The sequence below is a fragment of the Dasypus novemcinctus genome, chromosome 21, assembly GCF_030445035.2.
Source record: "Dasypus novemcinctus isolate mDasNov1 chromosome 21, mDasNov1.1.hap2, whole genome shotgun sequence".
Taxonomy (NCBI): domain Eukaryota; kingdom Metazoa; phylum Chordata; class Mammalia; order Cingulata; family Dasypodidae; genus Dasypus; species Dasypus novemcinctus.
Genome location: NC_080693.1, coordinates 67,681,171 through 68,833,630, shown reverse-complemented (window position 1 = coordinate 68,833,630; position 1,152,460 = coordinate 67,681,171). Strand labels below are relative to the sequence as shown.

The following is a 1,152,460-nucleotide window of genomic DNA, read 5'->3' as shown; positions in this document are numbered from 1 at the left end:
GAGAGCAGCGAGAAGGAAAACGGAGCTGATGGGGCTTGGAGCCAAGTGGGGAAGACATGGGGCGCCTCCTGGGTCAGGGAGGGCAGGGTGAGGAGGGCCCCAACTCCCCCGAAGGCAGCACCACACTCCCAGGAAGGAGGTGTTGGGACCCTGTGCCCCCCAGCCTCTCTTCTCTGGAAGCCCCCATCATTTCATTTCCCTGCGGCCTCCCTCAGAGACCTCCAAGGTGCCTATGGGGCTACTGTGCATCCCCTCCCTCCCCTCAGATGCTACCACACACCCCCAGACTCGGCCTCTGACCTCTGACCCCAGGGTCCCCGGGATCTGGGAGGAAACATGTTATTACACACCCCAAGCCCAGTGAGGGTGAAATACAGTTTTACCGACAATTTTATTTTCAATAACTTGACTTCTGGCTTCTGGGGCTGTGTATTCCTCCAAACTTGGTCTCGAGCCTCTTCAGGGATTCCACACCCCCTTTTCTTGGGTCGTGAGGTTGCAGGGCACTGTGGGGGGCACTTGTGGGGCCTTGAGCCATGGGCTGTCCCGAGATGTCCCTCAGTCTGTCCCTGCAGCTCCTTCCACCCTGAGGTTCTCTTGCTCGTTGGCGGGTTCGGGCTGCCCCTGGGACTCTGCGAAGGGCTTGGCCCCCTCCGGTGGCAGGGAGGGGGCGCTCCTGAGTTTAAGTTTCTCGAGACTTCTTCCAGGGCCCTCTCTGGCCTCAAGGATGCAGGATGGGGATGCAGGATGTGCCCCATCCTTCTCCTGACCTCTGAATGGCGGGAGAAGAAAAGCGAAATACGGGGCAAAAAACATCGATAACTTAGGCTGATGTTTCAAAAACCCTTCTCCAAGTTATCAGTGCTACTCACGGCTTTTTCTGAGCATGAACTGTCCTTCCAGGTACTTCACCAAGTGTTCTATATACGGATTTCCTGTCATGCTCACACTGCCCTGTGAAGAACATACCAGGATGATTCTTTTCTGTTTTACACAAAGGAGGAACCTTGATCTTCAAGAGGTTCTGAGTAGGTGTTGCTAACTGGAGTGCCGATGGCATATGGGGCAGGAAAAGGCTTTGTTTTTGACACCCAATTCCTCCTGTGGCAGGGCCTTTAGTGGCCCTGGTCCACGAATGCCAGTGACACCCACTGGTCATTGTGCCCATCTCGATCGTCCTCGTGTATTTCCAAATGCTACAGGATGGGTGTGGGACCACCCTGGCTGAGAGCCACTGAGTAACTTGGGGAGGCTTTCGGGCTGCTACACTGCAGGATTCGAACCCACGTCCTTCTAAGCCAGCAGCTCTCCTTCCGGTAACAGTGAGCCCAGGCAGTAAGGCTGGACCAGGGGAGAGGCTCAGGGGTCCAAGCCCTTCCTTCCCTGAGGTTGTCCCCCTCCCGCCCTTCCCAGGACTGCTGAGGGTCCCTGCCTTCTTGCCGCCCCCAACCCCTGAGCCCTCCTCCGCCCCTCCCCCTCCCCGCTAACTTGTTTTGGTGCTGCCTTCCTGGAAAGGGTGGGGGGTAGGTGCCGCCAGATGTCAGGGTGTGCAGCCCAGGGCAGCTGGGGGCAGAGCAGGGGGCGCTTTCAATGCCTCTGGTTCTGGGGAAGGAACGGGCGTCACGAGCGCAAGAGAGAGCTCAGCGCTGTTGTCACCAGGGAGGGGACGGCGTGGCCCCAACGGTGGTAAATAAGCCTGCGGGGGCCTCTGCGGGGGCCTCTGCGGGGGCCTCTCCTGAAAGTGGATCCCTGCCTGGCATGAATGGGAATGAGGTCCAAAGGCCACATCTGCATCCCTGCCCGCGGGGGATGTTAGGTGTGTGCCTGTGGAGGTGCCAGCTGCCCCCCAACACCCCCTGCAGTCCCTCCCGGGGCCCCAGGCGCAGCTGCCGAGGAGGCCCCACGCTGCACAACCTGGTGACACACACAGACTCGCATGTCCCACGCTTCCCCGGCTGCCCTCCCAGCTTTGGGGGGCCACTAGCCCCAAAGCTAACCAAGATCTCCATCACCAGGGACTTGGGCCAGGTCGGGTTTACTCAAGAAAGAAGCCCCCAGATTTTGCCCCACTCTGGGGGGAGCCTGGCTCCACCCCTCTCTGCCCAACACCCTTCACCCTCTTCAGCCAGCACCCCTCCCCATCCCAGCACCAGGGGGCCCAAGGTCCCCAGGCTGACCTCGGGGCATGTTTATATTCCTGGGCTGTTTGTTCTGTGAACCGAACATCTGACAGCTTTTCACCGAAATGTTTTTTAATTCGGAACATCTGGAAACAAGCAAGAACATCTGGGACTGTCCGGAACGAGCTGTTCCTGGGATGAAACTGTAACCCCCCTGCCCCCCTTTCCTCAACTCAGTTCCTGGCCTGCACCCCTTGCACCCCGCAGGCGTGGCCCTGCCCTGCCAGGTGAGGCCCCGGCCGCTCCTTTCCCTAAACCCCAGCAGGCTGCCCGCAGCCCGGGCGGTCGGGAAAACGGAAGGTGTGAAAACAGTAGGTGTAGACCGAGGACCCCGAGGCTGCAGCCTCTCTGCCCTCCTCCTGAAGGTCAGGGGAAGAGCGGCAGAGAGGGCCAAGAGAGAAAGAAGAGACCCGAGGCGGCGCGGGCTGGGCCGCGGGCCGCGTGCGGGCCGCCGTCTGCGGTCGGTCGTGCACCCGAGGGAGCTGGGCTTGTGCCTGAGGCAGGGCAGCAGCGCGGCGCTGGCGGCCTCCTGACGCTCTGGCTCTGTCCGCCTCCCCGGCTGACGGGTGGGATAAAGCCAGTGAGCCTCCGAGGGCCTGAACCTGACGGGTGTCCCGTTCCCGGCCCCAGAGGCCCTGGAGCTCCACGCCCTCAGAGTCTGGCAGTTAAGAGCTGCACGGGCAGGCCCTGATGGCTGAGCGGTGGGTTTTCTCTAAGACGTCTCCCCCTAAGTTCACCCCCTGTGGCAGCCCCCAGCAAACTCTCCCACAGCCTGAGGAAGGGGAGACCAAATCTTCTCGCAAGTGGCTGCTACATTCGGCCTGTGCTTGCTCAAGAACCTCCGTGGCTCCCTCCTTCCCAGGGGCAGATCTCCCACCATGGCTGCTGCGCTCCAGCCTAGAAGCTCTGCCCTGGACCCCTCTGGCTGCCTGGCCTGGGTCCCTGGCTGTGCCCCAGCCCCACCCCAGTACGGGCCTTCCTCAGTGCCCCCTTCCCGCAGGGAGCAGCTGCTCCGGGGCAGGAGGGACTCTGTATACAGGAACCACGTGTGTTTAGCTAAACACCAGGCCCTGGGCTGTGTGCTGGGAAGAAACTAAAGCCTTCCGGGCCCTGCCAGGAGCTGGCGGACCGCGGGATGGGAGGCCGGCAAGCCCCAGGGGACGTCCACAAGTGGAGTGGGGGGTCCCGGGGAGGGGAGCACAAGCTGCCCCTAGGAGACTCAGGGGCCCAGCCTCCCAGGGCGCCCACCACGGCTCCAGCTGTGGTGCCCACGCTGGCGAGCTTCAGGCCTCGCAGCCCAGCTGACAAGAGCGCCCGCCCTCCCCCAGAGTCCCCCGGAGAGCAGGTGCCTCCCCTGGGTCCCGATTTGCATGGCAGGAAGGGGCCTGGTGGGGAAGGGGTGGGGAAGGGACAGGCTGCAGCCCAGGCAGTTATACGCTTCCCCCCAGGAGCCTCCGACTTCGTCACGGGGCTGGGGTCGGGCACGGAGTGGTGACCATGTCTGAGCTGGCCCTGTCTCCCGTGCCCAGCAACTGGCCGCTGCTGCTGCTGCTGCTGCTGCTTTCAGGTACAGCCCAGGGCAGGGCCTGCCGGTTTCACTCTCTGTCACCGTCTGGCCTCCTCTGGCTCCTTCAGCCTTCTCCTTCCTCTCTTCCTCTCTTTGCCTCCCTCTGACTGCCCCACGGTGGAGCCACGGCTCCTGCCTCTGCCTGGAGGGGGCCTGGGCTGCGCTGGGTGTGAGGGCGAGAAGGGGTTGGAGGCTTTGGCTGTGGAGGGGCTAGGCCCAGGGTGGGGGAGGGGGCAGGCCTGGGGTCCCCCCAGGTCCTCTGGGGCGCTGTGGTTGGTGGGTGGGGCGCAGCAGGGGAGAGGCCACCCCGACCAGCTCGCAGAGGCATGTTCCAGAAACGCTCGCCTCCTCACCTGGAAGGTGGGAGAAGCCCTCCCCGCCGAGACTTCCCTCCTCCCTCATCTAAGCACCTGCTGGGGGCCAGCCCTCAGGTCAAGGAAGAGGACGCTGGGAAGCCGGCCCCGAAGGGCCCCCCACCCCACTCGGGACTCCACGGCAGAGGGACCTGGGCTGGGGTGCCCAGGGGCCTGGGAGCCGCTGCCCGGGAAGGGGGAAGCGGGTGTGGGAAGGTGGAGGGGTGAGGGGTGGGGCAGCCAGCTCGGGTGGGAGGCCCGCGCTGGCCCCGCCCACTTCCTCCCTCCCCCCGGCAGGTGAGCCTGTGCCGGCAGCCAAACCCGAGGAGCTGTACGGCGATCTCTCAGGTCAGTGACCTCGCCTGCCCCCGCAGGGGACGAGTCTGTCCCGGCCCAGAGCTGGTCACGGTCCCAGGGCTGGTTACTGTCCCAGGGCTGGCCCAGGCCTCCCGCCCCAGGCCTCCTTCCCCGAGGGCTGGCTCCCGGCCCCGCCCCCTCGGCATTGAGGGGTGGGCTGGACCCGAGGGTCGGAGCAGGGGGACAGCCAGAGCTGAGTCTGTCTAGCTGGGGACAAACAGGTCATCCCGCTGTAGGCGGAAGCATCAGGCCAGGCCTGCGGCCCCCTGGCGGGTGTGGTCGGGCCTGGTGGGGATGGAAAGGGATGGACCGGTTCAAGAGCCTTAGCAGGGGGAGGCGTGGCGGGAAGGGCAGGGTCCACTGCGTCAGCCCGCGGCCCCTCATGTGGCTCGGTTTTCCCATCCCTCTGTGCCTTGGGCCTGTCCCCACTCCCAAGGCCTGAGAAGAAAGGACTAAGAGGGGGACGGAGACTGGGGGCAGTGCCCGCCCGGGACAGGGGCCCAAGGTGCGGGCTGGCAGGGAGATGCTGAGCTGGATCTTGAGCCTGGCCTTGGCACCCACAGGAAGCCCTTGTTCCCGGATCTGGCAGAACCCACGTTTCGTGGCCAAGAAACGGGGCTCCGTGTTTGAAGTGAAGTGCCACATGGACAGCCCCGATGGCATGGTAAACTGGTTCCGGAAGCAGGACGCAGGCTCGCCATACCAACGGGTGCACCTGGAGCAGGGCCGCGTCCTCCAGAACCTGAGCCACACTGTCTCCACCCTCACCATCCGCGGTATCCAGTTCGAAGACAACGGCATCTACTTCTGCAAGAAGGAGTGCTCCGGGAACACCTACTGGGGCTGCGGCACCGAGCTGCGGGTCATGGGTGGGTGCTGGGGCGCCTGCCAGCCCGGGAGGGGAGCCGCAGCCAGCACCGTGGGGTGCCTGTCCAGCTGTGCACCCCTCCCCCACCAGCCCGCCCCGCCCATCCCTGCCTCCGCCAGTGGGGTGGGCCACATTTTGGAGGTGGCCGTGGCCCTCAGAACACCCAGGAGAGTGGCCCCCACTGCACCCCCAGGGTGGGAGCCCCATGAGGACCCCCCCCCAGCTCACAGCGCCCCTCTCCCCAGGGTTCAGCTCCCTGGAGCAGCAGAAGCGGCGGAACACGCTGAAGGACGGCATCATCATGGTGCAGACCCTGCTCATCTGCCTCTTCATCATCGTCCCCATCTTCCTGCTGCTGGACAAGGTGACCCCTGGGGCCGCTGGGGCCGCCGGAGCCCCGGGGCTGGGGAGGGGGCCGGGCCGTCTGACCTGGGGCAGGGTCTCAGCGCCCCACCCTGCCCGGATGCCCACTTGGCCCAGCCCATTCTGGAGTCTGCCAGTTTCCTCACCTGCTCAATTGCTCCTTCACTCATTCGGTCAGTTGCCTGAGCGCACATTCGTGCTTTAAATTAACGTGGGATAGCACGTAAATCTACCTGCTGACTGCCGTGCCAGGCTGGGTACCCTTGTCTCCGCGTGCCCCTCACCTGTCCCCTGACCTCTGGAACAACCCGCATCCCCACCCCGGCCCTGAGCCCTCCCTGGGCCTGGTCCAGCTGGGGACGGGGCCAGGGGACGCTGACGCCCTGCCCCCACCCCCACTCCCGCCAGGATGACAGCAAGGCTGGGCTGGAGGAAGACCACACCTACGAGGTAAGGAGCAGGGCCCGCCCGTGTGCCCGCCTGGTCGGCGGCCACCCTCTGCTCGTGGGGCCGAGGCCTGAGCGCCCTTCCCTGTCCCCAGGGCCTGGACATTGATCAGACGGCCACCTACGAGGACATAGTGACGCTGCGGACAGGGGAAGTGAAGTGGTCAGTGGGTGAGCACCCAGGCCAGGAGTGAGGCGCTGGGCCCTCCCCACACCTCTGGGACCGCCTCCAGGGTCTCCGTTGACTGCTTTCAGAGCCTGCCTGGTTCCCAGCCCCTTCCCTGCTCCCCAGACCCCCGTCGGCTGCCAAATCTGGCCCATCAGATCCGCCTCCCCACGCCAGCCCTGTGTCGGAAGGGCCCGGAGTGGAAGGGCGGCAGGGCAGTGATTTGGAGCTGGGAGTCCTCTGGGGATAGACTGGCCCAGACTTCTGGGGGTGCTATGCAGGGATCCGTCCCCACGGTTGGGATGCAGAAGGCAGAGATTTGTCCAGAGCCTGCAAATGGACTCGGAGCAGACCAGCTCCCTGCAGGCCCTGGGCAGGGCCACGGGCCCCCACTCGGCCCCGGACGGGCCACCGAGCGCCGCGTCCCTCTCTCTCACCCTCTCCCCCCCCCTGGACTCCTAGACCTGAAGACCCTTCCCCCACGGAATAAACAATGTGTCTTGAGAAACCACACACAGGCTGTGACCTCTTATGGCATTGGGGTGGATGGGAGGGACAGCTTGGGCAGGAGTGTCGTCTGAATGTGGGCACCCGTGGAGGGAGGGTCTCCTGGGCCATGTCCTGCTTCTCTCTGGTCATGTCCTCAGAGGAGTGACTGGACTGGCCCTTCCCTTCAGCAGGGAGGCCCCCCACATCCCCTTTAGCCAATAAACAGCACTTGAGTCTCGCTCTGTAGGGCCGGAGCTCTGCCCTGGAGCATCTTGCCCGACTCCACTGTCTTCCACCTTCCCAGACCTACGGTCCCTCAAGCCCTCCGCCTGCAGGAAGCCCTCCTGGGTGCCCCAGTCGCTGCCCAAGCTCTGTTGAGACCGACTCGTGGAGCTCTGGCTCACGCACTGCCCCAGGCTGCCCTCGCTGGTCCCCACGTGCAGCCCTGGGTTCTCCAGCTAGACTGGATGCTCCCTGAGGGCAGGGGTTTCCCCTGCCTCTACCACAGACCCCTGCCCCTCCCCCACCAAGCCTAGGACTTTTTTTTTTTTCAAATATGACCCGGGGTCACGCGAGAGAGAGGTTCCTAAGAGGGAGGCTGTGCTGTGTGGCGGTGAGGTTTTGCGTCCCCTTAGTCAGGTGACCCCTTCAGATTTTCCCAGCCTCACATCAGAGCCCCACAGAACAGTCCCTAAGGCCCTCCAAATCAGGGCCCCGGCTCGCCAGCTGGGAGCTGGGAGCTCAGGGGCAGTTAGCCTCCGCGTGCCTTGCCTCCCTCACAGGCCCCGCGGCCCTCCACTGCCCGGCGGCCTTGTGGCGCCCCGAAACTCCTCTCTGCCATTCGTGCTCTGGCCTCTGTTAACCAGTTTTAACCAGATTTCCCCTGGAAAGGAGTGTTGGGACAGGTGGACGAGGCTTCTCCTGCGTGGGCTCTGTGCCCCTCCACCACGCCCTGGGGCTCCCCGGGGCCCGGGCGGACCCCCCAGGCCAGGCCGGGCTCCCTCCGCCAGCGGGAACGAGCTTGTTTTGGCATCTGTCTCCACTGAGCTGGAGCCTTTACTTTCCTGCTGCTTTGCATAGTGCCGCTAATTCTGTCCTCCTACCTCCACCAGGGACCCTGGGCTAGGGTGGAGGGCGGGGGAGAGTCTTGACTTCTCCCTCCACCAGGGTCTCTCCCTCCTTGGGACTGCCCCGGACGGGGGGCCTCGGCCTCACTGAAGGACTCACTGTCCAACTCTCTGGAGGCCTGAGCCTCCCGCAGGCTTTCAAGGGTTTGTTGACAGAACGATGTGGGCTCTGACCCCGTCCACGGACACCCCCGACAGGCTCTTGCCTTCCTGCGCTTATCTAGAGCCCCTCCCTGCTCCCTGTTGCTGTTTTAGGGTCTGACACCAAAGCGTCTGCCTTCTAGGCCATTCGCCAGAACAAGGGGCGTAGGCAGTGGAAACAGAGCTGGTGAGGGTGACCGGGACCATGAGCATCTCGGGTCTCAGTTGCCTTGTCTGTGAAATGGGAGACATAACATTGAACCAGATGCTTTTCTTGTTCAATTATCACACAGTAAAATTGGCTTTTTCTTTCGATGTCCAGCTGTATGAATTTTAGCACAGGTATAGATTTGTTTGTCTATCATCGCAATCAAGATACAGAACAGGAGCCAAATGCTTTGGCTGGGTCCAACGGATGTTTATTGGACACCTCCATATTCATTTACGTTATCTTGCTTAGGCCCCAGCATCTCCTGGCAAGGGGGTAGCATTACCCCCCTTTCACACATGAGGAAATCGAGGTGCAGGAAGGCTGTTATAATTGGCCAAAAGTCCCACGCTGACCTTCTGACTCCAAACCCAGTGTTCTTTCCACTACATCACAGCCGCCTCCCTGGAAGGACTTTGCAGCAATGAGTGGGTGGGGGGTGGGGGGTGGAGGTGGGAATCCTGAGACAGCTTGGGTCAGGTTCACAAGGCTCCTGTTTTAAAAGGTTTGCTCTTCCCATTGTTCACACGTTCTTAAGCCGCGGCGGGGGTGGGTGGGTGCCCCTGCCCCTTAAGAGGTCGTGCCCCTGCACCATCCCTCCAGGAGCCCAGGCTGGGGACCCCCTTCGCCCACCCCACAGGCTCTGCAGGGCACAGCGCAAGGCCCCCTTCGTGGGCACACGCCCCGCTGCCCACTAGGGGAATCCAGCCAGGTCCCTCGGGGCAATGGCTTGAGCACAGGCTGGTTCCTCCTCCGTTCTAGCTTGACTTCCGGCCCTCTCACTGCAGGTGCTGCCAGGTCCGGGTGCTCTGGACCCCTGGGTTTGGGTATTTTTCCAGCAGAATCAGAGGTGAGAGAAAAACAAAACAAAATAAAATGTAAAAAGGGAATGGCAATCCCCCAGCAGGTGTCCTGCTTGGCCCAGTCTTCGGGGCGGGGCCTCGAGGCCATCTCAAAGGCCGTGTCTGGGCCCCGGATTCTGGCCACACACCCTCTGCTCTCTCGGGTCCATCTCAGTAGCGGGGTTTGGCCACATCGTGAAATGCCCAGTTGTGTCCCAGAGCACACGCTGCTCCCGGGGAGGGCCGCCTCAGGACCTGCTGTTGACTCAGTTACAAAAAAACTAAACACAAACGAAAAAAACCACCTTCCCCTTGGGATGCTCTACCTGTCCTCTCCACCCTCAAAGCCTTTCCTTGGAAACTTCAGCAACTTCACCAAGAACTAAAATTACTGAGCAGTAAATCTTGAATTCAATCATATCACAACTTGTTAAAACGCATCCAGACTGACCCTAATGCTGTTTCCAAAATTAAGAAAAAAAACATATTTTTTCTCTCAGCCTTAGTGCCACTTTCTCCACGTGACAGGAGGGAGGGCTAGACTCTCCTTGAGATCCCATTTAAGGCTAAGATTTTACAAGTTCCAAGTTCGAATAGAATGTTCATATGGAATTGGAATCAGAATATGCGTACGCCTTGTTCTACATTTTTCACATAATGTTTTCAATATATGTATTGCCATGAATTGCAAGTTCCGGTATGTGTTATTTGAAAATAACTATATTAGCAATAGAACATCAAGTCGCAGCATGGTCTGCCTTGCCATTCCCGGCTGGTTGGATATTTGTTCTTTCCTTGGTGATGTATTTCCGTTCATTCAATCCACTCGGCAGACACTTGTTGAGTTCCAGGGCCCGGGGCTCTGCCCATAGCCCAGCTCCCCCCACACCCCAGGCTATTCTTTTACTTGTATATTTTAGTTGTTTCCTTCATAGCTATTTTCACAACACGAAATTACTACCTATATTCTACCATTATATATTTATTTGTTTGCTATGGCCTCTCTCAGGAGATGATAAGCTCCAGAAGAGAAGGGATCATTTCTTTCATTTTAGATATCTACCTAGATAGGCCCATCTGCCTGGTACAATGTCTGACAAGGGGCATGGGCATCATGTACTTATTGAATAAATTAATGCATGAATAAGAGCGTGCGTGAATGAGTGAATGAATGAGTGAATGAATGAATGAATCCAGCCTCAAAGAGCTCACGGTCCAGTAAGGCGAATACAACGTCCACAAATAACCACAGGACAAGGTAAAAGGAGAGAAAGCTTATTTCCAGCTGAGGGCACCAGGAAAGGGCCCCAGTTTCCCACGACTTCTGGAGATAGCTTGTGCGTCCTTCTTTTCCAATGGGACTGCCTCCCTGAGAAAAATCCCCAAAGTGGAAATTAGCACATCCTGTTGTGTAGATTAGGTACCTCCAGATTGTTCAGAAATCCTCAACCCGTATCAACCACACCTCCAGCAATACACAAGTGTCTGTCCCCCACCCCACCCCTCACCCCTCGCCCTCCAAACCCCTCCCTCCTTGCCTGAACCCTCTGGCCTCATCATGTGGCAAATTCAAAGGTCCAGTGAGATAAAGGAAGTGAAAACACGATGTACATTGAAACGTGCAATACAAATATGAAGGACAGTGTGGCTTGGTTCACTGAATCAGGCTACATCAGGTTGTTTTCTCTGCCTCTTTTTTTAGTGCCATGGACACCTCATTCTGGGGCTACAGTTACTTGCGTTCAGTTCCCCCCACCTTCTTTGAACATCTTCTGTGCTGGGACTTGATCCCTGCCTCACCAGCTTTGCACTGAGGAAAGTTCTGTCCGCACCCGGCAGCGCCACTGGCCTAATGAGATGGGGGTTCTAAGGAGCCCGGCATGGGGGGAAGACCGTCAAAGGAGCTGGGACCACCAACTTTATCTCTTTGAGCCTCAGTGTCCTTGGCTAGGAAATGGGCGCATACTTCCTGTAGTTGGTAGAGGCCTGGCACGTGAGGGACACTTGGAAATGTTGATCTCCTTCCCCCAGCCCCCTGGAAAAGCCCTTGGGAATCCTCAGACAGTATTCTCTCTGCTGAGGGAGCAACTTAGTGCTAAGACTCATGGAAAGGATGTTGGAAGCAAAGAGGAGGTGGAGCAGGTCCAGAGCATATCACCAGCCTCTGACCTCATGGGGGACAGGGGAGAGCCCGAAGTATGGGCTTCGAGTGACCAAGGGTGCAGGAAAGGGCTGCCTCCAGACCTTTAGAGGCCACCCCTAAAACTGGGGTGAGTGTGGCTCTAAAACTGAGATGGTCCCAAACCCCGGGGACTTGACCCTAAGAGGGTCTCTCAAAAAGAGGCCACTTTAAGTCCAAGAGCAGTAGGTACAGAGAGTCCCAGAGATGGGTAAGTCTGGAAATATTGCTGGCTTCCAAGCACACAGTGAGAAATTCATGGATCCCAAATTATTAAAAGGATGTGCATAAGAAAAACCAAGATGGCTGGGGGAGATGTTAATCACGGCCTCTGCCCACTGACAACTCAGGGGCCACTGCTGGGCAGGCGGCACCCCAAGAGAGGGCTACTGGGTCCAGGGAGACTGGGAGGCCAATGGGCAACCATCTTGCCCGCACTGCAGGGAAAATCTCGAGTCTAGTTCAAAGTTCATCTTCTGTTAGCCATGGATTATGTATGTGGCCTCCATCAAGGAAGGCCCTGAAAGGGTCCAGATCAGAGAAAAGGATCACCAGCTTCCAATGTCACCACCTCTACCACCACCACCACGCCCCCCCACCACAAGCACACCCTTCAGTGCTTCCCTCTGTGTTTCCGGTGGTTGCCATGATGACCTTTTTGTAAAGGTGCAAAGTGTATCCTCAGGGGTCCCCAGAGTCCTTTGGGCCAACGGAGTTCTGAGGTCAAGAGAAGTGGGTGTGGTCAGAGGAGACAGCCTCTGCCCTCTCCCCGGTTGGTCCCGCCAGTTCTTGGGCAGTACCTGTCGGTGGGAAGCCACAGCGGCCGCCCACCTCATGGAGCCATCTAGCTGCCCCCAATGCTGGTCCTGCTGCCCTCACTCCTAGGGGAGGCCTGAGGCTTCCCCAGGTCCACACATAAATCCCCGGTCTTGGCTAAAAGCCTTGGTTGGGGGGGGTGGTCCACATCAGTGGCCCCTCCCCAGGGTGCGGGGGAGGTCCAGAGACCCTCTTTGCCTCCCACCTGGCTCCTCCTCTTCGGTGGAGTGGCCCACCTCCTTCAGAGCCTGGGTTTTGGTGACACCCCATGGGTCCCGGGGCCCTCCCTCGCTGAGAACAAATCAGGGCCACTGGTTGGACAAAGATTCGGGAATGACGGAGGGAAAAGGAAGCTCTGTCTTCTGGTTCCAGAAACACCTGGGGGAGGGGGTAGCAAGGCGCAGGCACTCGGGGTCTGGACCCCTGGGCTGTGGCCTCCCCACACGGAGTGCCAGCACTGTGCCAACAGCCTCCAGAACTGTTTGCTTGTTTGCTTGTTTGTTTTCCCACAGGGCTAAGCGCTAAGTGTTCTTCAACGCATGGGGGGAAGGTGTAACGAGGGGAATATGTTCTTTCCTGCTGCTACCCCTGGGGCTTTTGGATGCTGGTGACCTGCAGGTGTTGAGATAGCCCCGCCCTGGCATCGGAGGTCCCGGCCTGCCTCATCCTGGCTTGCCCTGTTGTGGGATCTCCCACATGACACCCCGAGTCTCAGGACCCTTACCACGGGGGAAATGGGAGGAAACAGCCTGCCCTGTTAGGGGAGAGCAAAGAGGCAAAACGCCCCTTCGGATTAGGGACAGGATTCTATATATATATATTTTTTTTTTTTTTTAATGTCTTTTTTTTTTTTATTTCTCTCCCCTTCACCCCTCCCCCACCCCAAGTTGTCTGTTCTCTGTGTCTATTTGCTGCGTGTTCTTTTTTTTGTCCACTTCTGTTATCACTGGCACCAGGAATCTGTATCTCTTTGTTGTCTCGTCATCTTGTTGTGCCAGCTCTCCATGTGGGCAGTGCCATTCCTGAGCAGGCTGCACCTTCCCTCGTGCTGGGCAACTTTCCTTATGGGGTGCTCTCCTTGCGTGTGGGGCTCCCCTACGTGGGGGACACCCCTGCGTGGCACGGCACTCCTTGCGCTCATCAGCACTGTGCATGGGCCAGCTCCACACGGGTCAAGGAGGTCCGGGGTTTGAACCGCGGACCTCCCATGTGGTAGACGGACGCCCTAACCACTGCGCCAAGTCCGCTTCCAGGATTCTATATTGAGAGTGATTTATAAGGTAAAACAGCTGAGTGGCTCCCGCACAGTCTTCTTTGGAGACAGGGTCTTGGATGATGCAACATGACATCAGAAGAGCAAGGCTCTGGAAATCTGCTACCTTGACTGAGCTAGCTCGGTCTCCTCTGAGCCTCGGTCTCTTCCTCTGTCAAACGGGGTATTAATACTCCCTACCCATGATGTTCATGGGGTCAAATGTGTGAATGCATAGCAGAACTCTTTGCAACCTGATAAGCCCTATATGGATATAAAAAGGAGAAGGAAGAGAATTGGAGACCCCAGCCCCATGGAGGAGGCTCAAGCTCTCAAGGGCTCTTCTAAATTTGAGTCTCTGATGGTGATAGGGCTGCAGGAGAAGCACTCGTTGTCCGTCTCTGTTCCTGGGATTTCTGCTTTCCTGCTATACATCCCTGTGGCAGGTCCCAAGGAGCAGGGACAGTTCGTCCAGTTTTGGTCCTTTGCCTCACGGACCTGGGGAGCCAGGGGCGCTCTGGGAAAAGGAAGTGCAATTGTGTGGGGCTGGTGCCCTCTAGTGGGCAGCATTTCACTGCTCCCAGCTGCCCCAGGCCCCGCCGGGGAGCCGGTCGGTGGGGGCGCTGAACAGTGCCCAGAAGCCCCAGAATCTACTGGCGTGCTTGTCCCCCTTTCCGGACACACACGTTCTCTCTGGGGGTGGAGGGGAATAGCTCAGGGAGGAGGCAAGGGATGGAGAGTGGAGAAGGGTGCGCAGAGCTCCTAAGGAGCAGCCATCCAAACAGCCCCCAGGTGGGGGACCAGGCTGGGCCCTCCTCACCCTGGCCGACAAACCCACAGTGGGATCCTGGATCAGTCAGCTGTTACCCCCTTAAAAAGGGAACAGATTGGGTGGGCTCTCGCTAGCTGACCCAGAGAGACCCCGTGTGTACGCAGGTCTCTCGGGCTGATGGCAATGGGGAGGGAAGATGACAAGCCCAGGGGACATGACCCCAGGAGAGGAGCGGGAACAGGGTGAGTGGGAGGAGGTTCTAAATTATCCATCAGCACAGGCCCATCATGTATAGAAAAAAAAGAGGTGGGGGCTGGGAGGAAAGAGAAGGGGCCAGGGTATAAAAAGGGCCTGCAAAGGACCAATTCCAGGATCCCGGGCCCCAGCTCCCCAAACCGCCCAGGGTCCTGAGGACAGCTCACCCAGCTGCGATGGCTGCAGGTAAGCGCCCCGAAAATGCCCGTGGGCGTGTTGTGTACCGTGGCATTAACCCTCTGGGCTTGGGACTTCTGAATGTGAGCCCAGAAATTTGGCCAAGTTTAAAATGTTCCCAGTCCCTGAGGGGGAGGAGGAGGAGAAAGGAGAAGCCCCTGGGGCAGAGCGAGAGCTGGCGCCCGCCCGCAGCCCGCTGCTCTCCGCCCCTCCCGCCCCCCCCACCGGGTCTCCCTGCAGGCTCCCGGACCTCCCTGCTCCTGGCTGGCGCCCTGCTCTGCCTGCCCTGGCCTCAGGAGGCGGGCGCCTTCCCTACCATGTCCTTGTCCAGCCTGTTTGCCAACGCGGTGCTCCGAGCCCAACACCTGCACCAGCTGGTCGCCGACACCTACAAAGAGTTTGTAAGCTCCCGAGGGATGGGCACTGGAGGGGGGCCGGGGGGACAGGGACAGGGAGGTTTTTAAAAAGCCCAAGTGCAGGCGTTGTCAGCTGAGCATGAACAGAGGGGGGTCCAAATCCAGCAGCCAGGAGAACTTGTGCACCAGCTTAGACCTCAGGCAGGCGTTTCTCCTCCCAGGAGCGAATGTACATCCCCGAGGGGCAGAGATACGCCGTCCAGAAAGGCAAGGGTGGCCTCTGCTTCTCCGAGAACATCCCGACCCCCTCGGGCAAGGACGAGGCCCAGAGGAGTTCTGTGAGCAGCTGCCTGGCCAGGGCGCGGGACCCTCCCCATCTCTAAGCAGTTGCCCCCTGCTCCCCTGGTCCCCACCGGCCCCCTGGGTGGCCTTTCCCCTCCCAGGGGGTGGGATGCGGGCCAGTTGGTGGCGCTGCCCCGCCCCACGTGCACCTTCGGCCCACCCCTCTCCCCGCAGGACTTGGACCTGCTCCACTTCTCGCTGCTGCTCATCCAGCCGTGGCTCGGGTCCATGCAATCGCTGGACAGGGTCTTCACCAACAGCCTGGTCTTTGGCATCTCCGACCGCATCCATGACAAGCTGAAGGACCTGCGGGAAGGCATCCTGACCCTGACGCGGGTGAGGAGCCGGTCCCCGCCCCCGGAAGCCCGCCCTCTTCCTGGGCCTTAGCTGAGGCTGGGTGGGCTGACATGGGGCTGGGGGTGGGAAGGCAGGCTGCTCTCCTGTCCACAGGGACCCAGGCACGCTGGTCCCCTCATTTCAACCCTCTGCCCCTTTCTTCTAAGCTCTGGAGGGGAGGGGGAAAGAGGGATGTGAGAAGGAAGAGCGGCCCAGGCTCAGCCTCTCCTGCTCTCCCTTCCCTTCTGCAGGTGCTGGAAGATGACAGGCACCCGGCTCAGCAGATCCTCAGGCAAACCTATGAGAGGTCTGACACAAACTTGAGCAGTGAGGATCCGCTGCTCACGAACTACAAGATGCTCTCCTGCTTCAAGAAGGACTTGCACAAGGCCGAGACATACCTGCGGGTCATGAAGTGTCGTCGCTTTGGGGAAAGCAGCTGTACCTTCTAGCTGCAGGGCAGCTCTCTCACCCCTCCCCAGTATCTCCCCTGACCCTGGAAAGCACCACTCCATGCCCCCCCACCTTTTTTCCTAATAAAATAAAGTTGCATCATATTGTCTGAGGAGGTGCCATTCTGTTCCGAGGGGAAGGGGCAGAATGGGGCAAAATGTGGGTTGGGAAGGCCTGTGGACTCTCAGGAACCAGGCCACTGAAATATAACTGAGCCAGCTCTTGGGCCAGAATGAAGGTGAAGCCTTCACTCCTCTATTACACACTTGATCCCACTGCCCACGTCTGTAGGTCAGTTAGAGGTCAGGGCCACCCCCTGAAGTCCGTGCAGGCATTTCTCTCTCCCCAACCAGCACCACCAAATCTAGGCTCCCCAAGAGTGAGAAGAAATGAGAGTGTTGACGGAAAGGGTTCTTATTCAATCACAGGAAAGAATTCAAGGACCAAACTAGGAACAAGATGGTTTCCTGAACAGTGTTAAAAGAAAGGAAAGCGGGAGCAGGTGGGTGGGAGAAGCATAGGGGTAGCCTCCTAGTGGGGTTGTTAGTTGACATCTTGTAAGTTCTTGGGCAAGGGGTGAGTGGCAAGGGGCCAGTTACTGGGTAAGTAAGTTGAACCGTTATTTGCATTCCTTGGGCTTCTATCTCTTGCAAGCAGGTGTCTTTCTCCAGAAATCTCAATCTTATAACTTGCCACCTGCTGCCCTTTCCACGCTGTAGGGGTCTCTGATTCTCCACCTGCCCCAAGTTTTTCTAAATACTTGATTCTCTACCTTCCCCAGGTTCCCTATTCACCTGCCTCCAAAGCCTAAGTGCAGAAGTAAAATGCCCCAACATGTGCCTGCTGAAATGTGAGAAACAATGGGAGAAAACATAGAATTACCTTGGTGCAAAGATGTTATGATGAATACACATTAGGCCCAATTACCCTTGGGAAATGGGAAGAAGGTGAAAATGGGTTTGGAGTGGACAGAACCAGAGTGTCTGGGGTTGGAACTGGGACAAGAGAAGGGAAGGGAGGTTCCCAATTGGGGGTTGCCAAGTCACTGCCGACAGGTGCAGGCTGGTGATGACATAAGTGCCCAGGGCGGGGTGTGATGGGGCTGGGCACAGCTGACACGCAGGTTCCTTGTAATGGAAACCACGTGGAAGAATAGAAACCAGGGCTACCGTAAGCGCTCAGGCCCCAGGCAGGACTTCTGGGGCAGGGCCGCCAGATTTTCTGATTCTTCGAGGGACAGGACGTCCAATTTTTAAACATTTGCAACTAATGCATATTGAAAACATTCTATGGGCAAACACTGTTTTGCCCAAAAACCTTTGGTCTTCAAGCTGTCAGTGAGCAATTTTGTTCTAAGAGAAGTGGATTGGGGTAACTTGATAGTAAGAGAAAGAATCCAAAAGAATTGGATTTTGATTTGGGCTCATGAGCAAATTACTTAATTACCGTGAGACCCAGTTTCCTTGCCTATAAAATGGAAATAATAATATATTTTCTTACAAGGCTTATGAAACAATAAAATTAAATTATATTTCTGAGGTGATTTAACACATTACAGCACTCAAGAAATTGTACATTGCATTTTGAGATGTTTCATGTCTCCTGATAGAGTGTTTAAATTCTTATTTATAAATTATATTCTGTTTTCCTAATCGTATCTCAGATGCTTCTTTTTTATTTCCAATGAACTTTAAAGGTAGCAGTAAAGCTTTAGAATTTTTAGTTTCCCAAGCCTAAGTTAAACAATACTTAGATGCACAGTTACTTCTATTACCCAAAAATTGAACAATTTTACAAAGTCAATAGTCCTTTTATAATGCAAATAATCAAGTCCCAAATTAATCTTCTTAAAGTTCAGGTTTTTATATGCTATAATGGTGTTCTTTAAAACAACCCACCTGTATTCATTTTTAAATTATATTTGGCAATGTGAAAGTTGGAAGTATCAGAACTCTAGAGTTTAATTTCATAACTCAGAAACCATTCCTCTGTCTTAGGTTTATTTTTCTATTGTCTGGTTTTAGAATCATGAAATTTTGTAGTTAGAAGGGCCTTATAGGTTATCCTAAATCCTTCAATTTAGGAGTCTTTTTTTTTTTTTAAGATTTACTTTTTATTTATTTCTCTCCCCTTCCGCCACAGCCCCCCCAGTTGTCTGCTCTCTATGTCCATTCGCTCTGTGTTCTTCTGTGTCTGCTTGTATTCTTGTCAGCGGCACCTGGAATCCGTGTCTCTTTTTGTTGCATCATCTTGCTGCGTCAGCTCTCCGTGTGTGTGTGGCGCCATTCCTGGGCAGACTGCACTTTTTTTGCTCTGTGCGGCTCTCCTTACAGGGCTCACTCTTTGCACATGGGGCTGCCCTACACAGGGGGACACCCCTGTGTGGCAGGGCACTCATGGCAGCACATCAGCACTGCACATGGGCCAGCTCATCACACGGGTCAGGAGGCCCTGGGTTTGAACCTTGGACCTCCCATGTGGTAAGCAGATGCCCTATCCATTGGGCCAAATCCGCTTCCCTAATTTAGGAGTTTTATTCTATACTTCACTAAACTATACATCTATACATTTCCACTACTACTTGAGTAGCACTAGTACCAAGGAATTGCTACTTCACAAAGCAATTCATTTTATTATTAGATAGCTCTGGGTTTCAGAAAAGTATTTCTTATATTAGATTACAATTCTCCCTGTAGTGTCCCTCATTTGGCCTTAGAATGATTTAGAAATCTCAAGTTTTTAGAGGTTGAAGTAATGAACACAAATATAGTTATCTCTGGCCTGAGGAAGAGTTTGAAGAGGAAATGTGAGTCATCTTACTAAGTATTTGTTGAATGAATGTGGCAGGGGAATTACAAGGTCGGGTTCTGGTACAGAGGAGTGTCATAGCTACTACTATAGGCATTTCTAAAGTGAGCTTTTCAGGACAGCAGTAGACAGCAGGGGGAGCCACACTCCAGAAAGCCTCCACCCAGCTCCACTCAGGTACCAGCAGAACCAAAGCCACCACTGCTGTTGGCGAAGTACAAAGATGCTAGTCGATTTTGCAATATTTTAGAATTTAGAAAGACCTTAAAGTACATTGCAGTTTCAGACTCCTGCAGCAGCTGGCAACGGCTCGATATGACCACAAGTACAATGGACACTGCCTCCAGACTGGCTCTGTTTCATAGTGCTGAAAGGCGCTATGCACCAGGCCAGTGAAATATTGGAGAATTAAGTTTCTAGTCTCTCTCTGGGATCAACGGTGCTGCAGCATTCTGGTTGTGTGAAGGACATACCAAGTGGAGAAACAATTATTACAGTACTGTGAGTAGAATTTAAACAGACACAATTGGCATTATGGCCTTGCTCCCATGGAGAGATAACATATATGGTATTGCAAACATGGAGCTGAGATCTTTAACTGCAGCTCCAAGAGGAACTTGTGCATTGATTAGTATTAAGTACTGTACCTATATGCCTGATGATTATGATGATATCTCTTCTAGATCACATGCAGAGGGAACATGTAAAAAGTCTTGGTAAATTTAACTCATTTTCTAAGTAGTTACTGAACATGCCTATAAGATAAAGGAATGGCTCTCTTAAGTACTGTCTTTATTTTGCTTGCCTTGTACTTGTCTTGTTTTTGCCTATACTGTCTTTATGAGTTTATATCTAGGGCAGTGCCTTTCTTCATACCTCTCCTAGCTGTCCTAACCATTACCACTGCTGTGGGAACTGGGGTTGACAGTTTATACCCAAACCCAGCAGGTCTACCACAATCTCTCCCTAGAGTTAACCAACAGCATAAAAGAACTCAAGGAAGATTATCATTTCCCATCAATTTTGGGAGGATGCAGCCTCTGAAGTCACCTGACCTTTCTCACTCTTGTGGTCTACTATGCCATGGCTGGCCCCCCTTTTGAGCCTGCCTACCACCATCTTCTTTATCCTTTTAATAGGACCATGTATCTTCACAATTCTAATTACTTCTTACAGCATCAATGCCTTATTAGTCGTGCAGGATTTCATCCAGTTCCACCCAGGGTGCCTGACCCATCTTCCCTCAACCACAATAGAATAGTCAGAGAGGTTTACACCCTGTCAAGCAGAGACTACTGCCCTAACCAGCAGGAAGTAACTATAGAAGAATGATCTTTTGCCCCTCAGCACCCCCTTAAGAATAAGGGCATGAGCTCTCTGAGGGGGGAGTTGAAGCCAGTTAGTACAGGAAAATGTGAAGAAGATAAGCCACAACATGGCTGACAGACAACATGACCAACAGACAATATAACCAAAAGACAATATGGCCACGAGACCCTGCCGAGACCGTGACCTTGACCTTGAGGTCCCACTTGGGACTGAGGTGAAGCCCGGGACAATTCAAATAGGTTTCCAAACCATGGGCCCCCACCATAGGTGGGGTAACCAATAACAGCTGCGGCCCCTCCCCTTAGCATTAACAAGGGAAGGAATAGATTAAACGGTGACCACAAGGGAAGCAGTTGTGGCTCAACTGATACAGCATCCACCTACCATATGGAGGGTCCAGGGTTTGATACCCAGGGCCTCATGACCCCTGTGGTAAGCTGGTCCACATGCAGTGCTGCTGCCGTGCACAAGGAGTGCCGTGCCACACAGGGGTGTCCCCCTCGTAGGGGAGCCCCATGTCAAGGATTGGCCCCTGCAAGGAGAGCCGCCCCGCGAGAAAAAAGCACAGCCCACCCAGGAGTAGCACCACACACACAGAGAGCTGACGCAGCAAGATGATGCAACAACAAAAAAGCGACAATTTCCCGGTGCCGCATGACAAGAATGCAAGCGAACACAGAAGAACACACAGCAAATGGAGACAGAGAGAAGACAATGGGGGGGAGGGGAGAGATAAATAAAATAAACCTTAAAAAAAAATGGCAAGTATACAAACCAAATCTCACCCTCTCTGCCTAGAGGAGCCCACCTCAAATCTCAATGTGAATTTCTGTCCTCTCCCATTTCTCAGCAAGATCTGTACTTTCCCCCCATTTCCCAATAAATTCTTTTTAGTGGCCTAACCAAAAAACAAGTCTTTAAAGACCATCTACCCTAAAGTCTTTGGTTTACCAACTATTATTCTGCTTTTCAGTTCTTCGATTAGGCAGGGTATACCAACCTTGACTGCAAATTTGAAACACCTGGGGTGCTTTTTGAACAATTCATGCATTAGCCTCCACTCCCTGAAATTCTAATTTAATTGATGTGGGATGAGGTCCTGGCATGAGTATGTTTAAATGCTCTCCAGGTGATCCTAATGTGCAAACAAGGTTGAGAACCACTGAGTTGGAATCACAAAGATACACCTGTCCACAACTTACTGTACTTAGAAGACAGGGCAAAAGGAGACAAGAGACCTGGGCCAATTGTGGCACTCTCTGCTTCTAATTCTAACTGGCCATTAGAAAATATTAATATGAAAACTTTTCCTGAGGGTAAGATTAATGAGATTCTCACAAGGAAGAACTCAATTGGCAAAGCTCAAGTAATCCTTGACCCCTGGAAAAATGTTTTCTGACTCCATGCAATATTTTGAATTTATGCTAACCTAAAACGACCACTTTTTTTTTCCCACTCTACCCATATTCTATTCCTCCATTCTGTGGACCCTGGGATGGTGATGTCCACTCCACTTCTAGATCAAGAGGGGGCTTGGATTCCACATGGATGATGGATGCAATTCCTCTGCTTGCGGTTGTTGGCACCCTTGATTCCCTCGTGTGGTGTTTGACCATCTTCACCTCCCTGTTAGCTGACGTGGATAAGTCCAATGAACCAGAGAGTAGGAGTCACAACTCTGCTGAAGCTCAGGGCCCAGCTGGCACATGGGCAGTCCAGAGACTCAAGTCCCCTGAGTATGCACCATCCCTAGCACCAACTACAGGTTCAGTAACAGTGACAAGAGGCGTGTGTAGGAAGGTCACACCTGAGTCCAGCTCCATCACACTCAGGAGCACAAATTCCAAAGTAGGATCCTCTGACATGGCACAGAACTCTAAATCCATCTGCCATGACCATATACTCTGTGGAATCTCCATAGCCTTCAGGAGAACCAGCACCTAGGGTTGTATCTACTTTGGCTCTCTCTGGGGTCCTGCTGAGGTGTGTGTAAGCGTGACCTCTCTGATGCCCTCCCGACTCTTTTTGGAAGACCCTTAGCCATATAAACTCATTTAAATAACCACTTTTAAATTTCTTCCATCAGAATTGCTGAAACACATAGTGAGATTGGTCCCTTTGTACATATTTGGGAGCAGACATGATGACACCTTCCCCTCTCTTCACAAGTCCTCAGAATTACAGGGTCTGGACTTTTGGGCCAAGCAAACGTTATACTTTGTCTTGCAGTTTCTTTAATTTAGAAGGTTTCAACATGGCTGAGAAATACTTTGAATGATAATATTATATTAGGGTTACCAACTCATCCAGGTTTGCCCAAGACTCGCTCAGTTTCAGCACTGAAAGTCCTGCATCGCAGGAACCCCTCAGTTCAATTCAAACTGGAACTATTGGTCATTCTATCAGTAGTCCCAAATTTTAGGGAACAAAAGAAGTGGAAAAGTAGAGGAAAGAAGAGAGGGGAAAAGGAATAGAAAAGGAGGAAGAGAGAATATATTGTAAAAGAGAAACGCAGTGTGTATGGTGTATATACTTTTGGTGGCCCTCAAACATTCCCACAGATTCCTGACTCTTGCTTTGAGTTTATTATAATTTATAGGTATGTTTGCCACGACTGTTATTAGGGTAATAATTAAAGCTAACACTTGTGAATACATGTATACAGTCCCATACTAGTGTTTTACAAGTACTATGTCACTCCTAATTATAATCCAATATGATAAATACTGTTGTTCTAATAGTAAGAAGCCCACTGATGATTTAACTTGCATTTCTCAGCTCAAGAGGGGTATATATGTTAATGTTTCAAGATGTTAATATCAGTGCTATTTGGGAAAAAATACACCAAAGCAAACTAAGGACAGTAGTGTATAGTAATATATTAATAACCTTCCATCAATGTAAAAAAAAAAGGAAGTATGCTAAGTGAAACTAGATAAAAAAGTACTACATACTGTTTGATTCCATTTATACAAAATGTAATATAAATCATAGAGAGACAAATAGATTAACAGTTATGGAGAAGGATAGAAAGAGTGAGAGGTGACTGCTAAGGGATAGGTTTCTTTTGTGCTTTTGGTTTTTTGTTGTTTTTATATCTATAAAATTTTGACATATATCATTCATACATGAAATACATAAATAAGTGTACAGTAAAAATAGTGAATTTACAAAACAAACATGCATGTCATATAGGGCTCCCATATATCAACCACCAACATCTTGCATTGCTGTGAAACATGTTATAAACTATGTAATAGCATTATCAAAATATTACTACTAAGCATAGCCCATATCTTACATTTGGTGTATTTCCCCCCAACCCACTTGATTATTAACAGCCTGTATTAATATTATACATTTGCTATAGTTCATGAGAGAATTTCTCATATTTGTTCTGTTAACCACAGTCCATCTTCTACCACTGGATTCCCTGTGTTTTACTGTCCCAGCTTTGCACAATCCATTCAATGTGTACACTTAGTGACTCTCATTTTCATCACAGAGTTGTGCCATCATCAACTCAATTTTAGAACTTTTTCACTATTCCACAAGGAAAAGTCCCATATACCCTTATATCCCCCTACTATTGTTCCTTAGAATTGATATATCTTCTTTGCCATCGCTGCAAAAATAGTACATTATTACTGTGAACTATCATCCATAAGTTAAATTAGTTGTAATTTTCCCATGTATTATCATATTAACACTTTGTAAAAGAACATTCCAGTATTTATACTATTAATGTGTGTGAGTTTTTCTTGTTCTTGCTGTTAAGTTACCAGGGGCCAGGGATAGAACATGGTACCTTATATATGGGAAGCTGGCACTCAACTACTGAGCCACGTAGGCTTCCCTAAGTTGGCTTTTTCATTAGTTTTGTTAGTTGTTTTTTCAAGAGGCACTGGAATTGAACCTGGGACCTCCCATGTGGGAGGTAGGTGCACATGCACTTGAGTCACAACTGCTCCCTTAACGTGGTTTCAATAAAACTGATATAGAGAGATGCCAGAAAATTTCCTCGTCATCCCTAAGGGAATAAACGTTGAGTATTAAAGGTAGCTCTCTGTCCCTGGAGATAAATCATGGTTGCTGCAGTTAAGTGTAAGCTAGTTGTTTTTTAGCCTAGAAAGAGTATGATCAAAACTTTTCAAGAGGGAAGCAGTTGTGGCTCAACTGATAGAGCATCTGCCTACCATATGGAGAGTCCAGGGTTCAATCCCCATGGCCTCATGACCTGTGTGGTGAGCTGGCCCATGCACAGTGCTGCCGTGCACAAGGAGTGCTGTGCCACACAGGGGTATCTCCCGCCTAGGGGTGCCCATATGCAAGGAGTGCACCCAGCAAGGAGAGCCGCCCCGCACAAAAAAAGCGCAGCCCACCCAGGAGTGGCACTGCACACACAGAGAGCTGACACAGCAAGATGACACAACAAAAAAAGCGACACAGTTTCCTGGTGCCGCATGACAAGAATGCAAGCAGACACAGAAGAACACACAACAAATGGAAAGAGAGAGCAGACAATGGGGGGGGAGGGGAGAGAAATAAAATAAATCTTTAAAAAAAAGAAAAATTTGCAAGAGGATGGGAAGCACATGTGGCTCCAGTGATTGGGTTTCCACCTCATGCCTCCTAAAGAAGACAGTAAGCTGGCATGACGGGCAGGCATGGCAAGCTGACACAATAAAATGATACAACAAGAGACACAAGAAGAAAAATATGAGACACACAACAAAGCAGGGAGCAGAGTTTCCCGGTGCCTCCTAAATAGGTCAGGCAGGATGACCAACTGGCGCAACTAGATGACACAAAAAGAAACACAAGAGGAAAAACACAAAGCAGGGAAGAGAGGTGGATTAAGCAATTAGGCGCCTCCCTCCCACATCGGAGGTCTCAGGTTCAGTTCCTGGTGCCTCCTTAAGAAACAAAGAAGAGAGGCACAGCAAGTGCAAACAACAAGGGGGTGGGGAGAGATAAATAAATCTTTAAAAAAAAAAAAACTTTGCAAGAGAGTGGATGTGGTTCAAGTGGTTGAGTGCCTGCTTCCCACAAGGGAGGTCCCAGGTTTGGCCCTAGTGCCTCCTAAAAACAAACAACAAACTAAAAAAACATTGTAGGGGAGCTGATGTGACTCAGTGGTTGAATGCCAGCTTCCCATATATGAAGTCCTCGGTTCAATCCCTGGCCTTGGTACCTGAAAAAAAACAAACACCTTTGCAGGGTGTGGTACCCTCTGGAGACAATGAAAACAGGTACCTTTAAAAGGGTGGGCAGTTATGAGCTCTATTATACCAGAAAGATTTAAGAATTGACAAGAAAAAACAAAAGAACTGACAAGGAATTGCTGCCTGATTCCTGTGAAGGAAAAGGAAACAACACTCCCCAAGAAGAGCCTCATCCAATTCTTAAGAGTCTTGTGGGATGAGATCTAAGAGCTGTAACCCTGGAAACTCAAGCAAGTGGTCACTCTAGCTAGACCTAGCCCCAAGATTTAATCATCCTCCCTCAAAGATCCGCAGCAGCCTCTCTGGGAAACAGGGTTTGCAGAACCACGTGGTTTGATGGACCCTGTAGGAAAATCTGCCAACAGTGACACCATGTGGCAGTGAGAAGCAAAGACAGTACAAACCTTCCTCCTCCCTTTTTTGGATTCATGAGGTGCAATGGGGCCATGAAGTGGGGTTTGCAGATATGATATGCGACTGATCCTGACACTGAAATGGCTGATATTCCTGGATTGGACTGCTCTATACTCTTCTCTCTTGAACCTGCTTCTTAACATTTCCCAAAGTGCTCAATTTATATTCCAATCACGAGAGAGCAGTGGCTATGTAGTGGAAAAACTGAGATTGTGAAGGTTGTTTGGAGGATGATGTTTTGTAAAATCAAAGAAGGTATTTCCAATCTCACCTTAGATACTGCTTCTTCCAGGCAGACTTCCTTGGTCCTTAGATTAGCTGTTCTTGTAACAATTTTTGCTTTCCCAATCATAGGAATTAAGGCACAATTGTAATTTCCTCTTCACTTGCTCTAGACTCTAAGCTTACAGAAGGCAGGGATGATGCTTTGTCTACCATTCTACCCACCCTCTGCCTTATATGTGTGGAACTGTTGAAACCAATGTGTTCTTTTTATACCTAATCTATAGCCCCAGACTCAGGGGAGGTGCTGGCAAGAATGGAAGTTTTTCCCTTTGGTGTCTCTTCTAGTAGTATCTGAAATTTGGAAGGTTGTGGATACCATTCTATCCAGATGTCTGAATTGTAGCTCTGAGGACAGGGTGAGCATGGGTCAACAAATCCTCAATAGGCTGCTTCCCAGAACTAAATGTACCACCTGTCCGGTGTTAATTGTTTATACTACCAACTTGGTATTTTCCTTAGAAATTGCACTCCAAGTTCTAAAATTCAGCCATTTGGCTTAATAAATGCTCTCAGCAATGACAAAGAAGAGAAATACATTTAGAGATCATAAAATACCTTTTAATTTTACCATATCCAATCTATCAGTGACCCAAACATGACTGATTGGGGAGAAAAGATCTGGTTTTATTATTCCTCATGCCTTCTCTAGGGGTGAAGACACTCTTTCCAAAGAACAGAGAAGGAAGTGAATCAAAATCCTATGGTGAACATTGACACAAAAGCTCTTGAAGCTTAATGAGTTTACAGACAAACATTTGTACTTCTTTATGGAAATGGAAAGTAAACATTGGAACTCCACCCTAAGAGTCCATATAGATAAAAATATAAGATGATGTGAACTCAGAGATGATTGCTGTCTAATGGATTACAAAGAGGGAGACTTTTGGAGCCCTTAAGCCTGTGAGGCCTATTCCATGGAAGAACTCTACTTTCCATTTCAGGGACAGAATTCTAGGCTAACTAAATAAGCTGCTTATCTGACCAGTATGGAATTTATCATTTTTATACTCCCCCACGACAGATGGTTACTGAGCTGAAGCCTAACAAGCCACTGACCCTTTTGCCAAAGCTACATCCAAGACTCCTTAATGATGTCATCAAGCTCAGTTATGGAAGCTGGTGTTCCAGTACCCCAGGTGAGAGGGCCAAGGAACGTGTAGATGAAAACAGGGCTCTGATTCCTATCCCCTTATTGGGTTCTCATTCCCTCCTAAGCCCTGTCCCTGTACCAAGAAATTAGCTCCCAGTGAGTAATGGCTTACAATTGACATTTCTGATGATCACTGTAGTCTGATGGCTGGGAGCATCTGTTGTGTTTGGGAGCAAAGGCCAATAGGAGTAGAGATCATGAGGTAAGGGTAGGATCTTTTTTGAATCCACGAGTGGACTTATTGAGCACATAGCAAGGAGCAAGAGGCCCTCTCACTAGTTAAACATTGAAGCTTGCAGGTGGACTGTGTACAAGGGACATGGGGGCCACAAATACTGTTTTACGGGTCTGCAGAACACAAAGGGTAATGGAGCCTTTCTTCCCTCCTTGGAAAACCCCAGTAGAAGTCTCACTCAACCAAATAGCTGTTTCTATTTAACAATTATGTGAGTTGCACTCTTCTGCTCGTTGAACAGCAAGCTGGCTTTCTTCGTCTTTGTTCTTCTCTTTCTGCCTATAGTGCAATTTCCTCCTCTCTATTTTGCAGGGCCGATAGTTCAAATACAGAGCTATGATGATTATACCCAATCCGAGGGTGACAATAATAATGACAAGGATCGTAGGGCTGATTCCTTCATCCAGTCCTGCGCAAGCACAGAAAAAGAATTGGAAGGGTTTGAGGAAAAGAGAATCACCCACCCCAACTCACCATGCCAACTTCTTAGTCTCACCCTCCCCAGCCCGCTAAAATCTTTCTTCTCTCCGTCCTTTGATAAGTATCCCCAAACTCCAGAAGATTTCCATCCTGAGACTGGCAGCAGGGAAGCAACAATCACCTTGAACAATGACAGCAATGTCTTTGCTAACTGAGCCCAGCTGGTTAGTGGCTGTGCAGAGGTAGGTTCCAGTGTGGTTCTGGGTTGCCTTCTGTGGCACTGCTAAGTCGAAGATCACCCCATTCCAGGTACACACCAAAACTGGAGTTGGGTTTCCCTTTGGCACACAGGCAAGAATCTGCTCCATCCCTTCCACCCATGTCTGTTTGCCAGGACAACCAGATTCCTCCAAGCGTGGCTTGTCTGGAAGAGAGAGTTTCTCAAGGAGCTGAACTCAGTGTACCACCTTCCCTCCTTACTTTCATGTTCAACTCCCTCTCCTTCCCCTAACCCAAAGGCTATATCCCCTCCATCCAGCAGCTTTTTTTCCTGAGGGGAAGATTATCAGTTTCTGCTTTGAACCAACTCTTCTTTCCTCCCTTCCTTATGGACAAGCACAGAGTGTTTCATGGATTCAGACTAAATAATAACATTGCTCTGCCCATGGTGACCCTTGGGCCCCTGCTTCCCTTCTTTGCTACTCAATGAGTGAGGTGACGGGTGAAGAGTGAATTCAGGGAAGCGGATGTGGCTCAAATAGTGGGGCCCCTGCCTACCACATGGGAGGTCTCAAGTTTGGTTACTGGTACCTCCTAAAGAAGACAAGCAAGACAGCAAACTGACAGGATGGGCTGATGTGGTGAGCTGATGCAACAAGGAGACACAACAAGAGACACAACGAGCAAGGAAAACATGTGGCTTAAGCAATTGGGCACTTCCTCCCACATGGGAGGTCCCGGGTTCAGTTAGAAGAAGACAAGAAAAAAAAAAAGAAGACGACAAGGAGACACAGAGAGCACACAACAAACAGAGAGCAGACAGTGAGTGCAAACAATGAGGGGAGGGGGAGAAATAAAATAAATATATATATATTTTAAGTGAATTCAGATGAGAATTATTCTCCTTTTCAAAACAGCAATTTTTATATGGAATTTTTGGAAATTTCCCTCCTCAGCATAAGTTCCAACTATCACTTATGTTCTCCTCAGCCATTCACCCCAACTAATGCTGCCTGATGGCTTTAACTACTTTCCTCTCTGTTCCCAATTTCCCTTATCTTTCTCACCACTAAGTTTCCTGAGAGTAAGGTAAGCTGGGAAAGCTTTAATTTTATTTATTCCTTTGTGGTTTTTTTGTTTTGTTTAGAAAAACGTGGCAACTCTAATAACGAAGCAGTGGTCTGGAATTGGGAAGGTTTGAGGGAAAGAGAATCAAATAATAATTCTTGTTTCGATAAGAAGGATCAGGTCTCTACTCACAAAAGACATGGAGCTGGACAGCAGTAGTTTTGGTCAACCGCTGACCCTGAACCTCCAAGGAGGCCTCACAGAAGAAATTTCGGCCATCATCTTCCTCCCTGGCAGTAAGTAAAAGCCAGGCAGGCTTCCCAGGGGCAGGGAGGTCTGGAGCTCCCAGAAGTCGAAGTGTAGGGCTGGGTGATGTTAATATATGCCCTGAACAGGTCACATTTATGCCTGTCCCTGCCAATGGATATAATTCTTCTATCTCTAGGATTGGTGGAGGGAAGCCTAAAAGGAAAAGAAAAAGAAAACCAAACATACTTCTCAAAACTGGCAGCCCTTTATATTCTCTTGTTGCTAGTGGTATCCCTTGGGTAGGCAGACAACAGGGAAAGACTTTGTATACCACTACTGGTACTATAAAAGCAGAATGAAAGGAGCAATGAGGTTGTTTGGGGACTTGAGAACTTCTCCTACAACACCTACAGCTAACACATATTGGGCTATAGCTCTGCTACAAAGATGGGAATTGTCTTTTCATTGTACAGATTTCCCCCTCACCTCAAATAACTGTCCCTTGGAACAGGTCTGAGTATCCACAATCTCTCTGTAAGTAGGGTTGCCTAAGGAAACTGAGGGTGAAGACTGGATAGAACTACTCTCTCAATGTCTGCCCCCAAACTGCTAGCTCTTATCAAACAAAGATGAAGACTAATGTTCACTTGAGATTGTGCTTAGCAAAAGTTAGCAGGGACATCTGTGTTTGAATCACTAAGCCATTACTGTTTAAGTTTTCAGCAGCAGAAAACTCACATGGTAAGGGAAAAGGCAGATCACTTACTATATACATGTACTTGTTCCCTTGTTTCCTCTTCCATCGGACCCAGAGATACAAGGCAGGACAGCTCCTGATCACCAGTCTCCATGGCCCGAATGGTGGCATTGGCCCAAGCTATATCTCCCTTCCAGGAGACAAAAGGGCTCAGCTCCTGGTCTCCCAGGAAGATGTGGAACATTACCTCTTTGGCTGGGAACACCCTAGCCACCTCACAACTCACAGTCTCTGCCATCCCAACCTCCAGAAGTGGAGAGACCCAGATCTGGGGACTCTGAGAGAATTCTGCCAAGAAATGAGAAAAAGAAAAGAAAGGACAAAAGCTGTGATAAATTATGTGTCATGCAGAACCCCAGAGTGCAAGAAAGAGAGAGGGACTAAAAGGTCTCTCCCCACCTGGGTGAATTTAAATAAAGCCTAAGAACACATGGAGCTCAAGTACCCTCTTCAAACCCTCCCCCAAACCCTGCAGAAGCTTAGTCCCAAAGGCCAAGATAAGATGAGAAAATGATCTCAGGATTCCTTCCACAACTGGGATCCAACTCACCAAAGATCCGGACTACTTTGATGCCTGAGCTTCCATGAAACAGACCACCACCTTGTGAACTCAAGTCCAGGTTTGCATGGCAAGAGAAATTGCACCTATCATCCTCCCTTTGGGCTCTGACACTGATGGTGACCTCAGCTCTTTGGGAGGCCATAGCCAAGCTCACAAAGTTCTTTCTATATAGTTCTTGGTCACCCTGAAGAAGTGTAAGGGTGAGGTTTTCCAAAGGTGCTACACTGGCCACATGGCACTCCACTGTAAAGGCTTCATCCACCGCCACCCAGGCAGGCTGCAGCTCCAGGGTTACCTGCTCTGGTGGTTCTTTAAAACAAAAAGGCAGGACTTCATAAGAGAGGGTTGCCACCTCTCCAGGAAGAAGGAGCATAGTCAGACAGATTGTGATAGAAGGCGACTGCCACCCTTAAACCATCTGACCAACAGTGTCAGCTTTCTGCCACACCTACCCTAGATGGACAACTTGGCCTTCTAGCTTTTCTTTTTTCTTCCCATCAAAAGCCAAGAAATATGATTGTTGAAGGGAAGGCCCTTGCTTTGACTGTTGCTGCCATTCTGGAGAGCTTATCACTTACCAGAGGTGCTTCATGAGAAGCTTCTGAGGGACTCTAGCTTCACACAAATACTATGCCCTAGTGAACCAAGTTCTTACCCTACAGAGATCACTCTTAGTCTTACAACCATATTTTGCCAGTGCTATTTGCACACCTGAAAGACCTTCCTCACCCATCTCCATCAATCCAAATCCTAACCATTCAAAGCTCAAGAGTCCCCTTTTTCATGGAGACTTCTCTAACTACCCCAGTCTACAAGGACCCTTCTTTTCCTAATCCTTGTTTATTGTAAAAATTTGTAGCAAATAATTCAGTACTGATTTTATACTGGTTTTGATCATTTACAAGTTAGCATTATTAGTATATGCCACTTGTATTTGGATATATCCTCAAGAACAAATGTCTACATCCCTTCTATGGTCTGTTCCTAATTTAAAACCCTGAAGAAAGCCTATACCAAATGGAAATAGAAGTACTTGGCTCTAGAATCCCTATGGTATGACAGAAAAACTTCCTTAAGGGCCCAAATTATCTCCCTAAAAGAAATGCTTAACTCTTCCAGAAATAAGACATATTCATATTCTCCCCACCCTTCCCTTTTCCCCAGCCCTCAGCCCCACTCACGATACATGGTGATGGCAAGGGTCTTGTCCTTTTGGATCCCGGCACAAGAGAAGAAGCACTGCAGGATGGAATTCTCAGTGATATCCTCCAGGAGAAACTCCTTCCACTGAGGCCCTCTGTCTACCTGGGTTTTCTTTAAGATAGTTTCAATGCCACTGGGTCCTGGGTCTGGACAGGTAGTGCTGCAGTTGACCATTAGGGACTGTCCGAACTCTACCAGAGCCTGATCAGGCCAAACTGAAACCTCAAATAGCTCTTCTGTGGCCCCTAAAATGATCAACCACATATCCAAAGACTCTGGTGAGGACCAGGAGATCCAAATAATATACAGAGTTTATTCAACCTCTAGGACAGAGAAGAGGGAGAAAAGGTACCAGACAAAAAAAGACTTTTAATTACAAGTTAGAGCCCTCACTTTGCCACCATTCCCTCTAAACGTCTTCATTCTTGGGGTCTTAAATTTCTCTGTTAATGTCACTATGAACACTATAGAGTCACTAAAAATGGTGTCCCGGAGGCCATTCTCAAACTTCAAGAATTCTGTGAAACTCCCTAGGATTGGCTGCTGACAGCCCTTGCAGGGTTAGTGGAGCCCTGAGCAAAAAAGCTGTTACTTATACTTCAAAGCAATAATTCTGTCAAAGTATGATCTAAGGATTTCCCTCACCAGAATCAACTGGAATGTCTGTAAAACTGCAGAATACAGCTCCACCTCAGACTGAAGGATTAAGAACCTCTGAAGGTGGAATCTGGAAATAGGCAAGTGAACTAAACAAGCACTCTTGGTGAACTTTTAAACACCACATTTTGAGAGCTACTGCCCAAAAGGTGATTTCAGGGGTCACTCATTTCCCATGAAACTTGCCGCTTTTTTTTTTTTTTCAAGTGAGATTGTTACATTTTGCTTACATGCTAGGGCAACAAATGTTTTCGGATGTTAAGAGTTTAGCCTCGGGAAGCTGATGTGGCTCAAATGGTTGAGTGCCTGCTTCCCACATGGGAAGTTCTGGGTTCAGTTCCCCATGCCTCCTAAAAACAAAACCAATGACATGCAAACAAATGAAAAAAACAACTCAGGGGAGCTGATGTGGCTCAGTGATTGAGCACAAGCTTCCCACATATGAGGTCCCAGATTCAATCCCCGGTCCCGGTACCTCAAAAAAAAAAAAAAAAAAAGCTTTTAGGGAATTCTTTTCAGGTTGGGTGAGAGAGACAGCAGGTAACTTTTAGATGCCTGATTTAAGTGAGTGGCACATTCTCCTGAAGGCTTCACTCCAGGTCCCCTTTAGGTGCTCCATGTCCACCATCCACCTCATCTCCCAAAAACAAGTCCCTCTGGGAATATATGAGTCTTATAGCAATGTCACCCACTAAAGCTCCAGTTCCTTTCCTACCATCTGGAGAACCAATTCCTCACAACTGAGCTATGGGTCCTGCCCTATCAGATCATGTAATTCATCCTGATACCAAGAAGTAAAAAGACCCTTGAGAGAAGACAGGACCATCCTGGGGCAGTGGGAAACCAAGTAGAGAAGGAATACATCCTAGAGACTGTTTTGTCTGATAGTCTATTATCCCATTCTTGATTTGGGTCATCTCAGTTACAAGCCAGAGACGCCTAAGGATTCTGTGTCCTAATGATCCAAGAAATAGGACTATCTCCCCAGGGTCCAGATGAATGAATACTAAAGTGTTACCTCACTCATCCCCATCCTCACTGACCAGTCACCTGGGCCCTGGCACATATTGATAAAGAAACTTCTAAAGAGCCTCACCTGGGCAAGGGATCGAAGCCAGCAGGGCCCAGGCACCAAACAGAACCATTTCCATCCTTACGAGAAGAGTCAAAGCTGGAAAAAAAAAAAAAAGAAAGGAGAGACAAGTGCTGGAGAAAGTGACCCTCCCCCCCCAAAAAAAAATAAAGAAGGAAAAAGAAAATTTCTTTGATAGTGTTAAAAGTTAACCCCTTTCCTGAAACCTCACATAGTATGAAGAAACTGCAGCAAGGACATCAGCACAGTGGGTATACTAAAGGAACTTCTTGCATCTGTTTACTTCACTTTGGTTTTGTAAGTATACCAAAAAGGGGGAAATATTAGAAAGAATGAGGGGATAGCTGATTGAGAGATTCCTGCATAAATTTGTACTGTACTTAACTGTTTACATGTTTGCCCCCATCTATTAGAAACTGAGTCAACAGAAGAAGGGTGTTAACATGAAAACATGAATAACAGTTCAGAGAGATGAAATTTAGTAGTGTTTATCTGGCACTGTCGAGTGGAAAGTGATCCTGAATCTAGAGAATATGGTCACTAGAGTCCTGTTCTCTGAAGTATGGAGAAATATTTCATCAGGCCTCTCGCTTCATGACCTCTATGAAATATCCCTCAAGAAAATGCATCTCCTTCTGATCTGACTCCATGTTCACCAAGTAACCTCTGGATTACTACTTTGGCTGAGTCAAGTCTTAAGTGTCCACTTCTCTTTTCTCCACCAATCCACACCAATTTTTCTTTTAAAACCCCATTCAAACTAATTTCTTCTAAGAAAGGTTTCTCAACTCTGTTCTCCTTCATCATCTCTCATTATTATACATCATCCACACCTCACTTTAAGCCAAATATGACTTCTAAAGCTATATATATATAACAATGTAACTCATTTTGGAGAATTATTTTAATGATACAATCATCTCTATACACTGTATTAGGAATTCCTTGAGGATGAGATACCATAATTTATTCATCTTATATCTCCATACTTAGCACAAGGCCTAGTTTATCATGGGTATTCCATATATGAATGACCTCTGATTTTTTATTGAATTTTCATACACTGGGGTTTTTTTTACTTTTTATTTTGATATACTTTCAAACTTACAAGACAGTTACAAAATTAATACAATCCCATTCAGAGAATTCTGACATACCCCTATACTCCCAGATCCACCAATTTTAACATTTTGCCACCTTTGCTGTACCATTCAATATATCTATCCATCGATTTAGCAATCCATCTGTCAGTTTAGTTTATCTATTTATCAATCCATTTTCTGAACATCTGCATGTAGGTTGTATACATCATGATCCTTGGACACTTAATATTTCCATGTACATTTCCTAAGACTAGGATATTCATTTATGTATCCTCCTTAAGTGTAATTATCAAGTTCAAGACGTTTAACACTGATATAAAGCTTACAGTCTATATTCCAAGTTTTTCATATGTCTCAATAATGTCCTTTTGAATCTTCTCTCCTACCTTGTTAGATCCCATCCAGGATTGTGTATTGCCTTTAATTGGCCTTATTTCTTTAGCTGTTCTTTTTTTCAATTTTGGGAACATACAAGATAAACTTTTTCCATGTCACCCATTCCCAAGGATACCATTCAGTGAGATTAATCATATTCATTATGCTGTCATACACTGGGTTTTATACAGGTCTACGTGTATGCAGGGTCTGAAAAGGCTTTGTTTTATCCTTTTTTATATATTCATATGATAACAAGCATATCAAAATTCATGCTCCCAAGTGAATGTTCCCCTTCAAAATAGTCACTTTGGGAAACTATAAGCTTATTCCATAATGACATCATTGTTCAAAACATTTTTGGGAAGTAATTTCAAACTGGTTTTTAAAGTTACACAAGAAAAATCAGCAACACAAACAGTGAACCCTAATGTAAACAATGAACTACAGTTAATAGTACAATTATTTTATCAGTGTAACAAGATACCAACCACACTAGTTCAAAGTGTTAATAATGGGAATTCTATATTTTCTGCATGATTTTCCTGTAAACCTACAACTTGTCTAATTTTAAAATTATTTTAAAAATCAGTCTTTTTACTAAATATTAAAATTATTCTTTGAGCAAAAATGATATTACCCAGTGAACTTATTTGTTAAACTTAGATCTGAACAACCGAAGTCTCTTTCCAAGGAAGATCTGCTGTCCCTGAAGATATTCTAAATAAAGCTCCCCAGACTCTGAAGGAAATTCCAAATCAAGAGTTTGGAGTAATAACAGCTCTGCTGGGAGAAAGTAAAGGCTCTGAGTGGGACTGCTTGTATTCATTCATTCTTTCAGCAAACACTTATTGAGCACCTACTACATGCCAGGTTCTGAAGCTGCTGAAGATACTGAGATTTATCCTATGACAAAGAAATTCCTAGAAGCCTAGTGGGAAAGACAAATTTAAATTAAAAAACAATAAATGAGGAGCAGAGGTAGCTCAGTGATTGAGTACCTGCTTCCCATGTATGAGGTCCTGCGTTCAATCCCCCGTACCTCCTTGAATAAAAAATAAAAAATAAACCAATGCAATACACTGTGCCAAGTATTATTATAACAAGTGGGGTGGGGAAGTATAGAGTGGGGATTAAAAGAGTTAATTCAAATCAAGTGTTTAGTCCAATTCCTGGCATATAAGCCCTCAACACACGTTAGTGATGACAGCAATTTTGCCGCTGTTGTTGATAACGGTTAAAAAAAAATTGGTCAGAGAGCATCATGAACAGAATCATTAATTTTCTCTGAAGAAGATGAAAAAAGTTTCTCAGAGAGGTCTCTGGCCTGTGTTTTCTATTTTGAGTGGACATTTATTGAGGGATGAGGTGATGGAGAGAGGTCAGGCGAGGCTTACTTGGGGAAACTGTAAAAGTTCAATATAGATAGAGGGTGGCTTAAATGGAAAAGAGTTGTGGAAGATGAAGTTAGAGAAGCAGGTATGCAAGTGGGTAGGCAAGCAGGAACCAATAGAAATTTTAAAGCAGGGAGGTGAGATGATCAGTTTTATTTTTCAATAACACTGACTATATGGGAAAAAGAAAGATGAAGGAAACAATGATGGCAATGAGAGCTGTTATAAGGCTACTGCAGTAGTTTGGGGGAGTTGGATAACGGCATGAAGACTAACAGAGGGTGGCGGACTTGGCCCAGTGGTTAGGGCGTCCGTCTACCACATGGGAGGTCCGCGGTTCAAACCCTGGGCCTCCTTGACCCATGTGGAGCTAGCCCATGCGCAGTGCTGATGTGCGCAAGGAGTGCTGTGCCGTGCAGGGGTGGCCCCCGCGCAGGGTGACCCCCCACGTAAGGGAGCCCCACGTCCAAGGAGTGTGCCCTGTAAGGAGAGCTGCCCAGCACAAAAGGAAGTGCAGCCTGCCCAGGAATGGTGCCGCACACACAGAGAGCTGACACAAGATGACGCAACAAAAAGAAACACAGATTCCCGTGCCGCTGACAACAACAGAAGCGGACAAAGATGACGCAGCAAATAGACACAGAGAACAGACAACCGGGGGTGGGGGGAGAAATAAATAAATAAATCTTTAAAAAATAAATAAAGGGAAACGGACTTTGGCCCAGTGGTTAGGGCGTCCGTCTACCATATGGGAGGTCCGCGGTTCAAACCCCGGGCCTCCTTGACCCGTGTGGAGCTGGCCATGCGCAGTGCTGATGCGCGCAAGGAGTGCCGTGCCACGCAAGGGTGCCCCCGCGTGGGGGAGCCCCACGCGCAAGGAGTGCGCCCGTGAGGAAAGCTGCCCAGCGTGAAAAGAAAGAGCAGCCTGCCCAGGAATGGCGCCGCCCACACTTCCCGTGCCGCTGACGACAACAGAAGCGGACAAAGAAACAAGACGCAGCAAATAGATACCAAGAACAGACAACCAGGGGAGGGGGGGAAAATAAATAAATAAATAAATCTTTTAAAAAAATAAATAAATAAAAATTTAAAAATAGCAGGGTTCTAAATGTTTTTTCACACCATGTATATCTTACTCAAGTTTTAGAAAATGTAGATTGTTTCAATCTAATACTATTATTTTGGAGGTGCTTGAAGGACACGCATAACATTCATTTAGTGTAAATTTTTAAAATATCAGTCACATAACTGGTGCACTGTATAATCCATCAGTCACATAACTGGTGCACTGTATAATCCCAATTAACTTTTTAATTCCTTGGGGTGAAGTGCTCTCTTCGTAACATCTATCCCAGGGTTAGGCATTTTCTACGATTTATATCCCATTTCAACGACACTTTTTAAATTACATCTTGCTTAATAATTTCTAACACTTAGTAAATATAATGTGCCAGGAACTGGGTAGAGTGCTTTATGTTAGTGCTTTATGTTAGTTATCTCACACCAACCCTATGATTATCCTTTTTTGCAGATAAAGAGATAGAGGCTAAAAGGTAAAACAACTTACCCTAATTCATGCAACTAATGAGGTGAAGCCAGGATTTAAACCCAGGCATTGCGACTACAGGGCAAGGCTCTTAGTCCTTCATTGCTTCTTTACATTCTTTGAATCCAGATTTTCTGTGCTATGATGGGGCACAGTGTTACAAACAATTCCCCACATAAGTCAATTCAAAAGCTCTGTTATTATTCTCTCTTTAGCTTGCCGATGTTAACTTTCTCTGCAAAGCCTAACCTTGCTGTGAATTTATCTCAGATACTATGTTCTGCATTTAAAGTCTTAGGTAAAAACAGAATTCCCATCTCTGAACACTATAAGCCAAGTTTGTTAGTTTTCCTTTGTGGTTTCCAGTTTATATCTATGGCACATAAAAAGGCATAAGAAAAGTCATAAGGGGAGTTTTCTTTTTATTTTCAGACTCATATACTGACATACTTTGTTTCATGTGCTCTTTCCCATCATCCCTACAGCTCTAGTATTTCATCTTTGTTTTCATGTGGCACATTATAATCAGGTACTGAAACATGGAATTTTATATTCATTTTGTTAAGAAAAAAGTGGCATCCCTAAGGGGAAACTATTTTTAAATCTATTTGAAATTCCTTTTGCCTATCTATAGATTATATCACAAATTAAAGGTTCAAAATGTCTGAAATTCTAAGCCTGTTCCCTAGCCACTGGGGGTTGCAACCACTGATATGCTGTTGGATTCCTTTGGCTGCGAAGCATGCACTGGACTTAACACCTGTATTAGTCAGCCAGAGGGGTGACCAGAAACTGGTTGGTTTTTATATAGGGTATTTATCTGGGGTAGGAGCTTACAGATACCAGGCCATATAGGTTACTTCCCTCACCAAAGTCTATTTCCATGTGTTGGAACAAGATGGCTGCCAACATCTGCAGGGTTCAGGCTTCCTGGGTTCTTCTCTTCCCAGGTCTTTCTCCTATCTTGGCTCAGATCCTTTGTTTTCTTCACTAGGTCAGCTGTAGACTATCAGGTCAACGGCTCTTTCTCTCTCCCCCAGGGTTTCTGCCATGTCTAAGGACCATTTCTATTCTTCTGTGTTCTTCTCCTGGCTCAGGTCTTCTCTTCCTGGGGCTTGCTTCTTTTTCCTCTGTGAGCTTACTTCCCAGGACTCCAGCTTAAGGCTTCAGCATCAAACTGCAACATCAAAAACCCTCAACTCTGCCCTTTGCCATGTCTTTTATCCATGAGTCCCAAACCACCAAGAGGTGGGAACTCAATGCCCTAATGACATGGCCCAATCAAAGCCCTAATCATAACTTAATCATGCCCAGGTACAGACCCGATTACAAACATGATCCAGTATCTATTTTTGGAATTCATAACCATATCAAACTGCTACAATACCCAAGTTTGGGATTCTCACCATCCATTTATATTCAAGAGTTTCTTGTGGTCTCATATATGTGAGTCACATTCCACCCTTTTCATTGTCTCTTCCCTCCACCTGAAGTGTGCTTCCTCCTCCCTGGAACACTCCTTAACCTGGCTCAATTATTCTTTCAAATGACTCTACCCTAAGTATCTTCTTTTCAACCCTCTTCCTCTCCACCCTCCACAGCAGCACATCCTTAATCTATGCTATGTTTTCTCTCCCCATAACCCACATCTCCTTCTAAGACACTATCATTTACTTATTTATCAGGACTGTTAATATTGTCTATCTCCTTCTGGATTGCAAATCCCGTGAGGACAGGGGCCTTTGTTTTGTTCACTGATGGATCCCAAGCACCTAAAACCTTGTAAGTATTCCACAGCGATGAATGAATGAATGAAAGGGCTAGATAAATTATATTTACAAGTATTTGTTGTTCACCTGCTATGTGTGCGTAAGGCACCTTGCCCACTGCTTAGACATAGAGCACAAGGCCAGTGCTTACCCGCAAGGAGTTTCCTGTCTAACTGGGAGAGGTGCTCCCACGCTCTCAGCCCAACAGGTCAGGAAGGCTTTTTAAAGGTGGAGCGTACTTAAAACCTTAAAATATATATAGATAGACAGATGTGGGGAAAATACTTCAAGAAATACTCCATACTCCCCAGGGTTTCCAGCCTCACTCAAGTCTGAAGAGGCGAAGCGGACCATGAGATCAGATTTCCACAGATTTTACACAAAAACCGGGAGGAGAAACCCGACATGAACCCAAACAAAATAAAACCTAAAGCCTCACTGAGCCGCAGCCGGTCGCACGCCCCTGGCGCTCGCGGGGCCGCTCTCTGCGCCGGTTACTCCTCAGGCCGCTCGGGCGCCTGGCGGGCTTCGCTCACAGGCTCCCGTCTCGAGAACAGACCGTTGGCCCCCACCACCAGGCGGCGTGCGCGAGGCTGCTCCGGGCCGGACGATTTTCCTAATCTGCCTAGAGACTCGTGACGGTAACCCTGAACTTTAGCAGGGTTGGAGGAGACAAGTGAGACGGACGGGAAGCGCAAAGGTCTGAAAGGAGTACTCACGGAAGACTAGGAATCCTAGATCTCTTGGTAGAGAAAAGCATTTTTGCCCGAATAGTATCATCATTACGTAAAAGAAAGTTTAAATCAAAAGAAAAAGTTGGCAGCAACAAGTAATGGCTCTATAAAGAAAACTAAGAAACCGTCTTCTCCTGTGCCTGTTGGCCTAGTGGTGCGGCTTGAGCCACAGAGCTTGCACTACTTATATTGCGTTTTCGCCTTTCCCTCAAAACCGTTTCAGGATCCCTCATGTCCCCTTCCGCACGAATTAGGAGATGCGTTCGCAGAGGCGCTTAGCTTCTATTCGAAGTCTTTTTTTGTCCTTATTTCTACGCCAGTCTTTATCCCTCCTTGTAGGTACAAAAAAACTCAGCGAATAGCATCCCTTCCTCGCTCGCTTCCAAACGTTCCTACTGGCCAGCTCACCTCAAGCCATTAAAATGGGAGTGTCCAGCGAGGAAATCCTCATCTGTTGCATCGTGCACCTCAGCACCCTTTTCCTCACCGTCCGTATCAAACTTCTTCAGAAAACTGGCCCTGGCGGGTCGTTTCTCAGAATATTTTCCCTCAGTCCAAACTGGGCTATTCTCAACCCGCATCTTGTTTGTACAGGCTTTTAATTTCCCACAGTCCTTGGCAATGAGCTGAGTTCCTTGAGGAAGTAAATTTGAGGATTTGGGAGGTGGTTTTTGTTAGTTTTTTCAAGGAGGATAATTAATGTACATTCACTATCTTGTTTAATATAACCACCTCGAGGGAGGCACTATTACCTCCATTTAATGGATAAGGAAATAGACTTGGAGACCCTTCACTAGTGGCAGGAGAATTAATGTAATTGGCAATTTTGGTGTCCAGTGTTAAGTTCTAAGAACTGTATTTCTTGCCCTGCAAGAATTTTTCATCTACCCACACCTGTCTTTTTAAACATTTGAGTAAGTTGCTGCTTATCCTTGGGCTCTTAGGCTGCGGGCGTGGGAGTGGGAGTTTGCTTTTCTGCACCATAGTACAATTTAAATATCATACAGTTGATTTTATGTCAATCATATCTCTATAAAACTTTTACAAAATCTTTATGAAAATATTTAATATTCAGAAAAATATATTTCAGCATTAATAACCAATGTTTTGGTTTCACAGGAGAATGTTTTTAACATTTTCAGGATATTTTTTGCCAATTTCTCAATTAGCATATATTATTCTAGCATGTTATTTCTAGCAAAATGTAATTGTGATGTGGTTGCTTCTGTTGCTTCCCAGTAATTCATATTCCTGGCTAATGCATATCAAATCTGAGGCTAGTTCACAGGATCTGTCTTAGTAACCCCTTCAAGCCACTTCATTTCTTTTTTGTGTGTGACTTTGAGTGGTCTTACCTAGTTAACTATTTCTGCAAACTGCTACCAAATTGACATTCTAATTGTTCCTTGTTTGAAACCAAAATTTCAGTACTTCTGTAAGGCAGGATTTTTTCAACTACTTATTTCTTTCAGGTACTTTTGAATGCCATTTTGCCAAATGCTTACAATTTTATTAGCCTTCTTCCAATTCCTCAATGATGTATCAGGCTTAATTTTCATTTCTTCAACTCAAAACTTAAATTTCAACATCTTTAAGGCTGTTAAAATAAACCTATCTAATAAAAAAAAAGCTGTATCATATAAAAATAGTTTTTTAAAAGTTCTGGTAATTTTATAAATTGGTCATTTAATGAACTGAATTTTGGCAAATGGACTCGCTCCAGCTGACTTTTTCTTTACATTAAAGGCACTTTCCCAGGAAGTGAAGTTGTTCCTTCAAATGGATAACTGCTCTGATCCCAGATAGTCATGGTTGTAGAAGTTGGTTTAAACCTGACAAAAGCAGGAGAATCCCCAACTAGAAAGCTGCCCTCCTCTGAAGTTGCATTTCTCCTTTGACTGCTTTGCTTGGTTTCTGGGCTCCCTAAATCTGCTGCTTTCCTGGCCCTTCAAGACTCACCTGCTCTTTATTCCTGGTGCTATTAGCACCTGCCTCAGTGGCCATTCATTGCTTACAGAGGCTAAATGGTTAATTAGGACCAGTGCAGTCTTAACCAGAATTAAAAGAGCAACTAGATTAAGGGTTAAGATCAAGAGCTAGTACTAAGTGAACCAATCTTGACCCATCAGTGTCAAGGTGAGGATAAGATCTGGAGTAAGGAAATAAAGAAAAATCCAGATATCTAGGTGGAAAGTCATAAATCAATAGGTCCAGGAGAGCAAGAACATAAAACTCAAAAAGGATTTGGTAGCTGAAGTTAACAGTTAAGGTTAAGCTAGTTTTTTATTTATTTATTCATATGTTTATTGTACTTCTCTTAATGGTTAAGGTTAACCTGTTTGTTTATTTATTTACTTATTTATTTATTTTTAATATTTCTCTCCCCTTCCCCTGCCGAGTTGTCTGTTCTCTGTGTCCATTCACTGTGTGTTCTTCTGTGACCACTTCTATCCTTACCAGCGGCACCGGGAATCTGTGTTTCTTTTTGTTGCATCATCTTGCTGTGTCAGGTCTCCGTGTGTGCGGCGCCATTCCTGGCCAGGCTGCACTTTTTTTGCACAGGGTGGCTTTCCTTACGCAGTACACTCCTTGCACATGGGGCTCCCCTACATGGGTGGCACTTCTGCATGGCACAGCACTCATTGCGCATATCAGCAGTGCGTGTGGACCAGCTTACCACACAGGTCAGGAGACCCTGGGTTTGACCCTGGACCTCCCATGTGGTAGGCAGACGCTCTATCTGTTGAGCCAAATCTGCTTCCCTAAACTGGTTTTAACCTCCTGTCCCATGGGTTACTTTCTGACCAGGACTGACTTGGAGTAGAGTTCTGGGGTAGGGGAAGTGGAAGTAACTTTTATCAGAGGCATTTCCTGAGCAGGCATTGTTTTTACAATGTCCTTGTCCCCCCAGAGCTCACAGTGGAAGCTGGGAAGAGTCCCAAACACAGGCCACAGTAATATGATGATTCAACTTACAGAAATTTAGACTGTTAGGGAAAACAGAAGAGAGCAACACACTGATGACGGATGTAGTTGAAGGAGGGCGACAGAAAGTTAGGGGAAATCCCAGAGGCAGTGACATTTGAGTTAGCCTTGAAGTAAAACAGACATTTACATGGCAGAGAAAGAACTGGGGAAGGACACATCCATTTAATAAATATGTATTGAGTACTTTCTTGTGGCAAGCACTGTTCTAAGTAGTAGGGACACAGCAGCAAACAAGACAGACAAAGCACCTGTCTTTGAGTAGTTTCATTCTAGTGACATCAGAGACAGAAGGAACTGTGAAGGGACCTGATGTGTTCAAGGAAGGGTGAGTTCAGTGTGGCTTGACTGTAGAATATACGAGATATTGGTGAAAAATAAAGCTAAAGAGGTAAGGTGATGGAGAGAGGATGTAGCTCAAGTGGTTGAATACATGTTTCCCATGTACGAGGTCCTGGATTCAATCCCTGATACCTCCTAAAGAAAAAAAAAAAAGAGGTAAGGTGAGGACACATATCAAAGAGCCAATTATGCCATGCTAAAAATTTGGGCATAGTTACAAGCCAGTGACTTTTCAATTTTAGAGCTATGGGACCCTTTCTGCAAAAAAAATGCATGGTCAGTCAATATATAAAATGATAAGTGGAGAGCTCTCTTCACAATTCCCTGAGCACTTCCAAGAAATCCCCAAGGACCACTGCTGAAGGTAATGGAGGGCACATAAATAAGGGAAAATAGTTATGATGAGATTTGTTGTCTTGGGATACACTTGGCAGAGGCATTAGAGTGGGTTGGCCTATTAGCAGAGGAACCAGTCAGGTGGGTTAAGGAAGAGATTCTGAGGGCCTGACTTAAGGCAGTGGGATGAATCCAAGAAAGATTTAGGAGGTGAAACCATTAGGACTTGATGACTAAGAATGAGAAAGAAAAAAAAAAAGAGGAGTGAAAGGTAATTTCAAATGGGAGCAGACTGAAGGTCCTTAAGTCTTTCTCTATTCTCTTTGCATTTGGTTTTAGCCACCCTGGGCATCTGGTGGGTCACTCCATCTTCCTTGGCTTTCCATGGCCTGCAAGACCAGTTTTTTAATGTCTTAGCAAAGCAGGGTTGGCCCTTCTCCACGTCCTCATGTGTTAACTAAGATAATTACAGGGGAAAAGAAGCAGACTGGAAGTGAGAAAAATGAGACATTGATTTTGGACAAATGGGTTTAAATTACCTATGGAGCATCTATCAGATGGTTGGGAAAATGGATCTGAAACTCAAGAGAGAGGTAGGGGTTGGAGTTAGAGATTTAGGGTCATCAGAAAATAGTAGTTAATGTTATGGAGGTAGATGAATTTGTCTACAGAAAAGAGCTAAAGATGGAACCACAAGGCCATGAACATTTAGGGACCAGAAGGACAGTGAGAGATCCCACTGGAGACTCCTTTCCTTATCTTTCCTCTATCTTAGTTTAATTGTGTTAGCAGCTCCGGGTCCAAATTCAAGAGCCAAGAGGCCAAATCTGAGCATGTCTGATGTCTGAATGTTCTATACTTCAAGTGACTTCCAGAAGTGACCAGGAAGAGGCCTCTGAGACCACAGTGCCATCCAGGTCTCTGAATGTGCTGAAACTCTCTGACTTACATGGGTAAAGAATGAATAGTAGAATCATGCTCCAGATGTTGGCTCCAGAGAGTATAGGAGTGTCACCCAAGCTGCAAACCCCATTTCTTTTGTGCAGGTATCTGCTTCCACCACTGAAGTCTTTAGTCTTCAGGTATTTTTACCTCCTAGACTGTGGGATCATAATGTGCACACAGAGGAGCACATTATGTCTTATGCTTAACAATCCAGCAAAACTTATTCTAATTCTCCTCACCATGTTCTGTTTCATGACTTCGAGACTTACTCTGTCTTCTTTCTTTGCCTAAATAACTCATAACCTCCTTTGTATCACCTCCTCCAGAAAGCCTCACTAATCTCTTTCCCCATTAAAGCTGCCTCTATTTCCCCTGGTACCTGGTGAATACCTTTACCATAGCAGTTGTCCCATGGAGAAATTATCTATTTTTGCATTTATCTTCTCTACTAGACTATGTCAAGGACTGGCGAATGGAAGGTAAATGCTTCTCAAATGCTCAGTACAACATCTGCTGCTTTACCCTAGCATCCAGTCCTCTGCTGCTCTGACTGGCCATGACCCTGGGTCTGTCATTCCCCCACGTTCATGTGGGAGGTTGATGCTTTAGCTGCCTGGATATTTCAGTGGGACAGTCTCTTGATACGGCCCCAGCAGGGCTGCATCTTGGTTTTTCCCACTATGACCTGATTAACTGCATTGCTTCTCCTGAAATTTTGACCTCCTAAGGACATCCATAGTGAGCAGTGAGCCTTTGCTGGCCTGTTCTGGGGGAAGCATTGGGCCATATTGCTCCAAAGGCCTTTCTTTTGTAAACTTTTTGGGGAATATTTTATTCACCAAACAGCTCGTGGAAACACAGAGCCCACATGGAAAAACAGACAGACCAAAACTGTCTCTTTGTTGTATTTGGCTCTGGTTGTATTAAGTACTTTAGTTCCATTTCCGTTTCTTTGAGTATCTGTAGATCCAGCAAAGTCAAGAGAGACAAATTATAAGAAAGCCCATCCTCTAGATGGAAAGGCTAGGAGCATAGGAGGCCTCAATAAGAGTTGTTTAGCTGAATCCCCAAAAAGTGAGCTTGGAGCAGAATAAGTATTCAGGGAAGAAGGGCGAAAGAGAAAAAGACATTCCAAGTTGATTGAAACAAAGGAATGCTGCCTCCATGGCTTCAAGTCCTATAACTGGCTGCATCATCAGGTCCTGTAAGGTGCTCTCCCTTACCCCATCTCTATCGGTTCTTCAGAGCTAACTCATCATCCCCTTTTCACAAGTTCCTGAATTGTCCCAAGGAAAGACATCAAATCCTATAAGACATCAAATCCTATTTGCCTGTTGAGTGCAAAGTAAGGGCAGAGAGCTGAACAGTTAAAGAAAAGCTGTGGGCAGAGAGGCTCTGAGGTGGGAAGGGGCTTTCCTGTTTGAGGAATTGCAAGGAGGCCATTTGGACTGGTGCTTAGAAAATGAGGCAGTGATTTAAAATGAGGCCAAGGGAATAAAAAGGAGCCAGGAGGGAGGTGGCATTCAGTCGAAGAGCAAAGGGGGAACTGGGAGGGTTTTAGGCAAGGGATTAACTGGATCTGGTTGCTATTTACTGTTTTATGTTTTTATCTGCATTTATTAGCTTGTCTTTTTTCCAGAGTAGTGAGTCTCTTGGTGGGGGGGGGGACCTGGGGGAGGTTGTATCAGAATTACTGGGAAGCGGATGTGGCTCAACTGATAGAGCGTCTGCCTACCACATAGGAAGTAGAGGGTTCAATACCCAGGGCCTCCTGGCCCGTGTGGTGAGTTGGCCCATGCGCAGTGCTGCCACACATAAGGAGTGCCATGCCACACAGGGGTGCCCCCCACATAGGGGTGCCCCATGCACGAGGAGTGCTGCTCCATGCGAAAATAGCGCAGCCCGCCTAGGAGTGGCAGCACACAAAGAGAGCTGACACAGCAAGATAACAAGAAGAGACACAGATTCTCAGTGCTGCCTGACAAGAATGCAAGTGGACACAGAACACACAGCAAATCCACAGAGAACAGACAACGGAGGGGGGGGGGGATAAAAATAAGTCTTAAAAAAAAAAAAAAGAATTACCTGGAAAATTTTTGGTTATTAATTTTTTTTCCCTATCTGGTTGTATGGTCATCTTTTTGGTGTGTGGTTTCACTGCACAGGGGCCTGTGCCTCATCGTGCCAGTCTGGGATGTCTTTTTCCTTTTCTTTTTTACCAGGAGGTCCCAGGGATCAAACCCAGGTCCTCCACATGGTAAATGGGAGCTCAATTGCTTGGGCAACAGCAGCTTCCCGGGGAGTTTTAGAATACAACACTGGGAGTCCCCTACCCCATCCCCTGTTGGACTTGAATGGTAATAGGTGGGGATTGATGGGAGGCTGGCAGGGCTATTTTCGAATAGTTTCCCCAGGAAATTCTGATTCTCTACCATCCCTATCACTTTCTTGAAAACTACTGCTCAAGGAGCTTGAAAGGGTTGAAGTAAATGTAAACTGCCTCATCATGAACTCTCTACAGGGAGAGGGGCCATGGTTCAGTGACTGGAACTGTAAGAGTTCCTGTGGACTGTCTCCAAGCTGGTAGGTAAATCAACTTTTAAGAAGAAAGAGGAGAGGGATCTGTGAGAGGATTAAGAGGCAGGAAATCCGCAGCAGCAGGGTTTATTACTAAAGGAAATCTTCAAGGAGGTACAAATCAGCAGAACTAATTTCTGAAAAGGATTGGAGGACTAAACTATATCTGAATCTGGGGTGCTTTGGGGCAAGGAGAAAGTTATCACATGGTTTGAGATGAAAACATAAAGCAGGGGATTAGGGCCAAATAGTGAAAAAGTCTCTGTCTTGGCTACTTGAAGTGTGGCCTCAGTAGTAACAGCATTGTTTGAGAGCTTCTTAGAAATGGAGAATCTTCAAACCAGCCCAGACCTATAACAAGAGCCCCAGGTGTTTGATCTGCTCTAAGTTTGAAAAGCAAGGGTCTGTATCATGGGAAAGAAACCCCAGGCCACCAAGGACAAGCTCCCTGGCACCACTGAAGCTCTTTTTTTTTATTTTTTAAAGCCCTTTGTTTTGAATACCTTCTGACACAGGACAATAGTTTCTGAAAAGGTGTTGAGTTCTTGAGAATAAAATGATATAAATACTGAGAAACACCTTATTTAATTGCAGGGAGGTTTTTCATAATGCACGTTTCCTTCACTTAGAAAAATTTCACGTGGAGTAAAATATTAGGCTTCCTTAAGGTGAGGCAGTGCCATGTTTAAACGTGCAATAAGAACTCGGCGCTCGGCCAAGTTAATCCTTCACACAGCTGGATCGGGTCTGGAACCACGGATGTCCCTTGGCAGCTCGGGGCCACCAGGAAAGGCTTTTTAACAAAATCCAGTTGAAAGCCTGTTCTGCCCCAAAGGGCAGTTCTTAGTTGAGCCTTTATCTCTGAAAATGTAGAAAAGAGACATGACAAAACTATTTTCATTGAATACGGCCAGGCAACATGGTGTGGCGGCTACGCCAGGGCGCAGCAATTTCACCACCCCTAATGCAGCCGTACGTGACCTTCAACCTCTGACCCTTGCGCCCGGCGAAGCTTCCTCTCCCGCCCGTCGGGCGTAGGGCCGGCTCAAGGCCTGTGGGCGGGGCTCCGGGGCTGACGGTTATGGGCGGGTCTCGCGAGGGGCGGGATTTGCGGAGGCCTCCTAGCGTAGGGCTGTTGCATAGGCGGGGCCTGGTGCTGGGCTGGGTTGGGCGGGGTAAGGGATTGCAGACTCCGGGTAACTGGACTGCGGCGGCCCGGGGCTGCGGGCCGGTGCGTAGCAGATCCCGGATCCGGAGTTTTTCCGGCAGGAGCGGAATCAGGATCGGCTCTGGCCCAAATCCGGTCAGTGAGGAACTCGCGAACTTGGATTAGGAAATCCCGGAACCCGGATCAACAAACCCCAGAACCCGGATTAGCAGGACCCGGAATTTAGATCGGAAAGTCCCGGAGCGCGGAGCGCGGAGCGGGCTCAGCGCGCAGCCCGGAGTCCGGATCGTAGCACCGCCGGACGGGACGGAGCGATGTCGGGCCGTGGCGCGGGCGGGTTCCCGCTGCCCCCGCTGAGTCCCGGCGGCGGCGCCGTGGCCGCGGCCCTGGGGGTGCCGCCTCCCACCGCGGGACCCGGCATGCTGCCTGGACCGGCTCTCAGGGGACCCGGGCCGGCTGGAGGCGTGGGGGGCCCCGGGACCGCCGCCTTCCGCCCCATGGGGCCCGCGGGCCCCGCAGCGCCCTATCAGGTGAGGAGGGCGGGTGGGTGAGTGGAGCCGCGAGGGCTCCGAGGGCCGCGGGTAAAGGGGCCCCAAGTGAGGGCCCTAGAGGACCTACTAGGCAAAGAGCACGGGGTCCCTGCATGCGGAGCTCGCGGGAGATGGTGGAAGACAAGGCCAAGGACCCTCAGGGTGCGGTTACGTGGTGGTGGAGGAGTTGAGGGAAAGGGTGAAGGACTCTAGGGTGGAGCGTGTGAAACAGTGGAAGGGCCTGGGGGCATCCCTGGGTCAGGGATTCTGAGTAGCTGGAGGTGGAGGAGTTGTGTGGAGGAATGAGCGAGTGGGTGGGTGAGTCCGAGAAGTCTAGTATAGGGTCTTGCGAAGTGAGGAGAAAGTTTTGGAAAAGGGGAGTCTCAAGGGCCTTCCCTGAGAAACCAGGGTCACCCTGCACTGGCCTTGGTCCCACCCCAAGACTGCCCTGTTTTTTCTACTTGAGAATTGGCAGAGTTCTAGCCGCCTCTGTCCTGTTGGCGCTTCCAGCTGCTTAGGAGGAGGAAGAAGGGCCTGACTTCCGTGGGCCTGGGAGGGTAGGGCGAGGGATTCCACCCCGTGCAGAGGGAGGCTCTACTCCCAGGTCAGGCCCAGGAGCCTTTGCTGGGGATGACCCAGGCTTAGACCAGAGACTGTGGCGGCCAGGCCAGAGGAAGCAGGGAGGCCCAGACCAGTGACAGACCATTCCTGGCAGACTCTTCTTGGCTTTCTGCCTGTTGCCATAGTGTCGAGGAGTTGATTAGTCTGGAGGAGCAGAATGGCTCCACTGAGCCTTGCTGGTCAAGGGCCGGTGGAGCCTGGGAGAGTTGCTTCAAAGGGTCCTTCTGCCTCGAGCCTTTCGAGTTTCGGGAAGAGAGCCGGGAAGAGAGCGTCTCAGGTTCCAGTTCTAAAGGCCATTGAGAGACAGACTCAAGCATCAGAGTCAGTGTGAGGAACTCTGCCTGCCCCCATTGATGGGCCTTCATCAGCCCTTTAGGCCGTGGTTTCAGGTCATCTGGGAACGCTTGGGAATTGTACCCATCCTGCCCCCCCCTCTCCCCCACACCCTCCTATTTAGCTTTCAGGTTCTGACAATGCCATATTCCAACCTTTGAGCCCCAGCATTCGGCACTGGCTTCTTGCTCGTCTCCCAGAGTTTGCACTCAGGTTTCCTCTGTCCCCTTCTCATGTCACTAGGCTGAGATCCCAGAAATGGATCCTCATGGAGTAGGGTGTATGCATCACAGCAGGACCCCAGGGCCCTCAGTTTCTAAAGAGATGATTAATTGGGGTCAGTGACTTTTTTTTTTTAAGATTTATTTTATTTATTTATTTCTACCCCCTTCCACCTCCCCATGGTTTGCACTTGCTGTCTTCTCTCTGTGCCTGTTCATTGTGTGTTTGTCTTCTTTTTTTTTTTTTTAAGGAGTCACCAGGAACCGAACCTGGGACCTCATGTGGGAGGGAGGCACCTAATCACTTGAGCCACCTCTGCTCCCTGCTTGTTGCATCTCATTGTGTTTTCCTCCTTGTATCTCTTTGTTGCGTCATCATTTTGCTTCAGCTCGCTGTCTTGTTCATCTTTAGGAGGCACTGGGAACTGAATCTGGGACCTCCCATACGGTAGGCAGGCACCCAACTGCTTGAGCCACATCTGCCTCCCTCCATTCTCTTTATTCTCTCTCTTCCCCTAAAAGAATACAGGTGGTCTGGGTCTGGGACAGCAATAGACCTGGTTCCAAGGCCTCCAGCTGGGGCCCATCTTTCCTATCTTGCCCTCCACCTTGGGCATTCAGGGGCAGAGGTGTCCCTGAGTAGTCCCTGTGTCAGTCAGTTCCAGTTCTTGGGCCTAGCAGCTGTGACCTGGACTTTGAGCCTCCCTGTGGACCTTCAGCCTGTGAGGGACCTGGAAATTCCTTTGGCATGCAACCCATGGGAATTGTGCCCTTGGAAAAGCCCCTGTGAGGATAGATCCCACATGTTTTATGGGGAGTGGTCTTGGGTCTGTGACAAGGCCGAGCTGGCTGGGTGGGTATCCTGGGCTTTGTGGTGGGGAGCTGGGGGATGGCATTGACACTCTGCTTCCCAGAGCGTCCCATCCCACCAGCTTATCTTCTTCTCCTCCTGGCAATGGAAGAAGAGGTAGATGGGAGAGGAAGAGCTCCACTAACTTTGGCTGAGTTTGGGAGCAGGAGAATTTACTTTTCCTCTTTCCAAGTCCAGTTGTATGACTTCCAGGAAAAAGGACTTGAGATCTGAAGAGCGAGAGGAGTTCCTGTCTGTCAGGGCTCAGGAGATGAACTGGAAAAGTCGGGGTTTGAGAGCTTGAGCTGGGCAAATAGGGGAGCCTATTGAAAGAAGAGAAGTGATGACCCATCTCCTTCCAGACAGTGGTTCTAGCTGTAGTTCACAGTCAACTGAGGAGCTTAAAAGACAAACAAAAACAAAACAAAGCAAAAACACAAACACACCAGGGATTGCTAGTTTCACTCCAGAGAGTTCAGTATCCTTTCTACTCATGGGCTTATGTTCTCTCACTCAAGCCCTCAGTCTCAGCCACCAGTAGCATCAGGATCAAAAGCTTGGGGGTGTTGAAGAGCATGCTCTTCTGAGCCCCCGATTTGCATCTGGAGGCCCTCAGCTTCCTACCTCTGCCACCTGGGTGGGAGTGATAGAGGCAAGCTGAGAAAATGGGCTGGTGATATCCAAGGGAGAAGAGGACATTGCACGCTTCTGGGTTCAGGGAGCTGAACCAGTCCTACCTATCTAGCCCAGCTGTCAGCAGGGAGTTAGGAAGGCTGAGCATTCTGGGCTGTGTCAGGTTGTTTTGTTTTGTTTTTTTCTTTGCTCTGCTCTGCTCTGTTAACCCCGGGGTTGTTTTTTGAAGGGGGAGGAGTTACTGGTGCTTCAAAGCCCAGGTATGGAACTTGGCAGAGCCAAGCTGGGACTTCATGAACTGTGAGCAGCCTTCTCCTGGGCCCCTTCCCCTGCCCAGGAGAAGCCTGGGGCCCTGGGTGAGCTGGGGCTCTGAGCCTGAGAAGCCTGGAGCAGATGTCCAGGTGGAGCCTGTGACAAAGCCTACCTGCGCTGCCTTGACTTGGGACTTCTGTTCCCAGTACACCTTCCTGGGGTGGGGGAAGGGGGTGTGTTGCAGATAGTCTTGTGAGTGGCTTTGTGGGGACCACAGGACGCCCAAGCTCACACTGTGCTGAGTTCACTGCTCCATTTGTCCTCAACTTAGGCACAGGCTCTGGGAAATACTCAAGCCTGGAATTTCTGGGGCCTGGGTTTATAGCTGTGGCCACAAGACTTTGTTTTCTATAATCTCTGGCCTGGTTCATTAAGGCCCAGAAACAGGCTGTCTTTTACCTTTCAGCAGCTCAGATGGATCTTTTGTTGATGGGGAGAGACTTGTGGCAGTATTCCCAGGGTCCCAGAGTTCTCGTCCCGGAGTTCTCCACCTTTAACTCACTTTCCCGAACTCTTCCCCTCCCAGTCTACTCCTACTTTCCCCTGTCCCAGGTCTCTGGATCATGTTTCTCTCTATCTCTCCATCTAGTCAAGAGCCTGCTAAATGAAGATCTTGGGGGGAGATCTCTCCATGGTGGGGGTGGAGAGGTCCTTTGATTTGGTGCTGGTCCCCACCCAGCCTGGCTTGGTTAGCTGCTTGTGCTGGTTGCATAATCTGGGCCCTGGGGCCAGCCCTGTGAAGCTGCCAGGGACAGTGTGTGCAAGGCAGAGCTGCCAAACAGGCCTTGCAGGCAGCAGCCATGAGGGTAGGGTGGGGGTGGGGGCAGCCGAGGTTACTCCCAGATGGGCTCTGCAGAAATGTTGGGGAACTGAGCCTCAGATGGAGATCTTTTTGCGGGCTTCTAAAGAAGCCACTGCTGTCACCCAGGTTTTCGCTGCTGACCCTAGAATGCTGATCCTTGTTTCCCAGGATAAATTTATCCTCACTTTCCCGTTTGGGATTACAAGGGCTGAGTTGAGCCTGAGCCAGCCCTGACTGCCAGGTGGTGCTTGGATCATGGGCAGAGTCCAGGTAACTGCTGTTCTCTTTTCCACAGGCTACCAAGGAGCCGTAGTTTCCATTTTGGGGGTCTCTGGCAAGGGAGTAGGAATGAGACATTAAGGAGGCGAGAGGAGCATCTAGCTCTGTGCTGTGAGGAGGGGCCATGTAGTGACCAGAAGTCTCTGGACTCTGCCTGAGACCACCCCTGCCAGTTGGGACAGCCTCCAAGCCATTCTGTTGTACCTTTCTCAGTTGGGATGCCACTGCCTGATGGGCCTGCCAGCTCATTGGACTGCCTTCCTCCCTTCAGTCACACCACCTGGCTGGAGACAGGGCTGTACATTGGGGTTCTGCCCCTGAGCCTCGTGGCAGCCTTAATTGTGTGTCAGCCTGCTGATATCCCTCTGCACCCCATGCCCTGGCTGCCATGACACTGCCCCGTGCCAGCGCTCTCCAGCATCTCCTTGAGTTGAGGGAAGGAGGATGGGATTGCTTGGTGAGGCTATGGAGGGCTTCAAGTGTGCCTCAAAGCCCGCAGGTCTCAGGGAGTAGGAATATAGGAATATAGCATTCTGGGAGTGGAGGGTGGGCCATGGGGCCCTGAGCAACCTCCCCCACCCCCACACTTCTCTCCACCAGCAGGATTCTCCTCCCACCCTCTGGGCTTTGGCAGAGCTGATCCCGCCTCATTCGCTGGCACCACAGGCAGGGCCGTTGAAGGGGGCGGGGCAGGTGTGGTTTACACTTCTGCTTTCAGGTGCCTGCTCCCCTTTGTCTCCTGGCACTCCAGCCTGGGCTCTGCAGTGTGTGCTCAGGGCTGGGTCTGGCTGGCAGGGGAGAGTATGGAGGGAATGGGCTCTGGGTCCCATCAGGCCCTGCCACTGACCTATGCACCACCCTTGGCTCATTTTCCCCAGCGGCCTGGCATGTCACCAGGGAGCCGGATGCCTATGACTGGCTTGCAGGTGGGACCCCCTGCTGGGTCCCCATTTGGCACAGCTGCTCCACTTCGACCTGGTATGCCACCTGCCATGATGGACCCATTCCGAAAACGCCTGCTCGTGCCCCAGGCCCAGCCCCCGATGCCCACCCAGCGCCGGGGGTAAGAATGTCCTGTTTATCCCTCCCTGCCTAGCAGAGCTCTAGTGGTATCAGAGGTATGCTGTCTGCCCTAAGAGCTGCAGTGGCTAGGAAGACACCTGGTTCTCTTTGGATTGGCCCTGGGGGCTGGAGGAGAGGATGAGGTGGGTTGGGGCAGGGAGTATCCTTTGGACTACTCACCTCTTAAGTTGGTCTCTCTCCTCCCCAGGCTAAAGAGGAGGAAGATGGCAGATAAGGTTCTACCTCAGCGAGTGAGTGTGTTGAAAGGGGGCCTTAGGAGGCCTGCCCAGTGGCTGGGGGTGGGGACTTAACCTCACCCAACCCTGGGATGGGGGAGGGAGGGAGGAAGGAGCCAGAACTGCAGCTGACACAGCAGACGGATTCCTCCCTTCCTTAAGATTCGGGAGCTGGTCCCAGAATCTCAGGCGTACATGGATCTCTTGGCCTTTGAGCGGAAGCTGGACCAGACCATCGCTCGCAAACGGATGGAGATCCAGGAGGCCATTAAAAAGCCTCTGACGGTGCGTGCAGTCCTGGACCATCCCATGCCTTCTCTGTCCCTTCCTAGCCTTATTTTCTGAGAGCCAAGTGAGGGTCTGCATTGGGCTAGAGCAGGATATAGTTCATTAGTGGGACATGAACTCAATTTGATGTGTTGGTATTGGCTTTTTTTTAAATGAAAAAATGAAATTGTAAAAACTATAATATTTCACATGTAGTATTTCATTAAACTTTTGTTTTAGATATTTTGTATATAAGTGAATCCTGGGTCATGATTTAAGATGCATATCTTTTTTTTTTTTTTAAGATTTATTTTATTTATTTTTCTCTCTTTCCCCCAGTTGTCTGTTCTGTGTCTATTCGTTGCATGTTCTTTGCTCGCTTCTGTTGTTGTCAGTGCCATGGGAATCTGTGTTTCTTTTTGTTGCACCATCTTGTTGTGTCAGCTCTCTGTGTGTGTGGCATCATTCTTGGGCAGACTGCACTTTATTTTGCGCTGGGCGGCTCTCCTTACGGGGCGCACTCCTTGCACGTGGGGCTCCCTTATGCGGGGAACACCACTGAGTGGCAGGGCACTCCTTGCGGTTAGCTCGTGGGACAGCTCCACACGGGTCAAGAAGGCCCGGGGTTTGAACCGCGGACCTCCTATGTGGTAGATGGATGCCCTAACTGCTGGGCCAAGTCCGCTTCCCAAGATGCATATCTTATCGATCACGGTCAAAAGTATGAAAGCCATTAGACTAGAGGGTAGTTCTAGAGGTAGTTCTGTCTCTTCCCCCCGCTTCTGATTTTTTTTTTTTTTTTTAATAATCTAGAACATTCCCCTCAATGGTGAAGGCTTTCTAAGAGGCCAGGATCTTTTGGGGCCATGATGAGTGTTTAAAATATGAGCCAGAGGCTTTTGATTTGCCTGATAGTACCCTGTATATACATACCTCTGTCATACCACTGAGTCTATTGTGTTAGAATTGTTTCCCCCATAAAAGTGTGAGTTCCTTAGAGGCCAGGTCTGGGCCTCTTACTGCCTCCAGTCCTCAGTGCCTAGCATGGTACCTGGCCCATAGTCAACATTCAGTACAGACTACTGAATGTGTGAACACGGGAAGATTGAGTAGCCTTGTTTTCCAACATGTTGGTCCACTTCTGGTTGATTGTCTTTCTCTCTTTAGCAAAAGCGAAAGCTTCGGATTTATATATCCAATACATTCAGTCCCAGCAAGGCAGAAGGTGACAGTGCAGGAACTACAGGGACCCCAGGAGGAACCCCAACAGGGGACAAGGTGGCTTCCTGGGAACTCCGAGTGGAGGGAAAACTGCTGGATGATGTGAGTTGGGAAAGGGGGTATCTGAAGGGGAAGTGGACTGTGTGGGTTTAAGATGAGGGCCAGACACATGGGCACTCAGAAAAGTCCTGCCATAGGGAGAGGGCAAGGTTGTACTTTGCACACTTCCAGGCCAGTTGGTGATTAAAGATTTGTTTTGTATGGTTTTTACAACAACATTCCTACAGATTACAGTAAAAGTCTTCAGGAAGGGGGATACATAAAGAACCCTTTCCTTGCCTCCCCCAGTCTCTTACTTTGTCAAGTCTAACAGCTTCCCTCAATGCCCGAGGATCCCCAGTGCCCTGAGCTCCAGGACTGAAACAGTACTCCTCTTCTTTGGGCTTAGCACAGCTTTGGGTTTGAGAGGGAGCTCAGCAGCATCCCGCATCTTACAACCTTTTCCACCCCCAGCCCAGCAAACAGAAGAGGAAATTTTCTTCATTTTTTAAGAGCCTCGTCATTGAGCTGGACAAGGAACTGTATGGACCTGACAACCACCTGGTGGAGGTGAGAGCAGACCTGGGGCATGGGGCAAAAATGGGACCTGAAGACATCAAGAGCACATCACAGGGAATCACCATGATCCCTGGTAGGGTCACGTGTGTATGCTCATACCCACTCCCTTGGTGATGAACTCTGCTCCCTTCCTCCCTGCCAGTGGCATCGGATGCCCACCACCCAGGAGACAGATGGCTTCCAGGTGAAACGGCCTGGAGACCTCAATGTCAAGTGCACCCTCCTGCTTATGCTGGATCATCAGGTGACACATGCCCTGGGTCATGTTAGGGGCCACAGGGACTCAGCTGGGGAGGAGGGCAGTTTTTCCCCCCTTCGTTTCCTGCCCTATTCTTCCACTTTCTTACAAGGTCCCCCCTCTGACTCCCCTGTGTCGGGTCCGCAGCCTCCCCAGTACAAACTGGACCCCCGATTGGCGAGGCTGCTGGGAGTACACACCCAGACGAGGGCTGCCATCATGCAGGCCCTGTGGCTTTACATCAAACACAACCAGCTGCAGGATGGACACGAGCGCGAGTACATCAATTGCAACCGTTACTTCCGCCAGGTTAGCTGGAAGTCATCCCTCCTCTGCACTCTCCCAGCTCCCACCTTGGCCACTGTTTTAGGGCCCCTCAGAGCTGATTCTTGGCCACCTTCAGACTGCTGCCCTTACTGACCATGGAACGGTCCATTTCCCTTTGGTGCCTTCAAAAGCACCTCCAAGCCTTTGGTACTCTCTGCAGATCTTCAGTTGTGGTCGCCTCCGTTTCTCCGAGATTCCCATGAAGCTGGCTGGGTTGCTGCAGCATCCAGACCCCATTGTCATCAACCATGTCATTAGGTAAATGGAAAGTGGGAGGGCTCTTCAAAGCCAAAGAGAGAATTGGTAGGTTTGGTTTCTTTCTCCTTAGGTGTGTGCAAAGGATGGGTCCCAGGTTTGGCCCAGGTAGGTGGGATGACTGCAGCTATGTTCTTCCTCTTCCCTTACCATATGCTGCTGCAGCGTGGACCCCAATGACCAGAAGAAGACTGCCTGTTACGATATTGATGTGGAGGTGGATGACCCCTTGAAGGCCCAGATGAGCAATTTTCTGGCATCTACCACCAATCAGCAAGAGATTGCCTCCCTTGACGTCAAGGTGGGCCCTCTGCCTCCAACAACCCCCTCTGGAGCTCAAGATGGCCATGGGCAGGCTCTGTCAGACATTTCCTTCCACTTAGCACTTGAGAATGGGGGTGTGTGGGTGTGTGTGCACACGCCCATTAGTCCTTTTGGGTTTAGCCTGGGGGCAGAGGCCAGTCTGACACATGTACCCCTTTCTCCAGATACATGAGACCATTGAGTCCATCAATCAGCTGAAAACCCAGAGGGATTTCATGCTCAGCTTTAGCACTGACCCCCAAGACTTCATCCAGGAATGGTTACGTTCACAGCGCAGAGACCTCAAGGTATAGCCCTCTTTCCCAAGGGCCATTCTGTTAAACTCTTGGTGACTGCCTTCCCCCTCCCACCACTAATCTTCCTGTTTCTGGGGCAGATTGGCTCAGGGGTGAGAATTATGTGACTTTCCTCCTGGCTCTTTGCAGATCATCACTGATGTGATTGGGAATCCTGAGGAGGAGAGACGAGCAGCTTTCTACCACCAGCCTTGGGCCCAAGAAGCAGTGGGGAGGCACATCTTTGCCAAGGTGAGGCTTTGCCCTTCTTCTCTCCTTTGGTTGTGAATAAGAAGCCTGAGTCAGTAGTCTCTTCTCCCTTCTTCAGGTGCAGCAGCGAAGGCAGGAACTGGAACAGGTGCTGGGAATTCGCCTGACCTAACTGCTCAGCCATCTTTTCCTTTCTTCCCAGCCCTGGAGCCATCCCTTCCTCAGCCTGGAAGGGGAGAGACCACCCTCTGGGCCCTGGCTGGGGCTGCAGATTCGTAGGATAAGGAGTGAAGGGTGTCTACTGCCACCCTCTCCCGTTAGTTTCATAAACGTAGTGGTAGGATTCCTTGTTGCTTGGGTTCCCAAAGCCTTATTACTTACCTTATGCATTGACTTAAATTTAGTTCAAAACAGATGCCTCCTCTGCCCCCTTCAGGCAGGCCCAAGTAGGACTGCTGGAGGCTGTGCTTTGACATGGTAAGACATTTCAGAACCAAAAGCCGCTGGGTTTGCATGTTTACAGGCTCCCCCTTGGGGTGAGTGTCAGAGCTGGCCCTGGGGAGCTGAGCCAGGAAGTGGGGCCCAGCCCTAGACTCTTCCTAGCCTTCCTAAACCAAAGTTTTTTTTGCCATTCCTACAAGCCCAGCCTTGCTGCTGTTGTTTTTTTCCTTTCCTTTGGGTAATTTGCACTATTTGGGGAGCAGGTTTTTCTATGTGGGAGCCACTTTTTTTGTACAGGGGTAAGTTGGGATTTTTCAGGGAGTCCTATTTTGTGCCTCCTTCCTTATTTTCTTTCCTCAATCTATGCAAGCGGCTCCAGCCGCCATCATCTCCCTGGGGTGCCAGAAAGGGCTGCCACCCCAGCTTTTGGGCCCAGGGAGGTGAAGCCTCCTTGAGGGAGGGAGGGGACACTCCAGTTCTCTAAGCATGGCCTGAGGTATGGGTGTGTGCATGGTGGAGAGTACATTAAAGTAAAGGGGGGAGGCTGGGAGGATTGTTGTTGCCCTCTGGAGCTTGGTAAGGAGGTGGGCCTAGGGCTTGGCAGGTGCCACTTCTGGCAAGTTTGGAAATTTCCAAATAAATCCTTTTGTATATTGGTGGTGCCCAGACCTGGTCATTGAACGGTGCTGCCATCATTAACAGACTGGAGTGCTAGAGCTTTTCCCACAGAGCTTTATTTGAGGGACCCACACAAAGCAGATCCACCTCACTTCCAGAGTTTCTTTATAGACATGTTTTTCTCACTATCCTTCTGCATGACCTGGAGGAGGGCGGGGAGAGAGAGAGAAAGCACGAGCACTTAGTTATGATATGGGTGAACATACAACACACCCTCTTCTCATTGTTCAAGCAACCATTAGCAAGGGGAGAAAAGTGGGGGGCATGTACCTTGGCTACTGCCATCTCAAAGTCCTCCTGGGTGACATGGACTCGCCGTTCCCGCAGGGCATACATGCCAGCTTCTGTACACACACCCTTAGCAGGGAAAGGAAGACAAGGCACTGTTGGTGTGTCTCTCAGCCCTGAGTATGTGCCTCTGAACCCAGAGCTTCCTGCCTGTACCCTCTTTTGGGTACTTCAGTTACCTTCACTTCAGCCCCTGATGCTCCTGGCATGAGCTCAGCAATTTTTCTCAGGTTGATCCCTCGTGTTAGGTTCATTTTTCGAGAATGAATCTTCAAGATGTCCAGCCGGGCCTAGAGACCAGAGAGGAAAGGCCTGAGCCCCATCCTCCTACCCCAGAGCCATTGCCTCTCCCAGCATGACCCATCACAAACCTCCTCATTGGGGGGTGGGAATTCAATTTTTCTGTCGATGCGCCCTGGGCGAAGCAGCGCTGAGTCTAGGATATCAATCCTATTAGTAGCCATGATGACCTGAGCAGAGAAAGGGAGTAGCATCAACTAAATTCTTCCCCAGTCTGCCAAGTACCCAGGGCCTTCTCTTAGGTCATCCTGAAGCTGACACCACTTACCTTGATATTCTTGGTGGCCTCAAAGCCATCCAGCTGGTTGAGCAGCTCCAGCATTGTGCGCTGTACTTCACTGTCCCCCCCAGAACCCCCTTCCAGCCGTGAGGAGCCAATGGAGTCAATTTCATCCATAAAGATGATGGACGGAGCATGTTCTCGAGCCATTACAAAGAGCTCCCTCACCATTCTTGCCCCTGTGCAGAGGCAAAGCCGGTGTTAGGGACAGATGAGACCTTTGCCTCCCTCATTTCCACTCGTTTCTCAGGTTCCTAGCCACAGTTACCTTCCCCAATGAATTTCTGTACCAGTTCAGAGCCAGAGACACGGATAAAGGTGCAATCGGTATGATGAGCTACAGCCCGAGCCAATAGTGTCTTCCCAGTGCCTGGGGGTCCATACAGCAACACTCCCTAGAGGGAAACAGCAGGACTCAGAGCAGAAAGCCAGCCTCCGCATTTCACTCCGTGAATATTTACTAAATGCTTGCTGTTGCAAATTAGAGACTAGGGATATAAAAGCTGAATGTCTAAAGTTCGTTCTGAAGCTTATAACCAAACTACCTCAGAACCCTGGGAATATCACTCCCTCAACCCCTCTTCTGTGGAGAAGGGCTGGCCTATGTAGGCTATAGTACATTCTGACACTCCAACAGAACCCCACTCAGTTTGGCCTGGGTCAGGAAGGGTATAACACAACATGGCTCAAAGAAGCCCCACTCCTCACCTTGGGTTGTGCAATGCCCAGTGCCTCAAAGAGCTCGGGATGTTTAACAGGCAGCTCGATCACTTCCTTGATCTCCTTAATCTGCTTGTCCAGTCCACCAATCATCTCATAAGTTGAGTCTGGTACCTTCTCCACCATCATCAATGACACCAGAGGGTCCACCTTGTTGGGCAGGATCTTGTGTAAAGTATAACTGTCATTTCTTAGAGCCACCCGGCAATTGGGTGTCACCTGGGCAAAAGGAACAAAGTAGTTTCAGGGAGTGGTGCAGTGGGAGCTGACCGTAACCCCCACCTCACCTGCCACACTCACATCATTGATGTCTATGTTCTTATCCACATCTACAACAAACTTGCCCTCGGGATGTACCTAAAAGAGACAAGGACTCATGACTTTCCCTGACAGTCACCCAATCGCCAGGAAGACCCATGAGAGTCCCAGAATGAAATGATGGAACATGGTCCTCCCAAGGCTCCACACAAAGGGGTGAGAATGCAGTGGACAATTGAGGCTGGTCCTTTACCTTAACCAACACTTTCTTCTTATCCATAGCCCGGACAACTTCCCCCACATAGGAGCCCTGTTCCTGCAGCAGCTGGAGCTCCTCCCGCAACAGACGAACTAGGTGGGAGAACAGAGTGGTCAACCATGCTGGTGTCCCTTCCTCCATATTCAACAAGTATAAACATTTTGAAGTTTTGAAAGGGAAGGCCTCACACAAAAAATCAGTGAGCTTACCTTTAAAGGGGTAATAATATAGCTCAAGAATGTAATGTACACATGAAACAACTGCATGAAGATAACGCAAACATCACCTTGGATTGCTAGAAAGCAATGAGCACTGCTGTGCAGACAGTTAAGGAAGATCAGGAACCATGAGACCCCAGTCACAGCCCACATGCTGCCTTCCATCTTTCCCCTTACCTTTTGCATTTAGCTCATTTCTCTGTGCTTGCAGCCGCCGAAGGTTCTGACTCTTGTCATTCACAATCAGCTGCAGAGGACAAGAGACAAATTGTAGTACCCAAGGGCAGAAGATAGAGGGAAGTAAGATTCGTCAAAGACCCTTCATAAGTAGGTATGAACTGAGTGAAGGAAGGGCACAGGAAATCTGTATGTTTTAGATTGTCCAGTATAGATCCTAAACCTAATGACCCTGTTCTGTCCTCCAAAAAGTCGCTCTGGAGCCTAGGGCAGCCATCAAAAAAGGCTACTTGTCCAATACTGATCAAGAAATAATGGAACCTAATGGAGAAAAGTTATAGCTGGCTCATCTAGCAAATTATGGGGGAGGCAACATGGTATGGTAGAAAGACTTCTAGCCTTTGAGTCAGAAACCTGAGTTCTAGCCTGGCTAGAATTAGTAAAGCTAGGGTACTAGGGTAAGCTCCTTAAAAGACGTATGTCCAGACTGTAGATAGCATAACTTTACCTACCCAGCTGCTTTTCAGAACTACTGTGAGGAACAAAAGAAATCATAAAGGAAAGCATTAAAAAACAAAACAAAACAAAAAAAACTGCAAACAAAACATCATACCTGTAAATGTACCTGGAATTCAGAAATTTTCTATGACTTCTCCCTTACCAGATTTATATACTATTATTATTTCTATGGTCCATGCTCCCTCTTAAGGCTAGAACAATGGGAAGCCCAATTCCTTTGTAGCTTAGTCCCGTGGAGTGAGCATTATCCAGAGCCCACAATGCTGTTTTCTCTCATTCCACCTGCCCTAGTCCCGTTTTGGTAAGTCTCATCTCCTGAAGCCTCTTCCAAAAGGAATGGCCTTTGGCTGTAGGTACCTTCTTGTTAAAAGACACGTAACAAATTGTGAGTACTTATTATCCTCAAAAGGGTGGGATTTAAAGAGAACAAGAGATTATCTACTTAATTTACTTCTAGTGTTTTACTTCTCATATGTACACCTCTAAAAAACCGGAAAAGAAGCAAAAAAGAAAAGTACTTTGATCAACCCATCATTCCCCTCCCAGCTCCCTCTGAAATCGATCCTCACCTGAAGTTCTTCAATCTTGGATAGGTAATACTGGCGGAGACCACTGCCTGCCTTCCCCTCTTCCAACTCCATCTGAAGATAGTGTAATTACTAAGCAACAACAGCATCCAAGGGTAAAGACAACAAGGCTTAAATACCAGACAGCTTTGAATTATAAAGAGCTTGGACACTGGAGGCTTAAGATCTGGGTTCTAATCCTTTCTAAACCCCCTATGTTCACATGACTAAAATAAAATAAGAGTAAGTGGATCAAGAGACGGTATACACGGGAGCGCTTTGTACCGCATCACGCGCCACACAAACCCAGTCCCCAGTCTACCTGGGACTCGCAGCTGCCCGCTCCTGCTCCCGTCATTCACTCATTCCCACCGAGTTTTCCTCTCACGACCCTGCCCTCACTCACCGGGGGCGGCGCTGACACAGCAGATCCGGGCCCAGGTAGGGCCCAGTCAAGACTGACCCACCAATCCCCAACCCATCCAAACATCTTGTCCCGGTCCGCTCGTCACCACGATTCACGCCCGCTCTGCAACCAGACCCGGTCCTGCCCCACTGACGCCACCATACCTGCTCTGGTCCGTCAAGCGCCATTTTCTTTCTTCAGCTAGGGCCGCCGGCAGGGTCTTGGTGCGCAAGCGCAGAAGCAGGGTCTTGGGTAAGCCCGACAACTCAGTGAGAGAAGAGTTCCGGGTCAAGAGGCGGGGCATACGGAAGGATAACAGGGGCCGTTTTGCTAGGGGATGAAGACGGGACAGCGCTCCCAAACCTTTCTCCCCAGAAGACCGTTTTTTTAGTTCTTGTAATCTGTCCTCCTAGGCCGAACCTTCAACTTATAAAACCTGTGGATCGTGTATAGAACATGTTAATGGCCACTCTCAAAATGGCGGAAAACTTGGAACCCGGGACGTAAGGAGCGCAGCGGAAGCGGAAGTACGGTTTGCGGCTCACATGTGCCACTCCGAACGTGGGGAAAACGGCGAAGGGTCCAGGTGAGCGGTGTGTATCCAAGTGCAGCGTTTTTATTACTGCGGGGAGTGTGAATCGAAAAACATAATATAGTTCTCGGGGCGGGGCGGAGGGAGACGAGCTCAACTTCTCCCATTTGCTCCCCAGATTGAGTGACACTCTTCCTTTCCACCATGGGCAAGAAGGGCAAAGTTGGGAAGAGCCGGCGGGATAAGTTCTATCATTTGGCGAAGGAGACCGGTGAGTCAGGGTTCGTGCCGCCAGCGAGCGAGCAAACAATCTTGGACCTGTCTGCACCCCACCCCCCGCGCCCCCGCTTCCCGAATGTTAGGTTCATCTTTCCCAGGAGTGGTGGGTTGTGAGGCTCTGGAGAAATTTCACTGATAAACCTCTCCGCGGACTTCATTGTTTTGTCGCCGCGCCCAGGTTATCGCTCCCGCTCTGCTTTCAAGTTAATCCAGCTCAATCGCCGCTTCCAGTTCCTGCAGAAAGCCCGAGCCTTGCTGGACCTGTGTGCCGCGCCAGGGGGATGGTTCGTATTTACCCTGCACGGGTCGCACCTTTAGCATCTTTCTGGATTCCTAGTTCTGGGTAGCCTAGATTGGGAGAGTTGCGTTGGGGAGTCGGTGTGGGGGGGAGGTGTATTTGAGATACCGCAGTCTCCTTTCTACATACAGTAACTCAGCCTCAGACTTTTTTTTTTAACACCCTTCCCCTTGTGGCTCTTTGCGTGTTGTCTGCCCCCCCCCCCCCCCCCCGCATCCGTTCTCTGTGCGTTCTTCTGTGTCTGTGTATGTTTATTTCCCCTCCCCCCTGGCGGCTTGCTTGCTCTCTGCTTTGTGTGTCCATTCCTTGTTTGCTCTTCTATGTTTTTGCATGTCTCCCTTTTTTTTGTTGTTGCGTCACCTTGCTGAGTTGGCTGTCCGTGGGGCTTGTGGGCCAGGCGGCCGTCTGCAGCGTGGGGGCAAGCCTGCCTTCACAACGAGGCCCTGGGACAGGAACCCAGGGCCTCTCATATGGTAGATGGGAGCCCAACTGATTGAGCCACAGCCGCTTCAGTCAGCCTCAGACTTTTCTCACTCCTGAACATGGATTTCTCCTAAACCTTGGTGACTGTTGTCTTCTTCGATTGCAGAGAAAAGGCTGGGAGTGTGTACCTTTGACAGACTCCGGACACTCCATTTGACAGGGGTTCCCTCCACCAGAGGTGACAGATCACATTGCAGGAGGGTCCTGGGTATTTTTTCAAATCTTTTATTTCTCTTTCATAGGTTGCAGGTGGCTGCCAAGTTTATGCCTGTGTCTAGCCTTATTGTAGGTGAGTGATGCGTGGCTCTTCTAGGTGTTTTCAAGGGTGGGAACATGAGGCGTTATCTTTGTTCTGCCTTTCCTTCCTCCCTGCTTGGGGCATCTCCTTGGAATACGCTGACCTGATTTCTTGTAGGTGTGGACCTGGTTCCAATCAAGCCTCTCCCCAATGTGGTGACACTCCAGGAGGACATCACAACAGAACACTGTCGGCAGGTAATAGAAATCCCCTTCTTCTAGTTCTCTTTATATGCAGACATCATGTCTCTTCCTTTTCTCACCCAAATCTCCTAAGGCAAGATATTTCCTATTTACCATGCTCTGAGGAGTGGCATCACGATGTGATAATTCTATTGTACATTTCATCCTTTTTGGAGTTGGGAATGAGATCTTTGGGACTTAAGGGAGGGCAGAGATCTTCAGTGAAGTTCTTTCTGGTGAACCCCACTGTTAGACTGTAAGCTCTATGAAGACAAGGAAATTATTTTTGTTCACCATTCTTTACCCCTGCACCTGGCACTTGATTTGGTTCATGGTGGGCACTCAACAGATGAGTGGAGAGATGGCTGACCCATGGACTGCATTTCTAGCAACGGCTGCATTTTTGTTGCCATAATCTTTTTTTGTAGGCTCTGAGGAAGGAGCTGAAGACTTGGAAGGTTGACGTTGTGCTCAATGATGGGGCACCCAATGTTGGGGCTAGCTGGGCCCATGACGCTTATTCACAAGGTATCTTAGGGGTGGAGGTGGAGATGGGGGTGAGGGTTGAGGTAGGCATGCCTTCTCAGGCTACAGAAGTTCCCTACTGACTGTCTTTATCCCACAGCCCATTTGACACTGATGGCTCTGCGTTTGGCTTGTGATTTTCTGGTCCGTGGTGGCTGCTTCATCACAAAGGTTTTCCGCTCCCGTGACTATCAGCCCCTGCTATGGATCTTCCAGCAGCTGTTCCGCCGTGTCCAGGCCACCAAGCCCCAAGCCTCTCGCCATGAATCTGCAGAGATCTTTGTCTTTTGCCAGGGTGGGCACTACTTCTTTGTCCCGATTCTGTCTCTCAACTACCAAAGCATACCTTTTCTTAATTTTAAACATTTTCTAGCTAACATGACAGTAAAAGAAATAATACACAAATCCCATAGGGGGAACTTCAACATATCTCTACCCCCAAGATACCCTGATCCACCAGTTTTAACATTTTGTTGTATTATTCTCTCTCTCCACCAATTTATCATCCCATCTTCCTGTTCATCTACCTGTTTGTCTATTTCCTGCACACTTGAGTGTAGGCAGGTTGTACATATCATGCTCCTTGAACATGTAATACCGTCATGTATATTTCCTAACTAGGATATTCACCTATGTACCTACTGTAAGTACAGTTCTCAAGCTCAAGAAATTTTAGCATTGATATAAAACTAATAATCTATATTCCAAGTTTTTCATATGTCCCCATAGTGTCCTTTTGAGCCCATCCCATCCAGGATCGTGTTGCCTTTAATTGTCATTGTCTCATTACTTCTATTTTTTCATTGTTGTCATGGGCACATATATACAACATAAGTAAAATTTTCCATCTCAGCCATTCCCAAATGTACCATTCATTAGGATTAATCACATACACTATGCTGATGGTACCTTCACCCCCTTACTAAAACTTAGCCAAAACCCCCAAAACAGAAACCATCTACCTGTTTTGTATTATCTCCCACTCCCCTTTCTCCTACCTCTGGTAACCTGTACTCTTTCTGTCTCCATGAGCTTGCATATTTTATGGTATGTTCTTTGTAGTTACTATGAGGTTTAAATTTAACATCTTAAATCTGTAATGATCTTGTTTGATATGATAGTAATTTAACTTCAAAGTATACACACACACTGTTGCTGAACTCCTCTACCCACCTTTATAGTTCTTGTTTACAGATTACAGGTTATATTTTAAGTCCAAAATCATTGATTTCTCATTACATTTTATGCATTTGCCTTTTAGAGTCTGTAGGAAGTAAAAGTAGAGTTATAAGCCAAAAACACAATAATGGTGGCATTTATATTTACCCTTGTCATTCCGTTGCCAGATTTACCCTTACCATTTCCTTTATCAGAGATCTTTGTTTTCTCATGTGACTTTGATCTGTTGTCTAGTGTCCTTTCCTTTCAATCTGCAGAACCCTGTTTAGTATACCTCTTGTAGGATTGGTCTAATGGTGACAAACTTGCTCAGCTTTTGCTTATCTGGGAATGTTTTGATCTCTTTTTTTTTTTTTAATTTATTTATTTCTTTACCTCCCCCCCATTGTCTGCTCTGTCGATTCGCTGTGTGTTCTTCTGCATCCACTTGTATTATCAGGTGGCACTGGGAAACTGCATCTCTTTTTTGTGGTTGTGTCATCTTGCTACATCAGCTCTTTGTGTGTGTGGCACCACTCCTGGGCTGGCTGTGCTTTTTTGTCACGCGGGTCAACTCTCCTTGCAGGGTGCACTCCTTGCATGTGGGGCTCCCCTAGATGGGGACACCCTGTGTGGCACGGCACTCCTTGCACATGGCAGCACTGCACATGGGCCAGCTTGCCACACAGGTCAGGAAGCCGTGGGTATAGAACCCTGGACCCTCCATAACGGTAGGTGGATGGTCTACCAGTTGAGCCAGTCTGCTTCCCTAATCTCTTATTTTTGGTAGATGGTTTTGCTGGATGTAGAATTCTTGGTTGGCAGTTTTTTTGCTTTCAGCACTTAAATGTCATTCCACTGACTTCTTGCCTCCATGGTTTCTGGTGAGAAATCCACACTTACTCTTACTGAGGCTTCCTTGTACATGACATATTGCTTCTCTTGTAGCTTCAGAATTATATTTGGCATTCAACAGTTTGATTAGAATGTGCTGCATCGTGTGTCTGGGCTTATCCTGTTTGAAGTTCATTGAGTATCTTGCTGTGTATGTTCATGTCTTTTATTAAATTTGAGTTTTCTGCAATTATTTCTTTGAAAATATTCTTTCTGCCCCCTTTTGTTCCCTTCTGGGACTCTTAAAGTGTGTGTATATATATATATATATAGGCATACTTGATGGTGGACTACAGGTTCCTCAGGCTCTGCTTTTTTCTTCATTCTTCTGCTTCTCACACTGGAAGATTTCAATTTTCACATCTTCAAGTTCTAGATTCTTTTCCTCCTACCAGCTTCAATCTGCTGTGAATTTTAAATTTCCAGTACTGTGGTCTTCAGCTCTAGTTCCTTTACATGATTTCCGTCTTTCTGTTGATAATCTCTGTTCATCTTTCACCTTCCTGATTTCATTTTTTTTAATTAACTTTTTTTAAGATTTTTTTTTTTACTTATTTCTCTCCCCTCCCCGCCCCCCCGCAGTTGTCTGCTTTCTGTTCATTCGCTATGTGTTCTTCTGTGACCACTTACTTCTGTCCGTGTTTCTTTTTGTTGCGTCATCTTGTTGTGTCAGCTCTCCATGTGTGCGGTGCCATTCTTGGGCAGGCTGCACTTTCTTTTGGGCTGGGCGGCTCTCCTTATGGGGTGCACTTCTTGCACATGGGGACACCCCTGCATGGCACGGCACTCCTTGCGCGCATCAGTACTGTACTGATTTTCTTCATATTTTCAATTTTTTTCCTTTAGCTCTTTGGACATGTTTAGGACCATTTTTTTAGTCTTCATTTGGTATGTCCCAGGTCTGGTCCTCCTCATGGGTGATTTCTAATTCTTTAATTTTCTCTTTTGCCTGGGCTGTTACTTCCTGTTTCTTTGTATGTTATGTAATCTTTTGGCTTTTCGATATTGTAATGTGTTATCACTGGGGTTTAGACTCTGATTTCTGTTCCTTAAGTTTGTATCCAGCTAATATTATGACAGAGCTTTCCTTGAATACCAGGGGCTAACAGAAAAAAAGAAACCACCATTCCCAATATTTGTGGATTGATCTGTTTGAGTGCTCTTTTTCAGAGTTTATCCATACAGGGAATTTAGAGAATAGCTCCAAGCCAAAGCATAGGGGGCCTCCTTGATTCTTTCTGCATGTGCTTCTTGTTTTGGGCATGTGTTTGTGGTCTTTGAAATTCCCCCATTTACATGGATACAAGTATGCCCTCCTTCCTAAGCAACAGTTTCCTCACAGTCCTGAGCAACTGCACTGTATATCCTATAGCCCAGCAGTCACTTGCCCCAGGAAGCCACTTGACTGCTTTCTCACAGCATTCTGCAGGAGAGCTCTTTGAGCTATCTTTCACACACAGGGCAAGTTCTGAGACGGCAAGTCCCTCAGGTCACTGCCAGATTGGGCCAGACATACATGCTCCCAGTATGTGCATGAAGGTTACTATGTTCCCTCTGAAACTGGGATAGCCATTTGGGTTAGGGAGGGTCCCCCCAAGATGCCATGAGATCGTACCACTTTTAAGTAGCCTTTTTCTTGATTTGGCACTTGCCCTGTGACTGTAGTCCCTTTAACTGTTTTCTGGGTCTTTGAGAAAGATGTTTGGGTCAGTTCTTGCTGGTTGTTCAAAGATTCTGTTGGGGGACAGAGCCCTGAAGTATCTTACTCTGCCATCTTGATGGGGTGGGATGTGACCAAAGCACACTTTTTAATATATCTTATTATTTTAGGATTCTTGGCTCCTGATAAAGTTGACAGTAAATTCTTTGATCCCAAATTTGCCTTCAAGGAGGTTGAAGTTCAGGCCAAGACTGTTACTGAGTTGGTGACTAAGAAGAAGCCAAAGGTGTGTTTGGGGTATGGGGCTACCCTTGGGTCCTAGAATCCTGGGAAGGTTGGCCCTGGTGGGTTTTCCTGATACCCCAGAAGTGGCTGCTCATTTTCATTTCTCTCCCTAAGGCTGAAGGCTATGCTGAGGGTGACCTTACTCTCTATCACTGTACCTCAGTCACAGACTTCCTCCGAGCTGCCAACCCTGTTGACTTCCTCTCCAAGGCCAGCGAAGTGAGTCTCAGAATTGATGGGTATAAGGAACCACCAGAAACATGGTCTGAGAGTCTTTTTTTTTTTTTTAAGATTTATTTATTTATTTAATTTCCCCCCCTCCCCTGGTTGTCTGTTCTTGGTGTCTATTTGCTGCGTCTTGTTTCTTTGTCCGCTTCTGTTGTCGTCAGCGGCACGGGAAGTGTGGGCAGCGCCATTCCTGGGCAGGCTGCTCTTTCTTTTCACGCTGGGCGGCTTTCCTCACGGGCGCACTCCTTGCGCGTGGGGCTCCCCCAAGCGGGGGACACCCTTGCGTGGCACGGCACTCCTTGCGCGCATCAGCACTGCGCATGGCCAGCTCCACACGGGTCAAGGAGGCCCGGGGTTTGAACCGCGGACCTCCCATATGGTAGACGGACGCCCTAACCACTGGGCCAAAGTCCGTTTCCCTGAGAGTCTTTTTTTGACTCCTTTCCTTTCTCAAATAGATCTTGCTAGATGATGAAGAATTAGCACAGCACCCAGCTACCACTGAGGACATACAGGTGTGCTGTCAGGACATCAAAGTGCTGGGGCGCAAGGAGCTCAGGTATGGGGTAGATGCCAGAGCCCTGAGGACAGGAAAAGGCCTTTGTATGCCACAATGTTGGATTTCTGGAATAGGATGCTGCTGTGCCAGAGGTTTGGGGTGGGGGTCTGAGCCCTGGGATTTATGTGACTCAAGACCTAAACTTGGTGTGTGGGCCTAAAACAGAAGAGGGAGCAGGGTCAAAGAGAAAGATGGTAAGACTGGTAATGGCATTTCTGGGACAGGTCTTTGCTGAACTGGAGAACTAAGCTTCGTCGATATGTGGCCAAGAAGCTGAAAGAGCAAGCGAAGGCCCTGGACATTAGGTGAGGTGGGAATTCAACTAGGATTGGTGCTGACTGGGTGTCAAGGGAAACATCTGGGAAAATTATCAGATTCCTTGGACTGTTTTGTCAGTCTCAGCTCGGGAGAGGAAGAGGAGGAAGAAGGTGATGAGGACAACTCAACATCTGGAACCATGAGGCAGCCCTCTGAGGAGGAGGAGGAGGAGGAGCAGCTGAACCGGACCCTGGCAGAGATGAAGGCCCAGGAGGTGGCGGAGCTGAAGAGGTGAGGGTGCTGGGGGAGCCCCATCACAGAATTCCTCAGTGTGTGAAGATGGGAGAAGAGGTTGAAGGGCATGTGTAGGGAATCTTCATAGCTGGGCACAATAAAGGTTTAATTCTACAACCCCATCCCCTCAGGAAGAAAAAGAAGCTGTTGCGTGAGCAGAGAAAACAGCGGGAGCGTGTGGCACTGAAGATGGATCTACCTGGGGTTTCCATCGCAGATGAGGGAGAAACTGGCATGTTCTCCCTGCGTACCATCAGGGGTCACCAGGTGGAGCGGGGTTGGGGTGCTTGGATATAGGGGTGTTAGATGTAGTTTTAAGTGTGGATCAATGATCATAGGTTGTGTTGCCTGTGAGGGGGAGATGGGAATAAACAGGAGCCTGTTTCAGAGATCAAGGAGCATACATCTAATGAATTAGCAAGACTTAGAACACATAAGTGCAGAATTAGGCTGTGGTGCTCTTTCTGCCAAATACTGGAGAACATGCTTTTCCAGGTAAAAACTGTGTCACAAGCAAAATGAGCTTTTGTGACTGTTGTGTAAGAATGTAATAACCAGATAGTCTATTGACAAGAGGTAATAGAGCATTGGCCTGAGAGCAGACATAGGCTCAGGTTTCAGTTCCAGCTCCCCTGTGGGATCCAGGTGACTGACCATACTATCCCTTCACTTTTCTCTGCTTCAGTTTCCTCATTTGTAAAACAGAATAGAACCTCACTCCTTGGATTTTTGTGAGGAATAGAAGAAGATGGTTGTGTAGCACCTAATCTGGTAAACTCTCAATAAATGGTAGCTATTTTTGCCATGAGCAAAATACATTTTGAGTCCCTGACAACTGATTTTTAAATGAAACAGTGCTTCTTGTTATATATGTGCTGCCTGGGTTTCTGTATTAGGTAGAAACAAAATTTGTAGTTTGTATTACTCTCACAAATATTTGAGGTGCCTTTTGAGAGTACTTTTTAAGGAAGTAATATTTAAGGAAAACTGGTAATATTTAAGAACATTTATTTAAGATTTGATGTTATGTAGGCCATAGGGTACTTTTCCATAAAACCTATTTGTGCTACTATTAAAGACAAGATAGCTGAGCAGAATGGATTAGTAACCTGGCCTGGGTCTAAAGGGAGGTTTTTTGTTTTTAGGAGGTACCAGGGATTGAAACTGGGACCTTGTACATGGGAAGCAGGTGCTCAACCACTGGGCTACTCCTACTCCCCTCTAAAGGGATGTTTAAACAAGCCAATCACTTCCCTGGGTCTGAGCTTGCCTATGTGTAAAAGGACATACTATGTCTGCCATGTTGTATTTCCCTAGTGTTACTGAGTATAAGCTAAGATAGTGGACATGGCGGGGAGGGAGCAACAAGCTCCTTTAAAATGTCCTTGCCCTCTGTTTCTCTATTGTCTTCAGTTGTTACAGGAAGTAACACAAGGGGACATGAGTGCTGCAGACACGTATCTGTCTGAGCTGCCAAGGGATGACATCTATGTGTCAGAAACTGAGGACAGCAGTGTATCTTTGGACAGCGATCTGGAACCAGAGGAGCTAGCAGGAGTTGGAGGGCATCAGGGTCTAAAGGACCAAATGCGGTAAGAAGTGGAAGGGGCTGACTTGCTCAGCTGGAGTCCCAAAGTAGAGTTAACAACAGGTGTTACCAGAGAGGGGATGGGGGAAGCAAGTCCTCCAGGGTCCCCCAGGGCATTCTAGGTCACCCACTTTTCTTTGATCTTCAGGGTGCAAATCGCTGATATAGAAGATGATAAAAAAGAGGAGGAAGAAGAGAATCCATTGCTGGTGCCACTGGAGGAAAGGGCAGTACAACAGGAAGAACAAACCAACCTATGGTTCTCAAAGGTAAGAAGAGGCTGGGGCAAGTCAGGGAATTGGCATTCCCTGGGAGAAGAGTAGCTAAAGAATCTCTGAATTATAGGATGGCTTTGATGGGATTGAGGACGATGCTGATGAGGCACTGGAGATCAGTCAGGCCCAGCTATTGTATGAGAGTCGTCACAAGGAGCAACAGCTGCTGCTACCATCTTCAAGTTTGAAGACTGAGAGAAAATCTCCCCAGTGCCAGGACGAAGCTCCTGAGGGGAAAGAGACTCCTTTAGGTAGAAAGGCTACTAATGCTCCTGAGGAGGAAGAAAAATGTGGCAGCTCAGATAGCAGTAGCAGCAGCAGCAGCAGCAGCGAGGATGAGGAGAGGTGAGTGGTTACATCTGATGGGGGAAGGGATGAAGAAGCAGTAGGTCTAACCTTTTCTCTAAGGTGTAGGTTCTCAACCTTAGTAGCAGATTTAAAAATGTTGATGGAGGGCAGATGTGGCTCAAGGAGTTGAGCATCTGCTTCCCATATGGGAGGTCTTGGGTTCGGTCCCCCATGCACCCAGAAACAAAATGAAATGAAAAAACCAACTCAAAGGAGCCAGTGTGGCACAGTGGTTGAGCACTTGAGTGCTGGCTGCCACAGCACTCAAAAAAATTTTTTTAATGGATTCTGATTTAACTGGTCTGGGGTACAGCTTGGGTGGCAGAATTATTTTACTTTTTTTTTTAAGAGAAATTGTGGGTTTACAAAACAATCATGCCTAAAATACAGGATTCCCATATAACACTTTGCATTGTTGTGGTACACTTATTACAGTTGATGAAAGCATATTTTATACTTGTGCTATTAACACTGTAGTCCATGGTTTAAATTGGGGTTCACTGTGTTGTACAGTTCTATGGATTTTTTTCTAATTTTATTTTAGAATCACATATAAAACAAACAATTCCCCTTTTAACCCATTTATATATTTCAGTGCTGTTAATTATTTTTAGTTCTACCATCATCACCATCCATTACCAAAACATTTCCATCATTCCAAATAGGAACTTTGTACATTATAAGCCTTAACTTCCCATTCCCTATCCCCATCCTGTCTCCTGGTAACCTATATTCTAGATTCTGACTCTTATTATTCTAATTCATATCAGTGAGTTTGCTTATACAATATTTATCTTTGTTTATCTGGCTTATTTCACTCTACATGATGTATTCAAGGTTCATGTTGTAGCACATATCAGAACTTCATTCCTTTTATGGCTGAGTAATAGCCCATTGTATGTTGATGAACACCTGGGTTGCTTTCATCTACTGGCAATTGTGAGTAATGCTGCTATGAACATCAATGTATAAAAATCAGTTCAAGTTCCTGCTTTGGATTCTTTTTGGATATATATCTGTAGTGGGATTGACAGCTCATCTAATCTAATTTTAAGAACCATCAAATTGTCTTCCACAGCAGCTGTACCTTTAACAATTCTCATCAGCAATGGACGAGTTTTCCTATTTCTCTGCATCCTCTCCCACACTTCTCATTTTCTATTCTTTCAACAGTACCCATTCTAACAAGTGGGAAACAGGTCTCATTGTGTTTTTGTCTCTCTCAAGAGTTAATGCCATTGGGCATCTTTACATGTGCTTTTTTGGCTATTGTATAATACAAGTGTTTAGTGCATTTTTAAATTGGGTTGCCTTCCTATTGAGTTGAAGGATTTATACATTCTGGATATTAAATCCTTATTGTATATGTGGTTTGCAAATATTTTCTCCCATTGTTCAGGATGTTATTTTCATGATAAAGTCCTTTGAGGCACACATTTTTAAATTTTTATGAGATCTTTTATCAATTTTTTTCTTTTGTTATGTGTGCTTTGGGTGTAAAGCTAAGAAACCATTCCCTAACACAAGGTCCTAAAGTTGCTTCCCTCTGTTTTCTTCTAGGAGTTTGTTAGTTCTGGCTCTTATGTATTTAGGTCTTTGGTCCATTTTGAGTTGATTTTTGTATATGGTATGAGCTAGAGGTCCATCTTCATTCTTTGGAAATGGTGATTCAGTTTTTCCAGCACCATTTGTTGAAAAGATTATTTTTCAATTGAGTGATTTTTGCCCCTTGTCAGAAATCAGTTGGTTATAAATGTAAGGGTTGAGTTCTGACCTCTCAATTTGATTCCATTGGTCTTTATGTCCTTGTGCCAGCAACATGCTCTTTTACTTATTGTGGCTTTGTAGTAAGATTTAAGATGGGGATGTGAGAGTTCTCCAGTGTCATTCTTCAGGATGGCTTTGGCTACTTAGAACCCGTTACTTTTTCATATAAACTTCACGATTGGCTTTTCCATTTCTGCAAAGAAGGTTGTTAGAATTTTCATTGGGATTGTGTTGAACCTGCAAAATGGTGTTAACAATACTTAATTGTCCAATCCGTGAACACATAGAATATCCTTCCATTTATTTAGGCCTTTCTTTTAGCAGTGTTTCGTAGTTTTATGTGTACAAGTCTTTTAATTATTTGGTTAGGTTTATTCCTAGATAATGATTTTAGTAGCTATTATAAATGGAATTTTTTTTCTTCCAGTTGTTCATTACTAATATATCTTTGGGTGTTCCTCTTATTCCCTGCCTCTTTGCTGAATTAATTTATTCGCTCTAGGAGTTGTGTTGAGGATTTTTCAGTATATTCTGTATGTAGGATCATGTTGTCTGCAAATAGATAAACTTACTTCTTGGATACCTGTTCTTTTTCTTGCTTAATTGCTTTGCCTAGAATTTCCCATACAATGTTGTACAGTGGTAGCAGTGAGCATCCCTGTCTTGTTCCTGAGGGAAAGCTTTCAGTCTTTCACCTTCATTAAATGTCAACTGTAGATATGGTGGTGGAATTTTTAAAAATTCTTTAAGTGATTCTAAATAGAGCTAAAGTGAGTTGGTGTGTTGTCTGAGTGGTAGGGAATGGTAGGATCCTGAGTCCTCACCTCTTCTTCTGCAGTAAGGAACCACAGCCAAATAAGAAGCGAAGCTGGAAGCCTACATCAAATGATGATGATGAGTTTGAGATAGTGCCTATCGAGGATCCAGGTAAGAGCTCTGCACATAGTGCAATGGGAGGAGACAATGGAGATTTTAGCTTTGAGCATAGAGCTTTGACTCTTTTCCCCTGTCTAGTAAAACATCAGATACTGGACCCTGAAGGCCTTGCACTAGGTGCTGTTATTGCCTCTTCCAAAAAGGCCAAGAGAGATCTCATAGATAACTCCTTCAGCCGGTAAGGGGGTCAGAGAAAGGTGGAGTGGGTAAGTGACTTCTTCTTTAGAGGGCCTGGAGTGGTTATTAGGGCCGGTGTTCTCTCTGTCATAGTTATACATTTAATGAGGATGAGGGGGAACTTCCAGAATGGTTTGTCCAGGAGGAAAAGCAGCACAGGATACGACAATTGCCTATTGACAAAAAGGAGGTAGAACATTATCGGAAACGTTGGCGGGAAATCAATGCACGTCCCATCAAGAAAGTGGCTGAAGCTAAGGCCAGAAAGAAACGGAGAGTAAGTAATGGGGGCTGCCTCAGATTACGGGTGGTTTAATGGGGGCTGCCTCAGATTATGGGTGGTGGGACAGGGGATAGGGAAGAGGTCACCTGACAGATTTTCCTTCACAGATGCTGAAGAAGCTGGAGCAGACCAAGAAGAAGGCAGAAGCTGTAGTGAACACAGTGGACATCTCAGAACGAGAGAAGGTGGCACAACTGCGAAGGTAATTGGGGGAAGAGTGCCCACAAAGGTACATGGGCGTAAAAAAAAAAAGAGTGGCAAAAAGTCTCCAACCTGTTTCTTCTTCCATTTATAGTCTCTACAAGAAGGCTGGGCTTGGCAAGGAGAAACGACAAGTTACCTATGTCGTAGCCAAAAAAGGTGTGGGTCGCAAAGTGCGCCGACCAGCTGGAGTCAGAGGTCATTTCAAGGTAGTGGACTCAAGGATGAAGAAGGACCAAAGAGCACAGCAACGCAAAGAACAGAAGAAAAAACACAGGCGGAAGTGAGCAGAGCCACTCAAAGATAGCACAGAGGAAATTGCTCACCCTAGCCTCCTTGCTTATATCACAGTTGTCTGAAAAGATGATGAGTGGCATATGTGGAATTCTTATGGCAGTCCTGAGCAGTGAGGATGACACCCTCCTGCCTGAAGGAAGAGCTCCCATTACTGCACTGTTGAAATGTCTTTGTGCTCTCATGGACCCTACAACCCTTCCATGAAGAATACAGGGTATCTGGATGAAACTGGTCAAAAGGGGAAATTCAGCATTGGAGTGCCATTCTTGGGCAAATGGGCCTTTCAAATTTTCACCCATCCCTTTTCCATTAAAACCAGGATGACAATTTAATTCCCAGTATTACCTTAAAAACATATTAATACTTCCCTACCCTGGAGTATTCACAGTATGTGCCACACTATTCCGTATCATATATTACTGACTCAGAAATGACAAACAATCCAACAGGTCCCAGTAGTAAAACATTTACTAGAGCAAGCAGAAAGGAATGCACATCTTAAACCTTCACAAAGTCACAAAATTTGAATTTTGTATATTTCTTTTCCTTTTATAAACAAGATAGAACAAAAAATCATCAAAATTATTTCAGCAAAAAAGATTTTTCTACCATTGTGGCAAGTTAAAAAAAAAAAAGAATTTTTTTCTTTTTCTTCTTTTTTTTTTTTTATATTTAACAGCATCTCAGACCTGGAGCAATTCTGGAATTGTTTCCAGGATCACCTTTCCCCCTTCAATTACAGTGGCTCTGGGAATCTTCAAAGCCTATGTCTGGAAGGCTGCTTCTTCCTACATGTCTCAGAATACAAATGTGGTCACGGAATCTGAGCATCAATTCCTACTTAAGAGTCAGACACTTCCCTTCCCTGCGTATGTTTAGAACCCCCAAACTGCTTCCCAAACTCGTAAGTGGACTAGGTTTGCAGAAGCCAACTCCTAAAAAGGGAGACTGTCTGGCCACACTAAGAAAAAGAATTATATCTGTAAATGTTTATAAGATGACATTTTAGTAAAAAATATAAGGTACATATAATACAAATGTAGAGTGAGTTTTGTGCCCTATAAGGTCCTTCCAACATACCCTCAACTGATCCTTATGACAACTCACCCGGAGCCAAAAGGAAGCTTCCCAGCTCTCCCTGCTCCTCAGGACCAAGCAGCTTCCCAAGGAAACATCAGAAAATGATTCAGGTGAAGGGGTAATGTCTAAGCCCCAGCTATCCACTAAGGGCAGGGCGTCCTTATACCTTGGGCCCCAACCCAGCCCTGAGACACCGAGTTACCAAAATCTAAAAATAAAATTAAAGACAATTGATTTCAAGCTTCAGCACATACCCTCTAACTGTCCCATCGACTTTTCTTGCGTTTGGGTGGCTCAGGGACAGCAAAACCATCAGCTGTCTTGGTGTCCACCTTGTCCATCTTGTTGCTGTCCACCTTGGTTTCCATCTTGTTGTCACGATTACAAACTTCTTTCCTGCTTTCACCATTCCGACCATCATTTGCACCCCGGCTCTCCCCATGTCGGCCTCCACTTCCTCCATGTCTGTTCTCCACATGCCGATGGCTGTCACCATGACGGCTACTGCTTTCTGGGTAGCGGTATCCATCTCCATGGCGACCACCATCTCCATGACGTGGGCTATCACCATGTCGAATGCCACTCTCTCCGTGACTATGACGGCTGCCACCCCGGTTCTCAGTATATCTTTCTCTCTTCCCATTGCCACCCCCAGTCCCTTCTCGGGCATTATTCCCTGAAGCTGTGTTGTTGAGTCCGTGAGCTCCAGTGGAAGGGTAGGTCACTGGGGCACTGCTGAGGTTTCCAGTATTGCCAAATCCTGGGATGCTCTTCGTGGCACTGGCAATGGGGCTGTCTGGAGTGTTATGGCCCTGCTGGGCTGAATTAGTTGGGACAGAATTCAAGCTTCCTGCACTAGTCCATCCACTGGCCCCAGCAGCAGAGCTTCCAGCTTTCTGATTGCTTAAGCTGGCAGCAACAAAGTGGCTTTTGTACTGTGACTAAAAGAGAGAAGGAAAATGAGTAGGTAAAATAGGAAGTTCAAGAAACTAAGCTTGACAATGATAAAGGATAGAAAAACTGCTATTTTGGCACTGTGACTTTTCCCACAGTCCCTTTTGGTTTTGTGCTGTAATGGGAAGACCACAGATCTTTGTGGTGACATGGACCTGAGTATATTGAAATTTACTTATACAGCTTGATTGGCTAGAATACATATATCTATGTATGTAGTGATTCAACACATGTACAATCTGGAATCCATCATCTGCAATTCTAAAATCCAAAAAGTTATGAAAACCTTTAAAAAACCTTTTAAAAAAATGGGGGAAGGGTAAAAATTACAAGCAAAATCTGACTAATTGCTATAAGGCTATTTAGTTTGTTTCTATTCAGTTCAATATTAACAAAGATAAGGGTTCATAAGAGATAGAGAATCAAACTTGTTTTAGCAAAATAAGATAGCAATTGCTCTCAACCACATTACAATTGCCTTGTAGGCAGGCTACACCTGTAGGCTATTGAGACAGGGAGGGAACACAAAACCTGCTGCAGTACAATGTACCAGGGTGCAGGTGTGACTGAAGCAGATTGCAGGAATGGTTTCACAAGCCTTACACCTGCATCTCTAGGTAAGCTAATTAAGTTTAGATTAAAAATCCAAGCAGTGAGAAGGCTCTATATCCAGCATTAAGCCCACCACCATCTCAGAAAGGCAAGGTTCCCTCATCATTGTTCAAGAGGTACTGCTGAAAGCTCTAAACTACACACTTATTTCAGACCTGGAAAGCTGCTTTCATTGCTGTCAGCCGGTCTCCCATGGCTCCTGTGGAGGGCTTGTAGGCCTCATAATTACTCATTACATTGTTGTTATTTCCTCGGTCCTAAAAAAAAAAAAAAAAAAAACACACCCATGAGGATGGACGAGTAGGAAGCCCCACTGCCACAGTTTGGGCCTCAAAAGACTGAAAACCCTGAAGTGGGAGTTAAAACAGGAACTTTGTATTTTTAGAAAGTTACTTATGCTAACTAACACTTATGATTTTCATCCCAGTAATTTTAATTCTGGAAATTAGTCCTAATAATCAAAAGTGTAGTGAGAATATGCCCAAAGTTGAACATGTATTATTTCTCAAAAAAAAAAAAAAAAGTTACACACGGTGAGCATAGTGGCCAGCCACTGGAAGTTGACAAAAACCAATTAAGAGCAATCATAGAAGCTGATCCTCTTACAACTACCCAAGATGTTGCCGAAGAGCTCAATATTGACGATTCTACAGTTGTTTGGCATTTAAAAGAAACTGGAAAGGTAAAAAGGCTCGAGTAGGTGTCTCATGAGCTAACGAAAAAAAAAATTTTTTTTTTAAGATTTATTTTTTATTCCACCCCCCCCCCCCCCCCCCCCCGTTGTCTGCTCTGTGTCCATTTGCTGTGTGTTCTTCTGTGACCCCTTCTATCCTTATCAGCGGCACTGGGAATCTTTTTGTTGTGTCAGCTCTCCATGTGTGCGGCGCCATTCTTGGGCAGGCTGCACTTTCTTTCACACTGGGCGGCCCTCCTTTTGGGGTGCACTCCTTGTGTGGGGGGCTCCCCTATGAGGGGGACACCTGTGAGTGGCATGGCATTCCTTTGCATGCATCAGCACTGCCCAAGGGCCAGCTCCACACGGGTCAAGGAGGCCCGGGGTTTGAACCGCGGACCTCCCATGTGGTAGGCAAACACCCTATCCATTTGGCCAAGTCTGCTTTCCCGAAAATTTTTTTAAAAATCATCCTTTTGAAGTGTCACCTCTTATTCTTTGCAACAACAATGAACCATTTTTCAATTGGATTGTGAACTGTGACAAAGTGGATTTCATATGACAACCGGCAATGACCAGCTCAGTGGATGGACTGAGAAGCTCCAAAGCACTTCTGAAAGCCAAACCTGCCCCCAAAAAAGGTCATGGTCATTGTTTAGTGGTCTGCTGCCGGTCTGATTCACTAAAACTTTCTGAATCCCGGCAAAACCATCACATCTGAGAAGTATACTCAGCAAATCAATGAGATGCACCAAAAACTGCAATGCCTACAGCTAGCATTGGTCAACAGAAAGGACCCAATTCTTCATGACAACGCCTGACCGCATGTGGCACAACCAATGCTTCTAAAGTTGAACAAATTGGGCTATGAAGTTTTGCCTCATCTGCCATATTCACTTGACCTCTCACCCAAGGACTACCACTTCTTCAAGCATCTCGACAACTTTTTGCAGAGAAAACTCTTCCACAACCAGCAGGATGCAGAAAATGCTTTCCAAGAGTTCATTGAATCACAAAGCACATATTTTTAAGCTACAAGAATAAACATTTCTCACTGGCAAAAATGTGCTGATTGTAATGGTTTTTTGATTAATAGAGATTTGAGCCTAGTTACAATGATTTAAAATACATGATCCAAAACCACACTTCCTTTTGCACCAATCTAATAATAATTTCCTAATGGCAGCTCTAGGCCAGTTCACCAGAGTTTCTGATTGAATAGAGCCGAGGTGGGGCACTGGTTTGCATTTCTATAGGTACTCAGGTAATGCTGCTGCTGCTGGTCCAGGAACCACAATTTGAGAGCCACTTTTAGTCTAGACTGAATCCTGAGAAGCCTTGTCAGCTAAGTACACACAACATGCTTCTTCAAGAGAAAAATCACGTGAAGCGGACTTGGCCCAACGGACAGGGAGTCCACCTACCACATGGGAGGTCCGCAGTTCAAACCCCGGGCCTCCTTGACCTGTGTGGAGCTGGCCCTTGCGCAGTGCTGATGCGCAAGGACTGCCCTGCCGTGCACGGGTGTCCCCCGTGTAGAGGAGCTCCACGCGCAAGGAGTGCACCAAAAGGAGAGCCACCCAGCGTGAAAGAAAGTGCAGTCTGCCCAGGAATGGTGCCGCACACAACGGAGAGCTGACACAAGATAACACGACAAAAGGAAACACAGATTGCTGGTGCCACTGATAAGGATAGAAGTGGTCACAGAAAAACACAAAGTGAATAGACAGAGCAGAAACGGGGCGGGGGGGGGGAGGAGATAAAAATAAAAAATAATAAATCTTTAAAAAGAAAATCACAACTTTAAGAACAAGCACTGCATTCTAATTAGCAGATAAAGGACAAGGTCCCCGGTCCCCCCTTGGCAAGTTTTTAACGTACTAAGGTGATCTTCTATAGATCAGAATAGTCCTGACATCATCCAGGACTACTCTAGGGGCTTGACTGGAGTCTGGACTCACCGTGTTCTCAGAGCCTAGGCCAGGCCGCTCCCTATAGCCCAGGCCACCTCCTCCAATGTTCAGCTTTTTGCCTTTCCCTCCTTTGAAGCGGGATTTCCGAAACCAGGCATTCTGCAAGGAACACAATTCCAAGTTAGACCACAGAAGGGATAGAAGGACAAGACCAAGGAGGTATTTAAATGGAAGGAAGAACCTTTGCTTCATCTTCAGCCAATACATTTAGGCAAGGGAAGAACTGTTCACAGGACCTAGATTAATTTTCTTTTTGGTAGTTTAATCAACCAAACTTGTCAGTAGACTGAGATCCTTATTTGGATTTCCTTTACTGCTCCTTCCTTCAGGGTCACCTAGAAGGGAAGTGATTAGAGAGGCCTAGAATGTAAGAGAGTCACTTTGGTCACCTTTTTTTTTTTGAGATACCAGGGACCAGAGATTGAACCCAGGACCTTGGGTGTAGGAAGCTGGTGCTCAACCACTGAGCCACTTGGGCTTCCCTGAGTTTGTTTAGCTTGTTGTTTGGTTTTTGTTTGTTTTTTTCAGGAAGCACTGAAACTGAACCCGGAACCTCCCATGCAGGAGAGAGGCACTCAATCACTTGAGCCACCTCTGTTCCCACTCTGGTCAATTGTAACTTCCTGAAGGAAAATGAATTTATTTTCTATTTCTCAAACAATATATATATATATATATATACACACACACACACTATCAGATTTTAAACAACTGCTGGGTTCAAAACTTGAAGGAAAAAGCTATATAAAGTGGGGCTTCTTAGAATGAGGTCCAGAGGCAGACTTCCAAGGAAGAACCGATAGTCACATAACAGAAAATTTTTTTACTCATACAGCCTCAAAGTTTTCACTGAATTTGATCACTGCCAGAATAGTACTAATCAGATTTACTTACATTCTTTTAGGAAGGCAAACAGCTCTGAGAAGATTAAAGGTTATCTGACAATCATATATTACGGTCAAAGTGGAGTTCTTAAGAGGTAGGGCAGGCTTGGGAAAGGTGCTGATCAGGGAAGCTCACAATGTATGAGCAATTAGCTATAACAGAATGCCACAGACATAACTGTATCTTGGTTAAAAATTTAGTTTTAGGATTAGGAAAGGAAGAGGAAACATTATTCTCTTTTCTCCTGCATTGCAGGTCCTTTATTCTAGGCCCTGAAGCCTGGGCACACGACACTATAACTGCATTACAGGTAAGTAGTTCTGTGGGCTGTCCTATGATTCTGACACACACAGTTCCTACACCATGAGAACTCATATTCTTGAGTTCCAACTAAACTAACCTTGAAAAGACTAGTGAGAACACAACTCATGCGCAATGTGGATAAAGCATATACTGACAAAACTCAAGATTCAATTTAGTGGAGTACTTTGACTCAATTTTGGACTAGAGCACACCTAGAAGAGGTAATCAGTATGATCAAAGAGCAGAAAAATAAGAGGCATCCCATATTTTTAAGATACCACACATTTTTAACCCTCAAAAAGAGATTTTTTTTGGGGGGGGAGGGCAGTAAGGAGAAAAATAGCCATCTTTGAGATTGTTTAGTCATAAGTATGCTATAAGGCAGAGGGATAAATTAGAGGGGCAAATTTGAGCACAACAGAAGGAACAGCTTTTCAACACAGATGTTAAAAGAGAAGGATGGGAAAACAGACCAAATGATTTTAAAGTCTCATGATCCCAGTCTGTACCTCATAAGCACTAGCCACCACCCCCCTGCCAATCCTAAATTTCTTGTCAAATATCTTTGTTATTTGCCTCAGGCTTGATGAATTTTAAACTTAGTTTTACAACCTGGAACAAACTGATATCCAGCCCCTCACCTGCATTGCCAAATCTAGGAGTTCCTTGGAAACGTGTTGATTAGCTCCTTCCAAGTTCCGAACAAGGTCACCAGCAAAATTGCTGTCTTTTGGGGTCAGTAAGGTATAGGCCACACCCTTCTCGCCTGCTCTTCCTGTGCGGCCAATCCTATGAGTATGGGTATCAATGTCTCGTGCCACATCATAGTTAATGACAGTCTTAATTGAAGGAATGTCCAGACCACGGGCTGAAACAAAAAACAACCAAATCTTTTATTCTTCCTCTGGAACGAAAAGACCAAAGTAACCAGAAAGGCTAGGACTCTAAGAACCCACATTTCCTGTATCTAGGCAAACAGCCTGACTTTGGTAAGCTGAGTGACAGTTATTTTAGTTAGTTAGCCCAAATGCCACTACTGTAGATTCTGTGATGCTGGACTTGAATCTTCTGCTACTGATAATCTGCCATGCCCTTGAATGGCACTTGAATCTTCTACTACTGATAATCTGCTATGCCCTCTCTCTTGCACCACGAATATATAAAAAATTAAAACTAGCATCAAATGTGTCTTGAAACTGAAAAAAATCTCCTTTCTGGGAGAAAATATCAATTTTTAAGGGTAGCTACTGAAACTCAATAGAACAAAGTCAAAATTCAAAAAAGAAAAAAAAAATCTGATCCTGAATGAAATCTGCCTAACTAAACCAATATAAGACACATCTACTTTATGCAGACACACCATAAGGACATAGTCTATGATGCAATTGCCTCAACAATTTTTTCCAAGTTCCCTGTAGCTGCGGGGGTTCTCTGATGTTATAGGTCAGTGGGAAACAGTAAAGTGAAAAGTTTTACCCAGCGTTCCGGATTATAAATGTTCCTCTGAAATGCTACTCCATTGGGAGTGGCCAGCCAGCCAGCTGAGTACCTTCAGATAGTATAGGTCTTAAATAGTAAGAGCACCCTGATGGCATAGAAAACTAAATTTAACTTGGGGAAATTCATACTCTACCTGCAACATCTGTAGCCACCAGAACTGGGATGTCCTTTTTCTTAAAGTCTGAAATGACCTTGTTTCTTTCACTCTGATCCATGTCCCCATGGAGCAGCCCAAGATTATGACCCTCCTGTTTAAGGTTATTGGCTAGCTCTTCAGCATTGGCTTTTTTAGTAACAAACAAGAGGACACTCCCTGAAGATGTAAACTCTACCAGACGCCGGGTAAGCCAGTTCCATTTACTAGGCCCAGAATGGAGAATCTCCACAATCTGTGTTACATCTTCATTTGCCTGAGAAGAAATGAAACATAAGTGAGAGACACTGGTGCCACAAGACACCTGTAAAAGGACCAGGCTTCACATTTTCTGCATCCAGAAGAATCTTGAACAATCCCCCTCTTCTCCTTGGGCTTTCAGCAAGTCAAGTCCAGCTCAAAACTCACCTCCCCTCTCCAACACTGTGCTCTCCATCCCTCCTGGTATATACATATACCTAACTAATACTCCCATTCCTATTCAGAAGCATATTCGGGTTATTCCTAATAAAGTAAATTCCTTTTAGGTCTCTCCCACTCACTGACCCTAGTACATGCACATAAGAACGCACTCAGGAAAAACTGATGTTAATGTGCTAACCAACCAGGACATTAATTTTTTCCACATAGAGCACATGTATAGGTTAAGAAACAAAAATTTTATTTCCCCCTGACCTTTGAAATCATCCCACTGCATTATCCTATAGGCTTCCTCCCACAATTATTTCAGTTCAATTCTAATTCACTGGTAGTCTCCCAGAGTTTTAGTGTGTGTGTGTGTGTGTGTGTGTGTGTAAGCTTAAAATAAAACAACTTACAGAAATTTCCAAACATCACAACAGGTGAGATGAACATCAACTTCCATATACCCATCACCCAGCTTCAACAATTACCAACATTTTGCCTTGTTTCACCTACCCCCCCAAAACTTATGTGAAACACAGTTGTCACATCCATACATACGTAACAGCATTATTATTTTTATCTCAACAGTAAGAAATTAATTCCATGCCTCTATATGAGAAATAATCCACTGGGTCCCATCTAGCCCCACGTAGGGTTACCTCTCCAATATCTCCCTGCACCACTCGAATAGGGTCGATAAGGATGTCTCTCGCCAATTTTTCAATCTTTTTCCGAAAAGTTGCACTGAATAAGAGAGCTAAAAGGTAAAGTAAATTCTGTTAAAGAAAATAGTAAAATTTCTTTATTGAATACCCTTAACTAAGCTTCCTACTGACATTCAGAATTATTTTTCAAAATAAACCCATCTGAATTTTAAATTTAGTTGGAAAACTGATTCCCAAAGAAAAAAGACTTGCCCTTATTCTTTTTTTAAATTCCCATTTCAATTAAGACATGATTGTCAGTATAGTAGAGGAAAAGGCTCAACTTCAAATCATCGTGTACTGTGTCTTACCTCTACCCACTGATAAAACTGTATGAACTGGAGCAAGTCATTTAATCTTGGAGCCTTGGTTTTACCACCTATAAAAATGAGTAGGTTACACTAATACCCTCTAAGGTCCTTTCCACTCAGATAAGCGGTCATCATCTCTCCCTTCATGGTGTTCTCACCAGTACACATACGATTGTTTTTTATTCCATAGTGTGAGGGCTTATAAAATAAACAGGTGTTTATTCAGAGTACAAATGTGGTTTAGTAAAGCTGCTTCATACATACTCTGTCTGTCAGGACGGACATGACTTGCTATGGATCGCACCTGGTATTCTAAAAGAAGCAGAACAGTAAAATTAATACCATAATCCTGTCCCACAATTTAGGTACCTAGAAAAAGTCATTTTAGTAAAAAAAAATTGAAGTAAAATCTTTATGTGGGAGTTTAAAGAACTAAGGAAAATTCGAAACTCCTAAGACATCATTCAGTGTGAAATTTGGAAAAACTTCTCCACCCATCAGCTGGGCACAACTGTGTTCCCTCAGTAAAGACAGCTTTTTAGAGTTTTCACACAAATGGGTAAGTCACAGAGGATAATCACCTACCTAAGAACACTGAGCTTGACTACCACAAAGGCTATATAAATAAAGAATACAGAGAACGTTTCTCTGTATGCAAAAGTATTTTAGATTTCAATTCAACCAAGCCTAACATACTTTTCCTGAGAAACTCCTGAATGCCTTAGATACATCTTTACAGTCTAACCCTATCCAGAAGTATTTTTAGCTTCTCCCACATAAAAAGAGTTTAGAAAGGTGTAGAAAAAAATAATATCACAATGATGATAACAGAAGAAACTGGTGTTCAAAGCATACCAAAACCCATGTCAAACATTCGATCTGCTTCATCAAACACAAGGTAAGAGACTCTTTGAAGATTGGTAGCTTTCTTCTTTACGTGATCAATCAGTCGACCCTATGAGATCCAGAAAGTGAACAGTCAGAATAATGAAAAAAATTTACAAGAACTAGTTTCTAAAGTTGAATTCCTGGCAAAAGTGTTAATACTCCAGTTTTGGACTGTAATAGATACTGGTTCAACAAGTCTCCACCGTCATTCACTATCTAGCCCAAGAGAAGAGAAATTTTGAAAATTCAAACATTTCTTCCTCTACATTAATTGTAATTTAAAGTCTGTGGAAAGTGGCCATAAACATTTTTGTGAGGAATTCTAGAATGACCAGATTTAAAGCCTAATCAGTGGGTTTTAATGCCCCGAATATACTTTCCTGGGTAGTTATGATGATAATCTGAATATCTTTCTGATTCTTGATACTGTGGATAACCACAGATCCATTTTCTAGGAGAGCTTTAAAAAACCTATTCAAAATAGAGGGGGATTTGCAGCTACTAATATATATATCACAGAGATTCCTCCTGGACTGTGAAGATTAAACCAGAGTCAAAGGCTCATCAGGGAATGTGCAACCCTGTTTACCACATTTTAGGAGGAATTCTCTCCAGTAACTAACCATCTTTTTTCACACCGAGAGGGACTAACATACTTACTGGGGTACACACAACAATCTCTGCCCCTTCCTGAAGGGCCTTGGCCTGCTCCCACATGCTCCCTCCTCCATACACGGCCACTGATCGAAGGTTATATGCTTTCCCAAACCGCTTACATTCTGCATGGATCTACAAAGTGGTTAATGACATATTAGCAAACAGGACACTAACCACCAATTAACATCTCTGTCATGACCCCAAAAGGAAGTATGTTATATGTTACAGAAAATCAAAAGCTAGAACATGGTTTATTATTTTTTAATTAATTTGTATTTTTTAGGAGGTACTGGGGATTGAACCCAGGACCTTGTACAAGGAAAGGAGGCACTCAACTACTGAGCTACATCTGCTTCTCTAGAACATGCTTTAAAAATCAATTTTCTTAGTAAGGAAATATGTAAATAGCAAGCAGAATAGCATTTCACATCTCAACAGGCTACCTAAAACCTTGCCTTGATTACTCTTTTTTTTTTTCACTTCTCTTCCTAACCCTTTCTACCAAGAAAAATGGACTAACTCAGTAGGAAAACACTGAGAGCTTACAAAAAACAACTCCCATGCCATAATAAATATTTCTCTTTTAAAACATTATTTTCTAGGGAAAAGTGTGGTATTTGGTTATATAAAAAAGATTAACACAAAATACCTGACAAGTTTTAACTATGCCTAAGTGACTACTTGGACAGTCCTTTGCTAGTCCATATATGAATGAGGGCATTCTATACAAAGCACATACCTGCTGGCAAAGCTCCCGTGTAGGACACACAATCACTGCAATTGGTCCGTCACCTGGCTCCAATTCCTTCTGATCCATTATATGAATCAACATGGGCCAGATAAAGGCTGCCGTTTTTCCACTGCCTGTCTTGGCAATGCCAATCATGTCTCTACCACTTAATGCCACAGGCACACCCTGGAGAAAAAATAAAGTGTGTTCACTCTAAAATTTCCATTCCAAAGATGTAATGAAGGGAAAGATAAGTGGCTATTAATAACACTCATTTCCAGTGAAACAAAAATACCCTGGGTCATGCATAGTGGCTATGAAATAGCAAGAAATACCTGGCATTCCAAAAAACTTTTTAACTGTAAAGGAAATTCATCATTCTCCTATGTGGATTGGCCACATTTATAGAATGATTTATAGAATGATTCTAATTTGCTTGAAATACAGGAATGAAACATTGCAACTTACAATTGCATTGGTTGCTAACATTTTAATATACTTCCTTCTCTTGAGAAGGTGCAGACTTCCCCATTCATATACTGAAAATTCTCGGGAGTCTATATAGGAATGAATAAATTCTACATATGAAGGAGAAACATAAACCCTCACTTTCAGCCATAGACAAAGGATGCCTAGTCACTGCTAATGCTAAACTTGTCCATTTGCAAATCTATTTTGTTAGATTTGCGTTCTAATGAAATACTTTCTTCATTTCATGCTTTCAAGGCATTTGCCAGAGACAACAAGAACATTTTTCAGCCCCTTAGTAACTTTTTGGAATGGTAAATAATTCACTCTTGCTCTTTAATATTTAAAGGTTCCCAAAATATTCTTGGATTTCAAGGATGTTAAGACTTTAATTTTTTCCCTTAATTAAAGCAAAAGTTGACGGCTTTGCTACAGAGGAAGTATTTGTACACATTCTAACCATATCAGTATAGTTCTGCACCAAACACTGATTTGTTACTTTGATTTGTTTATAAAATAATTATAGTTGCTGAACATCATTCTACTTTATTTCTATGTTTTACTCACCTGGCACTGTATTGGAGTAGGCTGTGTGTACTCAGATTTCCGAATCTGGTGCATAAGTTGTTCATCAAACCCAAAATGAGCAAAACTACTTCCTGGTCTAGGAGGTGCAGCACCAGAGACCTAAGGATAAAGACAAATCCCAGGAATGACTTGTACTTAAAAAAATAAATAGCATTTGAAGTTCAACAATATTTACCTGTATCTAGCATTTAGCTTGGGTATGAAAAGTAAAAATGTAAGCCTGTACTTCTGTCATATGTTTAAAATCTCTTTTAGGAAGTACCAGGGATTGAACCCAGGATAGTACTTAACAAATGGTACACAATCCAGAAATACTTGCTAATTGATCTAAAGACCACAATAACTTAAGTGTTTCAATGCATTTATACACAAACTTGACTAAGCACATATAGCATTCACGTGTATCACATCAAAGAAAACACGATCCTATACTAAAAAATCATCTGGAGAACTAAAACAATAAAATCAAGACACATAGGCCTAAGGGATATAAAATTATTATACTATCAAAAGTACTTCAGTGACCATTAGGACAGAAATTCAAGGTTACTTTAGTTTGGCTAAACAATATTAAACTTAAACTAATTACATTAATATAAGAATATTTAGCTTAATGGTTGTCTTACCCGAAGATTGAGCTTATGCCGGAGATCAATTAACTGCTGTGGGGTGAGGTTGGTTATCTCTTCATGCTCATTGTAAAAATTTTTTTCAAATGGTGGGTAGTCAATCTGCAGGTCCAATTACTCAAAGTTAGTCTAGAATTCAAGAGTCAAGCCTGTAAGTTTGATTTTAATGCACAATAACCTATTATAAATTTTATACTAGAAAACCATAACCAGCTAGAGAGAGCAAAAGAATTCACTTACTCATGACACACATCCCAAAAAATACAGCCAGTACTTCTCCCCATTCCTATTTTCAATGTAAACACCAATCTATTCCCTGAAGGGAATCTTTAGAAAACCTCAGATTTTAATGACCTTGAAGAAGATGAAGGACACTCTACAGTGCCAAAGTCCCCAGAGGACAAGTACTTAAGATACTCCACCCTATATACTTAAATGTTTTGGAATAAGCTGTTTACCTAGGTATAGGCACTTAAAAACATTCTCAATATTTCCTTTGGAAATAGCTCTGCCTTTAGAGGCAACTCTCTTCTTTTTAAAAACATGGAATTATTTACATAACTTTAAAAAAAAGTATGGCCTAACATTTCCAATTCCAAAACAGTGAGAAAGTCATTTCTGCTACTCCTACTGTACTAAGGATACAAACAGGGATCATCACATGAATCTGTTCCTATATCAGTTTCACGTATTCAGTTCCATGAGAGCAAGACGTTTTGGCTTTGTTCATAAACGTATCCAAAACAAATAAATGTGAAATGTTGCTACAGTCAGAAGGGATATGAAAGCATTTGAAAGACGTGTGCAAATACAGCAGCTGAAAACAATAGAAAAGAATGGAAGAAGTATGTGAGGATACTAAGTGGCCACTATAGTCTCCTACTACCCAACACAGGCTTCCTCAGAATAAGCAAGGAGACTCATCTGAAATGGACAGGTGGAATAAGTGAGGAGCACAGGGGATGAGCCAGAGACTGCTCTTCTATCCAGAGTGGCCAAATGCAGCTCAAGAGCCACAAGCCTTTGACTGAAATTATCGTACTGATGCCCTTCCTTTCCTTACTGCAGGTCTTTCCTGGCAGACTACCCAACACATTAGGACAATCATGGGATACTCCAGCATGATGATGGAGTTGGGCACTCTTTGTCAATCTCAGGTTATTAGATGATTATTTCAAATACTTGTGTATTCCTTATTTGACTTTCACCCTTTATCATGGATGCTTCCTCCTAAATCAGTTTCAAATATTTAGTTTCATTTGCCACATGTAAAATACCAAGGTATCATGTTGTATCATCTATACAAAAGGAAACATTTAAAAACTGAATTTAACCTACACTCTAGCTACCACTAGCAGTTCTCAAACTTTTTAATCTCAGGCCCCTTTTTACTTATACAACAAAAACACAATGAGCTTTCGCTTATGTGGGTTATAGCGATAAATACTTGCCATATTTAAATAAAAATCGATAAATTAAAAAATACACTTAATCCATTTAAAAATAACAATAATCCCATTATACTTTAATGTAAATATTTTAATTTTTTAAAATTTTATTTTCCAAAAGAAATTTCTTGAGTGGCACTGTTTTACATTTTTAAGACTGTCTTTAGTATCTGATTTACAAGAAAACAGATTCTAGTGCATTTAAACTGTTGATATATGTATCAAAGAAAATCTGGCCTCACAAAAATCGTTGGAAAAGGGAGAAGAGTACTTTGATACTCTTTATGGATACTTGTAGATATTTATTCCTCTTTGGTACCATACTGTAACTTGACAAGTGATCATTTTTTAAAGGTAATTTGCATTGTGTAAAATGAAATCATAATTAATGAACTGTTCACACTCTGTTACACTATAACCTACCAGTCTATCATACACGTTGAATTGATTTTTTTTTTTTTAAAAGATTTATTTATTTATTTAATTTCCCCCCCTCCCCTGGTTGTCTGTTCTTGGTGTCTGTTTGCTGCGTCTTGTTTCTTTGTCCGCTTCTGTTGTTGTCAGCGGCACGGGAAGTGTGGGCGGCGCCATTCCTGGGAAGGCTGCACTTTCTTTTCACGCTGGGCGGCTTTCCTTACGGGCGCACTCCTTGCGCGTGGGGCTCCCCCACACAGGGGGCACCCTTGCGTGGCTCGGCACTCCTTGCGCGCATCAGCACTGCGCATGGCCAGCTCCACACGGGTCAAGGAGGCCCGGGGTTTGAACCGCGGACCTCCCATATGGTAGACGGACGCCCTAACCACTGGGCCAAAGTCCGTTTCCCATGAATTGATTTTAATTCATGCATAATTTTGTAACATGCATTTGAAAAATATTAGTTCACTGAGGTTTGCAATCTTTCAAATGTTGACATATTTCATTACACAATGTTTTAAAAAATCATATTTGTTAATATCACCATAACTTCATCTGGGAAGCTGTCAAGCTCACAGTGGTGGACACAAATTTCCAAATTTTAATTTCCACCTGAAAGCTTGAATTTCTGCCATTGGCAATAAAAACTGTCAATTGTTTCCCGTAAAGTGTCATTCATTCTCTCAAGCAAAAACGGTGTTCCGTGGGGGGAAAAAAAAGCTAGTTCAGCTCACGACTCAAACACTTAAGTGCTTTCCCCTGAGAAAACTATATCTTTGTTATATACACATAACAAACTATATGTTTTGGTGTGCAAAAGAAATGACTTATGTGTATTTCCCATTTTGTCACCAAGAATATTTAAAAAAACATGTAACACAATGGTCAAGATTTAATAAAAACAATGTTTACTGTTTCCTCAAGAACAACTAAGGGCAACTGGCTTTTTAAAATACTGAAATGGGGGAAGTGGTTGTAGCGCAAGCAACTGAGTGCCCATCTCCCACATGGGAGGTCCTGAGTTCAGTTACCAGTACCTCCTAAAGAAGACAAACAACAAGGAAAAAAAAAAGACAACAGGGAAACGGACTTTGGCCCAGTGGTTAGGGCGTCCGTCTACCACATGGGAGGCCTGCGGTTCAAGCCCCGGGCCTCCTTGACCCGTGTGGAGCTGGCCCATGCGCAGTGCTGATGCGCGCAAGGAGTGCCGCGCCACGCAGGGTGTCCCCCGCATAGGGGAGCCCCACGCGCAAGGAGTGCACCCATAAGGAGAGCCACCCAGCGCGAAGGAGGGAGCAGCCTGCCGAAGAATGGCGCCGCCCACACTTCTCGTGCCGCTGACGACAACAGAAGCGGACAAAGAAACAAGAAACAAGACGCAGCAAAAAGACACAGAAAACAGACAACCGGGGGAGGGGAGGGGAATTAAATAAATAAAAATAAATCTTAAAAAAAAAAAAAAAAAAAAGACAACAAGCAAAACAAGGAGCAGACAAGAATAAAAACACACAAAAAAAGTAACAAAAAAAAACACAAGCAGGGACCAGATGAAGCTTAAGCAGTTGCCTCTCCCACAGGAGATCCCAGGTTTGGCTCCTGGTGCCTCCTAAGGAAAACAGACAACAAGCACAAAAAACAAGCAAGAGAGACAAGGGAGCCATCTCGGGGAAGGGGAATATTGAAATGGTCTGGCAGAGAATATTATAACTACTCCAACAGTTTGGTGCCACTGATTTGATTCGTGTCAAGAAATCAGCAATTTTACCCACCATTGCTTTTATACCGTTGATACAAACACAGGTGCGGTGAAAAGTCAAATAATCTTAATTTTAGTATGGTAATTGTTTTGATCATGTGGAAAAGGTCTAAGGAACTCCAGGGATCTATCTTCTGATCACACTTTGAGAATGAATGCACTAGATAAAATTACTAGAGTATACAAAATCTAGTCTGATATTTAACATGGATGAAGCCCTAATTTTTTCCTTCTAGTAGTATACTGATATCCTAATTCTCCTTTCCTGATTTAAGGAACCTGTAATTTCTGGCTCCACTTTGAAGGAAAAGTCATTTATCCCAGATCTGGGAGCAAGAGTAAAGATTCAGAGCAATAAAAAAACAAATGCAAGCCCAAGGACCTATTTTAAAAGGGAGATGGCAAGTGTTGCTTTTAGAAAACAAGTTACAATCACTTGAATAAAGTTCTTTGGGGAAGCGGACTTGGCCCAATGGATAGGGCGTTCGCCTACCACATGGGAGGTTCACGGTTCAAATGCCGGGCCTCCTTGACCTGTGTGGAGCTGGCCCATGCGCAGTGCTGATGCGCGCAAGGAGTGCCCTGCCACGCAGGGGAGCCCCACGTGCAAGGAATGCACCCCTTAAGGAGAGTCACCCAGCTTGAAAGAAAGTGCAGCCTGCCCAAGAATGGCGCCGCACACACGGAGAGCTGACACAACAAGATAATGCAACAAACAGAAACACAGATTCGTAGTGCCACTGATAAAGATAGAAATGGTCACAGAAGAACACACAGCAAATGGACAGAGAGCAGACAACTTGGGGGAGGGGCCGAAGGGGAAGGGGAGAGAAATAAATAAATAAATAAATCTTTAAAAAAGTAAATAAAGTTCTTTGCTTAAAAATCAAATGTGGGGAAGCAGATATGGCTCAAGCAGTTTGGTGCCTGCCTATCACATGGAGGGGGAGTGGCGGGAAGAGGTCCCAGGTTAGGCTCCCAGGGCCTCCTAAAGAAGACGAGCAAGACAGTAGCTGAAGCCAATGGGCTGGCACAACAAAGAGACACAACAAGGAAACACAATGAGAGACACAATAAGCAGGGAACGGAGGTGGCTCAAGGTGCCTTCCTCCCACATGGGAGGTCCCGGGTTCAGTTCCCAGTACCTCCTAAAAAGACAAACACACAATGAATGGATACAGATAGCAGACATTAAGCATGAATAACAAGGGGCAGGAGGAGAAATAAATCTTAAAAAAAAAAAAACTAATATGAACAAATGATTCAGTTGTATCTTCAATAATATAGGCTCCTGTAAAACCTTATGGAATTTCTAACTGACTCAACCACTTAGCAGATGTGACAAGATCCCAAAGAACAATATTCTCACAACATAAAGAGCATGAATCAAGAGTACTTAGATATTGGGAAAACCTAAATACTAAAGCTGGAGAAAACTGTATCAACTTAAAGCAAGAATCAAATTCAACAAGAAACACCATACCTCTGAATGATCAATGGGAGGAAGAGGATCAATGATTTTTTTGGAAGGTGCAATTGGATTTCCATCACTATCATACTCCAGGTTATCTTCCTCCTCCTCCTGAACCACACCAGCAGTTGGGTTTTCTGCCATGTATCGAAAATAAGCTTCCTGCAGGAAAGCACAAAAGCATAATCACACCCAAGTACAACAGAGAACATTTCTGCTCCTGTCATTACTGCATACAATGCACCAGGTGCATCAAGCAAGACAAGACTTACTACCAATGATTCCTTTAACAATAGCAGTATTCAGAGGGACAATCAGAAGAAATGAATGAGGCAGTTAGTACCACAAAATGAATTTAGCTGGTTTAAACGTAAGACTCACAGATTTGTCTGTCCCACAGCCTTCCTGACGTGGGGCTTCAACTGCCCCTGCTCAGAGCTGTAGGACACATGCTGTGGCTTTACCATCCAAGTTTGGAAGTTGACACTGATTAGAAAAGGTCACAAACCTGGAAAGGGCTATTGCTCACTCTGGTTCCCTTCTCACCATCCCATAACTGTTCAGTAGGAAAAAATATACTAAAAGACAGTCATTGAGGCCCTCAGTAGATCCCACACTACTCTACTTTTTGATTTACCAGAATAAATGTTAACTTTGGATTAAAAAACAAAATCAAGGAAATAAAACTATTTATTTTTGTCATAGTTGATAAAAAATTCCATCTTCACATGGGAGAAAGCCATACATATCTTTATATTACCAACTGGTCACACAGGAGAAAAGGATCAACTCAAATGGCATTCCCTGCTGAATGTCAGCAATTGCCATTTCAGTGAAGACAAGCTCTAGCTTGTCTCCAGTAGAGACTTTGTGGGGTAAAAATAAAAGATAGAAATACTGCATAGGAACTCACTTGGTCATCTTCCTCTTCAATGTCATCTCGAATACCCCTGGAAAAACAAGCGGAGAAACAAACTTCCCTGCAAATGTTCCCCATACCCAGCTCCATACTTATAGCAGATTAGTGTTGAATTCCAAACAGCACAGGAACACTCAACACTAACAATAACAAAGCAGCAATAAGCACACTATAAATCATCCACCCATCATATATGTGTGGTTTCATTCTACAAGCTTCAGTCTGTATTCCTTTTGAATGGAATGATATAGTACCCCTGGAAACATTAAGTACTAAAGAGGATATATAGAGCAAGAACTTTCTGAAGATAAACCAAAGGATCCTAGCCTTACCAACCCCATACAACAAACACAATGCAGTTGTGAAAATCATTTTATATATATATATTTTAAAAATCCTGCATCCATTTGTAAATTCTAAATGTACACATACAGTATACATACAAAAGAATGTTACAATGTTCATAATGTCCCCCAGAATTTCAAGTTCTCGAGTAAATGTTTTCAGCCAACAACAGTTACCTTGGGGACAGAGAGAAAAACTACACCAACTCATACGGAGAACCTGTTGCATCCTTCAAGAGTTATAGAAAGCATGGTTGGTTGCTTAGTTCCCACAACCATTTCTTTGGTATAGCCAGACTTTCTGCCTAACCAGAGCACTGGCTATTCCAAAGGCAACAGGAAGCAACACCACCAGTGCAGGGAAGCTGAAGAGGATGCAACACACAGTAAGCACCAAAGAGAGGGCTGAACCTCCATATGGTAGGTACAAGGACCTTGGGGAGGCCCTGAAGCACTGACTGTCAAGTGGAAAGGAAAAAAGTCCAACTATGCCTATTCTTGTGCCTGACAGCAAAAGCCTTAGAGGAGGTACATTCAGCAGGAAAAAGGGGAGAATTCTCTTTCTCAGAAAGTAAAGTATTTCAAGTTCTGACTATTGGTGCTAAAGCATGATATCATTCCTTAAATGAAATGTTTTATTATTACTATAGACAGCTTTTTATGATTTAATCACCATTACTTCTCATAATCAAGCAGATAAGGATTTACATTATTTTATATTAATATGGGACAAAACTCAGAAATACTTAACCCAAACTTCAGTTATAATGCTTCCCTGTAATTCATTCCTGGCATTTACTAAACAACTATTTATAACTTAACACCAAATACTATTCTACCATACAGTATACTTTTAAATTATTACAAATGCAAAGATTTTTTTGGTTGTATCTGCTACATATAAGTATAGAAAGATTATTCAAGATAGTGAAATAACTTCAAGTAAAGACAGTTGTATACTTTAAAATTGTTTTCTATAAAGTTGGAGGGAATAGGTTTTGCAATACTTTAGCAATTTTCATGTAATCTTTGTGAGGGAGAAGAAAACAACTTACTTTACGTTTTTTCTTTCCTTGTCCTTGTCTTCAAGCCTCTTCATGTCTCTTGCTGCCTGATCCTAATGAAATAAAAGACCATATGGAATCATATCAACTGAAAATAATGAGAGGGAAAGTTCATTTAAGGATTTTTTTGAAGGCAGCATCAGGGACTGAACCCGGAATCTAACACATGCAAAACAGGCGCTGAACTGAGCTACACCTGTTCCCCATTAAAAGGATTTTTAGACTGGAACAAGTGCCATCATAGCTCTAGCTAGAGTGTAAAATGGCCCACGAAAGAATAAATTTGCATTGTCTTAATTATTTTCAATAAGCAATACCCAAAAACTCTAAATACTTGGCTATACATTATATAATTTTTTATCTGCAATATATACCATGCACAGAAAAAATAGCAAAAAGGCTTGATCACAAATACATAAACTTTGACCATCTTTTCTTTTCAAATTAATGATAATGTAGAGCTATAAATTATAGGACCTTAAATTCAGACAAAATAGCCTTTCTTAAAGTGTGGCTTAAAACCGTTTACATCACAATTACCTGCAGGGCTAGTAAAAAGGAGGAAGAGCTAAATGCATGCAATTTTTATGTTTTCCATAGGCAATTCTTTAAACATAGCAATCTGACAACTGTTAGCTTAAATTACTCCTTTGTTTTATACATATTGAAAAATCAAGGCTAGAAGAATTAAGTTTGCCAAGGTTTTACACATTCCGCACAACTGTTTCTCATTATAAAGCAACACGAGTTTTTCTGGCTGCTGTGACTATGAAAAATGCTATTATATATAAGCTGGCATAGTTGGATATTCTACCTAATCAAATGCTCTCAAAAAAAGAAATTTTTAAAAAAGAATATTACATACAAACTACCTACTAGGGTTTGAATCAGAATATTAGATACACTTAAGACTAAAACTAAATTGAAGGGAGGACATAAGCAATATGATATATGAAACAAGTCATAAACACCATAGAACAGATTTTTTAAGCCCACATGAATCTTTTTTTGGGAATGCTTGCTTTAAAAAATTTTCATTCTAGTTCAAGCACTAGAAAAGTTTACACTTTCTAGAAAAGTTTACATCTAAGATTAATGGAACATTTTGGCAAGAACACTCTCTCCAAGATCAGACAACATTTAAACTGTCATAAATCCGCAAAGGCCCTTTTGATACTGTAGGTTAAAAAGATACCAAAGAGTTACAGACTAAATATATGAATCTGAAAATTGCTCACATAGACGTTAAGTTTTAGAAGTGGATTAGGTCACTAAGAATGTGTAAAGAGTAAAGATGGCAAATAAATTGCACTGCAGGGGAATCTCCGTTTTTGAGAAACTACAAGAGGATCATAAGAATGACAGATGGATATTTAATGAATTTTTAAGATGCAACAATGATATAGTGTTCATGATATTTCAAGAGTTATCCTATGGACACATACAGAAATACTGATGGATGAAATATGACTGGGATCTGCTTCAAAATAACTTAAAAAAGAATCAGGGGTGGAAGAGTATAGATAACACAAGATTAACCAAGTGTTAACTGACAGAATTGGGTGGTGGTACATAGAGGTTCACTGCTTTTTTTTTTTCTTTTTCTTTATAGAGAAGTATAGGTTTTACAAAACAACTGGGTTGATTTTATTATTTTACTTTTGTAGGTGTTCCAAATTTTCCATAATAATTTCTTACAAAAGGAAAAAGAAAAAGAAAAAAAGAGGTTGGAGAAAAAGGAAAACGCAAAATCACAAAAGCCTAATGAGAAGAGTTTCAAGGACAGAGGTCACAAGTTTCAATTTCTGCAGGGAGATTACAGACACCTGTAAACTGAAAAATACATATACACAAATATAAAATTGTATTTTATATATTTTTAATATATATTGTTAATAACATATATTAATATATATTGTCATATTGTTTTTAAGTAGAACACGCATACACAATACAAACAAATCTTAAACTTCTCTGTATGTTACAATTCAAATTTCTGGCCACTGATCATCTCTAAAAATACTGCAGGGCAAGTAGATTTAAAAAACTGTACAATACTGGAGCAAAATTCGCAAATAAAATGACTAGAAAACAAATTCTGGACTAGGATTGAGATACTAGGTCAATTTGGTCTATTTCTAATTGCTGAATATTTTAATGAAACAAAGAGTTGACACTTGCCTCCACTTCAGCCATGAATGCCTCCAAGGGATCATCATCACTGTCAGAATCTGCCGTCTTGGAATGGAATTGCTGGCGAGTAGGTGAGTTTTCAGCAGGAATGTAAGGTAAATCAACATTGCTAGAGTCTTCTTCTTCATCTTCAAAATATCTGAGAATTAAAATGTAGATTGACAAAAAGAATGTTTAGTTTTAGGTTGGTGAATCAATCATTTAACAGAAAACTTCACTAGGACCTATCTTACTATTAAGAGCTTTAACTTATACAGGTCAAATTAGAGTCCTCCAGGCATTGGCTAATGTGGTGGCTTGGAGTTATGTACCCCAGAAAAATTAATTCTTAATCTTAATGCCGGCACCCTGAGGTAGCTCCCTCATCTGTTTGCTCATTGTATGTGCTTGTTGTCTGCTCACTGCCTGTTTTTTCTTTAGGAAGCACAAGGAAATGAACCCAGGACCTCCCATTTGGGAGGTCGGCACTCAATTGCTTTAGCCACATTCGCTTCCTGCTTGTTTGTTTTTGCTCATTGTCTGCTCTTTGTGGTTTTGTTTTTTTTGGGGGGGGGTACAGGAGGGCCTTGTTGATTTTGCTCGTATTCTTCAGGAGCACCAGGAACCAAACCCAGGAACTCCCATGTAGGAGGTAGGCACTCAACTGCTTGAGTCCCATCAGCTCTCTGAAGATGTTATTTTTAGTTAAGGTGTGGCCAACCGAATCATGACTTGTCTTAATCTATTACTAGAGGTCTTACAGAGAAGGTCACAGGGAAAAAGCAATAGGGAAAGAACCATGTAAGAGGTAAAACATATGAGAGACATGTAAGAGAAGACACCTCTATGTGCATTGCCATGAGCAGCCAGGCCCAGAATACCAGTCACTGAGGGAAAGCATCATCTTGCTGATGCCTCGATTTCGGACTTTTCTTAGCCTCAAAACCATGAACCAATAAACTCCTATTGTTAAACCAACCCAGTGTATGTTATTTGTTTTAGAAGTTAGAAAACTAAGGCAGTTAAATACCTTATTTTCAAGAATTACTTAATATATGCAAAATTGCAGGACTGCAAAAAGCAGTCAGAGCTGATTCTTTATTTCAATAGTGTTCATTCAAATCATGATTCCCAGTTCTTTTAAAAAGGGTTAAGTAGTCAGTAAAAATGCAGTATTTCATTGTTGAAAGGATAATATTCAGTGTTTATTAAAGAGTCTAAGCTATAGAAAAAAAATGTGTCTGAAATATTAAAAACCTAGTTTATTCTTTATAAGCCTTAAACAGGTATTTTTATAAGGCTAGGGGCTTCCTTCAGAAGTTTTGGCTATTTTCTGAGGCCCTACAGAAAACTTCAAAAATTAAAAAAAATAAAAGCTCAATTCAAAATTATTCCTACTATATTTAAGTATTCACAAGGACAATTTCAAAACCTGATGAAAGTATCACCTTCCCTCTAACAAACATCTCAGAAAGGGACATCTATATAGCTCTTTATAGATCGAAGGAACAAAACAAAAGCAAACACTGCTTAGATCTTACCTCAAAATGAAATAAAACAGCAATGCTACTAAATATAAGTTTACATAAACAGCAACAGCAGTTTAAATTTTTGAAGCATTTCACAACTTCATAGGATTTTAAAAGTACTAACAACTGTTATGCATTGTATATATGTGTGTGTATATATACACACTAATGCATACTCTCTAGGTTTTATTTAACTAATTTTTTGACCTGCCCAAAATACCCTGAACTGCTAAACCACTCTCTAGAAAAATGATACTTGACTCTGCTGGATCTCAAACACCTACTTCCGTATCTGATTCTGGGTAACATATCAACTTTCTAAAATGCTGCTGTGTGCTTAAAAAAATCTAAAAACTACAATCTTAAGAATTTTCATTTAAAAAAATCATAAGCAATGTCATAACCAGGTTGGAAATAATAGTGAAGAGATTTCTTTAGCCTCAGCAGAGAGAAATAATAAACTACAGAAATTGGAACTAGAACCTTCACACCTCAGCTTTTTATAACCACCAGCTTATTAGAATAACAAGTTAAAAAAGATAATTGGTAAATGTTTCCTAAGAACTATGGGCAAAGATATAAGTAGATTTTTCTACTCACTATAAAATGTTACAGCATAATAGTTTTAAGGACTTGGGTATTAAGGCAAACTATGTTTCCACCAGTTCTGGCAACTACCTGTGTTTTTGCAAATCAATTTATAAGGTGTCAAAACATGCAAGTATTACATTCCTTACAAATGAATAAAAGAAAATTGACAAGGTAACTTATTAGGAATAATGCAATTCAATGAGATAACCAATTTAAGAAGTGACAGTACTATTTGGGAAACAAATGGTTTATTTGCCTCGATTTCTGCTGATGTAATGAATACTGCAAAGCCCAACCTTTGCTAAATTACCGGCAAGGAACTTACGCATTTTCTTCATCAAAGTTGGCCCGTTTAGATCCAATTTTGTAGAAAGAAGGGAGTTGTGGTGGAGCTGACTTTCCAAATCCTGAAGAAGAGCTGGTTGCCCCAAAGGCACTATGGGACTGTTGTGGGAGTTTGGGTTCCTCCTTTTTTCCAGCACTAATGGCAAAACCTCCAAAACCAAATCCCCTCTTTGTGCCAGGACCACCTTTATTCCAGTTCATGGTGTCAATGACTGATCTGTTGGGATCAAGATAACATTAATATAAACTTAAAAATATCCCCAATTTTTATGTCTCTTCTGACCTCTACCTACAATTTTATTTAAAATTTTTGCTTCTCAATTAAAACTATTTTTGTGTTTCAGGTATGCATTGTGCTAAACTTCACCAAATAATTTTCTAAAACACTAAATAAATTTTTAATCACTTTAGTAGGATCTCAAACTAAACAAGAACATAGTATTTGAGATCATCGTCCTCAAAGGATTTGATTCCTAATTAACATCTTATTAAGCAGATAAAAATATTTTTGGGGAACCTGCTAGGCATTGTGTCAGGCAACTGAAGATACCAAGATAAAAAGACATCTCTTTATTTCATCCTTAAAGAACTTACAGTCTACCAGAGAAACAGACGACAAAAAAACAATTTAATATACTAATGTAATATAATATTAATACTTGTTTAACAGGGATTAAGGAGCTACAGGAAGACTGTTCCAAAACTAAGGGTCATCTTTTAATGCTATATGAATCAAAGAATCAAAACTTAAAAGGTAAGATCAGTTATTTGTAAAAAGTCTCTAAATAAGTCTTTGAAGGGTACTTATGACCCATGCATTTATTGAGCAACTGCTCAGTAGAATATGTCAAGAAAAAAAGGTGATTCATTAATATCTTGTCATTAGTATTGAGAGAGCCAATAGATAAGGATTATAAAGTAATTTCTTGGGTATTTATAAAATGTTTACAAACAGTACCTTATAATCTTATTAGTCTTAACTAAAAAAAAATTTTTTTAAAGATACAAGGTACCTAAGTTTTGCCAAAAAACAGAAAACTCAAAAAGGAAAAAGGAACAAAATTAAAAACTGAAATTTCCTAACTATAATTTTGTTGATATCTCTTGCTATCTTTTCTATGCACATATGTATATATGCACAAAATTTTTTAAAAACTGAAACTATAATGGTATAAATTGTTTCTTGTGAACTGATTTCTTTATCTAATGATATATTGTTAATATCTTTCAATATCAATAAATATATTTTTCCACTACTGTTTCATAATATTGTGAAACTTATCATTATAGCTATCTCTTTGTGCATACTCTTAATTATGCCCTTAGAATCAATTTTAAAAGTACAATTGTCAGTGAACTGCATGCTTAGGAATAGATGAGATGGGAAAGTTCATGTTATATACCTGTTTCCACAGTGTGAGAGAGAGAGATAGAGAAACTAAAGAGACATTAACAACTAAATGCAATATACGATCCTGGACTGGATCTAATAGGGAAGGAGAAAAGGCCTAAAAGGACATTACTGGGATTATGAAAAAATTAGAACACGGACAATAAGCTTTATGTCAATGGTAAATACCCTGAACTTGGTAACTGTACTTAAGGTGGCTATATAAGTGAATATCTTTGCTCTTAAGGAAAGTACAAGGAACTATTACATATTTAAGGACCATGATGTATATAAGGTACTTTCAAGTGTTTAGAAAGTAGATTGATAGGAATATATAAGGATAGATAGAATGATATGACAAATGTGGCAAAACGTTAAAAGTTGGTTAATCTGGGTATCTGAGTAAGGGATAATCTGGAGTTCTCTGTATGGGTTTTGCATTATTTCTGTAAGTCCTGTAAGTTTGAAATTATTTCAAAATAAAAAGTTTTTTAAAATATAGGGAAGTAGATGTAGCTCAGCGGTTGAGCTCCGCCTACCACATGGGAGGTTCCAGTGCCTCCTGAAGCAAAAACAAAACAAAACAAGCAAAAACAAACAAACAAAAAAACAACTCAGGGAAGCCGATATGGCTCAGTGGTTGAGAGCTGGCTTCCCACATACAAGGTCCCAGGGTCAATCTCTGGCACCTCCAGGAAAAAAAAAAACTTAGTCAAAGGGAATATGCATCCTAAGTTTTAAAATGTTTATTTTCAGAAAAGTGCCTATTACACATTGAGTAAAACAAGAGAGATCTAAAACAAGGTGGATAGTATGATCCAATTTATGTAAAAGCATGTGTTACATATAGACAGAGTTAGAAAGCTGTTTATCAAAATATTAGTAGTGGGAAGTAGCAGATGTGGCTCAGGCGACTGAGCTCCCACCTACCACACGGGAGGTCACGGGTTCAGATCCCAGTGCCTCCTAAAGACAGTTAGCTGGTGCAATAGGCAGACGTGGCAAATTGACACAAGAAGAAAAACCATAATGAGAGACTCAACAAAGCAGGGAGCAGAGGTTCCTGGTGCCTCCTAAAAGAACACAGTGAGCTGACATGATGAACAGGCACGGCATGCTGACGTAGTAAGATGATGCAACAAGAGACATGGGGAGGAAAAACATATTGAGAGACACAACAAAGTAGGGAGCAGTGGTGGCTCAAGTGATTAGGAACCTCCCTCCCACATCAGAGGTCCTGCGTTCAGCTCCTGTTGCCTCCTAGAGAAACAAGGAAGACGAACAAACACAGCAAGTGAAAAACAAGGATTCAAGTTCACAGACTCCTAGTTAGGAACCCCTGTTGTAAACCCTTTGTTCTGGAATAAAATTAAATTGGAAAAGTGAAAAAGAAAAAGAAAAACAACAAGGGGATGGGGAAAAATAAATAAAATAATCTAAAAAAAAAAAAAAGCTAGTGGTTACTGATTTTTTTTTAAGATTTATTCATTTATTTTTTTACTCCCCCCTTGCAGCTTTTTCCTTTCTTTGCTGTCTCTTCTCTGTGTCCATTTACTGTGCGTTTTTTTTTTCCCTCCATCTGTCTGTCTCCCTTTGTTGTGTCATCTTACTGTGTCGGCTCTCCATGGCACATGGGCCAGCTTGCCTTCACAAGGAAGCCCTGGGGCTCAAACCCAGGGCCTCCCATATGGTAGACGGGAGCCCAACTGACTGAGCCACAGCTGCTTTCCTATGGTTACTGATTTTTATGTTCTTTGTATTAGAGTTTCTACTGCTATTATATAGCACTCAGTCTGCTTAGTATTAGATTTAAGTTATGCTGTGTCTAAGCTCAATCCTTAGAGTAAGAGCTCTGGATTGGGACTGTTGTACTCATCTTGGATCTTCCATTAACAGTGAACATGGTTAAGAGAGATTCTTAATATAAGCTAGTTTATTTGAACATAATTAAGAACATCTATGTTCTTCAGGAATCCTATAAGAGGAACCAACATAATTCTAGTGAGATGAGATTTACTAAGAATATTTATAAGCAAAAATTTTTAGCACCTGATAATACTTTTTTAACTATTCTGTAAGCCTTCCAAGAGTGGTTCCTAAGCAAGAAGAATGATGGACTCTAAATTTTAACTTCATTTTTCCTACTATAATGAGGCACTTGTAAATGAGCCATTGAAGTCAGAAGGCAGACAAAAGAAGTATAGTAGAAAGACACTTAAGTTCAGGTGGATTTTAAGAATCACATCAACAATCTCCTAGTAGGAAAACTTTCAATGGTTTACTGCAAACCTGCTGAAGAGGATCAGACAGTATATTATGTGCTGGCATTTATAAAAAAGACATTTCCTATTCCCAAGGAACTCACAGCAGAGTATGAGTCTACAGCTAAAAAGTAATGTGATGTATCCTACAGAGGTACTGCACAAAGTACATTCATTGGTGGCTCTGGAGAGGGAAATCTGACCCAGGCAAAGGGGTAGAGAAGGCACACAAGTTTTTCTGGAGATGACACTGATGCTAAGTTTTGAAATCTATAGAGGTATTAGACTAGGGAAGAAGTATTGGAGAAGGGCATTTTACACTGAAAGAACAGTAAGTACTACCAAAATCAGAGAATTGGAAATAACTCAGCTAGAGTCCAGCAGGACATTGGGAGAGTTAGTTGCAGGACACATGTCCAGAAAGAAAGGCAGGGTCTGGATGAACGGCTTGTTATGCTATACCAAGAACATACCACACAAAACTATATTCTACCAGCTAAAAGGAATCATTCATTTTAAACAAGAATGGGACATGTTTCAGGTAAGTGTTTTAGAAAAGACTGTATGAGAGATAGTAGGAAAAGTCAGAGGCAAAGAAAGTAGTTAGGAAGTTATTAAAGAAATACAAATGTAAAGTGACAAGATCCTGAACTAAAAAAGTAGCTGTGAAAAAGGAGAAAAGAGTGTGCCATTAACAGAGATGGAAACCTAGAAGTACCAGGCTTGGAAAAGCAGAGAAAAAGTGAGATAAGTTCAGTACCTATGGAAGTCAAATTCAAAGGAGAGATGCCAGGGAAGGGTCTGTCTGTAGAAAGGGATCTGAGATGAAGTTATAGCTTTAATATTAGGCATCTGTGGTGGAGGTGTCTAATAGAGGTAAGCTATCAGAGGCAGCACAAAGGGTGAGAAAAGGAATATGTCAGTATTTAGGAATGGGAAGAGGAAGAGGAACTGATACGGAAACTTGAGAAGAAATAATCAGAGAGAGAGAGACATACAATGTATAAGAGGAATATAGTAACACGGAGGACAAGAGAGAAGTAGTATAGGCAGAAAAGAAAGAAATGTTCAGTGTTAAAATCTAAAGAGAAGTCAAGTAAGGTAAGAATTAAAAAGCAGGAAGCGACTTGGCCCAGTGGTTAGGGCGTCCGTCTACCACATGGGAGATCCGCGGTTCAAACCCCGGGCCTCCTTGACCCATGTGCAGCTGGCCCATGCTCAGAGCTGATGTGCACAAGGAATGCCCTGCCACGCAGGGGTGTCCCCCGCGTAGGGGAGTCCCATGCGCAAGGACTGCGCCCCATAAGGAGAGCTGCCCAGCGCGAAAGAAAGTGCAGCCTGCCTAAGAATGGCGCCACCCACACGGAGAGCTGACAGGAGATGAGGCAACAAAAAAGAAACACAGATTCCCTTGCTGCTGACAACAATAAAAGCAGACAAAACAAGAAGAGGCAACAAATAGACACAGAGAACAGACAACCAGGGTGGGGGATGGGGGGAGGGGGGGTGGGAGGGAAGGGGAGAGAAAGAAAGAAATCTTTAAAAAAATATTTAAAAAGCCTCTGTTGGACATGCAACCAGGAGTCATCAGTGAAAATGTAGTAGGAGGGGCAGAAACTACACTGCGGGGTTGAGGAATGATTAGTAAGTAAGCAACAAAGGGTGTGGACTAGGTGAGAGTAGTACATATTACTTTCTATGCCATTTACCAGTGATATGAAGGAGAATAAGGACACTGACTAGAGCAGGGGTTCTTAACCAGGGGTCTGTGAACTTGAAGTTCAAAAAAACATTATTCTTGGGAAGTGGATTTGGCTCAACAGATAAAGCTGGCCCACGCACAGCGCTGATGCGCACAAGGAGTGCCATGCATGTAGGGGAGCCCCACGCACAAGGAGTGTGCCCCATAAGGAGAGCCGCCTAGGGCGAAAAAAGTGTAGCCTGCCCAGGAGAGTTGATGCATACATGGAGAGCTGACACAACAAAAAGAGACACAGATTCCCAATGCCGCTGACAAGAATACAAGCGGACACGGACAGCAGACAACTAGGGGAAGGGAAGTGCAAGAGAAATAAATAAAAAATAAATCTTTAAAACAAAAACAAAAAAAATATTCTTGTTGGTGCAGTTGTGATATATTTATTAAATAAACACAGCATAGTGTGGGCTTAGTAAGGAGTCGGTGGGAAAAAAAAGGTTAAGAACCCCTGGATTAGAGGAAATTTGATTTTTAAAGAAGAAATTTAAACATGTTTATATCCTAAAGAGAAAAAGCCAAAAGAGATAGAAAAATTGAAGATATAGGATGACAACCATAGAATTGAGGTCTTTGAAGAGAACCAAAGACAGGATCAAACAAGATGAGTAAACAAATCTTCCTCCAGACTGGAGGGAGGGAGAAAAGGATGTTAATAAATCAGTCCTACTGAATAATCAAAGAGTTCAAACTACAAAAGAACAAATCAAATACTTGGTTTTAAAAGTCTAACTTCTGCCACAAACTGGGAGACCAGTATAACCCTGGCAGGTGAGAGCTCTTTAATGGACTTCAAACTCAGCAAGACGCAAAAGGAGCACTTCATGCAATACTGTGCAACTCTACTATTCCAAGAATGTCTGTGCTACTGCACGTGTAGATCATGGTGATGTGCATTTAGAGGCTATACCTATAACCAGCCAGTATTCCACAATCCTTGAGAAGGGCCTTTGTGTGGTAAAGTATAAAATGGTGAAATAATAGTGAGTCAGAAATAAACAGTGAAAAGAGAAAGTCACAAGCCAAAGGACTTTCAGATGCTCCGTGAAGTCTTTTCTCTAGTTCTTCCTGATCCTGACCCCAAATCTTCCAAATGCACATTTCTGATTCTGTCACTCCCTTCAATAGCTCTCTACAATTTAATCAGGCTAGTCTGATACCCTCCATTGTGGCAACAAACTACTTTTTGATTCATATCTCCCAGAGTTTTTGCACATGCCCTGTTTCCCAAGAAGGCCAAGCACTCTGGTACATGCTATGCCCTCTACTTGGATTTCCTCTCCACCAAATCTCTCACTATATTTACTTAACGAAGTTCTATCCTTTCTTCAAAACCAAACACAAATACCAACTCCTAGAACTAGGACATGAACATGAGTCCACCAGACAGAATTGGTATCTCTCTCCTCAAAGTCCCTTTCCAGTCTTAAAATACCTGATGTTTAAAATTGTAACCATTGTGTTCCATCTTTCCAACTCCGTATTATAGGTTTCATAGATGAAGAAACAGACTTATTCACGTTTATTTAAAATACAGAAGATCTAAGGAGATTTATAATTTGGAAAGGAGAAAAATACAAGATAGCATAAAATCAAGTACCACTTGAAATGTTCTAAACACTAAAAATGCTGTTTTTTTTTTTTAAATCATAAAGTAATAAAGTAGTACAGACTGTGGAGCCATGCTGACTATATTCTAGCCCTAGTTCTGCCACTAATTTCTCTGGGCTGTAAAGTTTCCTGATCTGTAAAGTAGAATTCCACCTACTCACAAAGTTAGTATGAAAAATTGAGTTAATACACAAAAATATACTTAAAGCCTGACAATTTGGTCCTTTGCCAGTGGGCTCTAATCTGTTATTTATGCTCCCCAGTGTGACAGAGTTAGATTCAGCAGTGGTTTCCCTATGCATTCTCTTCTGCCTTCTATTTGAACCTATAATTAATACTAGAGTTGGTAGGTGTTCTTCCAAGAGACTTAAATCTTTGGGCTGTTGATGTGCCAGCTGAGGCCTGAATCTCAACGGAGTTGCAACACCTACTCTCCAGTTCAATGTACTTACCCAGGACAACTAACGGGGAGGAGGTGTTGGACAAACAACATACCAAGGAACCGAGAGTGCATATAGCTGCAAGAGTGTCCCATCCAGCCAATGTATGGGATTGAAGCCTCCCTCAATTAATGGTTGTGTGGGCATCACCATCCAGGAGTCCTCAGGATTGGGAAATGAACTAAGGACTAAAATAAAATTACTAGTATTCTACTATAGATTTACTGTGGTTATGGAAATGGAAGAAACATCACTGTTGTGCAGTGACCCATGGATGTTCTGTGGTTAGGGAGAAGAAAAACAGGTTTAATATGGGACATTTTCGGAACTTGGGAATCATCCTGAATGATATTACAACAATAGATGCAGGCCATTATATATCCAGCCATAACCTACAGAGTCAAACAGGAGAGTGTGTAAACTACAATATAAACTATAATCTATACTTAGTGACAATGCTTGAAAATGTTTTTATCAATTGCGATGAATGTACCACACTGAAGAAAGATGTCGTTACTGTGCAAAAATGCGGGAAGTGTGGGCAGCGGGGCAAATGGGAATCCCCTACTCTCTGTAACACTTATATAATCGAAGTTATCTTTTAAAAAATAAAAAAGTAGAAAAACAAAAGCCTAAAATACCGTAAGTGCTCAGTATATGCTAGCCACCATTATGTTTATCACTGTTTTTACTTCTCCAAGAATCAGCTTCTCCGTGGGTAAAAAGGAGACTAGAAAGGAGCAGGTGTAGCTCAGTGGTTAAGTGTCTGCTTCCCATTTGCGAGGTCCCAGGGATTCAATCCCTGGTATCGCCTTAAAAAAAAAAAAAGAGGGGGAGCAGATTTGGGTCAACTGATAGAGCATTCTCCTACCACATGGGAGGACCAGGGTTCAAACCCAGGGCCTCCTGACCCTTGTGGTGAGCTGGCCTACATGCAGTGCTGATGTATGCAATGAGTGCCCTGCCATACAGGGGTGTCCCCCGCATAGGGGAATCCCACGCACAAGGAGTGCGCCCTGTAAGGAGAGCTGCCCTGTGCGAAAAAAGTGCAGCCTGCCCAGGAGTGGTGCCATACATAGGGAGAGCTGATGCAGCAAGATGAGGCAACAAAAAGAGATACAGATTCCCAGTGCTGCTGACAATACAAGTGGGCACAGAAGAATACACAGCAAATGGATAGAGAGAGCAGACAACTGGGGGGGAGGAAGAGAAATAAATTAAAAAATTAAAAATAAAAAAAATCACTTAAAAAAAAAAAGAGAGAGAGAGAGACTAGCAAGCTAGACCCTTCAGCTCTCTCTCAGTCTATTCAGGGGTTCCATCCTAAGGGCCACATGACATCGAAGATGTGAGAGATCACTATGAGCTGCAAAAAATGGGGGTAGGCTTCATAAGAGTTGACCCAGGCTAAGCACAGAAAGGTGCAAGCTGAGTAGAAAAGTACAAAGATAGAAGGTATTCTAGAGGAGAAGGGTAGAGCTAGCAAAATCTATGAAGTGAGAATAAGCATACTAATAAGGAAGACAATTTGGCTAGAGTTTGTGTTGGGTTCTATTAGAAAATAAGATATGATCTAAATGACTTTTTAAAAAGTAGACCATAAACTGAATATATAAAATACATTACTTTATCACTTGCATTTTTGGGGGGGGGTGAAAGAGTTCTTCTGGTGACAGGTGATAGCATCTACTCTACCTAATAACCTTCCTTGAGAAAATATATATACCTCTCAGTTCTTAAATGAGATAATCTATGTAAAACCCAAGAATCTCATCACATTCTTCTAGGGCCAAATATAAGTAATTGTTGGGTTATTATTTTCAAAGCAACCCCTTCCTCTCTGTTAGCTTAAAGAAACTAAGAGCCGATTATACGAATATCAACTTAATAAAAACTCAAATATAAAGAACTGCACTCCTCCATAATTCACACTAAATTATCCCAATGTAGATTAGATCTAATCACTCCTCTGCTCAAAACTCTCCAAAGGTCCCCATCTCACTCAGAGTAAAGGTGAAATCCTCACAACAGCCAAAAGGCCCCAGTTGTTCTCCCCACCTCCCCTTTTTTCCCCAAACTTATCTCCAACTATTCCCTCCTTTGCTCATAGTGCTCCAGGCAAACTGGCATCCTTACTTGTTTTTTTCCAACAGGTGAAACATTGTCGTCTTGAAGGCTTTTGCACCTGCTGTTCTCTCTGCTTGGAAAGTTCCTTTTTCCCAGATACTCACATGGCTCATTCCCTGGCCTCCTCCTAGTGTTTACTTAAACACCAGCTTGCCTGTGGAGGTTTCCCTGACCACCTGATTTCAAATTGCAACTTACCCCCCTCCCCCAATCTCCCCCTTTCTATTTAATTCTTTTCTAAGACACTAATCATCTTCTAAGATACAGTATGATGTATTTGTTTATTGTCTCTTCCACCCTCTAGAAGGTAGGGGCTGGTTACAGACCTACTCTGAGCACCTAGAACAGTGCAAGGGAATAGGTACATAGTAGGCACCCATAAAAATATATCTTTAAGGGCTGAGTTACTGTTTAGGTTATATAATGTCCCTTCTAGATAGAGGAAAACAAGGTATCGTTTTTTTTCACTGCTGAAAGTTTGAAAATTAATTTTTGTATGGAACACTTACTGCTCACCTCCCATGTTCCAGAATGGGCTTGGCTCTGGAAAGCTAAAGTGAATTAAGACATAGTTCCTGCCCTTCACGAGCTCCTGGTTGTGTACACAGGGAAAGGATAGCTACAGAAATATATCATTTACAACGAAGCATATACAGGGAAGGCAAAGGAAAATGACTGACAGCCTACAGGAATAGGGGGCAATGGTTCATCAAGGTGATAAGGGGCTATGCTCCCCCACATTTTGGACTAGTACTATAGCTTATCTTTATATTATTGGTGCGTATGCTTGCAACTCCATATAAATTATTTACTCACATCCGCTATGCTCTCAAGCAAGCCCGCAGAAAAGTTTGTGTGACGACGGTGACGCTAATCATCGACCTCCGGCTGCACAAAGATCACCGACTAGGTCTTTTACAGTCTTCCGATTTGGCAACTTTTGCCGATCGGGTCCCCCAAATTTGGAGATCTGTATTCCCCAAAACTGCCTATTTTGGTTAAAATCCTCCCCGTGGCTATTCTTGCCTCTGAGCCCGGCTCCCTGCAAATCCCTTTTCTAGCCGAGCGGGCACCGCCTCCGGAAAGCCGCCAACTGGGCCTCGGTGAGAGTTGAGAGAGAAGCGGGAGCCGTGGGAGGGGCCGCCGGGTGACCTGACTCCCAAAGACCCTTTAAGGCCTCAGACTCGTACTCCCATCCCTCCTCAGGAGCCAGGGCCGCGGGTGCGGTGGAGCTCCGCCGACTCTTTGTTAAGCGAGGCCGCGGTTCCCCAACCCTCGCTAGGCCCCACGGTTACCTCCAGTGCCCTCAAAGGTTAGCAGCCCCGCGTCCAGACCCCATCTCGTACAAACCTGCTGCTCTAGCTGCTGGGGCAGCTGCTACCGCCGCCGACGCAGAGAGAATCCCACGGCCCGAAGTACGCGCGGTTCGGGGCCTGTCCCGCCGCGCTCCTCCCTCTCCTCCCCCTTCGCCGCCGCCGCCGCCGCCGCCGCTGCTCGGCCGGTTGCTGAGGGGGGCGGGGAATGCAAACCTGACATGCGCAGTGAGGACCGCGCGGGCCGAAGGGTGGGGCCTGGAGTTCGGCTGGAGGGAAGCTGCGTCTGGTTGCCGACCTTAATACGCCCGGCTACCTCCTGGGTACCTCACACACGCTGATAGGAAAATACTGCTGCGTGATGAGTGTCCATGGCCCATCTAGAAAGTGGCTCTAGGAGTGAAGAAACAATGACAGTGGACAGGGCGCTGCGCAAAAACCCCAAGAGGAAAGGGCTTGGGCGGTGACTACATTAAAATTAAAATGTCGATCCCTAAAACGTGGTCCTTTGCAAATACGACTGGAGCGATATTTCTCCGCCTGCCTCTGGCCACGTGGTCCCAAGGAGCATGGCACCTTTAGCTTCCGGAGCACCAGTCCTGCGTGAAGTCTACTTGAATCCCAATAGAAAGCGCTGGGATCGGCGAGGGCAGTTCCGGCCCAGGGGCGAGGATTATGTAATTTTCCCAGCAGCCCTACCTCGCCTCAGCTGTGAAGGGGAGATCTCGCGCGTTCCCGGAGGCTGCGTCCCGACCCCCACGCCGCGCGCAGGCGCAGACGAACCGTACGCATTCTACGTAACGGGTGGTGGAGGTTACGTAAGAGTGGGCGCGGCGTGACAGAACTGCCTAGTCGGTCTGTGTTTTGGGGGCACCGGGGGCAGTAACCGCTGCGACGGCGAAGACAGTGGGCCGTCTAGAGGCAGGCGGTCGCGGGAGCCTCTGGTACAGGTACGGGTAAAGGTAGGGAGCTGGCCAGGATGCATTGGTCGGTGAGACCAGGCCAGGCCGAGCGGTGACTCTAGAAAGTTGAGCGGCCTAGCCGGGTCCCGTTTCCCACCCCAACCCTACTAAGTACGTCCTGGGTGACATGCATCGTCCCCCGTGCCTTGTGTCTTCTCCAGGACTTTTAAATAAATAAATAATCTGTCCACCCTAAGGCCCATTTTCTGTTGGCCTGTCGAGTTGGGGTTATATTTAACGGATTTCAGGACGTTCCCTCGCAGAGATGTGAACAAATCAACAGCAAGGTCAAAGTTAGAAGAAATTTGCAGTGTACTGCAAAAAAAAATGTTGTGTAGAATTAGGTTGAATTAATTCTCCATGGTGGGAAAGGCTATACACGGATGCTTAACAGAAGGAACAATTTTTGAGGCGAATCTTCTCTGAAGGTTTCTGACAGAAGTGTTTTTATCCATTGTGTGTAAGGAAACAGGAATGTCTGGCCGTTGTCAGAGGGCCTAATCTAAAATGGCAATGGGGAATGTTTTCCCTATTTATTTGTCTTTTACTTTGAAATCCGAGCCCAGTCTTTTGAGAGACTACTGAGTGAGCTTGCAGAAGATAATCAGACCAGACTTGTTAGTGCTTGTGTACTATCTTAGTCATGTGGTGCCTGTCCCAAGAGTCTCAGAGGGGTGGGTGGCCTGGCAGGGAGTTGGCCATTTGAGAAATGATTTGACAGGTGCAGCAGAGAGACTTCGAAGAGGAAAGTCCATGACACAAATAGATTGGATAATTTTAAGCTAAATAACCTTGAAGGAACTCTGTTATAATGCTGAGTTGTCTTAGAAATGCTTCTGTAAACATTTTAAGTAGCAATTCAGTTTGAAGGGATCAGACCTTTGGGCAAGGCATTAATCAAGTTGACTGTGCCAAATGCTGACCTTTCATTGCTTATATCTGAAAAAGTTTAAGACTGGGATCTGAAAAGGGAAAGACTAAATATGAAGTTTTGTTTTTGTTTTTTGTGTTTTTTTATTTGCTTTGTTTTAGTCTTAAAGAGTGCAAATAAAGAACAGGGGAAGGAAAGAATAGGAACTAATATTTATTGAGTACCTTTTATGTGCCAGGCAGTGTGTTAAGACTTGTCCTATAAGCCATACCACAGCCCTATGAGACAGGTAGTGTGTGGGATCTCTTTTTTGTATGTTAGGAAAAGATAATTTTAAGTAATCAACCCAAGGTCATATAGCTGGTAAATGATATGACTGACATTTTAAACCAGGTCTAACTCCACCACAGTATGTGCTCTATTTCGTATTTCTTCCACTTTTGACTAAATGTCAAAATTGAGAACTAGAGAGAAAAACCTAGAAACTTAGAAACTAGGTTTAACAGATAATGTAGGGGATTGATCATTCTTAGTACTAGTGGAAGCTGAAAATAATCCATGCTAGAGTTTAGAAGCGTTAATAATAAAAAACTATTAATGGAAACTAGAATTGTTAAAAGATATATCACACCTCTTTGAGACTGGTGTTGAGAACCCACAAAATATCCCCTAGTTCTAACCTCAAAGACCAAATATTGCAAAGTATGTACTGTTGACTTATCCCCCATGGCATTTCTCAAACTCATATGTGCTTTTCTAAATTTATGAGCTTTATTCAAATAATTATTTGTCTAACATTCATGGGTTGCAAGGTATTAAGCAATAACCTTTGATATGAAGTAATTCCTGTAAAAACTTACAGTGATGTAAATATGAGATTTAGAATATTAACTATTCCAGAGCACCTTGAAGAGTGGTACATAATTCCTTTTGCTACCCTCTCACCTCCATTACTACTCAATTCTGCATTCTTCTATCCTCACCACTTCCCTGCAGTTGCTCCTAATGATTTCCTAATTAACATTTGAACATTTTGGTCCTTGTCTTACTTGAACTTTCTGCAGCAATTAAAACTGAGCTCTACTTCCTTCTTAGAAACTTACTTCTCCTTTGACTTCTATGATACTGTTGTAATCAGAGTCTCTTTTCTTTTTTTTCCCTCTAACCATTCTTAGTTTCACACTCCAGTTCTTCCTGTTATGCCCATCTCTTAGCTGTTAAGATTTATTTCAAGGTTTTTTCTTTGTTTGTAACCCAACTCTTAATAGATTCAGGGTGATCACATTCAATCCCATGCCATCTCTATTTTCAGCTCAGGTCTGTATCCTGATCTCCAGACTTTTATTAACAACCACTTCACTTTTTTCACCTGTAAAATGGGTCATAATACCTACCTTGTACCTTGTAGGGATATTGTGAGAATTAAAAGTGGTAACTGTAATCATCTTAAAATACTTCTTTAAAAAAACCCAAACTTTTCAACAGATACTAAACTGAATTTATTATCTTTCCTCCCGGGTTTTCCCCCTGAATTTATTATCTTTCCTCCCGGGTTTTCCCCCTATATGGTTCTCTTTTTCAATTAAGGATGCCTTTATCCAGCTATTCATCAAATCAAAACTTGAGATCACCCTAAAACCTCCTTTCCCATATTCCTTATATCCAAACACTTTATACTGTCAAGTATAATTCTTTTTTTTAACAAATCAATCTTTGGATACATATTAATAAAATAATTTTGCATATAAATATAGATTATATATAACATTTTAGATATAATTTATTAATAAAATTAATTCATTGAAAGTATACAGTCATTGGTGTTGGTATAATCATGTAGTCATGCCATTTATCACCTAAATTACCATTAGAATATTTCAATTATGATTTTGATAATAATAAAAAACATACAAGAAAATTCTTCACCCCTCAGTCCCTCTCTGCTTCCCCTGCTGTACATAGCTGCTATTTCTGGCTATTCTTGCACAATTTTTTCATTTATTAAGCAGTTTTATTGAGATATATTCATATAGATTGTATGGTATATTACTATATCTCAATAAAACTGCTTAATAAATAATTGTGCAAGAATAGCCAGAAATGGCAGCTATGTACATCAAGAGAAACATAGAGGTATAATTCTTAGTACCTCTCAAGTCTGTCTGTCTTCTCATTCTCAGTACCACTGCCAGTTCAGTACTGTTTCATCTGTTATCTAATTATCTGAGTCACTTCCTATTTGTCCTGCTTCAGGTACCTTATAAATGCAAGAGTGTCACACTCCTACTTAACAGTCTTCAGTTGCTTCCAGTTATCCAAACTTCTTAGTATCATATTTAAATAAGGATCATCATGATCTGGCCCCTGCTGGCCTTTCTAGGCTCATTTCCCCCACTTGGGTCTACAGATACAATGTTCCATCATACCAAACTTCTTTAAAATATGCTGTTTGAGCCCTTATGCCATAGGTTTTCTTCACCCTGTAGTGCCTCTCCTTGCCTGCAGGAAACATTGTTTTAAATTTTTTTAAGAACTGTTTCTAGGAGAAGATGTAGTACAAGTGGTTGAGTGCCTGCTTCCCATGTACAGGTCCTGGGTTCAATCCCCAGTACCCTCAAAAACAAATGAAAAAAATGATTCTCATTGGGGAGAGGGTGTAGCTCAGTGGTTGAATGCCTGCTTCCCGTGTACAAGGTTCTGGGTTCAATCCTGGTACCTCCTTTAAAAAAAAAAAAAAAAAACTATTTATTTTTATTACAAAAGTATTTAATAGAAAATACAAATATTTATAAATGCAAACTGCCCTACCCTATAAAAGAATTCTTTATCTGTAGAAGTATATTCTTCTAAACTTTTATGCTATTTATGTCTAAACAAACATAGGTTCTGTTCATTTGTAACAATTTTTTTATTTTTTCTTTAGAGCAACTCTTTTTTTTTAATTTATTGAAGTATATGACATACGTAAACATACATAAACAGTAAGTGTATAGTAATAGTTGTGAACTTATAAAACAAACACACATATCATACATGGCTCTCATACCTTACCTCACCCTACCACCAATACCTTGCATTGTTTTTTTTAAAAAAATGTATTTTATTGATTTGTTACCTGCCTCCCCCCCCCCCCCCATTGTCTGCTCTCTCTGTCCATTCACTGTGTGTTCTTCTGTGTCTGCTTGTCTTCTCTTTAGCGTGCACTGGGAATTGATTCTGGGACCTTCCAGAGTGGGAGAGAGGTGCTCAATCTCTTGCACCACCTCAGCTGCCTGGTCTGCTGCATCTCTTATTGCCTCTCCTCTGTGTCTCTGTTTGTTCTGTTATCTTGCTGTGCCAGCTCTCTGCTCAGGCCAGCTCACCACACGGGCCAGCACTCCGTGTCAGCCAGCTCTCTGTGCAGGCTAGCTTGCCACACAGGCCGATTTGCCTTCACAAGAAGGCCCCAGGAATGGAATCCTGAACTTCCCATATGGTAGACGGGAGCCAGTTGCTCAAGCCACTTCCGCTTCCCACCTTGCATTGTTGTGAAACCTTTTTAACTAATGAGTAAAGAGCATCCTTAAAATATTACTACTAAACAAAGTATCTTACATTTGGTGTATTTTCCCCCCAACCCAGCCTGTTACTACTACTGCAATTTTATTATCACTGTATCATTTATACATGAACATACATAAACAATAAGCATATAGTAAAAATTGTGAACTTACAAAGCAAACATGCATAACAGCATACAGGGGTCCCATACATCACCTCACCACCAACACCTTGCATTGTTGTAAGACATTTGTTACAAATTATGAAAGAATATTGTCAAAATCTTACTACTAACTATAGTCCATATTAATATATTTTTATGACAGAAGTTGTAAACTTATAGAGCAATCACGCACATGTGCAGAATTCCCAAACAACACTCCTCTATTAATACACCACACCATGATAGAACATTTGTTACAGATTATGAGGTAGTATCATCAAACTCTTACCAGGTCCATAGTGTACATTTGGCACACTTTTTCCATACTCTTCCATTATCAACACAGTACATCTTTGGCATAGATGCATGAATATTACATTATTACTGTTAACCATAGTCTATAGGTCACTCCAGTTGTGTTTTGCCTTGCTTCTCCACATTCACACCACCCTGCAATAGTGATGTACATCTGCTCTAGTTTACAAAGGACACTCTTGCATCTGTACCATCAACCACAATTCTCATCCACCTCTGAGTTTACTGTGCTATCCAGTTCCTAGATTATTCTCTAGCATTCTGTCAATTGGCATTTACATAACTAGACTACCATTTTCAGTCACATCCCCATTTATAAACTAGCTTTTACTCACTGTGTGTTACCATCCACTCTATACATTTCCACAATTTTACAGTAAAGCTAATTAAAACTTCTACATTCATTAAATATCAGTAGTCCATCTCAGTCCTCCTCTTATCTCCTTTAAGAATCCACCACCTACCACCAGGTCTTAAAGATATTTTCCAATAATTTCTTCTGGAAGTTTTATGGTTCTTGCTTTTATTTTTAGTTTTTTAATCCATTTTGAGTTAATTTTTGGATAAGGTGTGAGATAGGGGTCCTCTTTCCTTTTACCAGCTGTGGATATCCAATTCTTTCAGCACCATTTGTTGAATGGATTGTTCTGCCCAAGCTGTGTGAGTTTGACAGGCTAGTCAAAACTCACTTGACCATACCTGTGAGGATCTGTTTCTGAACCATAAATTTGGTTCCATTAGTCTATTGTGTCTGTCTTTAGCCCAGCACTATGCCGTTTTTACCACTTTAGGTAGGTATTATGATTTCAAGTGTGGAGATGAGGGTTCACTTTTCCTTTTTATGATATTTCTGGCTATTCAGGACTCCTTACCCTTCCAAATAAATTTAATGATTGTGTTTTCAATTTTTTCTTTAATGCTGGTGGAATTTTTATCGAGACTGCATTAAATCTGTATATCAATTTGAGTAGAATTGACATCTTAATGATACTTAGTTTTCCAATCCATGAGCATGAAATGTTCTTCCAGTTATTTAGGGCTTTTTTGAGTTGTTTTAACATTGAGTTGCAGTTTTCTGAATACAAGTGCTTTCATCATTGGTTAAGTTTATTCCTGACTATTTCAGTTTTATCTGTCATATTTTACTTTCACCACTCTTTAGACACTTTTAGTTACTTTTATTGATATAATCTTCATTTCTAGACTCTTTTCCAGTCCCCTCTCTCCTGTCTTTTCTTTTCAGGCTCTAACACACCCTTTAGTATTTCCTGAAAATCTGGTCTCTTGCTTAGAAATTCTCTCAGTTTCTGTTTATCTGTGAATATTCTAATCTTGCCCTCATTTTTGGAAGACAGTCTTACTGGATATAAGATTCTTGGCTGGAAGTTTTTCTCTTGTGGTATCTTAAATGTATCAGACCGCTGTCTTCTTGCCCCATGGTTTCTGGTAAGAAATCAGCACTTAGTATTATTGGATATCCCTTACATGTTATGCTTTGTTTTTCTCTTGCTGCTCTCAGAATTCTCTCTTTGTCTTTGGCCTTTGACATTCTGATGAGTATGTGTCTTAGATTTGGTCTATTTGGATTTTTTCGGATGGGAGTCCATTGTGCTTCTTGGACAGGGATGTCTATGTCCTTCAATAGGGTTGGGAAATTTTCTACCATGATTTCTTCAAATATTCCTTCTACCCCTTTCCTCTTCTCCTTCTGGGACACCCATGACACGTATGTTTGTACACCTTTTGCTGTCATTTAGTTCCCTGAGACCTTGTTCAATTTCTTCCATTCTTCATCTGTTCTTTTTTATGTTCACTTTCAGAGGCCATTTCTTCAAGCTCACCAATCCTTTCTTCTGCCTCCTCAAATCTGCTATTATATGATTCCAATGTTTTTTTAATTTCATTGATTGTACCTGTCATTCCCATAAGATCTGCTATGGGAGCTTTCAGATTTTCTTTGTGCTCATACAGTGTCTTCTTAATATCCTTAATTTCTTTAGCCATCTCATTGAATTTATTAAGGAGATTTGTTTGAACATCTATGATTAGTTGTCTCAGCTCCTTTATGTAAATCTGAGGCTTATCTTGTTCCTTTAACTAGGCCATAGCTTCCTGTTTCTTGGTGTGGATTGTAATTTTTTGTTGATGTCTTGGCATCTGGCTTACTAGAGTATTTTTTCTGGGTGCAGTTTTTCTCTTTAGTTTAGGGCTTCCTATCCTTTCTTCTTTGCTAGTTGTGCAGTAGGAGCCAAGCATGTAGTTGGTGCTGTAAGCTTTGGAGGCTCAAGCTGTCCTCATTGCGCCAGGGACCAATGAAGCTTCTTCCAACTTTCTCCCTTGCCAGGGGTAGGGACAGAGTCATAGCTATGTGGAATAATCCAAGTGCAGGCCTAGACTGTAGTTGCCCAGAGAGACTGATGAAGCATCACGCCCCTTCCTCCCCTACCTGAGGCAGGGGTGGAGCTGCAGGTATGGGCAGCAGTCTATGCAGTGTGGCTCCAAGATGACTGTAGTTGCCCTGTAGACTTCTGATTTTCAGTCTATGCCAACCAAGGTTACCTGCAGTTACCTGTATAGGCAGGCTGGTACAGGGCTCCTCAGCTTCCTTTCTGCCAGAGGTGGGGCTGAAGCCTAGGCTAGGGCTGAAGGCTGATCTCCCTGAAATAAACTGGTTCCTGTGGACACTGAGAGTTTCAGTCAGCCCGGCTTCCCCTCAGGCTGGGGGTAGAGTAAAAATGGCAGCTCCTGGCCTCCTTATGACTTGGGCTGATTCACACCTCAGCTGTTCCCAGGGTTATCTCTTAGCCAGCCAAGTCTACCAATTAGTAGCCGAAATCGGCAACCAACCATCTCCTCCTCCCCTGTTTCTGGAAATGGAGCTCCCAGTTCCAGCCACAGCACAGCTCCTGGGGCAGCTTGTGCCTCCAGAGTAGGATAATCACAAGCCTCCGCAGCTTGGCCGGTAATCTCCCAGAGAGGCTGGCGCAGGTCCCTGCAGCTTCCTCCCTGCTCGAGGTGGCACTGGGGCCTAGGCTAGACCTGCAATATGATCTGGATAGAAGGAAGCCCGTCCCCACCAGCACTGGGATTTTCAGCCCACCCCACTTACCCTTGTGCCAGGCGTGGAGTTAAGATGGCGGCTCCCGACCTCTTTCCGACTTGGACAGGCTCAAACTTCAGCTGTTCTCAGGATTATACTGTAGCCTGCTGAATTTACTTATCAGTAGCTGAAATTGGTGCCCAACTGTCTCTTCTTCCCCCGTTTTGGGGAAGTGGAGCTTCCAATTCCAGCCGCGGAACAGCTCTTCAGGCGGCTTGTGCCTCCAGTGGAGGATGGGCACTGGCCTCTGGGGCATGGAGCGCTCTACTTACCAGTCTTCTCTACAGATGGGCAGTCTCCTCCTTCCACTCCTTCAAGGATGTTGCAGGATGCTCTTCTGGTCTCCTGGAGCCCCTGTTCAAACAGGTGCTTCAGCTAGCTCCAGATAGCTCTGGGTGTTTACTAACTGCCCTGTAGCAGGAGCTGACTCTAGGAGCTCCTTACTCTGCCACTGTCTTGCTGGTTCTTCCTAGTCCTGGGCTTTTTATTTTGAGAGGTTGTTTAATAACTGTTTCAATCTCTTGACTGATGATTGGTTTGTTGAGATCTTCTATTTCTTCTGAACTTGTAGGTTGTACAGTGTAGGTTGTTCGTCTATTCCCAGGAATTTTTCTATTTTATTTACATTGTCTAGTTTATTGGTGTACAGTTGTTCGTTATAACCTCTTATGAGCTCATATTTTTGTGGGGTTAGTAATAAAGTCCCTGTTTTCATTTCTGAATTTTTTTATTACAACTTCTTTCTTTTTTTCTTTGTCAGTCTAGCTAAGTGTTTGTCAATCTTGTTAATCGTCTCGAAGAACCAACTTTTGATTTTGTTAAGTCTCTCTATTGGTTTTTGGTTCTCAGTTTCATTTATTTCTTCTGTGATCTTTGTTGTTTCATTCCTTCTCCTTGCTTTGGGAGTAATTTGCTGTTCTTTTCCCACTTCCTCCAGCTGTGAAGTTACATCATTGATGTTAAAAGCAATGGTTAGATGTCAGGAAGTAGGTGGCAATGCCTTGACCATGTACGTGTGGGCAGGCCCAAGGGCCTCTTCCATCCTTGTCAAGGGGAGTGCTAACCCTCTCTCCTTTCATACAATACCCAGATTTTCTCTCCTTTCTTGCTACACCCAGATGAGTTTTTGTATTATTCTTCAGAAATCAACTTTTGATGATTACTGAATTCATATGTAACAAAAGTTGTGATTTAGAAAGAAGATGGTGGAATTTAGGGAAGAGAAGTAAGGAGGGAATTGAGGCAAGGGAGACCATTTAGAATAATACTGTAGTTCTTCAGCAGGTGGTAATAACTTGGATTATCTTGGTAATTTGGGAACTCAAAGAAACACCAGGGTTTGATGACTGATTAGATTCAAAGGCAAAGAGAAATGAAAAATTCAATATCTTATTCTTTTTAACAAGTAAGACTGAAAAAATAGGATAGATATTAATAGAAAAATATGGAAATTCAGATGCCTGTTGAATTTGAAGTAATTGTAGTATAGGGGTCAACAAACTGTGGCCTGAGAGGTGGTCAATTTTTGTATTGCCTGTGAGCTAAAAATAATTTTCACATTTTTAAAGGGTTGTTAAAAAAGAGAGAGAGATACAAACAAAAAGCAAAAACAGAGAGAGAAGAATATACAATAGAGACCAGTCTGTGACCCACACAACTGAAAATATTTACTATCTGATTCTAGAGTAAAAGTTTGTGGGGCATAAAAATGGACAAAGCTGTTAGACAACTGATGACATAGGACTGGTATTTAGATAAGAGGGCAAGACTAGAAGTTCAGCTTTGAAAGTCATCTAAATAAATCTGATGGTTAAATTTTAACTGCTCTTCAAGTTTCAGCTCAAATGTTCTTTTCTTTTCTGTAAAGCTTTACCTGTTTGATAAAACTGATCTCATTGTCTTTCACATTGTCATATCATTTAGCATATTTTTGTCATAGATCACATTTCATTTTATCTGTTGGTGCAAAATTTGTTCAATGGTGGAATACCAGTGTTTTCAGAAAGTTATAAAATGCTTTTGTATTGAATTTCATCATACAAACTAGAAACAATTTAACAGAATATTACTATATAATGTGACATAAATTCATAGCCACTGGCTTACATATGAGGACCAGTATGAATAGTGATTCATAGCATGGATTTGGGAGGCAAAACTCTGGGTTAAAATTATAGCTCTAAGCTGTTTGGTAGCTGTGTTACTGACATCTCTGTGCTTCAGAGTCCTAATCCGTAAATGGGAGTAATATCAATAATAACTTTCCTTAAAGGGTTTTTAGGATTAAATTAGTTACTTTTTTAGAACAGTGCCTGTTCTAAAGGCTTGGTGTTATGTTTCTTCTCATGATGATGATGACCACTCATGCATACTTAAAAACACATACACACATAATGTTGATCTAAGGATTATTGGGTTTTTTATTCACATATTACTCTTGTTATCAATAATATAAATAGTTGTATCTTCTTATTCTTTCATTATACGTCCATCCCAGTTCTTATATAAAGCTTTTATAGGCTCTCAAGTGTTTATTGACTGCTCAGTTGTGTAAATGGAAAAAGGGTTTTAGAGAGCACAACCTAAAAAAGTTAAATGATTTGTTTAAGATTTTACAGATTACTAGTGGAAGAACCAGACTAGAGCCCAGGCCTCTTGACCCAACCCCCCCTCATTGTTCTTTTTACAATGCTATCTGAATTTAATAATATTCAAGGAAAATTAGGAAAGGTTTGTAAATTTTTAAAATTATTTTAAAAATCTGATTAGTATGTGAAAAATGATAATCCATTTTGGGATTCCTTTTTTAACCTTATTTTTCAGGAGCTATGAAAGCCATCTACGTTTTCTTTGTTATCCTTTTGGTGTTTGGGAGCTTCTCTGAAGCTAAGTTTGATGATTTTGAGGATGAGGAAGACATAGTAGAATATGATGATAATGACTTTGCTGAATTTGAGGATGTCCTGGAAGGTTCTGTTACTGAATCGCCTCAACGGGTTATTATGACTGAAGATGATGAAGATGAAACCACCGTGGAGTTGGAAGGGCAGGATGAAAACCAAGAAGAAGATTTTGAAGATGGGGATACCCAGGTGAAGTTCTTTTCTTGATTTCTTGGGATATTAGGAATAGAAAATTTGTAACTAGTACTTTTCCCAAACTTTAAGACACAGATATGGGAAGTGGATGTGGTTCAGGTGATAGAGCTTCAGCCTATCATATGGGAGGACCTATCTCTGGGGCCTCCTGGTGAAAAAGAAGAGAAAGCATGCCCGCACAGCGAGCTGATGCCCACACGAGTGCCTTTGTGGTGAGCGCAAGTGCCCAAGCGAGTGCCCACGTGGTGAACCAGTGCCCACGCAAGTGAGTCACACAGCAAGATGATGATGCATCAAAAGAGAGACAAGGGGAGAGTCAAGGTGAAGTGCAGCAGAAGCCAGGAACTGAGGTGGAGCAATTGACAGGGAACCTCTCTCCACATCAGAGGTTCCCAGGATCAAATCCCCGTGAATCCTAGAGGAGAGAAAATGAGAAGAGGTGATGATACAGACAGCAAATACAGCAGGGTGGAAGGAGGGGAAGGGGGGAAAATAAATAAATAAATAAATCTTTAAAAAAAAGAATAACACAGGTATGAGGGACCTTTACTCCCTAGAATCTTTGCTTTTGTTCATTCAGTAGAGTTCTTCTAAGTGTGGGTATGTTCCCCACCTTTTACATTAATCACATAATGAATTGCATTTTTCTTTTATATGGAAACCCAGATAGGGGAGGGGCTGGAGAATAAAAACTATATGTGGATGAGAATTTTATCATTTAGTTCAAAAAACATTGGAAGTAAAAACATGTAATATTTCTGTGTTTGTGATTGCTCCTTGTACATTCTGCTTTCCTCTACAGATGTTGCTTGCAAAATGAGGCTCACCTGCTGGCAACATCTGTAGAGGAAAACAAATCATGCCTCATTTTTATAGGAGGGAGATACTGAGAGTGAACCGTATGATGATGAAGAATTTGAAGGTTATGAAGACAAACCAGATACTTCTTCTAGCAAAAATAAAGACCCAATAACAATTGTTGATGTAGGTATACAGAATTCTGAATTCCAAACTAACCAACAAAATACTTTGCTGTCTTTAACCCCAGAAATAGAATTGAAGATATAGCTAGTATTGATAGTAGGAGCTGGGAAAGAATTGATGTCACATACTGGAGAAGCAACCCCCTGTTTTTCACTCTAGTCCTCCTAGTTTTATTTATCAAGGAATGAGTAAAAGGATATACATTAGATATAATTTGGGGTGGAACTCCAAAACAAGTTTATTACAATGGGCTTTCCAGCTTTTCATTCCATTTGATTGTCCTTACATTTCCTTTAAGAATCTTTGGCATAGCTAACTTAGAAAACCAAAATGATAGATGACAATAAAATAGTAATTCTACCCTTTAAAAAAAAAAACAACCACCACCAAAATGGACATCTTTTTCAAACTATAACCATATAGTGACAATTATCTGAAGTATCCCCTGCTGTTTATGTGTTTTCTCATTGTCCTTCATCCCATATGTTAGATTCTATCTTTAGTCCCTGCTAACATTAAATGGATTGATTGCACTTCTTTAGGTTCCTGCACACCTCCAGAACAGTTGGGAGAGTTATTATCTAGAAATTTTGATGGTGACTGGTCTGCTTGCCTACATCATGAATTATATCATTGGGAAGAACAAAAACAGTCGCCTTGCCCAGGCCTGGTTTAATACTCATAGAGAACTTTTGGAAAGCAACTTTACCCTAGTAGGTAAGTTAAGCCAATACAAGTCCAGCTGCCTACTTGAGCGATTTGCCTCCTTCAGTGTGAGTTGTCTAACTATTTTTGTGGCCTGCTGATTAGAACACTCTTAATTTTTTTTTCTCCCAAGGATCCCATTTTTGTTAGATTTTTATGCTGAATAAATTGCATTTAAGAAGTAATTTTGAAGGGGGTGGGGGGTATATGGGGACCTCATATTTCTTTAATGTAACAATAAAAAATAAAGACAAAAATAAATAAATGTATAAAGAAAAAAAAAAAAGTAATTTCCGGGAAGCAGATATGGCTCAAGTGATAGGGCCTCCACATACCATATGGGAGGATCCAGGTTCAATCCCTGGGTCCTTCTGGTAAAAAAGAAGAAGAGAAAGCATGCCTGCACAGCAAGCCCGTGCCCAAGTGGGTGAGCTGAGTGCCCGCACAGTGAGCCGAGTGCCCATGCAGTGAGCCAGGTGCCCACACAGTGAACCAAAGCGCACATAACAAGTCGAGTGCCTACATGGTGTGCCAGTGCCTGCGCAAGTGAGTTTTGCAGCAAGATGATGATTCAACAAAAGAGACTAAGGGGAGAGTCAAGGCGAAGCACAGTAGGGACCAGGAACTGAGGTGGCACAATTGACAAGGAACCCCTCTCCATATCATACCAGAATTGAATCCCAGTGAATCCTAGAGGAGAAAAACGAGAAGCCAAAAAAAGAGAAATAGATACAGGTGATCACACAGTGAATGGACACAGGCCGCAAAAACAGCAGGGAGGGGCAGGAGGAGGAGGAGGAGGAAGAAAAAAAGTAATTTCCTCCTATTTCATTAATCGGTAACATACCTGCCAAACAACTTCTAATTAGGATGAGATAATCAATGCTAATCAAAACAAATTGATAAAAATTTCAGCCAAAAATACAGAATTTTGACATTTTAGCTTGGCAGATGCTTTCATTTGGTCTACTAGAAATATTATAAATACTTCAGAATTCCCTCATATTCTGGGCATGTTAGTTTTATATCTGCTGATGAGGTATACACTAAAGTACTTAAAGGAATTCCTTTAATTGTGTAGTAAAGAGAATGATGAAGTAAACTCACCTCCCATCCACCTCTATTTGGCTTTTAGCACTTTATTTCTCTTCAGTGGTAAGCAAGTATGTATCTGCTTGGCAGTTTAGCAAACTGTTTGTATATTCTGCTAAATACTTTGTATACATTGCTTCTTTTGCATTTTTCTAAGGAGGGAACCAGGGGCAGAAATGTTAAAACTTGCCTAAGGTCATATAACTCAATAGTAAGTTGCAGCCATATTAGAACCTAGTCTACTTGCTTCCAAAGTCCATGCTCTTTCCCTCTACTGTAGTACTTTAGAGTACTTTGTGACCTGGAAATTAGAAAAAAAATAAGCAGCCAAGTCCCCTTCCACTTCTCTTTGTGTGATTTCATTTGGTGTATCAGTCTGCTTTGCCTTGTCAGGTTGAACAATCTCTTGTACACTTAATGAATTAAGAGAGGCAATGATTGGATTTAGCTTTTCAGATTTAAAATATAACTCTAAATACCATTGACATGACCCAGTTACTATTTTACTGTTAAAACAGTAATTTAAGGGAAGCGGCTATGGCTCAATCAGTTGGGCTCCCATTCGCATCCCAGAACCTCCTTGTGAAGGCAAAACTGGCCTGTGCACCATGGAGAGTTGATGGCCTGTGCGCTGCGGAGAGCTAGTGCAGCAAGATGACACAACAAAAGAGGGAGACAAGCAGTTACGCAAAAAACCCGCAGCAAATGGACACAGGGAATAGACAGCAAAAAGAAAAGAAAAAAAAAAAAAAAGGAACAAGCCGCAAGGGGGGAAATGAATGAATGAATGAATGGATAAATAAATCTTTTTAAAAAAGTAATTCAAATCATGGTAGAAGATATCAGCATTGCAACCTGGTTAAAGTGAACTCATAGAAGATTCAGTGAGGGGATACTGAATAGTTTACATTTTTCATTCACTGCTTTGGAGTTTTTTTAACTTTTGGCAGACTCTTGAAATAGATTTTGTCCCATTTTTTCCTGCTCTGAGATTTATATTCTAAACTGATTGTCATTAAACTATCAAGGACATAGAAGTAACACTAGAGTCCATAATTTTTTATGGAGAAAACAGTTTTAAAAGTAAAAGGAGGGAAGCGGATACGGCTCAAGCAATTGAACTCCTGCCTACCACACGGAAGGTCCAGGGTTTGGTTCCCAGAAGACAGGCAAGAGAGCAAGCTGACATGACAGGCTGGTATGGCGAGCTGACACAAAATGACATGGGACACAAGGGGGAAGGGTATTTGGCTCAACTGATGGAGTGTCTGCCTACCACTTGGGTGGTCCAGGGTTCAAACCCAGGGCCTCCTGACCCGTGTGGTGAGCTGGTGCATGCACAGTGCTGATGCCTACAAGGAGTGCCATGCCAAGCAGGAGTGTCCCCTGCATAGGGGAGTCCCATGTGCAAGGAGAGCTGCCCGGCACAAAAAAAGCGCAGCCTGCCCAGGAGTGGTGCCACACACATGGAGAGCTGACAAAGCATGATGATGCATCAAAAAGAGACACAGATTCCCATTGCCACTGACAAGAATGTGACACAGAAGAACACACAGGATATGCACACAGAGAGCAGACAACGGGGTGGGGGGGGGGAAGGGGAGAGAAATAAAAAATCTTTAAAAAAGAAAGAAAAGACACAAGGAGGAAAACATAAAAGAGCTACAACAAACCAGGGAGTGGAGGTGGCTCAAGTGATTAGGTACCTCCCTCCCCCATGGGAGGTCCCAGGTTTGGTTCCCAGTGCCACCTAAAAAGAAAAGGAGCACACAATGAACAGGCACAGCAAATGCCTGTTGGGGATGGGGAGAAAGAAAGAAAGCTTTAAGAAAAGAAGTAAAAGGAAAGGTACCCAACCATTTTAATCCATGTCCAAAAGATAACTATAAGATAGCAATAACACTGCTACCTTAAAAATGCAATCATTTTAGTGTTGGGGGTTGTGGTGATTAGGCCCCAACATTTTCAGTGAACCACATTAAGCGGTTTTACCCCTAGGGGATGATGGAACTAACAAAGAAGCCACAAGTACAGGGAAGTTGAACCAGGAGAATGAACATATCTACAACCTGTGGTGTTCTGGTCGAGTATGCTGTGAGGGGATGCTCATCCAGCTGAGGGTAAGTAGGGAAATGGTGGTACAAGGTACAAAGCATATCTACCCTTAGTTTTTTCCAGCTGTAATTCCTAATCTCTAAATTCATTGTCTCGTCCCTTCATGTTTAACCTAATATGAGGATTAAAAATCATCTCTCTACTGACAAATATGTTGTAGAATATATTTGATGAAGCTTTGACACATAGCCCACTTCACCCCTACCCACTAACCCCAAATTTCAACTATGTTAGCTTCTCTTGTATATTTCAGTTCCTCAAGAGACAAGATTTACTGAATGTCTTGGCCCGGATGATGAGACCGGTTAGTGATCAAGTGGTATGTATTCTTCACTTCTGGTTTTCTTAACTATTTAGAGCTTATTCATTTCTCTCTGGATTCCTTTTGGTGTTTCTGACAACTTGTATCCCTTACCAAAAAATGAACCCTTCTCTATTCAGTCAGATCATCCTCCACTCAGTGTGCAACTGTTGGGGAAATGTGCTTTTGGAAGGGAAGGGCATAATATTCTATCATTGCTTATAAGCTGAGTCAACCTTTACAATAGAGGGAAAAGCAGTCGTCACAGTTTGCTCCCATGTCTGACTCTGCTCCTTGTGTATGTTCTTATCATTGGCAAAAAGTTGGGTTTCTTTGCAAATGTTTTGTTTCAAATAATACCATCTTTGGGTGAATGTTGACATGTAGCATATTCGGGGCCTTATTATTTGGTGCATCTTCTCTCCTTTATTAATTTAATATGTTAACCTGAACATTGTTCCTTCAACCATCAGAAATGCCACATTCACTTCTCTTCACTCTTTAATAATAATAGTGCTTCCTCCCACTGCAACAAGAAATAAAAATAAGTAAGACTGTTTTTTTTTTCTTACAAACTAGTAGAACAAGAAATGCCTACATACATATCAAGCTACAAAGTAGTATTTGGTTAAATGCTCTTTTGGTAATATAATAAATTAGGTTCTTCAAAATGTAACTGTTGGGAGCTGGGGACTTCTCATGTGGGAAGCAGGTGCTCAGCTGCTTGAGCCATATCCCCTCCAGTCCACTAACTTTAAGAGCCCCATCACTAAGATGTCCTCCTTTCTCCTACCAAACACCATCTTATTAGGAAGAAATTAGCAAAGTTTATTGCATCCTCATCCATCCTTTTGTAGAAATTAATCTTTAGAGTATTGTTTTAATCATTTGTAATTCTTCTGGGGTAAACTTAATCTCTTTTCCTCTGGGCCAGCCACCCTTTTTATACATCTTTTTTCCCCCCTACAAAGAGACACTGGCTTAACAAACACAAGGTTCTTCATACTTCTTTGCCCTTTAGGGCGTTACTTTGTGTAATTTCCCCTCAACTGAAGGAAAGGCAAAAAAAACTTCTCTTTTATAGCTACCATCTTGCCAGATCTTTGCTCTGTTTCCCAATATTAACGTTTGCTTTCTTCCACATACTGCTAATTATTTGATCCAAACATTTTAAGATATAGTTTATATGACAAATAGTGCCATGTGTTAACATGTCACATTCTTTAGGCTTATAACCATTTCTCTGACCCAAGGTAGAATATTAATGACTCTTTACCTACCTAACTAGGATCTTATTTATATCTGTTTTTGTATTTGAATATTCTTTTAAGAACCTATATTAGTTTCCTATTGCTGCATAACAAATTACCATAAACTTAGTGGTTTAAAAAACACCCATTTATTATATTGTCTTACAGTTTCTATAGATCAGCATCCAGGCATGGGTTGGCTGGGTCCTCTGCTCAGGGCCTTTCTAGGCTAAACTCAAAGCATCAGCCAGGCCAGGGTACTCTGGAGCTTGGGTTGTTTTTTTTAATTACCATTCACATTATTGACAGAACTCAGTTCCTTGTTGTTGGGGGTTCCGTTTTCTTGCTAGCTGTGTACTGGAAACCACTCATTTCCTAGGGGCTACTGTCAGGTCCATGCCAAGTGACCTGCTCCATGAACCCTCTCACCCTTTGAATCTCTTCTTTTAAGGGCTTACTTAATTAGGTCAGTCCCACCCAGGATAAAGTCTCTATTAATTAACTGAAAGTCAACTATTAGGGACCTTCTGCCATAGAATATAACATAAAAATCATATTCACAAATCTTGCTCACACTCAGGGGGTATATGTGTGTATACCAGGAACAGGAATCTTGGGAGCCATCTTAGAATTTTGCCTACCTTAGAACCTAATAGGTGAGGTTTTTTTGTTTTTTGTTTTTTTTTTAAGCAAATAAAAGTAACCATGAATGATGAAGACATGGATACTTATGTGTTTGCTGTTGGCACACGGAAAGCCTTGGTGCGACTGCAGAAAGAGATGCAGGATCTGGTATGTCAAGTTGTTCCAGCTCAGATGTATTAGAAACTGCTTTTGTATGTACACATTCCCCTTAATACTACTAGGATAATTAATTGTATTACTTGAACCTTAAGCACTACTTTAAAATAAGTCATTCCTATTCTTAGACAAAAGGTCTTTGTGCACAGTAAAACATTATGTCTTACTTTCAATTACTTTTTCCCTAGAGTGAATTTTGTAGTGATAAACCTAAGTCTGGAGCAAAGTATGGACTGCCAGACACCTTGGCCATCCTGTCAGAGATGGGTGAAGTCACAGAGGGAATGATGGATACAAAGGTAAATGCAATAGGAGACATACATTTGGCATTTATAGGATATCCTCTCTGAAAGTCACACTACAAATTCTTCGTTGTATGACTATGCACTACTTACATAATCCTTTCCAACACAAATATTAAAATACCTTTTTTAAGCAGTAGATGAACTTGTCAAAAAGACAATTGGATTAGTCAAGAATTTCTCTTCCATAATAAGAACAAATTGTTCCTGGGATTGCTAATGGCTTTCAGGTTTTTTTGTTTTGTTTTGTTTTGCGATACTAGGACCTCGTGTGGGAAGCCAGTGCTCAACCACTGAGCCACATTGGCTTCTTGAATTGGTTTGTTCATCTGTTTTGCTTGTTTGTTTTTGTTTTTTCATGAGGCACTAGAAACCAAACCCGGGACCTCCCATGTGGGTGGTGGGCACTCAGCTACTCAAGTCATATCTGCTCCTCCTCTTTCAGGCTTTTTTTTTTTTTTTTTTAGATTTATTTTATTTATTTCTCTCACCTTCCACCACCCCCCCCCAGTTGTCTGTTCTGTGTCCATTTGCTGCGTGTTCTTCATGTCCGCTTCTGTTGTCAGCAGCACAGGAATCTGTGTCTCTTTTTGTTGCGTCATCTTGCTGCATCAGCTCTCCGTGTGTGCGGCGCCATTCCTGGGCAGGCTGAACTTTTTCGCGCTGGGCGGCTCTCCTTTATGGGGCGAACTCCTTGCACATGGGGCTCCCCTACGTGGGGGACATCCCTGCATGGCAGGGCACTCCTTATGCACATCAGCACTGCATGTGGGCCGGCTCCACATGGGTCAAGGGGGCCTGCTGCTTTCAATCGCTGTCTGCTCTCTGTGTCCATTTTTTTTTCTCTCCACCCCCCTGGTTTTCTGCTCTCTCTGTCCATTCGCTGGACACAGTGAATGTATCCAGCTGTGACTGCTTCTATCCTTATCAGCGGCACCAGGAATCTATGTTTCTTTTGGTTGCGTCATCTTGTTGTGTCAGCTCTCCGTGTGTGCGGTACCATTCTTGGACAGGCTGCACTTTCTTTCATGCTGGACGACTCTCCTTATGGGGCGCACTCCTTGTGCATGGGGCTCTCCTACACAGGGGACACCCCTGCGTGGCAGGGCACTCCTTGCACACATCAGCACTGCTCATGGGCCAGCTCTGTCCATTGGGCCAAGTCCGCTTCCCTCTCTTGTGTCCATTTGCTGCACATTATTCTGTGTCTGCTTGTCTCCCTTTGTTGCATCATCTTTCTGCACCAGCTCTCCACAGCACAGGCCGCCAGCTCTCTGCTACACAGGCCAACTTGCCTTCACCAGGAGGCCCCAGGAATCGAACCCAGGGCCTCCCTCTTTCGGCTTTTTTGAAAAGGGAATGCACCTTTAATCTTTTCCTTCATGTTCTTTAGTTTGTTTTTGTTGAACTTTATTCATTAGTTTAGGAAAAGAGGGCTATATTCTTTCTTTTAGGTATGCTATGGTAACAGAACATCTTAGTGTCATAAAAATATGGGATAGTTCAAGATAGTTCTAAATATAAGTTCAAAATGATATTTTGTGTAAAGAATCTTCTGAAATTATTTGAATTTTATCTTCATACTTTTATCCTTGCTTAGCACATTATTTTGAGATGTATTTTCAGTGCTCAATAAGAAGAAATTTAGGTGGCAGACTTGGTCCAGTGGTTAGGGCGTCCGTCTACCACATGGGAGGTCTGCGGTTCAAACCCCGGGCCTCCTTGACCCTTGTGCAGCTGGCCCACGTGCAGTGCTGATGCGTGCAAGGAGTGCCATGCCACGCAGGGGTGTTCCCCACTTAGGGGAGCCCCACGCGCAAGGAGTGCGCCCCGTAAGGAGAGCCACCCAGCGCGAAAAAAAGTGTAGCCTGCCCGGGAATGGCACCGCCCACACAGAGAGCTGACACAACAAGATGATGCAACGCAAAGAAACACAGATTCCCATGCCGCTGATGACAACAGAAGCGGACAAAGACGACGCAGCAAATAGACACAAAGAACAGACAACCGGGTTGCGGGGGGAAAGGGTGAGAAATAAAGAAATAAATAAATCTTAAAAAAAAAAAGAAATTTAATTTTTGGTGGAACTAGTAGTTTCATTTTAGAAAAGTACCTTATTTAAATTAAATTTTTAAAAACTTTCATCTTTATGGCATTACTCAAGAGGATTGAAGATTGAGTATCTTTATGACAAAAAGGAAATTTGTCAAATCCCACCTTAAAAATAAAATTTATTTTCTTTTTTCCAGATGGTTCACTTTCTTACACACTATGCTGACAAGATTGAATCCGTTCATTTTTCAGACCAGTTCTCTGGTCCAAAAATTATGCAAGAGTACGTATGAGATACAAATGTTGTAATTAATTTTCCTCACTAGCTTTCTGTGTAGAAAAATCTGCAAGGTGGTTCTGAAATATCCCTTACCAAATGAGTGAGGGAAGTTGGTTACAGGCATCCAAGTTTTCCTTTGCTTTGACTGCATGCATCATGAAAGGTAATTGAAAACCCACAGGAGACAGATAAATGAGCCTTCCCCAATTTGCATGTGTCCCTGCATGTACATGCTAATCAGTCAGTGAGGTGGATGAGAAGCTTATAGAATGACTGATACTAAGAAAATATAATTTTTTGTAGTCTAGGTTCCTTTTTTTTCTTTTTTTTATGATCTTAATGTGTCTGATGTTTGACTTGTATTTGATTCTTTGCAAATCTATGTTTTGTAGTTCATGGTTTCTTCCAGCTTTCTTTGAATAGTCGATTTTATCCTTTCCTAGCATATCAGAAGCTCTCAATGCCTGTAGTTTCTTGCTTTCTATTAATATTGTTCAGAGCTACATATTTGGGGTTTGGATTTGTTCTTTGAACTTAAAGCCTGTCTTAGGAGAGCATAATTACTTAAATTGGGGTAGAATTGGTCCCAACCTAACATTTTGGATAGTTGCTACATTCTTATATGCTGTGGAATTGAGTACAGCTAAAATCAGTCTGGCTTTAGGCCCATGCCAAGATTACTTAGGTCCATATGCCTCTAATGCTTCTTTTACAAGAAGATAGTATAGGAGTTGAAAATAAAACATAGAATTCATCAAAATAAGCAAAAACATTATTTAAAATATAGGCCAAACATTTAAATATAATTTCATTTCTGGCTCCCCAGGCAAGATAAAATATATGCTGCCTGCACGGGATATAACTGGAGGTGTTCAGGTATAGGGTAAGAATCACTTGGGAGGAATGTGTTACAGAGGAAGTATATCCATCAGATGGACAATTGGGCCAGATGACTCATAAAGCTCTTTCAAACTCTGAGATTATATTTGAGCATGAGGATGTAAGCCAAATACTATGCTGATTATTTGCAGGTGTCTGTTCATTTAAGTGAATAGGGTGACTTATTTGCATGGAAAATATCTTTCTGGTATTCTTTCTAAATAGCCTTTTTTTTTTTTTCCTTTCATGACAGGGAAGGTCAGCCTTTAAAGCTACCTGACACTAAGAGGACACTATTGTTTACATTTAACGGTAAGTGTACTGGCTCCTGCCTGGGTTTGTAGTTGTCTGTGGAAGATCTTCAGGAGAATATTGTTCCCTGTCTAAGTGATAGCTGTAAAACTACATCAGGCTTGCTTGTTGGTTTCTGGGTTTTTTCAAGAAAGTAACCTTTTATATATTTAATTTTTTTCTGTGTTTTAATTGCCTAAGAAACTTGGAGAAAGGGGTCAATAGATATATATATTTTTAAAAAGGTATAGGGTGATCCAGAAATATTAATGCTGTCATTAACTCAATAGGAAAATGACTTTGTTTTCTAGTTCCTGGCTCAGGTAACACTTACCCAAAGGATATGGAGGCTTTGCTACCCCTGATGAACATGGTGATTTACTCTATTGATAAAGCCAAAAAGTTCCGACTCAACAGAGAAGTAAGACCCATGGCCTTTATTATAATTTGGCACCTTTTATTTTTGGGTTTTTCCCCCCATAGAGGGGTTAGTTATCAGTGGTCTCAGTGATTACAAAGAGCTAGCTGATTTGAAAGTGCCAAATGGGAACAGTTTCATAAAAAAAATACTAAATGGGATTTTGCTGCATAGATATGGATTTCTTATGAAATGCATTGTTCCTTGGGGAAAGGGCAAACAAAAAGCAGATAAGAACCGTGCTCGAGTAGAAGAGAACTTCCTGAAGCTGACTCACGTGCAAAGACAGGAAGCTGCACAGTCCCGACGTGAAGAGAAGAAAAGAGCAGAGAAGGAGCGAATAATGAATGAAGAAGATCCTGAGAAACAGCGCAGGCTGGAGGTAAGACAAACTTCCTTATCACAGGGGTAAAAGAAAGGAGATTTATAAGGATGCCTCTTTGTGTAATATTGGCTGTTAAGGTAATTCTGTATAGGAATGTACATAGGCTAAAAGTTTAACATTTCCTCTGCACTTGGACATTTTGTCAGTTGATAACACTTTAAAGAAAAATAATCCTTCCTGTTAAAACCATGTTAAATTGAGTCATCTGTGAACCTGGAGAGTGATGTGAATTATCCTATTACCCCAGCATAATCCTATTTTGGAAATCTGTCATGTTTCAAGCTAACCACTTACTAAAGTAGAAAGAAATTGGGAATTTTTCACAGAAACTACCACATGTGCCTTTGGTCCAAATAAGCTTGTGATATAAATTTTAAATTTGATTATACGGTTAGATAATTCTAAGAAATTTTTTGCTTTTCTATTTGTATTTTTTACATTTTTTTATTAGAACAGTTGTAGGTTTACAGAAAAATCTTGCAATATTTCCTATTATTATCTGTATTTTTTCTTTTCTAATTTCTACATAACTAAAATCTCAAACATAAGAGCTTTGGTTATAGTATGTTTCAGACATCACTATGATATTTCTGTGAAATAGGATGCTGTAGTCCAGCTCTAAGATTTCACCCTTGGAAATGTTGGTCAAAAAGGCGGAGGAGAGGGGAGCGGGTGTAGGTCAATGGTTGAACATGCACTTTCCATGTACAAGATCCAGTTCAATCCCCAGTACCTCCTAAAAAAAAAAAAAAAAAAAAAGAGAACAAAGTTCAGAAAGATGTGAATTTTACTGAGAAAAGTCTCAAGGCTTAAAAAAATTCTTAGGTGTGGAGGGGACATGCTGCCAAAAGCAAGCTGCTCTGTGAGGCTGCGGTCGCCAGTAGGGTCATTAATGCTGTTGAGTAAAGTGCCCAGGGTAGCACAGGTCTATTCCCCTAGTATCCCCTTCCTCGCCTTTGGAATTTGATTTGGTTTAATTGCTGAACAACATCTTGAAACAACATCCCTGAATATATAGCTCTATATTTATGCTGTCTTCTTTATAAATAAATACGGCTTTTTAACGTATAAACATATAAGCAGGATGAGATCTACATGGCAGTCATGAATAGCTAATGCCTCTCATTTTTCTGTGATAAGCAAAGGCTTAAAATTACAATAGATTTGAGAAAAAGGGGACCCAGAACTTAACTTGCATCAAAGTATAAGCTTGTGAACATACTGTGTGTGTGTGTGTGTGTGTGTGTGTGTGTGTGAATTTTTTTGGTTTTTAACCAGGACTTTATATAGTATCTAGACCTCGTTACCTTGTGAGAAGATCCAGTGAAAGAAGTGTGAACAGGGAAAAAAAAAAGAAAACTATAGTCAATTCCTGACTTGAATGATTTATCCATACAATGATGCACTATTAGTATAGTTTTTTACTTATTTGCTATTACTACTTGCTACTGAGTCCTCACAGGAGGACTGCGTGAGAAGGCAGATTCATGCCTGCTTTTATGAACCCAAACTCAAGAATGTATTTTTCCATAAAACAGTGTTATTAATGATGGTTCAGTTCTACAAGCTATTTATACAATAGTGCAACCTTGGATTGGTAAACATTCAGGCTTATACTGCTATATAAGCAGATAGGCTGTTGTGGTTTTTTTTCTTTTCTTGTGGCACCAGGACCAGGGATTAAACCTGGGACCTCATATGTGGGAGGCCAACACTGAACCACTGAGCCACTTTAGCTCCCAGGCAGATAGCTTTTTTTTTTAAGATTTATTTATTCACCCCTCCACCCACCTCCACTATTTGCACTCACTGTCCTCTGCATCCATTCAATGCACATTCTCCTGTGTCTTCTCTTCTCATCTTCTCTTTAAGAGGCACAGGGAACCAATCCTGGGACCTTCTAAAGTGGGAGAGAGGCACTCAATCGCTTAAGCCACCTTAGCTCCCTGGTTTGTTTTGTTTCTCGTCTGTGACTGCTCTCCAGCTTGCTTTCACCATATCCTCCAAATGGTAGATGGGAGCCCAATCGCTTAAGCCACATCCGCTTCCCCAGAAAGCTTTTTGACATCTTGTGTAGGAACCTAATCACAGTTCATAGTTTCCGAACTACCTATTTACAAACCACCCTTTGAAACATAATTTGTTACAATATCAAGAAATATTTACTGTGTGCTTCCCCTTTTCTTCTTCTATATTTCCTCTATCTGTACCAATTGAGGAGTATATTTCTCAGAACATTTCTACCCTAGTCTCCTAAAAAGTAAAGTTTGAAATTGCAGCTGAGAAGCTTTAATCAGATGTTACCACTCATAGCCATATTTTTAAACTTTATTTTATACATTAATAATTAAAAATATAAATAATAATTAAAAATAAAAAGAAAATACAGTTGGATAAAAAGCATACATTTCTCACTTAAATGTACTAGATATATATAAATTTTTTTTTAGGATGTTCTGAGGATTAAACCCAGAACCTCATATATGGAAAGCAGGTGTTCAACCACTGAGCTTCATCCATTCCCCAATGAGAGTTGGGTTTTTTGTTTGTTTTGTTTGTTTTTAGGAGGTATCAGAGATCAAATTCGGGACCTTGTACGTGGGAACCAGGTGCTCAACCACTCAAGCTACATCCACTCCCACTACCTTTTTAAAATAATGTGTTTGTAATGCCTTTCTCTTCCTTTATATAACTTCCTAATCCCTAATTAAAAATAAGGTAAAATCTCCCATTCGAGCATTACAACTTGAAGTTGTATCCAGGTATAATATCTATGCTAATAAGAGATTTACAGGAAAGCGGATGTGGCTCAAGTGATAGAGCTTCCGCCTACCATATGGGAGGACCTGGATTTAATCCCTGGGGTCTCCTGGTGAAAAAGAAGAGGAGAAAGTGTGCCCGCCTGGTGAGCCAGTGCCTGCACGAGTGCCCACATTGTGAGCCAGCACCCATGTGAGCCAATGCCTGCGTGGTGAGTGCAAGTGTCCACATGGTGAACCAGTACCCGCGCAAGTAAGTCACACAGCAAGATGATGATGCACCAAAAGAGAGATGAAGGGGAGAGTCAAGGCGAAGCACTGCAGAGACCAGGAACTGAGGTGGTGCAATTGACAGGGAACATCTTTCCACATCAGGAGTCTCCAGGATCAAATCCCGGTGAATCCTAGAAGAGAGAAAAATGAGAAGACAACACAGACGGCAAAAATAGCAGGGCAGGAGGAGAGAAAGGGGGGAAGTAAATAAATAAATCTTTTTTTTAAAAAAGAGATTTACCATTATTCTGGTCAAACAAGGGCCTTACTGTTTTCTGAACTGAAATACAGTCCTTGGCAGAAGCATATAAATGTTGTAATGAAAGCTGGACTAGTGTCTGCCAGGCATAAGAAAAATCAAGCCAGAATAACTAAACCAAATACTGTTTCATTTGTTTCTTGGTTGAGGTTGTTGTTACCTTTGCTTCATTTCAAGTTAGTTTTCATTCACCAAAATAGATATTAGCAATTATAACTATCATCTGCAATGTTATTTTTGGTGTAAGCCTAAGTTTTTTTAATAATAAGGTAGGTAACATCCTAGTTTTGATTTTTTTCCAATGTGTGCGTAGAGTTTAATTTGGATTCTTTCTTCCTCTCCTTCCCTGCACCCCCCATTCTAGGAAGCTGCTTTGAGGCGTGAGCAAAAGAAATTGGAGAAGAAACAAATGAAAATGAAACAAATCAAAGTGAAAGCCATGTAAAGTCATCCCAGAGAGCTGAATCTTGATGCCAACTATAAGCTCTTAATTCACAGGAAACATAAAAACATACTAGTCCATTTCATATCTTAAATTTCAAACACTCCCAACAACAGAAATCCTTATTTTATCATTTGCTCTACTTTTGGAGTTTTACAAATGTATTTTCATTGGAAGGGCTCTGTTTCTGTAACTTTCTTCCAGATAATCGAATTATTTTGATTACTTTTTAAAGGAATGATATATGAGATCTGTACAGTTTTAAATGTATTTTAAATTATAACAGGAATCAGTGCTTTTAGTGCTTTGATATTTAAAGAAATATCATGAAATTTATAGGTAGATAATTGGTAGTTGCTTTTTGTTTAAACTAGGCAGTTGAAGTAGCTAGAAATACTGACTCTAAACCAAGATTTCACAAATAACTATTGAAATTGCACAGTAAACATTGTTTGATGTTTTCTTCTTTGTCTACATTCAACTTGTGAAGTAAGTAAAATTTATAACACTATTTGGTATTGAAATTTCAGGGACTCAAAAATATAATGTAGTTCAATATATGTTTTGTAGGTGGGATGTGCCAATGACAGTATTATAAGATCTGTATGTAGGTTTTAGGATACTTAACATGTACATGGAAAATTCTAGGAACAGGTAGCACAGTTTTCTCCTTATCTGATACCACAAACTAATGACAATGTGAATGCTGTATTTTAAGTGGTTGTATGTGTATATTTCTTGAGTAACAAATGCATGAAAAATTAACTTCCACCTAGATCAGATCAAAGGTGTATGTGAAGTCACAAAATGTTTTCCCTCTTCGTTGCTTCAATCTATTGGATGTTCATGGAGAAGCTCTAGTCTCTGTGCTATGGCTGTGTATCTTTTTTTCTTCCTTGACTTTTATCTCTTCCACAGTTGAGGCTGGTTGTATTCTGTCTAAGAAACAGCCATGAATATGCATAAATATACTTTTTAAAATTGTGCTTTCCTAAACTATGGAGAGTTCCTTCTGCCTCTTGAAGGAGCTCTGGGGGAAGAGGCCCATCTATCTGCACCAAGCATTTTGCTTGTACAGATCTCTGCATTTTATAAATGCTTCCTGCTAAGAAAGCATTTTTTATGTCATTGCTTGTCCCAGGTAATTTTTGCTGGGGATAGGAAAGGGTTGGGTTTTTTGATGGGGGTGGGATGGGCAGGTATTTTCTTGTTGATGCTTTATGTTCAGGTCTTTTCTGAGGCAATAAGTTGCTGTGAAAACAGCATGTACTGCTGCCTTTGTAACTGCATGGAAACTTCACATGGGTTTTCTCTAGGTTAATGCAGAAATCTGTAACCTGAGAGATGCGAATGTAATATTTTTTAACAGTTCGTAAAATTAAGTTATTAAAAATAAAATTTAATTACTTTAATGCTATATAATTCAAAAATTAGCCTTGTTTTACAAACCTTTAAAATACATTTTAGAAAGCAAAGTTGATATGGTTAGGTATCTTTTGATTAATGAAAGCTTTCCTAATGTCCCACACATTTGGACCATGGCAGCTAATTTTGTAATTTAAACATTCAGATGAACTACTTATATACCTGTATTAAACATATTGACAAAATGTTTATCAGAGTGCCGCCTTTACTTTTTTGGAGTTGTCCTACAAGAGTACAAGCCCATAGGAATGTTTCTTTCTGTCAGATCAAAATCTGCACTGGTGAAGTTCCTTCTGTATTTTTCCCATTTAAAATGCTTTTCCTTCTAAAGAGTTGGTCTTGAATATATTCCCTTTATTGATACCAATTAACATTTTCTAAATATTTTATATTTTTAGAGCCGCATATGTTATTACTGGGCTCCCCCCTCACTACCCCCCTACCCCCCCGAGTTACGACACCATTATCTTTCCTATGAATGAGAGACATATCACACACTGGAAAATCTCTAAGCCTTCCAATCTTGTCTGCATTGTCTAGCCACTTAGCAATGCCGAAATAAGCACTGGCCTGGAAGACAAAGACCCAGGTTTTAGTTCCAGCAAAACCAATTACTAATCCTTTGACTTTGGGCAATCAGTAACTTCTCTTCTTCTGAGGACACTAATTATTTTCCCTGTCTGCTTCATAGAGAAGTAAATGAGATAGATGGATCTCAATGTTAAGAGAAAATATATCTCATTGGGAAGCAGATATAGATTGGTGGTTGAGTGCCTGCTTCCCATGTACGAGGTCCTGGGTTCGATCTCTGGTGTCACCAAAAAAAAAGAGAAAATATATGGGAGTGGATGTGCTCAAGTGGTTGAGTGCCTGCTTTGCCCATGGGAGATCCTGGGTACAGTCCCCAGTACCTGCTAAAAACAAAAAACAACAAGCAAACAAATGAAAAAACCATCTCAGGGGAGCTGATGTGGCTTAGTGATTGAGTGCTGGCTTCCCACATATGAGGTCCCATGTTCAATCCCCAGCCCCTGATAACCTAAAAAAAAAAAGTGTGTATATATATGTATGAAGCAGGCTGGTAAGATAGGGAATCAATAGACAGATCTGGAACCTGGCAGAGGGTCCACGTGGACATCAATAGCCCCCCAAGATGGCTGCTGGAAGACCCTCACCAAGATTCTGCCTTTCAGAACCAAGACTTCTGGAAGCCAGGAGAAGCCTGGGATATTCCCTAAGGACTTTACCATTGGGCCCACATGGGGAATTTATGGATGGGGTAATCCATCAAAACAGCATACAACTAGAACCCCTCCCCTGCCATTAGCAAAGGGGTGGAATAATTAACAGTTCAAAAAGCTAGGCACAGGGCCTGAATGAGCATTCTCTCATGCTCTTTCTCCTCTGGACTTGCTCCTGCCCTCTGTGCTCTGCTATCACCATTTTTCCTCTGCCATGTGGCCATGTAAGTAAACCTGGGGATTTATAATCTATAATGGAGAATTGTAGCTTGTAAATTAGTCCTTTTTATCACTTTCACCCCCTTCCTCTCTACCCAGAACCCCTGATCTGTTATTTTCTCCCATTTCTTGTCCGTCCCCACCTGAATAAATTACTGGCCGAATTCACCTAACGTGCTCCTGTAATTCATTTCTACAGCACAAAGAACCTAGATAAAATCATGTAACATACATATATATATGTAAAATTGTTTTGTAAACTATTAACTTTACAAATGTAAGATACTGTCTAGGACTGTTCTCCAAATGGTCTATTTTTGCTTTACTCTCGCTTTCCCTTCTCTCAATGGAAACCAAACAAATCCTTTAGATGCAAAAATTGGCAGGGTAATTCTGGAGGAGGAGGAAAGTAGTTTACAAGTCTTTACCCTTAGAATATGAAACCTTTTCCTCTCAAGCACCAGATGTGAGACTAATTTCTTTGGAGATATTCAAGAGAAAAACATTGATTGGCTTCCAGGAAGTTGGCACACTAGAAAGACATAGTACTATCTTCTCTCCAAGAAAAATAGCTAGAGGACAGGCTGAAATGGCCTAGAAAAAGATCCAGGGTTTAGGACACCAGGGGAAGGCTGGACACTGCCCAGAAGACAGAGGGACAAAGGAGGGGAATCACATCGGTAAAACTATGAGTAGAAACCAGCAACTCTACTGCCGGCACCCTCTCCCACACTAAAGACACTTTAGAATTCTCTGGCCTCTGAGCCTATGGACAAAGATCCACCCCCCCAGGAAAGAGGAGAGAGAGGGACACAGCCTAAGGCTGACTCAGCTTCGGACCAACAAATTTGGTCTGCTGAGTCACATCAGCCCTTCCAGGCCAGGTGGGACCACACCATTGTTTGCCCTGGGAGCCCAATCAGGACTGGAGAAATTGGAACCTCTCAATCTCCCTTTCTTCTAAACAGGACTGATTGTTGAGGATACACCTTCACAGGAAACGGTGGAGAGAGTGACAGCCTAAGGCTGACTTTGCATTTGACCCACAAATTTTGTCTGCTGTGTCCCACAAGCCCTTCCAGGTCAAATGGGTCCCTGCCACTGTTTGCATTAGTTTTTGGAAAGGCACTAAAGAGACCCAACCCTCCCAATCTCACACTCTACTGACCAGGACTGGTTGTTGAGGACACAGAGGGGAGTGGAATTATTTCCTACCAGTAATAAGGCAGGAGGCTGCCAGAGAAGACAGAACTGTCTCTCAGAAAGCTTGAATTACAAGGCTCTTGGCCTCCAGGGAGGCTCCTCTGTCACATTGATTCAGTCCTGTCGCAGTGAACACACTCCAACTAGGCATTAAACTGAGGGTTGCCAAAGAGCACCATCTGCTGACAGACACAGGAAGTGCATGTGAGAAAATTAAATGTAAATAAGAGAGGCTTTTTCCAGCCTTTGTAGACTCCCTCCTCAAGGTCCTAGAAAGCAGATCTGCAATCCATTAGTGCATCCAGAGCTCAGTTTTTAAAAAAGATTTATTTTATTTATACCCCCCTCATTGTTTGTGGTAGCTGTCTGCTCTTTGTGGCCATTTGTGTGCTCTGTCTGCTTGTCGTCTCGTTAGGAGGCACCAGGAAATGAACCTGAGACCTCCCATGTGGGAGAGTGGCACTCAATCACTTGGGCTACCTCAGCTCCCTGGTTGGTTGTGTCTCTCATTGTCTTTACTCTTTGTATCTCTTTTGTTGCATCAGTTTGCTGCACCTGCCTGTCATGCCACCTTGCTGTCTTGCTCATCTTCTTTAGGAGGCACTGGGAACTGAACCTGGGAACTTCCATGTGGTAAGTGAAAGCTCAATTGCTTGAGCCACATCCACTTCCCCAGAACCCAGTTTTAAGCAACTAACAGGGACAATATTAATGATCCAGGTTGAACCAAGAATCAAAGTACAGCAGTAAAACACAGGCTTCCACTACTAAATCCCTACAAAAGAGAAAAAAATTTGAGCATTTGAGTAAACTCCCCATCCAAATCAGATGCCTAGACATCAGCAAAAAAATTATAATTGAGACTAAGAAAATGAAAGGCATGGCCCAAGAAAAGGAATATATCAAAGCCCCAGAAGAGATGCAGGATTTGAGACAACTAATTAACAAGATGCACACAAATTTCCAAAATCAAATGTACGAGTTGAAGGACAATATAGCTAAAGAGATGAATGACATGAAGAAGACATTGAGTGGGCACAAAGAAGAATTTAAAAACCTTAATAGAAAAGTAACAGAGCTCATGGGAATGAAAGACATGCTAGGTGAGATTAAAAAACACATTAGAGGAAACGGACTTTGGCCCAGTGGTTAGGGCATCCGTCTACCACATGGGCGGTCCACTGTTCAAGCCCCGGGCCTCCTTGACCTGGGTGGAGCTGGCCCATGCGCAGTGCTGATGCGCACAAGGAGTGCCCTGCTACACAGGGGTGTCCCCCGCATAGGGGAGCCCCACGCGCAAGGAGTGCACCCATAAGGAGAGCCGCCCAGCGCAAAGGAGGGAGCAGCCTGCCGAGGAATGGCACCACCCACACTTCCCGTGCCGCTGATGACAACAGAAGCGGACAAAGAAACAAGACGCAGCAAAAGACACCGAAAACAGACAACGGGGGGAGGGGAGGGGAATTAAATAAATAAAAACAAATCTTAAAAAAAAATAAAAAATAAAAAAATAAAAAACACATTAGAGGCGTACAATAGCAGGCTCAAAATAATAGAAGAAAGAATAAATGATACTGGAGACTGAACAGCTGAATTGGAGGGAGAAAATAATGGGAAAAAGTGAGCAGAGGCTCAGGGAGTTGAATGACAACACAAAATGTAACAATATACTTGTCATGGGTGTTGCAGAAGGAGAAGAGAAGGGAAAGGGGGCAGAAAGAATATTTGATGAATTAATAGCTGAAAATTTCCCAACTCTTATGAAAGAAGTGAACTTAGATGTCCAAGAAGCACACCAAACCCCAATAGGAATAAATCTGAATAGACCTACTCCAAAATACATACTACTCAGAATGTCAAATGTCAATTTGTCTCAATATATTTACTGATTTCACTTGCAATTTCTTACCTGACCCACTGATTATTTAGGATTGTGTTCGTTGACCTCCACACATTTGTGAAATTACTTCTTTCCTGTCTATAATTGATTTCCAGTTTCATTACATTATAATCTGAGAAGGTGCTTTGTAAAATTTCAATCTTTTTATATTTACTGAGAGCTGCATTGTACCCTAACATGGTCTATCCTGGAGGATGATCCATGGGCATTTTAGAAGAATGTATAACCCACTAAGTTTGGGTCCAATATTCTGTATATATCTATTAGGTTTAGCTCGTTTATCATACTATTCAAGTTCTCTGTTTCCTTGTTGATCTTCTGTCTAGTTGTTCTGTCTAATGATGTGAGTGATGTATTGAAGTCTCCAGCTATTATTGTGGAGATGTCTATTTCTCCCTTCAGTTTTGCCAGAGTTTGCCTCATGTATTCTGGGGCACCTTGGTCAGGTGCATAGATATTTATGACTGTTATGTCTGTCCTGGTGGATTGTCCCTTTTGTTAATATATAATGGCCTTCAGTATATTTTATAACTTTTTTTGCATTTAAATTCTTTTTTTTTAAAGATTTATTTATTTAATATTTCTCTCCCCTTCCCCCTCCCCGCCCCAGTTGTCTGTTCTCTGTGTCTATTTGCTGTGTGTTCTTCTTTGTCCGCTTCTGTTGTTGTTAGCGGCATGGGAGTCTGTGTCTCTTTTTGTTGTGTCATCTTGTTGTGTCAGCTCTCCGTGTGTGCGGCGCCCTTCCTGGGCAGGCTGCACTTTCTTTTGTGCTGGGCAGCTCTCCTTACGGGGTGCACTCCTTGAGCGTGGGGCTCCCCTAAGTGGGGGACACCCCTGCGTGGCATGGCACTCCTTGCACGCATCAGCACTGCATGTGGGCCAGCTGCACACGGGTCAAGGAGGCCCAGGGTTTGAACCACGGACCTCCCCTGTGGTAGATGGACGCCCTAACCACTGGGCCACCCCTGCTCTTTTTTGGTTATTATTTGCATGGAGTATCTTTTTCCAACCTTTCATTTTCAACTGGTTTGTATCCCTGGGTCTAAGGTGAGTCTCTTGTAAGCAGCATATAGATGGCTCATGTTTTTTTTATCCATTCTATCAATCTATATATTTTTTAAGATTTATTTATTTTTCCCCCTTCCCTTCCTCCTGCTCTGCTGTTTTTGCTGTCTGTATTGTCTTCTTTTCTCATTTTCTGTCCTCTCAGATTCACTGAGATTTGATCCTGGTGTGGAGAGAGGTTCCCTGTCAATTGTGCCACCTCAGTTCCTGATTTCTGCTGCATTTCACCTTGACTTTCCCCTCATCTCTCTTTTGATGCATCATCATCTTGCTGCATGACTCACTTACACAGGCACTGGCTCACCATGTGGGCACTCGCATGGGCCCTGGCTTGCCACATGGGCACACTTTCTCTTCTTTTTCACCAGAAGGCCCCAGGGCTTGAACCCGGGTCCTCCCATATGGTAGGCAGAAGCTCTATCACTTGAGCCACATCTTCTTCCCAAGCCTATATCTCTTGCTTGGGGAATTTAATCCATTCACATTCAATGATATTGCTGTAAATGAATTATTTACTTCCACCATTTTTTCCTTTGGTTTTCATACTTCATATCTTATTTTTGTCCGTCTTTTTGCTCTGCTATGCTTTCCTCTCTATTTTCCTCCAAGCCTATCTCTTATGTTTTTTCTTTCATGTTCTATGGCTTCCCTTACTACTTCCTGAAAGGTGGATTCTTTTTTATAAACTGTGTTTCTGTTTGTGAATATTTTATACTCACCTTCACATTTGAAGGACTATTTTGCTGGATAAAGAATTTTTGGCTAGCAGTTTTTCAGTTTCCTAATTGTATCATACCACTGTCTTTTCACCTCCATAGTTTCTCATGAGAAATCTGCAGTAAGTCTTACTGAGCATCTCTTGTATGTGATGGTTTGCTTCTCACTTACTGCTCTCTGATTTTTTTCCTTCTTTTTGACATTTGACATTCTAAGTAGTATGTGTCTTAGAGGAGGTCTATTTGGATTTATTGTGATTTGGGTATGCTGTGCTTCTTTGACATGTAACTTCATTTCTTTCATGAGAGCTGGGAAATTTTCAGCTATTATTTCTTCAAATACTCTTTTTTTTTAATTTTTAAAAAAGATGTATTATTTATTTATTTCTCCCTCCCCCTCATTGTTTGTGCTCACTGTCTGCTGTCTGTTTGTCTTTTTTTATTTTAGGAGGCACTGGGAACTAAATCCAGGACTTCCCATATTGGGGGGGAGGCACCCAATCACTTGATCCCCATCCACACCCTCAAATACGTTTTGCTCCTTTCCCCTTCTCTTCTCCTTCTGCAACTCCCATGACACATCTGTTGTTACATTTCTTATTGCCATTTAAGTTCCTGATCCCCTGCTCAATTTTTTCCATTCTTTTCTCTCTAACTTCAGCTGTTCTGTCTTCAGTATCACTTATTCTTTCTTCTATCATTTTGAGTCTGCTGTTGTGTGCCTCTAATGTGTTTTATTTTTAAAGATTTACTTATCCCCCTCCCCAACCCTCTCATTGTCTGCTCTTTGTGTCCAATCACTGTGTGATCTTCTGTGTCTCCTTGTCTTCTCTTTAGGCAGCACTAGGAACCGATCCTGGGACCTTCTATAGTGGGAGAGAGGAGCTCAATCTCTTACACCACCTCAGCTCTCTGGTTCACTACATCTCTTATTGTCTCTCCTCTGTGTCTCTTTTTTTTTTTTCCCTAAAGATTTATTTATTTATTTAACCCCACCCCTCCACCCCCATTGTCTGTTCTCTGTGTCTATTTGCTGTGTCTTGTTTCTTTGTCCACTTCTGTTGTCGTCAGCGGCACGGGAAGTGTGGGCGGCACCATTCCTGGGCAGGCTGCACTTTCTTTCGCACTGGGCGGCTCTCCTTACGGGTGCACTCCTTGCGCGTGGGGCTCCCCTACGCGGGGACACCCCTGCGTGGCAGGGCACTCCTTGCGTGCATCAGCACTGTGCATGGGCCAGCTCCACATGGGTCAAGGAGGCCCGGGGTTTGAACTGCGGACCTCCCATGTGGTAGACGGACGCCCTAACCACTGGGCCAAGTCCGTTTCCCTGTGTCTCTTTTTTGTTGTGTCATCTTGCTGTGCCAGCTCTCTGCTCAGGCCAGCTTGCCACATGGGTCAGCACTCCTGCCCAGGACAGCACTCCACACTGGCCAGCTTGCCACATGGGCCAGCTCTCCAGGGGGGCCCTGGAATCAAACCCTGGACCTACCATATGGTAAACGGGAACCCAATCACTTAAGCCACATCCACTTCCCCCCACAATGTGTTTTTTATCTCACCTAGTGTGTCTTTCATTCCCATGAGCCCTGTTATTTTTCTCTTTGGGTTTTCAAATTCTTGTTTGTGCTCACTCAGTGTTTCCTTGATGTTGTTTATCTCTTTAGCCATATTGTCTTTCAACTCATTTGATTCTGGAAATCTGTGTGCATCTTGTTAATTAGTTGTCTCACATTCTGCATCTCTTCTGGAGCTTTGATATATTCCTCCTCTTGGGCCATGTCTTCCATTTTCTTAGTGTGGCTTGTGTGATGGTTAGGCTACTGTATCAACTCATCCAGGTATTTGGGCCCATTTGTTTGGTCAAGCAAAAACTGGGTTAATTGTAATACAAGGATATTTATGGACTTTAGTCACCAGTGAGTTTACTGTATAGACAGCTGATTACATGTACATCAATCAGGGAGATTGCCATCAGCAATGAGTGACGTTTTATCCAATCATTTGAATGCCTTAAAGGGGAAGTGATTTCAGCATTAAGAGAGAATTTTCCAACTTGTCTTTGGACAGCCAACATCTCCTAGAAACTCATCAAGGATCTTCATTGGAATTTCATCAAAGTCACTGGTTTGCAGCCTGCCTTGTGGAACCTGGACTTGTGCATTCCCACAGCCACGTGAGAGAATCTTATAAAATCTTACACTATTGACAGATATCTCTTATTGATTCTGTTTCTCTAGAGAACCCTGACTAATACAGCTTGTAATTTTTTGCTGCTGTCTTGGCATCTGATTAGGATGGTGAGTTTACTCAGATGCTCAATTTCTCTCTCTTTGGAATTTAGTGGCGGAAGACTGCATTACTTCTGTTCTTTGATTCTTTGTTCAACCTTGGTCTTTGGGATTATCCTTGTTACTTGCTCAAAACTGGTCTCTGGACCCAGTAATGGGTTGCAGACCTGCTTCCTAGGGCCTTAGGGAGGGAGGCTATAAAGGCCAGAAAAATCCTCTCTTACTTATTTACTTTTAATTTCCTCATATGCACTTCCTTGGTCTACCAGCAGATAGTGGTCTTTGGCAGCCCTCTCAGTTCAATGCCTAGTGGGAGTGTGTTTGCTGCAACTGGGACTGGATCAATGTGATAGAGGATCCTGCCTGGAGGTAAGAACCTTGTCATTCAAAGTTTCCCATAGACAGTTCTCCAGCCTTTTTTGGCAGTCTCCTGCCTTTTCCTGGTAGGAAATAATTCTACTCCCCTCTGTGTCCTCAACAATATGTCCTAGTTAGTAAAGAGGGAGATTGAGAGGGTCAGGCATCTTTATTATTATTTTTTAAAATATGTAATTTATTTGTTTATTTAAATTCCCTCCCCAGAGATGTCTCCCTCATCTGTCTGCTCATCTTTTTAAAAAGCACTGGGAACTGAACCAGGGACCTCCCATGTGGGAGGTGGGTGTACAATTTCTTGAGTTACAACCGCTCCAAAGTCAGATCTCTTTAGTCCCAGATCTCTTTAGTCTTGTACTGGCTCCCAAGACAAACAATGGTGCAGCCCCGCCTGGCCTAGAGGTGCTCCTGGGACACACAGACTAAATTTGTGGGTCAAAAGCTGAGTCAGCCTTAGACTGTGTCCCTCTCTTTTCCCTTTCCTGCAGATGTGGATCCCTGGGCCCCCCTCTGACTGTAGGCACTGCTGGTCTGGAGGCCTGAGTATTGAAATGTATCTTTAGTGTGGAGGAGGGCACTGGATGCCTTTTTTTTTTTTAAGATTTTAATTATTTATTTATTTCTCTCCCCCTCCCCCAACCCCAGTTGTCTGCTTTCTGTGTCCATTCTCTGTGTGTTCTTCTGTGTCTGCTTGTATTCTTATCAGTGGCACTGGGAATCTGTGTCTCTTTTTGTTGCGTCATTTGCTGCGTCAGCTCTCCGTGTGTGCGGTGCCACTCCTGGGCAGGCTGCACTCTTTTCGCGCAGGGCAGCTCTCCTTACAGGGTGCACTCCTTGCGCATGGGGCTCCCCTATAAGGGGGACACCCCTGTATGGCACGGCACTCCTTGCACACATTAGCACTGCGTGTGGGCCAGCTTCACCATGCGGGTCAGGAGGCCCTGGGTTTGAACCTTGGACCTTCCATGTGGTAGGTGGATGCTCTATCCATTGAGCCAAATCCTCTTTCCTACTGGTTGCTTTTAACATAGTTTTTGGAAAGCAGATGTGGCTCAAGCAATTGGGTTCCCATCTACCATATGGGAGGTCCAATGTTCGATTCCCAGGGCCCCCTGGTGAAGGCAAGCTGGCCTGTGCAGCAAGCTGGCCCAAGTGGAGTGCTGACCTGTGTAGAGAGCTGGCTCCGCAAGATGATGTAACAAAAAGAGACACAGAGGAAAGACAAAAAGAGATGCAGCAGACCAGGGAGCTGAGGTGGCGCAAGAGATTGAGCACCTCCCTCCCACTCCAGAAGGTCCCAGTGCTTGTGTAAAGAGAAGACAAGCAGACACAGAAGAACATATAGCAAATGAACACAGAGAGCAGATGGGGGCAGGGGTGGGTGGGGATAAATAAATAAATAAATAAATCTTTTAAAAAATAAAACACACAGTTTGCCATCATGATTCTTTTCCTTTGTCCCTATCCTTTCTGGGCAGTGTCCAGCTTTCCCTTGGTGTCCTAAACTCAGGAAGATTTTTTTCCAGGCCATTTCTACCTGTCTTCTAGCTAGTTTTCTGGGAGAGAAGAGAGTCCTGTGTCTTTCTGGTCTGTCATCTTCCTTGAAGTCTCAAACTGCTTTGAGCTCACCATTCTTATGTTTTTATCTTTGTACGAATTGCCATCTTCTAGCTCCATGAATTGAGAAATAATACCAATTTCAGAACTGCCTAATTTTTTTCCTCAAAGGGAATAACCCTCTGTTTCTACTAGTATACAACTGTATTAGTCAGCCAAAGGGGTGCTGATGCAAAATACCAGAAATCTGTTGGCTTTTATAAAGGGTATTTATTTGGGGTAGAAGCTTACAGTTACCAGGCTATAAAGTATAAGGTACTTCCCTCACCAAAGTCTGTTTCCTTGTGTTGGAGCAAGATGGCTGCCAACGTTCAGCCTTTCTCTTCCTCTTAAGGCTCTGTGGTCCCAGCTTCTTCCAATATCAGCTTTAGCCTGGGATAAGTTGAATTTCTCTCCAGGCTCAGCTGCTCTGTTCTCTCCACAAGGTCATCTGTGGACTATCAGGTTCTTTGTCTTCCTGGAACCTCTGCTGTGTCTATGGATCTGCCTCTACTCCTCTGTGTTCTTCTCCTGTGTGTTTACTTCCTTGGGCTCCAGCTCAAAAAAACTCCAACCTCCCTTCTCTGCAATGCAGATTCTCTGTGGGTCCCTACCCACCAAAGGAGCGGGGACTCAATGTCCTACTGATGTGGCCCAATCAAAGCCTAAATCATTATTTAATCAAATGAAAGTGAAACCTCTGAATCCAATATAATCTAATATGCCCAGAGAAGCAGACCAGTTTACAAACATAATCCAATATCTGGTTTTGGAATTCATGAACGATATGAAACTTCTAGAACTTTTAAATGGATATTAGGTTTTATGGGATACTTTGTTGATACCTACACCTTTTAAAAACTACTGTCCTCTTTAGTTTCAGTTAACTGATTTTATCCAAATGGTGTAATTTTTTATTTATTTAAAAGACATGTAGGCCTTTGTTGGAGAAAAAGGGGCACTCACTGGCACACAGAGACTGATTGCAGGCAGAAAGTTTATTGGGAAGCTCTCCCAATGGAGGGTGTCTGAACAATAGACTTCATCTCCTCCACCAGTATGGCAGGGGTCTGAAGAGAATTCAGCCCACTTCTGGAAAGGGGGGATTTGAATTTATATAGTACATTCCTAGGTGGGGAAATGATAGAGTGGGAGGGAGTTGACAGTCCGAGTGAGGTGCAGGGGCTAATAGGAAGCCTTAGAGGTGAAAATTTTCCCTTGTATGGCTAGAGGGTAGTGGGTTAGGCAGTTATGTTTTCTTGGAATGCTGGAGGAGCAGGTGTTGTTTTGATCTACAGGGAGTAAAGGTCTCTGTCTCCCTTTACTCCTGCTTCCATGTGTTTTCTTTGTTCAACTTTTGGGGAAGTGCCATGCTTTCAGACATGTTGGCTATAAGGAAGGGCACTTGTCTTTCTTCAATGCATGTAAAGGAGAACTGAGTCACAGCTTGTTAATTATTGCAAACCTAGAGAGAGGGGAACCTCTAACAGCCTTTTAAAGTATTCAGTTCCACAAATTATTTGGAAATCAAATGTTATTTCTGTTTAGGTTGTTTGTAGCATCAACTTTGCTTGAAGAAGAACTCTCATAACTGCTTTCCTATAATAAATGGCACATTTTAAACTCAAATACTTAAATAGCTTTCTTTTGCATGCATTTTTTGGCTGGTAACTATCACTTAGCAAGGTTATTGCAGAGTTTGAATTGAAGCTAATTGCTTCAGGAAAGAGTTCTGTGCCAACATTTGTTGGCACAGACCAAGATTCCACCCTATTTCTTGTTAACAAATCTGTTTCCTCATCTACAAATGGACATTATTTTCTCTTCCCTTTCCAAAATGGCTGCTCAGAGGATCATATTAGATGATTATGTGTGAAAGTGCTTTAAGAAATACAAGATGCTCTAAAAATCTAATAATTATTAAACTACATCATAAGCATATTTCTGTATCTCATTTCAATATTATGGGCAATTAGGTAAAACTTTCACACAGTTAATTTTATGGTATCTTTTAAAGAGGTCAGTGTAGTTAGTTTAAACTGGATACTCAGAAACAAAAAATAGCGAGGATCTTCGGTCCATCTCTTTTTCTCCATCTCTTTTCCTCTAGGCTTCAAGCCAGAAATCTTGCAGATTCTCAACCTTTATTTATTTTTTTAAAGATTTATTTTATTTATTTCTCCCCATCCCCCATTTTCCCCGTTGTCTGCTCTCTGTGTCCATTTGCTGTGTGTTCTTCTGTGTCTGCCTGTATTCTCATTAGGAAGCTCCGGGAACAGATCCTGGGACCTTCCGGAATGGGAGAGAGGTGATTACTCTCTTGCTCCACCTAAGCTCCCTTTTCTCCTACATCTTCTTTTCTCTCCTCTGTGCCTCTTGTTGCGTCATCTTGTTGCGCCAGCTCTCAGTGTTGGTGGGCAGTCCTACACAGGGCGGCTTTCCTGCACTGGGTGGTGGCATTCCCACACAGGGGAGCATTCCTGGGCGGGACAGCATTTCAGCATGGGCCGGCACTCTGCAAAGGCCAGCTGGCTGTGTGGGCCAGCTTGCCCTCACCAGGAGGTATGGAACCCTGTATTGGTTAAGCCACATCTGTTTCCCCCCAACCCTTATTATAAATGAAAACCATTAGGGAGCTTGTGCATCCCAGGATTCATTACAAGTCAAATGCAAAGCAGGAAAAGGCAACTTACTCTGCAAACTCTGAAATTCCTTTGCACTAACTAGTCTAAGTTCTCTGAATTGGTATATTAGTCAGCCAAAGGGGTGCTGATGCAAAATACCAGAAATTGGTTGGTTTTTATAAAGGATATTTTTTTTTGGTAGGAACTTACAGATACCAGGCCATGAAGCATAAGTTACTTCCCTCACCAAAGTCTATTCTCACATGTTGGAGCAAGACGGCTGCCAACGTCTGGTCTGCAAGGGTTCAGGCTTCCTGTGTTCCTCCGGGCTCAGCTTCTCTGTTTTTTCCACAAGGTCAGCTGTAGACTATCAGGCGAATGGCTCTCTCTCTCTCCCTGGGGCTCCAGCGTCAGCATCAAACTCCAACATCAAAAACTCTTTAACTCTGTCCTTTCATATGCCTTTTATCTGTGAGTCCCCACCGTTTGGTGGGTGGGAACTCAATGCCCTACTGGCAAAAGAGGTTTACATAAGTACATAATCAAGTAAACTATGAATCTGATATAATCTAATATGCCCAGAGGAAAAGATCAGTTTACAAACATAATCCAGTATTTCTTTTTGGAATTTATCAATAATATTGAACTGCTACAGTTGATATGTAGAAGGGCCTATTGTGAGGATAACTAAAACTAATAGAAATTTGCTCCTTCAGTCACAAGAGAATCTGGGCCCAAGTGTTCTCTAACTAGTTTTTGTTAGACAGTCCTGAGGATGGTAAGATCTTAGCCCCCTTAACAGACTCACTTAAAAATGATGGCATCCAGTTAGGAAACGGCAGGGCCAGATATTAGAACATAGATGGGAAACACCCCCATTACAATGGCTGCCAAATGAAGTTTGGCATCTTTCAGGCACTGTCTTCTCTAGTACCCTCAATTCAGAAAATGCAAGTGAAGGTCTTTTCTATAAAACACCATTAAGAAGTTTTGCTTCAATTTCTACTACCACCTTGCATTGTGAATTTATAGTTTGTGACTGAGAGAAGCATCTTATTTTGAAAACGAGAGAGTAGTGACAGTAGTGCTTTGAAATATTAAAGCACCAGGTAAGATCAAAGTGATCTATGTAAAATTGAAAGACACTTTGGTGCAATTCAGTTGGATGGCAAATACCACTCAGTTTTAGTGTCATCTACTCATTAGTCCCTGTTTGAATGTAGCTGCATTTCTTCCTCCATATAAATCTGTGTCAAAGGTGAGAGCTGGGAAAAGTGTTCATTACTTGGTGGTATATAATCAAATTTTGGATCAACCTTACTCCTGCCCAGTGGAAGGAGTAAATTGCTGATAACACAGTCTCACGGAAGTGAGCTCTACTCCATCACTTCTCAAGCACTGCATGCCTTCATTTGGGCTATTCTCCCCATCAGAGCAAACAGATCACTTAGTTGTGGATGAGGGAAGGTCCAGGGACAAAAAAGATCCAGAAGGGAGAAAAACAATATTTCCCATTAGTTGAGCTATGTTCCTCGTTTTACATATGAGGAACCTGGGGATTGGAGAAAGAATGACTTTTTTGCAACCTGTCCATCTGGTGCCCTAGAGACCAAAGTGCAGGACATTTGAGAGCTTTTCGAATAATAGTAGGGGACAGGTTTATCCACTGAAGTCCTACCACACGAAATTAAGTAGGAAAAAAAAATCTCAAAGCAGCCAGTGCTCATTTGCCTTTCTCTAATTCTCTTTATTCTTCATAATTGAAATCACCCTACTATATGCCCCTCTTGCCACGCGAGCGGAGGCTCTGGGAAGTCCTTTTTGGACCCGCAGTCCGCTCCGATGACAAGTTAGGTCTTTGGCTTCCACAGACATTTCTTGGGGAGACAGGCCCCCACCGTTGATACGGAATGCCCTCGGGTAGGTTCGGCGGATGGGAAAGCAGCTCGGGTTGCCGCCGTAGCTTCCCCATCCGCCCGAGCGGGGCGGGGCGCAGCACTCCACCGGCCCTCCCCGGGCCTCTACTGCGCATGGCACGTTGCGTCCCTCCCGCCCAGCAACCGGCTTGGCGGCGGCGCGGCCAGCAGCTGAGGAGGCGGAGCTGAGACGGAGTCGGTACTGCGGGCTAACTCCAGGACCAGGTACCTGGCTGGCTGGGCCGCCTGGTGCGTTTCCGGGCTCAGTCCCTCCTCGCCTTGACGCTGAGTCCGTCTTCTCAGGGGCGAGCCTTCCTCAAAGCGGCCATCCCGGGCCCACGCTCGCCCTCCACGGGCACGCTTAACTCGCATTCTTCTCGATTCCGGTAACGAGGGGACGGAGCCCGAGAGCACAGTAGGCCTGGGCATGGACGGTAGACGTCGGAATGGGGCTGCCGAGCTCCTTTTTTCCCTTCCTCTGGGACTTCCCGCTCGGGAACCTGGGGTCCAGTGTCAATTTGTCTCGAAAAGGCGGCAGGTCCTAGTGCTCTCTCGCTTCTATTCGCCCCCCCCCCCCCCCATCAGATCTCCCGGCTGGACGGGCAGCGGGTCAAGCCCCCATGAGGGCACAAGATCCAGGGACTCCCTGAATCTGCCAAAACAAAGAACTTCTACTTGTGTTTTTGTTTTCCAGGATTGTTTAAGTGGCCACAGGTTTGGGCAGAGATGGAGGTGGCGGTGGGGAAGGGAAACGGTTAATAAAATATACAGGTTTTAAGAAATGGGGAACTAACCATTCTGCCCTGCCTTCACTTAAGATACTCTAGCATACTTTAACTTGACTTCGCCCTTTCTTTGTTGAAAGAGGAAAAACCGTTCGAATTGGTCCTTTTTCAACTGTAAAATCTGTTGAAGTGGAACAGTGTTCGGATATGTATTTGCCGGCATTAAAACATTTCTTCATTGACTCATATTTTCTAGAAACAAGACGGTTTCTTGTTCCAGAGAGTTGATGAAGAAAACGATTCTCTGATGACCTGCCTCAGGCCAGGAGCCTATTAATTTAGCTATTAGTTCCGTGCTGAATTGGGAAAGTGGAATTTTTATAGTTAGAAAAGGAGTGACAGAAATAGGGAAAAAGGAAAAAAAAAAGTTAAAAAATATCAGGATAAATAAATTCTCCTTTCTGTTCCATGTGGCATCCTTTCCACAGCGCTGGTAAATCAGGTGGTGCCTTAGTCATCATTTCATCTTTTTTTTTTTTTTTTTTTTTTAATATGGAATGCTTCATGAATTTGCATGTCATCCTTGCTCAGGGGCCATGCTAATCTTATCTATCATTCCAATTTTATATATGTGCTGCCCAAGTGAGCATATCATTTTATCTGCGCACATTCAGTCTTGAAATTTCTCCTTGGGATTCTCTATTAACACTGTTGGGGGTGCTAAAGCACAGTCTTTGGAACAGCTGTAATGAGTTTTCTCCCATTTGGCTGTGTACCCATGGACATTTAATCTCCCTGAGCCTTAATTGCCTGATCATAAAATGGGGATGGTAATACTTTTTTTTTTTTTTAATTTTTTTACTGGTTTTTGTTTTTCTTTTTTGATAATACTTATTGTGAATTGATCTCCATGAAGCATTTAGCACAGTGCCTGGCACATAGTTAAGTTCACCATAAACATTTGTTGCCTACATTATTTTTACTATTATTATTATTAAGTTGATAATATGTGAGTGCCCATATTATGTGTTGGTCATGTTAGCCCCTGGGAATGCAACTGTGAAGAAGATGCATTCCCTGCCCTTAAAGACTCTATTCTAGTGGATGGGACAGGTAAACAGGCACTTAAGAGTGTGGTGGGTGGTAAAAGTTGAATACTGACGCAAAACAGCCCTAAGGGGCCAAGGACGACCTGACACCTGAGTTGAGTACTGAGGGACAGATCAGAGTTAGCCAGATTGAGAGAGGGGAGGGGATCCAGGCAGAGGAAATGGGAACTTTAAACTTTTTAGGGTTCCATTTCCTACCAGACTTTCAAATTCCATCCTCTAAATCTATCCCTAGGCTTTCTTGCCAGATTTCTCCTTTTCTCTCACCATTTAACTTCCAAGTCCACTTAGCCATGTCTAACCTCTAAGCATCAATTCTGCTTTTCTAATGGAATGCTGTGCATTTCCACTTGAGATATAGAACTGCCTCAGTATGATTTGAAAACGCAGACTCATCTTCCGCCAAAACCACTTCCACCTCTGAGTTTACCAATTTCTGTCATTGATACACTACTGTTCTTCTATCATCCAGGCACAATAAAGTCAGTCGTCAGAATTGTGCGAAGATAGAGTGGGCTCCCTGATGAACCAGTGAGTCTCTGGCATTGGAAGTTTTCAAGCAGAGTCTAGATACCATATATACTTGGGAGTCTATAAAATCCAAAGGATGGATGAGTGGGCTAGATGACTTCTGGGGTCTCTTCAAACTCTAAATTTTTCATAATTTCTTTTATTTTTCCCCCATCCATCTCTTTTTTTTTTTTTTTTTCCGTTTTCTTTATACCATACAGGGAAAACTCTCCCATCTATTTCTGTCTATTTCTTAACATTTCCTCTGCCAAAGAAGACTTTTTTTTTTTGGTCTTTATTTTTTTAATATTACATTAAAAAAATATGAGCAAAGAAGACTCTTATAACTATAAATGTGGTCCACTATAACTGTCTTCTAACTGGTATTCCTTTCTCTGGGTTCTTCCCCTCCCCTGGCTGCCCACCCTTTGCAGATTAGTGTCCTTAAAACAAGGTTCTTTAAACATACAGGATGGTCCATAGATCAGCAGTGTACCATCACCTGGGAGCTTGTTAGAACTGCCAGGCCCCATCCTGAATCCTCTGAATCAAAATCTGCATTTTAACAATATCTGCTGGTGCTTTGAATGCACAATAAAGTTTGAGAGACACTACCTTAGGCTACTGTTTTGTGTTTGTGAAGTTTTTTTTCAAAACCTAATGTGGCCTCTACTCCTTACTGAACAAAATCCATACTCCAGCTTGCACTTAAGGCCTATTCATTGTTCTGACATACCCAGAGTTCTGCTTCTTTAACTGCCCTCATACTAATTGGAGAGTATATGCAAAATGTTTTTTTTTTTAAATATTTATTTATTTATTTAATTTCCCCCCCTCCCCTGGTTGTCTGTTCTTGGTGTCTATTTGCTGCGTCTTGTTTCTTTGTCCGCTTCTGTTGTCGTCAGCGGCAGGGGAAGTGTGGGCGGCGCCATTCCTTGGCAGGCTGCTCCCTCCTTCGCGCTGGGCGGCTCTCCTTATGGGTGCACTCCTTGCGCGTAGGGGAGCCCCATGCGGGGGACACCCCTGTGTGGCACGGCACTCCTTGCGCGCATCAGCACTGCGCATGGGCCAGCTCCACACGGGTCAAGGAGGCCCGGGGCTTGAACCGCGGACCTCCCATGTGGTAGACGGTCGCCCTAACCACTGGGCCAAAGTCCGTTTCCCTTAGATGACTTTTTTAAGTTAAAATTCTATCAAAGAAATACCTGCATGCAGGTTTTTTAAAAAGATTTATTTATTTATTTCTCTCCTCTCCCCCGCCAACCCCGGTTGTCTGTTCTATGTGTCTATTTGCTGCATCTTGTTTCTTTGTCCGCTTCTGTTGTCAGCAGCATAGGAATCTGTGTTTCTTTTTATTGCGTCATCTTGTTGTGTCAGCTCTCCTTGTGGGTGGTGCCATTCTTAGGTAGGCTGCACTTTCTTTCGTGCTGGGCAGCTCTCCTTACGGGGCGCACTCCTTGCACGTGGGGCTCCCCTAGGAGGGGGACACCCCTGTGTGGCAGGGCACTCCTTATGCGCATCAGCACTGCGCCTGGGCCAGCTCCACATGGGTCAAAGAGGCCCGGGGTTTGAACCGCGGACCTCCCATGTGGTAGACGGATGCCCTAACCACTGGGCCAAGTCCGTTCCCCTGCATGCAGTTTTAAAACTAATGATACACAACAACTAATAATGTAAAGTAGAATCCCCTCTACACCACCTCTTCCCATTCCATGTCTGCTGTCCATGAACTGTTTCTGGTTATAGTTCTTATGATAGATGTCTGTAATCTAAACATGTTTAGATCTGAGAATTTCACATTAATATCTGCTTTTTCCCTCCCTCTCAATTTTTGATAGTTGCACCACTATTTTGAGTTCTTCTGTCGATTAGCTTTATAATTTTAAATAATGTACATAAATCTCTGTTTCTTATTCTATCAACCTTCAGCATTACCTTTACCCTCAGAGGAAGACGTGGATATTAGCTTCCCTAGTCAGTCCTCTGTCTCCTTCTCCCTTCCATTTCCCATCTTCTGTCAGCTGAACCTTCACTCATATTTTGAAATTCAGATGACATTTACATTCTGTTCTGTAATCATAATAAAGTCTATTGTGCTTTGTCTGTAGTTCCATTTTAAAACTTGAAAGCTGATAGTGAGCACTTCTATTATAATTTTGTAAGTATTGTTTATAAAGGAGCCAGTGGTATGCTTCTCTCTAGTTCCATTGCTTAACCTCTGTACCATTCAAGGGCAAGTGGATTCTTCTTTCATTCATCATTAAACTGCTCAAAAGTATGCCACATTTAAGTTTGCTTCAAATTCATACTTGACTGTTTTATACAGTTTTTAATTTTTGTTGAAATTTCTGATTATCTTTCTGTTTTTTCTTTGTGAAAATAAAGCTACTTTCCATATTTCCCTTATATTTTTGTGTTTTAAGTTTGACCCCTGTCTTAACCTGCTTCATAACTGTCATCCTGAGATTTCTTTTCAGTGGACTCACCATTTTTTGTATCTCATATCTTCCTTTTTCTTAGATTTTAGCCTCATTTTGCTGAAGTTCATTCTCAAGTAATTTCATTAAAATATAAAATATATGTGGGAAGTAAACCTTTTTTTTTAGTTCTTTCATGTCTGAATTAAATAATTTTTTCTTACACTTAAGCAATAGTTCATTTGAGGATAGAACTGTAGATTCAAAACAATTTTCTATCAGAAGTTTGAGGATCTTGTTCCATTTGTTTAGCACCCTGTGATGTTTTTAAGAAGTCCGAATTCAGTATGAATCTTGTTCCATTGTAGACAACTTGTTTTTCTTCTCTATTTCTTAATATTTTTCCTCTTTTAAAAAAAATTTATAGAAGTATATCACTCATACATAAACATACATAAACAATAAGTGTATAGTAATAGTTGTGAACTTAAAAAACATAACATCATACAGGACTCTTATAACTCACCCTACCACCAATACCTTGCATTGTTTTTTTAAAAAAGATATTTTTATTTATTTACTTCTCTCCCCTTTCCCCGCCCCCTACCCCGGTTGTCTGTTCTCTGTGTCTATTTGCTGCGTCTTCTTTGTCCGTTTCTGTTGTTGCCAGCGGCACAGGAATCTGTTTCTTTTTGTTGCGTCATCTTGTTGTGTCAGCTCTCCGTGTGTGCGGTGCCATTCCTGGGCAGGCTGCACTTTCTTTCGTGCTGGGCGGCTCTCCTTATGGGGCGCACTCCTTGCGTGCATCAGCATTGCATGGGCCAGCTCCACATGGATCAAGGAGGCCCGGGATTTGAACCACGGACTTCCCATGTGGTAGACGGACACCCTAACCACTGGACCAAGTCCACCGCCTTGCATTGTTGTTAATGCATTTTTAACTAATCATTAAAGAGCATTGTCAAAATATTACTACTAACCAAAGTATTTTCCCCCAACCCACTCTATTATTATTATTATCTTTATATCATTTATGTATGAACATACATAAACAATAAGTGTATAGTAAAAGTTGTGAACTTACAAAGCAAACATGCATAGTATCATAAAGGGGTCCCCTACATCAACCCTCCACCAACACCTTACATTGTCCTGAGACATTTCTTACAAATTGTGAAAGAATATTGTCAAAATCTTACTACTAATTATAGTCCCTATCTTACATTTGGTATATTTTCCCTCCAACCCACCCTAGTACTGTTTTTTAAATATATTTTTATGACAACAGTTGTAAACTTATAAAACAATCATGCACATATGCAGAATTCCCAAACAACACCCCTCTATTAGCACACCATGCTTCTCCACATTCCTGTCACCTTGCAATGCAATAGGGATGTACATTTGCTGTAGTTCACAAAGATCACTCTTGCATCTGTACCATCAACCACAATTATCCACCTCTTGGTTTACTGTGCTATTCAGTTTCTAGATTATTCTCTAGCATTCTGTCAATTGGCGTTTACATACCTAGACCACCATTTTCAGCAACATCTGCATTTATAAACTGACTGTTACCTGCTATTTGTTACCATCCACTCTATACATTTCCACACTTTTAAATTAAAGCTAATTAAAACTTCTGCATACATTAAACATCAGTAGTCTATCTCAGTCCTCTTCTTATCTCCTTTAAGAATCCACCACCTACCACAAGGTCTTGAAGGTATTTGCCTACATTTTCTTCTTGAAGCTTTATGTTTCCTGCTTTTATTTTTAGCTTTTTGATTTATTTTGAGTTAATTTTTGGATAAGACATGAGATAGGGGTCCTCTTTCCTTCTTTTGGCTATGGATATCCAGTTCTTTCAGCACCATTTATTGAATGGACTGTTATATCAAGCTTTGTGGGTTTGACCGGCTAGTAAAAAATCATTTGACCATTCATGTGTGGGTCTGTTTCTGAACCATCAGTTTGGTTCCATTGGTCTGTGTCTTTATGCCAGTATCATGCTGTTTTTACCACTATAGCTAGGTAATATGATTTCGAGTCTGGAGATGAGGGTTTGCGTTTCCTTTTTAAGATGTTTCTGGCTATTCAGGACCCCTTACCCTTCCAAATAAATTTGATGATTGTATTTCAATTTTAAAAAATGCTGGTGGAATTTTTATCGGGATTGCATTGAATCTGCTTATCAATTTGAGTAGAATTGACATCTTAATGATATTTAGTCTTCCAGTCCATGAACATGGAATGTTCTTCCAGTTATTCAGGGCTTTTTGTTTCTTTTAACATTTAATTGCATTTTTCTGAATACATCATTGGCTAAGTTTATTCCTGACTGAGTTTTATCTGTCATATTTTATTTTCACCACTCTTTTGATACTTTTAGTTACTTTTATTGATATAATCTTTACTTCTAGACTCTCTTCCAGGCCCCTCTCTCCTGTCTTTTCTTTTCAGGCTCTAGCACACCTTTTAGGATTTCCTGAAAATCTGATCTCTTGCTTAGAAATTTTCTCAGTGTCTGTTTATCTGTGAATATTCTGATCTCAGTCTCATTTTTGAAAGACAGTCTTGCCAGATATAAGATTCTTGGCTGGAAGTTTTTCTCTTGTATCTTAAATATATCATACCACTGTCTTCTTGCCTCCATGGTTTCTGGTGAGAAATCAGCATTTAATCATATTGGTGTGTATATATATATATAGGTATATTGATATATAGGGTATAGATATCCTATATCTTGAAAATAAAAAGACAAACAACTCTGTGTCTTCCTAATATCCTTAATCTCTTTAGCCGTCTCATTGAATTTATGAAGGAGATTTGTTTGAACATCTATGATTAGTTGTCTCAGCTCCTTTATGTCATCCGTAGGCTTACCTTGTTCCTTGAACTGGGCCATAGCTTCCTGGTTTTTGGTGTGCATTGTAATTTTTTGTTGGTGTCTTGGCATCTGGCTTACTAGAGTATTTATTCTGGGTGCAGTTTTTCTCTTCAGTTTAGGACTTCCTGCCCTTTCTCCCTTGCTGGTTATGCAGTAGAAGCTAAGGATGTAGTTGGTGCTATAAGCAAGCTGTGGAGGCCCAAGCTGCCCTCATTGCCCCAAGGACCAGTGAAGCTTCTCCCAACTTTCTCCTTTGCCAGGGGTAGGGACAGAGTCACAGCTGTGTGGAATAATCCAGGTAGTACAGGCCTAGACTGTAGTTGCCCAGAGAGACTGATGAGGCTTCATGCCTCTTTTTACCTTGCCTGGGGTGGAGATGGAGCTGCAGGTGTGGGCAGCAATCTATGCAGTACGGGTCCAAGATGACCGTAGTTGCCGTAGTAGGCTTACGATTATTCAGTCTGTGCCAGCTAAAGATACCTGCAGTTACCTGGATAGGCTGGTGCAGAGCCCACCAGCCTCCTCCCTGCCAGAGGTGGGGCTGAAGCCTACCCTAGGGCTGCAGGCTTATCTAGGTGAAAGAAACCAGTTCCTACAATCACTGTGATTTTCGGTCAGCCCAGCTTCCCCTCATACTGGGGGTGGAGTCAAAATGGTGACCATTGGCCTCTTTCCGACTTGGACAGGTTCACACCCTAGCTATTCCTAGGATTATACCTTAGCTAGCTGAGTCTATTAATCAGTAGCTGAAATTGGTGGCCAACCTATAAATTCAGATATTATATCCCTTTACTTGATCCTCTGTGCTTATGTTTTCTTGATTAATTAATTAATTCTTATTCTTCTCCTCCCCATCCCTGCTGTTTTTCCTGTGTCCATTTGTGGTGTTATCTTCTGTATCTCTTCATCTTTTTGTCTTCTCTTCTTGTCTTTCTCCTCTAGGATTCACCGGGATTTGATCCTGGGGACCTCTGATGTGGAAAAAGGTTCCCTGTCAATTGCCCCACCTTAGTTCCTGGTTTCTGCTGCACTTCACCTTGACTCTCCCTTTTGTCTCTCTTTTGTTGCATCATCATCTTGCTGCGTGACTCACTTGCATGGGCACTGGCTCACCACGTGGACACTTGGCTCACTGTGCGGGCATTCAGCTTGCCACGTGGGCACTTGCATGGACACGGCTCAGCATGTGGGCACTCGGCTTGCCGCGTGGGTACCCACATGGGCACTTGGCTCACTGCATAGGCACTCGGCTCACCGCATGGGCACTTGGCTCACCATATGGAGCACTTGGCTTACCACGCAGGCACTAGCTTGCTGCGCTGGCACACTTTCTCTTCTTTTTCACCAGGTGGCCCCAGGGATCGAACCCAGGTTGTCCCATATAGTAGGTGGAATCCTTATCACTTGAACCACATCTGCTTTCCCTTAATATTTTTCATCTGTCATTTTGCCTTATAATCTGGAAGATTTCTTTAATTGTCTTCATTGAATTTTTTATTTCCATGATTTATAATTTCTTCAAATTCTTTTCTTGCATTCTTTTTTTTTTATTTTAAAGATTTATTTATTTCTCTCCCCTTCCCCCCATTTCTGCTCTCTGTGCCCATTGTCTGCTCTTTGTGTCCATTCGCTGTGTGTTCTTCTGCGTCCACTTGTATTATCGGGTGGCACTGGAAATCTGTGTCTCTTTTTTGTTGCATCATCTTGCCGCATCAGTGCTCCATGTGTCCGGTGCCGCTCCTGGGCAGGGTGCACTTTTTTCACACAGAGTGGCTATCCTTGTGGGGCCCACACCTTGCACTTGGGATACCCCTAAATGGAGGCGCCCCTGCGTGGCATTGCACTCCTTGTGCGCAGCAGCACTGTGCATGGGCCAGCTTACCACGTGGGTCAGGAGGCCCTGGGGATCGAACCCTGGACCCTCCATATGGTAAACAGACACTCTATCAGTTGAACCAGGTGCACTTCTCCTTTCTTGCTTTCTGATTGTTCCTATATCATCGTCTTTTTGGTCTTTGGAAACAGTATCTTCTCATTTCTCTTTTCTCTGGGGTTGGTTTTTCTGTAAATTTAGAGTGCACCTGTGTGTGTGTTTCAAATGCCATAGTCTTTTTTCACATATCTGATGATCCTTGTTATTTACTTGTATATAGGAATAAGGGAATAGACAAGGTGACTGGGAACTCTGTGTATATGACCAGGGCTAATCAACTGGTAAGTGTGGGTTTTGGATACATGGGCATAGTAGCCAGTTGTAGGGGGGGCATGTTTTCAGCCATACCTTTCCTTCTATGATCCTTGTGCTCCAGCCTTGCTTCAGAACCACTTAGGATTATTCTCCTGGGCAGATCCACCCCTCTTTGGCCACAGTCTCCTTCAGACACATTCTAGCCTCCAACTTTCTATTTCATAGGACCTCACTCTTCTATCCACTTTTCATCTCAGAAATTTACTGAGATTCCATCTATTAATGACCTCTCTCATTCTATTCTTTGATATATTTTTGATTCCCTTGCTTTAATAGTAATGGGACCTTGAGGGAGAGGTGAAATACATACTTATGCTCAGGCTAAAATCTTGAATCAAAAGCATAAATATCTTCTATTTTTTTAAATTAATTTATTTATTTAATTCCCCTCCCCCGGTTGTCTGTTTTTTTTTTTTTTTCTTTGTCTTTTTGCTGCATCTTGTTTCTTTGTCCGCTTCTGTTGTCATCAGCGGCACGGGAAGTGTGGGCGGCGCCATTCCTCGGCAGGCTGCTCCCTCCTTCGCGCTGGGCGGCTCTTCTTATGGGTGCACTCCTTGCGCGTGGGGCTCCCCTACGCGGGGGACACCCCTGTGTGATGCACTCCTTGCGCGCATCAGCACTGCGCATGGGCCAGCTCCACACGGGTCAAGGAGGCCCGGGGCTTGAACCGCGGACCTCCCATGTGGTAGACGGACGCCCTAACCACTGGGCCAAGTCCGTTTCCCATCTTCTATTTTTAAATCTCTGAAAAAGTCTATCCCAAGGCCTAACTTAGAAATATAATCCATTTTATCCTTCTCCCAGGTATGAGACAGATGCCATTAATCTCATTTTATAGGTGTTAAAGTTGAGATCCAGCAAACCAAAGTTACCTGATCAAATTAAGACAGATGGCAAGGACAAGAGCTAAGAGTCTTATTATGCCTATTTGACCTTAGAGCCTGTGATTTTTTCTGCTACACTTTATTGTCACCCTTAAGTATAAATTTCTGTGACTTTAGATTACTATTTATTTATTTCTCTTCCCCTCCCCTAGTTATTTTTTCTTGCTGTCTACTCTCTGTGTCTGTTTGCTGTGTGCTTGTTTTCTTTTTAGGAGGCACCAGGAACTGAATCCAGGACCTCCCATGAGGGAGGGAGGCACCCAATTGCTTGAGCCACTTCTGCTCCCTGCTTGTTGTGTGCTTGTTGTGTCTCTTGTTGTGTTCCCTTGTTTGTCTCTTTGTTGCGTCATCTTGCTGCACCATCTCTCTGCATCAGCTTGTTGTATCAGCTCGCTGCACCAGCCTGTCGTGTCAGTCCATTTTGTCAGCTCACTGTCTTGCTTGTCTTCTTTAGGAGGCATTGGGAACCAAGCCCAGGACCTCCCATGTGGTAGGTGGGTGTCCAACTGCTTGAGCTACATCCTCTTCCCTCAGGTTATCCTTTTTTTTTTTTTTTTTTTTTTTTAAGATTATTTATTTCTCCCCACCCCTTTGTTGTTTTTCACTTGCTGTGTCTTTTCATTTTCCTGGTTTCCTTAGCAGGCACCAGGAGCTGAACCAGGGACCTCTAATGTGGGAGGGAGGTGCCTAATTGCTCCCTGCTTTGTTGTGTCTCATTCTGTTTTTCTTCCTCCTGTCTCTTATTGTGTCAGCTTGCTGCACCTGCCTATCACATCAGGTTGATATCTTCTTTAGGAAGTACTGGGAACCTCTGCTCCATGCTTCGTTGTGTCTCTCATGTTTTTTCTTCTTGTGTCTCTTATTGTGTCAACTTGCCACACTTGCCCATTGCACCAGCTCGCTGTTTTCTTTAGGAGGCACTGGGATCCGCCAGTGACCTCCCATGTGGTAGATGGAAGTCTAGTCACCTGAGCCATATCCACTTCTCCGATTACTCTTTTTTTTTTTTTAAAGATTTATTTATTTATTTCTCTCCCTCCCCCACCCCAGTTGTCTGTTCTTTGTCTATTCGCTGTGTGTTCTTCTGTGACCGCTTCTATCCTAATCAGCGGCACCAGGAATCTGTGTTTCTTTTTGCTGCATCATCTTGTTGTGTCAGCTCTCCATGTGTGTGGCACCATTCCTGGGCAGACTGAACTTTCCTTCGCTCTGGGCGGCTCTCCTTATGGGGCGCACTCCTTGCGCGTGGGGCTCCCCTACGCAGGGGACACCCCCGTGCGGCACGGCATTCCTTGCGTGCATCAGCACTGTGCATGGGCCAGCTCCACACGGATCAAGGATGCCCGAGGTTTGAACTGTGGACCTCCCATGTGGTAGGCGGATGCCCTATCCATTGGGCCAAGTCTGCTTTCCGAGTATATGCAATTTGATAAAAATTTATAAATTTATAAATGAAAGGCATCCTCTCTCTGGATTGAGAACCATTGCCTATTTCTCTGAAGCATTTCTTGTAAGGATTCCTAGAACTCCATGCTCCAGGTTAACCTTGTGCCCTGCCTCTCCCCCTACCCCGCAGTTGCTATATCAGTACTATAACCTCTGACGACCCCACCCCATCTCAAAAAAAGAAAAATGTGGCAGGTTTTTTCCAGATTCTTCAGAAGCATTCCTGGTAACATATTCCTTTTCTTTATTGTAGCCATTTTATTTTAAAAATCAACTTTATTGAGATATAATTTACCTACAATAAAATGTACCTGTGTTACAGGTACAGTGTTTTGAATTTTGACAAATGTATACATTCATGTACCATCACCCAATCAAGATATAGAGCATTTCTATCACCCCCAAAAGTTCCACTGTGCCCCTTTGAAGTCAGTTCCTGTCTCATTTCTGGTCCCAGGCAACCAGTGATCTGCTTTCTGTCATGGTAGGTTCGTTTTTTCTGTTCTAGAATTTCTTATAAATGGAATCATTTATTTATACTCTATTGGATCTGAATTCTTTAGTTCAGTGAAATATTTTTGAGATTTGTCCACATTGTTGGTATGATGTTTTTTTTAAAAAAAAATTCAACAGCTTTATTGAGCTGTAATTTATATATAGTAAAATTTGGCCATTTTAAGTATGCATTTTGATGCATTTTGGTCAGTATAACAGTCATCTAACCATCACCACATTCACGATATAGAAATTTCCATCACCCCAAAAATTCCTTTATTTTCTCTGAAGTGAATCAGCTTCCCCACCACCCTCAGTCCCAGGCAACCACTGATAAGTTTTCTGTGATATTTTCACCTTTTCTAGAATTTCATGAGATGGAGAAAAAAATATGTATTTTTTTGTGTCTGACTTCTTTGACTTCACATAATAGTCTTGAGATTTATCCATGTTACATATATCAATAATTGTTTCTTTTTATTGATGAGTAGTATTATATTGTGTGTATATCACATTTTGTTTATCTGTTTACAAACAATGGATAAATATTGGGTAATTTCCAGCTTGGGGGTATTAGGAATAATGCTGTTATGAACATTCATGTACCAGTTTGTGAACACATAATGCCTAAGAGTAGAATTGCAAGGTCCCAAGAAGCAACTGAACTGTTTTTCAAAATGGCTGTGCTAGTTTGCATTTTCACTAGCAATGAATGAGAGTTCTAGTTGGTCAACATATGTGTCTACATTTGATATTGAAAATTTTTTTATTTTTAGCCATACGGTGGCTATATGATAGCTCGTTGTGGTTTCAGTGTGAATTTCCTTGGTGATAAGTGATGTTGAACATCATTTAATATGCCTTTTGGTTATTCATATATCTTCTTTTCTGATGTATCTGCACAAATCTGTTGCCCCTTGCCCCCTGCCTTTATCATGGTAGCAAACATACAATATAAAATTACCCATTTTAACTGCTTTCAAGCATATAGTTCAATTCAGGGGCATTAATCACATTCACAATGTTGTATTACCATCACCACCATCTATTACCAAAACTTTTTCTTTACCCAGACAGAAACTCTGCACTCATTAAACATTGACTCCCATTCTGCCTTATCCCCTGTAATCTACTTTATTTTTGTGAATTTGCATTGCCCATTTTAAATTGTGTTGTTTGTCTTACTGAGCTGTAGGAGATCTTTATATAAAGTTCTTTGTCATATACATACACACACAAATTTCTCTCAATCTTTTCATTTTCTTACCTTTTTAAAAAAAATTTAAATTTAATTTTGTTTTATCCCAGCAAAGCTGGTAGAACCCACCTTGCTCTTTACCCCACAAATCTGAGTGTGGGGGATTTGTACCCTGCCTGTGACCCTGGTGAGACTGGCTGCCTCAATCCTTTGACCCTTGCCTCTTAGCAGTATCTTTTAAAAGCAGAAGTTTTTAATCTTGATGAAGTCTAATTTATCATTTTTTTCTTTTAGATTTCATGCTTTTGATGTTCTGTTTTTAAAATCTGTGTCTACCCTAAGATTATGAAAATTTTCTCTTCTGTTTTCTTTAGTTTTATCGTTTTAGTTTTTTGTTCAGTTCTATGATCTATTTTTAGTTAATTTTTGTGTATGGTATGAGATTATGATTGAGGTTCATATTTTTCCAAATAGATATTAAGTTGTATTCCTACTATTAACTTCAATTGAATAACTTTGGCCCCTTTGTTGAAAATTAATTGATAATATATGTGCGGGTCTCTTTCTGGCTTCTTTGTTTTGTTCCGTTCATCCATATGTCTATCCTTACACCAAAGTATACTGCTTTGATTACTGTATCATTAAATTAAGTCTGGTGTTCCAGTAGTGTAAATCTTCTAACTTTGTTCTTTTTCAAAATTATTTTGGCGGGAAGTGGTTGTGACTCAACTGATAGAGTTTCCGCCTGCCATATGGAGGGTCCAGGGTTCTATACCCAGGGCCTCCTGACACGTGTGGTGAGCTGGCCCACACACAGTGCTGCTGTGCGCAAGGAGTGCCATGCCACACAGGGATGTCCCCTGCGTAGGGGAGCCCCATGTGCAAGGAGTGCACCCCACAAGGAGAGCCGCCCCGCTTGGAAAAAAGTGCAGCCCGCCCAGGAATGGCACCACACACACGGAGAGCTGACACAGCAAGATGATGTAACAACAAAAAAAGCAACAATTTCCTGGTCCCGCATGACAAGAATGCAAGCAGACACAGAACACACAGCGAATGGACACAAAGAGCAGACAATGGGGGGGAAGGGGAGAGAAATAAATAAATCTTCAAAAAATATATTTTGGCTATTTTATTTTAGGTCCCTTGTACTTCTATGTAAATTTTAGAATCAGCTTGTCAATTTTTTTAACCTATTTTATTGATACATATTAATATAGCGTATAATTCATCCAAAGTGTACAGTCAGTGGTATTTGATATAATCATATAATTGTGTGTTCATTACTTCAGTCATTATTAGAGCATTTTCATTATTTCAATAATACGAAAAACAAAATTCCTCACCTCTCAATTTCTCTGTTTTCCCCACTGTACATAGCTGCTATTTCTGTCTGTAATATCCAAAGTGTATAATCAGTGGTTTTTAGTATAATCACAATGTTGTACATTCATCATCTCAAAAATTTTAGAACAGTTTTCCAGAAAGACTCCACACCCTTTAGCATTCCTTCCTCAGACCTATATAACCACTAAATTCATTTTATATTTATGGTCAGTTTCTTTTTTTTTAAAAGATTTATTTATTTCTCCCCACACCCTCGTGAGAATAGACGTTCTTGCTTTGCTTCTGTTCTTAGAGGAACTCATCCATTCTTTTCTCCCAAGGATGATGTTAACTACAAATTTTTCGTACATATCTTAGTTACTGAGTTCAAGTTTTTTTTCCTAGATGGCTGAGAGTTTGTTCATTTTTAAATCATTTATTGTTGAATTTTGTCAGATGCTTTTTTTCTATTGAAATGATTTTATGATTTTTTTACTTAATTTACTCAGACAGTAAGGTAAATTACATTGATTTTTTAAAAAAATATTTTTGCATTGATTTTTGAATGTTAAACTAACGTGTTAACATTACTGAGATAAACCCCACTTTGTTGTAATATATTATGTTTTAGCCATTCTGGATATAAATTCTTAATTATAAATAAATATAAAATGAGATCAAAACGATATGAAAGGACATATTCAAGAAATAGCAAAAGCTCTTAGAAATGTATAATAAAAATTTAAAATTAGTGCAAGGGTTAGAAAATAAAGTTGAAGAAACCTCCTGGAAAGAGATGTAAAATTGGAGTAAGATGAGTATAAAGTTAGGGGATTCTTCTAGACATCTACATTTATTAGGTATTTTGTACAGTAAGAACAAAGAAAATAGAAGAGACAAAATTATCCAAGTAATAATGCAAGAAAACTTCCCAGTATTGAAGGATCCAAATCTCCAGACTAAAAAGACAGACTGAGTGTAGCTGAACTAGAAGCATCCTTCTCCTCCAGATGGAGGAGGAGGATGGAGGCTCTGGGAAGGCAATATTCAGGGAAATGTTGGAATTGATGAGTTTCAATATATGGAAAAATATATTGATAAGGCTAATAGCAGAAATGTTGAGGGATTTGGAAAAAAATTGATGATAACTACATGGGAAACCAACCAAATTTTTAAAAATGAGGCAGTTATTAAGAGGAAAATGAAGTATACAAAAAAAGGAGACCTGGTTGTGTTCTTGTCTCAGCTATGAGCCATATTTGCTTAATCATCGTGATATAAATGTAGACTATTGATTTAACCAAAAATTATTAAAGAAGTGTTTGGGAGAATGAGAGGAGGGAAAGTGGGGTGGAAGAAGATGTTGTAGGAGAGCTTAATCTTCTTGTACTATCTTAGGAAGTTAGTCAATAAATATCTGAAGTAGATAACTGATAATCATATAAACGTTTAAGAATGAGGATGGGGGGAAGCGGACTTGGCCCAATGGATAGGGCGTCTGCCTACCACATGGGAGGTCTGTGGTTCAAACCCAGGGCCTCCTTGACCCGTGTGGAGCTGGCCCATGTGCAGTGCTGATGAGAGCAAGGAGTGCTGTGCCACGCAGGAGTGTCCCCCGCGTAGGGGAGCCCCACATGCAAGGAGTGCACCCTGTAAGGAGAGCTGCCCAGTGCGAAAGAAAGTGCAGCCTGCCCAAGAATGGCACTGCACACACGGAGAGCTGACACAACAAGATGACACAGCAAAAAGAAACACAGATTCCTGGTGCTGCTGATAAGGATAGAAGTGGTCACAGAAGAACACATAGCAAATGAACACAGAGAGCAGACAACTTGGGGGTGGGGGGAGAAATAAATAAAAAATAAATCTTAAAAGAAAAAAAAGAATGAGGATGGGGAAGTGGATGTGACTCAAGTGATAGGGCTCCTACCTACCACGTGGGACGCCCGTGGTTCAGTTCCTGGTGTCTCTTAAAGGTGACAGTGAGTTGGTGTGATGGGCAGGTGCAGTGAGCTGATGACACAACAAGAGACCCAAGAGGAAAAACATAAGGGGATAGGCAACAAAGCAGGGAATGGAGGTGCTTTAAGCAATTGGGCACCTCCCTCTGAAGGTCCTGGGTTCAGTTCTTGGGACCTCCTAAAGAAACAAAGAAGATGAACAGACACAGCAAGTGCAGACAGAAAGGGGGTGGGAAAAGATAAGTAAAAAATCTTAAAAAAAAAAAAAGAATGAGGATGATAAAAAGCAGGATACAACCAGAAGAAATAAAGATAATAGTTTCTGGGGAGAGACAGTAGGGGGTTGAATCAAGGGACTAGTATTTCTTAATACTATTTGACATTTTAAAATATGTACATGTATTATTTTTAAACTTTAAAGAAAGAAAAGGGTATAAAACAAACTTGCTTTTCTTCCCCCCTTCGAGATGGCTCTCTAGTCTGTTTACTTGTTTTTTGCTTGCTGTCTGTGCTTGTCTACCTTTTTTTTTCTTGTTATCTGTTTTTTGTTTTGTTTTTTTTTCTTTATAAGGCCTCAGAAACCAAACCCAGGACTTCCTTGTGGGAGGTGGGTGCTCAACTGCTTGAGCCACATCTGCTCCCTGCTTGCTTGTTTGTTTGCTCATTGTCTGTTCATTGTCTTGCCTGTTGTTTTTGCTCATTGTCTGCTAACTGTTGGTCATCTTTAGGAGGCACTTGGAACTGAACCTAGGATCTCCCATATTGGAGGGAGGCACCTAATTGCTTGAGCAACCTACATTCCCTGCTTTGTGTGTGTGTGTGAATCATTATGTTTTTTTCTTGTGTCTCTTGTTGCATCAACTTGCTGCGCCTGCTATTAACATCAGCTCACTGTCTTGCTTGTCCTCTCTAGGAGGCACTGGAAACCTCCACTCTCTGCTTTGTTGTAACTCTCATTATGTTCTTCTTCTTGTGTCTTTTGTTGTGTCATCTTGTTGCATCAGCTTGCTATGCCTGCCCATTGTGCCAGCTCACTGTCTTCTTTAGGAGGCACTGAACCAGAGAACTCATGTGTGGTAGGCAGGAGCTCAATCGCTTGAGCCACATTCACATCCCTCCCCTTGCTTTTCTTATAAAGATTGCAGTAAATCAGAATGTACTTGACCAAAGTAATCCAGGATTATCGTCATTGAAAGTTTCTCTACAGAAATCTTTAGGATCTAGTAATTTCCAGATCTAATACAGTACTTTGAATGATAGACCCTTACTAAATTTTTGTTAATCATGAAGAATTTCTTCTAAAAGATTTTGAGGGAAGCAGATGTAGCTCAAGTGATTTAGCTCCCACCTACCACACGGGAGGTCCCTGGTTCAGTTCCCGGTGCCTCCTAAAGAAGACAGAGAGCTGACATGATGGGCAGGCTTGGCAAGCTGATGCAACAAGATGACACAAAAAGTGATATGGGGAGGAAAGCATAATGAGAGACAAAACAAAGCAGGGAGTGGAGGTGGTGCCTCCCTCCCACATTGGAGGTTCCGGGTTTGGCTCCTGGTACCTCCTAAAGAAACAAGGAAGACAACAGACCAAGTGCAAACAATGAGGAGGGGGGCAGAATAAATAAAATAAATCTTAAAAAAAAGAATATAAAAGCTTTGACTAACTGAACATGTTTCTATTTCCCTTTTAGGTTTTAATTTTTGAAATTGAAGTAAGTCTACACATTAGGAACTCATGTCTTTTCTCGTAAGTAAACCAGAGCGGATTAGGGTGAGTGTTTCTATTCCTCTGCTTTTCCTATTTTTGTTTTCTGAAAAAGCATTGTTTTTTGGAAGATATTGTAGGTGGTTCTTTATGTGATGCTCAGAATCCTACAGTAGTGTGGGAGGTAGGAAGTAAGGCATGTATTTGCAGTTTCCTCTCCTGAGAAAAGAGCTTTTTGGCAGAGGATGATCAGATACCCAGATTATACCCACCTGCTTGTCTGATAGTGAAGAAACAAGAGGGTGGCTTATTTCATGAATAACAGTTATACAACAGCAAATGAGTTGATGTCCCTTTTCAATGTAGATAAGTAATACTAATGATTTCCTTTGTGTTTTTTATAGCTTTGTATGTTTTAAAAATCAGTATAAATTATCACTGGAACACTTTTTTTCTAAGTATATAATCTTGTTTTAATTGAAGACTTTTTGAACATGAAAATTTTTACTATACCTCAAAACGTCTTCAGCTAAAGTGACTTCAAGAACAAATACTAAAAATAAATAAATAAAAGAAGAGAATATAAAGAACAAATAATGGGAGCAGATGTGGCTCAAGCGGTTGAGCATCTGCCTCCCACTCAGGAGGTCCGAGGTTTGGTTCCCAGTGCCTCCTGAAAAAACGAACAACAAGCCAAACAAACAAAAAAACCACCTCAAGGAAGCCAGTGTGGCTCAGTGGTTGAGCCCCAGCTTCCCACATACAAGGTCTTGGGTTTAATCCTTAGCCCCTGATACCTCTAAAAAAAGAAAAAAAAGAACAAATACTGGATTTAGCTTCTTTTTCAGCTCCCATGATATAAAGAATATCTTCTTTTGTTTATTCTCAAGTACTAAATTTCTAAATGAATGGTAAATTATTTTAAAAATTTTATAATTAGGTGCTATTATGGATATACTACTCTCTTTAAATATTAAAGTGTGCATTATGTCTTGTGATGCAGTGTATATGATGTTTTATATTAAGTTTTTTATTTTTTATTTTTGAGGTATCAGGGCCAGGGATTGAACCTAAGACCTTGTATGTGGAAAGTTGGCACTCAGCCACTGAGCCACATCAGCTCCCCTGAGGTGGTTTTTCCATTTGTTTGCTTGTTGTTTGTTTTTTGTTTGTTTGTTTTTAGGAGGCACTGGGAACTGAACCAAGACCTCCCATCTGGAAAGCAGGCGCTTAACCACTTGAGCTACATCTGCTCCCATTATTTCTTTTTAATTTGGGAAAAAATTGATATAGAAAAGAACAGAGAATGTTATAGTTCCAATTCATAATCCATATTAGGCAACTTATTTCTGAATGTTCATCTTTTTTTCCTTATATTTATGTATATAAGAAACCATTTATATTGGAAAAAGTAAACTTCACCTCTCCTTAACCTGAATGCTATTCAATGGAAAGATTGCCCCCAAGCCAAACTTGAACACCAATCCTTAAGTGAAATACAATCTTGAGTCCATTTCTTGTGAATATGAGCTGCTTTTCTATTTCAGCCTAGCCTGATTCAGGTGAAACCAGAGGCGCTGATCAGTGTGATGGAAATGTAACACTTGTTTGAAATAGGCCAGTAAAGTGAACCATAGATTGCTCATGCTAGTTTGGCTCATGTGTTTAAACTTGGTAGAAAATGTAAGTGATATCTTTAGAAACCCTATAGTTGGATGAAAGAATAAATAGCTTGCTGTGTTTCATTTATAAGCTAAAAGAACCTTGTGAAAAACTAAGGTTTCATCCCCAATTTTTGTATTGTGAATTTCAATAATATTTTTCAAGTTGGCACTACTGATCCCAGGCATCTGTAATGGAGGCCCTTGAAATGAGTAGGATAGAACAGAACCAAAAGGAAGTTTTATTTATAGAAATGATGAAAACATTCTTGTCTTTTTGGGCTAGTATTGCTTATTTCTCATCTCTCAGAGTTAAGAATTAGTCATCAAATTAGGCAAAGAGGAATAGAGAAAGGAATTAAATATCTTTTAATTTAATAGTCTTGAAATTGTTTTCAGTTGATTTAAATCCAAGATTCTTTTCAGAATTTTTCCATAGAAATGTATCTAATGGTACTTTGTGATTCTTGTTTTGTAATTGTATTTTTGTTTTTCTATCTAATGGCTGATATCTAATTTGTTGTGGTTTGAGAGAAATACTAATTCTCTTTGGGGTTTTCCTCTTTAGCGGTGGGTCTCGGAAAAGTTCATTGTTGAGGGCTTAAGAGACTTGGAATTATTTGGAGGTAAGTACAGTGTGGCATTTAGCCATCACTTCAGGATAAATATTCTACTCTCTGTTGCTTAAATCGGTTTATAGAAATTGGCAATTTGAAGGGCAAGTATAAACTATAGTTGTTGGATATATTTGGCTTCTTTTTAACTCTGTGGTTTCCCAAACATTTGAGAACTAATCTGGCACTTGTTCTTGACCTGTCTTTATTGTTAGAGAGCCAGTATTTACTTAAAGACACATGTGTTTCATTTAAGTATTAGTCCAGTTGAAATACATATCCTTCAAAGAAAAAAATTAAGTGCTTACAAGTCTTTAGCCTTGAAGATTTTAAAAATAAAATTATAGTCAGGACCTACGTAGCAATGATATAAAAGTTCTGATTTTACTGATCAATCTAGTTTATTTGTATTTTCATGGTAGAAATTATGAGACTTAAGAAAACTGAGGAGAAGTATGTCAGGGCAAAAACGTTAAATCCCTATTGAGAAATATAAATGTTGATTTTAAAAGTAAAGTAGGTTTGCGACTTTGAGGTTTAACAGGTCCAGGCATTTGGCCATTTTCAACATGAGCATTTTTTTGAGAACGGTAATTTTAATTTGAGCAAAGAACATTCTTTCCTATAAAAATATTAATAGCCCCATTCTTTGTGACTGAGCTCCAAGGTACTCTCTCCGTCCTTAGGGTCCTATAACTAAAGGAACAGGTTATTAGATTGAGTGTGTTGGTTGACTGATCCAAAATGTCCCCAAATAGGCTTTAGTTATTGAAGCTTAAATTTGCTGGTTACAAGATGGTACCTATTAATTTATTTTCCCCAGGACCTCTCAGAGAACTTCTGGAGTAGTAGTATGTGTAAACTTTGTCAAAGTATTTTCTTTTAAATGAATGAGAGTTTAGAAAAATGATGGGTACTTTTTGTTTTAGTTATAAAGAATAAAAATTATCTACAGGGTAAAGGAAGAATTGCTGGAACAAAAAATACTATATTTTGGTCCTATTCTCATTTTCTTCTGATCATTAGTGATGTTTAAAAGTAAACATAAGCAATGATAAAAATTGATTTGGAAGTCCTGTTTACAGTGAATTATTTACAGATATTCCAGTACTTGTAAATGGAATTAATTGGTTTTGGTTTTAGATTCTTGAGTGTAGAATCTATGGCTGTCATTTGACAGTGCCTTATTCTCTGATTTGAAGAGAGTGAAGTGGTTGTTCTATACATTGTTTTACAGTTTGATTAAGTCTGTATTACCAAGTTTTTACAACTTGGATTTGCCTTTTTCTCTGGAGGACTTTGTTAGATTTCCCTTAATTTAGTCACTTAGCTTTTTAACTTTGACAAATTGACTATTTTAAACAACTGCCTCTGCCATTTGTGTACCAGAAAACTGATGTCCAAGGCAAAAAGAAGTTCCTAGTATGATAAATTGAGGCCAGTTTACTCTCCTTTGTAGCAAATATCTAGCCATACAGTTAGGTGCCCTAATATACCTTAGGTGAAAACATTTTCCTTGGCACCGGGACTTAATGCTATGAGTTTGTTAGTTTAAGATATTTGGAAATGTGTAATTAGCTCCATACTTTACAGTTAAAAATCTTCAATTATCATCACTTCTAAAGAATGGAGAAAATCAGAAGATACAAAATTTGTCTGATTTAAGAGCAGAAAGTTATTTCAGTTTTCCTTTGCTTTGTTCGTTTACACCAAGAGTAGTGGAGTTCCCAAAAACCTTGTTTTATTTGCATTCAAATAGAATGTATATGACTTGGGAGAGTCAAATTGGATAATAGTTGCCCTCATATAAGTATTGTTACATTAAAACTTTTTTAAAAACCTGTTTTCTACCCCCTCTATTCCTTGGGAAATGGCCAACTATCTTTTAACTTTATAACGAATTTTTTGTTCACCAAGTGTAAGACTCTGATTATATGAAAATAACATTGTTTGCCCATGAAAAGGAAAGGTATGATCAGAGCTATGCCCAGTAGAGAATATCCATGTAGTAGTAACCTTGCCAAGTTTTGAAGAGGTATAAATTTCTGTTGTGTTTGAAACTCTGTGTCTCTGCCCCAATTTTACTTTGGATCTGTGTGTTTGAGTCTGTGCATGTACGAGTGTATGTGTGGCACTGCAGGCACTTTTTGCTATAATGACTCTTAAGTGGTTTGTATTAATAAATGTACTTCTAAGTGCAATAATTGCTGTTTCTGAATGTGGGTGTGTCTTCTGCTAAAAAAACAAAATGTCAACAATCAATTTCTCTACTCCAGAGCAGCCTCCGGGTGACACTCGGAGAAAAGTAAGTGACTTTCTAGGCTCTAGCAAATTGGTTGTTGCATGGAGATGACTTCTTATGGAATTTTGTGTGTTTTGTTGGCTTATCATTTTCTGTTTCTGCTTATCTGTCATTGGGCTTTATTTGTAGTGTAATTCTTTTTATTTGTGAAGATCCAGGTTTCACCCTGGAAACATTGTGATATGTAGTTTGAAAACTGAAAAATTCCCCTCCCCAATTACCAACAACCCACCACCCCCTCACCCATTCCTAAAAAAAAAGTTCCAACAGTCTAAAACGTGTTTATCTTTTAGTGGCTGATTCTACTGAATTTCCCATTGTTAGCCTATTAATAATAGGTAGCAATCCACAGAGATATTAGAGAGATTTCAGTCTAGATTATAAAGCAGGGCCTCAAATCTGCTGCCTTAAAAGCAAAACCAAAAATTTAAAAGCATCAAACAAACTTTCCCCTTGGCAAAAGCTGCAGAGCTCTTGCCCTATTTCCTACTCTTCTAGTTCATTTCACCTAAGTAAATAATACCACATGTGTACAGTGCACCAAGCTATTTTTGATAATGTGATGAATCAGTCTTATAAAGAGAGAGGATAAGAACCATTTTCTAAGTAGACTTTGTACTCTTTCATATTAACAGATTTTTGCTCCTTTTGCACACAGCCCCGAGGTTGAGTAAAAGATGATCCTTGACTAGGAGTTTCTCTTTAAGAAAAGCTTTGGCTGCAATGATTTAATCTGCTAGTCAGGAGCACTTGTCTATCAGATTTAAATATTTTCCATTCAGGAGACCGAAAAAGTTCTCTACATTATCAATTAGATATTTTTCCAGACCATAATGCCAATTGTATGTAGGTTTTATATTTTCAAAGCTCTCAGTGTTATACCAAACGTTATCCTGTGTGAAACCTGTGGGTGGTTGAATGTGTTTTTTGGTAGCATTTCATAAATATTATCATTGTATGCTTTATTTTGTTTTAAATTCTTTAAACAGAGTTTTCATTTTATGGTCATTTCTAGTTATGAGTAACTTTTATGTATTTTTCACATGGTTCAAAATTAATGAAATGCTTTTAGTGGTGAGGGAAACGAAGAAAAACACATTGGTGGTATTAGTTTCTTTCTCAGGATTATTTGAGATCATGTATTAAAACATGGCTAAAACTATGTCATGCTATGTTTAAAGAGAATCGGCTCGATATTTCATTCTTTTCACTTCAATTTTGACCCTTTCTTAATCTGAAACAATATAATGAACTAACCTGTCATGACAGTATCAGACCAGACTTGTCCTTTTGTTTGTTTTTTCCCTAAATGAAGGGGTTTCTTTCTCCCCCAAACACACACTTTCTGTCTTTTTTATATACTTTTTTTTTAAGATTTATTTATTTATTTATTTCTCTCCCCTTCCCCCTGCCCCACTTGTCTGTTCTCTGTGTCTATTTGCTGCATGTTCTTCTTTGTCTGCTTCTGTTGTCAGCGGCATGGGAATCTGTGTTTCTTTTTCTTGCGTCATCTTGTTGTATATAAGCTCTCCGTGTGTGCAGCACCATTCCTGGGCAGGCTGAACTTTCTTTTGTGCTGGGCAGTTCTCCTTACAGGGTGCACTCCTTGCGCATAGGGCTTCCCTATGTGAGGGACATCCCTGCATGGCAGGGCACTCCTTGCGTGCATCAGCACTGCACATGGGTCAAGGAGGCCCGAGGTTTGAACCGCGGACCTCCCATGTGGTAGATGGACGCCCTAACCACTGGGCCAAGTCTGCTTCCCTATATACTTCTTGTTGATATTCAAGTTGTAGACAAAGATGTCTTCACAGTAAAAGACTTAAAGTCTAATCAAGAAAAACTTACTGGTGGGTTGATTGAAAATACTCTCTTATGGATTACACCTGACAGACTACTGTATTTGCACTCTTAGTTAAAAAGAAACATCTTTGAAAAGGTTTTTTGTTTGTTTGTTTTGTTTTGTTACTTTAAAACTACCATACAATAAAAGTTTTAAGTAATCAGCAGAGACATATAACAGACAGTGAATTCAGATCTCATTTTCTAGATCATTTCCAGTGAGCTGGGTACAGGGTGGGAAAAGAGTCATAGCAGCCACTAGACTAGTTCATTTAATGCAATTCTAGATTGCCCGTGAACTAATATTCCCAATTACCTAAAGCATTTTATTTTTAAAACCAAATACTTCTGAGTAGTTAATTGTACTCAGCAAAGATAGTAGAAATTTTTGTCAAATTACTAACTTGGGAGTCATGTTTATAGTTTAATAAATCATTCTGTATAACAACACTGTGCCTTTGGCATATAGCCTAGTAAAGACTGTGTCTTACACGTATTCCTGTCAGAGAGGAGAGGACATAGATAATAAAAAAATATCTATCTGTAGTTTTTCCAAAGGGAGTTACTTAAAGTACATATAATCAATATTTTAATCTCTGGACTCAGCTGTACCTCGTAGTATCTTTTACAAATTTGAAAAATGTTATTGGGTTTGCTGGAGATCAGAGGACAGAAGACCTTCAAGTACAAAGTAGTCTAGATTTGCTTCTCATGGAGTCCATATTGTTACTTGCTAAAAATGCAGTACTTCTTATATGCAAGGAGCAGAGTCTGATCTGTAGAGTACCCCTAGAGACAGGGGATCTAGTGATGTTGTATGAGGGCTGGCATTTTCAGGATAGGTCATTACATTGAACCCTATTTTAAAGGAACTCACTGGTACATTTACTGTACCTTCCTCTTCAGCCCAGAGGAATGACAAGGCTGTGGGCAAAACAACCTCTTCAATTCAAGCTTTGCATAAATGCCTCATTTTTAAACAAGTATGTGCCAGCATTGTTCTAGGTATGGGGGAATACATTAGTGAAAGAGGCAGACAAGGTGTCTGCCCTCATGGAGCTTGCATTCAAGTGGAGGAGAAAGGCAAAATACATAAAGTTCAATGAGAATTCTGTGAAGAAAGTAAAGCAAGACGATATAATAAAGTGACTAGGAGTCTTCTTTACTTTGGATGAACTGACTCTTATCTGAAGAGATGACGTTTAAGTTGAGATCTCGATGCCAAGAAGGGAGACAGCAATGAAAAGAGGGTGGAGGTGGGGGAGGAGTAGGACCTAGAGTATTCCAAACAGAGGACAGCTAGTACAAATCTCCTAAGGCTGGAACATGCTTGTTTGTGTCCATAAAAGGTAGCCAGGGAGGGAAGAGTGGTATGGGATGAGGACATGGTCAGGGGCTGAATTGTATGGATCTGTATAGGCCAGAGTAGGAAGTTTGGGTCTGAAGGCCAACCCTTGAGTTTTATGTTAATTGGTGGCATTGTTTTACTGAGGAGTAAATTGATACTTGAGAAAATAGGATTTACAGAGCAAAAATACGTTCAGTGGGAGGGAGGTAGGAAGTTAAGAAGATGGGACTTTTCAAAATGAAATTAGATGCAGCTTGTAACTTCTCAACAAATGGAGAATTGCCATTTCAGAGCTACTGCTTCAGGCTTTTTTACCAAATCTCTGTTCCTTCTGCTCGTTCTGTCCCTTGGTTCTATGTCTCTCACAGGGCATCTTGAATTACCTGGCATGTACCACCCAGGATCTTAAAATTGCTCTGAAGACAAGATAGTTCAAGAAATTACAGTGACGACGAAATGATCCTAAAGTTTGTTATCAGAGCATCTGAAAACAGATACATGTAAAAACCACAAGCAAACCAACCTTAACTGTTGATTTCAAACTGAACTCAGGATTCCCTCTTTCCTCCATTTTCTCTGCCTCATCTTACTTGCTGAGTAGGAGAGTGGCCAAAAAGTAGGCAGCAGCAGAGGGGTAAGAAGGGTGGAATTCACACTAATTGAACACTTGTTATACACCTGGTAGCACTAAGCTCTTTATATATTTTATCTTAATTAATAGTCACAACAGCCCTGTGAGGTAGGAATTATTCCACTGATAAGATAACAGAGGTCCCAAGATGTTTGAATGACTTGTCCAGGCAACAGAGCAAGTGATAGATCTGAGTTCAAATTCTTCCTGTTTGGCTCCTAAACCTCTATGGCCTTTGTGTCGTACCATGTATTTTACTTAAAGCACCATTTTCCAAGTCATCTTTCCCAAAAATGTAATAGGTATTAGGCATAAAGGGTTCCCTGGAGAAGTAACTTTGGAAAATGCTGGGATAAATAAAGTTAAAACAAGTTTCTTTATTACAACACTTCTCAAAGCCTTGAATATGTGAGTATCCCTTGTGTTTCTTCATGAGAGAGAGTATGCTACCGTTAATTGGACTTGGAAGCTTTTTTTCTTAAGGATGATCTGCCCCCAGTTGCTGTTCTGTAGGGCCTACTTTGGGGAAATCCTGCACTAGAGGAATTCAGAAGAAAAGTGGACTAGAGACAGGAAGAGTCATTCCACCTTGGGGGGAAAAAACTCAAATGGCCAATAAATGATGAAAAAAATGCTCAGTGTCATTGGTAAGCAGGAAGATGTAAATTGAACCACAATGAGATTGGCAAAATTAAAGTTAAAAATACCTAGTGTTGGAGAAAAGGCAGATTAATAGGAACACACATATATTGCTGGTGGGAGTGTAAATTGGCATAACCATTCTGGCATTGTTTTGTACAGTTGATCGTTCATATGCTCTGTGACCCAACAATTCTATTCCTGGATATAAACTTTAGAATCACTGGCTCATGTGCATCAGGAGTCACATTCAAACACATTTACAGTACCACAGTTCATAACAGTAGAAAGCTGAAAAATAACCCAAAGGCCCATCAACTTTGGAATGGGTGAGCTACAGTTAAATGCAACCATACTGATGAATCTTAGAAATATAAAACAGATAATTAAATTAGAAATGGACCATGATTGCTAACAGGGCTCACTTTTGCTTGACTAGGTTCCTTTTATTTTTATTTTGTCTTAAAAAAATTTTTATTAAAGTGTATCACTCATATGTAAACATACATAAACAATAAGCATGTAGTAATAATTGTGAACTTAAAAAAAAAACATACATAATATCATACAAGGCTTTCATACCTCACCCTACCACTAATATCTTGCATTGTTGTGAAACGTTTTTAATGATTAAAGAGGATCCTCAAAATATTACTACTAACCAAAGTATCTTACATTTGGTGTATTTTTCCCCAACCCCCCTATTATTATTATCATTTTTATATCATTTATACATGAACATACATAAACAAAAAGTGTATAATAAAAATTGTGAACTTAACAAAGCAGACATGCATAATACCATACAGGGGTCCCATACATCAACCCACCACCAACACCTTGCATTGTTGTGGGACATTTGCTACAAATTATGAAAGAATATTGTCAAAATCTTACTACTAAATATAGTCCATATCTTAAGTTTGGTGTATTTTTCTCCCAACCCACCCTTTTATTATGATTTTTAAATACATTTTTATGACAGAAGTTGTGCACTTACAAAACAGTCATACACATGTGCACAATTACCATACAACACCCCTCTATTAACATACCACACTGTGGTGAAACATTTGTTACAAATTATAAGATAATATCACACTATTACCAGGTCCCTAGTGTACATTTGGCACACTTTTCCCATACCCCCTCCATTATCAACACAGTACATCTTTGGCATAGATACATGAATATTACATTATTACTGTTAACCACAGTCCATAGGTCACTCCAGTTACATGTTTCCCATGCTTCTCCATATTCCCACCACTTTGCCATAGTGAGGTACATCTGCTCTAGCTCACAAAGGATACTCTTGAATCTGTATCATCACCCACAACTCTCATCCACCCACAATTCTCATCCACTTCTGAGTTTACTGTGTTATTCAGTCCCTAGATTATTCTCTAACTTTCTTTCAATTGACATTTACATCCCTAGACTACCTTTTTCAGCCACATTCCAATTTATAAACCAGCTGTTACTCACTATAATGTGTTACCATCAACTCTATACATTCCATACCTTTACAGTAAAGTTAATTAAAAATTCTACATACATTAAGCATCAGTAGTCCATCTCAGTCCTCTTTTTTTTCCAAAGAGTTATTTATTTATTTCTCTCCTCTCTCCCCCCCCCACCCTGGTTGTCTGTTCTCTGTGTCTATTTGATGCATCTCTTTTTTTTTAAGATTTATTTCTCTCCCCCTCCTCTCCTCCCCACCCCACCCTGCCCTGCCCTGCCCCAGTTGTCTGTTCTCTGTGTCTATTCGCTGCGTGTTCTTCTTTGTCTGCTTCTGTTGTTGTCAGTGGCATGGGAATCTGTGTTTCTTTTTGTTGCGTCATCTTGTTATGTCAGCTCTCCGTGTGTGCGGTGCCATTCCTGGGCAGGCTGAACTTTCTTTTGCACTGGGCAGCTCTCCTTACGGGGCGCACTCCTTGCTCGTGGGGCTCCCCTACACAGGGGACACCCCTGCATGGCACGGCACTCCTTGCACGCATCAGCACTGCGCGTGTGCCAGTTCCACACGGGTCAAGGAGGCCCGGGGTTTGAACCTTGGACTTCCCATGTGGTAGACAGATGCCCTAACCACTGGGCCAAGTCCTCTTTCCTCCCACCAGGTCTTGAAGATATTTTCCTAAATTTTCTTCTAGAAGCTTTATGGTTCTTGCTTTTGTATTTAGGTTTTTGATCCATCTTTAATTTTTGCATAAGGTATGAGATAGGGGTCCTCTTACTTTTCTGGCTGTGGATATCCTGTTCTCTCAGCACTATTTTTTGAATGGACTGTTCTGCCTGAGTTGGGTGGGTTTGACAGACTTGTCAAAAATCACTTGACCCTAGATATGAGGGTATTTTTCTGAAACATCAGTTAGATTCCATTGGTTTATGTGTCTGTCTTTATGTCAGTATCATGCTGTTTTTAGCACTGTAGCTAGGTAACATGATTTAAAGTCCAGAAGTAAGAGTCCTCCAACTTCACTTTTCCTTTTTAAGATGTTTCTGGTTATTTGGGACCCCTTAGCCTTTGGAATAAATTTTATAATTGTGTTTTCCATTTATTTATTTTATTTTATTTTTTCCTTTTGTTTAAAAAATGCGTGAAGTGGATTTGGCTCAACTGATAGAGCGTCTGCCTACCATTTGGGAGGTCCAGGGTTCAAACCCAGGACCTCCTGACCCATGTGGTGAGCTGGCCCACGCGCAATGCTGATGTGTGCAAGGAGTGCCATGCCATGCAGGGGTGTCCCCCGCATAGGGGAGCCCCACGCGCAAAGAGTGCACCCTGCAAGGAGAGCCAACCTGCACGACAAAATAAAAAGTGCAGCCTGCCCAGGAGTAGTGCCACACACACTGAGAGCTGATGCAGCAAAAAGAGACAGATTCCCTGTGCTACTGACAAGAATAAAAGCAGACACAGAAGAACACATAGCAAATGGACACAGAGAGCAGACAGTGGGGGTGGGGTAGAGAAAAAAAATCTTAAAAAAAAATGCTGGTGAAATTTTAATGGAATTGCATTGAATCTCTATATCAATTTGGGTAGAATTGACATCTTAATTATATTTAGTCTTCCAGTCTATGAGCATGGAATGTTCTTTCAATTATTGAGATCTTTTAAAATTTCTTTTAACAATACATTGTAATTTTCTGAATACAAGTACTTTACATCATTAGTTAAGTTTAGTCCTAAATATTTGATTCTTTTAGTTGCTATTGTCAATGGAATTTTTTCCCTGACTTCCTCTTCAGATTGCACATTACTTGTGTCTTTTATTTTTTTTATTTTTTATTTTTTAATTTTTAAAAAGATTTTTATTTTTATTTATTTATTCCTCTCCCCTTCCCCCATGCCCCGGTTGTCTGTTCTCTGTCTATTTGCTGCGTCTTCTTCTTTGACTGCTTCTGTTGTTGTCAGCAGCACGGGAATCTGTTCCTCTTTTTGTTGCGTCATCTTGTTGTGTCAGCTCTCCGTGTGGGCGGCGCCATTCTTAGGCAGGCTGCACTTTCTTTCGCGGTGAGCGGCTCTCCTTATGGGGCGCACTCCTTGCGTGTGGGGCTCCTCTACGCAGTGGATACCCCTGCATGGCACAGCATTCCTTGCACGCATCAACACTGCGCATGGGCCAGCTGCACACGGTTCAGGGAGGCCTCGGGTTTGAACCGCGGTCCTCCCATGTGATAGACGGACGCCCTAACCACTGGGCCAAGTCCGCTTCCCACTAGTGTCTTTTAAAGTCTATTTCATCTGATATAAGTATAGCTATTCTGGCTTTTTGTTTTGTTTTGTATTGTTTTTTGTTACTGCATGTGTGGAATATCTTTTTCCAGCCTTTCACTTTCAATCTTTTGGTATCCTTGGGTCTAAGGTGAGTCTTGCAGACAGTATATAGGTGGTTTGTATTTTCTTATCCATTCTGTCAGTCTGTGTCTTTTGATTGGGGAGTTTAATTCATTAACACTCAATGTTATTACTGTAAAGGCAGTTGTTATTTCACCCATTTTGACCTTTGTCATATTTTATTTTGACCAGTCTTTTGGGACTTTTAGTTACTTTTACTGATAGAATCTTTATTCTAGACTCTCTTTTAAGCCTCTCTCTGTTGTCTTTTGTTTTCAAATTGTAGCACATCCTTTAGTATTTCCTGCAAAGCCAGTCTCTTGGTTACAAACTCTCTCAGTTTCTGTTTATTTGTGAATATTCTAAACTGGCCCTCATTTTTGAAAGACACTCTTGGTGGATATAAGATTCTTGGCTGGAAGTTTTTCTCTTGCAGTATTTTAAGTACACCACTGTCTTCTTGCTTCCATGGTTTCTGATGAGAAATTGGCACTTAATCTTATTGGGTATCCCTTATTAGGCATTGCTTTTCTCTTGCTGCTCTCTTGCTGCTCTTTGTCTTTGACATTTGACATCTGACCTTCTCAGAGTTGGTCTGTTCAGATTTATTTGGGTGGGAGTACGTTGTGCTTCTTGGACATGGATATCTATGTCCTTCAATAGGGTTGGGAAATTTTCTTCCTCTATTTCTTCAAGTATTCCTTCTATCCCCTTTCCCTTCTGTTCTCCTTCTGGGACACCCATGACATGAATATTTGCACATCTCTTGCTGTGGTTTAGTTCCCTGAGAACTTGCTCAAGTTTTTCCATTCTTTTCTTCAACTATTCTTTTATGTATATGCTTTTGGAGGCCATTTCTTCAAGCTTACCAGTCCTTTCTTCCGCCTCCTCAAATCTGGTATTATATGATTCCAGTGTATTTTTAATTTCATTTATTGTACTTTCATTCCTGTAAGATCTGTTGTTTTTCTATATAGGCTTTCAAATTCTTCTTTGTGCTCATCCAGTGTCTTCCTAATATCCTTAATCTCTTTATTTTTTTTCCTTCAGTAAGAACCAAGTTTTATTTATTTACCAAAAAAAAAAAATTTGAAATTTTGGAGGGGGAAGAAGACAACTTATACACAAAAGTACTACAATGGTAACTCCCTTTGGTAAAAAGTGTAAATGTCTTGTACATCTGTTCATAGGTACTAAATCTGAAGCCACATAAGTACTATGGTACACAATAAGCTAGAGCAGTTATGCTAGCACATCAAAGCATATTTCTTTTAATAAAAAATTGACAGTATGTACATTATTTACAAAAAAAAAAAGAAAACCAAGTTAAAATTGTGTGTGGCGTGTGTGCGCAAGTGTGTGTTTCAGAGAGTAAAGCTGGTAGATGGCACAAGGGTAGATTATTAAAGAAGCAGGTACAAAACAGTTCCACGGGAGCTAAAAAGGACGACTCATTTGAACTTGTCGAGGTTGAGAACCAGAGGAGAGAGAAAAGGGTGGGCAGCAAGGGATTTGTCAGAAATCAAATCCACAAGATAATCAATCCCAAAGCCAAACTGCAGGTACCAAATAAAACCTAATGGGTCATCTAGGTGTGCTCCACTGACCAGAAAAAAAAATCAAATCCAGTTTTTTTTTCCCTTGTGAGGGGACAGACGAGGAGCAAGGACCATCACAGTTCTAATCCATCTGAGCTTTAAGTCCTTCCCCAGACTGTCTTGTAAAAGCACTCCCATCTAGTCCAAGTGTGAACAGAATCTGGTTTCTTCACTGACTGTCAGGCCACAGGCGACTCCAGCCTTAGCTCTGCTGGTGTGTGCAAGCAAACTACATGTCTCTGTGCTTGCATGGACTTCATTTCCCTCCAGGGCAGGTTAGCACCCAAAACCCCTTGGGAAAAGTTCTAGCTCTGGCTCTGTAAGGTATTCATTTCCCTTATATGTAACCCACTTGGTGCCAGGTTGTATCAGCCACACACAGATCAAGGTGGCCATGTCCCAGAGAGGCCCAGTGAGGCTTGAAAGGCATCTTCCTTGTTTCTTCAGTGTGCATGAGTGCACATGCATGCGTGCACACACACACATACACACACATGCCTGTCAGGTTGTCTGCTCTGACTTTGCAGTTATGGGGCTTTGAATACTGTGCCGTATTTGACACGGTACTTATTAATGCTCACAAAGTGCAGGGTCTCTGTGTCACAGGTGGTAGTACAGGGCACCAGGCCCTCCAGCCCCTCACCCATGAGCCACTTGCTGGTCTTTGCTGCCATTTCACGAGGCACATGCTCCTTGGTCCATTTATCTACCGAGGCCTGGAACCTCTGATGTAGCTGTTTGCTTACATGCTCGTGGGACTGATGAGCCCAGAGCAAGGCAGTCCTCCTATACATGTAGTCCTCTGACTTGATTACATACACCATCTTGTAGGAATTCAGCTTAAATCTACACTCCAGCTTATCCAGGCTATCCACATTCTCCATGGTCTTCTTGCTATTGCCTTCCTTCCCTTCCTTTTCCTGCTGTTCTCGACCTCATTGACACTTCTGAATCCGCCGCAGATTCCTGGGGAGAAATACTGGTTTCTGTGCCAGATGGCTCATGAAGCTCAGGAGAGGTAGTATCAGAATTCATATAACGTTCCACATAGTCTGACCAGCGCTCTGCTTCGACAGGGTCATCCGAGTTCTCCTCTTCTGTGTCCAGAAGCTCAATGGTCAGCGGAACCTGGCCTTGGCTCTGAATGAACATAAGCTTAAAGCAATTCTCATCTGACATGAGTTGCTCAGCCTTCCGCTGGTATGTTGACGCCAGGAGGCTCTGTGAAGCTTGTGTGTTCAGCTGGCCTCCAGTGGCCCCATTATTGTTTTCAGACAGGTAAAGGTCAGTCACCTGCACACAGATCTCATCACTCACAATGTGCTGCATCTGTCTGACAATGCTCTGGATCAGTTTGTCCATGGTAAAGGCAATGTAGGCGTGAATGGTGAACATCTCTCTCAGTGAATCTTCATACTGGGATGAGTCTATTTTGCCATCCAGGAGGCTCCGCACCATGTCCAGAAAAGCTGGGTAATAATCTTCTACATCAACATCCATAGGTTCTTTGAGACGTAGCTGTATGGCAGGGCTGTCACTCTTATCTCGCTTTATACCGAGCATTTCCCGCTCCCATTCTCTCTCTCTGTTTTCTTCTTAAATTTGCTGTTCAGTTTGGGAACAAATCCGCAAAAGCCTCAAGCAAAGAATCTGGTGCAGTCGCATAAAGATACACCAGTTGTTATTGACATAGAAGAGGTCGTATACTTCATCCATCCCTCTTAACTTCTGAGCTGCTGTATTACTAAACAGTAGCTTGGACTTAGGGGGACTACCCCCAACACCATTGTGCTTCTTAGCTGCTCCTGTAGCTTCATCTACATCCATCTCTTCTTCTTCTTCCTCTACATCTGAAAGATCACCTCTCTGAGCAAAGAGCAGATCTGGAATGAAATGATGCATGATTTGCTTGATTTCATATTTGTCCTCCTTCTGAATGCCTGTCTGCCTCTTCACATGGTGGATAATCAGAGCAGCAGCATCTTCTAGTATCTGTTTGTCTTCATAGGCAAGAGAGGTGTGGGCCAACAGGTACACCAGCACTCTCTTCCATAGCCTGCTCCTTCCTCTCATCATAGATACTCTCAATTTCGTTGAGTAAGCTCTTAGACCTCAGGACCTTGGTGTCGTTCTGTTTAAAGTTGATGCCTTGGTGGTCCAGAGACTTCAAGTAATATTTCTCATTTTGTTCTCTCCACACCTTGTTAAATCCTCTCTGAGCTTCTCGCCATTCTTCCTCTTTCATTTTCAACCTTTTAAGGACAATTGGGATAGCAATGGAGGGTTTTTTCCTCAAACCATCAATGATGTCGGCTGCTTTATCAGCATATATCCTTTGGAGTGCTTTTTGATGGATGACTTCTGACGTGCCCCCAAGGGTGTTGTCCAAGCGAAATTTAGCCTGCCCCTCAGCAGACAAGCGGGAAAGCTTCTTCTGTATTGCTTCTAGAACCCGGATTGTTGCCAGATTGGTTTCTAAAACTACATCAAGCTCAAAGCGTTCATCTTCACGACGATAGATATGTTCTTCATACTGTGTCTTCTTTGAACCAACAAAGGTGGAATCCTCAGACCATGAAGGAAAGGAAACCCAGGTATCATTTAAAACCTCTTTACAGAGAGGAGTTCGCCCTGTACACTTGGGCTGCTGGTAGCTCTTTGGTAGAGCTCGATAGCTAGAGCCCAACTGTTTACAGGAGGCATAATCTATCTCCATGGCAATGCCCTCTGTGGCTCGTTCCTTTGGAAAGGTTTCCAGATGTACAAACTCCTTATAGCCCAGAAAGTTTTTAAACCAATTAAACAATTCAGGGAATTTCCCCAGGAAGGGAGAGACTAACTGCACAAGCTCAGCCCGAGAGATCACCTCCTGGTTAAAGATTACAAGACAGCACAGGAAATTTTCATAAGCCTCTGCACTCCTCAGAGCCTTTCACACCTTATCAAAAAATAACGATTCAGTGCCTACACCATGCTTGCTGGCATCTGCCATAGAGGTGCCCTACACGTTCAGAGAACCTTCTCTAGTAACGAACTATAGAAATGATCCCTGAAAGTATAGTCTTTATCCTTAATCTCTTTAGCTATCACATTGAATTTATGAAGGAGATTTGTTTGAACATCTATGATTAGTTGGTTCAACTCCTTTATGTCATCTGGAGGCTTATCTTATTCCTTTAACTGGGCCATAGCTTCCTGTTTCTTGGTGTGGATTATAATTTTTTGTTGGTGTCTTGGCATCTGGCTAGATGTATTTATTCTGGGTGCAGTTTTTCTCTTTAGTTTAGGACTTTTTTGCCCTTTCTCCCTTGCTGGTTGTGCAGTAGGAGCCGAGGATATAGTTGGTACTGTAAGCTGTGGAGACTCAAGCTACCTGCATTGTCCCAGGGACCCATGAAGCTTCTCCCACCTTTCTCCTTTGCCAGGGGTAGGGGCAGAGCCACAGTCGTGTGTAGTAGTCCAAGTTGTGCTTACCTAAACTGTAGTTGCCTAGAGACTGATAAAGCCTCATGTTTCTTCCTCTCCTACCTTGGGTGAGGATGGAGCTATGGGTGTGGGTAGCAGTCTATGCCGTGCGGGTCCAAAATGACTGCACTTGCCCCTGTAGACTTCCACCTATTCAGTTTATGCCAGCTGAATGTCCTGTAGTTACCTGGAGAGGCTGTCAGGGCCTGCCAGCTTCCTCCCTGCTAGAGGTGGGACTGAAGCCTAGGCTAGGGCTGCAGTCAGATCTGGGTGGAAAGAAACCGGTCTGTACTGTCACTACGATTTTTGGTCAGCCAGGCATCCCCTCATGCTGGGGGCGGAGTAAAAATGGTGGCTACTGGCCTCTTTCCAACTTGGACATGTTCAAAGTTTTGCTGTTCTTAGGGTTATACTTTAGCCAGCCAAATTTACTAATCAGTAGCTGAAGTTGGTGGCCAACCGTCTCTTCCTCCCCTGTTTTTGGGAAATGGAGCTTCCAGCTCCAGCCACAGAACAGCTCCTGAAGTGGCTTGTGCTGCCAGAGTAGGAAGATCACCGGCCTCTGTGGCGTGGCCGTGTTTTCCTGGAGAGGCTGGCACAGGACCCCCTTCAGCTTCCTCCCTACTGGAGTTGGGGCTGGGGCTTAGGCTAGAGCTACAATCTCATCTGGATGTAAAGAAGCCAGTTCCTACCAGCACTGTGATTTTCATTCTGCCCTGTTTCCCTCATGCTGGTGGTAGAGTTAAAATGGCAGCTGCTGGCCTCTTTCTGACTTAGGTTCAAACTTTAGTTGTTCTTAGGATTGTATTTTAGCCCTCCAAATTTACTAATCAGTAGCTGAAGTTGGTGACCAACCATCTTTTCCTCCCCCATTTTTGGGAAGTGGAGCTTCCAATTCCAGTCATGGAATAGCTACCAAGTGCCACCAGTGGAGGATGGGCACCGGCCTCCATGGTATGGAGCACTCTACTTCGAATCTTTCCTGCAGATTTATTTTTTATTTATTTCTCTCCCCTTCTTTCCCCCTCCCCCCGTTGTCTGCTTTCTGTGTCCATTCGCTGTGTGTTCTTCTGTGTCCGCTTGCATTCTTGTCAGTGGCACCGGGAATCTGTGTCTGTTTTTGTTGTGTCATCTTGCTGTGTCAGCTCTCCGTGTGTGTGGTGCCCTTCCTGGGCAAGCTGTGCTTTTTTCATATGGGGTGGCTCTCCTTGAGGGGCACACTCCTTGCATGTAGGGTCTCCCCTATGCAGGAGACACCCCTGCGTGGCACAGCACAGCACTCCTTGTGCGCATCAGCACTGCGTGTGGGCCAACTCACCACATGGGTCAGGAGGCCCTAGGTTTGAACCTGGACCTCCAGTGTGGTAGCCAGACACTCTATCAGTTGAGCCAAATCCGCTTCCCACTTTCCGTTCTTTAGAGGATGTTGAGATGTTGCAGATGCTCTTCTGGTCTCCTGGAACCCCAAATAGGTGCTTTAGATAACTCTGGGTGATTACTGACTGCTTTGTAGCACGAGCTGATACTGGGAGCTCCTTACTCTGCTGCCATCTTGAAGGTTGTCCTAGATTCCCTTTATTTTTATTGTTCTATTTGTTTTATTTTATTATTTTATTTATTTTTCCCTCTTATTTTCAGTATAAGTAGTGAGGGATGTAGAGCCCAACTTGGTTTCTTTCCCCATTGGCAGCATCAACTGTTTTGAAACCAGATGTGCTCTCAGTGTTGGGACCCCCAACAGAGTGGTGTATTACTTTCACTGACTTGGGCTTGAGTCCTTTCCAGGCCATGTAGTCACATTTTGATTTTGGCAAGTCAATCTCCTTGCCCTCACTTTTGTTCATTGAAAAATGGAGTCGATAACTGCCCCATTTATTTCACTGAGTCATGGTGAAGATCATATGCAATTGGAAGTGTTCTAAAAAGTATATTATGGTCAAACAACAGATGATATAGCACTATCATTTTTTACAGGCTTCTTTGCAGAACCACTTCACTGATAGTTGTTCAGGTGCCACCTTGTCAAAATATTCTTAACTCACACTTTTCTGGCTAGTGCTGAGCCAAGAGCCTTTCCTGACTAGAGGTCATTTTTCTGAATACAGCATTTGAAATATGAACCGGCCTAAGGTTTCTCCATTTCAGTTAGACACACCCTACTGAAAAAAGGATCCAAGAGAAATAAAAATACCCAGAGTCCCTAAGTTACACAAATAATTTTGCTTTGGAAGATGGAAATTGAGCCTATTAAAATGAAAGAAGAGCTGTCGATCTGTCACTTATTTTCCTTTTAGCACTCAAGGACCTCAAAGACCCAAGGTGTGCTACCTTACCCTGAGGCTGGGCTCTGACTTCATTTACAGCCTGAGTGGGCAGAGGCACTTCTGGTGCCTGAGATGATGCTAAGAACTCAGCTCTGCTCCTTTCCTGCTGCTCAGTGACAGGGAATGATTGGCCTGGGCTCTTTGTTTGGTAAAGACTTCTATGGCCCCATTTCCCCTATAGCTAGATTCCTTATTTGACCTTCTGGCATCTTTTGGTGGAGATTGAAAGAATAAGACCCTAAAGCAGCAGGAAATCCTAGAGACCCCACCTTTCTGTCCCCCTTCTCTTTTCTAAACATTCCTTTCTCCAGTCGGAATTTGATAGTTTTTAGGAAATGAGCCAGTTGTCATGAAGGACAAGTAAATCAACTGTTGGCTCTTGTCCCCTCTCTTTATAGATAGCAGTGAAACTTATTTGCACTGATATTAGTGCTGATTACTATATTGAGCGTCTGATACATCATTTTACATTTCTCTTCAAATAGTTCTGGTACTACGTCTTCACCCCAGAGTCAGCATTTATATTTTTTTTAGATGCCAGTCTCCCTGTGGGCCTGAATTACCATCTCTCCACTCCCATCCCACCTCCATAAGCTGTTATTAACCAATTTTTCTTTTTCTTTAGACCAATGAGGCGAGTTCAGAGTCGATAGCATCCTTCTCTAAACAAGAGATCATGAGTAGCTTTCTGCCAGAGGGAGGGTGTTATGAACTACTCACCATTATAGGTAATGTCCAGGGACCTTCATTACTTTCCTCTTCCAGGGGCTTCTGCCACATTCTCAGCATCCCCAGGCGAAGGTGCTATGGAAGGCAGCCAGCTGGATAGCAGGACTTGTGCTGATGAAACTGACTTCTGGGGGTCTTCTTTGATTTTCTTTTGCCAAATATGGAAAGAGATCATGTTACCAGGAAAGAAACTTTTTTGCAATTTTTTCTTTTTGGCTCTACTCTTTCGGTGTCCTGGGCCTTAGTAAGTCAGAATGTTTGGCTGAGAAGGAACCAATATAAGAAAAAAAAAAAAAAAAAAAGCCAGCCACAAAAGTAACAGTGATAAAAAATTTTAAATAGAAATTTTAAAAAACTCTTTCTTTAAGGAAGTTGAAAACTGTTGTTACTGGTGTCCTTGTTTACAGGAGTTCTCTTTTTTTATAGGCAAAGGATTTGAGGACCTCATGACAGTTAATTTAGCAAAGTACAAACCAACACAAGAACTTGTAACAGTACGGAGGGTTAACCTAGAGGCTTGTTCCAATGAGATGGTGACGTTCTTGCAGGTAATAAAACGTGTGTGACACTTGGAGGGTGGGCTCCTAGTTCCAGGGGTAACTAGACGGCATCTCTCATTGTCAGTCCTCTGAAAGTACCTGACAGGAAACGAAGATAGACCCATTGTTCAGAAGTTATAGATACTTTGATTGGAGAATCCTGGGAATTTTTCACTAAGGATTCTGTAATACTCCTCAGCCCAGTTTATATTCCTCTCTTCTCCAAGGACTCCCTTCTGTGTCATTTATTCAGTTACAGCTAACATTTATTATGTATTGTAGTAATTAACATTTACTGAGTATTTACTACGTACAGGTACTATTATAAATGCTTTAAGCCATTTAACTCAACTGATTTAATTCCCACAGCAGTCTGCAGTCTAGATTATTAGTATCATTGCCCCATTTTACAGATGAGGAGAAGGAGGCACAGAAAGGCTAAGTAACTTGACCATGGTCACACACCCTAATAAGTGGCAGAGCCAGCATTCAAACTCAGGCTGTCTTCTTCCTAATGCAGGGCAGCCTTGTCTCTATGCCACTGGTGGCATCTTCTGGTTGTCAAGCGCCCTGTTTCCCTGAGGTTCTTTTCTATTTAAGAAGCAAGTAGCTTGTTAAACTGAAAGATACCTCAGGCTAGAAACTAACTTGGAACTAGAGTCTTCTTTGCTGATGAGGCCTTGCTCTGAGGACTTCTTGGATGTTAGCACCTGGGCTGGTGTATTTTCAGTAAAGTTAATTGCAGCACCTTCCATTGCTTTATGAATTAAAAAAAAAAAAATTCTGCAGGACAGTGGACAGGTAGAAGATATAGCCTGTTTAGTCTTAGCTAAAGTCCCAAAGGCCAGGATCTGGAGTTTCTGTAGTTCTTTTACCCAAGTTTTTTTTTTGGGAGGGTCACATCTGTATTTTTTTGTCTAAATTTATTTTAAGATTTTACAGGTTTTACACTTCTTATATCTCCTCATGAGAAAGAGATGTCTCGAACTGAGGTTAGAGAAATATCTTCTAAGGTTTAGTAGTTGTCGTTTGTTCTTTAATTCCTTCTTTCCTTATTTCTACAGTCTACAAGACTTTCACATAAAATAGAAAATCATTTTTATTTTCTTATCTCAGAGAAGAATTCTGTGGCTTGGCCTTTGGCCAACTTTGGCGTTGGGCTAAGCTTGTAACAACTTTTCAGGCAACAGTTTGTTTTCCTCATCTCTGGAATGGCAAACCAGGACCCTCTGCTCTGTTGTTAGTGGAGAATTGATTCTTGAGGCTCATTTTGGCTGGCAGGACCAAACTTAGGCAGGGGCTGGCAACACAGTGCTGGTTTCCCTTGAGACACAGTAGAGCATAGTTTCTCCCATTTTGGGGTGGGGGTGGGAGCCACCTGCCTAAGCTGCTCCCAGAACTCTGAGAGCATCACTCAGAAAGTATCATGTCCCTGTGTTTTCCTTGCTGCCACCTTCATGGTGAGCGCCATTCTCCAGTGCCCTTTGATTCTGAGTCTAAGTCTACCATTGCTTGCAGGGGGAGCTTCATGTCTCTAAACTCTTCAACCATCCCAATATTGTACCATATCGAGCCACCTTTATTGCAGACAATGAGCTGTGGGTAGTCACATCGTTCATGGCGTATGGTGAGTGGGAAAGGGCTTCTACTAGGGGTTCTGGCAGAGAGGGAGTCTTAAGAATTCTGTTGCCAGATTGCTTATGTGCTCTTTTTCTTTTCTGTTACCCTTCCTCTATCTCCCCACAATTCTTTTCTTCAGGCTCTGCAAAAGATCTCATCTGCACACACTTCATGGATGGCATGAGTGAACTGGCAATTGCTTATATCCTGCAGGGGGTGCTGAAGGCCCTAGACTACATCCACCACATGGGCTATGTGCACAGGTACATTCTTGAGAGCATTCACCCTGTGCTAGAGTGGGTGTCTGTGCCCATGGGCCTTCAAGTAAACAGTTGAAAGTTGACTGATGTTAGTGAAGCCAGAGTTTAAAATCAAGGATCTGGATTTTGACCTTGCCTCTGACTTGGTGAGGAGATCATTTAGCCTGTCAGTGCTGAAGCTGCTCACTTTTTCTTTACAGAGCAGCTTGGTTCTGAGTATTGTGAGAGAGGAACATCTGCCGTGGACCTCTGCCCACCCTCCACCTCCTTCCTTGGGACACCAAAACTGGGGTGTGTGTACAGAGTCAGTCTTATGCCAAATAGACTGGAGGGAAAGCTAGATTGCTCAGGAGATGGTGTCAGGAAAATTGGCTCAGTACAGGAAGAATAATAAAACTGGATCCCTACTTAGCTCCACATTCGGAGGAAGACTTCAGAGAGATTAAAGGCCTAAGTGTTCAATGTAAAACTGGAGACTTAAATAGAAGGAAATGTGAGGAAATATATTTGTGATCTGAAGTGTGGGAGAAGCACAGAACATGAGATAGAAATTGTTGAGTTGGAGTATATCAAGATTAAAGATTTCTATCCAATAAAGGATGCCATGAACAATATTGATAAACAGGTGACAGACTGGAAGATGTTTGCTTTGTTTAAAATGCTTAAGAGGTTAGTAACAAGGAAATCTTGTGAATCAACAGAATAGGAAAACAAAGCAATAGAAAAATGAGCCAAGAATATGAGGTTTGTGAAAGAGGAAACCCAAAAAGACTAACAATCACATTGACAGACACTCAAACCTAGTAGTACTCAGAGAAAAGAAAATGAAAATGAGATGTCACTTTCTACACTTGAGACAACCAGTCATTAGGAAGATGGATGAGGCCCAGTGTGGTGAGGATGTGGGAACCCTGCTGGAGGCTGGACTGTTGCAACCAGTCAGGGTCATTCTGACTCCAGGACCATCGTGCTTAACAGTGTACACTCCAAAGCAGCCCCCCATAGGTCTACCAGTGAATACCATGTGGATGCCATAGTTCATATTTGTGGTGGCTGGAGGCAGCATGAATGCCCACCACTGTGATAGTGGGTGAGTAAACGTGTTAGAGCTGCACGCCAGAGTACAAGGTAGCAGTTAGAGGCAAAGATTAGATGTCTACAGTTTGCAATACGGATGGATCTTAGAAACACAGTGCTGAAAAACAGAAAAAAAGAAGAATGAGATGTGGAACACAATACCATTATGTAGATTGAAAAGATATGCCTACATGGGAAACGGACTTGGGCGTCCGTCTACCACATGGGAGGTCCGTGGTTCAAACCCCAGGCCTCTTTGAACAGTGTGGAGCTGGCCCATGCGCAGTGCTGATGCGCGCAAGGAGTGCAGTACCACGCAGGGGTGTCCCCTGCATAGGGGAGCCCCACGCGCAAGGAGTGCGCCCGTAAGGAGAGCCGCCCAGCGCGAAAGAAAGTGCAGCCTCCCCAGGAATGGCGCCGCCCACACTTCCTGTTGAGGACAACAGAAGCGGACAAAGAAACAAGACGCAGCAAATAGACACAGAGAACAGACAACCAGGGGAGGGGGCGGAATTAAATAAATAAATCTTTTTAAAAAAAAAGAAAAGAAAAGATATGCCTACGAAACAATGATACACTTTACAAAAATACCTTCAAATAAAAAGTACAGATTGAAAGCATTAGTAGGAGGCAAAGGGAAGAGATGGGCTATGAGCATAAAAGGGAATTTAACAAGATATAAATAAGTTGTATCTGTTGATAGGTAAATGGGATCTGACAGTTTTCTTCTTTTGTATGTATGCTTGAAGATTTTTATAAAAAGTATGTATAAAATATGAATATACATGTATAATACACACACATGTACACACACACACATAACACACATGGCTGGGGGAGAAAGCTAACTGGATCTAATGTGTGAAGACCAAAGTTCTGTAGTATGAGGGGCTCCTGCTGCCCCATGACTCTCCCACCCCACCCCTTATCCAGGAGTGTCAAGGCCAGCCACATTCTGATCTCCACGGATGGGAAAGTCTACCTGTCTGGTTTACGTAGCAACCTCAGCATGATCAGCCATGGGCAGCGGCAGCGTGTTGTCCATGATTTCCCCAAGTACAGCGTCAAGGTTCTGCCCTGGCTCAGCCCAGAAGTCCTCCAGCAGGTCTGTGTGTGGGTCCTGACAAGCCCGCATCCCCCGCCAAGGGTGCTTTCAGGAATTGATTGGGATGGGTTTTCTCCAATTCTGAGTTGTCTCCAGAATGGGCAGGGGTGGGGGTGGGGGATTGGGGGTTTCCTGTTGGCAGGATCCACCTGGATCAGCATGAGCATTATCTACCCGTTACAAATGGATTTAGTTTCCCCTTGTGGGGCTCCGTGCTGTGTCTGATGCTGTTTTAACTCCCCTCTGAGATCCTTCCCATTTTATGGGAAGAGTGAGCATTTTGGAAATATTTGGTACTGTCTACTAGATCTCTGTACTAAGCCCCAGCACTTCTTCCTGCTTCTTATATAACCTCACCAAACATTTGCTCTTTTTAACATAGCAGTTCATCTTCAGTAATACAGGGAAGGAAAATTTTTAGCAGCTGCTCCTGATTTGGGGACAGGCATTCTTTTCCTCTCCTGTCTTTGCTCCACCCCCTTCTTTTTCTAAGCTCAAAGACCAAGGCTACAAGTGGAATGATCTTTGACTTTTTTCTCCTGACACAGAATCTTCAGGGCTATGATGCTAAGTCTGACATCTACAGTGTGGGAATCACGGCTTGTGAACTGGCCAATGGCCATGTCCCTTTTAAGGATATGCCTGCCACTCAGGTGAGGAAGCCTGCGCCGCATAGTCCTCCCTGCTGCCCTCCACAAATGTTTGTTGAGTACCTGTCACACTCAAGACCACTAAGATGAAAGACAATCCTTTCCTTTAAGAAGCTCCACCCTGTAGGGGAGATATTTTATAATCCTTCATTTACTTCTCTATGTGATAAATGCTGTGGTGATGGAGGCTGGGGAGGGGAATTGGGTGAGGGCGGGGAGTGTTGACTTCTAACATACCAGGAGGAGGCCTCCTCCCAGCACTGGCAGAGCCTGGAGGCCCATATACCATATCTTTCTATTTAGAAATTATAAATGAAACTAATACATTTTTATAAATTTATAAAATATGTCTTATCTTCCTAACTTGATAAATATGCCTGGAAGGCCAGTTTCTAATTTAGAATTTCAACTTATCAGAGTTCTGGGCCACCAAATTCTATCCAATACCTTTGGAACCTCCAGCCTGCACGTTCAACTTCTGTTCATGCCCCTGTGAATGGTTGGCCACTCCAAGGGAGGACAGACCCAGGGAAGAGGTTCATGCAGGCCTCATCAAGTCCAGGAGGTGAAGTTAGGGTCGTTTGGGCAAGGATTACCTGATCCACAGGCACCTGGAATATGGTCTAGAACCGGGAGGGATGGGGGAGGTGCGAGCCTCTCCCTGAGCCCACAGTCTGTCTGTCCTGTGGGGAAGCGGGCAGCTAGCCCCTACTCCAAGCGAGCCTGCTAGAGCAGGGGGCCCAGGGAGGGAGGCAGTCAAGGGAGGCTTTTGGGAGGTAGCACTTAAGTTTTGAGAAGCAAATAAGAATTAACCTGTGTGAAGAATGGGGACAAGAAGGAGCCTTTTGAGCAGAGGAAGGAACATGTGCAAAGACCCAGCATCAGGAAGAATCGAGATCTGGGAAACAGTAGTTTTTGTTTGTTTGTTTTTTAAAGATTTCTTTCTTTCTCTCCCCTCCCCCCACCCCACCCTGTTGTCTGCTATCTTGTGTCCATTCACTGTGTGTTCTTCTGTGTCTGCCAACATTCTTGGAGGCACCGGGAAGCTGTGTCTCTTTGTTGCATCATCTTGCTTGCATCAACTCTCCGTGTGTGCAGTGCCACTCCTGGGCAGGCTGCACTTTTTTCATGTTGGGTGGCTCTCCTTACAGGGTGCACTCCTTGTGCGTGGGGCTCCTCTATGTGGGGACACCCCTGCGTGGCATGGCATTCCTTGTGTGCATCAGCACTGTGTGTGGGCCTGCTCACCACATGGGCCAGGAGGCCCTGGTTTGAACCCTGGACCTCCTATATCGTAGGCAGACACTCCATCAGTTGAGCCACATCTGCTTGCCCCGCTGTTGTCTGGTGGATGATGCACCTGGTGGAGTCAAGAGTAGGTCATGAAGGGTTTGGAATGCCATGCTGGAGTGTTTGGCTTCAGTCCCAAAGCATGTGGAAAATTGATAAAGGATTTCATTTTATTTATTTATTTTTTAAAGATTTATTTATTTCTCTCCCCTTCCCTGCCCCAGTTATCTGTTCTCTGTGTCCCTTTGCTGCGTGTTCTTTTTTTCCTGCTTCTGTTGTTGTCAGCAGCACAGGAATCTGTGTCTCTTTTTGTTACGTCATCTTGCTGTGTCAGCTCTCCGTGTGTGCGGCGCCATTCCTGGGCAGGCTGCACTTTCTTTCGTGCTGGGCGGCTCTCCTTACGGGGCGCACTCCTTGTGCGTGGGGCTCCCCTACGCGGGGACACCCCTGCGTGGCACAGCACTCCATGTGAGCATCAGCACTGTTCGTAGGCCAGCTCTACACGGGTCAAGGAGGCCCGAGGTTTGAACTGTGGACCTCCCATGTGGTGGGTGGATGCCCTAACCACTGGGCCAAGTCCGCTTCCCCAATATTTCTTTTTGGAATTCATCAGTTATATCAAACTGCTACATACATGTTCTGAGTTTGAGGGATTGGGAACAATAGCCCAAGCTTGGCCTGCTCCTGGGTGCATGGCTTTGTGAGGTCTGCTGTGGTAAAAGTCCGGGCTGTGGTGCCACAGGTGCTGCTTTGTAGACCCCATGAGAATCCCCTGGTCACGGTAAACTGGGGCTCGACATCAAAGAAGTGACTTGGCTGCTGCCTCCTTCCTGGGGTGAGGGATCTACAGTTAAAGGGATTTGATAAAAGGGGAAAGGAAACTGTGAGCCCCTGCTGGGGTTACTTTTTTGCAATTCCTCCTCCTCCTTTTCAGTTTGGCCTAGGATGAAGCTGCTGAGCCAGTGGCCTTTGGGAATGTTGAGCTTACTCCACGTTATCTTCTCTCTACTCTCAAGTGTTTGTATATTGGGGAAAATGTATTTGTAAAGAAGCTCTTTAGGTCTTCTAGGGGGCACCATCTAGCCCAGGTCCTGGTTCTGTCCTCCCCAGATGCTTTTGGAAAAACTGAATGGCACAGTGCCCTGCCTTTTGGACACCAGCACCATCCCTGCTGAGGAGCTGACCATGAGCACGTCGTGCTCAGGGGCCAACTCTGGCCTGAGTGAGAGTCTGGCCACCAGCACCCCCAGGACCTCTAATGGTGACTCGCCTTCCCACCCCTATCACCGCACCTTTTCCCCGCACTTCCATCACTTTGTGGAGCAGTGCCTTCAGCGCAACCCGGATGTAAGGTATTTCTCTTGTGCTGGGATTACACTTAAGGGGTGGGGAGACTGCTTTCAGGAGTGCCCAGGCAGCTCTGGGGTTAAAACCAGGGTTCAAGAGGATGAGCCTATTCTGTGAAGGATTGACTTCCCAGGGGAGATCAGAGCCCCAACAGCAAGAGGGATCAGCACATGGGTTTGCTAAGAAGCAGACTGGGGAGCTCTGGATTTTGTTTCTTGGGGAGCAGATGGGACTAGAGCGGCACCTGAAGATAAGGTGTGAGCCACAGGATTTTGGAATTCTAGGGCAGGAGTGATTCTGGTCTCTCATCTCCTTTCTTTACAGGCCAAGTGCCAGCACCCTCCTGAACCATTCCTTCTTCAAGCAGGTACAGTAGCACTTTCCTCAGCTCCCTATTTTTCTGGCCTGTGTTTCTGACTTCCCATGGTCCTGCTGCTATGGGACCTTTAGGTGTTCTCCACCCCTCACCACTACCCCCTTGGATGGGAGAAATTCCCATGCTTCTGAAGCTACTCAAAGGCACTGCTCCCTCCTCTCAGTGACTCTGGCTCCAAGAGCCCATCTGTCAACGTGCCGAGGTTCCCTATCCCATGGTGTCCTGGAGCCCAGAGCAACAGGTTCTGTCACCCCACTCTCTCTTCTTCCCCAGATCAAGCGACGTGCCTCGGAGGCTTTGCCTGAACTGCTTCGTCCTATTAGCCCCACCACTGATTCCACTTTCAAGGACAACCAGTCTCAAGATCACAGTGGCATTTTTGGCCTCGTAACAAACCTGGAAGAGCTGGAGGTGGACGACTGGGAGTTCTGACCCTCTGTAGACTATACATCTCCAGCCTGGGGCATGTGAGCCTCCAAGAGCTTTCCTGAGCACTGGCCTCTTTCCCACCCTCCTGAGGCAGATTGGATAGAAAGGACATTTCTGCCAAGAGAGTCGGCTGCTTTATGATTGGGAAAGAAATTCCTGGAGACTTTTGTGACTGCTCCAAGGCTTTTGAGACACAAAGGAATCCCGACAACCAGGGATTGAGAAGAGGCCAGAAAGCTGACATTCCCAGTCCTGCAAACTCAGGTGACCTCTTCAGTGGGAAGAGATGCTGCTCTGGTCCTGCTGGCTGGAGTCTAAGCCCGGGGCTGGACCCACCTGGGAACTGTGTGGCCTCTTCCCAGCTCTTGTTCTCCCATCAGCCTAGTTTGTTTTCCTTTGCTCTCAGATCCTACACGGCCATGAATGGGCAAGAAATAAACATCCAGCCCCACTTTCCCTTTCCCTAATAATTGAAGGGAAGGGCATTTTTTTCTATTTGAATACCAGGTGAAGGCTGGGGCAGTCCATCCTTATTCCACTTATCTCTTGGGCTGTGACACCTAAAACCTTCCCGGAATTCATCTTCATAATTCATTTCTTTCCCACCAAGAATCTTATCTTAATGCCCCCTGCCAGTTGCCTTGGTGTTTTCTCCAAGGGCCACAATGTCTTGCCAAGCCTGAGGGTGTCAGTCCTTATGCTGTTAGTTTCACTGCTAGAACAAATTAAACTTTTCCAGTGGAGAGTGGCATTGTTGGATGTTTGTTTGCATCAGTGTTGGGACCCCCACCCTGATTCCCAGTGTTTGCTTACAAGGATTGCCTGCAGGCTCATACTTGTGGTTCATTCAGCCACCTCACGGTGATCCCCAGAAGTGCTTAGATAGCCTCACAACACACCAGTTTCTTTTAAAATCCATAATAGATTTGTTTCTTAACTATCTTAAAATTTTGAGACCTAATTTTAGTCTGCAGCCACCAAACGCTTTGGGGCTGGAAAGGTCTGAGTGCTGGAGACTAGCTCTCTGCAGGAAGACTTCTGGGCCACTAGGGGTGGAGGCGGAAGGTGCTTATCTTTGGCCGGAAAGGAGGTGGAGAACTTTGTTTTGTAACCTGACTTGAGGCATCTCATTACCGGGTTCGAATACCCAAAAAGCAAGAAACCTAAGCAGCAGGCCTGCCACCTGCCCTGTCATCCTGGCAGCCTGGGGGTCCCAGCATGGAGCAGGTTCTGACTTGGTCACTGTGGGCTTCCCAGAGCTGCATGTGCACCAGCTTGGTACTTTCCCCCAGCTTGTCCCTCGGGTGAGGGGCCCACCTCTTTAACTCAGGCACTTAGAATGTCAGAGTAAGGAAGCACTACTCTTGAGCTGCTTTGAACCCTCAAATGCCCTTACTTTCCACAAAAAACTTTCCTCAGAAATTTTACCTGTTGAAAAAAAACTAAAACAGTTTCCTGTGGGCAATTAAGATGCTGAGGTGAAGAGACTGACATTAACTATGAGCTGGGAGTTAGGTGGGGCCCTGAAATGTCAAGAGTGCATTTGAAGACCAGGTCACATTTATTTCCAACTCCCCACCTTCCCCCTGCCCAGTTCACTTTTTCTTAAAACCTCAAGTTCCCTTTTCCTAACACCATTCTTCTCAGCCCATTTGCTCTCTTTGCATGCTGCCTTGCTGTCAGTCCACCCTCAATATCCACAATGCTGATTTTCTGGAATTTTCCTACCTACCTGCAGTTCAGCCAGAGAGCAGTGCTGGGCAGGGTGAGGGGCGCCAGGGCCCAACCCAGCCAGCTCTGCTTTAGTGCCCCTGAAGGCTTTACTTTCTTGCTACCTTTGAGAATCTGATGACAGGTATGGAAACTTTCTGCAAGAAAAATGCACATCCACAGTTTGAGAGTTCTCACACACTCCATCTGGGAGTCCTCAGGCAAAATGCATCTTTTTCTAGAGAGGAAAGTGAAAAGTGAAGTGTCTGCTGGGGTGCAGAGTGAGCCCAGGGAGCAATTGGAAGCTGGGGCAGCCTTGCCCACTCCCTTGCCAGGCATTTAGGTACAGAGCCCTTCTGGTCCCTGACAAATGTGTGGGCCCAGCTCTGGAACCACTGGTTCTATTCCTGCCACAGTATGGGAACAAGCTATGTTTAGGGCTGTGCTTCCTCAAACAGTTTCCAGCCTGATTTCAGGCAAAGCCAAGCACTCCCTGGGTGGTCAGGTCCTGGCCTCCCAGCGGAGGTCCCTCCAGGAGGATGCTCCCAATGAGCCATAGATGTTCTGCTGTTGTGCACAGCCATTGGAGCCTGCGGTGGTGGAGATCATTGGGCATGGCCAAAGGAGCGGGGAGTCAAGAGCTAGGGTCAGGAGACCTGGCTTCTAATGCCCGCGTTGCTGGCAGAGCACTAGCTTTGTTACCTGCAATGAGTCACTTCAGATCTTAAGACCTTGTTCCCTTGTGGGTAAATGAGGTTTGGGGCGTTTTGCGGCAGAAACATCTTCCTACCCTACCTGGACTTCTCAGGGGCAGCGGTGCCTGCAGGGGATAGGGGTTGACTAATCCCACAAGTTCCGCCCACACCAACGCTTTCGGTCGTCGGGCCTTGGGAAGGTGGGTGCTCTTGGACCCTTGTCTACAGGGTCACAGGACGTGCTGGGCTGATGGTCGCGTTTCCCTGCGCCCTTCGGCAGGCCCGCCTCCGGCCTCAAGGCCGGCCCGGGCTTCTCCGCGTGCTCCCGGGGCCTTCTTTCTTGGCGAGTCTTGGCGCGCGGCCCCTGGTGGCGGGAGGACTCCGGGGCGGGGCGGGGGCTGGGCCCGGGGCCGCCCCCGCGGTGTCTATCAGGATGGAGAGCCCACGTAGCGCTGACCCGGACTGGGAACGGTTGAGGGCCAATCGGGGGAAACTGAGGCAGCGAAAGGCCGCGGCACGCCTGGTTATCCCCCAACGCCGCAGCGGCCGCGTCGGTAGTGCCGTTTGTCACGCGACCCCAGCGGTCCTCAACCTGAACTTGCCCCGGCCGGGGGATGCTGCGCGGCGCCGCGCACCCCCTCCCCGGCTCCTGGGCCCACCGCCGCCCCTTCTCTCCCGCGCGGCTGCCCCAGGGGCGGTGCGGGCGCCGGCAGCCTGGGGTCGGGGCGTGGGACAAAGGCTGGGGGCGAACTAGCGCGGGGAAGACAAAGCACCGAGGGGGTCGGCGGCGGCGCGGGGTGCGGCGGAGCCAATGGGCGGGCGCGGGGCGGGGCCGCGGTGAGGCGGCAGCGGTGGCCGCTCGGGGAGCACTGGCAGCGGCGGCCGCTCGGGGAGCACTGGCAGCGGCGGCCGCTCGGGGAGCACTGGCAGCGGCGGCAGCTCGGGCCAGCGCCCTCCGGTCGGCCGAGGCGCCCCCCGGAGACCGACCCCCGCCCCGCGGTCCAGGCCGGAGCCCGGTGAGACCCGCGGGCGGGGCCGGGGGGAGGGCGTCCCGGGGCGCCGAGGCGGGGGCCGCTGGTCGCGGCGCAGGGCTTCTCCGCACGCTGCTTGCCCCGGGGCCCGCGTCCGCCTTTCAAGGCGGGCCTCCGGCGTGGGCGAGGCCGAGACCCGCTCGCTGCGCCCGCGGGGGCGATCGCGCCTGGGTTCTTCCCTGCGCGGGTCCGGGGCCCGAGAGGCGGGGCGCACTGGCTGCGGCTGGGCTGGGATGCGGGATGCAGGATGCAGAGTGGACCCCGGCGAGCGGCCCATCCCGCGAGCGCTGTCCAGCGCCCGGCCCTCCGCTGACCTCCCCTCACCCCAGGGAGGGGCCCCCCGCCCGCCCGCCGGGCTCGCACGGCGGCTGCGCGGGGAGAATCGCCCCCTCCCCTCAGCTGCTCCCCGCCAACTTTGTTTTTCTTCCCCCAACACATGGTTCCACTCAGGGACCCCCGCCCCTTGGGAAGCAGCGTGGGGGCCCGGCGGGCGAAGAGGGCTGGGGGAGGGGCGGAAGTGGCAAGACCAAGAGCAACAGGAAATGACTTGGGGAAAGTCCCAACCGCAGCCCCCAGCCCAGCCTGTAAACATCCCCACCCCCCTGCAGGAGGCTGTGGGGCCCTCCAGACCGACTTCCCCTTGCAGAAGCCCGCGGGTGCCGCGCCTCCAGCCCGGCCGCCAGCACCTCCAGCTATGTTCCAGGCTACAGGAGCCGCCCAGGCCACCCCCTCTCACGTAGGTGATCAGCAAGCTGGGAGGGGCTCCTGGGTAGGGGTCTGGCCTGGGGGTAAAGGGGTGGGAGCAGTGGGTTTGCCTGCTACCCTGTGCGCCCTCTTGAATGCCACTGGGGTCTGGACTGGTGACCCAAGGGCTGGGAAGTCCCTGATCCGATCCTGTTCTGACTACCCCTTTCCCCCAGGAAGCCAAAGGCAGTGGTGGCAGCAGCACTGTGCAGCGCTCCAAGGTAGGGTCCCGGGGTGGGCTGTGTGGAGAAAGGAAGGGATGGGCACTGGCTGGCACCTGGCTGAGTCTTTCTGCTCCACAGTCCTTTAGTCTTCGGGCCCAGGTGAAGGAGACCTGTGCTTCCTGCCAGAAGACTGTGTACCCCATGGAGCGGCTAGTGGCAGATAAGCTCATTTTCCACAACTCTTGCTTCTGCTGCAAGCACTGTCATGCCAAGCTCAGGTGCGCCCTTGCCCAGCCTGCCCCTACCCTCGCCTTCCAGTCCTCACCTCGCCTGACCACTAGCTCTTCTGCTTCTGCAGCCTGGGCAGCTACGCGGCACTGCATGGCGAGTTTTACTGCAAACCCCACTTTCAGCAGCTGTTTAAGAGCAAAGGCAACTACGATGAGGGGTTTGGCCGGAAGCAGCACAAGGAACTCTGGGCCCAGAAGGAGATGGACTCCGGCACCAAGACAGCCTGAGGTCCCACTGGCCTTCCTCACCCTCCCTAGAGGACTTGAGCCGGGCAGGGGGAAGGGTGGGAAAGAGATTGGCTCTGGGCTGGGGGGGACAGGGTTGAAGGGCATGAGGCCTTCTTGCTCAGGCAGAGGGTCACAGGGGCAGGGCTCTGTTCCCGGCTCTCTTCAGGCTCCCTTAGTGGGTGGGGGCCTGGGAGCCAGGACTGGAGTTTGCTTACCACCTGCTGTCTGCTTCTTCCAGCCACCCCACCTCAAGGCCCCCAGGAGTCCCTCCTCCCAAGCCCAGCCAACCTATCTAGGTGCCTTTTCTCCAGCAGGGAGTCAGCATGCCCCCCTCAGGGTCCCAAGTTCTCTCATTGCCACCCAGGGCCCTATGCGGCCCCCATGTCTCCCCATCTACCTCTGCCCTTAGCCTGGTCCTGAGCCACGGAGACGGGGAGGAAGGAGAGGGACAGTGCCACACGCTGGGCCTCGCCGAATGCCCACTGTGGCCCCGCTTGGGCAGGGGATGGGGAAATGCAGCGGCCCTGTCCCCGGCAGGGCAGGTGGACCCCAGTGGGGCTCAGGACCGTCTCACACCACCAGTGTGAAGAAGCGGAAGCGGAAGCACCCTCCAGGCTGAGCCACAGCGACTGGCAGCAGGGCTGGTTGTGGCCACGCTCTCCCCTCCCCTCCCTCGGTTCTGCTGGTTCTGACTGTTGTGGTGACCCCTGTTTTAAACATGTTTATAAACAGATCCTGACTGTATTATATGGCCTGATGGGGAACTCACCATGGGGAGGGGGAGGGAATGAGGTGAGCTCAGAATGCTCCTGGCCTTGACAGGGGAAGGGGCTCTGGTGATGTGTCAGGGAAATGCTAGCCGGCTTGAGAAAAAGGGGTGCTCTTTCCAGCCAGGTCTCCATGCTGTCAAACCCAGAGTGATTTTTATAACAGAAACTCCACTTTGCCCCTCAGCTTTGGGTTGGCGAAAAGGTCCCAAACCCACACACACACACACAAACACCTCCATTTTGAAGAGGAAGAGCGTGAAGGCCTGAGAGCTTGAGGCTGAGTCAGCAGTGGTGATAGTGCCTGGCTGTGCTACTCTTCTGAGTCGGGGTGCAAAGTAGAACCCTTCTGAGTCCTTGTCTGAGCCCTAGAGGGTCACAGAAGGCCCCAACTTTCCAGTACCCTTATTCCTAGCTCTGTTCCAGAAGTCAACAAAGAATGGTGGGAATCAGTAGACCCAGCAAGTGCTGCTGAAGGTTTGGGGGCCTTCTCCCTTTTGTCCTGCCCTAGTCCCTGTGCCGTTTCTTCTCATTGCTGCCGTCTTCTCCCTGCTGTTTCAAGCTTTGGGGAGTGGGCAGCTTGTCCTTTCCTCTGAAAGGCCAGACACTGAGGGACAGGTTTATGGCAGGGCAAACGAAACAAGCTTGGAGAGCAAGACCTGCCCCCCCTCCATCCCCCACTGCAAGATAGAGGCATGAAGCCTAGGAAGTCTGGGCTGTCCTGCCTCAGATCCAGCTGTCTTGAGTTTCCCAAACTGCCTGTGGGATAGATGAGTTGGGGGACCAAGAAGACAGACACTCCTAGAGGAGTCCCACACAACGTTCTAAGTGACTTCAAATCCATGGAACAGGGTAGGGAGCTAGGCCTCAAGTTCTGGCGACAGATAGGACAGCGCTGTACTGTGGTGTGCACTGCCCCTCAAGAAGCAACATTAACACTCAGTGAGCTGAGATGGCACCTGGGCTTGGGTCCTCAGTGTAAAGACAGCTGTTGAGAACCACTTTGGGAGGTCCAGCATCTCGGATGGAGATAAGGACGTTCATTTGCCCTGCAAGGATGGGAACCCAAGCGCTGGTGAAAGTGGTCAGGAAGGCTGACAGTGCCACTGTAGCAAATCAGGCCTGATGGAGCCGCCCTCAGTGGAGCTCTCGGGAGGAAGGTGGGGAGACTGCCTTCTGGGACCCAACCAAGTCACCCCAGAACCCATCCTTAAGTCATTTCCAGTTTCCTGCTTGAGGGCCCCAAGCTTGTTGCCAGGCACCACACCCGGCACCCAGTCCCTCCCAGGCAGACACCTACTCCCCACCTGACCCAAAAGAACTGCCTCAGGACTCTGCCGGTATAAATGATCCCTTTTATTGTAAGTAATGCGCAACACTGGCCTGGCTTTGCACTGCAAGCCCTCAGTCAAGATATAGTCAAATAACTATGGCTGCAGGTTCTTCTGCACGATCCACAATTCAGACACAGACACAGAGCTGGAGTGGGCAGGAGGGCCGGATGGCAGCGGGGACTGTCCCCAGCCCCAGCCTCTCTGCTGGGTTGGCCAAGGCAGACACACTCCACGGAATGATGAGAAAATGGCAGCCTGGCCCCTTCCCACAGCAAGCCTGAGGGCTGTTAGGAAACTGCCGTTCAGAACCTTTGGGTCCAGGCCATCTAAGGGCCCCACAACTTTTCATCTGGATTATTTAATAAAAAACAATAAATAAAAATTAAGCAACAGCTTGGTCCTAAGGATGCTGAGCTAGCATGTCCACAGTTTTTGGCACAAAACAATCAGGTTTGTTTTGGAGTGTAGTTTTTGTTGGCTTGTTTTCAAATTCATTTTTAAAACACAGTCCCTGTAAAGTTAAGACCCCAGGGGATGGGGCTCTGTGAGAGCATGAACCTGGGACACGCAGAGTCGTCTCATCTTGTCAGCGCTGGCACCACACTGTTTCCTTTCAGGAACAGGTACAGGGAGGGGTGGTGCAGGCCAAGGAACTGCTACAGCCATCAGGATGGGGTCGTGGCGAGGCCGAGCTGCCGCACAGCAGCCTTGGTCAAGAGGGGCCAGTCCCCACCCTGGGTGGGGTGAGGTGAAGGCAGGAGCATATGCTCACTGTCATCAGAGGGCAGTGCTGGGGGTGCCTGGCAGAGGCCGCTGGGGCATAGGAGGGTGGAAACAGGGGCCCAGGCCCGGTTGGCCCATGCAACACATATGTCTGCAAAACGTGCTGCTTTCATTTTCTCTCTCTTGAGGCGTCCATCACCTGTAACAGTCTAGAATTGATATATATATAAAAACCATCAAATATGATCTGAGATATAAATTAACAAGTACAAGGCCTCACATTACATGATGTGAAAAGGCTAAAAACAGCGATAGAAACTACATTCATAAAAGTGCATCGTCAACATACAACGAAGGCTTTGGCTTGTTCTGGTGCCCGTGGGAAGTGGGCATGGCTGGCAATAAGCTGCCTGGCGCCAATCCCCAGCTCCCTGGGATGCCCATCCTTGGGCACTGGCTTTTTTTGTTGTTGTTTTTCTCTCTGTAATGACAACTCCCAAGGAATCGGTGTTGAGAGGCAGGAGCTTTAGCAATAGGCACATTTTGGAGGGGAGGGGCCGGAAGAAAGGACCAGCGCCCAGGCTGAGGTAAACATGGCCAACTCGAAGCTGCTTGGAGAGATGGTATCCCCAACCCCTGTTGCCATCCCTCCCTGAGGGGAGGGGCAAGAAGGGGAAGAGGCTGAGACCTCAAGGGGATGGGCAAGGCTGGCTAAGGAAGAGAGCTGACGGGTTTGGACACAGCTGGTGGCAGCACATGGGCTTTCCCTTTTACCAGAACAAGAGGGCTCTGACCCAGTGGGTAACAGCTCACAGACAGCTTGATACGATGCCCCTGGCTTTCTAACTGCCTACTCGGGAGTTAGGCAGCCAACGGCTCAGACGCCCTCATTGTATCATCCATTTTCTTTTCTGCTCCAGTGGGGAAAAGAGATGCCAGCTCAAGAGCACAAGGCTATTAAACTATAGCTCTTTCCAATCCAGCCCAAGGCCCAAGGCCACCGCAGGGGTACTCAGAGCCCACAGGGCACACCAAGTCTCCAGCTGAGAAACTGAGTACAGCATAAGAGTGACTCCAACTTGTAAAACAGAAACAATTGCATTGATGAAACTAGACCTCCCCCCTCAGTGGGGGTGATTCCAAATCTCAGGTTCCTGTTGAGGGGTGGGGGCAGGATCATGAGGGCAGGCAGGACAGGCTCCTCCTTCCCTGAATAAGGCAGCATAATATTTGCTTCATTCATCTTTGGTAAAGGATAAGGACTGGCAAAGCTGGCCTGGGGGCTTTATGGGAGAAGGCAGCCCAGGCCTCTGCCCTCCAATGGATGGTGGGACACTGGGCTTTACCTCAGACTTGAGTGGGCTCATCCAGCCCAGAGATGCCCATTGTGGTCTCCAGACGTTGGGGGGTAAGTGGGGAAGGGGATGGACAAAATAACACTCTGAATAAAAATAACACTATTCACACCCTGCGCGAGTCCTGTGCCTCCAGACTCTCTGGGCCTTGGTGCTGATTGCAGTGTCAGGACACAACCCCAAGGGTGGGGCCCACGGCTGCCCCACACAATGTTCCTAGCTGCTTCCCCTCCACACTGAGCTCAGGGCACTGGTGCCTCTGGTCTGGCAGGCTGGGGGTTCCCAGTCCTTAAGGCTGTACCCTCCAGCCCCCCCACCCCTGAGTCCCAGAGGCAGAAGGGACACACAAACGCTGGCTGGACTGTAGCTCCAGGGTCCACGGCCTTGCCTGGGAGAAGCAGCAACTGTGCTGAGCCCTTGGCAGCCCTCTGCAGCAGGGGGCGGCCGGCAGCAGCATGGCCTTAAGAGCTCAATACACGAGCTGTGCAAAGTGGTGTGCGAGCAGCTCCTCAGCTGAAGGTCTCTGGCGGGCCTCTACAAAAATGCGCCTTAGGAAGTCCCGACCGTGTTCAGAGATGTGGGAGGGCAACTGAGGATTGGTGGGCTGGGTGGCAATCTTGAAAATGGCAGCCATGGCTTCATACTCAGCCCAAGGTGGTTTCTCTGTCAGCATCTCCACCACAGTGCAGCCCAGACTCCTGCAAAGAGAACCCCGTGTCACCTGCTGGCCAGCCAGGGGATCCCAGTTACCCTGCCCACAGCTGTAAAAGGAGGCGCTTTTCTGTGCCTTTCTCAGGACACAGTGAGGGTTGACACCCCTCTGGATGGTTAATAAGGACCACGTGGACTTCATTGACCTACACGTCACCACCCACACAAGCACTTCTTGACAGACAGGATGAGAGAGCCACTTAGCACTAAGAGAAAGAGCTCCAAGACAACTGTGCTAGTTTCCTAGGGCTGCTGTAACAGATTACCACAAAACTTAGTAGCTTAAAACAGCACAAATGTATTCATTCTCGAGATTAGAAGATTCTAAAACTACTGTGCTAAGGTCATGGTGTCAATAGGGATAGTTGCTTCTGGAGGCTCTGAGGGGAGAATCTGGTTCCTTTCCTTTCCAGCCTCTAGGGGACACCTGTGTTCCTTGGCTCATGGCCCCTTCCCTGCATCACTCCAACCTCTAGCTTCCGTCATCACATCTATTATCCACTCCTGCTTCCTTTTAGAGGGACCCTTGTGATTACATCAAGCCCACCTGGATAATCCAGAATACTCTCTCCATCTCAAAATTCTTAATTTAATCCCTCTGCCATATAAAGTAATAATCCCAGGTTCCAGGGATTAGTATGTGGATATCTTTGGGGGACTATTATTCAGCCACCATAAAAACTTTCCAAGGGGAAGAGAAGCTCTTACAACTTCCAGGCCCTTTCAGAGGATGGACATGAAGTTAAGTACAGCAAAGAGCTCTAAGAGAGGGAGCAGGAGACTGCCATTGTTGACAGACCAGCCCAGGTCTCCAGAGTCCAACTTCTTCAGGGATTCTGCAAACATCAGGGATGCTTTCCGTGGCCTAAGTTGCCAGAAACAACACACAACCTGCTATCTGGGGTTAAAACAACGCTTCTGTCCTCTGTGCTGCTGCACACTCAGAGCTCTCTGGGTCCTGGATGCACCAGTCTGAATCCTGGCCTACCTGGCAAGATGCAGGTCTCACTGCATTGCATCAGATGGCAAAGCCCCAGGGTTCATTTCTAAGCTTTAGACCTATGACAGCCAGAAGAGGGATGGGGCCAACACGTCCCCAGTGCTCACCAGACGTCTGCCTTCCTTCCATAGCCCTCACCGCTGATCACCTCAGGGCTCATCCAGTACGGCGTGCCGGTGACCGAGCGCATGCCCGTCCCTGACATGCAGATGGTCTGCAGGCGCTTGCTGGCCCCAAAGTCCCCCAGCTTCACATTCCCAGCGGAGTCTCGGAGGATGTTGGCTCCTAGGGCATGGAAGGGCAAATGCTGTGACTCCAGATCCTCTTGGCATTTTTCTGTCATCCTCCCTCCTTCCCTTGGTCACTGAGGGCTGGTGGGGAGGGCCAGGACTAGCACTGAATTAGACTTGGACTGCTCAGAGCAGTCTAGCAAAGGGAAGCCTCAGACCTTCCGTATGGAAGTACCACCACAGCCAGCACTTGCACAGCACTTTACAGAATTTTCTGAACTTGCTCAACTGACTCACACCAATCCACCAAGTAAGATGGAATTAGGGCTCCATTTTTCAGAAAGTTCAGAATGGTAAAGGAATTGGCACAAGGCAACCAGTCAGTAAGGAGACTTGAACCCAGATCTTGGGGACTCCACACAGCCTGACCCCACTCACCCTTGATGTCCCGGTGAACAATCATGTTGCTGTGCAGGTAGGACATGCCCTCTAGTATCTGCCGGGTGTACTTTCGAGTCACGCTCTCTGTCAGTGCTCCATAGGCCTTCAGCTGGTCTTTGACTGAGCCCTATCAACCACAAGGAGTCAAAGGGGGCTAAACAGTCACAGGATGGGAATGGGTGCAACCAAGGGGCACTGGTGATATGTACTTAACAAGGGGCCGTTGGGCAGCTTAGAGAAAAATAGGAAACAGTCCTTCCCTCAAGCAAAGTATGACCCAAACCCGGGGGAAGGGAGGCCCTCAGCTCCAGGGAAAGGCTGTACTTACTGGACTAGTGTACCAGCCCTGCAAGCCTCAGATTAGGGGAGGGTCAGGCCCTTTCACATTCTACCCCATCACTGCAGCTAGAAGTAGAGCCCCGCTTCCTTCAAGTCCTGCCAACACCTCACCTTGCTCTCCTAAGCCTCTGGAGCCAAAGGAAGTCAAACCCATGTCAAAGCGGCCCCTCCTTCACAGATCCCAGGCTCTTTACAGGGTGTCTCACACACATTCAAGAGGCACATACCCCTGGCATGTACTCCATGAAGATGGTCAGAGTCTTCTCAGCACGGTCCCGCAGACAGCCATAGTACTGCACAATGCGCTCATGCTGTAAATTCTTCAGCAACTGGATTTCACATTCCAGAGCACTCACCTCCTAGGGGAGGGGTCCAGTGGTCACTCCAGCTCTCAGGGCCCAGTTCTAGCTAACTAGTACCACCTTAGCTTGCCCTAGTCAGTAACCTCACAGAGGTCTGCTTGGGAACTTCTGCTGGAGAAAAAGGGAACCTCTTTCAACTGTTTGGCAATCGGCCACAATGCTGGGCAACTTGTGGGATGGTGGCACTCCCACTGTCCTCAAAGAAGACTGACAATGGGGTGGGAGAAGGGGTTGTTGGTGTTTGGTTAAAGGAACTGCTGTATTTGTCCCCTCAACCTGAAGTGTAAGCCATACTCAAGGGTGAACGCGAGAGACAGCCAATATGATTACTCCTTTAGAGGTGGACCAAGTGAATGAAGCCCTGTGGCTCCTTCTTGGGCCGAGGGCTGGAGAGAGGCATTTGTTTGCTGAGCATAGGACAGGCAGTGCTCTTTGGGCACTGGTCATCACATCTCATTTTGAGTTGCTTGGGACTTGGCATCAACTCTCAGTTCTTCATACCCAATTCCCCACAGATATTTGATGGTCTTTGGATCATAGTCCCTTCATCCCATGGCTAGGGTCAGGGTGGACAGCAATGGAGCTTAGAAGGAAGAATAACTGGAGAAGCAGCCTGTAGCATCCAGGGCAACTACTCAGACTCCAGTGAAAGGAGGACTGGAAGGGAGGCAGTGGGAGTCAGATTATGAGGAGGGCAGTACCTTGCTTGTCTCAGGACTGTCAGGGTCAAACTGGACCTGCTTAGAAGCAAGTTCACGTCCCGTATCCACATCATAGCACAAATACACCCGGCCAAAGGCACCCTGGCCCAGGAGCTTCCCCCGGCGCCAATTGATGGGGGCACTAGGAGCTACAGGAGAACAGAAGGAAAGAGCATTACTTCATGGAAATTATTTATTCATATCCTGTCTCATTCCCAGAGGTTCTAAGATGGGACTCCTGGCTCAAGCTCCTCCCTCACCTGGCACCATCAAGTCCCTCAGAATGGGATATCCATCCCAATCTGGAATGGCCCTGGTACCCTGGTAATCTGGCCTTAGGATCAGAGTCCTGAAGCAGAGTACTGGCAGAGGTCATGGTTAAATGCTCTTCTGCACTGATCAAATACTTTATGACCAAACCCACTAAATATCTTAATATGGCAGGGATTGAGGATGCTAAAGACCAGGGAGAAGTACTTCATTTCATGCAACAGTGGAGAGTCAGCCCTAAGGCCCAGGGGTCTGCTGCCCACTCCAGGGCTCTTCCAGTGTGATAAGAATGAGCCAGAACAGCCTATTGCTGAGCCGAACAGAGCCAGTGCATGCTCTGTCCTTCAGCCATTGCAGCTTGTCTGGGTATCCCCTGGGTGGCCTCTTCCTAGCCAGGGATGACTCCTCACACTTGGTTGGCACATTCCTCTCCTGCACAGAGAGGGAGTTCTCGCTGTCCGCACTCCGCAAGCGCCCACGGGGGTCCAGGTATTGCAGGGCCAGACCCAGGTTCTCGCCATTTGTGCTCAATGAGCGGCTGGAGGGTACCAGGGTGAATAAGTTGCCTTGATGACGCCGTATTCGTGGAAATGTCCTTCTGCCTAAAAGGATGCAGGGGCCAGAGAAAAAATCAGGGCACTAGCCACAAGGCTGAATGTGCAAATCAGGCCCTTGCAAGAACTGAGAGAAAACACCAGCTCCGGTCCAACCTATCTGCCCTCCCACCCAGCTCATGCCAGAAGAATGACTGTCCAAGAAACAGGGCAAAAACAGGAGTTAAGAAATAGTAGCTACAGATGGTTCAAGGGAGCCCTGGCCAAAGGGAAAGCACAGGGCTGGCCCTTCGGGCTTGAAATCACTCGCAAGACCAATCAATGGTGGACATTTCTATTACTCTTGGCATCCTACTCCTAACTCCTCTGAATAGTTTCATTCAGTTTGCTGCTCAAGACAAGAGGGTGTGTGCAAACTGGTGTCCCTTAGAGTACTCTCTGGACTCAGACAAAGAACAAGATTCCCAGAGGCAGTATCTAGATAACAAATACCCTCCTCCCTAGCTGCTTCTTTGTCCGTCTCCAGTGCCTCAGGTATGTGGTACAATTTCTCAAGGACACAGGAAAGCGCCAGGGCCCAATCACTTGCAGCTCTTCTACAGCTGAGCCTTAATTGCGTCCTTTCCAGAGGTAGCCAGCAGAGGGCACGAGGAGTACTCACCGTCATTGTAGTCCTTGTGGTGCACAGATACATGGTAGCGCCGTGGGTAGGTTCCGCCTTTGACTCCTTTGTCATAGAGCTGAGTTTCCCGATCTGAGTAAGACAGGGGAATCACTGGCTTCTGGGTTGGTCAGTAGGTCACCTGAGACCGCAGGGCGGCAGGCCAGAAGAGACTTAAAATAGTCCTGGCTTCCCAACTAAGTAAAAGCAGAATGCCTGCAGTCACCCACCCTCACCCCCACCTCCCACTCCCCACCACGGGCACACACGCCCAGGCTCTATGGAACTCACCCGAGTACTCCTGCCTGTTGTCTGGGAAGCTCTGGGCTCGGGACATTCGTGATTTCCGGAAGGATGGGCTGGAGAAAACAAAAAAATAAATCACAAAATAGATTTCAGTGTATTTCCACAGCAGCCCATCAGGCTCGAAGGCAGGATATCCAGTTGCACTCCTTTTCCTAACTCCCTCCCACATCATCACATGATAGGAAGCAGAGTCTGATTTAGAGAAACAGCGCTTTTTCTGAGCTTGTATTATTTCTCCACCTCCCTTCACTCCCCCACTAGTCTGAGGGCCAAAGCCTGCAGAACCCTGAGAAATAAATTCTCCAGTCCTACACCAAACTCCACCCTGGCTGTCTAATGCTTTTTGTTCTTGACTTTTCTTCCCACCTCTGCTTGGATCCCCGCAAAGGTGAAAAACTGCAAGAAAATCCCTTGTAAGAAAAAGAGGAGTAATATTTGAATAGAGAATCTTTGTAGTTTACAGAGGACTGGCTGGCTTTCCTATTTATTTTACAAAATGAGTTGCTTCTCATTTAATCTCCACAACTCAGTGAGGTAGGAAGAATAAAAAAATAATATAATAGCAGGTACCAATTATAGAACAGCTGCAATTTCTATTCTTCCCAGATACCTTACAGTATAGGTTATTCATTTACTTATTTATTTTCTTTTTCCTTTTTTTTTTCAGTATAGGTTTTAAGATCCCTATTTTACAGATGGGGAAACTGAGGCTCAAAAAGTTAAAGTAAACTGCCACGGATATAGCTAGTAAGTAACAAAGCCAGACTTCAAATCAAGGTCTGTATTTCCAATGTCTGTATTCTTATCACTAAACCAGCATCTTCCGTTCAGACTAGTCACTACCTTTCCATTTTAGAGATGGGGAAACTAAGGGGTAGAGAGGTTATGGGACTTGCCCAAAGCCACTTAACTAATAACTGATGGAGATGGAACTGGATTTAGCTGTATCTGGCTCCAGACCCCATACCTTTCCCAGATCCCACAAAGAGAAAATGGGAGAGCCCTAAGCTCAAGGCAGGCCAGGCCTCCAGAAGTACATCCAGATCACTGGGTTTCATTCTCGAAGAGAAGAAAGCAATTCACAAGGACAAAAAAAAAAATTCAAAAGGACAGGGAAAAAGCCCAAGAATGGAGAGGTAGGTAAATTTAACTATCTTTTCCATCATCCACCTGAATGGTCCTTTCCCTCACACATGAGTGACATCTGAGATAGCCACAGTTCAGTCAAGGCAGTGAGTTCAGGAGCTGCTCCCTACTTCCCAACTAATACTCATCTCTCCCTACTCCCCAGTGGAGGGAAGGTCATGCCCCTGTTACTTTTACCTGTACCCTCTTGCTCCCCTGCTTGGAGAGCAAACCAGAACAAGGCTACACACTGGATACCAATATATAACTATTAGTGTATTCAATGATATTTAGAGGGAAGACAGTGTTCATCAATTTCAAATATGTTAGGAAAGACATAGCACAAATTTGGCCAGGGTCATAAATTCAGTAACTATGTGAACAAAGAAAATAAAATTCCCAGATCTGCTAAAGAGCCTCTGACCATAGCCCTAACCCCAAACACACAGGATCAAAAGTCCTCTTGGGCATAACGAGGTCTAGGTGAGAGAGTAGCTGGGTGAGTGCCCAGACTGACTCAGAACATACCCCCACTGATGGGTGAATCAGGTTAGCAGAACCATTTGGGATGGAAGAGACAGCATTTATTTCCTTCCAAACTATAACAAGATTATACTCCAAGTAGGCAGTGTGGTAAGCCAGATACTCTGAATATTTTGTTTTCTAGTTTTTATATCCCAGTTTCCTTATTTCATCAGAAATACTTGGAGGAAAAAAAGGAAAGAAAACCCATGGCTGATAATTCTGTTTTTTTTTCCCCCAAAAAAACATTAAAAGTTAACTGTTTCTCAGTAAAGCTCACAGCAACAAAACACAAGAGGTCAAGTGCAGCATATACTACATGGAAAGTCAAACGTGTAAAGCACCTATAACAATACAGCAAGCATTTAATCATTGTGAACCACTAACTGTAAGGGATATTACTATTCATTTAATTATACAAACATAACATTCTCAAGGTGTTTGAGAAATTAAAGAGAAGGTGAGGAATCCCAGTAAGAGGTTTCTTTCCTGGAAGCATGACTTTTAACCATGGACCTGTGGACCAGTGTCTAGATCAGAGACCCACACTAGCTAACCCTGCCTCTTCAGCCCATCAGTTCCAGAAATGTGTATGGGCTAACCCCCAAACCAACCACAGTCCCATACCTGTCTGCTGACCTGTCCAGGGACTGGCAGCTTCCTGTCAGGGAATTCTCAGCACTGCTCAGGGGATCCAGCATCTGCAAGGCAAGTTATATAATAAAACCACAGTCCATCCCAATTTCTGGCAGGGGACCTAGGGCTTTAGGATCAGCAAAATATGAAATTGTGCAAAAATATGAAATTGCCTTTTTTCTCCTCTTGCAGTAGGAAAAATGGTTAGGAAGGCATCATTCTCCCCCCAGTCTGAAAAGCAGGTTTCCAGGGGGGAGAAAAATGTCTGGGTGGCATCCCATGGAGCTCTGCCAGGAGAGTAAAGCAGAAATGATGCTTTTCATTTGGCATTTTCTTGGCTTATTAACATTGGAGCTTGCCACTGGAGATGGCACTACCCTATAGAACTTCCAAGTGAGTCTGGTGGGACCTTAAGGCTGCTGTTTATACTGCATAATTTATAATTTACAAGGACAAGTATTGCCCACATATCACAGACAAGCCACTGTAAGCCTAGAAAGGTTGGGAGACTGATCTGAAGTCGAGTGCCTAGTCAGTACACAGCTGATACCAGAACAAAAATTTCCAATGTTTGGGTCTGATGCAGAGCCAACAGATTAAAATATTAAAATATTACCCTAGTTCTTGGTCAAATGCAATAATAAGAAGCTTGTAGAATAGTTTTTCCTCCAACTAATCTCCTGAAGGTCTTTCCCTTCATTTTCTTTTTAATAGGAGGAGGACCAAGGCATTCCCCAGCAGCCACCTTCCTTCACTAGAAATTACTCAAATACTTTACAGACCAGGCATTTGCAGTAAAAAAAGGGGCAAGGGAATAAGACAAGGGGGAGGGATAGAGACCAAAGACACTAAAACTCATTCGCAACTTCTGAGATTTTACAACCAAGACATCTCTAGAACAGTTAATGCCCAAAAGTGCCCCAACTAGAAAAAACAGAAAAGATGCCAGTAAAATGCCCAAATAAAAATCTGCAGCCAAAATCACTCAGGTCACGGCTCCAAACATGAATTTATCTGAAAAGCTAGAATACAGAAGAGAGAAGCATCAGCAATAAAAGGTTTCTTATAGCCCATACAGTTTGAATACACACAGACTGGCTACTGAGGGGAAAGAAAAGTTATAAGGATAAGATTTTTGTAAAATTTCCCCATTGAAGGTGCTGGCCCATCTTTTGGACATTTTACCCTTAAGAAATTTCCCCTTCCAAGAAATGTAAAAGATCAGATCTTTCTCCTCACAATCAAAGCAAGTCCATTGAAAAGACTTGAGAATGAAGATAAAGCCCATGCTTGCTAAGCTCAATGAGCCATTTTCATCAAGTAAACCACTGGTTAAAAAGTATGCCACTGGGAAACGGACTTTGGCCCAGTGGTTAGGGCGTCCGTCTACCATATGGGAGGTCCGCGGTTCAAGCCCCGGGCCTCCTTGACCCGTGTGGAGCTGGCCATGCGCAGTGCTGATGCGCGCAAGGAGTGCCGTGCCACGCAAGGGTGTCCCCCGCGTGGGGGAGCCCCACGCGCAAGGAGTGCGCCCGTGAGGAAAGCCGCCCAGCGTGAAAAGAAAGAGCAGCCTGCCCAGGAATGGCACCGCCCACACTTTCCGTGCCGCTGACGACAACAGAAGCGGACAAAGAGACAAGATGCAGCAAACAGACACCAAGAACAGACAACCAGGGGAGGGGGGGAAATTAAATAAATAAATAAATCTTTAAAAAAAAAAAAAAAAAAAAGTATGCCACTATAAAGGGTGAGCCACTGTGGTGGACACACCTTAAGAGTCCTTAAGAGGACTCTCCAATGACTCACACCATTGTATAATCCATTCTTCTTTAGTACAGATGGAACCTGTGACTTGCTTCTAGCCAATAAAATAGAGCAAAGGGGATGGGGAAAACACTCGATGATTATATTATATAAAGCTCTGCTTTTGCAGACTGGTGCAAAAGATTCTCTCACTGGCCTTGAAACAGCAAGTTGTCATGTTATGAGCAGCCTATGGAGAATGCCACATGGCAAGGAACTGCAGGCAGCCTCCAGGAGCTGAGAGTGGCCCCCTGCTGACAGACAGCAAGAAAATGGGGACCTCAGTCCTACAACCACAGGAACTAAATTCTGACAACAACTGTATGAGCCTGGAAGAGAACCCTAAGCTCTAGGAAGGAATGAAACCAGGCCAACACTGTGGCTGCAGTCTTGGGAGACACTGAGAAGAACCCCAGCTAAATCATGCCCAAACTCCTGACCCAAGGAAACTGTGAAATGATAAAAAGTATCTTGGTTTAAGCTGCCAAGTTTGTGGCAATTTGTTATAAAGCAAAAGAGAACAAATACAACTGTCTACCATAAAAGTTCACCTAAATTAAATAATTCTATGGTGTAATTTGGAAACAGTTTACTCTCTATTTTTTTTTTTTTAAAGATTTATTAATTTCTCTCCCCTTCCTTCCCCCCCCCGACCCAGCTGTCTGTTCTCTGTGTCTATTTGCTGCGTCATCGTCTTTGTCCGCTTCTGTTGTTGTCAGCGGCACGGGAATCTGTGTTTCTTTTTGTTGCGTCATCTTGCTGCGTCAGCTCTCCGTGTGGGTGGCACCATTCCTGGGCTGGCTGCACTTTCTTTTTTGTGCTGGGTGGCTCTCCTTATGGGGCACACTCCTTGCGCGTGGGGCTCCCCTATGCAGGGGACACCCCTGCGTGGCACGGCACTCCTTGCACGCATCAGCACTGCGCATGGGCCAGCTCCACACCGGTCAAGGAGGCCCGGGGTATGAACTGCAGACCTCCCATGTGGTAGGCGGACGCCCTAACCACTGGGCCAAGTCCGCTTCCCTACTCTCTACCTATTATCGAGAAATAGCAAAACTAAAATATGGCCAATGAAAAACAAAATCTTGCAATTTAGCTGCAGAAGTAAAGATGAGACAATTGGAAAAAAGTATGCAAATAGCAGAGTGATGTTCCACAGAGAGACGAGTGAGAGGAAGACAGAGGAGGAGAAATTTGTTGAGTATTCATCTAACACCAAGCAGCAAGGTAGATTAGATCTGGTCTTTGGCAGAGATATTTGGCCTCTTGAAAGGAAAATCCTTATTTGGGCAGACCTGGTTTACAAAAGAGCTATTGGATGGGGTTCAAGTCTCCCTGCTTTGCACCCTGTCCATAACATGCCTGGTTATAACCTTGGTCTGACACACCTCATGGTCATATCCCCCATACTCACGCACTGCTCGCTGGTCTCTGGGATGAATTCCCCCTCACTGTTGATGCTGGTATAGGACCCCTGCCGGGCAATGTGCTGCTGCCGCTCAGGCACATAGCCAGGGGGAGGTGAGCTTCGGCCTGGGTTCTGGGAACCTGGAGCATAAAAACAAGGCCTTTGATGACAGTGACTGGGACATGCAGCCTGAGAGCAGACACAGGGCCAGCTCAGTGACACTAGGCTCTAGAGGTCAGGAATGTGTCTCAGATGGGCCAAGGCCACCAAAGCCCAGCACACCCCATCTGCCCATTCTAATAGGAAGTTAGCTCCAGAGATGGCACAGGCACCAGGGCATTTATGACCAAGAATCTTGGAACAAAACATGAACCAGAATAAACTCTACTAAACTCACTTAAAGTGGCACTCACACCAGGGTTTTTTTTCCCACTTCATCTTTGAATACAGTAATTTCTTAATAATGCCACCTCTAATTCCTTCTCCCTCTAGAGCCCTGATGGATTTCTCACTACTCTCTCCCATTCTAGAAAGAAGCTAGGAAAATGGTCAATACATCGATCAGTACAGTTCTCTTGACTTTGGGTCTCAGCAGCATTTTGAGGCTGGGGTCTAGGGAAAGCAATGGCATATACCTGGGCATCTCTCTCCATCCTTCTCTGGGTCCTGTTTCTCCAGCCAGTTTCTCTCCTTACCTGTACTCTACCTGTTTCAAGTAAAAAGCATCTTCCAATGGACTGGCCAGGAACAAGAGGCTACTTCCTCCAACCATATCAACTCCCACTCTTTCTGGCTACCATGAGTAATAATATTATCTTGCATTTATGTAGTGCCTTACTTTTTGTTGGGTATTCATAGTAATTACATAGTAATTTGGTAGCTGGGTATTTAGGAAAGGCTCTCATTTTCATCATCCCTGCAAAGAGAGATTTGGCAAACATTTCCTGAGTGCCTACTATTTGCTGGGCATTCTGTATGGCTTTTTTACATTTGTTACTTAATACTTTCAACAATTCTGAGAGGTAAGTAAATGCTTTACTTAGCAGAAAATAAAACAGACTCAAAGAATTTTACATTTCTCAAAAGAAAACATAGTTTTAGGAAATAGCAATTAACCCTATTTTACAGTTGAGAGAAATCTCTTATCTATAAAGCCAAGTTACATGGCATTTACACCATATCAGCTTGTAAGATGGAGCAGTTTATGGTCCTAACACCACTGAATGACATAAGGTGTGCACAGATGCTCTTTTCATCTTTATAAATTGATTTATATTTACATTTTATATAAATGGAATCATACAATGTGTTACACAATGTATTAGTTCATAGTAAAACAATCATACAGTATTTGTCCTTTTGTGTCTGGTTTGCTTTGCTCAACATAATGTCCTCCATGTTCTAGATGCTTTTTTAAAAATTATTTTTAATAATCTCTCCTTGTTACTCTCCCCCCCCCACCCGCCCTGCTGTTTTTGCTGTCTGTATCCATTTGTTGTGTGACCTTCTGTATCTATTTCTCCTTTTGTCTTCTCTTCTTTTTCTCCTCTAGGATTCACTGGATTCAATCCTGGGGACCTGATATGGAGAGAGTTTCACTGTCAATTGCACCACCTCAGTTCCTGGTCTCTGCTGTGCTTCACCTTGACTCTTCCCTTGTCTCTCTTTTGTTGTGTCATCATCTTGTGGCGTGACTCACTTGTGCAGGCAATGGCACACCGCGTGGGCACTTGGCTTGCTGTGCAGTCACCCGGCTCACCGTGTGGGCACTCATGCAGCACTTGGCTTACCATGCAGGCACTGGCTCACCACGTGGGCACTCTCATGGGCACTTGGCTCACTGAGCAGGCACTTGGCTCACTGAGCAGGCACTTGGCTCACCATGCAGGCACTGCTTATCATGTAGGTACTCGCACAGGCACTCACCTCACCATGTGGACACTTGGCTCACCACATGGGCACTTGGCTCACCATGTGGGCAGTCACATAGGCACTTGGTTCACCACACGGGCACTGGCTCATCATGGGGGTACTGGCTCATCGTGCAGGCACTCACATGGGCACTCATCTCACCATGTGGACACTCGGCTCACCATGTGGGCACTTGGCTCACTGCGTGGGCACTCAGCTTGCCATGAGAGCACTGGCTCACTGTGCAGGCACACTTTCTCTTCTTTTCACCAGAAGGCCCCAAGGATCGAAACTAGGTCCTCCCATATGGTAGGCAGAGGCCTTACCACTTGAGCCACATCCGCTTCTCTCTAGATGCTTTTTAGGTCACTGAACAATGCTTTTCTGCCTAAGAATTTTGAATCACTTCTAGCTCACAGAAGGAGACAAGGGTAAGACTGGCAGTCTGTATCTTTTTCCTTTTCAAAGCACACTGAGCAAATCAAAAGATCCGAACTTCAGAAGGTTTAGAAAAGCTTTAATGATACTTACAAATATTTCTGGTTGTTTCAAAATTTAAGTACAGGGCTCTTATCCCGAGTCCTTTTCCTGTTCTGGGGGGAACAAATTTATTCTATTACGTAGAAAAGCAAAGCCATGAGAACCCGTATTACCTAATCTAATGCTCCCCACCTCTCCACTCCTCCCAGCAATTTCTCACTGGTTGGGTTCTTCAGTATAGTTCAGGGAGTGCAGCATTAGATATCATAGAATAGAACTGCAGGCAAGATGTTCTGTGAAATGGCTAAGGAAAAAAGAAAATGATTTTGATCGCTGGGTTTGGGAATTAGAGAAGACTTTGACTCATTCTACCCTGAAAATGGGATCAGCAAATGGCCAACCCCTTCCATCTTGATATAACCCTAGTTTATATCAACCCTAGTTATATTTCAGAAGGAAAATCTGGGATCCACAGTTCTGTTTTTTTGTTGTTAATATCTCCTCTCATTCAAAAGCTCATGTGGCATCCAAGAACATTCAGCTTGTGCTCTGGAAATGGAAGTTGTATACCAGGGACTAAACACCTACTGAGGAGGCTGGTAAAGACTCCAGTCACAGTTCTTTGAACATTCTGGGAGAGAGGGTGGGCCTAACATACTGCTGGTGTTTGGTAAAGCTTCCTGCGTTAGGGGTGCCTCCTCTGACTATTCCAATGACCCTCAGAAGGAAGAAAAATATCTTAATGGAGAAACCAAAGAATGGTAAGGTTGTTCTCTGAAAGACAGTTTCTAAGAAGGAGGCTAAACTATTATTTTCAATGTCCTTCAAGAACATGGCTCCTTCATTCCCTCACATGAAATCAGCTGTCTGGAATATATAGCTCATTCAGTTGTGCAGAAGACATTTTAGTGAATTTGCCACCAAGAAAGAACACCTCCAATCTCCTCTTGGAGGCATCAATCCAAATTCCCTTTGGGGACCATTGACAATTCCACTTCTTGGGGAGGAAGGCTAATATGGGTCCTTGATAATCTAGCTTCACCAGCGGACTCCAGAGCAGAGGCCAGAAACAAAATTGCTCTGAAAACAGGCACAGAATTTTACTGGATTTCCTAACACCTCACACACTGGGTAGAGACTCTCTATTCTGGGATCAAATACCTGAGCCATGCCTTTCACATGATTGCAGACAACAGCCCATGCAGGAAAGAATCAGTCCAAGTTTCTTTTCTAAGCCCTAACAGAAACCAAAGCTGCTCTAAGTATAAATTTAGGGATATTATGCCATGAACTAATAGAACAACAAAATCAGCCAAGGCAATTTTGAAACCATAATTTATTTCCAAAAAGGGAAGGCATGTTGCTCAACACAATGGCAGAAGACAGAATTCCTCCCTTAACTGGATGGGCCCTACACTCCCCGTGAGTGATCCATACAGAGGACGGGGATCCCCGCACGGGGAAATGTGACAGCCTTTCTGCCTGGAGCAGGAGGGAAGTTAATGTGGGATTTCTTGACAGCACAGGGGAAACATAGTGCCATATTCCATGCAGCTCAAATTTAGAGTTGCTCTGTCGGTAGTCATTCTCAAGTACAAATGGCATTTAACCAATAGAGGACTCTGAGGCAATGACAAGCTAGAGGTAAGGGAAAATCTGGGCAAAGAATAAGAAAGCCACTCCATTTTCTAGTGGCCCAGTTGTCCAAGACTCATGTACCTGCCACTTCCCTTGCCAATGTAGTGCAAAATTCCACTACAATTGTGAAAAAAGGGATTGTTTTCTTAAGCCCTACCATCAACAAAAACATAGAGCACTATTAATCTTTTGCTTATAAACATTAGCTTAGTGTCTGCTTCTCACTTCTGGCTCTAGATAACAAGGTCTACCTGGCTATCTACCATTTTGGTTGCCCACATGTTTCACGGAAATTCAGTCCATATGTTCTCAATATCTGTTAACAGCAGAAACAACTGTAAGGAGGTGAGCAGAATGTAATGAGAAAGGTCTGAGCTTTGGAATTAGATGAACATGAGTTCAGATCTGACTCTGCCACTCATAAGCTGTGTGATTTAAACTCTACCTCAATTTCCTAACCTGCAAAAATAAGGAGACCTATCTACCTCATAAACATTTTTGGAAGTTATTAATATGGTGAGCATAGGTATACATTACATATAGTGCTACCTCATAATAGGAACTCAACAGAATTCCATTAGTTTCCTTCGCTTTATATGATAGTTATAATGGGTTAGATTCAAGATCTGGTCTATCCTTCTTGTATGCCTTCCTGTACTTCAGAAGCTAATCGCTAAAAACTATTAATATATTTCTAAGACTCCCTTGAGGTTCAGCCAATCAGATGTAGTTATGTGAGATTTAGAAGGTTTTCTCCTATTCCTGCTATTTCTGGGCAAAGCCATGGAAGCCTTTGGTTTTTCTGCAGCACCATCAACAGAGAAACACATCTGGTTTCCAACCTTGCCGGTATCAAGAGATAGGTACAAGCATCCCCATGTAAAAGATGTGGACCAGAGCAGAAACAGGATGATTCTAGAGATCCCAATTGTGGCAGCAGCAGTGTGCTTCTGGATCTGCTGGTGGGTTCCTGAGTACAGAAGAGGGAGCAGTTGCCTTGTTAGTCCAGTTCTGTGGGCTGACTGTAGAGTCAGTTTCTCTCACTCTCCCCATGATTCCATAAGCCAGAATGTGTACAAATCTCTTCCTCCTGAAACTAGCTGGAGTGAATTCTCTTCTGTGCCACCAAATCCTGACTAATATACTCTGGAATGAAAAGGTATTATACATTTTACTGAGTACAAATAAAAATGCCTCTTGTAAGGGATTGGTTAGAGAGAAAGAAAAACACGTATCGATAAAATCGTTGACACTGGTCAAAACTATCCCCAGTCAGTTACATGGACTGTTTGGGATCAGAACTCCCTGGGACAGAATGCTCAGGGCCCACTTGACTCCCATTATCTCCTTTACCAGCTGCTGTGAACTCTCCCCTGGTTTTGCAGGTGGAAGGGGACTAGCTCACATGAGGCCAGCAGTACTGACCCAGGAGGGCTTGGGGGAGAATAGCAAAGGTTTTCTAAGCTTTTATTTCCAGCCAGAGACTTTCACTTTTTCCAATACACATTGCTGCCTGCCGAGAGCCAGCCTTGTTATCTGATGGGCAGTAGGCCAGGGGCTATTGTGCACAGGTCCACAGCTTTGGGCAGGAAAGGGAAGTCTCCCCAAACCAATGGCTATCAGAGGAAGCGAATGGAAAAACTAGGAGTTGGCAGAACTGCTCCAGAGCATTTTCAGTTTTGTTTTTATCTTCATTTCAGAAACTGGAAGCCAATGAGATGCACAAAGGCAGTAGAGAACAAGTGAGACTGGGAGCTGAACAGACAGGATAATGGGCCATTAAGACTCACTGATGCTCATATATTTACCAGCAGCGAAAAAAGTGAGGCTCAGTCAGACAGTACAAACCACAGTGCATTCAAAACACAGTTCATTCCATGGGTCTCAGAAGGCAGGCAGGCACAGATATCAGGTTCTTTAAGACACCCTTCCTTGGCATTCCAGCCTGATCTTGCCATGGCACCCCATCAAGCTATGGATGCCAAGAGGCCCCATCTCAACACTGGCTGAAGCAAAGAAGCATAGTAGCAATCATCTGTTCAGAGTGGCCCACAACTTCTCATGAAGGTAAGGTCATTCTATACGTAGGAGAAAGACAGGTATTTAAGTTGCTAGCTGTCCACACTCCTCCCAGGCATGCCAGTTCCCTGCTAGCCTCCTCAACCCAGAGAAGCACAGCTGGAGAAAAACTCTTATTCTAAGATATGGTGGTTCTTTCGCTTTGTACTCTGACTCAAAGCCGAAAAACAGGTTCTCAGATCATAGCCTTTCTCAAGGAGAATCCTCATCAGGAAGCTGCCTCCACAGGGAGTTCTTTGGGTCAGTGTTAATGTGCAGGTCACTACAAGTACAAAGAGATAGCCTTTTCTTTTTTTTTTTTTTTTGCCATCAACTATCTTGTCTAAATCCTTTTTATTTCTGGGGGGCAGATCACGGCAGAAGGAATCACATCTTTCTTCCTCAATAGAAAATCTAAACCAATTATTTCCCTAGGCATTCTTCAATGCTCACACTGGTGGGCATTGCTCTGCAGAACAGTGCTCCCCAACATTTTCATCTCCAAAGACCCAAGGACATCCTATATGTTTCAACTTTCAAAATTTACATTTTAATTTGAAGTTGGTACCACCATGAAACAGTTTCTAGTCTAATTTAGCATCACAGAAGAATTTTTTTTAAAAGGGAGGAAAAAAAAAAAAACTTTTGGAAGTGAAGGAAGACGCCCATTTTGCTCTTGTGTGTCACTACCTCTGGTCAAACCTGGACCTAAGTCAGAAGTCTGTACTATGCACAGCTTTCTAACTCTTAACTGCCCAGTTATTGGTGTAAGTCATCTCATCCTTTCAAAATTCCTTTTTCTCCTTTGCTTTCAATTTTCTTCCTCATCTCAGGGGGGAAAGGGGTTCTTTTTCCTTTCCAAGGTGTTGAAAGTTCTACCTGGGGTCCTGATTCACCCCCTGTGGGAGTCAGTTCCCACTGGTTTCTTTCCATCACCTTCAGAGGTTCCTTTTCACTGTCTCTCTCTTTTTTTTTTCTTTTCTGGTTTCGTTTTTTAAAATTTTTTATTTTTTTAATATTACATTTAAAAAATATGAGATCCCCATATACCCCCCACCCCCTTCACCCCACTCCTCCCCCCATAACAACAATCTCCTCCATTATCATGAGACATTCATTGCATTTGGTGAATACATCTCTGAGCACCACTGCACCTCATGGTCAATAGTCCACACCATAGCTCACACTCTCCCACAGTCCAACCAGTGGGCCATGGGAGGACATACAATGTCCGATAACTGTCCCTGCAGCACCACCCAGGACAGCTCCAAGTCCCGAAAACGCCCCCACATCTCATTTCTTCCTCCCATTCCCTACCCCCAGCAGCCACCATGGCAACTTTCTCCACACCAATGCCACATTTTCTTCAATTACTAATCACAATAGTTCATGAATAGAATATCAGTAAGTCCACTCTAATCCATACTCTATTCCTCCATCCTGTGGACCTTGGAATGGTTGTGTCCACTCCACATCTATATCAAGAGGGGCCTTAGATTCCACATGGATGCTGTTTTCCACTGTCTCTTGTCCTTCTCTTCATAAACATGCTCAGATCTCTAGTCTACAAATATCCTGACCTCAGTTCTTCTGCTCCTTTAAGCCACTAGCTTACCTTCTCTTTTCTTTCACTGCCAAACTCCTTGAAAGACCTGACTGCCTCCATTCACTGGCTACCCACTCCTTGGAGTTTGCAATCTGGCTGCTTCACCATAGGACTCAGTGGCAATCCAAGAAGAAAGATGTGCTAAGAACAGAGGCAAAGGCATTTAAGAAGATGCACTAGACCAAATGGGAGTCAGAATGTGGCAGGGACAAGATCTTTAGTTGAGGTTTGGCTACATGGCTTTAAGGCACCACCTAAGTATTATAAAGGAAATGGTGCTTGACTGAGGCCTTAAAAGGTGGGTAGAATTTCCGTAGGCAAAGATGTGAGCGAGGGCACCTTCATACAGGGAAATTCCACCTGCCTTGCCTGGCCATCTCCCCCCAAAAAGTTTGACCTTTGAGTTAACTCATTACCTAGGTGTTTTCGTTTGTTTGTTTGTTTTAAGCATGAGCTAATTTAACAGACTAAATGGCTTGAAAAAAATTAGAATTTGAGGTATGCTATGATGGAAAAAACAAAGGTTGAACATAAAAGGTGGTTTCAAATATACAGAGCTGTCTAAAATGGATTGGGATACTGGGGATACTTGCCTATCATTGAAAATGTTGCAATGGGAGATGAATGACCTGCAAGTTGCAGTTTCTGTTTAATGCTCACAGGCATGTTAATGTTGATGGGGAAGGAGGGCAAAGAACTCAATGGTGGGAGGTTGAACTTGAAGGCTTACAAACCAGAGACTTCTTTCTTCTTTGACCCCATTTCTACTGTGCTTCTCCTAGCCCCTACTTTAACCTTGACTCCTCTCTTTTCCTGTTTCCGTCTCCTGCCAGATGACCTTATACCACATCAGCACACCAAGCACTCAGAAATTTGTGGATGAATTTGACAAGTTAATGTTTCTTACCTCTGGTCTGTCCTTTCCACCTCACGGATACTATGCAAGGCCTTCTCCCCACACTCTCCCAATTTCCCTCCTACTTCTCTGGTCACTCCTTTCCTGTGTCCTTTGCAGGCTCATCCTCCTCTAACTAGCCACTATGTGCTTGGGTTCCTAAGGCTCAGTGCTGGGCCCTAATCTCTTCTCATTCTATAGTCTCTACAGTCTAATGCTATAGTCTATAGTGTTCTCATCTGGCCCTGTGGTTTCAATTTGAAAATTTCCAACTTTTTCCTCTAGCCCTGATTTTCTTGCCTCTGAGCTAGAGACCTGTATATCTATCTAATTGCTCATTTAACATCTCTTCTTGGCTATCTCAAAGGCACCTCAAATTCAACATGGCTATCTGCACACACCTGCACAGCAAAAGGTGACTATCAAAGAATGAATGGATAAGGAAATTTGGTATACATACAATGGAATATTCAGCCATGAAAGGAATGATGTTCTGGTGCAAGTGACAATATGGATGAACCTTGAAGACCTCATGCTGAATGAAATAAGCAAAATATGCAAATTCATATAGTCAGAAAGAAGAATAGAGGTTACCAGGATCAGAAGTGGGGTAGGATAGGGGACTTAATGCTTAACTAGTAGAAAGCTTCTGTTTGGGTGATAAAAAAATTCTGGTAATGGATGGTGTTGATGGTTGGTAGCACAATATTGTAAATGTAATAAATTGTATACACCATTGAATTGTATACTTGGAAGTGGTTAAAATGGGAAATTTTATGTTGCATATATGTTACCACTATCAAAAAAAAAACCCAGAAAATTATACAAAACAGAAAGTAAACCCTAATACACACTATGGATTTTAGTTAATAATGTAACTACAGTAAAACTGATTCATCGGTTGGAATAAATGTACCACACTAATCCAAAATGTTAATAATAGGGAAAACTGTATGTGCGTGTGTGTGTGTGGGGCACATGGGAATTCTGTACTTTCTATCTGACTTTTCTGTGAAAGAGGTTGTTGATGTGGGAGGAGTGGAGGGGGGTGGGGGGTTTATGGGGACCTCTTACATTTTTTGAATGTAACATTTAAAAAAATAAAGAGAAAAAATAAATAAAAAAAGTAGGGCAGCAGACTTAGCCCAGTGGTTAGGGCGTCCGTCTGCCACATGGGAGATCCGCGGTTCAAACCCCTGGCCTCCTTGACCAGTGTGCAGCTGGCCCATGCGCAGTGCTGATGCGCGCAAGGAGTGCCGTGCCATGCAGGGGTGTCCCCCGTGTTGGGGAGCCCCACGCGCAAAGAGTGCGCCCCGTAAGGAGAGCCGCCCTGCGTGAAAGAAAGTGCAGCCTGCCCAGGAATGGTGTGGCACACACGAAGAGCTGACACAACAAGATGACGCAACAAAAAGAAACACAGATTCCCATGCCGCTGACAACAACAGAATCGGACAAAGAAGACGATGCAGCAAAATAGACACAGAGAACAGACAACTGAGGCGGGGCGTGGAGGGGGGAAGGGGAGAGAAATAAATAAATAAATCTTTTTTTTTTTTTTTTTAAAGTAAGTTGAAAAAAAAAATTCAACATATCTAAAATATTCTATCCTGGTACCTGAAACCTGGCCCTCTTCCAGTATTTCTGCCTAAGTAATTTATTTGGATCTGTAAACCAGATCCAATGCCATTTACTTGGATCTGTAAACCAGTAACTTTTACCTCCCTTTCCCTCCACCCCTGCAAATTCAATACAATACCACAGTGGTCCATAAATGTTTTGATGGTAGAATACTTTTACACTTTAAAAATTGGGGATCCCAAAGCATTTTATTTATATGAATTATGTCTATTGATATTTACTATATTAGAAATTAAAAATCAGAAATTGGGGTGCAGGTATAGCTCAGCAGGTTGAGCACCTGCTTCCCACGTACAAGGTCTGGGGTTCAATCCCCAGGACTTCCTAAAAAAAAAAAAAAAATCAGAAGTTTTTGAAACACAGTAGTAAGCAATCATACATTCCATTAGCCATCAGAGCAATGACATCATTTCTGGAAAACCCCACTGTATACTCATGAGAGAATGAGAGTGAAAAAGGCAAATCCCATTTTAGTATTATTATGAAAATAATTATGACATTGCAGACCCCCTAAAAGGGTCTCAGAGTCCCCCCACCAGGGTTCCCAGACCATCACACTTTTAAAAACCAATGCAGTGCCACGTTCTGTTAGTTTCACCTTCTAAATGACTCTCAATCTATCACAATTCAGCCTGCTCTTTCCTCTCTTCACTACTGTCACCATCCTAATCTAAGCTTCCATCTTCTTTCACCTGGGCCACTGCAATAGGCTAATATGGGCTACCTTGTATCCATTCTCATCCCCTTTCAATCTGCTCTCCACCCTGAAGCCAGAGTGATCTTTTTAAGATACGAATCTGAATACATCAGACCAACCAATGTTACTCACTTCAAAACCCTAAAGTAGTTTCTCCACTACTTTCATGATAATGATCAAAATCTTTATGATGGTTTAAAAAGTTTGGCCTTCCTCCCTAGCCTCATTTGTGGCATTCTCCACCTTGTTCTCAGCTCTTTAGCCATCAGGTCTTCTTTTTCAAACCCTCCCCTGCCATCAGGCCTTTGCACATGTAGCTCCTCTGCCTAGACCTTCCCGCCCCCCATTCCCTTTGTCTAACTACCTCTCAAGCTTCAGGTCAAAGCCTAAGGCTTTCCTGACCCCAAGATCAGGTCACATCCCTCTGTTATACATTTTCGCAGCACCACATACCTTTTAATCACAGCTTAAATTATACTTTAATCATGGCATGACAAGTAATTATCTTCTCAATGGTCTATTAAGTCTGCAGGGACAAGACAGGATCCATGCCTTTTCTGCTCCCTATGTTTCTGGAACACGGTACTTTGGTAATTATTCTTGAATGAATAAACGAATGAATAAATTAAAATACAGTTTGATGGGGAGAGAGAGAAGATAACAAGATAATGTGATAAGCACTATAATGGCAATGCGCATAAGAGGCAAACATTTCAGTGGCTCTATCACTTCTCTTGCCAGAAATCCCATACCCTCCATACTCTCCACCACTAGGGATTCTCTACCCCATCACGTTCTTCAGGGACCGTGCCTGGCAGCTGCTGCTCTTTACTATGCCTGGAATACCTGTCTCTGCTCCATGCTCAGTAAATCTTCCTTTGGGTATCAGCTCTGATGTTACCTCTTCTGGGAAAGTCCTTCTCCTAACTCCTGGACAGAGTTGGTTATTGCCTCCTCTGTGCTCCCACAGCACTCTTGCTCTCATACATGCCTTCACTAAAGCATTCACTCCTGCTTAAGAGCTAGTATATAACGTTTGCCGAATGAAGGAACCAGGATCTAGTGTGCTTGGAGGTTATGTTGCCTATCCTCTAGATAATCAGAAACTACTTCAAAACACTCTGATTCTTCAGCATTCTTAGTCAGGAAAATTCCATTTATGGTTCCTTCCAAGGTGGGTAAAAGGTCCAAATGGCCCGGCATTTAGCCCCAGCTTCCATACACAAATTAGATTCCTGCTTAGGAGAAAGTGGTCCAGTCACTACCCTACGCCAATCACTACTTGCTTTACACACAAACGATGCTGCTCTCCCTACTCCCTTGATCTCCACAAGGGCTAAATAACAGAGGGCAAACTAGCAGAGCTTCCCAGGCTCCAGGGTACCCAGATTCCAGGGCCAGAGATACTCTTATAGGGTCTCCTTGCTGGGGTGCTCATATTCTCTCCTCAATCAGCTCACTGAAAACACAGCCACCAATTATCCACAATGTTAGAGAAATGTGGAACTCATATAGACTTTCTACTTCCCAACACTTTCTATCAGTGCTTGCCTGTATTCCACAAAGTACTCAATGAGATAAAATCAGTACCTTGGTAACATTTTTCCTGCAATTCCCTCAGGAGGCACATCACTCACATACAAGCTTAACAACAAGACCAATGCTGAGATCTTGGGAAGATGAGCATTAGGATCTTCAGAGCAGTTCGTTTTGATGCAATTTTACCTACAGGACAAGAGCATTCTTGGCTTCCTAGCCGCAGCAGGGGTTCCAGCAACATTAGGGCAATCGTTTCAACACAATTGTTTGGTAAGGCCAGATCATCCTCTTGATACAAATTCCGCTATTTAAGAAATGGGTTTTCTCTCCAAACTCTGGGAAAAGGAAACCAGAACATCACTAAGTTATCTGGTTTAATGCACAGACCTGATTCAGACTCCTGTCCCCAGGAGGCCTAATACCAGCTACATAGCTTTCTTACTAGTTAGTCAACTACACAATCTCCTGTTCTTAGACAATTTAGCTTGACTCTCCAAGGATTACAGTGGCCAACATCATCTTTGAAGCATGAAGAAGGTTAAAGTTAAAACTCAGACTTGAACCTGATACCTAACTTCACAAGTTCCTAGTCCTTTGGGAAAAATGGCCAAGAACAGTCAAGTATAGTCAAGAATGGAGGAATCCAAGCAGACGTTTGATGAGATCACTTTTTAAAAAAATTTCCCGCCCGCTTGCGGCTTGCTTATTGTTTGCTCTCTGTGTTCATTTGTTGCATGCTCTTCTCTGTTTTTACTTGTCTCCCCCTTTTTTTTTTTACGTTGCATCACCTTGCTGAGTCGGCTCTTCGCGGTGCTTGTGGGCCGGCAGCATTCCATGGCGCTTGCGGGTCGGTGGCTCTCTGCAGCATGTGGCCAAGCCTGTCTTCACAGGGAGGCCCAGGGCTGGGAACTCAGGGCCTCCCATATGGTAGATGGGAGCCCAATCAATTGAGCCACAGCCACTTCCCATGAGATCACTTTTTCAAGGGACACTGAAAAGGAACTTAATCATGCTATTACACCATTATACTGTAAACTTCTTGAGGGTCAGTACACTGTTCCACTCATTTCTCTACTCCTCTTACCCAAATAAAGACACGGAAGATTACTCTATACAAAGCAATAGCCAATAAATGTCTAATGGTTGGGTTTTTTTGTTTGTTTTTTGAGGTACCAGGGCCAGGAATTGAACCCAGGGACCTTGTAAGTGGGGGCTGGTGTTCAACCACTGAGCCACACCAGCTCCCGAGTTGGTTTTTTTATTTTCTTGTTGTTTGTTTTTGTTTTTAGGAGGCACTGGGAACTGAACCTAGGACCTCCCATGAGGGAAGCAGGTGCTCATCTGCCTTAGCCACATCTGCTCCCTGATGATTGAATTTTTATCAATAAATATCTGTTAATTTTTTAAAAATGTAGACAGATAAATTAGATGAGAAGGAGAAAAAGGGGTAAAATACTCACTGACAGAGAGGTGCCTGCTTCTGGGCTCAGGGGCCTGGTAGATGGTATTTATATCCCCAGAGGACTGGGATGCCTTGATCCGCACCTGCCTGGATACCCCGGAGTGGGGAGAGGAACTGGTCTGCAAGGTAAGAGGGAAAAGAATGAGACAGGTCTGTAAGCAGGCAGGCTGATAACGGTCCCCTCAACCTTCCCTAGGACACCCTGTGCTTAGCCACTTCAATGTTTTTTTTAACACATAAGCTCCCCTACTTTCCCCAGAACCTTGTTCCTCAACCAATCTTGTTTGCTCGATGTAGTTTTACTGCTTCAGTGATATATGAGCTCTGAATATATGAGCCACAGTTTAATAGGTGATGGCCCAGATACAGAGTAGTAACAAGTACTCTTGTAATCATCTGCCAAACAGAAAAGAGAACTGTAAACACCCTTTTATAAAATTCACCAGAGAGCTTGGGGAGATTAACAGGAAATGACTTCAGCAGAAAGATCACCTGCTAAGTGGGGTCAGATGGCAACCTCCCTGTCCAACAAAATTCTGGTTGATAAAATGCATTTAAAAAAAGTAGTTCAATAGGCTGCTGCTTCTCTAACCATCACTCTCTGAAAATTAAGGTCTCACTTGCTTCATATTATCAGGGTTTACATGTAAATCACTTTAGGATCATGGAAAAGGCTATCATAGGCCCCATACTACTGGAGGTCAAGGACCTCAGAATAGTATCAGCAGTCTTACTACATCCATTCCACTTTTATACTGATCCAGTTGAGCCACCAGGTGAGCCCTAGACAGGAAACAAAGGAACAAAGGGGCTCCCTTACCCTGAGAAGGCATAAAACTAAATCTTGGAGATGAGCAAGTGAGATAAGGACTTTTATAATCCCAAAAATACAGAGCACTAATGAGAGTGAGGGCTCAAGAATTATAAACAGTTTGGGTCCAAGTTTCCATTTGCTCTCTATCTCTTCTACCTCCCGTAAGGAAAAAAAAAGTCTGATCTAACAAACTGTATATCCTGTCCTCCAGGAGAAAGCCTTCCCACACTCAGGGTAAGTAAGTTCAGCTGCCAACCAGCCTCCTCTAGTCTCTCCAAGCCAAGCTTTTATAATATGCAAAGCTGTCTTAACAAACTGTCTTTGCCTCAAAGGGAAGTCAGAACCAACGGGAAGTGAATGTTCTTGCTGCAGCCTCCAATGTGCAATAGTTCTTTGCTGAGAGTCAGAAAGGGGAAAACAGTCAAAGCCACACAGACCAGTGAAGTGCAAGGGAAAGCCACCTCTCCCCAGTCAGAAACAGAAGAGCTGCATAATGAGCTATCTGAGGATATGTGCTTGGAACGTACCAAAGAACATACAATCTAAACACATAACTTTAAAATCTAAAAGTTGGAACAGGAAAGCAGGCTCAACAGCTAATATAAGCATAGATTTTAAAAAGAAAAGTTTGAAGTTGTGGCAACAGATTGGAAAGTAGGTGAAAGGACTTAGTGAAGGTTTCAGAACAGTTTCCCACACTTTCAATGTGCATATGAATCACTGGGTTCCTGTTAAAATGCAGATTCTGATTTAGAAGGTAAGTGAACACTGGGTGGTTTTGAAAGTCAGCGTATCTTTTTTTTCTTAAAGATTTATTTTATTTATTTCTTTCCCCTTCCTCCCTCCCGCCCCAGTTATCTGTTCTCTGTGTCTATTTGCTGCGTGTTCTCCTTTGTCTGCTTCTGTTGTTGTCAGCAGCACGGGAATCTGTGTTTCTCTTTGTTGCATCATCTTGCTGCGTTAGCTCTCCATGTGTGCGGCACCATTCCTGGGCAGGCTGCACTTTCTTTCGTGCTGGGCAGCTCTCCTTACCGGGGCACACTTCTTGTGTGAGCCCCACGGGAGGACACCCCTGTGTGTCAGGGCACTCCTTGCACACATCAGCCAGCTCCACACGGGTCAAGGAGGCCGGGGGGTTTGAACCCCAGACCTCCCATGTGGTAGACAGACGCCCTAACCACTGGGCCAAGTCTGCTTCTTGAAAAATCTGCATTTCTAACAATGCTCCTAAGTGATGCTGATCTGCTGGTACAGGGACCACACTTTGAGTGACAAGGCCTTAGGAGGTGATAGCTTCCCACTGAAACTGCTAGTGGGGATTTTAACACCCCAGACTAACTAAAATAGAATCTCTTGGAGGTGGGACCAAGTATTGTTATTTTTTAAGTCTTCCAAAGTGACTAATATTTAGTCAAGTTTGAAACCCTCATTTAATGCATAAAGGGAGGTAGCATGGCATGGTAAACAAAAATGATATGGCTGCAAGGATTCAGAGAAGCTTGAGCAAGACTTAAATGTGGGAAGAGAGAAAGGAATAAGGTGAACCTACAAAAAAAAAAAAGAGCTAATAGGTGTGAAGTGTATAGCTAATGGGATATTCTAAAGACAGCAAACAGAAATTGGTGTTTGATTATTCAATGAATGAATGAAGGACTCTGGGGGAAGCAGCGTGATGTGGTTGACAAAAACAAATATGAAAAATTATCAGGAAAATATGTACATAAATATTTGCAGTGACTGGAAACTAGAGGATGAGTAGAAAAAGAGGTCATAAAAGTTGACCCACAAAGACTATACTTTCAGGGATCATTGAGTTTTCCTAAATGATATTACAGGGAGAGATGCTGGACATTATATATCCCGCCATAACCCACTGAATGTACTGGGGAAGAGTGTAAACTACAATGTAAACTATAATCTATGTGGTGCAGCAGTATACCAAAATGTATTCACCAAATGCAATGAATGTGCCACAATGATGAAAGAGGTTGTTGATGTGGGAGGAGTGGAGGGGTGGGGTGTGGGCATATGGGAACCTATCATATTTTTTAATATAACATTTTTTGTGACCTATGTATCTTTAAAAAAAAAAACAATTTAATAAAAAAAAAAGTTAACCCACAAATAATCTTGACAAAAGATTTTATGACATAGCCAAAAAGAACAAGTGGATTCAACTATGCAGTAGAGAAAAAAGGGACTGCTTTAGTTTGGTACATGGGAACTTAAGGTAAGAAAGTGGATCTTCTCAACCACAGAATCTAGTCCTTTGTTTTAATGGTGGTACCAAGAGACATTTGTTAAGAAAAAAGAATTTTCAAACTAATGATGCAAACATTCATCCTATTGTAAACCATGGACTGTGATTAATAGCACAATTATAAAAATGTGCTTTCATGAATTGTAACAAATGTACCATACTAAAGTGAGTTATTAATAATAGGGTGTTATATGGGAACTCTGTTTTATGCATAATTTTTCTGTAAGCCTACAACTTCTCTAATAAGAATAAAAACGTGATGATTGTTAAAAAAAAAAAGGCATTTGCATGGAAGACCATTTTAGGACAGTTGTGGAAGTGCCTATGTTATTTAATTAACTCTACAGCTTAACAACCATGAATTAAAAACCTTTTAAAAACCTGTCTGTAACCCCTTGATTTCCTTAGAATGACTTAAGCCAATTTCCCTTCAGGCCAGTGCATTCTTCTTTTTTTACTTGTAAATTGTAATCCAAGTATTTTATCAAAAAGATTTCTAGAGGGAAGCGGATTTGACTCAACTGACAGAGCGTACACCTACCACACAGGAGGTCCAGGGTTCAAACCCAGGGCCTCCTGACCCGTGTGGTGAGCTGGCCCATGTGCAGTACTGATGCGCGTAAGGAGTGCCATGCCACATAGAGGTGTCCCCTGCATAGAGGACACCACGTGCAAGGAGTACACCCCTCAAGGAGAGCCGCCCCGCACAAAAAAAGTGCAGCCTGCCCAGGAGTGGTGCTGCACACATGGAGAGCTGACACAGTAAGATGACGCAACAAAAAGAGATACAGATTCCCAGTGCCGCTGACAAAAAAATGCAAGTGGACAAAGAATACACAGCGAATGGACAGAAAGCAGACAATGTGGAGCGGGGGAAGAGGAGAAATTTAAAAAAAAAGATTTCTAGAATAGCACTGTCCAACAGAAATATAATGCAAATCACATTTGTAATTAAAGTGTTTCCAGTTAGCCACAGTGAAAAAAGGAAATCAGGTTAAATTAATTTTAATCATGTATTTTATTTAACCCAAAATAGTATTTCAACATGTAATCAATATTAAAAATTTATCACATCACTGTTCACAGCAGCATTATTTACAATAATCAAAAGGTGGGAACACCCAAAAGTCCTTCAACAGATGAATGGATAAGGAAAATGTGGTATATACACATAAAAGAATATTATTCAGTTATAAAAAGGAATGAAGTTCTGATACATGATACAATGTGCATGAACCTTGAAGATAACATAGTGAGTGAAACAAGCTAAACACAAAAGGGCAAATACTGTGTGATCTCACTTACAGGAAATAATTAGAATTTTGCAAACTCATACACAGAAAGCAGAGTACAGGTTACCAGGGGAGGAGGTAGAGAGAGGTAGAATGAGAGTTCATGCATAATGGATACAGGGTTTCTATTTGGAGTGATAGGAAAGTTCTGGTGATGGATAGTGGAAGAGGGTAGCACTAGAAAAAAAAATCTGTTTGAAGTTACACAACTTCAGAAAAATGAATGCCAAGTTTATCACCCTTTATACAAATTCCTAGTCCCTATTTGTTCTAAAATAAACACCAGTATTTAAGGGGTTCACCCAAATTGAGATTAGGTGACTAAATCTATGTTTTCAATATCCATATTCTGAAGTATTTCACAAATTTGATTATATATTTATGCTTAGGCGGCCTTTCCTGCCTAAAGTGTTCCTGACTTTTTAGGCTATTCACATATAAAAAAGTAACCCCAACCCCTTGAAAATGTTGTCTTCTCCTAGACCTTTTCTACTCAGTTCTTTTGAGCTGTGGGGAATGGAATGACATAGGTTCATGGGCCACTTTATACTTTCTGTTCTATTTCTTTTCTTTTTTTCCCAAAGACAGAAGGAGTTTATTTATTGTACAAGCAATGGAGCAGTGGCGTCCTGGCCCAAAACTGCCTCCCTGATTGGCAGAAATTTGACTATTTTTATAACATCAGGATGTTAATGAATAACTGGGATGAAACTGGTTCCTTCATTAATAAATTTTAAGGGGCTGAACATTTTGTTCTATTTCTAATGACATCCAACCTGTGGAGGAACCTGGATAAAGTCTTCCAAGGACTACAATAATTCTAAGATCCCTTTCTTTCCTGGATGGTAACTGATAGGCATTGCACTACAAATCAGAATATCTAGATTCTAGACCAGCTCTGTCACTATTTACTGCCATATTTTAGGCAAGGTATTCTATGTTTCAGTTTCCCCAGGTATAGACTGCATATAACAGATGCCTGTCCTGGACTCCTCAGAGTTGTTTTAAGAAACCGAATGAGAGGGAAGATGATTTGGCTCAACTGATAGAGCATCCACCTACCACATGGGAGGTACAGGGTTCAAACCCAGAGCATCCTGATCCGTGTGGTGAGCTGGCCCATGCTCAGTGCTGATGCGTGCAAGGAGTGCTGTGCCATGCAGGGGTGTTCCCCTCGTAGGGGAGCCCCATGAGCAAGGAGTGCACCCTGTAAGGATAGCTGCCCTGTGCGGGAAAAAAAAAATCACAGCCTGCCTAGAAATGGTGCTGCACACTTGGTGAGCTGATGCAGCAAGATGACGCAACAAAAAGAGACACAGATTCCTGGTGACGCTGACAAGAATGCAAGTGGACACAGAAAAATACACAGCAAATGGACACATAGAGCAGACAACGGGATGGGGGAAGGGCAGAGAAAGAAATAAAAAATCTTAAAAAAAAAAAAAGAATCAAATGAGAGATGAAAGTACCTGAAATATGTAAGGTGCTATTATTTTTTGAAATAGAGGGCAGACAAAGCTAATTTATCCCTCTTCTGCTTGAGTATTTTTGTTCTTTCTGCACTTGTACCATTATTTAAAAAAATTTTTTAAATAAAAAAATTTTGCCATATTATTTTTGAAGGACTTTAGGTTATTCTTGATATTCTGTGTTTGAATAGTAGGCAAGATAGTGCCAAATTCATTGATGGGTAACTTGGGAAGTGAGAATTTGGATGAGAAGATAAGAAGTTTACTTTTGTCAGAAAGAATATGAAGTAAAAAAACCCAAAGCTATACTCAATCTAAGGTAGCTGGGTATTTATTTTCTGTTGTATTAGATACAAGTGACAAAAGAAAGCTTGAGATTACTCTATGCAGTAGAAGATCTGGGACTAGAGAGTCATAAAGAGATTAAGAACAGAAAGATAAATTTAAGAGTTTGGGAAGCAGATGTGGCTCAAGTGATAGAGCGTCCGTCTACCATATATGAGGACCTGGGTTCGATTCCTGCAGCCTCCTGGTGAAAAAGAAGAGAAAGTGTGCCTGCGTGGCAAGTCAGTGCCCACGAGTGCCCACATAGTGAGCCAGTGCTTGCACAAGTGCCCACTCGTATGCCTGCTTGAATCCCTGCGTGGTGAGCCAGTGCCCCGTGCAAGTGAGTCACATAGCAAGATGATGACACATCAAAAGAGAGACAAGGGGAGAGTCAAGGTGAAGCGCTGCAGAAACCAGGAACTGAGTGGCGCAATTGACAGGGAACCTCTCTCCCAATCAGAGGTCTCCAGGATCGTAACCAGTGAATCCTAGAGGAGAGAAAATGAGAAGAGAAGACAACACAGACAGCAAAAACAGCAGGGCAGGAGGAGAGGAAAGGGGGAAAATAAAAATTTTTAAAAATTTGAAAAAAAAAAAAAAAGTTAGGTGCATACATTTGTAGAAAAGACGTCTGTTAACAGGAATAAGCTAAGAGCTGATGGTCCAAGGCAGAAGTCTAGATCAGCAAGAACTACTAAGATGCTTAAGTATCTAAATACCAGTACAAACCAAGACTAAAAAGAGACCACTCAAAGTGGAAATTCTGTGATTACCAAAATCCAGAGGTTCTTGGGTAAAAACAATATTAAAGTCACTTAGTTGGGGTGAGGTGGGAGGGGTATTATTATATACATTGGTGAGACATGAAGACAGAGGAAAGATTAGAAGCTGTCACAGAGGATCAAAAGAAAGGGAATCCAGACAGAAGAAAGATAAAGTAATTTAAAAAAGGAATAAGAAGGGAAGTAAAGGAATAGGTGGTAACAAAAGCTGAATGAGGCAACTGATTGCTAAAAATGGAAATAACTATGTAAGTGGAGAAATAAAGTGGCAGAAAGCTATCAGCAGGTAGACATGAAGACAAGGGTGATCATAGTACTCTGGTGCAGAGTACTTAAAATATGATTTGTGACTGGTGCCAGTTCACAAACTGCTGATTACTAATCTTCAATAAAATAAGAACAGAAAATGAGGGTAATCCTTTAAAAACTTTTATAGAAATTTGACAGTAACTGTATGACTACTGAATATAACAAAAACTGGGCTTGTTATTTATTTTTTCACTTCATTTTTTAGTTTTTGTATTCTTACAGAAGAATTGGTCCATGACAGATTGGAAATTAAAAAAAAAAACAAAACTCAAAACAAACCTGGTATTTCATAACAGTTAGAGAAGCATTATTCTGGAAATCAGGATTCCTAAGCACATAGCAACTTTGGATCATGACACTGCTGTTTATTAAGAAGCCTAAAAGGGATCAAAGTTAGGGGTGCATGCTTTCACGCAAGCAATCATATCTTTAAATAAACTCTAATTCCAATTTCATCTGTAAGGAAGAGTGTAGAAAACATGAGTTCTGCCTGACTCTTGCTAGTAATTCAAGAAGCATTCACTGTATTTTGTTAGGGTGGAGAAGAGATTCCAAACAAGAAGACAAATTCCTGCTCTTGGTGAAAGAGCTAGTTAGGGAATCAACAGACAGATCTGGAACCTGGCAGAAAATCCGACCACACTAAACACAAGCACTTCAGTACCCCCAAGATGGCTGCTGGAAGAACCCAAAAGATTCCCCCATTGGGAATGAGATTTCCTCTGGAAGCCAGGAGAAGTCCTGAATATTTTCCAGGGGCCTTATCACTGCGCCCTCCTGGGACCAATGATGGCTGGGGTAATCTATCAAAACAGCAAACAGCTGGACTCCTGCCTGCCATTAGCAAAGGGGCAGAATAATTAATGGTTTAAAAGGCAAGTGGGAAAGCGAACCAGCCCTCTCCCTGTGCCTGTTGCCTGTTCCTGCTCTTGCTTTTTCCCCCCTCTTGCCTTTTGACCCCTATTCTGGCCTTCTTTGCCCCTGCCTGGATCAATACACAAGTAAACGTGGGGATTTATAATCTATAATGGGGAATTGTAGTCTGTAAATTGGCCCTCTTTATCACTCTTCAACCCCTTCCTCTCTGCCTGGGACCCATGATCTGTTATTTTCTCCCATTTGTCTTCTCACCATTCCTTAATAAATTACTGGCCTAATTAACCCTGCTTGCTCTCGAAATTCCTTTCTTGTAGCTAAGCCAAGAACCTAAAGAAAATCCATCTACACTGGGGAGTTTATAATATTTTGGAATAAAAACCTTCAAGTATGCAACAACTAGAGGGCAATTACTAAGCAACCTATAAACTAGTGTACAGATTAACTCCAGTGACTAAAGAAATAGAGGATAATCAAAATGGCTTCAGTCAAAAAATATTGACCAATTGTAGGCTGGAGTCTTAAAAAAAGGTGATAGCCATAGACTGATCAAGAGGAAGAAGAAAGAACTGCAGGGTCAAGGAAAGGGGCAGGGCTGGGGGCAGAGGGAGAGTATGCTGAAGAATATGGAAAGATGAGGTTAAGAGTTGAAAGCACAGACAGATGGTGGTAAGCCATGGATGCTAGGCTAAATTTGCATCTTATATAAGAGACAATAAGGAAAGACTATGTGGAACAGGTGAGTAACAAATGGGAATAAAATAATATGGTACATGTTTTACTTACAATATTTTCTGAAACATATCCAGAAAAAGACATATTTGGGATAGAGATAACCACTCTTTATGACCAGGGACATTTTTGTAATATTAGAAAATGTTTTCTTTATTCTAAGGTTTCCTAGCAGCATCCTCCTGTGCCTCCCCTTAATCAACAGGATAGCCTAACATCATAAGTCTCTTTAGAAAAACAGTCTGCATGAGCACCATTAAACCTAAACTCTGTCCTGGTACGTAATGTCCAAAGCTCTCATGCAGCAATGTCAGCTGTCCACAGTCTGCTGTCTTCAAACTTAAGGAAAGGAAAGAGTTGCAAGAAACCTTCAGGAACATGTAGCAGAAGAAAACTGGCAGAAGAATCAGTGATTTGAAACAGCAAATGTTATAGCAAACATTCCTGCTAAATACTGGCCCTCAGGGATCGATCCTTCAGGAGAGGAAACTGCCTAAGGGATAATTCCCCACTTCTGATAGCCCCTGTAGATTGCCCGCTATTTGGTAAGGCAGCAACTGGTAAATTACAAGAGGCTCTCCAGCCCAAGGCCTTTTTATCCCCAGTGGACAAGGGAAAAAAAAGTTTGTTTTTTATATATTTCCCAGAGGAAAGGAAAGGTTGCTGAGAAGTTGTGGGATTTGAGTTTACAAAACACAACATTCTCAAATCTTCAACATCCTTTACTAATCAGCATCCCCTTGCTAATCAAATCTAATTGAGAGAACATAAATTTAGAGAAAAAATAATTTTCTCCTTTATCATAAAGTGTTCTCTTTCCGCCCATACCGAGTCAAATAACCTTTAGTTGCAACTTTAACCTAACAATCTAACTTCTCAGTGAAATCAAATGTGCTAGTCATTGACAGTGGGCTGGGGAGCACCTATGTTTCTGCATTTGCAGTAGCTGAATCATGTAAAAACTGTTGAGGAAGCAAGGCAAGCTCTGAAGAAAAGCGAGCTTTGTCTTCATCCATCAGGATATGAAGGGGCTACTTACATGGTTTCTGTCCTGAGACAGCAACAATATCCTAAGGCTTTTCATGCTTGCGCTTCTGTCCAAAATGTCAATTGCTTTATCAAGATCATCTTGGTTTTTCAGCAGGATGGAGAGCTGTGACAAAGGACACAGAAAAAGGAAATCATATAAGATATGAGTCAATCTTGATATTTCAGTTTGCAAAAATAAACAAAATAAGCGAAAATTAAATACAAGTTTAGAGGACAAAAATCTGAATACTAATGAGGTCTTAAAAGATTTAATTGAGGGAAGAACATGTGGTTCAAGCAATTGGGTTCCCGTCTATCATATGGGAGGTCCTGGGTTTAATTCCCAGGGCCTCCTGGTGAAGACAAGCTGGCCTGCACAGCAAGCTGGCCCGAGTGGAGAGCTGGTGCAGCAAAATGATGCAACACAAAGAAACAGAGAGACAATAAGAGACACAGCAGACCAGGGAGCTGAGGTGATGCAGGAGATTGAGCACCTCTCTCCCATTCTGGAAGGTCCCAGGATCAGTGCCTGGTGTTGCCTAAAGACAAGCAGACAGAAGAATGCACAGTGAATGGACACAGAGAGCAGACAAGGAGGGGGGCAAGCATAAAAATCAAGCAAAAGTCCAAGTAGTTTCTTCAGCTTCCAATTTATAATACAAGGAAATGAGAATTCTAAGTCTTAGACTGGGAAAAAAAAAATAGTAAGAACAAGTTTTTTTGTTTGTTTTTTTTAAAGATTTATTTCTTTATTTCTTTCCCCTTCCCTCCCCACCCCGGTTGTCTGTTCTCTGTGTCTATTTGCTGCGTCTTCTTTGTCCACTTCTGTTGTTGTCAGCAGCACGGGAATCTGTGTTTCTTTTTGTTGAGTCATCTTGTCAGCTCTCCGTGTGTGTGGCGCCATTCCTGGGCAGGCTGCACTTTCTTTCGCACTGGGCGGCTCTCCTTACGGGGCGCACTCCTTGCATGTGGGGCTCCCCTACACGGGAGGGGCACTCCTTGCGCGGCAGGGCACTCCTTGCACGCATCAACACTGCGCATGGGTCAGCTGTGCACGGGTCAAGGAGGCCCAGGGTTTGAACCACGGACCTCCCATGTGGTAGACTGACGCCCTAACCACTGGGCCAAGTCCGCCGCCCATAAACAGTTTTTAAAATAAAATCTTAAGACAACACACAGGTTGGGGGAAAATTTTGCAAATCACATGTATAATAAAAGGTCTAGAACCCAAAATGTATAAGGAACTCTTACAATACCACAATAAAAAGAAAGAATCCAACTAAAAAATGGGCAAAGTCCCTATCAATTAGAGGTGGAATAGGCATCACCATCCCAGAACCCTCAAGTTTAGGGAATGAACAATAGACTAGAGTAGACTTACTGGTATTCTACTATAGACTAATTGTGATTCTAGCAATGGAAGAACTGTTATCATTGATGTGGAGGCAGTGGCCACTGAATGTTCTGAGGGGAGGGAGAGGGGAAAACAGGTGTAACATGGAGGCATTTTCAGGACTTGGGAGATGTCCTGAATGACATTGCAATGGCAGAGACAGGCCATTATATATCTTGTTAAAACTTACAAAATTGTGCAGGAGAGAGTGTAACCTACAATGTAAACTATAATCCACACTCAGTGGCAATGCTCCAAAATGTGTTCCTCAATTGCAACAAATGTACACACTAATGAGGGATGTTGTTAATGTGGAAAAATGTGGAAGGGGTAGGGAGCAGGGAACATGGAAATCCCCTATATATTTTACTTGACATTTATGTAATCTAAATATCTTTCAAAAAAAACCTTTAAAGTATATTAAAAAAAAAAAAAAGGCAAAGGATTTGCCTAGACATTTCTCCAAATAAGACATACAATGGCCAACAAATGCATGAAAAGATGTTTAACAATTAGTTATTAGGGAAATGTAAATCAAAACCACAATGGAAAAAAAAACAAAATGATCCACAATAAAATACTACTTCCCATGCACTAGGATGGCTAATGGCTATAATAATAATAATAAAAGGACAATAACAAGTGCTGGCAAGGATGAAGAGAAACTGAAACCCTTATATTTAAAAGTGAGATTATAAAATGGTACAGTTGGTTTGGAAAACAGTCTGGCAATTCCTCAAAAATTAAATATAGAGTTACCATATGACCCAGTCATTTCTCTCCTAAGTATATATCCAAAAGAACTGAAAACATAGGTTCTTACAAAAACTTGTACAAAAATCTTAATAGCAGGACTATTCATAATAGCCAAAAGGGGGAAACAAACCCATCAGTTGATGAATTATGAATAAAACGTGGTATATCCATATAGTGGAATATTAGTCATAAAAAGGAATGAAGTTCTGATACATGCTAAACATGGATGAAACACAGATGTAGTGAAAGGAGCCAGACACAAAAGACCATATATTATATGACTGCATTTATATGAAATATCCAAAGCAGGAAAATCCATTGACACAGACAATAGATTAGTGATTGCCAAGGGAGAAAAGGAAGGGGAATGGGGAGTGACTGCTAACGGACACAGGGTTTCTCAATGGGGTGATGAAAATGCTCTGGAATTAGGTAGAGATGTTGGTTATACAAGTCTCTGGATATACTAAAAACCACTGAATTGTATACATTAACAGGGTGAATTTTATGGGATATGAATTATATCTCAATAAAACTGTTATTAGAAAAAGGTCTTGGGAAGCAGACATGGCTCAACTGATAGAGCGTCTATCTACCATATGGAGGGTCCAGGGTTCTATCCCTAGGGCCTCCTGACCTGTGTGGTAAGCTGGCCCATGCACAGGGCTGCTGTGCACAAGGAGTGCCATGTCACAAGGGGCAAGAAGCACGCCCCACAAGGAGAGCTGCCCTGTGTCAAAAAAATCACAGCCCACCCAGGAGTGGCGCCACACACATGCAGAACTGATGCAGCAAGATGATGCACCAAAAAGAGATGCAGTTCCCCAGTGCTGCTGGTTAATGCAAGCGGATGAAGAAAAACACACAGCGAATGGACAGAGAGAGCAGACAATGGGGGTGGGGGGGGAATAAATAAATAAAATACATCTTAAAAAAAAAAAAGGTCATGACAGATTTTAAAGATTTATTTATTTATTTCTCTCCCCTTCCCCCATGCCCTGGTTGTCTGTTCTCTGTGTCTATCTGCTGCGTCTTCTTTGTCCGCTTCTGTTGTTGTCAGCGACACGTGAATCTGTGTTTCTTTTTGCTGCGTCATCTTGTTGTGTCAGCTCTCCGTGTGGGCGGCGCCATTCTTGGGCAGGCTGCACTCTCTTTCGTGCTGGGCGGCTCTCCTTGCAGGGTGCACTCCTTGCGCGTGGGGCTCCCCTGCGCGGGGGACATCCCTGCATGGCAGGGCACTCCTTGCGCGCATCAGCACTGCGCATGGGCCAGCTCCACACAGGTCAAGGAGGCCCGGGGTTTGAATCGTGGACCTCCCATGTGGTAGACGGACGCCCTAACCACTGACACAAATCCACTTCCCTTGATAGATTTTAAATTTTTAAAAATATGAATTAGTCAACTCCTGATCATTGTTATTGATAGAGTATGGAAAGACATGTCTGATCTAAAATAATTAATAACAATGATATTTATTTGGCTTTAGAATTAATTTAAACTTGAACATTTGAATAAGGGAATGCTTAACATTTTGGGTAGTCACTTAGTTGGCAAAAGAGTTTAAAAAATGGATTTTGAGAATTCTTAATGGAAATATTAACTGAAAAGAGAAAAGAGAACTAAATCTTCCAGAAACCTCTCTACTAACTAAAGAAGACCTTCTTTAATGATGGTTGGCTAGCTGACTTTATCTTTACTTTTTCATGTAGTCACTGAAACTTGAGCTGCATTATATATAATTTTTAAAAGCCCTATGAATTTGAGATTTTATACTTTTGGAGTTCTCATATCCTATATCTAAAATGTTCGCTTACGTACATTAAAATATTTATGTCTATTAACTATAGTTAGTGATTATTTTCCAAATTTGCTATATTTCTAAAACTTACCCTAACAATGAAAGAGCAGATGGTCTTATTTTAGTGAGCTATTTGGCAATATACCCAATTATAGGAAGGGGACTAGGGGTCAACAAATAGAAATGTCTAGCCTGCAGATTTCAGCCTCAAACTATGGAAGAAAATTTTAAAACTCTTCAACCAATAAAACAAAAACTATGCAGTGAAGATTTGACTCTGAAAGAGCCATGATGTTGCTCAGCCTTCTCGTCTTGCCCCCTAACTCTCATCCTTCAAGGTGCAAGCTCTTTCCTATGCTCAAATACCCTGCCTTCATACTAATGCAAAGTTCCAGCCTATGCAGATTGTAGCCTCTAATATACCTAATCCAGGAGATGGGAAAATACTTGAGTAACTGACAGTCAAAAGAATTCCTTACTGTATGATGTTCAAAGTAGGAATAAACAAGGGCTGTTGGGGTGGTGGGAGGAAGTAAAGAAATCATTGGAGTGGGTGTTAATTTTAAAAACAAATAAGCTACAATCAAGAGTTAAACTCTGAGAACAGATTCCAGCATTTATGACTGTCATAGAGAATCTACCCACCAGCTTTCTATGCCTCTCCAATCCCCTGCTAAATGCTGTTTCTTGTTAAGGCTGTGCTGGAAAGAAAAAGATATCCCTACAAAATGTAAAGGAGACCATACGAATGCGCTCTGGCCCTGGTACCGTATGTGATTCTGTCAGAGTATCAGGGCTGCCTGCACTGGATGAGCAGGGGGACTAGATACAGCTGTGTAAAAACCATGTAGTAAAACTGAGAAATCTCACCGTTGTTATAAGAAAAAAAATGGGTTCCACAAAATGAAAACTTGCAGATGATATCAGAGGAACTAACTAGAAAATCCTCAGTTAAGCAGAGAGAAACAAGGTGGGTAGCTGTCCCCTCTTGCCCCTCATCTGATCCACCAACTTTCTTACCTCATTGTTCATATAATGTAGATCGAGAGGTTGCCCAAATGCTGTTGTCACCTTATGCTCCACATCTTCATATCTCACTGGCCGGCTGAATGGTATAATTCTGAAAAGGAACAGGAATCTAGGTTAATTGCGTATATAAAATATAGGTTTGGAAAGCTATGTCTTCTGAGTGATATCTTAACTTTCCTTTTTAATTTCTACCTTAAATTTTCTCTATTTAGAAGGGCAAATAAAAATACCATGACAGGGAAGCAGACTTGGCCCAATGGATAGGGCGTCCACCTACCACATGGGATATCCGCGGTTCAAACCCCGGGCCTTCTTGATCCATGTGGAGCACGGAGCGTGAGCAGTGCTGATGCGCACAAGGAGTGCCCTGCCATGCAGGGGTGTCCCACGCGCAAGGAGTGTGCCCCATAGGGAGAGCCGCCCAGTGCGAAAGAAAGTGCAGCCTGCCCAGGAATGGCTCCACACACACGGACAGCTGACACAAGATGATGCAACAAAAAGAAACACAGATTCCCGGTGCCGCTGATAAGGATAGAATCAGTCACAGAAGAACACACAGCGAATGGGGGGCGGGGGGAGAGAAATAAATAAAAAATAAGTCTTAAAAAACAACAACAACACCATGACAAGTTGAAAGAAAGACCATGGAAGAAAGCAAAAAGCCTTCTATTTTAGTAACTTAAACAGTGTACAACACAGAAGTGTTAATTATATTCACAATGTTGTGCTACCATCACCACCATCCATTACCAAAAATTCATGACCCAAAACCAAATCTCAAAAAACACAAAACAAACAAACAAACAAAAAACAAATCTTCACACCTTCTAAGAAAACCTCATTTTCTCCTCTCCCCAGCCCTGGGGAACTTCCAATCTATTTTATGTCTTTATGAATTTGCTTATTCTAGATATTTAATATAAGTGGAACCACACCATAGCTGAGCCTTTTGTGCCTAGCTCCTTTCAGTCAACATGATTTCAAGATAAATTCAGGGAAGCGGACTTGGCCCAGTGGCTAGCGCATACGTCTACGACATGGGAGATTCATGGTTCAAATCCAGGGCCTCCTTTACCTGTGTGAAACTGGCCCATGCGCAGTGCTGATGTGCGCAAGGAGTGCCCTGCCATGCAGGGGTGTCCCCGCGTAGGGTAGCCCCATGTGCAAGGGGTGCGCCCGTAAGGAGAGCCGCCCAGTGTGAAAGAAAGTGCAGCCTGCCCAGGAATGGCACTGCACACATGGAGAGCTGACACAGCAAGATGACGCAACAAAAAGAAACACAGATTCCCATGCTGCTGACAAGAACAGAAGCAGATAAAGAAGAACACGCAGCGAATAGACACAGAGAACAGACAACCGGGATGGGGGGGGGGGGGAGGGTGGAGGGGAGAGAAATAAATAAATAAATCTTAAAAAAAAAATTCATGTTTTAGGATGCATTCCTTTTAATGGCTGACTAATATTCTACTGTATGTATATACCACATTTTGTATATCCATACATGTGCTGATGGACACTTGGGTTGGTTCCATCTTTTGACTATTGTGAGTAATGCTACTATGAACACTGATGTACAAGTATCTGTTCAAGTCCCCGTTTTCAATTCTTTTGGGTATATACCTAGAAGTGGAATTGTTGAGTCATATGGCAATTCTCTATTTAACTTTTTAAAAAAATTTTTTTCCATCTTTATTTTCTTTTAAATGTTACATGAAAAAAATATGAGGTCCCCATATATATTTAACATTTTGAGGAACAGCAAAACTGTTTTCCACAGCAGCTGCACTGTACCATTTTATATTCTAACAACAATGAACAAGGGTTCCAAATTCTCTGCATCCTCACCAACACTTGCTATTTTCCATTTCTTTAATAATAGCTATCCTAATGCATGTGAAGTGGTATCTCATTTTGGTTTTGATTTGCATTTCCCTAATCACTAATGATATTAAGCACCTTTCCATGTACTATTTGACCATCTGCATATTTTCTTTAAAGAAATGTCTAGCCAAACCTTTGCCCATTTTAAAATTTGGGGTCTGTGTCTTTTTGTTTTTGAGTTGTAGCAGTTCTTTATATATTCTGGATATTAAATTCTTACCAGATATATGATTTGCACCTGTTTTCTCCCACTTTGTAGGTTGTCTTTTCACTTTCTTGATAACGTCCTTTGATGTCCAAAAGTTTTGAATTTTGATGAAGTTCTAGTTAGCGATTTTTCTTTTGTTGCTTGTACTTTTGGTGCTGTGTTTAAGAAATCTTTGCCAAATCCAAGGTTATGAAAGATTTCCCTGTTTTCTTCTAAGAGTTTTATGGTTTTAGCTCTTCTATTTAAGTCCTTGATCCATTTTGAGTTAATTTTTATATCTGGTGTGAAGGAGAGCCTTATCTTTATTTTTGTTGCATGTGGACAGCCAGTTTTCCCAGCACCATTTTTTGAAGAAAGCATTCTTTCCCTATTTAATATATTTGGCAACTTTGTTGAAATCAGTTGGCCATAAATGTGTGGGTTTATTTCTGGGCATTCAAATTCTATTCCATTAGTATACATGTCTATCCTTATGCCAGTACCACATTATTTTGATTACTGTAGCTTTGTAGTGAGTTTTGAAATTGGGAAGTATGTGGCCTCCATCTTTGTTTTTGTTTTTCAAGACTGATTTAGCTATTAGGGACCCTTATGATTTCACATAGATGACTGGCTTTTCCATTTCTGCAAAAAAGGCTGCTGGAATTTTTTTTTCTTTTTTGTTTTTATTTCATACTGCTGGAATTTCAATAAAGATTTTGTTGAATCTGTACGTTGCTTTTGGTAGTACTGACATCTTAACAATATTAAGTCTTCCAACCTATGAACCCAGAATAACTTGCCATTTTTTTTTAGATCTTTCATTTAATTAAATTAATGTATTTATTTCTCCCGCCCCCCCCCCCCCCCCCGCCAACTTGCATTATCTGGCAGCACTGGGAAATTGCATCTCTTTTGTTGCGTCATCTTGCTGTGTCAGCTCTCTGTGTGTGTGGCGCCACTCCTGGGCAGGCTGCACTTTTTTCATGTGGGGCGGCTTTCCTTGTGGGGCGTACTCCTTGCACATGGGGCATCCCTACACGGGGGCGCCCCTGCATAGCATGGCACTCCTTGCATGCGGCAGCACTGCACATGAGCCAGCCTACCGCATAGGTCAGGAGGCCCTGGGAATTGAACCCTGGACCCTCCATATGGTAGATGGACGCTCTATCAGTTGAGCCATGTCCACTTCCCTTCTTTCATTTTATATAGCAATTTTGTAGTTTTTCAATATTCAAGTCTTTTACTTCCTGGTTAAATTTATTTCTAGATATTTTATTCTTTTAGATGCTATTGTAATGCTGGTATATAGATTTTTTTTTAGGAGGTACCAGGGACTGACCCAGGACATCGTACATGGGAAGCAGGCACTTCCCAATGACAGTTGTTTGTTTCTTTGTTTTGTTTTTAGGAGGTACCAGGGATTGAACCTGGGACCTCATATATGGGAAGCAGGCACTCAACCACTTGAGCTACATCCACTCCCCTGCATGTTAATCTTGTACTCTGCAACTCTGGTAAATTCATTTATTAGCTCTAATAATTTTCTTGTGGATTCTTTTGGACTTTCTAAATGCAGGACCATGACATTTGTGATTAGAAACAGTTTCACTTTTTCTTTTCTAATTCTTTTTCTTGCCTAATTGCTAGGGTTAGAACTTACACTACAATACTGGGGAGAAGTGAAAAGAGAAGACACTGTTGTCTTATTCCTATCCTATCACCATTGAGTATAATGTTAGCTGTAGGTTTTTCATAAAGGCCCTTTATCATCCCCTTCTGTTCCTATTTTTCTGATTGTTTTCATCATGAAAGGCTGTTGGGTTTTGTCAAATGCTTTTTCTGTGTCAACTGAGACGACTGTGTGTGTTTTTCCCCCTTCATTCTATTAAATTGGAGTTTTACATTGACTGATTTTCTTAGGTTGAGCCACCCTTTCATTCCTAGGATGAATCCCACCTGGTCATGGTAAAGAATCCTTTTAATATGCAGTTAGATTCAATCTGCTAGTATTTGTTGACAATTTTTGCATATATATTCATGAGTGAAATTAGTCTATAATTTTCATTTCTTGTGGTATCTTTATCTGGCTTTGGTATCAAAGTAATCTGGCTTCATAGAACGAGTAAGGTATTACTTCCTTCCCTTCTTTGTTTTGAAAGAGCTTGAGAGCACTGATGCTAGTTTTCCCTCAGTGTTTGGTAGATACCAGCAATGAAGTCATCTGGCCCTGGAATTTTCTTGTTTGGCAGGGTACTGATTCTTTTTTTTTTTTTTTTAATTTCTCTCCCCTTTCCCCGCTCTCCCCCTCAGTTGTCTGCTCTCTGTGTCCATTCGTTGTGTGTTCTTCTGTGACCACTTTTATCCTTACCAGCAGGACTGGGAATCTGTGTTTCTTTTTGTTGCGTCATCTTGTTGTGTCAGCTCTCCATGTGTGCGGCACCATTCCTGGGCAGGGTGCATTTTCTTTTGCACTGGGCAGCTCTCCTTACGGAGCACACTCCTTGCACGTGGGGCTCCCTCATGCGGGGGCCACCCCTGCGTGGCACGGCACTCCTTGCGTGCATCAGCACTGAGCATGGGTCAGCTCCACACGGGTCAAGGAGGCCCGGGGTTTGAACCATGGACCTCCCATGTAGTAGGCGGATGCCCTATCCATTGGGCCACATCCACTTCCTGGTACTGATTCTTAATTCAATATTTTTACTTGTTATAGGTCTGTTGAAATTTTCTATTTCTTCTTGAATCAGTTTAGATAATCTGTATTTCTAGGAATTTGTCCATTTCACCTAGATTATCTAATTTGTTGGTGAATAACTGTTCACAGTATTCTCTTACAATTCCTCTTATTTCTGTAAGATCAGTAGTAAGGCCCTCATTTTAATTTCTGATTTTATTATTTGCAACTCCTCTTTCTCTTTTTCTTTTTTTTTGGTAAGTCTAATTAAAGTTTTGTCAATTTTATTGAACTTTTCAAAGAACTAACTTTTGGTTTCAGCAGTTCTCTCAATTGTTTTTCTATTCTCTATTTCATTTATCTCCACTCTATATAGCCATTCTTGCTGTCTTTTGGTTACTATTTATATAAAATATTTTTTCCAGCCTTTCACTTTCACCTGATTTGTGCCTATAGAGCTAAGGTGAGTCTCCTTTATACGGCATATAGTTGGGTCATACTTTTTTTATTTATCCATTCTCCCAATTTAAAGTAATCCATTTACATTAAAAGTAATTACTGATTAGGCATAAATTACTTCAGCCAACTTGCTAATTGTTTTTTATATGTCTCATACCTTTCTATCCCTCATTTCCTCCGTTACTGCCTTCCTTTGTGTTATGCTGATATTCTGTGGTGGACCTTTTGATTCTATTCTCATTTCCTTTTTTGTATTTTTTTAGATAATTTCTTTGTGATTACTATGGGGTTTATATTTAACACCCTAAATCAATAACAATCTGGTTTTTTGAATTGATACCATTTTAATTTCAATAGCATACACAATTTCTGCTCCTATATTTGCCTGTTCCCTCCTCCCTCTGTTTTCTTGTCACGGCTTACATCTTTATACTTTGTGTACCCAATAACAGATTTATGCTTTTTTTTTTTAATGCATTTGTATTTCAGATCATGTAAAAAAATTTAAAGTGGAGATATAAACCAAGAATACAATAATATTTGCACTGATATTTACCTTTACTGTGGATCTTTATTTCTTCACATGGCTTCAAATTACTGACTAGTATCCTTTCCTTTCATCCTGAAGGACTCCCTTTAGCATTTCCTATAGGACACATTCAGTGGTAATGAACTTCCTTACTTTTTTTTTTTTTTAAAGATTTATTTTATTTATTTCTCTCCCCCCCCCCTCCAATGGTTATGCTCTCCGTCTGCTCTGTGTGTCTGTCTGTTGTGTGCTCTTGCTGTCTGCTCTCTGTGTTTGTTCATTGTGAGCTCTCTGCGTTTGCTCTTCTTCTTTTTTGGAGGCACTGGGAACTGAACGTGGGACCTCACATGTGGGAGGGAGGTACCCAATCACTTGAGCCACATCCGCTCCCTGCTTGCTGTGTCTCTCGTGTTATCTTGCCATGCCAGCCTGTAGCGTCAGCTCTCTGTCTTGCCTGTCTTCTTCAGGAGGCACTGGGAACCAAACTGGGGTCCTCTCATGTGGGAGGCAGGCAGTGAAGTGCTTGAGCCACATCCACTTTCCTCCCTCAAATTTTGTTTATTGAGAATGTTTTGATTTCTCCTTCATTTTTAAAGAATAGGTTTGCCAGAATTAGAATTCTTAATTGACAGTTGTTTTTTTCCATTTGGTGCTTTAGATATTATTGTACTGCCTTTTGGCATCCATGGTTTCTGATGAGAAATAAACTGTTAATCTTACTGAAGATCCCTTATACATGACGAGTTGCTTCCTTCTTATTGTTCTTAGTGTACTTTTTCCCCCTTTCATCGACAATTTGACTAAAATATGTCCCAATGTGAGTCTCTTTGAGATTATCCTGCTTGGAGTTTGTTGAAATTCTTGGATATGTATATTCATGTGTTTCATCACATTTGGGATGTTTTTGGCAATGATTTCTTCAAATATTCTTTCTGTCCCTTTCTTTTTCTCTTCTTCTGAGGATTCCCACAATACATATGTTTGCTTCATGGTACTCCACACATTTCTTAGGTGCTATTCACTTTATTTTCCTGTTTTTCTTTCTGCCTCTCAGATTGAATAATTTTCAATTGTCCTATCCTTGACTTCACTGAGTCTTTCTTCTGCCTATTCAAATCTGTGGTTGAACCTCTCTAGTGAATTTTTTATTTCATTGATTGTAACTTTCAGCTCCAGAATTTGTTTGATTCCTTTTCAAAATTTCCATCTCTTTATTGAATTCTTCTTTTTATCTATCATTTTCCTAACTTCCTTTAGTTCTTTGTCCATGTTTTCCTTCAGCTCATTAAAATTATTTAGAAGAGTTGACTTAACATCTTTGATTAGTAATTTCAATGTCTGGAATTCCTCAAGGAAGGTTTCTGTTACTTTATTTTGTTCCTTTGAATGGTCTATACTTTACATTCTTTATAGGTATTTGATTTTTTTGTTGCAATCTATATATTTGAATATTGTAATGTCTTACCTATGGCAATCGGATTCTCTTCCTTTTCCAGGGTTAGCTGATGTTTTTGTTTGATCATTGAAGGCTGTAGTAATCTATTTCTTAATTGATTTTTTTCCAAACTATTTTTGCAAAGTATGTATTCCTTGTTGTATGTGATCACTGAAGTCTCTGTTCCTTTAGCTTGTATTGAGCTAGTGTTTCCAGAGATTTCCTTGGATGCCAGGAGCAATCACAACAAAACACACCACACACCACACGCACACACACAAATTTCCCAGTCCTTGCGAATTACCTCTGTTCTGAGACTCTTCTTCAATGCTTAGCCCAGCTTACACTGAACACAGATCAGTCTGAAGTGAATGCTTAGGGCCTTCTCAGGTCTTTCCAAGCATGAATTTTGTTCTAGGCCTGTGTGGTAGCTTTCAAAAATCCCCCAACATGCATGAATGCTCCTGGATGATCTCATTTTCCCAAAAAATATCTCTCTCCAATTCCCAAATCCTCCCAGACCCCAAGCATTCTATTGTATAATATCTCATCTGCAATCTTTCCCTCTAAGTGGCTGCAGTTTGCTCGGATCCATGCCACTTCTCTATACCACTTCCCTGCCCCAAATGAGTTCTGAGATGGGTGAAAATGCCAGGCACCTTGAGTCAATCTTTCAGAATGCCACCATATGGGCTGGAACATATATTAGTATATACCAAATTTATACATTATATATTCTCTGCTTTCCCCATAATCAAATACCAGGCAACTACAATGGGAAAGAGGACCACTGTCCCACACATGATGACCAAGCTGGGGAGGGGATGGGGTCAGGACAAATAAAAGCAACATGCAGTTTTCTGTTTTTAGATTGCTTTTTTTTCTTCTTCTTTTTTCTTTTCTTTTTTTTCTTTTCTTTTTTTAAGGTAATGGGACGAGGGATTGAACCCTGGACTTCGTATTTGGGAAGCTGGTGCTTAACCACTGAACCACATCATCAGTTCCCAGATTGCCTTTTTCTTGACTCAACATTCATTTGATTGCTGTATACCTTTAACTGTTTTCCAGAGTTCTGGGAAAGTTGGTTCTGACAGTTTCTGCCTTTAATATATTTTTTTAAAATGTTTTAGGGATGGGGGTGATATACATTTGGAGCTTCTTACTCCACCATATTACTGATATTACTCCTTTCCCTTCTTGACATATGACTATCTTTTCTTTTGAGCACCCATAAGCATTGCACAGTCTCTATCATTTGCTCTACCACTTCAGCTTGGACCTTCTTCCAATGACAGATCGGTATACTGCAGGCTACTCATTTTAAAAACTATGTTCTAAAAACTTCCGTTAGGAAACAACTAGAAAACCTGGGGATTGGAGCAGAAGTCCTGAAAACAGTGTCTCAACTCCAAAGTGACTCAATTCCAGGACTTGAAAGGTCTTTTCCATTGTTGATTTTTGAGATTGCACAGAAATTTCAATACTGATTATGTTCAGAATTGAGATTCCTAAAGTCAGACTTCCTACTATAAAGTTAAAAGAATTCCTTTTGAGTTGATTATATATCAGACCAATTTTTATTAATTAACCAGTGATATAGCTAGGCATATAAAGAGTGTTGATATTGAAGCTTTCCTAAAGAGACTCAAAAGATTATGTCAAAGAACAATTTCTATTTTTACAGGACAGAGTAAGAACTTGTCCAAAGAGGTGTTAAAATATGATGTTATTAAATACTCCAACAAAATTAATAAGGGGGGATAGATGAAGCAAGATTGACAAAATGTTGATAATGTTGAAGTTGAGTGACAGGTCCAAGGGGTTTCAGTATAATTTCTCTCTGGTTTTGTGTGTGTTTGAGATTTTCATAATAAAATGCTTAAATGAATATATTAGATTGAACTACATGAGACTGCTAATAGGCAATCATTTTGATATACAAAAATGACAATTTCATATGGCTTCAACACAATAGCTTAAAACAAAAAATTAAAACAAAAATCAGCAGAGATTAATGAAACAGAAGAAGGTTTCAGAAGAAATTCATATATATGAAGAACCTAGGTTACACTATAAATATAAAATAAGACAATTGATTACCTTAAAAAACACACACACAGACAAAATACATATAAATTGATTAAAGACCTGAATGTAAAAAATATATTTATATAAAAACACCAGAAGAAAATACAGCATTAAAAAAAAAAAAATCTTGGAGTAGGGGAGGTCTTTCTAAGAATGACAGAAAACATAGAAGCCAAAAGGGAAGAGGACTGATTTGACAACAAAAATTAAAACTCCTGACAGCAAAATAAACTACTGACAAAGTAAAAAAAGCATCAAACTTGGAGAAATATTTGTAAAAATTAATAAGTAAATGACAAACAATACAATAGAAAAACTGACAAAAGATATGATGCCTCTATACTTCTTGCCCTCCTCCATGCTGACAGGAAGAAGTGTGTGGGTCTTTCATATGTTCCCTGATCCTTCAGAGTGGGACTGATAGAACCAGAGGAAAAACAAATATGCCACATGAAAGAAGGAGCTAAGTCACTGGATTTTAATGAACTATGACTTAATAATTTCCTTAATGTTCTATGTCTGCTTGGCTTAAATCAGTAGGCAGCAAATAAGTGTTTATCATCTAGAACTGCACTATTCAAAATGGTGCCACTAGCCATACTTGGCTTTTTAAATTTATATTAAGTAAATTAAATTAAAAATCAGTTCCTTGGTCACACCAGCCACATTTCAAGTGCTCACTAGCCACATGTAGCTAGTTGCTACTGTACTGGACAGTTGCTACTGTACTGGACAGATGGATAACATTTTCATTACAGCAGAAAGTTCTATTGGGCAACTCTGACAAATAATACTACAATTCACAATCTATCCTTCATGCAAAACCTAAAAACCCAGGAAGATAATTCCTCCATAACTTTTCCTCATCCATCACCATCTTTCATTTTTGGAAATTACATTGCTGACCATATTAGTTTGTCTATGCCAGGAAATCCATTCATGCTGTAATCCCTTTGTTTCCACTCAAATCAATTGTCCCAAGCAGTGATACTGTTAAGTGCTGTCTTGATATAGGTATTCTAGAGATGGGTATTCCCTGGAACCTTTTGAGAGAAGAACTCTGCATTAATTCCTAATAGCAAATTACATCCCCTTTACGTCCCCTTCATCGGGGCCTTAACGACAGTTCAAAAGGGGCCCACCTGCATAAAAGACCAGGCCGCTCACACAGATGTCCCTAGCACAATATTGGAAAAGGATCAGGATCAGATATAAATTCTCTTGCATTCTCCTGGCAATGGGCCATTCAAAATCTTCACAAGCAGCCTAAAAGTCTGATCAAAATTAGAAACCAGGACTTCCAGATTTGGTAAGACCTAAGTTGCCACTGTCACATCTTCCGAATAACAGGGACCTTTAAGCCAGGTTTCAAAGAGGAGTCTAACACCCCGGGCAAACAATCCCATCAATGCCCTGACATCAAGGTTTTCAAAGGGAAGGAGGTCAGGTGTCTGGTCCTCACCCTTTCAAAACAAAGAGAAAACCCATCAGCAGAATGGATACTTTGCATGGTTAAATGGGAAAAGCCACTATTTCTTTCCAAAACTTTGATACCAATTCTGCTGTTCAGGGCTTTAGAAGGCCATTCCTGCCTGACCACCTTAAGTACTTGTGGTTTCGACCTGGGAGCTTTTTTGAAACCAAACATGTATTTTCTCAGAGTAAGTCAATTTAAGTCTGTGAACTTACACTTCGTAGACTTACATTGTAACTGCATATGACTTTGGCAACAGGGAATTCAGGAGTGTATAACTTCATAATGAGCTTTTGATTTCATATCTACTTCCGAAAACTCTGCTGCTCCATCCCTCCAAACCCCAGAAGGACCAGTGTGAAAAGCAACAACAGTGAAGTGACAATTTAACTGCCCTGCTATTGGCCAGACACAGGACTAGCAGCTACGGAAAGAGGTCAGAGGACATTTGTCCCTCCAGGCCTGAAATAGTCCTAGAGCCCACAAGGCAGCAGCAGGACTCTGGCTCTGCAGACTACACTTCCCACAATATTCTCACTGGGAAGCTTGTGACAACCTTACAGTCTTGTGAATATATATTTTTTGAGGGAGAACAACAGCCATAGAACTCTTCTGGAACTGGCTTCCAAATAGGCTTCCAAATAGGCTGAAAGTTGCTAGCAGCAGAAAACTATCAGTACTAAGAGTGTTGAAGGTACTAGGGTCCCATATGGGAGGACCTCATCCTCTTGTCTGTCCAAATGCTCAAAGCCAAGGAAAAAAGCGGGGGGTGGGGAGGTGGGGGGGGGGCAGGAGGAATGTCACTGCAGGAAAAAGACAAAGAATGATAAACAGATATTGAAAGGCACACTTAAATGCACATGTGCCATGCACACAAAGGGTCCCAAATATCCCACAACCAGAGCTCTGTATATTTTCAAAAAGTTTTTCCTTAAATAACTTGAAAATTAAGTGGGGTCATATTTTTCTCCTGAGAACTTCTACCCTGACTTCTGACAAAACAAAACACAAAAACCCTAAAAATCTTTACAACAGAGAAAAGGACAGAAGGGTTGTGTAACATTACTTTCACTTCCCTAACAAGGTTATGATTCAAATTAATACCCTCTATGTTCTCAAAAGATCTGAAATCTTTCATAACTAATGGCCGTGATGCAGCTTCCCATGACATAGAGATATCATAAAGCAACTTCTAATTCATCATCTGGCCCCCGATATGGACAAAGCAAGAACTACTCCCCCAAAGATGGGAATGGGACCATGTCACAGAAGAATCCTGACCGTCCTCTAATGGCCACAGGTGGAAGGGTATCAAGGTATCTGGAAGTCATGACTCTGAGTAGTGTGGAATCTTGGCTTTCTCTCCTAGCATAATGGCATGCATGGTGAGGAAGACATGATAAGTAGTGGAATAGAGCAGAATAGTAAAATACCAGCAGTTGAAATGGCTTCCAATTCTAAGACCAGAAACAAAGTTTACATCAAAGGCCAAAGCAAGGGTGAAACTCACCACCCGTTTCTGCACAATCAACCACATTACCTACCCAGTGACCCTTTAGGGATCACTATAGAGAAAGAGCTCCCATGCATTTGATGCTTTCTGAAAAACTTCAACATAGTTAGGAATACAAGTCTGACTTACCGCCTCTCTCCATTGTGCTCAAACTTGATCCTGACGTCACTCTGCCAAAAAGAATGATAAACAAGTTAGAGGTTTGTCTGGCATGTGTCCTGCCATTTCCAGGTAAGCCTCAGGCTGTCCTTTAGCAACACTAGACAAACATTCCTGATGGCTCAAATTCCAGCTTCTCTACCCAGACAGGAATTTCTTTTCAATGATTTGCAGCCTTCCAGTTCTAACTTCAGGGCAACAAAGCCTTGGGATGACACCCCTAGGTGGCTACCCCAGCTCACATTGCTGTGCTCCGATATGCCATTTCTAGCTGGCTCTGGCATTTCCTCCACCACATCACCTCTACCTCCTGATTAGGATACCGTTCCTTCTTAGCTGATATGATTAATTATAAAAAGATATCTTGGTACTGATGCTTCCTAATTATATGACCACAGACAAGTTACTTATCCTCTATGAGTCTCAGTTTTTCCATACGTAAGGTGGGGCTAAAAATACCAGAGTTGCTATGAAACTAAACAAGATAATGTAAGTAAAATACCTGACACACAGCAGACATTCAATAAATGGTGGCTGCTGTTACTGTTGCTGCTGCTGCTACTATTGGTTTCCATGATCCTCTCAAGGCTACCCCAATGAGGGGAACGTGGGCCTCCAAACAAATTACCTTGCATACTATCCCCAGTCTTATCCAAAAATGACCACCATGGGTAGCCTGAAAGCCCCATTAGTGCAGGGATCATGTCTCTCTTGTTTCTGTATCCCTAGTGCCAAGTAAAGGGAACAGCATAAAGTATCTGTGCTTAATAATATTTGTTAAATGTATGAATGAACTGAAGTACAGAACTGAGTGTAAATATCAGAAATTAGAGGAAGTAGAAGTGTTAGAATATTGAAGAAGGAAGAAGAGATATTGCAAAAGGGCAAACAACTGAGGAATTAAAGAATGACAAGGGAAGAGATATTACAGAAGAAAAGAAGAGGTAAAAAGGAAAAAGAAAGGACTGCCAGAAAACAAGTAAATAAAGACGGAGGAGAGAAAAAGTTCAGTCAATGAATGAAAACTGTACTGGGAAAGACAGATTAATGAACCGAAGTTTAGAAGAAAGAAGAGAATTTAAGAGTATTTGGAGGAAAGAAACCTAGTATCAGACAAAGCAGATGACACAAATGGGAGAGTATGAAAGGTTGGGTAGGTGCATAAAGAACTCCCTTTTCCCAAGAGATTAGGGGGCTAGAATTCTTTTCCAGGACCAGAAAGAATGCCCACTGAAATGGAACAGTGGTTCTAATTTAAATGCTTAAGAATTATATAGGGGAGCAGGTGTGGATCAAGTGGCTGAGTGTCTGCTTCCCACATGGGAAGTTCCGGGTCTGGTCCCTGGTGACCCCTAAAAACAAAAACAAACAAAAAGAAAAAGAAAAAGGGGAGCCAATGGGCTCAGTAGTTGGGCATCAGCTTCCCACATATGAGGGTCCCACATTCAATTCCTGGCACCAGTATCCAAAAATAAAAAATAAAAAAAAAAAATTATTGAGGACCCAAAGAGCTTTTGTTTACGTGGGTTATCACTATTGATATCTACCATTTTAGAAATTAAAACTAAGGCAATTTAAATTTTTTAAAGGATAAAAGAATTATTTATTTTAAATAAAGTCTCATTCTATCAGGAGGTCTTGAGGTACTGAAATGTGTATGACTATAGTAGCTATTTTTTTCCCCAATCGATTGTATTGATACATATTAATAAATCATACAATTCATTTAAAGAGTACAATCAATGGTATTTGGTAAAATCACATAGTTGTACATTCATCACGTCAATCACTAGTAGTGCATTTTCATTATTTCAACACTAATAATAATAATCAAAAAACACACAAATGAACAAGAAACTTCTTCACCCCTTAATCTATTTCTCCTGCCATATATAGCTGCTTTTTCTGGATATTCTTGCACAATTATTTATTTATTAAGCAGTTTTATTCAGGTATATTCACATACCATACAATCTATCTAAAGTATATAATCAATGGCTTTTAGTATAATCACAAAGTTGTGCATTTATCATAACAAAAAGTTTTAGATTTCATTATTCCAAAAAGAAGAACTCCACACCCCTTAGCATGCCTTCCCTAGCACTACATTAAATTTATTCATTTGAAAATAACAAAAAAATCATTACATGTTAACATACAATTTTATTTTAAAAAAAACACAACACTATATTTTCCAATCAACTTAGTGAGAAGAATGCAAATACCTTTAATACATGGCTTACTAGGAGAAAGCTGGATTCTCATGGCTGCTTTTGCTTTTGATCTGTTGTGATAACACATTACCATGCAGCCTCTGAAAAACTCCATTGTACATTCTTGAGAGAATAAAAGTAAAAAAGGCAAATAATAACTTGGTATTATAATGAAAAGAGTTTTGACTTCATGGACCCCTTGAAAGTGTCTTGGGAACCAGTTCCCAGTCCACACTTTGAGAAATCAATGAAGTAGAATATAAGAGTTTGGGGAGCAGTTGTAGCTCAGTGGTTGGGTGCCTGCTTTCCATGTATGATGTTCTGGGTTCAGTACCTAGTACCTCCAATATATATGAGCTGAAAGGAAATCTGCCATCCTTTAACTCCATTATTTTAAAGACAAAGAAATTAGAGCTCAAAGAGCTTAGTGTACTTGGAAAGTTCATGTACTGAATAGTAGACAGCAAGGTTTCCCAGAGGAACAACCCTGCAATGTGATAACTCTTCAAAATATATAATATTTAAAATATATAATATAACCCTGTTACCTTTATATAACTTTATCCATTAATAATTACATGAGAATAGCTAACATCTATTGAGTATTTACCATGAACAAGGCATTGTTCTAAGCATGTTACAAATATTATTATTTTCCCTTGAAAGAATAGTTTAAATTTAAGGAATAGTTAGAACGAGATTAAGTAAATTCCTCAAGGTCACACTGTTTTAATAAGGGCAAGCCAGAATTCAAACTCTGGAAGCCTGGCTTTTAATTAAATACCATGCTATGCTATAACTTGAATGTCACAAAGGTAAACAAAGTTTATTTTACCCAGATATAAGACTTTAATGGGAGCACTAAGAAAATACACTATCAAAGAATCTTTTGTGGCCTTATTTTTAGGAACTTATGGAAGAGGAGACAGAAGTGCCCTATATCTGGGTAATAATGGAGTCACAGCCAGGAAGCTGGGGTACCAGTCATGCAGCATAAGACTTGGGGAACTAGGAGTGCAGCCTGTGGCTGAGGCTGTGTAGAAGGGGATGGAAGAGGTAGAATGAGAAGGAAACATGCCCCCCTCTTGTCTGCATTCTAGATGAGTGTGAGTGTGTGTGTGAACATGGAGCAGGAAGGGGGGGCAGTGTTGTGGAAGAAGTTACTGTGCAGTTTAAGGTTTGTATGAGGACCTCTATTCTCACTTCCTGTATAAGTATCAACTCAAAATGGATCAAAGACCTAAATATAAAAGCCAGGACCAGGGAAGCAGACTTGGCCCAATGGATAGGGTGTCCGCCTACCACACAGGATGTCCAAGGTTCAAACCCCAGGCCTCCTTGATCTGTGTGGAGCTGGCCCATGCGCAGTGCTGATGCGTGCAAGGAGTTCCATGTCACGCAGGGGTATCCCCCATGTAGGAGAGCCCCGTGCGCAAGGAGTGCGCCCCATAAGGAGAGCCGCCCAGCGTGAAAGAAAGTGCAGCCTGCCCAAGAATGGTGCCACACACACGGAGAGTTGACACAACAAGATGACGCAACAAAAAGAAACACAAATTCCCGGTGCCACTGGTAAGTCACAGAAGAATACACAGAGAATGGACAGAGAGAGCAGACAACTGGGGCGGGGGGAAGGGGAGAGAAATAAATAAATAAATAAATCTTAAAAAAAAAAAAAAAAAAAAAAAGCCAGGACCATAAAACGACTAGAAGAAAATGTAGGGAAATATATCTTCGACACCTTGTAGTAGGTGGTGGTTTCTTGGACCTTACATCCAAAGCACATGCAACAAAAGGAAAAATAGATAAATGGACTGCCTTAAAATCAAACACTTTTGCACCCCACAGGACTTTGTCAAAAGGGTGAAAAGGCAGCTGACTCAATGGGAGAAAATATTTGGAAATCACATGTCCAATAAGGGTTTAATATCCAGGGTATATATATATGAAGAAATGTTACAACTCAACAATAAAAAGACAAATGACCCAAATAAAAAAAAGGGCAAAAGACTTGAATAGACATGTGTCCAAAGAAGAAATACAAATGGCAAAAAAACACATAAAAAAATGCTCATCATCACTAATAATTAGGGAAATGCAAATCAAAACTACAATGATATATCATTTCATACCTATCAGAATGGCCACTGTTAAAAAGACAGAGAAAATATGATGAGAGACACAACAAAGCAGGGAGCAGAGGTTTCTGGTGCCTCCTAGAGAAAAGATGGGCAAGACAGTAAGCTGACGCGATGGGCAGGCATGGCAAGTGGACAAAATAAGATGATGCAACAAGAGACATAGGAGGAAGATCATAGTAAGAGACACAACAAAGCAGGGAACAGAGGTAGCTTAAGGGATTAGGCACCTCTCCCCAACATTGGCAGTCCCGGGTTGGGTTCCTGGTGCCTCCTAAAGAAATAAAGAAAATGAACATACATAGCAAATGCAAACAACAAGGGAGGAGGGGAGAAATAAATAAATAAAACAAATCTTAAAAAAGAAAGAAAGAAATGCAAGTGTGGGAGAGGATGTAGAGAGATAGGAACACTTAATCACTGTTGTTGGGAATGCAGAATGGTATAGCCACTGTGGAGGACTGTTTGGCAGTTCCTAAAGAAGCTGAATATAGACTTGCCATATGCCCCTGCAATACCACTACTGAGTATATAACCAGAAGAACTGAGAGCAGTGATACAGACAGACATTTGCACACGGATGTTCATAGTAGTGTTATTCAAAATTGCCAAAAGATGGAAACAACCCACATGTCCATCAACCAATGAATGGATAAAACAAATTGTTATGTATCCACACAAAGGACTATTATGCATCTGTAAGAAGAAATGAAGTCATAAAGCATATGACAACATGGATGAATCGGAGGACATTATGTTGAGCAAAGCAAACCAGACACAAAAAGACAAATACTATATGATTGCGTTCCTATGAACCAAATATATTGTGTAACATATTGTATGATTAAAAAAAAATCTATACGTATCCAGTACAGGAAAAAAAAAAAAAGGATATTTCCACGAGAAAAAAAAAAAGGTCTGTATGAGTGGTAGCAGTTTATTCACTATCTCCTTTTTTTTCTTCCCCAAAAATGATAAGCAGTTACCATATTGAAAGGGCCCTCAAATCCTGGTGCCTGAGACATGTTGCTAAATTCTGACATGCCATTTCTAGCTTCATACATTGTTTCCACAACTGGTACTAGAATTTCCTAAGTGCTAAATACATTCTGTAGTAGTTCTGCATGTCCCTGAAGTTCAATTACCATATCTTTTCACCTGTTTCTGCCTATAGCTAAGTACACCTTGGTGTAGCTCTCATTCTCAACATTGGACATTGTATTTAAACACAGCTATAGGGAAATGGAGTTGGCCCAATGGAGAGTCCACCTACCGCATGGGAGGTCTGCAGTTCAAACCCCAGGCCTCCTTGACGCGTGTGGAGCTGATGTATGCAAGAAGTGCCGTGCCACACAGGGGTGTCCCGAGTAGGGGAGCCCCACGCACAAGGAGTGCACCCCATAAGGAGAGGTGCCCAGAGTGAAAGAAAGTTCAGCCTGCCCAAGAATGGCGTTGCACACACGGAGAACTGATGCAGCAAGATGATGCAACAAAAAGAGACAGATTCCCGTGCTGCTGGCAACAACAGAAGTGGACAAAGAAGAACATGCGGCAAAATGGACACAGAGAACAGACAACTTGGGGGGAGGAGAAATAAAATAAAAATAAATCTTAAAAAAAAAAAAAATAAACACAGCTAGGAAAGAACACTCTCAGTTCCCTTTCTGGGACTGAAGGAACAAAATTTCTTTCAAGATGGGCCATAATTGGAATACTATTCTACATAAATTTAGTCAGAAAGTAGATTTAACTTTCCTCACAAATCACTCCTACTCAAAACTAACCAACTTTGTGACTAGTAGGCAGTGTAAACAAAAATGCTAGCACACTGAATCTACTGAATCCCTTCTCTGATGCCTGTCTAGAGAAGGATGCAGACCCGTGACTAGCCTGCATGTACCATATGGTGTGCCCAAATCTGCCAAGTTACTAAAACCGAGTTTTCCGACAGTGATGTCATCAACATGGTGATATAAAACATCCCCTGGGAAAGTCTTTCCTCCATATCAGCCAATAAAAGGACAAATCCCAGTTGTTTAGACATTTGGAGGACTATGACAGAGACTGGAGAATGTCTCCACAAACACTGAATCAAAGAAAAAAAACAACCTACAAGAGTAGGTAGGGAAATTCCATCCTGAACCTTCCTCACGCAGTCCCATTCAGTTTGGCCTTGCTCAGAGGTGGCATAGCCCGGGTACCTCCCGCTGTGGACACCAGACTACAGAGCCACTAACAGCAGCAAGTTAGAACCTAATACATACCAGGAACAGGGACCCAAGTTCGCAGACACCCATGGCTGAACACAAGCCGCTAAGTCATGCTGCATACAAAATGTTCCCCAGGATATTAAAAAAAAAAGAGAGAGAGACCACAGCAGAACTCTTGGCAAGGGTGCGCTTACTAAATTCAGTTTCTGTTGGCTAGACCACCTGAATGCAAAACAGACTTTTCTGGAGGGACCCACATTTTTTGGATTGACCCCATCTGGTTCTCTGGGATGGGATACCCTAAAGGGGAAGAAAAGAGCAAATTAGAAGACAGGACAATTGAAATCATACAGTCAGAATTACAGATAGAGAAAAGAATAGAAAAAATTGAGCAGTATCCCAGGGTTTTGAGTGACAGCACAAAGCACACAAACATACATGTCATGGGTGTCCCATGAGAAAAGTAGGGAAAAGGGGCAAAAAGAATAATATCTGAGAAAATAAGGGCTAAAAATTTCCCAACTCTTACGAAAGACATAAATATGCATGTCCAAGAAGTACAATGTATTACTCCAAGCCAAATAAATCCTAATAGACCTACTCCAAGACACATGCTAATCAGAATGTCAAATAAGATACAGAGAGAACTCTGAAAGCAGCAGGAGAAAAGTGATTCATTTCATATACAAGGGCTCCTCAATTAAGATTAAGTGGCTATAGGGTAACCTATTATCTATGTGGTGCAGCAGTGCTACAAAATGTGTTCCCTGAGTGCAATGAGTGTGCCATAATGATGGAGGAGGTTGCTGGTGTGGGAAGAGTGGGGTGGGGGGTATATGGGAACCTCTCATATTTTTTAACATAACATTTTTTTTGTGATATATATATCTTTAAAAAAATACAATTTACAAAAATGATGGGGTGGGGGGGTAGAGAGTGGGGTATATGGGAACCTCTTAAGTTTTTTATATTTTTTAATGTAACGTTCTTTGTGATCTATTAACTTTAATTTTAAAAGTATAAAAAAAAAAAAAAGTAGCAATTTTCCATCAGAAACCATGGAGGTGAGAAGGCAGTGCTATGATATATTTTAAGGTACTGAAACAGAAAAACTGCCAGCCAAAGATTCTTTATCCAGCAAAACTTTCCATTAAAAATGGAGAGTTTAAAATACAGATAAAAAGAAACTGAGAGAGTTTGCTAACTAAAGGCCTACCCTACAAGAATTACTAAAAGGAGTGCTGCAGGTTGAAAGGAAAAAATAGGAGAGTGGCTTGGAATAGTGTGAAGAAATGAAGATCTCCAGTAAGGGTAACTAAAAGGGTAAATGCAAAACCCATTAGTACTACAGCCTCAATCTCTAACTCTATGCCATAATCCCCACAAGAATCAGAAAACAAAAAAGGGCTTCTGTCATGAGTGGCATAAATAGGGTGCCTTCGTGTGGAATCGACAAGAGATTTTAGAAGCATAATTTTGTTATTAGGGCAGCTGGTGATTATTGGTCCCAGCACACACACACACACACACACACACACACACACACACAAATCAGAAAACAACTGAACAAGAAAAAGGCCTATTTCCTGATAATGGACATGCAAAATATAAAGCGGTAAAGTAGGACAAAAACAACATAAAGAGGGGAAAAAGAGGGATATGGGAATAGTGAATGTGTATGCTATGGAAGCTAAGTTCGTATCTTTTCAAACTAGTAAGGCACAGATGTAGTAGGCTGGGTAATATAAACTCCAGGGTAACCACAAAGAAAGTTTTTAAAAAACATACAGAAACAGATATGAGAAAGGGACCAAAGATACATCACAAAAGATCAACTATATAGAAAAGGAGGTTACGATAAAGGAAAAGAGAGACCAAAAAATATATATATATAAAAATATTATATTATATATATATAACATATAATATATATTATATATATAAATATAATATATATATAAATATATTAAAATATATATATAGGACATACAAAAACTAAAGGACAAAATGGCTGAAGTAAGTACTGCCTTTACAGTAATCACACTGAACGTTAATGGATTAAACTCCCCAATCAAAAGACACAGATTGAGAGAATGGCTAAAAATGCATGATCCAACTATATACTGTTTACAAGAGACTCACCTTAGACCCAAAGACACAAATTGGTTGAAAGTGAAAAGATGGAAAAAGATATTCCATGCAAATAATAACCAAAAAAGAGTTGGGGTAGCTATACTAACATTGACAAAACAGATTTTAAGTCAAAAGCCGTTCTGAGACAAAGAAGGAAACTATATATTAATAAAAGGGGCACTCCACCAAGAAGAAACAACAATCATTAATATTTATGCACTTAACCACAGTGCCCCAAAATCCAAGATGCAAACCCTGGCAAAACTTAAGGGAGAAATAGACACCTCTACAATAATAGTTGGAGACTTCAATACACTACTCTCATCAACAGACAGAACATCTAGACAGATCAATAAGGAAACAGAGAACTTGAATAATATGAGAAATGAACTAGACCCAAACAGACATATACAGAAATGGATATATACTCATTTCAAATGCACATGGATCATTCTCCAGGATAGACCACATGTTGGGTCACAAAACAAATCTCAATAAATTAAAAAAGATTGAAATTATACTAAGCATCTTTTCTGATCAAAATAGAATAAAGCTGAAAAGAAACAGGAAGAAAACTAGAAAATGTACAAACATACAGTTATTAAACAATCAGTGGGTCGAAGAAGAAATTGCAAGGGAAATCAGAAATATCTTGAGGCAACTGAAAACGAGAACACAACATATCAAAACTTACAGGTTGCAGTGAAGGTAGTGCGGAGAGGAAAATTTACAGCCCTAAATGTTTATATTAAATAAGAAGAAAGAGCTAAAGTCAAAGACCTAACTGCAAACCTGGTGGAACTAAAAAAGAACAGCAAACTAAACCCAAAGCAAGCAGAAGGAAAGAAATAACAAAGATTAGAGCAGAAATAAATGAAATTGAGAAAAAAAACAAAAACAATAGCATTAACAAAACCAAAAGTTGGTTCTTTGAAAGATCGTTAAAATTGACAAACCCTTAACTAGACCGACAAAGAAAAAAAGAGAAAAGATGCAAATAAATAAAATCAGAAATGAGAGGGGGACCATTACCACTGATCCCACAGAAATAAAAAGGATCATAAGAGGATACTAGGAATATCACTATGCCTACAAATTAGACAACCTAGATGAAACGGACAGATTCCTAGAAACACATGAACAAACCCACACTGACGCAGAAGACCTCATCAAAACAATTACAAGAGATTGAATCAGTCATCAAAAACCTCCCAACAAAGAAAAGCCCAGAACCAGATGGCTTCACAGGTAAATTCTGTCAACCACTCCAAGAAGAATTAATACCAATGCTGCTCAAATTCTTAAAAAAAAACTAAGCAAGATGGAACACTCCCCAACTCATTCTATGAGACCAACATCACACAAATACCAAAGCCAGATAAAGGTACAAGAAAAGAAAATTACAGACCAATCTCTCTTATGAATACAGATGGAAAAATCCTCAAAAAAAAAAAAAAAAACAAACTTGCAAACCGAATCCAACAGAATATTAAAAGAATTATATACCATGATCAAGTGGGGTTTATCCCAGGTATGCAATGATGGTTCAACATAAGAAAATCAATGTAATACATCAAACATTAATAGAATGAAGGGAAAAAAACACTACATAATCATCTCAATTGACACAGAAAAGGCATCTGACAATATCAGCATCCTTTCTTGATAAAAAATACTTAGAAAATTAGAATAGAAGGAAACTTCCTCAACATGATAAAGGGCATATGTGATAAACCCACAGCTAACATCATTCACAATGGTGAAAGATTGAAAGCTTTCCCTCCATGATCTGGAATAAGACAAGGATGCCCACTGTCACCACTATTATTCAACATTGTGCTGGAAGTTCTAATCAAAGCAGTTAGGCAAGGTGTGCATTCAAATTGGAAAGGAAGAAGTAAAGCTTTCACTATTTGCAGATGACATGATCCTGTATATATAAAGTCCCAAAAAAATCTACAACAATGCTACCAGACCAAATAAAAGAGTTCGGCAAAGTGGCGAGGTACAAGATCAGCATGCAAAAATCAATAGTTATTTCTATACGCTAGAAATGAGCAATCTGAGGAGGAAATCAGGAGGAAAAAATTCCATTTATAATAGCAACTAAAAGAATCATATATCCAGGAATAAATTTAACCAAGCATGCAAAGGACTTGAACACAGAAAATCACAAAAAGTGCTAAAAGAAATCAAAGAAGACCTAAACAAATGGAAGGACATTTCATGTTCATGGACTGGAAAACTAAATATTGTTAAGATGTCAATTCTACCCAAAATGATTTACAATGCAATTTCCACCAAAATTCCAGAAACCTGCTTTGCAGAAATGGTAAAGCCAAGTATCAAATTTATTTGGAAGGGTAAGGGGCCCAGAATAACCAAAAACATCTTGAGAAAGACGAACAAAGTTGGAGGACTCACCCTTCCTGACTGTAAAGCTTATTATAAAGCTACAGTGGTCAATACAGCATGGTACTGGCACAAGGATAGCTATATCAATCAAGACAACTGCATCTATGGCCAATTGATTTTTTAAAAAATGATTTATTTATTTATTTCTCTCCCTTTCTCGCCCCCCCCACCCCAGCTGTCTGTTCTCTGTGTCTATTTGCTGCATGTTCTTTGTCCGCTTCTGTTGTTGTCAGCGGCATGGGAATCTGTGTTTCTTTTTTTGTTGCATCATCTTGTTGTGTCAGCTCTCCGTGTGTGTGGCACCATTCCTGGGCAGGCTGCACTTTCTTTCATGCTGGGTGGCTCTCCTTACAGGGCGCACTCCTTGCACGTGGGGCTCCCCTGCGTGGCAGGGCACTCCTTGCGCACGTCAGCACTGCGCGTGGGCCAGCTCCACATGGGTCAAGGAGGCCCGGGGTTTGCACTGTGGACCTCCCACGTGGTAGACGGATGCCCTAACCACTGGGTCAAGTCCGCTTCCCAACGGGCAATTGATTTTTGGCAAGACAGCCATGTCCACTCGACTGGGAGTCTCTTCAACAAATGGTGATGGGAGAATTGGATATCCATGTGCAAAAGAAGTAAAGAGGACCCCTAATTCACACCATATACAAAAACTAACTCAAGATGGATTAAATACCTAAATATAAGAAGAACCAGGACTATAAAACTCTTAGAAGAAAATGTAGGAAAGCATCTCAGGATTTTGTATTAGACAATGGTTTCTTAGACTGTACACTCAAAGCACAAGCAACCAAAGGAAAAAATAAACGGTACTTCATCAAAATTAAAAATTTTTGTGCATCAAATGACTTTATCGCTAAAAGTGATAAGACAACCTACTCAATGGGAGAAAATATTTGAAAGCCATATATCTGATAAAAGTTCAATATCTAGAATATATAGAGAAATCCTACAACTAACTCAACAATAAAAAGATAAACAACCTAATTTTAAAAAGGGCAAAAAGTCTTCAACAGACATCTTCCAGGCAAATGTGTAAAAAAGCACAAGAAAAGATGCTCAACATCACTAGCTATTCGGGAAATGCATATTAAAACCACAACGCATACATCACTGACAGACCTGGAGCAGTTAATGTCTGGTGCTAAGGTTTCCACTACAGATGCAAGAAAAAGAAGGTCCTCGTGCTTTCTGCCTGTCTGGTTGTGGCAGCCAAGATTGAATGGGGGAATACAGGAAATTCTAAAAACATGGGGAAGGGGAAATAGTCTTTGCAACTCAGAAATAAATTTAAAAACAGCAAGTAGCCTTTTTACTCCAAAAAATAAATAAAATAAAATAAAATAAACCACAATGAGATACCATTTCATACCCATTAGAATGGCTACTATTGAAAAAACAGAAAATTACAAGTGTTGGAGAGGATGTGGAGAATAAGGACACTCATTCATTGCTGGGGGAATGTAAAATGATGCAGTTGCTGTTTAAGACAGTTTGGCAGTTCCTCAGAATGCTAGTAAAGAATTATAAGACCCAGCAATCCCTCTACTAGGTATAGACCCAAAAGAATTGAAAGCAGGGACTCAAATAAATATTTGCACAACAATGTTCATAGTGGCATTATTCACAACTACCAAAAGATGAAAGCAACCCAAGAGTCCATCAACCAATGAATGTATAAACAAAATGTGATATATACATATAATGGGATATTATTCTGCTGTAAAAAGGAATGAAGCATGTGACAACATGGATATCTTATAAGGACATTAAGTGGAGAGAAATAAGCCAGACATGAAAGAACAAATATTGTATGATTTCACTGATATGAAATTATCTGAATAAGCAAACTCACAGAGGTAAATTCTAGAATATTAGTTACCAGGGGCAGGCTGGGGGTAGAGAATGGGGAGTTAATGCTTAATTTGTCAGAATTTCTATTTGGGTTGATTATAAAGTTTTGGGAAATGGATGGTGGAAATGGTAGCGCATTATTGTCAGCATAATTAACAGCACTGATTATATAAATGAAAATGGTTAAAATAGGAAATTTTAGGTTGTATGTTACTAGAATAAAAATTAAAAGATAAAACATAGGACTGTATAACACAGTGAAACCTATTGTAAATGATGGACTATAGTTATTAGTACAAATATAAAAATGTTCTTTCATGAATTAGTACAAAGTGTACCATACTAATACAAGATGTTAATAATAGGATGATATATGGGGAAAAAATAGACCTAATGTAAACTATGGATAATAGTTTATAGTACAATTTTCATATTCTTTCATCAATTCTAACAAAGATAACACACTAATCAAAGTGTCAACCATAGGGGGTATATAGGAACACTATAGTTTTTATGATTTTTCTGTAAACCTACAACTTCTCTAATTTAAAAAAAATTTTTAAAAAGAAATATGAGTTTCCCCTGTCAGCGTGACCAAAATAAACAATGGATAAGGGAAGTTCAGGTAAAGATAACTTGTCTGTTCCTTTTGACAACTGTTCTCCTCGACCTCTCTGAGGCATTTCCAAGTTCTCTCTTCCCCTAACTTCTTTTTCCTTAGGGGGAATGAACCTAGGATTTTGTAATGGGAAGCAGGAGCTCAACCACTGAGCTACACCTGCTCCCTAATAAGAGTTGGTTTTTTCGTTTGTTTGTTTTTAGGAGGTACCAGGGATCGAACCTAGACCTCTCATGTGGGAAGTAGGTGCTCAACCATTTTAGCTACATCTACTTCCTTCCCCTAACTTCTGTGACTCCCTATCAGTCCAGGGACCATGATACCACTCTAACCACTTCTGCTTCTTTGCTGGTTCCTCTTCTTCATGCCCTCTCCCACCCTTCCCCCTACCTGTGACCATTTCTTCATGTTTGGACTCTGGCCTCTGAATTTCTCCCCTTTTCCTCACATCTTCTCCATACTGGGAACAAACTTAATTTGTCAACCTCTATATAGAATATTCCCAAATCCCTACATGCAGCCCTAATCAAAACTTCTATTTGCCACATATTTTAGGCAGATATATAGTTAAGAATACAACTCTAGAATCAACCAACCTGCTTTCAAATCCTGGTTCTATAACGTCCTAGCTTGTGTGATCTTGAACATGTTATTTGACCTCTTTGTGACTCAGTTTCCTCATCTGTAAAGTGAGAATAATAGTAATATCTATCTCATGGAGTTACTGAGGAAATTAAGTGATATAATTTAGGTGAAGACATTAGAACAGTACTTAACATATAAGTACTCAATAAATGATAATATAGGTCCATTATCTTTTAGCCAAATGTTTGGGGGCTAAAAGTGTTTCAGAATGCAAAACCTTTTGGATTTAGAGAGGTAGGTAGTACAGTATATGTTCTCCAAAGCATGTAATGGCCCCTGAGGAGGTGTGTCTGGGCAGTGAAGGCAAAGTGCTCACTGGTATTCCATGTTCTTCCTTGTATTTCCTAATCTCTCTTGCAGTTTGGGGCCCTGTGACTAGTTCTGACCAAGAGCTGGAAACAAATAAGTTTGACACTCTCTTCTTTGACGGCCACATGTGCCAGATTATAGAATGCAGCCTCCCTCAATCCAGGTCCCTAAGGGACTGTGAGGAGCACAGCCCTTCCCTTACCTGCATTAGATATGAAAAACTAGTGAGAAATACTTTTATTGTGTTAAGTCACTGAGATTTTGGAGTTTATTTTTTAATATAGCACAAGCTAATTATGCTAGCTATTCTAATTTTTGAAGTGAAAAGTATGAATAATCACAGTAAGTGGAATAAATAAGGTCTATAAATAGCACTGTCAGCTGAGCCAGGTTTTATTGCCAAATGAATCTGCACAAATTTACTAAAATAAACTTTGTACTCTGGATTTCAAAAATGCAGATAAGGAATTGTAGACTGACAAAAACCACACACACACAAATGTATGCACACATTCTCTCTCACACATACTGTTTTTTCATTCAAATTCAACCTATCCATGTCTGCATCAACTACCCTCCTAAATTAGTCTCCCCTCCCAGTGTCACTATGTCTAATACTGCTTTCTTGGATACACACACTCAAACGTCTGAGCTCTTCTTAATTCTTTCCTTCCTTTCCCCGCTCAGAGTCAGGCAGCAAGTTCCAATTATCCCTTTAAAGGTCTGTAGTATGTGACTCTGCTCCTCATTTTCCCCGTCATCACCGTCACTGAGTCCCTTTCTCCTCACTCCTGGATTACTAAAGCAATCTCTGTACCTCTTGACTCCTCCCACCCCCACTTCGAACCCTGTTTTATGTCTCGCTACAGTTCCAATCATATTAATCAATTCTTTCATCATGCCCCTTCCTTGTTCAAAAGGTAATCGGTGATGCCCATGACCTATGGATAAAGTCTAAATCCTCAGCTATCATTCAAAGCTCCCTGTAATTTAGGTTCATTCAGTTTACCTAACCATCTGACACTGCTTGTTTCCAACAGGATCAAGATCTAGCCAGATCTATATCCACCCTATTTCCTGAAATATACCATATTCATTCCTTCTCCTAGGTCTTTAATCATTCTGTGTCCCCACCTGGAGTGCTGCCCTTCCTCCTTTCCACCTAACTAAACTTTTACACATCCTTCACAGCCTAGTTGAAGCGCCACCTCCTCCAGAAATTACTCCATAATTCTTTTGGCCCAAGCTCACCTTTCACTCCTGACCTCCCATAGCACTTATTATCTTTTTCATTTAGTTAGGTACAGTCACATCCCAACTTAGTTTCTTTTTCTCATGTATGTATTTCTCATTTCCCAGTATGCAAGAAACATGACTAGTATTTCTTTTGCATGTCTAAGAAGCTTGACTATAGGCACATGTCAAGCTGAACTGAGAAGTGCCACAGCTGCTGAAAAAAAAGTTCCAGTACAAAGATTCAGTTCTAGGTAGGTTCAAGACCCCCTGACTACCACAGCCAATTTGGTGAGTGGAATAGTGAGAGCCACACAGGGAGAATGGCAACGCAGGCTACGGATTTGGGAACTTAGCAGGGGAACAGGCATAACCAAAGATGACACCAAACTGAAACAGAAATGATCTTCTCAAAGTCTGAATTCAACAGTTGAACATATAACCCAAGAGGGTTTTCAAGAATCTAGAAAAATCAAACAGTGTATATTAAACAATGGTTTGTGAGTTAATTTGAACTGGCAAAAGTCTGTCAGCCATCATCCTCTTACCCTCTCCATGATTCTGTATTGTTTCCTCTATCCTGTACTAGCTACAGTCCTTTGATGGTTCCCCATATCTTCGGCACTGAGGTCCTTACTTTGCCAAAGAAAGTAGATAAATGAGAAGAAAAGAAAAGGGCAAGAAAAAAAAATTATGCAAGTGTAACTCAGAAAAGTCCTAAGAGATCACTGGAAGAGATAATTATAAAGAAAGATTTTCACAAAATATAATGCCAGGCATCTGTGTTGCATTCGATGTTATATTTTCAAACTAGCCAGTCTCCCTTATCAACAATCCTTGAAAGAGAAGGACCATCTATCATAGTAAAAGCAAAAGGCAGTCTGCTCAATCACTGTCTCTGCTGCAGGAACATCTCCTAGTATATTCTTCCTCTAAAACTGATAGCCAATGGCCCTGTTCTGCTTGTGCCTGCTATCGAGAAAGCAACTTTCCCAGTCCAACACCCACCAGTGAACATCTGGAAGGTTAGACCCAGACCCTCAGCTCTGTTCAAGACTATACCTACCATTTTGGTAAGACTCAAAGGAAATAAAAACCTGTGGAAATAAGGTTTACATATTCTCCTCTTCTGGACTTTTCAGAAATTAGATTAGGTTCAGAGGTTTGCAAAGGACCATCAGGGAACTGGATGTGGCTCAAGCAGATGGGTGCCTGTCTACCACATGGGAGGTCCGGGGCTTGGTTCCCAGTGCCTCCTAAAGATAAGCTGATGTGACTGGCTGATGCGGCAAGCTGATGCAACAAAGAGACATGACGAGGAAACACAATGAGAGATCCAACAACAGGGAGTGGAGGTGGCTCAAGCGATTGGGTACCTCCCTCCCACATGGGAGGTCTGGGTTCAGTTCCTGGTGCCTCCTAAAAAAAGAAGACAGGGAAGCAGACGTGGCTCAACTGACAGAACATCCGCCTACCATATGGAGGGTCCAGGGTTCAATCCCCAGGGCCTCCTGACCTGAGTGGCAAGCCGGCCCATGTGCAGTGCTGCCATGCACAAAGAGTGCTGTGCCACCCCTACTTGGGGGCGCCCCACATGCAAGGAGTGCACCCCGCAAGGAGAGCCGCCCTGCATGAAAAAAGCACAGCCTGCCCAGGAGTGGCACCACACACATGGAGAACTGATGCAGCAAAATGACGCAACAAAAAGAGACACAGATTTCCAGTGCCGCCTGATAATGCAAGCGGATGTAGAACACACAGCAAATGGACACAGAGAGCAGACAATGGGGGGGGGAAGGGGAGAAAAATAAATAAATCTTAAAAAAAAAAGGAAGACAAGCACAAAATGAACAGACAGAGAGAGCAGATAGTGAGTATAAACAACTGGGTCAGGGGAGAAATAAATAAATTAAATAAATCTTTATTTAAAAAAAAAGGGCCATCAGACAATCAGTAATGGCAATCCAGTAAAGGTAGAAAAACCTTAATTCCTTCAGTTCCATGACACTGTGCACTGTTCTGGTTATAAGTGATGCTCTTACTACTGTTTTACATTGGTGTATCTGTTTCATAACATACAAAATATTTTACATTCTATCTTTGATCTCAAAACAACCTTAAGAGGTCGATACAGTGGGTATTATTACATCTATATTTCAGGTGGAAAAACTGAGATTCAGCAAGGTTATATAACTTATACATGGTAAAATCAGAGTCAGAAGATCTGGGTTTGCTTCCTGGCTCTACTCAGTACCTTTGTGAAAGAGCTCTGTGAACCTTAAAGTATTATATACATGCTTATAATTGTTGTTACTAAAAGTGAAATAAAAGTGAAAGTACTCTGTAAACTGTAAAATTCTACATTAATGGATTATTAGCAATTCCACGACTCCTCATTCCTAGGCTAATACTCTTTTTACTACACTAAGCTGTCAACTCCACAGAGAATTAGCACCCAATGATAAAGCACTGTGAGTTGATGACTGCTAAAGAAATGTTGCACATCAGGGCCTGCAAAGCCATCCACAGGCCCCAGCCATACCTAGGATGCACCTTTTTTTTTTTAAGATTTATTTATTTATTTATCTCTCCCCTTCCCCCCACCCCGGTTGTCTGTTCTCTGTGTCTATTTGCTGCGTCTTCTTTGTCCACTTCTGTTGTTGTCAGCAGCACAGGAATCTGTGTTTCTTTTTGTTGCGTCATCTTGTTGTGTCAGCTCTCCGTGTGTGTGCCGCCATTCCTGGGCAGGCTGCGCTTTCTTTCGCGCTGGGTGGCTCTCCTTACGGAGAGCACTCCTTGAGCGTGGGGCTCCCCTATGCGGGGGACACCCCTGCATGGCATGGCCCTCCTTGCGCGCATCAGCACTGCGCATGGGCCAGCTCCACACGGGTCAAGGAGGCCCGGGGTTTGAACCACGGACCTCCCATGTGGCAGACAGATGCCCTAACCACTGGGCCAAGTCCGCCGCCCTAGGGTACACATTTAAGAATATTCAGCCAGCTCTAACCATCATGCTTTAGGCTTCCAGGGGCCTAATGTACAAGAGGGAGAATACAAAGAACACAGAGCCTCTTAGTAAATAGTTCATGACTGAGCACCTCATGGCTCGTGCTTCCATAGCTGCTCAGAGTATAAGTATTTGTTCTCAAAAACATTCTCTAAGTTAGCTTGTTTATTTAGGGAAAAGTATGTCTAGAGTCCTGCCAAGCAGAGATATTAAATTAGGGTTTCAATTTCTTCCAGGCCTCAGTCCCCAAACAATTCCATCAATGAACCTATGGCTCCTCTGGCTTTCCTTGCTGTGCCAAGCTTGAGCCGCATAAGTTGTGCCAATTTCAATTAGGCCTTGTATCCAGCACTCCCATTCTCATGCTGAAGGGCTGTTTGCCTCTGCCAGTACCATTTTACCCCTGAATAAACAACCTTTCCTGGTGGCCAAAATACTTGGTTACTTTCAACTGAGACTCTAAATGGAATCTTTAGCCCAATTTAACATTTCTTAGCCCAATTTGGCCTCTCTCAGCCATTTAACTTATGTTTAGATCTTTCATCTCTCCCTCCCCCTAAGCATGGACTTTCTGGCAGAACTGGTAATGGAGAACACTGTTTAGTCCTATCCCAGGTCTAAACTAACCAAAATAACAACAATAAAAAATGTGAACTCATTCTAAATTATAAAGTCCTTTCTTAATGGATTATTAACATCTCTGGACTCCATTAAACTAAACTGTAAACATCCCCCCCCCACACACACACACCTCTCACTTCATCTCACCCCATCCTTCCTAGAAATGCATTCACAGAGACTTGCTTCCTCTCTGCTTTCAGGATTTTGTTGAAGGATACCTCTCCTGATCAGAAGCTGCATAGCTACTATACTTTCCAGGAAAAACCATTCTACAACCTTGATTTCATTACTGGGAAAAGTAACCCTGGACATTTTCATTTCCCCTTTACCTATTAGCATAAAACTATTAATTTCAATTTTTAAACAGCATGCTAGGTTCCACAGGTTTACATTCCCCACAGATCTCCTGTCCCTCTGGATAGAATCTTAGATAGCATTCCCACTGATAACTCTACTTATCACAACGCCTAGAAACTCATTACCTGTGTGGAAGGAATGAATATACCAATGAACCTCGAAACACTTCCAAGCAAATACTTAATTTCTTGCCCAGCAAATCAAGAGTCCCTCATATTTAGTATAAAAATTGTACTGTCCAATATAAGAGCTACTAGCCACATGTGGCTATTTAAATATAAATAAATTAAAATTAAATCTAAAATTCAGTTCCTTTTGGTTGCCAGTAGCCAGACATGGCTAGTGGATACTGTACTGGACAGCACAAATATGGAACCTTTCCATCATCACAGAAAGTTTACTGGATAGCACTGAGAGAGGTTGCTTATGAATTACATTTTTGTATAAAATGGAGACTAGAGGCACAGAACATAGTTCATGAATACTCCCTACTAAACTAAATGACCTGTCAAGGAAATGAATTCAACATTCTTCCGGCACTAGCATCAGATTTAAAAGCGCATTTCAGCTTTAAGGGGTAATTTGGTTCCTTACCAAAAATTCCTTTTTCTCACTGGCCCCTGCACATGAGCTTGTTGTTACTGTGGGGCTGTTCAGAAGGGCTGAGCTGCTGCTGTTGTATTTTTTCTTTAAAAACAAAAAAAGTGAGGTTAATAATTTGTACCCTCCATATAACAGAAAAAGTTTGATGATATTCAAGTAAATTGTAGATCTACAGGCCAATATTTCTTGTCAGAATGATTTCCTAACCAGTAATCAATCCTTTTCGCAGTGGTTTCACAACTACTCACCTCATTCAAATAACACAGCAGCAGGCACAGTAAAAAATCAGGACTTCTCTTATAAGAGCTTTTAGGATCTAAGCAGAATTCTTAAAAGGTTCTCCCTCTTCAAGGAACTATCAGGGATCACTCTATCCCTCCTCTTCCCAATCTGGTTTCTCTGGGCCTTCCAACTCAAAAGAGCTTCCCCTTTTCACCCACTAACTGATATCCACACTAATAGTCCGGTCTGGAGAAAGGTCAGCTGACTGGAGCAGTATTAGCAAGCATACTCTACATAGGAAGACAGGAAGGAAAGTGAGGTCATTAGGCTCAAGCCTGGGGGAGGGGACTCATTTCTGGTAAAACACTCTTTCCAAAACCAGCTTTGAATACAAATGAATTACAGCAAGGGAGAACCCACACAATTAGAATAATATATGACAATAATACAAGAATGACCCTAATCTGTGGTTTTCCCAGTTATATAAGGTAATCACAAAAATAAAAGTAGCTTTCTAAACTAATCCTTTGGTTATAAAATGAAACAAAAGGACTTCGTGTTCCTAATATTCCTAAAGGCAGGAAATACTCTAGAAGACTATATGTAGCCATCCCAGAGAGAAAAAAGTTCTAGTATAGGCCCAATACTTTCTCCAGGAACCAAGGGTACTTCTGAAGAAGTGGTGAACAAGATGCAAATAAGGACAGAGGAGGTTAGCTGACAAAGAGAATCATAAGAGAGAAAAAACGTCATAGACAAATTTTCAACAGACATGTCCAACATGACCATCTATTATAGAAATGGATACCCACTCACTCATTCCCCATTGCAAGCAAATGACACTGGAGGTGAAAAGATTTTCAAGAGGACGAAAAGTTTTTTTAGGAGATACTAGAGATTGAACCTGGGACCTCATACGTGGGAAGCAGGTGCTCGACCAGTGAGCTACACCCGTTTCCTCGAAAGTTTAAATGTTACCAAATATAGGAACTGTTTTCCTAAAGCAGACAACTGTCAATAAAACAGGCACTCTCAATTACCTGAGTTAATAAGGGGAAACAACTTTAAATAATAGTAACAATAAAATCTGTCCTTGTTGCCTTTTAGAATATATTTTGTGAAATTTTAATAAATAAATTTCCCTTCCGAACTCTATTTCATGTAGGCTAATACCAAAATTAATGATTTTTTCCTGAGTATATATGGTAAGGAAGCTAAAAACTTTCTGAGTTAGGAATCGTGAATCTGGATAAAATAGTTGCCAAGTAATTAATAAAGGGGAAAAAGAATTATAAGAATACTAACTCCATAATGAAGAATGAATTATTCTAATTCTTATTCTTCAGAGATGAAATGCTACAGGGGTCAGATGCACAAGTCTTTGGGATTCCAGACCATGGTATACATCACTTACCATTTAACAGACTATGAAAGGAAAGGGCCAACAGCATCCAAGCCTGGTATAAGAGTACCCTTGGCTTCTCAAATGTTTCCCATTTGAAAACCCTTCCCCAACATATCTAAAGATCTGCCAGGGTCACACACACCTGCCTATTTGGGTGACCCATGTCCTTGTTCTTCATGGTTTCATATCCAGGCAGCCGGGGACGTCGGCTCATCTGGAGAGCCACCAGATCTTTCATAATTGAGTCCAATGCCTCCTGTTCATCTGCAACAAAAGAGAGCACAAGGGCTAAGATACTTAAACACAGACCAGGAAAAGCACTTTCACAAATTATATAACTAATACTCAAGGGTTCTGCCCCAGTAAGATGACAGAGTCTACAACTCAAATCACATATATTTAATGCCTCTGAAAAGTAAATAACTGAGGCCAGACTATACCAATTGAATTTTAATGGATTCTTAACAGCTTTACAATCAAATTTCTGGCAGTGATACTTACCAATTCATTGAGGGGGAGGGAAGTGCTCAAACAGCAATATATCAAGTGTCGGAGAAATTTAACCAGGAAAAACAAATGAAAAGTTGGAGTGAAGAAAACAATACAGCATAGCAAGATACTAAATGAAAAGATGAGTTCATGGAGAGTAGATTAGGGGACAGAGAGCTAGTACCAAACCTATTCTTAAAACATCATGCTTATTGCTCAAGTGATAGGGCTTCCACTTACTATATGGGAGAACCCAGGTTCGATCCCTGGGGCCTTCTGGCGAAAAAAAAAGAAAAGAAAGTGTGCCTGTGTGGCAAGCCAGTGCCTGCGTGGTGAGCCAGTGCCCACACAAGTGAGTCACACAGCAAGATGATGATGCAACAAAAGAGAGACGAAGGGTAGAGTCAAGGTGAAGCATAGCAGAGACCAAGAACTGAGGTGGCACAGCTAACAGGAAACCTCTCTCCACATCAGAGGTCCCCAGGATCAAATCCCGGTGAATCCTAGAGGAGAAAAAATAAGAAGACCAAAAAAGAGAAATAAACACAGAAGATTGCACAGCAAATGGATATAGACAGCAAAAACAGCAGGGCAGGGAACAAAATCAATCAATCAATCAATCAATCTTCTTAAAAAAAATCATGTGTAGGGAAGCAGATATGATTCAACCAGTTGGGCACCAGCCGACAATGTGGGAGGTCCCAGGTCTGGGTTCCAGTGCCTCCTAAAGAAGAAAAGCAGGGAAACGGACTTTGGCCCAGTGGTTAGGGCGTCCGTCTACCATATGGGAGGTCCGCGGTTCAAACCCCGGGCCTCCTTGACCCGTGTGGAGCTGGCCATGCGCAGTGCTGATGCGCGCAAGGAGTGCCGTGCCACGCAAGGGTGTCCCCCGCGTGGGGGAGCCCCACGCGCAAGGAGTGCGCCCGTGAGGAAAGCCGCCCAGCGTGAAAAGAAAGAGCAGCCTGCCTAGGAATGGCGCGGCCCACACTTCCCATACCGCTGACGACAACAGAAGCAGACAAAGAAACAAGACACAGCAAATAGACACTAAGAACAGACAACCAGGGGAGGGGGGGGAAATTAAATAAATAAATAAATCTTAAAAAAAAAAAAAAAAAAAAAGAAGAAAAGCAGACACCACAACCCGTGGCAACAAACTAAATGCCACAAGCTAGCAGACTCCAGAGTGGATGTGGCTCAGGCCACTGGAGGTCCCAGATTCGGTTCCCGTGCCTCCTGGAGAAGATGAGCAGACACAGCAAATGAAACAACGAGCAGAGAGATAAGAGAACCATGGTGGGGGAGCATTAAAAAAATCATATGTAGGGGAGTGGCTATAGCTCAGTGGTTAAGTGCCTGCTTTCCATATACAAGATCCCAGGTTCAATCCCTGGTACCTCCTAAACAAACAAACAAACAAAAAAATCCTGTGTAGCTTTGAATATTCTACAGCTGGAATTAGCAAACTTTTTCTTCAAATGGCCAGATAGTAAACATTTTTGGATTTGCAGGTCATATGGTCACCACGGTGACTACTCAGCAGGGAAGCAATCTGGACAATATGTAAATGAAGCGGCAAGGCTATGTTCCAATAAAACTTTATTCATGGACCCTAAAAACAACAACAACAAATACATCATATGTAGAAGAGCACATTTTAAAAGGTACCAAACAAGACCCTTTTACCAAACAAGGTAGCTGCTTTGGAGAGAAGTTGCTTTAGAAGCCTAACCTTTGAATGCCCTGCCCCCAATCCTTTAAAAGTTTATAGGCCCACTGCTTCCCAGAGGAAAGTCAAAAGGCAGTTCTATTGTTTTTCTTCCCTAACTGACCTACTTATATAGCCTCTGCTTTACTGGCATAACTTTTAATCTTTTTTTTTTCTTTTCCTTGAAACAGCATACAGTACTAAAGTTCTCATGCATTGAGGACAACCAGCCAAAACCCAGAACCCAAACCAGTCTAATTCCACGTTTTACAGATTGCTCCAAGGTCCTTTGAGAAATCCTTATCTATTCAAATAGTATCTGTGGGTTGAAAATAAATAAATCTATTGATCTGGAAGGGAGCATGAAGGATGAGTTGTTATACTTTGCTGTGGGGACAGGTGAGTCACTTGGGGCATACCTTAAAATAAGCAAGTGCAAAAGATTCTACACAAATGAGTGCCTATCATCTGTCTTTATCATTGTCCCTTGAAACATTCAATACTCCGAGGAAAGAAGAGCAGATGAAGTAGAGGAAGAAAATGTGCTCCATTCTTTTCTCCCATGCTATTTGCCTCTCCCCCCTTCTTAGACAACATGTGCTTAAGGTGCCCTATGCGCCCTCTGAAGGTTGGGAAAGGAAGGGGAAGGGTGCCTATGAAGAGGTTTTAGTCTATTTAGAAAAGTGAAATTAAACTTAAAACTTGCAGTAAAAACACAAACAGAATACCTTCCTAAATAATTCTACTTCAAAATATACACAAGAGTATATAGGAGAGTAACCTACTCTCCTACTGAAAGCATGGGATAAAGGGGATAGTGAATAAGAAGGAAATGGGTGCCTATAGAAAGACAGCTGCCAAAATTAAAATGCAGAAATTTCATCAATTTTATATTTTCTAGCAATTTCTCTAGAGGCTCCTTAAAGAAAGGGAACTTGCAGGGCTTTCTGTTTTTGTTTTGTTTTTTTTAACCTCTAAAACAAAGTTTAGAAATCAAAGCATAACAAGAAAGCCAGGAAGATGGCTTATGTAGTAAATTGGATTATATATATATAATATACATATACAGGCTTAAATATTAAATTTGTATATATTATTAAATATATTTTAAATTAAGTGGGTCAACTATAATAGTAAACTGAAATCAATGAGTTGATTATTATAATTGATTTTTTATATTATAATCAATTATGACTAGGTGTTTTCTGAGGCGCATCCAGCAATATTCCTAAAAGGAGGATGCATGGTGTTTTCAGTATCAATATAACCACACTTAGAATTGAAGATTTCAGTTGTCTTAACTCAGATAATGAACCAGAATAGATGTGAATACACACACAAACACAAAACCACTTTTCAAATTAAATGAACAAATATGACTGGAGAAGTCATTTCTAAATCTGTAGATGATGATGATGTTATAAGAGTTGGTTTATCAGGTTGATAAATTCTGTTTCTAGGAAATTAACATTCCTGGCATTACTTAATAGATAAACTTGTTTGGTAGTTTCACTGTTGAGAACACACTAGAGCAATGGTTTGGCACTATCTCCTGAAATCAGGAACAACTGGCATAAATTAAGTGGGATGCCGAGTGTGATTCTGTGCCAAAGTCGAACATACTGCTAGAGGAAGGCATGTTCTTAAACTGGTACTTAAACTGAGGACATGGATAAAAGACAGGAAGTAAATCAAGAGGAGGAGGAGGAACAAGCAAAACCTTTTAAAACAAACAGCTTTCTTAGAGTGCAGTAGTTAGGAATATGGATTTTGGAAGCAGAAGGACCTGAGTTTAAGGAGACCTTGAGCAAATCACTTATGTTCCCTAAGCCTCAATTTCATCCTTAGTAAAACAGGGATATTGAGCATCATTTCAAAGACCTGCTATGAGGGTTTTCTTGTTGTTGTTGTTTTTATTATATTGCTATGAGAGTTAAAAGATTTAAAAACAAAAAAACTAACAGCTAGTAATGTTAAAAAATACTGGCTATGATTATCACCAGTAGAAAAAGGTCAATGGAAAAAGACTAGAGGCCACTTAATCTATTCTAATACTTAATTTTATTCCTGGGGTTTATTAATCACTAGCAATAATAATTTACTGAATACCTATCATGTATTATATAGTAGAACACTTTAAAAGATATTTCAAGTTGTTCAAACCCTAGGGATAAAAGGACACAAATATGAGGCATATAAACAAGTGTATTTAATTAGACAATATATACACCAGAACACATAAACACAAATGTACAAAAATATACTTTTTAAAAGTGCGAGTAGAAAGAGGTTGTATAGATGATCTTACAATACACATTAAGAATAAAGATTCTTTCAAAAATAGCAAGCCATTCCAGGTATACAGGAGAGTTTAAACAAAGAACTGGTGGAGGAGAAAGGATACAAAGAGTAAGTTAGTAAGGGGCAGGAAGAGGGGAAGAAAAGAGAGTTAGGGAGGGATTCTTAGTAAGTAATACTAATCTATTACCAGTGGAAAGAAGGGAAGCTGGCAAAGGAGCTTTTAAGAGGATTGGTAAAATAATAGAGAGACACCATAGCCGCCAAGACCAAAGAAGGCAACAGCAGGCCTACGCCAGGCAGGTTGAATAGAGGGGTAAAGGCAGAAAAAAAATTTTAAAGGAAATCAAGAATTTGGAAAAAATTGGAAGTAGCAGAAAACAATTTATTTGTGAACTTTATATGTGAACATGTTGAGTTCACATATAAAGAGATAGTGTGCTACAACCTTGAAAAGATTTCCTGAGGATGGGGGTGGTCTGACACATTTAAAAGCTACCAGGAAGAAGCACAAAGAGGAAGAAGTTTATTCTGGGGATTACAAGGTTAAGAATCTAGAATGGCAAGGAGTATATATAGAAAAGGAAAAGAAGGGTCTATGAAACAAGGATTAGAGTCCAGGCTTAAAAGTGGAAGCTCTTAAGCAGTTCTAAGTGGACAGCTATCCATAAATATCCAGCACCATGTAGTTTTTCTTCTCATACCCTGACGTACGTGGTATGGGGCTGCCAGGCAATGTGCTCCTCCTTTCTTTAACCCCAGCAGGAAGTCAACTCTTCCAGACAGAGTTTTTTCTATCTAAAAGCAGGGTCTTAAGGTACTTCCCTTTAGGAATTCCCTTATTAAAAACCCAGAAAAGTTCCCAGAAGCTTAATGTTCTCCAATGAACATTACTGTCCTGCATGATGTGTGATTACTTATGCCAGACATACTTTTTTCCATATAAACATATCCCCCAAGTAATATTCTAATCTTTGTTTTCACTTAACTCATGGTATTATTTCTTCATCTTGCTAGTGCTCTACTCAGCCCTGCCAGTTCATTTGATCACACTGCTCCCCCAGGGTATCTGTGCTTCAGTGTCCTTGAGTCTGATTATAATATCTTTCCCTTCACAACATTTCACATACTTCCACTGCCTCTACCATGTCCATACCTGGGCAAACATCATTTTATAGAAAGTAAAACCTGACAATAAGGTCCAATCATAAATTCACAAGAAATTTTTCTCCTTCAAGGACATGGTCAAAATTTTTCTAGATCCTGAAGTCAAATTGTGGCATTTATTTTTCAGTTTCCGTTTCTAGGACACAAATAGGCATTCAATATTAATTGATGGTTCAAAAAAATTTTTTAAGTACATACTGCAATGTAAGCCATTACTTCCTCATTAAAATCAATATATATCACCACTGTGTTTTATTTTAAAGTTTAACAAAACTTATCAAAATGTCTGAAGACTATAGGATTATATATGTCAACACCAAAACTACAGAATCAATCTCTCCCTCCTGTGTCCCTTTACACACTTCTGACAAAGTATCTACAAGATCTCATTGCATTTGTTTACATATTTCTAGTTCATCTTACCCAACTGTAATATCTCGAGTCCAGGATCATGCAAGTATTGGGCAAACACTGTGCCTGGCACATAGAAGGCACTTGATAAATGGACAAAAAATAAATAGCTTATATAGACAGGACAAGGAAAAGTGCTTCATATATCCACTGTATTCCCCTGAGTAATGCTCAGTTGGACATATTTTTACTTTCCACAAATGCCTAAAATTCAGTTTTAAAATCCAATTATCATTTTAAAAAATATCAGCAATCTGGTGATGATACAGCCATTCTGTCTTATAAACTGTGATCTACGTTTCAATCAAAATAATTAACTAACTATTCAGTCTATATGGCTGGTCAGAAGTGGGTCAGATTCTAGCCAAACTGAAGAGAGACTGGTCTAATTGGGGTTCTCAACAGCCTTGGAGCCATAGAGATGCAAGGTCTGAAAGTCAGTGATTTTTACTTGAAACCTAGGTATCAAACCAGAACGAGACCATCCTTAATCAAGTACTCAGTCTACTAAAGTTAGTTTGCTATAATACTTCCAAAGTATTACATATTTTTTAGTAATAGTTCCCACTAAATTTCAGATTGCACATATATAAAAGTCCAAATAAACATTAGTAAATGACAACATTAGTTATCATTTAGTAAATTACAACATTAGTTGTAATGAACAGTATTTGCCACTATAATTAACTAAAACTGGGAGAGAATTCTAGTATGACCAAGAAAAACAATCAATCCCCCTTTTTTTTTTTAATAACCACACAGTATCTAAGGCAAAAAGCAAATATTTCACATTATTTACAGAGATGAGTATAGTTACTACTGGGCCTAACAGCCAATATAAAATCTGACCTGTTTTTATTACCAACCCAAGTTGTCAAACAGGCTTGAGTTCTCAGGAAAATATGACTATTAACCAAAGAACCTGCAGGGTAGGGACTCAAAATTAGTTTTAGTCCTTTCCTCACTGGGCAAGAGTTTAAAAAGGGTAACTAAAATATTAAGAAATCTATGTTTCTTTCTGATCAATCCCCTTGAGTTTATTCAGAACTATAGTACTAACAAAAGCAATATTCAGATATAACACCTAGAGCAACCTAAGTAACCTGGGAATATGAATTATCAACATTTATATCACCAAAATGGAAACAAGAGAGAGGGAAAGTGTGTGTTTACATATATTCTTGCTGAGTCCTAAAAAAGCACATTAAAAAGAACCAGGTGTCTAGAAGAATTCAATATTAGCTCTCTAATTCTGTGTCAAGGATATCTACAAAAAAGAAAGAGAGTAATGGTATGGGGGGAAGTGCTGAAAAAAGCCTGGGCAGTGGTTCTTAAAATAAGAGTGCCTACTATACTGCAGCTACCAGGCAAGTTAATTTCCCTTTCACTCTCTGTTACTTCATGCAAGTCCTTTTTCATTGGGCCTCTGGACCTACCTAGATGGTTCCTCCCCTCCCCCATCACAGTCTATCCATATTCTCAACATACTTAAAATATACTTTTTGAAAATATCCTGAAATGTGAAAATAGGATCACATCAATTTTCATGTTAGACAATGAAAGGCAGCCAACACGTCCTGGTTTGGCATTTAAGAAAGCGGGGAGTAAGAGATCTGCACACTTCAAGTATTATGCACCTGCCTTTGGGACTCTTGGCTATCCCCACAGTATCAAGAGGAAAGACTATGAAAAAGACTATCACAATATTGGTTCAAAAATCAATTCAAAGATGTAGGTCAAGCACCAAATTCCATAACACAAGGCAAACGTTTGCGCCTTGGGGAGGACAAGAAGAATTCTGTGCCCATTTACAGTAAGTATCCAATAAATATTCAGTAAACATCTGTTGAATTATTTATTTATATACTAGGCCTTACGGTTTCCTTGCATGTCTACTGTCACAGGAGACTCCCCAGAAGAACAAGCACTTTCAAAGTAAAGCATGGGAAGGAAACTGTAAGCCCAGCAAACCAACAAAGCCTTCCCATATTGTAAGAGGGGATAGCATGAAATAGAACATGGCATTTCATTCAAAGCCGAAGTGTAGAGATGGTCCACAAAAGATTATCTGACCAATATGACTTAACCTCCTACAAAAATGACATGACCTTGGTATAGGCAAAGCAAACACTCATATTCCCTTTAGATGGAGCATTTCACAGAAGCAATAAATGCTTTTGCACAGAATCCTTTCACTGAAGCATATTTCTTTATTTAGGGCAATTCCAAATCTTTTGCAAAAGCTGTGACTGCGGAAAACAGTATCGCAAAGCTGTCCCAACAAGAGAAGCGAGGTACATTAAAAACATTATTTGCTTCTGAATCTAGCCTTATAGCCACTTGTTAAATTACTAAAAAGGATATGAAATACAATTTGGTTCAAATGCTGCGTGTGGAAGACATGAAAAGCTTTTCTGAGGTTACATCTTCGCAGCTGAATTTCCAAATACTGATAAAAAGGAAATGATTTCATGGAGATTCTTTATGTGCAGCGAACGTTTCTCTTTCAAAAGTTAGAAAATTTCAGGGATACCGCAAGATAAAAATAATGGACGTAAAACACCCCAACTGGATTTTTCAAAAAGTAGAATGTGAATTACAACTGGCAGCACCCGACCAATTCCGAACCTCCCAAAACCTGCGTGCAGCAAGCATTTCCCAACTGCGCTGTTGATAACAGCGATTCGCCCTTTAACCACCTCCCAGCCTATCTCCCGCACGCCCTCCCCCCGGCGCTGGGGCGCGCACAGGGCTGGAGAGCAAGCCCCTGGAACTCGCACAGGCCGGCCTGTGTGAGCAAAGGGAAGGAAATGACACAGGCAGGAAAAAAAAGCAAATCAAGGAAAAGACACAGCAGCAGCTGGGCCTGCACCAGCCTCCAGCCCGGGCCCCACACTGCGCTCCCTTTCCCCTCCCGCGGGCTCGCGGCCGCAGCGGACTGCCCCGCCGAGCACCGGCCCTCGATCCCCACCGCCGCTACCTCGGGAAGCGCCGCCGCCCTGCCCGGAAGGAGGGCTGCCAAGGGGGCTCCGCAGCCGGGGCCGCCCCTGAGGGCTCGGGGAGCCAGAGCCCCCGCCCGGGCCGCGGGGCCGCGAGCGGGGCGGGCGGCCGGCCGGCGGTCGGAGCTGGGGTCCGGCGGGCTGTCCATGCCTGTCAGGCAGCGGCCCAGGGTCCTCCTCCCCTCAGCCAGGGCCGGGGCGGGGCGAAGCGAGCAGCGCGGGCACAGGCCGGGGCGGTGGCGACACTCACCCATGGTGGCGATGGCGGCGGCGGCAGCTCGGGCCCAGGACTGTCACCTCCGCAGCCGGAGCTGCATGCCGGGCGCCCGGGCGGCGGGGACGGTGGCGGGCCTGGCTCCGCGCGGGGGGCGCGGGCTGCGCTCAGGGCCCCCGCCACCTCCCCAGGCTCCGGCTCCGGCTCCGCCTGCGGCCGGGCGCTGTGGCATGGGCAGGGTGGCCCGCTACATCCCGGGCGCTCCGCGGCTCGGCCCAGCCCGGCCTCGGCGGCGCAGCTCGACCCGCCCGCCCGCCAGTCCCTCAGCCCTGCAGTTGCTCCGTTCGGCCACCGTTCTCCACCTCAGGAACGCTCCGAAAAACAAACCGCTGGTCGCGCAGCTCGCTACCCGGTCTGTCACTCACTCCAGCGCTCGCCAATCCCAGGGAGCCGCTGACCTTTCGCACCACCCCCACTCACTTCACCACCCAATAACGAGAAAAAAGTCTTCTCCCCGCCCCCTAACCCCCGCCCCTCGGGCTCTCCCCTCAACACCCTAACTCTCAGCCACCAGCTAATCATCTGCACCACACGATGAGGTAATCCCGCCTACTCTCGCAGGATGCCAATAGGCAAAGCCAAGGCGGCTTCGATGGGCTGTCTACCGCCTGTCAGTCATCGAGACAGCTTCCGATTCCCTCCGCTGCTAGCCAATCACATGGAGGGCTATGAGCACCCGCCTCCGCGCTGCCCTCTCTTTCTCACTCTCTGTTCCTCGTTCTCTCCCGGCGGTGGTGGTTGCTCGAATCACAGCTCGGGCTTGCGGCTCCACCCACACTCCCACCTCGCGTCAGTCACCCATGGCTCCGCGGGCGCGCGGGCTGGTTGCGTTTCCCGCCTGCTACTTTGGTCTGGGGATGGGGAAAGGCGGCTGGGGGCCCCTCCGGCCTTCCGACGGCTCGCTCTTCTGCAGTCCGGGCGATTCTGGAGACCGGCGCCCTGCACAGGGAACCGTGCCCACACGAGCCGTGCAGTAAGCGAGGAGGGTTCTGGCTCTGAGCGCTTCCCAGTGTGTTGCCACCTCTGCCGCCAGTTCCCCTGGTTAGCCCTCCGGTCCGTACGCCACGCTTTCCCGGGGGCAGGGGCGGGCCTCACACCTGACCACCCTCCCCTTTTCTCTGGGTCTTGTAACACCCGGGCCACACCTTGCGGTCTGTGTCCCTCCTGCGGTAGAGGCTGGGGTAGCACTGGAATGCAGGTCCCTGGAAATCTGAGTTCTGCTGTGCCAGGGCTTCTGTCAGTAAGTGGCAAAGTTACAGGTCCTTTCGGAAAACATCTCTTCTTTTGTGTGTGTGGTTATAAAGGCAACCCAATTTCTTGGTAGAAAAATGGAAAAAATGCAGAAAAAGTATAAAAAAATCAAAATCCCACCTGAGAGCATCTTAATTTTTAAAAATTTATTTCTAACCTAGGTAAGTAACATTTTACAAAAATGGTTTCATATTGTTTTGTAGTCTGCTTTCATTCTATTCTAATGTTTTTCCCATGTCACGAAATATTGTTCCAAGACAATTGTACTGGCTGCATATTTCAAAAACGAAATTGACCATAATTAATTTTCCCAATCCCCCATTTTTCAACATGTTATGTACTCAGATCTTTAGCCTTCAAGCCTACCACAATTAATACTGGGCTCCCTTCTGGTCCCTGTTCAGGTGTAATCTAAGATGCCAGAATACTCTTCCTCAGATGCCATTTTAAACCTTCAGTTAAGAACCTTTAGTGGTTGCTTTGCCTTGAAGGTCACATCCCTTAAGAATTACCTTGTGGGAAGCGAATTTGGCTCAGCTCATAGAACTTCACCTACCACATAGGAGGTCTAGGGTTCAAACCCAGGGCCTCCTGACCTGTGTGATGAGCTGGCCCACATGCAGTGCTGATGCGCGCAAGGAGTACTATGCCACACAGAGGTGTCCCCTGCATAGGGGGGGCCCACATGCAAGTAGTGTGCCCCATAAGGAAAGCTGCTCAGCGCAAAAAAAATGTAGCCTGCCCAGGAGTGGCGTAGCACACACAGAAAGCTAACGCAGCAAGATGATGCAACAAAAAGAGACACAGATTCCAGTGCCACTGAGAAGAAGGCAAGCGGACAAAGAACACACAGCAAATGAACATAGAGAACAGACAACAGTGGTGGGAGGGGTGTAAATAAAACTAAAAAAAAAAAAAATTACCTTGGAACTCTCCCTCTTTCTTTATCATCTTTATCATATTAAGAACTTTTCCTTCTATTACTATCTTTTGAAGTGTTTTCATCAAAAAAGGATGCTGGATTTTGTCAAATGCCTTTTCTGCATTGATTGGAATGATCACGTGGCTTTTTTCCTTCAATTTGTTAATGTGGTGTATTCTGTTGATTGATTTTCTTATGCTGAACCAGTCTTGCAAACCAGGAATAAATCCCACTTGGTCATGATGTCTGTTGCTATGCTGTTGAATTCAATTTGAGAGTATTTTATTGAGAATCTTTGCATCTATGTTCATTAGAGAGGTTGGTCTACAATTTTCTTTTCTTGTAGTATCTTTATCAGGCTTTGGTATTAGGATGATGTTGGCTCATAAAATGTGTTGGGGGAAGCGGATTTGTTCCAATGGATAGAGCATCCGCCTACCCATGGGAGTTCCAAGGTTCAAACCCAGGGCCTCCTGACCCCTGTGTTGAGTTCCCCCACACGCAGTGGTGTCCCCCGCGTAGGGGAGCCCCATGCGAAAGGAGTGTACCCCATAAAGAGAGCTGCCCAGCGCGAAAAAAGTGCAGCCTGCCCAGGAATGGTGCCACACACAGGGAGAGCTGACGCAGCAAGATGACGCAACAAAACGAGAAACAGATTCCTGGTGCCGCTGACACAAGTGGACACAGAAGCACACACAGTGAATAGACACAGAGAGCAGACAACTGGGGGGCGGGGAGGGGCAGCAGAGAAGGGGAGAGAAATAAATAAAAAATCTTAAAAAAATAAAATAAAATGTGTTGGGTAATTTTCCCTCTTCAATTTTTGGAAGAGTTTGAACAGGAGTGGTGTTAATTTCTTACAAAATGCTTGGTAGAATTCACCTGTGAAGGCATCTGGTCCTGGACAGTTTTTGTTGGTAGATTTTTGAGGACTGATTCAGTCTCTTTAAATGTGATTGGTTTGTTAAGTTCTTGTATTTCTTGTAACAACAGTGTAGTTGTTTGTGCATTTCTAGAAATTTATCCATTTCTTCTAGGTAGTCTAGTTTGTTGGCATACAGTTTCTCATCCCCTTATGATCCTTTTTATTTCTCTGGGGTCAATTGTAACTCCCCCCTCGCCCTTCATTTCTGATTGTATTTATTTTCATCTTTTCTCTTTTTTTCTTTGTTAGTCTAGCTAGGGTTTTTTCAATTTTATTGATCTTCTTAAAAAGAACCAACTTTTGGTTTTGTTAATTTTCTCTATTGTTTTCTTCTCAATTTTATTTATTTCTGATCTAATCTTTATTATTTATTTCTTTCTTCTTGCTTTGGGATTTGTTTGCTGTTCTTTTTCTAGTTTCTCTAGTTGTTCAGTTAAATCTTTGAGTTTATCTCTTTTTTTCCCCTAACATTTATTTATTTATTTATTTCTCATGCCCTAACGTGATCTATCCTGGAGAAAGACCCGTGGGCACTTGAGAAGAATGATGTATAACCCACTGAGTTTGGATGCAGCATTCTGTATGTCTGTTAGGTCTAACTCATTTATCATTTTGCTCAAGTTTTCTGTTACCTTGTTGATCTTCTGTCTAGTTGTTCTATCTAATGATGCAAGTGGGGTGTTGAAGTCTCCAGTGATTATTGTAGAGATGTCTATTTCTCCTGTCAGTTTTCCCAGAGTTTGTCTCATGTATTGTGGGGCACCCTGGTTAGGTGTACAGATATTTATGACTTATATCTTCCTAGTGAATTGTCCCTTTTATTAATATATAATGGCCTTCTGTATCTCTTATAACTTTTTTGCATTTAAAGTCTGTTTTGTCTGGTATTAGTATAGCTACCCCTGCTTTTTTTTGGTTACTCTTTGTATAGAGTATCTTTTTCCAACCTTTCACTTTCAGCCAGTTTGAATCCCTAGGTCTAAGGTGAGTCTCTTGTAAGCAGCATGTGAATGGCTCGTGTTATTTTAACCATTCTGTCAGCCTCTATCTTTTGACTGGGGAGTTTAATCCATTCACATTCAATATTACTGTAAATGCATAATTTCTTCACCATTTTTTTTTTAAGATTTATTTATTATTTATTTATTTAATTCCCCTCCCCTCCCCCGGTTGTCTGTTTTCTGTGTCTTTTTGCTATGTCTTGTTTCTTTGTCCGCTTCTGTTGTCGTCAGCGGCACGGGAAGTGTGGGCAGCGCCATTCCTCAGCAGGCTGCTCCCTCCTTCGCGCTGGGCGGCTCTCCCTATGGGGTGCACTCCTTGCGCGTGGGGCTCCCCCACGCGGGGGACACCCCTGCGTGGCAGGGCACTCCTTGCGCGCATCAGCACTGCGCATGGGCCAGCTCCACACGGGTCAAGGAGGCCCGGGGCTCGAACCGCGGGCCTCCCATGTGGTAGACGGACGTCCTAGCCACTGGGCCAAAGTCCGTTTCCCACTGGGCCAAAGTCCGTTTCCCTCTTCCACCATTTTATTCTTTGGTTTTCATAAGTGATATCATATTTTTGTCAGTCTTTACTCTTTTGGTTATCCTTTCTGCTATTCTTTCTTCTATACTCTCCTCCAAGCCTCTCTCTTCTTTTTCTTTCAGGTTGTAAGACTTCCGTTAATATTTCCTATATTCTTTTTTTTACAAACTCTCACAGTTTCTGTTTGTTTGTGAATTTTTTATACTCACCTTCATATTTAAAGGACAGTTTTGCTGGATAAAGAATTCTTGGCTGGTAGTTTTTCTCTTTCAGTGTCCTAATTGTAGCACACCACTGTCTTCTTCCCTCCATGGTTTCTGCTGAGAAATCCACACTAAGTCTTACTGGGCATCCCTTGCATGTGATGGTTTGCTTCTCCCTTGCTCCTCTGAGAATTTTCTCTTTATCTTTGACATTTGACATTCTGAGTAGTATGTGTCTTGGAGAGTTCTATTCAGATTTATTCTGATTGGGGTATGGTGTGCTGCTTGAACATGTAAGTTCATTTCTTTTGTGAGAGTTGGGGAATTTTTTGCTACTATTTCCTCAAATACTCTTTCTGCCCCCTTTCCCTTCTCTTCTCCTTCTGGAACTCCCATGACAGGTATGTTGTTGCGTTTCATGTTGTCAATCAACTCTTGAGCCCCTGCTCAATTTTTGCCATTCTTTTCTCTTTCTGTTCTTTTCTTTCTTCAATTTTAGCTGTTCTGTTTTTGGTATCACTTACTCTTTCTTCTATCATTTCTACTCTGCTGTTATATGCCTCTAATGTGTGTTTTTTTTTTATTTTTTTTATCTCACCTAGTGTGTCTTTTATTGCCATGAGCTCTCTTACTTTTCTGTTCAGGATTTCAACTTCTTTGTGTCTGTTCAATGTCTTCTTTTTTTTTAAAAAAAAAGATGTATTTATTTTTCCCCACCCCCCCCTCATTGTTTTTGCACTTGCTGTCTGCTCTCTGTGTCCATTCATTGTGTGTTCTTCTGTGTCTGCTTGCCTTCTCTTTAGGTGGCACTGGGAACTGATCCTAGGACCTGGAGTGGGAAAGAGCCGCTTAACCTCTTGTGCCACCTCAGCTCACTGGTCTGCTGCATCTCGTATTGTCTCTCCTCTGTTTCTCTTTTTGTTGCATCATCTTGCTGCACCAGCTCTTTGTGCAGGCCAGCACTCCATGAGAGCCAGCATTCCTGCACAGGCCAGCACTCCTGCATGGGCCAGCATTCCATGCGGGCCAGCATGCCATGTGGGCCAGTTGTCCACTCAGGCCAGCTTGCTGCATGGGCCAGCTTGCCTTCACCAGGAAGCCTCAGGAATCAAACCTTGGAGCTCCGGTATACTAGACAGGAACCCATTCACTTGAGCACATCAACTTCCCTCAGTGTCTTCTTGATGTCATTTATCTCCTTAGCCATATTGTCCTTCATCTCATTAATATGATTTTGGAAATTTGTGTGCATTGCATTAATTTGTTGTTTCAAATCCTGCATCTCTTCTGGGGCTTTGATATATTCCTTTTCTTGGGCCACATCTTCCATTTTCTTAGGATGGATCATAATTTTTTACTGATGTCTAGGCAACTGATTAGGATGTAGTTTACTAGATGTTCAATTTCTTTCTCTTTTGTAGGGATTTAGTGGTGGGAGACTGTGTGTTACCACTGGCTTGACCTGGATTGTTAGGATTGTCCCTGCTAGTTGCTCAAAACTGGGTTCTGGAGCCAGTAATTGGTTGCAAACCCGTGTCCTGGGAGGCTATAAAGGCCAGAAAAAGCCTCTTACTCATTTTTAAATTTTCTCACATGCACTTCCTTGGTCTGCCAGCAGATGGCGATCTGTGGCAGCTCTCAATTCAATGCCTGGTTGGAGTGTGTTACAACACAGACTGGAGGCTAAGAGCTTTGTAATTCAAACTTTCTCAGAGACAGCTCTCCAGCCTTCTCTGGCAACCCTCTCCCTTTTCAGGGGTAGGAAATATTTCCATTCCCCTCTGTGTCCTCAACAATCAGTCCTGGTTAGTAGAGAGTGGATTGGGAGGGTCTTATATCTTTAGCTCCTTGCAGGCTCCCAAGGCAAACAATGGCGGGGACTGGAAGGTTGGGTGGGATACAGGAGACCAAATTTGTGGGTCAGAAGCTGCGTCAGCCTTAGGTTTCCCTCCCTCTCCCCTTTCCTGGGGTGGTGGATCCCTGGAGCCTGGGTATTCTAAAGTGTCTTTAGTGTGGGGGAGGGTGCTGGCAGCAGCAGCAGCTGTGGTTTCAATGCTCTGCTGTCATGATTCCCTGTTAGTCTCTCTGGGCAGTGTCCAGCCTTTGCCTGGTGTCCTATCCCTCTTTCTTTAAACGTTCCCCCCACATACACACACACCATATTCAAACAGCTACCTTGCCCCACTACTTCCCCCCCCCCCAATTAGCTTTTCTCTCATCTTCTCATCTAGAACCCTACTCAGTTTGTTGTAGTTCCTTAACTGTAATAATAATCTCTCTTTTCTGGGGATGGGAGATAAAAGGCAAAGAAAATTAATATTTATCAATCATTTACTATATGCAAGGTACTTCATTCATCCCATTTAATCTTTCCAATAACTTTAAGGTAAGTAATACTATTGGCATTTACATGATGAAAGTGAAGGTCAGGTTAAGTAACATGTCTGAGGCCGCAGTGAGTTAATGGTGGAGCTAGTTCTATCTAACTCTCAAAGACCATGTGTTTTTTTTAAATTTTTTAAAAAGATACTTAGATTACATAAATATTACATAAAAATATATAGGATATTCCTACATGTCCCACTCTCCACACCTCCCACACTTTCCCATACTAACAACATCCTTCATTCATGTGGTACATTCATTACAATTAACACATTTTGGAGCATTGCCACTAAGCATAGATTACAGTTTACATTGTAGTTTACACTACCACCAAATCTGTAGGTTATGGCAAAATGTATTATAGCCTGTATCTGTCATTGCAGTGTCATTCAGGACAATTCCCAAATCCTAAAAATGTCCCTGTATTACACCTGTTTTTCCCTGTCCCTGCCCTCAGAACCTCCAGTGGCCACTGCCTCCACATCAATGATGTAATTTCTTCCATTGATAGAATCACAATATGTCTATAGTAGAATACCAGTAAGTCTACTTTAGTCCACAGTTTGTTCCTCAATCCTGAGGATTCTGGGATGGTGATGTCCACTTCACTTCTTGAGAGGGGGCTTCAATCCCATAGGGCTCATGGATGGGACTTTCTTGCTTGTAGTTTTAGACTCTCTTGGTTCCTTGGTACAGTGGTAGTCCATCATCACCTTGTTAGTTGTTTTGGGTGAGACCAACGAACTGGAGAGAAGGTATTGCAACTCCGTTGATGTTCAAGGCCCAGCTGGTACATAGACAGCCCAAAGATTTGTCTCTTGGACATAACACCTACCAACTCTAGTGCTAATTATAGGTTCAAATAGAAGGACAGAAGAGCCATGTGTAGGAAAACCACAACTGAGTCCAACTCTGTCACACTGGGGAGCACAAATTCCAAAGTAGGGCCCACTGGCAAGGCACCTAATTCCTGAACTGTTTGCCCTAATTATAGTGTCTAGCTGTCTCCAGAGCCCTCAGGAGTCCTGCTATTTGGGGTAGTATCTTCTTTGGCAGTCAATGAGATCTTGCTGAGATGTGCATAAGCATAACCTCTGGAATGACCTCCCAACTCACTTAAAAAAAAAAAGATTTATTTATTTATCCCCCCTCTCATTGTCTGCTTTGTGTCCATTCACTTTGTGTTCTTCTGTGTCTGCTTGTCTTCATCTCTTATTATCTCTTCTGGGTCTCTTTATGGTGTGTCATTTTGCTGCACCAGCTCTCCACTCAGGCCAGTTCACCATGCGGGCCAGCACTCTGGGGGGGCCAGCTCTTTGATTAGGCCAGCTTGCTGTGCAGGCCATCTTGCCTTCACCAGGAGGCCCCAGGAATCGAAACTTGGACCTCCCATATGGTAGATGGGAGCCCAATCACTTGAGCCACATCTGCTTCCCCATCCCGACTCACTTTGAAGTCTCTCAGCCATATCAACTCATTTGTCTTTACCTTTTCCCCCTTTTGGTCAAGGTCTTTTTCCAGTTGCACTGCTAGTTGGTGCTTGGTAGTAATCCCTCAGTGCCAGGAAGGCTCATCCCAGGGAATCATGTCCCATGCTGGGGGTAAGGTAATGTATTTATATGCTGAGTTCAGCTTAGAGAGAGGCCACATTTGAGCAACAAGGAGGCTCTCAGGAGGTAGCACTTAGGTACCCTGTAATACTAGGCTAAGTTTTAATTTTGAAAGTAAGGTTCATAAGCATAGTCATCAATAACAAGGGCCCATAATTGAACCATCCTCCTTCACTAGTCATTGCCCTTATACTCAGGGTATTTCAAAGAATGTGTTCTTATACTAGACCCGTGTTTCTCAACTTTGCAAAAATTATCTTCTCCTTTTGGAGAAATTTTTATTTAAATTACTTAATTAAATTTAATTCTCCCTAACAAGAGAAATTAAATACTACAGGTAGGGTTGAGCTTTGGAGGGTCACAAACCAATGTAACATCTAAAAATTTTTCACCCCTTAAGAACCAATTTTTTACCCTGATGGGGGTGATATCACCCATACTGAGAATACATGTACTAGACCAATGCTAGAGATGACAATCTTCCAACCCCAGGCCAGCTCTGACCTTTAATTTTATTGACCTGCAAGTTAAATATAAAAAATAACAGATATTTATGCCAGTGGAAACCTAGTACCCACTCCATGGCTTGTGTCCGAAGGCCTAAATAGCATTTTCTCTTGGAATGTCTAATATGCATCTCCAGTTTAACATGTTCAGCACAAAACTATAGATCCATCGTGGTCATCCCCTCCCCGCTGCTGCCATAAAACCCTGCTCCTCTGTTTTCCCAATTATTAAAGTCCAAAACTAAGAGTAGTTCCTTGATTCTTCCTTTTTCCTAATACCCCCTATCCAACATTTAGGAAGTCTTTCAGTTCTACTTCCTAAATGCACTCTGAATCTAATCATTTACCATCACCACCACCATTCTAGTCCAAGCCACCTTTCTGAGTGACTTCTGTAGCCTCCTAACTGGTTTCCCTGTTTCCTCTTGGGGCATCCAACAAATTATCCACACAGCAGCCAGAGTGTTCTAAAATGTAATGGAAAATGTAATTTGGATCATGTCACTCCTGTTGTCAATCCTATAAAGGCTTCCCATCACACTTAGAATTAAACCCAAACCCTGTGCCATGGCCTGTGAGGCCCAACAGGAGCTGGCCCCAGCCATCCTCTCTGACCTCATCTCTTACTACTTTTTTCTTGGATCAATGTCCTCCAGACCACATTGGCCTTCTATTTTTTTAACCTACCAAGCTCTTTTTCACCTCAGGGCCTATGCACTTGTTTATTCTGCCTGGAATGCTCTTCCCCAAGATGTTGCTGTAGCTTATTACTGCACTTCATTCAGGTCTCTGCTCAAATGTCAACCCTTAGCCACTTTCCTAACCATTCCATTTGAAATAGTCTCTCTTCCCTCCATTTTATATCCCCATATTCTGACTTATTTTCCTTCATAGTATATGAAATTACATATTTGCTTGTCTTTCCTCAAACTAGAATGACTGGAAGCTGTATAAACACAGATTTTGTCCTGTTCACTGCTGTATCACCAGCACTTAGAATAGTGCCTCACAGGAAATGGGATGTGGCTCAACCAATTGGGCTCCTATCTACCATATACGAGGTCCAGGGTTTGATGCCCAGGGACTCATGGTGAGGGCAAGCTGGCCCACGTGGAGTGCCAGCCCACGCAAGAATGCTGCCCCATGCAGGAGTGCTGCCCTGTGTGGGAATGCCACCCAGTGCAGGAAAGCCGCCCCATGCAGGAGTGCCGGCCAACGCAGAGAGCTGGCACAGCAAGATGACGCAACAAGAGATACAGAAGAGAGAAAATAAGATGTAGCAGAAAGGGAGCTGAGGTGGTGCAAGAGAGTAATCGCCTCTCCCCCACTCTGGAAGGTCCCAGGATCGGTTCCCAGAGCTGCTTAATGAGAATACAAGCCGAAACAGAAGAATACACAGCAAATGGACCCAGAGAGCAGACAACTGGGGGAATAAGGGGCAGGGGAGAAATAAATAAATAGTGCCACACACGTAGTAGATGCTCAATAAATATTCTGTTGAACAAATTAATAAAGGAATGATTCCAGAACTCCAAAAAAATTCCATAAGTCTTTAGCTGAAAAGAGCACTGATTCTGCTCCTGCCTTTCCAGTATCTGCCTTCTTTGTGGACCTTGTTTCCATTGTCTGTCCCTTTCAGGTACCATATGTACTGAGGATTCCAGAACCTGACCAGTATCTCTAGTTCACATATTTCTTATGAGCTCCCATAGGCACCTTAATGGATGTATATAAAAATGAAAATGAACCAACAAACCTACCAGCTGATTTGATGAAAATTCTTTTAATTCAGAAGCGAAGTGGAATATATCCAGATGACCAATTCAACCAGTTAGTTTATTTATCAGAGAATAATGTATACCTCATAGAAGATTTCTGCAACCATGATATTTTATGATTTACCAACATTTACTTCTAAAGAAAAAACTGTTTTTTCATTTTGAAATTCCATTTCTGTAAATTTATTCTAAAGAATACTCTGTAAGGGAGCAAAGGTTAATAATGTTTATTGCAGCATTTTTGTCAGACAATTCAAATGTCCATTAATAGGAGTCTGGTTAAATAAATTATGGCATGTTAATAAATAAAGTACTATGTAGCTACTGCACAGAGTAAAATAGACCTCTCTTTACTAGTTCTAAAATGTCTGTGATATATAGTGACACGAAAAAAGAAGGCTATAAAGCAGAAATGTACAGAGTGATCATATTTCCATTTTTTAGAAAATGCCCACTCATTCTTAGGAGGAAAAAGGCCAACATTTACTGAATCATTACATTGCCAGGCACTATTTTAAGTGTTTAACATTTATTCATTTATTTAATTATCAAAACAGCCTGTATTAGTCAGACAAAGGGGTGCTGATGCAAAATACCAGAAGTCTGTTGGCTTTTATAAAAGGTATTTATTTGGGACAGGCCCTTACAAATACCAGGCCAGAAAGCATAAGTTACTTCCCTCACCAAAGTCTATTTCCATGTGTTGGAGCAAGATGGCTGCTAATATCTGCCAGGGTTCAGGCTTCCTGGGTTCCTCTCTTCCTGGGTCTTGCTTCTTTCCATGCTCAGAATTCCTCTCTTTCTGGGGCTTGCTTCTCTTTCCTCTGTGTGCTCACCTCTTGGGGATCTAGCTCAAGGCTCCAGCATCAAGCTCCAAAATCAAAATCTCCAACTCTGTCCTTTGCTGTGTCTTTTATCTGTGAGTCCCCATCCACCAAGGGGTGGGAACTCAACACCCTACGGACGTGGCCCAATCAAAGCCCTAATCATAATTTAATCATGCCCAAGTATAGACCAGTTTATAAACATAATCCAATATCTATTTTTGGAACTTTTAACTATATCAAACTGCTACACAGTCCTATAAAATAGGTACTATTATCCCTAGTTTACAGATGAGAAAACAGGTACAAAGAAGTTAAATTCATGTCCAAGGTTGTTGGTAATGGGCTGAGCCAGAATTTGTTCCTTAGTGGACTGGCTCCAAAGAGCAAAATAGGAAAAATAATCAGTGGTTTATTAATGGTGGCTTTCTTAGGAGAGAGGATTAGAAGAAACTTTTATTTTTTAGTTATATATCCCTGTAGGATTTGACTTTTTTTAAACAACAAACAACTGTTACTTTTTGGCACAGGAAAAAGTAAGATAAAAAGAGGAAAAAGTGAAAACTGCTATCCTGTTCATTGGCTGAGCATGGAACAAAGCAAAAAAGTGATTTCAGTCAACATTAGTGGTATTTGTCACAGTCATTTCTTTCGCAAGACATACTGGCTCATTTATTTTTATTTCACAGAATGGCTCCAGAGGAGTCCCAGGGATTCAAATACATGTCTGGGATCTGGGGACTCCTAGACTTTTAAGAGTTTGAAGCTTTATTGACTGCTATAGTACTTAGAGGGGAAAAAAAGTAACTCAAGCACAGAGATGAATTTCCATAGTCAGTAGGTGGGGAAAGCCTTCACTGTTGTGGTTTGGTTCAGCTGTGGCCTCTGGAAGAGGCATGGTGGCTCTATACCACAAGAGCACTTCTTGTAAGATCAAGGCTGTGAACAGAGCCTGTCACAGACACCTCCATCCCACAGGAAGGACACTCAACAGTGAGCCCAAGCCTGGCTTCAAGGCCTTGAGCGATTTCCATGTTGCTAAGACAATGACCAAAGATAAGGCAAAGGGAGTCCAATACTGGATCCCATTCTTCAGACTCTAAGGTGTGCCTGACTCCCAGTTCTTAGCTGCTATCTGCCCAGTTGGATGATAATGTGACTAGTTAAAAAAATAAATTTTCCCCTGATAAAAGTAATATATGCTATAAACTCAGTCTTAACATCACTACCCAGCAATAACTACTTTAGATATTTTGGTACATTTCCTTCTAGGTTTTTTTAAAAAATGTATTTTACATAAAGGTTTTATATATATATATATATATTTTTTTTTTCTTCAAAATTTAGGCCATACTATACATGTAGTTTTGTATCTTTTTTCTACTTAACATTACATTGTAACATTTTCTTTGGAATGAAATATTCTTTGAAAAATAAGTTTCAGTGGCAGCATAATACCCCATCATATGGATGTGACCACCTTTATATAACTATTCCATGGGTTCCATTTTTAACCTATATAACTAAGCATCTCTTGGCAGAACAGGTTCAAGTATGGTTTCGTTTCCACCTTTCCCATATTAATTGCAGGAAGACAGCAGGACACCGCCAGGGGTCAGTGCAGAGTCATCTTCACAGGAGCCCAACTGTGCAGTAACTGCAAGTATGCCTTGACAGAAAATACTGGTTACTCAACAATCTATATTAACAGATCCTATGTATTAGATTAGAGGACTACTCATTCGAGTAGCCAATTTCCCTCCCTTAGTAGAAGTCAAATGATGAGATTTTTCCAAATTAATTTATAATCAGCATTTCCAAAACAAAGCTATTTTATAAACTGAGGTCTATCCGTATAAGATGCAGTATTAGACCTGTTCTCATCTGCTTGGTATGAGATCATTTGTGCAGAAAGTACTTGGCCTGCCTATTTTATAGGTTGGTTGTGAAAATCAAATAATATAACATATGAAAGTATCTTATAAGTTATGAAGCAATATATAAACTTTAAGTTGCCCTATGTTAGTGATGTGCTATTGCTGAAGCCTACAAGTAATTTTCAATTCAGATATTTTGATGAGTTATCTCCTACAAAAACTAAGGAATCCCAGGTAGTACTGTGCTTATGCAATGAGATATAAGAACAAATGTTTTGGTATGATCATGATTCATTTCACTGATTTGCCCCCTAGCCCTCATGCACCTGCTGTTGAAGTCATCGTGGAATTAGTCATCTGTTTTTCCCAGAAGGTGAAGTTATCATTTATAGCCAATTTGGTTTTAGTTCTTTTCCATCCTTATTTACCTTAGGTACTCCTTCAGGAAAATTACCCTGAGCTTAGAAATGGTTCAACCTCTAAAAAGGTAAACAACATGCTCTGGCCTCTCTAAATCCAGTGACTGCTAGGAGCAAAATGCAGCAAAGGCCCTACCTGGTCAGGCTTCTGACTCAGCCCCTTGCCCTTCCCTGTTTTTATTTCCTCTCCAGTTCCCAGGGACCCACCATCAGGCATCAGGGATGAAGGGGAGGGAGGGTTAAGCCCATGAGCAGCCCAATCTGTTGACAGATCCACTCAGACCAATCTCAGAACACAAAGGAGGGAAGCGGATGTGGCTCAACTGACAGAGCGTCCACCTACCATATAGGAGGTACAGGGTTTGATACCCAGGGCCTCCTGGCCCGTGTGGTGAGCTGGCCCACGTGCAGTGCTGCCACGCACATGGAGTCCCGTGCCGTGCAGGGGTTCCCCCCAGGCGCAAGGAGTGCGCCTCACAAGGAGAGCCACCCCATGCGAAAAATGCAGCCCGCCCAGAAGTGGTGCTGCACACACGGAGAGCTGACGCAGCAAGATGATGCAACAAAAAGAGACACAGTTGGGAAGCGGATTTGGCCCAATGGACAGGGCATCTGCCTACCACATGGGAGGTCCAAGGTTCAAACTCAGGGCCTCCTGACCCATGTGATGAGCTGGCCCACATGCAGTGCTGATGCGTGCAAGGAGTGCTGTGCCATGCAGGGGTGTCCCCTGCATAGGGCAGCCCCACATGCAAGGAGTGCGCCCCACCCCATAAGGAGAGCCGCCCAGCGTGAAAAAAGTGCAGCTTGCCCAGGAATGGTGCTACATACATGGAGAGCTGACGTAGCAAGATGACGCAACAAAAAGAGACACAGATTCCGGGTGTCGCTGACAAGAATATAGGCGGACACAGAACATGCAGCGAATGGACACAGAGAGCTGGCAACTGGGGGTGGGGGAAGGGGAGAGAGAAAAAAAAAGAGACACAGATTCCTGGTGCTGCCCAACAAGAATGCAAGTGGACACAGAAGAACACACAGCGAATGGACAAAGAGAGCACACAATGGGGGAATGGGGGGTTGGGAGAAATAAATAAAAATTAAAAAAGCAAACCTGTTATTTAAAAAAAAAAGAACACAAAGGAACCTGGGCAAAGCAGGGCATGGAGAGTCCTTTACCACTGGCACTTGATTTCCCACTGGCCTGGAGCCTAAACTCTCTGGTGGAAGAAGGGCACAGAGGCCTCAGAAAGAACACAGATACTGCAGCTCTAGTGGAGGTTGTATCCTGCCTCTGAGGTTCAGTGTCTTGGGGTAGAATCTATGATGGCACCAGATAAACAGCTTGTGCGCTAGTAGGTGTTCAGCAAATACTGGCTGCATGAATGAATGACAGGTTTAGACCATTACCAGCATTAGACAACAGAGTGCCTAGAGAAAGCTACATTTCCACAGCCAATCAAAAAACAAAACAAAACAGAACAAAAATAACAAAAAACCACACGTACGCAAACTAAACAAAACAACAAAAACCAGGTCTAGATTAGAGTAGTGGAACTGAGTCTATAGACTTGAAAAGGAGTCAAGAGGGTCCCAAAAGCTGGACACAAACCTAGGAAAATTCAAGAGCCAAACAACAGTAACACAACAACCAAGATCAATCGCTGTTATTATTTAAAAGCAGTTTCTAGTACATGGGCCCTCAAAGCATCTACAATCCCCACAAGGGCCAACTTGCTGACCAGGGTCTGACCTGCTGGCTGGCCCCACCATGCATCTAGGGGCCCGAGGGACTCATCCAGGAGGGCCTAGCAGAGCTGACGAGGACCCACAGAGGAATGGGGATTCCTCTGGCATCAAGGCCATGGGTCCTGTCCTTGACTTCCTAACCTGCTCAGGCTACCTGCTTCTGTCTCAGAGGACTCTACAGAGGCCCATGTTCCAGAATGAACTTGCACAGAAAGGAACCAGGGGTAGGCACAGCCTGGTCATTCAATGTTGTCATAGACCTGGATCACATCCTCGTGGTTACAGAGAGCCTGGATGAGCTGGGCAGCCTGTTCCAGGTCACGTTCCGCCAGTTGCACCTTAGTGTTGGGGATGTACTCTAGCGTGCAGGATACAGAATTCACACCCAGGGAATCCAGTCTCTTTCTCACTTGATGTAGTGAAGAGGCATCACAAATAAACTAGGGATAAAAGAAAGCCAGAAGGTGAGGAGCCAGGAGGTAACAAGACAAAGTTGGTCAGTACTGTAGGCATCACTGGATCAAAGTTCTTAAGGTTAAAAGCTTAGGATGGTTTTATGCTTAGGGGACATGGTTTTTAATTTCCTGAATCATTCTCATAGTCCTCAGAATGGGCCTTATCCAGTACTTACTTTACAAATGTTTATACAGTATGTAGACACTGTCTCATCTGTACCCAGGGGCATGGGAAGGAAGGAACCAAGAAAGGTGTGCCTCAATGTGTCCACTGGGTCCCTCTGGAAGCTTACCAAACACAAAGGCTTAGGACTCACTTTAAAAATGCTCTTTTCTTCTTTGTCCTCGGTTTCCTTGACATCCTGAGCTCCTGCTTCGATTGCCAGCTCCAGGGCACGCTCCAGGTTCATAGCTTTCTTTTCTCTGTCCTCCACTCCAACTGCGACCACCCCTTTTTATCAAAGGAACAACCAGCTCCTTCAGCCATCATTCCCCTGACAGGAAGGGAAATGGGTCAGAGCAAATGTCTTTACACACCCTGCCTCTACAAAGCAAAGCATCTTAACCCTGTCGCTTTCCCACCCAGTCTCATGAGGATGCACAAATATGGAGCAACTCCCTTCCTGGAGGAGAAAATGAAGCTACCTCTGAAGAGGGAACAGTACAAAAATATCCCACTCTCTGTTTTCTGCCCCGATTGGAGTTTGAAGGCTACAAAGGCTTTGTTCATCATTTCCTTGTGCCATTAAGCCTCCAGTCTTGGTAGTACATTTTAAGATCATGATATGGCTACATATGGGATAATGGGGCAAAGATTCCCTTCTACAACTGATGAGCAAGACTTTTGAATTCTGCTTAATACAAAACCCATTAAAGGGAAAATAAATTATCCCATTTAGATTCTACTAAGGAAAAAGTATGCTTAAAACTTAAAACACCACCAGGGAACAAAAGTACTTATCTTGCACAGAACTACAATTTAAAGGCTCCATTTTCCTTCCACCCCCCCAGACATACTCCTACCCATTCTTGTTCAAGATACGTCTGATGTCCGAATGGCACTTGGGACCACTGTTAGATAATGCCTCAATGAGCAGAGAACAGCCACCAGGGCCTCGACCCTCATACAGCAAATAAATGTCTTTGGTCTTCTGCAATAAAAAACCACATGTACATTTTTCCACTTCCCAAATCTTTCCCACACGTTAGCCCAGAACTGTAGGCACCACAAAGTCAACAGCCTGACATGAGTTCTCTGGGCCCTTCTCAGGCTGGCTGGAGCCTGGGCACTCAAGTCTTTATTTTTACCACTACCCCGTGAAAGGAGACCCTTGAAACCAATTTGTGAAGTCACTGAAAGTTCTACCCCTACTTGGAAGAGAATCTGTTTCCCTGGATCTTGAACAATCAACCAACCACCTCCTGGTTTTGCTTCCTCACCTCCCCAGCCAAATTCTACATCTATCCCCAGGTCCCCCTCACCAAGATTCACCCTCCTACTCCCCATCCTGCCTACCTCCATCCTCTCATCTATCTGCTCTGCTTCAGCCCCTGGGCTACAGAAACATTACACACCTGGGCCTTAGTATAAGTGCTGCTGATAATAAGCAAGTTACCAAAATTCAAACTAACCGTCAAAAACTCTAGTGACCAATCTCATGTGGATCCTCCACACCTACTCATCCCTCCTCCATGCATCTGGATCTTCACCTCTCTCCAAGCACTCTGCCCTTTTGCCTCCAATACTTTTCCTTTTCTCATTCACAAAGGAAATAAAGGGCCACCAGGTGGGGGGAAAATCCTCTTTCTGTGTCTACCACCTTCTGTGCAGCAGGGCCTACACAATGGTAGTATGTACAGTGGTTAAAGCAAAGGCTTTGAAGTCTATCTGGTTTCAAGTTGTCATTTTCTGTAAGACCTTGGACAAGTGATCTAATCTTCCTGTGCCTCAGTTTCCAACGAGGGTTGTTTTGAGGAGTCAGTGAGATAATGCATATAGAGTTCTTATAAAAATGTTTGGTCCAGAGTAAGCATTTAATAACTATTAGCTATTAAGATGATTATTACTTCCTGAGGCTCCTTCTTACTTGTCCAGAGGCGGTATCCCTTCATTTGGGCTCAACATCCCTGCCCTCACTCTCTCAGTTGCCCACACCCTCTCCTTTTCCACCTGCTTTTCTCCTTCAGGGCATTAACATATTAACAAGAAAACAAAACTCTTCCTTAACCTAATATGAGGGCTTCCCACACACCATGCCCCTTCTTTATCCCCCATTTCCTCACAACTGGGTTGAGCAGTCCTAGGCCATATGGTTCTATACATCGACTATCCATCCTATTCCTGATTGTGTTCCCAAGTACACAGAGCCCCCAGAAATCTCTGGGTTGAGGGTGCCAACCACACTGCTACCCTCCTCTCTGATAATTTAAGGAGTATTTGGCAGCCTTCCAACAAGAACGTCAAACTGAGGACATACCTCCATTTTCAGTGCTGCCTCAATCGTCGACTTGGGCATGTGCTTACTGCGACATACCTCTAAGATGCTGGCTAAGTGGCTGTTGAGGTCCGGGTTGGGGCCTCCCTCTGTGTAGAGAAAACAATGCTGCATAACACCTTGTTAGAGCATAAAGGAAAAAGGGATTTCCAGCCCCCTCAGTCAAAAGAGTGGCATGTAACCACTAAGCTCAGTTTATTTATTTTTTTAAAGATTTATTTATCTCCCCTTCTCCCGCCCCCCCCCCCCCCCCAGTTGTCTGTTCTTTGTGTCTATTTGCTGTGTCTTGTTTCTTTGTCCACTTCTGTTGTCAGCGACGCGGGAATCTTTGGCTCTTTTTGTTGCGTCATCTTGTTGTGTCACCTCTCCATGTGGGTGGCGCCATTCTTAGGCAGGCTGCACTTTCTTTCGTGCTGGGCGGCTTTCCTTACAGGGCGCACTCCTTGCACGTGGGGCTCCCCTACGCGGGGGACACCCCTGCGTGGCAGGGCACTCCTTGTGCGCATCAGCACTGCACATGGGCCAGCTCCATGCGGGTCAAGGAGGCCCCGGGTTTGAACCGTGGACCTCCCATGTGGTAGACAGACGCCCTAACCACTGGGCCAAGTCCGCCGCCCCTCAGTTAGTTTAGAACACCTCCAGTGTTTGAACGGGATAGGCAGGAGAAATATTTTGGAAAAGATGTTTCCAATTCACTGTCTTTAGGGATGCATATCTTTCTGCTAGGTTTCAGTGAACAACACTTTGCTGTTAGATGGAGAGGGAGGGATGCAGATGGGACCATCTCCTTGATTTATTAATACTACTTGCTCCAACTCTCTACTACTTTGTGCATTATTACTGAAATGATCACAGGACATTGTGAATACAATGAATGTATATGAATACATGAATATGTTCACTGTCTCTTAGGACTGGGGTTGTACTTCATCATCTTGTTCTACCAGTGTCTGCCATATAACACTCATCAAAAGTGTCTGTCAAAGTCAATATCAAAAATGTAGATAAAAAGTAAGTAGAGAGTAATTTCAGGCATGAGTTCTACAGGCAAATTAACATTACCAAATGCCCTATGTGCCAGAAACCACCTCAAGGTGGGCATTATTCCTGTTTTACAGATAAGAAAACTGAAACTCAGCAAGATTAAGGCACTTGCCCAAGGTCATACAATTAATAAGTGATGGAAACCAAGCCTTGACATTTGGTCTCTGCTTGGCAAAGAGGACGCGGCTGCCGCGTCAGAGCTGATGTGGGGGCTACATGGGGTCACTGCCAGCACTGGGTTTCTGGGCGGCAGTGCCACAACTAAGCAGTGAGGCAGGCTTGGCATCCTCACCTCCTCCAACCCATAATCAGTGATGAGGTCTGCTATGTAAATCCATCACAGCAGAATAAATAAAGAAGAAAATGGGGAAGGAGCAAAGCTTTGGTTACAAATATCTTAATAATGAGTAATTGTGGCAGGAAAAATACATTAAGACAACTGAATTCCAGCAGGATGGAAGTGTAACATATTCTGCAGCAGAGAAAAAACCTGCTCATATGCAGACTCAGACTGGTCAAAATTCAATCCCTACTTTAGCTCAGGTTTCCATAGCTGGATCATGCTCCAGAAGAGGTTTCCCAGCTTTAACTTTACTACAGTTACCTTGGGGCCAAACTGTGTATGTCCAGTGAGTAATTCAGACACCACAGCCATTTCAGTCACCATAAATACAAACTGTTCAGGTAGAAACATTTACAGAGAAAGATGAATCTGCAGAATCAGAAGGTGTAATTGATTCTTATAAACAGAAAGAAATCCTTTCATGAGGACCCTCTTATAGAAAAATACTGAATGAACTTTCCTCTGATGTGCCTGGTGTTCCCAAAATTGAAGAAGAAAAATCTGAGGAAGATGGAACACCCCCTAACATCGCTACCATGGCAGTCCCAAATAGTACATATCAGACTAGCATGAGGCAATACCATTTGTATGCTACCACTGGACATGGTACAGCTCTAGCTTTAAGTTGTCTTCTTTTTTTTTTTCTTTTTTAAGTCTTTTGTAGTTGAAGACATTGAAGCAACTTGGATTTTGGCATTAAATTATTCGATTTAAAAATGCATCGTCAGTACCAAATTGTGTCATAGAATGAAAAGTATATTTAAACAATTCAGATTTGTATTGACAGCTGTCAGATATTTTTGAAAAGTAAAAAAACATATTACTGATTATAGAAAAAATTGGGCTAAGAGTAAACAAGGGAGGGTTCTTCCTACTTATATGATTATACTTATCTCTAGTAAAATTTAAAACTTACTGTTTTCTGTTGCCTTTATTATGCATGCAAACATGATAAAATGTCAATGTCTGTAATTCATTCTTGTTGGCTTTTTGTTACCAACCATTGCATATTATAATTTTTTATTTAAAGACATACATTTGTGCTTTAAATTTGTTTTAAATGTAATTACATTTTCACTACACCTTACTGTGTGCTAAGGTGTGCTAGTTTTTCCTAAAAGAGAACAGAAAAATGTTTTATTTTTTCAAACTATAGGAATCAGACAGATTATTTTATTTGAAATTTTACGCATTGAAAGCTTTAAATAAATAATACATTCACATTAAAAAAAAAAAAAGAAACCAAGTATTGACTCCAAAATCTATGCTTTTTACAGAATTTTTCTCCACTCCTACAGGTGTCTGACACTAAATGCAAAAAAAAATCTCTTGTTAAGTGTGACTAACAACTGAGAAAAGACATGGTAGCAAATCTTTCAAGGAAATGCATCCCAGGAAACCCTAATGAGGCAAACTGGGTAGGTACTTAATAGCTTTATTCAATGCCCTTGCCCATACCCATCTGCTCTCAGAGCAGAACTTCTTGGTTTCTCTCTTCAGGAGAGATAACACATCTGACCTGACACTCAGGGTCTGTTTCTGTGAAGTAACCAGCTACGGACTAGAATGAAATCACTTTTAATCGTCCTGTCTTCTTTAGAACAGCACCAAGTTGACTGATGCGAAAAATCTGGAAAGGTGAATGGGAACACATAATGTTGATAAGTGTTTTAAGGGTTTATAAATCGGCAGCGATGGGAATAGGGGACAGGAATGAGAATGAAGGGCCAGGGATCGGGGTGGGCTCTGGCCCATCTCCAGGAGGCAAGCGCGGACTCGAGCCCCGGATGGGGAAGCGGCAGCCAGCGCCCAACTCGGGGTAGGTGAACCGCAGCCTCTCACCTTTAACCGCCAGGCGGATGTTCAAACTGAGCTTGGAAAAGATGCGACTCCTTTCGGTGTCCTTGGGACCCTTGACGTGCCGGACTTTGGACCACTTGTTGTGCCCGGCGGGGACCGCCGCGGTGAGGTGCAGCGTCCTGCCCAGAGCTGCGCTACCGCCCGGCTGGAGCTTACAGGGTGAGGGCGTGCATCGCGCCCGCAAGTGGCGGGCCGTAGCCCTGCCCAGGCTGGCGGCCACCCAGACCGTCATCGGTTTCGACCCTGGGCTGCAAGCTGCAAATAACAGCGGCCAAGGTCAGCCCGTCCCGCCCGCCCCTGCAAAAGCAGGCCCAGAATCCGCGGCCGCCTCCGCCTGTCACCAGAGACTTAAAGGCTCAGGTCCGTCCCGGGAAACCCGACCCAGACCCACTCCGAGCCATTCCCGCGGCAGCTGGAGGACGGGAGCCCTTGATGGAGTAACACACTTCCTTTCCTGCGTCCGTTCCAAAAACACATCCCCGCGGCGCGCAAAGTCCGTTCCGCCGCTGCAAGGTACTCGCTCCTCTCTAGCCCCTGCGCGGAGCAGGGTTCCAGGAGGCGCGACCCGTGCTCCATCCATCCCTCTGGCTTGCCTGGGGAGCCCCCCGGCGTCATTACCCCTAGTGAGGTGGGAGAGATACACTTCATATTGGTTTTGCTTCCAAATTGCTTTCCAAGTTTGAGCAGGTGTGGAATGATAAATAATTGTTGTTGCAAAGGAATATGGAGTTCAACCCCTCATTTTACAGGTAAAAGAAACCGCTGCCCAGAGATGTAATTTGCCCAAACCATCTAGTCTCTCTGAACTTCCTTTTCCCTGCCTATAAATAAGGATGCTGCTACTTGCTTTACCAACATAAAATGTTGAAAACGCAAAATGCATCCTTGGAGTTTTAAAGTGAAAAAGTCTTGTGTAAACAGCTGCGGTGGTCAGTGAATAAATCCCCAAATACAAGAGACGAGGCGGCTTGGGACAGATTCGGACGAGACACAAGCCGTTGGGAGAGGGATAATTAGAAGAGCATTCTGTAGCCACGTACATTCCCTTCTCCATTTTCCTTCTCCTCTTCCCAAAGTAAAAAACGAAGCCAACAAGAGGTAAAGAAGAAACAAAGGGCAGTTGCTGAAAAACTTTTCAGTGGCGCCCCATGCTGGTGAGATTAAGTCCACGCCGCTTAGTGTAAATTCCTTGCCTTTCCTTTGGGCTTTCTTACCTGAAGAATGACCTTCGGGCAAAGTACAGGAGCATAAATTTTATATTATTATTATTATATAAAAAATCTATAATCTTAGACCTTCTCATTTTCCAGGCTCATGTCGTAACACTACACTCGAGTTGAGGGAACTGGTCACTGTACTCTTGACTACTTGTTCTTTTTCACCTCTGCCTTCATATAAGCTATGAACAGGGAAGCAGATTTTGCTCAACTGATAGAGCGTCCCCCTACCATATGGGAGGTCTAAGGTTCAAACCCCAGGCCTCCTGACCCGTCTGGTGAACTGGCCCACGTGCAGTGCTGATGTGCCCAAGGCGTGCCATGCCATGCAGGGGTGTCCCCCTCCCCAGGGGAGCCCTATGCACAAGGAGTGTGCCCTGCAAGGAAAGCCGCCCGGTGTGGGAAAAGCACACCCTGCCCAGGAGTAGAGTGCCACACACTGAGAGCTGATGCAGCATGATGATGCAACAAAGAGAGACACAGGTTCCCTGTGCCGCTGACAAGAATGCAAGCAGACACAGAAGAACACAGTGAATGGACACAGAGAGCAAACAACTGGGGGAGGGGAGAGAAATAAGTAAATAAATCTTTTTAAAAAAAGTTATAAACTGTTCTCTGCTTGGAGTGTCCTTCACTATCGCCCTAATGAAATGTTTGTCATGTTTCGAGATCCAGTTCAGCTGTCACCACCTCCAGGAAGGTTTCTTAGTCCTTTAAATTTTTAGCTTTAGTAGGTATTTATTTATGAATTGTTTATTAGTTGTTCCCTTCTATTTATCCAAGCTACTTAGTGATGTGCCTGGAAATTCCCTCCTTGAACTTTGCTGATTAGGAAGAGCAAACTGCTCCTAGTGCTTCTACTAATCCCTGTATTAATAAAAAATGGGGGATCTTTGCTAGTCTGTTTGTCACCCCATATTACCTGGTTAACATTTGTTCTTCCTTCAGGATTCAACTCAGGCATCATTTCCCACCAAAGGAAAATGTCTCCAAGTTTTCCAGTTGGGCTCAGATGCCCTACTCAGTGTTCACATAACCTTTTGTGCATGCCTCTACTTTAACTTACCTTATTACAGCAAAACATTTGTCTCTCCCCACAATGATACTAAATTCAATACTAGGGAAGCAGATTTGGCTCAATAGATAGAGTGTCCGCCTACCACATGGGAAGTCCAGGGTTCAAACCCAGGGTCTCCTGACCTGTGTGAAGAGTTGGCTGATGCACGCAAGGAGTGCCCTGCCACACAGGGGTGTCCCCTGCATAGGGAAGCCCCATGCACAAGGAGTGCACCACGTAAGGAGAGCTGCCCAACATGAAAAAAGTGCAGCCTGCCCAGGAGTGGCACTGCACACATGGAGAGTTGATGCAAGCAAGATGATGCAACAAAAAGAGACACAGATTCCTTGTGCCATTGACAAGAATCCAAGTGGACACAGACGAACACACAGTGAACGGACACAGAGAGCAGACAACTGGGGGAGGGGGGGAGGCAGGGAAGGGGAGAGAAGTAAAAAAAAAAAGAATTCAAAATTTAAAAAAAATAAAAAATTCAATACTAAATTATTTGAGAGTGGGCCTGTACCTCCTGTGTCAAACACAGTTCTTTTATTTTTCTTAGGAGGTACCAGAAATTGAACCCAGAACCTTGTACATGCAAAACAGACACTCAACCACTGAGCTACACCCTCTCTGCTCTTTTATTTATTTTTAAATAATAGCTTTATTGAGATATAATTCACATACTATACAAGTCACCCATTTAAAGTGTACAATTCATTGGTTTTTAGTATAATCACGGAGTTCTCTAAACATCATCATAATCAATTTTACATTTCCATCACCCCTAAAAGAAACCTCATACACATTAGCAGACATTCCTTTTTCTTCTTTTTTTTTTTAAAGATTTATTTAATTAATCCCCCCCCCTCCCCCAGTTGTCTGTTCTCTGTGTCTATTTGCTGCGTCTTGTTTCTTTGTCCGCTTCTGTTGTTGTCAGCAGCACAGGAAGTGTGGGCAGCGCCATTCCTGGGCAGGCTGCACTTTCTTTCGCGCTGGGCAGCTCTCCTTATGGGGCGCACTCCTTGCGCGTGGGGCTCCCCTATGCGGGGGACACCCCTGCGTGGCAGGGCACTCCTTGCGCACATCAGCACTGTGCGTGGGCCAGCTCCACACGGGTCAAGGAGGCCCAGGGTTTGAACAGCGGACCTCCCATGTGGTAGACGGACGCCCTAACCACTGGACCAAGTCCGTTTCCCGACATTCCTCTTTCCATTCCCTTCCTAGCCCTATAGGCAATTACCAATTTACTTTCTGTCTAGAAATTTGCCTATTCTGGACATTTCATGTGAATGGAGTCATGTAATAGGACGTCCTTTGGGGCTGACTTTTTTCACTTAGCATGTGTGGCAGTTTGAAGTTCTTTTATGAATTCTGAAAAGAGATTATGTTTTTGAACTAATTCATTTTGAACTAATGGACCACATCAATGAGGTGTGACTCAGGTTGAGTCTCCACCCTCTTATTGGAGCTGATATAAACAGAGACACACAGAGAGACAGACACATGGAGAAAGGAAGCCGCCATAATGACCCTGCCATGTGAGAGAGGGGACAGCAGGAAAGCAGAGACGTTCCAAGGGCTGAGAGAGATACTGGAATCTGGAACCAGCACAGAGGCATGGAAAGAGTGCCCTGAGAGGCTGGACCCATGGAGTAGCTGAAGGTTGAAGAGATGAGTCATACGCCTGATAGTGCACAGCTGAATTCAGGAGGAAAGCAGACAGCCAAGACAGAGAGGAGGTCCAGTAAGAGACAAGCCCAAAGCCTGGTTGCCTGCAGCTGAGCTCCGGTAGTACATTCTGGACCAGTGGCCACCTTTGCCACTGGCAGGATCCCAGAATCAACAGCAGCATCTCTGATGGTTTTTTTGCTGTAAGCTTTTATCCTAAATAAAATCCCCATTAGGGAAGTCAACCTAATTCTGGTACTTTGCCTCAGCAGCCCTTTGGCAAAGGAAGACAGTATGTTTTCCAGGTTCGTTCATGTTGCAAGTATGTATCAGTATTTCATTCCTTTTTAGGTGCCAAATACCCCCCATTGTATGGATATATCACATTTCATTTACCCATTAATCAGTTCATGGATATTTGAGTTGTTTCTACATTCTGGATATTAAGAATAATGCTGCTATGAATGCTCATATACAAGTCTTTTTTTTTAAACAAATCAATTTTATTGATACATATTAATAATCCATACAATTCATCCAAAGTGTACAATCAATAGTATTTGGTCATATACAAGTATTATGTTTCATTTCTTTTCAGTATATATTCTTAGCAGTAGGATTGCTGGGTCATATGATAACTTTAGGTTTAACCTTTTGAGGAACTGCCAGACTGTTTTCAAAAGAAGCTGCACTATTTTACTTTCCCACCAGCAGTGTCTGAGGGTTCCCGTTTCTCCACATCTTTGCCAACACTTTCATCTTTTTTATAGTAGCTATTGCCATTCTAATGAGTGTGAAGCGGTATTTTGTGGTTTTGATTTGCATTCCCCTAATGCCTAATAATGTTGAGCACCTTTTTTTTTAAATTTAAAACATTTATTTCTCTCCCCTTCCCCCCTTCCCTCTCTTTCCTCCCTTTCCCCCCTCCCCCAGTTGTCTGCTTTCTGTGTCCATTTGCTGTGTGTTGTGTCTGCCTGTATTTTTGTCAGCGGCACCTGGAATCTGTGTCTCTTTTTCTTGTGTCATCTTGCTGCGTCAGCTCTCCGTGTGTGCGGCGCCACTCCTGGGCAGGCTGCACTTTTTTTGCACTGGGCGGCTCTCCTTATGGGCGCACTCCTTGCACGTGGGGCTCCCCTACGTGGGGGACACCCCTGTGTGGCACAGCACTCCTTGCACGCATCAGCACTGCATGTGGGCCAGCTCATCACACAGGTCAGGAGGCCCGGGGTTTGAACCTTGGACCTCCCATGTGGCAGGTGGTCGCCCTATCCGTTGGGCCAAATCTGCTTCCCGGGTTGAGCATCTTTTCATGAGCTTACTAGCCATTCATATATAGTATTATTTTTTACAATTTAAAAATCATAGTTTAATATAAATGTTACTTTGAATAGCAAGAGGCAAGTTAATGGAATTTGTAAGTGCAAATGAATGCAGAGGCCAAAATAAGATTTGAGATTTTCCTAACCCAATTAGCTTAAGCTCACAGGGGAAAACAATGTCGAACTTATTGGCTCCCTGCAACAAGAGGAATGAACTGAAGGGATGTCTTACCAAACAAAGGGGAATGAATGGTGGGATGTCTAACCAAAGGAAAAGATAGTTATAGGAATTGGGGGAAAGGTGGATGTTAAGTGAAATTTAAATGAAACATTTTGATAGGCTCAAAGGAACACAGAGCTGTGTGAAATGGGATCAACCTCAGCACTGGACTGCAAAGTGGACCCACAGTTTAGTTTCTTTGGAAATAACAAAGGTAAATGTGTGGAATGTTGTGTTAAAAAAACTTTTATCTGTGTATAACACAGGGAATTCAGTGGTGGAAGATGGATTGTGGTTAACAGGACAAATGTGAAAACATTCTCTCATGAACTATATAACAAATGTGTAATACTAATGCAGGGTGTTAATAATCAGGGGGCGGGTGTGGTTAGGGGAAAAATACACCAAATGTAAGATATGGGCTATAGTTAATAGTAATATTTTGGCAATGCTCTTTCATAGTTTATAACAAAAGTTTTACAATAATGTAAGGTACTGATGGAGGGGTGATTTATGAGAGCCCTGTATGATATGTATGTTTGTTTTGTACATTCACAACTTTTACTATACACTTTTGCTTATGTATACTCATGTATGAGCAATAAAATCTTCTTTAAAAACCTTTTTTCTGAAGCCCTATATCTGGGTGAAAATTAAGGCTGTTTCTCTGTCAAAATGACTTAGATTCCCCAAGCAGAATGTGATGCTTCATTCTTACTGATATGTCAAACAGCAAACTTTCTGACAGTCTACGATTTTAGAGAACAAAATTCTCTAGGGGAGTGGGTATAGCTCAGTGGTTGAGTACCTGTTTCCCATGTATGAGGTCCTGGGTTCAATACGTAGTACCTCTAAAAGAAAAAAAAATTATCGAAATGAGTTTATTTTAAAAAGTAGTCATTGAGAAGGGGGTTGTTTGACGCCTATGCTGCAGTGTGTCCTTGGGAGAAACACTGTTTCTGGTTAACTCTGAAGCTGGTTTTATTTGTGTCTGTCTGGGATGAATGGTAGGGAAATTTTTCTACTTTCTTAGTTTTAGGTAAAATTTACTTTCTCAAGGTTGATTCAGATGACTGAACCACTTCTTGAGGTCTGGTTGTCAGGATCATCAAAATCACTTTAAAAACCAACAATAAGGCTTGAGAGCTAAAGACTGGCTGAAGGAATCATTAGGTTTCAATTCGTGTTGTCTACCACCGACTCTCAATGAATGAGATAACATTAGTTATTACTTGGTTAATTTGCTGGTGTGGCAGAGACAGTACTATTTAATCACCACTTAATTTCCTCTTCCTGTGCACACGGAAAGACCTTCCTTGCAGTTAGGTTGGGAATGTGATTAAGTTTGGCAGATATGGGCAGAAGTGAGTAAGCCATTCCGGGCCTACCCTTAAAAACATCTCTTCCCCTCCAAAGCAACTTTGGAGGCCACATGTTCTGGATGACATAGCTACTAAGATGGAGAAGGGCCGACCCACCTCCAAAGGACTTTGCAAAAGCAAAAAAATTAAGTTTTTTTGAGACTTAACATGACAAAGCCTACATATCTGGATGAAATATAGTAAGTCTTAATCACCCCTTTCCCCTTAAAAATCAGAGAACAGGAGTTATATATTTTCCATAACAGAGCTACCAGGTGCTAATTTTGCCACATAAAACTTAAGCTCTTCAAGAGTACATGTTTCTCTTCCCAGACCTGTCAGCCCCAGCTCCAAATCCTCAACACAATGACAGGCACTTACTCAATACTGAACAATCACAGTTACTTATTTCTGTGTCCCTTAAAATGGCCCAACATGAGCAAAGAATAAAAATAAGTGGTTGGGGGGGTAGGTATTTTATCTGGGACTTCAGCATTTGAATAGCAGTGGGGACAGGAACTCCTTCCACATCCTATCATGTTGAGACATAGGTCTGAGAAACTGGCTTGGACTTGGAAATTCCTAGTAAGCCATTAGAGCCCACTGTCAAAACCCAAGACGTTTGGGAGTTTTCATTTCTCTATCACTCTTCACAGCCAACAGATTTCCAAATCCTGATTATTCCATCTCCTTAATCTCTTTAATTTTCTTATTCTCTCCATCTCTACTCTCACCTTGACTATCATAATAGGTGAACTGACTCTCTGTCTCATCCCCACTCCCCCTCTCAGAGGCACTGCCTTCATTGCCCACCCTTCTGGATGCAATTTTTAGCATGTCTTCCATTTATGTAAATTTTCCAAAATCTCACAAAGGATTAATGTCTAAATATTTTGTGAGGTGTGGAGTGTTCCCAAACCCTGAGCGGGCTGTTTCGGGAGCTTGCAGGGCAGGAAGTGTCTGGATGTTGATTTGGTGAGACAGTGACGGAAGAGATTCTTGCAAGAGGTGGAACTTTCGGTTTCTGACATGGAGGTCAGAAGTTCTAGGCGGAACCCTTCCCCCTAGGGCTGGCAGCCTGTCCACAGTGGTCCCTGAACTCTTTGTAGTGCAGCAGCGCCCCCAGCAGGCGGTTTTGGGGCCTTGCAGGGCAGGAGGTGTCTGGATGTCAATTTGGTGAGACAGTGACAGAAGAGATTCTTGTGAGAGGTGAATTTTGGGTTTCTGACACAGAGGTCAGAGGTTGTGGGCGGGACCCCTCCCCCTAGGGCTGGCGCCCAGCTGCAGGGATCCCTGAAGGCTGTGTTGCGCTGCGGTGCTCCCAGGCCCCCTGTTAACCGGATGCGTGGTTCCCAGGTCTGTGTCCCCTAAACCCTGGTGGCCCACGTTCCAGAGACTCACACACTTTGAGTCTGCAATATCACAGATTTCCCATCCCTGAATCCACCGTGCCCTGAGGTCCATCTGAGGTCCTTGATTACCCTAGCCCTCGGCGTTTGTTTTTTCTTTTTTTCTTTGTCTTGGTTGCTAATATTGCATTGTCTCCTGGTCTTTTCTCCTGTTTTATCCCCCAAGGTCCTTTTTTATTTATTTAGGTTTTTTTTCTCCTTTTCTTTTTCTTGCTTGTTTCTCTCCCTTTTCTTTGCCCACCCCCTTTTTTTCTTCTCTTTTGTTTTCTTTTCTCTCTTTTTCTTCTTATTTTATTTTATTTTCTTTATATAATAGGTGCTGCAGGGAACACTTCACATTTGCTGTGTTTCCTCATCCTCCATTTCCTCTTTTCTGTATGTATTGATTTTGGCCACCTACACTATCCCCTTTCCCCCACATCTTGCTATCCTCCATCATCTACTGTTTCTCTTACATTCCACCTCCCTTTCTTTGGCCCCCAAATTGTCTGACTTTTAATTTCTAATACCTTTGTTCTGTTTTCTGTCTTTTATCCACTCTTGATATTATTATCTTCCTTTTCTCTTTCCCTCTCTCATGAAAATACTGGCTTTTTAATTCATACTATATTCCTCCCCATATTCAGTTGACTGTCTCATTATAGGTGCTCTACTTACTGCTATAACTGTACACAACTTACGTGAGTCTAATATCCATTCTCCCAGATCTCACATTGTTGCTCTGTTAACATTTATTACCAATACTACTTTATACATTTTCTTTTCTTACTCATTTTGCTTTCCCTGGCCCTAATATTTTCCTTCAAAGTGAACTTAGCCAGAAACAAGAAAATAGAGTAAGAAGAACAAAGTGACAAACAGAAGACATAACACTTATGCAAGAACAACAACTAATTAATCCCCAAGACTAGACAAAGAAGCTAAGGAACTGATTAAAGCCATCTAGATAAAATGATGATCAGACAGCAACAAAAAACTACAAACCAAACCAATAATCAGGAAAACATGGCTGAATCCGATGAACAAACTAAAAACCAGGAAGGGGAGCAGAACATTGGACAAGTAATTAAAGATCTCAAAACATATATTAGAGACCAACTTAATGAAGTAAAGGAAGAGATTAACAATATGAAGAAAACAGTTGGAGAGGAAATTGCAGACATATGCAAAAAGATAACAGATAAGATGGGGATGAACACCACAGTTCAAGAAATCAAAAATATGCTCTCAGCAAATAGCAGCAGATTAAAAGAGGCAGAGGAGAGAATTAGCGACGTGGAAGACAGTACATCTGAAATCAAACAGATAGTGGAACTGATCGATAAAAAGAAAAAAAAAATCCAACTAGGACTTAGGGACCTGAATGACAATGCAAAACGCACAAACATACGTATTATAGGCATCCCAGAAAGAGAAGAGAAGGGAAAGGGGACCGTAGGGGTGTTGGAGGAAATAATGGCTGAAAACTTCCCAAATCTACTGAGAGAGATGGATGTATATGTCCAGGAAGTACAATGCACCCCAAACACCATAAATCCCAACAGGCCCACCCCAAGACATATACTTGTCAAATTATCCAATGCTCAAGACAAAGAGAAAATTCTAAAAGCAGCAAGAGAAAAGAAAACCATCACATACAAGGGAGGCTCCATAAGATTAAGTGCTGATTTCTCATCTGAAACCATGGAGACAAGAAGGCAGTGGTATGATATAGTCAAGGTACTAAAAGAAAAAAATTTCCAACCAAGAATACTCTACCCAGCTAAACTAGCATTCAAAAATGATGGAGAAGAGAGTTCAAAATATTTACAGATAAACAAAAATTGAAAGAGGATGCCAACAAGAACCCTGCCCTTCAGGAAATACTAAAGGGAGTTCTGCAGGAAGAAAGGAAAAAACAGGAGAGGCAGAGTTGGAGGAGAGTGTAAGAGCAACAAAAAAGACAAAAAGAGAAGGGAAAAAAAAAAACAAAATATGACAAACACAAGTCCAAACAAAATATGGCTAACATAAATAATTCCTTGAACGTAATAACACTGAATGTCAATGGATTAAACTCACCTATCAAAAGATTCAGACTGGGAGATTGGATAAGGAAATATGACCCATCTATATGCTGTCTACAAGAAACACATCTTAGACCTAGGGATTCATGGAGGTTGAAAGTGAATGGTTGGAAAACAATCTTACAAGCAAACAATAACCAAAAAAAAAAGGCAGGAGTAGCTATATTAATATCAGACAAAATATACTTTAAATGCGAAACAACTGAGAGAGACAAAGAAGGATACTACATATTAGTGAAAGGGACAATCTCTCAAGAAGAATGAACAATCATAAATATTTGTGCTCCTAACAAGGGCGCCTCCAAATATGTGAGGCAAACACCGGAAAAACTAAGTGAAAGAATAGATGCCTCTACAATTATAGTGGGAGATTTTAATACACCACTATCAACTTTGGACAGAACATCTCAAAAGAGAATCAATAAAGAAACAAAAACTTTGAACAGTATATTAGAGGAGCTGGATCTAATAGACATATACAGATCATTACACCCAAATACAGCAGGATATACATTTTTCTCAAGTGCACATGGATCATTCTCCAAGATAGACCATATGCTAGGCCACAAAGAAAGGCTCAATGAATTCAGAAAGAATGAATTCATATAAAATAATATCTCTGACCACAGTGGAATGAAGCTGGAAATCTGCAAGGTCCAGAGGGCCAGATTTCACACCAAGATATGGAAATTAAACAGCACGCTCTTAGAAAAACAGTGGGTCAAAGAGGAAATCTCAAAAGAAATTAATAACTACCTTGAAACTAATGAAAATGATAATAGAACATACCAAAACTTATGGGATGCAGCAAAAGCAGTACTGAGAGGGAAATTTATAGCCATAAATTCATACATCAAAAAAGAAGAAAGAGCAAAAATTGAAGAACTGCAAATTTGGAGGAATTAGTAAAAAAAACAACAAAGTAATTCCACAGGAAGAAGAAAGAAAGAAATAATAAAGATAAGAGCAGAACTAAATGAAATAGAAAATAAGAAAGCACTTGAAAAGATAAACAAAACCAAGAGCTGGTTCTTTGAAAAGATCAATAAAATTGACAAACCCTTAGTGAGACTAACAAAGAAAAAAAGAGAGAAGATGCAAATACACAAAATAAGAAATGAGAAAGGAGATATCACCACTGACCCCACAGAAATAAAGATTATCATAAGAGGATACTTTGAAAAACTATATTCCAACAAAAATGACAATTCAGAGGAAATGGACAAATTCCTAGAAACACATAAGCAGCCTATGCTGATGAAAGAAGAAATTGATGATCTCAACAAACCAATCACAAGTAAAGAGATAGAATCAGTCATTAAAAATCTCCCAACTAAGAAGAGCCCAGGGCCAGGCGGCTTCACAGGTGAATTCTACAAAACATTCCAGAAAGAACTAATGTTGATCTTGCTGAAACTCTTCCAAAAAATAGAAACAGAAGGAACATTACCAAACTCATTCAATGATGCCAATATTACCCTAGTACCAAAGCCAAACGAAGACACCACAAGAAAGGAAAATTACAGACCAATTTCTCTAATGAACCTAGATGCAAAAATCCTCAATAAAATACTTGCTAACCGTATTCAACAACACATTAAACGAGTTATACACCATGACCAAGTGGGATTCATTCTGGGTATGCAAGGATGGTTCAACATAAGAAAATCAATCAATGTAATACACCATATAAACAGATTGAAGGAACAAAATCACATGATTATATCTATAAATGCAGAAAAAGCATTTGACAAAATACAGCACCCTTTCTTGATAAAAACACTGCAAAAGATTGGAATACAAGGAAATGTTTTGAACATGATAAAGAGTATATATGAAAAATCCACAGCCAACATCATTTACAATGGTGAAATCCTAAAATCCTTCCCTCTAAGATCAGGAACAAGACAAGGATGCCCACTGTCACCTCTTCTATTTAACATTGTCTTAGAAGCGCTTGCTCAAACACTGAGGCAAGAACCAGATATAAAAGGCATTCAAATTGGAAAGAAAGAAGTCAAAATTTCATTATTTGCAGATGACATGACCCTACACATAGAAAACCCTGAGAGGTCTTCAACAAAGCTTCTAGAACTCATAAATGGTTTAGTAAAGTCACAGGTTATAAGATCAATGCACAAAAATCAGTAGCATTTCTGTACACCAATAATGAGCAAGCTCAGGAGGAAATCAAGAAACAAATACCATTTACAATAGTAAATAAAAAAATCAAATACCTAGGAATAAATTTAACTAAAGATGTAAAAAACTTATACACAGAGAACTATACAAGACTGTTCAAGGAAATCAAAGAAGACCTAATTAAATGGAAGAATATTCCCTGTTCATGGATAGGAAAACTAAATATTATTAAGATGTCTATCCTACCAAAACTGATCTACACATTCAATGCAATCCCAATAAAAATCAACACAGCATTCTTTAAAGAACTAGAAAAACTAGCTATGAAATGTATTTGGAAAGGAAAGAGGCCCCAAATAGCCAAAGACATATTGAAAAAGAAAAACGAAATTGGAGGAATCACACTACCTGACTTCAAAACATACTACAAACTACAGTAGTGAAAACAGCATGGTATTGGCACATGGAGAGACATACAGACCAATGGAACCGAACTGAGAGTTCTGATATAGATCCTCATATATATAGTCATATAATATTCGATAAAGCCACCAAACCCTCTCAACTGGGAGAGAATGGCCTATTCAACAAATGGTGCCTGGAGAACTGGATATTCATATGTAAAAGAATGAAAGAGGATTACCATCTCACACCTTATACAAAAATCAACTCAAGTGGATCAAAGACCTAAATATAAGAGCCAAGACCATAAAGACTTTGGAAAGCAGTGTAGGGAAGCATATACAAGACCTTGTAATAGGAAATGGCTTCATGAACTTCACACCAAAAGCATGAGCAGCAAAAGAACAAATAGATAAATGGGACTTCCTCAAAATTAAAGCCTTCTGCACCTCAAAGGAGTTTGTCAAGAAAGTGAAAAGAGAGCCTACACAATGGGAGAAAATATTTGGTACCCATACATCGGATAGGAGACTTATAACCTGCATATATAAAGAACTGCTATATCTTGAAAATGAAAAGATAAACAACCCATTTAAAAAATGGGAAAAAGATTTAAACAGACACTTTTCCAAAGAAGAAATACAAATGGCTAAAAAGCACATGAAAAAAATGCTCCAAATCTTTAGCTATCAGGGAAATGCAAAACTACAATGAGATACCATCTTACTCCCGTAAGATTGGCAGCTATGAAAAAAACAGAAGACTACAAATGCTGGAGAGGATGTGGAGGAATGGGAACACTCATCCACTGCTGGTGGAATGCAGAAGGATCCAGCCATTCTGGAGAACAGTTTGGCGGTTTCTCAAAAAACTAGCCATAGATATGCCATATGACCCAGCAATTCCACTGTTGGGTATATACCCAATAGAACTGAAAACAAGGACACAAACCGATATATGCACACCAATGTTTATAGCAGCATTGTTCACTATTGCCAAAAGTTGGAATCAACCCAAATGCCCATCAACAGATGAATGGCTAAATAAAATGTGGTATATATATACAATGGAATACTACTCGGCTTTAAGAACAAATACACTACAAACACACGTGATAACATGGATGAATCTTGAGAACCTTATGTTGAGTGAAGCAACCCAGGCATTGAAGGAGAAATACTACATGACCTCAATGATACGAAATAAATAAACCAAGCTGCCTCAGAGAGCTAGAAACTGGATGATAGGTTTACAGGAAATTGGGGGCTAGAGGAATGATGCAAGCCGACACCTACATGGGTGAAATCTATGATAAGCTGGAGGTAAGTATTTGTACAAGGAAGAGATAAAATGGGGGCATAGGGTTACCTTTGGGTGGGGCTTTGCGGGCTTGAGGGGGGCTAGGGATGGGAGGATGGGCAATATTGCCCAAGAAATTGGGGAGAGGGTGGGGCAACATACAAAAATAGGAGATTGTCAGGTATTTGGTTGAGAGTATAATGCTGAGAAAAACTTTTCAAAAATATAATAAGGAATGTTACCTGTTTAAGATGCTTAAAGGGGATAATCTGACACAGGACAGGCTCCTAGAGAATTTGTGAATGCTCATTTTGCCATAGTGGATTATATCATTGGATAGAGACCCATATAATGAGAGTGAAGGTATACCCACATCCTGGGGAGGACTGATGCCCTCAAATAGAGGGAATTGTATCTCTCAAGAGAAATGGTGGCTCCCAGTGCATTAGGGCAGTTCAGCATGTCAAGTCCTCAACACCGTTGCAAGTATCTCTGAACATGGCCCTTCAAGCAATGAAGACTGACTGTCACTGTGGGCCCTAAGGGGAGGGGGAAAGAGGTATTGAATAGATGGAACCAGTGTAACTGTGTCGGCAATAGAAGTGTTCCACAAGAGTACAAAAGGATGGATATAAGACATGTAAAATTACACCAAAAATATATAGAGGCTGATAGGCTAAAATGTAAATCATAATGTAAAACATAAGATAACTAAAAATTGGGAAACGGACTTTGGCCCAGTGGTTAGGGCGTCCGTCTACCACATGGGAGGTCCGCGGTTCAAGCCCTGGGCCTCCTTGACCTATGTGGAGCTGGCCCATGCGCAGTGCTGATGCGCGCAAGGAGTGCCGTGCCACACAGGGGTGTCCCCCGCGTAGGGAAGCCCCACGCGCAAGGAGTGCACCCATAAGGAGAGCTGCCCAGCATGAAGGAGGGAGCAGCCTGCCTAGGAATGGCGCCGCCCACACTTCCTGTGCCACTGACGACAACAGAAGCGGACAAAGAAACAAGACGCAGCAAAAAGACACAGAAAACAGACAACCGGGGGAGGGGAGGGGAATTAAATAAATAAAAATAAATCTTTAAAAAAAAAAATGATAACTAAAAATTTAGAAAATCATATAGTCTAAAATATAAACCACAATGTAAACACAAATGTTACCTTGTTTGAAAGCTATTGTGTCCATATCTGTACATCAGTTTCAGTAAATATAGTATGAATATGTAAAAAGATTATTGCTGTGGAAGGGAAAAGGTTTTATGTTGGATATGTGGGAGTACTGTATATTGTATATATGAATTACTGTGATCTAAAACTCTTGTAAAGATAAGCTTAATAATTAGAAAAAAAGAAAAGAAAAAGGACAAAGACACTGAGGAAAAGATGGAAGTAGTTGCCTTGCCAATTTGCATACAGGGCAACACTTATTGCAGTGATGGAAAGCAAAACATCCAAAACAAGGCTTTTGCATTTTTTAATTTTTTGATACCCCAATTAATTTTTACCATAATTTTTCCAAATTAATATGTATTCTATATCTAACCTTTAAACTCATTGCTATATTCCATTTTACTATTAATGGAACCTGGCAATATATTGGGCTTCACTTTTCAGGAAGTTTTGGATCACAGAGAGGTTCAACAATGGCAGTGGAGGAATACTGGTGTGGGATGTTATTGACAGGGGACACATGGTTGGCAGGGAGTTCTACAGGGCATATATCCAGGGCACATAAAAATGTTTGGATATTTTCATAGTGGATACAATTAAAAACAACAAGTGAGGGGGTGCTGAGTTCCTAGCCAGGGGAGCTCTATCACAATCCCTAAAGGAACAGCAACAATCCCCCAAGTGCAGCGGCGAAGACCAAAAAAGAATGAAGGTCCAACAATGAGCCCTTGATACTAATGACTATGCTTGTGAGCCTGTGCACCTGAAATAAGAACAAGGCCTAGAGCTGCAGGGTGCCTAAGAGTTACCTCCTGAGAGCCTCCGTGTTGCTCAAATATGGCCAGTCTCGAAGCCAAACTCAGCATGTAAATGCGTTGCCTTCCCCCCAGCGTGGGACATGACTCCCGGGGATGAGCCTCCCTGGTACCGAGCGAGTACAACCAAGTACCAGCTGATGATGTAACTAGAAAATGACCTTGAATTAAAGGGTCACCTTAGACCAGCAGAATATCTCAGTCTACATATAATACCAGGAGTTAAAAATGTTTTTTTACCTGAATCAAGGGGGAAATGGAAAGGACAAATGAGTTTATATGGCTGAGTCTCCAAAAAGAGCTAGGTTATCAGAGGGGTTGCCCTTATGTACACCTCAGCAGAGTCCCAGAGACAGATAAAGTAGATAAAACCCTGGGTATTGGTTCTTCTGAGGGCTACAGAGACCCACAGGTTCTATGGACATGGCAGATGGAGTTCAGTGCCATGTCAATTGGCCATTCTTTGGAGTTTATGTTTCTGTGTGATGGAGCTGGACTCAGATGTGATTTTTTTCACAAGCCTCTCCTGTTACTTTTACCAGAACTGTAGTTGGTGCCGGGGTTTAATATATACCCAGGAGACCTGAATCTCTGGACTGACCATGACAGCCAGGCCCTGAGCCTCAAAAGACTTCAGCTGCTACACTCTGGTTTATTGGACTTACCCCACTCAGCTAACATGGAGTTGAAGAAGGTCAACCACCACACCATAGAGCCAAGAGCGCCTACAACTGAAAGCAGGGTTGCATCCAGCATCCATGTGGAATCTAAGCCCCCTCTTGATATAGATGTGGAGTGGACACAACCATTCCAAGGGCCACAGAATGGAGGAATAGAATATGGATTAGAGTGGACTTACTGATATTCTATTCATGAACTATTGTGATTAGTAATCGAAGAAAATGTGGCATTGGTGTGGAGAAAGTGGCCATGGTGGCTGCTGGGGGTGGGGAATAGGAGGAAGAGATGAGATGTTAGGCATTTTTGGGACTTGGAGTTGTCCTGGGTGATGCTGCAGGGACAGTTACCGGACACTGTACATCCTCCCATGGCCCAGTGGGTGGAATGTGGGAGAGTGTGGGCTATGATGTGGACCATTGACCATGATGTGCAGCGGTGCTCAGAGATGTATTCACCAAATGCAATGAATATCTCATGATGATGGAGGAGATTGTTGCTATGGGGGGAGGAGTGGGGGGTATATAGGGACCTCATATTTTTTTAATGTAATATTAAAAAAATAAATAAAGACCAAAAAAGTGTTTAGATACAAAAAAAAAAATTTTTTTTTTTTTTTGTGAAACCCAAGACCTCCCTGATCTAGCTTTTGGTGACTTCTCTAGCTACATTTCCCACCATTCCCCATATAAAATCCCATTCCAAATTGTTGTAATTGTCTGAAAAGGACCATGCTCTTTCTTCTATATGTTTATACATGGACATTCTCAATTAAATGCCATTTGCTTGATCCAGAGAACTACTCAACCTTCAAAACCCAGCTTTAGCATCCTTCCTATTTTGAAGCTTTTCTGAGCCCCTGTGGCTCCTACCCAGGCAGAGGTAATCACCCCCTCCTTGGGGCCACTAGTATGTCTGAAAACACCCTTATTATTGTATAACACTGCAAATATGTATGTGGATGTCTCCAAGTTGCTAGCAACTTGAGGATCACAGCCGCTGACACAGAGTAGGTCTCCCGTGATTTGTAAACTGAGTAACAAGTGAGAGATGAAAGGCATGGATCAAGCTGTGAGATGAGTGTGAAGGGCTGGGGTGGAATCTAATCACCCAGCCAGTGAAGACCAAGGTGTCTTTGTTTCTGGAACAGGACCACAGTGGCAGAATGGGAAGAACTGAATTCATCACAAGAAATTTAGTCAATTTATACATGTTCAAGTTTTATTACAAAGTATCATGGGCAGAAAATATGGTACTTCTTATACAGGAGGCTGAAACAGAATGAAAGGTGAAAATTAGCTTTAATGTACTGAGGAAGCAAGAAATAAAGCCATAGATAAACCACTCCACTTTCAGGTGCCTTTGCAGTAGCCTTCAATGGAGATTGCCCATCAGGGTTTCACAGCACAGTGTTAAAAATTTGTATTACAAGCCCTGTGTATAATCGGTCCTGTGAAAATAATTTTAAAAAAAGAAAAATGAATACAGTACAGTTCTGCAGGGGGAAGCTTCCTCTCCACCTGACCATGGGATGCCACAAAACCTAGTATAAAGTGAAAGTTTAAATATATAATAAGACACACTAGGTTAAAGGGGACAGAAATTGATTGGCTAGAGCTTAACATTTCAGAGAACAAGAAATCTCCATTTTCTACACAGAGATTTATACAATCATGCTACAAATTCACACTTTGGGGAGGAAGGAGGGAAAGTCTTTGACAGAGGGGTAATAAAATACACAGGAACCAAAGCAAATGAATCATACCCAACAAGTTTTAAAACATACTGTATACCACAATCAACCCAAGGTGAGAACGTTTCTTTTAAATAGTAGATATCACAAGTTCATATCCCCCGGGTTGTTGCAAAGGAGGGGTGTATGTAAGTTTTCCAGCTGTTACACAGTCTTGTGCCAACATCTTTTTTCTTGAGTTCAAACTTTCTGTAGCTTGTTTGTTTCTGGTTTGATAACCAATCCAAGCCTCTTTGGGAAGGCACCTGCATGCTTCCATATTTTAAAAATAACATCCAGAAAGTAGCCCAAGAGGACACATTTGAGTTTTACCATTAGCAGCAATGACAACTGTGAAGGAAAAGAGGGCACAGGTGGAAGAGGTGGGCAAAGCTTTGCAAAACAAGATGCTCTCAGCAGCTGGCCCAGCCAGTACAGAGATGATTTTTTGAGAGCCTGGCCCAGATTTCACAGTGACTCTCAGCTCAGCTTTTCTCCCTAGGAAAACCCAATTTAAGTGCTAAACATGACCCTCCTTCCTTAACCTGAAGTGCAAAGAGTAAAGGGAAGAATCTACTTCAGGGCCTCTATTTCAAGGGTCTCCTCCCGCCCACCCCCATTCCCCCCACCAGGCAGTCAGAAGCCGTATTTCAACCTGGGAAAGTGGAAGGATGGATATTGGACCGGCTCTCCCATGTCTGGGAAACCCTCTAGCTCCTACACATCCTTACCACCTAGGGACTCAAGGCCCAGGTTGCAGCAGTGAGAAAGTTCTACAGTGGAAGGGAGTAGGAAGGTAAAAGAGAGAAAAGAGAAGATCCTAAGATGGGGGGAAAAGTCAGCCTGACTGCATATAACCTTTGCTTCTTTTGTGCCGTACAAATCCAGAGCCAGAGAGGACTCCAAAGGCCTGCCTGCAGACTTTTACAACCAAACAGCATATATGGCTGCACTGCTGCAGGAAAGGGCTTCCTCTTTCCTGGGTGGTCATCCTGTCCCCGGTCACCAGCATCACAGATGCCCGACTAGTGGACCAGCCAGGCAAGTGGACACAGGCCAAGGGCACAGGCTCCGTCCACAGCCAGGCAATGCACAGTCTGAATGCTTCCCCACCTCAGACCTTAACTGCCCTCTATTTCCATCTTGGATCTATGGAAATATTTACCAGTGATTTTCCCCCCCATATCCTAAATTTCCTCCATACAAGTTTAGTTCCAACTATCATCAAAACCTTGCAGGATTCTGAATTTTTCTCTGGTTCTTTCTGAATCTTGGCCAGTTTTGAGAGCTGACCCAGTTTTGATGAGAAATTCTCACCCAGTCATCACAAATCTTCCATCTTTAAGCCCTGTCTATCTTTTAGGTTAGTTCCTCCCTGGCAGATGTGATTCCAACTCTCCTGAGAGTAAATACTCAAGCCCCTGAATGACTTGTACCCTTTCACCAGCTCTCCAATAATGGGGTCTAATTGACTCAGCACCTCCACCTCTCCTCAGAGCAGACCAGGAAAGAGAAAGGCAGCTTTAGATCAGTCTCCAAAGAGCAATTCAAAGGGCTACTGCGAGCCAGGGCCTGGCAGTGCTGCTGCTGTATGGCATTTCTAGCAAAATCTCAGCAGCTGCCCTTCTCACACTGGAGGGAAGCAGACCCAGAGCCTCCCACTCATTCTCTCTGGCTGTTAAGTAGAGTACCTCAGCAAACTCAAACAGGGACTTGCTTTTGAAACTGCAACAGATCTGGGCTCCTTGGAGCACAGCTTGCTAAGGTATTTTTAAATCCCGAGACACCAAAATCCCCTCCTTAGCCATGAGGTCATCTGACCAGTGGCATAAAAGGAGGGTAAGAACACTGGGACTTCAAAATACTGGCAACCCAGCAACTTTCAGTACGTCTGTATTTGCTCAGGAAGGACAGGGAGTCTCACCTGGGCCCCAGGTGGGATGGCAGAAGGAGGACCACGGTTGTAGGGCCTAAGGAAGGATGACAGGGCTAGGAGTCCACTAGGCAAGGGAAAAACCACCACCATCAAACACTGTCCATTTCCAGAGTAAATAGCTACCAAATCCAAATATATTCTAAGTATTATTATTAACCAGTTCTCCTCTCCTCCCACAGGTTGTTTTTGGGTCCCAACTGACGTGTCTTCTCATCATTCAGACCAGGTTTAAATGTAGACTGAGAAAGGAATCTTAACTCAGAACTCAGCAGAGTTAAGCAATGCCCTGGCAGGACCATTCTGACCTCTATTTCAGACCTTTTCCCATAAGAAAGAGCTGATGGCCTCATAGAGTGAGCAAGCACTAACTTATTTGTGCCACCCTTGAGAGAAGGACTGAAATCAGTATCAAAAACAAGGGAAGGTTTTGACAAAGAACTGATCATTTTAATCTCCAAATGACTTGGTGCAAATCCAGTGGTAAATGCAGTGAGTCAACTTCAAGCAGGATGTCAGCCAGAGTCCCCAAATCAGAACAAGAAAGCAAAAAGGAAGGGGAAATGACCTGACTAAAAAAAAAAAGAGAGACTTTTTCTTTGGGACAAGCTCCTGTGTAATAAAGCAAAGAGCTATGGCTTTTGGCTTACAAATACAGCTGCTTTTGGAGAGGAAGACTCAACTAAAAGAGTTTAAGGGTCCAGAAAAGAAAGTTAACTTTTGTTTTTCAAGAGCAGCTGAGAGCCCTAGTGGTCCAAACCATTGGCTTTAATGTCTCTACTCTCCCAATCTGAATGAGCAACTCAGAGAACTCAGAAACCTGTGGGTACTCAGCAGAGCATGATGAGCCAGGAAAAGACCCTTTCCTCAACCCAAGTTCTTCCCAAACTTTGCCTGTCCCCAGGACTTATCTATCCCCAGAATCACACACAAGCCCCCTCCATGGAACTTGTTTGTGTAACGGAAACACATCTGCAGCGTCTAAGTGAACACAAACAACTGCAGCCCAGAAGTCCAATACTGCTCAGAACCTAAATTGCAGGGGGAGGATGGTGTTGACAGGGGTGGGCAGAGCTCTGAACTAGCTGACCCTGGGTTCTGTAAGTCTTTTGTAGCCAGCTAGTGCGGGGCTCTCACAGCTGATCAGTCCACTCCTTACAAGAGCTGAGTCTCCCACACTCTAAAGGCTTTCTGGTTCAGGGTTAGAAGTTCAAGCTGTACACCTCTCAAGCACTCAATCCAAAGAGCACTCACCTCAGAGCACTCAATCCAAAGAGTGGCCAATATACCACAAGTCAAGACAGAGTAAACTAAACAAATAGAAATACCTAAGTTTAGCCTATATGTCATTCTTGTCAATCATTCAAGACACAAAATGGACCATGCCGGGGCTCATGTCTTGAGGGAAAAACAGATTTTAAAACTATGTACTAGAAAAAAGCTCAGCTCAGCTTCCCTGAAACTGTACCATCTCAAAAGATACACCCTGATCAGCCTAACTATCTCAGCTCTAACATGTTTCCAGTAGATAGAGTGGGGTGGGCAGATGTACTTTGGGTGTTACATGTATCTGGGAGCCCAGAATGCCTTTGAGAGGAGCCAGGCTTCGGAGCACCAAGGCGGCTTGGGACTCCTGGTCAGGAACATACCACTCAGGCAATGGTTCAAGAAGGCAAACGCTCACAGGGTCAGGGCCCAGTGCCAGCTGCAGGCACTGAGGGAAGAGGAGGGTGCAAGTAGGAAGAATTATGAAACGAACGAAGGAACCAGGAAGAGTAAAATTCTTTTCATTAAAAAATTAGCCTAATAGATAAAAAATATACAAAGTTGAAATTTGTTAAAGACACTCATAGCAAGAAGACAACTTCACAACTGGTACTTGTTCCCACTTAAGTGCTGACACGGCTGGACATGGACAGGACATGGACTGCTGCCTTGGGCAGCCAACAGAGACATCTGGGGCAGATGAACACAGACATCACCAGTGCCTGTAATGCTCATTAACACAACAGCTGACAAACAAATATACAGAAATTTTTAATTGAGGAACCAAAGGAGAAAAGGAAAGGAGAAGAAATCTTAAAACTCAGCCCTGGGCTGAGGAGATGCCACACAGCATTGAGTCCGGTAGAGAGAGCGATGGGTGACTGGCCAGGAACTCCTAGAGCAGCTTCTTAACAGTGGGTGCAAAGCAACAAGACATACTGGCCACTGGAAACATGTTTTTTCTTACTTTGGGGGTAGGGCAGAGGTGGGAGACACATAAGCCCCTGTCTCATGGGCATAGCACCACCAGCACTACACTCTGAGTATCTCCAGGCAGTTGTTGTAGCAGATGGCAATCCAGTCGGGCTGAGTCGATGCCCACTGCACATTGTTGATCTCTCCTTCGGCTGTGTAGGCCAGGATAGGGTCCTCAATGGCACGGGGCATTTGCTGGATGTCCCAGATAAGAGCCTGATGGTCATCCGCTAGGGACAAGGGAGACCAGCAAAAAAGTTCACAACTCAGGCAATGAGGATAATGGGCCCTGTTTCTGGGGAGGGAGTCACAGTTTACAGAGTATTTGCTCACCAAAACCCCTGAGGGAGGTCTTATTTTAAGTCCCCATTTTATAGATGAGGAAATTAAAGTTCAGAAACATTAAGGCACTTGTCCAAAACCACACAGCCATGTAGCTAGTGAGCGGCAGAGCCAGGAAACAAAACTAGGCCTCTGACCCTCTTTCCTCTTGCTCCAGCCACTGCACCGGGGCTAGGATATTAGAGTGGGATTTAGAGGGACAACTCTCATCTGGATCATGCATCAGGAAAGGACAAAGGGATAAAAACAATCCCTCCCAAAGATGTCATTATCAGTCACTTAAAATACTTGAGAGGTTAAAGACTCCTCTCTGACAATTCAATCTACTATGCTTTTCTTCCTCCTGCTTTATGGACATTTAACCTCAATACAGTGTGGTTCAGGTGACAGAGTTAAATCAAGTGCTGTGTGGAAATGTGCTATTAAAAAAAAACTCCCAAGAAAGGGGCTATGGGAAACACCAGGAGGAATTTAATGCTCATGAAAAATAACTAGAAGGAAATATATAGAAATGAGAACTGTGGTACTATAAGGATGGCAAGGTTATGGGTTATGCTTTCTTTTCTCTGGTTCCTAAATTATCTGTGTGTGACCATATTACTTTTATAATCAGAATGATAAATTCTTAATTTAAAAGAAGAAATAAAGGCAAGGGACTTCAGAGCCACAGTGTCTCCAGATTCACCAGCCCATCCTGATGTGAAAGCTCATCTCTCATATAAAGGGGACCTAAAAACACTAGCCCCTAATAGATTAGGCTGATTGTGGGTAACTTTGGCACAACATGGGCAAGGTGAGCTAGCCTCCTCCCCAGAACAACTAGTGTCAAAAGAGATCTGGGGGATTGTTTTAAACATTCAGTACCGCTAAAGCACTAAGTTCCTTTTCCTCTAGATGTAACACCCAAGACAGGAGCCAGCCTGGAACGGAAGATAGGGCTTCTACTGGGGGCCTCTTACTGCTCTGTTATCAATGATGATTCCTTTCATGGGGCGGGGGAAAAAGGCTAATAACAAAGAGGTCAGACCACCACCTGAAGTACTGAAGAAGGCAGTGGGTCCCCTAACTGCTCCTCCATAAGACAAATAGGCAGGAGCAGAAAGTCAAAACCATAAAAAGCTTCATACCTTCCCAATTAATGCTGAAATGGCAGAAAACCACCAAATTGCATTGCTTCTTTGGCTCCATAATAAAGAAGGAAATGAGTTCAAAGTGGACAATCTCCTACTCCCCCAGCCCACCCCCACATGGTTACCTGCAGTACAGATGTGGCAGGATGAATGTGGGGCCCAGGCAATGCCATTGACACATGCTCGGTGGTTGTTTAACCTAGCGACAGGTGTGCAGGGAACTCGCACATCCAGAATCACCACCTGCAGAAATAACAATAGGCCCAGGAACTTTAGTGTGTGACAAGAGGAAAAAAACCCCAAAAAAACAATGCACAAGAAAAACACACTTTCTAACTTTTCCATAACTTTTTCATTGGTGGTCTATGTCCCAAAAGTAGTTATAGAACTGAGGAAAAGAAACCAAAGAGGTCCCAGGTAGATTAGAGTCTGTATTTTAAGCAACACAGAGCTTTTAGACTGAGAAGAAAGGAAGGGGGGAAACAGGAGTGGGTAGCAGGAGTTTGGATAATCCACTGTGTTTTATTTCAAGTCCCATTAGTATATGTGGTAAGAATTCTGGGCTTGCTTAGCTGGACAGAATGAGCCCCCCAACTCTCTCACTCCCACCCAGCAGGCTTTGGTATATAAGAAGTCTGAGGTGCTGGCTTTACCAAAACAAAGTTTATCAATGCATCATCTCTATCCACAATTCACTAATTCTATCAAAGGAAAGAGATGTCATTTTCATCTCTTCTTGCTAAAGTTGGAAGAATCTGTCCAGAATACAGAAGGAGGAAAGTATCTCTTTCTTTCCTCAGTCCCATAAGTACATATGAATTGGGTTACTCTTTAGATATTGCTTTTCTTGGCTCGGACTCCAACTGTCCAAGTATTAAGTATTAATCCTTATTCTAGATCAGGTTTTCTCAATCTTGGCATTACTGACATTTTGGGAAGAGCCCTTTTTTGAACTGGGGCTGTCCTGTGTTGTAGGAGGTTGAGCAGCATTCCTGGCCTCTACCCGCTAGTAGCATACCCCGTTGTGAGATGGAAAATATCTGCAGACATTGCCAAATATCCCCTGGGGAGAAAAAGTGCCTGGTTGAGAGTCACTGTTTTTGATATACTAAGCAGTGCTAGAGTAAGGTGGGCAGGGCAGGTGATGTCACCCTGAAGGGGGTGCTCACCTCCATTCCATCCATGGCCATGGTGGCCAGGTAGTTAGGGTCCTGCTTGTTCCAGCAGAGACGAAGCAGTGGGTGGTGCTGTGGGTCTTCATAAATAATGGTGCTGTGTTCTAGATGGCGGAGGTCAAACATCCGCACGGAGCCATCAGCGCCCACGGAGGCAAACATGTCCCTGCCACCCCCAGCCCGGCTAAATGCAATATCATAGACCTGTTGGTGAATAAGAAGCTTCAGTCAGATTCAGATTTGTGATCTCTTATTCCTGTAGCAGAGACATCTCCCATCTCCAGTTCATCTAAATGCCAGTTCATGGCACAGAAGGTGGTAAGTGAAACTCAAACAGTGTCTGTGGGCACTAGAACCCAAGAGCTCTAACATCGATGGCTTTCCAAAGAGTGAATTTCACTGCTACAGAAATTAGTTGATTAATTTCCACATTCTTGCTGACTTCTTCCTCAAACCCTTGTGATAAAAACAAAGGGCGGAAGGAAGCAGATGTGGCTCAACTGACAGAGCATTCACCTACTATATGGGAGGTCCAGGGTTCAAACTCAGGGCCTCTTGGCCCGTGTGGTGAGCTGGCTCACATGCGGCACTGCCATGCACAAGGAGTGCTGTGCCACGCAAGGGTGTCCCCCACATAGGGGAGCTCCACGCGCAAGGAGTGTGCCCTGCATTAAACCACCCAGCGCAAGAAAAGCGCAGCCTGCCCAGGAGTGGCCCCGCACACATGGAGAGCTGATGCAGCAAGATGACACAACCAAAAAAAGACACAGATTCCTGGTGCTGCTGAGAATACAAGCGGACACAGAAGAACACACAACAATAGGGGGGAGGGGGGTTTGGGAAAGGGAGAGAAATAAATAAACTAAATCTTAAAAAAAACAACAAAAAAACCCACAAAGGGCAGGAAATGGCTGTGGCTCAATCAATTGGGTTCCTGTCTACCATATGAGAGGCCCTGGGTTCGTGTCCCAGGGCCTCCTTGTGAAGGCAAGCTGGCCTGTGCCCACGGAGAGCTGGCATAGCAAGATGACGCAACAAAGGGAGACAAGAAGACACAGCAGAACGCACAGCAAATGGGACAAAGTGCAGACAGCAAGCAAGCCACAAGGAGGGGTGGAATTAAAAAAAAAGAAATTGCATAAAAAAACAACAACAAAGGGCACACAGCCTGCTGACCAACAGAACACATGTACTTCTGAGCAAGTATTCTTTGTGCCTGGGCAGGCTCCATACAAGCCAGGGCCAGTGGCTCTCTTCTGCATACTATGGAAAGCCAATGATAACCTGGTCACCAGCTTCCTATTCTGTTGGCAACCTCAAGTTGCTAGCCAAGGTCAAAGCATTCATTTCATCTGTACAGATATTTAATAGCCCTAGATGAGCAGGGCAAGGTAGAAAAGCAAAGCAAACACTACCTAAAGAAGTCAGAGTACCAGAGATATTCAACAGCTCTAGGGAAAAGATTTCATCACCATTTTCCAAAATCACCCAGAAGAATGCTTTGATTTAAACACAATCATAAATAACTCCCCTCAGCATTTCCGATAAACTGAGAAGAAACATTATCATCAAAATAAAAGATACTCAACCCTGAACAGTATCAAAAGTATAAGTATTAAGTGAATATACTAGCATTCCACAAAACATTTTTATAAAAAAATTGATGGATTAGATTTGTCTGCCAGGAAATTTTCCCTCTTTCTGCCTTCCTATTTCTCCTTCCTTACCACCCTTCCCCCCCAAATTAATGTTCTAAAATAAGTGTTACTCTAAAATTTAAAAAAACATATCATATCAACTTCTAGTCTGCCCACAAGAGAATTAATAAAAAACAAACGAACAAAACACCAACAAAAAACAGCATTCTGGGGAAGCGGATCTGGCTCAACTGATAAGAACATCCGCCTATCATATAGGAGGTCCAGGGTTCAAATGCAGGGCCTCCTGATCTATGTGGTGAGCTGGCCCACGTGCAGTGCTGATGAGCACAAGAAGTGCCGTGCCATGCAGGGGTGTCCCCCACATAGGGGAACTCCACGTGCAGGGAGTGTACCCTGCAAGGAGAGCCACCCCATGCCAAAAAAAAAAAGCACAGCCTGCCCAGGAGTGGTGCTGCACACATGGAGAGCTGATGCAGCAAGATGACCCAACAACAAAAAAAGAGACAGATTCCCAGTGTCGCTGAGAATGCAAGTGGACACAGAAGAACACACAGTGAATGGACACAGAGAGCAGACAACTGGGTGGGGGGAGGAGGGAAGAGAAATAAACAACAAAACAAAACAGCATTCTGTGGCATGAGAAGAACAGTGGAATGCAAAATAAGTTTATGTTGGCCAAAAAAATGCATTTGCAATGGTGTTCCACTGTTTAGACACATTGCTGTTTTCAATGTAGACAAGAGAACATTGGCATATATTAGGATCTTCCAAGTAATCTGCAAAAGAGCGAGAGAACAGTTTGACATCCCAGAGAGGCAAAGAAAGCATCTGAGGAAAAAGAAAAGGATTAGCACCATTACCTCTTTGTCATGGGCGATCAGTTGGGTCTTCACATGACCAGACACGAGATTCACTCGCCCCAACACCTGCCCTGTTTCCAGTCCCCAGATGGTACAAGTCGTATCTATGCTGGAGGTACCTGACAACAACCAGTGTAAGTCAGTGGCTGGTGGAGTGAGGGTCCCCAGCAAGCTTCCCTCCTTGTGCCTACTCATCTCTCCAGCCCAGGGGAGAACAGGCCCATAAGAACTTTCTGAACATAGGAAAGTTACTGAAAGTTACAAAAACAGACTCAGGTGTTCATTCAGTCTTTACCCTAGGGGCCTTAGACTTTGACAAGGACAGCTCAAGTCTCTATCACATAAGGAATTAATCATCACATACCATATTCAACCTTAAGTTTCTCATTTGGCCCCGTTTTAGATGGTACACGTACCTCAGGCCCCTGGTTAAAAACTGGCCCAATGCAGTTTCTGAGAAAATGTTTCTTGCCTTCTTCTAACTGGATGGAATATACCCTTCCTAATTCCCTTACCTAAAAGATAAGGATCCACCTCATTCCAGTCAAATGACGTCAGGGGAGCACAGAAGTCAGAGTTCTTGTTATTGTTTAGCAAACATTCCAGCCTGGTCTCTGTTTCCCCAACCTGAAGAAATAAGAATTAGAAGAGATTAGCCAGTCTTATCCTCACAGTCTTCAAAGTCCTGTTTAAACAATATCTTGGTAAATTTAAGACCCATGGGGGGGTGGGGGGAGGTATATTTTTATCAAAAAAGGTAACACCAATAATAAAAGTAAAAATAAATAAAATAAAAACAAAAACAGAAGTTCTAAATCACCATTAAAATGAAAAAAAAGGTAACACTACTTCTTTCTAAACTTTCTTCTCTGCCCAGCTTTGTTTTCCAAATTTTGCCCCCTAAATCTTTCTAGAGGTTGTCTCACCTCACCCAACCCAGAACCTCTGTACCTTGCCTGGCTGGGCACTACCTCTGGGATACAGGAAGTGCTGCTGCCAATGAGCTCAGTCAAGAGGCAGGGCTGAGATTCTATCCTCCACTCATACATTTCACTAGTATTGGGGCCCTGACACTTTAATTTACTCAAAACATCTTGGCTGGAAATAGCCTAAGAGGCCTCAAAAAACCCTGCCCTCGTGGAAGGCTGTCATCTTTACATCAGGTCAACTTTGGATTTCCAGGGCTGACTCTACAGTCAGCAAGATTTTAAGAATCGTGGCTAGGTTTATGAGAAAATATGCAGAGCCAGTCAGAACAGACACACTGCCACTTGTTTCTCCCAGGCTGCAATGGCACTTGCTGCCTCCAACCCTAGTCCATTCTCAGGGCACATGCTGCTAACTACAGCTGACACTAAGAAAGCCCATTGATCTGGGTGCTAGTCAAGCATTCTACTTACCCTCCACACACGGAGATAGTCGCCACTTGTTGCCAGTAGGTCTGGATAGACGCCTTTTGTGTCAGGGATCCACATGAGCTTTGTGGTGGGGTATGGATGGTCAAAGGTATTTCGGCATATAAATTCTGAACTCTCCTCATCTAAACCAACAAGTTGAACCTATAACACACAGAGTTGAGCTTCAGAGACAATTTGTTTTTCTGGGGGTTTTATCAAATACATTAGACCCTTGGTCAGTGACAAAGTCCTGATATTGTACTACACTAAACGGCAGAGTCAAAAACTAGGGTAGCACGAGGGTTTCTTAGAAATCTAGTCCTACCATCCCACTGCCCAGATGAGAAAACCAGGCTCAGAGGGGCTAGATTACATTCAACACCACAGAGCTAGTTAGAGGCAGAAATAAGATTTGAATACAGGTTTCTGACTCCAAATCCTATGGTTTTGACTCAATATTATATACTTTTGTTATCTGCATAGCTAATTACACCTCCCCCTGCAACTCCGAGGCATCTGAGAATGTGTAGGGGTGGTTTTAGTTGCCACAATGACTGGGAAGTGCTGCTGGCATTTTGTGTCCAGGAGCCAGGAAAATTAAACACTGCATAGTCCCATACACTGAGTAATGTCCTACCCCCAAAAGCTAATAACAAATTACTCCTCCCCTACCCCGGAAACATGAGCAAGTTACAGGCTTATACGTGAGGGTGTATTTAATGAGCACTCAAGAACTCAAACCACTTTGGCAAAAGAGTGGGCACCACTGGTGAGAAAGCCCCAGCTGGTACGGCCACTTTTTCTTAAGAGTCAATTGTGGACCACCTTTAACTGTCAAACTCTGAATTTGGGTCAATGGAAAATGCCAGCCATGAGCATTTGCTTATGGACTTCCATCAACTGGAAGATGGAGTAGAAGGAATTTTTGGTAAAGATCCATAATGAGAGGATAAGCACTAACCAAAAAACAAGGGGAGTGGGTGTAGCTCAGTGGTTGAGTGCCTGCTTCCCATACACGAGGTCTCAGGTTCAATCCCCAGTACCTCCTAAAAAAAAAAAACCCCAAAACCAAGAAACAGAATTCCTTCTACTCTTGTCTTTCTGACCTAACTCAAGTCTTAGACACCAGCATCTTCCTGTCTTTTTAACAGCTTTATTTGACTCAGTTCAGTGAGTTCTGGCAAAATATAGTTGTGTGACCCCCACCATAATTAAGATACAGAACATTTCTAGAACCTAAAAAGTTCCCTCTTTCTTTTCTGCAGTCAATCCTCTACCCTGGCCCCAGCAGCAACCAGCCTGCTTTCTCTCACTATAGTTTTGCTTTTTCTATATCATATAAATGGAATCACATAGTGGTGAGACATTTGGGTCTGGTTACTTGGACTTAGCATGACGTTCTTGTTTCATCCAAACTGCTGTGTGTATCTTTAGTTTCTTCCTTTGTATCTCTGAATAATAGTGCATTGTGTGGATACACAATATGTTTATCTGTTCATCAGTTGATGTACTTTGGGGATGTTTGCAGTTTAGGGTTATTATAAACAATGCTGCAGTGAACATTCATGTTTGTCTTTATGTGCACATGATTTCATTTATTGTGGTTGACAATTAAAAATGGAATTGTTGGAAACAGTCGAAAGATTTAAATAGACATTTCTCCAAAGAGGAAATACAAATTGCAAAAAAGCACGAGATGATGTTCAATATCACTAGCTAGTAGGGAAATGCAAATTAAAATGACAATGAGGTATCATCTTGCACCACATAGCTGGCCATTAAGAAACAGAAAACAGTAAGTGCTGGAGAGGATGTGGAGAAATAGGAACATTCCTTCACTGTTGGTGGGAGTATAAAATGGTGCTGTCTCTGTGAAAGACAGTTACGCAGTTCCTCAAGAACCTAAATATAGAATTGCCGCATGATCCAGCAATTCCTCTACTAGGAATATATCCAGAACTGTAAACTGTAAAACGAACAAACATCTACACACCAATGTTTTTAACAGTGTTATTCACAATTGCCAAAAGGTGGAAACAACCCTTGTGTCCATCAACCAATGAATGAATAAACAAAATGTGGTATACAGATATGATGGAATACTATGCTGCAGTAAGAAATGAAATTGGGACACATGATAACACGGATGAATCTTGAAAGCATTATGCTAAGTGAAGTAAGCCAGACACAAAAGAACAAATGTTGCGTGGTCTCATTAATATAAACTAATTATGAAGAATAAACACATAGAGTTAAAAAACCTAGAGTATAGGCTATTAGGAGATAAGAGGAGGGCTGAGGACTACTAATGCTTAATGTATGTAGAAATTTTAATTAACTTGACTGTGAAAGTGTGGAAATGGACAGAGTTGATGTAGCACATTATAGTGAGAACTAACCTAACTGGTTTAAAAATGGGATTGTGGCTGAAAAGGGCAGTCTAGGGATGTAAATGTCAATTGAAAGAAAGCTAGACAAGAATCTAGGGACTGAATTACACAATGAACCCAAAGGTAGATGAGAATTGTGGTTAACAGTACAAACTCAAGAATGTCTTTTGAGAACTACAACGGATGTATGTCACTATTGCATCGTGGTAGGAATGTGGAGAAGCATGGGAAAAATACAACTGGTGTGACCTATGGTCTGTGGTTAACAGCAACACTGTTAATATTCTTGCATCAATGCCAAAGATATACTGTGTTGATAATGGGGGGTATTGAAAAAGTGCGCCAAATGTATGCTATAGACCATGGTTGATAGTAATAGTCTGATGATATTATCTCATAATCTGTAACAAATGTACCTCCAGTGTGGTGTGTTGGTGAAGGGGTGTTGTATGGGAATTCTACACATGTGCGTGATTGTTTCGTAAGTTCACAACTTCTGTAATAAAAGTATATTAAAAAAAATAATAGGGTGGGTTGGGAGAAAATAACACCAAATGTTAGATATGGACTATAGTTAGTAGCAATGTTTTGACAATATTCATTCATAATTTATAACAAATGTTTGACAACAATGCAAGGTATTGGTAGTGGGGTGATGTATGCGACCCTGGTATGTTTGTTTTGTACGTTCACAACTTTTATTAATACTGTATACACCTATTGTTTTTATATATGTTTATGTATGAATGAGATACTTCAATAAAATAAAATAAAAGTGGAATTGTTAGATCATAAGTCAGGTGTGAGTTTAACTTTATGTATCTCTCCATATAAACTTGCTAACCTGTTCTCCAAAGTTGCTGTACCATTTGCATTCCCACTAGCCATGTAGGGGAGCTCCAGAAGCTCCATATCCTCGTCAGCACTTAGTATTGCCAGTTTTTTCCCCCAAGCCACTCTAAGAGGTTTGTTGTGGTACGTCTTTTTTTTAACAAGTCAACTTTATTGCTACATATTAACAAAGCACACGATTCATCCAAAGTGTACAATCAATGGTATTTGGTATCACATAGGTGTGCATTTATCACTTCAGTCATTATTGTAGCCTTTTCATTATTTCAATAATAATTTTTAAAAAGACAAACAAGAAAATTCTTCACCTCGATGTCTCTATGCTTCCCCTGCTGTACAAAGCTGGTATTTCTGGATATTCTTGCACAATTATTAAGTAGTTTTATTGAGATATATTCACATACTTTTGTAACAGTTTTTAATTTGCATTTCCCTTGTGACTAACGATGCGGAACATCTTTTCATGTGCTTTTTCACCATCCAAGTTTCTTCTCTGGTGAAGGGTCTGTTCAAATATTCTGTCCAGTTTTTACTGGGCTGTTTGTTTTCTTATTTGAATTTTGAGAGTAATTTTCATTCTGGATAGACATCGTTTATGTGTTCTATACGTATCTTCTTTCAGTCTAGTGCTAACTTTATCACTTTCTTTCAGTGTCATATGAAAAACAGAAATTTTAAATAGTTTTTTAAAAAGATAGATTTATTTTTTTATTTACTCCCCCCCTCCCGCATCCTGCTGTTTTTGCTGTCTGTGTTGTCTTCTCCTTCTCATTTTCTCTCCTCTAGGATTCACCAGGATTCTATCCTGGAGACTCCTGATGTGGAGAGAGGTTCCCTGTCAATTGCACCACCTCAGTTCCTAGTCTCTGCTGTGCTTCACCTTGACTCTTCCCTTGTCTCTCTTTGTTGTGTCATGATCTTGCTGTATGACTCACTTGCATGGGCACTGGCTCACACGTGGGCACTTGCGCTCACCACGCGGACACTGACGTGGGCACTGGCTCACTGCACGGGCATGCTCTCTCTTCTTTTTCACCAGGAGCTCCAGGGAAAGAACCCAGGCCCTCCCATAGGGTAGGCAGAAGCTCTACCATTTGAGCCACATCCACTGCCCTTTAAATTTTTGTTTTTTTATTTATTTCTCCCCTGCTCCTTTGTTGTCTACTCTGTGTCCATTCACTGTGTGTTCTTCTGTGTCTGCTTGCATTATCAGGTAGTACTGGGAAACTGTGTCTCTTTTTTTTTGGTTGCATCATCTTGCTGCATCAGCTCTCTGTGAGTGTGGCGCCGCTCCTGGGCAGGCTGCGCTTTTTTTCATGCAGGGTGGCTCTCTTTGCTGGGCACAATCCTTGTGCATGGGGCACCTCTACAAGGTGGCGCCCCTGCGTGGCACGGCACTCCTTGTGTGTGGCAGCACTGCACTTGGGTCTGCTTACCATATGATATGGTAGACGGACGCTCTATCAGTTGGGCTATGTCCACTTCCCTCCCTTTAAATTGTGATGAAGTCTAGTTTATCATTTCTTTTCTTTTACGGTTCCTGCTTTTTGTTCCTAGTTACCTTTGTCTAACCCAAAGTCACAAATATTTTATCCTATGTTTTCTTTTCTCATTAACACATTATTTTGTACATTTATTAACTGAAAATATAAACAATTTAAAAAAGAAAACAGTTGAATAAAAACATACATTTCTCAATTAAATGTACTAGGTAGACATAAAAATTTTTTAGAATCATACAATATGTTACACAATATATTTGGTTCATACTAACCGAATCATACAATATTTGTCCTTTTGTGTCTGGCTTGCTTCACTCAACATAATGTCCTCCAGGTTCATCCATGTTGTCATATGCTTTACAATTTCATTTCTTCTTACAGCTACATAATATTCCATCATGTGAATACACTACAGTTTATTTATCCATTCATAGGTCAATGGACACCTGGGTTGTTTCCAAATTTTGGCTTTTGTGAACAATGCTGCTATTAACATCGGTGTGCAGATGTCTGTTTGTATCACTGCTCTCAGTTCTTCTGGGTAATATACCCAGCAGTGGTATTGCAGGGTCATGAGGCAAATCTATATTCAACTTCTTTAGAAACTGCAAAACAGTCCTCCACAGTGGCTGTACCATTCTGCATTCCCACCAACAGTGAATAAGTATTCCTATCTCTCTCTCCATATCCTCTCCAATGCTTATATTTCTCTGTCTTTTTAATAGTGGCCATTCTCGTAGGTGTGAAATGATATCTTACTGCAGTTTTGATTTGCATTTCCCTAATCATTAGTGATGTTGAGCAATTTTTCATGTGTTTTTTTTTTTGCCATTCATATCTCTTCTTTGGACAAATGTCTATTCAAGCCTTTGGGCCATTTTTAAATTGGGTTGTTTGTCTTTTTATTGTTACGTTGTAACATCTCTTTATATATCCTGAATATTAAACCCTTATTGGACATGTGATTTCCAAATATTTTCTCCCATTGAGTAGGCTGCCTTTTCACCCTTTTGACAAAGTCCTGTGAGGTGCAAAAGTGTCTGATCCTGAGGTGGTCCCATTTATCTATTTTTTCTTTTGTTGCGTGCACTTTCGGTGTAAGTCCAAAGAAACCACCACCTACTATAAGGTCTTGAAGATGTTTCTTTACATTTTCTTCTAGTAGTTTTATGGTCCTGGCTTTTATACTTAGGTCTTTGATCCATTTTCAGTTGCTTCTTGTATAGGGAGTGAGATAGGGTTTCATTCTTTTGGTTATGAATATCCAGTTCTCCCAGCACCATTTGTTGAAGAGACTGTTTTATCCCCGTAACATAGACAAAGTAGGTTTGTCAAAAAATGGTTGGCTGTAGAGGGGAGGGTTTATTTCTGCACTCTCAATTCTATTCCACAGATCAATGTGTCTGTCTTTATGCCAATGCCATGATCTTTTGACCACTGTAGCTATGCAGTATGTTTCAAGGTCAGGCAGTGAAAGTCCTCCCACATCACTCTTCTTTTCTAGAATGCTTTTGTCTAGGTTGGGTGCACTTTCCCTTCTAAATGAATTTGCTAACTGCCTTCTCTAATTCTGCAAAGAAGGACATTGGAATTTTGATTGGTATCGCATTGAATCTATAAATCGGTTTGGGTAAGAATGACATTTCACGATATTTATTCTTCCAATCTATGAACATGGAATGTCTTTCCATTTGTTTAGGTCCTCTTTTATTTCTTTTAGGATTGTTTTGTAGTTTTCTGCATATAGGTCCAGTACTTCTTTGGTTAAATTAATTCCTAGGTATTTGAGTCTTTTGTTGCTATTGTAAATGGACTTTTTCCCATACTAGCATTCAAAAACATTACTGATTTTTGCATGTTGATCTTATATCCTGCCACTTTGCTGAACTCATTTATTAGCTCAAGTAACTTTGTCACGGATACTTCAGAATTTTCTAAACACAGGATCATATCATCCATGAACAGTGAGAGTTTTTTACTTCCTCTTTTTCTTTTTGGATGCCTGTAATTTTTTTCTTGTCTAATTGCCCTAGCTAGAACTTCTAGTACAATACTGAATAACAATGATGACACTGGGCATCCTTGTCTTGTTCCAGATCTTAGAGGGAAAGCTTTCAACATTTCCCCAATAAGCATGATGATGGTTGTGGGTTTTTCATATATTCCTTTTATCACATTGAGGAATTTCCCTCTATTCTCATCTTTTGAAGTATTTTTATCAAAAAAGGACGCTGGATTTTGTTGAATGCTTTTTCTACATCGACTGAGATGATCATGTGTTTTTTTTTCTTCAATTTGTTAATGTGGTGTACTACACTGATTGATTTTCTTATGCTGAACCAGTCTTGCCTACCAGGAGTAAGTCCCAATTGGTTATGATGAATAAGTCTTTTGATATGCTGTTGGATTAGATTTGCAAGTATTTTGTTGAGAGTTTTTGTCTCTATGTTCATTAGAGACATCGGTCTGTAATTTTCTTTTCTTGTGTTAATAGTATCTTTATCTGGCTTTGGTATTAGAGTGATGTTGGCTCCATAAAATTTGTTGGGTAATTTTCACTCCTTTTCAATTTTTTGAAAGAGTTTAAACAGGATTAGTATTAATTCTTTATGAAATACTTGGTAGTATTCACCTGTGAAGCCATCTGCTCCTGGACTTTTCATTGCTGGGATGACAGATTTAATCTCTTTAAATGTGATTGGCTTGTTAAGTTCTTGTATTTCTTGAGCATCATTGTAGGTGTTTGTGCCCTTCTAGGACTTTGTCCATTTCATCTAGGTTGTCTAGTTTGTTGGCATACAGTTTCGCATGATATCTTATGACCCTTTTTATTTCTGTGGGGTCAGTCGTAACTTCCCCCTTTCATTTCTGATTGTACTTACTTGCATCTTCTCTCTTTTTTCTTAGTCTAGTTAGGGGTTCGTCAATTTTATTGATCTTCTCAAAGAACCAACTTTAAAAAAAAATTTTCTCTATTGTTTTTTGGTTCCCAATTTCATTTATTTCTGCTCTAATCTTTATTTCTTTTCTTCTGCTTGCTTTGGGATTGGTTTGCTGTTATTTTTCTAGTTTCTCAAGTTGTTCAGTTAAATTTTTTAGTTTACTTCTTTCTTCTTTTTTAATATCTAGGTGTTTGGGTCTATAAATTTCTGTCAAGACTGCCTTTGCTGTATCCCATAAGTTTTGATAAGTTGTAGTCTCATTTTCATTTGTCTCAATATATTCACTGATTTCTCTTGCAATTTCTTCTTTGGCCCACTGATTATTTAGGAGTGTATTGTTCAGCCTCCACACATTTGCGAATTTATATTTTTCCTGTCTATTATTGATTTCTAGGTTCATTCCCTTATGATCTGAGAAGATGCTTTGTATAATTTCAATCTTTTTATATTTACTGAGAGCTACATTGTGCCCTAATATGTGGTCTATCTTGGAGAAAGATCCATGGGTACTTGAGAAGAATGTATAACCCGTGAGTTTGGATGCAGCATTCTGTATGTCTGTTAGGTCTAACTCATTAACCATATTGTTCAAGTTTTCTGTTTCCTTGTTGATCTTCTGTCTAGTTGTTCTATCTTATGATGTGAGTGGGGTGTTGAAGTCTCTAATGATTATTAATACGTAGTGGCCTTCTATATCTCTTATAACTTTTTTGCATTTAAACTCTGTATTGCCCAATATTAGTATAGCTACCCCTACTATTTTTTGGTTACTATTTGCATAGAACATCTTTTTCCAACCTTTCCTTTTCAGCCGGTTTGCATTCCTGGGTATAAGGTAAGTCTTTTGTAAGCAGCATATGGATGGCTCATGTTTTTTATCCATTCTATAGGCCTGTGTTTTTGCCTGGGGAGTTTAATTCATTCACATTTAATGATATTATTGTAAATGCTTTATTTATTTCCACCATTTTATTCTTTGGTTTTCATATGTCATATCATATCATATTTTTTCTGTCTTTTTACTCTTTTGGCCATCCTTTCTGCTATTCTTTCTTCTATAGTCTCCAGGCCTCTCTTGCCTATCTTTTCATTTTATGTCTAAGGCTTTCTTTAATATTTCCTGCAAAGGTTGATTATTTTTTGCAAGTTTTCTTAGTTTCTGTTTGTTTGTGGATAAAGAATTCTCAGCTGGCAATTTTTCTCTTTCAGTATCCTAATTGTATCATACCATTGCCTTCTCGCCTCCATGGTTTCTGCTGAGATCTGTATTAAGTCTTACTGGGCATCCCTTGCATGTCATGGTTTGCTTCTCCCTCACCCTCTAAGAATTTTCTCTTTATCTTTGACATTTGACATTCTGAGTAGTATGGGTCTTAGAGTATGTCTATTCAGATTTATTCTGATTGGGGTACTGTGTGCTTCTTGGACACGTTCATTTCTTTATGAGAGTTGGGGAATTTCCAACTTGCATTCCCTCAAATATTCTTTCTGTCCCTTTTCCCTTCTCTTCTCCTTCTGGAACTCTCATGACACTTATATTGTTGCACTTCATGTTGTCATTCAACTGAGTCCCTGCTCAATTTTTTCCATTCTTTTCTCTCTTCAATTTCAGCTCTTCTGTCTCCTGTATCACTTATTCTTTCTTCTGTCATTTCTAGTCTGCTGTTGTATGCCTCTAATGTGCTTTTGACCTCACCTATTGTGTCTTTTATTCCCATGAGCTCTGTTACTTTTCTGTTCAAAATTTCAAATTCTCTTCACACTTGTTCAATGTCTTCTTGATGTCATTTATTTCTTTAGCCATACTGTCTTTCAACTCATTAATTTGATTTTGGAAATTGTGTGCATCTCGCTAATAAGTCTTCTCAAATCCTGTGTCTCTTCTGGGGTTTTAATATATTCCTTTACTTGGGCCATGTCTTCTATTTCCTTAGTATGGTTTGCAAGTTTTTGCTGATGTGTAGGCATCTGATTAGGATGCACTTTACTAGATTCTCAATTTCTTTCTCTTTTGTAGGCATTTAGTGGCGGGACACTGTGTGTTACCACTGCTCTGAGTCTTGGCTTGACCTAGATCATTAGGAATGTCCCTGCTGGTTGCTCAAAACTGGGCTCTGGATCCAGTAACTGGTTGCAGACCTGCTTCCTAGGGCCTTGGGTAGGGAGGCTATAAAGGGTGGAAAAAGCCTCTTTTATTTAAGTTTCTCGTGCACTTTCTTGGTTGTCAGCAGATGGCGCTCTTTGGCAGTTCTCAGTTCAGTGCCTGGTGGGAGTGTATTTGTTGCAACACAGACTGGGTCAGTGTGACAGAGCTTCCGCTCTGGAGGATAAGAGTCTTGTAATTCAAACTTCTCAAAGACAATTCTCCAGCCTTCCTTGGCAGCTCCTTCCCTTTTCTCAGGTAGGAAATATTTCCACTTCCCTCTGATTCCTCAACAATCAGTTCTGGTTAGTACAAAAGGAGATTCAGAGGGTCATTTTATATCTTTAGCTCCTCGTTGGCTCCCAAGGCAAACATTGGTATGATCCCACCCAGCCTGATAGGGTTCCTGGGATACAGCAGATCAAATTTGTGAGTCAAAAATTGAGTTAGCCTTAGGCTGTATCCCTCTCTCTTCCTTTTCCTGGGGAGGTGCATTCTTAACAATCAGTCCTAACTAAAAGAGCGGGAGATTGGGAGGGATGGATTTCTCCAGCTCTGTGCTGGTTCCCAGGGTAAACCATGGTGTGGCCCCACCCAGGTCTGGAAGGGCTCACGAGATGCAGCAGACCAAATCTGTGGGTCAGAAGCTGAGTCGGCCTTAGGCTGTGTCCTTCACTCTTCCCTTTCTTGGGGTGGTAGATCACTGGAGCCCCGTTTGTCTGTAGCTGCAGGCCAAGAGGACTGAGAATTCTAAAGTGTCTTTAATGTGGGGGAGAGTGCCAGGAACAGCAGCTGCTGGTTTCAACTCACAGTTCTGTCATCGTGATTCCCCTCCTTTGTCCCTCTCTACTCTGGGTGGTGTCTAGCCTCGCCTTGGTGTCCTAAGCCCTAGAAGATCTTTTTTCCAGACTGTTTCAGCCTGTCCTCTAGCTATTTTTCTGGAGGAGAAGAAAGTTCCATGTATTTCTAGTCTGCCATCTTCCTGGAAGTCTTGCCTATGTTTTCTTCTAAAAGTTTTATGGTTTTAGGTTTTATTTCTAGGTGTAGGATACATTTTGGTTAGCATTTTTTATCTGGTGCATGGTATGAATCAAGGTTCATTTTTTACAAACATGTGTCTGATTTTCTCAGCATCATTTGTTGAAAAGGTTATCCTTTCTCTTTTCAACTAATTGCCTTGGCACTTTTGTTGAAAACCAATGGACCATGTCTCTGTGCGTCTATTTCTGGACCCTATTCTGTTCTCTAGATCTATATTTACCAGTACTACACTTTCTTGATTATAGCAGCTTTCTATTAAGTCCTGAAATCAGGTAGAGTTCTCCAATTTTACTGTTCTTTTCAAAATTGTTTTATTACTTTATGCCCTTGCTTTTCCATGTATATTTTAGAATCAGCTTGTCAAATTCTACAAAAAGCCCTCTGAGATTTTGATTGGGATTGTGTTGACTATAGATCAGTTTGGGGAGAACTACCATCTTAAAAATAATGAATTTTCTAAGCTGTAAACATGGCCTAGTCTATTTCTCCATTTAATTTAGGCCTTCTTTAATGTGGAGAGCTCAGCAAGGTTTTGAAGTTTTCAGGGTAAAGGTCTTGCATTTCTTTTCCTTAGTATGTTTATGCTATTGTAAATGCAACTTTCAAAAAATTTAGCATGTTTATGCTATTTTAAATGCAACTTTCAAAAAATTTCATTTACAATTTTTCATTCCTACTATACAGAAATACAACTGATTTTTATATATTAACTTTTGAGTCCTGCAACTGCCAAAGAAGTAATTAATTTTAGTAGCTTTTTAGTAGATTCCTTAGGATTTTTCTAGGTATATTTATAGATCTTGCCAATTATGTTTGACTTTCAAAAATCCATATAATGACTAAAGCTGCGTCATATTTAGGGAGCACCTACAGGCTTTCAAAAATCATATAATCTGTTGGGGAGAAAATGTATAAAGATGTAAAAGGAGAAAAAAATCCCACTGCTGTAAAATACTTAAAGAGCAGTAATTCACAGCCAGCCAGTGAGGAAAAGTGGAGTCTGGATCTGAGCAGAGTCATCAAAGATGTGTGGAAAAGTTCTGAATGGGCAAAGAGGAAAGGGAAGGGCATCCCTGACATGGAGAACAGAAGGAACAAATGTACAAAGGTGCCAAACTAAATGACTAGTAAACCTGTTTGTTAAGTGTCCATCTGGGAGTGTGGTGGAGAGGGGGCTGAGAAAATGTGCTGAGGGCAGGCTGGAGAGTGCAGAAAGCAAGCTAAGGAAAGAGGTAGTCTGAGATGGGAGTGGAATATTACATGGACTTTGAAGATAGCACCCCTAGTTATGCTGGGCAGGACTGACTGGATCAGGGAAGAGGCTAGAGGTAGGGAGCTCAGGCAGGAGACCCAGAGGAAAGGAGGCCTATGGTGACTGGCAGTAAGACTGGCAAGCGATGGCCAAGGATGGCCACAAGACAGATTCTGAATGAACGAACAGTTCTTAGAGAATCAAAGAGTTAACACTTCAACCTTTGCAGAAAATAATAAAGAAGAAAATAATACATAAAGACTCTTGATGGAATCTGCCATCAGCCCTGGTAGGGGACAAAAGAGAAAACAGATGAGATGCAGAATTCTCAGAATCAAGAACAAGCCTCTGATATAGAGTCTGGGCCAGATATTTCATTTTGTCTTTCATTCATGCATTCATTCAACAAATATTTACTGAGTGGCTACTCGGTGTCAGGCACTGTTTTAACCAGGCAGATAAGATTGTGAGGTTAAACTGGAAAAGAAAATTCTACACCCATTTCTAAAAGCTGCCTTTCAGGTCATCAGATTTCCCCTTAAACCTCAAATATCAGGTCTTGTGAGCATTCGCCACTCAGGATCCCCTTAGCCTGGTATTCAAGGCCCTCCACCATCACCCCATCCTAATCTATCCTTCTCTCCCATTTTCATTTATCTAGTCGCTGCTTCTCATTCCCTTTCTTCCCATTCTTCCTATTGCCCTTTCTACTTATAAAACTCTTATCCCTCCCTTCCACAGAGCCAATATTAATATGCCATAGTGGCATCAGGCTTCCAGGGCTCCTTTCTTACCACTTGTAAACTGCAGGGTTTAGGATATGTTACTTAACTTTGCTAGTCCTGTTTCCCAATCGGGAAAGTGAGGATAGCCACAATACCTACTTAATAAGGTTGTTGTACCTAACTATTTATGCTATGTATATAAATTGCTCAGTATAGTACCTTACTTAATGTATGAGATTTTAATGTTATCATGCTGCGCCTCCTTCAACAAAACATTTGCAGTCCTCCTGGTCCAGTGATCTTTCAGCATTTACCTATGTCATTCATTTAGTAACTAATCCAATTCTACCTCACAAATGTACCTTCAATCCTGTCTCATGCTATTTCACTTAGTAAGTACCTTAAAGACAGGGTCTGTGTCCTTACTTCAGTTTTCTGCTTTATATATAGCAATAGTTTCCAGATTTGGCTGTCAGATTTACCTGAAATGTTTTACATATTCCTGGCTTCCTAATTCCAGTTCAAGATCTTAATTCAACAGGTTTTAAGGTGGATCCAGGGGACTGTTCTTAACAATCTCCCCAGCGATCTGAATATCCTCAAGGTTTGACCTCCTCTGTACATCAGCACCTAACCCAGGGTAGAAATCAGTAAATAGCAGGAATTTATTCTCTTCTGATCTTCTCATGCTTTCAGAAAAGGGAATGGCTTAACTTTTTAACTTGACTTCAAAAACAAGGCCATACTCATCTTTCAGAAAAGGCTCAAGAAATTTAAAAATCCTGATTCTATTTGATTTTTAAATGATTTTTCCTATTTACAAAAGTAAAATGCTTTCAATAAAGAAAATATAGTTCCCCAAAAAGAAGGGAATTAAATAAACACTCTACCATATAAAGATAATAATGTACTTTTCCCTCCTCTGGTTCTTTACAGTTTCCAAGTAATTTTAAGTACTGCAGAGGCAACTGACATTAAACAATTAAAGTACTAAGAAATATAGAAAATAAAAAGTACAAGTTCCTCTTTCAATTTCCCCTCACTGCCTTCTGTTCTGGTAGTCACTGTTCACAGTTTGATGTGTCTATTTCCAGATCTTTTTCTGTGAAATTACAGATAAGAGATTTTCTTTAAATAAAATCATATTTTACTATTCTGCAACTTTTTTTCTTTATACCATGTCTTTTTTTTTTTCATGCTGGTGCTAAGAGATACATGTTTCACTGTAACATCTGAACAGCATTCCACAGACTAGCCAAACTACATTTATTTAATTAACCCTGATGGATAGCTATTTCCCATTTTCCTCAAACAATGCCTAGAAAGAAATAATACAAAAATATAAATAAAAATAAATGAAAACAAAACAAAAAAATGAAAAAAAAAAAACGACCAACAATGCTTAATTAATACCCTAATCACGTTTATCTCTACAAGTATAAGTTTTTCTATAGGGTAGAATCCTATGTTTGGACTTGCCCTCAAATTTACACTCCTCCCACAGAACCATGCCAATGCATGTTTGCCCAAACCCTGCCTAACACTAGTTTTTAACCATCTTTTAGATATTTATCAAAAATCTTCCATATGACTTTGTTACTGTCTTTTTTTGAAAATAGTTCTGTTTTTGTTACGAACAAACATTCTCCCTTTCTCCTTACCAAGTTGACAGTTAGAAAATTGTTTATTATTTAAATTACAGATCCCTAATTATTGGTAAAGTTCTGCATATTCTCTTACATTTACTGTCATTTTGCCTGTTTTGTCACTGGGTTGTGTTTTCATTATTGACTCATATAAACTGGACATTTGCATTATTTAAAAAATTTTTTTGATATATATTTTTTCTTATGCCTCTCCTCTGGTCACTGCCTGCTCTCTGTGTCCACTTGCTGTGTGTTCTTGTGTGTCTGTTGTATTTTCATTAGGTGTCCCCGGGAACGCATCCTGGGACCTTCCGGAGTAGGAGAGAGGTGATCATTCTCTTGCTCAACCTCAGCTCCCTAGTTCACTGCATCTCATATTGTCTCTTCTCTGTCTTTTTTCTTGTGTCATCTTGCTGCGTCATCTCTCATTGTGGGCGGCACCACTCCTGGGCAGTACTGCTCTCCTGCATGGGACTGCACTCCTTGTGCGTGGCAGCACTCCACAAGGGCCAGCTTGCCACATGGGCCAAAAGGCCCTGGGTATCGAACCCTGGACCTCCTATATGGTAGGCAGAGGCTCTATCCGTTGAGCCATGTCCATTTCCCTGGACATATACATTTTATATTCTTTATTTTGCCACTGGATTGTTTTTGATATGGACTCATACAAATTGTTGATAAATTATGGCCATTAACCCTCAATTTGGTATATACACTGCTCTTAATTCACTCCTAGTCTGCACCTATCTTTTCTATTTTATTTAGTCTGTCATCATAAAAGAAACTGTAAATTTACATAGTATGAAAAACTCTTTTTTCCTCTATGACTTTCCAGTCATGCTTAAGAAGCTACACCCAGGATTACAAAAATAGTTTCTTCTAGGACTTTCATCATGCAGTTTTTTAGGTTTAGTTCTTTAGTGAATTTTAAACTTTATGAATGGTGCCTGGTAAAAATCTTAGAATTATTATCTAAATGTATATTCAGTCTCTAAAATATGTATAAAATATACATGTTTTCTTTTTGGAAAAAATAAAGGTTATAAGGCCCTTTTCACTTAAATACTTGAAAATCTTTTTTACCTAAAAATTAAAAAAAAAAACTTTTTAAAAGGATGATTAGTATTACTGTGGGGCCTATTGCTGTTCTGAAGTTGGATTGAGGTATAATAGATATACAATAAATTGTACATATTTAAAGTATACAATTTGATCAGTTTTGACATATGAATACAGCCACGAGGCCATCATGGTAATAAATATATGAACATATTCACCACCTCCCAAACATGCCTACTATAATTTACTTAATCAACCCCCAATCTATGGATGTTTAGGTTGTTTCTAAGTTTTTGTTATTATACACAGTATGACAATAAATTCCTATGTATCAAGATCTTTCTTTACATATACATTATTTCCTCAAGATAAATTCTATATGGAACTCTTAGGTCAAAGGGTATGATTACATTAATTTATTACTGAATATGAGCTATCCCTGATGACTTCTAACCACATTTGTTTTCCTAACACCCATTTATGAGCACTAAATTTTTTTTTTTAAGATTTCTACCCCCCCACCCCACTCCCCCGTTTCCCCAGTTGTCTCTCTCTGTGTCCATTTGCTATGCGTTCTTCTGTGTCTGCTTGTATTCTCATTAGGCGGCTCTGGGAACCGATTCTGGGACCTTCTGGAGTGGGAGGGAAGCGATTACTCTCTTGTACCACCTCAACTCCCCGTTCTGCTACATCTTCTTATTTTCTCTCCTCTGTGTCTCTTGTTGTGTCATCTTGCTGCACCAGCTCTCCACGTCAGCTGGCACTCCTGCGTGGGGTGGCTTTCCTGTGCTGGGCAGCATTCCCATGCTGGGTGGCATTCCTGCGTGGGCTGGCACTCCATGTGGGCCAGCTCACAGCATGGGCCAGCTTGCCCTCACCAGGAAGTCCTGGGCATCGAACCCTGGACCTCCTATATGGTAGACGGGAGCCCAAACGGTTGAACCACACCTGTTTTCCAACACTAAATTTTAAAATGTAGTCACCCAGAGTGCCTAGTTTATACTTATAGTCCCTCCTCCCCATTTACTGAACTCAAAATGGTTATTTTAGGATTACTTTAGCCTCTCAGTCAGGAATGGGGAGAGAGAAACAAAGATAAAGCCCTATATGGCAACTGCTCAGGAAACCATGGGATGTACCCATACAATAAGGGCTTGACATGAGTGTCTGGATTCAAAACTACATTAACAAAAAATGAAGCTATCACTAGATGGAACAACTGTGCAGCAGTCAGGGGAACTGAACTAAGAGACTCTGTCTACTGTCCTTCAGGACTGGAGGACTGCTCATGTGTAGAGACAATCTTTTCCTCTTAAAGCAGGAAAGGAAGGGAGGGGAGGTTTCTTTATCAAAGATTTATGGAAGAGCAGTGTTGGATCTAGTATCTTTCTTTCATTTCCTTCAGCCATTAGGTTGATAGGACCAACAATTCATCTTCCCCAACAGCAATGTTTCACCCACTGCAGTAAATACACTAGACATAGCTAGTGCTTCCCACTTTTTCTTACGTATGACCAGAGTCTGGTAAAAGACATAGCCAACTCAAAAATACAAAGGGGAGACACATCAGGGCTCTGTTACCCCCAAAGAAGCTTTGAACAACCAGCGAGAACAGGCAAAAACACCTTTCTCAAAGCTCCAGGGAACACTTAAAGGACTGCAGTAACAAGGCAAGCACTGGCTTTGGCTCCACATGGAGTCAGACTGCAATCCCACTGCAGATCCTTGCCTCAGTTCCAGAAAGAGCAGCGTAACCCTTGTGCACAAACTGAGAACATGTGTGTCTAGCCCTATCTGTCTGATGGCCTTGAGAGACTTAACATCCCAGAACTTGTCCTGCATGTAAATGGTGGCTCACAGAACTCTCCTACAGATGGCTATGAGAGAGCAGTCAGATCATGCTGCCTGGGGCAAGGGGTTGCTGGCTGTAGGACATAAAGTGCAAGACCCAGGACTGCATGGGCCAATGGTTTCCTAGGGAAGATGGGACAGCTGTATCTGTGTAAATGAGGAAATTCCTAGGGCCGCATGTCCAAGACAAGATTCATTTGCAGAAACAATTAGGGAGGCCCCCTCACTTTTGATCTGGAGCTATCCTCTAAAGTCAAGGATGCACAGGCCAATCTACAAAGACTGGGAAAGGTGTTTTCTTTTTTTCCTACCTTTTTTTCCCTCATTAGCTCCTAGTATTCAAGGAAAGCTCTTGTCATAACATTAGCTGGCTACAAGCTTAAGGACCAGATGCCTCAGAGTGTGTCTGTTCTAATCTGGTATGGCAAGTGTTCCCATTTTTTTCAGTGTTCTTCCTTTTCCCCCATAAATTATAATATGTAGTACTTTTTCTTTAAAGATTTATTTTATTTCTCCCTACCCCCTTGTTTTTTACTTGCTGTGCCTGTTGGTCTTCCTTGTTTCTTTAAGAAGTACTGGGAACTGAACCCAGGGCCTTTGATGTGGGAGGGAGGTGCCTAATCACTTGAGCCATCTCTGCTCCCTGCTTTTGATGTCTCTCATTATGTTTTTCCTCCCTGTGCCTCTTGTTCAGTCATCTTGTTGCATCAGCTCACTGCACCTGCCCATTCTGTCAGCTTGCTGTCTTCTTTAGGAGGTACCAGGAACCCCTGCTCACTGCTTTGCTGTGTCTCTCATTATGTTTTTTCTTGTTGTCAGCTTGCTGCACCTGCCTGTTGTACCAGCTCACTGTCTTCTTTAGGAGGCACCAGGATCTGAATTAGTGATGGAGCAGGTAGGAGCCCAGTAGCCTGAGCCACATCCATTTTCCAGTATTTTTTCTCTAATTGGTTATTTCCCTTAACTGCTTTTATTTTTTTTATCTTCTTAGTACATGGTCAACTTTTATAAATTGGTTCTCTTTAAAAATTACATTCTGTTGACTACAAAGTTCTACATACTTATTGTGATAGTTAAGCTACTGTGTCAACTCAGCCAGGTAATTGTGCCCAATTGTTTGGTCAAGCCAGCAATGGGTTAACTGTAATACAAGGGCATCTATGGACTTTAGTCACCATTGACTTTACTGCAGTGGTAAATCATAGATAGCTGGTTCTAATTACATCAATCAGGGAGATTGCCATCAGCAATGAATGATGCTTAACCCAATCAGTTGAATCCCTTGAAAGGGGAAGTGATTCCAGCACTGAGAGAGAATTTCCCAGCTCGTCTGTGGACAGCCAACATCTCCCAGAACTCGTCAAGAATCTTCACTGGACTTTCATTGGGGCTCCTGGCTGCAGCCTGCCTGTGGAAACTGGACTTGTGCATCCCCATGGCTGCATGAGAGACTCTGATAAGTCTCTTACTATTGACAGATATCCTTGTTGATTCTGTTTCCCTAGAGAACCCTAATACACTTATCAAAACAAATTGTTATTCATTTTCTAATCCTCTATAACCTTAATTTTGTCTACTTTATCAACTTCCTAGGTATCAAGTTCCTGTTTTAATAACTCACCAAATTCCCTTGTACTTTTTAAAAAGATTTTTCTTTCTTTTAATATAGACTATTTTTGTTCCAATTAATATTTTTTGCCTTAAATTAAATTTTATCTGATGTTACTATTATCATGTCTTTTTTTTAAAAAAGAACTTTTTTGTTATTGTTACTGTGTGCCTAATGTCTTTGTTCATTCCTTTCTTTCATTTTGAGGGCATACTGAGTAAGATTTAATTTTTATCAATGTTAACTTTTTTAGTAGGTAATATATACGTGAGGACCAAACTTTGAAAGGCAGAAAAGCAATTACAGAGAAAACGGAGTCTTCCTGCCACTCAGCTCCCCTCCTTGGAAAAACCAATGCTATCAGTTATACATCCCTTCCACACACAAATATCTATGGGCGTGTATATGGATATGGGTAAACACATGCATTTTTTACACAGGTGATATTTTATTACACTCTTCTGCACACTGTATTCTTCACCTAGTATTTATTTTTTAATGTTTCTCATCAGGCCAGGTAAAGCTGCCTCATTCTTTCAAAAGCTGTATGGATGTACCATAATTTCTGCAACCATTTCCCTAATAATATTTCCATTTTTTTCCTCGGACAAACAATGCTAAAACAAATGTCCTTGCACTTAAAGTCACTTGAATCATGTAAGCATAGCTGCAGGATAATTCCCACAGGTAGAACTGGGTCAAAGGAGAAGTCTATTTTAAATTTTGATAGTGACTGCTAATTGTCCCCCACAGAGGAGCTATATAAATTTACACACCTCCCAACAATGCATATTATCAAAACTTTTTGATTTTTTGTTAATCTGACTAGATTAAAATTTTATTAGGCTGAACTCTTCATATGTTTAAGAATGTTTATGTATCTTTTTCTGGAAACTGTTCACAACTGTTGCCCTTTTTCTATTGAGTGAGTAGTTTCCTATTGATTTGCAGATTTTTTTTTAGCCAAGATTTATTTTTTGCCCCCCCCCCTCCCCATTTTTTTTTGAGTGTGTGTTTGCTGTCTGCTTTCTCTGTCCATTCACTATGTGTTCTGGGTCTGCCTGTCTTTTCTTCTTCTCTTTAGGGGGCACTGGGAATCGATCCTGGGACCTTCTGGAGTAGGAGAGAGGTGCTCAATCTCTTGCGCCACCTCAGCTCTCTGGTCTGCTGCAGCTCTTATTTCTCTCCTCTGTGTCTTTTTTTGTGTCATCTTGCTGTGCCAGTTTTCTGCATGGGCCAGCTCTCTGCTTTGGCCAGCTTGCTGCACGGGGCCAACTGCCTTCACCAAGTTGCCCCAGGAATCACACCCTGGACCTCCTATATGGTAGATGGGAGCCCAATCGCTTGAGCCACATCTGCTTCCCTGATTTGTAAATTTTTAAATGTTAAAGAAATGTGTTCTTTGTCCAGGATGTCACATATATTTTTTTCCCAGTTTGTTATATATCTGACTTTGTGGGGTTGGTTGGCTGGTTAGGTTTGTTAACAAATTTTATTTTTATATGGCTTAGTTTATCTCTACTTTTTTGACTTCCTCCCTTCAAGATCAGAAAGCTCTCCCCTTTTTATGGTTGTGTTCATATTTTTGATTCATCTGGAATTCTGGTACAAGATATGAGGTAGAGATCCAATTTTTATTTTTCCTAGTCTTAATATTACTTAATAAACAATCCATTTTACATACTCACTTCATATCATATTTACCACAGGCTAAATTTCTTTATATATTTGAGTTCATTTCTGAACTCTCTTCTGTTCCATTCATCTGTCCTTGTGGAATCACTGCTTTAATTACTACAACTTTATAGTACATTTTTTTAAAAAAGATTTTTTATTTATTTCTCTCCGCTCCCCGCCCCAATTGTCTGCTCTGTGTCCATTTGCTGTGTGTTCTTCTGTGACTGCTTCTATCCTTATCAGTGGCACCAGGAATCTGTGTTTCTTTTTGTTGTGTAGTCTTGTTGTGTCAGCTCTCCATGTGTGTGGCGCCATTCTTGGGCAGGCTGCACTTTCTTTCGCACTGGGTGGCTCTCCTTGAGCGTGGGGCTCCCCTACGTGGGGGACACCCCTGCATGACACGGCATGGCACTCCTTGCATGCATCAGCAGTGCACGTGGGCCAGCTCCATACGGGTCACGGAGGCCTGGGATTTGAACTGCAGAACTCCCATGTGGTAGGCAGATGCCCTATCCATTGGGCCAAGTCTACTTCCCTTATAGTGCATTTTAACACCTCGTGAGCCTATTCTCTACTACCCTCATCACTATTTCTTTTAAAAAATTTTCTAACAATATCTGCATGTTTGTTAAATTCATTAGTAAAAGCAATCAGTTTATCTGGTTCTAAAGACAATTTTTTAAAACCATGATCACACTAAGCTTTAGGAGGTACCAGGGATTGAACCCAGGACCTTGTACATGGGAAGGAGACACTTAACCATTGAGCCACATCCACTTCTTCCCACATTGTTTTTCTTTTTAATATTTATTTATTTATCCCCCCCCCCCCACCCCGTTCTGAGCTCGCTCTCTGCTTTCTGTGTCCATTTGCTGTGTATTCTTCTGCGTCTGCTTGTATTCTCTTTAGGCGGCACTGGGAACCGATCCTGGGACCTTCTGAGGTGGGAGAGGCACTCAATCTCTTGCACGATCTCAGCTCCCTCATCTGCTTTAATTGTCTCTTCTCTGTATCTCTCTCTCCTTTTTTGGGGGGGAGGGGGGGCTTAGACAATGCAGATTTATTAGCTTACTGTTTTGAGGCTGAGAAAATGTCCAAATCAAGGTCTCTCTCTCTTTTTTAATGTGTCTCTTTTTGTTGCATCATCTTGCTGTGCCAGCTCTCTGTGCAGGCCAGCACTCCTGCATGGCGAGCACCCCTGTGTGGGCCAGCTTGCTGCCCGGACCAGCTTGTCTTCACCAGGAAGTCCCAGAAGTCAAAACCCAGACCTCCTATCTGGTAGACAAGAGCCCAATCACTTGACCCATATCTGCTGCCCGCCCCCCCATGTTAAGTTTTATAAATAAATTTAGGGACAACTGACATCTTTTAAGTTACCAAGCCTTTCCACTTATTCAAGTCTTATTTTATGTTCCTCTACAGCATTTTTTCCCATATAAATCTTAGATATCATGTACATTTCCACGTATGTATAGTAGCACCAGCTACAATAGTTGCTCCATTGTCCCCTGGCATCAAATGTGGCTAGCCTAATTTCCCCTTCCCTTCTTAATAAGCATTTGATATTTTCCCCTAGATGCCCAAGGGGCTAATCTTTAAAGCACAGAAACTTTTCTAGAATCTGTTTCTGCACCAATTTTGCACGTCAATTTTTCTTGAGTTATTGTTAGAATTCATCACTTTAAAAGCTTTATGAAGTTTTCTTTAATTACATATATGAATTTTTTTGTTTCATTTTTTTGTTTCATTTTTTGTTTCATTACCAATTACACCTAAGTAAGATCACCTTTATTTTCTGCATTTATTATTTTCTAATAGTTTCCAAATGTTTATTTCCGTTTCATTTTCTCAATCTGTCCTCCCTATCCCTGTGTTTTCAGCAGTTTGTATTCATTTCTATTCTGCTTCCAATGTAGCTTTTGATTTTGTTGTAATTTTATCATTCTCTTCTACCTCTTATCTATTCTCCCCATCACTTTTCCTTATTTTATCTAATCTCTTGTATTTTCTGCTTGGAGTTTTTTATTTTCCTGAGTTCTCTGAATCCATGGTGGTTTGACTCTATAACTTTCAATTGAGATTGAAAACATTTTTCTAATGTGTAGTTTATTGCACTCTTTTCTCATTTCTTTCATCTCTTCTCATAATATTTTCTAGCTAGTGTGCTAGTTCCTTTTGAATGAGCCAAGTTCTTCCTGGATGATCTGAAGGAGGTTCCTGAAGGAGAGAGGCCAGGACTATATTCCAATTTAGCAGAAATGAGGGAAGTCTTTGCATCTCCCCAACTAAGAGAGGACAGAAGCTGCTTGGCACAGTTCATCCTCTTTTTCAACCTTCCTCATCTAATACTATCAGAAAAGATGGTGCATCTATGTGTTTTCTTGAACAGCTAAGTTCCCCTCCTACCCAAGATGTCAAATACAGCCTGGGGAAGCATCTACTGCCACCCTGCGCACTCTATTGCCACTGATACAAACAAAGGATTTTTCATTTCGCAGTCAGAAATGTGCCACCTTTTTTAGAAAACCACTCTTCTATTTTGGAATTTGCAGTCACAGATGACCTTTCTTGGCATCTTCCTATGCCCATTTAATCTTCATTATACTGCCATCTTCTTCAAATATTGTGGGAGCAGGAGGAAAAATTAGTCTGATTTTAATCATCTTGTTGACAAGGTGATCTGCCCTTCATGGTCTGCTCTGTCCTGCTAATATTCTTCTAACTCTTACTGCCTTTCTTATTTCACAATACTTTATTCCAACATGTGAAAGAAATGCCCCTAAAGAGAAAAGTCTGTAAAACAAAATCATTTTTACTTATTTCTAAATTGTGAATATCACTGTCAGATGTCTGCTAAAGAGCAAATAATACAAAATATCTATCCCTCGAGGCATGACTACCTCCTCACTTTCACTTTTATTCTTTTCATGAATAAGACCATAAATTACTGCTCATATTACCCAAGCTTGTATTAAAAAAAAAGGTGTCATGTCTATCTTGTTTGTTAAGATTATAAACTCCTTGAGGGAAGAAACAGTGTCTTCTACTTTAATACACATAGTAGATCAGAACATGAAGAGAGATGCATATAAATAAATGTATGTATATGGGTCTGTGTGTATATGTGTAGATATATGTGTATAATTTCCCCTAAGTTATTCAAATCAATATAATACTCCATTTCTCCACAACCGGTGATATAACCAAAATCAGCTGAAGGAAAATTCTGAGACTATAAAGCAGCTTCTCTTGGTCTTTTCCACTTGTCCTTTCTTTAATCCTCTAATCCTGATTATACTGTGGATCAGGCCAATGCCTGCAGATATTTGTGCCTTGTCAAATTTTAAGATGACAGAAGCAGATGCAGCTCAGTGACTGAGCACCTCTTTCACACGTACAAGGTCCTGGGTTTAATCCCCAGTACCTCCTAAAAAAAAATAAAAAAATTTTTAGGATGAATTTTGGCTTAGTCCCCCTTTGTTTGGCTCCTGGTTGAGGCAAACCAGTCAGATCTGGCAGAAGGCCTCAGGCAGCCCAGACTCCCTACAAAAAGAGATTTGTCCCTTGTTCAAATCACAGTATTTCTAGTAAAGTCTGCATGAACAAGGTTAGGTGAAAAAACAAAAAAGCAGCAACACTTTTATCCAGTGCTCCCATGGGGGGAATTAGTCCTCTCACTGTCTAGAAAAAAAAAGGAAGAAGTTAAAACCAGAAGAGTTTTATACTTTTAGTTCCCCTGCTGAAAGTCCTGTCAGGGAGATTAGCTTGACTGGAGCACTGCAAAACTCTTAAGTACCTATCAAAAAACACGAGGAGTGCTAAAACACTCTTTATTGCTGCCAATCTCACGTGGGCTAACAAAGGCTATAAAAGGTTACCACGTAGCAGCACTGAGCCTAAACACACGGGTATGTGGTTCAATATATATTTACTGAATTAATGAACAAACAAATGAGAATCTTGAAGGAATGCCACAAATACTGAGAAAAATGTATAGACTAGAGTCAAATAATTAAGTACCAGATACATAATTTAACTGCACATTAAGAATCTCAGAGGAATCAACACAGGCAAAAAGGCAATCATTTACCCCACAGGCCTGTCAAGCACTGGGTGGTCTGTCATATCCAGATTCACTACCAGTATTTAAAAAAAAAAAAACATCAAGTATACCTATAGTCTCTCTCCCCAAAACCTCAAAAACATTCTTTATATGCTAAATCTTAAGAGCACAAGTGGTCAACTCGCTAAATATTAGGTCAAAATAAATCTCACTCTGCCAAGTTTATTCAAAACTAAATCCTGAAACATAGCAACTAAATTTATCAGAAGCCCACGAACTGCTACCATCTTTCCCTCAGAAAAGACCACAGATACTGCCAAAACTCAAGAAATACCAGAATTACTGGGTCTAAGTCAAGTAGAACTGGGGAAAATGTGCTTAAACTAACACATTATAGTACTTGGAGTCAGAGATAGAAGCTGCCAGACCACAAAATGGGTTGGGTCAAAAGGGATCAAGAGAATTCCCTCTCCTGGGTCTTTAAAACCTGGCCAAAGGCAGGGGACTGAACACAATGACCTTTCAAGGTACCTTTCAGACCTAACACCCTGATTTCTCTCTGGAAAATACAAAGTTAAATTTACCCAACGCCCATAATTCTCCTTGATCATATTTCAATTATAGGTAAAGTAATGATGATGATTAAACAATAAAAACTAATACTTCTATATTGCTTACCACATGCCAGGCACAGTTCCTAAGCACATTCATTACATGTTAACTCAATTTCTGTAACAATCCTATAAGGTAGATGCACTTATTATCCATTGCCCTCATTTTACAGATGAGGAGTCTGAGGCACAGAGGTTATCTTGCCCAAGGTCACATATGACTGGGAAGTGGCAAGACTGAGATCTGAACCAAGGCCATCTTCAAAGAGGCTATCTGGTAATGGGGCTTTTTTCATGGGTAAACCTGGAGAACCAATGTTGAGAAGCATGTAAATGTAAAAAGATCCAGTTCCTGCCTCTGGTCAACAGATGCCGAAGTAACTCCAGGACCATGTGCTTAGAGTACCATCTGGATCACCTGTGTCTAAATTACTGGCATGCCTATTAAATTCAGGGATGGAGCCCAGGAATGTGCAAGTCCCCAGGGGATTCTCTCACACACTAAAATTTAGAGAACCATTGCTCTAGCACCAATGCTGCTCTATTCTGCTCCCCTTGCCCTCCCTCCTCCCAAGTCTGTTGACAGAATCTGTTCCTTCACTCTGGAAGACTTCTAAATTTATGTAAATGACGTTAACACCTGGAAGTCAAAAGTTATTCTTGAAATGCTAACAGATTTAAATCTATCAAATAGGAGCACTTTTACTATAGGAAAACATGATTACATTAAGACAAAATTTAAAAAATTACAATCATTTTTTTTATGGTTATGTCTCCACACTGAAAAATAAATGGCTGTTTCTGAGCTTTTTCATCAATTTTTAAAGCCCTGCTCTAAATTATGAAGTCTGCCACTTCCACGGCAGGGTTTCTCAAAAACTTAATCTGAAAACCACTACTTTAAAGTGGAATTTAACTGCTCACCATCTCCTAGACACAGATCCTCTATACCAGTGCTTCTTAACTTGGGGTTCATGAACTTAAACTGGAAACTTACATTTCCAGTTTCACTAACCTTTACCTGAAATTTAGTCTTTCCTTCAATTACGAATGGAGGCAAATATATATATAGTATTAGCAGTATCTGTGACTCCATCAACAGAAAGCACTCATTTTTTTCACACATTACAGTTGTTAAACCTATCTTGAAATGTTTACCCTCATCACAACTTCAAAATTAGTTATAATTACACTAGTTGCTGGAGCTGAATGAGTTAATATAAAAGTACATATTAACTCTATAAACACTTTTTAAAAAATGGTTTTGATAACTGTAGTTAAATGTATCTAGTTTTCTGTAACCCTATGAATTTATGCATTTGAAAACATAATTTTGAGAAAGGTTCTATAGACTGCAGATTGCCAAAGGTGCCCATGGCACACACACACACATAAAAGTTAAGAAAGTTGACCTATAGATAAAAGGAGGAATGAAGAGAGTTTTAAGACCACATCATGCAAGTAAGTTAAGATGTAGGTAACTGCTCATTCTGTTAACTACTGGGATTATTAGCTTGTATTTAACTACTATGTGTCTGGCACAAAGTAGCAGCTCATAAAATTTCTGAAGGAAAGGACAAACTGTGGGGCAGAATTTCTGCCACTGAGGTTTCACACTAATTACTCCACAGATTCCATTGGCAGCCTGTGACTTGGTTTCCCTTCTTTTAGAAATGGGACTATTTTTACCAAACTGACCCTGGAAAAAATGTGCAAGAATAAAATATCAACTTGTGTGAAAAGACTCGAGCCCTCTCAAAGACATATTTTACTTTTTGTATCCTTAAACAGAACTTCTAGTGGTCTTAATTTTACTAACATGATTTCCACATGAAGGTCTCAAAATCCATTCCCACCTCTGCCATCCACTATGGGCCTACCATAAGGAATAAAGAAGCATCAGAGAAAAAAATAATGCTATGTCTTGCTCAGGGCTCTGCTTTCTGTAGGCAATGGGCAGACTTGAACATCACTGTGTACTCCCTGGGGTGTGTTTGTAAATCGTTTATATGCCATGTTTAGGCAATGCGCCACCATTGCTTTCATCAGTTTCTCAAAGGGAACTCCAAAGAAGTTAAGACCTACTCCAGAGAAACTCATGTGCTCCTGAAAAACAAAAGAAACTTAAAATTTTCAAATACTTTTCACAGGCCCTTGACGTGTAAAAAAAGAACCCTTTTCCTACAGCAAACCATGGGTCAGAACAAAACTGACCTGTACAATGCCCCCCAGCTAATCAATGTACCAGACAGGCTCCAACCCTAGACCACCTGGCTTTTCTTCTCCCTGGACTAGCCTGTCACTGTTCAATTTTATTCTTAAGTCTGATATCATCGCTTAAGCCAGAGTATTGGCTTTAAATACTAACAGTCAAGGTTTTTGGTTGTTCTGATCACTATCAATCACAACTTTTACTCCAATACAATAAAAGGACGAGATTAAAGAGTAAGGGAAAGAAAATTCTTACCCTGGACTTATTCAACAACTTTAAGAAATGTATGTATACTCCAATGCCAACGTAAAAGCTTCCTCCTACTACCAAAGCTTCCATGAAGGATTCTCAAATTTGTGGATGTCCAGAAAGACTATGTTACACATAGTAAAAGGAGCCAAAATAAAATAATGCGAAGTATCATTCTCCCTTAATCGGGAAACAATGAAGGGGATCATGGCCATGGGCCAATAACTGCAAAAAGAGATCTCTTTGGAGCGGATGGACATCAGGCAGGAATAACGAAAACACTCCGGGCAGATGGGCTGGGAACCAATAATATTACCTGGGAGTGGGGGCGGGGAAGCCTGTGCAATAAACAGCCCTAATGTAAATCTAGTGGGGCAAGGAGAGAACGACTGCCAACCGAAGCCCTTGCATTTCCCTCACAGCCCTCACTCCCTCCTTCCCTTCCCCATCGCACAATTGAAGCAATGCCGCAGGAGCAGACGGGAGGGGAGAGATAAATGGCGTAACTCGCGTAAGCTCGGGTTTGAGACCTGTCTGTCAGAAAACAGCTGTCTCGCTCACGCAAGTCACACACTGTGCCTCAGTTTCCCCATCAGTCAAATGGGGACAATGATACTCCCGATTACACATGAGTGCTGCCAGAATTAAGAGAGACACCGAGTGCAAAACTCTCAGCACAAGGCCAGACACAAAAAACCGCTCCATGGCACTAAGGCAAGTCCGCAGGAGGGTTCGGGGGTCTGGGCTCCAGCTCGGCAAGGGCGCTCCTGGGGCCCGCTCCCCGCCAGCTGGGTTCCGAGCCCTGCCCGGCCCACCTTGTTGTTGTACTCCTCCACGAAGCTGCCCAGCGCCAGGCGAAAGCGCTTGTCGGGCCGCACGCTCCAGTTCATGGCGTAGACGGTCCAGGGCGCTTCATACTTGTAGATCTCCTTCCGTTTGCCGTGCAGGGACATGGTGGCGGCGGCGGGGCCGCAGGGCGGGCCGGGTCGACAGCTGGCGGCGGCGGGCGGAGGGCGAGTCGGGCGGGGAGCCGAGCCTGGGGGGCCGAGGGGTCCGAAGGGAGGCGGGGCGGGGACGGGCAATGACGGCCTAGCCCGAAAACGGGGCCGCGGCAACAGACAACGGCGGGCGAGCCCGACGCCCCGTTTCAAACCAGCTTGAGCACCCACAACAACCACCTTCCGTTTGGGGCGCAGCCCCGCCCCCTCGGAACGGAAGCCACGGGACCCCCGCAGCGGCTCCGTTCGTTGGCTGCCTGACAAGTCCTTTCGAATGGTGCCTTCGCTTCATTGGCTACCGTGCCCGCAGCTTTTGAGGCCTCCTCGCTATTGGCACAAATGTTTGCCATTCTAACTTCTCGCCCCGCCCAATTGCTGGGTGGGGGCAGGCGCTTTGTCAGCCCCAAAGGTCATTGGCTGACAAAGATGTCAGTCAGAGGGATAACGGCGCAGTGCGGGTGAATCCGGGCCTGGGTGGTACGGAGGCAGGCCTGTCAGGCAGCAGGCCCTCCAAGTTCTAGGCCAAGTCTCTGAGCGCGAAACTTCGTGTGTGACCTGCTGTGACCTCCCCGCTGTTGCTATTCTGAGTGGCCTCTCTTCGCTGTCTGGTGCAATTTATATTCTGCGTTACCCGGGGGCCTACTGCTTTCGCGGCGCTGAGTCCTGCGGTCTGGCAACCTGGCCCGCACCAAACGCGAACCACCCCAACTTCCCGCTGGTCCCAACATCCCTTTCCGCCCTGGCAGCTATTCTCCCAGTGCCCCAAGGACAGGCTTCGGACACACCTTTTGCTGACCGACCCGCGTTTCTGTTCAGGGCCAAGCCAGCTTCAATCAGACCTACCCGCGCTTTCCTGCGACTCCAGAAATGCTCGCATCCTGGGGTTGCTCTCCACCAGGCAGCAGCCCGACTAGCTCGGCTCCAAGTTTCTGTCTGGTCCCATCCCATCCTTTCCCCACAGGGGATCTCTAGGCAAATGCTGACCAAGCCCTAAACATATCTGGCTGTGACTTTGAAATGGAGAAAATGAAAATCTGGGTAATACCTTTTTATCATTTAAATAGTTTCCAATTCTTTGCTTTCAACAAAAAATTAAGGACTGACTTGTTAGATCATATCATTAAATATCATTTTTAATGATAAATGTGATTAACATACAACTTGGAAAGATTAAAAGAATTGATATTGCTATAACAAACCCCTTCCGAGTCCCATCTACTTATTTATGTGAACAAGTTTTCTCTGCACTTAATTTTTTTAAAAAAGGAAAGAAAAATACCAACAAAACTTGCTGAGCCTTGTCCTATTCTAATAAAAAATAATGATATTATCCATAGATATATGATCTAATGAGGTTTAATGGGGGAAAATCCCCAGTCTCTTAAAGGGATGCATTTCCAATAAAACTTTAGTTTTTACTAAAATTTGAATATATACTTACTTTGTTTTGAACAACTCTGTACTAAGTGTAACTTTCAGCCTTAGGAAAGTTTCAAAAAATTAATTTTAAAAGTTAAATTTATATACATATTTTTGCTACAAACGGATGTGACTGAAGCATGAAAATAAATTACATGATAGATAAAACTAGAGGAAAAGAATGGAATTATGAGTAAGAAAAGAAGAGAAAAAGTAACGATGTTAAAGAAAGACTTGTTCTTGTGTTCTAGCTCAGTGGTTGAGTGCCAGCTTCCCATGTATGAGATCCGGGGTTCAATCCCTGGTACCTCCTTGAAAAAAAAAAAGGCTAACAGTGGCTCTCAAATCACTATGCTATTTATATCACAATGGATTAGTATAAATGAGGGACAAAACAATTTTATGAATTGTCAATATTTACAATACGCGGGGAATTACAGCCTTTGAACTATTTAAACTTATCAATGAAATAGTTCAGCTGTCAACTTAAAAATGGGGGAACATAAATGTTCAAATTTCCTTTAGGGGGTATGTAAGCAAAACTGACTGAAGGCAATTGGCTATGCTTTTTGGACAACAGCCCACTTTAGTGGAGTGATCAATGAACTGCACAGGCTCTCAAGCTGGATGATCTGGGTTGAAATTATGTCCTCCTCTTCCTACTGTGTTGGGCAAGATGGATTTTACTTTGAAAAAGATCTTCGTCTTTTTAGAAGTGCACATATGTTCACAACAAAAACACACTATGTAACCAGCACAACCCCCACCCCCACCCCGGCCCCCAGAAGTCTTCATCATGCTTGGGTACGTTTCTTAGTATCTCTTGGCTTTGAGTCCACGTGTTTAAAATGGGGATAATAATACCAACCCCATAGGGCTGTCATGAGGATTAGATGAACCAATCTGCTCAGTGCCCAGTGCTGTGCCCAATGCAGGGTCAGGACTATGCGTGTGTGGCTGGGGTCATGATTCTCAGTGACCACCAAGCCAGCGCCTCTCTGCTTCCCTTCACCCCAGCCTGGCTAAGAGCCCCCAGGCTCTGGGGAGTGCTGGGCCCAACGGAGCCACCTTTGGGTTTCCAGCAGTGGATTTGGAGGGTGAGTCCCCCACTCCTTGTGAAAAGGACTTGGAGAAGATCACAGCTGTGGGGGTCACACAGTCAGGGACCTGATGGCCCTTAGATAAGTTATACACCTGGCCCAACATGAAATATGTAGAGTGCATTTGCTGCTGGCTTTATGATAATCTACTGCCTACAAGGGGCCCAAGGTCACCATAGAACCATCAGGGGCAGACTGCTGAGGGCTGGAGCACTGTGCCTTGGCATGTCCATCAAAGGGGAGGCCTCTATCTCCAGCTGAGTCAGAAGCTATCAGCAGAAGGTCTGAGCAATCCTGGGCCATGGGTGCTGGGTGCTTGGCCATGAGGTGATCCTATCTAGCCCAGAACATGGGTCTCACACAGAAAAAAGAAACTTCTCCTTACCTCAGTGACCCATTGGTGGTCTAAGCTACCTCCATGCCAGAGGCACCCCCATCCTCCACCAGGAGTGCTGGGGGAGGTGGGAAAAGTCCTGAGTCTCTTCACTCATGCCATCTGGGCCACCCAGCTTATACTTTGAAGCTACTCTAGGAGAATGGTTTTCAGAGGCCCAGGTTGGGGGCAGTCTGCCTCCTCTAGGATTCTTGATTCTCACCCCACCCACCTCACCCACCTTCAGTTCCCTCAGGGTATCTTTTATCCTGGGCTTCAGGGGCTCTAACTTACTGCAAATCCAGGATCTGAGCCATATCTCTGCAACTCCAGCTGCTTGGGGACAGAGCTGAGGCATTCAGGGAGGGAGGGGAAATGAGCACCACAGACAGGTCCCTGAACTCCCAGGGGACACAGAGGTGAGGCCAGAGGTGACAGGAGCCCCTCTGGCTGCTCCTCTTTTGAGGATGGGTCCAGAGCCTTGTCCATTCCCACAAGGAGTTGATGCATCCTAGAGGAGGAATTCCCACTCTTCAGCCTACATTTGTCCAAGTCACCACAGCTTGAGGTCTAGAAGGGATAAGAAATAGGGAGGTGGGCAGGTGGGCAGCACATTCCCCTCCTTGCCCCCCCAGGCCAGGATGCAGTTTCATCTATCCTGACTTAAAGTGTGGGAACTGGCAGGAGTTATGCCTGTTCCTCCCACATCTCAAGCACCTGTTGCCCTTGCCCCAGCTGTGGGCTTTGCCACTACCCTGTCCAGACTGCCTTGTCATGACCATAAAGGACAGCAGAGGCTGCAGCTGCTCTTGGGCCACAGAGGTCCTGGGTCAGAAGTCACTTTGGGGGATGAAAGGCAACACAGGTGCCACAAGGCATCCCCTCGCTTGCTCACCTGTGTAGGGGGCCTGGGACTCTGAGCTGCAGAGGCTGCAGGAAACAATGGCAGGTCATTGGAGGCAGGGACTCCCAGGATGGAGTGGGTGCAGTCCTGGGACAAGGGCTGCTGAAGGAGCTGTAGGATGTGCCCGAGATCTGAGGTCACCTGGGACTCCAACCTGCCAGATAGAACCCCAAGATCAGGATCAGGGTTGGCAAGAGCAATGCAGATCCTAAGGACAGACCTCAGTTTCGTGGCCTGCATGCTGTGCCAGCCAGGTAGAATGGCAGCCAAAGCCCTTTCCCTACCAAGATCCACGGCCCCAGCCCCAATTCACCTAAGCACCTCCTGACTCTGATAATGACAGTGACGAGGCACCGCGCACACATCCTTCAGTTCTCCTAACGATGCCTTTGGAATTGTGCTTTGTGATATAGGCGATAGGAAGACCTGTAGTTAAATGGGTCCTGCCAGTCTAAAAACCAAGATTGGACCTGTTGTCAGCGGGGCACCCAGTGATATCCATGAGCTACCAGGAGGGGGCACCCGTGCCCAGCCTGTCACTGGACCACCCTCTGCAGCTGCCCCCTGCCCTGGCCCGAAGGGCACTCACCTGTTCAGCTGGGCCTGGAGCTGCTCCAGCCTGCAGCCTAGCTCCCAAGGCCAGCCGTCTGGACCTCCCTGGGGGTTTGGGGGACTGCACCTTGGGGGCACTTGCTGCAGCAACTCAGGCCAGAGACCAGGTGTGTCTGAGGTGCTCAGGGAAGAGGCTGCACCTGTAGGAGGGTGGCCTGAGCTTCTATCCACAGGGCTGTGCCTTCTTGAACAGAGCTGTGCCCCTCCCCCAGCCACCATGGGAACACGGGGTGGAGGTAATGGGCTTCCTTACCTGGGTAACCCAGACTCCTGCCCCAATGGAGGTCTGGTTTCCAGGACCCTGGAGGCTGTGGTCCTGGGAGGGGGACTGGGGCCCCAGCCTGGGGAGACTGGCTGCGTGGGGACTTTCAGCTCTGGCCTCATGGTCCAGGTAAGTGCTTTGGTGTGGAGCCCAGGGAGCTGACCTGTATCTACCCCTGAGAACAGCACTCAGCACCCAGCCAGCCCTCCCACTCTGGCCCTGAGGACACAGCCGTCAGGGCAGGGAAGCTGGGGAGGCAGGGTCTAAGGGCCTGTAGCCCTGAGCCCAGGAGGGAGGCCCTCTCGACAATCCCAAGGGGAGTCAGGCTGGAACAGACACGAGCGGGTGGAGGAGGCTGGGCAGTCACTGGCAGGGGCTGCTTGGCTCACCTGGCTGGCTGCTGTCGAGAAAGGAGCCTTGATGATCTTGGCTCCCTGGAGCTTGTCGGGGTGATGACTGGAGACCCCCGTCTACCTTGTGGGGAACAAGAGCATGAAGTAACATGGACCCAGCTGGGGACAAGTCCTTTTTATTCTCCGCTTCGTGTCCCCATGGTCCTGCTGACTATAAAGCGGGTGATGAGGGCCTGGGTACCCAGGGGTGGCCTGGGTAGCATCCTCCATCCTGTCTCCTGTGTGGGTGGCCAGCCTCCTGCTGGCCAGCCACGTGCCGATCCCCACAGAGGAGACGCTGCCGCCAACAAGAGATTTGGGGGTGGCAGGCAGAAGGACTGTCTTTCCAGTCCCCCTTTCCTGAATGTCCTGGATGTGGGTCACAGGGGGAATTTCCTCTGAGGAGGCTGGTGTGGAACCCTGAATCTGTTCAGGAGGTGCCCTTTGCAGTGCTCCTGGCAGCCACCCCCTGCCCCCGACACAATGAAACTTGGGGGCTGAAGATGCCCCAGGACCTGGAGACCACACCCCTGTCACCACAGTCCCCAGTGGCTGAGTGCTCAGGGCATTCAGTGGCTCTCCGCTGCTGGGGCCTTACTAGATGTGCAGGGCAGGCCCGGTGGGAAGGAGAGACTGGGGGTGGCAGAGAACAGCAGAGGGGGCAGGATGGGGTCGGCTGTCCACAGCAAGAAAACCCAACCCAGTACCACCCCCAGAAGCTGGGTGCCACGGAGCCTCTCCTCCTGGGGGAGGGAGAGGGATGGGACAGGCGTGGCCAGAAGGGGAGGACCTTCCCCCCCCCCCCCCCCCCCGGCAGCCACAGCCCTGGCGTGCGTGTCCTCCCACTCCTTCCCACGCCCTCCCACTCCGTCCTGCCTCTCCTCCTTCTCAAAGTCCCTCCTGGCAACTGCAGCCCCAGAGCACACCCAGAGTCCACACCAGCGGTCCCAACTGCTTGGCAACCCTGAGTTCCACAGAAATGGGTCTCCCTGCATGTCCTCATGACTTATCAGGTTATTTTAACTCTTGGTGGCTCTTTATTTTTTGCGAGTTGTTATAATCTTCACTGAGTGATAAGCTCGAGAGGAGTCTGTTTTAGCACTTCCTTGCCACCCCCTGTGCCAGGTGCCCCCAGGCTGGGTGACACCCGCCCCTTTATGCCTTGGCACAGTGGCGTGGAGAGACCCTGGGATTTGGGAGTTCAAACAAACGAGTTTACATTTTGGTTCTTCCATTTACTGTGTGACTTGGGTCAATTTACTTCTTGTCTCTGACCCTCAGTTTCTTTTTCTGGGAAATGGGGTAGTAACAGCATCTGCAAAGTGAGGACTAAATGCGGTCATGGGAAAGAAGTTCTTAGCCCAGCACTGAGTGCAGAGCTGGCGTGCAGTTATGGCGGCCCCCATCGGACTGCCTCAGTGCAGTGCTGGCAGTGGTAAGCCGAGAAAAAATCATGGGACGCAGGAGGGGCCTGGAAGGCAGGGTGGCCGTCAGCGGGACAGGTGCCCTCAGGTGGAGTCCTCATCACTGCTGGGGCATTACCCACGATCCCGGCGCGGCCCAGACTCACGTCGCGCAGGTTGAAGGTGACCTCCAGCTTAGTCCAGAAGCTGGCTGCGAAGGCGGGGTATGTGTCCAGCACCTCCAGCAGGTCTGCCCGCTGGATCTTGTGCAGGTCGCAGTAGGTCAGCGCCCGCACGTCTGCACTGGACTTGCCCGGCCGGGCGTGGAGGCTAACTGGCTCCCCAAAGATGTCGTTCTTCCCTGCCAGCAGAGGGGCGGGAGTCCCTCCAGGGTATGGCTCCAAGCTTCCTCCTGAGAAGCCCCCCTGAGGGCCCCCTGACCATGACCTCTCCCCATCCCCCCACCTCAGGGATGCTGCCAGGCTGGGGCCTGGTGCTCGGGACCAAGCTCTGGGCACGAGGCTGGACGTGCTGGCTGGGTGTCCTTCCCTGTCATCTGAGTGCCACAGTGGTGGCTTGGGCCTCCCTTCCTGGCACATGGGTCCTCTTCTGTCTCCAGGCCTCTCCATCAGAAAGCCCCTCCTTTGTCCACGCTCTTCAGCACTGTCCCCTCCACTCCCGGGGGACAGTAAGTGGCAGTAGAGGCTCCCTGCTCCACAAGCTCTCCCTGCCCTCCCAACCTGCTGGACTGTGGAGCAGCAGGCAGGGAGCCCGGGACCAGGAGCACCCAGCTCCCCCAGGGGCGGGGGAGGGGGCTGGGGTTTCTGTTTCCTTGTGGTCCCGCCTCCCTCTGTGGGGCTAGGTAAGGAGCGTGGCCTTGGCTGGGGGCGGGGGGACTTCGGGAAGTCCCTTCCCCTCTCTGGACCCCTGTGTTCTCATCTTTAAAATGGGTATAACCACATTTGCCTGCCTACCCCACTGTTCAGAGGAACAGACCAGGTGAAGGTGGACAAAGTGCCTTCCAGAGCCAGAGGCACCTGACCCGGGTGGTGCAATGCACCTGGGACAGGTTCTCAGGGTATGTGGCAGGGGCTTCAGCCCAACTGGTGTCAGGCAGCATGCCCGGCCCAGGAAGTAAGCGTGAGTGGGATGCTGTCCCACCCACAAGGAGCCCCCTGCAAGACGGGCACGTAAGCAACCAACTAGCTTACAGTGTGCTCCATAGAGCCTCGGAAGCGGGGAGAGTCGAGAGCTGTGGGGCCACGGAGAGGAGGGGCTCATTCTGCCAGGGGTGGCAGGGGTCAGGGAGCACTGTGGGGGCTGGCAGATTAGGTACAATGAGGATGTGCAGCGAGGAGCCAGGTGCCCTGGGCCCCAGGGGAAGGCATGCTGGGCTCGAGGAGCACGAGGGGTGCCAAGAACCATGATGGCTTTGACTTCCCCTCACCACCGGAAAGTCTAGGCTGAGGGTTTGCCCACGCAGAGGATGAGGCGGAGGCCAGGACACGCCTCCAAGAGAGCAGGACCAAGGGCCAGAGGCCGTCAGAACTGGACGGGCTCCCAGGGATCATCCGGCCCCAGCCTCTCCTTCGCAGAGAAGGGGACCGAGGACTGGAGAGGGAAGAGGCTGGCCAGGGTCAGACATGAAGCCCCGAAGCTTAAATCTGGGCAAATCATGAAGTGATGAAAGATTATGAAAGAATTCCAGTGGATAAAAGATTATGATCTAACGTCCATTTCCACTGAGGAAACCATGAGAGGATTTCACGTCTATAACTGCAACCTAAATTGGTCCGGATTCTTAATTATTGACAGTAATTATTATCTTTCCCACGTGGTAGGCTGGGAGTCAGGGAGGGTCTCAGAGACCCTCCCTGCTTGAGCTCAGCCTTGAAGGAGGTCCCGGGTCTGCTGGGCAGAGGGGTGGGGTGGGCTGCTCCAAGCAGTGGACAGCATGTGCAGTGGCATCCAGTGTGGCACAGACCTCGAAGGAGTTTGTGCGGCTGGAACAGGAAGTACAGTGGGAGGGTGGTCCGGTTGGGGAGGACAATGCACACCAGCACCAGGGTTTACAGTTGTCGCATGGGCTATGGGGAAGCAGCGAAGGCTTTTGAGAAGGGGAATGTACATGGAGTGTGTGGAAGATGGAGCCCATGGTGGGGATACAGAGACAGGGTGTGGAGCGAGGGGAGCAGACAGGGCTTTTGGCTGCCTGGATGATGGGGGGTGGTGCAGTAAAGGAGAGGGAGAAGGACACGCTCTTGGTTGACTCCCAGTCTCTGGCCTGTGGGAGGTTTGCAGTGATGGGGACACCAAATTTGCTGCTTTGGAAAGATGATGAGTTCAGGTTGAGAAATGTTGAGATTATTGTGTCCAGGGAATGAAAGGGTGGCCAGGCCCGGGAAGGAATGGAAAATTCTGGTCTGACACAGGACAGAGCTCAGGAGGTCCTTGTGGCACAGGTGGAGGCTAAGGCCATGGGAGCAAGGAGTTAGCCCAGGCGAGGGTGGAGGGTGAGGAGAAGGGAGCAGGCACTTGATGAACACCAGCCAATGGTAGTGCCGAGAGAGAGAGGAGTGGGCCGGGAGCTCCGGAGGGGGCCTGCCCAGAGGGGATGGAGGAGAGCCAGGGGGAAAGGACACCAAGGGGGTTGGGGTCCTGAAGTCAGGATAGGGGACAGCAGCAGCATCTACAGTCTTGGGGAATGCAAGGAAGATGAGAACCAAGGATAAGGCCTTGTGAACACAGAGAGATGAAGTGACTCCACCAAGGTCCTACAGCCGGTAAGTGGCAGAGGCTGCATGGGACCCCCTGCCCAGTGCTCACACCCTTCCTTCAAAGTGTCCGGCTGTCCCTGCAACTGCACTGAATGAGACTGGGGCACCCAAGCAGGGCACTCCCCTCCACCCAAGACAGGTCCAGTTATCCTGAGGTCCCCAAGAGAGGAAGAAGGCAGGAGACTGCCTGGGCTTCTGAGTCAGGCTGGCAGCCCTGGGGTTCCTGCTTGGACCCCTACTGGCAGGACCCTTCTGAGTCTCAACTTCCCTATCAGGAAAATGGGGCCTAGAGCCGAGGGTTGTTCTAAGAATTCAGGGAGCTGCATCCAATAAAGCTCTCAGCACAGCTCTTGGCCCACGGCAGCATCAGGAAGGGGGTGGCCCGGATAGGGCACCCCACAGCCCAACACCCATACCGGCCTGAACCCACCTAGGATGGCCACGACCACGTCGTCGCGCAGGATCTCGATGGAGCCACGGGAGATGAAGTAGAGCGTGGAGAGCACGTCGCCGAGGTGCACCAACGTGTCCCCGGGCGGCGCGTGCGTCGTCTTGAACTTGACGGCGAGCGCGCGCAGGCAGCCTTTGCTGGCGCCGCGGAAGGCCGGGCAGTGCCGCAGCAGCGCGCCGTGCAGGTGCAGGCAGACGTCGGCCTGCAGGCCCTCGGGGAAGCCCTTGAGCACCTGCGAGGCGGGCGGGCGAGTCCAGCGGGGCGCGGCGGGGGCCGGGGCGGGGTGGGAGGGCTCTGGGGGCGCCGGGGAGGGGGCTCACCGCGTTCATGTCGATGCCATTGGTGTAGGACCAGGCGTGCTGGAAGTACTCCTCGAGGCGCTGCCGCAGCGGGCTGGGGATCTGGTGGAAGCGGATGAACTCCTTGACCCGCAGCATCTGCGTGTGGTAGCGCGCGGTGCCCGAGTACAGGCGCTGGATGATGGCCGAGACGTTGCCGAAGATGCTGGCATACATGAGGGCTGGGGCCGGGCCGGGCGGTGAGTGCCGCCCTGCGCTTCCCGCACCCGCCGCGGGCCTGCCCCTCGCCTCCCTCTCCCCCGCAGGGCCCCCTCTGTCCCGGGAAACTTCAGAAGCGCCCCCGGGGCCCGCACCAAGGCGCTTGGGGACAAAGGTCCCTGGGGCTTCCCGCGCTCCTCCTTCTGCCCCTGGCTTCTTGGCACCTTCCTGGGCGCAGAGGCCAAAACTCCTGAGAAGAAAGAACTAGGGCAATGACTTCTTTTAGTTCAGATTTGTTTTCTCCTTTAAGTTGTAAAAATAGAAAAAGGGAAAACTCTGGTTTACACCCCTTTTTTTTTTCTCATTGTTTTTGTTTTTGTGGGCTTTCACATCTCTAAATACTCTGAACATGACGACTTAGCCTTGAGGTGTAAAATGCCACACTGTCTTCTGCCTTCCTAAACTGGGTGTCTTGGGAGGGCAGGCAGTGCCACGCAGTAGGCCTGGAGCCAGCCCCCTGGGGCAGAAGTGGGCTCAGGCTCCTGGGTCACCTGTGGTCAGGCAGGACCTTCAGTTTCTTCATCTGTACACGGGGGCTCCTCTTAGGGCCTGCGTGGGGTTGTGATGGGAATGAAATGCAGGCTTTGGAAAGGACTTGGAAGAGGGCCTGGCAGGGGCCGTGAGATGCACGTACTCTGCACCCAGGCTTGGTTTCATGTTCTGCTGTCACCAACTCAATTAATAATTTAAAAATAATTAAATTTCTTCACAGGGGGCCCTGTGCCTTCCTAGTCCCTGGAGCCCTGCGACTCCTGCAGCCAGACCTGGTACTTGGCAGATAACGAGGGCTGCGTGTGTGAATTTCTGGGCATCAGGGGTGTCTACATACGCGTGAATTCCCTGAGCCGCCCACGCAGGGTCAGCGTACCGCACACAGGGTTACCATATGCTACGTCATCACTCATGACAAAACCGAACGCAAAGCTCTGTGGCTCAGGCCCGTGGCATGCGTGGCCCAAGGATGCACTCACAGCCGATGAGCATGACGCAGATAGAGAAGACCTTCTCGGAGTTGGTGTTGGGCGAGACGTTGCCGAAGCCCACGCTGGTGAGGCTGCTGAAGGTGAAGTAGAGGGCCGTGACGTACTTGTCCTGGACCGAGGGCCCCGAGGCCGGGTCGCTGCCGTTGTAGTGCTTGCCGAGCTGAGCCCCCAGGCTGTCCAGCCAGCCGATCCTGGGCTCCAGGTAGGGCCGCTCCACGTTGCCGATGGCGTACCAGATGCAGGCCAGCCAGTGCGCGATGAGCGCGAAGGTGCACATCAGCAGGAAGAGCACGGCCGCCCCGTACTCGGAGTAGCGGTCCAGCTTCCGCGCCACGCGCACCAGCCGCAGCAGCCGCGCTGTCTTCAGCAGCCCGATCAGGGTGGTGGTCTAGAGGGGCGGGGAGGGGGCCACGGGGCTGGGGTTGGTTCTGGAAACGATGAGCTCCGGCCTGCATTTGTTCATGCGCTCATTCAGTCACGAGGTCAGTCAACTCACACGGAGGACCTGCTCTGGGCCACACGCTTGGCGGTGGGAATGAAGGCGCTCTCAGCCTGAAGCCCCAAAAAGCATGGTGGTTGTTAGGACAGAAGTTCGGTGGGGGCACAGAGGAAGGGAAGGTCGAGTCCGTAGGACAGGTCAGGGGAGGCACCACAGGGGAGGTGGCACACGATCCGAGTCTCGAGAGACCAGGCAGAAAGGAGGGGGAGGGAAGGGGTAGTCCAGGCAGAGGGAGCAGTGGGTCAAGGCGCAGAGGCGTGACGCGGTGCCATGCCTGCAGGCAACCGGGCAGTTTGCTGTGGCCTGCGGCCGCGTGGGAGAGTGCAGAGCAGTGAGGCACGCCGGGCCCATAAAAAGCTTGGCTATCACAGGTTCTGGGGGTGGGGAGTGGCACCAGGATCAGATGGGTGATTGGAAACTCTCCATGGCTGCTGCGTGGAGGGGAGCAAGGCTGGTGGATTATGGCCAGAGCAGGAGTGGGGAAGGAGGTTGCTCAGTGTCCATGCAGGGGCAGCATGGGTGGAGACGACTTGGGGACGGCTCAACAGGGGAGAGGGGACACAGGAAGGGAGAAGTCCTGCTGGACACACATCCACTCCAGACAGGCTGGGGTGGCTGGGGAAGGTGACTGGAACACAAAGGGCAGGGTCCATTTGGGAGGAAAGCTGCCCCTGAGGAGAGGGCAGGAGGACAAAGTGGGGCTAGAGAATAGGAGAAGAGCCTATTCTTCTATTAGCTTCGGGAAGTGGGGTAGGCATCGTGGAGGGGCTGGGGGTGGAGTGTTGGGAGGGGGTCAGGCTGCACTGGGGGACCAGCTTTTGGGCTCCAGGGCAAATGCGGTTCAGAAGTTAGCATTAGAGGCTGGTGTGGCCCAGAACAGTCAGGACTCTGGAGCAGAGAAGGGCCTGCTCAGAGCCTGCACCTCTCACCAGGGACTGCTCAGCAAGAAGGGGCCAGGGGATGGCAGCCAGGCCTGGGGGCGCAGCCTCGGCTGACCCTTCTCCAGGATTGGGAGAGGACTGACATGGTGGCCTGGGGTTTCTCTCTTACCTCCACTTGCTTTGGCAAAGGTGCCCAGTGCAGGCATTCCCTGCCCCAGGGTGGCTTGAGGGCTGGGGCTCAGGGATGGCCCTGGCAGCTGGCTTGGGTGGGGCGAGCTCACCTCATCAGAGCCTGTGCGGAAGATGAGCAAGTCGAAGGGGATGGCGGCCACCATGTCAATGAGGAACCAGCCCTTGAAGTAGTGGACGGCGATGCGGCGGGGGTGGCTGACCACCTCGTCGTTGGCGTTGACGTAGGTGGTGCGGAAGTTGATGACGATGTCCACGACAAACATGATGTCCACGATGAGGTCCACCACCGTGAGCGGACTGCAGGTGTAGCCGCAGTCCCCGCGCCGTGACTCGTCCTGGTCGCTGAGCAGGAAGGCGGCCGAGTAGGGCGTGAAGACAGCTGTGTAGATGACCAGCAGCAGGATGAGCCAGTCCCACACGGCCTTGAAGGGGCTGTAGTGCAGGATGGTCCCGCGGTGGAGGCGCGGCGCCTGCAGCTTGTACTCCGGCAGCACGTCTGCGCCCAGGGACAGGACCTGGGGGTGGGGGCCACAGGGCAGTCAGCGGGGTTGGCCACTGTGGGTGGCATGGGTCCTGCAGGGGTGAGGACGTAGGGGTGAGGCCTGGGAAGGGGGCGGTGGGCAAGGGTGGGTGATGCGGGCAGGGAAGTGCAGAGGGGATGAGGCAGGCATGGGGTGGGGCTGTCTGAGGGGCACGTTCCTAAGGGGACAGGTGTGTTTGGAGGAATCGCGGGGAGAGGAAGTGGGACACAGGATGAGGGGTGCAGCTCAGTCCCATAGCAACCCCAGGTTTGCAGCTTACAAGGTCGCTCAGAAACAGGCAGGGCTGGGGGGGGGACACAGGGCTGGGGGAGGGGAGTGACATGGCGGTGGGGGGGGTCATCCCTGGGCATGTTGCAGAGAGGAACCCAAACTGAGGGGGTGACTGGGTGGGCCAAGCCTCCCTGGTGGACTTGGGAGGACCTCTGTAGTTGGGGTTCCCGATGGGAACAGGTCACCCCAGAATAGCCTCCTCCTTCCCGTGGCCTCGGCAACCTGGAGCCGAGAGAGCTCCCTGGGGCTGGCTCTCAGTCTTAGTGAAAAGAGTCACATTGGGAATGTTAGCTAATCCTGGTCCTTGATGGGTCCTGGGCCCCCTCCCGTCTGCTGCCCCCACCCTGCCTCAGAGACCGTGGCCGACATAGGTTACCAGCGGCCAGCCCCAGCCTGCCCAGCACAAACTGATGTCCAGGCCCTGGGGAGCCACCCCTGCGGGAAGCCGCTGGAACACTGCAGAAGGCATGGGCTTTGAAGCCGGACCTCCCAGGGTGAAGCCCACCTTTGACCGCGGCTCTTCTGTGTGACTTTGGGCAAGTTTTGTAACCTCTGTGTGCCTCAGTTCCCTCATCCGCAAAGTGGGATAACAAACGTCGTGGGGTTGTTGTGACATATCCAGATGGCACCTGGCCTCTTCATGTGCTGATAGTGCTTCCCACCTTCCTGCTTCCTCATCCTACATCCGAAGCTGCCCCAACAGGGATAGAGCCTGAGGGGTGCCTCATTGACAGCCCCCCTCCCCGAATGGGGCCCTGCGGACAGTCTTGGTTTAAGAAAATCTTCAACGGAAGGTTCTGGCCTGGCAAACCAGGTCCATTAACAGTCAAAATAATTTGGTGTTCTGGGCCCACCAAAGGGTTGTTTTCAACCAGAGGGTCCTGATATGACATCCAAAGCCCTGGGAGGGGCCCCAGTGTCCCCACCCGGCAGTCACCTCCTGCGCAGGCTTCAGTCCTCAGCTCCTACTTTACCTCCCCAGAAAGCCCTCGCTGACTCCATACAGACCTGGTGCCGCTTTCCCACTTTCTCCCTACCCCCTGTGGACACCCCGCTGCATGGGAATTGGTTCACAGGCCGACACCACCGGACTCTGAGCATGGGAGCTTCGGCTCCCCCCCCCACCATGCGTCCTGTGCACTTAGGCCACGTCGTGGCTCACTGAAGGTGACACCTCGTGCACTGAGCTGAAGCAGCCAGCCGGCCCACGCCCTGGGCGGCATGCCCACACCCCTGCTTCCCCCGGCTGCTCAGGGCCACGCTGAGATGAAACGACCAAGCTCATGGCATTTACAGCTCTTCCCTGCACTGTGTGGGGAGCGGGAGGGAGGCAGTGGGCTACGGGGGGCGGGGATTCTCCCTGCAAACCATCTGGTGAGAGACAAGCGTCGGGGATGCATGGGGATGCAGGCAGGGGAGCATCTCCTCCACCATCAGACCTCCATCGCCTCCCCCTGCCTCCTAAGCCAGGCTGAGGACCCTTCCCTGGCAGAAACCACCCTTCTGGTGTCATCCACCCCCCCACACACCAGCTGCAGACCCCTCAGGACACTGGGCTCAGGTATGAGGTCATAGCCCTCGGGACCCTTGGGGTTCTGGTTGAGGCCGTGGTGACCTCCCTGCTCCAAGGCCCTGCCGGCTTGTCCCCCACCTTGTGGTCCACTGGGGGCAGGGACAGCCAGGTCAGTGGGAGCAGGGGCCCTGGGACCTAGCCAGACTTGCCCTTCTTCACCTGGGCCACTCTCCACGACCCCCCTCACAGCTGCCGACCACAGCAGCACCGACCTCAGGGGCCCTGGGGTGAGCATCTGGGGGCGATTCCCAGGGTCCGGCCCCTGGACCACCCTGCCTGACCTCCGAGGGACCAGGTCTGCAGCCTGGGGTCAGAAGGAAGCTTGGTCAGGGACTTGGTCACGGGTGGTCTCCCCCACACCTGGCCCCAGCACCGACTGCGCTTGAGGTGAAAGGGAGGAAAAAGAGCTGTCCCCATGCCCCCAGTGAAGGGACAGCCCAGGGGAAGCTGGGAGTCCCCTCCTGCTCTGCCTATCCCTATTCAGCCTCTCCTAGGCCAGGATTAAAGGCTTAGACCTTTGTCCAGCCCCTGGGGCCAGCACTCTGCATGTCACATGGGCCCTCCAGAGACCATTCCATCCAACAAGAGCCCTGAGGCCCAGAAAGGGGATGCCACTTGCCTGAAGTCACACAGCTAGTTAATGCCAGGACCTTGGTCACCGTACCTCAGGCAGGGCAGTTTGCATCTCCCTCAGGGCTGGCCAGGTGGTGACGGGGCCATCAGGCCCCATGAGAAGGGACAGTAGGGTGTGATGAAGCAGAGGGCCGCGAGAGGTTGGCCTTAGGCTGCCCGAGGGGGGCTGCAGGAGGAGGGGGGCTTTCTGAGCCTGGCCCCCAGGAGAAGGCCAAAGAGAGCTGGACGTGTCAGCCCTGCCGCATCCTCCTCTGCCTGGAGCAGGTGGAGGGCTGGCGCCTCGCAGGCAAGGCTGGGGCCGGGCTGGGGCATCTGCCATCCCTCCCGGCGCGGCCCCCACATGGCCCTTCTCTGCCTCTCTCTCCCTGTGACTGGTGGAGGCTTGGCCAGGCCCCCCTGGTGGCCTGGGTATTCCCCCATCCTGGGCTCCTTCAGGCCTAGGAGGGACACTTCCGACCCCAGGAGTTGGCCTCAGGGGGGTGGCCTCAGGGCGGGCCTGTGGGTCTGCAGAGGCAGACGCAAGCAGGACGGGAGGCTGGGGTGCAGAGCAGGCTCCAGGGGGTGGACAGGCAGGATCCCACCGGAGCCGGGTCCGGGCCTGCGCCCACCCCCCCCCCACCCCATAGGCCCGCACCTGGGTGACCTTCTCGGTGACGTTCTGCGTCCTCTCCATCACCTTGTGGGGAGCGATGATCTCAAACTCGGTGGAGGAGCCTGAGCGGTGCTTCTCCAGGTTGAACTCCACGAAGTTGAGTGTGAACTGAGGGATCTGGCTGATGGTCCTGTACTTGACTCTGCCCGGGCTGGGTCCCTGCCCCCCCGGCCTCCCGTGAGAGCCCTCTGCAACCAGGCCAGGGTCAGCATGGCCGGAGCCCGGCTGCCCCCCACTTGGTCCTCCCACCTCCACCCGCAACCCGCCTCACCGGAGCCCAGGAAGCTCGGAGACAGCAGGCGCTGGGACAGGCTGCGGCTCCCACTCTTGGCCAGGAGCTGGGCCAGGTCCTCAAAGTTGAGGATGAACATGATGACGACCCCGTCCTCGTTCTTCACGGGGACCACGTCCACCAGGCAGCGGAAGCTAGAGGCTGCAAACACCAACGGGGAGGGGAATCCTCGGAGGAGTCCCCTCCTGCAGCGACCTGGCTAGGGGCAGCCACTGGGGTGCAGAGGCCTGGACAGTGACAGTGCAGAGGGTGGGTGAGGCTGCCCAGTAGGTGCTCCACCCACAGGGCAGAGGTGGGCAGAGCAACCAGGCTGCTCCTTGGGAGATAATGTAGCATCAGGCCAAGTCCATGCTCAGCCCTCACGCAGGGCTTAACCTCGAGATTTGCTTCTGCTCGAATTAAAGCTGTGCAGATGGGGGAATTAAGTCGGGGGGGGGGGCGGTAAGCCAGGCCTTCCACCCCCATTTGGGGCTCAGATCCCATATTTCCACCCTGCTTCCCTGGGGCTGGAAGGGACTCATTGTTGAGAAGACCCTATGTGCTGGGCCCTGAGCCGGGTGCACAAGAGGCTTCAGGAGAGACCCCCGTTCTGCAGATGGAGCCTGGGGCTCTGAGGAACTTACTTGCTGGATTGGGAGCCTAGGCTGGAGGGTGATCCTGGGGCCCTCAGCACACCACGACCGGGAAAGGGGAAGGGGCTTGTCTGGGTGGAAGTTTCTGGGTAAGGACCAGGCTGGTGTCCTGGGCTGGGAGGAGTGTGGGGTCCCAAGGCTGAGGTGCTGGGACACAGGGAGCAGGAGAGCAGCCCCCCTGGGGTCAGATGAGGAGGAGGAGGCCACGGGGAGCAAGGTGGGAAGGGGGTCTGTCCCTCCGCCTTTCCCCACATTCTCCCCACGCTCCTGTGCAGCTCAGTCCCAGGAGGCCATGGCTTTGCCCCTTTCTCTCTGCTCCAGGGTTATACTCCCAGCAGGTGGCTGGAACAAAAAGAGCTAAAGCTGCCACATACCCCCAGAGCCCAGCTTGTGAAGCCCCAGATCTAGGCCCAGGGCTTGGTGGGTGGGTGCCCCATGAGCCCCCTCTCCATGGTTCTTGGTGTCCACATCTCCAATCTGGGACAGCTGGCAGGGCTAGGCCCAATGTGGGCAGGGGCCTCAGCCTAGCATGCACTTCAGAAGGCCGGGCTATGCCCCTGGGCACAGATTTGCAGCTGATTATCTGGCAGCATCCCAGTACCTGTCCTAGGTGTTTGTCAATTGCTTGAAAAAACCTGTGCATAAATGTGAGCAGAAGGGAGCCGGCAGGCAGGACTATTGCAAGAATCACTATCTCTCAGACTCCCCACTTAATGTTTATGTCCCTCGGTCCCTCGTCACAGCCATCAGCACCAGGGTGCCTCTGAGTCCTCCCTCCCACTTTCCTTGCTGAGTGCAGGGATCTCCTGGGTCAGATTCCAGGACTCCCAGGCACCAGGTAGCCACCTGCCACCTGCTGCACTGGGCCCGGGGGAGACATCTACACCAAGGGGAGGCCACTGCCTGGACCCCATGCTGCGCACATGGTGCTGCAGAGCCTGCTGGACCCCGTCCTGGTATGCAATGCTGCAGGACCTGCCCGGATCCCGTGCTGGGTACGCAGTGCTGCAGAGCCTGTTGCCTAGGACAAAGCCAGAGTCCAGGAGGGCCTGGCATGGGCAATGGGACCTAGGCACGAAGCTGCCCTCCAGGCCAAGCTATATCCTCAACCTTATTGGCACTGCAGAGATCTGTCCTGGCAGGGAGCAAGGAGCAGGGCAGGGCTGAGGCAGGGCAGGAGTTCCAGGCTCTCTAGTTTTCAAGGGGTCAGGCCCACCAACTGATTCTGTTGTTGGAAAACTGAGGTTGGGAGTGAATCAGAGCCCAGCCCCTCATGGGGGCTGGCAGAGGGGGGCACTGCATGGTACCCCAGGGCCCACCCTGCACTTGCTGCCTGCCAGGTAGACAGAGGCAGGAAGCTATGAGAACTTGGAAGAGTTCTCAGGGCATTCACCTCTTCCTCCCTTGGTTCTCCTTGTTTAGCTATGGCTCAGAGTCCATGAGTAATTGTGTCTGGGTGGCCGTGAGTGTGCAAGTGTTTCACCCTAGGTAGTGTGCAAAAGTGACTGTGTTCTTTTGCCTTGCCCCTGTTCCTAGTAGAGAAGGCTTCGTATTTGCCTCTTTCTCCCTTCTTGGGGCTCCTCCCAGCATCCCACCTCTCTGAGCAAGGGCAGCAGGTGTGTCTTTACCCAGGACACCCCACTCCTCTCTGTTCTTCTCTCTCTTAATTGTGCTCCTTCCTTCAGTTTCTCATTGCTCACATCACCTGCTCCCTCCCCTCTGCAGCCTTCATATTATCTTTCACCCCCATCTATTTATGCAACCCCATCCAGCATGGTGCTGCGTGTTTAGGAAGGAGCTGATGCTGTAAAAATCCACCCCTAAGAGGGTGCCTGCTCTGAGCCGGCTCCCAACTTGGTTCTCTGGCATTCATGGCAGAGCACATAGACCACACTGAGGAAGGATGGGACAGACAGTGGTCCCAGGCTTCATTCCTTGCCTTGACCTCCACATTCAGAGCTGAGAATGATCCCTTCCTCCTGTCTGACTTGGGGGTGTCTATAATTCGGGATTACCAGAGAAGAGGATCCAGAAAATGCAGGCAGCACTGGTCTCCTCTGGCAGGTGCCCAATGAGGGTGGGGGTAAATATGGGGGATCTGGGCACCCTTCATCTCTCACTCAGACTTCCTTGGTTATAGCCCTGTGCCCATCACCATCTCCTTATCTCTTTTAGAGTCCCATTTTCCCAATCAAGGGCAGGTGGGTGGAGGGCTGGTTTCAGGTGTCTCTGAACCCTGTCTTGCAGGGTCATTTTTGCCAAGTGTCCTGACCTCTTGAAACCCAACTTTATGCAGCTGTACCATGTGGAGATATATTGACACAGACCATTTACTTTGACTAGGAGAACTGTCCCTGGATTACTCCTTTAGAGGAAAAGAGAACTATAAAAAACAGCTGGAGTTCTATCTAGGACCCCTTATCCCCTGGAGTCAGAGGTGGGGAGAGGAGGTATTGACTTGAGGTAGAAAGAAATCACCATTGGGGCAGCCCTCAGTGTTTTATCAGAACACGATAAAAAGGATCATGTGTAGAGTGGACTGTAAGGTGAACACAAGTTATCTGAGCATTGCATCCTTCCTTTAGGGTATGCAGGTCAGGCAGCCCATTTTTCTGAGTCCCCAGGTCAATTTCAGGCCAGGTCCTGGTGGTCAAAGGTTTGGACACTAGGGCAGTGATGGGGCTGAGGGCAGGCTAAGGGTGGGCAGGAGACTGGGACTGTGGGGCAGTAGGTATATGGGTAGTTTCCCACTTTCACCCAGGGCCAGCCTCCAAGATTGAGTCCCTAAGGTCCCTTCTGAACGCTGGGAGACCCCAGTAGACTTCTGAAGACCTGAGTCTTATTTTCAGGGGCCCAAGACCCAGGCTTCACCTCTGCCCCTTGCCCAGGAACATGCAGGGTGCTGAGGGGACCCCAAGAGCCTCAGTCTGACATCCCTAATAGTCTGGGATCTGTCCTCCCCCCTTGGGGACCTAGAGAGGGCTCTGGGGTCAAGGAGAGTGAGTGACAGAGAGGACCTGTTGTCCCTCCTCACTTTCTGCTGTCCCATTCTGTTCCCCCGGGACCCTTCTCACTCCCCTGACTGTCACCTCCTCTCTGCCATGATGTGAGGAGGTGAGGTCACAGCTTTTAAAAATATTCTGACTTCATTAACCCTGTGCATGCTGCCAAGCCAAGCCAGTTCCGTCCCGGTCACCTAATCGCTGCTCCTGCATGATGCGCTCCCCACCTGATACTCCCTTGGGTGGCAGCACCGGGGGACAGCCAGGATCTGCCCGAGAAGTGTCCTAGGAGCTTCATACATGTATGCATGCACACGCCTGCTCATGTTCACACTCACTGTCGTGCTCCACACACATACCAGGCTCCTGGAACCCAGGCTCTCAGTATCCTCCTCTCCCAGTCCAAAGGCACCTGCCCTTTATCTGCGCTCAGTTGCCCTTGGGCCTGCCTTGGGGAGGGGGGCAGGGCTCTTCTGGAGGCTTCTCTTTCCAAAAGTCCCCTCTCCAAGCCCAGAGGCAATTGGCCTTCCTTTCTTCTCTCTTGGGCTTCCTCAGAACAGAATAGCAGAGGGAGACTTGGGTGCCAGCTCCAGCTTGGATTCTAGCAGTATCCTTTCTTCTCCTTGGGCCTCTGTTTCCTCATCCACGAAATGAAGGGATTTCTCTAAGTTAGTGGTCTCTCAACTTAGCAGTACATTGAAACTGCTAGGGAGATTTTTCCAAGTACACCTGCTTGGGCCTCACAGCAAACCTTCTGAGCCGACCTCTCTAGGAAGTGTGTTTTGGAGAACACGCCCTAGGTAATTCTGATGCAGAACCAGGTATGGGGGTCATTGTTCAAGGTGATTTCAAAGGAACTTTCAGGCTCTGATCCTAGTTCCCATGCATCCCCTCTCTGCCTGGGTCAGGTAGGGACCAGGAGTTCCTGGGGGGAGGGTTTCAAAGGGCTGCTGAACTCCTTGTCTTCAGTCTCTGCTCTTTCGTGGCCCTGTCACTTCTGTTCTGCTGCCAGTGAGCTTGGGCTGGCGGTAACCACCCCAACTCTATCTGGATGTGCCTCCAGGTTGGGGCAAACTCTAGACTCCATCTCCCCAAGGAGGGGGCTGGTGAGCCAGGCCCACTCCTCTTTCCCAGCCAACAGCCCCCACCCCACTCCTTGTCTGGCTACAGAGGCCTTCAGGGGTTGACCTCCCCAGAGCAGACATTGGTGAGGGAAGGTTAATTTCCATCCCAGCTGCCTGACAGCTGGGGCTGACTGTGACAGAATGGGCAGCCAGGAGACCAGCGACCTGGGGGGAGGGATGGTAGAGTGGGAGGCCCTGCCCCAGGTGAGGGTCATTCAGTGGTTCAGCCTAGTGCCTGGTCCCTGGAAAGGACCTCAGAATGCGTGACATCCAATGCCATCGTTTCACCCTGTGGCCGAGGAAACTTGAGGCCCAGGGAGAGGAGGGGAGGGGATTTGTCCAGGCCTTTTGGTCTGGGTCAGTACTGTTCCCAAGGACACCCTGGCTGGACAAGAGAGATGTCAAGCCTGCCCTGCAGATCTCTGCCCAGGAGCACCTCACCATCCTTGCGGTAGTAGAGGATGTCCACCTTGCACTCCTCAGCTCCCAGCAGGGCCTGTGTCAGACGGGACACGGCGCTGCGTGGGGTGTTGGGGCCAGTGAGGAAGTCGCAGGTGCAAGGCCGCTGCATCACCTCCACGCGGGAGTAACCGAAGAGTTCGCAGAAGCCGTCGTTGCAGTAGATGATGGCACAGTTCTCCATCTGAGCATTGGCGATCAGGAACTTACGACCTAGGGTGGGGGGTGGGGTTGGGAAGACCACGGCAACCAGGGTTGGGGAGCAGAGAAGGAAAGGTCATAGGGACCCTTGGCAGGAGGAGGAAGCTGGATGGGGAGAGGGCAGTGACCAGAATCGGGGAGGGAGGAAGGTTGGGAAGACCAAGGAGTCATGGGGGAAGGTCACTTGACTCCTGGAGGTAATGAACGGAGAGCAGGTTAGTGACCAGAGATGACCGATGGGGCAGGGGAAGGAAAGGGGGTCAGGCTTAGGGATTGCAGGAAGGCCAGGGCAGTCAGGGCCAGAGATAGAGAGAGAGAAAGGTTCAAGGTCTCCTGGGGGCAGTGAGAGGGAGTCAGGAGAAGGGAGCAGGGAACTGACCAGGAGGGAGGTCAGGCCTGGGGAGAGCTCATGGGAAGATCAGGGTGGCCAGGATAGAGGGAGAGGGCAAAAAAGAGGGAATCGAGGAAACCACTGAAGGCAGCAGGCAGTCCTGGTCTGGAGTGGGAAGCAGGGAACTGACTTGAGGGGGATGTAGGGGCTGGAAGGCAGCTCAGCCAGGAGGCGGCTGGGGCCAGGGGACTGCGTTTGAGCCGAGTGGGGTCTGCTGGAGGAGAAGGTGTTTCAGCGCATCTAAAAGCAAAGGATTTTGCATCCAGTATTCATCGCCCCACCCGCTGCCCTGTTAGAAGTTAGTAACGGGGTACGGCCCCTCCTGCCACCCTTCTAGGACTCCAGATCGTCCTCCCAAACCAACGCACGCACTCACTCTGGCCCTCGAATTTGCGGATGATGGTGTCCAGGTAAGTGTTTTGGGGCGCGACGTGGCCCCTGCGGACAGGCATTCTTCGGCCGCGGCCCCTGCCCGGAGCCACCAGCGCCCCCCGGCTCTCTGCGTCTCCGCCGGTCTGCGGGCTCCGCTGCGTCCGGCTCCGGGAGGGCGCCGCCCCCGGGAGGGCCGTCGGGCTCCGTGCGCCGCCCGCCCGCCTGCGTCTGCCCTCCCCGCCCGCCTTTGCCCTCCCCTGGCCCGCGGCTCCCTTCGCCTCCTCCCCGCAGCGCCCGCCCGGGAGCTGTCCGCGCCGCGGTGCTGAAAGAGGCAGCGCGGCGGAGACCGGGCGGGGTCCGTGGGGTGGGGGCAACTTCTCCCGGACCAGACGCGGCAGGGGCGGGGCCGACTCTTAGGGGGCAGGAGTCCCAGGCCTTGAACGGGGCTTTCTCCGAGGAGCTTTTACTCTTTTCCAAGTGACCAGCGGTCTCAGCCCCTCTCTGACCCTCTCCTGGTACCAAATGACATTGTGGGACTGAGTCTCCCAGGCAGAGAACAGGGCGGGCAGAAAGGGTTGTTGATGGACTCAGGAGATCGTTCGCCCAGACTACCTCCGTGTTTGACCGCTGGGCCCGACCCTGGCAATGGTCCGCTTAGGCTTCTTGCTTGCCCTTGCCAAGGGCTCTCGCAGTGAGTGCTCCCGGTGGCAAGCCCAGCCATGGCCAGGCTAAGGAAGGATGGGACGGGAGAACACATGAAAGTGTACAAGAAATACGCAATAAAGTGCTTTATCCAGGGGTCCTGAGAGCTCTTAGCCTAAAAGGCACTGCTTGAAAGGAGAAAAGATTTAAAACCACCTATTAGCAAGTGACCACTGATAAAAGTAGCTGTGCTGATTGCAAATGGACACAATAGAAGGAGCCGATGGAGGTGGGTTAAAGTTTATTGAAGCAGTCTTCCTGGAGAGGTCGGGGAGAATGGGACCACTATTCACTGAGAATCTTTGCGGGCTTGGATCTTTGCAGATGGTCCAATGTCAGTGTCGAACCAGGCTTTGGAGGACAAGCATTCAAATGGGGCATGCACCTGAGGAAAGGCTGGGGCTGAGTCAGTGCAGAGGCACTGAGCTAGGTGGTAGGAGAATTAAGGTTGGAGAAAAAGAGTTAATTGATAAAGACCCTCAGATGCCATTTTGAACTTCCAGATTTAATTGATGGCTTAACTTGATTAAAAAATCAAGCGTTTAAGCAGTTTGACACGAAGGAAATCTTCTGGTGAAATAAACTTTACAACGGGGGTAGGGGAGAGAGGGTGGACAAGGAGGCTCAGTGAGGTTTTCCTGGAGTCCAGGTGAGAGGCTTGGAGTCCTGGCTGGGTGTGCCTTTGCCACGCAGAGCCACAATGCCTTGTAGGCGCCTCATTGGCCACTGTGGCTGGGGGATGGGAGAGCTGCAAGTGTGGCCTCCTTGGTGGGGGCAGAGGTGTCCTGGCTGCCCCTGTGTGTGTTGGGGCAGGCTGGCTGTGGAGGAAAGGTGGAGCTGTTTCTCTTGGGCTCAGTGCATGGGGTACTGAGCTCTGAGGAGGGACTTGGGCAGTGGGATGCTCATTCATTCACTTACTCATTCAAACACTCTCAAGTCCCAGTCACACTATGGACCATGGCCTATGCTGGCTACAGGTTGTACATAGGGGCTTTCTCCTGAAATGTGTCCTGCCCATAAGGAGCTAACAGCTAGCAAAGGGATCAGATAAGGGCATTACACCACAGCAAAGCAAGAGCAGTGATGGAGACATCAAACAAGGGTGCTAGGGAACCAGGGGATGGAGCAGGCAGTGCTTGGGCTCAGCCAGGACTCAAGAAGTTCTCCTGAATCTCAAAAAGGGCAGAGGTATTGTCCATGGAAGTCTCAGCCTAATACCTCTGTCCCTTGGACCCTGAATTCTGGGCTCAGTTCCTTAATCTAGAGGGAGCTGGTCTAATCTTTTGCCCCCCCCTCCCACATGCTCAAGGGAAACCTTGATGTGTCCCTTCTCTGAGGGTACTGGCTGCAATGCTACCTTCCCTTCAAGATTCCCTCAATTGTGATAGGCATTGACACCCAGACTCCCTGGAAGCCCCTGGAGCCTCAGTCGAGATTTGATGAGTTCCCAAATACTGGGAGTGGTATGCCAATGGCAGGAAGACCCAGGGCTATGAGCTGGAGGGGCAGAGGCTTCCCCCCTCTTCCCAGCTATCTCCCTCCGGCCCTCCCCAAATGTCCTCCTACCACTCTCTCCTTCCCACCATCCCTTCCATTGAGCCTGGAAAGGTGCTGTTTACCCCGTGCTCCCTCCCTAGGGCAACGGACCAGGCAGCAGGTATGTGTGCTCAACAGGGCCAACTCTGGAGCAGAGTGGCTGGAGATGAGCTTTGTTTAAATATTAAAGAAGTCAATCATTAGCCAGGCCTGGCTCGGTGCCCGGCTACCCACTGTCTCCACTCAGGAGGGCCTGAGCTGGGGCTGGGAGGGCTGCAGGGCTGTTTGCGAGGCTACTTCCATCTCAGGCAGCTGACAAGGAGCTTTTGGGGGCTGGAATATGCAGCCTGACACAGGGTGGGGCCAGGGGAGCAGCAGAGAGATATAGTTGCCGGTGTCGAGAGCACAGTGCTCACAAACTGGGCACCAATGACTCGTAAAGGAATGTCTGAATCTACCTGAACACATTTTATAAAGGGCCCAAAGCAGTGCCCTTTCTCGAACCACAGTGGAGACTCCTCGGCCACTGCAGCCCCAACCCAGCCCCACAGCAGGGGCTCCTGAAGAAAACAAGGCTGTGTGGAGAACCAGATCCAAGAAAGAATTAGGTGGGGGCTGGTTGGCGGGACATAGCCACGTGGTTCCTAAGTGCCTGGAACCCAGGCCACACGTGAAAATCAGTCAGTTGCCTGTGTGGATGGCTTTGCACACATGGGTTACAAACACACAATTACAACCCCACATGTACTCAGCTCTGCCACAGCTGCACCCAACTGCAGTGTGGCCACTATGCGCGTAGACTGTCTCCTCCCGTCCCCCGGCCCTCTCTGGCTTGGCCACCCTCCTCTGGTCCCCTAGCCTTACCAGTCTCACTAGTGTCTACTCGATGTCCCACCATCTATCTGTTGTCCACGGAGGCTTCCTCTTGCTCTGCATGAAAACCTTGATGGTCAAGCTGACTGAGCACAGTAGCAGGATGAGGCAGAGGCCCAACAGCAACCACCGGCCTTGGACAGTCTTGCGGGCCTCCACGGGCATACGCAGGGAGCTGGCCTGGTACTGGCCGTCCTGGGTGTCCCGGGGGTCCCGGGTGTCCTGGGTGTCTTGGGCTGGTGACATTTTGCCCGCAGAGTACAGCCTGTGGACCAGCATCAGGAACACCAGGCCCAGGACAATGCTCAGCAGCAGCAGCACCCATTGCCCAGCCTTGGCCTGGTCACGTTCCAGCTCCAGACCCAGGAACGCCACCTTGCCCTTGCTTCTTTCTGTGGAAGACATGGGAGGCTTGTAGAGGAGGTGGGACTAAGGAGGGGCTTTCGGGTTCCCTGTAACTGTCTGAGAGGACCCAACATCCCCTGGCCCTCTCCTTCAGCCCCAGGTAGCTATCGTTCAAGCCCAAGGTGTGGACGTTTCCCTGGAAGGAGGGCAAGAAAGAGGAACAGAAGGAAAAGGAGGAGGAGATGGGCACGGATAGTCCAGCAGTGATATCATTCCAGGACCAAGGGGCAAGAGGCTGACACATGGCCAGATGCCAGCCTCCCAGTCTAGCTTGTGAGACTGTGCCCAAGGAAGCACCTGAGCCTGGGGCAGGCAGGGACTGTGGACTCGGCCGAGGCTGCCTCAGGCCCAGTACAGGCAGGTTCACGGCAGGGCTGTGCTGGTTCTTGCCAGGTCATAGATGGGACAGGGGTTAAGGCTGGGTTTGTGGAAGGGCTGGCTGGGCAGGCTAGGCTGGGCCTGGGGGCTAGACCAGAGCTGGGACCACGGTCAGACGATCAAACCTTGGAAGGAACAGCTGAAGTCTGGCCAGCCCAGGATATCCCCGTGCCGCACATTTTCAGAGACCAGCCAGTTCAGGAGGGGCTTGAAGTAGGCCAAGAAGGCCTTTGTAGACACCTTGGACTTCCCAGTAAGCTTCTTTAGAACCTCTGGCCAGGGTTTGCTCGAACCCAGCTTCAGGACATCCCTGGGAGAGTGGATAGAGCTGTGAGGCTGTGTGGGGACATCAGTGACCCTTCAGCATTTCTAACCTTGGCCCCAGGGATTTGCTTGCCAGACTTTTCCCATGGAACTCAGCATAGAGGATAAAATCACAAGCGTTGAAATAATTTTGGGTTAGCTTTGAGTCCTGGCTCTATCACTTAGTAGTTGTGGGACCTTGGAAAGTAATTTAACCTTCCTGAGCTTCAGTTTCCAAATCCATAAGATGGGGGTAACAGTAGCACCCATTTCAGAGGGTGGTTGTGATGATTAATAAACTCAACAGTGAAAGCATAGTATACAGGCAAGAAATGTGAGTTGCTAGTTATGATGATGATGATGACTACATTATTATCATTCTCCTGGACTTAAACAGGCTTAAATAAAGTCTTGAGGCACTGTTTCCCAGGGTCAGCCTTCAGCCCTTTCTGGTCTCACAGGGAGTGTTTGGGAGGATTAGAGAGATGATGCATGTGGGATATGGTTGGTATGTGGCCTGCAGGGATGGGCAAATGTTAACTCTGTTTTAAGACACACCCAGTACTTGGTGGCACATGGTCAAGGCTTAGGAGACACAGGAGGTGCCGAAGCCACAGTTCTAGAATCCACCACCCCAGATCCCCCTGCATGGCAGCAGTAGGCAAATAATCCTTCTCAACCTGTTTCCCGATCTAACCAGCAGAGAGGTGAGGCTAGAGGCCCAGACGGCAGAGTATGAAGTATGGTATAGCAGGAGCCAGGTTCAAGATCCACCAGTGCTACTTATGGGCTCATCAACTTCTCCCTGTCTCAGTTTCCTCATCAGTAAAATGGGCCCCATTAATACCTGCCTTTAATTGTGGTAAGGACTAAGTCAGACAATGATGATGAAAGAGGGCTTTGTAGATTCCAAAGACTTATACATATCACTTAATAAACAACTGGTTAAGAATGAGATAAGGAATTAAATGCTAATAGATTGAGAAACCACTAGGAAAAAAAAAAAAAGGAAATCCTAGAGAAATGGAGGAAAAAACTCAAGATTTAAAAAATAAAATACCACAACTAAATGTAAGTAGGAGAATTTTATCAGATGACAGGTCATGGGGAAAAGGAAGTTCCTAGTGGCAGAAATGTTTTAGCCATTGAGAATCTACCTATTTAGAAATAGCCCTTCTGTCTGGGTAGGACAGGATATTTGACTAAACCCCAGCTGACAGTTCACATGAGCAGCACATGAGATCAAAGAGCTGCAAATGGGACAACCGGGTACTTCCTGGAGCTCACAATATCAAGGTGGCAGTAATATGTCCCGTGGACAAGATCAGGCTCACCACTGCTCGTGGGTAGCACAGGAATTTGGGGAACTTGGATCAGATCCAATTAGACCTTCCCTTCCCAGCAGAACTATTCCAGAGCTTGGTCCAGGGAAATCACATTTAGGAGGATGAGTCAAAAGTAGCAAAATCAAATGTTAAGATGCATTAGAGCGAAGTGGATGTGGCTCAAGTGATTGTGTTCCCGCCTATCACATGAGAGGTCCATGGTTAGGTTCCCTGTGCCTCCTAAAGAAGACAGCCAGCTGGCACAAGGGGCAAGTGTGGTGAGCTGATGCAACAAGAGACACAGGAAGAAGAACATAAGGAGAGACCCAATGAAGTAGGGAATGGAGGTGGCTCAAGCAATTAGGCGCCTCCCTTCCATATCAGAGATCCCAGATTCAGTTCCTGGTGCCTCCTAAAGAAACAAAAGAAAATGAACAGACACAGCAAATGCAAACAATGAGGGGGTCGTAATAAATAAATAAATAAAATAAAATAAAATCTTAAAAAAAAAAAGATGCATTAGACAAGGGAGAATTGTGAGAGGATGGCAGCATAGGAAGCTCCAGGAATCAGTCCCTCCACCAAAACAACTATTGAACTTGCAGGAACTGTCTGAATCAATTATTTTGAAATTCTGGAGTCTAGTGGAATACTGTGCAGCATCCAAGGAAGAACTGGAGGAAGAGATTGGTAAATTGTAAATCTAGGTAAATTTCACCCTCTGTGCAGTGGCTACCATTCTCTATCCCTGAGCCATGTGGCAGGCAGCAATAGGAACTGCAGCCCAGGCTCCTGGTGCAGCTTGGTGGTGCTAGAGTGGGCTGTAAGGACCTTGTCCTCCAAAATTCAGGCATGTGTGGTCTGACCATTGATCAGCTACTTTAGATCACTCTGAAGGCAGTTATTGTTCCAACTCCCCTCAGGCAAGGAATCTTATAGAATCTTATAGAGACAGTATATTTTTCTTTTTTTCTCTTCATTCTCCATGTGGGGGCAAAAATATTTGGGAAAAGTCACAGATTGGCAGCCCCAGCCCTCAACAACACAACAGCAAAACACATAGTTTTCCCAGAGGAGTGGGAGAACTAGATTTCCAGACTTATAGCTACTTAATACTCAGAATGTCCAGTTCTCAACAAAAAAATATTACAGAACATGCAAGAAATAGGAAAATATGGCCTTTTTTTTCCCACAGGAGAAAAGAATTTGGCAGAAACCATCCCTGAGGAAGCTCATACATTGGAACTGTTAGTAAAAGACTTTAAATTAACTGTCTTAGATATGTCCAATGAGCTAAAGGAATCCATATACAAAGGATTAAAGGAAATTAGGAAAATGTTTTCCAAACAAAATGAAGAGATGGAATGATAATAGGAAACAGAAAATTTGGAGTTGCATAGTACAGTAATTGAAATGAAAAAGTCATTAGACAGATTCAACAGCAGCCTTCAACAGGCAGAAAAAAGGAAATTGAAGACAAGATGAGTGAAATGCTCCAATGTGAGGAGCAGAAAGAAAAAAATAATGACGAAAAATAAACAGAGCCTGGGGGACTCGTGGCATACCATCAAGCATACCAACATACTCATTATCAGAGGACAAGAGAGAGAGAGAAAGGGGCAGGAAAAGTATTTGAAGAAATAATGGCTGGAAACTTCCCAATTCTGATGAAAGACATGAATATACACATCCAGAATACTCAACAAACTCCAAGTAGGATAGACTTTAAGGTATCTCCACCAGGACACATAATAGTGAAATTGTCAAAATCCAAAGACAGGGGATTTAGAAAATAGCAAGAGAGAAGTGACTTGTCATATATGAGGGATCCTTGATAAGATCAACAGCAGATTGCTCATCAGAAACCATGGAGTTCAGAAGACAACGGGGTGGAATATTTAAAGTCCTTAAAGAAAAAAAACCTGTCAATCAAGAATTTTTATCCACAAAATTATCTTTCAAAAATGAAATAGAAATTAAGACATTTACAGATAAACCAAAGGTGAAAGAGTTAACTACCAGAAGACCTTTCCTATAAGAAATGCTAAAGGAAGAGCTTCAGGTGGAAATAAAAGAACAGCAGACAGTAACTCAAAGCTATAAGAGAAATAAAGAACATTGGCAAAGGGAACCATGTAGCTAAATATAAAGTCCTGATCATTGTACTTTGGGTTTGTAACTGCTTTTTCTCCCTATATGATATGACAGGCAAATGTGTAAAATAACATTTTACTTCTATGTTAATGGGCTTACAATGTATAAAGGTGTAATATGAGTCAATAACAATATAAAGGTGGAGAGACAGAGATATATAGGAGTAGAGAGTTTGTGTAATACCGAAACTAGGTTTTCGCCAGTTAAACTTGGTTGTAATTTTAAGACCATGTGTCTGATAATGGTTTAATATCCATAATATTATACCCTACAACTCAATGATAAAAAGACAAACAACCCAATTAAAAAATGGGCCAAGGATTTGAATATACTACTCCAAAGAAGATTATTCAAATGACTAACATATATATGAAAACATGCTCAACATTATTGACCATTACAGAAATGTAAACTAAAACTACCATGAGATACCACTGCATATCCAGTAGGATGGCTATTATTTAAAAAATTGAAAATAAAAAATGTTGACAAGGATGTGGAGTAATAAGAACCTTGTACATTGTTGGTGGGAATGTGAAATGGTGCAGCCACTATGGAAAATAGTTTGGTAGATCCTCAGAAAGTTAAACACAGAACTACCATATGACCCTGTAATTCCACTCCTAGGTATATACCCAAAAGTATTGAAAGCAGGGTCTAAAATGAACATTCGTACACCAATTTTCATTGCAGCAAATTCACAGTAGCCAAAAGGTAAAAGCAACTCAAGTGTTCAACAAAAGATGGATGGATAAACAAAACATGGTATATCCGTGCAATAGACTATTATGCAGCCATAAAAAGAAGTGAAGTGCTGGTACCTGCTATAACATGGATGAACCTTGAAGACATTATCTTGAGTGAAATAAGCCAGATGCAAAAGGACAAGTATTGTATGATTTTTCTTAGATGAAATACTTAGAAAACACAAATTCATAGAGGCAGAAAGCAGAGTTGTGGTTATCAGGGGTGGCGGGGGAGAGGGAAGAATGGGAAATTATTGCTAATGAGTATGAGTTTTGGTTTAGGACAATAAAAATAGTCTGGAAATAGATAATGGTGAAAGTTACATGGTATTATCAATGTACTTAATGTCAAAGAATTGTCCACCTAAAATGGTAATGACTTGTACGTTATGTGTCTCTTACCACGATTATAATTAATTATTTAAAAATAGAACAAGCTTCTGAAAACACTCATCAGTTAAAAGGAAAAATAAATTTAAGACACCCCCCCCCACACAAAAAGATTCGTTTGACAAAAGAAAGAGCAGTCGAAAATCCTGCCTCTCCCATCAAGCACCAAACACTCCCTTCCCTTCTCCCCTCCAGAGTCCATTTTCCACAATGATGTTGTGTCTGCTGCCCCCATGCCCAGGATCCCACGCTCAGAAACCTCTCCTCTACCCATTTCCCAGAAAACAGGGTTCTAAGTCCTTAGCCTGGACTTCAGGGTCTTCCCTGTCCAGGGGTCTGGATGTTGATGCCTGGGGAGGGTTGAGCGAGGCTGAGTGATGACTGGCAGGGTCTCCACCTGCTTTGCTGCCAGGTCAGACCCTAGGGACCTTGTGCTCCCCAGTGGGGTTGGGGAGGGAAGTGGCAAGAGTGACTGCGGTCGTGTCCTGCGAACCCTGTGGGATGAAGGTTTTGAGTTCAAAGTAAATTGATGTAAGGGAAATAAAGGCATCTGCTATTTCTTGCACACCTGCATTTGGGGATAGAGACCCCTCCTTGCTCCCCCAGCACAATCTCCCCACCCTTTCCCACTGCATCAACTCCTTTCTTGTATTGGGTTATTTATTTATCCCATGGCCCATTGCCCCCTCCTGGACTTTACACCACGGCAGGCTGGTCCTCACGTGTGCAAGTAAATGTTTAATAAATGAATAAACGATGGGCAGCCAGAGATGGGAATGTAGAGAGCAGTGAGGTGCTCTTATTCAGAAAAACTCAAATCTGGGCCATTGACTAAGATAAACCTCTGTGGGGTGAAAGAATGGAAAAGCAAATAGACGGCAAAGCCAAGCCCAGGGAGCAGTCTAACAACCCCACCTGGCCTGGTGGTTACTGACAAGCTATGTGATGGCATCACAAATATGCTAATCAAATTGACGAAAAATACTAAATTATGTGGCATTGTTAATTCTTTTGGAGACAGAAATAAAACTCAAGATGACCTTGACCTACTACAATGGACCTACTGAAATCAGTTAAAATTCAGTGGGTGAAAAGACCAAGTCAGTGAGTGGACGTCACAGCTCAGTGGCTGGAGCACTCATTGTGGGACCAGGAGACCTGGGTCTGATCTCTCCGAGGCCTCTATCATTTGACCGATGGGAGGCAAGACGGCGAAAGACAATATGTTCTGGAGTCAGTTCTGGGTGCAAATCGTGACCTTGTCCCTTGCTAGGTGAGTGACCTGCAATCGCGTCCTCTCTCTTGGCATCAGTTTCATTTGTAAAATGTGGAGAATAATATTCACTTTGCAAAGTTATGAGGCCCTAAAATGAAACACCACGAGAGCTCCCCATCAGAGAGCGCAGCGTATAGTAGTAAATGCTTCATGCCTTCAGTTCAGCCCCCACTCCCCTTTCCACATTTGCTTTAGGATCAGAAGCCAACTTCACAGAGGCAGGCATGGGAAGGATGGGTTAGATACCGAGTGCAGGAAAAAGACTGTGGTCAAAGTGGACCACAGTCTAACCAGAGGCATGCCAAGAGGCTGGTGGGAAAGCAATCTGGATCAGCCTGGGAAGCAGATGGGGCACTTCTAAGAAGAGATGGGAAAAGCAGAGTGCACCCAGGGCAGTTTCTTTCACTGGTGAGAGGTAGAAAAGCACCTTCCAAGGAAACAATAAGAGGATTCAGCTGGGTGGCTAAGGCAGGATTCCAGGCCCATGTGGGACTTTTTGATTTGCTGGGCTGTAGGTGTGTGTTACCAGGATGAGCTAAACAGTCTCTCTGACCACCAGTGGCTACACTTTATGGGCTTTCCTTAATACAGGAAAAACCGCAGTCTGATCTAAGGAAGAACTTCCACTAGAATATAAGCCCAAGGAAGCTCTGCTTGGGGTGCCCAGGGTGGCCAGCAGTGGAGAGGGGCTCTGGAACAGGAATCTAGCCAGGACAAAGGAGGCGGGTGGGTACTCACCCCAGGAGCTTCCCAGCCCTCTTGGAGTTATAGATGTCACACTGGTGAAGTGGACCCAGATGGCCTGAGGCCTTGCACAGTGCTTCATGGATCTGGAACTCGAGCACTAAGCCGATGAAGTATCTGGGCAGAGGAAGGTGAGGGCAGACTGGGGAGTGGGTATCAGGGGCGGGTGGCCCAGAGCCCCTGGGGCCAGGCCGCTCTGACATGCAGGGATGGGACATGCACTGGCCCTGCCTGCAGTCACGGCCTGAATGCAGGTCGCCACCACCCTGTGGCGCCTCCGGCAGCGTCCAGCCTCATGCTGGCCCTAAGATACTGGCAGCGATCTCCTCCAGCCTTCGGAACCGACAGGCTCACCAACCTTTGCCTCCCTCTTTCCTGTCCCCTTCTAGGTGACAGCAGAAATGCCTTGGAATATTTCCACCCGCCCTACCCTCCACACAGGATCTGGTGTAAAAGCCCTAAAGATTGTAGGGTACAGCTCCCAGAAGGGGGTACAACCTGATGGGAGGAGGTGTGCAGGGGTCCAGCGGGACATTTGGAACAAGGACCATCCTGGAAACCCTCATCCCCACGCCCCCTGCCCTCCAACTCCCCGGGCAGCCTCCGCCCCCAGGGCCCAGACCTTTACCGGATGTAGGGCACACCGGCAGAAACGTGGAACTTGGCTCCTGGATCAAAGTCATCCTCTGACCGAGGAAGGGGCGGGCACAGGCCCTGGTACTTCAGCCTGGCAGGAGGAAAGACAAGGGGCTCGATAGAGATGCCTGATCGGGTTCCTGAGCCTTTTCCTTTTTGAAGCACTTGCGCATCTACCAAAACTGGATGTGGCGTGCACTTAAAGCATTTTTTGAAAAAAAGATTTACTTTTTATTTATCTCTCTCCCCTTCCCCCCTAGTTGTCTTCTCTCTGTGACCATTAGCTGTGTTCTTCTGTGACCACTTTTATCCTTATCAGCGGCACCTGGAATCTGTGTCTCTTTTTGTTGTGTCATCTTGCTGTGTCAGCTCTCCATGTGTGCAGCACCATTCCTGGGCAGGCTGCACTTTCTTTTGCGCTGGGTGGCTCTCCTTAAGGGGCGACTCCTTGCATGTGGGGCTCCCCTATGCCGGGGACACCCCTGCGTGGCAGGGCACTCCTTGCGCACATCAGCACTGCACATGGGTCAGCTCACACGGGTCAAGGAGGCCCGGGGTTTGAACCATGGACCTCCCATGTGGTAGATGGATGCTCTAACCACTGGGCCAAGTCCGCGTCCCCCTTAATGCATTTTTAGTGATTAAATGAATGAGTCGAAATCCCATGGGGTTGGAAATGAGACTCAAGTAACAGCAGCAGTTAATGCTGACAGGGCACTTCCTCTCTGCCGGGAGCTCCCGCTCCTTCAACACCTTTGGAGCGTCCCGCCCTTCTAGGCTCTGCAAATACTGGATGGAAGGAGAAGGCAGGGGCCCTGCTGTGTGGAGCTCGCATCCTAATGATGTGGAGAGATGATAGGCCCATAACCGAGGTCATTTCATCTAGTAAGGGGCACTAAGGAGAAAGCAGAGTAGTGCTACGATTATTCCCATTGTACAGATGAGGACACCAAGGTTTAGAGATCAGGGAACTGGCTGCAGGCCGCAGAACTAGTTCCTAGCAGCCCCGATACGTTCAAGGTCTGGGTTTGCCTCTCTGACCTGGGTTGTGGGAAAGTTACTGGTTGTGGCTGAACCTAGTTTCTTCATCTGTAAAATGGGGCTAAAGGGAAGCAGATGTGGCTCAACCAGTTGGGTGCCTGCCTACCCCACGGGCAGTCCCAGGTTCAGGTCCCGGTGCCCCCTAAAGAAGACGAGCAGATGCCACACCTGCTGCACCCACCCAAACAAGCTAGATGCCACAAGCTAGCAGACGTCGCAGCCCATGGGGAGCAGAAGTGGCTCAGGCCACTGGGCACTCTCCTCCCATGTGGGAGGTCCCGGGTTTGGCTCCCGGTGCCTCCTGGAGAAGATGAGCAAAACAACGAGCAGACAGATGAGGGAAACGTGGTGGGGTAAATATAAATAAATAAACCCTAAAAAAAATGGGGCTAAAATTCCCCAACTTGGGATGAGACCAAATCTGTGAAAAGGCTCATCGTTTGCCCTTGGCTCATTGGAGCTTCCTAACCATCGTTTGGGACTGACTGTGTCCCAGTGACGGTCAGTTCGAGGCTGCGGGGAGTCAGCCCTTTCCCCCAGCCCCTGGTCTCTATGGGGGGTGTGTGTGTGTGTGGGGGGTTGACAGGGAAGGGCTTCTGCAGGCTGGGCCTTGGGATGGCTGGTGTGGGTGGGAGTTGGAGGGGCACAAGGTCAAGACTGCCGACCCCACCAGTAAGAACCAGTTCTGAAATCAGGGTGGGGGGAGAGAGGACAAAGGGACACCCCCAGTTCTGCCACCCACTGGGTTGCTGTGTGGCCTTGAGGGGGACTGGGGAGTGGGTTTCAGGGGTGGAAGCCAGAGCCTTTGGGGCTGGGCTGACCTGTGAGCTTCAGGTTCTTTGTAAGATGGGCCCCCTGCACGACCACCACAGAGGTTGCTGTGCAGGTTAGGATAAACAAAGGGCTGCCACAGAGCCAGCTGGCGGGAAGTGGTAGCCCAAACCATGCTGTGACCAGCAGGTTGGAGCGGCCCAGCCCGATGCCTGCTGAATGTGGAGAAGCCCTGGGCACAGGCGTCTATCATCTAACCTAATGGTCCGGGTTGGGGATGGGGCAGGATATGGGTGCACCTCACCCACATCCTGCCCCAGGCCCACATCTGCAGGCTGGCCATGGGTGGGGTCCTCTGGCAGCCAGTCCCAACATTAGACATGCCAGAGGCAGAGGTACCTGGCTTCTGGGAGCCACAGGATGGGGGAGCAGTGAGCCTGCCTCTCTCCCAAGTCTCTTTCCACATGGGGGAAAGAACTTGGGTCCCTCCACACCCCTTCTCCTGGCCCCACTCTGTCTTGCAGGAATAGAAAGGGAGGGAGGGACTAGCAGGAGGGCCCTGCCTGGGGGTCAGGGCTCTTGGAGAAGCCTGGTTGTGACTACCAGGTGAGCTTTCCAGCAACTCAGGGAGCAGGTGGGACAACTACCAGATGAGGAGACTGAGGCCCAGGCAGGTTAAGAGACCTGATCAGTGCTGGTGCCAGATTCAAAAGGAGGTCCCATGACTGGCCACACTGGCTCCCTCCACAACAGCACAGATGTGCTTGTTTGGTGACAGCCCACAGCCAACGCTGCCCTGGGCTCCTCCAGGCCTCAGGTGGCTGGCGCTGCACTCCCAGCTCTGCCTTCACAGGAGAGAGAAGCAGCCCCATGGCAGTTTGACCAGAAAGCCCTGCCCACACCAGGAGAAGGCCCAAGGATGCAGGGACAGAGACCTGGGGGTGGTGATGGGGCTGCGGTCCTCCCCACCTGAGGTTCCACCATTCTTGGTTGTAGAGGTTCTTCTGGATGGTGCCGTCAAAGACCTTCCAGCGAAACACATCCACCAAGTAGCTGAAGGGCACGAAGGCAATCTTCTCCAGGGCAATGCCCATCAGGAAATTGACCTCTTCCTCTGGGGATGGGGCCAGGGCAGTCAGGAGGCAGCTCCTGGGTTCTCTATCCCTCCAGGCTTGCCCCGAGAGCTCCAGTCCCACCCAGCCCACGCTGCAGCCCTAGGCTCAGGCCACACTCCCTACTGTCCTCTGGCTCCCGTCACCTGAGTCCTGGTTCTGGAGGCTGAGCAGGCCTCTGTTGAGCAGGTGTTTATGGGAGGAGACCGAGAGGGTGATCACCGACCCCACGGCCTCTTCGAAGGCTGGGTTGGCGGCTGCGCGGAAGATCACAGAGAGGTTCCTGTACTGCAGGAAGTACTGGATATGGCCCATCTGGTGGAAGATGGAGAGCAGGTCTTCTATGGTCACCTCGGTGCACTTCTTTATCCTAGGGTTAAAGGGCAGGGGTCAAGGAGCATGGGGATGCCCTGGGAGAGTGGGCCACATCTCTAACTCAGACTCCAGGGGATGGGGAACAGAGGGCCTTGGTGCTGCCCTTTCTCTTTCCACACCCCCAGAGTCGACCGGTGACCAAGCCCTTTGACCCTGACAGTCACCTCTCCTTTGCTCCTGGCTCACCTCCCTGCCCCTGCTGCCCGTGCCCACCCTCCTGCCCATCTCCTGAGATGGGCAGACGGACGGGGGCATGGCGCTGGCTGGCAGAAGCACCTGAAGTCCTTGCCGTTGTAGAAGTCCCAGGCAGAGGCATGGCACACCACCTCCCGCCCGTCGACCGGCTTCTCCAGCATCGACTGGTTCCAGAACTCAAGTGGGGTGGGCAGGAGCCCCAGGGAGGTGTAGAACTTTTCAGCCTCATGGAACATTTTATCGGTCTTCCAGTGCTGTGGGGGAAGAGGGGGGCGCATCGGGCCCTGTCCCGGGGGTCCGTGGCCACGGAGGGGGTGGGGCAGACGGAGGCCCAGCGCTGACCTGGACTTTCATGATCTTCGTGATGTCCTCCAGGGGTTTATTTGGGAAGGGCAAGACCAGGTCTAAGACGTTGACCCAGGACTGAGCCCACATGTTCCCTGGAAGGGAAGCCAGAGGCCGTCTCTCTCCGCATCCCAAGCACCTGCTTCCAGGCCCACCCCGGAACCTGCCGCCAGCTGGGCCCTTACCCAGGAGGTGGGCTGGGATGGGCCCCCTCAGGTCGATGAGCTCGGGCCCGTAGTGGCGGTGCAGGGCGCGGCGGACGTAGGCGTGCAGGTTCAGGTAGAGCGGCTGCAGCTCCCAGTAGAGCTTCTCCAGGTCCTGCTCCAGGGTGTCAGACTCATACCTTGAGCGCCACAAGGCCCCCATGTCTTTGTAACCTAGGACAGGAGAGGAGGCTCCACCAGGTGCCTGCCATCCCACCCCACCTCCCTCAGCCAGCAGGAGCATCTTCTAGGGAAGCCACTTGACCTTCCTGACCTCGGTGGCTTCTCTGCAAAAGGGGAGGACCTCACAGGGCTCTTGTCCTTGCTGGATCCAATCAGGGATGGAAAAGCCCTCAGCAGAGTCCATCCTCTGGGCTCCTTGCCCGCCAGGCCCTGCCACCTCTCTCATCTCACCGGGAGCCCCAGGCCACCCACAGGCCTTCTGCACTGGCTCCCTCAGGCCCAGCTCCCTCCCGCAACAGAGCTTCTGCCTGGGGTGCTCTTTTCCTCCTTTCCTGGCTGTTTTCCGCCTCCCAGGCCTTTGGGAAGTGTCAGCAGGGCCTTCTGTGATCACCTGTCTGAAGCAGAGCTTTCCCAACGCGCTCAGCAGCCCTTCCTTCTCAGCACTCGCCCCAGGTGGGAGTCAGACGTGTGTGTTTACTGACCCCTCTGCCTCCCCCGCGCGACTCAAGCCCTGTGGAGGCTGGCACCTGTCTGCCTTTTCCCCGGTGCCCGGCACACAGTCGGTGCTCAATCTAAGCCGCCTTTGCCCCTCTACGGCGCTCACGGTCCCCGTCTCCAGGAGCCCTTCCCCTCTGTGGACTCTGCCTGGCCTCTGCCTCTTCCCAGGTGATAACGGAGACCTGCCCGGCCTGCTCGGGCCTCACCATTGAGCTGCGCCGCCTTGTTGCTGAGCTGCACGTAGCGGTGGAAGGTGCTGCGGAGCTGGCGGCCCACAGAGTCCCGCCAGCTCTGCCATGCCCACAGCAGCTCCTTCTCGTCCCTGGAGGAGGCCATCACTTCTTCCAGGTCTGCGCCCGGGAAAGGAGCCAAGGTGGGACCCCCGCTCCTGCCTGCCTTCCGCCCCTGCCCACCCCAGGGCCTCCCCCTGTTCCATCGAGGGAGTGTAGTAGGGGAGGGGAGGGTGGGGACGGGGAGGACCCTGGAAGGGACAGGCGTCTGGAGACTGTGGCTGGGCAGGCATGGGCCCAGGCCGCTCACCAGGTTCCAGGGGCAGGCAGGGCCCCTCCTCCAGGCATGCCTGGGCCATGCTGTATGTCATCTCCATGTAGGCCAGGAGCTGGTTGTACTGGGGGGTGCAGGTGTCACCCAGGGCAGGCCCACTTCCTGGGACCCACCCCCAGCACTAGAGCCCCCTAGCCGGGAGAGGTGGGCCTGGTTGCAGCGCCTTCCCACCAGCCTCTGCTTCCCTGCGCCTCCAGAGGAAGCTCTGGCCCTGAGCCTGACCCCCAGTCTCCCTCCTCCTGCCCCAGACACCGTGGCTTCCCCCCGGGCAGTCCCTGCCCACCCGTGGGGCAGGGGAGCGTGTGCCTGGAGGCCGGGGGGCTCCGTGCATCACCTCCCAGAGCTCGTCCTTGGGCAGGGCCGCCTTGTCTATGTCCTGCAGCTTACTCAGCATGCGCTTCACGGCCGGGTCCCGGAAGCTGGAGATGTTAAACAGACGGGCTCGAGTGCCAAAGTACAGCATGTGTTCGGATCTCTCCATGTCCTTATGCAGCTGCAAAGGAGAGTCACCACTTTTGTCACGGGGGTTGGGGAGGGGCAAAAACCCCCACCCCCAGTGATCTCCAAGGCCACGGCCCCCACCCCACTTCTCAAACCCACTCTACAGGTTAAGAATCATTGAAGATTTGTTAAGAGGGAGAAGGGAGGGAGCCTGGCTCTCTGACAACATGGAGGTGAGACGTACAAGGAGAAAGGAGCAAAGGATTCTTGCCCCAGAGAGAGTTTAGGGACCACCATGAGGCCTGGAGCTTGCAGCCTGCTTTGGCAAGCACTTTGGGGCTTCCCCTTTGTCTTTGGCTCTGGACATGGGACCCCATCTACCCAAGACCCCTAAGAAGAGCAAGAGGACGGGCTAGGGGCGATGCGGTACCACACCATCTGCTCCTGATTTTTCTGGGTGATGTTGGTAACGTAGTTCCAGGTGGCCTCCATGAATTCGTTCCACACAACCTGGGCTGTTTGATCATAATACTTCAGGAATGCCTTTGCCACGCTCTCATTGTAGAAGTTATCTATGGGGAAAGAGAGGGGCATCATGTTGTCCTAGGAGGAGTCTGCCCCTGTCCAGTTCCCTTGTCTGGTCCCATACTCCTTTGGGGCCCAGTCCCACCTGAGTTCTGAGCACCCTCGGTCCTGAGCCATGGCAAGAGCTGACTGTAATAGAGGAGCACAAGTAGGGAAGGTCCAAGGCGAGTCCATCTTCTGCCCATGACCAAGAGAGCAGCAGAGCGGTGAGTCTATTGGCCAATCAGGGTCTGGCTCCATATTGTGACATCAGGGGCTAAAAGATCAGCCATGGAATGTCAGAACTGGAGAGCCCCCACCCTCCTCCTGGTCCAACTGTCTCCATTTTACAGGCGAGGAGACCTAGGTCTAGAATGGTCAAGCCATATGCTCTGGTTTGCACAGTTAGTTAGTGGCAGAGCCAAGGGGAGAATCCCAGTTCTTGACTTTTAGACCAGAGCTTGCACCACTCCACTGTGTCACTTCTCCCAGGGATTGGAGTCACTCTTGGACTTTTGGCCAGGGATTGATGAGATCCTTCCCTCAATAGGCTGGGATCACCTCTGAGCAGGTAGGTGAGATGGGTGAATAGGTGGATGGATGGATGGAAGGATGGATGGATGAAAGAATATCTTTGAGTCTCTGGCCTCTAGAAGCACAGTTTTCTCTCTACATTCTTCTTTATTTTTTTAATGTGGAATAATATACACAACATAAAACTTGCCACTTCAACCATTTTTAAGTATACAATTCAATGACATTAAATACATTCATGATGTTGTGCAACCATCACTACTATCTATTTTCAGAACTTTTCCATCACCCTAAACAGAAACTCTATATCCAGTAAGCAATAACTCGCCATTCCCCTCCCTCCAGCTCCTCGTAACATCTAATCTACTTTCTGTCTGTATAATTTACCTATTCTAAATATTTCATAGAAGTGGAACCATACAATATTTATCCTTATGTATCTTATTCATTCACTTAGTATAATTTTTCAGAGCATCGTTCCTTTTTATGGTTGAATCATATTTCATTGTATGTGTTATGGATTGAATTTTATCCCCTCAAAATATGTTCAAGTCTTAAACCCCCAATCTTGTGAATGTGACTCTATTCGAAGTAGATCTTTGAAGATGTTACTAGTTAAGATAAGGCTGAACTGGACTAGAGTGGTCCTTAATCCAATATGACCAGTGTCCTTATAAAGAGAGGAAATTTGGATGCAGACAGAGAGAGAAAACAGCTATATGAAGGAGGCAGATGTTGAGTTACGCCACAGCCATGGATTGCTAGCTAGGCACTACCAGAGCCCTCACGCTTCAGGGGAAGTATGGCCCCGCCTACTCCTTGATTTGGACTTCCAGCCTCTAGAACCACGAGACAACACATTTCTGTTGTTTTAAGCCACTCCGTTTGTGGTGCTTTGTTATGGCAGTCCTAGATAGCATGTCTATACCACATTCATCTGATTATGGACACTTGAGCTGTTTCCATTTTTATAAAAATGGAATCATGCAATATGTAGTACTTTGTGTCTGATTTCTTTCACTTAACATAATGTGGTTTTTCTTTGCCTAATATTAACATCTTGTAATATTAACATATATTTGTTCAGTTTCAAAGAAAAAGTCTTATAAATATAATATTACCCATATTCATAGTTAATCTGAGGTTTTACTCTGCTCTTTAGTCCCATGGTACATTTTTTAGCTTTCCTTCTAGTAATATATAGGACCTTCGACTTTCCCTTTCAGCCACTGTCATACTGTATAATAGCACTGCTAGTTACAAACACTCTGATGTGCCTTCATCTTTTCTATTCATTTCCAAAGATTAACAAACAACCTTTTAACCAATTCTGCACAGGTTAAACCTCAGCTTTCCATTCTCCAGACACATTCTATTCTCTGGTGACCCATGTTCTAGTTCTTAATCCACGAGTTTACAAGATATATTTAGTTCATAATAGTGCAGTCATACAGTGTTTGCCCTTTTGTGTCTAGCTTGCTTCACAGAACGTTAATGTCCTCCAGGTTCATCCATGTTGTCATGTGCTTCATGACTTTGTTCTTACGGCTGCGTAATATTCCATGGTGTGTATACACCACAGTCTGTTTATCCATTCATCGGTAGATGGACACCTGGGTTGTTTCCTTCTTTTGGCAATCGTGAATAATGCTGCTAAGAGCACTGGTGTGCAGATGTTGGTTCATATCACTGCTCTCAATTCTTCAAAGTATATATACCCAATATGGGGATTGCCGGGTCATGTGGCAAATCTGTATTCAATTTCTTTAAGAACTGCCAAACAGTCTTCCACAGAGGTTGTACTATACTATTCTACGTTCCCACCAAGAGTGAATAAGCATTCCTATCTCTCCACATCCTCTCCAACACATGTAGTTCTCTGTGTTTTTTTTTTAAGATTTATTTTTTATTTATTTCTCTCCCCTTCCCCCCACTCCATTTGACTTGCTCTCCGTGTCCAATCTCTGTGTGTTCCTCTGTGACCACTTCTATCCTTATCAGTAGCACCGGGAATCTGTGTTTCTTTTTGTTGCGTCATCTTGCTGTGTCAGCTCTCCGTGTGTGGGCAGGCTGCACTTTCTTTCAGGCGGGGCAGCTCTCCTTATGGGGCACACTCCTTGCACGTGGGGCTCCTCTACATGGGGGACACCCCTGTGTGGCATGACACTCCTTGTGCACATCAGCACTGTGCATAGGCCAGCTCCACACGTGTCAAGGAGGCCCGGGGTTTGAACTGCAGACCTCCCATGTGGTAGGTGGACGCCCTATCCATTGGGCCAAGTCTGCTTCCCTCTCTGTGTTTTTAATAGTTGCCATTTTAATAGGTATGAAATAATATCTCATTATAGCTTTGATTTGCATTTCCCTAATCGCTAGTGATGTTGAATATTTTTTTCATTTTTTTTTTCACCATTTATATTTCTTCTTTGGACAAATGTCTACTCAAGTCTTTTGCCCATTTAAAAAAATTGATCATTTGTCTTTTTTTTTTGTTGAATTGTAGCACCTCTATTTATTTATTAAAAAGATTTATTTATTTCTCCTGCCCCAATCTGCCCCTGCCTCCCCGTTGTCTGATCTCTGTGTCCATTCACTGTGTGTTCTTCTGTGTCAGCTTGTATTCTCATCAGGTGACACTGGGGATCTGTGTCTCTTTTTGTTGCATCATCTTGCTGTGTCAGCTCTCCGTGTGTGTGACACCACTCCTGGGTGGGCTGTGGTTTTGTGCGGGGTGACTCTCCTTGTGCGGGGGCCACTCCTTGCATGGGGGGCACCCTTATGCGGGGGCATTCCTGCGTGGGCTGGCACTTCTTGGATGCAGCAGCACTGCGCATGGACCAGCTCACCACATGAGCAAGGAGGTCCTGGGTATTGAACCCTTGGACCTCCTATATGGTAGGCAGACACTCTATCATCTGAACCACATCTGCTTCCCTAGCATCTCTTCATACATCATGGATATTAAACCCTTATCTGATATGTATTTCCATATATTTCTCCCACTGAGTAGGCTGCCTCTTCACCCTTTTGACAAAGTCCTGTGAGGTGCAAAAATGTTTAATTTTTTATTTTGTTGTTCAGTGTAAGTTGAAACCACCACCTACCACAAGATCTTAAAGATGTTTCCCTACATTTTCTTCTAGTAGTTTTACGGTCCTGGCTTTTCTATTTATGTCTTGGATCCATTTTGAGTTGCTTTGCATAGGGAATGAGATCGGGATCCTCTTTCATTTGTTTGGTTATGGATATCCAGTTCTCTCAGCACCATTTGTTGAAGAGACAGTTTTGTCCCCAAAACATGGACATAGTAGGTTTGTCAAAAACCAGTTGGCTGTAGAGGGGAGGGTTTATTTCTGGATTCTCAGTTCTATTCCACTGATCAGTGTGTCTGTCTTTATGCCAATACCATGCTGTTTTGACCACTGTAGCTATGTAGTATGTTTCAAGGTTAGGCAGTATAAGTCCTCCCATGTTGCTCTTCTTTTTTTGGAATACTTTTGGCTACTTGGGTGCACTTTCCCTTTCAAATAAATTTGGTAATTGCCTTTTCCATTTTGGTAAAGTAGGCTGTTGGAATTTTGATTGGTATTGCATTGAATCTATAAATAAGTTTGGGTAGGACTGACATCTTCACGATATTTAGTCTTCCAATCCAATAACACAGACCGTCCTTCCATTTGTTTAGGTCTTTGATTTCTTTTAGCAGTGTTTTGTAGTTTTCTGAATATAGGTCCTGTACTTCTTTGTTAAGTTGATTCCTAGGTATTTGAGTTTTTTGTTGCTATTGTAAATGGAAATTTTCTACTGATTTCCCCCTCAGATTTGTTCATCACTTGTGTATGGAAACATTACGATTTTTTGTGTGTTGATCTTGTATTCTGCCACTTTGCTGAACTTGTTTATTAGCTCAATTAGCTTTGTCATAGACATTTCAGACATTTCAAAACACAAGATCATGTCATCTGCAAATAGTGAGAATTTTACTTCCTCTTTTCTTAGTTGGATGTCTTTTTTTTTTCTCCTCATCTAATTGCTCTAGCTAGAACTTCTAGCATGATGTTGAATAACAGTGGTGACAGTGGGCATCCTTGTCTTTTTCCCCATCTTAGAGGGAAAGCTTTCAACCTTTCCCCATTGAGTACAATGTTTCTGTGGGTTTTATATATATGCCCTTTATCCTATTGAGGAATTTTCCTTCTCTTCCTATCTTTTAAAGTGTTTTTTTTTTTTAAATCAAGAAAGGAGGCTAGATTTTTTGAGTGCCTTTTCTGCATTGATCAAGATGATCATGTGGGTTTTTCCCTTTGATTTGTTAATGTGGTGTATTACGTTAATTGAATTTCTCATGTTGAACCACCTTTGCATACCAGGAATAAATCCCGCTTGGTCATGGTTATAACTTTCTTTTAATATGCTTTTGGATTCTATTTTCAAGGTCTTTCTTGAGAATTTTTATGTCTATGTTCATTAGAGACTGGTCTGTAATTTTCTTTTCTTGTAGTATCTTTATCTGGCTTTGGTATAAAGGTGATGTTGGCTTCATAAAATGTGTTGGGTAATTTTCTCTCCTCATCAATTTTTTGGAAGAGTTTAAATAGGATTGGTTTAATTCTTCTCAAAATGCTTGGTAGAATTCACCTGTGAAGGCATTTGGTCCTGGATTTTTCTTTGTTGTGAGATTTTTGATGACTGATTCAGTCTCTTTAAATGTGATTTGTTTGTTAAGTTCTTGTGTTTCTTGCAGAGTGAATGTAGGTTGTTTGTGTTTTTAGAAATTTGTTTCATAGAGGTTGTCTAGTTTGTTGGCATACAGTTTCTAATAATATCCTCTTATGATCCTTCTTATTTCTGTGGGGTCATTTGTAATGTCCCCACTTTCATTTTTAATTTTTCTTATTTGCATCTTCTCTTTTATTCTTTGTTAGTCTAGCGAAGGGTTTGTTGCTTTTATTCATCTTCTCAAGGAACCAAGTTTTGATTTTGTTGATTTTCTCTATTCCTTTTTTGTTCTGAATTTCATTTATTACTGTTCTAATCTTTGTTATTTCTTTCTTTCTGTTTGCTTTGGGATTGGTTTGCTGTTCTTTTTCTAGTTTCTCCAGGTGTTCAGTTAGGTCTTTGATTTTAGCTCTTTCATCTTTTTTAGTATAGGCATTTAGGACTATAAATTTCCCTTTCAGCACTGCCTTCACTATATCTTATAAGTTTTGAAAGTTGTGTTCTCATTTTCAGTTATCTCAATATATTTACTAATTAGGTTTACCGTTTCTTCTTTAAACCACTGATTGTTTAGGAGTGTGTTGTTTAGCCTCCACACATATGCAAAATTTCCCCTTTCCCATCGATAATAGATGATTTCCATTTTTTATTCCATTATGATCTGAGAAATTGCTTTGTATAATTTCAGGCTTTTTATATTTATTGATACATGCCTTGTGACCTAATATGTGGTCTATCATGGAGAAAGATCCATGAGGACTTGAGAAGACTGTATAATCTGCTAACCTGGGATGCCACAGTCTGTATATGTCTGTTAGATCTAGCTTGTTTGTCACATTGTTCAAGTTCTCTGTTTTCTTGTTGATCTTCTGTCTAGTTGTTCTATCTAATGATGTGAGTGGGATGTTGAAGTCTCCAACTATTATTGTAGAGATGTCTATTTCTTCCTTCAGTTTTTCCAGAGTTTGTCTCATGTATTTTGGGGCACCCTAGTAGGTGCATAGACATTTATGACTGCTATTTCTTCTTAGTGGATTGTAGCTTTTATTAATACATTATGACCTTCTACCTCTCAAAAATTTTTTTGCACTTAAAGTCCGTTTTGTCCAATATTAATATAGCTACCCCTGCTCTTTTTGGTTCTTGTTTGCATTAAGTATATTTTACCAACTTTTCACTTTCAGTCGGTTTTTATCCCTGGGTGTATGTTGAGTCTCTTGTAGGCAGTGGATGGATGGCTCATGTTTTTTAAAATATTCTGTCAGCCTGTGTCTTTTGATTGGGGAGTTTAATTCATTCACATTAATGTTATTACTGTAAGTGCCTCTCTTATTTACTTTTCATTTCCTCACATGCACTTCCTGGCTTTGCCAGCAGATGGAGCTATTTGGCAAGCCTCCCAGTTCAAAGCTGGATAAGAGTGTGTTTGCTGCAACACGGCCTGCAACAACATGACGACGGAGCCTCGCAATTCAAACTTTCTCAGAGGCTGTTCTTCAAACTTGGCTGGCAGCCCCCTCCCTTTCCTGAATAGGAAATAATTCCACTACCTCTGTCCTCAACAACCAGTCCTGGTCAGTAGGGAGGGTGATTGAGAGGGTCGGATCTCTTAATCCCAAGGCGAACAATGGGGTGTTCCCTCCAGGCCTGGAAGGGCTGGTGGGACTCAGCAGACCTAATTTGTTGGCCCAAAGCTGAATCGGTCTTAGGCTGTGTCCCTTTCTCCTGTTTCCTGGGGAGGTAGATTCCTGCAGCTCCCTTTGTCCACAGCCCGAGGCCCCAGGCTGTAGAATTAAAAATGACCTGCTGGTAGGATGGGGGAAGGGCACTGGTGGCTGCAGTTGCAGATTCTGCTCATGGTCTTTCCACCGAGATTTTTTTCCCTGTGCTCCTCTCTCTACTGGGTGGTGTCCGGCCTTCCCCTGATGTCCTCAACCTTAGAACATTTTTTCCCCAGGCCATTTCTTCCTGTCCTCTAGCTATTTTTCTGGAAGAGAATTGAGTTCCGTGTTTTTCCCAGAGGTCCCATCAGAATTGATTTTGCCAAGTTGTCTGCCACTTTAAAACAAGTATCGCCTGTCCTTCAGTTTCCAAGAACACAGTCATCATTTTCTTCTAAGGTCTCATCAGAAGCACCTTTAGCATCCATGTTTCTACAAAAAGTCTCTTCAAAGAAATCTAGGTCCTTTCTATCAAGCATTTCAAAATTCTTCCAGCCTCTCCCCATTACCCAATCCCAAAGCCTTTTTCTCATTTTTGGTATTTTCCATAGCAGCACCCCACTCTCCTGATACTGAAATCTGTTTTAGTTTCCCAGGCTGCTCCAGCAAATGCCATGAAATGGTTCAGCATGTCCAAATCAAGGCCTCACCAAGGCGATGCTTTCTTTCTGAACACTGGCTGCTGGTGATCCTTGGCTCCTCAGTTACGTGGCAAGTGGCGGCATCTGCTGGTCTCTCCTTCCTCTTCCTGGTTTTGTTGATCTCAGCTTCTTGCTTCCATGGCTTTCTCCCCCTCTCACTGTATTCATTCAGTTTATAAAGGACTCCAGTAAGAGGATTAAGGCCCATCCTGGGGAAGCAGACTTGGCTCAATGGGTAGAGCGTCCTACCGCATGAGGTCCAGAATTCAAACCCAGGGCCTCCTGACCCATGTGGTGAGCGGGCCCATGCGCAGTGCTGATGCGTGCAAAGAGTGTCGTGTCACACAGGGGTGTCCCCTGGATAGGGGAGCCCCATGTGCAAGGAGTGTGCCCCATAAGGAGGGCCGCCCGGCGTGAAAGAAAGTCCAACTTGCCCAGGAGTGGTGCCACACACACGGAGAACTGATGCAGCAAGATGATGCAACAAAAAGAGACAAATTTCTGGTGCCGCTGACAAGAATATAAGCAGACACAGAAGAACACACAGCGAATTGACACAGAGAGCAGACAGCTGGGGGGCAGGGCAGGGAAGGGGAGAGAAATAAATAAAAAATAAATCTTTAAAAATTTTTTTAAAATTTAAAAACAATTTTAAAAAACAAAAATAAAAAAAGACCCATCCTGAATGAGGTGGGTCACGCCTTAACTGAAGTAACCTCATCCAAAGCGCTTACTTACAATGGGTTTACATCCACAGGAATGGATTAGATGTACGAACATGCTTTTCTGGGGGTACATACAGTTTCAAACCACCGCATCCAAGGAGAGCCTGATCCTTGAAGTCTTATTCAGGGGAAGGGGCACAGGTAGAGAGAGGGCTTCGTGGGGCGTGGAGAGGTGTAGTCATCCCAGTCCAGGTGGGAGGCTGTGGCTGGCACCTTCCGTTCGGGGTGCACATCCAGGAGTACCTGAGCCTGGCTTGGGTACCAGCTGGCAAGACCCCAGCTCTGCACTAGCCCCTGGTGATTCCCCAGGAACCTGGAACATATGGTCGGGGGGAACGACCATGCCTGTCTCACCCGGGATTCCTATCTTAGACATATTTTCCTCCACAACCCTGTGTCCCTTTCTTTCATTTTCAGACCAGATCCACCTACATTTCCTCATTCTCCCCACTCCCCAGGAACTAACACCATGACCAGAGAAACTGATCAAATGACCCTCAAAATATGGTCCATTATGCTCAAAACACTTTGAAAATATAAGGAAAATTAAAAAATCAGTGACAATCCTGGTTAAGCTGATTGAGCTCACAGGGAAGGCCCCCCTCCTGCTTTAAATTGCTTGTTTTTTTTTTAATGTATCTTTTTTTTACACTTTTTAAATTAAAGTTAATAGATCACAAAGAATGTTACATTAAAAAACATTAAAGAAACATAAAAAAAATATGAGGGTCCCACTCCCCATCCCCCACCCCATTTTTGTAAATTTTATTTTTTTGAAGATATATACATCACACAAAAAAATGTTACATTAAAAAATGTAAGAGGTTCCCATATATCCCCCACCCCCCATCCCACTCCTTCCACACCAACAACCTCCCCCATCACTGTGGCACACTCATCGCACTCGGTGAGCATATTTTGGAGCACCGCTGCCCCACATATATAATAGTTTACCCTGTAGTTCACACTCTCCTCCAGTATATTCAGTAGGTTAAGGGAGGATATATAAAGTCCAGCATCTGACCCTGCAATATCATTTAGGACAACTCAAAGTACCAAAAATGCTCCCACATCATATCTCTTCTTCCCTCTCCCTGCCCTCAGCAACTACTGTAGGTCTTTATAGAAAGGAGAAAAAGGAAAAGAATCCATAAAGCAAGAATGATGTTTAGGGAAAACGCAGAAAGTTTGAAGATGAAACAAGATGTGAGAAATAAAAAACATAGTTATTGACCTAGAAAAATGAGAACCTTGATGGACAGGGGTAGTGACTGAGAAGCAAAAGAATCGGGGCCTGAGAAGACACAGTGAGGGAGATCACCTAGAGCAGGGGAGAGAGAGGAAAAGGGGTGACACGTACGAGCAGGAATAAGGAGGCACAGAGGCCAAGATAGAAAGTTCCAAGCAGGTCTAACAGGAGTCCCAGAGCAGGGTACTGGGGAGAATGGAGGAGCGGTTCAAAGAGATGATGACTGGGCAGTTCTAGAACTGAAGACTAGAACCCCAGAGTGAATAAGCTTATTGTGCTCTCACTAAGAAAAGTCAATGGTGCAGGGAGATATCATGATATCAGGGAGATATCATGATATTGTGATATCACGAGAAATTTCCTGGAATACAAGTTGGGAGGCATGAGGCTTCACTCTGTACTGCCCTGGACCTCCTCCTCCATCTCCCCAACAAGAATATCAACATCTCATACGCTGTGACTTGGGCATGTCTGATGCATGAGGCAGATGTAAAACAATTTTATTCAGGAGGGGATGCATTCATTAGAAGCAGAGGAATTTTCACATTATCTCCTCTAATCTTCATAGCAATCCTGAGAGGGATTTTTGGAAAATAATTTTATAGAAGTGAAACGGGAGGTCCAAAAATTGAGGTAAATTGCTCAAAGTCTCATAGGTAGAAAGTGCAGAGAGGGGATTCGGCAGGCAGTTGGAAGGGTGAGAGGTTGCAGGGAGTGGAGAGACGGGGCAGCTGTCCTGCCCTTGGCCTGCGTGATAGCTGGTTATTATGGCCATGAATGTACCACACTAACGATGTTGTTAATGTGGAAGAGTGTGGGAGGGGTAGGGAGGGGGGCATATGGGAATCCCCTACACTTTTTATGTAACATTTACATAATCTAAGTGTCTTAAAAAAAAGAGCTGGCTATTGAGGAGCCTTGGCCAACAGGGCCACCCAGAGAAATCGCTGGGCTGGTCCCTCTTCCTCTGCCACCTCCCCTCACCCAGGGAGCAGGACGATGTGTTTTTGAACAATGCGTCCTTCAGAAGGTCTGGTGGTAAGGCTGGTTTGGCCATCCACGTTAAGATTCTTTGCCTTTCTTCGGAGGCTCAACCCTTTCGGTGACCTCAGGTTGCTCACGAGCTCTGAGGGGCAGCAAGAACCTCGGCAGTCCAGAAATATAGGAAAGTGGACGTTGTACCAACTGAACTTTGTTTAGCTGACAAAGATCTTTCCAAACATCAGGCCCGGGCCTGTGAAGGGCTAGGGAGGGAATAACTAAACATGTCTGTGGTGATGGAAAGGTTTGCAACCACAGAGAGGACATGTTTACAAATCCCATTGTCTTGACAGTGGACGTCCACCCTCCCGCATGTCCACAAAGCCTCAACGCCACATCCTGCCCCAAGGACCAGGCCTGCGCACCCCAGACTGCGAGCAGCCAGCAGGGGGTGGGGCAGAAAAGGATGGACTTGAGGATACAGGAGGAGGCGCCTGGTGGATCCAGAGCAAAGCCAAGAGGAGGCTCTGGGCCAAGGGTCCTGGCAGGGGGGGCCTTTGGCCCCAGCAAACTGACCAGCTCCCACATGGCTGGGGTTTAGGGTTGGCATTTAATTTGGGGGGGTGGGGAGGGGTGGCTTTTAAATGTTTGAAAAATAGATCTAGAAATGGTAATTGATAAAAGGATCCCCAACTGTAAATGGGTATTAAAAATACCCATTTAAAATACATAGCAAGAAAAAAAAACTTAACACGGACACCAAAATGTCGACAGTGATCATCTGCCAGTGTAGAGATAAAGGGTTCTTTATTTTCTGTGTAGCTTGCTGTATTTTTCAAACTTTCTACAGTAGGTATATAGATAAAAGCTGTTAAAATGCCACTCAAAACGGCACTCTCCCAAGGCCTTCTCAGCCTTCCGAGGGAAGGCTCCGGGTGCAGGTGTGAGTGTCGGGCGGCAGGGGCGGCCGGCCGCTGCAGCAGGGCACGGGGCCTGCCGATGCCCGAGTGGCCGTCGGGGCCCACGCTCGAGCACGGAGCTGGTGCTGGCCTTGAGGGGCGCTGGGAGGGGCGGGCAGGAGCCTGAGCTGGTCCCGGGCCAGGTCTACACCACACCAGGGAAGTGGGCGTCCCTCTGGGGCACCCGGCTGTTTATGGGAACAGCTGGGACAGGAAGCCAGAGGGGGCAGGGCCTGCAGCAGGGAGTGGGACGTGAGGCCCGCAGCCCCACTGCGCCCGCCCGCCCCCGCTTCCCGGAGTCCTCCTGGGTGAGAGCCACAGCCGGGCAGGCCCGGGGCAGGGCCCTCGGCCGGCCGCCTGTGCCAGTGGAAAGGCCAGCTTGGGAGCTGGTTGGGGCTGGGGCTCTGGGGGATTCTTCGAGGCTCTTCTCTGGAGGAGGACAGAGGAAGACACCCCGGGAAGTGACCCGCTTACTACCAGCAGCCCTGTCCCTGCTCCTGGCTCCCCTGTGAGGGACACAGACGCAGACGGGGAAGGCAGGACCTTTAATTGCATTCACAGAGAGACTGGGTGGGGGCCCTGTGCTGGGCACCTGGAGACGGGGTGGGGGCGGGGGCCAGGGCGGATCGCAGTCGGGAGGGCGGTGCAGGGGCCCGGGCGGAGGGGGCGGGGGCGGCCAGGGTGAGCGGGGCGTGCGGCCTTCCCTGGCCCGCGCCCACGCCCCACCCCGCCTCAGTCGGGGGACGTGCCGGCCACCGCGGCCGTCTCAGGAGTGTCTCAGCTCCACCTCGGAGCCGAACTGGGGCCCGTGGTGGGGCCTGCGGAGGCTGTGGTGGCGGATGCTGAAGAGCCGCTGGGTCAGGCCCAACGTGGCCACCAGCAGGGCGACGCCCAGGAAGAGGAGCACCCACTGGCCCACGCGGGCCTGATGCGGCTCCAGGTCCAGGCCCAGGAAGTTGACGCGGCCGGTGACCGGCACGGAGCCTTCTGAGCTAGCTGGGCGGGGGGGAAGCAAGGAGAGCGTTTTGGGGCCACCTAGCCTGGCTGCCCTGTCCTTGCTCTGAGGTCAGGCCGGATCCTGCCCGAAGTGGGGAGGGGGCTCGGCCCTGAGCGGGCTCTGGGGGCGGAGGTGGAGAGGGCGGTGGTACCGGAGTATGGCGTCCAGTTGTACTGGGGCCAGCCCAGCTTCTCCCCGTGCCGCCCGTTCTCGGTGAGGAGCCAGTCCAGCAGGGGCTTGAAGTAGTTCATGATGGCCGCGGAGGACATGTTGGGCTGCCCGGTGATGAGCTTCATGGCTTCCGGCCACGGCTTACTGAAGCCCAGCTTCATGGCGTCCCTGCGGGAGCGCCAGAGGAGGGAAACCGAGTCACGGCGGGCCTCGGGAAGGCTCCCGGTCCCTCCGGCCCCCCTCCCTCCGGCCCCCCTGGCCTCACCCTCCCTCTGAGATTGGGAGGGTCAGAGCCCGCCCGGGGGGTTGGCGGTAGGGAGGACCTGGGTCCAGAGCAGTTACTGGTTCCCAGGGCCCAAAGAGGCCCCAGAGGGGCTCCCCCAGGCCGCCGCGAGGAGGTCAGAGGAGGCGGAGGAGACTCACGCCAGGCGCTGTCCCGCCTCCTTGGACTCGTAGATGTCACACTTGTGCAGGGGGCCCTGGTGGCCGGCCGCCCGGCAGAGCGCCTCGTGGAACTGGAACTGGATCACGAAGCTGACGAAGTACCTGGTGCGGAGGAAGGGGTGCGCGGGGGGCTTGGTAGAGCCACCCCCCTCTGCAGTTAGGACGTCGGGGCGAGCCCACCCGGGCCGTCAAGGCCACCAAAGCCCCACTGTCCGCAGCCCTCTGGTGCCTCCCACCCGTGAGCTGCCTCCACGTTCAGAAGGGCCCTGAGGGGCTGTCGGGATGGACCCTGGGCGAGGAGGGTCCAGGCAAAGCTCTTCCAAGACGGGGCGGCCTGCTTTGGAGGCCGAGGTCCTGGGTGTGTGCCAGTGAAGGCCGGGTGCTGCGGGAAGGGTCACAGGAACGGGGTGGGGTTGTCTGGGCAGGGGAGCCAGCCCTTGATTAGAAATCTGCCAGTCGAGGCTGGAGACGGTTTAGAGAACGTCCCAAGCCAGTGGTGCAGGTGTCCCGCTTCGAGTGCTGGGTACAAGTCAGGTGCACAGGCTTTGCTGGGGTTTCCTCAAAGTGCTTGACCAAAGCCAGAATTTGGAATGTCTCCTTTGCCCACCTCTGCCTGGACAACGGTCGGAGGCTAAGTGTCACTCCGGCTGGGGACCAGCTGGACCCTGGGGTCCGCGGGGACGGGGCCCTTCCTTAAGGGTGCTCCCTGGTGCACCGTTGGGGTCAGGCCTCTCCCGAGGCCCCTGGGGATGAGTGTCCTTGGCCCCATGCCCGCTGCCGTTAGCTGGAGCATCTGAGCAGGCCTGCTCGCCCTCCCTGGGCCTCTGGCGACAGCCTTTCCCATCCCGCGACTGTTGACTAGGGCTTGGCTGTGTGGTGCTGGGCGGCAAGGCGGGCCTGGCGGTCTCCCCGGGCTTCCAGGGGCCACGGGGGCGGGCTGGAGGCTGCCACAGCCTGCCTGGTGGCCCCCCTACCCTCGGAGCTGGCCTCGGGCAGCTGCAGCAGCACACTGAGGTCTGCGAGCCCCAGGTCAGGCACGAGCTCCCGCTTGGCCTTTAGGAGGAGAGGGGCTGAGGGCGCGGAAGCCCTGGCTGTGACTCAGCCCTGAGCTATTTACACTGCCCTTTAGAAGAGTGGCTTAAAAGCGGCTGAGGTGGCCACCATTTCTAGGGCATGCTATGTGTAGCAGTTTGATATTATTGATGAATTCCAAAAATAGCTATTGGATTATGTTTGTCATCTGATCTGCACCTGCGCATGATTGAGTTATGATTAGCAGATAAAAGGCATGGCAAAGAACAGAGCTGAGGGCTTCTGATGTTGGAGTTTGATGCTGAAGACTTAAGCTGGAGCCCTGGGAGGTAAGCTCACAGAGGAAAGAGAAGCCAGACCCAGGAAGAAAGGAACCTTGAACCCAGAGAGAAGCAAGTCCATGGAAGGGAGGAACCCAGGAAGCCTGAACCCTCGCAGACGTCGGCAGCCATCTTGCTCCAAACAGACTTTGGTGAGGGAAGTAACTTAGGTTTTATGGCCTGGTATCTGTAAGCTCCTACCCCAAATAAATACTCTTTTAAAAACCAACCCATTTCTGGTATTTTGCATCAGCACCCTTTTGGCTGACTAATATACTATGGATTAGATATTATGCTAAGAATTTAACCCTCGCAGCAATCCTGTGAAGCAGGTGAGAAACTGACATTGAGGACATTTGAATCTAGTTATGCCCGACCCCAAAGCCCGGACCACACCCTCGCCCCTAGCGACACTGCCTCCCAATTGAACTGGGCCTCGGTCATGAGTTTCAGGGTATAGAGGGGCGATTTGGTGCCACTCAAAATGCCAGTATTACATTACCAGCAATAGAGCCAATGAGTAGTAAAGTGACCACAAGCTTGTTTGGGAGGAAAAAAAAAGGCTCAGGCCATGACCTGGCCAAAGGTCACGGTTAACATCAGCTACCCGTCGCAGGTCTTGGGCCACCAGCAAATTCCTGCAGTGTGAATCTCTGATTTCCACTGTGTGGGTGTAAGAGGCTCTCGCTATAGCAAAAAGAAAGTTTAAAGAAACAGCAGGGGTGCGGGCATAGCACACCCGGTGCCCAGCATCCCACCGGCACGCTGCCTCCCTCTCCCCCGGCCGCGTCTGTCTGTTACCTGATATAAGGCACACTTGAAGGGATGTGGAACTTGGCCCCTGGATCAAAGTCGCCTTGAGACCTGGGCACAGGGGGGCAGAGGCCCTGGTACTTCAACCTGTCAGGGGGAAGATGTGTTGGAGAGTCTGGGCAGAGCCAAGCTGGGAGGCGGTGGCCTTTTCTGGAGGGAGGTCCCTGCACCTGCGGCCACCCCGGGCTTTCCAGACTCTTGCGTTCTGGGCCCTGTGCACTAGCACCCTCCATGCCCACCACCCCCACACACGCACATGCACTCCAATGACCCCTGTGCATGTCCACATGCCCCTTACTACGCACACACACACCGTGCCCCTCGTGCATGGACACACGTGCACTATGATGTGTATGCACCACACACCCACAAGGACCTGCGTGCATGTCTACACTCACGACGTCATATGCAGACACACATATCATACAGAGACACAGGCACCCCACACACACACCGTACACACACTCGGGCACGCACCTGAGGCTCCACCACTCCTGGTTGTAGTTCTCCTTGCTGATGCTTTCATCGAACACCCGCCAGCGCCACTGGTCGACAAGGTAGCTGAAGGGGATAAAGGCGATCTTGTCCAGCGCCATCTTCATGAGAAAGTTGATGTCGTGCTCTGCCAAGGGGAGGGACCTGGGCGTCAGATCTCCCCCCGCCTCCTGCCAGGTCAGCTCCGAGTGTGCGTGAAGAGAGGGAGGGGAGGTGGGCCTGCACCCTGTGGGTGCTGTGAGCCGCCGCGTGGGTGGTCTGTGTAGTCCATCCTCCCGCTCACTCTGCTAGGGGCCCCCTTGCTCCCCACTGACCCCGCCCTACACTCTGCCCCTGGGTCACTAACTCTCCCTCTTTCCCACGTCCCGAACGCTGCTGTTTCTTCTTGGTCCCCCACGCACGGGGGGATCCCATTTCCCTCTCACCATAGCCGCCACCCTCGCTACTCAGCAGGTTGATGCTGTGCAGGTGCTGGGGGGTAGACACGGAGAGCGCCAGCACATCCCCGATGGCCTCATGGAAGCCGGGGTTGGCGCCTTCCCGCAGGTTCACAGGCAAGTCCTTGTACTGCATGAAGTACTGCACGTGGCCCATTTCGTGGTGGGTCACCACCAGATCCTCCATGTTCACAGTGGTGCACTGCTTGATCCTGGGAGCAAGCGGGAGAGGGGGGTTGGAAGAGGGACAGCGAGGAGCTCTGGGGCCGAGGGCGACCAGCTGCCCTTTCTGCACAGAGAAGACCCCTATCGCTGCTGTATGCATGAAGGGAGAACAAAAAGGAGATACAGAGATAGCCTGAGAAAGAGGGAATCTGGGGCTCCAAAGCCCCTAGAGAAGGCTTTCTGGCCACTCCTTTGCCTCCAACTTTCCTGAAAAACTCTCGCCCACGCTGCCATGTTGGTGGGCAGGGTTCCCCCGCCACAAGTCAATCGCCGAGCTGGGGCCAGGCCCGACCCTCGCGATCCTCAGCCCCAAGCCCTGGCCCCTGCGCCCTTTCCCTCTCTGCCTGCTCTGAGGCCACTGCAATGGAACCACCGCCTTGCCCCCTGGGCTGAGGAAAAGCCCCCCGGCTCCTGCCTGGACCCACCTGAAGTCCTTGCCGTTGTAGAAGTCCCAGGCGGAGGCATGGCACACCACCTCCCGCCCGTCAGTCGGCTTCTCCAGCATCGACTTGTTCCAGAACTCGGGGGGCACGGGCAGCAGCCCCAGGGAGGTGAAGAACTTGTCAGCTTCCTCGAACATCCTCTTGGGTGTCCAGCCCTGCGAGCAGACAGGGCTCTGCTAGTCCTGGGGGCTGTGGGGGCAGGCTGTGTGCCACGGAGCGGGGGGCTGGGGGGTACTTCCAGGGAGCCCAGCTGGAAGGCACTTGAGTCAGGGGTCCTTTCCCACTCCCGGGGATCAGAGGGCCACCCACGGAGGAGTCAGGCGGAGGAGGGTTCCAGTGCGGACCTGCTTGATCATGGCCTCCGTGGCATCCAACGTGGGGGCTGAAGGGAAGGGTACTACCAGTTCATAGATGTTGGACCAAGTCTGCGCCCACATGTTCCCTGGAGGCAGGTGGGGGAAGAGGAGGGAGAGAGGAGAGACACAAGTTATTTCTGAGGCTCCTCACCACCACGCAGGAAGAGGCCACCAAATCCCAGTCCCGCTAATCACAACAGCGCCCCCTGAGCACCTACTCGTTGCAAATTTTGACTTATGTGGCCTTGACCTGCACATCAAGCCTGCAAGGTCGATGGCTGCACTGGTACAGAGGAGGGCCTGGCTGGTCACCAATCTAGGTGACCAATGTCACCAGCAACTGTTTACAGGTCCCTGGACATCTGCCCACACGGCCACCGCTCGTCCAGCCCTGTGCTAAGCATACTGTGTGGATTAATTTGTAATCTAACTCCCTGGAGGGTTCCCATTGTAGGATGGGGTCAGGGGCTGGGGGGCCAAGCAGTCCGCCCAGGGCCCATGGCTCCTAAGCCCTGGGGGGCTGGGACATAAGCCCACACTCTTGGCTGACCGCTGTGCCCCTGCGGAGCATCTGGTCACCTGTCAGTGACTCTGGCAAGAACCGTTCCCTTCTGTAGAACTGACACCTCTGAGTTTAGTGTGAGGAAAGAAGAGAGCCCAGTTTGCCAGGACTGGAGAAAAGGAAGCTGTTCTGAAAATAAGTGGAAAAGCTGATATGTATGTATTTAGGTACTGGAGCCAGGACCTCTTATGTGGGAAGCCAGCACTCAACCACTGAGCCACATCGGCTTCCCTGAACTGGTTTTTTCATTTGTTTTGCTTGTTGTCTGTTTTTGTTTTTTCAGGAGGCATCAGAAACCGAACCCAGGACCTCCCATGTGGGAGGTGAGTGCTAAACCGCTTGAGCCACATCCACTCCCCTAAGCAATATATTTGGAATACAGATTCTTTCACAGCCAAGGAAAAGTAAACTTGAACTGATACTGGGTTGGAGTCTAAAGTGAGAGAGAGAGCAAGAGAGCAAGTGGGAGTGCAAGCAGCGCCTGGCTCATTCGCCAGCACCAGGGCTGAGTGTTCAGCCCCTGCTCTGCTTGGTCCCCCAGGCCTCCTGGGTGCACTGCCTTCCCTCCTGGGGTCCTTGGCTGAGCCACTGAGCTGACTCCACCCTGCTCTTCTCTGGTTCTACCAGAGAGGAATGAGGAGGGCTGTTTTCGCAGGCTGCAAAGACTCTCTGCTGATGGGAACCAGACCCAAAGCTGGACCTCCCTGGCCCAGTTCTGGCTCTCCCTCATCATTCGTGAATGGTCTGTGCCCAGTCTGGGCTCTCTGCTCCCAGACACATGGGCATTGCAGCTGCCAGGAAAGTGTGCTACATGGTCTGGCAGGGATAGAAGACTGGTGGCCTCTACTTTGCTCCAGTCTCTACCATTCCTTATTGTGTCCTGCTGCCTACCTCATGTGCAATTACCTGCCTCAGGCCTGTGAGTTTCCAACCCCTGAAAAATGAGGACCCCAAATTTTCAAAGATTCTCCTTTGCTGTCCTAGTTCCCTTGACCTGAAGCTGTGTCTGACCGCACCCTCCCCCACCCCCCATATTCCATCTGTCAAAACCTCCCATTTCTCAGGGTGCTGTCCAAATCACCGCCCCGGGGAAGCCTTCCAAGCTCCCCCTCTCGTGGCTCATTTCTCGCCCTCCTGTATCTTGCTGCCTCAAGTTACAATGAATTGATGTGCTGCGCCTCCCAATGAGAGAGTGGACTTCCCTTTGTGACATATGCCCACTTCCATCATGGGGACTGGCATAATGCGTGTCTGTAGCAAACGGGGTGCCAAGTGTAAGCCGGGGCCTGCCTCCCCCTAGTCCCAGCCCCCACTCCACTCCCACCCAGAACAAATCACCTCCAGGCGCGAGTCTTTCACTGTTCCAACCTGAAGCCGCACCCGCAGACCCTCCCCAGCTTGTCCTCCGCCCTCCAGCCAGCCCTGGCCCAACCCTCACTCGTGCTGTCTTCACCCCCTCCTCAGGGCCCCGTGGGTGCCCTCACCCAGCAGATGAGCGGGGATGGGGCCCTCCAGGTTGATGTGCTGGGGCCCGTAGTGGCGGTGCAGGGCGCGGCGCACGTAGGCATGCAGGTTCAGGTAGAGCGGCTGCAGCTCCTGGAAGAGCTGCTCCAGGTCCCGCTCCAGCGACGGCGACTCGTACATCGCTCTCCAGGAGTCCCCTGCGTCGGCGTAGCCTGCAGAGGGGACGCAGCCAAGCTCTCCGAGCACCTGGCCATTCTCCGAGCCCCTCCCTGCCTCCCAAATGACCTTCCTTTCCCGAGGTTGGGGTCTCAGAGGACCTCTCTGCGGGACCCCAGGGGTTCTGGAGAGCTGGCAGCGCCAGCAGAAGGGACTCACCATTGAGTCGGGCAGCTTTGTTGGCGAATTCCACGTACTGGGGGAATAAAGGGAGGATGGTTCTCCCTGCCTTTTCTCGCCAGCCCTTCCATGCCCATAACAGCTCTTCATAATTCCGGGATGTGGCCATCAGCTTTGTCAGCTCTGGGGGGAAACGGGGGGCAGAGGCTGAATGGCTCGAGCCTCCTGCCCTTTGCTCACCATCTATGTCCTTGTAAGGTGAACCCAGTTGTAGAATTCCAGAGCTGGGATAAAACTGGTGCCATCGCGGGAAGGGGCTATGCAGGCAATAAGTCCAGTGAAAGGGGAGAGAGGGTGGGAGCCAGCATCTCGTGGGAGCTCACGGGGTGCCAGGCCCGGGGAAGTGCACCCTGGGAGCCCGGGCCTGCCCGTCCCCCGACACGAGCAGTTTGCAACATGGCTGGGTCCCCAGCTAGGAAGTGGTAGAGCCGGGCTGCAGACCAAAGCGATCCCAGAATCAAGAGCATGGCTTGGAGGTCAGTGGTCACTGGACCACTCTCTCCCTGCCTGTCAAACGGGGGGTGCTTGTCGGCCCTCGCAGGGGTGTGTCCCCCCACGGATAGCCCAGGGCATCCTCGGCCCGATGTTATTGGACTGAGCTGAATAAAAGAATAGTTGTGAAGGCCGGCAAAGTGTAAAGAACCATCCACATCTCATCCGGCAGCCGCTTGCTAAGCGTGTTGGTAACGTGGCGCTAATGTGACTTCCCAGGCCGGGGTGAGGATGAGGCCGGACCCCGGGTGTCCTGCGGCCGCCCAGGGCTGCTTCCCTCCCGCCCGGAGACGGGGCAAGGTGGGAGGTACTTGGCCGCCATGAACCTTCATTCTTGGGCTGGGACCCCGGGCCTTTGCCGACATGCACTGCGTGGTGGCTATTTGTTTTTCACAGGGAAAGTGAAATCAAATTCATTTTGTTGGGAAAGAATTTGACAATTGTGCATCTGTGCCTTGGAGCTGTGGCCTCTGCTTTTTGCGGCTGCTTCTTCCTTTTCCTCCCTGTGGCACTTGTCCCAGAGACACACGGACACACACGCACCTGCACACACCTCCCCCACCCTATGCGTGAGTCTCCACATACACGACCTGCGGGCCAAGCCCCGACCCATGCAAACTGCTTCTCTCTCCTGTTTATTTTCCATTTCCCTTCCTACTTGTCATTGTTCTAACGTGGGAGTCGGGCTGGGGGCCAGGAAGAGACCATTTCTGGGTGGACGGTCCTCAGGAAAGAATGTTTCCGTCACCGGCTCTCCAGCCACAGACCGTGTGCCAGCACTTGGGTTTGGGGGGCAGCACCTTCCGAGGGGGCCCAGCCAGGGTGGGCGAGGAGGAGGGGCGGCGGAGGGGCCACCGGGGACGCAGCGGGGCGCTCCTGGCTCCGGTGCACGCCGTCTCAGTCACATGCTGGGGGTGGGGGCATCAGAGCGAGCAGGGGAGGTGGCAAGGCAAGCGCAGGGGCAGGAAGGGGGGCGGGGAGGCGCCGTGGGCCTCCGGGAGCCCCAGCTCTTGGAATCCCAGTCTGAGGTAGCAGGGTTTTGAGGGGCCCACGGGAGGAACAGTGGGGGAGATGGAGGGGCTGGAAGGGGACCCAGGGGGTGGAGGGGCAGACCCAAGGGGAGGGCTGAGAGCCGGGGCAAAGGGCCAGGGAGCTACGGTGGCAGAGAAGCCAAACTGGGGGAGAAGAGAGGGGTTTCCTGGCTGGGTCTGCGTCAGGAGAACCTAATGCCCCTTCGCCTGCTAGCACCCCTAATGCTATGCCAGCCCCATACTCCCCCAGACTCCTCCAGCCTCCCTGCCCCCTAGACTCTTCAGTCCCCTGGCCTCGCCCCAACAGCCCCACAGCCCCACAGCCACCTCAACCTCCCCCAGACTGTCACCCTAGTCCCCCCAGTGTCCCCAGCCTCCCCGGCCCTCCAGCCTCCCTCAGACCCCCAGGCTTCCCCCAGTCTCTTCAGCCCCCTCCTCGGCCTCCCCAGAACCCTCCACCTCCAATCCCCTGGGCCCCCACCCCTAATTCCCTGCCCCACATCCCTGCAGCCCCCCCCCAAGACTCCTGGCTCCACCACCAACCTCCCTGCAGTCTCCTCAGACCCCCTAGCCCTTAGCCTCTCCCAGAACCCCGTTCCCCCAGATTCTCCCGTGTGTGCTCTCACCAGGCTCTAGCTGCAGACAGGTGGCATTTTTGTAGCACACGGAGGCCGTGCTGTAACGGGTTTCCATGTCCAACATGATCTGGTTGTACTGCAGGGGGAGGAGAGGCAGTGAGCAGCACCCTCTGCTCTGCCCCCAGGTCCCCTGCAGAAGAGCTGGGTGCTGCCACCTTCGCGGCGACACTGTAGGTGCCTGTCCACCTGGCAGGCGTCGTGACTCAGTGAAGGAAGGGAGAGGAAGCAGTGTGAAGGCCAGACCTGGTGAGGGCTCACTTCCCAAGCTAGGGCCTGGCCCTGACCTGGGACCCTCCGCTCCCTGCTACCCCCCAGGCCACACACCTGCTCCAGGTCCTGGGCAGACAGTGCCGCCCGCTCTAGGTCCTGAACCTTCTTTATGATCCGCTTGACAGTGGTGTTCTGGAAGTTGGTCACATCAAACTTCCTGGCCCAGGTGCCGTACTTCAAGCTGTGGTTTGCCATCTGCATGTTCTTCTGCAGCTGAGGGCACGGGGGGATGGTGTCGTGAGGCCCAGGAGCCACGAGAGGCCTCTAGGCAGTCGGGGCCAGGTGGGGAGCCAGGGGAGCGGGGAGGTGGCGATGGGGGCAGTCTGAGCCAATTGCTGCCTCTGCCTGGGAAGGGCCCCCTGCAGCCTGGACTGTGCGGTGAGAGCCCAGACACAGTGAGTGTCCCTCGGCAGGTGCTGAGTGGCCAGCGAGACGTCCTGGCAGGGCTGGGGAAGGGGAAGCCACTGCCTGTCTGAAAGGCGGGTGGGAGTGGAGGGGCTTGCTCCTAGCACTGTGACTCGCTCTCTGGGCCTCAGGATCCTATCTGTAAAACGGGAGCAAGACCATCAAGTTTGCAAGGATGTTGGGTAAAACACGAGGCAACAGGTGGAATGCACCAAGGAGCCGTGCTTGCACAGAAGGTCTTCAAGAAATGTCACTTCTCTGCGGTTAGAAAAGTCACAGCTTGGGGCTAGGCTGGTGCTCACCGTGGCATAGTCTGTGCTCCACCGAACAAGTGAGAATGAGGTTGGAGGGGACACGTGGTCCTTGTGGCCCTGACTAGGGCGGCATATAGGCTTTCAAGTTTTCACTTAGCATCGCTAGTTTATGTATAATTTATTCTCTTACTAACAAGGAATTGATCAGGAATGAAATAAGATTATTCAGGCACTGAATAGATACCCTCCTAAATGTGAAATTGAGGATTGTTTTAAACAGTCCATTTGGATTTTTTGCCAATTCTGACAGCCCCCCGTCATCCCCATCCACTGTCCCCATCAGCTTTGACTCTCTCTGAGGTGACACCAGGAGGCACAAGAAGGGACCCTGCCAGGTTCTCTGCTGCGGGGGAGCCAACGGTGGGCCTGGGAGCCTGCCCATGTGCTTGCGCGTGCCCGTGGGTGTGCGCGCGGGGGGCAGGGGGGAGGGTGCACCTACCAGAATCTTGCTGTTCTCTTTGGTGATGTTGGTGTTGTAGTCCCAGTTGGCCTGGGAGTATTCGTTCCATACAACCTGGGCGGTCCGGTCATATTCCTCCACAAACTTCTGGGCCTCTGCCTCATCGGTCACCAGGTCTGTGGGACAGAGTGGAAGGAGATGGACAAGCCCCCCCCCCCAGGTTCCAGCTGTCTCTGCTCTCCACCCCTCCCGGGGACCCCTCCGGCCTCCCCACGGCTCCCGCCCCCTCTCCCAGCCCCGTCCCACTTGGGCTCTTCTGGGTGGTCTGGTTGGTTGTTGCCTGGTGGGCTGATTTCTGGCCAGTGGTCGGCTGGCTGGATATCCTCTGGCCAGTTGTCCCCTGGCCCGTTGTCCCCTGGCGGGTAATCCCTTGGCCAGTTGTCCTCTGGCTGGTTGTCCCCTGGCTGGCTGTCCCCAGGCCGGTCGTCGCCTGGCCGGGGACCAGCAGGGGGTGCCCACAGCAGAGCAGCAGGAGGAGAAGGAGGCTGGGCAGTCCCGGAGGAGTCCAACCTTGGCCCATGGCCGCAGGAGAGCAGAGCCCTGTGGCCCCCGGCCCCTGGCCAATAAGAGTGGAGCCTGCAGTGTGACCTCATAGAGCATGCTGGCCGCCCGGCCTAGGCCCTCAGATCTGGGCCCGCCCTCTCTAGGATGCTGGGGAAACCACACGCCCATCCCCATCCCAGGGTCCAGGGCCTGGCCTCTGGGACAGGGCACCAAGGCCCAGCTGGGAGCTGGGGAACCCGGGGCCTGGGCCCAGAGCCCGGAGGGGAAGTCCTGCCTCAGTACCCCATCCTGCCCTCACTCCGGGCCTTACCAATGCCTTCTGGGTAATTGTCGGGCACTGGCGGACGCCACTGATACTCGGGCCAGCCCAGGACCTCGCCGTTCTGCTGGTTCTGCTGCTGCAGCCACTGGCTGACTGGCTGGAAGTAGTCGAGCAGCGGCTGAGCGTCCAGGCTTTCTGAGCCGATCATGTCCTTCAGTACCTCCTGCCAGGGCCTTGAGGACCCCGCTTTCAGCATCTCCCTGCCAGGCAGAGTGGGCAGCGAGGGCACCGGGAGCTCAGGCTGGTGTCTGCTGGGGGCCCCTGTGCCCACCCGGGCACACCCACCCTGTCTCTAGCCACTTCTGCCCTTCCTTCTACCCCCATTGAATGACAAGAACACCTAGGAGCTCTGAGAGGGTGGAGAGGACACTTGTCCTGCCTATGGCAGCCAGAAGGTCCATTTAATATTTGATGAGCAGGGGAAAAAAAGAAAGGAAGGGAGGGAGGGAGGATGGAAAGGCAGGCAGGCAGCACCCTGCACCGCCCAGCCCTTGTGGTGAACCCAGGACAGCCTTGTGCACAGCCCTCGCCCGCCCTGCCTCCCCTCCCTCTGCCCCTTCCCACCACACACCGGAGCTTGTCCCCTGCCTTGGTGGACTGGTAGATGTCACACTGGTGCAGTGGGCCCTGGTGGGCTGCCTCCTTGCACAGGGCTTGATGGAACTGGAACTGTAGGACAAAGCTCACAAAGTACCTGCCGGCACAGGTGCTCATTAGGGGAGGTGGTGGGGGAGCAGGACCAGGGGACCCTTGCCAGGCACCACCCAGCTTCCCCATGGGGCAGAGGCAGGAGCAGGGGCTGCATTGGGGAAGGGGGAAGCAAGCCTGGCTCAGGAGAGAGGGGAGAGGCCCACCCTGATCCCACGCCCCCAGGGTCGAGCAGGAAGAGCATGGGGCAAGCAGTGGGGATGGGGCTGCAGGGTCTCAGGAGGAGGGGGAGAGGACTGAAGGTGACAGAACTGGCGGGACGGGAACAGTACCTGATGTATGGTGTCGCGTTTGGGACATGGAATTTAGCTCCGGCATCAAAGTGGGTTTCGTTTCGGACAACTGGAGGACAGATCCCCTGATACTTGGTTCTAAAAAAGGATGGTTAAATTGTCTTACAACCTAGGGGTCTGCCTGGCACCCAAAGCCATGTAGGCTGGGCAGGTTGAGCTTTTGCAGGAAAGGCTGCCAGACAGGCATTCCCACCAGCCATCCCTTCCCATCCTGATGCGCTGGAGAAGACTTCCTGGAAGAGGGAGTTTTAGGCAGAAAAGTATGTGGCAGGTAAAAGTCGGGAGCCATAAGTCATTGTAGAGGAGGGGCTAGGACTAGCCAGTGTTGGGGCTGGATGGGGCGGGCCTGGTGACCAGCTCCTCTGCGCCCTCCGTAGGAGGTGCCCAGGAGGGTGGGGGGGGCACCTGGGTTAGGCCCTTTCTGAGCCCTCTTTGCTCACCGAAGATACCACCAGTCAAAGTTGTAGCGGGAAGGGGGGGTACGCCCACTGAAGACCCCCCAGCGCCACTGGTCCACCAAGTAGCCAAAGGGCAGGAAGGCAATTTTTTCCAGCGCCATTTTTAGCAGGTAGTTGATGTCGCTTTCTGTTGGAGATGAAGAGAGGTCAGGGGGAGAAGGGACTCTGGCTAGGCTAGGCTAGGTCTGGAGAGTCTAGGGTAGCAGGAGGTGAGGCTGGGAAGATACAGGGAAGGAAATTCTGGGCTTTGAGATCTTGGGGTTCTCCTTGGAAAATGACCCTTGGGGATAGCTGAGTTTGGGATTCCCATGTAGATCCCAAATCCAGCTCAGAGAGGGGCACATCTGAGCGGGGCCAGTGGAGTCCTGGAGTGGACTGAGCTGGGACCTCCCCACCCCTGCCCCCCCTACCTGTGTCATTGGTGACATGGTCCAGCAAGCCGATTTTGTAGAGATGTGCCGGGGTGGAGACGGAGAGGGCCAGCACATCCCCAATGGCCTCGTGGAAGCCAGGGTTGGCGCCTTGGCGGAAGGAGACAGGCTGGTCCTTGTACTGCAGGTAGTACTGCACGTGGCCCATCTCATGGTGCACCGTGGACAGCTGGTCCATGGTGACCCGGGTGCACTGCTTGATCCTGGGGTGGGGAGAGGCTGGTGGTGACGGACAGAGCAGGGCTGGCCGGGCAGGGCATGCTGGGGAGGTGGTGCCTGGGGACAGGACCGAGGAGGGCCTGCCCTGCGGCTCTTCACCCTGTCTCCGGCCCACCACCTCCCGGCCTCTGTCTTCCATCCCAGGGATGGGAGATGCCTGCTGGTCGAGGCTGCGGGGAAGGCAGCCTGACGGGTTTCATACCCCGCAGCCCTGGAAGGGGGCCCACCACCCTAGCCAGTGTTGGGGCTGGGCGGCGTGGGCCTGGGGTCCGGCTTCTTTGTGCCCTGGGCTGTCCTGCCCTTCGCAGTCCTGGAAGCCCCCTCCGGGGTCCAGACCTGAAGTCCTTCCTGTTGTAGAAGTCCCAGGCGGAGGCGTGGCACACCACCTCCCGGCCGTCCTGTGGCTTCTCCAGCATGGACTCTGCCCAGAACTCGGGCGGCATGGGCAGCAGTCCCAGCGAGGTGAAGAATTCCTCCGCCACCCGGAACATGTGCGTGGCGTTCCAGCCCTGGGGGTGGGGCAGGCGCAGCTCAGGGCCCAGGGAGGAGGCCTGGGGTCTCCCACCCAGGCTGGCTCTCTGGAAGGGCCTCCCTTCCCGAGGCCGGGCCTCTTACTGGCCACGGCAGCTGCATGAAGGTGGACTGCGGCCCAGCCTCACCTCCAGGGGGCATGGCCGCAGGGCTGCTACCCCTCATGGGCAGCCACACCCCAGCTCACCTCGCGGGCTGGACACCTGGGGCTGCTTCCCCGGAGGGGGTGGGCCCGAGCCCCTCCCCTGCCTCCCACACCCTCCCTGCCCTCCTCCCGGCTCGCCGCCCCGGGAGCTCACCTTCTGCACCATAGCGCTGGTGACGTCGAGGTTGGGCTTGTCGGGGAAAGGCACCACCATGTCGTAGAGGTTGTCCCAGCTCTGGGCCCACATGTTTCCTAGACGCAGGAGGGGCGTGAACAGCTCAGGGCCAGCGCCTGTGGCCCCAGGCGGGCCACGGCACCACCCCCGCCCCTGCAGCTGGACTCCTGGGCACTCGGGGGGCAGTCGCCAAGGTGGCTGGCCGGGGAACAGGACTCCCGCCCGGAACCCGAGCCCACTGTCCCTTGAGTGCCCAGGTCCCGGGGCTGGTCAGTCCAGCGACGCTGCCGGGTCCTTCCGGCGGCGCCTGGGCCCTGCTGCCCCACGCCCTGGGCACACGCCAGGACCAGCGTGCCTCCTCCACTGGACCTGGAGCCAAAGCCTCCAGTTTGGCTCCTAGCTCGGCCTCTCACTCGCTCTCGGACCTCCACGAGGCACCGACACACCGAAGCCTCAGGAACCCCATCTGTAAGGGGTCACCCGCTCGTCCAGGAAGCGGGGCCCTCCGAATGTGACGGGATGAGGACGAGCGCCTTCCCTCACCCTGGACTGCTCTGCCCGGCCCTGGCCCAGACTTGCCTGGGATCTTCCTGGAGGCAAGGCCAGCTCCTTACCCAGCAGGTGAGCGGGGATGGGTCCCCTGAGGTTGATGTACTTGTCCCCGTATCGGCGGTGCAGCGCGCGGCGGACGTAGGCGTGGAGGTTCAGGTAGAGCGGCTCTAACTGGTGGTAGAGGCGCTCCAGATCCTCCTCAAAGGTGGGCGAGTCATACCAGGACCTCCAGTAGGCCCCGGTGTCCGAGAAGCCTGGCGGGCCAGGGGAGGGGCAGCTCAGGCCCTGCGCCCCGCCTGCCAGCTGGAGTGATGGCCTGGGGGCTCCACGCTCTGCCTCAACTAGGGACTGCTCCAGGCTCTAGCTAAAGAGATCCTGGAGGGCACCGCAGATGAAGACGAGTGCTAGGGCCCAGGAAGCAGGGCCAAGAGCGCCAGGCAGGAGGGGCGGCAAGCAGGCAAGCCAGCAGCGGGTGGAAAGCAGAGTGGGTTCAGGGTCTGGTTCTGCCATCGGTTCTCTGAGACCCTGGCCAGGTCCCGACCCTCTCTGGCCAGTGTGCCGGACCCTAACATAGCAGCCACCCTGTCTGCTGCTGGGGCTGCGGCTCGGAGGAGGTAGTGGGTGGGTGGGCACCTGGCAGGCAGGGAAGATGTGCTCACCGTCCTGTCTGTAGGCCTCATTGCTGAGGGTGCTGAAGTCCTGGTACAGGGGCTTCAGTGGGATGCCCGCGGCATTGTGCCAGCCCTCCCAGGCAAACAGCAGCATGGCGTAGCTTCGCGAGGAAGCCAGGACGTTGGTGAGCTCTGAGACAGGCGAGCAGGGTGGTGAGGTTTGTGGGTGAGTGTCCGCAATGCCTTCTCAACCCTCAGGGGGTGCCACACTCGTCCTCACCATCACCGCCATCATCCTCGACACAACCATACCCCCGAAGGGCCACCTACAAGCTGGGCGGGCTGGGGCTGGGAGCTAAGCAAAGTGAGGGCCCGGGCAGGGTTCCTGCCCCCTGCGACGAGGTGATCTAAGGCAGGTGACGAAGGAAGAGGCCATCCAGAAGGACAAAACCCAGGCAGACCCGCCACGGCTCACTGGATGGAGGGGCTGAGCTCAAGACTGCCTAGTAAGTGGGGGGGAGGGCACCCACGAAACGGAAATCCAGCGGCCAGGAGGAAGGTCTAGTGATGGAAGAGGCCAAGGCACACGTTGGCCGGGAGGGGGAGTCGCTGGGGGCTGGGAGTTCTGGAAGTCACTTTGCCAGGAGAGTAGGAGTGTGGGGGAATCTGCAGAGCCCAGCTCCAACTGGGGATCAATGCCAATGCTTTTGGGGTTTGCCTGTTGTCCCCAAGGCCCTCAGACCTCTTGGGTGCAGCAGAGAAGGGCTGGGAAACCCCAGCAGAGAGAGCCAGGGCGGTACCTGGGTCCAGGGACCAGCAGGTGGCAGTCTTGTTGGGGAAGCAGACCTTGGCGGTGGAGTAGATCCTGCCCATGTTGGTCATCAGAGAGTTGTACTGGGGAGTCAGAGTTAAAATGTTAGCTGCGAATGTGTGAGAAAATGTTAGAGCGTGTCTGGCCGCTCCCATCTCTAATCTGGTAGGAGGAAAAAGAGGCCGAAAGGGGTTGAGGCTCCAACAAGGCCACTTGGGCCCTCGGGGCACCTCGCATTCCCAGCTGCGGGAGGCAGCCCGTGGAGGCGGAGACAAGCGCCCTGGAGGGCAGGGGCTCGGGTTCAAGTCTCGGCTCGGCCACCAGCTTGCGGCATGGGAAATCCTCCTCTGGCCTTAGTCCCTTCCTCAATCCTCCTCAACATTTCCAAGGAGGCCAATAAACCAAACTGACTATGGAGACGTGTTGATGCCCCGTTTCATCTTTTACTGTTTAATGTTCCTTTCTACTTCCTAGTGTTTGTTCCAATATAAAACAAATCCTCACGCCATCCCCAAGGAAAGGCAGTGCTTCAGGAAGCTGTTCTGTGCTTCCCCTGCCTCCACGGACAGCCACAGCCCAAACAGACCCCATGGTGGGTCCCTTCCCGCCAGGCCGATGTTTGTCGCCCCCCCCCTCCGGACCCCACAGTGGGGAAGGTCAGGGGAGGCGCCCCAGTCACCCCCCATAAGGCCCACCAGACACACCTGCTGCCGCTTGGTCAGGGGCAGGTTGGCGGAGCCCAGAGTGCTAATGGCCTCCAGGACTTTGCGCAGCTTCGGGTCGGTGAAGTTCTGCAGGATAGGCTGGTACAGCTCCTTGGCCTTCTGGCCCCACGCCTCGGCGAACTCCTGGCTGAGCAGGGCTGCTTTTTCCTGTGGGCGCCAGGAGGGCACCGAGAGGGCCCAGGTCAGCTAGAGGCCACACGGCCTCCTGCCGAGACCCCACCCCGGGATCCTCCAGGTCAGGGGACAGTGGAACAGCAGAGGCAGGCAGAAGGGAGGGTGGCTGGACAGGGTGAGGAGTGGGGCAGCGGCCAGAGAGGAGGCCCCCGAGCGGGGGTGGGGGGATGGGCATCCTCAGCGATGTCGCTGTCCTGATGTCACCCCTGGCGCTGTCACCTGGGGGTGGGGAGGGGGTCGGCCTCGGAGGAGCCTCACCCCTCCCCATTCAGGTCTTGGACACGGACCGTGTGCCCGGCACCGCGCTCGTTCCCCCACCGGCCTGCCTGCGGCGGCGGGGGCGGGCGGGGGGAGCTGGGGACCCAGAGCGGGGGCGGGGCGTCCTCAGGGCTCCGGGCGGGGGGCGCGTCCCGGGAGGCGGCGGTCCGCGGCGCGCCGCCGCAGGCCTGCGATTGGCCGCCGCGCGCCCGCCCCCGCGCGGCCCGCGCCCACCTGGAGCTGCGCGTTCTCCGCGGTGATGTTGGTGTCGTGCGCCCAGCTGGCGGCCGTGCTGGAGAACAGCACCTGCTCGGCGCTGGAGTTGTAGCTCTGCGCGAAGAGCTGCGCCCCGGCCTCGTCGGCGGAAAAGTTTCCGGGCTGCAGCGAGGGGTCGAGCGCCCGGGCGGCGGGCGGCGGCGCCAGCAGCAGCAGCAGCAGCAGCGGCAGCAGCGGCCCCGGCGGCGGGCGGCGCGGCGCGGTCCCCATGGCGCGGTGCGCGGTGCGCGGCGCTGCCCCTTCTCCCGCGCCGCGCCCGCGCTGCGAGTTATAAAACCCGGCCACCGCCGCCTTCCGACACACCCCCACCTCCCCGCCCCGGCGCGCTTCCTTCTCGGCTCCAAAGTCCCCGGGGCCGCGCGGGCCTACCGGAGCGGGCGGGGACCGAGGCTTCCTGGCCCGCCCCGGGCCGGGGCGCAGTCCCGGGAAGGAGCCGAGGCGACCCCCGCCAGATGCGGCCGGAGGTGGCGCGATCGGGCTCAGGTCAAGCTCTCCCAGAGGAGGCTAGGCAAGGGCGAGGGACCCAGGCGGAGGGGCCCAGCGGTGGGCAGAAATGCCCAGACCTGCTCGCCTTGCCCTCTCCCTGCCATCGCAGAGCCTCGGCCCCGGGACCCGGGGCCCCCGGCCTGGCGCTCAGCCTTCCCGGCCTAACCTCTGTGGGCTCCAGGCGGGGCTGGGGGAGCTGTCGGCGCTGCTAGAGCAGCGGGGCCAGGGCTAATGGGCCGTCACCCGGTCCAGCTGCCTCGCCAGGCCAGTCCCGGGGTGGGTGTGGCTTGCGCAGCTGCGGGGGTGAGTTTGGGCCGAAGAGGTGCCCAAAAGGGCCGGCTCACCTGGGGTCTCAGGGGAGGTCTTCGGGGGGCATCCCTGCAAAGGGGGAAAGAACGGAGGGGTGCTGGGGAGTGGGGTGGCGCCGAGAGGCACAGGCGAACTGGCCGGTTGGCCCTCCTTCCCCGTGAGGACACAAGCTGTCAGTCGCTCATGCAGAAGCAATTAGGCATCAACCCACTAGAGTCATAGGACCTCAGACTTGCAGAATTTGAAAACTGCGAAAAACTCTAGAGATCAGAACAGCCCCCTCGTTTTGCAGATGAAGAAATGAACACTTAGACAGCTTGAAAGGTTTGCTCCGAGTCATCTCAGGTCTTTCCTGTCTCACCCCATTTGTCCCTCTGGGGGAGGGATGACGCTGACTTCCTCTTTTATTTATTTTAAATATTTATGGTGGTAACGTAAACATAACACAAAACTTCCGCTTTTAACCAGTCTTAAGTTAACTCTGGTTTAATCAGGCCCCCACCCACCCCGTGCGGCCCTGTGCACAGGGTGGCGGGGAAGCCTGAGCTTCCTCCCCTAACTCCCCAGTGCCACCATGCCAGTCCTCCAGAGGTGGGGACCCTCCACCCTAGCAGCTGGTCCCCGACACGGGGCTGGGAGGGGGACTGGGGGAGAAGTGGAGGCTGGGCAGAGGAAGCAGGGACCAGGCCAGTGACAGCCGGCCTTGGGAGACCCCAGCCGGCGCAGCTGCTGGGGACCGCTGAGAATCGCTTGGGCTCCTGGTGTCGATGAGGGACTCCCTGTGGCTCACCGTGCGGGATGGAGTGTGTTCAGGAGACTGTGGGCTCTGCAGGGCCCTGTGGGCGTGAGCAGAGTTGTCAGATGATGTGGCGTGTGTGTGTGTGTGTGTGCGCGTGTGTGGGTATAATAATAACAACACACCTTACATTTGTTTAGCACTTTAGACCTTTCTAAATTCTTTCATGTAAATCATCTCATCTTCACGATAACCTTGAGAGATAGGAAAGAGACAAGGTCCTGTGGCCAGTCAGCTATCTCTTCAACTGCTGCCAAAATAATGGAGAGGGATTCTGAACCCTCAGGAAGATGGAATCACAATGAGGCCATTGCAGAGGGCAACGGAGACCAAGTGTTTTTCTGAGGGTCTCACTAAGCTGACCCACTAAGGGAGGAGGTGAGATTCCAAAGGACGTTATTGGGGCACAAGAAAAATTAGAATATAGACTATAAGCTTTATATCAGTGTTAAATTTTTTGAACTTGCTAACTGTACTTCAAGTGGTCCTTGTTCTTAGGAAATGTACACAGCAGTATTAAGTATTCAAGGAGCAAGATGTAGTCAACCTATACTCAAGTGTCCAGAAAATGGACTGATAAATAGACAGATGGATAGAATGACATGGCAAATGTGGCAAAATGTTAAAATCGGTGGCTCTGGGAATCTGGGGGTGGGGATAGGGGTATGTTGGAGTTCTCTGTATGGGGTTTGTATTATTTTTGTGGCTGTACTGTAAGTTTGAAAGTAATTCAAAACAAAAAGTTAAAAAAAAATACCCAATAATGGAATATGATTGAGAATCCAGAAATAAACCCTTACATTTATGGTCAATTGATTTTTGATAAGGATGCCAAGACAATTCAATGGAGGAAAGAATAGTCTTTCCAACAAACGGTTCTGGGACAAATAGAAATCCACATGCAAAAGCATGAAATTGGACCCCTACCTCTAACCACATACAAAAATCAACTCAAAGTGTAGCATAGACCTAAATGTAAGGGCTAAAGTTATAAAACTCTTAGAAGAAAACAAAAATGTAAATCTTCATTACCTTGGATTAGGCAGTGATTTCTTAGACAGGACACCAAAAGCACAATCAAAATAGAAAAATAAATTGGTCTTCAACAAAATAGAAAAAAATAGTTTTATGCTTCAAAGGAGACCAATAAGAAAGTGAAAAGACAACCCACAGAATGGGGGAAAATATTTGCAAAGCATATATTTCGATAAGAGATTTGTGTGCAGAATATATAAAGAACTCTTACAATTCAACAATTAAAAATTCAATTAAAAAATGGGTAAAGGATTTGAATAGACTTTCCTCCAACAAGACATACAAATGGCCAATAAACACATGAAGTGATGCTCCATTTTTTTAGTCACCAGGGAAATGCAAATAAAAGCCACAATTTATCACTGTACACCACAAAGATGGCTTTAACAACAACAACAAACTAGCAGAGAATAACAAGGGTAGGCAAGGATGTGGAGAAATCGAAACCCTTGCACATTCCTGGTGGGGCTGTAAAATGGTGCAGCCACTTTGGAAAACAGCCTGGCAGTTCCTCAAAATTAATATATTTAATTCAATAATTAAATATTGAATAATATTTAATTCAATGATTAAATATTGAATTACCATTTGACCCAGCAATTACACTCCTGGGTATATAGCTAAGAAACTGAAATCTTATACATACATGCTTTATGCAAAAAATTATATGCATGTTCAGAGTACCATTAGACAAATAGTTAAAAATGTGGAAACTATCCAAATATCTGTCAACAAATAATGTATAAACAAAATCTGGTATATCCATACAATGGGATATTACTCAGCCATAAAAAGGAATGAAATACCAATTCATGCTATGACCTTGTTGAACCTTGAAAACATGCTAAGTGGAAGAAGCCAGTCACAAAAGATCACATATTGTATGAACCCATTCATGTGAAATGACCAGAATAGGCAAAGTCATAGAGACGGAAAGTAGATGGTGGTTGCCAGGGACTAGGAGAAGGGGAGAAAGGGGAGTGACTGCTAATGGATGTGGGGTTTCTTCTGAAATTGGTGGTAATGGATGCACAACTCTGTGAATACACACACACAAAACACTGAATTACACATAATAAAAAGTGGATTTTATGGTGTCTGAATTACATCTCAATAAAGCTGTTATTTGGAAAAAAAAAAAAAAGAAGTAGTATGTCCAACGTTTTGATTCCATCATTCTGTGTTCACTGGCTGGTTTTCAGAGGAATCATGGTTCTCTCCCTGAACACCCCCTACTCCTCTTTGCTTTGCCAAAAGCTACTCATCCCTCAAAGCCCAGATCTGGTCCTCTTTCACAAAGCAACCCTACTTCCCCCAAATCATGCAGAGCTTTCTTTTCTATATTTAGTCAGTATTAACTGTCTCCCTTCTCACCTGGGCACCAAAGGAAAGGCATAAGGGAAATAGCACTGAACTAGGAGCCAGAAATAATCAGGGATCCACAAAGTTTTAGAACCTGAAAAAGAATCTGTTTTAGCCTCGGTTTCCTCATCTATAAAATGGCTGTGAAAACTTCTACCTGCCTTTTGCACGTGGTTAGAGGTAGGGGTCCAATTTTATTATTAGGGTTGTGGAAGGATGAAGACAGATCCTCTGTCAGTTGTAAAGCACCACACAAAAACAAGATACTATCGTCAAAATCATTGGCTAACATTCCTTATTTGCGAGGCACTGGGCTAAGCGAGAAGTGTGAGATTGTTGCCCTTAACACAAAAGTTGGAGTGAACAGAACCTTAGCTCTCCAAGATCAAGTTCTCCAGGCTGTGGAGAACTGGATAGCCATATGTAGAAGAATGAAAGAGGATTACCATCTCACACCTTATACAAAGATCAACTCAAGATGGATCAAAGACCTAAATATAAGAGCCAAGACCATAAAGACCTTGGAAAGCAGTGTAGGGAAACATCTACAGGACCTTGTAATAGGAAACGGCTTCATGAATATCACACCAAAAGCACGAGCAGTAAAAGAACAAATAGATGAATGGAACTTCCTCAAAATTAAAGCCTTCTGTACCTCAAAGGAGTTTGTCAAGAAAGTAAAAAGGGAACCCACACAATGGGAGAAAATATTTGGCAACCATATATCTGATAAGAGACTTATAACTTGCATATATAAAGAACTCATATATCTTGAAAATAAAAAGATAAACAACCCACTTAAAAAATGGGAAAAAGATTTAAACAGACACTTCTCCAAAGAAGAAATACAAATGGCTAAAAAGCACATGAAAAAATGCTCCAAATCTCTAGCTATCAGGGAAATACAAATCAAAACTACAATGAGATACCATCTTACCCCCATACGATTGGCAGCTATGAAAAAAAACAAAAGAATACAAATGTTGGAGAGGATGGGAAGAAAGGGGAACACTCATCCACTGCTGGTGGGAATGCAGAAGGATCCAACCATTCTGGAGGACAGTTTGGCGGTTTCTCAAAAAACTAACCATAGATTTGCCATATGACCCAGCAATACCACTGCTGGGTATATACCCAGCAGAACTGAAAACAAGGACACAAACCGATATATGTACACCAATGTTCATAGCAGCATTGTTCACTATCGCCAAAAGTTGGAATCAACCCAAATGCCCATCAACAGATGAGTGGATCAATAAAATGTGGTATATACACACAATGGAATACTACCCGGCTGTAAGAACAAATACACTACAAACACACGTGATAACATGGATGAATCTTGAGAACCTTATGTTGAGTGAAGCAACCCAGGCATTGAAGGACAAACTACATGACCTCAATGATATGAAATAACCAGGCTGCCTCAGAGAGCTAGAGACTGGAAAATAGGCTTACAGGAAATCGAGGAGTGGAGGAAGGATGTGAGCCGACGTCTGCAGGGGTGGAATCTATGATGAGCTGGCGGTAAGTATGAGCACAAAGAAAAGATAAAATGGGGGCAAGGGGTTGCCTTTGGGTGGGGCTTTGCGGGTTTGAGGGGGGCTGGGGATGGGCAGATGGGTAATATTGCCCAAAATTGGGGGGAGGGAGGGGCAACATACGAACATAGGAGAGTGTCAGGTGTTGGTTGAGAGTCAAATGCTGAGAAAATCGTATAAAAATATAATTAGGAGGATTACCTGTTTAGGATGCTCGGAGGGGATGGTCTGATGTGGGACGGACTCCTGGGGAATGTCTGAATGCTCATTTTGCCAGGGTGGGTTGTACCATTGGGTAGAGACCCAAGTAGTGAGAGTTGGGGTGGACCCACATCCTGGGGAGGACTAATGCCATCACATAGAGGGAACTGTATCTCTCAAGAGAAAGGATGGCTCCCAGGGCATTAGGGCAGTTGAGCAAGTCAGGCCCTGAACACTGTTGCAAGTATCTCTGGACGTGGCTCCTCAGGAAATGGAGATTGGCTGTCGCTGTGGGCCCCAAGGGGAGGGGAAAATGGATGTTGAATGGATGGAACCAAGGTAAATGTGGGGGCAAGAGAGGAGTTTCGCGAGCGTACATGAGGGTGAATATAAAACATGTAATATTACACCAAAAACATATAGGGGACGACAGACTAATAATGTAAACCATAATGTAAAACATAGGATAACTAAAAAATTTAGAAAACTGTATATCCTAAAGTATGGACCACAATGTAAGCACAGATGTCACTTTGTTTGAAAGCTATTGTTTCGGAGTCTGTACATCAGTTTCGTAAATATGATATGAATAAGTTAAAAGATTATCGCTGTGGAAGGGAAAAGGTTTTATGGTGGATATGTGGGAGTACTGTATATTGTATATATGAATACTGTGATCTAAGGCTCTTGTGAAGAGAAGCTCAATAATTAGGAAAAAAGAAAAGAAAAAGATAGGATGTAGAATTTTTCCAAATCAATACGTATTCTAGATCTAACCTTTAAACTCATCGCTATATTCCATTTTACTAGTAAGGGAACCTGACAGTATATTGGGCTTCGCTTTTCAGGAAGTTTTGGATCAAAGAGTGGTTCAACAGTGGTGGCGGAGGAATACTGGTATGGGATGTTATTGACAGGCTATATATGGTTGACAGGGAGTTATACAGGGCATATGTCCAGGGTGCATGGTAATGTTTGGATATACTCATACTGGAAACAATTAAAAACAACAGCTGGGGGGGGGTACTGGGTTCCTGGCCGGGGGTGCTCTGTCGTGGTCCCTAGGGGAGCAGCAGCAGTCCCCCAGGTGCAACAGTAAGAACCAGGAAGGAATGAGGGCCCAACAGTGGGCTCCTGATACTAATGATTATGCTTGTGAGCCTATACACCTGAAATAAGAACAAGGCCTAGAGCAGCACTGTGCCTGGGAGTTTCCTCCTGACAGCCTTCATGTTACTCAAATGTGGCCAGTCTCGAAGCCAAACTCAGCATGTAGATGCAGTGCATTCCTCCCAGCGTGGGACATGACACCTGGGGATGAGCCTCCCTGGCACTGAGGGATCACTACCAAATACCAGCTGATGATGCAACTAGAAAATGACCTTGAATTAAAGGTTCAACGTGGATCAGCAGAATATCCCTGTCTACATATAATAACATGACTTTAAAATGCTGTTTGACCTAATGTAAGGGGGAAATGGAAAGGAGAAATGAGTTTATATGGCTATGAGTCTCTAAAAAAGAGTCTGGAGGTTGTCAGAAGGATTGCCCTTATGCACACCTGAGCAGAGTCTCAGAGATAGATAAAGTAGATACAACCCCAGGTATTGGTTCTTTTAAGGGATAAAGAGACCCACGGGTTCTATGGTCATGGCAGATGGGGTTCACTGCCATGTCAGTTGGCCTTTCTCTGGAGCTGGTGTTTCTGCATGATGGAACTGGATTCAGATGGGATCTCTTTCACGAGCCTTTCATGCTACTTTACTGGACTTGTAGTTGGTGCTGGGGGTTAAGATATACCTAGGGGATTTGAATCTCTGGACTGACAATATGATAGCCAGACCTTGAACCTCAACAGACTTCAACTCCTACACTCTGATTTATTGGACTTACCCCACTCAGCTAACATGGAGTTGAAGAATGTCAACCACCACATGGAGCCTAGAGTGCCTACAACTGAAAGCAGGAGGATTGCATCCAGTATCCATGTGGAATCTAAGCCCCCTCTTGACATAGATGTGCAATGGACACAACCAACCCAATGTCCACAGAGAAAATGTGGCATTGGTGTGGGAAGGGTGGCCATGGTGGCTGCTGGGTGCGGGGAATGGGAGGAAGAGATGAGATGTGGAGGCGTTTTCGGGACTTGGAGTTGTCCTGGGTGGTGCTTCACGGACAATTACGGGACATTGTAGATCCCCCCAGGGCCCACTGGATGGAACGTGGGAGAGTGTGGGCTATGATGTGGACCATTAACTATGAGGTGCAGTGATGCCCAGAGATGTACTTACCAAATGCAATGGATGTGTCATGATGATGGGAGAGAGAGTTGCTGTGGGGGGAACGGGGGGTGGGGGTGGTGGGGTTGAATGGGACTTCATATTTTTTTAATGTACTATTTTTAAAAAAATGAATAAAAAAAAAAAAAAGTTCTCCAGGCTGATATGAGTAGCAGGTGCTGGGGGAGTCCAGAGGAAGGAGGGCTCATGCCAGCTGGAGGGAACAAGACGGCTTCCCTGCGAGGAAGGCAGGGTTTAGCCTGAGATTCAGATTTAGGGCCCCCCAGGTAGAAAGCTTGAACTAAGGGTGGAGGTGGGAATGACAAGGACGCTTGCAGGCCAAGGTGGAGGGCGGTTTGTCTAGACTCCAGACCAGGGCTGCCCAGTGGAACTTTCTGTGATGATGGAAATGTTCTGTCCAACAGAAATATAATGAGTTACATATATAATTTCATATTTTTTAGTATCCACAATAGAAAAAGTAAAAAGAAGCATAACAGACATTTTAATAATATATTTAATCCAAAATATCCCAAATATTATTTCAACATGTATTCAATATACCTTTTTTTTTTCCTGTGTGCTAAGTCTTAAAAATCTGGCATGTATTTTACACATCTCAATTCAGATGCTAAATTTTCAACAGTTAAAGTGAAATGTCCTACCAAAGCAAAAAAGTTGTATTTCGTGCAAAAGATATTTTATACTGCTTTGGTTTTAAAATTTAAATTAATTAAAATTAAGTAGAATTAAAATTCACTTCTTCCCTTGTACATTGGGAGTGTATGATGGTGGGAATGTAAAATGGTGCAGCCACTGTGGAGAACAGTTCGGGGGTGCCTCAGAAAGTTAAACATATTACCCAGTAATTCCACTTTTAGTATATAGCCAAGAGAACTGGAAAGCAGGGATTGAACAAGTATCGGTGCCAGTGTTCACAGGGGCATTGTTTCCAAGAGCCAAAGTGTGGAAACAACCCAAGTGTTCACGGACAAATGAGTGGAAAAACAAAATGTGGTATATACTTACAATCTTTTCAGCTATAAAAAGGAATGAAATTCTGATACATGCTACAACATGGATGAACCTTGAAGACATCGTGCTGAGTGACATAAGCCAAACACAAAAGGACAGATATTGTGTGAGCTCATTGATACGAATAATTAGAATAAGCAAATTCAGAGTCAGAAACTAGAATCCAGGTTCCCAGGTGCAGGAATGGGGCTGGGGAATGGGGAGTTAATGCTTAATGGGTACGGAGTTTCTGTTTGGGGTGATGAAAAAATGTTGGTAATAGATGGTGGTTATGGCAGCACGATGTTGTGATTGTAATTAGCACCACTGAATTGTATACTTGAAAGTAGTTAAAAGGGAAATTTTAGATTGCATGTATGTTACCAGAAAAAAAAAAATAGAATTTTTCCACAAAAGCAGTGAATCCTGATGTAAACTATGGACTATAGGTAGCAAAATAATTAAAATAATACTGTTTCACCAATTTCCAGTAAACGTGCCAGGAAATTGTAAATGTTAATAGGGAAAACTGTGTGTGGGGGAGGGGAAACGGAAATACTGTACCTTTTGTATGAGTTTCCTATAAACCTATAACTGCTCTAATTAAAAAAATAAATAAATAAATATAAAAGAACTCACTTCCTCAGTCCTACCAGCCGCATTTCAGATGTTCAGTGGCTACATGTGGCTAGTATTTCCATGTGGGCGAGCACAGCCCTGGAATGGAGTTCATGGGCAAAACCCAAGCTGGAGACAGCTTCCAAACACCTCCCGCACAGGCCTCCCTGGCTCTAGGCTTTGGCCAACTGCCTGGCGACATGTCTGTCTGGGACCTGGATTACGATGGTGCTGAGACGTTGGAGAGACTTGGAGGCACACCCAGCCCAGCTGCCCACACTGGGGTCCTGGACCCCCTGGGGTCCTTGAAGGTGCTCATGAGGGTCTGATAACTGTTTTCAATACCTCAAAATATCTAACTGAAAGCATACGTTTACGGAGGTGCGTGTGTGCAGGTTAACCAAGGCATCACACTTTGTGCGAGAGAAGGGAGGGGGTAGTGGTGTGCGATTTGACCAAGGGCGGTCCGGACAGAAGGGCCGGGAAGGATGCCAGGCAGTGAGCCTGGCAGGTATCTGGGAGGGGCCTTGCAGGGCGAAGCCCCAGTCCCTACAGGAGCAAGCTCGTGTGTCTAAGGAAAGAACACCAAGAGCCCAGGGCGGCTGGGGCGCAGCGAGCCAGGAACAGGGGAGGCTGTGAGCAGAGATGAAGGGGTACGTTCAGTCTTGTCTGCCCTAGCTGGGCCCTTGCATTCCTGAGGTGGGAACCCAGTGCCACTGATGGGCTTACATTTTATGCAATATTTGATAGATATAAAAGATACCTAATTATAGGTAACTTATGAAGCACAATAAAAAATGAACATGTGAATCAAACACCAACAATACCTTGTGTCTAGTTGTGCCCCTTCCCATCCCCCTCCCTGGCATGCATCCCCCAATGGTTCTGCCAAAAGCTGTGTTTATCATTCTTTTCTTTTTCTTTTTACTTATTGTTTTAGGAGGTATTGGGGATTGAGCCTAGGGCCTCATGCTTGGGAGGTAGGTGCTCAACTGCTGAGCTACATCTGCTCCCTCATTTTTTTCTTTTGAAATTATAGCTTCAGTTCTTTGTATATATCTCTAAATACCAAACTGCTTATTTGTGTCTGTTTTAGAGCTTTATAAAAATGGCATCACATAGGTATCTAAACAAGAAAAATAAAAACATCTACACAAAAACTTGTACATGAGTGCTTGTAGCAGTTTTGTTCATAACAGCCCCAAAGTGGAAACAACCAAATGTTCATCAACAAGAAGAATGGATAAACAAAATGTGGCATATCCATACAATGGAAAACTATTTGGCAATAAAAAGGAAAAGAAGTACTGATACATGCTACAACATGGATGAACCCAAAAACATGCTAAATGAAAGCCAGACATAAAGATCACTTTATTGTATGATTCCATTTGTATGAAATGTCCAGAAAAGTCAAATCTACAGAGAAAGCAAGTAGATCAGGGGTTGTCTGGTCCTGGGATGGGAACAAGGAGTGACTGAACATGAACATAAGGCTTATTTTGGAGGAGATGGAAATGTACTAAAATTAGATTGTGGTCGTGGTTGCAGAACTCTGTAAATATACTAATAATCACTGTACACTTAAAACAGGTGAGTTTTGTAATATGCATTATACCACATAAAATTTTTTTAAGGTGTTACCCATTTTCTGAGATTTGTTTTTTCCCTCATCATTATGTTTCTGAGACTCTGTGTTGCTGCACAGAGCCAGAGGTCATTTATTTTCAGTATTCTATAACGGTCCATAGTCCATCATGTGATTAGACCACAAATGATTTCTCTAATCTCTTACAGGACATTGGAGTTACTTCTGGTTTTTCGCAATTACAAAACAGGTTGCCAGGAACATTCTTGAACATGTTTTGTGGTGTGCACATGTAATTATATGTCTGTTAAATCTAATAATAAAATATTTTCTTGTACTGGGGGCTGGGGATTGAACCCAGGACCTCGTATAGGGAAGCTGGCACTCAACCACTGAGCCACATCAGCTTCCCTGAGTTTTTAAAAGAGATTTATTTATTTATTTCTCTCCCCTTCCCTGCCCCCCCCCCCCAGACTGTCTGCTCCCTGTGTCCATTCGCTGTGTGTTCTTCTGTGTCCGCTTTGTATTCTAGTCAGCGGCACCCGGAATCTGTGTCTTTTTTTGTTGCGTCATCTTGCTGCGTCAGCTCTCCGTGTATGAGATGCCACTCCTGGGCAGGCTGCACTTTCTTCGTGCTGGGCGGCTCTCCTTACAGGGCACACTCCTTGCGCGTGGGGCTCCCCTACACGAGGGTCATCCCTGTGTGGCACGGCCCTCCTTGCACGCATCAGCACTGTGCATGGGCCTGCTCATCTCATGGGTGAGGAGGCCCTGGCTTTGAACCTTGGACTTCCCATGTGGTAGGCAGACGCCCTATCTGGTGGGCCAAGTCCGCTTCCCTGGTTTTTTCATTTGTTTAGCTCATTGTTCATTTTTGGTTTTTTTTAGGTGGCATCTGGAACTGAACCCGGTGCCTCCCTCATGGGAGGTGGGAGCTCAATTGCTTGAGTCATTTCCACTCCCCACAGGGCTTATAGTTTGCATATCTTTATTCATTTCATTTTTCAGTAATTCATGTTTAGTGTATTTTATAAAAGTCTCAGTCCCCAAAAGATTGTAAAAAACCAACCAAACAAAAAACTGGTCCTTTCCCAGGTTTGAGAAGTACTGGGAATAAAGTTGCTGAATCAAGAGTATGCAAAGGTACAAAGGTACACAAAAGTTCAAGGGCACGATAATGTCAGATTGTTTTCTGAAGCAGTTATATTGATTTTGTACTCCCTTCAGCAGTGGATGAGATTTCCCACATTGCTCCACATCTTGAACACTTAATATTGTCCAACCGTTTAATTTTGACCAATACATTTCTCTTGTTGCTTTTGAGGTTGTACATCTTTTTTGTGTGTTTATGGGGCACTTGTGCTTCCTCTTCTGTGATATTCTTGTTTTCTTTGTCCATTTTTTGGTTGTTTTTCTTATTAATTCATGAGAGTTCTTTATACATTCTGGATAGTAATCCCTTTTCATTTAAATGTGTTGCAGATCTCATTCCCAGTTTGTGTCGTTTGGATTTTCGGGCGGTGTATTTTCGATTGAAGTATTGCAGTAGAGTTGGATTTATTCAGCTTTCCTTTTATGGTTGGCCCCTCTTCACTTCTGCAGAGCATGCTGTTTTCCTGGGTAAAGCCTATGCATGGCCCCTGTTGAACCCCCAAGCTCTGGAGCGGAGCACGGACAGCCCCTTTGAATCTGTGCTCTTTTGCCCCAGCTGCATCTCCATATCCCAGCCGGTCCCATTTCATACTCAGTAGTTTTACTCAGGAACTGCTCTTTCCACCACTGAGCCTTCTCCTGCTGCTAAAGACCTCCCTTGGCTGTATTGCCCCAAGTCATTGCTCAGACTCCAGCTCCAGCACACCCCTTCTTTGCAGGCCCCCCAAGGCCAACTCACTTCTTCCTCTACCCAGTGGGTCCCCAGCCTGACTCGACATCAGGTGACTGACAGTCACTGACAGCCTCTAGTCATCTGAGGGGACACAGGTCTTTGGTCATTAAAATGAGACGATTACTACTTTGAGGAAGTGTGATTTTTATTTAGTACTAATACATGTGCTATTTCAAAAACCCGGGATTCCTCCACAAGGGATCCAAAGTGCAGATTGGGAACCCCTGACCTCTTGCCAGCGGCTGTGGACGATATCTGTGCCATCACCTGCCTCCTCGGGACATGTGCAGGGATGGGCCGCTTACCGCCTCCCCGAGTGGCTCGTTCTGCTGCTGGACTGCTCTAGTCCACCTTATGCTAAGTGGGTGCTCTGGCCTCATCACTCGCGCTCACTGTTCTTCAGGCCGCTTTCCAGGGAAGGCTCTCTCCTTGACATGCCCACTCCCCACATCAGAGGGAGACGCATCTACCGTGTCTCCGTTTCTCCAGGCGAAACCCCTTGCATTGGGGGGCCTGGGCAGAGGTGCTTCCCAGATGCGCACTGCCCCTGTTGGCGCAGCTGCAAGCGCTGTGGTTGCTGCGGCAGCTCAGTGGGAACCTGGGAGCCGACCAAAACCCTCAGACCCTTGTCATGTGAAAAAATTAGCAGTTTGTTGATGTGCTTCTGATATCCCCCTCTAAATGCAGAATGCCTATAACGATTCAACCTTATTGTTTCAGCAAGCCTATCTTTTGAGTTTTTAACTCTTTTATGTCCCATTTTAGCTCTTCCCTACAGCTTGCTATCAAGCATAAATTCAATAAAACTTTCCCCCCCACTCTATGGGATGGCAGGCTCCCAACTTGCAGGAAGCAAGACGAAGGGAAAGGTGCATTTCTTTCTTCCAGGCCCAGGATGAAGCCCGGCTTGCCATGTATAGCTATAGGCAGGGGCATCCATCTCTGTCCCCCTGCCAGGAACTTCTGAGTAATCTTTGACTCATATCTGTCCTTTCCCCTATTGCCCAATCTCGCCTGGTCTTGATTAAAAATGTCTCTTCCTTCTCTTTCATTTGCTCATTCCTCCACCACTTTTACGGAGCCCCACCAAGTGCAGGCCCTGTGCTTGTGCCTGAGATGCAGGGGCGAGCAGCCGCTGCCGGGCCCCAGCTCGCGGCATATGACAGCCCCCCAAGTCCTGGAGGCAGGCGTTTAAACGAGCGATCCCCTAGAGGCCGTCGGGGTGATGCAGGGAGGCCCTTAGCCAGGCTCGGCTGAGCCCTGGAGGGGGTTAGGAGTTCATCAGGCCAGGTGTTGGAAGACACATTCCAAGCCAGGAAAACAGAAATTTAGACCAGAGAGGATGGTGCCTAGAGAACAGGCGGGGTGCAGAGACTGAGGGAAGGGGGTGGCTTCCGGGTGTTCAGGAGGTGGGGCTGCACGGAGGCAGTGGCTGATGGGTGGGAGGGGTGCTGGTGCCTTTCCCTGGGAGGGGAGCACACTAGAAGCAGCTTTGGGGGGAGGGGTGGGAGTGCAGACCGGGACCTGGTTTTGGAGGTGCTGGCTCTTCTGCCTGGGGGTGCTGCTGCTTTGCCGTGGGGAGCGGGTGCCTGGGTGCGTGCAGCCTCTCTGGTCTAGACTCCTTGCTGTAGCCGGGAGACCAGCCCCCCCTCTTCTCTGCCTATGCCTGCTGCCTCTTGGGCTGCTTCTGGACCGGGCACCCATCCTGAGAAACCTTCCAGGACTCAGCTCCAGGATTTGTGTATTCACGCCTCACTGCCGTTTTCCATCTCACTCTGGTGGTCATTCCTGGGTGAGTGCGGCGGTGGCAGGTGAGAGCTCGGGAGGGCCAAAGTGTGTTCAAAATACGGAGAGAGGGAAGCGGACTTGGCCCAATGGATAGGGCGTCCGTCTACCACATGGGAGATCCACGGTTCAAACCCCGGGCCTCCTTGACCCGTGTGGAGCTGGCCCATGCGCAGTGCTGATGCTCACAAGGAGTGCCGTGCCATGCAGGGGTGTCCCCTGTGTAGGGGAGCCCCACGTGCAAGGAGTGCACCCCGTAAAGAGAGCCACCCAGCGCGAAAGGAAGTGCAGCCTGCCTAGGAATGATGCTGCACCACGGAGAGCTGACGCAACAAGATGATGCAACAAAAAGAAACACAGATTCCTGGTGCCACTGATAAGGATAGAAGCGGTCACAGAAGAACACACAGTGAATGGACACAGAGAGCAGACACCTGGGGGGGCGGAGAAATAAATAAAAATAAATCTTAAAAAAGAAAATATGACAAGAGCCTGAAGGTGGACTGGGGACCCAGGTCCTTCTGCGGAGCCCAGGCTTCCAGGCTGCATCTCACTAGCACCAGCTGCCCCTCTGGTGCACTGGGCACTGGGCTGGCAGGCTGGGGGTAGCCCAGCCCTAGGCTACTGAGTGATATAGCCTGAGTATAAATTAAAAATTGTTTCCAAGTGTACCTAGTCCCTAAAAGTCCAAATAAGTAATATAGGCCCTCCAGTCTTTGAATGTTCAGGAAGAATGTAAGACTGAAGGTGTATTCAAGGTTGCATCCAGGTGGAATGTGGAAGACATGCTAAATCCTAGCTGTGGAAGACATGCCAAATCCTAGCTGGCTTGGAATGTGGGGAATATGCAACTCACCTGGGGGAAATGACCTAGCTGATACTCAGATCGAACACTGAAGGAACTACCCAAGGGTCTGTTTGCACCATCACTGTTTGTCTCCCTAATCTTAAACCTCTGTATAAAAGGGACCGAAAAATGCTATTCAGGGCGCGGTTTTTATTAGGACAAGAGTCCGCCGAGTTTGGCCAGTCGAAATAAACCAACTTCCTTCCCAGAGTTCTTGTGTCTTGGCCTTCAATACTGTGCAAACCCTACTTCTCAACAACATTTTGGGGGCTCGTCTGGGATTGCGCTGAGAAGGTCAGAGGTGGCAACAGTTGATTGCCCCTCTTGGACGTCTCCCAGGAGGCCAGAAGGGCCCGGGCAAAACCCAGCCCTGGGTGCCCCTGGACACCCCATTTGAGTCCAGAAAGAGGTTGTGGTCTTCGCTGGAGCCCTCCCGGATGAACCGGAGGCACTGGAAGGTTTGAGAGACCCTGAGAATGAAGCAAGGAGCTCCACACTTTGGACTGGTAAGACCCCCAGGGGCATAGTGCAGGAAAAGCCTAATTCTAAAATTAGGAGGGAGCCTGATCAACTTTCTAAAAGGGGAGGCCCTAGTACTCCTGAGAATACAGGAGGAAGCCGTCTCCTGTCCAGGTCCGAGGAAAGGAAAGGGGGGTGGTTGTGTGCGTGTGCTTGTGGCGACTGAGTGAGACACAGAAAATCACTTCTGCGGGGTGAGTGTGGAGTCCCAATCCACGGTTCTGTGGGGCCTCATACTATCAAGGACGGTCTGGGAGGTCCCTGCAAAGGAACCCTCTTCCATATCGGTGGCTTATACCAATACACTAAGGTTAAGAGGAGCCAAAAGCTCCCGCGAGGGGCGCGGCCGGAGACGGATGAAGCGTAAGGCTTGAGTGACTGTTGTGTACCGTCGGCACAGGGTGGAAATGGGAAACACACACAATAAAACCCTGTTAGGTTGTATGCTGAAAAAATTCCCCCGTGCATTCCCTGAAGATGTGTACGGCATAAGGTTTCAGCCAGGAAAGCTTAAGATGCTTTGTGAATTAGAATGGCTAACTTTCAGCGTGGGCTGGACCCAGGAGGGTACTTTGGATCCCCAGATCATCCGTAAAGTCCACGATGCAGTGACTGGAAATCCAGGGCATCCAGACCAATTCCCCTACATCGATGCTTGGGAAAACGCTGTGAGCCAAAACCCACCTTGGTTAGGGAAGTGTGTGACTAAGGAAGCTAGAATTTGCTTAATACAGAAATTGAGGAGTGCCGTCCCAGGGACCAGACCAAACAAACACTGTGCAAAAGGCCCAGAGAAAGTGCGCCCCAAATCCAGTGCCAATCCGTCCATTTTAGAAGGGTCATATGAACATGAATTTCCACTGCCTTATGAGATGACTCCTGCCCCAGCTGGACTAAGGAATGAAAATGAACTAGTCTCCCTAAGCAGTGCCCCGTTGTCATCATCCACGCAGGGAAGTGCGATGCCCACACCATCCCCACTGCTTCTTTTATCACCATCAGAGAGGGCACCTTTACTATCCCCACAGTTGCCTTTATCGCCATCTGCTCCTGAGAGCCCTACGCCATCCCCACAGCAGCTTTTACCATCTCCACAGTGGTCTTTGGTAACTTCTACAAGGGAAAATGCAGACCAGCTGCTTTTATAGCTGGTTATTCGTGGCAGTGCCGCTGCAGTGCTGTCCATCAGTCAGGAAGGAGACCCTGAGAGGCAGCAACTCAAACCACAGGGACCCCTGGGGGCAGAGGGAGCAGAGAGAAGGGCTGCCTTCCAGCTACTTCTCCAAGAAGCCCAGACCCCAATCTTTTATGATGCAGATGGCCAGCTTCAGGCGGGAAACCGGACTTTCATCTATCAGCCCTTTACGACAACAGATCTCTTTAACTGGAAAAGCCACACCCCACCATTCTTGGAGAAGCCTCAGGCCATGACAGACCTTTTCCAGTCCATCATCCAGACCCACAAACCCACCTGGGCTGATTGTAAACAACTTATAATGACTTTATTGAACTTTGAAGAGAGAATGTGAGTCAGGCAAGGGGTTCTACCCTGGCTTAGAGAGCACTCACCTGAGGGAACTATGGACAGTGGTCAAGATGCCCGCTTGCAGTTCCCAGAGGAGAACCCCCTGTGGGATCCGAATAGCGCCGTTGGGCTCAACTGGCTAGAAACTTTCCACAGGGCCGTAGTTGAAGGATTCAGGGCGGGGAGCCGCAAGGCAGTGAATATGGCAAAGACTAGTCAAATTCTACAGGCTCTGGATGAGAGTCCTCAATTCCATGAGAGACTGTGTGAAGTGTTTCGTGTATACATGCCCTTTAACCCAGATGCTCCAGAGAGCCAAACAATGGCCAATGCAGCATTTGTTGCCCAATCACAGACTGACATCCAAAGAAAGCTGCAGAAGTTGGATGGGTTTGCTGGAATGAATATCTCTCAGCTCATGGAAATAGCTACTAAGGTCTATGTCAACCGTGATGTAGAAACAAGAAGGGAAGAAAATAGAAAAATGAAAAAAAGGCAGATGTTTCTGGCAGCGGCAATTGTGGAAAAATCCATTCCTGTGTTAAGGAAAGTAACCTGGCAAGCCCCAGTGCCAAGGAGAGGGAAAGGCCCACGTCTAGGGCGAAATCAGTGTGTACTGCAAACAGGATGGACATTGGAAGTGAGAGTGTCCCAGCTGGCCACTTGACCCAGCCTCTGCAGCCAAAACATTAGCCAGAAAAGCCAATGGGGCATCATAACCCAAACGCTGGGTCCAAAGAGGTTCAGAAAAGAAAACCTGCAGATCAGATCATTGGGCTGCAGGAATGGAGGATTCTGATAGAGATTATTAGGACAGACCGGGCTCCTATTCTCTCGGCCCCGCGGAACCTATGGTCGGAGTCCAAATTGGGGGCTGCACCATACATATGATGGTTGACACTGGGGCTCAACATTCTGTAATGACCAAGCCAATTGGGCCTCTATCAAAAAGACAAGCCAATATCATAGGGGCAACTTGCAAAAGTGTCCAACAGCCCTTCCTTCAAGCCAGGACCTGTAACACGGGGGAAGGAAGTCACTCATGAATTCCTTTGTCTTCCAGAGTGCCCAGTCCCCCTTCTGGGTCGAGACCTGCTGTCTACACTGCAGGCTCAAATTACCTTTGATGCCACAGGGCAATCCACACTGACACTGGGGCCACAAGACCCTCCGAAAATAGCGCTAACCCTTCCTCTGCAGGAAGAATGGAGACTGTTTTGCCTCAGTGAGACTGGCCAATCCATGGCCATGCAGCTCCCCTTTGAAGATGTGCCTGAAGTATGGGCAGACGGTAACCCAATGGGGATAGCACATGACATTCCTCCAATTATTATTGAAATAAAGCCTACGGCCAATCCAGTAAGCATAAGGCAATATCCAGTTCCACGCGAAGCACAAGAAAAGGTCCAGCTACATATTCAGAGATTACTGAATGAAGGCATATTGAGGCCGTGCCAGTCTCCGTGGAACACCCCACTCTTCCCAGTTAAAAAGGCTGATGGAGATTACCGACCCGTCCAGGATTTATGAGCAGTTAATTCGGCAATAATAACCCTTCATTCTGCGGTTTCTAATCCTTATACCCTTCTCGGCTTAATACCCTCATCAGCAATCTACTTTTCATGCCTAGATCTTAAGGATGCCTTCTTCTGCATTTGGGTAGCACCCCCAAGCCAGCCAATTTTTGCCTTTACATGGTAAAATCCAAACTCAGGTGAAAAGCAGCAGCTAACATGGACGCGATTGCCTCAGGGATTTAAAAATGCACCCACTATTTTTGGACAAGCCCTGGCCAGTGACCTCAAATCCTTTAAAATGGAAAGCCATAACTGTTTTCTTCTCCAACATGTAGATGACCTCATTCTCGGAAGTCCCACCTATCAAGACTGCGCTGGTGGAACCCATGCTCTTTTAAAGCATCTACAGCAAAAGGCTATCCGGTGTCTAAGAAAAAAGCCCAAATCTGCCTACCTCAGGTCAAATACCAAGGTTATAAAATAATGCAGGGGCGCTGTGAATTGGGACTTGAAATAAAGAAAGTGATCTGTAGTCTCCCTGAGCCCAATACCCGCCAGAAGCTGCGAGAGATCCTTGGGGCAGCTGGATTCTGCTGCAATTGGATCCCCAATTTTGGGGTCCTCACGCGCCCTTTATATGAAGCCACAAAGGGGGGAGATTGTGATCTCCTGCTCTGGGAAGGCCCACAGAAAAATGCTTTCACTGCTCTCAAACAAGCTCTAGTGGAAGCACCGAGCCTCCCCTTGGACTTCCAGACCTCACTAAGCCACTCTACCTCTACGTTCACAACTGCCAAAGCATCGCAGTAGGAGTACTCACTCAATACCTCGGTTCTTGGCAAAGACCTGTAGCTTATCTATCCAAACAACTGGACACTGTAGCCCAGGGATGGCCCTCATGTTTGCAAGCCATAGCAGCTGCAGCCATGCTTACAGTAGAAGCTATAAAATTAACTTTTGGGCAGCCTATAATTGTCCGGGTTCCGCATGCAGTAATCACAATCTTAGAAGCCAAAGGAACACATTGGCTTACTAACAGCTGCCTGGTTAAATATCAAACCCTATTATGTGAAAATCCATCCATCCAGCTGGAACTTGTCAAAACCCTAAATCCAGCCACCCTGCTACCCGTGGAGCCAGGGGTTCCAGCCCATAACTGCCTGGAAACATTGCAAGAAGTATATTCCAGCTGACCAGTCCTCCAAGACCAGCCACTGGCAAATCCTGGCATGGAGTTCTTCAGAGATGGGAGTAGCTTTATGCAGGGCTGCAATCAGCGAGCAGGATATGCTGTAGTAACATCTGAGACCACAGTAGAGGTTCTCAAATAACACATCAGCACAGAAAGCTGAACTCATTGCTCTCACCCGAGCCCTGCAACTTGCAGCTGGGGCCAAAGTTAACATCTACACAGACTCCAAATACGCCTTTCTTACCCTGCATGCGCATGGAGCCTTATACAAACAAAAGGGACTCATTAACTCAGGAAGGAAGAGCTTTAAATATGGCACACAGATTCTGGAGCTAGCTACTAGAAGCAGTTTGGGAGCCTGTCAAAGTGGCTGTAAGGCATTGTAAGGGACACCAGACAAGCCACAGCCCCATTGCCCAGGGAAATCAGAGGGCAGACGCTAAAGCAAAAAGAATGGCATGGGAAGGATCCCTATCTGAAAACCTGGCCACCGCTCTCATTTCTCAACCTCTTAATTATCAGAACCTCCAGTATACACTGCCTGCTCTCGTCCCACAGCCTCTGAGTCACCGAGAGCCACAATATACTCAAGCTGAGAGAGAATGGATACTCTCTGAGGGCGGGACACAAGGAGAAAATGGATGGTGGACATTGTCTGATCACAGAATAGTTGTGCCACAAATATTAGCAGCAACTGTAGTTCAAGACTACCATGAGAACACACACTTGGGAAAAACCCATCTTAAGGAAGTATTAAAAAGATTCTTTTACACCCCAAGACTAGTCGCTATCACCCATGCTGTATGCCAACAGTGTGTGACATGTGTAAGGAATAACCCTCGCCAGGGACCCACAGGAGGAGCCCCAGGGGTCCAGAGAATTGGCAGTATGCCTCTTGAAGATCTAGTAGTTGATTTCACTGAAATGCCATGATCTGGAGGCTATAGATATCTCCTAGTCCTTGTTTGAACATTTTCTGGCTGGGTGGAAGCCTTCCCCACTCAAAGAGAAAAAGCTGAAGAAGTAGCTAAGGTTCTCCTCAGGGAAATCATTCCTTGCTATGGGCTACCGCTCTCAATTGGCTCTGACAAACGGACCTGCCTTGTCTCTGAAATCACTCAAAAGATTGCAAAGGCACTGCGCATCCAATGGAAACTGCACACCGCTTACCCTCCTCAGAGCTCAGGAAAGGTAGAGTGAATGAACCGTACAATAAAGACTTATATTGCCAAGATTTGCCAAGAAACTGGGCTAACATGGGTGCAAGTACTTCCAAGTGCTCTCCTACAAGTTCGAGCCAGCTCAAGCTGAAAACTAAGCCTAACCCCTTATGAAATCCTTTTTGGGAGGCCTCCTCCCTTAATCAGAAATATAGAGAGGGATCTCAGAGAAAGAGGAAACTTATCAATAGCTCAGCAGATGATGAGCTTAGGAAAAACCCTACCTAACCTGCATCACGGGGTCCAAGAAAGGGCCCCCATTAGCGTAAGCAGCTCTGTACACCTGTACAAGCAGGAAGATGCAATTTGAGTCAAGGACTGGAAGTCAGCTCCACTAACCCCTCGATGGCGAGGACTCTATCTTGTCATTTTATCCACCCCCACTGCAGCTGAAATCACCCCGTGGATACACCATAGCTGAGTCAAGCGAGCTGCCCCAGAGTCCTGGACCTGTATTCCAGATACCCACAGCTCAACCAAACTCATCTTGTGAAAAAGGGGAACACCGAGCCCTGCTCCAGTCACACCCTGAAGCTGACTGGTCTACCCACGGCTGAAGATTGAGGACGGAACATCGAGCTCTGCTCCAATCACACCCCGGAAGCTGATTGGTCTACACACAGCCGAAAATTAGGAATCTGGTTTAATCCATTACAATGCCCCTTCGGCTATTTTTCCTACTTCTAGCCCTAACCCTCCCCTGGTCCCAGGTCAACATCACAGAGTGTGAGCCATGTATTCAAAAGGTGTGTACAGGGGCCCATGTCAACAACACATTAATATATCATAGTCATTACACCTGCAAGGGCCAGGTAACCACCTGTCAGTTTCAGGGAATCTCCTATAGTGTCTGTAACGTATCTGGCCAAATAACCTGCTATGACCCTAGACCCCCAACAGTCTCCCGTAAATGGGAAATAAGAGAGCTTGATCAAAATGGGGAGATACTTTCCTCCAACCCAGTCCCTATCCAGAACCAACGAGTGTCCCTCCTATTTGATGCATGTCAAGTTATAGACTCCTGGATAATAATGGAACACAGATTGGGGGGGGCTCAGCTGGGAGCAGAAGTATACTCATAACAATAAGTACATGTGCGCTCCAGAAATAAAAAGTGCAGCCCAAGGGGGGAGGGGGCTTTTGGTGCAAATATATAGGAGCATACTACTGCCCCTACTGGTCTTGTGTCACCTGGGCCACCTGGAACACAGACACAGCTAAACAAACAGCTATCCTCACCAAGGGTATGGCCCCGGCTAACTGTCCACGTGGTGGTCAATGTAACCCCTTAAACCTCGCCATCCTTAAACCTGAGTCCTGGCAGACTCAGGGAGTCCAAATGGGCCTCCTCATTGATGGTAAAGGAGTAGACCCAGGAGCCTACATTTGGGTTGGGTATCGGGAATACCCATTCACAAGTAAAATCCATTCCACGTTCCACTCCTTCTCTGAAGAAATGGAAAGCCCTTTTCCATCCCACAAGCAGCAAGAGACCTCTTTATAAGCCTGGCTGAAGTGGTAGGGGCAGCCTTAAATGGAGGTACTAATATGGGAGACCAATGGTCATGGGAAACCAGGGAATACAATTACAGCCAACCATATAATGCAAATGACCTCCCGGCTGTCTCCCAAGATAGTATGTGGCCCTTGCAAACTTCTGTCATAGGAAAATATTGTGCTTCAAGGGCCCCTTTATTGCCCTAAATGGTTTGTACTGAATTTGTGGGAAGGTTGTATTCCGACTTCTGTGAAACTGGTGTGGAACTTGTATGCTTGGTACAATAAAAACCTCCTTCTTCCTCATTCCCTTAACGGAAGGGAAAGAGCTAAGCCAGCCAGTATATCAAAACATAAGAGAAAAAAAGGGCTGTCACTGCCTGGGGAGGTGAAAAATGGCCCCCTGAGCATATAATCCAGTACCATGGGCCAGCAACTTGGGCAGAGGATGGCATGTGGGGTTATTGAACCCCTATCTATATGCTAAACCGAATCATCCGCCTGCAAGCTGTGGTAGAGATAATAACTAATGAAACTGCCCCTGCACTAAACTTACTAGCCCAACAGCAAACTAAATTCAGGAATGCTATCAAAACCGTCTTGCCCTAGACTATCTCTTGGCAGCTGAAGGGGAGTTTGTGGAAAGTTCAATCTTTCTAACTGCTGCCTGGAATTAGATAACACTAGAAAGGTTATTGATGAAATTACAAGCAAAATAGTAAAAATTGCTCATGTCCCAGTGCAAACCTGGAATGGTTGGAATTTAAATAATCCCTTTGGAAGCTGGCAGTCAATAGTAAACAATTTCAAGCTTCTACTGGGAATAATTGCCTTCCTCATAGGAGCATGCACCATCCTTCCATGCCTCCTCCCTTTCATCATAAACAGAATGCGCACCCTAATAAATGGTATAGTAAGAAGGCAAACAGCCGCCCATCTCATGGCTCTATATACATACCAGTCAGTCCAGAGGGACTCAGACAATAGTGATGCCGAAGCTTAATAACTTAAGCTTGGCCTCAAATGGGGGAATATGGTATAGCCTGTGCATAAATTCAAAATAGTTTCCAAGTGTACCTAGTCCCTAAAAGTCCAAATAAGTAATATAGGCCCTCCAGTCTTTGAATGTTCAGAAGGGATGTAAGACTGAAGGTGTATTCAAGGTTGCATCCAGGTGGAATGTGGAAGACATGCTAAATCCTAGCTGTGGAAGATATGCTAAATCCTAGCTGGCTTGGGACATGGGGAATATGCAGCTCACCTGGGGGAAATGACCTATCTGATACTCAGATCGAACACTGAAGGAACTACCCAAGGGTCTGTTCGCAGACTATCACCGTTTGTCTCCCTAATCTTAAACCTCTGTATAAAAGGGACCGAAAAATGCTATTCAGGGCTCGGTTTTTATTAGGACAAGAGTCCGCTGAGTTTGGCCAGTCAAAATAAACCAACTTCCTTCTCAGAGTTCTTGGTCCTGGCCTTCAATACCGTGCACACCTTGCTTCTCTACAACACTGAGGGCTTGGCATGTTTTAATGATCTGAAACCTCCTAGCAGCTCCACGAGTTAGAGACTATTATATTCCCACTTTACACGTGAGGAAACTAAGGCACAGAGCAGTTAGTAACTTGGCCGGGGTCACCTGAGTAGCAAGAGATGGAGTCAAGATGTGAATTCCGACAAGTGTCCCGACTGAAAGCTGCTCCGCTGGCTGCTTGGCCCAAGGCCTCCAGGACCTCCAGTCTGTGGTCAGCTCTGCCCTGAAGCACCCTGTCGTGTTCTTTCTTTCTTTAGTTTTTTAAAGATTTATTTATTTATTTCTCTCCTACCCCGCCCCCCGTTGTCTGTTCTCTGTGTCTATTTGCTGCGTCTTCTTTGTCCGCTTCTGTTGTCGTCAGTGGCACGGGAATCTGTGTTTCTTTTCGTTGCGTCATCTTGTTGTGTCAGCTCTCCGTGTGTGCGGCACCGTTCCTGGGCAGGCTGTACTTTCTTTTGCGCTGGGCGGCTCTCCTTACGGGGTGCACTCCTCACGCGTGGGGCTCCCCTATGCGGGGGACACCCCTGCATGGCAGGGCACTCCTTGCGCGCATCAGCACTGCGCATGGGCCAGCTCCACACGGGTCAAGGAGGCCCGGGGCTTGAACTGCGGACCTCCCATGTGGTAGACGGACGCCCTAACCACTGGGCCAAGTCCACTGCCCTGTCGTGTTCTTTAGAGTCAAGACGTTGGAGAAGTTTGATCCAAAATCTTAAATGTATCCCTCCTGGTCGAGCCCCTCGTGCTGTCAGTTCCCCCCGTAGGTGGGGACTGGCCAAAACCTGCCGTGTCCCTCTAGAGTCCCTGCCCTCCGCCCCCCCAGGCCGCTGCCCCGGTGGCATAGACCCTCATTCCCGCTGGGGTCCTCTCTCACCTCCCTCTCAGCCACCTCCCTCCAGCACATTCTGACTCTTGGAAAACTCAGATCTGATGACAGTATTTCCTCGCCTCAGGCCCTGCCCTGGCTCCTCGATGCCTTCGGGATAAAATTCACACTCTTGAGCCTGAGGTCCAAAGTTCTTGTGGGGTGGCCCCTGCTTCCTCCTGCTCCCCGCTTCTCGCCCTGCCTCCACAGGTTCTTCCACAGGTGCTTCCCGAGGCCGGTTCACTGCGGGTTTGGCCCCTGATAAAGTGTTGAGCAGTCAGCAATAACGAGAGAAAAACAAGAGTCGTGGTGTGTGCGCGTGTGTGCACGTGCACGTCAGCCCACACGGTCCGTTTTGATCAGAATATCTTTTATTCCCAAAAGCCGCCTTTTTTTTTTTTTTGTAGTTAAAGTATTCTTTCATGAAATGGTGGTGAAGGAAATGACATGTTTTTGAGATGTCTTTATTTGGCAAACGAAAAAGTGTTTACAACTCTAGTCGGGTTTCATTTTTTCCCTGAAAATCCAGGGGTCTACAGAAGCTCGCCTCATCAAGGTATGGCGCAGGCACCGGCTCCCAGGCCGCGCGACCCCCGCCACCTTTCCTCCCGCTGGATGCTCTGCCCACGTGGCCGTCACCCACCGTCCCTCAAGGCAGGCCCTGCCCGGCCTCTCTTCCTCAAGGGCACTCGGCGGGGAGGACTGTAGCCATGTGCACGTCGGCCTCCCTGCGGCACGACCAGGCACGCTCGGCGCCCTGGCACCCATCTGACCCTAAAGCACTGCCCCGTGACCTGGACCCTGTCTCCCAGAAGCCCAGGGCACCTCAGGTCAGACGGGCACAGAAATGGACGGGAGGGAGAGAGAGTCAGAGCAGGAGAGAAGGAAGCCCAGCTTGGTGGTGGCAGCGCTGGAAGCACAGGCCGCCAGCACAGGCCGCCAGCGGAGGAGGGCAGGAGCGAGGGGGCAGCGGCGCCGCGGGCACAGCGTGGGGGCCGGCCTGGAGCCGGGGGTCTGGCGAGCGGCACCTCCTGGTGGGTCACTGGAGGGCCCGGGCGGAGGCCTTGGCCCTGCCCGCCAGGCTGCATCCTGCCCTGGGCGCCGCCCGCCCCCCGCCTGCCCTTCACTGAGGGCCCTTCCGGAAACGGATTCTCCCGGATGTGGCAGTGACTGCAGCGGTACCTTGAGTAGTTTCCTTTGTTCTGGGAAGCACCTCTCCAGGGGCCTTCTCTGCACACAGGCCTGAGAGGCAGCAGCTGGGCAGGCGCCACCTCACACCACCCGCTTGGGGGCGGGGCGGGGGGGCAGACGATGTCCAGAGGCCCCTCGTGGGCGCCGAGAAGCAGAGGCCAGCACGTCTTCTGTGACGGTCGCCGGCAGGAAGGGTGCCAGGGGCTTCCGGAGGAGTCTGCAGCGGGCCCCGGGGTCCTCCGCGCTGGCCCAGAGGGGGCGACGCTGGGGTGCGCTGGGCCGCTGAGGAGCTGGGGGCTGGGCTGGCTGGCGGCGCGGGGGTGCACTTGAGTTGGACTCGGTGAGGAGGAGAAGCCCCGGGGCGCTTGGCTTTGTCAGGTGAAGCGGGCCCAGGCAGGGCGGCAACATCCTCAAGCCTGAGGAAAGCACTTCCAGTCAGGTCTGTTCAATGGGACACTGGCCGCAGGCTGCGAAGCGGCTCTCACTGCCTTGGCTTGGACGAGACTTATGAAAGCGTCCAAGTTGTCCCCTTGCCTCCCAGCAGCCTTAGGTCCTGGCCCTGGCCCCTGGAGAACATTTGTGGGTCCTGGGGCTTTGAGGCCAGGTCTTGAGCCAAGCCGACACAGACCTGAGCTTTCTGTAGCCGGAACCTCACCCCTTGGACGCCAGGATGAGCAGGAGGCACGGGTTGACCCGCAGGTGGCTCCGAGGCAGAGATCAAGGTGCAACCTGAGTGAGACTTAGGGTCGCCCCCCTTGCTGGGTTGGAGGGTAAGGCTCCTGGGGCGAAGGAGTCTCGGAGCTAAGGTCATGGTACCCTTGAATCTAATCTGCTTGGAACGAGGACCAGCTTACCTGATAGCAGCACTCAAGGCCGAGGCCAGGGCCAGGGCCAAGGGTGAGGGAAGAATAAAGAGTGGAGGCAGGAGGGAGCAGATCAGGGTCAAGTGAAACCTCTGACTCAGGACAATTCTGCTGCTGACTTGCCGTGACCTTGGAAAAGCCACCCAGCCTTGGTGTGCTCACTGGAATCGGTGCCTCCTGCCAGTTCTCCTTTTCTGCTCTTCTAGGTTCAGCTGAGGCCCTGGTCTGGGGTGCAGGGAGAGGACTATGATAAAGCTCCAATGGGAAACTCGGCCTTCATCTGCTGTCATCATCCCATCAGGGGCTCCTCTGGGATGTGGCTCAGTCGCCCCATTCTCCTGGCTCAGGGGGCCCACCACATGCCTCAGCACCTCCTGGGATGAGGAACTGGGCCGAGATTCAAGACAGGAGCTGCGGAGCCAGAGCTGGAATAGTTTCAGGTGCCAGGATGAGAATTCAGAGCGGTCACAGGCTTTGAACAAAGTGCAGGAAGCCCGGCCCTGGGTTTATGGCTGGTCTGTGGAGGTGATTAGATGGTGGCATTATCAGCAGCTCCTGCCTTGTCCTCCGGGCCTCCCGCCCCTGGCCCGGGTCTGGGAGGGCCTGGGTTTGCTTGCTCGCTGCTGTCCCTAGCGCTCACAGGGTGGGCCCTTCCTGTTTGTTGACTGATTGACTGACTGACGGGGGTAGGGATTGAGGGCGGAGGGAGACACAAACCCCTCCCGGCTTCCTCCCGGAGGGGTGGGCTGGCTCTGGTGAGACCCAGGCCAGGCCCGTGGCTTGGGGTGGCTGGGGCCCCAGACCTCCCACTCAGGCCTCACCTCTAGCCACAGGGCAAACCTGCTGTGGTCCCATGGTCCCATGATCCAATGTCCAGATTCTCTGGGGCGAGATGGACATGACCAGGGGTCAGATACAAGGACAACTATGGGCAATGGACACTTAGCCCCCAGAGATCCCTGGGGGGGTCCCTCGGCCCTCTCTAATTACCTGTTCACATCTGCTTTCCTATCTCGCCCACCTGCTAGCTTCTCTGCTGGAGAAGGAGGTGTGGAAGAGGGCAGGGCAGAGTGGTCGTGGACCTTCCTGTCCCAGGGCCTTCGCCCTTGCTCTTTGCTGGCAGGAATTACCTTCTCCGAGAGCCTCATGTGGTCCACACTCCCACTTCTCCTCCTCAGAAAACTTCCATAGCAGCCCTCAACAATAGCCTTCCCTCCCGTGGCTCTCTATCCCCTTCCCTGCTTTATTGTCTTCATAACACTTGCGGCTACATGCAATTAGGGGCTTGTGTCTGTGTGTATGTATATGTGAGTGTGTGTGAGAACAGGTATATGTATGCATGTGTTTTGTACATGTATATTAGTATGTATGCCTGCGTTGGTGTGTGTGTTGTTTATGTACTTGTCAAGTGTTCATCTCCCTCACTTCATGGAAGATACGCAGAAGCAGGGAGCTTTTCTGTCTGTTTCTGTCTCTCCAGGGCCTAGGGCAATGCCGGCATGTAGTAGGTGCTCAATAAATCTTTGTCGAAAAGGGAAGGAAGGGAGAGAAGGAGGAAGGGAGGGAGAAGAGATGAAGGAGAAGAGAAAACAGACTTCTCCTGGTCTTCCACTCTAACGGGGAGGTCAGGAAGTTTGCCTTGACTTACTCCTTCCATAGCCCCCACCCTGGCTGCCCAGCGCCCTCAGGCCGTCCCCACCATGGCTCATCCATCCCATGCATTCCCAGGGCCTGGAGGAGGTCACCATGGGCCTGACTGTCCCGACTCTTATTGCCTCTCCATCCACCTGCCGGGTGCTCTGGGCCCGTGGCAGGTGACTTGTCTAAGTCTTGTTTCCCACACTGGGCCAGCCTTAGGCCAGCTGATGACCTCCCAATTTGAGGTCCCTCAGCCCCAGTCAATCCCCTTGCATTTTAGGGGGCCCGGATGACTCACTGCCTTTACTGGTGGCCCCGGAAACTCTGCGGCCCATCCCCCGCCTGCTGCTGTCGCTGCCACTCTGCCAGATGTGCTGGCTGCTTTTGCGTGGCCGCTGCTTTCCTGGCCACTTGCGCTGCCCCTGGAGCTGGCAGGTAGGTTTTTCTCTCTGAAGCCTCTTTTAGGCTCACCAAGAGTAGCCGCATACTTTGGATTCAGGCTACTTCCCTTTTCAAAGAAGCTGGAGCAAGTCCTCAGGGAGTGGGCCCTGGGCTGGCACCACCAGGGCTGAAGGCTGAGCTCCCCTCGGAATATGGGTCAGGGTCTGTGCCTTTCGATTACTTGCTATCTCCAGGCAGGCGCAGGCTTTGGTCCAGGCCTGTTGATGCCAGCAGCCGAGCCCTGGTGCCTGAGGACTCTTCCTCCGGGTCTAGAGAAACTTCATGAAAGAAGCCCTGATCCCTGAGGCGGGTGAGGCTAGGCCTCCGCCACTGGCTCTGGCTCCTCTAGCTGTTCCTCCCCTGGCCTAGCTCCTGCTTCGACGTCCCCCGCCTCAGGAAGCCTTTCCTGAGCCTCCGTCTGGGCCAAGCCCCCCAGGGCCCTGGCTCCCCCGTTCTAGAATGCATCCCGCTGCGGGGCGTGGGCCGGGTGCGTTAAGGGGCCCTCCACTGAGTGTCTTGTCTGAATCCACTTCATGGAGGTGGGCCGAGGTCTCACGCCAGGCCTGACCCACAGAAGTTCCTCAATAATGGCGTTTGCTTGCAGTTTCTTTATGCGCGACCTCACCTCTTAGGCCTTTTGTACCCTCTACAGCCCAAGGCCAAGGCCTCTGCCTGAAGAACACCGAGAATAAGCGTTGACTGGGTGACTACCTGACTCAGAGACTCTTTCGGTCTGTGGGGGCTAACCTGGGAGGGGCCAGAACTGCCAGGGGGCCCCTCTTCTTTCCTTCCCACACAGGAGCAGGGACAGTGTTGCCAGGCAAAATACAGGACACCCAGGTCAGCTGGACTTTCAGGTAAACAACAAATACACTGTTACAATGTACTATTTGGGACATACCTGTGCTAAAAAGTTATTAGATTCAAGTTTAACTGGGCACCCTTTCTAAATCTGGCACCTGCAGCAAGGGGAGGAGTTTCTGAGGTTCCATGTCAATTACAAGGAACATTCTGCTCACCGCCTTGGTACCTGCTGCTCTTTACCTTCCTCTGGACAGTGCCAGGTGGCCAGGCAGCCAGCAGGGCTCCGGAACAGTGACTCAAGATGTGCTCTCCCAGAGGGGCTGTCACCAGCACACTTAATCAAGGCTGTGTCCCGACCTCCCCAACGCTGACCCCAACTTTTCTAGTGGTCTGTCAGGGAAGGAGGTGATGAGGGGCCGATGGCTTGAGTTGGGATCTGAAAGCGGAGCCAAATGATGATTCGATCCTGGCAAGAACATTCCAGGGATGGGTGGGAGTGAACCTGGCGTTTGAGGAACAGGGAGGCGGGGGAGCTTTGTGAAGGGAGGGAGGGGTTTCTATGGTGAACAGGTTCAGCCTTGCCACTCAGGCCTGGTCCACCTCTTGCCTAGCCAGGGCCCTCCCCCTCCCCCAAGCTGCAGGTGCAGATGCTTCTCTCGGTTTCCAAGGCAGGAACTTTGGCAGCAGGGAAGGGGAAGGAAGAGGGCTTGGGTGTCTGCGCCCGGCCCCTGGCGCTTGGCTGCAGTTTGGTGGGCTGGCCTGTTCTCTGGAGCCATGCCCCTTTAGAGCCACATCGCCATAGCTGCCCACAGCAGGTCTCCGTGCCACTTTAAGTAGGTTCAGAACACCGCGGGGGTGGGGTGGGGGTGGGGGTGGGTGCTGCAGCCTGGGCGGGGCCATGGGGGGAGCCTAGAGGCCAGGGCACTGCAACAGGAATCCCTCTCCCGGCCTCGGAGCTGCGGAAAGCCCTGGACGCAACCAGGAAGCTCAGCCTGCACGCCTGGCTCCCGCCAGGCACCGCGCCCTGGCCCGCCCCGCCCTGGCCGGAGTCCTCCTCCTCCAAGCCCAGGAGCCTGTCAGCACTGAGGGAGCTGCTTCTTACTTGAAAATGTCCCGTTAACTTCCCATAACTAGAAAAATATCCCAGTGAAACTTGTGACCTTGGAAACTTTAAGCGGACTCGCTCTGAGGGGCGGCCAAGCCCTGAGGTCCCCACTGGAAGGTGTGCCCAGGGCAGGGCACCCTGCGTGTCCTGCGTGTCCTTGAGGCTACGCCCTCTAAGCAGGGGGGCATCTGAGGACCCCCAAGTCCTGTCCTGGCCAAGGCCCGGCCAGGTTCCAGGAGACTCCTGCCTGCCCGGGGGGAAGCCGACGAGGTCTAAGCGGATCCACGGGGTCTAGGAGATCTACTGGGGGCGCTCTCAGCTGCAGGCTGGGTTGTGTCTGCAGGGGAGGAAACCCCACTTCCCTGCTCCCCAGAGTCTGGCCAGGTGTCCTACAGGAAAGGACCCTTCGTCCTGGGCGTGTAGGAGGTCTGGGCCTGTGATCTGCCCACAGCCTCTCCTGGATCGGGCGGGGGTGGGGAGGCTGCGGGAGCGGGCGCACGGCCGAGGCCCCTGCGCGGCTGGGGACCTGGAGGGGGCAGACAGCGAGTTCGAGGCCTTTCCTGAGGCTGATCTGCGGGCGGGGGGCGGGGGGGGGGGGCAGTCTGCGGAGCCCCCTGGTTTAGAAGAGGGGCTAAAAAGCCAACAAACTAGTGTGGGCGGGTGGACTGGAGGGAAGGGGCGAACTGCAGCCTTCCGCGTGAAGTGACACCTCCGCCCGCGGCACGTGGGCGGCCCCTCCCCCAGGGCTCCAGAGCCGCGGCAGGGCCACGGCCGGGGTGTGCCTGACACCTAGTGGCCTCCGAGCGCGGGGCGGGGCGAGGGCGGGAGGGAAGAAGGCTGGAAGGAAGGAAGGGAGGCTGGAGAGGAAATCGGGACGCGCAGAGACGAGGCAAGGAAAGGGCGGGGGGGGGCTCTTTCCTCCTCGCCCCCCGCTCTTCTCCTCGCGGGGCAACCCCTCTCCCCCGCCCCCATCCCACCCCCCACCCGGCCGAACCGGCAGCCCCTCCCCAGCCAGTGCCCCTCACCCCACGGGCGGCAGACCCCTGTGCGCCCCCCGAGTGTGCGCGGGGGTGACCCCGGAGGCCGGGGCGGCAGGGCGGGCTTTCGCAGGTTACCCGAGCTCGGTCCAGAAGGCAGGGGGTCACGGCGGCCACGGTTCTCGCCCGCGATTTGCGCCCCGAATCTGGGGGGACCCTGTTCGGAGTCGGGGCTGGACTGTGGGGGGCCTGGCCCCCGAGTACACTTCCGGCCCCCCGCGCCCCCCGCGCGGCGTCGCCCGCCTTGCCGCCTCGCCGCCGCCGCCCGGTCGCCATGGCGACGCCGTCGCGCCGAGGCCCGCGCGGCTGGCGGAACCGGCGGGGCCGCGGGGCGACGGCGTCGCGCGGCGGGGTGGGGCTCCGGGCCCCGCCTGGCCAGGTAGGCGCGCGGGGCGGCGGGGCAGGCGGCCGGGCCGGGGCCGGCGGGGTGCAGGGAGCCCTGGCGGCCCGGCTGCGTGTCGGCCCCGCACGGGCGCCCCGCGCCGGGACAGGCCACGTTTGCCCCTCGGCGTCCCGCCGCTCTGCCTCTGCGGGACTCTCAGTGCTAATTCTGCCTCCCCAGGCTCTGTCACCTGTCATAGATGACAAGCAGGCGGCCCTTCACTCCTCCCAGCTCCCGTGGGGGCCGATCATGGACAGAGGCGAGTGCTCCTGGGTGGGGAGTGCTGTCTGCGGCAGCGGGCTCTTGCTGGCCCCGAGCCTCATGCGTGACAGCTTCTGACCTGTGGCCCTTCCTGCGGCTGTGAGGCCTGGATTTAGTTTTTGTTCAGTTGCTATTTGCTTGCATGTCTAGAGGCTGGTAGGCACCTTGCCAGGTGCTTGGACATAGTTATCCCATGTAATCTCTGCTGTGGACCAGGAAGGTGGATTTTAATATCCTCCCACCTGGGAGGTGAAGAAACGGCTTCCGAGGCAGGGCGCGCACTCAAGAGCAGTGGAGTTGGTTTTAACGCACATCTCTGACCAGTGCCACGTTGTAATTTTCGTGAGCCAGAGGCACTTTTGCATTGTGGCCCCTTCCTCATAGATGTGTGTATATATTATATATATATAAAATTGTGTTGGTCTTAATATAATCAGACTGGATTACAAAGGAAAACACTTTCTGTGACCCTAAAAGTTCATTTTTTTCTTCTGATTTGAACAGAAGTGAAACCATTTTTGTGGGTCCCTTCAGTGTCTGGGCCCTGGCCCTGGGCCTCCTGTGCCTACGGAGAAGCTGCCTCTCGCTCTCCCTCAAGCCCTGCTTTCTTCCTGGGCACACTAGGGCATGGGGTGGTAAGAAAGGCCCTTTCTATTTAGCAGCTTAGTTCTCATTTTGCCTTCGCTTTCAACTCATTCTAGGACATTCTAATATAATTTCCCCCTCACCTATCAAGAAAAGATCTTGCCTGCTACTCTCCCCCACAAAGGTCTTTTCTAACTGCAGAAAAACTCTGCTTTTGATCAGGAGGGCTCTGGCCAAGCCAGCCTTCTTACTTCCCTGCCTCACCTCCCTACCCCCCACCCCCCCACACACCCCCCTGCTTCCAGGATGTACGCCATGTGCAGAGTCTGGTCCCCCGTAATGAAATTAGGCCTGGTTACCTTTTAATAAAAGCAGTGGGATGGGAAGAGAGAGCCAGGCTCAGCACACGCTCAAGCCCTGAGGGTGGCTGCTGTCCCTGTTCAGTTGCATTAAGTGGCGTCTGACTGCAGGTGGGGTGGGGGGAGTCGTGTGTCTGTCACGGCCCAAGTTTCTAGAAGCTACCAGAGCTCTGTCATCTCTGTCCTGTGGTTAGGAGGGCGGGAACTGCTTAAGGGGACCACATGAGCCCCGTTTGGTGCTAAGACTTGTCCGCTTGGCAGAGGGAACCTTTGAGGGTGGAGAGTGGCTGCTTCCCGGCCCTTGAAGCTGCTCCCGGTTCTGCTCCGGGAACCGAGGCCTGAGAAGAGCCAGCCTTCTGGGCACCACCCTGTTAGGAACGAAGGGAGAGTGCATTCTCCCCGTCCAGATTGGGAAATAAGGGCCCTTGATTCAAAGACACTTACTTACTTACCAGGGAGTGACTCTCAAGGTTTGCAAATGCAAACCTGTTTGTGGGTAGGTCAGCTTGAAATGGCCATCTCTGTAAACCCAGCATCGAACATAGCCCCTCCTTGCACAGAGATCAGCGATGACGTTGAACTGAATAAGCAATAGGGGAATCCTGTTGCCAAAGAAATCTTTCGGGCCAGCTCTGGTAAACCACTCAATGCTTTTATCTTGTTTGTAAAGCAGCTGGGTCTGGAATTTTTCCACTCGGGACTTGTTGGCTGAGGCACCTGTGAGAGAGCCACAGGCCTGCCCACAGTAGGGCGGGCTCCTTGCTGGGTGTTAATTTTCCCGGCATCCTTTACATTTAGACTTCTCCGCATCACCTTTGAAGTGGTAGTTTGGGCCTCCGTGGTCCCAAAGGTGCTTCTTTTCCACTGGCTTCCCCCCAAGCAAGGCCTGGCTCCCTGTGGCTGGTGTGGACCAGGGCAGCTCCTTGTGGAGAAGGTTGGAAAGAAGATCCCGCAGGCATTTTCCTACCTGGAAGCCATCTCTCTGACCATCCTTTCATGCCCTGCTGCCTTTTTTCCTGGGAGAGCCTATGTGGGTGCGACAGGGCTCAGTGACATGGTGGTCCTGCGGCAGGGGACAGGGAGGGTGGGAGGGAAACATGAGGGTGGGGTGGAGCAGGGAGCTAGGATGGCCTTTGACTGGCGCCCTCACAGGTCCCCGGCTGGCTACACGTCTGGGAGTCACGTGCCTGACCCCTGACCCCGCACTAGAAGCAGGGGTGGGTGACTGAATGTCTTACAGTGGGTATGGTGGACAGTGCTCTTGGGGTTGGGCAGGCTGGGGTCGGCTCCTGGCTTGACTCCTCACTCCCTGAACTCTCCAGGCTGTGTCTGCTCTGCCACTTGTCTCTGCCCCTGGAGCACAGGGACTGGGTCTAATGTGTGCAGCTCCAGCAGTTGGCAGGTGCCTGGCATATAGAAGGTGCTCAATAAACAAGTGTGCCAAACCACTGCCTGCATACCATTTATCCACTTTGGACTTCTAGTTCCTCATCCATCAAATTGGGTTAATACTTAGAATCTTTCAACAATTATTGCAAGGATTATGCGAGAGAATGGCTTAAGTGCCTGGTACTGAGCCGGGGCCCAGGAGCTGTTAGGCCACACTCTCCCAACACACACAAGCACCCTGCCCACCGACCTGGGACTCCAACAGCATCAGGGCCCTGCTTCCAAGGGAGTTCAGTAGGTGAATGTTCAGTGTCGAATGCTGAAGCCACATGTTTTGTTGTTCACACCAAAGAGAACCTCACTCAGACTCCTGCCTGTCTCCTTCAGAGGCTGGCTGGAGAGGAGGCAGCTGGTGCTTGGTGCGTGGTCGTGGAATAGCTCCGAGATCTCAGCGTGAAGGTTCCTTTGTGCCTCTGAGCTCTCGGATCTGTCCCTTGTACTCCACTTGGCATAAAGAAGCTGTGGCTGGTGGACCAGTGGAAAAGTGATGTTCTTCTCCTCTTCCTAATTCAGAGCTAATCAGATTCTGGCTGAGCTCTGGGCTCGTCAGAGCTAATCAGATTCTGCCTGAGCTCTCTGGGGATGAATCTAATAAAGGAGGGCAGCAACCTGTAAAGGAGGACAAAGACTAAGTGACCGAGGACGGTGTTTCTCTGTCTAATATATTTTTCCTGTTAGAGTCTGGCAAGCTATTAGATACCCAGGGATACTCAAAGAAGAGTGAAGGCACAGACCCTGCCTTCTGGGAGCTCACAGGTGCTTTAGCAGAGAAGCACACCTGAAAGAGTAAGTTCCACGAGAGCCTCGGGGCACTGAGGAGGGTGCCAGGGCTAGGCCCTGGGGACCAAGTGTTGAATGAAATGGGGGGGAGGGTGGGGGAGGATGGTGGCATGCATTTCAGGGAGCATGAGTGTGTGTGTGAAGTAAGTGTGAAATAATAAGTTGGAATGAAGTCCTGACACTTGATATAACATGGGTGAACCTTGAAAACATTATGCTGAGAGAAATAAGCCAGACACAAAAGGACAAATAGTGCATGATCCCATGTATAGGAAGTATCTAGAATCAGCAAACCTATAGAGACAGACAGTAGGTTAGAGGTTATCAGGGGCCAGGGGAAGAGGGGATGGGGAGTTACTGTTTAAGGGGCACAGAGTTTCTGTTTGGGCTGATAAAAACTTTAGAAATAGAGTGATGGTGCGGATGTAATTAATGTCGCTGAATCGTACCCTTAAAATGGTTAATATGGCAAGTTTTGCGTATATATTTTAACAAAATTTTAAAAAATGTATTGTGATTATCAGGGAACAGTGAGAATGTCCTCTGCGTGGATTTGGTGAGAACACAGTGGTGGCTTCCGATGGAAACTGTCACGATTGTGTTCCAGACTTTGCCTTGCCCCGGCCAGCAGTGGGAGCGGAGCTGGTCCCTGGAGGGCCCTGCAGCTGCCGTGATAGCCCGGGGAGAAGTTAGGCAGCCAGAATCCAGGAGGTAGTGCTGAAGATACCCCGGTGGAAGCGACTGAGAGGGGACCTGGGAGAGAACCTAGGATTAGTGGCCCCGGGGAGGTGGTAAGCTGTGCCAGGGGGCCCGGAGAAGGGCAGCCTCACCAGCCACCTGGGAGGTCAGGAGAGGACTCTGCTCCTCTTTGGAAGGGGATGTGCTGAAGGTGACGTGTTCATGGAATGTCCAGGTGGAGATGTATGTGGACAAGTAGAAATGGGGTTTGAATTTGGGGAATGAGGACAGAACTGGACCTAGATTGAGGATTCACCTGTGTAGAGGTGACAGGTAAGGGCAGAGGCAAAAGTTCCAGAAATAGGGGTATCAGTGTCAGCCAAGGCTTCTGGAAACCTGTTTTCACTGGCCATGGGAAAGTGGATTGGGGCTGTTTCTAGAAGATGGTTTGGCAGAATGTATCAAAAACCTAGAAAAAACCCTTGCTCTTATCTAAGGATTCCACATTTCTGTTTAGGAATTAATTAAACAGGTGTAAAAAGATCACATAGTATTGTTTATTTAGGGAAAAACTGGAAGCTAGCTAAATGTTTAACAACAGGGAATTAGGAGATGGGTTAAAATAGAGAACAATGTACAATGCAATGCTGTGAAGTTATTAAAATGATAAGGTAGATATAAATGAGGCAGAAAAGATAGGCATGATATACCAGTAAGTTAAAACAGCAGGTGAGAACATTAGATGATCCTGTTTTTGTAAGAGAATGTGTATATATATACACACACACATATATATATATTTAATATATATACACACATATAATATATATATCATTCATATATTTCTAGGGGAAAAGTGTATGAAGGATATAAATCACAATGCTGATCACTTGCAATTTTTTCTCTTTTTTTGCTTATCTGTATTTTAGTACAGGAAACATGTATTACTTTTTTTTTAATGGTGGGAGCTGCCAACAGTTATCAGAAGTGGAAGGAAAGAATGGGGATTAAAGGCAGGGTCGACTGAAAAGTAGTTCTTTTTAAAACTTTCTTTATTGATAAAATAGGTTCCTTTGGCAGTCCATACTCCCAAATATACATTTAGGCTCTGCTTAAAGGAAAAACTGTCACTAATAACAAAGCAGATGTCTTTAAGAACCAGAACTTAAAATTCTAGCCGAGCAAGAATAGTTCCTGACCACTAGGGTAGAGAACGTGCTGGGTGCTGGAGGGGGCGCCAAGAAAGCTCTGAGTCCGGATGTCCCTGGCTCAGGCTCGCTGCCGTCACACTCTGCTGATAACCGAGGGGAAGTTCACGTTTTGGGTCCTTTCCGTCGTAGCTGCCAGCCAGGGCCAGTGCCCATGGGTGGGAGACGGGCTGCACTGGAGGGGACTTGCCGGGCTGGGACGGGGTGGGGGGAGGAGTCTGCAGCCTTCTAGGGGGAGGGCAAGTTGGCGCCACCGCTGGGGACCCCAGGACCCGCGGCAAAGCGCAAGGAGGCGCTGCCTGTGTGTCCTCGCGGCCGTCCCTCCCCAGGCCCTGGCTGCCCGCTGGCGCCTGCCACCACCCGCAAAGGGCCCTGCCGAGAGCGGCCGAGGCCCTGAAGGCGGCCGGGTCGCCGCTCCTGGCGGGCGGCGCGCAGGCGGGGGCGAGGGGGCGCCGTCGCTGCGCTGCGGGCAGGGCGGGGTCGGAGCTCCAGGGCCCGCAGGGCCACGGGGGCGCCGGGCTGTCTCCCCGGGGGGACCTGGCAGTGGAGCTAGACAGGCGGGCCGGGGCTCGCGGTGGGCCTCTAGAGCCTTTTTGAAGCTCTCTTTTCTTACCTATCAAACGGAAACAGTAATAACCTGCTTTACTCTCCGCTGTGGAGTCGCTATGAGTTAAATAACGTGCGTGAAAATGAGAACGCTTGCTGAACTTAAACGGCGACGCATTCTTCTTCGTAGGCCTGGGTTCGGGTGCCCTGCGTTTTGGAAAGCAGCCTTCTGCCCTGTCCTAGGTTTGCAGGGGAAAGAAGAGGCAGGAGGAAGGCAGCGCCCGGGTCAGTCCAGCGCGCGCGGCAGGGGCGGCGCTCGTTGATTTGCGGAGCCCGAGAGGGTTCTGTTCCGGGGGGGTCTGTGCCGCGGCGGGGGGCTCTTCTGGGTTGTCCCCTCCCCTGTGGGGTGGGACCTTCTCATCTCCAGTTTGGAACTTAAAAAACCAGGATGGGGGAGGCCAGCTTTCCATTTCTCACCCCAGACGCACTTTGGGATCCACCTGGAGGAAAAAAGGCAGTGACCGGGTGCCTGCGGGAGTTTGCTAACTTCCCTGCAGTTACCTGTAACCCGCGCCTGAGAGAGCCTGGGGCCTCGTGAAACAAAGTAAAGCGCAGGCCTTGGGCCCTCCTGCTTCCACCGGAATTGGGGTCTTTTCCCCTGCATCCTCGCCGCATAGGAAAGTGGCTTCCTGAAGCCGGGGAGGGTCTGTCTCTGGGCGGCCGGGGAGGGGCGGCCTCTGGGACGTGGGGGCACTGCTGTAGGATGGCGGCACGGAGGGGTCTTGGAGGTGGGACAGTGAGAGCTGCGGGCCTGGGGTGTGGGCGCCGGGAGGGAGACGCCGAGGGGGCAGCAGGAGGCCGGGGGGCCGCGGGCTTTGGGGGTTTGGAGGTGGGGGGCTGCTTCTGAGTTCTGCCTGTCTCTCCGCCCGCAGCTGCCTCAGCATGGAGCACACGGCCAGCGTGGCGTCCACCCCCAAGGTGCTGCCCTACTACGTGGCCTTCTCCCAGCTGCTGGGTCTGACTGTGGTGGCCATGACTGGTGCTTGGCTTGGCCTGTACCGAGGTGGCATTGCCTGGGAGAGTGCCCTGCAGTTCAACGTGCACCCCCTGTGCATGGTCACCGGCCTGGTCTTCCTGCAGGGAGACGGTGAGTCCCCGTGGCTGCGGGGCGGTGTTGCCCCTGAGGGGGGCGGTTTGTAGCCTTCCTCCCAGGTCTCTTCCAGTTATACAAATCTAAGATTCCAGAAAAGACAGAGAAGGAAGAGCCTGGGGGCTGGGAACCCAACTCAGGGGTCCTGAGGTCTGCGGGTAGCAACTCCTCTCGCAGCTTGTCCTGGCATTTTCATCTCTTGCTTCAACGAGCAGCATCCACGGGGGTGGGTGCTCTGTAGAGCAGAGTGCCAGCGGCTTGCTTGGTGCAGGCGAGGCCCTCCACCCACAGGTCCCCGGCCACCGAAAAGTGATGGGGGAGGTATATGTGGGGGCAGGGGAAGTAGGGCTAAAACAGCGTGGGGTGAGGCATCCTTTCAGTGGTAGTTTGAGACTGGGAAAAAAGTGCGTGCGTGTGCGTGCATGCATGTGTTTGTGTGTGCTGGGGTGGGGGGTGTTGGACTTGGCTGAGCCACATCCCTGAGTGGGACCAGGAGAAGAGGAAGGCCAGTGCTGGGCTTCACCCTGCCTTGAGGCTATGGGGCCCATGAATCTCTCCTGTTAACAAGAAAGCTGGATCTCTAGCTGGGTCACCCATTCGTCCTGGCTGTAGCCACCCCGTCGGCAGCAAACCTTAAGAGGCAGTCCTTGTGTGATGTGGCCCTGCCAGCCTCAGCCTGACTAGGTTGGATGAAGGTTTGCTTCGGAAGAGGATGCCCAGCCAGAGAGCCTGCGTGCTCAAAGTGGTGTCTGACCAGGCTTCAATGTTGAACAATATTTGAGGAACAACATAGCTAAAAAGTGGACCCAGAAGCATGGTGACGCCTCAGTGTGGCTACATGTTGAATTGAAGACACAGTCTGGAATATCTGGACCCCTGGCAAGAAGAAGGCACCCTGCACTGCGGAAGGGAGAAGGTGGGGGTTCTCTGCTGGGCCTGGTGGCTGCTTTAGGCTGGGGCTGTGGGCAGAGGTCCCTCGCCTTTGCTTCCGCCTGTGCTGACAGGAAGTGTGGGCTCAGCCTCCATCCTGGCCTCCGTATGTTGGGCCCCTGGAGTGTTAAGGCACACACAGCCTAAAGGTGCTTCTGGAAGGCCCCTGCCCGGCCCTGTGGAGCCTTGCTCGCTCTTCCATGTCCTGTGGCCAGGACACCTTGATAAGGCCTTAACTTGAAAACGTCAGCCAAGGGGCGCCTCCTTGCTGCTCACGGCAGGAAGGCCTCTGGCACAGGGGGATGTAACTGTGTTCCCTTTCTCATTTCCCATAAGCCCTGCTGGTTTACCGTGTCTTCAGGAACGAGGCCAAACGCACAACCAAGATCCTCCACGGGCTGCTGCACGTCTGTGCGTTTGTCATTGCCTTGGTCGGTGAGTTCCCGGGCACAGCCTTCCCTTTCTCTTAACTTCTAGTTCAGACTTGGGGAGATCGATGCCTTATGTCTGAAGATGCCACCCCTGACCCAGTTCCCTCCAGTGCTCCTTTGGTCCCTGTCCTCTACCCTTCCAGGCCTCCCAGGCAGGGACGCTAGGTCCCGGCAGCCACAGCACAGGGACTGGAGCCCAGAAGTTCCAGCTAGCCCGACTCCCCTTGGGTCATCTCGCCTCCCGCCCTTTTCCACGGGCAACCCTGTCCTCACACGTCTCCACCCTCCCTGGTCCAGGCTTGGTGGCAGTGTTTGACTACCATAAGAAGAAGGGCTACGCTGACCTGTACAGCCTGCACAGCTGGTGCGGGACTCTTGTCTTTGTCCTGTACTTTGTGCAGGTGAGTCTTTCCAACCCCACAGGTCCCTGGCCACGGAAAAGCAATGGGGCAGGTGTGTGTGGAGGGAGGGGAAGTGGGGCTGAAATAGCACCAGGGAGTATGCGCAAAGGTGAAAGACTTGTCGTGGTACAGTTGGATGCCACCGTCAGATTCTGCAGTGGGTACAGACCTAGGATTTGACAGGAGAGGGCGCCTCACAGACGGCTGCTCAGCACACGTCTCTGGCCATCTGCCCGGCTTTCTGAGTGTACGAGTGTGAACTGAGATAAGGCTTCAGGCCTGTGGCGGTCAGGAGCCGATCTCCCCATGTGCTCAGTGCGCCCCACACCCCTGTGGCGACAAGGGGGTGTGCACTTCTCACTTGGCTGGTCAGAAGTGATGACCAGCCGGGAGCTGCCCGGCCCCGCTCAGTCTCCCAGCAGCCCGTCACCTTTCCTTCTAGTGGCTCGTGGGCTTCAGCTTCTTCCTGTTCCCTGGAGCGTCATTTTCTCTGCGAAACCGCTACCGCCCACAGCACGTCTTCTTTGGTGCCACCATCTTTCTCCTTTCTGTGGGCACAGCCTTGCTAGGCCTGAAGGAGGCGCTGCTGTTTAAGCTCGGGTGAGTGTCCCATTGACATGATTGGGCAGTGGCCACAATGACCTGCCAAGATTGGGCCCTGCCCTCTGCTTCTCTGGACAAATGCTTTCCGAGCCTTTTTAATGGAGTTAGATAAGCAATAAGCAATGATTTTTCTGCCTGGGTGGGGGACACAAAGGGGATGATGTTGGAATACGTGTGGCACCTTTCTGGCCCAGAGTATGAATGGCATTTGGCCTGACTGGGACCCCTTGAGTGGCTGCTCCCGTCCATCTAACCCGCAGGACCAAGTACAGCATGTTCGAGCCCGAGGGGGTCCTGGCCAACGTGCTGGGCGTGCTGCTGGCCTGCTTCGCCGTGGCCGTGCTCTACATCTTGACGCGCAGAGACTGGAAGCGGCCACCCCAGGCTGAGGAGCAGGCGCTCTCCATGGACTTCAAGACACTCACGGAGGGAGACAGCCCCAGCTCCCAGTGACAGCCTGTCCTCATCCTGCGGGGAGGCGGCCTGCGGGTTCTGGCCCCTCGGCTCTCTGCGGGTTCTGGCCCCTCGGCTCTCTGGGTCTTTTTGCCCACCCCTGGCTGAGGTTGACTATCTTCAGATTAGTGGCTCCTGGCTGAGAGGCTCGTGCAGAGTGGATGTGGGTGGGTGTGGGTGCAGCTGTGTCTATTTCAGTGCTTTCTGGGGTTTAGGGCTTGCCTTCCCTCTGCTTCACTGCTTTCTGCTGCTGTGCACTAGTCCTTTAGTCATGCTCCGGTCCTGTGCCTCTGACACCCCCTCAAATGGAGAGAGCTTTGGGCAGTAAGTCTTGGACACAGAGCAGATCCCTAAAGGAGATGGAGAGTGGTTCTGCCCTCAAGGCCTGGGTACCTATGCAAGTCCAGGGGCTGCAGAGAGAGACACTGCAGGGCCTCAGGAAGAGGCCTGGAAAAGCCCAGACTGCTGCTTTGTATAGCAATGAATTCAGACCAGAAGTCCAGCTAGCCGGCACAACACGTGGTGTAAATGGCCCCAGCCTTTGGCAGTGGGAGCAGGTGATATTATGTGTTAAATATGTTGGTGCTCAGAGCAAGGTTCCCAGGAGAGGGGAGGGACTTACCCTGGGGAAGGTCTGGGAAGGGGCTTTGGCCCAGCTGCTGCCTTGAACCTTGCCTTTTCCTTAACCCTTTAGCCTCAGGATAGCCCTGCTGGGAGAGGGGGAAGAAGCACAGGGCTGCAGACAAACTTCCCCTGGCATGTGTGGCCAGCCTAAAGGAGAGGAAAGGTTTGAGTTTAGGAGGACAGTCTCCTGCGTCAGCTGGTGTGGGCAGTGGGGCAGCCTGCCGCTTATTCCTGCGGGGGTTCTACTCTCTAGTGGCCAGGCCTCCGCCAGCGAGCGCCTATTTCCCCCACCCACACTGCTTCGGTCCTGGTTTTTGACTCAGAAGCTTTTTTTTTTTTTCTTTTTAATGAAAAGCTGTTGTTTTTCCTCTTTTTGGTGGGAAGGGCAGGGGCTGCTTGTGCTTGCTGGTGTGACTCATGCTTCTGTTCTAGAAGATAAACCTTCTTCCTCTCTTACCTGGGGCCCATCTTTGGAGGAAGTTAGGACTGAGTCTCAATTTGATTAATCCCCTGTGGTATCTGAGCACCCCCTGCTCCCATAAAGTGGGTTTGCTGGTCACTGTTTGGCTTCAGTCTAGAAGTAAAGTGACTAGAGCATTGATCCCGTATATTTGGGACTTGGCAAATGCTCTTGCCTTGTTTCCCTCATTTTTTGGGTTTTGAGAAGCATGGTAGTTTAAGACAGAGTTTTTGTGAATGAAGAGATTAATGAAATCCCCAAATTTGACTACTTATGGTAAACATGACTTTTCACGCCAGAACGCTGTGATAGAGAAATGGGCCGGCCTCCTCTAGTGTTCAGATTTCCAATAACCAGGTATCTCCTTGGGTCCTGCCTCAGTGATGTCATTTCTTAGAGCAGGTGGCAATGCGTCAACTCCGTCACCCCAGCAGGGGCTGCCTAGTGTCGGGACCTCTCCCTGTTTCCCTGCAGCTTGCCCTGGATGATGTATGCTCTGCAAGGGCAGATGTTCTGTCACTTCTTTAGTCACTCGGCAGACACTTGTAGCGCCAAACATTACATGTGGAAAAACACCACCTTAGACAGGCTGCCAGAGTGCAACTGTTTCTCTCTCTGGCCAGCATGCCACGTAGAGAAATGGAACCTTAGGTGAGGCACTACAGGTTTGTAAACTGGTCTGTTTTCCAAAACATGTATGTTGGATGAATAAGGAAGCAAAGAAGGCTCCCAAAAGGCACATCCCTAGTGGTTTATTTTATTTTGCCTGTGGCCAACCTCCTGTGAAATGCAATGTGGTGTTGATGCAACAGTTGATTTAATAAACATCTACAGCAAACCTCTCATCTGTTATTTTCATTTACTGTGGCAATAAAAGGAGCCAGCACTTTTAGCAGAGTCAGATATATGATGTTAGATTTAAGAGGAATGGGAGACATTAAATAGCTGCAGGCTGGGTACACAAGGTAAAGCGATTAATGCCATTTATCATTACTCACAGGGTCTGAACTGAACCAGTGGAGAAGGCTCTTCCTTGTGGCTAGAGAAACCCTTTTCTCAGTCCAGAGAGAACGGGCTGGAGGGTGGAGCTGCAAGAGCCTGATAAGGCTCTTGGCAAGAAGTTTCCCCCAGTATTCAATTGATCTTTTTCCTTTTTGCATGTCTTTTTGTTCTTTACTGAGAGGAGTAAAACTTTTGAAATAAACTGGTTCTGCTTTAGCCAATTCCTACAGCTCAGGCTGGAGATGTGTTTATGGTAAATTCAGGTGGGCTCTCATGGCAGGCTTGATGCATTGTGTGTTCCTAAAAAGCACTGTCACTTACGGCAACCTAAAAACTTACTGGGGGCGCTCACAGTATTAAGGGACCTTATAGGAAATTTTCTTATAAGGTAAGTAATCCTTTTATGGGAGTGGGTGTAGATCAGTGCCTGCTTCCTAGGTACAAGGTCCCAGCTTCAATCCCCAATACCTCCTAAATAATAGCAATGGCGGATGTTTCTTTTTTTTTTTAAAGATTTATTCATTTATTTATTTACCTCCCCCTCCCCCCGCCATTTTTGCTGTCTGTGTCCAATCACTGTGTGATCTTCTGTATCTATTTCTCTTTTTGTCTTCTCTTCTTGTCTTTCTCCTGTAGGATTCACCAGGTTTCAATCCTGGGGACCTCTGATGTGGAGTTTCCCTGGCAATGTGCCACCTCAGTTCCTGGTCTCTGCTGTGCTTCACCTTGACTCTCCCCTTTGTCTCTCTTTTATCGAGTCATCCTCTTGCTGCGTGGCTCGCATGGGCACTGGCTCATTGCATGGGCACTCAGCTCACCATGTGGGCACTGGCTTGCCAAGTGCAGGCACTTGGCTCAGGGCACAGGCACGCTTTCTCTTCTTTTTCACCAGGTGGTCCCAGAGATCGAATGTGGGTCCTCCCATATGGTAGGCAGAGGCCTTACCACTTGAGCCACATCCAATTCCCTGATGTTCCTTTAAAAATACTTCTTTTGTAACACAAGTATTTATTTCCTAGTGTCTGTTTACACTTTATTTTCTGTACTGTATCCGATTTCTGATGTGCTTGTGTGAGAGCTTGAGAGGTCTTTCCTTAAAGCAGCTGTAGTCTGTCTCCTGAATCAAGGCTTCTCTGTGGACCTTTGTTTGCTTAAAAGCCTTCAAGCTCCTGGCTTGATACGCGACTCATGCTGATTTCTCAGGCAAGATCAGCGCTGGCTCTCAGTGTGAAGGCAGAGGGGTCTTGATCCTGCTTTATGTGCCATCTCACTTCCGGCTTTTTGTGCTTGCCTCTGAATCTTACTGGTCACTTTGCTCAGGTGTTTGTGAATATCCAAATGATCCCAGACACTGGAAGATGATGGCCTTCCCCTCTGGGTGGGCTGCTACTCCTTCACCTCCTTCTCTTTGTGCTGAATCTTAATCTGATGTTGGGGGGTACCGCACCTTCTTACGGGGTCGGGGTCGCAACCACTGGACGTCCTGAAGCTATTCTGCTTGAGCTGAGTATAGCAGAGGAGAACAATGCAGCATTTTTCAAGCTCTCCTACTTGCCTCACTGCCTGTTCCTTTCCATGTCATTCAGCTTTTCTTAGACCATCCTTTTGGAGATAATCTAAGCATGGTAGGGCGGAAAAGTTTTGCCTCTGTGACTTTGGGCAATTTAAGTTATCAGGATCTGCTTCCTTACTTTTGTGTTTGGAGCAAACAAAACCATCTGTCAGAAGTTTTGTCAGGAATAAGTTAGAGAGAGAGCATATGTAAAGACTTTATCAGAGTGCCTGGAACATAATGGGCATCTGGGGAGAATGGCCTGTGAGGATGCACTCGGAGCACTGTCTCTTCTGTGCCCACCTCCCTTTTAATCTCAGGGCCACCTAGACACGAAACCTTTATTGTATTTTTTTTTTTAAATGAGTTTTTTTTTTTACAGATTTATTTATTTAATTTCCCCCCTTCCCCCGGTTGTCTGTTCTCTGTCTATTTGCTGCGTCTTGTTTCTTTGTCCGCTTTCTGTTGTCATCAGCGGCACGGGAAGTGTGGGCAGCGCCATTCCTGGGCAGGCTGCTCTTTCTTTTGTGCTGGGCGGCTCTCCTTACGGGGCGCACTCCTTGCGCGTGGGGCTCCCCTATGCGGGGGACACCCCTGCGTGGCAGGGCACTCCTTGTGCGCATCAGCACTGCGCATGGGCCATCTCCACACGGGTCAAGGAGGCCCGAGGTTTGAACCGCAGACCTCCCATGTGGTAGATGGACGCCCTAACCACTGGGCCAAGTCTGTTTCCCCCTTTATTGTATTATTGTAAGTGCCCTATCATCATTCCTGGGAATGGAATGATTGCCAAGTTTCTCCATGCTCCTCCAGCTTCTGTTTTTAAAGTTGAAGGAGGATGACATTTATGTTTCCCCTCACTGGTTTGTGCCATCCTTAGCCAGCTCTGGAAGAGGAGTGTGGCTAGCCAAGCGCATGTGTACAGAGTGCTGCATCTGACTGAAGAGTTACTGGGGGGCTGTTAAGGAATTGAAAATAACAACGGGAAGATAGTCGGATTCTGAAAATCTACAAAGACCTTTGTTGAGTTCACTGTTGTACTCTAAGTAGAAGCAAGTAATAGTAAAAATTCAGTTTCAGGGCAAATTCCTTAATTAGCTTTTTAGAGATCACTGTTCTCCTTTTTTCCATATGTCCCAGGTAATCCATAAGCAAAAAGTTGGGGTTTTGCCAACCACTTATCAATTTTTGATGAACTGGAGCAGCCTAGGAATAGTTTTCCAACCAAGCACGTGGTTCCTTCCAGAGCCCTCCCCTCTTGTCTTTGAAAGCAATCTAGCATCCAGGCTGGGATGACAGTGCATGCCCTGGGGTCTTCCTGCTTCCCCAGATTCTGCTTGTTTGGGGGAAATGGATGTAGTTACACAGCAGGCAAGTTTTTTTGGCAAACTCCGATGTCCAGGGGAAGTGGTCTCCTTCCTTGCTTATCCCAGAAGTAGATAAAGAGGCAGCAATAGACTGGAAAGTGTACAGAGCACAGTGTTGCCCACTTTAAAAAAATTTTTTTAAAGCTATGGCATCTATAGCCAATTTCAGAAAAATGGCAACTTCTACATTCACAAATCAGCTGTCTAGCTCTCTGTGTCACGAGGACTGGAAGGCTTGACCAGGTTCCTTCCTTCCTTTCTTTTTGTAAGGAGGTACTGGGGATTGAACCTATATGTGAAGCAGGTGCTCAACCACTGAGTTATACCCACTCTCTGTGGCCAGGTTTCTGAAGCAAAAATAAAGCTGTTGGAAGCAGTGGGCTGTCACTTTCAATCAAGTTAGTCTTGGATCAAATGCCAGGGCTGTTCCCCACCTCCCCCAGCCCCAAGCCCCCTTCTTCAGGCTTTAACTGGCAGCCCACTTCAGCCTGGGATTTTTGGTAAGGTAGCTGGATTGGGTGCAGCTTCAACCATCAAAGTGAAACAAGAGCTCAGAGCTCCCTTGATATGACTGAAGAGAAAATATCCACTGAAGAAAAGGAACCCCCTTTCCATGCTGCAGTAAGCCTTTGCTGAGAAGTGCTTAGAACTGTGTCTCTCCTTGCCCACAGCTCTCGAGTACCTATCACAGTCTCTAACCCCAAGGAGGTACTTGATAACTTTACTGAATGAGTAAATGCTGAAGGGTGTGACTCTGAATATCCCATAATAGACCAACCAAATCATCCAGCATTTAGCCTTAGCCTTAACCTGCCAATTCTTCCCTGGGAAGGGCTTCCTCAGCATGGCAGGACTCGACCTTGAGACTCAGTTTCTTGGTGAGGTATTGTAATTGAAGGAGAAAAGCACTATCAAGGCCATGTTTTTCCAAGTGTTAACCATTTATAAATAAGTACATTTGCTTTCATACATACAGTTCATTGTACAGATGACGATCTGTATACATGGGGCAGGAAATTGCATTCATTTGAACTTTTCACATCTATCTCACACAGCTCACATGTACAGACAATAAAACTGCTCAAGCAAATACAGCAAAGGAAAATGTCTTTCCTTATACACAGGGGGCTAGATGCCTCTGTTGGGTGTGGGACATCCCCACTGCACGAGTTCACAACTGTGTGGTGTTCAATATATCAGAATAGAGAACAAACATGCATTGAATAATATACTGTACAGAGAAAGTTCTTTACATCTGAGTTATAGAAAACCTAAAGGAAAACTAAGTGCATTAAAGCTTTTTCCAGCAAGTGTCTTGAAAGGACAGCAAAGAGGAGGAAGAATCAAAATCATATTAGTACAAATCACTCTAATTGTAGACTGTACATGTTTGTACTAATTGAAATAATCTTGGATTTGGAGGAGACAGAACAGAGACAAAGATGCTGTGCTAGAATGGAAAGGAGGCCATGTCTGAGAATGGCACCTGCCCTGAGCCTGACAAGGAACTGGCCCCACTAAGCAGGAATCAGCCAAAGGAGAAAAACAACAACAGCAACAACAACAAAACAATTAGAACAGGAAGTGTAATTTACAGGATTTCCAAAGTAACCTGTGAATGAAGTGGAGATCTGGAGCTGGCATTTCTAATTTTTTTTTTTTCTAGTAAGTTGGTACATGATAAGGCAGGTACATTCAAGTACTGAATTTTCCAGAATTAGCTCTCTCTCTGGTCCTGGGGACTGAAGGGATTGAGTTGAGTCCCCCTAACCAGATTTTCTGGTTAGTGATTTGCAAAAGAAGAATTCAGCCAGCAAGTACTACAAAAACAAAGCAGTGAGGCGACTTCCTTTCCATAAAGTAGGTCTATCTGGAAAATGAGAGTGATACTGGCCTGCAACTCTAAGCATCCAGCTAAAATATAACAGGACAGCTTACTGTAGCTATCACAGAGTCAGCAGGAAGAAATGAGATGACATGGGTGAGGAAACATGAAGTAACACTTGATTTTTGGTGTCCAATTATGCGTTCATTTGGTACTTTCAAAGCTCTGACTGTGGTCATCATGTGGCCACAAGCATCTCAGGGTGGTTCAGCTGCTGTGAGGCATTGGACACTGAAATGAAGGTTACCAATACGTCAGCCCTTGAGTGGTCTGTGTTATAAAAGGAGTTGATGAAGACCCAGTGATTATTCAAGTAGCTCTGCACAGTGGCTCCACCAGCCCCATTGTGCTTGTGTCCAGGTCCCCAGCCAGCCACCTTTTCTTGGGAGCAGCCAGAGCTGAGTTCAAGGCATTGCATGGTGAAGGTTTCCATGACACATCTTTGTAGGTAGCTCATACCCCTAAGCCCTTTGTTCAATGTTTAGTCATGGTAGATGGTCAGACTGGAATTCCTGGAGGAAAAGGAGGAAAAGCCACACCTCCCAATGAGCATGCAACAGGGGGCAGTGCAGCCCTCGGTGTGGAAGCAGCAGTAGGCTGCCTTTGCAGGTTGGCTTCTTGAGAAGTGGGCAGCCCAGAATAGACAGGCAGGGTGGGCAAGGCTGTTGAGCACTGGGAACCTTGACAGGAGCCTGGGCACAGGGGTGGGCCTATCCTGCCCACTGGGGTGCCTGTTACATTTTGTGGCAAAGACTCAGTGAGTAACTGCTTTTGTGCAAGGCATTTCTACAGTAGAAAAGTAACTATATTTGACTCAAACCACCCAACTTTGACACCTCAAGAGTTAAAAAAGCTGAGAGGAACTGAGAGGAGGAGTGCTTATGGGAAAGAAAAGGGTCCTCTACATATCTGTCCATCCTCCAGAGCGAAAAAGTTCTTTTCAACCTTCTCCCAGACTCTGCCTGGCTCAAGGTCCAAAGCTGGTAGTGTTCAAAAAGCTTTTCTTACCAACACTGGCACAGATGAGTGAAGACCCCTTCCAGGTCTCTGTCCCCTTCTTCCTGAACCCTATGAGGCTATGGGCCTGCCTATTGCCCTGGAAGAGGCTTCTCCAGGAGATGCTGCCGTTCTTTGCTAAAAACAAACCTGGTGCAGAGCCACAGTGACACCTAGTGGTAAAGTATGTGAAGCACAGGTGATGTCCACAGCCACTGGATATGACTAAATTCTAAGGGAAAATACTCATGGATATTGAATTAGATACTGATTAATTTTCTACGGTGTACATCTCTGGAATATAAAAATACCAATATTTAGAGAGGGGTTCATAAACTATTATACAATATAAGGACTGAGAATACCTTTCTCTAAGCTGTTCTGTTTACAATAATTTAGGAAAAGTGTTCTAATAATTCAGGCTTAACTAAATAGCAAACTTGTATATCTGGACAACGATCTGGGATACTGTACATAATTCTAATTAGTGGAATTTTCCTGAGCCATCGAGTTTAAGTTAAACACATCTAAAAAGAGGGGCACATGGGAGAGAACAAGAAGGGTTTGTGCTCTATTAACTTGGGACTTTAATAGTGCACATCTGCAACCCAGACAAGATACAACAGCAGATACAAAATGGTCTCCATTTTGTCCATGCCAAATTCTCATGTTACACAGGTTTTCCCTTTACTTTGTAAATAAATATTGATTGTTAATTGTTAATTGTGTGCCTTACTGATCCAGTAAATAAAGTAACCATGTCTCAGGAGTCCCTAAGAAAATTGCTGGAAAAGCACTTTAAAATCACTGTAAATAATTTTTTTTGTATTTAAAAATTCTTTATCTTTTTGATGCTTATATACAACAGTTATTTCTTGTGCTATAAATGTTGTGATCCACTGCTTGATTTCTTTCCTTTTCCCCTCTTTTTTTTCCTTGGAAAACACACTAAAAGACAAGAGTGGTTCTGCTATTTTCTAATGATGACATTGCTCACACTTAAATATCCAGTATTTATCAGAGTTACAAATCCAAACAGTAAAGTGCACCCATTTATAGACATGATGTAATGGAAACCCACTAGTGTGAGAATTCTGGGCAAAGAGAACATACAATCTGGTGAGAAACCTAGAAGCTGAAGTTTGCCACCACTGTCTCCATTTCAGGGTGATGTGAACTGGGTGAGAGGAACTTACCAGTTTCATTTGAAAAAATTCCCCCACCTGAAGCCAGACATTGATTAGCAAGTGTTGCATGGAGAGGGGGACATCTCCAAAATACAGTACTAAGATCATCCCATGGCAGTGAAGTAGCAAAACAGGGCACAGGCAGTCTGCTCACAAGAAAAAAATTTGTCTCCTGCCCAAATAAGGGTCCAGTTGGCATTTTCTATTAAAAACAACTGGCGCCCAGTAGTGACATTCACTCCCTCTTACAATGGCTAAAAAATAATTTCATTTTGACTGTTGACATTTTAGATGTTTTGCCCAATAAGGCATAGACCCCAAATCTCCTGTTTGTCCTGGAAAACTGAAAATGAGCCCCTGGGAAGAAGTGGCATCAGCAGTATATTTGCAAAAGTTCAGAATTGTTCACCTACCTATATAGGCAAGTGCAGGTGGGAAGTGTGGTGTTCCAAACAAACAGGGGCACTTTTCCAAGAGACACTGAAAAATCCTTCAAAATACAGCTCCTCAGTGAGAGAGGGTGGTTAAAGGGGGAAGATGAAAGGAGACCAAAGGGCCAAGCCCTGTCCTGAAGGGGAGCTGAAAGGTTGCTGGGCTCTACCTATAGGCTGATCCTATAGCTGTACCTTTCATGTTCTTGATGAGAGAGGGAAAAAAAGAGTCTGGAGCTTGAGTCAGCATGCTGTTTTTTTCTAGCACAAAAAGTCCTGGCCTGTTTCAAGTTTGGGGCTGGAAGAGTTCATCTATTTGGCGAAATCTAAATTGGAAATGTTTCTGATCTCAGCTTCATATTCCTCATGACTTAGGGATCTTTATAGAGGTCACTTAATATTACAAACAGGTCCAGCCATATGGACTTTATTCAGAAAACAGCCCTTCATGGAGCCTTTTACAACAGGAATAGAATGATTCCCAATAACTGAGAACAAATTCTCTTTAGCTTAGTTGTTTAGTTTTATGAGTTGATGCGCAATCAGTACCAGGCCTGTACTAAGGTTTTGGTTTCAGTGTTCTTGCTATCCATCTAATGCTGGCCTCAGTTATTCAAAGATAAAGTTAGCAAATGACCACAAGAAATAGAAAATGTGTAGAGAGTGACTAGATCAGAAAACCTGTTGTCTATCTCATGCACCCTCACCCAGGACTTGAAAACAGGGCTCAAAATGATCTTTCTTCACACTGAAATGCTTTTTGCTGTGCCTAGTTTTCAAATATCACTTCTTCCCCCCCTTAACATTCCTAGAAGAAGACAAAAAGAGACACAATTACTGTAATAGTAGATAATGAAATGATATAGATCTGGAAATGGAATTAGACAATATCTGGTATGGACTATAATGAGCCAGGTGGAAATTCTGGGAATCAGTCTTGTGGTTCCAAGAGAATCCAGTTTGCTTCTCAAGGAGTCAATTGCTTCACTATACCTTATAGGTTTGTAAAAAGAGTGCCAGTAGAGTAACATCTGGCTCAGGGTGAAGATCCAGCTAAAAGGATTGCTGTACCAACCAACCTTCAGGAAGAGTTTGCTTTTGGTGGAATATGATCTCACTGATATATTAGGACCTAAAAAGCAGATTCTGCCAAGACAAAGATTTTCTATAGGCTATCACAGAGAATCCAAAACAAGCTCTCTCTCTATTTTTTTATTCCTCTCCCCACCCTGGCAAACCAATAGCTTTTAGTGGTTCCTTGTTGGCTAAACACCTGAACAATAACTCTTGGTGAATTATTTAAAAATATTCATAACGCTCATCCAATTTCCTAGGCTGACAAATATTTAAAGGGCTGGCTGTTATCTAAATGTTTCTAAAATGCCTCTTGGAAAATCAGCGTAGTGACATTTCAAACAATTTATATATTTTTTCTTCCAATTGACTTATTTTCTCTCTCTCTCTTCTATTGTTTTACCCCTTGATGAAGACCAGCAATAATCTAAATTGTCATCTAGACCTGATGTCTGCAGGGAGCTGGTTGTCCAGGGGAAGAGACCACTGGCACAAGAAAGCACTGGGCTGGCTATCTGGAGAACACTGGATAAGTATGCAAAGGCAAAGGGGCATCACGTTCTTTCTAAAGTTCCTAAAAGAAAACAAACAAGAACATCTTATTTAAAAAAAAAAAAAAAAAAAGAGAAAGACATCTACACAATAAGAACATGAGTGAAAGTGATTGTCTCCTGGAAAAAGCTGACCAGTGTTGTCTGATCTCCCTGGGTTAAAGCACACTGCATGAAAATCTCCTCACTGGCATCTGAAGAGAGGGAGAGAGCATGTGGCTGGGGCACACAAGAGAAACTGAAGTCCTGGCTCTCTGGAGGCCAGCTTCCCAGTCAGCTGCATGCAAAGGATTTCAGCACGTGGGCTGCCACCTCTGAACACCACACAGAAACTACATGAGAAATTAAGCCAGAGAGCTACCTTAAATGTGGAAATTAAGCCTGAAAATGTGCAGTGAAAACATATGGGCCTCACTCCAACAAATGTCTTTTAAACATTAGACTCCACAAATGGTCTCTTTGGTTTGATAGGGGATGTCTGCCCTTGTCGAGAGTCCCGGGACAACTGCCTGTACAGGTTGTCCTGGTATGCCTGAGCCACAGGTAGGGTCCGAGCCACCTTCACGTCGGGATATGAGGAGGCCTGGCTGACTCTCTCCAACAGGTCTCCACGGGACCCATTTGCCAGCATCCCATGGGGGCTGTAATAATCATCCTCCAACAAATGGCCATTCTGTGCATTGTTGGTTTTGTTATAAAAGGCAATGTTGCTAATGGAAGATGGTGGACTGAAGGACTCAGGCTGAGGCAGGTTTCCTGGAGATGTGGGACTGATAACAGTATCCACTGATGACACGGCCCAGGTCCGATTCTGCTGGTGAAGGTGGGGGTACTGTTGAGTCCGGGCTGTTTTATCTATGATCCCCATGAATGGTGTGGTCCTGGATCGGGTGGGCTCACTGGGGTAACCACCCTGAGTGGGAGACACTGGTGACAGTTCATCACATGATCTATCATATGCCGGTTTTAGTGGGATCTCCATTTGTTGAATTGAGGAAGATGGTCGGAAGGTAGGAGTTAGGTTGGAGGTGGATGAGATACTATTGCTAGATGGAGAGAAGCGAAGGCCTACACTTTGGGAGTGTAGCAATGGCCTGGGAGTCGGTGGGTGGGGTTTGATTTCATTAGGGTTGATACCAATAGGTCTTCTAATTAAATGTGACACATCAGGGGAACCTAGTTGGCTGGAGGAACGCTCCAGATCTAATTTTGAGTGACAGACTGGATAATAGGATGCTGATTGGCTACGCCCAATCTGTGGTGTCTGGCTGTATCTCATGCCACCTCGATATGCTGAGGAAGGTCGCTGTGGAAGATCTTCTTTGGTCAACCCTCCATGTTGACAGATGGCTCCTGCACTCAGGCTGGCTTGGACATGTTGCACAGGTCTCCCATCCCCTACAATTCCCCCAATTGACCCCTGATAAACCAATCTGTTTTGACTTACTCCTATATCTCCTTGTGAAGACTGGAATTTACTAGCCATTGAGTGGGCTACTTGGCCATAGGCCCCCGTGGGAATGACAGTGCTTGAATGAACTGCTGAGCTGGGCTGGTTGCTCCTCACAATCTGGGCCTTGGCAGGCTGTAGCCTGAGCCCTTGCTGGGGAACTGCCACAGGAAGCGGAGGCATCTGGTAGGGCCGCTGAGCCATCTTGGATAATGGAGATTTTGGTCTACCAGGAAGCTGACTAACATTTGTTTCTTGCTGATAGCGCACAGGTGAACCAGACTGGGATCTATAGACACTCATGCTTTCAGCTGGAGGGCTGGCCCGATACTGAGGGCCTCTGCGGAGAGGAGAAGGGGGAGGGCTTGGGTATTCTTTGCTCTGCCCTCCTACAGGAGGGGGACTAAAACGGTAAGATCCACCCTGATGAGCTGGGGAAGTATGTGGTGGACTAGGCCTGTAATGAGAGTTCTGGTGAGTTGGAGAAAGAGCAGGTGAGGTGGACTGATAGCTCTGTCTAGTGGGAGAACCTACCGAACTACTGGACCGGAAGTCAAAAACCTGATGAGAGCCAAGAGGTGAACTAGAGATGTAGGCTGAATCCCGATGGGCTGGAGAAGAAGGTGGGCTCTGGATTATTGGGAGCCCCTGACTGGGCCGAACCTCTGTCTGGAGGCCAATGGAAACATTTTCAACATCTTGTTCCAGGTACTCCTCCTCAAATATATCTTGTACAGAGTATATATCTTCATGCCGTGGTTCAGGTTCTGTCTCTTCTGGACACGGCTGCTGAGGTTGCTGCTGTGGCTGCTGCTGTTGCTGTTGCATTTGCCTACACTCTTCCTCCACTCTCAGCAGAAGTCTCTGGATCTCACGGTTGTTTGGACATAGCTTTATGGCCTCATTCAGGTCCTCGAAGGCTGCTGCAAACTGTCTGCTCGACAAAATGTAAACACAGGAACTGGAGTTATTCTGAATCAACAGGAATTACCAAGAACTGACAACATGGTCACTATTTCAGAGAACTTGTAGTGGCATCTGTAGGTGCCTGGGGGTTTGGTTTAGTTTGATTTGAAAGGAAGGAAACAGTTAGGCTGTCATTCTAGAAGAGTCTAGAATGATTCTCCAGCCTGTTCAGCCTCCATCTTCCTTCTGGCCTCTCTGAGATTAGTGGAGAAATGTCCCCATTATGTCAGTCCAGCCAGGCCCTTCAGGAAGATTCTCTTAGTGCCCAAATGCATACAAGGCAGTATAAGGGATGGGTGGGGTTGTCATTTACAGGGTCACTGTCAAGTAGCTTAGGAACAAAATAGTAACTACAATCTTTAAGTCTTGCTGATTCAGCAGTATTTTTTCTTTATATTCTCAATAGTTTGGCTCCAAATTTCAGGCCTGTTTCATCCTAGCAAGAACCTGTCCTCTGCCCTTCCTACGCTTCACTCCCAGCACCTTGGCTTCTCCATTCTGCTACATCAAAGCAGGGCAGTTGAATAGGCAACGTAGGTCTGGAGCTGATCTCAAGGAAATTCTAGTTTACAAATGAAGAAATGAACTGTCAGCTATTCCCATCCTCTCTATTAATATTGCCAGGAAAAAGGGATCAATTGGTCTTGTGGGGAAGGAACAATCTAGAAGGAAAGAAAAATTGATAGTCAAGCTTCTATAAGAACTTTATTACCCAGCTATTTTAAATGAAAATCACTGCCACCATCATCACTAGACTCAACCTGGGTTTGATTTTCAGGACCAAATCCTCCCTGGTCATAGCCATGAGCCGGAAGTCCTTCTTCCTCATGTAGTTTGGGAGAAGGGTCAGGGTGCTGGGCAGGAGATATCAATGACAGTGACACATTATCCAGGGTAGGAGATTCTGGGTCCGAGGAGCTCTGACTGTAGGTTCCAGGTTCTTTTGGACCTTTTCCTGCCCAGTGGCCAAACTATCGCAGACAGGCATGAGGAAAGGTGTCTCTCCTGGGGCCTCTTAATCCTGACAGTGAGGATCTCCTGTCTGTGTTTGTGTGGTGATAGTGTGGTGGTGGTGGGGGAAGTGAGAAGGAAGTTTGATGTTACCAAACTTGAGGAGAGCCCCAGAAGGAAGACTAGATCATCCAAAGATTCATCAAATGCCTCTTGGAAAAGGGAGAGAACCCTGCAATGTTAAGTGCCCCACTGTTACAGAAAACCCCAAAAGGATTGGTAGGATGTTTTGCTTAAATGATTTCTTTTTTAAGTCACCAGTATATCTGTATGATATTTGCTTTGGGGGTTGAAGATGATTAAGATATGGCAGAAGCTTCTTGGAAGGAAGTGCCATTATCCAACAATAAAAAGGCATTTTCCTCCCCAAGTAAAATGCTATTGGTCTCCAAAGCCCAGAAGATTTGCCAATCTTAAGCTGAGTACTGTGGTATGTGAGTCATCACCTTGGCCAGATTTTAAGAAAAGAGACCTCGTGCTTTTTCACCCTCTCTCTCTCTCCTCACCTGCTGCTGCGTTTTGCCCTTGCTCTTGCATAGTAAGCTTCATAAGATTTCGGTTTCAGCTCCAGGGCCTTAGTAGCAAATTCCTCCGCCATTCCAAAATCCTGTCATTACAATAGGTGTGCAAGTAAGTCATTGACGAGATATGAAAAATAGACAACTTGGGAATAAAGCAAATTATTTGTACATTTCTTTGACATTTATGGATGAAACACTTGGGATTCTGACATGCCTGAAACGGCTCTAGCCATGTGGCCCGCAGACTGAAAGTTCCTTCTGTTTTTGTCCTGTGTGGCCCTGCAACTGCTCACTGGAATTTATCTGCCCAGAAGTATTAAAATACCTTTAACTGTCTCTCTTTCTGCCTTTCTCACAAAGTTCTTTCTAGCCCAGAAGTCAAATGTCACCCCTTTATAATGAAGCTCCTGAAGCGGGAAGGTTGAACCCTTGTTACATGTGCATGTATGAGGCAAACACATACCTCATGTAAACCCTCATCCTACCCTCACCCCTTCTGGTGTCACCCACTTAAACCCTGGCTTTCTACGGGACAGCTGAGAGCATGCCCTATAAAATCCAAAAGGACAGGGTTTGTGTAAGGAGAAGTGCACTAACTATGGAGACTACCTGGAGTAGGAATGTCAGAAGATGGGTTTGAATCTTTGGTCTGCTTCCTAATTCCTCAGAGTTATGTTTTTTCATCCTTATCTACTTCACAGGTAGGATTAAATGATATAAAGCACTTAAAAGCACCATACACAGTCCCTGCACAAAGTAGTTTCCTTTGTATTTCACAGAGGCTTCTCTGGCCTCTTCCTCCTCTTAAATGGTTCCTTACTTTAGAAACAATTAAAATAAAAACAAAGTAAGAGAGGTGCAGTTGTGGCCCTGGCCATGACTGGGGTCTGTGCTGTCACATCATCTCTTGATTATGCTCCCTGGAAGAGCATGGTCTCAGAGCTATCTGTCCTCATTCTGAGAAATCCTGGGAACAACGTTGACTAAGCAGGGTCACTGAATAGAGACCCTTAAATACTAAAGCTGAAAGGGAAGGTTTTTCTCAAGTTTTAATGTCAAAGCCCTAGTACAGCACAGTAACCTTGGGTTACATTGATGATTCCTACAGGCAGGAAACAAGGACTTAGGCAGAACAAAGGCCCAGGGGTGTAGCTTAAAAAAATAATAAATTAACAGGCAATTTTCTGCAGTTGAAATCAGAGTTCTGGTGCTTGGTACAGCACTGGTCTATGGGAGGGGGTTAACTGTTTCTGAACAAATGTGGAGCTAGAGAGAAAGTGTCCCATCTTTATAAGGGTCATCTTCTATCCCCTACTTTGTTTCTAATCTTATCCTTTTATGTTTTCTTTTGGGACAATCAAAATTTCTGTGCAAATTACTGTGTTTTGAAGAAATAGATTATTTATTAGAAAAAAAAAAAAGCAGTCAGCAGACTGACAGCAGCCTCTGGGTTTTGCCTCATTCTCTCTAGCTGGTGCTACAGAAACACACCTTGGGGGTGTTTCTTCTGTTTCACAGGAAAATCCACAGGCCTAAGAACATTGCTGCATTCTCTTAAGATACCCCCTATCCATCTCAAGGAAAGCTCTACCATGCCCCTCCTCCACACCCCTGGGCAGTTCTACTTCATAGGTGTGCAAATAAGTCATTGATGAGATACGAAAAATAGACAACTTGGGAATAAAGCAAATTCATAGGGCTGTAATTGTGTCCTTTGAGACAGTCAAGTCTCTATCAGAGCCCTTTTCACTGCCCTCCTTCATTGCTAGGTTTTAGGTGGGTGATACGACAGTCATATATATAAATAATTTTTTCTGGAATTAAGAGCATATCCATTGTCATTGAGGTTCAAATCCTACTTCTGTACAGCTGAGCTCTTTATTAACCAACATTCCTGTTTGATTTGGATTATTTCTATCTTCTGAGGAATTGTGAGAGCTCAAGCTTATAGTTATCAGAGATTCCTGACATGACATTAGCTATGACAGAATCTGAGAAAGTTTCTTGGCTCTGGGACTATCTCTGTGTCAGGCACCAGTGGCTGGGGGCACCAGGGACTATATCTGCAAGGCAGGCAAGAAGGACCAAGGACCACTTGGGAGATAATAAATGACCAGAAAGAGTTCCAAGATTCCATTTGGGACAAGAGGGGACATGGCATGCTAGAATAAAAAGATGAGGAAAAAAGTAAAAAGTTCAAGAGTTGCCTTAGAAATTAAACCCTAAAGTCCATGGTCCTGAGTCCCCTTTCTAGCCCTTCTTTAAGTCACTAGAGAGTCTACCAGAAAGGAAGGGAATGGTTAAAATTCCTATCTAATTCCAGCTGGAATTCAAGTGACCACTGTGCTCCTCTTTTCCCAAAGATCAAAAAACTGACTTGGGGTAGAAGAGGGAGATGATGATACGCTAACCACTTTTAGTGGAATTTTTGAAAAAGCTATAAAATGCTCACAGCATTAACTTTTTTAAAGTTTGAAATACAGATTGTACTTAGACTTGATTTCTCTCAAATTGCAAATGTCAGTGCTCTGTGAAGGACAACCAAGTTCCAAATGGGGCAGAGAAGGATTTCAGGGGTCTGATAAAAGCTAGTGAGTGACACAGATTGTCAACATCCAGGAATGCAGAAAAGAGTTGGCATGACAGCAACTTACATTCATTTTCCTGCGACATCGAGAGAGGTTGAGGAGGAGAGACACCTTTAGTTCCCGGAAGGTTTTCAAGTCTTCACCAAACCCTTCTCTAGGGAATTTCTTCAGAGCGTACTGGTAGCGCTGGGCAGCTTCCTTTACTTTACCTTTCTAATGGGAGTACAAGATGGCAAAACACACCATTGGTCTGTGAGCAGCAGAGGAAGTTTGATCCCTACTCCCTTCCTCCTCTCAGCAGTTATTACCATTAGCCCTCCCAAACATCAGTCTAGGGAATAGATTTGGTCCTGATGGCGAGAGCATAAGGGTCTAGTCTTTTTTTACAGGAAACTCACCTACCAGGATAGGTATGGTTGAAGGGGATACCCAAGATATAGGAAAGGTCAGATTGAAAGGGGTATGGAGAGACAAGCCAGAGAAACAAAGCCTTGGCTAATGAAAGGCCCTGGATCCCAGGTTTCCAGCTGAATTCCAAAGGGACTGACCTTGCTAATTTCAAAGGAGCTTTGTTTTAAACTGATATCCCTGGGACAAATCTCATTTTCTCATTCCCAAGCACTCCTTAATTTTTGGCTTGTCTTGACAACTCTCTTTTCTTGTTTGATGTTCCACATTGCCAGCCCTCTAGAAGAGGTTATTCCCTTCCTCACAAAGGATGTGGGAGCTAGAAAAGTCTAGCTGTTGCTTCCCTAAACTTCCCTAAAATATTACCCGTTTCCCCCTTAATTTTGGAATCGGTATGGCATGGGGTTGTAGGTAATAAGTGGAGCTTGGAATTTGTGATTCCACCTGACTTTGAAGGAGGAATTTTTCCTTATGACGTAAATCTATGATCGACATAGGGACCTGACCATAGGCCTTAAACTTTTCTTACTTTTTATATCTGAAATATAAGCTAAGCCTAGAAAGACGTAGAAAGTATTTCTCACTCCCTTAGCTGATCTTTATCAGCACTATTCCTTCTCTATAGCTGCAACTCCACCAAAACTCCTAATAGCTTTTATTTTCTCCTTAGCACCTTTCACTAAGGAGAGATTTGGAGTCGTCCAAGGTAGAATTCTGGGTGGTGACAGTAGTAGCTCTACCTATTCTCATTAGGAGGTAAGACTCCATGCCTTAGAATACCAAGTTATATTGTAACCAGGACTTAAAGATTCTTGAGAGCTATGCCATTCTGATATAAATATGACAACTCAGAAAAATAAGGATCTTCTCTGAAGTTATGCAAAATCATGGTTGGGTCAGAGCTCAAGTTTCCTGAAAGCCTAAGAGTACTAGATTTCCATGACTCTCACTCAAAGGGTACTCAGGAAATAGGACCCTGTTCTCCCAGGAACTCTGGACACAACTCTGTACACAATGATTGCTTCACCTTTATTTCCCATCTTTTAGGCCTGAGTGACATTCACTGCCAACAATTGGGATGGATTTGTATTCACTTTCAGGAGAAAAAGGTCCTGCTAATTTTAACACAGTGAGATGACTTTTGACATAGAATGTTCTTTTTAAAAAAATTTCTCTCCTGTCCCTGACTCCCCCCCAGTTGTCTCCTCTCTGTGTCCATTCACTGTGTGTTCTTCTGTGTCTGCCTGCATTCTTGTCAGTGGCACCGGGAATCTGTGTCTCTTTTTTGTTGCGTCATCTTGCTGCATCAGCTCTCTGTGTGTGCGGTGCCACTCCTGGGCAGGCTGCACTTTTTTTTTTTTCTTCACACGGGGCGGCTCTCCTTGAGGGGTGCACTCCTTGCATGTGGGGCTACCCTACACGGGGGACACCCCTGCATGGCATGGCACTCCTTGTGTGCATCAGCACTGTGCATGGACCAGCTTACCACATGGGTCAGGAGGCCCTGGGTTTGAACCCTGTACTTCCCATATGGTAGGCAGATGCTCTATTAGTTGAGCCAAATCTGCTTCCCAGAATGTTCTTAAGGGATTTCTATAGGGCATGGAGCCTTCAGCTTGAATTTTGAGTACAAAATGACTCCATATATGTATTTTAAAAAAAAATCATTTAGTGAGTAAAAAAGTTTATCTTATGAGTTTCCAGATCCCACTTAGATGATTCCATGTAAAATCTATGTAACCACCCATTAGTGGCCTTAAGTTGATCAGCTACAGGCATGTGCAGGTTACTCTCGCTGTCTTATTGGAAAGGCAAAACCCAAATCCCCTGTGAATGAGCCCATCACACACTGAGAAATGTCATTCTCTCTTTGCCTCTGTAACCAAGGATGAGAATTATCAATACTTTTGTAGATTCTACATGGCGAAATCAGTCAGTGGTTATTTTTTGAGGAAAACTTTGTTCTTCACTCCCCTCACCTTATAAAACATGTCCCCCTCTTCCATCAGCTTGCTCAACAGGATGATCATGATGTCTGGTTTGGAGGTAGCCATCGCCCATGTGGCTGGACCTGTAGTGTACAGGATGCATGATGGGTAAAAAACTCATACAATGTAAGGGTGGTAGGAAGCTAGGTGAAAAAAACATCCTGGGGGAATTTCTGCTGAGAGAACAACTTGTTCCACAATAATTTCCTCATCTTTTAGACCTGGGAGTATCACAGTGACTCCCACTGCTAAGAAGCTGCATTTGGATTTGTATTCACCTTAAAATAAGAATATCAACTGTCTGAGTTTATACCACAGGAGGGCAGCAAAGCCTCCATGTTGCATTTGGGCAGGCAATGACTTACTTTGGAGTTATTTTTAAAATAAAGGAACTGGTAGAAGGAGTTTAAATTAAATGTTGCCATAAGATTTTAAAAATCTAAAAATGGTGATTTACTTTAGAAACTGGGACTCAACCCCACCCCGCCCCCAGGCCATTTAGTCTCTTAATTTTAAAATATGAAACTTTACAGAAGGGAAACCGGTTAAAGACTCTGAAGTTTCCCTTAATTTATAAGTATCAAATAGGACTCCCTGGGCTTCATTTTGAACCCAGGAGCAGAGTTCAAATGCCAAACAGATATGAAATACATCAACATTATTGAGGGCTACTTTACCCACAAAGGAAAAGAAAAGGTTAAATTGATTAGTTTACAGATGTCTGAACTATTAACCAACTAAGCTTTAAAGGGTTAGTTATCAAAAGTTCAAGTTATTCTCTACAACAGTCATTTAAAAAATCTTCTTTTAAGGTGAAGTAAATTAAAAGATTAGAGGTGTAGGGAACTCATGCAGGCTAAATCAAAGAGGAGAAGGCAAAGCTGACCAAGCCATCAGACCACGCCTGATGCTGACAGCGGTGAAATATACCTCGTGGGCGACTCGGTAACGTCTGATAACCTTCAAAGAAAGGAGAAAACAAAAAGTTGTAGGAGAGGAAAAAAAAATGGATGAAGGTGAAAAAAAAAAAAAGAAGGAAAAAGCAGCAGTGAGAGGCAGGCAGCAAAAAGCCAGCATAATCAGCCAACCCTTGTCTACAGGTCTGTGGGATGAGGGAACAGCTGGGACAGCAGCAGCAGGGACTTGAGAGTCTGAAGCACACACAGAGCAAGGGAAAGGAAAAGCTCATGGCAGTGCAGGGATTCAGGGTGGGGCTGGTACAGAGGCATTAGCACTAAGATGTGCTTAAAGTTGAAGCAGCCTTCTGGCTACTGGGGCATGGCAGATAACCATGTAATTTTGGATACTTGGTGCTGTAGATCATTGCTCAGATAGTTCTTTCTCTGGGTCAAGAGATTTCTGCTCACATGGACAATAACTGGGTCAGGAAATAGGGAAAACTATATACACTCACACCAAACACCCAGGGCAGCCAGACCCCTGGACCAGTCTGGCCCCTGGGCACAGATGGCCAATACTTTCTTCCTTTTCCCTACCTATCTTGGCTCCTTTCTTCAGAAGGGTGACAACAACAGAAGTGTTTCGGCACCCCACTGCCCTATCCAGAGGGCGCATTCCGCTGTAGTCAACATGCTCGATCATGGCCCCATGATCCACCAGGAACTGGACCTAGGACATGGACCAAGCAGATCAGTTAACACAGGTGCTCTACTGAGGGCTTTGGCTGCTGCTTGACCTTTATTCAATTGCTGGTCTGAACCAGGGCTGTGGAGTCATGGTATTTTGAAAATTTCTGCCCCCTAGCAGATACGGACCCCCAAATTTTATATCAGAAATCATCAAAACATCACTCTGCCCTCACTTAAGATGATGTTATGGATGGGGAGCCTTCCCTCTTCCTATCCTGAGGCTTATTAAAGGCACTCACCACTTCAGCGTCACCATAGAAAGCTGCCAGATCCAGTGGTGTGCGACCATTCTTGTCAGCATGGTCTGTGGCAGCTCCATTATCCACCAGAGAACGTACTACTGAGAGATGACCCTTCAAACAAGCCCAGCTGAGGGCTGTCAATCCCTCTTTGTCCATTAGAGCAATGGAGGCACCTGTAAGAGCAAGTGATAAGAGAGGTCTGAGGAAAATTCACAATAGGAGGGAAAGCTAGTACTGAAGGTGCAGAGCCTGCTAAAGAATGCGTTTTGTTTCTGGGCTGTTTCCATTTTAAGACTGATCCTAGAAGGAGCTAATAGAATCCAGTTGTTTTATAGGGTGTTCAAGTTCTTTGCAATCTATACCCAAGCTTATCCTTTATCCTTAAATTTCATCACTCCCCATTGTTAGTTCTCTACTTTGGCCACATGGATGTGCTCATTGTCTCCAGAATCTACCATAAATATTTCTGTATCTTCACTTTGATTATGTTGCTCCGAAATGTGGAACAGCTTTTCTTTCCCCATAGCTTGTCTCACTTCTACTTATTCTCCAGGAAGCATCTCAAATCCCCCTGCCTCTAAGAAGCTTCTCCCAGCTAACTGTTACCTCATCCCGAAGACACTTAACATATGTCACTTTATTTTGCTATTAATTTTTTTATGTATTCCACTTGCATGCAATAAATTCTCAATGAATGCTTTCTGAACTAAGTGGGAGTCTTTTCATTTAAATAGTATAAACTCCTTGGGAAGAGCTTAGTGCAAGTTTATCATTGATACTATCAGGCTGCTTTCTCCTTCTCAAAAAGAGGGGGAAATGGATTCTTGGGAGGAGACTGTGCATAGGTCACAAAGGAAATTCAGAGCTTACTTAAACTGATCAGTATTCTTCAATAACCTCAGCCCCACCTCTTTTATATTCTGCATCTGTTTCCTTTCAATACTTCTATTTTCATCTGTAAGGATTAAGCATACTTGATATGCAGTTTTGTAATTATTTTAAGGTTCAATATACATTTGCTTCTGGGGAGCAGATGTAGCTCAAGCGGTTGAGTGCCCTGCTTCTCATGTATGAGGTCCTGGGTTTGTTCCCTGGTACCTCCTAAAACCAACCAACCAACAAAAAACCAAGCCAACAAACAAAAGAATAAACCAACTCTCATTGGGCAGCAGATGTAGTGCAGTGGTTGAATGCCTGCTTCCCACGTACAAGGTCTTGGGTTCAATTCCTGGTACCTCCTAAAAACACACATTTGCTTCTTAGGTCTAAACTACATGCTCTTGGATTGCAAGGAGCCTATCATTTCATTGCTAGTTCTTAAGAGTACCTAATACACTATTCTTTTCCCATAATTGGTATGTCATACCAACCAGGCTGTTTCCTGTGGGCAGGAATGCTATGGACAGGATTCAGATCAGTGTGAGCTTAGGATCTACCACAGCCAGGCTCAGGGTCTACTTAGCAGTTATCTGGCCTAACTGTATTACCTTTGTATCCCTATAGTTTAGATAACCAGACTTTGTGGCTTCCCTCAGCAGGAGAAGGGACTGGGAAGGGGCTCTTAACCTGATGAGAGCTATTTATGTACTGAGTTGCAAATGGCATAGTTTGCCATTTTGACTTGAACACGGAACAAATGTGAATATGGGACAGAATTCAAGGAGGTTTCCCAGATGCAACATCTATAAATTCCTCGGACAAAGCCTCCAGTGGTGGGAAAGTAGGATAGGAAGGTTTTGGATATATATTACAGATAAACTGATTTTCCAAAGATAAGGAAGATTTGAATTTAAGAAATTAAAAAGTGATACCTATGAAATAAACCCATAATATAGTCAACACTTTCAAAATTCAATTAAAAATCTCCCTTCTCTCTTTTCTCTTCCCCATGCAATTAATAGAATCTTAAGTCTCCAAAACATCCATCTTTAAACTTTGGAGTTATAGTCAACTTTTTTATCCTTCTAATTTCCTACCTAATCAGTCTTTATATCCAAAATATTTCTTGCACTTGACCTTTCTGGTTCTACTCTGAGAGCTACTGACCCTGAATTAGGGCTTCATCACCTCTCATCTATTCTACTACAATGTTCTTCTAAGTAATCTCCTGGCCCACTCCTTCATCAAATCTGTTATTCACACTACTGCCAGAGAGCTTTTTTTAAAAATTTTTTTAAGCACAACTCTGGCATCAATTCTTTTTCCAAAACTCTTTAAAAGCTCTTCACTGTCTTCAGAAATATGTCCAAACTCTTTTAACCTGGTCTTTTTCAAATTCTTTCCACATACCTTTCTAGTTTTATTTCCCAACACTCCTTACGTACTTCTTTTCCCCTGGGGAAATGAACTATTCCTACTTCTTGACCTTTCATTCACAATTCTTCCTCTGTGTAGAACATTTTTCCTATTCATTTTTTTTTTTTTTTAAGATTTTCATTTTTATTTATTTCTTACCCCCCCTCGGTTGTCTTTTCTCTGTGTCTATTTGCTGCGTCTTCTTTGTCCGCTTTTGTTGTCATTAGCAGCATGGGAATCTGTGTTTCTTTTTGTTGCGTCATCTTGTTGTGTCAGCTCTCCATGTGTGTGGCACCATTCCTGGGCAGGCTGCATTTTCTTTCGTGCTGGGCGGCTCTCCTTATGGGGCGCACTCCTTGCATGTGGGGCTCCCCTATGCGGGGACACCCCTGCATGGCAGGGCACTCCTTGTGCGCATCAGCACTGCGCGTGGGCCAGCTGTACACGGGTCAAGGAGGCCCGGGGTTTGAACCACGGACCTCCCATGTGGTAGACGGACGCTCTAACCACTGGGCCAAGTCCGCTGCCCCATATTTCCTATTCAAATTTCAAAGTGTGTTCTCTTCTAACCAAAATATCTTTATCAGGGTCCCAGCATTTTCTGCTTTTTAAGACTGTTAGCTTTGTTTCAGCCCTTCCTTACCAGATTAGAGATCCTTTGAGGACAAAGATTATAGTTTATTAATTTTTAGAAATCACAGCTCCTAGCATAGTGCACTGCAAATAATGTAGGCTAAATAAATATTTGTAGAATTTGTTGACTTAGTGAAAGCCTCTTATTTAAAGTGTGAAAAAAAGAAGCAGTTCAAAGACATGCATGTCTTCAGTGGTAAGGGAGAATAAATCTTTGAATCTGGGCCTAATGTACTTCTGTTGACACATGGCAGACACTACGCAGCTATATAAAGTTTATAAGTGGCTGCAGAGGTCCTGCCTTCTCCAGTGGACTTAGTTTGCTCTGGAACATTTACTCCTGTCACAGCTGGTTCCTGACGAATCTTATCCTGAGAACCAGGACCCTGCCCCGTTACTTGGTAGACATTAGAGTGGATGTCATGAAGCTAGTCCTGTCTGGTTTGGTAACTTGAACTGGGGAAGCAAGGGCCACTCTGCATACAGGGAAGCAGTGCTCTAATTCTGACTCAAGTTATTTTTGGAAGATGCAGCTAAATAGCGAATAAGTCTGACTGAGTCACAGTTTGAAATGTGAGGAAAAAAACCTAGTCTAATTCAACTACCTGAGATGCTCCTGCCTCTTCAGGAAGTTGGTTTTCTTGAAGAAAAGTGCATCTGCTTGTGGGTTATAATTATAGATGCTTAGGTCCAGTTTACTAATAGAGGGGGCTAACTGGAATGGACTCATTAGGCCTTAGTCACACCCACACTATCTCCTGCTTCACGTAAATGCTCAACTTCCACAAGATGGTACTGTGAAGTCACTGGCTACTTTAGGTTTTTCCACTACAGAGGTCCAGCATGCATCAGTGTTTTACACAGGTGATCGAGGCCATGGCAATCAATAGGCACAAGGAATGCTTTATGATGGTGCTGTGACTACCACCTCTTTTATTTCCCATTCACCTAGAATTTGTGAATGTTGGTAAATGCCAAAAAGAATTCACTGCAACACCAGAATAATTTTATCTAATTCCTCAAATAGGGTCTGTATTAGTCAGTCAAAGGGGTGCTGATGCAAAATACAAGAAAATGGTGTGTTTTCATAAACGGTATTTCTTTGGGGTAGGAGCTTACAGATACCAGGCCATAAAGCATAAGTTACTTCCCTCACCAAAGTCTATTTTCATGTGTTAGAGCAAGATGGCTGCCGACATCTGTGAGATTTCAGGTTTCTTGGGTTCCTCAGGTTTCTCCCTTCCTCAGGCTTCTCTCTTGGTTCAGGGTTCCTCCCTTCTCAGGTTCAGGGCTCCTCTCTTCCTGGGGCTTGCTTCTCTTTCCTCTGTGAGCTTACTCCCTGGGGCTCCAGCTTAAGGCTTCAGCATCAAACTCCAGTATCAAAACTCCAACATCAAAAACCGCTCTACTCTGTCCCTTGCCATGCCCTAATGATGTGGCCCAATCAAAGTCCTAACCACAACTTAATCAAGCCCAGGTACAGACCAGATCACAAACATAATCCAATATCTATTTTTGGAATTCATAACCATATCAAACTGCTACAGGGTCCCACTGCCAACAATTATTTTACCTCCTTTTACCTCTTTTAGATACAAGAAAAATGTTAGTTGTGCAGGCTTACTGAAAAATTTATAAAATCAAGGCCAAATTACCATCCCTGGAAGATGAACATTTATTGAGTATACACTAAAAAAATACAAAGCTTTGGAGATTTCCAATTTGAATTAGAGTTTGGAATATGTGAATTTGATTAGATACCCCAAACCCCTCAAGCCAAAAAGAAAAAGAGAATGTCAGCATTAGAAATATTACACTGTATGTAAGAGGAGAGGAGATGGTTCTTCATTTTCTAACCACTGACTCCATAATATATTTTCCTAACATCTTCAGCAATTTATCGTAAGTTTAGTGGGACTATTATGGGCACTGACCATCCAGGTCTGGCATCCCTGTACTGACCTTGTGCAAGAAGAAAGTCCACGGTGTCTAGATGGCCTTCTGAAGCAGCCATCATCAGAGGAGTACGACCCTGCTTGTCTGCCATGTTGACATCAGCTCCATGGGTGAGCAAAAGATCGACAATCTGTAAGTGCAGAGATTTAGTGGCAAATTAGCCCAGGAAGGGCAGCTGAAGAGACGACATGCATGCCGTCCTCATGTGTCACCTCTACATGTAGCTTCCCACTGACAGAATCCCCTGTATTTGCCTGCAGAGTCCCAGTACCATGTTATTTAATCTCTGTCTCTCTTAGGGACAGCTGTATGAGGAGTCAATTCTGAATGTCTGACTCAGCCCCTATGTAAAAAAGAATATAAGATAAATGCCAAGATGTAGACTAAGCAAACCCAGAATGAAAGCTCCAACCCAAGTCACTCCCTATGCCAATGGCATTTTTTTTGCATTTTTAAAAAAATTTATTGAAGTATCTCACTCATGCATAAACATACATAAACAATAAGTATATAGTAATAGTTTCAAACTTACAAAACAAACATAAATAGCATCATACAGGACTCTCATAACTCACCCTACCACCAATACCTTGCATTATTATTAAACATTTTAAACTAATGATTAAAGAGCATTGTCAAAATATTACTAACCAAAGTATTTTCCCCCAACCCACACTACTATTTTCTTCGTATCATTTATATATGAACATACATAAACAATAAGTGCATAGTAAAAGTTTAGAATTACAAAGCAAACATGCATAACATTATACAGGAGTCCCATACATCAGCTCTCCACCAACACCTTGCATTGTCATGAGACATTTGTTACAGTTTATGAAAGAATATTGTTAAAATCTTACTACTAATTATAGTCCTTATCTTTGGTGTCTTTTTCACCCAATCCAACCTATTATTATTTTTAAAATATATTCTTTTATGACAGAAGTTGCAAACTTATATAACAAACACGCATCTAAAGAATTCCCAAACAACATCCATCTATTAATACACCACACTGTGGTGGAACATTTGTTACAGATAAAATATTATCATCTGATTATTACCAAGTCCATAGTATACATTTGGCACACATCCTCCATACTGCCCCATTATCAGCACAGTACATCTTTGGCATAGATGCAAGCATATTACATTATTACTGCTAACCACAGTCCATAGGTCACTCTAGGTGTTTTTTCCCCATGCTTCTCCACATTCCCACCACCATGCAGTAGTGATGTACATTTGCTCTAGCTCACAAAGATGTAAGGGTGTTTTCAATTAAAAAAAAATGCTGGTGAAATTTTTATTGGGATTGCATTGAATCTGCATATCAATTTGAGTAGAATTGATGTCTTAATGATATTTAGTCTTCTAATCCATAAGCATGGAATGTTCTTTCAGTTATGTAGACCTTTTTTAATTTAACATTGATTTGCAGTTTTCTGAATACAAGGGCTTTACATTGTTGGTTATGTTTATTCCTATGAGTTTTATCTGTCATATTTTATTTCCCCCAATCTTTTAACATTTTTAGTTACTTTTATTATCTTCATTTCTACTCTCTTCCAGGCCTTTCTCTCCTGTCTTTTCTTTTCAGGCTTTAGCCCACTCTTTAGCATTTCCAGAAAATCTGGTCTTTTGCTTAACAGTTCTCTCAGTTTCTGTTTATCTGAGAATATTCTAATCTTGCCCTCATTTTTGAAAGACAATGTTGTTGGATATAAGATTCTTGGCTGGAAGCTTTTTTCTTGTAGTATCTTAAATATATCATACCACTGTCTTCTTGCCTCCATGGTTTCTGGTGATAAACCAGCACTTAATCTTATTGGGTATCCCTTATATGTTATGCATTGCTTTTCTCTTGCTGTTCTCAGAATTCTTTTTCTTTGGCATTTGACATGTGTCTCGGAGTTGGTCCATTTGGATATTTTTGGATGGGAGTACATTGTGCTTCTTCGACATGGATATCTATGTCTTTCAATAGGGTTGGGAAATTTTCTCCATTATTTCTTCAAATATTCCTTCTGCCCCTTTTCCCTTTCTTCTCCTTCTGGGACATCCATGACACATATGTTTGCATGTCTTGCTGTCATTTAGCTCCCTGAGACCTTGCTCAATTTTTCCATTCTTTTCTTCATTTGTTCTTTTATATGTTCACTTTCAGAGGCCATTTCTTCAAGCTTGCCAATCCTTTCTTCTGCCTCCTCAAATTTGCTATTATATGATTCCAATGTATTTAAAATTTCATTTATTGTGCCTTTCATTCCCATAAGATCAGTTATTTTTCTATATATGCTTTCAAATTCTTCTTTCTGTTCATCCAATGTCTTCTTAATATCCTTAATCTCTTTAGCCATCTCATTGAATTTATGAAGGAGCTTTGTTTGAACATCTATGATTAGTCTTAACTTCTTTATGTCATCTGGAAGCTTACCTTGTTCCCTTAACTGGGCCATAGCTTCCTGTTTCTTGTGGATTGTAATTTTTTGTTGGTGTCTTGGCATCTGGCATACTATTTATTCTGGGTGCAGGGTTTCTCTTTAGTTTAGGGCTTCCTTCCCTTTCTCCCTTGCTGGTTGTGCAGTAGGAGCCAAGGATGTAGTTGGTGCTATAAGCTGTGGAGTCTGAAGCTCCCCTCATTGCCCCAACGACTGATGAAGCTTCTCCCAACTTTCTCCTTTGCCAGTGGTAGGACAGAGTCATAGCTGTGTGGAATAATCTAAGTCATGCAGGCCTAGACTGTAGTTGCCCAGAGAGACTGATGAGGATTCACGCCCCTTTCTCCCTTGCCCAGGACGGGGATGGAGCTGCAGGTGTGGGCAGCAAGCTATGCAGTGTGGATCCAAGAAGACTGCATTTTCTCCAGTAGACTTCCAATTATTCAGTCTGTGCCAGCCAAAGGTACCTGCAGTTACCTGGATAGGCCTGTCAGCCTCCTCCCTGTCAGAGGTGGGGCTGAAGCTTAGGCTAGGGTTGCAGGCCGATGAATATTCTCTGCAGATGGGCAGTCTCCTCCTTCCATTCCTTCAAGGATGTTGGAGGATGCCCTTCTGGTCTCCTGGAGTCCCCAAACAGGTCCTTCAGCTAGCTCCAGATAGCTCCGGGTGTTTACTAACTGCCCTGTAGCAGGAACTGACTCTAGAAGCTCCTTACTCCACTGCCATCTTCCTGGTTGACCCTGTCAATGGCATTTTAATGAACTCTAGAGGATGAAAACTTGCCTGCAGTTTAAGACTGAACAGAATAAAATAAAATGTCTCTGATAACTTTTTAGCACTGTCTTGCTTCTAGAGCTTTTTTCTATTCAAACACTTTCAAAGGTTATTACCAGTATATTTTCTTTTCCATCCCAAGTGTATAAATTTGCATTTATCAGAGTCCAAACGTCTGGAAAGATCATATAACTAGAATTTGCATACAATAAACTTTCATTTAGCAAGTCTGAAACACCTGCAAGTAAGTGGTTAGCAGGGATTTGTTGTGAAATGAATCTTCCAGAGAAGCTGTGGATACTGTGAAATGTGAGGAAGAGGTCATTCCATGACCAGGACAAAAGTAGTTACTCCTATCTAATCTAGATCCTAAAGACAATTTTGAATAGTTAATTTTTTTAGTCATATTCTGAACCAGATTAACAACAAAGGCCCAAGCCCTCCAACCTGATGAATGCTGGGTGTTTACAATAACTCCAACATTGTGAGTTTTTTGCTCTCTGTATCAGAAGTTCCCCCTAGAACTCACACCTGCCTGATGGGCTGGAAGTAGATGCCCTACTTACCTGCCAGTGGCCTTGGCGAACAGTGCTGAATAGGGGCACTGCCCCCCGGCGGTTTGGCTGTGCTACTGCTGCCCCTTGTTCCAAGAGCAGACGGCATACCTCCAGTTTACCCCGTCCGGCTGCAGCTGTCAGGGCTAAGAAAAGAGAACAAAAACTGAGGATAGGTGGTTCTTATTCTCTTCAGTCCTCAGAGCTAAGCATGTCTGATTAATGTAACTATTTCTTTACCCCCAAGAATAATGATTTTAGCTGCTTTTTCCATTAAAGAAAAATAATGGACAAAAATATTTAGATAAGAATGCCTGCTTCCCATGTACGAGGTCCTGGGTTCAATCCTTGTAAAAAAAAAAAATCTAATGAAAAATCACCTTTCATCAAATGCACTTGGTTTCATTATTTTTTACCCAGACTGTATTCTCTGCCACTCTTCTGGTACTTCTTCCTAGCTACAAACCTACCTGTCTATGCACAGGCAAAATCTAGAGAGACAGGCCTTAGCAGAGATAAGGGCTTTTTTAGTACTAGCTAGGAACCACCTCTGGCTAGTGTTAAACCTAGAGAATGAAAGTCAAGACTTGCAGTCCTATGGGTTTTGTACCAGTTTTCCTTTTCTTAAGCAGTTGCAACAGAAGTTTTTTAGCACATTAGCAACCATTTTCATGTGGAGGTCAGAATTGTTCAAGATAATAAAAATGAAAGAAGAGGTATGACAGACATTTTCTTCTGAATATGAAACAGTAGAGTCATAGATTTAAAAAAAAAAAAAGCCATAGTGAGCATAAGGGACATAGCAGGAAGAAACTTAAAACATTCCTTATTTTGTGCTAGTGTCTATTGTTTATGATCTTTGATATAGTAGAAATTCTATGATTCCCTATTTCATCCTCGGAGTACCATTTCAATAGTAGAAAGAGGAATTTGGAAATAAACTTTCTACTAAGTTCATCTTTGAACAAACATGTATATCTTTTATTTAACCATGGACACTCAAACACAGGTTTATTTATTTATATTTTTGAGGTACCAGGGGGCTGGGAATTGAACCTGGGACCTTGTATATGGGAAGCAGGTGTTTAACCACTGAGCCACATTGGCTCCCAGATTTATTTTTTAAAAGAAGAGATGGGGATTACAGAGGATGGTAAATGTTGTTAGAAGATGACAGGAGTTATGTTTCATTTGAAAGAGGATAGAAAACTACTTTTTGCAAATTGACATGGAAAATTGATGTGGCAGGTATCAGGTCATTCGTTTATTGTGGCCACCTACTCCAATGACAAATCAAAAAACAATAATGTTTGGCAGCTGCAGATAATATTTCAGTTTGCAAATGTTGGAATTTATCAGGGAGCAACTGAAATTCAAATAAAATGGTCACTTGTAATTTTCTTCTATTGCAAATTTTGGCTTTTTGTCTTAACCAGATTTAACCGCACTTAACTCATATGCAAACCTTAAAACTACCTGTAATTTCTAATACTATAAGCCTTCAAGTCTTCAAGTACGACTTCCCCAAGGATAAAGAGGGCTTATGAAGTAAAACATGACAATTTTAGAAGATATATTTACTCTTAAAAAATAGTTCTATCTGGATTTCTGGACATATGGATGATTAGAGAAGCAGAGGCCTCACTTCTCTCCCAGAAAAATAGCTAGAGGACAGGCAGAAACTGTCTAGAAGACTGTTCGAGGGCTTAGGACTAGGCCCTAGGCCAGACTCTAGGGGAGTGCATTTGTTTCAACAACCAGCCAGAAGAGAGGGGGGCAAAGGAAAGGAATCTCCACTGGCTAGAAGAATCCCATGAGTAAAGCTGCAGCAGTAGCTGCTGGTGGCCATCCACCCAACTTTGGAGCAAAGAGCACTGGGTCTTCTGGCCCCTGGAAGGCAGCTACATACTGAGAGGGTTGCAGTGGTCCTTGGGGAGAAGAAGGGACACAGCCTATGGCAAATTCAGATTTTGGCGAGTAAACTTGGTCTGCTGTATTGGAGGGGTTGCACACTTCTAGGCCAAGTGGGGTGGTGACATGCTTGCCCTGAGAGCCAGCAGGGAGCTAAAGTTAATTTGCTTCTACTGCCCTGGCTGGTTGTTGAAGACTCAGAGGGAGAGAGGGTGTGGCTGGCCAAGGGAGGAAAGCAGCTTCTGAGAAAGTTTGTTTGTAAGGCTTGGCTGGCTCTGAGGACACTGCTGTCCTGCCCAAGTGGGTTATAGCAAATGCACTCCCGTAGAGTCTGGGGCCTGAGATGAGTGGTCTAAGAGTGCCATCTGCTGGCAAAGTAGGAAAGTGCATACAAAGAAAATTGGGAGAAATAAATACAAGAGGCAATCTAGTACCTTTACTGCCTACCCTCTCCAAGGCTTTTGAAGACTGGCCTGTACCCCATTACTGGGCCCTAAACCCTGCTTTGAGCAGTTAAACAGGGGAAATCCTAAGTATCTAGAACAAGTTGAACTAAGAATCAAAGACAAGTGATAGCACATAGCTACTTAATAGCAAATCCCTAGGCAAAAGAGAGAAACTGAATATCAGAGTAAACTGAGCATCATAATCAGATGCCCAGATGTCAGCAAAAAATTGCAAGCCATACTAAGAACAAAGAAGAAATGACTGAGGCAAAGGAACAAACAAAGACAAGACATAGAACTTGAAATAACTAATTAATGATGTTTATACAAGTCTCCTAAATTGAATCACGGAGTTGAAGGACAACATGACTAAAGAAATAAAAGACATTAAGAAGACACTGGATGAGTGGAAGTGGCTGTGGCTCAATCAGTTGGGCTCCCATCTACTATATATATGGGAGGCCCTGGGTTCGTGTCTTGGGGCCTCCTTGTGAAGGCAGGCTTGCCCGCATGCTGCGGACAGCCTCCCGGCCCATAAGCGCCATGGAGAGCCAACTGAGCAAGGTGATACAACAAAAAGGGAGATAAGTAAAAACAAAGAAGAGCACACAGTGAATGGACACAGACAGCAAAAACAACAAGCAAGCTGCAAGGGGGGGAGGGAAAAAGAAATAAAAATAAATACAGATACACAGAAGAATGCACAGTGAATGGACACAGAGAGCAAACAGCAGGCAAAAGCCACAGAGTGGGGGATAAAATAAAAAAGATGACATGGGGTGAGCCAAAAGAAAAACCTGAAACCTTGAGTAGAAAAATAACAGAGTTTATGGGAATGAAAGACAATAAGTGAGATTAAAAATACAAAAGAGGGGTTTGGATGTGACTCAAGTGGTTGAGCACCTGCTTCCCACATGGGAAGTCCTGGATTCAATTGCCAGTGTATCCTAAAAACAAAACAAAACAAACAAACAAGCAAACAAACAAAAAACCAACTCAAGGGAGCTGATGTGGCTCAGTGGTTGAGTGCTGGCTTCCCACATACAAGGTCCTGGGTTCAATCCCCAGCCCTGGTACCGCAAAACAACAAACAAACAAAACCAACCAACCAAACAAAAAACAGGTATACAACAGCATATTTGAAATCATAGAAGAAAGAATCAGTGATGCAGAGGAGAACTGCTGGAAGTGAAGAGAGAGAAGAACAGAGAGAAAAAAATGGAAAAAAACTGAGCATGGGCTTAGGGAGGTGAATGATAACATGAAGCACGACAGTGTAAGTGTCATGGGACTTTCAGAAGGAGCAGAGGAAGGAAAAGGGACAGAAAGAGTATTTGAGGAACTAATGGCTGGAAATTTCCCAACTCTCATGAAAGACATGAACATGCATGTCCAGGAAGGACAACGTACTCCAATTAGAATAAATCCAAATAGACCTACCCTAAGACACATAACATTCAGAATACCAAAATGCAAAAGATAAAGAGAAAATTCTAAAGCAGCAAGGGAGAAGTGAAACATCACAAACATCACATACAAGGGTCATCCAGTAAGACTTAGTGTGGATCCCTCTTCAGAAACCATGGAGGTGTGAAGGCAATGGTGTGTTATACCTGAGGTAATGAAAGAGAAAAACTGCCAGCCAAGAATTGTTTATCCGGCACATCTGTCCTTCAAATATGACAGTAAGTTTAAATACTCACAGATAAACAAAAACTAAGAGTTCATAACAAGAATCCATCTCTGCAGGAAATACTAAAGGGAGTTCTGCAGCCAGAAAAGACAAGAGAGGGAGGCTTGGAGGAGAGTGTAGAAGTGAAGACTATCAGAGACGGTAACCAAAAGGGTAAAAAGACAAAAATAAGATAAGACATATGAAAGCCAAAGGATAAAATGGCTGAAGTAAGTAATGCCTTTACAGTACTAACACTGAATGTTAATGGATTAAAATCCCCAATCAAAAGACACAGGCTGACAGAATCGATAAGAAAATATAAGCCATCCACATGCTGTCTGCAGGAGACTCACCTTAGAACCAAGGATGCAAACAGACTGAAAGTGAAAGGTTAGAAAAAGTTATTTCATGCAAATGTAACCAAAAGAGAGCAGAGGTAGCTATAATGGTATTAGACAAAACAGACTTTAAATGAAAAAAGTGAAAAGAGACGCAGAAGGCCATTATATATTAATAAAAAGTACAATCCACCAAAAAAGAGAACAGTCATAAATATCTATGTGCCTAACCAGCATGCCCCAAATACATGAGGCAAACTCTGGAAAAACTGAAAGAAGAAACAGATATCTTGAAAATAATAGTTGGAGACTTCCACACACCACATACATCAATAGACAGAACTACTAGACAGAACATCAACAAGAGGGGAGAGAACTTCAACAACATGATAAATGAGTTGGACTTGACAGACGTATACAGAACACTGCATCCCCAATCAGCAGGTTATACATTCTTCTCAATTGCTCATGGAGCTTTCTCCAGGGTAAACCACATGTTGGGCCACAAAACAGCTCTCAATAAATTTAAGAAGACTGAAATAATACAAAGAATCTTCATAAGGTAATGAAGCTGGAAATCAATAATAGGTGGGAAAGAGGAAAATTACAAATATATGGAGGCTAAGCTACACACATCTAAACAATCAGTGGTCAAAGATGAAACTGCAAGAGAAATTAGTAGATATCTCAAGATGAATGACAATGAGAACATAACTTATCAAACTTATGGGATCCAGCACAGGCAGTGCTGAAAGGGAAATTTATAGCCCTAAATGTCTGTATTAAAAAAAGAAGGAAGCAAATTTGGCTCAAGTGGATAGAGCATCCACCTACCACATGGGAGGTCCAAGGTTCAAAGCCAGGGCCTCCTGACCCATGTGATGAGCTGGCCCATGTGCAGTGCTGCTGCGTGCAAGGAGTGCCATGCCACCTTGGGGTCTCCCCCACATAGAGGAGCCCCACGTGCAAGGAGTGTGCCCCGCAGGGAGAGCCGTCCTGCATGAAAAAAGCGCTGCCCGCCCAGGAGTGGTGCTGCACACACGGAGAGCTGATGCAGCAAGATGATTCAACAAAAAGAGACAAAGATTCCCGGTGCCACTGAGAATGCAAGCTAACACAGAAGAACACACAGCAAATGGACACAAGAGAGCAGGTAACGGGGGGCAGGGGGGATGGAAGGGGAGAGAAATAAATAAATCTTTAAAAAATAAAAATAAAATAAAGAGTAAAAACAGCAGCTATACTCCCATCCCCGAAATATTCAATAAATATGATGTGGAAGTTTGGGTTGAGGCTCTTAGTCCTTGAGACTTTGAGTCCCCTGTTCCCATCTTTTCTTAATTCTTGTGTCTCTTTCTTAAGTTCTGAGGCACCTCCTGTTCAAGTTGTTCCTTTGTTGAGCTGGACTCAAGAACCTACCACATGGGAGGTCTGGATTTGGTTCCTGGTGCCTCCTAGAGAAGACAAGTAAGACATCAAGCTGGCATGATGGGCTGGTGTGGCGAGCTGAACAAGATGATGCAACAAGGAGATATAAAGGGGAAACACACTGAGGGACACAACAAAGCAGGGAGTGGAGGTGGCTCAAGGGATTGAGCACCTCTCTCCCACATGGGAGGTTCTGGCTTTGGTTCCTGGTGCCTCCTAAAGAGAAGATGTGCACACAATGAATGGACACAGAAAGCAGACAGTGAGCACAAAGAGGAGGGGGGAGGGATGAATAAATAAAATATATCTTAAAAAAAAACCTTAGAGAAAGAGCCACTAGGCTAAATGAAGCTGCTAATAACAATGAACAACCTTTCTCCTTATTTTCCAACCTCCCTTGGCCCCCTAACAATAATCTTCCTAATACTCCTAATAGGCCCCTGCATTTTAAAACACCTAACACAGTTTATCTCTTCCAGGGTCAATGTATCCCAAAACAAACTTCTGATCATGTATGGATTTCATCCAGTTCCAACTGTTGCAACGGACACTTTTCCCCACCTGAATAGTGTTGTGAGAGAGTTTTATCCACTGTCAGGCAGGGACTACAATCCCTAATCAGCAGGAAGCAGATACAGAAGAATGACCCTCACTCTTCAGCTCCTCCCCTTAAGATTAAGGGTCTACAACTCTCTCAGGAGGTGTCTGAGGCAGGACAGAATAGGGACCTGAGGAGGAGGGGCAGAAAACCATGAGCAAACGCAAGCACCACCTAGTAGGAAATACTGAGGCAACAGTTGTTGGACTCATGCAAACAAGTTATGGGAATGCAACTTGCAACATCCACCCAGCAAAAAGAAGGAAAAACAGAAAGGGCCATCTACCACCCACCTACTTTCATAAATACTTTGGGCAGTAAACACCAGCAGGGCTTGTGCACAGCAGCCAGAAGCCAACCACTGCCAGACAATAACCTTAGAAAACAAATCACCAATGAGTTTCCCCTGTTTTGTCTTAAATAAATATACCAATCAGAGCAGACCCTAACTCCCATGATAGCCAATAAAACCAGAAACCCTTAGAGAGAGCAGGCACATCTCTCCCTTTGAGCATGCCTGCACTCACATCTTGATTGTGTACTTTGTCCTTATTAAACTCTTGTCTAACTTACTTATAAAACAAAAACAAAAAAACCTTAATCAAATGATTTAAAAAGCTGGAGAGGATGTAAAGAGATAGGAATGCTTATTCACTATTGGTGGAAATGTAGACTGTTATAACCACTTTGGATATCTTCTTGGTGGGTCCTAAGGAAGTTAGAAACAGATCTTCCATGTCACCCAGCAATAACAACTACTAGGAATATACCCAGAAGACCTGAGAGCAGGTATATGAACAGATATCAGCACACCAATATTCATAGTGACATTATTCATAATTGTCAAAAGATGGAAACAAATCCGGTGTCCATCAACTGATAAATGGCTAACAAACTGGTATATATACATGATGAAATATTATTCAGCTGTAAGAAGAAATGAAGTTGTGAAGCATATGACAACATGAATGACCCTGGAGGATGTTATGTTGAGTGAAGCAAGCCAGGCACAAAATCCTCAATTCCTTCATGCTTAAAACGGGACACTATAAAACAAATCATTGTTTTTTACTTTCTTTCTAAAAAAGTTAGAACTCAGAGTTTATTATTTGCTCAGGAATCTAGGAGGATTTATTCAGCTGCAGAATAAACAACCAAGGAATTATAAAATAATCTTATTCAGGCATAAAACAAACCATTTGGAAAATTTCTAACTTAAATATTCTGATCCCATTTAAAGTAACTACTTAGGTGATAGGGTTTCAGCAAATCTCCCTTTTAATATTGTTTGTGTGTGGGTGGGTAAAATACATTCTTTATCACAAAAGAATTTATAGTGCCTGGAGAAAAAATAGACAGGATTTCAGGATTAAGTCTCTCACAAATGGTGCCAGTTCACAGAACACAGCTGAAAATTCATAACCACTGCCTACCTACATTGTCCCACTCTAACCTAGAATGACAGTGCTCTGGCTGGCCCATTTCTTTCCATAGGATAACACACTTATATGAAAAGGAATGTTCTATTTGGTCATTTTCTTTGTTGTACCATCTCTGTTGCTTAGGTTATGATGTAATTTAGCAGCAGGCTTTAGCCGATAGCTGGATATGATCATTAGGGGAGTTAGCCAATTTCATCTCAGCAATAAACAATGCAACTATGTAAGATGGAATCTGGACTTTTCAAAATCCATCAGCAAGGAGCTGCTTTAGCTGGATTTTATACAAGTCTTATCAAAAACTGTAAAACTTTTTGAAAGAAAGGAGACTAAGGTAAAGCCAATTCTGTAAAATAACAAACTGATTCTTAGAACAAACTCGGCAGTTAGAAGCCTAATCTCTTCCTAAGATACCAGTAATAGAATCTGTTCCCTAGCTTGTTAGGATCTGATGAGGTTATGTGACGTAAAGGTCCTTTCTCAAAAGGAAACATCTAAGGAGTTTGAAGAGGCAGATAGGCTGCAGCTCAGATTTGGAAGTCTGCTTGGATAAGATGTGGATACTCCATATAAATGCAGTGAAACAAATGGCTCTTTCGTTTACTTATTTTCGACCTTGAAAAAGAGAGGTGGTTGGGGAGACATAAATGGATCACTGCTACGAAAACAACATTAATTAGTTAAGCATTTATTAGGCTATTTGTCAGACACTGTGATAGGTGTTAAGGATAAATAATATACAGAGGTAAAAAAGAGAGTCCCTGCCCCCAAGGAACCTATTGTTGAGTAAGGGAAACAAGACAAATAAACAAATATATTACAATACAGTATAAGTACAGTAGTGATATGTCCATGATATGGAGGTAGCACTGAGGAAAAAGTATCTGAGAAGGTCTCCAAGGAAGAGACAACAATCGGAGCTAGATTTTGAAAAATAAATAGGAGATTTACAGGCATATAAGGGCAAGGAAGAAGGTAAGCTAGGCAAAAGGAGAGCCTGTATAAAGGCACTGAGGTGGGAAACAGCATGAACAGGCAGCTGATGAGGCTGGAGATCACGGTTGTTTTTCTTATGTTACATTAAAGAATCTATCTATCTATCTATCTATCTATCTATCTATCTATCTATCTATCTATCTATCTATCCTCCCCCCTCCCCCCACCCCCCATTGTTTATGGTCACTGTCCACTCTGTGTCCATTTTCTGTGTGCTCTCTATGTCTGCTCATCTTCTCTTTAGGAGGCCCTGGGAACTGAACCCAGGACCTCCCATGTGGAAGAGAGGCACTCAATCACCTGAGCTACCTCAGCTCCCTGTCTCTCACTGCCTTTCCTCTTTGTGTCTCTTTTGTTGTATCATCTTGTTGCGTCAGCTCGCTGCACCTGCCTGCCTTGCCACCTCACCTTTTCCAGGAGGCACCAGGAACCAAACCTGGGACCTCCCTTGCGGTAGGTGGAAGCCTATTGCTTGAGTCACATCTACTTCCCAAGAATTTTTTTTTTTCTTTTAGAAAAAGAATAAAAATCTTCTCATATTTAGATTTTTAAAAAGGACTCCAACCTTCTGGGAAAGCATTCCCTAAAAATTTACTCTGTAGAATTTATTCTATAGGTGGTCAATTTGGTAAGCAGGAAAGTGACATGGACGGACTGTGCTTAAAAAGATCACTTTGGTTGACATCTGGGAGAGGATAACAAAGGGCAAAGATAGAAGAAGGAGGTCAGTTAGGAGACAGTTGTAGTCATCTAGGCAAAAAAGGATGAAGGTACAAACTACGTCTGTGAAAACCTTGTGGGAGGGAGGGCATCAATCAGAAGGTGAAAGCTGGAATGTTGGAAGATGCTATCTGGAAGATAAAGTGGCTGCAAAATGAGGATGATAGCAACTAGGATATTCTAGTGACCTGCTTTTAGAAAATCCAATATGCAAAAATTACATATCAATTAATATTTCATTATATGATAAGACATTTTTCACTGATTCTAAGATGTACTCTTTCCCCGCCACATCTTAACATCTCTGAAAAGGCAATGCACTTTACACTTAACGTGAAAATAAAGATTTGTGTCAGTTTGTTTTTTTTTTTCTCCTTTTATAGTGGCATATAAAGTAATGGAGTTTCTTATAGGTAGAGGTGTCTTTGATAATGGTGTTTCTTATAGGTAGAGGTGTCTTTGATTCAATATAGTAAAAGTGATAGATTGTTAGAAACATCGTGACCACAATATTTTCCTTAGGTTAAAAACTGTGTCATTTAGGCCAGTGCTGCAGATATGAAGACCTTATCAGCTAGCTGCAGGTCCCAGACCTTCATTCCCTGTTATGGAAGATTTTGTCACGGGAGGAAACATCACAGTTCAACATGTCATTATAGATTTTAAGTGAGTACGTGCTGAAAGTTAGTAAGAAACATAGATACTTGGTTCAGCCTATCACTGTAGATAGAAGTCCATTCTATACTAGAGATGATGAGTTATAGTGTAATTTTCATACAGTAAAGACAATATTATTTTCCAGAAATTTCTCTGTAGTCAAATTTTCATAAACATACAAATTGTATCACAAATGCATTGATTCCTAACTCAGCATTTTATATTAATAAGACTGAAATTACTACATATAAATATCAAGTTAAATACAACATAATTCTGATTACAAGCAAATTGACATGAAGTTCTGATTTTTAAAATCTTGAGATATGGTATATATGCATGAAATGAATATAAAAAAATATTGCACTCCTTAAAGCACAAAGTATTTTTAAAACTGAGTTAACAGAGTTTTATTCTAATACATTCGTATCAATAAAAGTAAGTCCTCTATTTAGTTCACATCCTTCTTGAACATTTTTAAGCGTTTCTTTTAAGCATAGCACTAGAAAGTGCTACTCTTCAATTTTCTATCTATTATTATGATTAGGCAGCTATTATTATTATTATTTGCCCTCCTCAGCAGTTATATGCCCATGGCCTCGGCAACAAGGGGTCTGTTGGGAGATATGACAACACTGTGTTGGGGTGGATTTTGCTGATGCAGAGGTAAACCAACAAGCCACTTCTGCAGCTGAGGGTCATATATATGTACTCCAGAAATGTTGATGTCCTGATCAGCCCCTTCCCTTCAGTTTGTCCTCTGGCTTCCCTCTGGGTGTGATCACAGACACAGCAGCTGCTTCCAGCTGCACATTTTCCTTTAATCTGTCATGGGTTCTTAAGCTGCAGCTGCCTGGCATCTGTTCCCTTTGTCTCTTACAGAAGGAGAGATTGTTTGAAAAGCAAATTCCTAAGCTTTGGACCATTCCACATAATGTCAAAGAAGCCATGAAACCTATATAAGATTTTGTCATGGAAGAAAACATCACAATTCAATAGGTCATTATATGTTTAAAACAAGTTCAAGTGTCTTCTCTTATTTTTAATAACACTCTGACCTTAACTAAAATGCATACTCTTCTTTAGTAAAATATTCTCCCTAAATTGGCCATTTCAATGTTGGTCTGCTTCTCCTGGCAAATATGACACATATCTGTGGTGACTCTACAATTTTAATTGCCTGGGTTTCATAAAAACATATCAAGGATACTAATGTTTCTTCAGATGCTTTAGTTTAGACTTGGGAGAAAACAAATAATCATGTCCTGCAAAAGCCACAAGGAAGAGGCTTCTCTTTGTGCAGTAAGTACCAAGTGATATAGATATTGCTTTGCTACAGTCCAAGAGGAATTGCATGGGCTGCGTGTCCCAGGGTGTATCCTCATTTTACATCCAGACAGCACTTGATTCACAAGTGTCCATTTGATTGTGTCAGATGCCACTCTCACATGGTAACACTGGACTAAACCAGAAAGTGTGGATGAAAATTTAACTTCCTGGTTTATAAATGTAGGTGGAAAGAGTTATTTTCATGGGAGAAATATGTACTCCTGTGTAAACATGAAATAAAAAAGGAGAAAAGGCCACCATTATTTTCTGCTCTGGTTTGGCATATTGTAGGGAAAATTTCATTCTTTTAAAAATATTTGGAAAGAGGAGAGAAAAGTTTTGTTTGAAAGACGACTCCAGTGCTAATGGTATAGAGAATCCAAGGAGAAAGAAAATCAAGAGGGAAATTGCCTTTTTACTTTGGCTGAATCAGGCTCTAATATAAAAGTGTAATACAGAAGGCTGCCAAAAGCATGCCAGAGAAAAAAGAAGGATGTGAGATATAGAGGGTCCTTACAAAAACAACATGTTCATGAGAGAAGAGAGCAACTGTGTCCACAAGAAGTACCTGTCTCTCCCCAAAGACTGTCAAAGCTGTTGATCTGTGCTCGCTCCACTTCCTCTTCATCTTTTTCTGGAAGATCAAGTAGGTAGGAGACAATCTGAAACAAGAAGTTGTGTCAGCTCAAACTTTAGGTGAAAAACGATGCTGCTGACACTAGCCTGTAAGATTTGGAAGATACCTAGATGATCTACGTGTCACTAAATCTCTTGCACACAGAAGGAAGCAGAACTGTCTTAGTGAAGAAAATCAATGCTACCATAATGTGCCTTTGTCCTATTAGATAGTTTATATTTCTCTTGATCATAGTTCACTCAAGTAATGTGATTTTAGTAAATTATTCATTCCTATTTTAAATAAGCCATCCCTCACCCCTGCCCCCCCACAAAAAAAAACAACAGAAAATAATTATGGAGAAAACTGGGGGTCTGTAATTCTCCAAAGTAGAGCAATTATCTTCTTTTATCCTCAAAAATACAAGGACAGTTCTGGGGATGGTAAAGGAAAACAAAGGAAAATGATAGGTTGGTTTCCAGGGATTTGAATGTACAGAAAATTTAAAAATCACCTGTAGATAATAAAAATGCCCACTTTACTTAATATTCCTTTGGTGACATATCAAGTTAGTTAACAGGGCCACTGCTTCACGGGAGCCTCCCATGCAGCGGGGTGATGGAGCTGGCATATAGTGGCCCATGAGAAGTGATTGTTAAGTTTTCAGGAATTTTGTGAGCCCATTGTTAAACACAGCCATTATTAAAAATTAAATGACAAAAAAATTATATTTAAAACAAAGGTTTAAAATCCCCAAGTCTCATTATTCCTAATTAACTATATTTTACTATTATCTATGCTCCTGAAGTTATTCAAGTTTATTGTGTCCATGTGGTAGAAAAAGTACATAATGAGGTGCTATTGTGCATCTCTATCTCTGTGTTCAGTAATGTCACTGGTAGCTTGAAATTGGCTATGGTGAGAGTGTTTACACTCTGGAAATTGGCAAACATTCCATATCAGAGTTTGATTTAGTGCTAATACTAAACAAGGTTTCAGTTTAATGAATGTAATTTGTATGAGGGTGAGAAATAGCATAACAGTAGATCACACATCAGATTCAATAACAGTGAAATTATTGGGAAAAGAACAAATTGGAAATGCAACCCCAATTGTTAAATCATCTTTATGCTGTAATCATAGGTTGGCTATGGTTACAAATATGGGAAAAATCAACAAAAGTATTCACCTGAAAATGCTATATTTCTAAATTGTATACTATGTGTCATTTATATCAGTAAAATCTATAATAAACTTAAACATGTGTATACACATACACATACCTGGTCCCTGACCCCTTAGAGATGGTTGTTAAACATTTTCTAGCACACCAACAATTACACATATTCTGCCACTTTATTATTATCATGAGTACATAAATTAGTAAATATACCATTTGCATGTTTTACAGTTTACAAACATCTTTTATAACAACTTTGTAGAAAGGAGCCTTACTTTACTGATGGGAATCCAAAGCTCTAAGAGATTAAGTAAATTGCTCAAGGTCTAGAGCTAGCTAGTGAGTAGCAACCTGGGATGCAAACCTGGTTCTAAGATTCCAAATATACTCTTCCTACTCCATACTGTCTAATTATGTGACTGCCGGTCAAAAATTAATCCCTCGAAGGTTTAGTGCCATTATCTAATAAATGTGAGTGGAAATATGGGGAGCAATTGGATTAGATAATTCCCATGGTCCTTTCCAACTCTCATGTTCTATGCTCCTAATTCTAGGGTCTAAAGCATTTGAATAGTCAAGTGATTCATGGAATCTAAATCTTCCTTTCCTTCAGGGCAGTGACCAAAAAGCCGATTTACATTAATTTGGCTGGAAATTTTCTAATAACGCAACCCTCTCTTCCAGTTTCCTATGCGCTTCACAACACAGCATAAAAAAAATCTTATCACCTACTTTCTTACCTCAGTGTAACCCATGCTGGCTGCAGCAATGAGGGCCTGTTGTATGGCATGGCTCTTTTTAAACACTCCTTGCTGCTGGCCAGCCATTGTCCAGTCACACTGAATCAAAAATTTGACAACTTCCAGATGACCTCGGAGTGCAGCATGAACCAGAGCACACTGCCCATTTTTATCCAAGTGATCCACCTAAGGGAGGGCACAGAGAAATCCATGTGAACAAAGACTTGTGGCCAGAAAGGCAAGGCTGCACTCCCAGTCTAGTCACAGCAGCCTACTGCACATGTCCAGATTGTTAAGATTCATCCTTTCCCACTCACTGAACTAATCTCTGAACAAATTTAGAAGGTGCTTCCCTACTTGGGCTAGATAATCACTGAGATGCAACTGTTAGATTTTCCTCTGGGGAAAATGTCTTTTCAGACATTCCTTTTCATACCAAAAGAAAAACAAAAAGCAAAATTCCTTGCTCCAGCTTTGTTTTCCTGAGGTACATTCTCCCGTGTCCTCAAATAGCTCTTTTCAGACCACAATTTGGGAGACATGTAGCTCTGCTGGCAACAAAAAGTATCTCTGAAATCATGAATGAGAAGAAAAACATTTGAAGCTCCAACTTTTTGGTCTTCCAGAGAAGTATGCTATCTTTTATCATGAATCACACATTTGACCACCAAACTTTGGCAAAGACCACTCCTGTCTCCCAATGGGAAGGCAGAATCTCAAAAGATTTGGTAAAACAGGCTAGAGGCACTTGGAGCTTAATGCTAGACCAAGATCCAATAACAGTTATTATAACTAAAATGTTGGTTACAAGTTTGGGCTGAAAGAAGAGTCTGATTAAGATTAAACCACCAGAAGGCCCCTAGCTACAAGTCTCAACAGATGAGTAGCCTTGCCTAGCAGGAACACAGGTTATCTGTCCAGTGGTAGGTAGAGCTCTTGAAGCCTAAATTCTGTTTCTGGCTTTCCCTTCTACTTTAGTTCCACCCAGCCATCCATGTAAAAATGATTAATGAATGCCTACTGTGCAAGGTACCACATAGGATAAAAAGATAAAAAAGATGGTAATATATGGATTCTACTCTAAAGGACTTTTGAACAAGGTGGGGAGATTCAACAGATTTGACAAAAACTTATCCAAACAATGTAGTATACAATAAATGTGATGAAGAAAGTAAAAACTGCAATAAAATTTTATAGGAAGGAAAAATTACTTCTTAACTAGACTCAGGAATGGATTCAGAGGGAAAGGTTTATCGCAACTAAACTAAGATAGGAAATAATGAATTTATTCTAATTTTTTAAAGGGTAAGGTACTTGAAGGGGAAGTTTAGAGTATAAGGTTGAAAGCGTCTTTTGGGACTAGAGCACAGATAGTTCTGAATGCCAGACTAAATGGTCTGGACTTTAATTGGAAGGTAATGGGGAGACACTGAGGGTTCTCATGCTCAAAAGTGTGCTTTTATACACTAGAAATGGCTGATTCCAGGGTTGCAGCAGTAAAAAAATAGAGGGAAAACTCTTCCTTACATAGAATTCCAATTAATAAATTTTGGAGGAATAATGAAAATGGAAAATCACTATTAGGCAAACACCACAGCAATAATTGCTGCAGCCAGGAATCATTGATGAAGTCTAAAATTAATGTATACAAGTATGATGAGAAGCAAATGATCTGTTTAGTATAAAACATATTCCCAAAAGATACTTCTTAATTATAAAGGGAAAAACAGTAACTTTAGAGTTGAGAAACATGAAAGACAATACCTTAACTAAGTGGTCAAAGCCAACATCACCTGTAATAAGACATATCAACATCATGTACCTCCTTATGTGCTGCATTACTATAGGCAGAATATCACTTCTGTGATGATCTTGCCAAAAATATATAAAAATATATAAATCCAACTAATCATAAGAAAATGTGACAAATTAAAACTGAGGAACATTCTACCAAATAATTGGTCAGTATTCTTCAGAAGTGTCAAACGATCATAAAAAAGAAAAGAAAAACTGTCACAGATTGTAGGAGAGTAAGAAGCAACAACAAATAACTGTAATGTGGAACTCTGGATTGAATCAAGGACCAGAAAAATGACACTTGGAGGCACATTTGGGAAAAATTTGAATAAGATAGGTAGATTAGTTAATAGCATCACATCAATAATAATTTCCTGGTTTGATAATTGGATGATGGATATATAAGCTGTTAACATTAGGGGAATGAATGACATATAGGAACTCTCTTTACTATTTTTGCAATTTTTTGAAAGTCTAAAATTTTATTAAAATTAAAAAATTTTAAAGGGAGGACTCCTGAGAAGTCCTGACTAGAAAGACATGAGACTCTCTTCTCTCCCAGAAAAATACCTAGAAGACAGGAAGAAATGGCCTGAACACCAGGGGAAGGCTGAACACCGCCCAGAGAAAAGAGGGGCAAAGGAAAAGAATCATGACAGCAAAACTGAGTTAGAAGCTGCAGCTGCAAATGCCAGCGCCCTCCCCACACTATAGACACTTTATAATTCTCAGGCCTCTGGGCTGGTGGCTATAGACAAAGGGAGCTCCATGGATCTACTTCTCCAGGAAAGAGAGAGGGAAATAGCCTAAGGCTGACTCAGCTTTTGACCCACAAGTTTGGTCTGCTGTGTCCCATAAGCCCATCCAGGCAGGGTGGGACTATACCACTGCTTGCCTTGGTAGCTGACAAGGGACTAAAGACATTCGACCCTCTCAATCTCCCTCTTTACTGACAGTGTCTGGTTGTTGAGGACACAGATGGGAGTGGATATACTTTCTAATGGGAAGGGGAAGGGGGCTGCCAGCAAAGGGTGGAGAAATGCCTCTGAGAAAGTTTGAATTACGAGGCTCTTAGCCTCCAGGAAGGAACCTCTGTCACACTGACTGGGTCTGTTTTGCAGCAAACACACCCCAACCAGGCACTGAATTAGATGGCTGCCAAAGACCACCATCTGCTGGCAGATGCAAGAAGGGCATGTGAGGGAATTAAAAGTAAATAAGAGTATAAAAGTAAAAAAGAGGTGTGATATTGGGACATTTTTGGGACTTTGACTTGTCTTCAATGATATTGCAAGGACAGATGCAGGACATCATATTTTCTGCCATAATCCACTGAATGGACTGGGAGAGGGAGTAAATTACAATGTAAACTATAATCCATGCTGTGTAGCAGTGCTCCAAAATGTACTCATCAAATGCAATGAATGTACCACACTAATGAAAGAAGTTGTGGATGAGGGAGGAGTGGGGGTGTGGATAGTATGGTATATGGGAACCTCTTCTGTTTTTTTTAAAAAGATTTTTATTTATTTATTTATTTAATTCTTCCCTCCCCCAGTTGTCTGTTCTTCTGTGTCCATTCACTGTGTGTTCTTCTGTGAACGCTTCTATCCTTATCAGAGGCACCAGGAATCTGTGTTTCTTTTTTTTTTGTTGTTGCATCATCTTATTGATGCCAGCTCTCCATGTGTGTGGCACCATTCTTGGGCAGGCTGCACTTTCTTTCACGCTGGGTGGCTCACCTTACGGGGCGCACTCCTTGCGCGTGGGGCTCCCCTACACGGGGGACATCCCTGTGTGGCATGGCACTCCTTGCGCGCATCAGCACTGCGCATGGGCCAGCTCCACACGGGTCAGGAGGCCTGGGGTTTGAACCGTGGACCTCCCATGTGGTAGGCAGACGCCCTATCCATTGGGCCAAGTCCGCTTCCCCCTCTTCTATTTTTTAATGTAACATTTTATGTGATCTATGTATCTTTAAAAAAAAAAGATAAAAAAAAAGAGTGAAAAGACAAAAAAAAGGACTTTTTTCTGGCCTTTACAGCCTCCTTCCCCAAGGCCCTTGGAAGTGGGTCTGTAACTCATTAATGGGTCCAGGGCCCAGATTTGAACAACTAACAGGGACAATCCAAAAGACCCAGAACAGGGTAAACCAAGAACAAAACAACAGCAGTAAAACACAGGTTCCCCCCATTAAACCCCTACAAAGGAGAGAGAAATTGAGCATTTGAGTTAATTCACCATCCTAATCAGATGCTAGACATCAGAAAAATATTATAAGCCCTGCTAAGAAAATGGAAGAAATGGCCCAAGAAAAGGAGTATATCAAGACCCAGAAGAGTTGAAAGATTTGAAATAAATAATCAATGACATGCACACAAATTTTCAAAATCAAATTAATGAGCTGAAAGACAATATGGCTAAAGAGATAAAGGACATCAGGTGGACACTGAGCAAACACAAGGAAGAATATGAAAACCTGAATAAAAATGTAACAGAGCTCATGGAATGAAAGAATGACAGGTGAGATCAAAAACACATTAGAGGCATATGATAGCAGACTCAAAATTATTGAAGAAAGAATAAGGGATACAGAAGACAGAAGAGCTGAAATTGATGAGAGAAAAGAATAAAGAGAGAATAAGAATTGAAAAAAACAGCAGGGGCTCAGGGAGTTGAATGGTAACACAAAAGGCAACAACATATATGCTATGAGAATTCCAGGAGAAGAGAAGGGAAAAGGGGCAAAAAGAGTATTTGAGGAAATAATACTGAAAATTTCCCAACTCTCATGAAAGAAATGAACTTAAATGTCTAAGAAGCGCAGCAAACCCCAATTAGAATAAATCTGAATAGGCCTGCTCCAAGACACATACACTCAGAATATCAAACATCAAAGAGAAAGAGAAAATTCTGAAAGCAGCAAGGGAGAAACAAACCATCACATATAAGAGATGGCCCTTAGTGAGGATTTCTCTTCAGAAGCCATGGATGCGAGAAGACAGTGGTATGATACAATTAGGATACTAAAAGAAAAAAACTGCCAGCCAACAATTCTTTATCCAGCAAAACTGTCCTTCAAATATGAAGGTGAGTTTAAAACATTCCCAAACAGAAACTAAGAGAGCTTGTAAAAAAAAAAAAGAATACACCTTTGCAGGAAATATTAAAGGAAGCCTTACAGCATGAGAGAAAAAGACAGGAGAGAGAGGTTTGAAGGATAGGATAGAAGAAAGAATAGCAGAAAGGGTAACCAAAAAAGTAAAAAGACAGACAAAAACAAGATAAGACACATAAAAACCAAAGAATAAAATGGTGAAAGTAAATTATGCACTTACAGTAATACCACTGAATGTGAATGGATGAAGTTGCCCAATCAAAAGATACAGGCTGACAGAATGGATAATAAAAAATGAGCCATCCATATGCTGCTTACAAGAGACTCACCTTAGACCCAGGGATACAAAGTGGCTGAAAATGAGAGGTTGGAAAAACACACTCCATGCAAATAGTAACCAAAAAAGAGCAGGGACAGCTATACTAATATCGGACAAAACAGACTTTAAATGCAAAAAAGTTATAAAAGATACTGAAGGCCATTATATATTAATAAAAGATATTAATACAATCCACCAGGAAAAAATAACAGTCATAAATATCTATGCACCTAACCAGCGTGCCACAAAATATATGAGGCAAACTCTGGCAAAACTGAAGGGAGAAACAGACAAGTCTACAATAATAATTGGAGGCTTCAACACACCACTTATCACTGTATAGAACAACAAGACAGAAAATCAACAAGGAAACAGAACTTGAACAATGTGATAAACAAGGTAGACCTAACAGACATAACAGCATGGTATTCACATAAAGATAGACACAGTGGAATAGAATTAAAGGTCCAGAAGTAAACCCTCACCTCTCTGGACAATTGGTTTTTGAGAAACCTACCAACTCCATGTTGATGGGACAAAACAGTTTTCTTCAAAAAAATGTTGATGGTTGGTAAGTTGATTTGGTTCAACTGACAGAGTGTCCACCTACTACATGGGAGGTCCAGGGTTCAAACCCAGGGCCTCCTGACCCATCTGGTGAGCTGACCCACGCTCAGTGCTGATGTGTGCAAGGAGTGCTGTGCCACACAGGGGTGTTCCCTGCGTAGGGGAGCCCCATGCGCAAGGAATGCGCCCCATAAGAACTGGCCTGCATGAAAGAAGCGCAGCCTGCCCAGGAGTGGTGTCACACACATGGAGAGCTGACGCAGCAAGACGATGCAACAAAAAGAGACACAGACTCCTGGTGCCGCTAACAAGAATACAAGTGGACACAGAAGAACACATAGTGAATGGACACAGAGAGCGGACAACTAGAGTGGGGAGGGGGGAAGGGGAGAGAAATAAAATTAAAAATTAAAAAAATAGAAAAAAAAATGGTGATGGGAGAACTGGATATTCATAACCAAAAGAATGAAAGAGGACCCCTATCTCACTTCCTATTCAACAATCAACTCAAAATGGATCAAAGACCTAAATATAAAAGCCAAGACCACAAAAAGACTAGAAGAAAATGTACAGAAACATCTTAAAAACCTTGTAGTAAGTGGTGGTTTCTTGGACCTTACAACCAAAGCACATGCAACAAAAGAAAAAAGAGAATTGGGACCTCCTCAAAATTAAACACTTTGTACCTCACAGGATTTCGTTAAAAGGGTAAAAAGGGGGAGCAGATGTGGCTCAAGTTGCTGAGGGCCCACCTTGCACACGGAGATCCCGGATTTAGTTCCTGGTGCCTCCAGAAAAAAACAAAAACAAAAACAGACAACAAACAAAACAAATGATAAAAACAACTCAGGGAAGTCAATGTGGCTCAGTGGTTGAGTGCTGGCTTCCCACATACAAGGTCCTGGGTTCAATCTCTGGCCCTGGTACCTCAAAAAAAAAAAAAAAAAAAAAAAAAAAGTGGGGGTGGTGGTGAAGGCAGCAGACTCCATAGGAGAAAATATATGGAAATCACATGTCTGATAAGGTTTTAATAGCCATGATATAGAAGGAAATGCTAAAACTCAACAATAAAAAGACAGAAGACCCAGTTAAAAAAACAGGCAAAAGACTTGAATAAACATTTATCCAACATTTATCCAAAGAAGAAATAAATGGCAAAAAAACCCCAAAACACATGAAAAAAATGCTCAGCATCACTAGTGATTAAGGAAATGCAAATCAAAACTATAGTGAGATATCATCTCACACCTATCAGAATGACAACTATTAAAAACTCAGAGAACTACAAGTGTTGCAGAGGATGTGGCAAGATAGGAACACTTATTCCCTGTTGATGGGAATGCAGAATGGTACAGGATCTGTGGAGGACTGTCTGGCAGTTCCTAAAGAATTTGAATATAGATTTGTGACATGACCCTGCAATACCACTACTGGGTATATACCCAGAAGAACTCTGAGAGCAGTGACACAAACAGACATCTGTACACTGATATTCATAGCAATGTTATTCATGACTGCCAGAAGCTGGAAACAACCCAGGTGTCCATTAACTGATAAATGGATAAACAAACTGTGGCGCATTTACATGATGGAATATTATGCAGCTGTAAGAAGAAATGAAGTTGTAAAGTATATGACAATATGGATGAACCTGGAGGACATTATGTTGAGCAAAGCAAGCCAGACACGAAAGGACAAATACTGTATGATTGTGCTACTATGAACTAAGTATATTGTGTAATCTCATGGAGTTACTAACTAGAATAGGGATCACCAGAAAATAGAATGAGGTTAAAGAATGGAAAGGTGAGGGTTAACTTGTGCAGAATTGGTAAAAAGGATACATGTTAATCTTTAAAAAGGAAAAGGTGAAAGTCCAACATAATGTTTGTAACTAGCAGTATTATTATGTGGGTATGAAGGTGGTTGAAAGGCAAAAGCCTAAAGTCCTATACATTACTAAGCGGAAAGCTGAAAAAATGTAACATGGAACTGTATAGCATAGTGAAACCATGTATGAAGTAAGAATATGGGTAAAATGGCATATAAAAGACCGTTTTTCTTTGAAGTTGAACAAATGTATGTTAATACTACAAAATATTAATATCAGATAAAAAAATCCATTATACTAACTGAAAGAAACCAGACACAAAGTACTACAAATTGTATGATTCCATTTATACAAAATGTAAATATAAATCAGGGGAGCGGATGTGACTCAAGCAGTTGAGTGCCTGCTTCCCACATGGAAGGTCTGGGGTTTGGTTCCAGGTGCCTCCTAAAAAACAAAAAGGCAAACAACAAGCAAACAAATGAAAAAACCAACTCAGGGGAGCTGATGTGGCTCAGCGGTTGAATGCCGGCTTCCCACATATGAGGTCCTGGGTTTAATCCTTTTCTCTGGCACCTCAAAAAAATTTTTTTTTCAATTTATGAAGATGAAATTAGAACAGTGCTTATATAGGGCTGGGGAAGGACTGCTAAGGGGTGTGGAGTTTTTCTTTTTGGAGTAATGAAATTATTAAAAAATTTTTTGTGGTGATGAATGCACAACATTGTGATTATACTAAAAGCCATTGATTACACACTGATAGATTGTATAGTATGTGAATACACCTCAATAAAACTGCTAAATAAATAAATAAATGAATAATTGCCCAAGAATAGCCAGAAATAGCAGCTATGTATAGCAGGGGAAACATAGATTGAGAGGCTGAGAATTTTCTTATTTGTATGTTTATTATTATTATTACAGAAATAATGAAAATACTCTAATAATGATTGAAGTGATAAATGCACAACCATGTGAAGATACCAAATACCACTGATGATACATTTGGATGAATTGTATGCTTTAATAATATATATCAATAAAATTGATCTGTTTAAAAAAAAGTAAGGGGATGGTGTACAATGAAGTAGGTAAAATTAAAATCGGAAAAGGGGGATTGTTACACAAAAAGATACCTAGAATAATTCAGGAGGATGGTGTTAGGTGGGACAGAGACAAAGGAATAGCTGCTCAAACTATTTTGAGGATAAAATTGAAGAGTTGACTAATAAATGGATTTAGAAGAGCAGAGGTGAGGAAGGTGTCAAAGAATCTTAGTTTTGAGATAAATGGAGGCTACGCCAGATTTAAGAAAGAATAAAGATGACAAGTGATTTTAGAAAGGTTAATGTGAGGTACCATTGAGGCATCTGGGCCAAATTGCCCAGGAAGCAGTTAGGAATGTGAAACTAGAGCTTAGAAAAATTTTCAGGGGTTAGCAGTTTGGAGTTAAAGAGTCATCTGAATTTAGGTGGGAGGAGAACTAGGACCTGGTTCTGTTCAATTCTAAAGCCTATGATTTTAATGCTGAAACCATAGGAGAGAGTATGTGCATGGAGAAGACCGAAGGATGAAATATGAGTGAACAGTTACATTTAGAGAAAGAAGAGAGATGAGCAACCAAGGAGGCAGGAAGAGAACTAGGACAATATCAAAACTTTTGAGGGGAGCAGATGTGGCTCAGGCAGTTGGGTGACTGTTTCCCACATGGGAGGTCCCGGGTTCGGTTCCTGGTGCCCTCTAAAAGAAAAAAACAAACAACAAGCAAAACAAATGAAAAAACCAGCTCAGGGGAGCTTATGTAGCTCAGTGGTTGAATGCCGGCTTCCCACATACGAGGTCCAGGTTCATTCCCTGGCCCTGGTATCTAAAAAAGAAAAAGAAAAAGAAAAAAGTTTTGTGAAATATTGTGGTCAAAATTGCCAACACTGTGGAGAAATTTAGAGGGATGAGGAATCAAAAAAAAGCTGCTTTATTTGGTGACTGGCAAGTGCTATTGAAAAAATGTTATTGCGGTAACATATAGATAACATAACAGTTTCCATTTTAACTATTTTCAAGTAAATAACTCAGTAATATTAATTACATTCAAATATTGTATTATTGTTATCATCATCAATTACCAAAAGTTTTTCAGTACCCCAAACATAAGCTCTGAATCATTAAGCATTAATTCCTCATTACCCTTCTCCTGGCCACTTTCTGTCCCAAGAATTTGCTTCTTTAAGATATTTAGTATGAGTGGAGTCATATAATATCTGTCCTTTTATTGTCTAGCTTCTTTCTCTCAGCATGACTTCTAGGTTCATCCATGTTGTAGCATGTATCAGAACTTCATTCCTTTTTACTGCTGAATAATATTCCATTGTATGTATACACCACATTTTGTTTATCCATTTATCTGTTAATAGACATGTTGCTTGCTTCCACCTTTTGGCAATTATGAATAGCTATGAACATTGGGGTTCCAATTTCTCTGCACCCTTACCAACACTATATTTTTTTTTAAATAGCCATTCTATTGGCTATAAAGTAGTATCTATTTGAGTTTTGATTTAAATTTCCATAATGACTAGTGATAGTGAGAATCTTTTCATGTGCTTACTTCCTACCTGTATATCTTCTTTAGGGGAAATGTCTATTTAAGTCCTTTACTCATTTTTAAATTAGTTTGTACATCCTTTTGTGGTTGAGTTGTAGGAGTTCTTTATGTACTTTGGATATTAAACCCTTATCAGATATGAGACTTGCAACTATTTTCTTTTATTCTGTAGGCTGTCTTTTCCCTTTTTTGATAATGTCCTCTGAAGTACAAACATCTTAAATTTTGATGAAGTCTAATTTATCTGTCTTTTCATTTGTTACTCATGTTTTTGTATCATACCTAAGAATCCATCACCAGATACAGGTCCTGAAGATATTCCTGTTTTCTTCTAATAGTTTTCTAGTTTTATAAAAATCTCATATATTTAGGTCCTTGATCCATTTTGAGTTAACTTTTGTATATGGTGTGAGGTAGTGGTCCATCTTCATTTTTTTACATGTGGACATCCAGTTTTCCTGGCACCACTGCTGAAGAGACTGTTTTTCCCCCTTGAATGCACTTGGCACTCTTGAAGAAAATCAAATGGCCATAGATGTGTGGGTTTATTAGAGGACTCTAAATTCTATTCCATTGGTCAAAATGTCTACCCTTAAGCCAGTACCAAACGGTTTCAATTATTTCAGTTTTTTTTTTAAAGATTTAAAAAATTTATTTATTCCACCCCTTATTGTTTGTGCTCGCTGTCTGCTCTCCATGTCCATTCACTTTGTGCTCTCTGCATCTGCTCATCTTCTCTTTAGGAGGCACTGGAAACCAAACCTGGGACCTCCCATGTGGGGGAGAGGTACTCAATCACTTGAGCCACCTCTGCTCTCTGCTTTGTAGTATTTCTCATTGTGTTTCCTCTGTGTCTCTTGTTGTGTCAACTTGCCATGCCAGCCTGTTGTGCCAGCTCTCTCACTCTCTCTCTCTCTCGCCCCCTTTCCCTCCCCCACCCCAGTTGTCTGTTCTCTACGTCTATTTGTGTGTTCTTCTTTGTCCGCTTCTGTTGTTGTCAGTGGCATGGGAATCTGTGTCTCATTTTGTTGCGTCATCTTGCTGCGTCAGCTCTCCATGTGTGCAGCGCCATTCTTGGGCAGGCAGCACTTTGTTTCGAGCTGGGCGGCTCTCCTTACAGGCGCACTCCTTGCGTGTGGGGCTCCTCTACGGGGGGGACACACCTGCGTGGCATGGCACTCCTTGCGCGCATCAGCACTGTGCATGGGCCAGCTCCACACGTGTCTCACTGTCTTGCTCGTCTTCTCCAGGAGGTGTTGGGAACCAAACCTGGGACCTCACATATGGTAGGCAGGAGCTCAGTCACTTGAGCCACATCTGCTTCCCAGTTATTTTAGTTTTGAAGTAAGTTTTGAAATTGTGAAGTGTGAGAACTCTACTTTGTTCTTCATTTTCAAGACTGTTTTGGCTATTCAGTTACCAGTGATTTCTGAGAAAGTAGCTTCAGTTGAATGTTAAGGGATTGGGATGGTTTCTTTTTTTAAGGATACTATTTATTAGGCATTGTATAAGATTAAAAGAGATTTTCATCTATGAGATTTCACTTAAGAAATTTTCATCTAAGAGATTTTTTAATTATGAGAGTTTCCAAAGGAGTCTCAGGAGTTCTACTTTTTTGCCTGGTAAGAGTACTGGATGCCTCAGAATGAAGTCATACACATTACTCATATTTCACTGCAAAACAACCTAAATCCAAGGTTTGTTTTCAGGATTGAACTAAAACACTATGAGGTCACTATTTTCCCTAGAGGTCTACATTTCTGAGAGCAGCATTTTTTTAATCAGTATTTTGAAATCAAGTTCTTTTGTGCCAGTTGTTCTCGAGATACCTTAAAGCAAATAACACATTTTTGAAAACATTTTTAGGGAACTGAAATATACTAACAGAAACACTTCTAGGGGCCTCTGGTTAGTTTGAGTTTAAAAAGAGAGAGAATTTTTCCTCCTATTCCTCTAGGGTGGTAGTCTTCAGAGGGTCTGGTGTCTGTACTTATCTCCATGGCTAGTTTTCCTTCTCTACACATGAAAAGCTTGGAGTCTGCCAGGACTTTTCAGTCCAGACCTCCTACTGCAGTTTCTCTGCTCCCCAAATTCTCCTTCCTCACTCTTTGCTGAAAGGGAACTTCTTTTGAGCTCAGCAGAGAATTTCTTGGTTGATAGGTAGGGACTTTTTGTGGTTGCTGATTAATGCAGTTTCTTAAGTGCCTCTCAAAGTTTCAGAACTGTTTTCAGATGCAGTGTGGGCTGGGAATGGTAAGTGGACAAACACTGGGAAATATGCAGAGCCAGACACTCTTTGATCTGTTGCCTAACAGGGTTTGATATATCTACTGAGATACATGAGGTAACAGGAGAGATAAAGGCTATACCTCAAAAAGAAAGAAAAAGGGAAGAAGAGGAAAGCAGTGGGGTTGGGCAGTCATTACCTTGGCCCGTTTCTTGCACAGCAGCACAACAATACTCAGGTATCCTGCTGCTGCGGCATAACCCAGAGGAGTAAGGCCGCTTTCAGAAGAGGCATCTACATTGGCCCCAAACTCCAACAGCAGGGCCACCATTTCTGTGTAACCAAGATGAGACTGGACACATAGAATTGGAGCATTATTTAAAACCTCTGTCCGGTAATTGATATTGGCACCTCCCAAAATCAGCAATCGGCTAACCTAGAAATAAATAAATAGAAATAATAATCAGAAAAAGATCTACCATAATGTATCATAAACAGTTTTATTACATGATCTGAGATCCCATAACAGTGCCTAGTAAGTAGCACATTGTAACTGCTTTATTTTATAATCTTCATTTGTTCCTTTTTCTAATATATATTATATATATATATAACCACAAAGATATATATATGAAAGAGAAGGGACTCAAAATTGTACTCCGTAAGAAAATCAAATAAATATGTAAGCAAGCATTAAAGGAACTACTGAGAAGGAAAAGAAAGACTTACAAAGATGAAATAGCAAAATGGCAGAAAAAAGTCCTGCATTATCAGTAACTAATTTGAAAGAAAATGGAGTAAACTTTCCAGTCAAAGGTAGAGGTTAGCAGAATATAAAAGGATAAAAAAGCATGACCCAACTCAATGCTGTTTACAAGAGACTCAATTTAAATTCAAAGACTCAAGTAGGGTGAAAGTGAAAGAATGGAAAAAACATACCATGAAAAAGTAACTAAAAGAGAACTAGAGTAGCTATACTAATATCAAACAAAATAAAATTTAAATAAAAACTGTTACAAGGGTCAAAGAAGGTCACTATATATTAATAACAGGAGCAATTCAACAAGAAAGCAAACAATTATAAATATGTGCATCGATTGGTAGAGCCCCTAAATATATGAAGCAAAAAATACTGACAGATTTGAAGGGGGAAATAGATAATTTTACATTAATAGTAGGAGGCATAATATATCACTTTCAAAAATGGATAGACCACCTAGACAGAAGACCAATAAGGAAATAGAAGTCTTGAACAATACCATAACCAACTACACCTAACAGACATATATACTACACCTCACCCAACAGCAGCAGAATACATATTCTTTTGTAGGGCACACGGATCACTCTTTAGGACAGACCATAAGTTAAGTTACAAAGCATGTCACAATAAATCCAAAAATATTGAAATCATACTATGTTTCTTTTCTCCATCCATAAAAGAAGGAAGCTAGAAATCAATAACAGGGAGAACTGGAAAATTCACAAATATGTGGAAACTAAACAACATACTCTTAAACGGCCAACCCATGGGTCTGAGAAGAAATCACAAGGGAAATTAGGAAATATCTTGAGGCAAACGAAATGAAACAAAGCATTAAAAAACTTATGGGTGCAGCAAAGGCAGTGGTGAGAGGGAAATTTATAATTCGAAACACATTAAAAAAGGAGAAAGAACGTAAATCAGAGACTTAACTTTAAAGCTGGAAGATTTAGAAAAAGCAGCACAATCTAACCCCTAAGTGAGCAGAAGGAAGGAAATAACAAAGATTAGAGCAGAAATAAATGAAATAGAGAATAAAAAAAATAATAGAAAAAGTCAACCAAAAGTTGGTTCTTTGAAAAGATCAATAAAATCAGCAAGCCTTTAAGTAGGCTGACAAAGAAAAAAAGAGAGGAAGCAAATAATTAAAATCGGAAATGAAAGGGGGGACTACTACTGACTCTATAGAAACAAAAAGTATTATAAGAGGAAACTATAAACAACTGCACACCAACAAATTAGATAACCTGGGTGAAATGGACAAATTCCTAGAAACACACAAACTACCTACCACTGATTGAAGAAGAAATAGAAGAAGTCAACAGAAAAATAACAAGCAAAGAGAATGAATCAATAATAAAAAAACCTTCCAACAAAGAAAAGCCCAGGATCAGATGGTTTCACTAGTTAATTCTACCAAACACTCCAAGAATTAACATCACTCCTGCTCAAACTCTTCCTACAAAACGAAGAGGAGGAAACATTTCGTAATTCAATTTGTGAGGCCAACATCACCCAACACTAAAACTGGATAAAAATAACTTCAAGAAAAAAAAGTTATGCACTAATATCCCTTATGAATATAGATGCAAAAATCCTCAACAAAATACATCCAAATTGGAAAGGAAGAAGTATAACTTTCAATCAAGATGATCGTGTGGGTTTTTTCCCTTTTATTTTTTAATGTGGTATATAATGTTAATTTATTTTCTTATGTTGAACCACATAATCATCTGAATTGACACAGAAAAAGCATTTGACAAAATCCAGCATCCTTTCTTGATTAAAACACTTAGAAAAATAGAATAGAAGGAAACTTCCTCAATATGAAGGAAGGGATATATGAAAAACCCACAGCTAACATCATACTCCCTCTAAGATCAGAAACAAGACAAGGATGACCACTGTCACCACTATTATTCAACACTGTACTGATAGGTAAGAAAAAGAAATAAAAGGCATCCAAATTGGAAAGGAAGAAGTAAAACTTACCCTATTTTCAAATGGCATGATTCTCTATATAGAAAAATATGAAAAATCCACAACAAAGCTACTGGAGTTAATAAATGAAATCAACAAAGTGATGGGATACAAGATGAACATACAAAAATCAATAGTGTTCCTATATACTAGTGAAGTACAACATTAAAAGGAAATCAAAGAAAAAATTCCATTTATAATAGTAACTAAAAGAATCAAATATCTAGGAATAAATTTAACTAAGGATGTAAAAGGACTCATGCATGAAAAGCTACAAAACATTGCTAAAAGAAATCAAAGAAGACCTAAATTATTGGAAGGACATTCTGTGCTCATGAATTGGAAGTCTAAATATTGTTAAAATGTCAGTTCTATCTAAAGCAATTTACAAATTCAATTCAATCCCAATAAAAATTCCAACAATATTCTCCTTGCAGAAACAGAAAAGCCAATCATCAAATTTATATGGAAGGGTAAGGGGCTCTGAATAGCCAAAACCATCTTGAAAAAGAATGATGTTGGAGGACCCATACTCCATTATTTTAAAACTTATTATAAAGCTCTAGTAATCAAAACATCATGGTACTGAAACAAGGACAGACATGTGGATCAATGGAATCAAACTGAGTTCAGAAATAAACCCTCACATCTATAGCCAATTGATTTTTAAAATTATTTTTTATTAGTGAAATTGTAGGTTTACAGAAAAATCATTCACAAAATACAAACTGTAGAAATCAAACCTCACATCTATAGCCAGATGATTTTTGACAAGAGTGGCAAGTCCACTTATTGGGGAAAGAATAGTCTCATCCACAAATGGTGCTGGGAAAAGTGGGTATCCATATGCAAAAGAATGAAGGTGGACCCCTACCTCCCCTACCTCCCCTAACTCAAAATGGATCAAATCCTAAATATAAGAACCCAAACTATAAAACTCCTAGAAGAAAACATATGGAAGCATCTTCATGACCCTTTGTTAGGCAATGCTTTCTTAGATTTTATAACAAAAGCATAAGTAACAAAAACAGAGAAATGGGACTTCATAAAAATTAAAAACCTGTGCATCAAAGGACCTAAATGAAAGTAAAAATATCTACAGAATGGGAGAAAATACTTGGAAAACACATATCTGAAAAAGGTTTAGTATCCAGAATATTTATATAAAGGAATCCTATAACTAAACAACAAAAAGACAAACAACTCAATTAAATAATGGGCAAATGATGTAAGCAGCCATTTCTCCAAAGAAGATATACAAATGGCCAAAAAAGCACAAAGAAAGATGCTCAACATCATTAGCCATTAGGGAAATGCAAATCAAAACCATAATGAGACACCATTTCCACACACTAGAATAGTACTATGAAAAAAAGGCAACAGAAAATAACAAGTGTTAGAAGGTGGAGAAATAGGAGCACTTGTTCATTGTTGGTGGGAATGTAAAATGGTGCAGCTGCTATGGAAAACAGCTTGATGGTTCCTCAGAAAATTAAAGACAGAATTAACATATAATCTTGCAATCTCACTTCTAGGTACATACACAAAAAATTGAAAGGAGGAACTTGAACAGATATTTGCACACCAATGCTCACAGCAACATCATACATAATTGCCAAAATACAGAAGCAACTCAAGTGTCCAACAACAGATGACTAGGTAAACAAAATGTGGTATATGCATAAATGGAATATTATTCAGCCATAAAAAGGAATGAAATTCTTATACATGTGACACATGGATAAACCTTAAGGACATCATGTTGAATAAAATAAGCCAGACACAAAAGGACAAATATTGTATGATCTCTCTTACATGAAATAGTTAGAGGAAGCACATTCCTAGAGCCGGAAAATACCATACAGGTTACCAAGGACCAGGGTGGGGTAGAGTATGGGGAATGAATACTTAATAAGTACGGAGTTTCTTTTTGGGATGATGAAAAAGTTTTAGATGATGGTAGTACAACAATGTAAATATAATTAACAGCACTGAATTACATATTTGAATGTCATTAAAAGGGGACTTTTTAGGTTGTATATATGTTACTAGAATAAAAAACATTTTTAAAAAACCACAGGACTGTATAATACAGTGGACCTTACTATAAATGAAGAATTATAGTTAATAGTACAATTTAAAAATGCTCTTCCATGAACGGTAACAAATGTACCACACTAATGCAAACTGTTAATAATAGGGTATGTGTGTGTGTCTGTTTGTTGTGGGGTATTTGGGGACCCTGTATTTCTGCATGATTTTCTTTTAAACCTATACCTTCCCTAATTAAAACAAAACAAAACAAAAGCAAAGGCTACATGGGATCAATGGATAGCGGAGCTTGTTCCTATAAGTCAGAGACAGGTTGCAGAAGGTAGACAGATAATAGATTTGGTCTTCAATTCACTGAATAACACAAAAGAATTTAAAATACATTAAATTATCAAGAAAAGGTTAATGCGAAATGAAATAGTTTTATTAATGTCTTTAAAAGTTTTGTTTATTTTATTAGGAAGTAAATGCATTGTTGCAGTGTTTTATGGACTGTTTAAAGGCTTTTGTTTAGCAGAATGAATGGAAAATACACTTATTGTTAAGAGTGTCATCTACTTTATGAAACACATCAACTTAAAAAAAACCTCTATCAAAGCAGTGAGGAACACAATAGGTAGTAAGAACACAGTCGTATTTTTGTCATGGTAGAGATCCATGAGATTGTTTCACTTAATGGATTTTTGCTGATGCCTGAAATTCTTATTGTGGATTAATAATAGGATCATGCACTTAGCAAATATTTAGTTTAGTTTTAAAATTTAAGAATTTTCCAGATGTCTTTTTCCCCCCTTTGTCTTGGGATGGAATGCATTTTATATATATAAGCAGTATTTATTTAATTAGTCTATACAATTATTGAGAGGCCTGATAAAGCCTTTAAACATTCCTAACATTCCTTTCAATGGTTCTTAAATGACAAAGCAATTGTGCAATGTTGCTGATTAGGGACCTAGCAAGCTGCATACAAATTCAAATATGTTAGACTGAGTAATCCAACAAAATTCAATTTGGATCAGATCTTCATCCCTTGACTTTGTGAAATAGCAGTACTCTCCTTCCAGTGAAGGATTATCACAGAGCTTCACTACATGAGAATCTGACCCAGTGTTCTTACCGTATTTCACATGTGCCTGTAAATTACTTGCAAGAGAAAAAGGAAAAAAGGAAAAAAAAAAAAAGGGGAAGGGAAAGGGGAAAGGGGAAGGGGAAGGGGAAGGAAAGGAAAGGAAAGGAGAAAATGGTATCTTAACATGGCAACTACCAAACTTTAAAAAGCAAATGTTGGTGACATAGCCAGTTTATCAGTGGGCCTCCTATCTTGTTCTGTCTGTTCCTGTTGTTTCAAAATCATTTCATGTACACTACTGAGGTAAATTAAAATTGGTAATGTGAACTTTTTTTTTTAGGGTTAAGAACAAACCATGAAAATGTTAACAAAAAAAAGTTTTAGAGTTCCCTATCTTCAAACATGCTAGTAGTTTAGTTATTTTTAGTTGCTTTGTTATTTGAAAAGCTTTTAAATTTAGATCTTGCTCCATTTACAATTAATTTTTATTGTAAAATCTCACTTCTTAAATAAAGCACTTCTTAAAAAAAAGATTAATTAATAGGAGGCAGTCTTAGGCAAATGCAAGATTGATTAAATAGCCATTTAACTGCCCTTATAATTTTTTCACAGTTAATTCTTTAATCCATCTGGAATTTATATTCATTTACCTTTATATTTGGAGTGTAGAGATTTCGTAAAGATGCCAATGCCATGGAAAGACCTTCGGTGCTATAGGATATCCAAAGACCTTGGAGGATAGAAGATGATACACCAACTTTTTTACTTAAACCCTGAAAAAGAAATATAGAAATAATTAAATTCCTAGCCCATCTAAAAAGCACTGAAGAGTTTCTGGTTTTATAATGAGAATATAGTCTTATGTTAACAATATCCACACAATGAAAACCTGTCCACCGATCAGGGAAAGACTAATTCTGAAGGAACAAGCTGACTCAAATTGCTTCCATCTCAGTAGTTCCTAGCAACAAATCTCCTTAATATCTCTGTTTTCTGCTATATTTGGATGTAATTTGTTTTTCATACCTTTTTTATTAGCAGTCTTGAATGAATCCCTTAAATTCAAGTTACTAAAATATACATCATGGCAGAGACAATGCAATATGATCACTGATCTCCATTTCATCTTTTTCTTGGGGATTTAGACAAACTATATTTCCTAGCCTCCCTTATAGTTAGGTGAACCATGTGACTGAATTCTAGCTAATAAAATATGGACAGAAGTAATATGTTATGTCCAGGCTTGGCCTTAAGACCTCCTGTGTATTTCTCCATATTTTCTTTGTTCCTCTTGATTACAAGGCAGATGTAGGAGGATCCAATGGAGGATTCTGACACATTAGGAAGTTTCAGAACGATTATATGGAAGGACCCTATTGCCTATCCAACGACCCACACTGAACTGCAATATAAATTAGAAATAAATCTTTGTTGTATTAAGTCACTGAGATTTTACAGGTTTGTTATAGCAGCTAGCATTTTTTACCCTAATATACCCCAAAATGATCACATTCATTTATCCTTAAGAACACAGTAACAAATACAGAGGCTTAATTGCCGTCAGCAACAAAATTTCTCATATAGTAATGTTTGGCCTTTTCACATGAATAGTTCTTTAATATTACTGATGTTCAAACATTTTCTGGCAATTATCTTATTATTCTGCCAATATCTGGGTCAAACGAGCTAAAGCAGCAAAATATTAACAATGAAATTTGAGACCTAATTACTGGATCTGGAGAGATATTCTTTAAAAACAACAAAACTTATGCTAGCTCTGTTTCCTGAAATGCAAGTAACTCCAGTCTATAATACCTCCTTATGCCCAAATCAGCAAGGTGTATTTATTTAGCACATATACTAAGCAAAGGACATCTACAAGGAGAAACACTAATCTTAAATTTTTTTTTTAAGATTTATTTATTTATTTCTCTCCCCTACCCCCTCCCCACCCTGGTTGTCTGTTCTCTGTGTCTATTTGCTGTGTCTTCTTTGTCCGCTTCTGTTGTTGTCAGCAGCATGGGAATCTGTGTTTCTTTCTGTTGTGTCATCTTGTTGTGTCAGCTCTCCGTGTGTGCGGCGCCATTCCTGGGCAGGCTGCACTTTCTTTCGCTCTGGGTGGCTCTCCTTACAGGGCGCACTCCTTGCACATGGGGCTCCCCTACGCAGGGGACACCCCCGCGTGGCACGGCACTCCTTGTGCACATCAGCACTGCGCACGGGCCAGCTCCACACGGGTCAAGGAGGCCCGGGGCTTGAACCGCAGACCTCCTGTGTGGTAGACGGATGCCCTAACCACTGGGCCAAGTCCGCCGCCCTAATCTTAAATTATTATGAGTTACAAATTCATCTAATAAAACCTGAAGTCATTATGGTCATAGTCTTTCCATAGCAGGCAGAGATTCTTAAAGTGAGTTAATAGAGTAACATTTTTTGTGATCTATCAACTTTAATAAAAAGTGTTAAAAAAAAAAGTGAGTTAAGAAAATTTCATGTAAAGGGAATTCTTACACTAGAGAAAAGACTTAAAGAAGAATAATACTTTGGGAAGACTGAATACAGGAACATTTTAAAAAGGACTTTTTGATATAGCCTTTTTTTGGTTTGTTTTTATTGGGTTGCGGGAATTTCTTTTTTTTAGGAGGTACTGGGGAGTGAACCCAGGACCTTGCACATGGGAAGCAAGTACTCAACCACTGAATTATTAATACATGTACTCCCTAATGAGAGTTGTTGTTTTTTGTTTGTTTTTAGGATATACCAGGGATTGAACCTGGGACCTTGTATTTGGAAGCAGGCACTCAATCACTTCAGCTACATCTCATCCCCTGTGGAATATTTTGATGCAACCAAAAGTTAAAAATTAGATCATTACACTTTCAGATTGAACATTTTATTTCCAAAAAATGTTCAAAGCAAACTCTTGCCTTATCACTGATCCTTACACTTGAAGATCAGTTCTGGGACTGGGGCAGGGTGGTCCAAAGACATCTATTGCTATACATCTGTGTCTATACATATCTTGGTATTTTTAAAAAGTCTTTTACATTTAAGGTTTTAATGATAAGAGTAATACAGATTTGTTACAGATAGTGAATAATATATTATGATGTTGAAAATAAAAGTACTTTCAATCCCCATCTCAATCCTAAAAGGCAGCTGCTATTAACACTTGGTGTTTATCATTCAAAACATTTCCCATTCATGTGAAAAAACACACACACAATAGTGTTTATAAAAATGTAAAATTAATTTTATTAAAATCTTTTTATTATGGAAAATTTCATACCTGTACACAAAAGTAGAGAGAACGGTAAAATAACCACTCCTCCTGCCCCCAAAGCCATTACCTCACTTCAAAAATAATCAACTCATAGTTAACCTTGATTTATTTATTTATTTTTAAAGATTATTATATATTTCTCTCCCTTTCCCTCCTACCACCCGGTTGTCTGTTCTCTGTGTCTATTTGCTGCGTCTTGTTTCTTTGTCCACTTCTGTTGTTGTCCGGAGCATGGGAATCTGTGTCTCTTTTTGTTGCGTCATCTTGTTGTGTCAGCTCTCTGTGTGGGAGGCACCCTTCTTAGGCAGGCTGCACTTTCTTTCGCGCTGGGCGGCTCTCCTTACGGGGCGCATTTCTTGTGCGTGGGGCTCCCCTGCGCAGCACGGCACTCCTTGCGCGCATCAGCACTGTGCATGGGCCAGCTGCACACGGGTCAAGGAGGCCCAGGGTTTGAACTGCAGACCTCCCATGTGGTAGACGGATGCCCTAACCACTGGGCCAAGTCCGCTTTTAATATTTATACTCCCACCCATAACCCCTTTCTCCTCATCACTAGATTATTTTAAAGAAAATCCCAGTCATCTCATCATTTAATATTTAACTAACTCTAAAAGATAACTTTTAAAAAACATAACCCAACATCATTATCATGCTTAAAATTAACAAAGATTCTATAATATATTATATATACAGACAGTACTCAAATTTCCTTGAAGGCCTCAAAAAATAATTTAACAAAAATTTCTGGTTTGAATGGGGACCCAAATCAAGTCCATATATTATAACTGTCCATATATGATTAAAAACACTTTTACTATTTCAATAATCATCTTTGTTCATGTATCTTTATACATGTGTGCAAGCACATCTTTGATATACGATTTTAGAAGTGAATCCTTCTACATTTTGTGCCATTTTGACAAGTCTTTGTCAAAGTGGCTGCTTGTATCTAAACATTCCCAACATCAAATATGCAGCTTGACAAAATGAGGAAAGATGATGCTAATTACTTCTACTCATCCTTCTGTTCCATCCTATCCTAATTAAAAATGATGGACAAGACAGTGAACCAAAAAAGCTTGGCCAAATTCTGGCAAAGCAGATCTTTGAGTTCCCATTCTGGGAGACTAAAAGAGAATCTGATTTTAGCCCTTGATATCCCAAAGGGATTAATCTGACTTTTATCCTCCTCTAGTATTTGAAAATGGCTACTAAATTTCTCCATTATCCATATTTTCTCTAGACTTAAGGAGACTGAGCTCTGTTTGAATCTTTCTACTAGAAAACCCACCTAGATACCAAGAGCTGGATGCAGTGGAAAAAATAAGAAGGGCCAACAACTACATTTTCTAATGGCTTATTATTACTTTAGAACCTCTTTTAATTTTTTGCTAATAACCGACATTGATAACAAACTCTCTCTCTCATTTAGCCAATTAGTTGACATGTAACGAAACATAAAAAACTCAACAAATATAATACATCACTAAATAGTTATGATTGTTTATTTTGAGATACAGGGTTGAATAATTCCAGTTCTTTTAGGGAGAGTTCCAAGTGCTACTTGGGGAGAGTTCCAAGTGCTGCTCAGGGTTGGAGACCAGCAAATGAGGTTTTAGAGCTTATGCCCATTATAGATCTTAAAAGATGAGGAAACTTGACTTGGATTCACATTTGGGCCTCAGTTTTTGTGAGAACCTTTTTGAGGAATAATAAAACTTTCTGAGTAACTATGAACCTCCTTTTGAAACTTTCTGAGGAACAATACATTCTATTAACCTATTAAAAAAATCATCAAAAAGTAATACCTGGAGAATGGATAGGACTCAAGCATTTGGGGAACTGCCTCCCACATGGGAGGTTCCAGGTTCGGTTCCTGGTGCCTCCTAAAGAAGATGAGCTGATGCAATGAGCTGATACAACAAGCTGATGCAATGAGCTGACAAATGAGCAGGCATGGTGAGCAGGAAGTAGATGTGACTCAAGTGGTTGGGCACTTGCCTCCCACAGGGGAGGTCCTGGTTTGGCGTCCAGTGCCTCCCAAAGAAGATGAGCAGACACAGTGAGCAGAGACAATGAGAAGCATGTATATGTAGTGCAGAAATAATGAGCAGACACAATAAGCAGATGAGAGCAAATAATGAGCGGACAGAGGAAGGAGTCACCTGGGGGCAGGAGGAAATAATAACCATAGTCTAATAGAAGAAACTTCTTAGCAAAAGAAGACATGCCTTACATATTATGGCTGAAGGGGAAAAAAATAGGGGTAAATCTTACATTCATTCAGTATCTACTGTATGTCAGGTTCTGTGATATGGCTTTTTCATGAATTTCTTTAATTCAGTCTCTGCATCAGCCCTGAAGTAGAATTTATCACTATTTTTATATAGGAGGAAACCATTTAGAGACCATTTTTTCCAGTCATACAATTGCTAAAAAGTGGAGCTGGAAATAGAAACCAATTCTTACTCTAAAGTTCATATTCCTTCCATTATACCAAATTTAAAAAAAAAAAAAGACGGTATCTGAGTCAGGATTTCACTTCTGAATTCTTAGCTGGAAAAGGAGCAACTAGAATAGACAAAGCAGCCAGTTGGGGCTTGTCCCTTACCTTGAATTCCAAAACATTGCCCATCCTTGGTTCTCTTTTCTAAGAATTGTCCTTTTTTATCTTGGACAATTTCGCCTAAACCCATGGCTTTTCAACTAAGCACTTGGTGCTTCTTTAGTAGCTATGGAATTTAAAATAGAACTATATCTATGATCTGAAATAGTCAACTTTCTCTGAAACACTGGCTTAGGTGGGATTCGTTAGATATTTTCACTTAATTATTAGGAATATTATTTAATGTAAGCATGATGATGGATCAATGTTTATAAAAGTCACGTAGTACTTTTCCTTTTGCAGAAGATCATTGGCAGATGGAGCTCAGAAATATTTTAGTTAGTGTCCCTGAAAGATACAGCAACTGACCCCTCTGCTCAGATTTGGATTTAGTTTTCTCGAATGTAAATTGCCTGTGTTTTCGGTATGATTCTTAGGACAGTTTTAGTCATTTAAGAATACCAAAGAATTTTAAATGTGAAAGTCCAAGATACTTAGAGAAAAGTTAGATGTTCCTGGGATGGTGAGTCATAATTTTAGCTCAAGAGGATATGGGTGGATTTCCACTTCTGGTAATGACTTGATCTAGGTAATTTGGACAAACTTTTCTACCAAGGACAACTATAAAAAGATGTAAATTAGAAACAAATCTTTTTGAAGACATGGGAAACTTAACAAGTTAGAAAACTACTGGTCTAAGATTTGGAGTAGGATGAAGGTCCAGAAGCAAAGCAGTTTTGGAGCTGCTTGTCCATGGGTATGTTTACCAATTCTGCAGGAATAGCTAGGAATGCTTTTGATAGCTTTAGGTGCCTAGAGAAACAGGAATTGGAGTCCAGGGCCCAGCTCACCAAAGGAGGGGTGGGAGGAGTACCTGTTGAACTTCCTTGCTTTGGTTTGGGGTCCCACCCCCAAAGGGTATAGCCCTAGGAGTAAAGGTGAACCAGAAGTAAGTGGGCTCTCACAGAGACTGCAGCAGAGCTTTGAATTATCATAATCTTTGAAAATTGAATGAGGTGATTTTGAAATGCTATGCAAACCTAAATAATGGAGAATATCATTTCATCCTAGGCATAAATTATTTCTAAAAACAAATTTACAAATGCAAAGACCAGCACACAAGAAACAAAATATCATCAATGAAAAACAGCAGAAATAATATTCAACAGAAATCAACTTCTATGTTTCTCTACATTTGACTTCTCAGACATAAGCTTTGAAATAACTAGCTTATTATGTTTGAGGGGATAAAAGACAAGACTGAGAATTCTGATAGAGAACTGAAAAACTATATATAAAAAATAACTGAATAGAAATTCCAGAACTGAAAAATAAATTAGCCAAAATTTCAAACTCAGTAGATAGGTTTAATGGCATGGTATTCTGGTATGTGGCTATCCTACTATTGAGTATTTAGGTAATTTCTATTTATTTTAATAAAAATAGCTTCAGAATTTTTATTTTTAAGAAATAAAATGTAACAATTACATCCCTTCCTTGCCCCACTCTCCTTTTCCAGAGGTGACCCCTATCCTAAGGTAAGCATGTATATGTAGTAGCTAACATATATATAGCCCTTAGTGATCCCAGTCCCTCTCCTAAATAGATTATATATATTAACAAATTAAATCTTTACAACAACTGTATGAGATAAGTATTACTGTCCCCATTTAAATGATTAGAAAACAGAGAAACAGTGATGTTAAATAATGTGTTAAAATTTATATAGCCAGTAAGTAGTAGAGGTATGATTTGAACCCAGACAGCCCAATCTCTGAAAGTACTATGCTATATGGCCACCTCTAAGTGAATGATGTACATCAGGGATTTTCAATAAGCATTACCTGGGAGCTTTTAAAAAATAATAATGCCTGGGTTCTACCCCAGAACAATGAATCATAATTTCTGGGGTATAAGGCTCAGGACTGTGTATTTTTTTAAAAGCTCCCCAGGAGACTCTAATGTATAGCCAGAGTTGAAAACCAGACTAGATCTATAGATGAATCTCAAATACGCAAAAAAAGTTGCAGAATTATATGAACAGCATCATACTCTTTTTATCAAGTTAAAAAAACAAAATAATTCTATATATTATTTATGAATGAATATCTATGGTGAATAAGTACAAAATATGGATGAGATGAATACATACAACTTTAGGATAGGAGTTACCTCTGTGGAGGGAGAGAATGGGTTAAAGGAGGAATATAAAGGGGACTTTCACTGAATTATATTTCATTTCTTAAAAATAAAGGAAAAGATATGAAGCAAACATAGCAAATATTAACATTTGTTAAATCTGGCAGACAGTATTAGACTATTTTTTCAAGGTTTGAAATATCTCATAATAAATTTTCAAACAGAAGAATAGGGACATCTCTTCCCTTGAGACAAGAAAAAAGAAGGTAAGAATTGATGATATAGATTGGTTTACCAATGAAGAGATGGGAGTAGTTAAAGAAAGTCACATTTAATGGCTTTGATTTTTTCAGGGAGTCACAAGTTAGATTGTTTGTGGGAGGTTAGTTGACTTTACTAAGAGGTAGAGGAAAAAGAAAAGGGAAATGGAGCTGATAAGAACAGACCTCAGTAAATTAACTTCAATTAAATGGTCCAGTAAAGGGACCACAAGGCAGCACTGAGAGCTCCATGAGGTTGAAGTACATAGAGAGAAAATAAGCCTGAGATATAGAACTAGACTCTGGAATTTGGAGTATTAGTTTTATTTGTTTCACGGACTCACTCTACTGATGCCTTCTGCAAGGTGGGGTTGACCCTTTCCTTCTGGGAGGTATGGGAGGAAAGAGTTTCAGTTTAACTAAACTCAACAAAGGTTACAGGCAGATAAATGTGATCATATTACCAGTCAGGATGTATTAAAAATAACCCATAATTAAATTCTGAGCTGATGGTTTCAAGAGAACTTGAACTAGGAAAAGTGTCTTCAGTATCTGTAACTGTTGTTCAGGCAAGAAGGAATGCCCTTTTTGTCAGAGATATATAGTAATGGAATCTGTTACTTAGATACTTGTTAGAATTTTAATTTACAGGGAAGCAGCTGTGGCTCAATCGACTGGGCTCCCGTCTACCATATGGGAGGCCCTGGGTTCAGGTCCCACAGCCTCCTCGTGAAGGCAAGCTGACCCGTGCCATGCAGAGAGCTGATGGCTCACACCCCACAGAGAGCTGATACATCAAGATTACACAACAAAGGAAGAGAAGCAGACACAGAAGAACGTGCAGTGAATGGACACAGAGAGCAGACAGCAAGCAAGCTGCAAGGGGGGGGGGATAAATAAATAATACTAATAATAAATCTTTAAAAAAATTTTTTACAATGTTGTTTACCAGCTTATAGTAAGCCTATTTGCTATTTCTCAATACCTTAAGAAAGCAGGGAAAGCATGAAGAAACACCTGCAATCTCCTGTTTCTAGCTATGGCACAGTCACATTAAGATCTTTGCAAAAACTTATCTTGGGGCTTATCTTATTTGTTAAGTCAAGTTATTTACAAACAGATCACCAGTGATCAACTTGCAGATATCCAACTGTCTCTAATGAATTATCAGTGTTCTTATCTGGCCATTCCCTGTGGCCATGTTTGGTTATAGTAAAAGGATACTGGCTCAACACAGGGAATGGTGCCTTTCACTGTAGATAAAGGGTTGGCAATCTACAGCTCTAGGGTCAAGTCCAGCCCTCTGCCTGTTTTTGTAAATAACAGGCTAAAGCCTATCAACAGCGACACTGTAAAGTGAGCACCAGAAAACCACAGTACTTCCTCATTCTTCAGCTCGCAGTCATGTCATCACCATATGCTGTACACCAGGATATTTATGGCTTGAATCACACATGGAGCCAGTTTTATCTCAGGCACCCATGTTATCTGCATCAACATAAGATAAAACTGGCTAATGACAGGATTGCATTTTAAAGACAGTTCTTCATGTATTGGATATAGTCACACTTGGTCAAATGAAGCTTCACATCATGTCTCTGTTTATGTGGTATTCCCTTTTGGTACACCCATCCAGCATCAACCTCGTCTTTGCATCTGATCCAAGGCAGATGGTTATGTTAAAGGTTAATACTTAAGGTATTTTCCCATCTAATAAAAGTATAATCATCTTAACAGTTTGTGGAAATAGCAGACATTTTTCATTTATCTTGAAACTGAAATGAAACACCTTGCCTGTTATTTTAGTTGTTCTCTGCTCCTATGAAGTAAGGTCATTTTTGTAACAGCAATTTGTTAGGGCAATTATGATTCAAATAAAGGACTTGTCGCAGTGGGTTTCACTTTCTGTTCATGTGAATGAACAGGATTCTCTAGCTGTGGGCTCACATGTTGCGTGCTAAGCTCTGAAGTTGCCCTTCATGCCTTCTTTTTCTTTTCTGAAGAGAACTATTTATCTTTAACAGTATCCATCGAGGGACTAAGGTACCTGTATTTCTCAATCCTGAGGCAAAACAAGTTAAGAACTGAAGCTAGTAGAATCAACGGTAAAGTATGGGCTGGATAAACCAGGACAATACATTTCCTCCTTTACTTTGGTGTTTTACCCAATAAATGTTGTCTGGACTATGAATTTCTTGAGATTAGGGACTGTATCCTTTCTTTTTTTGTATCCCCAGTACCTAGTTTGATGTTTCAGCAAGTGTTGAATAACTGGGCTTCCCACTTTGGGTCCTCCATTCCAGCCTTGTAAATGTTGAGAGAAGGAAACTGATACTACAATGTTCTTAAAATTCTGAAACTACTGGGAGAAAAACTGAGATTATAACTTGAAGAGAGTGAGAGTTATAGCTCAAAGGAAGGTTCCAGATAGTTGTAAAATCATAACACCAAGAATATTAACATCTTCACTAAAACAAGTATAAGAAAATTGAAAGAGTAACTGCTTTTAGTGATTTTTTTCAGACACTATGAAAACCTGCAACTACTTGCTATATAACATGACTGTCCTCAAGAAATGGTAAATTACATATGGAGTACACATGCATATGTGTAAAAGATTCTAACCCAAATGATTATTCGCCTACATTTTCTAGAAAGCCTAGCAATCTGTTAAATTGGGAGATGACAAATGTGGTTCCCCTTCTAAAGGTCAAAAATGGAAAAGGCCATAAATTTGAGGAAATAGGCCAACTTTGCATCAAAATAATTTCAGAATACAGGGATTACACTGAAATAACAGTAGCTTCATACACATAGTATCAGGGAAAGTGTGCTGGAGATTTCTCTTATTACCTTAAAAATGTGTGCTTTGAGGATGTGATGTCCCAGTTCAATAGTCTGCTGTCGGTTTAGTTTTCCCTCTTGGCGGGAAAACCAGAAGGCAAGTAATGTGTGACCACTCCTGCAAAGAAAAAGAGAAGACTGATTTTAGAAATTTTTATACCCCTAATTTTGTTTTGGGTAGGGGACTACTGTTTGAGGCCAGGCATACTTCCAGCAAAACTGTCTCATTAAACCAGTTTCTTGGGGGAAGGGAATCTGCTACTGGGTAAATAATGGGCATTGAAAAGTTCCTAGCTTTTACCAGTCCTTTACCCAAATCAAACGTGTGAATATCACAAAATGTCACTTCCAGTTGGCTTACACCCATCTAGCATAGAGGATAGCATTAAGAGATTTTCATTTTCCATCTCTGTCAGCTCTCCTTATTTCATCAGTGCTTCAATAGTCAACGCTCCTCAGTATCTCACTCTTAGTCCTATTCTGTTCTCTCTCTGAATTAGCTCATCCATCCTAAGAGCCTCCACCACCACCTATATCCTGATAATTCCTAAGTCTTTTTCTCTATCTAGACTTTTCTTCTCAGTCTTAGACTAGTATATATCCAACTATCTACTGGATTTCTCCCATTGGAGGTTCTATAGTACTTAAAATTTAACATGTCTCAAACTGGATTAAAAATATTTTCCCAGAGTGAAGTCTTTTCTGATCAGCATCTACCAGGCTTCTACCCTATCCACCTACCCTAGAAGAGCAAAGACTTCCTTTTGGTGCCACCATTATATACAGTATATACCTCTAGTATAGCATTCACTACACTATCCCGTGATCTCCTACAACAGACTACAAGTTTCTTGATGGCTTCCATTTTGCCTATTTCCTTCTGACAGATTCTCAAATTGTTCATGAAAGAGAAAGCCTTTTTTTCTGTTGGTGTTGCCTTATCTGCCCATGATATCCATAATGCTGTGGCCCTCTTGTGATCATGTGGTGAAATGGCCTGAAGACGAAAATCAACAGGAGAGCTCAACAAGAGAATTGCAGAAAAGGATAATTCTTTTGTTCATGACTGCACAGTATCTGAAGCTGCCCTAATTTTAGAATTCTTGTTATATGAAATAAATTTCTTTAGTCCATTTAAGTTAGACTTTTCTGTTTCTTCCAGCTGAAAGCATTCAAAATGACATGGTTCTTTAAGTGTGACTGTATTTATGTATGTATGTGTGTGTATGTATATATATATGTGGATATGTGTATATATATAGAGAGGTATGTATTCATATTTGTATTTATGACAGTAAATCTTGAATTATTTATATTTTTCATAGTGCCAATTTTTTAGAAGTGAGAAAAAATTGGGAATTAAAGAAAGGACACTGGATCATCTTTGAGATACATCTTCCTGCCATATTTGCTCTGGCCTCTATGAACTGTGGACACATAGAACTGTCTTTCCACTATCCACCAGGTTAGTGGTCAGCAGAGTTCTTCATGCCACTGGTAACATAACTCTTCTACTCCTTTCATTTAGAGCTCCAAAGAAGAGGAAAGTGAAAACATTATTTCAGTTTCAAGTCTAATGAATTAATCGAACAGAAGGAAAAAGTAGTAAGTTAATTATTGGTTGGTGATACTTCCTTGAAAGGAGACCCAAAATTTCTACTGGACAATTTCTCTAATACTGAACATTGTTACCCTGCCAGGCTTAACATCTGAATGCATCTCACAATGAGGTCTAAAAGCAAACATGTTCTTTGCTTTTTTTTTTAAGCTTCTGTGAAGAACCTGGAGAACAGGGGATGAGAGTAATTTCATTCCAATAAAACTTAAAAAAGAAATTCTATTGTGTTCTGTCCTTCAGCTTCAAAGAATTTTTGAAATTCTAGTAGATACCAAGTCTTATATGATTTAATAAGATTAACCTTAAGAAGCTATTTAATTAGGAGAATGTTTTAGACAAGTGTAGTGTTCATGGAATCATCAGTATCATCTGAAGGTCAGAATTCAGTTCTAACAGTCTCTCACAAATCTGAATATTGCCACTGAACTTTCATTGATCCCTTGAAAGCCCACTTTAGTTGGCAAACTATTTTAACAGAGCATAGGAAAGGTAGAAGATAATGAGAAGCATTTACACAGTGCCCTATTCTTAAGGTTTCAAATTCTACCCAGTTTTTAACACTGAAATTATTACAGCCTCCCTGGTGTAAGTATGGAAAATGGAGACTAGAACTCCTGAATAAAGGCCTCTGATCTACCACCTATGCTTAATGCCTTTTAAAATCAAGATAAAAAGCTCATCCCTGACAAGGAAATGAATTTTCAGTTAGACACAGAAATGACTTTGCCTTATTCATTTTACTACCATGACCAAGAAATCCTGGTAAGATGTCTGTATTTCTCTACTATGCATTTCAGCTAGGTATAGGTGACAATGCTTGCTTTTGTTATGGTTAATCATGTGCTAAGGAGAAAGAACAAGCAATATAGGTCAAGGACAAGATGAAGTTGACAATTTTAGCTCATTACTTCCTGGATACAAGCATATTACATTATTCATAAAATAATGGTTCTGATCAGTTCAGTGGACTTTGAAAGCTTACTGTGTTTAGGATACAAAGGCTAGTAGCAATTTACATTAGATGCTGGAATTTCCGTTTGTACCTTACAGCTTTCATAAAATATGGTGCCACAGGCTAACCTGTAGTGTAACTGGCATATATTAGACTATACTTGCTTATATTTCTATTTCTCTTATCATTTTCTTACTCCTGAACATTATTCATTCAAAATTAAATAAGCTTACAAAAATGATGGGGGTAGGGGGGGTAGGGAATGGGTTATATGGGAACCTCTTATGTTTCTTTAATGTAATGTTCTGTGTCATCTATTAATGTTAATTAAAAAAAAGTGTTAAAAAAAAGCAATAAAATTAAATAAGCCTCACCATTCTCTAAGATCACTGGTGACCTCTTAATTGCCAAATAGAATGGTTTATTCTTAGCCTTTTATTTTTTTCTTTTTCCCTCCAGCATTAGGGATTATTGACTATTTCCCTTCCTGAAACTTTCTTCTCTTGACATCTGTGCTGCTATCCTGAACCCTTTTCTAGTTCCTTCACGACATTACTTCTTTGCTTTAGGCCCCACAAACTCCTCTTTCCCCCATAGCTCTCACTTTACTTTTCTAGCACTAATTTCCTGTGAAATTTAGTTTTGGTTCTTTAACTACCTGTTGGATCCCTCTAGCTCCTCCTTGTCAAATGAAACTCCGTATCTGAAGTAGCAGCATTCATCAAAAACAAATCCCCTTAAGACTTTTTTTATCTTCTTTATAATATTGCTGGTCATTTGGGCATAAAATCTAGCCATTGTTTTCTCCTTCTTATACTGTCTGTACTGGATAATTGCCAGAGCCTTATTTTCTCCATTCAATTCTCTGTTACTTGCTCTCAGGCCCACCCCAATAATCTACATTACAGAAACCTGATCAAAATTCTTCAGTGGCTTTGTATTTACACTGACATATAATCTAAACTGTGTAGCATAGTATTCAAAGGTTATCCATAAATTGTCCCTTGCTTGTTTGTCTGCCTTTACCTCCTCACCTTGTACTTTCAATTCCAGACCGAGTAAATTATTGTAGGGTTTCAAATATGTTTTCCCTCTACTTGGAATTCTCTTTCCCTCTTAGTTGATCAGGCAAACTATTTATCATTCTTCACATCTCAGTTCACACCATCTTCTCTGTGAAGCTTAGCAGAAGTACATATTGTCAAAATGAATAAGCAGTAATACCTTATATTTTTATATTACCTTACAGTTCTCAAAATACTTTCATACATTAGCTATTCACAAAAATCCTACACTACAGGCACAGCAGTAAATATTGCTTCTAATCCTATGGTGGAGGAATGACTAAGACTCAGAAAGGATGAGGGACAGATCCAAGTTCACATGGCTAGGAAGTTAAAGAGTTGGACTGGGAACCTAAGACTTCTGAACACTAGTTCTACTGAAACCTACTTCCATTACTACAAGTGTGAAAAAGTCCACCAATGTAAAGAACAACATATTAGTTTTTATACTACAAACTCAGAATTTTTCAAATAATTAAAATCAGCAGCCATTACATTTGACTTCTTTTTTTAAGATTTATTTTTCATTTATTTCTCCTTCCCCCGCCCCTGTTGTCTGCTCTGTGTCCATTCGCTGTGTGTTCTGTGTCTGTTTGCATTCTTGTCAGTGGCACTGGGAATCTGTGTCTCTTTTTGTTGCATCGTCTTTCTGCGTCAGTTCTTTGTGTGTGCAGTGCCACTCCTGGGCAGGCTGCACTTTTTTTGCATGGGGCAGCTCTCCTTATGGGGTGCACTCCTTGCGTGTGGGGTTCCCTTACATGAGGGACACCCTTGCGTGGCACAGCACTCCTTGTGTGCATCAGCACTGCATGTGGGCCAGCTCACCACATGGGCCAGGAGGCCCTGGGTTTGAACCCTGGACTTCCCATACGGTAGTGATGCTATGTCAGTTTAGCCAAACCCACTTCCCACTCTTGACATCTTTTGATTGGTATTTTGGGAGAGAGTAGCTAAGAAATAGAGCTCAACTGAGAATATTATTTTAGGTATGACTGAACACAGCTATGTTTTCCCCCCTGTAATTGAAGATGATGGTAATGAAAATAAACTTTAATGTAGTTTAGATGTGGTTATAAAGATCATGGGGGGTAGGGAGTGGTGGAGGCAAAAGAATTATTTCCACATAGCTAATATAATGAGATCATTTTGTAGTTTAAAGTTACCCTATTGATTTCTCTGTCTGCATTCATGGTGTCTCCTTTTTATCTCTGAAATAAAGTGAAACAGGCCTATGTACAAATCCTAGCTCTGTCACTTATAAGTGTTGAAACCTTGGACAAAATATATAACCGTTCTGTAAGACAGGGAAAGTTACCTATCTTATAGGACTGCGGTGAGATACATTATGTGAAATATATTTTATATTTCTTTTGTATTTTCAGCTATAAAGAACATAGTACTATTATAAAGGAATAAACACTAACCATGAATAACTTGAAACATATAAGATCACTATGTGCTCAAATAGAACTTTAATCTTTAATGCGTGCAGCAGAGTGAAATGAGGTAATCTATTCCTAACCCCAGTCCTTACTCCTTTACTCTCTACCTCATACGTCTGCAACCAGAAGGGAAATCCACAGACCAGGGAGAAATTATCAGAATATGGGTGCCATTCACTGTCGTCAATGCAGGAAAACTCTCTAGTATAACTTTAGGCAGAGATGGGGGGTGGGGTGGGGGAGGACAAAAATACCTGGTCCCAAAAATAAGATAAAAGCTAAGCTAATGGGAGGAATACATATTTATCAGAGGTTTTCCAGAGGATATTTATCTTTACATTCAAGGTATATTTGATTTTAGATATTTTAGGAGAGAATCAATCAGAGGCCAGAGTTGGGGATTCCTCCCCTAGCACTGTCCCCTCACCACTATCCTGTATATATTTGCTTTGAGGGAGGGCAGAGAAGGTGGTATCCAGGATGGCAGACAGTAGATTTCACTTTCATTCTCATTTGCAGGCATCAGGAACCTTTTAATACAGATTATTGGAGACCAATGATACCTTTGGACAACTGATTGCAAGGCAGTGAGGAGCTACCCTTAGATGATAACTGTTTCCCTATACTTGAGTAGTTAGTATTACCTTAGGTTAAACAAACAAAAAATCAGTTTTTTTGTGTGTGTTAACAGTTAAGAGTTATGGAGTCTTTCAGAGAAAAAATGCTTTCTAAAGCAAGAGTTTGGAAGTTGGATAACAATTATTTTATACAAAATACATAATGGACCATGCTTGTTTTTCTAAGAGATTTTCACTAAGCATACCAGGGAGACAACTAGTCTTAAAAACTTCTATTTGTAAAACTGAAACAAATATATCCTGCTCTCTAGTCTAACATTTTAGGTCTCAGCATTTCTCATCCAGACGATTGCCATAAACCTCGAAACTAGTATCCCAACTAGAATCCCAGTCTCTCTTCTTCAACCCATCTTCTGTACACTGTTTGCCAAATTATCCTTCACATAATCAGTGTTATCTGATCACTATCTTGCCCAAAAGATTACAGTCTCCTGTTAGCTACAGAACAAAGTCCTAAACATGGCTTTTCTCCTAGTAGCACCTCCTGTCATTCTTTTTTTTTTTTTAAAGACATTACTCAACATTGCAATTTTTTATTTTTTATTTATTTTTAAAATTTCTCTCCCCTCCCCCACCCCCCAGTTGTCTGTTCTCTGTGTCTATTTGCTGCGTGTTCTTCTTTGTCCGCTTCTGTTGTTATCAGTGGCACGGGAATCTGTGTTTCTTTTTGTTGCATCATCTTGTGTCAGCTCTCCGTGTGTGCGGCGCCATTCCTGGGCAGGCTGAACTTTCTTTCGCGCTGGGCAGTTCTCCTTATGGGGTACACTCCTTGTGTGTGGGGCTCCCCTACATGGGGGGCACCCCTGTGTGGCACGGCACTCCTTGCGTGCATCAGAACTGCGCATGGGCCAGCTCCACACGGGTCAGGGAGGCCCTGGGTTTGAACCGCGGACCTCCCACGTGGTAGATGGATGCCCTAACCACTGGGCCAAGTCCGCTTCCCCTGTCATTCTCTTTTTGACCAAGCATCTTATTCTCTAATCCTAGCTGCTATTTCCCAAAGGTGCTCCATACCTTCACATTGCTTGCTTTAGCTCCTGCTATTTATTTTCTTCTCTGTCTACAATGCTTTCCCACTCTTATGCTGCTTAATGGAATCCAACTCATCTTTCAAGGCTGAAATTGAAAGTCACCTCCTCTGCAAAGTATTTCTTCTTTGTGTAGGTTCCTATGGTACTTTGTGCTATAGTACTGCTGTTAGTTGCTTATATGTCTGACTTCCTTATAGAGGGTAATGGCTTTAGTGTAAGGGGGGAGGCTTATTCACCTATGATCTTCTAGTTCCTAACACAGTCCTTGGTGTAGAGAAGAAGCTTAATAAATGCTTCATGAATGTACAAATGATAAGCACATGGGTATGAGGAAGAGTAACACAAAGGACTTCTAGATCCACTTCCAAATTGAATATTCAGCTCGGTCTTGAATTTGTAGGTGCCTCTGTTGCCACTGTTAGACTGTAAAATGTGTATAACTAAAATATTAAGTACCCTCACCTGACCTTTTTCAAGAATCTTAAAAATTCTGGGCTGGAGTGGGTGTCGCTCAGTGGTTGAGCACATGCTTTGCATATATGAGGATTGAATGAACCAGGTTCAATTCCCGGTACCTCCTAAAAAAAAAAAATTCTGGGCTATGGTTGTTTGGTGGTTGCTGCCTGATAATCTCCTTGTTGCTATTAATTCTCAGCAAATGACAGCCACAAATCTTTGCAAAAGATCTTTCCTCCTCCTTTAGCTTATCAGTTTATATCTGCTTTGGCATGTTCTTTTCATGATTTTCTAATGGAAGCTGAATGCAAAATACATTTCTAGTGACCTTATCCTACTGTTTCTTAATGAATATGGAAATGAAACAACCTGATAAACAAAAACTGTAAGCAGCAGACCATGAAGTATATCCAAGTTGTACCATTGTAGAACTGGATGGAACAGCATTATTTCTGTGTATATGTAGAATCTAGATAGAAATTTTTTGTTTTCTCCCATTTTGCTCACAGCTTCCTACTACCCTTTTGTTCTGTTAATGCATCACCACCCCTAGAAAAATGGACACTTTTCCTCTGCCCAACAATGAAGACCTTAGGCAGTTGGAAGGGCTTTATGAGGCAGGAAAGCAATGACTCCATTGAATTATCATAGCTTGGAACACTAACAGCAAGGATAGGAAGATTTATCACTTATCTCTTCCTTCTCCATATCCCTTGGCTCTTTGTTTATACCATTAGTACAGCACTCAGCCTTGAATTATAGCTAGTTATAAATGTCTGTTAAAACCACTCACCTGTAAGTTCTGTTAGAACTATTTTATTTATATTTGTATTCTCTATAGGGCTTAGCATAGAGTCTTGAATATATTAGTAAATGTTTACTGACTACTTACTGAAATGCATATCTTCACTTATGGCTTTCTGAGGCATGGGAGGAGGTAACTGAGGGAACAAGAGACACTATTGAGCTGTGAGAAGAGTTTCTCAAATATTTTTAGTTGCAAACTTAAATTCAGCAACACACTATCACTCATTTGTTCACTCATTAATACATCATTTTAAAATGTATTTACTGAGTGCTTACTGTGTGCAAGGCAATCCAACTAATCATTAGGAAGACAAGGATGAGCAAAACAGAAAAGGTTCCTGTTCTCATTGAGCCCACTTACATTCTTGAGGGGAAAGTGGAAAATAAATATTCACATATAATAAATTAAATAATGGACTATGATTAGTGTTATAAAGGAAATAAAAAACTTGCTATGATAAAGAAAGCAGGAGGGTACATTTTAGTTGAGATCTAAAGTGTGAGTGAAAGATCTTGCCATGTGATGAGCTAGGGAAAGTGAGCTCCAGATGGAGGAGGTTGTGCAAAGGCCCAGAGCTGGGAAAAGAGCTTAGCAAGTTCTAGAAATTGCCAGATCTAGAAACTGCCAGATGGCAAGTATGACCAGAAAATAGTGAGTAAGAAGGAGAATAAATGAGCTCAATTTAAAGAGGTAGGCAAAAGCTATCTCTAAATACAGGGCTTTGAAGAACATGGCTTTAATTTTATTCTAATCCCAGCAAGAAGCCATTGAAGGATTTTTAAGGAAGAGATTACATGGTCTGATTGATAGGTTTAAAAGATGACTCTGGCTATTGGTGGAGAATGGATTGGAATAGGGCAAGTGTGCAAGTAGGGAGAGCAATTAGGAAGCTATTGCAATAGTCAATGTGAGAGGTTAGGGTGTGGTCAGTAGAGATGGAAATAAGAGGATACTTACAAGCAAAATTTGGGTGGTGGAATCGTCTGGATATGCTGATGGCTACAATGAATACATGTCTCACAGCCTGGGTTCTTAGGTTGAAAGGCTATAAGGCTATCAGTGCTGATTTTACTAAATGTGGAGATTTATCTGCTTTTGAAAGTCTCTAGGGACGGCTGAGTTGCTCTACCTTTCTGATTGCTGAACCATTAATCTTGGTTTGACAACCTAGGAAAGCCAGTGGGACTGCCATCTTTTGATTCAGCAGGTGTTGCTTCAGCTCATTAACAGGACAAATCAGTCTCTACTTCCTTTGTAACTTTCAGTACCAAAAAATTTCTGTTAGTCATCTGTTCCACTTCTTCACCATTTTACATTTAGATTTTTTAGGTGAAGTTGTTTTAACCAGTATTTGCTATAGCAGGGAATCCCCACCTTAAAAAAAGTTGTGTTTGTATATATGTATTTAAACTATAAAACAATATTAGTTTACGGTAGCAATATAAAACAATATAGGAAAGTATAGTCCTTTCTGTGTTTTCATTTGCTGGCTTGTCTGTATGTTTGCAACAAAAGGATGGCTTCTCTTTAGCTACCATAAGCAGAATTATTTCTCTGTATATTTACTGACTTAGCAAATTGCTCATAAGTTTTTATGACAGTAAGAATAAGAAGCTCTCAGTTTTAAATAGGTGTGGAGAGGAATGCTAATTATCAGCTTTTTCCAAATTTCACTTTGGATTTGGGAAAGGGAAGAAATGTTACTGCTACCCATCTTCTGATGGCATTAGAGCTTTAAAGATTGGATAGAGCAGATATAGCTCTGTGGTTGAGAGCCTGCTTGCCATGTATGAGGTCCTGGGATCAATCCCCGGTACCTCCTAAAAAAAAGATAGGAATGGTTTCCTTATTTGATTAATAGGTGAGGGTCCCATGACTTAAGTTGTACAAAAATATATCTGTAAGGCTAAAGGACATTCATGCATTGGCAAATTGGATGTATCCCAGAATATACATTAGATTTCATGCAATACCTCCTTTGTATCATTTAATAAAACCATGACCTTGGTTACTAAGAAAATACTTCAGATTTGAGTCTCAAGTTCATTACTGATAGCAATAGAGGGATAGAAACTGGATTTGTTAATACAACAAAAACATTCATCAACAAATTAGAAAAATCCCCAATACTATTATAGACCTATGAAATTTCCAAACTTAGTGGTTGAAAATAATTAGAAATTAAGGGATCTAGACCCTTAACAAAAAATATCTCCAGTGAGGAAAGAGCATCTATAAATGGTTAAGTGCTAGTAAAAGATATTTGGAACACCTCTCTTTGCTTTATTTCTTCCAAACCTCCTAAGAGCTGGTTTAGTTCCAGGGGCCTCTTTTCTCCTTCCATGTTTCATCACTTTGATAAATTCTCTCCTTTTAGACAAAAGAAATCATGCTCCCAATTAAGAGTTTGTCACCAGAGCCTGTAACGGCTGTCGAGAGTAGTAATGTCAAGGTTTTGTGATTTAGTGAAGGTAAGGTTAAACGTCATTCTGCTTGGAGACTCATGTTTGGATTAAAAACAACAAAATCATCACAACTTGTAAATTACTGTTTTGTGGTCAGTTCAGATCCATGTATTCTACAAGAAGCCAAGATGTACAGGCCATTGGCACAGAGTTAGTTTTCATATATAGGGAGGTTGTTTGCTTCCTTTCCTTAGACAAAATGCATTTCCGACACTGCTTTGTAGTATGGATTTTGGAGCATCAAGTCTTCAATGTGTAATTCACTGAAGAATGTGGTCAACAACCATTTTTTATAGCACTGGTTATAAAGAGTCCAGTAAGTACTCAATTATTTCCACAGGTAAAGGTACGATTTGTATAGCCATTTTCTTCTCTGCTAGACATAAAATTTGTTCCTTTTAGTTTGATTTTGAAGAAATAAGGTCAAGCCAAGTTAAGCCTCCAAATTGTAACCTCATTGCTGAATCAGCTCAATATTCATTAAATAAAATCCACAACAAGATTCCTGTGTTTTATTCAGAGTTAAAAAAGAGGCAGCTGAGTCCTCTAAAACCTGTATCAAAATCTTATACATGTATACAAAGACAATCTATATGAAAATGTTGATCTAAGCTGTTCCTAGGGAAGAGGAGGGTAGATATCATGAAAAATAGAGAATAGAGGAAAGGGAGACAGAAAAAAAGAGTAGGGGTTCATTCTGGGCTAGCCTAAGTGATGTAGAAATATTAAGTAGCAGTTGAATAGCACAAGACTGTTGGCTCCCGATTGCTTACTCTTTCAGCCTCAAATTTCCATGATCAAAGTCACAAATAGGCTGGATAACAAGGGCTGGTGATGTCTTCTCTAAAATGCCTTATATTTTATGCACAAATGGCCTGGAATGTTTTTTCTTACCTCCCTCCCACAGTATACTAGCAGGGATTAGTTTATTAGATTTGTGACTGAGTCTGGTATCTCAGTGTACAAAAGGAATAAAACATAGGATAGATGAATTCAGAGGCAAGAAATCTGACAGCGATGAATAGTGGGAAACAGAAAGCAGCATAAGACAATGATATCTAAGGTTTGTGAGTGTTTTAAGGGGCATATTTTGATTTATAATGTAAATCCAAAATCTGAGAATTTTTTATGTGATAAGAGTTCCTTCAGTGATATTTCACTTACAGTTTGATAAACACACATACACTATCAAGTTACCAAGCCAAGAAAAGACATTACTTATAATTCACTTCTTTCTAAGATAATTATTTGTCTATGTAATATTAGTCCTTTTCCTGGGATATTAATTTTCTGCTCTGATTCTGGGACAAAAGGCAGTCTGGTATTTAAAATAAAGAAAACCCAACCTCAGCTGTAGCACAGACTTCTGACTCTTATTTTCTCTTTCCAGAATTATCCTTAAATTACTACTTTTCAGCTTAGGGAGAAGCTACTTGCTTGGGTGGCCTATTTCTACAAAGATAACTACTTTTTGGCTTCAGTAGAATATTCTCATCTGTGTCTAATTCCCTAATAAGGTTAACAAGTTCAGGGTGAACAAGTGAGTGTTGAAAGCCCAGAAAAATGGACTAGAAGAGACAAGGATGCTCTCCTGCTTCTAAGAGCTCCCCTTATACAGAGGCATGCATCTCAGGCACAGGCCTACCTGGTGTGATTTTAGAGGCACTGAGTTGACACGCTCTCAAGAGAAGTTAGAGAGAAAGTGGACAAGAGAGTGGGAAACAATGTACAGGAAGTTGGGGCTGGAGGCCAAAAAGACAAACCCTGCTGGAGAGAATCCTGCTAAACAGACTTGCTTAAAATGGAAAGCAAGTGTAGCCAGTTTCTTTGAAAGGTCAACTTGGGCTTTGCCAATAGCATTAAATTCTTAGTAACTTTTCATTTCACTGACCCAGGGAGCCTCAAGTTCTGAGGTCAATGCTTTAGTTAACAAGGCTGGTGCCAGACAGTGCTGGGTAAGAGGCTGAATTCTAAGTGAAATGAACTCTAAGGAAGCTTTTTTGATAACTCTTGGTTCTGTTTACAATTTTACTCTCTGTCATTATGTGTAATATGATGATCTCTTAGCAGCCATGAGTGATAATCACCAGGGAACAGACTATAGTATTTGGAGTTAAGTGTTTGCTCTTCTTGTCCCAGTATATCAACTTATTGCAGCAATACTTCCAGTTAATAAACAATATTGAGAAAGCAAGTCTGTAGAGCCATGATATGGCTGCGTAAATATCATATTTTCTCTCTGGGAATCCCTGAGAGTTTCATCTGTAGGACACTATTAATTCAGTGTTAGTCTGGCTGACTTGAACCTCAGCTTTCAATCCTCTGAGATGTCTCAGGATGGAAGAGTGGGTCAGTCAGCAAAGTGTCTCTAGAAACTGATCTCAAAATGTTTATTAGACAATTATAGATTGGTCTCTATTTCTTAAATATGTGGTTGCCAATTCTATGGATTTAAACATCAGCAGTAATACTAGTGGGATGCATAGTAAAATTTCTTGGGTATGCCACATGATTCTAGAAGAGACTCAGATTCAGTTTTTTTTTTTGTTGTTTGTTTTAAATTTTGTGTCCTAAAATGCTTATAGCAGAAGGACTGTGGTTTCTTATCCATTTAGCTATAGAGTTCAGTTAAGGTAAACTTGAAGGGTCTGTTACCGCAAAGTGAGGTGAGGATAAACAACATTCCCTGAAATTTTCTATGTGTATTCTGTACTACTATTCTAGGCATTACGCTACATGAACTTAATTTCCAACAACTCTAGGAAGAACCCTCCTTATATGATAAGAAAAACAAGTCTCAGAAACATTATATAAATTTCCAAAGGTCACAGTTAATTTCTAGAGGAGGTAGGATTTATATATTGGTAGTCTGCCTTAAACATTCATGCTCTTTCCACTATGACATGTTTCTTTAAAAAAAGTTTCCCTCTCAAGAAAAATACCACAAAATCTGCTTCCTGGCTTAATAACATCATCAGAGTTTGCACTAATTTTCTAATGAATCAGCATGAAGTAGCCTGCACAACAAGCCCACAGGCACTGTTGTCTCTAATGAAGTTTGGAGAATAACATGGTCACAAGGGTGAGAAAACCACAGCATGGTCAGAGATGCTTAGTCTTTCTGTGAGTCACTGCATGAGGTACAAACTTGGCATGTCTTCTTTTTAAGCCAGCATAAGCTCTGCTTTGTCAGCTATTTTGTTGGTGTCTTCTTTGTTTACAGGAATCCAGGATTTGTTTTTGAAAGCATGAACTTTACTAAAGGAATAAACCTTTTAAAAAGGTAGTATGGAGGTGTAGAAAGCCAGAGAACTAGATTCTACCCAAGAAAATGGGAATAGTTTCTATTGAGGCTGATTTGTTAAGTTGAGAAAGAATCTCAAGTTAGAGTCAAACTCTTTGGAAAGAGTCTGGGGTATATCAGTGTTGTCTGCTTTGAGTATAAAAGGGGGAAGTAGTGGTATATACCATTTATTTGCCATCCTTATTCTAGTCCCTCCTCTCTTCCCTCACCTATTTACTTTATGACTTTGGGCAAGTGATTCCACATTTTAAGGCCTTTACAGTAAAATGGGGATAATGACACCTTATCTGTACAAAGGCAGAGGGGACAGACTAGGTAATCTCTTCAAGTCTTTTATGACTATGTGATTTAAGATTCTATTTTCCAAAGCCGATTTTAGCACTGGCTGGGTTTTAATGGAGTTAAGTCATTGGTGACCTTAACAATAGTATGGTTTTAAAAATCATAATCAGTTACTTAAAAATGATTCTGCTCTAAATCAAAGAGAAGAACTATATCTCAGTTCTTCTGTCATAGCTGAAGAATACTGAAAAGGTAAATGGCTAAATTAATTATAGTTCATTATCCCTAGTGGGATTAGAGAAAATTATATAGGGAACTGTAAGAATATAGGACAGCTTTCTAATTATCTATGTAGATCTTGAGTCTTAGGGAAAAAACATTGTAAGGAAATAAATGAGTTAACCTCATTATAGTTTTGCCTTGAGAAGAAACAGAGATGGTTTTTCCTTTATATGAAATGTTCAATAAGGAACACTTGTCATTGTTTTTAATACCCTGGTGAATCCAATAAATAGAAAATAGGCTTAGAATTGCTTATTATAGATCTATGGCTTACCTGGGGTCACAGAGAAATTTGGTTTTCTCTCCTTCTTCTCTCCAGATAAGCCATTCTCGAAAAGAAGGATGTACAAACATACGAGTCATGTCTCTGCGCTTGATTAGAAACATGGAGAGGTTCTCCATTCTCTGCTGAAAATCATCCCATTCTAGTGTCCCATCAATGTTACCAGCATTGATGGCCTGAAAGATATGTTCATCTGTCAGTGGGTGGAGAGAGGCCACTGCCACATTCAGGAGAGGCATCACCCGGTCAAAGGAAGACTGGGTTGGAAACTTCATATTGCATTGGAGTAAATAAACCTCTGAGAGTGAAACAGGAACTACTTTGTAGCTAGAGCTCTTTAATACTAGATAGCCTTTTTCTATAAGGTCAAATGTGAGTTTTAGGTATAGATAGGACCCTTGACTAAGGGTCTTGAGATGAGAACTGAGTTTTCCAAATGTGGTATTGTCCATTTTGCCATTAAGTGAAATGTTATTCTGGATCTCTGAGCTGCTGTGTATCCGGTGCAGGATGTAAGCCTGCAGGTCCTGGTCTATGGCTTCATTCTCTTCTAGTCGATCCAAAAAAATCCTATGGAAAGGCAGCAGCTTGGTAATTTCCTAAAACAGATGAAGAGAGAGATACAGAGAGACCTTCAGTTTCCCCTAACTCCTGTGATAAACTTATGAGGTACACAAAATTATTCCAAACTTTAGAGTGGCCAAAGATACTAACAAAATATAAGTATTTATGCAGGAGGAAGGCAACTTTTCCTAACACTGAAACTTAAGATAATTTTTTATATGTCTTCAAAGGGGACTTTAGGAGTGATTTAATGGGCAATATTTTAAACAATAGTCCTAAAATAAATAGAAAATGGAGTGCTACAGAACTCTTTTGTTGTAATCTTTTATAGTGTAAATTGTGGCATAATGTCAAAGAACAATTCAGTAAGAGAAACGTATAGGAACTCATTGAATTGCATATAAAAATGTGGCTTTCAAATACTTCCATAAAATAACTGCATTTTAATGTAGGCTTTCTGGAGATGCCTTAGCTAACTTCTAGTTGAGCACTTCTGGAGGTGGGAAGCTTAGAACCTTTGTGGTCTGCTTGGAAATTATATCGGGGGAAAATGGTAGGGCTTTGTGGTGACTTAGTATTGGATTCCATCCATTCTTATCTATTACAGACTTTGTTTCTTTAAGTATCCACTCTCTCCTGCATCAATTTCTTCTCCTTTAGTGGATCATACAGTCATATAACCCTACTACTATTTTCTTACCATTTTTAGCAAAACTCTATACAAAAACTTTCTCTATTTGCTTTCTCCCTTCCCTTTCTTTTTCCACTTTGTTCCAATCAAGCTTTCAACACTACTACTTCACTGAAATGGTTCTTGTCAAGGCTTTCAGTAATTTTTACCTTGCCAAATCCAATGATAAAGTTTCAGTTCTTATCTTCTTTAACCTCTCAGCAATGTTTGACACAGTTGGTCACAACTTTCTTCTTGAATTACTCTCTGCATTTGTTTCCCTGGATAGCATGTTACCCCATTTTCATCTTAGCATATTGGCCATTCCATCCTGCCTTTACTGCTGGCTCCTCTTTCATTTCCCAGTCCACCCAAGGTTCAAGTCTCCATTCTTTTCTCTTCTCTAGTCACTTTAGACCTCGAGTATTTTATTTGGTCCCATTTCCCTCCCATTATTATTATTATTTTTATTAGAGAAATTGTGTGTCCTATGGTTTTAAATATCATCTGTATGTTCTTATGCCCAACATTAGCTTTCCAGCTTTGTCAGCTTTCCTGAGCTCCCATCATATATCTCTGTTTACTCAACATTTACATTTGGTTATTTCATAGACAAACTTTATATGACCAAACCAGAACTACTTAATTCTGTCTCCTACAACAAAACTTTCCCCAGCCAGTAAATGGCATTATCACTGACCCTACTAACAAATCCTAACAGGCATTTATGATTTTTCTCTTTTCCTCAAACCAGTATTTACTCAGTTGCTTAACAAAAACCCAGGATTCATTCTTGAATCTTCTTTCTTGCTCACACCCATATTCAGCCCATCAAGTTCTTTCAACTTTCCTTCAAAATAAAGTCCAAATATGACCACTTCACACAGCTTCTGTCTTTACCACTCTAGCCTAAGCCACCATCACCTCTTACCTGTTCTTCTGCACCAGCTTCTTACTTTCCATTCTTGATCCCCAACATTTTATTATCTATATAGCCAGCAGCCAAAGAGATCTTTTAAAAAGATAAATCAGATCCCATCACTTTACAAGGCTGGAGAAGCCTTTCCTATCTACCTTATCTTAAACAATTATCATCTTTATTTATTCCTTCACCCTCCTTTATTTTTCTTCATAACACTTAACACTATCTGAAATTTTGGTATATGTTTAATTTTTCACTTGTTTATTGCTTATGCTCATCACAAGAATATAATCTCTGTGAGGGCAAGGACATTGTCTGCCTTGCTCAATACTGTATCCTCAGTCCCTAGAACACTGTCTGGCACTACAGTGCTTAAGAAATGTTTGCGGAAATAATGATCAAAGATGAGAATTCATTTTAAAAAATAAATGAACTATTTCACTGTCAGAGTTGAATGAAAATAATTTTTTAAAAAATTCTTAAGTGAATGAAGAATCTGGGAAATTATTGTATTTTAGGTCTTGATTCATGAAGACATTGAATTTTGGACTGTATAGGTTAATATGTACAGTACATTTTCTGTTCTTTGTCATAACTGAAAAATATAAGTCATGTGCTCTACTCAATCATACTTTAAATTTATTTTGAGATTGCACACATGGTATTATATGAAAATATGCAGGAAGATAACATCTCATACACATCCGTGGGACTTAAAACTAGTCAGTGATTATGTTCCTAGAGGTTTCTTTTATTCATCCTTCATCTTAACAATCAACTTACTGACCAATAATGGTAGATAATATAACTTTTAGTTGTAAAAATGCATTTATGTTCACTCATCCATATTCTTTAACTCAAATTTCTTTGAGATTAATCACAAACATCTGCAAGATGGCAACTAGGATTAGAATAGTTTCTGATGATGGAAGGCAGTAAAGCTAATTGGTTAATATGTAGGATTAATATTTAGTACCTGAGATAGCAAAAAAGCTTGGAGTTGACTATTTGCTATTAGCAATTGTTACTGGGGATTGCATCAAAATAGTGGGAAAAGTGAATAATATGTGTGATTTTAATGTTCATCGAAAGAGATGATGGCTTAAAATAAGACTGAGAAACATTGTTCTAAACCAAGTATGAATATGTAAGGAATGGGAAATAACAGCTTTGCAACAATGGGAATGGTGGGGAAGGTGGAGTCCTGTATATATCTTTACTGGCTCAGCTCCACATTCCTGGTCCTTCTTCTTGGCAGTAAGTGATCAGTCAGTGAGAAGGAAGGTGATTTAAATTAAAACTTAATCTCCCGGTTATAGTAAATTTAATTGATAGTTCCAATGTATACACAGAAGAAAGTCCACCTTCCTGCTACAGAAAAGTCATCCAAGTAGAAGCAGAGGGAGGAATCAGAAAATCTGACTCTAGACTGTAGATATAAACTGAATTTTGCATAGCATTAGCATTGAATGTCAAAAAAATGTGAAACAAAGTCAAACAATAAATTAAAGTGTCGGGGACTTTCTTTCTGCTCAGTTGTCCTCAGAACAAAGTCCAGATAAATGGACTTTCTTTTCATATTATTCTGAGGGACACTATATGTGAAAACTTATCCTGAACAATGGGAATGGGAATCTGAGCTATGAAAGCCATATACAGAGAATGCTCTATCTAGGTCATATATGTTACTCTCAAATATACTCTTTGGGTATTATTCTCACTTGTGAGGTAGGTCATTGTGTCATTGTAGAGGTTTAAAAAAAACATCATCAGCAAGGGAACTAGGGCCTAGAATTTTTTCAGGGTAAGCCCTCTCCAAGGGAAATAATTTATGATTTAAAAGCAAACATACACACATACCTGTAAACTGGTTCTAACTGTTACAATTAGTTTGAGCCAAGAAGGAAATTTTCCAATCATTTTACTCAGAAATGATACAATTGTATCTCCATAATCTGGCTTGTGAAATTCTGCTTCATTTAATCCATCAATTAAAATGATGAAATCTTCATCTGGGATTTTTCTCTCTGAGATAGAAAGAAATAAATTACTTAATAATTACCATGTGGATAAGTTGGTTCTTGAGTCTTTGATCACATATCTGTTGAGAATATTAGAAAATATTATATGTTTACTCAATGCTTGAGGTACATCATTTACTACAAAGACATGGAATAGTTCATTTAGTACACTCATTTTGTTTTTCACCAGGTGTAAAAGCTTTTGTTGCATATATAACATATGAAGTATATACATCATCATTTTCAGAACTCTCATGTTAATTATCAGTTGTGAGACAGCCTGAGCACTGGAGTTATAAGAATTTTGTACATGGAAATGCATTTTTCTCTCATACACAAAAAAGCCAAGTAGAATTTATTATTTTTTCTTTTCACCTGATAGCATAAAGAGATAGTATCACATATTCCTTTCAGAAGTTCTAAGAAAGATCTAATGTGAAGTTCAAAGCAATATATAGGACTATATGTGAATGTGAATTGGGAAGGAAGGGATGGAGTAACAGTTTCCCAGCCAATAGACAAACCTGAACTAGGCAGGCTAGATCCCAAGATCCTACAGAAATAGGATACTCCTAAACTATGATAAAGCAACTTCAATAAGACCAGAGACTTACTTGATCTTCCTAGTAGTGAAAGAGTCATGTGAGAGAGAGACAAATATTTGCTACTTTTGCATCTAATTTCCTCTTGGACTCTACACTATCCTGAATTGAAAAAGCCAGTTTATCTTTAGGGCTAGGCTGAAGAGAAAGGCTTATTGAGATTTCAGTCTTTCAGTCTCACTGCTTATTGATTCTTTATCTACATTTAGTAATTACAGACGGAACAAATCTCAGGTTGAATTAACATTTTTATGAAAGAACTGTAAGTAACAAGTAAAAGTTACTGCATATTAGGACCTTATAGTTTTGATGGAAGATGCAGGGAGAAGAGAGCAAGAAGTCACTGGATGCCTGAAGTAAGAAATAGGTTATATCTGAGGAGGAAAAAAGATGAAGATGAGGACAGAAGAAAAAGTTTGTGGGTGTCTGCCCAAGTCTGGCCTTTTTGGCCTTTAAAAGAATAAAAAACCAATCAAAACTGTACATGATAGTTTGGCTTCACACTTGAAAATAAGAATTTTTCTGCACGATTAACAAGGTATTTTATTTTTCCTCTAAAGCACAAGTTTTATATAAAGGATATTAATTTCAATATCCTGAGTACTTTAAGTCAATTATCAAAGTAAGAGGAGTTTAACTGTTAATTTCACCTGGTGACTTTTTTTTTTAAATTAGAGAAGTTGTAGGTTTACAGAAAAATCATGCATAAAATATAGAGTTCCCATATACCACCCTATTATTAATACCTTGCATGAGTGTGGTACATTTGTTACAATTTATGAAAGAACATTTTTATAACTGAACTATAAAGTTCAATCCATCGTTTACAATAGAGTTCACATTTGTTTGTAGAGGCCTATGTGGTTACTTAAAATTTTTTTTTATTCTAGTAGCATATACACAACTTAAAATTTCCCCCTTTTAACCACATTCACATATATAATTCAGGGCTGTTACTTACTTGGTGACTATTTTAGGAAGAGATATGAACTCACTATTAATAATGATTATTAATGAAATGGCATTCTAGATGATGAAACACTACGAAAATACAATATTCCTTTAGTGAGTCCAAAGAATTAAAAAAACAAAACGAATTGCTTGAGATTTACCCACAAAACTGGGGGCTCTTATATTCTTGATTTTGAGGACCCTGGTTTCCTTATGCTTAATTTTGTCTTTAATTTCCATAGAGGAATTTTAAAATTGCATTCTGCATCACAGATCTACCCCTTGCCCACTGAGCTGACCCTCCCCTGACCTCACCCAGTATTAGAAATGGTATGTACAGGTTCAGGAAAGCCCACTGTAAAATTTTCATGAGCTGGTTCCTAAACTGCTGGGAGCTTGAAATTGGCCGTGGTAGGAATAACTACACCATGGAAATAGGAAAAATCAGGAAATAAGATACTTGGAGTAACTTTGGAGAAAGTAGTTATTCCTCCAGGCTGTTAAAAATTTATCAGCACACCACTGTTTCCAGTCTTCAGTCATACCTCCATTAGCTTCACCCAGCCTCCTTCATAAGAAAGCCAGGATCTTCAAGTAGAGAAAAAGTCAACAATGTACCTAACATAGCTTTACTGACTTATTTGAACTCCACAGAAAGGACTAGAAGCTCTACTATTTCAGTACAAGAGAAATGCACTATATTTGGATATATATTTGGAAATGAAGATGATAATTTTTATTAAGAAAGATGGAAGTAAGAGTTCCTGGAAGAATTAATTTTTTTTAATAAAAAGATTTCAGTAAAATCTTTTTACTGTTAAATGTATCCTGTAAGACATCAGTTACGGTACATTTAATTTTGGCAATGTGATAAAAAGAATCATTTCTATAGTATGCCCCAGGTAACCTGGGGTTCCAAAGACTCCATCTTCCACCTCCTTTGCACCTCATATGTACCTTTGTGGAGATTCTCCAGAGGCTCCAGGACTCCCTTACGGAAGGAGGCCATGGGGTCTTGAACACAAGATCGAAGGCTCAGCATGCTCTGCAGGTGTGGCTCCCGAAGAAGCTGCTCTCGATAGGCCGCCAGCTGAGGTGAGCGGCAGAGCAAGGCAGCAACATTGTGGACAAATTCTGGCACCAGGCAGGTGTAGGCATTATCTGCTTGGCAATAGTGATAGGCTACTACCTACAAAAGAAAGATGAGAATGCAAATATGCTCACTGGTAGCATGTGTAATAGCTGTGATTATTAAATGATCAATCTCTAATACAGTCTTCTGCCTCTCGTCTCCATTTTTCATAAAAATAAGTTCCTAAATCAGAAATTGCTTAATATAAATTTGGAAATTGGATATAATCTTTCTATTGTATACCTCAAGTATCAACATCCACAACTAAAACTTACAAATAAAAATTGAGCTTTCCCTCTGGATTATAAAACAGGAAGAAAGCCTGAGAATACAGATTTATGTTAGTCTCTAAATATTTATGCAGCATGAGGCAGTATAGAAAATAATCAGAAAAATGTGAAAAACATATCACTTTTTTGGCAACCTAATTTTTTAAACTTTATTTTAAAATAAGTTTTAGAATACAGAAAAGTTACATAAAACAATACAGGGGATTTCCATATGCCCTCCCCCTCCCCCTTCACATTTTCCCCATTAACATCTTTAATCGGTATGGTACATTAGTTACAATTGATGAACAGATATTGAAGCACTGCTACTAACCATGGTCTATAGTTGTGCACAGTACAATTTCATAGGTTTTGACAAAATAATAATGGCCTATATCTGTTAGTGCAATGTCATGCAGAACAATTCCAATGCCCTAAAAATGCCCTATGTTCCACCTATTCTTCCTTCCCCCTCCCCACAGAACCTCTGACAACCACTATCTTTCTATCAATGTTACAAGTTCTTCTGCTACTACAATAACAACTCTACTCTGGACCATGGTTGCATTCTCCTGGTTAGGTTTGTTCATTCCTCAATCTTGAGGATTTGAGGATGATGATGCCTACTCTGTTTCAGATTGAGAGAGGACTTTGATCTTACAGCACACATGGAATGAACTGTTTTGCCTGAAGTTGTAGATACGCTTTGCTTTTTGGGATGGGAGCTGTGCATCATCATCATTTTGTTAGTTGTCCTGGGTGAGTCCAATGAACTGGAGAGTAGATGTTGGCTGCAACTCTGCTGAGATTCAGGGCTTAACTGGCACATTCACAAACCAAAAATTTACGTCTCTGGGACATATATTTAATGGATATAGTGCTAATTATAGGTTCAAATACAAGGGGAAGAATAATCATGTGTAGGGAAATGATAAATGAGCCTAACTTTGCTAAAGTGGGAATTAGGCTATCATATATTCCAAGGGAAGGCCTACCAGCTGGGTGCTGATTCCAGGGGTTGTGTGCCTTGCCTTTTGTGTCCACATGTCTCTAGAGCCCTTAGGAGCAGTCTTGTTTGAGCATTGCTTTTTAAATTCCAATTGTTATACACTAAGCCTTATAAGAAATAAATCAGATTTTAAAAATGATCATTAAATAGTTTCTGAGCACCCGTATAGAGGGCACATTAGAATTAGATAGCAGAAAGAAGGAAAGGGGCTGTGAATTTTGTTCTTTAACTTACATCAAGGAATTTAGAAAATCTGAGTCTTAATTTGATCCAGAGTTTGGGCTGGGCTGGCTGGCTGGAACCTGGAATTTTAAGCTAAAGATTTATGCATATTTGTTTTAATTTGCATAAACCCTCTCCATACCTTCTGGTTGTTCTCTTTTGACTCACGGATGCGTGCAGAGGATGATTCTGATTTGACTACTCTGACACTCTGCTGGCTCAGTACTTACCCAGAAAGCAATGGGGATTGTGTAGATAATATGAAATTGGTGGGGGAGATTCAGCTCCAACAGATGGAAAGCACGTGGCATACTGCTTGGCACACGGTACATGTGCAGCAATATTTGTTGCTGCTGCCACTATTATCACCACCTCCACCCTCATGACCATCCTCATCTTCCTCCTCCTCCTCAAGGTTCTGTATACTCTCTTTCAGCTTTAGCTTTGTGCCTATAGAAATTTGTCCTAGGGTTATTCATAGATATACTACTGGGACTCCAGTTCTTCAGTTTTCTCAGAGAACAGAGACATCCACTAAAAATGTTCTGCTTTGAAAAGGCTCCGAATCCATGGGTGTGGTCATCCTAGTTCTTTAACCAATGCTAAAAATGTCATTTTAAAAATAAACATCTTAAATCCCTTTCATTAAATGTAAGAAACAAACAAAGCTGAACATAAGGAAATGTTACTATATGGGTAAAGCAGATGATAGGAATTACCATGAGTCATGACGTCTGAGCACAATATGGAAACTGGAAATCAGAGATTGTACTAAAAACATGTCCATTCTTTTCATTTTATTTTATTTTTCAGATTTGGTTTTTATTTATTCCCTATCCCCCCCGCCCCCTCCCCAGTTGTGCTCTCTCTGTCCATTCACTGTGTGTTCTTCTGTGTCCGCTTGTATTCTTGTCAGTGGCACCCAGAATCTGTGTCTCTTTTTTTTGTTGTTGCGTCATCTTGCTGTGTCAGCTCTCCGTGTGTGCGGCGCCATTCCTGGGCAGACTGCACTTTTACTGTGCTGGGTGGTTCTCCTTACAGGGTGTACTCCTTGCGCATGGGGCTCCCCTACACGGGGGACACCCCTGTGTGGCACAGCACTCCATGTGCGCATCAGCGCTGCATGTGGGCCAGCTCATCACATGGGTCAAGAGGCCCTGGGTTTGAACCTTGGACTGCCCATGTGGTAGGTGGACGCCCTATCCATTGGGCCAAATCTGCTTTCCTCCATTCTTTTCTTTAGATAGATTGGTCACTGCTCTATTACCTATCTTAAGTACAATTTAAGGAACACCAAGAGAAAATCTGTAGCAATTGAGCTATCCTCTCAGTAGACATCTGGTTATATCCACATGGCTACATACCTCCACTTTAAAAAAGCGAACAGTAATCAAAACGAACTTTTTATTATATTTCGCCTCCTTTGATACCACATGGTGAGACTAAGCACAGCTGGACAAAATCATTTGTAATTTATCATTTACCTCAAGTATTGAATATTTGCTATTCAAAATATCAGTTTGAAGATAAAAATTCTGAAATGTAGAAAAAGGGCCCCTCTGCTAATTTCATTAGAAATCATCTGTGCTCTTGGCTGAATGAACTTTCATCTAGCAAAGGTCAATGCTAAAGATAGATCTTTGTGGTTGCCTCTCTTTCTTTTCATTTTAAATACTTCTTTTGCATTCCAAATGTAAAGTTGCAATTCCTTTGCAGAATTCAGGCAGAAAAACTGTTCAACATTGTATTAGTCAGCCAAAGGGTATGGATGCAAAATACCAAAAATCTGCTGGATATTATAGAGGGTATTTATTTGGGGTACGAGCTTACAGATACCAGGCCATAAAGCATAAGTTACTTCTCTCACCATGGTCTATTTGGAGCAAGACGGCTGCTGACATCTGGGAGGGTTAAGGCTTCCTGGGTTCCTACATTCCTAGGACTTGCTTTTCTCCGGGTTCAAGGTTCTTTCCTTCCTGGGGCTAGCTTCTCTTTACTCTGCGAGCTTACTTCCCAGAGCTCCAGCTTAAGTCTTCAGCATTAAACTCCAACATCAGAAACCCTCAACTCTGTTCTTTGCCATGCCTTTTATCTGTGAGTCCCCACCCACCAAGGGGTGGGGACAGGTGGGGACTCAATGCCCTAATCTTAACTCAATCATGTCCATGTACAGATCAGATTACAGGCATAATCCAATAATTCTTTTTGGAATTCATCAATTATATCAAACTGGTACAAACGTGTTCAGGAGATCTGCATTGTGGCTCAAAATAGCATATTTACTAGACATTTCAAAGTAGCCATACAGTATGCATATATATATGCACAATCTGTCACAAACTTTGGGTATTTCCCTAAAAATTACCTATTAACTTTATCTACATTTCCTATGAATACAAACAGGGAAAAAGCCTGGGAATGTAGAATTTTCTTCAGTCTCTCATTGTATCAGTGCTTAATGACAGACATTAGATCATTCTATACAGCTTTGAGAAAGTTATCAATGTCATCCATACTTAGTCATTATTATCACAGCCTTTCGGAAATGGTTTAGAATTAGTACACCCCCCATAAACCAGCAGATAAAATCTTTTTCCTTGGTGAATTCTTGCCTCTCAAAATGACTAAATTTCATTTTCAGCTATCTTTCTTACATTAATTTTTTTTCCATCTCAAGTTTTCCTTAGGTTAAATTCCTAAACTTTTTATTAAAAGAATTCTATGCAAAGTATATCTCATATTACCTGAATCGTATTAATTCTTCAGAAGAAAACAGTGAATACCACTGTGCGGGAAGAAAGAAAAGGACAGGCATGTAGGCTATATAGACAAAAGAAAAATTGGAAGTCTGCATAGCCTTAGGTGCAAAAACTTTTAATGTAATGATATACAGAAGAAATGATAAAATTAAGTTTAATCCTCACCAAAGGGCCTCCTCAAATGCTAACCAAGCGAGTAGCAGCAAAACTGCCAGGCTTATGTTAAAAGTTTAGGCCTTTACTAGCCACAACCGATTATCTCCTTCAAACGAATCATCTATGACAGGATCAGACTAATCTCACATAAAGAAAAGGCAGCTTTGTATATTTGAATTCATTTGGACATAAAAATTTAATTTACGAAGTGACTGGCATTTGTAGCATTTGAATTCTAACACTGCAACTGCCCTGCTCTCATTTTCTTATGCCATATCTCCTTAAATTTTTTTTTATAACTCCTTTTGTTACTCTCCTTTCCTTCTCTAGCATCTTCTTTATTTTCTGATCATCAGCAGCACACTTCCAATTCTTAAGTTAAAGTTTGGCGTTTAATATTTCTAGGGACCTGGAGGCTCAGTGTAAAGAACTACTTTCTCTTCCCTTCTATCCTTCACCTTTTACTTTAATCTTCACCCTGGGATGGGAAGATAAGAATAGTTCCCAGATTTGGGTTCTGACCTCAGTAAATCTCCAGTTTAGAGCAACCCCCTCCTCTTTTTAATTTAATTTTTGGCAGTAGGACTTTTTTTTCCTCCCTTCCTCTACCCCCTGCTGTTTCTGCTGAGTCCATTCACTGTGTGATCGTCTGTGTCCATTCACTTTTTGTCTTCTCTTCTTTCCTCCTCTAGGATTCACTGGTATTCAATACTGGGGACTCTGATATGGAGAGAGGGCTCTCTGTCACTTGTGCCACTTCAGTTCCTGGTTTCTGTTGAGTCTTGCCTTGACTCTTCCCCTTTGTCTCTCTTTTGCTGTGTCATCATCTTACTGCGTGGCTTGCCCCAAGGGCACTGGGCTCGTTGCACGGGCACTGGCTTGCTGTGCAGGCCTGGCTTGCAGCACAGGCACAGGGTTCATGATGTTGATATGTCTTGTTACTGGTGATGTTGACCTTGATCACTTGGTTAAGGAGCTTTCTGCCAGGTTTCTCTACTGTAAAAATTGCACTCTTTCCCTTTGTAGCTAATAAACATTGCAGCAGTTTGGTATTATTTATGAATTCCAAAAATAGGTATTTGATTATGTTTTTAAACTAGTCTGTTCCTCTAGGTGTATTAAATTGTACTAAATTCAGGGGTTTTGCTTTTTACTTAATTAAATAATGATTAAGGCTTTGATTGGGCCATGTCAGTAAGACATCAGTAGGACCAAGGGGGCAGGGACTCATGGAGAAAACTACAGGGCAGAGGAAATAGTATGTGTTTTTCGCTGCTAGAACCCTGGGAAGTAAACACATAGGAGGAGAACACAGAGGAATAGGACAGCTCCATAGACACGACAGAGGCCCTGGGAAGTAAGAGAGCCTGATAGTCTATAGGTGACCTTGTAGACAGAACAGAGAAGCTAAGCCTGGAAAGAATTAAGCCACGGGGAGAGACACAGACCTGAAGGAGTTGGGACTGTGGAGCCTTAGGAGGAAGGAGGAGACTGAACCCTCACAGAGACCGGCAGCCATCTTGCTCCCACACATGGCAACAGACTTTGGTAAGGGAAGTAACTTAACACTTATATGACCTTGTGACTGTAAGCTTGTACCCCAAATAAATACCCTTTATAAAAGCCAACTGATTTCTGGTACTTTGCATCAGCATCCCTTTGGCTGAGTAATATAAACATCTTAGGGGAGAAACTTTGAGACTATGTAAAACCTGTCTCTCCACAAATTTTTGCCCACTAATTGTCACATCTATCAGTGGATCTTGTCTGTAATAATTATTCCTGTAATGTTTGCCTAACAGTGATTTATTTCTTGCCTTCCTTCCACATTTATTAATTGGAAATCTACTGAAAGAGCTGTTTCTCCCCCCTCATTTATTTATTTAATTGATTATTTAATCAACATGGACTCATTTTCAGATATTCACTTTATTCTATTGGTAGAATACTGTGTTTATTTTGTTGCTTAAATTATTCCTTTGGTCACTGGGAGCTCCTTCAGGTTGGCACTTGTGTTCTTTCAACAAGCCCCCATCCTTTTTTGAGCACTTCCTTATTTTCTGGAACCACAAGATGTTCCAAGTTCATCTTGTATTTTCTCTGTCTCAGACCTGGAATCTTTACTTCTTCAAAGAGTCCTGGTTCCTTATATTGGAGAATGATGTTTAGAAAACAAGGTCTGGGTGCTAGGTGTGCTCGCTGTCAATTGAGGTGTCATTATTTGGAGGCCTTTTCAGTGGACAGAGCTGGGAAATATATGTATAAATATAGTATTTCATAGATACCCAAAGATATATTTGTATCTATTTGAATGTGTGTGTGTGTGTGTATATATATATAAAATCATGAGGATACATGGATATCTCAGATCCCAATTCAGCACCACCTAGTTCATTTTAACTTTCCGCCTTCCCTCTTTTGTAACTTCTTTATTCAACAATAAGAAACCTCGCTTTTGTTACTTCCAATATATTTTCTTATCTGTTCAATTCTAGTATATACATAAAAGTATTTTTAGAATTATTAACCCATATCCCTGTGAGAAACACATTTAACTAGATGACAGCATTTATGAACAGTTCTTTTTGTCTTTATCCTTATAGTATCTGGTCAAGATATTACTTTCCAAAGTTATTTAGGTTAGCTATTTTTTTTCTCTGTCCCTTCAGTGTGGTCATGTTATTTATTGGTAATACAGGTAGGTTCATTTGTTAGTGTCTGCATTCCATTTTAAGTTGTCCCACTCCACCCCACCTCCCATATTGGCTGATTTTAATGGTTTACTTTTTGAGTATGTGAAACACTTCTATGTTTCTAAGGGTCAGAGCTATTTAAAAACATATATTCACAGCAGTGTCACTTCCTCCTCATCCCTGTACTCCAATTCCAGTACCTACTTCTTTCCATCCCTTTCCAAGTCATTCCCTATAGGTACCAATCTCTTTAGTTTCTGGTTTATCAAACCTCCTGCATTTCATTTGCACAAATAAAAAATTACATGTGTGTTTTCTTCCTCTTCTTTCTTAATGAAGATTAGCATCCCATTGATAATTTCTGCACTTTTTTTTAACCTAACAGTATATTCTGAAGATCACAGAACTTATTCTCATTCTTTTTTTATAGCTGCATAGTACTCAAATGAATAGACGTACCATAGTTTATTCAGTTTTCCTCTATGTATGAGCATAAATTGTTTCCAATATTTTGCTTTTATAGGGAATGCTATAATGAATAGTTTTGTGCATAAGTCTTCTTGTATCATTTAAGGTGTATCTTCAGGGTAGATTCTTAGAAGTGGGATATTGAGTCAAAAGTTAAGTTCAAACTTCTGTGAAGATGGTGGACTAGAACGACATGGGACTCTCTTCTCCTCCAGAAAAATAGCTAGAGGACAAGCTGAAACAGCCTAGAAAAAGATCTTCTAGGGTATAGGATACCAGGTGAAGGCTGGACACCACCCAGAGGAGAGAGAGAGACGAAGGTGGGAAATTACAACAACAGAACTGTGAGCTGCAAAGGAAAGCTACAGAGGCAGGAAAAGCCTCTCCTACTTATTTTTATTTTTCTTGCATGCACCATCCCCCACACTAAAGACACTTTAGAACTCTCAGGCTTCTGGGCCTGTGTCTACAGACTGAGGGCTCCAGGGATCTACTACCCCAGGAAAGGGGAGAGAGAGGGACAACCCTAAGGTTGACTCAGCTTCTGATCCACAGATTTGGTCTGCTGGGTCCCAGGAGCCTTCCAGGCCAGGTGGGGCCACACACTGGTTTGCCCCGAGAGCCCAGAAAGGACTGAAAAACTCTGACCCTCGCAACCTCCCTCTCTCTTCTAGCTGGGACTAATTGTTGAGGATGCCCTAGGAAAGGGGAGACAGAGGGACACAGCCTAAGGCTGATTCAGCTTCAGCTCACAGATTTGGTCTGTGTGTCCGAGGAAACCTTAGGCCTGGTGGGGCTGGCCACTGTTTGCCTTGGAGCTGGCAGGAGATCCAAACCTCCCAGTCTCTTCCTCTACTACCGGATCGACTGATTGTTGAGGATTCAGAAGGGAATGGAAATTTTTCTGACCTGGGAAAAAGGAGGGGCCTGCCAGAGAAGGCTGGAGAACCGTCTCAGAGAACATTTGAATTACAAGGCTCTTAGCTCCAGACAGGAAGCTCTATCACATTGACCCAGGCTGTGTTACAACACACACACTCCAACTAGGCATTGAACCGAGAACTGCCAAAGGGCACCATCTGCTGGCAGACCAAGGAAGTGCATGCAGGAAAATTAAAAATAAGTAGGAGAGGCTTTTTCCTGCCTCTATAGCCTTCCTATACAAGTCCCTAGGAAGTGACTCTACAACCAATTACTGGGTCCAGTGCCCAGTTTGAGCAACCAGCAGGACAATCCTAACAATCCAGGTTGACCCAAGAATCAAAGAACAGGGGTAACACACAGCCTTCTACCACTAAATCCCTACAAAAGAGAAAGAAATTGAGCATCTGAGTAAGCTACATCCTAATCAGATGCTTAGATATTAGCAAAAAATTTACAAGCCATACTAAGAAAATAGAAGACATGGCCCAAGAAAAGGAATAAATCAAAGCCCTAGAAGAGATTAAGAATCTGAGAGACTGGAAGTGGCTCCTCAGGAAACGGAGGTTGGCTATCACTGAGGGCACCAAGGTGGAAGGGAAAATGGACGTTAAATGTGTGGAACCAAAGTAAATGGGGGGTAAGAGAGGAGTTTCTTGAGAGTACACAAAGATGGATATAAAACATGTAATATTACACCATAACATATAGGAGATGACAGACTGATAATGTAAACCATAATGTAAAACATAGGATAACTAAAAATGTAAAGAACTGTGTATCCTAAAGTATGCACCATAATGTAAGCACAGATGTCACCTTGTTAGAAAGCTAATGTCTCAGACTCTGTACATCACTTTAAGTAAATATGATATGAATAGGGCGTAAGAGTATCACTGTGGAAGGGAAAAGGTTTTCTGGTGGATGTGTGGGAGTGCTGTATATTATATATATACATTGCTGTGGTCTAGGACTCCTGTGAAGAAAAGCTGAATAATTAGGGGGGGGGGGGGGGGGGGAAAAGAAAAAAACAGGATGTGGAATTTTTTCAAGTCAACATTCTTTATCTAAGTTCTTTATCTAACTTTATCCAAGTTCTTTATCTATCCTTTAAACTCATCGCTATATGCCATTCCCTAGTAAGGGACCATGACATTATACTGGGCTTCAAATTTCGGGGAGTTCTGGATCACAGAGTGTTTCAACAATGGCAATGGAGGGATACTGGTATGGGATACCAATGACAGGTGATATATGACTGACAGGGAGCTGTACAGAACATATGTACAGGGTGCATGGTAATGTTTGGATATACTCATAGTGGCAACAATTAAAAACCACAGTAGGGGGGGTACTGGGTTCCTGGCCAGTGGTGCTCTGTCGTGGTCCCTAGGGGAGCAGCGACAGTCTCCCAGGTACAGTGGTGGGGACCGGGAGGGAGTGAGGGTTCAACAGTGAGCCCCAGATGCTAATGACTATGCTTGTGAGCTGATAAACCCAAAATAAGAACAAGGCCTAGAGCAACTTTGTGCCTGGGAATTTCCTTCTGTTAGCCTTCATGTTACTCAAATGTGGCCAGTCTTGAAGCCAAACTCAGCATGTAAATGCAATGCCTTCCCCCCAGCGCGGGACATGACACCCGGGGATGAGCCTCCCTGGCAACGAGGGACCACTATCAACTACCAACTGATGATGCAACTGGAAAATGACCTTATACGGAAGGTTCAATGCGGATCAGCAGAATATCCATGTCTACATAAAATACCATGACTTTAAAATGCTGTTTGACCTAAAGTAAGGGGGAAATGGAAAGGAGAAATGAGTTTATATGGCTACGAGTTTCTAAAGAAGAGTCTGGAGGCTGGCAGAAGGTTTGCCCTCATGCACAACTGAGCAGAGTCAGAGAGACAGATAAAGCAGATACAACCCCCAGATATTGGTTCCTTTGAGGGCTAAAGAGACCCATGGGAGTTATGGTCATGGCCGATGGGGTTAACTACCAGGGCAGATGGCCCCTCTTTGGAAATGGTGTTTATGTGTGATGAATCTGGACTCAGATGGGATCTCCCTTCATAAGACTTTCATGCTAATGTGCTGGAGGTGCAGTTAATGTTGAGGTTTAAGATATATTTAGGGGATTTGAATCTCTGGACTGACAATGTGATAGCCAGATCCTGAGCCTCAACAGACTCCAGCACCTACAATCTGATTTATTGGACTTACCACACTCAGCTAAGATGGAGTTGAAGAAGGACAACCACCACACCATGGAGCCTAGAGTGATTACAACTGAAAATGGGAGGATTGCATCCAGCATCCAGGTGGAATCTGACCCTCCTCTTGACATAGAGGTGCAATGGACACAACCAATCCAATGTCCACATAGAAGAGGTGGCATTGGATTGGGAAAAGGGGACATAATGGACAAAGGGTATGGGGAAAGGCAGGAAGAGATGAGAGGTGGAGGCGTCTTCGGGACATGGAGCTGCCCTGGATGGTGCTTCAGAGGTAATCACCGGACATTGTAAATCCTCACAGGGCCCACTTGATGGAATAGAGGAGAGTATGGGCCATGATGTGAACCAATGTATATGAGGTGCAGAGGTGCCCAAAGATGTACTTACCAAATCCAATGGATGTGTCATGATGATGGGAACGAGTGTTGTTGGGGGGGGGGACAGGGGGGGTGGGGGGGTGGGGTTGAATGGGACCTCACATATATATTTTTAATGTAATATTATTACAAAGTCAATAAAAAATAAAAAAATTAAAAAAAAAATAAATACTTTTAAAATTAAAAAAAAAAAAAAAAAAAAAAGAATCTGAGAGAAGTAATCAGTGAGATGCACACAAATTTCCAAAATCAAATTAATGAGTTGAAAGACAATACTTTCAAAGAGACAAATGACATCAAGAAGACATTGAGCGAGTGCAAAGAAGTTGAAACCCTGAACAGAAAAGTAACAGAACTCATGGGAATGAAAGACACAATAGGTGAGATCAAAAACACATTGAGGGCTGAAGTCTCTCTTCAGAACCCCTCCATTGGGAGAGCTTCCCAATAAAGTTCTGCCTGCCTGAAAAACAAAACAAAACAAACAAACAAAAAACACACTGAAGCATACAACAGCAGACTTGAAATGATAGAAGAAAGAATAAGTGATACTGAAGACAGAACAGATAAAATTAAAGAGAGGAAAGAATGGAAAAAATTGAGCAGGGATTCAGAGTTGAATGACAACACAAAATACAACAACATATGTGTCGTGGGAGTTCCAGAAGGAGAAGAGAGGGGAAAGGGGGCAGAAAGAGTATTTGAGGAAATAGTAGCTGAAATTTTCCCAACTCTCATGAAAGAAATGAACTTACATGTCCAAGAAGCAACCATACCCCAATCAGAATAAATCTGAATAGACCTACACCAAGACACATACTACTTAGAATGTCAAATGTCAAAGATAAAGAGAAAATTCTCAGAGCAACAAAGGAGAAACAAAACATCACATACAAGGGATGTCCAGTAAGACTTAGTGCAGATTTGTTTTCAGAGATCATGGAGGTGAGAAGATAGTGGTATGACACAATTAGGATACTGAAAGAGAAAAAGTGCCAGGTGAGGATTTTTTATTCAGCAAAACTGTCCTTTCAAATATGAAGGAGAGTATAAAAAATTCACAAACAGAAACTAAGAGAGAATGCAAAAAAGAATCCACCTTTGCAGGAAATATTAAAGAAAGCCTTAGAACATGAAAGTAAAAGACAGGAGAGAGAGGCTTGGAGAAGAGTATAGAAGAAAGAAGAGCAGAAAGGATAACCAAAAGAGTAAAAAGAAAGACAAAAATAAGATATGACATATGAAAATAAAGTATAAAATGGGGGAAGTAAATAGTGTATTTACAGAAATATCATTGAATGTGAATGGATTAAACTCCACAATCAAAAGATACAGGCTGATAGAATTGATTAAAAAAACATGGGCCACCCATATGCTACTTTCAAGAAATTCACCTTAGACCCTGAGACACAAACCAGCTGAAAGTGAAAGGTTGGAAAAAGATACTCCATGTGAATAGGAAACAGAAAAAAGCAGGGATAGCTATACTAATATCAGACAAAACAGACTTTAAATGCAAAAAGTTATAAGAGATACAGAAGGCCATTATATATTAATAAAAGGTAAAATCCACCAGAAAGATGTAACAGTCATAAATATCTATGCATCTAACCAGGGTGCCCAAAATACATGAAACAAACTCTGGGAAAACTGAAGGGAGAAATAGAATCTCTACAATAATTGCTGGAGACTTCAATACCCCACTCACATCATTAGAGAGAAGAAGTAAACAGAAGATCAACAAGGAAACGGAGAACTTTAACAATATGTTGATGAGTTAGACCTAACAGACCTACACAGAACACTGCATCCAAACTCAGTGGGTTTTACATTCTTCTCAAGTGCCCATGGACCTTTCTCCAGGATAGACCACATGTTACTGTACAATGCAGCTCTCAATAAACATAAAAAAAATTAAATTATGAAAAGCACCTTCTCAGATCATAATGGTATGAAACTGGAAATCAATAATAGGAAAAAAGCAAATTTGCAAATGTGTGGAGGCTGAACAACATACTCCTAAATAATCAGTGGGTCAAAGAAATTGCAAGTGAAATCAGTAAATATATCAAGACAAATGAAGACAAGAACACAACCTATCAAAACTTATGGGATACAGCAAAGGCAGTCTTAAGAGGGAAATTTACAGCCCTAAATGCCTATATTAAAAAAGAAGAAAGAGCTAAACTCAAAGATTTAACTGAACAACTACAGAAACTACAAAAAGAACATCCAACCAACCCCAAAACAAGCAGGGGAGAGAAATAAATAAAATAAAATCTTTAAAAAAAAAAAAAAAAAAGAAAAATGTCCCAGCAAAGAAAAGTCCAGGACTGGAAGGCTTCACCGGTGAATTCTACCAAGCATTTAGAAAGAATTAACACCAATCCTGTGAAGCCGATGTTACCCTAATACCAAAGTGAGATATAGATACTACAAGAAAAGAAAATTACAGACCAATCTCTCAGAGATGCAACAATTCTCAACAAAATAATTGCAAATCAAATCCAACACTTTTGTACCTCACTGGATTTTGACAAAAGGGTGAAAAGGCAGCCAACTCAATGGGAGAAAATACTTGGAAATCATATAACCAATAAAGATTTAATATCCGGGATATATAAAGAGATGTTACAACTCAACAATAAAAAGACAAATGATCCAATTAAAAAGTGGGCAAAAGACTTAAATAAGACATTTGTCCAAAAAAGAAATACAATTAAAAACAAACAAACAAAAAACACAGGAAGAAATGCTCAACATCACTAATGATTAGGTAAATGCAAATTAAAACTACAATGAGATACCATTTCACAACTATCAGAATGGCCACCATTAAGGAGACAGGGAACTACAAGTGTTGGAGAGGCCATGGAGAGTTAGGAACATTTATCTATTCTTGGTGGAAATGCAGAATGATGCAGCCACTGTGGAGGACTGTTTGGCAGTTCCTAAAGAAGTTGAATATAGGGAAACGGACTTTGGCCCAGTGGTTAGGGCGTCCGTCTACCACATGGGAGGTCCGCGGTTCAAGCCCCGGACCTCCTTGACCCGTGTGGAGCTGGCCATGCGCAGTGCTGATGTGCGCAAGGAGTGCCGTGCCACGCAAGGGTGTCCCCCGCGTGGGGGAGCCCCACGCGCAAGGAGTGCGCCCCGTAAGGAGAGCCGCCCAGCGTGAAAAGAAAGAGCAGCCTGCCCAGGAATGGTGCCGCCCACACTTCCCGTGCCGCTGACGACAACAGAAGCGGACAAAGAAACAAGACGCAGCAAATAGACACCAAGAACAGACAACCGGGGGCGGGGGGGAAATTAAATAAATAAATAAATCTTTAAAAAAAAAAAAAAAAAAAAAAAAAAAAAAAAGAAGTTGAATATAAACTTGTCATGTGACCCGGTAATACCACTATTGGGTATATACCCAGAAGAACTGACAGCAGTGACCCAAACAGACATCTGCACACTGATGTTCATAGCGGTTTGGATATGTTCACAATATCCAAAAGTTGGAAACAACCTTGGTGTCAATAACAGATGAATGGATAAACAAACTGTGGTCTATTCACACGATGGAACATTACACAGCTATAAGAAGAAATGAAGTTGTAAAGCATATGACAACATGGATGAACCTGGAGGACATTATATTGAGTGAAGCAAGCCAGACACAAAAGGACAAATACTACATGACTGCATTGCTATGAACCAAATGTATTGTGCAACATTTGTATGATTCAAAAAAATTTATAGGTATCCAGTACATTTAATTGAGAAATGTATGTTTTTATTCAACTGTATTATCTTTTTAGTTTTCCATTGTTTGTATTTTCAATTATTAAATGTACAAAATAAAGTTTAAAAAAAAAGTGCCTGGAAAAAAAAAGTTAAGTGCACATAGGACTTTGTTAGGTATTACCAAATTTCACTCCAGACGGTTTGTCAAATTTTCCATTCCCATATGTATGAAAGTATCTGTTTTCTCAGGCTTTTCTCTAATTACAAGTGAGTTTGAATATTTTTTCAAAAATTTCAAACATTTTTCAAAAATTTGAACATATTTTTTAATCTCTTCATTTTTGGTGAATTGTCTATGTCTTTTTCCTATTTTTCTATCATGTTTCAGTTCTTTGTTGTTCAGTTTTTAAGAGTTCTTTAAATGTGAGGAATATTAACCCTTAATCTGTGGAATATTTTACACATATTTTCTCCCAGTTTATCTGATATATTTTGTTTATAGTATATTCTATTGTGCAAAATTTTTTATTTTAATGTAGTCACATTTATCAACCTTTTCTATATTCCTCTAGATTTAGACCTTAGTAAGAAAGTCTTTCCCTACACCAAGGTTAAAGAGGAATTTGCCCATATTTCTAGTACTTGTATAGTTTCTTCTTTATATTTAGATCCCCAATCCATTTGGGGTTTATTCTTAGAGATGGTATAAGATATGGACCTAATTTTGTCCATATGGTTATTCATTATCTCGGCACCATTTATTAAAAAGTCTTTCTTTACTCTAGTGACCTGAGATGCTGCCTTTTCATGTACTAAGTATCTACATGTACCTGATTCTAATTCTGAATTTTCTATTCTATTTCACTGGTCTATTTATCTATTCATACACAAGTACTACACTGCTTTAATTATGCAGACTTTATAGCATGTTTCAATATCTGGGTAGTCAGAGGCCTACCACTGCTGCAGAACTCAGGGTAAAGTTTAACTTTGTTGTAAATCTAGACCTAAATAGTTCTATCCCATAGGTTGTTACTATTCAATTATTGATTACTGATTACCCGAGCTAGATGAGGTTGGGGCCAATAGCAAACATAAATTTTAAAGAAAAGTGACTAATTTACTTAGTTTATCTGAGATTACTAGAGGAACTGGCCTGGCACAACATGAAACATCCAAATGTATTTGATCCAGAATTTATGAAACAAACCAAGATTCAGTCATGGGACACATGAATCTGACTCAGATTTGACCTACATAGTAAAATATATTAAGGAGTTGGTTGGGAACCATTATTATATCTGAATAAAGCATCTAGATGAATGTCCACAGAATTCCTTAATTGAAAAACACTGACACTTATTTTCATTCAACAAATATTAATTGAACTTTTATTATATGCCAAGCAGTGTGGTAGGTTATGGAGAATTGACGAGTAGTATATTAATAGATGAGACCCCTGTCTGCCCTTCACAGTCTAGCAGGAAAGAAAGATAATTAAATAATAATAATTGTGAAATAAGGCCTGTTAGAGGGGAAATACAGGGTGCTGGGTCAATCCACAGCCAGGGCATAACTAACTTAGGAAAATCAGATAAGTCTTCTTAGAAGAAGTAATTTTTAAAAAAGATTTATTTATTATTTAAAAATTCATTTCTCTCTCCTTCCCCTGCCACCCCCTACCCCAGTTGTCTGCTCTCTGTGTCCATTCGCTGTGTGTTTTTCTGTGTCTGCTTGTATTCTTGTCAGTGGCACTGGAATCTGTGTCTCTTTTTGTTGTGTCATCTTGCTGCGTCAGCTCTCCGTGTGTGCGGTACCACTTTTGGGCAGGCTGCACTTCTTTTGCATTGGGTGGCTCTCCTTATGGGGTGCATTCCTTGAGAGTGGGGCTCTCCTACACGGGGGACACCCCTGAGTGGCATGGCACTCCTTGCGTGTTATCAGCACTGTGCGTGGGCCAGCTCATCACACGGGGTCAGGAGGCCCTGTGTTTGAACCCTAGATCTCCCATGTGGTAGGTGGATGCCCTATCCGTTCAGCCAAATCCACTTCTCAGAAGGAGTAACATTTAAAATGAGATCTGAGGGATGAGGAGTGAACCAGAGAGTAGTGTTCCAGATAGAAGGAAACAGCGTGTACAGAGGTCCTAATGTAAGGCACAGCTTTGTACTTTTAATTTAGTGTGGCTAGAATGTAACAGTGTTACTGAATGGGGAATGATGGGAAATAAGGCAGAACAGAGGTTATCAAGCAGGGCAATTTTGTCCCTCAGGGGACATCTGACAATGTCTGGAAACATTTTTGGTTGTCTCAACTGGGGAATGGAGGGTGGGGATGTGTGAAGGAGTGCTTTTGTCATCTGGTTGGTGGAGGCCAAGGATGCTGCTAAAAATCCTAAAATATACAGGGCAGCCCCTATGACATAGAATTACCTGGCCCAAAATATCAATAGTGCTGAGGCTAAGAAACCTTGGGATAGACATACAAAGGCAGAGGCCCTCCCTTTCATTACAATTCATATGATGTTTAAAGGAGGCAGTCTGGATTTTATCCAAGGGCAGTAAGGTGCCATTTGCTTATTTTAAGCAGTAAAATCAGATGTTTTTTAGAAAGAGTACATAGGCTTCAGCATAGAAAAAGGCTCAAATTTATTCATTAATTTAACAGATATTTATGTAGATGAAGTCTGAATCTGACTATAAAACCTCAGTGTTTTTTACAGGAGAAAAGTCCTAGATAAATTTTACAAACACAGTGTTTGGGTATATGCTTGACATAATCTATGGTTATTTGTTGTTTAGTTTAGATATAATTTCTCCTAAAATGAAAATCTTTTCAAAGAGAGCTACTGCATCACAAATCAAGCCTTACACTTTATTACTGTTTTTTGTTTTGTGTGTGTGTGCACATGCATTTGGCTTAAGTTTTCATATTATACTCAACATGCTCATTATTACCAGGATTGATGAAATGACTACTTTGGCTGACAGCTCTAACAGTAGCAGCAACAATTTTAGGAACCATGATCATCTGCTAACCCCCTGATGTGGCACAGAACTAGTATCTTGGCAAGGGCATTTGATTTTTTTCTTACACAGATTTCCTAGGAAAAAACCCTTGTTTTTTGTGTCTCTTATGGCATTGCTTAAAGTTAGCTCATTTCTCAAATTAGCTTATTTCAGATGTAATAGCTTTGTAATCTAAGGATTAAACAAACCAGTGACAATTTTCCTAATGTTGCATGAGCATACAATTTTTTTTCTGAAGAGTTTTAGGTCAGCAAAATGATTGAAAGGTTCTCCTCCATTATAGTTTTCTTGCTTTTATGCCATATTCAATTATTGATAGATTTTCCAAAAGAACACTAAACAAAAATCCTTCCTGTCACACAAAAGAGACAGCATAGGGTAGTGATTAAAAGCGTTGACTCTGGAATACACCTTCCTCGGTTTAAATTTTGGCTCAGGCATGTACTGGTTTTGTTGTTTTTTAAAGATTTATTTTTATTTATTTCTCTCCCCTTCCCCCGTTGTCTGCTCTGTGTCCATTTACTGTGTGTTCTTTTGCATCCGCTTGCATTGTCAGGCGGCACTGGGAAACTACATCTCTTTTTGTTGCATCATCTTCCTCTGTCAGCTCTCTGTGTGTGTGGCACCACTCCTGGGCAGGCTGTGCTTTTTTCCATGTGGGGAGGCTCTCCTTGCAGGGCACACTCCTGTGCGTGGGGCATTCCTACACGGGGGTGCTCCTGTGTGTCATGGTACTCCTTGTGCATGTCAGCACTATGCATGGGCCAGCTTACCACACGGATGAGGAGGCCCTGGGTATCGAATCCCGGACCCTCCATATGGTAGGTGGATGCTCTATCAGATGAACCACGTCCACTTCCCCATTGTGACCTTGGGCAAGCTATTTAACCTCAGAGCCTCTATTTTCTCATCTGTGAAATACTGTCTAGGGAAGCGGATGTCGCTCAAGTGATTGGGCTCCTGTCTACCACATGGGAGGTCCAGGGTTCAATTCCTGGGGCCTCCTGGTGAAAGCAAGCTGGCCTACGCAGCAAGCTGGCCCATGTGGAGAGCTGGTCCATTGAGGAGTACTGGCCTGTGCAGGAGTGCTGGCCTGTAAGGGAAGCTGGCACAAGTGGAGAGCTGGTGCAGCAAGATGATACAACAAAAAAGAAGACACAGAGGAGAGACAATAAGAGATGTAGCAGACCAGGGAGCTGAGGTGGTACAAGAGACTGAGCACCTCTCTTGTACTTCAGGTTTCAGGATCAGTTCCTGGTGCTGCCTAAAGAGAAGACAGACACAAAAGAATGCACAGTGAATGGACAGAGAGAGCAGACAAGGGTGGAGGGGCGAGGGGGAATAAGTAAATAAATCTTAACAAAAAAAGGGTCCACCGCATAGGGTTATTGTGATGATTAAATAAGTTAGTATATGTAAAATACTTACAACAATTTCTGGCACATAAGTTCCAAGCAACCATCAGTTATTATTCATTAAGTAGAATATAATTCCTGCTCAGCATTTATTTATTTTTTAACACAATCATCTCTCAAATGGGTGAAGTATTTAAATTCAGTTACTGATTCAACAAGTAGAGTACCTTCCTAAACTATGCAAACCTGACCACCATAGCAGCTGCATACCAGTTCTCAGCAGTTAGTTCAGTGTTTAAGAACACAGGATTTGTAGTCAGAAAACCTGGCTCTGAACCCCAGCTCTGCCGTCTTCTAACAGTGTAACCTTGGAAAACTTAGTCAACCACTGAAGCCACAGTTTCCTCATCTATAAAATAAGAATAATAATTACCAGCTCACAGGATTGAGGTAAAGATGAAGAAATAAGTGTAACATGCAAGTACTGAGCTCAACAGACATTAGACCCTCTGTAATGGAAGCTAACTTCTTCCTGTCCGATGAATTCTGCAGGTATGATCACATGATAACAATGGATTCAAACCTTGGAGAAACTACTCTAATCAGAGTTAAATTCACATACCTAGGGAAAGCCCTGAATGAGATCCCTGTGCCCCTCTACTGAGATCAAACTTCAGAAAAAATATTCAGTGTTAATTGGGAATACATTTAAGAGTTGCCGACCTAGCAAAGCCTGTTATTTCAATAAATAAAATTGTTCTAAAATTGTGATTAAACCAGATGCAATGGATGTGTCATGATGATGGGGGAGAGTGTTACTGTGGGGGGAGTGGTGGGGTGGGGGCGGTGGGGGTGAATGGGGACCTTATATTTTTTGAATGTAATATTTTTAAAAAAATGAATAAATTAAATTAAATTAAAAAAATAAAATTGTGATTAAAAACTCTTCAGTGTTCTCAGTTAAACAGCAACAGAGGAAGCAGAAAGAATATTATGAAATGCAAATGATAATTAGAGATATACAGGAATTGACATTAAGAACTTTGTTCAACAAGTTGGAGGTTTTTGAAGGATATGTAATTCTCACATATTAACCTATCTTATCAATACACTGATTTGTAAATCCCATTTAAAACCTAATTTCTGCTTACTGGCTTGTTATAGATGTGAAACAAGATTGCTAGCTACCGCTCTATTGCTTCTATAGCACATTGTTTGTATAGGTGAACTGTAATATGCGGCACAATTACTGGGATAACATTCAATTATGACCTAAGAGGCCATCTATTGTACAATGTTTAATATAAACTTAAAAATACCCTGTCTAGACACAAAAATATTTATTTATATTTTGCTTAAGACACAATTGTGAAATTTTAAATGTGATCACTCCAAAGTATACATATAACCACTAATATCTTACAATATTTAACATTTCCCAAATCTTGAACATAAACATTGTGGGACTTTTTCTCTTGATGAGAGAGGGTCTAAGAAAAAGTGACAAAGTGGGGAAACTTAATTCTTTGTGATTTTTTTTAGCACTTACCAAAATTTGACATATATTTATTTGTTTGTTTACTGTCCTTTCCCCACTCTAGAATAGGCTTTGTGTCTGTTCTGTTCACTGCTCTATCTTTAGCGTATGGATTATAGACACTCCAATATAAATGAATAAATGAATGGCAATAATGCCAGAAACTCTTCAACATTTGTGTATTTCTAAGATGATATTCATTCTAACTACTCTTAAGAAAAGACTGGAGCAAAATTACCACGGAATATTTAGGGGAAAAAACCCCAGAGAAGTCTTTTAAAGTTGCACTAAATTCGCAATGAATACGAAGGAAATCTCAGATTGTTTTCAGAAGCTCAATTATAGATGGGTGTATTAATGAGCAGGGACAATTAACAATGTAGTTGGGGAAAGATGCTGTTTCTGGCTCTGAGTTGGATTGTGGAGCAGTATAACTTTTTCTATGAAGAAATTAGAACCTTATGATATAAAAAATGATACCCTGTTCCTTATTACTAATTAACTATGCCAAGAACATTTTTAAAATATTGGGGGTAGACATTTCCACTCTGTTATTCTCTTGAAAACCCTCAAAAATAACAAGGAGAATAAGAAACAGAAATGCAAACTCCATCTCTGATGAAACTAGACATATCTATCTATAATCCCAGATTATAATATATAAAGATGAAAAGTAGATAAAGGATTTATAAATGACTTAGATAGATGAAGGTAAAATAATGCCTACAGGGAAGCAGATTTGGCCCAATGGATAGGGCATCGGCATACCACATGGGAGGTCCAAGTTTCAAACCCAGGGTTTCCTGACCCGTGTGATGAGCTGGCCTATGCGCAGTGCTGATGCGCGCAAGGAGTGCCGTGCCACGCAGAGGTGTCCCCCGCATAGGGGAGCCCCATGTGCAAGGAGTGTGCCCTGTAAGGAGAGCCGCCCAGAGCGAAAAAAGCGCAGCCTGCCCAGGAATGGTGCCGCTCATATGGAGAGCTGATGCAGCAAGATGACGCAACAAAACGAGACACAGATTCCAGGTGCCGATGACAAGAATACAAGCAGACACAAAGAACATATGGTGAATGGACACAGAGCAGGCAATTGGGGTGGGGGGTGGGGAAGGGGAGAGAAAAAAAATCTAAAAAAAAGATTAAAAAAAAAAACAACTAATGACTACTGGGGATAACACAACACAAAAGGGCAAGCCAAGTGGTGTGTAACCGCAGAAAAGTGTAAGAATTAGAAGCATCAGGTACTGTGGAAGATGAGGGTGAGAAGGGAACTGAAAGCATAGAGATTAGATGAGATTTGTGTAAGAAGCCATTAAGTCCCAAGCTCTCCATCCCCACCCTGCCCAGACAGGTGACTACCTTCCTCAGCACCCACAGGAAGGAAATTATATTCACTAGAGGAAGTGAACCAGAGAGAATCTGAGCTTCGGGACAGGGGACACAGCAAAGTAGGGATCAAGTATAGGACTGAAAACAGGGAGCTTGAGTAAAAAGTATGCATATGAATGATGAAACTCCAGCCCTCTTCTCTAGCCCAGCGCCAGAATGCTGACATTCAGGATATATACCTCCAAAGCAGGAGGTTGGAGGATTCTTTGCTAGAGATGAAGAGCACAAGAAAAAAAAACCTTACAAACACCAGCTTTTGGGTATATCCAATAAAGGTCTGCTGGGTGATCTTAATGCTCTACAGTTGAACTCTTTCTTACACACAAGCTTTCAATAAACTCTTTAAAGTCTAACTATTGAATAAGAGATAAGAGAACATATTGCATCCACAAAACAAGAACAGGATGCTATAAAAAGAAGGGAATAACTGGAGAACAGGAAAGAACTATTGGAATATAAAAATATGAGGGAAGACGTTATGGCTCAATGGATAGAGGATCCGCCTACCATATGGAGGGTCCAGGGTTCGATACCCAGAGCCTCTTGACCCATGTTGTGAACTGGCCCACGCACAGTGCTGCCGCATACAAGGTGTGCCGTGCCATGCAGGGGTGTCCCTTGTGTAGGGGTGCCCCACACACAAGGAGTGAGCCCCGCAAGGAGAGCTGCCTTGCACAAAAAAAGCACAGCCTGCCCAGGAGTGGCACTGCACACACAGAACGCTGATGCAACAAGATAAAACAAACAAAAAAAGCAACAGCACAGTGTCCCAGTGCCGCATGACAAGAATGCAAGTGGACACAGAAGAACACACAGTGAATGGACACAAAGAGCAGACAATGGAGTGGAAGGGGAGAGAAATAAATAAAATAAATCTTAAAAAAAAAAAAGAGCGCCAAAATAAAAATTTTTGTAAAAGGAATGGAATATGATGTTGAGGAACTCTCAAAGGTAGATTAAAAAAACGAAAAAGAAAAACAAAGGTATAGAACACAGGAGAGAAAAGTTAAGAAAAAATAGAGTATCAGTATAAGGAAATCACATTTTTCATTAATAGGAGCTGTAGAAGGAGAAAGCAGAGAAAATGGTGGAGAGGAAATTATCAAAAAATAATACAGGGAAGCAGACTTGGCCCAATGGATGGGGCATCCGCCTATCACATGGGAGGTCCGCGGTTCAAACCCTGGGCCTCCATGACCCATGTGGAGCTGGCCCATGCGCAGCGTTGATGCATGTAAGGAGTGCCCTGCCACTCAGGGGTGTCCCCTGCGTAGGGGAGCCCCACGCACAAGGAGTGCGCACCGTAAGGAGACCTGCCCAGCGCGAAAGAAAGTGCAGCCCGCCCAAGAATGGCGCCGCACACACGGAGAGCTGACACAACAAGATGATGCAACAAAAAGAAACACAGATTCCTGGTGTCGCTGATAAGGATAGAAGCGGTCACAGAAGAACACATATGGAATGGACATAGAGAGCAGACAATTGGGAGGAGTGTAGGGGGGGAAGGGGAGAGAAACAAAAATAAATAAATAAAAATAATTAAAAAAATAATACAAAAGGATTTCCAGAATCCAAGGATTTATGTCCAGGGCTCATTAAGTGCCAATGGAATAAATGCTCCACATCATGAAATTTCAGAACAAAGGTGATAAAAAGAAGATCCTAAAAACTACTGGAAAGAAAAAAGGTATATAAAGATTAGTAACAATACTATATTATATTAATTAATAGCAATACTGGAAGCACAAGACAATAAGGAAAACCCCTTCAAAATTCTGAGGGAAAATAATTTTTAACCTAGAATTATATACTATGTCAAGTAAATAGAGTGTGAGCTTGGAACAAAGATACTCTTAAAAAGTATCAAAAAAGTCTCAAAAAATTTACTTGCTATGAATCCTTGCTTGGTTATCTATTGGAGGATGTACTCTACCAAAATGAGGAATAAAATCAAGGAAGAAGATGACATGGGATCCAACGTAGAACAGAAGTGATAGTAGGGAAGTGGATTTGGCCAAATGGTTAGGGTATCTGCCTACCACATGGGAGGTCCAAGGTTCAAACCCAGGGCCTTCTGACCCGTGTGATGAGCTGGCCCATGCAGAGTGCTGATGCGCGCAAGGAATGACTTGCCATGCAGGGGTGTTCCCTGTGTAGGGGAGCCCCATGTGCAAGGAGTACACCCCATAAGGAGATCTGTCCAGTGTGAAAAAAGTGCAGCCTGCCCAGAAATGGTGGCGCACACAGGGAGAGCTGATGCAGCAAGATGATGCAACAAAAAGAGACATGGATTTCGGGTGCTGCTGACAGGAATACAAAGTGGACACAGAAGAACACACAGTGAATACACACAGCAGATAACTGGCAGGGGCGGGGAAGGGGAGAGAAATAAATAAAAAATAAATCTTAAAAAAAAAAAAAGTGATAGTAGTTTCCAGGCTAATAAGTAGGTGGTAATCCTTGAGAGTCTTCTGGGTTCAGGTAGGAGCTGGATGGAGGGTTCCAGGATAGATTTTTCCGAGGAGAAAAATGTGACTAATAAGTGTGGAAAATAGTATTGAGAGACATTTTATAAAGCTATTAATTATTATGGAATAACTTAGGCATAGATTTGAAGAAAATGAAGCAAATTTTTAAAATGAGGCATTTATAACTTCAGGAAATTGTTCAAGAAAGTAAATGTTGTAATAGAATTTCCTTGGTTCCACAGAGAACTATATTTGTATAGTCTTAATACTGAAATATGGATTTAGCCAAAAAATGGTGATACAGCTGTACTAGGATGGAGGTAGGAAGAAAAATAGCTAAAATTCTGATCATCTGTAATAAGACACAATAGATAATATATAAAACTGATGAACCAAGTTATAGCTGTCATGCATTTATTTAGAAATATGGAGGTAAATATTAGAGAAATAGTGCTAAAAATTAAATGTGACTGCCTTTGAGGAGTTGGTAGATTGGGGAGTAGAAGAGAACTGATGGTTTACATAATAAGGGCATCAATAAAGCCTTTGAACATTATTTGATTTTTTAAAGTATGTGCATGTTACTTTGGTAAAAATAACAATTTAAAACCCAAACATACAAAAAATATTAGGGACAGTATAATATAGTAGGAAGAGTTTTGAGTGCCAAATGAAAATTAAAAACTATTGATTACCTGCAGTGTGATCTAGTGTAAACCAGATTAACTTCTCTAAGCCTCAACTTTCTTATCCATGAGAGAACTTTGATTACTTCTAAGATTATTTCTAGGAATAGCAAAGAAAGAGAAACTTATCTCCATGTCCTCTTGGTATACTTGTATATAATTTTGTTTACTTTGCCAAGGGTCTCTTGACCTTTGTCTCCTTGATGTTAAAATGAAAATCACATATTACCAATCTGAGTATCTATCCTACTGTACCTGTGAGGCTAGTCTCCGCATAGCCTCCTCCTGCCGCCTGCGCATTTCTGGCGTTCCTGGGCAGCTTCCACTCGTGATAGATGCATGTGCTGAAGGTGGTTGTGTTAGAGGCAGCTCTCTGTTGGCATCCACATCTAGATGAAAAAGATGAGATAACCATAAAACTCTGAGCTAAATGAAGATTGGTTAAATTCCATTTATTCTATGACTCAGCAATTCCACTTCTACATATATATCCAAGAGAAATAAAAACATACATCCATGCAAAATATTGCACACAAACATTCAGAGAAGCATGATTCATAATAGTCCAAAAGTGGAACGAGCAGAAATGTCTCATTAACTTATGAATGGATAAATAAAATGTGGCACGTTCAGACAATGGAATATTACTTGGTGATAAAAAAATGAAATATAGATACGTGATATAAAATAGAGGTCCTTTGAATACATCATGCTAAATGAAAAAAGTCACAAAAGGCCACATATTGTATAAATCCATTTATATGAAGTGTCCAGAATAGGCAAAACCATAGACAGAAAGTAGATCAGGGGTTGCTTAGGCTGGGGGTGGGTATGAAGGTAAAGAATGGGAATCCACTACCAATGGTTCAGGGTTTCTTTTAGGGGAGGTGAAATGTTATAAAATTACATTGTGGTGATAATTGTACAACCTTGTAAATATACTAAAAAACACTGAATTTCACACTTTAAATGGGTGAATGGTATGGTATGTTAATTATAGGTCAATAAAGCTGTTTTCAGAAAGTTCTATTTGTTCATCCTATTTTAAAAATGTATTTTTACCCACTATAGAAATTATAGACTATACTCATGAACACAGATCAAACTTTAAAAATTGGTACCAAATAAATAGACTGTTATTTGAAGTTGTTATTTGATGGCCAATAGATATTTAAAGGAAGGAGGAATATGGGGAAAGCAGCCCTCATTTAACTCCCTACTAGTAGGACTGAATTCAGGCTTCTTCCATCCAACTGGTGGAGCAAATTTTCTGGTCACTGGACAGAGTGCTGAGTTAACTGCAAGCAAGGGGGCTGCAAGGAGGGGGTCTTAAGAAAAATGGTAGAGAAAAAAAAAGCTAAATAAATATGTGACATTTTGTGCTGAGGTAAAGTTCAGTAATTGGCTGTCACTTGATAATTTCTGCTGCCTCACCCCCGGCCCCCATCAATCCATTTTCCTTTTTCGGTCATTTAATTTTGTGGGTATTTATTGTCCAAATACCTTGTATCTTGGAGCTATTACCTTTTGGAGATGCCCTCATTTCTATCTTACTTTCTGTTTGGTATTCAGAGAATGGTAGAAATAAATAAAAGTTTAATAGGTAGGCAGCAGTTAATGTATAAAGAAAAACCTGGCAAAACAGAATTTTGAAATGAGCAGAGTAGAGGGAGGGTAGGGGTTACTTACTTAGTGGCTTTTTGGAGACTTTGGCAGCTTTGGCAAATGTCAAATTCAAATAATAACTGCACGAGACTCTGATGGATAGGAAAGTATAGACTCCTCTACTGCGTTCACTTGTAGTTAATGTGATAATGTCTGAATTTACACAACAGGTCTATTTTCACAAAATAGTTTTGTTCTTTGTGTGTGCGTATGCATATGTGTGTGTGTGTGTGACAGAGAGAGAGGGGGACAGAGAGAGAGGTGGTGGTGATGTAGACTGATGGTGTGGGAAGGGGTGTAGGTGGAAAGCAGGATGACAGGCTAGTGCTTGCCTTGACAGCTTTTCTGTACCTGCCCAGGGAAATGACAAGGAGGAGGCGGGCTGGGGGCTGAGTGTCTGTGGGGAAAGAAGAGAGCCAGGCAATGCAGTACTGCAGGCTAAACTGCTCATATCTTGCACAGCAGTACTGTTCTGTGTGGAGGAGGCAAGGGCAGAAGACAGAACAACAGATGATGCAAAGCTGGAAGTTGGGAGAGCCAATCATTTTCCATTTATTTCTATTATTACATTATCAGCATCAAGGAGGTTTATTTTGGAAAGTCATTGGGATTCCAAAATAAACCTACCTGGGCTTAACAGAAATTAAACTGTAAAAAATTAACCCTCTATATACAGATATCATTCTATATACAGATATCATTTCCTCATCATTAAAGAAGTATATTCTGCTGCTGCCAGTGCCAGCTCATGTAGTAACAGATTTATGTCCCAAAGTAGTTTGCATTATATCAAACACTCTTGATCTTTCTCTAGGGACCAATGGCTGTTAGCTAGCAGAGGTAAAATGTAGTTTGGACATGAACAAATTGCAACAAAAATTGTTTTGTACTAGGCAACTACTGGTTTTGTGTAATTCTGATAAATACTAAACCATGTACCTTATCTCGCCTAACTTCTTTCCAATTTTTAAAGTTAACTATCAGGCCAAATGTGTGGTCTCAATGATCAGTATGCATCTCACGAATAGGGAATGTGAGAATATTTTTGGAGGGTCTCAGTAGATAAATTAAAATGAACATGAGAGAACAACTTGACCAACTACTTTTAAAGAATCTTTGCTTTGGGGAGCAAATAGGTTTTTATTAACTCTCTGCCAGACTCCCTTAGGGGACCCCCAGGTAACTCTGCTTTCTGAGAAAGCAGCTCTTCTTGCCTTTGGGATTTATCCTCAGTCAAGCATGATTCTACCATTCTGGTATCTACAATGGTGATATACAGAGGAGTCAGAGACTATTACCTATCTGGCTGCTTTCTGACACACTCAAACAGGTAATTTCTTGGACTACTCAGATAAGTAGTATAGCTTGGTGTGATATCTATTTAAGTACTCAAAGGAGAAGAATGGAATAGGTGTGGAAAGTTAATTCCAATCATTTCTGAAATGTTCTTAAAAATCACAGAATTTTAGCACACCAACAAACCTTAAAGATAAACTAGTTGAACTTATTCAATTTACATATGACAAAACTGAGGGTCTCAAGAACTAAATTTCTCAAAATTACAACGTATTGCCAATCTGAATGTTGGGGGCTTAACCCTGGGCTCTTGACTCTCAGTACACTATGCTGATCAACCTCAGAAGGGATTCATTTCTGAAACTAAATAATTCTTCTGTACCCTGGTAAACAGGGACTCTTGGTTTCCTAGACACTGATTCTTCTTCCACATGTTAGACATCCATAAGTTTATCAGAAAAAAATCTGTCTACTTTAACAATGTGAAACTGCTAATTAATTTTAATGGAAGACAGGACATTTGGAGAGTATTTAGTGAGTTTTTAGCACTATGCTAGACTCTGCCACTACTATCTTCTCAAACAAATCATTGTGGTTGCCGTCTGAAAATTTGTGGTGGAACAGAATACTACTGATTTGGGCTAACAGAGCAGTAGTTTCTGTACTGGTTCTCTTAAAACTAATAGAAACCAGGTAGACGGTTCTATGGTATAGTATATACAGGAGGAATATTTCCTTTTATCTCCTTTACTCAAAGGAGTTCTACCAACAAGGAGAGGGAGCATAACAAAACAAGTAAGAGAATGGCCTCTGAAACCAGACCACTTGGGCCTGAAGTTTACTTTCACCATTTTTCACAGATCTGGGAGGCTCTCTGAACCTCAGATTCTTTACCTATGAAATTAAGATAACAGGAACTATTTCATTGAACTGTTATGAGGATTTGAAGAATTATTATTTGTACAGCATTTAGAGAATACCTGCACATAGGAAGTGATATATGAGTGTTTTAAAAATAAACAAACAAGATGCCTGGTGGTGATCATTTAGCTGTGCCCTGCTTGTGACAAAACAAGCAATAATACATATGAGAGCTCAGCACCTTTTTGAAAGGAAGCAGGAGAACCCCTTTAAGGACACAATGAAGCTCAAGCCCAAGTAGTGCAACACTGATGTCAACAGCAAGGAAAGGAAGGCCACAAAGATTGTGTTGGCATGTTAACAAGAAGGAACACTGCAAAGACTGAGCAAAAGCTGACAGTGATGGAGGCAAATGGCTTCACAGGCAATTGTAATTGTTATCCAAAGGACAGATTAACTATACAGCCAGGAGGAAAGAGTCATAAATTCATTACCCGAGAGAGGTTTTTCAGTTATACTTAGGTGAATGCTGGATAAGTGAGTTAAATATAAACAGAATATTTTATCTTTACCTCCAACTCTGAATTAATGGTCCCTACATGAAAGTTACATTTTACAGATCAGAAAATAAAATACGTCATCTAATATAAATATATCAAAAATTCAAAGCAATGAAGTAGAACTTCTTTAAAAAGGAATACGTACGTTTAGGGGAGGCATGTGGACTGTCTGAGGCGATCTGTCTCATCCGTGTACCATGGCAGCTGAGGGCCACCAATCTGGAGATGATGGCAGTTTTGCCAAACCCAATGTTTCCCACAATCACTACTCCTTGGTTCACACTGGCATTTGAACTTTGCAGTTGAGCATCTATTTCATGGAAAACCCAATCCCGGCCAACAAATACTGACTCTGTAGTGATGCTGGGCACTTCAAAGAGCAGAGGCTTCAGGGAGATATCTGGAGGCCTATATGGTGCAAAGCGAACTGAAAGGAACAATAAGAGTACACAAAACTTAGGTCAAACTGTCAACAAGAAGAGAAATAAAGAAAAAACAGTTGTGGTTTAGGAGACTTACAGTTATATGTGATGGTAATCTCGGCTCATTTAGAAATATAGTAAGTCTATGTCTACCTTCTGATGAATTACCAAACTGTTTTCTCTATTTTAGCTTTACTATTTCAGACAAGTAGTATGTATGCACTATAGAAAAATTAGGAATGAATCAATAACTTGTTCAAAACTTGTTTTGAAAATAAGTATGTACGGCATAGGAAAAACTAAGAAAGAATATATGCTCCCAGTCACTGAGCTGCCGCTGAGGATTCAGCAGCCTCCCCCTCGAGCCCCCTCACTTCCCGACGCTCCGTCCCCCCTGCCCGCCTTCCGCCACCTTCCGCAGGCCGTTTCTACCAAGGAAAAGGAATTGTATCCTATGTCCGCTATCCAGAACCTCCAGAACCTCCACTCTTTCCACCCCTTTGCTGATGCAACTAAGGGTGATGACCTGCTTCCTGCTGGGACTGAGGATTATATCCATATAAGAATTCAACAGAGAAACGGCAGGAAGACCCTTACCACTGTCCAAGGGATCGCTGATGATTACGATAAAAAGGAACTAGTGAAGGAGATGTATTCAGAAACAAACAAAGAATATATGTTAATAGTATTTATCTCTGGCTAATGTGAGTGCAGTTAATATTTTGTATCCCCAGCATGTAGTCCTGGGTACATAGTAAAGGTTCAATTAATATTTGTCAAATGAATGAACAGCAAAGAAGGGAATCAGAGAGTTTTGTTAAAAAGAACTTCCATGTATTAGGAGAGCAGAAGAGTGAAGGAAGTATTTTGTTATTACATCAGAGCTCACATAAATGTCAAAGATTATAATCGAAATGAAAAGTTCCTGATATTTAACTAAGAACTAAACTTGCCCTAGCAATTCTAATGTTTCCAAGTCTTGTGGATTTTTGTTTTGAAAGATCTCTCACATCAGTCCCCTCTCTTCACTCCCATTGTTCATATCTAGCTCAGGCTTCCTCTGTTACTGCTCTGGCTTCCTATTTGGCTTCCTTAAAGTCACTTTCTGCCTAAGCCATTCCATTTTATACACATTCACCAGATCAGTTCTTTATTACTACGATTTGCATCACATCATTTTCCTTCTAAAATCTTTAGTGATCCATTTTCTGACATATCAAATCTAAGCTCCTCACCAGATTTTGAAAGCTCTCTGTAATATAACTGAACTCCTAATCATCTCTATTTCTTATAACTCACCAATGAGTACCACTGAGGTGGATAAGGCAGTCGCCTCAGAGTGACTTGACAAACTGCTTCACTCCTGTGCCTTAGTGCAGAGTTGTCACTCTTACCTGAAATGCCCTTTTCTTCTATTTAAACCCTGCCCATATGTTGTGGCCCAGCTTAATTTTTGTTTTCCCCAAAATATCTTCCCTAATTAATCCAGACCTTATTTATTTTTCTCTTCTCTATACTCAAGAACTACGTTTACACTGTATGGTGTATAGTGCCTAATTATATGTTGACTTATACTGTTTATTAACATTTTTAGCCTTGTTTTTCCAACAGATCACAAGCTCTTTGAGGGTAAGGATAATGTCCTGCACAGTTTTAACCAAAGACTAGGTGAGAAAGAGTAAAAGGAAAGAAGGGAAAACATATTATTAAATATTATCTGTGTTAGGAATAGTGCATGTTTTTATATACATATATTCACAAAAATCTTTTTTTTAAAAAATATTGAGGTAAAATTCACATAACATAAAATTAGCCATTTTGAAATGAACATTTCAGTGGCATTTAACAGAGATAACTTTGTGCAATCACCAAAACATTTTTATCATACCAAAAGAAAATCCTCTACCCAATAAGCAGTCCCTACCTGTTCCCTTACTACCACAGCCTCTGGCAATCACCAATCTGCTTTTTAAAAGGTGTGAGATACCGTTTTACACCTTGTACAATGGCCATTATTTGAAAAAACAAACAAAATTACAAGGACTGGAAAGGATATGGTGAAACAAACACTCTTTCACTGTTGGTTGGAATGTAGAATGGTACAGCCTCTGAGGAAGATAGTTTGGCAGTACCTCAAGAAGCTGAATAGAATTGCCGTATGATTCAGCAATCATGTTACCAGGAATATATTCAGAAGAACTGAAAGCAAGGATGCAAACTGACATTTTCACACCAATGTTCATAGCAGCATTATTCACAATTGCTAAAATATGGAACCAGCCCAAGTGTCCACCAACCAATGAATGGATAAACAAATGTGGTATATACATACAGTGGAATACTATTCAGTTGTAAGAAGAAATAAAATTGAAGTGCCTTTTATAACATGGATGAACCTTGAGTGAAGTAAGCCAGACACAAAAGGACAAATATTGTATGGTCTCACTAATATGAACTAAATATAATGAGTAAACTCAAGCAGGTAAACTCTAGAGTATAGGTTAATAGGAGATAGAATGTGGGTTGAGAATAGAAGCTGATGTTTTATGATTGTAGAATATTTAATAAGGTTTACTGAAGAAGTGTGGAAATGAATAGAGTTGATGGTAACACATTATAAAAGAGTACAATTAACATTGCTTATTTACAAATGTGATTGTGGCTGAAAGGGGTCATCTAGGGACATAAATACCATATTAAAGGAAGCTAGAGGATAAACTAGCTGTATAATATAGTGATTTTGGTGATGGATGAGAATTGTGGTTAATAGTATAAATATAAGAACATTCTTTTACAAAGTGTTAAGAAGATGGTGATACACAGGAAAACTGCATCCTATATAAGTTATGGATGATAGGTAAGAGTAATATTTTTGTAGTAATGGAAGAGAAGATATTATATCAATTCTAAGGTACAACAATAGGGAGTATAAGGAGTGTAGCAGTTTGGTATTGATTATGAATTCCAAAAACAGATACTGGATTATGTTTTGTAAACTGGTCTGTTTCTTTGGGCATATTAGATTACATTGAATTTAGAAGTTTTACTTTTACTTGATTAAATAATGATTAAGGCTTTGATTGGGTCGTATCAGAAAAACCACACAGCAGAGAAGGAGGTGGGAGTTTTGAGCTGGAGCCCCAGGAAGTAAACACACAGAAGAACACAGAGAACTAGAGATGGCTCCCAGCAGAGGCCCTGGGAAGAGAGATGAGCCTAATAGCCTACTGCTGCAACTGAGCCAGCAGATGAGTGAGCCCTGGGAAAGAGACTAGACTTATCCCAGTCTACAGCTGATATTGGAAGAAGCTGGGACCACAGAGCCCTAGAGGAGAGAAGAGCAAGGCTGGACCCTTGTAGACGTTGGCAGCCATCTTGCTCCAACACGTGGCAACAGACTTTGGTTAGGGAAGTAATTTATGCTTTATGGTCTGGTAACTGTAAGCTACTACCTCAAATAAATCCCCTTTAGAAAAGCAACAGATTTCTGATATTTTGCATCAGCACCCCTTTGGCTGACTAATACAGGGGATATGATTTTTCCTTTTGGAATAATGAAAATATTCTAAAACTGGTATTTTTAGAATCAATTCTCATCCACAACCAGGGGACGAGAGCCACTGAGAATACACTTGGAACGGATTGTAAAAAGTACGGGACTGGATAACACAAGGAATTAAGTGGTGGAAGATGGACTGTGGTTTAACAGAACAAATATGAAAACATTCTTTCATGAACTATAACAAATATATAATACTAATACAGGGTGTTAATAATCGGGTGAGTTGGGGGAAAATACACCAATACAAGATATGGGCTATAGTTAGTAATATTTTGACGATGTTCTTGTATAGTTTATAATAAATGTTTTGCAACAATGCAAGGTGTTGGTGGTGGGTAATATATGGGAGCTCTGTATGATGATATGCATGTTGGTTTTGTAACTTCACAACTTTTACTATATACTTATTGTCTATATCATATATGAATGATATACTTAAAAAAAACTTCATTAAAAAAAGAATCCTCTACCCAATAAGTGTCCTTCCCCAGGCCCCTTCTAATACTACAGCCTCTGGCAATCACCAATCTGCTTTCTATCTCTACAGATTTGCTTGTTCTGGATATTTCATATAAATGGAATCATATAAAATGTGACCTTTTGAGTTTGGCTTATCTCAGTATAATGTTTTCAAGGTCCATCACACTGTAACATAGATCTACACTTCATTCCTCTTTATGGCTAAATAATATTCCATTATATGACTATACCACTATTTAAATATCCATTCACCACTTGTGGGCATTTGGATTGTTTCTATCTTTTGGCTATTGTTAATAGTGTTGCTATGAACATTCATGTGAAAGTATTTGTTTTTAATTTGTTTGGGTGTATACCCTGAAGTAGATTGCTGGGTCATATGGTAATTCTTACTTAACTTCGTGAGAACTTGCCAAACTGTTTTCCACAGTGGCTGCACCATTTTATATCCCCACCAGCAATATATATAAGGATTCTAATTTTTCCACATCTTCAACAAAACTTGTGCTTCTTGGTTATTTTGTTGCTCTTTCCCAACTGAATGGTCTTAGTATCCTTGTTGAAAATCAATTGGCCATACATATTTGGGTTTCTTTATTTGTCTCTCAATTCTATTCCATTGGTCTATATGTCTAGCCTTATGCCAGTATAACATTGGTTTGATTACTTTAGCTTTGAAGTAAGTATTCAAATTGGGAAGTATGAATCCTCCAAGTTTGTTTCTCTTTTTCATTATTTTTTTTGGCTATTTGGAGGTCCTCTGAAATTCCATATGAATTAGATTAGTTTTTCCATTTATGTAAAAAAGGCTGTTTGGATTTTATAGAATTGCATTGAATAGATCTCTTTAGGTAGTATTAACAAGTACATTAAGTCTTCCAAGCCATGAACATAGGATGTCTTTTCACTTTTTTTTTTGGTCTTCTTTAATTTCTCTCAGTAATATTTTGTAGTTTTCTATGTACAAGTCTTTCACCTCCTTGATTAAATTTATTCCTAGGTATTTAACTCTTTTGGATGCTATCATAAATGGAATTATTAACTTCCTCTATGGTTTGTTCATTGTTGGTATATAGAAACACAACTCATTTTGTGTGTTGATTTTGCAACTTTGCTGAATATGTGTATTAGCTCCAGTACACATATATATCTTTTTTTGTGGATTCTTTGGGATTTTCTATATATAGGAGTACATCATCTGTGAATAGAGATGGTTTTACTACTTCTTTTCCAATGTGGATATTACCTTTTTCTTGCCTAATTGCTCTGTCTAGAACTTCCAGTATAATGTTTAATACCAGTGGTGAAAATGGGCATCCTTGTCTTGTTCCTAATCTTAGGGGGAAAACTTTCAGTTTTTCACATTGAATATAATGTCAGTTATGGGTTTTTCATAAATGCCCTTTATCATGTAAGAAAGTTCTCTTCTAAACCTGGTTTTCAGAGTTTTGTTTTGTTTTTTAATTGTGAAATGTGTTGCATTTTGTCAAATATGTTTTCTGTGTCCATTGAGATGACTGTGTGTTTTTTTCCCTTCCTTATATTAATGTGGTATATTATATTGATTGATTTTCTTATCTTAAACCATCCTTTCATGGTTAAATCTCCCTTGGTCATAGTGTTATCCCTTTCACATGCCGTTGGATTTGGCTTCCTAGTATTTTGCTGATTTTTTTGCATCTATATTCATAAGGGATAGAGATCTAAAGTTTTCTTGTGGTGCCTTTGCTTGACTTTAATATAAAATGCTGGCCTCAAAGAATGAGTTAGGAAGCATTCCCTTTTTCTTTTCTACTTTTGGAAGAGTTTGAAGAGGATTGGTGTTGATTTCATCTATGAATAATTGGTAAAATGTACCTATGAAGCCATGGTCCTGGACTTTTCTTTGTTGGGAGGTTTTTGAATAATTAATCAATCTTTATTTGTTATAGGACTGTTCAGATTTTCTATTTCTTCCTGAGTTGATTTTTGTAATTTGTGTGTTTTTAGGAATTTACCCATTTCAACTAAATTATCTAATTTGTTGGCATACAAGGGTTCATAGTATAGTCTTAATAGCCCTTTTTGTTTCTTTTAAGGTTGGTAGTAATGTTCCCACTTTCATTTCTGAAATTATTTATATCTTCTCCCTTTTTCTTGTGGTCAGTCTGGCGAAAGGTTTGCCAGTTTTGTTGATCTCAAAGAATCAACTTTAGGTTTCATTGAATCTACATGTTTTCTATTCTCTACTTTATTTATCACCTCTCTAATTTTTATCTCCATTCTTCTAGCTTTGGATTTAGTTGCTCTTCTTTTTCTAGATCCTTAAAGTGTAAAGAAAGGTTGGTTATTGGTTGAGATTTTTCTTCTTTTTTAACATAGGTGTTTATTGTTATAAATTTCCCTCTGAGTACCGCTTTCATTGTATCCCATAAAGTTTTGGTATGTCATGTTTTCATTTTAATTCTCAAGGTATTTTCCAATTTCCCTTTTGATTTCTTCTATGACCAATTGGTTGGTTAAGGGTATTGTAACAGTTTGATATTATTTATGAACTCCAAAAAATAGATATTGGATTATATTTGTAAACTGGCTTGTTCCCCTGGGCGTATTAGATTGTGTTAGATACAGAGGTTTCACTTTTACTTGGTTAAATTACAATTAAGGCTTTGATTCAGCCACGTTGGTAGGACATTGAATCCCCACAGAGAAAACTACATGGCAGAGGAGAAAGTTTGAGTTTTGATGCTGGAGCCCTGGGAAGTAAATACACAGGAGAAGAACACAGAGGAATAAAGATGGCTCCACAGACATGGTAGAAGCCCAGGAAGAGAGAAAGCCTGATAGTCTACAGCTGACCTTGTGGAGAGAACAAAGCAGTTTAGCCTGGAAAGAATCAAGCCCTGAGGAGAGCCTTATACTGCCTATAGCTGAGACCAGAAGACCTGGGACCTTGGAGCCTGAAGAGGAAGGCTGAACCCTTGCAGAGAACAGCAGCAATCTTACTCCAACATGTGACTACAGACTTTGGTAAGAAATTTACTCTTCATGGCCTTGTGACTGTAAACTTCTACCCCAAATAAATATCCTTTATAAAAACCAATGGATTTCTGGTATTTTGTATCAGAGCCCCTTTAGCTGACTAATATAGGTGTCTTGTTTAATTTCCACATATTTGTGAGTTTTCCGGTTTTCCTTCTATTACTGGTTTCTAGAGTCATTCCACTTTGATCAGAGAAGATACTTTGTACAATTTCATTCTTTTAAATTTAAGACTTGTTTTGTGGTCTAACATATGGTCTATTGTGGATAATCTTCCATAGGCACTTGAGAAGAATGTGTATTCTGCTGCTGTTCGGAGTTTACCACATACCTCTGTTAGGTCTAGCTGGTTTAGAGAGCGTCCAAATTCTCCGTTTCCTTTTGTCTAGTTTTCTATCCATTATTAAAAGTAGGGTACTGAAGTCTGAAATTATTACTGTAGAATTCTTTATTTCTCTCTTAAATTCTGCAAATTTTTGCTTCATATACTTTGGGGCTTTGTTGCTTCATATGCATATGCTTATAACTGTTATATCCTCTTGAATATTTATCAATATGCAATGTCCTTTCGTCTCATAACAATTTTTGACTTAAAGTCTATTTTTATTTGATATTTATATGGTCACGCCAACTTTCTTTTGGTTACTGTTTAGTTTGCCAAAGGGCTGCTGATGCAAAGTACCAGAAATGGGTTGGCTTTACAACGGGGATTTATTTGGGGGTAAAAGCTTACAATTTCTGGGCCATGAAAATTCCTAACTGAGGCACCATAAGAGGTGCTTATTTACCAAAGTCAGTTGGCATGTGTTAAAGCAAGATAGCCACTGATCTCTGCCAAGGTTTCATCCTTCCCCTCCAGGCTCATGAGTTTTTTTTGAGGTACAGGGGCTGGGTTGAGCCCAGAACCTTGTACGTGGTAAGACAGAGCTCAATCACTGAGCCATATCAGCTCCCCTAAGTTTGTTTGTTGTTATTGTTTTTTTAGGAGGCACCAGGGGTGCACCCAGGACCTTCCAGGTGCTCAACTGCTTGAGCCACATCCGCTCCCTCACTGTCTTCTCTTGAGCTGCTCTGTGGGTCCAGCTTCTTGGGACTTTGTGCTTAAGTGATCCTCTAGTCCTCACAGGGCAGTATTAAACATGGTGACTTTCTTTTTCTGTGTCTGTCTGCCTCTCTGAATCTCCTTTGACATCAGATTCAGCAAAAGGGCAGAGACTCAAGCTGGCTCATGCCACACTGATGTAGTTCAATCAAAAGCCCTAAATCAATCTTATCAAGTAATCTAATCAAGGCCCTTCAAATTAATTTAATGCAATCAAAGGGTATCTCACCCACAGGAATAGATTTAAAAGCACAATCTTTCTCCCTTGAGGATTCATAAAATAATGTCAAACTGCTACAGTTACTATTTGCAAGGAATATCTTTTCTATCATTTTATTTTCCACCTATTTGTGTCTTTGGATCTAAAGTGAGTCTTTTGTAGATAGCATATAGTTGGATCATGTTTTCTTTTATCCATTCTACTAATATCTGTCTTTTAATTGGTGAGTTCAATCCATTTACATTTAAAGTGATTAATGATAAGGAAGGCCTTTTCTGCTATTTTCCTATTCGTTTTCTGTATGTCTTATATCTGTTTTTACTCCTAAAATTCTCCAATATTCCCTTCATTTGTAGTTGATTTTTTTTCTTTTCTAGTGTACCATTTTTATTTTCTCCTTGCTTCCCTTTCTATATACTTTTAAAGTTATTTACTTAGTGGTTACTGTGGAGATTACAATTAACATCCTAAATTTATAAATTTAAACCAATTTAGTTTGCATCGAGATCAACTTAGCTTCGATAGTATACAAAACTCTGCTCCCATACAGCTCCACGCCCCACTTCTTTATATTGTCACAAATTACATCTGTATACACTGTGAGTATAATTAATACAGATTTATAAAAATTTTTTATGCATTTGTCTTTTAAATCATATAGGAAACAAAAAGAGGAGTTACCAACCAAAAATAAAGTAATAATATCTATTTATTTATTTATGTAGTTACCTTTACTGGTATTGTTTATTTCTTTGTATGACTTCAAGTTACTGTCTCATGTTCTTTCTATTCAGCCACGAGGAGCTCCCTTTAGCATTTCCTGTAGGGTAGGTCTATTAGTGATAAACTCCCTCAGATTTTATTCATCTGGAAATGTCTTAATTTCTCTTTCATTTTTAAAAAACAGTTTTAACTGGACATTGATTTCTTGATTTGTTTCTTTTCTTTCAGCACTTTAAACTTGTCTTCCCTTTGCCATGGTTTCTGATGAGAAATAAATTGTTAATCTTACTGAGGATGACTTGTACGTGGTGAATTGTTTCACTTGCTGCTTTCAAGCTCCTCTCTTTGTCCTTGGCTTCTGACAGTTTATGATATATCTCAATGTAATCTCTGAGTTTATCTCTATTTGGGGTTTGTTGAGTGTCACTGATGTGCCGATTCATACTTTTCATCAAATTTGGAAAGTGTTTGGTCATTATCTCTTCAAATATATATCTGCTCTTTTATCCTTCTCTCATATCTCCTTCTGGAATTCTCATTTGCATATGTTGGTACACTTGATGGTGTCCCACATATCCTTTAGACGCAGGTGAATTTTTCCCCATTCTTGAAGTTTGTTGATTCTTCCTTTTGTCTGCTCAAATATGCTGCTGAACCCCTTCAATGAATTATTCATTTCAGCTATTAAAATTTTCATCTCTAGAAATCTATTTTATTCCTTTTTACCATTTTTATCTTTTTTGATATTCACTATTTATATTCATATATCATTCTCCTGGTTTCCTTTAGTTCTTTTTCCATGGTTTCCTTTATCTCTTTGAACATATTTAAGAGAAATTATTTAAAGATTTTGTGTCATGAGTTCAATGCCTGGGCTTCCTCAGGCACAGTTCCTGTCTTTTTTTTTCTTTTTCTATGAATGGGCTGTACTTTCCTTTTTTGTAACTTTTTAAAAAAATTTTTATTTGGTAATTCTGGAAATTAGATCCTCCCACTGGTTGTTACTTGCCAAGAGATGATGCTCATCTATTTGTTAAGTGACTTTTCAAAACTGTTTTGGAAGGAGTATATTCCTTGTCACACATGGTTACTGAAATATCTGTTGTTTTTTTTTTCAGTGGTGAGCCAGCGCCCTGACATAGATTTCCTTCAATGCCAAAATTCAGCAGTTTCTTTTTTCATTAAGCACTCTCCTGGTTGTTGTAAGTTTTCAAAATTAGATGAGAAGCGGATTTGGCCCAACGGATAGGGTGTCTGCCTACCACATGGGAGGTCCAAGGTTCACACCCAGGTCCTCCTGACCTGTGTGATAAGCTGGTCCACGCATAGTGCTGATGCACACAAGGAGTGCTGTGCCACGCAGGGGTGTCCCCCATGTGGGGTAGCCCCACGCACAAGGAGTGCGCCACATAAGGAGAGCTGCCCAGTGCAAAAAAAGTGCAGCCTGCCCAGGAATGGCGCCATACACATGGAGAGCTGATGCAGCAAGATAATGCAACAAAAAAAGACACGGATTCCAGGTGCCGCTGACAAGAATACAGGTGGACACAGAAGAACATTCAGTGAATGATGAGAGAGAGCAGCCAACGGGGGGTGGGAGAGAAGAGAAATAAATAAAAAATAAATCTTAAAAAAAAAAAAAAGATTCCCAAGTCCTGAAAATATTGACTTTTGTCAGTTTTTCCCAGCTTACTGGCTGCTTCAGTAGAGGGACTGATTCTTGTAACTGCCTACTATACCACTTTCTCTGACATCACTCAATAGTATAGGCAGATTTCTAACTGCTTAGGGAGTTTTTGTTGTGGGTGTGTGTGTCTTCTGAGTGCCCTTGGTGGAGGAGCGACTGCTCATAAAATGTGCCAAGCTCTGGCTGTGCAGTTCAGGAATCCTGTGAGTATGAAGGGAGGAAGAAACAGATGGTTATTTGGCCTGAGCTAGATTTCATGCTTCAGGGTATTCAAAGAATAAGGTGCCAAGGTCTACCTCAGGCTTGGGCTCTCCCAACCCAAGGAGGGAACCACTTCCCTTCACCATAATTCTTTCAGAATTTTTATAGATGAGGCCACTTAGGTTTAGAGAGACCTAAGATCATACAGCTAGTTTCAAAACCATAATCAAAACTGCTCTTGCAGAGCGAGTGTGGCTCTATGGTTAGCACCTGTCTTGTATGTACAAGGTCCCGAGTTCAATTCCCAATACCGCCTAAAAAACAAAAGGCAATAACAACAAAAACTTCTATCTTACGGCTAACCAGTCTTTTTCTATTATATATGTTGCATCTGCACTACAGGTTATGATCATTAAATTTGAATGTGACATGAGTCATTCCACTGAATACCAGAATTGATTAAGCTTATCTGACTGACTTGGCCAGCTTCTTTCTCCCTCGCCTTTCCTTCCCTGCTTAGCCAGAGATGACCTTTCCAGAAAGAGACGAGCTACTGAGAATCTTAGCTGATTTAAAACTAACAGACTTACCTCTTCACATCAGAGATTACTTTGCATTTTGTGTCAAAGGTAGCTTGACACTAATGTCAATTTATAATATGGAATGAGTAAGGACTCAACTTAATGCTTAAGTGAAAATTCTATTAAAATAACTTGTTCTCATATTGACGTAATCCTTCATCATATTTTAGTCTGAGAAAGATCTGACATTTTTAAAAGCTATTTTAAAAATTTTCTAAAAATGTAATCAATTCACAAAAGCTTGAAGAGAAGAACACAGACAAAATTAGCCCAGTACCATATGGTAAAACAACTGCAGACACTGAGACCAGCCCAGAAACAGTTCTGTACCTCAGAACCTAGGGCTTTTGTCAGATCAATATGATAAAAGCAAGCCATCCATCCTGTGCACCCAAATATAAATTTAGGGCATATGAAGAATAAAGACCTGTCAGCCTGCATGTGGGGCATGGAGGTAATGATTGTCTTGATGGGGTTCACATTCCTAAATAAATGTTTCTCTGTTGTGGAGATCAGCCAGTTTCCAAGAGGACTTCTAAGGCAAAAACCATTGAAATAGCCCAGTGAAAAGTTAGTACTGCAATGACAGTTGAGAGAAGGGAAAAATGACCAAATTCATACCATTTAGTAACAGAATATGGCTTTCTTACCTCTAGCACTTAGAAGGTATCTGTCCCAGGGCAAAAATAAGTAGCAATCCCAGGGCAACAGCAGAGCAGTATAACCATTCCACTCTTCTGAAAACATTCTAATAAACTATAGTTATATCTGCAATTTAATTCGGGATGCATACAGATGATGGATAGATGGATATATATGTGATAAAATAAGATAGTAAAATATTAAAATTAGAAAAAGATAAAACCAAGGTGGTAGGTATATGAGTGTTTATTATAAAACTCTTTCAACTTCTTTTATATCTGAAAATTTTCCTAATATAATGTTGGGGAAAAAAATACAAAACAAAATGGAAAAAACATTCCAATAGGCCACATATAAATAAGACAAGCTTTGGGAAACAGTTTCCTTAAGGGATTTTTTTTTTTTTAGATACCGGGCTAGGGGTTGAACCTAGGATCTTGGATGTGGGAAGCTGGCACTCAACCACCAAACAACAACGGCTCCCCGTAAGGGATTTAAAAACCACCCCAGATCCAGATCCCTTTGTACATCTCTTCAATGCAAATGAGACTTACAGCAGACAAATGAATTCTTTCTAGGAAACAGACTCTGTGAGACCACCAATAATTATAATTACATATCTAGGCTTATAGAGAAAACTGACCTTTAAGGTAAAAAATAAACATTAAAAAAAATAAAAATAAAAGTTCATCAAAGATAACAGAGCTGACTGTCCAAATGCAAATATAAATAGCTGCAGTAAAAAGGAAAGGGGAAGGAAAAGTGGGGACAAAAGAGCTCTAACTGGTTTTAGACTAAAACATATTGGTGGTAGGGCGAGATGTTATATATGTTTGTTTGATGTTATATATGTTTGTTTTGTAAGTTCACAACTATCATATACTTATTGTTTATGTATGATTGATATATTTCAATAAATTAAACAAACAAACAAAAAAAGAAGTCAAGGAAGTGGACTTGGCCCAGTGGTTAGGGCGTCCGTCTACCACATGGGAGGTCTGCGGTTCAAACCCCGGGCCTCCTTGACCTGTGGAGCTGGCCCATGCACAGTGCTGATGCGTGCAAAGAGTGCTGTGCCACGCAGGGGTGTCCCCACGTAGGGAAGCCCCATGTGCAAGGAGTGTGCCCTGTAAGGAGAGCCGCCCAGCGCGAAAGAAAGTGCAGCCTGCCCAGGAATGGCGCCGCACACACAGAGAGCTGATGCAGCAAGATGACGCAACAAAAAGAAAGACAGATTCCCGTGCTGCTGACAACAACAGAAGCAGACAAAGACGAATACATAGCAAATAGACACAGAGAACAGACAACTGGGGTAGGGGGGAAGGGGAGAGAAATAAATAAAACAAATAAATCTTAAAAAAAAAAAAAAGAAGTCAGTCACAAGACTGGCATTAGGGTATGTGTAACAGCCAAGGTCTGGTAAAAGCAGAGCTGTATTTCTTCATATTCTTCCATAATGACTGTAAAGTCCAGCCCAGAAGCACCTTTGTTTCTCAGAGCAAAAGATAATTTCAGGCACATTTTTAAGGTTCATGCCATGCATGCTATTTTCTCTACAAAGAATAGACAAAAAATACAAAAGCTTCACACCGATGTTCATAGTGGCAATATTCACGACTGACAAAAGTTGGAAACAACCCAGGTATCCATCAACTGATGAATGGATAAACAAATTGTGGTGTATACATATGATGGAATATTATACAGTGATAAGAAGAAAGGAAGTTCTGAACCATATGACAACATGGATGGACCTGGAGAATATTATGTTAAGTGAAGCAAGCCAGATACAAAAGGACAAATACTGTATGATTGTGCTATTATGAACTAAATATATTGTGGAATTAATAATTAGAAAATAGAAGGAGGTAGGGAATAGAAAGCTGAGGGTTAATCTGTGCAGAATTGTTAAAAGGGTTGCTTGAAAATCTTTGGAAATGAATAGAAATGGTTAAAGTCTATCATGTTCTTTGTAACTAGGAATGCTATTTTATGGGTAAGACAGTGGTTGAAAGGGAAAGTCTAAGGTCATGTATATTACTAAAAAGCTAAAAACAGTAACATGGGACTATATAAGATAGTAAAATCTCATTAAAACACAAATTTGGGTGATACTGCATATAAAAGACTGTTTTTACAAAACATAAATACAAATATACTAGAGAAGGAAAAAGAATAGTAGCTATGTACGGCAGGGAGACTGAGAGGTGATAAGTTTTGTTTGTTTTTTGTTATTATTAGTATTGGAATAACAAAAGTGCTGTAAGAATGCCTGAAGGGATGAATGCACCAGTATGTAATTACAATGAATACCACTGATTGTATACTTTGGATGGATTTATGCTTTATTAATATGTATAATAAAAGGGATTTGTTAATATTAAAAAATACATGTGCTTCAGATAAAACTTGATATTAAATTAGCACCAAACATAAGGCAAAAGAACAAACTTATATTTCTTAAACCAAGGCAGGGGCCCATTTGTCTACTTAGTTTCTAGAAAGACTCCTTCCATTTACAAGAGTCAAGTCTCTTTACAGTCTGCTGTTTGTTCTTGCTTCAGTAGACAGCCACTTCTACTCCAGGAAAGAAGTTTTTTAAAGAATGTAAAGCAATACGAACTAGGTCCTAAAAAAACAGTCTAAAGATAATAGCCCGAGAAATGTTCATTCCAGATAACTTCTGTAAAATTAATCAATCAGAATTACATTTGGGCCAGCAGGGAAACATACAGCAGAGTAGGTAAGACTGTGGGCTCAGAGCCAGGCTGCAGCAGTTTGTAAGCTATCTTTGTCACTTACCAACTGCATAACCTTGGGGGTAGTTATTTCTCTAACTCTGTATCTCTGTATCTTAGTTTGCTCTTTAAAAAAAGGGATAATGATACTTGTGAGGATTAAATGTGAGGATTAATACATGTCTTAGAACAGTATCTAGCTATTATCTGTGTTATTTGCCATCACTGTCCACATCATTAAGCCAAAAAAAGACAGCTGGGTCAAGCATAATCACATCTGCTCCCCTCCTTCCCCCATTCCCACAAACACATATTTAAAACAAAACAAAATGAAATGGATGCTGAGAGCATAATGGCTCTCTTTGGGCCTTCCTCCCTCTGAGGCTTATGCCTTATCTCCCTTCTTCCTTTCACAGCCCAACTTTTTGAAAGAGCCATGCTTGTCATCTTCAATTTCTACAACAATATCTCATTCCAGTCTGGATTCCATCCACATTATTCTGCTGAAATTATTTTGGCTAATGTGACTAAAGGCCTTTTTTTCTTCCTGTGGGTTTACAGAACAATCATGCATAAAATACAGGATTTCCATATACCACCTGTGGTACTTTGATATTACTTTATGAATCCCAAAGAGAAAGATTATGTTTATAAGCTAATCTATTCCTCTTGGGTGATACCCTTTGACTGTATTAAATTCAACTGAGGGGCCTTTGATTAGATTATCTGTTAAGATTGATTTAGGGCTTTTGATTCTACTATATCAGTGCTCGTGATTCAGGTTGAGTACCCCGCCCCCTTGCTGAGTCTGATATAAATGGACACTCACACAGACAGACGCAGGAGAGCTCTGCCATTTTTGATCCTGCCATGTGACAGAAAGGAGAAAGCTCAAACAGTTGAGGTCCCACGGAGAGAAGAGTTATTTGCCTGAAAGAACAGCTGAATTTGGGAAGACAGCAGAACAGCAGAGACTGATATAGGAAACCCTTAGACACAAGCCCTGTGTCAGCTTGCAGCTGAATTTAAGAAGAAAGCAGAGCAACTGAGCCTGAGAGAGGACAACCAGAGGGGAAGGCTGAAACCTCACAGAGATTGGTGGCCATCTTGCTTCACCATGTGGCAACACACTGGGATCAACAGTAGCCGACTTTGGTGAGAGAGCATCTCTGCTGATGCTTTGATTTGGCCTATGAACTACAGGCTTTTACTCCCACAAAAATCCCCATTATAAAAGCCAACGGATTTCTGGTACTTTGCATTGGCACCCCTTCGGTAGACTAAAAAACCACCCTATTATTAACACCTTGCATTGGTGTGGAAACTTTGTTGATGACTCAAGACCTTCTAAATGTTAAATCCAAGAGTGTTTTTTATTCCCCCCTCCAGTCTTTAAGTCTCTTAACCATTCTTTAGTATTTAGTGTGCTGTTAACCAATCTCAACTTTTTGAAATACTCTCCCTTTGTGGGCTTAATATAACAAAACTTTCTTTTTGTTCTTTTCTGGTCAACTCCTCCTGAAATAGCTTTCATTTTTTTAAAAAAGATTTTTTATTTTATTTACTTCCCCTCCGCCCGTTGTTTTTGTACTCCATGTCTACTCTCTGTGTCTGTTGTCACCTTGTTGTGTCATCATCTTGTTGTGTCGTCATCTTGTTGTATCAGCTCGCTGCACCAGTTTGCTGTCCAGCTTGTCTTCTTTAGGAGGCACGGGGAACCAAACCTGGGACCTCCCATGTGGTAGGCAGGCACCAAACTGCTTGAGCCACATCCACTTCCCTCCAGATACATCTTTAATGATTTCTCCTTTTCTGCCCAGTCCTAAAATACTGTTAATCCTAGGTTCTATATTTTGTTGTTTTCTTCCTCATTGTCTCCCTGGGTTATCTCAAAAGAATAGACTAATGGCTTTCATAGCTATCTACGTGGTGATGGTTTCCAAGTCTGTATTTCTATTCCAGACCTCATTCTTAAATGCCTCCACAGCAATTCCAACAACTTATTAAATTAGTCTACTTGAATTTACAATAGAAATTCCAAATTTAAAATATTTAAAACTAAACTGATTATCTCACACTCCTTAACTTATTTTACTGCTCTTTTGTTTATTTCAGTTAATGATATATCACTATCTAACCTGGCCTTCCAAGAGAGAAACTGGGTACTCATCCTAGGTTTACTCTTCCTTAATGTTTACATTTATATCTAATTTGTCAGAAGGTCCTATAGATTCTTTCTAAGACCTATGTCTCAGATACAATCCTTTTTTTCTTTTACTGTTCCACTGCCACTTAAAATAGTGGAGGAGTTATTGGATATTTTGAGGTTCAGTTTTGTCATTTGTAATTTGAGGATAATAAGAGTATTTACCTCATAAGGATTTTGTGAGGACTACATGAAAAAATATATGTAAATCCCTTAGCTCATAACCTAGCAAATGTTCAATGAATGACAGCCATATAATTTTGGTTATTTATCTCTTGCTTTTACTATGTACTTAAATAGGCTTTTCACAAATAACTTTGCTTCATTCTGTACACAGCCTCCAAATGTATGTACCTGACATGACCATGTCAACCCCTATACTTCTACCATATATCTCAACTCATACTACCACAATCACCCAGTCTAGTAAGTTCTTATTAAACAGATGTTAGAATTAGCAGAGAAAGAAAGTAAAACAGTAATTATAAAACTGTCTTTCATATGTTCAAGAAGTTAACATACAACAAAAGCTTTAAGGCTTTTGACTGGGCTATGTCAGTGAGGCATGACTCAAGTTGAGTCTCTGACCCCTTGCTGGGTCTGATATACATGGACATTCATACCACATGGACAGACAGGAAAAAAAGGGAGCTGGCATACTTTGATTCTACAATGTGAGAGAGAGAATTGCTAAGCATGAACCCCCCAAGAGGCTGGGCTCATGGAGCAGGTCAAGAGGAGACCAGTCCTGCTGACAGCTTACAGCTGAGCTTGGGAACAGTGGAGAAAAGCTGAGACTGATATAGGAGGTCTGGAAAGAGACAATCTATATACCAGCTTGCAGCAGAAACTGGGAAGAAAGCGGAATAGCTGAGCCTGAGAGAAGAAGCCTAGAGGGGAAGGCAGAGACCAAGATGAGATGGTCTGCCATCTTGCTTCAATATTTGGCAGCTGACTTTAGTGAGAAAGCACCTCTTACGGTGCCTTAGTTTGGACTTTTCATGGTCTTGGAACTGTAAACTTTTACCCCAAATAAATACTCCTTACAAAAGCCAATACATATCTGGTACTCTGCATCAGCAGTCCTTTGGCAAACTAAAATAGTTATAGAGGAACAAATATAAGGATGACAGCAGATTCCTTACCAGAAACAATGCAAGAGAAAAGGCAGTGGACCAAGAGCTATAAATTATGGAAATGTTCTTTTACTATAAGATGTTAATGTGGTAATACCAGGGAAAAATATAACTAATGTAATTTATGGACTATATTTAACAATACTGTAAATTTTTTTGTAGCAAAAGCAAAGTTGGTACTATATTAATGCTACAGGTAAAAAAAAAGAATTTGGTTTTGTGAGATATGAATATGATTAAGCTTTTTTTTTTCATTAATAAGGAGACCTTGACTATGTGATTTCACTAATCTGTGTTCATTTGTATCTTTCTGGACACTAAAGGAGCAATTGAGTTAGTGATTGGAATTAGGTGGGATAAAAGTGCCTGGACAAAAACCTTTTAGGAGTAATGTTTCCATAACTTGTCGAACTGCCTTTTTCTGTTCTTCTACTTTTTTCAATTTGAAATAAAGTTATTAAAAAAAAAAAAAGACACACTGACTTCACTTCCCCCCTGAGGAGAGGACCTGAAGGGAAACATTGTTTGTGGGTTCTTGTCCAAAATGCATAACCCCAGGCCAATTGTGAGAAACCACCAGACAAATCCAACTTCGGGAACATTCTACAAAATAACTGAGCAGTACTCTGCAAAGGAAAAGACAAGGAAAGATTAAGGAACCATCACAGACCAGGGAAGAGGAAGGGGATACGACAACAAAATGCAGTGTGAGAGCTGAATGAGATCCTGGAACACAAAAAGGAATTTAGTGGGAAACTAGTGAAATTCAAATAGGTTGTTTAATCCAGTAATCATGTTCTACGAGGGTGATGTCTTACTTCTTGGGGTCATATAGGATGTTAACTCCAGAGAAGATAAGCAAAGGGACATAGGAAGTGGGTTGTGCTCTTTTGCAATAAAAATTTGGAAAGAAAAGAAAAAAAGATTATGGAAAGGAAAAAAAAAAACCCTGTTAATTAGAATTCTATATCAAGTGAAAATACCTTCCAAATACAAAGGCTAAACACTTTTTTCCAGACATATCAAATCTGAAAAAAAAAAAATTGCCAGTAGATAACAATATAAGAAATGCTAAAGGAAGTCCTTCAGGTATAAGGAAAACGACACTATGTGGAAATATGGATTAACACACAGAAATGAAGAGTACCAGAAATGCTAACTATATGGATAACTGTGTATGATTTATTATTTACAACTCTTTAAGAGATAAGGGACTTTTGAATTGTGGGCTTTATAACATTTATATAATATATGACAACAATGACATGAAGGCTGGGAGGAGAGAAATGGAAATATAATATCATGCAGAAAAGAATTAACACAGCACACCTGAGACAGCTACCTTTAGAAAGGCCTGCTTGGCAAGGTTGGTCCTTGTAGGTCTGGATTTTGGGTGCATTCCCACCATTCCCAGAATTGATTAGAGTTGCTCACTGTGCCTAAACTGTTTTTACCCATAACATGGTTTATGCTGAACACCAGCTTTCCTTCTGGGAGTCTGGACTTATGGTACATGCTAGGTAAGGGAATCTGAACTCAGGTCTGCTAGTTTCCACTGAGACAAGAGAACACCTGAAATCTCAAAAGAATCTCAAAAGAAAGATAAATAAGAAGAAATAAAGCCAAGAGTGACAGAGCAATATAAGTTTAAAAATGAAGAAGAAAGTATGGTGGGCAATGAAAGGAAGTGGGGAAATTATAGTTGACAGTGTTGAATAGAGATAAATGTGCTATCCTATTCCTCTAGTTAAATGATAGTACTTTACTAGTAGTAGTACAATAATTGTTAGGTCAGAGCTTGCCTGGACCATTAGTACCAGATGAGAGTACTTTATGGAAGGTTAGTTTTTCACCTTTTCTTTCTTTTTTTTTTGCTTTAGCAATATTATCATAAACCTGACTGATTCTGAGGAGACAGGTAAGAAGCCAGAGTGAAACATCACAAGAGAGATGCTGATGGAGAGAGAATTCAGTGTAGCTGATCTTCCATTATTATACCTTTGGTATCTGTAGACTCTGTAGTGATAGTTTATCTTTCATTCCTGATATTAGTAACTTGTGTTTTCTATTTATTTATTTAGTTTAATATATTTTGTTTTTTTTAAAAAGATACTTAGATTAAATAAATGTTCAATAAAAAATATAGGGGATTCCCATATGCCCTGCTCCCTACCCCTCCCACATTTTCCCACATTAACAACAGCCTTCATTTATGTGGTACATTTGTTACAATTGATGAACACATTTTGGAGCACTGCCACTAAGCACGGATTATAGTTTACACTCTCGCCTGCAAAATTTTGTAAGTTATGACAAGATATATAATAGCCTGTATCTGTCATTGCAATGTCATTCAGGACAATTCCCAAGTCCTGAGAATATCCCCATATTACACCTGTTTTTCCCTCTCTCTCCCCTCAGAACCTCCAGTGGCTCCTGTCTCCACATCAGTGATAAAAACTCTTTCACTGCTAGAATCACAATAAGTCTATAGTAATGGCCTTTCTGCCCCTTCTATTTGAAGCTATAGTTAGTACTAGAGTTGATAGGGTTATGTCCAAGAGACTTAAATCTTTGGGCTGTCCATATGCCAGCTGGACCCTGAATCTCAACAGAGTTGCAACATCTACTCTGCAGTACATTGGACTCACCCAGGACAACTAACAAGGATATGATAATGGACAATGATCATCTTGAGGAACAGAGAGTCTGCAACTGCAAGCAAGACAGTCCCATCATCTGCCCCATGGGATCTAATTCTCTTGTTTTTCTTAAGCAGAGTTGGCAGGGGTTTATAAATTTCATTACTATTTTTTTGTTGCAAATAACCAATTTTTGGCTTTGTTAATTATTGCTGATATCTGTCCATTTCCTATTTCATTTATTTCTGCTCTTATCTATTATTTCCTTCCTTCTACTAACACTAGGTTTAACTGATACACTTTAGAGACTGTGTATTCTGTTATGTTCCACATGAGAATGTTAATTTTTATTCTACAGGAAGTTAACTTGGGTGCAAACTCTTCTCTGTGATGAGTTCCAGTTGAAAATTGCTGAGTTCTTTCAACTTTGACCTGCTTTTTTTTTTTTTTGCCAGGCTGATTGGGATCTCTTCTGCGTGTATATTGTTCAGTAGTCAGTCAAGGATTTGGGTAGAGTTTACATGCAAATTTTGGTATTCTGGTACTCGGCAGCTCCCTTTCTTCTAGGATTTCTCTGTTAACTTCCCAGATGTTTTGGCAGCCATGGGACCTTGTCCTTTGAAACCTCAAGCCAGTAAAGCTGTGGCTATCTGTCACCAGAAATCATGCATGAATTGAGAAGGACCCTTAGACAAAAAAGCCACAAAATTGCAAATATCACAGCTTTGTTTCTATCTTTCAAATGTAAACTCCCTTTTCCCTTTCTCTCTGCTTCTGGCCATTCTCCAATGCCTTCAAATAAGATTGTTGTTGTTCATATTTTATAATTATTATCCACAGGAGGATTAATAAACCAAACAATTTCACCATTAATGAAAGCTAGAATTTAGGCTTGTTGTTTTTAATATGGCTTTTAAAAGTTTTTGTAAAGTGCTTATTCATTTTCACATAGAAGGTACCAGATGATGATTTTACCTCATTAACTCTTAATAGAAAGGATTTTCAGCTGAATTTATTTTGTAATTCTCAGCAACAAGTTCTTACAGAATAACCAACACAGCTACCTATCTGTAGAAGTTGGTTAGGACAAAGAGACTACTGAAGTCAAAAGAATTCAGCACAGTCAATGGAAGCCACACGTCCCTGTAGGTCTGCACTACATGAAATCTACCCAGCAATCATTCTAACCCCTATCAGATTTTCCAATGAGTAGAAACAGACAAGGCAGTGAAGCAGGCTAGTAAAATAGGGAATCAATAGATGGATCTGAAACCTGGCAGAGAGTTCACATGGACATCAATAACCCCCAAGATGGCTGCTGGAAGACCCCACCCTACAAGATCCTGCCACTCAGAAGAAGACTTCCTCCAGAAGCCAGGAGAAGACCTGGATGTTCCCCAAGGACTTTATCATTGGCCCCTCACAGGAGACTGATGGGAGAAATAAGCAATCAAAACGGTAAACAGCTGGAACTCCTCCCCCACCATTAGCAAAGGGGTGGAATAATCAAAAGTTCAAAAAGGCAGGCACAGGGCCTAAGCCCTCTCGCTTGTGCATTCTCTTGCCTGTGGACCCATCTTGCTCTCTGCGCACCGCTCTCAGCATTTTTCCTCTGCCATGTGGCCATGCAAGTAAAACTTGGGCATTTATAACCTATAATGGGGAATTGTAGTTTGTAAATCAGCCTTCTTTATCACTTTTCCACCCCTTCCTCTTTACCTGGGACACATGGTCTGTTATTTTCTCCCATTTCTCACCCCTCCCTGCCTGAATAAATTATTGGCCGGACTCACCTGATGTGCTCTTGAAATTCATTTCTGCAGCATAGTCAAGAACCTAAATAAAATCCGGTAACAGCAGTAATAAATGTTAAAAAAAAATAAAATGGCTGCTTGCATTGGGCATTGCATGGAGGGAACCCCCTTTCCAAGTAGTGTTTTTCCAGAAGACAAAAACAATTAACCTACAGGGTTTTTCGGAGAACAAGTCCTACAGCAGGGGTTCTTAACAAGGGGTCTGCGAGCTTGAATTGAAATGAAAAAAAAACACACCATTATTCTTGCGGGGAAGTGTTGGTGTGGGTGTGATATATTTATTAAGTAATACACAGTATAAGTGTGGACTAAGTAAGGGGTCCATGGTTTTCATCTGACTGGCAAAGGGGTCGGTGGAAAAAAAGTTAAGAACCCCTGTCCTAGAGGGTTGCTGAGAAGCAACACCTGGTGATAAAACTAGTTTCGGTCCCATAGAGAGAGCTTATTGGAATGGACAAGCATACCAATGTATATCGGCTCCCCATTTTGTGAGAGACTCCCCCTTCCTTCATATAAAATGGAAACTTAATGTCAGCCAATCAGAACACTTCATCACTTGCTTCTGTGCTTGCCCTATATGAGCTTCCCCTTTCCACTCCCTCGGCGGAGCTCCCTTCTACTTTCTAATTGGGCTGCTACCCAACTCATGAATTGCTCAATAATGCTGAGAGCTCCCAAATTACATGAAAATTTTTCTTTCATCACAGAGCTATTTAAACAAATCTTTTAGTGAAAGGAAGAAATCAGGAACAAAAGAGGAAAGATAAACAATATATCATTCATTATATTTTAGACAGTAATCCATTACACTGGAGGATGGTGGGAAGGACTATTGAGAACTTCAAGAAATGCGTCAATAAAATTGATTTGTTAAAAAAAAATAAAGGAAGGAGGGACTGATTTTCACAATGAGCATACTTTCTCAGTAAGATAGGATATTTCACCTTGCACACTATTCCTGAAATAGAATTCCAGAACAAAACTAGTTTATATTTTTATCCAGAAATTTAAAAACTTACGTGAGGTCTAGTTTTCATTTTAACTAAACAGACTGTACAGTACATATCATCCTGAGAGACTTGCCAAATCTTTAGAATTTGAGAGGTTAATAGAGAATCACAGAGGTGGGTATAATGAGCAGAGAAATGAACTAAGTTAGATCTGGATTCTAGTTCAGAGTCTATTATTGTATGACCCTGGGCAAGAGACTTAATTCCTCTTGGGGGCAGTTTTATCAAATGTAAACCAAGGAAACTGGATGAGAAGATCTTTAAGGTTCTTTTTTAGTACTTAAAAAAGAAAAGAAAAGCAAAGCTTTATGTGAATCAGATTTTAAACAAATGATAATTGAGTTACACTGACTGAATATGAACTGGAAGGACTCAAACATCTTATTTTGTTGCTACCTTGCAGATCCCTGTTGCCACTTCATTGCCCCCCACTCTCCCATAATCTTTAGGGGAAAAAAAAAAGGATCAGTGAAATTGGTTATGTCTCTGGAAGGAAATCTCCAAAACTGAAATGTATTAATACATTTACATAATATATGTACTATTAATACATGTGTTAATAAGGAGAATCTCAATCTAAAACCTTTATATAACTCATTAGACAAAGAAAAAAATAGACCTTAATAAAAAAGGGGGTGTGGGTGCCAGGCCCCCACTAGGTCCTCAGCACGAAGCTGCTTAATTAGGCATAATTTAAAGATTAACAACTCTCACCAGAGGGGAGAGAATGCATAGATGGTATCATAAACTATAATCTTCCCAAAGCAGTAAGTGTCCTTGATAAACATCCCTCCTGTGGGTATAGTGAAAACATCATCAAACCCCATGTGCACCACCATGGGACCCTAGCAGGAACTCTGTTCTCATACCCTATGGAATGTCCTTGTTATCACCCCTATGGAATGGCCTTTTCTGAGACCCGCTATATCACCCCTCATTTTTCCTGTGTCTTTGCAGAGCACTAACTTCATTCATTCTTTGGCCCGCCTCTGTCAAAGATTCTCTCCTGTCTGTAAGTCCCAATAAAGCTTATATGCCTGACTAAATGCCAGGTGTGTTCTTTGGCCTCACCACCTTGTGCCCTTCAGGAGTTGGGTTGTAACAGGGATTTTTCCTTGGAAATAATATATCAGTTTTCTTTTTATAACACTATGCTCCTTGTGGAGGTGTTGTATCTGTATCCTACTCCCTAATGAGGATTGTTACATGTAGTCCAATACTTTTAGACCTTTGGAAAAACATTAGGTGACATAGCTACATAGTTTCATGAGTTTGATATTTTCTAATGGGGCTTAGAACTCTTTCCTCATACTATATCAGCTATTCTCTATAGATAACTCCTTAAATTTATCTGATTCTCCTTTGGGTCACAATTCTGTTTCTAATTTAAGGCCACTGGGATCATTTAACCACAGTGGGTTATATGTTCAGGCTTACCAATTGTGTGACCTTGAGCAAATTACTTAAACCCTCTCTCTTTCTCAGTTTCTTCTTCTGTAAAAAGGGACAAAAATACCTCATAGGACTGTTATGAGGATCAAGATAATGTAATGCTATTAGCATGAAGCCTAGCAAATAGTAAATGCTCAATAAATGTTAATAATTAACATTATCAGAATACAAATGCAGGCTGCTTTACTCTGTCCTTGTTTTCCCATTCCTGATGACCAATTTAAACAGTCTTAGTCTTTTTGATTTACACATTTCTCAATCATTTTTAGAAATCCTGGCAACATCAGGGACTTCCCGTCACTTTCACACTTCAATGCCATCTGTTGCCTACTCCTGCTGCTTCTTCTTGCATAGATTCATAAGCTAATTAAAACACAAATGGTCAACATCTGTTTCTTTACTTTCCTCTATCTAGATTAAGGATTTGCCATCTCTTCTTACCTCTTTTTAAATACTTAAAAATACTGATGCCAAAGTAATTGCTTTGAACTATAACTCCTTTACCTATGGGTTTTAGATATCTTTCACATTAGCATTCAACTTTACCCCCTTCTATTGAATGTAATTTAACATATGGTTGTTCCTCTATTTCTTTTTTGCAGTCTATGGCTCTCCCCATTTAATAATTCTATTTGTCTCCATGTTACCCTATAGTTTTTTTTAAAAAAAGTAGTGTGTAACAAATTCAAGAGGTCAATATGTGCCTGTGAGAAGATCATGTGGTTTATGGCCTCTTCTTTTCTCAAAGGTTACCTCTCTCTTTAGTACTAATTTATGGGGTAACTTTGTTGTGTATTTGCTACTGGTTTGGGTTTTCGAACTATAAGATAGAATTTACAAAATAAGGCTACTTTACATATAAATCAGTTCTGTGCATATATCTGGAGCTACTTCAACAAGTAAAGATCTGCTAAAAACCATCATAGTCACACTTCTTGAAAAGAATAAACTGATTTCCAGCAGACATTCAAAGACATCCATACTGAGTACAGTGTGTTCAAATTTTAAGGTCTTTGCAGAAAAAGCTGCTTGGGTATAAAGGGAACTAGCTCATACGACTATGCTTACAATCTAATGAGCTAATATTTAAATACAGGCTGTTATATACATGTAACTATCTCTGGATTTTTAATTTACCTAAGAAGAAAGAAATTTGCTCTAAATTATAATTTAAAAAATGAAAAACGGATGGAAGAGAGTGTTGGAAAAATTCTCTTGTGATGTGACAGCCAGCCAGGCAATGATCAAGATGACATGTCCTCAGGGACATGTGACTCAGTGAACTAATCCAAGAGTGTTTAACTTCATGACATGCATCTCAGTCATATTCACAAAGGATTCTTTGTTTTGAAAAAGTAAGGGACTCACAAGTGAACCAGATTATCATTTGCACATTCACCCTCCAACCTAGTACATCTACTTTTTTTTTTTAAAGATTAATTTTTTATTTATTTCTCTCCCCCTGCCCCAGTTGTCTGCTCTCTGTGTCCATTCGCTGTGTGTTCTTCTGTGACTGCTTCTATCCTTATCAGCGGCATCTTGTTGTGTCAGATCTCCGTGTGTGCGGTGCCATTCTTGGGCAGGCTGTACTTTCTTTCGTGCTGGGCAGCTCTCCTTACGGGGCGCACTCCTTGTGTGTGGGACTCCCCTATGCGGGGGACACCCCTGTGTGGCAGGGCACTTCTTGTGCGCATCAGCACTGCACATGGGCCAACTCCACATGGGTCAAGGAGGCCCAGGGTTTGAACTGCAGACCTCCCATGTGGTAGGCAGACGCCCTATCCATTGGACCAAGTCCGCTTCCCTAGTAATCTATTAAAGCAGCTATTAACTAAACCTGATGTCCATGAATGTCATTTTATGTAATGGGATTTAGTAAGTCCCAAGGAAACCAAAATATATTGAGAAATGAAGTTTTAATTAGTAATGTGTAATCTCTTTAAGTAGAACAGTATGACTATAATTTAACACCAGGAGAGTTAGGGTTTTATCATTAATAATTGGTTGTTAAGTTAACACAAGTAGCTATCGTGCAAGTCTCTGTGCTATGTTTTGCTTTGTGTATTTTAACTCTCACTAGTTCCTACATAGTCCCCAATAAGATTTTTTACATTTATCCATAAAAGTCAACTACCTTTTTTTTTCCCTTTTAACAGGGAGCAAATTTCTCTGAGGAATACGAGTTTTCATGAAGATGGTCAGAAAGAGAGGTTTTGTGTGGATAATTTCTAGCATAGTTCTACATTAATATAATGGTAACTGAATAGTAATAAAAGATAGGGACCTCAAAATAAGTTCAGAAACTTGAGCTAAAACTTTAATAAAGTTTTAAATTAGTATCTGTCAAAGGATATTAGGATTTGGAATTAGAAAGATACTTGTGTTTAGCCAGCTATACTATGCAATAGTATAGAACTTTCTGTAAGTATTTTTCATTAGAGCTCAAGTTCTTGGATGGTTGACAGCTAGGAATCTACTAACATGAAGCAATTCACTCCTGGACAGTGCATTTATGTGATGATCTCCCCATTGTTGGATTAAGTCTCTGGAAACATCAATTTCAGTAGAACAGTTGTTCAAAACAGCTGTCTTAAGAATTCAAGAAAAGGACTTTTTACTAATGAAGCAAATGTTAATGTTAATATCCCATTTGAGGAGTCCAAATTCTAGTTTAGATGTTTCCCCAGCAACTTTTGCTTCAGCAGTCAACAGACTACCACTATGATCAAACAATTGCAGTTACTATTAAGGCAAATATCAAATGAACTAAGCCTGTACTTATTAAACTATGTTCTTATGAGCAACTTCTAACCAATTCTCAAACTACTTTTTTTTTTTTGCCTTTCTGTAAATAGACTGTATGATCCTTGAAGGCACAGAACTTATCTTCAGTTATAATAGTATTCCTATATACCAGTTCTTAAAAAAGTATGGTCTGGGACTTCTGGGGGTTCTCGAGATACTTTAAGGTGTTCTGTGAAGTCAAAACTATTTTCATAACACTAGTAAGTTATTTTGACTTTTTTCACTCTCATTCTCTCACAGGTGGAAATTTCCAGAGCCTACATTAATGTTAACATGTAATGGATCTATTATTATTTTAAAAAATGAGTAAATAGATATTTCAATAGTAAATTGGTTTTAATTTTTAATTTCTAATATGGTAAATATCATCAGATATAACCCATTCAAATGAATGCTTTTTGAGAGACTTAATTTTTAAGAGTGTGAAGGAGCCAAAAAGTTTGAGAACCACTGCTCTAAATAAAATAGTGCAATACTCTGCTTGTATAAAGCTTCCAATAAATGCTTGTCAAATCAAATACTCTTTAGACATATAGCCATGGGATATTATTTCAGATAATCTCTATACTTGAAATTGGTTGGACCAGAAACTTAGTATCCACTGGGTATATTACATTATATATGACCACTAACTGCCATCTCTGAAGATTGGGGGTCATTTAAAACCAGATTTGTGGGGAAGCAGACATGGCTCAACCACTTGGGTGCCCATCTACCACATGGGAGGTCCTGGGTTTGGGTCCCAGTGCCTCCTAAAAGAAGACGAGCAGAGCCACCTCCCGACACATCAGACCTAGATGCCACCCTGCCGCAAAGAACAGCCAGCAGATGCAGCATCCTTCAGGAAGTGTATGTGGCTCAGTCTGTTGGGCACTCACCTCCCATGTGGGAGGTCCTGGGTTTGGGTCCCAGTGCTTCCTGGAGAAGGTGAGCAAACGATGAGCAGACAGATGAACAAATCATCTGGGGTAAGGGGGAGATAAATATAAATTAAAAAAAAAAAACCCAAACAAACCAGATTTGTGATTAAAAAAACTATTTTGTAGGACTTGTTTGAAGTAATACTGTAAAATGCAGAAAAACATACTTCTAATGTAGAAAAATATACCTTCATACATACTGCAAAAAGGTTTTTAATCACTTATTACTTCTTTTTTTTGGGATAAAATTTTACTTCTTCAACATAACCAGAATAAGAAAAAATATAAAACTGAAATATGACTGTAATTTGCAAGTTTCTTTAAATAAAATCAGAAAGGATGATGTGATTTTAAAAGTGCTAGGAAAACAGTCTGATCCTATTTCTACAATATAGTGTTCTGGATATAATCGCAAATAATGAAGGCCTGGCAAGTGGCTCTACAGAAACATATGGAAAATTTGTCCTAATTTGCTTCTTTTCTTGTTAATGCATTTTAAGTCATATAACTCATATAATTCATTTGTAAACAATAATCAAGAAAACATTACTTTTTGAGGAAAGATTATTGTTCATGGCATCAAAGTTCTGAATTAAAACATGCTTATTTCAAAAAGAAAAAAACAAAAACAAAAACATGCCAATTTTATAAGGCTAAAATACTGCTGAGCAAATACTCGTCTCTTATGGATCAATGTACCCAACTGGATGGCATATTTTAATTTAGCCATTTAGACTTACATTTCAAGCAATTTGAAACATTAAGACTGTAACACCATCATTAATGGACAAACTCAAGATTTACATATTAATGTAAACAATAAATTGAGACATCATGTGCAAGTATTGTTAGGAATGTATCATTCAGGCAGAGAGCTTCCTAAAGACTTAAGTATGCTTTGGAAAAATCTTTGGATATACTTTTTTGTTTCAACAAATGTTTAGGTGACACTGGATGAAATCTTTGTAGAATTCTAGATACAACTGAAATCTATGTATAAACCTCAAGCTCACCAGAATGCACCTGTCAAAGACCTTACCAAATCTTTAGATACTAGAAGCAGACATGTCACGTGGTACCACGTATTAACTGAATCCATCATGAAGAGCTCTCAAAAATACACAGCTGAAATCTAGTCAATTAATTATGCTCTCTACATAGCATAGCATTCATGGTTCAATGATTAGCAAAGCAGAAAATAAAATCAACGTCAGAAATTTTTCAGTAATTAGATGCAAAGTGATGCCAATGTGGCACATTTTCAACCAAATCTGAAGGTCTATGTAGATCAGTAGTTGTATCCAATCTCCTTTCTTAACGGTTTTGTACCCTGGCCCTGGCACAATCATTTATTTGGTCTTTTGACAAATCTACTCAGGCTTTAGATATAATTAATCTACCAGCATTTAAAGTAGTATTTGACATAGTTCCAGTTTCTGGACTAGAAATACACGTTACATATACAAAGCAACTGGTATATGGCAAACAGAAGCTATGGGAATCAGGACAGACAGAAAGATTGGGAACTATGACTGAGTCCATCAGCTTTCTACTGTTAATGGTAGGTATGGCAATTGTAGCAATATAATAATTTATTCTATGCTCCTATTTGCCTAGCCATCATTGGAAAACTGTCAGCATAATGACTTCTAGAATGCATAGTAGGCATGCATGAATCTCTTTCTGCGGGAGTTTTGCATCTGGCACTATACTATCTGGGAAGGGAATGGAAGCGGTAGGGGTAAGAGGAGGGCAAGGGAAAGATGAAGAGAATCTGTAAGATACAATAAAAAACGCACTTGATGTAGTAAAGCTTTGAGTTGCTAGATGCAAGAGAAAGCAGACTATCTGTTAAAGTTATCAGAGATAATTTGGCTCACTTTTAACAAACATGAGGCACAAGAAGATACCAATAACAGGCCCCTCAGCTAGACTGAGGTTATAACAAAATAAAAGTCTTTGAAAAGATAACATTCCTACTTAGGGAAAAATGCCAGAGTGGGAAAAAGATTAGTTCTTTGGATGATGTCTGAAACTCCAAAAAAGTATGCTGCATGTCACTAGAAATGGCCACTAGAATGAAAATACAAGAAATTCTCTAGCTAAACACATGATTGTCATCTCTAAGTTTATCTGTAACATTAGGGCTGAAGTAGTAAACAATCACTTCTGAAACCATGATCTTAAAGGAGGCTTTTGTGAAGTTGGAAACAAAGGAATTTTCTTTGCCTTTTCAACGTTTCCATTTGTCCCTAGCCTTTTCTAAAGCCCTCCTGTGGTTCTAACCTCTTAAATCCTGTTGTGTGCGAGCACCGCCCATGTTCTGTCTTGGCATTCGAAGTGAAGTTCTCAAAGGTGTGTGTCTCTGCTCATCCAGGTAAGCGAGGTCCTCCAAGTGAGCTGAGCTGGTGGCTGACAAGACAGAATAGTTTAGTCAGAATATGTAAGTTTAGAAAATTTCTTTCAGTTAGTCTCTATCTCCCACACTTTGGGGTCAGGACTTATTCCAGCAGATACATTTTACCAAGAGTTTGCTGAACTCAAATTCCTCATCAGTGTCTAGGGCATGTGTTAGGGGAACATGTCAAGAATTGTATTCAGGTCCTTCATTACTATCAACTCCTGAGCTTGACAGAAAATTCCAGAACGTTTCCTGTCCAGCCTAGCCTCTGCTTTTATTTGATCTTCACATAATTATATTGTTAAAGCATCCTACTTTTCTATCTTAAATCAAATAGGAAAGATAATTTGAGATAAAAGCTCTTTTTAAAAGATTTCTTGGAAGGCTACAAATTCACAGCCTTATCATTATTCATACTTATAATCTGCTCAGTGTTTTACATTCTATATTGTAATGTTCTCTGTGCTCAACTATGAGAAGAGTTGATTAAAATGTGCTTGACAGTACAGAAAAAGTTTCATATTTCCTATCTTAGTTATTGGGTCGATTGGAAACCCAGTGAAAGGAATTTACCCAAATAATAGGTATAGTTTCTATAAGGAAATAATAATTCTTTTTCAACAACCACAAGCATTATTTTACTATTTGGAACTTTCATTATTCAGATAGTTGTTTATATGGTTGTTTTCCTTCACTAGATTTAGTAAGTTCCTTGACGGGAAGAAGGCACATCTGATTCACCTTTGATCATCCTATCCCTTCAGAGTAAATCAGACTGCTGTGTAAATAATGCTCAATGTAGAAATGAATTCCAGACTAGTCCTACTTAGATTTAGTAATCTGTCTAGTTCTACCCTCATCTTTCTCATTGTTCTGCTTTCTTAATGCTTAATAGACATCATTGTAGTAATATGCTTGGTTTGAAAGACATTCATCTTTTCCTCCTACAAGTACTACGGGGATCCCTCTTTTACTTTGCTCCACAGCACGCATCACCTTCTACCATACTATCTAAGTTACTTATTTATTATGTTTACTTTATTTTCCATGGCTAGGATATAAGTGTTAGCCCCATTTGGCAAAATGACCCGCCTGTGACCCCCAGCCAGCGCCAATGTCTCCTCTGCCCAGATAACAGATAGCCAAAACCCCCACCCTCTGTCCCTGAAAGACAGGACATGTATTCCAACACATACACTTCATTCTCCCCAAGGCCCCCTCCCAACAGAGTAAAAGTCAGTATTTCTTCACCTTCTTGCTAATACCCAGCCCCCAAGCTATTTAAGAGCAAAATCAAGTCAGTCAAGTGGGCTGAAGTCTCTCTTCAGACCCCCGCCATGGGAGTGGGCTGAAGTCTCACTTCAGAACCCGCCACACCAGCGATGTAATAAACGTTTTCCGCCTGAAGTTTAATCTGTCCCTGAGCATCACTGAACCAGGATCTAACATATTGGTGCCAAAACCGAAGAAGCCTTGTTGAGGCAGATCAATTCTGTAGTGATCCTCTACCCTGCCATTGCAGCTTCACCAACCAACCCTGGACACTGATTCGTCTTTGGGTAAGTCTCAAAACCTCTCTGGAAGATCCTCTGTTTTTCAGTCACCTGCCTCCTTTTCTCTGAAAATACTAGCACGAGGTCAGTGATCCTCTCTGGCATTGGGGAATTGTCCTCATTGCCTGCCTTCTGGTTCTGGGACATCTGGTCTGGGTCTGGTCACCTGCCAAACCAGTTTGAGAATAAGAGATTCAAGGACATTTGCATCTCTTTTCTCATACCCTCTTTTCCAAAGAGGCCCTTGAACTCATCCTTCTTCCTCACCTATATCCAATAATTAAAACTTAACTGTATTTATACTGCTCAAATATTCCTAAATGGTTACTAATTACTAATAAAAGTATTTGCAAAAACAAGCTTGCATATTACAAGCAACACTGATTCCAAAAAGAAAACTTAAAAGCAGTAAAATCAGAAATGTAAAATTATGAAAAGTTAAAAATAGCCATACCAAAGAGGTGAAAATTATGAATCAAGTTAATGAGTTTTATGTTTCAGATAATGTGTCTTAAAACTCTTTTTGTGTTTATTCATTATCAGTGCATATTTTAATACCTCTGAATGGTAATATTAAATAAATAAATAAAAATTCTTAAAAGAGCTCTATTCAAATGGCCAAAAAATTAAATAAACGCTTATATTAATAAATGAGTTTGGATGCTAATAAAATAAATTAGCATTATATGTGTTAAATCTTTAAAATGATGAGATTGTAAGTTTTGACTAATGAAGTTACTACAAACCTCTTAAAAAATTGTTTCTGCCTAAATTGAAATGAATAGTTTATTTTTCTTCACTGAACAGGATGAGAAATGTGAAACTTAAATGAATATTGAAAAAAGTAAAAAGTTTGTGAAAATGCTGACTGAAATTTGTTGTTTGTTCAAGAAAGTATGCTTTGTTCTAAAATAAGATGGCTAGTTTTCATAAAGCAGAATAGAAGCATGTAAGACAAAACTTGAATACATATGGCAAGGTGCAGAAGGTATTGGAGGAAGTAACATTAAGTAAGGAAATGTGTTCAGTAAAGGGAAAATTTGTCTTAAGATGAAGTAACTATAGTCTATATAATTATGAATAGTTATAAGTTTGTGGAAGCATTGTTTAAACTTAAATATTTAAATAGCTAATTCCAGAAAATCATTATCAAACAGAAACTGAATTGATGCTAATAATAAAAAGTAACTTCATGACAGAAAAATCTGTCAGAAGCCACTGCAGACTGCATATTAAAGTGATGGTAAAGAGAAGATAATTTTGATTACACTGAAAATCTTAGGTTTTCATAAAATAATGGAGAAAGTAGTTTTTCCTGTATTGCTAAAGTAAAATACCTGTTAATTAATATAATCATGATAATTGTATAGTATAAGAAGTTTGCTTTAAAACAGTTTCCAAAGTCATCTGGGTAACTTAAGTATGGAAAATAAGTAAAATGTGTTTTTATTATTAAGAAAAAGAAAGTAATTTTATCCTAAGATAAAATGACTGGTTATTAAGAAAGAGGAAAATGTGGGGCAAAACCTGACTGAATACAGAAAGTGCGAAAGGTTCGTGGAGAAGAAATTTTTTGTGGTTAAAGTTGAGTAAAATTTATTGGGTCTATCTGTAAAGTTTTAAAAGCTGTAGTATCAAATAGCACACTGATGCAAAGTAAAAATTTTGTTCTTTCTCTGTTAAAGTAACAAAGTTTCTTAAAGCATTGGTCTGTTTTAGTAAAAGTTTATAAAAAGTTCTCCTCCTGAATAATCAATATACAAAGAAAAAAGTCTGTTTTATCAAAATAGCTTCTTGTACTTTAACCTTATTTTTTCCTTGGATGTTTAAGAAAAACAAGTCTTTTTACTTTTAAAGGAACATGATGTATTGACCTAGCAATGTTTAACGTTTTGCTTTTTCAAAGTCAAATCCTGAAATATATCTTTTTATTTCAAATTACTACAAAAGATTTATTCTTTCACCTTGAAAAAAGTGAAATAACAAGAGTTAAACTCATTTAATATGTTTTAAGTTGAATAAAAACTGTTTAAAAATGTTTGAAAACTGTTATAAAATTAAGAGATTCTTTAACCCTCTGTTAATCAAAGTTGTATGAGTAAAATGTCCATATGAATATTTAAAAATTGTATAAAATTCCTGAAAATTTAACATTGTTTCAGCATAATATTAGAAAAAAGTATGTTAATCATGGTTTTAATTATTAAAAAAAAAAGAAATGGTATGTGTCACAAAAACAGTCTCTCTGCCTGAAAATCAAGAGGCAGATGCTTTAGCTCGTGTTCATCTGATTTGCCCTACCTCTGCTAAAAAAGCAGCTCTACAGCTACAGAAAAAGAGTGGCCATTGAAGGCTGCCATGGGTGGTACAGAACAATAAATTATTGTATGTTAAAATAACACCACTGCTGTATGCAGCAGTCCCAAATATTGCTAGTTTGTTACAAGAAACTAATAACCAATTATGCCACTATCACTTTGTTTTAAAACTTGCTAAGGCTTTCTTTAGTATCTCCTTAGGCAAGTCAAGCCAGCCTACATTAACCTTCACGTAAAGAGGCCAATGGTGGATTTTGCAGTGCTTCCCCAACGCTGTGTGCATAGCCCAACCATTTGTCCTGGTCTGGTGGCAAAGAGTCCGGCTGTGTGAAAGGAATCTGTGGCTGTAACCCTTTTTCGTCATATTGATGATATTATGTTAACCAGTAATTCTTTTTTCAGAATTAAGAGAAGCATCAGAGACAATGATATCTTAAGAGCCTTAGATGAGCAAACAATTTGGACAAGCTACAAGGTCCATGCCCCTCTGTCAAACTCTTAGGTGTTGTTAAAGTATAATGTTTTCCCATACCACAAACTCCAAAACAATTAATGGCCTTTTTGGGGTTGTTGGGGTACTGAAAACACTTCATCCCCCATTTAACTCAGATATTAAAGCCATTGTATATGTTAATCAAAAGAAGTTGTGCATGGAAATGAGCCCCCCACCTCCCCTTAGCACTATGCCTTTTTAAAGATTTATTTTTATTTATTACTCCCCGCCCCCCTTGCCACTTATGTTCGCTATCTGCTCTCTACATCCATTTGCTGAGTGTTCTTCTGCGTCTGCTTGTCTTCTCTTTTTGTCTTCTCTTTAGGAGGCACCAGGAACCCATCCTGGGACCTTGTGACATGGGAGAGAGGCACTCAATTGCTTGAGCCACCTCAGCTCCCTGGTTTGTTGTGTCTCTCACTGTCTCTTCTCTATGTCTCTTTTTCGTTGTGTCATCTTGTTGCATCAGTTCTTCACACGGGCCAGCTCACCGCATAGAACAACTCTCTGCATGGGCCAGCTCTCCATGGCATGCAGCCAGCTTGCCTTCCCAGGAGGCACTGAGAACCGAACCCAGGACCTCCGAAATGGCAGACAGGAGCCCAATCGCTTGAGCCACATCTGCTACCCTAGGCTGCTTTTTAAAGAAAAAAAAAAAGGTATAGAGAGTACTAGCACAAACTCAAGTAGTAAGGGGGGTGGACCTTACTTAACTTACCCTGAGAATTGGATGTGGCCAGCACCAATATTGGTTTTGGGTGGAGTTTGTGGCAGAGGAAACATTCTAAACAAATACCCCTTGGGTTTTAGTCACCATTTTGAAAAGGGGCCAAAGTACAATATAGCCCCTTAAAAAAGCAATTATGTGCAGCATACCAAGTTCTGTTGCAAATGAAGGGCTTAACCGAATAGTGTCCAATCACTCTGAAGACTGCCATCCCTATTCAGGAGTAGACTGCAAATAATAAAAATAAGACAGAAACAATGGACTGCCGTGAGCTGCCCTCTGTGGGGAAAAGATCTGTGGAAAGACATCTGAAATGGCTGCCAGCAATAGCAAGTAACTGTCTAACATGTCCCTGCCCACTCCTCTAACACCCTTCTCAGAATTGTTGAGGTAGATGCCCTCATGAAGGTCCAGAACCATACCACTGAAACCAGAGAAACAGCAGAGTGGCTCTACAAAAAAAATGAATATTGTGAACACCAGACCCTTGGGTGCCCAGCCCAGCAGTTCCAGCTGCCTCTTATGCGCCAACAGCCTGTGAACATCACCCACGAGTGTCCAACAGGCTCATTCCAACAACTGCGACATCAGTCCCCTCCAGCTCTCGGAAGAGGCAAGGTATGCTTTTAGTGCTGCAGACACTGCATTGGACTCTTGTAACCAGCCAGCTACTACTTGCTGCCTAGAAAACCTAAGTGCCTTGTATAAGATGCCAGCCCAAATTGACAGTAATCAAGAAAGTCTACCAGTCACCTCATGAAATCTTAAATTATGAGCCAGAACACTGTTTGAACTTTTTATTAAAAAATGATGAAATCGGGGCGGCAGACTTGGCCCAGTGGTTAGGGCGTCCATCTACCACATGGGATGTCCGTGGTTCAAACCCCGGGCCTCCTTGACCCGTGTGCAGCTGGCCCACGTGCAGTGCTCATGCATGCAAGGAGTGCCGTGCCATACGGGTGTACCCCGTGTAGGGGAGCCCCATGCGCAAGGAGTGCGCCCTGTAAGGAGAGCTGCCCAGCGCTAAAGAAAGTGCAGCCTGTCTAGGAATGGCGCCGCACACAAGGAGAGCTGACACAAGATGATGCAACAAAAAGAAACACAGATTCCCATGCCGCTGACAACAACAGAAGCGGACAAAGAAGATGTAGCAAATAGACACAGAGAACAGACAACCGGGGTGAGGTGGGGAAGGGGAGAGAAATAAATAAATGAATCTTTTTAAAAAAAAGATGAAATGAATGGCCTTTCAATAAAACAGATAAAGGGCAATAAAGAATCCTCACAACAATGGACTAAGTTTAAATTCAGCTCTGTGGACTGTGGCCACAGCTGCAGTTAAAATGCTAACAAGACCAAAGCAGGCATTAAGGTTACAAGTTAAAATGCTAGGTAACCTATGGCCCAAAAGGGGAAGTAATAATAATTTGTTGTTTCCTTTGCCTCAAACTATACAACCTGGGAAAAAGTAAAATCATTTGAGCCATAGGCAGCCCTACTGGTTGAGAATCTTAAACCCATGAAAGCTCAAAAACACTACTATAAAACCACAGTTAATAAAGTCTCCTATTCCTGTTAAAACTCTGTGTGTGTCTATATAAACTCTTCTTATGCCTAAACTGATTTTTAATGTACTTACATACTATTAAACCCACCAAATTACATAATTTCACTGTCAATCATTAATGTTCAATGTTAAGTTATTGCCACTCTCTTACTCCCCCTTACCCCTCTCATATTAATCTTATTAATTCTTCTCTTTAGACTCCTGGGAGCAGTAGTTTCATAGCCCGCCCTGAATTTCGTGGCTAATTCCTATTCTTACCCCTCTTATAACTCTCATTTTTCTCATACAGCAGGTCCATTCATCTGTTTGATAACTGAGTTTACCCAAACAACCTTCCAAAATGCCACCCATAATCATGTAGATAATCCTATTGTGGAAAATACAGTACCAGCTGCTGAACCAAAAACCACACTGAAAAGGAAACAACTGAATCCAAAGATGCCCCACAACGGCAGGAAGCAGCTCAGTGAATTGTCACCCCAATTCCTGCTCTCCCTTCCTACCCCTTAACTCTAAGAATTTGGGAATGTTAGCCCCATTTGGCAAAATGACCTTCCTGTGAACCCCAGCCAGTGTCAATAAGTCTCTGCCCCAGTAACAGCCCAAACCCCTACCCTTTGTCCATGAAAGACAGAACGTGCATTCCAACATATACACCTCATCCTTCCCAAGACCCCTTCCCAACAGAGTAAAAGTCAGTACTTTTTCACTGTTCTTGCTAATACTCCACTCCTACGCAATTTAAGAGCAAACTCAAGTCAGTCAAGTGGGCCAAAGTCTAACTTCAGACCCCTGCTGCTCCACGATCTAATAAACTTTCTCCACTTGAACTTTGACCTGTCTCCAAGCCTCACTGAACTGGGATCTAATAATAAGTGTCACAGGGATGGTGATCTTTGTTTTGTTTATTGATGATTCTCAAGTACTTTGAGCAATTCCTGAACCATAATAGATGCTCAATAAATACTTGTTTAATGAGTGAATAATTGTATTTCTATATATATTTTATGTGGCTTCATTCAAATAATCAATGAATAACAACACAATAGCTTTTGTTTTACTAAGATATTTGAAAGCTAAGGATGAAGAAGATGGCTAACTCTAACAATGCCTTGAGTATCAGCATCCTGTAAAAACACCCATGACAACTCTAGAGGGAAAACACATCCACCTCATAGTGCTACTCTTACTGTGAAATTGTGCTGGCAAGTTTTTTCTAAGATAACCCTTTCAAGTTAACACTATAATATTTAATGAACACTTTCTAGATACAAGTACAAGAGAGTGTTAGATGAGTTTAAGTGAACTGAGGAAAAGAAAAACCAAATCTACAATAAAAATTATGTAAAAAGAAAAAGGTTTAAAAAGTAAACCATCAAAATCTATGCCATTAAAAAGCCTTCATTTCAGAGGAGGAGGAGAGAATAGAAAAAAGGTAGCACATATGTTTTTGAGATTTCATCAAACTGAAATAGCTGAGGACTACTCACCAATAGAATATATTTTTTTAAAGGTAAAATAATTTCTTTATACCACAAAATCAAGCAGACAACATTTGGTACAAAACATTTCAGTAGAGCCCAATCTATATTGCACTTGGAAACAAGTCTGAATTGTTCCTTCTTTAATCAGTTGCCACTAATGCAAACAGATTATAGGAGCACAATTGCCATTCTGTCTGACCTAAGCAGGGAGTTTGGAATGATACTGATATTTGCTACAGCTTGGGCAAGAAGCCACTCGCTCTCCTTATTCCCATGATACATAAAGCCAAAATTCTGATGTAAAATCCTCATTGGAGTTTCTGGTTGGATTCATTTAAACCCCCTGGATGCCCATTTTTTAATTTACTTGACCCTTAAGATCCTTTTCTTAGAAAATGTGCAGACTCTAAACGTTAACAAGTAGATGGTGAGAGTTTATATTTTAACCAAATTTTGTTGTATGTTTCCCTGATGATCCCTCGTTCTCACACAATGAACTGATGACAGCTGTTGCAAGCAAACGTTTCCTGCTTACACACTCCTCCAATTCATTGCCAATCTCTATTTAAGTCATTAAGGATGACCATAGACAGCCTACTCTGTGATACTGCTTCCGTACTACCCGCAAATCCACATAGGGCCCTCTACTTCCTTCCAACACAACAGGCTTGAAAACAATTATCCAATAGCAAATTACATTTTGAAAACAATAAAATATATATGCTTTTTTATCTTTCATATTTTAGAATTTTAACTCAAAGGTGAATAAATATCTAAAATTTACATCTACAAAGCTGGCTACTCCAGGAAAAACCAAAGCTTTAATTTTGTAAGACTGCCAAAACTCATCCTTAATCATTTCATTATTCCAATTATTCCAATTAAAAGTTTTCAATAAATAATATTATCCTCATATATGGTATATGGTGTTTTTAATTGGTATTACAAACTATAGACTTCATGTGTTTGAGTCTTTACGCTTCTAAAAGCACACAGCTGAATCTAGGTGACCAATATAGTTATACTTTCAATAACCAGGTCTCTATTTAACACAGTTAATAAAATATACAGGATTTACTTTTTAAGTTTCATTATATATTATTTCTTCCATTTATGTTGAAGTAAAAGCTCAGAAATTTTTTAAAAAATCACCAGAAATAGCACATGTCATTTTCCCTACAGGTGAGAGTGTTATAAAAGGTACATGTCCTCTCCATTCTTTTTAAAATCAAGGGTCTTCTGGAATAATATAAACCAGCACCCTGAAGGATTAAATAATTCCTTGAAATTTCCTGGTCATGTCAGAGAGGCAGACCTATAAAGATGCCAAAGAGCTCAGATTCCTTGAGGGTGATTCTCTTACCCAGGTGGGAAGAATCTATAACATGGCAAAAAAACCTTTAAATAATTATTTGCCTAGGTGTTTTTTTTTTTAAAGCAATGCTAAATGGCATTTTCAAATGATTAATCAGCATTATTTTGTCTCTAAAATAAATAATTATATTACTAATATTAAGATTAAAACCTGGATTTGCTCAAGGGTGGTTTTTCTTGCTGGCATTCTTCATACTGCTCCTCCTGTTTATGTGCTTAGAACAACTTAGTAAGAATAAGTGTATTGGACTTTTCTTTCTACTTTGAGCTCATCTCATATTTGAAATTCTTAATTATTCCTGTTCACCAAGGAGATTTAAGCATCCCCCAGTTTGGGGGAACCATTGCTATGTATACATTAGTAGGTTAAGGAAAATACATATATTTAGAGCTAAAATGAGAAGAGAAGGTCTTTCTGAGTGAAAGACTGGTAGAGGAGAGGAAAGCCTTCTCCTCCTATAATGAAAAGAAAAGGTAGAGGAAGATTAGAATCTAGATAACCAGAAGTCCTAAATGCCCCTTTCTCTCTCAGACCACCAAAGAGGATAGGTGGATGTTTGTTAAAATGATATGCAGGGTGGGAAGTTATGATTATACCTTCCTGTAGAAGGTATAATCAAGGTGGCAGAGTGAGACACTTCAGGGCTCCATCCTTGCACAGAAACTTCAAACAACCAGCATGACCTGGCAGAAACATCATTCTCAATACTCTGGAAAATAGTTAAAGGACTGCAGTAACTCGGTGTGCAATGAATCAAGAAATAGGCTACTTAAAAGAGGTATGACCTTGTGAAGCCCTGGCTCACAAGTGCAGAGCTGGCCCATGCTCCCATTGTGGATCCCTGGAACAGAGTACCCTTGTGCACACACTGGGAGAAGGTATGTTGGCCCCATCTGTCTGGTGGTAGCCTGAGGGACTAGCATCCCAGAACTTGCCCTGTGTGTAGAAGGCAGTTCACAGAGCTCTCTCCTACAGGATACTGTGGGACAGCAGTGAAGCGGCTGCCTGGGGCAAGAGATTGCTGGCTGTAGGACATACAGTGCAGTGCCCATGAGGAAACTGTTTTCTAGGGAAAAGGACCCGTATAAAAGGGTCACATGTACATGCCTAAGAAAAGATTCATGTGCAGAAAGCATCAGGGAAGCCCCTACACTTTGGCCTGGAGTATTCTCCATATACATTGTAAGGATAAGCTCTGAAGGAGAGCTCTTGCTCCATTGGTCAATCTGCAAAGACTGGGAAAGTTTTTTTTCTATTTTATTTTATTGCAAGCTCCTAGCATTAAAGGAAAAAAGCTCTGTCATAATACTAGCTGGATTCAAGCTTAAGGAACAAATACCTTAGCACAGGGATTCTTAACCCTTTTTTGTTCCACAGACCCCTTTACCAGACAGGTAAAAAACACAGACCCCTTACTAAGTCCACACTATATTGTGTATTATTTAATTAATATATCACACCCACACTAACATGTCCCTACAAGAACAGTGTTGTTTTTTTTTTTAAATTTCAATTCAAGCTCATAGACACCTAGTTAAGAACCCCGCCTTAGCGTATATAAATTTCAATGACAACACATCAAAATAGCAAAACATTCAGGTTTCAACAAAGGTTACAGAACATACAAAGAAACAGGAAGTGATGGATCAGGCAAAGGAGGAAATTAAAGCAGTAAAAACCATCGTGAGGAGGACTAGACTTGGGACATTCCAGACAAGGACTTTTTAAAAAATGATCCTAAATATGCTCAAAGTGCTAAAGGAAAATACGGACAAAAAAATAAAGGAAATCAAGAAAATTATAGGGAGGCAGATGTGGTTCAGATGACTGGGTTCCCATCTACCATATAGGAAACCCTGGGTTTAATTCCCAGTGGCAAGGTTGGCCCATGCCACGGAGAGGGGACAGCCTGTGCTGACGCAGAGAACTGAGAGCAGACAGAGAGTGCAAACAACAAGGGGGGAGGGGAGGGGAGATAAATAAAGGAAGTAAAATAAGAACATCTTAAAAAAAAAAAAAGAAAATGACAGATGAACACAAGTAGAATATCAATGGAGAGATGGGAATTATGGAAAGGAACCAAAAAGAGTTGAAGACCACAGTAACAGAAATGAAAAATTCCCTGTTCAATAGCAGATTGGAGTTGGCTGACAAAAGAATTAGCAAACTTGAAAATAAGATAATCAAAATCATTCAGTATGAGGGGAAGAAAGAAGAAAGACTGAAGGAAAATGAACAGAGCCTAAGGAACCATTAAGCATGTCAATATATACATTGTGGGAGTCCCAGAAGGAGAGAGAAAGGGGCAGAGAGATTATTCAAGGAAATAATGGCTGAAAACTTCCCAAATTTAACAAAAGGCATGGATATATACATCTAAGAAGGCCAATGAATACCAAAGAGGATAAACCTAAATAGTCCCACACTGGGGCATATTATAATCAAACTGTTGAATGCCAAAGATAAAGAGAATTCTGAAAGCCATGTACAAAAGAGCCTCAATAATATTGAATGCTGATTACTCACTGGAAACCATGGAGCCAAGAAGGCAGTGGGATGACATATTTAAAGTGCTGAAAGCAAAAAAACTGCCAGCTAAGAATTTTATATTTAGCAAAACTGTTTTTCAAAAATGAGGGAGAGATTAAGACATTCCCAAATAAACAATAGCTGTGGGTGTATGTTACCACTAAACTGGCCCTACAAAATATGCTAAAGAGAGTTCTGTGAGCTTGAAAGGGAAAAGTACTAGACAATAGATTGAGGCCACATGAAGAAATAAAGATCTCTGGTAAGGATATAACAACATGGGTAAATATAAATGCCAGTAGTATTATATTATTGGTTTGTAACACCACTTTTGATTGCCCGCAGGATCTAAAAGGCAATTACATAATATGTAATGATAAATCAGCAGTTTTGGACTCAAGTATAAACATGCAATTTGTTTTTCAATATCTTTTTAAAAATATATTTTTATTAGAGAAATGTTAACTTACAAAACAGTCATGCACATAAGTTGAATTCCCATACAACACCCCTCTACCAGAACACTACATTGTTGTAGAATATCTGTTATAGATTATGAAAAAAATCATCAGACTATTACCACTAACTATAGTCTATAGAATGCATTTCTTTTTTTTTTTTTTTTTTAAGATTTATTTTTATTTATTTAATTCCCCTCCCCTTCCCCAGTTGTCTGTTTTCTGTGTCTTTTTGCTGCGTCTTGTTTCTTTGTCCGCTTCTGTTGTCGTCAGCCGCACGGGAAGTGTGGGCGGCGCCATTCCTGGGCAGGCTGCTCTTTCTTTCGCGCTGGGCGGCTCTCCTTATGGGGCGCACTCCTTGCGCGTGGGGCTCCCCTACGCGGGGGACACCCCTGTGTAGCACGGCACTCCTTGCGCGCATCAGCACTGCACACGGGCCAGCTCCACACGGGTCAAGGAGGCCCGGGGCTTTAACCGCGGACCTCCCATGTGGTAGACGGACGCCCTAACCACTGGGCCAAAGTCCGTTTCCCATACAGAATACATTTCGTATTTTTCCCCCATACCCTCCTATTATTTTTTTAAAGATTTATTTATTTATTTCTCTCCCCCCCACCCCAGTTGTCTATTCTCTGTGTCTATTTGCTGCATCTTCTTTGTCCGCTTCTTTTGTTGTCAGTGGCATGGGAATCTGTGTTTTTTTCTTTCTTGTTGTTGTTGCATCATCTTGTTGTGTCAGCTCTCCATGTGTGCGGCACCATTCCTGGGCAGGCTGCACTTTCTTTCGCGCTGGGCGGCTCTCCTTACGGGGCGCACTCCTTGCGCGTGGGGCTCCCCTACACAGGGGACACCCCTGCGTGGCACGGCACTCCTTGTGTGCATCAGCACTGCGCATGGGCCAGCTGCACACGGGTCAAGGAGGCCTGGGGTTTGAACCGCTGACCTCCCATGTGATAGACAGACGCCCTAACCACTGGGCCAAGTTCGCTGCCCACACTCCTATTATTAACACAGTACATCTTTAGCATTGATGCAAGAAATATTACTGTATTGCTGTTAACTATAGTCCATAGGTTACATTAAATGTATTTTTCCCATGCTTCTCCACATTCTTACCACCTTGCAGTAGTGATGTACATTTGTTCTAGTTCACAGAAGGACATTCTTTTATACTATTAACCACAATTCTCATGCACATCTGGGTTCACTAAGTTATTCAGTACTTAGATTATTCTCAAGCTTTCTTTCAATTGACATTTACATCCCTAGACTACACTTTTCAGCCATAATCCTATTTATAAACCAGTTGCATTAGTTCTACTCACTGTAATGTGTTACCATCCACTCTATCCATTTCCACTTTTACAGTCAAGTTAATTAAAACTTCTACATACATTAAGCATCAGTACCCCTTTTTCAGCCCTCCTCTTATTTTCTAATAACCTATACTCTAGGTCTTAACTCCATGCATTTATTCTTTTTATTGAGTTCATATTTGTGAAACTCTGCAATATTTGTCCTTTTGTGCCTGGCTTATTTCACTTAGCATAATGTCTTCAAGGTTCATCCATGTTATCATAAGTGTTCCAATTTCAATTCTTCTTATAGCAGCATAGTATTCCATCATATGTATATACCACATTTTGTTGATCCATCCAGTGGTTGATAGAAACACTTGGATTGTTTCCATCTTTTGTCACTTGTAAATAACACTGCTAATGAATATCGGTGTGCAAATGTCTGTTTACGTCACAGTTTTCAGTTCTTCTGGATATATTCCTAGGAGAGGAATTGCTGGATCATATGGTGGTTCTATATTTAGCTCCCTGAGGAACCACCAAACTGTCTTCCACAGAGACTGCATCATTTTATGATCCCACCAACAGTGAAGGAGCGTTCCTATTCTCCTCATGCTCTCCAGTACTTCTTGTTTTCGGTTTTATTTTTTTTAACGTAATGGCCATTCAGTGTGGTGTGAGATATCTCATTGTTGTTTTGATTTGCATTTCTCTAATAGCTAGGGATATTGAACATATTTTCATGTGCTTTTTGGCCATTTGTATTTCCTCTTTGGAGAAATGTCTATTGCCCATTTTTAAATTGGATTGCTTGCTCTTTTATTGTTGAGTTGTATGATCTCTTTATACAGAACGGTAATCAAACTCTTATCAGATATGTGGTTTCCAAATATTTTCTCCCTTTGAGTGGGCTGCCTTTTCATCTTCTTGATGAAGTCCTTTGAATTACAGAAGCATTTAAATTTGAGGAGGTCCCATTTATCCATGTTTTCTTTTGTTGCTCATGCTTTCAGTGCAAGGTTTAAGACTCCACTACCTATTGCCAGGTTTTGAAAATGTTTCCCTACATTTTCTTCTATATTTAGGTCTTTGATACATTTTGAGATAATTTTTGTTTGACATTAAACATGCAATTTGTGATTAGAACTACATAAAGTGTGTGTGGGGGATACGACGACAGAGGGGTTTAGGAACATGGTTTGTGTATCACATTGATGTTAAGTTGGTACCTAAGCAAAAGAGATTGTTTTAGATTTAAGATGTTAAATTTAATCCCCCATGGTAATTATAAAGAAAATATTGGGGAATATACAAGCTCATAGAGACAGAAAATAGAGTATAGGTTGCCAGGGATGGGGGTGGGTTGAATGGGGAGTTAACGAGCAATGGATGTAGTGTTTCTGTTCGGGAGATGAGAAAGTTTTTAGTGATGGAATGGACAGTGGTGAGAGTACCCTAACACAGTAAATGTGATTAATCCTATTGAATGGTATGCTTGGAGTGGTTGAAGTGGGAAGTTTGTTTTTCCCACATTAAAAAAAAAAAAAGAAAAAAAGAATGAGCAACTAAAGAGACAATGACAATTAAATGCAATATTTGATCCTGAACAGGACTTAATAAGGAAGAAGTGGCTCAAAGGGACATTATTGGGATATATGGGAAAAAATTGGATTATAGACTGTGTTACATCAATGTTACATTTCTTGCACTGGGTAACTGCTCTTAAGGTGTTTAGATAAGTCAATATCCTTGTTCTTACAAAATATACATTGCAATGTTAAGTATTCTGGAACATGAGATATACAATCTATACTCAAGAGTCCAGAAAATAGATATATTGATAGAAAATGGTTTGGCAGTTTCCTAAAATCTTAAAAATAAATTTATCATATGATCCAGCAATTCCACTCCTAGGTATCTATCCAAGAAAAATGAAAATATATATTCAGCCCAAGACCTGCACATGCATGTTCATAGCAGCATTATTCACAATAGCCAAAAAGTAGAAACAACCTAAATGTCTACTGACCGATAAATGGATAGACAAAATGTGATATATCTACACAATGGAATACTATTTGCCAATAAAAAGGAATGGGCTACTTATTCACACTATGTCGTGGATGAACCTCAAAAACATTATGGCAAATGAAACAAGTCAGACACAAATGACTACATATTGTATGATTCCATTTATATAAAACATCCAGAAAAGATAAATCTATAAAGATATAAAGCAGATTAGTAGTTGCTTGGGGCTGGGAATAGGATTAACATTAAATGGACATTAGGGATCTTATTGGGGTGATGAAAAATGTTCTAAAATTGATTTATGGTGATGGTTGCACAACTTGGTAAATTAAAATTTTAATTTAAATTTTTGGTAAAACTAAAAATTATTGAATTATACATTTGAATGGGTAAATTTTGGGTAAAAAACCATAATTGATATCTAAATTATGGTTTTAAAAATATAAATAAAATTTACTTGGAGACTGCTGCTTGAGGACTTTGATCTACCACTGAACTATGGTTGAAATTATGATTTCCGGCCACTTTGAGTACTAATCTTAGGTTTATACTCTCAATAAAATGGAAAACTTTAGGTAAATCATCCATTTGTTAAAGTTCTGAGGTTATTTTTAATCAATACTAAAAACAAGTATTTCAGATAAAAATCTAATTCTGTCTTCTAGGACTGCTATTTCTAAACAAAAGGGAAGGGAAAAATCCATCTGGAAAGACAGAAAGCCTAAATATAATTTTATGTATTTTTAAAATTGAGATTTATATTCAACCTCCTTAGGACTGCTGAATCGTCTTCCACAGTGGCTGGAGCATTCTATATTCCCACGAACAGTGTATAAGCATTCCTATCTCCCAGTGTATAAGTCTAATAGGTGTGAAATAGCTCATTGTAATTTTGATTTGCATTTCCCTAATTGCTAGTGATGTTGAATATTTTTTCATTTGTTGCTTTGCCATTTGTATTTCTTCTTTGGACAGATGGCTTTTCAAGTCTTTTGCCCATTTTTTAATTAGATAGTTTGTCTTTCTATTGTTGAGTTGTATACCCTCCTTATATATCATGGTTATTAAACCCTTATCTATTATGTGATTGCCAAACATTTTCTCCCATTGAGTTGGCTGCCTTTTCACCCTTTTGACAAAGTCCTTGGAGTTGCAAAAGTACTGAATTTTGAGGAGGTCCCATTTATCTATTTTTCCTTCTGTTGCTCTTGCTTTGGCTGTAAGGTCTAAGAAACTACTGCCTACCACAAGATCTTGAAGATATTTTCCTACATTCTTCTAGGAGTTCTATGGTGGTTGTTTTTATAGTTAGGTCCTTGAGCCATTTTGAGTTAATTTTTGTATAAGGTGTGAGATAGGGGTCTCCTTTCTTTCTTTTGGATATGGCTACCCAGTTCTCCCAGCACTATTTTTTAATAGACTGTTCTGGCCTAATTGGGTGGGCTTAACAGCCTTGTCAAAAATCACTGGACTGTAGATGTGAAGGTTAATTTCTGAGTTCTTTATTTATTTGCTTATTTGTTGATTTATTTCTCACCCCTCCCCCCCATTGTCTGTTCTCTGTGTCCATTTGCTGTGTGTTCTTCTGTGTCCATTTGTATTCTTGTCAGTGGCACCAGGAATCCGTGCCTCTTTTTTGTTGTGTCATCTTGCTGTGTCAGCTCTCCGTGTGTGCAGTGCCACTCCTGGGCAGGCTGCACTTTTTTTGCATGGGGTGGCTCTCCTTGCAGGGTGCACTCCTTGCGTGTGGGGTTCCCCTACGTAGGGGCATCCTTGCGTGGCACGGCACTTCTTGCACGCATCAGCACTGCGCGTGAGCCAGCTCACTGCATGGGTCAAGAGGCCCTGTGTTTGAACCCTGGACCCTCCATATGGTAGGCAGATGCTCTATCAGTTGAGCCAAATCTGCTTCCCAATTTCTGAGTTCTTGATTCAGTTCCATTGGTCAATCTGTCTGCCGTTACGCCAGTACCATGCTTTATTTTATTTTTAACCACTGTAGCTAAGTAGTATGCTTTAAAATGAGGAAGTGAGAGTCCTCTAACTTCATTCTTCTTTTTTAAGACATTTTTGGCTATTCAGGGTCCCTTACACTTCCATATAACTTTTTGGCTTTTTTATTTCTGCAGAAAAGGCTATTGGGATTTTTACTGGAATTGTATTGAAATCTGTAAATTAGTTTGGGTAGAATTGACATCTTAACAATATTTAGTCTTCCAACCCATGGATATGGAATGCCCTTTTCCATTTATTTAAGTCTTCTTCAGTTTCTTTTAGCAATGTTTTGCAGTTTTCTGAAAGGTCTGTTAGGCCTTGGGTAAGTTTATTCCTAAATACTTGATTTTTTAATCACTATTATAAATTGAATTTTTTTCTGATTTCCTTCTCAGAATGCACATCAATAGTGTATAGAAATGTTGTTGATTTTTGCATATTAATCTTGTATCCTGCCACTTTGCTGAACTTGTCCATTAATTCTAGTGGCTTTGTTGTGGATTTTTCAGGATTTTCTAGATATAGGATCATGTCATCAGCGAATAGAGAAGTTTTACTTCTTCCTTTCCTATTTGGGTATCTTTTATTATTTTGATTATACACTTTGGTATGTGAATATATATCAAAATATATCTCAATAGAACTGCTTAATAAACAAATAAATAATTGTGCAAGAATAGCCAGAAATAGCAGCTGTGAACAGCAGGGGAAAGAAAGATTGAGAAGTGAGGATTTTTCTTGTCTGTTTCCTGTTTATTATTATTGAAATAATGAAATGCTTTAATAATGACTGAAGTGATGAATGTACAACTATATGATTATACTAAATACCATTGATTATATACTTTGGAAAAATTGTATGCTTTATTAATGTGTATCAATAAAACTGATTTGTTTAAAAGACTGAGATTTATATATATGAGGTAGGTAAATCTTAAGTGTATAGCTCAGTAGTTATACATACCTGTATATATAACTTGAACCATTCAGTTCAAGATACAGAACATTTCCAACACCCCAAAAGGCTCACTTCTGCCCCCTTTCAATTGATATTCCCTACAAAGGTAACCACTACTTGGATTTCTATAATCATAGAGATGCCATAGTTTTGCCTGTTTTTCTGAACTTCATATAAATGTATATACTTAATACAGTATGCATTCTTTTGGGTAGGACTTTTTTTGCTCAATATCATATTTGTGAAATTTATATTGTTGCCTGTAGCAGGAGTACATTTTTTTTCACTGCTGTTTATAATTTATTTATCTATTTCAAAATTGATGGACATTTCAGTGGTTTTCAGTTTGGGGCTATTCTGAATGATTACACTTGATATGAACATTCTTACACGTATCTTGGTGAACATAAGCACTGGTTTTTCATAAACATTCCATCCAGGAGTGGAACTGCTACATTTTAGGGAACATGGATGAACAGCTTTAAGCATCTTTAATAAGATCTTGCCAACAGCTTTCCAAAGTCATAGTACCAATTTATTAATATGCTCCCACCAGTATGTATGACAATTTTAATTGCATCACATCACCGCCAACACTTGGCATTCTATTCCTTTTTATTCAATGGATATAGTCATAGTGGTATCTCATTGTCAAGAACTGTGAAGGGTTAAAGATATCACCCTGCTTACAAGCTATCTAGCCTGGAGTTGAAGGAAGAGATGAGGCTTCTAGGTCAGAAATGAAGGACAGTTTATTATTCAAATCAACAGCAACAGACAGTAGCAAAAAATAATTTGTACCAGTTTCCTGAACCCTAATTCCTTCCAGTTCAAATGAAGAGGGCTAGAAGATACCTGCACAAGCAGAGTTGTATTACAAAAGAAGAGCCCTCTGACTCTAGCTTAGTTTCAGTTTTCTAAGATTTTATATGAATGGAATCATATAGTATGCACTCTTTTAAATGACTCCTTTCACTCAACATCATAAAAATTATTTTTTTAAGATTTATTTTTATTTATTTCTCTCTCCTCTCCCCCCCACGGTCGGCTCTCTGTGTCCATTCACTGTGTCTTCTGTGTCCGCTTGCATTATGGTCAGGCAGCATTGGGAATCTGTGACTCTTTTTGTTGCATCATCCTGCTGCATCAGCTCTCCGTGTGTGCAGCGCCACTCTTGGGTGAGCTAAGCTTTCTTTGCACAGGGCAGCTCTCCTTGTGGGGAGCACTCATTATGCGTGGGGAAGCCCTGTGGCATGGCACTCCTTGTGCACGGCAGCTCTGCCTGTGGGCCAGCTCACCACACGGACCAGGAGGCCCCGGGTACTGAACCCTGGACCTCCTATATGGGAGGCGGATGATCAATTGAGCTATATCTGCTTCCCCATATTTATTTTGATATTTATACATGTTGAATGTCGGAGTCGATGGACCCGAGGGTATCAGGAATGAAAAACAAAGAAAGATTGGGTTCAGGGGATCTGCGAGCATTGAAGCCTCAAGCTCATCAGACAAGTTTATTAATCTCAGGGGCTTCTTTATATGCCCCAAGCAATTGTGAGAACCAGCAACTATTCTAGCTAATTATTCCCATTACCTCATTCTAAATAACACAGTGCACAGTGGATAGTTACCAAAGCTCATAATGTTCTATTATATTATTAAAACAAATATACTCATTAATCTTGTTGCCCAGGTTACTTGAGATATCAAGCCTGGGTTCTGCTGGAATGTTATGTTTCCCAGAGAGATTAGTCACCTGTACATATATCTCTAGGGACAGCATGATCCAGTGGTCAGAAAGTAACTTGCTTCCATGGAAACAACATGCCTTTGTTTCCCACAGTTGAGGTATCCATTGTTCATTCCCTTTTATTACTGATTATTCCCTTGTATGAATATAATTTGCTTATCTATTTACTTGTTGGTGGGTATTTGGGATGTGTCTAAGTATGCCAGGGCTGCTATAACAATACCACAAACTGGCTGGCTTAAATGATAGGAATTTATTGGCTTGCTGTTTAAGAGACCAGAAGTCCAAAATTAAGGTATCAGCAGGCAATGCCTTCTCCGAAAGCAATTCTCCATTTCATGCCAATCTGACTCCTTTTCTCTCCTCCTCATTTCTACTCCTCCGGCTCAGTTGTCTGTCTCTCTCTAGATTTCTTCTCCTTATAAAGACTCCAGTCAGATTAGATTAAGACTCAGTATGATTCAATTTGGCCTCATCTCAATAGTATCTTCAGAGATCCCATTTACAAATGAGTTCATGCCTACAGGATTAGGGGTTAGGACTTGAACATGTCTTATGAGGCACATGATACAATCCCCAACAGGATGTTTAATGTCCTTGGCTATTAAAAATAAAGCTGCTGTGATCATTTGAACACGTTTGTAAGGACATATACTTTTACTTTCCTTATATAAATACTATCTGGTGACTTCATGAATCATATTATATTATAATAATATATATGGTTATATATTGTATACTATACATACAAGGTAGATATATGTATAAAATATTTATATACTAAAGACTCATAAGAAATATTAACCTTTGGAGAGAGGTACTTGGCAGAATGGGAAGAACAGCTTTTATTTTTCCTCTTGTACTTTTTGCTTGTATTTGAATTATACATATCATGTAATATATATGAATCTTTAATTTCTAGAATATGTCAGCAGTTACTACTGGACAAAGGTTATGGCTTATTATTTTAGTTTTTCTTCTTGCACCTCTCTGTATTTAAAAAAAACTTTAAAAATGTTATTTTTTTAAAGGTTAAAAAAAGGGGAAACAAATCTAAAGCCACTCTCTCCACTCATAGTGAACTGTGACAAAGTCTTCAATTAGGCAGTTCCCTATCTGTAATTCTACACAACAGCCCAGAAGCCTCTCCCTTTTTCTCTCTCTCTTTTATTTTTTAGGAGGTACTGGAGATTGAACCTAGGACCTCGTACATGTGAAGCAGGTACTCAACCACTGAGCTACATTTCTTCCCCACAGCAGACACAGCAGACTTTTAACTATATATTTTCCATAACTCCAGGCTTTCCTCCTTTAGACTCGCCGGTATGGATGGGCATGGCCATTACAGTTATCTTTCTAAACTGAAGATTTGATAGTCTGTTGAGTACTATTCACTACTAACAAGATAAAGCCAACACATCACTGGAGCATGTAAGGTCTTTTGCATTATCTTTCAATGTCATCTACCATTCCTTCCTGTGTCCCAGGTTCTATTCATGCAGAGATACTAATAATGTGCCAAGCTCTTTAACTTCTTGGTACCCTTCTCTTCTTTTTGTCTTCTTGGTGAATTTTTTTTTTTAAAGATCTCTCTCTCTCTCTCCCCCCTTCTCCCCACCCCCCACCCCGGTTGTCTGTTCTCTGTGTCTATTTGCTGCATCTTCTTTGTCTGCTTCTGTTGTTGTCAGTGGCACGGGAATCTGTGTTTCTTTTTGTTGCATCATCTTGTTGTGTCAGCTCTCCATGTGTGCGGCACCATTCTTGGGCAGGCTGCACTTTCTTTCACGCTGGGCAGCTCTCCTCACAGGGCACACTCCTTGCGCGTGGGGCTCCCCTACGTGGGGGACACCCCTGTGTGGCACCGCACTCCTTGCGCGCATCAGCACTGTGCGTGGGCCAGCTCCACACGGGTCAAGGAGGCCTGGGGTTTGAACCGTGGACCTCCCATGTGGTAGACAGATGCCCTAACCACTGGGCTGAGTCCACTTCCCATTCCTGGTGAATTCTTACTCATCCTCTGTGATGCTTTGTATTCCTCTTTACCCCACTCTCTCCCTTTGCAAGTAGATACTTCCTTCTGTTACTATAATACTTAATAAATTATTGTATCATTTTCAGCATTTATCATATTGTAGCTGAAAATGTTAATAGCAGCAGTGCATGTCAATTAGAATTTCTTCCTGTAGTTCTCCCTAACATTCATCTCTTAATATTTGCTATTATCTGCTCCAGTCACTGTTCCAATGGATATGCAAAAATTTACTGAAGTACAACTATAACCACAACTATGTTGGTACCTATAAGTAGCAAAGTTGCTGTCAGTTAACAAAGGTGAGAGGTAGTAGTTTAGAAGCCTGAAAAATTCACAAATTATATGACAATTCTCTACAAGCTGACCACAATTAAAATGACTTATGACTGAACTAAAATATCTGCTCTAATAAGCTTAAATTCTAAATAAACAAACCGTACAACTCATGTAATGGAAGAAATAACATACATTTCATTTGATTAGATGTTGCTTGCCTTGTAAAGTCTACTTTTCTCCTAATCTTTCTCCTTACCCCCGTTCTTTTCTTCCTTCTTTTTTTTACATATTTCAAATGTTATATTTATCTTGTGATTAAAATACTTGGTACAGATCTTGGTTCTGTTCTCTGAAATAGTTGCTCGGCCAGTTCCTTCAATATCTTTTAAAGATTAGAGAAATAATTGGTAACTTACTAATACTTCTTCTGATGGCTGTTCTATGCCAGTTTCAGGAAAGAATGGTGTTAGAGAGCGTTAGGAGGCAGGGAGGGAAGAAGTAAACCAAGCTAATTGGTATATGAGTTCTGGACATCTCTTGGTAAGCCCTGAGGTTAGCATATTTTACGATGAAATAACAGATTTCTGCAGATATTACTGCTAAGGAAGGACAAAGTACTGTTTGATTCTTCAATAAACTAAAAAGAGGAGAAGAGAAGACTGGAAGAAACACATTAAGAGACTTCACTACCACCATCCTGAAAATTTCTAAGTTCTGGAAACTTGGACTTCAGACTTATATACAGATGACCTATTTATTATTGGTCACTGTCTATGTAACACACTGATGAGAAAAGTCTAGCTAAATGAACACTATAGAAACTTAAGAAGAAAACAAAACAAAACTTAAGGGCAAATTTCAGCCATGTCCTTTCCATGGAATTATTTAATTTCTGATTCTTCCTGAAATTTATATGAACTTACGTGAAAAACATGACAAAATGACACTTTTCCACAAAATCTAAAACAATTTGTTTTCCTATTCCTATGCACGGCTAATATTATCTATGAGATGTATGGGTAAGAGATGCCTTGGACCAGATGACTAAGGGTGCTAGTTTAAGGTTCTACAGCAGGGTTGGGATTTTACGACAGCAAATATTTTATTTAGGCTTGTGGGCTATATGGTTTCTGTTACAACTACTTAACTCTGTTGTTATAATACAAAAGCAACCATAAATAAACAAATGAACATGGCTGTATTCCAATAAAACTTTGAGTGGCCAGATTTGGCTCATGGGCCATAGTTGGCTGATTTCTAGTTTTAGAGAAGTAGAAAATTATTTTTATTGTTTGTTGGTTTGGTTTTTGCTCTTTTCAACACAAATAAATTTATATATATTGCTTAGCTTTGCTTACATAGCCAATTGTTGGGAAATAATGATAAATGCAATTTCTGTATTCCATATATTAAAGAGAACTATAGAATATGATTCTGGAAGAAATGAGATATTGAGATATTTGTAGTAAGTCCAAAATTGTTTTGTGACTGGGCTACACTACCATTTCATGCAGATCATGCTTTCTCTAAATGAAGGTCCCCCACTCCACTTTTTTTTTTTTTTTTTTTTGGTAATCCCTCCCATAAGAAGAGTATTCCCTATGGCAGTAGAATAAAAAAATACCATTACATTACTAGCTACATTGTTTGTTTTTAGAGCAGCTTTCACAGATTGGTTGATTCATTCATATATTTGTTAATTAGGTCGTTCAACAAAAAATTATGGAGTATCTACTGGAGTATTTTCAATTCCTAATCTCAGAAAGTTTATAATCTTGTAGGCAGATCAACACACACATATATAATAACCATATAAAATATAAGGTAGACTACTGCCAAAACAAAAAAACAAAAAGGATACATAAAAAGTACTAGGATAGTCTAGAGGAGGGAGAATCACTTGTGCTGAGAGGCTCCATAAAGGAGAAGATTTTGAGTTTTGCCTGGAAAGCTGGCTAGGAATTAGATGGAGATGGTTTGGTAATTGCCTCATGGCTTATTATTTACTAAGTAATGGTTAGTTGTATATAGTTCTGATGGCTTTTCTGAGACAAATAGCAAAATATATGGTTAGTTATATATAGTTCTGATGGCTTTTTTGAGACAAATAGCAAAATATTAAATGAGCTAAGACTTGGTTGTTCCATTTCCTTTTCCCACAATCCATTCAGTTTTGGCACCACTCTGAAGGTGCAGGATAGGACAAAGGAGGGAAAACTTGGCTAATTCAGAGGGAGAACAATTTTTGGGTGTGTATGGGACTAAGGAAAGTCTGAGAAAGGGCAGTAGAACTTTTAAGGAAATGAGAAGGTCCTTGATTAATGAGCTGAAGAAAGGTTCTAAGGGATACATATAAAATGAACAGGTAGCTGTAAAGAAAAGGGGTAGTGCAGAATGTTAATGTTGTTAAGTAGTGATAGGGACTCACAGCCCTGAACTGACATACTTTAAAAAAAATTTTTAGGAGGTACCAGGGTTTGAACACAGGACCTCATACATGGGAAGCTGGTGCTCAACCACTGAGCTGCATCCATTCCCCTGACATACTTCATTGAGAATGCATGGTCAACTCATTGAAACAAAGATTCAGTTTCCTGCTAAGTACTCAGTGCCTTTCTCAAATAATAGAGTCAGAGTTTTCTTAGAAGTCATTCCAGCATAGTTAGGAAGGTAAATTGAGATGAACTTTTAAGGTTTGTAGCTATAATTCCCCACTTATAGGTAAGCAAGGATTCACATGCTTGTTTTCCAGACTCACTTTGACTGACACCATTCAAAACAGAGCATTTTAAGATTCTACTAATATGACATGGTAGAGTTGGGAATCAAAACATTTAGAAGGACTTGAGAGAAAATTTGCTGTCAATATGTAAAAGTGCAAAATCATCTGTAGCTACTGATCTTCCAGATTTAGCATCCCCCCCATCACACCTGGTGATAAATGCTGATGGTATTCCAGAGGCAGAAATAAAGAGTAACGGTTTTTTAAAAGTAGGAAAGGAAAATGGAAATGGCAAAAGCACCATGCTATCATTTGTGTAGCATAAGAAATTACAACTGGGAAATAAGAGCTCTTGACCAAACTTAGGGTTTTATTATTCTGCATCAGTGAATAAAACTATCCAGCCATTTTTCAAGCTAAGAATGACAAACATAACTTTTATTTTGTAGCCTGGATAAAGTCTACTGTGATGTTGCATTTGAAAATGTCAGCATGTCCACTATTTCCTGATCTGAGTTATTAAATTGCACCTTAGTGGTATAAAAATATCACTTGACATCATATTGACAGCAATTCTGCAGAGCTGCTAAAGAATAATGACTCCATATTTTACTCACTTAACTTTCTGTATCATTTCTATATGACTGAGATTGCTAGTGGCTTTTTGGTTACTATTTAGAAATGTAGGTACCATTCTGAAAAGATTGAGTCCTGGAATGGTGAAGCGAATTCTTGCCTACCTGACACTTGCTCAAACCATGGATGATGATTTCTGGTAATATAAATTATACTGAAAAACGCTTTGATTTAATATTATTTTTTAAAACTTAAATCTCTGAAAACTAAAACCTCAAGCTAAAATTCTTTCAAAGATCTCCGATGTTAGAAAAAAAGACACTTAGTAGTTTCCCAATATACTTTATAGGCTCTATTTATGATTTTATGTGATTTTATACATTTTGGAAGCAGAACTAACATTACTTGAAGAAGATGAGCCTTCTTCAGGTTCAAAAAAACATACAGAAGAGCAGATGTGGCTCAAACAGTTGGGTGCCCACCTCCCACAAGAGAGGTCCTGGATTTGGTTCCCAGTGCCTCCTAAAGAAGACTGGCAGACATAATGAACAGACAATGAGTGGACACAATGATCAGAGACAATGAACAGACACAACGAGCAGACTGATGAGGGAACCATATTGGGGGGAGAGGAGGAGATATACACAGCTATTGAATATGAAAGAATAGCTTAGGTAAAGAAGATGAATGTAACATTTAAACACTGTCAGAGAAGGACTTATTTTCATTTCAGTGTATATTCCAGTCAAAAGAAATAGTTATTTTTAAGAAACCTTACCTGCTACTGAATTTGGCCGTGGCATAAGATATAATGGAATGGACTGTACTGACTGTGACAAAACTGTTTCCAAATTCCTCTCTGGGATCTTATTCAGACTGTAGGTGGATGCTGTCATGTTTTCATCAACTCGATATAAACAGGAGTCCATGCTGGATTTTTGAGACTGCCAAGGTTTTAGGTTTCCTCCAGGTCCTAATTCTTTACTGCTTTCCCCAACATACTTCGTGCGTTCCACGTTTTCAGAATAGCTTGTTAATGTAGCTGGAAAAAGTAAAAAGAGTATAATGTATTAAACAAAACAAACTAGAGATTAGCATGTTTATGACCACCCAAATTCATTAGATAGTGAGAATATTACTATTATACTATCTAATCACTGATTAGATACTAGCCACTGATAATCATTTCATTTCCATCATTAAATTTAAGTAATTAAAACCAAACCATATCTCTCACATACATTTATTTTAACAATTCTATTTATTTTTAATTTTTTAAAAGAACACAATTTTTTTTTTTTAAGATTTATTTTTTATTTATTTCTCTTCCCTTCCACCCCCTGGTTGTCTGCTCTCTGTGTCCACTCGCTGTGTATTCTTCTGTGACTGCTTCTATCCTTATCAGCGGCACTGGGAATCTGTGTTTCTTTTTGTTGCGTCACTTTTTGTGTCAGCTCTGTGTGTGTGTGGCGCCATTCTTGGGCAGGCTGCACTTTCTTTCACACTGGGTGGCTCTCCTTAAAGGGCACACTCCTTGCGCGTGGGGCTCCCCTACGTGGGGGACACCCCTGAGTGGCACGGCACTCACTCCTTGAGTGCATCAGCACTGCACATGGGCCAGCTCCATATGGGTCAAGGAGGCCTGGGGTTTGAATCACGGACCTCCCATGTGGTAGGCGGATGCCCTATCCATTGGGCCAAGTCCCAACAATTCTATTTAAATAAGCTAAACAAATTCATAAATTTCAGACCTACACCAGTTAAAATTTCATGATTAAAATTTATTTAGATTTATAACACTACAGAATCATAAGAATGATAATAAAGGAAAAATTGCAACATGGAAGTTTATCAGTTTCTTCCAAGTCAAAGTATTTTAATAAACTTTAACACATACATTTTTCATACATTATCTGACTTCTTAAAATGTTAATATTCATCAAAATCAGAGTAGTCAGGATTTTAAGTAAAGTGTATATTAGTTTGGGTAAGCTCAAATATTAATACCAAAAATTATATCTGACTTTTTGGATTATAGTTTTTCTGATTTGCCTGTTCATGTTCCCTGCTTACTTTTTCAACTGGATAAACAACCTTTTACTATTTACAGGCATACTCTTTTTATCGTTCTTCATTTTATTATGCTTTGCAGATATTGCATTTTTTACAAATTGAAGGTTTGTGGTCAACCTGCTTTGAACAAGTCCATTGGTACCATTTTTCCAAAAGTATGTGTTCACTTCTTATCTCTCTGTCACATTTTGATAATTCTCAAAATATTCAAACTTTGTGTGATCTTAGATGTTACTATTGTAATTATGTGGTACCATGAGCCACACATCCATATAAGATGGCAAACAACTGACAAATGCTGTTTGTGTTCTGACTGCTTCACCATTCCCTTGTCTTGCTCTCTTCCCACAGGTCTCCCTATAAGACATAATATTGAAATTAGACCAATTAATAATCCTACAATGGTATCTAAGAGTTCAAGCAAAAGGAAGAGTTCATCACTATGGCCAACTTCATTATTGACTTATTTTAAGAAATTGCCACAGCCACCACAACCTTCAGTAACTACCACCCTGATCAGTCAGCAGGCATTAACATCAATGCATGACCTCCCACCAGTAAAAAGATTATGACTTGCTGAAGGTTCCAATGATGGAGAGCATGAAGTATTTTTTTTTTTTAAAGATTTATTTCTCCTCCCCTCCTCATTTTGGAGCTCATTGTCTGCTTTCTGTGTCCATTTGCTGTGTGTTCTTCTGTGTCTGCCTGACTTCTCTTTATGTGGCACCAGGAACTGATCCTGGGACCTTCCAGAGTGGGAGAGAGGTGCCCAATTTTTTACACCACCTCAGCTCACTGGTCTGCTGCATCTTTTATTATCTCTTCTCTGTCTCTCTTTTTGTTGCATCATCTTGCAGCACCATCTCTCTGTGAGGGCCAGCACTCCTGGGTAGGCCAGCATGCCGCGCAGGTCAGCATTCTGCGTGGGTCAGCTTGCCTTCACCAGAAGTTCCCAGGAATCAAACCCTGGACCTCCTATATGGTAGATGTGAGCAAAATCACTTGAGCCACATCTGCTTCCCAAGCATGAAGTATTTTTAAATTAAGATATGTACATTGTTGGTTTTTAAAAAAATATTTATTTCTCTCCCCGCCTTGTTGTTTCGTGCTCACGGTCTGCTCTCTGTGTCTGTTCGTGTGTGTGTGTCTTCTTTTTTGGGAGACACTGGGAACCAAACCTGGGACCTCCCATGTGTAAGAAAGGCATCCAATGGCTTGAGCCATCTTTGCCCGCATTTGCTGCGCTTCTCATTATGTTTCCTTGTTGTGTCTCTTCACTGCATCTTGTTGAATCAGCTTGCTGTGCTAGCCCGTGGCACTAGCTGTTGTGTTAGCTCACTGTCTTGCTCATTAGAAGTTACCAGGAACTGAAGCGGGGACTTCCCATGTGGTAGGCAGGTGCCCAACTGCTTGAGCCACATCTGCTTCCCTGTACATTGTTTTTAAAAAGACAATGTTATTGCATACATATTGGACTACAGTATAGTATAAATAAAACTTTTGTGATATTTGCTTTATTGCAGTGGTCTGGAACCAAACCCACAATATATCTCAGGTATTCCTGTATTGTTAAATATTCTCTACATAAGGCTGTTAACATTCAAAACTCCTCATATACAAGGTAAATATTTTTCCCAAATGACTTTGGACTATAGTGATGTGTTTTCTTTGCTGAGTAGCAGTTTTGAATAATCATGTAGTAATTAACCAAACCTCTTCATAGTTCCTGAATTTTATGTTATGCTTAAAAAGTTATCCATTCTAAAATTATAAAATCATTTACCAGTATTTTCTTCTAATACTTTCATGGTGCCATTTTTTTATATTTAAATGTTTAATTCACCCAGATTTACTGTGTTGTAAGTTGTAAAGTATAGATCTAATTCACTTTTTTTCAAATAATTATACATTTTCAAGCCATTTACTGAGTCCTCTGGTCCACTGATCTTTTCTTTTATAAGGTCTGATATGTTAATTCCATCTAATGTATGTTTCATTCCAGATACTATATTTTTCATATCTAAAAGTTTAATTTTGTTTTCTATTATATCTTCCATCTCTCTATTTCTCATGTTCATGCTTCCTTCTAGTTTTTAAAACACATGGAGCATATTTATAGGCGCTATTTTGATATCCTCTCTGCCATTGCTGTCATTTTCATATGTGGGAGGTTTTTCTCCATTTTAATGATTTTTCTCCTGGTCATGGGTCATATTTATCTGCTTCTTGGAGGCTTGGTAATTTTTGATTTGGTAGGTACTAGCTAGACATTTTATTTTTTTAAAAGATTATTTATTTCTTTATTCCCCTGATCCCCCACCCCCGTTGTTTTGTGCTTGCTGTCTGCTCTCTGTGTCTGTCTGTTGTGTGCTTGTCTTCATTTTAGGAGGGACTGGGAACCGAACCCAGGACCTCCCATGTGGGAGGGAAGAGCCCAATGGCTTGAGCCACCTCCACTCCCACTCGTGTCTTTCATTGTGTCTCTTTGTTCAGTTAGTTTGCTGTGCCAGCCTGTCGTATCAGCTTGCCATCTTGCTCATCTTCTTTAGGAGGCACTGGGAATGTTCATGAACCCAGTACCTCCCATGTGGTAGGCAGTCACCCAACTGCTTGAGCCACAATGGCTTCTGGTACCAGACATTTTGATTGTTACATTGTTGGGTGCTGGATTTGTTGTTTAAATATTGTTGGCTTTTGTTTTGGTACACTGTTAAATGACCTGGATCCCTCTGATGCCTGCTTTATTGCCATAGTACCAGATAATGGTACCATGTACCAGGTTCCATTCCTGGTACCCCCTAAAAGCAAACAAAGATATAGGCTGACAGAATGGATAAAAAACATGAGCCATCCATATGCTGCTTCAACAAATTGTAGACCCAGGGCTACAATCCAGCTTAAGGTGAAAGGTTAGGAAATGATATTCTATGCAAACAGTAACCAGAAAAAGAGCAGAGTAGCTATACTAATATTGGACAAAACAGACTTCAAAGGCAAAAAAGCTGTCAGATACTGAAGGCCATTATAATTAATAAAAGGGCCAAGCCACCAGGAAGAAATAACAGTCATATATATCAATGTATCTAACCAGGGTGCCCCAAAATACATGAGGCAAACCCTGGCAAAACTGAAGGGAGAAACAGACATTTCTGCAATAATAGCTGGAGATTTCAACATGCCATTCACATCATTAGATAGAACAACTAGACAGAAGATCAACAAAGAGACAGAGAACTTCAACAATATGATAAACAAGCCAGACCTAACAGACATACACAGAAAGTTGCACCCAAAATCAACAGATTATACATTCTTCTCAAATGTTCATGGATCTTTCTTCAGGAGAGACCACATGCTAGGTCACAATACAAGTCTCAATAAATATAAAAAGATTTAAATTATACAAAGCACCTTCTCAGATTGTAATGGAATGAAATAGGAAATCAGTAATAGACAAGAAGGAGGGAAATTCACAAATGTGTGGAGGTTGAACAACTCCTAAAAAGTCAGTGGGTTAAAAAGAAACTACATGAAATCAGTAAATGTACTGAGACGAATGAAAATGAGAACACAACTTACCAAAACTAATGGGATGCAGTGAAGGCAGTACTGAGAGGAAAATTTATAGCCCTAAACACAGATATTAAAAAAGAAGACATAGAAAACGGACTTGGCCCAGCAGTTAGGCTGTCCGTCTACCACATGGGAGGTCCGCGGTTCAAACCCCGGGCCTCCTTGACCCGTGTGGAGCTGGCCCATGCGCAGTGCTTATGCGTGCAAGGAGTGCCGTGCCACGCAGGGGTGTCCCCCGCATAGGGGAGCCCCATGCGCAAGGAGTGCACCCATAAGGAGAGCCGCCCAGCGTGAAAGAAAGTGCAGCCTGCCCAGGAATGGCGCCGCCCACACTTCCCGTGCCGCTGACGACAACAGAAGCGGACAAAGAAACAAGACGCAGCAAATAGAAACAGAGAACAGACAACTGGGGGAGGGGGGAGAATTAAATAAAATAAATAAATCTTTAAGAAAAAAAAAGAAGACAGAGCTAAAATCAAAGATCTAACTGAGTAACAGGAGATACTACAAAAAAGAGCAAACCACTCCCAAAGCAAGCAGAAGGAAAGAAATAATAAAGATAAGAAATAAGTGAAATAAGTGAAATTCAGAACAGCAAAAACAACAACAACAAAACAGAAAAATCAACAAAATCAAAAGCTGGTTCTTTGAAAAGATCAATAAAATTGACGACCCCTAAGTAGACTACCAAATAAAAGAAGAAAGAAGATACAAATAAATAAAATCAGGAATGAAACAAGTGAAGTCACTTCTGACCCCAAAGAAATAAAAAGTATTATTAGAGGATATTCTGAGAAACTGTATGCCAATAAACTAGACAACCCAGATGAAATGGACAAAGTCCTAGAAATGCACAAACAACCTACACTGATGCTATGAGAAAGACAAGAACTTAACAAACCAATATTCTTTAAAGAGCTTACATCAATCATCAAAAATCTTCCAACAAAGGGAAGCCCAGGACTGGATGGCTTCAGAATTCTACCAAGTATTTTGAGAAGAACTAACACCAATCCTCTTTAAACTCTTCCAAAAAATTGAAGAGGAGAGAAAATTCCCCAGCACACTTATGAAGCCAGATAAAGACACGAAAAGAAAATTACAGACCAATCTCTCTAATGAATATAGACGCAAAAATTCTAAACGAAATACTTGCAAAAAGAATCTAACAGTATATCAAAAGAACAAGCTGGTTTTATTCCTGGTATGTAGGGGTGGTTCAACATAAGAAAATCAATTAATGTAATTGAATGGAAAAAAAAGAAACACCTGATCATCTCAATTGATGCAGAAAAAGCATTTGACAAAATCTAGCATTCTTTCATGATAAAAACACTTTGACAGATAGGAATAGAAGGAAAATTCCTCAATATGATAAAAGGCATATATAAAGAGCCCACAGTCAACACTGTACTCAATGGGGAAATGTTGAAAGCTTTACCTCTAAGATTGGGAACAAGACAAGGATGTCTGTTGTCAGCACTGTTAGTGAACATTTTACACAAGTTCTAGCTAGAACAATTAGACAAGGGAAAAAAAAGGCATCCAAATTGGAAAAGAAAAAGTAAAACTCTATTTGCAGATGACATGATCCTAAATTTAGAAAAATCTGAAATGTATACAATAAAGCTACTTAGGCTGATAAACGAGTTCAGCAAAGTGGAAAGATACAAGATCAACATACAAAAACAGTAATGTTTCTATATACTAGTATTGAAAAATCTGAGGAGGAAAGCAGGGAAAAAAAGTCCATTTACAATAGCAACAAAAAGACTCAAAAACCTAAGAATCAATTTAACCAAAGAAGTATAGGACCGACATGCAAAAAACTATAAAACAATGCCAAAAGAAACCAAGAAGACCTCAACAAATGGAAAGACATTCTGTGTTCATGGATTGGAAGATTAAATATTGAGAAGATGTCAATTCTACCAAAACTGATTTATAGATTCAATGCAATACCAAGCAAAATTCCAGCAGCCTACTTCACAGAATAGAAAAGGCAATTACCAAATTCATTTGGAAGGGAAAATGCACCCAAATAGCCAAAAGCATTCTAAAAAAGAAGAGCGATGTGGAAGGAATTTTACTGCCTTACCTTGAAACATATTACAAAGCTACAGTGGTCAAACAGCATGGTATTTGCATAATGATAAACAGATCAATCAGTGGAATATAACTGAGTATCCAGAAATAAACCCTCACCTCTATGGCTAACTGGTTTTTGACAAACCTACCAAAGCCATGGTAACGGGACGAAACAGTCTCTTCAACAAATGGTGCTGGCACAACTGGATATCCATAACCTAAAGAATGAAAGAGGACCCCTATCTCACACTCTATACAGGAATCAGCTCAAAATGGATCAAAGACCTAAATGTAAAAGTCTGAACCAAAGAATTGCTAGAAGAAAACGTAGGGAAACATCATAAAGACCTTGTGATAGGTGGTTGTTTCTTGGACCTTACATCCAAAGTACGAGCAACAAGAGGGAATTAGCACCTCCTCAAAATTAAACACTTTTGCATCTCAAAGGACTCTGTCAAGGGTGAAAAGGCAGCTGACTCAATGGGAGAAAATACTTGGAAATCACATATTTGATAAGGGTTTTATATTCATGGTATATAGGGAGATATCACAACTCAATAATAAAAAGACAAATGACCCAATTAAAAAATGGGCAAAAGGGCTCCATCAGCTGGGCTCCCGTCTACCACACGGGAGGCCCTAGGTTTGTGTCCCAGGGCCTCCTTGTGAAGGCAGACTCACCTGCATGCTGCGGAGAGTCGCTGGCTCACAAGTGCCATGGAGTGCCGACTCAGCAAGGTGATGCAACAAAAAGGGAGACAAGTAAAAACACAGAAGAGCGTGCCACGAATGGACACGAGAGAAAACAACAAGGCGCAGGGGCGGGGGAAATAAATAAAAAATAAATACAGAAACACAGAAGAACGAACACGGAATGGACACAGAGAGCAGACAGCAAGCAAGACTGAAAGCGGGGGGGATTTAAAAAAACAACCACAAAAAACGGGCAAAAGACCTGACCAGACATATGTCCAAAGAAGAAATACAAATGATTAAAAAAAAAACAAAAAAAAAAACATGAAAAAATATTCAATATCACTAGTGATTAGGGCAATGCAAATCAAATCTACAACGAGACATTTCATACATATTAGAATGGCCACTATTAAAAAGACAGAGAACTACAAGTGTTGGAGAGGATGTGGAACAATAGCAACACTTATTTACTGTTGGTGGGAATTGAGAATGGTACAGCCACTGTGGAGGACTGTTGAGCAGTTCCTAAAGAAGTTGCATATACATTTGCCACGTGACCCGGCAATACCACTACTGGTTATATACCCAGAAGAACTGAGAGCAGTGACACAAACATCTGCACACCAATGTTCATAGTGATGTTATACATGATTGCCAAAAGTAAGAAACAACCCAGGTGTCCATCAAACGATAAATGGATAAACAAACTGTGGTGCATTCACATGTAGGAATATTATGTAGCTGGAAGAAGAAATGAAGTCGTAAAGCATATGTCAGCATGGATGAACCTCGGTCACACATTATGTTGAGTGAAGCAAGCCAGACACAAAAGGACAAATATTGTCTGATTGTGCTACTATGAACTAAATATATTGTGTTATCTCATGGAGTTACTAACTCGAATATGGGTCACCAGAAAATAGAATGAGGTTAGAGAATGGAAAGCTGAAGGTTAACTTGCACAAATTGGTAAAAAGGATCTGTGTTAATCTTCGAAATGAATAGAAAAGGTGAAAAACCAACATGTTTTTAACTAGCAGTACTATTATGTGGGTATTAAAAGAGTTTAAAGGGAAAGTCTAAGGTCATGTACATTACTAAAAGGAAAGCTTAAAAAATGTAACATGGAATTGTATAGCAGAGTAAAACCATATGTGAAATATGAATATGGGTGAAATTGCATATGTAAGACTGTTTTTCTTTGAAATTGAACCAAAGCATATTAATACTACAAGATGTAAATATCAGACAAAAAAACCCCATTATTCTAAGTGAAAGAAACCAGACACAAAATACTATATATTGTATGATTCCACTTATAGAAAATGTAAATATAAATCAATTTATAAAGATGAAGTTTGATTAGTGATTATTTAGTACTGGGCAAGGAATACTAAGGGGTGTGGAGTTTTTCTTTTTGGAGTTAATAAAATTGTTCAAAAATTGTTTGTGCTGATGAATGCACAACATTGTTATTATACTAAAAGCCATTATTATACATTTTGGATAGATGGTATGGTATATGAATATATCTCAATAAAACTGCTAATAAATAAAGAATTGTGAAAGAATAGGCACAAACAGCAGCTACGTACAGAGGGGAAGCATAAAGAAATTGAGAGGTGAATAATTTTGCTTGCTTGTTTTTTATCATTATTCTTGAAATAATGAAAATACTCCAAAGATGATTGAGGTGATGAATGCACAACTACGTGATTATATCCAATACCACTGATTTTACACTTTGGATGAATTGTATGTCCTATTAATATGTATCAATAAAATTGATTTGTTAAATAATAACAATAAATTGGTATTTCCTGCAATTCTTCAAAACACCATTAGTATATCTAATGGTATAAGATTTTTATCAATTGTAACAAAGCTACCACACTAATGCATAGTGTTAATGATAGGGGAAACTGAGTATGTGAGGTATTTATACAGAAACATGAATATTTCTGTAATCCTACAACTTACCTTTAAATAAAAAATAAAATCCAGTTGATCATGTTGGATATGTTGGTGGACTACTATAAACTTAACCAGGTGGTAGTTTCAATTACAGTTCTTGGATAGGATGTGGAGTTTTTACTATGGTAAATCAGCATATCTTGCTGTACTTGAAATCCATCACCCCTGATTGGTGAATGCCTTTTTCTCACTGCTGATCACTGAGAAGGATCAAACAACAGTTCCTCATCAAATGAGAAGGACAACAGTACACACTATTATGCCCTGGGATATGTTAACTCCCTGTTCTCTGTCATACTATACTCTCCAGGGATCTTGATTGTCTTGACATTTCTCAGAATGTCACACTGTCCATTATATTCATGACATCGTTTTAACTGGACCTGATGAGAATGAAATGGCAAGTAGCCTAGATCAGTGCTTCTCAAACTTTAGTGTACATATGAATTATTTAGGGATATTTTAAAAATGAAGATTCTGGTTTAATAGGCATGTCAAAGGGTTTGAGATTCTGCATTTCTAACAAGTACCTACATGATACTGATGCTGTAGGACCACGGACCACAATTTTAGTAACAAGGCTCTAGATGTTCCAGTAAGATAAAATTGAGCCTAAGGGTGGGAAATGTTGGGGCTGCTACAAGTTTTTAGTGGTCCTGGGAACTGGAGAATGACAGAATAGTCTCTGAAAGACAAAGCATAAATTGTTACACTTTTCATTTCTTACTATGAGGCTCAGTGTTAAGCAGATCTCCTTGGATTTGGGGACAGCAAACACTGCACCTGGGAATACTGCTCCAATCAATTTGTTGAGTGATCTAAAAGACTGCTAGTTTTGAATACAGCCCATAGTAAGAGAAGGCCCTCCAGTAAGTTTATGCTTTGGGACAAGTTTCCTTGCAACTCAGGCCATATGACCCAGTAAATCCTTTGTGAGTAGGACAATTAGAATATCATGTGGAGTTGCTGGCAAATTCCAAAAAGACAGTCTCACACAGATTCCTGGAGTATTGGAACCAGGCCATACCTTTTGGGACAAAGAACTACTTTCTTTTGAAAAAAAATGTTCCTGGTATCTTACTGGACCCAGGTAGAAACTAATAAGGAAACAAGATGGTTTCTACTTAACTAGAAGCTACAACTACCATTTGGCAGTGTTGTGCTCCTCATGCCAGTGGAGCAGCAGGCAAAGGAAAGAATTACTATACTGGCAGCAGTAACTGACCCTACCATGAGGAACCCCTGGAACAAGAGGAATATTTCTGAAACTCATGGAATTTACTGAGGCTACTTCCATGACCAGTGGTGAGTATAAAGAGGAAACTGTAGAAACAAAGGTTTTCCTAGGGCAAGTCAACTAAGTGTTCAGACTGGTTGGGGATAAAGGTCTGGGTCACTAAGTAAGCAACTTTAACCAGTCAAAATGCTGGCCAAGCATAGGGAAAATCTAGAATGGGTGCTGATGAGAGCCATGCTGAGCATAAATTATAGGCTCCCAGAGTAGAAGGAGCAGCAGGACTTAATCTTGGTTTATAACCCCTTCTGTATCATTTTCAGAATTTGCAACTGAATACCTCCTTGAATATTGAATTTGGACCTCCCTCTCAGAAAAGAATACATTATCATAGCATCATGTTCCCAGGTGGATCCAGATGCCAAAAAAGGGTACAACTAGATCTATATGGTACAAAGGTGGAGCTATACTGTTATCTTAGATATACTCCCTTGCCTTGTTGTCTAGCCAAAGTGGCCCTAGCAATAGTTTGAACAATTTCATGCTTTTGAGTTGGGTCCCTGTTTATTTCAGACTGAGGGGTGGGCTGTAGAGGCTGCTCTTAGTCCCTTGATTATGGGTACATTTCAATCAATGCCTTGCCTTATGAGTATGCTTATTGCCTCTCTCCTCTGTCCCTGGACTTCTGTCATGGAGACATCAGATGCAGTAGGGCTACTGAGTTTGTGCATTAGGAAAGGGTGGGGGTGGGGGTGGGGGAAACAATGGGAATAACTTTGACCAATATGAAAAGGGAGCTGGCAGACAAATTCCCTACTCCTTCCTTTCACAGTTCAGAAATACAGGGCTCTCTGAAGACTTCCAACAGGACCAAGCAATTATCTTGTCATGCATCTATGCCAGCTTTGCAGTGCATTTCCTTATATTTATTCAACCTCCTTTCCTGCCTCGTCTCCCCTTTCCTTCACTATTGCTTCCCTGATTTCAACTCCTTTAATAAACTGTCAGCACATAAACAGGCTGTTTTCTAGGGAATCTTAACCTGGGACAGACATTCTTAGAGTGAATGCAAACCTTCAAGTCTTGTTATTATATTATTTCAGCATGAGAATTAAAAATACATTTCATATAGTCAGTCTTTCAGTCACAAATAGCCCAATGGTCCCTAACTTTTTTCTGCCACCAAACATAATGTTGCACCCTCCCCGGTAGGATTTTTAGGGACCCCATAGCTTATTTTATAATTATAATTTCTAAATGTGTTCAGTGATAATGTATAAGGTGTGTGCTTATATTATGTGTTTTTGTGTGTTTTAACAGATAAGCACTTATCCTACTTCTGGAAATGATCTCATGACTTTAAACTACATTTAAATATTTGTGAAATTTAATTTCATTTGGTGCAAAGGTTTGGTGATTCAACTGGCTTTGTAATTCTTAGCTAGAAGCTTGGAGTTAACACAGCTGCTAGGGTCAGTATACGGAAGCCAGAGAACAGAAATTCTTGCTTCCCAGAGGGCTCATCTACATGTAAAATGTTGACTGTTTAACCCCTTACCTTTTTTTTTTCCCCTAAGATTTATTTTTTATTTCTCTCTTCCCTTTCTCCCCTCCCCCCAGTTGTCTGCTCTCTGTGTCCAATCGCTGTGTGTTCTTCTGTGACTGCTTCTATCCTTATCAGCGGCACCGGGAATCTGTGTTTCTTTTTGTTGTGTCATTTTGTTGTGTCAGCTCTCCATGTGTGTGATGCCACTCTGGGCAGCTTGCACTTTCTTTTGCACTGGGCGGCTCTTCTTACGGGGCGCACTCCTTGCATGTGGGGCTCCCCTACGCGGGGGACACCCGTGTGACACGGCACTCCTTGCGCGCATCAGCACTGCATGTGGGTCAGCTCCACACGGGTCAAGGAGGCCCCAGCGTTGAACTGCAGACCTCCCATGTGGTAGGCAGACGCCCTAACCACTGGGCCAAGCCTGCTTCCCTAACCCCTTACCTTTTGTGAGAGTATTTGTTGTGTCACTGCAGAAGTTTCTATCATTAAGTCTCATACTGGGGTGGTTTAAAATTAATTTGTTTCTGTGCGGTCTTCACTTGGCATAATATATCCCAGAAATACATCCTTTTCTCCAGATAAGCCATGAGCAAATCCAGTAAACTCCAAACATTGAAACATTACATCCTTAAAGGTCTGATAAGGTAGTAATGGGTTGTACTACTTTCAGTATTTTAAGTAGTTGATAAAAAATCATATTTACTGGTGACATGTTAACTAAAACAAGCTTCTGTAAACTTAGCTGAATTGTATCAACTTAAGGTGAGAAAATTAGTTATCTCATTTTGAACTGAAGCTTATGCAGGGATATATATGTTTAATACATTAAAATGAGATAAAATACTGGATAACAAATTTTGTGATGCTGACAAAGTTTTTAAAAACATGGGATCTATCAGCAAAAATTATGAAAGTAGTGGAAAGCTCTGGGAAACTCTGAATTAATTTGTGGTACAAAGACAGAATTAACCAGTGACCTATGAACCTTGTTTTATTATTTAAATACTAAATTTCATAACAACAAAACCTTTCTAAGTTATGGTATTTAAAAGCGAAGAGAGGGGAAGTGGATGTGGCTCAACTGATAGAGCATCTGCCTACCATAGGGGAGGGTCTAGGGTTCGATACCCAGGGCCTCCTGACCGGTGTGTTGAGCTGGCCCATGCGTAGAGCTGCTACACAGGAGTGCTGTGCCACACACGAGGAGTGCGCCCTGCAAGGAGAGCCGCCCTGGGTGAAAAACGTGCAGCCCACCCAGGAGCAGCACCGCACACATGGAGAGCTGATGCACCAAGATGACACAACAAAAAAGAGACACAGTTTCCTGGTGCTGCCGAGGGTGCAAGTGGACACAGAAGAACACACAGCGAGTGGATGCAGAAAACAGACAATGGGGGTGGGGTGGGGATAAATAAAATAAATCTTTAAAAAAAATAAAAGTAAAGAAAACGAAGACATCCAGTTTTGATGTCATTCTGCACTACTGTACTATTTGCATAAGCCATTCTAATTGTCATTACACAACCCAATTGTGTTTGAAAAATTAGGTTGGAGTATTACTTGCTCTGGCAGTTTGGTATTATTTATGAGTTCCAAAATAAATACTGGATTATGTTTATAAACTGGTCTGTTCCTCTAGGGGTATCAGATTGTATTATCTTCAGAGGTTTCACTTTTACTTGATTAAATTATGATTAGGGCTTTGATTGGGCCATGTCAGTAGGACTTTGTGTCCCTGCCCCCTTGGTAGACGGGGCCTCACAGACAAAACAACATGGCAGAGGAGGGAGTTTGGAGTTGTGATGTTGGAGCCCTGGGATGTAAACACAGAGTCAGAGAGATGGCTCTATAGACACAGCAGAGGCCCTGGGAAGAGAGAAAGCTTTATAGTGTACAGCTGACCTAGCGGAGAGAAGAGAGCAGCTAAGCCAGGAGAGAAACGAGCCCTGGGAGAGGATTAGACTTATCCCAGTCTAAAACTAAGACTGGAAGAAGCTGGGACCATGGAGCCTTAAGAGGAAGAGGAAGGCTGAGTCCTCACAGCCATGAGCAGCCATCTTGCTCCAACATGTGGCAACAGACTTTGGTGAGGGAAATAACTTACACTTTATGGCCTGGGAACTGTAAGCTTCTACACCAAATAAATACCCTTTATAAAATCCAACAGATTTCTGGTATTTTGCATTTGCACCCCTTTGGCTGACCAATATACTTGCCCTTTTTTTTTTTTTTTAAACTAAATAAAAATGTATCTAGAATAGTGCCTGCAATGTATTTATAAGCTCAGTAAATATTTGTTGTTAATGAGTAAATTAATTTTATTGGATACCCAAATGGTACAAAATTACTATAACACAGGAATAGTGAAAATAGACAACTGATACAAAATACCAGAAGAAAAATTCTCTTGGTAAATATTTCCACTTAATAATTTTGTGCATATTTGCTCAGTGTGCACAGATTTGGATTACTTTATTTAATTCAATTCTCCCATCCAACTAATAATACTGAGCAACTAGTATGTGTCAGGATTTAGTGGTGAACAAGACAGATTCTATATCCTTAATTCCAGAAGAAGGGCGATTCTGCTGCAAAAGAGGCCATTAAGCAAGATAAATGAAGAATCACAAAATGTAATTCTATTTTTAACAACATGCTAGTGTCTGCATAATTTTCTACTTTATGGAGGTACCCTATTTTATTCAACCATTCCTCTAAGGTGAGACCTTACTACATAAAGTTCACAAGGTGATTGAAGCATAAATTTTGCTTCATGTGGTTATTAAAAAGTTTCAAAACTGCAAAGTCCATGTAGTCTACATGTCAGATAAGTTGGTCTACATTAATTAAACACTCACAAATGCAAAGTTTCTATGAATACAGTTGGAAAGGAAGACATGATACAGCCCCTCATAGGTACAGTATACTTATTAGGTCGCTAGACCTAATCTATCTCTTTAGCTGTTTCATTTTATTAAGGGGGATCTTTTGAAGTATAAGTAATCATTCCTAGGTGGAACAAAGAATAGTGGGAAAACACTGAGTCTCAATCAAATATAAAAAGATTTTTCTGAGACTTTGTTTTTATTTCTTCACAGAAAAAATATGCTACTTTAATATAAAGATCTGCTTACATGTCTGTTTCCATTGCCCGATAGGCTAGGAAAAGGTAGTAAGAGGAAGAAGAAAGTGCAGGTTTATAAAAGGGCTTATTGTGAACAAAACTGACTCTATAATAACTTGTAACAGTTTTATTGAAGTATAATTTAAATACCATAAAACACACCTGTTGTAAATGTACAAATGAATGGATTTTTAATAAATTTATAGATATGTGCACTCATCACAATTCAGTTTTAGAACATTTCCATAGTTCCAAAAAGTTCTGTCATGCCTATTTAAATTTAATTTCTGATCTCACTTCCAGTCCTACGCAACTATTAAATTTTGCTTTCTGTCTATAAATTGTTTTCTAGAATTTCATATAAATGGAATCATAGTTCATGTGGTCTTCTGTGTCTAGCTTATTTCATCTACCATAATGTTTTTGTAATTAATCCATTCTGTAGTATTTATTATTAATTTATTCCTTTTTATTGTTGAATAGTACTCCACTGATGGCTATTCCATATTTTGTATATACACTCACATTGCTATTTGGATTGTTTTAGGCTATTATGCATAATTTTGCTTACTGTGGACATGCTTTCATTTCTCTTGGGTAGATTCCAAGAAACAGAATTGATGGAACACATGGTAAGTATAAAACACAACTCTCTCTTTATCCTATTATACTATATCCTTTGACTTAAAAGCTCTTTGTAACTTTCTAAGAAATTGCCAAACTGTTTTCCAAAGTGACTATGCCATTTTACACATTCCCACTGCCATATATTTACTAACACTTGGTACTGTCTATTTTAAAAATATATTCCTATTATAGCCATTCTAATGGGTGTGCAGTGGTATCTCCCTGTGTGTGGTTTTTTGTTTGTTTGCTTGTTTGTTTTGAGGTACCGGGGCTGGGAATTGAACCTGGCACCTCATATGTGGGAAGCTGGCCCTCCACTACTGAGCCACATCACTATGGTTTTAATTTGCATTTCCCTAATGCCTAATGATGTTCAGCATATTTTCAAGTGCTTATTAGTCATTCATTTATCTTGTTTGGTATAATGCCTATTCAAAGCTTTTGCACATATTAAAATTGGATTCATCGTCACCTTATTCTTGCAAATATTTTCTCCCAGTCTGTAGGTCTGTTTTTTTTTTTTTTTTCATTTTACTAAGGGGGATCTTTGGAAGTACAAGTTTTTATAATCTTGATAAAATCCAATTTGTTATTTTTCCTTTTATGAATTGTGCTTTTGATGTTATACCTAAGAACTATTTGCCTAACCCAAGGTCGTAAAGATTTTCCTCTATACTTTATTCTGTAAGTTTTATTTTTGGCTCTTACCTTTAGGTCTATGATTAATTTTGAGTTCATTTTTGTGTATGGTATAAGTTAAGTTTCTCTACAATATTTAAAAACTGACAGTAATACTTTTCATCTTGATTTACTACTCTCTTTTTGTTGATAAAGACTGCATTTAAATGAAATAGTAGTTTTAGGTCATTGTCCTGAGTCAGAATTGCTGTAGAACTATTTAGAATAATTATGAGCAGACTTTTGAAGGCATGCAGACCTGAACTTGAAACTGAGTTTTGCTTCTTACTATCTATGTGACCTAGGGAAAATTATTTCAGAGTCTGTTTTCTAAGCCTAAGAAAGACACTTACAGGGAAATGGATATGGCTCAAGCAGTTGGGCTCCCGTTTACCATATAGGAGGTCCAGGGTTCAATTCCCAGGGCCTCCTGGTGAGGGCAAGCTGGCCTTCGTGGTGAGCTGGCCTATGCGGAGTGCCGGCCCACGTGGAGTGCCACCCCACGCAGGACTGCTGGCCAATGCAGAGAGCTGATGCAGCAAGATGACACAACAAAAACAGACACAGAGGACAGACAATAAGAGACATAGCAGGGAAGTGGACTTGGCCCAATGGATAGGGCATCTGCCTACCACATGGGAGGTCCGCGGTTCAAACCCCGGGCCTCCTTGGCCCGTGTGGAGCTGGCCCATGTGCAGTGCTGATGCGTGCAAGGAGTGCCGTGCCACGCAGGAGTGTCCGCCGCGTAGGGGAGCCCCACACCCAAGGAGTGCACCCCGTAAAGAGAGCCGCCTAGCATGAAAGAAAGTGCAGCCTGCCCAAGAATGGTGCCGCATACATGGAAAGCTGACACAACAAGATGACGCAACAAAAAGAAACACAGATTCCCAGTGCCGCTGATAGAGATAGAAGCAGTCACAGAAGAACACACAGCAAATGGACACAGAGAGCAGACAACTGGGGGGGGGGGGATGGAAGGGAAGAGAAATAAATAAAAATATAAATCTTAAAAAAAGAGACATAGCAGAACAGGGAGCTGAGGTGGTGCAAGAGAATGATCGCCTCTCTCCTACTCTGGATCGGTTCCCAGAGACACCTAATGAGAATACAAGCAGAGACAGAACAACACACAGCGAATGGACTCATAGAGCAGACACATGGGGGGAGGGGGGAATAAACAAACCTTAAAAAAAAAAAAAAAGACTATTACACTTACATGCAAAAATAGTTATTTTATTTTTTTATTTTATTTTATTTAAAGAGTTATTTATTTATTTAATTCCCCCCCTCCCCCGGTTGTCGGTTCTCTGTGTCTACTTGCTGTGTCGTGTTTCTTTGTCCGCTTCGGTTGTCGTCAGCGGCACGGGAAGTGTGGGCGGCACCATTCCTGGGCAGGCTGCATCCTCTTTCGCGCTGGGCGGCTCTCCTTATGGGGCGTACTCCTTGTGCGTGGGGCTCCCCTAGCGGGGGACACCCCTGCATGGCAGGGCACTTCTCACGCGCATCAGCACTGCGCATGGGCCAGCTCCACACGGGTCCAGGAGGTCCGGGGTTTGAACCGCAGACCTCCCATGTGGTAGATGGACGCCCTAACCACTGGGCCAAGTCCGTTTCCCAAAAATAGTTATTTTATAGCTAGCTCAGCCATCTCTATGCCTATTTCAAGAGATTCCTGGTAATCTAGTATACTGACTCTGGTCAAGATAAAGGCAATTTGGATAAGAAATGATTTATAATTTGCTGTTAAAATTTTAAACACTCTTGCAAAATCCAGGACCAGTTTGTTTATTGACAGTTTATAACTGGTGGAATTGGTTAAACAGCCTGGATTGGCTATGTGACCAGAAAGGCATAAAATTTCCCACAGGAATCTTTTGGGGAGCTCTCTTGAAACCAAGATTACCTGTACAAATTTGGTGGTTCAAACTCTGGAGACAAAGCATGCCCTATATGATTAAGAAAGGACCCTAGAGAGCTGTGCCTTGGAAGTATACTGCGCCCTCGGTGCTTGTCTACATTATCTTTCTTCTGCTGTACCATATCTTTTGACTTAAAAACTTTCTGTAAGTACTATCAGAGGAGTCTTGTACTTCCTTTCAATATCTGATCCTGTGAAATTTTTTCAACTACCTTCTTAAATAATTATTATAAGGATTATCTGATGGTCAATAAACTGTTGCTGTTGTTGTTGTTATTATTATTATTATCTTAGGTCAGTTATGCAGGAGAAAAGCTTTCTGGTTTCCTTCAGCATTTTAATGTGCAAAGTGTCCAGACTTCTTTAACAAATGTGTAACATAAATATAACGTTATAGCTACCAGAAATATATTTACTGCTTAGCAATTAGAGAGATGGGAAGGATGATGGAGCTACTAGCATAATAATTGGAAAACAGTAGTTAAGGTAAACTTGGGGAAGCGGATGTGGCTCAACTGTTAGAGCATCTGCCTACCATATGGAGGGTCCAGGGTTTGACACCCAGGGACTCCTTACCCATGTGGTAAGGTGGCCCACGTGCAGTGCTGCCGTGTGTGAGGAGTGCTGTGCCATGCAGGGGTGCCCCCATGTAGGGGTGCCACACATGCAAGGAGTGCACCCTGCAAGGAGAGCCACCCCACGTGAAAAAAAGGACAGCCTGCCCAAGAGTGACGCTGCCCACATGGAGAGCTGATGCAACAAAAAAGAGACACAATTTTCCAGTACTGCCTGACAATGGAAGCAGATGCAGAACATGCAACAAATGAATGGATACAAGAGAGCAGACAACTAGGGGGAAGGGGAGAGAAATAAATAAATTTTTTTTTAAAAAAAGATAAATTTGTACATTTCTGAAAATTGGTTGGGTGAAGCATGAAAAAAATTATATAATATTCAGTTATATAATTCAAATTACATAATATTCAGTTTTTGACTGATAATTTGGATCAGAGAAAAAATTTTTTTGCTTGAGTATATGTTATAAAAGGAACAAAGGATTTGATTAGGAATTCTGATTTTGCCACTTAATTACTAATGGGAAAGATTAGGAAAACAATCACTATACAATGGGCATGACCATATTTATAGGTATTAAACAATATAAGGTTATTGGATATAAGACTAAATTTGGCAATGGATCAGACCTAAAGAAAAATATCCTGAGATATGATTAAAAAGAGAAATCAAGAATTATACCCTTCAGGGGAAATGGAAAGGACAAATGTGTTCATATGGCTATGAGTCTCCAAAAAAGAGTGGGGAGGTCATCAGAGGGGTAATGCTTACGCACGCCTCGGCAGGGTACCAGAGATAGCCAAAGTAGATAGAAACCCAGGTACTGGTTCTCCTGAGGGCAATAGATCCACAGGTTCTATGGTCATGGCAGATGGCTCTGGAGTTCAGTGCCATGTCAGTTGGCCTTACTTTGGAGTTTGTGTTCCTGCATGAGATGGAGTTGGACTCAGATATGACCTTTCTACAAATACCTCTTCTGTTACTTTTACTGGACCTGTGGTTGGCATTTGGGTTGGTGTATACTCAGGAGACCTGAATCTCTGGACTGTCCATGTGCCAGCTAGGCCCTGAGCCTAAACAGACTTGCAACTCCTACCCTCTGGTCTATTGGACTTACCCTGGCCAGCTAACGGGGAGGTGAAGAAGATCAACCACCACACCAGCGAGCCAAGAGTGCCTAAAATTGCAAGCAGGAGAATTGCATCCATCATCCATGTGGAGTCTAAGCCCCCTCCTGATGTAGAGGGGGACTGGACATAACCATCCCAGGGTTCACAGGATGGAGGAATAGCATATGGTTTAGAGTGGACTTACTGGTATTCTGCTGGGGAACTATTGTGATTAGTAAGGGAAGAAATTGTAGTATTGATGTGGAGAAAGTGGCCATGGTAGCTGCTGATAGTAGGGAGAGGGAAGAAAAGATATGACGTGGGGCATTTTCAGGATTTGGAATTGTCCTGGGTGGTGCTGCAGGGACAGATGCTGGACATTGTGTGTCCTGCCATGGCCCACTGGATGGACTAGGGGAGAGTGTAGACTACAATGGAGACCACTGTCCATGTGGTGCAGCAGTGCTCCAAAATGTATTTACCAGGTGCAGTGAATGTGCCATGATGATGGAAGAAGTTGTTGATGTGCGAGGAGTGGGGTGGGGGGGGTGGGGGTTATATGAGGACCTCATATTTTTTTAATGTATCATTTAAAATAAAATAAAATAAAAAGAATTACACCTTTAGGAAGAAATTGTGATCTCCAGATAAACAAAAGACAGAAACAAAATGGACCCACTGAAACCTTATTTTGCTACATATCCATACCAAAAAGGACCCGTATTAAAACTTAAAATGAAAAAGGAACAGGATAGAAAAGTATATATCTCACAAAGATTAGGATTATTCCAATTTTGTTTGGAGTTATATAATACTTGACAGGGGGATTATATGCAGTTAGTGGTTAGTAGGTACAACTCTAAGACCATTATACTAATTAAATTATACCAATAAAATTAAAAAAAAAGAAAAGAGTCACAAAATCAAAATTATCCTATAAAATCTGACAATCTTGACAGTGATATTTCACCACAGGTTTGGGTAGGGTTATGAGTCTAAGGTAGGGTTATGAGTCTATGATGGGTACAGAGAGTGATTTTTATGGTGGAAATTAAATCAATTTTGGGGTGAATCCTGACCATGTTGGATCAAAGGAGCCTCAGGTATTAAAACCTCTTTGAATCTTAGAGAGGAAATTTTAAAAATTACAACACTTAAAAGTCCACAAAATTTACCTTTCTAGTACTAATATTCTTATAACTGGGATTCTACACATTTTAGCATGCCATAAAGTGATATAATTACTAACATGAATGGCTAAAATGCTGATAGCTATAACTGCAAAGTGGAATGCATCAAAATGGATCAAACTGAGCTGACTGATATATAAAGGAACCTTAATGCAATCCTTTAAAAAATGAATAGATTTAATAATTCGTGCCTTTGCTGAAGGAGCAGGGTTTAAATATGGAGAAATAAAGTAAAACAATAGACCATCTTGGAAATTTTTGTTTGAAATCATGTAAGCAATATGTAATTTAGAAAAGTAGATTCTTCTATAATCTGAGGGGAAAATACTCAAAGTATATTTAACAGTTAAAGTGCTATTATTTATGCTACTTTCAATCAAATTATATTAAAAAAAGGTAAGGGGAAACAAATAATTTCTCAACACAAAACCTGTACATCTATAATTTGACAATTATTTTATAGTCCAAGTTTAAAAACTTTTTATTGTGGTGACTTATATACACTTTTAAATTTCCCATTTTAACCACTTGTGAGTTTATAATTCAATGATAATAATTACATTCACCATATTCTGTGCTGCCATCATCAACATCTAATACTCCAACTTTTTCATCACCTCAAACAGAAACTCTGTACCTATTAAGCATTAATTCCTCCTTCCTCTAATTCCTGGCAATTTATAATCTACTATCTGTTCCATGAAATTTGTTTGTTCTAGATATTTTATATAAGTGAGATGATACAATATTTGTTTTTTGTGTGTCTGATTTTTTTACACAACATGATGTCTTCAAGGTTCATTCATGTTCTAGCATGTGTCAGAAAGTCATTCCTTTTTACAGCTGAATAAGATTCCATTGTATATATATATACCACAGTTTGTTTATCCATTTATCAGTTGATGGACACAAGGCTATTTCTATCTTTTAGCTAATGTGAATACATACTGGTGTACAACTATCTTTTTGAGTCTTTGTCTTCAATTTTTTGGTGTATATGCCAAGAATTGAGATTGCTGGGTCAGATGGTTATGCTACATTCCACTTTCTGAGGCACTGCCAAACTGATTTTTATAGTGGCTGCACCATTTCATAACACCACCAATAATGAATAAGGGTTTCAATTTCTTTGCATCCTTGTCAACACATCAAAAAAAAAAAGGCCATTCTAGTGGGTGTGAAGTAGTATCTCACTGCAGTTTTGATTTGCATTTCCATGATGACCTTTGATACTGAATATCTTTTCATGAGCTTATTTTATGACCAGATATTGTCCTTTTTCTTCTCCCTTACAATTTTTCAAGATAATCTCTTTCAGTACTTATATACATTAAAAAAATGTAGACTCATCATTCTTTAAATTAGATCTATTATCCACCAAGGTAATCATTATTCAAGGAACACAATTTTGGAAATTTATTGGAAAAAAATTAGAGGAACACTGCCTACTATAAGTTAAAGCAGGATTCCATTTTTATTTTCAGAACACATAAACATTTACTCTGAAGTTTCACCGAAGTATTAAGCTTTCCCTTTGAAAGGTAACTACTGTAAACAGATTTTGCCTGTCAGTACCATACCTTCTGTTTGGAGGAACAAATTTCTAAAGCTACTTTCATACATGGCAATTTAGATGAAATGCAGTTATATATATGCTAACAATATTAACAGAGGAACAAAGGATAAGAATTATAAAAGTCATTTTGCCAAAATTAATCATAAAGAACTCAGAACAAAATTAGTCAATGGAGAATTCTAATCTCTATTATTTATTAAAAATCTAATAAAGTACCACCTTATACCCAAGAGTCACTCTACACTGCCAAAAAGGAATTGAAATTGCCAGGTCAGTCTTCTGCTGTCAAGCTTTTGTTCCTTTTACAAACATTTCCTGAGCACCTACAGTCTACGACATGCCAGGCAGTGGGCTAGGTTCTATGGATACAAGAAAGAATAATGCACAGTCTCTGCTAACAAGGAACTAACAGTCTAATGAGGGAGAAGAAACTCACGAAATGTAATTATAATACTACGCATTAAATGCAATACACACAGATATTACTAGGAACATAAATAATATGTATTGTATAGAAGTTGGAGTGGAGAGTTTGAGAGAGGTGGTGGTTGTACTGGTGAAAGAACACTTGTCACACTTAATCTTAAGGATGTAGAAATTAGCCAAATATAAGAGGGTATGGAGAGAGGGGAGATTATAGGCAGAGTAATCAATATGAGCAAAAGTACAGACATGAAAAAATTGGAGTGAATCAGGGAACAACAGAGTTTAGTGTTGCTAGAACAACAAGTATAAGGTTAGAAGTAGTAAGGGAGAAGGTTGGAGAAATTGGTAGTAGCCAGATCATGGAGGACCTAGGCTTTATCTTATAGGTACCGGAGAGCCAGTAAGATATGATTGTGTTGGATTTTCAGGTATTTATTTTAGTGGCTGTGTAAAAAACAGATTCAGAGAGGAGAAGATTTAGAGGGGAGAGAACAGTTAGATTTGCATTAATTTCAGTCTGAGATTATTAAGTCCACGAAAGCAAAACCGGGAAGGATGAAAATAAAATACAGAAATGAGAAGTATTGGGAGAGAGGTATCAAGAACTACTCTCAGGTTTCTAGTATGAGTCCTAGGGAGATGAAGTCATTAAAAGAGGATATTTTGAACACTTTTATACCAATAAATTGGAATAAGATGAAAAATAACTAAAAAAACGGATTCTAGAAGAAAGAGAAACTTAAATAGTCCTATATAATTAAATACATTGAATTAGTAATTTAAAAAATTTTTGCATAATGACATATGAAGTTCAGATCAGTTTAATGGCAAATAATAAATATACTAAATATTCAAGGAACTGATAATTCAGTCTTCCACATACTATTTTAAAGCATACAGTCTACTCTCTTGATACATTTAATTTCTCTATTTTAGTCTAAATATTTAATAATATCTTTAAAGACTTTTTGTATAAATTTATCATAAACTAGAAATTAATGTTAAAGGCTAAGGACATAAAAATTATAAGACATGAAGAGTCCTGCCTTCAAGAAGATTGTACTCCACAAAAGAAACAATCATTATATAAGTAATAATATTAGTCATTGGGACTTACTGAGCCTCACAGTGTGGAGGAGGTAGGTAGTGCAGAAATCTAGAGAAGGGAGGGATAATCGGGATTGCCCCATGGAAGAGAAGAGGCAAGATGTGGGATGATGTATGTAAACTGAAAATAATGGTGATAAACAATGAGATTATGGGACCAAATATGAGGGTTGATGGTAGGAAGAGGGGAATAAGGAGTAAAGGGAATCTGTAATTACAGCAGTTAAAGTAGTTGGTATCACTGAGAAAGAAAAGAGAGTAGAGAGATTGAGAGTGAACCTTGGGCAATGTATTCATTTTGATAGTCTCAAATTATTTAATTAGGCTAGTGATACTGAAACCTGACAATAACAGAACAAGATAGAGAAATTATAGGTCATTCTCACTCACAGACTTTGAGGCAAAAATCCTAAACAAGGTATTAGGAAATTGATTATAGTGTTTTATAAGATATACATTTTAAAGATAAAGCTGTATAAATTTAAAATAAAATGACCAAATGGGCTCAAAGAATGCAGGGTTAGTTTAACATCTGAAAATCAATCAATGTAGTTTATCACACTGTCATGGAATGAATCATCCCCTACTGTGGTTGTTTGGAGCTGTATGTACACCAGGAAAACATGAGTTCTTAAACTTAATCCATTCCTGTGGGTATGAGCCCATTGTCAGTAGGATCTTTTAATGAGCTTTCTTTGGTTAAGGTGTGACCCACATCAGTCAGGATAGGATAACTGGAGTCTTTTATAAGCAAAATGAAATTCAGACAGAGAGATAAAGTCAGAGAGTAGCAGATAGAGGCTGAACATCAACCTGGAAGAGAAGGGTGAAACCAGGAGACACTGCCATGTGACAAGCTAACGACCAAGGATTTCTAGCAGCCAACTCCAGAAGGCCACAATCTTTAAGAAGAAAGCATTCCATTGATGTTGCCTTGATTTGGACTTTTTTCCTAACCTCAAAAAATAGGAGCCACTAAATTCCCAATGTTTAAGTCATCCCTTTACATGGTATTTGCTTGAGCAGCTTAGGAAACTAAAACACCCATAAGGACAAGTTCAAGTTCTATGGATGTGAGCTCATTTGTAAACAGGATCTTTGACGATGTTACTGGTTAACATGAGGCCAAAATTTATCACATTGGGTCTTAATCCAATTATCACTAGAGTCCTTATAAACAGAAGAAATTTGGACACAGTTAGTTGGAGACAGGTTGGAGAGAGACAGTCATGTAATGGTGCCAAAGACTAAGTTATGGGCTGCTGGCAAGTTACCACCAAATTGCCACAGACTTGAGAGAAAGCATGACCCTACTGACAGCTTGATTTTTGACTTCTAGTGTCTTAAAGTGTGAGGCAATAAATTCCTGTTGTTTAAGCCAAATAACCTGTGGTATTTGTTTCAGCAACCTTGGCAAAGTAAGACACACATTAATAGAACAAAGGAGAAAAACCATTTCATCACCTCATAGATGCAGAAAAAGTATTTGAGAAATAGAAAGGACATTTTCTAAACCTGATAAAAAATTGTCTGTAGCAGTTTGATATTGTTTAAGAATTCCAAAAATAGCTAATTGGATTATGTTTGTGTACTGGTCTGTTCCTCAGAGGTTTCACTTTTACTTGATTAAATAATGATTAAGGCTTTGATTGGGCCACTGTAGTAGGAAAAGAAAACCTGCACTGCAGAGCAGGGAGGTTAGAGTTTTGATCCTGGAGCCAGGGAAGTAAACACACAGAGAAACAGATATGTGAGGGAGAAAAGTTTCCATTAGACATGGCAGAGGCCCTGGAAAGAGAGACCAGCCATTCGCCTGATAGTCAAGAGCTGGCCTTGTGGAGAGCAGAGCAACTGGGCCCAGAGAGAAATGAGCCATGGGAAGAGAGGAACCCAGGAAGCCTGAACCCTTGCAGACATTGGCAGCCATCTTGCTCCAACACATAGCAACAGACTGGTGAGGGAAGTAACTTACGCTTTATGGCCTGGTAACTTAAGCTTCTACCACAAATAAACCCTTTATAAAAGCCAACAGGTTTCTGGTACTTTGCATCAGTTCCCCTTTGGCTGACTAATACAATGTCTACAAAAACTTACAGAGGGATAAAACCCTATCTGAACCATGATACTTAATGGTGAAATAATGAAAGCCTCTTTTTAAGATCAGGAATATAAGAATACCTGCTATAATTTAATGTGCTAAAAAATTAACTAGTACAGTAAAGGAAAAAATGAATGAATAAAATATGGTATAAGGATTGGTAAGGAAGACATAAAAATGTCATTCTTTGCCAGCAATATAGTTTTTATGGAGAAAACTTCAAATAATTTATAGATGAATTATATAGTTAACAAGAGAATTTAGTATGGTTATTGAATACAAAATAAACATATACAAATCTCTATGTATTGCTATAACAAGTACAAAGCAGAATGAAAAAGGGAATATTTACAGTAGCATTAAAAATAAATATAAGGGATTTAGTAAATCTTAAAAATATACCAGACCTTTATGGAAAAATTAGATAACTTTGTTGAGAGATATTAAAGAAGATCTAAATGAAGTAAATATAAATATATGTTCCTAGATTAGAAGACTTAATATTGGAAGGTTGTCAATTTTTCCCAAGTTGATGTATAAATTCAATGTAATTCTAAAAATCTCAGAAGGGATTCTTCATGGAATTTGAAAAGCTGATTAAAATTTGGAAGAACAAAGGGCCCAGAATAGCCACGATTCCTCTTGAAGCTGTTAATCACAACTTTGTTTACCAAATATCAAGACTCATTATAGCTGTTGTAATTAAGACAAAGTAGCACTGGTACAAGAAGAGACTGATTTACCAAAGGAACAAAGCAGAGAACACAAAGCAGAGATACACACATTTATGAAGCATTCCTTCAGCAACAATACATTGCATATTAGCATGATGATGGAACAAATAAATATCCATATGGAAAAAAATCAGTGTGTACTCTTGTATCAATTCCAGGTACTCTAAGGACTTAAATGACAAAGCAAAATCTTTAGAAGTCTAAATAGGAAAATACTTTCACAACTGTGAGGTATGAAAGGATTTCTCGGACAAGAATAAAAAATACTAACCACGAAGAAAAGACTGAAAAATTTGTGTACATTAAAATTATGTCTTCATATTAAAAATAGAAAATGATCTCCAAATCTATAAGGCAGACAAAACACACACATACACATACATATAAACAAACAAAAACTTGAACAGAACAGGCATTTCACAGAAGACAAAACCTAAATGGCTAATAAACATGAAAAACTGATTCAACCTCATTAATAATCAACAAAATAAAAATTTAAATTGTAATTAGAGAACTTTTCATATCCTTCATATTAGAAAAAGAAATCTGACAATATCAAGTATAGCAAGGATCTACAACAAATGGAACATTATATATAGGAATACAGGAGGGATATAAACTGCTATAGTTTTGTGAGTTATGAAATTATTTGGTAGAGTTGAAAGATGGACATTTCCAGTGTTCTAATTCTATCTCTAGACAAACATCCTAGCTCATGTAATGACTAAGATGAGATGTTCAAGAATGATCATAGCAGCACTATTTGTAAGATCAAAAATATAGAAAGAACTAATCTTTCCATCAATAGTAGAATGGATAAATTGTGGTAGACTTAGACAATAGAATACTACACAGCAATAAAATGAACAAACTAAGGTAAAATACAACAATATGGATTTACCTAGGTACATAATGTTAAGCACAAAGGTAATTATCATAAGAATGCTTTTAGCATAATTCTAGTTCATATAAAGTTTAAAAACACAGAATCTAAATAATATGCTATTTAGAGACACAGCATATGTGGGAAAACTATAAAAGAAAGTATCTGAATGATAGTAAAGTATTCATATTTTCTTGAGGACAGAGTAAGGGCAGAGAAATCAAAGGGACATGAAGAGAACTGAAGGTTAATAGGTATGGCCTTTTTCTTTTTACCTTAAAATCCCACAACCTCTATTTATCATAAAGGTGAATGCCACCTGTTGTAGTGGGCTTATTGGTAGGATTTCTGATAGCAAGCACAGACACCAGGGCCTCCAAACTTCTTGGATTCGCAGCGACAGGGGTGGGGGTGGGGGGACGGAGTCAGCCACCAACAGGGTCCAGTCATACTGGATGAGGATGTCTTTGATCTCCTTCTTGGAAGCCTCATCTACATATTACTGGTAATAGGCCATCAGGGCTTTGGAGATGGACTGGCGGATTGCATAAATCTGGGCCACATGTCCACTGCCCTTCACAAGGTCACGGATGTCCACTCCAGCAAACTGCTTTGCAGAGATGCAGAACGGGTTCCAGCACCTTGTACTGCAGCATGCTTGGCTCGATCATTTCCAGGGTCTGCCCATTCACCTTGTTCAGGCCTTGCTGGGTTTGCTGTGCGTCATGGCTGTAGCCGTCTTCTTGTATCCCAAGACCTGCACGGACTGCAACCTGCCCTTGGACCGCATTATTGCCTGTGGAGACACAAGCTCTTCACCGCGCGGCGCCGTAACCGGAAAAGGTCATTTTTTGTTATTAGGTAAGATGGGTAGCCAGGTGTTTGCTATATTATTATTTTCAGACTCTATAAATATTTTATAAATATATGTTTTGTATACTCAATAGTTGTTTAAATGAATGAATTTACACGTTGATATATTCATTTAAGCAGTAGGGATATACTTAGCTGCCACGGTGTCAATATCTGCTATAACATGTAAACAGATAATTATTTTGATATGATAATCTTTAGAAGAAAGCCAAATATGAAAGAAATATTTTCTTTATTCTTTAATCATCTTTATTCTCCTTGACCTCTTCAGCTTTTATCACTTGTTGACCAGACCCCTCTGATCCCTTCCTTGAAACTTGTCTTCCTTAGTTTGGTTACATTACACTGCCCAATTCTTCTGTTTTCCTGTCTGCTCTTTTTTAGTATCCACTGACTTATACTTTTCTGATCTCCACTTCCCTGTTCTCTTTGAAGGTGCCCAAAGCTCTCTGTTCAGTCTTTTGTTGTCTTTTCTTCAGATTTGTGTTTCTCTTCCCAAAACTTCACTCATCTCCATCTAAATGACTCCCCCTTAACAAGTATATAATAGGTAATAAGTATATGAAGCGCTGCACACACTAAAATTTGAAAGTCAGATAACACAGGTCCACAATGAAATTCTCAGGACCAGATGTGTTTCAGAAAACAGAAATTTTTTGATTTTAGAAAGGTAAAAAGGTATAGTGAATATAGGTTCAGTAGTAGCATGCTGTAATCATACATATTGATATTTCTATGGTAAAGCACATGAATATTCATATTAAGTAGGATAAAGACCATAAATAACTCATAAGAGTTCAGTCAGGAGGCGTTTTCGGGACTTGGAGTTGTCCTCGGTGATGCTGCAGGGACAGTTACTGGACATTGTATGTCCTCCCATGGCCCACTGGATGGAACGTGGGAGAGTGTGGGCTATGATGTGGACCATGGACCATGAGGTGCAGTAGTGCTCAGAGATGTAATCACCAAATGCAATGAATGTCTCATGATGATGGAGTAGATTTTTGCTATAGGGGGAGGAGTAGCATGAAGGGGGTAGGGGGTATATGGGGACCTAATTTTTTTTAATGTAATTAAAAAAAAATAAAGACAAAAAAAAAGTTCAGTCAGATTTTGCAGCCAAATGAATTCACTGTAAAATTATATATATATATAAATAAAACAAACAACTTAAGGTTTTTAAAGTTTTGGACATTGGAGTTGGGTAGCTAGCATTGGCAAAGACATGAGAAACTGGCAAGGAAGCTTAACGAATTGCCAGTGGAAGTCTGAATTACTATAACTAATTTGGATAACAATCTGGCAGTACTTGATAAAATTAAATATCCATATATCCCATGGCCCAGCAATCCCACTCCTGTGTACTAACCCCAGAAAAGTTTTGTACATGTGGTAGAGAGAGGTATGAGGCAACAGAAGTGTTCATAAGTAAAATGTGAGGAATGCACACTTCTTCAGTCAGAAGCAATACAATGGATTTTTACATAGATTTTAAAAAAAACAGAACAAGATCTATAGCAATATGACATTTTAAAAATTGAAAGCACATACAGGTAAGCGGACTTGGCCCAATGGATAGGGCGTCCGCCTACCATGTGGGGGGTTGGCGGTTCAAACCCTAGGCCTCCTTGACCCGTGTGGAGCTGGCCCATGTACAGTGCTAATGTGTACAAGGAGTGCTGTGCCACGCAGGGGTGTCCCCTGTGGAGGGGAGCCCCACGCACAAGGAGTGCACCCCGTAAGGAGAGCCACCCAGTGCTAAAGAAAGTGCAGCCTGCCCAAGAATGGCGCTGCACACACAGAGAGCTGACAAAACAAGATGATGCAATAAAAAGAAAAACAGATTCCCAGTGCTGCTGATAAGGATAGAAGCAGTCACAGAAGAACAGGCAGCGAATGGACACAAAGAGCAGACAACTGGCGGGGGGCGGGAAGGGGAAAGGAAAAAAAAAAAAGCACATACACAAAATAACATATACTTAAAGGACACATTAATATCTAAGGACCTATATTGAACACAATAGTGTGGTTACAAATGAATGGGAATGAGGATAAAAGGAAAACAATAAAGGCCCAGAGAGAGAGAGGAAGCAAAAGACAATCGTTTTTGTCTCTCTGTGCATAAATGTAAACCTATACATTCATGTGTGTGGTACTAAAGAGTAATACTCTCTAGTCTTGGATGACTCAACACATTCTTTCCCCATTTATTCCATATTCCTAAATACTCAACTGGGGTTGGTATAGAACTGTACTTTTATGATCAAGAGAGAAATCTAACCATAAGTAACTTAGTTGATCTGTTTCACTTTCTCCTTTTTTTCTTCCACTTCTTTATTCTATATCATGCTGGTCCCAGACAATGACATATATAGGGTCGCCTGGTATAAAAAGAATACCTAAAAAAATTTATTTTTTGGACAGAAGCTCAACTTCCTTTACTCAGTAGATATTTTATCCTCTCACAGATTATACATATACAGACTTAAACAATTGTTGCTCTCTGACTAAAAAATGTACAATTTTGGACAATGCATCAGAAGGAATCCACTTGGTAAGTCCATTATTAAAGGAAAGGCATTAAAATTTTTTGTAAAAACCAATGGTATAGAATGATGGTTAATGTTTGAATCATTACACTCAAGTATTTAATAATGGGTGAAGCTGAAAAATCCCAGAATTATATTTCTCCCCTTTTCTATTATTATCTCTATACTTAACTATATGAACAACAGAGCAGGCAGTGTCTCAAGAAGAATCACAAAACCTTGATACTTTTTCTCTCTTGTTAAGTCAAAAAACATTTCTAAGAAATATTACTTTAGAAAGAGTTAAGATGGCTCAAAATTTTGAATATGACAAAAGAATTCCTGAGCTAGGAATATCCTCTATGATTTTTACAGCATTTTTTCCCACTATGTTTTGATTCAAAACAATACATATTATTGATTCAAAGCAATACATATTGATTCAAATATGTATTGATTCAAATACATATTTATGATTCAAATACATATTATTGATTCAAAACAATACATATTGATTCAAATATGTATTGATTCAAAACAATACATATTAATGATGATGGCTTATGCTCTAAATATGAACAAGCCTAGAAAGTTCACAACTGGTTCTGATGAAATAGTCATCAAGAGTGTACTGGAGGTGGCGGACTTAGCCCAGTGGTTAGGGCATCCGTCTAACACATGGGAGGTCCACGGTTCAAACCCCGGGCCTCCTTGACCCATGTGCAGCTGGCCCGTGTGCAGTGCTGATGCGCGCAAGGAGTGCCCTGCCATGCAGGGGTGTCCCCACGTAGGGGAGCCCCATGCGCAAGGAGCGCGCCCTGTGAGGAAAGCTGCCCAGCGCGAAAGTGCAGCCTACCCAGGAATGGCACGGAGAGCTGACACAACAAGATGACGCAACAAGAAAAGAGACACAGATTCCCGTGCCGCTGACAACAACAGAAGCGGACAAAGAAACAAGACGCAGCAAATAGACACAGAGAACAGACAACCGGGGTGGGGTGGGGTGGGGTGGGGTGGGGTGGGGTAGAGAGGAGAGAAATAAATAAATGAATAAATAAATAAATCTTAAAAAAAAAAAAGAGTGTACTGGAGATAATAAATTAGCCATTGCCTTCATTAGAGGGGTTTATCTTTCTGTTGCAAACTACTAATACTTGAGCTAAAAATAATTTAGATATATTTCTGGGACTGAGTAGTTGAGTAGGATCTTTCATAAAGACAGGTGTTGGAAAATTCATGAGAGAACTGAAATGACAAATTTCTCTGCTTGGGTACTTCCCAGTTTCAAATACCACTTAAAGACCATAGGCTATTTACTTTCTGTGAAGTGACAGGATTAACCTGAAATGAATCTCAGATGTGAACAAGAATGGTTGTTCCTTTTATTCTCTTTTTCCTTGTGCTCAACCTTGCTATAAGAAAGTATTGGTCTATGGTTCCCAAATTAGAAGCAAAGAAATGTATTTTTCTACACTGCAGAAGGTAAAACATGGATTACCTTCTGACAAGGAAAATAAAAATGTCTAACAGGGGTCCCCAAAATCATCAAAGGACTGATATATGGTTCAGGCAAATAGGTCCCACCACAACTCAAGTTGTAGCTCTTCCATAATTTAATCACTTCTTTCCGATTTTGCAAAAACTCTCAAAGATACCAGTGAGGAATGAGCTACTCCCATTGTTAGACAGATGATGTATATGAACCTACAGGAAGAGGTAGAAAGAATTTTTTCTATTCTCCCCTTATTAGATAGTATCTTTCAAGAAATGGTAAGCAGGGAAAGATAACTTTCATTTCATTTACCTTCATTTCTCTCTCCAAGCATCATTAGAAGGACCAGAACAAGTTCTATATATACATCTCAACAATTCAAAAGCATAATTTTTTGGAAAGTTAAAGGATATGAAATAATTAATATGAAAACCAACTCACCAATGATGCCACTATCTCTGCTTTCAAGGGTGGAGGTTGGACTAGTGACTGCCCCGTAGCTGCAGTCCTTGGCAGTTGCATTTGTACTGACTGGTGGGAGTGTGGAACAGGGGCTATTGGCTGGAGGAGAGGCAGTGCTGCTAGTCAGGGTAGAACAGGGACTTATCCGCTGAGTGATTGCTGAAGTCTGAAAAATTGGAAGCAAGAGTAAATAAATAAATAAACGGATCAGCTGTTAAAGTAATATTTATCATTATTACTAAAGAAGCTTATGGTAAAATAAGAAGTTACCTGCCTTGATAAAGAAAAGAAGAAATAATCTAGATATACAGGTTTTACATTTATTAAGCTCTATTTGTTTTTGTTTTCCAGGATATGAGATTCTTGATTCCAGTTAGGGTGAAACTTAACAAATTTAATGTGAGTAGTGAATGTGATCAGTTTTCCTCCTTAGGAAACGTCCAATGACAAGTATTCTTCACCAGTGCTATGTATTGATAGAGCAGAGGAATTTTTAAAAAATTAAGCACAAGTTTTATTCGTTATTGCCAATCAATAAAAATCTTCACAAGGCTTGGAGCTTTGTTTTCTTAATAATTTTCTTTGGATGGGAAAATAATACCTTTGCAGACAGGGAGAAAAAGAAAGTTCTTGATATGCAGAAGTATCTCTTTGATATAGGAGGAGTTGTCCAGAAACAATAAATAAATGCAGGGAAAAACATCTTATTCCAAAAGTTTGTCTAGTTAAATAAGGAATATTTAATGCAAAACTAAATTATTTCTCTGTAGAAACTGATTATAGGCTGAGATCACTTTGTATCCTGAATCTTATACCTGAAGTTACCTCTTCTATTAAGTTTTTATCATCAAAAAGGCTGAAAGTAATATATTATGGTTTACCTAATTTAATGGCAACTTTCTTTTCTTTAACCCTTTCTGGGCAATTAACTGAAATAATGAATAAAAGTAAACTTTTAAGCATTAACTAAATTTTATCCTTTTCCAAATGGTAAGTTCAGTGACAAAATTATCTAGAGGAGTACTAATGATAAATTTAACACCTTTAGCTTCCTCTCATTTTCTTCATACACAGAGTTTCTATTCATATTCTCTTCAGTAAAATTGAGCATTTACATTTAATAACTTGACTGAAGAATCTGTTCATTACTAGAAATGGGAATATAAGACTCTTTCATGCATCTTAAGATTATTTCTAGATGCAATCCCTAATTAATCATTTGTGCTAAATCCAGGTTTTGATTTTAATTTAAATGCTGTGACCAGGTCATAAAATATACATTAGACTGAACCAAGCACAAGTGATATTCTCAGAGTCCTGTAATCAAGTAAATTTTTTCTATCAGATCGGTAATATTAGGGAAACTGACTTTTCTTACCACAGTAAATTCTCAAATCTCTGAATTTCTCTTTCATGATATAATTTCTCTCCAAAGGAGGGAGGAGTTTCCATTTCTTTATAATCTCCTCTACTTTCATAAAATATTGGACTGCTGGAACACTAATTCTCAACTGGACATGTGTCCCCCATTAAACATAAAAAAATAATTTGGGAACAGATGTGGCTCAAGCTATTGGACTCCTGTCTATCATATAGAAGGTCTAGGATTCGATTCCTGAGGCCTTTTGGTGGAGCCAGGTTGGCCTGCATGGCAAGCTGGCCCACACAGAGAGCTGGTACAGCAAGATGACACAATAAAAAGAGATACAGAGGAGAGACAATAAGAGACGCAGCAGACCAAGGAGCTGAGGTAGTGCAAGAGATAGAGTGCCTCTCTCACACTTGGGAAGGTCCCAGGATCGGTTCCTGGTGCTGCCTAAAGAGAAGACCAGCAGACATAGAAGAACGCACAGCGAATGGACACAGAAAGCAGACAGCAAGCACAAAAACAAGGTGTGGTGTGTGTGTAGAAATAAATAAAATACTTTTAAAAAATAGAACAAATAATTTGTTTCCCAACAAAATTGGGATATTGAACTTTCCAGACATACTTTTTATTAGAATCCTCCCTGCTAGAAATTTTGGCCTGGTAAATTTTAAACCCCCCATAGGTGAATCTAATGTGAAACCTCAGTTTAAGAAACATACGGGTAGATGAAATGTACTTGGATCTTTTATATTAGACATACTGTAGTCATCCCATATTAAAAAAGTTTTATTTTGGTATGTATCTATTACTTTTATAACAATTCATTTCTGTTCTCAGAGAAGATTCTCAGTCTGTTCTTTGAGAAAGGAAACTATTAATACTTATATCCAATGTGGAGGCTAAACCAAACAACACTATTTATCTACAAATTATTTTTTATAAAATAAAGCATGTATCAAAGAATGTATGCTTCGAAAGATTTAATAAAAACAATGCCTAAAAGTCAACCCATTTAAAAAGTAGAAAGTTGTTTACAGGTCTTATATTTATTTAAGGAAGCTAGTTAATGCAATGAAATCTCTTCTAGGTATAGAAGGACAACATTATCTATTCTCCATGCTGAAGGCTAAATAGAGAATCTTAAAAATGGAAATCTAATTAAGTGACTCCACTTCCAAAACCTTTATTAGTTTTCCCATTGTTCTTAGTGTTCTCCAGAAAGATTCTAAGAAACTCCCAATATTTTACAATTATACAAGGTAAATAACTTTTGCATCAATCAGTGCTATATTACTTTCTAATACTGAAAACACAAGGCACATCCTAATATTCCAGAAATGACTGAGAAAAGAAATTAAGTGATCACTTGAGTATAAATTACACTTTAGCAGAAAAATGATAATATACTGACCTGTTTCTGTTGGATTTTGCCATCACTACTATTATTCTGAGGGCATCATCACTATAGGACCTTCCTAACCATCATCAATCCCTGTTAAAATCTTGTTTAACTCAGAAGAAAGTCACCAAATAAACAAGACCTCCTCATTCTTAATAATCTTCCTAAGACTAGAAACTCCAATGATCTATTTAGCCAGTTTCTTGTGTGGATCCAAGATAACTTCCAGAGTATATTTTAAGAAGGCTATCATTTAGCTTTATTGTTTTTGTTCTTGTTTTGAAGATTTATTTTTTATTTATTTCTCTCCCTTTCCCCCCGTTGTCTGCTCTCTGTGTCCATTCGCTGTATGTTCTTCTGCGTCCGCTTGCATTATCAGGCGGCACTGGGAAACCACCTCTTTTTTGTTGTGTCATCTTGCTGAGTCAGCTCTCCATGTGTGCGGCGCCACACCTGGGCAGACTGCACTTTTTTCACACGGGGTAGCTCTCCTTCAGGGTGCATACCTTGTGCGTGAGGCACCCCTATGTGGGGGCGCCCCTGCGTTGCATGGCACCTCTTGTGAGAGGCAGCACTGCGCCACAGGTCATCGAACCCTGGCCCCTCCATATGGTAGACGGGTGCTCTATCAGTTGAGCCATGTCCGCCTCCCACTTTATTGTTATTAACTAACATTTGTATAGTGCTTTACAGTTTAAAAAATATTTTAAATATTATTTCACAACCTCCTTATCAACCTGGTAAGAGGAATAATGAATATTATTTCCCCATTTAAGAAATGTGAAAATGAAACTGACAAAAGTTAGTAATTTCACCCAAACCAGAGTTCATGCTTGTATAAATATACTATTCATATTGCACTTTACTTTATACCTTTTATATGGCACTTTACTGCTTATGAAGTATTTTCACATTCCATTTAATTTGATCCTCACAACAATCCTGTCAGGTGTTATTATGTTGTACTATACTGGAACAGTAAGGTGTAGCTGTGAAGAACGTAGGTTGTAAAACTGGACTGCCTGGATTTGAATAACATTTCATCATTTTCTGATGGTTTATTTCAATTTCCTTATCTGACAATTGGACTAGGAACTGACCCTAGTCATTGGGCTGTAAGGAAACTTAAACAAAATAATGCAAGTAAAGCAATTAGTACAATGATCAAAGCATAGTAAAATGTTTAAGTATCTATTATTATTACCTATGAAAAACCTTAGCCTCAGTAAATACTTACTGAGGACCTACTAATGGTAGACACTAATCTAGGTAGAGAGGATACAGCAGTAAATAGAAGGGGTAAAATTTCCAGGCCTCCTGGACTTACATCTAGTGGCTATTAAAGTAACTCAAGTAAGAAATGACAGTGGCTTGACTTAGATGGTAAGAGTGGAAGCAGTGAGAAGGGATCAGCTTTAGTATGTATTTTGAAGACAGAGATTGATTTGCTGAAAGACCAAACATGGAGTATGACAGGAGTCAAGAATGCTTCTAATGTTTTTGTCCTAAGTAAGTAGGTGATAACATTTCCTCTGATGGGAAACGATGCAGTAGAAGCAGGTTCTGGGAAAAAACACACAGGTTCAGTTTTGGAAGTAACTTAACACAAGGGCTAAGTTTGAGATGTATCTTAATGTGCAACCAGCAAAACAAATGACCTAAGGAGTGAGAGTGGAAAGAATAGAGAGGTCTGAAGACAGAGCCCTGGAACAGCATCCATATGATATATAAATATATTCAAATAATCCTACAATACTTCATTATTTATGACAAAACATATCTGACATAGACTTCACTATTATTTTTAATTAAGAATATGCAATTTTAAATTAAATTTTATCTTCTGAATAAAATGCTTCACTATAAAACATTCATTTTAAAGATTAAGATTATGTCAATGAATCTGACATAATCTGACATAGTACTTCCTTTGCTACATTAAACTGAAAACAATCAAAAGAATAATAACTGATAAACATTTAATTGAAATTAGTCAAAAGAATGAAAACTATGAAATAATATTTTCAAAGTGCTGTTTTTTTAACTTTCTGAGAAGGATATTTAGATCATTAATTTTTCAGATTTTCTATTGATCTAATAAATGCATTCAGAACTAAAATTTCTCTTTGAGCACAGCTTTAACTATATCCTAGAAGTTTTGTTACACTGTGTTTTCATTACTTTAGCTTAAAACATTTTCTGATTTCTTGTTATTTCTTCTTTGGCCAAAGGATGTCTAGAAAAATATCATTTAATATTCAAACACTTGGGGTTTGGATGTCTAGAAAAATATTATTTAACATTCAAACACTTGGGGTTTTTCTAAGTTATCGTCAAGTTATTTTCTAAATTATCATTTTGTTCTTAATTCCATTGAAATTTGTTGAAATCTGATCTATGGCTCAGCATATCATCAATTTGGTAAATAATCCATTGCACATGACAAGAATATGTATTCTGCAATTTCTGGGTGCAGTACTCATATTTCAAGTTTGTTGGTCCATCCTTCCCTTCCTTCCTCTTTTTTTCTAAATTTATTTTTATTTTTATATTTATTTCTCTCCCCTTCTTTCCTGTCCCCCCCAGTTGTCTGCTTTCTGTGTCCATTTGCTGTGTTCTTCAGTATTTGCTTTTATTCTTGCCAGCGGCATCAGGAATCTGTGTCTCTTTCTGTTGCATCATCTTGCCGCATCAGCTCTCCATGCGTGTGGCGCGATTCTGGACAGGCTGTACTTTATCATGCAGGGCGGCTCTCCTTATACAGTGCACTCCTTCAGCAAGGGGCTCCCCTACGTGGGGGACACCCCTGCATGGCAGGGCACTCCTTGCGTGCATCAGCACTGCACGTGGCCAGCTCACCACACTGGTCAGGAGGCTCTGGGTTTGAACCTTGGACCTCCCATGTGGTAGGCAGACGTTCTATCCGCTGAGCCAAACTCGCTTCCCCTTTTCTTCCTTTTTCACTCTCTGTTTTTCAGGCCTCAAAAGATGTTCAACAATTGGAAATATTCTTCTCAGAAAACACATTCACAGAGCATAATTTTTAATAGGCTGACTCATATTATGTTTCACAGATCTCATAGCTAGCAGCTTACCTGATTTTCATCCTGTACTTCCATGCTGTAATGGTCACCTGGCTGAACTTCTGTGACTTTCTCTCCAAGAAGGAAACCCAGACGCGTCATGAGTGTGTTTGCTGCCTCATCTACAGATGGAGGGGGACCAAGTTCCTGTTCAGCATCACCTGTAAAAGGAATACACTAAAAAATCATGAATCCTTCAAAATGAAATGGCTTCATTCTGCAACTGTTCTTACATTCAATGCAGTCATTTCCACAGGTTTTACATTCTAAATACAAAATTACAAGGTCTCTGTCTAGAAGCTAATTTCCCACTATTAGAGATTGCAATGATATATTGACTCAAATTATCCTCTGTTTATCTACTTGAAACACTTGAGTTTGAAGAAATGCTTTTGTGACTTGCTGAAAAGAAGAGAAAAAAGTTTTCCAATTTTTGGGCAGTTAGTGTTCCAATACAGTTCTAATCTTGGGATCTAGTCTCCAGCCATGTCACTGCTTTATTCAAGTTCATTCATTCATTCACTTAAGGTTTGTGTAAATATTCTTTTTTTAAAATTTTGAAGTAATTTTGAACTTACAAAAAAGTTTCAAGAATTGTATAAAGAACTTTTTTTCTTAACCATTTGAAAGTTGCATACATGATGCCCCATCATTCTCAGGTAGCATTTATTTCCTACAAAAAGAACACTCTCTTACATTAACCACAGTATCAGCATCAAAATCAGGAAATTAACATATATTACTACCATCTTATGCAGAGATTCTCTAAAGTTTTGATAATTATCCCAATAAGTGTCATGACCTTGACACTTTTGAAGATTACAAACTAGTTATTTTGTATAATGTCTCCGAATTTGAATTTATGTGATGTTAGCTCATGATATGATTCAGTTATGCATTTTTGGTAAGAATATCACAAAAGTTATCTTGTGTTAACTTGGATCACATGGTTATGGTAGAGACTGCCAGATTTTTCTAATCTAAAATTACCCGTTTTTCCTTTGTAATTAATATTTTGCAGGAGGATACTTTGAGACTATGTAAATGTCCCATTCCTCAACAAACTTAGTGACTAGCTTTAGCATGTAGGGATGTTTCTTCACGGCATTTATTACTACCATGCTTGCCAAATGATGTTTTTTTCCAAATCTATTTTTCTGCCTACAATTTATTGTTTTTCCTTATTTATGCATGCATGCATGCAACCGTCCGTCCGTCCGTCCATCCGTCCATCCGTCCATCCGTCCATCCATCCATCCATCCATCCATCCATCCATCCATCCATCCATCCATCCTCTCAGTATGAACTGACTGATCCCTATTTTATTCAGTGAGTTATAATCTATTAATAACATTATTTATTTTCTTGATCGAATTGTCCCAGATTTGGCCAGGGTGAGCCCATTCAAGCTGACCTCTGTGACCATCTGACATGTCCCTGTCATTTTCAGAGCACTTCTTTACTTTTTGGCACAAGATGTTCTAGGCTTATCTGAAACATTCCTTGCCCACCCCTGAAATCAGTCATTTCTCTAAGAAACCCTGGCTCTTTTTAGTGGAGAAAGTTATTTGAATATCAAGAGCTGACAACTAATTGTTTCATTGCTATTGGAATGTCAATGCCCTCCAGTCTCTCTTAGTGGACAGAGCTAGGGAATATATGCATACACATACAACCATACGACCATACGTGTGTGTGTGTATATATATATGCATGCACATTTCTACATCCATTTTTATTTCTAAATCCATATATATATGGATATACATACACACACATACACAAAACCCCAAAGTTAGTTCACACTGATACCTCCGGTTGCAATTCAAAACAACAGGGTTAATTCTAGCATTTTCTTTTAACAAATTTGTAAATCTGTTCTCCAATTGTGAGAAACTGGGCTCTCATTATCCTGCCTTATTTATTTCCCCTTTATGCAACAAATTTTACCTACTGCCCACTGCCACCCTGCCCACAGACACTCTCTTTATCCTGTCCCATCCAGAAAGGCTCAGCTACCATTTCTCCCACAGCGAGGTTCATTTGTTAAAAAGTTGAGATACAATTCATAAACCATAAAATTCAACTTTTTAAAGTGTACAATTCAGTAGGGTTTAGTATATTCATAATTTTATGCAACCATCACCACTATCCAATTCCAGAACATTTCCATCATTTAGGTTGATTTTTTGCCCTGCGTTTTAGATCCCTAAAGTTCCTGATCTCTGGCATTCATTTTAATCTCTGCTTACAGATTGTTACATTATTTCCATGAAATTAGCTTTTAAAGTTCTTTTTCTAGATAGGCTATTTATTAGTGGTTACCAACTACAGGAATTATCCTTTTTCAAACACTTTCACTGAGGGATGCCAAATAGAGTCATCACCAAGGTTTTTCCTTGGAGCATTCACTTCCAAGATCATTTTCTCAGATTTTAAGTTCAAAACAATTCATAGTACCACAGGTTCCACAGGACATTACAAAAATATATATTTTTTGGAGTCGAGTATGTTCTTGCAGCATAGCAAGCATTAGCTGTAGAGTTATATGATTGATGTCAAAGCACAATAGCTCCTTAGTTCCTTAGGGTATTCAGTATTAAGTATTATACAGTAAACTACTTCAAATGCTAAGAAAGAGAAATTCACATTATACAGTGTAACATTTATCTTCTCTACTAAACTCACAAATGGCAGACAGAGTTCAGAAGAAGGGTATTTGTGTATTTTTGTATAGTATTATTGAATTCAAGTGTTCCATCTATGTAAAATTTATATAGAATGCTCATTAAATTTATGTCAAAGTAGAAAAACAAGGCTCTATTTTCCTCTCCAAATAGATTTCTTTTCCACATGGAAAAAATAAAAGAGAATCAGTAGAGTTCTCTTTATAGCAATATAAATAGTACTTTTTCCCAAGAATGAATGAAACCTCCTTATTCCGTAAGAAAATTAAAAGGTAACTTCTGTCTTCAAATTGATGAACAACCCTTTTCCTTTTCCTATAGATTAAACTAGTTAAGCTTTTCTAAATTTCTGACATAGATTCCTTCTGGGGTACCACTTCACTTTCTCCTGGAGTTATTCTGATAATTATCAAATACTTTCTAGGTATATTAACCCCAGGTCCTATGCAGATTAATACAACACGGAAGAGAGACAGTCAATGATAATTTGAAAATTTTATAATCCATATAGAAAATAAGACAATTATATAAGAATTATTTATTTAGTGCATTTTATGTGCAAGTTAATCTTAATAACAACCTTAGACGGTAGATAATATTACAGGTAAGGAAACTGAAGCACAGATAACCTAAGTTACCTGCTCAAGTCACATAATCAACAAGTGGTGGAGACAGGATTAGAAACCAGGCTCCCTGACTCCAGAGTCCATTCTCTCAACTAGCATGCAATACTGCTTCTCTCACTGGAAAGAATATACTTTTATTTTTTTTAACTCACTAAAACTGACAATAAGGCCATTTGAAGATCAGTAAAAGGGTGGATTTTTTTTTAAAGAATTATTTTAATTATTTATTTCTCCCCCTCCCCCTCATTGTTTTGTGCTCATTGTCTATTCTTTGATTGTCTTCTTTTTGGGAGGCACTGTGAACCAAATCTGGGACCTCCCATGTGGGAGGGAGTTACCCAATCACTTGAGCCACCTCTACTCCCTGCTTGCTGTCTCTCATTATGTTTCCTCGATGTGTCTCTTCGTTGTGTCATCTTGCTGTGTTATCTTGTTACAGCAGCGCTCTGTTGTGTCAGCTCACGGTCTTGCTGGTCTTCTTTAGGAGGCACCAGGAACCAAACCCAGGACCTCCCATGTAGTAGGCGGGTGCCCAGCTGCTTGAGCTACATCTGCTTCCCAAGGATGGATTTCATAAGGATAGTTGTAGCTTATAAGAGAGAAACCTGTCCAAAATTATTAGAGTTATTGGGTTCTTTATCTCTCTACAGAAAGAGCCTGCTTCTTTAAAAATTTATTTTTAAAAAAATTTCTGTACACTCAGTGGTTTTCATTACTCCAAAATAAAAAATCCCATATCCCTCATATACTCCCCTATTGTCCCTTAAAATTGATATACTATCTTCTTTGCTATTGCTGCCAAAATATTACAATAGTACTGTTAACTATTGTCCATAAGTTATTTCAGTTGTAATTTTCTCGTGTATCACCATATTCTTAACATTTTATAAAAGAAGAACATTCTTATATTTATACTATTAACCCCTATCTTCACTATAACACAGTGAATCCTGTGGTTAACAGAATATGAGAACATTTTCTCATGAACAATAACAAATACATAATATTAATACAAGGTGTTAATAATAAGATGTTTTGGGGGAAGATATAATAAATGTAAGATACTGAATAATTAGTAGTAATATTTTGAGGATACCCTTTCATAGTATGTAACAAATGTTTCACAACAATGCAAGGTTTTGGTGGTGGGTTGATGTATGGGAGCCTTGTATGATGATACGCATGTTAATTTTGTAAGTTTACAACTTTTAGCTGTACTTACTGTTTATGTATATTCATGTATAAGTGATATACTTCAATACATTTTTAAAAATCTCTGATATATATTGAAGGTTGTCTAATCTCTGATATGAAAGAAACTAGCATATTACAATGGTTGGGATTCATCCATGTTATATGTCTTGTTTTTGGGTTAAGTACTATTACACACTGTGTTAATGGACTGGAAGACTTTATATTGTTAAGTCGGCAATCCTCCCCAACTGATGAACAAATTCAAATCCATCTCTGTCAAAATCCCAGATCCTTGTAGAAACTCATCAGCTAATCCTAAAAATCATATGGAAATTTGAGACCTAAAATAGCCAAAATAGTATTGAAAAAGAAGAACAAATCAGAGGACTCATACTTCCTGATTTCAAAACTTTCTACAAAGCTATAGTAATCAAGACAGGGTGGTACCTGGCATCAGGATAGACATACAGATAAATCAGTGGAACAGAAATGAGAGCCCAGAAATATACTCTTACATTTATAGTCAATTAATTTTTAAGAAGGATGCCAAGTCAATTCAAAGGGGAAAGAAGAGTCTCTTCAGCAAATGGTGCTAGAAGAACTGGATATTCACATATAAAAAAGAAATAATAATACTGATATGAACATCCATATACAAGTTTTGTTGAGTGGACCTATGTTTTCAATTGTCTTGATGAAGTCCCATTTATCTTTTTTTTTCTTTTGTTGCTTGTGCTTTTGGTGTAAAGTCTAAGAAACCATTGCCTAACATAAGGTCCTCAGGATATTTCCCTATGGTTTCAGTTGTTTTATAGTTCTGTCTCTTGTACTTAGGTCTTTGATCCATTTTGAGTAAATTTCTATATATGGTATGAAGCAAGGGTCTACCTTCATTCTTTTGCATTTGGATATCCAGTTCTCTAAGCATCATTTATTTATTATTTTTAAATCTTATTTTTTTTTAGATTTTTATTTATTTATTTTCTTCTCCTTCCCACCCCCCCAGTTGTCTGTTGCCTGTTCTCTGTGTCTATTTGCTGCATCTTCTTTGTCCGCCTCTGTGGTTGTCAGCGGCATGGGAATCTGTGTTTCTTTTTGTTGCGTCATCTTGTGTCAGCTCTCCATGTGTGCGGCGCCATTCCTAGGCAGGCTGCACTTTCTTTTGTGCTGGGCAGCTCTCCTTACAGAATGCACTCCTTGCGCGTGGGGCTCCCCTATGTGGGGACACCCGTGTGGCAGGGCACTCCTTGCGCACATCACACTGCGCATGGGCCTGCTCCACACGGGTCAAGGAAGCCCGGGGATTGAACCGCGGACCTCCCATGTGGAAGACGGACGCCTTAACCACTGGGCCAAGTCCGCTTCCCTCTAAGCATCATTTATTGAAGAGACTATTCTTTACCCAATGAGTGGCCTTGATACCCTTGTCACAATCAGTTGGCCAAAGGTGTGTGGATTTACTTTTTGAACACTCAATTCAATTCCACTGATCTATATGTCTGTCTTTGTGCCTGTTTGACTACTGTAACTGCGTAATAAATTGTTTAAAAAGGAAATGTGAGTCCTCCAACTTTGTTATTCTTTTTCAAGTTGGTTTTTATTTACTCAGGGTCAAATTCACTTCCACATGAATTTTTTTCTCTCTCCCCTTCCCCCCCCAACACCCCTCCCAACCCATTGTCTGCTCTCTGTGTCCATTTGCTGCATGTTCTTCCTTGTCCACTTCTGTTGTTGTCAGCGGCACAGGAAATCTGTATTTCTTTTTGTTGCATCATCTTGCTGTGTCAGCTCTCTATGTGTGCGGCGTCATTCTTGGGCAGGCTGAACTTTCTTTTGCACTGGGTGGCTCTCCTCACCGGGCGTACTCCTTGCGCGTGGGGCTCCCCTATATGGCGGGACACCCTTGCATGGCACGGCACTCCTTGCACGCATCAGCACTGCACATGGGCCAGCTCCACATGGGTCAAGGAGGCCCGGGGTTTGAACTGTGGACCTCCCATGTGTTAGACGGATGCCCTATCCACTGGGCCAAGTCCATTTCCCTTCCATATGAATTTGATGATTGGCTTTCCCACTTCTGTGAAGAAGTCTGTTTAGAATCTTGAACGAAATTGCATTCAAATTAAAACAGGGATTTTGAAAGAAATTCTTCTATTAAGTCCCATTTTTATATACTATATTTTTGTGGACTGTTCCTTGATACAGGATTTTCATTCTTCTTAACTATTTATAAATAAGCTTTTAACTGATGTATATAGAATGCAGAGTCTTGGCTTAAGTTGTCTTCTATTTGAAGTGGTCCCTCCTAGGCCCGAAATAGTAATAAAACATTCTTTCACCCCCAGATTTCTTAAGGTTACGTCTATGTTTTCCTATCATTCTACAATGGATTCAGGGTTTCCTGTTCAGACTAGACATACAAGAAATGAATGAAAAATATTAATATCTTGTTAAAGTCTTTATGTCCCAATGTAGGAAAAGTAAAGAACAATAACGTAAAATTGGTTAAAGATTTTAAATGCTAAATGTATCTTCTTATAATTTAAAAATGGTTCTTCATTCTTAGAATTAATGAATAATATGTATATGGGTAGAATTTTTCTTACAATGATTTTTTAACTTACATTTTTTAAACCTTTTTCTTTTGAAATAATTTCAAACTTATAGTACAATTACAAATATAAAGCAAACCCCATGCAGAGAACTCCAGCCTATCCCTATCATCCCAGATACCCAGATCTACCAATTTTAACATTTTGCCACATTTGTCATTTCGTTTCTTTTCCTTCCTCTCTCCCTCCCTTCCTTCGTTTTCTGAATACCTGAGGGTAAGTTGTATAACCAAACTCATTGAATATTTATTACTGCCATGAACATTTCCCAAGAACAAGGACATGCACTTATATAACTACCTTAATTGCAGTTATCAACTTCAAGTACATTGATATAAAGTTTAAAGTCTATATTCCAATTTTTTCATATGTCCCAATAATGTCCCCTTTGGAGCCTATCTCCTCCTGTTGTTTTTTTATTTAAGATTTATTTTTCCCTGTCCAGTTGTTTTTTGTTTTTGTTTTTTTTTTGCTGTCTGTGTCCATTCACTGTGTGATCTTCTGTATCTATTTCTCTTTTTTGTCTTCTCTTCTCATCTTTCTCCTTTAGGATTTCCCAGGATTTGATACTTGGACCTCTGATGTGGAGAGAGTTACCCTGCCAATTGTGTTACCTCAGTTCCTGGTCTCTGCTGTGGTTCACCTTGACTCTCCCCTTCGTCTCTCTTTTGCTGCATCATCAACCTGCTGTGTGACTCACTTGTGTGGGCACTGGTTCACCAGGCAGGCATGCTTTCTCTTCTTTTTCACCAGGAGGATCCAAGGATCGAACTGGGTCCTCCCATATGGTAGGTGGCAGCCTTATCACTTGAGCCATATCCACTTCTCTCTCCTCCCTTGTTGGATTCCATCCAGGATCATGAGTTGTCTCTAATTGTAATTGTCTCTTTAGTTGCTCTTTATATTTATTTTTTAATTGTGGGAGCATATATAAAACATAAACTTTCCCATCCCAATCACTCCCAAGCACACTATTCAGTGGGATAAATCACATTCATACCTTACCACCTTCCATTACTAAAACTTTGTCATTTCCCAAAATAGAAACTGCACTACACTCGTTGTGTATTAACTCCCCATTTCCTTTAACCCATGCCTCTAGTAAACTATATTCTAATTTCTGTCTCTATAAGACAGCATATTCTCTGATTTTTCTTTGTAGTTAGTATGGGTCTAAATTTTAAAATCCTAATCTATAACAATCTCATTTGCTTTAGTATCAACTTCCATAGTATATATAAACTATGTTCCTATACCCCTCTGTTCGCCTACCTTTATACTTTTTGCCACAATTGTATATTTATACATTATGAGATCGAAACCATTGATTTAGCATTACATTTTATTCATTTGTCTTTTGGATCCTATAGGAAATAAAAAGTGGAATTACAAGTAAAAAAATAACATATTACTGGCATTTATATTTACCAGTATGTTTTAGTTTCCCAAAAGCTTATGGGAGCAATACACTAGAAATGGGCTGGCTTTTAAAATGGGAATTTATTAGGTTAAAAGTTTATAATTCTGAAGCTATGAAAATGTCAAAATGATCAGAGATGCTGTCTCATTCAAGGTTAGCTGCTGGTGATCCTGGACTTCTGCCACATGGCAAGACACAATGGTGGTGTCTGCCAGTCTGGGTCTCTGCCTTCTCCTCGAGGAGCACTTTCTCCCTGAGCTCAACTTTGGGCTATTGAATACATGGCACAGCACAATGCTGGTATGCACGTCTCTCCTCTCTCCTCCAGTTTTTGCTGTTAGTTCTGTTTGGGCTGCTTAGTCTGTAGATTTTCTTCCTCCTGGGTTCTTCTCTGAGCTCCTGGGTTCCTTCTCTTTATTTCTGCAGCTTTTTCTCTATGTGTGTCAGTCTTCAATTTTTATGGGTGATATCTTACTGGAACAACCAACCCAAACGAAGGACCTCCAACTGAATGCAATCCAGTCAAAGGGTCCCACACCCACAGGAATGGATTAGCTCCAAGAATATGATCTTTTCTAGGATCCACAAAAAGTTCCAAACTGTCAAATCATGTCATTACCCTAACTAGAGATCTTTATTTCTTCACGTGGAATCAATCTACTGTCTAATGTCCTTTCCTTCCAAGCTGCAGAACTCTCTTTAGCATCTCCTTTAGGGCTGGTCTAGTGGTGATAAACTCCCTCCCTCAGCTTTTGTGTATCTGGAAATGTCTTAAATCTCTCCCTCATTGCCGAAAGACAGTTTTGCTGGATATAGATTTCTTGGTTGGTATTTTTTTGCCTTCAACATTTTAAAAATGTCATCCCACTGTTTTTTAAAAATATATATATTTAATTTATTTAGAAAAGATACTTAGATTACACAAAATGTTACATAAAAAAATCAGGGATTCCTGTATGCCCCACTACCACATCTCCCACTTTTCCCTACATTAACAACTTCTTTCATTAGTGTGGTACATTCACTGCAATTGATGAACACATTTTGGAGCACTGCCACACAGCATGGATTAGAGTTTACATTGTAGTTTACACTCTCTCCCACTCCATTCTGTAGGTTATAGCAGGACATATAAAGTCGTGTGTCTTTCTTTGCAATGTCATTTAGGACAATTCCAAGTACCCAAAATGGCCCCCTATATTACACCTCTTTTTCCCTCTCCCTGCCTTCAGCAACACCAGTGGCCACTGTCTCCACATCAGTGATATAATTTCTTCCATGGTTAGACTCACAATAAGTCTGTAGTAGAATACCAGTAAGTCCACTCCAGTCCATATTCTATTCCCCAATTCTGAGGATTCTGGAATGCTGATGCCCACTCCACCCCTAAATGAGAGGGGGTTTCGATCCCATATGGCTGATGGATCGGACTCTCCTGCTTGCAGCTGTAGACTCCTTTGGTTCCTCGGTGTGGTGGTTGTCCATTCCCACTGCCTTCTTAACCCCATGATTTCTGATGAGTAATCAACCCTCAATCTTATTGAGGCCCCCTTGTATGTGACACATTGCTTCTCGGTTGCAGCTTTCAGAATTCTCTCTTTATCTTTGGCATTTGACAGTTTGATTATAACATGGCAGAGTGTGGTTTTATTTGGGCTTATCCTGTTTGGAATTTGCTAAGCATCTAGGATGTATATATTCATGTCTTTTATTATTGGCAGGTTTTCAGTCATTATTTCCCTGAATATGCTTTCTGCCCCTTTCTCTCTTTTTCTTCTGGAACTCTTACAATGTGTATATTGGTACACCTCACGGTATCTGTCCAGTTCCTCAAGCTCTCGTCACTTTTCTTCATTCTTTCTTTTTTCTGGTCCTCAGACTGGATGATTCCAATTGTCTTATCTTTAAGTTTACTGATTCTTTCTTCAGCTAGCTCCAATCTACTGCTGAATGCCTCTAGGGAATTTAAAATTTCTGTTATTCTAGTCTTCAGTTCCTTTAGATTCCTTTTCATAACTGCCATTTCTCCACTGATATTCTCTTTATGTTCATCTTTCATCTTCTTAATTTCCTTTAGTTCTTTTTTTTTTTTTAAAGATTTATTTATTTATTTCTCTCCCCTTCCCCCCATCCCGACTGTCTGTTCTCCGTGTCTATTTGCTGCGTCTTCTTTGTCCGCTTCTGTTGTTGTCAGCAGCACGGGAATCTGTTTCTTTTTGTTGCGTCATCTTGTTGTGTCAGTTCTCTGTGTGGGTGGCGCCATTCCTGGGCAGGCTGCACTTTCTTTCTCACTGGGCGGCTCTCCTTACAGGGCGCACTCCTTGTGCGTGGGGCTCCCCTATATGGGGGACACCCCTGCATGGCACGGCACTCCTTGCGTGCATCAGCACTACACATGGGCCAGCTCCACATGGGCCAAGGAGGCCTGGGGTTTGAACTGCGGACCTCCCATGTGGTAGACGGATGCCCTAACCAATGGGCCAAGTCTGCAACCTCCTTTAGTTCTTTCTCCTTGTTTTCTTTTAGCTCCTTGGGAATATTTAGGATGGTTTTTTTTTTTTTTTTTGAGGTACTGGGGGCCAGGGATTGAAACTGGGACTTTGGATGTGGGAAGCCAGCACTCAACCACTGAGCCACATTGACTTCCCTGAGCTGGTTTTTCATTTGTTTTGCTTGCTGTCTGTTTTTGTTTTTTTTGAGGAGGCAACAGGAACTGAACCTGGGACCTCCCAAGTGGGAGGTGGGCACTCAACTGACATCTACTCCCTCAGGAGAGTTTTTAAAAAGTATTTGATTGGAATGTCCTGGTTCTAGTCCTCCTCATAGATGGTTCTATTGTTTTCATCTTCTCCTTTCCTGGGCCATTACTTCCTCTTTCTATGTTTTATAATCTTTTGTTGAAACCTGGACATTTTGAAATTTTAATGTATCATCACTGGAATTTAGATTTTGTGGTGTCTGTTCTTACGCTTTTATCCAGATAGTATTGACAGAGTTTTCCTTATATACCAGGAACTAACTTTAAAAAATAAAAAAAAGAAAAAAGGAAAAAAAGAAAACATTTTTCTCAGTCTTTCCATATTCACTGGTATGAGTGTCCTACTTCAGAGATTATCCACACAAATAAATTTAGAGATTAGCTGCAGGCCAAAGTGCAGAGGTCTCCTTGGTCCTTTATGCCCATTTGTCTTGCCTCGGGCATGTGCATGTGGCCCTAGGAAGTCCTCCTATACACAGATACAAATGTCCCCTCTTCCCATATTAAACAGTTTCCTTATGGTACCAGGCACTGCACTGTATATCCTACAGCCAGCAATCCCTTGCCAGAGGCAGCCATGATTTGATTAACCCCCAACAGCATTCTGTAGGAGAGCTTTGCGAGCAAACTTCTACATGCAGGGCAAGTTCTAGGATGTCAAGCCTACAATGAGTGTCTTGGTTCAGTACCTCAGGCCACCTCCAGAAAGACTGGGGCAGACATTGACACAAAGGTACCACTCTAATGCAAAGTGTCAACAATAGAGGGGAGAAGTGCAAACATTGTACTTTTATATGAATTTTCTGTAAATCTACTTCTTTAATTTAAAAAAATTACAATAATTAGAAAAAACAAAACATTACACTAATGCAAGAGACAGAGTCTATGTATTGTATGAGTCTATTTATATAAAATGTAAATATAACTAAATTTAGAGAGACAATTAGATTAGTGGTTATATAGGGCTTGGGAATAATAAAGGGATTGGGAGGTGACTGCTATGGGGTTTGGGGTTTATCTTTTTGGAATAATGAAAAAGTTCTAAGATTGATCGGTGATGAATGTACAACTCTATGATCATACTAAAAGTCATTGGTTAGATACTTTGGATGGATTGTATGGTGCATGAATATACCTCAATCTATGTGGAATGTGATACATCATCAAGGCATTAATAAATTCCAAAGTGATACCAACGTCTGCCTTTGTCAATGGGAGGGCAGGGGCAACTGTAAGGAAGGTCACAAAGTGGCACATCAGAAAGAATGGAAAAAGTGCTAAGGTGAAAGTGTGATCCACTCAGGCCAGAAAAAGAAAGAACTTGTGGAGCCGAGATTATAGCAACTATGCTGTTTCACAAGAAGTATTGTTCTTGTTAGTTCTTACTACTGTAGCTGCTACACTATTGTCTTCATAAAGTATAAGGAATACAGTACCATCACTTTACCTTTTATATGTATGGTGGTCTGAATCTTATCAAAAATGCAATTCATATGTGTGTATATGTATGTTCAAGCATGGAAGTCTTACATATTCTGTGTTATCGCATTGTAATTATGTTAAGTAAAACAAGGATCGTGTCAAGATAAATTTATTCATGCATTTCTTTTCTTTTTCTTCACCTCTGAGAATAAAAAACATTTAGCCAGCAGATAATATTTTCCTGAAATCTCACTCTTTGTTTTATGTTCACTGATTATGCTCTCCAATTATACTTCAGTCTTAGCCAGGTGATCTTACAGGACTGCCATGGGAGCATTCTGACCAAGCAAAGCTTTATGAACCTTCCTACGTGCCGATCTCATTGGCCTTCTATATGGCTCCCCTTCCCATAAAAAGAGAACATTTTGTAGAAATTTAAAATAAATAAGATACTAAAAGTCAAAACCACTGAAAGAAAGATTCCCTTCTCCCTGGTAGTGAAATTAGGGTATAAATATAGGAAACCATAGTTCCTGTTGTTTAAGGTTTATGAGCCCCCTTTATTTTAAATTTGAAAGTGAAGAGATACTCTGAAAATAAAATAATTTACATATATTTATAATATACTAAATTTTAAAAATTTCCCATCCCCATTCCTCTGACTTCTTAGGTTCATTTTATTCATTCAACACACATTTAGTGAACATCTACTACAATAAGTACCAGTTATTACAAAAAGCACTGTGGATACAGTGGTAAGCATAAAGGGAAATGATATATTATATTGCCCAGATGAGTGTTTTTGATCATTTTAATGTTGTTATTTTTTCTCTTGTTTGGTATTTGAAAAGAAATCACTGAGGAATAATTGTTATTTAAAAGCACAGTAGGGAAGCGGACTTGGCCCAGTGGTTAGGGCATCCGTCTACCATGTGGGAGGTCCACGGTTCAAACCCTGGGCCTCCTTGACCTGTGTGGAGCTAGCCCATGCGCAGTGCTGATGCGTGCAAGGAGTGCCCTGCAACACAATGGTGTTCCTGCGTAGGGGAACCCCATGCACAAGGAGTGTGCCCTGTAAGGAGAACCGCCCAGCATGAAAGAAAGTGCAGCCTGCCAAGGAATGGCGCTGCACACACGGAGAGCTGACACAACAAGATGATGCAACAAAAAGAACACAGATTCCCGTGCCACTGACAACAACAGAAGTGGACAAGGAAGAACACTCAGCAAATAGAGACAGAGAAGAGACAACTGGAGTGGGGGTGGGAGGAAGGGGAGATAAATAAATAAACCTTAAAAATAAATAAATAAAATGTGCATTAAAAAAAATAAATAAAATAAAAGCACCAGTAAAAAGTTGTGATGACTCAGAGTTTAATTCTTTCTTCTCTCCAGGAAAACAGAATATCATCAATGTCATTATAAAAAATGTTATTTGGTTAGGAACTAGATAATGCTTTTTTTTTTGCACTAAACAAATCATTCTATAGAATAAATTAAAATTAAGGAAATAAAATATCATTGCTGTGATAAAGTACCAGAAAATAGTATCCTTATATTATTATCCCCTTGACTATAATGTAAGTTTCACTTGTATATAAATGAATTCTAAACAATGTTTTTTCAATTTAAGACTTACAAGAAGGTTTAGGATTTCCTTGCCTTTCTTGAGAATGTTATTTCCTAGCCTCTCTTTCCCCCCCTCCCACATTTAATTTACTGTAAAAACAGTGTTCTAACATTAAATTTTAACCATTTGCCTGTAAAAAACTTGAAAAATTATTTATAGAAAACAAATAATGCCTTTAGATTTTAAAGGTAGCCTTCTGTTCCACAGTACTAAAGATGATTTATAGAAATAGAAGACTGAGTCTTTAATATATGTTCTCAGCATCTTTTGGTATAATAAAAAAATGCATTATATAGCTTTTGATACCAAATGTTTTCATAAAACATTAACCATCAGATAAGAACATTCCTTTTAAAATTGGTTTGCAACTGAGCCAGGCAATAGAAAGCCAGACTGTATTAAGCTTGTGTCTCATGGTCCTCCTCAAACATTAAAAGAAATTCTCCAGTTGTTCTGCATGATAACTCTGGCTCCTAATTAAAATTTTTTCCTTATAGCAATATAACCATCAGCTTCACCCATTCACAGTTATAATTTAACTATTATGGCTACTGTAGAAGGTAATATAAAAGCAGAAAATATAATACTGTTGAACTTACCTCAATAATCTATGAAGTATATTTGGGATTTGTAGTTGGATCAAGTAGACATTTTCTCCCCAATGTGACAGAAACATGCCAACTAATACCAGATGGAGACCAAAAGCAGAATGACAAGTTGTTCAGCCATTCAGTGTCATAGGCAGGACTACAACCACGATAGGTAAAAAAATTGCCAAAATTTTGATATGTACTACTAATCCCTTTGAGATTTTGTTTTCAAGTACACATAAGAGACAATTTGCTTAAATAGACGTATCATGAATCAATGCTAAAAGCCTCTCTGAAAAAGGAATTCTTTATATTTCAGGTAATCCATTGGCTAAAAATACCATTTCAATTTCTTAATAAATTGCTCCCTGAATTTAAAGAGAGTGGTGTGTTGAAATAGGTAGTGTTCTAAGACTGTTTTAGAGTACAATCTGCTGCCATATAGTTTCACTGTGAGCACTGAGTTAAAAAATATACTCCTTTTACATACTTTAGGATATGCATGCAATCCGAAAACACAAATGCTAATTTTTTCCCCAAAGAAAGTGATGGTGACAGGTGACTGGGAGACAATCCAGCTGATGACAACCAAAAAAAGAGTAGATAAAAAATATTTTAAAAATATTTATAAAAGCATTAAAGAAGTAACAAGATGGTGAAGAAGCACTAAGACATGTTCAGGGGGAAGATGGAAACCCAGAATGGAGCTCTCACCCAGCACTGAGGGTCATTTTAGCATGGGGGCATTTGCTAATCAGGAGGAAATGACTGAGCAGCTGATGTGTGCTTTTGGCTGTTTCAGAAGGACAAGGGTAGAAAAGTTGGTATCTAGGATCACCGAAAGTAGGAACTCTAGTAAAACACCCCACACTTTACGGTGAGACTCCTAGGAGTTGTAACCTAAAGATGAACCAGAAGTAAACCAGGCCATGCAGCCCTGATTTGGATCACCTGGTTAAATTAGAAACTCTCAAACCCTGAACTTAGATGAGGTGCTCCTAAGTTGCTAGCACTCCCAGATGTCTCGCAGAAACAAATGAAAACCCTTTCTGGAAGAAAAAAAAAAGTCATCATCCTACCTTCAGATTATTTCTACAAATATTTTTCAAATATTGAATCTGACACAAAAATAATTAGGTGTATGAAAAGATAAAGAAACTAGCAGAAATAAAAGGCAAAAGGAAGGTAGGGGCTGGAAGACTTTAGTTAATTTTAACGAGACAATTCTTCACATCATTATATCATTAAATACTGTGGTAGAAATGAGCTAGAGTCTATGGAAGATGAGTGGTGGAGAAGGAGGAAGGTGAGAGCAGTGAAGTGGTACAGGGGAGAGTCTTTTGATGAACACAGTGTTGGAAACAGCCAATCACTTTCCCAACACCACTAGAGATTACTGGTTGGGGAAATTCTCCCTTAGTTCTTTTCTTTGCTTGTCAAAGTAACTTCCTATTTCAATTGTTCAATCATATATGCCACTTCCTCCTGCTATAGCTACATCACAGAAGTTAATAACAAAAAGCAAAACAGAAAATTATAGAAATGGCACGGGTACTGTGCCCTGACTTCCAATGAGGCCTGTAATCATAATGCATTGTTTAGTAATGCCTATGTAACTCTAGTGATGTAGTAGCAGAGTATATTTAAACTGTAAACAACAATATTTCAAACAGTAGTGTATATAAGCTAATAGAGGTAGATCCGTATCTCTTTATCTGAGAACACCTGATACATTCTTTCTGGAAGTCTGAGAATCCCTTGAACTTATATGTTTAATAGGGAGAAAGTAAGGAAACTTTTCATTCTCCTATCCTCTATTCCTTCCCCTACCATCTGCTAACAAAGTAAGGACTCCCAATAAGCCCTGGCAGAGGATGCAAAGTCAAATACCTTCAGATGGTTTTAATGTATATCTGGCATGGTAGGGGTAATGGTAATAGTAAATTATAAATGAATATTGAATTGCAGAATATACATCTAGCCTGAAGGCATTCAAATTCTAATTAAAAAAATAGCCTCAAGAAGTGGATGTGGCTCAAGAAGTTGGGTGTCTGCCTACCATACTGGAGGTCTTGGGTTTGGTTCCTGTGCCTCCTAAAGAAGACAAACAAGACAGGAAGTTGACATAACAAGATGATGCAATGAGATGATGCAACAAGGAGACACAATGAGGAAACACAATGAGAGACAAAACAAGTAGGGAGTGGAGGTGCCTCAAGCAATTGGGTGCATCCCTCTCACATGGGAGGTCCCAGGTTTGGTTCCTGGTGCCTCCTAGGCAAAAAAAAGGAGACGAGCAGATGCAGAGAGCACACAACAAACATACAGAGAGCAGACAGCGAGCACAAACAACGAGAGGGGGAGAAACAAATAAAATATATCTTAAAAAAAAAAAAGGCCTGGAGAACCAGCAAGATGGCGGCGAGTAAGGAGCTCCTAGAGTCCTGCTACAGGGCAGTTAGCAAACACCCAGACTCCCTGGAGCTAGCTGAAACACCTGTATGGGGGCTCCAGGAGGCCAGAAGAACATCCTGCAATATTCTTGAAGGAATGGAAGGAGGAGAATGCCCATATGTAGAGAAGACTTGTGAGTAGAGCACTCCACGCCCTGGAGGCTGGTGTCTATCCTCCACGGGAGGCACAAGAAGCCTCGGCAGCTGTTCCATGGCTGGAATTGAAAGCTCTATTTTCCAAAAATGGGGGAGGAAGAGATGGTTGGGTGCCAATTTCAGCTACTGATGAGTAAATTCAGCGGGCTAAAGAATAATCTTGAGAACAGCTGAAGTTGGAGCCTGTCCAAGTCAGAAGGAGGCTGGAAGCCGCTACCTTAACTCCACACCTGGCACGAGGGGAAGCGGGGCTGACTGAAAATCCCAGTGCTGGTGGGGATCAGCTTCTTTCCATCCAGGTCAGACTGCAGCTCTAGCCTAGGCCCCAATGCCACCTGCAGCAGGGAGGAAGCTGCGGGGACCTGCGCCAGCCTTTCCGGGAAACTGCCGGCCAAGCTGTGGAGGCCAGTGATTGTCCTACTCTGGCGGCATGAGCCACCCCAGGAGCTGTTCTGTGGCTGGAATTGGAAGCTCCATTTCCCAGAAACAGGGGAGGAGGAGATGGTTGGCTGCCAATTTCGGCTACTGATTGGGAGACTTGGCTGGCTAAGAGAACCCTGGGAACAGCTGGGGTGGGAACCAGCCCAAGTCAGAAAGAGGCCAATAGCCGCCATTCTGACTCCACCACAAGCCTGAGGGGAAGGCGGGCTGACTGAAACTCAATGTCAGGAGGAAACAGTTTCCTTCACACGGGATCAGCCAGCAGCCCACCTAGGCTTCAGCACTGCCTCTGGTGGGGAGGAGGCTGATGAGCCCTGCCCAACCCATACATAGACTGAAAATCAGAAGTCTACCCGGCACAACTGCAGTCATCTTGGACCTACACTGCATAGACTGCTACCCACACCTGCAGCTCCATCCCTGCCCCAGCCAGGGGAGAAAGGGATGTGAAACTTCATCAGTCTCTCTGGGCAACTACAGTCTAAGCCTGCACTTGGATTAGTCCACAGACTGTGACTCTGTCCCTACCCTTGGTGAAGGAGAAAGTTGGAAGAAGCTTCAGTGATCCCTGGTGCAATGAGGGCGCTTGAGCCTCCACAGCTTACAGCAGCAACTACATGCTTGGCTCCTATTGCACAACCAGCAAGGGAGAAAGGATAGGAAGCCCTAAATTAAATAGAGAAATTGCACCCAGAAAAAATACTCTAATAAGCCAGATGCCAAGACACCAACAAAAAATTACATTCCACACCAAGAAATAGGAAGCTATGGCCTAGTTAAAGGAACAAGATAAGCCTCCAGATAATATAAAGGAGTTGAGACAACTAATCATAGATGTTCAAACAAATCTCTTTAATAAATTCAATGAGATGGCTAAAGAGATTAAGGATATTAAGAAGACACTGGAGGGAAGCGGACTTGGCCCAGTGGATAGGGTATTCGTCTACCACACGGGAGGTCTGCGGTTCAAACCCCGGGCCTCCTTGACCCATGTGGAGCTGGCCCATGCACAGTGCTGATGCGCGCAGGGAGTGCTGTGTCACGCAGGGGTGCCCCCGCGTGGGGGAGCCCCAAGCACAAGGAGTGCGCCCTGTAAGGAGAGACACCCAGTGTGAAAGAAAGTGCAGCCTGCCTGGGAGTGGCGCCACACACACGGAGAGTTAATGCAGCAAGATGATGCAACAAAAAGAAACACAGATTTCCATGCCGCTGACAACAACAGAAGTGGACAAAAACAAGAACATGCAGCAAATGGACACAGAGAACATACAACTGGGGTGGGGGTGGGAGAAGGGGAGAGAAATAAGGAAAATAAATCTTAAAAAAAAAAGACACTGGATGAGCACAAAGAAGAATTTGAAAGCATACACAGAAAAACAGCAGATCTTATGGGAATGAAAGCTGCAATAAATGAAATTTTAAAAATATTGGAATCATATAATAGCAGATTTGAGGAGGTAGAAAAAAGGATTGGTGAGCTTGGAGAAATGGCCTCTGAAAGTGAACATACAAAAGAACAGGTGAAGAAAAGAATGGAAAAATTGAATAAGGTCTCAGGGAACTAAATGACAACAAAAGGCATACAAACATATGTGACATGGGTGTGTCTCAGAAGGAGAAGAGAAGGGAAAAGGGGCAAAAGGAATATTTAAAGAAATAATGGTAGAAAAGTTCCCAACCCTACTGAAGGACATAGATATCCATGTCCAAGAAGCACAACGTACTCCCATCTGAAAAAATCTGAATAGACCAACTCCAAGACACATACTCATCAGAATGTCAAAGGCCAAAGACAAAGAGAGAATTCTGAGAGCAGCAAGAGAAAAGCAATGCATTACATACAAAGGATATCCAATAAGATTAAGTGCTGATTTCTCACCAGAAACCATGGAGGCAAGACAGTGGTCTGATATATTTAAGATACTACAAGAGAAAAACTTCCAGCCAAGAATCTTATATCCAGCAAGACTGTCTTTCAAAATGAGGGTGAAATTAGAATATTCACAGATAAACAGAAACGGAGAGAATTTCTAAGCAAGAGAGCAGATTTTCAGGAAATACTAAAGGGTATGTTAGAGCCTGAAAAGAAAAGGCAGGAGAGAGGAGCCTGGAAGAGAGTTTAGAAACAAAGATTTTATCAATAAAAGTAAAAGTGTCAAAAGACTGGTGAAAATAAAATATGACAGATAAAATTCAAATAGTCAGGAATAAACTTAATCAATGATGTAAAGCACCTGTATTCAGAAAACTGAAACTCAAAGTTAAAACAAATCAAAAAAGTCCTAAATAACTGGAAGAATATTCCATGCTCATGGATTGGAAGACTAAATTTCATTAAGATGTCAAGTCTACTCAAATTGATATACAGATTTAATGCAATCTTGATAAAAATTCCACCAGCATTAAAGAAAAAATTGAAAATACAACCATTAAATTGATTTAGAAGGGTAAGTAAGGAGTTCTGAGTAGCCAGAAACATCATAAAAAGTGAACCCTCATCTCCAAACTTTAAATCATAATACCTACCTATAGTGGTAAAAATAGCATGGTACTGGCCTAAAGAAAGACACAATAGACCAATGGAACCAAAATTATGGTTCAGAAACAGACCCTCACAGGTATGGTCAAGTGCTTTTTGACTAGCCCATCAAACTCACTCAGCTCGGGCAGAACAATCCATTCAACAGATGGTGCTGAAAGAATTAGATATCCACAGCTAAAAGAAGGAAAGAGGACCCCGATCTCACACCTTCTACAAAAATTAACTAAAAATGGGGGGAAGCAGACTTGGCTCAATAGATTGAGCAGATTGAGGTCCACAGTTCAAACCCAGGACCTCCTTGACCCATGTGGAGCTGGACCACGCACAGTGCTGCTGTGCGTGGGGAGTGCCCAGCCATGCAAGGGTGTCCCCCGTGTAGGGGAGACCCTGCACAGGGGGTGCACCCATGGGGAGAGCCATCCAGAGTGAGGGAAGGTACAGCCTACCCAGGGGTGACGCCGCACATACGGAGAGCTGATGCAGCAAGCTGACCCAACAAAAAGAGACACAGATTCCTGGGCCATTGATAGGAATGGAAGAGGACGTGGGGGAGGACGTGGCAAGTGGATACAGAGAGTGGACACCTGGGGAGGGGAGGGGAGAGAAATAAATAAAAAAATAAACCTTTAAAAAAATTAACTCAAAATGGATAAAAAAACTAAAAATAAAAGCAAGAATCAAACTTCTAGAAGAAATTATTGGAAAATATCTTCAAGACCTGGTGGTAGGTTGTGAATTCTTAAAGGAGTTAAGAGGAGAACTGAGTGGACTACTGATGTTTAACGTATGTACAAGTTTTAAGTAGCTTTACTGTAAAAGTGTGGAAATGCATAGAGTGGATGGTAACACACAGTGAGTAACAGCTAGTTTATAAATGGGGATGTGACTGAAAATGGTAGTCTAATTACGTAAATGCCAATTGACATAATGCTTGAGAATAATCTAAGAACTGGATAGCACAGTAAATCAAGAGGTGAATGAGAATTGTGGTTGGTGGTACAGATGTAAGAGTGTCCTTTGTTAGCTAGAGCAAATGTATATCACTACTGCAGGGTGTTGGGAATGTGAAGAAGCATGGGAAAAATACAGATGGAGTGACCTATGGACTATGGTTAGCAGTAATAATATAATATTCTTGCATCCATGCCAAAGATGTACTGTGTTGATACTGAGACAGTATGGAAAATGTGAGCCAAATGTACGCTATGGACATGGAAACAATCAGATGATATTTTATCTGTAGCAAAAGACACACCACATTGTGGTGTGTTGATGGAAGGGTGTTGTTTGGGAATTCTGCACATGTGCATGATTATTTTATAAGTTTACAACTTCTGTTACAAAAAATATATTTTAGAAATAATAATAGGGTGGATTGGAGGAAAAATACACCAAATGTAAGATAAGGACTATGATTACTAGTAAGATTTTGACAATATTCTTTCATGATTTGGAACAAACATTTCATGACAATGCAAGGTGTTGGTGGAGAGTTGATGTATGGGACCCCTGTATGATGTTATGCATGCTTGCTTTGTAAGTTCACAACTTTTACTATACACTTAATTGTTTAGGTATGTTCATATATAAATGATATAAAGATAATAATAGGATTGGTTGGGGGAAAAAGTTTAGTAGTAACATTTTGACAATGCTCTTTAATCATTAGTTAAAAATGATGCAAGTTGTTGGTGGTAGGGTGAGTTATGAGAATCCTGTATGATGTTATATATGTTTGTTTTATAAGTTTACAACTACTATACACTTATTATTTATGTTTATGTATGAGTAATATATTTCAATAAATTAAAAAAAATAGGCCTGCTTACCAGTTTTTTTATACCTCTGTAAAACAATTTGCCAATTGTTTTTAAAGATAAATATAAATTGGAGGTTAAGATGGCTGTCTGGGACATTTTTCTACAATTCTAAATAAAAACCCAAAGGGCAGAAAAGTAAGGAAAAATTGTCCCCAGGGTAGATGCAAACACTAGATTCATGTTAGTTTATGAATGACACTGTCAATGCTCAACTACTGAAAAAAAATGCCTCAAGCAAGATTACACTAAGTTGGGGCAACTGCACAAAAACCTAAGGACCCTTTAATCACAGGTCCCCATCTGTTTAATCACAGGTCCCCACCTCTTGGAAGTGTTTGTATCTCTCCTTACCCTTCCTTTCCCTGCTTTCCTTCTAAACTAAGAATCAACTTTTAGAGAGAGTGTCTCCAATTGCAGAGGAGAGTGTTTAGATGCCTAGCTTTAAGGTACTGAGGAGAGTTAGTAATAATATAAAGGGTTAGAATGCTCAAGTCTTTGATTCTTACTAATTTCCATTTGTTCAGAATAGTTTTCAGATAAAACTGTTACAAGGGCAAACAAATCTGTTTTACATCTTAATAATTTTTTAAAAATCCAGACAATAATCAAAACTTTGTATTAAGTATAATTTTCTGGAAAGGTTGTTCAAAAATTTCATCAGTGTCTTAGAGGGGTATGTAAACATAAAAGTTAAGAAACACTGGTGTAAATGAGAATTACATACTACGGCATAGCAGCAAATGACTGACACTGTCATTCCCACCGTTAGCATGTTTTTCTTTTTCATTTTTTATTGTTTCTTTTTCCTCTCCTTCCTTTTTCCTTGTGTTATCTTCACTATCCTAAGTTTTTCACCCTTTTATTTTCTATTTCCCTTTAATACAATGTAGACCTGCCAGTAGTGCTTATGGTCACTATACTCAGTTCCAAAGGAATGCAAAAAGACTACTGAATCCTTTGTTTCAACTTAACCCTTATATTTGAAACATATTCCACAATAAATGTATTTGAAGAAAAAAATAAACTTTTGTAATCATATATGTGGGGGCTGTGGAGATCTAACACTGTTAATTATCAAATTGAGTAAAACTAGTATACCTAAGAAAGTCAAGCTTCAACTTGTTATATGGTTCCTTTTCATTGATGAGAAATCAACCAGTGTAGGAAGTTCTAATATTTTTAACATTATATTTTCACCTCCATATTCAAACTTAAAGCAATGAGTTTATTTTCTTTTCCAGTTAGAATCTGAAATTCTCTACCCTTTCTTTTATGGCTCAGGATCCTAGCAGAAGCTAATAAATTAAAAATTTTTGAGTCCTTCCAATAACTTTGAGGCAGCCTTAAAGTATACACATGGTAATGCGGTTTTGTAAAATTTGCAAAAGTAAGATATTTTCATATTCTTTTTGTTAAAGAGAGTGCCTAAAATTGTTGAAGCACCACCAAATTCACATCAGAAGTCCTTAGGGTTTCCAGTTGTTAAATCATTTCAGGTGTAAAAATCTCCCAATCCCTACAGATGTTTCTTCTTTCCCTGACTTCAAATCCCTGCCTCCCCCCCACCTCCAATTTGGAAATCCAGATTAGCAAAGTTTATATATTTTGCAGCACCTATGCTTCTATGATTAAATGATTTTCTAAGTGTCTGCCTTTGTCTTATAAGATAAATGCTCCCTAAAAAATGATGACAGCTATATTTATCTATTTAATCTTTAATAATTTTTGGTATTTTTATTAATAACTTAAACATACACTAATAAATGAAGAAAAAAATCTACCCCCCCTTCCATGATATTTCTCTCTCTCATTGACTAGGAATGAAATTTTATTAGATCAGGGACTGTTCTTTTTTAATTTAAAAAATCCACTGGTTTGGCATTTAGGGGAAAAGACTCTTAAATGCTTATAAGCTTCCATTACAATTCCCCACTATTCTGATTTTCTTCTACTGGAAATGGGAATCAATGTAGAAAGGGGATATACAGATACAGGAAATCCTCATAGCTTGGCAACATCATTTAGACAAGTGCTTTGCATACATGGTTGGTTCCAGTGTACAAGTACTGCCTGTACATCTATGTATAATGACTATTTGGCAAAGATGTAAAGAAATACTTGACAACTTTGAAAACGTTAAACGCTTCACTCTGAAACTACTATTTCTCACTTAGCGTGGATTTTGGATTTTAAACTGAAGTTTATAACATCTGTTTTGAAGAGACATATGTTTGAGATGCAAAATATAATAAAGATACAGTGCTTCTGTGGTGTAACATTTCCATATTATTCTCTTATTGGCCTGGATTTCCTCATTCATGGCACAATTTCTTCTAATACTGAAAACAAGGCCCTTTATATTGGTCACAGTAAGGAAAGTATTACCACATCCTCAATTTTTATATGGGCCCAAAAGGCAAATTTATTCTCTGTTGGCTTCTGAATCTGGGACTTAATTCTAGAAATTGCACACAAAAACAATGAGATGTAATTACCCAGGTTTAAATAGAAAGCACCACTTTAGAAAGAAGTATTTCACTTTACTGTTATAGTACATATTAGGCAAGAGGAAAAAGCCTATGGACAGTTATAAGAAGGGCAGCAGCGGAGATAAATTTTGAACAGAAAAAGGATGGGATACCAGGAATTCTATGGAACTTATGAACTGGAAGCAAGGAAGAATTCATGCTTTCAGACCACAGAATGGTATATATCCGATACATAGACGCATCTGTTCCTAGCCTTCTCTTTCATTACTCTGCTGCATTCTAAGGCTAATGCCTCCATATTTGCTCTTTATCTCATTTCTCACCTACTCAAGGACATAATTTTAGCAATTTTTCCCCTCTCTTCTGCATCATCAACTTCCCCTCCCTGCTAGAACACAGCATATGACCAGGTTAAAATTTATTCTAGTTTAGAAAATTCCTGCTTGTCTCACAGCTCTGCTCTGTTTCTTTTTTTTAAAGGATTTTTTATTATTTATTTTTTAAAGATTTATTTATTTCTCCCCTTCCCCCTCCACCCGGTTGTCTGTTCTCTGTGTCTATTTGCTGCGTCTTCTTTGTCCGCTTCTGTTGCTGTCAGCGGCATGGGAATCTGTGTTTCTTTTTGCTGCATCATCTTGTTGTGTCATTTCTCCGTGTGGGCGGTGCCATTCTTAGGCAGGCTGTACTTTCTTTCGTGCTGGGTGGTTGTCCTTATGGGGAGCACTCCTTGCATGTGGGGCTCCCCTACACGGGGGACACCCCTGCGTGGCAGGGCACTCCTTGCGTGCATCAGCACTGTGCATGGGCCAGCTCCACACGGGTCAAGGAGGCCCAGGGTTTGAACCGCGGACTTCCCATGTGGTAGATGGACACCCTAACCACTGGGCCAAGTCCAACGCCCCCTGCTACCTTTCAAAGTAAAATTCTTTGAAAGAGTGATTATGCTCACTGATTACAATTCCTTTCCCACCATGCACTTATTTTGTTGCCCATTCACATTTATTTTTTAGCTGTTAAAAAGTCCTTTATTGCAAAATTGTAAAATAAATAGAAAAATAGATTGGAAGAAATTACAAATTTTAAAAGAGTACAAGGCCAGGTTAGATTTAACATAATCAATTATAAAAAAAATAGGATAGGAAAAAACCTTTATAAATGTAAATAATTCAAATATAATAGAAATTAATTACAACATAATTCTAATTATTATATTACAATTTTAACTATTAGACATAATTCCTAAGAATGAAATGAATTATTGGTTTAGTTATTTAATTTTTGTTTAGGCCATAATTCTTTCTAGATAATCAAATTCCTATTTGGGAATTCTTCACATCTTATTGGAATGTATTACAGCAGATAACAATTTGTCAACTCATAATTTTATGAGGCAGAAAAACTCAAAATCTGATTCAACAATAGTCATGCTAAATCATTATTGATCCAGATAGACTATTTTAATTAAAGAGTATGAATAAGAAAGGGTTAAAAAAAGCTTAAGTATACAAAAATATATCTCTTCTCCAGGCCTCCTCAATTTAAAGCAAGTGTTTATTTTGTGTGAAAAAAATTACAGAATACTGATAACAGGAACAATTTGCCAGTTACACTAAGTAATTATTGTTCATATACTATAATGTTATTTTATATTTATTTGGTGTACACCAGTTCTTTTTTGGTTACTATTTGCATGGAATACCTTTTTCCAACCTTTCACTTTTAACCTGGTTGTGTCCTCACATCTGAGGTGGGTCTCTTGTAGACAACATATAGATGGTGCAATTTTTTAAAATCCATTCTATCAGTCTACATCTTCTGATTGGTGAGTTCAATCCATTAACATTTAGTGTTATTACTGTAAGGGCATTACTTACTTCATCCAATTTCTCCTTTGTCTCTGTGTTGTCATATCATTCTATTGTCTGTCTTCTTATCCTTTAATTTACCCTTCCTAATAGTCTTCACTTCTAAACTCTTCTCCAAATCTCTCACCCTTGTTTTTTCCTTTCAGGTTCCAGCAACCCCTTTAGTATCTCTTGCAAATCTGGTCTTTTGGTAACATATTCTATCAGTTTTTATTTGTCTGTGAAGGCTTTGACCTCACCCTCATTATTGAAGGATAGCTTTGCCAGATACAAAATTCTTGGCTGGCAGTTTTTCCTTAAATACAGCGTAACACTTTCTTCTTTCCTCAATGGTTTCTGATGAGAGGTCAGCACTTAATCTTACCGAGTTTCCCTTGAATGTGATGCTTTGCTTTTCTCTCACTGCTTTCAGAATTCTCTCTTTATCTCTGATATCTATTATTCTGAGCAGTAGGTGTCTTGGGGCAGGTCTGTTAGTATTGATTCTGTTTGGGTTGCATTGTCCTTTTGAGATATTGATATTTATGTCCTTCAAAAGGGTGGGGAAGTTTTTGTTTGTTATTTCTGCAAATAATCTTTCTGCCCCTTTTCCATTCTTTTCTCTTTTTGGGACACCAATAATGCAACTGTTTGTGTGTTTTGTGTTGTCATTCAATTCCTTGAGACTCTGTTTCAGTTTTTCCATTCTCTTCTCCTATCTTTTCTAGTTCAGATGTTCTATCTTTGAAGTCACTAATTCTGTCTTCAAGTAATACAAATCTGCTCTTATATGCCTCTAATATGTATTTTTTTAAAGATTTATTTTATTTCCCTGCCCCCTCCCTCCATTCCCTGCTCTCTCTATCTATTCACTGTGTGTTCTTCTGTGTCTGCTTGTATTCTCATTAGGTGGCTCCGGGAACCGATCCTGGGACCTTCTGGAGTGGGAGAGAGGCGATAACGCTCTTGTACCAACTCAACTCTCTGTTCTGCTACGTCTTATTTTCTCTCCTTTGTGTCTCTCTTGTTGCGTCACCTTGCTGTGCCAGCTCTCCATGTCAGCTGGCACTCCTGTGCAGGGCTGCATTCCCATGTGGGCTGGCACTCTTCGTGGGCCAGCTTGCCCTCACCAGGAGGCCCTGGGCATCAAACCCTGGATTTCCTATATGGTAGACAGGAGTGCAATTGGTTAAGCCACATCTATTTCCCCTCTAATGTATTCTTAATTTCATTCATCCTGTCTTTCTTCCCATAAGGTCTGTTATTTTTCTTTGCAGGGTTTCAAATTATTCTTTATGCTCTCCTAATGTCTTTTTTTAAAACAAGGAATCTTAAAAAATTTCTCTCCCCTTCCCCGACCCCCCGCCCCAGTTGTCTGCTCTCTATTTCCATTTGCTGTGTGTTCTTCTGTGTCCACTTGTATTCTTGTCAGTGGCACCTGGAATTTGTGTCTTGTTTTGTTGCGTCACCTTGCTGCGTCAGCTCTCCGTGTGTGCGGCGCCATTCCTGAGCAGGCTGAACTTTTTTCGCACCGGGCGGTTCTCCTTGTGGGGCACACTCCTTGCACGAGGGGCTCCCCTACGCAGGGGACACCCCTGCATGGCATGGCACTCCTTGCGCGCATCAGCACTGCGCGTGGGCCAGCTCATCACACGGGTCAGGAGGTCCTGGGTTTGAACCTTGGACCTCCCACGTGGGAGGCAGATGCCCTATCCGTTGGGCCAAATCTGCTTCCCTAATGTCTTCTTAATATCCTTTATTTCTTTAATCATATTTTCTTTAAATTCTTAAGTGATTTAGGAGACTTGTGTGATTATCGCTGATTAATTGTATTAAATCCTGTATCTCTTAAGGATATTTTGTTTATTCTTTTGGCTCGGCCATCTCTTCCTGTTTCCTAGACTTGTAATTTTTTGCTGATGTCTACGCATCTGAATATGTTGGTGAATTTACTCTGATGACTAATTTCTCTCTCTTGCCTATTGTTTTTTGTTCTCACAGCTTTTCTTTGCTATTTGGTTCAATTTATTCTTGGTCTTTAAAATTGTCCAGCTCCAGTTTTCAAAATTGGGCCACAGACTCACTAGTGGGGTGCAGATTTTCTCCCAGGGTTTGGATATGAGAGCACAAACAGATTTTGTCCATACAATTTCCAGACGGGCCAGAAGATGACACAAGGCAAAGCACCTGTACACAGAGGTGTTCTGGTCTCAGCTTCCCTGTCTTCCTGTGTTTAATCCTCAGACTGGAGATTCAAAGCAGGCTCTGCTAGCCTAATTCACTAAAGAAAAGTACCCCGACCTTCCCACCCTTTACCTTAAAACAGCTGACAGGGAGGAAGATGTCTGTTCTCTTCTCAGTCAGCTGCACTGAGCCCTGTGTTTTACCCCAGCTAAATTTTTGGGGGTGGGGAAGGGGAACCCTTCTTGCCCACCATGGGGACCTGGTAACTCACATTTGTCATTTCAGCTTCTTTGTCTCTCTGTTCCTCACCCTCCTGGGAATTGTTTATCACTGTCCTTGTCTGCTGACCCCCAAAGCAAGTCCCGTGGACAGTTTCTGGCTTATTCTCCATTGTTTTTGTGAGAGCATTCAGCTTTGCCTGTTAGTCCATTGCCATCTTCCAACAATCCTTCAACCACTCATTTTTAAATCCTCTCCAATCAAACATTCCACCATGATTATACTGAAATGGCTTGACAAGGTTGTTAAGGATCACTAGGTTGCTATTTTAAATGAAATGTTAATGGAAAACCTCAATGAGAAAGTGACATTTTCAGCAACATCCAAAAAAGGCTAGAGAGCAAGTGAATGCTAATATTAAAGATGTTTAACAACTGGGACAGCATGGCATCTATCAGTGGACATATACAAAAGCAGGTTCTAAGAGGTCACTGAGATATAAATTTGGAAGTCATCACTATACAATGGTATTTAAATACATAGGTCAGAATGAGAATATCAAGAAAGTGAGCATGAATAGAGAAGATAAGATATTTAAGGACCAGGTCCTGGAGTATTTCAACTTTTGGGAGTGGAGAGATGAGAAGGAACTGGCAGAGTAGACTGAAAAGAAGAGATCTAAGAATTAGGGGGAAAACAAGGCATGTAATAGCTTGGAAGCCAAAGTATAAAATATTTTTAGGAAGAGGATTGGGACAACTATGTTAAACGTTGTAGAGAACGCAAGATGAGAATTGAAAAGTTAGCATTAGATTTTAGTAAGGTGGAGGAAAGACATGATTACAATAAATAGAAAACTATAGAACTGTCCAGAGTATATGGAATGAACTTTGCAATTTATGACATATAAATTTTATTTCACAGTGGTTAAAAGTCATAAATATTCCATTTTGAGAAAACCCAATGAAGGGTGAGACTTTAATTGCACCATCATGTAGGAAGTAAGTTTTACCACCATTGCATGTAATGAATATGCACCAAACTTACTTTTTTGCTTTAAATCAGTTTTATTGATATATATTCACAAAACAGATAATCCATCGGAAGTGTACAATCAATGGTATTTGCTTGAAAGAAAACAATTGCCAGTCGAGAATTCTTTATCCAACAAAATTGTCCTTCAAATAAGAAGGTGAGTTTAAAAATATTCACAAATAAATAGAAACTAAGAGAGCTCATAAAAAATAATACAGTTTTGCAAGGAGCACTAAAGGGAGCCCTATAGCCTGAAAAGACAGGAAGAGAGCCTTGGAGGAGAATGTAGAAGGGAAGACAATCAGAAAAGATAATCAAAAGGATAAAATTAATGATGAAAATAAGATGTGACATATGAAAGCCAAAATATAAAATGGTGGAAGCAAATAATGCATTTACAGTAATATCATTGAACGTGAATGGATTAAACTCCCTAATCAAATCATACAGGCTGACAGAATGGATTAAAAAAACATGAGCCATCCATATGCTATCTACAAGAGACTCACCTTAGATCAAGGGATACAAAAAGGCTGAAAGTGAAAGATTGGAAAAAGACATTCCATGCAAACAGTAGCCAAAAAAGAGCAGGGGTAGCTATACTAATATTAGACAAAACAGACTTTAAATGAAAAAAATTTATGAGATGCAGAAAGTCATTATATATTAATAAAAGCAACAATCCACCAGGAAGAAGTAACAGTCATAAATATCTATGCACCTAACCAGGGTGCCCCAAAATACATGAGGGAAACTGGCAAAACTGAAAGGAGAAATAAATACCTCTACAATAATAGTAGTTGGAGATTTCAACACACCATTCACAAAGGGCCCTATTAAAAAATGGGCAAAAGACCTGACTAGACATTTGTCCAAAGAAGAAATACAAATGGCAAAACAAACAAACAAACATGAAAAAATATTCAATATCACTAGCAGTTAGGGCAGTGCAAATCAAATCTACAATGAGATATTTCACACATATTAGAATGGCCACTGTTTAAAAATACAGAGAACTACAAGTGTTGTTCACTTGTCAACGGGCTATACACTCTTCTCAAATACTCATGGATCTTTTTCCAGGATAGACCACACATACAGCAACAAAACAGATCTCAGTAAATTTAAGAAAATTGATATTATACAAAGCGCTCTCTCTGATCATAATGGAATAAAGCTGGAAAACAAGAGAGGGGAATAATTTGTAAGTGTGTGGAGGCTAAACAACACACTCCTAAATAGTGGGTCAAAGAAGAAATTATAAGAGAAATTAGTACGTATCTCGAAGCAAAAGAGAACAAGAACACAATGTACCCAAACTTATGGATACAGTGAAGGTAGTTCTGAGATGGAAATTTATAGCCCTAAATGACTAATATTAAAAAAGAAGAAAGAGTTAAAAAAAAAAAAAAGACCTAATTGCACACCTGGAAGAGCTAGAAAAAGAATAGCAAACCAATCCCAAAGAAAGCAGAAGGAAAGAAATAATAAAGATGAGAGCAGAAATAAATGAAATTGAACAAAGTACTAGAAATCTGTTGGCTTTTATGGTGGGGATTTATTTGAAATAAAAGCTTACAGTTCCAAGGGTATGAAATGTCCAAATCCGAGGCATCAGCTGAGAAGTTTTCTCACCGAAGTTAGCTACTGTTGATCCTGGCGCTGTTGTCATGTGATGAAGGAAGATTTCCGCCAGTCTCTGCCTGGTCTCTGCCTTCCCCTCCAAGCTCACCAGGCCCAGTCTCTTCAGGGGCCTCCTGCTTAAGCAATTCTCTCTCTCACATTGTAGGATCAATGTGGCAGCTTCCTTTTTCTCTCTGCCTGTCTGTGTGAGTCTGTTTATATTAGATCCAGCAAGGGGGCAGGGACTCAATCTGAGCTACACCTCACTGACATAATCCAATCAAAAGCCCCAAAGCTATCTTATCAAGTAATCTAATCAAAAGACCTCTCAACTTAATTTAACGAAATCAAAGGATCTCACACCCTGAGGAATAGATTAGCTTAAAAATATAATATATTTCTTTTTGGGATTCATAAAATAATAAAATAATTTCAAATTACTACATTACCCAAAACATATTAGGTAGCTAGATTACCCTAAACCAAAGTTTTTCTAAAAGAAAAGAAAATTACAAACCAATCTCTCCAATGAACATAGAAAAAAATCTCAACAAAACACTTTCAAATAGAATCCAAAGCATTTTAAAAGAATTATATACCACTATCAAATGGGTCTTATCCCTGGTATGCAAGGGTGGTTCAACACAAAATCAATTAACATAAGACACTACATTAACAAACTGATGGGAAAAATTGCCCACATTATCATCTCAATCGATGCAGAAAAGGCATTTGACAAAATCCAGCATCTTTTGTTGATAAAAATATTTCAAAAGATAGGAATAGAAGGAAAGTTCCTCAGTATGATAAAGGGTATATATGAAAAACCCACAGTCAACATCATACTCAATGGGGAAAAGCTGAAAGCTTTACCTGTAAGATCAGGAAAAAGACAAGGATGCCCAATAGCACCACTGTTATTTAACATTGTACTAGAAGTTCTAGATAGAGCAATTAGAAAATAAAATAAAAATAAAAGGCATCTAAATAGGAAAAGATACTTGAGCTAATAAGCAAGTTCAGCAATGTGGCAGGATATAAGATCAACACGTAAAAATTGATAATATTTACACTAATATTGAATAAGCTGAGGAGGAAATTAGGGGAAAAAATCCATTTAAGTCACAACAAAAAGATTCAAATACCTAGGAATTAATTTAAGCAAACATGTAAAGGACATGTATGCAGACAACTACAATGCATTACTAAAAGAAATCATAGAAGACCTAAACAAACGGAAAGCTATTCCATGTTCATAGATTGGAAGACTAAACATTATGATGATGTCAATCCTACACAAATCGATTTATAGACTGTATGCAACCCCAATCAAAATTCCAACAGCTTACTTTATAGAAAAAGAAAAGGCAATTACCAAGTTTATTCAGAAGGGCACCCAAATAGCCAAAATCATTGTATAAAAGAAGAGTGACATGGGAAGACTAATACTTCTTGATCTTGAAGTGTATTACAAAGCCAAAGTGGTCAAATATGTGGCACATATGCAAACATCCAAAAATTTTTTTGTCTAAATTAAAGAAATGGAAGAAGTTCACACTGCCCTGAAGCTCACCAATTTAACACAGTTTGAAAATCCTGCTTTACATTTACTGTGTTTATAATGCAGTAGACATAAGGAATACAAACACCAGGTAAGAGAAGATGTTGATTTATAAGAAAAAGACTGTTAGTATCCATAGAGCAATGCAAAATCATATAAAGTGTTCTTTGTATAAGTATAGTAAAAAATTCACAGCAAAGCAAAAGAATAATGCCTAACTATTTAGGATAAAGATAACATTTGGTAATGTTTTTAGGGGGAAAAAAAATCAAAGGAAGAAAATGATAAGTAAAGCAAATTATTCTTGTTTGTAAAGTGGAATAATTGCTACAATTAAGAAGTTGGGATAAAGGGCTCATGGAATTACTCACTTTATATAAAACAATTTGTCTAAAGTGGCTTGAACTTCCAGAAAATGTACAATGTTGAAAAGAAATCCAAATGAAAAATCTTTTAAAATGCAAAATATATAAAAATATGACTATATCCAAATATCTAGCACAAAACTGTCTTCCATTCTTGAGTTTCAAATATATCCTAATTTCCTTGTCACCTCAAAAAACACTGTCCTTTGAAGACTACTGCCATTTTTAAAGAGATTTAACAGGACCCATTATAAAAAGAATAATCTCAAATTCCCCTGAAAATATTTGTTGTGGATAAAAGCCTATGTATCTTCAGGAGACTGGTGTGGTCTTTTGCCCTTAACCTTGCACATATAGTTGAAAGTCCTGTCAACTCGGCCTGCCATCTGTGTCAAGGTTCACTAATATACTCGGAAATTATATATTATTATAATGTGCAACATAAAAATGTAAGAACTAAGATACAAAGACTATTACTGTATTTTAGTGGCATCTAATTACTGAAAATTTTCAATACAAGTTCACTGTAGAAATTTTAGAAATGTATAAGTATAATTATGATGATGATGAACAATAACAACAGGAATGTTCCTTATTGCTTATGAAGGAAGCCCCGCAGGAGTCCCTCTGGGTTCTTGCTGGGAGCAGATGAATTGGAGTCCACACGCAGATGGCTGGGAGAGAAAGCAGGTTTATTAATGCCAGGGGAAGGACAGGAGATGGGGGTTTCAAATCTGCATTCCTGGATTTTGAGGAGTTAAGGGTTTTAGTGGATTCACGTGTGGGAGAGTAGTGTGGTTACCATCACAATAGTAAGTATACACAAGAGTGAGCTTAGTTTTGAAGTAACCATAAATGAAGGTAAAAATCTAGAAAAACCATCACAATAGTAAATATACAGGAGGGTTAGCTTAGTTTTGAATTAACCATAAACAAAGGTAAGGTCAATCTAGTCAGCATCAGTAATTTCAGGTATTAGCTTTTGGCTATTTTAATAATAAACTAGAAAAATGAGGGAAAAAAAGCATCTATATAATGATTCAGTGACCATAATCATTTGTTAATTCTTAACTCTCAGTCAGTTTCAGGCTTCATTTTCCCTTTAAAACAAATTGGGCACTTTTGTTTATCCACAAAGCAACTAAAACTATTTTAACATTAGGTTATTAGAGGACAGGACTGCTCCATCAAGACTCTGATATTCAAAGAAACTAAGGTGGGGATGGATTTAAATTGTTGTGGTTCACTTATTTTGCCTGAGCTAAGCATTTGGCATATGCATTATTTCACTTCATCTTAATAAAACTCTATGAGATAGTTTTTCTGTTTTTGTTAAGAAAGGCCTATTTTTATCATAATGTTACAAACAAAGAATTTAAGGCTACTGAAGTTACATATAGCCAGGCAGCTAATAGGTAGGAAGGCCAGAAATTAAACCCAGATCTAACTCTAGAACCTGTAAATACACCTGTGATCCCATTAACCAGCTACAACTACAATGCAAACACTAGCATTATCGCACTCTGTGAATGTGTATTCATGTGCTTATAAGCACACACATATTTAGATTGGTGAATTAGAGCAATAATGTCACTGTGGTGGTTTGGAGCTGTATGTAGGCCAGAAAACAAACATGTTCTTAAACTTAATTAATTTCTATGGTTGTGAACCCATTGTAAGTAGGACTTTTGATGAGGTTGCTTCAGTTAAGGTATGGTCCAACTCAATAAGGATGGATCTTAATCCTATTATTGGAGCCCTTTATAAGGGGAAAGGAATTCAGACAGATAAGACAGAAAGTCATGCGAAACAAGAAGCTGAAGGTCAATGGCACATGGAAGAGAAAGGTGTAGCCAAATAAGCTGCCACGTGCATTGCCATGTGGCAGAGGAGCCCAGGACCAAGGATCACCAGCAGCCAGCCCTAGGCCACCAGTCTTTGGAAGAAAAGCATTGCCTTGATGATCCTTGATTTGAACAAGAACAGTCTTATTATCTATAATAATGCTGTGACAGAAAACTGAGGTACAGGGAGATTATATGACATGTTCAATATCACAAAGGTAGTAAGGGGAGAGAATGAGAACTGAAACATAATAAGATATATTTATATAAAAATGGCCTCAAACCTTTGAATCTCTTTTCTGACTATTTAGAAAACACTTTAAGCTCTTGTGCTATACCTCAGGATAATCAATGTAATAATAATAAAATCAGTTAACATTTATGAACATTTTTTATGAGTGAAGCATTTTGCTAAATGCTCTTTATTAATCTGATTGAAGATTATTATCTCTGGAGTTGTCCTGAATTATATTGCAGGGACAGATGCAGGACATTATATATCCTGCCATAACCCACTGAATGGACTGGGAGAGAGAGTAAACTACAATGTAAACTATAATCCATGCTGTGTAGCAGTGCTCCAAAATGTATTCATCAAATGCAATGAATGTACCATGCTAATGAAAGAAGTTGTTGATGTGGGGAAAGTGTAGGGTGTGGGGAGTGGGGTATATGGGAACCGCCTATATTTTTTAATGTAACATTTTGTGTGATCTATTTATCTTTTAGTTTAAGGATTGCCAAGGGGTGTTGATGAAATTAACGTATTTCTGGACTACACTATGTCCACTTAGATGGTCCAAAAATACTGTCCTTGTGACACTAGATAAATCACATAATTTCTCTGTTTTAATTTCTCCACTTAAGATGGTTATCAAACACAATTCACTTAACACCCCCACTCCAACTGGTAGTTTAGCTGTATAACACCATTAATCATCTCCAAGATTTTACTTGCAGAACCAAAACACCCTGTTTATTTGTATTTTTCTCACATTTCAGCATACAATAAATTGGATTTGAGGAAGAGTAAAAACTAAATTAGAATCTAATGCTATGTAGAGTGAAACACTCAATTTATTGGATAAATATTCTGGATTGACAGCTATATCCCAGTGTAGCTTTCCCTAGTCTTTGCAGAGCAAATATCAATGACTTGGTGTCTCCTCACTGAAGATTTGCTCTGGTTTGATCCACAATTTCCTTTTACATGTAGGACAACATAGGAAACTAGACATGGGCACTCAGGTGCCAGATACAAATAGACAAATCGAGAAATATATATATGTCCATTTCTCAGACATAAAAGCTTTATTCTTCCAAATTCAAATATAAGCACCAGAAAGTTTAAAGTTAGATAATATAGAAACAACATTCCCAATTATTCCCCAGAAGGTAATAACAGTAAAATGAACCACACCTGATGTAACACTGCTCACTGGACACCATCTGTAAGCAGCCTATAGCTGCTTTTAAACTTAGTTGGTTTTCAAAGTGAGGAACCTAGATAAGCAGCATCAGCATCACTTGGAAATTAGTTTGTAATGCAAATTCTTGGCCACCCCAGACCTAAAGAATTAAAAATTCCGGAGGTGGGACCAGCAATCTGTGTTTGAACAAGCCTTCCAGATGATTCTGAAACACACACAAATTTGAGAAGCAATGCTCTAAATATTAAGATGGTTGTGCCAGTGAAATATAGTATTTTCCTAAATTTGCATGTGATACTGAGTAAAGCAGGTGGACAAGAAGATAGCAGAACCCTGGCCTTAACTGCACTATTATATATGAGTAAACAAGAAAGTATGATCATTGTTCTGTTAGTGTATCTTATGTAAGAGAAATTTTAAATGCATGGATTTTTTTTTTGTTTGTTTTATGAGTGTACTCATTAATTTATTTGTTTACTGTTAACTTTTGGTACTATGTAGAAATCATTGTCAGTTCATAGAAGTCGACATTATCTGTAGAAATGTATTTTCAGAGAGCCTAATAACTTTATTATACAAGAACAAAACACTACAAAGTTTCTGTGCTTTAAACCTGTTTCTGATAAGGAAAGGAGACTACATAGCACAGCATTTTGCATTTTGACATGATTTCATTTTCTCCTGGCTTTTTATAAACCTTATCTGAATGATCCAATCCCAATTAAGCAAAGAATTCATGCTTGTGAAAAATACACACAAATAGTCACACGGTAAGATTTTTCATAGTGACTCAGTACTTGCATTTCAAAAAACAGCTACTTTCCTTCATAACAATATCAATAGATTAAGATTAAGGATGTCAGACGGGCAGTAAGAAGTGAAAATTGGGCTTTCTGGATTTGAAACACTGGTAAAGAAAAGGTTTCTGATAATTTTTTCTTCCAAAACTCATTACAGGAATGGGCCATTAGCTAGCTAGCTTGCTAATTAATAAATCAATCTTATTATTTAGAAAATTATTGAAGAAATGCAAAACACAACATTACATTGCCCAAGAAATGTGACAATACCTCAAAATATGAAAAAGAGCCTTTTAACGATGTCTATAGTACCATTTAAAGAGCTATTGTGTTCCTTTTGGTAACAGAAATGTTGATTTAAAATGAATTGCTATCTATAACAGTGGAAGGAGTATAGGGTTCGATTTCCTGAAAACAAAATTCCCAAGGTCTTTCAATATTCAAAATTGATTCATAAAATTAAACTTCTCTTAATTTATTAGATTTTACCCATTTTTCTCTAATTGTTACTTAAAAAAACAAACAAACAACAACAAAAACCCTTTTACCTGACTTCTGAGGAACTAGGAATCATTTTACCCAACTGACCCCTAATGCTGTAATATGTAGTGGTTGCATTCACTGTGGTTTAACATCAATTTTAATGAGCAGGAATAAACAAAATACCTAAAATCAAGTCTTCCAAGGTCCTTTACTACAGCTCTGATCTTTATACTCAAACGGAAGTGTGAACATTTCTGACACAGCTCTAGATTCACTGTGGAATGAGTGTAAAGGATGTTGCCAGGTAACTCATCTAAGTTTGGAAGAATCTAAGCATTGATAGTGAGTCTGCTTCAGTTTGGCTCCCACACAAGAAGGGTTTTTAGGGAGCTCCCACATCTGCTTACAGGCCATTCATAAGAAGACGTATTTCTAAAAGTAAGTGTCCAAAAGGAATCTGACTCAAACTCAGGAAGCTATAACATTTCTTCTCTAATTCACATTTAATGTTCCCAACATCACAACTATTTTCTCTAACTGTCCAGAAATCCAACAGGAACTATTTTTGAATAACAGGTTATATGCAAAAAGTTCACTGTTGAATGGATTTTCTTGATCGCACACGGCCAAAGCAAAATTTCTGTATCTCATATCACTAAAGTCATCCTGAAAACTATCTACCAAAATTTAATTCTGTTAAGGATTATCTTCAATATTCTTTTCAATATTTATTCTAATTGTTATATCAATGGTCAAAAAAAGGGCAAAAAGTTTCAGTAAAAACTATACTCTAATAAGGAAAATATGCAATTATTTGTAAAAGTGGAAAATATGTTTTTATGAACACTACACATGTAACATACTGTTCTGCTAGATGGCCCCAATCCAATTTTCCCTTTTTCAAAGCAGACACTTAGCATGCATGCTTACCAGGGCAGTATGCATCCACATCCAGTTTCTGAGCTGAAGTGAGGGTTGGTGAGCCAAGCTCGGATTCTGGAATTCGTGGGCTCTCAACAAACTTTGCCTTCCTCAGAGGGGCTAAGGACAAAAGAGAGAGAGGAAAAAAGAGAGAAAGAGAGATAAAGAGAGTGATAGGAAAATAGAAAGAAAAGAACACAAAAGAAAGGAAAGAGAAACAGAGGGAAAGAGAAAGGAAAAGAGGAGAGAAACATAGAGGGGTCATGAGTAAGGGGAACAGCAGGCAACAGATGGAAGCACTTAACTGAACGACACACTGTCAGACTCAGATCAGGTTACCCTATTTTCTGTGCCAGAAAAAAAATTAACTGCATTCTTCATAGAGGAGATGGGTCTTGTTAAAAAGTCTCTGCAAATGGGGAAAGCTAAAATCTAATGTTCAAAACTATGAGCATAAGTTGTGATTGTCTATTACCTTTAGCTATTTTCTTTATATAAAGCAAAGAGCTCTTTTACTTTGGCTTCTTTTGCCATTAAATACAAGTATTAACTGAGAAAAATAGAGGACTGACTTTTATGGTTTTGTTTATAACTGTAATCAAAAGGTTTTCTTTATCCTAAAATAATGACTAAAATACTCAGTCATGATAAATACTAGAAGTAGGATTAAATATAAGTCATCAGGCCAAATCTACCTGGCTTACAGGAAATCAGTCATCTCACTGCTTAGATGTCAATGCAAGAAGTCAAAACTGCTATAGGACTATGGTCATGCCAGTTTGACACTGGATGCTAAAGAGATGTGATTTAGTTACACATTTAATCATGATGTTTATAGAATAGGATCATTCCATGCCACGAAATCTGCTTCATTCTGGCAAGGAATGCAATGAAAAGTATAATTCACAAAAGTTTTACTGATTGAGAAAGTTCGTATAAATTTTATTTACTGCTTTTTAGGAGAAGTTAAGGGACTTTACTGATATATTTTCAAATAATCAGTTAAATATTTTAATAGTTAAAATTATGAAGACAGATTTGCTACTTTTAAGATGAGTTCTATTAAATGAACTATTATAGGGTGAAAGTGCTTAGCAGAACACTGGCACAAAAGTATCAGCTGAATCTGAAATTGATTTGTATGTATCATATGTTAGTGTCATTAACTATTGGTGTCCAAGTCATGTGAATGCTTCAGATCCCATTAATTTTATCAATAGTTTCTGTATGCTCTTCAAAATCCTCAACCATAACTGATCCACAAAGGATTCTAAGTTATTCCTAAAAGACCCTGAAAAAAGTAATATAAAATTGTCATTACAATGGGCAGAATTCTCTTCTATTTTCTTTGGAGGGTAAAAATTATAAAGCTTTAAAAGAATACACAGGAAGCGGATGTAGCTCAAATGGTTGAGTGCCTGCTTTCCATGTACAAGGTCCTGGATTCAAACCCCAGTAGCTCCTTAAAAAAACAAAACAAAACAAAACAAAACAAAACAAAACAAAACAAAAAAACCAAAATATTTTTTAAATCTGCCAATACTCAACACCTACAGACAACTAAGTCACACTTTAAACTAAAGTCTTAGAGTGTGTATGTTTATTTTAAAAGCATGTTAAAAAATAAAGGCTGTTATTGCCTCAATGTCTAAGAGTGCTAAAGTATGGTTCTCTGCAAAAAGTAAGCTTTGATATGGCAGAAATAACACCTCTGCTAAGAATGTGATATTTCAGCCTGTTTTTTTAAAAAAACAATTATTATTAATTCACATCTCAAGTGACTCATACGCATAAACACAGGCTTCTAACAGCCAGTATTAAAATCTCTTTCATTAAAATTCTCTCACCAACCAATTCAAAAATAATGAAATGGTTTCTTTTATCCAATATTGCTAAGTATAGGAGAAACGATTACAATTTAATTCTTAGAGTACATAAGTCCTTCATTCAAATATTATTAAAGTATTTTCATGGCAGCAGAATAACTATTTTACCTGCTGAGTTCTGACAAAAACAGTAGTGGTCCCTGATCAAGAAAATCTAAGTATCTGAAAAACTCAATAACAATATTTTATAGTGTAATTTGGGGCTAGTAGTTAGAAATTAGCAACTTACCATACATACGTAAGGAAGAAATAGAGGGATGAGAGGAGAAATTGAGGAAGGTAGAGGAATGTATAAGAATTAAGAAATGTAGTCAAGGGGAAAAATCAGGGTCTTAGAGACTGTACAGAAAGAAGGAAATAGCTAAAGACTATAAATTGAGTGTGAAACATCTTGTATGAATCAATCAGAAGTCAAATAGATCCTGGTGGAGAAAAAATGTGGGACCTCTTACAAAAATATGTAATTTTCCAGTAAAGAAAAGGGTTAATTTTAGAACTTGAAGCCCAATACCATGCAGACTGCTTTATTTCTCCTGAGGAGATTCCAATTCTTCCTATAAAATTATTTTTATAGTTCACAGCAGACATTTAATTCTTTCTTCTGTCTACCTTTACTATTTATCCTTATCCATGGAGTACTGTCCAAGTATAATAATGAATTTAAAATTTTTTATAAGGTAGGTGCTAATGTTACTCTCATCCAAGTTGTAGAAAACCAGTAAGTTATCTATAAGTCAATCAAACACAGGAAGCACAATCACAGGTATAACAGATTACCCAAAAATCTTAGTATTGTTTGGAGAACATAATAGGGCACGTTGAAAGGAGGCCTAGAATTTTAATACACTTCATTGTAAAAAAACTGTATATAAGGTAATGATTCAAAAACAGGTGAGAGGATTCTGTGTCAAGAGGGTTCACCTGATAGTAAAAAAAAAAAAAAAAGTAACTGAGATAAGATGGGTAGGAAGAATCTAAAGCCAAAACCAGGTGTTTTATTGAGATTTGAGGGATAACAGGAAACTATTGCAGGGTCCTGAGAAGTTCTTTGAACAATGAGAACATGACTCTTATGCTGTAAGGGATTTGAGGTTGGGAATTCGGCAGAGGCTGAGAGGAAGAATGCATATTGGTTAAAAACATGGCCCTTGTGATTTGTAAGATTCAGGTCCTTGCTCTAAAACTTTCAGTAGTAAGAAAGTTAGTAGTAAGAAAATGAGGAAATTAACTTTACTATGTTTCAGTTTTCTCGCAAAGTTACAGGATTATTATAAGGCTTAAATGATTCCAAGCATGTAAAGCATTTAGCACAGTGCCCGGATTTGGTGACAGACCTCATCTATACGTTTACTAAGGAATGGAGCAGGAAGTGCTATGACTATGGAAATCAAAATAAGCAAGTGGTTTTAAGAATAATATGGAGAGAATACAACATGGTAGTATAGTAGTGAGGGTGTTGGATACAGAAGGAATTAAAGTTTTGGGTTCTGGAACCAGAAAGTTTAGGTTTGATTCCTAATGCTTCTGCTTTTTTCCAGCTTTGAGAATCTTTTTATGCCCAAGTTTCCTCATAAGATCTTTTGGGATAATAACAGTACTTACTTACATTGTGGAAGAGTTATAAGAATTACAAAAATTAATTCAAATAAAATACTCAGAACAGTGCCCAGCACTGTATGGTATAAATGTAGCTGTTATTATTGTTTTTGTTATTGTCATTGTCATCATCACCATCAAAGATTTTGCATGATCTGGAAAGTCTGAAACTATATGCCATAGGGTGATGAGAAGCATAATGATATCACCAATTTTTTTAAATTGAGAAGGTAATAATGTGCAGACATTTTAGTATGTTAAACTACAGAAGGTAGTAGAATACCCAAATCAAAGTGGTCTATGCTACCCAATGAGAAATATGTGGGTACAGAAAGTCAAGCAGTATGGTTTAAACCATTGGTTCTGAAAATATGATGCCTGGATAAGCAACATAGCATAACCTGGGAGTTTGTGAGAAACACAAATGGTAGAGTCCCACCGCAGACCAGCAAATCACAATCTCTGAAATTGGGGTCTAACAATCTATGTTTAACAAATCTTCTAGACGATGCTGATGCACGTTAAAGTTTCGGAACAATTGGATTAGAGAAAGATCTACAAATAACACATGCATAGCTAAACACTGAGAGGACTTTCCTAGGGGGAAAATGTATTAGTAATAAAATAAAAATCAAAGGCCCATCTCTGAAAGTAATAATGTGTGTGGTAAAATTTAAGATTTTCTCACTTCGATCACTCTTTTGGCAATATGATTCTTGTGTTAAGTTGTTTTTAAAAAGAGTGCCAAGTTATAAATTAACCGTTGTTTGGAGTTTAATTTGAAGAAAGATCACTACTGTCTATAACCACAAATTCCTCAAAATATCATTATGGGGGAGGAAGGAGTAATATATAAGAGCAATTAGATAACACAGGAATGTGTAAAAGAGAAAATCCACTTATGGGGTTCCTTTGTGAACTGGAATGTTGTAGCTAATGTTGAAGCATACTTTGTTCAAACAAGCTTAAATGTGTTACTATAAGAATTTTAAATAGCTATTGAGGTATTTGTCTCTGAAACCTATGAGAAAGGTTTCATAGCAGAAAGGAATTCTTAGAAGGGAATCGGCATTAAACTCAGATAATTATGGAGAATGGTGCTGAGGCAGACCAAATCAAAGCTCAGGAAAATGAGAAACGAATGAATATAAAGATGGACAGAACAGCATAAAGTACCAAGAAAGTATTTTTACACCACTGAATTTGAGATAAAAAGGATATTTAGTAAGGTTAATCTGAAAATAAACTAATCATCAAAGGTTAAAGGAGGAAAGATATGGACTATAGAATTTCCAAGGATGTAGAGAGAAACAGTGGAAAACTTATACGGAAGAAGAAAATTATATTTTAAAACGTTTTAACAGAGGTTTCATAGACAGAATCTTACAATATCTTACAATATCTGTAACATTTTAATTCTTAAACACTAATTAGAAACCAAACCTTTAAGTACCATTAAATTCCAAACCATTAAGTACCATTAAACCTTTAAGTACCTTTAAGTACCATTATTATTTTTTCTTTTATGTGTACTTTCCAGTATAGCCAGCAGATGGCACTCTTTGGAAGACCACTCAGCTCACCCAGGTGCTAGGAAGGAATGTATTCAATGTAACTCTGTGGTGGGCATTGCAGAAGCAATATCCTCAAGGCTGTCAGAGGCTCACAAACTTACTCAGAGGCTCTTCTCCACCTTTGGCCAGCCACACCCTCTCTCCGTCAGCCTTCTCAGCAATCAGCCAGTAGGGAAGGTGTTTGGAAAGCAATTTATCTTCAGCTCCCTGCAGGATCTCAGAGCAAACAATGTCACAACCTCACCTGGCCTGGAGACCCCTCCAATGCAGCAGACCAAGTTCCCTTTCCAAAATTTCAATTTGCTATAGACTGTGTCCCTCCCTCTCCCCTTTCTTGGGGAAGAGGACCCCTGCAACCCTTTCTGTCCCCAGCCACTGTAGTCTATAGCTCCTGCAGTCCTCAGAATGTTATTTGCTCCATAGGCAGAGGGATGGGCCCCTGCTGCTGCTGCTGCTTTTGCAGCTCTACTCATGGAATTTTCAGCCAACTGAGACTTTATTCCTTTGCTCCTCTCTCTCTGGGTAATGTCCTGCCTTCCCCTCCCCTGATGTCTTAAGCCGCAGAGCAGCCCTCCAGTCCATCCCTGCTTGTCCTCTATCTACTTTTTTCTGGGAGGAAAGTGATCCCTTTGCCTCTCCAACCCTCCATCTCCTTAAGTCCTCGCTGTTGTTGTTTTTTTTACTTTATTTTTAAAATATTAAAAACACAACATTGGATGAGAGGAATAACTAAAAGAGAAAACTTCCTAGTCTTTCCCCCTTTCTTCAGGGTGTTCCTTATGACACCATTTAAGCACAGTCATGAGAAATAATTAATTAACACCCTGGATTAGTTGGAAGGATGCTATTCTTTTAAGCCCAAATAGATTGGGAGTTATGAAGGAAGAAATAGTGTCACAAACAGTATCTCCTTCTACCTCTCCAGCCCCCTAACCTTCCCTCCTACACACATACTCACATGCACACATGGAATTTAATGGTACTTAAAGGTTTGGTTTCTAATTAGTGTTTAAGAATTAAAATGTTACAGATATTGTAAGATATTGTAAGATTCTGTCTATGAAACCTCTGTTAAAACGTTTTAAAATATAATTTTCTTCTTCTGTATAAGTTTTCCACTGTTTCTCTCTACATCCTTGGAAATTCTATAGTCCATATCTTTCCTCCTTTAACCTTTGATGATTAGTTTATTTTCAGATTAACCTTACTAAATATCCTTTTTATCTCAAATTCAGTGGTGTAAAAATACTTTCTTGGTACTTTATGCTGTTCTGTCCATCTTTATATTCATTCGTTTCTCATTTTCCTGAGCTTTGATTTGAATAAATGAGGCAAGCTGCTGCCTTTACTGATGCCCTCTCCAAGGCCTTTGGAAACTGGCCTGTACCCCATTACTGGGCCCTGAATCTTGGTATAAACAGTTAAACAGGGGCAATCCTAAATCTAGAACAAGTTGAACTAAGAGTCAAGAACAGTGGTAGCACATAGCTACATAACTTGAAATCCCTAGGCAAGACAAGGAAACTGAACATCAGACTAAATTCAGCATCAGAATCAGCAAAAAAAATTTACAAGTCATTACAAAGAAAAATGAAGATATTACACAAAAGAACAAATCAAAGTTCCAGATGAGACATAGGACTTGAAACAGATAATCAATAATGTTCATACAGATCTCCTAAATCAAATCATGGAATTAAAGGACAATATGGCTAAAGAAATAAAGAATATTGAGAAAACACTGAGTGAACACAAAGAAAAATTTGAAATCTTGCATAGAAAAAGAACAGATTTTTTGAGAATGAAAAATGCAATAAGTGAGATTAAAAATACAACAGAGGCACAAAATAGCAGATTTGAAGTCATGGAAGAAAGAGTCAGAGATGTAGATGAAAGAACAACTGAAATTGAAGCAAGAGAACACAGAAAAGAATGTAAAAAATTGAGCAGGGACTAAAGGAGTTGAATGATAATATGAAGTGTACCAACATACATGTTATGGAATTCCAGAAGGAGATGAGAAGGGAAAAGGGGCAGAAACAGTATCTGAAGAAATAATGGCTGAAAATTTCCCCACTCTCATGAAATACATGAATATATGTCCAGGAAGAATGGCATACTCCAATTAGAAAATATTCAAATAGACCTACCCCAAGACACATAAAATGCAGAATGCCAAATGCCAAAAATAAAGAGAAAGTTTTGAAAGCAGCAACAAAAAAGTAAAACATCACATACAAGGGTAATCCCTTAAGACTTGGTGCAGATTTCTTCCAGAAACCATGGAAATGAAAAGGCAGTGGTATGATATAATTAAGGGAACTGAATGAGAAAATCTGCCAGGCAAGAGTTGTTTATCAGTTGGCAAAACTGTCCTTAAATATGACGGTGAGCTTAAAATATTCACAGATAAACAGAAGCTAAACAAGCTCTGAAGGAAACACTAAGGGAGTTCTGCATTCAGAAAAGACAAGAGACAGAGTCTTGGAGGAGAGCATAGAAGTGAAGGCTATCAGAACGGATAGCCAAAAAGGTAAAAAGAGGGACAAAAATATGATATGATATATGAAAGCCAAAGGATAAAATGGCTGAAGTAATGTATTTACAGTAACAACACTGAAGGCTAATGGATTAAACTCCCCAATCAAAAGACACAGTTACACAGAATGGATAAGAAAACATGAACTATCCATATACTGTCTGCAAGAGAATTCATTTTCAACCCAAGGATGCAAACACACTGAAAGTAAAAGGCTGGAAAAAGATATTTCATGCAAATAGTACCAAAAAGACAGCAGGAGTAGCTATACTGGTGTCAGTCAAAACAGACTTTAAATGCAAGTAAGTATAACAGAAAATTGTAATCTATTAATAAAAGGGACAATTCACCAGGAAGGAGTTAACAGTCATAAATATCTATGCACCTAACCAAGGTACCCCAAAATACACAAGACAAACTCTGGCAAAACTGAAAGGAGAAACAGATGTCTCTACAATAATAATTGGAGACTTCAACCCACCACTCACATCAATAGATAGAACAACTAGACAGAAGATCAACAAGGAAACAGATAATTTGAACAAATAATAAACAAACTAGAACTAATAGACATATACAGAACAACGCATTCCAATTCAATGAGCCATACATTTTACTCAAGTGCTCATGGATCTTTCTCCAGGACAGAACACACATTGGGCCACAACACAGCTCTCAATAAATTTAAGAAGACTGAAATTATACTATGCAACTTCTCTGCTCATAATGTAATGCAGCTGGAAGTTAGTAATAGGTGGGAAAGGGGGAAATCTTCAAGTGTGTGGAGGATAAGCAACACACTCCTAAATAATCAGTGAGTCAAAGAAGAAATGCAAGAGAAATTGGTAGATACCTCAAGACAAATGAAAATGAGAACACAACATACCAAAACTTACAGGATACAGTGAAGGCAGTGCTGAGAGGGAAATTTATAGCACTAAATGCCTACTTTAAAAAAGAAGAAAGAGCTAAAATCAAAGAGCTAACGGAACTGGAGGACTTAGAAAAAGAAGAGCAAAACAATCCCTCAGCATACAGAAAGAAAGAAATAACAAAAACTGGAACGGAAATAAATGAAATTGAGAACAAAAAAGAATAGGGAAAAGTCAACAAAAGCAAAAGCTGGTTCTCTGAGAAAATCAGGAAAATTGACAAACCCTAGCAAGACTAACAAAGAAAAAGAAAGAAGATTCAAATAAATAAAATCAGAAAAGAAGGTTGGGGGTCATTATGACTGACCCCACAGAAATAAAAAGAACCGTAAGAGGATATTATGAGAAATGGTATGTCAATAAATTAGACAACCTGATGAAATGGACAAATTCCTAGGAATGCACAATCAACCTACATTGACTCTACAAGCAATACAGGAACTCAACAAGCAATGACAAGTAAAGAGATTTAAATAGTCATCAGATACTAATGACTATGCTTGTGAGCTGATAAACCCAAAATAAGAACAAGGCCTAGAGCAACTTTGTGCCTGGGAATTTCCTTCTGTCAGCCTTCATGTTACTCAAATGTGGCCAGTCTCGAAGCCAAACTCAGCATGTAAATGCAATGCCTTCCCCCCAGCGTGGGACATGACACCCGGGGATGAGCCTCCCTGGCAACGAGGGACCACTATCAACTACCAACTGGTGATGCAACTGGAAAATGACCTTATACGGAAGGTTCAATGCGGATCAGCAGAATATCCATGTCTACATAAAATACCATGACTTTAAAATGCTGTTTGACCTAAAGTAAGGGGGAAATGGAAAGGAGAAATGAGTTTATATGGCTACGAGTTTCTAAAAAAGAGTCTGGAGGCTGGCAGAAGGTTTGCCCTCATGCACAACTGAGCAGAGTCAGAGAGACAGATAAAGCAGATACAACCCCCAGATATTGGTTCCTTTGAGGGCTAAAGAGACCCATGGGAGTTATGGCCATGGCCGATGGGGTTAACTACCAGGGCAGATGGCCCCTCTTTGGAAATGGTGTTTATGTGTGATGAATCTGGACTCAGATGGGATCTCCCTTCATAAGACTTCCATGCTAATGTGCTGGAGGTGCAGTTAATGTTGGGGTTTAAGATATATTTAGGGGATTTGAATCTCTGGACTGACAATGTGATAGCCAGATCCTGAGCCTCAACAGACTCCAGCACCTACAATCTGATTTATTGGACTTACCACACTCAGCTAAGATGGAGGTGAAGAAGGACAACCACCACACCATGGAGCCTAGAGTGATTACAACTGAAAATGGGAGGATTGCATCTAGCATCCAGGTGAGAATCTGAGCCTCCTCTTGACATAAAGGTGCAATGGACACAACCAATCCAGTGTCCACATAGAAGAGGTGGCATTGGATTGGGAAAAGGGGACATAATGGACAAAGGGTATGGGGAAAGGCAGGAAGAGATGAGAGGTGGAGGCGTCTTCGGGACATGGAGCTGCCCTGGATGGTGCTTCAGAGGTAATCACCGGACATTGTAAATCCTCACAGGGCCTACTTGATGGAATAGAGGAGAGTATGGGCCATGATGTGAACCAATGTATATGAGGTGCAGAGGTGCCCAAAGATGTACTTACCAAATCCAATGGATATGTCATGATGATGGGAACGAGTGTTGTTGGGGGGGGGGGAGAGGGGGGGTGGGGGGGTGGGGTTGAATGGGACCTCACATATATATTTTTAATGTAATATTATTACAAAGTAAATAAAAAAAAAAAAAAAAAAAATAGTCATCAGAAATCTTCCAAAAAAGAAAATTCCAGGACCAGATGGCTTCACAGGTGAATTCTAACAAGCATTTTGAGATGAATTAACATCAATCTTGTTTAAACTCTTCCAAAAAATTGAAAAGGAGAAAAAATTACCAAGCACATATTATGAAGCCTACATCACCCTAATACCAAAGTCAGATAAAGATACTATGAAAAAAGAAAATTACAAACCAATCTCTCTAATAATACTCCCTGTGTGCATCAGCACTGCACATGGGCCAGCTCCACACGGGTCAAGGAGGCCCGGGGTTTGAACCACGGACCTCCCATGTGGTAGATGGATGCCCTAACCACTGGGCCAAGCCTGCCACCTGATTGATTTTTTTTTTTTAAAGATTTATTTTTTGTTTATTTCTCTCCCCTTCCCCTGCCCCCACCAGTTGTCTGCTCTTTGTGTCAATTCGCTGTGTGTTTCTGGGTCTGCTTGTATTCTTGCCAGCAGTACCCGGAATCTGTGTCTCATTTTGTTGCATCATCTTGTTGTTGTGTCAACTCTCCATGTGTGTGGCGCCATTCCTGGGCAGGCTGCACTTTTTTAGTGCTGGGTGGCTCTCCTTACAGGGCGCACTCCTTGCACGTGGAGCTCCTCTACGCGGGGGACACCCCAGCATGGCACGGCACTCCTTGCGCGCATCAGCACTACGCATGGGCCAGCTAATCACACGGGTCAGGAGGCCCTGGTTTTTTTTTTTTTTTTTTTTTTTTATTTTATTTTATTTTTTTAATTTTTTTATTTTTTTATTGACTTAGTAATAATATTACATTAAAAATATATATGTGAGGTCCCATTCAACCCCACCCCCCCACCCCCCTTCTCCCCCCCCCCAACAACACTCGTTCCCATCATCATGACACATCCATTGGATTTGGTAAGTACATCTTTGGGCACCTCTGCACCTCATATACATTGGTTCACATCATGGCCCATACTCTCCTCTATTCCATCAAGTGGGCCCTGTGAGGATTTACAATGTCCGGTGATTACCTCTGAAGCACCATCCAGGGCAGCTCCATGTCCCGAAGACGCCTCCACCTCTCATCTCTTCCTGCCTTTCCCCATACCCTTTGTCCATTATGTCCACTTTTCCCAATCCAGTGCCACCTCTTCTATGTGGACATTGGATTGGTTGTGACCATTGCACCTCTATGTCAAGAGGAGGCTCAGATTCCACCTGGATGCTGGATGCAATCCTCCCATTTTCAGTTGTAATCACTCTAGGGTCCATGGTGTGGTGGTTGTCCTTCTTCAACTCCATCTTAGCTGAGTGTGGTAAGTCCAATAAATCAGATTGTAGGTGCTGGAGTCTGTTGAGGCTCAGGATCTGGCTATCACATTGTCAGTCCAGAGATTCAAATCCCCTAAATATATCTTAAACCCCAACATTAACTGCACCTCCAGCACATTAGCATGAAAGTCTTATGAAGGGAGATCCCATCTGAGTCCAGATTCATCACACATAAACACCATTTCCAAAGAGGGGCCATCTGCCCTGGTAGTTAACTTCATTGGCCATGACCATAAATCCCATGGGTCTCTTTAGCCCTCAAAGGAACCAATATCTCGGGTTGTATCTGCTTTATCTGTCTCTCTGACTCTGCTCAGTTGTGCATGAGGGCAAACCTTCTGCCAGCCTCCAGACTCTTTTTTAGAAACTCGTAGCCGTATAAACTCATTTCTCCTTTCCATTTCCCCCTTACTGTAGGTCAAACAGCATTTTAAAGTCATGGTATTTTACGTAGACATGGATATTCTGCTGATCCGCATTGAACCTTCTGTATAAGGTCATTTTCCAGTTGCATCATCAGTTGGTAGTTGATAGTGGTCCCTCGTTGCCAGGGAGGCTCATCCCCGGGTGTCATGTCCCACGCTGGGGGGAAGGCATTGCATTTACATGCTGAGTTTGGCTTCGAGACTGGCCACATTTGAGTAACATGAAGGCTGACAGAAGGAAATTCCCAGGGAGGCCCTGGGTTTTAACCTTGGACCTCCCATGTGGTAGGTGGATGCCCTATCCCTTGGGCCAAATCCGCTTCCTGGGACTGACTGTTGAAGACTCAGAAGGGAGTGGAAATATTTCCTACCCTGGAAAAAAAGAGGAGGCTGCCAGAGAAGGCTTGAGAACTGTCTCAGAGAAAGTGAATTACAAGGCTGTACCCTCAGACAGGAATCACTATCACATTGATCCTGTCTGTGTTGCAACAAATACACTCTGACCAAGCCCTGAACTGAGATTGTCAAAGAGTGCCATCTGCTAGCAGACCAAGGAAGTGCATGCAAGAAAATGAAAAGTAGAAGAGGCTTTTTCCAGCCTCTATAGGCTCCCTCCCCAAGGCCCTGGAAGTGACTGTACAACAAATTACTGGGTCCAGTGCCCAGTTTTGAGCAGCCAGCAGAACAATCATAACAATCCAGGTTGAGCCAAAAATAAAAAAGAAGTGGTAACACACAGCTTCTTGTCACTAAATCCCTACAAAAGAGAAAGAAATTAAACATCTGAGTAAACTAGATCCTAATCAGATGCCTAGATAACAGCAATAAATCATGAGCCATACTAAGAATATAGAAGACATGGCCCAAGAAGATGAATATATCAAGGCCTCAGAAGAGATGAAGAATTTGAGAGAACTAATCAGCGAGATGAGCACAAATTTCCAAAATCAAATTAATGAGTTGAAAGACTATGTATTCAGAGAGATAAATGACATCAAGAAGACATTGAGTAGGCACAAAGAAGAATCTGAAATCCTGAACAGAAAGGTAACAGAGCTCATGGGGATGAAAGACACAATATATGAGATCAAAAACACATTTGAGGCATACAAGAGCAGACTCAAAGTAACAGAGAAAGAAGAAGTGATACAGAAGACAGAATAGATAAAATTAAAGAGAAAAAAGAATGGAAAAAATGAGCAGAGGCTCAGTGAGTTGAATCACAACAAAAAACACAACAATATACATGTCATAGGAGTTCCAGAAGGAGAATAGAAGGGAAAAGGGGCAGAAAGTGTATCTGAGGAAATAGTAGCTGAAAATTTCCCAACTGTCATAAAAGAAATGAACTTACATGTCCAAGAAGCACACTGTAACCCAATCACAAATTCAAATAGACCTTCTCCAAGACACATGCTACTCAGAATGTCAAATGCCAAAAATAAAGAGAAAATTCTCAGAGCAGCAAGGGAGAAGCAGACCATCACATACAGGGGACATCCAGTAAGACTTAGTGCAGATTTCTCTTCAGAAACAATGGAGGTGAGAAGAGAATGGTATGATAAAATGAGGATACTGGAAGAAAAACTGCCAGTTAAGAATTCTTTATCCAGCAAATTGCTCTTCAAATATGGAGAGTATAAAATATTCACAAACAAAGAGAAACTAAGAGAGTTTACAAAAAAGGATCCACCTTTGCAGGATTAAAGGAAGCCTTAGAACCTGAAAAAAGACAGGAGAGAGAGGCTTGGAGAGTATAGAAGAAAGAAAGAGCAGAAAGGATAACCAAAAGAGTAAAAAGAAAGAAAAATAACATATGACATATGAAAACCAAAGTATAAAATGGAAGAAGTAAACAGTGCATTTACAATAATATCATTAAATGTGAATGGACTAAACTCCCCAATCAAAAGATAGAGGTTGACAGAATGGATAAAAAAACATGAGTCATCCATATGCTGCTTACAAGAAACTCACTTTAGACCGAGGGATACAAACCAGCTGAAAGAGAAAGGTTAGAAAAAGATACTCCACGTGAATAAGAAGAAGAAAAGAGCAGGGGTAGCTATACTAATATCAGACAAAACAGACTTTAAATGCAAAAAAATTCTAAGAGATACAAAAGGCTATTACATAGTAATAAAAGGGACAACCCACCAGGAAGATATAACATTCATAAATATCTATGCACCTAACCAGGGTGCCCTAAAATACATGAGACAAACTCTGGGAAAACTGAAGGGAGAAACAGACATCTCTACAATAATCACTGGAGACTTCACCACCATATTCACATCATTAGATAGAAAAACTAGTCAGAAGATCAACAAGAAAACACAGAACTTGAACAATATAATAAACGAGTTAGACCTAAAAGACCTATACAGAACACTGCATCCAAAGTCAATGAGTTATACATTCTTCTCAAGTGCCCACGGATCTTTCTCCAGGACAGATCACATGTTAGAGCATAATGCAGCTCTCAATAAATATAAAAAGATTGAAATTATACAAAGCACTTTCTCTGACCATAAGGAATGAAACTGGAAATCAATAAAAGACAGGAAAAAGGTAAATTTGCAAATGTGTGGAGGATGAACAGCATACTCCTAAATAATCAGTGGGCCAAAGAGGAAATTGAAAGTGAAATCAGTAACTGTATTGAGACAAATGAAAACAAAAATACAACTTACCAAAACTTATGGGGGGAAGTGGCTGTGGCTCAATCAGCTGGGCTCCCATCTATCATATGGGAGGCCCTGGGTTCATGTCCCAGGGCCTCCTTGTGAAGGCAGGCTCACCCGCATGTTGTGGAGAGCCGCTGGCCTGCAAGCACCACGGAGTGCTGCCTGGCCCGCAAGTGCCACAGAGAGCCAACTCAGCAAGGTGACACAACCAAAAGGGAGACAAGTAAAAACACCGAGGAGTGCACAGTGAATGGACACAGAGAGCAGACAACAAGCAAGCTGCAAAGGAGAGGGAGAATAAAAATAAATAGAGACACACAGAATAAACACACAGCGAATGGACACAGAAGAGCAGACAGTAAGCAAATGAAGGGGGGGATAAAAAAAACTTATGGGATACAGTGATGGCAGTCTTGAGAGGGAAACTTATAGCTCTAAATGCCTATATTTAAACAGAAGAAAGAGCTAAATTCAAAGATTTAACTAAGCAACTAGAGAAACTAGAAAAAGAACAGCAAACCAATCCCAAAGCAAGCAGAAGGAAAGAACAAAGATTAGAGCAGAAATAAATGAAAAAAGCCACAGCCGCTTTTTTATCAGACCAAAAAATGATAAAAAAAAAAAATAGAGAAAATAGAGAAAATGACAAAAAAAAATAGAGAAAATCAACAACACCAAAAGCTGGTTCTTGGAAAAAATCAATAAAATTAACAAACCCCTAGCTAGACTAACAAAGAAAAAAAGAGAAGATGTAAATAAATACAGTCAGAAATAAAAGGGGAGAAGTTACAACTGACTTCACCAAAAGAAAAGGAATTATAAGAGGATATTATGATAAACTGTATGCCAACAAACTAGACAACCTAAATGAAATGGACAAATTCCTAGACATGCACAACCAACTTACACTGATGCTACAAGAAATACAAGAACTTAACAAACCAATCACATTTAAGGGCAACAACTCCATCATCAAAAATCTCCCAGTAAAGAAAAATCTAGGACCCGATGGTTTCACAGGTGAATTCTACCAAGCATTTCAAAGAGAATTAACACCAACCCTGTTTAAATTCTTCCAAAGAATTGAAGAGGAGGGAAAATTACCCAACGCATTTTATGAAGCCAACAGCACTCCAATATCAAAGCCAGATAAAGATACTACAAGAAAAGAAAATTACAGACCAATCTCTCTAAAGAACAGAGATACAACAATTCTCAACAAAATGCTTACAAATTGAATCCAACAGCATATCAAAAGACATACATCATGACCATGTGGGATTTATTCCTGGTATGCAAGTCTAGTTCAACATAAAATCAATCAACATAATACACTGCATTAACAAACTCAAGGAAAAAAACCACATGATCATCTCAATCAAAGCAGAAAAGGCACTCAACAAAATCCAGCATCCTTTTTTGATAAAAACACTTCAAAAGATAGGAATAGAAGGAAAATTCCTCAATATGATAAAAAGCATAGATGAAAAATTCACAGCCAACATCATACTGAATGTGGAAAGGTTGAAAGCTTTCCCTCTAAGATCCGGAACAAGACAAGGATGCCCACTCTCACCATTGTTATTCAATATTGTACTAGAAGTTCTAACTAGGGCAATTAGACAAGAAAAAAAAATAATAATAAAGGCATCCAAATAGGAAAAGAGGAAGTAAAACTCTCACTGTTTGTGAATGACATGATCTTGTACACAGAAAATCCTGAAGTATCCTACAATAAGCTACTTGAGCTAATAAATGAATTCAGCAAAGTGGCAGAACACAAGCTCAACACGAAAAAATCAGTAATATTTTTGTATACTATTACTGAACAATCTGAGAAGGAAATTGGGGAAAAATTCCATTTTCAATAGTAACAAAAAGACTCAAATACCTAGGAACTAATTAACTAAAGAAGTACAGGACCTATATATAGAAAACTACAAAACAATGTTAAAAGAAATTTACAAAACCTAAACAAATGGAAAGATGTTCTATGTTCATGGATTGGAAGAATAAATATCGTAAAGATGTTAATCTTACCCAAAGATTACCCAAAAGAAGGAATCTCATGTTTAACTGAACATCAATAATCCACAAACATTTTTCAGAATCTTACAAACTATGCTTGGAATATTTTTAAGGTAAATTATTTTTAAAAATACAATTCATTTCAAATGTATGAATACAAAACATTTCAGACAGTTTTTGAAATACAATAGTACTACTTATTGAGTTGTAAAAATACCAATTTAGCTCCAAATAAGTAATTAATATGATGAATACACAGTCTGGGGTTGATGGAAGTCAAATGTAAGAAACAAGATTAGTCATGTTTCCTTTTTGCAATACTGACATAGAATATACTATAGTAAAATTCCTGAACAAATATTTCCTCCTATACCCAGGGCAGGAGAGAAGTTTTTCTAAATAGGATTTACATAGGAATCTGAAAGGAAGACAGTATCAAATAGCCAGAGGTTCAGATAAGTAATTTCCACACATCAGAATCTTTGGAAAGCTTTAAAAAAAAAAAAAAAAACATTTAAAAATGGATTACGTTGGACCACACTCCTGATGATTCTAATTTGGCAAATTTGGAATAGGTTACTCAGAATGTATTTTTTACAAGTTCATCAAAAGATTCAGACAGACAAGTAGATTTGAGAAAGACTAAGCTACATTTTAGGGGAGAGGATGGAAGTTTCCTCTTAAGAAATTAAAGCCAAGCATAATTGTCATTTAAAATAAAAATTTCTTCCATTGCTAGAGTCACAATAATTCTATAGTAGAATACCAGTAAGTCCACTCTAATCCATATTTTATTCCTCTATCCTGAGGATCTTGGGATGGAGATCCCACTCCACCTCTAACTTGTGAAGGGACTTAGATCCCACATGGCTGATGTGGAACAGTGGCCAATGGAGTTGCTGAAGGCAAGGAGAGGGAAAAAGAGGTGTGATATTGAGGCATTTTGGGGACTTGGAGTTGTCCTCAATGATCCCGCAGGGACAGATGCAGGATATTATATATCTTGACATAACCCACTGAATGGACTGGGAGAGAGAATGTAAACTGTAATCCATGCTGTGTAGCAGTGTTCCAAAATGTACTCATTAAATGCAATGAATGTACCACACTAATGAAAGAAGTTGATGTGGGAGGAGCGCAGGGAGGGGTGTGGGGAGGGGGGTATATGGGAACCTCTTATATTTTTTAATGTAACATTTTGTGTGATCTATGTATCTTTAAAAAAAAGATAATGAAAAAATGAAAAAAAAAACAAAAAAAATAGAAAAGATATAAAAGGTAGAATGCTTAAAGAAATACTATCTAAGTGAATGTGAAAAAATTTTAATTTGTTTCTAATTAGTCTGTCATCATACTGCACCATCTTTTATATTTATAAGCCAGTTTGTTGCAAGAACAAAGATATTTTTAAAATTAGATAAAAAATTAGGGAAATGGATGTGGCTTAAGCAATTAGCTCCCACCTACCACATGGGAGGACTGGGTTTGTTTTCATTGCCTCCTATAGAAGATGAGCAAGACAGCAAGCTGACTCAATGTGCTGGCATGAGCTGACACAAAAAGATGATGCAACAAGAGACACAAAGAGGAAAACATAATGAGGGACACAACAAAGCAGGGAGTGGAAGTGGATCAAGTGATTGGGTGCCTACTTCCCATATAGGAGTTCCCAGGTTTGGTTCCCAGTGCCTCATAAAAGGAAGACTAGCACACAACGAACAAAACCAGCAAATGCAAACAACAAGGTGGTGGGGAGAAACAAATAAATAAATCTTTTTAAAAAATGAGATAAAATTAGATTTCTCTACAAATTACTTTTATATGACCCCTACTTAACAAAATCCCTAGTTTTTAAAAAATTTTAAATCTTTTATAAAATTTTTATGCTCATTTACCCTCTTTATCTACATAGTCTTTCTAATCATAAACTGATCTATATAATGAAAGGATGATACTGTATAATAAACAGCTTATCTATTTTTTTTTTTATTTTGTTGTATTTTAATTCTCCTCTTAGAGGACCAAACTGAAAACACTTGAGACCCACAGGTTCTACGGTAATGGCAGATGGAGTTCACTGCCATGTCAGTTGGCCCTTCTTTGGAGCTGGTGTTTCTGCGTGATGGAGCTGGACTCCGATGTGATCTCTTTTCATAAGCCTTTCATGCTACTTTACTGGAATTGTAGTTGGTGCTGGGGTTTAAGATATATCTAGGGGATTTGAATCTCTGGACTGACAATATGATAGCCAGGCCCTGAGCCTCAACAGACTTAAGCTCCTACACTCTGATTTATTGGACTTACCCCACTCAGCTAACATGGAGTTGAAGAATGTCAACCACCACACCATGGAGCCTAGAGTGCCTACAACTGAAAGCAGGAGGATTGCATCCAGTATCCATGTGGAATCCAAGCCCCCTCTTGACATAGATGTGGAATGGACACAACCAAGCCAAGGTCCACAGGAAGGAGGAATACAGTAAGGATTAGAGTGGACTTAATGATACTCTATTCATGAACTATTGAGGTTAATAATCGAGAAAATGTGGCATTGGTGTGGAAAAAGTGGCCGTGGTGGCTGCTCGGTGTGGGGAATGGGAGGAAGAGATGAGATGTGGAGGCATTTTTGGGACTTGGAGTTGTCCTGGGTGGTGCTGCAGGGACAATTGCCGGACATTGTATGTCCTCCCATGGCCCACTGGATGGAACGTGGGAGAGTGTGGGCTATGATGTGGACCACAGGCCATGGGGTGCAGCGATGCCCAGAGATGTACTCACCAGATTCAATGGATGTGTCATGATGATGGGGGAGAGTGTTACTGTGGGGGAAGTGGTGGGGTGGGTGGGGTGGGGGCGGTGGGGGTGAATGGGGACCTCATATTTTTTTAATAATATTTTTTTTTAAAATGAATTGAGAATTTGAAAACAAAATGAAACAAAACAAAAACACTATAGAAGTAGAGATTTATATTTAACCTAGCATATAGCCTTACATAAGGCAGGCATTGGATAAAAACTGATTATTCGATTAGGATGGAGGTGTGTTATTTTTTTTTTTTTTGAAAAAAAAAAAGAAAACTTACAACTCACTTTATATTCCACAAATCTGAATATTCTATTTACAAACCATGATTTTCAAAAGGGAGAAGGAATGGGATGCTTAAAGAGGAAGAGTAGTTGAAAAGGTTGGAAGTTAGTGATAAATTCATGTTTAATCGTTTTACCAAATGTGGACTTTTTCTATTTTATTATATTTGGCTTTAGCTATTTAAAATGGTAAGTTTTGAAGTACTTTATAACTTTAAAGCAAGTCATAGATGTTCAGGAAGAGTTTGCTAAGGGATTATTTCATTTTGATTACAATTTCAGTAATAAGCTTTAGACTTAAGGTTAAAAGCTTTAGGAGGAGAAGACTATTTCACTTCTTAAGGGTGGAAAGAAACCATGTGTTTTATTTTTGCAATTCTTTGAAACTTTTCTAAAAAGTTTATATTTAGATAGAAGTAATTAATATGGATAAAAATGTATAAAAGTCAATATGATTTCACATGTATACACATTTAGTTTAGCATTCTTTCTAAAAGAAAACTGAACCCAAAATTCAGGAAATGGAATAAAATTTATTTAATTTAATAGCTTTAACACATTTGCAAAAATGTGGTTTCAACTCCCCTGCTGTTCTTTTTATGTGTGCGCAATATACTTTTTTCTTTTTTTCTGAAAGGGCTGTAATACATTACACTTGAGTCTAACTTGATTTCCATACATCTCAATCAAGTCAAGTCTCAATCTCTACATATTAGGTGACAGTATAGTTTGAAAAGCAGAAATATATATACCTAGTTAAACTCATGGCTACTCTAAGAAGCTCAGAAATACCATGGCCCATCATTTGGGCAAAGTATTATATTGTTATTATGCCTTTTAAACAATAATAATATTGAAAGAGTCAATAACAATTCATTCTTTCTTTCTCTGAAATTCTCTCTGAAATACCTAAATCAGCTAATATACTCTTCTCGGATACCTTTACAATGAAATAACCCAAAAAGACTCATTATCCTCACTACACATTTTCTGTCTCAACCTTTCCATCTGAATTAAACTTTCCACTTTCAATGACAAAAATGCAAACGCATAAATGCAAACATATTTTTTTAAAACTCACAACTTTTCAGGTTCTTAGCAATGAATCATTCTACAAGGTGGCCATAAATTCGGGAAATAGACCATACCTGACTATGTTAAGTGACCCATTAATGTCTGCACTTTATGGGCTGAAGAAAAGTCACTTAAAGTGTTTCCTATAGGATAGCATACCACCCCATTACAGCAAGATAGTAAAGGACTGCTGGATGCTAAGTTTAAAAAATAGATTAGACAATGTAGGTATGTGGAGCAGGTGGACTGCATCTTTGCCAGATCCGAATCCCCTTCATTATTTTTTTTCAGGATACCCTAAGATTACAGGTTTATTCAATGAACGCAGAATACACAAATTGTTCAAGGCAATGTATCATGGATGCATATGAAGGAACTGATGGACATGCTCAATTAAGGTACCGTGTTATTGCAATTTGGGGTAATACACTGTAACTATGTATTACTAACAAGGGACCACACATTCAGAACATCCTGTAATATTACTGAATGTATAATGCATTGTAATGTACTATCATTGAACTATTATGTATATATGTGCCTATGTTTTCAGACTTTATGGTTACCCTTTATTTTAACATGAGGTAAGATTACACTTAATTTCTTTTCAAATAGGAAAATTTCTTTTCTAACTATAAAAGTAATACATGGAAATTAATAGATGAACCTAAAGATAATCTTGCCAGTTTCTAGCATAGGGTGAACTGGTAGATGGTGTTGTCATCCTCTGTTGTCACACACGAAGAAGAATAGGCCAAGGGTGTGGACAGGTAAACTGACAATAAAAATGGTCTAACATATAAAACTTAGAGACCACATACAGCGAGGGAGACAGATTTCATAGATTTAGCCCAGGCAAGTTACTAAACAAAGAATGAAACAAATAAAACATCATCAATAAGAACAATCTTCAAAGGGAAAAAATTGAGAGTTTCTACAATCTAAAGTCTAAAATGTTCCGTCTTTAAAAAAAATTATGAGAAATGCAAAGATATAGAGAAGTATAATCTATAGTCCATAGAAACTATCTCTGTGTGTCCCCAGATGTTGAATTTAGGAGACAAAAACTGCAAAATAACTATGATAAATACGTTTGAAGAACTAAATGAAACAATATTCAAAGAAGTAAGATATTATAGCAATTCATCAACTAATAGAGAATCTCAACAAGGAGATAAAAAAAGAACCAAAAGGAAAATTCTGGAGCTTAAAAGTATGCTAATTGAAATGAAAAATTCAGTAAACAAATGTGAGATGGCAGAAGAATTATGAACATGAAGATAGGCCAAAAAAATTGATCACTGATGAAAAGAGAAAAAAAGGTTAGGTAAACAAAATGAGCAGAATCTCAGATACTTGCAGGACAGCATAAAACATTCCAGTATATGTGTAAGAAGAATCCCAGAATGAGAGAAGAGGAAGGGGAAGAACAAATATTTGAAGAAATAATGGCTGACTTCCCAAATTTGATGAAAAACATTAATCTATGCATGATTTAGTAATACAAAACAGGATAAGTACAAAGGGATCCACACCTAAATGAGAAAATCCTGAAAACAGCAAAAGTAAAACAACTCATCAAGTACAGGGACCATCAATATGATTAACAGCTGACTTCATATCTGATTCAAGGGAGGCCAGAGGGAAGTGGGATAACATATTCAAAAGACTGAAAGAAAAAATAAAAAAATTAAAAACAATCAAACAAGAATCCTATATCCAGCAGAATTATCCTTCAAAATTGAAAACAATGTAAAAATGGTCCCAGCTAAACAAAGATTGATAGAATTCACTGCTAGTAGATTTGCATTACGACAAATGCTAAAAGAGGTCATTCAAGATGAAAGAAAATTACATCAGTCAGTAATTTGAATCCACAGGAAGAAAGAGGAGTACTAGAAATAATAAATATGTGGTTAATATTAAAGATCTATAAATACATTCTTTCTCTTCTTTTTTTATCAGTGCCAATAAAGTTGTTTTTTTTTTTTAAACTTCATTAGAGAAGTTGTGGGTTTGCAGAACAATCATGCATAAAATATAGGCTTCTTATAAACCACTCCAACACTAACACCTTGCACTGTGGAACATTTGTTACAATTGAAGATAGCACATCTTTATAATTCTACTATTAATAAAAGTCCATTAAAGTTCACTATTTGTGTAGTGTAGTTCCATGGATTTAAAATTTTTTTTGTTCTGTTACCATATTTACATTCTAACATCTCATATATATTCAGATACATATTTCAGTGCTGTTAAGTGCATTCACAATGCTGTGCTACCATCACCACTATCCATTACCAAAACATTTCCATCTGATTTTAGATTTAGGTTTCAGAGTCATCATGTGCTAGAGAGAAGCCTTGGGATTGTTCTGCTATCCAAAAGAGTATGCAGAATTACCATGAAAATGCAGAAAAACATCAAGTATAACTTTCTTTGCTGTAACTGGATATACCACTGAAACCTCAAACTCAGCATGTCTGTTGAGGATTGAAAATGTATCCCACAAAAGACATGTTCAAGTCTTAATCCACATTCCTGTGATATGAATATATCTGTAAATAGGACCTTTGAAGATATTATTAGTTAAGGTGTAGACTCATTTCTGAAAAGGATTTTCGAAGATCTTATTTTGATGAGGTCAAACTGAATTGGAGTAAACCTTAATCCATATGACGCAAGTCCTTATTAAGCAAAGGAAATATGAATGCAGCCAGTTAGTAGAAACAAGAAGTCAAAAGAAGCCAGAAGTCAGCTGAAGACAGAGATCTGGGGAAATCAGAGGAACAGATAGAAGAGAGACTGCCACGTGACAGAGGATTGTGAAAATGTTACAGACTTTGGGAGAAAACAAGCTCTGACAATACCTTGATGTTGGACTTTTAGCCTCAAACTGTGAGACAATATCTAATAATAATAATTCTAATAATTATTTTTAATAAGTTTTCAAGTAACTATAATATATAACTCCATTAAATGTTAAAATATTACACAAATATTTCATCACAGGCAAAAAATAACAATTAAAAATGATCAGGGCAAGCGGCTGTGGCTCAATTAGTTGGGCTCCTGTCTACCATATGGGAGGCCCTGGGTTCACCTCCCAGGCTTGCCCGCATGCTGCGGAGAGCTAAGTCAGCAAGATGATGTAAAACAAACAAACAAAAACAAAGAAGAACACACAGTGAATGGACACAGAGAACAGATAACAAGCAAGCCACAAAGGGAGCAGGGGAAATAAATAAAAATACAGACACACAGAAGAACGCACAACAAATGGACACAGAAGAGCAGATAGCAAGCAAGTCACAAGGGGGGAGGGAATTAAAAAAAAATGACCAAGCATAAAAAATAAATTAGAAAAGGATAAGAAATCCTATCTCTGTCAAAGTTTTGGAGTATATGACCTTTTGTATTATTTTTATATAAAATATTAATGTCAATGAAGTCAGCTAAAAGTGATTGATGACTTTTCTTTTGAAAGGTATGGATTTTGAAAAGAATACTTAGATCCTAAAAGTGGCAAGTGATCTGGCTGAGCAGTATTTTATATGAAGGGACATAGTATGACGCCTGAGAAGAGCTACACCACTCATAAGAAGCTGAATAATGGCCATAGGTTTTGTTAAATGACTCTCACCCTCATCAAAATATAAAATGTCTCCCAAAACAGAAACAAAACCCCCAAAATGCCCTAGTTTAAAAAAAAAATTTAATGTCTCAAAATACCTATGTTGCAACAAAAGTGGGAAAAGTAGGTGAGGATGCTAAACAGGGGAAAGGAATACGCTTATCTTCAAAAGTCCTGGAGAGTCCTACATGTGACTACATATAACATACCAAAAAACAATCAAGTCTAAAAAGTGTATTTGGCTGGCAAATTTCTCCTTAGATGCTCCCTTCTCCCATCTCCACTCCTGCCAGCTTTAGGTAGATTCTTTCCCTTTCTCCTCTTTAAAGAAACAGAATACAAATATTCGCTTAATGCTTACTATTGAAGTTAAGACTTTGGACTATGGTTCAAGACATCCAAAAAGCAGAGTACATAAGAAAAACAGATTCATGGCCCTTTATCAGTTTGTATTCTAGACCTCTGCAAATTTTAAAGTAGTGATGAAATAATCTCTAAAACTCTCCTAAACCTCAGTTTTTGTAATGGTTACACCACCTTTGTTCTCTCAATATCTTTCAAACTTCTCCTTATTCAACTCTGTCTTTTAACATGGTTTTACTCTTTCGGTCCCTTCAGTGGGTATTCTTTAAGGGTTAGTTCTTGATGCCCTGAGAGCGGTAATGAAATTAGAGGAAGACCTAAGTTGGAATTCTGACCTCTTATGTGTTTAAATTATTTAATGGTTAACCTGATATGTTTTATTTTCTTCATATTAATTCAGAGTACCAGAGGGAAGATAAAATGAGTTAACGTGAAAATGCCTAGAAAATGCTCATGAAATGTTCACTTCCCCTTTTTGGCTGATTTATTTAATTCTCATTCCTAAGATATTTCACCTACTCATAGCTTTAGCTATACTCCACTATGGGTGTAACTTCCAAATTTTTATTTTAAAATCTTACTTCTTTTTAAATTACTTGGAACCACATTTCCACTCTAATATCCTGGTTTTGGGAGCAGATGTGGCTCAAGCGATTTGAGTACCGCCTCCCACATGGGAGGTCTTGGGTTCGGCTCATGGTGCCTCCTGAAAAACCAAAAACAAACAATAAACAAAATAAATGGAAAAACCAACTCAGGGATGCCAATATGACTCAATGATTGAGTGCTGGCTTCCCACATATGAGGTTCTGGGTTTAATCCCTGCCCCTGATACCTTTGAAAAAAACAACAAAAAAACGTGTAATACCCTGCGCTATCATCTTCTCAAAACTAGCTTTGTCCTTCTAATCTCTCCATTCCTATTAATGAAGCCATCAATTCCCATTCTTAATATCTTGGAATCCTCTTTCACGGATCTTCCATCTTCCTGGATTCTATAACTAGTCATTTACCAATTTGTTTATTGCTCCAAAATCTTCTCTTTGCGCTACTTTTCTACTGCTACCATCTTAGGTGGTCATTGCCCCAAAGGTTTCCTTCCCAGTTTCTTTTCCACAGCATCCTTTCCTGAAACCTGTTGCAGATAAACTGATTATTTACCCCTTGAATATACCCTGCACCCTCTTGCCTCCAAGTTTTTACTCATGTCACTTTAATCATTTTACTTTCTAATCCACATGATAAGTATAATCTTTTCTCATTTAAATAATACACTATTCTTTCAACTATTTAAGGGCAAGTTACCTAGGAAATTTTAGAGTAAAATGTACCTTTTACATAGTCTTCTGGAGAGCTGTGATGACTGCTGTCAAACTTTGTTCTGCACAGTTTCCCATTTGTCTTTCCTTCTAAATGATATAACTACCTTTGGCTAAGCTGAATGGAGGTTGAGAAAGCTACAATCTTTTTAAATGTCATTTTGTATAAGAGCACAGATTGCAGTGAATAATGTGGTGATGACATACTTCCCAAAGTGTGCTCCTTGGAACTCTTATTGTAGAGGTCATGTAAGAAATATAAAAAGGGCTCCATGGCCAAATAAATTTTAGAGATGCTAGATAAAATAATTTAAAAGGTTCCTGTATTGTAAGACTTCTCAGACTTCTTAAAAATGCTAATGTGAGTTGTTAAGTTTCTCCATCATCCTTCTTTACTTCTGACATCACAATCAACCAGATTCATTTTTCACTCCTATCTCTTGATACCACCAATGGTTTTCTCCAGAGAAAACATGTTTCTTTTATCTCGGGATCTCTAGTTCCTAAGAATGGTATTAGACCAGGCAATCTAAACAGTATGTCTTAAGCTGGAGAATAGAGATAGGTAATTCTGTGTTGAGGTATGCATATTTATAGAAGAAAATATGGCACATCTTCCTGAAGAGTTTCACTAAAAGATTTTTTGAGATATTTTTATTATAAAATAAAAACAAGTGAGAATGCAGAAAAAACAGAAACTTTCAAGAAATTTCCAGATTTGTTTTTGGATGCCACTTTAGTTACATCCCAGACTCCTTTAGTATGCATTCAAATTCCTCTGCCCTAAAAGTATTCCCAGGGAAAAGTCTATGAAGCATTGATAGGCTGGTGGAAAGAAAGGGTAGAAAAGGGAATTAACACACAGAGACTGCTTCCTCCGTGTCAAGTACTGTCCTAGATGGTTTACATCAATTATTATTTTTAATGCTTACAATGACTTTCCAAAAGTATGTTATTTCATTAATTTTATAAAAGATAAAACCCAGAGGGGCTAATCTGTCCTAAACTGCAAATCTTACATAAGTGGCAAAAAATGGTACATTTCACCATTTCTCACCATTATAAAGTTTTACTATATGATGTTGGGGTGACAGAGAACACAAATTTATCACTGAAATATTATGATTGATTCCAATGGAAAAAATAATTAGGAGCTACTCTTTTAAAATAATTTATAACAAATGTGAAACTTTCAGCCTTAATATAGGTCCTGTCAGGAATTAGACACCTATTTCTAGAAATAATAATAAGCAGCACTCAGGAGTATTATTAAAATGGAATGTTTAAGATTTAGTTAATGAAAACAGGAAAATAAAAATTGAGCTGTTTATATGCTTTTTATTATTTATTCACTAGCACATTTCCTCCCCAATAAAAGCATCACGTACTATCAATTATACGTTATTCTATATACTATTAAAATATTTGAATAATACCGTAAGGATTTTTTAAAGGATTTCAGAGAGTAAACCTGAAGATGTCAAACCATTTTGAAACTGAGGGGATGAACTATAATTCCAAACCATGAGAGAGAATTTTTTTCATAGACAGCTGGCGGTTACTGAACTGCAACTTGAATCTTCAATGAAATAAACCAGATGACTTTTTAAAAAAACACGAAATACAAATTCACCAAATCAACTTAATAGGAATTATTATAAAAGAAATTTACTGCAGAATTTCTTAAAATAGTGAGCTTCCTTAGCAGATTTTAAATTAGCCAATTTACAAACAAATAGGTTTATATACAACCTTCAGAAATATATCTAGGAGGCTAAGGCCCAAATATAAAAAAATATCAAAAGATGTGCCAAGGAAGGTTGCTTGAAAAATGAGTAAGGCTGTGATTTAATATACTACATTTATTAAAAAGGCTTAAATCAGTCTTTGCTACTATTAACAAGAATTATGGTTTTAAAGATAACAGAATACAAAACCCTTTGTGCATATACCTTTGTGAGGAGAGACTAGTGAAAAAAAATGCTCACTTACAATGTCCACAGTTATTAAACATTCATGAATTTGAACAGCTACAGTTTCTTAACCTGCATATCAATGGTTAGAATGTGAATATTTAATTCATTTAATCTATTAATTTCAGGCTTTTGAGAAGCAAAATTTTTTCATTAATGCAATATATCACCATAAAGATAAGTGATCAACATGTTCATTGTATTTTAATATATTACTTCTCCCTATTTAAGGGTTTCATAAACATTCAGCAAAGTCAAATGTATACATATAAAGGTAAAAGACTCAAAAATGGAAGACTAGAAATCAAGTTAGTAATGACAAAATAAAATCAAAAGTTACTATGGTTAGCTGAAGAACTAAAAGGAGAGAATAATTAAAAGCAAGAAAATGGATAAAGTCATCTGAGAAAATTCAATCAGAAAATTCAATTTATCCTACATTGATAATTATCAAATACCCTAAAAATACAGTAAGAAGGGATATTCTCTAATTTAGCCTAAACAGAACTTGGAGAATAGACCATTTAAACCAACATAGCTAGCAATAATATCAAGTTTTCAAAAAATAATTCTTAAACTATGCAAGACACCCATTTGTAAGTACTCCAGTTAATGAGATAATAGAGATTTCATGTATTAAGGAAGCATACTTACCCAATTCTAGGTTTCTAGACTATCATTTTTTAAAAAAGGTATTTTACTTATAAGTTCATTGCAATAGTAAATAGAAATCTATTCTGGAACCACGATCTTAACAAAAAAAGACTATCTAATCTTCATATTTACATTTAAAATTTATCTAATAACCTTCTTTGCAATGAAACATTCTCTTTTTAAAGTGTGAATCTCTTTTAAAAGGTTCATACACCAATATACAAATATGAAGTAAAAGAACACATATTTTAAAAGTAAATGTGCCTAATGACAGTTTCTTAATGGCTTTCCTGAAAACTAAGTGTCGCATTCTCTTAGGATGCATTTCTTTTTCTACAAAGCTTAAAATAGGCCTTTTAGCTCAGATATTCATGTAACACACAAATTCTCTACTCATCATACTCACAGGATTTAGTTTTTTCTTCCTCATTAGTCAATACTATACAGGCTTTGCCCCTGAAAACCTGAAAGGCTTCATATTCACTGGTTATGTTGTTATCAGACTTAACAAGACAGTAATGATGCACACTTCAGTCTTCTCCAGCCAGGTCCTCACAGTGCCCAGAACTTACTGTGCGTTACAGGTGATACTTCTTAGAGCAGATGTTGATTAATGGTCCCAAAGCACAAGAGATACTCCCAAAGGGGCTTAGAACCCCTAACAACCTCACCTGCTTCTTTTTATATCCAGAGAAGCAATGTGGTTTTGTTTTGAACAGCTAATGATTACACAGACGGAGTTCTTTTCATTAGATTGCTTGGCACAGGCTTATCCTTTCATAATACTGCACCAAATATAGATCGCATGATTCCCTTAGGAAAAATTAAATATTTTTATACAAATTTTCTCTGTGGCGCAGTTAAGTTCACCCTTCTGTTAGAGCAAATTGCTGGAAGAGCTGTTTCTTAGACTTCTAATGGCGCAGTGTTAACAGAGTGAATGATTCACGGATGTTCTTCTTAACATTCAGGAGTAACAGGGAAGACTAGCAATGCAGCCCAGGTCTAGAGTTGATGAATGGTGCAGTGCTGCCGTTGTCACAGCAACCAAGAGGGAAAAGAGCAGCACCATATAAGGAGCTGTGACATGGATTCTGGGAACAATTTATATTAAAAGCTGTAAGCTCCTCAGGCCTTAAAGCTGTAAACTCCTCTCTTCAGCTTTTTTCTTCTGAATTCTGGAGTCAGAGCTGTGTAATATATATTTCAAAATATAGTGATTAAGTAGACACCAAGAAAAACCTACGTACTGAGGTAATTAATAAGATTAATAATACTTTAGAAAGCTAGTATGTGACTGCAATATTTTCATAACTTATTGGGTTAAATGGTAAGATCAGGCAGCAATATGTTATTGGAATACAGGGGACTCTCTAGAATGTGAGATAGCAGGAAATCCTATTTTAAATACTTAGAGATACTAAAAATCTGATTAAATGCTTCAATGATATGGGTTAGATATACCAAAACTGCAGCACCAAAAACTGTTTGGCTAATAGAATAGTAATATATCAATTTTTAAAAAAGCATACTTCTTCCTGTATACCTTCTAGAAGCAGAAATCTTCAAAAGACACCAAATTCATTGGAAATGCTCATAGCTTTCAATCATGATCAAGGAAATTCTCATGTCAATCTCTGCTGAGACAGGGCTACTGTTTCAATCCACTTGGTCTGAAAGCTCTCCCCTGGTGGGCCTGGAGTAACTTTTTCTTGCAGAGATTCTTCTCACCTCCCAGGAATATCATTTTTCCCCCATCACCACATATTTAATGAAATGTTCATAAACAATGACTATAAAGCAAAATAACTGGGTAAATTTATTTATATACTTATATGCACAGCATATACCATTATTAATAATAATTTTGGTATAATTATGTATTTGTTGGTCATAAAGTTATGATGTATTAATCTCCACAAATGATGATAATCTCAGTAAAATGTGAATACTGTTTACTGTTACACAGTAAGATGTATATGCACTTGACTAGTCTTCTACCTGGGTAAGTCACTTAATCACTCAGACCCTCAGATTTGTCACTGGTAAATTATGGTAATAATATATTTCCTATTTTTTTCCTAAAGCTATTGTGAGAATTAAATAATGTACCACCACAGCAAGGAACCGAGAGACTCTACAGCTACTGGCAGGAGACTCCCATTCATCAGCCATGTGGAATTGAAGCCCCCACTAATTGAGAAGTGAAGTGGGCACAGCCATCCCAGGGACCTCTGGATTGGGGAGTGTGATGGTTCGGCTATCGTGTCAACTCTGCCAGGTAACTGTGCCCAGTTGTTTGGTCAAGCTAGCACTGGGCTAACTGTAATACAAGGGCATTTATGGACTTAAGTCACCATTGACTTTACTGCAGTGATAAATCATAGATAGCTGGTTCTAATTACATCAGTCAGGGAGATTGCCATCAGCAAAGAGTGATGCTTAACCCAATCAGTTGAATCCCTTAAAAGGGGAAGTGATTTCAGCATTGACAGAGAATTTCCCATCTCGTCTTTGGACAGCCAACATCTCCCAGAACTCATCAAGAATCTTCACTGGACTTTTATCGGAGCTCCTGGTTGCAGCCTGCCTGTAGAATCTGGACTTGTGCATCCCCACGGCTGCATGGGGGACTCTGATAAATCTCTTACTATCGACAGATGTCCCTTGTTATTGTGTTTCCCTAGAGAACCCTGACTAATACAGGTAGTAAAATATGGACTAGAATGGACTTACTAGTATTCTACTATAGAATTACTATGACTCTAGCAACAGAAGAAATTATATCATTGATGTGAAGATAGTGGCCACTGGAGCTGCTGAAGGCAGGGAGAGAAAAAAGGAGGTGTGTTATGGGGACATTTTCAGGACTTGGAATTGTCCTGAATGATACTGCAGGACAGATGCAGGACATTATATATCCTGCCATAACCCAATGGATGGACTGGAAGAGAGCGTAAACTACAATGCAAACTACAATCCAAGCTGTGTAGCAGTGCTCCAAAATGTATTCATCAATTGCAATGAATGTACCACACTAATAAGAGAAGTTGATGTGGGAGGAGTGGGGGGTGTGGGGAGTGGGGTATATGGGAACCTCTTATATTTTTTAATGTAACATTCTGTGTGATCTATGTATCTTTTTAAAATAAATAAAAAACATATTTTAAAAAATAATAAAATAATGTAACACAAGGGCTTGAAACTAAAAATCTGTTATCTTTTTTTTTCTTTTATTACGTGCCTCAACTGATAAAAATAGTCTAATGAGGAGTTGAACTGGGATCTGAATTGATTTTTTTAAATCTTTTTTTTTTAATCTTATTTTAAAATACCTAATTGAGTAAAACACCAAGGATCAAAAGGAAAAACGGATTTCAATAGAACTCAACAGACATAGAAAATGGCCTGACATGGTGAATATTTTTTTCAGGCTAGCTTTTATGTTTGATTGGACACCAAACACTACACATACCTGTCACAAGTAGCTATTTCATTTTAGAATTGCAGTAAGCAGAAGTGTTGTGAACTAGTGTTGAAGAATTATTTAAGGTAACTGTGTTAAAGCAATTCTACTGCCCAATCATGACTTATGAATGTCGTTAGAAAAGAGATAAAGAAGTATAACCAGTTTTTACAGAATGGTAATACTAAACAACATGCAAAGTGATGACCTTGTTTTAAGTATCTTCAATTACTTCTTATCCAACCTACAGAAAACTGTTGAGCAAACCTAAAAATGAGTATTTATGTTTGATTTGAAAATTCCATGGGCAAACACCTCAGTTCTGTTTCCTTGATAGTCTAATTTCTTGTATCTAATAAGCTTTTAAATTGAACACTGCCTTTTCCAGTGTTTTTTTTGTTTTGTTTTTTGTTTTTTTGAGGTAAAAATTGGTCATTTATGTTTTTCAGTTGTGGCTTGTCCAGCATCTCTTGCATTCCATATTCCTGCTCCCTTCACCTCCATGGGTGCACATGCTAATGGTTTATTGGACCTCTGCCTCATCTTTCTTCCTTTGCTCTTCAGCCTGAGTATTCGTTTCTTCCTCCATTTGGCTCTTATGGTGTGGAGGTTTCTAGCAAAATGGCACTAAGGTTGAGAGATCAATTACTTTTTTAAATTTTTAAAAATTTTTAAAAATTTTATTCCCTCCCCCCTTGGGCTCGCTTGCTGTCTGCTCTGTGTCCAATCGCTGTGTGTCTATATTTATTTTTATTTAGCCCCCCCCCCCCACTTTGTGGCTTGCTTGTCTGCTCTCTGTGTCCATTTGCTGTGTGCTCTTCTGTGTTTTTACTTGTCTCCCTTTTTGTTGCATCACCTTGCTGAGTCGGCTGTCTGTGGTGCTTGCGTGTCAGGTGGCACTGTGCGGCACTTGCGGGCAAGCCTGCTGTATTAGTCAGTCAAAGGGGTGCTGATGCAAAATACCAGAAACTGGTTGGTTTTTATAAAGGGTATTTATTTGGGGTAGGAGCTTGCAGATACCATGCCATAAAGCATAACTTTCTTCCCTCACCAAAGTCTATTTGGAGCAAGATGGCTGAGAGGGTTCAGGCTTCCTGGGTTCCTTCCTTCCAGGGTCTTGCTTCTCTCTGGGTTCAAGGTTCCTTTCTTTCCAGGACTTGTTTCTTCCTGGGCTCAGCATTCCTCTCTTCCTTGGGCTGGCTTCTCTTTCCTCTGTTGAGCTTACTTCCCAGGGTTCCATCTTAAGGCTTCAGCATCAAACTCCAACATCAAAAACTCTCACATCAAAAGCTCCAACTCTTTCCTTTGCAATGCCTTTTATGCCAAGGGGTGGGGACTGGGTGGGGACTCCACACCCTAATGACAACTCAATCATGCCAAGGTACAGATTAGATTACAAACATAATCCAATATTTCTTTTTGGAATTCATCAATTATATCAAACTGCTACACCTGCCTTCACTAGGAGGCCCTGGGATACAAACCCAAGGCCTCCCATATTGTAGATGGGAGCCCAACTGATTGAGCCACAGCTACTTCCCAGGTCAATTACTTTTTAAATTACTGTACTTGTATCTCTCCAGCAGAGACCCACTTCCCATTAGGATTAGAATACAAATTTTTATTTTTTTTTAACATGGCCTATGAGCTAAAAGAATGAATGAGGGAAGCGGACTTGGCCCAGTGGTTAGGGCATCCACCGTTCAAACCCTGGGCTTCCTTGACCCATGTGGAGCTGGCCCATGCACAGTGCTGATGCACGCAAGGAGTGCCCTGCCATGCAGGGGTGTCCCCCGAGTAGGGGAGCCCCACGCACAAGGAGTGTGCCCCATAAGGTGAGCCGCCCAGCGCGAAAGAAAGTTCAGCCTGCCTAAGAATGGCGCCGCCCACACAGAGAGCTGACACAACAAGATGACACAACAAAAAGAAACACGGATTCTGGTGCCGCTGACAACAACAGAAGCGAACAAAGAAGAAGACGTAGCAAATAGACACAGAAACAGACAATGGGGGGTGGGGGGTAGGGGGAGGAAGGGGAGAGAAAGAAAGAAAGAAAGGAAGAAAACTTAAAAAAAAAAAGAATGAATGACACAACAAGGATAATATATTTATACTATAAAAATGCCAGTTAAAATGAAAATGTCCTTTGGAGTCATCAGTGGTCTGGTGCTTAAAATCCTCAGCAGAGGGGCAGTATTCCTTGATGCTACTTATTTATTACTTTTATGGGCTGAATATAATTTGGCTGATTAATTTTTTGAAAAAATATGGTTTAATATTATGTAGTAAGTTACTATTACAGTGTGACTATATATTCTATGCCATAAGTTTTATATTATTCCACACTGTAACTTACTTCCTGTATGGAGGCTTACTAAGAGGATTTATTTTGAATTATGAATATTTATTACTTATTTTCCTTTCTCGATGCTTTGTGACTGAAAAATATTCCTGAAAGCCAACATTTTTTAGCCCTTACATTCAATACTGGACACTTTAAAAACTGCTTACATTCCACAGCAGGTGACCAGATAAGCAAGGAGGAAGAAGAGGGTCAATTAAGTATAAAAATAGACTTCCTAGGAACTGGTACATAAAAACATGGTGAGTTTTCTGGTGAAGATCACAGAGGAAGCAAGGATATTGAAGAAAGTTTTCTGTAACTTTCATGGTAATTACCATGTTTAAAAGCGATGTCCAATTCTTGGAACTACCATATAGTAGGTAAAAAAAATAGCAGAGATTATGAATTGAGTGATCGCCAACTTTTTCACCTCTAAGGATTCTTTTTCTTATTTCCTCCCATATAGACTTATGTTTTGAAGGATTTTTATCTATGAAAAATTTTTCTTTTATTAAACAAAGATATATAGCTCTTAACTGGAGTTTTAAATAAACATGAGTTGATAACAGTAAGGTGACAGAGTTTTGTCTAAAGATAGCTGTGCAAATTTATGACAAGTAAATGTATATTTTCTTTTAGGCATTCTAAATTTTGAGAATTAAATCAAGGGTTTAGTACTGCATGTTATGGATATTAATGGTTATAAGAACAATGATATGTTGAAAATAAGTAACTGCCAAATCACATTTATTTATACGTTTGCCGAAATTAGGAGCAATAGCAGCTACATTCTTTTGAATACTTACGAAATGCTAGACACAGAGATAAACTCTCTACAAATATTTATGCTTTATTTCTCACAGTTCCAAGGTAGTATATCCCCACTTTTCATATGAGAAAACAGAATCTCAAAAAGAGTTAACCTACCCAGATATACAGTTCACTAATGAAAAAGTGCAGATTTCTAAACTCGTTCTTTCTCTTGACCAGTATGGTGCTATCAGTTAACTTGGGCTTAGAGTTCTGAACCTTAACTCTGTCACATCAAAAACATTCCATAAATATCTGCTGAAAATAGAACATTATTTTATGATGTGTCTTCTGTGTTGGCTGATCACTTTACCCCTTGGAATTTTGCTTGCTGTCTGCTCCTAGATATCCTTGGATTAACAGGTTCCATCCAATTCCTATGTTTTTAGCTTCCTGGCTGCTCAAACAAATACCAGGAAATGTGAAAGAATGGGAATTTATTTGCTCACAGTTTTGAGGCTAAAAGAAAGTCCAGATCAAGGTGTCATTGAGGCAACACTTTCCTCCTAAAGATTGGTGTTCTGGGGCTGGCTGCCAGTGATCTTTGGTCCTTTGCTTGTCACATGGCAAGGCACATGGTGGCCTCTTCTGGCCTCTCCCTTCTCTTCTGGGTTGTTGATTTCAACTTTGGCTCCGCCTTCTGTGGCTTTCCCTTCCTATGTTTGAATTTCATTCTGCTTAAATAAAGGACTACAGTAATAGGATTAAGACCCATCCTGATTGAGGTGGGCCACACCTTAAATTAAGCAACCTCATCAAAAGGTCCTACTTACATGGGTTCACACCCACAGGGAATGGATTAGGTTTAAGAACACATTTTTTGGGGTAAATACAGCTTCAGACCACCACACTGTAATGTCCAATGATTATCTACTCCTGACCCACCCTAATGTTTACTGCCTGTTTAGGTAGGCCTCCACTTAGTGACTGCTACCAGATTCTATCTTACTAAATTTCCTTTGCTACTTCAGGTTCTAGGTATCCCTGATTTGACCCTTCATTGGGCCACAGCTCTAAGTGGAATGCTGAATAAAGACAAAATTTAGGAAAGCAAAATTTGTTGAAAATGCAGAGAAGAGAAGCAATGAGCCAAAGGTGAATACTTCTAAAAGGGAATAAAGCTTGAGGTATAGATTAAAATTAAATAGTAATTTATCCAATCACACAACAAAAAATGGAAGAAATAAACAAAAATGACCTTATCAGGAATTTTCTGATGAAGACAGACTTCTATCTAATAAAGAAATGTACAAATGCTCTAATTATATTGACAAGGAAGAACAGACCCCTAGCTAAGAAAAGACAAAAATACTTTTGCAGACAGAGCATTTGAACTTGAAATTATAGAACAGATAGAAAAGAATGCAAAAAGTTAAACAGGGTCTCAAGGAATTGAACGACAAGCACAAAAATGCACAAACATATGCATTATAGGTGTCCCAGAAGGAAAAAAGAATGGAAAAAGGGTAGAAAGAATATCTGAGGAAATACCGATTGAAAATTTTCCAACCTTGTGAAAGACATGAATATCAATACTGAAGAAGGACAAGGTACCCCAAACTGAAAAAATCTAATGGACTTATTCTGAAACATCTAGTATTCAGATTGTCAAAGGTCAAAGATAAAGAGAGGATTGTGAAAGCGGCAAGAGAAAAGCACTACATTACTTACAAGGAACACTCAATAAGGCTAAGATCAGAAACCACGGAGGCAAAAAGGCAGTGGTACAATATATTTAAGGTCCTGAAAGAGAAAAACTGCCAGCTCAGAATGCTTTATCTGGCCTTCAGAAATGAAGGCAGGTTTAAAGTCTTTACAGACAAAAAAACCAAAAAAAACAAAATAGAAAGTATGTTACCAAGAGAGATATTAAAGGGTGTGCTACAGCCTGAAAGGAAAAGACAAGGGAAAGAAAACTGGAGAAGAGTGTAGAAATGAAAAACATGAGTAAAAGAAACTGAAAGGGCTAAAAGGCAGGCAATACTAAGACATGACAACAGAAAGTCAAGTGATAAAATGGACGAAATACATAATGCCTTTATAGTAGTAACAAAGAATGTTAATGGACTGAACTCCCCAATTAAAAGACATAGACTAGATAAAAAACATGAGTCACCTATTTGTTGTCTATACGAGACTCACCTTAGACTCAAGAGCACGATCAAGCTGAAAGTGAAGGGTCGAAAAAAGATATTCCATGCTAATAGCAACATTTAAAATTTTTTAAAAAGATTTATTTATTTCTCCTCACCACCACCCCCAACTGTATGTTCTGTGTCCGCTTGTATTCTCATCAGGCAGCATTGGAAATCTGTGTCTCTTTTTGTTGCATCATCTTGCCATGTCAGCTCTCCATGTATGTGGCACCACTCCTGGGTGGGCTGCAGTTTTGTGTGGGGTGGTTCTCCTTGTGCAGGAGCCACTCCTTGCACGGGGGCATCCGTTCATGGGCCAGAACTCCTTGCGCACAGCAGCACTGCATGTGGATCAGCACACCACACCATCCAGGAGGTCCTGGATAGCAAACCCTTGGACCTCCTATATGGTAGGTGGACACTCTATATCCACTTCCCCTAATAGCAACTTTAAAAGAGCAAATATAGTAATCCTAACATCAGGTAAAACAGATTTTAGAGGCAAAACTGTTATATGAGATGAAGAAGGTTAGTATATATTAATAAAGGGGGCAATTCACCAAGAAGAAGCAATAATTACAAATATTTATGCACCTAACAGGTGCACAAAAATACATGAGCAATGTATTTCACACTCACAAAATTGAAGTGAGAAACATACACCTCTACAATAATAGCTGGAGACTTCAACACTCCACCATTAGCATTAGATAGAACATCTGGACAGAGGATATATAAGTAAACTGAGAGCTTGAATAATATGATAAATAAACTAGACCTAACATTTATAGAGCATTACACTCCAAAACAGAAGGATACACATTCTTCTAAAATGTTCATGGATCTTTCTTCAGGATAGGCCATATGTTGGGACATAAGTCAAATCTCAATAAATTTTAAAACTTTGAAATTATACACTTTTTCTATCATAATGGAATAAAGTTGTAAAGTGGGAAAATTCACAAATATATGGATATTAAACAATACACTCTGAAATAATTACACAAGGAACAAAATGCAAGAGAAATCAATAAATACCTAAGGACAAATAAAAATGAGAACACAATATACCAAACTTATGGAACACAGCAAACACAGCGCTGAGACAGAAATGTATAGCTCTCAGTGTTTATATTAAAAAAGAAGAGCAGAAGATGGCGTCTGAGTAAGTACACTGTCGTCATCTCTCTTACAAAAGACCCGCTATGTGGTGATGGAGTCCTACCGGAGCAGGCTGTTTTGGGAACCTGCAGGGCGGGAGGTGTCTGAACATCGATCTGGCAAGACTGCAGGAGAATTGGTGTTTGCTCAAGGTAGAACTGCGGGTTTTTAATACCGAAAGTGTAAGCCATGGGAAGGTAAATCCCTCCCCACCTAGGGCTAAGAGTCGCGGTGTTCACTGAGAACTGCCAGACGTGGGGCGGAGTTTCCAAGCCCTGTGTCCCCCAAACGTGTGAACTCCAAGCCTGTGTCCCCTGAACCCCCATGGCCCATGCTAAATACCCCGAGTCCGCATTCTCCCAGGCCTCTGTTTCCCGAGCCGAGCACTCCCGGAAATCTGGCATTGCCCTACTCCTCCAGATGTGGACTAATTTTGGAAGTGGGAGAATTTAGGTGGGAGGTGCAGAGGGGCCAAGGAGTGCAGGTTCAATTTTCTGCCCCCCCCCTTTTTTATTGAGTTTGGAGGAGATATTAGCTGACTTGGGGAGAGCCTAGGAATAGAGAAGAGGCAAATCTGGTGAGAAACCCAATTTAGCTAAATGCCTTGGGATAGGAAATGGCCAGACAGCGCCAAAAAACTACAGACCATACCAATAATCAGGAAAACATGGCCCAATACAATGAACAAACTAAAAACCAGGAAGAGAAGTGGAACATCGAACAAGTAATTAAAGCTCTCAAAACATGTATCATGGACCAATTCAATGATGTGAAGGAAGAGATAAAGCATATTAAGAAAACACTTGGAGAGCATACAGAAGAAATTGTGATCATGCACAAAAAGATCAGAGAGATGATGGGGATCAATAGCACAATCCAAGAAATAAAAAATACACTCTCAGCAAATAACAGCAGATTTGAAGAGGCAGAGGAAAGAATTAGTGATGTGGAAGACAGTATATCTGAAATCAAACAGACAGTAGAATTAATTGATAAAAAGATTTAAAAAATCCAGCAGGGACTTAGGGACCTGAATGACAATGCAAAACGCACGAACATACACATTATAGGCATCCCAGAAGGAGAAGAGAAGGGAAAGGGGATAGAAGGGTCATTGGAGGAAATAATGGCTGAAAACTTCCCAAACCTATTAAGGGAGATGGATGTACATGTCCAGGAAGCACAATGCACCCTGAACAGCATAAATCCCAAAGAACCTACTGCAAGACATATACTTGTCAAATTATTCAATGCACAAGACAAAGAGAAAATACTAAAAGCAGCAAGAGAAAAGAGAACCGCACATACAAGGGAGGTGCCATAAGATTAAATGCTGATCTCTCACCTGAAACTATGGAGGCAAGAAGGCAGTGGTATGACATAGTCAAGATACTAAAAGAAAAGAATTTCCAAACAAGAATGCTCTATCCAGCAAAGGTAGCATTCAAAAATGATGAAGGGTTCAAAATAATCACAGATAAACAGAAACTAAGAGAGTATACCAACAAGAAACCTGCCCTTCAAGAAAGACTAAAGGGAGTTCTGCGGGAGGAAAGAAAAAACAGGAGAGACAGAGTTGGAGGAGAGTGTAAGCACAACTAAAACTACAAAAAGAGGGGGGAAAAATCAAACAACATAAGATAAACACAAATCCAAAGAAAATATGGCTAATATAAGTAATTGCTTGAAAGTAATAACACTAAATGTCAATGAGTAAAACTCACCTGTTAGGAGACATAGATTGGAAGACTGGATAAGGAAATATGACCCATCTATATGTTGTCTACAAGAAACTCATATTAGCCCCAGGAATTCAAGGAGGCTGAAAGTGAATGGCTGGAAAACAATTTTACAAGAAAACAATAACCAAAAAAGGGCAAGACTAGCTATATTAATATCAGACAAAATAGACTTTAAATGCAACACAATTGTGAGAGACAAAGATGGATACTACATATTAGTGAAAGGGATAATCTTTCAAGAAGAACAAACAATCATAAACATTTATGCTCCTAACAAGGGCGCTTCCAAATACATGAGGCAAACAATGGAAAAACTAAGTGAAAGAACAGATGCCTCTACAATTGTAGTGGAAGACTTTAATACACCACTATCAACTTTGGACAGAACATCTCAAAAGAGAATCAATAAAGAAACAAACACTTGGAACAGTATATTAGAGGAGCTGGACCTAATAGACATATACAGAACATTACACCCAAATACACCAGGATATACATTTTTCTCAAGTGCACATGGATCATTCTCCAAGATAAACCATATGCTAGGCAACAATGAAAGTCTCAATGAATTCAGAAAGATCGAAATCATACAAAATAATTTCTCTGACAACAGTGGAGTGAAGCTGGAAATCTGCAAGGGCCAGAGGCCCAGATTTCACAACAAGATATGGAAATTAAGCAGCATACTCTTAGAAAAACAGTGGGTCAAGGAGGAACTCTCAAAAGAAATTAGTAACTACCTTGAAATTAATGAAAATGATAACACAACATACCAAATTTATGGGATGCAGCAAAAGCAGTACTGAGAGGGAAATTTATAGCCATAAATCCAAACAACAAAAAGAAGAGCAAAAATTGAAGAACTAACTGCACACTTGGAGGAATTAGTAAAAAAAACAACAAAGTAATCACAAAGGAAGAAGAAAGAAAGAAATAGCAAAGATGAGAGCAGAACTAAATGAAATAGAAAATAAGAAAGCACTTGAAAAGATAAAGAAAACCAAGAGCTGGTTCTTTGAGAAGATCAATAAAATTGACAAACCCTTAGCTAGACTAACAAAGAAAAAAAGAGAGAAGATGCAAATACACAAAATAAGAAATGAGAAAGGAGATGTCACCACTGACCCCACAGAAATGAAGACTATCATAAGAGGATACTTTGAAAAACTATATTCCAACAAGAAGGACAATCTAGAGGAAATGGACAAATTCCTAGAAACACATAATCAGCCTCTATTGAAAAAAGAAGAAACTGACGATCTCAACAAACCAATCACAAGTAAAGAGAGAGAATCAGTCATTAAAAACCTACCAACTAAGAAGAACCCTGGGCCAGACAGCTTCACAGGTGAAATCTACAAAACATTCCAGAAAGAACTAATGCCACTCTTGCTAAAACTCTTCCAAAAAATTGAAAAAGAAGGAACATTGCCTAACTCATTCTATGATGCCAACATTAACCCTAGTACCAAAGCCAAACAAAGACACCACAAGAAAGGAAAATTACAGACCGATTTCTCTAATGAACCTAGATGCAAAAATCCTCAACAAAATACTTGCTAATAGTATTCAACAACACATTAAACAAATTATACACCATGACCAAGTGGGATTCATTCTGGGTATGCAAGGATGGTTCAACATAAGAAAATCAATCAATGTAATACACCATATGAACAGATTGAAGGAAAAAAAATCACAGGATCATATCTATAGATACAGAAAAAGCATTTCACAAAATACTGCACCCTTTCTTGATAAAGCACTGCAAAAGAAGGAATACAAGGCAATTTTCTGAACATGATAAAGGGTATATATGAAAAACCCAAAGCCAACATCATTTACAATGGTGAAATCCTAAAATCTTTCCCTCTAAGATCAGGAACAAGACAAGGATGCCCATTATAACCCCTTCTATTTAACAGGGTCTTAGAAGTACTTGCTTGAGCACTGAGGCAAGAACCAGATATAAAAGGCAGCCAAACTGGAAAGGAAGAAGTCAAAATTTCCTTATTTGCAGATGACATAATCCTATACATAGAAAACACTGAGAATTATACAAGAAAGCTTCTAGAACTCATAAATGAGTCCAGTACAGTCACAGGTTATAAGACCAATGCGGGAAAATCAGTAACATTTCTGTACACCAATAATGAGCAATCTGAGGAGGAAATCAAGAAACAAATACCATTTACAACAGCAAATAAAAAAAATAAAATACCTAGGAATAAATTTAACTAAAGATGTAAAAAACTTATACACAGAAAACTACACAACACTATTCAAGGAAATCAAAGAAGACTTAAATAAATGGAAGATTATTCCCTGTTCATGGATAGGAAGACTAAATATTATTAAGATGTCTATCCTACCAAAACTAATATACACATTCAACGCAATCCCAATAAAAATCAACACAGCATTCTTTAATGAACTAGAAAAACTAGCTATGAAATTTATTTGGAAAGGAAAGAAGAAGAGGCCCCCAATAGCCAAAGACATACTGAAAAAGAAAAATGAAATTGGGGGAATCACACTACCTGACTTCAAAACATACCACAATGCTACAATAGTGAAAAAAGGATGGTATTGGCACAAGGATAGACACACTGACCAATGGAACCAAATTGAGAGTTCTGATATAGATCCTCATATATTCAGTCATATAATATTTGATAAGGACACCAAACTCTCTCAACTGGGAGAGAATGGCTTCTTCAACAAATGGTACCTGGAGAACTGGATATCCATATGTAAAAGAATGAAAGAGGATTACCAACTCACACCTTATACAAAAATCAACTCAGGATGGATCAAAGACCTAAATATAAGAGCCAAGACCATAAAGAGTTTGGAAAGCAATGTTGGGAACCATCTACAGGACCTTGTAATAAGAAATGGCTTCATGGACTTCACACCCAAAGCACAAGCAGCAAAAGAACAAACAGATAAATGGAACTTCCTCAAAATTAAAGCTTTCTCCACCTCAAAGGAGTCTGTCATGAAAGCAAAAAGAGAAACTACACAATGGGAGAAAATATTTGGTAACCATATATCTGATAAGAGACTTATATCCTGCATATATAAAGAACTCCTATATCTTGAAAATATAAAGACAAACAACCCATTTTAAAAAATGGGGAAAAGATTTAAACAGACACTTCTCCAAAGAAGAAATACAAATGGCTAAAAAGCACATGAAAAAATGCTCCAAATCTCTAGCTATTAGGGAAATGCAAATCAAAACTACAATGAGATACCATCTTACTCCCATAAGATTGGCAGCTATGAAAAAAAAAACCCAGAAGACTACAAGTCCTGGAGAGGATGTGGAGGAATGGGAACACTCATCCACTGCTGGTGGGAATGCAGAAGGATCCAGCCATTCTGAAGGACAGTTTGGTGGTTTCTCAAAAAACTAGCTATAGATTTGCCATATGATCCAGCAATTTCACTGTTGGGTATATACCCAGTAGAACTGAAAACAAGGACACAAACCAATATATGCACACCAATGTTCATAACATCTTTGTTCACTATTGCCGAAAGTTAGAATCAACCCAAATGCCCATCAACAGATGAATGGATAAATAAAATGTGGTATATACATACAATGGAATACTATTCAGCTTTAAGAACGAATATACTACAAACACATGTGATAACATGGATGAATCTTGAGAACCTTATGTTGAGTGAAGCAACCCAGGCATTGAAGGACAAACACTATATGACCTCAATGATATGAAATAAGTAAACCAAGCTGCCTCAGAGAGCTAGAGACTGGTTGATAGGCTTAAAGGAATTTGGGGGGTAGAAGAAGGTTGCGAGCTGACACCTACCTGGGTGAAATCTATGATTAGCTGGAGATAAGTATTTGTACAGGGAAGGGATAAAATGGGGGCATATGGATACCTCTAGGTGGAGCTTTGTAGTTTGAGGGGGGCTAGGGATGGGAGGATGGGTAATATGGCCCCCAAAATTAGGGAGAGGGTAGGGGAACATATGAACTTAGGAGATCGTCAGGTATGTGGCTGAGAGTATATTGCTGAGAAAACTTTTTAAAAAATATAATAAGGAAGGTTACCTGTTTAAGATGCTTAAAGGGGAGAAACTGACACAGGACAGGCTTCTAGGGAATGTATGAGTGCTCATTTTGTCAGAGTGGGTTATATCATTGGATGGAGACCCATACAATGAGAGTGAAGGTATACCAACATCCTGGGGGAGGACTGATGTTCTCAAATAGAGGGAATTGTCTCTTTTGAGAGAAATGGTGGCTCCCAATGCATTAAGGTAGTTGAGCATGTCAAGCCCTCAACATTGTTGCAAGTACCTCTGAACATGGCCCTTGAAGCAATGAAGAGTGATTGTCACTATAGGCCCTGAAGGGAGGGGGAAAGAGGTATTGAATAGGTGGAATCAGTGTAACTGTGGGGCAATGGAAGTGTTCCACAAGATTATGCAAGGATGGATATAGGACATGTTAAATTATACCAAAAAATGTATAGGGGCTTATAGGCTAAAAGGTAAATCATAATGTAAAACATAAGATAATTGAAAATTTAGAAAATTGTATAGTCTAAAATATAAACCACAATGTAAACCCAAGTATAACCTTGTTTGAAAGCTATTGTCTCAATATCTGTACATCAGTTGCAGTAAATATAGTATGAACATGTAAAAAGATTATTACTGGGGAAGGGACAAAGTGTCTGATGTTGAATATGCGGGAATACTATATATTGTATATACGAATTACTGTGGTCTTAAAACTTTTGTGAAGACAAGCTTAATAATGAGAAAAAAAGAAAAGAAAAAGAAAGGACATAGACACTGAGGAAGAGATGGAAGAAGATGCCTTGCCAATGTGCATACAGGGTAACACTTATTGCAGTGATGAGAGGCAAAACATCAAAAACAAAGCTTTTTAATTTTTTAATTTTTTTTGATACCCCAATTTATTTTTACTTTAATTTTTCTAAATTAGTATGTATTCTATAGCTAACCTCTAAACCCATCACTATATTCTATTTTAGTATTAATGGAACCTAGCAATATATTGGGTTTAATTTTTGGGGAGGTTTTGGAGCACAGAGGGTTTTGATGGTGGGAGGGGAGGAATACTGGTGTGGGGTGTTATTGGTGGGGGGTGCGTGGTTGGGAGGGAGTTCTCTAGGGCATATGTGCGGGGTGCATAAAAATGTTTGGATATTTTCATAGTGGTTACAGTTGGGAACGATGGCTGGGGAAGTGCTGAGTTCCTGGCCAGGGGAGCTCTGTCGCACCCACTAATGGAACAGCAACAATCTCCTGTGTGCAATGGCTAAGACCAATAAGGAAGGATGGTCCAACAATGAGCCCTTGATACTAATGACTATGCTTGTGGGCCTGTGGGCCTGAAATAAGAACCAGGCCTAGAGCTGCAGGGTGCCTAAGAGTTACCTCCTGAGAGCCTCCATGTTGCTCAAATGTGGCCAGTCTCGAAGCCAAACTCAGCATGTAAATGCATTGCCTTCCCCCCAGCACGGGACATGACTCCCAGGGATGAGCCTCCATGGCACCGAGGGATTACTACCAAGCACCAGCTGATGATGTGGCTGGAGAATGACCTTGAATAAAAGGGTCGATTCAGATCAGCAGAATATCTCAGCCTACATGTAATATCAGGAGTTAAAAATGCTTTTTGACCTTGAATAAAAGGGGGAAAGGGAAAGGACAAATGAGTTTATATGGCTATGAGTCTCCAAAAAAAAGCCGGGAGGTCATTAGAGGGGTCGCCCTTACACACACCTCAGCAGAGTCCCAGAGACAGCTAAAGTAGATACAACCCCAGGTATTGGTTCTTTTGAGGGCTACAGAGACCCACAGGTTCTATGGTCATGGCAGATGGACTTCAGTGCAATGTCAGTTGGCCCTACTTTGGAGTTTGTGTTCCTAAGTGTGATGGAGTTGGACTCAGATGTGATCTTTGTTCACAAGCCTCTCCTGTCACTTTTACCGGACCTGTGGTTGGCGCTGGGGTTTAGTGTATACTCAGGGGACCTGAATCTCTGGACTGTCCATGTGATAGCCAGGCCCTGAGCCTCAAAGACTTGCAACTCCTGCCCTCTGGTTTACTGGACTTACCCCAGCCAGTTAACAGGGAGGTGAAGAAGGTCAACAACCACACCAGGGAGCCAAGAGTGCCTACAACTGCAAACAGGAGAATTACATCCATCATCCAAGTGGAACCTAAGCACCCTCTCGATACAGAGGTGAAGGAGACATAACCATCCCAGGGTCCACAGAATGGAGGAATGGAGTATGGATTAGAGTGGACTTACTGATACTCTATTCTGGAACTAATGTGATTAGCAGTGGAAGTAAATGTAGCATTGAGATGGAGAAAGTGGCCATGTAGCTGTTGAGGGTGGGGAGAGGGAAGAAGAGATGTGATGTGGGGGCATTTTCAGGACTTGGAGTTGTCCTGGGTGGTACTGCAGGGACAGTTACTGGACATTGTATGTCCTCTCATGGCCCACTGAGAGTGTAAACTATAACGTGGACCATTGACCATGTGGTGCAGCAGTGCTCAGAGATGTATTCACCAAGAGCAATGAATGTCCCATGATGATGGAGGGGGTTGTTGTTATGGGAGGAGTGGAGTGAGGGGGGTGGGAGGGTATATGGGGATCTCATATTTTTTTAATGTAACATTAAAAAAAGAAAGACAAAAAATAAATAAAAATAATAGGGGAAAAAAAAAAAAAAAGAAGAGCTAAACTCAAAGACCTAACTGCACACCTGGAGGAATTAGAAAAAGAAAAGCAAACCAATCCCAAGACAAATAGAAGGAAAGAAAGAAAGATTAGAGCAGAAATAAATGAAATGGAGAATAAAGAAATAGAGAGAAAATCAACAGAACTAAAAGTTGGTTCTTTGAGAAGATGAACAAAATAGATAAACACTTAGTTAGGTTAACAAAGAAAACGAGAAGATAGAAATTAAAAAATCAGAATTGAGTCACTTTTCCCCAGTGTTAAGTGCTAAGAGTACAATGTGTGCTCTGAGCTTGGGACACATATTTATTATTTAAAAATCCCCCCCAAAATCTTTAAAAATCCTTTTAAAAATCCAAAAGTGTTTACAAAATATCCGCATCTCCCCCACTGGAGACTTTTTTTTCTTCCTCTTTTACAAAATAACCCGGTGAAGCAGCAGAGACTGACCCACCCACCAGTGGCCCCGGCAGCGGCTCCAAGGAAGAACCAAGTGACCAAGGCCTTTTCTGCTGGCCAGACCCGACACTGCCACCCTCACTCCTCAGCCAGCAGCCAGCAAGAGGGGATCGACTCCTTTCTGAGGCCATTTAGTAGTTTTCAATTCCAATCGATTTTTTGTCCCTCTATGCTTGCCCTGTTCCCCTCCCCCCGGCTCCAGCCCCAGCCCCAGCATTGCCTCTCCTTTCACGGAAAGGTCGTGGCCTATGCCCCTGCAGGTAGCCGTGTGGAGATGAATGATGAACCCCAGCACTCCCAGCTACCCCATGGCCTAGCTCCATGTGGAGGACCTGAACCCTGACATAGAGGGGACGCTCTACGATAAGTTAAGTCCAGCTGGGTTCATCCTCCCCACCTGGGTCTATCCATCCAGTGCTACACACCCAGATGTTCCTGGAACACCATTTAGTACTATGCAACTAGCTTCTTCATGGTTCCATGAGTCACAGCAACACAACGTGTTGTTAATACATCAACAAAGGCAATGGGTCCAAGTCTTGCAGCTGCTGCTGCTGCAGCTACTCCTGCTGTCTGCAACATTCCACAGTATAAATATGCTGCGGGAGTTAGCATCTCACAGCATCTTAATGCACAGTCACAAGTTACCATGCAACAGTCTGTTGTTCATATACAAGGGCAGAAACCTTTATTGCTTCCATGTTGACATCTGCCCCTCCTCAAGAGCAAAAGCAGATGTTGGGTGAATAGCTCTTTCCTTTTATTGAAACCAGGCAACCTACTCTGGCTGGTAAAATCACTGTCATGTTGGAAATTGATAATTCAAAACTTCTTCATATTGCTTGAGTCTCCAGAATCTTCCATTCTAAGGTAGATTAAGCTGTAGCAGTACTACAAGCCCATCAAGCTAAAGAAGCTGTTCCAGCGAGCTGTTAACAGTGCCACTGGTGTTCCAACTGTTTAAAATTGATCAGGCGGGAAGCGGACTTGGTCCAATGGATAGAGCGTCCATCTACGACATGGGAGGTCCACGGTTCAAACCCAGGGCCTCCCTGACCCATGTGGAGCTGCCCAAGTGCAGTGCTGATGTGCGCAAGGAGTGCCCTGCCATTCAGGGGTGTCCCCCGGTAGGGGAGCCCCATGCGCAAAGGAGTGCGCCCTGTAAGGAGAGCCACCTAGCATGAGAGAAAGTTCAGCCTGCCCAGGAGTGGCGGCTGCACACACAGAGCTGAAGCAGGAAGATGATGCAACAAGGATAGACACAGATTCCTGGTGCCGCTGACAACAATACAATAATAGAAGCGGACACAGAGAACAGACAACTGGGGCCGGGGTGGGGGGCGGGGAGGGGAGAGAAATAAATAAATAAATCTTAAAAAAATAAACAAAATTGATCAGGGAACACAACAAGAAACTTTTGCTTCACCAAAGAGAAATATCTAAACATTGAAAACCTAAATATTGTGGAAAAAAGCACTGCAAAATATAAAATAAATTTAAAAAGGAAAGGAAACTTTGAACTTTATGTACCAAACAAATGCCAGGTCTAGCAAACATAATGCTAGTTCTAGATTACTTATTGACTTAAAATAGTAAAATATGAAAACATTAATTTTTATAGACCCTGGAAAAAAGAATTTTCAGCAAAGTACAAAAATTTAAAGCATTCCTTTCTTTAATTTTTAAATTCTTTACTGTGAAAATAGCTCAGGAAGTCAATTCTGTTTTATTAATAGATAAAAGAATTGATTACTAAGCAAGGAAACTTAATTTGGATTATAAAATTCTTGCTTTAATAAAAATTCCATAAACAGTGAAAAAAAAAATCAGAAACGAGAACAGTAGCATTACCACCGACCGAGTAGAAATATAAGAGATCATAAGAGTATACTATAAACAACTGTATGCCAACAAACTAGACAACACTGATGAAATGGACAAACTTCTAGAAACACATGAACAATTCAAACTGACCCTAGAAGAAACAGAAGATCTGAAGAAAACCATCACAAGTAAAGAAATTGAAAGTCATCAAAAACCTCCCCAAAATAAAAAATCCAGTACCAGATGGCTTCTCAGGTGAATTCTACCAATAATTTAAAGATCTAATACCAATTTTGCTCAAATTCTTCAAAAAAATTGAATGGGAAGAAATGCTACCAAACTCACTCTATGATGTGAACATCACCCTAAAACCAAAGCCAAATAAAGATATTACAAAAAAAGAAAATTATATACAAATTTCTTTAATGAATATAAATGCAAAACTACTCCAAAAATATTTGCTGACCAAATCAAAAAACACAGCAAAAAAATTATACATCATGATCAAGTGGGCTTCATACCAGGTATGCAAGTGTGGTTCAACATAAAAAAAATCAATCAGTATAATACACCATATTAATAAATTGAAGAAGAAATATCACATGATCATTTCGACTGATACATAAAAGGCATTTGACAAAATACAACACCTTCTTGATAAAAACACTCCAAAAAAGAAGCAGCTGTGGCTCAATCAGTTGGGCTCCGGTCTACCATATGGGAGGCCCTGGGTTCGTGTCCCAGGGCCTCCTTGTGAAGGCAAGCTGGCCCGTGTGCTGTGGAGAGCTGATGTCCTGTGCACTGTGGAGACTTGACGGCCTGGGCACTGTGGAGAGATGACAGCCAGTGCGCGGCAGAGAGCTGGCACAGCAAGATGACGCAACAAAGGGAGACAAGCAGATACAGAAAAAACGTGCAGCAAACGGACCCAGAGAAGAGAAAGCAAAGAATGGAACAAGATGGTGGTAAATAAATAAATAAACAAATCTTAAAAAAAAAAGAAAAAAAAAATTCCAAAAGATAGGAATTGAAAGAATTAGTATGATAAAGTGCATATATGAAAAACCCACAGCTAACACTGTACTCAATGGAGAAAGACTGAAAGCTTTCCCACTGAGAACAGGAACAAGACAAGAATGCCCACTCCCCCCATTGTTAAGCAATAAGGAGCTAGAAGTTCTAACCAGAGTAGTTAGGCAAGAAAAAGAAATAAAAGGTACCCAAATAGGAAAAGAAGAAGTAAAACTTTTGTTATTTGCTGACGATATGATTCTATACTTAGAAAATTCCAAAAAGTCCATGACAAAACTATTAGAACTTATCCCACTCAGGAAAGTGGTGGGATACTAGGTTAATACGCAAAAATCACTAGCATTTCCATATACTACTAATAAGCAATATGAGGAGGAGGTCAGGTAAAAAATTCCATTTACAACAGTGACTAAAAGAATCAAATATTTAGGAATAAATTTAACCGAGGACACAAAGGACCTGTATTCAAACATTGCTGGGAAACAGAAGTGGCTAAAACAATTGAGCTCCCACCTACCACATGGGAGGTCCATGATTCTGTTCTTGGTGCCTCCTAAAGACAGTGAGCTGGCGTGACAGGTATGCACAGCAAGCTGATACAACAAGATGACCCAACAAGAGACATAGGAAGAAAAACATAATGAAGGACACAACAAAGCAGGGAGCAGAGGTTTCTGGTGCTTCCTAAAGAAGACAAGCAAGACAGTGAGCTGATGCAATTGGCAGGCATGGCAAGCTGAGGCAACAAGATGATGCAACAAGAGACACAAGAAGAAAAACATTATGAGAAACACAACAAAGCAGGGAACAGAGGTGGCTCAAGCGATTAGGCATTTCCCTCCTACACTGGAGGTTCCAGGTTCAGTTTCTGGTGCCTCCTAAAGAAACAAGGAAGACAACAGACACAGCAAATGTAAACAAAGAGAAATAGATAGATAGACAGACAGACAGACAGACAGACAGACAGACAGACAGACAGATAGATAAAAATCTTTAAAAAACAAATTGAAAGAAACCAACAATGACCTAAATAAATGGAAGGGTATTCCATGTTCATAGGTTGGAAGACTATCATTATGATGTCAATTCTATCCGAATTTATCTACAGATTTAGTACAATCCTCATAAAAATTCCAAACCCTTCTTCGGAGAATTGGAAAAGCCTATTATCAAATTTATCTGGAAGGATAAGGGTCCTTGAATAGCCAAAATTATCTTAAAAAAGAATGAAGCTGGAGGACTCTCATTCCAGACTTGAAAGCATATTATCTAGCTAAATGGTAAAAACAGCATAGTACTGACATAAAGATAGATTGACCAATGGAATCAAATCGAGAGTTTGGAAATAGACCCTCACATCTATGGTCAAGTGATTTTTGACAAGGCTATCAAACTCACTCAGCTCGGTCAGAATAACCAATTCAACAAATGGTGCTGGGAAAACTGGATATCCATATCCAAAAGAAAGGAAATAAAGGAAAGAAAGGAAGGAGGGAGGGAGAGAAGGAAGGAAAGAAGGGAGGGAGGGAAGGAGGGAGGGAGGAAGGAAGAAGGAAGGAAGAGGACACTTATCTCACACCTTATACAAAATTAATTCAAAATGGATGACGGACATAAATGTAAAACTAGAATCATAAAACCCCTAGAAGAAAATGTAGGTAAACAGCCTCAAGATCTTGTGGTTGGTGGTGGTCTTGGACATTACACCCAAAGCATAACAAAAGAAAAATGGGAATGCCTCAAAATTAAACACTTTTGTTCTTCAAAAGACTTTGTCAAGAAGGTAAAAAGGTGGCCTATTCAATGGGAAAAAATCTCCAGAAATGACATACTGATAGGAATTGATCTCATGTTATATAAAGAGATCACACCACTTAATGACAAAATGACAAGCAACTCAATTAAAAAATGGGCAAAATAATTGAATAGACATTTTTCCGAAGAGGAAATACAGATGGCCAAAAGACATATGAAAAGATGTTCAACATTGCTAGCTATTAGGGAAATGCATATCAAACAACAATAAGATATAATCTCATACCTTACAGAACAGCCATTATGAAAAAAAAACAACCCAAAAAACAGAAAACTACAAGTGCTAGAGAGGATGTGGAGAAATGAGAACACTCCTTCACTGGTGGTGGGAGTGTAAAATGATGCAGCCTCTGTGGAAGATGTTCTGGTGGTTCCTCAGGAAACTAAATATAGAACTGTATATATAGAAATAAATCCCACTACTAGGAATATATTCAGAAGAATTGAAAGCAAGGATACAAACAGATACTTGCACACTGATGTTCAAAGGAGCATTATTCACAATTGCTAAAAGATGGAAATAACCTAAATGTCTATCACAAGATATGGTATATTCATATGACGGAATATTATACAACTATAAGAAGAAACCAATTGAGGAAGCACATGACAACACAGAGGTACTTTGAGGATACTATGTTGAGTGAAATAAGCCAGACACAAAAGGACATATTGTATGGTTTCACTCATATGAAACTAAATACAATGAGTAGACATGGAGTTAGCCTATGAAGTATAGGTTGGTGGGAGATAGAATATGGAATGAGAAGGGGGAGATGATGCTGGATTTATGTAGAATGTTTAATAAGATCAAATGTAAATATGTGGTAATGACTGGACTAGATGGTAATATGTATACGGATGTAACAAACTGTTGATTCATGGATATGATTGTGGCTGAAACTAGTAGAATAGGAAGACTAATGTTAGTTGGAGGATAGTGGGAGGGTAATATTGGGAATGTATAAATGATTTGGACAGAGGTTTGTGGTTAATAATATAAATATAGGAATATTCTTTTACTATGGGTGTTAAGAATGTGGTGATACATGGGAAAATATAACTAATGTAATTTATGGACTAAAGTTAACAACATTGTAATGTTTTTACACCAAAAACTAAATTGGTACTATATTAATGGTAAAGGTAAAAAGATTGTGGAGTATGATTTTGTGATACATGAATACAATTTTTTTTCCCTTCTTCATTTTTCTCATTATAAAGGAGACCTTGACTATGTCATTTAACTAATCTGTGTTCATCAGTGTATCTTTCTGAATATAAGAGGAATAACTGACTTAGGAGGTGGAAACAGATGAAGTTCCTTGAAAGAACTGGAATGTTTCCATAACTTGTTGAGCTGCCTTTTTTCTGTTATTTAATTTTTTTGAATTTGCAATAAAGACATTAAAAATTTCTTAAAAATAAAAGATGGACAAGGAAAGGATAGACCCACTGCATGGAGATGATGATAGTAATGATATTGTTATTTGAGTCCATTTATGAATCCCCTTCTATAAGCTAAAGTTTGTACTTAGTTCTTGGCATGCATAATATCTTGTTCAATCCATACACACCTGTGAGGCAGAAACAACAGCAGCAGCAGCAACCATATTATTATTATTTTAATACAGGCAGACCAAGGCCATATAACCATAAGTGGTATAGTCAGAGTTTAAACCCAAGTATATCTGACTCTAACATCCTTGCTTGCCATACTGAATTAATATTCTGTCTCCATACAAGAGATACAGAACAATACCTAACTTTTATTTAGCATTAATCTTTCTGTCAAGGAAAATTATAATTAAACTAAAAAGGATAGTATAAACACTGTTAAGACATCATTGAAGTCAAAGTTATGAAGAAAATGAGAAAACAAAAAATCAAAATCCAGGGGGGAGCCAAGATAGTGGCAGAGTAAGGAGCTCCTGGAGTCATCTCATGCTACAGAGCAGTTAATAATCACCCAGACTATCCAAAGCACCTGTTTTGGTGCCCCAGGAGACCAGAGAGTATCCTGCAACATCCTTCAAAGTATGGAAGGAGGAGACTGCCCATCTGCAGAGAGGATTTGTGAGTAGAGCCTGCCATGCCACGGAGGTCAGTGCCTATGGCGCAAGCCGCCTCAGGAGCTATTCCATGGCTGGAGTTGGAAGCTCCATTTCCCAAAAAATGGGAGAGGAAGACACTATGTGGTACCAACTTCAGCTACTGATTAGTAAATTTGGGGCCTAAAGTATAATCTTAGGAATTAGCTAAACTTTGAGCTTGTCCAGGTCAGAAGGAGGCCAGTAACCACCTTTTTTTTTTTTTTTTGAGGCATAAAATATGACATCTCTTGTTTTATTTTGACATAAAGTATAGTTTAAAGTGATATGTGTGACTGCTAAGCTGACAATGGGTAGGCTGTGATGGGTAAGTTAACGTGTCAGCTTGGCCAGGTTATGGTCTCAAGTTGTTTGGTCAAGCAAGCACAGGATTGATTGTTACTATGATGATATTTTCTGGACTTCATCAGTAAGTTGATTTCATATATGGCTGGTTCCATCTACAATCAACTGAGGAGATTATCTCCAGCAAGGAGGGAAGTCTCATTCAATCAGTTGAAGGCTTTTCACAGTGTGGGTTTTCATCACCTCTCCTGATATTATCTACCCTTTTATACAGCAAGAGGTCATCTCCTTACATTGTCAGGAAACTACAGTCCTTCATCCTCTGTTGATGTGTATTCTGCGAGGTTGTCAACAATGGGTTCTCCTAAAAATGAATGTCTTTTACATGTAAAAAGGTTTTACTCCTATTATGGTGCTTGGACTTCTTATATTTCACAAGATGGACACAAATCATGGAGTGATTGTTCTGACAGGAGGAAGCTGGGGAGTCCTGCACCAGCTGTTCCAGAAAAATACCGGCCATACCATGGAGACTGATGATCATCCTACTCTGGTGGCACAAGCCGCTTCATGAGCTTTTCTGAAGCTGGTGTTGGAAACTTCATTTCTTCTTATGTACATTGATGCATAAATGTGCAACAAATACCTCCATTATCAACACAGTACAGCTTTGGTGTTGTATGGGAAATGTACATATCTGTATGATTGTTTTGCAAGTTGACAATATAGTTTTGAGACCAAGAAACTGTCCAAATCAATCAGTGCTTTCATCTGAATGTCTGGCTTCCAGTGATCCTTGGCTCCTTTGTCACCTGGAAGGCACATGGAGATGTCTGGTCTCTCTCCTTCTCTTCTGGGTTTCAGTGATTTCAACTTCTTGCTTCCATGACTTTCTCTCTCCAGTAACCGCCATTTTGAATACACCCACAATATAAGGGGGAGTGGGGCTGATTGAAAATCACAGTGCTTGTAGGAATTAGCTTCTTTCTACCCAAATCGGATTGCAGCTCTAGCCTAAATCCCAGCACCACCTCCAGCAGGGAAGAACCTGGGGGGACCTGCACCACCTCTCTGGGAAACAACAAGCCGCACCACAGAGGCCAGTGCCCATCCTACTCCAGCGGCACAAGCTGCCTCAGAACCTATTCCATGGCAGGAGTCAGAAGCTCCATTTACCATAAATGGTGGAGAAAGAGATGGTTCTCCACTGAATTCAGCTACGGATAAGTGGACTAGACTGGCTAAAGTATAATTCTAGAAACAGTTAGGGTTTGAGCCTTTCCGAGTTGGAAAGAGTCTGGTAGCCACCATTTTGACTCCTAACCCGGGAAGAGGGGAAGCCTGGCTGACTAAAAATCCAGTAAAGTTAGGAATTGACTTCTTTCCACTGAGACTGGATTGCAGCCCTAGCCTAGGCACCAGCCCCACCTTGAGCAGACAGGAAACTGGCAGGACCTGCACCAGGCTCTCCAGGCAACTGCAGGTGCTCTCCACCAGCACAGACTGAATACTCAAGTCACCTGGGGCTGCATTTCTGCACCACAATAGGATAGGAGAGGTGTTGGGTATCCTTGGCCTCTCTGGGCAATGGCAGGCATTTTCAGCCTACAAGAACAGGTTTGTTGAATGCCTTCAAGTACACTCCACCTCTGTCCCCCCACAGAATAAGAGGGGCTGGTGTTCCCTCGACTCTCAGGGCAACTGCAGGTGCTTTTGGCCTGCACAAACCCAACCACTGGGCATCTGTGGCTCCACCCCCATCCCCAATAAGACAAGAGACAGACTGTGCTTGCCCAGCCTCTCTGGATAACCGCAGGTGCTTTTGGCCCACATAGCCTGGACTGGTGGGTACTTGTGGATCAACACTCACCCCGTTCCAGGCAACGGCAGACACTTCTGGCCTGCATGGACTTTCTGTTGGATGCCTATGGATATGCTATCACCCCTAATAGGATAGGTGGGGTCTGGTGTATCCGCAGCCTCTTCAGACAACAGCAGGTACTTTCAGCCTACAGGAACTAAACTGTTGGGTGCCTGTGGATCCAACCCCATGCCCTAATAGTGGTCTGGTGTTTCCTCAGCCTCTCCAGGCAATGGCAGGGATTCTTGGCCTAAAGGAACTGAACTGTTGGGGGTGCCCACAGAACCAACCCCATCACCCTATAGGATAGGAGGGGGTTGGTACTTCCTCAGCCTCTCTGGGCAATGGCTGGTACTTCTGGCTTACAGGGACTGACCTGTTGGGCATTGGTGGTTCTGTTCCCACCCCCTAAAGGGCAGAAGGGACCATACTCCATTAGCCTCTCAGGGCAACTGCAGACATATTTGGCCCATGTGGATTACATTGTTGGGTACTCCAGAGGGTCCATTCCCACCCCTGGCAGGGAAGGGGTCTAATGCTACATCAGCTTACCTGGGCAACTTTGGACTGACATGGCATAGATTGCTGCCCACAACTACAGCTCCATCCCAGTCCAAGGTAGGGGAGGAAGGGGTATGAAACTTCATCAGTCTCTCTGGGCAACTACTGACAGTTTTGTCCTGCAACTTGGAACATTAAAAATGGCAGCAGCTCTGTCTCTACCCCTGACAGAGTAGAAAGGGCGAAGAAGCTTCATTAGTTCCTGGGGCAACATGGGCAGCTTCAGCCTCCATAGCTTACAGCACCAACTATACCCTCGATTCCTACCACACAACAAGCAAGGGAGAAAAGACAAGAAAGACAAGAAACTAAAGGAAGAAACTTCACTCAGTATAAATACATCTAGCAACCCTGATGCAAAAACACCAACACAAAACTACAATCCATACCAAGAAATAGAAAGATATGGCTCAGTTAAAGGAACAAGATAAACCTACAGATGACATAAAGGAGTTGAGACAACTAATCATAGATGTTCAAACAAATCTCCTTAATAAATTCAATGAGATAACTAAAGAGATTAAGGATATTAAGACACAGGGGGAGCACAAAAAAGAATTCAAAAACATACACAGAAAAAGAGCAGATCTTAAGTGAATGAAAGGTGCAAGAAATGAAATTAAAAATACACTGGGGGCATATAACAGCAGATTTGAGGAAGCAGAAGAAAGGATTGGTGAGCTTGAAGACATGGCTTCTGAAAGTGAACATACAAGGAAACAAATGAAGAAAAGAACGGAAAAAATTGAACAAGGTCTCAGGGAACCAAATGATAGCGAGAGATGTGCAAACATACATGTCATGGGTGTCCCAGAAGGAGAAGAGGAGAAAAAAGGGAAAGTATGGTGGAAAATTTCCCAACTCTATTGAAGGACATAAATATTCACGTCCAAGAAGCAAAACACTTCCATCCAAATAAATCCGAATAGACCAAATTCAAGACACATACTAATCAAAATGCCAAAAGACAAAGACAAAGAGAGAATTCTGAGAGCAGCAAGAGAAAAGCAATGTATAACATATAAGGGATACCCAATAAGATTAAGTGCCAATTTCTTATCAGAAACCATGAGGCAAAAAGGCAGTGGTATGATATAGTTAAGATACTGCAAAAGAGAAAAACTGCCAGCCAAGAATTTAATATCTGACAAGATTATCTTTCAAAAATTAGGGTGAGATTAGAATATTCACAGATAAACAGAAACTGAGAGGGTTTATAACAAAAACCAGCTTTGCAGGAAATACTAAAGGGAGTGTTACAGCTGGAAAAGAAAAGACAGGAGAGAGAGGCTTGGACGAGAGTCTAGAAATGATGACTGTTATCAGTAACAGTAAATAAAAAGTCAAAAGAGTGGTGACAATAAAATGACAGATAAAACCCAAAGATCAAAATGGATGGAATAAGAACTGCCTTTACAGTAGTACCATTGAATGTTAATGGATTAAAACCCCAAATCAAAAGACACAGACTGACAGAATGGATAAGAAAATATGAGTCATCTATATGCTGTCCTCAGACCCAAAGACACCAATAGATTGAAAGTGAAAGGCTGGAAAAAGATACTCCACACATGCCGTAACCAAAAAAAAAAAAAAGAGCTGGAGTAGCTATACTTATATCGGATGATATATACTTTAAAAGCAAAACGGTTATTAGAGATAAGGAAGGACATTACATATTAATAAAAGGGATGCTCCACCAGGAAGAAGTAAGTCATAAATGTAAATGCGCCTAACCAGGATGCCCCAAGATATATGAGGCAAACATTGGCAAAACTGAAGAGAGAAATAAACATTTCTACAATAATAGTTGGAGACTTCTATACACCACTCAGCATTCGATAGAACATTTGGGCAGAGGATCAATTAAAAAAACAGCTGGAATAATACGATACATGGACTAAATCTAATAGACATATACAGAACACTGCACCCCGAACAGCAAGATATACATTCTTTTCAAGTACTCACAGATCTTTCTCTAGGATAGACCGTATTTTGAGTCACATAGCAGATCTCAATAAATTCAGCAATATCAAAATGAGACAAAGCACTTTCTCTGATCATAATGGAATAAAGTAGGAAATCAACAAGCAGCAGAAAAAGGGGAAATTCACATACATATGGAGATTAAACAAAACACTCTTAAATAGTCAGTGGGTCAAAGAAGAAATTTCAAGAGAAATCAATAAATATCTCGAGACAAATGACAATGAGAATACAGCATATCAGAAACTATGGGATGCAGTGAAGGCAGTGTTGAGAGGAAAATTTTCTATCTCTAGAAAGTTCCAAAAACTCTACAACAAAGCTGCTAGAGCTAATAAATGATTTCAGTAGAGTGTCAGGATACAAATCAATATGCCAAAAAAAAAAAAAAGCCCTTAATGCTTACATTAAAAAGAAGAAAGAGCTAAAATCAATAATCTAACAACACAGCTGGAGGAACTAGAAAAAGAACAGTAAACTAATCTCAAAGCAAGTAGAAGGAATGAAATAACAAAAATCAGAGCAGAAATAAATGAAATTAACATCACCAAAGGTGGTTTTCTGAGATGATTAACAAAATTGACAAACCCTTAGCTAGACTAAGAAAAAAAGAAATAAAATAAAAAATGAAAACAGAAACATTACTACTGACCTCACAGAAATAAGAGAGATCATAAGAGGATACTATGAACAACTTTATGCCAAAAAACTAGACAATGTAGATGAAATGCAAAAATTCCTAGGAACATAAAAACAACCTACACTGACCCTAGAAGAAATAGAAAACCTCAACAAACCAATCACAAGTAAAGAGATTAAAACAGTTATCAAACAGCTCCCCAAAATGAAAAGCCCAGGCCCAGATGGTTTCACAGGTGAGTTCTACCAAGCATTCAAAGAAGATTTAATACCAATCTTACTTAAGCTCTTCCAAAAATTGAAAAAGAAGGAATACTACCAAACTCATTCTCTAAAGCCAATATTACCCTAAAGCCAAAGCTAGAAAAAGATATTATGAAAAAAGAAATCTACAGACCCTTTTCTCTAATGAATACAGATGCAAAAATCCTCAATAAAATACTTGCTAATCGAATCTAACACATTAAAAGAATTATTCATCATGATCAAGTGGGTTTTATTTATACCAGGCATGCAAGGGTGGTTCAACACAAGAAAATCAATAAGCATAATATACCACATTAATGAATCAAAGAAGAAAAATGACATGATCTTATTAATAGATACAGAAAAGGCATTTGACAAAATACAGCATCCTTTCTTGATAAAAATACTACAAAAGATAGGAATTGAGGAAAACTTTTTCAACATGATAAAGGTCATATATGAAAAACCCGGGAAACGGACTTTGGCCCAGTGGTTAGGGCGTCCGTCTACCACATGGGAGGTCCGCAGTTCAAGCCCCGGGCCTCCTTGACCCGTGTGGAGCTGGCCCGTGCGCAGCACTGATGCGCGCAAGGAGTGCCGTGCTACACAGGGGTGTCTCCCGCGTAGGGGAGCCCCACGCACAAGGAGTGCACCCATAAGGAGAGCCGCCCAGCGCGAAGGAGGGAGCAGCCTGCCGAGGAATGGCGCCGCCCACACTTCCCGTGCCGCTGACGACAACAGAAGCGGACAAAGAAACAGACAAAGAAACAAGACACAGCAAAAAGACACAGAAAACAGACAACCGGAGGAGGGGAGGGGAATTAAATAAATAAAAATAAATCTTTAAAAATATATATATATATATATATATATATATGAAAAACCCACAGCTAACATTGTGCTCAATGGCAAAAGACTGAAAGCTTTTCCCATTGAGATCAGGGACAAGGTAAGGATGCCCACAGTCACCAGTGTTGTTCAATAGAGTGCTAGAGGTTCTAGCTAGAGTAATCAGGCAAGAAAAAGAAATAAAAGCCATCCAAATCAGAAAGGAAGAAGTAAAACTTTTACTATTTGCAGATGATATGATCCTATCTCTAGAAAGTCCCCAAAACTCTATAACAAAGCTGCTAGAGCTAATAAACGATTTCAGTAGAGTGTCAGGATACAAGATCAATATGCAAAAATCAGTGGTATTTCTATACAATTGTAATGCACAATCTGAGGAGGAAGTCAGGAAAAAAATTCCATTTACAATAGCAACTAAATGAATCAATATTTAGGAATAAACTTAACCAAGGATGTTAAGGATTGCTAAAAGAAATTTTAAAAGACCTAAATAATTGGAAGAACATTCCATGCTCATGGATTGGAAGACTAAATATCATTAAGATGCCATTTCTACCCAAATTGATATAGAGGTTCAATGCAAATCCAATAAAAAATTCCACCAGGATTAAAAACAAATGGAAAACACAATTATCAAATTTCTCTCAAAGGATAAGAGGCCCCAAATAACCAGACATCTTAAAAAGGAAAAGTGAAGTTGGAGGACTCTCACTTCATAAACATAGACATATAGACCAATGGAACCAAATCGATGGTTCAGAAACAGATCCTCATATCTATTTTCAAGTGATTTTTGACAAACCTGTCAAACCCACCCAGCTGGGACAGAACAGTCTATTCAACAAATGGTGCTGGGAGAACTGGATATCCATAGCCAAGAGAAAGAAGACTCTTATCTCACACCTTATACAAAAGTTAACTCAAAACAGATCAAAGATCTAAATATAAAGAAAAAATAAACAAAACCTATACCAAAAAAAAAAAATATATATATATATATTTAAAGCAAGTACCATAAGGCTCCTAGAAGAAAACGTAGAGAAACATTTTGAAGACCTGGTGGTAGGTGGTAGATTCTTAAATCTTACACCAAAAGCTTAAACAACAGAAAATATTTGGAAACCACATATCTGATAAGGGTTTGATTTCCATTCTCTGAAGTGATCATACGACTCAACAATAAAAGAGGAAGCAATCCAATCTAAAAATGGGCAAAAGATTTAAATAGACATTTCCCTAAAAAGGAAATACAAATGGCCAAAAAACACATGAAAAAATGTTCCATATCCTAGCTAGTAAGGAAATGCCAATCAAAACAACAATGAGATATCATCTAACACTGCATAGAATGGCCATTATTAAAAATAATGCAAGTACTAGAGTATGGGAGTGCGAGCCCCCATTGCTAAGCTGGCGCGGCAGCAGGCGTGTGCACAGCCTGAAGCCGCAGTTCAGGATGGCTGGAACGGGCGACCACGCCCTCAGCCTACCCAGGCAAGATACATCTATAACGGGCGCCTCCTACTATCTCCCGCCTAGCTTGACATCTGGTCAGCTCTCACTTCCCCTTTCCCCTCCCAAACTCCACCTTTCAATCTGCCTAGAACCGCCCAACTATAATCCTTGCCCTTACAAGGCGAAGTCATCAATCCTAGCCTATCACCCTTCGCCCCATCCCCCAGCACTGCTCTCAGCCCCGCCTCCCTCAATACAGTATATATGCCTTGTACTTCCCCAATAAAATTAGACCTGCGCCATCAGCCTCGCCTCCGTGGTAGTCTCTCCGCCGGGCCGCGTCGTCCCCACCTCCCGCAAACCCCACGAAGCCCCGCAGAGGCTTCACTAGAGAGGATGGAGAAATAGGAACACTCCTTCACTGTTGGTGGGATTGCAAAATGGTGTAGCCTCTATGGAACACAGTTTGGTAGTCCTCAAGAAGCTAAATACAGAACTGCCATATGATCCAGCAATTCTTCTACCAGGAATATATCCAGAAGAACTGAAAACTATGACACAAACAGACACGTGCACACCGATGTTCATAGCAGCGTTATACACAATTGCCAAAAGATGGAAACAACCCAATGTCCATCATCCAATGATTGGATGAAAAAAATGTGGTATATACACGTGCTTTAGTAAGAAGAATTAAAATTGGAACACATATGAACATGGATGAATCTTAAAGACATTTTACTAAAAGAAGTCATTCAGAGACAAAAAGGACAAATATTGCATGGTAATAAGAACTAAATACCTAGAGTATAGGCTAATAGGAGATAAGAGGAGGGTTGAGAAGAACTAATGATGCTTAGAAGTTTTTAATGAACTTGACTGAAAAATTATGAAAATGGAAAGAGTTGATGGTAATACATTATAGTGAGTAGCAGCTGGTTAATAAAAGGGATTGTGGCTGAAAAGGGTAGTCTGGGGAAGTAAATGTCAATTGAAAGAAAGATAAAGAATAATCTAGGGACTAAATAACACAGTGAACCCAGAAGTGGGTGAGAATTGTGGTTGAGGGTACAAATGCAAGTGTATCCTTCTATGAGCTAGAGTGTATGTACATCACTATGTCAGGGTGGTGGGAATGTGGAGAAGCAAGGGAAAACTACAACTGGTGTGACCCACAGACTGTGGTTAACAGCAATACTATTAAATATAATATTCTTGCATCAATGCCAAAGATGTGCTGGGTTGATAATGGAGATGTATGAAAAAAGTGTGCCAAATGTATGCTATGGACAATGGTTGATGGTAAAGTCTGAAGATATTATCTTAAAATCTGTAACAAATGTTCCACTACAGTGTGGTGTGTTGGTGAAGGGGTGTTGTATGGGAATTCTACACATAAGTATGATTGTTTTGCAAGTTCACAACCCCTATAATAAAAATATGTTTTCAAAAAATAGGGTGGGTTGGGGGGAAAATATATCAAATGTAAGATAGGGACTACAGTTAGTAGTAATATTTTGTTGATGCTCTTGCATAGTTTGTAACAAATGTTTCACAACAATGCAAAGTGTTGGCAGAAAGGTGATGTATGAGACTCCTGTATAATGTTATGTATGTTTATTTTTTTAAGTTCACAATCTTTACTATACACTTATTGTTTATGCATGCTCATGTATGAATGATACACTTCAATTAAAAATACATTAAAAAATACATATATAGTATATATATAAACAAGGAAGTGGATATGGCTTAAGTGATTGGGCTTTTGCCTACCACACGGGAGGTTCCAGAATCGGTTTCCAGTACGTCCCAGAGAAGGCAAGCTAGCGTGGCAGGTAGGCACAGCAAGCTGATGCAACAAGATGATGCAACCAAAGAGAAACAAAGAGGAAAGACAATGAGAGACAAAACAAACCTGGAGCTGAGGTAGCTCAGGTGACTGAGACCCTCTCTTCCATGGGAGGTCCCGGGTTTGCTTCCCAGTGCCTCCTAAAGAGAAGATGAGCAGACACAGAGAGCACAGCACACAGCAAATGGACATAGAGAACAGATAGCAATCGCAAACAATGAGGGGGCAGGGATAAATAAGTAAAATAAATCTTAAAAAAATATATATAATAGAAACAAAAATGAAAAAAGATCAGTAAGATTCATAAAAAAATATCAACTATACAGAAAAGGAGGTTGCAATAAAGGAAAAGGGAGGGGGAAAAAAGATATGACATATGGAAACCAAAGGTCAAAATGGCTGAAATACTGCATTTACAGTATAACACTGAATGATAACGGATAAAACTCACAAATCAAAACATAACAGATCAGTAGAATGGATTTTAAAAAAGCATGGCCCAACTATATATTGTTAACAAGACACAGCTTAGACCCAAAAGACACAAACAGAGAAGGTATGGAAAAAGATATTTCATGCAAATAATAACCAAAAAAGAGCTGGGGTAGCTATACTAATATCTGATGAAATAGACTTTAAGTCAAAACCTGTTAAAAAAGATGAAAAAGGACACTATATATTAATAAAAGAGGAAATCTACCAAGAAGAAATAACAATCTTAAATATTAATTCACCTAACCACAGTGGCCCAAAACAGATGAGACAAACACTGGCAAAGCTGAAGGGATAGATAGACACCGCTAAGATTATAGTTGGAGACATCAATACACTATTCTCATCAAGACAATAGTATTAATAAAAAAACAGAGAACTGGAATAATATAATAAATGAACTAGACCTAACAGACATATGCAGAACACTGCACCCCAAAAAAGCAGGATATACATTTTTCTCAAGTGCAAAGGGATCACTTTCTAGGACAGACCACATGTTTGGTCACAAAACAAATCTCAATAAATTTAAAAGATTGAAATTATACAGAGAACTCTCTCATCATAAAGGAATGAAGCTGGAGATAAGTAACAGGCAAAGAACTGGAAAATTTACAAATACATGGAAGTTAAACAATACACTCTTAAACAATCTATAGGTCAAAGAAGAATATGCAAGAAAAATCAGTAAATATTTTGAGATGAATGAAAACAAGAACACAACATAGCAAAACTTATAGGATGCAGCAAAGGTGGCACAGAGGAGGAAATTTATAGCCCTAAATGCTTACCTCAAGAAAGAAGAAATCAAAGACCTAACTGCATACCTGGAGAAATGAGAAAAAGAATAGCAAACTAAACCCAAAGGAAACAGAAGGAAGAAATAAGAATTTGAGCAGAAATAAATGAAACTGGGGATAAAAAACAATAGAGAGCATTAACAAAACCAAAAGTTAGTTTTTTGAAAAGATCGATAAAATTGACAAACCCTTATCTAGGCTAACAAAGAAAAAGAGCGAGAAGACACAAATAAATAGAATCAGAAATGAAAGGGGGGGGGACATTACTGCTGACACCATGGAAATAAAAAGGATCATAAGGATACCATAAATAACAAATTAGACAACCTAGATAAAATGGACAAATTCCTAGAAATATACGAATAACCTACACTGACTCTAGAAGAAATAAAGATCTCAGTAGACCAATTACAAGTAAAGAGATTGAATCAATCATCAGGAACCTCCCAAAGGGCTGTTTGGCAATTCCTAAGGACCTTGAATATAAACTTTCCACGTGAAAATCAATACCATTTCTAGGTATCTCAGAAGAACTGAGAGCAGTAACATGAATAGACATCTGCACACTCATGTTCATAGTGGCGTTATTCACAATTGCCAAAAGTGAAAACAACCCAGGGATCTATCAACTGATAAATGAATAAACAAATTGTGGTGAATACACATGATGGAAAATTATGCAGTGGTAAGAAGAAATGAAATAGTGAAGCATATGACAATATAGATAAACCTGGAAGATATTATGTTGAGTGAAGCAAGCCAGACACAAAAGTACAAATACTGTAAGTATGAGTGCACTATTACGAACTAAATATGTAAACTCATGGAATTAATAATTAGAATACAGGTTATCAGAAAATAGAATGAGGGAAGCAGATTTGGCCCAATGGTTAGGGCGTCCGCTTACCACATGGGAGGTCCACAGTTCACGTGTGGAGCTGGCCCACGTGCAGCGCTGATGTGCGCAAGGAATGCCCTGCCACGCAGGGCTGTCCCCCGCATAGGGGAGCCCCACACTCAAGGAAAGCCACTCAGCGCGAAAGAAAGTGCAGCCTGCTCAAGAATGGCGCTGCACACATGGAGAGCTGACACAACAAGACAACGCAACGAAAGAAACACAGATTCCCGGTGCCGCTGATAAGGATAGAAGCGGTCACAGAAGAACACACAGCGAATGGACACAGAGAGCAGACAACTGGGGGGGGGGAAGGGAAGGGGAGAGAAATAAATAAAAATTAATAAATAAATCTTTTTTAAAAAAAAGAAAACAGAATGAGGGTAGAGAATGGAAATCTGATGCTTAATCTATGCAGAATTGGTTAAAAGGTTGTTTGTAACTCTTTGGAAATGAATGGAAATGGGGAAAGCACATCATGGTGTTTGTGCCTAGCAGAGCTATTATATGGATATGGCAGTAGTTTGAAAGGGAAAGTCTAAGGACATGTATATTACTAGAAGGAAGTTTAAAAATGTAACATGGGACTGCATAACAGTGAAATCGCACATAAAATACAAATATGGGCGGTATTCATAGTTTATATTTTACTAATTTTTTTACAAAACATAAATACAAATAAATGAGAAGGAAACAGAACAACAGCTATGTATGGCAGAGGAAGCATAGAGAGATCGAGAGATGATGAGTTCTGTTTGTTTGTTTTGGGTTTCCAAGTTTTATTCAACGACTCATACAAAATGTTCCAGGATAAGTGAATTTTAATCCTCATCTTCCTCCTCTTCTTCATCCTAGTTCATCTGGAAGTAACGTTAATTCATAGCTTTCTTTGCTGTTAGTAACTATGTGCAACCAATCATATAGATTATTCTTCAAATATTTTTTGGTGAGATATTTCAAATACCTTTTGGAAAAGGGCACCTCTGAGGTTACAGTAATCTTGCTCTTGGCTCCTTTCAATGGTTGCGACCCCTCTACCAAAATTACCAGCTTTTTCATTAACTTTGATTCTTTCTTGGAGAAACTGCTCAAAATTGGCAGCATCCATGAATCCATCTTCTACTGGGTGGGTGCAGTCAAGAGTGAATTTCAGAACCTACTTCTTTTTTTGCCTCCCTTCACCACAAGCTGTTTCATGGGTGCCATGGCGGCAGCAGAACAGAAAGGCAAGTTTTGTTTGTTTGGTTGGCTGGTTGGTTTTTGTTTTTTAGTATTATCAATATTATGGGAATAATGAAAATGCTCTAAAAATGACTGAAATTATGAATGTACAACTATGTGATTAAACCAAATACCACTGACTGTACACTTTGGATGGATTATACTTTATTAATATGTATCAATAAAACTGATCTGGTAAAAAAAAATTTTTAAGGAAAAAACCCAAAAACCCCCAACAGAGGAAAGTGCCCAGGACTAGATGGCTTTGCAGGTGTATTCTACCAATCATTCGATCATTCCAAGAAGAACTGATACCAATCCCATTCAAACTCTTCTAAAAACGTGAACAGGAGGGAATACTACCTAAGGCCAACATCAACCTAATACTAAAGTCAGATAAAAAAAATTAGACCAGTTTCTCTTATGAATATAGATGCAAAAATCCTCAACAAAATATTTGCAAATCTAATCCAACAGGACATTAAAATAATTATTCACCATGCTCGAGTGGGTTATCCCAGGTATGTAAGTATGGTTGAACATAAGAAAATCAGTTAATGTAATTCCCCATATTAACAAAATGAAGGGGTAAAAAGGCACATCATCTTAATTGACAAAGAAAAGGCATTTGGCAAAATCCAGCCTCCTTTCTTGATAAAAACACTTAAAAATACAGGAATAGAAGGAAACTTCCTCAATATGATAAAGGGCATATATGAAAAACCCAGTTTAACATCATACTCAATGGTGAAAGACTGAAAGCTCCCCCTCTAAGATCTGAAACAAGCAAAGGATGCCCACCATCACCAGTGTTTCAACTTAGTACTGGAGGTTCTATCCAGAGCAATTAGGCAAGAAAATAAACAAAAAGCATCCATATTGGAAAGGAAGGAGTAAGACTTTGACTATTTGCAGATGACATGATTTTATATATTAAAAATCCCAAAAAATCTACCACAAACTACTAGTTGATTGAATAGAGGCAGAGACAGGTCTATATATTTCAATGGAATACACACAACACAAGAAAGCTGATATAAATAATCTGCTATACATAAGCACTGCAATACTATAACTAGTTTTTCCACTCTGTATGAGTGACTTCTATTCAAATATGAAAGAAAATTAGAAGAGAAAATTATTTTCTTATATACAAATTCTTAGATTAAGTTCTAATGAGTTCTAAAAAGAACAAATTTTATTATGCTAAATCTAATGAATGCAAACATCATAAAGGGATTATTTGATAATTTATATTGCCACTTAAGTATTAAAAATACAAATACTGATTCATGATAACTGAAATTATCCAAATTGAATTTAGTAATATTCCCCTAATTCTTTACTCTGGGTTTGGAAGACTACTCAAGACCAGAAATAAAAACAGGATTTCCTTTTTCTGTTCCTACCATTGAGTAAACGTTGGCATTTTCAGCAGTCTAATCTTTAACCCATAAACCAGAAAATCTGCATTATAAATAGTTTCTAGTTTCTAAATAAGGTCTAGACCTAGTTTAGTTAGCACTAGTTTCCCAAAGGGCTCAAAAGTCTTCATATACATTTCCTCATTTAACATTAAAAAAAATGTGGGGTATTTTATCAATGTATAAATCAATTTAGAAATATCCAACAGATAGCACTGATGACACTACCACACATGACTATAACATATTTTAATTTAATAACTTTATTATAATACATCTTAAATTCCAATGTTTTCCCAAAATTTGCAAGATATTTACTCTTACACTATAGTATCATGAGTATGCTGAAATAAATCAGACTATGTAGACTAATACTTTCATTCAGCCCTTTATATTTTCAAATTGGCTTTTCAATTATTTTCCCAGGATGTTTATAAAACACATTGATGTTTCCATTTTATCCATGAAAAAAATAACATTTTGACCACAGCAGGCATCTCAAATAACTAGACTGCAGCCTGATAAGATCAGTTATTGTTATATTGTATATTGTTATACACCATGTAAATTGGATTGCCACATGGTCATTTCAACTCATTGACAGCAAATAATTTTAAAATCAGGACCCCAATTTCTTCCCCCTGGAGAGTACATAATGATCAATTTGACATTAGTATTTGAAGAATATCCCTCAGAAAGTAGAGGGACTTACTTAAGATCATTAAGTAAATTACTTGAGGGCTACCTTGCAAAGACTCAGAACATATTTGACATTGCTGATAGAAACAAAAATACCCAAATCTCTTTTAAAAACTATAGTAAAAATTGTAGCTAACATTTACTGACTACATACTTTATGTAAGACACTGTCCTATATGTTACATGGGTATTAACTCATCCAATCTACTTAATAGCCCTATGAAGTAGATAAAATTATTGTTCCTATTTTACAAGAAAGGAAACAGAGTAAAGTCAATGCAATTCACAATTTATGAATTATAGTAAATATCCTGAGAGACTGTAGAACTACACAAAGGGAGAGAGAAATATCTAGATCAGCTTATAATAGACATGAAATATATAAATCACTATTTCAAGCAAAAATATGACTAATGTACCGTTGAACTATCAAGCTCTTATGCTAAAATTACAATGACTCCATCTGTTAATCTGACATGAACAGTCTGATAAGTGAAATCAGAACAGTGTATTCTGGTAAAACTAGGTATTTCCTAAAAGCCTAGAAAAATTTATCCACAACAGATAGATCACTTAGAAAATAAATACATCAACTTGTCACACTGAGTACTATTCCAATTCTCTAAAATAAATATCAGTAGGTGCTCCACTTCCCAAGAGTCTATGACATTAGGAAGGCCAAAGAGGAAAAAACCTAAAGATGCATATAAACATATTTGTTACGACCTAAAGTTTCATATTATTAGGATTCCTGTTAAACATACTAAATTTAGGTAAAGTCCTTACCAGTTAACTTCTTCACAGGTTGGAGCCGAACACTGATAGACTGATGTGTGAGTAAGGGGGAGGATGGAAGAGAGCGAGACATGCCCTCCATAATCCGAATGTGCTGCATACCTTCACTCACTGGAAGTGGTGGAACTGCGTAGTCTGGCTCAAAAGCACAGTCGCTTTCTGTGGAGATGCCACCTGTCAGATAAAAAAAAGGATGTAATTTACTGTTTGTAAATTAAACTTCAATAAACCTGACTTAAAAAAAAAACTTCAGTATGATATATCTACTTTAAGACACGACAAATATTGTACATTTATAATGTAAACTTTTCTGTTTGCATATTATTTCAATGAAACTTTACTTTAAAAATATATACAGAAAAAACAGAGAGACTTTCCAGGACTGATAACAAGTCCAGGTCTAAGCAAGGCATGTCAATATACAAAATAGCAATGCATAATTTATCAAAGGGCTTTCGTATATTTCTGAAACAAAGAAATTTGGGCAAAATTATTCCTAAAGTCCCCTTAAGGGAAGGCTTATACCAAAATCTGAGGCTCTGTAATAGTCTCACAAGTTCATAGAGCAGTCAGGAAAATAAAGCACAGCGAAGTCTAGAAACTAATACAGGATCAGTTAGCAGCAGAAGGCAATTTAAACCTAAATTCCCTGCCCTGGTCAGTCTCCAAGGCCCTAAATGATCTGGCCCCTACCTAGTTAATTCTCTGATCTCATCACCTCCCAACTTCTCTGGCTTCATCAACTCCCAGTTTTCCTTTCAATTTATAATGCTTCAATCACATTGGCCTTTCTGTCCTTTGATCTGACCAAATTTATTCTCAATTTACAGCTTTTCTTTTCCCTAAAATGCTTACTCCCTTTATCTTTGCATAGCTGATTCTCCCTTGTCTTTAAAAAGTTTTTAGCTCAAATAACACCTTCCAGGACTTATCTAAAGTTGTCATCCACTTTCTCCCTAACTTCTCATTCGCTATCATATAAGTCTATTTTATTTTCTTGGTAGTACTTACCATTACCTGAAATTACTCTGGCCTTTTATTTTCTCATCTCACCTCTCTAAAAAGGATCATCAGGCTTCTCTGGCTTGTTTATTACTTAGGTTGCAAAGCCTGATGGAACCTGAGACAAGGGGTGGCTCCAGCATGGATGGGATAGTACAGGTGACTCAGGGCTCCAATTCCCTTTTTTTTTTTTTTTTTTTTTATTTCTCTCCCCTTCTCCCCCACCCCAGCTGTCTATTCTCTGTGTCCATCCGCTGCATGTTCCTTTTTGTTCACTTCTGTTGTTTTCAGCAGCACAGGAATCGTGCTTCCTTCATTGCGTCATCCTGCTGCGTCAGCTCCCCATGTGTGCAGCGCCATTCCTGGGCAGGCTGCACCTTCTATCGCGCTGGGCGGCATTCCTTACCGGACGCACTTTCTGCCCGTTGGGCTCCCCTTTGTGGGGGGCACCCCTGCGTGGCAGGGCACTCCCCACATGCATCTGCACTGCATGTGGGCCAGCTCCACACGGGTAAAGGAGGCCCTGGGGTCGGAACCGCGGACCTCCCATGTGGTAGACAGACACCCCATCCACTGGGTCAAGTCCGCTTCCCCGATTCCCTATTGGGACCAGCTCTGGTCCTTCCCTCTGCCTGGAATGCTGTATCCTAAGGGTCTCCCATTGGTGTTTATTCTCATAATCCTGGTCTCAGCATTTCAGGATATCTTTCTTTGCAGAGTTTTTAATGCACTGGCTAGGATCTCTAGTACACAGTTGAAGAGAAGCAGTGATAGCAAGCATCTGAAAGGGAAAGCTTTTCACTCTTCTGTCTGCTCAGGATCCTTCATTGAGAAATGGATTATTGCTGGGCTCTTGCCGAGCTAGAAATTAGTGACTTTATCATCCAAAAGAAACAGGCTTTGCTGGATCCTGCCCAGAGAAACCTTTACAGAGATGTGTTGCTACAAAGCCAAGGCACCTAACCTCAGTGTGGTGACAACTATAAAAACACACTGTGCTCTCACAGTTGAAGCAAAAGGAAGAGCCAAAGGACACTGGGGTGAGATTCTCCAAGGCATGTATGCTGACTGAGAAATTCAATTTAGAACCAAAGAGAGAACTCCAAAGCAAGAAATGTTCTTGGAAAACAGAATCAGTGAGATGCAAATGAAAAAGATGCTTAGTTGTGATAAAGACTATGAATTAATCTATGTGGAAGTCTTTAGAAGTGTTAATCTTATTTCATAGGACAGAAATCCGAGAGGAGAGACAAACCATGAATGTAAGGATTGTAATAAAGTCTTCATTAACCATGGTTGCCTTCAGAGACATGGGAGCACTCACAATAGAGAACAACTCTTCAAGTAATTTCGGAGGAGATGGGTAGAACATTTAGTCTACAGTAATCCCTAAAACATACATGAGATCCCACACTGGAGAGAAATTTATGAATGTAATCAACACTGAAAATTCTTCAAACCAGCTCTTACCTTGTGGTGTGCAAGAGAAAACATATTGGGCAGAAATGCTGAGCTTTCTGTGGGAAAGCCTTGAGCAGGAACCCTCACCTTACTGTGCACCAGAATATCCACATTTGGGAGAGACTATGAAAGCAGTGAGTGTGAAAAAGCTTTCAGTAGGAATTTTTACCTTACAATGCCTAGGCAAAAACATTTAGGAGTTAAGCCTTATGAATACAGTGAATGCAGAAAAGTCTTCAAAAGGAACCTTAGCCGTATTGCATCCATGTGAGTATATACTGGGGACAAAGTCTATGAATGAAGGTGATGACTGTAGAGAAGTTTTCAGAATTCACATCCCCTGGGGAAAATGTGAGGATGCACAAAGGAGGAAACCTTATGCATGTAATGAATACTGGAAGGTTTCAATGATCCCTTCTGCCTTCAGAGATATATGAGAATTCACACTGGAGAGAAATCTTCTAAATGGGGAAAAGCCTCCAGCCAACAATGTTTCCTTGTTCTACTTGAGAGAATTAATACAAGGAAATAAATCTTATGAACGTTTAAAGATGAAGTAAGCACACTGCACTCTGTCTTTCCCACTGAATATAACTACAAATCTTTGATAGACTTTATGGGCAGCTATTGGAGGACTCCGAAAGTTAATTGTGGCAGACAGATTGGCAAAGGAGACCAGAATTTCAAGTTTCACTGAACTGGCAATGACTTTACCATGTTTTTTCCTCTGGAATCATCTAGCCTGCCTCAAAGGCAGCCCAGACCTTAGAAGTGTGTACTAGGTAAGGTCAGGAAAAACCCCAAGAAATCCTTCCCTTTCTGGCATCGGAAGCAGGAAAGGTCTTTATGGTTTTGACAGATTTTCACATTTCTATTTTTTCCTTTCTCTTCTATCCTACTCCCTAGACAATACCATAGCAGTGGCATCACAGGGATAGTAGTGGAAGCTGGGCAGACACTAAACACTGAGGGAAGGGAATTCTTTTCTCTGACCATAGGAGATACGTTTTCAAGATACGTTTTCCCACTCTTTGGCCCAGATCTACATATAATTGCAGGAAAGGAATGGTAGAGTAGAAAACTAAAGGCCCTGCTCTCTGGCCTGAGGACTGGGAAGGGAGGACCTGAAGAGCTGTAAAGTTTTGGTAAGATTGCAGTGAGTAAGGAGATCAAATCCCATTAAGCTGTGCATGAATCCCTGGGTTCATCTGTAAGATTTACATTCACGGATCTGACCATAAACAGAGCTAACAAAGGCTTTAAGAACAGAGGTACAAGGTCTGTCATCACAGTGATTGACACATGTGGGACTGATCCAAATAGCAATGTCAAAACTTAGAAACTAAAATGACACTGGTACCACGGCCCACAGAAAATAGGTAGGAACCTGTATCCTGAACATAAACTGGTCGATTGCCCATTGGCAAACAAAAAATGAGCATTTCCCTTGGGATTTAAGACCCAGTATCTTACAATATAATACATGAAATGTCCAACAGACAATCTATAATTACTTAGAATATGAAGAACAAGGAAAATCTCAAATTGAACTAGAGAAGTCGATAGATACCAAACTCAAGATGGCACAAGTGTTGGAATTACAGACAAAAAAAAAAACTTAAAGCAACAATTATAATCATGCTTCAAGAAGTGAAGGCAAACATTCTTGATTTAAACAGGATCAAAAGTCTCAACATCTGTGTTTATTTTACACTTAACAGCTCTTCTTTCAAACCAGCTACATAAGGCCAGAGTCTACTATATAGCACAGTGAAGTTTTACTCCTATATACAGTATCAGGTCCAATTAATCTCTTGAGGAGGATAAGGTAAAAAGTGTGAAGCAACCATTGAAGACTTGAAAGATACAGGGTGATGACTCTTACCACATCCCTATTTAATCTACCTAGATGGCCCATGTAGAAGATACATAAATCTTGAAGAGCAACAGTGTATTTTTGTTACTTATTAAAGTTGTGACTTCCACTACTGCTGCTGTCTTTAGATGTGGTTTTGTTGCTGAAGCAAAGCAACACGTTCCCTGGCACCTGGTTTGCAGCTACTGATCTAGGAAATAAGACCATAAGAAACATTTTTGTTCAGCTGGCAGGGTTAGCATGATATCTTCACTATCTTATCTTCTATTAATTCTTGCTCTAGGTCATTATCTAGTCCATAAGAACCTTAATTGTCTCTCCATTTCACAGCAATTGTCATGCTGGTCTACTACAAGGGTGACATCATGCTGATTAGGTTTGTTGAGTAGGAAGCAGCAACTAATTAGATGCTGTGGTGGGATAAATGGATGACAGAGGGTGAGAAATAAATCCCATACAAATTCTGAAGACTTCCATGGGTAAAATTTCTATAAGTCCCATGGTCTGAAGTAATTCAAGGTATTCCTTCCAAAGTAAAGAAGAACTTGCTGCATCTGCCCTCTCTTGCTACTGAGAATGAGGTACAATGCCAAGTAGAGCTCTTTGGATTTCTATAGCAACTTCTACCTCATTTAAGCATACTACTCTGAACTATTCATCAAGACTTCCAGATTTCAGAGGAGCCCAGAGCAAGATTTGGTTCTACAACAAATATAGGCTACTGTGAAAATGCTCTGCCACTTGGGCCATAAAACCCAGTAAATCCAATGGTGCTTAAAGTATCAGTGGCAGGAAAGGATGGTATATGGAGTCTACTAAAGAACTTCAAGTAAGTCTCAGGTCAAACATTTAGTAATACAGATGAAACTATGCCATCCTCTACAAATAACAATCATCCTTTTTAAGAAATAGCTTTTGTCTTACTACAGGGCCCTAGTAGAGAATGAATGCTTGACCATGGGCTACCACGCTACCATGTGACCTTAGCTGCCTACCATGAACTGTGTATTGTTAAACAATAAGCAATAAAGTTGGGTGGCATTACAGCACTTCATCAACAAATGGAAGCAGTATACATGACCTCAGGCTTGAGGACATACTGAAAGCTCACTTTGCATGAGCAAGTGGCCTAGATGCCCATTTTTCCTACTCTTTCTATACTGCTTCTTCTATGTCAATCTTTATTGCTTGGTTGATCTAACAATACTAAGTTCATGATGGCTGGACAAGGTCACACGGTAACAGCAATGAAGAAAATCTTCCCAGTGGGCATAAATTTAAGCAGGGCACCTGGTTGTTCAGTTTGCCTACAAGAAGGAAAAGGTAAAGATAAACACTGAATCATGGGCAGTGTTTAATGGTTTGTCTGAACAATCAGGGATCTGAAAGAAACACACTTGGAAAATTGGTAACAAGGAGATCTGGATAGATCTCTTTGAATGAACACAGAGTATGAGACTATTCACATCCCAGGTGAATGCCCATCAAAGAGCAAACTCTGCAGAAAAGGCTCTTACAAATCCGGTAGACAAGACAACCTGTTCTGTGGATCAGCCAGTCTCTTTACCCATTATTGCCCAATGGGCTATTATCAAAGGGGTTAGAAAAGTATGGGCAGAATTTATACTATACATTAACTCACCAAGGCCAATATGACGATAGCCACAGCTGAGTGCCCAACTTGCCAACAGTCCATGCATGCAGTGGGGAAGTGATATGTGGATATACCCAAAATCATTCCTGGGAAGATCAACCAGTTACCTGGTAGCATATTGTTTGCAATGGACTACTGCCATGATGGAAGAAGCAGTGCTTTATTCTCACTGGAAGAGACATTTATTCTGGATATAAATCTGCTTTCCCTCCCCACAATGCTTTTTCTTAAACCACCATCCATAGACTAAACGAAATGCCTTATTTACTATCCTAGTATTTCACATAACATTGCAATTGAACAAGGAATTTTTTTACAGTAAATAAACTGTTCAATTTCATGTTCATAGTATTCACTAGTGTAACCTACTTCCCAACACCCTGAAGCAGATGGCCTTTTAGAATTAACCTTTAGAATTAACCTATGAAGATTCACTTATGGTGCGATTAATAGCTGGTGGCCACATCTTGTGGGGCTAGGGCACAGTCCTCCAGAACGTGGAGGACATAACCAGGAGTCAGGAATTCAGCTATCAAGGGATTAGAATAGGAGCGGCTCTTCTCATTATTACCTTTAGTTATTTACTAGCAAAATGATTGCTCTCTGTCCCTGCAACTTTAAGTTCTGGTGGTCTAGAAGCCTTAGTGACCAAGTGAAAAATGCTTCCCAACAGGGCACAAAGCAATGAATCCATTAAACTGAAGTTGAGATTGCCCCCTGGCTCCTTTGGGATCCTCATGTCAATGAACCAACATAAAAAGGGGATTAATATGCTAGTTGGGGTGACTAACGTTTACTATCAAGTGGAAAGTGGGTTGTTACTACATGATGGGGTGATGAAGAGTATATCAGGAATTCAGTAGATCACCTTGGTGCATCTCTTGATATTCATATGTCCTGGGATAAAGGTTAATGGAAAGCTACAACAAGCAAATTAATTAAGACTGCTAATTGTACAAAACCTGAAGGCTTGGGTCATAGTCCCCAATCCCCAGGAAACACAACCAGCTGAGGTGCTAGCTAACAGCAATGGGAATCTAGAATGGATAATAAAAGAAGGTAGTTATAAATGATGACCAGGTACAGAAATGGGGACAGTAATAGTAATGAGAATTTTTCCTTATTCTGTTACATATATATATGGATGTATACATTAACCAAATCTTTCATTTTTTTTATCTCCCATTATTCTACCACCTAACACAAGATGTTTTAATAGCAGTTAGCCTTATATTTCAGTATTTATCTTACCAGATATCAAAGGAGAAGAGTTACTCAGCTAGAAAAGAATTGAGTATTACCTAAAGATGGATAAAGTGACATATTGGGAACTTGCACCCTCTTTATGGGGGAAGGTTAGCTAGCATACACGCAGTTGTTTGAGAAAGTATTGCTTCATGCAAGGTGGAAGCATAATTTTTCTTCTGTTGCTATCCAGGAATCAAGTACTGTGTAAAAGAAGTGGGTATAGATACCAAGTTGACAAGGACTGGAACAAGGGTTCCCAGAATTCCCTTCCTTATGAGTTCAGCTTAGGGCTAACCTCATGATAAACCTGTGCAAGATTTGGAAAGGGGAAGTATAACAGGATATATTATACTCTGAAGGTCAATGAACTATATCAGGTGCGACTCCAGCTTGCATACATTCTCTCTGACATGGTGGTACATTTTGCTGGCATGGCCCTTACTACTTCTCTCTCTTCCTTCAGATTCTTCAACTCCTGGGCCAAACATGCATGTAGTTCATTTGAAAGGCACTAGCTCCTTCTACATTTTACTTAGTTCAAAGTCCAAAGTAATGAAAGACAGTATGAGAGAGGACTCTAATATTCCATTAATATGGTAAACTACAATGTAAACCAATATCTATGTGGTGCAACAGTGCTCCAAAATAAATACAAGATGTTTACACTCAAACAAAAAACATGTTGAAAGAAATTAAAGAAGATCTAAATAAACGGAAAGAAAACCCATGTTCATGGATTGGAAGACAATGTTAAGATGGTAGTACTCTCCAAATTGATCTACAGAGTCAAAGTAAACTCTCACTTGCTATTTTTGCAGTAATTGACAAGCTGACCCTAAAAGTTATATGCAAATGCAAGAGAACCAGAATAGCCAAAGCAATCTTATAAAAGAACAAAGTTGGAGGACTCATACCTCCCAAATTAAAAACTTACTACAAAGCTACAATAACTGAGTTAGGGTGGTGCTGGCAAAAAAACAGTCATAAACCAATGGAATAGAATTGTGAGTCCAACTGGAAAAGACTATCAGTCTTTTCAACAAATGGTGCTGGGACAAGATAATCACATGCAGAAGAATCAGTTTGGACCTCTCCCTCACACTACATAAAAAATTAACTCAGAATGAATCAAAGACTTAAATGAAAGGGCTAAAACTATAAAACTAAACTATAAAACTAAAATTAAAAAGAAGAAAACATAGGGATAAGACTTCATGACCTTGGATTTGGATACAGATTCTAAGTACAAGGAACAAGGGGAAAAAATGAACTGAACTTGATCAATATTAAAAACATTTGTGCTTCAAAAGACACTATCAAGAAAGGGGAGAGTGGCTCAAGCGAATGAGCTCCCACCTACCACATGGGAGGTCCCTGGTTTGGTTCCCAGTACCTCCTAAAGAAGACAGCGAGCTGGTGTGACAGGCAGGTGCAGTAAGCTGATGCAACAAGATGACCCAATAAGAGACACAAGAAAAACATAATGAGAGACACAACAAAGCAGGCAACAGAGGTGGCTCAAGAGATTAGGCACCTCCCTCCCCTATCAGTGGTCCCAGGTTTGTAACCAGTATCTCCTAAAGAAACAAGGAAGACGAGCAGACACAGCAAGTGCAAAACAATGAGGGGGTGGGGAGAAATAAATATATAAATCTTTTTTTAAAAGAAAGTGAAAAGACTGCCAACAGAATGTGAAAAATTGCAAACCCTATCTCTGATAAGGGTTTAATATCCAGAAATATGAAGAATTCATACAACTTGAAAACAAAAAGGACAAATAACCTAATTTAAAAATGGACGGGTTTGAATAGACATTTCACCAAAGAAGATACATAGAGATATAAAGAGATATATAAATAGTTGATAATAACATGAAAAGATGCTCATCATCTTTAATTATTACAAGACTGCAAATCAAAACCATAATGATACCCCACTTCCAATCAATTAGGTAGCTATAATCAGAAAGAAAGACAATAACAAATGTTGGTGTAGATAGAAACTGGAACCTTTAAAAATTGCTAATAGGAATTTAAAATGAATGCAGCCATTTTGTAAACAGTTTGGCAGGCCCTCAAAAGCTTAAAAAGCTTGGGGGAGAGAAGGAAGGAAGTTGAATCTTGGTAAGAACAGCAATTTTTGTAGCATTTTAACTTGCCCTAGTCCCATCCTCCATGCTCCAGCTACAAATAGAAATTCTGTAGTAAATAGTTTGGCAATTTCTCAAAAGATTAACATTAGTGTACACACGATCCAACAGAAAGGAAAACATGCTTATACAGAACTTGTATACAAATGTTCATAGCAGCATTACTCATAATAGCCCAAACGTAGAACCTCAATATTCATCAACTGATAAAATAATGTGGTATATCAATACAACAGAATATTAGTCAGCCATAAAAGGAATGAAGTCCTGATACATGTGATAAAATGGATGAACCACGAAAACACTGTCAATTGAAAGAAGCCAGATAGAAAAGGTAACATGTTGTACAACTCCATATACATTAAATGTCCAGAACAGGCAAATTAAAAAAATATAAAGTAGATTTAGTAGTTGCCGTGGGTTGAAGTGAAGGGCAAATGAGGAGGGACTGCTAATGGATACACACTTTCTTTTACAGGATAATTAAAATAGTGAGATATTGGTGATGGCTGTACAACCTTGTGGATGTACTAAAATCCACTCAATTTTATATTTTAAATGGTGACTCTTATGGCTCATGAAGTATGTCTCAATAGTAAATATTCTTTATAGTTGATTTTTAAAAATATTTATCCTTTTTTTTCCCCTCTCTCCCTTTCCCCTTCATTGTCTGCTCTCTGTCTCCATTCACTGTGTGTTCTGTGCCCTCTTGCACCCTCGGCAGCACCGGGAAACGCGTCTCTTTTTTTGTTGCGTCATCTGTGTCAGCTCTCCATGTGTGCAGTGCCACTCCTGGGCAGGCTGTGCTTTTTCTGTGTGGGGCAGCTCTCTTGCAGGGCACACTCCTTGCGCGTGGAGTACCCCACGCAGGGGCGCCCCTGTGTGGCACAGCACTCCTTGCATGCGGCAGCTCTGCACAGGGGTCAGCTCACCACATGGGTCAGGATGCCCTGGGTCTCAAGCCCTGGACCCTTCCATATGATAGGCGGATGCTCTACCAGTTGAGCCACATCTGCTTCCCTATAGTTCATTTTCTACAATTTCTCTATTACATATTCAGATGTGTCTCTGTGAACTGCCTTTTCAATACTACATAGTTTAAATTCCTTGTTTTATGTTCTTAATAAAGTTAAATATTTGAATTTCCTATTATGTTTATATCCAAGGTCTTTTCTTCTATTCCCACATATAACCCACAAGTCTGTGGTTTACTGGGACTAAGGACATCACTACTCCCGGAGTAATCCTTGTGTCATTTCATATACGTAAAAGAATGAATTTCAGTTTCCTATTAATTCTGACTCATGGTGATTTCTCCTTCCCTCTGATTATTTATGAACTTAAAATAAATTTTGTCATATTTCTCCACCTCATAACATTTCCAAGTGGTTATAGTAGAAAGGCTTTCAGGTTGTTGTAGTCTACCCCCTTGTGGGAACCTGCTCTTCACTAGGAATAAAGTTTATTAAACCTAACCTGGCCCTCAAACAAAACAAATAACAAAGAAATAGATTTACTCTATAATAATTTTACCCCAGGTTTTACTAATAGGTCCCTTTCTCATCTTTTGTTATCCAAACTTTTATGACCCTTCATTAAGATTTATAAAGTTTTTCAAAAAGGTTTTTATGTCTTTTATCTCTTACCAGAATTCAGATAAGAATATTTTAAAATCAAAGTCTTTCTAGGTGTCCCACATATCTTTTCAATCCTTCTAGTTGTTATGCTTTTCTTTCATAAATATGGATAAGCAAGGAGTGGCTCCTAATAAGACTTCTGGGGTTAACTAGGCTAATTACCATAACGGTAAGTAGGATACTTAAATATGTTTTGACACAAATGTGCTTGGAGCTACATATTCCAAGACTTAAGATGTTACTAAATAAATCAATATGAATCAGCTTGCAAGCTGAATACTCACGGATCAGAAAATGGTAGAACACTGAATCTCAGCAGAGCTGCAACATCTACTCTCCAGTTCACTGGACTCACCCAGGAAAACTAACAAGGTGATGATGATGGACCATGCCCATCCCAAGGAACAGAGAGTGTCTGCAACTGCAAGCAAGATAGTTCCATCCACCTGCCCCCCTAGACTTAGGCCCCTCTCAATTATAAAGAGTGGGCATCACCATCGCCAAATCCTCAAGATTGGGGAATGAACAATGGACTAAAGTAGACTTACGATTATTCTAGTACAGACTTACTGTTATTCTAGCAATGGAAGAACTTTTATCATTGATGTGGAGGCAGTGTCCACTGGAGGTTCTGAGGGGAGAGGAGGGAAAATGAGGTGGAATATGGGGGCATTTTCGGACATTGGAACTGTTTTGAATGACAATGCAATGACGGATATAGGCCATTATATATTTTGTCATAACTCACAAAATTGCATGAGACAAAGTGTAAACCACAATTAACTATAATTCACAGTGACAATGTGTCAATATTTATTCATCAATTGTAACAAATGTACCACACTAATGAAGGATGTTGTTAATGTGGGAAAGTGTGGGAGGTGAAGCGAGTGGGTCATATGGGTTTTTTATGTAACATTTATGTAATTTAAAGTTTCTTTAAAATAAATTTTAAAAATTTAAAAGATTTTAAAAAAAGAAAATGGTAGAATAAATTATGGGTTACTTATGTTTCATTATATGGATTTTAAGAAATAAGCATTTAAATATGTTCCTGGAGGCATGGCCATGCTATATTGTTAACTGGGGGGAAATGGACCAAAACTGTATTTTTAAAAAATCTTCAAACTAATTTATATATGTATTCTTCCTTGCACATGCCAAAGTGAGCTCAGGGAAGAAAAGGAAGAACACAGATTGAATGTAGTTAATATTTGTTACGTTAAGAGAGTGGACAAGGAAGGAGCCTTATCAAATATTTTTTAAATGTCTACCTTTTTAGTTAAAAGTAATTTGTGAATTGATGAAATTATTAAAACCCACATTTAAAAATAAAAGTATGATTAAAATGTATAAACATATTCTGACACATCCCTATCTCAAGATATATGGAGTTGAAGCATAATTTTATCAAAAAAGAGTGCTTATAACCAAAGAATAATCAACAAGAAAACATCAGATTGTTGAAGAAACATAGGACAAGAAATAAAGACACCATAGAAGGATGTATCATTTTTTTTAAAAAGATTTATTTATTTATTTCTCTCCCCTTCCCCCGCCCGCCCCAGTTGTCTGCTCTCTGTGTCTATTTGCTGCGTCTTCTTCTTTGTCTGCTTCTGTTGTTGTCAGCGGCACGGGAATCTGTGTTTCTTTTTGTTGCATCATCTTGTTATGTTAGCTCTCCGTGTGCGTGGCATCATTCTTGGGCAGGCTGAACTTTCTTTCGCGCTAGGCAGCTCTCCTTATGGGGCGCATTCCTTGTACATGGGGCTCCCCTACACGGGGGACACCCCTGCATGGCAAGGCACTCCTTGCATGCATCAGCACTGTGCATGGGCCAGCTCCACACGGGTCAAGGAGGCCCAGGGTGTGAACTGCAGACCTCCCATGTGGTAGACGGACGCCCTAACCACTAGGCCAAGTCTGCTTCCCGGATGTACCATTTAAGTTCAGATTTTATTTTTCAAGTATTATCCAACTACCAACAAACAAACTTGTGTTTTAAATAGCAGTTCTAAATGCACACTACCAACAAAGCTGATTGGAAATCTTTGTTAGAGGTAAGTATAAATTCTAAAGTATTTCCCTACTGAAAAAAACAATACCTATTTCATAGCAAAATTCTGAGGACAAAATGAAATATTTTAGTTGAAAGCACCTAGCACAGAGCCTGGCACATATACATATTTGTTAAATGTTAAGGTTTTCTTTATTTTTCCTAAAGCAATCTATGTTCAAACCTAACTTTTTTTTTTTTAATCACAATGATTAACTACTAAAACAAGAAAGTTCCAAACACTGGTGATATTATTATAGTAGATATACGCTTACAGTGAGATAAATGATACATGGTATATTGAAATAATTTTCTTTATTACTCTATATAATAAAACACTAGTAGTTTAATAAACTTCTATGGCTTTACAGACTTAAGTTTAATTTTTATGTGTTTCGATAACATGAATATCTCATTTTTACCAAGTATTCTACATACGTACAAGGAAAGAAAAATAATTACAAAACAGTTTATTTCGCCATTTCTTGCAATACTGAGCAACAACATACAGTAATCAAATAAAGTTAGTTAAAAATGGGAATCATGCAAAGGTATTACTGCATATTTTCCCATCACAATTTGTTTTCATGAGCACTATTACACCAGTATGCATCTTGTATATCACAGTCTAATACCTGCATAAAGTTATCTTTGCAAAATTAAATAAAAATTGACTTTTAACGCTATCACCACCAGCTCAGGCACTTATTTAATATCTAGGACCAAATAAGTTCAGTTCACATATAGATGACATCTAATGAAAAAATCATTTGATGCAGAAAATGAAGCCAGTACAAGAAAAACAATTCTGATTCCTAAGATTGTAGAGAGCTTCCTTCAACAAATTTGACTGTCTCGTGTCCAGCACTAGCACTGAGCTAGCTACATAGATGCTACTTAGTTAATTCCTAGATTACTAAGAAAAATAGATATTTAATAGACTAGTAAACCCAAATAAAAATAACATAATCAAATTGTATATATTATACTATTAATAGAAAGCAGGAAAAAAAATCCAACTTAGATGGCCATATTGGGGTTAAACTGGCACAATCAATTTTATTGTCATATTTAAAGAGCCTCATTTCACGAATCAATATATGATCGAGAGTTCTGACATGCTATCTACATTCAACAAATTTCTGGCAGTTTCAAATTTTCAGTTATAAAAGTAATACAGGTGGAAAGTGGATTAATATGGGAAGCGGATTTGGCCCAATGGATAGGGCATCCGCCTACCACATGGGAGGTCCAAGGTTCAAACCTAGGGCCTCCTGACCCATGTGATGAGCTGGCCCATGCGCAGTGCTGACGTGCACAAAGAGTGCCATGCCACGCAGGGGTGTACCCCGCGTAGGGGAGCCCCATGTGCAAGGAGTAAGCCCTGTAAGGACAGCTGCCCAGAGCGAAAAAGAGTGCAGCCTGCCCAGGAATGGCGCTGCACACACAGAGAGCCTTTGCAGCAAGATGATGCAACAAAACGAGACACAGATTCCGGGTACCACTGACAAGAATACAAGGACAAAGAAGAACAGACAGCGAATGGACAAATAGAGCAGACAACTGCACAGGGAGGTGTGGCAGGGAAGGGGAGAGAAAATTATATAAAAAAAAAAGTGGATAAATATATTGCCTGGTACATGTACCTACTATTCCAACTATACTAAGTACTAAACATTCGTTCATTATATCATTCAATGCTACAGTGATGAAAAAGACAAAGTCCTTCTTCCCATGAAGCCTACTATCTAATAGGCAAGAGACAACAAGCAAATAAATAAATAATACATAAATTTAATTTCAGATACTGGTAAGTGCCATGAAAGTTAGGGTGGGTATTTTAAGTGGGATATTCTGAGAATGCCTCCTTAACCTAAGCAAAAATATATAATCTTTTATGCAAGTAATAGCAAGTGTACAGGTCTTGCAAAAAAAACAATCTTTAACATGTTTGAGCAAACAAGCCAGCATAGATGAAACAAAGTGATCAAGGGAGGAAATGGTGGGACACAGAGTTAGGGTATTAGGAAAGGGGGAAACCAGGTATAGACATGTAGGTGATAGTAAGGAATTGCTAGTTAGTGTATCCTGAGTTTGATAAGAAGCGCCTGGAGAATTTATTTCAAATTTGAGGAATGCATGATTTGATTTGTCTTAATAAGATCACTAGCTATCAAAAGGATAATGCTATAGGTCAGCAAGAATGAAATAAGTTAGGATACTATTATAGTAGGAAAAGAAAGAAATGATGATACTTGAGACTAAAGTGGAAAAAATATAGTGTGGAAATGACAAAAATTATCCTAAAAAAAGAAATCTTTGAAACAATGCAAAACAAGTAAACATCAATAATGAAGGAGAAATGTTCAGAAATCCATGGAAGAAAGAAAACAGATGGTGGATTCCCTAGATTCAAGAGACAGAAAAGCTAAGAGTCTGTGGAAATGAAGCAACAAGAGTTCACAGGCCACAACACAGGAGAGCTGAACATTGGGAGAACTCCAGCAATCTACAGAGTGTCCCTCCTCAGTTCTCCACAGAGGGCTAATCAGCATATGAATGTGAAGATACTACCTAAGACTGGGAAGTTACCCAAAAGAATTAAAGGGACAGTACCTCACACTCACACGGGGTCAAAAATACTGGCTGTGTTCTTACCAGTCAGACTAGAACATGCCAAAATTCAAGGGGTCTGGGGTAGAATAAAGTACTTTAAAGTTTTCCCAGTTTTGGGGAATAATTAGCACACTCAAAATGCTACTCTGATCTTGTCTACAGAATCTTAAAAGAAAGATCCAAAGGTTCAAACAGTTACCAAGTAACTTAACTGAACCCTAGAAAAACTGTCAATAATATTTACAAAAATACAAAAATACAAAAATACCCAGGACCCAACAAGTTAAAATTCACAGTGCCTGGTATCTAATCAAAGGGTATCGACCATACAAAGTAATAGGAAAATATGATACATACTGAGGACAAAAAAATCAATTGATATTGACCCAACACTACCACAGGTTTTAAGAATTAGCAGACACTAACAATCAGTCATTATGACTGTATTTCATGTGTTCAGAAAGCCAGAGTAAATATTTAGAAATCTATAAAAGACAGAAATCAAACTTCTATGGATAAACATTACAACATATAAGATTAAATACACAGTGAAAGGGATTAACAAATTAGATATTTTAGAAAGAAAAGATTAGCAACAGAGAAACCAGCAAGATGGTGGCAGAGTAATGAGCTCCTAGAGTCAGCTCCTACTACAGGGCAGTTAGTAAATACCCAGAGCTAGCTGAGCTAGCTGTAGCACCTGTTTGGGGGCTTCAGGAGGCCAGAAGGGCATCCTGCAACATCCTTGAAGGAATGGAAGGAGGAGACTGCTCATCTGCAGAGAAGATTCGTAAGCAGAGTGGTCCATGCCACGGAGGCCAGTACCCATTCTCCACTGGAGGCACAAGCTGCCTCGGGAGCTATTCCATAGCTGGAACTGAAAGCCCACTTCCCAAAAACAGGGGAGGAAGAGATGGTTGGGCACCTATTTCAGCTACTTATGAGTATATTCAGGGGGCTAAAGTATAATCCTGAAAATAGCTAAAGTTTGAGCCTCTCCAAGTAGAAAGAGGCCGAAAGCTGCCACCTTAACTCCATGCCTGGCATGAGGGTAAACAGGTGGACTGAGAATCCCAGTGCTCGTGGGGACCAGCTTCTTCCCATCCAGGTCAGACTGCAGGTCTAGCCTAGGCCCCAGTGCCACCTCTGACAGGAAGGAAACTGCAGGGACCTCCACCAGCCTCTCTGTGACTTGCTGGCCAAGTTGTGGAGGCCAGTGATGGCTGACTTTGGTGGTACAAGGTACCCCAGGAGCTGTTCTGTGATTGGAATTGGAAGCTCCATTTCCCAAAAACAGGGAAGGAGGAGACAGTTGGCTGCCAATTTCAGCTACTGATTGGTAGACTCGGATGGCTAAAGAATAACCCAAGGAACAGCTAGAGAGTGAATCTGTCCAAGTTAGAAAGGAAAGAGGCCAGTGGCCACGATTTTAACTCCGCCCCCAGTCTGAGTGGCTGACAAAATTTCACAGTGATGGTAGGAACCAGTTTCTTTCACCCAGATCAGCCTGCATCCTTAACCTAGGCTTCAGCCCCTCCTCTGGCAGGGAGGAGGCTGGCTAGCTCTGCACCAGCCCAACCAGGTAATGTTGGTTACCTTTGGCTGCTACAAACTGAATAATTTGAAGTCTTCTGGGGCAATTGCAGTCATCTTCCACCCACAATGCATAGATTGTTGCCCACACCTACAGTTCCATCTCTGCCCCAGGCAGGGTAAAAAGAGGCCTGAAGCTTCATCAGGCCTACACCACTTGGATTATTCCACACAACTGTAACTCTGCCCCTACCTTTGGGAAAGGAGAAAGTTGGGAGAAGCTTCACCCATCCCTGGGGCAATGAGGGCAGTTTGAGCCTCCACAGTTTATAGCACCAATTACATCCTTGGCTCCTATTGCACAACCAACAAGGGAGAAAGGGCGGGAAGCCCTAAAATAAGAGAAAAACTGCACCCAGAATAAATAGTCTAGTAATCCAGATGCCAAGACACAAACCAAAAATTACAATCCACACCAAGAAACAGGAAGCTATGGCCCAGTTAAAGGAACAAGATAAGCCTCCAGATGACATAAAGGAGTTGAGATAACTAATCATAGATGTTCAAACGAATCTCTATAATAAATTCAATGAGATGGCTAAAGAGATTAAGGGCATTGAGAATGCACGGGATGAGCATAAAAAAGAATTTGAGAGCATGCATTAAAAAACAGCAGATCTTATTGGAATGAAAGGTGCTATCAATGAAATTTAAAACATTGGAATCATATAATAACAGATTTGAGGAGGCAGAAGAAAAGACTGGTGAAGTTGAAGAAATAGCCTCTGAAAGTGAATATACAAAAGAACAGATAAAGAAATGAATGGAAAAAATTGAACAAGGTCAGGGAACTAAACGAAAGCAAGAGATGTGCAAGCATACATGTCATGAATGTCCCAGAAGGAAAAGAGAAGGGAAAGGGGCAGAAGGAATATTTAAAGAAATAATGTTAGAAAATTTCCCAACCCCATTGAAGGACATAGATATCCATGTCCAAGAAGCACAATGTACTCCCATCCGAAAAGAAATCTGAATAGACCAACTCTGAGACACATACTAATCAGAATGAAAAATGCCAAAGACAAGGAGAGAATTCTGAGAACAGCAAGAGAAGAGCAATGCATAACATATAAGGGATACCCAATAAGATTAAGTGCTGATTTCTCACCAGAAACCATGGAGGCAAGAAGACAGTGGTCTGATATATTTAAGATACTACAAGAGAAAACCTTCCAGCCAAGAATCTTATATCCAGCAAGACTGCCTTTCAAAAATGAGGGCAAAATTAGAATATTCACAGATAAACAGAAACAGAGAGAATTTCTAAGCAAGAGACCAGATTTTCAGGAAATACTAAAGGGTGTGCTAGAGCCTGAAAAGAAAAGATAGGAGAGAGGGGACTGGAAGAAGTCTAGAAATGAAGATTATATCAATAAAAGTAATTAAAAGTGTCAAAAAAGTGGTGAAAATAAAATATGACAGATAAAACTCAAATAGGAATAAACTTAACCAATGATGTAAAGAACTCATATTCAGACAACTGCAACCCAATGTTAAAAGAAATTTTAAAAAGTCCTAAATAACTGGAAGAACATTCCATGCTCACGGACTGGAAGACTAAATATCATTAAGATGTCAATTCTACTCAAATTGATATACAGATTCAATGCAACCCTGATAAAAAGTCTACCAGCATTAAAAACATTTTTTGAAATCACAATTATCAAGTTTATTTGGAAGGGTAAGGGGTCTTGAATAGCCAGAAATATCATAAAAGGAAAAGTGAAACCTCATCTCTGTACTTCACATCATACTACCAATCTATAGTAAAAACAGCATGGTACTGGCATAAAGACAGACTCATAGACCAATGGAACCAAATTGGTGGCCCAGAAACAGACCCTCACATGTATGGTCAAGTGATTTTTGACTAGCCTGTCAAACCCACACAGCTCAGGCAGAACAGTCCATTCAGCAAAAATGGTGCTGAAAGAACAGGATATCCATAGCTGAAAGAAGGAAAGAGGACCCCTATCTCACACCTTATCTAAAAATTAACACAAAAAACTAAAAATAAAAGCAGGAACCATAAAACTTCTAAAAGAAATTGTAGGAAAATATATTCAAGACCTGGTGGTAGCTGGTGGATTATTAAAGGAGGTAAGAGAAGGACTGAGATGGACTAATGATGTTTAATGTATGTACAAGTGTTAATTAGCTTTACTGTAAAAGTGTGGAAATGTATAGAATTGATGAGAACAAATAGTTAATTTATAAATGGGGATGTGGCTGAAATGGTAGTCTAGGGATGTAAATGCCAATTGACAGAATGCTAGAGAATCATCTAGGAACTGGATAGCACAGTGAACCAAGAGGTGAGTGAGAATTGTGGTTGATGGTACAGATGCAAGAGTGTCCTTTTTGAGCTACAGCAAATGTATATCACTACTGCAGAGTGTTTGGAATGCATGGGAAAAATAAACTGGAATGACCTATGGACTGTTATCAGTAATAATATAATAGTCTTGCATCTATGCCAAAGATGTACTGTGTTGATAATGGGGCAGTATGGAAAATGTGAGCCAAATGTACACTATGGACATGGTAATGATCAGATGATATTATCTTATCTGTAACAAATGTTCCACCACAGTGTGGTGTGTTGACGGCGGGGGGGGGGGGTTGTTGTTTGGGAATTCTACACATGTGCATGATCGTTTTATAAGTTTACAACTTCTGCCATAAAAAATATATTTAAAAAATAATAATAGGGTGTGTTGGGGAAGAACACATCAAATGTAAGATAAGGACTATGATTAGTAGTAAGATTTTGAAAATATTCTTTCATAATTTGTAACAAACATCTCACAACAAGGCAAGGTGTTGGTGGAGGGCTGATGTATGAGGAACCCTGTATGATGTTATCCATGTATGCTTTGTAAGTTGACAACTTTTACTATACACTTAACTGTTCATGTATGTTTATATATAAATGATATAAAGATAATAATAGGGAGGGTTGGGGGAAAATACTTTGGTTAGCAGTAATATTTTGACAATGCTTTTTTTTTTTTTAAAGATTTATTTATTTCTCCCCCCGCCCCGTTGTCTGTTCTCTGTGTCTATTTGCTGTGTCTTCTTCTTTGTCCGCCGCTTTGTCAGCGGCACGGGAATCTGTGTTTCTTTTTGTTGCATCATCTTGTGTCAGCTTTCCGTGTGTGTGGTGCCATTCCTGGGCAGTCTGCACTTTCTTTCACGCAGGGCAGCTCTCCTTACGGGGCGCACTCCATGCGTGTAGGGCTCCCCTACGCGGAGGACACCCCTGAGTGGCATGGCACTCCTTGCGTGCATCAGCACTGCGCATGGGCCAGCTGCACACGGGTCAAGGAGGCCTGGGGTTTGAACCACGGACCTCCCATGTGGTAAGACGGATGCCCTAACCACTGGGCGAAGTCCGCCCCCTGACAATGCTCTTTAATCATTAAACAGGTTTAACAACAATGTAAAGTGTTGGTGGTGGGGTGAGTTGTGGGAGTCCTGTGTTGGGTTATGTAAGTTTTGTAGGTTCCCAGCTGTTGCTATACCCTTGTTGTTTATCTGTGTCTATGTGGGTTACATATTTCAATAAATTAAAAAAAAAAAAAAAAGATTAGCAACAGAAACCATCCAAAAATCAAACATTTTCTGTGAAAATTTTGAAAAAAATTAAAGGAGCATCAGTTAGCTATGGGACAATTTTAAACAATTGGATATAGGCCTAATTGTCATCCTGGAAGAAGAGAGAGGGGAGGAGAAAAGAGAAGACAAAAGATATAAAAAAATAATGGCTAAACATGTCCTTAATTTGATTAAAACTATAAGCCCACATATTTAAAAGCTCAATGAACCCCAAACAAAAATCGCAAAGAAAACTACACCAAGGCACATTACAACCAAATTGCATTAAACCAGTGATAAAAGAGAAAATCATAAAGGCAGCCAGACAAAAAAGACAAATTATTTACCAAAGAACAAAAAAAGACAGATTTTAAAAATGTATTTATTTATTTTTAAAAGATACCTAGATGACACACAATGTTAAATTAAAAAAATGTAGGGATTCCCATATGCCCCACTCCCTACACCCCCCACTTTGCCCACATCAGCAACTTCTTTCATTAGTGTGGTACATTCATTGCAATTGACGAATACATTTTGGAGCACTGCTACACAGTTTGGATTATAGTGAACATTGTAGTTTACACTCTCTTCCAGTCTATTTGGTAGGTTATGGCAGGATATATAAAGTCCTGCATCTGTCTCTGCAATATCATTCAGGACAACTCCACGTCCCAAAAATGCCCCCATATTACACCTCTTTTTCCCTCTCCTCTCCCTTCCTTCAGCAACTCCAGTGGCCACTGTCTCTACATCAGTGATAGAATTTCTTTCATTGCTAAAATCACAATAATTCTATAGTTAATGGTAACAATATAAACAAGAAGATAGTAGAGCTACATCCTTACCTAAAGAAAACATCTTTCAAAAACAAAAGTCAAATAAAAAAATTTTTAGACACATGAAAGCTGAAAGACTTCATCACTGGAGGGTGGCAATACAAGAAATGTTAAAGGATGTCTTTCAAGAAGGAAAATGATTCCATACAGTAATCTGGATGTACACAAATGAAGAACATTGGAAATAGAAACCATATGGGTAAATATAAGATATTTTCTTATTACTTAAATGTCTTTAAAGATAACTGAATATTTCAAGCAAAATAATAATGTATTTTATGGCTTATAATATATGTAATAATAAAGCAACAGCACAAAAGCCAGGAGGAGAGAAATGAAAGAATACTACTATAAAATCCTTAGGCTATAAATGAAGTGGTAAAATGGTGGGTTGTAACCAGTTAAAGACATATACTATAAATCCTGAAGTAACCAATAAAAGAATGCAACAAAGAGTTTGAATCAATGCAAAAAAGGAAAAAGAGGGGGGGGTAAAAGGAATCACAAAAAATATTCAATTAAGGTGATGGCAGCACAACTCTGTGATGAAAATTACAGCAACTGAGTGTACACCTTGAATGGACTGTACAAATCATGGACTGTATCACACAGGGAATTCTGTGGTGGAAAAAGGACTGTGGTTAACAGAATATAAGAAGGTTCTCTCATGAACTATAACAAATATATAATACTAATGAAAGATGTTAATTATTGATAGGTTGGGGGAAAAATACATCAAATGTAAGATATGGGCTATAGTTAGTAATGTTGCCTGTGCATGAATTCAAAATTATCAAGTGTGCCTAGAAATTCAATTAAGAAATATAGGCCCTTTTGGCTTTGAATGTTCAGAAAGGATGTGTATTCAAGGTTGCATCCAGAGGGAATGTGGGCAGTATATTAATTCAAGTTTACCTGGAATATGGGGAATATGTTAATTCAAAACCTATCTGGTACTCAGACAAACACTTAACTAACAAAGAAACTCGTTTTCTTTCATAAAAGCACCATTTAACTCCTCACCCTTACATTTTTTCTGTATAAAAGGGAACCCAAAATTCTATTCAGGGCTTCGTTTTTATCAGGACTGGAGTTTGACCGGTGGAAATTAATCATCTTCCTTCTCAGAGTTCTCCTGTCCTGGCCTTCAACACCACATAAGTAGTAATTTTTTTTTAAGACTTATTTTTTATTTATTTCTCTCCAATCTCCCCCTCCCCCGTTGTCTGCTCCCTATGTCCATTTGCTGTGTGTTCTTCTGTGACCACTTCTATCCTTATCAGCGGCACTGGGAATCTGTATTTCTTTTTGGTGCATCATCTTGTTGTGTCAGCTCTCCATGTGTGTGGCACCATTCTTGGGCAGGCTGCACTTTCTTTCACATTGGGTGGCTCTCCTTACAGGGTGCACTCCTTGCACGTGGGGCTCCCCTACATGGGGGACACCCCTGCGTGGCACGGCACTCCTTGCGCATGTCAGCACTGCACGTGGGCCAGCTCTACACGGGTCAAGGAGGCCAGGAGTTTGAACTGCCGGCCTCCCATGTGGTAGACGGACACCTTATCCATTGGGCCAAGTCCAGTGCACTTTCATAGTTTGTAACAAATGTTTCACAATGCAATGTGACAGTTGTGGGGTGATGTATGGGAACTGTATGATTATATGTATGTTTATTTTCCAAGTTCACAACTTTTACTATATGCTTACTGTTTATGGACATTCACATATGAATGATATACTTCAATAAAATAAAAAAATAGTTAATCAAAAAGGACATGAAAAAAGAAGAAATGGGAAATGGAAAAAAAAGCAGGACAAACAGAAAACAAATAGTAATGCAACAGGCTCGAAAGTAACCATATTCATAATTACATTCAGCTGACTTGGGTCTCTCTACTCCAAGTCTCAATAAACATAAAAGGATTCAACTCATAGAAACTATGATCTCTTAGCATAATGAAATTAAATTAGGAGTCAGTAAGCAAAAAGAGATCCAGAATATTCCCAAATGTTTAGAACCTACATCAACACACTTCTAAATAACACACACAGTTCTAATAAATTAAAAAAGAAAACAGAAAATATTTTGAATTGAATGAAAATGAAAACACAATTTATCAAAAGCTGTGAAATTCAGCTAATGCAGTATATAGGGAGACATTTATAACACTAAGCATCTATATTAGAAAAGAATAATGACCTCAGCTTATTCAGTAAGAAATAAGAAAAATAAGAGTCCATTAAACCAAAGCAAGCAGAAGAAAGGAACTAATAAAGAGCAGAGCAGAAATCAATGAACTAGAAAACAGGAGAACAATACAGAAAGTAAATGAAAACTGAAACTAGCTCTTTGAGAAGATCAGTAACATTGATAAATCACTATCCAGAATGATTGGGACATGGAAAAAGAATACCGGATTTACCAATATCAGGAATGAGAGAAGTCACATCACTACAGATTCTATAGATATTAAAAGGTTGCTCAAGAAGAAATAGATAACCTGACTAGTCCTATATTTAGTAAAGAAATTGAAGTTATAGTCTATAAAACTTTTCCACAAAGGAAAGCCCAGGTTCAGAAGATTTCCCTGGGGAATTCTAACAAACATTTAAAGATGAAATAATATCAATTCTACCGAAAATATTCCAAAAAATTAAAGAAGAGGAAATATCTCTCAACTTATTCTGTGAGACAAGCATTACCCTGATACCAAAATCAGACAAAGACATTACAAGAAAAGAACACCAAAATTTTATATTCCTATGAACAGATACAAAAATCTTTAAATTTTTCTCAGCAAATCAAATCCATAAATACATAAAAAGTATAAAGCATCATGACCAAGTGCAGTTTATCCCAGGAATTCAGCTTTGATATAACATTGGAAAATAAATGTAATTTACAATATTAACAAAACACATATGCTTACTCTAGTAGACAGAAAAAAGGCATCTGTGAAATTCAATATCTATTCCTGTTAAAATTTCACAGCAGATTCTGGGGAAGACAGTGGAATGGGGAACTATAGGACACAGTCCTCCTACCAAAAAAAAAGCTCCTGGACACGTGGAGGCTGTCTGAAACAGTGGTTCTGGTGCTCCAGAGGCCAGGGGAGCACTGTGTAGCATCCAGGAATGAGCAGGACAGGGAGAGTGATAAGCTGCCACAAAGAAACTATGAGTGAATTGCTCCGTGGTGGTGGCCAGTGCCCATCCCCCACACTTGAGGTTTTTCTTGGGTACAGTCCATGGCTGACTGCCATGAATGGACAGGCTTGTTGGTCTTCTTCCCTGGAACCATGTGAGGGAGAGAGCACACTCAGGACATGGTCAAATGCTGAGCGTGGCTTCTGATTGGGGAGTTCAGACAGCTGAGTCCTGGCTCTGAATCAAGGTTCTAGTCTGCTTGGAACAGGAATCCCTTTAGCCATTGTTTCAACAATGCCTGGGGGAGGTTGAAAAAACACACTCCCTTCTTAGAGTTGCTGGGAACAGAACAGCTTGCCAAAAAGTGCCATTTGCTTGGCAGGCAATTAAAATGCAGCTTCAGGGAGCCAGGAGAAAAAAGGGGACCTCTGTAAGTTTTTCCTGACACTCTCCCCAGAGCCCTTTTGAACTGGTTTGTGCCCTCTTCATGGGCTGCTGACCCAGTTTGGATCAGTTAAAAACAGGCAATTCTAAAGATCTAGAATGAGAGACCTAAGTGTCAAAGAAGAGCCTACCACAAAGCCAATCAACAATAAAACCCTAGTGTAGAAAGAAAAACTGACCATCAGAGTAAACTCATTAAGATAATCTGATGCCTATATATCAGGAAAAATTATAAGCTATACTAGGAGGAAGTTATGGCCCATTCAAAGATAAAAAAAGTAAAAGATGGAGGAGACACAGAATTTGGAAAAACTAAACACAGATGTTCCAATAAATCTAGTAAATCAATTCAAGGCAATGAAGGAAAATATGGCTAAATGGATAAAGGATATTAAATCACTGGGTGAGCATAAAGAAGAGTTTGAAAGCATGTGAAAAAATAACAGAACTTATGGGATATCACAATAGATGAGATTAAAAAACATACTAGCGGCATATAACAGCAGATTTATCAGGCAGAATAAACAATCAGCAATCTAGAGGATAGGACATCTGAAATCTTATAGAAAGGAGAGAGGGAGAAAAGAAAGGGAAAAGTTCAGCAGGGTCACAGGGAACTGAATGACAGCACAAAGCACACAAACATACATATCATGGGTGTTCGAAAAGGAGAAGAGAAGGGAAAGGTGGCAGAAAGAACACTTGATGAAATAATGGTCAAAAATTTCCAAACTGTTATAAAAAACATAAATATGCATGTCCAAGAGCATAATGTACTCCAAACAGAATAAACCCTAATAGACCTACTCCAAGACACACACAAAAAAAGTCAAATGCAAAAGACAGAGTATTCTGAAAGCAGCAAGAGAAAAGCAAAACATCACAAACAAGGGACACTCAATAAGACTGCTAATTTCTCTTCAAGATCTTGTTGTAGGAAGTGGTTTCTTAAGACTTTATAATCAAAGCATAGACTACAAAAGAAAAAAATAGATAAATGGGATCTCCTCAAAATTAATTACAATTGGGCTTCAAACGGTTTAAGAAAGTGAAAAGGCAGCCTATTCAATGGGAGAAAATATTTGGAATATTGGTTTTAATATTCAGAATACATAAAGAAACCGTATGATTCAACATTAAAAAGACAACCTAATTTTAAAAATCGGCAAAGACTTGAACAGATACTTTTATAGAGAGAAAATACAAATGGCTAAAAGTCACAAGAAAGGTTGCTCAACATCGATATCTAATAGGGAAATACTAATTAAAATCACAATGAGATATCATTTCACACCTTCTAGAAAGGCCAATAATGAAAATACAGAATACTACAAGTGTTGGAGAGGATGTAAAGAAATAGAAAAACTTCAAGCCACTGCTGGTGGGAATGTAGAATAGAATAGCCACTATGGGAGAGAGTCTAGAGGTTCCTCAGGAAGCTAAGCTTACAACTTTCACATGATCTGACAATCTCACTACTAGGTACATACTCAGAAGAACTAAAAGCAGGGATGTGAACAGACATTTGCACACTGCTTTTTATATAGGAATTTTTCACAATTAGCAAAAGATGGAAACAACCCAGTGTCCATCAAATGATGAATGGATAGACACAGTGTCATATATATACACAATAACATAAAATAGAATATTCTTCAGCTATAAGAAGAACTGAAGTTTTGACATGCATGAACCTTGAGGACATTATATCGAGTGAAATAAGTCAGACACAAAAGGACAAATATCATATGATCTCACTAAAAGGAATTAAGTATAATGAGTAAACTCATGCAACCAAGGATCCTTGGTGAAAATACAGATTCCAGGGCTGAGCAGGAAAAGTGAAAGATGAACCTGAAACATTTTCTTGAGCAAGAAAGAAGGTGGTGAAGGAATAATAGGGACATATCAAAAGGACACAAGAGGGAGGTGGGGGCAAGATGGCAGCAGAGAAAGGACCTTCAAGAGTCAGTTCATCCTACAGTGCAATGAGTAATCAGCCTGAGCTATCTATTATCACCGTTGGGGGATGGGGAGGCAGGAGATCAGAAGAGTATCCTGCAACATCATCTGAAGAATGGGAGGAGGAGACTGCCCATCTGCAGTGAAGATTTGTGAGTACAGCATGCCATGCCACAGATTCTGCAGCCCATCCCCTGCTGGTAGCTCAAGCCACCTTAGGAGCTATTCTCTGACTGGAGTTGGAAGCTCCATTTCCCAAAACAGGGGAGGAAGAGACAGCTTGACACCGATTTCAGCTACCGATTAGTAAATTCTGCTGGCTAAAGTCTAATCCTAAGTACAGCTGAAGTTTGAACCTGTCCAAGTTGGAAAGAGGCCAGTAGCCTCCATTTTAAATCTACCCCTGGCATGAGGGGAAGCAGGGCTGACTGAAAGTAACAGTGAAGGTAGGGACTGATTTTTTTCCACCCAGGTCAGATTGCAACCATAGCCTAGTCTCCAGCCCAGTCTCCAGCAGGAAGTTGGAAGGACCTGCACCAGCCTCTTCCAGCATCTGCAGGCACTTTCAGCCCACACAGACCAGACTGCTGTACACATGGATACAACTGTGGCTTCATTTCCCTAACCCTCAACAGGACAGGAGGGGGTTAGTGTTTCCCCAGCCTCTCCAGGCCACTGCAGTCGCTTTCAGCCTGCACGGACTAGACTGGTGGGCAAACCTGTGGATACAACTAAGCCCCCAATAGGATGAGAGGTAGGCAGTGTTTCCTCAAATTCTACAGGCAATGCAGGCACTTTTGGCCCACAAAGACTAGAGTATTGGGCACTTCTGTGGTCCCATCCCCACACCTGACAGGGCAGAAGGGACAGTGCTCCCTCAGCCTCTCCAGGCAACTGAAGCCACTTTCAGTCTGCACAGATTGGACTACTGGACACACCTCTGACTCTATCCCCACCCCTAATAGGGCAGGAGGACGGATAGTGCACCCTCAGCCTCTCCAGGCAACTGCAGTTGCTTTAGGCCCACATGGATTAGACTGATGGGCAAACCTGTGGATACATATCTGCCCCCAAAAGGACAGGAGGGGGGCAGTGTTTCCTCAACCTCTTCAGGCACTGCAGGTATTTTCAGTCTGCATGGACTACAGTATTGGGCACTCCTGTGGTTCCATCCCCACCTCTGACAGGGAAGAAGGGGCAGTGCAACTTCACCCACTCAAGGGAACTACAGCTGCTTTCTGCCTGCACAAACTAGATTATTGGATATATCTGTGGCTCCATCCCTGCCTCTGACAGAGCAGGAGAAGGGACAATGCTCCCACAACGTCTCAGGGCAACTGCAGTCATTTTCAGCCTACAAGACTAGATTGCTGGGCACACCAGAGGCTCTATTCCCACCGCTGGCAGGGGAGGAGGGGGACCAGTGCTTCATCAGTCTACTTGGGCAACTGTGGTCAGTTTTAACTCACACAGCATAATCTGCTGCCCACACCTGCCACTCCATCCACACCTGGGGCAGGGGAAGAAGGGGTGTGGAGCTTCACTTCATGAGTCTCTCCAAGCAACTAAAGATGATCTTGGTTTGCACAGCTTGGATTACTGCACATGGCTGCAGCTCTGTCCCTACCCCTGGAAAGGGAGAAAGGTGGGAGAAGATTCATCAATTCCTAGAGTAATGTGGGCAGCTTCATCATCTATAGTTTACATTACCAACTAGATCCTCGGCTCTTGTTCTGCAACCAGCAAGGGAGAAACAGATGAAAAAGAGCTGAAAAAATTCAAATTGGCTACATACAAGCCACTATAAAGTTCCAAATTAAATTGGACCAAGTATAAAAGAGGGGCTGTAGTACAAAGCAAATCAAATAGAAAGCCCTAGACTAAAGAGAGAAAAGGGACCAGGAATAAATACATCTAGTAAATCAGATGCCAAGACACCAACAAAAAATTACAATCCATACCAAGAAACAGGAAGACATGGTATAGTCAGTGGGACACACTAAGTCTCTAGATGACATAAAGGAGTTGAGACAACTAATCGTAGATGTACAAACAAATCTCTTTAATAAATTCAATTAGATGGCTAAAGAGATTAAGGATATCAAGAAAACAATGGGTGCACATGAAGAAGAATTTGAAAGTATACATAAAAAAATAGATCTTATGGAAATGAAAGACACAATAAAAGAAATAAAAAAAAATCAGTGAGCTTGAAGACAAAGCTTCCAAAAGAAAACATACAAAAGAACAGATAAAGGAAAGAATGGAAAAATTGAACAGGGTCTCAAGGAACTAAAAGATGGCAAGAAATGTGCAAACACATGTGTCATGGGTGTCCCAGAAGGAGAAGAGAGGGGAAAAGGAACAGAAGGAACATTTGAGGAAATAATGCTAGAAAATTTTCCAAACCTACTGAAGGACATAGATTATAGATATCCATGTCCAAGAAGCACAACGATCTCCCATCCAAATAAATCCAAATGGACCGACTTTGAGACACACAGTAATCAGAATGTCAAATGCCAAAGATAAAGAAAGAATCCTGAGAGCAGCAAGAAAAAAGCAATTCATCACAAACAAGGGATGCCCAATATGGTAGTGCTGATTTCTCATCAGAAACCATGGAGGAAAGAAGCAGTGGTATGATACATCTAAGATTTGAAAGAGAAAAACTGTAATATTGTCTTACAAAAATGAGGGCAACTCTAGAATATTCAGAGAGAAACAGAAACTGAGACTGTCTGGAATGAAGAGACTGGTTTGGCAGGAAATATTAAGAGTATGCTACAGCCTGAAAAGAAAAGAGAGGGGAGAGAGAGCCTTAGAAGAGAGTCTAGAAATGAAGATTTATATCAGTAAAAGTAACTAAGAGAGCTGTGAAAACAAGACATAACAAATAAAACCCAAAAATCAAAATGGGTGAAGAACTGCCTTTACAGTAATAACACTGAATGTCAATGGATTAAACTCCTCAAATGCTGGCAGAATGGATAAGAAAATATAAGTCATCTGTATGCTGTCTACAAGAGAGGAGCAGATGTAAGTCAAGTGGTTGAGCACCTGGTTCCCATGTACAAGGTCCCGGATTTAATCCCCAGTACCTTCTAAAAATAAAATCAAACAAACAAATGAAAAAACAATTCTCATTGGGAAGTGGATGTAGCTCAGCGGTTGAGCGCTTACTTTCCATGTACCAGATCTTGGGTGCAAGTCACGGTACCTCCTAAAAAAAGAAAAACAAACAAAAATAACTATTATATGTTATCTATAAGAGAATAACCTTAGACCAAAAGATACACATAGAAAGTGAAAGGCTGGAAAAAGATATTCCACATACACAGTAACAAAAAATATAACAAAACAAAAGCTGAACTATATCAGATAAAATACACTTTAAAAGTAAGGCTGTTATTAGAGACAAGGAAAGTTATTATATACTAATAAAAGGGGCAATTCAACAGGAGGAAATAACAATAATAAATGTAAATGCACCTAAACAGGATGCCCCAAATTACATAGAGCAAACACTAGCAAAGCTGAAGGAAGAAAGAGATGCCTCTACAATAACAGTTGGAGACTTCAATACACTACTCTTATCACTGCATAGAACCATCTGGACAGAGGATCAATTAAAAAACAGGAAGCTTGAATAATATGGTAAACAAACTAAACCTAACAAACATATACAGAACATTACACCCCAAAAACAACAGGATATACATTCTTCTCAAGTGCTCATGTGTCTTTCTGCAGAATAGACAATATTTTGGGTCACAAGGCAGATCTCAATATATTTAAAAAGACTGAAATTATACAACACACTTTATATGATCATAATAGAATAAGCTGGAAGTCAACAACAGGGAGAAAAAAGAAAGTTCAAAATTTATGGAGATTAAACAATACACTATTAAATAATCAGTGGGTCAAAGAATTTGCAAGAGAAATCAAAAAATATCTTGAGGTGAATGAAAACAAGAACAGAATATATCAGAACCTATGAGATGCAGTGAAAGCAGTGCTGAGAGAAATTAATAGCCCTCAATGCTTACCTTAAAAAAGAAGAAAGAGAATAACCAGCAAGATGGCAGCTGGATAAAGAGCTCCTAGAGTCAGCTCCTGCTACACGGCAGTTAGTAAACAACCAGAGCTATCTGGAGTAGGCTGAAGCACCTGTTTAGGGGTTCCAGGAGACCAGAGGAGCATCCTGGAACATCCCTGAAAGTATGGAAAGAGAAGACTACCCATCTGTAGAGAAGATTCATAAGTAGAGCACTCCATGCTGGAGGTCAGTGTCCATCCTCCACTGTAGGCACAAGCCGCCTCAGAAGCTGTTCCACGGCTGGAATTGAAAGCTCCACTTCCCAAAAACAGGGGATGAAGAGACGGTTGGGCATCAACTTCAGCTAGTGATGAGTAAATTCAGCGGGCTAAAGTATAATTGTAAGAAAAGCTAAAGTTTGAATGGGTTCAACTCAGAAAGAGGTTGGTAGCCACCATCTTAACTTCCTACCTGGCACAAGGGGAAGTGGGGCAGACTGAAAATCACAGTGCTGGTAAGGACTGGCTTCTTTCCGTCCAAATCAGATTGCAGCTCTAGCCTAAGCCCCAGGTCCACCTACAGCAGGAAGGAAGCTGGGAACACCTGTGCCAGCCTCTCCAGGAAATTACTGTCCAAGCCACAGAGGCTGGTGATTATCCTACTTTGGCAGTGAAAGTCACCCCAGGAGCTATTCTGTGGCTGGAATTTGAAGCTCCATTTCCCAAAAACAGGAGGAAGAGATGGTTGGCCACTGATTTTGGCTATTTATTAGTAAAGTCAACTAAAGTATAACCCTAAGAACAGCTAAAGTATGAACCTGTCCAGTAGGAAAGAGGCTGGTAGCCACCATTTTGACTCCACCCCCAGCATAAGGGGAAGTCAGGCTGATTGAAAATCACAATGAAGGTAGGAACTGTTTTCTTTCACCCAGATCAGCCTGCAGCCCTAGCCTAGGCTTCAGCCCCATCTCTGGTAGGGAGGAGGTTGGCAGGCCCTGCACCAGCCTATCCAGGTAACTACAGGTACATTTGCTTGGCACAGATAGAATAACTAGAAGTCAACAGGGATAAATGTAGTTATCTTGGACCTGCACTGCATGGATTGCTACACACACCTGCAGCTCCATTCCTACCCCAGGCAGGGGGAAAAGGAGTGGGAAGCTTCATCAGTCTCTCTGGGCAATGACAGTCTAGGCCTGCACAACCTGGATTATTCATACTGCTGTGACCCTGTCCCTACCCCTGCCAAAGGAGTGGGAGAAGCTTCATTGGTCCCTGGGGCAATGAGGGCAGCTTGAGCCTCCACAGCTTAAAGCACCAACTACATCCTTACTCCTTCTGCACAACCAGCAAGGGAGAAAGGGCAGGAAGCCCTAAACTAAAGAGAAAAACTGCACCCAGAATAAATAGTCTAGTAACCCAGACGCCAAGACACCTAGCAAAAATTACAATCCACATCAAGAAACAGGAAGCTATGGCCCAGTTAAAGGAATAAGATAAGCCTCCAGATGACATAACAGGAGTTGAGACAACTAATCATAGATGTTCAAACAAATCTCCTTAATAAATTCAATGAGATGGCTGAAGAGATTAAGGATATTAAGAAGACATTGGATGAGCACAAAGAAGAATTTGAAAGCATACATAGAAAAAGAGCAGATCTTATGGGAATGAAAGGTACAATAAACGAAATTTAAAAATCATTGGAATCATATAATAGCAGATTTGAGGAGGCAGAAGAAAGGATTGGTGAGCTTGAAGAAATGGTCTCCGAACAGAAATGGAAAAAATTGAACAAGGTCTCAGTGAAATAAATGAAAGCAAAAGGTGTGCAAACATATGTATCATGGGTGTCCCAGAAGGAGAAGGGAAAGCGGACAGAAGGAATATGTGAAGAAATAATGGTAGAAAATTTCCCAACCCTATTGAAGGACATAGATATCCATGTCAAAGAAGCACAACGTACTCCCATCCAAAAAAATCCAAACAGACCAACTCTGAGACACATATTAACAGATGTCAAATGCCAAAGACAAAGAATTCTGAGAGCAGCAAGAGAAGAGCAATGCATAACATATAAGGGATATCCAATAAGATTAAGTGCTGATTTCTCACCAGAAACCATGGGGGCAAGACGACAGTGGTCTGATATATTTAAGATACCACAAGAGAAAAACTTCCAGCCAAGAATCTTATATCCAGCAAAATTGTCTTTCAAAAATGAGGGCAAGTTTAGAATATTCATGGATAAACAGATACTGAGAGAATTTCAAAACAACAGACCAGATTTTCAGGAAATACTAAAGGACGTGCTAAAGCCTGAAAAGAAAAGATAGGAGAGAGGGGACTGTAAGAAGTCCAGAAATGAAGATTATATCGATAAAAGTAACTAAAAGTGTCAAAAGAGTGGTGAAAATAAAATGACAGATAAAACTCAAATAGGAATAAACTTAACCAACGATGTAAAGCACTTGTATTCAGAAAACTGCAACCCAATGCTAAAAGAAATTTTTTAAAAGGCCTAAATAACTGGAAGAACATTCCATGCTCATGAATTGGAAGACTGCATATTATTAAGATGTCAGAGGTGTCTGGACATCGATTTGGAGGGAAGGTAACAGAGAGGATTCGTCTGTGAAATATACACGGAGATCCCAGCTACCTGCAGAGGATTCCCTTCTTGGGTAGGCGGAGACGAGGCATCTAGCCCCGCTCGGTGGGGCTGAGCCAGGCCGGGCCGGGCCGCGGTAGCGTTTGGAGCCGGGCGGGGCCGGTGCAGGCCCCGGCTGCGGACCGCGGTAGCGCTTGGAGCCGGGCGGGGCCGGTGCAGGCCCCGGCTGCGGGCCGCGGTAGCGCTTGGAGCCGGGCGGGGCCGGTGCAGGCCCCGGCTGCGGGCCGCGGTAGCGCTTGGAGCCGGGCGGGGCCGGTGCAGGCCCCGGCTGCGGGCCGCGGTAGCGCTTGGAGCCGGGCGGGGCCGGTGCAGGCCCCGGCTGCGGGCCGCGGTAGCGCTTGGAGCCGGGCGGGGCCGGTGCAGGCCCCGGCTGCGGGCCGAGGTAGCGCTTGGAGCCGGGCGGGGCCGGTGCAGGCCCCGGCTGCGGGCCGCGGTAGCGCTTGGAGCCGGGCGGGGCCGGTGCAGGCCCCGGCTGCGGGCCGCGGTAGCGCTTGGAGCCGGGCGGGGCCGGTGCAGGCCCCGGCTGCGGGCCGAGGTAGCGCTTGGAGCCGGGCGGGGCCGGTGCAGGCCCCGGCTGCGGGCCGCGGTAGCGCTTGGAGCCGGGCGGGGCCGGTGCAGGCCCCGGCTGCGGGCCGAGGTAGCGCTTGGAGCCGGGCGGGGCCGGTGCAGGCCCCGGCTGCGGGCCGCGGTAGCGCTTGGAGCCGGGCGGGGCCGGTGCAGGCCCCGGCTGCGGGCCGCGGTAGCGCTTGGAGCCGGGCGGGGCCGGTGCAGGCCCCGGCTGCGGGCCGGGGTAGCGCTTGGAGCCGGGCGGGGCCGGTGCAGGCCCCGGCTGCGGGCCGCGGTAGCGCTTGGAGCCGGGCGGGGCCGGTGCAGGCCCCGGCTGCGGGCCGCGGTAGCGCTTGGAGCCGGGCGGGGCCGGTGCAGGCCCCGGCTGCGGGCCGCGGTAGCGCTTGGAGCCGGGCGGGGCCGGTGCAGGCCCCGGCTGCGGGCCGCGGTAGCGCTTGGAGCCGGGCGGGGCCGGTGCAGGCCCCGGCTGAGGGCCGCGGAAGCGCTTGGAGCCGGGCGGGGCCGGTGCAGGCCCCGGCTGCGGGCCGCGGTAGCGCTTGGAGCCGGGCGGGGCCGGTTCAGGCCCCGGCTGCGGGCCGCGGTAGCGTTTGGAGCCGGGCGGGCCCGGGTCAGGCCGCGGCGGGTACGGAGCTGGGCAGGGCCGGTCCAGGCCGCGGTGGCGGGAGGTGGATGCCGGAGCCGGCTGGGCCGCTGTAGCGATCGGAGCTGGGCGGAGCCAGGCCAGGCCAAGGCGGCGTGAGGAGCCGGGCAGAGCCGGTCCAAGCCTCCGCGGCGGGCGGAGCCGGGCCTGCGGAGGGGTTTCTGTTTTTTTTTGGTTTTTTTTGTTTGTTTGTTTGTTTGTTTGTTTGTTTTTAATTTTACTTAAATTTTTTTTTTTTTTTTTTTTTTTTTTTTGAGCATCTGCAGTACTGGGGAGTTCGTGGGCCCTGGGCGGCCTATTGGGGGTTTGTGGGAAGGGAGGTGCTTGCAGACCCATTTGGGCAGACAGACGGGGGGGTTTTAGGGCAAAGCGGGGGGAAGTTGTTGTTTTAGATAGTGTTGCAATTGTGACACGTGTGTACCTGTATCTCTCTTCTCCCTATCCGTTCCCCACCGTTTGCCCATCCTCTTCTTCTTTCTTCCTTTCTTCTTGCCTTTCTTTTTTCTCTATTATAATTAGTTTGTTTTTTTTTTTGTTTGTTTTTTTTTCGGTTTTCTCTTTCCCTCTTGTCCCTCATCTTCCACTTATTTTTACTTTAATTCAAGTATACAATAGGTGCTACAGGGAACACCTCACATTTGCTGGGTTTTCCCATCCTCCACTGCCTCATTTCTGTGTGAACTGATTTAGGCTACCTACACTATCCCCCTTCCCCTGCATCTTGATATCCACTATCATCTACTGTCTCTCCTATATTCCACCCCCCACCTCCCGTTCTTTGATCCACAAAGTGTCTAACTCTTAATTTCTAATACCTTTGTTCTGTTTTCTGTCTATTATCCACTCTTGAAACTATTACCTTTCTTTTCTTTTTCCCTCTCTCATGAAAACAATAGCTGTGTAGTTCATACCATATTCCTCCCAAATTCAGTCATCAACTTCATAAAAGGTACTCTACCTACAGCTATAACTCTATACAATCTACATGAATCTAACCTCCATCCTTCCAGATCTCATATTCCTGCTTTATTAACATACATCACCAAAACAACTTTACACTTTTCCCTTGCTTACACAATTGCCTTTCCCCAACACTAATACTTTCCTCTAAAGTGAACTTAACCAACAACAAGTAACTAGAATAAGAAGAAAAAAGTGACAAAGAGAAGATATAACACCTGTGCAAAAATAACAACTAATTAACCTCCAAGAGCAGACAAAGAAGCTAAGGAACTGATTAAATTCGTCAAAATAAAGAGATGACCAGAAAGCAACAAAAATCTACGAACCAAACCAATAATCAGGAAAACATGGCTGAATCCAATCAACAAACCAATAATCACGAAGGGGAGCAAAACTTGGCACAAGCAATGAAAGATCTCAGAACATTTATCACCGACAAATTTGATGCAGTAATGAAAGAGGTTAACAACATGAAGACATCACTTGGAGGGGAAATTGCAGACATACGCAAAAACATAACAGATATGATGGGAATGAACACCACAGTTCAAGAAATCAAAAATACACTTGCAGCAAATATTAGCAGACTAGAAGAGACAGAGCAGAGAATTAGTGATGTGGAAGACAGTACATCAGAAATCAAACAGATAGTAGAAGGGGTCAATAAGAAGATAGAAAAAATCCAATTAGGATTTAGGGACCTGAATGACAATGCAAAACGCTCAAACATACGTATTATAGGCATTCCAGAAGGTGAAGAGAAGGGAAAGGGGTCAGAAAGAGTGTTGCAGGAAATAATGACTGAAAACTTCCCAAATCTACTGAAAGAGACAGATGTACATATCCAAGAAGCACAGCGCACTCCACAAGTCATAAACCCCAACAGGCCCACCCCAAGACATATACTTGTCAAATTATCCAATGCTCAAGACAAAGAGAAGATCCTAAAAGCAGCAAGAGAAAAGAAAACCATCACATACAAGGGAAGCTCAATTAGATTAAGTGCTGATTTCTCTTCTGAAACCATGGAGGCAAGAAGACAGTGGTATGATATAGTCAAGGTACTAAAGGAAAAAAATTTCCAACCAAGAATACTCTATCCAGCTAAACTAGCATTCAAACATGATGGAGAGTTCAAAATATTCGCAGACAAACAGAAACTGAAAGAGTATACCAACAAGAAACCTCCCCTTCAAGAAATTCTAAAGGGAGTTCTGCAGGAAGAAAGGAAAAAACAGGAAAGGCAAAGTTGGAGGAGAGTATAAGACCAACAACAACAACAAAAAAGACAAAAAAAAAATATACAAACAAAATATGACAAACACAAATCCAATCAAAATATGGCTAACACAAATAATTCCTTGATAGTAATAACACTGAATGTCAATGGATTAAACTCACCTATCAAAAGATTCAGACTGGGACACTGGATAAGGAAATATGACCCATCCATATGCTGTCTACAAGAGACACATCTTAGACCCAGAGACGCATGGAGATTGAAAGTGAAAGGCTGGAAAACAATCATACAAGCTAACAATAACCAAAAAAAGGCAGGAGTAGCTATATTAATATCAGACAAAATAGACTTTAAATGTGAAACAATTGTGAGAGACAAAGAAGGATACTACATTTTAGTCAAAGGGAAAATCTGTCAAGAAGATCGAACAATCATAAATATCTATGCCCCTAACAAGGGTGCCTCTAAATACGTCAGGCAAACGCTGGAAAAACTAAGTGAAAGAATAGATACATCTACAATTATAGTGGGGGATTTTAATACACCACTATCAATTCTGGACAGAACATCTCAAAAGAGAATCACCAAAGACACAAAACATCTGAATAGTATATTAGAGGAGCTCGATCTAATAGACATATATAGATCGCTACACCCAAACACAGCAGGATATACATTTTTCTCAAGCGCACATGGATCATTCTCCAAGATAGATCATATGCTAGGCCACAAAGAAAGGCTGAACGAATTCAGAAAGACTGAAATCATACAAAACATTATCTCTGACCACAGTGGAGTCAAGCTGGAGATTTGCAAGGGAAAGAAGCCCAGATTTCACACCACGATTTGGAAATTAAACAACACACTCTTAGAAAAACAGTGGGTCAAAGAGGAAATCTCAAAAGAAATCAATGACTACCTTGAAACAAATGATAATGATAACACAACATACCAAAATTTATGGGATGCAGCAAAAGCAGTACTGAGAGGGAAGTTTATAGCCATAAATTCATATATCAAAAAAGAAGAAAGAGCAATAATTGAAGAACTAACTGCACATTTGAAGGAATTAGAAAAACAACAACAAAGTAACCCAACAGGAAGAAGAAGGAAGGAAATGACAAAGATAAGAGCAGAACTAAATGAAATAGAAAATAAGAAAGCACTTGAACAGATAAACAAGACCAAGAGCTGGTTTTTTGAGAAGATTAACAAAATTGACAAACCTTTAGCAACACTAACAAAGAAAAAAAGAGAGAAGATGCAAATACACAAAATAAGAAATGAGAAAGGCGATATCACCACTGACCCCACAGAAATAAAGACTATCATAAGAGGATATTTTGAAAAACTATATTCCAACAAAAATGACAATCTAGAGGAAATGGACAAATTCCTAGAAACACATAAACAGCCCATATTGACAAAAGAAGAAATTGATGATCTTAACAAACCAATCACAAGCAGAGAGATAGAATCAGTTATTAAAAATCTCCCAACTAAGAAGAGCCCAGGGCCAGATGGCTTCACAGGTGAATTCTATAAAACATTCCGGAAAGAACTGACACCAATCCTGCTGAAACTATTCCAAACCATCGAAACAGAAAGAACATTACCCAACTCCTTCTATGATGCCAACATTACCCTAGTACCAAAGCCAAACAAAGACATCACAAGAAAGGAAAATTACAGACCAATTTCTCTAATGAACCTAGACGCAAAAATACTTAACAAAATACTTGCTAATCGTATTCAACAACACATTAAACGAATTATACACCACGACCAAGTGGGATTCATCCCAGGTATGCAAGGATGGTTCAACATAAGAAAATCAATCAACGTAATACACCATATAAACAGATTGAAGGAAAAAAATCACATGATTATATCTATTGATGCAGAAAAAGCATTTGACAAAATACAGCACCCTTTCTTGATAAAAACACTCCAAATGATTGGAATACAAGGAAATTTTTTGAACATGATAAAGAGTATATATGAAAAACCTAAAGCCAATATTGTTTACAATGGAGAAATCCTAGACTCCTTCCCTCTAAACTCAGGAACAAGACAAGGATGCCCACTGTCGCCGCTCCTATTTAACATTGTCTTAGAAGTACTTGCTCGAGCACTGAGGCAAGAACCAGAAATAAAAGGCATTCAAATTGGAAAGGAAGAAGTCAAAATTTCATTATTTGCAGATGACATGATCCTATACATAGAAAACCCTGAGAGATCTACAACGAAGATTCTAGAACTCATAAATGAGTTTAGTAAAGTCGCAGGTTATAAGATCAATGCGCAAAAATCAGTAGCATTTCTGTACACCAATAATGAGCAAGATCAGGAGGAAATCAAGAAACAAATACCATTCACAATAGTAAATAAAAAAATCAAATACTTAGGAATAAATTTAACTAAAGAGGTAAAGAACTTATACACTGAGAACTATACAAGATTGTTCAAGGAAATCAAAGAAGACCTAAATAAATGGAAGACTATTCCTTGTTCATGGATAGGAAGACTGAACATTATTAAGATGTCTATCCTACCAAAATTGATCTACACATTCAATGCAATCCCAATAAAAATCAATGCAGCCTTCTTTAAGGAACTAGAAAAACTAACTATGAAATTTATTTGGAAAGGAAAGAGACCCCGAATAGCCAAAGACATACTGAAAAAGAAAAACGAAATTGGAGGAATCACACTACCTGACTTCAAAACATACTATAAAGCTACGGTGGTGAAAACAGCATGGTATTGGCATAAGGAGAGACATATAGACCAATGGAATCGAATTGAAAGCTCTGATATAGAACCTCACATATACAACCACATAATATTCGATAAAGCCACCAAACCCTCTCAACTGGGAGAGAGTGGCCTATTCAACAAATGGTGTCTGGAGAACTGGATAGCCATATGTAGAAGAATGAAAGAGGATTACCATCTCACACCTTATACAAAGATCAACTCAAGATGGATCAAAGACCTAAATATAAAAGCCAAGACCATAAAAACCTTAGAAAGCAGTGTAGGGAAACATCTACAGGACCTTGTAATAGGTAATGGATTTATGAATATCTCACCAAAAGCACGAGCAGCAAAAGAACTAATAGATAAATGGGACTTCCTCAAAATTAAAGCCTTCTGCACCTCAAAGGAGTTTGTCAAGAAAGTAAAAAGGGAGCCCACACAGTGGGAGAAAATATTTGGCAATCAGATATCTGATAAGAAACTTATAACTTGCATATATAAAGAACTCCTACATCTTGAAAATAAAAAGATAAACAATCCATTTAAAAAATGGGAAAAAGACTTAAACAGACACTTCTCCGAAGAAGAAATACAAATGGCAAGAAAGCACATGAAAAAATGTTCCAAATCTCTAGCTATCAGGGAAATGCAAATCAAAACCACAATGAGATACCATCTTACACCCATAAGATTGGCAGCTATGAAAAAAACAGAAGAATACAAGTGCTGGAGAGGATGTGAAGGAAGGGGAACACTCATCCACTGCTGGTGGGAACGCAGAAGGATCCAACCATTCTGGAGAACAGTATGGCGGTTTCTCAAAAAACTAGCCATAGATTTGCCATATGACCCAGCAATACCACTGCTGGGAATATACCCAGCAGAACTGAAAACAAGAACACAAACCAATATATGTACACCAATGTTCATAGCAGCATTGTTCACTATTGCCAAAAGTTGGAATCAACCCAAATGCCCATCAACAGACGAGTGGATCAATAAAATGTGGTATATACACACAATGGAATACTACTCGGCTGTAAGAACAAACACACTACAAACACATGTGATAACATGGATGAATCTTGAGAACCTTATGTTGAGTGAAGCAACCCAGACATTGAAGGACAAATACTACATGACCTCAATGATATGAAATAAACAAGCTGCCCTAGATAGCAAGAGACTGAACGATAGGCTTGCAGGAAATTGGAGGGTGGAGGAAGGATATGAGCCGATGTCTGCAGGGGTGGAATTTAAGACGAGATGGTGGTAAGTATGAACACAAAGAAGAGATAAAAGGGGGGCAAGGGGTTGCCTTTGCTTGGGGCTTTGCGGGTTTGAGGGTGGCTGGGGAGGGACGGGTGGGTAACGTTGCCCAAAAGTGGGGGGAGGGAGGGGTAGCATACGAACCAGGAGAGGGTCAGGTGTTGGTGGAGAGTAAAATGCCGAGAAAATCATATCAAAATATAATAAAGAGGGTTACCTGTTTAGAATGCTCGGAGGGGAGGGTCTGATGCAGGACGGGCTCCTGGGGAATGTCTAAATGCTCATTCTGCCAGAGTGGGTGACACCATGGGGTAGAAACCCAAGTAGTGAGAGTGGGGGTGGACCCACATCCTGGGGAGGACTAATGCCATCCAATAGAGGGAACTGTATCCCTCGAGAGAAAGGGTGGCTCCCAGGGCATTGGGGCAGTTGAGCAAGTTAGGCCCTGAACACTATTCCATCTATCTCTGGAAGTGGCTCCTCAGGAAACGGAGGTTGGCTATCACTGAGGGCACTAAGGTGGAAGGGAAAATGGACGTTAAATGTGTGGAACCAAAGTAAATGGGGGGTAAGAGAGGAGTTTCTTGAGAGTACACAAGGATGGATATAAAACATGTAATATTACACCATAACATATAGGAGATGACGGACTGATAATTTAAACCATAATGTAAAACATAGGATAACTAAAAATGTAAAGAACTGTGTATCCTAAAGTATGCACCATAATGTAAATACAGATGTCACCTTGTTAGAAAGCTAATGTCTCAGACTCTGTACATCACTTTAAGTAAATATGATATGAATAGGGCGTAAGAGTATCACTGTGGAAGGGAAAAGGTTTTCTGGTGGATATGTGGGAGTGCTGTATATTATATATATACATTGCTGTGGTCTAGGACTCCTGTGAAGAAAAGCTGAATAATTAGGGGGGGGGGGGGGGGGGGGAAGAAAAAAATAGGATGTGGAATTTTTTCAAGTCAACATTCTTTATCTAAGTTCTTTATCTAACTTTATCCAAGTTCTTTATCTATCCTTTAAACTCATCGCTATATGCCATTCCCTAGTAAGGGACCATGACATTATATTGGGCTTCAAATTTCGGGGAGTTCTGGATCACAGAGTGTTTCAACAATGGCAATGGAGGGATACTGGTATGGGATACCAATGACAGATGATATATGACTGACAGGGAGCTGTACAGAACATATGTCCAGGGTGCATGGTAATGTTTGGATATACTCATAGTGGCAACAATTAAAAACCACAGTAGGGGGGGTACTGGGTTCCCGGCCAGTGGTGCTCTGTCGTGGTCCCTAGGGGAGCAGCGACAGTCTCCCAGGTACAGTGGTGGGGACCGGGAGGGAGTGAGGGTTCAACAGTGAGCCCCTGATACTAATGACTATGCTTGTGAGCTGATAAACCCAAAATAATAACAAGGCCTAGAGCAACTTTGTGCCTGGGAATTTCCTTCTGTCAGCCTTCATGTTACTCAAATGTGGCCAGTCTCGAAGCCAAACTCAGCATGTAAATGCAATGCCTTCCCCCCAGCGTGGGACATGACACCCGGGGATGAGCCTCCCTGGCAACGAGGGACCACTATCAACTACCAACTGATGATGCAACTGGAAAATGACCTTATACGGAAGGTTCAATGCGGATCAGCAGAATATCCATGTCTACATAAAATACCATGACTTTAAAATGCTGTTTGACCTAAAGTAAGGGGGAAATGGAAAGGAGAAATGAGTTTATATGGCTACGAGTTTCTAAAAAAGAGTCTGGAGGCTGGCAGAAGGTTTGCCCTCATGCACAACAGAGCAGAGTCAGAGAGACAGATAAAGCAGATACAACCCCCAGATATTGGTTCCTTTGAGGGCTAAAGAGACCCATGGGAGTTATGGTCATGGCTGATGGGGTTAACTACCAGGGCAGATGGCCCCTCTTTGGAAATGGTGTTTATGTGTGATGAATCTGGACTCAGATGGGATCTCCCTTCATAAGACTTTCATGCTAATGTGCTGGAGGTGCAGTTAATGTTGGGGTTTAAGATATATTTAGGGGATTTGAATCTCTGGACTGACAATGTGATAGCCAGATCCTGAGCCTCAACAGACTCCAGCACCTACAATCTGATTTATTGGACTTACCACACTCAGCTAAGATGGAGGTGAAGAAGGACAACCACCACACCATGGAGCCTAGAGTGATTACAACTGAAAATGGGAGGATTGCATCCAGCATCCAGGTGGAATCTGAGCCTCCTCTTGACATAAAGGTGCAATGGACACAACCAATCCAGTGTCCACATAGAAGAGGTGGCATTGGATTGGGAAAAGTGGACATAATGGACAAAGGGTATGGGGAAAGGCAGGAAGAGATGAGAGGTGGAGGCATCTTCGGGACATGGAGCTGCCCTGGATGGTGCTTCAGAGGTAATCACCGGACATTGTAAATCCTCACAGGGCCTACATGATGGAATAGAGGAGAGTATGGGACATGATGTGAACCAATGTATATGAGGTGCAGAGGTGCCCAAAGATGTACTTACCAAATCCAATGGATGTGTCATGATGATGGGAACGAGTGTTGTTGGGGGGGGGGAGAGGGGGGGTGGGGGGGTGGGGTTGAATGGGACCTCACATATATATTTTTAATGTAATATTATTACAAAGTCAATAAAAAATAAAAAAATTAAAAAAAATAAATAAATAAATAATTACAAAATTTAAAAAACAAAAAAAAAAAAAAAAAAGATGTCAATTCTACTCAAATTGACATACAGATTCAATGCAGTCCCAATAAAAATTCCACCAGCATTTTTTTTTAAATTGAAAACATGATTATGAAATTTATTTGGAAGGGGAAAGGGCCCTGAATAGTCAGAAACATCTTAAAAAGGAAAAGTGAAGTTGGAAGACTCTCATCTCCAGACTTTAAAACATATTACCTGCTACAGTGGTTAAAAAAACAGGGTAGTGGCATAAAGACAGACATAAAGACCAATGGAACCAAACAGATGGTTCAGAAACAGACTCTCATATATATGGTCAAGTGATTTTTGATTAGCCTGTCAAACCCACATAGCTCAGGTAGAACAGTCCATTCAACAAAGAGTGCTGAAAGAACTGGCTATCCATAGCCAAAAGAAGGAGAGAGGGCCCCTATCTCACACCTTATCCAAAAATTAACTCAAAATGAATCAAAATGGATCAAAAACCTAAATATAAAAGCAAGAACCAAAAAGCTTCTAGAAGAAATTGTAGGAAAATATCTTCAAGCCCTGGTGGTAGGTGGTGAATTCTTAAAAGAGATAAGAGGAGGAATGAAATGGACTACTGATGTTTAATGTATGTAGAAGTTTTAATTAGCTTTAATGTAAAAGTGTGGAAATGTATAGAGTGGATGGTAACACACAGTGAGTAACAGCTAGTTTATAAATGGGGATGTGGCTGAAAATGGTAGTCCAGGCATATAAATGCCAATTGACAGAATGCTTGAGAATAATCTAGGAACAGAATAGCACAGTAAACAAAGAGGTGGATGAGAATTGTGGCTGATGGTACAGATGCAAGAGTGTCCTTTGTGAGCTAGACCAAATGTACATCACTATTGCAGGGTGGTGGAAATGTGAAGAAGCATGAGAAAAATACAACTGGAATGACCTATGGACTGTGGTTAGCAGTAATATAATATTCTTGTATCTATGCTAAAGATGTACTGTGCTGATAATAGGGCAGTATGGAAAATTGTGTGCCAAATGTACACCATGGACATGGTAACAATCAGATGATATTATCTTATCTGTAACAAATGTTCCACTGCAGTGTGGTGTGTTGATAAAGGGTGTTGTTTGGGAATTCTGTACATGTGCACGATTGTTTTATAAGTTTATAACTTCTGTCAAAAAAAATATAGTTAAAAAATAATAGGGTGGGTTGGGGGAAAAATACATTAAAAATACAGATAAGGACTGTAATTAGTAGTAAGATTTTGACAATATTCTTTCATAATTTGTAACAAACGTCTCAAGACAATGCAAGATGTTGGTGGAGGGTTGATGTACGGGACCCCTGTATGATGTTATGCATGTCTGCTTTGTAAGTTCACAACTTTTACTATACAATTACTGTCTAAATATATGCATGATATAAAGATAATAATAATAATAGGGTGGGTTGGGGAAAAATACTTTGGTTAGTAGTAATATTTTGACAATGCTCTTTAATCATTATTTAAGAATGTTTAACAACAATATAAGGTATTGTTGGTAGGGTAAGGTACAAGAGTTCTGCATGACGATATATGTGTTTTGTAAGATCACAACAATTACTATACACTTATTCTTTGTGTATATTTATATATGAGTGATATACTCCAATAAATTTTTAAAAAAATAAAGGAAGAGCTAAAATCAATTACCTAACTACATAGCTGGAAGAACTAGAAAAAGAAAAGCAAATTATGCCCAAGGCAAGCAGAAGGAATGAAATAACAAAGATCAGAGCAGAAATAAATGAAACTGAGAACAAAAAATACAAGAGAGAAAATTAACAAAACCAAAAGATGGTTCTTCAAGAAGATCAATAAAATTGACAAACCCTTAGCTAGACTGAGAAAGAAAATGAGAGAGAAGTAAATAAACTCTGAAGTTAAAATGGGAACATTACTACTGACCATGCAGAAGTAAGAAAGATCATAAGAGGATACTATAAACAACTGTATGCTAACAAACTGGACAATGTATGTGAAATAGAAAAAATCCTAGGAACATACAAACAACCTACACTGACCCTAGAAGAGATAAAAGACCTCAACAAACCAATCACAAGCAAAGAGACTGAAAGTCATCAAACAACTCCCCAAAATGAAAAACCCAGGACCAGGTGGCTTCATAGGTGAATTCTACAAGCATTCAAAAAAGATTTAATTCCAATTTTACTTAAACTCTTACAAAAAATTGAACAGACTCATTCTATGAAGCCAATATCACCAATACCAAAGCTAGATAAAGATATTATGAAAAATGACAAATACAGTCCTATTTCCCTAATGACTACAGATGAAAAAATTCTCAACAAAATACTTGCTAATTGAATCCAACAACACATTAAAATAATCATTCATCATGACCAAATGGATTTTATCCAAGGCATTCAAGGGTGATCCAATACAAGAAAATTAATCCGCATGATACATTACATTAATAAATCAAAGAAGAAAACTCACATGATCACCTTGATTGACATAGAAAAGGCATTTGACAAAATCGACCATTCTTTCCAAACTGATACACTGATTCAATGCCAATCCCGATAAAAATCCCAACAGCCTTTTTTAAGGAAATGGAAAACAAAATAATCAAATTTATTTGCAAGGGTAAGGGGCCCCAAATAGCCAGAAACAACATAAAAAGGAAGAACAAAATTGGAGGGCTCTGACTTCCAGACTTTAAATCATATTACCTAGCTACAATGGAAAACACTCAAGAAAAGTACTTGGGGAAAAATACTTTGGTTAGTAGTAGACAGGAATCAAAGGAAACTTTCTAAACATGATAAAGGCCATATATGGAAAAATAATAGCTAACGTTGTTCACAGTGGTGAAAGACTGAAAGCTTTCCCACTGAGATCAGGAATAAGACAAGGATGCCCACTGTCATGGACTGTTGTTCAAAATAGTCCTACAGGTTCTAGCTAGAGCAATCAGGCAAGAAAAATAAATAAAAGGTGTCCAAATTGGAAAGGAAAAAGGAAAACTTTCACTATTCACAGATGATATCATCCTATACCAAGAAAATCCTGAAAAATCTACAAAAAAGCTACTAGAGCTAATAGACTCATCAGAGTGTCAGGATACAAGATTAACATGCAAAAACCAGCAGTGTTTCTATACACTAGTGATGAGCAATATGAGGAGGAAATCAGGAAAAAAATTCCATTTATAACAGTGACAAAAAGAATCAAATATTTAGGAATAAACTTAACCAAGGACATAAAGCCCTTCTATTCAGCAAACTACACTGCACTAATAAAAGAAACCAAAGAAGACCTAAATAAACGAAGAACATTTTGTGTTCATGGAAGGGAAGACAAAATATTGTTAAGATGTTAATTCGATCCAAACTGATACACTGATTCAATGCCAATCCCGATAAAAATTCCAACAGCCCTTTTTAAGGAAATGGAAAACAAAATAATCAAATTTATTTGCAAGGGTAAGGGGCCCCAAATAGCCAGAAACAACATAAAAAGGAAGAACAAAATTGGAGGGCTCTGACTTCCAGACTTTAAATCATATTACCTAGCTACAATGGTAAAAACAGCATGATACTGGCATAAAGATAGACATATAGACCAAAAGTACCAAACTGATGATTCAGAAACAGACCCTCATATCTATGGTCAAGTGATTTTTGACAAGGCTGTCAAACCCACCCAGCTGTGTCAGAACAGTCTATTCAACAAATGATGCTGGGAGAACTGGATGTCTATATCCAAAAGAAACAAGGAGGACCCCTACCTCACATCTTATACAGAAATTAACTCAAAATGGATCAAATACCTAACCATAAAACTCCTAGAAGAAAATGTAAGGAAACATCTTCAAGACCTTGGGTAGATGGTGGATTCTTAAATCACCAAAAGCACAGGTAATGAAAGAAAAAACTTAAAACACGTTTGTCCTTCAAAGGACTTCCATCAATAAAATGAAAAGGTGACCTACTCAATGGGAGAAAATATTTGGAAATCACAATCCAATAAGGGTTTGGTTTCCATGCTATATAAAGAGATCATACAACTCAACAATAAAAGAGCAAGCAATCCAATTTAAAAATGGGTAAAACATTTAAATAGACATTTCTCCAAAGATAAAACACAAATGGCCAAAAAAGCAAATGAAAAATGTTCAATATTGGGGAGCAGATGTACCTCAAGTGGTTGAGTGCCTATTTCCCATGCAATAGGTCCCGGGTTTGATCCCCAGTACTTCTTAAAAACCAACAAAACAAAACAAAACAAAAAAACAACTCTTACTAGGGAGTGGATGTAGTTCAGTGGTTACATACATGTGTCCCATGTTGGAGGCCCTGGGTTCAATTCCTGGTACCTCCTAAAATAAATAAATAAAAGTTCAATATCACTAGCTATTAGGGGAATGCAAGTCAAAATGACAATGAGGTATCACCTCACACCTCACAGAATGGTCATTACTAAAAAACAGAAAACAGGAAGTGCTGGAGAGGATGTGGAGAAATAGGAACACATCTTCATGGTTGGTGGGAATGTAGAATGATGCAGCCTCTGAGAACGACAGTTTGGCGGTTCCTCAGGAGGCTAGATATAGAACTGCCATATGATCCAGCAATTCCTTTAGTAGGAATATATCCAGAAGAACTGAAAATAGTAACGCAAACAGACATTTGCACACCAATGTTCATAGCAGCATTATTCACAATTGGCAAAAGATGGAAACTACCCAAGTGTCCATTAACCAATGAATGGCTAAACAAAATGAGGTATACACATACAATGGACTACTATACTGCTGTAAGAAGAAATGAAACTGTGACACGAATGATAACATGGATGAACCTTGAATACATTATGCTAAGTGAAATAAGCCAGATACAAAGGAAAATATTGTATGGTCGAACTAAATATAAAAAATAAACACACAGAATTAAAACCTATACTATAGGTTACTAGGAAATAGGATGAGGACTGAGAAGGTGCACTAATGCTTAATGTATGTAGAATTTTCAATTAGCCTGGCTGTAAAAGTATGGAAATGGATAGAGGTGGTGGTAACATATTATAGTGAGTATAACTAACACAGCTGATTTATAAATGGGATTACAGCTGATAGGGTTATGTATGGGATGTAAATGTCAACTGAAAGAAAGCTAGACAATAATCCAGGGACTGAATAACACAGTAAATCCAGAGGTGGATGAGAATAATGGTTAAAATACAAATACAAGAATGTTCCTCTATGAACTAGAACAAATGTACATCATTATTACAAGGTGCTAAGAATATAGTGATACATGGGAAAAATACAATTAATGTAATTTATGGACTAGTTATTAGCAATATTGTAATATTCTGGCATCAATGTCAAAAAAGGTACTATATCAACGTGAAGGGTCAATAATGGGGTTATGGGATCTTTTCTTTTGGACTAAGTTCAAACGTCTACTGGGACAGTGATTGCACAACTCTGTGATGAAAATGAGAGCCACTGAGTATACACTTTGGATATAATGTACAAGGTATGTGACTGTATAATACAGTGAACCATGTGGTGGAAGATGGACTGTGATAAACAGTACAAATATGAAAGTGTTCTCTCATGAACTATTAGTAAATATATAATACTAAACCATAATGTTAATAAAAAGGGGGTGTATGGAAAAAATATACCAAGTATATGCTATGTACCACAGCTAGTGTCTGATAATGTTCTTTCATAATCTATAACAAATGTTCCACAACAATGTTAAGATGTTGGTTGGGGGGGTGATGTATGGAAATCCTGCACATTATGCATAACTGTTTTGTAAGCACACAACTTCTCTAATAAAACAGTTTAAAAATAAAATAAAAACTGAAGGGAAAATGGCGGGGAGGGGAATGATACAAGAGGGAAGGAATACGGTAGAATCAGAATCAGTCCGTCCATAAGAACAACTATTAAACAGGCAGGAACTGTCTGAATCAAATATTTTTGAAACTGCAGTTCAGGAGAATATTGTAGAGCATCCAGGGAAGAGTAGGAAGAAGAGGCTTTTAAATCACATTAAATTCCAGTAAACTGCTCTCTCTGTACAGCAGTTACACACTTCCCAGACCCAATTCTCACAACAAACAGAGTATAGTCTGACTATTAATGCACCTTGCTGGTGCCAGAAAGGGACATAAAATCCACTTCCCCAAGATAGTGGGCATGGGCCAATTGCTTAGCATGGTTTTGATTAGCTACTTCAGATCACTTGGGACTGGCTCTGAGGGTGGCCACTGTTCCAACCCACCCTGGATGAAGGAGATGGAAAAGACTTGAAGACAGTATGCTTCCTCCAAGTTGCAGAGGACAGTTTAAGGGATTCATATGCTGGGCAAGTCAAGAAAACACAAGAAAACCAAACAGAATAAACTTAAAGAAAAATAAATTCCATTACATATTGATCAAATGCAAAGGAGGCGAGAGTTCAGAAAGCTGCAAGAGAAAAGCAGTGTGTTATTTTCAAGAAAAGCAGTGTGTTATTTCAAAGGGAAATATTAGATTGTGACAATTCCTCATCAGACCATGGAATCAAGAAGGCAATGGGTTGAAATACTTAAAGAAATTAAAGAAAACTGCCAGCCATGAATTTTCTATTTGGCAAGATTTTCTTTCAAAAATGAGGAAGAGATTAAGACATTCCCAGGAAAGGTAGTTCATCATCACTACACCTACCCTACAAGCAACACTAAAGGGAGTTCTTCAGACTGAAAAGAATGGACAGTAGACAATGGCTCAAAGCATTATAAAGAAATAAAGATATATGGTAAAGGTAACCACTTGAGTAATAATAATTGTATTTACTGATATGTAACTTTACTTCTTGCTACAGGTGCTAAAATGCAAATGCATAAAAAGTCATGGTAAATCCATGGTTTGGGGCATGCAATGTACAAAGATATAATTTGTAACAAGTATAAAAAAAGGTGGGGCAATGGAGGAGTATAGGAACAGTGTATGTTTAAGTCACTGAAGTCAGTCTGCTGTCATATCAGATATGATTGCTAATATATTTAGGATGTTAAATTTTAAACCCATGGTAATCATAAGGAAAACATATGAAAAATATATGCAGATATAAATAAGGGATGTAAAAGTAGACATTATCAGATAACTGAGGGACAAAAAAGATATAAGGTTTACAAAGACTAAATAGCAAAATGGCAGAAGAAAGTCCTGCAGTAGCAGTAGTGACATTAAATGTAAATGGATTAAACTCTCCAGTCAAAGGGCAGAAATTGGCAGAATGGATATAAAGACAATATGCTTTCTGCAGGAGAGTCACCTCAAATTCAAAATAATAACTAGGTTGAAAACGAAAGGATGGAAAAAACACACCATGCAAGGAATAACCAAAAGAGAGCTGGAGTTGCTATATTATTATCAAACAAAATAGACTTTAATTTAAAACTGTGACGAGAGACAAAGACAGTCATTATATACAAATAATAGGATCGACTCAACAAGAAAACCTAACAGTTATAATTGCATGAACCTAACAAAAGAATCTGAAAACACATGAAGCAAAAACTGACAAATTTCAAGGGAGAAATTTATGGTTGTGCATGAATAGTAGAAGACTTTTAACATACTACTTTCAATAATGGACCTAGTCAGAAGATCAATAAGGAAATAAAAGACTTAAATGATACTCTAAACCAAATAGACAGAGCAGAAATATATAGAACACTTTACCCAACAAAAGAATATATATTGCACATGGATCATTCTCCAGAATAGACAATAAGTTAGGTCACAAAACAAATCTCAATAAGTTTTAAAAATACTGAAATTATGCAATGTATCTTCTGACTACAATGGAATGAAGCAAGAAATCAATAACAGAGGGAGAAATGGAAAATTCATAAATAAGTAGAAATTAAACAATATATTCTTAAACAGCTAAAGAGGAAATCATAAGGGAAATCAGGAACTATCTTGAAGTGAATGAAAATGAAAATACAACATACCAAAACTTAAGGGATGCAGCAAAGGCAGTGCTGAGAGGGAATTTTATTGCTCCAAGTGTTTACATAAAAAAGAAGGAACATCTCAAATCAAGAGTCTAATCTCAAATCTGGAAGAACTAGAAAAAAGAAGTGCAAATTAAACCAAAGACTAGCGCAGAGATAAATGAAATGGAGAATAAAAGAACAACAAAGAGATTTAAAAAAACAACAACATAATTTGGCTCCTTGAGAAGATCAATAAAATGACAAATCTTTAGTGAGACTAAGAAGAAAAAAAAGAAGGGACACAAATAACTAAAACCAGAAATGAAAAGAAAATTACTACTGACATTACTGAAATTAAAAAGGACTATAAGAGGATACTTTGAAAAACTGATCACCAACAGATTACTCAGATGAAATGGACAAATTTCTAGAATCACACCACCTACCTACACTGACTCAAGAAGAAACAATAGATCTCAACAAACCAATAACTAGTATTATAGAGATCAAATCAGTAATCAAAAATCTCCCAAAACATAAAAGCCCAGGATCAGATGGCTTCACAGGGGATTTTACAAAACTTTCCAAGAAGAGTTAATACCAATCCTGCTCAAACTCTTCCAAAGAATTGAAGAGGAGGGAACACTCCCTAATTCACTCTATGAGGCCAACATCACCAAAGTCAGATAAAGATACTATAAGAAAAGAATATTACAGACCAGTATGTCTTAATAATATAGATGCAAAAATCCTTAACAAAATCCTAGCATACGGCATCCAACAGCACACTGAAAGAATTATACACCATGGTGAAGTGGGATTTATCCTAGGTATGCAAGGGTGGTTCAACAAAGAAAATCAATTAATGTAATACAGTACATAAACAGAATGAAGGAAAAAAACATATGATTATCTCAATTGATGCAGAAAAGGCAGTTGACAAAAGCCAGCACTCATTCTTGATTAAAACAAGAACAACAGAATGAGTGCCTGAATGAGACCTGAATCTCTGGACTGACCATGTGATAGCCAGGCCCTGAGCCTCAACAGACTTGCAACTCCTACACTCTGGTTTTTTGGACTTACCCCACTCAGCTAACATGGAGGCGAAGACGGTCAACCACCACACCAGGGAGCCAAGAATGCCTACAACTGAAAGCAGGAGAATTGCATCCAGCATCCATGTGGAATCTAAGCCCCCTCTTGATATAGATGTGGAGTGGACACAACCATTCGAAGGTCCACAGGATGGAGGAATAGAGTATGGATTAGAGTGACTTACTGATATTCTATTCTTGAACTACTGTGATTAGTAATCGAAGAAAATGTGGCATTGGTGTGGAGAAAGTAGCCATGGTGACTGCTGGGGGTAGGGAGTAGGAGGAAGAGATGTGATGTGGGGGCATTTTCAGGGATTGGAGTTGTCCTGGGTGGTGCTGCAGGGACAGTTACCGGACATTGTATGTCCTCCCATGGCCCACTGGGTGGACTGTGAGAGAGTGCAGGCTATGATGTGGACCATTGACCATGAGGTGCAGCAGTGCTCAGAGATGTATTCACCAAGTGCAATGAATGTCTCATGATGATGGAGGAGGTTGTTGTTATGGGGGAAGGAATAGGGTGAGGGGGATGGGAGGTATATGGGGACCTCATAAAAAAATAAATAAAGACAAACAACAACAACAACAAAATCATTTAGAAAACTAGGAATAGAAGGAAATTTCCTCAACGTGATAAAGGGCGTATATGAAAAACCCACAGCTAACATCATACTCCTTGGTGAAAGACTGAAAAATTTCCCTCTAAGAGCTGCAAAAAAGACAAGGATGCCCACTGTCACCATCATTATTCAATGTTTACTGGAAATTCTAGCCAGAGAAATTAGGCAAGAAAACGAAACAAGAGGCATCCTAATTGGAAGAAGTGAAACTTTCCTTTTTTGCAGACAGCATGATCCTATATATAGAAAATATGGGAAAACCCACAATAAAGTTCCTAGAGCTAATAAATGAATTCATCAATGGAGTGGGTAAAAGATCACCACCCAAAAATCTACAGTGTTTCTATATATTTGTAATGAATAATCAGAAGAAGAAATCAAGAAAAAAAATTCCATTTACAACAACAACAAAATGATCAAATATTCAGGAATAGTTCTAACCAAGGATGAAAGGATTTGTATGAAGATAACTACAAAATATTGCTGAAAGAAATCAAAGAAGAGCTAAAAAACTGAAAGGACATTCTGTATTCATGGATTGGAAGACAAAACATTAAGATGTCAATTCTACCCTAAGTGATTTACAAATTCAACACAATTCCAATCAAAATTCCAACAGCCTTCTTTGCAGAAATGGATAAACCAATCACCAGATTTATATGGAAGGATAATGGACCCTGAATAGCAAAAAAATCTCAAAAAAGAACGAAGTTGAAGAACTCACACTTCCCAATCTTAAAATTTATTAGAAAGCCACAGTAATCAGAGCAGCATGGTACTGGCACAAGGACAGACATATAGACCAATAAAATCCAACTGAGAGTTCATAAGTCAACCCTTACATATATGGTCAACTTTTGACAAGGGGGCAAAGACCACTTAATTGGGAAAGAGTAGGCTCTTCAATAAATGGTACTGGGAGAGCAGTATCTCTGTTTACAAAAAAATGGTGGCGGACCCCTACCTCACACCATATAAAAAAATCAACTCAAAAGGATCAGAGACCTAAATATAAGAGCCAGAACTATCAAATTTCTAGAACAAAACATAGGGAAGCATCTTCAGGACCTTATGTTAGTCAACAGTTTCTTAGACTTTACACCTAAAGCATAAGCAACTAAAGAAAAAAAAAAAAACAGATAAATGGGATCTCATCAAAGTTAAAAACTTTCGAGCCTCAAAGGACTTTAGTATGAATGTAGAATGACAACCTTCACAATGGGAGAAAATAGTTGGAAACCACTTATCTGATAAGGGTTTAATATTTGGAATACACATAGAAATCCTGACTTAACAAAAGAACAAACAACCCAGTGAAAAAAATGGGTAAAAGACTTGTATAGTCATTTTTCCAAAATAACACAAATGACAATACATGAAAAGAAGCTCAAAGTTATTAGCCATTGGGAAATGTATATCAAAATTACAATGACATATCATTTCAAACCCATTAGAATGGCTACTATTAAAAACCAACAACAACAAAAACAAAAAAACAAACAAGAAAAAAGAACACAGAAAATTACAAGTGTTGAAGAGGACGTGCAGGAACATTCATTCATCGCTCAGGAAATATAAAATGATGCAGCCACTAAAGAAGTTAGTTTTGCAGTTCCTCAGAAACTTAAGTTTTGAATTACCATGTGATCCAGCAATCCTGCTTCTAGTATATATCTGAAAGAATTGAAAGCAGGGATCCAAAAATTGTGAATAATGTTCATAGAGGCATTATTCCCAATTGCCAAAAGATGGAAGCAACCCGAGTGTCCATCAACGGATGAATGGATAAACAAAATGGGGTAAATACACACAATGGACTATTACTCAGCTGCAAAAAAAAAAAAAAAAAGTATGAAGGTCTGATTTATGTGACAACATGTATGAACACTAAAGATATCATGTTGCGTGAAATAAGCCAGGCACAAAAGGACAAATATTGTAGGATCTCACTGATATGAAATAATTAGACTAAGTAAGTTATGGTATCAAAATCTAGAATAAAGGTTATCAGGGAACAGGGTAAGTGTAGAAATTAGGGAGTTAAGACTTAAAATATACAGAGTTTCTATTTGGGACAATGTAAAAGTTTTGGTAATGGATGGTGGTAATGGTAGTACAACATCATGAACATAATCAACAGCAATGAATTATATATTAGAAATAACTAAAAGGGGAAATTTTAGGTTGTATATATGGTAACAGAATAAAAAATTTTTTAAATCCATGAAACTACACAACACAGTGAACCTTAAATAAATCATGTACTATAGCTAATAGTACAATTATAAAAGTGTGCTTTTATTAATTTTAACAATGTACCACATTGATGTAAGGTACAAATAGACAGGAATCCTGTATTTTATGCACGATTGTTCTGTAAACCCACAACTTCTCTCAATTAAAAAAATAGTTTGTCCCCCTACCTAACATGACTGATTTTAAATTGCTTTAAAAAGTCATTGGGACGTTATCTTATTTAAGAAGACAGCTTACAGAAATCTGACACAAATTCAGGTTAGTAAATGTTAGTGAGTAGAATAGGAGATTCCATCAGAGCTTACAAATTACTCAGGGTCTCTAATTGGAATATTGAACAAATGTGTACTGATGTAAAGTAAGCTGTGAGAGATGAAAATATAAGGAGAAAAAGGTATTTTGAATTTGCTTAGTCATTTTATTTCAAAAATTAGGTTTAAATGATAAAATATCATTATCCACCTGAATACCTAGTTTTGGTTTCCCTCAGTTTACTTTCATTTTTGACATATTTAAATTTCCTAAATACTATAATAAAACTGTTAGTTTAAGCCATCACCTACCTACCCTATCTCCTTCCTTCCTTCCTCTCCCCCTTTTCTTTCTTCCGTCTCTCCTCCTTCTAATCACAAGGTAACTTTCCCAGAGTGGAAATGAGACCCTGCCCTCCTCCCCCATTAAAGGACACAACAGCCAGATGGAGCAATTTATTTAACTAAATATAAGTGAATAATACAAGAACTCATGAGTCCATATTGATACAAATAACAGATTAATAAAGGAAAAGTTTTTCCTTATAGCAGCATACCAACTAATAAATATAGAAGGAATGATGAAATTGTAGAAAATCATCAAAAAGATGCTAAATCTCGTGGAGGAAAGTTTGATGAGGAACAGAATATTTACATAAACTCAAAGTTATCTCCCCAAAAGTCACTTATTAATTACAAAGGGGAAAACAGTAACTTTAGAGTTGAGAAAACTGGCATAATCCACCTCAACCAAGTGATTAAAGTTAACATCACCAATAGTGTGACTAACTGCCATATATACCCTAATATGATGCACTGAGAATGACTCAACATCACGTCTGTGACACTTCTACCAAAAATGAGTAAGTCTGAATCTATTCATGAGGAAATATCACACAAATACAAATCGAGGGATAGCCAACCAAACCAAAACAAACCAAACTAAACCAAACTAATCTGAACCCTACAAAAAGGTCAACATGAAGAAAGGCAAAGAAAGGCTGAGAAATAGTTTCAGGTTAACAGACACCAAAGAGGCAGAAAAATTAAATTCAGTTGTGAACCTGGGCTGGATCTTTGGCTGGGGTAAAATATATATATATGTAAGGATATTATTATAACAATTAATGAAATTTGAATATGGAACTTAGATTAGATAATACTATTGCAACAATGTTAAATTTCCTGATTTTGATAACTGGACTGTGGTTATAAGAAAATGTTCTTGTTTTTTAAGAAAACAAGAAAAATATATACATTCCCTTGTATAATCTTGTAACTTTCCTGTAAAACTGAAATTACATAAAAATAACAGGTTCTCCTGTTACATCATTTTTGACTTCTGGGTTAAACTTTACTTTTGCAGTTGTTCTTGTTTCTGTTTTAATATTGTTGGATTTGTTTGGTAATACTTTAGCCCAGAGACTTTTTAACGTATGTTTATACGTAAAACTGGTTTATAATATCACTTCTTCATTTTACACTAAATATGTTCCTTTTATAAAGTAAATAAAGGAGCTTCTTTATTTTTCTGTTGCATGTAAGAATTCACACAAGCTAGGGTTTACCTGTTCCTTTAGTGTTTAGCAGCCCAAGAAGTAAAACCATCATGGCCTTGAAAAACTTTTGTATCATATAAAGAGGTTAGGTTTTTTAACTACTGATCCAATTTATTAAATGTAACAGGTATTTTTGTATTTCTATTTCTTCTTCAGTCAGTTTAAGTAAACCAATAATATACGGTTACTAGAAATTCTCTACTTAGTAAATTTTCAAACTCACTAGCATAAAACTGTTGATAACATTTTCTAATGATTAAGAAAAAAACTCTCCTTGATCTATAGTTATGTCCAGTTTTTCATTCCTAAAATTATATGAATGTGCTATTTTTTTTCCTCAATGTAGCTAAAAGTTGCTCTATTTAATTAAGGTTTCGGTTTTATTGAGGCTCTATTTCCTTTGTTTTCTACTTAATTTCTTATATTTAATATATCTTTCCCTCTATTTTCATGCATTTTCTCTCACTCTTTTCCTAACTTCTTCAGTTATATGTTTACCTTATAAATATTCAATCTTTCTTTTCTAATAAATCATTTAGGTAGTTAATTTCTACTTAATTGTTCAGTTCACAAAAAAATACATAATATTTTCATTATCATTCAAGTCTAATTTCTATTATGATTTATTCTTTGATTTATAACTTACTTAAAAATTTATTTTTCGTTTTAATTTCTAAATGCACAGAGTAGTTTTGGTTATTTTTATTATTTCTCACTTCAATGAATTTTACATTTTTGTCCCTTCTAATAGGGTATTTTTATATATTCTATATCAATTACTTCACAAGTATTTTTGAATACACCTTAATATAAAGTCTAAAATTCAAGTTTAAACCTTTTTTCAACTGCCCTCTTCCTCACATGTAATTTTCTGTATTTTACTTTCTTTCTTTACCCCTCTTCAAATTAGTCAATATTATTGTTGTTGTTTTATAAAGCAAATGATTGTTTAGATTAACTTACATCTTTGCCAATTTTCTGCTTAATATTGCTTCTTGTGTCTCACTGCTTCCTTCTGGGTGAGATATCCTTCTTCCTGAGGAACCCCTTTTAGTAGTGATTTCAGTAGTTATTTCCAGAAGTGGCAAACTTTCTCAATCTTGTGATTTAAAAAAAAATACATTTTATTTCACTTTCACTCTTGAATTATGCTTTGAATGTAGACTTCAAAGTTGACCATTATTTTCCCTTTACACTGATCATATTATTCCCTTGTCTGTGACTCCTCTGTTGCTGTTCAGCAATCAGCTGTTAATATTACTGTTAATCTATATGTAATCTGTCTTTTCTCTCTGGCTGCTTTTAAGATATTCTATTTTTTTATTGGGTTTATTCAGATTCACTACAACATGTCGAATTATTTTTTCATCCTCAGAGCTTGCTGGACTACTTAAATCTGCTGACTCATGTCACAAAATTTGAAAATTCTCAACCATTAACTTTGAATACCATCTCTTCTCCATTCTCTTATCTCTTTCTGGTCTGCCTGTATTATTTAAATTTTCCTATGCTGACCTTTACATGAATGAAATCATTCAATACATATACTTTCTTTCTTTTTTCACTGAGTGCATCAGTATTCAGTCATGCTCATGCACATGGCTATAATTAATTTTGTCTGCTGTATACAATTCCCAATGACTGAATATACCCACCATTTCTACTGTTTCTGATTTCTGGCTATTTTGAGTGTAGGAATTTGATATTATTTATGAATTCCAAAAAGAGATACTGATTATGTTTGTAAACTGCTCTGTTCCTCTGGTTGTGATACCCTTTGACCATATTAAATTCAAAGGTTTTACTTTTACTTGATTATGTTAAGATTAGGGCTTTGATTTGAGCATGTCATTAGGGTTTGCAGGATTGAGTCCCTGCCCCCTTGGTGGGCTATATAAATGGACACCCACTCAAAGACAACACAGAAGTAGATACACAGAGGATGATACACAGAGGAAGAGAGAACTCCATAGGCATGTAAGAAGCAAGAACTTTGATCCTGGGGCCCTGGAGAGAGCTGAGCCATGTGTCTGATAGTTTGCAGCTGAAGAGAACAGAGCAGCTGTGCCCAGAAAGAAATGAGCCCCAGGAAGAGAGATAAGCCCTATGCCAGTCTACAGCTGAGATCAGAAGCTGGATCCACAGAGCCTTAAGAGGAAGGCCGAACCCTCCCAGACATCACCTGCCATCTTGCTTCAATTTGGTGAGAAAAGTAACCTTAAGTTGGACTCCTCCAGGCCTGTAACTGTAAGCTCTTACCCCAAATAAAAACCCTTTATAAAAGCCAACAGAGTTCTGGTACTTAGCATCAGCACCCCTTTGGCTAAGACCATAAGCAATGGCACTATCAATGTATTTTATATTTCTCCTGCTGCACATGTACAAGAGTCTCTTTTGGATATATCTAGAAGTTAAGTTTTGGGCTTTAGGGTTCAGTTCTGAGTAAAATACCAAATTATTTTCCAAAGAAGCAATGTATAAGAGTCCCTGTTACTGTCCAATACTTGTCTTGTTGAGTTTCTTGAATTTTTTGCCAATTTAGTAGGTTTAAAATGGTATCTCAAAGTGATCTTAATTTGTGTTTTTCCAATTATTAATGAGGCTAGGTATCCTTATCTTATGTATATTAACCATCTGTGTCTCCTTTTATATAAAATACATGTTTATGTCTTTTGGTCATTTTTCTACTGTTACTAATATATCTCTTGATCTACATACTTAAGTTCCTTTCAGGGGTTGGTTTTTTATTTTGTTTTTCCTGCAAAGGGACAGATTGTAAATGTTTTAGGATTTGCAGGCCCCATATGATTTCTATTATATCTTCTTCTCTGAATATGTAAAAATCATTCATAACTTGAGGGCCAAACAAATATGGGCCTCCAGATTTGCCTACCCTGCTGTTGTTTGCCAAACATAATGATCCAAATCAAATAGACAATTAAAATATTTGTACCACACAGTGGAAAAAACTGACAAGGTTGCTCACTCCTGAAGGTGCCTAACCTGAACTTCAGCTACCCCAGGCCCTACTCCCAAAACTGAGGCATTATTCTAACATCTTGTGGCAGTTTGAGATTATAATGAATCATCTGGATGTGAAACCTTTTGACTGTATTAAATTCAGTCGAGGGGCCTTTGATTAGATTACCTGCTAAGGCTGCTTTAGGACTTTTGATTCCATTAGGTCAGTGAGGTGTGACTCAGATTGAGTCCCTGCTGCCTTGCTGGGTCTGATATAAATGGACTCACATGAACAGACAGATACAGGAAGAGAGACCTCTATCATTTTTTATCCTGTCTTGTGACAGAAAGAAGGCTCAAGCAGCTGAGGTCCCAGGGAGAGATGAGCCTGATAGCTTACAGCTGAAATTGGGAAGAGTGGACTGATTTAGGAAGCCCTAAGAGACAAGCCTGATGCCAGCTTTCAGCCAAAATCTGAAAGCTGAGCAGCTAAGCCTGAGAGAGAATAGAAGAGAAAGTGCCTCTTATAATGGTGCCTTGAGCTGGACTTTTCACAGCCTTAGAACTGTAAGCTTTTACCCCAAATAAATCCCCTTTATAAAAGACATATTTTCTGGCACTTTGCATTGGCAGCCTTTTGGAAAACCAATACAGAAATTACTACCGAGAGTGGGGTTCCAGTGCTGCAATTACCAAAAATGCTGGAACAGTTTTATAAATGGGTAATAGGTATTTTTTGGAGGAATTGTGAGATGCTTTATGTAAAAGGCCTAGATTGCTTTGAAGAGACTGCTGGTAGGAATATGGACCCTAAAAGTTATTTCCAGTGAGGCTTTAAAGGAAATGATGAAACTATTATTGGAAACTGGAGGAGAAATGATCCATGTTTTAAAGTTGCAGAGAACTTAGCAAAATTGACTCCTGATGTTAGATGGAAGGCAGACTCTGTACGTGACAAGTTTGGATATTTAGCTGAAGAGATTTCCAAAGTAAATGTGGAGAATGCAACCTGGCTTCTCCTTGCAGCTTACAGCAAAATGTGAGAGGAAAGAGATAAGCTGAGAACTGAATTGTTGGGCACAATTAAGCCAGAGACTGATTTAGGAAATTCCAAGCTTCTGAAGACCAAGACTCCACACTATAGTGCCCCATTTGAGAAATTAACTAAACTTGAAAATTGGAAGTCGGGACTGAAAATGCAGTTATCCAGGAGGGACTTGTGGAAAGTCTTACTGTCTGAAGGCTTTGGGCCCATTTCCTGCATGCTAAACAAACAAGCTTTTTAAGAGATCTGTATGAACAAAACTACTGTCATTCTGGACTAAAAGGGACAGAGATGGGAGAGATGGAAGGGCAAATGGCTTTAGGAGGAAAATCATGGAAACTGAGATCTGAATTAAGATATCTCCTCCAACCAAGAGAGGGACCCCACCCATGTTTAAGGAAAGGGTGCATTTGACTTTGCATTTAAAAAGGGTGGGTGTTCCAGCCTGTTGTTCAGGGAGAGTTTGGCCACCCCAAGCTACAGAGAGGGTGGGGAACATTCCTTTGTGGTTGGGAAGAGTTAGGTCACCACCCCACTTCTCTGAGGGGAATGGACCTGTTCCCCTGTTATAAAAGCCAACACATTTTCTGGTACTTTGTATCAGCAGCCCTTTGACAGACTAATACACATTTCCTTTTCTAAACATTTTTGTTTTCCCTGGAGTTTAGAACTCTCATGGGTTTTTGTGGGGTTTTTTGTATTTTTTATTTTGTTTTTGCTTATCATTTTTATATTAACAGAAATTCAACCCTGAACCCTTTTTCCAGATGTCTAAAACTTTTCTAAAGAGAAATAAATGTATCAGGTTTCCATTTCATTTTCCTGAAGAAGACTTTTCAAGAGCCTTCTAACCTATTCCAGTATGAACTGGTTGTCCTCTATCCCTATCTTTTCATTGTCATCCTGGAGATTTCTTTACCTTTATCCTTTATTAAATTTCCTAATTCCCATAATCCATTTCTTTCTTTTATTTGGCTGACTTTCTCATTTTGATGATCATCTATCCTCCAACCAGATTCCTGAGAAAGGATACAAGGCAGGCAAAAAAAATTTTTGAGAACTTAAGTGTCTTAAAGTATCTTGATTTTATTCTGAAATTAGATTAATAGTTTGAATACTATGGAATTCTAGGATTGAAATTATTTTCCTTCTGAATCTTGACAGTGATCCATTTCCCATTCAGTTTGATTACTACCACTGAGAAGTCAAAAACCAGTGAATTCCTATTACTTTATATATCACAAGTTTTTTTCTCCTCTCTGGAGGCATGGAAGATATTGTTTGGTCCCAGTGATTTGAAATTTTATCACAATGTGACTTAATTTTTGTCTGTTTTTCATCCACTGTGCTGAACACTCAGTGAGCCCTTTCAATCAGGAAACTCAAGCTCTTTAGTTTGAGAAAATTCCCTTCAATCATTTCATTAACTATTTCTTCTCCATTTTCTCTATTCTTTCTTCTGAAAACTACTTCAAATATTGAAATTCCTGGCCTGGAAGTTTATTGACACTCCCAGCTTGTTTTCTATATCCTTATCCTTTTGCTCTACTTGCTCAGCAATTCTTTCAATGTGAATTTCTAATACTTCTATTGAATTTTTGATTTCTGTTAACAGAATTTTAATGTTTAAGAGCCTTTTAAAAATACCAGAGTATTATACTTTTATAATACTTCCTTCTTTTATTATGCGGTTTTATTTTGTCTTATTTCTGAGCATATTAATGTTTCTTTTATTTTCCTCTGCAAAATTTCTATATCCAAATTGTTTTATTCTCTTTAATTTCTACCTTTCATACATTTCATACATGCTCAAATATCAGTAAAGCTTTGTTAACTGCTCAATATTTGAGAATAGAAGACCAAAATGTTGTTTGGAAACTCTGATACATGAGTGGGGCTTATCAACTGTGAGCTTCACCACGGAGTGATCTAACTGGGCTGTTTACTGAAAGAATTTGATAACTATATTTGTGTTTTTCTTTTTAGTTAAATATTCCCAAAAAAACTTTTCCAACCTCCTGCCTAGAATATAAAGGCCTAAGTGCTAGCAACCTGGAAGCCTAAGAGAATAAAGAGAGCTAGGGACCAATTCTCCTGTTTCCAGTAGAGAACCCCTGCCCTCATCAATAACCATGTTTTCTAGTATAAAAAGTCTTTGTTTTTCCTCTCTCCAAAGAATAATATCTGGGCTTTTGCAGAGATTAGAGCTAGGGAGTTGGGCCCTTGTCCAGCTAACTAGTTAGCCAGTTTTGAGGCGGTAGCCTGGGGAAAAACAATAGCTTCTTCGAGGGACTTTCAACCAATTCTCCTTTCACCTCCACTTCCAGACACTGTCATGCTTGAGCTTTTTGAAGCTTCTGAAGGGTAAGTCAGATATTTTCTTAATTTTCTCTGCTATTGAGTTTGGGAGTCAGTTCTTAATTATTCATATACTCTCTAAATTCTAAAATTCTGTTGCTGTTGTCTCCTCTCCCAGTCCCCCATAGTGAGTTTCTGAAAAGAACAAAAGTAGAAGTGCATGTTCATCCCATCTCTTTATTCCTAATAATGTTTTCTCATTCATTTTAACTCACAATTATAGAAGGCTTTGTTTTATGTGTAAGTAAAAACATTCTAAAATCCAAAATTAATTATGACTGCCTGAAACTTAGTAATCCATCAATTTTATATTTTATTAATTTAGGTTCTCAATGCTTATTCTTTTACAGACCACTTAATCAATTCAACAATGTTTATTTAATGACAACTATATATCAGACACTTATTCTTGGCCCTGGGAATATAGCAGTAAACAAAAGAGACAAAAACCTCTGCCATAATGGAACATTCATTCTCATGTCTAATGCTGGACAGAGAAAATAAGCAAAATAAATATGAAGAGGATATCTGTTATAAAGAAAACAGGAATGCACACGTAGGTGCATGAAATATTTAATAGGTTAGTAAAGAAAGGGCTTTTGGAAGATTTCGTTGACTCTGAATGTTTTTATATAGTTTTGAAGCTGTCATTTCAAAAACCTGATCAGAAGTCTATGTTGATGATTTTTAAATAGAAAAAGAAAATAAGTTCCTAAAATAAAACCACAATTTAAACAGATGCCATATTTTTGAGAGAGAGAGAGAGTTAAGAAAAAAAATATTGTATTGAGGAAACCAAAAAAACCAGTATGGTGATACTCCAACCAAGGTAAGTATATTGTTGAAAATTAACTTTTGATTACATTCTGAAGATGATATCCAGACATACATCATAACACGCCAAAGTTACTTCAACCTTAAGATCATTTAAAATTTTTTATTTTCTAGTATCTTTAATAAATATAGAACTTTAAACCATAAATGAGAAACGAAAATATCTAAACTAGATCCAGAGAAAAACCCAGATTAAGTACTAGAAAGGAATATTTGGCATCTTTTTTCTTTTAATTTAATAATAAATTTGATGCAAACTTACCTTGCCCAGAGCGGCTTTGGCGAGAGTCTACACTTGACTGTCTTCGATCCGGTGGTTCCTCGCTTCCTCCATCTGCATTTAAAAAAAAAGGCATAAGCAAATAGATAATAAGATTGATGTAATGACTATTCTGGTGCCATTTATATCTTTTAAAAATGGCAATCAAAAGTAAATATGGTTTTATAGCCCCCCCCCCAACTAACAGATGAAAGCATCCAACATGTCCTACTGTATCAATCATTTGTTTTTTTTCCTTATCATCTCAATCTCTAAAATATTTGAAGATTTTCCTAAATAAACCAATGGTTCTTGCCTCTACTTTAATGGGGATGGTTTATAGTCTCAGCCAATGCTCTTTAAAAAGTGAAGGTGTTCTTCTTTATCCACCTTACACACACACACACACACACACATTGCACTTTGTATACAATGAAGGAATGTTACCAACTTTGAAGGTCATTCATGAAATTCCAATTTAGAAGCCCTATCTAAAACCTAAATAAATTACAGCTGCTTCTTTGTCTACATGTGTCAAATAATCCCTAGGACTGTATGTTTTACCGTAATAAAAATTACATTTACATGCTTTGTAAGTTAAAAATCAAAAGATGTCACCTTATAAAGACTGTTAAGTTAGCAATTACAGTAGCTAGCATTCAATCAATTCCAAATATATAGTGACAATATAAAATAGTATACAGTTAGGCAAGAAACAGTCATAACTCTAAAATCCAGTGTGACCACAGCTGGAAAATACTCTAAAACCTATATGAGGGAGGCTAGTTTAGGAAAAGGGAAGATAAGTTTAAGGCCTGGCAGAAAAAATACCGCCACAAAACATATGGCCCTGGAACCCCACCTGGAAAACCCCTGAGGGAAAGACCACCACTGAGGAGGCTACTGGAAGAAGACCCCAGGAGAACCATATTTGGAAAGTGATCTTATGGGGTCAAGGAAAAGACCCGATATCCTCAAGGAGCCTCATAACTGGGCCCCCTGAGGAACAGAGGTGAGGGGTAATTAACCAGAACAGTAAACCAGTGGGGCCCCTCCCTGAACTTTAGCAAGTAACAGCTTAAAAGGTAACCATACAAGCCAAATCTCTCCCCTCTGCCTAGAGGAGCCCACATCAAAGTTCTCTGCATATTTCAGCCCTTCTCTCCCATTTATCAGCAAGCTCTGTTCTTTCCCCCATTTCTCAACAAATTGTTTTTACTGGCCGTTAGAGGTTTGTGATAAATAACAAGCCATACCCCAGTTTCCCCTGATATGCATTAGGAAAAAGGTAAACCCCCTCCCCCGTGTGGCACTTTCCCACAGGTTAAACAAAGGAACCCCGTAGAGACAGGAGTAAAGGGAGAGAGAGATCTTCATTATCTGCATATCAGAGGGAGATGGAAATCTTTACTACCTCTACCTGCATATCAGAGGGAGATTAGACAGAAACCTTCACTATTTACAAACCCTCTTAAAACCCTACAGATGAAAAGAAACATCTGCTACTGCAGCATTCCAAGAAGCCAAAGACTCCCTCAACCCCCTCCCACTACCTCACTGGGACCCTCAACTCTCCTTCCCCTAATTATCATTTCCCCACCTAGGAAAGTTCTGTATAAATTCAAGTCCCGCCCGGTGGGTTGAAGTCTCTCTTCAGACCCCCACTATGCTGGCCGGGGGGGACTGAAGTCTGTTCTTCAGACCCCCTCCACTGTGAGAGCTTCTCAATAAATAAATTCTTTGCTGATGGTCAATCAGTCTCCATGTTCCAGTAAGAGCCGTATTTTCTCCAACACTGGCCTAATTAAACTGGCGTGTACTTAAATTCTGTTATGCAACATAGCCCAGAACCTAGAGGAATCCAAAACTTCCCTGGCTTCATATAGATTATCTAGAAATAATTTAACTAGTCAAATTCTTAAAATAGATGACTACATGAAAAGACAAAGTGATAGTTGCCACAATTTTTGTCCTAGTGTGCAAACACTTTAATACAAATCAGTTTAAATATTGTTTTGATTCTGCTGAAAAGTTACTATATTTGAATAAAAAATATACATGTTGACAAAAGATATAAGTTAAAATACAGATGTAAGAATTTTTCCTTTGATATGATGGGAGGGAGTCTAAATAAAAATCTATCCATGCATTATCATTCCTGATATTATCTGTCTCTGCTGAAATTAATATTTAAATAATTTATTTTTGCTTTTTTTAAAAAAGAAATGTTCATATTTCCAATCCTTCTTAACTGTACTTTAAATTCCCAAGTAAGCATCTCCATTAAGATATGGATTCTCTTTATAAAATCAATATTGCAACTGAGCCAATTCAAAGTTACTTTTTAGTTTTTAATCCCCTCCACCCACCCCACCCACCTCCAGGAATTCTTCTACGTTACTTTCCTGTGAAGTAGAATAAGATTAAAAATTTAGTGTTCTGTTCTTTTCAGCATATATTTAAAAACAGAGAGAAAGGCAGCCAACAATTATTGACTATGTGATATCTACAAGGCATTTTAAAAAGGTTATCAAAGCCCTATTTTACAGATGAGGACAGTGAAACCAACTGGAATAAAGCAACCCAATCCAGTAAAGGTGAAACTGGGTTTTAACCCAGGGCTGTTTGTCACAATGTACATTGTTACCTTTCTAACAGTACCTTCTACCCAAATTTCCTTTATTAAAATTTGTTGTTTAATTTATTATTATGTTCCCATCTCCTTCTCTATTCCTGAAAAAAAAAAAATGTTGAAAGAGCACAGAGCACAGTTTAGTAATTATGGCATTTTTCCTTTACAGAATAGAAGCTTTCTAACAAAGTAGATTTTGAGGACTTTTGAGTCTTACAATATAAATCCAATCTTGCAATTTATTTCCAATATAAAATCTAAAAATACATCCACTAAAGAAAAATACTTCCAAAGCCAAATTTGGCCTTTCTTTCTATTCTTTCTACTCAAAAATAAGCTACCAAGAGAGCTCATTTTGGAAATAAACTGGCCACAACCAAAATAAATTTGAAGTACCTCATTCCAAATTTTGGAACTCTTTGCCACCCTTGTGCTTCAACATCCCCACCAGCTCCTTTAACCTATAATACTGCTCCTACTAATGGATACCATTATTTAAGAAATTCTATACACAGTGGGAAGAAATTTAGGATTTGAAATTATATATTTCCTGTTCTTGAGTAACTAAAGTCCCCGTTCTGCAGCTATTCTCACTACTCTGTGAAATCAATCACTGCAATCCTAAGAAAGAGACTACCTTAATACAAAAAGGAATAAGAAAATCTAATGCTTTCTAATTGCTTACAACACTTCCCCAGCTTCTGTTTTTTAGTGAAAATGTCAATGCTCATTACATTGATATATGAATTACTCTTGCAATATCAACCACCTGAGATAGAAACATTATTTTAACTCACTTGTGATCTGGCACACTGTTAACCAGCATACACTGTCATTGAGATTTTTTTAATTTAAATTTAAAACACATTTATTTAAAACAATTTTCATTTTAAAAAGATAATACTTATAGTAGTATAAATAATTTATTAGGATAAAGAGAGACTACAGGAGTGATTTACTGAAGAATTTTAAATGAAATTTGATGTCTAGACCACTATGCTGGCCTCAGGCATTGGTACTTATGAGGTCCCAGGCACTGACATTTTTTTAACTTTTTAAGTCCTCTGGTAATTTTAAAGTGCAGCCAAGGGGAAGCGGACGTGGCTCAACTGATAAGAGCGTCCATCTGCCATATGGAGGGTCCAGGGTTCAATCCCCAGGACCTTCTGACCTGTGTGGTAAGCTGGTCCATGCACAGCGCTGCTGTGAGCAAGGAGTGCCGTGCCATGCAGGGGCACCCCCACACAGGGGTGCCCCACGTGCAAGGAGTATGCCCTGCAAGGAGAGCTGCCCCACATGAAAAAAGCGCAGCCTGCCCAGGAGTAGCACCACACACATGGAGAGCTAACACAGCAAGATGACACAACAAAAAAGAGATACAGTTTCCCAGTGTCGCTGGATAATGCCAGCAGACACAGAAGAACACACATCGAATGGACACAGAGAGCAGACAATGGGGGAAGGGAGAGAAATAAATAAATCTTTAAAAAAATAATAAAGTGCAGTCAGGATTAAAAATCACTGGCTTAAAGCAGAAGTCTGCAAACTTTTTTTTACAAAGGGCTAGAGAGTAAATAATTTAGGTTTTGCTAGTGATCTGCTTTGTTTCAACTACTCAATTCTGCCATAGACAACTCACGAACAAATGAACATGGCTTGTTTCCAATAAATCTTTATTTACAGACATTGAAATTTGAATTTTATATAACTTTAACATGTCACAAAATATGAATATTCTTTTAATTTCTCTTCATTCATTTAGAAATAGAAACAGAAAATCTATTAGAAATAGAAAATCTGAGCTAGTGAGCCAAATAAAAACAGGTAGCAGACTGTATTTGGCTTGTGGAAAGTAGTTTGCTGACCCCTGATCTAGCTGTAGAAAGATCAGTTAGAAGGCTAATTTAAGCAATCTCCATTAAAAGTAATGACCTGAATTAAGTAAGACAAGGGCAGTGAGAATGAGTGGAAGGTCCTGCAAATGAGATCTTAGAATCTACTCTAAAAGACATTTAAAGTTTAATGGAAGAATGGGCTCAAAGACCCTTTTCTTGGTTCTCTGTAGGTGATCTTTTTTGGGAATAAAATGTAAGAACTCCCAAAAACCATTCTGAAGAAATGAAGACTCCATAGCTTCATTACATGTAACTTATCGCAAGCCTCCTGTGACCAAGCAAAACCTTTGCAAGATGGCTAAAAATGCACAATGCATTATAGAAGATTTTTCCCCTAGGAAAAGCTTTATAGCTCTTAGTGGGATCAAAACTGTCATCTTAGGCTCATTAGCTCCAAATACAGCAAAGCGGATTATGTAAATACAACAAAGGATATAATTTAGTCTTGATACTCCAGTTCCTACTCTAAATAAAACAATGTCTAAAGCCACACTACATAAACTATGGAGTACTACTACTCCATATTTTCATGAAAAATCAATTCATGTACCATTCTATAATTTGAATGTGATACTCAGGTTTGAAACAAAAATTGAATTTTAAAAAACATTAAAAATCTATTCATGGGATTGTGGAAAGATGGTGATGGACGAAAAGGCAGAGCTGAATGCTCTCACGAAAACAATGGAGAAACAACCAAAATCTTTCCGAGGGACCTGCTTTGGGGGTCAGCAGACCAGGACATTGTTACACAACTTCCAGCAGGGTGAGTGACAGAGACCAAGAAGCCGAAATGACAAACAAACAAGCCCCCATGGCAGCTGGGAAGGGCTCTCTCTCCCACTTCCAATATATTAAGGTGGGATAAAACCCCTACCTCACTGCAGCCAACTAAGAGAGGAACAGGCATCTTCCTCCCTGTCACCTGTTTCAAGGGAAAAGGGAAGGGAGGTCAGGGTGCTTTTCTTCAGTGACTTCAATCAGCAGAGGCTGCTTTGAATCTACGATCTGGAGATTCAACACAGGAACACAAGAAAGCCAAGACTGAAACACCTCTGTGGAAAGGTCTGCTGACGAGTACCATCTGCTGGCCGATCTGAAAATTGCAAAAACTGTTCTCAGCGCTCTCTGTATCCAACCCCAGGGAGAAAAACTGCCCCACTAATGAGTCCTTGGACCCATTTTGAAAATTTAAACAGGGCAAAATTAAAGACTTAGAATGAATTGAATCAAATATCAAAGAAGAGCTGTGAAAAAAAAACATACGAGAGAGAAAGTGGTCATCAGAGTAAATTCACCAACATATACAGATGTCTAGACATCAGCAAAAAATTACAATTCATACTAAGAAATAGGAAGAGGTGGCCCAGTCAAAAGAACAAACCAAATATTCCTGAAGAGATACAAATTTAAGGCAATTAATGAGTGATGATAACACAATTGTCCCAAATCATTTCAAAGAATTTAAAGAAAGTATGACTAAAGAAATAAAGGGAGAACTTCCAGAGAGATGACAGACTAGAAAGACATGGGACTATCTTCTCCTCCAGAAAAATAGCTAAAGGACAGGCTGAAACAGCCTAGAAAAAGATCCTCTCGGGCTTAGGATACCAGGCAAAGGGTGAACACTGCTGAGAGGAGACAGGGACAAAGCAGGGAAATGGTAAGGACAGAACTGTGCATTGAAACCAGCAGCTCCTGCTGCTGGAAACATATCCCCCACAATAAAGACAATTTATAACTCTCCGGCCTCTGGGCCTTCAACTACAAACAAAGAGGGTTCCAGGGATCCATATCACCAGGAAAGGGGAGAGAGAGGGACACAGCCTAAGGATGACTCAGCTTCTGACCCCAAAATTTGGTCTACTGGGTCCCAGGGCCCCTTCCAGTCCAGTTGGGCTGCACCATTGTTTGCCTTGGAAGCCAGCAAGGGGTTAAAGATAAACAACCCTCCCAAATCTCCTCCTCTACTAACAGGGACTGATTGCTGAGGACTCAGTGGGGAGTAGAAATATTTATGAATAAGGAAAAGGGAGGGGACTGCCAGAGAAGACTGGAGAACTGTCTCAGAGAAAGTTTGAATTGCAAAGCTGATAGCCTCCAGACAGGAAGCTCTATCACATTGATCCTGACTGTGTTGCAACAAATACACTCCAACCAGGCATTGAATTGAGAACTGCCAGAGTGCCATTTGCTGGCAGACCAAGGAAGTGCACTCAAGAAAAGCAAAAGTAAGTAGGAAAGGCTTTTTCTCACCTCTATATCCTCTCTCCCCAAGGCCCTAAGAAGCCACTCCATAACCAGTTACTGTGTACAATGCCCAGTTTTCAGAAACCAGCAGGACAATCCTAACAATTCAAGTTGAGCAAAGAATCAAAGAGCCAAGAATTACAAGTTGATAGCCTCCACAGAGGACACTCTATAACATTGATCCCACCTGTGTTGCAACAAATATAATCCGACCAGTAACACACAGCCTCCTGCCACTAGATCCCTAGAAAAGAGAAAGAAATTGGGCATCTGAATAAACTATATCCTAATCAGATGCCTAGATTATCAGCAAAACCTCAAGAGCCATATTAAGAAAACAGAAAACATGGCCCAAGAAAAGGAATATATCAAAGCCCCAGAAGATATGCAAAATTTGAGAGAACTAGAGATAAGCACAAATTTCCAAAATCAAATTAATGAGTTGAAAGACAATAAGCTTAAAGAGATATATGACATCAAGAAGATACTGAGCAAAAACAAAGAAGAATTTGAAATCTTAAACAGGAAAACAGAGATCATGGGAATGAAAGACACAGCAGGTGAGATCAAAAACACATTTGAGGCATACAAGACCAGACTCTAAATGACAGAGAAAGAATAAGTGATGCTGAAGACAGAACAGCTAAAATTAGAGAGAGAAAAGAAGACAGAGAGAAAAAAAAGGAAAATATTGACCAGGGACTCAGAGAGTTAAATGACAAGACAAAATACAGCAATATGAGTGTCATGGGAGTTCCAGAAGGAGAAGAGAGGGGAAAAGGGGAAGAAAGAATATCTGAGGAAATAGTGGCTGAAAATTTCCCAATTCTGATAAAAGAAATGAACTTACATGTCCAAGAAGCACACCATACCCCAATCACAACAAATCCAAATAGACCTACCCCAAGACACATACTACTCAGAATGTCAAAGATAAAAACAAAATTCTCAGAGCAGGAAGGGAGAAGCAAACCATAACATACAAGGGATGTCCAGTAATATTTAGCATAGATTTCTCTTCAGAAACCATGGAGGCAAGAAGACAGTGATAATGATACAATCGGGATACTAAAAGAGAAAAACTGGGAAGCGGACTTGGCCCAACAGATGTGGTGTCCATCTACCATATGGGAGGTCCACGGTTCAAACCCAGGGCCTCTTTGACCTGTGTAGAGCTGGCCCACGTGCAGTGCTGATGTGCGCAAGGACTGCCATGCCACGCAGGCGTGTCCCCCTTATAGGGGAGCCCCACGCACAAGGAGTACGCCCCGTAAGGAGAGCTGCCCAGTGCGAAAGAAAGTTCAGGCTGCTCAGGAGTGGCGGCTGCACACACGGAGAGCTGATACAGCAAGATGACACAGCAAGGACAGACACAGATTCCTGGTGCTGCTGACAATAATACAACAATATAAGAGGACACAGAAGAACACATAGCGAACTGACACAGAGAACAGACAACTGGGGTGGAGGGGGAAGAGAGAGGAATAAATAAAATAAATTTTTAAAAAATAAAAGAGAAAAACTGCCAGCAGAGAATTCTTTATCCAGCAAAACTGTCCTTCAAATACGAAGGTGAGTAAAAATATTCACAAACAAACAGAAACTAAGAGAGTTTGCAAAAAAGAATCCAACTTTACAGGAAATATTAAAGGAAGCCTAGGAACCTGAAAGAAAAAGGAAAGACAGGCACAGAGGAGAGCATAAAGGAAAGAATACCAGAAAGAGTATCCAAAAGAGTAAAAAGACAGACAAAAATAATATATGACATACGAAAACCAAAGAATAAAATGGAGAGAGTAAATAGTGCATTTAAAGTAATATCACTGAATGTGAATGGATTAAACTCCCCAATCAAAAGATACAGGTTGACAGAACTGATAAAAAAAAACATGAGCCATCCATATGCTGCTTACAAGAAACTCACCTTAGACCCAGGGGTACAAATGGGCTGAAAGTGAAAGGTTAGAAAAAGATATTCCATGCAAATAGTAACCAAGAAAGAACAAGGGTGGTTATACTAATATCAGGCAAAACAGACTTTAAATGGAAAAAGTTATGAGATACAGAAGGCCATTACATAGTAATAAAAGGGACAATCCACCAGGAAGATATAACAGTCATAAATATCTATGCACGTAACCAGGGAGCCCCAAAATACATGAGACAAACTCTGGCAAAACTTAAGGGAGAAACAGACATCTCTACAATAATCATTGGAGACTCCAACACTCCACTCACATCATTAGATAGAACAATTAGACAGAAGATCAACAAGGAAACACAGAACTTGAACAATATAATAAACGAGTTAGACCTAACAGATCTATACAGAACAGTGCATCCAAATTCAGTGGGTTATACAATCTTCTCAAATGCCCATGGATCTTTCTCCAGGATAGAACACTTCAGGACACAATGCACTGCTCAATAAATATAAAAAGACTGAAATTATATTCAGCACCTTCTCTGATCATAGTGGAATGAAATGGGAAATGAATAATAGACAGGAAAAAGTTAATTTGCAAATATGTCGAGGCTGAACGACACTCTCCTAAATAATCAGTGGGTCAAAGAATAAATTGCAAGTGAAATCAGTAAACATATTGAGACAAATGAAAAAGAGAACACAACTTATCAAAATTTGTGGGATACAGTGAAGGCATACTCAAGAGGGAAATTTATAGCCTTAAATGCCTATATTAAAAAAGAAGAAAGAGCTAAACTCAAAGATTTAACTGAAAAACTAGAGAAACTAGAAAAAGAACAGCAAATCAATCCCAAAGCAATCAGAAGGAAAGAAATAATAAAGATTAGAGCAGAAATAAATGGAATTGAGAACAACCAAAAAAAAGAGAGAGAGAGAGAAAATAAACAAAACCAAAAGCTGATTCTTTGAGAAGATCAATAAAATTGACAAACCCCTAGCAAGACCAAAGAAAAAAAGAGAGATGATTCAAATAAATACAATCAGAAATGAAAGGGGAGAATTAGAGCTGACCCACAGAAATAAAAAGGATTATAAAAGGATATTTTGAGAAACTGTATGCCAACAAACTAGATGAAATGGACAAATTCCTAGAAATGCACAACCAACCTACTCTGACACTACAAGAAATATGAGAACTTAGGAGAAACCAATCACACTTAAGGAGATTGAATCTGTCATCAAAAATCTCCCAGCAAAGAAAAGTCCAGGACAGGATGGATGGCTTCACAGGTGAATTCTACCAAGCATTTCAAAAAGAATTAACACCAATCTCATTTAAACCCTTCCAAAAAATTGAAGACAAGGGAAAATTACCTAACACATTTTAGGAAGCAACATCATCTAATACCAAAAACAGATAAAGACACTACAAGAAAAAAAAATTACAGACTATTCTCTTTAATGAACAGAGATGCAAAAATTCTCAACAAAATATTTGCAAATCAAATCCAACAGCGTACCAAAAGAATTAACATCACGACCAAGTGGTATGCCAGTCTTGTTCAACATGAGAAATCAATCAACGTAATATATGACATTAACAAATTGAAGGGAAAAAAACACATGATCATCTCAATCGATGCAGAAAAGGCATCTTATAAAATCCAGCATCCTTTATTGATAAAAACACTTCAAAAGATAGGAATAGAAGGAAAATTCATAAAGATGATAAAAGGCATATATGAAAAACCCACGGCCAACATCATACTCAAATGGGAAAGGTTGAAAGCTTTTCCTCTAAGATCCAGAACAAGACAAGGATGCCCACTGTCACTACTGTTATTCAATATTGTACCAGAAGTTCTAGCTAGGGCAATTAGACAGAAAAATCAAATTAAAGACATCCAAATAGGAAAGAGGAAGTAAAACTCTCCTGTTTGCCTGACATGATTCTGTACTTAGAAAATCCTAAGCTACTTGAGCTAACAAATGAGTTCTGCAAAGGGCAGGAATCAAGATCAACATGCAAAAATCAGTAATGTTTTTGTACACTAGTGCTGAACAATCTGAGGAAAACGGGGAAAATTCCATTTCCAATAGCAATAAAAAGACTCAAAAACCTAGGAATTAATTTAACCAAAGAAGTACAGAATCTAAATGCAGAGAACTACAAAACAATGCTAACAGAAATTTTGAAAAACCTAAACAAATGGAGACATTCCATGTTCATGGATTGGAAGAATATCACGAATATGTCAACCTTACCCAAACTGATTTGTAGATTCAATGCGATACCAATGAAAATCCCAACAGCTTACTTTACAGAATTAGAAAAGGCAATTACCAAATTCATTTGGAATGGAAAGTGCACCTGAATAGTCAAAAGCATTCTAAAAAAGAAGAGTGATGTGGGAGGAATTTCACTGCCTGATGTTGAAACATATTACAATGCTACAGTGGTCAAAACAGCATAAAGGTACTGGCATAAAGATAGACACTTCACTCAGTGGAATAGAATTGAGAACCCAGAAAAACTCTCAACTGGTTTTTGACAACCCTACCAAGTTAATGTTAATGGGACAAAACAGTCTCTTCAACAAATGGTGCTGGGACAACTGAATATCTATAACCAAAAGAATGAAAGAGGACCCCTATCTCATTCCTCACACAAGAATCAACTCAAAATGGATCAAAGACCTAAATATAAAAGCCAGGACCATAAAACTACTATAAGAAAATAGAGGGAAACAATTTCAAGACCTTGTAGTAGGTGGTGGTTTCTTGGATCTTACACCCAAAGCATGTACAAAAAAAGAAAAAATAGATAACTGGGACTTCCTCAAAATTAAACACTTTTGCACCTTACAGGACTTTGTCAAAAGGGTGAAAAGACAGACAACTCAATGGGAGAAAATATTTGGAAATCACATATTGATAAAGGCTTAACATCCAGGATATATAAAGAGATGTTACAACTCAACAATAAAAAGAAAAGCAACCCAATTAAAAAAATAGGCAAAAGACTTGAAGAGACACTTGTCCAAAGAAGAAATACGAATGGCAAAAAAAACCATATAAAGAAATGTTCAACCTCACAAATGATTGGGGAAATGCAAATCAAACCTACAATGAGATATCATTTCATACCTATCAGAATGGCCACTATTAAAAAAACAGAGAAATGTACTACGTATAGAAATGTGTATTATGCAAGGAATTTAAGACTCAAAGGCAAAGCTTATGTCATATGTTTTCTACTATATAAAGTGCTTCAATCCCACACTGACAGTGCTCAATCTATTTTAAGTAGCAAAAAGTGAAGTTACAAAATCTAGTCTTACTATGGCATCCTATAGGATAATGTTAACAATTAAGATTTCAATCCCATTTCCTATGAATAAATTCTGTCAAGAATATTTTCTTAATATCATTTCACACCTATCAGACTGGCCACTATTAAAAAGACAAAGAACTTCAAGGGTTGGAGAGGATGGAGAGAGATAGGAACACTTACTGTTGGTGGGAATGCAGAATGGTTCAGCCTCTGTGGAGGACTGTTTGGCAGTTCCTAAAGAAGTTGAATATAGACTTGCCACATGACCCTGCAATACCACTACGGGTTATATAATCAGAAGAACTGAGAGCAGTGACACAAACAGACATCTGCACATCGATGTTCATAGCAACATTATTCATGATTGCCAAAAGTTGGGAACAACCCAGGTGTCCATCAGTAGATGAATAGATAAACTGTGGTCTATTCACATGATGGAATATTTTGTAGCTGTAAGAAGAAATGAACTCGTAAAACATATGACAACATGGATGAACCTGGAGGACATTATGTTGACGAAGCAAGCCAGACACAAAAGGACAAATACTGCATGATTGTATTACTATGAACCAAATACATTGTGTAACATACTGCTATGATTAAAAAAATTTTTTATGTGTCCAGTACATTTAAATGAGAAATGTATGTTTTTATTCAACTATATTTTCTTTTTAGTCTTTAATTGTTTATATTTTCAATTATTAAATGTGCAAAATAAAGTTTAATAACAGAAGAAATAAAGGATATCAAGAAAACACTAGAAGAACATAAAGAACAATTTGAAAGCCTGCAAATAAAAAGTAATAGACTTTAAGGGAATGAAAGACAGGATGGATGAAATTAAAAATACTTTATAGAAGCACATAAGAGTAGATCTGAATTGCTTAAAGCACAACATCTGAGCTGAAAAAGACAGATGAACAGAAATTGAAGAGAATGGGAAAAAAATTGAACAGTCTCAGAGAATTGAATTACAATGTGAAACGAACAATCACTTGCATTATCGGTGTGCTAGAAGGAGAAGAGAATGGAAAAGGGGCAAAGAATATTTGAGGAAATGATGAGCTAAAACTTCCGAACCCTTATGAAGGACATAAATATCAATATCCAAGAAGGGCAGCACACCCCAAACAGAATATATCTGAATAGACCTACCCTCAAGACACCTACTATTCAAAATGACAAATACCAGAGTTAAAGAGAGGAGTCTGAAAGCAGCAAGAGAGCAAAGCATCACACACAAGGGAAATTCAATGAGATTAAGTTGCAAACCTCTCATCAGAAACTATGGAGACGAGAAGAAAGTGGCATGATGTATTTAAGGTACTGAAAGAGAAAAACTGCCCATCAAGAATTCTGTTTCCAGCAAAACTGTCCTTCAGAAATGTGGATGAGTTCAAAGTCTTCACAGGCAAACAATTGATAGAATATGTTACCAAAAGACTAGATTTTCAAGAGATAATAAAGGGGTACTACAGCCTGAAAGGAAAAAACTAGAGCAAGAGATTTGGAGAAGAGTTTAGAAAGGAAAATTATTGGGAAGGGTAAACTAAAAGATAAGGAGACAGACAATAGAACGATATGACAACAGAGAAGTGAAGGACAAAATGGATGAAGTAAGTAATGCCCTTACAGTAACACTGAATGTTAATGGATTGAACTCCCCAATCAAAAGTCATAGACCAAAAGAATGGATAAAAAACATGAGCCATCTATATGTTGTCTACAAGAGACCCACCTCAGACATAAGGACAACCAGATTAAAAGTGAAAGGTTGGAAAAAGGTATTCCATGCAAATAGCAACCAAAAACGAGATGGAGTAGCAATACTAACACCAAACAAAATAGATTTCAAATGCAAAACTGTTATAAGGGATGAAGAAGGTCATTATATATTAATAAAAAGGGCAGTTCACCAAGAAGAAATGACTATACTTAATATTTATGCACTTAACTTGAATGTCCCAAGATAAATAATGCACACACTGGCAAAAATGAAGGGAGAAATAGATGACTCTACAACAATAGTTCGAGACTTAAATACACCACTCTCAATATTGGATAGAACATCTGGAGAGGGGATAAATAAAGAAACAGAGAGCTTGAATAATATGATAAATGAACTAGAACTGACAGACAGCTATAGAAAACTGCACCCCAAAACAGCAGTTTTGGGTGCATCAGGTAATAGACACCTGGGTTGTGCCAAAAGTTGGAAGTAGAGAATGGAAAGCTGAGGGCTAATTGGTGCAGAGTTGTTTAAAAAGGTTGTCTGTAAATCTGTGGAAATGAAAAAAAAAAAAAAAAAAAGGTTAAAGCACAACATGGTGTTTGTAACTAGCAGTGCTATTGTTTGGTTAGGACAATGGTTGGAAAAGGAAGTCTAAGGTCATGTATATTTCTAGAAGTAAAGCTAAAAACTGTAACATGGAAATGTATAAGATAGTAAAGCCTCACATAAAACACAAATATCAGTGATATTGCATATATGACTGTTTTTACAAAATATAAATAAAATATACTAAAGAGAAAGAAAAAGAGTAGTAGCTATGTACACCAGATGAGACATAGAGAGATTGAAAGTGACGACTTTTGTTTGTTATTTATTACTATTATTGGAATAATCAAAGTGCTCATTGGGGTGATGAATGCATAAATATGTGATTACACAGAATATCATTGATTGTACTCTTTGCATGCATTTATGCTTTATTAATATGAATCAATAAAATTGAAGAAAAAAGCTTAAGAAAAATATGAATGTACAAAATAACTTAGACAGAAATAAGAAAGCAGCTATGTATTGCAGGGGAAGCTTAGAGAGATTGAGAGGTGAATATTAAGGGGTACGGTTATTTGTCTGATTTTTTATTATTATTATTAATATTGGAATAATGAAAATGCTCTAATGGTGACTGAACTGATGACTGCACAACGACGTGATTATACCAAATACCATTGATTATGCACATTGGATGGTCTATTCACTTTGTTAATATGTATCAATAAAACTGATTAGAATTTTTTCAAAATCTATTCATAAAGTAAAATTTTTGTAGACCACTATTTTTACTTAAACATAATAAGGAATAAAGAAATATTAGCAGCCCATCCAAATTTTCCACTTGTACCTCATTTTTTTTTCAATTCAGAATGAAAACAGTACACCATGTCACAAAACAGATTCAGGCAGAATAAAAGAATACAACCATTCTCTGTAGATTACCTTATTTCTTTTACTCAATTTCTAATTATTTATATGATGTTTTCATGAAAAACACACAACAGACCCAGTAATCATGAAAACACCTGAAATAGTATAAAATTGCTGAAGATGATCTGAAACAGCATTGTTTATAAATATACATGTGTATACAAACACATGGAAATAAAGTCAACTTCAGCAGAGAAAAGCAGTTATGTAGCAGGGGGAAAATGTGGGCATAAGAAGACCTGAATTTTAGTTCCATACCTGCCATGTTTAGATGAGTTTATCTAGAGCCTCAGTTTCCTTACTGAGATGAAAATAGCATCTTCCTCTGAAGACTGATGAGAGGTTCACTTTGTGAGGATCTCTAAATGAGTAATTTTCAACCAGGGCAAACCAGAGATATTGGGGAATGTGTGGAGAAATATTTGGTTGTCTTAAATGGAATTGTGTTACTATTAATAGAATCTAGTGGTTTAAGAAAGGACAGCGATGCTTCTAAATGTCCAACAATTCACATGATAGCCCTCCACAACAAAGAAATATCTGCCCCAAAATGTCAATAGTGCCAAAGTTGAGAAACCCTACTGTAAACGTTCATAATTATCTTAATAAATGTATTTAAATTTTTTGTGGAAAGTTTCCAAAATTACAGAAAATACAGAAAAAAACATAATACACATCTATGTGGCCATTACTAAACTTAAACGAATCTTAAGATTTCCCCATATTCCGGGGGGGGAAAAAAAAAAAAAAAGAAAAAGATAGGATGTGGAATTTTTTCAAGTCAACATTCTTTATCTAAGTTCTTTATCTAACTTTATCCAAGTTCTTTATCTATCCTTTAAACCCATCGCTATATGCCATTCCCTAGTAAGGGACCATGACATTATATTGGGCTTCAAATTTCGGGGAGTTCTGGATCACAGAGTGTTTCAACAATGGCAATGGAGGGATACTGGTATGGGATACCAATGACAGGTGATATATGGCTGACAGGGAGCTGTACAGAACATATGTCCAGGGTGCATAGTAATGTTTGGATATACTCATAGTGGCAACAATTAAAAACCACAGCAGGGGGGGTACTGGGTTCCTGGCCAGTGGTGCTCTGTCGTGGTCCCTAGGGGAGCAGCAACAGTCTCCCAGGTACAGTGGCGGGGACCGGGAGGGAGTGAGGGTTCAACAGTGAGCCCCTGATGCTAATGACTATGCTTGTGAGCTGATAAACCTAAAATAAGAACAAGGCCTAGAGCAACATTGTGCCTGGGAATTTCCTCCTGTCAGCCTTCATGTTACTCAAATGTGGCCAGTCTCAAAGCCAAACTCAGCATGTAAATGCAATGCCTTCCCCCCAGCGTGGGACATGACACCCGGGGATGAGCCTCCCTGGCAACGAGGGACCACTATCAACTACCAACTGATGATGCAACTGGAAAATGACCTTATACGGAAGGTTCAATGCGGATCAGCAGAATATCCACGTCTACATAAAATACCATGACTTTAAAATGCTGTTTGACCTAAAGTAAGGGGGAAATGAAAAGGAGAAATGAGTTTATATGGCTACGAGTTTCTAAAAAAGAGTCTGGAGGCTGGCGGAAGGATTGCCCTCATGCACAACTGAGCAGAGTCAGAGAGACAGATAAAGCAGATACAACCCGAGATATTGGTTCCTTTGAGGGCTAAAGAGACCCATGGGAGTTATGGTCATGGCCGATGGGGTTAACTACCAGGGCAGATGGCCCCTCTTTGGAAATGGTGTTTATGTGTGATGAATCTGGACTCAGATGGGATCTCCCTTCATAAGACTTTCATGCTAATGTGCTGGAGGTGCAGTTAATGTTGGGGTTTAAGATATATTTAGGGGATTTGAATCTCTGGACTGACAATGTGATAGCCAGGTCCTGAGCCTCAACAGACTCCAGCACCTACAATCTGATCTATTGGACTTACCACACTCAGCTAAGATGGAGCTGAAGAAGGACAACCACCACACCATGGAGCCTAGAGTGATTACAACTGAAAATGGGAGGATTGCATCCAGCATCCATGTGGAATCTGAGCCTCCTCTTGACATAGAGGTGCAATGGACACAACCAATCCAATGTCCACATAGAAGAGGTGGCATTGGATTGGGAAAAGTGGACATGGTGGACGATGGGTATGGGGAAAGGCAGGAAGAGATGAGAGGTGGAGGCGTCTTTGGGACATGGAGCTGCCCTGGATGGTGCTTCAGAGGTAATCACCGGACATTGTAAATCCTCACAGGGCCCACTGGATGGAATGGGGGAGAGTATGGGCCATGATGTGAACCATTGTCTATGAGGTGCAGAGGTGCCCAAAGATGTACTTACCAAATCCAATGGATGTGTCATGATGATGGGAACGAGTGTTGTTGGGGGGGGGGGGGGGGTAGAGGGGGGGTGGGGGGGTGGGGTTGAATGGGACCTCACATATATATTTTTAATGTAATATTATTACAAAGTCAATAAAAAAAAAAAGATATAAAATAACAAAAAAAAAAAAAGATTTCCCCATATTCGCATCAATTGTTTTAAAGAAGTTTATCACTGGGGGGTGGCGGACTTGGCCCAGTGGTTGGGGCACGCGTCTACCACACGGGAGGTCTGCGGTTCAAACCCCAGGCCTCCTTGACCCGTGTGCAGCTGGCCCACGTGCAGTGCTGATGTGCGCAAGGAGTGCCCTGCCACGCAGGGGTGTCCCCCATGTAGGGGAGCCCCACACGCAAGGAGTGTGCCCCATAAGGAGAGCCGCCCAGCGCGAAAGAAAGTGCAGCCTGCCCAGGAATGGCGCCGCACACACGGAGAAATGACATAACACGATGACGCAAGGAAAAGAAACACAGATTCCCGTGCCGCTGATGACAAGAGAAACGGACAAAGAAGATGCAGCAAATAGATATAGAGAACAGACAACGGAGGTGGGGGGGGGGGGGGGAGAGAAATAAATAAATAAATAAATCTTTTTTTTTTTTTAAGAAGTTTATCACTTATATAGGGTTATCATCTTTTACACCAATTTCCAATGCAATTTTCCTTCCTCCATCCCACCCCAAAATTAACCCTTGTCCTAAGTTAGCATAATATACATCCATATTTTTACATTCTTACAACATAAACATGCTTCTATAAATGTGAAATAATACTATTCATATCATTCTGCAATTTCCTATTTTAACTTAATACTTATGTTTTGAAATGTATCTGTGTGCATACATGTAGTTCTAGATAATTCATTTTAACTTTGACATGGGATTCCATTGTATAAATATATCACAATTTATCTCTTTTCTTAAGATGGAGATTGAGGTATTTTCCAATTTTATAGTATTTCAAAGAAGTCTGCAATGATCCATTTCCTTTAGAACATGCTTAAGATCTAGAAGTGGAATTATTAAATCAGATAATACAAAAACTTTATATAAGCAACTAACTTGTCTCAAAATATCTCAAAAATAGCTGCTGCAATGTATCCTTTTTTTTCTTTAGATTTATTGTTTTTTTTATTTCTCTCCCCTTCCCCCCGTCCCCATTGTCTGCTCTCTGTGTCTATTCACTGTGTGTTCTTCTTTGTCCACTTGCATTCTTGTCAGCGGCACTGGGAATCTGTGTCTCTTTTTGTTGCATCATCCTGTGTGTCAGCTCTGTATGTGTGCAGCACTACTTCTGAGCAGGCTGCGCTTGTCTCGTGTGGGGTAACTCATCCTTACGGGGCACTCTCCTTGTACGTGGGGCTCCCTACCGGGGGACACCCCTGCACGGCACGGCTCTCCTTCTGCACATCAGCACTGTGCGTGGGCCAGCTCACCACATGGATCAGGAGGTCCTGGGTTTGAACCCTGGGCCTCCCATGTGGTAGGCAGACACTCTATCAATTGAGCCAAATCAATCTGCTTCCCAGCAATGTATTCTTCAAAAGAACTGAATGATTGCTGAATGACTGCTCCCATTTCCCCACATTGTCACAAATACTTTCAAGCCATTTCATTATTGTTAATCTAATAAGTAGGAATTGGTGTCTGATTTTGTTTAATTTGCACTTCTCATTAATAATGAAGTTCAGCATATGTTTACTGGCCATTTGAGGTTTGTGAATTCTTGTTTATAGCCTCTGCCTTTTTTGGCACGTCCTCTGGTCCCCATATATTCTTTTTTTTTTTTCTTTTTTTGAGGTACCGGGGCTGGAGACTGAAACCCAGACCTTGTATGTGGGAAGCCAGCACTCAACCACTGAGCGACATTGCTTCCCCCCCATATATTCTAATAAGAGATCTGCAGTCATCCAAAGAATTGTTCACTTTGTAAACACTGTGTCATTTTTCGAGGCTGCTTTCAAGATTTTTTTTTTTTTCCAATTTCATTTTCAGCAGTTTGAATCAGTAGTATCGGGGTACAAATTTCTTCAGTTTATCCTGTTAGGAGTTACTGCACTTTTTTAATCCATCTGTATGTGTCTTTTGCCAAATCTGAGACATTTCAGCCTTTATTTCTTCAAATATTGTTTTAACATCACACTTTTACTCCTCTTCTTCTGAGACTCCAATGGCATGAACGTTAGACGTTTTATTATTGTCCTACTGAACTGAGGCACAGTTCTTTTTTCTTTTTTTTTCTTTTTTCTGTTGTGTTCAGATATGGATCATTTCTATTGCTCTGTTTTCAAGCCAACTAATTCTGTCACCTCCATCTGCTACTGAATCCATCAGGTGTGTTTCTTGTTTCAGTTATTTTTTTAATTCTAAAATTTCCATGTAGTTCTTCTTTATATATCTATATCTCTTTACTTAGAATTTTAATTTCTCCAGTCACTTCAAGAGTGTTCACATAACTGCCTTTTGGAGCATTTTTGTAACACCTGCTTTAAAATTACCGTCAGGTTAATTCAAACATCTGTGTCATCTTGGCTTTGCATCTATTAATTTTCTTTACCCTTGCAAATTGAAATGTTCCTGGATTTTTTTTATGTCAAATATTTTTGGACACTTTGAAAATATCAAGTTATGAGATGCTAGGTTTTATTTAAATCCTACGGAAAATGTCAGTTCCATTTTCTAAAGCTTTTATAATAGCGTTAGTCACATCTGTACTACCTGTGCCACCTAGTGGGCAGTCTGGGACCAGGCAGTGGTCTGTTAGGTCAGTTCAAAAGGTCTCTGGGATCCTGACTAGGACAAGAGTCACAACCCAGGAGTTCATAAAAACTTTATGGGTTCCTACTGTTCATATGCTGGTTGAGCCCTGAATCTCAGTAGAGATGCAGCCAACATCTCTAAACATCCCTCAAATTCATGAGACTCATCCAGGACGACTAACAAAAGGATGATGATGGACAATGCCCATCCCCCCAAAAAAACAGAGAGCTATCTACAACTGCAAGCAAAACAGTTCCACCCATCTACCCCATGAGATCTAAGCCCCCTCTCAACTAGGAGCAGAGTAGGTATCACCATCCCAAAATCCTCAAGATTGAGGAATGAACAAATATAAGGAGATGGGGGCTGCAACTATGGACTAAAGTAAACTTATTATTCTAGTAATGGAAAAACCTTTAACATTGATATAAAGGCAGTGGTCACCAAAGGTTCTGAGGGGACGAAGAGGGAAGAATAGGTGTAAACACAGAGCATTTGGGGGACAATGGAATTGTTCTGTATGACATTGCAATGATGGATACAGGCCATTATACATTTTGTCAAAACTTTTAAAATTGTGCAGTGAAAAGTGTGAACCATAATGTAAACTATATATATATAAATATAAAAAACTTTATGGGGTCGTTTTCCTGAGGCCCTCCAACTTTCTGGTATACTGCACTTTCTGGTATACTGCAGCTCTCCTTTCCAGTGCTCTGGAAAGAAGCCTGGTGCTATAGTTATCCAGTTCTGCCAAGCATTCCACTGCATCTGCATTTGAGAGGGAGTAAACAACAGTAGTTTGCCCGACACTGAGACCAGCTCCACTTACCAATACCACAGGATTGCTAGGAAGCTGGGGCATGAGGAAATGGAAGAAGCAAAGAGGGGTACAGAAGTGTTTAGGGGAGGGCATATGAATACTCTGAGTGTGTGGAGTTCTCTTCCTTGTTCCTCAAACAAAAACTAGAGGGGGTTCTACTGAAGCTCTCTCTTTCTGTCCCTGGTGCCTATTTCTAGCTAAGGTCTGAGAAGGGAACACCGAAGGAAAAATAAATGGTAAGCTCAATACTTGTTTTTTCCCCATAATCCACTATTTGCATTTCAGAATCTTTAAATAGTTTGTTCCATGCATACTATCCTGGATTTATACATGCATTCAGTGGGATGGATAGTATAGAGTGTACTGACCCCACCTTATTTTCTATTATGATGTTACTGATATTTGTAGTATATATTTTAAACACTAATACCTTGATGGCTATAGCCTGGCAAATATCTTCTTTCTTTTACCTAGGTTTTTAGTGTCATTTATCTTGTTTTTATTTCAATGAAATCAAACCCTTCTTTTCCTTTATTATTTGTAGGTAAGAAACTTTCCCTATCTTGATATCATAAACATCAAGACTTGCTATTCACAGTTCAGATATTAATTAAGCTGCAATTTATTTTTATGTATATGGCATTAGTTTTTATTTGCTTTTTTTTTTTTTTGCCATATATACAATTCATTCTTGATGGGTATAGGGCAACTACTGCTTTTTAATGTGTTTTATTTACACCACAACCTTGTAAAACTATTTTATTAAATCTAAGAGACTTTTTAATTAAAGTTTTATCTCTTTTCTACTAATAGTTTTATTCTCTTATCTTTCAGCCCAATCTTGAATAATAGGAAAGACAGCATAATCTTTTCTTACTCCTAAGATTAAGGATATTTAACTTTAATGATGTCTACCTTATTTGTCAAATGATGAAAAGATGCTTTTGTTTCTAGTTTGAAAAAGAATTTTTAAAATCAGTAATGACTACTCTTTTCCTCTCTCACATCAGTTTGCTTATCTTCTTTTTTATTAGTCTCTTTATTTTGGTATAATAATTTACAGAAAATGTACAAAGGTAGTACAGACCATGTATCCATCACGTTTCTGCTAATTGTTAACATCTTACATAACCATTTGTCAAAATTTAAAAACTTAATGCTGTCATGGCTGAATTTTAATCTCTCACTTTTTTTCTGTACCTACTGGGAGCAAATATTTTTCACTTTCCTCTGTTAATGTGGTGAATAACACTGATACATTTTGCTGATAATGAGTCATCCTAAAAGTAACCCTAGTTGTCATGAAATGTGAGAATGTGATTCTTAGGTGAATGATTATATGTGTGTCTGTATATAAATGTGTACATATACATACATACTTATACATGCATATATCATTTATATACCCATGTGATGTATATATGCATAAAAGCCCAGATTTTGTTCTTGAAATGACATTCTCCATTAAAAAAACCAGAACCTCTTGAAGAACTAGCAGATCTGATAAAGAAATATACTAAATGAACTTGGAACATCTTGACATATCAGATAGTAAGGAAGTTACAGACAATTCTCAACTATGGTCATGCGAAAAGGACTCAATGAAAAGACTCACTGGCCATGATATCAGAGTAATGATTAAAAGAAAAACAAAAACACTAACTGGTCACCTTCTGAGGATGAAAGGGAACCAGTTCATTAACTTGAAAACTGGGAAAATAATAAGAAAGAATCAAGAACTGATCCTGCATTTCCTTTATAAACTGTACCAGCAGCCAAAGAATAAGTAAGAGATATGTCCTTATAAAATTCTTCTTCTAATAACGGGTAAACAAAAGACAGAAATAGAATATTAGCATTTCACAACACCCAAACCATTAATAGCTCAAAAGGTATCAAACATCAATTGTTAATAACTTGAAAAAAGAATGAAGAGTAGACAGTATATGTCTCTTGATGATAGAACACAAAGATTACAGTTTACGAAAGGGATTGAATCAGAGTTCTGTTCAAAACTCTGAATCCGGCTACCAATCTTCAGGAAATCCAAAGAACAGAAGAAAATATTGAATTGTTTCTGAGTACACAATCAACAAATTCAGAAGTCAGAAGTTCTATGTGCCGAACTGAACAGACAAGTAGGAAAACAAAGTGATGGATGTGAAACCTACAGACCTGGCTATGCAACACAATAGTCACTAAATACAAATTTAAAGAAGTCAGACAGAAAGAGTATATACTGTATGATTCTATTTCTATAAAGTGAAAATCTGGTTAAACTAATTGATAGTGTTATAAGTTAGGTTAATGATTAACCCTTGGCAGATAGGGATTAGAACTGAAAGGGTGATTGAAGGGGTTTCTGAGATTTGGATAATGTACTGAGATATTTTTATTTTGTTTTGTCATTAATTTAACATGGGTGTTGTTTTTGAAAATTCAATGATCCATACTCTCATATAAGTTGTACTTTTCTCCATTCTTTTATATTTTTCAATTACAGGTTAATAATTATCATAAAGTCATAAATCATGACAGTTTGAAATTTTGTGAATACCAAAAAAGATAATATTCTTTGAACTAATCCATTCCAGTAGGTATGGGACCCTTTTATTGCATTAGATTCAGTTAAAGGAACATTTGATTCGATTGCTTTTGATTAGATGCTTTTAGGGCCTTTGGTAGGGCTTTAATTAGTCAGAGAAGCATGACCCAAGTTGGATTTCTGCCCTCTGCTGGAGTCTTATATAAACTGAAGTGAAAGCAAAAGCACGCAGGGAAACTGCCATTTTACCCTGCCATGTGAGCAAGAACTAGAGAAGCCCCAAGAGGTGGAAAGAGAGGCTGGAATCAATGGAACACAAAGCATGAAAGAGGCCCCCAAGAAGCTATGCACACGGAACAGCCCAAAGCTGAAGGGAGGAGCCCTGCCATGTGCTTAATGGCCTACAGCGGAGCTCTGAGAAAAAGCAGCCTGGCAGAGAAGGCCGAGAGAGATTGGCAGACTCTCCATTTTATCTTGCCTCATGGCAGGAGACCAGGATATGCAACAGCCAACCTTTGGTGAGAAACCATCTCTAATGGTACTTCAATATGAACATTTTCACAGCCTCAGAACTGTAAGCTTTTACCTAATAACTTTCCTTTATAAAAGCGAGCCATTTCTAGTATTTTGATCCCACCTGCCTTAGAAAACTAAAACATAAATTGTTTTGTTAAAAAAGATTCATTAGAAATCTATGGTGGGAAGCAGACTAGGCTCAATGGATAGAGCGTCTGCCTACCACACAGGAGGTCCACAGTTCAAACCCAGGGCCTCCTGAGCTGTGTGGTGAGCTTGCCCACAGGCAGTGATGATGCATACAAGGAGTGCCGTGCCTCACAGGGGTGTCCCCCGCATAGCGGAGCCCCACGTGTAAGGAGTGCACCCCACAAGGAGAGCCACCCAGCGCGAAAGAAAGTGCAGCCTGCCCAGGAGTGATGCTGCACACACGGAGACCTGATGCAGCAAGATGATGCAACAACAACAACAACAAAGAAGTGACACAGATTCCCAGTGCCACTGACAAGGATACAAGCGGACACAGAAGAACATATAGCAAACGGACACAGAACAGACAACTGGGGCAGGAGGTGGGTGGGGGGAAGGGGAGAGAAATAAATAAATCTTTAAAAAAAAAAAGCAATCTATGGCATCTTCTATCATGTATCAGGATGTGTAAATACAGTACTAGCCAACTTTCCTTCTTAATGATCATTTAATTTTTTATGCAAGTATCCTTCTCCTTTATTTGGGACTCAGTTACAATAAGCAACATTTGCAATGCAGGCATGTCATAAATTTTCATTTTTCTGATTGTTCTACATGGGTAAAAGTAATTACATATTTGTACCACAGTCTCCATTTTAACATCAAAACATGACCTTGAAGTATGTAAACAGTAGTATGAATAAAACAGAGAGTTCCCCTTGCCAGCACTGTCTTCCTAAACAATAAAGGAAAATAACAGAGCTTCAAATAATATTAAATTTGTGCAATCTTCAAATACAAGACTATCAATAAAACAACCTACAAGATAAATAAAAACAAGAAATGGCTAAGAAGCAGTTTGAGTCATCAAGTCAATGATATAATGCAAAAAAAGTCATGAATTGACACTATCATCATCTGTTTTAACTGCCAGAATTTTAATAACAAAACAGAAATATGTTGCAGTAAAGTTGAGCAATTCACTCCTCTAAGACTGAAACTTTAAAAATGTCTTACCCCAAGGAGATTAATCATAATAGTTGAAATTAACTCACAGGTAAAGGTAAAGAGTAAAAGATTTCAAAAAAATAATAATAAACTCACTAATTCCCCCAAGATTGTATAGAAAAAATTCCAACTTCTTTAAAAGTGATTGGGGATGTCCAGGAAGATGGCGGACTAGGAAGATATTGAACTCTCTTCTCCTCCAGAAAAATTGCTAGAGGATAGACTGAAACAACCTGGAAAAACATCTCCTAGGGTTTAGGACACCCAGCAAAGGATGGACACCAGCCAGAGGAGAGAAGGACAAAGGAGGGAAATCACAATGACAGAACTGTGAGTTGAAACCAGTGGCTGCTGCTGCCAGCTCCCTCCCAAACACTAAAGACAATTTAGAATTCTCAGGCCTCTGGGCCAGTGGCTGCAGACAAAGGATGATCCAGGGATCTCCACCCCAGGAAAGGGGAAAGAGAGGGACACAGCCAAAGGCTGACTCAGCTTCTGACCCAAAAATTTGGTCTGCTGTGTCCCAGGAGCCCTTCCAAGCAGGATAGGGCTGCACCATTGTTTGCCTTCGAGCGGGCAAGGGGCTAAGGATGTACGACCTTCCCAATCTCCTTCTCTACTAACTGGGACTGATTACTGAGGATTCAGAGGGATGTGGAAACATTTCCTAGCCAGGAAAACGGAGGGGGCTGCCAAAGAAGGCTGGAGAACTATCTCAGAGAAAGTTTGAATTACAAGGCTCCTAGCTTCCAGACAGGAAACTCTATCACATTGATCCGGTCTGTGTTGCAACAAATACACTCTGACCTGGCATAAAACTAACAACTGTCAAAGAGCGCCATCTGCTGGCCACCCAAGGAAGTGCATGCAAGAAAATTAAGTAGGAGAGGCTCTTTCCGGCCTCTATATCCTCCCGCACCAAGATCCTAGGAAGTGACTGTACAACCCACAACTGGATCCAGTATCCAGTTTTGAGCAACCAGCAGGACAATCATAACAATCCAGGTTGAGTCAAGAATCAAAGAGCAGGGGGAACACACAGCCTCCTGCCACTAAATCCCTACAAAAGAGAAAGAAACTGAACGTCTGAGTAAACTACATCCGAATCAGATGTCCAGATATCAGCAAAAAATCATGAGCCATACTAAGAAAATAGAAGACATGGCCCAAGTAAAGAAATATATCGCAGCCCCAGAGGAGATGGTGAATTTGAGAGAACTCATTGGCAAGATGCACACAAATTTCCAAAATGAAATTAATGAGTTGAAAGACATTATATTCAAAGAGATAAATGACATCAAGAAGACAATGAGTGAGCCCAAAGAAAAATTTGAAATCCTGAACAAAAAAGTAACAGAACTCATAGGAATGAAAGACACAATAGGTGAGATCAAAAGCACATTTGAGGTATACAACTGCAGACTCAAAATGACAGAAGAAAGTATAAGTGATACTGCAGACTGGAAAGCTATTTTGAAGAGAGAAAAGAATGGAAAAAACTGAGGAGCTCAGAGTTGAATGACAACACAAAACACAACAATATCATGTCACGGGAGTTCGAGAAGCAGAAGAGAACAGAAAAGGGGAAGAAAGAGTACTTGAGGAAATAGTAGCTGAAAATTTCCCAACTCTGATGAAAGAAATGAACTTACACGTCCAAGAAGCATACTGTACCGATATCATAATAAATCCAAATACACCTATTCCAAGAACATACTACTCAGAATGTCAAATGTCAAAGATAATGACAAAATTCTCAGAGTAGCAAGGGAGAAGTAAACCATCATGTACAAGGGACAGCCAATAAGATTTAGTGATTTCTCTTCAGAAATCACGGAGGTGAGAAGACAGAGGTATGTTACGATTAGGATGCTGAAAGAGAAAAACTGCCAGGTGAGTATCCTTTATCCAGCAAAATTGTCCTTTAAGTATGAAGGTGAGTATAAAATATTCACAAACAAAGAGAAACTAAGAGAGTTTACAAAAAAGAATCCACCTTTGCAGGAAATATTAAAGAAAGCCTAGAAACCTGAAATAAAAAGACAGGGGAGACAGGCGTGGAGGAGAATATAAAAGAAAAAATAGTGAAAAGAGTAAAAAGACAGACAAAAATAAGATATGACATATGAAAACCAAAGAATGAAATGGAAGAAATAGTGCATTTATAATAATATCACTGAATGCGAATGGAATAAGCTCCCCAATCAAAAGATACAGGCTGACAGACTGGATAAAAAATCTTGAGCCATCCATATGCTGCTTACAAGAAACTCACCTTAGTCCCAGGGAAATGAACGGGCTGAAAGTAAAAGGTTGGAAAAAGATATTCCATGCAGGGAAGTGGTTGTGGCTCAACTGAAAGAGCATCTGCCTACCACATGGAGGGTCCAGGGTTCAATACTCAGGGCCCCCTGACCTGTGTGATGAGCTGACCCGCACGCAATGCTGCAGTGCGCAAGGAGTGCCGTGCCATGCAGGGGTATCCCCCGTGTAGGGGTGCCCCATGTGCAAGGAATGCACCCCACAAGCAGAGTCGCCCCATGTGAAAAAAGTGCAGCCTGCCCAAGAGTGGCAACGCACACACAGAGAGCTAAAGTAACAAGATGACGTAACAAAAAAAGGGACAGTTTCCTGGTGCCACCTAACAAGAATGCAAGCAGACATAGAAGAACACACAGTGAATGGACACAGACAGCATACAACAGGGGGAAAAGGAGAGAGAAATAAAATAAATCTTAAAAAAAAAAAAAAAGGTACTCCACGCAAATAGTAACCAGAAAAGAGCAGGGATAGCTATACTAATATCAGACAAAACAGACTTTATTTTTTTTAAAACAGACTTTAAATGCAAAAAAGTTACGAGAGTAAAGGCCATTATATAGTAATAAAAGGAACAATCCACCAGAAAGGTGTAATAGTCATAAATATCTATGCACCTAACAAGGGAGCCCCAAAATACATGAGAGAAATTCTGGCAAAACGGAAGGGAGAAATATACATCTCTACAGTAATCATTGGAGACTTCAACAACCGACTCACATCATTAAATAGAACAGCTACGCAGAATATCAGCAAGGAAACAGAGAACTTGAACAACATGATAAACAAGTTAGACCTAACAGACATATACAGAACACTGGATCCAAACTCAGCAGAACATACATTCTTCTCAAGTACCCATGGAGCTTTCTCCAGGATAGACCACATGTTAGGCACAATACAGCTCTCAATAAGTATAAAAAGACTGAAATTATACACAGCACTTTCTCTGATCATAATGGAATGAAACTGAAAAGCAATAATAGACAAGAAAAAGTAAATTCACAAATGTGTGAAGGCTGAATAACACTCTCCTAAATAATCAGAGGGTTAAAGAAGAAATTGCAAGTGAAATCAGTAAATACATTGAGACAAATGAAAACAAGAACACAACTTATCAACTTATGGGATACAGCAAAGGCACTCCTGAGAGGGAAATTTATAGCTCTAAATGCCTATATTAAAAAAGAAGAAAGAGCTAAGCTCAGATATTTAATTGAACAACTAGAGAAACTAGAAAAGAACAGCAAACCAATCCCAAAGCAATCAGAAGGAAAGAAATAATAAAGATTAGAACAGAAATAAATGAAATTGAGAACAAAAAAAGAGAAATTGAATAAAAGCAAATCTGGTTCTTTGAGAAGAACAATAAAATTGTCAAACTCCTAGCTAGACTAACAAAGAAAAAAAGAGAGATGATGCAAATAAATACAATCAGAAATGAAAGGCGGGAAGTTACAACTGACCCTACAAAAGTAAAAGAATCATAAGAGAATATTATGAGAAACTATATGCCAACAAACTAGACAACCTAGATGAAATGGACAAATTCCTATGAATGCACAACCAACCTACACAGATGCTACAAGAAATACAAGAACTTAACAAACCAATCACATTTAAGGATATTGACTCTGTCATTAAAAATCTCCCAGCAAAGAAAAGTCCAGGACAAGACAGCATCACATGTGAATTCTGCTAAGCATTTCAAAACGAATGAACACCAATCCTGCTTAAAACTCTTCCAAAAAATTGAAGAGGAGGGAAAACTACCCAATGCATTTTATGAAGCAAGCATCACCCTAATAGCAAAGCTAGATAAAGATGCAAGAAAATAAAATTACAGACCAATCTCTCTACTGAACAGAGATGCAAAAATTCTCAATGAAATACTTGCTAATCAAATCCACCAGCATATCAAGACTTAAAATCACGATCAGGTGGGGTTTATTCCTGGTATGCAAGGCTGGTTCAACATAAGAAAATCAATCAATGTAATACAACACATTAACAAATTGAAGGAAAAAAACTGCATGATCATCTCAATTGATGCAGAAAAGGCATCTTACAAAATCTAGCAGCCTTTATTGATAAAAACACTTCAAAAGATAGGAATAGAAGGAAAATCCATAAAGATGATAAAAGGCACATATGAAAAACCCACAGCCAACATCATACTCAATAGGGAAAGGTTGAAAGCGTTCCCTCTAAGATCTGGCAGAATACAAGGATGCCCATGGTCATCACCGTTCTTCAATATTGTACTAGAAGTTCTAGCTAGGGCAATTAGACAAGGGGAAAAAAATTAAAGGCATCCAAATAGGAAAGAGGAAGTAAAACTCTCACTGTTTGTGGATGACATGATCCTGTACTTAAAAAAATCCTGAAGTATTAGCTCCTTGAGCTAATAAATGACTTCAGCAAAGTAGCAAAATATAAGATGAACACGTAAGTTAGTAATGTTTTTGTACACTAGCACTGAACAATCTGAGGAGGAAATCAGGGGGAAAATTCCATTTCAGTAACAACAAAAAACTCAGGAGAAACAGCAAGATGGCGGCGGAGTATGGAGCTCCTAGAGTCAGCTACTGCTACAGGGCAGTTAGCGCCCAGAGCTCTCTGGAGCTGGCTGAAGCACCTATTTGGGGGCTCCAGGAGGCCAGAAGAGCATTGGCCAACATCCTTGGGGGAGTGGAAGGAGGAGACTGCCTGTCTGCAGAGAAGACTACGTAAGTAGAGCTCTCCACGCCACAAAGGTCGGTGCCCATCCACCACTGGAGGCAGAAGCCACCTCAGGAGCTATTCCATGGCTAGAATCAAAAGCTCCACTTCCCCAAAATGGGGGAGGAAGAAATGGTTGGGCACTCATTTCAGCTATGATGAGGAAATTCAGTGGGCTACAGTATGATCCTGAGAACAGCTAAGGTTTGAGACTGTCCAGGTCAGAAAGAGGCTGGGACCTGCCATCTTAACTCTTAACTCTGCACCTGGCACAAGGGAAAGCAGGGCAGACTAAAAATCCCAGTGCTGGTGGGGACCCGCTTCTTTCCATCCAGATTATATTGCAGGTCTAGCCTAGGCCCCAGTGCCACCTCCAGCAGGGAGGAAGCTGCAGGGACCTGTGCCAGCCTCTCCGGGAAATTACCTGCCAAGCTGCAGAGGCCAGTGATTATCCTACTCTGGCAGCATGAGACGCCCCAGAAGCTGCTCTGTGACGGGAATTGGAAGCTCCATTTCCAAGAATCAGGGGAGGAGACAGTTGTCTGCCGATTTTAGCTACTGATTGGGAGACTTTCCAGGCTGAGATATAACCCTGGGAACAGCTGAGGTGAGAACCAGCCCAAGTCAGAAAGAGGCCAGTAGCCACCATTCTGACTCTGCCCCCAGCCTGAGGGGAAGCCAGGCAGACAGTTTCTTTCACGCAGATCAGACTGCAGCCCGCCTAGGCTTCAGCCCCGCCTCTGGCAGGAAGGAGGGTGAGGAGCCCTGCACCAGCCTATACAGGTAACTGCAGGGAACTTTGGCTGGCATAGACTGAAAATCAGAAGTCTACCAGGGCAACTGTAGTCATCTTGGATCCGCACTGCATAGATTGCTGCCCACATCTGCAGCTCCATCCCCACCCCAGGCAGGGGAGAAAGGGGCTTGAAGTTTCATCAGTCTCTCTGGGCAACCAAGGTCTAGGCCTGTATGTGGACTATACCACATAGCTGTGACTCTGTCCCTACCCCTGGCAAAGGAGAAAGGTGGAAGAAGCTTCATTGGTCCCTGGTGCAATGAGGGCAGCTTGAGCCTACACAGCTCACAGCACCATCTACATGCTTGGCTCTTAGTGCATAAACAGCAAGGGAGAAATGATAGGAAGCCCTAAACTAAAGAGAAAAACTACACCCAGAATAAATACTCTAGTAAGCCACATGTTAAGACACCAAAAGAAATTACGATCCACACCAAGAAACAGGAGGTTATGGCCCACTTAAAGGAACAAGATAAGCCCCCAGATGACATAAAGGAGTTGACACTAGTAATCACAGATGTTCAAACAAATTTCCTTAATAAATTCAATTCGATGGCTAAAGAGATTAAGTATATTAAGAAGACATTGGTCCTCCCATGGCCCACTGGGTGGAACGTGGGAGAGTGCGGGCTATGATGTGGACCATTGACCATGATGTGCAGCGGTGCTCGGAGATGTGTTCACCGGGTGCAGTGAATGTCTCATGATTATGGAGGAGGTTGTTGTTGCTATGGAGGGAGGAATGGAGTGAGGGGATGGGGGGTATGTGGGGACCTCATATTTTTTAAATGTAATATTAAAAAAATAAAGACAAAAAAAAAAAGAAGACATTGGTTGGGCACAAAGAATTTGAAAGCATACATAGAAAAGTAGCAGATCTTATGGGAATGAAAAGTGCAATAAATGAAATTTTAAAAACACTGGAATCATATAATAGCAGATTTGAAGAGGCAGAAGAAAGGATTGGTGAGCTTGAAGAAATGGACTCTGAAAGTGAACATACAAAAGAAGAGATGAAGAGAAGAATGGAAAAAACTGAACAAGGTCTCAGGGAACTAAATGACAGCAAAGGCGTGCAAACATACATGTCATGGGGGTCCCAGAAGGAGAAGAGAAGGGAAAAGGGGCAGAAGGAATATTTAAAGAAATAATGGCAGAAAAGTTCCCAACCCTACTGAAGGACATAGATATCCCTGTCCAAGAAGCACAACATCCTCCCATCCAAAAAAATCCAAACAGACCAACTCCAAGACACATACTCATCAGAATGTCAAAGGCCAAAGACAAAGAGAGAATTCTGAGAGCAGCAAGAGAAAAGCAATGCATAACATATAAGGGATATCCAATAAGATTAAGTGCTGATTTCTCACCAGAAACCATGGAGGCAAGAAGACAGTGGTCTGATATATTTAAGATACTACAAGAGAAAAACTTCCAGCCAAGAATCTTATATCCAGAAAGACGGTCTTTCAAAAATGAGGGCAAGATTAGAATATTCACAGATAAACAGAAACTGAGAGAATTTCTAAGCAAGAGACTATATTTTCAGGAAATACTAAAGGGTGTACTGCAGCCTGAAAAGAAAAGACAGGAGAGAGGGGCCTAGAAGAGAGTCTAGAAATGAAAATTATATCAGTAAAAGTAACTAAAAGTGTCAAAAGAGTGGTGAAAATAAAATGACAGATAAAACTCAAATAGGAATAAACTTAACCAATGATGAAAGCACTTGTATTCAGAACACAGCAACTCAATGTTAAAACAAATTTTAAAAGCCCTAAATAACCAAAAGAACTTTCCATGCTCACAGATTAGAAGACTAAGTATCATTAAGATGTCAATTCTACTGAAATTGATACACAGATTCAATGCAATCCTGATAAAAATTCCACCAGCATTAAAGAAAAAATTGAAAAGATGATCAATAAATTGATTTGGAAGGACAAGGAGTCCTGAATAGCCAGAAACATCATAAAAAGGAAAAGTGAACCCTCATCTCCAGACTTTAAATCATAATAACTACCTATAGTGGTAAAAACAGCATGGTACTGGCCTTAAGACAGACATATCAGACCAATGGAACCAAATTTATGGTTCTGAAACAGACCCTCACAGGTATGGTCAAGTGCTTTTTGACTAGCCTGTCAAACTCACACAGCTTGGGCAGAACAATCCATTCAAAAAATGGTGCTGAAAGAATTGGACATCCATAGCTGAAAGAAGGAAAGCCCTATCTCACACCTTATCCAAAACCTAACTTGCGGTCACCCCTCGGGCTGAAGTGTGGTTTGCTGGCCCGGCGGGGGAGCAGCCGCGGCAGGCCAAGCCGCTGCCCCCATAATAGGGTGGCTGGTTGGACTCACCGCCACCCCTGAAGGAAGCTCGGCATGGGCGCAGAGTGCCCTCGGGTCTCCCCTTCTCGGCAGCCATGCTTCCGCGGCCGCCCCTCCTCCCGGATGGCGCCACCCGATGCCTGTGGGGCGGCACCCTTCTTCTTCTTTCTCCCTGCGCAGGCGCAGGGCGGAAAAATCCAGTCTGCCCTTTTCCCCTCCCCCGACAGCAGCAACAGCCAGGCGTGGGCGGAAAAATCCAGTCTGCCCTCCACCCCAGCAACAGCAACCACCAATCCCTAAACCCTGCCCCTTCCCCCAGCAACAGCGACAGCCAATCCCTAGCCACCACCCCTCCCCCGTCCAGTACCGCCCACTGACCTTTCGCCGGCAACCAATCAGAACAGGGCGTGGCTTCGACCAATCAGCCTTCCCCAGCCCCTATAAAACTGTTGCCTCTCCCTCAGTAAAGTGGACTTGCGTGTTTACCTTGTCTCCACGGTAGTTCTTCTGCCATGCGCCCTCCAGTCCTGAGAGCCCCCGACAAGGGCCTGGCCTCCCTTGTCCCCAGTTCGTCGCCGGCTTCTCCGGGCGACCCCGTCAGCCGAACCGCGCAACCCCTGTGAGACCGATCCCTCGTCTGCTGCCGGACCGACCCCTCGTCCCAAGCGGGACCGACCCCTCGTCCAGAGCTGGACCGACCCCTCGTCCACAGCCAGACCCCACCTCTACCGACCGAGCAAGCCGCCACACTAACTCAAAATGGATCAAAAAACTAAAAACAAAAGCAAGAACCATAAAACTTCTAGAAGAAATTACTGGAAAATATCTTCAAGACCTGGTGGTAGATTCTTAAAGGAAATAAGAGAAGGACTGAGTGGACTACTGATGTTTAATTTATGTAGAAGTTTTAAGTAGCTTTACTGTAAAAGTGTGGAAATGTATAGAGTGGATGGTAACACACAGTGAGTAACAGCTAGTTTATAAATGGGGATGTGACTGAAAATGGTAGTCTACTTATGTAAATGTCAGTTGACAGAATGCTTGAGCATAATCTAGGAACTGGATAGCACAGTGAACCAAGAGGTGGATGAGAATTGTGGTTGATAGTACAGATGCAAGAGTGTCCTTTGTTAGCCAGAGCAAATGTTAACACTACTGCAGGGTGTTGGGAATGTGAAGAAGCATGGGAAAAATACAGCTATAGTGATCTATGGACTGTGGTTAGTAGTAATAATATAATATTCTTGCATCTACACGAAAGATGTACTGTGTTGATACTGAGGCAGTATGGAAAATGTGAGCCAAATGTACACTATGGACACGGCAATAATCAGATGATACTATTTTATCTGTAGCAAATTACACACCACATTGTGGTATGTTGATGGAGGGGTGTTGTTTGGGAATTCTGCACATGTGCATGATTGTTTTATAAGTCTATAACTTCTGTCATAAAAATATATATTTAAAAAATAATAATAGAGTGGGTTGGGGTAAAAACACACCAAATGTAAGATAAGAACTATGATTAGTAGTAAGATTTTGGCAGTGTTCTTTCACAGTTTGTAACAAACATCACAAAACAATGCAAGGTGTTGGTGGAGGGTTGATGTATGGGACCCCTGTAAGTTCACAACTTGTACTATACACTTAATTGTTTATGTATGTTTCTATATAAATGATATAAAGATAATAATACTCAGATTGATTAGGGGAAAAATACTCTGTTTAGTAGTAATATTTTGACAACACTCTTTAATCATTAGTTAAAAAGGTTTAAAAACAATGCAAGTTTTTGGTGGTAGGGTGAGATGTTATATATGTTTGTTTGATGTTATATATGTTTGCTTTGTAAGTTCACATTATACATTTATTGTTTATGTATATTTATGTATGAGTGATATATTTCAGTAAATTTAAAAAAAAAAAGACTCAAATACCTAGGAATTAATTTAACCAAAGAAATACAGGCCCTTTATGCAAAAAACTACAAAACAATGCTAAAAGAAAATTTAAAAGACCTAAACAAATGTAAAGACATCCTACGTTCATAGATTAGAAGAATAAATATCATGAAGATCTGTCTTACCCAAACTGATTTACAGATGCAACACCAATGAAAATCCCAACAGGTTACTTTACAGAATTAGAAAAGGCAATTACCAAATTCATTTGGAAGGGAAAGTGCACCAGAATGGCCAAAAGCATTCTAAAAAAGAAGAGTGATGTGGGAGGAATTTCACTGTTGAACGTTGAAACATATTGCAAAGCTACAGTGGTCAAAACAGCATGGTACTGGCATAAAGATAAGACACTTTGCTCACTGGAATAGAACTGAGAACCCAGAAAAAGCCTCAACTGTTTTTTGTTTTTTTTAAATTTTATTTTATTTTATTTTTTTTTTTTTTTAAAGATTTATTTTTATTTATTTAATTCCCCTCCCCTCCCCCGGTTGTCTGTTTTCTGTGTCTTTTTGCTGCGTCTTGTTTCTTGTTTCTTTGTCCGCTTCTGTTGTCTTCAGCGGCATGGGAAGTGTGGGCGGCGCCATTCCTGGGCAGGCTGCTCCCTCCTTCGCGCTGGGCGGCTCTCCTTATGGGTGCACTCCTTGCGCGTGGGGCTCCCCTACGCGGGGGACACCCTGCGTGGCGCGGCACTCCTTGCGCGCATCAGCACTGCGCATGGGCCAGCTCCACACGGGTCAAGGAGGCCCGGGGCTTGAACCGCTGGCCTCCCATGTGGTAGACGGACGCCCTAACCATTGGGCCAAAGTCCGTTTCCCTCAACTGGTTTTTGACAAACCTACCAAGTTAATGTTAATGGGACAAAACAGTCTCTTCAACAAATGGTGCTGGACAACTGAATATCTACAACCAAAAAAATGAAAGAGGACTCTTATCTCTTTCCTGACACAAAGAATCAACTCAAAACAGATCAAAGGCCTAAATATAAAAGCCAGGACCATAAAACTACTAGAAGAAAATGTAGGGAAACATCTTCAAGAACTTTTAGTAGGTGGTGGTTTCTAGGACCTTACACCCAAAGCATGTACAAAAAAAAGTAAAAACAGATAAATGGGACCTCCTCAAAATTATATACTTTTTGCACTTCACAGGACTTTGTCAAAAGATTGGAAAAGACAGCCAACTAAGTGCAAGAAAATATTTGGAAATCACATATCCGATAAGTGTTTAATATCCAGGATATATAAGGAGATATTACAACTCAACAATAAAAAAGACAAATGACCCAATTAAAAAGTGGGCAAAAGACTTGAATTGACATTTGTCCAAGGAAGAAATACAAATGATAGAAACCACATGGAGAAATGTTCAACATCACTAATGATTAGGGAAATGCAAATCAAAACTACAATGAGATGTTTCATACCTATCAAATGGCCACTATTAAAAAGACAGAGAAATACGGGTGCTGGAGAGGATGTGAAGAGACAGGCACACTTATTCACTGTTGGTAGGAATGCAGAATGGTACAGCCACTGTGGAGGACTGTTTGGTAGTTCCTAAAGAAGTTGAATATAGACTTGCCACAGGGCCCTGCAATACCACTACTGGGTATATACCCAGAAGAACTGAGAGCAGTGACATGAACCAACATCTGCACACCAATGGTCCTAGCAACATTATTCATGATTGCCTAAAGTTGGAAACAACTCTGGTGTTCTTCAACAGATGAATGGATATACAAACTGTGGTCTATTCACATGATGGAATATTTACATAATGCAGCTCTAAGAAGAAATAAAGTCGTAAAGCATATGACAACATGGATGAATCTGGAGGACATTATGTTGAGCAAAACAAGTCAGACACAAATGATAGATACTGAATGACTGTGTTACTATGAACCAAATATACTGTGCAACATATTGTATGACTCAAAAAAAATTTTATAGGTACCCAGTACATTTAATTGAGAAATGTATGTTTTTATTCAACTGTGTTTTCTTTTTAGTTTTTAATTATTTATATTTCGATTATTAAATGTACAAAATAAAGTTGAAAATATAAAAGTGATCGTGGCAGGCTTATGAAACCTATGAAGCCATTATTCAAAACTGCAAGTCTGCAATGACATACAGTGCTTTAAATGCTCTGCTTTGCTTAATAGACAGTTCCTTCAGTACAGATAAGAGCTCCCACATATAATATTTAAATCTACATTTATGGGCAAAACACCTTCAGTTGTCAAGCAAGTCGAGTTATTTGCATAATACTGATTACCTCACCCCCAAGTACAGAGGGTAGAACAAGGTTGTATCTGTGAAGTTAAAATTTATTCACCAAATTTGAGTTAAAACTTACTACAGGGAAGCAGACTTGGCCCAATGGATAGGGCATCTGTCTACCACATGGGAGGTCCACAGTTCAAACCCCAGGCCTCCTTGACCTGTGTGGAGCTGGCCCATGCGTAGTGCTGACGCATGCAAGGAGTGCCCTGCCACGCAGGGGTGTCCCCCACGTAGGGGAGCCCCACGCACAAGGAGTGTGCCCTGCAAGGAGAGCCACCCAGCATGAAAGAAAGTGCAGCCTGCCCAAGAATGGCACCACACACATGGAGAGCTGACACAACAAGATGACGCAACAACAACAAAAAGAAATACAGATTCCTGGTGCCACTGATAAGGTCAGAAGCGGTCACAGAAGAACACAGCGAATGGACAGAGAGAGCAGACAGTTGGGGGAGGGGGGATAAATAAATAAATAAATCTGTAAAAAAAAAACTACTACTATATCATGAAAATTATAGAGGAAAACCAACTGATATGGTAAGCACAGAGATTAACAAAAGAAAAGATCTGACCCTCCAACTCAAGTGCTAACTTTTAAAATCTGGTTAACTGGGGATTTATAATCTAAAAAAAAAAAAAAAAATCTGGTTAGGTTTTCAAGATTTCAGATAATTAAGAAAATGCTTCTATTAGCAAACTGAGTTAAATGCAGCATTAACTTACAAATAATATAAAACATCTTCTATACTGAGAAACATTTGCTATTCCCATTATTTCAAGAGGGGAGATTCATAAGAAGATTCTACCTCGCTATAAAAAAGAAATCATTAAAGGGGATTTAAAAAAAAAATCCAGAATACTAAACTGAGAACAGACTGAAGGGAGGGCAAGGGCGAAAGCAGACAGACCAATTAAGGGGCTGCTGCAAAAATCCAGAAGGTATAAAGGCTTGTAGTAAGTGGCGAATGAAATGGTGAGAAGAAATAAGATTCTGGATATATTCTTAAGGTAGAGCTGAGAGCATTTGTTGTCAGAAGAATAAGAGAAAGAAATAAATCAAGAGTAATTCCAAAATTTTTGGCCCAAATAATGGATTTGCAATTTACTGAAATATGAAAAACTGTGAGACAACAGGTCTGGTGATGAAAAGAATATCTGGAACTCAGTTTTTCACATATCAAGTTTGAGGTGCCTATTAAACAAATAAGCAGGGATAGATATACATATGCCATCAATACATATAACACCAGCACATAAATCACAATAAACTATGAGACTATAACAGATCCCCAAGGAAGGGTGTATAAATAAGAAAGAGATAGAGAGAGAAAAGGCATCAGAGATCTAAGCCTTGAGGCTGAATCCAACAGGTAGTAAAGTCTGGGGACATGAAGAAGAACCTTAGATTAAGAAGTAGTAGTACTCACAGTGGAAACAATTAAAAACAACAGCTGGGGGGGTACTGGGCTCCTGGCCGGGGGGTCACTGTTGTGGGCCCTGGGAGAGCAGCGGCAATCCTCCAGGTGCAACGGCAAGAACCAGGAAGGAAGGAGGGCCCAACAGTGGGCTCTTGATACTAATGGCTACACTTTTGAGCCTATGCACCTGCAATAAGAACAAGGCCTAGAGTAGCATTGTGCCTGGGGGTTTCCTCCTGACAGCCTTCATGTTACTCAAATGTGGCCACTCTCACAGCCAAACTCAGCGTGTAGATGTGATGCATTCCCCCCAGCGTGGGACACGACACCCGGGGATGAGCCTCCCTGGCACCGAGGGATCACTACCACATACCAGCTGAAGAAGCAACTAGAAAATGACCTTGAATTAAAGATTCAATGTGGAACAGCAGAATATACCTGTCTACATATAATAACATGACTTCGGGAAGCGGTTTGACCTAATGTAAGGGGGAAATGGAAAGGAGAAATGAGATTATAAGGCTGTGAGTCTCTAAAAAAGAGTCTGGAGGTTGTCAGAAGGAATACCCCTATGTACAACTGAACAGAGTCTAAGAGACAGATAAGGTAGATACAACCCCAGGTATTGGTTCTTTTGAGGGATAAAGAGACCCACGGGTTCTATGGTCATGGCAGAAAGGGTTCACTGCCATGACAGATGGCCCTTCTTTGGAGCTGGTGTTTCTGCGTGATGGAAATGGACTCAGAGGGGATCTCTTTTCACAAGACCTGCATGCTACTTTATTGGAATTGTAGTTGGTGCTGGGTTTAAGATATATGTAGGGGATTTGAATCTCTGGACTGATAATATGACACCCAGGCCCAGAGCCTCAACAGACTTCAGCTCCTACACTTTGACTTATTGGACTTACTCCACTCAGCTAACATGGAGTTGAAGAAGGTCAACCACCACAACATGGAGCCTAGAGTGTCTACAACTAGAAGCGGGAAGAGTGCATCCAGTACCCATGTGCAATCTAAGCCCTCACTTGACATAGGTGTGCAATGGACACAACCAATCCAATGTCCACAGAGAAAATGTGGAATGGGTGTGGGAACGGTAGCCATGGGGGCTGCTGGGTGTGGGGAACGGGAGGAAGAGATGAGATGTGGAGGCATTTTCGGGACGTGGAGTTGTCCTGGATAGTGCTTCACGGACAATTACGGGACACTGTAGATCCCCCCAGGGCCCACTGGATGGAACGTGAGAGAGTCTGGGCTATGATGTGGACCATTGACTATGGGGTGCAGTGATGCTCAGAGATGAACTTACCAGGTGCAATGGATGTATCACGATGATGGGAGAGAGTGCTGCTGTGGGGGGAGTGGGGTGCGGGGGAGGTGGGGTTGAATGGGACCTCATATTTTTTTTAATGTAATTAAAAATAATAATAATAAATAAATATAAAAAAAAAAGAAGAAAAGGTAAAGAAAAGTAAAAAATATTGCAGTAGCAAATTTACACTATATTTATTCTGAGAAAAGGAGGAATTTGAATCAGTGATTTGTAGTTGTGAGAGAAAATTAGAAATAAAGTAAATATTACTTGTTAAAAAAAAAAAAAAAAAGAAGTAGTAGTGCCAGAGAATAGGAACAAAACCAGAAGAGTACAGAAGAGAAGTCAAGTGAAGAAAGCATTTCATAGAGGAAAAAAGATCAAATGTTGATAGGTCAAACAATATGAAAACTGAGAACTGACTGCTGAATTAACCCAGTGTAAAAGGATTTTAGTTAAGTTTTCTGTGGAGTGATGGAATTGAAACCTAATGGGATTCAGAAGATTAAAATGAGCTTCTGGAAAAAGTTTAGTCTCTCTTTCCCTAGACATGGAAGCAGATCCATGGGAACCCTGCACATGCTGAGTGTCATCTTGTAAATACAAGAGGAAATAAACAATAGGATCAAGTTGACAATGAAAAAGATAGTATGTAGAGATAGAAGGCAACACAGTCCTTATTGGCATCATTTAGTTACTGGAAAAAACTTCCCTACCTCTGGACTGCAGCTATAGTAGTCAAAAAATCCTCTTAATTGTATAAGCCAGAGGTGAGCAAACTACAACCCATGAGCCAACTATGAACTACCACATGTTTTTGGATTGCCAGTGAGGTAAGAATGATTTTTACATTTTTTAATGATTGAAAAAAATAAGACTATTTTGTGACATGAGGAAATTATATGAAATTCAAACTTCTGTGCCTATAATATTTTACTAGAACACAGTCATATTTGCTCATTTACATATAGTATGTGGCTGCACTCTCACTACAAGGACAGAGTTTATTAGTGACAACAGAGACTATATGACCTGCGAAACCTAAAAACTTTACTATCTGGCCCTTTACAGAAAAGGTTTGCTTTTCTGAGCAATTCTGAATCTGCCATCATAAAATCCTAAATAATACACTCCCCTATCTTCTGGCAGCATCATAATGCTTGATGACATTCAAAGAGGAAATATGTTATAGGACCTTATTAATTTATTCATGCTTTTTCCTTTGTTTAAAATGTAGCTCCCTCCAGTTGACTACATAATGAAACTGTACTTGGCAAATATTAACAGTTGTTGGTGTCTAAGCTGAGTTGGACTCAATCTTTGAGCTATTATTATTTAAGTGTCCTTAGGAGAGTTAATTGAATTCTCTGAACCTCAGTTTGTAAAACTGATATAGGAATACCCTAAAGGGTTGTTGTGAGAAACAAATGTGGTTATGTACATAACATCTGGCACAAAGTAAACATTAAATAACTTGAATCATCAATCTATCACCATCATGATCAACAATATCCATTCAACTAAATACAGCTTAAATGTCATTTCCTATCTTCTCTAGAAAGACTTTCTGGATGCCTGTGAGGAAGAATTAATTGTTCCATCTTCTATGCTTTCCTTCTACATTATACATATCTGTATAAGAGCACTGCTACTCTGTATAACCGTATTTATTTATGTGACTATCCCTGGACTATAAGATGCTCAGTATGGCTTAGAAAATCTTTTTCATCTTGGCATTTTCTGTGCTAACATGGAGTCTGGTACAGAATGGATATTCATAAACACATGTTGAATTAATTTTGTCAAAGGGGCAGCTCTCCAATTAACTCGTTCATAGAACCAAATCAAATTCAAGAAAAAACAGGAAGTGTTATATATGTAGTTTGATTTACATTTCAAGTCAAGTATCTTCCTTTTCTTATCCAAGCTGATACTTAAAAAGGAAAGATGAGCAGCATAATTCCAAAACACTATTGTCTTATCTTCCACACCAACCTCAATGATCTTTATCAATACAAATTTACATAGGTAGCTCAGACCCACCTAAAGCTGAGTTAGTTCTTAAGACAACATCTATAGTGTCTCCTCTTCTAAAGGCAAAAAGAAGCATTCTACAGCAAATAAAATATACTGATTAACATAATGTCATCAGCATGATAGTGAATACTCTTTAAAAGTATACTACAAAATATTTTCAAAGCTTGGTGTTCCTATCTGTTGAAACTGAATACAAAGATGGATACATATGAATCTCAATCTTGGCTGTACATTAAATTGACAGAGGAATCCATGGTTTTTTAAAAAATCTTTATGCTCAGGCCATACTCCAGACCAATTAAATAAAAAGTGGCAAGTTACAGGTTTGCATAGATCTAGTTACATATTCTAAATCTCAAGAAGAAAAATAACTAGGAAATATGAGTTATTAAACTGTACTTTCCTAAGGCATCCAATATGTCCCAGAAATAAAGCCTGACCTGTAGCTTTAAAAAGATCCTACTGAACACAGAATGTTTTCATTCTCATGATGTAGCTTTGTATCAAATGATGATGACTAATAACAGGAAAGCAAACTAAACTTGCTCATTGTAAATGGCACCAGTAATAATGCCAGTATTTTAAAAGTTGATGACTGTGCTCTCAAGGCACCACCATGAATATGTAAAATGTCAAGTATACCAATGAATTAAGTTAACAGAATAAATTTTTTTATTTTAGAATAGTTTTAATTTACAGAAAAGTTATGAAGATAGTACAGAGAGATTCCACAAACACACCCAGTTTCCCATCTTACATTAGTATGGTCATTTGCCACAACTAATAGATATCTAAGTTTAGTAAGAATTTCCAAGTGTTGGAAACTGTTAAATTAGGGTCAAGAATTTTGGTGAGCTATAGATAATGAGTAACCAATTCAAGAGGAAGAAGTTTTTAAGTCAGAGATTATTTCAAATTCACCTTGCAAATTATTCCTTTTTTTTCCCCCCCACAAGTATGCTGTTTTAGAGCTTTCCAACATGCCATGGCAGATTTATGTATAGATGTGAAATACAAAAATAAACTATATTCCCTTTTGTAAGAAGAATACATAGAATTGTGAAGAAGAAAACAGGCTTTAGAATCAGGCCTAGTTTCAAATACTGGATCCTATACTTCAACTCTACAACTCTGGCCAAGTTCTGCTTAATATCCAAATTCTGTTTCCTCATCTATTAGAAGAAAAAATATGTATCTACCTCATAGGTCTTACTGAGGGCTGAACGGTATAAATTTGTAAAACACTTAATATAGAGACTATCACATAGTAAGGACCAAATAGACAACAACTATTTTTAGTAACATTGGTATAGACTAGGAAACTAGAGCTTCAATTCTCTTTTTCAGTTATATGATACACACACACACACACATATTTTTGGTGTTTTTATCTGATGAAATTGAATGCTGAGATGGATACATATGGATCTCAATCTTGGCCACACATTAAATTGACACAGGAATCCAGGGATTTTTTAAAAAAATCTTTATTACCCAGGCCATACTCCAGACGAATTAAATAAGAATCTATGAGGATGGGACTGAGGTATCAGTATTTCTTTAAAGCTCCCTGGGGGATTATAATATGCAGCCAAAGGTGCTGTGACATAGTCACCAACTGGATCCACCTACAAGTTTCCAGTGCTAACACACAGATGCTATAGATAAGAGTACAGAAGGGTAAGATGAACTCCAAATTGAGGGCAGAGGTTAGGCTCACTCTCAGATCTCTTTTCTTCTGCTTATTACTGGTTGTGCTTTATTTTGGTGACTTGGGGGAAGAGTTGTGGACCAAACAGGGATATAAGAGTATAACAGTGTGTAACGTGGAGAAGGATTAAAACTGTAGCTGACTAGTCAAAATTTTCATCTTTGATCTGAACTTAAGAAGTTACATTGCCAAGATGTTGGTGTCATCTAGATGTAAAGTTTCCTAAGATTCTAAAAGCTAAAATACCCTCAGCCTTCTAAAGTAAGAGAAAGAGTATTCAGGAATAGCACTAGATTTTATTGGCAAAGACAGATAAGAATTAAAGAACATGGTGCACTTAGAGAAATCCAAAGAGTTTGTTATGGCTGAAGCACATAAAGTAGAATGGGGAAGCAGAATATCAAACTAGAAAAGAAAGCAGAGTCATAATCATGAAAACAACAACGACAAAATGCATAATCATTATGTCATAATGATCAGTTTGTAACTTTATCCTGTAGAGTGTGGGGAAGAAAAAATGAAGGGCATTAAGAAGGAGAATGTCATGATCTGACTGGTGCTTTCAAAAAATAAATTTGGCACTTTAAGTTGGCACTGCAGGATCATGGGCAAAAGGTAAAGAGATCACTACAATTAACTTAGAGCAAAGGAATCCCTGAAAAGAGGTAGTAACATTTAGCCTCAACTAAAGAGAAAAAGGTAGATTCATGAAATATTTGAGAAACAGTACTAGAAAAACTTGGTTGTATCCACTTGAAAGACTAGTTTCTAATTACTGCGATCAATTTCTCTTTTCCCTTTATTTCCTGAATCCACTCCCATCAAGCTTTCACCCATACCACTCCAGAGAATCCACATTTAATAAATCTCCTATAATGTCCATTGCTAAATCCAAAAGACAGTTCTCAAGCTTCTTTATTTTTTACTCAACATTTGATAGTTAATCATTACCACTTCCCTGAAACCTTCTTGTCACGTGACCTCCAAGACATTGCACTTTCCTAATTTTGCTCCTACCTTTCTGGTCCTTTCTCCTTTTAAGTCTCCCTGGCTAGTTCATCTTCCTCTCCCCAGTCTGTAAATATGGGAGTGTCCCAGGTCGTTTTCTTACTTGACTCTGCTGTACACATTCCAGGGGTTATCTCAAACAAACTCATGGTTTTATGTCTTATCTATATCAATGGCTCCCAAATTTATGTCTCAAGCTTGGATCTTGTCTATGAACTCCATACTTACAGATCCCATTGTCCACACCCTATATAACCAATTGGATATCAAACATGTATTTCAAAATTTAAAGTAAAAAAAAAAAATTAATGACCTACTTTTTCATAAACAGCAACTCTATTATTTCAGTTGCTTAAGCTAAAAACCCTGGAGTTGAGAGCCAGGATAGCTCAGTGGTTGAGCAATGGCTTCAAATATACAAGGTCCCAGGTTTAAATACTAGCCCCAGTACCTCAAAAACAAATTAATATTTCCAAACTATCTCACTTTTTGCTACTTCCACTTTAGTCCACCCAAGGTACCACCACAAACCACCTTCATCAATAGCCTGATTCCTCTGCTTCCTTCCCAGCTTCCTTTCAATTGATTCTGCTTCCTTTCAATTGATTCTCAATCCAACAATCAGTTCTGTTAAAACACAAATCAAATAATGACGCTCTTCTCTTCAAAAGCCTCCAAGGTTTCCAATCTTAATAAAAGTAAAAGCCATTGTCCTTAGATCAAGGCCGTTCACAATCCGGCTCCATCTCTGTGACCTCATCTCCTTTTACTCTCCCCTTCTTGACTTGGCTGAAGCATAAAGGCCCCCCCTTATTGTGCCTTAAACATGGCAAGCATGTTTCCATATCAAAGCCTCTGCCTAGAATGCTTTTCTCATAGATACCAGCATGACTTACTCCCTCATCTCCTTCAGGTACACCTCAAAGACACTTTCCCTGGTCACCTATCTAAAATTGTCCCCCCATGACATTTACATATAGGCACATACTTTTCTCTCTCTTCCCTACCTACCTCATTTTTCTCATTAGTAATCCTCACTACCTAATATATATTTTACTTACTTTTCTTAATTTTGGCCATCTTCCCCACTAGAATATAATTTCATGAGAACAAGGAACTTTTTTGTTCACTGCTTTATCCCCATTGCTTAGAACAGTATCTGACATAGAACAGGTGTACAAGAAGTATCTGTTGAATTCATTTACATGAGTAAAATGAAAGAAATAAGAAGGGAGTTCAGGATGCCTCAGAAGTTCTTAATTTGGGAATTTCACTGGACTGTAATGCCATTAACCAAGATAAAGTACAGAAGATGGAGAATTGGGATGGGGAAATAATAAGCCATTTTATCAAAGAGGGCTCAAAGTAAAATCTGATTTAATCTTAGCCCCTACTTAGTACCTGATCAATTTTAGGTCTAGAACTAGATGGAGGGATACATGAATAACCAAAAATGAAATTCTCTAACTCCTTAAGTTTTTAAATTTTTTAAAACCAAATAAGGGGAAGTAGATGTAGCTCAAGCAGTTGGGCGCCCACCTACTACATGGAAGTCCTGGGTTCGGTTCCCAGTGCCTCCTAAAGAAGACGAGCAAGACAGTGAGATGACACAACAAGATGATGCAACGGGACAAAGCAATGAGGAGACACAATGAGGAAACACAACAAGCAGGGAGTGAACACGGCTCAAGTAACTGGGCACCTTCCTCCTATGTGGGAGGTCCCGGGTTCAGTTCCCAGTGCCTCCTAAAAAGAAGACAAGCAGACACAAAGAGCAGACAGCGAACACAAACAACAAGAGTGGGGGAGAAATAAATAAATCAAATAAATCTTTAAAAACAAAAACCAATAAGGAGTTATCAGAAGTGAATTCTGCAATGATTCTGAATTGCCAAACCAAATATTTATTTTTACTTTTAAATCCATTGTTATACTAGGGAGCTCCCTATTCATCTGTCTGTGAATAGATTGGAAAGTTCTGTCTATATAATAGCCTTTTTGAAGTTCTGGTTGTCTCAAAAAATATGCTTCAAACTCAAAACATTCACAAATGAAATTCTAACCTTCCCCTCATTCCTTCAAACCTGATTCTCTCACCGCTCTCCATGTCAATGAATCCACTACCAAATAGTGTTGGTTTTATTTATAAATGTCTCTTGAATCAACCTACCTATCTCCATTTACTACCTGCACCCTTTCCTACATCCATTCTCCTCTAAATGTTTATCCACAAAGCAACTTAGTAATTATTTAGAAATACAAATCTAATAGTTATCCTATTTAAGGCTTAAAATGGTTATATAATCTCCCATCAGAAGAGACAAAAATTCTTAACATGGTCTATAAAACTCTACTTTTCTGGCTTACCTTTATTTTCCTGATATTGGCTTTCTTTCAGTCTTTAAACCTACCTTCAAAATGTCTAGGCAGACGCCTACCTGATAAACAACTACTATATACCTAGGGAGTTAAGATAAAATGGTTTTCACCCAAAATTCCTACATTCGTGTGTGGGGATAAGTATGTTTCAAAGACACTAACAATGGAGAATTTTTCTTTTATGTCACATAATTCAAAGTAAAATATACCCTTACATTCCTCTTACTCTCAAAGAAAAAGAGAGCTACCAATTAACTAAAAATAAAATCTATTCCTCCCCAGCTTACCCAAGAAAAGGCACAAGTTCTTTCTGTTTTGACTGATAAACATGTTTAAATGTATTGCCACTCATTGAAAAGCCAAAAAATAGAAAGCCAAAGTATCATATATTATATAAATATGCTTCTCAGTTGTTTTTTTTTTTCCCAAATAAATTATACATTATCCTATTATGTATAACATAACATTATGTTATTACTGGTCATAACCAAATATGGTGGGTTTTTTTTTTTCAGTGCTTAGCACAATACCATGTACTTGTGAGAACAATCTTTACTATTTGTGATAAGGATGGAATAAAAATTAAAATTGAGATTAAAAAATCCAAAAACTATATTCCTTTCCCTAAACTTGTAATTAATTAGATTCTTTATAGAGCATTTTGTTCATTTTTCTAAGGAACTAGAAAAATTGAATATGAAAATGATTAAAAGGTTGGATACTAGGAATAATTAGAACCAAGCAGAATGTAGAACTATTCAGTCAAAGGATAAGAAAGGACTACTTAAAGAACCCAAAAAATACTCATAAGTAAATAAAGGAACTTCACACATGAGAAAGTCGGCATTATAAATAACATAAGAAAGAAAAGACAATTCAACAACAAAAGGAGTGGGGAGATTTACTTTTTTCATATGAGAAAAAATAATTAGATTCCCTTATCATACTGTATCTCCTTACAAAAATCTAAAAATAAATATAAAACAAATATAAAAATAATAAAAATATGAAAGTGAAAAATAAAATTTAAGAATTACTTCAAGAAAATATAAATATATTTATAGTCTCAGACTATGGAAAGATTTCTGAAACAACGATAAATTTGAGCAAATTAACATTTTAAATTTCCATTCAACAGAAATTTTAAGTTTTGGTCTTATAACCAAAAGCAAAGTTTTAAGACAGAGCATTGATTGAGAGAAGATATCTACAGTAATTGTCACAGACTAAATCTCAATCTAGAACAAGGGACAGCAAACTTTTTCTGTAAAGAGAGTATATATTTTTAGGCTTTTGGTCTCTGTCACTACTACTCAACTCTATCACTACAGCACAAAATCAGCACACACAATAGGTAATGAATAAGTGTGGCTGTGTTCCAATAAAACTTTATTTATGGACACTGAAATTTGAATTTCATATAATTTTCACATCATGAAATTTTATTCTTCATTTGATTATTTTCCCCGATCAGCTCAAAGACTATACAAACAGAGGCAACAGACTGCATTTGGCCTGTGGATTAGTTTGCCAAGCTCTGTCTAGAATATACAAAGAATGCCTATAAATTAAAAAAAGACAAATAACCTAACAAAAAAATGCATAAAGGAAAAGAAGAGGCTATTAACAAAAAAGGAAACCTGAAAGACCAATAAACACATGAAAGGATGTTCAACCTCAATAGAAATTAGGGAAATAGGAATTAAATCAGTGATCAACTTTCACTTAAACTGTGAAAAATGAAGCAGTCTGACCATATGAGGAGTTGGAATGGATATGGCAAAACAGGAACTCTCAAACACTGCTAATAAGAGTATAAATTGGTACAGTAACACAGGAGAGAAATTATCTAGTAAAAGTGGAAATCCAAACAACTTAGCAATTCACTTCTAAGTGTACCCTTAAAAAAAACTTCAATTTCTGGGTACAAGAATCATCACTGTAGCATTATTTGTAATAGTAACAACAACCACAACAACAACTGACATAAACTCAAATTTCTATCAGGAGGGGAGTGAATAAAAGAAATGCATTCACAAAAGGGAATACTATACAATACATGAAAGAATAAAACTAGGTTCACATACCCCAACAAGAGTTTAAAAATCAAGTTGCAGAGTAATTGTATATGTTTGAATGAGTTGTATTGTGGTAAATGATACCACATGGCTAAATCTAAACACACACACACAATACTAAACTAAAAATTGATCATGGGTACATTCATATAGGGATATTTCATGCTGATGAGAGAGACTCAAATATCAACTTTTTTTTAAAACTAAATTCTAAATCTGTGTTAGGATACGGTTTAGCAGTGAAAACTAGTGAAAAGTCATGTTTTATTTTGAAAGCTATGGAGAGCATTTTAGAAAAATCTGATTTACATTTTTAAAAATTAATTCTTACAGCAGACTAGAGAATGGACTAAAGGATCCTGAGACTGGAGACACAGAAGTTAGGAAGCTACTGCAGTAATTTAAGTGAGATTAGATCAAGTCCTAAGGTAAAGCACTGAGAATGATTACGGAAGCAAAGTGGACAAATTTGAGAAATATTCAGAAGTTTTAAACAAGTGAACACAATGACTAATTAGATGTTGGTAGCCATTTTGGGGACTATGGAAAGCTTCATGTATTTTCCAAGTGCTTCCTGAATATACTTGTTATGAGCTTTTAAACAGCTTTTAGAACTGCATAGCTACATTAGCTGATGATGATAGGGCCATCAGTTATAGATAAGTGATTTTAAAAGGATTTCAGAAAACAAAATATTAGCTAAAGCAATTTTGAAATAGATTTCAGAAAGGTTTTTTCTGCGCTGCAGTTTCTGACAGAATACCTACACAGTGTATGCTCCTGAGGGCTAAGGATACTGTTGAATGCTAATGCATCTTAATCTTCGGTTACAGAAGAAACAGATGATGAAACACTTTGGCACTAGTACAAATCCTGGAGCTTACACTTACTGAATGACTTTGGTCAAATCACTTAACCTCTTTATCTTTGCCTCAGTTTCTTCACCTGTTAAACAAGTAAAATAATAAAATTTATCCCGTAAGTTTGTGAAAATTAAGTAAGTACAATTATATATGTAATTATGAGTGTATGCCCTCTTAGAGTACATGGCCATTAAACTATAAATACAGATAGACATATGAGGAAATGTGCTGTCTCAACCTATTTAACTAACAATTCCTGAAACTCAAGCTCAATCTACCCAAGTCTATCAACAATTTTAATGTTACTTAATCTTTCTATGATCACTAACAATCAATGAAAAGGCTGACTGCTGTACAGAAAAAATTGTCTAAAATATAAATCTATGTGTTGTCATTTCCTAAACTGTATTTTCATTTTTAATTCAAAATTTTCTCAAAATCCTATTTCTTCTATTCTTAATGTACGTTAATCCAAAGAATACATAAATAATTCTCCCAGAAACTTATCTGGAAAGTTCCCCCAATTCAAGAATTAACAAATTCTTCATTTTTCATTTCTTGCACCCTTAACCTCAATGTAAATCTTAAAGATTCATAAATAATTTCCTCAGAAAATACCTGCATCTTAGAATTACAAAGCCAGTGATGCCTAAATGAATACTAACAAGAGCTTCTTAATGCTTAGTTGAAAATTCATTACTCTCTGTTTATAGCATAAAACCTTTTGTTTTGATGCTGTAATTATTTGTACATTTTCTTCAATAAAACGACATTTCTTTCTTGTCAAAAACATCTCAAACAACAGTTATTCCCTTCATCTTTGTAACATTCTCTTCAAAAAACAGATATCTTAATTGCATCCAGTTCTCTAGCGCAAATTTACAGTACTCATCTGTGCCAGCCATTTTGTTTTCAGCTTGTAACACTAGCAGCCAGCTGCCTTGAGCTTGATTCTATTAGCATACTGAATAATTTAGAAAAGAAGCACAGAACCTACAAAAAACATTTTTATGAGAATAATGCTATAACCTTGACATATTTTAATGATTTGTCTTATGATGCTTCCCTATTTCCTTTCAATATAATGTATTCTCTTAATTAAAATGCTCATTCCTGCTCACAGTAATTTTTTCCCTCATCCAGATCCAATAAATGACATTGACCTATTACTTTTTAGACATAAGAATTTTCCAAATTTAATGCATAAACTGCAGGCATATTTTAAACATTTTCTGTAAAAGCACAGATGGGTCATATATTTGGTACTGTCCATTTAGTCAAGAATAATAAATACATTAAAGCTAAGGTACATTATTCTCACATCTCAAGGGTGTTTCTCAAAGCCAGCAGACAGCAAACAATTCTCCACCTGTTTTGACTTGCACTATCCCGCTGTTTGTATGTCAATAACAATGCATCTTCACTAAACATCACCAATATCGTATATGACAAATTAATGCAATTTTAATAAGGTGGGTAAGAGTGGGGCCAAACAGTTACTATTAGTGCCCTGTTCTTTAGGAATCTTTTCCATCACACCTCCCTGATCCCACCAACAAGTCTCATTCATCCATATTTAATAATTATTCTAAAATTATATTATTCTTAGCCCATTCTATTACTTAATATAAAACTTTTTAGAGAGACTCTTCTAGTTCATTAAAAAATGCTATTTAGAAAGCTCATTAACTTGACAGAACACTTCCTTTAAGTAACACTATGCAAAACAAACAAAAATCTGAGACTGACAGAAAAACAAAACATCTGAAAGGTAAAAATTCTCAAAGATGAGGATTAATGAAATGCTTTATCAACTTCATTTGCTCTTTCAAACCCCTCCCCATCTGCAGGACATTTTTATGTTTGTACTGCGATGCTAACTAACCATCCTGGCTGCCGTAGAAGCCTCTGGTTAGAATGGAATTCAAGGCTGCTGTGTCATGTGAAGAACCAATCAGATTTCTTTGTTTCATCTGCAACATTCCATCAGGGTTATATAACATTTTAGATACATGAAACATTCTAATAATATATTATAGTATATTTCAATCTATAGTTAGATATCTATTGTCACTAAATTTGACACATAAAAAAATCACATTATTCTTCTGTTATCCAATGAAATCTAGGGAATATGCATTGTAAAGATGAGAGGTTTCATTTTTTTCTAAGAGTGAATTTTCTTTGTCTAACAGTTTTTGAAAATACAGAATATGGGCAGCCTGCATGCTACTAAGATTAATGCTGATTCTTAGTATTTCTGTCTATAGAAAAGTAGGTGAGGTAACCCAACACAGTGACAGAGTTATATAGTTGCTCGGTCTTATCACACACAAAATGTCATTAGTAAGGAATAACACATTATAGATTTTTCACCTTAGTGTGAATCCTAGACAGTTTTTTTAAAGCACACAAAAATTAAGTATTTAAAATACTTCAATGAATATTTTCTCAAAAAAGAAAACCTGAACTCTGAATGTCATACCTCAATTTAATACCCACAGTACTGACCAAAATAATGCACCAGAGTAGTGTATAATATCAGAATACTTCAAGTATAATTGTATTGGAATCATACAGCTATTCTTCCTCTCTCTGTGAGAGTTAATGCTGCATAATTTTAAAAATGCTCCTCTGTGCAATTAATGTAGCAACTCATATTCAAGAACATATTCAGCTGGAACTTGTAAATCTGGTATTTTCTTTCTTTTTTACAACTCGAAGGCATTGCATACATGATGCTTACAAATCAAGACAGGATTAAAATAGTGCCCCAATGCATAAAAAAGCTGAATCTGTTGGGTGTGGCTTAAGTAAATAGATCTTGTCTCAACAGGACAGCTCCTCAGTAATATGCAGCCACTAACACCCAAAATATGAGTCCATAAAAGCGCTTCCAGGAAGGGATAGAAAACTAAACCACCATGTTTTTTAATGCTTGATGTTCAATTGTTTCTATATTACACTTTTAAAATGAAAGTGCCCTGAGTCAATGCTAGCTAAGAAAGCAAGCACAGAGAAATTTTACTTATTTCTTCATCCTTTCCTTTATTTTTAGGCTCACTGTTTACAATATAGCTGTTCTTATAAACATTTACTTTCATAAAAGAAGTAGTCATTTAAATCATGACTATGTACAATGCGAACTTACACTGCATTACAGTCATCAATAAAATATGAAGCACCCACTCCAGTGTTAATTCTACTCATTTTCTCTATCTCAACAGAGAATGCTCTACTAATGCTTTCTGCTATTCTAAAATGAATAATATAAGGAAAGAGTTATTGACAGGAGCTGTGACAAATGTGCAAAATACAAAACCTATAAGCACTTACTTTTTAAAAAATCTAGTATTAAGAGGGAAAAAAACTTCATGAATATACATATATACATTAACACATATTGAGTACAAATATAAACCTGTTCATATACTAACATGCACACAGTAGTTAATGCTACACATGCAATATACCTAAAGCTCTATATAGAGAGGGCATGCAGATTTCAGAACTTAACATTTTCATTCTCAAATGGTCATAATTAAATATTAAAACAGCTAAGGACATCTGACATACTGAACTATCTCCAAACCTTTAATCTTGTTAAACAATTTTCTCTCCTACACAGTGTAACAAACCCACCTCTGGATCATATTGACGGTTATTTGTTTCCCAAGCCCTGCACATGCTGCACCATTTTGTTGTCTTCTGGACAGTGGAGAATCGGCAGAACAGCAGTGAAGGAGTGTACTGGAGTCAGCAGAGTCAGTGCCAGCCTCCTACTGCAGTCTGTATATTGAACGCACTCAAACCCACAGGTGCCTACGTAAAATCCTCCAGCTGCAGCCTGCAACTTAATATTTTCTTCAGTAGATCAGTATGTTACTTTCACTTTATTTTCATCCAATAAATGGACAGGATATACAACGTGTCACCTTTTTAAAATTATTGAAATCACTTACATAGACACTGTCTCTATTAAGTAGCCAAAAATGAGTAAATTTTTAATCATGAAGATTCACAAGGATAAATTCATTTTTAACATTTCTAAAATTCTAAACTGAGAAATTTTTTTTCCAAGAAAGTATAACATTAAAAAGTTACATACAATTTGTCTTATATCTTCTCACATAAGTAGCTCACAAAAGTAATTTTCACATACCATAAATATATCAATTTATAAATGCATAAAACCTCATCTCTAACTCTACCTTTTCATCAACAAATCCATTTATAAGAAGAAAATAAGGAATTTATGTTTAAAGGCAAAGAGAATCTAAGTAAACCGACATTCAATAAATGACATATGAAACAAGAAACAGAGGCTCACAATCCTTTCATATAAATTTCAAACACATATACTCTTATCCTACCAGAATTATAACATTAAAAATTGAGAAAAACCTTAACAAACTCAATAAATCTAATTCTTTAATTTTTCAAATGAGCAAATTAAGGAACAGAGAGTTTAAGGCTAAAGGATCTTCCCCAAGGTCACATAGCTGACTAGTAGCAAAACCCAAACTTCTAAATACACTTTTTCCCCAAAACAATATTGAAAAAGAACAAAATTGTAGGACTCACACTTCTCAATTTCAAAATTACTACAAAGCCACAGTAATCAAAACAATGTGGTACTGATAAGGATAGACATACAAACTAATGGAATGGAATTGAATAAATCTCACATCTATGGTCAAAGAATTCAATGAAGGTGCCAAGACCATTCAATAGGAAAGGACAGGTTCTTCAACAAATGATGCTGGGAAAACTGGATATTCACATGCAAAAGAATGAAGTTGGGCCCTTACTTTATACCATATACAAAAAATGAACTAAAAAGAGATCAAAGGTCTAAATTAAGAGATAAAACAACAAAAAATTTTAGAAGAAAACATAAGGAAAAATCTTTATGATCTTGGATTTGACAATGGTTTCTTAAAGACAACCAAAAAGCACAAGCAGCAAAGAAACTGACAAACTGGACTTCATCAAAATTTTTTTTAAAACTTTATGCATCAAAGGATACTATCTAGAGAATAAAAAGACAACTGATACAATGGGAGACAATACTGCAAACCACATAACTGATATGGGTTTAATATCCATAATCCATTTTGAAACAAAACCTTCTAAAACTCAACAACAAAAAGACAAATAACCCAATTAAAAATGGACAAAGGTCTGGAATTAACATTTCTTCAAAGAAGATATACAAATGGCCAATAAGCACATGAAAAGATGTGCAACATCATTAGTCATTAGCGAAATGCAAATCAAAGCCACATGAGATACCACTTCATGCGCACTAGCATGGCTGGTTTTTGTTTCTGTTTTTTGTTTTTGTTTTTAAAGCAAAACTAACATGTTGGAAAGGATGTGGAGAAATTGGAATCCTCATACATGCTGGTGAGAACGTAAAATGGTATAGCTACTGTGGAAAACAGCTTGATGGTTTTTCAAAAATTAAACACAAAATTACCATATAACCCAGCAACTGTGCTCCTAGGTATATTCCCAAAAGAATTGAAAACAGGGACTCAAAAAATACTTGCACATAATGTTCATAGCAGCATTATTCACAATAGTCAAAAGACAGAAACAGCCCAAGTGTCCATCAACAGATGAATTAATAAACAAATGCACTAGACACATGCAAGGGAATATTATTCAGTCGTAAAGAGGAATAAAGTTCTGATACATGCTACAACAAATCTTGAAAATATTATGCTACATAAAATAAAACAGACACAAAAGGACAAATATTATATGATTCCACTTATATGAATTATCTAGAATAGGTAAATTCATAGAGACAGAAAGTAGATAAAGATTACCAGGTGTTGGGGAGAGGAGGCAATGGGGAATTATTGCTTATTGGGTAGAGAGTTTCTGTTTGGGTGGTGAAACGGTTTTGGAAATAATAGTGGTGATGGTTGCAAAACATTGTGACTATAATTAATGTCACTGAACTGTATACTTAAAAATGGTTAATATGGCATATTTTATATTGTATATAATTTACCACAAAAAACTGGTGAACTTGATTTCATTAAATTTAAACTTTTGCTCTGCAAAAACCACTGGTAAAAGAATAAAGAAAACAAGCGAATCACAAATCCAACAAAGGATCAATATCCAAAATATACAACTAATTCTAAAAATTCAACAGTAAGAAAATAAACAACCTAATTTAAAAATGAGCAAAAGATGCGAGCAGACACTTCATCAGATATATGAAAAACAAATAAGCACATAAAAAGATATTCAACATCTTTAGCCATTAAAGAAATGTAAATTAAAGCCACAATGAGATACCACTACACATCTAATAGAATGGCTAAAATAAAAAGTACTGACAAACTAACTGCTAACAAGGATGTGGATCAACTGAAACTCTCATACATTGCTGGTCGGAATGCAAAATGGTACAGTCTCTATGGAGGTTTCTTATAAAATTAAACACACATTTACCATATGATTCAACAGTCCCATTCCTTGAAATATAAGCTTATATTCACACAAAAATCATGAATGTTTGCATACTAGCTTTATTAATAATTGCCAAAAACTAGGGGAAAAAAAAACAAAAAACAAAATTCTCATCAGTGGGGGCATGAATAAGCAAACTGTGATACATCCATATAATGGAATACCACTCAGCAATAAAAAGAAGCAAAGTATTGATACACGCAACAACAAGATGAATCTCAGAGGCATTATGTTGAATAAAGGAAGCCAGACTTAAAAGGTCACCTTGTACTATTTCTCTTATATGACATTCTCAAAAAAGCAAAACTATAGCAATGAAGAATAGCTCAGTGGTTGTCAGCAGTAGGGGTGGGAGGAAAGGGTGGGAATATAAAAGAATATCATGATGTAATTTTTATCATGATGACTCTGAATTGTGGTGGTGGCTACACACATCTATACATGTATCATAAAACTATAGGCCAAAACCAAAGTAAATTTTACTGTATGATAAGTTTTTAAAATTGTTTCAAACCAAAAACTTCGGCCACCATTGTGTGGTCATGACTTTCAATTCTACATCTCTTACTCTTTGCTCTGCTCTGGGTCCCTAATCCCTATGTCTAACTTCCCTTGGACATCCCATCATCACCTCAAATTTAACATCTCCAAAAATAAATTCGATAAATTTCCAACCAAGCTACAAATGAATGGCACCATTATTCATCTACTCATCTAAGCCAGAAATAAGGGCATCGTGTCTAAATATTAAGTTCTATGAGTTATTACATGATTAAGACAGTAAGTTGATTTATAGCATTGCTGTAACCTGAGTAGTTCTAACTTTATCTGACATATAGTAAGCACTCAGTAAATATTTTTGTTGAATGAATAATTGGATAAATATGACTGTGGCTCCTCCCTCATCTGAGCCACATCCAACCATTATCAAGCTGAGATGATTCTTTCTTGACATCTCTCTGTCACCCTTTTTATCTCTCATTTGGATGCTGTTGCAATAGTTCCTGTAGGTGACACGTATTGTTTTGCCTGCCCACCATCACACACACACCCCATTCTGGGACCTGCCCTTTACCTCCCTTTACTCCCATCTACTAATTTACTCCCAATGACTGCCACAGTTATTTCCACCTCCATGGGTACCTAAACCAAGCTGAAATGATCACAGACCTTACCAAAACCCTAACCAAAGCATAAATGATTTGTTTAGGGGTAGACCTAAGTTAGGCCAGAGTTAAACTACCTATAGGCATACAGATTTTAAAATACATATATATATTTTTTATTAGAGAAGTTGTGGGTTTACAGAACAATCACACGTAAATGGAGGATTCCCATTCACCACACTGCCCCCCCCCCCAACACCTTGCATTGGTGTGGAACATGGGCACATGTTTTTGAAAACAGGAGAAGTGCCATCAGCATGCCCTCTGTGTGTCTGAACCATAAAATGTAAAACTCAGGTATTGTGATAGTCACCACATTCCACCATTTCAACTGCCTAGTAGGGTAAAGTAATGTGCCAGGTCAGAAAAAAATGAAATAGACATGTATAAAGAAGCAGATACAAGAAGTGGGTGCCAGCCAAAATACCAAAGTACTTGGATATAGTTCACTAAATGTGTCAAGTTTCTTGCACAATTTCATGCCTTTATACTTGCTGTACCCTCTGCATGAAAATTCCTTTTCCCCATTTCTCAAACTGGCTAACTACTATTTAGGCTCCATGATGGTCATTACCTCCTCCAAGAACTGTTCCATTCCTCTCTAGTCTGAAATGAAGTCCAACAGTACCATGTGCAGAACTTTAGCATAATAGTTCCCACACTGTATTTTAATACTATTGGTTTACTTATATTAATACATTAGAGTATAATCTGTTGGGGACAATGTCTTTTATTAAGTAAACTGTATCTCCCAGCACTTTACCTAGCCCATAACAGGTCCTCAATATATAATCAGGGAAGGAAAAGTAGAACACAGAGATGGAGGGAGAAAAGAAGTATCAAAATAATATGTTAACCTTAGAGCATGAAGAGATTGGAAGGTTAAGGCAAAGATTTACTAGTAGTCTGGCCATAAGCTTTTAGGATAAGAACAAAGAAGAGTAAAGAAATGACTATCCTAACTATATGAATAATATTAGAGGTAATGGCATGAGACAAAAAGTAAATTTTTGGAACAAAAAAGCAGAACCAGGCATTGGTTTGAAAAGAAATAAGTTTTTTCTTCAGTACTTTCTCCCACTGGACATGCTCCATTTTCAAATAGCCTGGTCTTTCGTAGTTAAGCCTTATTGGGAAGTGACAGCAAAAAAACAAAACAAGTCTACCCCAACATTTGAGTTTGAAAAATCTGGCATTACAGGGGCACAGGATTCATGTTATTAAAAAAAAATTTTTTTTAAGAAAAATTAAATAAGAGCAAATCTCCTACCCACTCCCACCCCAGCCAAAAAAGAATTCCCTCTCAAGATCATAGAAACCTATCTTCTAGATCAGTCAGCTGTTTGGCTTCCCAGGCAGGGCCTCTTATTTGGTGAAATCCTAATTCCTAGGGTTCAGGGCCTAGTCCTCAGCTTTGCCCGTAAGAAAGACTTTTAAGATCTTCAAAGTGGACAAGACTCAGAGATTGACTCATAATATGACAGTTCTATATCCTTGCAAACTTCATATCAAAATATTAGTATTACAGACAAACTTAAGGAGGTCCTGCCTTCCCTATATTTGGGCAAATAGGGGCTTGTCCTTCTAACTCTGGGTATGGAAAAGGTGGTTAGGAATTTTGAAAATAAACAACAAAAAACATATTTAGGGGAAGCAGATGTGGCTTAAGTGATCGGGTTCCCGTCTATCACATAGAAGGTCCAAGGTTCAATTCATAGGGCCTCCTGGTGAAGGTAAGCCGGCCCACACAGCAAACTGGCCCAAGTGGAGAGCCGGCCCACACTGAGTGCTGACCAGCACAGAGGGCTGGCCATGTGGAGAGGTGGCACAGCAATATAATATAGCAAAAAGAGACACAGAAGAGAGATAATAAGAGAAGCAGCAGACCAGGGAATTGAGGTGGTGCAAGAGATTGAGCACCTCTTTCCCACTCCACAAGGTCTCAGATCAGTTTCCAGTGACACCTAAAGAGAAGACAAGTACACACAGAAGAACACACAGTAAATGGACACAGAAATCAGACAGTGAGCTCAAAACAATGGGGAAGGCGGTAAATAAATCTTTAAAAAAAAAAAACCTGTATTTAAGTTAGTAAAACAAAGTGGCACACTCCATTGGTTATTTACCCAATCCTTTCTTTCTTGCTAATATAACCCTGACTTTATTTTGGGTATAAGCTTTAAGGGAGGTGGTTCTCTCCCTAGCCTCAGGAAGCACATCTTGATTAGTAAAGTAATCTTAAAAACATTTTCAATTCTAGTCACTCTTTTAGGAAAGGTTATATGCTATAATTTGACCAATGTCCAATGAGATGTGAAGTGAATGATGGGACGAGTAGGGGATAGTGCATAGAGTGACTTTTGGGAAAGTTTTCCTTAATCTTAAAAAGAGATCCAAGAAGTGGTCAATTGTTCTACAAGTCTTTGAACAATGCTGTGTGAGGAGGTAAAGGTTGAAGGTACTGCAGTTCTTTTGTAGCTATTTAAGAACAAGCCTATAAACAAAATAGTATGCAAAAAATGGCATAGCCAAAAAACGGAATGTCTCAGTCATTTTAAGTTGGCTCTTCTGTTATTCTAATCATTCTAACAGCTACAATACAAATAAACATGTTCAGGGAAGAGATTATCAGGATCTAATCAAATTTGAAATGTTAAAATACAGTTCTTATTTCCTCTAAAATTTTTAAGTTTAATAAAACAGGGTGTTAGTGGGGCTCTATCAAGGAACTTGTATTCCAGAAGGAAAGAGAGATAATTTTTTAAAAAGAGTAAGATATGTAATATAGTGATAATTGCTACAGAGCCAAAATATAAAAGGGAAGGAAAAACTTTACTGAAAAGGTTACTTCCAATAAAGACCCAAATGAAGTAAGGGAGCAAAGGGAACAGCAAGCATAGAAGCCTTAAAGCAAGAGAGGGTGAATGTGGCTGAAAAGGAGTGAACAAGATGTAGAGTTACAGGAGATGAGGTCAAAAGTAATGAAGAAAAGATCTTGTTGAATGAAAGGACTTAGTCTTTTAATCAACTTATGTCAGTTCCTTTTAAAAAACATATATTCAGCCCCTCGTTGCCCTAAATCCTTACTATATTCCTCACTTTTGAGCTCATTTCATCTATGCTTGCCATCCCTTCTCTGCCCACATACCTCCAAGTACTCTACCTAAAGTCAGTAAGAACGGAGAAGGCACCTACAACTGGAAAGGAAAGCATTTCATTTTCAAACCTCATAATCCCAATTGTATCCTCATATGTGCCACACTTGAGAATACCTCAAATTTCAGTAAATAGCACTGGCAGGAAAAAAACTGAGACCAATGTTGCATTGCAAAACACTTAAAAAAAACAAACAAACTAAAGTTAACTGAATTAACATATAGTTAGTAATCAGGAAAGCCATGGAAAAATGTTAATATTAATCAGTTTGCATTTAAGGCATGAGAGGGTGATTTTTCAAGTAACAAACACAGGAGAAACTGACATATCAACCCGAAAGAGATAACCAGTTCCTATATTTACCATATTCCCATGAAAAAAGAGAGGGGGACAAAAAATCAAAGAGTAAAAATGAACACAATTTTTAAAAATAATATCTATCTCAACACAAGATGCCATCAAACTCCTGACTACTTATTCTTTTGATAAAATACTCCACAAAGAAAATTTTCTGATTATCTCACTTAATCAGTTACTGCTATATATATGGAGTAAGAATTCAATGGTTTCTACTCCTAAGATTGCCTACTCACAGTATAGTCTTGAACTACAGCTATATTAATCTCATCTATAAAATGCAGAGGTATTTGCTATAAAGGTTAAATGAGGCAATACATATACAAGTTCTTTGTGAAACATAGAACACAAGCAAATGTAAGGCAATTATTACGCAACATATGCTTCATCTAAAACAAGAAAATTTACTAGATCATTTACATTATCTTTCAGTGCCAGAAGTATAGATTTATAAAGGTAAATATAGTGGCACTAGGAACTACTGCAGAATAAATAAATAAATAAAGTATACATTCCTTATCCTTAGGATAGTTAAACTATGATAGAGGAACATTTCTACGAAAATTCATAAACAACACAAGACACTTAAATTAAGTTTCACATGAGGAATATACACAGTAAGTGCTATAGTAGGTGGGGCAAAAGAGCAGTCACAGGGAACTAGAGTAAGCTAAAAGCAGGGCTTAATGACTGGGTAGGAGTTGGAGGTGAGTTGAGTTCAAATAGGAAGTTTATTTCAGACAAACTGAATGCCATGATCAATAGTCTAGAGAAAAATATAAGGTACTAAGAAGTCTCTTTTGGATAAAGTAGTAAGTTTCTGACTGAGAGTTACAGGGGAAAAGGCTAGAGAAGTGAGCTACGGTCAGATCCTGCCAAGTAAAGAATTTTTTATTAGTCCTTTAGGAAAATTAATATAACAGCAGGATGGTGGTGAGGGCAGGTAAGAGAGAGGCATTTGCTAAAATAAGAAAGATATAGTGTATATTCATTCATTCAATAAACATTAATTTATTAAATTCCAGGTACCATTCGAGATGCTGGGAATAGATCAGTTAACAGTCAGTCAGTCAGTGAACTTGTAAGGCTTATATTTAGTGGGGTAACCAAACAAAATAAGCAAACACAATAAGATAAATAGTTGATACGTACAATGAAGGATAAAAAGAATAATAAGGATGGAATTTGAATACTGAAGGGATGGGAAAAGAAGACCAGTGAGAAGAGTGAGATGAAAGGTCAATGAATGTTAAGAAAGAAGGTTGGGGAGACAGACAGTCTTTACTTAAAGGGCTTTGTGGACTTAACAAAAGAATTTGAACTTTATTCTAAACACTAATGAAATCTATACTTCGATTTTAAGATAAAGGCTGACAAACTCTGCATGTCAATGCATTACCTTCCCCCCACTGTGGGACAGGAATCCTGGGGCCTCCCTGGTGCCAAGGGATTACAACCAAACACCAGCTGATGATGTACTAGAAAGAGACCTTGAATACAAGGGTCAACTCACACCAGCAGAACCTCTCAGCCTACATGTAATATCAGGTGTTAAAAATTGTTTTTGACCTTGAATAAAAGGGGGAAATGGAAAGGACAAATGAGTTTATATGGCTATGAGTCTCTAAAAAAGAGTCATCAGAGGGGGCGCACTTATGCACACCTCAGCAGGCTCCAAGAGACAGCCAAAGTAGATACAAACCCAGATACTGGTTCTCCTGAGGGCTACAGAGATCCACAGGTTCCATGGTCATGCCAGATGGCTCTGGAGTTCAGTGCCAAGTCAGCTGGCCCTACTTTGGAGTTTGTGTTCCTGAGTGTGATGGAGTTGGACTCAGACGTGACCTTTCTACACATGCCTCTTCTGTCACTTTTAATGAACCTTTGGTTGTTACTGGTGTTGGTATATACTCCGGAGACTTGAATCTCTGGACCGTCCATGTGTCAGCTGGGCTCTGAGCCTCAGCAGAGTTGCAACTCCTACTCTCTGGTTCGTTGGACTTACGCAGGCCAGCTAACAGGGAGGTGAAGATGGTCAAACACCATTATCAGAGAATCAAGAGTGCCAACAACTGCAAGTAGAGGAATTGCATCCATCATCCATGTGGGATCGAAGCCCCCTCTTGATCTAGAGGTGGAGGGGACATCACCATCCCAGGGCCCACAGAATGGAGGAATAAAATATGGATTAGAGTGGACTTACTGATATTCTACTGTAAAACTTTTGTGACTACTAGCAGAAGAAATTGTATCATTGACAAGGAGAAAGTGGCCACAGTAGTTGCTGAGGGCAGGGAGAGGGAAGAAGAGATGTGATGAGGGGACATTTTTGGTACTTTAGAGTTTTCCTAAATGATATTGCAGGGTCAGATGCTGGACTTTATATATCCTGCCATAACCCACTGAATGTACTGGGGGAGAATGTGAACTACAGAGTAAACTATTATCCATGAGGTGCAGCAGTGCTCCAGAATGTGTTCGCCGAGTGCAATGAGTGTGCCATAATGATGGGGGAGGTTGTTGGTGTGGGAGAAGTGGGGTGGAGGGATGGGGGATATACAGGAAACTCTTATGCTTTTTATAATGTAACCTTCTTTGTGATATATGTATCTTCAAAAAAATACAATTTACAAAAATGATGGGGGTGGGGGAGTGAGGTGGGGGTTATATGGGAACCTCATGGTTTTTTAATGTAATGTTCTGTGTGATCTATTAACTTTAAAAGATTTTATTTAAAATAAATAAATAAATAAATAAATAAATAAATAAATAAATAAATAAATAAATAAATAAATGAGGGGAAGATTAAGACTTTCCTGGATAAACAAAAACTGAGGGAGTTCGTCACCTCAAGACTGCCCCTAGAGGAGATGCTAAAGAAAGTTATGTAGATTAAAAGGAAAAGCCAACAGAGAGTAGATCAAAGCCACAGGAAGAAATAAAGATCACTGGTGAGGGTAATGACAGGGGTATATATAAATGCCAGTACTATTGTATTTTTGTTTTGTAACTGCACTTTTTACATCCTACAGGATCCAAAAGGCAAATGCATAAAATGCAATGATAAATCACTGGTTTTGGACTCACAATGTATAAACCTGTAACTGTGACAAGAACACACAAAGGTAGGGGGACAGAGGAATACAGGAGCATAGTTTGTATATATTACTGAAGTTAAGAAGGAAGGAGGGAGAAGCAAGCAACAGAACATATTTGGTCTACAAAACCTAAAATATTTACGAAATGACAATTTAAAAAGTTTGCTGATCCTTAGTCTACTACAACAGGTTACCTTTATTTACTTGCTTGGCCAAGAAAACTGCCTATACCAACTATAACTGGTTGTTGTCAAATGTTATGGATATTTAATAACAGTCTTCCTAAAATATATATAGTTTTCTGCCTCAGTAGTGTCTATAATATATTTTAACAACTTATTGAGGATTCAGAATTATAATAATTATTGTACTCTGCTGTATATGTAAACTACCCAAGATAATGGCTGGATCTTTAATTTCCCAGAGCATATGCTAAAGCATTTTATTTACTTAATTTTCTAATAGGTAGCTACTTTAATAAAAATAGGAAAGAAAAGGTTTAATTGTTTGACTCCTAAACAGAATATAAGTCTGTATCACTTAGGATATTTTCAGCTATATGCTATAGAAGACCTAATTCAAACTGATTTGAGTTGTTGTATTGGTTCATTTAACTGAAAAGTCCAAATAGTCATCAGGCTTCTAAGGCTTGACCCAGGAATTTAATAACAACATATAGAACCTGCTATGATAAAGATTCCTGGTTTATCTGCCAAATATCTCTTCTCCTCTCCTCTTTCATAATAATGAACCCCCACCTTTACTGTTAGGTACATAGCCTCCAAAATGTATTTAAACTCTGGTTATTGGTTTATAAACAGAAGTGATAGGTGCAACTTCTGGGTCATGTCTTTAAAAAGAAGAGACAGATCTTTGTCTTTTTCTCTTGGAATGTGCACACTGAATGTTTGTCAGAATTATTCACAATAAAGTTACTGTTTCCCTTTAAAAAAATAAAAAATTTAAAAAAATAAAAAGAAGAGACATGGCTTCTCCTCTCCCTCTACCCATCCTGTTTCTAGATGGTTGGATCCAGATATAATGGTGAGCCTAGAACCTAGGACAATACCATAAACAAGGCCATTTTGCCATGTAAGGTAATATTCATGGGTTCTGAGGATTAGGGTGTGGACATCTTTGGAAGACCATTATTCTGCCTACCACACTTTCACAGCAACTGATAAATCTGAGTCTCTAAAACAAGTAATAAATCTTTATCCTAACCATAGCTTCTTTTTTAATCATTCTGCTCTGTCCTTCACAGTGTCAGCCTCTTCCAAAGGCTGATTCTCTTCAGAGTCACCAGATGGCTGCCAGTAGCATCTGAGGTTAGGCACTGTATTAATTCCTTGAGGTATCCATAACAAAATACTACAAACTGAGGATGGCTAAAAGCAACAGAAATTTATTCTCTCCCTGTTCTAGAGGACAAAAGCCTGAAACCAGGGTGTTGGCAACATTGGTTCCCACTTGGGAAGGAATTCTTCTTTGCCTCTTCCTAACTTCTGGTGGTTGCCTTTATGCTTCTTGGTCAACAGCTGCATCAAACCAGTTGCTACTTTTGTCTTCAAATGGCATTCTCCTTGTGTGTCTCTGTGTTCCTGTGTCTTCACATGACCTTCTTATAAGGATACTAGTCACTGGATTTAGGGCCCACTCTAATTCAGTTTAAGCAAATGGCTCATCTCTCTCCGGGGCCTCAGCTGCTTGAACCTCTCCTTTTGGTCACGTGGCAGGATCAAAAATGGCAGAGCTCTCTTTTCTGCTATGTCTTCATATTTTATTGGACCCAGCAAGATGGCGGAGATGCAACTTGAGTCATGCCTCACTGAGGCAGCCCAACTGAAAAAAAGCTTTGACAGCCACAGGAGTGGATCAGCCCACAAATATAATCTTTCTCTTTTTGGAATTCATAAAATAATTTCAAAGTGCCAAGCTCACCAATGAAATATGATGAATACATTTAGGTAGTCACTTCAGATAATATTATTTTCAGTGTGTGCACAGCCATTCCCAGAGGTCCTATGCCAGTCACTATGAAACGTACTTTATATGTATTATCTCCTTTAAACTTATCTTCCCCAAGATCCCTCTATAACCTACACTAAACAAATGGGACCAACGACTCTCCCCAGATCGCTACCTTTATCTTCCAATCTTAATACATTTCTGTACTCAGCTGCCTCAATTTAGACTATCATCTTCCAGTCTAAATAATATTACTTATAACCTCAATACTCTTTACTTCAAGGAGTCTGCAAGATAAACAATCAATGTTAATCTCTAACTACCTTATGTGCTTTTATGCTCCTGTGTCGCTTAACATTCTATCTGGTATTAGCCCACCATTCAGCATACCTCTAAAACCAAGTCTCAATTATCTATTTTTACAATTTTAATTCCTCTGAAAGCTTACACTATTTGCCATTGTGTGGTATCATTGTGTCATTATTCTGGCAAGTTATCATTCCAGAATGAGGGAAAAATACTTGCAATTTCAGATATTCAAGGACTCAGAAAATATAGTGCCCTAAGTACAACACAGCCTTTTGGGGGAAAACAATTACTTGAAGCTGTCTTCCAGCAAATGAAAAATAAAAGTGAGGAAGACACAAGACACAGAAATACCATGGCTAAGTAAGTAAACTTATAAGTATGTAGGCAAATATAAACAATTGCTGATAGCATACTATAAGAAGTAGAATTAATTCCAAGAATGCAAAGATATTTCTACATCAGACTTTTTTTAAAATTAAGTAAAAATTCCAGTGGTTTGTAGGTAACATGGCTTCCCCTTAGACAAGCCAATCAAAGTGGCAGAACCATATGTTCCCATGTATGATACATCTAAACTTCTCAAATGGATGTTGGATAATCTGAAACAAATTAACAATTAATATATTTATTTATAGCAGTTATGATAGGGATCGAAAACGGGTTTTGTAATAAGGATTGTGAATCACTTAAAAAAGGAGTGAAAACAAAAGCAAGTATAAAAGAAAATAATATTTAGTAGTTTTGAATGCTTACTATATGTAAAGAATTATTAAGGGTGCTTTAAGAAGAAAAAATAGTTTAAGCTTTCAGAGGAATTAGAATTATAAAAGTAGATTATTGGATTTCGTTTTAGAGGTATGCTGAATGGTGGGCTAATACCAGGTAGAACGTTAAGCGACACAGGAGCATAAAAGCACATAAGGTAGTTAGAGATTAACACTGATTATCTTGCAGACTCCTTGAAGTAAAGAGTAATGAGGTTATAAGTGATATTATTTAGACTGGAAGATGATAGTCTAAATTGAGGCAGCTGAGTACAGAAAGGTATTAAGATTGGAAGATAAAGGTAGCGATCTGGGGAGAGTCGTTGGTCCCATTTGTTTAGTGTAGGTTATAGAGGGATCTTGGGGAAGATAAGTTTAAAGGAGATAATACATATAAAGTACATTTCATAGTGACTGGCATAGGACCTCTGGGAATAGCTGTGCACACACTGAAAATAATATTATCTGAAGTGACTACTTAAATGTATTCATCATATTTCATTGGTGAGTTTGGCACTTTGAAATTATTTTATGAATTCCAAAAAGAAGCACATTTGAACTTTTATTAATTACTTGCATAATTTTAAGTGATAAAGTTAAGACAAAAGTTAAGAAAAAGACAGGCAAACTTCACCTTTTAGAAAAGACAGAAACACATATATTTTCTTTATAGTTCTCATAAGTCAGAGAGTCACACAATGGTCTTTTTGTAAACTTTAGATACAACCTAGGTCCCATATGCATCAGAAGCTAACAGAAAAAAAAAAAGCTAACAGTTTTTACATCATAAATCTGAAACAATTAACTTATAAAATTCAAAGATAGTATCCACATATTCTTAAGGGAAAAAGTTTACCCTAGAAAATTCATTTGTTATTTCATTTGACATAAAAATACCTCTATAAAATATTATTCTAGTGGCCCAAATAAAAACTCAGATCAACTATTTAAAAGACAAATTAGATAATTTTCCTTTATTATAAATGCTTCTAAAATTAAATACCAAGTTGGTTTCCTAAGAAAACAAATTACTATGCCTATGAGAAAACTTATTTTACTAATCTTGAATATAAGCCATGAACCAAAGTTAATATAAAGCATCATCATAATTATTCACTAAAGATTAAAGTATAATGAAAACACTAACGATATCATTCCATAAGTAAACTTTTTCTTTTAATATAAAATGTATTCCTGCCATAGCTCTTAGCAGTTTGAAAATACACTCTACTTCTCTAAAAATAGTTCTTTCCATTAAAATACAAATTATTTTATAACTCTAAATTACAAACAACTTACATGAAAAACCACTGAGATGAATAAATACTAGGATAACATTCCCCAATGTACCTAAGTACAAATTTGATGCCTATTTATATTGAGGATAGTCTATGGAAGTGAGTCACTTAACTGGAACTCAGGTCCAGTAGACTACCCAGCAATCTACATCTTAATATGACTGTTGTTTTCTACTAACTCTCTTACATAAAGTAATTCTTGCAAAGTGATAGAAACTTAATGTTGATGACCAAGTAAAGTACTGAAGATGGCTAAGAAAACCTAAGAAGGTTCCTTGTCAGAAAACTGAAATTTAGGACAAACTATTTTTTGTTAAATGTCAAATATGGAAGTGGCTTGGATCTCTGACACATACGAGTTCTAATATAAGTAAAAAATAAAACACCAAAAAGCAGTTGGTAGGAAAACACTGAGAAAATGGAGGAGTAAAGACATTCAAAAATTCTCTTTACCATAAAAACAGTAAAAACATTGGCAAAAAATAGTCAGAATCAATCTTTTTCAGAACCCTGGAAATTAGCCAAATGCTTGCAACAATCCAGGGAGTATTTATTCAAGAAGAAAAAATGAATCTCGGTAAGAAGAGCAAGCTTTTTGATATCTTTTCCTATTCTCATTCCCCTTTCAGCAGATCTGCAGTAGCCTTGTAATCAACAGGCCACAATCACAGCGAAAACCAGCAGACCGGCAGCCGTTAGAGCCCTTTCAAGTCTCATTCCAATAGAACTGTCATTATTTGCTCTCTCTGATGGTTCCCTGGAAGACTACACTCATAAGGCTGTCTTTACATGACCTAAGAGGGAGCAGGGGTGGCTCAAGCGATTAGGCAACTCCCTCCCATATGTGAGGTCCTAGGTTCGGTTTCCAGTTTCTCCTAGAAAGAGACCAGCACACAACAAACGAATACTGCAAACACAAATAAGGGGGTGGGGAGAAATAAATAAATAAATCTTTAAAAAACACACACACACATATATATATTTATATGTTTATGTGACCTAAGAGTTTGCCCAGCGCAAAAAGTCTTTTCTTGGGGAAATACATAAAAAACAATTAGAGACAACTGATTTAAATTTACAGTCTGCCTCAGACAGTAGATAACAACTGGGGCAAACAGGCTGACCAAAATGCTTAAAAGGAAAAGCTGGAGAATGAGATGTCCACGGAAGTACTGAAAAGTTCAAATACATTGCCAAGAATTTAGAAGGCGACATACATGCTTAGAAGGCTGTGCATATGTTCAGGAAAGACCAGAAAGGGCTCTGCATGAGTTTGAGGCTCTATGCAATTCTCAATCCAAAAAATACCACAAGAAAAGAGAACTATACCAACATCTCTTATGAATATAGATGCAAATACCTTCAACAAAATACTAGCAGACTGAATCCAACAGTACATCAAAAGGATTACACATGATGACCAAACAAATATGATAAATCACAGGAATCCAAGAGAGATTCAGCATAATAAAATCAATCAAAATAACAAACCATATTAATGATATGAAGGAAAAAAAAACAAAACAACCATTGCAGTTCATACAGAAAGAATGTTTGATAAAATTCGAAAACCTTTCATGACAAAACCACTCAGCAAAATAGATCAAAAGGGATATTTTTTCTCAAGTAGTTACTAAAAAAGAACTCAGCTTTATCAAATAAAATATCCTTAAATTCAGATCTTACTAGAAATAACTTACACAATACACCTAATCAAGGAAGTGTATTTGGAAAACTGTATAAAATATCATGTATTAGGATTATTTGACAATAATGCTGATCATTTTCCTGTCCTTCTCTTTGAGATCTGAGCTATTAAAATGAACTATTAATGCTTATCTTCCCCCTGTGGGTGTGTGTCCTACAACCTCCTGCATTTTAAACTCCTGATAATCCCACATTTAATTCTATGAACAATACTTTGAATACATGGCATGTGAATATTTTTCATGAATCCATATAGATATTCACAACTGCATTTTCCTTGTCCAAGTGCGGTAATTTAACATTGAAATTCAACCTTTCCTTTCACTATTCTTTGTTGACACCTATTTTGTCTTCTCACCTCCTCCTGTAAATCTCCATTAAGGGGGGGGGGAGATGATAAATAAATAAAAGATATATATAAATAAATAAATAACCAAGGATAAACACATGAAATATTACCCTTAAAAAATCAAATATTACATGTGGAAGTATTCTGTATTTAATCTATATTCCTTATCCTTCAACATATATCTATGGAAAACATGGGATTCAAGTTACTTTCCTGGCATATTCTTTATCATGCATGCTGAATACTCAAGGACAGAAGCAAATTTTACACATTCTAGTCAGTTTCCCTGGATAACGTCAAATACTGGTGGAAACATGGGATATAACCATCTTCACACATTGCTCTCAGAATTATAGTATTTATGTAAATTATTAAGGTATACCCTGCAACTCCACAATTCTGAGTATATATGCCAGACATTCTTACATAGGTCTATAGGAGGACATGTGTAAAGACGCATATTAAAACACTGCTTAAAGTGGTAGGAATGTGGGTGTATATACCACTGTAAGACATATATGTAAAATGCAGTGAAATTACACATATCAAGCAGCAGATACAAGCAACAAAGTAAGCCACAACTAACCAAGTGATCAAATACAGCATCACCAATAAGCAGACTATATTAGATGCCTCTTGATGTGATGTAGTTAAAAAAAAATAAGACAAAATTACATATACAGGATTTTAATAATATATATATTTTAAAAACAGATACTTAGATTACATAAATGTTAAATAAAAAATATAGAGGATTCCCATATGCCCCACTCCCTAGCCGTCCCATATTTTCCCACATTAATGACATCCTTCATTTGTGTGGTACATTTGTTACAATTGATGAACAAATTTTGAAGCATTGCCACTAAGTGTGGATTATAGTTTACATTATAATTTACACTTTCTCCCATACATTTTTGCAAGTTATTACAGGATATATAATGGCTGTATCTGTCACTGCAGTGTCTTTCAGGTCAATTTCCAAGTTCTGAAAATGCTCCCAAATTATAACTATTTTTCCCTCTCCCATCCCTCAGAACCTCCAGTGGCCACTGCCTCCACATCAATGATAAAAAGTTCTTCTATTGCTAGAATCACAATAAATCTATAATATTAATAGAATAACAGTATGTCTACTCTAGTCCATTGTTCATTCTCCAATCCTGAGTATTCTGGAATGGTGATGCCCATTCTGTCTCCAATTGAGAGATGGCTTAGATCCCATGGGGCAGATGGATGGGACTATCTTGCTTGCAGTTGCAGACTCTCTCTCTGTTCCTTGAAATGGTCATTTTCCATCATTATCTCCTTGTTAGTTGCCCTGGGTGAGTCCAATGAACTGCAGAGTAGGTGTTGCAAATCTGCTGAGATTCAGGGTCCAACTGGTACATTGACAGCCCAAAGATTTAAGTCTCTTGGACACATACCTATCGACTCTAGTACTAACTATAGGTTCAAATAGAAAGGGCAGAAGAACCATGTGCAGGGACACCACAACTGAGTGTAACTCTGTCCAACACTGGGGAGCATTAATTCCACAGTAGGGCCCACTGGCAGGGCACCAAACTCCTGAGCTGTCTGCCCTGCCTATTGTGTCTGGATGTCTCCAGAGCCCTCAGGAGCCCAGTTATTTGAGGCAATATTTACTCTGGCAGTCAATGAGATCCTGCTCGAACATGCATAAGGGTAACCTCTGGAATTACCTTCCAATTCACTTTGACATCTCTTGGCCATATAAACTCATCTGTCTTTACCCTTCCCCCTTTTGGTCAAAGTCTTTTTCCAGTTGCATTGCTAGTTGGTGCTTGGTAGTAATCCCTCGGTGTCAGGAAGGCTCATCCCTGGAGTCATGTCCCACACTGGGGGGAAATCATTGCATTTATATCTTGAGTTTGGCTTAGAGAGAGTCCACATTTGAGCAACAAAGAGGCTATCAGGAGGTAACGCTTAGGCACCCTATAATACTAGCTAAGTTTCAATTTCAAAAGTAAAGGTTAATAAGTACAGTAATCACTATAAAGTGTCCATCAATGGTTCATCCTCCTTCATTAGTCATTGCCCTACACTCAGGATTCTTGCTGTCCCATCAGAGAATGCAGCAGAGTTCCCCGGGATAGGAATTAGATATTCTTTTGGTTATTGTGTGAATCTCCACCCACTGTGACAATGCTCCATGAACACTTGAACACATTCACATGCATGGTAAGCCCCAGCTAAACCTCCTCCCATGTATCCCCCATCTCTGACACCACGAACCAATGATCTTTCCCTGACACAGTTGTAACCCTCCTGTGATTTAAAACTTCTTCAAAATTAAAGTGAACAAATTAACGAAATACAATAAGAAAATGATAGTTTAAAAAATAACGAGTGAAATACAAAAAAAAAATTTTAAGGTTGAAATAATTTTTAAAAATACATAAAATTAAAAGATAAATTCTTTTTTTTTTTTTAATTTCTCTCCCCTTATCCCCCCCTCCCCCAATTTGTCTGCTCTCTGGGTCCATTCGCTGTGTGTTCTTCTGTGACCACTCCCATCCCTATCAGTGGCACCAGGAATCTGTGTCTCTTTTTGTTGCGTCATCTTGTTGTGTCAGCTCTCCATGTGTGCGGTGCCATTCCCAGGCAGGTTGCACCTTCCTTCACGCTGGGTGGCTCTCCTTACGGGGTGCACTCCTTGTGCGTGGGGCTCCCGTTGGGGGTGACACCCCTATGTGGCACGGCACTCCTTGCGCACATCAGCACTGCGCATGGACCAGCTCCACACGGGTCAAGGAGGCCAGGGGTTTGAACCGCGGACCTCCCATGTGGTAAGCAGACACCCTATCCATTGGGCCAAGTCCGCTTCCCAAAAGATATATTCTTGACATGTCTTTACTGTAAGATCTGTTGTCTTGTATATACAATAACATTTTCTTCCATTTATTCCCCCAGTGTTATTTTTTTCATTCTGTCTTCAAAGAAGCTTTGAAGGTTACAGAAAAGTCATGTACAGAATATGGATGATTCCCATATACCCAACATCTTCCCCCTTTTCCCCTCTCCCCTATTAATAACATATTACATGTGGATGGTACATTTGTTACAACTGATATACAAATATTGAGACATTGCTACTAACCATAATCAATGATTTACATTATGATTTACACTTTGGACCATACACTTTTATAGATTTTGATGAAGTTTAACATGGTCTGTATCCATCACTACAAGATCACGCAGAACACTTACATCACCTGAAAAATGCCCCATGTTCCATCTATTCTATTCCTCCCTTCCCCACCCTTCAGGGCCCATAGTAACCATCAAGATTAATTAATTGAAGGACAAAATTCAGTTACTTGTAACAACATTAAGGGCTTGTCTTACTGGCCTTTCCTCCCCTATTAGGCACTGCCTATGTTCTCAAGAGACTCCCACTCTCTATTTGAGATCATAGCAAGACTCTCCAGGATGGGAATCCAACACCTTCCTGCTCATTATGTGGGTCTCCACCCACTGATACAACACACTATGACAATATGAACACTACACACTTGCTAGAAGCCTGCCCCAGGTGCACCCTGTCCCACATGCCCTACACATCCAACACCTTAAACCAGTAACCCTCTCCTGTCATATTGCTAAAAGAACATTCCCAGTGTTGTAGCTTCAACCACATACCCATAGTATGCCTGTTTTTCCCCTAATCATACCCCAGTTACATGGACAGTCCCACCCACCCTCACCACCCTACACCCCTCACAGACCAGCACCACTCAGCCCAATAGCATCACTATACCACTGTTAGGCCCATCCACTGTACAACCACACCCTTCTACCTTATCATAGATTTTGCCCATATGGGCACTGGATCACAATCATCTTCTCCCTTTCTGTCTCCTGTAAACCTAGCTTTCAAACTCTAGCTCAGTGAGTCTGTTCAATTTGCTTAATTCATATCTGTGAAGTCATGTAAAATTTGTCCTTCAGTACCCGGCTTCCTTCACTCAACATAATGTCTTCAAGGTTCATCCATGTTATCCCATGTGTTAATACTGCATTCCTTCTTACAGCTGAGTAATATTCAACTATATGTATATACCACAATTTGTTTATCCATTCATCTAAGAATGGACGTTTGGGTTGTTTACAACTTTTGGCAGTAGTAAATAATGCCACTATGAACACTGGTGTGCATTTATCTGTTCATGTCCATGCTTTTAAGTCTTCTGGTTACATATCCAGTAGTGGGATTGCTGGATCATATGGCAGTTCTATAGTTAGCTTCCTGAGGAACCGCCAAACTATCCTTCACAATGGCTGCACAGTTCCGACCAACAGTGGATTTTTGCTGCTGGATTCTTGAGGGGTCCCATTCCTCCACATCTTCTCCAACACAAGTAGTCCTCTGTTTTTTTAATAGCCACCAGTCTAATGGGTGTAAGATATTTCATTATAGTTTTGATTTGCATTTCCCTAATAGCTAGTGATGTTGAGCATCTTTTCATGTGCTTTTAAGCCATTTGTATTTCTTCTTTGAAGAAGTATCTATTCAAAGCACTTACCCATTTTTTAAATGGGTTGTCTTTTTATTTTTACAGTGTAGGATTTCTTTATATATGCTGGATACTAGGCCCCTATCAGATATATGGTTACCAAATATTTTCTTCCATTGAGTAGGCAGCCTTTTCATTTTCTTGACAAACTCCTTTGAGGTGCAAAAGTTTTTAATTTTGAGGAGATCCCATTTATCTATTTTTTCTTTTGGTGCTTATGCTTTGGTTAATGTATTAAGCTCATGTAACCATTTCCTAATACTAGAACCTGCAGATGCTTCCTTATATTATCTTACAAGATCTTATAATTATCTCTTTGATGCATCTTGAGTTAATTTTTGTATAAGGTGTGAGGTGGTATTCCTCTCTCATTTTTGAGATATGGATATCCAGTTCTCCAAGCACCATTTGTTGAAGAGGCCATTCATTCCCAGTGGGCTTGGTAGCCTTAACAAACAGCAGTTGACTATAGATGTGGTAATCTATATCAGAACTCTCAATTAGGTTCCATTGGTCAGTATGTCTATCTTTGTGCCAATACCATGCAGTTGTGACCACTGTAGCTTTGCAGTCTGTTTTAAAGTCAGGTACTGTGATACCTCCCATTTCATTTTTCTTTTTCAATATGTCTTTGTCTATTCAGGGCCCCTTGCCCTTCCAAATAAATTTCATAGTTAGCTTTTTAAATTCAGTAAATAATGCTGTGGTAATTTTTATTGGGATTGCATTAAATCTGCAAATCAGTTTGGGTAGGAAAGACATTTAATGATGTTTAGCCTTCCTATCCATGAACAGAAAATATTCTTCCATTTATTTAGGTCTTCTTTGATTTCCTTTAACAGTGTTGTAAAGTTTTCTGCATACAAGTCATTTACATCTTTAGTTAAATTTACACCTAGGTATTTGATTCTTTTAGTTGCTATTGTAAATGGGATTTTTTTTTTCTTGAGTTCCTCTTCAGATTGCTCATTATGGGTGTACAGAAATGCTATTGATTTTTGCACATTAATCTTAGAACCTGCCACTTTACTGAACTCATTTAAAAGTTCTAGACGCTTTGTTGTAGATTTCACAGGGCTTTCTAGGTATAGGATCATGTCATCTGCAAATAGTGAAATTTTTACTTCTTCTTTTCCAATTTGGATGCCTTTTAGATCTTTTTCTTGCCTAAGTGCTCGAGCAAGTACTTCTAACACAACCTTAAATAAGGGCAGTGAAAATCAACATCCCCGTCTGGTTCCCAGTCTTAAAGGGAAAGGTTTTAGGAATTCACCATTGAATATGATGCTAGCTGTGGGTTTTTCATATATAACTTTTTATCATGTTTTGAAAATTTCCTTCTATTCCTATCTTTTGAAGTGTTTTTATCAGGAAAGAGTGCTGCATTTTTGCTAATGCTTTTTCTGCATCTACAGAGATTATGTGATTTTTAAAGGCTGATCTGTTTATATGGTATATTACCTTGACTGATTTTCTTATGTTGAACCATTCTTGCATACCAGGGATGAAACCCACTTGGTCATGGTGTATAATTTGTTTGCTGTGTTGCTGAATATGATTAACAAGTATTTTCTTGAGGATTTTAGTATCTAGGTTCTTTAGAGAGATTGGTCTATAGTTTTCTTTTCTGGTGGCATCTTTGTTTGGCTTTGGTATTAGGGTGATGTTGGCATCGGAGAATGAATTAGGCAATGTTCCCTCCTCTTCCGTTTTTTAGAAGAATTTAAGCAGGATTAGTGTTAGTTCTTTCAGAAATGTTTGGTAGAACTCACCTGTGAAGCCATCTGGTCCTGAGCTCTTCTTAGCTGGGAGGTTTTTGATGACTAACTCTACCTCACTTGTTATTGGTCTGTTGAGTTCATCGATTTCTTCTTTTGTCTATATAGGCTGCTTGTGTGTTTCTAGGAATTTGTCCATTTCCTCTAAATTATCCATCTTGTTGGCATACAATTTTTCAAAGTATCCTCTTATGATTCTCTTTATTTCTGTGGGGTCAGTGATTATATCTCTTTCCTCATTTCTTATTTTATGTATTTGCACCTTCTCTCTTTTGCTTTGTTAGTCTATTTAAGAGTTTGACAATTTTATTAATCTTCTCAAAGTACTGGCTTTTGATTTTATTTTTCTAGTGCTTTCTTATTTTCAATTTCATTTAGCTCTGCTATAATCTTTGTTATTTCCTTCTTTCTACTTCCTTTAGGGCTAGTTTGTTGTTCTTTTCTAATTACTCCAGGTGTGCAGTTAGGTCTTTGATTTTAGCTCTTTCTTCTTATTTAATATAGGCATTTATGGCTATGAATTTTCCTCTCAGTATAGCTTTTGCTGCATCCCACAGGTTTTGATACATTGTCATTTTCATTTGTTTCAAGGTAGTTACTGATTTCTATTTCTATTTCCTCCCTGACCCACTGTTTACTAAGAGTATGTTGTTTAAGTTCCATATCTTTATGCCTAATCTTCTTCTCTGCCCCTTACTGGTTTTCAGTTTCATTCCATTGTGGTCAGAGAAATTACTTTGCATAATTTCCATCTTTCTAAATTCATTGAGAGTTGTTCTGTGGCCTAGTATATGTTCTTCCTGTAGAATGATCCATGTGCACTCGAGAAGAACGTATATACTGCTGTATTTGGGTGTAATGTTCTGTAGGTCCAGATTCTCTAATGTATTATTCAAGGTCTTTGTGTCTTTACTGATTCTCTGTTGAGATGTTCGGTCTACTGGTGATAATGGTATATTAAAGCCCTTTGCTATAATTGTAGAGTCATCTATTTCTCCACTTAGTTTTCCAATGTTTGCCTCGTGTATTTTGAGGCATCCTGGTTAGGTGCATAAATGTTTATAATTGTTCTTTCTTCTTGACAGATTACCCCTTTTATTAATACATAGTAGGTTTCTTTGTCTCTTACAATAGTTTTGCATTTAAAGTCTATTTTGTCCAGTATTAGTATAACTACTCCCACTCTTTTTTGGTTATTGTATGCATGTAAAATTGTTTTCCAACCATTCACTTTCAGCCTCCTTGTGTCCCTGGGTCCAAGGTGGGTTTCTTGTAGACAGTATATAGATGGGCCATATTTCCTTATCCATTCTGACAATCTGTGTCTCTTGAGAGTTTAATCCATTAGCATTCAATGCTATTACTATCAAGGAATTACTTGCATCAGTCATATTTTCTTTAGGTTTATGTATGCCATATATTGTTTGTATTTCTCTTTTTATCTTTTTAGTTGTTCATATACTCTCATCCAACTCTCTCTCTCCTGTCTTTGTCCTTTTGACCTGCAGACTCCCTTTAGTACTTCTTGAAGGGCACATTTCTTGTTGACAAACTCTCTTAATTTCTGTTTATCTGTGGATATTCTGAACTCTCCCTCATTTTTGAATGCCAGCTTTGATGGGTAGAGAATTCTTTGCTGAAAGTTTTTTTCTTTTAGCCCAGTAACTATGTCATTGTCAATTGTCTTCTTGCCTCCATGGTTTCAGATGAGAAATCAGCACTTAATCTTATCAAGCCTCCTTGAGTGTGAAAGATGTCTTTTCTTTTGCTGCTTTCAGTATTCTCTCATTGTCTTGAGCATTGGACAATCGAACAAGTATATGTCTTGGGGTTGGCCTGTTAGGATTTATACTGCTGGGATATTTTCAGTCATTATTGTCTCAACACTCCTTCTGCCCCCTTTCCCTTCTCTTCTCCCTCTGGGACGCCTATAATGCATATGTTTGTGTGTTTCATATTGTCATTGCAATACCTAAGTCCCTGTTGGATTTTTTCTATCTTTTTATCTATCTGTTTTACTACCTGTCTGATTTCAGATGTTTTTCTTCCACATCACTAATTCTTCCCCTGCCTGTTCAAATCTGTTATTATGTGCTTCCAGTGTATTTTGGATTTCTTGCATTGTGCCATTCATCACCATCATATCTGTTATCTTTTTACGTATGCTTACAATTTCTTTGGTATGTTCTTCCAGTGTCTTAATATCCTTAATCTCTTCCCTCACTTCATTAAGTTGATTCATAATATTTGTTTGGACATCTCTGATTGGTTTTTCCATGTTCTGCATCTCCTTCTGTTTTTTAGTTTGTTCACTGGACTGAGCCATGTCTTCCTGTTTCTTAGTATGGCTTGTAATTTTTTTTTGGTGTCCAAGCATCTGTTTATCTTGATGGGTTTATTCAGTTGATTAGTTTCTCTTTCTACTATAGGGTTTTATTTTGTTGTTTTTGTGTGTGTAGTAAGGTTTCACTTTGATACCGTGCTCCTCTTAATCTATTTCCTTGCTGTTGTCTATGTTCTGGTTTTGCTTTGGCTTCTTTATCTTTCCAGTACCCTCTCCTAGATGACTCAGAGAACCTTCCCATTCTATATATACCAAAACCACCTTCTTCAGATAGGTCTCTGCCTCTCTCTCTGCTCCTTTGTTGTGAGAGGGTCAGACTCTGCCTACCCATCTCAGCACCATTTTCCTGGACCAGAATTCTTCAAAAAATGTTTAACATGAATCTAATCATTAGTGAACAAATAGAAAAATTCATATCATGGGACAGTTTATAAAACTACTGGCCTGGAATCATCAAAATATCAATATCACAAAAGACAAAAAAGGAGAGGATGATTCTTTATTATAGGAAGCTAAAGAGACATTCTGAGGTGTTTGCAGAACTATATGATCTCAAGCTGTAATGTACATATTGTAATTTTGACAGAAGGCGGTTTCTTTCTCCATATTCTTCCCTATATCTAAATTATTTAAGAGTAAGAAAGTTACAGCCTAACTTAAAGAAAAGAGCAAGAAACAAAAAGAGAAATTGCTTCTTTCATTTACATCATCTACATCAGTTTTTTTGTTGTTGTTTGTTTTCTTCCTCTGGGTATTATAGGGAACTATGTATTATTATAATAATACATAATAATAATAATAAGTTCCATCTTCTTACAGACTCATTATGCTGAATTTTCTTTCACCCATAACCAAAAAGTCTTGATTAATAAAAGCCACTGATGTCCAATGGATACCATGAACATACTAGAAAAACAAATAACTGAATAATACCTGGTAAATTATTATTAGGAATTTCACTGTATTCCAAGGCAAGAAAAGGAATGAAATCTGATTGCAGTATAATTCAGTAGGGATATTCAGTCAACAAAGAATCATGGTATACATAAGAGCATATCTAGAGAACTTCACAAATTCCCAAACTGGAGAATACCCCACCACATATAAAGGTTGTTGGCTATGTTCACTCACAAGATAAGTAACTTATTTCCGCTGATTAATCTCCTAGAAAATGCCACTTTATGGGTATTATATCTCATTTAATTCACAAAACAATCTTTGGAGATTAGTAATTATTGACATAAAATTGTATATTATAGCAAGATTAATGTAGAATTTCTTGATGATTTTGGAGAAATTTCAAGTACCTATACTGCTAATTATGACTATGTGATCTTAAAAATTTCCAAAGATGTACAACATTAGTTTTTTATAAAATCACCTGTATTTTAATGTCTGTTAAGTCAAAAGTCTATACTATTTAACATTCAAGAACTGATTAGAGTCTCTTTATCTGTACCTAAGAAAAGCCAGATATCACAAGAAAATAAAATTACAGACCGATATCGCTTATGTATATAGATGCAAAAAATGCTCAAAAAAACTCACAAACCAAATGCAAGAACACATTTAAACAATTATACACTATGATCAAGTGGGATTTGTCCACGTTATGCAAAGGTGATTCAAAATAAGAAAATCAATTCATATAATGCATCACATTAACAGAATGGAGGGGGGAAAATACGATCATTTCAACTGACACAGAAAAGACATTTTCAAAATCCAGCAGCCCTTCCTGATTTAAAAAAAAAAACACTTGGAAAACTACTAGGAATAAGAGGAAACTTCCTCAACGTGGTAAAGGGCATATATGAAAACCCCACCACTAACATAATACTCAATGGTGAAAGAATGAACGCTTTCCCTCTAAGATCAGGAACAAAAGAAGGATGCCTGTAACCACTGTTACTCAACATTGTACTCAAAGGTCTAAACAGACCACTTAAGCAAGAAAAATAAGACAAATTGGAAAGGAAAAAGTAAACCTTTCCCAATTTACAAATAACAGGAGCCTATATATAGAAAAATCCTGAAAAATCCACAATAAAACTATGAGAGCTAAAAAACAAATTCTGAAAAGTATCAGGGTACATGAGCAACATGCAAGAATAAGTAGTCTCCACTAGTAATAAACAAGAAGAGGAAATAAAGAAAAATTTTCATTTACAAATTTACAACGGCAGTTAAAATAATCAAATATCTAGGAAGAAACTAAACCTACAATGTGAAAGACTTATATTTGGAAAATTATAAAGCATTACTAAAAGAAATCAAAGACCAAAATAAATGGAATAGCATTCCATGTTCATGGATCCGAAGACTAAATATTAAGATACCAATTCTATCCAAAATTATATACAGATTCAATGCAATCCCAATAAAAAATCCAAGAATCTTTGTTGCAGAAATGAAAAGCCAATTATCAAATTTATATGGAAAAGTAAGGGGCTCTGAATAGTCAAAAAATCTTGAAAAAGAATGAGGTTAAAGAATGCACACTTCCCAGTTTTAAAATTTATTACAAAACTGCAGTAATCAAAAGAGCTTTGGGGAGCGGGTGTAGCTCAATTGGCTGAGTGCCTGCCTCCCACATACAAGATGCCAGGTTCAATTCCCAGTATGCCTTTTAAAAAATAAAATAAAATAAAATCCAGCATGGTTCTGGCACAAGGAGAGACTTATAGACCAATGGAATCAAACTGAAGTATCATAGATAAATCTTCACATCTATGGTCAACTGGTTTTTGACAAGGGTTCCAAGTACACTCAAAGAGAAAAGTATAGTCTCTCCAACAAATGGTGCGGGAAAAACTGGATATCCATATGTGAAAGGATGAAGGTGAAACCCTACCTCACACCATATACAAAAGTAAACTCAAAATGGATCGAAGACCTAAATATAAGAACCAAAACTATAAAACTCTAGAAAAAAAACAGAGAACTATCTTCAGGACCTTGTGTTAGACAATGGTTTCTTCAACTTTACATCAAAAGCATGAGCAACAAAAGAAAAAAGAAATAAATGGGACTTCATCAAACTTAAAAAACTTTTTTGTATCAAAGGACTTCATTGTGAAAGAAGAGAGACAACCTAGAAAACGAGAGAAAACACTAAGAAACCACATATCCAATAAGGATTTAATACCCAGAATATATGAAGAAATCCTACAATTCAATAATAAAAGAAAACAACCCAAATGAAAAATAAGCAAAATACTTGAATGGACATTTCTGCAAAGATATACAAATGGACAAAAAGCACTGGCAAAAGATGCCCAATATTAGTGATTAGGGAAATGCAAATCAAAACCACAATGAGATACCATTTCATACCCACTAGAATAACTATTATTTATAAAAATAGAAACCAGGTATTGGGGAGAATATAGAGAAATAGGAACACTCGCTCATCACTGGTGGTAATGTAAAATAGTGCAACTGCTATGGAAAACATTTTGGCAGTTCTTTAAAAAGTTAATTTAGAGGACTTCCAGGATGATGGTCGATTAGAAAGACACGGGACTCTCTTCCTTCCCAGAGGACAGGGAGAAATAGCCTAGAAAAAATCTTCTAGGGTTTAGGATACAAGGGGAAAACTGGAGACTGCCCAGAAGAGACAGGGACAAAGGAAAAGAATCAAGATGGCAAAACTGTGCGTTAAAAGTGGCAACTGCTGCTGCTAACAGTCTACTCTACACTGTAGATACATTTGAAGTCTCAGGCCTCTGGGCCACTGGCTACAGACAACAGGGGCCCCAGGAATCCAACTCGCAAGGGAAGGGAAGACAGAGGGACACAGTCTAAGGTTTACTCAGCTTTTGATCCACAAATTTGATCTGCTGTGTACCAAAAACCCTTCCAAGCCAGGAGGGGCCATGCCATTGTTTGCCTTGGAAGTGAGTTCAGGACTAAAAAGAGAGTTGGGACTAAACAGATCCAACCATCTCCATCTCCCACTACTAACCAGGACTGATTGTTTTGAATACCCGGGAAAAGGCAGGAGGGTGCCGGCAAAGGTTGGACTACAGAGAAAGACTGAAACCTGAGACTCTTAGCCTCCAGGCAGGAATCTGTATCACATTAAACCAGTCCCTGAGGCAGCAAACACTCCAACCAGGCTTTGAACTGAGAGGGCTGCTAAAGTGCCCCACATGCTGGCAGACAAAGGAAGTGCATGTGAGGAAATTATATAAGTGAGAGAAGCTTTTGCTGGCCTTTATAGCCTCTCTCACCCTAGGAAGTTCATCTGCAGCCCATTACTGGATCCAGAGCCCAGTTTTGAGCAACTGGGACAATCCTAGAGTCTGAAGCTGAACCAAAAATCAAAGAACAGCAGTAACACACAGCCTCCTGCCACTAAATCCCTAAAAGAGAGAGAAATTAAGCATCTGAGTAAACTCACCACCATAATCAGATGCCTAGACATCAGCAAAAAATTAAGAGCCATACTAAGAAAATGGAAGAAATGTCCCAAGCAAAGGAATATATCAAGCCCCAAAAGATACACAGGATTTGAGACAACCAATGAGATGTACATAAATTTCCAAATCAAATTAATAAGTTGAAATAAAAGGATAAAAAAGGAAAAGGACATCAAGAAGACATTGAGTAAACACAAGAAGAAATTGAAAACCTGAAAAGTAACAGCTCAAGGGAATGAAAGACACAACAGGTGAGATCAAAAGCACATTAGAGGCATACAACAGCAGACCTAAAATGACAGAAGAAAAGAATAAGTGATACCAAAGACAGAATAGCTAAATTGAAAAAGAAAAGAAGAGAGAGAGAAAAGAAGGGGAAAAACTAAGGTTCAGGGAGTTGAATGATAACATAAAATGCAATAACACACATGGGACTTCCAGAAGGTGAAAAGAAGGGAAAGGGAGCAGAAATAGTATTTGAGGAAATAATAGCTGAAAATTTCAAAACTCTTATGAAAGAAATGAACTTACATGTCCAAGAAGCACGATGTACCCCAATCACAATAAATCCAAATAGAGTTACCCCAAGAAACATACTACTCAGAATGTCAAATGTCAAAGATAAAGAGAAAATTCTCAGAGCAGCAAGTAAGAAGCAAACGATCACATACAAGGGATGCCCAGTGAGACTTAGTGCAGATTTCTCATCAGAAACCATAAAGACAAGAAGACAGTGGTATTATTTATAAAAATTAGGATACTCAAAGAGAAAAGTTGCCAGTTAGGAATTATTTATCCGGCAAAACTGTCCTTTAAATATGAAGGTGAGTTTAAAATACTCACAAACAAACAAAAACTAAGAGAATTCATTAAAAAAGAATCCACCTTTGCAGGAAATATTAAAGGAAGTCTTAGAGCCTGAAAGAAAAAGACAGGAGAGAAAGGCTTGAAGGAGAGGACAAAAGAAAGAATAGCAGAAAGTATAACCAAAAGAATAAAAGGACAGAGGAAAATAAGATATGACATATGAAAACCAAAGAATACAATGGTAGATGTAAATAATGCATCTACAGTAATATCACTGAATGTGAATGGATTAAATTCCCCATTAAAAAGATACAGGCTGGGAGTAGAAGTGGTTCAAGTGGTTGCCCACCCACCTCCCACATGGGCAGTCCCAGATTCAGTTCCTGGTGACTCAAAAAAAAAAAAACAAACCAACAAGGAAAGCAAACCAAAAAACCAACTCAGGGAAGCCAGTGTAGTTCAGTGGTTGAGCACTGGGTTCCCACATATGATATCCCGGGTTCAATCCACCACCCCTGGTATGGGGGGTAAAAAAAAGATACAGGCTGACAGAACCATGAGCCATCCACAATTAACAGGGAACCTCTCTCCACATCAGAGGTCCCCAGGATCAAATCCCAGTGAATCCTAGAGGAGAAAAAAATGAAGAGAGAAAACCAAAAAGAAATAGATACAGAAGATCCACAGCACGAATGGATACAGACAGCAAAAGCAGCAGGGTGGGGGGAAGGGGAAAGGAAGGGGAGAATAAAATAAACCTTAACAAAAAACAAAAAACATGAGTCATCTACTTGCTACTTATAAAAGACTTATCTAAGACCCAAGTATACAAACCAGCTGAAAGTGAAAGAGTGGAAGAAGATAGTCCATGCAAGTAATAATCAAAAAAGGAGCAGGGGGAGTGGACTTGGCCCAGTGGCTAGGGTGTCCGTCTACCACATGGGAGGTCTGCAGTTCAAACCCCGGGCCTCCTTGACCCGTGTGGAGGTGGCCCATGCGCAGTGCTGATGCGCGCAAGGAGTGCCGTGCCACACAGGGGTGTCCCCCGCGTAGGGGAGCCCCATGCGCAAGGAGTGCGCCCCATAAGGAGAGCCACCCAGCACAAAACAAAGTGCAGCCTGACTAAGAACGGCACTGCCCACACGGAGAGCTGACACAACAAGATGACACAACAACAACAAAAAAACATAGATTCCCAGTGCCACTGACAACAACAGAAGTGGACAAAGAAGACGACGAAGCAAATAGACACAGAGAACAGACAACCGGGGTGGGGGGAGGGGAAAGAAAGAAAGAAATCTTAAAAAAAAAAAAAGGAGTAGGGATAGATGTACTAATATTAGACAAAACAGACTTTAAATGAAAAAAAATTGTGAGAGATACAGAAGGTCATTATATATTAATAAAAGGGACAATCCACCAGGAATAAATAACAGTCATAAATATCTATGCACCTAACCAGGGTGCCCCAAAATACATGAGACAAACTCTTGGCAATACTGAAGGGAGAAACAGACATATCTACAATAATCGTTGGAGACTTCAACACACCACTCACATTATTAGATAGAACAACTAGACAGAAGATCAAGAAGGCAACAGAGTTCTTGAACAATATGATAAAGGACATAGACCTAATAGACATATACAAAATGGTACATCCAAACACAGTAGATTATATATTCTTCTCAAGTGCTCATTGATCTTTCTGCAGGACACATCATGTTAGGCCACAAGGCAGGTTTCAATAAATATAAAAAGACTGAAGTTATACAAAGCATCTTCCCAGATCATAAAGGAATGAAACGGGAAATCAATATTAGATAGGGAAGAGGTAAATCTGCAAATGTGTGGAGGCTAAACAACACACTCCTAAACAATCAGTGGTCAAAGAAGAAATTGCAAGTGAAATCAGCAAATATATTGAGACAAATGAAAATGAAAACACAAGTAATCAAAACTTAGGGGATAAATGAAGCCAGGTTGTTGTGTTGTTGTTTTTTTTAAGACAGTCTTGAGGAGGAAATTTATAGCCCTAAAAGCCTATATTTAAAAAGAAGAAAGAGCTAAAATCAATGAACTAAATGAAGTTGAGAAACTAGAAAAGGAAGAGCAACCCAATCCCAAAGCAAGCAGAAGGAAAGAAATAATAAAGATTAGAGCAGAAATAAATGAAATTGAAAACAAAAAAACAATAGAGAAAATCAACAAAATCAAAATCTGATTCTTTGACAGGAGCAGATGTGGCTCAAGCCTGTTTCCACGGTAGGTCCTGGGTTTGGTTCCCAGTGTCTCTGAAGGAAACCAGAAACAAACAACAAGAAAAACAATGTAAAAACTAACAGGGGAGCCAATGTGGCTCAGTGATTGAACGCTGGCTTCCCACATAAGACGTCCCAGGTTCATCCTCCAGCCCCCAGTACCTTAAAAATAAAAACTAAAAAAAAAAAAAAAGCTAGTTCTTTGAGAAGATCAGTAAAATTGAAAAGCCCCTAACTGGTCTAACAAAGAAAAAAAGAGAGACGATGCAAATAAATAAAATCAGAAATGAAAGGGGGAAAGTTATGACTGACCCCACAAAAACAAAAAGGTTCCTAAGAGGATATTATGAGAAATTGTATGCCAACAAACTAGACAACCTAGACGAAATGGACAAATTCCTAGAAATGCACAAAAACCTACAATGATGCTACAAGAAATTCAATAACTTAACAAACCTATCACATTTAAAGAGACTGAATCAGTCCTCAAAAACCTGCCAACCAAGTAAAGTCCAGGACCAGATAGCTTCACAGGTGAATTCAAGCAAGGATTTTGAGAAGAATAAACATCAATGCTCCCTAAATCCTTTCAAAAAATTGAAGAGGAGGGAAAATTACCCAACATATTTTATGACAACATCATCCTAATACCAAAGCCAGATAAAGCCACTACAAGAAAGGAGAATTACAAAACAGTCTCTCTAATGAACACATATGTAAAAACTCCCCCCCAAAATACTTGCAAATAGAACCCAACAGCATATCAAAAGATTTATATATCACAACCAAGTGGGATTCATTCTTAGTATGCAAGGCTGGTTTAAGAAAAGAATATCAATCAATTTAATACACCACATTAACAAATTGAAAGGAAAAAACCACATGATCATCAATTAATGCAGGAAAGGCATTTGACAAAATACAGCTCCTTTCTTAATAAAAACTTTAAAAGACAGGAATAGAAGGACAATTCCTTAATATCATAAAAGGCATATATATATATGAAAAATGCACAGCCAATATCATACTCAATGGGGGAAAGGATGAAAGTTTTCCCTCCAAGATCAGGAAGAAGACAAGGATGCACACTGTCACCATCGTTGCTCAACATTTTACTAGAAGGTCTTGGCTAAAGCAATATGACAATAAAAAAAATTAAAAATAAAAGGCATCCAAATAAAACAAGAAAAGTAAAACTTGCACTATTTGCAGATGACATAATCCTATATTTAGAATATTCTGAAATGTCTACAACAAAGCTACTTGAGCTAATAAATGAGTTCAGCAAAGTGGCAGGATACAAATCAACATATAAAAATCAGTAATGTTTCTGTACACTAATATTGAACAATTTGAGGAGGAAATCGGGGGAAAATTCCATTTACAATGGCAACAAAAAGACTCACATACCTAGGAATTAATTTAACCAAAGGAATACAGGACCTATATGCAGAAAACTACAAAACAATTTTAAAAGAAATCAAGAAGAACAAATGAAAAGACATTCAGCATTCATGGACTGCTAGACTAAATACCATGAAGATGTCAATCCTACCCAAACTGATTTATAAATTCAATGCAATACCAATCAAAATTCCAACAGCCTACTTTGCAAAAATAGAAAACTTAATTATCAAATTCATTTGGAAGGGAAAGTGCACTCAAATAGCCAAAAGCTTTCTAAAAAAGAATAGCGACATGGGAAGAATTTCACTGCCTGACCTTGAAACATATTATAAAGCTACAGTGGTCAAAACAGCATGGTGGGGAGTGGATTGTAGCTCAAATGATTCAGTACCAGCTTCCCACATAGGTGGTCCCGGGTTTGGGTCCCGCAGACTCCTTAAATCAAAACAACAGACAAACAAATGGGGGGGGGGGGACTAACTCAGGGAAGCTGACGTGACTCAGTGGTTGAGCGCTGGCTTCCCACATATGAGATCCTGGGTTCAATCCCCAGCCCTGGTACCTCAAAACAACAACAACAAGGAAAAAACACAGCTTGGTACTAACATACACATAGATACATCAAACAATGGAATAAAACTGAGCATCTGGAAATAAACCCTAACCTCTACAGCCAATTGGTTTTTTTGTTTGCTTCAGTTTTGTTTTGTTTTTTATTTTAAATAAACTTTAGATTACATAAATGTTACATAAAAAATAAACAGGATTCCCGTATGTTCCATTCCCTCTCCCACTCACGGTTTCACACATTAACAACATCCTTCATTGTGTGGTACATTTTTTACAACTGATGAACACATATTGAAGCACTACCACTAACTGTGAATTTTAGTTTACATTATAGTTTATGCTCTGCCTGCACAATTTTCTAAGTTATGTCAAAATGTACAGTGGCCTGTATCCATGATTGCAACGTCATGCAGGACAATTCCAATGTCCCAAATATGCCCCCACCAACGTGTTTTTAACAAACCTACCATGTCCAAGTTAATGGGACTTCAACAAATGGTGCTGGGACAACTGGATATGTATAACCAAAACAACGAAAGAGGAACCCTATCTCACTCCCTATACAAGAATCAACTCAAAATGGATCAAAGACCAAATTATAAAAACCAGCACCATAAAACCACTGGAAGAAAAGGTAAGGAAACTTCATAAAGAAGTTACGTGGTAGGTGGTGGTTTCTTGGTCATTACACCCAAAACATGCTCAACAAAAGAAAAAACAGATAAAGTACATTTTATCTATAAAATAAATGGGATCTCCTCAAATTAAACACTTTTGCATATCACAGGATTTTGTCAAAAGGATGAAAAGGCAACCAACTCAATGGGAGAAGATATTTGGAAATCACATGTCAGATAAGCATTTAATATCCATGATAAATAAAGAGATACAACAATTCAACAATAAAGACAACAATCTGATTAAAAAATGGGCAAAAGACTTGAATAGACATTTGTAAAGAAGAAATACAAATGGCAAAAAAACACATGAAGAAATGCTCAACATCACTAATGACTAGGGAACTGCAAATCAAAACTACAATAGATACCATTTCACACTTACCAGAATGGCCACTAATAAAAAGACAGTGAACTACAAGTGTTGGAGAAGATCTGGAGAAATAGGAACACTTATTCACAGTTGGTGGGAATGCCACTGTGGAGAACTATTTGGCAATTCCTACAGAGGTTGAATACAGATTTGCCACATGGCCTGGCAATACCACTGCTGAGTTATATAACCAGAAGAACTGAAAGCAGTGACACAGATATCTGCACACTGATGTTCATAACGGCACTATTCACAATTGCCAAAAGCTGGAGACAACCTAGGTGTCCATTAACTGATGAATGGATAAACAAACTATGGTGTATTTATCCAATGGAATATTATGCAGCCGTGAGAAGAAATGAAGTCGTAAAACATATGACAACATGGATGAACCTGGAGCACATTATGTTGAGTGAAGCAAGCCAAACACAAAAGGACAAATATTGCATGACTGTGTTACCATGAACTAAATATACTGTGTAATATATTGTATGACACCATTTATATAAAATGTAAGTATAAATCAATTTCTAGAGATTAAATTAGACTATTAGTTATGTAGGGCTGGAGAAGGAATGCTAAGGGGTATAGAGTTTTTCTTTTGGAGTAATGAAATTGTTCTAAATTTTTTAAGAGCATGGTGGGTTTTTTTTAAAGATTTATTTATTTCTCCCCACCCTCTGCCCCCGACGTGTTGTTTGTGCTTACTGTCTGCTCTCTGTGTCTGCTCAACTTTTTAGGAAGCACTGGAAACCAAACCCAGGACCTCCCATGTGGGAGGGAGGTGCCCAATCACTTGAGCCACCTCCACCCCCTGCTTCTTATGTATTTCACTGTATTTCCTCCTAGTGTCTCCTCATTGTGTCATCTCCATGCATCATCTTGTTGCATCATCTAACTGTGCTAGCCCTTTGCACTAGCCCTCTGTCTTGCTAGTTTTCTTTAGGAGGCACCCTGAACCAAACCTGGGACCTCCCATGTGGTAGGCAGGCACCCAACTGCTTGAGCCACATCCACTTTACTGTTCTAAATTTTTTTGTGAAGATGAATGCACAATATTGTGATTATACTAAAAGCCATTAATTATACACTTTGGATAGATCATATGTTATATGAATATATCTCAATAAAACTGCTTAATAAACAAATAAATAACTGTGCAAGAATAGCCAAAAATAGTAGCTGTGTACAACAGGGGAAGTAGAGAGATTGAGAGATGATGAACTTTCTTGTTTGTGGGTTTTTCTGTTTATTGTTATTATTATTGAAACAATGAAAATATTCCAATAATGATTGAAATGATGAGTGTACATCTATGTGGTTATACCAAATACCATTGATTATATACTTTGGATGAACTGTATGCTGTATTAATATGCATCATCAATATAACTGATTTGTTTTTTTTTTTAAAGTTAATATACCGAGAGAACCAGCAAGATGGCAGCAGAGTAAGGAGCTCCTAGAGTCACCTCCAGCTACAGGGCAGTTAGCAAACACCCAGGCTCTCTGGACTAGCTGAAGCACCTCTTTGGGGACTCCAGGAGACCAGAAGAGCATCCTGCAACGTCCTTGAAGGAGTGAGAGGAGGAGACTGCCCATCTGCAGAGAAAATTTGAAAGTAGAGCGATCCAAACCACAGAGGCCAGTGCCCATCCTCCACCAGAGGCACACAAGCTGCCTCCGGAACTGTTCCGCAGCTGGAATTGAAAGCTCCACTTCCCCCAAACGGGGGAGGTAGAGACGGTTGGGCACTAATTTCAGCTACAGATGAGTAAATTCAGCGGGCTACAGTATAATCCTGAGAAGAGCTAAAGTTTGAGCCTGTCCAAGTCAGAAAGAGGCCAGGAGCCGCCATTTTAACTCTACACCTGGCACAAGGGGAAGCAGAGCGGACTGAAGATCACAGTACTGTGGGGACTGGCTTCTTTCCATCCAGATCATATTGCAGCTCTAGCCTAGGACCCCCGCCTCCAGCAGGGAAGAAGCTGCGGGGTCCTGCACCAGTCTCTCCGGGAAATTACTGGCCAAGCCGCGGAGGCCGGAGATTGTCCTACTCTGGCAGCATGAGCTGCTCCAGGAGCTGGTCTGTGGCTGGAATTGGAAGCTCCATTTCCCAGAAACTGGGGAGGAGGAGATGGTTGGCTGCCGATTTCGGCTACTGGTTGGTAGACTTGGCTGCCAAAAAATATAACCCTGGGAACAGCTGGGGTGTGAACCAGCCCCAGTCAGAAAGAGGTCAGTGGCTGCCATTCTGACTCCGCCCCCAGCCGGAGGGGAAGCCCGGCTGACTGAAACTCTCAGTGTTAGCAGGAACCAGTTTCTTTCACCCAGATCAGCCTGCAGCCCCAGCCTAAACTTCAGCCCCACCTCTGGCAGAGAGGAGGCTGAGGAGCCTGCACCAGCCCATACAGGTAACTGCAGGTAACTTTAGCTGGCATAGACTGAATATCAGAAGTCTACCAGGGCAACTGCGGTCATCTTGGACCTGCACTGCAGAGATTGCTGCCCACACCTACAGCTCCATCCCCACCCCAGGCAGGGGAGAAAAGGACGTGAAGCTTCATCAGTCTCTCTGGGCAACTACAATCTAGACCTGCACTGGGATTATTCCACACAGCTGTGACTCTGTCCCTACCTCTGGCAAAGGAGAAAGTTGGAAGAAGCTTCATTGGTCCCTGGCACAATGAGGGCAGCTTGAGCCTCCACAGCTTGCTTATAGCACCAACTACATGCTTGACTCCTACTGCACAACCAGCAAGGGTGAAAGGATAGGAAGCCCTAAACTAAAGAGAAAAACTGCACCCAGAAAAAATACTCTAGTAAGCCACATGTAAAGACACCAACAAGAAATTACAATCCACACCAAGAAACAGGAAGCTATGGCCCAGTTGAAGGAACAAGATGACTCTCCAAATGACTTAAAGGAGTTGCGAAAACTAATCATTAAATGTTCAAACAAATTTCTATAATAAATTCAATGAGATGGCTAAAGAGATGAAGGATATTTAAGAAGAGATTGGATGAGCACAAAGAAGAATCTGAAAGCATACATACAAAAATAGCAGATCTTATGGGAATGAAAGGTACAATAAATGAAATTAAAAAAACATTGGAATCATAAAATAGCACATTTAGGGAGGCAGAAGAAAGGATTGGTAAGATTGAAGAAATGAACTCTGAAAGTGAACATACAAAAGAAGAGATAAAGAAAAGAATGGAAAAAATTGAACAAAGTCTCAGGGAACTAAATGACAGCAAAGGCGTGCAAACATACATGTCATGGGGGTCCCAAAAGGAGAAGAGAAGGGAAAAGGGGCAGAAGGAATATTTAAAGAAATAATGGTAGAAAAGTTCCCAACCCTATTGAAGGAGATAGATATCCCTGTCCAAGAAGCACAATGTACTCCCATCCAAAAAAATCCAAACAGACCAACTCCAAGACACATACTCATCAGAATGTCAAAGGCCAAAGACAAAGAGAGAATTCTGAGAGCAGCAAGAGAAAAGCAATGCATAACATATAAGGGATATCCAATAAGATTAAGTGCTGATTTCTCACCAGAAACCATGGAGGCAAGAAGACAGTGGTCTGATATATTTAAGATACTACAAGAGAAAAACTTCCAGCCAAGAATCTTATATTCAGTCAAGACTGTCTTTCAAAAATGAGGGCGAAATTAGAATATTCACAGATAAACAGAAACGGAGAGAATTTCTAAGCAAGAGACCAGAATTTCAGGAAATACTAAAGGGTGTGTCAGAGCCTGAAAAGAAAAGACAGGAGAGAGGGGCCTGGAAGAGAGTCCAGAAATGAAGATTATATCAATAAAAGTAACTAAAAGTGTCAAAAGAGTGGTGAAAATAAAATGACAGATAAAACTCAATCAGGAATAAACTTAACCAATGATATAAAGCACTTGTATTCAGAACACAGCAACTCAATGTTAAAACAAATCAAAAAAGCCCTAAATAACTGGAAGAACATTCCATGCTTACAGATTGGAAGACTAAATATCATTAAGATGTCAATTCTACTCAACTTGATATACAGGTTTAATGCAATCTCGATAAAAATTCCACCAACATTAAAGAAAAAATTGAAAACACAATCATTAAATTTATTTAGCAGGGTAAGGAGTCCTGAATAGTCAGAAACATCAAAAAAAAAAAAAGAGAATGTGAACCCTCATCTCCAGACTTTAAATCATAATACCTACCTATAGTGGTAAAAACAGCATAGCACTGGCCTAAAGACAGACACAATAGACCACTGAAACCAAATTTATGGTTGAAAAATAGACCCTCACAAGTATGGTCAAGTGCTTTTTTGGGGAAGCGAACTTGACCCAGTGGTTAGGGCGTCCGTCTACCACATGGGAGGTCCGCGGTTCAAACCCCGGGCCTCCTTGACCCGTGTGGAGCTGGCCCACGTGCAGTGCTGATGCATGCAAGGAGTGCCAGGCCATGCAGGGGTGTCCCCGCATAGGGGAGCCCCACGCACAAGGAGTGCGCCCCATAAGGAGAGCCGCCCAGTGCGAAAGAAAGTTCAGCCTGCCCAGGTGGCATTATCCACAACTGCCAAAAGATGGAAGCAACCCAAGTGTCCATAAAGGAATGAATGGATAAACAAGATGTGTTTTATATGTATACAATAGAATATAACTCAGCCAATAAAAGGAATGAAGTTCTGATACATGTAACATGGATGAACTTTGAAGACATCATGATGAATAAAGTAAGTCAGACACAAAGGGACAAATATTGTATGGCCCCACTAATAAGAAATAATTAGAAAAACAAAAAGTAACAAAAACAAAACAAAAAATATTCATGTAAAGAAAAACCAAAAAATAATAATAATTAGAATAGCAAATTCATAGTCAGAAACAAGAACAGACGTTACCAGGGTCCAGGGTACAGGAAGGGAATGCAGAGTTAAAGCTTCATTGGTACAGCATTTCTGTTTGGGATGAAGAAAAGTTTTCATAATGGATGGTGGAAATGGTAGCACAACACTGTGAATGTAATTAACACTACAGAATTATATATTTGAATGTGGCTAAATGGGTACTTTTAGATTGTATTACAGTAAGAGAATTTTTAAAAGTATGAAAATGTTCTAAAATTGATTGTGGGAAAGTGGATTTGGCCCAACGTATAGGGCATCCGCCTCCACACGGGAGGTCCGAGGTTGAAATCCCGGGCCTCCTTGACCCGTGTGGAGCTGGCCCATGTGCAGTGCTGATGCGTGCATGGAGTGCCGTGCCACGCAGGGGTGTCCCCCACACAGGAGAGCCCCGCGTGCAAGGAGTGCGCCCCTGAAGGAGAGCCACCCAGCACGAAAGAAAGTGCAGCCTGTCCAAGATTGGCATCGCACACATGGAGAGCTGCCACAACAAGATGATGCAACAAAAAGAAACCCAGATTCCCAGTGCCGCTGATAAGGATAGAGGTGGTCACAGAAGAACGCACAGCAAATGGGCATGGAGAGCAGACAACTGGGGGGTGGGCGGGGAATAAATAAAAAATAAATCTTATTAAAAAATAAATAAAATTGATTGTGATGATAAATGCACAACTCTGTGATTATATTAAAGGCCACTGATTGTACACTTTGAATGGGTTGCATGGTACCTGAATATATCTCAATAAAACTGCTGTGAGAGAGAGAGAGAAAGTGAGAGAAAAAAGAGAATATCACCTTTAAAGGAGCAGTAATTAGACTGCACACTGATTTTTCACAGAAGTATGGAAGAAGCCAGAAGACAATGAACAATATCATCAGGTGCTAAAAGAAAATAACTGCCAACCCATAATTTCAATCCCAGGAAAAATATCATTCAGAAATGAAAGCAAAATAAAGACATTTTCAGATGGGCGGGGAAAAAAAAGCCAAGTGAATTTTCCATAAGAAAATCACCACTGAAGGAAATTCTATAAGCCATTATTCAGACAATAGGAAAGATGACCCCAGCTAGAAAGTCAGAGAGGTAGGAAGAAATGAAGAGATCAAATATGTGGTAAATGTAAATAGCAGAGACTATAATGAAACAACAGTAATAATGTCTTTTTCTATTTAAAATACTGACAAAATTAAAATACATGCAAAAACACTTCAGAGTTAGGAGAGGTGAAAAGAATCCAAGGCTCTTGCATTCTCCAGAAAAGAACATAAAGGTACTAATTAATATCAAACTTTGATAAGTTAATGACTGATGTGGGGTACCACTGAAACAATTATAAAATACAATTTCCAAGTTAGTAGTGGAATATATGAAATAATAAAAAATGTTTTGATCAATCAAAAAGCAAGAAAGGAAAAAGAAGTATGTAACTGGCAGGACAAATGAAAGTACACAGTAATATGTTAAATTTAAACCCAAATATATCATTAAGTGCATTAATGTAAAGCAATCAAAATACCCTTTAAAGAGACAAAAATTCTCAGAATGAATTCCAAAAAAAAGAAAACCCAATTACATGCTATTAACAGTACAAGCATAAAGAAATGTTGAAAGTAAAAGAATGGAACAAGTCATATCTTGCAAACACTAATCAAAATAAAGCTGGGGTAACCACACTAACACTAAATAAGGTCAACTATCAGAAAATAAACATTTCGGTCCCCATCTTTTCAATATTTTCCCTAAAGAAAGCATATATGCAATTTTGTTTTGTTTTACTTTAAAAACCTAAGAATCCTCACAAGTTTCTTTTAAAAAGAGATCATCACAAACTTCATTTTAATAGCTATAAAAATCTCCAACTTACATTCCCCTTTCTGTATAAACCTTTGGGGATGGTTCCTATTTTTAGTTTCATTCCCCAAATAGCACATGGACTGCAATAATTTCACATATTCACTCCAAAAAATTAAATTTAGGTCTAAAAAGTTTCTAATATTTAGATGCACCGATTCATTAATCTCTCATATATTAGAAAGAAATTTTTTCCTTCACAAATTCCTCCTTTATCTGATAACTCCTGATAAGTGTCCCAAGTGTTCTTACCTATTAAAGTGTATGTCAGCCTATAGGAATGTAAAGTTTCTTTCCTATAAATTAAATAAAGCAATTAATAAACATAGATGTAAAATATTACACAGAATAAATATAGCATAATCACTTACCACTTGACCTGTTTTTACGACTTGATTTCCCACCAGTAAGAAGCATCTTGAGACTATTCCGAAACATGGTTGTGCTAGTCTAGTACTACCAAAACTGTAAAAGAAAATGTGGGAAAGTTTGTTAAAAGAAACTTGGTTTTCTATTCAAAATACCATTAAGAGTGAATTTGAAATACACTATGAGGAATTAATTGTGCTTAAACATATATTACAAAAAAACTGAACTGCATTAAAAAAAAGACTATGGAATATTTAAATAATTTCCTAAAAGTATACTGCAATACTATAGGAACCTCAAGAAATAAAGGTGGATAGCAATAAGAACACCCAGAAATATAAAACATTATTAGGTAGCTATAAATACAGTCTCTCCTTTTCCTTAACTCTCCATTTCTTGAACAACTTCCCCATATGACACATACATCTGTGCACATGCAGACACACAGTTAAGATTCTAGAAACTTACAGCAGCTGCAGAGTTTCCATTGGTCAATCCAGAATTTCATCTCACAAGACTACGTATATACATGAATCAGTACCTATTCTGTGTGTTTCACTCTTATAAAAGGAAAATCCCCCCAATTGTGTATTAGATTATATCCTCTCTTACCTTTTATCTAAAAATCACCTTCCTTTTTTTCCCTTTCCCAGCTTTAATTCCTTCTCTTTGCTTAATCATTACAATCATAACATAAACAAGCTTTAGGGAAGCAGAGTTGGCCCAGTGGTTAGGGTGTCCATCTACCGCATGGGAGGTCCGTGGTTCAAACCCCGGGCCTCCTTGACCCATGTGGAGCTGGCCCACGCGCCATGCTGATGCACACAAGGAGTGCCGTGGCCCACATGGGTGTCCCATGTAGGGGAGCCCCACACACAAGGAGTGCACCCCATAAGGAGAGCCGCCCAGCGCGAAAGAAAATTCAGCCTGCCCAGGAATGGTGCCGCACACACAGAGAGCAGGCACAACAATATGATGCAACAAAAAGAAACACAGATTCCCATGCCACTGACAACAACAGAAGCAGACAAAGAAGAGCACACAGTAGGCACAGAGAACAGACAACTGGAGTTGGGCAGGGGGGCGGGGCGGGCAAGAAATTAAATAAGTAAATAAATCTTAAAAAAAAAAACAAAAAACACAAGCTTTAGTATGTACTGACCAAACCAAAGTCCCTCCTTTTTCTCCCACACATCCAATTACTGCTCTATATTTCTTCATAACAAAACTTCCAAAAAGTGTAGTCAGTATTTGATGCTTCCAGTAGATTGAACAGATCAAAGGTGAAATGGAAAGGGGTCAATAAAAAATAAGCAAAACAAAGCACAGAGAGATAAAGTTCTAAAAAATACAGAAAATAGTACAGCAGTATATGGAATCCAGTGAAAACTTCTAACATACATATAATTAAAATCCTGGAAAAGAGGAGAAAATGAGAAGAGTACTGTTTGAAGAGATAACAACTAAGAATTTTCTAATGTTAATAAAGACATAAAGCCACATCCTCAAGTCTGTAAAACAAAAGCAGAATGACTACAAAGAAAATCAGTAAGCAAATCACAGCCAAACTTCTGAAAACCAAAGATAAATAAAATGTTTAAAATAGTAAGGGAATGGGGGTGGGGGTAGAGAACCTTTAAAGAATCAACAATAGACAAATGATTTTCAACAGAAACAATGAATGTCATGAGACAGTGCAATGAACTTGTAAAAATTCTGAAAGGAACGAGGTGCTATATATTGTGAAGGATTTGTTCTTATCCAAATAGAATTCTGGCCTTTAGCCATGACTTCTTGGAAGTAATCTCTGGCTCCTCGAATATTATGCCTGACAGGAGTGCCTCTGTTTGCCTGGGAACCTACAGTCATAACTGGACAGTATTAACAATGAGGTTTGGGGGTTACAGGATAGTAACACATAACAGTCTTAGTGTGGGTCCAAAACGATCAAGCATATGAATTAGGGTGGACACTTGATCTTGAATCTGATATCAACCATGTTAATAATCAATCAGTCATGCCCATGTAATGGAATCACAACAAAAACTGTGAACTCTGATGGTCAGGCAAGCTTCCCTGGTTGGCAGTATTCCATGTATACTGTCATACATCAATGCTGGGAGATTAACATGTTCTGACACCACAGGGAAAGGACACCAGAAGCTCTACATGGAAGCTTTCCGTGGAAGCTCTCCATTTAGAACCGTCTTGAACTACTTCTTCTGTGCTTCTTCCCTGAGATGATCTTAATTGGTACCTTTCCCTGTAATAAATTGCAACCATGAGTATAACTGCTTTCAATGAGTTCTGTGACTGCTTCAGCAAATTGCTGAATCTGAGAGAGTTTGGGGAACCCCAGACTTGTAGTTGGTGCCAGAAGTGAGAGCAGTCTTGTGGAGGATTGCATGCCCTCTAAATCTGACAGCTGACTCTAAACTTTGCCGTTTGGCTAACCTAGGGAAGGCACCAATCAAGAAACCTATTCCCAGGAAAAAATTATCTTTGAAAAATGAAAATGAAAAAAGGAGAATTCAGAAAAACAAACACAGAATCCATCACTAAAAGAAACACTCAAAGGCAGTTCTTCCAATAAAAGGTAAGTAACATAAAAAAGAAACAAATGCAAAAAGGAAGAGTATTGGAAAGGGTAATATATTGGTAAATACAAATGAATAATGACTGTAAAAATAATGTTTTTATCTTGTAAAGTTTGAAATATATGTATGCTTCAAATACATGACAATAGCAAACAAGTCAAAAGGGGGATAAATATTAAGTTTCTATGATATCTGGACTGTTCAGGAAGCAGCAAAATAATTTACATCAGACTGTAAAAACTCAGTAATTTACATTTTAATCTCTATGATAACCACACTAAAAGGTAACTGAAGTGAGAAAATAAATAATTAGAGATATTTTATTAAACCAAAAGATGGGAGATGAGAGATGAGAAATGAGAGAAAAAGAGCAAAGTTAATGTGGGTAAAATATTAAAAAATAGTAAGATGGTATATTTAAACAAATTATATCAGTTGCTATACTAAACATTCTGCTAAAAGACTAATATTGTCAGATTAAGTTTCTAAAAATCTAACCATATGTTGCTTACAAGAGACACAACTCTGTAAGATATGAACACAGAAAGACAAAGAAAAAGGATGAAAAAAATATACAAAGACCAGTTAAAAAGAAGTTCATATGGCTATACATATCAAAGCAGACTGAAGGCAACAGGCATTATCAAAAATAAAAAGGGGGGTTTCTTAATAATTAAAGTCATACCAACAGGAAGATATAACTCTAAATCTGAAAGGACCCAATAACAAAACCTTAAAACATATGAAGCAAAACTGTGTATGTATAAGAAAAAAAAGTGACACAAACAAATCCATAATCACCTGAGACATTAACACCTTTATCAATAGCTATGAGATAAAACAGCAGAAAAAAATGGTAGACAAATAGATTTGAATTACATGATTAATCAAGTAGACTTAACAAATATACATAGTGTGCTTTTCCAAATGACTACACAAAGAATAAAGAAAACATCAAAATGGACCATATATTTGTTCATAAAGCAAATCTCAACAAATTGAAAAGACTGAAATATTTCAGAATTTATTTCCTGGCAACAATGCAATTAAGACAGAAGCAAGGAAGCAGACTTGGCCCAATGGATAGGGTGTCTGCCTACCACATGAGAGGTCTGCGGTTCAAACCCTGGGCCTCCTTGACCCATGTGGAGCTGGCCCATGCACAGTGCTGATGCACTCATAGAGTGCCGTGCCACGCAGGGTTGTCCCCCATGTAGGAGAGCCCCACGCGCAAGGAGTGCACCCCATAAGGAGAGCAGCCCAGCGCAAAAGAATGTGCAGCCTGCCCAAGAATGGCGTGGCACACACGGAGAGCTGACACAACAAGATGATGCAACAACAACAAAAAAAAACCACACAGATTCCGGGGGCCGCTTATAAGGATAGAAGGGGTCACAGAAGAACACATAGCAAATGGACACAGAGAGAAGACAACTACGGGGGAAGGGGAGAGAAGTAAATTAAAAATTTAAAAATCTTAAAAAAAAAAAAAAAGACAGAAGCAAATACATTTTTAATCTAGAAAAAAAAGTCTTGCTTAAATATAAAATGATGCACTTCCAAATAACTCATTAGTCAAGAAAAATAAGCCACAATGGAAATCAGCAAATGTTTTGCAATGAATGATAATGAAAATATATGACTTATAAAACTTAGAGGATGCAACTAAAGAAATGTTTTTAAGGAAATTTATTCCATAAGTGCATGTATTAGAAGAGAAGGCTAAAAATTAGTTTCTAACATTCCATCTCAAAAAGTTCAAAAGTAGACATAAAATCTAAACAAAGTAAAAGAGTAGAGCTGAATGAAATAGAAAACAAATGAAAAATAAAAATCAACAAACCAAACACTAGATCTTTGAGATAGTAATAAAATTGAAATATCCAAACAAAGTTGATAAAGAAAAAAATAAATAAAAGAGAAATTACCAATTTCAGGAATGAACGAGGGGGCATCATTTCAGATCACAAAGGCTTTTTAAAAATAAGAAAAATTCTGGCAACAATTTGGTATGAAATGGACAAATTCTTTGAAAAATATAACTTAACAAAATTGATGCAAGGTTGCCCTATGGCTATTAAAGAAATGAATTTGTCACCAAAAGTATTTCCACAAAGAAAAATCCAGGGCCAGATGGTTTCACTAGTGATTTCTACCAAACACTTAAGGAACAAATAACATCAATATTGCAAAAACTCTTTACATAAGAAAGAAGGAGTACTTCCCAACACATTTTATGAGGCCAGTATGATCTTAATCCCAAAACCTTACAGATATTGTAAGAAAAGAAAATTACAGACCAATATGCCTCATGTACACAGATATAAAATTCTTAACAAAAGGCATCTTCACTAAAAACTACAAAGGGTTGCTATGGTGGTTTGAACTCTATGTATCCCATAAAAACATGTTCTTATGTTTAATCCATTCATGTATGTGTAAACCCATTGTAGGTAGGACATTTTGATGAAGTTATTTCAGTTAAGGTGTGTCCCACCTCAGTCAGGATGGGTCTTAATCCTATCACTGGTGTTCTTTATAAGAGAATGAAATTCAGACATGGAGAGAAAAAGCCACAGAAAGCAAGAAGCTGAAACAGAACTCAGAAGAGAAGGAAGAGACCAGCAGTGCTGCCATGTGCCTTTCCATTTGACAAGCTAAGGACAAAGCAGCCAGGTGCAGAATGCCACAGTCTTGGAGAGGAAGCATCAACCTGATGACACCTTGATTTGGACATTTTTCCAGCCTTAAAACCATAAGCAAATAATTTCCCACTGTTTTTGAACCATTTCATGGTATTTGCTCAAGCAGTCTAGGAAACTAAACAGTGATTAAAAAATTAAAGACCTAAATATGTGGAGATATATCATATTCATGGATTGGAAGGCTTGATATTGTTAAGATTTCAATTATCCTCAAATTGTTTTAAAGATATGTTGGGGGCTGAATTATGTCCACCAGAAAAACTTGTTCTTAGTCTTGGCACACATTCTGCTGGGTGTGAACCCATTTGTAAAAAGGACCTTCGAAGATGTTATTAGTTAAGGTGTACCAAAACTGAATGATGGTGGCCTCTAATCTAATATGGCTGAAGTCCTTATAAGTAAAGGAAACTGGACAGAGAAGGGAAAAGCCACAGGGGACCAGCCAAAAGATGGAAGTCAATTGAACATGGAAGAGAAAGTAGAAGACAACACCATGTACATTGTAATGTGACAGGAAAGCCAAGGACCCCCAAAGATTGCCAACCAACCAGGAGATACTGATCCCAGGAGGAAGCAAGCCTTCTAGCTTCTGAAACTGTGAGCCAATAAAGTCCTATTACTAAGAAAACCCATTAAATGGTATTTGTTTTAGCAGCTAGGAAACTAAGACAAGACAACACAAATCTCAAATTTCAGCAGACCTTTTTTTGGCAGAAATTATGAGGCTATGGTAATTCTAAAATGCATATGGTAATATGGTAACGAAAAGAACTTACAATATTCAAAGCTATCTTTGAAACTAACAAAAAAGATGGAGCACTTATACCACCTGAATTTAAGATTTACTGTAAAGCCCCAAGAATTATGACAGCATGGTATCAGCATTAATTATCAACAAGTAGATCAATGGAAGAGAATAATAAGCCTGGTAATAGGCCTAAACTTACATGTTATTTGATTTTCAGTCAAGGCATTAATGTCTTTTCAATAAATACTGCTGGGATAAATGGATACCCACTCTACCCTGACTCGTAGCTCATGCTATACCCAAAAATTAATTCAAAATGAATCAAGTAGCAAATAAAGGCTAAAATAAAACTTCTAGAAGAAAACATAGGGCAATATATATCTTCATAATTTAGAGGTAGGCAAAGGTTTCTTGGAACACAAATCAATAATTATTTTAAAAACTAATGTATTGACATGATTAAAATTCAAAAATTAGCTCCTCATCAAAAGAAAATGAATTGGCAAGCCACAGAGTTGGAGAAAATCACAAAATAAAAAAATATCAGGACTGATATTAGGAATATATAAAGGACATGTACAACTGCAATAAGTAAAACAAAAAACCAAATTTTAAAACAGGTAAAAGATGTGTATAGATATTTCAAAGAAGAAAATATATGAATGGCCAATATACATATTAAAAGTGCTCAACACGGAAGCAGAAGTGGCTCAAGGGGTTCAGCTCCTGTCTCCCATATGAGAGGTCCATGGTTTGGTTCTCAGGGCCTCCTGAAGGAACAGGAACAAACAACAGACAAAACAAACAAAGGAGCCAGCTCAGGAAGGCCAATGTGGCCCAGTGGTTGAGCACCGGCTTCCCACACACGAGGTCCCAGGTTCAATTCCCGACCCCCGGCACCTCAGAAGAAAAAACAGTGCTCAACATTATTCATCATTGAGGAAATACAAATTACAGTAAGTTACCACTACATACCATCAAAAGCACTAAATTTAAAAAGACTGACAACAGCAAATACTGCCTAGGATGGAAAGCAACTGAAATTCTCATTCTTTGTTTTGGGAGCATAAAATGGTACAATCAATTTGGAGAAAAGTCTGAGAGTTTCTTATAAAACCAAACATTTTCCTAGCTTATGATCTAGAAATTCATCTATTATATTTAACCATGAGAAATTAAAACATGTGTCCACAAAAAAACTATTAAAACAATGTCCACACCAACTTTATTCATAACAGCTAAAAACTAGAAACAGCCCAGATGTCCATCAACAGAAGCATGGATAAACTATGAGATATGCACACATTGAAATACTGCTCAGCAATTTTTAAAAAATATGAACTATTTACAAATTGAACAAAATAGATTTCAAAATACAATATGCTGAGTGGAGTGAAGGAACCCTTACCCAAAAGTGTATGTGTTCTATCATTCTATTTATATCAAATTCCAAACAGACAAAAGTAATCTATGGTGGAAAAAAATGAGAATAATGGTTGCTTCTTCAGGGTGAGTATTGGAAATGACTAAGGGCATAAGGGTACTTTCTAGGGTGATGGTAATATTCAGTATCTTAGGTGTACACATTTTTCAAAACTGAACAAAAATTCACCTAAGACTTATGCTCACATTTTAAGTAAATTTTACCTCAAAAGAAAAAAGGAAACAAATATTGAACTCTAGCTAATATTTGTGCTTTAATGTTCAAGGGAAAGCATACTGATGTCTGAATTTACTGAAATGCTTTTAAAAAAATACAAAAAAAAACAAGATGGATAGATGGATGGATAAAAGGCTAGGAATCCAGATATGTGATAAAATAATTACAGCAAAATGTTAACAGTAGATACTAAGTAGTATAGTGGGTATAGATATGTTAACTGCAAATTTCTTTAAAATTTTCTATATGTTTGAGAATGTTACAATAAAAAGTTAGGTAGAAACATTCTCACAAAGAAAACTCTAAAAGATGATTTCACCAATAAATACTACAAACATTTAAGGAAAAAATAATACCAATCATTACGCAAATTGTTCCAGAGAGCAGAAAAATAGGAAATATTTCCCAACTTGATTTCTAAGGACGGCATAATATTGAAAATAAAAGCACAACAAGGTTGTTACAAGAAAGAAATAATAGAGATCTCTTTTTAACACAGATGTAAAACCCTGAACAAAATATTGGCAAATCAACTATACTAACACGTAGAAAAAAATATTAGTAAGTACCAAATGAAGGTTTAATCCCAAAATGCAGAAAATAAAAAAGATTTATTTACCATATGAATAGCAATAATTAAACCATATTAACAGGAGAAGAAAAAAATCATATTCTCAAAATATGTAACAAATGTAACTGCTAGAATTCAACATTCATTCAATTTTTTAAAAATAGTTCAAAACCAGAGGCAGATGAGAACTTAACATAAAAGTATATTCACAAAAAAGCCTACAGCAAACATCATATGTAACAGTGAATTCTTAAAAATGTTCCCCCAAGATGAACAATGTGACAGGAACCTCACTATCACCACTTATAACCAACATTATCGTGGAAATCTTAGCCAGTAAAAGAAGGCAAGAATATGAAATAGAAATTATGAATTTTAGGAATAAAATTGCCATTTTCATAACCAATATTGATTACTTAGAAAATTTAAAAGAATTTATAAACTACTGGACTTAAGCGAATTTAGCGAAGTCACTAGATACAGTATAAAACAAAGACAGGTGAGCAGATATAGCTCAAGTGGTTGAGCGCCTACTTCCCATGTACAAGGTCAGGTTCGATCTCCCGTACCTTCTTTAAAATAAAAAGACATAACGCGAACGGAAGATAAACATGGTGAGAAATACAAAAGTATCTATTTCATCAAACACTTACTGAAATATTTCTCTTACATATTCACTTCGAGAATTAGTTTTTACCCCCTAACGTTATTTTAAGAGACTACCTGACAAATAGAAATTCTAAGTTCGATAAGTACTTCACTAACATCGAAAGAAAAGCCTTGAGAAATATTATGTACAATATATAATACGAAAATATTACATAAGGATAGATATGAAATATACTTCCTATTTTAAAATACCATGAAATTTAAATAGTTAAATCTCATAATTCATGAATTTGAATTTTCTTAGAAGAGAATTAAATTATTTTTTTACATACTAGATCCTCTGTGTATATATGCAAATGAAGAAAATATTCCACATATATGACCTCATTTAGTCTTCCTTTTTAAAAACCCGTAAGATAGGTGATATTTGCTACATTTTAAAGGAGGAGTTGAGGTAAAGAAAAGTTAAATAACATGCCAACCGTCAAACAGTTAATAAATAATAAAGGCAGTATATGAACCCATGCTCCTTGTCCTTTAGTGCCTATTCTTACATAAGGAATACTTAATAAATCCATTAAAAATATCAGCTGAAACTCTAAAGTTTATAAATCTAGTGATGCAAAGCAAGCAGTCATATTAAAATAGTCTCAAAAGTATTACTCCATTTTGTTCCTGTTTTTAAAATATGTATAATACTTTTTTAATTTCGAGTAGCATTATCACATACTTTTTTTAAAAAAAGATTTATTTATTTATTTATTCGCACATACCTTCCCCCTTGTCTGCTCTCTGTGTCCATTCACTGTGTGTTCTTCTGTATCTACTTGACACAGGCAGCTCCAGGAACTGATCCTGGGGCCTTCCGGAGTGGGAGAGAGGTAATCATTCTCTTGCGCCACCTCAGCTCTCTGGTCTGCTGTATCTCTTATTGTCTCACTTCTGTATCTCTTTTTGTTGCAATATCTTGCTGCATCAGCTCTCCATGTGGGCCAGCTTGCCACACAGGCCAGCTTGCCTTCACCAGGAGGCCCTGGGCAACAAAACCTGGACCTCCTATATGGTAGATGGGAGCCCAGTTGCTTGAGCCATATCGGCTTCCCTATCACATACTTTTAACTTACTTTACCTTAATTTAATGACTTAAAAAAACAAGTACTGTTGTAAGCTGGTGTTACTCTTTGTAAATACACTAAGAAAAATTATTACAACTCATTGAAGAAAAAAAAAACCTGCTTCTTTGTAATAGACACTATGGTATCCCATCCATACCCCATTTAACAGGACCAGTGTACTCATCCCCCAGCTATTCATTACTCAGAGGGGCTCCCCACTTCTCCAGAGAACTGCCCTTGGCTAACTGGTACCATGTTACCCAGAAAGCTTCATCTCTCACCCCCACTTCTATTCAGGGAGGCTTTTGGTCAGTGACTCATTAATATAGACCAGTTTCCTGAACTCAAAAGGGGTACATTTTTATGATATAATTTTTGCTCCAAAGCCATCACTCATCTTTTCCCATGGTTTTTTATTTTTCTTCAAATACTTATCACTACCTGATATGTTACATACCTTTTTGTTTACTGTCAGTTCCTCCACTCTAATATAAGACCCATGAGGGCATGAAATTTGCTTAATTCATTGCTGCAACCCCATAACTAAGAGAATTATGCCTGATAAATAGGCACTAAGTAAGTATTTACTGAATTAATCAATTATAATCATTCTTCTATATATCACTATACACATCAAATCCCTTGTGGAGAAATCTGATCTTATTCATCTTTCTGTCTTCATTGCCTAGTTCAGGGTAGGTTCTCAACACTTGAGTAAGGAAACAAATGAAAGAATAATGATCAAAGATTTGATTAATCAGATTATTAACCTAGTAAAGAAAGTAAAAAGGAAAGGGGACACACTATTAGTAAATTCCAATTGAAAAAAAATGTTAAGAATTAACTAGAATACTAGGCATAACTGGGGTAAATGGGCACCAGGGAAAGGCCCAAAAATTCTAGACATAGTTTAAATTTTATCTGAAGGGAAACAAGAAAATTCTATTCATACTTCAAACTTCTGCCTAAGTCAGACCTTCCTAATAATTATGTATACTTCTACAAAGTTTCAAAAAGAAAAAAAAAAGACTATTATTTAAGAAGAAAAACAAAATCTTATTTAAAAGTTACTAAGTTAAAAAGAATAAAAATCTGATGTCTTTAAATAAACCAAGGTAACATTCTAAGATTAATTTAAAAAAGGATGGTGGATGGGATAAATTAAAGATACAGACGGTCACTTTTTGAAGTGTAGAGATTTTTTTTTGGCTGGTCCTAAAACATTTTATTAAAAATGCCTGAAATGTATAAAGAATGAAATAAAACATAAAATATTTATTTGTTGAAAGCTAATTACCCACCTCATAGCTACAATTTTGTAAAATGGCATTCTTATTCAAGTTAACATGCCAATAGAAAATTTATTGTAATAAAATAATAATGACACACCACAAAAGTGTAACTAAGTGGGGAAATATTTCATCCAAATAAAACTACTGGATTTGAAGACCCCAATAACTGAAATAAAAAATTCCCAGGATGATTTCAACAGCAGATTGGAGCTGCAAAAATAAAAAAGAATCAGTGAGCTCAAATGCGACAATTGAAATAAGACAGACTGAGGAGCAGAAAGGAAAAAGAACTTGAAACAACAAAAAAAGTTTGACAGATCTGTAGGGCCACTACCAAGCATACCAATATACATGTTATGGGGGGGCCCAAAAAAGGAAGAGAGAAAGGGGCAAAGGGAATGTTCAAAGACATATTAACCGAAAACTTCAAAATAAGAAGGGATATGAAAGTAGACATTATTGGGAGAATTAAGGAACAAAAAAGGGTATACAGCTTACAAAGACTAAATAGCAAAATGGCAGAAGAAAGTGCAACATTATCAGTAGTTAATTTAAATGGAGTAAATTCTCCAGTCAACAGGTGGAAATAGGTAGAATGGGTAAACAAGCATGAGCCAATTACATGCTGTTACAAGAGACTCAACTTAAATTCAAAGACATAACTAGAATGAACGTGAAAGGATGGGAAAAAATGTACCATACAAGTAGTAGCCAAAGAGAGCTAGGGTATCTATATTAAACAGACTTTAAATCTCTAAATTAAAAACTGTTTCGAGGAACAAAGAAAGTCATTATATACCAATAAAGGAGTCAATTCAAAAAGAAAACATAACTATAAATACATGCACACCTAAGAGCAGACTCCCAAAATGTATAAAGCAAATAAGATTTTAAGAAACAGATGATTCTACATCAATAGGAGACTTCAATACATTCCTTTAAAAAATGGATAGCACACCTAGACAGAAGATCAGTAAGGAAACAGAAGTCTTGAACAATTCTATAAACCAACTAAGCCTAATAGACATATATTAATATAATACTTTGCCCAATACCAGAATATACATATTTCTCTAGGGCACATGGGTCATTCTCCAGATTAGATTCTGTTAGACCACAAAACGAGCTCAATAATTTCAAAATATTTATACAATGTAGCTTCTCCAATCACAATGGAATGAAACTAGAAATCAATAAGTGAGGAAGAAATAGAAAATTCACAAGTATGTGGAAATTAAGCAACAGACTCCTAAACAACCACTGGGTCAAAGAAATCATAAGAGAAATTAGGAAATATCTTGAGGCAAATGAAAATGAAAACACAATATACCAAAAGTTATAGAACACAGCAAAAGCAGTACTGAAAGGAAATTTATAGCTTTGAATACTTCATTAAAAAGAAGAAATATCTCAAATCAGAGACCTAACCTCAGAACTGGAGGATCTAGAAAGGGAAAAGCAAACTAAACCCAAAGAGAGCAGAAGGGAGGAAATAACAAAGATAAGGAGATAAATGAAATACAGAATTTAAACAACAACAAAAAAAATTGTATTAACAAAACCAAGAGGACTTTTGAAAGGATCAATAAAATTGATAAAACTTCAGCTGGACTGACAATGAGAAAGGGAGGACACAAACAACTAAAAGCAGAAATGCTTTTCCCATGGAAATAAAAAGGACTATAAGAGGATACTATGAACAACTGTACACCAACAAATTAGATAACCCTGATGAAATGGACAAATTCCTAGAAACACACAAACTACCTACACTGACTCACAAAGTAAGAGACATCTCAACAAACCAATAACTAGAAAAGAGACTGAATCAATAACCAAGAACCTCCCTACAAAGAAAGGCCCAGGACCAGACAGTTTGACAGGGGAATTTTATCAAACACTCCAAGAAGAATTAACAGCAATCCCTCTCAAACTCTTAAAATTGAAAAGAAGGGAACACTTCCTAACTTATTTTATGAGACATCACCCTAAAACCAATGTCAGACAAAGATACCACAAGAAAATTACAGGACAATATCTCTTATGAATGTAATAGACGCAAAAAGCCTAAACAATATACTAGCAAACCAAATCAAACAGCATATTAAAAGAATTATACCCAGGATCAAGGGGCATTTTCACTAGTGTGCAAGCATGGTTCAACCTAAGAAAACAAATTAATGTAATACATCACATTAACAGAATGAAAAGGGAAAAGAACACATCATCATTTCAATTGACACAGAAAAGGCATTTGACAAAATCTAGCACTACTTCTTGATTAAAAAAAAAAAAAAAAAAACACTTCGAAAACTAGGAATAGAAGGAAACATCCTCAACATGATACTGGACATATAAGAAAACCCATAGCTAACATCTTACTTAATAGTGAAAGACTGAACACTTTCCCTCTAAGTTCAGAAACAAGAAAAGGATGCTTGCTGTCGCCACTCTTATTCAACATTGTACTGGAAGTTCTAGCCACAGCAATTAGGCAAGCAAAAGAAATAAAAGACATCTAAATTGAAAAGACAGAAAAAAATCTTTCCCTATTTGCAGATGACATGATTTTCCATAAATAAAATCCTGAATATATGACAACAAAGCTCCTAGAGCTATGAAATTATTTCAGCAACATGGCAGTGTACAAGATCAATACCCAAAAGTCATGGAGTTTCTATATACAAGCAATGAACAATGAAAAGAAGAAATCAAGAAAAATATTCCATTCACAATACAGCTAAAAGAATCAAATATCTAGAAAATAATCTAACTAAAGGTGTAGTACACAGAATACTACACAACATTGCTAAAAGAAATCAAAGAAGACCTAAGTAAATGAAGGACATTCTGTGTTCATGGGATGGAAGATGAATATTGTTAAGATGTCACTTCTACCCAAAGCAATTTAAAGAATTCAACTCAATACCAATAAAACTTCCAACAGTCTTCTTTCAGAAATGGAGAAGCTAATCATCAAATTTATATGGGAGGCTAAAGGGTCATGAATAGCAAAAACCGTCTTGAAAAAGAACTAATATAGAGGATTAACATTTGCCAGTTTTAAAACTTATTACAAAGCTACAGTAATCAAAACAACATGATGGTGGCGGACTTGGCCCAGTGGTTAGGGCGTCCATCTACCACATGGGAGGTCCGTGGTTCAAACCCCAGGCCTCCTTGACCCGTGCGGATCTGGCCCATGTGCAGTGCTGATGCGCGCAAGGAGTGCCCTGCCACGCAGGGGTGTCTCCACTTAGGGGAGCCCCACACACAAGGAGTGCACCCTGTAAGGAGAGCCACCCAGCGTGAAAGAAAGTGCAGCCTGCCCAGGAATGGTGCCGCACACACGGAGAAAAATAAATAAATAAATCTTTAAAAAAACAACATGATGTTCTAATAATGATTGAAGTGATGAACACACAACTATGCAATCATCCCAAATATCATTGACTGTATACTTTAGATGAATTGTATGCTTTATTAATATGTATCAATAGAATTGATTTGTTTTTTAAAAAGCATGGTACTTACAAAGAGACAGATGTATAGATCTACAGAATTGAATTGATATTCAGAAAAAACTACATTTTTGATGATGGTGCCAAGTATACTCAATGGGAAAAGAATAATCTCATCACTAAATGGTGCTGGGAAAACTGGGTATCCATATGCAAAAGAATCGAAGGTGTACTACTACCTCACGCCATATACAAAACTCAACTCAAAATGGATCAAAGATCTAAATATAATTATCAGAACTATAAAACTCCTATCAGGCAATATAAAGTATTGTCAGGATCATGTTAGGCAATAATTTCTTACATTTACATATAAAACAAAAGAAAAAATTCAATGGAACATCATCAAAAAATTTTAAAGTTGTGCACCAAAGGTCTTTTATCATGAAAATAAAATAATCTACATAATGGGAGAAAATATTTGAAAACCATGTATCCAATAAGGGTTTAATATCCAGCACATATAAAGCAATCCTTCAACTTAACAACAAAAAAACAAAACAACCCAATTTTGGGTGGCGGACTTGGCCCAGTGGTTAGGGCGTCCGTCTACCACATGGGAGGTCCGCGGTTCAAACCCCAGGCCTCCTTGACCCGTGTGGAGCTGGCCCATCCACAATGCTGATGCGAGCAAGGAGTGCCATGCCACGCAGGGGTGTCCCCAAGTAGGGGAGCCCCACACGCAAGGAGTGCGTCCCATAAGGAGAGCTGCCCAGCGCGAAAGAAAGTGCAGCTTGCCTAAGAATGGTGCCAACCACACAGAGAAATGACACAACAATATGACGCAGCAAAAAGAAACACAGATTCCTGTGCCACTGACAACAACAGAAGCGGACAAAGAAGACGCAGCAAATAGACACACAGAACAACGGGGGGGGGGAGGGGGAGAGCAATAAATAATAAATGAATCTTTTAAAAAAAAACAAAAAACCCCAATTTTAAAATGGGCAATACACTTGAATAGACTTTTCTCCAAAAAAGATATACTAATAGCCGAACAGCACATGAAAAAGATGTTCAACATTATTAGCCATTAGGGAAATGAAAATGAAAACCACAATGAGATGTCATTTCACACCCTCTAGAATGGTTACTATTTTTTAAAAAAACATAAAACTACAAATTTTGGAGTGGATGTGGAGAAATAGGAACAATCACTCATTGTTGATGGGAATGTAATATGGTGCAGCCATTGGGGAAGACAGTTTAGTAGTTCCTTAGAATTATAAATATAGAATTATCATATGAGCCAGCAATCCCACTTCTATGTACACACTCAAAAGAATTGAAAGCATGGTCTTGAACAGATATTTGTATGCCAATGTTCATAGTGGCATTACTCAAAATTGCCAAAAGATGGAAGCAACTCAAGTGTCCATCAACTGATGAATAAAGGAGTATATACACACAATGGAATATTACTCAGCCATAAAAATGAATGAAGGTCTGATACATGCAATCACAGAGATGAGCCTTGAAGTTATCACTATGAGTAAAATAAGCCAGACTCAAAGGAACAAATATTTATCATCACAGTGATATGAAATAACCAGAATAGGAAAATTCTCTAGTCAGAAACTAGAATGTAAGTTACCAGGGGTTGGGTGGGGTAGAGAATGGGAAGTGAATGCTTAATTTGTACAGAGCTTCTTTTTGGTATGGTGGAAATGTTTTGATACATGTACTAACCTAATACAAAATATTAATAATGGGAAGTCTGCATTTTATTTTTGGTATTTCTGTAAAACTACAACTTCACTTTTTTAAAAAATTTATGTAATTAATAATGTAATCAAATTAGCTATTTAGTATTTCTGCACCACTCAGATTAAATATCACATTATTCCCTTTAACTTTTCCATATAGGGCATTTTCCATTCTATTTGCCAGCTGGGATTTTTGTTTTCTTTTAATCTCTTCTTCTATATCCTTTCCCCTTTTGAAAGGTTTGGTATTGTTTTCCTATACGAATAATCAGGTGTTACAGCACATTTATTAAATGATCCATCATTTTCCCACTGATTTTTTTATGCTACCACTGATATATATAAAGTTTTGATTTTGTTGTAGGCCTTTACCTGAGCACTTTATTCTATAGTGATGCTTTCTTTATATAACTTGGTTAGTGCAAAATGTCTTAATTCAATCTTAGTCACATTTCCAAAGGCTATTTCTTTGATCATGACAATATTATCCTAAAACACATATAGAAGAAACAAAGTTCTGAAAATGACATACAATTTTGAAAACAATGGAAAGGTTTGATAGGGATTGATATCTAGGGAACTAGATATCACTATGTTTTAATAACACTACTATTTGTAGGCATCTACCAAAAAACCACCACTAACATTATAATCAGGTAGCGGACTTGGCCCAGTGGTTGGGGCGTCCGTCTACTGCATGGGAGGTCCACGGTTCAAACCCCGGGCCTCCTTAGCCCATGTGGAGCTGGCCCACACGCAGTGCTGATGCGCGCAGGGAGTGCTGTGCCACGCAGGGGTGTCCCCCGCGTAGGGGAGTCCCACGCATGGGGAATGTGCCCCATAGGGAGAGCCGCCCAGCGCAAACGAGGGTGCAGCCTGCCCAGGAATGGTGCCGCACGCGCAGAGAGCTGACACGGCAGGATGATGCAGCAAAGGGAAGCACAGATTCCCATGCCGTTGACAACAGCAGAAGCAGACAAAGAAGACACGGCAGATGGACTCAGAGAGCAGACGGCCTGGGTGGGGGCCGAAGCGGAGAGAAATAAATAAATAAATAAATAAATCTTTAATAATAATAATAACATTATGATCAGTGGTTGAAGACTGAAAGCTTTCCCACAATGTCAAGAACTAGACAAGGATGTCTGTTCTTACCAAATCTCTTCAATATTGTATAGCAGTTCTAACCAGGGCCATTAGATGAGACAAAGAAATAAAAGGCGTCTAGATTGGGGAGGAAGAAGCAAAACTGTTTACAGACGGCATAATCTTACACACAGAAAATCCTAAGGAATGCACACACACACATAAATCCATTAAAGTTAACAGGATCCGATTTCTACATACTAGCAATGAACAATGTGAAATGAAATAAAACAATTCTATTTAACATAGCATTAAAAAGAATACTTTGGAATAAATTTAACAAAAGGAGTACAAGACTCATACACTGAATAGTATACAAAATATTATTGAAAGAAATTAAAGAAGACCTAAATTAATGGAAAGACATCCCCATGTTCATGGACTGAAAGACCTGATATTGTTAAAATGGCAATATTCCCTGAAGTGATGTACAGATTCAACACATTAAAAATCCCAGCTGGCTTTTTTGCACAGATTAACAGGTTGACCCTAAAATTCATATGGAAATGCAAGGAACCCAGCATCACCAAAACAATCTTGAAAATTAAGAACAAAGCCAAACACAGTCAATAAAGGCTCCCCAAAGGTATCCATGGCCTAATCAATGGAATTCTAATCACACTTTACAGATGTGGTGAAATTAAGGGTTCTTAAAATAGGGAGATTATCTTGGATTTACTGAGGTAGGTCCAATGTAATCACAGTCATCCTTAAAAGATAGAAAAGGGAGACTAGAGAGTCACACGAAATGTGATAATAAAAGCAAAGATCAGCGTGATTCAGCCACAAGCCAAGAAATGCAGGTGGCCTCTATTTACTATTACCAAATAACAATATCTCAAATGCCTATAAAAGACTGCAAAGCTGCCACATTATTCATTGGCTATCTTTCAGCACTGTGTTGCTATTTAAGTTAAGAAGTTTTTACTGGACTAATAGATATCAGTTGATACTTAAGAACAAAGTTCTTAGTGAAAACACTCATCTTTTTTTTTTTTTTTGGCACCAGTTTGAAGTGATTCTGTGCTGCTTCTTACCACAAGTTATTTCACATCACTTAACTCACTCAGCTCAACAGTCAAACTGAAAGACACTGAGTTAAGAAATCATCCTGTATGAGGGTGGGCCTTAAACTCAGTGATGGGTGCCCTTATAAGAAGAGGAGAGGGTGAACATACATGAAGAGAAGACAGATATGTGACAGCAGAGGTGGAGGATAGAGTGATACAGCTATAAGTAAAGGAATACAGCTATAAGTAAAGGAACATCAAACATTGCCAGCAAGCACCAGAAGATAGGAGAAAGGCAGGGAACAGAATCTCCCAAAGAAACTCCGGGAGGAAAAAACCCCGTCAACATCTTAATTTCAAACTTCTGGCCTCCTGAACTGTTAGAGAATAAATTTCTGTTGTTTTAAGTCACCCAGTTTGTGGTAATTTTTTATAGCAGCCCTAGGAAACTAATACAGATACATATAACATAAATCTAAAACCGCTTAAGTCTTGCTACCAAGCTATACAACTTCGAAGGTTTTTGGTTAGATCACTAGACACATAAACAAAAACCTAGCATGTAACAGCACAAGATTGCTCAATCATTCTTTATTAGTTCTCATTCACCTAACTTTTCTAATCAATCAGAACATCTTTCTGATTCTACACTTTTTTCAGGGAAGCCTTTTCTCATGTCCCAGATTAGCTCTGCTCTAACAATTATAACTCTCAGTATTTATATACCCTGTACCTGTCTTTTTTCTAACACTTTCCCAAATAATTACAATATTTGACTTTCTACTAAACTGTATGTTCCATGAGGTTATGTATTGATCACGTCTGTTATGTTCATTGCCATTCTTATACCCTGCACACTGTGTGGCATACATTAAGTGCTGGAATGAATTAATTAATTAAGAATAGCAAAGCCAACAGCAAGCCACACAGTATATCTGGTGATAAACATTAAAACAAATAAATCAGGTGAAGAATTATTAATTATTATTACTGAAATAATGAAAATGCTCTAATAATGACTGAAGTGATGAATGCACAACTATGTGATTAAACCAAATACACTGATTGTAGACTTTGGATGAACTGTATGCTTTATTAATATGTCCCTGTAAAAATTGATTTGTCTTAAAAAAATAGATAAATCTCAACTTATTTAAAAAGGAAACAAAAACATGTTTTATGCATATTTGTTCTGTAAGTTCACAACTTTTACTAGACCCTATTATTTATATTCATGTATGAATGATATACTTCAATAAATTAACTTTAAAAATTAAAAACTTTTGTGACACATCAAGAGAAAAAAACCCCAGTGAAACATTTTCAAAATACTGTAGAACATTCTTTCAGCAAACATTAATTTGGGTGTTGCTATGTACCAGGCACTAATGGTACAGTAATAAACAACAGCAGCCAAAAACAGTTTCCTTACTCATTGAGTTTATAATCAAGCCAACCAAAGGAAAGAGATTTCTACTCAAAGGATATAACTCAAACCCAAAAGACTATATAAGCAGATAAATTAGGGGCAGAAAATAATCATGGGTTAAAAAAAGGACTGAAAATAACACACAAAAAGGGAGATGAATGAGCTAAGGAAGGTTTATACAACTGCAGAATTAAAGTCCATAGTTGAGATATATGAAGAACTCTTAGTGTAAAAAATCAACTCAGCGGTAAAGGGAAAAAATTTTGATTGTTTTCCCAGAACTCAGAACAAAATGACATATCTCACAGAGCTCTACGTATTGTTTTGTAATATTTTTGCAACTTTCCTGTATGAAGTTATTTAAAAAATAATAATTTTTAAAAAGACATCTGAAAAATTCTTAAAATGTAATAATTTTTCTGCATTCTTGGCTTATATATTTCCTATATATTATTTAATACATTTTTATTCCTAGGTATTCCATAGTGTTAGTTATTATGACTGGAAAATCTTTTTAAAATTGCATCTTATAATTGACTGTTGCAGATATTCAGATTTTTATACTGTAAAAACTCATTGAGTTTATTAGGTCTAATACTTTTTATGACTGACTATCCTATATTTTTCTAGTCCCAAATTATATAATCTGCAAATCAGAAGTCTTTTTTCTTTTCCAATATTCATTTTCATTTTTTAATTTTCATCTTACTACATTGACTGAGACCTGCAGCATAATGCTAAATGACATCAATAATATTCTTGTTTTGAATTTAACAAGTATGTTGTCTCAAGTGTTTCAACGTTATGTGTCTTATTTGCTATTCATTTCAGGGCTAAAAGCTTTATCAAGTTAAGAGAATTCCTTCTTTAAAACTTTATTATGGGGAAGTAGATTTGGTTCAACTGACAGAGCATCAGCCTACCACTTGGGAGGTCCAAGGTTCAAATTCCAGGCCTCCTGACCAGTGTGGTGAGCTGGCCCACGCACAGTGCTGATGCGCCCAAGGAGTGCCGTGCCATGCAGAGGTGTCCCCAGCATAGGGGAGCCCCACGCACAAGGAGTGCACCCTGCAAGGCCCTGAGTGAAAAAAGCACAGCCTGCCCAGGAGTGGCGCTGCACACATGGAGAGCTGACGCAGCAAGATGACACAACAAAAAGAGACACAGATTCCCAGTGCTGCTGACAAGAATACAAGCAGACACAGAAGAACAAAAAGCAAAAGGACACAGAGAGCAGACAATGGGGTGGGGAGTGGGGGGAAAGAGGAGAGAAATAAATTAAAAAATAAATCTTTAAAAAAAAAAACAAAACTTTATTTTGAAGTTTTAATTGGGAATTGCAGAAGAGTCTTATAGCTAGTCACCAAATCAATTTCCTTTCCTCCTGGGCACAAAGCTGGACTACAATGCCCATATCCTTTCAGTTAGAAATGGCCATTTGACATAGTTCTGGTCAATGGAATGTGAGTAGAAACAATATGTGCTGCTTCCAGGTCTGGCCCATGAAAACCTCCCACTTGATTCTCCACTTTCTCCTTCCTTCTGCCAACCACATATGGAAGACAGCAGAATATTTGTTAGCCTAGGTCCCTGAATAGCTGTGTAGAGTAGAATCTTCCACCCCCACCTCAACCTACCTACTCTACCTCTGAATACACTAGATTTAAGCAAGAAAAATAAACTATTACATTAAGTCACTGAGATCAGAGTTTATCTTCTACAGTTGCTAGCAGAACCCAGAAAAAGTTTCTGAATTACATCAAATGCCTTTTTCAAGTATAGATAAAGTATATTTGATTTCTAAATATAGTTTGTGATATTTTTAATATCCTAATGTTAAAACCATTCTTATATTTCTGGCATAAAATGCATTTGATTATGATGAGTTTTCCTTCCAGTTTCTGCTGGATTCAATTTGCTAACATTTTATTTAAATATTTATATAAACATTCACAAATGAGATCCACTGGTAATTTCCCCCAATGCCCTGAGGGACTCTAATTAGTGTTAGTATTGGGATTATCCCAGTCTCCCCCCGCCCAAAATGAGAAACCTTTCACCCTTCCATATATCCTGAAAAATGTTAAATAATATAACAATAACTGTTCCTTTATTGTTCAATAGAACTCCCTCACAACAGTAGTGTTCTGAAGGGAAGATCTTCATCTATCTTTGCAATTGTTTCTATGGTTATTCTAATCAAGATTTCCATTTACTTTAAAATCTAATGTAATTTGAATTTTTCTTGGAAAAAATTACTTCATCTAGTTTTTCAAAATTTTGGGCCAAGATTTATATGCAATCTTCTCTTATAATTCATAATCTCCACTAAATGTCATTATATCTCCTTTTCTTCTCTCCTGGCTTTTAGCTGATATTTATAATTTGCTACTATATATCAGGAAAAGTCTGGGTGTTAGAGATGTAAAAGCTTTATTGAAAAGGCAAGTTTTTTGCTCCTCATTTTAGAAGGGGAGAGAGACAATAAGCAAGTAAACAAACACAATCTAAATTCAAATAGTGAGAAATGTTACAAAGAAAAATAAAGGGTAAAGGTTAGAGTGAAATAGAATGCTATTTTACACAAATAAGATCAGGGATAGCTTCTCTAAGGGAATGAAGTTTGAGCAGAGGCCTGAAGGAAGTGATGGGGTAATCATTGAGAATGTATATGAAAATCCAGGCAAGGGAAAAAGCAATTGCAAAAATACTGAGTCAGGAATGAGCTTAGAATATCTAAGGAACAACTAGGAAACGAGTGTGGCAAAACAAGAGTGAGAAAGAGTGGTGGATAAGGTCACAGAGATAACCATTGCTCAGATCATACAGGAGGATGTTGCAGACCATGGTGTAGACTTGGAATTTCATTCTAAGTATGAGACGATACAATTAGAGGATTCTGATGAAACGCTGCTATGTTAAGAGATTATACGAAGAGAAACCAATTAAGAAGCTCCAGAAGTAGCCCAAGAAAGAGGTGATAAGGATACCACCAGGATGACAGAGATGAGATACTATGGGTTCAGATTTGGTATAAACAGTTTAAAAGAATTTACAGGGTTCACTGATATTTTGGATATAAGTTATAAGGCATTAGGAAAAGAGGAGGATTAACTCTATTTCATTTTCTCCTTTTTCTTGGTCAGAGATTTACCTATTTTATTGTTCTTTATAAAGATCCAGCTTTTGGGTGTATTTATTAAGTCTAAAATTTTTGTTTCATTGACTTCTGCTTTCATATTTTTAAATTCCTCCCTTTTACTTTTTTGCTTTTTTATTAGCTTAGTTGTAAGTTTCAGAAGCCTTTTATTTTTTTTTAAAATTATTTTGTTGCTTTTATTCTAGTTTCTTGGGTTGAATGTTTAATTCATTTATATTTGTTGGCCTCTTACAAATTCATTTTACAACTGTAAAGTTTTCTTCAGTTATGACTATCACTTTGTATACCTCCTGTAGATCCTCACAGATGTTCATTTCTAAATAATTTATAAGTTCTGAATAATTTTAATACAGTACTTGAAATTTCCAAGTGTTACGGGTTTTGGGGTTTTTTTCTATTTTAAGCCTTTCCTTTTGCAATTAGTTTCTATCTTTATTGTTTAGCAATCATAAAATACGCTAAATTTTTGAGATTTTCTTTGAGGCCCAGTACATATTTAGTTTTCAGAGACATTTTATTGCTTTTTAAATGTATATTCTTTGCTTATATATAAAACATAAGAAGGAAAAAATTATACTACATGACCCTTAAGGAAAAGCAGTGTACCATGGTGATTAAAAGTGTAGATAGAGTTTAGCCCTATCTTGCCACTTCCTAGTTGTGTGTTATAGGGCAACTTACTTGAACTCTGTATATTACAGATGGTAGTAAATGAAAAAATGTATGTAATAACTTAGCATAGTGTCTGCCATATAGTAAAAAAAATCAAACTTTCAGTATTTTATGAGCCTTCAAAATGTTGTGTAATTCTTTCATTACTGAGATTTACCAAGATAAACAGATTTATAACAGAAAGAATGAGTTGCAATGACAACATCTCGCCCTACAAGTCCATCTCCTTCCAGAAAATTGCCAATACACACACACAACCATACCACAGCTGAATCTTGATTCTTACAAAGTTACAATAATGTAAGTGTTCAGCCTTTGATAAAGTGGAAAACACAGACTATCAGCAATATACCACTACTAGCTACATACAGGAATTAAGGACCCCTCCCCTATCATCCTGACAAAACACCCTTTTTAGTGGGAAACAAAAAAAAAAAGCTTGAGACATCCTACTGTGTTGACAGTCATAACAGCAAGAAGTAACTCTTTAGACCTCATCTTCTAGGAGGTGAGAAGCACGCAGAGGTTTCCTTGGTAAGGATAGGCTAGTTTCTATCACATTCTTGACCAGAGAACAGCATGTCCTAACAGACTATACCCATCCCAGGATCTTCTCCTATTTGCTGGAGGAGTAGAAGTGCTAGGTGATCAAGAAATAATCTTTGGGCGGCGGACTTGTCCCAGTGGTTAGGGCATCCATCTACCACATAGGAGGTCTGTGGTTCAAACCCCAGGCCTCCTTGACCCGAGTACGCTGGCCCATGCGCAGTGCTGATGCACGCAAGGAGTGCCCTGCCACGAAGGAGTGTCCCCCGCGTAAGGGAGCCCCACACTCAAGGAGTGCGCCCAGTAAGGAGAGCCGCCCAGCGCGAAAGAAAGTACAGCATGCCCAAAAATGGTGCAGCACACACGGAGAGCTGACACAATAAGATGATGCAACAAAAAGAAACACAGATTCCCGTGCCGCTGACAACAGAAGCGGACAAAGAAGACACAGCAAAGACACAGAGAACAGACAACAGTGGGGGGGGGGGGAGGAGAGAAATAAATAAATCTTAAAAAAAGAATAATAATAACCTTTGAACCCCAAACTGAAGTACATTAGACTCAACCACACAGCACTGCTTCAAGTATCTTCTACCAGAGCAATTAAAACTCTTTCCCTGAGGCTGGTGGGCCTGCAAGTTAAGATATCAATAATAAGAATAGACATATCAAATCAAAATGAACAGTAGGTCACAAACCACAACTATTTTTCAGTAGGTCTATTTCTGCATCTGACTCACACACACATATAAAATCTGAAAGGGCTAGGGCTCTGATGAGGTACCTAGGGGAGAATCTGGAGTTTTTTTTAAGAATTGGGGGTTATGGCAGAAGTTATTACTTCATCAGTATGCCCAGACCCTCCAAGCCTGACCAGCACTGATGCACATATTTTGGTACCAACCAACAACAGCTTCTCTCAGGTGACAGCCCCGTATTTTTGGTAACTGAATGAGGATCAATTTCTACCCAAGCTCTCAGTATATGCTCTGTATCTTAATTTTATAATATCCGAAGCTGTAGCTGCAGCTTCCAAAGAGTGGCAATATGCAGTTTGGATTTCAGTAATTTTCAAAAAAAGTGGGGAAGGGGCAGGGGAGAGGAATTTTTAAAAAGAAGCTATGAGGTAGAAGTAGTAGTATATTCTGACTTCCATAAGTGGAGATAGTTTGTGTAAAAAGAGAACAGTAATCAGAGTTACAGAACTCCCAGGAATTTTAGAAACAATTTAGAAAGAATGCAGTCACAAATCAATTATTTAATAGACCATATTGTTTCTTTCAAAAACTGGCATGATATCCAAGACTTACAGTCTATATAAACATCCAGTGGTGACATATCTGTTGGGAGGAGTTTCAAGGAACTTAGAGAAGCAATTCCTTAAGGTGCTCCCATCAGTTAGGACTCTCTGTAAAAAAGAAACAAACTTGAACCTCACTGGCTTAAGCAAAACAGAGAATTCATTGCTTATTTTAGAGAGTTATGCAAAGGGTGAGTTAAGCTCTGCTGCAGCTCAACTCAAGGCTCAAACCATATCACCAAGCTCTAACTCTTAGCTCTACCTTCACCTGGACTGGATCTATTCTCAACTTCTACACTGTGTCCCCAACAACTTCAAACTCATATTACCAGCACACCCAGTTCAGCGAAAGAGAACAAAGGTCTTTGTCCTGAGATTACTCTGATATGATGTCATACATCTACCGCTGAGCCAAAACAATGTGATGCACTGATTCGATTAACGTCACATACTCCACCTCCACACCTGGGGACAGAACTGCACCCAGACCATGTAAATGGAATGTCAAGTAATAGTAATCCTACACTGTGACCAAAGACACAACAGAATGAAAACTGAGAAGACAAGCAAGAAATGTTCACCATGGTGCTATAATATCTACAGGAATCAAGAGTTGAAACCAGCATTTGGGTTAGTGTTAGTTCTACCATAACTCAGTGACATTATTTCTCAAGCAGGGAATAAAAAGAGAAAGTTTTCTCTTATATAAAGGTTTTATTGTGCCAACTCTGGAGAAATGATATTTCAAGGATTAAGCAGATATTATAGACAAACTACATATTTCTAAGGTCCTTAACAATTTGACTAGAGAATGGCAGCAAGCCTTAGCGCCTCATAGCAGCAAAAAAACGAGCATACCTGAAAGGCAGGCCACTGAGCTAAGGACCTGTTTCAGGGACAGATGGGGAAGACCTGCATATAGCAATTTTGAACAATGGTGGACTAGTCAATACCCTTGCTATGACTTTTAGGATTCCAATAAGCCTTTGGTATTATACTCTAGCCCATGTGGGAAGACTTAGGGAGCAGTGTTACATCAGCATAATTCAGAGAAAATAAACATATCGCATTTCCTATTCAGAATTCCCCCAACAGGAAGACAAATATACCATTAATAAGTTTGAGTTTTATCACCAAGGTAAACTATCATCATTAAATTTAAGAAGTATATACAGAGGTATCTTTCCAAATATAGACTGATAAAAACCTCATCTACATCCTTACCAGTGATAAACTGATTATCACAGGGCAGCCTTAGTAACCCTTAAACTATGATCTCTACTGAAAATGCATATCAAAAGAGATGCAGATGCTTTCTGGCAGGCCCCACCCATAAATCACAGATGCAATATGTCTATGAATGGAAGTCCTAGGGGAACTGTACCTAGAACAACCCGGATTTAAGTAACCTTAAAAAAACTTAAGTCATTATTTTTTTTTAAATCCATGGAACTACACAAAAAGTGAACCCTAAGATAAACCATGGACTATACTTAATAATACAATCGTGAAAATGTGCTTTCATCAATTGTAACAAATGTACTACACCAATGCAAGGTGTTAAGAATAGGACAGCATGTGGGAACCCTGTATTTGACGCATGACAAAAAAACAAAAAACCTTAAGCCATTGCTCCCAAATGGAAGTCGAGCATTAGCCTCAAATGGGATATGTACCACCAGACAGAGGAGAAAGTGAACTCTTCAGATATGAGAGCCTCAAAGGCAAAGTTCTCTATTCCAGAAATGGCAGAAATTATCATTAATTAATGGAATATTGTATAAAATACTACAGTGCTCTACTAAGTGGTTTTTAGAAACAGCTGTGTATTATCTCAGAAGTACTGCTGAATTATGCAGGGATGAAGCCTGCCAGAGCTGGATGGGAGAAGGAGGGAAGAAAGTCATCCCTGCTGGTCAACAAACACTAAATACATTAGTTGCTAGTGCTACAAGTGAGAGCAAAGAATAGCCTTACTCTCTAACATATACCACCATCCCATGAGTGAGCGCAACACAGTGGTCAGAAGGAAGGGGGCAGGACTTCTGGGAAGATGGCAGACTAGAAAGACACAGGACTCTTCTTCTCCAGAAAAATAGCTAAAGGATAGGCTGAAACACTCCGGAAAAAAGATCTTCTAGGGTTTAGGATACCAGGAAAAGGCTGGATACCACCCAGAGAAGAAAGGGACAAAGGAAGGGAATCATGACAACAGAACTGTGAGTTCTGTTTTTTTTTTAATTTATTTTCCCCTTCCCTTTCCCCACCCCCACGCCACCCCTACCCTGCTGTTTTGCTGTGTCCATTCGCTGTGTGATCTTCGGTATCCATTTTTCTTTTTGTCTTTTTTTCTTTCTTTCTTTCTATTTATTTATTTATTTAATTCCCCCCCCCCTCCCCCCCGCCCCTTCCCCGGTTGTCTGTTCTCTGTGTCTACATGCTGCGTCTTGTTTCTTTGTCCGCTTCTGTTGTCGTCAGCGGCACGGGAAGTATGCGCGGCGCCATTCCTGGGCAGGCTGCACTCTCTTTCGCGCTGGGCAGCTCTCCTTACGGGGCACACTCCTTGCGCGTGGGGCTCCCCTACGCGGGGGACACCCCTGCGTGGCACGGCACTCCTTGTGCGCATCAGCACTGCGCATGGGCCAGCTCCACATGGGTCAAGGAGGCCCGGGGTTTGAACTGCGGACCTCCCATGTGGTAGACGGACGCCCTAACCACTGGGCCAAGTCCATTTCCCCTCTTTTTGTCTTTTCTTCATGTCTTTCTCCTCTAGGATTCACCATGATTTCATCCTGGGGACCTCTGATATGGAGAGAGGTTCCCTGTCACTTGCGCCACCTCAGTTCCTGGTCTCTGCTGTGCTTCACTGTGACTCTCCCGTTGTCTCTCTTTTGCTGGTCATCATCTTGCTGCATGACTCACCACCAGTTCTGTTATTCTTAACACCAGCTACAGCTGCTGCCCTGGCACCCACTCCCACAGTAAAAACACTTTAGAATTCTCAGGCCACTAGGCCTGCCCCTACAGAAAAAGGAGGCTCCAGGGATCCACCACTCAGGAAAGGGGAGAAAGAGGGACATATCCTAAGACTGACTCAGCTTTTGACTCACAAATTTGGTCTGCTGTGTTCTAGGAGCCCTTCCAGGCCAGGTGGGGCCACGCAATTCTTTACTTTGGTAGCCATCAATGGGCTAAAGATATACAACCCTCCCAGTCTCTAACTCTACTAACAGGAACTAATTATTGAAGACTCAGAGGGGAGTGGAAATATTACTGACCAGGGAAAAGGGAGGCCAGGGAAAAGGGAGGTGGCTGCCAGAGAAGGCTGGAGAACTGTCATTGAGAAAGTTTGAATCACGAGGTTCTCACCTCCAGAGGCAGGAAGCTCTATGACACTGATCCAGTCTGTGTTTCGAAATACACTCCAACCAGGCACTAAACTGAGAACTGCCAAAGAGTGCCAGCTATTGGCAGACCATGGAAGCACATGTGAGAAAATTAAAAATAAGAGGGTCTGTTTCTGGCCTTTATAACTTCCCTTCCCAAGGTACTAGGAAGCCCATCTGCAAACAATTACTGGGTTCAGAGCCCAGTTTTGAGCAACTAGCAGGGTCGAGCCAAGAATCAAAAAGCAGTGGCAACACACAGCCTCCCACCACTAAATCCCTACAAAAGAAAAAGAAATTGAGCATCTGAGTAAACTAAATCCTAATCAGATGTCTATACATCAGTAAAAAATTATGAACCATACTAAGAAAATGGAAGACATGGCCCAAAAAAAAGAATATATCAAAGCCTCAGAGAGAATTAGTAAGATGCACTCAAATTTCCAAAATCAAATTAATGAGTTGAAAGACAATATGACTAAACAGATAAATGACATAAAAAAGACACTGGTCATGTATGAATGATATATTTCAATTTTTTTTAAAAAGTAAAAAAAAAAATATTCAGACACACACATTTAAAAAAAAAAAGGGAAACAGATTTGGCCCAGTGGTTAGGGCGTCCGTCTACCACATGGGAGGTCCATGGTTCAAACCCCGGACCTCCTTGACCCGTGTGGAGCTGGCCTATTCACAGTGCTGATGCGCACAGGGGGTGCCCTGCCACGCAGGGGTGTCCCCACATAGGGGAGCCCCATGTGCAAGGAGTGCGCCCCATAAGGAGAGCTGCCCAGGGCAAAAGAAAGTGCAGCCTGCCCAGGAATGGCGCCGCCCACACTTCCCTTGCTGCTGACAACAACGGAAGCGAACAAAAAAACAAGACGCAGCAAAACAGACACAGAGAACAGACAAGGGGGGGGGCGGGCAAATTAAAAATAAATAAATAAATCTTTAAAAAAAAAAAAATGACATTGGGCAAGCCCAAAAAAGAATCTGAAATCATGAACAGAAAAGCAACAGAGCTTCTGGGAATGAAAGACACAATAGGTGAAATAAAAAACACATTAGGGGGAAGCGGATTTGGTCCAACAGATAGCACGTCTGCCTACCATATGGGAGGGCCAGGGTTCAAACCCAGCGCCTCCTGACCTATGTGATGGGCTGGCCCACGTGCAGTGCTGATGTGCACAAGGAGTGCCACACAGGGATGTCCCCCACATGGGGAAGCCCCACACACAAGGAGTGCGCCCCGTGGGGGGAGCCGCCCAGTGCAAGGAAAGTGCAGCCTGCCCAGGAATGGAGCCACACACACGGAGAGCTGACACAGCAAGATGACACAACAAAACAAGACACAGATTCCTGGTGCCGCAGACAAAAGCGGACACAGAAGAACACACAGTGAATGGACACAGAGAGCAGACAACTGTGGGGTGGGGGGTGGGGGTCAGGGAAAGGGAGAGAAATAAATGAAAAATAAATCTTTAAAAAAAAAAACACATTTGGGAGGAGGCTGTGGCTCAAACAGATGGGCTCCCGTCTACCATATGAGAGGCCCTGGGTTCGTGTCCCAGGGCATCCTTGTGAAGGCAGGCTTGCCCACACAATGTGAGAGCCACCCGGCCGCAATCACCTGGGAAGCTGACTCAGCAAGGTGACGCCAACAAAAAGGGAGACAAGTAAAAACACAGAAGACCATGCAGGGAATGGATACAGAGTGCAGACAATAAGCAAGCTGCAAGGTGGGAAGGGAAATAAATACAGACACACAGAAGAACGCAGTGAAGGGACACAGAGAACAGACAGCAAGTAAGCCGCAAGGGGGGCGGATATTAAAAAAAAAAAAACATTAGAGGGAAGCGAATGTAGCTCAAGTGATAAGGCCTCCGCGTACCATATGGAAGGATGCGGGTTCAATCCTTGGGGTCTCCTGGTGAAAAGAAGAGGAGAAAGTGTGTCTGCGAGGCAAGCCAGTACCCATGTGGCAAGCCAAGTGCCCACATGGTTAGGCAAGTGCCCATGCGGTAAGCCAAGTGTCCATGCAGCAATCTGAGTGCCCATGTGGGTGCCCACGCAGCAAGGAGAGTGCCCATGTGGTGAGTCAAGTGTCCTACATTAGTGCCCACATGGCAAGCCAAGTGCCTGCGTGGCAAGCTGAGTGACTGCGTGAGTGAGTCACACAGCAAGATGATGACACAACAAAAGAGAGATGAAGGGGAGGATCAAAGTGAAGCATAGCAGAGACCAGGAACTGAGGGGGCACAACTGACAGGGAACCTCTCTCCATATCAGAGGTCCCCAGGATCGAATCCCAGTGAATCCTAGAGGAGAAAGATGAGAAGACAAAAAGAAAAGTAGATACAGAAGATCACACAGTGAATGGACACAATAAGCAAAAACAGCAGGGCAGGGGAGGGAGAGGCGGAAAAACACTTCAGAGGCATACAACAGCAGGTTCGAAATGAAAGAAGAAAAAATAAGTGATACTAAAGATAGAACAGGTAAAATTGAAAAGAATTGACACCAATCCTGTTTAAGCACATCCAAAAAATTGAAAAGGAGAGAAAATTCCCCAACACATTTTGACACCAATATCACCCTAATACCAAAGTCAGATAAAGATACTACAAGAAAAGTACAGACCAATCTTTCTAAGGAACAGAAATGCAAAAATTCTCACAAAATACTTGCAAATCGAATCAATAGCATATCAAAAGACTTATACATCATGACCAAGAGGGATTTATTCCTGGTATGCAAGGCTGGTTCAACATAAGAAAATCAAACAACATAATACAACATATTAACAAATTAAAGGGAAAAAAAACACATGATCATCTCAATCGAAGCAGAAAAGGCATTCAACAAAATGCAGCATCCTTTTTTGATAAAAACACTTCAAAAGATAGGAATAGAAGGAAAATCCCTCAATATGATAAAAGGCATATATGAAAAACCCACAGCTAACATCATACTCAATGGGAAAAGGTTGAAAGCCTTCCCTCTAAGATCTGGAACAAGACAAGGATGCCCACTGCCACCACTGTTATTCACTATTGTACTAGAAGTTCTAGCTAGGGCAATTAGACAAGAAAAAAAAAATTTTAAAGCATCCAAATAGGAAAAGAGGAAGTAAAACTCTGATTGTTTGTGGATGACGATTATTTAGAAAATTCTGAAGTATCCATGACAAAGCTACTTGAGCCAATAAATGAGTTCAGCAAAGTGGCAGGATACAAAGTGGCAGGATACAAGATCAACAAACAAAAATCAGTAATGTTTTTGTACACTAGCATCAGACAATCTGAGGAGGAAATATGGGAGGAAATTCCATTTATAATAGCAACAAAAACACTCAAATACCTAGGAATTAATTTAACCAAATAAGTATAGGACCTATATGCAGAAAACTACAAAACAATCTTAAAAGAAATTTTACAAGACCTAAACAAATGGAAAGACACTCTGTGTTCACGGATTGGAAGAATAAATACTGTAAAGATGTCACTCTTACCCAAACTGATTTGTATATTCAATGTAATACTAATCAAAATCCCAACAGCCTACATTACAGAATTAGAAAAGGTAATTATCAAATTCATTTGGAAGGGGGGAAACGGACTTGGCCCAGTGGTTAGGGTGTCCATCTACCACATGGGAGGTCTGCAGTTCAAACCCCGGGCCTCCCTGACCCATGTGGAGCTGGCCCATGTACAGTGCTGATGCGTGCAAGGAGCGCCCTGCCACGCAGGGGTGTCCTCCGCATAGGGGAGCCCCACGCGCAGGGAGTGCGCCCATAAGGAGAGCCACCCAGCGCAAAAGAAAGTGCAGCCTGCCCAGGAATGGCGCCGCCCACACTTCCCATGCCACTGACGACAACAGAAGCGGACAAAGAAACAAGATGCAGCAAATAGATACAGAGAACAGACAACCAGGGACGGGGAGGAATTAAAAATAAATAAATAAATTTTTTTAAAAAATTCATTTGGAAGGGAAAGTGCATCTGAATAGTCAAAAGCATTCTAAAAAAGAAGAGCAACATGGGAGGAATTTCACTGCCTGACCTTGAAACATATTACAAAGCTACAGTGGTCAAAACAGCATGGTACTGGCATAAAGACAGACACATCGATCAGTGGAATAGAATTGAGAATCCAGAAATAAACCGTCACCTATATGGTCAACAAGTTTTTGACAAAACCTACAAAGTCCATGTTAATGGGACAAAACAGTATCTTCAACAAATGGTGCTGGGATATCTATAACCAAATGAATGAAGGAGGACCCCTATCTCACTCCCGACACAAGAATCAATTCAGAATGGATCAAAGACCTGAATATAAAAGCCAGGAACAAAAAACTACTAGAAGAAAATGTAGGAAACCTCTTTAAGACCTTTTGTAGGTGGTGGTTTCTTAGACCTTACACCCAAAGAATGCACAATAAAAGGAAAAATAGATAAATGGGATCTCCTCAAAATTAAATACTTTTGCACTTCACAGGACTTTGTCAAAAGGGTGAAAAGGCAGCTGACTCAATGGGAGAAAATATTTGGAAATCACATGTCCAATAAGGGTTTAATAGCCAGGATATATAAAGAGATATTAAAACTCAACAATAAAAAGATAAGCCAATTAAAAAATGGGCAAAAGACTTGAATAGACATTTGTCCAAAGAAGAAATAAAATTGACAAAAAAACACCTCACTAATGATCAGAGAAATGCAAATCAAAACTACAATGATACATCACTTCATACCTATCAGAATGGCCACTTTAAAAAGCAGAGAACTACAAGTGTGAATGCAGAATGGTACAGCCACTGTGGAGGACTATTTGGCAGTTCCTAAAGAAGCTTAATATAGACTTGCCACATGACCCACAATACCACTACTGAGTATATGCCCAGAAGAACTGAGAGCAGTAACACAAACAGACACCACACCAATGTTCATAGAGGCTTTATTCATGATTGCCAAAAGCTGGAAACAACCCAGGTGTCCATGACAGATGAATGAATAAAACAAACTGTGGTGTATTCACACAATGGAATATTAGTAGCTGTAAGAAGAAATGAAGTTGCAAAGGATATGACAACATGGATGAACCTGGAGAACATTATGTTGAATGAAGAAAGCCAGATACAAAAGGACAAATACTGTATGAGTGCATTACTATGAACCAAATATATTGTATAACATACTATATGATTTTTTTAAAAAAATACATGTATCCAGTACATTTAATTGAGAAATATATGTTTTTATTCAACTGTGTTTTCTTTTTCTTTTCTAATTACTGTTTATATTCTCAATTATAAATGCATACCATAAAGTTAAAAAATAACTTTAAAAAAAGAAAAGGGAGAGGGGAACAGATATGGTTCAAGTGACTGAGCACCTGCTTCCCACATGGGAGGTCCTGGGTTCATTCCCCTGCCCCATACCTCAAAAAAAAAAGAAAGAAAGAAGGAAAGGAAGGAAGGAAGGAAGGGAAAAAGAGGGAAGTGGATGTGGCTGAACAAATTGGGCTCCCATCTACCATATGGGAGGCCCAGGGTTCGTTTCCCAGGACCTCCTTGTAAAGGCCCACAGAGAGCTGATGGCCCACGCCTGCAGAAAGCTAGTGTGGCAAAATGACACCACAAAGGGAAACAGGGAGACACAGAAGAACGCTCAGCGAATGGACACAGAAAGCAGACAGCAAGCAAGCGGCAAGGGAGGGGTAAATAAATAAAATGAAATCTTAAAAAAAAAAAAGCAAAAGAAAGGAAGAGTGGGGCCTGCTTTCATATATGACGTCTTAGGTTGGATCCGTATCCAAGAAAAAGGGAAAGGATAAGTAATGCCTTAAGAGTGGGGCCCTTAGTTACTTCTCAAAGAAAAAAGAGACACTTCCCACTAATAAACATGGAGGTAATGAGTTGCCTTCCACATACTTTAATAGTGAAACAACAGATTGTGGACTGTGCCAGCAGATATATCCAGGGCAAGAATATGAGAACTGTATCAGTACTGTGCAAGGATGTATAAGAGGTGGGGGTGAGGAAGAAGGGACAGAGTGGAAAGGGAGGGAGAAAAAATCCAGTTCAGTAGAATGGCAAAACTTCCTCTGGACCAGGAAATCCAATCAAAATTCAGATCTAATGTAAATTAGGGGTGCCCAAAAAAGACACTTTTTATGTGGTCTTACAATGCCACAGATCAGTGGAGCAATTAGTACACACTACTGACTAAAGAGAGAAGTACTCCTTGTTACAAGGAGTCACAGAATTCTACAAGGGGTAAAAACAAGCAGAGTTGCGTTTTCTCACCCACACCTACCCATCTACTGCTACTGATGTTATATTTCTTGAATAAGTTTTTGGAAAATATTTTTTAAATCACTTATTTCATCTAAGTGGTAAACTTTATTGCCATTAAGTTGTCCCATTATAGTATCCTATTATTTTAAAAAAACAACTTTTATATCTATAGTTACATAATCTTTGCCAGTTCTCAATTTTGTTTGTGTCCTCTCTCTTTTTCTGGGTTAGACTTTCAGATGTTTACCTCATTGTCTCCTTACCAAAAGCTACTTTCAGTTTTGCTGATTATCAATTGGCGGGGGGAGAGGGGAGATAGTGTGCCGAGGGAGGTCTTATTTCTGTGCAAACTCTTACATGTCATGGCACGTGTAGAAAATAATTATATTTATAATAGCACATTAAAGTAACCAGATGCTGCTGATGACCCAAGGAAACCAGCCTGGGGGCTCTGACAAGAGCTAAGGCACACTGGTTGGGAGATACTATCCTATTTCTGCTTTTACCTTTATCATCACCATCTTAAAACTTTCTTTGGGTTTACCTTACTATTCTTTTTCTTACTTCTTGGGTTAAATGCTTCTTTCAATTATTCTCAATCTTTCTCATTTTCTAATAAATGCATTTTAGGCTATAAATTTGCATTTAAGCATTACTCTAATATCCTGAAAGCTTGTGGGTTTTTTTTTAAAGATTTTTTATTTCTTTCTCTCCTCTTTCCACCACCCATCCCCCGTTGTCTGCTCTCTGTCCATTCGCTGTGTGTTCTTCTGTGTCTGTCTGCATTCTTGTCAGCGGCACCAGGAATCTGTCTCTTATTGTTGCATCATCTTGCTGCATCAGCTCTCCGTGGGTGCAGTGCCAATCCTGGGCAAGCTGTGCTTTTTTTCACGTGGGGCAGCTCTGCACGCAGGGTGTACTCCTTGCGTGTGGGGCTCCCCTACGCCAGGGACACCCCTGCTTGCACACATCAGCACTGCACAGGGGCCAGCTCACCACATGGATCAGGAGGCCTGGGTTTGAACCCTGGACCTCCCATATGGTAGGCAGATGCTCTATCAGTTGAGCCACATCTGCTTCCCATATCCTAAAAGTTTTGAGATCTGGAATTTTCCTTGCTGCTCAGTTCTAACTATTTCATCATTTCCACTGTGTTCCTCTTTAAGCAATGAGTTATTTAGGAGTTTTGCTTCTAAACTATTTTAGGCATATTAAGCTATTTTAATATTTCTAATTTTATTACATTATTTTCTGAGAACAGTGATTGAGTCTTTAGAATTTTTATAAATGTTCCAATGTGCTTGGGGAAAAAAAATATATATATATATATATACATGTTGATTTATACATGCTTGCTTCTATACTTACTTGATGAAGCTTGCTTGTTAACTGTTATTCAACTTTTCTATATATTTTTTTTAACTTCCCTTTGCTTGATATATTCATTTTTGGAAAAAAAATACATGAAAACCTTCTATGATTGTGGCTTTGTTAATTTCTTCTTGTAATTTTGTCATTTTTTGCTTTATATAGTTTGAAACTATTGTTAAGACTAACCAAACAGAAGACCATTATAACCTCATTGTCGCCTGTACTTTATCTTAGTTTATCTATTAATGCCTTTTGCATTAAATTCTGTGGCTATTATAAAAGCTTTCTTGGGAAACGGACTTTGGCCCAGTGGTTGGGGCATCCATCTACCACATGGGAGGTCCGCGGTTCAAACCCCGGGCCTCCTTGACCGGTGTGGGGCTGGCCCACGTGCAGTGCTGATGCGCGCAGGGAGTGCCGCCTCACGCAGGGGTGTCCCCCGCGTAGGGGAGCCCCACGTGCAAGGAGTGCGCCCCGTAAGAAGAGCCGCCCAGCGTGAAAAAAAGTGCAGCCTGCCCAGGAATGGCGCTGCCCACACTTCCCGCCGCTGACGACAACAGAAGCGGACAGAGAACAAGACGCAGCAAGAAGACACAGAGAGCAGACAACCGGGGGAGGGGAAGGGAATTAAATAAATAAAAATAAATATTTTTTTTAAAAAAAGCTTTCTTTTCATTAATATTGGAAAGTTAAATATTCACCCATCTCTTTTTCTGTTTTCTCTCTAAAATTTTTATGTTGAAGAAACAGATCATTTAATCTACAGAGTTTGCCCTGTGAAGATTTTACTGACCAAATTCCCATGGTATCATCAACGTGTTCCTGTGTATGCTGCATTTCCAATACATTGGCAAATAAATCTGAAGGCTTGATCTGGCTCAGGTAAAATATGTTTGGCAAAACTACTTCATTTTACTGTGTCTTTCATCAGGAGGTAAATGAGAACTGGTTGTGTCTCTTTTATGAAAATTATGATGATAATAATCAGAACCACTGATAATCATCGCCTAGATCCATTAATTCATTTGGGCTAGAAAAATCAAGATATTCTATCATTTCTTCATTTATCAGCTAAATTTCCTCTATAAAAAGAAACTTCCACTCAACAATTATTAGATTATATTACAGTACAGTTAATACATATCTTAGTTTGGTTTTCTCTAACAGCAGACCATGAAACAAGGATTTGGGTGAGAATATTTTATTTGAAATATGACACCAGGAAGCAAGAGTGAAAACAGCGAAGGCATGAAGGCAAATTACAGCTAAGGACAACTAAAGTTCAAACTCACTGGGGACCCTCTGAGAGAAATGTATACAGCAATACTGTCCAACAGAATTTTCTGCTACCATGGAAATGTTCTGTCTGATAAGATAGCCATTTAGTCACATAAGGCTATGGAGCATTTGAAATATACTAATATTTGAGGAACTGATATAGAACATACCCTCAGAATGATCCCATTGAGGGACAAGAAGCTAGGATAGTATCCCCAACTCCTGGCTCTCACTGACTGAGAAGTGACTGCTGGAGGTATAAACTCCCCATCACTTCTGGCCAAGCATGTTCCCACAACCAGAGACTACCTTTAAGGATGAAAAGTTCAAATGCTTGAAAGGTATAAGGGACTGCTCCACCAAAGCTACAGATGCTCTTGGATGTGAACTTAAGGAATATGGACAGAGCACCAACTGTGTCTACCACAGTATGCAAAGGCCCTTATTTCTTGAAGCAGTTTGATATTATTTACAAATTCCAAAAAAAGATATTTGATATTTGTAAACTAGTCTCAGACTCTGGGCATTGATACCCTTTGATTGTATTAAATTCAGCTAAGATGTCTGATTAATTATGTTAAGATTAGGGCTTTGACTCAACCTTCATTAGAGGGCAACTCAGCATTGAGTCCCAGCTCCCTTGGGCTGATAAAACAGACTCTCACACAGTAGTAGACACGGAAAGAAGATACACAGAGGATCCTGTGGCCCCAGGAGAGAGATGAGCCTGATCGTTTACAGTTGACCTAGTGAAGAGATCAGAACAGCTGAGCCCTGAAAAAAATAAGTCCTGGGGAGGGAAACAAGCCTTATGCCAGCATACACCTGAGATCAGAAGAAGCTGGGACCATGGAGCCTTGAGAGGAAAAAGGAAGGCTGAACAACCCTCGCAGACATCATCTACCACCTTGCTTCAAGACGTAACATATAACTTTGGGTGAGCAAGTACTTCGTATGGTACAATGAGTTGGACTAACTGTAAGCTTCTACCCCCAAATAAACACCTTTTGTAAAAGCCAACAGATACCTGGTACTTTGCATCAGCACCCCTTTTGGCTGACTAATACATCTCTTAACCACTCTTTCATCTCTCTGCACTATATTCTGGGGAATTTCTTCAAATTTATCTGCAAACCACTAATTCTCTCTTCAACCATTTCTACTCTACTAATTTAACTCTTCCATTAAGCTTTTTTCCTGCAACACTTTATTATATATCATATTACAAGAAAACAGTGACAACTGACAAACCATTACAGCTTTCATAATACAAACATGCAGATTGTATTATTCTATTCTCCTTACTAAATGTCATTTTGAAGTATATTACTTTTCTGAATAATGTTAGCACATTGCTCATGATCCAAACCCTAATTTCAATTATATTTTTAATTAATTGGAGTTCTTTTTGGTATTTTCAAATTTACCTTATAATTTTTGATACTTTCTTCTCTCCTTTTGATTCTCTCCTCAATTTTGTCATGTTAATCCTACATATTTTATATATGAATATAAATTAATAAGTGTGTAAGGGAAGCAGATTTGGTTCAACTGATAAGAGTGTCTGCCTACCACATAGGGGGTCCAGGGTTTAAACCCAGGGCCTCCTGACCCATGTGGTGAGCTGGCCCATGCACAATGCTGATGCGCACAAGGAATGCTGTGTCACACACAGAGGTGTTCCCCATGTATGGAAGCCCACGCATAAGGAGTGCACTCCATAAGGAGAGCTGCTCGGTGCAAAAAAAGTGCAGCCTGCCCAGGAGTGGCGCTGCACACATGGAGAGCCAACGCAGCAAGATGACACATCAAAAACAGACACAGATTCCTGGGGCCGCTGACAAGAATACAAGCAGACACAGAAGAACACAAAGCAAATGGACACTGAGAGCAGACAACTGGGGGGAGGGGAAAGGGAGAGAAATAAATTTAAAAAATAAATCTTAAATAAATGTGTAACACATATTTAATATATGTTATCTTCATTTTATATTGTTTCCATCTATATCAGTAACTGCCATTTTTGTAGGTTTGGTTTTATTGTTTCTTATTACTTAACTCATGGCAGTTTGTTTCCCTGTGTTTTGAAATATACGCATGTGTGTGTGTCCTCTAGTCTCTCTTCCTAAACCCCCATTTCATTTTCTGTTGGAGATATTTAATCTGTCTTCTATGTTTCAACTTCTTTTCATATTTTCTTTTTTTTTTTTTAAGATTTATTTTATTTCTCTTCCCTTCCCCCGCCAGTGTCTGCTCTCTATGTCCATTCGCTATGTATTCCTCTGTGTCCGCTTGCATTATCCAGTGGCACTGGGAAACTACGTCTCTTTTTTGTTGCGTCATCTTGCTGTGTCAGCTCTCCGTGTGTGCAGCACCACTCCTGCATGGGCTGTGCTTTTTTCACATAGGGCGGCTCTCCTTGTGGGTCACACACCTCGTGTGTGGAGCATCCCTACGCAGGAGCGCCCCTGCGTGGCATGACACTCTTTGTGCGCAGAAGCACTGTGTGTGGGCCAGCTTACCACACGGGTTAGGATGCCCTGCGGCTCGAACCCTGGACCCGCCATATGGTAGATGGATGCTCTATCAGTTGAGCCACATCCACTTCCCTTTCATATTTTCTATTTCTTCCTCTCTGTCTATTCCTCCAACAAGTCCCCCAAACGGATAGTGAAATTACAGACTCCTGACCACAGTTTCTCAGTCTCATGCAAGTAACTCTGCTGCTTCTCACTGCTGTAAGCAAGCAGCACTTTCCTAGTTACACCTCCAGGATGTTGGGGTATTGTTTCAGCCAAGTTTACTATCATAGAGCCCAACCCCAGGTCTAGCTTCACATTAATATCCTGTGTATACCTTCATACAGGCATATATTCTGACCCTAATTATTACAGAGGATTTCCTCTAGGATTTTGTTCTATGGGTGACAAGTTTCTTCTAAGTTTGTATTCTATAGTTCTTATTGTAGTGAGAGGATGGATAATTTTGTATTTTCTATTGTTTTCTACAGTTTATCTTTAATTTCTATGCTTTTGGAGGGTGATTGCCCTACCATCTTGGCCCAGAAACCTACAACCACAATTCTACTGAAATGTTGTCAGTTATCAAGTTCAAAAAATGTGTAAATAAGGAATAAAAATTGTGATCACTTTAATTTACTGAAAAGTTCCTATTTTCCTGGACTATTTCTACATAATTCAAAATTTTATTAAAGCATAGTTAAATTCATACAAAATACTAACATATAAAAACCCAAACATTACCAAAGTCTTTTGGTATGGTCTATATTCCAATTTTTAGAGGAAAACGGCAAAAAAAAGAAATTGTATAGAATTTTTTTTCATTTTTTTAATTTTTTACTTTTTTATGAGGTACCTGGGATTGAACTTTTTACATGGGAAGCAAGCACTCAACCATTAAGCTATACCTGCTCCCTAGAAATTATTTTAAAAAGCCGCTCCTACAATATACCATGAGATTGGTTCCATTTCAGTATCTTATAAAGTCTCCATTTATTATACATTGTGTTACAGACCAACAATAACCAATTAGAATAAATAATCTAAAAATCCCATTCATAATAAACAATAAGAAAGGTATTTAAAAGGCCTATGAAGAAAATAATGATACATCATGTACTTGGTGGAACACTTTCAATATTGAAATTATACCAATTCTCCCCCAAATGAATCTATAAAATCAAACACAAATGCAATCACTACCCCTACAGAAGTTATGTGGAAATTACAAACTGATTATAAAATTTATCTGAAACAGTACTCAAAATGGCCAAGTAGTTAGGGGGAAAATATTGCCCTAGCAGAAACCCAAATATAATATAAAGCTTCAACAATTAAAACAATAAATAAAATTATATGACTAAAGTAAAATAAACTGAGGCAAGAACAGGAGATAGAGGACTGGTTAATGTTGGGTCAATTGGCTAGCCATTAAAGAAGGAAAAAAATAAATTCCAGATGTATGAAAAAATATGAATACAAAATATAAAAGCTAAACTACAAAAACAATAGAAAAAATAAAACATTTTTTACTTTTATAGTAAAAAAATTCCTTGCTAACCTGACTCAAAACCAAAATGACACTGAAGATTGACATATATAACTGCATAAAAATATGAAGCTTCTGTTTAGAAAAAAAATAGTATTAAGTTGAAAGATAGGAAACAACCTTGGAGAAAATGTCTGCAATAGGTAGATCAGATATGTCTGAGTTGGTATCTATAATACATAAAGCGTTCTTAAAAATTGTAAAACAACGTGATAGAAAAAAGGGCAAATTATATGAATAAATGATTCACAAGACAAATATAAATGTCAAAAAATATTTTTAAAAATCAGGAAAATGAAAATTAGAACAACACTCTTGAGTTTTTCCATCAGGTAGGCAAAAAACTTAAAACTAATAATATCCAATGACAGCACAGTTATGGGTGGGGGAAATGGTACTCTCATAATAATATTGGTAAGAACATATCCAGTTAAAGCCTTATTGGTGAGCAATTTGATAATATCTATACAAATTTAGAGTAAACACACTTTTGTTGCAGCAATTTCATTTTAGGAATCTATACTCAAATACCCACACAAAGATTGTAAGAGTGTGAGCGTGTGTGTTGTGTGTATTTTCTTCATGCCAGACACTTATATTAAGTCATTTAATATTCACAACAGTCCCATTAATAGGACATTCCTAAGATAAACCTGCTGATATGCCAGCGTAGATAGTACAGTTCCAGTAAGTTCCAGAGAGTTTGTACTCTCAGTCATCTTGCTACAATGCCTGCATAAGGATGCACACTCTAGCAGTGTATTATAAAGGAAGGAAGGGAGGGAAGGAGGGAGTTTAATATCCATTTATATGGAAATAATGGAATATATTTTGGCATATGTAATACTATGCACTATAGAATACAATGTACAGTTTAAACAAATGCTGAACATTCATTTGTTCTAAGATGAGAAATTCTCCAAGTTTTATCCTTAAGTGAAAAAAAGCAAATAACAGAGCAATATGTATACTATGATCTTATTACAGTTTTAAAAATATGTGATTATGGACCTGTACTAGATATATATTTAGAACTGTAAAGTAAAACTTGTGAAAGAATGCACCCCAAACTTTAGAGTGGTTCCCAGAGGGGATGGGTAGAGGATTGAAAAGGGAAATAAAGGTGAAAGTTTTCTTAAATATACTTTACTTTTGTAATTAAACTTGTAATAAACAAAATATGCTCAATGCAAAAAATTCAGAAAATACAGATATGCAACAAAAAAATTTCTAACTCACTTTTTCATGTTATATCATCAGCTTCCCATACCGTTAAATATTATATGACTTTCTTTAATGGTAACTGAATAGTCTACTGCATTGATATACCATTCTCCATTTTTTTTAACTTTGGTTGTTTTTCTATTATCTCATCAAAATTAATGTGAGAATGAACATATGTGAAATTAAATCACCAAGCACTTCCATAAACATCTAGAAGTAAAACTGCTGCTAATAAAAACATAACAACATCAAAAAGACATTTAAAAAAAATCTTGACCATGGATCAAAGAAGACATCACAAAGAAAATCAGAAATATTTTGACCTAAACTTAAAAAAAAAAAAAATACAAATATCAAAGTTTGTGGGATGAAACCAAAGCAAGACTTAGAAAGAAGGATGTGATTTTATATTTCAAATACACTCAAAAGACTTGAAAATAGCGTATTCATACAGATACCTGTACACCCATGTTCATGGCAGCATCATTTGCAATTGCCAAAAAGGTGGAAAATAATCAAATGTCCATCAAAAGATAAATGGATACATGGAATCTGATATAAACATACAACGGAATATTATTCAGCTAGAACAATGACTGAAGTTCTGATACTTGCTATAGCATGAATGAACCCTGAAAACATTATGCTTAATAAAATAAGTTGGACACAAAAGGAGAAATATTTTATGATTCTACTTACGTGAAATATTTACAATATGTGAATTCATGGAGACAGAAAGTAGATTAGAGGTCATCAGGGGTTAGGGAAAGGGAGGAATGGGAAGTTATTAATGGGTACAGTTTCTGTTTGGGATGATAAAAATGTTTTGGTAATGAACAGTGGTAATGGTAGTACAAGATGACAAATGTAATTAATCCCATTGAATTGTACACTAAAAATAATTAAAATGGCAAAAATATATGAAACCAATTTTTTTTTAATTGAAAAAGTCCAAAACCAAAGACATAAGCTTCCACTTTAAGAAGCTAGTGGGAAACAAGAAGAAATTAAAACCAAAGTAAGTAGAATAAAGAAAGTAATAAAAAGTGGAAATAAATGAAAGAGAAAACAAACAGGGAAAAAACAATGACATCATAAGCTGGCTCTATGAAAAGATCAATAAATTGATAAATCTCTGGCTAATCTGATCAAGATAAAAAAGGGAAGACAGAAATTTCCACTATAAGTAATGAGAAAGGAGACATCACTACAAATTTAACAGATATTAAAGGATATGGGGGGAAGCGGCTGTGGCTCAACTAGTTGGGCTCCCATCTACTATATGGGAAGCCCTGGGTCCATGTTTCAGGGCCTCCTTGTGAAGGCAGGCTTGGCCACATGCTACAGAGAGCTGCCGGCCCAGGCGCCGCAGAGTGCCACCAGCCCGCAAGCGCCACTGGGAACCAACTCAGGAAGGTGATGCAACAAAAAAGGGAGACAAGCAAAAAAAAAAATGCAGAAGAATACACAGTATATTGACACAGAAAGCAGACAGCAAGCAAGCCACAAGGGGGGGAAATAAATAAAAAATAAATACAGAAACAGAAGAACACACAGCAAATGGACACAGAAAGCAGACAGCAAGCAAAAAAATAAAGTTGCAAGGGGGGTGAGGAAAATGATAAGCTGGATTAAAAAAAGAAAAGGATATGGGAATATTATGAACAACTTTATGCCAATAAATTTTAAAACTTAGATAAAATGAACTTGAAAGGCAAAAATTACCTTGAAAGACCAAGATTACCAAAGCTGACTTGTGAAGAGAAAAAAATAGTCCTATATCTATTTTTATTTTTTTTTAAATATCTTCATGAAGTATGTATTAACTTTTTTTTTTTTTTAAAGATTTATTTATTTATTTAATTTCCCCCCCTCCCCTGGTTGTCTGTTCTTGGTGTCTATTTGCTGCGTCTTGTTTCTTTGTCCGCTTCTGTTGTCGTCAGCAGCGCGGGAAGTGTGGGCGGTGCCATTCCTGGGCAGGCTGCTCTTTCTTTTCTGCTGGGCGGCTCTCCTCACGGGTGCACTCCTTGCGCGTGGGGCTCCCCTACGCGGGGGACACCCTTGCGTGGCGCGGCACTCCTTGCACGCATCAGCACTGCGCATGGCCAGCTCCACACGGGTCAAGGAGGCCCGGGGTTTGAACTGCGGACCTCCCATATGGTAGACGGACGCCCTAACCACTGGGCCAAAGTCCGTTTTCCCTATATCTATTTTTAAAATCAACTCCATAAATAAAACCTTCCCATAAACAAACTCTAGGTCCAGGAGATTTGTGAATGAATTTTCTCTATATTTTAGGAAGAAAATACCAATTACACAGAGTATTTGTGAAAAAAAGAGGACAGAAAATGTCCAAACTCAATTTATGAGACCAATCTTACCCTACTACTTAAAACAAAGATATTATAAGAAAATTACAGCTCAATATCTCTCATGAAAATAGATGCAAAAATTCTCAACAAAATATTAGCAATATATTAAAAAGATAGTACATCATGAACAAAATGTTGAAAGTATCAAATATGGCAGGGATGTGAAGCAACTGAAAGTCTCACATCAGAGTAAACTGATACAATCATTTTGGAAAACTTTTTGGCAGTATCTACTAAAGGCAAACACTGTATACTTATGACCCAGCAATTCCTCTCCTGGATATATAATCAAGAGAAATGAGATTCTGGCTATAACATGATATATGTATTCCTAAAAATCATGATGCTATGCAACATCACCCAATAAAAAGTGCACGGCTTCTGGGGAATATGGCATAGGTGCCCAACACTCAAATTTTCATCAGTGACACACTTTTTAAAAATAAGGAACCTAGCAGAAACCATAGTACAGTTTCATACATGTTAAGTGGTTAATAAACACTATAATAAATATAGTATTTAATAGACCTGAGGTTTGCTTGTAAAAGTGAGTGACAGACGTGGTCCCTAGGGGAGCAGCGACAGTCTCCCAGGTACAGTGGCGGGGACCGGGAGGGAGTGAGGGTTCAACAGTGAGCCCCTGATGCTAATGACTATGCTTGTGAGCTGATAAACCTAAAATAAGAACAAGGCCTAGAGCAACATTGTGCCTGGGAATTTCCTCCTGTCAGCCTTCATGTTACTCAAATGTGGCCAGTCTCAAAGCCAAACTCAGCATGCAAATGCAATGCCTTCCCCCCAGCGTGGGACATGACACCCGGGGATGAGCCTCCCTGGCAACAAGGGACCACTATCAACTACCAACTGATGATGCAACTGGAAAATGACCTTATACAGAAGGTTCAATGCGGATCAGCAGAATATCCATGTCTACATAAAATACCATGACTTTAAAATGCTGTTTGACCTACAGTAAGGGGGAAATGGAAAGGAGAAATGAGTCTATATGGCTACGAGTTTCTAAAAAAGAGTCTGGAGGCTGGCAGAAGGATTGCCCTCATGCACAACTGAGAAGAGTCAGAGAGACAGATAAAGCAGATACAACCCCCAGATATTGGTTCCTTTGAGGGCTAAAGAGACCCATGGGAGTTATGGTCATGGCCGATGGGGTTAACTACCAGGGCAGATGGCCCCTCTTTGGAAATGGTGTTTATGTGTGATGAATCTGGACTCAGATGGGATCTCCCTTCATAAGACTTTCATGCTAATGTGCTGGAGGTGCAGTTAATGTTGGGGTTTAAGATATATTTAGGGGATTTGAATCTCTGGACTGACAATGTGATAGCCAGGTCCTGAGCCTCAACAGACTCCAGCACCTACAATCTGATCTATTGGACTTACCACACTCAGCTAAGATGGAGCTGAAGAAGGACAACCACCACACCATGGAGCCTAGAGTGATTACAACTGAAAATGGGAGGATTGCATCCAGCATCCATGTGGAATCTGAGCCTCCTCTTGACATAGAGGTGCAATGGACACAACCAATCCAATGTCCACATAGAAGAGGTGGCATTGGATTGGGAAAAGTGGACATGGTGGACGATGGGTATGGGGAAAGGCAGGAAGAGATGAGAGGTGGAGGCGTCTTTGGGACATGGAGCTGCCCTGGATGGTGCTTCAGAGGTAATCACCGGACATTGTAAATCCTCACAGGGCCCACTGGATGGAATGGAGGAGAGTATGGGCCATGATGTGAACCATTGTCTATGAGGTGCAGAGGTGCCCAAAGATGTACTTACCAAATCCAATGGATGTGTCATGATGATGGGAACGAGTGTTGTTGGGGGGGGGGAGAGGGGGGGTGGGGGGGTGGGGTTGAATGGGACCTCACATATATATTTTTAATGTAATATTATTACAAAGTCAATAAAAAAAAAAAAGTGAGTGACAGAAAGGTTGCAATTTGTGAGTTGGTGTGAAGTGGTGGCATATAGTTTATTTGATATTCTCTAAGTGTCACCTCTATCTAGTTCTAAAACAGTTTCACCACTCCCAAAGTAATTATTTATCCTTTAAGTGTCTCCAAAAACTTGTCAGTATAAATTTTCCCTGATGCCCATAAAGCATATAAGATCTCAGAGGGTAAAGAATGAGAAAGTTTCTACAAAATCTTTGCCTTTCAACTTGACTGCCTCCTCAAAGAGTTATTTCACCAATTTACAATGTCTGTGTATACCCACTGGCACATATACCAAAAAAATCCATAATCACCAAAATAAAAGTCTAAAAATTTATATCCTTTCTAATATTGACATTCTAAATATTAAAGTTACACTTTACAACTATTTTGTCACCAGTTCAGTAAGAGATCAAATGAAGAGTATTTACAGAACTACCACTACCACCTCCCCCATCATTTGCTTTCCCTTGGTTTCTCCAAACCATATAATGAACAGGTCTAGTATGCCTGTGAAGTTAAACTGTTATTTTAGAGGACTAAATCCAGGCACTAAACATTTTTAAAAATAAAACCAAGGGGGAGAGAACCAGCAAGATGGCAGCGGAGTAAGGAGCTCCTAGAGTCATGTCCTGCTATGAAACAGTTAACAAACACCCAGAACTCTCTGGAGCTAGCTGAAGCACTTGTTTGGGGGCTCCAGGAGACCAGAAGAGCATCCTGAAACATCCTTGAAGGAGTGGAAGGAGGAGACTGTCCATCTGCAGAGAAGACTCATAAGTAGAACGCTCCAAGTCACAGAGGCTGGTGCCCATCCTCCATTGGAGGCAAAAGCTGTCTCAGGAGCTGTTCCGCAGCTGAAATTGAAAGCTCCACTTCCCCAAAATGGGGGAGAAGAGATGGTTGGGTACCAATTTCAGCTACTGACGAGTAAATTCAGCAGGCTACAGTATAATCCTGAGAACAGCTAAAGTTTGAGACTGTCCAAGTCAGAAAGAGGCCGGGAGCCGCCATTTTAACTGTGCCGGGCACAAAGGGAGGCGGGGCGGACTGAAAATCACAGTGCTGGTGAGGACCAGATTCTTTCCATCGATATCAGATTGCAGTTCTAGCCTAGGCCCCAGTGCCACCTCCAGCAGGGAGGAACCTGCAGGGCCCTGCACCAGCCTCTCCAGGAAATTATCGGTCAAGCCATGGAGGCCGGTGATTATCCTACTCTGGCAGCACAAGCCGCCCCAGGAGCTATTCTGAGGCTGGAATTGGAAGCTCCATTTCCCAAAAATAGGGGAGGAGGAGACAACTGGCTGTCTTCAGCTACTGACTGGTAGACTTGGCTGGCTAAGACATAACCCTGGAAACAGCTGGGGTGTGAACCAGCCCGAGTCAGAAAGAGGCCAGTAGCTGCCATTCTGACTCTGCCCCCAGCCTGAGGGGAAGCCAGGGTGACTGAAACTCTTAGTGTCGGCAGGAACCAGTTTCTTTCACTGAGATCAGCCTGCAGCCCCAGCCCCACCTCTGGCAGGGAGGAGGCTGAGGAGCCCTGCACCAGCCTACACAGGTAACTACAGGTAACCTTGGCTGGCATAGACTGAAAATCAGAAGTCTACCAGGGCAACTGCAGTCATCTTGGACCCACACTGCATAGACTGCTGCCCACACCTGCAGCTTCGTCCCTACCCCAGGCAGGGGAGAAAAGGATGTGAAGCTTCATCAGTCTCTGGGCAACTACAGTCTAGGCCTGCACTGGGATTATTCCACACAGCTGTGACTCTGTCCCTACCTCTGGCAAAGGAGAAAGTTGGAAGAAGCTTCATTTGTCCCTGGCACAATGAGGGCAGCCTGAGCCTCCACAGCTTACAGCACCAACTACATGCTTGGCTCCTACTGCACAACCAGCAAGGGTGAAAGGATAGGAAGCCCTAAACTAAAGAGAAAAACTACACCCAGAAAAAAGACACCAACAAGAAATTACAATCCACACCAAAAAACAGGAAGCTATGGCCCAGTTAAAGGAACAAGATAAGCCTCCAGATGACATAAAGGAGTTGAAACAACTAATCAAGGATGTTCAAACAAATCTCTTTAATAAATTCAATGAGGTGGCTAAAAGATTAAGGATATTAAGAAGACACTGGATAAGCACAAAGAATAATTTGAAAGTATATATAGAAACACAATGGATCTTATGGGAATGAAAAGTGCAATCAATGAAATTTTTAAAAAACACTGGAATCATATAATAGCAGATTTGAGGAGGCAGAAGAAAGGATTGGTGAGCTCAAAGAAATGGACTCTGAAAGTGAGCATACAAAAGAACAGATGGAAAAAAGAATGGAAAAAATTCAACAAGGTCTCAGGGAACTAAATGACAGCAAAAGGCGTGCAACATACATGTCATGGGAGTCCCAGAAGGAGAAGAGAAGGGAAAAGGGGCAGAATGAATATTTGAAGAAATAATGGTAGAAAATTTCTCACCCCTTGAAGAACATAGATATCCCTGTCCTAGAAGCATAATATACTCCCATCCGAAAAAATCCAAATAGACCAATTCCAAGACACATACTCATCAGAATGGCAAAGGCCAAAAACAAAGAGAGAATTCTGAGAGTGGCAAGATAAAAGCAATGCATAACATATAAGGGATATTCAATAAGATTAAGTGCCGATTTCTCACCAGAAACCATGGAGGCAAGAAGACAGTGGTCTGATATATTTAAGATACTACAAGAGAAAAACTTCCAGCCAACAATCCTATATACAGCAAGACTGCCTTTCAAAACTGAGGACAAAATTAGAATATTCACAGATAAACAGAAACGGAGAGAATTTCTAAGCAAGAGACCAGAATTTCAGGAAATAAAGGGTATGCTAGAGCCTGAAAAGAAAAGACAGGAAAGACAGGCCTGGAAAAGAGTCTAGAAATGAAAATTATATCAATAAAAGTAACTATAAGTGTCAAAAGAGTGGTGAAAATAAAATATGACAGATAAAACTCAATTAGTCAGGAATAAACTTAATGATGTAAAGCACTTGTAGATAGAAAACTGCAACTCAATGTCAAAACAAATCAAAAAAGCCCTAAATTACTGAAGAACATTCCATGCTCATGGATTAGAAGACTAAATATCATTAAGATGTAAATTCTACTCAAATTGATATACAGATTCAATGCAATCCCAATAAAAAATCCATCAGCATTGAAGAAAAAATTGAGAACACAATCATTAAATTGATTTGAAGGGTAAGGAATCCTGAATAGCCAGAAACATCATAAAAAGGAAAAGTAAACCCTCATCTCCAGACTTTAAATCATAATACCTACCTATAGTGGTAAAAACAGCATGGTACTGGCCTAAACACACATTAGACCACTAGAACCAAATTTATGGTTCAGAAACAGACCCTAACAGGTGCGGTCAAGTGATTTTTGAATGGCCTGTCAAACTCACACAGCTCAGGTAGAACAATCCATTCAACAAATGGTGCTGAAAGAATTGGATATCCATAGCTGAAAGGAGGAGAGAGGGCCCCTATCTCACACCTTATCTAAAAACTAACTCAAAATGCATTTTTAAAAAAACTAAAAATAAAAGCAAAAAACATAGAACTTCTAGAAGAAATTACTGGAAAATATCTTCAAGACCTGGTGGTAGGTGGTGGATTCTTATAGAAGATAAGAGGAGGAGTGAGTGGACTACTGATGTTTAATATGTGTAGAAGTTTTAATTAGCTTTACTGTAAAACTGTGGAAATGTATAGAGTGGATGGTAACACACAGTGAGTAACAGGCAGTTTATAAATGGAGATGTGACTGAAAATGGTAGTCTTGTTAGTAAACACCAACTGACAGAATGCTAGAGAATAATCTAGGAACTAGATAGCACAGTGAGAATTGTAGTTGATGGTACAGATGCAAGAGTGTCCTTTGTTAGCTAGAGCAAATGTATACACTACTGCAGGGTGTTGGGAATTGGAGAAGCATGGGAAAAATACAGCTGGAGTGACCTATGGACTATGGTTAGTAGTAATAATATAATATTCTTGCATCTATGAATAAGATATACTGTGTTGGAAACGGACTTGGCCCAGTGGTTATGGCGTCCGTCTACCACATGGGAGGTTTGCAGTTCAAACCCTGGGCCTCCTTGACCCATGTGGAGCTGGCCCATGCGCAGTGCTGATGCGCGCAAGGAGTGCCATGCCATGCAGGGGTGTCCCCACATAGGGGAGCTCCATGTGCAAGGATGCGCCCCGTAAGGAGGGCCGCCCAGCATGAAAGAAAGTGCAGCCTGCCTAAGAATGGTGCCGCACACATGGAGAGCTGACACAAGATGACGCAACAAAAAGAAACACAGATTCCCGTGCCACTGACAAGAACAGAAGCGGACAAAGAAGACACAGCAAATAGACACAGAGAACAGACAACCGGGGTAGCGGGGAAGGGGAGAGAAATAAATAAATAAATCTTTTTTTTAAAAAGATGTACTGTGTTGATACTGAGGCAGTATGGAAAACGTGAGCCAAATGTACACTATGGACATGGTAACAATCAGATGATATTACTTTATCTGTAGCAAATGACACCACATTGTGGTGTGTTGATGGGGGTTGTTGTTTGGGAATTCTGAACAACGTGCATGATTGTTTTATAAGTTTACAACTCCTGTCACCAAAAAAATATTTAAAAAACAATAATAGGGTAGGTTGGGGGGAAACACACCAAATGTAAGATAAGGAATATGATTAGTAGTAAGAATTTGACAATATTCTTTCATAATCTGTAACAAACGTCTCATGACAATGCCAGGTGTTGGTGGAGGGTTGATGTATTGGACCCCTGTATGATGTTATGCATGTTTGCTTTGTAAGTTCACAACTTTTACTATACATTTAATTGTTTATGCATGTTCATATATAAATGATATAAAGAATAATACTCGGATTGGTTGGGGGGAAAATATTTTGTTTTGTAGTAATATTTTGACAATGCTCTTTAATCATTAGTTAAAAAGGTTTAACAACAATGCAAGTTATTGGTGGTAGGGTGAGTTATAAGAGTCTTGTATAGTGTTACATATGTTTGTTTTTTAAGTTCACAACTATTATTATATACTTTTTGTTTATGTATGTTTATGTATGAGTGATATACTTGAATAAATTTTAAAAAACTAAAATGAAATCAAGGTCTTAAATAATGCTTCTCTACTTCTAAAACACATAAAATGCAAATGGCAACACTTCCTCAAATCTTTTTTAGTATCAGCATATAAATATATTTTAAAAATAAAGCCTCCCTGATCTTCAATTTATTCAATGCTGATTAACAACCAAGTATAATACCTTGAGACAAATACTGTAAGGAATTTTTATTTTACTTTTTTTAAGATTTAGTTATTTATTTCTCTCCCCTCTCCCCCCACCCCGGTTGTCTGTTCTCTGTGTCTATTTGCTGTGTCATCGTCTTTGTCCACTTCTGTTCTTGTCAGCAGCACAGGAATCTGTGTTTCTTTTTGTTGCGTCATATTGTTGTGTCAGCTCTCCATGTGGGTGGCGCCATTCCTGGGCAGGCTGCACTTTGTTTTGCGCTGGCGCCTCTCCTTATGGGGTGCACTCCTTGCGCACAGGGCTCCCCTACGCGGGGGACACCCCTGCATGGCACGGCACTCCTTGCGCGCCTCAGCACTGCGCATGGGCCAGCTCCACGGCGGGTCAAGGAGGCCCGGGGTTTGAACTGCGGACCTCCCATGTGGTAGATAGACACCCTAACCCCTAGGCCAAGTCCGCTTCCCTGCCCTGTAAGGAATTTTTAAAAGATTAATTAGTTCCTGCCCAAAAGGAACTTCCAGTCTGATAATGAGAGTTAAGGAGAAGTGTACCCAAGTACAATTCAAGATATAGGATGCTAAGTACCACAAAAGAAATATAAAGTATAACAGAAGTTTTAAATTAGGAGAGATTATTTACAAATTCAAGTAAACAAGCATTTGTTAAGTACCTACCATGTGCCTGATACTGTGGTCAGCAAATGTCTCCACTTGTCCTGTCCTTCAGAAACACAGAGTCTAATTTAGAAGAAGAGACCCTACAGATGACTATATAAGGTAAACTTCAGGGAATTCAAAAAATGCAGGGGAGCACAAAAAACTACATATCCTTATGTACACACCTTTAGATAGTAGACTGAAATAATCCTAGTAAATTAAATTTTTCTATAGGTTTACTGAAAACAATTATTAGGCATTAAAAAGCACTTAAGAGGGAAGCGAACTTGGTCCAATGGATAGGGCGTCTGCCTACCACATGGGAGGTCCGCGGTTCAAACCCTGGGCCTCCTTGACCTATGTGGAGCTGGCCCATGCGCAGTGCTGATATGCGCAAGGAGTGCCGTGCCATGCAGGGGTGTCCCCCACATAGGGGAGCCCCGCGCGCAAGGAGTACGCCCTGTGAGGAGAGCCGCCGAGCACAAAAGAAAGCACAGCCTGCCCAAGAATGGTGCCGCACACACGGAGAGCTGACACAGCAAGATAATGCAACAAAAAGAAACACAGATTCCCAGTGCCGCTGATAAGGATAGAAGCGGTCACAGAAGAACCCTGGGCGGGGGAAAGGGGAGGGAAATAAATAAAAATCTTAAATTAAAAAAAATTGCTTAGAGAAAAATTGTAAATAACTTCCACTCATGATATTCCCTATTTCAAAAATACAGTCACAAAGTCTTTATCTTTATAAACATAAATATTAGACATAAAAATGGCTTCTAGGGCATTTAGGCAAGACATTGGTTGTCAAACCCATTTAAACATTCTCAGTGCTAAAATACTAATGGTACTCACATCTAATAAATAAATTGGTTGTCATAAATTAACTACTCTTATCAGGATACCTATTTTCTAAGGCAAATATTTCCGGAATTTCATCATTAAGCATGGACACAAATCCATTAATCCTCCAAACACAAACGACCTGGAAAATTTTTAAAATGGCTATATTTAACATTTACGACTGGCCTATTCCCAGTTGTCTACTTGAAACATTTAAAGATAATGCCATGATCAGCCTCTGGTTTCTGAAATTTATAGACAGGGGAAGTAGAAGATACCAGAAGGGAGGCCAAGCTTGGTAAGAAGAGGGCTCAGGGAAAGATGCATGGCAGATGGTTGAATCATCCCAAAATTTTCACCAAGTCAAAAATCAACATTAGATATCAAGTTTCCCAATATCAGTCTCAAATCATCATTACTATCACATCTGATTCTCTTCATACAAAACAGAGTTAATTAATATAAAGGCAAAATTTGAGGTTCTGACTCATGCCCGAATCAAAATGGCTGAGTAAAAGCTTCAGAGCTCTGTCCCTCCATCCCCAGAGGCTCTTAACAACCAGCAAGAACTGGCAGAAACATCTTTCACAAAGCTCAAAAAACATTTAAAAGACTGCAATAACAGGGAGAGCACCAAATCAAGAAAAGGCCACTAAAAGCAGCTGGGTCTTGAGGCACCCTGACTGACCCTTCCCCTACCCGTCACCAACTTGGCACAGAGCAGGCTTGCAGTGCCAGTGTGGATCTCTAGCCCCAGAAAGAGCAGAGTAATCCCCAAGCACATAATGGGAGTGTGTATGCCTAGCCCAACCTTTCTGGTAGTGGCCTGAGAGACTCACTGACCCAGAACTTTCCTCATGTAGAAGGCAACTCACCTAGCTTTCCTACAGAGATCACTGTGGGAAAGCAATCAAATGGCTGCCTGAGGCAAGGAATTCTGGCGGTAAGACACACAGCGCAGTGCCCTGGACCATGAGAAAACTGTTTCCTAGGGAAGAGGAAACATTCACACCCCTGTAAACAGGAAAATTCCTAGGGCCAAACACACATACCCAAGACAAGGCACATGTGCAAAAAGGATCAGGGAGGTTCCTATGCTTTAGACTGGAGCTATTTTCTAAACTAATGATATGGATAAGCTCTTGAAGAATGCTCACACAGGTCAATGTGCAGAGACTGAGAAAGGTGTTTTCTTTTTTTCCTTTTTAATTTTTTTTTAGTTCCTGGCATTCAAGGGAAGTCTTAACACTAGCTTGATAAGGATGCAAGCTTAAGAAGCAGATGCCTCAGAGTCTCAATTTCAGGGATAACACATTAAAATACCAGAACGTATAAGTATCCAGTACATCTAATTGAGAAATACATGGCTTTATTCAACTGTATTTTCTTTTTAGTTTTTAACTGTTTATATTTTTAATTAATAAAAGTACAAAATAATGTTTAAAAAAAAGTCCAGGTTTCAACAAAAGATTATAAAACATATAAAGAAACAGGAAGTAATAGTCCAGGATAAGGAGAAGATTAAAGCATTGGTAACCATCAGTGAAGAAGATAAGATCTGGGAAATTTCAAACAAAGAGTTTTAAAAGAGCTAAAGGAAAACATGGACAAAGAACTAAAGGGAGAAGCGGTTGTGGCTCAACTGATAGAGCATCTGCCTACCATATGGAGGGTCCAGGGTTCAATACCCAGGGACTCCTGACCCATGTGGTGAGCTGGCCCTCATGCAGTGCTGCCGTGCACAAAGAGTGCCATGCCATGCAGGGGTGTCCCCCGCATAGGAGTGACCCACGTGCAAGGAGTGCACCCTGCAAGGAGAGCCACCCCACGCATAAAAAGCGCAGCCCACCCAGGAGTGGTGCCACACACATGGAGAGCTGATGCAGCAAGATGACGCAACAACAACAACAAAAAGCAACAGTTTCCCAATGCCACATGACAAGAATGCAAGCAGACACAGAAGAACACACAGCGAATGGACAAAGAAAGCAGACAATGGGGGGAGGGGGAGAGAAATAAAAAAAATAAATCTTTAAAAAAAAAAGAACTAAAGGGACTCAGAAAAACAACAGTTGAACACAAAGAGAATATCAATAAAGAAAGAAATTATGGAAAGTAACCAAACAGAACTGAAAACCACAGTAACAGAAATTAGTAATTCCCTAGAAGGGTTCAACAGCAGGCTGGAGCTAGCAGAAGACAGACAATGAAACCATCCATTCTGAGAAATACCAAGAAGAAACACTGAAGAAAAATAACCAGAGCCTGAGGAACCTGTGGGACACCATCAAGTGTACACAATATGGGAGTCCCAGGAGAAAAGAGAAAGGGACAGAGAGAATATTAAAAGAAATAATGGTTGAAAGCTTCCCAAATTTAACAAAAGGCATGAATCTACACATCCAAGACACTCAGTGAACTCCAAACAGGACAATCCCGAATGGATCCACACTGCAAGATGTCATAATAAAATTGTTAAGTATCAAAGATCAAAGAGAGAATTCTAAAAGTTATAAGGGAGAAACAACATTTCAAGTACAAGGGGGTCTCAATAAGACCAAGAGCCAATTTTCCTTTGGGAACCAAGGAGACAGAGGATTGTGGGAAGATGGCATCAGATTAAGCAGACATGGCTCAGCTCTCTCCCAAAAAGAGCAGCGAAAGAACCAAAAGCTGCCTGAGGGACCTGCTTTGGGGTTCAGCAGACCAGGAAAGTGCTTCCCAACTCCCAAAAGGTTGAGGGACAGAGAGACAAAGAACCCAAAACAACAAACTGTGAGTTACTAAACCTCCTGGCCACCAGGAAGATCAATCTGCAGAGACTGAAAAAGGCCTCTGATAATAAGCTGGGGTAAAACCCCTAACTCATTGCAGCTGACAGAGAGAGAGCAGATGTCTTCCTCCCTGTCAGCTGTTACAAGGGAAAAGGGAAGGGGAGTCAGGGGACTTCAGTAAATTCAGCTAGCGGAGCCCGCTTTGAATCTTGGCTCCAGCCAGACCAAAACAAAAGAAAACCAAGAGACAAACACCTCAGTGGAAAAGTATACCAACAAACACCATATGCTGGCTACTCTGGAAATTGCACGGACAAAAACTGCACTTGAGTCTCTCTGTTGTCTAACTTCTAGGAGAACATCATCTGTACCTCATTAATGAGTCTCTGGCCTGATTTTGATCATTCAAGTTGTGTAATTTTAAAAACTTCAGATAAATTGAACCAAAAATCAAAGGAGAACTGTGGAAGAAAAAAAAAAAACAATAGGCAACAGAGAGAAACTAACCATCAGAGTAAATTCACCAACATATTCAGATGCCTAAACATCAGCAAAACACTACAACAAGCCATACTAGGAAATAGGAAGAGATGGCCCAGCCAAAGGAACAAACTAAATATCCTGAAGAGATACAGAATTTAAGACAATTAATCAATGATAATCACACAACTCTCCTAAATCAATTAAAGAATTGAAAGAAAATATGACTAAAGAGGTAAAGGATATTAAGAAGACACTGGGTGAGCATAGGGAACAATCTGAAAGCCTTCAAAGAAAAGGAAACCAAGGAGACAAGAAGACAGTGGAAAGACATATTTAAAGTGCTAAAAGCGGGAAACGGACTTTGGCCCAGTGGTTAGGGCGTCCGTCTACCATATGGGAGGTCCTCGGTTCAAACCCCGGGCCTCCTTGACCCGTGTGGAGCTGGCCCATGCGCAGTGCTGATGCGCGCAAGGAGTGCCGTGCCACGCAAGGGTGTCCCCCGCGTGGGGGAGCCCCACGCGCAAGGAGTGCGCCCGTGAGGAAAGCCGCCCAGCGTGAAAAGAAAGTGCAGCCAGCCCAGGAATGGTGCCGCCCACACTTCCCGTGCCGCTGACGACAACAGAAGCGGACAAAGAAACAAGACGCAGCAAATAGACACCAAGAACAGACAACCAGGGGAGGGGGGGAAATTAAATAAATAAATAAATCTTTAAAAAAAATAAAAATAAAAAATAAAGTGCTAAAAGCAAAACATTGCCAACCAAGAATTTTATTATCTTGAAAACTGTCTTTCAAAATAAGGGAGGGACTAAGACATCCCAAATAAACAAAACAAAACCTGAGGGACATCATTGACACTAGACCAGGCCTACAGGAGAAATTAAATGGGGGTTCCAGGTTGAAAGGAAAGGACACTAGACAACTGACTGAAGAAATAAAGAAATAAAGATCTCTGGTAAAGATATTGACATAGGTAAATATAAATATCAGTACTACTGCATTTTTTATTTGTAACTCTGCTTTTTATTTCCTGTAGATCTAAAAGGTAAATTATAAAATGTAATGACAAATCAATGGTTTGGGGCCACTGATTATAAATTACATATAAATATGTAATTTATGATAACAACTACACAAAGACGGGGTAATGGAGATAGAAACATACTTTACATATTTTTGTTGAAAGATTTATTTCTCCTCCCCCCCCACCCGTTGTATTTTGCACTTGCAGTCTGCTTTCTGTGTCCATTCGCTGTGTGCTCTTCTGTGTCTCCTTGTCTTCTCTTTAGGTGGCACCAGGAACTGATCCTGGGACTTTCCAGAGTGGAAGAGAGGTGCTCAATCTCTTGTGCCACCTCAGTTCCCTGGTATCCTGTATCTCTTATTGTCTCTTCTCTGTGTCTTTTTTTGTTGCGTCATCTTGCTGCACCAACTTTCGCAGGCCAGCACTCCTGCACGGGTCAGTACTCTGTATGGATGAGCACACCGCATGGGCCAGCACTCAGCATGGGCCAGCTCACCTTCACCAGGAGGCCCTGGGAATCGATCCCTGGACCTCCTATATGGTAGGCTGGAGCCCAATCGCTTGAGCCACATCTGCTTACCTACATATACTACTGAAATTAATTTGGGATCAAAGAAAATGAGATTGTTACAGATTCAGGATGTTAACTTTAAGCCTCCTGGTACCTCAAACAAAACATCAGAATATACAAACCCATAGAGACCAAAAGTAGAGTACAAGTCACCAGGGGTGGGGAGCAGGGGAGTTGATGAAAAATGAGCACAGAGTTTGTTTGGGATAAAGGAAAAATTGTAGTAATGGATGGTAATGAGGGTATTACAACACTGTGAATGTAATTAATTCCACTGAATGGTATGCTTGGGCAGGATTGGTATGGGAAGACTGGCATTGTATATATATTTCCATAATTAAAAAAAAGAGAGAAACGTAAGAGATAATGACGATTAAATACATGATATTGGATGTAATCTAAGAATTCAGGAGAAAAGGCTCAAAAGGACATTATTGGAACATAAGGAAAACTTGGAATATAAACAAACTTTATATCAATGTTAAATTTCTTGAACTTGATAACTGCACTTATCAAGTGATTACATAAGTAAATATCCTTATTCATATAAGAGGTACATGGAAGTATTATGTATTCAAGGAGTATGACATGTGGAACCTGCTCACAAATATTCAGAAAATAAATGAGACAGAGACAGGGATAGAGATGGACGCATATATGAGAGAGATTGCAAAGATGGCAAAATGTTGAAATTGGTAGATCTAGGTATCTGGGGACAGGCTGGGGATATGCTGGAATTTATTATATGAGGTTGTATTATTTTGCACCTGCCCTTTAAGTTTGAAATTATTTCAAAATAGTCTTTGTTGTTTTTTTTATTTGAGGTTCTGTAGGCATTCCCCATTCCCACTCACTAATTTTGAGAGTGTGAGCAAACTAATTAGTCTTTCAAAGACTTAGTTTCTTCATCTATAAAATGAAGCTATTAATATAAAAATACCTTTCCATCCATTTGTTGTGAAAATTAGGTCACACTTAGTTTCCCTGGTACCTAGTAAGCAATCAACAAACATTAGCTAAAATGGTAATTGAAAATCAATATTAATTCTGGGTACAAACCATCATTATTTTTTGCCATATCTTCTGATCACTACCCTTCTAAACTTATTTCTTGATTTTATAACATACCTTTTACTTGGCTGCCTACTTACTCCTCTTTTAAAAATGTCAACTTCCTAAAAGTTGACTTTTGTATAAGTAAAATCATTTCTCATAGCAACCCTAAGATAATATTTAAGGGAAAGTTTACATAAAAACCATAGTTTCTTTTCTCTGTCCTAAAGGAAAGTAGGGCATTCATTAATCTTGCTTCCTTCTGTCTCAAAACTCAGTTCCTGGGCATGCCAAAGAGCTAAAGATAGAGTGGGTTTTGTCTTTAACTAAGTGCTGGTTTTGTAAATCAGCTATCTAAGTCATACTCAAAAGAAAATCACCTTATTTCTGGCCTAATTTTCTGCCCAAATTGTGTACCATCAAAAAATTTCCCCTTACTTACCTTTCTTCCTCCAAATTCCTGATTTGCCTATTATTGGTGGCAACCCAAGGAAAATGTTTTTAGGTCTTAATACATGATCTCACTGTATATCAACTGCATTTAAACTTCCTATATCATTCTTATATGTGAATACCATTACTACTTGCAACATACAGAGAATACCTCAATTACTTGAACAAATACTTTGCTGAAGAAAATCTACAAAAAAAGAAATCAGAGCAAGAAAATAGGTACAGTTTAAAACATCCTGAAAATAGAGTTAATCTGATTTCCCAGATTTCTTTCCCATCTCTTGCAAGAAAAAAGAACAATTATTACTCTTACCAAGCAAAAACACTACAGGTGAATCAAAAAGATTATACAGATTTACTGTACTGACTATAAACTAAGGAGGATATTAATCTTCCTAGCATGCCTTTTATTTGTTTTTTTTTTTTTAAAGATTTATTTATTTATTTAATTTCCCCCCCTCCCCTGGTTGTCTGTCCTTGGTGTCTGTTTGCTGCGTCTTGTTTCTTTGTCCGCTTCTGTTGTCGTCAGTGGTACGGGAAGTGTGGGCGGTGCCATTCCTGGGCAGCTTTCCTCACGGGGCGCACTCCTTGCGCGTGGGGCTCCCCTACGCGGGGGACACCCTTGCGTGGCACGGCACTCCTTGCGCGCATCAGCACTGCGCATGGCCAGCTCCACACGGGTCAAGGAGGCCCGGGGTTTGAACCGCGGACCTCCCATATGGTAGACGGACGCCCTAACCACTGGGCCAAAGTCCGTTTCCCCTAGCATGCCTTTTAAATCATGTTACTTCTCAAATCTCAAAAATATTTTAGTTGAATTCCACTGGATTATATATTTAGTCACCATTCCATCTTCATCACCACTGTAGTAGCCAATAGTTACTGAAATGTGTACTATATGCCAGAAACTGTACTAAGTACTCTATAAGAATTCAGTCATTTCACCCAAAAATCCTGAAACAAGTTTTTTAAATATGAGAAATATGACACTTTGAGGGATCAAATAATTTGCCCCAAATCATATATTATGCTAATAAAGCAAGCCAGAATTTGAACTCAGGACTGTCCAACTTAAGAATTGGTGTTTTTAATCACTTTTTCCATATTTACTATGAGATAATGTTTTCCTTTAAATTCATCTTTATATTTTTAGCATGTAGCTCATTTTCTGGTGTATAATATTCAATAAATGTTTTCTGAAAGGATGGCAAATTTAGTTTAATTAATTTGACATTCATCTTTGTCCCCACTGGGAGAAAAGGGGAAATTCCCACTACTCCTTAAGGCAGACCTTCCCCAAGGAAACTGTGATCACTAGGGTCCACAGTATTTGAAACCTGGCAGTTGGGAAAGGAGAAAAAGAAAAAAAAGGGAGGGGGGGCTTTTCTCCTAATGGAAATATTTTCTACTTATTGTAGTATCCCACATTATAAGCTATTTGGTATGTTTACAAGTAAGCTACTCAAATATGTAGGAACTAGTAGTTATCAGTAAGATTACAAAGAAAAAAACGTGGCCCAAATAAGTATGTGTACTACCTGCATTTGCAAATAAAAAATAAGAGAGGATAAAGAAAAATAAGGAGGAAACGGACTTTGGCCCAGTGGTTAGGGCGTCCGTCTACCATATGGGAGGTCCGCGGTTCAAACCCCGGGCCTCCTTGACCCGTGTGGAGCTGGCCATGCGCAGTGCTGATGCGCGCAAAGGAGTGCCTTGCCACGCAAGGGTGTCCCGCGTGCGGGAGCCCCACGCGCAAGGAGTGCGCCCGTGAGGAAAGCCGCCCAGCGTGAAAAGAAAGAGCAGCCTGCCCAGGAATGGCGCCGCCCACACTTCCCATGCCGCTGACGACAACAGAAGCGGACAAAGAAACAAGACGCAGCAAATAGACACCGAGAACAGACAACCAGGGGAGGGGGGTAAATTAAATAAATAAATAAATCTTTAAAAAAAAAAATTTAAAAAAAAAAAAGAAAAATAAGGAATAGTTAGCTAATTTCAGGACAAATTTATTCCTAACAAATACTTTTATCAAAATGTTGAGTTGTTGCTGCGTTATGATGTTACATTAGGTTTTTCAGTCAAAAATTCTAAAGAATATTCCTATTTAGGCTTGTGGTTATTATAAATCAAAGAATAGTAGCCAACTCAATAAAAGAGAAAGTTGGAATGATCTGTTTTACGATCTCCAGCTTAAATTAAATTTTATTATGTTCTAGATTAATTTGAAGAGTCAGTCACAGTTCTTTTTTTTTTTTAAAGATTTATTTATTTCTCTCCCCTTCTCCGCCCTCCCTCTCCCCCCCAGTTGTCTGTTCTCTGTGTCTATTTGCTGCGTGTTCTTTGTCTGCTTCTGTTGTTGTCAGCGGCATGGGAATCTGTGTTTCTTTTTGTTGCATCATCTTGTTGTGTCAGCTCTCCGTGTGTGAGGCACCATTCCTGGGCAGGCTGAACTTTCTTTCACACTGGGCGGCTCTCCTTACGGGGTACACTCCTTGTGAGTGGGGCTCCCCTACGCAGGGACAGCCCTGCGTGGCATGGCACTCCTTGTGCGCATCAGCACTGCGCATGGGCCAGCTCCACATGGGTCAAGGAGGCCCGGGGTTTGAACCGCGGACCTCCCATGTGGTAGACAGATGCCCTAACCACTGGGCCAAGTCTGCTTCCCAGTTCTTATAAGATGCTTGTGACAATTTCAGGTCTCTAGTTATTCACAGCATTTACAGTTTGTCTTGATTCTGCCCCAACAAGAGTCCCATTTTTTTTTTTCTTACTTTATTTTTCTTTATTTATCCTCCCCTTCACCCAGATGGTTTGCTTGTCTGTCTGCTCACTGTTTGCTCACCTTATCCAGGAGGTACCGGGAACCGAACCTGGGACCTCCCACATGACAGCAGAGTACCCAACAGACTGCGCCACATCTGCTCCCCATGGGCTGCAGCATCTGCTGGCTTGCAGCCTCTGCTTGCTGCAGCAGAGGCAAAGTCAAGCTCTGTTGTGGGGAGAGGCAGCAGCAGCTCATTTTCTTTTATGAGGCACTAGGACCCAAACCGGGACCTCCCAAGTGGTAGGCAGGTGCCCAAGTGGTTGAACTACATCTGCTCTTTGCCCCCACATCATTTTTTTTAAAGACTGATTTTTAAAATTTATTTATCCGCCCCGCCCCCCCTGCGGCTTGCTTGCTGTCTGCATCCATTTACTGCGCGTTCTTCTGTGTTCTTCTGTGTCTGTCTGTCTCCTTTTTTATTGGATCATCTTGATGCATTAGCTCTCCACCGGCGTGCGGACCTTCAGCTCTCTGCAGGCCTGCGAGCCAGCTTGCCTTCACAAGGAGGCCCTGGGCCTCCCATATGGTAGACAGTAGCCCAATGGATCGAGCCACAGCCACTCCACCACCACCAATCATTTTTAATATAGCCAAAAGACTAAGCACCAAGAAGCCTGTGGTACTCATTATAATTTTTTTAAACACCAACAAACTAGTCTAAAACAGCATATTTTATTTTAGATACTATTATTTATTTTAGATACTATTTATATAAAATCTTTACTTAAATCAGACTGCTAAGTGAAAAATACAAAGAGCTCATATATAGTAATGGAAAGAGTATGGGTTTTGGATATAGATGAACCGATGTTCATATCCTGATCTTTCAATTACTAGTTGTGTGACTGACAAGTTACTTAGCCTCTCTGAACCTGATTTACTCCTCTGCCATGTGTATGATACCATCTAACCTGCAGAGCTGTTTTAAGCAATAGACATGTGTGACTGCCTACTACTATCCAATGGCTAGTTGCCTACCCAAAATTCTCCCTCTCTTAACAGAATACTAATTTTGGATAAGACAGCAATATGACTAAAATATCAACTTTTCAGATTCCCTTGCATCCTATGGTAACCATAGGACTCAACTGTAACCAATGAAATGAAAGCATAAGTGCTATGAGTAAGGCTTCAAGGAAAGCTAATGTTTGCCTGATAAAAAGACAAGAGGTTTGGGGAAGAAACCTTGCAATCATAGGACAAAGGCTACGCTCAAGGATAGCAGAGAGAAAATAGAAAAGGAGACTGTCTCTTAATATTCTATTTGATTAAGTCACTGTACTCTGGTTCTGTTATATGCAGTTGAACACAATCCTAACATAGTATATAAAAGCACCTAGGTAAAGGATCCAACACCCAGAAGGATCAGAAAAGGCAATTATTCCACAAACCTGCTCATTTAATTGAATGTGTTAAATTATTCATTAGAAATGTTAAATTATTCATTGGTAAAACAAAACAGTAGGATATCAACTAGTGCATGTGCTAGTAAAATTAGTAAAAGCCAGGTGTTCAGGTATTATAATGCATTAAAATAAAAATCCTACCAGCTGAGGATCAAAGATGAATAGCTTTAATCAAGAAAGGTGCCCTTGATGAGGGAGAAAGAAGAAAAAATGCAATTAGGTGAAAACTCTATTATTATAGCTTATTTGTTCATTCATTAATATTTACTACATACCCACATCATAATGTACAATAGGGAACTATATAAATTGTAGACACCTTTGTTGGGGATAAGAGAGAAAATAAAGGTCCAAATAAGAGAACAGGAAAAAAAAAGTAAACAGGCCTAGAACTATGGATTCTATTTCAGATGAAGTAAAATTTAAAAATGAAGAGACCAAGAAAAAGTTCGTTTTATTAACAGTTAGAGCTCTGACCTTAATAATATTTCGAAATAATTTACCAAACCAAAGTCAAAAGAGAATTTTTCTGGATCAGGATATAACAGAATACAGAGTATAAAATGAAGCAAAATGTAATTAAAATAGATTGATATAGGCAGCACAATAATCAGGGAAAGGAACAGAGAAACAGTGAAGACAGACAAAAACAGAAAATAAAATTAGCGATAAAAAAAGAGAGAAAGAAGATAGAAGGATAGCACTTCAAGGGCACATTTAAGTTAACCACTTAGAACTTTAAATCTCACTCCTCTACATTCTGTCAAATCCCTTCCTACCTCCTAAGCAAACTTTTTATCGCCTATAAATCTTTTCTCTACAAATTACCTCAGTTCTCCTCATTAATAGTCCCCCTTTCTGTCTCCTTGTGAGTCCTACAAGATCTATTAAAATCCTATTCTCTCTACCAATTTTTCCAGGTAATCTTCACATGCATTAACAATAATAAAAACAATTGTTCTAAATGTACTTCTTGGGAAGCGGATGTGGCTCAAGTGATAAGGCCTCTACCTACCATATGGGAGGACCAGAGTTTGATTCCTGGGGCCTCCTGGTGAAAAAGAAAGAAGAGAAAATGTGCCTGTGCAGTGAGCCAGTGCCCATGTGTGGCGAGGTGAGTGCCCATGTGGTGAGTCAAGTGCCCACACGGTGAGCCAAGTGCCTACGCAGCAAGCTGAGTGCCCATGCAAGTGCCTGCGTGGTGAGCCAATGCCCACGCGGTAAGCTGAGTGACTGTGCGAGTGCCTGCAAGACAAGCCAAGTGTCCATGTGGTGAGTTGAGTGCCCACTTGAGTGTCCATGTTGCAAGACGAGTGCCCACACGGTCGGTGTGCCAGTGCCCACACAAGTGAGTCACACAGCAAGATGATGACACAACAAAAGAGAGACAAAGGGGAGAGTCAAGGTGAAGAACAGCAGAGACCAGGAACTGAGGTGGCGAAACTGACAGGGAAACTCTCTCCACATCAGAGGTCTCCAGGATCAAATTCCAGTGAATCCTAGAGGGGAAAGATGAGAAAAGAAGAAAAAGAGAGAAACAGATATAGTAGATCACACAGCAAATGGACACAGACCAGGAAAATCAGTAGGGCAGGGAAGGGGGAGGGGAAGAAAATAATAACAATAATAAAATAAATATTTTAAAAATAAATAAATAAATGAACTTCTACAGCAAATGAAATTTTAATTTTTCATCTAGCAAAATTTTCAGTTTATAGAAGTTTTTCAAGAAGATTAAAATAATCACTAAAGATTGTCATTGGTGACAGTTCAGTAAATTAAAGAAAAATACTATGTAAACATCAGAAAAAAATATATAGGCTATTTTAAAATCTAGGATGGAAGGTCATCCTAAGTCAGACGCAAAATCCAGAAGCTATGAAGGAAAAGAATACATATTTGAGCATATAAAATGAAAAATTCCATAAGACAAAAGACACCAAACCCAAAATTAAATTACAAGCAAATGATCAAGGGAAAACACTTGCAACTAAGTTCTATTCTTTATTTATATAAAACGCCCCTAAAATCAATAAGAAAAAAAGATCCAACAACATAATTTACAGGTCTATTACATGTAGATCTGTAAAAAATATTCAGTAAAAAAAAGGTAAAGCATAGGAACAAGCAATTTACAGAAGAGAAAATATAAATGACCTCTTAATATATGGATAGGTACTCAACTTTTCTAGAAATCAAGAAAAGTTAAACAAGATATTTTTATTCACCAAGCTCACAAAACTAAAACCTACACTACCACAGACCAGGATGAGTAATAGGCACTATTATGCAACTGGTGGCTATGTATACTGGAAAAGGCCTCTTGGAAGGAAGCACAATTTGGTACTATCTATCAAAATTTTATTTTTTTTTTTTTTTTTAAGATTTATTTTTTATTTATTTCTCTCCCCTTCCCCGCCCCCCCTCCCAGTTGTCTGCTCTCTGTGTCCATTCGCTGTGTGTTCTTCTGTGTCTGCTTGCATTCTTGTCAGTTGGACTGGGAATCTGTGTCTCGTTTTGTTGCATCATCTTGCTGCGTCAGCTCTCTGTGTGTGCAGCACCATTCCTAGGCAGAAAGCACTTTTTTCGCACTGGGTGGCTCTCCTTAGGGGGTGCACTCCTTATGCATGGGGCTCCCCTCCGTGGGGGACAACCCTGTGTGGCACAGCACTCCCTGCACGTATCAGCACTGCGCGTGGGCCAGCTCATCACACAGGTCAAAAGGCCCTGGGTTTGAACCCCATGTGGTAGGTGGACACCCTATCCATTGGGCCAAATTTGCTTCCCAAAATTTTAAATACAGGTATTCTTTGGCCAAGCAGGTTCATTTCTAGAAATCCATCCTAAAAACACACACAAAGCAACAAAAATGTCCACTACAAACATTGCTTGAATTCAAAATAATGAAATAGTTCTATACATGTAGACCTGTAAAAAAAAAAGCAAGATATAGAACACAGAGTATGATCTATTTATGTACAAGAGACAAAAATATTTAAATATGTTTTTATATATGCAACAGTATAGAAAAATGTCTGAAAGGATAACACCAAAAGATTAACTATGGTTACCACTAGACAAGGAAGTAGAATTTGAAAAGCAAGGGAGTTATGAATGGAGACTTACTTTTCACAGAAGAAAAAAAACTTAACTTTAAAAGAGGCAAATTGAATAACTTGTAAATTCCAACTGAACATATGTGCTTTAAATTAAAAATAAGATAATTTATTAATTAATCTGCAGTATTTATTTTGATGTATATTCTCTTTTCTCATATTTTAAATGTGACAAAATCCTGGGGTACTATTAATCTCATACAGTTGTTCCCTGCAAGAATGTGTAGATAAGGCCCATGGGAGGAAGAAAAAACAAAAACTCCCATACAATCTTTTAGTAACTGTTAATCTACAATTTCCAGTGGGAAAAAAATAGTCTAGACTAGAAAGGTGCTGAGAGATCCCACACCCAAAGGAACAAAGAAAGAAAGATCCAGAGTCATTTAAGAAGGCAAAGGAACATGAAAGGAGAGTAAATTCCCTAATACAGCTATAGCAGATCCAATATAGTTGACTGTTATGAAAATAAAAATCAAGAAATACAAGAAAATTTTGAATGAAAACATGAGCATTCTTTAAAAAAAGATCCAATTAAAGTGCATAGAAGTATTCCTGAAACAAAAATCCTAATTTCCAAATTTAAAAAATGCAAAAATGAGCCAAGGTGTTATAAGGTGGTAAAAATATGGTGATGCACAGGAAAAATGCAATCAATGTAACTTCTGGACTACAGTTAACAGCAATATTGTAACATTCATGTATCAATATCAAAAAAGGTACTATATCAATGCTAAGGGTCAATAATAGGGGATTGGGGATTTTTCTTTTTGGACTAAGGAAAATGTTCAAAAACTTACTAAGGCAATGACTGCACAATTCTGTGATGAAAGTAAGAGTCACTTTCATCACAGAGTAACCATCACTGAGTATACACTTTGGATAGACTGTACAAGGCATGGGACTATATAATACAGTGAACCATAAGGTGGAAGATGGACAACGGTTAACAGATACAAATATGAGAGTGTTCTCATGAACAATAACATGTTCAATAACAATACTAATACATGTTGTTAATAACAGGGGTGTATGGAAAAAATAAAACAAATGTAAGCTATGGACCATAGTTGGTGCTAACAATCTCATGATGTTCTTTCATAATCTCTAACAAATGTTCCACAACAATGTAAGGTGTTGGTGGAGGAGTGGTGTATGGAATTATGCAAAATAAGCATGACTGTTTTATAAGGTCAGAACTTCTCTAATAAAATTATATATTAAAAAAAAAGGGGGGAAGTGGATGTAGCTCAAATGGTTGAGCGCCTGCTTCCCATGTACGAGGTCCTGGGTTTAATCCCTGCTATCTCCTAAAAACAAATAAAAAAAAAAAACCTCTCATTGGGGAGCAAAGGTAGCTCAGTGGTTGAACATCTGCTTTCCTTGTACAAGGTCCTGGGTTCAATCCCTGGTACCTCCCTTTAAAAAAAAAAAAAAAAGGGTCCATGGATAAGAAGTTCGATTTTGGGCAACTGCACTTGAAATGTTTATTAGGCATCCAAGTGTAAATGTCAAGTAAGCCGCTGGTTATATGAGTCTGCAATTTGGGAAAGAGCTCTGAATTGGATATATACATGTGTAAGTTAGCATAAATATGGTAAAAAGAAGACATTAAACTGAATGAGATTTCAAGGAAGTGAATGCAGACTGAGTTCATATGAGACAAGGGCTTAGAACTGGTTATTATACTTAGCAACATGGAGGTCATTGATGACCTTGATAAAAGCAGTGTTGCTGGAATGATGGGGACAAAAAAAGGGGGGGGGTATCCAAGAGAGAATGGACCCTAACAGTATCAAAACACACATACACAGTATTATTCATTACAGTATTATTTTCTATTGCAACATACTGGAATCACTATAAATGTCCAAACATAGGAGACTGACTGAATAGATCATGGGACATAAATAGTGTGGAGTACTATATAGCTGAAAAAAAGAATAAAGATTGTCCATAAAGTAATATAAAATGACTTCCATAACATATTGTTAAGTCAAACAACCAAAACGCAAAACATAATTATAATATGCTATCTTCTCTGTAAGAAAAAGGAAATAAGAAACTATTCACCTATGTGCTAGTTTTTGCAAAGAACAAACACAGGAAGAATAAACAAAAAGCATTTGACAGCCAGCCAGTAAAACAGAAAGAACTGTAGCTCATTTCAGAAAGCTTGTAGCTTAGCTAATAAAGATACACGGCACAAGGTCATCTCTGAAATTTTCCAGTACTCAGATACCAAGCCTTCCTGAGGAGAGTCCTGACACCACCCTTAAAATATCTGAACTAAAATAAACTAAAAATACAGCAAAGTCCAGTCGTGGCTTGAAGACAGATCAGATTGATTCATCTCCCCTCCCCACTCCCACTTTGATTACAGGACAGAAGAAATAGCATGCCCTTTTTAGGAGGTAAATAATGTTATTACTACTGTCCCTTTATACAAAATGTCTAGCATACAATAAAAAATTAGGAGATGCGGGAGCAGGTGTAGCTCAAGTGGTTGAATGCCATTTCCTACCTGGGAGATCCTGAGTTTGGTTCCCAGTATTTCCTAAAACAAAGACAAACAACAAGCGAAACAAAACAAAAAAAGCAACTCAGAGGGGCCAATGTGGCTCAGTGGTTGAGGACCACCTTCCCACTTACTAGATCCCAGGTTCAATCCCTGGCCCCGGTACCACCTTCTACTCCCTCCCCGCCCCAAAAAATTAGGAGACCTGTAGTAAGAAAATGTGGCATGCACCAATTACCAATTTATTGCCTCTCAGCTCCAAATTCACCCTTTTTCCCCCTTGCTCTGTGAAAATGGATATGAGCCCTTTTAGTACTTTTTTTCCCTTTGCTAGCTGGCATGATGGTAAGCTTTATCAATAGAAAGTGTTGAAGAGACTGCAGGAGGAAAGGGTTTTGCTGCTGGGTTCCAGTGTGCTTACTCAATGAGCTCCTGCAAAGCACATGACTTCTTCAGCACCTATTTACTGCAGCACCAGCAGCTTCTCCAGAAATGTTCTATATCTTGTTTGCAGTTATGGTTACACAGATGTATACTACTGTCAAAACTCATTAAGCTCTTTAAACATTAAGAACTTTGCATTTTATTCTATGCAAATTATACCTTGATTAAAAAGAAAAAGGAAAATAGGAACCTAAGCCTCTGTGGAAAAATGTCTGATTCTAATGCTTACGTAGGAAAGCACAAGATGAGCCTGTAACATTATGTTGTTCCAGAAAGTAAAGGCATGGACAAAATAAAGATCAAAGCATGTAACAAGGAACCAGCCTGAAATTGTTCCTAAGGACCAAACCCGGGACAATTTGAGTATCAAAACAAATGATAGGAATAGATCATAACCCAATGAGTAAAAGAGGAACACTGAGTCATATGCTAATTATGAAAGGAGGAAGGGAGGTTTTTCTAGCTCTTCCATATAATATAATACCAACTGCAGTGGTTTGAAACTGTATGTACCCGAGAAAAACATATTCTTAAATCAAATACATTCCTGTGGGTGTAAACCCATTTTAAGTAGGATCTTTCAATGAGGCTGCTTCAATTAAGGTGTGACCCATCTCATTCAGGATGGGACTTAATCCTATTACTGGAATCCTTTATAAAGGGACTGACTAGAGAGAGAGCAAAAAGAAAACCAGAAGCTGAAATCAGCAAAACCCAGAAGAGAAGGGCAAGAGCAGCAGACAAAAAAAAAAAGTAAAAAAAAATAAAATAAAAGACAAAAAATAAAAAACAAAACAAAAAAACCCCAGCAGACATCACCATGTGCTTTGTCATGTGGCAGAGGAACCAAGGATCACCAGCAGCCGGTCTTGAGGAAGTAAGCATCACCCTGATTTGGACATTCTCACAGCCTCAAACTGTGACAAAGCCCCACTGTGAGAGTTTAATGAAGAAGAGAAGATTTACATAATTTCAAAATCTCTTCCAAAAAATTACTCTTTGCTTTAGTTCCTGGCTGCTACAACAAATACCATACAATAAGTTGGCTTAACCGTAAGAAATTATTGGTTCATGGTTTTAGAGGCTAGAAGGCTTGCTTCTTCCCAGGGTTAGCAGCATTCTGGCTGGTCAGCAATCCTCAGGTTCCTTGGCTTTCCCATCACAGTGATACCCTCTCCTTTTTCTTCCAAGTTCTGTGGACTTATGGCTTCTAGATCTTTCCTGTGACTTTCTCTATCTGAATTTCATTCTGTTTATAAAGGACTCTAGTAATCCAGATTAATTACCAACCTCATTCAGTTAGGCCACACCATATCTAAAAAAAATCTTCAAAGATCCTATTTACAGTAAGTTCACATCCACAGAAATGCATTAAGAAAAAAAAAAAAAACATGTTATTTTTTTTTTTCCTAGAGTACATAATTCAACCTAGCACACTTGTATATTACAAAAAGAAAGTAGTAATTTTACAGTGGAGAAAACTTGTGGATACCACCTTAACCAAGTTAAGTTAACAAAGTTAGCATTACCAATAAAGGGCCAAATTAGAATCATGTGCCTGCCTCCTGACAGGATTCACTGAGAAAGACACACTTATGTAGTATTCCTGTCTCCAAAATGTATAACCTGAGGAAACTGACAACCCCAAGCTGAGATAAAGTCAAAAGTGTCAAGGCCAAGAAACCCAAAAGCAGCTGAGGAACTGTATCAGATTAAAGATGTCTAAAGAGACAACAAAATGCAATATATGATACTGGAATGAATCCTAGACTGTGGCAAGTGCTATAAGGTATATTACTGGGAAGAGACAAAATTTGAATATGGACTATGGATTGGATAACAGATGTTAAATTTCCTATTTTTAATAAGTGTATGAGAATGCCCTTGTTCTTAGGAAACAAATCCTATGTAATAGATATGATAACTCCAAATTACAATCAAATGATTAAGGAAAAAATACGTAGATAGGCAGAATAATAAAGCAAACGTCACAAAATGCTAACAATTGGTGAATGTGCATGAAGGAGTTTTTGGTTTTTTTTTTTATTTCTGGTACCATTCTTGCAACTTCCCTGTTAGTTTTTATTTAAAATAAAAAGTTGAAAAAAAGAATGGGAGGAAAAAAATTGGAGAAAACATTACAGGCAACTCTTGAAGGGTTTGCTATAAAGTTGAAGAGATAGATTGGGTGGTAGTTAGAAGGGGGAAGTGAGGTCAAAAGAAGTTTTTTGGTTTTTTGTTTTTAACATGGAAGAAATGTTTTTGAATACTGGTGGAAATGAATCAGTTAGAGAAGAAAAAAATGAAAGGGGAGAACTATGAAGGAATGTTCTTGAGTAAGCAACAATAGATATGATCCTAGTGCACAAATGGAGGAATTTAGATAGAATCCATTGTTCTATGATTACTATGTAGATGCTGATCTTGGTATTTGGGTAGCTGTGACTGTGTGATTCTATGGAAATTCTTGTCAACATTTTTTCAGTAAAGTAGGAAGAAAAGTCATTAGCTGAGAGAAAGAAGTATTAGGAGTCTTAGATGAGAGGAAAAGGTGTAAAATAATCATCCATTCACTCTCCCACCTCCTAGATTAGATATATATAGTATGATTACCTGGCAGCATTAAGGTCCCTCTTAAGGTTTGTGGTCAAGAACTTACAGTGAAATCAATCAGTAAGGTTATGTGTTTTTCACTAACCACATTCAGCTTCATGGGGTAAGGCACAAAATTGGATTTAACCAAGAATGTGGCTTTTACCCAGCAAGGCAAGGACAATGAATAAAGAAAGAGGAAAGGGTGCCAAGGGAGAATTATGATTGATTTAAACTGGTAAGGATGAGAAAGAGGATATCAAGATGAAAGACAGTGAAGGAAGTGCCTGCGGCTCAATCAGTTGGGCTCCTGTCTACCATACGGGAGGCCCTGGGTTCGTGTTCCAGGGCCTCCTTGTGAAGGCAAGCTTGCCCACATGCCGCAGAGAGCTGACAGCCTGCACCCACACTGTGGAGAGCTGAACACCCGTGCTGCAGAGAGCTGACAGCTGATGCAGCAAGATGACGCAACGAAAGGAGACAAGCAGACAGAAAAAACACACAGTGAATGGACACAGAGAACAGACAGCAAAACAAGCCGCAAGGGGGTGAATAAATAAATAAATCTTTAAAAAAGAAAGAAAGACAGTGAAATGGTGGTAGAATACATGGATTAGCAGTCCTGGGGGGGTTAAAAGATTATCAAAGACAGAGTACCAGAAGGAGTAAGATGAAAAGATAGCAAGTGGTTGGAGAGTGGGATGCATGGAACTGAAATTATGGAGAGGCTCAAGATATTAGTAACGTCAAGGTCTAGGATATGCCTACAGGAATTTATCATTGAGATAAAATGAAAGACAAGATCACTGAAGGAGACAAATTCAAAGAACAGTCAGAATGTTGAAATGCATATCTACATGATTGAAATTACCAAATTTAAGATTAGAAAAAGTATTGATAGGGAGAGAGATGAAAAAATTAAGAAAGTGGAATGAACCAGGCAGTGCAGACAACAGCAATAAGGAATAGATACTATAATCTGATGATATAAGATTCATAGCTAAGAGATTTTAGAAAAGTGAGAAGACAATCTGAAAGCAAATTTGAAGTAAGGAGAACACCTACTCCAAGCTCAGTTGTATCAGGGTTATGGGAAGGGGGAGGCAGAGAGGAAAGCCTTCACTTAAGAGGGCAACAAAGGAAGCAATGCCCTCAGGAGAAATAAAAATCCATGGCATCCAAGTTTTACAGGTCATGAAGATGAGGAGGAATCAGCAAAAGAAACTGACCAAAATGGAGTAACCAGTGACAAAATAACCAGTGGTATCCTGGAAGACAAGGAATTCAAGGAAGAGAGAGTAATCAATTGTATCAAATAGTGCTGATAGGTCAAGTAAGATTGAGACTAAGAAATTACCACTGAATTAAGCAATGTGAAGACCACTGATGACCATAACGGTTTCATTGGAATAATGGGGACAGAAACCTGATTAGAATGGGTTCAGAAAAGAATGGAGGACTAGAGTATGGATTAGAGTGGACTTACTGGTGTTCTGCTGGGGAACTATTGTGATTAGTAAGGGAAGAAATTGTAGTAGTGATGTGGAGAGGGTGGCCACGGTGGCTGCTGATGGTCAGGAGAGGGAAGAAGAGATATGGTGTGGGGGCATTTTCAGGATTTGGAGTTGTCCTAGGTGGTGCTGCAGGGATGGATGCTGAACATTGTGTGTCCTGTCGTGGCCCACTGGGTGGACTGGGGAAGAGTGTGGACTACAATGTGGACCACTGTCCATGTGCTGCAGCAGTTCTCCAGAATGTATTCGCCAGGTGCAGTGGATGTGCCACAATGATGGAAGAGTTTGTTGATGTGGGAGGGGTGGTGTGGGTGGGGTGGGGGGTATATGGGAACCTCATATTTTTTAATGTAACATTTAAAAGAAATAATTAATTAATTAATTAATTAAATAAAAAAAAAAGAGTGGACCAAACTTTTCAGCTTTCTGGATATCAACCTAAGACGTACAACAAACTAAGAAGCATTTGTTCATGAAAACTACTGAACTCTGGATAAGAACAATGCAAACCTGTGGCATTTTTGCCTGGGGCCACCCCTACTACTAAACCCCCATCCCTGTCTCTGATAAGCAATAGTTCAATCAGGGTAAGACAAGTCATGAAAATCAGAAGCTTTGCAGCCATTGTCAGACAAGATGAAAACTGATTAGTAGCACTCATGGGGAGTAATTACAGCTCACTGGTTGAGGGCTTTCTTCACATGTATGAGGTCTAGGGTTCAGTCTCCAGTACCTCCTAAAAAATAAATAAATAAATAGTGACCTCAGTGGCAAGCGAACAGGGAGGGACAGCATCTCCACTAGCCTGAAATTGTAATCCTGTATAGAGCAAGCAAGAGACTAATAGACTAGGCTGAGGATTTAACAAGGAGTTCCGGGTAGTCAAACTGCCAGAGGAGGTTAATAAATCCTCTACATACTATGGGTATAGATTTTTTTTGGGGGGTTGGGGGGGCAGGTGTATAGAATTTTAACGAAGGTTCCAAGATAATTCAACAGTGGAAAGGATCGTCTTTTCAACAAATGGTGTTGGGGCAGTTAGGTATCCATGTGCAGAAAAACTGACTTAGACCTTTATCTCATATTGTAGACAAAAATGAACTCAAAATTTATCACCTACCCAGCAACTCCACTTTCGGGAATCTGCCCAAGAAAAATGAAAACATTGTCCATACCAAGGTGTGTACACAAATGTTCATAACAACCTTATTCACAAAAGCCAAAAACTGGAAACAATCCAAATATCCATCATTTGGTGAATGGATAAACATGTGGGATATACATACAATGAAAAACTAATTCAACAGTAAAAAGGAATGAAATACTAATTACTTCCTCAGCATGGATTAACCTCAAAAACATTACCCTAAGTAAAAGAAGCCAGAAACAAAAGACTACATATTATATGATTCCATTTATGTAACTGCCCAAAGGTCAATTTATACAAAGAGAAAGGTGATCAGTGGGTGCCCAGAGTTGGCAGTACGAATGGAGAATGAATGCAAATGGGCTCAAGAGAATTTTGAGGGGTGATGTAAGTGTTCTAAAATTGATTGTGGGGGAAAGCGGATGTGGCTCAACTGAAAGAGCATCTGCGTACCATATAGGAGGTCCAGGGTTCAAACCCAGGGCCTCCTTGCCCGTGTGGTGAGCTGGCTCACGTGCGGTGCTGCCGCATGCAGGGAGTACCATGCCACACAGGGGACATGTCCCCCACGTAGGGGAGGCCCACACGCAAGGAGTGCACCCTGCAAGAGGAGCCGCCCCATGCAAAAAAAGCACAGCCTGCCCAGGAGTGGCACTGCACAGACAGAGAGCTGATGCAGCAAGATAACGCAACAAAAAGAGATACAGATTCCAAGTGCCGGAGAGAATGCACGCAGACACAGAAGAACACGCAGTGAATAGACACGAGAGAGCAGAACAGGGCGGGGGTGGGGGGGGAATAAAATAACTCCTTAAAAATAAATTTAAAAAATGGATTGTGGGAAATGCTGCATACTATAAAATTATAAACAATCACTGAAATGTATATTTACGATGAGTGAATTTTGTGATATGTAAATCATTCCTCAATAAAGCTGGGGAGGAGGAGGCGGGGCAAGATGGCATCTGAGTGAGTGCACCTCATAATCTCTCCTGCAAAGAAGCGGCTTAGTAGGGCCGGAGTCCTGCTGCACTGGACTGTTTCGGGTGTTTGCAGGGCAAGAGGTGTCTGGAAGTCGATTTGGTGGGACGGTGACAGAGGAGATTCTTCCAAGAGGTGCTACAGGGAGTGCTTCCAATTTGCTGTGTTTCCTTATCCTCCATTTCCTCTTTTCTGTGTGTATTGATTTTGGCCACCTACACTACCCCTTTTCCCCTACATCTTTCTATCCTCCATCATCTACTGTTTCTCTTACATTCCACCTCATTTTCTTTGGCCCCCAAATTGTCTGACTTTTTATTTCTAATACCTTTGTTCTGTTTTCTGTCTTTTATCCACTCTTGATATTATTATCTTCCTTTTCTCTTTCCCTCTCTCATGAAAACACTGGCCTTTTAATTCATACTATAATCCTCCCCATATTCAGTTGACTGTCTCATTATAGGTACTATACTTACTGCTATAACTCTACACAACTTACATGAATCTAATATCCATTCTCCTAGATCTCACATTGTTGCTCTGTTAACATTTATTACCAATACTACTTTATACATTTTCTTTTCTTACTCATTTTGCTTTCCCTGGCCCTAATATTCTCCTTCAAAGTGAACTTAGCCAGCAACAAGAAAACAGAGTAAGAAGAACAAAATGACAAAGAGAAGACATAACACTTACACACGAACAACAACTAATTAATCCCCAAGACTAGACAAAGAAGCTAAGGAACTGATTAAACCCATCAAGATAAAATGATGACCAGACAGCAACAAAAAACTACAAACCAAACCAATAACCAGGAAAACATGGCCGAATCCAATGAACAAACTAAAAACCAGGAAGAGGAGCAGAACATCGGACAAGTAATTAAAGATCTCAAAACATATATTAGAGACCAACTTAATGAAATAAAGGAAGAGATTAACAATATGAAGAAAACTCTTGGAGAGGAAATTGCAGACATATGCAAAAAGATAACAGATACGATGGTGATGAATACCACAGTTCAAGAAATCAAAAATACGCTCTCAGCAAATAGCAGCAGATTAGAAGAGGCAGAGGAGAGAATTAGCGACATGGAAGACAGTACATCTGAAATCAAACAGATAGTAGAACTGATCGATAAAAAGATAGAAAAAATGCAGCTGGGACTTAGGGACCTGAATGACAATGCAAAACTCACAAACATACATATTACAGGCATCCCAGAAGGAGAAGAGAAGGGAAAGGGGACAGAAGGGGTGTTGGAGGAAAAAATGGCTGAAAACTTCCCAAATCTACTGAGAGAGATGGATATACATGTCCAGGAAGCACAACACACTCCAAACACCATAAATCCCAACAGGTTTACCCCAAGACATATACTTGTCAAATTATCCAATGCTCAAGACAAAGAGAAAATACTAAAAGCAGCAAGAGAAAAGAGAAACATCACATACAAGGGAGGCTCCATAAGTTTAACTGCTGATTTCTCACCTGAAACCATGGAGGCAAGAAGGCAGTGGTATGATATAGTCAAGGTACTAAAAGAAAAAAATTTCCAACCAAGAATACTCTACCCAGCTAAACTAGCATTCAAAAATGATGGAGAAGAGAGTTCAAAATATTTACAGATAAACAGAAATTGAAAGAGTATGCCAACAAGAACCCTGCCCTTCAAGAAATACTAAAGGGAGTTCTGCAAGAAGAAAAAAAAAAAAAAACAGGAGAGGCAGAGTTGGAGGAGAGTGTAAGAGCAACAAAAAAGACAAAAAGAGAATGAAAAAAACAAACAAAATATGACAATCACAAGTCTAAACAAAATATGGCTAACATCAATAATTCCTTGAAAGTAATAACACTGAATGTCGATGGATTAAACTCACCTGTCAAAAGATTCAGATTGGAAGACTGGATAAGGAAATATGACCCACCTATATGCTGTCTACAATAAAAACATCTTAGACCCCGGGATTCAAGGAGGTTGAAAGTGAATGGCTGGAAAACAATCTTATAAGCAAACAATAACCAAAAAAAAGGCAGGAGTAGCTATATTAATATCAGATAAAATAGACTTTAAATGTGAAACAATTGTGAGAGACAAAGATAGATACTACATATTAGTGAAAGGGATAATCTTTCAAGAAGAATGAACAATCATAAATATTTATGCTCCTAACAAGGGCACCTCCAAATACGTGAGGCAAACACTGGAAAAACTAAGTGAAAGAATAGATGCCTCTACAATTATAGTGGGAGACTTTACTACACCACTATCAACTTTGGACAGAGCATCTCAAAAGAGAACCAATAAAGAAACAAAAACTTTGAACAGTATATTAGAGGAGCTGGACCTAATAGTCATATACAGATCATTATACCCGAATACAGCAGGATATACATTTTTCTCAAGTGCACATGGATCATTCTCCAAGATAGACCATATCCTAGGCCACAAAGAAAGGCTCAATGAATTCGGAAAGATGGAAAACATACAAAATAATTTCTCTGACCACAGTGGAGTAAAACTAGAAATCTGCAAGGGCCAGTGGCCCAGATTTCACACCAAGATATGGAAATTAAACAGCACACTCTTAGGAAAACAGTAGGTCGAAAAGGAAATCTCAAAAGAAATTAATAACTACCTTGAAACTAATGAAAATTATAACACAACATACCAAAAATTATGGGACGCAGCAAAAGAAGTACTGAGAGGGAAATTTACAGCTATAAATTCATACATCAAAAAAAGAAGACCAAAAATTGAAGAACTAACTGCACATTTGGAGGAATTAGTAAAAAAAAAAAACAACAACAAAGTAACCCCACAGGAAGAAGAAAGAAAGAACAAAGAGCAGAACTAAATGAAATAGAAAATAAGAAAGCACTTGAAAAGATAAACAAAACCAAGAGCTGATTCTTTGAGAAGATCAATAAAATTGACAAACCCTTAGCTAGACTAACAGAGAAAAAAAGAGAGAAGATGCAAATACACAAAATAAGAAATGAGAAAGGAGATATCACCACTGACCCCACAGAAATAAAGACTATCATAAGAGGATACTTTAAAAAACTATATTCCAACAAAAATGACAATTCAGAGGAAATGGACAAATTCCTAGAAACACATAAGCAGCTTATATTGACGAAAGAAGAAATTGATGATCTCAATAAACCAATCACAAGTAAAGAGAGAGAATCAGTCATTAAAAAACTCCCAACTAAGAAGAGCCCAGGGCCAGACGGCTTCACAAGTGAATTCTACAAAACATTCCAGAAAGACTAATGCCAATCTTGCAGAAACTCTTTCAAAAAATCGAAACAGAAGGAATATTACCTAACTCATTCTATGATGCCAACATTACCCTAGTACCGAAGCCAAACAAAGACACCACAAGAAAGGAAAATTACAGACTAATTTCTCTAATGAACCTAGATGCAAAAATCCTGAACAAAATACTTGCTAACCGTATTCAACAACACATTAAATGAATTATACACCATGACCAAGTGGGATTCATTCCGGGTATGCAAGGATGGTTCAACAAAAGAAAATCAATCAATGTAATACACCATATAAACAGATTGAAGGGAAAAAAATCACATGATTATATCTATAGATGCAGAAAAGCATTTGACAAAATACAGCACCCTTTCTTGATAAAAACATTGTAAAAGATTGGAATACAAGGAAATTTTCTGAACATGTTAAAGAGTATATATGAAAAACCCACAGCCAACATTGTTTACAATGGTGAAATCCTAAAATCTTTCCCTCTAAGATCAGGAACAAGACAAGGATGCCCACTATCACCTCTTCTATTTAACATTGTCTTAGAAGTACTTGCTTGAGCACTGAGGCAAGAACAAGATATAAAAGGCATTCAAATCGGAAAGGAAGAAGTCAAAATTTTGTTATTTGCAGATGACATGATTCTATACATAGAAAACCCTGAGAGGTCTACAACAAAGCTTCTAGAACTCATAAATGAGTTTAGTAAAGTCGCAGGTTATAAGATCAATGCGCAAAAATCAGCAGCATTTCTGTACACCAATAATGAGCAAGCTCAGGAGAAAATCAAGAAACAAATACCATTTACAATAGTCAATAAAAAATCAAATATCTAGGAATAAATTTAACTAAAGATGTAAAAAACTTATACACAGAGAACTACACAACACTGTTCGAGGAAATCAAAGACGACCTAAATAAATGGAAGAATATTCCCTGTTCATGGATAGGAAGACTAAATATTAAGATGTCTATCCTACCAAAACTAATCTACACATTCAATGCAACCCCAATAAAAACCAACACAGCATTCTTTAAGGAACTAGAAAAACTAACTATGAAATTTATTTGGAAAGGAAAGAGGCCCCAAATAGCCAAAGACGTATTGAAAAAGAAAAACGAAATTGGAGGAATCACACTACTGGACTTCAAAACATACTACAAAGCTACAGTAGTGAAAACAGCATGGTATTGGCACAAGGAGAGACACACTGACCAATGGAACCAAATTGAGAGTTCTGATATACATCCTCATATATATAGTCATATAATATTCAATAAAGCCACCAAACCCTCTCAACTAGGAGAGAATGGCCTATTCAACAAATGGTGCCTGGAGAACTGGATATCCATATGTAAGAGAATGAAAGAGGATTACCAACTCACACCTTACACAAAAATCAACTCAAGATGGATCAAAGACCTAAATATAAGAGCCAAGACCATAAAGACTTTTGAAAGCCATGTAGGGAAGCATCTACAGGACCTTGTAATAGGAAATGGCTTCATGAACTTCACACCAAAAGCACGAGCAGCAAAAGAACAAATAGATAAATGGGACTTACTCAAAAGTAAAGCCTTCTGCACCTCAAAGGAGTTTGTCAAGAAAGTGAAAAGACAGCCTACACAATGGGAGAAAATATTTGGTAACCTTATATCTGATAGGAGACTTATAACCTACATATACAAAGAACTCCTATATCTCGAAAATAAAAAGACAAACAACCCATTTTAAAAATGGGAAAAAGATTTAAACAGACACTTCAAAGAAGAAATACAAATGGCTAAAAAGCACATGAAAAAATGCTCCAAATCTCTAGCTATTAGGGAAATGCAAATCAAAACTACAATGAGATACCATCTTACTCCCATAAGATTGGCAGCAATGAAAAAAACAGAAGACTACAAATGCTGGAGAGGATGTGGAGGAATGGGAACACTCATCCACTGCTGGTGGGAATGCAAAAGGATCCAGCCATTCTGGAGGACAGTTTGGTGGTTTCTCAGAAAGTTAGCTATAGATTTGCCATATGACCCAGCAATTCCACTGCTGGGTATATACCCAGTAGAACTGAAAACAAGGACACAAACCAATATATGCACACCAAAGTTCATACAGCATTGTTCACTATTGCCAAAAGTTAGAATCTACCCAAATGCCCATCAACAGATGAGTGGATAAATAAAATGTGGTATATACATACAATGGAATACTACTCAGCTTTAAGAATGAATACACTACAAACACATGTGGCAACATGGATGAATCTTGAGAACCTTATGTTGAGTGAAGCAACCCAGGCATCGAAGACAAATACTACATGACCTAATGATATGAAATAAGTAAACCAAGCTGCCTCAGAGAACTAGAGACTGGATGATAGGCTTAAAGGTAATTGGGGGATAGAGGAAGGATGCAAGCTGACACCTACATGGGTGAAATCTACGATAAGCTGGAGGTAAGTGTACAAGGAAGGGATAAAATGGGGGCATAGGGTTACCTTTGTGTGGGGCTTTGTGGGCTTGACGGGGGCTAGGGATGGGAGGATGGGTAATATTGCCCAAGAAATTGGGGGGAGGGAGAGGGAACATACGACCATAGGAGATTCTCAGGTATTTGGTTGAGAGTATAATGCTGAGAAAACTTTTTCAAAAATATAATAAAGAAGGTTACCTGTTTAAGATGCTTAAAGGGGATAATCTGATGCAGGACAGGCTTCTTGGTGCTCATTTTGCCATAGTGGATTATATCATTGGACAGAGACCCATATAATGAGAGTGAAGGTATACCCACATCCTGGGGAGGACTGATGTTCTCAAATAGAGGGAATTGTATCTCTCGAGAGAAATGGTGGCTCCCAATGCATTAGGGCAGTTGAGCATGTCAAGCCCTCAACACTGTTGCAAGTATCTCTGAACATGGCCCTTCAAGCAATGAAGATTGACTGTTACTGTGGGCCCTGAGGGGAGGGGGAAAGAGGTATTGAATAGATGGAATCAATGTAACTGTGTGGGCAACAGAAGTGTTCACAAGATTACACAAGGATGGATATAAGACATGTTAAATGACACCAAAAATGTATAGGGGCTGATAGGCTAAAATGTAAATCATAATGTAAAACATAAGATAACTAAAACTTTAGAAAATTGTATAGTCTAAAATACAAACCACAATGTAAACCCAAATGTTACCTTGTTTGAAAACTATTGTCTCAATATCTGTACATCAGTTTCAGTAAATATAGTATGAACATGTAAAAAGATTATTGCTGTGGAAGGGAAAAGGGTTTTATGTTGGATATGTGGGAGTACTGTATATTGTATATATAAATTACGGTGATCTAAAACTTTTGTGAAGATAAGCTTAATAATTAGGGGAAAAAAAGGAAAAGAAAGGACGCAGACACTGAGGAAAAGACGGAAGAAGTTGCCTTGCCAATTTGCATATAGGACAACAGTTGTTGCAGTGATGGTAGGCAAAACATGAAAAACAAAGCTTTTGCATGCTTTAATTTCTTGAAACTCCAATTTATTTTTAATTTAATTTTTCTAAATTAATATGTATTCTATATCTAACCTTTAAACTCATCACTATATTCCATTTTACTATTAATAGAACCTGGCAATATATTGGGCTTCATTTTTGAAGAGGTTTTCAATCAGAGAGAGGTTCAGCAATGGCGGGGGAGGAATGCTGGTGTGGGATGTTATTGACAGGGGACACATGGTTGGCAGGGAGTTCTCCAGGGCATGTATCCAGGGTACATGGAAGTGTTTGGATATTTTCGTAGTGGTTACAATTGGGAACAACGACTGCAGGAGTGCTGAGTTCCTAGCCAAGGGAGCTCTATCACAGTCCCTAAAGGAACAGCAACAATCCCCCAAGTGCAATGGTAAAGACCAAAATAGAAGGAAGGTCCAACAATAAGCCCTTGATTCTAATAACTATGCTTGTAAGACTGTGCACCTGAAATAAGAACAAGGCCTAGAGCTGCAGGGTGCCTAAGATTTACCTCCTGAGAGCCTCTGTGTTGCTCAAATGTAGCCAGTCTCGAAGCCAAACTCAGCATGTAAATGTGTTGCCTGCCCCCCAGTGTGGGACATGACTCCCAATGATGAGCCTCCCTGGCGCTGAGGGAATACTACCAAGTACCAGCTGATAATGTAACTAGAAAATGACCTTGAATAAAAGGGTCAACTCGGACCAGCAGAATATCTCAGTCTACATGTAACACCAGGAGTTAAAAATGCTTTTTGACCTGAATAAGAGGGGAAAATGGAAAAAACAAATGAGTTTATATGGCTATGAGTCTCCAAAAAGAGCCAGGAGGTTATCAGAGGGGTTGCCCTTATGCACACCTGAGCAGAGTCCCAGAGACAGATAAAAGTAGATGCAACCCCAGGTATTGGTTCTTCAGAGGGCTTCAGAGACCCACAGGTTCTATGGTCATGGCAGATGGAGTTCAGTGCCATGTCAGTTGGCCCTACTTTGGGGTTTGTGTCTCTGTGTGATGGAGCTGGACTCAGATGTGATCTTTGTCCACAAGCTTCTCCTGTTACTTTTACCGCAACTATAGTTGGTGCTCGGGTTTAATGTATACCCAGGGGACCTGCATCTCTGGACTGACCGTGCAATAGCCAGGCCCTGGGCCTCAACAGACTTGCAGCTCCTACATTCTGGTTTATTGGACTTACCTCACTCAGCTAACATGGAGGTGAAGAGGGTCAACCACCACACCAGGGAGCCAAGAGTGCCTACAACTGAAAGCGGGAGAATTGCATCCATCATCCATGTGGAATCTAAGCCCCCTCTTGATACAGATGTAGAGTGGACACGGCCATTCTAGGGTTCATAGGATGGAGGAAAAGAGAATGGATTAGAGTGGACTTATTGATAATCTATTCATGAACTATTGTGATTAGTAATCTAAGAAAATGCGGCATTGGTGTGAAGAAAATGGCCATGGTGGCTTCTGGGGGTAGGGAGTGGAAGGAAGAGATGTAATATGGGGGCATTTTCGGGGGTTGGAGTTGTCCTGGGTTGTGCTGCAGGGACAGTTAACGGACACTGTATGTCCTCCCGTGGCCCACTGGGTGGAATGTGGGAGAGTGTGGGTTATGGTGTGGACCATTGACCATGAGGTACAGTGGTGCTCAGAGATGTATTCACCAAATGCAATGAATGTCTCATGAGGATGGAGGTTGTTGTTATGGGTGGAGGAGTGGGGTGAGGGGGGTGGGGGGCATATGGGGACCTCATATTTTTTTAATGTAACATTTAAAAAATTAAGACAAAAAAAAGCTGGGGAAAAAAAAGAGAGAAAGTGGATAAGGTGGACATAGGTAATTGTTTTTGAGGTATCTGATATAAATAAAAAAATTAATGGAGTGGTAGCTAAAGGGAGAAATAAGGTCAACAGAGTTTCTTTTAGGCAAAACAAATTATAATACTGTTTTTATGTGATCGATAGTGACCCAGAAAAAGATTTGGGAAAAAAGGGAAGAATTGCTGAAGCAATGTCCTTGAGAAGGTGAGAAAGGGTGGGCTCTAATGCATAATTGAAGAAATGGCCCTAGATAGAGGAAAGACAGTTAACACATAACATTGGTAAAATGCAAATGGTGGGAAGATGGGTTTCTATTACTTTAGTGAAACAGAAAGCAAGGTCACTAGCTGAGAGAGGATAGGAAAACTGATGAAGATTTGAGATGCAAGAGGAAAATATAATCATCTAGGCAAATGGAAGGAGGAAAGAACTAGAGTGATATAGTAGGATAGCTTGGCAGACTAGGCAATGAATTTAAAGTTATTAAGTATTAGCAGTGAATTTAAAAGTCAACATAACTGTTTTGCTCCTGTCATATTCACTAAGTGTACAGGTGCAGAATAGGTAGAGTTAGTTTTAAAAGGGGATGGGTTTTGCCAGACAAGAACAACCAAGGAGTGAGGTCAAGGGGACTGAGGGTATATGCAGAAGAGCAATTGGAATGATTGACTATGGAAAATCAGTTAGTTAGTAAAGGATGTGAGGACACAAGGGTGAAAAGGTGGTAAAGTGAAAAGGTTCCAGTGATGTAAAATACTAAGGTTGTTGGGTACTAAAAGTAGTGGGCCAGAAAAAGAGGAGGTAGAAATTGGAGAGTAAAATGCCAGAAGTTTATATTATAGAAAGTTGTGGTTATTAGCAATAATACATTCTAAGGCAGTGACTCTCAATTCTGGCTGCATATTAAAAGTCACCTTGGAAAACTGTAAATAAAAAAATAAAGTAACATGCCTGGAAAAACTGCTGAAGCAATGTCCGTGAGAAGGTGAGCAGGGGTGGGTCAAATTAGACTAACCAAAATCAGAATCTCTGGAGGTAAGCCCTAGGTATCTGAAGTTTTTCATAGCTCCCTACTTAATGCAGATGCAGTGATGGTTTAAAAATATCTGCATAGGATGTGTCATGGAAAAGAATGGTTGAAGTAGAAGATAAGATAATTAGAGAAAAGGAAGTCAAAAAACCAGGATATGAGAAGTATGGGTATTGAAATCACCAAGAATTAGAACTGGAGTACTAATAGTGTGACAAAGAACATGGAAGAAGAGTCTAGAAGGAGTGATGAGAAGCAAAGAGGGTAACACATTACCTCAATAGGAGTTAAAACTTAAGAATTCTTCAGGGGAAGCAGTGCCATCAAGGGAGACTTTAAGTTTCAATAAGAGTAAGAAAATGAGGATAATGTTTAAAAAAAAAAGGGAATTTTGCAGATGACTATCAGTTCTAGAAGGCACAGGGAAAGAGTTTCATGACTACAGAGTGAAAATGGGTAAGAGATGAAAGAAGTAGAAGATCCAAACCCATTTACTGTGGGAGAAAAAGGTCAGGAAACCTCAAAAAAAGCAAGCCGCCATATTTTTTTTAACACTACACAAAAATCAAAGGAAGAGGGAGTTATGTGAAGTTAAAAGGTCAAGAAAATTAATTTCAAAGAAAAATTAGTCACAGAAAAGTATCAAGGTCAAATTCCAAAATCATCATAAGAAAAGAGAGAATAAAGAGCTGACAATGAAATTATGACAGAAAGACATGTCCACATAACAGATAAAAACTGTAACATGCTCCTAATAAATAAATAAGTAAATAAAAGGGGAGTAGGTATAGCTAAATGGTTGAGCACTTGCTTCACATGTAAAAGGTCCTGGATTCAATCCCCTATACATCCTTAAAAAAATAATAAAAAATAAAAAATAAATTTAAAAAATATATAGCATGATATTTCTGAACTAAAGACCTTAAAAAAATGACGCAGACATGAAAGAACAACAGAACAAAAGAACTATAAAACCCAAAATGAGATGGCTAAACTTAAGACAAATTAAAATAAAAAAATCATTTCAGAAGTGAGGACAAAAATGAATAAAAACAGATAATGCCTTAAGAAAAACAGAAGATAAAAATTTTAAACTGAAAAAGAAAAAAAGAAAAAAAGATTTGAGAGAAGTGACAAGTACTGAAGATAAAGATTTAAAATTACATTCTGAAAGAGCAATATATGTACCTGAGAATATCAACTCAAAATGACCAACATCCTAGTAAAATTACTAAACATTAAAGAATAAGGGGGTATGGAGCAGGTGTACCTCAGTGGTTGAGTATCTGCTTCTCACGTACAAGGTCTTGGGGTTTAATCTCCAGTATCTCCTTAAAAAAATAATAAATTTTTAAAATAAAGAATAAGGTGTTAAGAAAAACTGGATCAGAACGTGAAAAATATAAAACTATATAGATAGGAGCCCAGGAAATGACTCCTCACATGATATAAAAGGGATTAAGTACATAATGAGATTAGATTTGATAATCTCAGGGCACATAAGGATGATAAGATGTTGACAAGAAAGAACCAGTTATCTATAAAGAAAAGAGAGTCAGGCTGACATCAGTCTTCTCATCCATTACACAAGAAGTGTGAACACAACAGAGGTATAAGTTATAAGAAAAGGAATTTTGATCCAGGAACTCTACATCCAGCCAAAATAACATTCACTGATCAAGATAAAAGGCATCTCCATGGGACTGTATAACACAGGAAATCCTGTGGTGGAAGATGGACTGTGGTTACAGAATATGAGAACGTTATTTCATGAACTATAGCAAATACACTAATGGAGGGTATTAAAAATCAAGTGGGTTGGAGGGAAAATATACCAAATGTAAGACATGGGCTATAGTTAGTAGCAATATTTTGACAATGCTCTTTCATAGTTTGTAACAAATGTTTCATAATAAGCAAGGTATAGGTGGTGGGGTGAAGTATGGGAGCCCTGTATGATGACATGCATGTTTGTTTTGTAAGCTCACAACTTTTACTATGCACTTATTATTTACGTATATTCATATATGAATGATATACTTCAATAAAATTTTACTTTTAAAAAAGTCACTTGTCCATTATTGTGCAGGGATATTTCTAGACTATTTTGTTTCACTGATGAATTTTAAATATTTATCTTTGTACAAATAACACATTCTCTTCATTAATACAGAATCATAATATGTCTTGAAATGAGGTAATGCTAGCCCTCCCATTTTATTCCTCTTATACAAAGTTGTTTTGGTTTCTCTAGGTCCTCCTCAGATCCATGGAACTTTAGAATCAGTTTTTCAATTTCTAACAAAAAATGAAAAAGAAAAACCCTGCTGAGATTGAAGACTCATGGATGTAATACAGCTCTCAATTTATTTAGGTAATTTCACTCAGCAAGGTTCTGTAGTTCTCAGTGCACACGTTTTTAAAAATTAGTTTAATCAGATTTATCCCTAATAATTTCCTAATGTTGAGACTACTATATATGGAATAATTTACAATTGTTTGTACTATTACAAATTTGTGATTATACACAAATACAAATCATTTATTTTTATTTTGTATCCTTCAAGTTTGTTAAATTCATAACTTTTAGCAGCATTTTTGCAAATTCCATTGGATTTTTTATAAGAATTATAAATACAGAGTTTTACTTCTTCCATTCTAAAAAAGGAAAAAAAGGCATCTTCATTCAAGCAAGAATGCAAAAATTATGCCACATATTCTCTAAGAAAATTATTTCAAGATGTTATCAAATGCTTTCTGGCATCTACTATACTAAGACAGTTATGGAATTCTCTAGTCCAGTCTCTTTCCACTACCAGAGTTGAAGCTGGCAGAAATGGCCAAATCCAGGAACAGCATCAATATACAACTAGTCCTGAATATGTCACAAAACGATTCAAGAAACTTAGATTCTGAGAAACACATATTTTGCACAACAAAAAAAGGCCAACATTTTCTAGTCCAGGAGAACTCAGAGGCCAACAAGGTGCTCATTAAGGTCAAAGCAATCCAGTACAAGATCTTAAAAGGTGCCAGCCATCAGCTGGACAGACACAACCTATCATCCATCCCAACCACTAGAAGTGTGCATATGCCCATATGTTAAAGGTGCCAGACTTTGGCAACCAAAGGGTAGTAGTAAGACAAAAATCAAAACCAAGGCCCAGATCCCACACAGTCACTGCAAAGACTCCAAAAGAATGGTTTTTATCTGTCACCCTGAGGACCAAAAAGCTTACAGAAAACTTGAACTGTTGTCCTCATGGACAGGCATCTTCCTATGCCATTTTACATAAATAGTTACGATACAAAGGCCCCCAACTCCCTACCCAAAGAGAGAGAGAGAGAGTTATATAGTTTTTATTTTGTAACTTGTTTTTTTTGTTTTGTTTTGTTTTAAGATTTTTTATTTCTCTGATGGTACAATGAACTAAGGATTAATTACTCAGCTTTTTAAAAATTGATTTGCATTCCACTTACTGACCTGAAGAGATAAGCATGATATATATATTTAAATGAATAAATCAAGTTACTAAGGAATGTAAATAATGTGATCCCCATTTAATTTTTTAATAGCTTACATATGTGTATTTATGCTTATGTTTTTGAGCAAAAATAATGTTGAAAAATATTCATCAAAAACTGAAGTGTTTTTTTTCACATTCAGCTCTTTCCTGGCTCTGTGATCAAAATTAATTCCATAGCTTCAAAACATTATATAAAAAATAAAAAATTTTTTTTAAAAACCTGAAGTGTTAACAACCAGCAAGATGGTGGTGGAATAAGGAGCTCCTAGAGTAAGCTCCTTCTACAGGAGTTAGTAAACACTCAGAGCTATCTGAAGCTAGCTGAAGGACCTATTTTGGAGCTCCAGGAGACCAGAAGAGCATCCTGCCACATCTTTGAAGGAATGGAAAGAGGAGACTGCCCACCTGTAAAGAAGATTCATTAAGTAAAGTGCTCCACACCACAGAGGCCGGTGCACATCCTCCAGTGGAGGCACAAGCCATCCTGGGAGCTGTTCCGTGGCTGGAATTGAAAGTTCCACTTCCCAAAAACGGGGGAGGAAGTAGTCAGCTACTAATGAATAAATTCAGCGGGCTAAAGTATAATCCTGAGAACAGCTAAAGTTTGAGCCTAAGTCAGAAAGAGTCTGGCAGCCACCATCTTAACAACACTCCTGGCACGAGGGGAAGCATGGTAGACTGAAAATCACAGTGCTGGTGGGGACTGGCTTCTTTCAATGCAGATGAGATTGCAGTTCTAGCAAGAACCAGCCCCACCTCTGGGAAGGAGGAGACTGGGGGGACCTGCACCAGCCTCTCCAGAAAATTACCAGACAAGCCACAGGAGTCTGGTGATTGTCCTACTTTGGCAGTGCAAGCTGCCCCAGAAGCTATTCTATGGCTGGAATGGGAAGCTCCATTTCCCAAAAACAGGAGAGGAGAAGACGTTTGGTCACAGATTTTGGCTACTAATTAGTAGACTTGGCTGCCTAAGGTATAACCCTAGGAACAGCTAGGGTGTGAACCTGTCCAAGTCGGAAAGAGGCTGGTAGTCGCCATTTTTACTCCACCCCCAGCCTAAGGGGAAGCCAAGAAAATCACAGTGACAGTAGCAACTGGTTTCTTTCACCCAGATCAGCCTTCAGCCCTAGCTAGGCTTCAGCTCCATCTCTGGCAGGCAGGAGTCTGGCAGGACTTTCACCAGCCTATCCAGGTAACTGCAGATACATTTGGCTGGCACAGACTAAATAATCATAAGTCTACCAGGGCAACTGCAGTCATCTTGGACTCACACTGCATAGATTGCAGCCCATACCTATACTCCATCCACCCTCCCACCCCAGGCAGGGGAGAAAGGGGCATGAGCTTCATCAGCCTCTGTGGACAACTACAGTCTAGGCCTGCACAACCCAGATTATTCCGCACAGCTGTGACTCTGTCCTACCCCTGGCAAAGGAGAAAGTTGGGAGAAGCTTCATTGGTCCCTGGGGCAATGAGGTCAGCTTGAGTCTCCAAAGCTTACAGCACCAACTACATCCTTAACACCTACTGCCTACTGCACAACAAGCAAGGAAGAAAGGGCAGGAAGCCCTAAACTGAAGAGAAAAACTGTACCCAGAATAAATACTCTAGTTAGCCAGATGACAAGACACCAACAAAAAAGACAATCCACACCAAGAAACAGTAAGATATGGTCCAGTTAAAGAAACAGGGTAAGCCTCCAGATGACATAAAGGAGTTGAGACAACTAATCACAGATGTTTGAACAAATCTCCTTCAGAAATTCAATGAGATGGCTAAAGAGATTAAGAATATTAAGACGACATTGGATGAGCACAAAGAAGAATTTGAAAGCATATATAGAAAAACAGCAGATCTTATGGGAATGAAAGCTGCAATAAATGCAATTTTAAAAACATTGGAATCATGTAATGGCAAATCTGAGGAGGCAGAAAAAAGAATTGGTAAGCTTGAAAAAATGGCCTCTGAAAGTGAACATACAAAAGAACAGATGAATAAAAGAATGGAAAAAATTGAACAAGGTCTCAGGGAACTTAAAGACAGCAAAAGACGTGCAAACATACATTTCATGGGTGTCCCAGAAAGAGAAGAGAAAAGGAAAAGGATAGAAGGAATGTTTAAAGAAATAATGGTACAAATTTTCCCAACCCTACTGAATGACATAGATATCCATGCCCAAGAAGCACAACGTACTTCCATCCAAAAAAATCCGAATAGACCAACTCCAAGACACATACTAATCAGAATGTCAAATGCCAAAGACAAAGAATTCTGAGAGCAGCAAGAGAAAAGCAGTGCATCACATAGAAGGGATACCCAATAAGATTAAATGCTGATTTCTCACCAGAAATCATGGAGGCAAGAAGACAATGATATGATGTATGTGGAAGTTTTAATTAGCTTTAATGTAAAAGTGTGGACATGTATAGAGTGAATGGTAACAAATAGTGAGTAACAGCTAATTTATAAATGGAGATGTGGCTGAAAATGGTAGTATAGGGATGTAAATTCCAACTGAGAAAATGCTAGAGAATAATCTAGGAACTGAATAGCACAATAAACCAAGAGGTGAATGAGAATTGTGGTTGATGGTAGAGATGCAAAAGTGTCATTTGTGAGCTAGAGCAAATGTATATCACTACTGTAGGGTGGTGGAAACATGGAGAAGCACGGGAAAAATACAACTGGAGTGACCTATAGACTGTGGTTAGAAGTAATAATGTAATATGCTTGTATCTATGCCAAAGATGTAATGTGTTGATAATGGGGTAGTAGGGAGAATGTGTGCCAAATGTATACTTTGGATGTGGTAACAATCAGATGATATTATTTTATCTGAAACAAATGTCCCACCACAGTATGGTACAATGATAGATGGATGTTGTTTAGGAATTGTGCACATGTGCATGACTGTTCTGTAAGTTTACAGCTTCTGTCATAAAAAATATATTTAAAAAATAATAATAGGGTGGGTTGGGGGGAAAATACACTAAATGTAAGATAAGGACTATAATTAGTAGTAAGATTTTGACAATATTCTTTCATAATCTCTAACAAATGTCTCACAACAATGCAAGGTGTTGGTGGAGGACTGATGTATGGGACCCCTTGGACCTCGTATGTGAGAGGTGGGAGGCTGGTGCTCAACTACTGAGTCTCAAAAACTGAGCCACATCAGTTTCTTTGAGTTGGTTTTTTTGTTTGTTTGTTTTTTGTTGTTTTTTTGTTTGTTTTTAAGGAGAACCAGAAACCAACCTCCCATGTGGGAAGCAGGCACTCAAGGGCTTGAGCTACATCTGTTCCCCAGAAATGCCTACTTTTAACATATCCCAAGACAAGAAAAGAATTCAATTATCCAAAGCAAGGAGAAAAATAGTTACGAAGTTCATTTATTTTAAAATACAAAACAGGGAAACGGACTTTGGCCCAGTGGTTAGGGCGTCCGTCTACCACATGGGAGGCCCGTGGTTCAAGCCCCGTGTGGAGCTGGCCCATGCGCAGTGCTGATGCGCGCAAGGAGTGCCGCGCCACGCAGGGTGTCCCCCATGTAGGGGAGCCCCACGCGCAAGGAGTGCACCCCGTAAGGAGAGCCGCCCAGCACGAAGGAGGAAGCAGCTTGCTGAGGAATGGCGCCGCCCACACTTCCAGTGCCTCTGACGACAACAGAAGCGGACAAAGAAACAAGAAACAAGACGCAGCAAAAAGACACAGAAAACAGACAACCGGGGGAGGGGAGGGGAATTAAATAAATAAAATAAATAAATCTTTAAAAAAAATAAAAAATAAAAAATAAAAAAATACAAAACAATCCAATCTGGAACCAAAAGTTGCATATAAAAGGGCTTTCTCTAAGTGCTTAAGCAAAATGACTTCAGGATGGACTACTTTTTATTTACAACTACCACTACCTCATCAGTTCATGAATTTTTTTTTTTTAAAGATTTATTTATTTATTTAATTTCCCCCCCTCCCCTGGTTGTCTGTTCTTGGTGTCTATTTGCTGCGTCTTGTTTCTTTGTCCGCTTCTGTTGTCGTCAGCGGCACGGGAAGTGTGGGCGGCGCCATTCCTGGGCAGGCTGCTCTTTCTTTTCACGCTGGGCGGCTTTCCTCATGGGCGCACTCCTTGCGCGTGGGGCTCCCCCACGCGGGGGACACCCTTGCATGGCGCGGCACTCCTTGCGCGCATCAGCACTGCGCATGGCCAGTTCCACACGGGTCAAGGAGGCCCGGGGTTTGAACCGCGGACCTCCTATATGGTAGACGGACGCCCTAACCACTGGGCCAAAGTCCGTTTCCCAGTTCATGAATATTATGACAATAGTAAATGAAACTAAGAGAAAGTGGGTCAAATACATTTAAAGAAATGTATTTAATAAATAATTGTAGGGATGACATATAGACTAGCAGAAATAGGCAAAGTGTTACAGAAATAACTGAAATATGGGGAAAATATTAAATTCGCAATAGTTAGCTTACTATCTATACTGCAGAAAGAAGGAATTTTTTTACAGTGTACTACTTTACACAGTAAATATATGGTTTTTTTTTTCAAGGAGGTAGAGATCAAAAACAAATGAACAATAAAATCCGCTGAGCATTCTACCTTGATTAAATCTCACATACAAATTTTTTAAAAAGAAAAATTATAAGAAGCAGTCAACCTGGAGCATTGGTGGGACAAATTTTCATATACAGATTTCCAATTATTATTTATGAAATGAGAGCTGTCCATAAAAGTTGAAAACATTTATATGACCATATAAAAAAAATTTGTCCAAGGATTCATTGTTTCAAGAAATGCTAAGGTTTGTTGTTTTATAGGAGAGACTTAAAATTAATTTTTTGTCAAGTTTGTGGTATATAAAGGGACATATTCCAAGAAGAAATGCATAATAGGAGTCTGCCAGCAGTTTTTCCTTAGGAGGTTTTATTTTTAAGTTTGCAGCTATTTAAGAACTCTTTCAGTTCTCATCAAATTCTTCAAAAAAGAAAATTCCAGGGCCCAAATAAAATAAATTAGTAGCTGAAATACCACAGGTTTTTTAAATGTCATGCAAGGCTGACAAGGAGAGTAGGACAAGATAAAGAAAAGCTGGACTGACAATGCCAGTAAAAAACATGCAGAATAGAATAGGCACACATCACGAAAGAGAAAGAACACTTCCCAAAGCCTAATAAAAATTACCATTTATTAAGTACCAGACATTGTCCTAGGGTTTGCACTGAGATTATTTCATCATCATAAAAACCCTGAAAGATAAGTTTTAGCCCCTCATATAGCTAGAAAGTGACAGCACAGTAATTCAAACTCATTTTCATGATTCAAAAACTCATAAATTCATGTTATTTCTACAATACAATAGGTTCTGTCACTGTAGAATTTCAAAAGCTTCTTATACCCAAACAACAATATTGTCATCCTATAATATAGGAATGACTAAACAACTTCCAAAAGCAATCTCTCTTTTTCTTTAAAGCCCTAACAAGGAAAAGCCAAGATTCTCTAATGATGAAGCAGGATTTGGGTGTGTGGTTGGTTGGTTGGTTACTTGCTTGTTTTAATAAGACTTCATCCCACATATGTCTACTCAAGCTAATTATCTTAGTTCACCCAAATCTACTTTCCCAGAAAGCCCTACAGGATTCCATGGCATTTGAACAGAAATAGAATTCCAGAGTACAACAAATATCCATCAAGTTTCAATCTGTCTTATCAAATTTTAGCAACTAGAACTAGATATTGTTGGACCCTAATGTAAGATTAGGAACAAAGGGCTAAAAGAGACTTTCTTCATTTTAGAAGAGAGAACTTACTGAGATCTGAAAGAGATTCCCCATGCCTAATGGGAATAAATCACAGTATCTACATACCCATTCCCATTTCCAAGTTTAATTAGGCCAGATCCACTGGTGAGGAAAGGAGTTTCCATGGCAATAAAAAACTGGTGCCATATAATCAGATTCATCATCACTATAATAATGGTAGCATGCTATGATAGAACAAGGAAAGCAACAATGGCTACCTGGTTCAAAGTTATCTTTTTGGAGTAACAAAAGTTTTCTAAGTTAATGCTTACATATTTTTCTTCGTGAATCTTGTGTCTGCAATACTTGCTGATACTTATGAAAAGGAATATATACATGAATGCTTTCCTTTTCATAATACTTTAGCCGCATAAAGAAAACAGCAAAGCTTGTCAACACTGAGTGAAAATCTAGGAAACTGACAAATATTAATACATGCTACATATTTTTTAAGGTACATTTTTCCCAGAGGGAGATGGACTCTAAGTCACAGAATTTTGAATTACAACTTTACCTCTAATTAATGAAGAATATGAAATTTCTACCCTCAATTGAAAAACTACAGTATTAAAAGTTACTAATTACACATAGTAGTCAATAAACATTTAAGTAAATGAGCAAGTGAATATGTTAATACACTGCATAAACATGCCCAAGTTTTTCCAATAACTAATTCAACTAAACTCTTACACTGTCTTCCACACAAGGTGGTCTGCATAACAAACTAACCGACAAAATCAAGGATTTTCTTTTAAAGTAACTTCATATAACCATGATCTTTTCAATATGCAAAAGTATGTGAGAGACTGGGACCTGTGAAAACAAAGAAAAAATGTTCTCTTATGTTATGTACTCCAAACCTCTCCACTTGGGATACCTTTCCAAAAAACAAAAAGGAAAGGAAACAACTCTAATAACACATTTTGTCAGAAACTTCTCCAGAATTAGATATAATAAGGGTGTCATAAGGAGGTACAGTAGGAGCCTGTCAGATAAGTCAGTACTAGGGCAAAATGACCAATCTTTCTCAATTAATGGACAGAAACAGTTCTCCCCCACAAAGACCATCAACAGACATATTGGTGTACCATTATGCTCAACAAACACTTTAGACTATAAAGCAGTCACAGACTATATAATACACCAAGGGCTAGAAAACCTTTTTTGTAAAAGGTCTAAGTATTCATTATATAAATATTTCCATTGTAGGCATACAGTGTATGTCAACTACTGTTGTAACTACTAAACTCTGCCGCTGTACCCCAAAACGGCCATAGCCAACATGTAAATGGCTGAACATGGCTATGTTTCAATAAAATTCTCTTTATTGATAATGAATTTGAATATCATAAAATTTTCACACATCACAAAGCATTATTCCTCTTTTGATTTTAACCATTTAAAACTGTAAAAGCCATTCTTAGTTTGCAGGGCGTACAAAAACAGATGGTAGGCTGGAGGATATGGCCCATGGGCTGTAGTTTGGACAATTGGGAGTCTCGAAAAACACACAAGATCTTTCACACTAACACAACTACTCAGTTTCAAAGACTGATATCAGAATCTCAAATTTTATAAAAAGAAAGGAGTTTGAAAAGTGGTATAACAAAGTCTAATCTATTTATTTATATAGATTTATACAGAGCCTTCTCTCCAAATAATCTTAGCATTTGATGATCACAGGCATATTAAGCTGATATGACAATTGAGTGTCAATTTATTCATGAGGAAAAAAGTAATGTCCAAATAATTCAACTATTTTCCAAATTATTTTACAGTATATTTTACCTTGATCAGACCAGTGCTAGAAAACTAAACAGCCATCTCCAACAGCTTGTTGTAGATTCTTGAAATAAAATCTGGATACATTAATAAAAACACTGCAGCTAACACTAGTGATTCTATGTACTGCATCCAACATAATTCAACTAGTGTGCCCAATCGGTGTGAGTCTAGCGATTCAATTTTAATTCTATTGTAAGAGAAAGAAATAGGACAAGGAGAGAATTCTGATGTATTTCTTTTATGCACACTTGTTCTACCATATATCTAATCATTATCAACTTTCCCAATATCCCCCTTTTGGAATTATTCAGACAGGGTCTACTTCCTTCTCCATTCAAAATAATGCACATTCTTGTATTCAGAAACTACTCTAAGAGCAAAGACATTTATAGGGATGAGAGAAAAAGGAGACCTGGTACAAACAGTCAAGAATCAATGATGGAAGAGGGAAATAATCTACTTATGTCTAACAATGATAGTAAATCTTTATTTTAATAAAGATGCAGATGCGAATCAAATAGGTTTCAAAAGCAAAGTATGCTAAAATGAACTACCAACCAATACAAATAAAGAGTATGGTCTAAGTTTATGACAATTTATTAAATATACTAAATTATATAAACATATATCCTAAATAAGTTTTATCAGATTACACTGAATTCCCATATCAACAAATGTATATAAAAATTAAGAGAAGGAAGTAGATGTGGCTCAAGCAATTGGCCTTCTGCCTACCACACAGGAGGTCCCAGGTTCAGTTCTTGGTGACTCTGGAGAAGGTGAGCTGGCATGGTGGGCAGGCACAGTGAGCTGATGCAACAAAATGATGCAACAAAAGAGACATAAAGAGGAAAGACAATGAGAGACACACAAACCAGGGAGCTAAGGTGGCTCAGGTGATTGAGCACCTCTCTTCCACATGGGAGGTCCCAGGTTTCGTTCCTGGTGCCTCCTAAAGAGAAGACGAGCAAACACGGACAGCACACATCAAAACAGACACAGAGAGCAGACAGGAAACGCAAAAACAACATGGCAAAAGGGATAAATAAATAAAATAATCTTTAAAAAAAATGGAGTGTTCAGTTACAAGAGATGTGTGATTCACAATCTAACTGGAAAAGTTTTTGATGAAAAGAATGGCAGAAACAGTTTGACTAAGAGAAGAAAATAAATGCTAAAAGTGTAGGATGTAATGTTCCATTTATTAAACTGGGTGGAATATATATGAGTGCTGTATTGTCATTCTTCATACACCATACGTTTTTATAAATATTTCATATGTAGGCACTATCTATAAAACAACGCTTAAATGCGAGAAAAAATCTCAGCAAATATTTGTTACTGGAAGAGGAAAAATGTGCATATGCATCCAATACAGTTTTGTTAATTACTTTTTAAAATAAATAAAACAGAGGTCATTGAGCAGATAGGAAAAACATCATATAGCTTCTCCCTAATTTTCCTACAAAAAAAATTACCAGTAAAGGTTTACTCATGCTTTTAAAGAAATGGTTTAATTAAATACATATATATTTATTATACATACAAACATCAAACCTGAAAGTAACTTTTTACCTCTAAAGTCCCCTCATAAACCAAACTCCATCACAAATATTTCTTTGACCATACAAAACATACTGATACTCCTCTAATCATAATGCCAAAAAGGGATTACAAAAATTAATTCCTAAATAGAAATGTTCATTCTATAAATAACTGTATTTTTTTGTATCTGTAGGTTTACCACTTATGTGTTACAAGGTTTATCCACAGCTACTGTATTTGCTTTATGATGAACACATGCATTCTAATTATGCATTGTCACCACTAATTTGAGTGAGAGGGTTAAGAGCAGAGTCTGGAGCCAGAGTTCCTGAACTGAAATTTAGCTCAATCATGTCCTAGCTATATAATTTGAGATAAGTTATTTAACCTCTCTGTGCTTCAGTTTCTCATCTGTAAAATGGAAATAGTAGTACATACCTACTAGTGTGTTGGAAGTGATTAAATGAGTTAATTATATCTAAAACATGTGAAACAGGACTAGCACAGAATAGGCTATGTAAGTATGAGTTATTACTAGTGGTAGTACTGCACTACCTTCCAGAACATATTGAAAACATTCTTTACAATTTGACTTACTGACTCAAATTAGATACCATTAAAAATGGACATCAAATTAGAAAGCTCTACAACTCTAAAAAGAACAGGCAATTAATAAATCTATATAGCCACTCTATCAAGAAAAACCTGAGGACAGTGGTTCTCAGAAGTGCAAATATCCATTTCTTCCCTTACACAAGGGGGCAGTGATAACAGGAAAAGAATGGGGCTCTGTGACACCTCTTCCTACAGACAGTAGGGGGTGGCAGTACATATGGCTTAACAGTCAGAACAAAACAGGAAGACCCAACAGAACTGCTCTTTATTCTCCTCTGGCCCTTTCCTCTCTTCTTTAGTCCAAATAGAGCCTCAAGGTGAGGGACATATCTACAGAAAACACTAAAACCAAAAATCAATTATCAAGGCAAACCTAGTTTTGCCTTTGAAGCAAAAGATCCCTCCATGGCTGATTTTGGATCCAAAAGGAAGCCAATCAGTACGAATTTTCAAATTATCCGACAAATTACTATAATACAGAAAAACATGCAGGCAAGTAATTTGGTTTCTCTATAAGAATTCTAACATAAAACACTAAAATCTCATCAATAACTAAATATATCCTAATGAACACATCCACATATTTTTGCTTTTGTTTCATATTATACATTCATTGTATGCATATATAAGGTACAGTAAATAGCTCACTAAGCTGTCTTTTGTTACTTCTGAAATTCCAGTATGCTCTGCCAATCCTCTCAAAACACAGATGTCCTTCGTAAATGGAAGTCACAATGTTTTTGCACAATGTGGGTAATTGGGGGGGGGGAGTGACTATTTAATATTTTATTCTTCCACTCACATTCCGAGACGATCCGCTCTACCTGGGAAATGCTGCAAGAAGAGCTCTACTGACAGTATCCATGTTGTTTTTACGTTGTTTTACTGTATTCAATTTTTTTATTTTGCCATCCCAAAACCAAGAGCATGCAAGAATATTTCACTACTGCCATTCTCTGTAATTAACCACTGCCACAGCTTTTGGCTCCAACCCTTGAAAAGGCCTGAAAACGTATCCCTTTTGTTCACCATATTGTTTTGTTTTCCTCATTTCAGATATTTTCACCTGTGTAAAATGGAGAAAGGGGCACATATGGAAAATATTTCCCCATTTGCTTAATTGAATTGAACTCACAATCATGCTTAAGAGTAGCCCCCTCCCTTTCCCTGGAGAGGAGCTGAGAGTGAAAGACACCCAAAACACCAAATCTTTCTAATACTAATTACTATTGTTTATGTTTCGGGAAAACCATTTTAAACATTCCACACCTAGAAAAGAGAACAAGATACAATTGTATCAGGGCTCTATACGCTGATGGTGAAACCTGAAATTATGTTAGCTCTATTTCTTTTATTCGAATCTCACCACCAGAAACAATTTGCTTTCTTTCACGTGGGGACTTTATCTCAAACATAGCTTATCCTGTCTCCTCTCGATTTCCTGCGGTAAAATATCTAGCAATGAGCCCTATTAATCTTTTCTTATACTATACCTCCTTTCCCAGAGGAATTATTAATATCGCCAATAAAACTTCTACCATGAATTTCAGCACCACACAAGCCACCCTGCCCTGTGCCTTACCTGGCACATTTCACTACTTTGATGCTGCATCTGGGCGCACATTTTGCGACTCGTTCTGCATCACATTCCCTGCCACGTTTAGCAACCTGCCTAGCATCGCATCCTGGGTCCCCGTCATCCGGAGGCGCTCTTGGTACCAAATTCCATGACACCTGGGATGACACCAAAGTGACCGCCGCCAGACCCTCCGGAAGCCACCCTTAAAGCCAGCATTCGGAGGCAACCTTCCCCAAGCCTCGGGCGTCCGAGGCACTCGGCTGCCCATTTCGCTGGCGGCCCGCTCGCCCCCGCCCCTCTCCCTGGCTCCGAGGCGTCGGAGGCGAATGTCCCCGTCCCTGAGGGATCCTTCCTTTCCCTGCTCCCTCGGGTCTCTTACCTGCCGCTCTGAGGGGCTCGCCGCACCTCGGGCTCAAGCTCCAGTCCCCGGGGTCTCCCGTGAGGACCGCGGCCGCCTGCCGGCGCCGCCCGCGATTCCCAGGGTACCTCGCAGCCCCCGGACGCCCCGCGGTGGGTCGGCGTCCCGGAAAGACCGCGGGGGCCTCCCGGCCGACGAGCGCAACCCGCGGCGATCCTCCTGTCAGCGGCGGCGCGGGCGAGGCTCTCGCCCCTCAGCTCGGCGGCGGCCGCGGGCTCCTCGCTCCGCCTCGCGCGCGGCGCAGCCGGGAGGTGAGCGCGAGGGGGATGGGAACGGGGGCGGAGACGCCGGCGGAGGCGCGGAGCGCAGCGGCGGGAGGGCAACGCCGGAGGCCGCGGGGCCGGCGCTCGGCGCGCCCGCAGCTCTGCCCGGAGAGCGGGCGGCTTGGCGAGGAGAACGTGCCAGCCGGCCCTGCCGCAGCAGCGCGCCCAGCTCCCCGCGCTCAACCCGCCGCTCGCTAGCGCCGCCGCCGCGCCGGGGGCGTCGCACCCTCGCAGGCCGCCCGCCGCCCCGCCCCCTCCGGGCCGGGGTGGGGAGGAGCGCGAACGCGGAGGGAGAGCGCGTGCGTGGGGGCGCGTGCGTGGTGGAGCACGCGCGCCCCGGCCCCTCCTCAGTTTGGGGGTGGGGAGCGGCTAGAGGAGAGAGCGGAGAGGAAAATTTCTGCGCGGAGAGACTGGGCCTTGCCTGGGTTGCTCTGGCTGTCTGGGCATTTCCTCAAGGAGCTTTGACTGGTGGGATCGACGGTATTGGTGGGAGGGGGAAAGAGAGGAGGAAGCTCCGTAGGAGACAGGGCCCTGGGTAGCGAAGGCTCAGCCCCAGGGGTGATGTCACTCTCGAGGTGACTGCGACCATCACGTGCTTGTCAGAGCCAGCCCTCTTGCTTTGATGGCCGCTTCAATCCCTTAGGCACATATCACCCCTAAAGTCATTGAGTCCGAACAAGTGTCAGTCATTCTCTCCCTGATCCTCAATTATAACCTGTAGACCGGTTCAAATTGTCATAGTTGACTGGGGTGGGAATCAGAATGAAGTGCAAAATCAACAAGGTGGGCATGAGGGGGATACTGTTTTCTGGAGTAATTGCAAAGTCATCAACCACAGCTGGAGAACCTGAGGTAAAGTTGCGACCACTGCTTCTGTCACTCCCAGGTTGGATAACAAGTATTCTATACATAAGCTATTGTGATTAGTAAAAGAAGAAAATGTGGCATTGGTGTGGAGAAAGCGGCCATGGTGGCTGCTGGGGGTAGGGAGTGGGAGGAAGAGATGTGATGTGGGGGCATTTTCAGGGGTTGGAGTTGTCCTGGGTGGTGCTGCAGGGACAGTTACCTGGTACTGTATGTCCTCCCATGGCCCATTGGGTGGACTGTGGGAGAGTGTGGGCTACGGTGTGGACCATTGACCATGAGGTGCAGCGGTGCTCAGAGATGTATTCACCAAGTGCAATGAATGTCTTATGATGATGGAGGAGGATGTTGTTATGGGGGAAGGAGTGGGGTGAGGGGGATGGGGGGTATATGGGGACCTCATATTTTTTTAATGTAACATTAAAAAAATAACTAAAGACAAAAAAAAAAAGCTAATCTACAAGGCACGAAAAATCACCACATTAAGGCCTCATTGAAAGGATATTAGGTCATATCACCTCTGCCCACCCACTCTCCTCCGTCTCCTTACCGTTTACCATTCCTTTCCTTTATCGAAAAACAGCAAATCAACTGTGGAAGATATTCAGGACATAAATTTTTTTCACGTGCTGTAAGATGATGCAAAGCAATCGCTATGACATACTCTGCCTGGCTAGTCTTCCCTTCCATAAACTGAAATGACCTTTCATGGCCATCCAGTTCCTGATGAGACTCCATGAATGGAAATAGATGCACCAAATCACTAAGAAAATTCTGTGGAGCTTCTAAGGTAGGAAGGTTGGTTGGTTCGTTTGTTACAGCCCTTTTAATCTACCCCATTCAGGAACACTTCATCTAACGAGTTTAAGTTTTTAAAATTAGTATTAATTTCAGAACAATACAAGAAATTGAGTATGAAGCTACATCCTAATACTATTCTCTACAGTGAGTGCTTCAAAATTTAGAGCTAGAGCAGCTTTGAATAATTACAAAAGCTAAAATGGTAAGGTCAGAACTGGTATATGAAATCTTTTGGTAGTAACTCTGAAAAATTAGATTATGACAAAAACTGTATTAATAGAAACAGAATTGTGATTACTTATGACTGAGAGGGGTCAAGGGAGGAATCTTCTGGGTTGCTGGAAACGCTCAATATCTAGATCTGGTTACTGATTACAAAAGTGCATACTTATGCAAAAATTACACTTGGGAAGCGGACTTGGCCCAGTGGTTAGGGCGTCCGTCTACCACATGGGAGGTCCGCGGTTCAAACCCCGGGCCTCATTGACCCATGTGACGCTGGCCCATGCACAGTGCTGATGCACTGCAAGGAGTGCTGTGCCACGCAGGGGTGTCCCCCGCGTAGGGGAGCTCCACGCACAAGGAGTGCGTCCCATAAGGAGAGCCACCCAGCACAAAAAAAAGTTCAGCCTGCCCAGGAATGGCGCCACCCACACAAAGAGCTGACACGACAAGATGATGCAACAAAAAGACACAGATTCCCAGTGCCGCTGACAACAGAAGTGGACAAAGAAGAAGACACAGAAGATAGACACAGAGAACAGACAACTGGGGTGGGGGGAGGGGAGAGAAATAAATAAATCTTTAAAAAAAAAAAGATCACACTTTACTGTATGTCAATTTTAAAAGTTTTTTTTAATTGCATATACACAAAATTAGAAGGATTACAGTGTTATTATCACTGAAGTCAGAAAACCTGGATTTGAAATGCCACCCACCACTTTACCAACTATGTGACCTCGATTGAGCAAGTCTCTTAGCCTTCTTTTCTTCTGCCTAATGTGGATAATGATACTTACCTCATAGGATGGTTACAAAGAGTAAATGAAATTTATGTTTGAAAAATACTTAGCACAGAGCCTGGTATATAAAAAATGGTTAGGAAACAGTAGCTACAATTATGTAATTCTTTTTACACCCAAATTGACATTCTTTTATTCTCCTTTGGTCTTTTTTTATTTATTTTAAATTTATTTTAAAGGTTGCTTTGTATCTAATCCTTTCCCTATGAGTTTGATGAAAGCAAATAATACTCCTGCCTGGAGAAATAACAAAAGGCAGTCACTGGGGTGCAATGCTTTGTTTTTCAAACTAGTTTGAGTGGCAGCACCTAGATATCATGGTGCTCATTGTGAAACATCATGAAATATACATAGATTTATTTCTGCTATATGGACAATTTTACCAGCACTAATTATGTCTATATTATGTTTCTGCCGATTTCCATTTATCAAAAATCAGGTGTTTTTAAGAAATCACATCTGAATTTCTCTTTTGAAAGGAAAAGAAAGTACCAAAGGAACTTTTCCTTTCACAATAGGAAAACTTTCAAGCCCATTTTTCCTAAAAATTAGAAAACACTGTAATTGGTCAATTTTAGCAGACGAATTGTTATGTTTTCCCACAGTATGCTAGAATAACTGTGACCCACAGTGTCTTGCTCTGTCTGACAAAATGGGTAACTCTGACTCACTGCCCTCACCATACTTCCAAGGATCACTCCCCATTTCTTTTGGCTGACCTTTCCCAAATCCCATTTTCACAGTGGGCAGTGCCAGTGCATACTGAAATGTACTCACTGCTTTGCTGCTTTGATCATCCAACATGTTTTTACTAAGCCAATTTTCTTCTATGTAGTTCTATTGCCAAGTCTTGCAATTTGCTTCCACATTGTAATGATCTGCCCTTGCAGAGATAAGGGTGGGGGTATGGAAGGGTCATAGAGCATAGACAGACGCCTCCTCTGTTCTCAACTCTTCTCCCTGATTTCCTTTCCTATTACTGATACCAGAAATCCTGAGAATGATAAATTTTTACCTACTAAAAATCCATTTGAGGAGGACTGTGGGAAGATAGCAGAGTAGGAGGCTCCAGGAATTGGTCTCTCCACCAAAACAACTATTGAATTGCCAGGAACTGTCTGAATCAACTATTTTGGCACTCTGGAGTCTATTGGAACACCATACAGCATCCAGAGAAGAGCTGGAGGAAGAGGCTGGTAAATTGTGGTAAACTGAATTTCACACTCTGTGCAATGGCCACCATCCCCACAGATTAGGTGGCAGTCAGTGTTGGGGACTGCAGTCTGGACTCCTGGTACAGCTTGCTGTTGCCAGGATGAACTATAAGGATCTAGACCTCCAAAATCCAGGGGTGTGTGGTCTGATCAATAATCACTGCTTTTATTTAATTTTTTAAAGATTTATGTATTTCTCCCCACCCCCTCATTGTTTGCACTTGCTGTGTCTGTTCATCTTCCTTCTTTCTTTTGGAGGCACTGGGGACTGAACCTGGGACCTCTGATGTGGGAGGGAGGCACCTAATCACTTGAGCCACCTCTGTTCCCTACTTTGTTGTGTTTCTCATTATGTTTTTCTTCTTGTGTCTCTTATTGCATCATCTTGTTGCATCATCTTGCTGTACCTACCCATCTTGCCAGCTTGCTGTCTTCTTTAGGAGGCACTGAAAACCAAACCAGGAACCTCTCATACGGTTGGCGAGAGCCCAATCTCTTCAGCCATGTCTACTTCCCTAATCACTGCTTTTATTCAACTACTTCAGATCAATGGGGAAGGCCCATTCTGAGGGCAACCATTGTTCTAACCCCCCTGGGGCAAAGGCAGCAGAGACGTTTTAAGGAAACAGTACATTTTTTCTCTCTCTTGCTTTTTTCTTTCCATTCTCTTTTTGGGAACAAAATAATTTGGAGAAGTCACTGATTGAAACCAGCCCTCAACGACAACAAAAAACACCTAGCAATCCCAGAGGATTAGGAGAACTAGATTTCCAGAGCTATAACAACATGATACTCAGAATGCCCAGTTCTCAACAAAAAATTATAAAATACAGTAAGAAATAGGAAGTCATAGCCAATGCACAGGAAAAAAGAAAAAGAAAAGAAAGGACTGCCAGAAACCATTTCCAAGAGAGTTCATGCTTTGGAACTATTAGTCAAAGACTTTAAATCAACAGTCTTAAATATGTTCAATGAGCTATAGAAATCCATATACAAAGTACTAAAGGAAATTAGGAAAACATTGTCTAAACAAAATAAAGAGATAAAAATTAGGGGAAAAATCAACAAAAGAGAATTTTTGGTTTTATAAAGTATCATAATTTTAATGAAAGAATTCACTACATGGATTGAACAGCAGATTTGAGCCAGCAGAAGAAAGTTTCAGTGAACTTTAAGAAAAGACAATTGAAATTATCTAGTGTGAGTAGTGGAAAGAAGAAAAAAAAAAGAAGAAATCCTGACGGTCCTGTGGGTTATTGTCAAGTACATCAGCATATGCAGCATTGGAGTCCCAGAAAGATGAGAGAGCAAGAAAGGGGAAGAAAAAGTATTTGAAGAAATAATAACTGAAAACTTTCCAAGTCTGATAAAAGATATGAATATATACAGCCGGCAAGCTCAACAAACTCCAAGCAGGATAAACTCAAGAGATCTACACAAACACCCATTAGAATGAAAGACAGAATTTTGAGATCAGCAAGAGAGAAGCAACTTGTCACATGCAAGGAATCCTTGATAAGATTAACAGCAAATTTCCTTCATGGAGACCTAAGAGAGTGGGATGACATAATTAAAGTCCTTGAAGAAAAACTGTCAACCAAGAATTCTCTATCCAGCAAAATTATCTTTCAAAAATAAGGAAGTTAACACATTTACAGATAAACAAAAGCTGAAAGAGTTCATTGCCAGAAGACTTGACCTACAAGAAATATGAAAGGGTTTACTTCAGGATGAATTAAAAGGATGCTAGACAGGGAAGTGGATGTGACTCAAGTGATTGGGCTCCCACCTCCCACATGGGAGGTCCCCGGTTTGGTTCCTGGTGCCTCCCAAAGAAGACAGCGAGCTGACATGACGGGCAGGTGTGGTGAGCTGATGCAATAAGAGACACAAGGAAAGCATAATGAGAGACACAACAAAGCAGGGAGTGGAGATGGCTCAAGTGATTATGTGTCACCCTCCCACATCAGAGGTCCCAGGTTTAGTTCCCTGTTCCTCCTAAGGAAACAAGGAAGATGAACAGAAACAGCAAGTGCAAACAATGAGTAAATGGGGAAAAATAAATAAATAAAATAAGTCTTTTTTTTATTAAGAGATTTAAAAAAAATTTTTAAAGATACATAGATCATACAAAATGTTACCTTTAAAAATATAAGAGGATTCCATATACCCCCACTTCCCACCCCCACACACATTCCTGCCACATCACCAAGTTCTTTCATCAGTGTGGCATATTCGTTGCATTTGATGAATACATTTTGGAGCACTTCTATACAGCATGGATTATAGTTAAGACACTAGAAAGAAACGCAAAGCCATAAGAAGAAATAAAGAACATTGGTAATGGTGACTGCCAAGATCAATGAAAAATCCTGTAATAATTGTACTTTTGGTTTGTAACTGCTTTGTCTCCCATATATGACTTAACAACAAGTGTGTAAAATAACATTTAAAGTCTATGTTAGTGGGCACACACTATTAAGTTGTAATCTGAGACAATAACAATATAAAGGGAGAGGGACCACAATATTTAGAAGCAGAGAGTTTATAGGCTACTGAAAGTAGGTTGATACTAGCCAAACTGGGTTGTTACTAGTTTAAGATGTTCTTTGTAATTACAAAGGTAACCACTAAGAAAATAACTAAAAATTACAGGACAAAACTAAAGAAGAGAATCAAAATGGCACTACAAAAATGCAATTAAATACAAACTAATAGAGTATTTGAGAAACAAAAACATGCAAGGCATACTGAAAACTAATATCTTCATGGCAGCAGTGAATCCTTCCTTCTAAAGTGCAAAGACAAGAATGGGTGAAAACATTTGGAAACCATATAGCTGATAAGGATTTAATACCCAGAATATATAAAGAACTTCTATAACTCAATAGCAAAAAGACAAACAACCCAATTTAAAAACATCTATTTGAACAGACATTTCTCCAAAGAAAATATTCAAATGGCCAATAAGTATATGAAAAGATGCTCAACTTTATCAGTCATTAGAAAAGTGCCAAGTAGGATGGTTATTTATAAATTAAATAAATAAATAAATAAATAAATAAATAAATAAATACAAGGTGTTGGAAAGAATGTGGAGAAACAGGAACACTCTTGTATTGTTGGTGGGAATATTAAAGGGTATAGCCGCTGTGGAAAAAACAGTTTGGCATTTCCTCAGAAAGTTAAAAGCAGAATGACCAGCAATTCTACTTCTAGGTATATACCCAAAAGAATTGACGGCAGGGGCCCAGACAAATATTTGTATACCAGTATTGACTGCAGCATCAGTCACAATGGCCAAAAGGTAGAAGCGGTATGGGGCTGCTTTTTGAAGAAAGTATAAAGGGTAAAATGTGTAGATGGAGAAGAAAAGGGAGGACTATACCAGGGTGGAAATGAATATAATAACTCTTAGGTCAAAGAATGGGCCCCTTTTGAGGTGCTTTCTTAATAAAGACAAGCTTTAGTGTGAACTACAAGTAGTCAGGTAACAAGTCTAAAGAACAGACCACTGAACAATAAGTGCAGCTGAACAAAAGAGATAAGACATCAGTTGCTAAGAGGTCGGAAAAATAGGCCTGGGCCTATCTTAGATTGTTGAGGGTCTTATTGCCAGGATAAAAGACACAATGGAGTCTTGAACAGAAGAATGACAGGAAAACATTAGTTTTAAAAAATTAGTCTAATAGGGTGGATTTGGGCAGAGAGGGACAAGTGATAGGGTTCTGGTTAAGAAGACATTATGATTTAATGAGCTAACATAGATGACAGTTTGATGGTCAAGGATTGTGAAAGTGGAAATAGAAACACATCATTCCAACAGCCATTGCATGGAAAAATTAACAGGGCTTTCTGTATAACTGAATGCAGAGGAAAGAGAACAATGAGAAACCAAAGTACAATAAAACAATAAACCTAGCTATCTAGAATACTGGGGTATTAGTGACAGAAGCAGGGGTTAGAAGGAAAAGCTGGTTTAGAAAAGAAGGGAGATAGATTTGACATATTTTTAGTTTATAGTCGTTCTTTACTGTTTTTGAGTTAAAAACCTCTTCCTTTGAGAATTGTATGGAAGCACTAGATCCTCTAGATAGAGAAAGAAAAACTGCATTCATATTTCTACATGGTACACAATTTGTAATGGACACCCACAGGACTGGCTGCCAGAGAACTCTTGGCCCAAGCTGGGCCAATCAGAACACTTTATGGTATTTTTGTACTTTATAGCCAAAGAATCAAGTCAGTTTCTCACTAAAGTTGTGAATGCTATTACTTGGCATGTTTCCTAACACATGAGCCTGAGGAACAAAGGACGGGGGATACAGGGGTGAGAGAAACAGAAACAGAAAAAGAAACAGAGGAAAACAGAAGGAAAGAGGAAGAGAGATTGACGACCAGAAAAAAATCAGAGATTAGATATGAGAGAAAGATGGAAACAATCCAAGTGTCCATCAATAGCAAATGGATAAATAAAATGTGGAATATGCATACAATGGAATATTATTCAGTCATAAAAAGGAAGAGTTCTGATACTGCTACAACATGGATGAACCTTGAAAACATTGAGTGAAAACAACATATTGAGTGAATTAGCCGGTCACACCAAAGGACAATTGTATGATTCCCTTTATATGAAATATCTAGAATAAACAAAATCATAGAGATAGAAAGTAGAGTAGAGGTACCAAGAGTTGGGAGTAAGGGAGGAATGGAAAGTTATCAATTAGTGTGTGTGGGATTTCTCTTTGGAGTGATGAAAAGGTTTTGGTAATGGATGGCGGTAGCACAACATTGTGAATGTAATTAGTGCTGTTGAATTGTACACTTAAAAGTTAAAATGGGAAAGTTTGCATTATACATATGTTACCACAACAAGAATAAAAAATAAATAAACAACAAAAATATATATAAATGAGAGATAGTCAGAATATACCTGTGCTGGTTTGAGTCTTTTGAGGACCCCAGAAAATTATGTTCTTAAGTTAACCCATCAACTTGTAAGTCTATTTAATATGGAACCTTTTGGTTAGATTCAGTTAAGGGACCATTGATAAGATCACTTTAATTAGATCACTTTGGTAAGGATCTTTGATTAGACTATGGGGCCCAGTGTGGGTCCTAATCCTCTCACTGCAGTCCTATATAAATGAAGGAGAAATGAACAGAGCTGCCATTTTTACCCTGCCAAGTAAGAGAAGACTCCAGGATCGCCTGCAGCTGCAGAAAACCAGAGAAACACTAATAGGCTGAGAAAGAAGTCACAGGCTGGATTCATCAGAGCAGCCTGAAGCTGAAAAGATGAGACCCAGGGAGAAACAAAGCCGCATAACTCTATCATCCACAGCTGAACTCGAGGAGAAAGTGAGCCTGGAGGAGAAGGAGGAGACCGGCTGTCATGTTGCCTTGCCAGGTGGCAGGATTCCAGGATCACCAGCAACTGACCTTTGGTGAGACAGCATCTCTGATGATGCCTTGATTTGGACATTTTCACAGCCTTGGGACTATAATATTTGACCCTAATAAATTCCCATTATAAAACCCAAACCATTTCTGGTAATTTGCATTGGCAGCCCATGGCAAAGTAAAACAATACCTGATAGCATTTGAGTTTGTGGAACCATCACATTCATATCCTTGGATTCCAAGAGCTACCCCAGCCCTTCACTGGAATTTCTCTCTAGTTAAATTTGTTGGGGCTGTAGTTAAATTTGTTAGCCTCTTAAATATTAGAGTCCTCATTAATGCACAGGCTGAAGATATTAATTGACACCCCCCCCCCATGGACTCCAGGTAAGAACCCCTGAATCAAGGTAAGAACCCCTAAATCAAGAGAATGGAAAGACACTCAAGTGGAAATAGCCAGTAGACAGATGGAGTTTGGGTGAGAAAGGGAAGGAAATGAATTCTCAAAGAGAGGGAAAACAGAATAGGCTTTAAGAGAAAGGACCGTGAATCTAGGCTGATGTGCATTCAAATCCAAGTTCAACCATTTATTAAACATGTGACCTCAAGCAGTTATTCTACATTTCTAGGTCTCAGGATACTCACCAGTGGATTGGGGATTAAAAAGTATATCTACCTTAATAGAGTTGATGTGATGATTTAAGTTAGTACATGTAGAAGTACCTGACCCATAGCAACTCTTAATGGACTATTATCACTCAATGTAATAGGCCTATACCTAAGAATTTTGCATTTGTAATATTATTTAATTTAATCTTATCATCATAAAAACCCTATAAAATTGGAACTATTATCCCCATTTTATTAGATGAAAACACCAATGCTTAAAGTAACTTGCTCAAGCTCCCACAGTAAGAGACAAAGTCCAAAGTAAAATAAAAATCTATAATAATTACATAGAAAATGAAGAGGAAGATATTCACTGCAGTTAATAGAGTGTGCTACCTATCCTAAGAATTAATGTGTCAAAATGAGGCAGTGGGTGGTAACCCTAAAATGTAGAAAACGGGAGTCAGAGAGTAAAATTTTAGCAGAGTACATCCATCACTGTCAGGAGAAGATGTGCCCTGGCCATTGGACTCAACCTACCCAGTCCTATGGTAGGAATATCCTACTACAGAGCAGGATACATCTGGCTAACATATCTTAATGCCATTGAACATTTAAATGGTATACAACCTTCTCTGATTTCCTGCTCATTGAATTCAAACCCACAAGATCTTAAGCACCGTGAACATGTGTCTGCCTTGTTCGTGACTATATCTTTTGCATTCAACACGATATCTGACACATACATAGTATAATAAATAATGAATAAATATTTGTGAATGTGCGTGAATTAAATAAACAAATAGATCTGTGAAAAAAATGGGAGGGAAAAATTGGTCAAACCAACATAATCATTCTAGTCCATGTGGCAATTTTATTTTCCATTGTAATATTAATAAATTGGCCTTCTGGATAATATAATAGTGATTTTAGTTACCCTGAACCATCTTTCCTGAGTCCAATCATCTCTACGATAGACTGAAATTCCTGGACCTTTGAAACTGAGGGCGAGGCTCTGGACCAAGTTGACCTTTCACCTAACCTCCCTCAATCAACCCTCATCTTATTGTCATGCCCTTTTAATTCATAACAACTTGAATTGTGCAAACAAATTTATCAATAAAAATCAGACTTCCCAGTTTGGGGGCTCAACCTCAAGAAAAACCTTTATTTGGGGAAGGAAAGAAGCCAAGAAGTCAGAAAAGAAGAGAAATAGGCAGAGAGCACATCAGTATATACTGCTTTAGGCACTGACTTTGTCCTTACTTCTCTGGTTTAGCTATGAAACAGAGAGTGAAAGCACTTTATTGATAATGTAAATTCTATGGACTGGAAAAGTCAAATAAGTGAAAGTCTGACAGCGAAGCAGGTGTCATGATGTGACATGAACTTTGGGTGGGTTCTCCAATAATAGTTTTATTGAACCAACCATATTCCCTCACTCAGAGCACTTTAATAAATTTTAGGCAAAAATCAGTGGCAAGAAGAAAATGACCATGCAATCATGGTTTAGCACTATAGCCCTTATCAGTTGTCATGAGTAAAAGTAAAGCTATGAATACAGTAGAGTTGTGTAAATTGTGTCCTTTTTTTCTCTCACATAATGGTATACATTTAATTTCTTTTTAATCAAAAACACTAAACAAAAATGAATATTTTAAAATATAAAGGAATTATGTCTCTGTTGTGAAACGTAGAGGGGTTTTAATTATCAAGAATAAAAGCAGAAATATGGGTGGGAGGAAGAAAAAGGTAGAGGAAATACGGGTTTAGGTTGTAGCTTATCCCACTATCTGAAACCCAATTAGCTATTTCTCTAGACTGAGTTAACCATGACTGACACATGGTATGAAAAGAACTAAGTAGAGGGTCAAAATTCAGTAGAAAAAAAGGAAGAAAGGCTATTTTAATATTCTGTTACCACCCTAAGAATTATAAGAAGCTTCATTTGTGTGGAACTCAGCTGACAATTTCACCTATCTGGAACACAGCAAAGACCCAAGGAAATGAAGGAGATGGAAAAAGACCCCTGCAGAAACAAAATAGAGATCACCAAATCCATGCTCTAAAGATCATGCCCATTCCTCCTAGATATGCATCTAAGCCTTTTCTCAGAGGCTATTAATTTTTACTTGATTCAAATTTTATAGACATGGCAAACAGGTTTCCAAACCTATAGAAAATTAAAAGCAGTGAATTACAAAAAGAAGAGTCTACTGCAAGCAGGCACAAAAAGCTGGGAGTCTGTAAGCAGGGTGGAAATAAAAAACAAAACAAAACATAAAAACCAACTTAAATGATCAGAAACCACAGCAATTTAGTGCCTTTAAAATAAGAAAGAATGGACCTATATACCTCTATCTTCCTTAAGGAAGAAATTTTAAAAATCGTTGTCTATGTTAACCCAGAGGATTAAATTACATTCAGTATACAGACACTCCCTGAATTATGCAACACTCAACTTTAGGTAAATAGTTCCATAAACATATAATAAAACGTTGAAATGTAAGAGATTTTGTATCACACTGAGGAATGCAAAGAAGCCAAGTGTACAAATGAACACCACAAAGGAAGCACAAGGAGATGAAAGTCTGTCATGGTCAGACTTGCATAGCTTCTGTTCCCACACAAGTTATCACTGCATCAGCTTGTGTTGTAACACTGCTATTTGTTTATTCCCCACTTTATTACTTTCTAATCTGTCCAAAAAGCAACTAAGTGATAGGAGGAATGCACATTCAGTTTGTAAGAGTAATATGAATGAGAGCACAACATTAAAAATTTAAACTAATCTGAAGGTATTTCAATTTACTCTTATGTTGTATTACCCAAGACATTTCAAGAATATCTGTATGCAGTGTAAAAAAAGAGAAATAACATTTATGGCAGGGGTTCTTAACCAGTTTTGTTCCAGGACCTCTTTGCCAGTCAGGTGAAAATCACAGACCCCTTACTAAATCTACACTATACTGTGTATTATTTAGTAAATATATCACACCTGCACCAACACATCCCCATAATAATGTTTTTTTGAATTTTAATTCCAGCTTGTGGACCCCTTGTTAAGAACTCCTGAGTTATAGGAATATATTTAAAGAAATAATCCAAAATAAAACAAAGATTTATATGTAAAGATGTTCATCACAGAAGTAATCAAAGAACAGTTAAATAAATTATGGTCATATATATATAATTTTTTAAAAAATATTTATTTTATTCATTTATTTCTCCCCTCCCTTGTTGTTTGCACTCACTGTCTGCTCTCTGTGTCTGTTTGTTGTGTGCTTTCTGTGTCTGCTGGTCTTTTTTTTTTTTAAAGATTTATTTACTTATTTATTTCCCTCCCCTTCCCTCCCCCACTCCGGTTGTCTGTTCTCTGTGTCTATTTGCTGCGTCTTCTTCTTTGTCCGCTTATGTTGTTGTCAGCGGCACAGAAGTCTGTGTTTCTTTTTGTTGCATCATCTTGTTGTGTCAGCTCTCCATGTGAGCGGCACCATTCCTGGGCAGGCTGCACTTTCTTTCGTACTGGGTGGCTCTCCTTACGGGGCGCACTCCTTGTGCGTGGGGCTCCCCTACACGGGGGACACCCCTGCGTGGCACAGCACTCCTTGTGCACATCAGCACTGCGCATGGGCCAACTCCACACGGGTCAAGGAGGCCCAGGGTTTGAACTGCGGACCTCCCATGTGGTAGATGGATGCCCTAACCACTGGGCAAATTCCGCCGCCTGCTGTTCTTCTTTAAGAGGCACCAGAAACCAAACCCAGGACCTCCCATGTAGGAGGGAGGCACCCAATTGCTTGAGCCACCTCCACTTCCTGCTTGTTGTGTCTCTCATTATGTTTCCTTATTGGGTCTCCTCATTACATCATCTTGTTGTGTCAGCTCGCAGCACCAGCCCATCGTGTCAGCTCACTGTCTTCCTCATTTTCTTTAAGAGGCACCAGAAACCAAACTCGGGGCCTCCCATGTGGTAGGCAGGTACCCAACTGCTCAAGCCACATCCACTTCCCTGGTCATATATATTTGATAGACAGTTGTACAGCTACTAAAAATATATTTTTATGAGTCAAGATATTTGTATGGCAAAATATTAAGTTAAAAAATAGGACATAACACTAGTGCAAGATAATAATAGGGGAAACTGAGAGGGCATGACTGCTGGCGGGAGAGGGATGTATGGTAACTCTATACTTCTTGCATAAGTTTTCTGTAAATCTAAAGCTGTTCTAAAAAAATCTATTAACTAAAAAATATACAGGATACAGAATTATATATGCAGCATAATCTCAACTATGTACAAAATATATAAAAAGAAGATGGGGAGAAACAGATGTGGCTCAACCAATTGGGCTCCTGTCTACCATATAGGAGGTCCAGGGTTTGATCCCCAGGGCCTCCTGCTGAGGACAAGCTGGCCCACACAGCGAGCTGGCCCACACGGAGTGCTGACCTACACGGGATTGCAATCCCACACAGGAGTGCCGGCCGACGTGGAGAGCTGGCGCAGCAAGATGATGCAACAAGAGAGAGAGGAAAGAAAATAAGAAGGCATAGCAGAACAGGGGGATGAGGTGGTGCAAGAGAGTATCACCTTTCTCCCACTCCAGGAGGTCCCAGGATTGCTTCCCAGAGCCCGCTAATGAGAATACAAGCAGACACAGAAGAACACACAGAGAGCAGACAATAGAGGAATTGGGGGGGGGGGGGGGGAGGAGGGGGAATAAATGAAATAAATCTTTAAAAGATGGGATTTTAAAAAATCCCATTAATAATAGCCACAAAATTTTAAAAAAAACAAAACCTGGTAACAAACTATATGTGCAGAACTATGCAAAGGAAACTATAAACATTTACTGAAGGATATAAAACATAAATTGAATGAATGAAAGTGTATACTTTGCCCTTTGATAGGAAGACTCACTGTGCTAAAGACACCAATTTTGCCCAAATAACCTACAAATTCAATGTAATTCCAATCAGAATTACAAAGGTTTTAAATAAAATTGACACGCAAATTCTAAAATTTATCTGGAAGAGTATATACATAAAAATGGCTAGAGTATTAAAAAAAATAATGAGTCCCTTCTAAATAGATATCAGAGCATATTATATAAGCGAGGAATTAAAATAGTGCAGTATTAGCTCACAACTAAAAAATAGATTAACAAAAGAAAATAGATCATCAGCTACTGGCCCAAACATATGTAGAAATTTAGTTTATACTAAAGGAAGCATTTCAAATCATTGAGAATAGGTGTTGGGATAATTAGTTACCCATTTGGAAAAAAAGATGTATCTCATATCATATCATTCCAAAAAAAGTATTTACTTTCCATTCCCAGGGACTCATATGCTTAGGGCCAAGGCTTGAAGACACAGCAGCAGCATGATGGAGACTGTTGTAACTGGGTCTGGCTCAGCTGGGGCTAAGCAGGTAGCAGTCATCAGGGTTGGGGCTAGGAAGGTAGTAAGCATAGCAGTATGATTTCTTATGTATAGGGGCACTGAGCAAATGAGTAAATATGTGGAGGATGGGGGAAGCAGCTTTTTCTCTGTTGGAAAAGGGAGTTACAAATATGAAAAAGGAGAAGGCTAAAATAAACCCTTTGATGTTAGATTGGAGAAATTGGTGTGAACTCAACGTTTTCTATATCTAGTTCCTGATTTGAATGCATGTACCATGGTTATGTAGAAGAACGTCCTTATTTTTTAAGAAGTATGCACTAAAGGATTTAGGGGTAAGGCTCTTATGTCTACAATTTGCTTGCAAGTGAATCAGAAAAAATTACAGTATATAGATAGTATACATGCAGGGTGGGAGAGAGAGAAGACATGAAGCAAACGTGATGAAATAACACTGGAGAATCAAGGTGAAGGAGGTACGGAAGTTGATAGTGCTGTTCTCACAACTTTTCTCTAAGTTTGAAATTATTTCTAAGTAAAAAGTTTTTAAAAATTCCAGGTGTAGCAAAAATTCAAATAATTCTGCTTCTTAGAATCTTTCCCCACAAAATACTCTTATATGAGCACAAAGATATATATGTTACAAAGGTACTTACATCAACATTCTTGATTGTAAAGACAACTAAGAAACATAGGAAATATACATCCATAGGGAATGTTAAATAAATTATGGTATATCCATACAATGGAATGATTTGTTGGCATTGAAAAAAAGCAGGTAGACTTGTATGTAGTGACATGAAAAGATCTGCAGGATATATTGTTACATGTCTATAACAATAGGTAGATGGTGATCCTATTTATGTATTTTTTTAAGTATAAAGAACTGTTATTTTGTGTGTGTGTATATGTGTGTGTGCCCGCTTATCAACACATAGAAAATGTCTGGAAGAATACACACTAAATTATTAGAACTAGTTAAGTCTAGGAGAGGAGAATGGTACTGTAATTTCCTAGTTTTCCTTAGCATCCATTTAATATTTTATTATCAATTGCAAAATATGTACGATATATTTGGTTAAAGATTTCCTCTGAAGATGATTAAAACTTTTAGTGTTGAGAATTATCATTAGTTATCTGGAAAATTCCTAGTCCAAACCCCTCAAACTGGGATTTGTGTTTTCCTAATGGACAGTGCCCTGGTGCACTTTATCGTTAACTAATAGAGGGTTAGGCAGCCTGCTGAGCCACTCCCTACCTGCTGGGCCACGGTCCAGAAGTGAATTCCCTGCAGCTTTCCAAAAGGAGGTCAAACAAGTCCCCAGGGACTCTCAATAGAAAGAAGTTGCCAAAGGCTAAATTTGGCATCGGAGTCAGGCCCTGGAATGGTATAAACTGTGCCAGCACTTTTCAGTTATGCTTTCAAGACCTTCATCGAACTAGGCAGGATTAGATAACGATTTCTAAGAGCAGTTTTAGCAGCATCAGTTGAAAAAAGTTACCCAAGTTAGGGTTTAGGAGACGAAACTGAAAATGAAAAGAATCCTCCTCCACCTCGTTGATACCTACTATCTCTGAATTAAGGGGTTTTTTAATTCCTCTTCCTTTCTCTTGCTTAAAGCAATTTATCACAGTGATAATTCCTACCAAGTTTTTCAGATCCTTAGTTTAGTCCTACTCAAGACAGGAAAGCAGACTAGACATCTCTTTTTCCCTACCTCTTTTTAAGTGTAACTGAACAATTTTGTATTTAAGGTATATATATTTGTGTTGCCTTTTGTTCTTATGCAATTTTAAAAATTGAGATGCAATTCACAAACCATAAAATTCATCATTTAAGTGTACAACCCAGTTGTCTTTAGTATATTCACAGAGTTGTGCAACCATCACCACATCAGATTTTAGAAGATTTTCATCATCCCGAAAAGAAACCTCTTACACGTTAGCAGTCACTCCCATTTTCCCTCTACCCTCCCAGTGCTAAACAACAGCTAATGTATTTTCTGTCTCTGTATATTTGCCTGTTCTGGACACTTTGTATAATTTCGTATAACTGAAATCATTGAATATGTGATCTTTGTGTCTGGCTTCTTTCCTTTATGTTTAATGTTTAAATGTTCATCCATGTTATAACATGTATAAGTACTTCATTCTTTTTATGACTGAATAATATTTTATTGTATAGCTATATTGTTTTATTAATCCATTTATCGTTGATGCACATTTGATTTATTTCTGCTGTGGAGCCAATATGAATAAAGCTGCTATAAATATTTGTGTACAAGTTTTTTGAGTGGATATATTTTTCAGTTCTCTTGGCTATATTCCTAGGAGTAGAATTGTTGGGTCAAATGGTAACTCCATGTTTAACTTTTTGAGGAGTTGCCAGACTGTTTCCAAAAGTGGCTACGTCACTTTACATTTCCACCAACAAAGTATGTGGGTTCCAATTTCTCCACATTCTTGCCAGCACTTGTTGATGTTTGTCATTTTGATTATAGGCATCCAAGTGTGTGTGAAGAAAGAAACTTCGTAGTTCTAATTTATATTTCCCTGACAACTAATGATGTTAAAGCATCTCTTCATGTGCTTATTGGCCATTCATGTATATTCTTTGGAGATATGTCTATTCCAGTCCTCTGCCCATTTTTTATACTTAGAAAAACTTTTTATTTTGAAATACTTTCAAACTTACAGGACAGTTATGAAAATAATACAAACCCCACAGAGAATTTCAACATTCCCCTACCCTCCCCAGACACTCAGATCCACCTGTTTTAACATTTTGCCACATTTGCCACATTCTATCTCTTGAACCATCTATCTGTCTGTCTTCCTATCTACCAATCCATTTTCTGAAAACTTGACTATAGGTTATATATATTACGCTCCTTGAATATTTAATACTGCCGTGTACATATACTAAGAACAAGGATAGTCACATATGTAACCACCTTAGTGCAGTTATCAAATAGAAGAAATATAACATTGTTATAAAGCTCACCTTCTATATTCCAATTTTTTCATACGTTCCAATAATGTCCTTTTAAGCCTTGTCTCCTACCCTGTTAGATCCCTTGTACATGACACATTGCTTCTCTCTTGTGGTTTTCTGAATTCTCTCTTTATCTTTGGTATTTGACAGTTAAATTATAATACCCTTAGGGGTCTGTTTTGGTTTATCCTGTTTGGAATTCATTGAGTGTCTTGGATGTACATATCTTTGAATATTCTCTCTGCCCTTTTCTCTCTTTTGTGTTCCTTCTGGGACTCCCATAATGTGTATGTTGGTATTCTTGATAGTGCCCCAAAGTTCCTTGGACTCTGTTCACTTTTTTTTTTTTAAGCTAATCTACCATTTACCATACACAGTGGGTGAGATAGTTAATGACTCTGTTGACTGGAATATGCAATTGGTTTTCCATTTATTTTTGGTGTACTAAAGTTATCTTTATTTATCCCTGAAAGCTCTGATTTTTTTTTAATCCTCCCCTCCTTGCGGCTTTTTGCATGCTGTCTGCTCTCTGTGTCCCTTCACTGCCGGCTCTTCTGTGTTCATGCTTATCTCCCTTCTTTTTGTTGCATCACCTTGCTGAGTTGGCTCTCCACAGCGTCTTGTCAGTCAAGTGGCGCTCTGTGGTGTGCGGGTGAGCCTGCCTTCACGAGGAGGCCCTGGGACACAAACTAAGGGCCTCTGATATGGTAGAAGGGAGCTCATCTGATTGAGCCATAGCTTCCCTCTGTTCGCTTTTTCCTTTCTTTCTTCTTTTCACACCTTAGACTGGATGATTTCAATTGTCTTACTGATTCAGTTTTCTTCACTGATTCTTTTGTCTGCCAGATCCAATTTCCTGTTGAACCCCTCTAGGGAGTTTTTTTCTTTATTAGGGAAGCAGTAGGTTTACAAAACAGAATTCCCATGTACCATCCTATTATTAACATCATACATTGGTGTGGAACATTTGTTACAAATTGATGAGACATTTTTATAATTGTACTATTAAACATAGTCCATGGTTTAACTTAGGGTTCACTGCACAGTGTACTTCCATTGATTTTTTAAAAATTTTTTATTCTATTACCATACATACAATCTAACATTCCCCCCTCTAATCACATTCAGACATATATTCCTGTGCTGTTAATCACATTCATAACACTGTGCCACCAAAATCACCATCTAGCACCAAAACACTTCCATAATTCCAAAGAAGAATACTGTACATTTCAAGCCTCAACTTCCCATTCCCTACCCCCACCCTGTCCCCTGGTAACCTTTATTCCAGATTCTGACTCTATGAGTTTGCTTATTCTAATTATTTGAAAGAAGTGAAAGCATACAATATTTGTCATTTTGTGTTTGGCTTATTTCACTCAACATAAATGTCTTCAAGGTTTATCCAGGTTGACACATGTATCAGGAATTCCTTCTTTTTTACAACTGAATAATATTCCATTGCATGTATATACCACATTTTATTTATCCATTCGTTGGTTGAAGGACACTTGGGTTGCTTCCATCTTTTTTTTTTTTTTTTTTTAAGATTTATTTTTTTATTTATTTAATTCCCCTCCCCTCCCCCGGTTGTCTGTTTTCTGTGTCTTTTTTTTTTTTTTTTTTAAAGATTTATTTATTTATTTAATTTCCCCCCCTCCCCTGGTTGTCTGTTCTTGGTGTTTATTGGCTGTGTCTTGTTTCTTTGTCCGCTTCTGTTGTCGTCAGCGGCACGGGAAGTGTGGGCGGCGCCATTCCTGGGCAGGCTGCTCTTTCTTTTCACGCTGGGCGGCTTTCCTCACGGGCGCACTCCTTTGCGCGTGGGGCTCCCGCACGCGGGGGACACCCTTGCGTGGCACGGCACTCCTTGCGCGCATCAGCACTGCGCATGGCCAGCTCCACACGGGTCAAGGAGGCCCGGGGTTTGAACCGCGGACCTCCCATGTGGTAGACGGACCCCTAACCACTGGGCCAAAGTCCGTTTCTTGTTTTCTGTGTCTTTTTGCTGCGTCTTGTTTCTTGTTTCTTTGTCTGCTTCTGTTGTCGTCAGCGGCACGGGAAGTGTGGGCGGCGCCATTCCTGGGCAGGCTGCTCCCTCCTTCGCGCTGGGCGGCTCTCCTTATGGGTGCACTCCTTGCGCGTGGGGCTCCCCTACGCGGGGGACACCCAGCGTGGCGTGGCACTCCTTGCGCGCATCAGCACTGCGCATGGGCCAGCTCCACACGGGTCAAGGAGGCCCAGGGCTTGAACCGCGGGCCTCCCGTGTGGTAGACGGACGCCCTAACCACTGGGCCAAAGTCCGTTTCCCCGCTTCCATCTTTTGGTAATTGTGATTAATACCACTGTGAACATCTGTATGCAAATATCTGTTCAAGTCCCTTCTTTGAATTCTTTTATGTGTATACCAAGTAGTGAGATTACCAGATTATATGGTAATTTTATACTTAGCTTTCTGAGGAACAACCAAACTATCTTCCACAGCAGCTGCACCATTTTACACTGTGACAAGCAATGAATGAATGTTCTTATTTCTCTATGTTCTCTCCAACACTTGTTATTTTCTGCTTGTTTTTTAAAGCACCCCTTGTAATGGTTATGAAATGATATTTCATTGTGGTTTTGATTTGCATTTCCCTGATAGTTGAGCATCTTTTCATGTGCTTTTTAGACATTCATATATTTTCTTTGGAGAAATGTCTATTCAAGTTATTGACCCATTTTTAAATTGGATCATTTGTCTTTTTGTTAAGTTGAAGAATTTCTGTATATATTCTGGATATTAAACCTTTATCAGATATGTAGTTTCCAAACATTTTCTCCTGTTGTGTAAGTTGCTCATTTTATTTTCATGATCAAGTCCTCCAAGACATAAAATTTTTTTTAGTTTTGATGAAGTCTCATTATCTATTTCATTGTTGATGCTTGGGCTTTGGGTATAAAGTTTAAAAAACCATTGCCTAACAGACGATCCTGAAGATGCATCCCGACATTTTCTTCCAGGAGTTTGATAGCTCTGGTTCTTATATTTAGGTCTTTGATCCATTTTGGTTGATTTTTTTAAAAAAGATTTTATTTATTCCCTTTACTTTCTTTTTCTTTTTTAATTTATCCTCCCCATCTCCCAGATGGTTCTCTTGTCTGTCTTTTCATTGCTTGCTTGCCTTCTCCAGGAGGCATGGCAGGAGGCAATATCTGCTCCTCTTCTTTAGGAGGCACCAGGACCCAAACCCAGGACCTCCCATGTGGTAGGCCAATACTCAAGTGGTTGAACCACATCTGATTCCCAATTTTGGTTGATTTTTTGTATGGAGTATGAGGTAGGGTTCTTTTTTTTTGGCAAAGAGAGATCCCATTTTCCCAGCACCATTTGTTAAAGAATCTGTTCTTTCTTAATTGACTGGTCTTTACTCCCTTGTCAAAAATCATTTGGCCATAATGTAAGTATTGGTTTCTGAGCTCTCAATTCAATTCCATTGTTCTATACGTCTGTCATTGTGCCAGTACCATGCTGCTTTGATTATTGTGACTATGTAATACTTTTTAAAATCAGGAAGTCTGAGTCCAACTTTATTCTTTTTCAAGATGACTTTAGCTGTTCAGGGCTCCTGACCCTTCCATATTAATTTGATGATTGGCTTCCCATTTCTTTTTTTTAATCCTTATAAATTGATTTATATTTACATTTTATATAAATGGAATCATACAATATGTTACACAATATAGTTTGTTCATAGTAATGCATGCAGTATTTGTCCTTTTGTGTCTGGCTTACTTTGCTACAGGTGGCTTTCCATTTCTGCAAAGAAGGTTGTTGGAATTTTGATTAGGATTGCATTGAATCTATAAATTGTTTTGGGTAGGACTGACATCTTAATGATATTTAGTCTTCCAATCCATGAATTTGGAATGGCCTTCCATTTATTTATGTCTTCTTTGATTTCTTTTAGCAGTGTTTTATAGTAGTCTGTGTACAAGTCCCTTACATCCTTGGTCAACCAAAGGGGTGCTGATGCAAAATACCAGAAATGGTTGATTTTTATAAAGGGTATTTATTTTGGGTAGGAACTTACAGATAACAGGCCATAAAGCATAAGTTACTTCTCTCACCAAAGTCTATGTTGGAACAAGACGGCTGCCAATGGCTATGAGGGTTCAGGCTTCCTGGATTTCTCCCTTCCAGGGTCTTGCTTCTCTCTGGGTTCAAGGTTTCTTTCTTCCTGGGACTGGTGTCTCTTTCCTCTGTGAGCTTACTTCCCAGGGCTCCAGCTTAAGTCTTCAGCACCAAACTCCAACATCAAAACCCCCCAACTCTGTCCTTTACCATACCTTTTATCTGTGAGTCCCCACCCACCAAGGGGTAGGGACTCAACGCCCTTAGACGTGGCCCAATCAAAGCCCTAATCATAACTCAATCACACCCAGGTACAGACCATATTACAAACATAGTCCAATATCTATTTTTGGAATTCATAACCATATCAAACTGCTACACTTGGTTAAATTTATTCCTAAATATTTGATTCTTTTAGTTGTTATAGTGAATGGAATATTTTTCTTGATTTCTTCTTCTGATTATTCATTGCTTGTATATATAAGCACTACTGATTTTAGGATGTCAATCTTGTACCCCACCATGTTGCTGAATTCATTTATTAGCTCTAGGAGCTGCATTGTGGATTTTTCAGGCTTTTCTATATAACAATCATGTCATCTGCAAATAGACAAAGTTTTACTTCCTCCTTTCCAACGTAGATGCATTTTATTTCTTTTTCTTGCCTAATTGCCCTGGCTAGAACTTCCAGTACAATGTTGAAAAATGGTGGTGACCGTGGGCATCCTTGTCTTGCTCCAGATCTTAGAGGGAAAGTGTTCAATCTTTCACCATTAAGGTAGGTTGTTAGCTGTGGGCTTTTCATAAATGCCCTTTATCATGGTGAAGAGGTTTCCTTCTATTCCTAGTGTTCTAAAACAATTTATAATTTGTTTTTAATCAAGAAAGCGTTCTAGATTTTGTCAAATGCCTTTTCTGCATCAATTGAGATAATCATGTGGTTTATTTCCTTCATCACGTTAATTTATATTACTTGATTTTCTTATGTTGAGCTAGCCTTGAATACCAATGATAAATCCCACTTGATCATGGTGTATGAATCTTTTTTTTAAAGAGTCTTTTTTTTTCAAAGATTTATTTTTATTTATTTCTCTCCCTTTCCTGCCCCCCTGCCCTGTTGTCTGCTCTCTGTGTCCATTCACTGTGTGTTCTTCTATGTCCGCTTGCATTCTTATCAGCGTCACCAGGAATCTGTGTCACTTTTTCATTGCATCATCTTGCTGTGTCAGCTCTCTGTGTGTGCAGCACCACTCTTGGGTGGGCTGCACTTTTTTTGCATGGGACAACTCTCCTTGCAGGGCAACGTACTTGCACATGGGGCACCCCTACATGGGGACACCCCTGCGTGGCATGGCACTCCTTGTGTGCAGCAGCACTGCACATGGCCCAGCTCACCACACAGACCAGGAGGCCTGGGTACCGAACCCTGAACCTCCTATATGGTAGGCATATGCTCTATCAATTGAGCCACAACTGCTTCCTTAATTCTTTTACTATGCTGTTGGATACAGATTGCTAGCATTTTGTTGAGGATATTTCATCTTTATTCATGAGCGATATTGGTCTGTAGTTTTCTTTTCTTGTGGTATTTTTATCTGGCTTTGGTATGAGGGTGGTGTTGGCCTCTTAGAATGAGTTACAGAGTGTTTCCTCCTCTTCAATATTTTGAAAGAGTTTGAGCAGAAATGGAGTTAAGACTTCTTGGAATATTTGGTATAATTCTACTCTGAAACCATCTGGTACTGAACTCTTCTTTGTTGGAGGTCTTTGATTACTAATTCAATCTCTTTACTGGTAATTGTTTGTGGAGATCTTCTATTTGTTCTTGAGTCAATGTAAGTAGTTTGTTTTTTTCTAAGAATTTGTCCATTTCATCTAGGTTATCTAATTTATTGGCATACAGTTGTTCAAAGTATCCTCTTAAACTCTCTTTTATTTCAGTGGGATCAGTAGCAATATTCCCCTTTTCATTTCTGATTGTCATTATTTGTATCCTCTCTCTCTTTTTCTTTTCAGTCTATCTAAGGGTTTGTCAATTTTATTGATAGTCTCAAAGAACCAAATTTTGTGGCGCTTTTTTTCTCTCTATTGTTATTATGTTTTCTATTTATTTATCTCCATTCTAATCTTTGTAACTTCTTTCCTTCTACTTGCTTTGGATTTAGTTTGCTCTTCTTTTTCTAGTTCTTCCAGTTTTGTTTGTCTAGTTTGTTCTCTTTTAATGTAAGCAATTAGAGCTAAAAATTTCCCTCTCGGCACTGCCTTCCCTGCATCCGATAAGTTTTGGTATGTTGTATTTTCATTTTCATTCACTCAAGATATTTCCTAATTTTGCTTGTGATTTCCTTTTTAACCCATTGGTTGTTTAAGAGTACATTGTTTAATTTCCACATATTTTTGAGTTTTCCATTTCTCCCTCTGTTATTCATTTCTAGCTTCATTCTATTGTGTTCAGAGATGATACATTGTATGCTTTCAATATTTTTCAATTTATTGAGACTGACTTTGTGACCTAACATATTGACTATCCTGGAGAATGATCCATGTGTACTTCAGAAGAACAGATATTCTTGTTGTTGTTGAATGAGGTGTTCTATATATGTCTGTATGGTCCAGTTGGTTTAGAATATTATTCAAGTCTTGTATTTCCTTATTGATGTTCAATCCATTATTGAAAATAGTGTATTAAAATCTCCTACTATTAATGTAAACCCATCAATTTCTCCCTGGAAATCTGTCTATATTTGCTTCATACATTTTGGTGCTCTGGTGTTAACTGTATATATATTTATAATGTTGAATTGTTCCCTTTATCAGTATATAATGACTGTCTTTGTCCCTAGTAACTATTTTTTACTTAAAGTTTATTTTATCTGATATTAGTATAACTACCCCTGGTCTCTTTTGATTACTACTTGCATGGTATATTTTTATCCATGCTTTCACTTTCAGTCTATTTGTATCTTTGAATTTAAGGTGTATCTCTTGCAAATAGCATACAGTTGGGTTATGCTTTTTTATCCATTCTGCCAGTCTCTGCCTTCTGACAGTAGAGTTTAATTCATTTACATTTTAAGTAACTAGATAAATAATGCAGATCTATCTTCTGCTATTTTATTATTTTGCCTTTATATGTCTTATGCATTTTTTGTCCTTCAAGCCTACTCATAATGCCTACTTGTATACTTACTTGATTTTTTGTGTTGTACTGTATTGAGTGCCTCCTCTTTTCTCTCTGTATATATTTTTCATCTCTTTTCTTTGTGGTTATCATGAGGTTAAAATTTAACATACTAAATACATAACAATCATATTTGGTTTGATAACAACTTAACTTCAGTAGCATACATGTATACTTTTCTTACACCTCTCTACCCCCTACCTTTTAAAAATACTTGTTACCACTTACATCTTTGTACATTGTATGTCCAAAACCATAGATTTATCATTATTTTTTATGCATTTGCATTTTTGCATCTGTAGGAAATAAGAAGTGGAGTTACATGCAAAATAATACACTATAATACAGTAATACTGACATTTATAATTACCCAAATGGTTACCTTTACTGCAGGTCTTTATTCTTTATGCCCCTTTGAACCACTGTCTAGAGTCCTTTCCTTTCAGTCTGAAGAACTCCCTTTAGCATTGCTTATAGGACAGGTCTAGTGGTGATGAACTCACTCTGCTTTTGTTTCTCTGAGACTGTCTTAATCACCCCCTCATTTTTTAATGAAAATCTTGCCAGATTTAAATTCTTCATTGGCAGTTGTTTTCTTTCAGCATTTAAGTATTTCAGCCCACTGCCTTCTTGCCTCTATGGTTTCTGAAGAGAGATCAGTATTCAAATAATTAGATTCCCTTGCACATAATACATTGCTTTTCTCTTCAGTTTTCAAAATTCAATAGTTTGATCAATATATGATGTGGTGTGTTTTTTCCCATTTATTCTGTTTGGTTTTCTCTAGTCTAATTAGATGTGCACATCTGTGTTTTTTCCAAATATGGGAAGTTCTCTGTCATTATTTCTTGGAATATGCCTTCCGCCCCTTTCTCTCTTTCTTCTTCTTCTGGAACAATATAATGCATATATGGGTCTGCTTGATGGTGTCCCAGAAGTGTGTTAGGCTATTTTGGCTTTTTAAATTCCTTTTTTCTTTCTGCTCCTCAGCCTGATTCATTTCACATATCTTGTTTTCCAGTTCACTGATTCTTTCTTCTGCCAGCTCCAATCTGCTCTTGAAACCCTCCTCAGCATTTCTCATTTCAGTTATTGTGGTCTTCAACTTCAGTAGTTCTGTTTGGGGCCTTTTGAAAATTTATGTCTCTTTACTAAGATTCTCATATTGCTCATTTACTGTTTTCCTGATATCCTGTAGTTCTTTCTCTGTTTTCCTTTATATTCTTGAGCATTTTTTAAAGGTGGTTCCAGGGACTGAAACTGGGAACTTGTACATGGAAAGCAGGCACTCAACCAAATGAGCTACATCCATTCCCCTCCTTGAGAATTTTTTTAAAAAGATTTATTTATTTTATTTATTTCTCTCCCCTACCTCCCCACCCCAGTTGTCTGTTCTCTGTGTCTATTTGCTGCATGTTCTTCTCTGTCTGCTTCGGTTGTTGTCAGCAGCATGGGAATCTGTGTTTCTTTTTGTTGTGTCATCTTGCTGCGTCAGCTCTCCGTGTGTGCAGTGCCATTCCTGGGCAGGCTGCACTTTCTTTCATGCTGGGCGGCTCTCCTTATGGGGTGCATTCCTTGCACATGGGGCTCCCCTATGCGGGGACAGCCCTGCATGGCATGGCACTCCTTGCGTGCATCAGCACTGTGCATGGGCCAGTTCCACGCAAGTCAAGGAGGCCCGGGGTTTGAACCACGGACCTCCCATGTGGTAGACGGACGCCCTAACTGCTGGGCCAAGTCTGCTTCTGTCCTTGAGCATTTTTAAGATCATTTTTTAAAAGACTTCATTTGGTATTTCCACATTCTGTTCTTTTTCATTGGTGTTTTCTGGATTTTTATCTTCTTCCTGTGGATGAGCCATCATTTCCTATTTCTTTATTTGTTTTATACTCTCTTGTTGTACACTGTGCATTTTAATATTTTAAAATGTTAATCTTGGAATTTATTCCCTGAGATTTCTGTTTCTTGATTTTGTAACCAGCTAGTGATAAGACAAAGCTTTTCTTGAGTTTCAGCCCTCTTACCAGGAATGTCAGCATAAGATGAATGCAGTGTGCAGGGTTTTCCCTGTCTCTCTAGGCCTCTGTCTTGTCCTGGGCTTTTGCTTGTTAGTTGTTTTAGGGTCACCCTGTTTACAGGATTTTAGTTGCTCCCCTCTGTTTCCCAGAAAACAGACTTCCCTCTCCCAGATGTTTAAAGCCGTCAAGACTTTGCTCCAGACTTTCTACCTCTATAGTGTCTTATATACCTTTCATTTGCCTGGAGGGCAAATTCTGGGGGAGGGGCACAACATAGAAGACTTTCTCAAATCAGTCTTTCTCAGCCAAATCTGAGCTAGGGACACACAAGTTCCCTGAGGAGGGAATCAGGAAGAGTACCAAGAGCTTCTCTTTTTTTTAAAGATTTATTTTTATTTATTTATCCTCCCCTCTCCACAACCTTTTTTGCAGTCACTGTCTGCTCTCTGGGTCCATTTGCTGTGTCCTCTCTGTATCCGCTCATCTTCTCCTTAAGAGGCACCAGGAACTGAACCTGGACCTCCCATGAAGAAGAGAGGGGCGCAATCACCTGAGCCACCTCAGCTCCCTGGTTTGTTGTGTCTCTCATTGTCTTTCCTCTTTGTGTCTCTTTTCTTGTGGCATCTTGTTGCATCAGCTCACTGTGCCTGCCCTCTGCACCAGCTCTTCTTCTCTAGGAGGCACTGTGAACTGAACCTGGGCCCTCCCATGTAGTAGGCAGAAGTCCAATCGCTTGAGCCACATCTGCTTCACCCAAGAGCTTCTTGCGAGACTCCCCAAAGCTGAGCTTTCTTGGCCTGCCCAGCAAATGCAGCCCTTCAACTAACTATCTCCTGCAGCCCTGAGGAAGAACAATGTCCTTCAGTCCCATCATTTCCTATGGTCGGTTGAAACAATGGCTGCCACCACCATTGTCCAGGGCAGGATGAAATAATGGCTATCCTCAGAGCTGTGTCCCCCATGATTTGAAGTTGCTAATTGAAAGCTATGATTGATGATCACCCCCAGTCAAGAGGAATAAGATTTTTATGTCCGTATCTATCACCCACCAAGTTAGCCAGGAGCTGGCCCCCACAGTGGCCTGCCACAAGAGTGGGGGATGAACACCAGTAGCCACCCCATGGGAGAGCATTTTATTGTATATTACCATAATTTATCAGTCTCTTCTTCCTGCTCTCCTCTGGATATTGTACAGAGTTCTTCTGGCCTCTGGAGTTTTAAAATATTTATTTCAGACAGTTCCTGCCTGTTTAATAGTTGTTTTGGTGGAAGGACTGAGTCCTGGAACTCTCAACTTCACCATCTTCCTACAATCCTCTCCCTCTAGGGTATTTTAAATTTCTGTTACTATGGTCTTCAGCTCTGTTTGGTTCTTTTTCATAATTTGTACCTCTATTAATATTCTCTTTGTGTCCAACTATTGTTTTCCTAATTTCTTTTAGTTTTTTGTGTGTTCATCTTTTGTTTTCCTGATTTCTTTTAGTTCTTTTTCCTGATTTCCTGTAGTTGTTTAGCTTGATGTCCCAGATATGATTGTCCTCATGATAATTTCTAATATGTTTTAATCTCCTTTGCCTGGGCCATCACTTCCTGTTTCTTTGTATGCTTTGTAACCTTTTGTTGCAACCTGGCCATTTTGATATTTTAAAGTGTTATCATTAGAATTTAGTCTAGGAGGCATCTGTTAGGCTTGTATCCAGCTAGTGTTATGACAGAGTTTTCCTTGAGTTCAAGGAGCAAACAAGAAGAAGGAGGAGGGGGAGGAGGAGGGGGAAACCTTCCCCAGACTTTGTATAATAGATTTACCTGTGTGTATGCTCTTTTTCAGGGCTTATCTATAACCATGACTTTAGAAAATAGTTTGAGGCCAAACACAGGGTCCTCCCTAATTCTTTCTGAACATGCATCTTGTCTTGGGCAGAAGCATATGGCCCTAGCAATTCCCCTGATTACACAGATACCAATGTCCCCTTCTCTCTAGGAAACAGTTTCTTTGTTGTCTCAGGCACTGCACTTTTTGTCCTACAGCCAGCTATCCCTTGCCCCAGCTATCCCTTGCCCCTATTCACAACTTGAATATACCATTTTTTTAAAAGACTATCTTTCCTCCATGGAAATGGGAACTGTCTTGGCATCCTTGTCAAAAATCAATTGACAATAATGTATGAGTTTATTTCTGGACTAGTCTATTCATTATAGATAGATAGATAGATAGATAGATAGATAGATAGATAGATAGACAGATAGATAGATATAGATGTCCTTATTCCAATACCACATAATCTTGGGTATACACCTGTGTATGAGTTTTAAAATCAGGAAATATGAGTCCTCCAACTTTGTTCTTGTTTTCCAAGATTGATTTGACTATTGTAGGTCCTTTGCATTTCCATATGAATTTTAGGATCATCTTGTCAAATTCTGGAAAAGGCCAGCAAGGATTTTGATAGGGATTGTCTTAAATCTGTAAATCAATTCAAAGAGTATTGCCATCTTAATATTAAGACTTCCAGTCCTTGATCATGGTAGAAATATTGTATCCATTTATTTAGGTCTTCTTCAATTTCTTTCCACAATGTTTTGTAGTATTCAGTATGCAAGACATGCACTTCTTTTCTAAATATATTCATAAGTAATGTATTCCTGATGCTATTGTAAATGGGATTGTTGTCTTAATTTCCTTATCATACAGCTCATTGCTACTTTGTAGAAATACAATTGATTTTTGTATATTGATCTTATCCCACAGCCTTGATGAACTTATTTACCAGCTCAATAGATTTTTGTGTGGTGTTTTGGGTTTTTATGAGGCTGGTAATCTTAATGAATATAAAAAAGATTGCGCAGCTAGTACTGATCATCGGATGACCCTGTCCTACCAAACCCTTTCTTTCCTCCTATAATTCACTTTCCATTATCTCCAGGAGTGAAGAATTAGCACATTCCTTCTGGGTTTTTTGTTTGTTTGTTTGTTTTTTTGAGGTACTGAGGCTGGGGATTGAAACTGGAACTTCATAATTGGGAAGCTGGTGCTCACCACTGAGTCACATTGGCTCCCCTGAGTTGCTTTCTTTCATTTGTTTGCTTGTTGTTTATTTGTTTGTTTGTTTGTTTTCAGGAGGCACTGGGAACTGAGCAGCGGGACCTCTCATTGGGAAGAAGGGACTCAATTGCTTGAGCCACATCCACTCCCCAGCACATTCCTTTTGAAAGTTTGCCTCCTTCTGACCTGCATATTCCTGAATTGTGGCAATTGTCTCTTTGGTTCCTGATACTATAATAACTAAAATTGCTGCCCTTACTTACCACCTAAACTGAAAAAACCTAATTTTCCAAGGGAGTACACCTACAATAAATTCCTCCTCTGCTACATCTTCAAAAATCTTATTTTATGCACCTGCTCATTTACTACAAATCCTCTTTGCGTCACTTTACTAATATGATTTTTATAATTTTTTTCAACAAGTACAAGGGAGGGAAGGGCCCAAAGAGGATTCAGCCATTTTAAATATTAGGGTAAACACGGATGCAAATATTCCATAATGGCAAAAGAAAATGAATTTGTGATATTCTGGAAATATAGCACCAAGCTACGCTCTACTAAACCAAAGATTAATGTTGTAGTAATTGCTACTACAAAAGTAGTGTTTAAGATTACTTACCACTTGCAGCAGTGCTCAGAGATGTATTCACCAAGTGCAATGAATGTCCCATGATGATGGAAAAAGTTGTTGTTATGGGAAGAGTGGGGTAAGGGGGGTGGGGGTATATGTGGACCTCATATTTTTTTAGTGTAACATTTTAAAAAAAGACAAAAAAATAGAGGAAAAAAATAATAAAAGAGTTAAAATGGAAAAAAAAATTACCACATAAAGAAAGTATGATGTAGCCTTTAATAGAATAAGAGAATGTATTATATGGCACAATTTCCAAGACACATTATTTTGTGAAAAAGAAGATTCTAGAATGTATGTGTCTTCATCTTCCATTGCAAATACAAAAAATCACAACAAACTTAGTTGCTTAAAACAACACAGATTTATTATCTTATAATTCTATAGGCCGGAAGTCCAATACAGGTACCAATAGACTAAAATCAAGGTGTTAGCAGGACTATGTTCTTTCTTGTGGCTCTAAGAGAGATTCTGTTTCCTTGTGCACACAGATGGCAGAATGCAGTTCCATGCGATTGTAGGACTGAGGTCTTCATTTCCTTGCTAACTACCCTTAGGTGTTTGCATTTATAGCCACCTATATTTCAAAGCCAGCAATGGTGTGACACATCCTTTTTACACCCTGCTTGCATCATCACATTTTAGGGGTTAGGAGGGTGCATGCAGAGAATGGAGAGTGAATACTAACAGGTGAAGGGTTTCTTTTGGATTGATTAAAGCATACTCAAATTAGACAGTGGTGATGGTCCTATAACTGTGAATATTCTAAAACCCACAAAATATACTAAAGTGGTGGATTTAATGGTAAAAGAATTATGTCTCAATTTTTAAAAAATACATAAAAACCATATTTAAAAGTTTGAGCCAAGATACCTGAATTCAAACATGGAGGCAACATTTCAATTGGACATCCATAACCAAAAGATTGAAAGAGGACCCCTATCTCACTCCCTATACAAGAATCAACTCAAAATGGATCGAAGACCTAACTATAAAAGCCAGGATCATACAAGTACCAGAAGAAAATGTAGGGAAATATTTTCAAGATCTTGTGGTAGGGGTGGTTTCTTGGATCTTACACCCAAAACATGCACAATAAAAGAAATGAGACTTCCTCAAAATCAAACACTTTTTTTTTTTTGGTACTGGAGGCTGAACCTGGGACCTTGGATGTGGAAAGCCAGGGCTCAACCACTGAGCCACAGCAATTCCCCTGAGTTGGTTTTTTTCATTCCTTTGTTTGTTGTTTGATTTTTTTGTTTTTAGGAAGCACCAGGAACTGAACCCAGAACCTCCCATGTGGGAAGCAGGCACTTAATTGCTTGAGCGACATCTGCTCCCAAAATTAAACACTTTTGTACCTCAAAGGACATTGTCAAAAGAGTGAAAAGGTAGCTGACTCAATTGGAGAAAATATTCGGAAATCTATGAAAGATACAAAGATGCTACGACTCAACAATAAAAAGACTAATGGCCCAATTTAAAAATGGATCAAAGACTTGAATAGACATTTGTCCAAAGAACAAAAACAAATGGCAAAAAGAAAACACATAAAAAATGTTCAACATCACTAACAATTAGGGAAATGCAAATCAAAGCTACGATGAAATATAATTTCATGCCTAATAGAATGGTCCCTATTAAAAAGACAGAAAACTCCAAGTGTTGGTGAGGATGTGGAGAGATAGAATGATTATTCACTGTTGGTGGGAATGTAGAATGGTACAGCCACTGTGGAGGACTGTTTGGAAATTCCTAAAGAAGTTGAATATAGATTTGCCGCATGACCTGGCAATACTTGGCATATATGCCCAGAAGAACTGAGAGCTGTGACACGAACAGATATCTGCACACAGATGTTCACAGCAGCATTATTCACAATTGCCAAAAGATAAAAACAACCTAGGTATCCATCAACCAATGAATGCATAAACAAACTGTGGTGTATACACACAGTGGAATATTATGCAACTGTAAGAAGAAATGAAGTCATAAAGCATATGACAACATGGCTGAATGTGGAAGATACTATGTTGAGTGAAGCAAGCCAGACAGAAAAAGTCAAACACAGTATGATTATGCTTTTATGAACTAAATATATTGTGTAAGCTCATGGAGTTAATATCTAGAATATGGGTCACTAGAAAATAGAATGAGTTTAGAGAATGGAAATCTGAGGGTTAACTTGTACAGAATTGGTAAAAAGGTTTTGTGTTAATCTTTGGAAATAATTAGAAAAGGTGAAAATACAACACAATGTTTCTAACTAATAATGCTATTATATGGGTAAGACAGTGGTTGAAAGAGAAAGACTAAGGTCATGTGTATTACTAAAAGGAAAGCTAAAAAATGTAACATGGACTGTATAGCATAGTAAAACCTTATGTGAAATATGAATATGGGTAATAGTGCATAGAGAAGACTTTTTCTTTGAAACTGAACAAATGCTATATATGTTAATGTTACAAGATGTTAATATCAGAAAAAAAGCAGTGATGATGGGAATGGAGAAGAGGGACTCAGATTCAATGAATATTTAATATGTAAAATTCTGTAAGACTCAGTATAATGAGGAATAAGGGAGAGGGAAAAGTCTGGAATAACTCACAGCTTTTTGCCTTGGGTCTCTAGATGGATGGTGGTACCATTACCTGAAAAAGGAATATGAGAGAAGAAGGATTGTAGGCAGAAATAATGACTTTTGTTTGGGGCAATACTTAGGTATCAGGTCCTTGGAAAACAATCAAGAGTATGTGTCCAGCAGGGGCAATGCAACTTTGATGAAGCTACTTAATCTCTCTTTCCTTGGTTTACTGATCTATGAAATGGTACCATTTTAATGACTACTAGCTATTAAATGTATATGTGTATATATATACATATATACATATATATGAGAGTTTTTCACCTAATCTGCTTTGGGAAAATTGTAAACTTTTAAAATTATGTGTTGAATATGTGCCTAGCTATCTACAAAGAAACTTGCTCAGTGTTATCAGATGCATATTTATATTTAGAGGTGTAACTTGATTTAAACCAACTCAATGAGAATACAGATATAACAAATGAATCAGTTACAGAGTGATAGTTTGCAGCCTACAAAGACTCAGAATAAGATTGTTTTTTATTAAGCATTCTTCTTTGTGACTATAAACCCATTTACTTTAGAGAACTAGACTTGCGTAAATTACAAAAATAATAAAAGCAAATATTTATTTTATGCTTGCTACATGTCAGACATAGTGCTAAGCCCCTTACAAGTGTTGTCTTTTTTATTCCCCTAATAATCCTATTGAAGTAGATATTAGTATTCTCATTTTATAAATTAAAAAACCAAGGTTTAGAGAGGTTAAATAATATAATCAAGATAATTAATCTGGTAAGTGGTAAAGCCAGGACTCAAACCCAGGTCTCACCCACTCCAAAGTACAAGTTCATGACCCAGTACTATTATTATATATGAAGCTGTACTCTTATTATATATAAAGCCATGTACTTTTATTACATATAAAACCACTGTTATATGCATTCTTAGATCAATTTAATGATCAAAGTAACATACTGGTCTAATTTATGTGAAAATTATTAACTCTCTTCTCTTGCTTTGATATTCTTATCTCTATTTAGCATTCCCAGTTAATTTCCAGTTTCACTCTTGACTCTTCATGTGCAGCTCCATTATTTCCCTGTCTTCCCTTCTTCTCATCACCATTGTTCTATTCAGCACACAAATTGGATATGTTCAGTTAACAAGGAAAACTTTGGCCTGATATCGAAGTATTTGTGCTATCATTCAGAGGGCCTTTACTCAAATTCATTCCTGGTCTAGCCCCCTGGATTCGGCAGGTGCAATGAATATGCCGCCCTGATAAAAGAATCTGGTGATGTGGGAGGAGTGGGGGGGTGGGGAGTGGGGGTATATGGGTCCTCTTAAATTTTTTAATGTAACGTTTTATATGATCTATGTATCTTTTTTAAAAAATTTTAAATCTATTTTTTTTTAAAGTATATAGTAAAAAAACTTATTGGAGAAGAAGGAAGGGCCAAAGCAAATATATATTCATGATGAGATGGACCTAGGCATGTGGTACCAGAAAATTTGCTGAGTGGAAAAGAGGAAATGAAGAGACATTTGTTCTTCATAAAAGAATGCGACTGTGCCTTTTCTGTAAAATGAAAAGAATGTCAGGTCAGCAGGGGTATCTCTAGCACTGAAGAAAGTAGATGTACAAGGGAATGGGCATGACAGGATTTTTCAAAAGATGGCGACCACTGCCAGAGACTAGACTGAAATATATTTCATTTAGGGTGTTACGGGGCTCCTCAGACACACATAGACTCCTTAGGCAAGAAGTAGTTCCTGCTCATGGTTATTTTTTTCAATAGTGACCAGAAGTTTTAAGAAGAACCTTGCCAAAGGACAGACCTTAATTAAACATGCAGATTTTTTTTTTGAATTGTTGGTATGAATTTATCTTCTCTTGGAAGAAAGGCACTTCAAATAATCAGTATGCATTGTGTTCAGGATCTAATTTCCCAAATGTCAGCATGCAATACATTTTAAAAATAATTCACCTTACAATGTGTTTTTCCTATTACATTCATATGGCAGAAATTATTGCAAATAATAGTCTAGGAAGCTGGGATCATCATTTTATCAGCTAATGGGTCTGACTTGGTAGTTGACAGTGAAGGTTATTTCTATTGAAGAAAGAAAGAGAATTCCACACTATTTCAAAAATAAACATTAATTGTCTTTTATCAGCTGTCCCTCTGCCCCTCTCTAGTCTCGCACATTCCCTGTTTCTCAAGCCTTTCAGTTTATAGCTGCCTGAACATGATTTCCTATTTTACCTCCATGCTTTGCATGTACCTCTCTTATCTTCGATATGTTTTCATCTAACCTTCAAAACCAGAATAATCATCTGGTTTTTTGTGATCATTACTTATTTTTAGTTTCCTTAGCTATTGCAGCTTTAGTCTATACTATTTTGTCATTTCTTTCAGATTGAAATATTTCTTTGGATTTGATCTCAAGTTGTTTTATGTGTGTATGTTTTAGCTACCAATTAGATTTTACATTCTCTGGAGAGCTTAAGGGTTATGCCTTCTATTTCTTTAGCATTCAATATAAGAACACATTAAAATGAAATAAATGCCATACCTGTGATACATCCTAACCAGCCTTATGTATTTGACAATGATTCGAGAAAGATTTTATTAAACAGTTATCAAATAAATTTCAAATGGTTAAAGATGTGATGTGAGCAACCAGTTTCTCCTTCATGGATCTTTTATCCAGGAATTTATTAAAGCTTTCTTATACATCTTTATAGTGGTTGCCTTTATCAAATCTCAGGTTAATAATTTCTTCACTAATACATGAAGATTCTGTCCTAAAATATAAGGTCAGTTTGGCCTACTCATTACCAATTTATTCTTCCACAAGTTTAATTATCCAACGAATGTTTGTTGAGCACATACTGTATAGATAACAGGTAGTATATACACTAAAAGGACCTTAAGTTTTACATTCTGTTTGGAAAACCAAGACACAAGTGAAATGAAAACAAAAGAACAGAAAGTTGTCTCTGTTTAAGTTCTGAATAAGTGAATGGTGCTAGGTTGGAGGAGTAAGAGAGGAGAAATAAGTAAAGGAGTGGCCAGTGAACTCTTTCTAATGCTATTTTGATATAAATGTTGCCTAAAAGGATGGACAAGAGAATGATCAAAGACACAGAAGTAAGACTGTACATGTGTTGTTTGAGTGATGATAGGTGTTTAGTCCAGCTGTGTGAAAGGTACATGAAGAGTTTTTTAAATAACACAAGACATCATTATTATTGTTGTTTTAAATATTATTAATTTAGATGTCCCCTTTCTAGTGCTCTTCGTTCTTTCTTGCATTTCTGGACTTACATTCACTTCTACCAGCTGTGATTATTTTCATTTCTACCTGAAGAATTCCCATTATTATTTCTTTTAGTGCAGATCTGTGAAATCCCTAGGTTTCTATTTTTATGAAAATGTCTCTGAAAAAAAAAGAAAGAAAGAAAATGTCTCCCTTTCACCTACATTATGGAAGAATATTTTTCCTGGGTATAGAATTCTAAGTTTACAGTCATTTTTCTACCTCTTTAAAGATGCTGTTCCATTGCTTTCTGGTTTCCATAATTTTTGTTTAAAAGTTAGCTTAAGTCCTACAGTTGCTCATTTGAAGATAATGTGACTTTTTTTTTTTTTTTAATCCTGGCTTATTTTAAGATTTTCATATTTACCTTTAGTTTTCAGTGATTTGGCTAGATGTGATTTTCTTTGTATTTATTCTCCTTTGTATTCATAGAGCTTCTTGAATCTGTGGCTTATTGTCCTCTTTTAGTTCAGGGAAATGCTTATCTACTGTCTCTTCAAATATGGCTCCTGACACATTATTTCTCTCCACTTCTTTAGGTCTCCATTGACAATCAGATCTTTCATCATGTCCCATATGTTTCTTATACTCTTTTCTCTAATCCATATTTTTTCTCTGTTCTTCAATCTGGATGTTTTCTACTGAACTGTCTTCCAGTTCATTAATCTCTTCTGCTTTGTCTAATAAGTTTTATACCCATTTACTGGTGTTTCAGTTTACCAAAGGGCTGCCAATGCAATATACCAGAAATGTGCTGGCTTTTAAAAAGGGAATTTATTGGGGGAAAAGAGCTTATAGTTCTGAGGCCATGAAAGGTCCAAAGGCACCATGAGAGATGCTTTCTTACCAAAGGTCAGTTTCTGACAGATCCTGGAGTCCTGTCACCTTCCTGAAGCCCTCTTTCTCTCACATGGCAGGGTCAAAATGTTAGTTTCCTCTCTCTGTGTCTCTGTGCCTCCATTTCTCAGTTGATATAAGACCCCAGAAAGAGGGCAGAGACCCAACCTGGGTCTCCTCACTGGCATAGTCCAACCAAAGGCCCTAAAGTGATCTAATCAAGTGCTCTAATCAAAGGTCCCTTAACTGAAAATAATGCAATCAAGGAGCCCCAGACCCACAGGATTGGATTAGTTCAAGAACATAATCTTTTCTGGGATTCATAAAATTCATACTGTCACACTCCACCCTCTAAATCCTAAAAAGACTTGTTCTTTCCAGGTGCAAAATACATTCATTATATCACAGTATTTTAAAAAGGCTTATATCATTTCAGGAGAAATGCTAAGTACAAAATCTCATAAAAATCAGTTATGGACATGCAATTTGTCTTGGATCAAAGTTCCCCTCTGGTTGTAGACCTGAAAAAATTAGAAAAGAAGTTATCTGCTTCTAATATACTTAGGAGGGACAGTCATAGAATAAACATTTCCATTACTATATGGAAAAATTGGGAGGAAAACAAGGATCACAGATCTCGAACAATTCTGAAAACCTACAGGGCATACTCCACTAGATTTCAAAGTCTGAGAGTCATCTATAAGATGACATCTTCTCTTTGGGACTTGGAAAGGGAGTCCCATGCTTTTGAAGGCCCCACCCAGCAGCCATCTTCTTGGTTTCACCCTCATCAAGCATCTGGGTGGTGTCCAAGTTCTAGGCCTTGCCCTCTAAGAACATTGGGGTGACAGCCACACTCTCCCCAATCTCTGACTTACAGGCCAAACCCCCTCAGAACAGTGGGACAGTGAACTCTTTTTAATCTCTGGGGAATGTGCCCCACCCTCTCTCTAGCCTGGGGCAGTCAAATTCTCTGTGAAAAACTGGACAGAAGGCCCACCCTCTTCAAATGCTGGGGTGACACTTACCACATGGGAGGTTCCTGGCACAGTTCCCAGTACCCCCTGGAGAAGATGAGCAAGACAACAAGCTGGCATGATGGACAGGTGTGGTGAGCTGATGTAACAAGATTAAGCAATAAGGAGACAAAGAGGAAAGACAATGTGAGACACAACAAAGCAGGGAGCTGAGGTGGCTCAAACTATTGAGTGCCTCTGTCCCACATAGGAGGTCCTTGGTTCAGTTCCCAGTGCCCCCGAAAGAGAAGACAAGCAGATACAGAAAATACACAGTGAATGGACACAAAGAACAGACAGTGAGTGCAAAACAATGAGGGGGGGATGAATAAATAAAAATAAATCTTTAAAAAAAATGCTGGGGGGAACTCACTCTTTCTGCATATATGGGTGGAGGTCCCTCTCTTGGCCCAAAAAGATATCTTCCAGACTTTCGAGAAGCTCAGAATTTCCCAAACCATCAACTTCTGGTTTCTTTATGCCCAGGAGTTCAATTCTCAGCTTATCTCTCTTCTCTCACATTTTGCTATAAGCTGCAAAGAGAAGCCAAGCTAGATTTTCCTAAATTAGTTTGGAAATCTCTTCAGCTAAATATCCAAGCTCATCACTTTCAAATTCTGCCTTCCATCTAACATCAGGAGTCAATTTCGCCAAGTTCTCTACCATTTTATTTTTTTATTTTTATTTCTTTCTCTCCCCTTCCTCCTGCCCCACCCCAGTTTTCTGTTCTCTGTGTCCATTTGCTATGGGTTGTTCTTTTTGTCTGCTTCTGTTGTTGTCAGTGGCATGGGAATCTGTGTTTCTTTTTGTTGTGTCATCTCAACATGTGTGCGGTGCCATTCTTGGCAGGCTGCACTTTCTTTCATGCTGGGCAGCTCCCCTTATGGGGTGCGCTCCTTGCGCATGGGGCTCCCCTATGCGGGGGACACCCCTGCGTGGTAGGGTACTCCTTGAGTGCATGAGCACTGCGCATGGGCCAGCTCCACATGGGTCAAGTAGGCCCGGGGTTTGAACTGCAGACCTTCCATGTGGTAGGCGGATGCCCTATCCATTGGCCAAGTCTGCTTCCCACAACTGGGTTCTTAATTTCAGTTATTATATTTTTCAATTCTGTGATTTCCAATTAATTCTTTTAAGTGACCCCAATTCTCTGGTGGAATTCTCCATCTTTTCATCTATTTCCTTAAACATATTAATCACAGTTATTTTTAAAATCAGTGACTGAATAACTCTACCATGCTTATCACTCTTAGGTTTATTTCTATGGTCTATTTTGTCTCTTGATTTTCAGTCATTTGATCCTTCATTCTGGTATTCCTGATGTTTTTTTATTGAATGCCAGACTTTGCATATAAAATTATAAGACTCCAGATGATGTTATTATCCTCCACAGAAGTTTCATCTTCTACTGACAGTGAAATAGACTTCAGGCAGATCACAGTAATCCAGGTAAAGCTGATTTGTCCATACTTCCAGAGAATAGCCCTTTCTGGGACTCAGCTAAAAACTTAATTTTTTTATTAGAGTCTTTTCTCCTTGATAGACCCAATTTAGATGTCCCCAAGACCATGAAACTGCTGAAATCTCTGCTCAGCTTTTTAGCCTCTTAGTAGCTTCTTTTTTATTGATTTCATGATACCTCTTCCTATACATGTGCAGCTTAGGAGTAATCAAATGTCAACAGAGGAAACTGCAATCACAAAGTCAACCTGACTTCTCTGCTATTCCTTTTTTTTTTTTAGAAGTTAATGGGGATTGAACCTGGGACCTTGTACATATGAAGCACATGCTCAGACACTGAGCTACACCCACTCCCCTCTGCTATTCCATTTTTTTTAAGATTTATTTTTTATTTACTTCTCTCCCCTTCCCTGCCCTACCCCCAGTTGTCTGCTCCCTGTGTCCATTCACTGTGTGTTCTTCTGTGTCTGCTTGTATTCTTGTCAGCAGCACCAGGAATCTGTGTCTCTTTGTTGTTGTGTCATCTTGCTGCGTCAGCTCTCTGTGTGTGCAGTGCCGTTCCTGGGCAGGCTGCACTTTTTTTGTGCTGGGTGGTTCTCCTTAATGGGGCACACGTCTTGTGCATGGGGCTTCCCTATGCAGGGGACACCCCTGTGTGGCATGGCATTCCTTGCATGCATCAGCACTGTGTGTGGCCAGCTCATCACACTGGTCAGGAAGCCCTGGGTTTGAACCTTGGACCTCCCATGTGGTAGGTGGATGCCCTACCCATTGGGCTGAATCCGCTTCCTTGCTATTCCCTTTTATTGAGGATTTTAGGACCCTGAAATCCTGGCTACCTTGGTTGCTCTCTGATGTCTTCAAAAATCTGCATTTTGCATTTTAAACAGATTTTATAGACGTTATCAATAGAAGATTTAATCATAATCAGAAGTGGAAGTAAAGTTTCCAATTTAGAAATAGTAAAAAAAACACCAAAAACTTAGTCCTCTGAATTAATTAAAGTCTCTTTAATGTAAAGTAAAATACATAAAATGTAAAACTAAATGAATTTTAGTAGGACAAACATCATTGAAATTGAATGACTATTTTAGTTTGCTAAGAGCTGCTGATGCAATTTACCAGAAATAGATTGACCTTTGTAATGAGGATTTATTAAGTTAAAAGCTTACAGTTCTGAGGCTGTGAAAATATCCAAATCAAGGCATTGTCAGAGATGCTGTCTTACCAAATGTTGGCTGCAGGTGATGTTGGACTCCTTCCTCGTGGCAAGACACAATGGCAGCTCTATGGTCTGGGTCACTACTACTGGCTTCTACTCCACGCTTACTTAACCCCTGAGTTCAGCTGTGGGTTATCAGGCATATGACTTGTCTATCACCTCTCCTCTGAGCCATGTCTCTTTCAGCCTCTTGGGGGCCTCTTTCTATGCTTCTGTGGCCTCCAGGATCTTCTTCTCAGTCTCTCAGGGTTTCTCTGTCTCTTTTGATTTTTCTCTGTATGTCTCTGCTTCCAATCCTCCATTTATAAAGAATTCCAGCAAGAAGACCAAGACCTACCCTGGGTCAAGCCTCACTGAAGTAATCCAATCAAAGGCCTCCAACAGAAGTGATCCAATCAAGAGTTCCCTCCCATAAGAGGTTTACATGCAGAGGAGTTGATTCACTTTAAAAACACGATTTTCTGGGTCCATAAAAGACTCAAAGCAGCACAATGACTTAGGTTAAGAAATATAACTTTGGCTCCCACCCTGGAATCACTTTCCGTGTGTCTAATTTGAATGATAATCCCCTCACTCTTCCTATAAGGAACCATTATGTATAGTTCTATTACTTCTATAGTAATCACCCCCTTGCATTTTTTAAATTGTCACTCAAATGTGCATCCCTAGGCACTATAGTTTAGTCTTAGCCATTTAAAAAATGTTGTAATTTAAAAAAATCTCCTTTAAGCCATAGGTTCCCTTAATCCCTTTCTTTTTTCTTACAACTTATTGGGTTATTTGACCTGGAAAGTTTCTCAGGACCTGAATTTTGCTGATTGCATATGCTTAGTTTAACATGTTCCTCTGTCCTTTATATTTCCAGAAAATTGGTTGCTGGATCTAGAGTTTAGATCAGACACAGGTTCCACCTCTTTCCAAAGTGCCTGGCAAGACCGTAGAAGTCGCATAATGTTTAGTGTCTCTCTTTTGGGATTGATGTCTTGCAAAACAATAAAAGGTACATAATGTCTGGTTATCTCATTTGATTTAGTGGCTATTGATGCCTAATGTTTATATTTTTTAATTCATTGGCGCTGCAAAATGGTGATATTCTAATTCTTTATTTTCTTTTTCACTTTTTTTAGCTCGGAAACAAGTATGAAGAGGCACTTCCCCTCATCTATTTGGTTATCTGGTGATACAATTCATATAGGAAAGGCAGCATAAATGTATGATTTATTTAGCAGATTTCAAGAGAATGAATTAGTTTCCTATTATCCTCTGAAGGTGATCATTTTCTCTTTTTAAATATCTCATTCTGAACTCATAGGCTTAGACATATTTGGTTGGTTTTAGTTTATTGAAATTATTATTATTGTTGAAATTCAAACTGTCCCTTCTTTGCCAAGTGGGAGCCTCTTCATATTGGAGCCTCACTTCAAATCCTAGCAGTGTTTGATAACTTCCTTGTTATTTAGTTTGACAAAAGATTTTGTTGCCATTTTGTATATTTCTTGTCCAAAACTTGGGAATCACTATTTCTCCAAGATACCCTGGTCTCTTTAAATGAGAAATGGCACTTCAAGAAAACATTCTGGGCATTGGGGATATTCATTGCTACTGGATTGGTTATTGTTTCTAAATATTTTCAAAGGACAGGAAAAGGTTATGATCACATACACAGAGGCAAATACATTTAAATATGAAATACCTGATGTACTGGTCAGGGTTCTCTAGGGAAACAACTGACAGGAGCTATCTGTAAATATTATGAGATTCTATAAAATTGTCTCACATGACTATGGGGATGCACAAGTCCAAATTCCATAGGGCAGACTGCAAGACAGGAACTCCAATAAAGGTCCTTGATTAATTCCCCAGGAGAAGCTGGCTGACTGAAGTAGAGAGAGAAATTTTCTCTTCTGACTGCTGAAATAATCACTTCTCCTTTTAAAACCTTCAACTGATTGGATATGTCTCTCATTGCTGAAGGCAGTCTCCTCAGTTGTACAGATGTAATCTGTACAGATGTAATCGCCATGGATGCAATCAACTTGCTGATGATTTAAGTCCACAAAATGTCCTCACAGTAACAATTAGGTCAGTGCTTCCTTGACCAAACAACTGGGCACAATTACCTGGCCTAGCTGATACATGAACCAGACCATCACACCTCATGAGTTTGATATTGATATTTACAATTCAAATTCAAATTTACAGAGGTTTTACTTAATCTCTTCTCCATTCCATCTGTATCTTCTTTCTTATAAACCAAGAAACCTCATTTTCAAGGACATAGAATATTATAGAATAAGAACACCCCTAATTACTCATTTGTTTTTATATCATATTACGAATAAAACAATCTCAGAATAACAATACTAATATAAGTAATAATATAATATAATAAGTAATATAAGTGATAATATAAGTAATAAAAACATTTTTAAAAATTTGCATATGCTGTTTCCCCAGTTTTTGAAGTTGTACTATAACATTTTAGTTCTCATTTAGTCTTAGTTCTACCAGTAGTAACTGTATTTCATGCTCATCACCAGTCCTTATGTTGATGTCTCTGGTAATTTTTGTTGTCTGATACTCAATCTCTAGTAGATTTCTCAGGAAGGGCTCATGGGAACACTATTCCTTAAGTTTCACATGTTGAGAATAGTCATTTATGTCCTTTATACTTTATTCACGCATTCTTTCCTTAGGTGTCTTTAAGATCTCTCTTAATATTCTGATGATAATGTACAAAAGTAAGTCTGATGATAATCTAATTTTTTCCCCTTATAAGTCATACACTATTTTTTCCTAGAGGCCCAAATAACTTTCTTCTTTTTCTTTAAAATCCAACAATTTTATGAGACTTGGCCATGCTAGGTGTGCAGTGTACTCTATCAATCTGTCATTTCAAATTCTTTTTTTTCCCTCAGAAAAGTTTTCCTGAATTATAGTTTTAGTATTTGTTCTGTTTCCTTGCATTTGTTTTTCTTCTTTATGGACTTCTATTATATGTATATTGGCTCTTCTTTGTCAATCTTATATATTTTACAGTGTCTCTCAAATTCCTTTTGTCTATTTTTTAATTTAAAATTCTTTAAAAATTTTTTTTCTTATTTTTCACCTATTTTTATTCAGACACTACTGTCATGTTTATTTCCTCTTATTTTCGTTCTGGCTTATGCTTTATTTCTTTCTTTTTTAAAAAAGATTTATTTTTATTTATTTCTCTCCCCTTACTCCACCCCCCGCCCCCGACCCATTGTTTGCCCTCTTGTGTCCATTCTCTGTGCGTTCTTCTGTGCCCGATTGCATTCTTGGTGGCACCGGGAATCTGTCTCTTTTGTTGTTGTTGTTGTGTCATCTTGCTGCATCGGCTCTCCATGTGTCCGGCGCCACTCCTGGGCTGGCTGTGCTTTTTTTGTGTGGAGCGCCTCTCCTCAGAGGGCGCACTCCTTGTGCATGGGGCTCCCCAACACGGGGGATACCCCTGCATGGCACGGCACTCCTTGTGCACAGCAGCATTGAACGTGGGCCAGCTCACCACACGGGCCAGGAGGCCCTGGGTTTGAACCCTGGACCTCCTATATGGTAGGTGAATGGTCTATCAGTTGAGCCACATTGCTTTCCATGCTTTGTTTCTGAAATCACTTTTCTTTATTGCTAATTATGTCTTGAGTTTCTAATTCTTATTTCTGTTGTGACTTTATGTCTTGCATAATTTTCTTAATGGATTTTAGCTCATTTGGAAATAAGTTACAGGTTTATTCCATTTTGTGGATATGATTTTCTGGGGAGATTTTCATTTTCTGTAGGGATGTTATTTAGCTCCTAGTCCCTTCTCTCTCTCTGTCTCTCTGTCTCTCTCTGTCTCTCTGTCTCTCTCTCCTTATTTTTCTTAAAATAACTGTTATAGGATTTGACCTGGATATATTTTTTTCTGTTGTCTCTTTTTTTGTGAAATTAGTTTCCTTAACTTTTAGAATGAGTGGCATTTAGTAAAACTTTCATTTCTTCACAAAACTTCCTCTGTTGATTTTGGGGAGTATTAAAAAACAAGGCCATTTGCTCTATGATATTTCACCACTTTGGTCTGGAGCTTTCCTTTATCTCTGTTGTCCATGTTCTGCTCAATTTTTATTCCTCCCCAAACAGTTTCTCCTCAATGCGAGACTCTCTCCTATAAGGAAGAGTTAGCAGGTCAGTTTTGAGACTTCATAGGAGCTCTACTGCTTGTTCCAGTCCCATGGGACATTTACACTGTGAGCCTGGTATTTGTATTGGTCAGAACCTCACCCTGTCTCAGCTGCTGTTGTCAAACTGGCCTGCCCTCTTTCCAGTGAATGCCTGTTGGCTATTTTAGGGTCCTCTTGTTCTCAGGTCCATCAGATGCTATTCCGCTGTTTCCTTCTCTTTTCTTCCATGTAGACACTGATACCATGCAGGTCTTGTAGCTGTGGGTAGTTTGTCCCAACCCACTTGTATTTTGGGGTTTTGCACCTAGTTTTGTTATAAATATTGTTCAAGGGTTTTTGGTTTTGCTATTCACTTGTTCCATTCTTATGTTGGAATTCAGAGAGATTTAAAAACTATGCTACTGAGAAGCAGAAGTGGCTCAAACAGTTGGATGCCTGCCTACCACATGGGAGGTTCAGTTCCCTATGCCTCCTAAAAAAGATGAGCAAGACAACAAGCTGAAATGATGGGCTGGCATGGTGAGCTGACACCATAAGATGACATATCAAGATGACACAACAAAGAATAACCATGAAGAAACACAAGGAGAGACACAAAAAGCTGGAGCAGAGGTGGCTCAAGCCATTTTGTGCCTCCCTCCCACATGGGAGGTCTTGCATTTGGTTCCCAGTGCCTCCTGAAAAAATGACAAGCACGCAGCAAATATACACAGAGAGCAGACAGTGACTGCAAAACAATGGGGAGGGGTGGAAGCGGGGAGAATAAATAAAATAAAGCTTTAAAAAAAAAACAAAACTATGCTACTGATGCTGTTACCTTCCTAGAATCCTTCCTTGAATTAATTCAGTTGTAAGTGTATTTTGTATTACAGTCCCTTTAGAAGACTGGTTCTAACTTATGGATATAAGCAAGGTTGTCCCAGAAGGGCAAAAAAGATAATTCCTATGAAATTTTGGTTCTGTTTGGACCTGGGAAAGTTAAGAGCTTTAAATCTTGCTGTTTATGATACCACAATTAATTATCAAATATAAGAAAACTAAACTATGAGCATAGCAAATTATCAGCTCCCATAAATTTTTTAAAACATTTAAATTTAATTGCAACAGAAATATTTCTTAGGCTTGGGGATTATTTGTAATAATAAATAAAATAATTGGTTATTGTTTGTATACATATCCTCAGAATTAGCACAAGGCAGCTTTCTTTTATGAGGTACATATGCATAAATTACTTGTGTACAAGGATATAATATATTTGCATATTTTACTTCAATTTTACTACATTTGTGGCCAGGAAACTAATAATTGGTCAAAACAAAATGTCTTTCAGAACAGAAGAAATTTCAATTGGTCATTTTATCCAGGTCACTGCCCGAAGAATCTTTCTAACTCAATGCATCTGAGGCAATTAATAATAGCAATGGCTGTAAATAATGGGTTTTTGGTTTTGCTATCTAGTTTTGCTACCAGATGAGCTTAAGTGTGGTGACAACAAGCACAGCAGAAAGATACAATACTTAGGCATGAATTCAAAAAAAATAACAGTGCTATGGTAGCTAGGAAACGCAGCACAGATAGTGCATTGAAGAGGAACAGTTAGGAGCCAGGGGTAACTCTAGGGCCTTGTTACGATGCTATGCAAGTGGCATTGCACACCGTTGCCATAGCTACAGAACCATACAGACTATTGACACACAGACCCTATGTACCACCCACCCTGCTGCCACTTCTTTCTACACCTGCCCATGTGAGTTTTCTACAGCTCCAGTATAAGGAGAAAAAGACCATATGGTTTAAATCAAAATATTTTTTTCACTTATAAAAATCAGAATGCCAGTGATTCAGAGCAGACGTCAATGAAGGATCAGAAAATGCTTATTTCTCAAGGATCAACAGGCCTCAGAATATCTACTCAAGGAGGAAAGTCTGGTGACCCTCACAATGCACCTACATGTCTACTCTTTTGTTCCTTTTCACCCTCTAGATCTTTTTCCTTGCTACACAGGTCCTGTCTTGCTCTGCTTCCCACCCCCAACTTGCTGCCTTGACACTAGTACAGGGGAAATTATAACATTATTCAAAGGAATACATGTGGATTGAATACATGTGGATGTAGAGCAGGGATTAGATATTTTGGTACTCTGTTTCCTTACAGTAGGATTAAAGAAAAGCTTTTGCGTGCCACTGCCAGATTTAAAGCAAAGCCAGGGCAGACTAAAGAGAAAACAGCAAAAAGAAAAAGAAACAGAAGAGAGAAGCCTCTTGGATATAATTAGAGAGATTCCTAGGTATCATTCTGAAGCTGAGGGTGGGAAGGTAGGCAATGACTAACACACATTGTTTGGGAGGGATGCTTGGGGCAGGGGGGAAAACCTAATTTTCCCTAGTGTACCCTTCCTGGTGAACTAACTTGTATTTAGTCAGCTCGGGGTCTTACTTTCCTACATTTATGGATACCATAATGTGAATGAAATGATTTAGGTACTTTCTGGTTCTATTTCTGGAATTTCAGATGAGATGAAGTCTCCAAACACTTTGTGTGCATTCTTTCTCTGCTTATGCCATATAAGCCAACCCTATCCTTAATATCGAAGACAGTGTGGCATAGAGGAAAGATGGTTTTGCCATCCATCATATCTGAATTCAAATCCAAGATCAGGTACTCATTAGCTGTGTGATCTTGGGCAAGTCACTTAGCCTCTCTGAGCTGAGGTTCCCCTATTTATGGAAGAGACAAACATAACACCTGTCTCACAGAGTTGTTGCCACATGGAAAGCAGGAAAAAAGAAAGGCATACTCTTGTGGTAGAGAGTGATGAATTGGTCCTTTGTGGACTTGCCCTTTCATTAGAAGAAGCACTTTTGACCCAGTGAGTGAATATTGTGCTACTAGGGGTGAACTAGTTGGAAGAGCAAAACTCTTCACATGAACCTATGTGGGTTGATTTAATGTAAAACACATCTGATGTTCTATTAATTAAAAGGCACAGATGTAGCCTTGCGTTTGCCAGTAGGCTGCCTCATACAATCCTGCTCTGTGATAAGGTATGTTCCACCATGCATTCCCAGGGTATTTGTTTCATGTTATGCTTATGAGGTTCTGTGGGGCTAGATATTGACACTCTGTGGTCATTTGTTTGTTTGTTCATTCATGCACTCATTCATCAAATACTTATTGAGCAGCTAGTACTTCCCAGGCACTGTTCTAGGCACTGAGGAAATAGAATAAAATAAAGAACCAGCTCTCATAGAGAGACTGACAACATGTTGATTTATAAGGTCAGACAACTATATACATACAGAAAATAAAACAGAGTAAGGGAATAGAACATCAGGAATGAGGGTGGTTGTGGAAGGCATCTCCAGATGGAATTTAAGCAGAAAACTGAATGAATTCAGGGAAAGAATCGTACCGTCTGGGGGAAGCATTTCAGGAAGAAGGAATGGTAAACGTAAAGTCCTTGAAGCTAGAGCATGCTTGATGTATTCAAGGAGCAGCATGAAGGCCACTATGGTTGGAGAGAAGTGAGAGAGGAAGAGAGTAGAGAGTAGCTAGTCGTGGCAGTTTGATATTATTTATGAATTCCAGAAAGGAGATCTTGATTATGTTTGTAAACTGGTCTGTTCCTCTGGGTTTGATAACCTTTGATTGTATTGGATTCAGCTGAGATACCTTTGATTAAATTATGTCGAGATTAGGGCTTTGATTCCACCACAGTAGGACGTGCAGGGTTGAGTCCCTAGCCCTGGGTGGAACGATAAAACAGACTCTTTACATGGAAGTAGACACACAGAAAAAGACTCTTCAGAGGAGAGAACTGGGTTTTGACGTTGGAGTCCCAGGGAGAGTCAAGCCGTTCAGCTGGTAGTTTACAGCTGACCTTGTGAAGAGAACAGGGCAGCTGAGCCTGGAAAGAAATGAGCCCCAATGAGCCTTATGCCAGCCTACAGTTGAGATTGGAAGAAGCTGGACCCACAGAGACTTAAGAGGGAAGAGGAAGGCTGAACCCTTGCAGACATCACCTGCCATCTTGTGTCAACATGTGGCAACAGATTTTGGGTAAGAAAGTACCTCTCAAGGTACCTGAGTTGGACTATTTAGGGCCTTGTGACTGTAAGCTTCTATCCTAAATAAATACCCTTTATAAAAGCCAACAGTTCTCTCTGCCTAGCAGAGGCCACACCAAATCGTGGTGTGCATTTCCATCTTTCTCTCCCATTTCTCAGCAAACTTCATTTCCCCCCCATTTCCCAAATAAATTATTTTTACTGGCCCAGAAACAAACAAACAAACAGATTTCTGAAACTGTGCATCAACACCCCTTTGGCTGACTAATACACTAGTCTTCTGCAATCTTAACGCATTTTAAATGAGTAAAAATTTAATAATAAAAATATGTGAACCAGATTTCATAGAGATCATGGAAGCAATATGACACAGGGAAAAAAGTCTAGGCTTTAAAGCCAATAAGAACTGAGTTCAAACCCAAGCCCTGTCATTTATTAGCTTTATGTCCTCGGACAAGTCATCTAACATTACGAGCCTCAATTTTCTCATCTATAAAGTGTGAAAAACAAATGATTTTGCAGGTGTATTGTGAAGTAATAAGATTTTTTTTTTATTCAGCTATTAGTTTGATAAAGAAGAGGCTTTGGAAGATAGATTTGGGTTTGAATTTCAGTTTTATATTTTGCCCACTCAGTGACCATGAGACTCTTTGTCTTCTTCACCCATGAACTGCAAAAATAGTATTTATGTGATAGATGGATATGAGAATTTAACTAGATGAAGTATGCTTTTATGTTTTGCAGTTTCATTATTATGTAACTGTGGATTTTTTCTTTTTGTCTTACTCAGGATTCAATATTCTCATTTAATCTGAAGACTCATGTCTTTTTTTAGTTCTGGACAATTCTTATTCATTAGCTCTTTGAATGGTGCCTTTTGCCAATGTCTGCCATTTTCTCTGTATCAAGTTGGTTGGGCTAGGTTATGCTGCAGAACAAACAATCCCAAAATGTCTGTGGCCTAAAATAAAACATTTTATTCTTTATATCACATACATGTCCATGGAGGTCTGACTGGTGGTCTCTGTTCTGTGTTGTCCTAAGTTTAAGACCTTGTTGATAGTCCAACCACTGTTGAAATATTGCTGGTTGCCTTGGCAGAAGAGAAAAAGAATGTGTTTAATTGTACATCAAGCCTTAAATCGTCTGCTCAGAACGGACATATATCACTTCTGCTCACATTTCATTGGCTAATACAAGTTACATGGCCACACCTTATTTTGGTGTGGAGAAGTGCAATTAACCCATGTGTCCAGGAAAAGAGCAAGAAATATTTGGAAGTTAGCAATAATGACATCTGGAACTTCTTTAGAAATATATTGGCCTTCTCATTCTATCCTATGTGTCTCAACTTCTATTTCACATTATCCCTTTATCTTTTTCTGTGCAGCATTTATTAGATCTTATAATTAATGCATTCTCTCTTCAGCTATGTCTTACCTACTGTTCAACTCAACCACTGAGTTTTAATTTTCAAAAACTACATTTTTCATATCTAGAAATTTTTTTTCAAATCAACTGCTCTTTTTCATGTTGTCCCTTTTTGTTTAATGGATTCTATTCCTTCCTTTTTATTTTAAAGCATCTTAAAACATCTTTCAGTTTGGTCTATTATTTCTAGTTCTAGAAGTGCTAATTCTCCTGAGAACTGTATCTGCTGATTCTTATGCTGATTTGTCTTCTTGCCTAGTTTTTAATTCTTTTTTATGAGCTCATCTTCAGTAAGGATAGTTTCATCTGCCCTTGACTTTAGAAATGTCCCTACAGGGTAGTTTTACATTCGCCTCTGTAAAGGACTGGTGGCTACCACTGGTCTAGGACAAATTCTCATGCTAATTTCTCAGCTAGCATCATAGAACTGTGTGGGAAAGATGATTTCAGACCCAATACTCTGTTTCTGAGTGGGTTAGCCTTGGGTTGGGTTCCACTTTCTCATGGATAAATCTCTTTCTGTATATTACCCTGGGTATATATCAAGCTTTACTAATATTTCCAGAGGCTGGCAGAAGGAGTATTTGTAGCTCCTATTTCACAGATAGTGTAAACGTTTACGGCTTGGGCCTATATGGGTAGTTCAGTACTACTCCGCTTCAGTGTAGGTCCTAAAACCTGTACTCCCCATCTTATTCTGCCATCAGAACACCAGCCCTCATCCATTAAGCCCTCTTTCCAGTTCAAAATCCAGATGGCCCAAAATCCAGATGGCCACTCACTTTTTCTTCCCGTTTTAGTTTCCTAGGCTGCTTAAGCAAATGCCATGAAATGAGCCTAGTTAAACAATGGGAATTTCATCACTCACAATTTTAAGCCTGGGAAAATGTCCAAATCTAAGCATCGCTATGGTGAGGCTTTCTCCTTGAGGAGCGTGGCATTCTGAGACTGGCTGTCTTCTGGGTTCCTTTTCAACTTTTTACTTCCTGTGGCTTTCTCTCTAACTCTGAATTTCATTCTCTTATGAAGGACTCTGGTAATAGGATTAAGACCCATCCTGACTGAAGTGGGACACACCTTAACTGAAGAAACTTCATCAAAAGGCCCTACTTACAAGGTTTACAGCCACAGGAATGGACTGAATTTAAGAGCATGTTTTTCTGGGATACATTCGGCTTCAAACCACCATGATTCCCATTCATCACCTAATTTTGAAACCCTCCTTTTTCCAGGACTTGTAGACATCCCTCACTCAATTTGAGCTCAGTTATTTATTTAAGAAAAAAATAATTGGTTATATTTTAAGCAGCATTCCTATGTGCTTGGACTTGAGGATGAGATTCTTTTAATCACCTTAGTCTACCATATTGACCAAATTTCCTATACTTTTAAGATGAGTGGGTGTAGAAGGAATAAGATCAACAAGATTATAGCTGGTAAGGTATTAAGGGCCAAGAAGGGTTTTATAAAGAGGGGAGACATGTTTGAGGAAAGAAACTGAACAATGGAGAGGGAATAATTGTGTAGCGACAAGGTTGGATCAGGAATTTGGAGCACAGGTTGAGGGATTAGCTTTTGACAGAAGATTTATCTCTTCCTTAAAAACAGGAAAGGAGAAAGGAATGGTTGAGGGAGTCTGGAAATTGAGGCCTGATACCTCTCTTTTCTCTGAGGTAGGACTCAAGGCAAGCAATGGAGCTGGAAGCCTGGGGAGTACTGAAGTTTCGTAACATCAGCTGTGAGGAAAAGGAGAGTCAAATATGGACAAAAATAAAAACATTCCCAAATAGAAAAGTAGGCCCAGCCGAAGTTGGAAACCATGTGTCACCAACACAGCACCACTCAACTGCCCACCTGCAGGAGCAGGGAAATACATGGTTGGTTGAGGATTAGACTTTGCAAGGCTGCTGCCGATAAAGGATGAGCAGGTAAGGAACTGAACGGAGAGTCGGAAGAGCATGTTTGAAGGGATGAAATATAGAAACCGAGCTGAACATGAACTAAACTCTCCTTAAACAGCAACACAAAGTTGGAACAAATGACCGTAGTTTGTGACAGCCACAGTGACAGTCAGACCTCTGGGAACTGAAACATCAGGATTCAGTGTTGCTTTTGTGATCAGATTTTCTTCTTTCCCCTTAGGTAAAAATTGCCTTGTCATTGTCCTGACAGTTACTCTACCTTTTTTTTTTTTTAAGATTTATTTATTTATCTCCCCTTCCCCCCCCCCCCACCCCCCACCCCCAGTGTCTCTTCTCTGTGTCTATTTGCTACGTGTTCTTCTTTGTCTGCTTCTGTTGTCAGCAGCACAGGAATCTGTGTTTCTTTTTGTTGCGTCATCTTGTTGTTGTGTCAGCTCTCCATGTGTGTGCGGCGCCATTCCTGGGCAGGCTGCACCTTCTTTTTGTTGCTGGGCGGCTCTCCTTATGGGGCACACTCCTTGCGCGTGGGGCTCCCCTACGTGGGGACACCCCTGCATGGCACGGCACCCCCTGCGCACATCAGCACTGTGTGTGGGCCAGCTCCACAAGGATCAAGGAGGCCCAGGGTATGAACCATGGACCTCCCATGTGGTAGATGGACACCCTAACCACTGGGCCAAGTCTGCTTGCCGTCTGTATCTACTTTAGATCGCCCTGATTTGTTGACTCTGTATGTCAATAGTTTAAACTCCCCAAGGGAGAACCAGGTTGGTATAGCCAGTATCCAGTCTTACTGAAAGATTCCAGACCACTCATCGGTTTTTGACCTTTGGATCAGGAGTCCATCCTTGGCCCAACCAGCTGAGACAAGGGTGATGAGGTCACATGGCAGGCATGTAATTGCATATGGGAACTCTCAAAAAGGTCTAAGACTTTCCAGAAAACTTTCCAGAAGGAATAAAACTACAGGCAGAACTTTTCCCATAAACATTGGAATAGCATTTCTCCTCCTAAACTTTGTCTCCAGTGCTCATTTTTCTCCAGTTTGGGGAGCTGGACATTGTTCAAAAATTTCCTATATAGAGCACCTAATCGTGTAAGTTGCATATTTTTTATTTGCCTGGAATTTACTGCACCCACTCGCCCCTGTGTACACTTTCGTTTTTTCACTCTAACTCACATTTTGAGGAAGAAATAATTATTTTCTACACGTAATTTTCTTTCTGGCATGCTGAAATTAGAAGTAGTGGTGTAGAATCTTCCAAAGGATGACAAAACAAGTAATTTCAGTTTCAAGGTGTGGGATTTTAACCAATTAATATAAAACATTCTGGCAATGTCTAGTCATTTATATTGTCTGGAGCAGAGCTTGGCAAACTTTCTGTAAGGGGCCAGATAGTAAATATTTTAGGCTTTGCAGGCCATACTGTCTTTATCATGACTACTCTATCCTATAGCACTAAGACAGACATAGACAATATATAAATGAATGAACATGGCTGTGTTCCAGTAAAAATTTATTTACAAAAAACAGGCAACAAACTAGACTTAGCCTGAAGGCTGTAGCTTACCAGTCCTTGATCTAGAGTATAATTATTTATGGTTTCTGCTATTTGGTAGGGTAAGAGCTGAACCTCACAACAGTAGTGGTTTTTATAACAGATGGCATGGAGATTCACCATTCTATTGGCTTTCCATATGTAGATTAAGTTATATTACGATAAATAATTGAATGTCACCACATCACACAACTCTGGAATCATGCAGTGGCCATATGCAGTGGCCCTGAATAAATTTAAAGTGATATTTTGCAGTTCCAATTTGAGATCAGATTAGGCAAAGGAATGGATAGTGTGTTAATTCATTTCTTTATCCAGGAAGGTTATTTGAAACTTATTGGCTCAGACACTGCAATAACTGCCAAGGGCACAGAAACAAATCAAGGAGCTTATGGTCTAGTAAATGAAAAATAAATGTGAAAAATTATGGTTGCTATCATAGAAGTCTGCGTAAGGTGGAAGGTGAGGGAAAGAGGAAGCCACTTTTACCTGGGAGGGGAAGGAAAGGCTTTATAGATGTGGTAAAGCTTGGAGCATCTTCTGGAATGATGCAGAGTATGCAGGATAATGAAAATCTTGGCTGGTCTTTGTCCTCAGTTCCTGGGGAAGCAACCCATGAATCTTTGGAATTTCCTGTGATAGGAGTGTCTTTTGTTCTTCTTCTCCATCCTCTGGGAGAGGAATGGGGCTGCAGATTGAGCTCAACCATGTGGGTATTGGTTCTATCAATCATGTCAGCATAATGAGACCCCCTATAAACTCAGGACACTTGAAGCTCTGAGCTCCCATGATTGAGAAAACACATTGCTGCCATGCCCAGAGGGTGATACATTCTGACTCCATATGGAAAGGACAGGAAGGCTTGCAGCTGAGAACCTTCCAGACCTCACCCTCAGCATCTCTCCTTTTGGCTTCTTATTTGTATCTTTTTACTATAATAAACCTATAAATAGTAAATAGAGCACTTTCAGTGAGTTCTGTGAGTCATTCTAGGGAGTGGACAGATCCAAGGGGGTGGTGGGAAACCCTGAATTTGTAGCCAGTTGGTCAGGAATGCAAGTGGCCTGGGCTCTGGAACCTGTGCCTGGTGCCTGAAGGGCAATCATGTAGAGATGCCCTGAATCTGTGGGGTCTGGCCTGACTCCTGGTAGTTGGAGTCAAAATTTAATTCATAGAGTTACTGCAGTATTTGCAGGTGGTGTCAAGCTGTGCAGTCGATTGACAGAAGGTTTTTGATAGTATTTACAGCTTGCCAGGCATAAAATGGGATTGTAGGATGGGCCTGGGAAACAGGGGCAGCAGCAGGGTCAATAGTGTGACGTAATCTATCCCATGATGTTCTCACTATGACCTGAAATCATAGCTTTCTCGTTTTCAAGAAGGGAAAAAAAAAAGTCTTAACGCCTTAGCTATTTGATGTATCTGTGACAGTTTTTTGAGATCACTGGCAGCTCCAGAATTTCAATACAGGAGGAGCTTAAGGAGGCAGTCTGATTAAAAGGCAGAAGGGTGGATGGTAGGTGACTAATTGAAGCTACATTTGCATGGTAAATGCACTGTTTTTACTTAGTCTGCCGGTTATGGGTTAATAAAAAATAACATTGTCTAAAGATGCCTTTATTGACACTTCACATAAAATGGAGAAAATGCCAATTGTTTATTTCAAAGAATAAGCATACCAAGGAATGGTTTAAAGGGACAGCGATGGGGACTATGAGAGGGGGCACACCCCCTCCCCCACAATTACCTTTTGGCATCACTAGGGCTGAGTGTTGTCTCTGTTCCATGCACTATGCTAAGCGATGAAATGTTTTATATCTTTAGCTAAGCTTCCCCAATTTACAGATGAAGGCTCAGAGGTTTAGAGAGGTTAAATATATTGCCTCACTCATATAGCTGGGAATTTCCTTTCAACAACAATCTAAAAAAAAGAAAGAAAGAAAGGTATAAATTGGAACTCTGCATTAACACAATAGCTAGTAGGCACATGTGACTATTTAAATGTAAATCAATTTAAAATTCCATTCCTAAATGGAGCTAGTCTCCTTCAAGTGCTCAATAGCCAGATGTGACTAGGAGCTACTGTATCGGACAGTACAGATACAGAATATTTTCATCATTGCACGCGGTTCTATTGGCTAAAGTAGATGACCACTTATAATTCAGTACTGACTCATGATTGTGCTCATATTTGCTTTGGATTTGCAATCAAATTGACATGAGATAGCATTCCCCAATTGTCCCTGGCAAATGAGAAAAGAATAAGAGCTAACCTTGTATGTGAATCCGAGGCATTTGCATGGTACTAATGAAGGTGATCTAGTACTTCAAGTTAAGTTCAAGAAATAGTTTTATACACCAAAATCAAAAGAACCTGCCCTGTGGTATTCAGTACCTTGTTTACTTTGTAATCAAGTTATTTCATTTCAGCAAAATAACATCATCCGTCTAACTAAATTAGCATTGTCAATTTGAATATCATTGACTCCATGGTTTCGTTGCCGGATTTTGTCTAGGTTCTTCACTATGCTGCAGAAATGAATTTCAAGAGCACTTTGGGCAAGTTAGGCCAGTAATTTATTCAGGTAGGGAAGGAAGAGAAATGGGAGAAAATAACACATCATGGGTCCCAGGTAGAGAGGAAGAGGCTGAAAAGTGATAAAGTGGGCTGATTTATAGACTACAATTCTCCATTATAGATTATAAATGCCCAGGTTTTACTTGTGTGGCAACCATGGCAGGGGAAAAATGGCAAGAGCAGGGCACAAAAGGCAGGAACAGGAGTCCAAAGGCAAGAGAGCGCTCAGGCCTTCCACCTGCTTTTTGAACTATTAATTTTTCCACCCCCCATGAGGGCCCAGTGATAAAGTCTTTGGGGAATATCGGGGGCTTCTCCTGGCTTCCGGGGGAAGTCTTGTTCTGGATGGCAGAATCCTGGGGAGGGTCACCCAGCAGCCATCTTGGGGGTTATTGATGTCCACGTGGACTTTTTTCCAGGTTTCAGATCCATGTATTGATTCCCTATCTTTCTAGCTGGCTTCAGTTCATTTAAATGTAATCTGAGAAAAAGTCTTTGGTTTATAAGAATTATAAACATTAGGAGCTTGTATACCTAGTTTTATTTTTGTACATCTAAAAATAGCATTGTACTAAAAAGAATTTAAGTAAATGTGAGAATCAGTGGAGAATTTGTGTTCCCCTTTAGAAGGGGAAAGCCTTTTGAATGAAGGAGTCTGAACACATCACTTGTAGCACAGTTGTGGGCCCACTGAGCTTGCGTGGTTATTAGAACCCTATCAAATCTGGATGAACTGGAGCATTTCTGGCACCAGTATGCAATAATTCCACCCAGTGAGATATTATAATACAAACTGCAGCAGCTGGCAAGGCTTCACACTGACGAAGCATTTTACTCCCTAATTTTCTAATCACCCCCATTTTAGAATTCAATTAGTAAAATTTGAATTTACACTATTCGTAAATACACAATTTTCCACCACCCCTTCACTGCTCTTAATACACCAAAAATTTTTGCAGTGAGCAAGGAGACCATCAAGCAAAACTTACACTTTTCATTTTCTGGCACATTTAGATATTTTTTTTCTGTCTTAATCAGACCAACTATTCTCAAGCACCTCACTGATGGGAAATAGGACTCAAGAGTGTCATTTTCATATTACCACTTCACAATGTTTTACTGAAAGATTCCTATCTTCTCACTTAATCTTCAGCCTACAGCTTTCCCCCTGAATCTGCGGATGAGTTTCACACTCTCTGAGGCAAACACTTCTTTTCTCACCCTAAATGAGAATCAGAGGCCTATCTAGGCCGGGCTATGTCACTGGGTGCACCTCGGGGCTGCTCTCTGCTCAGGTCAGTCATTTCACTGTGATTGCAACAGTCTAAGGAGTCCATTCAGGTACTGCCTAGACCACGGGGGAAGTAAACTATTATTTTTAGTGGTATTGTGTATTACATTGGGGCCCCTTATTTATGTCATTGCATGTATACATAACCCCAGAACCTTGACTGAATTCCTTACTTTAAATTCTCAAAATTACTGGGTAAAGAAGACACAGGTGCTTATGTAAATGACAAACTACCAAAATCCTACGAACCAGGAAACTACAAAGTGTTAAAAATCTGCTTAGCACTTTTTAAAAATACCCCAAAGATATACAAACTAACACTGAAAAGAGTTCTAAAAACCCACCTCCCTCCCCTTGAGAAGGTATTTTTGGTTGTTGAGATGAGTACGTAAAGCAATCTTTTATTCTTTTAGTTGGATTTTGCAAGTGTAACTAATTATAATTGTTGAAGTTAAATAATGCTAAACTCATAATAGTAGGCATATTTTACTTAGCTCTTATTCTAACCAGACATTGTGTCAAGCTATTTACACTTATTATCTAACATATTCCTTATAGCCATTTAGTGATGGCAGGCAGTATTATCTCTATTTTATAGATTAAAAAACAAAAGCAAAACCTGTGGAGGCTTACCAATTAGCCTGAGGCCACAAAGCTAGTGAATGTTAGTGAGAGAGGATT

The 1,152,460-nt window shown here is 41.3% G+C and overlaps 18 protein-coding genes, 1 long non-coding RNA gene, 3 other non-coding genes and 4 pseudogenes across 75 annotated transcripts; 10 read left to right on the top strand and 16 right to left on the bottom strand.

The window, feature by feature from the left end:
* Window positions 1-3,584: 3,584 nt before the first annotated feature.
* On the top strand, window positions 3,585-6,811 carry CD79B (CD79b molecule). Its single transcript, XM_058284526.2, has 6 exons — window positions 3,585-3,747; window positions 4,398-4,448; window positions 5,021-5,326; window positions 5,571-5,689; window positions 6,097-6,138; window positions 6,230-6,811. Exons 1-6 carry the CDS (start codon window positions 3,678-3,680, stop codon window positions 6,326-6,328), a joined length of 687 nt encoding a protein of 228 aa, XP_058140509.1. The 5' UTR covers window positions 3,585-3,677; the 3' UTR covers window positions 6,329-6,811.
* Window positions 6,812-14,798: 7,987 nt separating this feature from the next.
* On the top strand, window positions 14,799-16,138 carry LOC101417411 (somatotropin). The gene is made up of 4 exons (XM_058285013.2): window positions 14,799-14,959; window positions 15,136-15,252; window positions 15,431-15,592; window positions 15,844-16,138. Exons 1-4 carry the CDS (start codon window positions 14,876-14,878, stop codon window positions 16,042-16,044), a joined length of 564 nt encoding a protein of 187 aa, XP_058140996.2. The 5' UTR covers window positions 14,799-14,875; the 3' UTR covers window positions 16,045-16,138.
* Window positions 16,139-26,642: 10,504 nt separating this feature from the next.
* On the bottom strand, window positions 26,643-41,171 carry LOC101417849 (intercellular adhesion molecule 5). Of its 6 annotated transcripts, none has more exons than XM_071210745.1 (8): window positions 41,049-41,171; window positions 33,723-33,797; window positions 31,948-32,214; window positions 30,755-31,075; window positions 30,214-30,492; window positions 29,391-29,660; window positions 28,093-28,335; window positions 26,643-27,900 (listed from the first exon to the last, which is right to left on the bottom strand). In XM_071210745.1, exons 2-8 carry the CDS (start codon window positions 33,775-33,777, stop codon window positions 27,692-27,694), a joined length of 1,644 nt encoding a protein of 547 aa, XP_071066846.1. In that variant the 5' UTR covers window positions 33,778-33,797; window positions 41,049-41,171; the 3' UTR covers window positions 26,643-27,691. The 6 variants fall into 6 exon arrangements, with proteins under 6 accessions (XP_071066846.1, XP_058140504.1, XP_071066847.1 ...); XM_058284521.2 differs by lacking the exon at window positions 41,049-41,171 and adding an exon at window positions 40,626-40,831; XM_071210746.1 differs by lacking the exon at window positions 41,049-41,171 and adding an exon at window positions 40,626-40,825 and having other exon boundaries at window positions 31,948-32,292.
* An 8,060-nt stretch (window positions 41,172-49,231) lies between these two features.
* Window positions 49,232-59,701, top strand: SMARCD2 (SWI/SNF related BAF chromatin remodeling complex subunit D2). Of its 4 annotated transcripts, none has more exons than XM_058284517.2 (13): window positions 49,232-49,523; window positions 54,453-54,637; window positions 54,845-54,887; window positions 55,035-55,157; window positions 56,307-56,462; window positions 56,874-56,969; window positions 57,121-57,222; window positions 57,364-57,525; window positions 57,704-57,801; window positions 57,964-58,099; window positions 58,287-58,409; window positions 58,548-58,649; window positions 58,726-59,701. In XM_058284517.2, the coding sequence occupies exons 1-13, from the start codon at window positions 49,308-49,310 to the stop codon at window positions 58,777-58,779; spliced, it is 1,596 nt and encodes a 531-aa protein (XP_058140500.1). In that variant the 5' UTR covers window positions 49,232-49,307; the 3' UTR covers window positions 58,780-59,701. The 4 variants fall into 4 exon arrangements, with proteins under 4 accessions (XP_058140500.1, XP_071066845.1, XP_058140501.1 ...); XM_071210744.1 differs by lacking the exon at window positions 49,232-49,523 and adding an exon at window positions 49,670-49,685; XM_058284518.1 differs by lacking the exon at window positions 49,232-49,523 and adding an exon at window positions 52,460-52,537.
* A 46-nt stretch (window positions 59,702-59,747) lies between these two features.
* Window positions 59,748-63,931, bottom strand: PSMC5 (proteasome 26S subunit, ATPase 5). 2 transcript variants are annotated; one of them, NM_001293084.1, is given in 12 exon segments: window positions 59,748-59,868; window positions 59,997-60,083; window positions 60,194-60,304; window positions 60,386-60,484; window positions 60,583-60,773; window positions 60,863-60,989; window positions 61,303-61,533; window positions 61,615-61,671; window positions 61,826-61,923; window positions 62,227-62,296; window positions 63,315-63,386; window positions 63,882-63,905. In NM_001293084.1, coding segments are annotated over 12 exon segments (1,221 nt in total). In that variant the 3' UTR covers window positions 59,748-59,814.
* Window positions 63,932-63,988: 57 nt separating this feature from the next.
* Window positions 63,989-77,854, top strand: FTSJ3 (FtsJ RNA 2'-O-methyltransferase 3). 4 transcript variants are annotated; one of them, XM_004456789.4, is made up of 21 exons: window positions 63,989-64,303; window positions 64,428-64,520; window positions 64,707-64,812; window positions 65,552-65,598; window positions 65,725-65,804; window positions 66,218-66,317; window positions 66,415-66,609; window positions 70,197-70,312; window positions 70,426-70,530; window positions 70,998-71,098; window positions 71,323-71,403; window positions 71,495-71,647; window positions 71,782-71,917; window positions 73,064-73,242; window positions 73,387-73,507; window positions 73,584-73,858; window positions 76,467-76,555; window positions 76,643-76,742; window positions 76,835-77,018; window positions 77,132-77,226; window positions 77,320-77,854. In XM_004456789.4, the coding sequence occupies exons 2-21, from the start codon at window positions 64,454-64,456 to the stop codon at window positions 77,510-77,512; spliced, it is 2,523 nt and encodes an 840-aa protein (XP_004456846.2). In that variant the 5' UTR covers window positions 63,989-64,303; window positions 64,428-64,453; the 3' UTR covers window positions 77,513-77,854. The 4 variants fall into 4 exon arrangements, with proteins under 4 accessions (XP_004456846.2, XP_004456843.2, XP_058140499.1 ...); XM_058284516.2 differs by having other exon boundaries at window positions 64,032-64,310; XM_004456786.4 differs by having other exon boundaries at window positions 63,993-64,303; window positions 76,467-76,742.
* A 118-nt stretch (window positions 77,855-77,972) lies between these two features.
* On the bottom strand, window positions 77,973-114,767 carry DDX42 (DEAD-box helicase 42). Of its 4 annotated transcripts, none has more exons than XM_058284514.1 (18): window positions 114,687-114,767; window positions 103,070-103,306; window positions 100,634-100,784; window positions 98,444-98,505; window positions 97,039-97,075; window positions 96,138-96,287; window positions 91,034-91,138; window positions 90,387-90,506; window positions 89,361-89,537; window positions 88,625-88,753; window positions 87,932-88,031; window positions 87,341-87,388; window positions 86,721-86,818; window positions 85,636-85,912; window positions 84,644-84,870; window positions 82,803-82,913; window positions 80,324-80,425; window positions 77,973-79,543 (listed from the first exon to the last, which is right to left on the bottom strand). In XM_058284514.1, exons 2-18 carry the CDS (start codon window positions 103,288-103,290, stop codon window positions 78,860-78,862), a joined length of 2,799 nt encoding a protein of 932 aa, XP_058140497.1. In that variant the 5' UTR covers window positions 103,291-103,306; window positions 114,687-114,767; the 3' UTR covers window positions 77,973-78,859. The 4 variants fall into 4 exon arrangements, with proteins under 4 accessions (XP_058140497.1, XP_058140496.1, XP_058140495.1 ...); XM_058284513.2 differs by having other exon boundaries at window positions 114,204-114,745; XM_058284512.1 differs by having other exon boundaries at window positions 114,025-114,714.
* On the top strand, window positions 114,676-143,238 carry CCDC47 (coiled-coil domain containing 47). Its single transcript, XM_004456784.5, has 13 exons — window positions 114,676-114,937; window positions 125,762-126,030; window positions 126,913-127,020; window positions 127,563-127,737; window positions 130,816-130,937; window positions 131,186-131,251; window positions 133,174-133,275; window positions 133,473-133,583; window positions 135,836-135,921; window positions 137,051-137,109; window positions 137,400-137,509; window positions 137,721-137,888; window positions 141,547-143,238. Exons 2-13 carry the CDS (start codon window positions 125,767-125,769, stop codon window positions 141,625-141,627), a joined length of 1,452 nt encoding a protein of 483 aa, XP_004456841.1. The 5' UTR covers window positions 114,676-114,937; window positions 125,762-125,766; the 3' UTR covers window positions 141,628-143,238.
* Window positions 123,899-124,024, bottom strand: LOC111763767 (U6atac minor spliceosomal RNA). The gene has a single exon (XR_002796566.1). It is a non-coding gene; the product is annotated as a U6atac minor spliceosomal RNA (small nuclear RNA).
* A 15,061-nt stretch (window positions 143,239-158,299) lies between the features above and the next one.
* STRADA (STE20 related adaptor alpha) lies at window positions 158,300-207,533 on the top strand. 8 transcript variants are annotated; one of them, XM_004456793.5, is made up of 13 exons: window positions 158,300-158,417; window positions 177,090-177,169; window positions 179,333-179,390; window positions 181,655-181,683; window positions 197,994-198,096; window positions 198,524-198,645; window positions 200,155-200,263; window positions 200,396-200,519; window positions 202,527-202,698; window positions 203,247-203,351; window positions 205,749-205,990; window positions 206,310-206,352; window positions 206,635-207,533. In XM_004456793.5, the coding sequence occupies exons 2-13, from the start codon at window positions 177,134-177,136 to the stop codon at window positions 206,791-206,793; spliced, it is 1,302 nt and encodes a 433-aa protein (XP_004456850.1). In that variant the 5' UTR covers window positions 158,300-158,417; window positions 177,090-177,133; the 3' UTR covers window positions 206,794-207,533. The 8 variants fall into 8 exon arrangements, with proteins under 8 accessions (XP_004456850.1, XP_004456852.1, XP_004456854.1 ...); XM_004456795.5 differs by having other exon boundaries at window positions 158,318-158,417; window positions 177,090-177,145; XM_004456794.5 differs by having other exon boundaries at window positions 158,345-158,441.
* LOC111763765 (U6 spliceosomal RNA) lies at window positions 159,464-159,566 on the bottom strand. Its single transcript, XR_002796564.1, has one exon. It is a non-coding gene; the product is annotated as a U6 spliceosomal RNA (small nuclear RNA).
* Window positions 191,993-194,587, bottom strand: LOC105745961 (paired amphipathic helix protein Sin3a pseudogene; annotated as a pseudogene).
* LOC111763764 (small nucleolar RNA U3) lies at window positions 194,462-194,644 on the bottom strand (annotated as a pseudogene).
* Window positions 207,534-210,071: 2,538 nt separating the features above from the next.
* LIMD2 (LIM domain containing 2) lies at window positions 210,072-212,396 on the top strand. 3 transcript variants are annotated; one of them, XM_004456801.5, is made up of 6 exons: window positions 210,072-210,211; window positions 210,835-210,962; window positions 211,147-211,191; window positions 211,273-211,412; window positions 211,493-211,653; window positions 212,195-212,396. In XM_004456801.5, exons 2-5 carry the CDS (start codon window positions 210,921-210,923, stop codon window positions 211,650-211,652), a joined length of 387 nt encoding a protein of 128 aa, XP_004456858.1. In that variant the 5' UTR covers window positions 210,072-210,211; window positions 210,835-210,920; the 3' UTR covers window position 211,653; window positions 212,195-212,396. The 3 variants fall into 3 exon arrangements, with proteins under 3 accessions (XP_004456858.1, XP_071066840.1, XP_058140493.1); XM_071210739.1 differs by having other exon boundaries at window positions 211,493-212,396; XM_058284510.2 differs by having other exon boundaries at window positions 210,083-210,211; window positions 210,873-210,962; window positions 211,493-212,396.
* Window positions 212,397-213,760: 1,364 nt separating this feature from the next.
* MAP3K3 (mitogen-activated protein kinase kinase kinase 3) lies at window positions 213,761-299,717 on the bottom strand. 5 transcript variants are annotated; one of them, XM_058284506.2, is made up of 17 exons: window positions 299,399-299,717; window positions 290,219-290,340; window positions 288,441-288,533; window positions 268,063-268,103; window positions 255,682-255,781; window positions 250,725-250,838; window positions 240,823-240,943; window positions 226,907-227,040; window positions 223,693-223,754; window positions 221,392-221,459; window positions 221,101-221,193; window positions 220,296-220,487; window positions 219,616-219,764; window positions 218,780-218,911; window positions 218,211-218,340; window positions 217,650-217,827; window positions 213,761-216,529 (listed from the first exon to the last, which is right to left on the bottom strand). In XM_058284506.2, exons 1-17 carry the CDS (start codon window positions 299,400-299,402, stop codon window positions 216,301-216,303), a joined length of 1,962 nt encoding a protein of 653 aa, XP_058140489.1. In that variant the 5' UTR covers window positions 299,403-299,717; the 3' UTR covers window positions 213,761-216,300. The 5 variants fall into 5 exon arrangements, with proteins under 5 accessions (XP_058140489.1, XP_058140488.1, XP_058140491.1 ...); XM_058284505.2 differs by having other exon boundaries at window positions 223,681-223,754; window positions 299,399-299,716; XM_058284508.2 differs by lacking the exon at window positions 288,441-288,533.
* LOC131275077 (uncharacterized) lies at window positions 228,439-240,816 on the bottom strand. The gene is made up of 2 exons (XR_009182517.2): window positions 240,151-240,816; window positions 228,439-239,697 (listed from the first exon to the last, which is right to left on the bottom strand). It is a non-coding gene; the product is annotated as an uncharacterized lncRNA (long non-coding RNA).
* Window positions 276,050-276,168, top strand: LOC131275156 (U11 spliceosomal RNA; annotated as a pseudogene).
* Window positions 280,307-280,439, top strand: LOC111763766 (small nucleolar RNA SNORA31). Its single transcript, XR_002796565.1, has one exon. It is a non-coding gene; the product is annotated as a small nucleolar RNA SNORA31 (small nucleolar RNA).
* Window positions 299,718-315,503: 15,786 nt separating the features above from the next.
* Window positions 315,504-322,013, bottom strand: TACO1 (translational activator of cytochrome c oxidase I). Its single transcript, XM_004456802.4, is given in 6 exon segments — window positions 315,504-315,835; window positions 316,168-316,298; window positions 316,301-316,344; window positions 316,874-317,001; window positions 318,328-318,434; window positions 321,575-322,013. Coding segments are annotated over 6 exon segments (861 nt in total). The 5' UTR covers window positions 321,825-322,013; the 3' UTR covers window positions 315,504-315,634.
* Window positions 322,014-326,016: 4,003 nt separating this feature from the next.
* On the bottom strand, window positions 326,017-379,928 carry DCAF7 (DDB1 and CUL4 associated factor 7). 3 transcript variants are annotated; one of them, XR_009182516.2, is made up of 8 exons: window positions 379,530-379,916; window positions 350,894-351,052; window positions 350,009-350,120; window positions 349,494-349,612; window positions 346,967-347,176; window positions 345,923-346,040; window positions 344,318-344,555; window positions 326,017-327,927 (listed from the first exon to the last, which is right to left on the bottom strand). XR_009182516.2 is itself a non-coding variant. In XM_004456803.3 (7 exons), exons 1-7 carry the CDS (start codon window positions 379,665-379,667, stop codon window positions 344,383-344,385), a joined length of 1,029 nt encoding a protein of 342 aa, XP_004456860.1. In that variant the 5' UTR covers window positions 379,668-379,928; the 3' UTR covers window positions 339,614-344,382. The 3 variants fall into 3 exon arrangements, 1 of the variants encoding a protein (XP_004456860.1); XR_188130.5 differs by lacking the exon at window positions 326,017-327,927 and adding an exon at window positions 339,614-339,690; XM_004456803.3 differs by lacking the exon at window positions 326,017-327,927 and having other exon boundaries at window positions 339,614-344,555; window positions 379,530-379,928.
* An 896-nt stretch (window positions 379,929-380,824) lies between these two features.
* KCNH6 (potassium voltage-gated channel subfamily H member 6) lies at window positions 380,825-402,840 on the bottom strand. Of its 8 annotated transcripts, XM_023588321.3 has the most exons (14): window positions 402,665-402,840; window positions 401,679-401,909; window positions 396,459-396,620; window positions 396,170-396,375; window positions 392,607-393,032; window positions 391,179-391,333; window positions 390,934-391,019; window positions 389,726-389,925; window positions 389,385-389,637; window positions 386,345-386,538; window positions 384,772-384,856; window positions 384,098-384,260; window positions 383,500-383,662; window positions 380,825-383,174 (listed from the first exon to the last, which is right to left on the bottom strand). In XM_023588321.3, exons 1-14 carry the CDS (start codon window positions 402,738-402,740, stop codon window positions 382,890-382,892), a joined length of 2,685 nt encoding a protein of 894 aa, XP_023444089.2. In that variant the 5' UTR covers window positions 402,741-402,840; the 3' UTR covers window positions 380,825-382,889. The 8 variants fall into 8 exon arrangements, 4 of the variants coding, with proteins under 4 accessions (XP_023444089.2, XP_023444088.2, XP_058140487.1 ...); XR_011646927.1 differs by having other exon boundaries at window positions 384,772-384,852; window positions 390,934-391,333; XM_023588320.3 differs by having other exon boundaries at window positions 390,934-391,333.
* Window positions 402,841-403,596: 756 nt separating this feature from the next.
* On the bottom strand, window positions 403,597-420,604 carry LOC101420922 (angiotensin-converting enzyme-like protein Ace3). Its single transcript, XM_004456820.2, has 15 exons — window positions 420,527-420,604; window positions 420,292-420,428; window positions 419,750-419,908; window positions 419,392-419,479; window positions 419,058-419,201; window positions 418,153-418,344; window positions 417,965-418,062; window positions 417,704-417,876; window positions 417,199-417,422; window positions 416,910-417,054; window positions 414,121-414,219; window positions 413,487-413,609; window positions 406,680-406,864; window positions 405,763-406,163; window positions 403,597-404,180 (listed from the first exon to the last, which is right to left on the bottom strand). Exons 2-14 carry the CDS (start codon window positions 420,346-420,348, stop codon window positions 405,778-405,780), a joined length of 2,073 nt encoding a protein of 690 aa, XP_004456877.2. The 5' UTR covers window positions 420,349-420,428; window positions 420,527-420,604; the 3' UTR covers window positions 403,597-404,180; window positions 405,763-405,777.
* Window positions 420,605-431,780: 11,176 nt separating this feature from the next.
* LOC101413042 (angiotensin-converting enzyme) lies at window positions 431,781-451,212 on the bottom strand. 2 transcript variants are annotated; one of them, XM_058284501.2, is made up of 25 exons: window positions 450,866-451,212; window positions 450,179-450,346; window positions 449,464-449,557; window positions 448,712-448,855; window positions 448,115-448,306; window positions 447,480-447,577; window positions 446,986-447,158; window positions 446,410-446,633; window positions 445,982-446,126; window positions 445,521-445,619; window positions 445,112-445,234; window positions 444,529-444,740; window positions 443,694-443,830; window positions 442,590-442,748; window positions 442,254-442,341; window positions 440,084-440,227; window positions 439,729-439,920; window positions 437,671-437,768; window positions 437,309-437,481; window positions 436,647-436,870; window positions 436,204-436,348; window positions 435,715-435,813; window positions 433,541-433,663; window positions 433,098-433,285; window positions 431,781-432,945 (listed from the first exon to the last, which is right to left on the bottom strand). In XM_058284501.2, the coding sequence occupies exons 1-25, from the start codon at window positions 451,115-451,117 to the stop codon at window positions 432,716-432,718; spliced, it is 3,924 nt and encodes a 1,307-aa protein (XP_058140484.1). In that variant the 5' UTR covers window positions 451,118-451,212; the 3' UTR covers window positions 431,781-432,715. The 2 variants fall into 2 exon arrangements, with proteins under 2 accessions (XP_058140484.1, XP_058140485.1); XM_058284502.2 differs by lacking the exon at window positions 450,866-451,212 and adding an exon at window positions 450,593-450,697.
* A 32,091-nt stretch (window positions 451,213-483,303) lies between these two features.
* Window positions 483,304-495,742, top strand: CYB561 (cytochrome b561). Of its 3 annotated transcripts, none has more exons than XM_071210738.1 (7): window positions 483,381-483,456; window positions 490,043-490,137; window positions 490,785-490,999; window positions 492,269-492,367; window positions 492,661-492,764; window positions 493,207-493,364; window positions 493,628-495,742. In XM_071210738.1, exons 3-7 carry the CDS (start codon window positions 490,795-490,797, stop codon window positions 493,818-493,820), a joined length of 759 nt encoding a protein of 252 aa, XP_071066839.1. In that variant the 5' UTR covers window positions 483,381-483,456; window positions 490,043-490,137; window positions 490,785-490,794; the 3' UTR covers window positions 493,821-495,742. The 3 variants fall into 3 exon arrangements, with proteins under 3 accessions (XP_058140483.1, XP_071066839.1, XP_004456867.1); XM_004456810.4 differs by lacking the exon at window positions 483,381-483,456 and adding an exon at window positions 489,443-489,464; XM_058284500.1 differs by lacking the exon at window positions 490,043-490,137 and having other exon boundaries at window positions 483,304-483,456.
* A 4,005-nt stretch (window positions 495,743-499,747) lies between these two features.
* Window positions 499,748-1,093,255, bottom strand: TANC2 (tetratricopeptide repeat, ankyrin repeat and coiled-coil containing 2). Of its 14 annotated transcripts, none has more exons than XM_071210733.1 (29): window positions 1,092,700-1,093,255; window positions 990,357-990,450; window positions 892,676-892,747; window positions 886,179-886,314; window positions 827,246-827,428; window positions 756,642-756,752; window positions 717,495-717,643; window positions 711,611-711,797; window positions 677,819-678,082; window positions 650,784-650,909; window positions 619,279-619,560; window positions 615,007-615,140; window positions 589,270-589,501; window positions 586,599-586,765; window positions 582,574-583,181; window positions 567,967-568,075; window positions 557,477-557,599; window positions 551,162-551,398; window positions 538,502-538,687; window positions 536,534-536,627; window positions 524,441-524,574; window positions 520,663-520,786; window positions 515,770-515,945; window positions 515,378-515,510; window positions 514,812-514,841; window positions 513,873-513,964; window positions 511,552-511,698; window positions 508,883-508,983; window positions 499,748-507,333 (listed from the first exon to the last, which is right to left on the bottom strand). In XM_071210733.1, exons 5-29 carry the CDS (start codon window positions 827,352-827,354, stop codon window positions 505,380-505,382), a joined length of 6,009 nt encoding a protein of 2,002 aa, XP_071066834.1. In that variant the 5' UTR covers window positions 827,355-827,428; window positions 886,179-886,314; window positions 892,676-892,747; window positions 990,357-990,450; window positions 1,092,700-1,093,255; the 3' UTR covers window positions 499,748-505,379. The 14 variants fall into 14 exon arrangements, with proteins under 14 accessions (XP_071066834.1, XP_071066836.1, XP_071066835.1 ...); XM_071210735.1 differs by lacking the exon at window positions 514,812-514,841 and adding an exon at window positions 1,016,152-1,016,249 and having other exon boundaries at window positions 1,092,700-1,093,190; XM_071210737.1 differs by lacking the exon at window positions 514,812-514,841 and having other exon boundaries at window positions 502,552-504,972; window positions 506,934-507,333.
* LOC101416113 (small ribosomal subunit protein uS9-like) lies at window positions 706,541-707,081 on the bottom strand (annotated as a pseudogene).
* Window positions 1,093,256-1,152,460: the final 59,205 nt, after the last annotated feature.

Bases quoted from the DNA above. Each gene is read 5' to 3' on its own strand.
- LOC101417411 (XM_058285013.2), top strand. From the start codon at position 14,876: ATGTCCTTGTCCAGCCTGTTTGCCAACGCGGTGCTCCGAGCCCAACAC. The intron at 14,960-15,135 runs GTAAGCTCCCGA...TTCTCCTCCCAG, and splicing joins CCGACACCTACAAAGAGTTT to GAGCGAATGTACATCCCCGA. The intron at 15,593-15,843 runs GTGAGGAGCCGG...TCCCTTCTGCAG, and splicing joins GCATCCTGACCCTGACGCGG to GTGCTGGAAGATGACAGGCA.
- SMARCD2 (XM_058284517.2), top strand. From the start codon at position 49,308: ATGTCGGGCCGTGGCGCGGGCGGGTTCCCGCTGCCCCCGCTGAGTCCC. The intron at 57,802-57,963 runs GTAAATGGAAAG...ATGCTGCTGCAG, and splicing joins GTCATCAACCATGTCATTAG to CGTGGACCCCAATGACCAGA. The intron at 58,410-58,547 runs GTATAGCCCTCT...GGCTCTTTGCAG, and splicing joins CACAGCGCAGAGACCTCAAG to ATCATCACTGATGTGATTGG.
- LIMD2 (XM_004456801.5), top strand. From the start codon at position 210,921: ATGTTCCAGGCTACAGGAGCCGCCCAGGCCACCCCCTCTCAC. The intron at 210,963-211,146 runs GTAGGTGATCAG...CCTTTCCCCCAG, and splicing joins CCCAGGCCACCCCCTCTCAC to GAAGCCAAAGGCAGTGGTGG. The intron at 211,192-211,272 runs GTAGGGTCCCGG...TCTGCTCCACAG, and splicing joins GCACTGTGCAGCGCTCCAAG to TCCTTTAGTCTTCGGGCCCA.
- CYB561 (XM_058284500.1), top strand. From the start codon at position 490,795: ATGGAGCACACGGCCAGCGTGGCGTCCACCCCCAAGGTGCTGCCCTAC. The intron at 492,368-492,660 runs GTGAGTTCCCGG...TCCCTGGTCCAG, and splicing joins GTTTGTCATTGCCTTGGTCG to GCTTGGTGGCAGTGTTTGAC. The intron at 493,365-493,627 runs GTGAGTGTCCCA...TCTAACCCGCAG, and splicing joins GCGCTGCTGTTTAAGCTCGG to GACCAAGTACAGCATGTTCG.
- PSMC5 (XM_012524516.4), bottom strand. From the start codon at position 63,905: ATGGCGCTTGACGGACCAGAGCAG. The intron at 60,774-60,862 runs GTAACTGTGGCT...GCCTCTGCACAG, and splicing joins ACAGAAATTCATTGGGGAAG to GGGCAAGAATGGTGAGGGAG. The intron at 60,084-60,193 runs GTAACTGAAGTA...TTCCCTGCTAAG, and splicing joins CATCAGGGGCTGAAGTGAAG to GGTGTGTGTACAGAAGCTGG.
- LOC101413042 (XM_058284501.2), bottom strand. From the start codon at position 451,117: ATGGGGACCGCGCCGCGCCGCCCGCCGCCGGGGCCGCTGCTGCCGCTG. The intron at 447,578-448,114 runs GTAAGGAGCTGG...TCCTGCGTCTAG, and splicing joins CATCCCCGCTCACCTGCTGG to GAAACATGTGGGCCCAGAGC. The intron at 436,871-437,308 runs GTGGGTCCAGGC...GCTTGCTCCCAG, and splicing joins TACAACGGCAAGGACTTCAG to GATCAAGCAGTGCACCACTG.
- MAP3K3 (XM_058284505.2), bottom strand. The intron at 223,755-226,906 runs GTGAGTATGGGG...CTTGCCTTGCAG, and splicing joins CAGAGACCAGCGAGCAGTGC to ATGCTGGATCCCCTGAGCAG. The intron at 216,530-217,649 runs GTGAGCACTGGG...TTCTCTTTGCAG, and splicing joins GGAAGGAAGGCAGACGTCTG to GAGTCTGGGCTGCACTGTGG.
- DDX42 (XM_058284514.1), bottom strand. From the start codon at position 103,290: ATGAACTGGAATAAAGGTGGTCCTGGCACAAAGAGGGGATTTGGTTTT. The intron at 86,819-87,340 runs GTATGTATGAAG...TTTACCTTTTAG, and splicing joins TGTCCGTCCTGACAGACAGA to CTCTCTTATTCAGTGCAACT. The intron at 84,871-85,635 runs GTAGAGTATGAA...TTTTTGTTTCAG, and splicing joins GGTGGCTACAGATGTTGCAG to CCCGTGGTCTGGACATTCCT.
- KCNH6 (XM_023588320.3), bottom strand. From the start codon at position 402,740: ATGCCTGTCCGCAGGGGCCACGTCGCGCCCCAAAACACTTACCTGGAC. The intron at 391,334-392,606 runs GTGAGCTCGCCC...CCGCCCCTCTAG, and splicing joins TCCGCACAGGCTCTGATGAG to ACCACCACCCTGATCGGGCT. The intron at 389,926-390,933 runs GTGAGTGCATCC...GCCCGGCCCCAG, and splicing joins CTGCGTCATGCTCATCGGCT to CCCTCATGTATGCCAGCATC.
- CCDC47 (XM_004456784.5), top strand. From the start codon at position 125,767: ATGAAAGCCATCTACGTTTTCTTTGTTATCCTTTTGGTGTTTGGGAGC. The intron at 127,021-127,562 runs GTAGGTATACAG...GCACTTCTTTAG, and splicing joins ACCCAATAACAATTGTTGAT to GTTCCTGCACACCTCCAGAA. The intron at 131,252-133,173 runs GTATGTATTCTT...TTTTTTTTTAAG, and splicing joins GACCGGTTAGTGATCAAGTG to CAAATAAAAGTAACCATGAA.
- DCAF7 (XM_004456803.3), bottom strand. From the start codon at position 379,667: ATGTCCCTGCACGGCAAACGGAAGGAGATCTACAAGTATGAAGCGCCC. The intron at 351,053-379,529 runs GTGGGCCGGGCA...TGTGTGTTATAG, and splicing joins TGGAGGAGTACAACAACAAG to GTTCAACTTGTTGGTTTAGA. The intron at 344,556-345,922 runs GTAACCATGTGG...CCTTGTCCCTAG, and splicing joins CTGCCACATCTGTACTGCAG to CGGATGACCATCAGGCTCTT.
- STRADA (XM_004456793.5), top strand. From the start codon at position 177,134: ATGTCTTTTCTCGTAAGTAAACCAGAGCGGATTAGG. The intron at 200,264-200,395 runs GTGAGTGGGAAA...TCTTTTCTTCAG, and splicing joins CACATCGTTCATGGCGTATG to GCTCTGCAAAAGATCTCATC. The intron at 206,353-206,634 runs GTACAGTAGCAC...CTTCTTCCCCAG, and splicing joins ACCATTCCTTCTTCAAGCAG to ATCAAGCGACGTGCCTCGGA.
- FTSJ3 (XM_004456786.4), top strand. From the start codon at position 64,454: ATGGGCAAGAAGGGCAAAGTTGGGAAGAGCCGGCGGGATAAGTTCTAT. The intron at 66,610-70,196 runs GTGGGCACTACT...TTATTATTTTAG, and splicing joins GATCTTTGTCTTTTGCCAGG to GATTCTTGGCTCCTGATAAA. The intron at 77,227-77,319 runs GTAATTGGGGGA...TTCCATTTATAG, and splicing joins AAGGTGGCACAACTGCGAAG to TCTCTACAAGAAGGCTGGGC.
- CD79B (XM_058284526.2), top strand. From the start codon at position 3,678: ATGTCTGAGCTGGCCCTGTCTCCCGTGCCCAGCAACTGGCCGCTGCTG. The intron at 5,327-5,570 runs GTGGGTGCTGGG...CCCTCTCCCCAG, and splicing joins CACCGAGCTGCGGGTCATGG to GGTTCAGCTCCCTGGAGCAG. The intron at 6,139-6,229 runs GTAAGGAGCAGG...CCCTGTCCCCAG, and splicing joins AGGAAGACCACACCTACGAG to GGCCTGGACATTGATCAGAC.
- TANC2 (XM_058284490.1), bottom strand. From the start codon at position 990,423: ATGTTTCGGAATAGTCTCAAGATGCTTCTTACTGGTGGGAAATCAAGT. The intron at 756,753-827,245 runs GTAAGGACTTTA...TTTTGTCCTTAG, and splicing joins ACCTGTGAAGAAGTTAACTG to CCCCTCTGAGGAAGGCAAAG. The intron at 551,399-557,476 runs GTAAATGAATAT...ATTTATTTCTAG, and splicing joins TCTACACTCCAAATATAAAG to GTTAGCCGATTGCTGATTTT.
- LOC101420922 (XM_004456820.2), bottom strand. From the start codon at position 420,348: ATGGAGGCCACCTGGAACTACGTTACCAACATCACCCAGAAAAATCAG. The intron at 418,063-418,152 runs GTAAGGGCCCAG...CTTCCCTTCCAG, and splicing joins CATCCCAGCCCACCTCCTGG to GGAACATGTGGGCTCAGTCC. The intron at 413,610-414,120 runs GTAAAGGTCTGG...TCCTCTGCCCAG, and splicing joins GCCGGTGTGCCCTACATCCG to ATACTTCATCGGCTTAGTGC.
- LOC101417849 (XM_058284521.2), bottom strand. From the start codon at position 40,689: ATGATGATACTATTCGGGCAAAAATGCTTTTCTCTACCAAGAGATCTA. The intron at 31,076-31,947 runs GTGAGTGGGGCT...TTTGTTTTAAAG, and splicing joins CCTTGCCATCACCATGTATC to AACCACCAGAGCAGGTAACC. The intron at 29,661-30,213 runs GTAAGTGATCTG...TTTTCCTTTTAG, and splicing joins GGAACAAGTACATGTATATA to GCTTCCCTCCACCAATCCTA.